We start from the raw sequence: 1153433 nt of genomic DNA, 5'->3' as shown, positions 1-1153433 counted from the left end.
AAAAGATCACATTTTACCACATCTTGATAGACTTATGTGCATGTGTTGGGATTTGCAAAGTGTTGCTTCTTTTTACCAGTCTCCAGGAGGAAGCAGAAAAGTAAGCATCTGTTATTTTGAACTACAATTTCACCATCAAAAGCTCCTGCTTTTTTTTCCTTGCTGTTAGATTTTTGTGTTCACTAGATACCACCCTTGAAATACTCGAGCAAGTTCAGAACTTTGCATCAGTTCAAGGGAATAGATACTTCAGCCCAACTGGCTGCAATTTGTCCCATCACTGCTGTGAATCTGATCTCAGCAATTTTCATATTTCCTCTACAGTGAAGTCAGTGATAGATTAATTTTTGCTGCTGCTGTTATCGTTTTCACTCTGAAGTGCCTGCAGATGTGGATTTGGTAAATATTTCTATTCCTGTAAATTAAACAGTCCTTGTAACAACTACCAACATTGAATTCCCCTGAATTACTTTGTGAGGAATTGCTCTGTCTGAAACTGTTGGTACAACTATACAAAGTAGGGTAAATATAATCAATTACTGATATTCAATTCATTAAAATACTATACCAAGAATACCATAACAAAATTAAATATTTAGTTTATTGATTTCTTTCATTCAATTCATATCCTAAAAATTAACACAATTTATTTCATCTACATTTAAAATCTACAATAACATGTAATACAAAGTGCTACTAATAACAAAATCATAGGCTGGGAAAAGCTACAGGTACTATCTAAAGCTTTAGAGTCCATCAATCAATCTTCAAGGTTCTTAATGATGTTAAGTTTTGAAGCCATTCAGGCCCAATAAAGCTCACTTAACTTGATGATGAGTCAATTAAAGTCCCAATATCTCCTTGAGTAGTAATCTGTAGGCTTGACCATGCTAGTTGTTTCCTATATTAATGATCCAATTAGAAATGCTTAATCAGTTCTGAGGTTCTCTCTTCTTAATCCTTAAAGTTTTCCAGTTTTAATGCCTTATATTGTTCAATCAACATAAGCCTCCAACTCCAGTTGAGTTTCAGTTGAGTCCATCATCAGGGAGGTTGAAGATATAAGTACTAAGATAATAAGAAGAGTTTTCTAAATAGTAAATACTACAACTAGTGCATTTACTATAGTTAAATACAATCTAATAACCATTAATCCTCAGTTCCTAGTTATGAATACCTAACTTACAACTGTTTAAACTATTTAAAATTATAACTTTTACCTGAAATTACTTCTGATACAGATCTCCGGCTGAGAGTTCCTGCTGGGAAACATCAAGTGAGGGAACAGAGCTCCTTATATAGGAGGAGACTACCCGGTCACATGACTCCCAATGACCTATCCTCTGGGAGCTTAATTGTCATCCAATTTAACATCCAAAGAATGGAATCAAATTGGAATGAAGTTAAATTAGAATCAATTGAGATAAATTGAATTAAATTAAAATGTCCCCCTATAGTAAAAGAGAGCTAGAACATTTTGGCAGGCCATTCAGTTTCATGGGTTAAGACCCCATGGCTCCACTGTGTGCCAGTCATATATTAATTTTTGTTCTTTATAAAGCAAATATTGAAATAAATCTCCTCCATGAGGTAAAGTTACTTTTATCAGAACTGTGTATCTTAATTCATTTAAAGTATGACCAGCTGTTATCCAATGTTAAGTCAAGGGAGCCTTGATTTTGCTTGTCCTAATGGTGCTCAAATGTTCCATAATTCTCAATTTAATCTGAAGTTGTGTGTGGCCTATATAGTATAGGCCACAGGGACAAACTATGGCATATACTACCCCCTGAGATTTACAGTTTGTGGAAGATCTGAATTTAAACACTTTTTGTGAATGTGGTATTGTTATTTCAGTAATGTGCATAGATACATAACAAACTGAACATTGCCCACAAGGAGCGTGTCCCAGGGAACGTTCCATACTGTAAGGTTGAGTTTTTAATATTTCAGCTAAATTTCTAGCTCGCTTGAAAGCAAATCTTGGACGTTCTTTTAAATATGGATGAAGGTCAAGTGTATGCCAATGTTGGTGTATTGCTTTTTATGTCTGACGCTTATTTGATTTACCCTATTTAGTATGAATATACTTAGTTCTTTTGAAAGCCTTTTTTTTACAATGAGTAAAGGGTATCCTCGTTGGCTAAATCGAGTGGCGAGATTTAAAGCATTATGTTTGAAAGAATCATTTGATGTGCACAATATTTTTATACACAAACATTGCCCCAATGGGATACTATATTTTAAATTCCTAGGATGAAAGCTTTTATAATGCAGAAGGGTATTACAATCAGTTGTTTTTCTAAATAAATCAGTCATAAACTTATTATTTTCTAAAGTAATGCTGTTTTGACATTTCAGATCATTGATTGAACCATGTCAATGAAAAGTGTGAAATTTTCAAATGTGGAACTCCAAGCCATCATGAAGTTCCTATTCCTGTAGAAGAAAACTCCAAAGGAAATCCATGAATATATGATGCATACATTGAGTGGCAAACACATATCATACTCTAAAGTGAAGAAGTGGTGTGCAAATTTTCAGCGTGGAGATAAGAACATAAAAATTGCCATACTGGGACAGACCAAAGGTCCATCAAGCCCAGTATCCTGTTTCCAACAGTGGCCAACCCAGGTCCCAAGTACCTAGCTAGATCCCAACTAGTAAAACAGATTTTATGTTGCTTATCCTAGGAATAAGCTGTGGATTTCCCCACACCATCTCAACAATGGCCTATGGACTTCTGTTTTAGGAAATTATCCAAGCCTTTTTTAAACCCGCTAAGCTAACATTTCACCACATTTTCCGTCAATGAATTCCAGAGTTTAATTACACATTGTGTGAAGAAATATTTTCTCCGGTTTGTTTTAAATTTACTACTTAGTAGCTTCATCGCATGCTCCCTAGTCCTAGTATTTTGGGAAAGAGTGAATAAGCAATTCACATCTACCTTTCCACTCCATTCAGTATTTTATAGCCCTCTATCATATCACCCCTGAGCAGTCTCTTCTCCAAGCTGAAGAGCCCTAGTCACTTTAGCCTCTCCTCATAGGGAAGTTATCCCAAACCTTTTTTCATTTTCGTCACGCTTGTCTGTACCTTTTCTAATCTTCTATTTGTGCCGCACAAATACTTAATTCCGCTATATCTTTTTTGAGATATGGCGACCAGAACTGCACACAGTATTCAAGTTGTGGTTGTATCATAGAGCAATACAAGGGCATTATAACATTTTCATCTTTGTTTTCCATTCCCTTGAGACCAAAGATGCAGCAAGGTCTGAGAGGCCTCATACAGTGTCAACTCCTAAATTTGTTGACCATGTTCATGACCCGATTTTGACAGATCAGTGAATATCAGCTAAAACAACTGCTGAGACACTACAGATATGTAGGGATAAGAGGTTTGCACCAAAAGACGTATGAGGAGAGACTGGAAGCCCTGAATATATATACCCTAGAGGAAAGGAGGGACAGGAGAGATATGATTCAGCCATTCAAATACTTGAAAGGTATTAACGTAGAACAAAATATTTTCCAGAGAAAGGAAAATGGTAAAACCAGAGGACATAATTTGAGGTTGAGAGGTGGTAGACTCAAGAGCAATGTAAGGAAATTCTTTTTTAAGGAGAGGGTGGAATGCCTGGAATGTGCTTCCGAGAGAGGTGGTGGAGAGGAAAACAATGACTGAGTTCGAAAAAGCGTGGGATGAACACAGAGGATCTAGAATCAGAAAATAATAGTAAATAGTGAAGAACTAAGGCCAGTACTGGGCAGATTTGCATGGTCTGTGTCTGTATATGGCCATTTGGTTGAGGACAGGCTGGGGGAGGACATCAATGGCTTGGATGGTGTAGATGGGCTGGAGTGAACTTTGACGGAGACTTCAGTAATTGGAACCTAAGCACAGTACTGGGGAGAGCTTTGGATTCTTGCCTAGAAATAACTAAGAAGGAAAAAAAAAAATTTTTTAGATTGAATCAGGTTGGACAGACTGGATGGACTATTCAGGTCTTTATCTGCCAACATCTACTGTGTTACTATGTTGGGTATATAATCCATGAGCAGATGGGTATGTAGAAGCTGTCAGCCAAGTGGGTGCCCAAATGTTTGAATGCTGACAAGAAACGATGTTGAGTGGACACTAGAGAGTTGTGCGGGGAACAGAAATCCCACCCTTCCCCGCCAAAACCCCACCCATCCCCACCCATCCCCGCAAGGAATCCCTCCATCCCCACCCGTCCCCCTGAGAATCCCCTCAGCTCCTGCCCGCACCCCATAACATTTACTTCAGAAATTTTGATTTTTTGAGTGAGCCGTGGTTAAAGTCTGTAGTTAAAGAAATTATCTTCCAAAAGAAAGTACAGTGGTGCCTCACACAACGAACTTAATTGGTTCCAGGAGCAAGTTTGTTAAGTGAAACGTTCGTTATGTGAAACGCGTTTTCCCATAGGAATACATGTAAAAAAAAATAATTCGTTCTGCAGCATAAAATATGCTAAGATGACATAAAAAAGATAAATTTTTTGTTATTATTTTTATTTAGATACATCTAAAAACATACATCTCCCTGTCCTTTTACTTCCACTATCTTCCTATCCCATCTCTATTCCCTTTTGTCCCTCTCCCCATGATCAATCATCTCACCACCTCTCTCTGCCCTCACCCTCAGGGTTCAAGATTGCTTCCACTCTTTTTCCTGTTGTTCTCTCTGCCTGTCACCCTATGATTTAGCATCCCTTCTGCCCTTGTCCAATATTTCCCCTTCTCTCCCTCCCTCTCATCCCCTGCTCCAACATGTGCTTTCAGCGGCCTTCTCCCCCCTTAAGCGTCTTTTCTTCTCCACTCCACCTTTCCTCCCTCCCTGCCTCCACCTTTGTGGCGCTTTTGCACCCGACCGACAACAGAACAGGCCCGGTCGGACAAATCTCCCTGTCCTGTAGCCGCGAATCTAAATTACCTTCTTACAGCAGCTGGATTATTGAAGCTGCTGTAAGAGGTAATTTAGATTCGCGGCTACAGGGCAGGGAGGTTTGTCGGCCGGGCCTGTTGTCGGTCGATCGGGGGACCTGACCAGCTGTGCACATTCTTCGGGGCGGACCGCCCCCTCCCCCCTCTTTCGTTCGCCATTGCCTTCTTCCTACCTGCCCTGCCGCAGCCGCACACAGCCGACCGGAAGTCTTCCTGATGTCAGCGCTGACGTCGGAGGAAGGGAGGGCTTTGCTTAAGCCCTCCCTCCGACGTCAGCGCTGACATCGGGAAGATTTCCGTTCGGCTGTGTGCTGCGACAGGGCAGGTAAGGAGAAGGAGACTACCCTCGCGGCTCAACCAACCCCGCTGCGATCCAACCCCGCAGGAACCCCGGACTTCGTTGTGTGAAACGAAGTCCGTTGTACGAATCAAGACATAAAGTTCGTTGTGCGCAGCGTTCGCTGTGCGAGGCGTTCGCTGTGCGAGGCACCACTGTATATACACAATTTTTCTCCATATAAAAAAATCATAAATATTCAAAAATGCATAAATAAAGACAAGTTGATGACACCAAATAGTCAGTACTGTCGTGATAAGTATTGTGAGAGTACTGCAACAGGTTCGGGTGCCTTTGATAAAAACTAAGTCTTAAGGAATTTTGCTTTTTTTTAAACTTACAATGTAAGTACTATCTGCACATCTTTCTCAGCCTAAATGTATAGATTCTGACTATTTGGGGTCAGGTGCCTTCGATAAAATTTAATGGAAAGCTGAGGAGTCGCCTTAATTCTAGCCTTATGTGTTCTGATGTGCCAGGACTTTTATTTCTCATACCTGATCTATCACAACGCAGTGTAACATTTATTCCAGTCTCCTCCTCCTCTCTTAGTCTGGAGACTTTGGGGGGATCAGCTCGGGTGACAGTCCTCCTCGGCTCAGGTCTCTAAAGGTTTCAGGCTTCATCTCCTCCTCGGGTCTTTCAATCGGGGCCTTTGGGGGCCGGGTCCTCCTTGGGTCCAGTCTCCTCCTCCTCTGAAGGCTTTGTCGCCTCCTCAGGTCTCTCTCTCTTGGTCGGGGCCTTTGGGAGGATCGGGTGGCTCACTCAATTAAGGCTGTCTTCCCGCCTAGCCTTGCATGTGATGCCTCCTGACCAATCAGCAGCGTTTCTTCCCAGTGTGCGATGTGTGCGTACGTGCTGAGCTCGATGCTCAGCATGGCTGTTCTCGCCATGGCGCTACATCCGGACCGGTTTCTTCATTAAATTTAAAGTGGATCGATGGAGCATTAGGTAGGCCTCAGGAACCCTGGTTCTATCCCCGTGTGAGTCCCGTAGGCCTTGGGGGGGTCCCCGTAGGAGTCCCGTGGGCCTCGGAGGGGTACCCGTGGGAGTCTCATTGAGTTTGGGGGATCCCCGTGAGACCTGCGGGATTCCCGCGATCCCCATTCCCATGCCGACCTCTAGTGGACACTTTCAAGTTGATTTTGCAGCATTTTCAGTGAGCTGGTGGCAACATTTTGGAATGACTAGTTACTGCTGATGAAATATGGTTACAGCACTATAATCCTGAGATGAAACAACAGTCCATGCAATAGCGGCACTTAGTTTCTCCAAGACCAAGGAAATTCCAGACCCATAAGTCAGCAGGCAAGGTCATGGCCACAGTGTTATAGGCACTATAACACAACATGTAATATATACCACTCAATATAGGAGGTGCATCAGCAGTGTTCTGTTCCATACAATAACTGCTATCTATTCAGGAAAAGGCCTCAGAATTGGAGCCTACGCACAGTCTTATCATAGACTTAACAATCAGCGTAGTTTTTTCTGCTCCATGCTCCAGTCATTGGCCAAAAAACCTGAAATTTATATTACTTCTTAATACTTTAATTATTCTTACTTTTTTCTTTTTAAAAATATTTTATATCTTAAACCATACTTTATAATAACCTCTATCACTTAAGGTCACCAAAGATGCATTGCTCCCTTAGTTTGAAAAATAATTGACAGTTAGTCACTTATCTCAGTCAGATTTGTTCAATATTTTTCCATTGTTTGTTCGTTATATGCTGCTGCTGTATAATACCTTTATAATGACGACGCAGCCAGTGTTTCGCGGTTTTATTCTTTATCCACTGCTTCAGGGCCAATATCAAAGCATCAAGACATTTTTCTGGCCTCTTTCTCTACACAGCTACTGCACTCTGCTTTAGTATCTGAATAAAGGCTCCATTCATGAGAACTGTGCGCATCACTTTCAGATGATCTCTGTGTTGCTCCCAATTGTCTCACTTTGCAGTCTCTCTCTCTCACTCCATTCTATCCCAAGGCTCCTTTCTGCCTTTAGCTTGGGAAAAGTTCTTTCTCTGAGCTTCCTCTACTTAGAGGAGTCTCCTTCTTCAGGAGGAAGCTCAGAGAAAGAACTTTTCCCAAATTGTATCCACTGGAATAGCCCAATCCTCCTTGCCGTATCCCATTCCCTAAACTATACTACACCATTCTTCTTGTAACTCTTCTGGAAAAGTCCAGAAGTCTCTGTAATCATCCTGGAAATGTCTAGATGTCTCTTTTGTAATCCGCCCAGAACTGCAAGGTTGAGGCGGAATAGAAATCAGTAATATAATCTAATATAATAAAATGATAGGCCGCGCATGCGCACTAAAAAAAATCGTGTTCCCTGATCTGTCGCAAACATGAGAGTGCGCATGCGCGCTTACACGCATCGGGCTTACCACCGCTGCCGCAAGCCGAGGTCTGCGCATCAGGCTTATGCTCAAGCCGCCGCCACGGCTCCTCTCTCGAATCACACCAGGCGAGGATCGAGAGAGGAGCTGCAGTTAGAAGGGGAAGCCGCAAGGCTGCGGTGGCCTTCCTCACCCGGCTTTCACGGTGCGGCTGAGCGCTGGCGGCCAGCGAAACCCTAATGCTGACACTGAATCCAAGCCGACCTTCTTCTCCTTTTCTGGCCCGGCCCGCTGAGAGGGAGAGCGACGCTGGCACGGCCGCTCTGTCTCTGCGGGGCTAACAGCCTCCGAAGCTCCTCAGAAGCCTGTTTTGCCCCCTAGAGAAGGGCTCGCCTTCCTGCTCGCGCACATCTCCATCAAGGAAAAACAGCACTACCGGCCAAAGTTTATTTTTAAAGTTTAAAGCTGCTGCGGCGGCTCCTCTCATCAGCCACACCTGCGTCGGAGAAGGCTTCCGATGCAGACAACGATAGTGCGAGGAGCCACCGCAGCGGCTTTAAACTTTAAAAATAAACTTTGGCCTGTAGTGCTGTTTTTCGTGATGGAGGTCTGCATGAGCTCTCCCAGAGCCTGGCCCGCACCAAAACGCGCTCCTACGGCAGTAGGCTAGCGTGACTGCGCCTCTGGCCGAGGGCTACGTGGAGCACCGGGTGGGCGACGGCGATACGCTTTAGGGCATGACCCCACTCCTCCCGTGAAGCGCTATAGGGGGAGAGCCAGGCCGGGAGAAGAGGGCCCAGGGATCTGGGTGATAGTAGGAGAGAAAGTGGAGGGTGGTGTGGGCACCCGGAATCAGGCGCTGCAGAAACCCAGGCAGAGAGTGCAGTTTCTGCTGCATCGCGATAGCGGGCTCGAGTGAAGCGGCAAAGATGATCGCTGGGAGCAGTACTGCTGAAGGAACTGAGAAGAGGGAAAGGGCCACTTCCAGTTGCAGCAAGTGGACTTTCTTTTTACACCTGATACTACTGCTGCTCTGTCACTGAACTTGAAATGTTGTAAAAGGATGACACTGGATATTGTTAAGGGAGCCATGTTGGATGAGGGGGAAGGGATACTAGGGATTGACAAATAAATTGGTGATGGATGAGGGAAGAAATATATAGAGAAAGATGGGGTGATTCTTGATGGAGGGCAAGACAGAGACAACGGCATGCTGGATGGAATAGCAGAGAGAGAGAGAAGATGGAATGATGCTGGATGGGGAGAAAAAGGTGGAAATAGGGAAGGTAAAAGGGGAAATGGGAGCCTGAATATGATTAAGTAAAAGGAAAGGAGAGGGGTTACTGCTGGACACGGGGAGCAGGGAAGGGGTACTACTGGAGAGGGGGGAGGTAAAAAGAAGGGAGAAGGGCTACTGCTGGACAGGGGGAGCAGGGAAGGGATAATGCTGGACATGGGACAGAAATAAATAAATGCCTCAGCGCCCCATTGTGCTAAAAGTCTACACATCTATTCTAGCACCCGTTAATGTAACGGGCTTAAAGACTAGTATAATATAATGTAATATTACTGTAACTTGCTGTGCTGATTAAAGGAGGCATTGAAAGAAAAAAGGAGTGAGAAGCTCAATTTTTTTTGCAAGACTATACACCTTCTCACAAGGCTGGAAAATGATGGATGTTATGAAGCAGTTGGAGTTTCAGTGCATAGACCATCCACCCTACTCACCAGATCTTGCTCCATCTGACTATTTTCTGTTTCCAAACTTTAAAAAGAGTTTGAAAGGGAAACAATTTTTAAAGTGATTTAGAAGTGATTGCAGCAGTGGAGCGGTATTTCAATGACCAGACATCAGAGAATTTTTGGGAAGAGTTACAGAAAATTCAGACACGATGTGCCAAGTGTGTTGAACATAGGGGTGAATATGTGGAATAACTTGTAAGTTTCATGGCTCCACACCATTCCATTCTTGCTTGGGTTGAGAACTTGTCAGCACCCTAGTCAAGCAGCAAGTAATTCCTGGAGTAGCCTAGTGGGCGGTGTAGTCAACCCTAGAGATGGGGACTCAGGCCCATATCCCACTCTAACTATTACACTTATTGTGGAATATGCGAACCTTCCAAAATCCAACCCAATCCCACTCTACCTACATATACTGTAGATGATACCTGCAAGCATAAGGACTATTGGTGTGGTGTACAGTTGGGTCCAATAGATTTTGGGTGGGTTTTGGAGGGCTCACCATACACCATAAGTGGGATATGGTGAGATGTGTACCTGGGCGTCCTATACAGAATCCGGGCCACAGAGCACAAACACAGCCATTTTTGAAAAAATCAAGATAGACAGGTTTGCAGATCCTGAACTTTGTAGCTTAGACTGAGTTTTGTGCTTGCAATCTCGGGGTCATCTTTGACTCCTCTCCCTCCTTCTCTGCCCAGATAGAGCATATCACTAAAACATTTTGCAGTTTTGGAACTGGGCATATTTGGTGCTGGATTTTTGTGCATCTTCCACAAAATGTCTAAACTCAGATTTAGACGTCCTATCGAAAATAACCCCCTCTGTCCTTGAATACATGCAGAAAGAAAAGGTACCCAGAAGTTCAATAGCTACATTATGAGATGGTTCATTTTGCTCCAGCCCTTTCCCTTTCACAATACAGGACTGAAAATGCAAATGTCCTGATGCTTCCAGCCAAAAGGAGAAACTGGGAAGGTGGTTTAATACATACAAGCCAAAGGGGTAACTAAAGTCAGCCCACACACACACTTTGCTAAGGTTTCCCATTCTAAGATACTCTTATTAGTCTGTTGGCAGGCCACTTTATCTAGGAAGTACTGTAGAGGGAAAAAGAGAAAATCCCCAGAGGTTGCTTTCATTTTGTCTTGAAGTTGCTCCTCTACACCACATGTTTAATTCTGATCTACTATGTGTTATTTTCTGCCAGACTCATGCTGAATGAATCAATAAGACAAGCTGCACCTGGGGATCCAGTCAGGTTTCTAAGAAAGCTAGGACTGTGTACACAGCTTACTTTCCTGCTCTCTTCCCCAAGAGCTTATAGACAAGCATGCTAGTTCATAGTGTAGTCTATTGTCTATTCATCAGATGGGCAACAGTAAAAGTAAGCTTGTATCTAGAGAGATGCAGAGTACAGTAACTGATATTATAGCTCAGGGTGAGTTCATTTTGTGTTATGACATTCACTTCCCCCTCCATATTTGCAGTTTCCATATCTACGGATTCGATTATTCGCGGTTTTAAAACAAAAAATGCTTTTTCATTTTTCGGGCTATTTTAAGTCCTGTAAGGCCCCCCCCCCCTTTAGCCTTACCTGGTGGTCTAGCAGGTTTTCAGGGCAGGAACGATCTTCCCACGCTCCTGCCCCGTGCAGATTGCTCGCAGGAAATGGCTCAAGAGACTACGGGAGCTCAAGGCAGCCATTTCCTGTGAGCGATCTGCACGGGGCAGGAGTGTGGGAAGATCGCTCTTGCCTGAAAATCCGCTAGACCAGTGGTCCCCAACCCTGTCTTGGAGCACCACCAGGCCAGTCGGGTTTTTGGGATAGCCCTAATGAATATGCATGAGGCAGATTTGCATGCCTGTCACCTCCATTATATGCAAATCTCTCTCATGCATATTCATTAGGGCTATCCTGAAAATCCGATTGGCCTGGTGGTCCTCCAGGACAGGGTTGGGAACCATTGCACTAGACCACCAGGTAAGGCTTAAGGGGGGGTTTTCAGGGCTTAAAATAGCTGGGGGAAGCGGTGGTTAGGGGAAGAACCGGCCCGAATATTATTTGCGTTATTTTAATATTCGGGGGCCGACTCTGCCCCTAACCACCGCGAATACGGAGGGAGAAGTGTATATGATTACAAACAAGTGGATTTTGTAAAACATACTGTATTATAGTAGAAATGAAACATGTGTTTTAATGTTCAAGCTATGTATGTGATCAAAAATTAGGGTGAATGCTGCTGCCAAGCGCCATCCACCGGAAAGGCAGGGATCTTCAGTATGGGAAGTGGTGTGTCAAACCTTAGTAACAGTGTGTAACGAATTTTAACTTGTTCAGTACAGTCGGTTGGTTGTGAGCTATGGTTGAGAGAGAAGGTGTGTTTTACAGTGTGCCATAAATCATGCATCAAAAACAACAGGAAATTTTGTTTCAAACTGCAAAAAAGTGCTAAAGAAACACACAAAATGTTAAAATTAGTTTGTGGTGATGCTGCAGTGACCATGAAGGCTGTTTACAAGTGGTTCGAGCGATTTCATGATGGTTGTGAATCAGTTGAAGACAAGCAGACATCAGGACATCCTTCAAAATCAAAAATCCAAGAGAATGTTGAAAGAGTAAGCAAAATGATTCGATGAAACAGGAGATTGACTATTAAGGAAATTTCTGAGGATCTGAACATCTCTTATGGTTCAAAACATTTTAACAACAGATCTGAATATGAGAAATGGGCTTTCATATTGTTTTTCATATATAGTGATACTTCTCCACCTTTTCGGTCATCTCTAGCCTTCCTAAAAAAAGATTACAACCTGGCATGGTTGGGTCCCATTTATGGGAGTCATTGAACTATGGGCTCCTTCTACGAAGCCGCGTTAGCGGCTTTATCGCACGCACATTTTTAGCGCGTGCTAACCCACACACTAGCCGAAAAACTACTGCCTGCTCAAGAGGAGGCGGTAGCGGCTAGCGCGGCCGGCAAATTAGCGCGCGCTATTAGGCACATTAAACCGCCAACGCAGCTTCGTAAAAGGAGCCCTATGTCTTTTTGTCACAGCAGAAATATCTAAGTTTGCTTGCAACATCAGGGTTTGCCGATCCTGAACTTTGTAGCTTAGACTGTGAGTTTTGTGCTCTTTGGCTGCTTGCAATCTCGGGGTCATCTTTAACTCCTCTCCCTCCTTCTCCGCCCAGATACAGCATATCACTAAAACTTGCCATTTCTTCTGTAACCTAAGCATTCACATGTATATACAAGAGGTGCTTGGGATTTAAAGCTGGCTTTATTTAGTTCAAATCAATAGTAAAACAGATCAACAATCTTAATTAAGGTCAGATTAAAGAAATATACAGTATATAGAAATTTACAATGTTATGTTTAATGTTTCCACAGTCAATACTAATAATTCACTCTAGCCTACTACCCCTTGTTTAGTAAATGGACTTGAATTTTGCTAGTTGCTGTCAGGCAAGTACTACTCTAAAAAGAGTCTGATTTAAACCAGATTTTCACTGTAGCAGCATTTCTGATGTTAGTTCCATTTCTCACCTCTGCCCAGGAAGAGATTATCATTCCCTCCCTTCCCGCCAAGGCATCCTTCTCCAAGGTACATCTTTCCAGTCCCTCTGCAGGGCTGGGAACCATTCTGTCATGCTCTCACTCTCTCATTCTGGTTCTCACTCATACTCAGCTGTCTCACATTCTCCTTCTCCTAGCTGAACTTAGAATTCTACATTATCAGGTGTATAGAAATAACACTAGCTCCTCAGTTTCAATCTCTAACCAAACTACAGATTTAATCAAGGAAAGAAATATAATATATTACCTAAGTGACTCTATCTGGATAGGTCCACACAGCAATGTGCCCTCAGTTGAAGGGAACCAAAAGAGTCCCCTAATCCACCTCTGAATAATCTTTTGTCCATAAAATTATACCATGTGATGACATGGAAAGTTTCATGCATTTATGTATCCTAGGACACAAATCACCATCGCATAGTCTCTGAGGAGGGAGAAAGAATACACACCAGCCACTTTTCATTGGCTGTTCTGTGCGTTACCTCTCTTCTTCAGCATCTGATTGGTTGTTGCACATACATGCCACTCCCCTTTCCCAGAATATACTTCCGTGTCTGGGTCACTGTGTGCCTCATAACTTAGACATGTCATGTCATTCAGATAACCATGTCTTCAGCCCTGGTTCTTCTTGCATGAATCAGCTGCATTGGGCCCAATTTAAACATGTGGTCATGCCAATTATCAGATAGCAGACCAAAAAGCATCTGCTAATCTGAAGAACAGTCAAATTATGCCATGCAAGCCTGTCAGCCATCTTAGAGAGAGACAACTTCCCTGCAGACTATAGGCCTAAAATCACCTCAATTAACCTTAACACTTCCTCTATAATATTACCAAAATCTGACCTTTCCTCTCTGAGCACACTACCAAAACCTTTATCCATGCTCTCATCGCCTCACACTTAGATTACTGCAACTCATTACTCTCAAGTCTTCCGCTCTGCCATCTTTCTCCCTTTCAATCCATCCAAAATTTGGTTGCATGACTCATTCTGTGAGAGCCAATATACTCACGTTACCCCTCTCCTAAAGACACTTCACTGGTTTCCCATCCATTTCCAAATACAATTCAAATTCCTCTTACTGTCCTACAAATGCATTCACTCAGCTGCCCCTCATTAACTCTCTTTACTTCTCTCCCCCTATGTTCCCTTCCCCCAGCAAACTCCTTTCAACTGGTAAGTCCTTCCTATCTGTGCCCTTCTCTTCCTCTGCCAACTCCAGACTCCCTCCTTTCTGTGTTGCTGTGCCGTATGCCTGGAACAAACTGCCTGAATCTCTACAGCGGGCTCCGTCTCTGTCAGTGTTCAAGTCCACGTTAAAAGTTTACCTCTTTGATACTGCTTTCAACTCCTAACTCTTCTCACCTTGGGTTCTGCATCCCTGACCCTCTATGTCATGTCTGTCTGTCCAAATTAGATTATAAGCTTTTTCGAGCAGAGATTGTCTATTTAATGTCAAAATATGCAGTGCTGCAAATGCCCTTTAGCATAATAGAAGTGTTAAATAATAGTAGTAACAGTCATTGCTTTATAGCATTATTTTTATTGACTTTTTGCTTAGTCTCTGTTTCTACTTTATTGCTAATAAGTGAGTTGCTAAGATGGTTTTATTATTTTCTCCTCTGCTGTCACAATTTTATTTTTGTTGTGTGAGACTTCCATTTGCCACCCCCATCTTCTACTTTAAATACCCAGAGATATATTGGCTGAATTTTTCACCAGAGATCCTCTAGTATCTATCTTACAGCTGAGTATCATTGCTTAGAGATTTTGTGGGTTTTTTTGGCAAGTCCCGGAAAGCCTCCAACCCTTCATTCTTCTAAACAGATAACTTTTGGCCATTTAGCAAGTGAAACAGCCTAAAGTTATCCATTACCCAGGTCACAGCTGTACAAAAAAGCTAATTATGCAGCCCGCAGCCATTGTCAACATGTATTTGGCTTTGAATATTGGCCATAATAATTTTTTCTCTTCCTCTTTCTCTCCCCCTTCCCTGGCCCAAGTTATTGGCATATAGCCACACTTCAATAATTGTGCATTTCCTTCCTCTAGCTCTTTTATGTAACAACCATGATTGTGTTTTAACAAAGCAGTTATTAATTATGCCCCCTTTTATGAAGCCGCATTAGGCTTTTTTTATCACCAGACGTGGCGGTATTAGCTCCAACGCTCATAGGAATTCTACGAGCATTCGAGCTTTTACCACCGCGGACGGTGATAAAAAAGTCTAACGTAGCTCTTAAAAGGGGGGAGGAGGTAAATTTTACTTCTTTTGGCAGTGCTACAAGAGACATGGGATTTGTTATACCGCCGTTCTGTGATATAACCTAAGCCAGTGTTCTTCAATGCAAGGCCTGGGGGCAGCCACCCCCCCCCCTCATGATTCAGTTTTCTTTTCTGCTACAATGTGCTTCTCTATCCAAGCTCCCCACAGAAGGGGAAATTGGATGAGAAAATGTTGAAGGACATTCTCAATAGACAGAGAAACATTTGGCAATGTCTACTCCTTAAGGAAATCTCCGATGAAATGTTTGAAAGTAGTCTGGTAAGGATGAATGTGGCTGACATACTTTGGTTAGTAGTGTCTCATCCCCATATAGGATGATATATGGTGGCTCTCCTTCAGCTTATTTGGATTATAAAGTGGCCCTGACTTAAAATTTGTGAAGACCACTGATCTAAGCAATTTACATATTATATACAGGTACTTATTTTGTGCCTTGGGCAATGAAAGGTTACGTGAATAACAAGGAGCTACAGTGGGAATTGAATCGAGTTCCCTTGGTTCTCAGGCCACTGCACTATTGCTTTCTGGTGGTGGTAACATATGAACAAGGGCTTCTTCGACAGAAAGTGTGAATCAGAGTCTTGGTACAAAAAGGCTGGAGTTAAAAAAAAAAAAGATGGTGAGCAGCAACATATAATAAATTTTATTTAAGCAAGCAAGATGCCATAAATAACTGGCATAAAAACTACTGTCAACATCATGTTATCAAAAATAAGAAGTCTCTAAGAAAACTTTATAAGAAATGTATTCATTTTGCAATGGTGTATCCCACATGCTCTGGTCCACTTTTTGTTTTGGTTTTTGGGTTTTTTTTTTTATTTCTACATTATCTATATCATTGTAAATGACAGCCCATCTATAAGAGATATGGAGCTCCTTTTACTAAGCTGCGCTAGCGGTTTTAGGACGTGCGCTAGATGCTAATGCCACCATTGAGCTGGCATTAATTCTTAGCGCGTAGCGCGGGGGGCAGCGAGCGCTAAAAACGCTACTGCAGCTTAGTAAAAGGAGCCCATAGTGGTGGCAAACATATAATATGTCCCTCTAGCACAGGGATAGGGAACTCTGGTCCTCGAAAGCCATATTCCAGTCGGGTTTTCAGGATTTCCCCAATGAATATGCATTGAAAGCAGTGCATGCAAATAGATCTCATGCATATTCATTGCGGAAATCTTGAAAACCCGACTGGAATACGGCTCTCGAAGACCGGAGTTCCCTACCCCTGCTCTAGCATAATCCAAAGTTTAAAATTGGGCACAATATATTTTACTGGGTCGAATGGCAACATAGGGGTATTTGGACTATCAATCACTTAATGGATAATGCCAAAAAATTACCTTTCCTGCCTGTCCCTCTTCACCAATCAATATTTTCAGTGACTGCAACTAACCCAATGTACTATAAAGAGTGCACTTCCTTACAAAGTTTTGAAAGAAGAAGCTGATATTGCATTATGATGTAACCTGTTCCCCTGTTTGGAAGAGACTCTCGCTCCAAATTTCTTCTTGTAGTCGTCTCACTGAGGGTTTTCCTCCAAAGCAAGAGAACAGGTGCACAAACAAAAATTTTATTTCACCCACATAAAAAAATAACAGGTGAAACAGAAATGTGAAAAAGTTTAAGTTTTAAAATTTCAACAATTTTATTTAATGTCAAATCCTCTACTTAGTGGAGAGCTAAATGAATATAACAATATTATAATTTTTTAATCTAATAACCAGGAAATTAGCATTTGTTTGACTATATACAGTGGCGTACCTAGCATATGTGACACCCGGGGCCCATCACTTTTTGACACACCCCATCTGTATCAAAAATATGATTTTTAGTAACAATCCACATATCACACAACAAGAGTGTACCTAGGAAAAGGCAGCATTTTAAACACTGCAGTGAGCACTAGAACACCAACACATACATTGTAAAACTAAACAAGCCAGATCCCGCACAATCAATTGATCCTGCAGTCAATGCCAACTGAAAACTATGTTCTTTTCATACACACAGAACAGAGATACACCCTCACCCAATATGGAATAATCACAAACTAAAAATATAAATATGTAGACAAAAGTTAAACTGAACCGGCAAGAAACCAGACTCTGCATACAATGCAACACCACAAAAATAGTAACACATGTCCTCTCATACTGTGAAAATATAAAGACAGTAGATGTAAATTTGAAAAAAAACTGATACATAACAATCACCACTTTACAAATTAACAAATAAAAATAAAACAATTAATGAGAAATAAGAAAATACCATTTTATTGGACTAATCCATTTTTCAATTAGCTTTCAGAGGCCAAGCCTTGCTTCAGAACAGTACATTATACTGCTTTTATGGTATCCTGTCCTGAGGAAAGGGGTTTAGTCAGTGGCGTACCTAGGGGGGGGCGGGGGGGGGCGGGCCGCCCCGGGTACCAGCCCTGAGGGGGTGTTCCCGGCCTTGCCGCTCAGTCCCCCCCCCACGCCCGAAGGACCGCTCGCCCCACTGACCTTCCAGCACACCTATGAAGCAGCCCGCAGCAGGATCGCGACGTCAGCAATCCCTCAGCTGCTTGGGCGCTGCTTCCTGCGCCGCGGTCCCGTCCCTCCTCTGACGTCAGAGGAGGGGGCGGGACCGCGGCGCAGGAAGCAGCTCCTAAGCAGCGCAAAGATAGCTGACGTCGCGATCCTGCTGCGGCTGCTTCATAGGTAGTGCGGGGAGGCCAGGGGGGCGAATGGTCCTTCGGGGTGGGTCGGGGCATCAGGCCTTCAGGGTGGGGCGGGCGGGCGGGTAGGCAGACTTTCAAGGGGGAGGGGGGGTGACAGGCAGGCAGGCAGGCCTTCAAGGGGGGGTGCAGGTCTTCGGGGGGGGTGCAGACCTTCAAGGGGGTGCAGGCCTTCAAGGGGGGGACAGGCAGGCAGGCCTTCAAGGGGGGGACAGGCCTACAAGGGGGGGGGACAGGCCTACAAGGGGGTGCAGGCCTACAAGGGGGGGGGACAGGCCTTCAAGGGGGGACAGGCCTTCAGGGGGGGTGCATGCCTTCAGGGGGGGTGCCGACCTTCAAGGGGGTGCAGGCCTTCAAGGGGGGGACAGGCCTTCAAGGGGGGGACAGGCAGGCAGGCCTTCAAGGGGGGGGACAGGCCTACAAGGGGGTGGGACAGGCCTTCAAGGGGGTGCAGGCCTTTGGGGGGGTGCCAACCTTCAAGGGGGGGTGCAGGCCTTCAAGGGGGGGACAGGCCTTCAAGGGGGGACAAGCAGGCAGGCCTTCAAGGGGGGGACAGGCCTACAAGGGGGTGGGACAGGCCTTCAAGGGGGTGCAGGCCTTTGGGGGGGTGCCAACCTTCAAGGGGGGGGACAGGCCTTCAAGGGGGGACAAGCAGGCAGGCCTTCAAGGGGGGGTCAGGCCTTCAAGGGGGGGACAGGCCTACAAGGGGGTGGGACAGGCAGACCTTTAAGGGGGGACAGGCCTACAAGGGGGTGGGACAGGCAGACCTTTAAGGGGGGATAGGCCTTCAAGGGAGGACAAGCAGGCAGGCCTTCAAGGGGGGGGTCAGGCCTTCAAGGGGGGGGACAGGCCTTCGGGGGTGCAGGCCTTCGGGGTGGGTGCAGGCCTTCGGGGTGGGTGCAGGCATTCGGGGTGGGTGCAGGCCTTCGGGATGGGTGCAGGCCTTCAGGGGGGACAGACCTTCGGGTGGGGGGTACAATCCTTCGGGGAGGGTGCAGGCCTTCAGGGGTGGGGTTTAGGCCTTCAGAGGGGGACAGACCTTCGGGTGGGAGGTAAAGTCCTTCGGGGGGGTGCAGGTCTTCAGGGGTGGGGTGTAGCCCTTCGGAGGGGGGACAGACCTTCGGGGGAGGGGGGTCCTGGTGTAAAAGTACACAGAGGGAGAGAGGGAAGGGGGGGTTCAAAGATACGTGCATATGCCAGACTTTGGGGGTTAGAAATAATGGGTCTAAAAACAGAGGAGTGGGAGAGAGATGGTGCATAATGGGATTTAGGGAGGGAAGGAACAGAAAGGGAGAGAACTTGGAAACAGGGGATGGTGTGGAGGGGGGATAGAGATACTGGATAGGAGGATAGTTGGGAACAGAAAGGGAGAGATGGTGGATCCTGGGGTGGTGGGGAGTTGAGAAAAGGTGAATCTGTGGATGGAGACAAAAAAAAGGAAAGATGCCAGATCTCCGGGAGAGGGAAGGGAAACGGAAGGGGAGAACAGAGATGGCAGACGGATGGTTAGCACGGAGAAAGGAGACCCTGGCAAGCAAGACAACAAGAGCCTGGGACCAACAAGATTTGAATATTGATCAGAGAACAAAAGGTAGAAAAAATAATTTTATTTTCTGTTTTGTGATTACAATATGTTAGATTTGAAAAGTGTACATGAGACAGCTTGAAATGGGAACTTTTCTATTTTTGTGAATGGCAAGGCTGAGTTCAGTTAAAATATATGCTTTATAAGAAAATATAATAATGTGTTTTATAAAGTTTATAAGCATTGCTGGCATACTCGGTGAGGTGTTCCTAGTGTTGGTGGTGGTGGTAGCATGTCAGTGTGTTGAGAGGAAGAGGTAGTCTGGGAAATTCTGCTGAGCAAACTCTGGGCCCATTTCCACCCCCAGTTAGTCCACTCCACTCAACTGGTTCACACACTGAGTGGGTCTTTGGGTGTTATTTCTGGGTAGTTGTTTTAGAATCTCTTCCAGTGGTTTGTCAGTATCTCCTTCTGGTCCAAGGAAGGAAACTTTGTCAACCTTAGCATTGACCTTCAGAATATGTTTGTAACAGCGCTGCTTGTGTGGCATTAGGCTATGTAGTGATCGAAAGAAAAAAACAGACCTTTGCACATTTTTGCACTATATGGTGGGTGTATGAGGAGATTCATTTCCTGCACAGTTAAGTCCATGTGAAGTTACCTTGTGCTGTATTTGACATCTAGCAAGGTCTCTGTTTGGAAGGAAAGATCTAAGCTTAAAAATGAAGTGGCCAGAAGTTATGTTAAAAGTAGATAGCGTAGCTGGTTTTAAGAAAGGTTTGGACAAATTCCTGGAGGAAAAGTCCATTGTCTGTTATTAAGACATGGGGGAAGCGTCTGCTTGCCCTGGATTGGTGCACTCAGCAGCAACAAATACTAGTTTTGGCTGGCTCTTTCCCCGCATTTCTCCTCTCTTCCCCACGATTTAATATCCAGTTCAGGCAGTAAGTAAATGCATCGGCAGGGGGGGTCTGGTAAGTCTTGGGGGCTGGGGATGGAAGGTGAGAATCAGTTCTGTAGGCTATCAGAAATTTGCTTAATTATCTACTCACACAGAAAAGCAGTAAAGTCAATAGGTTCTCTGAGTGGGAACAACCTGTTTGATCTTGCACTCTTGTGATTGACCAATTGTTTATCACTGTTTAATTTATCACATAGATTAATTTGAGCACACCTGAGGTGTCCTATGATGGTGTGCACTGCAGGCAGAGGAGCCTTATTGTGTAAAGCACTGGAGAATTCTCTCCTCTCGCTTACCTCTCACGCTGAGGACACCCTGCTTCAGTATAATCATTTATATGATTTATCTTATAAACATTATTACGTGGTCTTTTCCTCAAGTGCTGAGACATCAGGTTGTTCCCACTTGGAGAACCTATTGACTTTTACTGCTTTTCTGTGTGGCTTTAACATTTTTGCTATTCAGTATACCTAAACTATTATTCAGTAGAAAAAATTTGGTTTGTTCAATCAAATCCTGTGTGGACATTGGACTTCTATGAGTGAATGTTCTGCTTGATTGAACAAACTAAATTTTTTCTACTGAATAATAGTCTAGGTACAATGAAAGTAAATAGCAAAAATGTTTGAGTAGATAATTAAGGAAATCTTTTTCATATTGCTTGCTTATGGACTGGGAAAAAAGACTGTTCAAGCAAATGTCTCCAGAACTGCTTTAATGGAAAAATGTGATTTTTTTTTTTTAAGTACTTTGTGAAATTTATTGTTGTTGTGAAATTTATTGTTATACTTTGTTTAAACTTAAAAAGCGGTGTCATTAACAGTGAATCTAATCGAAAAATCGATTCAACAGGGTGAATCGAATCGAATGAAATATTTTTCTCTGAATCGGGCAGCACTATTGGCTACCATGAGAATGGGCTACTGGGCATGATGGACCATTGGTGTGACCCAGTTAGGCTATTCTTATGTTATGTTCTCATCTGTAGGGGCCTTTGTTTTCACTTCTTATTTTAATGTATTTTTTTCCTGGGAACTTATCAGTGTTTTTTTATAATGGGAACAAAAATGGAAGAGAATTAATGTGTGTGGAATGGGGGGGTAACTAATTTCTTCAGCTAAATAATTCAATCCACTTCAAACAGACATAGGAGAACTCACGCACCATTCACACACCCTCCAACCAAAAACGTCAAAAGAAAAAAACTGTTCGACAACCTCCTAGCCATTCGAGCTGCAACACTTGACCCCCAACTCTACAACCTATTGACCTCGACCACAAACTACAAAACCTTAAAAAAAGAAATAAAAACCCTTCTATTCAAAAAACACATAAAACCAAACTAACATAATCAGAACTGTCCCAAGCATCACCTGCAACTACTCCATATGTACTTCTGATGTCATGACAATTCAGACATAATTTATGTTATGTTATGTTTGGAATAATGGTTACATAAATGAGGTTCAATAAAAGAAAATTTTCACTGCCTGTTTCTATTCTGACCATTTATTCCATTTCATGGTTATTGCAAAAAAAAAAAAAAAAAAAATTTTACATGGGGGGGGGGGGTGTCAAAAAATGATGGGCCCCGGGTGCCACATACCCTAGGTACGCCACTGGGTTTAGTCCAAAAAATTGCCTTATTTCCATTTCCTATTTATAAAATTTTATCAATACAGTTACAATACTGCTTGATTCTAAGTAAAGCAACAAAAAAAATATTTCTATCTTTTGTCATTTCTGCTTTAATCATCTTCTCTTTGCTCTCTACCTTCCATGTAACATCTGCCCTCTCTTTGCCCCTTCCACCCAGATTCTGCCCTCTCTCTCTCTACCACTTCCATCTACTGCCCACACTCTCTCTGCCCCTTCCATCTACTGTCCACCCTCTCTCTCTTCCATATGGCATCTTCTCTCTTTCTATGTCCCTTCAATAAACTATATATCTGGGGTCCCTTCTCTCCTTTGCACATGATTAATTTCAGCTTCACCCCTCTCCATTTTTCTGTCTCCACCACTTCCCCTATGCTTTGGTATCTTTCTCTTTCTCTTCTCCTTTCCTTCCTTCCTTCCCACTCCACACCATGGTGTGGTATCTCTATCTCCTTCCCTTCCCTCATGCCATGGCATCTCATCCTCCCCCTCCATGGTCTGGTATCTTCTTTCCTTTTTTCCTTTACCTCCCTTCCATGGACTTGGTATCTCTGGTTCCTCTCCCTTGTCTTCCTCCTCCCTCCTTCCCTCTCTCTCCCCAGTTGGGTGAAGCAGCAGCACCATGTCTCCCCCCTTGCCTGTGCAGTATTTCTACCCTCCCCCTTCCCTGTACAGCATTTCTACCCTCCCCCCTTCCTTGCCCAGCATTTCTACCCTCCCCCCTTCCCAGCATGTCTTGCTGGCTCCCCTGCTGAAAGCCGTGGGCATCCGCTCCTCACGTGATCCGCGGCTGCATCGGAAGCCTTCTCTCTGACATCAGAGGGAACACTTCTGACGCATCCGTGGATCGCGTGAGGAGCAGACACCCACGGCTTTCAGCAAGGGAGCCGGTCAGAAGATGAGCAACGCTGGTGAGCACCCGCGGACACCCCCGTTTACTGCCGCTGCTACTGGTTAAGGAAAGCAGTAGTGGAAGAATAGAGAGGGTGGCCAGCTGTGCACTAGAAAGTTGCGCGGGGACAGAAATCCCACCCATCCCCACCAGAATCCCACCCATCCCCGTGAGGAATCCCTCCATCCCCACCCGTCCCCTTGAGGAATCCCCTTCGTCCCTGCTCATCCCTATAAACTTCAGAAATAGTTATTTCATTTAATTATGCTACTGAATTAAAGGCTCTGGTAGAGACCCATTACAAATAAGCAAAGACACTTTATTTAAATTTGGAAATATTAATTGGGAAGAAGACATACTTTGTAAACGGGTTTCTACCAGAGTCTCTAATGTAAATATAAAATATAAATACTCAGCTGATGAGAACCCCCCCAAGCTGTCAGCTGAGGACTTCCTTTGCAGTTGGCCGGGGTCCCTTTTGCCAAGCTTGGCAGGCAGCAGTAGCGTCCCTGAGTCACAGATGCTGGCACCTCAGTGGCTCATGGATGTTGCAAGCAACTGCTGTGCTTGGTGGAGGGGAGTTCTGGCCGTCTCTAGAGGAGGTCCTCTGCTGGCGGTGCTTGGGGATTCCCACCAGTCACAGCAAGGGTCAGCAAGTACTTCAACATTGTAGAAATAAAACCAGAAATGCATGTCCTTTTCTTTTGAACACAATACAAAGACATCTGCTATATACATTTCCCAAAGCTAACATATTTTAGTCAATAAATTCCGTTTTTTACCTTTGTTGTCTGGAGACTTATTTTTCCATAAAGTTGGTCCCAGTTTCTTTTTTCTGCTTTTCCATCTTCTGTAAATTCTTCTGTTGCTGTCCATTGGTTCCTCCTACCATGGTCCAGCATTTATCCCTTTCTCATCTTTCTCCCCTGCCCACCAGTATCATGCCCAACATTTCTCCTTCTATCACCCCTCTCCAGCACCATGCCACATCTGATTCGGCCGGTACAGGAGGCAGCAGGCACCGACGAAGAGGAGAGGAGGAAGCCGGGAGAGAAGGCAGTGAGGGAGAAGGCAGGCAACGCAGGGTAGCAGCGAGAGGAAGCTCCGCCCACCCCCCAGCATCACCAGCGAGCGTCACCAGCAAGCCCGGACTCCCCCTTAAAAGAGGGAGAACCGCAGCACCAGGGAAGCTGATTCGGCCGGTGCAGGAGGCAGCAGGCACCGACAAAGAGGAGAGGAGGAAGCCGGGAGAGAAGGCAGTGAGGGAGAAGGCAGGCAATGCGGGGTAGCGGCGAGAGGAAGCTCCGCCCACCCCCCAGCGTCACCAGCGAGCGTCACCAGCAAGCCCGGACTCCCCCTTAAAAGAGGGGGAGCCAACGGCGCCCAGCCATTCGGCGCGCGGCGAAGGCGCGCAGCAAAGGCGCTCTTTGCGAAGAAGCCTTGAGAAGGAGCCAGGAGTCCAGGCTGCGCAGCAGCAAATTCAATCTTCTTAAATAACCTCCTAAAAAAAAAAAAAAATTTTATATATCTACTTCCTTTTCTTTATTCTCATTCTTTTCTTCTCTCTACTTTTCCAGCTAGCCACACGCCGGGCACACCCCAGCACACCAAGAAACTTAGGCACGAAGAAAGAGAAATGGAGGCAGCAGAATCCCAGCAAAGCTTTCCAGTATACTGCATCGAGTGTCACATGTATGACTACCTCCCCTCCGGGAGGCAGGCTTACATATGCGGTCGATGTCAGGAACTGGATAGTTTCAAGTTTCAAGTTTATTGGAGTTTTAATATACCGACTATCAAGCTAATATCTAGCCTAAAGAAGGAGGTCGGGAGACTACAGATCAAAGTCCAGGAGCTGGAGGGACTCTGTGCCGTAGGGGAACCATGGGAAATCAAGGCAACTGACGATACCACCAGAGAGAGCCACATCAATGAGCAGGTCAGAGAGCTCGAGAGATTCATCGAGGAGGCCTGCAAGATGGTAGAGACATGGGATCACCAGCAGTTCGAAAGAGAACCATCAGATGGAGGACAGGACCTACCACCAGAAGCCAGGGGAGAAGGACCTTGCGGAGGAACCAATCAGGAAGAGGAAGGACTGGAGGGTCAAATCACCGATACAGACCTGAGACCCAAGGAAGCGGAGAAAAGGGAAATCTGCAATCGTGGTGGGAGACTCAATCCTGAGAGAGGTGGACAGTCACATAGCAGGAGGCAGACCAGACCGCCTAGTGACATGTCTCCCAGGGGCGAGGACAAAGGACATATCTGACAGAATCGAGAGGATCCTGGAGGGAGCTGAGACGGAGGAGACAGCAGTGATAATCCACGTCGGAACAAATGATGTCAGCAGATGGAACTTCAACAGAACTACACTGACTGAGCAGTTTAAGATCCTGGGGAGGAAACTGAAGCTGAGGACAAGGAAGATAGCCTTTTCAGAGATCCTGCCAGTACCGAGGGCAGATGCAAGGAGACAGATCGAGCTGCAAGCAATAAACGGATGGCTGAGGAGATGGTGCGATGAGGAGGGTTTCCACTTTGTACAGAACTGGACAACCTTCCTGGGGAAAAACAAGCTCTACAGGAGAGACGGACTGCACCTGAGCGCGGCTGGGACGAGGATGCTGGCACGCAACATCCAGACCAGCATAGACATGGCTTTAAACTGATAACAAGGGGAAAGCCGATAGTCGATCTGACCTCGACACATCGGACCACAGTATCAAGCAAGGATACTGAATCAGGAAATGGCAATAGAGGGCTCGAGACTGTGTGGACATTTTCTGGACTAAAACCCAAAGACGCATTGCAGGAATCCAAGGAACTTATGGAACTAAAGAGCGACAAAATGAGGAAACAGCCGGAAACAGAGGGCTATCCAAAATCGAAGAAGCGGACGGAGGACGGGATAGACACACCACAGGAGGAAGGTGAACAGAACGAGGCTCGGGGACTGGCAGACCATGAGGGGATCGACAGGAGCACCAAACCACGAGGAGAACCAAATGAGAAGGTAACCAACCGGGACTTAATTTGCCTATATACAAATGCCAGGAGCCTAAGGACAAAAATGGGAGAGCTAGAAGTTATAGCCAGTAAAGAGGACTTGGACATAATAGGAGTCACAGAGACATGGTGGTCCGAGGACAACAAATGGAATGTGGCCCTGCCAGGGTACAAACTCTATAGGAGGGACAGGACACACAAGAAGGGTGGAGGAGTAGCACTGTATATAAAGGACTCCATTCCTTCAACCAGGATGGAAACGACAGTAAGGGCGGACAGCTTGGAATCAACATGGGTTAAACTGACAGGAGGAAATGGAGCAGACATCAAATTGGGACTGTACTATCGCCCACCAGGACAGCCAGAAACAAACGACCAGGACCTGGAGGACGAATTGAGGCAGGTATGCAAAATTGGAAGTGTGGTGGTTATGGGGGATTTCAACTACCCTGGAATAGACTGGAACACTGGACACTCCAATTGCACGAGAGAAACTAAATTCCTAGAGGCAACGAGGGACTATTACATGGAACAGCTGGTCACGGAACCAACTCGAGGGGATGCCACTCTGGACCTAATCCTCAATGGGCTAGGGGGACCCACAAAGGAGGTGGTAGTACTAGCACCATTAGGAAACAGCGATCACAACATAATACAGTACAAACTAAACATAGGAACACAAAAGGTGAAAAGAACCACAACGACAGCACTCAACTACAGAAAAGGAAATTACGAGGCCATGAGGAAAATGGTGGGAAAAAAGCTCAGCAACAGCTCAATGAAGATGGAGACCGTAGAGGAAGCCTGGGCCCTACTCAAGGGCATGGTGCACGAGGCACAAGACCTGTACATCCCAAGATTTAGGAAAGGGTGCAAAAAGAATCGAGCTCGAAACCCGGCATGGATAAACAATGCAGTAAAAAAGGCGATAAGTGACAAGAAATCATCTTTCAGAAAATGGAAAAAGGACCCAACAAGGGACAACCAGAAGGAGCACAAAAGGCACCAGAAAGAATGCCACCGAGAGGTTAGGAAAGCAAAAAGAGAGTATGAGGAAAGACTGGCGGGGGAAGCAAGAAACTTCAAACCATTCTTCAGGTATGTGAAGGGGAAGCAACCAGCCAGGGAGGAAGTGGGACCATTGGACGACGGAGACAGGAAAGGAGTGGTAACAGAGGAAAAAGAGATAGCTGACAGATTAAACAAGTTCTTCTTGTCAGTCTTCACGAGAGAGGACATATCCAATATCCCAGAACCTGAGGAGATCATAAATGGAGACCACGATGAAAAGCTGGTCCAATTAGAGGCGAGCCGAGAGGATGTCCTCCGACAGATAGACAGACTGAAGAGCGACAAATCACCGGGCCCGGACGGCATCCACCCAAGGGTAATAAAGGAACTGAGAAACGAAATAGCGGAAACACTTTGCCAAATATGTAATCTATCCTTGAAAACTGGGGAGATCCCAGAGGACTGGAAAATAGCAAATGTCACGCCCATCTTTAAGAAGGGATCAAGAGGAGATCCGGGAAACTACAGGCCGGTGAGCTTGACCTCGGTCCCGGGAAAGATGATGGAAGCACTGGTCAAGGACACAATCTGCGAGCACATAGAAAAAAATGGACAACTGAAGGCGAGCCAGCACGGCTTCTGCAAGGGTAGGTCGTGCCTCATGAACTTACTGTACTTCTTTGAGGGAGTAAACAGTCAGATGGACAAGGGGGAAGCCATAGACATTATCTACCTCGACTTCCAAAAAGCATTCGACAAGGTACCTCACGAAAGGCTGCTTAAGAAGCTGTGGAATCACGGGGTGCAAGGGGATATACACCGATGGATCAGACACTGGCTGGCGGGCAGAAAACAGAGGGTTGGAGTAAAAGGGCATTACTCAGACTGGCAATGGGTCACGAGCGGAGTCCCTCAGGGATCGGTGTTGGGACCACTCCTGTTCAATATATTTATCAACGATCTGGAGACGGGGACGAAATGTGAGGTCATTAAATTTGCTGATGACACCAAACTCTGTAGCAGGGTCAAAACCAAGGAGGATTGTGAGGACCTGCAGAGGGACCTGACGAGACTAGAGGAGTGGGCAAAAAAATGGCAAATGAGTTTCAATGTGGATAAATGCAAGGTCATGCATGTAGGGAAAAAGAACCCGATGTTCAGCTATAAAATGGGGGGAATATTGCTAGGGGTGAGCGACCTTGAAAAAGATCTGGGGGTGATGGTGGATGCAACATTGAAGCCATCGGCGCAGTGTGCGACAGCCTCAAAGAAAGCAAACAGAATGCTGGGCATCATCAAAAAGGGTATCACAACCAGGATGAAAGAAGTCATCATGCCACTGTATCATGCAATGGTGCGCCCGCACCTGGAATACTGTGTCCAGTACTGGTCGCCATACCTCAAGAAAGACATGGCAGTACTCGAGGGAGTCCAGAGAAGAGCAACAAAACTGATAAGAGGTATGGAAAATTTTTCATACGCTGACAGGTTAAAAATGCTGGGGCTGTTCTCCCTGGAGAAGAGGAGACTTAGAGGGGACATGATAGAAACCTTCAAAATCCTGAAAGGCATAGAGAAAGTGGACAAGGACAGATTAATCAAACTGTGGGGAACCACAAGCACTAGGGGTCACTCGGAGAAATTGAAAGGAGACAGGTTCAGAACAAATGCTAAGAAGTTCTTTTTTACCCAGAGGGTGGTAGACGCATGGAACGCTCTTCCAGAGGTTGTGATAGGCCAGACCACAGTACAGGGGTTCAATGAAGGTTTGGATAGGTTCCTAAAGGATAAAGGGATTGAGGGGTACAGATAGAAGCGGAGGTAGGATATAAAAATGGTCAAATCACTTCACAGGTCAAAGGACCTGGTGGGCCACCGCGGGAGCGGACCATTGGGCGGGATGGACCTCTGGTCTGACCCAGTGGAGGCAACTTATTATGTTCTTATGTTCTTATCTCTCCCTCCATTCCCTTCACCACTATGTCCAACATTCCTCCCTCTTGCATCTGTCCATTCCACCACAATATTTCTCCCTCTCATCTGTTCCTCCCTCCCTCCCTATGAGCAAAAATTCTCCTTTCTTCCATTCCCTGTGTACACAACCATCTTTCCCTCCCTTCCTCTCTCCCAAGTCCATGCCTTCTGTGCCCAAAAATGTATTCCCTCCCCCACCTCTTTCCCTTCCTTCCTCCACCCTCTCTCCCGTTCATACCTTGTGTCCAAAAACGCACTCCCTCCCCCACCTCTTTCCCTCCCTTCCTCCATCCTCTCTCCCAAGTTCATGCCTTCTGTGTCCAAAAACACACTCCCTCCCCCCATTTTGTGTTCCGCGTTTGCCTCCCAAGTTCGTATCCAGCCCTCATCTGCCAACATATTACCAACTTTCTCATCCAAATGGAGCTCGAGCCGCGAGGCTCATCTTCTATTTCCTGCCTGCCTTTCCGCAGCACATATAGCCGACCGGAAGTCTTCCTCGATGTCAGTGCTGACGTCAGAGGGTGGACTTTGCGCAAGCCCTCCCTCCGACATCAGCGCTGACATTGGGGAAGACTTCCAGTCGGCTATGTGTGGTGCAGCAGGGCAGGTAGGAACAGAAGACGAGCCTCGCGGCTCGAATTGTATTGAACCCCGCGGGTCCCTCGTCGTCCCCGTTCAGCTCTCTACTGTGCACCCCCTTGGAGCGTGCACCCGGGGCGGACTTCCCCCCCTAGGTACGCCATTGACTATATAATAACATTTATTTCACAGATTTCAAGACAATTCTCACAATTTTCTTCTCATCAACATTCTAACCAAGAGTTAATCAGATAAGTAAAAATTTCAACTTAGCTATCTAAACTTTTATTGTAACCAGTTAAACTATAACCAGTTAAGAAACAGCGGTGCCAGCAGCTTCTCTCTCTTCTTCTTTATATTCATTGTTGGGATCCATTGGGTACCAGTTTTTCTTCTTGATAAATGATGCTCTTAAGCAGGGGTCCTCAAACTATGGCCCTCGGGTCAGATATGGCCCTCCAAGGTCGTTTACCTGGCCCTTGCTCATGAGTTTACTGCTCATGTTCTTAACCATTGCTGACCTGCTCCATTGTGGCTTTCTCACTATAGTGCTTTGCAGTTCTCACCACTCTTCACTGCGTGCCAAAATTAACCCCCTCACATGAGCTGGATAGCCAGACACACAGCGCTGATGTCACGCTTCCATGCCACATGACCCATCCACTGAGCACATGGGCTGGTGTGTACAGCCCAGCTGCCACTGGGAGGGTTTCTTGGAAGTTCAGTTCAGCTGGCGGGAAACTTTTGGCATTAGTGAGTTGCCGAATATTTGGGCTACTTTATTGCAGGGGCTTGGTAATACTTCACTGAATGTTCCAAACTTCAGGATATTGTTTCAGCTCTTTCTGTGAATTCCAAACTTCATTCTGGCACTCCAATAGCTTTTCTCGGTATTTTATTTATTTATTCCATTTTCTATACCATTCTCCCAGGAGAACTCAGAGCGGTTTACATGAATTTATTCAGGTATTCAAGCATTTTTCCCTGTCTGTCCCGGTGGGCTCACAATCTATCTAGTATACCTGGGGCAATGGAGGGATTAAGTGACTTGCCGAGGGTCACAAGGTACAGTATGGGTTTGAACCCACAACCCCAGGGTGCTGAGGCTGTAGCTTTAACCACTGCGCCACACTCTCCCTGTTACCATCAGGTGTTTTAAAATGCTTTGTTGTGATCCCCAATGACCATCTGTTAGCTTTTTGCTGCTCCAGCATCATTAGTGTCAGCCAGAGGGACGCAGTGATGCACTGGGGCCAAGGATGTGTTGGTTAAAATTGTTCTTCATTTTAAATATTGAATTGTTCTTTGATAGGTTTTTTTGCACTACATATAAGATATGTGCAGTGTGCATGGGAATTCATTCATGTGGTTTTTTTTCAAACTATAGCCCAGCCCCAACAGTCTGAGGGACCTTGAACTTGCCCCCTGTTTAAAAAGCTTGATGATCCCTGCTCTTAAGTTTTAAATCAAAACCTACTCCCTAGCTTTAAAAAAAAAAACCCTCAAAGGAAGCAAGACCCTGACACCCTGAAATTTGTATTTGTCTCTTTACTTTATTAGTTACCCCAGAAAAAAAATGATAATTGAATTTTTCCTAAACTTTTAGCCTCCCACAGTTCAGATGAAGATAATAAATTCAATTATCAAAGGCTAGGGGGCCCTGTTGAGCTGGAAAACAAGATGGACACGTAGTGCTCTCCCTCCGCTTCAAGATACAAGAAAATCATATTTGAGCAAGTGCTAATCCTCATTAATTTGCTTTTTACATAGCAAATTATACTGCTAAAATGTCAGTGAGTAAATGAGCAAAATCAGATAGACAAAACTCAACAGGCTCAAAAAGATCTAAGTATGAGCCTCCTTCACCAGAGAAACCTTCAACAAGCAAAACTCTGCAATCTCCTTCAGATGTTGTTTTAGATGAGCTAGGTTCATTAAAAGATTTAATATGTGAATTAAAAAATGAAATGAATTTGCTTACTCGTTTATTTGCAGCCTGCCAAACACGTATTGATACCCTTAAGTCTCGCACAGATATGGCGGCGCAAGAACAAACACAACAATGCTTTAGGAAATTGGATCAGGAGTTTGAAGATCTTTCCAGTTGAAATAGACGGAATATTAGAATCATTGGTCTTATGGAAGGGGCAGAAGGATTGGACCTGACCAAATTTCTTATGGAACGTTTGCCAGAATTGTTACATCTCACCGCATATTTCCCACTGCAATTTGAGAGGGCCCATACAGCTACGTCAATGTTTAAACCTGGATTTACAAAACCAAGGCTGATTGTGGCAAAACTTTTTCGTTATCCTCAGACTTTTCAAATTCTGAATGCTGCAAAATCTACTACCAACTTGAAATTTGCTGATAAATCCATTCTCATTGTACCTGATTTGGCGAAAACAACAGCAAGAAAAAGAAAATATTTTTGGGAAAGAGAGTGAGATTGAAGACAATGGGAGCCAGATATGGCCTGCCAGAATGAAAGTCATGCTCAACAATAATACTCGATATTTTGATTCTCCTGAACAACTGCAAACTTTTCTGGACTCTATTCAAACGCAAGGTATGTCATCTCATTGAATTTTCATGGCATGGTCAGCCTGTCTGTTTTCTACAGTATGCATAGGCATAAAACGATTGAACTGAGCTCATAATTAAAGCTCCTTTTCCCATTTCTTAGGAGAGCAAGTATGTTCTCAATTCTCCATACATTGTTAATCAATCAGCAATGATATAGAGATCTTTTCTATCTATTTTTCCTTTCAGGGCATTTTATTTTCTTTGGAAAAATTGCTTATTAGTTTTCCTTATCGGGAGTATGTTTTCTCATCTCAAATCTACTCACCCCAAAAGAAGCATTTCTCTGAATGTCACTTATTGCTGAAGATCATCTCTCACTCAATTTATGGATCTTTATTTCTCACAGTTGGTGATTGTTAATCTCAGCTTGAGAATGATTTTTCTATGATGAATGGCTCTTTGTACTGTGTGCCTCTCCTTCTCTCCCCCACCCCACCCCAGTACCTCTTTATATGTTCGCCAGCATGAACATCTTCCACATGCTGCTTTCGCTGGCCTCAGCTTCCTTCTGACATCACTTCCTGGTCACGGGACTAGGATGTGACATCAGAAGGGAGCCAAGGCCGGCATGAGCAGCGGGTGGAAGATACTGCTTGCGCCAGTGAACATTTCAAGAAGTAAATAATAATAATAATAATAATTTTATTCTTGTATACCGCCATACCCGTAAAGTTCTAGGCGGTTTACATCCATTAAATTAAGGTCCGTGATAGCACACGGATTTACAAAATTTTGATAAAGATACAGGCAATGAAAGTGGGGGGGGGGAACTTTTTTGAAGGGATTAGGTCGGGTTAAACGGTGATACAGGAGGAGGGTTGTAAGATATGATATAGCGAGAGAGAGATGAAATCGGGAGGGGGGGGGAAGGGACAGCCGAAGGGGCGGGGTAGAGAGGGAAAGGGGAGAAAAAAGGGGGCAAGGGGGATTAAAAGGTCTGTTCACGGAAAAGATGCGTTTTGAGAAGTTTTCTGAAGCTAAGGTAAGAGGGGGCCTCGAGTATCATTTGGGCAAGCCAAGGGTTCAGCTTGGCTGCCTGGTAAGCAAAGGTTTTGTCGAGAAATCTTTTGAAATGACATAATTTTAGGGATGGGAAGACAAACAGCTGTATTCTGCGGGATTTCTTGTTGGTGTGGTTCAGAGTGAAATGGTGATTGAGGTATCTAGGTAATAGGCCAAAAACAGTTTTGTAACAGAAGCAGGCGAATTTGAACAGGATTCTGGATTCGAAGGGGAGCCAATGTAGTTGGTGGTAGAAAGGTGTGATGTGATCCCATTTGTTTAGGCCGAATATGAGGCGGATGGCAGTGTTTTGGATCAGTTTTAGTCTCCTGAGGGTTTTCTTTGTGGAGCTCAGATAAATGATATTGCAATAGTCTAGTACGCTCAAGACAGAGGATTGTACCAGAAGGCGTAAAGGGGTGCTCAAGTAGTGGGGTAGAGTGGGGATGCCCCAGGAATGGAGAAGAGTTTGAAGGAGGGCAAACATTGTAGCGATGCTGGGCGCCACCACTCCAGGCGCCAACCTCCCTCAATACACCACTGGTTCTGGGTCTAGCCAATGTATATTCTATGCTTTGCCCAGGTTAAATCATGCACCGTGGATTGGGAAGGGACATTCACTAGCACAACCCCCTCGTAACACCATCACATAACTAAACTTGCAAACTGTTAACCCCAACCCCTAATCACTAACTACGAACACTCTATTCAAGTCACGGAATATTTCTACTTCTGAGCAAACAGCTTGGCACTTCAGGGCCTTGCAACACACAAACTGTTGTTAACATTATTAATATTATCAGATGTAGCCAGCTTTACTCTTTAAGTCATTGTACGAGAAGTATACTGCTATACTCTTTAATTCATTGTACGTAAAGTTTCTCTTCATTGTATTGAGATGTACACTGCTAAACTCCTTAATTCATTGTACGTAAAGCCTCTCTTTATTGTATTTACATTTTCTTTATTGTATTCACAATCTCTTTTACTGTAAACCGCCTAGAAGTCGCAAGATAGCTGGCGGTATATAAAAATAAAGTTATTATTATTATTATTATTATTAAATTTCCTCTCTAGCCACTGTTGCACTTCCATTGTGGTTCAGGGGGTGGCGTCTGGTCAGAGCTGGGCGTTATGTAAGCACTCATGGCATTCACTGTTGGTGCCTGCATAACTAACCAGGCCAATAGGATTACTTAAACAGCAGTCCTGATGCCACCTGGTTAGGTATGCAACTACAGCACTGAATACTGGTTGTGCCTGTATAACCTTTGGGTGTTGTCAAAGTCTCAGACAACCACGTGATGGTGCCCCGATATGAACTAGCATTGAATATCCGGGACTATTTTAGCTGGCAGCAGAACTGTTTAAAAAATAAAACAAAACCACAACTGCGGCTGGCTTAAAATTGATCTGCATATGCAAATGAAATTGCTTCTTGACTGCCCTGATATTATTTGCCCAATATTCAATGGCACTTATTTGAGTTGCAGCTGCTGCTGCATGATGAAGTGGCTGATCTTGGATTTTCAGAGGCACTGGATGATGCCATTGATAATACCCACAGACCATTCCAGTGCTATCCGGATGGTATCAAAGCAGGCTGGGGGGGAGTCTGGGTGGAAATGGGAGTTAATGAGCGGCTGGTGTCAAATATCTGGGTAAGACTTCAATAGTACAGCCAGGGCCGCCATCAGAAATTTCTGGGCCCCTTACTGAGCAATCCTATTGGGCCCCCCCCCCGCACCCCTTCCCCCCCCACTTTTGTCCGGGGGGGGTGCTATCAGGAAATCGGCAGGGGACAAAAAAAAGTATGACAGCAGTGTTTATTGTTTATTGTTGTGCACAGCAGAAGCATAATACAGGAATTTGTGCTATGGTGGCCTAGGACCAATGTTCCCTCTAAGGTTTGATGAGGTGTGTGCAAAAAAAAATATGCATGAGCGACAAGTTACGTACTCCACAAATTTATGAGCAGGCGCGGAGGACGCATTTTTAAACAAATGTAGTTTATCCTTGTACTCCTTATGTAATTTTAATCATCTATGGATATGTTTGTATGTTTATTGTTCAAATGGTTTTATTTATTTCCCCAAATTTATTTTTGTTATACGCATTGAAAATATTTGATATTGCGTTTAAATCAAAATCTCAATAAACTTGAAATGAGTGCCCGTGAGATTGTGGGAGGGTTAAATACTCAAAACTTAGAAGTTTTTGCTACGCCAGCTTTCTGGTATCTTTACATACAGTGGTGTACCTAGCATATGTAACCCCGGGGCCCATCATTTTTTTGGCACCCCCCCCCCCATCTGTAAGAAAAACATGATTTTTAGTAACAAACCACACGTCACACATGAGTACCTAGGAAAAGGCAGCATCTTACATATTGCAGTGAGCAGTACATCAATACACCCATTGTAAAACTAAACAAGCCAGACCAGCACAGATCAATCCTACATTTTCAATCCTAACAGAAAACCATGTCTTTTTTTTTTTTTAGTTCAATAATTTTATTGAATATTATGAGAAATATACAGAAAGCAGTTCAAACACATAGAATCAGAGTAAAAACATTTGGTGTAGAAAAAATCCATATCTAAAATCATTTGTATACAACCAAAATAGTGAAAGGATCCAGAGTATTGAAACTGCTAATGAAAACCATGTCTTTCAAACACACAGAACACAGAAAACACCTTCGCCTAGTATGGAATATGTCATCACAAACTAACCCCTCCCCCTTTTACAAAACTGTAGTGTGGATTTTAGCCACGGTGGTAACAGCCCTGACGCTCATAGAATTCTGAGCATCAGAGCTGCTACCACCACGGCTGGCGCTAAAAAACGCTCCACAGTTTTGTAAAAGGGGGGATAAAATAGAAATACACAGTTTCAACGCTCTAGCTCAGAGATGCCCAAACTTTTTGGGCTTGCGAGCTACTTTAAAATGACCAAGTCAAAATGATCTACCAAAAATAAAATTAAAAAACACAAAGCACACTATATGCTGAGAAAATGTTAATTATCATTCCTATTCTGGGGTTTTTTCAAAGAAGTCAAGGCAGATGACTCTATGCATTGTCACCTCAGTAACAACCATACAAAAATAGACAAATATACCCCCCATCCTTTTTATTAAACCACAATAGCAGTTTATAGCGCAGGGAACTGTGCTAAATGCCCAGCGCTGCTCTCGATGCTCATAGGCTCCCTGCGTTAAAAAACACTATTGCAATTTAGTAAAAGGGGGCCATAGTGCAAAATATAGACAGCATATATAAATTCAGACACATTTTGATCACTAAATTGAAAATAAAATCATTTTCCTACCTTTGTTTGGTAATTTCATCTGGTTGCACTTTATTCTTCTGACTGTGCATCCAATATTTCTTCCCTTCTTTCAGCCTCCTGTATGCTTCCTCTCCTCCAGACCTCATTCCCTCCCCCAACTTTTTCTTTCTTTCTCTGTCTGTCTTTCTCTGATTCTGTGCCCCATTTGTTTGCTTTGTTTCTGGTTCCCTGTCCCCCCCCCTTCTTTCTTTCTTCCTTCCTTCCTCCGTGCCCCATTTTTTGCTTTTTTTTCTGGCTCCCTGTCCCCCCCACCCCACCTTCTTTCTTTCTTTCTTCCTTCCTGCCTCCCCCATGCCACCACGGAATAGGCTGCTGCTGCCGCAATCGGGAACAGGCCGAAATCTCCCTGCTTCTCTTCTGCACGGGGCCTATCAACTCTCGCCGCCCAACGTCAATTCTAACGTCGGAAAGGACGTTCCGGGCAGCCAGGCAGCGATTGGCTAGCCAGAACGTCCTCTCGACGTCAGAATTGATGTCGGGCCGCCGCGAGAGTTGGTCGGCCCAGCAGGGAAGAGAAGCAGGGAGATCAAAGACACGGTGCTGGCCTGATCCCCGATGGCAGCAGTGAGAAGGGAAGGGAAGCAGGTTGGGAATCACTGCTCTAGACGAGCCGCGAGCCGCACTCTAAGGAGAACAGTTGACCGACCCCCCCCCTTGGTACGCCACTGGAGCAGCAGCGTGTTTGGCCGGCTCGTTCGGTCAAAGCCGCGGGTGGCGGCTCCTTGCGAGATCCGCGCCTGCGTCTGAAGCCTCTCTGATGTTGTGACATCAGAGAGGCTTCCGATGCAGGAGTGGATAGCGCAAGGAGCCGCCAACCCGCGGCTTTGAACGAATGAGCTGGCTGCTGCTCCAAAAGGAAGAGAATGATCGTCTCCAGACCACGGACCACAAATAAAACCTGGAGAGCGCGTGTTTGAGACCGCTGCCTTAGAGGAAACATTGCCTAGGACCCTGGGGGAGCCCGGGCCCCCTGTCACCTCCGGGCCCCTGAATGCAGGACTGGTAGTACTGCCCTGATGGCGGCCCTGAGTACAGCTAACATTTAAATGAAATGCTTATCACAGAGCCTAAATGCTGACCCATATCTTGGAGTGGAAGATTGAGGGTGGCAACTACATATTAACTGGCTGATATTCAAAGTAAGTTAAGGCCAGAAATAGCCACTGACTGGTTAACTCACTTGGTTTCAGGTTTCTGGTCATTTTCAATAGTACTTAACCAAATATCTTTGCTGAAAATAATTGGTTAGCCCTGAAAATAAAGCCGGCTGTCAGGGACATTCTGGGAGTGAAGTTTTTGCCATAGAATTTCACTGAAACCTCCTCAACTGAGCTCACTGAATTAGGCTGGCACTTCTCTGAGAATCCCCTTCAGTTAACCGTTACTTCTGTAACCTTAGTGTTATCAGCCAGACTCTTGAAAAAACTTTCTTTAATAACCTGAAATAAAGAATAAACACAATTTGAAGATTTCAGGACAATCCAACTGTTACAGAATCTTCTTACTCTACTAGCACATCCTATTCAAAGGGAAGCTTGGAGTGTGTCCACTCACCTTGTGGGAAATAACACTGTGCTCCAGACTTATATATTGAACCTATGCTGTATTAGGCTAACGGAAAGGATGAAAACTTGGTGAAGGGACAATGCTAGACCAAGTTTTCATGCAGCCATGTGGTCTTATAAAATGGATACTGATCTCTACCAGAAGCTAAAGAAGGGTGGTCTTCAGCTCTGTGGTTGAAGCCTGGCTCTCTGGGATAAGCAAAGCTTACTGGGGATTTGAGTCCACAGAGCATATTTTACTTACACATTTTAGAATAAACACTCATATACTTAGTTTATACAAGAACTGAGAAAATGCCCACAGAAAATGAGGGCAGAACACCCAATATTTAGATTTAGCCAACCAGGTTTAAAGCATAAATAGAACCGCATGACTAATTGTTCTATCTTTATGCGCTAGCCCATGGCTGGTTAAGTCTGAATATTACCTTAACTGGTCATGTGCTAACTGGCTTAAAAAAAAAAAAAATACTTGCTTAGGGTCTGGCATTACATTTCCGGTTTTAGCACAGGAGGCAGACAAAATATGCTATACAACATTGGTTGAATATTGGGGGTATCTATATAGTGGCAACAGCTATATGTATAAGTTGTATGTTTGGTTTAGGGCTGCCAAATAGCAAACCTAAACTAAGCCGATAATACCAGTAATGTTCACTGAGTTATACTTATGTTGAATCAATTTTTATTATCAAAATATACAAAAACACAAACCAACAAGCACGAATCACAATTACAAAGAATAATCAGATACAAGAGATCGGATTCAACACCCCTCCCACCCCACCCCCACCCCAAACCCCCTGATCTGACAAATAGCAGAACCCTAGTGCAGTAGGCTTGGACTCAGATAACCCACTGCCAGCGAGAAAAGTTAAACTCCAACACTGAGAAGAGAGAAAAAAAAAAATAAATAAAAAAAAAAAAAAAGGGGGTGGGGAAGGGGGGGGAAAAGAAATAGAAGGTGCCCTGGTGCCCTCACAAAAATACAACAAGCTCGGGGCCCAGAGAGAATTACAATAAATTCAGGATGTCACTTCGAGCACGTGGTGCTAATGAAAAAAGATAAGAATCCCAGATCCGCAGAAATTGGCGTTTTCTTCGCAGGCTAAAAGACGCATCTTTCCGCTCCAACAGCAGCAGAGCATGCAAACGATTCCTCCAAGCCCAAAAGGAGGGCAAGGTATCTCCAATCCAAACAGCCAGAATCACCTTCTTCCCCAGGACACCCACCCGTCTCATAAACTGCCGCTGACCCGAATCAGACAAACAAAAGGCCTCATATTTATCCAGCAGGAGACCAGCAGCAGAAAGGGGGAGTGCTTTACCAAAAATGCGCTCCACATAAGATAAAACCCGTCTCCAGAAGAGTTTAATTTTCACACAGGACCAAAAGGCATGAATAAACGAGTGGGGTTGCTGGAGACACTTGGGACACAACGGAGAATCCGTATAACCTGAATAATATAACTGACTTTTCGTAAAATAGCCGCGATGAATCACCCTAAATTGACACTCCCGGAGATCTGCATTAACAGACACTCCTGGAATTCTGGAAATTAAGGAAGGGAGATCCAAAGCGTCCTGAGCCATCCCCAAATCTTGACACCAGCGAGCTTGGAGTGCAGCACGATCAGCCGGACCTAACCAACGCTGGAGATCTTTATAAAGACCTGAAACCGTAAACCCAGTCTCCAAATAGGGATCCAGTAGTGTCGCAAATCTATCCTCAATCGAAAACGCCAAAGCGGCTCGGGGGAGAGATTGGATATAATGATGAAGTTGCCGAAACGCAAAAAAGTCACCCTCAGAAAAAATTCCAGACCGGACTAGAACATCCCAAGATTTTAAAGAGCCATCAGCCTGGAGAACATGAGCAAGCAGCGTATAATCCCGAGATGCCAGTTTACGAAAACAAGCATTCTCACTACCAGGGCTAAATTGCAGATTCCCCTGAATAGGTAAGTATCTGGTAGTCGAGGGAGTACCCTTCCAGGAATGCAATACATAAGACCAGATGATGCGTAGAGAGTGTAACAACACACTTCCCCTAAATGGCACCGGTAAGGCAGAACGAGGCGACTGCACCAAGGACAAAATATGCCAAGGGGCAAAAAAATCCTTCTCATAAGGTTTCGGAGTAAAATCCTGGCGATCCGAAAGCCACTCCCCCAGGTAACGCAACAAACAGGCCGCATTGTATAACCGGAACTGCGGTAACCCCAGTCCCCCGCTTCCCCACGAGCCAAACAGGTAACGCAACGCCACCCGTGGTCGTCGACCCCCCCCAGCAGAATCTAGAAAGCATAGAATGCAATTTAGTAATGTCCCGTTTCAGAAGCCACAAAGGAAGTAATTGCAAAGTATAAAGCCATTTTGGAAAAAGGATCATGTTAAACAAATGGATCCTGCCTAATAAAGACAGTGGAAGAGGAGACCAACGAGCAAAACACGCAGTCGAGGAACAGAACAAAGAATCAATGTTGACGCGATATAACGTCGAAGTGCAAGGCGTCAACAAGATCCCTAAGTAACGAAACGAAGAGGAAGCCCATTGAAGCGGGAAGGGCCCAGGCCAAGAGTCCCGTAACGACGAGGACGTGGCCAACGCTAAAGATTTGTCAAGATTAAGCTTAAAACCAGAATAATCGCCATATTCCTGAAAAGTGGCCATCAGATTGGAAAGAGATACAATGGGATCTGAAATATGAACCAAGAGATCATCCGCAAAAGCTGAGATCTTGAATTCGGAAGAACCAATTCGAATGCCTGAAATAGCTCTATTAAGCTGAATATCACGGATCAAGGGGTCTAACGACAGAGCAAAGAGCAATGGAGAAAGGGGACAGCCCTGACGCGTACCACGACGGATGGGGAACAGAGGAGAACTATGGTCATTGACCCAAACGAAGGCTGTAGGTGAATGATAAAGCACCCGAATCGCATCCTGAAAAAACCCTGTTATGCCATACCGAGTTAAGACCGCAAATAAAAAGTTCCAAGAAACACGGTCAAAGGCTTTTTCCGCGTCAAAGCTGACCAATAGGGAAGGAAGCCGGGTCCTCTCCACAAATTCCAAGGAAGCCAATATGGATCTAATGTTTTTCACACTAGTACGCCCCTGCACAAATCCCACTTGAGGGGAAGCAATCAAATCAGGAAGAACACAAGCCAATCGATTAGCCAAAACCTTGGCAAACATCTTGGCCTCCACATTCAACAGTGAGATAGGACGGTAAGAAGAAGAAAGGGCAGCATCCCTATTAGGCTTCAACAGCACGATTATTTGAGCAGAGGAGAGAGAATCCGGAAGGGTGCCCCGCTGGACAGCGGCCGTGAAGGTCTCAGCCAGTACTGGTGCTATGGTGGGATGGAGGAGTTTATAGAATTCCATCCGGAAACCATCCGGCCCGGGGGCCTTCAGCAACGACCCATTCTGTATTACTCCTGCTACCTCCTCAGCCGTGATAGGGGCATTAAGACGCAGCACTGCCTGAGCAGACAGGCCCGGAAGGGAAAGGCCATCTAAATAGGCCGTGCCATCCATTAAATCAGATTGTTGTGAATAAAGTTGTCTATAGTAGTCATAGAACACCGCGTTGATCTCGGCATCCGTCCGGACCATGGCCCCCCCATCTGAGCGAAGTTGGAGGACAGGAGTACGACCCGCTGACCGACGGACCACCCTTGCCAAGAGCGTCCCACGTTGGTTCCCATGGCGAAAAAGTTGATACCTATAATAAGCAAGCGACTTGACCGTTCTAGCATGCAACAATTCCTGAAGCTTGCACTGGGAGGCCAAGAGCTGAGAACGCAAAGAGGAAGTGTGAGAATGACCGTAAAGCCGACGTAGGTCACCTACCCTACGTTCCAAGTGTAAAATCTCCCTATCTCGAGCACGTCTTTGATGGCTGGAATATGACATGATCTCACCGCGCAGCACCGCTTTCGCAGCCTCCCAGAAGAGAGTAGAGTCAGCCCGATGTTCCATATTATGATGTTGATAGTCAGACCATTTCCGAAGCAGAAACTCCTGAAACTTCGGATCCTTATACAAACGGAGCGGAAATCGCCAGCGGAAGGAGCCCGGGGAAGAGACATCCAAATGCAAGGTCAACAAAATCATGGTGTGATCAGAGACATCAAAGGAACCAATCGTGGCCGACTCAATCTGAGAAAACAAAGAGCTAGAAGTCAACCAGTAATCAATCCGGGATAAAGAGGCATGAGCCCTAGAAATGTGAGTATAATCACGCTCACCTGGATGAAGCGTCCGCCAGACATCAAGAACATCCAATGATGAGCAAAGTAAAGAAATACCCCTAGTAGGATGCACCCTGTCTTGGGGAGTAGGAAGTGATTTATCCAACAAAGGGTCATGAACGCAATTGAAGTCCCCTCCCACCAATAAAGGAATATCCGAATGTTGACCAAGAAGGCGAATAAGCGAGGAGAAAAACCGAGAGTCATAGCTGTTAGGAGCGTAAACATTACAAAGAATCACAGGCTGACGATGAAGAAGCGCCTTAGCAATGATATACCGTCCCCCAGGATCCACCCACTGCTGTTGAAGGACAAAGGGCAACCCCTTCCGAATCAAAATCAGAACTCCCGCCTTACGGTTGTTCGCCGGTGCGCCCAAATGTTGACCAACCCACCAAGTCTGGAGTTTTGCATGCTCTGCCGCTGACAAATGCGTCTCCTGCAAGAAGACAAGATCAGCTCTCTGACGGTTCAAGGCTCTCAAAATTTTTTGTCGTTTAATAGGTGAAGTGACCCCATTTATATTCCAGGAAATACATCTAAGAGGCTTCATAAATGAAATTAGAAAGACAAAGGACAGGCAAAAATCCAAAAAGAGAACCGAGAGCAAGGCCGTCCCAGCCAGCGACCAGCTCCCAGGACCTCAATCCAGACCCGAGCTTCCACCACCAGACAAAAGGCCAACTGTAGGGCACCAGGAACACACAAAAATAAACAAAAGAAAAGGGAAGAAAAAAGAGAAAAAGAAAATAAAAAAAAGAAGTAGAAAGAGAAAAACAAAAAGAAAACCCCACATACCCACCCACCCACCCACCCCGTCCTCCCACCATCCCCCCCCATCCCTCTTGTGACCCACTAGTGGTCCAAGGGCCCTGTGAAGTAGCTCCCAACCCCCCCCCCTAGCAGACCATATGTTCAAGAAACAACCCTCGCCGAGTCAAAGCAACCCTAGCCATAGGCAGTCAAAAAAAAAAGTGCAATGCACCCCAGTATCCACCCCAAACAACACAGAAACAATCCCAACCACCCCTCGCCCGCCCGATGCCCCATAACAGACTAGGCATTAAATTTGGGCAACCACCAATCAGGAAACAATGCAATAGAAATCAACAAGCAAATGCTCAACGGAGCCACCATAGGTACCATCAACCCCCACTACCCAACACTCAAATATTCCCTCCCCGTCTTACCCAGCCACGCTAATCCCTCAATCATACAGTCACTCGGGAAGGGAGAAGCGCTCCCTATATACAAAACACTCCATCCAACTCAAACGAAACATGCACTCCCCTCCCAATCATCCACACAGTCCAGGAAGGATAAGAAGGAATATTGTCCGAAGGAAGTCCAGATCGGTCCATCGCGCCTGCACCACATCAAGGTCCGCCAGCCCTCAAAATAAGTACTGCCCATAGCAGACCACCACGGGAGCTGGCCATCTGGCATCAAGGCTTCCAGGACACATCAGACAGAGGAGGCATATAACGATCAGTGGAACTCCAGCTGAAAAGAACCAATGGGCTATCAAGGAGCAGGGTCTGGGGCCTGCAAGGATTGCACGAAGCGAAGCGCCTCAGCCGCCACCACAAAGAAGTGAGTCTGACCAGCATGTCGGATCCGCAGACGTGCAGGATACAGCAAGGCAAAAGATATTTTCATCTGAAACAGCTGGGAGCAGATGGTAGTAAACTCCTTCCGTTTGGCTTGTAGAGCTGGGGAATAGTCCTGGAAACATAACACCCTGGAGTTGTCATACAGCAGAGGGCCCGAGGTGCGAATGGCTCGCAGAATCTCTTGTTTATGGGCAGAGTTCAATAACTTAAGGATGACAGTTCGAGCTCGCGAGCCTGGTGCTCCCAGCGGGCCCAAACGATGAGCGCGTTCAATTCTCAGGGGACCATGTGCTTCAGATAAGGTTAAAGAGCGCTGCAGCCAAGATTCCAGAAAGGAATGGAGCTCACCATCCTTCACTGATTCAGGTAAGCCTACCAGTCGCAGATTCCCCCGACGGGACCTATTCTCAAGGTCCTCCACCTTTGCTTCCATAGCGGCCAGCTGAGCTCGAAGTTGTTGATGGTCCCCTTCACGTTGCTGAACTCTATCCTCCAACGTGGTGAGACGCTGCTGATAGGAGGAAAACTCTCCCTGCAGCGTCTCCAGCCGAGTGTCCACAGAATCTAATTTGTCTCCAATCGGTTGCAGTTTCGTGGTCAGGGATCCCTCCAGCAGCAGTTTCACTTCGGCCACTATTTCAGACACCCACGCGGTCGGCGCCGGGAGCGGCGGAGGAGACTCGCGGTCGGCCATCTTGGACTCACCCGCGCGACCGCGATCCCTCTCCCGGCGCGGCAGCTTGCTGGTCATAAAGCCCCGATGGCAGGAAAACACTGGGAGAGAGTCACACCACCTCCAGCGCCAAAATCTGCGGCGAAATCGCGGCGTTCCGGGGTCAAAAATCGCCGATGGTGGGAATGGGATCGGGAGCTAACCCCACCGACGTCTGCTCAGCAGCTCGACATCACGTGACCCCACTGAGTTATACTTATAATAATCAACACCCTGACTATGCCTGTAGTGGCACTGATCATGTGTGTTAATTTAAATGCTGTGGCCAGTGTTTAAATTAAGATGGTGTCTGTTGTAGCACTGCAAATAAGTTGGAACAGGGAAATACAAAAGAGAAACAGGAAAAACTACTCGCTCACTTCTGGAAACCATGCTCTTGCCAAAAGCCAAAGAAACTTACACAGATTTGAAATCTGTTGCCTTAATGGATCATTTAGCAACAGATCACTCAAAGGTATTGGACATTTGTATGTTAACTGCTTGTCAAATGGTACTCTGTTAGTGGAAAAATGTTACCTTATTAAGCATTCATTTTTGGTGGAACGCCATATGTTTAAATTCATCAATCTGAATCACTAGCAGCTGGGACAACTAGCTGCTTCTACCAGATGCCTTGGGTTTGGGATTGTTTTAACAAATACTGTATATTACAGTCTTGTAGGCCTGGAAATTTATGAAGAATATTGTTCAGTTCATTCTGTTTTGTAATATAGTATACACATGAGCCCAAATGTTTTTTTCCATAACTGCTAACCTTTTGTTATTTTTATATTAAATGTTAGCTAATAATAAGAAGAGAAATCATGCAGAGGATGGCTCATGAAATTATTTTCTAACCCTCTGCATGTAAATGCATGTTTTGTACATATGTTTGTGTAGTGGGGGGAGAGGGGATTGTGTCTGTGTGTAGGGGGAGAGGGGATTGTGTGTGTGTGTTTATAGGGGGGAAAGGGAATTGTGTATGTGTGTAAGGGGGAGGGGGATTTTGTGTGTGTGTGTAGGGGGAGAGGGCAGTGTGTGTGTGTGTTTGTGTGTGTGTGTGTTGCGGGAGAGGGGATTGTGTATGTGTGTGTGTGCTTCTCTTACAGAAATATATTGGAGCATTTTTGGAGGGGATTTATTTCTCTTCTGCCCCTATCACCTTTCAATTGACTAGATTCTACCTATAGTTTCTGCTACAATGGAAGCATGCATGGCAGGCTCATTCAGTGTGGGTAGTGTAGATTTTTTTAAAATGGAGTAGTTTATAGCAGTATTTCTCAACACGTGGTACTACGCGAGTCACTTGGGGGTACGCAGTGTAGGTCTCCCGCCCCCTTCCTCCAGCAGCATATCCCCCTCCACTGAAGAGCCTTCACATCCATACACTCCGGAAGGCCCTGTCAGCTCCACCCACTTTAACATGTTTGCATCAGAGGGACGGTACCAACAGGGCCTCACGAGCGGATAGACTCGAAGGCTCTGAATCAGTTAAGCTATTGTCAGTGCCAGGCCTTGTATAGACCCTGGACTCCTTAACAGAATTTTTTAATCTTCTTTCATTATTCATATTCTAATTTTTGATCTTGGAAATGTATTACCGTGTTTTTCGCTCCATAAGATGCACTTTTTCCCCCCCAAAGTGGGTGGAAATGTCGGTGCATCTTATGCAGCGAAAATACAAATTTTTACCACCCCCATACCTTTTTAATCCCCCCCAAAGAACAATAAGCAAACTACGCTGATATTAGTAATAAACCAAAAAGGACCAATACCTACTCTTCACCTACTTTCCACCTTCTGCTCGCACACTGCTTTCCCCGACTCGCTTCCTTCCTGATCTCCACGCCTCTCGCCAGGCTCCCCTCTCATCACGATTTTCCACATCAGAAGCTGGGTAAATAGAGGAGGCTTGGCCACCTCCCATCTTTGTACGCTTCGTTTCCGCTGCCAATGGGAGGCGGGTAGAGGTGAGCCGCTCCTGAGGCACTGAGTCATGGTGTCGGCATCCCGGCTGCTAGGCTTGAGCTGTGCCATGATCTGCGCGTGTCAGCCTTCTGCCGGCACAAGGAACAGTAAAGCTTTAGTCGCCGGTGCATGAGCAGCGGGGGTCTTGCTCGGCTTCGGGACCTACGCCCAAGTTATTACCCCCCCCCCCTCATTCGCTGTATCAGTCATGAGCAGGAGGAAGAGGATGAAAAAAAAAATGAGAAAGAGGTGCATACGCAAAGAGGTAGCTCCACGTGGCCAGAGTTTCCCAGTATCCCTGAGTTCTGAGTTTTGCAAAAATGAAGGATGAGAGTAGTACTGGGCTGCTGCGGTTGTGGTTTGTGCTATTTCTCCTCTTCCTCCTTCATCCCATCGGGGTGCAGGGCTTGAAGACGAAGGGACCCACCGTGACAAACAAGGTGACTTTAAAGTCAATATTAGAAAAATAATAATAGGAGGTATTAGTGAAATTCAGTGTTTGTCAACTGCCTAGAAATGTTTTAATAGGCAGCTATAAATACAAATGAAAGGTACTGGGGAATTTAAAAAGGTAGGGGGGTTGTAAAAAATTATTAGTCAGTTGGGACTAACCAGATGGACAGGGTACAGAGCCTGGCAAGGAGTGTGGGGTTGGGTGCAGAGCCTGGCAAGGAGAATTTGGTTCAGAATTTTTTTTTCTTGTTTTCCTTCTCTAAATCTAGGGTGCGTCTTATGGTCAGGTGCATCTTATGGAGCAAAAAATATGGTACATATTTTTATTTTAATCAGGTACTTTAGATTGTGAGCCTTCGGAACAGATAGGGTAGTTTTTCTCAAGTACCTAATTTTATTTTAGTTTGATATATTGTAAACCACATAAGTCAGTAAAATGCAGGAGTGGTATATTAAATATTAAATAAACATAAACATAAACTTCATCCTATGCCCTCTCATTGCAGAGTTTCCTTTCAAATGAAAGAGACTCGACTCATGCACATTTATATTACGTAGGTATTTAAACGTCTCTATCACATCTCCCCTCTCCCGCCTTTCCTCCAAAGTATACAGTTTGAGATCATTAAGGGCTCCTTTTACTAAGCAGCTTTAACAGTTTTAGCACATGCAGCATTTTAGCGAGCACTAAACCCACGCTACGCGACTATAACTAACGCCAGCACAATACTGGCGTTAAGGTCTAGCGCGGGCGGCAATTTAGCACGTGCTATTCCGTGCGTTAAAACCCTAACACGGCTTAGTAAAAGGAGGCCCTAAATCTGTCCCCATATGCCTTATCATGAAGACCACACACCATTTTAGTAGCCTTCCTCTGGACCAAATCCATCCTTTTTATATATTTTTGAAGGTGCGGCCTCCAGAATTATACACAATATTCTAAATGAGGTCTCACCAGAGTATTATACAGAGGCATCAATACCTCCTTTTTCCTACTGGCCATACCTCTCCCTATGCAACCTAGCATCCTTCTAGCTTTCGCCATCACCTTTTCAACCTGTTTGGCCACCTTAAGATCAGCACATACAATCACACCCAAGTCCCACTCTTCTGTCATGCACATAAGTTCTTCACCCCCTAAACTGTACCATTCCCTCGGGTTTTTGCAGCCCAAATGCATGACCTTGCATTTCTTAGCATTACATTTTAGCTGCCAAATTTCAGACTATTCTTCAGGCTTCGCCAGGTCTTTCTTCATGTTTTTCACACCATCCGGCGTGTTTACTCTATTGCAGATTTTGGTTTCAACCGCAAAGAAGCAATATCATTTATAAAAATGTTAAAAATAATAGGCTCATGAACAGAACCTTGAGGCACACCACTAGTAACATCCCTTTCCTCAGAGCAATCACCTAGATCACCATAAATCTGTCCTTCTGGTTTCACTTGATTTATCTGCGGCATTTGACACCATAGACCATCATTTACTCATCAAAAGACTATCTTCAGTTGGCATTTCCGACCAAGTATTAAATTGGGTTAAATCATACTTTCAAGATGGTCAGCTAAAGTTATCTTTAATAATTCATCATAGAACAGCTTCACCAATTCTTATGGGATTCCGCAAGGTTCATTTCTTTCCCCACTTTTATTTAATATCTTTTTATCACCTCTCTTAACCCTTAGTCAGTCTATTGGATTCTCTTCTTTTGCATATGCAGATGACATCCAACTCCTGTACCCTCTAAATACAGCAGACCCCAATGAGATAACAACTGTAAATACCAAGTTAAAACAGATAAGCCAATGGCTTAAGGATAATATGTTGGCCCTGAACGCAACAAAATCTTCTGTAATGTTTTTCCCATGGAAAAATGATCTTAAATTTTAAAGATACTCCTAGACAATATTCCTCTCCAAATAGTAACTACAAAGAACATATTGGGAGTAATATTAGATCAGGAACTCTCTTATCATGACCAGATTAGTTCAGTGGTTAAAAATTTACGTCTCATTAGATCCTTATCAAAGGTTTTTAAACCTGAAGCTCTTAACATTCTAATACACTCATTAATCATTTCTAGGCTTGATTATTGCAATACTATATATCATGGCATAACACAAAGAGAAATAAGAAGATTACAGATAATACAAAATACAGCAATAAAAATTATTACTAATTCAAAAAAATATGATCACGTTACACCACTTCTACAAGCAGCACATTGGTTACCAATCACACATAGAATAACTTTCAAAATTATACTGTTAACTTTTAAAATTCAACTATCACACGCTCCGATATTTTTGGATCGTCTCTTGATACCGTATTCTCCATTCAGGCCACTTAGATCAACACAACAACATTTACTGACTATCCCTTCTTTAAAAGTAATAGGGACCAGGAGATCTACTATTTTCTCGGTTATAGCACCACAGCTTTGGAACAATTTACCAATATACTTATGCAATGAACCTTCTTTAGAAAAATTCAAGCGTTCCTTAAAAAGCTTCCTGTACAAGGACGCATTTGAAACATAGATAGCTTAACTTACCAATCACTAAATATTTTAGATCTTAATTAGACCTATGAGTAGGTCGTAAATTTATCTTCTTTTTTTCTATAGTCATTTCTGCCTTTATATCCCCTTTTTTATTTTTTTTTTCTCTTTTGTGTTCCCATCATATGTGTTCTTCCTTAAATGTTTCTTCTCTTTCTTTAAAGATTGTAGTTCATCCCCTTCACCCTCTGTATCATTTATGTGTTAGAACGTATATAATTTATATTCAATTGTATAAAAATGTTTTGTTTTGTCCCCTATTTTTTTAAATGTTATACACATTGAAGTATATGATATTGCGTATACAACAAACCTTAATAAAACTTGAAACTTGATCAGTACCCTCGGTCGCCTTCCACTCAACCAGTTCCTGATCCAATCTGTCACTTTGGGACCCATCCCAAGGGCACTCAGTTTATTTATTAGACATCTGTTTGGAACACTGTCAAAGGACTTACTAAAATCCAATTCTCTGGTCACACAAGTCAAAGAAATTGATCAGATTTGTCTGACAAAACCTACCTCTAGTGAATCCATGTTGCCTCTGGTCCTGTAATTCACAGGATTCCATAAACTTGACCATTCTCTGTATTAAAAGCATTTCTATTAATTTGCTTACCACAAAAGTCAGGCTTACCGGTCTGTAATTCCCTACTTCTTCCTTACTTCCACTTTTGTGGAGAGGGACCACAATCTGGGCAGTTCCATCAGGTCCGCACGCAGAATTCATTTGTTCTCCTTTCCATCATTAAAGGATTGCCACTACAAAAGATTCCTAGACAGAACTCTTGCCTCCCAGGCAGATAAATGGAATGACTGGCTGGCTAACATCATCCTCCACTCCTCATCTTACCTCAATTTTAGAAAATCAATAAAAACAGCCGACTGTGGAGGTGTCACGTGCTCGTCCTCAAGATGGCCGCTTAGTGATTTTTCTCCGACACAGCCCCGCTCTTAGATTATCTTCTCAGCCCCGTTGCGCTCCTGTACAGGTCGGTAAATAGTGCCCCCGATCATCGGAATGTCCGCCAAAGCTAATAAGCCGGACAGTCCTTCACCCGCGGTCCCCTCTGCGTCGCATCCAGCGTCTAAGCGCTCGAAGCACGAGCCGCCGTCACCCGCTAAGGCCTCTATATCTGGCACCACTGAAACCGGCAATTCGATATCGCATGACCTCCAAATACTAAGAGAGCTCATGCAGGAAAATCTAGCTGCTACCTCAGAGATTAAAAACGAGATAAGTGGCATAATGACCCAAATGAAACAGCAGAATGCCCGTATTGAATTAGTAGAAGAAAGATTAGCGGCGCATAACTCTCAATACCTCGTGATCCAGCGTGATCTCCACAAGGTCTCTGCCTTACAGCAAGACTTGGAAGATTTATCAAACAGAATGCGCCGAAGTAATGTTAGAATCATCGGGATTCCTGAATCAAAAGAAGGAAAGGATATGCTATCTTTCTTACTCACCTTTATCCCTGCTACCTTGAAAATTCAATTCACTCCCCCGCTGGAGATAGAACGTGCGCACAGGGTCCCCTCGGGCCCTCCATCTCCTTCCAAACCACCGAGACCTATAGTCTTAAAGCTCCTGCGCTACCCACAAACAATACAGATTTTACAGGCTGCAAAATCTGCCTCAGGTATAACCGTGGATGGTAATAGAATACTATTTGTACCTGATGTATCCAAAACAACGGCACAGAGACGCAAGGCCTTCCTAGCCATGCGTCCCCAGCTTAAAAACATCAGTGCACAGTACGGGTTATATTACCCTGCTAGAATGCGAGTAACATATCACAATATTACCAAGAACTTTGACAATCCTGCGGACCTTCAGAGATTTTTAGACGAGTCAGTGGGCGCTATGACCTGAAATACACCTGGCTACTCTCTTATCGTTCTTAGGGGCTGAGTTCACCTTTACTATTATTAACAAAATGGGCTGCGGAGAGGCTCGCTGAGTCCTTCTTGACAGCATGAGATCCCATTTTTGGATCTTTGTTTGTTATGCTGCTTCAGTTCTCTATAAGCAAGAATCGTCCCTCTTTTCACTCTTACCCTCCTCTCGTCCTGTTACTTGGAAGCGAGCACTTCATCAATGCTCATACAGTGCCATGATTCAACCATTACCACCAGTGTCATCATCTGACATATTTCACTTTTTTCTCTTTTTTGATGGTTAAGATAAATATAGTCTCTCTGAATGTTAAGGGAATTAACAGCCCAATTAAAAGAAAGAAGATCTTACATTACTTCAAACATCTCAATGCAGATATATGCCTACTCCAAGAAACCCACCTTTCCTTAGAGGAAGCTCAGAAAATGTCTGGAGGGTGGGTCCAGCATTGTTTTGCTGCGCCCGCACAGGGAAAAAAAAAAACGGAGTCATCACCTTATTGAAAAAATCACTCAACTTTCAACTATCATCTCATAAATTTGATCCTAACGGTCGCTGGTCCTTCATTGAGGGTTCTATCACTGGTCAACATTTGAAACTTTTCAATATTTACGCCCCCAGTGCAGACGACCCCTCCTTCTTCCAGTCTTTTCATACTGTGTGCACTTCCTCCTTAACATCAGACACTATTTTTGCAGGAGATTTCAATTTTCCACTGGACCCATTCATCGATAGATCCTCTACCTGCCGTCCTGCCAAGCTTAGAGTTCGTACATCAGTCACTCAGCTAATGGATCATTATGGATGGTCTGACATCTGGAGGATCTTCCATCCTACGACTAAAGACTTCACCTTCTACTTTGCACCACATCATACGTACTCCAGGATAGACTATATTTTGGGCTCCAAAGACATTGTTAATAATGTGTCATCTTCACAAATCCATGACCTAACCATCTCAGATCATGCAGCTGTCTCCTGCACATTAGACTGGTCCTCAACCTCCACACCCAGACAGTGGAGAATGAATAACTTCCTCCTTCACGACGAATCCTTTCTCTCCCACATTACAAAAGAATCTCAAGCCTTCTTTGATGCCAACCTCTCATCAGTTTCGGATTTCTCCATCATTTGGGAGTCTTATAAGGCTTGGCTCCGGGGAGAGATAATAAGTTACTCGGCTTTCCAGATCAAGAAAAAGAAGAATGTTTTACACCAATTGGAATCGGACATTCCTAAATACGAGACCCAATTTTATCATCGTCAGGATCCCATTTTGTATAAAGAACTACAACGTCTAAAATTTCAATACAATGAAATATTCAGTTCACTTGCTTCAGCTTCAATATTTCGCCGTTCTGCTACATACTATGCTTCTGCTAACAAATCAGGTCACCTGCTCGCTTCTTATCTCAAAGGCAAACGATCCAAAAATCGGATTACTCACATAAAGTCGTCTGCTGGTCACCTACTCACTGCCACTAAAGACATTCTAGAGTCCTTTCGTACTTATTATGATGAGTTATATTCCTCGGAATCCACATCTTCTGACACTGCCATGCAAGACTTTTTCCAAACAATTGAACTACCTTCCCTTACCGAGTATCAACAACGGTCTCTTCAACAGCCGATATCATCAGATGAAATTCACCGAGCCATTACTTCTCTACCTCCAGCTAAAGCACCAGGACCTGATGGCCTTACATCGGAATTTTATAAATCGTTCTCATCTATATTGACACCACAACTGCTCTCCTACTACCAAGGACTGATGACAGCTCCGAACACTTTTCATCGTTTCCTTGAAGCGAACATTACTGTCCTCCCGAAACCGGGCAGAGATCATCAGCTTGTGAAAAATTATCGCCCTATCTCTCTATTAAATCTGGTCTACAAAATATTTGCTAAATTATTGGTATTCCGTTTGGAGAAAGTCATGTCTTACCTGATTCACAGAGACCAAGTGGGATTCATGAAGGGTCGCTATGGAGCAGATAATACAAGACTCTTATGCCATGTACTCCACTCCACCCTGTCGGACCCTCGTCCTGCTGCGGTTGTCTCTCTTGATGCTGAGAAGGCGTTTGACAGGGTGGAGTGGAAATACCTTTTCACGGTTCTCACCAAATTTGGCTTACCTCACTCATTCATACAGATGATCTCAGTACTTTACAATGCTCCCACTGCCAAATTAATAGTAAACGACATGGCCTCTTCCTCATTCACTTTACATAGGGGTACTCGTCAAGGATGTCCGATGTCCCCCCTACTCTTCAACTTGGCTCTCGAGCCGCTACTTGCAGCGATTAGACAATCTGTCGACATTAAGGGTATAACTGTTGCCAACATTGAATTTAAAATATCTGCTTACGCAGATGATGTGTTATTGTATCTCTCTGACCCAGAACCCTCCCTGACCTCCTTGATACAACTGATTACTACTTTTTCTTCACTATCAGGCTATAAAATCAACTGGGACAAAACTGAAATCATGCCCCTTAATGATTCTTGCATCCCCTTCACCATTTCCTCTCAACCATTCACTTGGGTTTCCTCAGGAATAAAATACTTAGGCCTGTTATTTGATAAAAACCTCCACTCTTCTATGAAAATAACCTCAGCAAAACTTCTTGACCTACTTAAATCCACGTTATCAGCATGGTCTCCCTTACACCTTTCTTGGTGGGTCCGTTTAGATACTTTAAAGATGATGGTAGTCCCTAAACTCACATACATTTTTAGTATGTTTCCTCTATTATTCCCTCCTTCCTTATATAAACACTTGGAAACTGTAATGTCACGCTTCCTTTGGAATAACAAACCACCAAGAATTTCTATTCAGAAACTAAAAGCCCATCCACAACTTGGTGGTGTAAACTTCCCTGACCTTCACTGTTATCATAAGGCCTTCATATTGAGGCAAGGAGCAGAATGGTTATCATCTCCTCCCGTTACAGATTTGCCGAACTGGCTAAGACTAGAAATTTCCTATATGCACCCTTTTCCCCTTCTTAGATTGATGGGCACCACCAACTTTCCTCGCCTATCCACAAATCCTATCATGTTGACTACCCATAGGGTCCTTTCTGACCTTGACGCTCGTTTAGATATTCCTTGGAACAACTCTGCACTCTGTCCCCTTTGGTTTAATAAACTTCTACTAATTGATAAAAAAATCCTTTTCCTGGCCCGTGTGGTATAATCACCAAGTCTGGGATATTGGATCACTACTCCATCCAAATGGGTCTTATCTTACTTTTCATGATTTAATGGACTCCTTTTCCATCCCTGACTCAAACTTTTACCGTTGGTTACAACTTAAATCCTCTATCAAAAAATCAGGCCTTTCCTCATCTGCCTCCAACCCCACCCCTACTCTTCACGCTCTTTCCCAACAACTTCTAATTACTGGGCACACCGCATCTCGCTTCTATAAACTTCTCCAATCTCTCCGCCCTCCTCCACTGACCTCCCTACAATCATCCTGGGAAACTGACTTAGAGATGACCATCTCTGATGAAGCCTGGTCTCACATTTTCAAATCTACCTTTCATACATCCCGTTCGGCCTCGATTCTCCAACAAATGTTTTTCCTATTGCACAGAGCTACATGGACTCCTGTAAAATCTCATAAAATCAATCCTTCTTACTCTGAGAACTGCTGGACATGCCAGTCTGAGGTGGGTTCCCTGAAACATCTTCTTATCTCTTGTACGGCAGTTAGTTCCTTTTGGTCCTCAGTTTGGGACACAATCTGCTCTATTTTCCATATAAACGTTCCCCTTACTTATCAGATGCTTCTACTGAAATCTTTCGCGTTATCTGATAACATTCTAGATTCTGATACTTTTCTTTTGGACATTTTACTCTCACTAGCTTTAAAAACTCTCCTTACCTCTTGGAAAGATTTGTCCAAAGTTTCCCATTCCCACTGGTGGAACCTTGTATGTCTCACCTACAGAACAGAAGCCTACTTGGCTAAATCTTCCAACAGATTTTCCCAATTCCAACTAAAATGGAACTCTTTACGATTATACATAAAAAATACTCCGTCTTAACCTGCTCACTTCCCTCTTCCCCTTTTTCCCATCTGATCTCATGTGTACTGTCCATTTCTACCCTGGACGATTCATGCTTGGTTTTCTAAGATAACTTTTCTTGTTTACTGTGATTTGCTTTGTTAATTCTACAGTACTGAGAATATTATTGCATACTGCAGTTGTATTTCATGTTAATTATTTGTCTGATACTTGTGCATGTCACGTATTATGAAGTGCATTTACATGTTATCCACCATGTTCTGTAAAACTAAAAACTTTAATAAACAAACCTTGACTAAAAAAAAAAAAACAGCCGACTGTAACCTAGGTATCTATCGCTTCACTCCTCCCATCCTGTACCTTACTTATCGTTGACTTTGCTTGTAACTTCTCCGATATTGTATTGTAACTACTTCAATGACCTTGCATTGTATTGTAACTACTTCAGTGACTTTGCACTGTAACTACTCCAGTGACTTTGCATTGTAACTACTTCACTGGTTGTTCAGCGCCTCTTGTTGTAAACTGCCTCAAACTATCATAGCTTTGGCAGTACATAAAAAATAAATTATTATTATTATCCTCGTTGAAAAGGTCAGTCAGCGGAGTTACCAGAACTTCCCTAAGTTCCTTCAGCACCCTCGGATGTACACCATCCATCTCCATTGCTTTGTCTACCTTTATTTTAGCTAGCTCCTCACGAACACAACCCTCTGAAAATTGATCAGGGGAATAATTTTAAAGGATTGGTCCAGTTTGGTGGTGGTTTGGCAGATGCAGGGGGTAGTTTTTGGGCATGGGGGAAGTTTGGACATGGGGCAGTTGTAAGAGGAGGAGAAAGACAGTTGTAGGGTTGAGAAGAGTAGGGAATTCTGATTTTTAAACTGCCTTGTCCTGTTCTCTAACTCCTTATACTTCTTTCCATACATATCTATGCTATAGAAGCTAGAACTCCTCACATAGAAATACACTGAGCCATTTTGGGAGGAGGGTCCTTATTTCTCTACAACCCCCAGACCTATTTGGCCCAATTTTGAATTCTATGAGACTCATAATCGAAACAGAAATATGTCTAAAAACTGGCCTAAATCGGCACTTGGACGATCAGTAACACAAGTCATCCGTGCCAATAATCAAACCAGGTTTTAGACGTATCTAAAAATGACTTAGGCCTTCACAGTGCTGCTGTAAGCCCATAGCTAATAGGGACATTTCATACTGCATGTATAACCGAAAGTTTTACAACACTGCCTAGACAGAACTTGGACATTGTGACATAGGCCATCTAAAACCAGGTCTAAGTCCACAGAAGGTATCCAAAGTGACCAGATAACCATTGTAGACACAAAGTACAGACCTCCACACACTGCTCCAGTGATCACTGACCCCACCCCCATAAAAATCGTAATAACAACTTAACATATCTGCCTCCAGAACATCAGCACCTGGCAGCCTGGCAAAGGAAAGCCTAGTAGAGCTGCACAGAGGTGGCTTAAGTGGTCTTGGGGGTGGGTTAGTGAACCATGGAGAGGAGGACCCAGGCCCATAAGCTACTCTAACCATTACATTCATGGTGAAACATGTGCACCCCCCAACCCTTTTGTACTGCCATATAAGTGGCACCTGCAGCCATAAGGGCTATTGAGGTGGTAGATAGGTGGGTCTAGTAGGTTCTGGGGGTGTATTGGGGGGCTCACTATGACCTATAAGGGAGTTGTGGTGAGATGTTTATGTGGCACCCTTTTTATGAAGTTCATAGTAGTTCATTACTCTGGTGCCATGTCTAGGTGTCCAGTCTATCACTTTTCTGGCCCCTCCCATGCCCAAAAGTTCTTTTTCTATGCGTTTTTGACTTGAACAAATTTTTGGTCGAAAATGGGGTATAAAGATAGATAACTTAGCGGTCTGGACAATCAAACGGCTGGACGTACAGTTAGACAATTTTCTTAAAATATATATATTTTGGATGTATTTTTTGAAAATTGACTTTTTACATGTCCGACTTTGGGTGACTAGCAACTCAGTCCTAAAATGGACTTAGGCGTTTCATTTGATTATGCCCCTCCATGTATTTTTACCATATTTTCCCACTATCAAATTTCATCCATTCTTTTCAGTTTTCTGTGCTAAAGAACTTCGAATTCCCTTCCTTTTACACATGCATTAGATATTTTTTGAGGGATTTATTTTTTACTAAAGCATAGCAGGCTAAAAGATATTAGCATTTGCTAAGTAACATAAGAATAGTCATACTGGTCAGATTAATGGTCCATTTAGGCCAGCTTCCTGTTTCCATCCAGGTCACAAGTGCCTGGCAGAAACCCAAACAGTAACAATATTCCATGCTACCGATCCCAGGACAAGCAGTGGCATTCCCCATGTCCGTCTCAACAGCAGACTATGGACTTTTTTTCCAGGAACTTGTCCAAATCTTTTTTTAAACACAGAACTCGTTTGCTGAGTGAAAATATATTTTCTTCTATTTGTTTTGAAAGTATTTCCATGTGACTTCATTGAGTGTTCCCTAGTCTTTGTACTTTTTGAAAGAGTAAAAAATTGATTCATTTTTCTCCATTCTACACCACTAAGATTTTGTAGACCTCAATCATATACCTCTTCAGCCATCTCTTTTCCAAGTTGAAGAGCCCTAACCTCTTAAGATATTCCTCATATGAGAGGCGTTACATCCCATTTACCCATTTTGGTTGCTCTTCTTTGAACCTTTTCTATAGTTCCAAAAATGTTTTATTAAAATTTTTCATACCAATAAAGATCCAGACAGGAGAACAAAGATACTTAAAATTGCTTACAACTTTGTTGACAAGAGTATGGGATATTCATGGACTACAAACATAACCCACCCCTCCCTTCCCCATATACAGAGAGTTCAGTGTCCATACATATAAATACATATACACACACCTTCAACCACAACATTCAGTCCTTATTACCGTTCACATATTCTTGGATAGACATCCATAATCTATCAAACTTTGCCTTTTTACCCCTCTTTTCCATTATGGTTGCCTCATACTTTCCAATCAAACAGACTGAGGGCCTGTTTTACAAAGCCACGCTAGCGGCTGCTGCGCTGTAACAGCCCCGAAGCCCATAGAGATTTAAAGGGCTTTGGGGCTGTTGACGTGTGGCTTTGTAAAACAGGCCCTGAGTTCCACCAAAACTGAAAAGATAGTAAAGACGCATCTTTTCATGTTTTCAAAATAGTTTTTCTAATTCCACTTTATCTTTTATGAGATACAGCAATCAGAATTGCATACACTAGTCAAGGTGAGGTCACACCATTGAGTAATACAGAGGCATTATAATATTCTTGGCCTAATTTATCATCCCTTTCCTAATAATTCCTATCATCCTGTTTGCTTTTTTGGCCACTACCGGACACTGTGCAGAAGATTTCAGGGTATTCTCTCCAATGACACCTAGATCTTTCTCACATGGGTAACTATGATTTGGATTATTTTTCCCAATGTGCATTACTTTGCATTTGTCCACATTAAGGGTTCCTTTTACGAAGATGCGCTAAGCGTTTTAGCCAAAAATCTACCGTCTGCTCAATAGGAGGCGGTAGTGGTTTGTGCTCAGGGCAATTTAGCGCACGCTATTCCGCATTAAGGCCCTAGCGTGGCTTTGTAAAAGGAGCCCTAAATTTCATCTGCCATTTGAATGCCCAGTCTTCCAATTCCCTAAGGTTTTCTTGCAATTTTTCACAGTCTGCATGTGTTGTAACAATTTGGAAAAGTTTTGTGTCATCTGCACATTTATATCAATTTCCAGATCATTTATAAATATGATAAATAGTCCTAGTATAGATCCCTGTGGCACTCCACTATTTGCATTCCTCCATTGAGAAAAATAGCCATTTAACTCTACCCTCTGTAAAGGGTAAATAGTGAGGTTCCTCAGGGTTTTATGCTGGGACTGCTTCTTTTTAATATATTTATATATGATCTAAAAACAGGAATAATGAGTGAGGTGATTAAGGGCTCCTTTTACAAAGCCGCAGTAGAGGAATTCTATGAGTGTCAGAGCATTTACCTCTACTGCGGCTTTGTAAAAGCCAGCGTAAATTTGCTGATGACACAAAGTTATTCAAAATTGTTAAATTGCAAGAGGATTGTGAAAAATTGCAATAAGACCTTGGGAGACTGGGCATCCAAATGGTATAAGACATTTAATGTAAGCATGTGCAGTGATGCATATAGGAAAGAGGAATCCAAACTACAGTTACATGATGCAAACTTTGACATTAGGAGTCACTACCCAGGAAAAGGATATAGGTGTCATCACTGATATTGTAAAATCCTCTGATCGGTGTGCAGCAGTGACTAAGAAAGCAATATTAGGAAAGGAGAACAAAACTGAGAATGTTATAATGCCTTTGAATCACTTCACGGTGCGATCTCACCTTGAATTTTATGTGCATCTCATAAAAAGATATAGGGCTTCTTTTACAAAGCTGCGTTAGGGCTTTAATGCGCAGAATAACGCACGCTACATTGTCCCGCACGCTAGACGCTAATGCCAGCATTGAGCTGGCGTTAGTTCTAGCCACGTAGCGTGCAGTATAGCACGCTGTAATATCCTGCATGCGCTAAAAACACTAGCACACCTTAGTAAAAGGAGCCCATAGTGGAATTAGAAAAGGTACATACAAGGGCAATACAAATGATTAAAAGGATGGGACAACTTCCCTATGAAGAAATGTTAAAGAGGCTAAGGCTCTTCAGCCTGAAGAAGAGATGGCTGATGGGAAGTATGATAGAGGTCTATAAAACATTGAGTAGAGTTGAATGAATAGATCTAAACACTTGTTTAGTCTTTCTAAAAAATACAGGGACTAGGGCGGGGATCGGCAACCCGCGGCTCCAGAGCCGCATGCGGCTCTTTTTCACCTTTGCCGCGGCTCCGGTAGTGTGTCACGCGGGCCGGAGTCTTTCAGTGGCTGCGGCGCGCTCCTGAAGAATGGGAGGCGCGGAGGATGACGTGTGATAGAGGTCTGCACGGCCTTCCTCTCCCCGACGTCAAAGACGCCAACGCCGGGCATTAGGCTGTTTTTGTCATTTCGGGGGGGGGGGGGCGAGACTCGTAGAGGGAAGGCCTCGATGTCGGCAGCTTGTCTTGATCACCGCTGCTGACGAGTTGCTGAAGAGAGCCGCGGAGCAGGGGGGTGTTGCCAGGTGCAGGTAGAAGGGAGAGGGCCAGATGCAGGACTCGTGGGTGAGGGAGGAGAAGAGAGAGAGAAAGAGAGAGGGGAGGGAAACAAAAGGAAATATTTCATACTGGGCTGGGCCGGAGTGGAGGGAGGGTGGAAAGATTCTAGCTACAGGGTGCAGTAACAAAGGAAAAGGGGGGGAAAGCTGAAAATGGAGATAGTGACACAAAGAAGAGAAAGGGTAAGCAGGACCTACTGAATAAGGATAGAGATACAGAGGGGACATGAAGAGGAGGTGCTTATTGGCCCAGTAATGGTGGTGATCTGTGATTTTTAGCAGTACAGTGGTATTGCGGCAGAAACGCCGAACAATTTTCACAAAGGTTGCAGGTAATGCTTGACCGCTACTCTTGAGGATGTTGCCCATCAGAAGGCCATTATGGCTCAGAATCATAAATGGACTGATATTGAAAACCTTCCCAAACTGGACAAACTTGTATTCGAAACATGGAATGCCATCCCCAACACTTATATAAACATGAAAAAGTATGCATTTGGAGTGCTGTCGATCTTCGGCTCCACATATGTATGTGAGCAGGTCTTCTCCAACATGAACTATATTAAAAACAAACATCGATCACGCCTCACAGATGACAGCTTGCAAGCCTGTGTGAAAATGAAGGTGACATCTTACAGCCCTGATGTGCAGACACTGTGCACTGAGGTTCAGGAGCAAAAATCCCATTAACCAGCTAAATTAAATATTTTAATTAGCTATTAATGTGCAAAAATATATTTTACATTGTTAAGTGAAAAAGTCCTTTTTTCTTCAGATTGACAGTAACTGCATGATCCTGTATATAGCATTAAGATAAGAAACAATATATGCAGTGTTAGATTTGTTTTATAATGGTTTTGCGGCTCCAAGTTTTTTTTTCTTTTCGAAAACGGGTCCAAGTGGCTCTTTATGTCTTAAAGGTTGCACACCCCTGGACTAGGGGGATACACAATGAAGCTACTAAGTAGTAAATTTGAAACTAATCGGAGAGAATTTTTATTCACTCAATGTGTAATTAAACTCTGGAATTCATTGCCAAAGACTGTGGTACAAGAGGTTTGCATAATAGGATTTTAAAGAGGTTTGGACAAGTTCTTAAAAGAAAAGTTTTTAAGCCATTAAGATGGACTTGGGAAAATCCTCTGCTTATTTCTAGGATCAGGTAGAAAGGATTGGTTTTAACCTTTGGGATCTTGCCAGGTATTTGTGACCCGGATTGGCCACTGTTGAGAAGAGGATACTGGGCTTGATGCATCTTCAGTGTGCTCCAGTATGGCAATGTTTATATTCCTATGAAACAGAAAACAGATGGACAGAAACATTCAATCATGTCTGGTTTGACCTCTCCAGGAACTTCTGTTCTCCTTTTGCTGCCCTCCTGGGGTTGAGTAGTTATCCCATTTCTCCTCTTAGAACCGATCAGCAAGCTTACGTGCCAGCCTTGCTTCAATTCAATTAGGAACTGATGCCAGAGAAAGACAATTGAGGATGCTCATGCAATAGTTATTTTTCCTAGTACTGCATAACAGCATTAAACAATTTGCACATTGTGGGATTAATATGCATGCTAGTAGTGTGGAAATTCAGGAAATGTTTTACTGCATAAATGACCAAATGTATTACGCACCAAATTTTACAACTTGTATTATTGCATAGCAACTAAAGTGGCTAAAAGACCAGTTGAAAATACAGACCATAATTAAACTTTGACCATTGATCCCATTGTACAAGATAAAAAACAGAGAAGATGGTGATTGTTTAGCTATCCTCATGGCCTATAAATAAGTTATATAGCGCTCTCAAATGCCAATATGTAAGAATATCCCTTATTGCTCTTGTTTAGGTCATACCAAGGTCACAGCATCTGTTGTATTTTAGCTTATGTCATCTGTATACAGAATGTAGATAATGTTCCATTCCAAGAGTGTCTCATCAACCACATAAATGTCAGATTTTCAGAGGAGATCCAAGGAAGAAATGCGCCTTTATGATATTTCTATTTAGATGATTTATATTCTTCTAGTTGGAAAAATTCATGCTTACATTCTAAATTAGACTGTTCTTCAATGAGACTCTCATCATCTATCTTTATTCATTGTGCTGAAATGCTCCTGGGGTACATTTAGATATGTTGCTTTGGAAAGCAAACTTGGGTCTTCCAATTTGCAAACCAATGCATAGGATTTCACACTTCTGACTCTACGATTTGGAAAAATGGTTAGGGGGGGGGGGAACTTGGCTGTTTCACTGCTTCAGGGCTAAGGCATAGAGAGGGAACTTTTCAAAGCCATTACTACATAGGTTTTATGCACAGGAAAGGGTTTTGAAAATTGCACACATCTACATAGTAACTATGGGGCTAAATTTCAAAAAGAAAAACAGTGACATAAATAGACAGACGGACATTTTTCTCACAAAAAGCTTTCAGATTGCTATTTTTAAAACCCATTTTGTAGATGAATAGCATAGAAATCCATCTACAAAATGGGTTTTAAAAATAGCAATCTGGAAGCTTTTTGTGAGAAAAATGTCCGTCTGTCTATTTATGTCACTGTTTTTCTTTTTGAAAAGTGCATCTAAATCTCAAGGGGGCATTTAGGGCGAGACTAGGGCAGGCTTATGATCTGGTTTTCTAAAGATTAAACCAACGTTACCAGCCAGCGGTGGGAGCTGCCCACAGAAAACAACAATTAGAGCTCCTTAAAGGTGCGCTAGCATTTTTAGCGCACGCAGGAAATTACCGTGTACTGCGCTTCTACAACTAACACCAGCTCAATGCTGGCATTAAGGTCTAGCGTGCGCGGCAATGTAGCACGCGCTATTCTACACGTTAAAGCCCTAACACGGTTTAGTAAAAAAAGCCTTTAACAAATTGGGGGAAAAGCATTAAGCACTGTAACAGAGTTGGCAATCAAACTTAGATTTTTTTAGCCGCTCATTTTTTTTATCATAGGCATCAAAAAAATCCACTTCCAAAAATACAGATTCCAACTAGGGACCAAACCCTGCCACTGTGCAAAGGGAAAACCACAAAAGATTCTACTTAGATTTAAGCACTTGACGCTTCTGGCATTACGGCATTAGCTCCTTGAAACTGTTCAACCTCATTGGCCAGTAGTTTAGACTTTAGACAGCCTCCAACACGCCATTCATTTGTTACCAACGGTATTACTACTTGGATGTTTTTCTGCAATAATCAAAACATTTTAAAAAATGTCCAGGGCACAATTTGGATGTTTGGGGATACACCTGTTTTAGCAATGAATTAAGTGGGAGTGTGTGGCGCAGTGGATAGAGCTACAGCCTCAGCACCCTGACATTGTGGGTTCAAATCCCTCGCTGCTCCTTGTGACCCTGGGCAAATCATTTAATCCCCCCCCCTCATTGCCCCAGGTACACTAGATAAAATTTGAGCCTGCTGGGACAAATAAGGAAATATGATAAAGTACCTGAATGTAAAACCACTTAAGATATAAGTGGTATATAAATAAATAAATAAAAGGATATAGGTGCCCAAACTGACCAGATTATACCTAGAGGCAGGTAAGCATGACCCACACACACACACTTTCCCAGTGATCACCGACCCCCTCCCACCCCCAACAGATATGACTTAAATAGTACATACCTGTCTGTATAACAGCTTCAGATGTTACGGACAGTCCTACTAGAGCAGCAAACAGGCTTCAGGAGTAGCTTAGTGGTCAGTGCAGTAAATCGTAGAGATGGGGGACTCGGGGCCCATACCACACTCTTAACTACTACACTTATGGTGAAATATGTAAGCCTTCCAAACCCCATCCTAATCTCACTGGACCTACATATAGGTGTCACCTGCAGGCATAAGGGTTATTATGGTGTATAGTTGGGTCCAATGGTTTTGGGTAGGTTTTGGAGGGCTCATCATATAATATAAGGGGGTGATGGTGAGATATATAACTGGGACTTTTTATGTGAAGTTTACTGCAGTGCCCCCTGCTCTTATATCCCAATGGCTTGTTTTGTGCAATTGTCTTTTAGATTTTTTTTTTTTTAATGGTTCAAAAAAGGTAGCCTCACTGAGGACAAACACATCTGTGAAATTGCCATTTTTTTTAAACTAAATATAACATAAGATAAAAACACAATAATGCAGTAAACCATAAAACCTCAAAACACCAAATCCCAAAGCCACAATCTTTCCCCCAAAACATCGCCCTCTATACTAAAAAAAAACCCATGATCTACAACAAAGGAAGAATAAACAGAAGCTAAAAGAGCCTATTCATATTTATAAGTGCGCACAAACAATCTTTAATCCTTTCTTACACTGCAGCACATTTGTAGCATGTCTCAAATCCAGCGGCAGCATATTCCAACAGGAAAACATAGGGCTCCTTTTACTAAGCCACGTTAGGGCATTAACGCACGGAATAGCGTGCGCTAAATTGCCCCGCGCGCTAGACGCTAATGCCAGCATTGAGCTGGCGTTAGTTCTAGTCACGTAGCGCAGGGTTAGTGCTAATCTGCTGCGTGCACTAATCTGCTGCTAATCTGCTGCGTGCGCTAAAAACGCTAACGCAGCTTAGTAAAAGGAGCCCATAGTTTTATGCGCCCCTTCTAACCTAACTACATTCAAAGGAGGAACATCCAGGTACAACTTAACCGTGTATCGAAGGTCCCGCTTTGGCTGATATAAATGCAAAAGTGAGCGCAGCATCTTTGGACAGCATCTTTGGACTTTGGAGAGTTTGAAAATTATGCACAGCACTTTATTTATTTGCAGTGGCGTACCTAGGGTATGTGGCACCCGGGGCCCATCATTTTTTGACACCCCCCCCACCCCATGTAAAAATTTTTTTTATTTTTTTTTGCAATAACCATGAAATGGAATAAATGGTCAGAATAGAAACAGGCAGTGAAAATTTTCTTTTATTGAACCTCATATATGTAACCATTATTCCAAACATAACAAAACATAAATTATGTCTAAATTGTCATGACATTAGAAGTACATATGGAGTAGTTGCAGGCAGTGGCGTACTTAGGGTATGTGGCACCCAGGGCCCATCATTTTTTGACACCCCCCCCCCCCCATCTATATGAAAAATATGATTTTTAGTACCAATCTACATATCGCACCACAAGAGTGTACCTAGGAAAAGGCTGCATCTTAAACACTGCAGTGAGCACTAGAACAACAACACATACATTGTAAAACTAAACAAGCCAGATCCCGCACAGTCAATTGGTCCTGTAGTCAATGCCAACTGAAAACTATGTCTTTTTCATACACACAGAACAGAGATACACCCTCGCCCAAAATGGAATAATCACAAACTAAAAATAGAAATATGTAGACAAAAGTTAAACTGATCCGCCAAGAAACCAGACCCTGGATACAATGCAACACCACAAAAAACAGTAACACATGTCCTCTAATACAGTGCAAAATATAAAGACAGTAGATGTAAATTTGAAAAAACTGATACATAACAATCACCACTTTATAAATTAACAAATAAAAATAAAACAAATAATGAGATATAAAAAAATACAATTTTATTGGACTAATCCCCGTAAGCTCGGTCCCCATCCCCGCAAACCACCTGATTCCATCCACACAAGCCTTGAATTGTTTATATTAAAGTATAAAAAGAAACAATATTCTGTACAATTGTCAATTTATAAATCAGCGTCTTCTCCCCACTCTCTTCCCCATTTCCCTTCAGCATCCTCAGCCCACTCTCTCTCCACTTTCCTTCAGCGCACGCACATAAAAACAAGCAAGTAATTTTATATCATTTTCATTCTATTCATTCATAGAAATTAAAGTCTAGATAATGCCAGTCACATAACAAAACATGATTTTACAAAAATAATTCCCTTCACAGTCAAGCCTGCAAGGATTACTAGATGTCTTTCAGCAGTTCCCCTCCCTCCCTCCCCCTTACCTTTGTGGCCAAGTCAAAATGATCTACCAACAATAAAATTTTAAAAACACAAAGCACGCTGTACGCAGAGAAAATGTTAATTATCATTTATATTCCGCGGGTTTTCAAAGAGGTCAAGGCAGATGACTTTATGCAATGTCACCTCAGTAACAACTATACAAAAATAGACAAATAGTCCCCCTCCCTTTTTACTAAACTGCGATAGCGGTTTTTAGCGTAGGGAGCTGCGCTGAATGCCCCACGCTGCTCTCGACGCTCATAGGCTCCCTGCGCTAAAAAACTCTATTGCGGTTTAGTAAAAGGGGGCCATAGTGCAAAATATAGACAGCAGATATAAATTTTCAAAACGGACACATTTTGATCACTAAGTTGAAAATAAAATCATTTTTCCTACTTTTTTGTCTGGTGATTTCATGAGTCTCTGGTCCTTCTTCTGATCCTTCTTCTTTCTCTCTCCCCCTGGCTCCCCTCTTTATTTCTGCCTTTCTTTCTCTCTCCTCCTGGCCCCCCTCTTTCTTTCTGCCTTTCTTTCTCTCCCCCTTGACCCCCCTCTTTATTTCTGCCTTTCTTTCTCTCCCCTTGGTCCTCCTCTTTCTTTCTGCCTTTCTTTCTCTCTCCCCCTGGCCCTCCTCTTTCTTTCTGCCTTTCTTTCTCTCCCCCTTGATCCCCTCTTTATTTCTGCCTTTCTTTCTCTCCCCTTGGTCCCCCTCTTTATTTCTGCCTTTCTTTCTCTCCCCTTGGTCCCCCTCTTTCTTTCTGCCTTTCTTTCTCTATCCCCCTGGCCCCCCCTCTTTATTTTTTTCCTTTCTTTCTCTCTCCCCCTAGCCTGCACAAAGCCATCGTGCCGATTTCTCCACTTCCACGATTCTTTCCCTACCCTCACCCCCAAGCCAGCAGCCGATTTCTCCCTGCTCCTTCCCCGATGTCCTGATGTCCTGAACTTCATCGGGCAGCAGCAGCATTCACAATTCACTGATGTTGCCCGCTTCAGGCCTTCCTCTCTGTCGGGTCCTGTCTTCATGAAAACTGGAAGTAGGCAGGACCCGGCAGAGAACAAGGCCTGAAGCCGGCAACAGCAGCGAATTGTAAACGCTGCTGCTGCCCGAAGAAGGTAATGGAGCACCGAGGCAGTCCGCTTCTCCCCCCTCCCAGCCGAACCCCCGCTGACCCTCCTATCTCCCCCCCCCCCCCGTGAACCTTTCCGACCTTCCCAGCGAGAGCAGCAAACCTCCTTCGCGGCTTTCTCCTCCCTCTGCCGCGTTACTGATGACGTCATCAGTGATGCGGCAGAGGGAGGATAAAGCCGACGCTACTGGAGGGGGGTTTGCTGCTTTCGCTGGGAGGGTCAGAAAGGTTCACTTGGGGGGGGGGGAGAGATAGGATGGTCAGCGGGGTTTCGGCTGGGAGGGGGGAGAAGCGGTCTGCCTTGGTGCTCCAAGGCCTGGCGCCATTACCTTTTTCGATAATGGCGCCGATGCTGCTTTCGCTGGGAGGGTAGGAGCGTGATAGGGACCGGGCCAGCTGTGCACCCCCCCTAAGGCGGCACCCGGGATGGACCTCCCCCTCGCCCCCCTTGGTACGCTACTGCCCTGGGGAAACAGCCTGCAACAAGATCGCGCGATGCCAGAGATTTTTGCCTGCTTCGGCTGTTTCCTCCGCCGCGGTCCCGCCCCTCCTCTGACATCAGAGGAGGGGCAGGACCGTGGCGGAGGAAACAGTCGAAGCAGGCAAAGATCTCTGGCATCGCGATCTTGCTGCAGGCTGTTTCCAGACGCGACACCCGGCGCAGGGGGGGGGGGTAACTGGACCGGACCGGGAGCACCCCCTCAGGGCTTGGTACCCGGGGCGGACCTCCCCCCCCCCCTTGGTACGCCACTGTTTATTTGTTCAATTTTTTTCGCCCGTCCTCCCAAAGGAGCCCAGAACAGGTTACAAAGTACATCCACAATATAGTCGAGACAGGACAGAGATGACATAATTTATAATTTACCAAATACGTGTCTTTTTCATATAAAGACAACTTCGAGTGAAGCTAGTAACTTAATACTCCAAACAAAGTGACACTCATCAAAGCTCTTATTATTCAGCACTTTCTTTCACTTGTATTCTTCTTATAAGCACATAAGCATTGCCTCTGCCGAGTCAGACCATAGGTCCATCATGCCCAGCAGTCCGCTCCCGCGGCGGCCCCCCAGGTCAATGACCTGTAGTGATCTATTACTCAAGAGCATTTTGTCTTGTATAGTAACCCTCTAATTGTACCCCTGGATTCCCTTACCCTTTAGGAACTCGTCCAATCCTTTTTTGAAACCCAAAACTGTACTCTGCTCAACTACCCCCTCTGGAAGCGCATTCCAGGTGTCCACCACCCTCTGGGTGAAGAAGAACTTCCTAGCATTTGTTCTGAACCTATCTCCCTTCAATTTTTTTGAGTGTCCTCTAGTTTTTTGCCCCCGTCCTCTAGTTTTTTGCCTTGTTGCCCACGCCAGTCTGAAGAATCTGTCTCTCTTTACCTTCACTATACCCTTCATGATCTTATAAGTTTCTATCATATCCTCTCTAAGTCTCCGCTTTTCCAGGGAAAAGAGCCCCAGCTTCTCCAGCCTCTCAGCATACGAGAGGTTTTCCATGCCCTTTATCATTTTTGTTGCTCTTCTCTGGACCCTCTCGAGTATCGCCATATCTTTCTTTAGGTACGGCGACCAGTACTTCTTCTAGCTTGCTTCAATAAATAACTTCATCATGCATTCATATATAAGAAATATTTCTCACAATCTTCCACTCTTCAATTGACCTCAGGACTACACTTGAATTATCTATTTGATGTACAATTCAAGTATTTTGTAGCAAGCCTGCTCATCGGTCAGACTTTGGCAAGCATTTTATAAGATTAATATTAAGCCGATAGCACTTATTTTAATTAGCAGCAAGGAGGGACTCCGACGTGAATTCGCCTTTCACTATTAGCTGTTTCAAGGAAGTCCCCATTTAGATCAGACCACCACACTCTCCGTGCTGTTCTAATATGGAAGATTGTGAGAAATATTTCTAATATATGAATGAATGATGAAGTTATTTATTGAAGCAAGCTAGAAGAAGAAGAATACAAGTGAAAGAAAGTGCTGAATAATAAGAGCTTTGATGAGTGTCGATGTGTTTGGAGTATAATTTATAATATAGACATGACAATAAAACATATACACTAGGCAGCATCTGGTGGGGAGTAGGTGGCGTAGGTGCATTGACTCTGAATGGTATTTCTGAGAGCATGTCCTTAAAGCCCTGGGTTTGTGAAGAGGAAGGTTTTCATGGCTTTCCTGAAGCTCCAGAGTCCATCTAGTGTTCAAACTGATGGGGGGATGGTGTGCCATAGTCTGGGTATGAAATGTGAGTAGGAGTGCAAATCTGGACTCAGAGGCCAAAGCACCTGGGGCCGACACAGAGTACAGTGGTGATTGTTCCCCTTTGAACAGTACCTGAGTGCTGAGAGGAGAGGCTCTGGAAGTAGTAGTGGCAGGGCCTGCATTGGAGCAGCCACTGGAGTTTCCCAAGTGGAGGGAAGAAAAGAGGAGTTCTGCAGTCTCAGTATGGCACTAACGGTCATGGTGTTTTGAGGGGCTGGAGCATAGTCTAAAGAAGTTCGATCACGTGACGCCATACTTCAAACAGCTACACTGGCTGCCGATGGAAGCTCGTGTAAAGTTTAAGTTCGCTTGCCTCTGTTTTAAAGTTTTTTACGGTCTAACCCCTAAATACATCACTGACCTCTTCTCCTTCTCAGCCAACAAACACAAGAGAAGCTCCCACTTGCACTTCGTTTCTCCCCCGGTTAGAGGATGCAAACTAAAAAAACACCATGAGCATCTTCTCTCACATCAAGCAGCTCTATGGGGTAAAGACCTAGAACAACTCCTATTGCCCACCACTTATGAGGTATTCAGGAAACGCCTCAAAACTCACCTATTCCTGAAATACCTAGACAGCTGACCCACTTCTCTCTTTCCCCTCTCTAACAGTGTTCATGCCCTTTCTCCCTATTGTTCCCACATCCCTTAAGTTAACTCAACTTGTACGTCAACTCAACTTGTACTTCACTAATCTCTTGTAAACCGCATAGAACTTAACGGTACTGCGGTATATAAACTGTTATTATTATTATTATTATTATTATTATAGTCAGGGCTGAGGCAAGGACAGGACAGAGCAACCTGCTAGTTCTATTAAAGTGGCCTGCTGCTGAGGAGACAGTAGACCCTGAGCAGGGCAGTGTACAAATTGTTCAACTAAAATTTAATGAAGCAGGCTCAGGTGTGGAGAGAAGCTATGCTGTGTAACTGATAAAAATGCAATAAATACAGCTTAAGTCTGTGTTCTGCACCTGAGGCAGTGAGAGAGGCCTAAGAGCAGAGGAATTAAGGAAATTTCGAGAGACTGTTGTATACTGTAATTGATCTTGAAGGGATGAGGTATCAGTGATACAAGCCCTAACAGTATTAGGAAAAGAAGAAGAGACTCTAAGGGAAATATTGGTAATGTAGGAATGGGGTGAGTATCTGCAATTCATAAATAAAGTTTTATGTTATGTTTTATGGATGCTAATTGCTGTAGAGTATATGAATAAGGTAAATTTACAGGTAAAAAATAAAGCACTTCCCCTGTTCCTTTAAGAGTGTTCAAAACTTGGTTACATTCCAATCTACATAGTTGAAAACCCAAGCTAAATGAAGTATCCTGATGAAATTACCAGAATAATTCCATGGAGACTCACTGAATGGGAGGGAGAATGATGTGAATTACGTAGCAACATACATCGGGTTTTACTAAATGCCACTAGATGATTTTAGCGCAGGCCAGCAAGGTAAATGCTCCGATGCTCATAGCAATTCTATGAGCATTGGAGCATTTACCTCACCGGCCCTTGCTAAAAGTCTCTAGTGCCATTAAATAAAAGGAGCCCATAGTTATGTACTATAGGAGATCAGCAGTGAAAGCTATGCTGAACAGATGTGTGTTATGAGAGCTCCTGAAAAAAAGTAGAAAATAGGTGGAAAAAATTTGGCAAAAAGGAAAAATTAAGTGTCAAAGGTCGTAAGAGTGAGTTAACAGTAATGTTGAACAGTCCATATCATTTTTCTGCTCTAGTGATATGAGAACTTGATTGTGCGAGGACCCTGAGGAGAGACCTTTAAGTTAAAAAACAACAACTTTAAAGTGCTTGATTCTTAAGAACAGGGAATATTATTTCTTTTGTGAGAACAGTTGATTTATTTAAAAGAAAGTATTGGCTTTATGCTCTGACATATAAGAAGCCTTTGATTAAAATATTGTTCCTTCTCAGAAGACATTTTGAATGCCAAGAGGCTACCTCACTGTGAAAAAAAAACCTTTGTAGTGAAGCAGATGTTGCTGCTTTGAAGGCAAACTGAACTTCTTTGGCAGGCATTGGAATTAGCAAGGAGCAATATTAAAAGATTGAAAGTTCTGAGTGTTATGACCGTGTTGAGTTCTGATCATGTCTAGGCAAAGTATGACAATACAGAAACAATAATTACAGTATATGTATATGTATAAAATATATGTCTACAAAAACAAAATATTTACGGTTGCTGAGATGTCTTTGTGGAATAATTTGACTGGTCAAATCAGATTATGTGTGGAACACTCCATTTTTACAAAACTGCTTAAGACCAAGGGCTCCTTTTATGAAGGCGTGTTAGCGGTTTAACACACGTAATAGTGTGCGCTAAACTGTCGCTACCGCTGCCGCCTCCTCTTGAGCAGGCGGTAGTTTCCCGGCTAGCGCGGGGGTTAGCACATGATTAAAAGTCACGTGCGATAAAGCCGCTAACGCGGCTTCATAAAAGGAGACCCAAGTTGTTCGTGGGTGCTTACTTATGATATGATAATTATTCCTCTGAAACTGTTTTGCTTTCCCATAATTACAGTTGTTGGGTATCTGTTAAAGGAATTGTTAAGGGTATTTTCTTATATTATTAACCAGACTAGTGTTTAAGCCCGTTAGATTAACGGGTGCTAGAATATATGTGAAAATTACTGAAAACTTAATGTGAGAGCTTTAATATCCATCGTATGGTTGATTTATTTAAAGTTTTTATATTTTTTCTATTTGTTGCATACTTTGTGCTTAATAAATTGTTTTTTTGTCCATTTTTTCTGCAAATCTGTATAAGTCTGAGTGTCTGTGTGTCTCTCTCTCCTTGTCTAGTGTTTCTTGTGGGTTTTTTTCAATGTCTCTTTAGATCCCTGTCCAGAAATTCTGAGTGTCTTTGTCTCTCTCTCTCCTTGTCCACTGTATTTTTTTATTTTTTTTTTCAATCTGTCTCTTTAGCCCCCTGTCCTTCTGTGAGTGTCTGAAATTTGTTTTGACAACTGTGGAAGCAAAGAAGAACGTACATACCTCTTTACTTCCATTCAGGTTAGGTTGAGCTGCCACATTTGTTCTGGGAACATCACAAAGCTGTCTGCCTGTATTTCTCCCCAGCCAATTTCCCTCCCTCTCAAATCCCTGTGCACCACTTGCCAGGGCGCATCCTCCCACGATCCCGGTCTGCATGTTTAGGTGTGGCTGTGAGTTCGGGCTCTTCAAATGAGCTGACAATTAGGTGTGTGTGTGAGTTCGGGCGAGTTCGGGAGGAGCTGGCGCTTAGTTGTGCCTGTGCATCCATGGTTTCTGCCACCGCTGCCACTCCTATTTAAAGCGGCCAGCTGAGGTTCGCGGCCGGCTGTAGCGAACCTCGCAGACCGCTGTCCACCTCAGTAGCATGTTCCCTCTGATGCGATCGCGTCAGAGGGAACGTGCTACCATGTGGAGAGCGGCCTGAGAGGTTCGCTACAGCCGGCCGCGAACCTCAGCAGGCCGCTTTGAACATGAGCGGTAGCGGCTGTTGCGGGAGGATGGGGGGGGAGTCGTTGACGTGCAGGCCGCTTTGAACAGGAGCGGCGGCAGGACCATGAGGCGGGAGTGAGCTGTTCGGCTTCCCCTATCTGGTGAAACCGCCGTGCCGAGGAGAGCCGGGAGTGAGTTTTTCGACTTCCCCTATTTGGGGAAACCGCCGTGCCGAACTCAGCTGCGCGTCGGGAGTGAGATATTCGACTTCCCCTATCTGGGAAAACCGCCGTGCCGAACTCAACTGCACGTGGGGCCGTAGTAAGCGCGGGGCATGCTGCACTCTTGGCGGCCACGGACATACGGATCATGGAAGCACACCGATAAGAATGCGCATGCGCCGCCTACGGTTTTATTATATAGATGTGTGATGATTTTGAATTGCAATGCTCTAGGGCTCCTTTTACTAAGGCTTTATTGCGCTGAATGGCGCATGCTACATTGCTGCGTGCGCTAGACCTTAACACCAGCATTGAGCTGGCATTAGTTCTAGAAGTGTAGCACACGGTAATTTCCTGTATGTGCTAAAAACGATAGCGCACCTTAGTAATAGGAACCCTTAGGCCCTGATTCTGTATAGGACGCACGGCGTCCATGTTACAGACGCCGGTTAGAGAATCGGGTTAGAGTAGACGCGGCCGCTACACTTATCGCGGCAAGGGATCTCCCTGCCACGATAAGTATAGTGGCCGCCTGTCCGATCGCCAGCAGGAGAGTGCCCAACCCCTCCTGCCAGAACGCCGCCCCCTCCCCCCCGAAACTCCCTATTGCCAGCAGGAGGGTGCCCAACCCTTCCTGCCGGAAAGCCGCACCTCCTCCGGATCACCCATGCTAACGCCCCCCCCCGATGACCCCCCTAACCTCCCCCCCAACTAACCTCTAAATTGTTGGCCGGACGAACGGATTTTGTTGCCGTCCAGCCGGCAGGCCCGCCTTGTCGAAATGAGGCTGGCCCGCCCCTTCCCAGCCCATCCCCGCTAAGTCTAAGGCCTGATTGCCTAGGCTCTAGGAGCCTGGACCAATTAGGCCTTAGGCTTATTTGGTCCGCCCATCCCCGCCCATCCCCATTAAGCCTAAGGCTTGATTGGCCCAGGCTCTAGGCGATGAGGTGGGCCTGCCAGCTGGATGGCAGAAAACCAGGTCGGCAGGCCACCAATTTAGAGGTTAGTTGGGGGGAGGTTAGGGGGTCATCGGGGGATGGCAGTGCGGGAGGGGGTGTTAATGTGGGGGGTCTGGAGGGGGTGAGGCTTTCCAGCAGGAGGGGTTGGGCACCCTCCTGTCAACGATCGGGAGTTTCAGGGGGGCAGCGTTCTGGCAGGAGGGATGGGCACTCTCCTGCCGGTGATAGGGAGTGTCGGGGGGGCGGCCTTCCGGCATGAATGGTTGGGCACACTCCTGCCAGCGATCGGACAGGCGGCCGCGGCAGCTATACTTATTGCACAGGGAGATCCCTTGCCGCGATAAGTATAGCAGCTGCGTCTACTTACAATATAGGCCAGCATTGGTCAGTCTGTCAAACAAGGGAGTTTTTCCTTTATTGGATATTTGATGGTCTGGGAGGAGACCAAGAGAATTCCCTTATTTGGGAGACTGGCTTCCTGCAGAGTGTCCTAGGACAGTGGTTCCCAACCCTGTCCTGGAGGACCACCAGGCCAATCGGGTTTTCAGGATTACCCTAATGAATATGCATGGAGCAGATTTGCATGCCTGTCACTTCCATTATATGCAAATCTCTCTCATGCATATTCATTAGGGCTAGCCTAAAAACCCGATTGGCCTGGTGGTCCTCCAGGACAGGGTTGGGAACCACTGTCCTAGGATGCACCATGAGGGGTTAGGCATTGCCATTTTTGGATAGGGTATACCAGGGGTTTGGGAGGCCTGGGGTAGGGTAACCCTTCTATGCCTCCTCAGTACTGATGATAAATTTCTCACATTGTGCCTGCCTTATTTTTTTACAAAATTTATATTCCGTACTAGCTCTGTCATTCTAGGTCAGCGGTCTCAAGCATGCGGCCCGCTGGCCGCATGTGGCTCTCCAGGTTTTATTTGCAGCCCATGGTCTGGACGCGATCAACAGCATTTCTCTTCCCCTTTCCCTTCCTTTTGGAGCAGTAGCGTGTCTGGCCGGCTCGTTCCGTTCAAAGCCGCGGGTTGGCGGCTCCTCACGCTATCCACTCCTGCATCAGAAGCCTCTCTGATGTCACAACATCAGAGAGGCTTCAGACGCAGGCGCAGATCTCGCAAGGAGCCGCCACCCGCGGCTTTGAATGGAAAGAGCCGACCAGACACGCTGCTGCTCCACAAGGAAGAGAACAGAAGGGGAGGGGAAAGAGAAATGCTTCTGCTACATAGGAAAGGGGGAACCTAGGGAAATGCTGCTGCTGCTGTACAGGGAAAGGGAGAGGGAGGGAAAGGGGAAAAGAACTGCCTCTCCTGCACAGGAAAGGGGGAAGGGAAATGCTGCTTCTGTTGCTGCTGCACCCAATTGGGGAAAGAGAGGGAAGGAAGGAGAAGGGAGAGGAGAGGAACAAGAGAAGAAGCCAAGTTCATGGGAGGGAGGGAAGGAAAGGAGATATCAGACCATGGAGGGGGAGGGAGAGATGCCAGGGCATGGGGGAAGGGAAGGAGGCAGATGCCCGGCCAGGGGAAAGGAAGGAAGGAGGGAGGGAGAGAAAGGAAAGAAAGAGATGCCAGACCATGGAAATAGGGACAGAAGAAGAGAGAGATAGAAGGGAAGGTAAGACATGGAAACGTAGATTTTGAAAAGAAAGCAGAAAAATTGAACATTAAGTTAATGCCAAAGATGGATGCAAGGCAGAAAGTGAAGACGGAGAGAAAAACATTCAAAGGACAAGAAGGCCCTGGAAACATAGTTGAAAGCACAGAAAAATAAAGTCACCAGACAACAAAGGTAGGGGAAATGATTTTATTTTCAATATAGTGATTGAAATGTGCCAGTTTTGAGAAAGAAAAGATATTAAACTTTAAATGTGAGTGCTGCAGAAAAAATAGAGTACTTGGAGGGCTGCACAAAAAATAGTTAATGTCTTATTAAAGAAATGACAGTTTTGCATGAGGTAAAACTCTTTATCTATATATATAAAATCGGAGGTATGTATGTGTGTATGTATGTGTGTATGTGCCGCGATCACGCAAAAACGGCTTGACCGATTTGAACGAAACTTGGTATGCAGATCCCTCACTGGGGTGATATGTTCTGGGGGTCTCGCGGCCCACCTGCACACGTGGGCGGAGCTACAAACAGAAAATCAGATTTCACCCATTCATGTCAATGGAAAAAATGTAAACAGCTGCCATTCTCACAGTAATTCAAAAACGGCTTGACCAATTTTACGAAGGTGCGCTAAGCGTTTTAGCGCACATACCGGATTAGCGTGCGCTATAGCGCACTAGCTGAAAATCTACCTTCTGCTCAAAAGGAGACGGTAGCGGCTAGCGCACGTGGCAATTTAGCATGCACTATTCTGCGCGTTAAGGCCTAACGCGCCTTCGTAAAAGGAGCCCCTAGTCCCAGTTCTGGACAAATATTCCCAAAAGGGGTTGCAACAATTTTGATTAAAGTGTAAGCTGCTGACAAGAGAATTTGTTTCCCAGTGTGAATGCCTGAACTGGCCTCACTTCCCTAATTTCATGCCCATGTCATCTGTCATCAACTGCTAATTAGATTTGGTTATATTTGCTGCTCACTAGATATGAAGTCACCAAATAGGAACTCAAATTCTATCCATCACTCTGTGCCAGGCCACAGAGCTAACAAGCATAATATTTTTTTCCAGGTTGTTTGAGTTGACTTATAGATTTCTGTCCCCTCTGTTATATAGTAACATAATAAATGACAGCAGATAAAGACCTGAATGATCCATCCAGTCTGCCCTATAATTAATTACACGCATTACCATTTCATGATTAAATTAAAATGTTTTTTTTCTCTGTTATTTCTGAGCCATAGACCATAGAAGTCCACTGGTACTGCTGGAGTTTCCGTCAAAGCTCACTCCAGCTTATCCAAACCATCTCGTCGTTTGCGGGATTCAGCCCATGAAAGTCTGCCCAACACCATCCTTATGTTTGAAATTGCTGGGGCTTTTTTCAAAGCCCTTCCAAGCCCATCCTAAACCAAATTGCCATATACGGGACACAGATTGTGCAAGTCTGCCCAGTACTGTCTTAGTTCTTCAGTTTATATCATTCATATTCTAATTAGAAATCCTTTGTGTTTGCCCCACACATTTTTTAATTCTATCACCATTTACCTCTCTACCACCTCCCTCAGGAGGGCATTCTAGGCATTCACCACCCTCTCCATGATAAAGAATTTCCTAACATTACTCCTAAGTCTACCATCCTGCCACCTCAACTTAGGCCCTCTAGTTTTACCAAATGCCTGTGGATATGAGATGCAGGGCTGGCTTAAGGGACTATGGCGCCCTGAGCCAATTTTTGCATCAGTGCCCTCCCTTGTGATCTGTACCCTCCCCATCACCCCTGGTCTCCTCCTCCCTCCCTCCCCAGTGTTGGTGATAAAGGAAGCCAAAATCTTGAATCTCAATTCGGCATCTCTCCCTCCCTGCCTGCAAAGAAGAGGGGAGAGATGCTGGGCTGGGGTTATGGTGCCATTTATCACCTGGTCCATAGGTTGAGCCGTCCCTGATGAGATGCTTATGGTTAAACTGCTTGCTGTGAAAGAACAGTGGATGCCTGTCAGGTTATAACCTTAGATCCATTGTTACGGGGAGAGTATGGTACAGTGGTTAGAGCTACAGCCCCAGCATGATGAGGTTGTGGGTTCAAATCCTGCGCTGCTTCTTGTGACCCTGGGCATTACTTAATTCTCCAGTACCCCAGGTACATGAGACAGAGTGTGAGCCTGTCGGAACAGATAGGGAAAAATGCTTGAGTGCTGAATAATTTGTAATCTGCATAGAATTTAGGGATATGTGGAATATAAATAATTAAAAAATACATTTGTTTTATACCAGGCTGATGGCAGCTGCCACTATGGCCATCCATCACTATACAGAATGCAGCACTGTACTGTGAATAATGAATTTTGGGGGACCTTGGCCATGTAAGTTTGGAAAGTGTCCGAGTGTGCAGCAAATACTTAGAAGGGCCGTAACTAGCTATGTGTAAGCAGTGCAGCTGAACAGGGCGCAAGGGAAACTGGGGAATGATAATTGCTCCCCTTCTGTCGGCTTCCGTTGTCAGTGATGTAATAAGAGGGCAGAGTGGGAGTGTGCCAAGAGTGCTTTTGGGGGGGGGGGGAAATCGCACAAAGTGCCTTCCAGACTTGCTACACATCTGATGCTTACAGTCCTTACAGCTCATCACTGTCATCTGGCTATGTTAACTCTAGCTATGGACAAAACAAGTGTGATGATATTACTTCTACTTTGAAATGGGAGGCAGGAGGGTTGAAGTTGGTGGGGGGAAGGTTCGGTGTTACATTTAGGAACTTGTGTGTTCCTTTAGTCACAATGGTAGAAGACCCATGAGGAAGACAAGAAAAAGGTAGGGTAGAGTTACCATATGGCTCCAGAAAAGGAAGGACGGATTAAGATGTCTCATTCCGTCCTCCTTTTTCGGGAGCCACATAGTAGCCCTAATACTACCAAGAAGGTGCTGAAATGGCAAAGGAACATATACTGTGCTGTCCCTGCAGCCCTGTGGTAATGTAGGTATGTCCACGATGTAAGGATATACAATACAAATGTAAGGTTACTATATGGCTCCAGAAAAAGGAGGCATCGAGACATCTGGGTTTTACTTCCATTGCTTTCAGTGGAAATACAACACGGATGTCTCAATCCATCCCCCTTTTTCTAGAGCCATATGGCAACCCTAGCAAAAGGATTTCTGCTAACTGGAGTTAAGATTTTTTCTCATACTGACCATCTTTTGAGCACAGTTGAGAACATACTTTTCACATTTCCTAGGCTTTGGAGGTCATTTTGCATAACATCTCCAGGTACTGCTATTAAAATATGTCCATGACCCCCAGTTTCAAAAGAGTGTGGTGGGGGAGGAAGGCAAAAAAAAAATAAAAAAAATTGCATGTGTTTTTCCCATTTTACAATGGGAATACATATTCATGTTGGTGTTTTACCTCCTTGGAAGCAAACATAAGTTTCTGCAAATTGCTAATTTCAGCCAGGGTTTGAAGCCAATGACTGAGGAGGTGGTTGTGCTTGGCGCCCTGTACTTTTCCACTTTAAAGCTTATATAAAGTTTACCTTTAAGAGTTTGGTTGCTTAATTGGCTGTAATTATACATAATTGTCTGGAATATGGCTCTTAAGTTTAATTGCCCACACTTATGTGTGGCAGATGCTGAGTGATACTGCTTTATTTTCTGCTTGTCTACATATTAGAATTGGATGTTCCTCTTCTACATATCAGCAAATACATGTGCATTTATCTGTATCTTTACATACATGATATAAAAAAACTCCGTATTCAGCAGACATTTTGAAGACAAATCTGTAATTTGGTACCTTGATATAGGCACCACAATGAGGTGCACATAGCGCTAATTCTGTAATGACATTTAGGCACCTCTAAGCCATTTTATAATACTCATAAAGCTAAAATTTAGACACATCCATTTACACCAGGTCAATGGTTGGCATATATTGGCGAGTCTAAGTGAACCTTGCCATGCGCATAATTGATAGTATTTTATTACTTACATATACTCTGGAAGAAAGGTGGGAGAGAGGGGATATGATAGAGATGTTATATCTCTGTGGCTTTAATGTACAGGAGGTAAGTCTTTTTCAAATGAAAGAAAACTCTGCAACAGTGGCGTACCTAGCATATGTTAGGATAAACACTTTAAAAAGGAGTATGGTAATTTCCACTAAAGTAAATTAAACAGAAACAACATAGACCAGATCACTCCAACATGAACGAAAAAGCCTCAGAAAGAGCCCTCCCACCTCACCAAAACGGCTTAAAGAGGCAGTCGAGCGGTCACCTCACTGGCAAAAATCCTTCATTTTATGTTCATGTCTTATGCTGTGCTGTATAATGCCAATGAACAAAAAAGATAGAGGAATAAATTCCACTTATCCTGCTGATCGGTACACCAACGATGGCCAGCGTTTCACATTTTCATGCTGCCTCAGGGTGTGTCCCGACCGATCAGACTCTGTATACTGAGACGTGGAGACGTCCGTTTTGAACAGAGTCTGATCGGTCGGGACACACCCTGAGGCAGCATGAAAATGTGAAACGCTGGCCATCGTTGGTGTACCGATCAGCAGGATAAGTGGAATTTATTCCTCTATCTTTTTTGTTCATTGGCATTATACAGCACAGCATAAGACATGAACATAAAATGAAGGTTTTTTGCCAGTGAGGTGACCGCTCGACTGCCTCTTTAAGCCGTTCTGGTGAGGTGGGAGGGCCCTTTCTGAGGCTTTTTCCTTCATGTTGGAGTGATCTGGTCTATGCTGTTTCTGTTTAATTTACTTCAGTGGACATTACCATACTCCTTTTGAAAGTGTTTATCCTATCATGAGTTTTCATAGTACCTAGCATATGTGACACCCAGGGTCCATCATTTTTTGGCACCCCCCCTATCTGTATGAAAAACATGATTTTTAGTAACAAGCCACACGTCACACATGAGTACCTAGGAAAAGGCAGCATCTTATATACAGCAGTGAGCAGTACAACATCAATACACCCATTATAAAACTAAACAAACCAGACTATTACAGATCAATCCTACACCGTCAATCCTAACAGAAAATCATGTCTTTCAAACACACAGAACACAGAAAACACCTTCGCCTAGTATGGAATATGTCATCACAAACTAACCCCTCCCCCTTTTACAAAACTGTAGTGTGGATTTTAGCCACGGTGGTAACAGCTCTGATGCTCATAGAATTTAGCCACGGCTGGCACTAAAAAACGCTCCACAGTTTTGTAAAAGGGGAGATAAAATAGAAATACATAGACAAAGATTAAATTGAATTAGCAAGAAGCTGGACTCTGCATACAATGCAACACCACAGAAACAGTGACACATGTCTCCTAAAGCAATAAATAAATAGAAAATTTTTGTTCTACCTTTGTCTTCTCTGGTTTCTGCTTTCCTCATCTTCTTGTTACTCTCTTCCTTCCATTCACTGTCTGCCATGTCTCTGCCCCTATATGGCATCTTCTCTCCTTCTATGCCCCTTCCAGAAACTGTATGCCTCCCCCTTCCATCTCTCCTTTCATCCCCATTGGTCTGGCATCTTTCTTCTCTCCTTCCCTCTCCCACACCTCTCTTCTGCAATCCCTTTCATCCCTCATTTTGCTTTTAGCATCATTCTCTCCCTCTCTCTTCCACATGTGCTTTCAGCATCCTTCTTCCCCCCTCTGTTTTACCCATTTCCCTTAAGCGTCTTGTCTTCTCCACTCCACCTTTCCTCCCTTTCTCCCTCCCTGCCCCTTACCTTCGTGGCGCTTCCCCCCCACCTCCCCCGACAACAGGCCCGGTCTGACAAACCTCCCTGCCCTGAGGCCGGCGATGTCTAAACTGCCTTCTTACAGCAGCCGGAGCGTTGTAGTTGCATATGGCTGCCGTAAAGGTCGTCTCTGATGCAACTTCCGGTTGCGTCAGAGATGACCTTTACGGCAGCCACACGCAGCTTCAACGCTCTAACTGCTGTAAGAAAGTAATTTAGACTAGCGGCCACGAAGATAAGGAGCAGGGAGGGAGAAAGGGAGCTGTTTCAAGACCATTCACCACTGAATTTTTGGGACCTGGCTGGCTGTGCACCCCCCATAAGGCTGCCCCCCCCCCCTGCACCCCGGAGAGGAGGAGATAATGGATGCTGCGGATGGGCAGACTGGATGGGCTATTTGGCCTTTATCTGCCATCATGTTTCTATGTTTCTACTATGTATGTCACTTGATGACACACCCATGGTTCGCATATGCTCTACCCACATATATGCCTCCTTAGAAGATAGGTACGATGTTACAGAATAATGTCATTTGCATGTTCAACTGCCAAAATTAGGTGCTAGCATTTATACCAGATTTTGGCAGGCATAAATGCTGGCACCTAAAGTTGAACACGAAACAGGGATCTTTCTTGCACTTAAATTTGAACACCATTTACTGAATTTGGCCCTTAACACCTTATAGATTACCACTTAGACCTGGATTCTCAAAAACTGCCAAAAACGGCCTAGATCACACCTACCAGTGACTAATTTAAGGGTTTTAATTGGTTCTACATGGTGCAATAATTGGTCACACCATTAATAACCAATTAAAACCTAATCAAAACAAAAAATTTATGTCCTTGGTGCCTAGTGATAGTTGAAGCCCAGAAATAGGTGTGTTTAGGAGCTGTGCCGAACTTTGGCGTCACTAGGCGATAGTAGCCGCATTCAGGAAGGACCCTAAGCACCAGAAATGTAGGCCTATAAAACCCTGGTCTACATTTCTGGTGCCTAAGGTCCTTGGGAACCACAATTCTGAAAGCAGCATTGTTGGAGACTGACACACGGCAGGCACCCATTTTGTAGGTGCCTGCCACAGCAGGTGCCACTTACAGAATCTGGGCCTTAGTGAACACACACATGTAACTGCAAATTACTGGTGCCTCTGATGTGCATAAGTGCTGCTAAGTCTCGGTGCCAGTTTATAGAATAGTTCTGCCTTTAAAAACTTGGGGAATTCTGAATGTCCAATTCTGACCCTCCTCATTCTTACCCCTATGAAGCGGGAATCTACAGGCTGGTAAGCCTCACTTCGGTTGTTGGAAAAATAATGGAAGTGTTGCTGAAAGAAAGGACAGTGAACTTCCTAGAATCTAATGGGTTACAGGATCCGAGGCAACATGGCTTTACTAAAGGTACATCGTGCCAAACAAGCCTGATTGAATTTTTTGATTGGGTGACCAGAGAACTAGATCGAGGACATATGCTAGATGTCGTTTACTTAGATTTCAGCAAAGCCTTTGACACGGTTCCTCATAGGAGGCTCTTGAACAAACTTGAAGGGCCGAAGTTAAGACCCAAAGTGATGAACTGGATTAGAAACTGGTTGGCGGACAAATGCCAGAGGGTGGTCACTCGGAGGAAGGAAAGGTGAGTAGTGGAGTCCCTCAGGGTTCGGTGCTGGGGCCAATCCTATTCAATATATTTGTGAGTGACATTGCTGAAGGGATAGAAGGTAAGGTTTGCCTTTTTGTGGATGATACCATGATTTGTAACAGAGTAGACACCGTGGAGCAGGGATCTCAAAGTCCCTCTTTGAGGGCCACAATCCAGTCGGGTTTTCAGGATTTCCCCATTGAATATGCATTGAAAGCAGTGCATGCACATAGATCTTATGCATATTCATTGGGGAAATCCTGAAAACCCGATTGGATTGCGGCCCTCAAGGAGAGACTTTGAGACCCCTGCCATGGAGGGAGTGGAAAACATGAAAAAGGATCTGCAAAAGTTAGAGGAATGGTCTAATATCTGGCAACTAAAATTCAATGCAAATAAATGCAGAGTAATGCATTTGGGGATTAATAATCAGAAGGAAAGGAGAGGTGAAAGGCTTATATGCACGGAGGGGGAAAGGGACCTTGGGGTGATAGTGTCTGAAGATCTAAAGGTGAAAAAACAATGCGACAAGGCAGTGGCTGCTACCAGAAGGATGCTGGGCTGTATAAAGAGAGGCGTAACCAGTAGAAGAAAAAAGGTGCTGATGCCCCTGTACAGGTCGTTGGTGAGGCCCCACTTGGAGTATTGTGTTCAGTTTTGGAAACCGTATCTGGCGAACGACATAAGAAGATTTGAAGCGGTCCAGAGGGCGACAAAAATGATAGGAGGTTGCGCCAAAAGACATATGAGGAGAGACTGGAAGCCCTGAATATGTGTACTCTAGAGGAAAGGAGGGACAGGTATTAATGTAGAACAAAATCTTTTCAAGAGAAAGGAAAATGGTAAATCCAGAGGGCATAATTTGAGGCTGAGGGGTGTAAAACTCAAGAGCAATTTAAGGAAATTCTTCTTTACGGAGAGGGTGGTGGATGCTTGGAATGCGCTCCTGAGAGAGGTGGTGGAGAGGAAAAGGGTGACGGAGTTCAAAAAAAGCATGGGATGAACACAGAGAATCTAGAATCAGAAAATAATAGTAAAAATTGAAGATCTAAGGCCAGTATAGGGCAGACTTGCACAGTCTGTGTCTGTATATGGCCGTTTGGTGGAGGATTGACTGGGGAGGGCTTCAGTGGCTGGGAGGGTGCTTTGACAGAGACTTTAGTAGTTGGAACCTAAGCACAGTACCGGGCAGAGCTTTGGATCCTTGCCCAGAAATAGCTAAGAAGAAGAAAAAAAAATTAAATTGAAACAGGTTGGGCAAACTGGATGGACCATTCGAGTCGTTATCTGCCATCATCTACTATGTTACTATGTCCTGTGCAAAATGAGGTAACAATCACAGGAGAAAATTCCTTCTCACAACGGAGAAATCAAGAAAAGACAGTAAAGGCGACCTCTGTGTTCAACTGTTTACTTACAGACTCAACACGTACATGTTTTGGCCTATCCGGCCTGCATCAGGAGTCTTACAGAAGACTGGAAGTAAATAAATGGTTGAACACAGAGGTCGCCTTTGCTATGTAAAATGAGGCCTTATATAGCTCTAGTAGCAATTGACATTTGCATTCTTAAAGGGTTAAAATTTCAAGGTCAGTTATCTTTTTACATATCTGGTGGACCTGTCCCATGGTTCACCCTAATTGGGATATGACCCTGACATCAATCTTTTGTATTTATTTTTTCTTTCCTTTTGATTAGTTACCAGATTTTCGTAAATGAAAATCTGGACCTATGGCCCCACACGGCCACGCCCCATTCCACCTAAGTCATGCCCTGTTTCCCCCCCTAGTCATGTCCCCTCAGCTTGTCTACTCGTAGGGACGGCATCTGCATATGTGCTGGTGTGGCGCGATGACATCACATGCATGCACTTGACATCACCACATTGCATCTGTGCATGCGCAGATGTCATCCCGACATCGTTTGTTACTGTAAGCTTTTCAAAACCTGGACACACACACACCAACAAACTAAAAATTAGCAAAGGGACACGCTCAGATAGACTCCACAAACAGACAAGTTACACAGAGTAGCACGGAGAGGGACTGAGAGGATGGGAGGCAGAAATGGGGCTGAAGGAGACAGGTGGTTTTGGTAGAGAAGAAGCTGTGCTTGAGAGAAAAGCAAAGAAAAACCCAGAGTAGGTAGGAATAGGACAGTGGATGATTTAGTGAGGGCAGAGGACTTGAGAGTTTGAGGTTGAAAAGCCGTCCGGAAGTCTGGTAATCTTACTTTTGATAATGAAGTTCTTTTCTTTTTTGTTTTTTAAATTTGTAAACCGCTCTGCTGTTATTGCAAAGAGCGGTCTATAAGTACAATTAAACAAACATATTTGTGGGGTGGTAGCTGTGAAGACCAGGTTTTCTGGATATCCACAATGAATATGCATGAGAGAGATTTGCCTGCACAGTCTTCTTGGTATGCAAATCTCTCTCATGCAAGTTCATTTTGGATATCGAGAAAACCTGGCCTGCCAGTAGATCTCGAGGACCGGACTTGGGCAGCCCTGGACTATAGTCTGCTAAATATGAAACCGCAAGAATCCCTGGCAAGCTTCGCAAGCTAGTGGCTATTATAGTGACAGCAGCCCAGATGGATGTAACCATAAGTGCCTACCCATCAGCAAGTAGCCAACAAAGTGCATTATATTTATTGTGTGTCTGTTTTCCTCATAGATCTCCCCTCACAGAAACCATCTGCTTTCCCAAAATACACTGCCTCTCTCAGTTTAGTTTAGTCAGTCCAGAATTCTGGGTAACAGTCCTTCGCGTCCAACTAGGAGCACAGTTCATGCAACCCTGCCTCTGAGATAGTTGTAAGATGCAGCCTTTTTTACTTATTCCTCTGCAAGCAAAAAACTTCAGTTCAGTGGGAATAAGTTGCAATTCGATCCTGTCCTCCACGTCCTTCATTCACTTTGGGACCCCTGGTTTGGCACTTTCCTCCCCTTCCCCTCTCCTGCCTTTCTTCCAGCTGGCCAGGAGGGGGAGTGCTGGAGGTTCCTCCAGGAAACCTTCTGTCTAAGTTGCTGAACTAACCCAAGGAAGGTGCAAGGTTTCATAGCCCCTGTCACAGTGTGAATAACAAGAGGGAGGACCTAGCAAAGCTTACAGAATGGTCTGAAATTTGGCAGCTAAGATTTAATGCTAAGAAATGCATGGTCATGTAGTTGGGCTGCTAAAACCCGAGGGAACAGTATGGGTTAGGGGTGAAGAACTTTTGTGCACAAAAAGGAACAGGATTTGGGTGTGATAGTATGCGATGATCTAAAGGTGGCCAAAGGTTCAAAATGTGACAGTATAAGCTAGAAGGATGCTAGGGTGTTCAGTTCTGAAGACCACACCTTCAGAAAGATATAAACAGGATGGAGATGGTCCAGCGGAAGGTTACTAAAATGGTCAGTGGTCTTTATCATAAGATGTATGGGGGACAGACTTAAAGATCTCAATATGTATACTTTGGAGAAAAGAAAAGTTGGAGAGGAGAGATATGATAAGACATTTAAATACCTACATGGCATAAATATGCATGAGGTAAATGTCTTTCATTTGAAAGGGAGTTCTGGAATATCAAAGACTATGTCTGAGTTCAAGAAAGCATGGGACAGGCACATGGGAACTCTTAGGGAGAGGAAGAGATAGTGAATGCTGTGGATGGGCAGACTGGATGGGCCATTTGACCTTTATCTGCCTTCATGTTTCTATGTTTACTCTCAAGATCATGCTTCTGTTATTTCTACACAACGTTTTTCTTTAAAAACAACAGAAGCGAAAAGTGGAATGGAAGAGATGATATTTTCAAGGTGCTTGACACTTGCTGAGAGGCCATGAGTCATGGCCATGGAATGTTTAGCCAAGTCTTAAGTATTTCCTCCAGACTCTGGTCATTGGGTCCATATGCAAAGTTCTGAATCATCATCAGCTATAAATAGAAGACCAGCACCAAAGTAGAGTTACAGGAATTATTAAATTTATTAGATCACATCCTGAACTGTGCTCCTCATAAATGCTATATTGTGTTTTTTGTCATGTTCAATGAATAAATGTGTTAGGAAGATGTTTCACCATTTTCTGTATCTTTTGCTTTAAGCAGACAAAGAAAGGTTCTTTGAAGAGGAGAGAAAGGTAGGGAAAACAGAAATGCTTAGTTCAAAGAGTCCATCAAATTGTAGAATTTCAAACACATTTGAAAAGTTTAATACTTCTACGATCCCTCTCCTCTTCTTCTTCTTCTTCCTCCTTCTGGTGGAATTCTTTATGCCATATCTATAAAATGGAAAGGTTTATTGCATTACAACGGGGATATTTTAAGAAGTTTCAGGATGTGTGGAAACCATTGACAAAGTATTGTAAAGATTAATTTGAATTTGTTTCCCTTATATTTATCAACTTAAGGTATAGGGAGGGGGGGGAGTTTATTATTATATGTTTTATATGATAATGGAATATATGGGAGGGAGGGATGGGAAAGAGGAAGGGATAAGAATTTATGAAATATATCAATGATTGTTTGTAAGTGATGTATTTATTGTTAATATGAATGAATATATTTAACACTTAATGTATTTTTGAAAATGAATAAAGAATTAATAATACTTCTATGAATTACAGAAATTTTAACAGAGAGAATTTAACTGACATTGAGATTTTTTTTTCCAACTTTTATATTGATGATTCTTTACTACATTGAACAATATCAGCCGAGTACATAATGGAAAACAATCAGATGTTACTTTACACTACAGTTTCGTATCCTCCCTCTTTAGTACAATGCAGAAATCCAAACTTTGAAACTGAGAAGGCACTCGCACATGCGCGGTGCAGCAGTTGCGAACTTTCTAAAAGTTTTACAAGCAAGTCTGCTTGCGAGGCTGTCCGCATACGGGGTCCATGGATGACATCACCCACATGTGAGAATATGCTGCCTGCTTGTCCAGGGATAATAACTTATTTGCTGATGATATTCTGCTCTATATGGCACAGGCTCACTTGCACTTAGATCCAGCCTTTGATTTAGTTCGCTCCTTTGGCAGAATATCCAGTTTGCGAGTTAACTGCGATAAATCCAAATTATTACCCTTGTGCTCACACAGTACGGGGGTTTGGCAGGCCACCTTGAGTATCCCACCGGTAAAGAAACCCATGAGATATCTGGGAGTGTATCTAAGCACCAGCCCTAAGCTCATGTATAAATATAATGTCTTGCATCACCTGGAGAGCTTACGGGCTTTGTGTATTAAGTGGAAGGATTTATCACTTGGTGTGTGGGGAAAGATAGCTCTAAGGAAATTGGTGCTCCTTCCCAAGATCTTACATCCCTTACAGACATTGCCGTTGTGGATCCACAACGGCAATGTCTGTAAGGGATGTAAGATCTTGGGAAGGAGCACCAATTTCCTTAGAGCTATCTTTCCCCACACACCAAGTGATAAATCCTTCCACTTAATACACAAAGTTGTATCCCGTTGTAAATAGGGATATTGCTGCCTTCCATTCTGTCGTGACCTCTTTTATATGGAGGAATAAGAGGGCCCATTTTGGTTATCATAAGTTTGTTCTGGATAAGCGGCAGGGGAGCCTGAACCTTCCAGATCTCTGCCTTTATAATGTGGCGTCGTTGCTTCGTTATGTTCATGAGGGGTGGATGGGACATGTTCAATACTCTCTGAAGGGATGGTTGGAGGAATGATGTTAGCCCCACTCTTATGAATTTGTTACATTTGAAATCCTCAGCGGTGCCGGGGGAGGCCTTCAAATTGCAGCTTATCTGCAATTGCAGCTTATTGCAGAATATCTGCCTGCTATCCCAGGATAACACCTGTTACGGTAAGTAACTGTGCTTTTTCCTCTGACATCTCTGCATCATCTCCAGGTCAACCCATTAGATTGACCTGGAGATGATGCAGAGATGTCAGAGGAAAAAGCACAGTTACTTACCGTAACAGGTGTTATCCAGGGATAGCAGGCAGATATTCTCTACTTGTGGGTGACGTCACCTATGGAGCCCCCTAGCAGACGTTTTCACAAGCAGGCTTGCTCAAAGACCTTCAGGCTTGTGATTGGCCCGCACAGAGTGACTCAAGCAATTAGGATCAAAAGAAAGGAACAGCTGGAGAGCAGAACGATGAGGAGCAGTGCACTTCAAGTAGAATGCCAGCGCACGCTTGCAATCAAGAGAATGTAGAGCCACTTCTCCAGGGTGAGACTGGGGCTACGGAAAAAACACAGGAAGAACAATAGATTGGTTGATGTGAAAATCAGAAACAATCTTAGGCAAGAACTTAGGATGGGTACGGAGAACCACCTTATCGTGATGGAAGACAGTGAAAGGTGAATCCGCTACCAAGGCTTGAAGCTCACTGACCCAATGGGCAGAAGTGAGAGCAATAAGGAACACAACTTTCCAAGTAAGATACTTTAAGTGAGCCCGTGCTAGCGGCTCAAATGGGGGTTTCATCAATTGAGCAGGACCACATTAAGATCCCAAACCACCGGAGGAGGTTTGAGGGGCGGATGAACTCGGAAAAGTCCTTTCATGAAGCGGGAAACCACAGGATGAACAGAGATAGGCTTCCCGTCAATCGGTTGATGAAAAGCAGCAATGGCACTAAGGTGGACTCGAACCGAAGAGGACTTGAGCCCAGCGCCAGACAAATACAACAGATAATCCAGGACAGCTGACAAGGAGGCGGACAGCAGTTCCAGTTGCTGAGTAGCACACCAGGAAGAAAAGCGGGTCCACTTCTGATGGTAACATTGGCGATTGGACTCCTTCCGAGACGCCTCCAGGACATCCAGCATAGGCTGGGAGAACTGGAACGAGGGCATTAAGTCTCGAGGAACCAAGACTGGAGGTTGGGATGAAGCAGAGAACCCTGACTCTGCGTAAGCAGAGAAGGAAAACAGGCAGAGGAAGAAGCTCCTTGGAACTGAGTTGCAACAGAAGGGAGAACCAAGGTTGACGGGGCCACCAAGGAGCTATCAAAATCATGGTGGAACGTGAAGACTTCAGCTTGACAAGAGTCTTCAGAATCAGAGGGAATGGAGGGAACGCATACAGGAACTCGTTCGTCCAATCCAGAAGGAAGGCATCCACCTCGATCCTGAGAGGGGTATAAACCCTGGAGCTGAAGTGGGACAACTTGTGATTGAGGGGGGACGCGAACAGATCGACGTCCGGGATCCCCCAACGAGCAAACACCTGATGCAGGGTCCTGGAGTGGAGCGACCACTCGAGGCTGCAGCAGACGACTCAACCTGTCCGCCAGACAGTTCCGCTGGCCCTGAATGTAGACCTCTCGAAGGAATATGTTGCAGCGGATGGCCCAATCCCAGAGCCGCACCGCCTCCAGGCACAGGGACCTGGACCCCGTGCCACCCTGTTTGTTGATATAATACATGGTGACCTGGTTGTCCGTGCGAACCAGCACCACCCGGTCACGAAGCAGGTGACAAAAGGCCCTCAGAGCGAGGAAAATCGCTCGAAGCTCTAGAAGATTGATATGACAAAGGCAGTCCGTACGGGACCAAAGACCCTGGGTGCGCAGACTGTCCAGATGAGCCCCCCAAACATAGGTCGACGAGTCCATCGTGAGGACTTTTTGCGGAGGAGGAGCCTGAAACAGAAAGCCTCTGGAAAGATTGGAAGATAGCATCCACCAACAGAGAAAACTCTTCAACAAAGGAGTCATGACAATGCGTCGAGAGAGAGGATCTCGAGCCTGGTTCCATTGGGACACCAGAGTCCATTGAGGAATACATAGGTGAAGTGTGGCAAAAGGAGTCACGTGAACCGAGGAGGCCATGTGACCTAGGAGGATTATCATGAGTCAAGCGGGCACCGTGGGCAGATGGGTCACCAGTCGACACAAATGGATAAGGGCCCCCTGACGAGGCCGAGGCATGAAGGAGCAGAGACAAACCTTGTCCAGGACCGCTCCGATAAACTCAAGAGACTGAGACGGACAGAGGTGAGACTTGGGAAAGTTTACCTCGAAGCCGAGACTCTGAAGGAGCATGATGGTCTGATTCGTCACTCGCAGTGCTTCGTCGCAAGAGGACGCTTTGATTAACCAGTCGTCGAGGTAGGGAAACACCTGCAGGCCGCGGAGACGCAGGGCCACAGCTACCACAACCAGACATTTCGTGAAAATCCTCGGAGAGGCCGCCAGGCCGAAGGGGAGAACACGATACTGAAGATGGAGATCCCCCACCTCAAATACCGGCAAGAGGCCGGGTGTATCGGAATGTGCGTGTACGCCTCTTTGAGGTCCAGTGAGCACAGCCAGTCCCCCTCGTCCAAACGGGGATACAACATGGGAAGGGTGAGCATTCTGAATCGTTCCCGGACCAGAAACTTGTTCAGAGCACGGAGGTCCAGGATCGGACGTAGATCCCCCATCTTCTTGGGTACCAGAAAGTACCGGGAATAAAATCTGGAGTTCCACTGATCCAGGGGAACCTCCTCGACCACCCGAAGGCGAAGCAGGGCTCGAGCTTCCTGCAGAAGGAGAGGGAGCTGAGAATGAGCAGAAGGAAACTCTCTTGGAAGCATGTCCGGGGGTACGACTGAAGTGGAGGGAGTACCCCTCCCTAATGATAGACAGTACCCAACTGTCAGTGGTAAGACTCTACCACTGGGCATAGAAATGGTGGAGACGACCCCCGATGGGGAAGGGGGAAGACTCCAGAAGGGGAGCCCGAAGGCTCAGACTGGAATTGTCAAAAGGATGGCCCGGTCTTTGCTGGGGGCCGGCGGCAGAGTCTTAGGTTGACGGGGCTGCTGCATGGGTTGTTTTACAGGAGGCCTCGAGACAGCAGGAGAGAATTTTTGCGGGTACCTCCGGAGAGGAATTTTATACTGGCGAGCCGGAGGAGCTTTCGGCTTAAGTTTCACCAGAGACGCGAAGGACCGCTCGTGGTCCAAGAGGTGCTAAGTAGCAGCTTCGATGGAATCATCGAAGAGTTCATGACTCACACACGGAAGATTGGCAAGGCGATCCTGCAGATTCGGATCCATGTCCACAATCCGGAGCCAAGCGAGGTGATGCATGGCGATGGCAAAGGCTGTAACTCTCGAGGACAATTCAAAGGCATCGAAAGAGGCCTGGAACATATACAGGCAGAGCTGAGACAGGGTCTCCTCGAGGAGACGAAACTCACAACGCCGAGGTTCTGGAATAACCTCCCGGAACAAGCGGAGGACAGAAACACAGAACCAGAGGTAGGAAGTGAAGAAGAAGTTATAATTAAGGACACGGTTTGCCGTTATCGAATTCTGATAAAGACGGCAACCAAATTTGTCCATCGTGCGGCCCTCCCTGCCCGGAGGGACAGCAGCTAAAACCCTCGAGGGGTCCGATTTCTTCAAGGAAGACTCAACCACCAAAGACTGGTGGGAAAGCTGAGCACCCTCAAACCCTTTTACCGGGTCAGTCCGGTAACGGGACTCCAACTTAGAGGGAATAGCCGTAACAGCATACGATGTTTCCAGGTTCCGGAGGAACGTCTGCCAGAGAACCTGATGTAACGGGAGGCGAAGCGCCTCACGAGGCGTGTTGTCAACTCCCAATTCCGTCAGGTATTCCTGAGTAAAGTGGGAGTCGGATTGAAGATCAAAGTTCAGAGCTCTGCCCATGTCAGAGATGAAATGAGATAAGGAGGAGGTCCTCCGGGGGAGACTCCGACCGAGATCAGGGAGCAGCCGAGAACGAGGGAGAAACCTCCCTGGAATAATAAGCCGGGGCCTCAGAGTCCCATGAACGGGAGACTGAAGAGGTTCGATTAAGGCGTGTAGGGGACTTCGAGGAACGGCCCCATGCCAGATGGACTGGGGAAGACCCCGGAGTTCGAAGAAACCCCTGGGGAAGCCTCAGAGAAGACGGGGTATAGATAAATTCCCCACCTGGCTTCGAAGGAGGCCCTTGAGAAGCTGGTAAACGCCTCGAAGGGGAACAGACACTAGAGTCCAATTCGAGAACAAGCGTGTGTTGAGAGGGTCTCGAGGGCGGAGACCTGCCCCGACAAGGTGGAGAAGCCCAGAGCTTTTTAGAAGAGGCGAGTCTCGCTGCAGTAGCAGGGGAAAATGTTGTCCCCGGTTTGGATCGCCGTAAAGTCACCGATGACTCAGGGGAGAACAACTCGCTCGAGGGAATCCAACGGGTCTTACGAGGAAGGCCTCGAGAGATGAGAGGATGCTCAGGCTGGTCAGACCGCGACTGGGTCGAAACCGAGGTCAAAGGCGTCGAGGTCGGGACTAGTTGGCTGACCACCGAGGAAAACTGTGTGGTAATAATAGCCTTAAGCATGTCCTCAAAATAGGCACCGAGACCAAAGACAGGTGGGTCGGAGGTGCAGCAGTGCGCTCCTTCGGGGTTGACCTCGAAGAAGAGTATTCCCTATGTGAGGAGGCACGCTTAGAGTGATGTCTCGAAGACGCTGACGAGACGGCGCTAACATGAGACTCCAAGGAAGGCTTCTTTGCCAGCACACCTGAGGAGGAAAGTGGAGACTTACCTGAGGCCGGTGTAGCAGGAGGGGCCGAGGCCGAGCTTGAGGCCTTTCCCACAGGATCCATGGGGCCAAAGAGTTGGAGAATCTTGGCCACCCTTTGATGAAGAGCCCGCAGTTGCAAGGTCGCACAACGGGGACACGACTCAGCGCGGTGCTCTGCACCCAGGCACTCCACACACCAACGATGCTGGGACATAAGAAAAATAAAGCCGCAGCCCCGTGAGGCCAGGCGGCCTGAGGAAGACCGGGAACCTGGTCAAATTTATACGAATGGAAAAAAAAGGAAAATTATGAAAATAAAAGACGCGAGCACAGCGACTCTAAGGAAACAAACCAAATAAGCCACGATGCAAGAGGGACAAAGAGAACGCGCAAAGTAAGGGAGCAGTGCTTCTGGCTCTGCGGAAAACATTGAACTGAGGACACGCATGCCCTAGGCAGGGTGGGAGGGGTATGTGCGCATGCGCGGGCCAATCGCAAGACTGAAGGTCTTTGAGGAAGCCTGCTTGCGATAATGTCCGCTAGAGGGCTCTGTCACCCACATATAGAGAATATGCTGCCTGCTTGTCCTGGGATAATGCCAGAAACCTCATTGTTTCTGCAGATGATGGGCAATGCGGATTTCAATCCAGGTCTGGGGGATCATGGTTTCATATACAGGGGCAGGAGGGCTGTCAGGCTTTGAAAGACCTTTGAGATTTGGGTAATGGGGAATTTCCCTCCTTTGCTCATGTGGGTGGTGTGAATCACCCATTTCTGGACTTACCTACAGGTTATCACAAAAACACTTTCACCAAAAGAAAAAATGAAGGTATAGTAAATAAAGACACAAGCAGAAGCCAATCTTAAACGGAGGAAAAAGCCTCAGACAGGGGCCCGCCCACCTCCACAATGGTGGAATAGCGGTATTCGGGCGATCACTTCACTGGCATAAAACCTCCTACTTTGATGGTCTTAGCAATGTGTTGAAAAATTGCTTTCAGAGTTGAGTGATATGGAAGAAGATAATAATAACTTAACTTTCTCCTTTAAAGATCGGAACACCAACGATGGCCAGCGTTTCACTGTCAAGCTGCCTCAGGGTGTATCAAGCCCAATCGCACTCTCATACGGACGCCACTCGCGTCTCAAAAGGTATTTACTATACCTTCATTTTTTCTTTTGGTGAAAGTGTTTTTGTGATTATTAGTGATATTCACCATATCCGAGTTTTTTTTTGCTTACCTACAGGTTAGGCATTACTTTCATACACTACAACAGAGGTGGAGTGATCTTTGGCTCTGTGGTCTCTTAGATGCTCAGTTTTTGCAAACTCCTCCTGCCCTAAATAAACTCTCAACGTGGTATAAGATTCTGAAATCAGCATATGGATTGCACTCTCTGGACAAAGTAGCCAGGGCGTGGCAGCACGACTTGGGAGTTGAATATGACCAACAGAGTTTCCTTGATCTTTTTGAATCTGCTCACTCCTTGGTTGGGGCGGTTGATCTTAAGGAAACACAATATAAGATCCTACATAGAGCATACCTATCACAGGTTTGGGATGCAAGATTTTGGGAGGAGGACTTGTGCCCCAAATGTAAATGGCTCCTGGGTACTCTGGTACATCTCTTTTTGGAATGTTGCGCTACCGAATTGTGGTTGCGGATCCTTCCACTTGTGGAGCAGACTTTGAAACGCAAGGTTCCATGGAATTATGGTTTGCTCCTGCTGGGGCATCAAAAAGAGCTCATAGATGTGCGCTTCTCTCTATCTCAGAGGAAGTTCATTTATCTAGCAGTTATGCTTGTTAAGAAATTAATATTGCAAAATTGGATATCGGATCGAGTGGTACCTTTTTCTTAGTGGGTGTCCAGAGCACGAGAGGTTGCTGGGTATGAAATCAAAACCTTTCAATCGTTAGTGCATATTGTGACCGGGTAAGACCTGGACTGGAGTAGCCCGAGCCCTGACCTGGGTCATCCAAGCCTCAGCCGAGCAGTGGAATGAGGCATGGAGGGGTAGAGGGGTGTCTGCATCATAATAAACAGGTCCAGGACAGGTGTTTAGTGTGAATTTTAAAACGACTTTGTTTTCTGGTCTTATATTGTAATGCAATTCCAAAACATACAAAACAAAAAAACTCTCATTGGTAGCCTACCATGTTTTATTCATTACTAAAGTTCAAGCAAACACAAAAATAACTTTTCAATTTCAAGTCCTGGAACCTGCAACCTGCTTGCACTACTTGGACAGGTTCCCCACAGTTCTTCTGTGATTAAGAAAATTCAGAAGTAGTGATTCTTAACTCTTCTGTTACCCTTAATTACTTCAGAAGCAGTAATTCCTGATCCTTCTGGTATTCTTAATTCAATCAGAGGCAGTAATTCTTAACTTCTCTGGTATTCTTAGTTTTGTGAGGCAACACCACCTTATTAGAAATAGCATTTTTACTTTCCCCAAGCTTTACTCTGTAATCATGCTCTCAGACAAGCATGACTCCTCAGGTTCCATTTCCACATCATTTGCAAACATTTCTTCTGGCATTTCTGTATCAAAATCATCATTACCTTCAGAAGAATGATTAGAAGTTTCAGTCCGGCTCATTCATTCCATGAGCGCATGGCTGCAGTGAATATGGAATTACCACCGGGGACGGTGCAGGTTTGATGTGTATTACAATGATCAAGAGATTACATAAACTCTAGGATGTACAAAACGGGACACGGGGGCCAAGATGGCGGCTAAGTAGCATCTGAGTTGACCCGGCTTCCACATTGTTAGGGTGAAATTTACTCACCCCACTTAGAGCAGACTTGGCGGCAAATGCAAGTTTCAGAGAGAAGCAGCGCCTCTGTCTCCCCTGTGAAGCTTGAACCGCGTTTGAGGAGCTGCGGAGAGGATTCCTACTCAGTGGACGGACTTCGGCGGATCTGCCAGGCCAGGAGGAAGGGCCACGAGTGAGCAGAACGGAGGAGTCGGCCCCGACATCGCTGTGGGAGGCACTCTCTTCTGGGTTAGGAGGAGCGCAGGAGCAGAAGCATAGTCGGAGCCTGGGAGCCGCAGGACAGCATACGAGCGGTTCAGACAAGGAGTTGGTGATTGTCTAGAAGTTTGGCAGACCTTCATTTTCTTTTTTTTTTCGGACGGCTCCATTCTGGAAGAGGACAATTTGGTGTGACCTCCTCTTCCCCCCTCCCCCGTGTTAGAGGCTGTGAGCTGAGAGAAGAACAAGAGAGGAGGCACTGCTTGTTCCTTGGAGAGGGAAAGATATAGAGCTGGAGCTCAGGCTCCGAAGGTAAGATTGACCCAAGGAGGCAAGCAGTGGAACTGGGTAAGGACTGTGGCTGGGTTAGGAATTTTTTTAATAGTATGATAGATAAGTTGCATTATCTTTATTAATGTATTAAGATTGTGAATCGCATTCAGTGATGATTATGAGTTGTAGTGATATAGGATTCCTTTAATAATGGGATATAAAATCTGCATTATCCATACCTTTATTAGTTTACTAAGATTGTGAATCACATTCCTTGTTGATTTGTTTTGTGATGAGATCACTGTATTAGAATAAAAATTATTAAATAAAGAATAAAAAAGAAGTTTCAGTCCTGAGGTTTACTCCTTGCTTTCTGTGAGGAATGCTGGTTTCTGTGCCCTGATTCCTGGCTGGCACAGGTCTGCTTCTCTCCAAGGATTTAGGTATCCTGTAAGCTTGTGGCTCCCTCTGCTTCCCTTGGCCTAGAGAACACACCCTTTTCCCTAGTATGGGCTGATTGCCCCTCACAACACCTGTGCTTTGCTAATGAGCCTGGATAGCTTCTCTGCTCATTAACCCTGCCCCCAGGAGAGCTAATTGCAGGAGCTAATTCCTTTGTGGGTTTTGCTATCACTGCCTGGTGCATGCTGGTCCTTGTAGTTCTTTGCTTTTAGCATTCCCTGCATTAGAAATGGGCAAGTATAATTGGGTCTTTTTAGGTAACCTTTCACTAGGGATAAATTCTGCAGGACAGTTTCCCTAACCTGCCTGCTTCTAGGGGTAGGTTTAGGGATAGTTTTAGAGCACTGCAGGGTTTCTACCAGCATGACAGGACTCTCCCTGTCACAGTATTGAAAAGCTGTGTTATGTGGCGCTGTGGAGAGACCTGCTGTCTCTTATCCAGGGACCTCTGCTCTTCTCCCGGCCAACCTCAGGAGTGATGGGGGGACCCATGGGCTTAGGCAGGGCAAGACTGGGGCTGGGGGGGGATGCTGGCTGGACAGAGACATGTGTAGGTGTATGGGTGGTTGAGTGCTTGGGGTGTGTTTGGTGTGGGTAGGCTAGTGGGCTTCTGGTAAGCATTATTTTGGTATGGATTGCTGTATAAGTCATTGTAGGTATGTTAGGGATAACAATGAAAATGATTGTTGCAGTGCTACTGAGACCCAGCTGGAGGAAGACCAGTTAAGACGTTACTGTTGTTTATCGCCTGTTGGTCATTTCTATTTGTAAATCTGTCTCCACTACCTATATATGTATTGTGTGCTAGTGGTACAGTTGTTGCTGCAACTGTCAATAAACAAATTATATTTTAAAAAAAAAGAATAGTGGTTTAAGTCCAAAGTTACAGACTTAATTTAGGTGTGAACCTTTATGCTAGCTCAAAGGCTGGTGTAAATACTCATGTCTAATTGTAAGCACGAGCATTTAATCTCTCAGAATTAAAGATCAAAAGGATGTAATGGAAGCAGTGGTGTAATGAGGGTGAGAAGTGCCCAGGGCGGTGGTGCCCCTCCCCCTCCACACTCTCCCTCCCTGCCCCCATCCTGAGCGCATGCACCACTTTCCTTCTCCCATACCTCTGTAATGTTCCTGGAATTAGCAGAAATCCCCAAGTTGCTGGCGTGCCAGTGTTGGCTCCTCCTCTGACATCACTTCCTAGGCGTGGGTCCAGGGAGGGACATCAGATAAAAAGCTGACACTGGCGCGACAGCAGGTTGTGGGTTTCTGCTCACACTGGGAATATTACAGAGGTATGGGAGAAGGGAAGAAGCACACATATGCAGCAGCGGGGGGGGGGGGGGGGGCAGAAAAGAGAACAGGTGCCCATGCCACCATGATGGTGTCCAGGGCAGACCGCTTCCCCCCCCCTTACTACACCACTGAATGGAAGCATTAAGTGAATATCAGTAGCCTGTGTTTTATAACCTGTGTGCCTACATGCTACACATGCCGTTACCTGCCCATGCCTCTCCCAGGTCCACACCCTTTTGCAAGTGTACACTATGGATTTTGGTGCACAATTTGTAGACTCCTGAACAACGGCTAATTGGTGCCAATTAACACTGACTACAGCCAATAATTGGTTGTTCATGCCAATTAGCAGCTAATAATTAAGTTATGCATGTAACTGACACTCATATATTGCTTGCTAAGTGTAAAACTGAACACGCAAGTTTACAGAATTGGACTGGTCTTCCTATTTCAGGTGTTTTAATGTGCAAGTAGGTTGGCTGGAGATTTTGAAACAGACAAGTTGCTGCTATTTAACAAGAACAAGAAACATTTTTTTTCTTAAAAGAACAAATGAATAAAAAACATATTTGAGAAGAAAGCACTTATATTTTTCTTACCCCCAGACTAATCCTCATATAAACATGTGGTTACATGTCCAATTTTGATGCATATGTTCTCTATTGTGTCATTTTTGTGCTGTTCTCATTTGGAATTAAGCTCTCAGAATTACAGATCAAAGGAGTGTAATGGAAGTATTATGTGAATATCCCTTGAAAAGCACTGCGAACACACCCCTTCTTTTGAACTCATGAAAAATTCCACCATACTCCTTGATACATGTAAGTCAGTGTTTCTGCACTGGCAATCAGAGCATGATAATGAGTCATTCGTGTTTATATTAATACCAATAACATGCAGCTTCTTATTGCTCAGGATACTTGGGATGCTGGTTTCCAGGCAGTTCTTGAGAACAATTTGTCCTAAATTACCTCTTGGCTTACTAAACATAATCTAGTCCTCAACCTTGCCAAGTCTGGGGCTCTAAGGGTGTCAAGTAGACATTCCTCTTTACCCTTTCAACCATATACTAGAGTAAATAAAAAAGTAAAGGCAAAATACGTTTAATGGCTTTAATATAAATAACCATGAGCAATTGAACATATCACTTTTCCACATAGTCCCCATGCAAGATAATGCATTTGTGGTACTATTCAACTAGCTTCTGTATTTCTGCAGAGAAGTTTTTTGGCTGCTCCCAAAACCAGGTGAGCACCCATGTCTCGTCACCAGTAACAATTCTCTCCAGAATACTCAGATCTTCTTCATACTGTCTCAGGAACTGGGTCGCAACCTCCATACGTTGTTGTTTATGCAGATCAGTAAGCTGTTTGGGAATTCATTGTGCACAGACTTTCCTGTATCCAGAGTTAGAGGGAAGCAAAGCAAGAACAGAAAAACGCACGAGGAGAAGATGAGGCAGGAGACTACAGGGGGGAATCGGTGAGTTAACTCCGCCCAGCCCCAAAGCTCCCCCTTAAAAGGGGCGGGGACAATGAGTGAAGTTAACTCAGAGCTTGGCCAGGCAAGCAAGAGAAAGGAAGCAGCAGGGTGTGAATGATGAGTATATGTGATTAAGGCCTTGCTGTGTTGCAGAGTAATGTATCGTTTTCCATATAAGGTTCTGTTTTGATTATATAAGTGAAAAAATTTATCCCCATCACCACCCCATCCCCGTGACCACCATACCTGTCACCGCCCCGTCTCCATGACCACTATCCCGTCCCCGCGACCACTGTCCCCGCAGCATCCATAAAAGCCTCAGTACTGCAATATTTAGCTTATTCCTTCCTTATAAATCAAAGTTCTGGCTGCTGAACTAGAGAAAGAGATGTTCAGCTGGCAAGGCTTTGTTTATAAATTTTTATCAACACAACTAATATACTACTTTATCCTAAAGCAAAAAAAGAAAAGAAATAGAACTTTTTTTTTTTTCTACCTTTGTTGTCTGGTTTCTGCTTTCCTCATCTTCTCCTCATTCAATTCCTTGCATCCACTGTCTGCCTTCTCTCTGCATCTTCCATTTGCTCTGTTACTGTGCCTCTCCCTTCCATCTCTCCCTCCACCCCACCCCCCAATTGGTCTGGCACCCATCTTCTTCCCTCCACTCCCCCATAGTCTGGCATCTCTGTCTTCTTCCCTTCCAGCATCTTCTCCCCACTCTCTGTTCCCCATTTCCTGTCAGCGTCTTCTCCCCATTCTCTCTTCTCCATTTCCCTTCAGCATCTTCTCCCCACTCTCTCTTCCCCATTTATTTTCAGCATTTCTTCCCCATTTCCCTTCAGCGTCTGTTCCTTACCACCACCACCCCCCTTCCCTCTCTCTCCACCCCTTTCAGAGTCTGTTCCTTTCCACTGCTCTTCAGCACCCCTCACGCTGTCCAAGCATCTCCCTCCCCCTTACCTTTGTGGCGCATTTTACTTTACAGCATAATTTGTTCAAGCCGCTGGAGCCTGCCTGAAGTCGCGTGTGTCTGCGGGCGGAAGCTTCTCCTCTGATGCCCTGGGTGCATACCCTAGGGGGGATGCACAGCTGGCTGGGTCTGGAACCTACCAAACTGCTCTACTACAGGACCTGCACCTCAGCGCAGCTGCTGTACTTATTCCAGAGCAGAGTCGGCAGCCGCGCTTAAGTGCAGGAAGGTCCCCAATGACTGTGTCTGCCGGCTCTGCTCAGGAAGATATAAGTGATGTAAAAGGGGTTAACCGGCAGCCGGGACCTTGCCACAACTCCCGTGTCTACCGATCCACCTCTCCAATGTCACCTACGTCTTCCTGAGCAGAGCCGGCAGACGCAGTCATCGCGGGACCTTGCTGGTTTGGAGGGAGAGAGAAAGGAGCATAGAAGGGTGGTGAAGGGAGACAAAAGGGGGTCAGGGTGGTATGGAAGGGTGATGGAGGGATAGAAAAGGGGCAGATGCTGGTGGAATTGGTGTGCAGGGAAAGAGGAGAGAGACATAAGAGGGAAAGAGGCTGGATGGAATTGTGTTGGAGGGAAATAAAGGGGGCAGATGCTGGTGGAATTGGTGTGCAGGGAAAGAGGGGAGAGACATAAGGGGAAAGGATACTTGATGGAATTGGGTTGGAGGGAAAGGAAGGGGGCAGATGCTGGTGGAAGGGGGGAAGGGAGAGAGTGAAATGCCAGACCATGGGGGTATGGGAGAGGGAAGGGGAGGAGAGAAATGCCAGACCTTTGGAGGAGGGAAGGGAAGAAGATGGATGCCAGATCAATAGAGGTGAAGGGAGAGATGGAAGGGGCATAGAAGGAGAGAAAATGCCATATAGAAGGGGCAGAGAGAGGGTAGACAGTGGATGAAATGAAGAGAGTGACAAGAAGATGAGGAAAGCAGAAACCAGAGAAGACAAGGTAGAAAAAAAATGTTCTATTTATTTTTTTGCTTTAGGGGAGATGCATCACTGTTTCTGTGGTGTTGCATTGTATGCAGTGTCCAGCTTCTTGGTGGTTCAATTTAACCTTTGTCTACGTATTTCTATTTTATCACAGCTTTTACAAAACCATAGAGCATTTTTTAGTGCTGGCCCTGGTGGTAGCAGCTCCAACGTTCAGAATTCTATGAGTGTCTGAGCTGTTACCACCGTGGCTAAAAACCACACTACAGTTTTGTAAAAGGGGGAGGGGTTAGTTTGTGATTACATATTCCATACTAGGCAAAGGTGTTTTCTGTGTGTTCAAAAGACATGGTTTTCTGTTAGGATTGACTGTGCAAGATTGATCTGTACTAGTCTGGCTTGTTTAGTTTTACAATGTTTATTGTTTGTTTATTGTTTATTGTTTATTTAGTTATTTGATTAAACGCTTTATCGATTCTACAAAGCGTTGTACAGAGTAAAAAAATTTTCCTTTAGACAAACAATATTACAATTAATACATACTTTCTAAAAACTACAAAGCGAACAATAATACATGCAAAGTTATTGTGGACGAACGAACAAAAGACACACAAGGTAAAGAGGGAGGAAATACAATAGCTATAGTAAATATAGTAAATGGGTGTATTGATGTTGTACTGCTCAATGCAGTATGTAAGATGCTGCCTTTTCCTAGCTACACTACTTGTGTGATGTGTGGATTGTTACTAAAAATCATGTTTTTCATACAGATTGGGGTGGTGTCACATATGTTAGGTATGCCACTGACTTGAAGCAGTGGAGAGTGAAGTGATTTGTCCAAGATCACAAAAACTTCAGCAAGAGAAGATATTTGAAAACTATTAACCTCGGTGGTTTACAATCTAGACTTGCACTTCACATTGTTCATCTCATTCACACCCACATAAGTGTCACTAAGTCTAGGATAATGTATTATAGTACTGCCTTACAATTTTCTCAGCAACTGGGAGAGTAACCTTATGTTGAGTAAAACCACAGACAAAAATCTAACATTACTATTAGGCCAATAAAAAAGGTCTTAAGTTACTCGTTTCAGTCGGTAAAAGTATTCATATCTTGTCAGCAAAGACTGCCAAAGATATCTGAAGCCGTTTATAATCTTATTGTGCTGAAAAATAGAATTACAGTGCCACTAAGTGGTGAAAAGTTATATTTAACATCCTGTACATCAACAAACAAATTTATTATTCATATTGGCCTTTATATTTATTGCCATTTTTATGAATCTGATAATACTTTGGATTTTTACAGCACCTTTCCAAATACATTTCAAGAACATTTAAGTACAATAAGTTCTTTCCTGAAAGAGCTTAGAATAATTTAGGCAGAAAGGGTACACAGGAGCATATGTTGCACTTGCTTTCAACATTGCAGAGTTGTTGAGCTGCAAAGGCTGTGGGGGAAGCATATCTCTGCATAAGGTTTTTGGAAAGAATCAGCGGACCTAGTAAGTGGTTTAGGAATTGTTGAAAAGAATTAGGACTGAAGAATGGGGGAAATGTGAAGGGTTTGCTGTCAACTAAGGAAAAGAACTTGCAGCAAATGACAGAATTCACACAATAGTGGGCAGACCTGGTGGGGGCACTGCCTGATGGAGCATATGAACAACAGGACAGCACTAGAATAGAGAGAGAGAGAGAGAGTGTGTATGCACATGTTTATGTTTCTATGTCCCTGGAGATGGCAATCATGCAAATGAAGCTTCCCTTTGAAAATATGCACTGGAATCAAGAGGTTCATTGGTACCTGTGCACATACTAAGTGGAGGAAAGTTTTCAGCCCCAGGAATTTACCATCTTAACTATTAAATTACTTGGGCAAATTCCTTGAACACTGTCCTAATATAGTACTGCTTCCTGCCTATATACTTTCAAAAGCATTAAAAAACAGCACGTGGAGGCAGGGGATAGCGACAGCGCAGAACGGGTGGCGAGAGGTAGCTCCGCCCACCCATGCCGCGTCACAGCAGCGTCGGTGCCCGGACTCCCCCCCCTTAAAAGGAGGGGCCAGCGGCGCTAAGGCTCCTCAGCGCGTGGAGGCAGCAAGGGCGGGCAGCGGCTGAGGAAGCCAAAGGGAGAGGAGAGGAGGCGTTTTTGCTTTTTTTTTCTTTCAGGTCGGAGGAGGAGGCAGGGGATAGCGACAGCGCAGAACGGGTGGCGAGAGGTAGCTCCGCCCACCCGTGCCGCGTCACAGCAGCGTCGGTGCCCGGACTCCCCTCCCTTAAAAGGAGGGGCCAGCGGCGCTAAGGCTCCTCAGCGCGTGGAGGCAGCAAGGGCGGGCAGCGGCTGAGGAAGCCAAAGGGAGAGGAGAGGAGGCGTTTTTGTTTTTTTTTTTTTCTTTCAGGTCGGAGGAGGAGGCAGGGGATAGCGACAGCGCAGAACGGGTGGCGAGAGGTAGCTCCGCCCACCCGTGCCGCGTCACAGCAGCGTCGGTGCCCGGACTCCCCCCCCTTAAAAGGAGGGGCCTGCGGCGCTAAGGCTCCTCAGCGCGTGGAGGCAGCAAGGGCGGGCAGCGGCTGAGGAAGCCAAAGGGAGAGGAGAGGAGGCGTTTTTGCTTTTTTTTTCTTTCAGGTCGGAGGAGGAGGCAGGGGATAGCGACAGCGCAGAACGGGTGGCGAGAGGTAGCTCCGCCCACCTGTGCCGCGTCACAGCAGCGTCGGTGCCCGGACTCCCCCCTCTTAAAAGGAGGGGAGCCAACGGCGCCCAGCCGTTCGGCGCGCGGCGAAGGAAGCCTGTGAAGGAGCCCAGGCAGCCCAGCAGCAAATCTAACCCAACTTCTAACTTCTAACCTCAATAACTTCTAACCTATAAAAAAAAAAAAAAAAAATTTCTATTCTCTTTCACTCTTATCACTCTTTCTCTCTCTCTACTTTTTCAGATAACTGCACGTCAGGCACCGCTCCCAAATCACCGAGGCTACAGGAATGGAGGCTACAGGAACCCAGGGGAGCAACCCAGTTTTCTGCATCGAGTGCCATATGTATGACTACCTCCCCTCCGGGAGGCAGGTATACATTTGCAATCGATGTCAGGAACTGGATAGCCTGAAGAAGGAGGTCGGGAGACTGCAGGTTCGAGTACAAGAACTGGAGGGACTGTGCACCCTGGAAGAACAGTGTTGGACAACCGTGGACACCGCCAGAGAGAGCCACATCGCAGAACAAGTTAGGGAGCTCGAGAAATTCATTGAGGAGGCCTGCAAGATGGTAGAGGCACAGGACCACCAACACACCAGGAGGGAACCGACAGTTGGACGACAGGAATCACCAGACACCATGGAACTAGGACCTTGCGGAGGACCTGGGCAGGCAGAGGAGGAGGAGATCCATCAGAGCCAGGAGAAAGGACTAGCGAACTGCGCAGATGACACAGACCTGAGACCAGGGGCGGAGACACAGCAGAGCCCAGAGGACGGACAAACGGACTACACATATGACACAGATCTGAGACCAGAGAGACAGTTGAAGAAGGGGAGATCGGCTATCGTGGTCGGGGACTCAATCCTGAGAGGAGTAGACAGTCATATAGCCGGAGGGAGAGAGGACAGACTGGTAACATGTCTCCCGGGGGCAAGAACAAAAGACATCATCAACAATATCGAGAGGATCCTGGAGGGAGCCGAGACGGAGGAGACAGCAGTAGTGATCCACATCGGAACCAACGACATCAGCAGGAGAAACTTCAACAGGACTACACTAACGGACCAGTTCAGGACCCTGGGGAGGAAACTGAGACTAAGGACAAGGAAGATAGCCTTCTCAGAGATCCTGCCAGTACCGAGAGCGGACACAAAGAGACAGAGCGAACTACAATCAATTAACTTCTGGCTGAGGAGATGGTGCGAGGAGGAGGGCTTCCACTTTGTTAGGAACTGGACTACCTTCTTGGGGAAGAACAAGCTCTACAGAAAAGATGGACTGCACCTTAGCACAGCTGGGACGAGGATGCTGGCACGCAACGTCCAGAACGTCATAGACTTGGCTTTAAACTGAGAAGAAGGGGAAAGCCGATAGTCGACCTGACCTCGACACATCTGACATCAGTACCTGACAAAGGTACTGAACTGGGACAGTGTAAAAGAGGACTCGGGACTGAGGGTGTATGGGTTGAAAAAGGACCTAAAGACGCATTGCAGGGATCGAGGGCACAAATGGACCAGGTAAGCGGCACCAACACAGAACAACAGGAAACAGAGGGGCAAAGTCATTGTGAAAAAGAGCCCAGGACTGAGTGGGAATTAGGAGAGCAGGAGGCGCAGGGGAAACAGGCAGAGGACGCCACACACACACAACAGGAGGAGGAGGAAGCTCAGGGGCTGGCAAACCATGAGGGAAACTACAGGAATACCAAAGCACAAGGGAAACAAAGAGAGAGGACAAAAAACTGGGTCTTAAACTGCCTATACACAAATGCTAGGAGCCTGAGGGCCAAAATGGGAGAACTGGAAATCACAGCCAGCAATAAGGACCTAGACATAATTGGAGTCACAGAAACGTGGTGGACTGAGGACAATCAATGGGATGTGGCCATACCAGGGTACAAGCTATACAGGAGAGACAGGACACATAAAAAGGGTGGAGGAATAGCGCTGTACATAAAAGACTCCATACCATCAGCCAGGACGGAAACAACAGTACGGGCGGATGGCCTGGAATCACTATGGGTTAAGCTACAGGGAGGAGCAGGAGCAGACATTAAACTGGGTCTGTACTACCGCCCACCTGGACAACCGGAAGAAATCGACCAGGAGATGGAGGCTGAACTGAAGCAGGTATGCAGAAGCGGAAATGTGGTGGTGATGGGGGACTTCAACCATCCTGGGATAGACTGGAGTATTGGGCACTCAAACTGTGCAAGAGAGACAAAATTCATAGAAGTCACGAGGGACTGTTTCATGGAGCAGCTGGTCACGGAACCAACAAGGGGCGATGCCACTCTTGACCTAATCTTCAACGGACTAGGGGGGACAGCAAAGGAGGTGGCGGTATTACCCCCACTAGGTAACAGCGATCACAACATGATCCAGTGCAGGCTTGAAATTGGATCATCAAAGGGGAAAAGAACCACAACGACGGCACTCAACTTCAAAAAAGGAAATTATGATGCCATGAGAAAAATGGTGGGAAAGAAGCTCAAAGGCAACATAGGGAAGACGGAATCCGTAGAAAAAGCCTGGACCTTATTCAAGGAGACTGTGCACGAAGCACAAAGCATATGCATCCCCAAGTTCAGAAAAGGGTGCAAAAAAAATAGAACAAAAAACCTAGTGTGGATAACAAGTGCAGTGAAGAAGGCGATAAGCGACAAGAAAGCATCGTTCAGAAAATGGAAAAAAGACCAAACAGAGGAGAACCAAAAAGGGCACAAAGAACACCAGAAAGAGTGTCACCGAGTGGTTAGAAAAGCAAAAAGAGAATACGAAGAGAGACTGGCAAAGGAAGCAACAAACTTCAAGTCGTTCTTCAGATACGTCAAGGGGAAACAACCGGCGAGAGAAGAAGTGGGACCATTGGACGATGGAGACAGAAAGGGAGTTGTAAAAGAAGAGAAAGAGATAGCTGACAGGTTAAATGAGTTCTTCACGTCAGTCTTCACGATGGAGAATATAACCACCATTCCAGAACCCGAGGAGATCGTAATAGGAGACCAAGACGATAAGCTGGTCGATTTAGAGGTAAGCCAAGAGGATGTACTCAAGCAGATTGACAGACTAAAGAGCGACAAATCGCCGGGTCCGGATGGCATTCACCCAAGGGTACTCAAGGAACTAAAAGACGTAATAGCGGAGCCACTTCGACAGATATGCAACCTATCCTTAAAAACCGGAGAGATCCCGTAGGATTGGAAAATAGCAAATGTCACGCCCATCTTCAAGAAGGGCGCAAGGGGGGACCCGGGAAACTACAGGCCGGTGAGCCTGACCTCAGTCCCGGGAAAGATGATGGAGGCACTGATTAAAGACAGCATCTGTGAACACATCGAAAAAAATGGGCAGCTAAAACCGAGTCAACATGGCTTCTGTAAGGGTAGGTCATGCCTCACAAACTTATTGTACTTCTTTGAGGGAGTGAACAGCCAGGTGGATAAAGGGGAATCTATAGACATCATTTACCTTGACTTCCAAAAAGCCTTCGACAAGGTGCCACACGAGAGACTGCTTAAAAAGATATGGAACCACGGGGTACAAGGGGAGGTCCACCGATGGATCAAAAACTGGCTGGCAAACAGGAAGCAGAGGGTTGGCGTAAAGGGACACTACTCAGACTGGAAAGGGGTCACGAGCGGAGTTCCGCAAGGGTCGGTGCTGGGACCTCTCTTGTTCAATATCTACATAAATGATCTAGAGGCGGGAACTAAGTGTGAAGTCATTAAATTTGCAGATGACACCAAACTATACAGCAGGGCTCAAACCAAGGAAGACTGCGAGGATCTCCAAAAGGATCTAACGCAGCTGGAAAAGTGGGCCGAAAAGTGGCAGATGAGCTTCAACGTGGGGAAATGCAAGGTCATGCACGTGGGGAAAAAGAACCCGATGTTCACGTACAGAATGGGGGGAACACCGCTAGGGGTCAGTAACCTGGAGAGAGACCTGGGAGTGATGGTAGACGCAACACTGAAGGCATCGGCGCAATGCGCCACAGCCTCTAGGAAAGCAAACAGAATGCTGGGTATCATTAAGAAGGGTATTACGACCAGGACGAAGGAAGTCATCATGCCGCTGTATCGTGCAATGGTACGGCCGCATCTGGAGTACTGTGTCCAGTACTGGTCGCCGTACCTCAAGAAAGACATGGCGGTACTTGAGGGAGTACAAAGAAGAGCAACCAAACTGATAAAGGGAATGGAAAATCTCCCATATACCGACAGATTGAAGCAGTTGGGACTTTTCTCCCTGGAAAAGCGAAGACTTAGAGGAGACATGATAGAAACCTTCAAGATCCTGAAGGGCATATAAAAAGTAGACAGGGGCAGATTTTTCAAATTAAGGGGCACCACAAGTACAAGGGGGCACTCGGAGAAATTGAAAGGGGACAGGTTTAGAACAAACGCTAGGAAGTTCTTTTTCACTCAGAGGGTGGTGGATACATGGAACGCGCTTCCAGAGGCTATTGTAGACAAGAAAACATTAAATGGTTTCAAAGAAGGTTTGGATAGATTCCTAGAAGAAAAAGGGATTGGGAGGTATAGATAGGTATAGACCATTGCTCAGGCAATGGGCCTGATGGGCCGCCGCGGGTGCGGACCGCTGAGCAGGATGGACCTATGGTCTGCCTCAGCGGAGGCAACTTCTTATGTTCTTATGTTTTTACTTTTTACTCAAAAAGTATTATTTTAGGCACTTAGGCCCGGATTCTCTAAACGTCGCCATTTTTGGTGGCCGCCGATCATGTGTCAATCACACCAACAGTGCCATTTAGAGAATCATGCCTCTGGCAAAGGTGAGCGCTGAAATGTAGGCCAGGGTTTTTAAGGTCTACGTTTCCGGCGCCTAACTTTGACATGAATTGCGCCTACTTAGGTGATTTATGGCGCCTAACACCACTTCCAGCATTAGCCACGTCTAAAGCACCATAAAGCATCTCTGGAGGCATGATTCTGGTGCCGTTTTTTTAGATGACAGTAGACCAGGGGTGTCCAATGTCGGTCCTCGAGGGCCGCAGTCCAGTCGGGTTTTCAAGATTTCCCCAATGAATATACATGAGGTCTATTTGCATGCACTGCTTTCAATGCATATTCATTGGGGAAATCTTGAAAACCCGACTGGACTGCGGCCCTCGAGGACCGACACTGGACACCCCTGCAGTAGACACTTTGAATTTTAAGTCCTCTTTTAAAAAGAGATTATGTACTTACCCTGGTAAGCTCTTTTCCAGTTGATAGATGGGTAGTGTCTCCATGGCCAGGTGCCTGCAGAAGGAATCCACTCCTGATTTTTTCTCTGTGCCTCCTGTGTAATTCACTGGGCTCCTTAGCTCCACCTAGAGTTAGTACCAAGCACCGAGAGCCACTACATAAAAGTGAAGTAGAGACATCTATGGCAATCAAGTTCATCAACAACCGTTCTGCTCAAAAAGTTACATAAGAACATCAACTGCAAATAGCCAACAAAGGCCTCAAAGGAGCTCAGAAACTACTCCTGCAGAAAAGTAACATATATACAGAATTCTTCCCAACTCCCAAGGGCTGACAGGTATCCAAGAAACAATTTGGAGAAACATAAACAGACTAAGACAGTAGGCAGGCACAGGAAAGACAAGATGGGAGTCCAGAATGTCTCACTTATCTACTGGAATAGAGCTTACCAAGCTTCTACGAAGTAAATGCAAACTGGCTGACAGGTCCCACCAGGCCTGTCAACCTCAGACCTTAGTCTGTTGATCGTAATGCAGGCAGAGCCCAGGGGCCTTAAACAACTTGGGCCAATCAGAGCCTCAGGCCCCTCCTCAGTGCAACCCAAAGGCTGGAGGGAGTAGGCATCCCTATGTCCAACCATAAGTAAGATAAAGGGGAGGGGGTGGGGGTCATCGGAGGCATGGGAGGGGTGTCGAGGAGGGAGTTTGCATGGCGGCGGGAGCGAGTGGGCATCTCTCCTGTTGCCGGGGAGGTGTCGGGATGGGGGGGATTGTTTGGCAGAAGGAAAGAGTGGGCATTTCTCCTGCTGCTAGGAGGGTGCAGGGGGAGGGGGAATCACTTGACTTCGGTGGCTCAATTTGTTGTTGGGGTTTTTTGTTGCATTAATTCTGTACATGTGCCCATCGCTATCATCAGCAATGGGCACATGCAGATTTAGTAAACCTCTGCCAACCTCATTTGCACAAGCGTTTTTTGGAGAATGACTCGCTTTTTTTTAAATCGATGCAATAACAGCTGTGACAGCGGCCTATCAGTTTTTAATGCAAATTTTTGAGAATCTAGCGTTAGGGCATTTTATTCACCCCTTCCCCAGTGTTGCCCTGTCTCATTCTCCTCAGGTATACAGAAGTGACAATCCACTAAAGCTGCATCTCTTATTTCATGGTTTTCAGGGCAAATACTGTATCCTATTCTCTAGAAGGACCCAGGTGTGCTGCTCCCATGCAGCTCCCAGTTAGATTGGGGCATAACCAGAATTGTAACCCTGAGGTCCCCAAGAGTGTTTGGTATACTGCTTGAGAAGCTAAGGCAAGGCGAGTGATTTTAGAAGAATAAGAAGTTTCTACCTCATACAACCAGCAGATGGTGCTCCAGGTCCATAGCTAGCTTTCTTGAACCTTCCTCTCTAAACATTTTAATCCACTCTCTTGTAATTTCAAAAATTGATTATTGCAATGCTCTTTACAAAGGGATACTGCAAAAAGAAATCAGACGCCTTCAAAACACGAGAAAATGGAGTAGATTCTGCGCCGTTCACGGAGGAGGGTGTTTATGAGCAACTTGAAAAACTGAAGGTGGACAAACCGATGGGACCAGACGGGATCCATCCCAGGATACTAAGGGAGCTCAGAGAGGTTCTGGCGAGTCCTATTAAAGACTTGTTCAACAAATCTCTGGAGACGGGAGTGATTCCTGGGGATTGGAAGAGAGCGGATGTGGTCCCTATTCATAAAAGTGGTCACAGGGATAAAGCAGGAAACTACAGGCCAGTGAGCCTCACTTCAGTTGTTGGAAAAATAATGGAAGTGTTGCTGAAAGAAAGGATAGTGTACTTCCTTGAATCTAATGGGTTACAGGATCCGAGGCAACATGGCTTTACAAAAGGTAAATCGTGCCAAACGAACCTGATTGAATTTTTTGATTGGGTGACCAGAGAGCTGGATCGAGGACATATGCTAGATGTAATTTACTTGGATTTCGGCAAAGCCTTTGATACAGTTCCTCATAGGAGGCTGTTGAACAAACTTGAAGGGCTGAAGTTAGGATCCAAAGTGGTGAACTGGGTCAGAAACTGGCTGTCGGACAGACGCCAGAGGGTGGTGGTTAATGGAAGTCGCTCAAAGGAAAGGTGACTAGTGGAGTCCCTCAGGGTTCGGTGCTGGTGCCAATCCTGTTCAATATGTTTGTGAGTGACATTGCTGAAGGGTTAGAAGGAAAAGTGTGCCTTTTTGCAGATGATACCAAGATTTGTAACAGAGTAGACACCGAAGAGGGAGTGGAAAATATGAAAAAGGATCTGCAAAAGTTAGAGAAATGGTCTAATGCCTGGCAACTAAAATTCAATGCAAAGAAATGCAGAGTAATGCATTTGGGGATTAATAATAGGAAGGAACCGTATATGCTGGGAGGGGAGAAGCTGATATGCACAGACGGGGAGAGGGACCTTGGGGTTATAGTGTCCGAAGATCTAAAGGCGAAAAAACAGTGTGACAAGGCAGTGGCTGCTGCCAGAAGGATGCTGGGCTGTATAAAGAGAGGCGTAGTCAGTAGAAGGAAGAAGGTGTTGATGCCCCTGTACACTTGGAGTATTGTGTTCAGTTTTGGAGACCGTATCTGGCGAAAGACGTAAGAAGACTTGAGGCGGTCCAGAGGAGGGCGACGAAAATAATAGGAGGCTTGCGCCAGAAGACGTATGAGGAGAGACTGGAAGACCTGAATATGTATATCCTAGAGGAAAGGAGAGACAGAGGAGATATGATTCAGACGTTCAAATACTTGAAGGGTATTAACGTAGAACAAAATCTTTTCCAGAGAAAGGAAAATGGTAAAACCAGAGGACATAATTTGAGGTTGAGAGGTAGTAGATTCAGGGTCAATGTTAGGAAATTCTACTTTACGGAGAGGTTAGTGGATGCTTGGAATGCGCTCCCGAGAGAGGTGGTGGAGAGTAAAACTGTGACTGAGTTCAAAGAAGTGTGGGATGAACACAGAAGATTTAGAATCAGAAAATAATATTAAATATTGAACTAGGCCAGTTACTGGGCAGACTTGCACGGTCTGTGTCTGTGTATGGCCGTTTGGTAGAGGATGGGCTGGGGAGGGCTTCAATGGCTGGGAGGGTGTAGATGGGCTGGAGTAAGTCTTAACAGAGATTTCGGCAGTCGGAACCCAAGCACAGTACCGGGTAAAGCTTTGGATTCTTGCCCAGAAATAGCTAAGAAGAAAAAAAATAATAATAAATTTAAATTGAATCAGGTTGGGCAGACTGGATAGACCATTCAGGTCTTTATCTGCTGTCATCTACTATGTTACTATGTTAAAACACTTCCATTAAAATCATCACTAACTCTAAGAAATATGATCAAGTTATTCCCCCTGCTTAAAAATGCCCATTGTTTTCCCATTGCTCACAGAATCACTTATAAAATTGCATTACTCACTTTAAAAACGCATAAAACCATAGAACCTGCTTTCATCGATAAATTACTCATCCCTCATGCTCCCTGTAGAGTTCTTAGATCTTCCTCCCTAAATTTATTTTATGTCCCCTCACCGTACAACCTCTTTTGCAGTAACTGCCCCCCTTACCTGGAATTCTTTGTCCCCCTATCTCAGGGATGAAACAAACAGATAAATTTAAAGAAGCTTTGAAATGTTTCCCATATAAAGATGCCTTTGAGCACTGACACTAGTCCACCTTACTCAAATTCGTAAAAGGCAGCTCCGAAGAAACCCCTTCCCCTCCCTCGTGTTTTTCTTGACTTTATTGTAGTACAGCCCTCTCCCTTTTGTTTCCTTGTTCATCCATCTTTGTTATTTCTTTTTGTTTAGTATTTTAAATTTGTAATGCCCCCTTTTTTTTATAATTGTATATCGCCTAGAATCTAAGATAGGTGATTAATCAAATTTTTATTAAACTTGAAACTTGAAGATTGGAGTATGGTAGTGTGAGCACCCCATCTTGGTCACAATTGGTAGCAGTGGTTGCTATTGACCAGAGGGCTTCCTCACAATGAATGCAAATTAGGTCAGCTGGTATTCTTTCTCAATGCACAGAAGGAAACAATGGCCAATAGTGCCAAAACTTTTTTGCCAAGTCAGGAGCAGTTTAGAAGGTTTTTGGATTTCTTATAAATTTTTCACATTCCACTGTATTTTTTTGTTGTCTTTTGCAAGTGGAAGGAAGCCCATGCAAGAACTGCAAATGAGAACAAAGCATGTGCACAATTCTGATCAAAATCAAAAGTACCCATCAATCAGTCTGTTTTCTGCACTTAAATATGAGCATTTAAAAAAATAGAGTGCAAACAATTTTTGAAAGGTTTATATTTAAAAGCAGAGACAAATTGCGCTGATGTGTGCTTGTACTTCTGGGTTTGTCTGGGGCCAATCAATTTGTGTCAATGGAAAGACACAAATTAGGGATTTAAGGGTGTCTTTCCATTGACTGGATGCCTGGGGTTCTTTGAGGTCTTTTTTCCTCCGTTTGGATGCCATTGTAAATCATAGCCCAATTTAGTGTTCTACACTAATTTATTGCCTTGGGATTTATATTTTGAACACTAATTCAAGTTTCTTTCTTGATATTGGTCAGTTACTACAACAAATGTAGAAATTTTCATATAAGCAAGGCAGATCATACATAAAAAGAAAGAATATTCAAAAGAGAAAAACGGAAAAATTAAGTCATTGTACAGTACAGTACAACTGTTTAAAGAGAACACATCTGTACCAGAATGAACCACAAGAAAACTAATTCTTTTTTTTTTTTTAGTTCAAAATTTTTATTGAATTTTGTAATACAAGACAAAGAAATATACTAATAAATATAAACAGAAATAAAATATAAAACAACCGTATGTTATTATACTAATTAACTAATCTCTGCAATTGAGATAACAGTAAATGTAAATCTACTGAATCAGAAGATGTAATATAGGAACAAAGAAGAAAGTGAAAGTAAAGAAAGAGAGAAGGAATAAAAGGAAACAGGAATAGATGGATTGATGCGGAGTGGTCAGGTAGGAGAATTAGATTGCATAAATCGATCAAGATATATCCATGGGAGTTTTTTGGTAGGAACTTGAGAGGAGAATCTAGAAATTCTGGAGATATGAAATTTTTCAGTAGCATACTGTTCATGTTTATGATACAGGCACAATGAGTTCCACCAGAAAGTGTAGTCCAAGAGAGATGCCGATTTCCAATTTTTTAGGATATGCATGAGGGCAGTAGCAAACATTGTGTCAATCAGCTGTGGAGGACAGTCCGAATTGGCAAAGCAGGGGTGTTGAGAGCGAAGTATGATCATGTCAAAAGTAAGATCACAGTCACACAGTGTAACCATTTTTATAGTTGTCCATATACGAGACCAGAAGGGATGAACAGCAGAGCAGTGAAACAACATATGGTCAAGGGTTCCATCTGCAGCGATACAATGCCAGCATTTAGGGTCCGTTCTCAGTTTCGCTTTCCACATACGATGCGGGGTCCACACAGCTTGTCAAGTGACGAAATATAAGGATTGTGAAACTCTGGAAGAGTGCCTTGGGCACTTTAAGCACCACCGGGGGAATGGGCTGCTGTGCTACCTGACCTGAGGAGACAGAGGAAGGCACCGCAGCCAGCGTCAAAGACGGAGCCGGTACAAATGAGGCAGATTTGATGAGGCTCGGAGCAGAAGACGTGGAAGCCTGGGGAGCCTCAGGTGAGGCAGACAGTGAAGCACCCTTCGATGACGCAAGCTCAATTGAAGACTCCACAGTGAACAACTGCTCCCACAAAAAGCAACGACGCTTGAAAGCATGGGCTGTAAGTGTTGAACAAGGCCGGCACGATTTCGGAGAGTGTTGAGGCCCGAGACACCGAAGACAGCATCGATGAGGGTCCGTCAGCAAAATCGCACGCTGGCACTTGACACACTTTTTAAAACCGGTAATAAGCTGGGACATAAGCTGGAAAAGCTCCGCCGCAAGATCGAAGCCGCGGGGCTGCGGCCATGTGGTCTGCCCGATCGAACAGATAGAAGAAATTTTTTTATTTTTATTTTTGAAAACAAAAAAGAATGAACGAAAATCAGCGATTAAGAGAAAAATAACTCAAAACCGCGGACTTCAGAGGCCACAAGTAAAAAATCTTCACGCAGAGTCAAAGATGGACTTCTCGGCTCCGCGGAAAAGTAAGAACTGAAGAGACGCGCCCTGCAATGGGCGGGAAGGCACTCGCGCATACGCGGTGCGGGCGACTCAAAACTTCGAGTTTCTTCAAGCAAGACTGCTTGTGAGCGTCCGCATCGGGGCTCTGTTGGATCATGTCACCCATTAGTGAGAATACCTGCCTGCTTGTCCTGGGATAAGGGAGTAGTTATCATATTCGCCCAATGAGTATGATCTTGGGGAGAAATTGTAAACCAGTGATCCCATAGAATTTTATAGAAAGTAGAAACAGCTCTTCCACAAGATAGTACAATGTCACTCCAGCGATAAAATGTGTTCAAGGAGGAAGAGAAATTCACTTCAGAATGGAGAGTTATAAGGATCAACAGCGGCAGACAATAACAGCCATTGGGAACAACAAAGCTTAATTTGGGGATATTGCATACTTAATACAGAGAATGGTATTATTCAGTTTTTATGTAGTAATTGTTCTACAAACCATAATCCAGCTTTTTTCCACGTCTTCCAACAGAAGGGTTTACCTTTATGTTTAAGTTTGGGATTGTTCCAAATAGACATCTTGGAGCAATTAAAAAGCGATAATTCCGCCACTGTGTCTAGAAGTCATATAGCTTGTTGTGTTGTACTCAGTAGGGTGTATCCTTTAAGTTGCTTAGGGATATTCATGGTACACAGAGCTTGTAAAGGGTAAGGAGAACAGAGATATGTTTCCTTTTCCAACCAGGGGGGTAGGTCTTGATGGAGTTGGGTGTGAGCCCAAAAGGCACCATATTTAGCGAGGGAGGTTAATGAATAGAAATAAAAATTGGGGAAATTCATACCACCATTGTCTTTTGATGCTTTAAGTTTGGTAAGAGCTATACGGTTTTTTTTATTGTTCCAAATGAATGAGGAAAGCTTTTGGTTGATCCAATGAAAAAGGGGTTTCTTGCATTGGGAGGGTAGCATGAATAGAACATATGTAAGTCTAGGTGCAAGGGTCATTTTAATTGATACTATCCTACCCCACCATGATAAGAAAAGGGGGGACCAGTTGGTTATCAACTGTGTAACCATTTGCTTAATCTTAGTTAAGTTCAGATCCATTATATATGCAGGGTCTTTATGTATCATGATACCCAAATATTTAACAACTGTATCTGTCCAGTGGAACGGAAGATTGGATACAGCAGATAACGTAATAAAATTGTTTACGGGGAACAGTTCAGATTTTTCCCAGTTGACCAAGTATCCAGAGAGTAAGGAATAATGTTCTACAATGGAGATGAGAGCTGGAAGAGAGTGGAGAGGGTTGCGAATAAAAAGGACATCATCCGCATAAGCGGTTAGTTTTATTTGTCTAGAGGTGGTAAGAATGCCTTTAATTTGAGGACATTGACGGATAGCAGAGAGAAGGGGTTCTAACGTTAAATTAAAAAAGTAAGGGTGAGAGGGGGCATCCCTGCCTAGTTCCTCTATATAGATAAAATTTCCTGTAGAGGGTATTATTTATAAGAATTCTGGAGGCGGGATGAAAATAAAGTGTTTTGATCCAGTTGATAAAATATTCGCCAAAGTTAAACCAGTGAAGCACCCATAGAAGGAAAGGCTATTCCACATGATCAAAAGCTTTTTCTATATCAATGGCCAATCTCACTACGGGTTCTGAAATCTTCTTAACATGCAAATTATCTCAGATATATTGATTTTTGATGAAACCGACTTGATCTTTGTGTATTAATGTAGAAATAATTTCATTTAGTCGAATTGAAAGTATTTTGGCCATGATCTTATAATCAAGATTCAGTAGGGAGATGGGTCTGTGGTTTTTGACAAGAGTGGGGTCCCTATCTGATTTTGGAAAAACAATAATAGTGGCTTCAGCAAAATTAAATTGTTTTTCAGGGGTGAGGTTTAATATAGTTATAATAGTTTAAGAGATGTGGAGCAAGAAGAGTATTGAATTTTTAAAAAATTCATTAGTAATGCCATCGGGTCCAGGGGCTTTGTTTTGTTCTAGAGAGGAAATCACTGATAAGATTTCTGAATCTTATCAGATAGGTGAATCCAGGTTTAGTTTGTTTGCATCATCTAATTGGGATGTGATATTAAATCCAGGAATACATTAAAATTGGGTTCTGGAGAGGGGTTTCTGACTTATAGAGATTGGAGTAGAAGGATTCAAATTGAGCAGATATAGAATCAGTAGAGGTAGTTGTCTGACCGTTTGAAGTTTGGATAAATGAAATGTTGGTTTTCCTATGCTTGGATTTAAGGTACCTAGCTAAAGGTTTGCCCATAGTATTATCCCACATCCTGAGGCGAGCATGAATAAATCTTGTCCAGCTTTGTAGGATGACAGAGAGTTATATTCGTATTTAAGTTTGAGCAGACGGTGATAGAGAGAGGGGTCGTGGGTGAGGATTGACATTTGTTGGGATTCAAGCTATTTAATAGAAGATTCTAAGGTGTTTTTCAAGCAGAGAATTTAATCAATTCTCCCCTAAGGATGGCCTTGTAAGCTTCCCAAATTATGGAGGGACAAACTTCGGGATCTTTGGAATTAAGCTCAAAGAACTCAACTGTGAATAATCTTAATTTATTTACAATATCTTCATCCATTAAAATGTGATTATTTAATCTCCAAGAAGGGGATCGAGGGACTGAGGATGATATAGTGAGATGTAATGAGATAGCCGCATAATCTGTAAGTGTGATCGGATGTATGATAGCATTGAACAAGTTATGAGCAAGCTGAGACGATACTAAAAAGTAGTCAATTCTGGTGTATATAGAATGGGGTGGAGAGAAATGAGAGCATACCTTACCCTTTGGATTCAAAAGCCTCCAGGGGTCAGTCAGGGAAAAGTTGAACTTAAGATTAAGTAGTTCTTGATGGGATTTCGATTTAGAAGGCTTACAAGAGGAGATTCTGTCTAGGCAATAGTCTTGTATTTGATTAAAAACTCCCCCAATAATAATGAGTTGCGTGTTAAATTCAAGTAAGGTGGTCTATAATTCTCTGAAAAATTCTGGGTGATCTAAAACAGGAGCATATACATTCAGAAGTACATATTCCACTGAGTGCAACACAACATGGGCCAAGCATCACCTTCCCTCCACATCTGTTCTGTAAGCTAAAATAGTAATAGGTAAGTCATTATGAAAAAGGATGGAGACACCATTTTTCTTTTTAAGCGTTGCTGGGGATGATAGATGAGAGGAGTATCCCTTGATAGATAATTGAGCGCAGTGGCGAGGTGTGTCTCCTGTAAATAAAATGATATGTTTATCCTTGATATAGTTTGCTATTTTTTTTTCTCTTAATTGGGTGATTTAGCCCATTAACATTATATGACAGTATATGTAAATCAGTCATTATCAAAGATATAAAGCAGAAAGTACATACAATTATACATATACAAATTAAGCAGAGAAAGCACAGTTACTTACCGTAACAGTTGTTATCCAGGGACAGCAGGCAGATATTCCCACACATGGGTGATGTCACAGACGGAGCCCCGCAGCGGACAGCCTCGAAAGCAAACTTGCTTGAAGATCTCGAGCTTTCGAGTGCTGCATCGCGCATGCGCGCGTGCCTTCCCGCCCGAACTAGGGGGCGCATCTCCTGTGAGGATCCTCAGTTCAGATACCAAGCCAAGAAGCCAACCAGGGGAGGTGGGAGGGTTGTGGGAATATCTGCCTGCTGTCCCTGGATAACAACTGTTACAGTAAGTAACTGTGCTTTATCCCAGGACAAGCAGGCAGCATATTCCCACACATGGGTGACCTCCAAGCTAAGTAAAAAGGGAGGAGCGAAGTTGGCAATTTACAAAAAAAGATTTTGCAAAACAGACTGGCCAAAATGGCCATCCCTCCTGGATAAAGTATCCAGACAGTAATGAGAGGTGAAAGTATGAACCGAGGACCAAGTGGCAGCCTTGCAAATTTCCTCAATAGGTGTTGATCTGAGGAAAGCGACAGATGCCGTCATAGCTCTAACTTTGTGGCCCGTCACTCGACCCTGCAGAGAAAGACCAGCCTGAGCATAGCAGAAAGAAATGCAAGCAGCCATCCAGTTGGAGATGGTACGCTTCGAGACAGGATGTCCCAACCTATTTGGATCAAAAGAGATGAAAAGTTGAGGAAATGTTCTGTGAGGTTGAGTACGTTGAAGGTAAAACGCCAAAGCACGTTTACAGTCCAAAGTATGCAGTGACGCCTCACCAGGGTGAGAATGCGGCTTAGGAAAAAATACCGGTAGAACAATAGATTGATTGATATGAAAATCTGACACTACTTTAGGTAAGAATTTTGGATGTGTACGGAGAACCACCTTGTCATGGTGAAAAACCGTGAAAGGTGGGTCCGAGACCAAAGCTTGCAACTCACTGACTCTACGAGCAGAAGTGAGGGCAATCAAGAATACAGCTTTCCAAGTAAGATATTTAAAATGAGCCAAGTCAATAGGTTCAAATGGAGGTTTCATCAGTTGAGCCAGAACAACGTTAAGATCCCATACAACAGGAGGCGGTTTGACAGGTGGATGGAGATTAAAAAGGCCCTTCACAAAGCTAGCAACCAGAGGATGTGCAGAGAGAGGTTTCCCATCCAGAGGTTGATGAAAAGCAGCAATCGCACTAAGATGAGCTCTAATAGATGTGGATTGAAGGCCTGATTGGGATAAATGAAGCAAATAGTCCAGAACTGAAGCTAAAGAGGAAGACCTCGGCTGAATACGGCGACTGGAGCACCAAGTCGAGAATCTAGTCCACTTCTGGCCATAACATTGACGAGTGGACGGCTTCCTGGAAGCCAGAAATACATCTTGAACAGACTGAGAGAATTGGGAAGGATCTGTTATGTAGAAAGGAACCAAGCCATCAAGTGAAGAGACTGCAGATTGGGATGAAGTAAAGACCCCTGACTCTGAGTGAGCAGAGAAGGAAAAACTGGCAGAAGAAGAGGTTCTCTGATGCTGAGTTGAAGAAGAAGAGAGAACCAAGGTTGTCGGGGCCACCGAGGCGCTATGAGAATCATCGTGGCATGGTCTGACTTCAGCTTGACAAGAGTTTTGAGAATAAGAGGGAATGGAGGGAAGGCATAAAGAAACTGACTCCCCCAGTCCAGAAGAAAAGCATCCGCCTCGAGGCGATGAGGCGAGAAAATGCGGGAACAAAACAGAGGTAGTTTGAAGTTGCTGGGCGACGCAAAAAGGTCTACCCGAGGAGTTCCCCACCGAGCAAATACTTGACGAAGTGTGGGGGAATTGAGCGTCCATTCGTGAGGCTGAAGCAGACGACTCAATTTGTCTGCAAGGCAGTTCTGTTGACCTTGAAAATAGACGGCTCGAAGGAAGATGTTGTGAGAAATCGCCCAGTGCCACAACCTCATCACTTCCTGACAAAGGGAGTGGGATCCCGTCCCGCCCTGTTTATTGACATAATACATCGCTACTTGATTGTCTGTCCGAACCAGAACTACTTGGTCGTGAAGGAGGTGAAGAAAAGCTTTGAGAGCAAGAAAAATCGCTCTGAGTTCCAACAGATTGATGTGACATCGACGATCTGTGGTTGTCCACAACCCTTGCGTACGGAGACCATCTACGTGGGCTCCCCATGCGTAGTTGGACGAATCTGTCGTGAGCACTTTCTGATGAGGAAGATGGTGAAACTGTAAACCTCTGGAAAGATTGGAAGAGAGCATCCACCAGCGGAGAGACTTCTTCAATAAAGGAGTCACCACTATATGTCGAGAAGGCGGGTCTAGGGCCTGTTGCCACTGAGACGCCAGGGTCCATTGAGGAATGCGAAGGTGTAGTCTTGCAAAGGGAGTTACATGAACCGTAGACGCCATATGTCCGAGTAGGACCATCATTTGACGAGCCTTGAGAGTCGAAAGGGAAGCCACTCGCCGACAAAGTTGAAATAGAGTTTCTTGATGATTGAGAGGGAGGAAAGCTCTCATTTGAACAGAATCCAACACGGCGCCAATAAATTGGATCGACTGAGTTGGAACCAACTGAGATTTTGGAAAGTTGATATGGAACCCCAGACTTTGAAGAAAAGAAATAGTCTGAAGGGTCGCTTGTGTAACCCCTGGAAGAGAAGGAGCTTTGATCAAGTTTCAAGTTTATTTATTCATTTGATGAATCGCCTATTAAAATTGCTAGGCGATGTACAAAATCCAGGTAGAGAATAATACAAAGAAACTAATATTTAACAATATAATTACATAACATACAGACATGAAGCGGGAGGGAAAAAGTTAAAAGTTACAATCTTAAATTTGATAAGCCAATCGTCGAGGTAAGGAAAAACCTGAAGACCTCGAGCACGGAGGGCTGCAGCCACCACGACCAGACACTTGGTGAAGACCCTGGGGGAGGTCGCCAAGCCGAAAGGAAGAACCCTGTATTGAAGATGAAGGTTCCCCACCTTGAACCGGAGATATTTGCGAAAATTCGGATGGACAGGAATGTGAGTATAAGCCTCTTTGAGGTCCAGTGAGCACATCCAATCTCCCTGATCAATGAGGGAGTACAAGACTGGAAGGGAGAGCATGCGAAACTTCTCTTTGACTAGAAATTTGTTGAGGGCTCGCAGATTCAGAATGGGTCGCAAATCCCCCGTCTTCTTGGGAACTAGGAAGTATCTGGAGTAAAAACCCAGGTTGTGCTCGGAAGGAGGAATCTCCTCCACTGCTCGAAGGCGAAGAAGTGCCTGAGCCTCCTGAAGAAGAAGGGGGAGTTGCGAGAAACTGGAAAGACACTCTTTTGGAGGGTGATCTGGAGGCACCTGAAGCAGGCGCAGAGAGTATCCCTCGCGGATGATGGTGAGAACCCAGAGGTCCGATGTAATGGTTTCCCAGACAGATGTAAAAAGGGAAAGACGACCTCGGATGGGCAGGGCGGAGTTTGGATGCAAGGAGGTTGGAACGCTCACCACTGGACCGTCAAAAAGACGGAGCGGGTTTGGTTGGAGCGGGCGCCTGAGACTTCTGAGGATGTTGTTGTTAAGGACGCCTAGGAGGAGGTCGAGAAAAAGCCGGAGTGGATTTCATCGGGTAGCGACGAGCAGGAGGCTTGTAAGCTCTAGTCGCAGAAGGTTTCGGCTTAGGTCGAAGAAGAGAGGCGAAGGAGCGCTCATGCTCAGAGAGTCGCTTTGTAGCTGCCTCGATAGAATCGTCAAAGAGCTCAGAACCCTGGCAAGGCAGGTTTGCTAAACGGTCCTGCAAATTGGGGTCCACATCAACGATTCTGAGCCAGGCGAGACGGCGCATGGCCACTGCAAACGCCGAGACCCTAGAAGAGAGCTCAAACGCATCATAAGATGCCTGCAACATGAAAAGGCGTAATTGAGACAGAGATTGAATAATCTGTTTAAAGTCCAAAAGACGCTCTCTGGGCAAGTCTGGGCAAAAAGATGACAACTGTTTCAAAAAGTAATTGAAATATGAAGTAAACACATAGTTGTAATTCAAAATTCTGTTAGTCATCATTGAATTTTGATACAGTCTGCGCCCAAACTTGTCCATAGGGCGACCCTCACGCCCTGGAGGAACCGTTGCAGACACCTTAGAGGGATGAGCCTTTTTAAGGGATGATTCTACCACCAAGGACTGGTGGGAAAGTTGTGATTTCTCGAAGCCCTTGCAGGGAACAGTGCGATATCGAAATTCTAGCTTCGAAGGAATAGCTGTCACAGAGTAAGGAGTTTCCATATTTCGCAGGAAAGTCTGCTTCAAAACCGGAGTCATGAGCAGTATTAAAGTTTCCTTAGGAGGATGGGAAAGCTCCATATCCGCTAAGTATTCAGGCGTATATTTAGAATCAGAGTGTAAGTCTAATTTAAGAGCCTGCCCCATGTCGAAGACAAATTTAGCAAAGGAAGAAAACTTCGAAGTCGAGGCTTCTTCAGGTGAGACAGAACGAGAACGAGGAGCCACTGAAAACGAGGGAGAAGCCTCGCGACAGTATTGAGATACTGGCTCCGATTCCAAACGCAAAGTGATGGACGATGCTCCACTCCCTGTCAGAGGCGGAGTGATCGAATGCTTCCGCTTGAGACTTCGAGACGGGGAAGTTCGCGGAGTGCGAGGCTTAGAGAGAGGGGATACATCCCGAGGCAAAGGCCTCGAGGGAGGAGTTCTCGACCTCGAATGCCTCAATGATACAGAGGAGGCAACTGTACTATGAGAGCGAGGCATATGCTTCGAAGGGAGATCCGAAGGCCTCGAGCTCTTCGAGGGAGGAATCTTCGAGGACCTGGACCGATGCTTCGATCGAGGCAAAGACAGTCTAGAAGCACGTTCAGGAGAGGAGTCCGAAGATGAGATCCTAGTGCGAGACCTGTGCCGAGGAGACGGCCGACGAGGCTCAGACTGCTGCTCAGGCTGGACTTGCGAAGACAGAGTCAAGGTCGGGACCAACTGAGCTACGATTGAGGATATTTGAGTAGTTAAGATCGACTTCAGCATATCCTCGAACATGGGGACAGAGACCAAGGGACTCGGAGTCACAGGAGGTCTCGTGCGCTCCAAGGAGGGCGACCTCGAATGTGAGTATTCCCTGGACTTGGAGGCACGCTTCGAAGATGGTCGAGAAGACGGAGTCGAACCCGGAGCCCCAGGCTGTGTGGAAAGAGACTCCGTCGGCTTCTTGGGTATGGCACCTGAAAAGGAAGCAGGAAACTTACCCCCTAGTACAGGCTTCGAGGACTCCGCCGAGGCCTTCGAGGCCGAGGACCCAGGGGTCTTCGAGGCCGAGGCCGGTAGAGGAGGCGAGGTCGAGGGTTTAGCACTTGAGGATTGTCCCGAAGTCGAGGGCTTGGAAGATGCCTCGACCGAGGTCAAAGCTTTGACAGGCTCCATTCGAGGAAAAAGCTCGAAAAACCTGTCACAGCGGCGCTTAAAAGCACGAGGTTGAAGAGTGAGGCAGCGAAGACAATCTTCCGGGCGATGAGTAGTCCCCAAACAGAGCATACACCGACTATGCGGGTCGGTGATCGAGATTGTTCTGCCACACTGGTAACACCGTTTGAACCCGGTTACAGGCCGGGACATAGAGAAGACAAAGTCCGTGTCGAGAAGAAGGGAGAGAGGCCTAAGCCTCAGATCCCCCAGAACCCGACACCACAAAATAAAAGAAAAACCAAATATATAATATTTTTTTTTTTTATAAAGAAACGAATAAAAGAATTACAAGCACAGCGACCGTGAAGAAAAACTTCTCAGCCGCGGTGATGAGAAGGCACAACGCTACGGAGACAGAGTTGACGAGTCTTCTCAGCTCTGCGGAAAACGTTGAACTGAGGATCCTCACAGGAGATGCGCCCTCTAGTTCGGGCGGGAAGGCACGCGCGCATGCGCGATGCAGCACTCGAAAGCTCGAGATCTTCAAGCAAGTTTGCTTTCGAGGCTGTCCGCTGTGGGGCTCCGTCGGTGGCGTCACCCATGTGTGGGAATATGCTGCCTGCTTGTCCTGGGATAAGAATGTGACCACTCCAAAGGCATAATGTCAAAAAGGGAGAGAAAAAAGAAGAAAAGGATCAGAAAAAGAAACACACAGCATGAGCAGAAAAGAAATGCCCATGCTGATGTGTGCACTAGCCAAAACAATCAAAGGGTGTTCCTGCAAGAAACAATGAGAAACACCTGGAGCATCAGGCAGCTCCACACCATATCTATGAAATGAACAATGCTATTCTATTGCTATGCATGCAGCCCCGTATAAGTCAGGTCATGGCATTTTTGACAGTGTCCAAGAATTCCTTGAGGTCAGCTGGGTCAACTTACGAGGTGGTACGATTATTGTAAGTGACCTTCATCCTTGCAGGATACATGAGGCCATATTTGGCTCCAATATCTTTCAATTCCTGGCGATGAGAAAGGAACGCTTTCCATTTGCTTGCAGTGGATTTTGTAAGATCTGGCACAATGAAGAATTTTTTCCCTTGATGAAGGAGTTGAGGATGTGACTTTGCTGCGGTCATGATTTGAAGAACATGAGGAAAGCGCAAAATTTTTGCAACGATAGGCTTCACGGTAGTTTACTGTACAGTAGGGTGAGAAGGAACGCGATGCGATCGCTCAATTTCGAGCGGACTCGTGAATGTAAGGCCTAAAATTTTGAGTAAGAATGTAGATAGGAAGACAATCATATCTGGGCCTTCCGATGATTCCGGCAGCCCGATGATTCTAATGTTGTTCCGCCTGCTACAGTTGGCCATATCTTCCAAATCATGTTGCAAGGTAGTAATCATTTTTTCATGCTTCTCGATGATGGCATATTTGTTTTGCAGTGCAGCAGTCTGTTCTTCCAGCGCATCAATTCGATGCCTGGCATCCACAAATTGGTCATTCAAGAATTCAATTTCCGCACGCACTAGTTTAGTCTCTTCTACCTGCTCTTGCATAATGTGCTTGAAGGATCGCATTTCTTTAATCAATATGTCAAGCTGCGATTCCTCGTGCTTTGACACCATCTTTTTTGGGGAGTCAGTCTTAGGTCGCTTACCACTCAGTAGCTGAGTCGGGGTCGAGTCACCTTTAGGATTTTTCGGTGGCGACATAAAGCATAACGAGCAAGGTAAGATATTAGGAGAAAAATGCTGTAAATGAAGCTGGAATAGCCACTTTATTCAATAAAGTTGGTGTTGGTGCGGAGGAGCTATTATTCCATGCGTCTGCTCTCTTCTCTTGTCAGGCTCCGCCCCCAAGAAAACTAATTCTTAATCCTACAGGAAACAAGAGGAACTGCAACTATTCAATAAAATATAGTATATTGGGTCTCCCTAAACCCACCTACCACTGGATCCCCCAGAACGCACATCCTGTTTCTGATGGAGGCCCGACTGGCAGAAAAAGAAGCTGCCCCAGCTCACCTGGAGACCCATGTGACAACCATCTCCATGGCTGCTCCTCCACCTGCTGATTGAAGTGGTCCTCTCCCAACAGCAGCACACAGCATCAGGGCGAATCTCGGAGCTGCCAGGGCCACCGAGGGCAGCGGTCGCCTCCCCAACAACTACTGTAGCAAAGCACTGCTCCAAAGTGCTAGGTGCCAACCTCAGAGCAGCCACAACTTCTCCAGAACTTATAGGCATCAAACACTGCTCCATCGTGCTCGGCACCGGCATTGGAGCAGCCACATGACAAGCCACACCCTCAATCGCTGACACTGGGCTGGGCGCCACTCACTTAAAGGAGTGCACCAGCATCGAAGCCTGCCCAGTCCTGCAAAGGCAGAGGGAACTCTTGAGGAGGTCACCGGCTGGCATGTTAAGCCCTCTAATGCATTCCAGAGACAAGAGGAGCCACAGATCCACCTCATTGACGTCCTCCAGCATTCGGAGCCACTCCAGACATTCCAAATACAAGAAGCACCGCAGATCCCCATCGCCTATCCGGAGGAGTAAGAAGGCGAGGAACCACCAACGTAACTTTACTCCTCCAGCCTCACAGGGTACTGCCTCAGAAACCATGTCGGGACCCCAACGACACCTTCACCTCAGCAGCAACTTTTGGAATTATTCAGCAGTCTCATCACCCAGCTCACTGCACCTGCAATGGTTCCCATGCCCCCCACAGTGACCCCAACCTCCATGGAAGGACCATCTATTTTGTCAGACCGGGCTCAAACCACATCTTCACAATCACCTATCCCACGGGACCACATCACTTACTCATCTTCGGACACAGACAACCTCAAGCCTCGCCACCACGCTTATCAGCACCCAATGAACCAGAGTCCATGGCTCTACCTCCAGTTCCCCCCCACTCCCCGAGAACCTAAAGTACCGAAGGTCCTAGAAAAGATGTCCACAGCTCTGGTGATTTCCTCCCTGGTAACCTTAGAGCCACCCAATGAAGACTGCGGCATCCTTAAATACCTAGACACGCCGAAGGCCCCAACAGTAATGCCCATCCACAAGCTGGTGTTGGACTGCCAGGATAAAGTCTGGCAGACACCAATCTCGGGGGCAGTGGTCTCAAAAAGACTAGACCTCAAGTACCAGGTGCATCACACACCGGGCTTTGATAAACCTCAGCTTTCACATCACTCTATTATTGTAGAATTGACTCTGAAGAAAGCACGAAACACCAGGTCACATGCCAATGACCTACCAGGGAAAGAACACAAGACCCTGGATACAGTGGGTAAGAAGGTGTACCATGGCGGATTGATCCAAAATGGCACCTTAGTGGAAGGACAGGCTGAACGGTTGAGCAGTAGAGACTTGGTGTTTTGAAGAGTTTGGTCTGCCATATCTTACTTCCCTGTCGTTTCTCGATGGGGAAAAGGAGAGGAAAAGTGCGAGACCCTCCCCCGGTGGCACCATCCACTCCGGGAATGAGACAGCCGACTCTCGATGTCTTCCAAGCACCAGCGGGACCAGTGACTTCTTCTCCTTCAGTTGTGCCCCGAGTATCTCTATTGGGCAGCAGTTTGGGGGCACCTTTAAGCCACTGTGCCCGGGTGAAAACTTATCAGAAGTCCAGAGTTTAGCAGGAGAACTCGAACAGGATGATATCCCCTGTGAGCAAGGGGGGGGGGCTGCCTTCTGAGGATTTGGATTCTGCTCCAAAGGAAGAACTGATGCAAGCTGCTTCCAAAACCTTGGGCCAGGAAACAGTGAGTAATCTAATGAAAGTTAAGACCCAGGTAAAATTGGTTTCAGAGGAGTGGGAAAACTCAAGACCAGCCATTGTGACACTTGAATCACTGTGAGATGCCATTAAAGGCATACAATCTTCTCTGTTAAAAGAGGTTAGGCAAAATACTGTGGCTTTGAAGAATATTTCTGAAGCAGTCTTGGTTCAAGCACAGGTTGCTAATCAAGAAATGGATTCCTTAAGGGCTAGGCTTCAGGCAGTGGAGACATGTGAGTCCTTGATAGTAAAAGATAGAAATTATATTGCAAAAAGTTTAAAGTACCTTGAGAATTAATCAAGACCATTTAACTTATGATTTTTTAATTTTCTTAAGTCTCCACTGGTGCCAGCTGTGGATATGTTTAAGAAATTTCTGATGGAAGTTTTGAAGATGCCTTTGGAGGCACTTCCTCCTAGTACACGTGCTCAATACCTACAGGGTTGGAGGAGTTCTGCTAACCCGGGGGTAACAGCTGAGAAGGAAGAAACCCTGGGACTTAATGCCTTTTTGGAATCCTCTCTGGATGTCGTTACCTTTAGGACTACATTGCTGGTTACCTTTGCTTTTGAACTTGACCATAATAATGTTTTGAAGCTTTCCTTTAGATATTTGGATTTTCAGTTTCTAGGGTCTAAGAGTATTCCCTGACTTGGCACGAAATATGCAGATAAGGTGAAAAGTCTTCTTGGCCTTCATGCTAGGGTTCAGGCTTTATCTTCTAACTTTGTGTTAAGATTTCTTTGTAATTGCTGTATTGTTCATGAATGTAAACAATTTCAATTCTCTGACCCCAAGCAGCTTGAGGATTTTTTAAGTGGTAGAGAAGAAATTGGCTTTTCAATGCATTTCAGTTCCTTTATTATTCATAGATAGTTACTTTTTCCTAATTTGGGATCACAGTATTTCTAAATGTTGTGGGTGAAAGGTGTTAATTATTTCCTATTGTATTCTTAGATTTATTTTACTTTATTTCAATCATTTCTGTTAATCTCCAAAGTATTGATGATGTAAAAGTGAAATTAATAAAGAATAAATAATTTTTTAAAAAGGTGTACCAAGGCTCCTTTCTTAATGCTAAAATAAATGCACACCTCTTCCAGCTGATGCTCTACAATGACACACTAGTGAAAAGAACTGAGAATGCCATAGCCACATTCCCATCAGATTGCAGTTCCATCTTGATACCCACTCTACATGGAGGAGTGCGGAAAAAACATGATCAGAGCCGCCTTTGAAACTTCCTCCTGCACAGCCGGGATGGCCATCTCAGCATGGCTGAAAGCATCAGGACTACGTGAAGACACCCATGAGTGCCTGGTGGACTCACCCTGTTCTGGTGAGAACTTCTTCGGAGACAAGGTCAAGAAGACAGTGGACACTCTAAGGGAACACTGCACCATATTGCAGACCCCCTCGTCTAATGGTCTAGTTTGACCTGGCTTGTCCAGAAGACAGTTTTATAAGGCAGTAAATATCTGTTATACTAAGGTTAATTACAAAAGTCAAAAATAAGAGACCTTAGATATAAATACAGTTTATCCCGTTTAGGACCTCAGCGGTGCTAACTGTGACAGAGTTTCATTCACAGATTACAAGCACAGAAGTCTTCATCGGTCATAATTTTTTATATTTTTTCATATAAGTTTCGATTATAGTACTTCATTTAATAAATAGATTTTTGAAAAAAGTACTCATCTCTTTGTTAAAGAAGCATAGCAGGGGTTCTTCACCAACATAGGCTATGTTTCGCCCAGGGGGCTTTATCAAGGTATTTCCCCTGACAAAAGAAGAGAGAGTTACCATAAATAACTTCAGCCTTTATCATTCTATATTACAGAACTAACTCATACAGGCATAACTTAGAGCCTATATCAGTAGTCTAACACAGTTTATAAAAACGCTCGAAAATATTTTAAGCACATACCTTTATTATGCCGATTCCATGAATACTGCCGGAAAAGTTTGCAGCAGAAACATGGCGGCGGCGTTCTTTTATCAAAAGTGTCAACGTAATGACCTCATACAAACGTACCCTATCAGAATCGAAAGCGAGCATGGAGACATTTAAACTAATGTCATCCATTCCACTTCAGTATTCAAACCATTCGGTTTAACTGTATTAAGTGAAAAAATCATCTTTTGTTCCATAAAATTTAAACGTTCAGCATGGTTTCCACCCTCCCACCCTATCTCAATGCAATCAATTATTCTCCATTTTAAATCACTAATTTTATGCCTCATAGCATGCCAATGCTGGACTAGCGGCGCTTCTACACTTCCGGTATTAATTTTAGACTTATGTTCTGTTAATCTAACCATGATTTTTCTACTAGTTCTCCCTATGTATACCAGATGACATGGGCATTGTATTGCATAGATAACATGCATACTATTGCATGAGGTATTCATCCTTGATTTAAAGACCCTCTTAGTGCCTGGATGGATCCATTCTGGGCCCACAATCGCTTGAGAGCACCATTGGCATTGTCCACACATTTCCTGTGTACATACTTGTTCAGTAGGAATAACTTCACATTTTTCCTCGAATTTTTGTAAAGCCAAAAATTCGCCGATAGTCCGTCCTCTCTTAAAAGAAGCTGTCGGATACTGTTGAAAACATGAATGAAGTTTCAGCACTGACCAATGAGACTTTATACTTTGAAAGAACATGTTGCTTAAATCATTAAAGGGAAGCACACAAATCAAACTTTCTTCTATTTCACTGTTTTTGCTTTCCTGGATCAGTTAAGATCTTTGCGCATATTTCGCTCGAAGGTATGCTTTCCTGATAGATGTTTTAGGATAATATCTTTCACGAAATCTCTGAGTCATAATTTTAGATTGTTTCTCAAACTCTTCTCGGTCAGAGCATACACGTCTTATTCGTAGGAACTGACTAACTGGTATATTATATTTCAAAAAGTATGGATGGTAACTCAGGAAATGCAAAAAATTATTTCGTTCAACTTCTTTCCTATAGAGAGTAGTTTTAATAACTTGATCTTTAATTATCATTAAATCCAGGTATGCAATCTTATTAGGATGAGATGTCATAGTAAAGGTGAGATGCGGATCCAAGGTGTTAATCCATGTAAGAAAGATTTCCAATTCTGCAGATGATCCCCCCCAGAAAAACAGTATATCGTCCAAATAGCGTTTCCATAACTTTACATTATGAAAAACTGGGGCTGGGTATATCAGGTCAGCTTCAAATTTAGAAACATATAAGTTAGCCACTGAGGGGGCTAAAGTCGCCCCCATCGCGACTCCTTGAGTCTGAAAATAGAAATCACCTCGATACCAAAAGTAGTTGGATTTAACCACTAAAATAGCTAGTTTCATAAGCCAGTCTTTTTTAAACCGGCCCAAGTCCATATTCATTAAAGTTTCTTCCACAATCTGCAAAGCAGCATTCTGGGGTATACTGGTATACAATGAGGTAATATCTAAAGTAACTAAATAAGTAATTTCAGAGAGATTGTTTACTGTTTCCAAACATCTTAACAAGTGAGCTGAATCTTTCAAGTAGGAAGGGGCTTTCTTAACTTCAGATTTCAAAAAATAATCGATAAATTTAGACAACGGTTCCAAAACCGAATTTCTGGTAGAAACGATAGGGCGCCCTGGAGGATTCTTGAGGTTTTTATGGATCTTTGGGAGTAGGTATATTTTAGGAGTGGACGGGAACGGCTCCATTAGGAATTGCGCTTCTTTTTTTGTAATCATTTTCCTTTTTGAACCTTCCTCCACTATCTCCTTTATCTCCGATTTCAGTTGCATAACAGGATCTTCGTCAGCTTTAGCATATGCAGCAGTATCGGCTAGTTGTCTCAAAACCTCTTTATGGTAATCAGAGCGATCCCAAATCGTAATAGCCCCACCTTTATCAGCCCGAACCACCAGTATATCAAACCTCTTTTGTAGATCTTTCAAAACCGTCATCTCATTTCTAGAGAGGTTAAACTTCCTATGCTGAGAGGCATACACCTCCTCCATAGTCTCTAGATCTTTAAGAACAAGATCCCGGTATGTACTCAAAAAAGGTTGCAAAGCCCCAGGAGGACACCATCTGGATTCATTTTTAACAATAGAAATATCCAAATTAGGAGGATTTTCATCAAAAAAGACTTTAAGTTGTAACTTGCGAAAAAATTTGAAAAAAGCAATTCGCATCCGAAATGGATCATAGGCAGTTTTGGGAACAAATCTCAAGCCATATTGTAAAACCTCGGTCTGCTGTACAGAAAGTGGAGTGGAAGATATATTAATTATTGTTGATAGCGATTCATTCGGGTTCGAACATTTGATCCCTGTGTATCTTTCGATCTTTGGACTTGTTTTCCTCTCCCTTTTGATTGATCCCCTTGTCGCACTTTTCCTTGACCTTCTATCGATCCTTGAGCTCCTAGTGAGTCACTCCCGTCATCACTACTAAGATCAGAAGTTCCTGAAGATCCCTCAAAAGCTACTTGTTTGCTTCCAGCTTGAATATTAGATTTATCTTTAGAAATAGTATTTCTATTTCCTATTTTCTTCATCCATGTATAAACCCTATCTTGTTGGTAGTCACGTTCATCACGTTTCAATTTTTTAACTTTGCCTAACTTCAGTGTTTCTTTAAATTTGGCAATAGTATCATCTGGGTTTTCCTTTTTTGCACATTTTCATCAGCTGACTGTTGTTCTTGAGAGATGACATTATCTATAGCTTTAATTTGTTCTTTAATATCATTTTCCACATTATTTGTGGTCTCCACTAAGAGGATCATCAGGTCTCGACTACACCTATTCAGGATAGCCGTCCATTTTTCCATAAAGGACTTATCCATACTAAAAGTCTTAGGTTCTTTAATAATCCTTAGACCTCTAGGGATCATCGCTCTCCGTAGATACTGAACCAATGTACTTTCGTGTAGCTCAGCTCTAATTAATCTCTTCCATGCTAACTCTAGATCTGACCATGAGTTAGAGGGTACATTTTCTCCTAAATCATCCATCAGACATGGACGTTGCAAAATCTGTTGGAAATGTTCTTCTGAGTATCCCTCAAAGGAATCTTTTTGAGCTGCCATCTTTTTGTCAAAGTACAGTTTTATAAGGCAGTAAATATCTGTTATACTAAGGTTAATTACAAAAGTCAAAAATAAGAGACCTTAGATATAAATACAGTTTATCCCGTTTAGGACCTCAGCGGTGCTAACTGTGACAGAGTTTCATTCACAGATTACAAGCACAGAAGTCTTCATCGGTCATAATTTTTTATATTTTTTCATATAAGTTTCGATTATAGTACTTCATTTAATAAATAGATTTTTGAAAAAAGTACTCATCTCTTTGTTAAAGAAGCATAGCAGGGGTTCTTCACCAACATAGGCTATGTTTCGCCCAGGGGGCTTTATCAAGGTATTTCCCCTGACAAAAGAAGAGAGAGTTATCATAAATAACTTCAGCCTTTATCATTCTATATTACAGAACTAACTCATACAGGCATAACTTAGAGCCTATATCAGTAGTCTAACACAGTTTATAAAAACGCTCGAAAATATTTTAAGCACATACCTTTATTATGCCGATTCCATGAATACTGCCGGAAAAGTTTGCAGCAGAAACATGGCGGCGGCGTTCTTTTATCAAAAGTGTCAACGTAATGACCTCATACAAACGTACCCTATCAGAATCGAAAGCGAGCATGGAGACATTTAAACTAATGTCATCCATTCCACTTCAGTATTCAAACCATTCGGTTTAACTGTATTAAGTGAAAAAATCATCTTTTGTTCCATAAAATTTAAACGTTCAGCATGGTTTCCACCCTCCCACCCTATCTCAATGCAATCAATTATTCTCCATTTTAAATCACTAATTTTATGCCTCATAGCATGCCAATGCTGGACTAGCGGCGCTTCTACACTTCCGGTATTAATTTTAGACTTATGTTCTGTTAATCTAACCATGATTTTTCTACTAGTTCTCCCTATGTATACCAGATGACATGGGCATTGTATTGCATAGATAACATGCATACTATTGCATGAGGTATTCATCCTTGATTTAAAGACCCTCTTAGTGCCTGGATGGATCCATTCTGGGCCCACAATCGCTTGAGAGCACCATTGGCATTGTCCACACATTTCCTGTGTACATACTTGTTCAGTAGGAATAACTTCACATTTTTCCTCGAATTTTTGTAAAGCCAAAAATTCGCCGATAGTCCGTCCTCTCTTAAAAGAAGCTGTCGGATACTGTTGAAAACATGAATGAAGTTTCAGCACTGACCAATGAGACTTTATACTTTGAAAGAACATGTTGCTTAAATCATTAAAGGGAAGCACACAAATCAAACTTTCTTCTATTTCACTGTTTTTGCTTTCCTGGATCAGTTAAGATCTTTGCGCATATTTCGCTCGAAGGTATGCTTTCCTGATAGATGTTTTAGGATAATATCTTTCACAAAATCTCTGAGTCATAATTTTAGATTGTTTCTCAAACTCTTCTCGGTCAGAGCATACACGTCTTATTCGTAGGAACTGACTAACTGGTATATTATATTTCAAAAAGTATGGATGGTAACTCAGGAAATGCAAAAAATTATTTCGTTCAACTTCTTTCCTATAGAGAGTAGTTTTAATAACTTGATCTTTAATTATCATTAAATCCAGGTATGCAATCTTATTAAGATGAGATGTCATAGTAAAGGTGAGATGCGGATCCAAGGTGTTAATCCATGTAAGAAAGATTTCCAATTCTGCAGATGATCCCCCCCAGAAAAACAGTATATCGTCCAAATAGCGTTTCCATAACTTTACATTATGAAAAACTGGGGCTGGGTATATCAGGTCAGCTTCAAATTTAGAAACATATAAGTTAGCCACTGAGGGGGCTAAAGTCTCCCCCATCGCATCTATCAGGAAAGCATACCTTCGAGCGAAATATGCGCAAAGATCTTTACTGATCCAGGAAAGCAAAAACAGGGAAATAGAAGAAAATTTGATTTGTGTGCTTCCCTTTAATGATTTAAGCAGCATGTTCTTTCAAAGTATAAAGTCTCATTGGTCAGTGCTGAAACTTCATTCATGTTTTCAACAGTATCCGACAGCTTCTTTTAAGAGAGGATGGACTATCGGCGAATTTTTGGCTTTACAAAAATTCGAGGAAAAATGTGAAGTTATTCCTACTGAACAAGTATGTACACAGGAAATGTGTGGACAATGCCAATGGTGCTCTCAAGCGATTGTGGGCCCAGAATGGATCCATCCAGGCACTAAGAGGGTCTTTAAATCAAGGATGAATACCTCATGCAATAGTATGCATGTTATCTATGCAATACAATGCCCATGTCATCTGGTATACATAGGGAGAACTAGTAGAAAAATCATGGTTAGATTAACAGAACATAAGTCTAAAATTAATACCGGAAGTGTAGAAGCGCCGCTAGTCCAGCATTGGCAGGCTATGAGGCATAAAATTAGTGATTTAAAATGGAGAATAATTGATTGCATTGAGATAGGGTGGAAACCATGCTGAACGTTTAAATTTTATGGAACAAAAGATGATTTTTTCACTTAATACAGTTAAACCGAATGGTTTGAATACTGAAGTGGAATGGATGACATTAGTTTAAATGTCTCCATGCTCGCTTTCGATTCTGATAGGGTACGTTTGTATGAGGTCATTACGTTGACACTTTTAATAAAAGAACGCCGCCGCCATGTTTCTGCTGCAAACTTTTCCGGCAGTATTCATGGAATCGGCATAATAAAAGTATGTGTTTAAAATATTTTCGAGCGTTTTTATAAACTGTGTTAGACTACTGATATAGGCTCTAAGTTATGCCTGTATGAGTTAGTTCTGTAATATAGAATGATAAAGGCTGAAGTTATTTATGGTAACTCTCTCTTCTTTTGTCAGGGGAAATACCTTGATAAAGCCCCCTGGGCGAAACATAGCCTATGTTGGTGAAGAACCCCTGCTATGCTTCTTTAACAAAGAGATGAGTACTTTTTTCAAAAATCTATTTATTAAATGAAGTACTATAATCGAAACTTATATGAAAAAATATAAAAAATTATGACCGATGAAGACTTCTGTGCTTGTAATCTGTGAATGAAACTCTCTCACAGTTAGCACCGCTGAGGTCCTAAACGGGATAAACTGTATTTATATCTGTATTTATATTTATATTTATTTTTGACTTTTGTCCAGAAGACAACAGTCCAGCCAATACCGCAGACACCTCGATGCCGCGAGGCATTACAAGGGTTCTACAACAAGGCAGTCACATCACCAGAAACAGCGGGCCTTATAGTGCATAGTCAGGAGCCAGCTTTTCGCGTTGCTGCCTGGGCCCACGCCGCTTCCTAAATGGATGCCATCAGTTCTCAAATGATGGCAGCCATTCAGGAAGCGGCACAGGCTCAGGCAGCAATGTGGAAAGCTGGCTCCTGCCCGTGCCAATATACGCTGGACCACCAGGCTATAAGGGTGTTTTTAAAAGGTATGATGGGGTGGGGGGTGCTTAAAAAAGGTACGGGGCAGGGGTGTTTTTAAAAGGCACGTCAGGGCAGGGCATGTTTTAAAAAGACACTTCTGCATTTCCTGGGGCACTGTGCAGCGTCCATCCATGTGGTTCCCCTGGCCAAGTTAAATATGCTGCCGATCCAGTAGCACCTCAAGAAAGGATAGAGCCAACACTCTCAACCCCTGACCCAAAAGGTTGTCATCACTCATCCGGTACACTGCGCTCTCATGGTGGAAACCATCAAAACATCTACAAAGGAAGACCCCCTCCAGCCCTCACGTCCAATGCCTCCAAGCTCAGTTGGGGGGCCCATCTCCTGCATCTGCGCATGAAGAGCAGCTGGTCCCTCTCAGAAGCAAAACACCACATAAATCTCCTGGAGTGGGAGACTACCTAATTTTGAGGTGCAGTGTTCGGGGTCTGTTACCTGTGTTCCCGATAGCAGTGCTCTGTATAACAACTAGAGCTGGTGACTTCGGGTGCCGAATCTTGGCAGGCACCCGCAGAGACAGAAGCCCTGACGTCAGCCGGGTCCTGCACTCGAGAGTGAAAAGGAGGCTGCGACTGCGGCGCGTGGTCGCAGGGCATGGCCAAAGGGGCGTGCCCTAAGGGGCATCCCAAGCCCCTTGGGAGCCCCTTGGAGCCCCTTGGAGACACTGAGACATGAGGGATTGTCAGAACTTTAAGTATGGGAATAATTATTTAAAATCTAATGGGGAAAAGGAAAGGAAAGGCAAGGCGAAAGTATCGACACCAGTACTGGCTGGCCCCATAGACAGACACCTCGTGTCTACCAATGTTATTGGAGGTAATCTGGGCGCTGACTCTCTATCGGGGGCATAGCTCAGCCCCCTAGAAAGAACTCCTCCTCCTCCACCGAATATAAATGTTGGTTTGGATCCCAAGAATGGTTCCAACTCTCATCCCGTTGTTTCGTTGGAGCAATTGGTACCTTCCTCATTAATTTATGAGGAGATACCTAAGGCCATCACCTTTCAGGAGGAGGCTTTAATTGCTTCAGGAACCCAGAATGAACCACAGGAAGTTTTTCTTAATGATTAGTGGTTAATTAATACCAGGGTAGAGGGGTTATTAATGTCAGTGGTAACACAAGATGTAAAATTTTCAAAGGAAGTAGTTAATAAGCTGGAAAATATTGATTCAAACTTGAAAATTATTGAGAAACGTACTCTGACAACAGAGTCCCAGATATCAACATTACAAGCTTTATCGTCTTCTGTCCTTAAAGATTCACATATTAATTATACTAGATTTGAGAAGATGTAAAGCACAGTTACGTTCCATAACAGGTGTTATCCAGGGACAGCAGGCAGCTATTCTCACATATGGGTGACGTCATCCAACGGAGCCCGGATGCGGATGCCTCACAAGCAGACTTGCTTGAAGAAACTCGAAGTTTCGAGTTGCCCGCACCGCGCATGTGCGAGTGCCTTCCCGCCCAGCGCAGGGCGCGTCTCCTCAGTTCAGATAGCTAGCAGAGAAGCCAACCAGGTGAGGTGGGTGGGTTGTGAGAATAGCTGCCTGCTGTCCCTGGATAACACCTGTTACGGTAAGTAACTGTGCTTTATCCCAGGACAAGCAGGCAGGTATTCTCAGATATGGGTGACCTCCAAGCTAACCAGAATGGGATGGTGAGAGTGTTGGCAATTTAGGAGAATAAATTTTGTAATACTGTTTGGCCAAACTGTCCATCCCGTCTGGAGAAAGTATCCAGACAATAGTAAGAAGTGAAGGCATGAACCGAGAACCAAGTAGCAGCTCTACAAATTTCCTCAATAGGTGTAGATCTGAGGAAAGCTACTAAAGCTGCCATTGCTCTGACCTTATGGGCTGTGACTTTATTGTGAAGGGGTAATCCAGCCTGGGCATAGCAGAAAGAGATACAAGCCGCTATCCAGTTGGAGATGGTACGCTTAAAAATAGGATGGCCCAACTTATTTGGATCGAAGGAAACAAAAAGTTGAGGAGCAGTTCTGTGTGGTTTGGTGCGTTCCAAGTAGAAGGCCAAAGCACGTTTACAGTCCAGAGTATGAAGAGCTGATTCTTCAGGATGAGAATGAGGCTTTGGTTGAGATGAAATTCAGAGACCACTTTAGGTAGGAATTTAGGATGAGTACGAAGAACCACCTTGTCATGATGGAACACAGTGAATGTTGGGTCAGTAACTAAAGCTTGCAGTTCACTGACTCTTCGAGCGGAAGTGATGGCTATGAGAAACACCACTTTCCAAGTGAGATACTTCAGATGAGCCTTATCAATTGGTTCAAATGGAGGCTTCATGAGTTGAGTAAGGATAACATTGAGGTCCCAAACCACAGGAGGCGGTTTGAGAGGAGGTTTAATATTGAAGAGTCCTTTCATGAATTTGGAAACCACTGGATGAGAGGGGTTTCCCTTCAATAGGCTGATGGAAAGCCGCAATTGCACTGAGATGGACTCGGATAGATGTAGACTTGAGGCCAGAATTGGATAAGTGCAATAGGTAGTCCAAAACAGAAGATAAGGAGAAAACCTGAGGCTCCTTATGATGAAAAAAATACCATGTAGAAAATCTAGTCTACTTTTGATGATAGGATTGTCTAGTGGTAGGCTTCCTAGAAGCTTCTAAAACATCTCTTACAGATTGAGAAAACTGAAGAGGAGTTATGTTGAAAGGTACCAAGCTGTCAGGTGTAGAGACTGTAGGTTGGGATGAAGCAGAGATCTTTGACTCTGTGTAAGCAGAGAAGGAAAAACTGGTAGAAGGTATGGCTCCCTGGTGCTGAGTTGAAGTAGAAGGGAGTACCAAGGTTGTCTTGGCCACCGAGGAGCGATTAGAATCATGGTGGCATGATCGTTCTTCAACTTGACTAGTCTTGAGAATGAGAGGGAATGGAGGGAATGCTTAGAGGAAGAGATTCGTCCATTCCAGAAGAAAAACATCTGCCTCGAGGCGGTGAGGAGAGTATATCCTGGAGCAGAACTGAGGCATTTTGAAATTGTGGGGAGCCGCAAAGAGGTCTATCTAAGGGGTTCCCCATTGAGAAAAAATGTGATGAAAAGGCGAGGAATAGAGAGTCCATTCGTGAGGTTGCAGAAGACGACTCAAGTTGTCCGCTAAGCAATTGTTCGCCCCTTGAATGTAGACAGCTTTGAGGAAGGTTTGTGGCAGATTGCCCAGTCCCAAACCTTCAGCTTCCTGACAAAGGGAGGCAGATCCCGTCCCTCCCTGTTTGTTGACATAATACATGGCGACTTGGTTGTCCGTTCGAATGAGGACTACCTGGTCATGAAGCAGATGTTGAAAAGCTTGGAGAGCTTTGAAGATCGCTCTGAGTTCCAACAGATTGATGCGACACTGACGATCCATACGAGTCCAGAGGCCTTGTGTACGGAGACCATCGAGATGGGCGCTCCAAGCGTAAGTCGAAGAGTCTGTTGTGAGGACCTTCTGATGTGGGGGCATTTGATAAAGCAAGCCTCTGGAAAGATTGGAAGAGACCATCTACCAACGGAGAGACTGTTTCAATGAAGGAGTGGCTGATATGTGTCGGGAAAGAGGGTCGAAAACCTGCGTCCATTGAGTTGCCAGGGTCCACTGAGGAATTCTGAGGTGATGTCTGGCAAAAGGAATCACGTGTACTGTGGAGGCCATGTGACCCAGAAGTACTATCATGTGCCTCGCTGAGATGGAGGAGCGGGAAGATACTGTATGACAGAGGTGACGAAGAGCTTCCAATCGTTGTTGCGGAAGAAAAGCTCTGAGCTGGATAGTGTCCAGAACAGCTCCAATGAATTTTAGAGTCTGGGAAGGCTGAAGTTGAGATTTGGGAAAGTTGATTTTGAATCCCAAACTTGGAGGAACCAGGTAGTCCGTTGGGTCACTAGAATAATCCCTTGAGATGTTGAATCTTTGATGAGCCTGTCGTCAAGGTAGGGAAATACCTGAAGACCATGGTTCCGTAGTACTGCTGCCACCACTACTAGGCACTTGGTGAACACTCTGGGAGATGAAGCTAGGCCGAAGGGCAGCACTCTGTATTGATAATGCAGATTCCCCACCCGAATCTGAGATATTGACGGGAGGCCAGATGTATGGGAGCATGAGTGTAGGCCTCCTTGAGATCCAGAGAGCATAACCAGTCGTTCTGCTCGAGAAGGTAATAAAGAGATGCCAGGGACATGCAAAACTTTTCTTTGACTAGAAAGTGGTTGAGAGCTCTGAGATCCAGAATGGGTCGCAGATCGCCCGTCTTCTTCGGAACAAGGAAGTAATGGGAGTAAAACCCCCTGTTCTGCTGTTCCAAAGGAACTGGCTTTATAGCATGGAGGCGAAGCAGAGCTTGAGCTTCCTGAAGAAGAAGGGCGGTCTGGGATGGACTGGAAGGATACTCTCTTGGAGGAAGGTCCGGAGGAACCTGATTGAAATGAAGAGAGTATCCTTCCTTGATGATGGTAAGTACCCAGAGGTCTGACGTAATTGTCGTCCATCGGTGGTAAAAAAGATGGAAACGACCTCCAATAGGGGAAAAAGAAGGCAGAGGCAGAACGATGGAGGTTATGCTCTGTTCTAAGCAGTCAAAAAGGCTGAGTAGGCTTAGGTGCAGCAGAAGGTTGAGGTTTATGCTGCTGTTTTTGAGGCTGCTGCTTCTTAAGAGGAGGACGAGAATAAGGAGCCTGCCTTGGAGCAAACCGCCGCTGATAAATAGGAGGAAGGCATGCAGGTTTAGCAGGAGTTGACTTTGGCTTAGGTCTGACAATAGAAGCAAAGGACTTTTCATGGTCAGACATTTTCTTGGTGGCTGCCTTGATAGATTCATCAAAGAGGTCATTGCCCTCAAAAGGAATATTGGCGAGGCGGTCCTGAAGGTTAGGGTCCATGTCGATGGTACGAAGCCAGGCAAGATGACGCATAGCCACTGAAAAAGCAGCTGCTCTAGCAGATAATTCGAAGGCATCATAAGATGACTAGAGAAGATATAAATGAAGTTGAGATAAAGAAGCAATAACTTCCTGAAATTCAAAGTGCTTTTGAGAATCCAAATAACTCATGAACTATGGAAGTAGAGAAATAAGGAACTCAAAATAAGTAATAAAATGAAAATTATAATTAAGGACTTTAGAAGACATCATGGCATTTTGATAGATGCAACGTCCACATTTGTCCATAGTTTTTCCTTCTCTTCCAGGGGGGTACGGTGGCATAGACCTTGGAAGGATGGGATTTCTTCAAAGAGAACTCAACAAGCAGGGATTGATGAGATAACTGAGAGTTGTCAAACCCTTTGCGGTGTACAGTTTTATAGCAAAAATCCAATTTTCCTGGAACAGTTCCTAAGGAAAAAGGAGTCTCCATGCACCAACCAAAAGTCTGATTTAAAAGCTTATGAAGAGGAAGCTTAAGTGACTCAGCTGGAGGTTGAGAAAGATGCATGACTTCGAGATACTCCTTGGAGTATTTGGAACCAGTATCCAATTTAAGATCCACAGCCATCTGAAGGAGAAAAGATGAAAAAGAGAGTTGACCCGCCAGGGCTTTGCCTCGAGAAGAACTCGAGGACGTCGAGGCAGCCTGTGTCAAAGATGAAGCTTCAGCATGTAAAAAGGCATCAGATGAATATGGTGACTTGGATGAGGCAATCGGATGTGGAATATCCTCGAGGCCCGGCATGGGAGGAGTATGTGGAGTAGAACGAGGTTTAGTGGAAGAGCCATGTCTGGAAGTATGGCTCGATGAAGGCCTCGAGTGGTGATGAGAACTGTGCCTGGAAGCAGATCTTGAAGAGCGATGAGACCTCGTCAAAGAATGGAGAGAGGTAGAGGAACCTTGATGCATTCTCAAAGACTCTACTCCTTGTATAGAGTGTGAGGAATCCTGTCGCGGCACATGCAAAGATTCTGCTCCTTGCTGAATGTGCTTATATGCCAGACCAGACACTCGCAGAAACTCTGCTCCCTGCAAAGAGTGTGGAGGATCAGACAGAGGCAAGGAAAGCGGCTCGACCTCGCAGGAGTTTGCTACATGTCCAGGCTGGATAAGAGGGAGAAGCTTCGGTCCCATGTTAGTAAGGAATTGAACGATGTGCTTCTCCAACAAGGTCTGGAAGGAAGCTGGCAAAAATGGATCCGCGTCTGAAACTGGTCCACTTGCCTTGGCTGGAGGTTCCTTTGGGGTAGTGTGATTGTGCTTCGACTTGGTAGTCTTAGGCACTTTAATCACTACCGCTGGAACAGTCTGCTGAGCTATCTGACCTGAGGAAACAGGGGAAGGTACAGCAGATGTCGATGAAGTAAGAGCCGCTGCAAAAGACGAAGGTCTGATGAGGCTCGAAGTGGAAGCAGTAGAAGCTGGAGGACCATCGGCCGAAGTCGAAGTCGTCTTCGAAGTCGAGGCTGAGGTCACCTTGGATGTCGAGGTCATCTTCGAAGTCGGGGGTTCAGAAGAATCCATTTCGAACAGCTTGTCCACCAGGATACAACGAAGCTTAAAAGCACAAGGCTGAAGCGTTTGGCAAGGCAGGCACAATCTAGGATGATACTTAGGCCCAAGGCATTTGAGGCAACGATGGTGAGGATCCGTAATAGAGATCGCGCGCTGACACTTGCTACACTTCTTAAAGCCCTTAGCAGGCCGGGACATATAAGTGAAAACAGCCGCCACAAGATCGAAGTTGTCGGGCCGCGGCTGAGCGGCTGGCTCGGAAAAACAGACGGAAAAATATTTTTTTTTTTTACCGAAAATAAAATAAAGACAAAAACAGCGATTCGTGAAGAAAACAAACACAAACCACGGTTAGAGAAGGCACAAGTAACAAAGTTAATGCAGAGAGTCGAAGACGGACTTCTCGGCTCCGCAGAAAACTAAGAACTGAGGAGACGCGCCCTGCGTTGGGCGGGAAGGCACTCGCACATGCGTGGTGCGGGCGACTCGAAACTTTGAGTTTCTTCAAGCAAGTCTGCTTGTGAGGCGTCCGCATCCGGGCTCCGTTGGTTGATGTCACCCATATGTGAGATTACCTGCCTGCTTGTCCTGCGATAAAATATTTTACGCGCAAAAAATCTATGTCTAGTCAACTTTTCTAAAACTCATTTGTTGACCCCAGAAATTTTGATTCGGAAATATTTTAAAGAAGTTTTGGGGCTGACAGAAGCAGATACTTTGCCCTTAACAAATCTGTATTATATTCCTTAGAAAAAGAAAGTTCCGGCAGAATTAGATGTAGACCAGTTGGAACAGATAGAATTTGATTTAACAGGTTTCCTGGAAGACTCACTGCAGCTGGAACAGTTTTTACAGCTTCGTGAAACTAATAATTAGTTCCCACTTGAATGAATTATAAATGGAGTTCAGTAGTGTTTTGCACCATAAAATTAGATCATGATTATATCTTATTGTATTTTTAAGTTAATTTCAGGAATTTTCTCCCATTAAGTGGACTAAAGAGATTAACGGGTAATGTTGTAAGGAATATCCTTCAATGTCTGTAAAATTTTGTTTTTTGTTTTTCTCTTTTCTTATTATTATTTGTATAAAATGATAATGTTTAAAATTGATAAATAAAATAATTAAAAAAAAAATCTCCTGGAGCTCCAGGCCATAGAAAAAGCGCTGCCTTTGCTCCTTGGATAGCAAGACACGATGAACTGGAAATCATTGGTATAACAGAAACATGGTGGAATGATGAAAACAAATGGGACACAGTACTACAGGGATATAAACTATACAGAAGAGATAGAGTAGGGCAGAAAGGTGGAGGTATTGCCCTATATATTCAGGATGGAGTAGAATCTGTTAGAGAGGCTACAACAGAAAGGACAGAGAAGCTGGAGTCCCTCTAGATCAAGATTCCTAGACACAATGGTGCAGACACAAAAATTGGCCTTTACTATCGACCCCTGGACAGACGGAGGAGACAGACTCAGAAATGATAGAGGAAATTAAATAAGAATGTAAGACGGGTAATGTAATAATCATGGGAGACTTCAATTTCCCGGAGATACACTGTAACCTGGGAACCTCGAACTGCGGCAAGGAGGCCAAGTTCCTGGAAGCGCTAGGGGACTGCTTCCTGGAAGAAATGGTGGGAGAGCCAATGAGAGGAAACGCCACCTTGGACTTGGTCCTAAATGGAATTACGGGACCGACAAAAGAAGTAGAAATCACGGTCCCGCTGGGGACAAGCGATCACAACGTGATCAACTTTAAACTTGACATCGGGAAAGGGAAACGTACCAAAACTTTAACCACAACCTTAAACTTTAAAAAGGGAAGATACGATAACATGAGAGCCATGGTGAAACAAAATCTCTACATTCCGCGGATATCCAAAGAAAGGAAAACTAAAGGCAAAGGAGAACCGGCATGGCTTACTAGAGAGGTGATGGAAGCCATAAAAGAAAAGAAGGACTCCTTTAAAAAAATGGAAACGCACGAAAATAACCGAAGCTTGGAACAAACACAAAGATGATCAAAAGAAATGTCACAAGGCGGTGAGGGATGCCAAAAAAGACTATGAGGAGAAAATAGTGCAAGAGGCCAAAAATTTCAAGCCCTTTTTTAGATATGTAAAAGGAAAAACCCCCGCAAAAGAGGTGGTGGGACCGCTGGATGACCAGGGAAGAAAAGGGTACATCAAGGAAGACAAACAAATTGCAGACAGACTAAATTCCTTCTTTGCGTCTGTCTTTACGAAGGAGGACACTGCAACAATACCAGAAGCAGTGAAAGTGTTCAAAGGAGTAATAGACAGCCTCACCACAGTAGAAAGTGGACTTGGACCAGATCGACAATCTAAAAATGATAAATCCCCTGGACCTGATGGAATTCACCCGAGAGTCTTAAAAGAACTGAAGGTTGAAATTGGAGAGCTATTGCAAAAACTTGCTAACCTATCAATTAGAACTGGACAGATACCAGACGATTGGAAGATAGCGAATGTCACGCCAATTTTCAAAAAGGATCAAGAGGAGAACTGGGCAACTACAGACCTGTGAGTCTTACGTCTGTCCCTGGAAAGATGGTTGAAGCACTGATTAAAGATAGCATATCCGGCACTTGGATACACATGACCTGATGAGAGCCAGTCAACATGGCTTCAGGAAAGGGAAATCATGTTTGACGAATTTACTTCAATTTTTTTAGACTGTGAACAAACAAATTAGAAACATAGAAAAAAGCGGCAGAAAAGGGCTATAGCCCACCAAGTCTGCCCATTCCAAGTATCCCCCCCCTGAATTTACTCCCTTAAAGATCCCACAAGAGTATCCCATTTTTTCTTAAAATCCGTCACGCTGCTGGCCTTTATCACCTGGAGTGGGAGTCTGTTCCAATGATCCACCACTCTTTCGGTGAAGAAGTACTTCCTGGAGTCGCCATGAAACTTCCCTCCCCTGATTTTCAGCGGATGCCCTCTGGAGAACCGGTGGACATAATATACTTGGACTTCCAGAAAGCATTCGACAAGGTTCCACATGAAAGACTTCTCAGGAAACTACAAAGCCATGGAATAGAGGGAGATATACTAAGATAGATAGGCAAATGGCTGGAGAATGGAAAGCAGAGAGTGGGCATAAATGGGAAGTTATCAGACTGGGAAAAAGTGACTAGCGGTGTGCCCCAGGGCTTGGTACTTGGGCTCATCTTATTTAATATTTTCATCAATGCCCTAGAAGAAGGAACATCCAGTGAGATCATCAAGTTTGCAGACGACACAAAGGCCCCCTACCTACCGGATCTCTACAACACCCTGCGGACAGCCTCCGCTGGAAAATGGACCCTCATGAATGGTCTCTCCACCCAAATGTAGTTCAAGACCTCTTCCAGCAGCGGTGAGGCATCCCGGAGCTAGACCTGTTTGCCAGCGAATACAACACAAAGTGCACACGATTCTGCTCTAAACCACCTGAACTCTGATGCTTTTGCACTCCACTGGGGCCACCAGCTACTGTAACATACCTCCCCCACAAACACTTTTCATCCATAAAACCGTATGGAAGATCATGCAGGACGGGGCCTCCATAATTCTCATCACTCTGCACTGCCCAGACAGGCATGGTTCCCCATCCTCCACCGCTTGGCAGTACAGCCACAGGTACACCTGCCAAACAGACGGACCAGACCTCATCACACAGGACCAGGGCACCACTCTACACCCCAACCTGCAGATGCTGGCCCTTTCTGTATTGATGTTGAAAGGATAACCCTGGCTCAACTTTGCCTGACACTCGAGGACACCTAGGTCCTGTTAGCAGCCAGACGGCCTGCCACCAGAAAATTGTATGCACTCAAATGGAAACATTTTCAGATATGGTGTATGGCAGCACACCTGGACCCGTTTGCATGCCCAATCTATCTTCCAGTATCTTCTCCACCTGTCATCCAGAGGCTTCAAAGCAGCTTCCATGAGGGCATCTGAGCACCATCTCCGCCTTCCACAATAGCGTTGAAGGGAGGGCCCTGACATCACACACCCTGGTGTCCAAGTTCATGAAAGGATTCAAAAACTCCATCCCCCATTGCGGCACCCAACTCCAGCCTGGGGCCTCAATGTCATCCTCCACTACCTCATGGAACACCTTTTTTAACCTATGGAGACAACAGGCACCAGTTTCATCACCTGGAAAACCATCTTCCTCATGGCCACAAATCAGTCAGTCACATCAACAAACTGCAGACTCTGGTAATTTACCCCCACCCAACACGCAGTTCCATCATGACCGCACCTCATTCAGGACTCACCCCAAGTTTCTACCCAAGGTGAACTCCACCTTCTACATCAACCAGGCCATTGTGCTTCCCTCCTTCCACCTGGAGCCTCACACCAACCCACTGGAATAGCAAATCCCTACCCTGGACTGCACCCGGGCGCTAAAACTATATCTGCTCCATACCCACCCTGGCACAGGTCCTCACAGCTGTTTGTCTCCTGGGACCCAAACAAACCTGGAACCCAGGTCACTAAACCCTCTCACTACTACCTAGACTGCCCACTACAGACTACAAATGGCTTCGGACTTGAAATCCTTCAGGTGGTAGAGATACCTCTCAACCCTGCAGATGTGATACCTGCCTCTAAGCCCAACTCAATGGAGGAGACTGAGTAGAGACTACAACTGTAGGTCAGTATTATCAGAGAATTATTGTTAACTTACCAAAAGCTTGTTAATCCATTGCTAGCACAAGCGTGTGGTGTTCCAAAAAGAACTGCATTCATGTTGTGGCACCCCATTGGCATCAGGCACTTCCAAAGTGGCAGTATGTTTGAGGTTATGTTGACTGTGTTTAAGGCTGCCTACAAATTTTTAAAGAAGTGTCCTCATCCTTTTCACCACATGAATGAGCCTCATCCTACCACAGCAGCAGGCCAGGGCGTGGAAGAGGCCCGAGAACAAACTGGGTAGGGAGCTGTTAGTCCCTTGGCTGGAGAGGCACCAATGGTGGCTGACTCTTCCTGCTTGTTCATGGAGAGTGAGGTTATTTACCTGTAACATAGGTTCTCCGGGACAGCAGGATAAGTCAGCCACACTATACCGCCCGTCTCCCCTAGAATTATGCTACTGAATGTGGTTACAAGGACTAAATAGGAAACACCTGTGGCACCAGAGGATTATCCTGGGTATATAAAGGGGGTGGGGGGGCTAGCATATGTTCAGAGGGAGGTCGCAAAGGCCTTTTTCTGAGCTCTGGGAGAGCAAATCTGCTTTCAGGACATGTCGATGACATTACCAAGGGTAGCTAACTTATTCTGCTGTCCCAGAGAACCTATGTTACAGGTAAGTAACCTCACTAAATCGAGACATCCGGGTTTTATTTCCATTGCTTTCAATGGAAATAAAATCTGGATGTCTCAATCCATCCTCCTACCCAGTCTGCCCTTAACACTGCCCCTTCATCACTGCCATAGTAAGGGGTGGACCAACTCGGGCGCCAGTGCCTCTCCTCCTTTCTGCTCCCTCCCTCTGCATACCTCTTTAAATATTCACTGACATGAGTGGCAACTTCCACCTGCTGCTTGCACTGGCCTCAGCTCTCTTCCTGGTTGTGGGATCAGGACCTCACATCAAAAGCGAGCCAAGAATAAGGTGACCATACGTCACGTTTTTGGATCCCCTGTCCCGTTGTCCCTGCACATAGCTTTGGGACACCAAAATGTACCGTTTTCAGGGACAGCGTCCCGAAGCTGTGCGCGGGGACAACGGGACAGGCGATTGCTTCCCCTCCCTCCCTGCCACGCCACAGCTAGCCTCCCTCCAGTGCCCAATTCAATCCCCCCGGTCCACCGTTGCCATGGCTTACCAGCCTCCTTCCAGCGCCGATTCAAACTACCACCCCCCGGTCCGCCGCTGCTGCTTGCCACCCAGAAGCCTTCTTCCTGACGTCAATTCTGACGTCAGAGAGGAAGTTCCGGGAAAGCCAGGCAGCGATTGGCTGGCCCAGAACTTCATCTTCAATGTCAGAATTGACGTCGGAGGGGGGGGCGGAGAGAAGACGTGTAGGCCTGGCGTTTGTGCAGTCGCTGCACGCGCCTTGATGTTGCTGGGTCAGGGAAGCAAGTGCGTGGGGGCAGGGGAAGCAGGCTGGCTTGGCTTGTCAGAGGGCAGGGAAAGCAGGGTGGCTTGGCTTGTCGGGGGGCAGGGGAAGCAGGGTGGCTTGGCTAGGATGCGTCGGGGAAGCAGGCTGGCTTGTTGGGGCCAGGGGAAGCAGGGTGGCTTGGCTTATGGGGGGTAGGGGAATCAGGGTGTGTCAGGGAAGCAGGGTGGCTTGGGTTGTGGGGGAAAGGGGAAGCAGGGTGCGTTGGGGAAGCAGGGTGGCTTTGCTCGTCGGGAGTTAGGGGAAGCAGGGAGACAGAAAGAAAGAGAAAAAAATGAAAGAGAGGATGCACAATCAGAAGGAAGTGCAACCAGAGTTATGAAATCACCAGATAAAGGTAGGAAAATGATTTTATTTTAAATTTAGTGATCAAAATGTGTCACTTTTGAGAATTTATATCTGCTGTCTACATTTTGCACTATATTTAATGGGATCCGGGGGTAATAATAATAATAATAACAGCTTATATACCGCAATACTGTGAAGTTCTATGCGGTTTACAAAGATTAAGCAAAGGTACAAATTGATTGACTTTAAGAGGGGAGGAAGAAAGAGGGTTAATAGGACAGGAAATCCATTTTTGAGGAGAGAGTGATCAATAGAACAAGTTAATCGCTATAGAGGGGAGAGAGAAGAGAGGATCAGTTGTCTAGATACTTTAGGAACAGGTGTGTTTTCAGACGTTTCCTAAATTCCTCATAAGTAGTGGGCGAAAGCAATTGTTCTAGGTCTTTACCCCATGATGCTGCTTGGTGCGAGAGAAGATGTTCATGGTGTTTTTTTCAGTTTACAACCTCTCACTGGGGGGGAAACCAAGTTGGAATGTGAGCTTCTTTTGTGTCTGTTGGCTGAGAAGACGAAAAGGTCAGTTATATATTTAGGGGCAAGTTTGTGTAGTGCTTTGAAGCAGAAGCAGGCAAATTTACACGCGCCTCCATTGGCAGCCAATGTAGTAGGGTGTCATGTGGTCAAACTTCCTCAGCCCAAAGATCAGTTTGACCGCTGCATTTTGCATCAATTGTAAACGCTGCATGTTCTTTTGGGAAATTGCTAAATAGGCGATGTTACAGTAGTCAAGTAGACTCAGTACGAGGGATTGGACTAGGGTTCTGAATGCCGCTGTATCGAAATAAGCTTTAATGGATCTGAGTTTCCAGAGAGTGAAAAATCCCTTTCTGATCAAGGAGTCCACCTGGTCTCTCATGGTTAGGCACTGATCCAAAGTTACACCTAGTATGTTTATGGTAGATTGGATAGGGTAATTAAGATTATTGATACATAGTGGTGATTTGGTGTCAAGTGGATGTGGCGAAGCAACGAAGAAAGTTGTTTTTTTCTGAATTAAGTTTGAGCCTAAAGGTTGTCATCCAGTGCTCCATCACGTTTATGGCTTCTGAAGCTTTAGGAATAGTTTCAGAGATAGAATTAACGAATGGGATGATGATCGTAAAATCATCTGCATAACTAAATAGTTTTATCCCTAACTGGGTTAGCTGCGTGCCTAGTGAGGACATGTAGACGTTGAAGAGCAATGGAGATAGCGGAGACCCTTGTGGCACACCGGATGGATTGCTCCAAGTATCTGAAAGTTCATAATTAAAACGTACTTGATAAGTGCGGGACATAAGGAAGCCACGGAACCAATTCAGCACCTCGTCTCTGATACCAATGGCATCAATGGCAGTTTCCCGTGGTCTACTAGATCAAAGGCAGAACTCATATCAAATTGCATAACCAGGGCATTAAGGCCCTTACTAAACAGTAGGCGCAGATTGTCTAAAATAGCCGCAATTACTGTCTCAGTACTGAATAATGGTCTAAAACCGGATTGAGTTTCATGTAGGAGAGAGAACTGATCCAGATAATCCATCAGTTGGGTGTGTACCAATCCCTCCATAATTTTTACAATAAACGGAATGGATGCTACTGGTCTGTAGTTGGATATTATAGCTGAAGATTCTTTTCGATTTTTTAGAATTGGGGTTATTATATCCGTACTACCCGTTTTGAGGAAAAAAATAAATAGTCACGTTAGCCAAGAACAGCACAAGCAGAAGGTATAAGATTTTGCTCGCACCAGCCAACATTTCAAGAGGTATGCGGATTCACACAGGCTGTGGGATTACAGTAGGGGGCAGTAAAGCCGGAAACCACTGCCCTGGATACCAAACTCCCTCACTATGTCACTGTTCCTCAGTGGATTTAATGAAAAAAAAAATTTTTTTATAGAACCACAGTGAATATAAAAAAGAAAGAATATGATTTATGTATCAGCATTGGTACTGTACTCAGAGCTCCCAGTGCATTATTTAACACTTACGATAAAACACGGTTAACCAACACTGTGTAGCAAGTCCTCGGAGACTTGGCTTTTAATAATCACACAGCAGAGGTTGTCCCCGATCCACTGGCACGTGAGTGTGGCGACCTCCACGTACAGCGTTCTAGCTGCATCTCAAGGTGGCCACACGCATGCGCCAACAGTGCACGTGTCAGTGCGAGTTTAGTTGCTTCTGTCCGGGTCAGATAGCAAGAGCGGCTGCGCTGAATTTCTGAAAAAAAGGAATATAAGGCTGTACTCGGACGTCTTGGAAGACCCTACGTAGGTATGTGACACTGAGAAGCTTCTACGCTGGTACATAAACGCCGCAGGAAGTACTTTCTTCCGCAGTGACTTTATTCCCCTGCAGCTTTCGTGTCTTTTTGAGATCGCTCGCCACAGGCCCTGCTACAGCTTTCCTTTTCTGGCGTCCCGCCTTCCTCTGACGCAACTTTTTTCAATTCTCCAACATTCTGCCTTCTCTGACGCAATTTCCTGTTTCCGGCGAGGTGGGACTCGTCCGTGGGAGAGAGGTTGTGTCAGAGGGGGACGGTCACTGAAGAAGGAAAGCTGCGGAGTTTGTGGTGGGCGATCTCAGGTATAAATTTGCAGAGGAGGGGGGTGTTGGATTGCCCACCGGGTGGAGAGGGGGAGACAAGTTAGCCTGGAGAGAGATGGGGAGGGGAGACTGGTTCTCCTCAAATGCGTTTGAAGTGGGGTGCTGGGCGCCTGAGAGTGTGAGGACAGCTGAATGGTGTAACTTAGTATCTCAGCGTACCTTTCCTTTGGTCTTTAACAGTTCATGGGCTTTACTCCAGGAATACGTCCAAACGCCTTTTTATAACTGTTTTTTTTTCTGCTTCCTTTAAGAAACCAGCCCCAGAGCTTACCATGCCAAACTATACAATTTCTTATATCCCGCAGTTTTCTACTTGGATTCAATGCTGCAGCCGCTTACAAATAAGACATAGCAGGGGTAGAATTTGTGGTTGCAATTGATCAAAGATCATAAGATTACAAAGAGGATTCTGTGCTGCCTACAGTAAGACTAGTACCAGTCGTGGTGGTTACAGTGGAGTGTTAGAGTACAGATGACTATTGGCACTAGAATACTAGATTGTAGAGAATGTAATGTAATGTAATGTAATTTATTTCTTATATACCGCTACATCCGTTAGGTTCTAAGCGGTTTACAGAAAATATACATTAAGATTAGAAATAAGAAAGGTACTTGAAAAATTCCCTTACTGTCCCGAAGGCTCACAATCTAACTAAAGTACCTGGAGGGTAATAGAGAAGTGAAAAGTAGAGTTAGAGGAAAAATAAAAATAAAATAAACATTTTAACAAGACAGCATTGATCTAAATACTTTGGAAGGTAGAAGAGAGGAGAGAAAAGAATAGAAGCATGATGAAGTGATGAAGTGGAGCAAGCAATTTCCTGAAGTGATAGTAGGAAGAAATTTGTTAACGTATATTACATTACATTACATTAGTGACTTCTATTCCGCCAGTACCTTGCAGTTCTAGGCAGATTACAAAAGAAGATAACTGGACATTTCCAGGAAAATTACAATTTAGGGTGCTGTTTGCATGATTGAGTCTTTGAAGGGAAAATTACAAGAGAGGGGATGGACAAGGGGATGTGTTTTGATATCTAGATAAATTTTTTGAATAGCAGGGTTTTGATTTATTTTCGAAATGATTTGAAGTCGGTTGTTGTTGTCAGCATGTTGAAGATGGGGTGGTCAAGCTGCTTGCGTCGCTAGTAGGTTGTCATACATCTTCTTGCGCTGAGTACCTTTGAATGGGGGGTAGGTAAATGGGGTCTGAGTTCTCCTTTGTCTAGTTAAAATGTTCCAATTTAGGCGATTGTTTAGATATGTGGGGGCAGTGCCATTTATTACTTTGAATAATATGCAGTATAATTTGAATTGAATTTGCGCTTGTATAGGTAGCCAGTGTGAGTCTAGATAAGCAGTGGTAATGTGGTCATATACCAGTAAGCAGTGGTGATGTGGTGTATACCTTAGTCTTTGTACTTTTTGAAAAAGTAAACAATTGATTTATGTTTACTTGTTTCACTCTACTTAGAATATCATAGACCTTTATCTTGTTCTGTCAAGTCATCTCTTCAGTAAGCTGAAAAATCTTAACCTCCTTAGCCTTTCCTCATATGAGTTTTCCATCCTTTTGACCATTGATTCTCTGTACTTATTCTAGTTCTGTATCTTTCTTTTCTTTTTTTGAGATATGGCAATCAGAATTTTATTTTTATTTAGAGAGATGGTATTTACCCAAGATGGTATGTATGTCACAGCTTGATATAAAACTTAGTTTTATTAACATAATGCAAATTACCTCATTGATTGTATTTATTCTTATATTTAGTCAACTTGGAGATGGCAAATTGAATTCTATAAGATGAACATAAATATCAAAATATAAACATTGTAAAACAGCTGCATAACATTTGTACTCCACTGATACATTGTAAAAGGAAGTATGAAAGAATATCAATGTAAAGTAGTATATTCATAACTAGTTTTTTTAGCCTGTTACATTAATGGGTGCTAGAATAGATGTGTAGACTTAGGCATTTCTTTCTGTCTTTCTCTTTCCCTGTCCCCTTTCTGTCTTTGTCTCCCTGTCCTCTTTCTTTTTTCTTTCTCTCTCCCTGCCCCCTTTCTTTCTTTCTGTCTTTCTCTCTCCCACTGTCTGTCTTTCTTTCTGTCTCTCTCCTTCTCTGGCCCCCCTGTCTCTCTGTTTCTCTCTGTCTCTTCCCCCTGTCCAGCAGTACCCCTTCTCCCTTTCTTTTACCTCTCCCTTGTTCAGCAGCACCCCTTCTCTGCTCCCCCTGTCCAGCAGTAGCCCTTCTCCTTTCCTTTTACCTCCCCCTGTCCAGCAGCACCCCATTCACTGCTCCCCCCTTTCCAGCAGTAGCCCTTCTCCCTTACTTTTACCTCCCTCCTGTCCAGCAGCACTCTTTCCCTGCTCCCCTTATCCAGCAGTAGCCCTTCTCCCTTCCTTGCTCCCTGTCCAGCATCCACGAGGTTGGGCAGCCTTGGGGCTTTTGCTAGGCCAGCTCGCCTCATCGAAGTGGGCCGGCCTAGCAAATGCCCCACGGCTGCTGCTCCGGGGGTGAGAAGAAGAGCGTCCCAGCAGCAGCAGCAGCGTAGTCAGAAGGCAGAAAGTCAGCCTGCATTGGAGATTGGGGCAGGAAATCAGCTGAGGCAGGCACTGCGCATGCGCAACACGGATCACGAAGCACAGACACACAGAGAAGGAAGTGTGCATGCGTTCTAAGAGTTTTATTATAGTGGATAACACTTTACAAATGAAATGCCTTAATAAGCACACATTGGAACATAAAGATAACAATGCTTTTAGTACAATATAATGGTGGTTGAGGGAGCAAATGCAGGTGAGATATACAGTTTATATGGGACCATTATAGTGTGTCATTGGGATAAATGGTTAAACTGAAAGCAACTTATATGTACCGTGATGTGAAAAAGCACCCCTCCTCGACTTTCCTATTATTGCATATATGTCAAATTAAATGGTGTTTGATATTTAAACAAAGCATAATAGTAAAAGAGACCCGAGTAAACATATGGCACAGCTTTTAACTTTATTCCTTAAATAAATAATTAATCTAATACCCATATCACCAGTGTGAAAAAGTAAATGCCTCCTAAAATTAGTAACTGTTTGCACTGCCTTTTGGCATTGATAATTGCAACCAAATACTTGAAGGGTATTAACGTAGAACAAAATCTTTTCCAGAGAAAGGAAAATGGTAAAACCAGAGGACATAATTTGAGATTGAGGGGTGGTAGATTCAAAGGCAATGTTAGGAAATTCTACTTTATGGAGAGGGTGATGGATGCCTGGAATGTGCTCCCGAGAGAGGTGATGGAGAGTAAAACTGTGACTGAGTTCAAAGAAACGTGGGATGAACACACAGGATCTAGAATCAGAAAATAATATTAAATATTGAACTAAGGCCAGTACTGGGCAGACTTGCACGGTCTGTGTCTGTGTATGGATGTTTGGTGGGGGATGGGTTGGGGAGGGCTTCAGTGGCAGGGAGGGTGTAGATGGGCTGGAGTAGGTTTTAACAGAGATTTCAGCAGTTGGAACCCAAGCACAGTACCGGGTAGAGCTTTGGATTCTTGCCCAGAAATAGCTAAGAAAAAAATTAAAAAATTTAAATTGAATCAGGTTGGGCAGACTGGATGGACCATTCGGGTCTTTATCTGCTGTCATCTACTATGTTACTATATTTCCTGTAGTTTGATATCCATCTTTTTCAGCGTTTTCCACAATTTTTTTAATTTAAACAGATTCATACTTTGTTGCAAAAATTGCTGTTCAGGTCCTGCCACAGCATTTCTATTGGATTCAAGTCAGGACTTGGGCTAGGCTAATTCCAGACAGGAAACTTAATTTTAACAATTTCATGTCCAAACTGAAAACCTTTCTCTTTAAAGGCGCATATGAGATTTAGACAAAGGTTTTATCCCAGTCGACCCCTTTCTCCCTAACGTTTTTTATCCCAGGACAAGCAGGCATGATATTCTCACATGTGGGTGACGTCATCCACGGAGGCCCGATGCGGACAGCTTTTAAAGCAAACTTGATTGAAGATTCAAGTATGCTCTGCTGCACCACGCATGCGTGCCTTCCTGCTCCACTAGAGGGCGCATCCCCTCCTCGTGGTCTCCAGTTCGTTTTTTCCCGCGGAGCCTAGAAGTCGTGTATTTTTAGGCTCTGCCCCAAGTGCCTTCTAGCACCGCGATTTTCTTGTTTTTATCGTTGAAAGTCGCTGTGCACGCCTTTATTTAGCTTTTTTCCTGCTCATCGCAAAGTCATCTTCGTTTTAGGCAACCCGGAGGCTTCTGGGTTGTCGCGGCCGCATGGGCCGCGGCCGGTTTCATTTTCTATGTCCCGGCCTTTGACCGGTTTCAAAAAGTGCACCCGGTGCGACCGGCTTCTCTATCCATCACAGACCCGCATCGCTGGTGCATCCTTTGCCTGTGGGGCGATCATCCAACCGACTCCTGCCCCCGATGCGCTACTTTCCAAAACCGGGCCCTCCGTCGAAGAAAAGCTCGCATGGCGGATCTTTTCACCGCCGAACAGCCCTCGACCTCGGCCCCGGGTACCTAGGCACCGCCTCGAGACTCAACCCCGAAGTCCTCGGGTTCGCAGAAGTCCTCGGCTCCGGGTAAATCCCCTCTTCCTTCCTCAGGTTCTGTGCCGGCGAAGAAGCCAGCCTCGGGGACGCCGGCGGCGCATGGTGGAAGCTCCATGCCTACGGTCACTACGAAGTCCTCTAAGTCCTCTGGATGTGCCTCCACCACACGGGAATACTCAAAATCGAGGTCGCCCTCGGTGGAGTGCACCGCGGCATCGGACATGCCCTTGATGCTGTTCGTGCCCGTTTTTCAGGATGTGCTCCGGGCGATGATCTCGTCGGAGCTGTCCGCTGTGCTGGCCCACCTGCAACCGGCCCCGACCTCGACCTCGCGTGTGCCGGACCAGCCAGAGCCTCGCGTCGAGCCCCCTCGGGGCAAGTTGCGCCAGTCTCGCTGCATCTCATCCTCCTCGGATTCCTCGTCGAGGCACTCGAGACGCTCTCCCCCCACGGACCGCCGTGGGGCGAAGCGTCTGTCTAAACAGGTCGAACCCTCGAACCGCCGCACCTCCAAGAAGGCCCAGAGTTCTCCTGCTCCCCGGGGCCGTTCCCCGACGTCTCGTGCGGGACCGCTGAGGGTAGCTGAGTTATCACTCTCCAACTCTCGGATTCTTTTGACTCCCCCTCGGTCCGGGGCTCCCGAGGCCCCAGGCTTTCGCCGAGGGAGTCTGGGTCCAGGTCTCCGACTCGACACCGGTCGGTGCCTCGTACCCCGGCGTCGTCCCCGAGGGGCTCCTCGAGTCGACGCAGGTCTTCGACCCCAGAACACTTTCACAGTGTCTCCCCGGTCTCGGAGCGCGGGTCGGAGCGTGAGCCTCGTTATTCGAGGGAGGCTTCCCCGTCCTTTTCCGCGCGGCAGAGGTCTTGTTCGCCGTCCCCTCATGGGGCTACGGGAACGTCCCGCCCTTCTTTCACTCGGTTTGTCTAGGACATGGGTCACGCTCTGGACTTAGACCTTCAGTCAGACTCGAGGTATTCTAAGGAGTATCTGGCGGAGCTGGATATGCCGTCTCCGCCTAGAGAGTCCCTTCGCCTGCCGATGAACCCTGTGCTCCGGCAGGCATTTATCAGGAACTTGGAGACTCCCTACATGGTGACGGCTGTCCCCTCCAAAATGGAGTCTAAATACCGAACATGTGCCCTGCCCAGGGTTTGAGCACCCACAGCTCTCACCAATCACTGTTGGTGGAATCTTCTTTGAAAAAGGCTCACCCCTCCCGAGTCTCCGCTGCAGTCCCCCCGGGGCGGGAGGGTCGGACCCTTGACAAGTTCGGCAGGAGGCTGTACCAGAACTCTATGATGGCCTCCAGGGTGCAACATTACACCTTCACCTTTACGTCCTACCTGAAACACCTAATTGGACTTTTAGGGGCTTTTGCGGTGGACTTGCCGGCCTCCCGCCGAGGAGCGTTTGGCCTGCTCCTAGAGGATTTCTCAAACCTACGCCTCCATTTGTTCCATGCGGCCTACGATGGCTTCGAGCTTTCCTCCAGGGTGGCGGCTTTTGCTGTGGCCATGCGTCGCCTGGCTTGGTTGCGCCTGGTCGACATGGACCCCAACTTGCAGGATCGGTTGGCTAACCTTCCCTGTGTGGGCAAGGAACTATTTGATGATACCATCGAGGAGGCTACGAAACGCCTCTCCGAGCATGAGTGCTCGTTTGTGTCTCTTGTCCGACCTAAACCGCCCGCCTCCAGGCCCTTTCGGGCCCTTCCGCGCCGCTACCCACAAAAATCTACTCCTGCTTTCTCGCAGCCTCCGCCCCAGTGCCAGCAAGCTCATCCTTGGGCTCTGCCCAAGTCCCAGCCACATGCGGCAGCCAAACCATCCCCATCCTTTTGACGGGATGTGCGGATGGGGGCTGGCCCCCTCCGCCCCAGTCCTTCTTCCCATCGGGGGTCGCCTCAGAGCCTTTTACCCTCGTTGGGAACAAATCACGTTGGACGCATGGGTCCTTGGCGTGATCTCATCCGGGTACTCTCTCAACTTTCGGGAGATCCCTCCAGACAGCCCTCCAAGTGTGTGCCCTCCGAATCGGGCTCAGTTGTCCCTCCTTCTCTCGGAAGCTCAAGACCTTCTTCGCCTGCGAGCAGTAGAGGTGGTCCCCCCCGACCAACGGGGGCAGGGGTTTTACTCCCATTACTTCTTGGTACCGAAGAAGACGGGAGACCTGCGCCCGATCCTGGACTTGAGACGCCTCAACAAGTTTCTGGTGAGGGAAAAGTTTCAGATGCTTTCCCTTCCGATTCTTTACCCTCTGCTCGACGAGGACGACTGGCTCTGCTCCCTCGATCTGAAGGAGGCCTACACACACGTCCCCATTTTCAGGTGGGAGACCTCCATCTGCAATATCGGGTCCTCCCCTTTGGCCTGGCCTCGTCACCTCGGGTCTTCACGAAGTGTCTCGTGGTGGTCGCGGCTGCCTTGCGCTCCCAGTGTCTCCAGGTATTCCCCTACCTGGACGACTGGTTGATCAAGGCTCCATCCAGGGAGGGGGTTATCTCAGCGACCCGACAGACTATTATTTACCTTCAGGGTCTGGGGTTCGAGGTAAACTTTCCAAAATCCCAGCTGTGCCCCTCTCAGTCCTTACAGTTCATCGGGGCCATGCTGGACACGGTTCGCCTCCATTCCTTCCTTCCACCCCCGCGTTTGGAGGCGTTGGTAAATTTGAGTCGAGGGATCTCACGACTGACCTCGGTCTCAGCACGGCAAATGATGGCGCTTCTGGGCCACATGGCCTCTACCATCCAAGTAACACCCTTCGCCCGTCTCCATCTGCGGATCCCGCAATGGACATTGGCTTCTCAGTGGCGTCAGGACCGGGACTCCATCAACCCACACGTGACAGTGACTCCTTCTTTGCAACGATCGCTCCGTTGGTGGGCCGACTCTTCGAATCTTTCCAAGGGTTTGCTCTTTCTCGCCCCTCCACACCACAAGGTCCTAACCACGGACTCATCGGAGTATGCTTGGGGGGCTCATCTGGATGGGCTATGCACTCAGGGGATGTGGTCAGCAGAGGATCGTCGCTGTCACATCAACGTGCTGGAACTTCGAGCCATCTATCTTGAAGCGGTGGCATTTCGACATCTGCTCCACGACCGGGTGGTTCTCGTCCGTACGGACAACCAGGTGGCAATGTATTACGTAAACAAGCAGGGAGGGACGGGGTCCTGGTCCCTCTGTCAGGAAGCACTGCGTCTCTGGGAGTGGGCGGTTTCCCACAACATCTTCCTTCGAGCGGTTTACATACAAGGGGTACAGAATTGTCTGGCGGACAGGCTCAGTCGCCTCCTCCAGCTACAAGAGTGGTCACTGCATTCCCAGGCCTTGCGACAAGTGTTCAACAAGTGGGGGACACCTCAGATAGATCTGTTCGCCTCCCCCCTCAATCACAAACTGCCTCACTTTTGCTCCCGGATGTACTCCCCGGATCGTCTCGAGGCCGACGCCTTCCTCCTAGATTGGGAGGGAATGTTCCTGTAGGCGTTTCCGCCTTTTCCTCTGATTCTGCGGACGCTGGTCCATCTCAAATCGGTACAGGCCACTCTGATCTTGATTGCTCCTCGGTGGCCTCGTCACCCTTGGTTTTCCCTGCTACTTCAACTCAGCGTCAGGGAACCTCTACTTCTACCTGTGTTTCCCTCTCTACTTTCTCAGAGTCGGGGTTCACTGTTACATCCCAATCTTCAGTCTCTTCATCTGACTGCTTGGTTTCTTTCCCCCTGACTTCTCTCCCTGTGTCTCAGTTGGTCAGGGAGGTATTGAGGCTTCTCTGAAAGTCTCGACCAGACTCTGCTATTCTCAGAAATGGACCAGATTTTCGTCCTGGTGTTCCTCCCACCGCCAGGATCCGGTGTCGGTCCCTGTGTCGTTGGTCCTGGAGTATTTGCTTCATTTATCACATTCTGGCCTGAAGACCAATTCCATTCGCGTGCATCTTAGTGCGATTGCTGCCTTTCACCAGCACCTGGATGGCAAGTCTCTTTCACTCCATCCCTTGGTTTCTCATTTTATAAAGGGTCTTTTGAATGTTCATCCTCCTCTCAAACCTCCCCCGGTGGTTTGGGATCTTAATGTGGTTCTGGCTCAACTTATGAAACCGCCGTTTGAGCCTCTGGATAAGTGTCACCTTAAGTTTCTCACTTGAAAGGTGATCTTCCTGCTTGCCCTCACATCTGCTCGGAGAGTTAGTGAGCTGCAGGCTTTGGTGTCGGACCCACCCTTCACTGTATTTCATCATGACAAGGTGGTCCTCCGTACCCACCCTAAGTTTCTACCTAAGGTGATGTCTGATTTTCATCTCAATCAGTCCATTGTTCTGCCTGTGTTCTTTCCCAAGCCTCACTCTCATCCTGGAAAGGTGGCGCTCCACACTCTCGACTGCAAGAGGGCATTGGCCTTTTATCTTCAACGCACTCAGTCTCATCGGACAGTCCCTCAATTGTTTTTGTCCTTTGACCCTAATCGGTTGGGACGCCCAGTTTCCAAGCGCACCTTGTCCAACTGGTTGGCTGCTTGTATTTCCTTTTGCTACGCTCAGGCTGGTCTTGCGCTGCATGGTCGAGTTACGGGGCATAAAGTTCGAGCGATGGCAGCTTCGGTAGCTTTCCTCAGGTCTACGCCTATTGAGGAAATCTGCAAGGCTGCCACGTGGTCTTCGGTTCATACTTTCACCTCCCACTAGTGTCTGGATACACTGTCCAGGAGCGATGGCCGTTTTGGCCAATTGGTTTTGCGTAATCTGTTTTCTTAAATTGCCAACTTCCCTCCGTCCCTTTCTTAATTGGCTTGGAGGTCACCCACATGTGAGAATATCATGCCTGCTTGTCCTGGGATAAAGCACAGTTACTTACCGTAACAGGTGTTATCCAGGGACAGCAGGCATATATTCTCACAACCCGCCCGCCTCCCCGAGGTTGGCTTCTTTGCTGGTGATGTGAACTGGAGACCACGAGGAGGGGATGCGCCCTCTAGTGGAGCAGGAAGTCCCACATGCGTGGTGCAGCAGAGCAAACTTGAATCTTCAATCAAGTTTGCTTGTAAAGCTGTCCGCATCGGGGCTCCGTAGATGATGTCACCCACATGTGAGAATATATGCCTGCTGTCCCTGGATAACACCTGTTACGGTAAGTAACTGTGCTTTCCTTTACCATCTCATTTTAAGTGCTGTAACCCTACTCTTTTTCCCTCTTATACCATGTCTAGTCAATAGAAACTTTTAGTATGTAAGTCATTACCCTTGCTTTTTAATGATGTTTTGCTTTTTTTTTCTTGTTTAAAAATTGTATGATGTAAACCGTTTTGGAAATTAAAGCGGTATATCAATCCAAAATAAACTTGAATCGTTAACTTTGTTTCTCCTTAGCCATTCAGATGTAGATTTGCTTTGGTGTTTTGGATCATTGTCTTGCTGCATAAACCCAATTGTGCACCAGCTTCAGCTTAAAAAACCCAATGATCATATATATTTCTTGAGACTGTCTGGTATAGTGTAGAATTCACGATTCCTTAAAAAATGGCACGTTTTCCAGGTCCTGAGGCAACAGACCATCCCCTTACCATCACACTACTACCAGCATCATGTTTGATTGTTGGTGTGATGTTGTTAATTGTGGAATACTGTACAGTATTTACTTTATATCATAATGGGACTTGTGGTGTTCAGTGAGTTCCACTTTTGAATTGTCTGTCTATAGAATATTATCCAAAAAGGCTTGAGCATTGTCAAAAGATGTATTTTGCAAATGGGACATGAGCAGGATGTTTTGTGTTTTCTCAGATTAGTTGCTGCTGTACTGTTGGAATAATTTTGGCAAGTTGGCCACGCCTGTGAAGATTCACAACTGTTCTAAGTCTTCTCTGTTTGGAAATAATAACTCTCACTGTGGCTCGGTGGAGTCCCCAAGCTCTAGGCTTTGTAACCCTTTCCAGACTGATATATTTCAACAAATGTTGTTTTCTCATCTCTTCTAGAATTTCCTTTGATTGTGGCAAAGCTTTCTTGTAGAAACTTTATGGTGATTAATTCACCCTTCATGGGTGAATTCAACAAAGTTGGCTACAGTTAATGTCTGGCTGTGTTCAATCAGCAGACTTTCAATTAAATTTGGCCAATTGCCCGATTAAGGGGGCAGTTACTTTTTCATATGGATAAAATGTTGGATAACCTCCTTAAATGAAGAAATAATTTAAAAACTTATTTGTTCAGGTTCCATTTGTTTAATATTTCTTTTGCTTAAAGTTCAGAAATCAGTGTGACATATTTGTAATAGGAGAAGTCAGGAAGGTAGATACTCCTTTTTTTTTTTTTTTTACATCACTCTACAGCAGGGAACTCAAAGTCCCTCCTTGAGGGCCGCAATCCAGTCGGGTTTTCAGGATTTCCCCAATGAATATGCATGAGATCTATGTGCATGCACTGCTTTCAATGCATATTCATTGGGGAAATCCTGAAAACCTGACTGGATTGTGGCCCTCAAGGAGAGACTTTGAGATCCCTGCTCTACAGTATGCTACTAGCTGAATTTGATACAACTCTGCAAAATTTGTACAGCATTTTGCACATGCTCATCATCCCCACAGGACATGCTTAATTCAGCATGGGCAGCAGCACCTGCTCTGCTTACTCTTTTCTTTTTTCCCTCCAGCGCTAAGTTCACGCAACAAGAAAAGAAAGTGAACCCACTACTCAATAGGTCCCTTCCTCCTTGCCACAGGAGCTCAGCAAGGAAGGGGAAGAGTTAGAGAGCAGAGTTACGGCTGAGGCTGAAAATGAGTGGAATGGACAGAGCAGATGTGAATCGCTTGTTTATTCTTTCCAAAAATACTAGGACCAGGGGGTCATGCGATAAAATTACTAAGTAGTAGATTTAAAACAGACCAGAGAAGATATTTTTTCTTACAACTGTATAATTAAAAATCCTGGAATTTGTTACCGGAGAATGTGATGAAATCAGTTAGCTTAGCAGGGTTTTAAAAATAAGTTTGGATGATTTCTTAAAAGAGAAGTCCATAGGTCATTATTACGATAGCAGTGGATTTCCCCAGGCTTATTCCTAGGATAAGCAGCATTAAATCTGTTTACTACTTGAGATCTAGCTAGGTACTTGGGACCTGGGTTGGACACAGTTGGAAATAGGATGCTGGGCTTGATGGACCTTCGGTCTGTCCCAGTATGACAATTGTTATGTTATTCTCCGTTGTCTCAAAGTGATGAATGAATTTCGTTTCTCAGATCATCTTTTTCTCCTCACCAATGCTGCTAGGCTAGATAAGTGAGCATCTAAGGTGACTGTTTCCAGGTGGATTCGTAAGGCGATCTCGTCGGTGTACATTGGATGTGGGAAACAGCCACCAATTTCCTTGAACACATTCCACTAGAGGTGTAGCCTCTTTGTGGGCGGAGTCTTGGGCAATTCATCCTGAGAAGATTTGTAGGGCTGCTATGTGGTCCACTTGCCATACATTTACAAAGTTTTATAGAGTAGATTTGGCAGCACAAGAGAATACAGCCTTTGGGTCCTCAGTTTTAAGGGCAGGCACATCTGTCCTGCCCCACCCTTTGGAGTCCGTTTAGGTACATCACCCTTAGTCAGGACTTCTAGACACATTGTACCAGAATGGAAGATTAGGTTCTTACCTCGATGATCTTTCTGGTAGATTGTCTAGGAGTCCTGATGCCCCACCCTTTCAGTTAGAATTTGCCTGCCTTACTGCCTCGTACAGAATGTATGTCCACTGCTGGAGATCTTCTCCTGCCAGTCTGATATGATGAATAAAATGTTAAACTATATATAAAAAAGTGAGTCTCACTACAGGTATGCTATTTTGTTTTCATGGTCATCCAATATTGCATAATTTTTGTGTTAAAATGGGTTATAATTGATAAGTGTTTGGCAGCACTACTGAATTGGTGTGTACTTCCCTCCCACCTTGACTACACTGGTGAGGCAGGTAGCAGTCTTGAAGCTTTACTTCTTGTTCAGTTGCTTTTTGGTTTACAGTTCGTTGCTAGGTTACTGTACCTGCTTAGGGAAAAGTGCCACCCTCTTGATGATATTCTTACTGTACTGTAGAAAATACATAGATCCAGAAGGGAAATAACAACAATATAGATTTTTTGAATAGGTGGTTAACTGAAAATCAAGTTGGAAAATTGTGCTGGTTCTTATTCCTGAAACTGACTGCAAGATAATTCAAAGGTATGTATGATGATTGGTTTTTCCTTTTGGAGATTTGAGAGGGTGAAGCATAGCAGTGCAGATGTTATCAGTTGTTAATTCAATTTGTGACTAGACTGTTTTGAAACTTGATGTATATGAACTTTTGTATTTTGAATGACCAATTAATCTCATTTATTGGGCAAAGAGGACAGTTTTGTTCTTTGTAAGATAAAATGGTTCTGCCGAGTAGTGTATGTGTTTATAAATTATAGGTAATACTGTTGGGAGTGTGACCAAATGCTCTAGTGCAGTATAAGGTGAGTTAATAATATGAGAAATGCTACGTTCGCTCTTGGCAGACTGTACATGAATATGTTCTGGGAGGCTTTCCAAAAGGGGAAAAAAAAAAAAAGCTAAGGATGTAGGACTTACCCCTCACTAGCACTAGAGTCAATACATAAAACCTTTGAATTTGACTCCCTTTATTTTTGGTATCTTCACTCCAACGCCTTTATTTATATATCTATAGGAGTTATACGACATACAAGGTGTGGCTTCTTGGGATTTTGGTTTAATTTATGTTTGTGTTTGATCAGCTATTATGGATTTGGCATTTGTGTTCTGTGTGTGTGGCCGAGGTGTTCTGTTAGCATTTTTCTGTGCAACATTTTGTAGTAATTTTGCTTGTTCAGTTGTCTCGATAGTAGAGGGGGTATTTGTGAGATCCTTGTTCTGTATTTGTGATTTCCAGTGCAATAGGGATAGCATGTTGAACCATACAGTTATTCATCTTTGCTTGTAAGCATATTGCAGAAGATGTCAATCAAAGCTTTTCAATTTCTCCTCCTCCATGGTCTCTGCTGCCCCCTTCAGTTCTTCCTTCTGCGCGCAAGCATGAAGGTGTCTTTCTGATCTGCTCTGTTTATTTCTTTATTGTTTTGTGTTTCAGCATATTAGCAGATTTTTTTCTTCGGTGTCTGGTGGGTGGGGACTCAATGTCTTGTTTTAAAGTCTTTCTCGTGGAGACACCCCTGTGGCTTAAAATTGAGCAACCCCTTGCCTTGCCTACTTGCACTGAACGGCTTCCCCTCCTCCACTCCATTGAATCACAGGACAAGGTGATTTTATAATCTAGAGTGATCCTTTTCAGTCAGAAAATTTTTTTATCCCTTATCTCATCTTTATGGCCATTTTACAGCACGTTACCTTATCCCAGGACAAGCAGGCAGGTATTCTCACTAGTGGGTGACGTCATCCAACGGAGCCCCGATGCGGACATCTCACAAGCATACTTGCTTGTAGAAACTTTTAGAAGTTTCGAGTTGCCCACATCGCCATGTGCGAGTGCCTTCCCGCCCGATGCACCGGGCGTGTCTCCTCAGTTCTTTCTCTTCTGCAGAGCTGAGAAGTCTGTCTTCGACTCTCTGCGTGAAGTTCCTTCACTTGTGCCTTCTGTGCCTGCAGTTTTGAGATTTTTTTGGGCTCATTATCGTTGGCTCACGTTGTGTTTTCTTGTTTAAAAAAAAAAAAAAAATTTTCGATCGTTCAACCGGGCAGGCTGCGTGGCCGCAGCTCCGCGGCTTCGATCTTGCGGCGGAGCTTTTTCGGCCTATGTCCCGGCCTGTTACTGGTTTTAAAAAGTGTGTCCAGTGCCAGCGCGCGATTTCGTTGACGGACCCTCATCGATGCTGTCTTCAGTGTCTCGGGCCTCAACATCTTCCGAAATCGTGCCGGGCTTGCTCCACACTTACAGCACGTGCTTTTAAGCGTTGCTGTGTTTTGTGGGAGTCGCTGTTTAGCATGGAGGCGTCCCCGGAGCTGTCCTCATCGCAGAGCGCCATGCCTTCGACTTCCGCTTCAACATCTTTGGCCTCGAGTCTGCTCAAGCCTGCCTCATTCGTGCCAGCTTCCACTCCGACGCCTGCTGCGGTGCCTTCCGCTGTCTCCTAAGGTCAGGTAGCGCAGCCTCCCATTCCTCCAGTGGTGCTCAAGGTGCCCAAGGCTTCTAAGCCCAAGCCCCCTGGCGGCCAAGTTAGCGATGTCCGTGCTAGAGGTCCCATTGCTGATGCGGATCCCTCTTTGCCGGCTTCGTTCCATGCCATGATGGAGAAGTGATTTGTCGAGCTCTTTACTAAGATTGGGCCGACGCTTCTCTCCCAGATCCAGCCTGCATCTTCCCCAACCTCCTGCTGAGTCTCTCCGTCTGCCTCTTCATAAGCTTCTGGACCAGACTTTCATGAGATGCTTCGAGACTCCATACTCCATTCCTGCGGTCCCAGGGAAGTTGGATGCTAGGTACCGCATGGTGCACCATAAGGGCTTCGACGGGGCACAGCTCTCTCACCAGTCCCTATTGGTTGAATCCTCCCTGAAGCGGTCTCATCCCTCCCAGGTCTATGCCTCCACTCTTCTTGGCCGGGAGGGCAAAACCATGGACAGATTTGGCAGGCGCATCTACCAGAACTCGATGATGGCTTCTCGAGTCCTGAATTACAGCTTTCATTTTGCGACCTACTTTGAGTTTTTTTCTCTCCATTCTTCAGAAGTTTTTGCCATCTCTGGACTCTCAGGCTCGCTTCGAGTACTCGGAGGTACTGGTGTCGTTGTCCCAACTCCGCCTGCAGATGATGCAATCATCTTACGACGCTTTTGAACTCTCGGCCAGAGCTGCTGCCTGTTCGGTGGCCATGAGACGTTTGGCGTGGCTTCGGACCATTGATATGGACCCGAATCTCCAGGACAGGCTAGTGAACGTTCCCTGTGCAGGAGCGGACCTTTTCGACGAGTCCGTCAAGGCGACGACGGAGAAGCTGTCCAAACATGAAAAATCTTTTCAATCTATTCTCCGCCAGAAGTCCAAGCCTGCTATCTCTCGTCCATCTCGTCCGCCTATGATTTATCAGAGGCGCTACCCGCCGGAAGAGGCCCCCACCATCCGCCCGCCTTTGAAGAGGCAGCACCAGCAGAAGCCCCAACAAAAACCTCAACCTTCTGCTGTCCCCAAGGCTCCCCAGCCTTTTTGTCTGTCTCGGAGGGAGCATAACTTCCATCGTTCTGCCCTCCCCGCTTTTTCCCGTCGGAGGTCGTCTCCATCATTTTTACCATCGATGGATGACTATTACCATCGACCTCTGGGTCCTTTCCATCGTAAGAGAGGGATATACTCTCTTCAGTTCCATCAAGTTCCTCCGGAACATCCTCCAAGAGAGTATCCTTCCAACTTAACCCGACCGTCCTTCTTCTTCAGGAAGCTCAGGCTTTGCTCCAGCTTCGTGCCGTCGAGCCGGTCCCTGTGGACCAACAGAACAAGGGTTTTTACTCCCGGTACTTTCTTGTTCCGAAGAAGACGGGTGACCTGCTATTTTGGACCTCAGGGTGCTCAACAAGTTCCTGGTCAGGGAGATGTTTCGCATGTTGACCCTGGCTTCTCTCTATCCCCTCCTCGAGCAGAACGATTGGTTATGCTCCCTGGATCCCAAGGAGGCCTACACTCATATTCCCATCCTCCGGCCTCCCGTCAATACCTCAGATTTCGGGTGGGACACCTTCATCTTCAGTACAGAGTACTTCCTTTCGGCCTAGCTTCGTCTCCCAGAATCTTCACCAAGTGCCTGGTTGTGGGGGCCGCAGCACTCAGGAACCATGGTCTGCAGGTGTTTCCCTACCTCGACGACTGGCTCATCAAGGATTCCACGTCTCAGGGGGCCGTCCGGGTCACTCAGAGGACAATCTGGTTTCTGCAGAGTCTGGGATTCGAGATCAACTTTCCCAAATCCCATCTGCAACCTTCACAGACTCTTCCCTTCATCGGAGCTGTTCTGGATACTGTCCAACTCAAAGCGTTCCTTCCTCCTCAGCGCTTGGCGGCTCTTCTTCATCTTTGTCACTCGGTTTCTTCTTGCCCATCCATCTTGGCGAGATACATGATGGTGCTCCTGGGCCACATGGCCTCTACGGTTCACGTGACTCCTTTTGCCAGACTTCACCTGCGGATTCCTCAGTGGACCCTGGCTTCTCAATGGTCGCAGATCTCCGACCCTCTGACTCGTCACATTCGGGTCATTCCTGCTCAGCTGCAGTCTGTTCGCTGGTGGATGCTCTCTTCCAATCTTTCCAGAGGTTTGCTGTTTCACATGCCTCCCCATCAGAAGGTCCTCACGACCGACTCCTCGAACTATGCTTGGGGGGCTCATCTAACATAGTAACATAGTAACATAGTAGATGACGGCAGATAAAACCCGAATGGTCCATCCAGTCTGCCCAACCTGATTCAATTTAAATTTTTTTTTTTATTTTTTTTTCTTAGTTATTTCTGGGCAAGAATCCAAAGCTTTACCCGGTACTGTGCTTAGGTTCCAACTGCCGAAATCTCTGTTAAGACTTACTCCAGCCAATCTACACCTTCCCAGCCATTGAAGCCCTCCCCTGCCCATCCTCCACCAAACGGCCATACACAGACACAGACCTGCAAGTCTGCCCAGTAACTGACGTTGTTCAATATTTAATATTATTTTCTGATTCTAAATCTTCTGTGTTCATCCCACGCTGCTTTGAACTCAGTCACAGTTTTACTCTCCACCACCTCTCTCGGGAGCGCATTCCAGGCATCCACTACCCTCTCCGTAAAGTAGAATTTCCTAACATTGCCCCTGAATCTACCACCCCTCAACCTCAAATTATGTCCTCTGGTTTTACCATTTTCCTTTCTCTGGAAAAGATTGTGTTCTATGTTAATACCCTTCAAGTATTTGAACGTCTGAATCATATCTCCCCTGTCTCTCCTTTCCTCTAGGGTATACATATTATCCCAGGACAAGCAGACAGCATATTCTCACATGTGGGTGACGTCATCCACGGAGCCCCGATGCGGACAGCTTTTCAAGCAAACTTGATTGAAGATTTCAAGTTTGCTAGTGCTGCACCAGGCATGTGTGTGCCTTCCTGATCCACTAGAGGGCGCATCCCCTCCTCGTGGTCTTCAGTTCTTAGTTTTCCGCGGAGCCAGAAAGCCCTGTCTCTCTTCTCTGCGTTCTTATAAGTGCCTTTCTAGCACTGCGGCTTCTTTATTTTGTTAGGGAGTCGCTGTGCGTTTGTTGATTGATTGTGTATTTCTTTGTTTCAAAAAAAAAAAAAAAGGACTTTTTATTGTGTTTCTGCTGGTTCCACCGGCAGGCCCTTCTTGGGCCTCAGCCATGTGGCTAGGCCTCATTTGGCTGCAGCTGTATTTTCTTCTTCCCTGGCCTCTCTCTGGGCTCACCTCGTGTGAGCAGGATGGCCAGGACCATTTTTCCTTCGTTGGAATCGGACTGAGTAGCTTCGATCCCCGGTAAGTCTCCTTTCTTTCTTTCTATTCTTCTAGCTGCGTTACCTCGGTAATGCCACTGGCTGAGTCTCAGGCATTCCAGGCATCGAGTGCAGTCGTGCCCGCCTCTACGAGACCTTCGAAGCGTGCCTCCTTTCATGGGAATACTCATCTCGAGGTTGCCCTTTATGAAGCGCACTGCTGCACCTTTATTACCAGTTTCATTGGTACGGTGCCGACTTCTGAACCTTGATGTGCCTCGACGTCGACTGAGGCTTCGTGCCTCGACGTCGACTGAGGCTTCGTGCCTCGACGTCGACTGAGGCTTCGTGCCTCGACGTCGACTGAGGCTTCGTGCCTCGACGTCGACTGAGGCTTCGTGACTCGACGTCGACTGAGGCTTCGTGACTCGACGTCGACTGGGGCTTCGTGCCTCGCCGTCGACTGGGGCTTCGTGCCTCGTCGTCGACTGGGGCTTCGTGCCTCGTCGTCGACTGGGGCTTCGTGCCTCGCCGTCGACTGGGGCTTCGTGCCTCGCCGTCGACTGGGGCTTCGTGCCTCGCCGTCGACTAGGGCTTCGTGCCTCGCCGTCGACTGGGGCTTCGTGCCTCGCCGTCGACGGGGGCTTGGTGCCTCGCCGTCGACTGGGGCTTGGTGCCTCGATGTCGACTGGGGCTTCGTACCTCGACTGAGGCTTTGTGCCTCGACCTCGACTGGGGTTTTGTGCCTCGACGTCGACTGCGGCTTGGTGCCTCGACGTCGACTGCGGCTTGGTGCCTCGACGTCGACTGCGGCTTGGTGCCTCGACGTCGACTGCGGCTTGGTGCCTCGACGTCGACTGCGGCTTGGTGCCTCGACGTCGACTGCGGCTTGGTGCCTCGACGTCGACTGCGGCTTGGTGCCTCGACGTCGACTGCGGCTTGGTGCCTCACCACCGCCTGAGGCCCTGTGCCTTGACGTAGGAGGCGGCTTGGTGCCTTGACGTCGTCTAAGGCTTTGTGCTTCGACTTTCTGCCTCGATGTCGACTGGGGCTTGGTGTCTCGATGTCGACTGAGGCTGGGTGTCTCGACGTCGACGGATGCTTTGTACCTTCGACGTCGGCTGCGGCCGTGTGCTCCGCGTCACTTGACGCTTGTGCTTCGACGGCGCCTGAGGCTTGTGCCTCGACGTCGACTGAGGGTGGGGGCCTCATTGTCGGCTGGAGATCTGTGCCTCGTCGTTGCCGAGGCTTCGTGTCTCGCCGTCGACTGGAGCTTTGTGACTTGACGTTGCTTGGGGCTTTGCCCTTTGGTTGGCGGTGGCCTTGTGTCTCGATGTCGACTGTGGCTTGGTGCCGCAACGTCGCTGGGGGCTTTATATCTCGGCAGCGGCTGAGGCTTTGGGCCTCGGCGTCGACTGCGGGTTTGCGCCCCGTTATCGACGGGGGCTTAGTGTCTCGACGTCGTCTGGGGCTCTGTGCCTCGGCGTCTCCGGCTCCTGTTCGAAAGGGTTCCCCGCTTTCTCTTCAGTTCATTCCGGGCAGCCGTGACGGAATCTTGTAGTATGGAGTTTGGTTGCCTGGAGGAGACTCTCTCCCTGCTCCGGCTCTATTGCTCCTGCCATGCGTTATCTCGCTTGGCGCAGAGTGTGGCTGAGGATCCGAACCTCCAGGATCGTCTCGCCACTTTTACTAGCGTGAGTTCTGCGCTTCTTGAGGCCCCTCTTGCGGTGGCCACTAACCGCCTCTCAGAACGCGACCGGTCCTTTGCCTATCGGGACGCCTTCAGCTGAATCTCGTCTGCCTTGGTGGTTTGGACTCCTTCTCCGGAGGGGCCCTCCAGATACCTTTCTTGTGTTCTCGGCCTCCTTCGCAGCAGCCGCAATAGCTACAGCAGCGCCGGGTTATGGTCCAGTCGCCGGCTTCGGCGACTCCTGGCCGTCTTTTTGACTATTCTCGCATAGCCTCCGGGCTGCTCTCCTTCTGGGATTCCTCCCCTCCCTTCGGGAGGGGTGTCTCCATGTCTACGCACCGGGAGTATAGCCTCGCTTCTGTCGGTTGGGCATTCCCATCCTCCCATCTGCGTCTGGTCCAGGCCCTTCGTGACCTGCACTAGTTCTAGTCCGGGAGTGGTTCAGACTCTGCCCGCCCCAGTCTCGGGAATCCGTCGGGGCGGACCTGGACCCAGTTTGTCTGCGCTCCTTCTTGTCTCGGCCTCAGGGGGTGGCCCTTGTTTGTTTATGCTGGAAGGTGGCCCCTCTGTCCTCGGTCCGCCTCCGGTCTTTTCTGCCTCGGCAGGCCGCCTGTCTGCGCTTGAGTCAGCTGGTGTCTCCGCAGTCTTCGGCCTCGGCCGAGCTGATGTTGATCCTTTTGGGATCATGGGTCTCCACGGTTCATGTCCCGATGTTCGCCTGTTTTCATCTTCGTGTTCCCCGCTGGACCCGAGCATCTCAGTGGTGGCAGGATCGGGATCCCGCTTCCAAGCACATTGTGGTGCCTCCCTCCTTGACACGCTTGTTTCGTTGGTGTGCCACCTCTTCGTATCCCCGCATCAGAAGGTTCTGCCGATGGACTCCTCGGCATAGGCTTAGGGGTGCACCTCGACGGCCTTCGGACTCAGGGTCTTTGGTCGGGTGCGGGCCGTCGCAGCCGCATCAATCTGCTGGAGCTCCGGGCCATTTATAATGCCGGGGTGGATTTTCGTTATTGGTTGCAAGATTGCGGGGTCCTGGTGCGTCCCGACATCCCGGTGGTGATGTATTCTGTGACCAAGCCAGGGTGTACAGGTTCCCTGTTACTTTGCAGGGGAGCCCTTCGTCATTGGCAGGGGGCGTTACACCACTACTTATTTCTTTGGGCGGTGTATTTCCGGGGCGAGCAGCATTGTCTGGTGGACACGTTGAGTCGCCCTTCTCGGCCGCATGAATGGTCGCTCCATTCTCAGACTCTGCGGCATGTGGTTGTTCGGTGGGGAACCCCACAGGTAGTTCTGTTCGCTTCGCCCCTCACTCACTGGTTGCCTCGATATTGCTCGAGGATGTTCTCCCGGGTTTGCATCGAGGTGGATGCTTTCCTTCTCGATTGGATGGGCAGGTTCCTCTATGCGTTCCCTCCCTTTACTCTGATTCTCAGATCTTTGATGCACCTCCTGTCGGGCTGCGCCACCATGATCTTGCTGGCTTCTCTGTGGCTCTGACAGCTGTGGTTCTCCCTGCTCCTTCAGCGTGTCAGGGAGCCTCTGCTTCTACCTATGTTCCCTTCTCTGCTGTCTCAGTGTTGAGGTTTCTGTTGCCTCCCAATCTGCAGTCTCTACACTTATCAGCTTGGTTCCTCGCAACGTGCCTCCCTCCTTCTGTTTCTCTCAGTCGGTGGGGATATTCTCGAGGCTTCTCGTATGGGCTCCACTCGGCAATGCTTTTCCCAGAAATGCTCCTGATTTGCTGCGTGGTGTGCTGAGCACTGCATGGATCCACTCTCTGCCTCCTTCCCTTCAGTGCTGGATTTTCTGTTCCACTTGTCTCGGTCTGGTCTCAAATCGACATCTATCCGAGTCCACCTCTGTGCGATTGCTGCCTTTCCTTGGCCGCTGGATGGGAAGCTGCTCTCCGTCCATCCGACGGTTTCCCGCTTTCTGAAGGGTCTCTTCAATGTTCATCCTCCGCTCAAACCCCCTCTGGTGGTTTGGGATCTTAGGGTGGCCCTGGCTCAATTGGTGAAACCTCCGTTTGAACTCATTGATAACGCTCTTTTGATCTGTTTCACCTGGCGGGTGGTATTCCTGGTTGGTCTCACGTCTTCGTAGAGTCCGTGAGCTGCAACCTCTGGTTGCGGACCCGTCTTCTGCTGTATTTTATCAGGACGCAGTGGTCCTGTGTACTCATTACAAGTTCTTGCCCAAGAAGGTTTCGGACTTTCATCTCAATCGTTCCATTGTTCTTCCGGTCTTTTTTCCGAAGCCCCACTCTCATCCTGGCGTGGTGGCGCTTCATACGATTGACTGTAAGAGGGCGTTGGCTTTTTATCTTCAACGCACTCAGTCTCATCGGACGGTTCCTCAATTGTTTTTGTCCTTCGACCCTACTTGGGTGGGACGCCCTGTTTCCCAGCGCACCTCGTCCAACTGGTTGGCTGCTGGTTTGCTACGCTCAGGCTGGTCTCGCGCTGCATGGTCGAATCCCGGGACATAGAGTCCGAGCGATGGTGGCTTCTGTAGCTTTCCTCAGGTCAACGCCTATCGAGGAGATTTGCAAGGCTGCCACTTGGTCTTCGGTTCATTCTTTCACCTCCCACTACTGTCTGGATACTCTGTCCAGGAGCGACGGCCGGTTTGGCCAGTCAGTTTTGCGTAATCTGTTTTCTTGAATTGCCAACTTCCCTCCGTCCCTTTTTGGTTAGCTTGGAGGTCACCCACATGTGAGAATATGCTGCCTGCTTGTCCTGGGATAAAGCACAGTTACTTACCGTAACAGGTGTTATCCAGGGACAGCAGGCAGATATTCTCACAACCCGCCCGCCTTCACAAGGTTGGCTTCTTTGCTAGCTATCTAAACTGAAGACCATGAGGAGGGGATGCGCCCTCTAGTGGATCAGGAAGGCACACACATGCGTGGTGCAGCACTAGCAAACTTGAAATCTTCAATCAAGTTTGCTTGAAAAGCTGTCCGCATCGGGGCTCCGTGGATGACGTCACCCACATGTGAGAATATCTGCCTGCTGTCCCTGGATAACACCTGATACGGTAAGTAACTGTGCTTTCAGGGCTTCCAGTCTCTCCTCATATGTCTTCTGGCGCAAGCCTCCTATCATTTTCGTCGCCCTCTTCTGGACCGCCTCAAGTCTTCTTACGTCTTTCGCCAGATACGGTCTCCAAAACTGAACACAATACTCCAAGTGGGGCCTCACCAATGACCTGTACAGGGGCATCAACACCTTCTTCCTTCTACTGACTACGCCTCTCTTTATACAGCCCAGCATCCTTCTGGCAGCAGCCACTGCCTTGTCACACTGTTTTTTCGCCTTTAGATCTTCTGACACTATAACCCCAAGGTCCCTCTCCCCGTCCGTGCATATCAGCTTCTCTCCTCCCAGCATATACGGTTCCTTCCTATTATTAATCCCCAAATGCATTACTCTGCATTTCTTTGCATTGAATTTTAGTTGCCAGGCATTAGACCATTCCTCTAACTTTTGCAGATCCTTTTTCATATTTTCCACTCCCTCTTCGGTGTCTACTCTGTTACAAATCTTGGTATCATCTGCAAAAAGGCACACTTTTCCTTCTAACCCTTCAGCAATGTCACTCACAAACATATTGAACAAGATTGGCCCCAGCACCGAACCCTGAGGGACTCCACTAGTTAACTTTCCTTCCTTCGAGCGACTTCCATTAACCACCACCCTCTGGCGTCTGTCCGACTGCCAGTTTCTGACCCAGTTCACCACTTTGGGTCCTAACTTCAGCCCTTCAAGTTTGTTCAACAGCCTCCTATGAGGAACTGTATCAAAGGCTTTGCTGAAATCCAAGTAAATTACATCTAGCATATGTCCTCGATCCAGCTCTCTGGTCACCCAATCAGAAAATTCAATCAGGTTCGTTTGGCACGATTTACCTTTTGTAAAGCCATGTTGCCTCGGATACTGTAACCATTAGATTCAAGGAAGTACACTATCCTTTCTTTCAGCAACACTTCCATTATTTTTCCAACAACTGAAGTGAGGCTCACCGGCCTGTAGTTTCCTGCTTCATCCCTGTGACCACTTTTATGAATAGGGACCACATCCGCTCTCCTCCAATCCCCAGGAATCACTCCCGTCTCCAGAGATTTGTTGAACAAGTCTTTAATAGGACTCGCCAGAACCTCTCTGAGCTCCCTTAGTATCCTGGGATGGATCCCGTCTGGTCCCATCGCTTTGTCCACCTTCAGTTTTTCAAGTTGCTCATAAACACCCTCCTCCGTGAACGGCGCAGAATCTACTCCATTTTCTCGTGTAACTTTGCCAGACAATCTCGGTCCTTCTCCAGGATTTTCTTCTGTGAACACAGAACAGAAGTATTTGTTTAGCACATTTGCTTTCTCCTCATCACTCTCCACATATTGGTTCCCAGCATCTTTTAGCCTAGCAATTCCATTTTTTATCCCAGGACAAGCAGGCAGCATATTCTTAACACATGGGTGACGTCACCGACGGAGCCCTCGGTACGGACCTTTTAACTAGAAGTTTCTAGTTGGCCGCACCGCGCGTGCGCGAGTGCCTTCCCGCCCGACGGAGGAGTGCGTGGTCCCCAGTTTCTTCGTTTCCGCGGAGCGAAGAAGACGCGTGTATTTTTTCAACGGCCGTTGAGATCACTTTTTGCCTTCCCGCTCGCGCTTTTGTTATATTTTTTTCTTCCTCTACCTTCGGGTTTCCTTTTTCTTTCAATTGCAAAAAAAAAAAAAAAAAAAAAAAACTTTGATTTTTATTGTTTCTTTCGTTTTTGCCCCGGCGGGGCCTGTTGCCATTATACAGGCCTCGGACTTCGATTTTGCGGAGGCTATCTTCCCCTTCATGCCCCCGCAGGTCGGTTTTAAGAAGTGCCAGCGGTGTGCACGCCCGATCTCCGTTTCTGACCCACACAATTGGTGTTTGCAGTGCCTGGGTCCGGAGCATCGGGCAGATTCCTGCACCCGCTGTGCCACTTTACAAAAACGTACTCTTAAAAACCGAAGAATCCAGCAAACCCTGCTCTTCGGCTCCGAGTCGGCGATGGATTCATCACCCTCAGCGGCGGTACCGCAGAAATCGGCACCGTCCAGCTCGACACCGACCGATCCCGCATCGGCGCCACTGGCGCCAGGTAAGCCGGCTAAGAAGCCTTCCTCTTCCCTCGAGCGCCCTCCAGCTACGGTGACGACACCGTCCATACCGGCATCGCACCGGTCCCGTAAACGCTCCGCCCCGATAACGGTGAGTGCCTCGTCATCGGCCTCCTCATCGCCGGGGCGTGGAGCGGCATCCAAGGAACCGAAGAAAAAGAAAGCGGTTCCGATGCCACCCCTGGATGACCGTATCTCGGCCATCCTACAAACTCAGCTTCAGGAGCAGTTGAAGAAACAGCTTGAACAACTGCTACCCTCTATCCTGGCACCGCTCCTTCCGGTACCAGACCGGCCCGAGCCCCGCACCGAGCCCCCGGTGTCCACTCCTTCGGTACCGGTAAACACCTCGATGCCGATCCTTTCGGCACAACAACTTCCTGATGATCCTGTGGTTCATTCTCGAACCACAGTGGATCCTGCTCGGCACCAGGCGGTACGGCACTCTTCTCGGGACCGAGAACGACGCCGATCGTCCTCCCCTGGTGCCGTTTCGGTGCGCTCTGGTAAATCTTTGTCCAAAACTCACCACACCGCACCCTCCACCCCGGTGTCCCGACACGCACCAGAGGTCAGGGATCCGGATTTATGGGAGGAGACTCCTCTCGGTACCGAGGAGGATCCCTCCTCATCTGATGAGGAACCATCGGCGCCTGATGCCTCCTCTAAACCTGAGCAGTCCTCTTTTTCTAAATTTCTGAGGGAAATGTCTGCTGCTCTGTCACTTCCCCTTGAATCTGACTCCAAAAAGTCCCAAGCCTTTTTAGAAGCCTTAGACTTTGAGCAACCTCCTAAAGAGTTCCTCAAACTTCCCGTACATGACATCTTACGGGAGACATTCTACAAAAATTTGGAAAATCCCCTCACGGTACCGGGAGCTCCCCGTAAACTGGACAACCTTTACCGTGTCATCCCTATTCCAGGATTCGACAAATCTCAATTGCCCCATGAGTCCCTTCTGGTGGAATCCACCTTAAAAAAGACTCAGGGCTCCAGTGTCTATGCCTCTACCCCTCCTGGCAGAGAAGGTAAGACCATGGACAAGTTTGGCAAGAGGCTTTACCAAAATGCCATGCTTGCCAACAGGGCAAACAACTATTCCTTCCATTTTTCCTTTTATCTCAAACACTTGGTCCAACAGCTGTCTGCCCTCCAGAAGTACCTTCCTGAGCGCAAGGTCCCGCTATTCCAGCAGCACATATCTGGCCTTCTCCAAATGCGCAAGTATATGGTCCGCTCGATCTACGACTCCTTCGAGCTCACCTCTCGGGCCTCGGCCATGGCTGTAGCCATGCGTCGCTTGGCCTGGCTCAGAGTCTCCGACCTGGACATCAACCACCAGGACCGCCTGGCCAACGCCCCCTGTCTCGGGGATGAGCTTTTTGGAGAGTCACTGGATTCCACCACCCAGAAACTCTCCGCCCATGAGACTAGGTGGGACACCCTAATCAAGCCGAAAAAGAAGGCTCCGCCTGCTCGACCCTATCGGCCTCAATCATCCTACCAGCGGAGGTTCTCAGCCAGGCCACTCAATCCGCCTCCCCAACAATCTCGGCGACCCCGTCAACAGCAGCACCATGCCCAGGCTCGGTCTCAGGCCACCCAACCCTCCAAGCCTCCTCAGCCTGCTAAACAATCTCAGCCCTTTTGACTCTTCTCTCCAGGGCATAGCCAGTCATCCACCCTCGCTGCCTCTTCCACAGCCTATCGGGGGTCGTCTCACCATTTTCTCAAGCCGTTGGGAAGTCATCACGTCGGACCAGTGGGTCCTCAACATCATCCGCCACGGCTACTCTCTCAACTTCCAGACTCTGCCTCCGGACAACCTTCCCGTAGAGTCTGCTTCAAACTCATCTCAAACCCCCCTCCTCCTGAGGGAGGTTCAATCCCTCCTCCTTCTCAATGCCATCGAAGAAGTACCTCCAGATCAAAGGGGGCAGGGATTCTACTCCCGCTACTTCCTGGTACCCAAAAAGACGGGAGACCTCCGTCCCATTCTCGATCTCAGGGACCTCAACAGGTGTCTGGTCAAGGAGAAGTTCAGAATGCTCTCCCTTGCCACGCTCTATCCTCTTCTTTCTCAACACGACTGGCTATGTTCCCTGGACCTCAAAGAGGCCTACACTCACATCTCCATCAATCAACATTCTCGCCGCTACCTGCGATTCCAGGTACTGCACCACCACTATCAGTACAAGGTGCTACCGTTCGGCCTCGCCTCCTCACCCAGGGTCTTCACCAAGTGCCTTATAGTGGTAGCGGCCTTCCTCAGGTCTCACAACCTCCAGGTGTTCCCCTATTTGGACGATTGGTTGGTGAAAGCACCTACGTCTCCACTTGTGCTACAGGCTACTCATCACACCATCTCTCTCCTCCACCTCCTGGGGTTCGAGATCAACTACCCCAAGTCGCATCTGCTTCCCACCCAGCGACTTCAATTCATTGGAGCAGTTCTGGACACCACGCTAATGAGGGCTTTTCTCCCCTCCGATCGCAAGCAGACCCTGCTCCATCTCTGCCGTCAGGTACTCATGCATCCCTCCATTCCTGCTCGACAGATGATGGTCCTCCTGGGTCACATGGCCTCGACAGTGCATGTCCTTCCTCTGGCTCGTCTCCACCTTCGTACACCTCAGTGGACGCTCGCCAACCAGTGGTCACAGACTACGGATCTTCTTTCTCATCCCATCTCTGTGACATCATCTCTTCAGCAATCTCTCCAATGGTGGTTGAACTCCTCAAATCTTTCCAGGGGTCTACTTTTCCATCTGCCCCCCCACTCTATGATCATCACCACAGATGCGTCCCCCTACGCGTGGGGAGCTCACCTGGGAGATCTACGCACCCAGGGACTTTGGACCCCACAGGAGCGTCGTCATCACATCAATTTCCTGGAACTCAGAGCCATATTCTACGCCCTCAAGGCTTTCCAGCATCTTCTCTGTCCTCAAGTCCTCCTCCTATGCACAGACAATCAAGTCGCCATGTACTACATAAACAAGCAAGGCGGCACCGGATCTCGCCCCCTTTGTCTGGAGGCTCTGCGCATCTGGACCTGGGCCACGGACCACAATCTCTTTCTCAGGGCGGTCTATATCCAGGGCGAACAGAACTCTCTGGCCGACAATCTCAGCCGCATCCTTCAACCTCACGAGTGGACGTTGGACCCTCCGACTCTACTCTCCATCTTTGCTCGATGGGGCACTCCGCAGGTGGACCTCTTTGCAGCACCTCACAACCATCAGCTGCCCCAATTCTGTTCCAGACTCTTCTCTCCTCACCGTCTGGCCCCGGATGCATTCCTGCTCGACTGGAGGGATCGGTTCCTCTATGCCTTCCCTCCACTTCCTTTGATGTTGCGGACCTTGTCCAAACTCCGCAAGGACAATGCCACCATGATCCTCATCGCCCCTCGGTGGCCTCGTCAACACTGGTTCTCCCTTCTGCTTCAACTCAGCTCCAGGGAGCCCATTCCTCTTCCTGTGTTTCCTACTCTACTTACACAGCAGAATCAGTCTCTACTACATCCCAACCTGTCTTCCCTCCACCTGACAGCTTGGTTTCTCTCGGGCTGACCTCTCCGGAGAATCTATCTCAACCGGTCCGCCTCATTTTGGACGCCTCCAGGAAACCGGCCACTCTTCAATGTTACCATCAGAAGTGGACCAGATTCTCCTCGTGGTGTCTCCGGCATCATCAAGAACCCACCTCTTTGGCGGTGGAAACTGTCTTGGACTATTTGCTCTCGCTGTCCAACGCTGGCCTCAAAACCACTTCCATCAGAGTCCACCTCAGTGCCATCACTGCGTTTCACGAACCTATTCTCGGAAAACCCCTCACGGCTCATCCTCTGATTTCAAGATTTATGAGAGGGCTCTTCAACATCAAACCGCCTCTCAAGCCTCCTCCCGTCGTCTGGGACCTGAATGTGGTTCTCTCTGCCCTTATGAAACCTCCGTTTGAGCCTCTTGCCACAACTTCATTCAGGCTTCTTACCTGGAAGGTGCTTTTCCTAATTGCCATCACCTCTGCCAGGAGGGTTAGCGAACTGCATGCACTGGTTGCCGACCCACCGTTCACTGTTTTTCACCATGACAAGGTTGTTCTGCGTACCCACCCTAAATTCCTTCCCAAGGTGGTCTCAGCTTTTCACCTCAACCAGTCCATTGTGCTTCCCGTCTTCTTCCCTAAGCCTCACTCGCATCCTGGAGAACAGGCGTTGCACACGCTGGATTGTAAGCGTGCCCTTGCTTACTACCTTGATCGTACCAGAGCTCACCGAACATCCCCTCAGCTCTTTTTGTCTTTCGATCCCAACCGTTTGGGCCGTCCTGTCTCCAAACGGACACTTTCAAATTGGCTTGCTGCCTGTATTGCCTTCTGTTATGCTCGGGCCGGTCTCTCACTGGAAGGATCTGTCACGGCCCACAGAGTCCGAGCTATGGCTGCTTCTGTGGCTTTCCTCCGTTCCACGCCCATCGAGGAAATCTGCAAGGCGGCCACTTGGTCCTCAGTTCACACGTTCACTACTCACTACTGTCTGGATGCATTCTCCAGACGGGATGGACACTTCGGCCAATCTGTGTTACAAAATTTATTTTCCTAATGGCCAACCATCCCTCCTCCCTCTTTGTTAGCTTGGAGGTCACCCATGTGTTAAGAATATGCTGCCTGCTTGTCCTGGGATAAAGCACAGTTACTTACCGTAACAGGTGTTATCCAGGGACAGCAGGCAGATATTCTTAAGTCCCACCCACCTCCCCGGGTTGGCTTCTTAGCTGGCTTATCCTAACTGGGGACCACGCACTCCTCCGTCGGGCGGGAAGGCACTCGCGCACGCGCGGTGCGGCCAACTAGAAACTTCTAGTTAAAAGGTCCGTACCGAGGGCTCCGTCGGTGACGTCACCCATGTGTTAAGAATATCTGCCTGCTGTCCCTGGATAACACCTGTTACGGTAAGTAACTGTGCTTTATCTTCCTCCTTTCACTAGTATATCTGAAAAATTTTTTTCTCTTTTTTACATTTTTAGCCATTTGTTCTTCCGCCTGTGCCTTCGCCAAACGTATCTCTCTCTTGGCTTCTTTCAGTTTCACCCTGTAGTCCTTTCTGCTCTCCTCTTCTTGGTTTTTTTTATATTTCATGAACGCCAACTCTTTCGCCTTTATTTTCTCAGCCACTAGGTTGGAGAACCATATCAGCTTCCTTTTTCTCTTGTTTTTATTGATTTTCTTCACATAAAGGTCCGTTGCCATTTTTATCGCTCCTTTCAGCTTAGACCACTGTCTTTCCACTTCTCTTATGTCCTCCCATTCTAACAGCTCTTTTTTCAGGTACTCTCCCATTGAATTAAAGTCCATACATTTGAAATCTAGGACTTTAAGTTTCGTGCGGCCGCTCTCCACTTTAGCCGTTATATCAAACCAAACCGTTTGATGATCGCTACTTCCCAGATGAGCATCCACTCGAACATTAGAGATACTCTCTCCATTTGTGAGGACCAGAACCAATATCGCTTTTTCCCTTGTGGGTTCCGTCACCATTTGTCTGAGCAGAGCCTCTTCAAAGGCATCCACAATTTCCCTACTTCTTTCCGATTCCGCAGACGGAACATTCCAGTCCGCATCCGGCAGGTTGAAATCTCCCAACAGCAGAACCTCCTCTTTCCTTCCAAACTTTTGGATATCCACAATCAGATCCTTATCAATTTGCTGCGATTGAGTCGGAGGTCTGTAGACTACACCCATGTAAATAGAAGTTCCATCTTCTCTTTTCAGAGCAATCCATATCGTTTCTTCCTCTCCCTAGGTCCCTTGCATTTCGGTCGCTTGGATATTGATCTGTACATAGAGAGCTACTCCTCCACCTTTATGACCATCTCTGTCCTTCCTAAAAAGATTATATCCCGGTATGTTTGCATCCCATCCATGTGATTCACTGAACCATGTCTCTGTGATAGCGACAATATCTAGATCTGCCTCTAACATCAGGGCTTGCAGATCATGAACTTTGTTGCTTAGACTGTGAGCATTTGTGGTCATCGCTTTCCAGCTATTTTTCAGCGATAATCTCCGCACCCAGGGCTACTGGATGAGTGCGGATCGTCTGTGCCATATCAATCTCCTGGAACTCAGGGCGATTTTCAATGCTCTCACTGCTTTTCAGCATCTGCTTCATGACATGGTGGTCCTCATTCGTATGGACAATCAGGTCGCCATGTATTATGTCAACAAGCAGGGAGGCACGGGATCGGCCTCCCTCTGTCAGGAAGCTCTGAAAGTTTGGGATTGGGCGATTCGTCACAACGCCTTCCTCAAAGCTGTCTACATTCAGGGGCAGACAATGCCTTGGCGGACAACTTGAGTCGTCTTCTCCAGCCTCACGAATGGACTCTCCATTCCACGCCCCTTCATCAAATCTTTTCCCTGTGGGGAACACCTCAGATAGACCTCTTTGCAGCTCCCCACAACTTTAAACTGTCTCAGTTCTGCTCCCGGATCTACACTCCTTATCGTCTCGAGGCTTTTCTTCTGGACTGGGGGAATCTCTTTCTGTATGCGTTTCCTCCGTTTCCTCTCATTCAAAAGACTCTGGTCAAGCTCAAGTCAAACCGGCCACCATGATTCTGATTGCTCCTCGGTGGCCCAGGCAACCTTGGTACTCCCTTCTTCTGCAACTCAGCCGCAGGGAGCCCTTCCTTCTACCAGTGTTTCCATCTCTGCTTACGCAGCATCAGGTATCTCTGCTTCATCCCAACCTGCAGTCGCTACACCTGACAGCTTGGTTCCTCTCAGCGTAACTCCCCTTCAGTTTTCACCAGCTGTGCGGGATGTTTTGGAAGCTTCAAGGAAGCCTGCTACTAGAATATGCTATTCCCAGAAATGGACTAGATTCTCTACTTGGTGTTTTTCTCATCACAAGGAGCTCAACATGCCCCCTTGTCCTCTATTTTGGACTATCTTTTGCACCTGTCTCAATCTGGCCTCAAGTCTACATCGATCAGAGTCCATCTTAGTTCAATTGCTGCTTTTCACCAGCCTCTTCAAGGGAAACCTCTTTCTGCACATCCTGTGGTTTCCAGATTCATGAAAGGACTTTTCCATGTCAATCCTCCCCTCAAACCGCCTTCGGTGGTTTGGGACCTCAATGTTGTTCTTTCTCAACTTATGAAGCCTCCATTTGAACCTCTTAACAAGGCTCCTCTGAAATTTCTCACTTGGAAAGTGGTGCTTCTCATTGGCCTCACTTCTGCCCGTCGAGTGAGTGAACTTCAAGCATTGGTTGCGGATCCGCCCTTTACAGTGTTTCATCATGACAAGGTGGTCCTTCGCACTCATCCCAAATTCCTCCCCAAGGTGGTTTCGGAATTTCATCTGAATCAATCCATTGTTCTTCCTGTGTTTTTTCCAAAGCCTCATTCTCATCCTGGAGAATCAGCTCTTCACACTCTGGACTGTAAGTGTGCTTTGACTTTCTACCTGAATCGCACCAAGCCTCACAGAACTGCTCCTCAACTTTTCATCTCCTTCGATCCGAACAAGTTGGGACGCCCTATCTCTAAGCGCACCATCTCCAACTGGATGGCGGCTTGTATCTCTTTCTGCTATGCCCAGGCTGGATTACCCCTTCACAGTAAAGTCACAGCCCATAAGGTCAGAGCAATGGCAGCCTCTGTAGCTTTCCTCAGATCGACACCGATTGAGGAGATTTGTAAAGCTGCCACTTGGTCCTCGGTTCATACCTTCACCTCACACTATTGTCTGGATACCTTCTCCAGACGGGGTGGACAGTTTGGCCAAACAGTGTTACAAAATTTATTTTCCTAAGTTGCCAACTCTCCCACCATCCCATTTGGGTTAGCTTGGAGGTCACCCACTAGTGAGAATACCTGCCTGCTTGTCCTGGGATAAAGCAATGTTACTTACCGTAACAGTTGTTATCCAGGGACAGCAGGCAGCTATTCTCATGTCCCACCCACCTCCCCTGGGTTGGCTTCTCTGCTAGCTATCTGAACTGAGGAGACACACCCGGTGCATCGGGCGGGAAGGCACTCGCTCATACGCGGTTTGGGCAACTCGAAACTTCTAAAAGTTTCTACAAGCAAGTATGCTTGTGAGATGTCCGCATCGGGACTCCGTTGGATGACGTCACCCACTAGTGAGAATAGCTGCCTGCTGTCTCTGGATAACAACTGTTACGTGGTGAGCATTCTAGGTAACGGGTAAGGAAGCTGCATCTGTTGGACCATTTTGAATATGCTTCACTGGGCCCTACTTGTTAGAATTGTTAGAACTGCTTAACTGCTCTCAAGCCAGTATGGATGTTGAGTGAGTGTTGTATTTTGGAGGCGCCTAACTAGATAAGCGCCTATCTAAATTGAATAACAAGCTCAATTAAACTTTTTAATCAGCAATGAAGCTGTTTGCGCAATGCGCTGCGGCAGCGAAAAGGACAAACAGAATGCTAGGAATGATTAAGAAGGGGATCACAAACAGATCAGAGAATGTTATCATGTCGCTGTACTGGGCCATGGTGCGCCCCCACTTGGAATACTGCGTCCAGCACTGGTAGCCGTGCATGAAAAAGGACATAGCACTACTTGAAAGGGTCCAGAGAAGAGCGACAAAAATGGTTAAGGGACTGGAGGAGTTGCTGTAGAATGAGAGGCTAGAGAAACTGGGACTCTTCTCCCTTGAAAAGAGGAGACTGAGAGGGGACATGATTGAAACGTTCAAGATAATGAAGGGAATAGACTTAGTAGATAAAGACAGATTGTTCACCCTCTCCAAGGTAGAGAGTACATTGCTTTCTTGCACATCCTTCTGCTCTCTAGACTAATACATAAGCAAGCTTCTTCCTGGTTCCCCTTCCCCTGCTATGACTTCTTGCTTCCCCTCCTGCTGATATTAACCATCCCCAATCTCGCATCTCTCCCCAAGCCACTGAACTCCTCAACACAACACAACTCACTCTTAAACCCATTGCCTCTCCCTTCCTCTTATTCTCTAACCTCTTCTCCACTCTAAATATCCAACACTTTCCCTCTTATTCAATCTTCCTCTCTCTCCCTGTGTGCACCTCACCCACATCACAGCAGCAGGTGCCCTCTCACCTGTACCTTCCTCCTCCTTCTCTTGCTCTCTACTATAGACATTAACCCCAGTCCCGGTCTACCTTATTCCTATGAGCCAATCCGCAATACCACCAACCTTATTTCTGTTCCTCTCCTTCTTGCCCTTCTCTTGTGACCTGTTCCCAACAAGCTTATCTATATCCATGACCTCTTCATCTCTCAATCTCTCCACCTGCTTGCACTAACTGAGACATGGATTGCCCTGATGTCTCTACCTCAGCTGCTGCCCTGTGTCATGGAGGCTACCTTTTCTCCCTCATGCCTTGCATGGTTGGTCAGGGAGGGCTGCTATTCTCACCCTTTTGCAGATTTCAATCCTTTCTCCAATCTTAATGCTCTCCGTCCTATGAAGTCTATTTTATCTGTCTGTTCGCTCTCCTACCTCTCCAAGTAGCAGTCCTCTACTGATCCTTTGATAATATCTCGCTCTTACTTCCTCACCGACTTTTGACTTCTGGCTCTCCTTCCTCGACCCTTCATCCCCTTCCCTCATCCTCAGTGACTTCAGCATCTATGTTGATGATCCCTCCAACTCCTTCACCTCCAGGTTCCTTGCCCCAACATCCTCATTCAATCTCCAAGCTGTGCTTCACCATCCCTACACACCAGAAAGGATGCTGCCTGGACCTAATTCTCCTTAACTGCTCGACCACCAAATTCTTCTATACCATCCTTCCCCTCTCTGACCATCACCTGTTAATGTTCACTAGTCACCCCACTCCCCAGATCCGGTCAATTGCCACTAATACATTCAAGAACTTTCAGGCTATTGACCCTGTAGCCTTCTCTTCTGCTGTCTCATCCCTTTCCTCAACTTCCATATCACATAAGACTGTCAATGAAGCCGTCATCTCCTATAATACCATTCTCTCCTCTGCTCTAAATACTCTTGCTCCTCCAATTTTACATCCTGTTAGGTGTGCCAAACCCCAACCCTGGCTAAACCTCCGCTACCTGTACTCATGTGCCCATTCCACCGAACGTCTCTGCTTAAATCCTGTGCTTAAATCCTGTGCACACTTCAACTTCATACACTTCAAATTCATGCTGACATCACTTCAGTCTGCTCTCTCGCTGGTCATTCAAGAATACCTAGTTAACCACTTCGCTAATCACTTTTAATTCCATTAATACAAAGATTAACATGACCTCAAATAGCTATAATATTCCGGTCCACTGGGGCCACCGACCTCCACCAAAAAGCTTTATCCCATCCCTATCAAAGACCATAGTAGAAATTCCTACTCTACCTAAACCCTTCAACACTTCTTCAAATAGACTTTTATCTTCAACAGTTCTTAACGATAATAGTAATACAATCTTAAAAATAGGTCTAATCAACTCCAGATCAATCAAAAATAAACATCACCTTCTAAAAGACACTATCTCAACTCAGGGATTTCACATATTTTGTATTATAGAAACTTGGCTATCAGAAGGAGAAGAAGCTTATTTATCTTATTGCTGCCCCCCAAACTATGATTTCCTTTGGAATCACCGCCATAATCGTAAGGGCGGTGGTTTAGCTATCATCTTTCAAAACGGTTTAATCGATCTTTGCGACCAATCACTAGGTAATGTTCTTATTGAATACTTACATGTAAAAACAAAATCTCATCCTAACTTTGAACTACTATTACTTTATGCCCCCCCCTCCCATTGGACAAAATAATATAACATCATTACAAAATCTAATTTTTGACCACTGCACAGCTTCTTCACATCCCCTAGTCATGGGAGATTTTAATATACATTTTGAAGATCAATCGACCTCAACTACAAAGGACATGCTTACTTTTATAAACACTGTTAACCTATCTCCAATCATTCATCAACCAACTCATATAGCTAAACATACTCTTGATATGATATTCACTCCTAAATCCCCTCCTTTCAAACATTCAGAACCTTCAGTACATTCTGTACCTTGGTCGGATCATCACCTTATATCTTGCAGTTTTACATTTCAACAAATCATACCAAATTTATTATCTGCAAACCATAAAACAATTTCTTATAGAGACTTCACCAAAATCGAACTAACAGATATAACAACCACCTTTAATTCTATTCGTACAACCTTCAACTCCTCCTCCTTTGATGAACAACTTCTAACATGGGAATCCACATTAAGGGATCTTGTAGACGCTAAAGCTCCCTTAATATTCAAAACAATTTCAAGCCGCAAATCTTTAAACCCCTGGCACACAGAAGAACTTACACTTCTAAAAAAACAGCAGAGATCACTAGAAAGAAAATGGAGAAACAATAAATCTTTCAAACATAAGAACATAAGAAGTTGCCTCCACTGGGTCAGACCAGAGGTCCATCCTGCCCAGCGGTCCGCTCCCGCGGCGGCCCATCAGGTCCGCGACCTGTGAAGTGGTTACTGATCACTTCTATAACCTACCTCAAGTTCTATCTGTACCCCTCTATCCCCTTATCCTCCAGGAACCTATCCAAACCTTCCTTGAACCCCTGTACAGAGTTCTGGCTTATCACCTCCTCCGGAAGCTTGTTCCATGTGTCCACCACCCTCTGGGTAAAAAAGAACTTCCTAGCATTTGTTCTAAACCTGTCCCCTTTCAATTTCTCCGAGTGACCCCTAGTGCTTGTGGCTCCCCACAGTTTGAAGAATCTGTTCTTATTCACTTTCTCTATGCCCTTTAGGATTTTGAAGATTTCTATCATGTCCCCTCTAAGTCTCCTCTTCTCCAGAGAGAACAGCCCCAGCGTTTCTAACCTGTCAGCGTAAGAGAAATTTTCCATACCTTTTATCAGTTTAGTCGCCCTCCTCTGCACTCCCTCGAGTACCGCCATGTCCTTTCTGAGGTACGGCGACCAGTATTGAACACAGTACTCCAGGTGCGGGCGCACCATTGCGCGATACAGCGGCATGATGACTTCCTTCGTCCTGGTTGTGATACCCTTTTTGATGATGCCCAGCATTCTGTTTGCTTTCTTTGAGGCTGTCGCACATTGCGCCGATGGTTTCAGTGATGTGTCAACCATCACCCCCAGATCCCTTTCAAGGTTACTCACCCCTAGCGGTGTTCCCCCCATTTTGTAGTTGAACATCGGGTTCTTTTTCCCTACATGCATGACTTTGCATTTCTCTACGTTAAAACTCATTTGCCACTTATTTGCCCAGTCTTCCAGTCTCGTTAGGTCCCTTTGCAGGTTTTCACAGTCTTCCGTGTTCCTAACCCTGCTGCAGAGTTTGGTGTCATCAGCAAATTTGATAACCTCACATTTTGTCTCCGTCTCCAGATCGTCAATAAATATATTGAACAATAGAGGTCCTAGCACCGACCCCTGTGGAACTCCGCTCGTGACCCATTGCCAGTCTGAGTATTGGCCCTTTACTCCAACCCTCTGTTTCCTGCCTGCCAACCAGTGTTTGATCCATCGGTAGATATACCCTTGCACCCCGTGGTTCCACAGCTTTTTTAGTAGCCGTTCGTGAGGTACCTTGTCGAAGGCTTTTTGGAAGTCAAGGTAAATGATGTCTATGGATTCCCCCTTATCCATCTGGCTGTTTATTCCCTCGAAGAAGTACAGCAAGTTTGTGAGGCACGACCTTCCCTTGCAGAAGCCATGCTGGCTCGCCTTCAGTTGTCCATTTTTTTCTATGTGTTCGCAGATTGTGTCCTTTACCATTGCTTCCATCATCTTTCCCGGAACCGAGGTCAAGCTCACAGGCCTGTAGTTTCCCGGGTCACCCCTTGATCCCTTCTTAAAGATGGGCGTGACATTTGCTATTTTCCAGTCCTCTGGGATCTCTCCAGTTTTTAGGGAGAGGTTACATATTTGGCGAAGTGTCTCTGCTATTTCGTTTCTCAGTTCTTTTAGTACCCTTGGGTGGATGCCGTCCGGGCCTGGTGATTTGTCGCTCTTCAGTCTATTTATCTGTCTGAGGACATCCTCTTTGCTTACCTCTATTTGTACCAGCTTTTCGTCGTGTTCCCCGTTTATAATCACTTCGGGTTCTGGGATATTGGATGTGTCCTCTCTGGTGAAGACTGACGAGAAGAATTTGTTTAACCTGTCAGCTATCTCTTTTTCCTCCTTTATCGCTCCTTTCCTGTCTCCGTCGTCCAGTGGTCCCACTTCCTCTCTGGCTGGTTGTTTCCCTTTCACATACCTGAAGAAGGGTTTGAAGTTTCTTGCTTCTCCTGCCAGTCTTTCCTCATATTCTCTCTTTGCTTTCCTGACCTTTTGTGCTCTTCCTGGTTCTCCCTTGTTGGTTCCTTTTTCCATTTCTTGAAGGATGATTTCTTGTCGCTTATCGCCTTATTAACTGCAGTTGTTATCCATGCTGGGTTTCTAGTTCGATTTTTTTTTTGCACCCTTTCCTGAACCTTGGGACGCACAGGTCTTGTGCCTCGAGCACTGTGCCTTTAAGCAGTGTCCAGGCTTCCTTTACGGTCTTCATCTTCCCTGAGCTGTTGCTGAGCTTTTTTCCTACCATTTTCCTCATGTCTTTGTAGTTTCCTTTTCTGAAGTTGAACTTACAACAATACAAAGAACATGCTACTTTTTACAGACTAAAAATCAATCAAGCCAAAAATAAGTATTATAACAAAAAAATTATAGAAACAAAAAATCCAGCAGCCTTATACTCATTGGTGAAATCAGTATCTCCGTTATTAAAAAAAGAATACCATCCAAAAATGCATTCTTACAGCTCAAGAAATTGCAGATTACTTTTTAACCAAACTAAATAAGGTTCGAAACACATTACAATCAGGCGTGTCCAGTCAACCTATAGACAATATTATCTCTTCTTCCATTCCAATATCCAAATGCTCTAAATTTAAAATCCCAACATTAAATGATATAGAACTCAGTTTGCATAAAATTAATCTAAAGGGAACTCAGGCTCCCTCCTGGCCCGATATTGTCGGGGAGTTGGGGAGTCGGCGGGGCAAGAGGGGAAGCAGCAGGACACCGGTAGGAGCTTCTACATGATGGGGGGGTCGGGAGGCTGTGGGGGTGCGAGCGGTCCTTCAGGGTGGGGGTGCGAGCGGTCCTGCGAGGGGGGATGAATCGGACGTGGGGGGGCATCAGGCTTTCAGGGTGGGAACAGGACTTCAAGTGGGAGAGGAGAGTCGGGGCGGGCGAAAGAAGAGTCCAAATATTGTAACTTTTTCCTCTCATATCCTCACACTTCTTGTAAGTCTTACCCACAAAAATTATTTTAAATATATGTTTGTGCTCAGTTTGTTAAGTTTGTTAAGTTTTAACTTATAACAAAAGTTATTTTATATGTTAATACTAGCATTCTATTTGTATATTTTATTAGTATATGTTTTTATTGCTGTACATCGCCTAGTAATTTGAATAGGCAATTTATCAAGAACAAATAAACTTGAAACTTGAAGCTCCAACCCCACTGTCTCTTTACCATACTTAACTTCTACTCAAAGCACCCGGATCTTCTATCCCTCTTTCAATTTCTCCCCAAACTGTGGCAGAATTCTTCTATAATATGATCCTGAAGATTTACCACAAGCTCTTAACCAGGTTGCCTCTCCAACCTTTCCCTCCACCTGTCCCTTCTGCTAACCTCCCCTCAACACCTGCCACCCTCTCCTCCTCTTTAATCATGGAGGAGGAAACTGAATATCTTCTCTCATCCTCCAAATCCACTACCTGCTCCTCTGATCCGATTCCCACTCACCTACTCAGCGATGTCTCCCTCTGTCATCCCTCCTATCTGTCACATCCTCAACCTATCGCTCTGCACTGCAACTGTCACTGATGCCTTCAAACATGACACTGTCACACCCCTCCTCAAAAAACTCTCTTCGTTTGGAAGAGTCCAAACTGTCAAGATGATGATTTTGCCTGTAGTTTGCTACCAAATGAGTATGTTGCCAGTTTATTTTCAGGGGTGCTTTTATAAGAAATTGAGTTTAATTCTCACTTAATTTAATTGGCTGGGTAAAATGGCTAGAATAGCTTTAGTATCTTTGCAAAAACCAATTGCAGCGGGTGGGGTAAATTTCCCAAATTTTTATAGATACCATCAAGCTTTCATACTGCGTCAAGAGTATGTATTGGATTCTTCCTGAAGTTTTGGAGCATCTTCCGGACTGGCTTTACTTGGAATGGCAACTTATGTCCCCATTACGGTTATGTTATATATTGAGTATCAAGTTACCCAGAATTTATAAGGACAATAGCATTCTTTTTACCACCTGGAAAACCTTAAAATTTATTGCTAATTTAACATCTATATCAGTGCAGCAATCCACATGTCAATCCTTATGGTTGAACTCCAAAATTCAAATTGGTGAGTCTAAGATCCTCTGGAAACATTGGAAGCAGGCTACATACTTTAGATGATGTGTTATCAAATGGGAAAATGCTTGATTTTCACAATTGCAACAATCATTCGGCATTGCAAAGTCTCAAACATATAAGTGGTTGCAGTTGAAGCAGGCCATTCAGAAAGGGTTCCCTGATTGGTGCAACTTAAAAAAATCAGTATAGTTTGCCGGGCTGCTTCCAGACAGATTTGCTAGGGCATCAGGCAGCCAAGTGGTATAAATTAATATCTGAATAAAAAACCTAAAACTAGTCTAAGAGACATTTGGAACATTGAGATAAAGCAACAAATTTCTGCTACTCAGTGGCCATGGATTTGGATTGAGATGTACAGCGTCAGTATCTATGAAACCAAGACCAGAGTTTCAGACTGCTTGTCCGACATTGTTGCTTGGATGTCTCACCGTCATCTTAAACTGAATATGACTAAAACCGAGCTGCTCATCTTCCAGCCTGAACCCACCTCTCCCATTCTCTGTCTCTGTGGACGACATTCTCATCTCCCCGGTTTTGTCTGCTCGCAATCTCGAGGTCATCTTTGACTCCTCTCTCTCACCACCCTGATACAATATATTGCTAAAACCTGATGCTTCTTCCATAATATTACCAAAATTAGACCCTTCCTCTCTGAGAGTACACTACAAAAACCCTTATCCATGCCCTCATCATCTTGTGTTTAGAGTACTGCAACTTGCTAATTCCGGGCCTTCCGCTTATACATCTTGCTCCCTCCCTCCTCCAATCTGTCCAGAATTCGGCTGCATGACTCATAATCTTTGAGAGCTACTATACTCGCATTACCCCTCTCTCTTAAAGTCACTTCTATTACATCCCTTCCGGATTCCACATACTAGGTGTTCAAACCCAACCCATAGTCCAGGTATTGCAGAAATCCACAACTTTTATGTGCACATGCTCCACACCCCCTTAGCCTGAGAGCTAGGCTACATATCCAGTTACAATTACTGCAACCAATCCATGCAGAAGTATTTTGTAATAGCTCTGCTTCTTGTTTTCTATCAAAGTTAATTTTCTCGTTGGCTTTAGTGCCTTGAGACCCCTCCCCGGTGGTCCCCCCTGTCAGAGAAAAGGACGCAGTCCTGCGGTGCCGGACTGCAGCTTCACAGAGAAACTGGTGGATCTGTTGAGCCAACCTGCTGTGTACCCAGGGTCGCATGTGTCCCATGGTATCTGCTAGCAGATGACCCTGTCACAGGTTTCTAGTGCAAGCTGTGTCCATCTGGATAGAAACCCACCCAGTTTCAAGGCGCATGCTGCCTTTCCCACCCCCGATCACGTGGCAGAGGATCTGTGGGGGCGGAGGTTGTAGCCGGTATCAGGCTGGCTGGCAGTCCAAAGATCTTCCATTCTATGCATTTGGTGCTGTTTCTGAGGCAGAAAAGTCCTTTTTCTACACTCAGCTGCTTGGAAAAGGCACTGCAGAACTGTGAGTACCTCCATTATTTCCTATGGAAACTTCGGGGTGGCTTGTGGAATGCTTTAAAAGTCGCTTTTCACAGTTTCTGTGGGTAGGGTTCAGGTTCCTCACCTCCCTAGACCCCCAAATCGTTATTTTTTTATTTTTGTTTTTTGTTTATTTTTGTTTATTCGTTTTTGGTGCAAATTCGTGATGACAGCTATCTTGGATTTTAAAATTGATTTTTTTTTTCTAACTTTTTTTTATTTCTGCCTCAAAAACCCCTCGATTTAACTCAAAATCATTTGGGATGGACTCTTCAGCCCCTAATCTGTTGAATATAAACATTGATTGTGCCAGATCGGTGATTGTGTACTTTGTGCCGTAGTGCACTTGGGGAGGGGGTGGGAGTTTCTGATTTCACCTCCTCTGAGTAATTTTGGGCTGGGGAGCCGGTCTGGGTCTGCGCCTTCAGAAGAATATCTCACCCAGAGGCCGTTCTGGAGTCTGGCGCAGTATGCCTACATTCCGAGTCTGGTGACTCTTTTGACTTGACATGTGTGCCTCAACAGATCCCTGCCATGGTTGCAGAATAGGCCTTTTCACCGGATTTTATTTGACTCCTCTGAACGGCATATCCTCGGACCCCGCTCATTTGGCGCAGCCAGCAGGCGCATCAGAGCTTTTTTGGTCTTTGGCGAAGCTTCCTGTTTTTTAGCTCTCATCTGGCCGGACCTCGATTGCAGTAGTTGCCATGCAGAGTTTGATTCTTCTGTGTACTGCCACTATATTTAATTTGGATCCGGCAGATGCCTTTGCTGAGACTGGTCGCATCGGCCACACTGAGCATCTGGATTTGGAGATGCTGATCCTTCATATTTTAAGTGAGCTTCTGTCTGCCTCTTTACGGATGATGTTCTGACAGAGCTCCATTTGGATTTTTCTCCCTTCCAATTCTCTGGCTTCAGTCCTGGACTGTTCTCATGTACTTTTTTTTCATTCAGTCTAAAGTTCCTTGATCCGATTTCAGAACAATGTGAGCCTCGGAAAGATCTTTCTGATCTGCTAAAGCAATGTCTATGCTTTATCATCTGGATCCTGATTTTTGGCAGGTTTGAACAGCCTGAGGTAGATTCCGCTGTGGTGCTGGTTTTGCACCGTGCAACCCTCTCTAGTGATGGGGTAATGAGGTTTCAGGACTCTCAGGATTGCAGGTTTGATGTTATGTTATAAAATATTATTGTCTAGCAGCCTCAGGGTAGTCGAGTGGCGGTGGCCACTTCCTTTATGGTGTGTGCCAGTCATTCCGGCCTGCGCAATGCGTTCTCTGTAAAGGTGCATGCCTGTCTTCCACTGGTTGGTGTGGTTCTGGTACATTCTCTGATGATACAGAGTCTGAGCACCAAAGTTTTTGGATCCATCTTTGGATGAGGATGCTGTCTCGAGGATCACCTTCAGCAACTGTCTTTTTCAAGGACCAGATTCTTGTTGGCATAGGTCTGGATGACCTCTACTCAGGTGTTGCTGAATGCCGCCCGACGTTACTCCCTGTGAACCAATTTTGCTGGACGTTGGGAGAGGATCATAGTTCTTGTTCCTCCTGCAGATGTCATCAGGGATATTCAGGTTTTTCCACCCAGAGACATTCCCAGGGCTACGCCCACATTACCATGGTTCCAATTCCAAGTGTCCTCAGGTTCTTGTGCAGTGGCTATACCTCACAAAAAAAGAAAGTGCCAATATCGCCAGTGGTCGGGCGTGGCTTCCTCATTCAAAGGCTGTTGTCTCAGTTTTGTCAGGAGTGGACTCTACGTTCATCGGACACTTGTTAGTCCTCCTTTGCCTGCCTCCAGCTTGGTTTCTGGACTCCAGCAAGTCGACTACAACAGAGTCCAGTGCCTGCAAAGTCATCAGGATGCTGGAACTTGTTCCAGACCACGAATAGGGGCTTAGGCAGATACTCCCTAAACTTCCTCATGCAAGAAAGGCTTGGAGGATTGGAGACCCATTCTGGATCTACAGTTGGTCACCCGTTATTGCGAATTCCTTTTTTCCGAATGGACAACTGAGTGCACGGTGATAACTGCTGTCTCTCCAGGGAAGTTTCTAGTGTCCTTAGATCTCACAGAGGTTTACCTCCATATTTCAATCTGCCCGGAGCATTGCAAGTTTCAGCATTTCCAGTTTGCAGCTCTGTCCCTTGGGCTTCGCAAAAACTCCCACACTTTTCTCAAAATGATGGTAGTTGAGGTGGCTTTCCGCCAGCAAGGGGTCCAAGTCCACCCTTCCTGGATCAGCGGGTAATCCGGGCTCCGTCTCATTGGGTGTACGAAGGTACAATGGGGACGGTAGTGTGTCTGCTGCAGACATTGACAAGTTCAGGAAGAGATGCTTGGCATCCTCCCAGTCCCTGGAGTTTCTGGGGCTTCTCTTCATCTCCAGACAGGGTCGTGTGTTTCTTCTCAGTGCAAGTAGACAGAACCTTCGTCAACAGATCAATATTCTCTTGGACCATCTGGTGCTGGTGTGCAGGGAAAGATGTAGAGTCTTAATGACCTTCAATTTTGGTAGTCCTGGACTTCTTGCTGGAGGGTCTTCAGAAGGGGCTGTTGGTAGGATTATTAAAAGTGCAGATAGCAGACCTTTCCTGTATCTAAGCTTGGGGGGGGGGGGGAAGATGCTCTTGGCCTCTCACCCAAATGTTGCTCGGCTCATTAAAGAGGCTCTTTGGTTGTGCCCTTTAGTGTGTTCCCCTTTCCCTTCCTGAAGCCTTAACATTGTGTTGCAAGGTCTCAGTACAGCTCTGTATGAGCCCTTACGAGAGGCTTCCCTTTTGGATGTTTCAGTCAAGAATAGTATTCCTGGTGTTCATTATGTGGTGAGATGAGTTTCCGAGTTACAAGCTCTTTCCTGCAGGGGGCTATTCCTTAGGTTCACAGAAGAAGGGCTCTCTTTATGCACGGTCCCGTCTTTCTTACCAAAGGTTGTATCGGCCTTCCATGTCAATTAGGAAGTCCGTTTGCCTGCTTTTCCACCCTATGGGGTCTAAGAAAAAGGATAAAGCGTTGCATTTGCTGATGTCGAACAAAGTGTTTCTTCGGTACTTGAAGTTACGAACGAATTTCGCCATTCAGATCACTTTTTTGTTCTCACAAGTCCTGCTAGGAAAGGGAGCCGGTGTCTAAAGCCTCAATTTCCAGATGGATTAAAATGTCCATTTCCTCCATGTATGTGGGCTGTGGTAAACAGCCGCTGATTGGATTGAGAGAACACTCAACTAGAGGTGTTGCTGCCCGAGGAGATTTGTAGAGCAACTATATGGTCTACCCTTTATACCTTCATCAGGTTCTACAGGGTGTACGTAGCAGCCGGGAAGGATGCCGCTTTCGGGGCCTCCGTCTTAAAGGCAGGCACAGCGGGTCCACCCTAGACTCTGGGGACTGCTTTGGAACTTGCATATCATTTCAAGATCACTAAACACTAGAAAGAAAGATTATTTTTTTACCTTAGTAATCTTCTTTCTTTCTTTTTTTAATCTTTATTTTCATTTTATAGTATTGACATAATATTAGTCAAAACAAGAAAATAATACAACTCAGTTCAAAGATTAAAATGAGACAATAGGTAATAATGAACATTTACAATTGAAATACAGGAATCAAAGCAAAATTTTCCCTTTCTCATATGGCATAACATTAAACCCAAAATAATTTTTACTGGTTTGTATCGTTAGACCTCAATCCATGGGGGAGAAAGCTTTAAAATTGCTGAAATCTTAATCAAATAATACAAAGAAGAATGAAGATGGTAGCGGGGGAGAACTTAACCAAAAACCTTATACTTGAGCAGGTTGAGACTGAAGTTCTCTCAAGAATTTAAAATTTGCTCTTTAGCAGAAATAAATTTTGTCAACTGCTGAGGTTCAAAGAAAATAAATCTATTCCCTTGATAGGTCATTACACATTTATAGGGGAATCTGAGTACAAATGTCGCACCTAACTGCAGAACCCTTGGTCTCAAAATAAGAAATTGTTTTCTTCTCTTTTGGGTCATTCGTGACACGTCTGGATACATTCTCACTATTTTAGTCATAAATGGAACCTCTTTAAACTTAAAAAACAATTTAAGCATCCATTCCCTGTCAGCATCTATAGCAAATTGTACAAGTAACGTAGCAGTTGCCGGTATCTCTTCACCTGACCTCTCCAGGAAATTTGTCAAATCCAAACTATCAGCAGACAAATTCTGCTGGTTTGGTTTTTGAACAGATGCTCTGGTTGGTAAATAGTATATTTTAGTGAGAGGCGGATAGGAGGTTTCAGGAACTTTCAAAACTTCTTTCAAATACTTTTTAAATGTATCCTGCGCTGAAATAAGTGGTAATTTTGGAAAATTGATAATCTGGAGATTACTTCTTCTAGTCATATTTTCCAACATTTCCACCTTAAAATTAAGGTTTCCACTGTCTTTTACCCAGACCGAAGCCTGGGACTCCACTGTTTTTATTCTAGTTTCATGTCCATCCACTTTATTTTCAACGCTGGATATCCTATTTTTCATTTCCAAATTTTCAGAGACAACAGAGGTATAACGTGTAGTAAGTTGCTGCATTTGAGTTCCCAAAGAGATTTGCAAACTAGATATTGCTTCCCAAATTGTCTCCATATTGAAAACCTTGGGCCTCTGCATTGGTATCAGTTCAGCACCCAGAACCTCTGGTGAAAAAGTACCTGGAACTTCAGCAGGCGATGAAGTCAGTGTCAGGAAATCCTGAGGCAATTTTTGTCCCAGCTCCTCCGAATGCACAGATAATAATTTTGGCTTCTCCCCTCCTCCTACTGAGCCGACTCCCGATCTCAACATGTCTGGAGAGCGAACACCCTGGGGCATTTCCTCCACCATCGACTGACCAAACGCCCCCGAACGGCTCGGAGGACTTTGCTCTTCCGTCGATCGGTCAAACGCCCCCGGGCGACTCGGAGGATTCCGCTCTTCCGGGATCAAAGATGTTGCCTCGAGGGAGAGCTGCGACGCTTCAGCCAGCGTGTCTCTCCCAGCCGAGAAAGCCTCCGGCTGTGTTGGCGTCCTTCGCTGAAGGAAGGCGTCCATCGGGCCCGTTGCTGCTGGTAAGGATTCGTCGGGGAAAATCCGAAGCTTAGATTTTCGTTTCACCATTTCACCATTCAGAAAAAACAGCAGTCAGGGAACATCCATGGCGTCTAGCTCCAGACACCCGCAGCCATCTTCCTTAGGCCACTCCCCAGTAATCTTCTTTCTTATAGATGTGTCTAGTGGTCCTGAAGCCCCACCCTGTGAATGGGATCCACCTGCCTTCTGCCTTAAGATCACTCTGGATTTGAAAAATTTTCTGTCTTTCAGAGAAACTGAGAGAATATTAAAAAAAAACCAAAAGGTTATGCATAGGAAAATCCTCAAGACCGTACAGTCTGGTTTAAGTCTCTGCCTGATAGGACATGTGAGAAGCTGCTATCAGCTCTATAGAACAGAATTGTAGTTTCTGGGATTTTCCCTGTTACCGTCCTCCAGTTATGGCTTTTATTACAGTGCTACTTGATTGCTTTTGTATGAACTGAGTGAGCAGGAGCAGCTCCCTGAGAAGGAGGCAGAGTTGAGAACACGATTGACAGTTTTCCGCAAACAACTTGCGAGTTGAAATACAGAACTATATCATTTCAGGACCACTAGACACATCTACAAGAGAGGATAACTGAGATAAGAACCTAATCTTTTGTTCACTTGGCCAACAGGAAGATGCTGCTTTTGTTGTCTAGAAGCTAAGTGTTACTGTACTTGCACATAATACTGCAAATACTATTCTGTTTAATATGATACATTCTTTGATGAATTTTGAATAACAAGCCATGTTTCCTCTGAACTGAGCACATGAACAATCACTCTTACATTCTAGGAGCATCACTTGCAAATTTTATATGGTCTCTCACAAAAATATTTGCAAAGCTGGAAAATTGTTAGTTTTTAGAACTTGTTGCTCACACAAAAATGTTTTAGAACTTATCGCTCACATGAGAAAAATTTGCAGGCACCCAGCCAATCCTTAGAGGGAGCATTGATAACAAGTACTGTAAAAGCCAAGATCTAAACAGAAAGGTGGTAGTCCTTGTATGTGGAATTGTCCATAAAGAATGCAAACTTGCTTACTTGTAATAAGGGTTTTCTTTAAATAGTAAGATAAACCAGATACATGCTAACCGCTAACTGGGGAATTGATATCTACAGTAGGTTCTGCACAGTTGCTTTGAGAACTGTGAAAGAGGTATTTGTGTCACTGGCATCAGATAGTGCTACTCACTTGTATATCTGATTTGTTTTGTTTACTGAGAATCCGTTAAAGTAAACTCCTCTGCTTGCTTTTTTAGGCTTCTATTACTTTAGTTGAAAAAAATGTGTAAAATTGATCAACAGGATAAGATTATGTTTCAGAATCATAAATCAAGATAGTATCTGTTTTAATTTTCATGTGTGTTTTTTTTTTTTTTCCTTTTTGCACTTTTCATGTATTAGGAACAATCAAGTGGAAAAATGGGTAGATCTAATACCAGATCACATTCTTCAAGATCAAAGTCCAGATCACAATCCAGTTCTAGGTCACGGTCTAGATCGCACTCAAAAAAAAAGAGATACAGGTAAGTGTATTACTGCAACAGATTAGAGAAGGTGTTTGTCATAAATAATAGAATATTATTACCGTATTTTTCGCTCCATAAGACGCACCTGACCATAAGATGCACCCTAGATTTAGAGGAGGAAAACAAGAAAAAAAACATTCTGACCCAAATTTTTCCTGCCAGGCTCTGAACCCTGTCGTCCCCCCTCTGGTGGTCTAGTGGTAGGCCTAGTGACAGACAGGCTGGCCTAGTGGCAGGCAGGCCCCATACAACTATGTGCCCCCCAGTACCTTAAATAATTCCCACCATGTACCACCCCAGTACCTTTTTTAATCATCCCTCCCCCCCCCCGGTACCTTCAATCATATCCCTTCGGTACCTTTTTAAATTCATCCCTCCTTACATGTCTGTCTTTTTTCCCAGCCAGCAGGTGCACAGGCTAGAAGTGCAGAGATAAGAACAAGGCCTCCGCGCTCGCTCCTCCCTGGTCCCTCGCTGATCTCCAAATGCCTGCAGTCAGTTCTCTCGAGTCCTGCAAAAGCTGACTGCAGCCATTTGGAGATCGGCGTGGGCCCATGCGGGAGCACAGAGGGCTTGCTCCTGGTCCCTGCGCTTCTGGCCTATGTGCTGCTGGCCGGGAAATACACTGGACCACCAAGTATGATGGCAACGAGTGGGCGGGTGGGTTTTAAAGATGCAGCAATGGTGGGGTTTAAAAAAAAAAAAAAATGCGGCAGCGAAGATGTTTGAAAGATGCTGTGGCAGGCAGGGGGGATTTAAAAATATGCAGCGCCGGCAGGGGGGGGGTTAAAAATGCAGCATTGGCAGGGGGGTTTAAAAGTTGCGGCAGCAGCAGGCTTAATTTGTATCTTCGCTTCATAAGACACACTTACATTTCCACCCCCTTTTGGGGGGTGGAAAAAGTGTGTCTTATGCAGCAAAAAATACAGTATATTTGTTAGAACAAATTGTTATTAATGGTACCAATAAGGATGATGCATCTGATATTTGAAGATTGAATATTGTTTTTGTAGTTGAAAATGGGTGACTGCACACTGGTTAAAATAAGAAAAATTTTCATATTCCATAAAACAAGCTGCTTTTTGTCAGACTTCCAGTCCTCGAAAGCCATAGGCAGGTCAGGTTTTCAGGATATCCACAATAAATAAGCATCCCAAGGTTGTAGTGCATGCAAATCCATCTCATATATATTAATTGTGGATATCCTGAAAACCCAATCTGCCTGTGGCTCTCGAGGACCGGAATTGCCTACCCTTGTTCTAGATAAGACTGTCTTTTGATAAAGAAGTTACTTACCTTATAAAGAGAGTTTTCCTATATTTACGGTGACTTAGATGGATTAGGCATTGTTTTGAATGTATCCAATGTAAATTGATTGTGCAAGTTCTGATGTTAAGCCAGTTGCATTACAGTAGTATGTCGGGTGTATGCAGGAACTTTTTAGGAAGCTCAAGTCCTTACAGAATGCAGCAGTCAGGCTGATTACTGCATTTTTCGTAATATAAGACGCACCTTGGTTTATATAGTAACATAGTAGATTACGGCAGATAAAGACCTGAATGGTCCAGCTAGTCTGCCCAACCTGATTCAATCTAAAAAATTGCTGTTTAGAGGAGGAAAACAAGAAAAAACCATTTTGAACCAAATGGTGTACATATATTTAATAAAATATACCAGGCTCTGCACCCAGCCCCCCTCACTCCCTGCCAGGCTCTGTACCCAACCCCACACTCCTTGCCAGGCTCTGCACCCAGCCCCCTTCCCTACCAGGCTATGCAGCCAGTCCCTCTCCCTGCCAGGCTCTGCACCATGTCCCCCCTCTGGTGGTCTAGTTTTAGGCCAGGACACGGTACAGGGCAGGTCTAAGTGGTAGGCAGTCCCAGCTCTCCACCTCGGTACCTTTAAATTCTGGTAGGCCGCTCCCTGAATGGCTGCCATCAGTTCTCGTGAGTCCCACCATCTCTTTCCCTTCCCCTCACCTTCGCAGGCGCTTTTCAGAATCGAGGTTTTCTCTCCAATCGGCCCAGGCACCATAGCCTTCTCACAGGTCACATATGACTACTTTGAAACTTCTCCTCTGTCGCAACTTCCTGTTTCCACCTGGGCGTCGGAGGAGAAATTTCAGAGTAATCGTGCGACACCTATGAAAAGGCTATGGCATCCGGGCCGCTCAGAGAGAGAACCTCGATTCTGAAAAGCGCTTCTGTAGGTGAGGGGTAGGGAAAGAGATGGCCCAACAAGGGGAAGATATGCCCGCACTGAAACCCCCATCCCCACTCAACATAGGAACTTCAAGGGTTATTACCTGAACGCTCATTCGGTGAGAAATAAGACACAAACCATATATGATTGGATTGAACAAAAGAACCCAGACCTCTTATTCCTAACCGAAACATGGCTGGTCTCTGACACAGATGCCATAATGAATGAAATATTACCACAGGGCTATAAAATCATTCCACTAACTAGAAGCTGGAAAAGAGAGGAGGTCTAGCAATAATCCTCAAACACTACTTCGATTTCACTAGAATTGATTTTAAAATCACAGAAGAATTGGAAACCCTTACCTGTAAGATCACCAATACTGAATTGGAAGAATCACTAATTGCGACACTATTCTACATCCCCCCAAAAAATGGACCAGTGCAAAAGAAGAATTCTTCGAATTCCTCTCGGCCAACACCATTAAAGGAGCATACAACATTCTACTGGAAGATATAAATGTCCGCCTAGAACAAGTGGAAAAACCGGAAGTGATTGAAATTGACACATTCCTAACTACCCTGGGCTACGGAATACCAAACAAATAGGTAACACACGAAAAGGGACACCAACTGGACATCGTCACCTTTTCCCACAAAGACCTCACTAATCCAAAGATTCAATACCACATAGGAAACTGGGAAAAATGCATATGGTCAGACCACTACATTCACAATTTTGAACTACGTTGGCAAAAGAAAAACTCTATTGCAAAACACACAAACAAAGCCAAACAGAACAAAATTGTCACCCGCAGAAGAATCACTAATCCAACAGAATTCTGGGCCCATTATGAATTACACCCCAAACCAGAGGAAGAACACGATTTCCCTTCCAGATGGGAAAAATTAACCAAAGATATACTAAACCAAATAGCTCCTGTCCAAACATACAAAAAGAATACAAGGGAGTCTAAAGAATGGTATGATGCCGAACTACTAGCCCTCAAAAAAAGAACTCGGACAACTCAAAAGATTATGGCTAAAAACTGCCAATGAGGACGACAAAACCAATTGGAAACATAAAATGAAAAACTACAAAAACCTGATAAAAGAAAAGTGTTCGCAATTGTTATGCACAAAAAATAGGAGCAGTCAATACCGACAGTAGAGAACTGTTCAAACTATTGAACAAACTAACAGACTCTACACAGATCCTAAAAAACCATAATGAACGGATATCAACGGTCAACACCATCGCTGACCACTTTAGCAAAAAAATCATTGATTTAAGAGCCTCAATACCTTCACCTTCACCCAACTTCGTTTTCCAGTTCACAGGAAAGAGAGTCCAATGTCGATATGTACTGGAATCAATTCGAACACCCTGTTTGGACTAACTTCCTCACATTATTCAATAATTACGCCAAATCAAACTGTCTTCTAGACCAGTGTTCTTCAACCTTTTTACACCTGTGGACCGGCAGAAATAAAAGAATTATTTTGTGGACCGGCAAACTACTAGGACTAAAATTAAAAAATCCCGTTTACGCCCCATTTCCGCGAGCTCGGTCCCCACAAACCATCTGATCCCATCTGCACAAGCCGCAATTATGATTTTATATTGAACGTATTTTATTAAAGTATAAAAAGAAACAATATTCTGAACAATTGTGATTTTATAAATACAAATATACAGAGCACGGACCAACAAAACCCCTGTCTCCCTTCCCCTTCACATATATTCCCTCTACTATCAAGAAAACTGAACAAGCCAAGTTATTATAGAATGCTACATAGAAATATCATGCTAACAGAATACTGCAGTCCCCAGTTATGTCTCTAGCAGGATATATAATTCAAATCTGATATATTCTAATGACAAAATAGAAATAAAATTATTTTTTTCTACCTTTTGTTGTCTCTGGTTTCTGCTTTCATCTTCTTTTCACTCTTTTCCTTCCAGCATCTGCCCGTTCCATCCAATGTCTGCCCTCTCCCCATTCCATATGTATCTGACTTCTTTCTATGCCCCTCTTCCTTGTCCATCCTTCTCTCTCCTTTTTACATCATTCATTCCAGCTTCACTGCCTTCTTCATTTTTATCTCTCCTACACCAGATCTAGCATCTTTATCCCTCTCTCATTTCTCTGCTGACCCCCTTTCCAGCATCAATGTCTCTCTAATTTCTCATTCCTCTCTCTCCCCTTTCTCTCATCTGATCTCTCCATTCCACCCTGACTCCCTTCCCCTCCTGTAATCTCCCTGCCAGCTGTTTCCTTCCTTTTTTCTTTCTCCCTACCCTCCTTCCTTTTTTTCCTTCTCCTTTCCCTCCTCCCTCTATCCAACATTAACTCTCTTCCCATCCCTTTCCCTCCTTCCCTCCCAGCAGCATCTCTCCTTCTTCTCCCTTCCCTCCTCCCTCTATCCAACATTAACTCTCTTCCCATCCCTTTCCCTCCTCCCCTCCCAGCAGCATCTCTCCTTCTAACTCCCTTCAAGTCCAGTAACAGCTCTCCCTTTTCCAGACCTTCCCAGCCTCCTATAATAATAATAATAATAACTTTATTCTTATATACCGCCAACAATCTTGCAACTTCTAGGCGGTTTACAATAAAAGAAACTGTAAATACAATCAAGTGAATACAATCAAGTAAATACAATCAAGTGTATATTTCGTACAACGAATTAGAGAATATAGCAGTGTACATCTGATAAAATTAATCATGTTAACGTCAATTTGTGTGTTGCAAGGCCAGGAAGTGCCAAGTTGTTTACACAGAAGTGGAAATATTCCGTAAGTTCATAGAGTGTTCATATTTAGCGAATGGGGGTTGGGATTAGCAGTTTGCACGTTCCGGTATGTGGAGATGTTACGAGGGGGGTTGATGTTCCGGTTCGTTACCTAGGTATTTCAAAAATAGGTAAGTTTTTAGGTGTTTCCTGAATTCTTCATAGTTGTTTGTGTGCATAATTAATTTTTCTAGGTCTTTACCCCATATGGCTGCTTGATATGATAGCAATTGTTGATGGTGTCTCTTATATTTGCACCCTCTAGCTGGTGGGGAGACAAATTTCATGTGTGTTTTTCTTTCATGTCTGTTGGTTGGGAATGAGAAGAGGTCTGTAATGTATTTTGGGGCTAGACCATTTAATACTTTGAAGCAGAGACATCCTAGCTTGAACTTTGTGCGCGCCTCCATCGGCAGCCAGTGTAGGAGTCGGTAAGAAGGGGTTATGTGATCGGACTTCTTCAGCCCGAAAATCATCCTGACTGCTGCATTTTGTATCAGTTGTAGTCTTTGCATTTGCTTCTGGGGGATTGTCAGATGGGTGATGTTGCAATAGTCCAGGTGGTTTAGTATTAGGGATTGTACTAGAATTCTGAAAGCTGAAGTGTGGAAGTACGCCTTAATGGACTTAAGTTTCCAGAGAGTGAAAAACCCTCTTTTGATTAAGGAGTCTATGTGGTCTTTCATGGTTAGTCCTTGGTCTAGTATTACTCCTAGAATCTTCATTGTTGGTTGAATGGGGTAGTTTAGATTGTTAATGTGAAATGGTATTGTCGTATTCTGTGCGTGTGGCGAGGCTATGAAGAATTTAGTTTTGTCTGAATTGAGCTTCAGTTTGAAATCTGTGGTCCATTGATCCATCGTGTTTAGCGCTTCAGTTGCTGTGGGAGTGATTTCAGAGGGGGATGTTGTAAACGGGATTATGATTGTGAAGTCGTCTGCATAACTGAATACTTTTATGCCTTGCTGGGTTAGCTTCGTTCCTAGTGAAGCTATATAGACGTTGAAGAGTAGTGGGGATAGTGGGGACCCCTGTGGAACGCCTGATGGGTTTCTCCATGTTTTAGAGAGGTTGTAATTGAAGCGAACTTGATAGGTGCGGGTCGTAAGGAAACCTCGGAACCAGTCCAGCACTTCGCCTCCTATGCCGATTGAATCTAGACATTGTAGTAGTTTTTTGTGATCTACCAAGTCGAAGGCTGAGCTCATGTCGAATTGCATCACTAAGGCTTTGTGGCCCTTACTAAATAAGTTACGTAGGTAATCCAAGATTGCTGCTATCACCGTCTCAGTACTGAACAGAGGTCTGAAGCCTGACTGGGTTTCATGTAGCAGTGAGAACCGATCTAGGTAGTCCATCAGTTGGGTTTGTACCAAGCCTTCCATTATTTTTACGAAAAATGGGATGGATGCTACTGGTCTATAGTTGGTTGCTGAAGTTAGGGGTAGTTTATGATTTTTTGGGATTGGGGTGATTATAATGTGACCGTTTTTTGATAGGAATTTTCCCTTTTTGAAATTGTTGGACATATGAGTCCATAGTGTTATCTTAAAGTCTAAAGGGGCTGCTTTCATTATGTTGGGTGGACAGGGATCTAGGATGCAGTTTGATGTGGTATATTTGTTGTAGAGTTTTATGAAGTTATTCCATTCTAGGTCCTGAAAGGAGTTCCAATACATGTCCACTGGTATTTCGTTTTCGTATATGTTGGCTATTTGCTGTTCATCTGTGTTATTTGTTGGGCAGTTGTTCCTTAGGTTCACAATTTTTGAGTTAAAGTGTTGTGCTAGATCGTCTGCTGATGGAAGTTTTATGTCGTGCGTTAATTGACTGTGGCGTGTGGTATCAAATAGATTTTTTACTAGATTAAACAATTCATGAGTGTTAATTCCTTTTGCACTTGTGTTGGATGTGTATATTTTGGATGAGTAGAATTTTTTCCTTTTTTCTTTTATCAGTTGTTTATATTCCTTTATGTTTGATCTCCAGTTATTCCTGTCGGATATTTCACCTGATTTGTTCCAGATCCTTTCTAATCGTCGTATTGATTGTTTCATTTTTTGTAGTTCGGAGTCGAACCAGTTGTTATATTTATTTGAGCGGTTTGTTCTGTTTTGTTTGGGAGCTATTTTGTCTAATTTGCTTGTTTTTGACCATTGTTCCCAGAATTCACCTTCTTCATTCATCTCCTCGCGCGCTTTGTAGTGGGCCCAGTATTCCTCTGGGTTAATGTGGCCCCTTGTGAGATGTTCTTTTTTTATCCTTGGGTGAGTTTTTACTTTAGTTTGGTTCCAGTTTAGATTAAAGTAATAGGTGTAGTGGTTGGACCAGATGTCGTGGTTCCAAGTGCCGTTTGATATGGAAATAGTGGGATTTAGGATTTCTTTTGTGGACATAGCTACTAGATCTAGCTGGTGGCCTTTTTCATGGGTTTGTGTGGGTGAAGGAAGATTGAAGTTGAGTGAGGATAGGAAGTTTTTAAAATCTTTTGTGTCGGGATTTTTCTTATTTTCTAAATGTAGGTTTGCGTCTCCTGCTATAATATTGTAAGACGGAGTAATTGAGTTGTGTAGGATGAATTCATAGAAGTCTTCTCTGGCCTTTGACCAGCATTTTGGCGGTATATAAAATAGAATACAGGAGAGGTACTCTTCTAGGTCCTTATTGCTAATCTTGCATGCTAGTGTTTCTAGTTGGTTGGTTGTCTTGGAGTCAACTAATTCTAGTTCGAGTTCTTCCTTGAGGATGACTGCTAGTCCTCCCCCTCTGCGGTCTTCACGGTTTAACATGTGAATTTTGTAGTTATCTGGTATTAGGTCATTTAGTATTGGGTCCTCTCCTGATAGTAACCATGTTTCCGTTAGAAAGAGGCAGGCTATCTTTTTGTGGACGATCCAGTCTTTGATTAAGAAAGCTTTGTTCCTTACTGATCTGGTGTTAAGGTAGGCGCAGGGAATGGAGGTAGTTGTGTTGAGTGTGGTGGGTGTATTGATTTTGATGAGTTTTATCTCCCTTGGTCTTTTTTTGAGGGTACGGTGAGGTCTGTTATTACTTGTGATCGTTTTAATATGATTTACTCTTTCTTCCTGGTGGTTAATTAGGAGCCTAATTGGTGTATCAGGTTCATGGGCGGATTGTAGCTTTGGATAGAGTGATATAGCTTTTTTCACATTGTTGCATAGCAAATATATCAGTAGGATTGATAAGAGCTTCATGCTTGCTGATTTGGAATCCTTCTAGTATTGACTTATGTTGGTTTTCTGTCTATGCAGGCTTTCTGTCTTTATCAGTAAATGCTCTTGTACAGGGTTGTGAATAAATTATTATAGGATTGTGGAGGATTTGAATGGGGTAATAGTCGGTGATTGGCGGGGGGAGGAGCGGGGGTTCCGCGCTCCTTACCTTGTTGGAGGTCAGCGGATGATCCGGTGGAGCGGTCTTTAGGGCGAAAGTGTTCCACTCAAGTGCTCCACGAAGGCGCTCACAAAGGCGCAGGCTTCCTCCCCTTCCAGCTGCTCTCGGTACTTGCCTGCAGGAAGTTGCCGGTAAATCACTTCCCTGGCAAATTGGAGAGCTGGTGGGAGGGGAGACAGCTCTGTGAAAGCTCCCCAGGATCTTGTTCGCACACCCTGACCATCTCCCTCCACCTGCACCTGAATCTGCAGCTCTCTCCGGTCTTCAGCAACTCGGCAGGGGTGGCGATCAAGACATGCTGCCGACGTCGGGACCTTCACTCTCTGAGTCCCGGCTATTTTGTTTCAACTTCCTGTTTCCGAACAGGCGAGACTCAGAGAGGGAAGGCCCCGATGTTGGCAGCCTGTCTTGATCGCCTGAGGCTGGGAGGAACATTAGTCGGGAGGAACCGCAGTCGGCAGGAAATTTAACTGCCGACTTGATCTCGCCGTCCCTGCGCGGACCGGCAGAAATTTTCTACGGACCGACACCGGTCCGCGGACCGGCGGTTGAAGAACTGTGTTCTAGACGAATGCCCATCTCAGATCATGCAAGTTGCAGTTCTCGAATTCAAAAGGGATCTATTTAACTGGGTAACATCCACTCTTACAACTGGAATTTACCAGGAAAATATGGGTCACATTCTAATCACACCCATCTCCAAAGACCAGAAGACCTCACTCACTTTGACATCCAACTACAGACCCATTGCGAGCACCCCCTTCTTCACCAAAATGTTGGAAGGGTTGGTCAACCTGGAACTTGTAAAATCACTTAGAAAAATTAAATCTCTTAAATGACCACCAGTCGGGTTTTAGAGAAGGATTCAGCACCAAGACAGTCCTTGGCTCTCTCCTTAATCACCTATACAATCTCTTCAATCATGGCACAGCGTCCTGATTTTACAATTAGACTTTAGTAGCGCTTTTGACCTAGTAGACCACGAAATAATGCTCACGTGCCTAGATGCAATGGGAATATCGGGAAGTGTGTGGACCTCGTTTCAAGGCTTCTGAACTAAACGATCATATCAAGTGGTCAACGATGGGAATTACTCTGAATCATGGAAAAGCCCCTCGGGAGACCCTCAAGGCTCCCCACTATCTCCCACCTTGTTCAACATATATATCTCCTCCCTAGGACACCTACTGCAAAAGTTAAACCTAATATATTACATTTACGCATCTCTATATTAATTCCAATAACAAATGTGACGAATGCCACATCCAAACACATCTCCATCATGACGGAAATTGAACAATGGACTACAAACTTTAAATTTAAATTAAACTCAGAAAAAACAAAAATTTTCCTGGCTAGCCCAAAGGAAAAAAATCACTACAACAATACAAATAAACGGCCACGACCACCCAATATTAAAAACTATTAGAATACTAGGAGTCACTCTAGATACCCAACTAACCATGACCGATCACACAAACTCTGTGACAAAAAAATGCTTCTCCACTCTTTGGAAACTGAAAACCATAAAAAAATATTTTGACTCTCTGTCTTTCAGATTATTGGTACAGTCACTGATTCTATCCACCCTGGACTATTGTAACATCATCTACTTGGAGATACCTAAAAAAAACCGTAAGAAAACTGCAAATAGTTCAAAACACGGCCGTCCGCTTAATATTCGGATTAAAGAAAAGTGATCACGTTAGTCCCTTCTACAAACGGCTGCACTGGTTACCAATCGAAGAAAGAATTCTATTCAAATTATCCTGCTTTTGCTATAAACTAATCTGGGGAATGGCCCCCAACTACCTTCTACCTCACTTCGAATTCTACTCCTCCATTAGATCTACCAGAAACCACAACCTGTTTGCATACCCGAAAATCGCTGGCTGCAGATATCGAACCTTCCTGGACAGAACTTTCAAGTTCCAAGCTGGTAGACAGCAATCATGGCTAGGCTATTTCATCGATGCTGCTAGGCTGACCTACAGCATCTTCCGGAAAGAATTAAAGACCACTTTGTTTAAGAAATTCTTGTCCTAGCCAGACACTCCCGCGAACATAACCTCCACACCTTACCCTGAATTTCTTCCTCACACTAGGTATCCATATTCCCTGTCTGCTAAAATTCCCTCTTCATAATTGTATCCAGATACTCGCTGGTGTCCGATTATTTTCAATGTAAAAAGGTAAATTAGTTAATTTCTTATAAATCAACCTATGTATTGTTTTCCTTTCAACCACCTTGTATTGTTTTCCTTTCAACCACCTTGCATTCATCTACTGTAATTCGCTGATTGTACAGCTCTTCTTCTTTGTGAAGCACCAAGAAGTCACAAGATTATGGCGGTATAGAAAAATAAAGTTATTATTATTATAATTATTATTATTATCATGAGGAAGACTGCTGACCGTGAGGGGTGAGAAGAGAGGTAACACGCAGCAGATGCTTTACTGCAGGTACTGCAGCTCCACGGGACGATGAATGGCCTTGCCCCGTACCCGCAGCTACCAATCTTTTTTTCATCCTGTTCCTGCGGGTTACCCTGTGTCATTCTCTACTCAGGGAAATAGAATATCTTTAGCGGACAAATTCAGTAGACTCCTTCAATCTCACGAGTGGTCTCAACACTTCTGTCTTAGAAACATGATGACAGATAAAAGCCAAATGACCCATTTAGTCTGCCCATCTGCAGTAACCATTATCTCTTTCTCTCTCTGAGAGATACTATCCCAGGCCCTTTTGAATTCAGACACAGTCTCTGTCTCCACCACCTCTTCTGGGAGACTGTTCCATGCATCTACCACTCTTTCTGTAAAAAAATATTTCCTTCCTTAGCAACAGCAGCAGATGAATCCAGAGACCAATGGGATAGCACACATCTACCAGCAGGCAGAGATAGAGAAACTGATTAACAGGTGGTCCTATTGGCAGGCACTCCTCCTGTATCTCCAGTATGCTTTATCTCCCAGCAGGTGATGGTCGCTATTCAACTAGCTCCTAGATTCTGGCTGTGATTGGAACTTTATTTTCTCCTGTTGAGGTTTCTCTTCAATTAGACTGCCATTCTGTTTCTCCTATTGAGGTTTCTCTTCAGTGAGCTGGCAATGCTATTTCTCCTGTTGAGATTTTCTCTTCAGTGAGACAGGGGGTGTCCGGCTGAACGGTGCCGGCTTTAGGGGTTACACCTGGGCCCCCCCAGGTCCCTGCCTCACCCTCCCTCCATTGCTAGTGGGTCTGACTGGGTCTCTATTTTTTCTTCTTTCCCTTCTCTGTTTAAAAAAAAAAAAAAAAAGAGGAGACCACAGTTGCTACATTTTGCTCTGTTAGTGCTGCACATACAGCTCTAAATGGCTTCAACCGGCCCTAACAACAAGCTTGTGAGTATGTATGTATTTTTTTTACTGTTGTTTGAACTTCAGGTTCTGTTTGGGAGTCTTAGTACTCTGGGTTCGGTCAACATACATTTAAGGAATGGATATTTTATTGAGGCTAAGTTTTATGACTAGAAATCCGTTGAGGGAGCCGGGACTTTCCCGCCCTTTGCATGCACGCGCTTGGTTTCCTTGTTTGTTACAGCGCGGCAGTAGCGGTGCAATTTTATGCTCGCACTTGTTCTCCTTGTTGGGTTTCAGTGCAGCAGTAGTAGTCCTGTTTATTCCGAGGCTCTCTTTCGTCGGTGTTTGTTGCGGCCATGTGCAGCTGATTGTGCAGGTGCCGGTTTATAGCAGCGCGCATGAGATGGGACATGTTTTTTCGGGCGCTGTGGGAAGCACCGCACCGTTCTTCTGTTTATTCAACGAGTCTGATTTTCTTTCTATACAGGCCGCAGCAGGGTAAATTTTGCGGGGCTTGAATCCGACTATGTTTCTAGGAACGTTGATGCAGCGGCCACATGTCGGTGAGAATCAGGCGTGCGCTTGGGTCTCTAGCAATGGCGTGAGTGCTGCAGTGTTCTGGTAGTTTATTTACAGCTGACTTTGGTCAGGGTATGCCGCGGATTCTCGCCTTTCCGGTTCAGACAAGTTGTACGTGTTTCACCAGCTTTGGAACAAGCTTGGGCATATTTATATGTCTATGTCTGTGTTCCTGCTGTATTCCCTTGAAAGAAGCTGCTAGTTTAATTGGACTCTGGGGTTAGCACTCAAGGGGATTACCAGAAAGACTCTGACCTGTGCTAGGTCACCCGGTCTCGGTTTGTCTCCGGACTGAGCTGACATGTGGCAACTCATGGCACAGTGAAATCAGCAGTAAGATAGTGCCCTGTATTTCACACGGGTATCTCATTGTCTCTCTTGGGGTCCCTGCAGATTGAGCCTTAGTCTGTTGGTAACTGTCCTTCTTATTTGGGCTTCTGTGCTGCGCTGCATGTGTCTAGTAGTGGCGTAGGATATATATGCCTAAAGGTAGTACAAACAGTTTCCAAGTTCGGGCTGTCTCTATGGGCATAATGACACTTTGCATCTTCCTGCGGCCAGGACTCTCTTTCTCTATTTCTGAAAGGGACTGGACTTCAGATTTCCATGCTTATCAAGCTGGTTCTCCTGTCGCCATCTTTTCATGGCACATGCTAGACGGATCCCCCGACCAGACAGGAAGGGCTGTGCAGCTCCTTCTAACCAGGAGCCAGTTACCTATTCTATGAAACCCGCAGAGGAGCGCGCGCTATGTGGCAGTTAGCCTCATCCCTGAAGCTCTCATTAGCGATGTGAGCTTTGTCTGATACCTGTTAGGATGCTGTTGTTTTCCACGGGGCGGTAGATGCAGCATCTTGATTGTATCAAGTACGTATTCACTTTAAAGGACATACGTATTTCGCTCACGTTGCATGGAGTTAGTACTTTTTTCATGGTTCCAGTATACTCCTATTTACATTACAAAACTTGATTTTCCTAGGAGAATTTCTTTCTTCTTACAGATCCTACAGTTCTCATCCTGCCGTTCCCTGACCTTCTGCACTTCATTCTGAGGGGATCTTGACTTCTTCCAATGACTCTTCAGGCTTTCTCATGAGGGAGAAGATGCTATAATGTCAGGTCAGGGGGCTGTGAACATTTTTCAGGATGCTTGCAACTTTGCATCCTCCTCAGGTTTCCGATTCTTTCTTGGAGTCTCTATGTTTTATGTTTCCCTTTTAAGCGTTACTGGTCCTCAGGGCAGTTCTTGTAGTTCTTGAGGAACTAAGGGACGTTGTTCCACTTACTGCATGGTGCCCAAGATGTGGGCATTGGGCAGGCTGGATCCCATTCTGCTGAATTAGTTTCTCAGGGTTACACATTTCTGCACAGAAACTGGGAGAATATTTACATTTTCACTATGGACTCCGAATCTGCACTAGGTTTGCTTGCCTCTCTTGGAGCAGCGCTTTCGGTTTTGGCACATTCCATTTCGCCTACCCAAGGCTTCACAAACATTTTAGAAAATGTGGGCAGTGGTTCCGTTTTGGCGCTACCAGGCGATTCAGGCGATTCACCTAATTTCTTCTTGTCTGATTGCTTGATTCGGACGTCTTCCAGTCGGGCCATTTGACTGACACGAAAATGGTGGTTCTTTTCCTCAGTTCTTTGGATGTGAATCTTCGAATTTGCAGAGCGCTCTTTTGTCCTGTACTATTTATAGGTATATCGGGGAGATGTTTTTATTCATATAGGAGAGAAATGTGTTTCTTCCCAAAGACTAGGGCGATGGGTCACAGTCTCAGGTTTGCATTCTTCTTCGGTCTCCATGACCAAGAGTATAGGTCTGTACAGGTTCTAGGATCCATGTTGCTGACTCCACTGGGAACTTCGGCTTGATTTCCCATTATAACGCTACAGCAGTCGCTTTTGTTCCGGAGGTTCCCGGTATCTCAGGGCTCCAATTATTTGGTAGGCTCCTCATGCCTCGCTCTGTATGATTTGGTGGCTCAGCGAGATTTCTCTTTTCAAAGGCATGCCTCGGTCTTTGCTGGACTAGCTCATGGCCACCAAACACCCCGTGCTGTTGGGTTGGGGGGCTCAGTGCCTTCCATCCTCGGCTCCAGGAGTCTGGTCTTAGGGGGCGACTCAATACTTGTTCATTCTTCTTCTCTTGAGCATGGTCAGGCTACCTTTCTGGAGCTTCAGACCATTCTTCCGAAATGCCGCTGAGGGTCCTTTCAGTTGGTATTGTGATGGGGGTATTTCTCTACAGCTTGGGCAGTAGGTGAATTACTCTGTTGTCAGGTACAGTTGTTGTTCTACTTCAATGGGTGGACCCTCATCTTCCTCTTCTGTTGGCAGATCATTTTATGGGTCAGGAAAAGAGTTTGGATAGACTTTCTCTCCGCGAAATCTAAGCATAGCTCATTTATTGTATGTTACAGTGTACAGTGCTGTGTACGCTCTAGAAAGTGTACACGTTAGTAATAGTGAAATCTTCTACATCCTGGATATTGGGAGTTTTGGCTCAGGCGTTCCAGCTCTTTTCATGGACGTGTGATCTCCTGGAATTAGACCTCATGGCCTCGTCTCACAATTCAATGCTTCCTAGCTTCTTCGGCGGGCACAGGGAGTGGGAGTTAGAGGGGTTAGCAGCGTGGCTTCTTTCTCGCCTCTGGTTTCTCTTTTTCAGTGTTTTCCCCTGGCTGATGATGACTTGGATTTGCAATCTCAAGCTCGCTTTCCGGGCACAGTATTTGTAAAATCTCTGGCTTGGCTGCGCCATCCTTGCTATGCGAATCTGATGAGTCTTTCGACAGCCGGACTAAGGAGTTTCCTGGTATCTCCGGATTTGCTCACCTAGGGTCCGATCAACATGGATATTCGTACTACTTTGGTATTACGACCTAACTTTTGAGAAGTCATGACTGACGTGTAAGGGTTATGCGAAGCAGGTTGTTTCTTCTCTTATCCAGGCGCTACAGACGTCTTCACCTGTGGCTTCTGCTTCCTTTTGGAGGTTTTTCTTTTCTTGGATACTTCTCAACATTTGCACCCTTCCAGAGTTCATTTTTGACACAGGTGTATTGCCGGGGGCTTAGCATTCAATTCCCTTCAGCTTCAAATGCCATTCTTAGCTTGTTACAAGGGCTAGGTATATTGCTCTTTGCTTCCTTCTCAGCTTCATGTAGTTCAGTTCCTACACGGCGTACGGTATATTCGTACACCTCTTAGAAAGCCCTGTCCGAAGTACAATCTTCAGGTACTTCTTCGCAGTTTGCCGAAGGCTTCATTTCCTCCTTGTGCCGTTGAACATGGGGTTTCTTGTGGCCATGGCTTCAGCTCTGCAGTTTTCCGAGTTGCAGGCCTTGTTCAGTGGGGATTCCTATTTCTGATTTCCAAAATCTGGAATATCAGTTCGGACAGTACCACAATTCTTTCTAATGAGGTGTCATCCTTTCTTTTATGACACGCTCACTTTTCCTTCCTTCTTCCTGGGAGGAGAAATGGGGATCCGTGCTTTTATTCACTGCATTTTTTTGAAAGTGCATAGCGTTCTCCACGAGCAAGGTTTCTATTGACTTTTAGTTGTTTAGATCACCTTTTTGTGTTCTTCAAGGGACACCTCAAACATATGGCGGCGTCCAAAGCCTCCATCGCTCGATGGGTCAAGGAGGACATTCTTTACGCTTGCTTGATGGCAGGGAAGCGGTTGGCGAAAGAACTTTATGACCATTCCACCGGAGCGCTGGCTACTTCTTGGACTTGGTCCAGAGGTTTTTTCCTTGGAGGAGTTTTGTCTCGCGGCTACTTAGTCTTCTGAGAGTGCTTTCTCTCAGCATTACTGGTTGGATGTGGGGGCGCATGCGGTAGATGCGTTTAGTGCTTCTGTTGTTGCGGAGGCGGCATTTGCTTCCCACCCAGATTGAAGATTGCTTTGCTACATCCCATTGGTCTCTGGATTCATCTGCTGCTGTTGCTAGGGAAGGAAAAATTATGTTCTTACCTGTTAATTTTCTTTCCCTTAGGCGCAGCAGATGAATCCAGAGCCCCACCCTTTCTGGATATTGTCTGTCGGTTTTTTCTTTTGCAACTTTCGAAGTTGGTTATTATTGAGGGAAAGAAGTTTTTTTTTTTACATGCTATGCCTATTGATGATTACGGATGCTTGGGCAAGGAGCTATACTGGAAATACAGGAGGAGTGCCAGCCAATAGGACCACCTGTTAATCAGTTTCTCTTATCTCCGCCTGCTGGTAAATGTGTGCTATCCCATTGGTCTCTGGTTTCATCTGCTGCATCTAAGGGAAAGAAAATTAACAGGTAAGAACATAATTTTTCATTCTTCTACTCTGTCAGGCTACCGTTTCTGGAGCTTCAGACCATTCTTCCGGAATGAGTGAGATCAGCAGTAAGATAGTGCCCTGTATTTCACACGGGTATCTCATTGTCTCTCTTGGGGTCGCTGCAGATTGAGCCTTTGTCTGTTGGTAACTGTCCTTCTTATTTGGACCTCTGTGCTGCGCTGCATGTGTCTAGTAGTGGCATAGTATATATATACCTAAAGGTAGTACAAACAGTTTCCAAGTTCAGGCTGTCTCTATGGGCATAATGACACTTCGCATCTTCCTGTGGCCTGGACTCTCTTTCTCTATTTCTGAGGGGGCCTGGACTTCAGATTTCCATGCTTATCACGCTGGTTTCTCCTGGCACCATCTTCTCATGGCACATGCTAGACAGACCCCCCGACCAGACAGGAAGGGCTGTGCAGCTCCTTTTAACCAGGAGCAAGTTACCTATTCTATCAAATCCATGGAGGACCACATCCCTGAAACTCTCATTAGCGATGTGAGTTTTGTCTGATATCTATTAGGATGCTGCTGTTTTCCACAGGGACGGTAAATGTAGCATCTTGATTGCATCTAGTACGTATTCACTTTAAAGGACATACATATTTTGCTCCCGTTGCATGGAGTTAGTACTAAGAACATAAGAAGTTGCCTCTGCTGGGTCAGACCAGAGATCCATCGCGCCCAGCAGTCCACACCCGCAGTGGCCCATCAGGTCCATGACCTGTCAGGTTTTCTTGATTTAGCCCTATAGCCCCCTTATTTTTCTATCTATACTTTTTCTATACCCTATCTACCTCTCGCTGTACCCCTCAATCCCCCTATCCTGACAATCCCCCTATTCTTCTTCGGTCACCATGACCAAGAGTATGGGATTCTGTACAGGTTCTAGGATCCATGTTGCTGACTCCTCTGGGGCTTGCTTTCCCATAATAACGCTACAGCAGTTGCTTTTGTTCCAGTGGTTCCCGGTATCTCAGGGCTCCAATTATTTGGTAGGTTCCTCAAGCATCGCTCTGTACGATTTGGTGGCTCAGCAAGATTTCTCTTTTCAAAGGCATGACTCGGTCTTTGCTGGACTAGCTCATGGTTACCAAACATCCCGGGCTGTTGAGTTGGGGGGCTTGGTGCCTTCCATCCTCAGCTCCAGGAGTCTGGTCTTAAGAGGCGACTCAGTATTTGATCATTCTTCTACTCTGGAGCATGGTCGGGCTACTATTTCTAGAGCGTCAGACCATTCTTCTGGAAAGACGCTGAAGGTCTTTTCAGTCAGTTGATGGTGGTATTTCTCTCCAGCCTGGGCAGTAGGTGATGTACTCAGTTGGCGAGTAAAGCTATGGTTCTACTTCAATGGGTGGACCCTCATCTTCCTCTTCTGTTGGCAGATCATTTTACGCGTCAGGAAAAGAGTTTGGATAGACTTTCTCTCCGCAAAATCCGAGCATAGCCCATTTATTGTATGTTACAGTGTACAGTGCTGTGTACGCTCTAGAAAGTGTGAATGTTAGTAATAGTGAAGTCTTTTACATCCTGGATATTGAGAATTTTGGCTCAAGTGTTCCTGCTCTTTGTATGGAAGTGAGATCTCCTGGAACTAGACCTCATGGCCTCGTCTTGAAATTCTAAGCTTCCTAGCTTTTTCGGCAGACACAGGGAGTGGGAGTCAGAGGGAGTAGCAGCGTGGCTTCTTTCTCGCCTCTGGTTTCTCTTTTTCAGTGTTTTCCCCTGGCTGATGATGGCTTGGATTTGCCATATCGAACTCGCTTTCATGGTAAAGTATTTGTAGAATCTCTGGATTGGCTGCACTATCCTTCTTATGCGGATCTGACAAGTCTTTCGAAAGCCTGATTGTTGAGTTTCCTGGTATCTCCGGATTTGCTCACCTGGGGTCCGATCAACATGGATATTCGTTCTACTTTGGTATTACGACCTAGCTTTTGAAAAGTCATGGTTGACGTGTAATGGTTATGCAAAGCAGGTTGTTTCTTCTCTTATCCAGGCGATACAGATGTCTTCACCTGTGGCTTCTGCTTCCTTTTGGAGGCTTTTCCTGTCTTGGGTACTTCTCAACATTTGCACCCTTCCAGAATTTTTTTTTGGCACAAGTGTATTGCCAAGGGCTTAGCGTTCAATTCCCTTCAGCTTCAAGTGCCATTCTTAGCTTGTTACAAGGGCTAGGTATTAGAGAATGACCCGGGGAAAAATTATGTCCCCGTCACTGCCCCGTCCCCGGACCACCATCCTCTGCACCGTCCCGTCCCCGCTGTCCCTTTCACCGTCCCGTCCCCGTCTCTGCCATCCCCTTCACCGCCCCGGCCCCATCCCCGTCTTCAGTGTCTTCTCCTCTCCATCCCCCCACCCCCAGCACCCTTCACGCGGTCCAGCAGCTCCCTCCCACCGGCCAGCCGTGCATCTCCCTCCCTCCCTTCTTTTCCCTTACCTTTTCTTGTTAAAACGCGCGTTTTCTATAAGGCTAGGAGCTGTATTACAGCCGGAGCCTTGAAGTCGTGTCGGGTTGCCGGCTAGAAAAGTCTTCTCCGATGCAACCGGAAACAGGAAGTTGCGTCAGAGGAGACTTTTTCCAGTGTGCAACGCGACTTGACTTCAAGGCTCCGGCTGTAATACAGCTCCTAGCCTTATTGAAAACGCGCGTTTTAACAAGAAAAGGTAAAGGAAAAGAAGGGAGGGAGATGCATGGTCGGCTGGCCGGCGGGAGAGAGTGGGTGCCGCTCGTTCACTGCGCGTTCCAGATGGTTCACCGCCCCGTGCTACCATTCACCGCCCCACGTGTCGGTGAATTGCCTTGTCCCCGAACTTGCGGTGACCATTTTTTTTGGTCACCGTTTTGGCAGGTTACCCGCGGCTAAACGTGGCTAGCCGCAGGTAACCGCCACTGTGCCATTTTCAACTAGGTATCTTGCTCTTCCCTTACTTCTCAGCTTCATGTAGTTCAGTTCCTAAACGGAGTACGGTATATTCGTACACCTCTTAGAAAGCTCTGTTCGGAGTACAGTCTTAAGGTAGTTCTTCGCAGTTTACCAAAGGCTACATTTCATCCTTGTCTTTTGAGACGCTAAAATGCTGTGCTGTTGAACACGGAGTTTCTTGTGTTTCATGGCTTCAGCTCGGCAGTTTTCTGAGTTACAGTCCTTGTTCGGCGTGGATTCCTATTTCTGATTTCCAAATTCTTCGGACAGTATCACAATTTCTTTCTAAGGAGGTGTCATCCTTTCTTTTATGCCACTCTCACTTTTCCTTCCTTCTTCTTAGGAGGAGAAATGGGAATATGTACTTTTATTCACTGCATTTTTTGAAAGTGCGTAGCGTTCTCCGCGAGCTAGGTTTCTAACGACTTTTAGTTGTTTAGATCACCTTTTTGTATTCTTCAAGGATGCCTCAAAAGTTTGGCGGCGTCCAAAGCCTCCATCGCTCTATGGGTCCAGGTGGACATTCTTTACACCTGCTTCATGGCAGGGAAGCGGTTGGCGGAAGAACTTCATGACCATTCCGCCAGAGCGATGGCTACTTCTTGGACTCGGTCCAGAGGTTTTTTCCTTGGAGGAGTTTTGTCTCGCGGCTACTTGGTCTTTCTAGAGTGCTTTATCTTGGCATTACCGGTTGGATGTGGGGGCGCATGTGGTGGATTTGTTTAGTGCTTCAGTTGTTGCGGAGGCGGCATTTGCTTCCCATTCAGATTGAGGATTGCTTTGCTACATCCCATTGATTCCTGGATTCATCTGCTGCTGTTGCTAAGGAAGGAAAAATTATGTTCTTGCCTGTTAATTTTCTTTCCTTTAAAAGCAGCAGATGAATCCAGAGCCCCACCCTTTCTGAATATTGACTGTCGGCTTTTTCTTTTGCAGCTTTTGAAGTTTGTTATTGTTGATGGTTGCGTTCTGTGTTATTGCCTTTTGAGTTTTGTTATGGGAAAGAAGTTTTTTACATGCTATGCCTATTGATGGTTACGGATGCTAGGGCAAGGAGTATACTGAAGATACAGGAGGAGTGCCAGCCAATAGGACCACCTGTTAATCAGTTTCTCTATCTCTGTTTGCTGGTAGATTTGTGCTATCCCATTGGTCTCTGGATTCATCTGCTGCATCTAAAGGAAAGAAAATTAACAGATAAAAACATAATTTTTCCTTCTGCAACAGTGTCGGCTATCATTGAAAACCACCTACACAGCATTGCTACAAATTTAAATGGACTTGGTTCTCTGTCTGGTGTAATCTCTAATCGCTAGATCTTATCACTGGTCTTCTGCCTTCAGTTCTGGATTATCCAATTTTGGGCTCCAGGCTACTTCAATACGTGTTCTTCTTATTGCTCTCGGTGCCTTTCATTCACTGGTTGACAAGAAACCATTGTTGGTACATCCCTTGGTATCCTGATTCATGAAGGGCGATTACCATATCTTTCTGTTGCCCCTCCCCTTATGTATCATTGCCAAGTTTTGGCGGACAGATTGGCAGCCCTTTTACCTCAGTTGATTTGTACTGAACAGGTTGGCTTTATGCAAGGGCATCAATCAGTGTTTAATGTGTGTCTGTTGTATTGTACCTCGCGGGATGTCCCTTTGCTGTTGGTAGGCCTTGACACAGTGAAAGCGTTTGACCAGGTTAGCTGGTCCTATCTTTTTCAAGTATTGGAATTTGTGGGCATTATGGGGTGGTACTTACAAGCTTTACATACCTTGTATTCTTTTCCTTCAGCCTCTCTTTTAGTTAACAGTACAGTCACGGCTTCCTTCCTTATTTGTTGTGGCACACGGCAGGCTGTTCCCCTTGTCCCCTTTGTTATGCTTGCTTTATCTGGAACCTTTATTGCACACTCTCCAGAAAGTTCCGGATGTAGAAGGCATCCGCTTCCCTTCCGGATTAGTGAAAACCCTGTTTTTTGCATGTGATGTCTTGCTCGTTCTTACTAATGTTCCTTCTTCTCTGTTCCATACCCGAAAGTACTAGGCGGTTCACAACAATCAAGTGGAGTACATACAATGCAAATGCATACATCAAATTGAGATCTTCTGAAGATTCAGCAAAATAAAATGCTAATTTTATAAAGAATTACAAACAATTTAAAATAGGATAAAAAGTTAGGTTAAAAAATAAACATTAAGATTCTAGCCTGTTAAATAGTTGTGTTTTTATCTGTTTTCTAAAGTCAAAGTAAGAGGAAGCTTCTAACACCATTTTGGCAAGCCATATATTCAATTTGGCCGCCTGAAAGGAAAAGGTTCTCTCGAGGAACCTTTTGTAATGACAAGAGTTTTATTGAAGGATATGCAAACAGGTATACTCTTTGGGAGCTCTTATTGGAATAACTCAAGGTAAAATGAAGGATGAGGTAACCTGGAAGCATGCCATAAACTGCTTTAAAGCAGATACATGAGAACTTGAATAATACTCTGAATTCTAATGGCAACCAAGATAGAAGGGAGTGATATGCTCCCATTTTTTTGGACCAAAAATGAGGCAAACAGCCGTATTATGAAGGACTTTCAGGTAGGGTTAGGGTTGTTAAATTTACATTTGTTGTCTATAGCGTGTCAATTGCGACATCTTAATGATTGGTTCAGGGGAATTTCCTATTTTACCTTCACAGAAGTTGAATTGGACATTCTTGCACTTTATTCTGTGGGAACTCTGCTACACGCCCCGGAGACTTTTCTTAAATCAGTACTAGCCCACTATCCAGTCTATCTTCCCACCAGAGCTGCCTGGAAGTGTACCTATTTGAACTTATTGCGTACTGCCTCCCCATTGTTAACTATTAGGGGCCTGATTTGGAGTCTTCCCAGTTTGCTTCATGGATGCCGTGTGGACTTATCAATCTTCATCAGGTCCTCACATGCACAGGCATGCTGCGTACTTATCAACAGTTGGTACAGTGCTACGGACTTATAGCCAATGATATTTTGCCATATCTTAAGGACACGGAGTGCACATTGCGCCTCAATATGCAGAAGGGGTCTCAAAGTCCCTCCTTGAGGGCCGCAATCCAGTCGGGATTTCAGAATTTCTCCAATGAATATGTATGAGATCTATGTGCATGCACTGCTTTCAATGCATATTCATTGGAGAAATCCTGAAAACCCGACTGGATTGCGACCCTGAAGGAGGGACTTTGAGATCCCCGATATACAGGGTATTTCATGCTAGTAGCGCCCTTTGTCATCAGTGCCACCTCAATCTTCAACTCAGGCACTACGTACGCTCTCTACCTGTGCCAACCTTAACTTTGATTGTATGAAATGTTCTGAAAGAAGCCCTTTGTTTGGAAGCACAGCCCCTGATCCCCATCCGTGTTCACCATAAATTTTTATTGGAGTCATCATGCAGCATTGACTTTGCTTCTTTGGGGGAGCGGTGTTTGGTGGATTTTGGCACTCCAATTTTGGATACTCTGCTACAAACTGCCCTTAAAACCCCATCACAACATTGGACCTCAGTTCCACTGTTTGAATTACAATATAAGCTGATATAGCAGTTCAAAAGGATGCTGTTTATTTTTCATGGATAGCGACATATCCTTAATTTACATTTCTCAATTTTAGTAGAAACATACAGAGCAATTCTGTACTGGGCACATGTAGTTATTCGTCTTGCATATGTAGGTGGGGCACCTTTAATTGTTACTTCTGCAAGTGCTCTATTCTATAAGGTAGGATAGAAACATAGAAATAGACAGCAGATAAGGGCCATGGCCCATCTAGTCTGCCCACCCCAATGACCCTCCCCTACCTTTCTCTGTGAATAGATCCCACGTGTCTATCCAATTTGGCCTTAAAATCAGGCACGCTGCTAGCCTCAATAACCTGAAGTGGAAGACTATTCCAGCGATCAACCACCCTTTCAGTGAAAAAGAATTTCCCGGTGTCCCCGTGCAGTTTCCCGCCCCTGATTTTCCACGGATGCCCACTTGTTGCCGCGGGACCCTTGAAAAAGAAGATATCATCTTCCACCTCGATGCGGCCCGTGAGATACTTGAATGTCTCGATCATGTCACCCCTCTCTCTGCGTTCCTCGAGTGAGTACAGCTGCAACTTATCCAGCCGTTCCTCGTACGGGAGATCCTTGAGTCCCGAGATCATCCGGGTGGCCATTCTCTGGACCGACTCCAGTCTCAGCACATCCTTACAGTAATACGGCCTCCAGAATTGCACACAGTATTCCAGGTGGGGCCTCACCATGGATCTATACAATGGCATAATGACTTCAGGCTTACGGCTGACGAAACCTGCGTATGCAACCTATGATTTGCCTTGCCTTGGATGAAGCTTGTTCCACTTGATTGGCAGTCTTCATGTTCTCACTGACGATCACCCCTAAGTCTCGTTCTGCTTCAGTTCTTGTTAGGATCTCGCCATTAAGGGTGTAAGTCTTGCATGGATTTTGGCTGCCCAAGTGCATGACTTTGCATTTTTTGGCATTGAAGCTGAGTTGCCAGGACCTAGACCAGCGCTCCAGTAGGAGTAGGTCGTGCATCATGTTGTCGGACATTGAATTTATGTCTGTTGTGCTTTTGCCCACTACATTGCTTAGTTTGGCGTCATCGGTGAATAATGTTATTTTACCTCGCAGCCCTTCTGCCAAGTCTCTTATAAAGATGTTGAATAGGATCGGGCCCAGGACCGAGCCCTGCGGCACTCCACTGATTATCTCCGTCATTTCGGAGGGTTCACCACTACCCTCTGAAGCCTACCTCCAAGCCAGTTCCCAACCCATTTCGTCAATGTGTTGCCCAATCCTATAGAACTCATCTTGCTCAGCAACCTGCGGTGTGGTACGCTATCGAATGCTTTACTGAAGTCTAGGTATACGATGTCCAGGGACTCCACAACGTCCAGCTTCCTTGTCACCCAGTCAAAGAAGCTGATCAGATTGTAAGTGCTATAGTGAAGGGTGTATGTGTGAGTGGACCATGGGTGTGTTGCCAAGTGTGCACATCTTATAGAATACTATCAGTTGCGCTTGTTGCTTGGCAAGCTGAGGTATGACAATAATTGACCTGGAATAAGTGGCTCTGATTAAAATTCAGACAAAAGCAGGCTGAAATGTGGGCAGACAGTTCCTGATTAACATTAATATTCTATAGTGGCTTAGGTGGTCTCAGATGCTATTATAGAATTGGTGATCAGCATGCACTACTGTGGCACCTAAATAGAGGCACAAAGTTGTAGACTTGCCTCCATAAGGTTTGTCTAACAGTTTGAAAAAATTTAATATAGATTTGTGTATGTTAACATTGCAATGAATACTGTGCCACCTAAAATGTTATTTCAAGTGCTCTATGCTGAATTATAGCAATGACTGATATACCGTATATACTCAAATATAAACTAAGTTAACCTTTTTCTCCCAAAAAGGAGGAAAAAACGTTGACTCTAATATAAACTGGGGTGGGGGGATGTTTATGTTCAAGTGCACTGCCCTACCAGGCTCTACACCCAGCCCCCTTCCCTCCCTGCTAGGCTCTGCACCCTGTTTGCCCTCCCTCCGTGCTCTGCCAGGCTCTGCAACCAGCTCCCTCCCTTACTCCCTCACCTACCATGCCAGTCTCTGCACCCAGTCCCCCTCTCACCCTGCCCTGCCAGGCTCTGCATCCATTTCCCTCCCCTACCAGTCTCTTTACTCAGCCCCCCTCCTTCCTGCCCTGCCAGGTTCTGTACCCTGTCCCCCCCCCTCCGTCCTGATGCCTTACAGGCTTCCACCAGGCCCTATTATAAGTCCTGGTGGTCCAGGGGTAGGCCAGGACAGGAGGTATCTCTCCCTCCTCCTGCCCCAGCCAACTTTAACAATTTTTGTCTCCCTCACGTCACCCTCTACACCCCTAACCCCTTCCACACACCTTTTAAATCCCTAATGGTCCAGCAGTGGGCTGGGACAGGAAGGATCCCTTCCATCTCCTTTCCCAGCCAACTTTAAACAACGTTTCTCACCCTCCCGCCCCCTCCGTGTACCTGTTAAGTCCCTAATGGTCCAGCGGTGAACTGTGACAGGAGTGACCTTCCTTTGCTCCTGCCTGTGCAGAGCCGCTAACTAATTGGCTCCTGGGAGTTCTTGTGGTCCCGTGAGAACTCACAGCAGCCAATTAGGTAGTGCCTCTGCACGGGTAGGAGCTAAGGAAGGTCACTTCTGCCACAGTTCAGCACTGGACCAACAGGGACTTGTTAGGTACGTGAAGGGGGCGGGAAGGAGATAAAAGTTGTTTAAAGTTGGCCAGGGCAGGAAACAGAAGGGATCCTTCCTGTTCCGGCCCACTGCTGGACCACCAGAGATTTAAAAGGATGGGTGAGGTGATGAGAGAGAGATAAAAATTGTTAAAGTTGGCTGGGGCAGGAGACAGGAGGGATTGCTCCTGTCCCGGTTCATTGCTGGACCACCAGATCTTACCACAAGACTTGCAACAGGTTCGGGAGGGGAGGGGGGGCTCGCGCTGACCCAACTATAAATCAAGACCCCCATTTTTTAGCCTCAAAATCTCAGTTTATATTTGAGTATATACGGTAAATCATATTTTTATATACAGTAAAACCTTGGATTGCAATTAACTTGGTTTGCAAGTGTTTTGCAAGACAAGTAAAACATTTTATTAAATTTTAACTTGATATACAAGCAATGTCTTGCAATACAAGTACATAAAGTATACACACATCACAACCGAGCCAATGGTTCTTCTTTCTCTGATGCTGAAGGAGTATAGTGACTGTTCTAAATGAGCGAGGTCTTGCAATACAAGTACATAAAGTAATTTGTATTAAATTTTTTGGATTGTGGAACAAATCGTCTGGGTTTCCATTATTTCTTATGGGGAAATTCGCTTTGATATACGAGTGCTTTGGATTACAAGCATGCTTCTGGAACGAATTATACTCACAAACCAAGGTTTTACTGTATTTTATAATGCCTTGCAAAAAATTCTTGCTGGATTTCCTTTTACTGGAAAATTGAATTTAATTCTTATGCATAGATATAAACTTTAAAATGTTTATTGCTGAACCTAATTTTTTTTTTTTCTATTTTAGTTCTAGGTCTCGTTCTAGGACATATTCCCGATCTCGTAGCAGAGATCGAATTTATAATCGAGACAACAGGGATTATCGCAGAGATTACAGAAATAATAGAGGAATGAGACGTCCTTTTATTTACAGAGGAAGGGGGAGAGGGTATTATCATCAAGGAGGAGGTAGATATTTCCGAGGAGGTTACAGGCCTATGTGGAATCGTAGGCACTCTCGGAGTCCTCGGCGAGGGCGTTCCCATTCCAGGAGTCCAAAGCGGAGGTCTATGTCTTCCCAAAGGTCTAGAAGCAGATCCCACCGATCATATAGATCTTCCAGGTCTCCAAGGACATCCTCATCGCGGTCTTCATCCCCATATAGCAAATCGCCTGTCCCTTCCAAAAAACGAGGATCTCTTGAAAAGCAAGGAAAAAAGACTGATGGGGGTGCCTCACACCACAGCCCTCTGAACAGTAAATCTCAAAATGAACAAAAAGATGCATTTGAACATGATGCATCGGAATCCCTTGATGAGTTGAATAAAACAGCAGTACATGGGGACAGTTGGACTGGTCTTTCTACATATGACAACAGTCCGAGATCCCCTCTTAGCCCATCTGTTGCCTCACCATCCAGTCTTTCATCTCGCTCAGATGTTCCTCTGCTTAGCACAGTTCATTCAGGAAAAAACACTTCTCCACATTCCAGGCAACGTAGCCCTGAGAGATCTGACTCTGGTTCTTTAGAAAATGGTTCGGCTCGTTATAGTCCATCGCAGAATAGCCCCTTGCACCACATCCCATCAAGAAGAAGTCCTGCAAAGACAATGCCATCTCAGAGTGCTCCACGAGAGGAAAGCCGCATACGTTCTTCATTGTACTGCAGTGCTGGTGACCAGGAAGTTACAAAGGGTGGAAAGTTTTTGAAAAGGTGAGTCAAAATTGTAACTTCAGAATTAACAGCAGTTACTTTTACTGTCTGTGGGCATCTAGGCTATAACCAAAAGCTTGCTGTAATGATTACTTTCAAAGATGTAAAGAAGTTTCGAAAAAACCTACTTGTTTGATTATTTTACCAAAAAACAGCATATTTTGCAACAGATCTGTAATTTTCAGGGTTATTTTGATCTAATGTACAGGGGGTTGAATCACAGACCGTTTTAATAGCTTTGGGAGCGCATGTGATAAGGATGCATTCATGAGGTTGTTAGGTAATCTATTCTGATAGTCATTGTTTAGCTAGTTTAACAAGCCAGGGAAAACATGGACATAAGTCACATATAATGAGTTAAGACAACTCGGCATCCTATTTCAATCAAATTTACTAGTAGTATTCAAAGATATCGGGTATAAGTAATTTCACTTTGTGGAGGGTTAAAATTATCTCTATGTCCTTTGAAAAAAATATAGCACAGTTATTACTATGTAAATCTTCTGGTGCCACATTTGTGTTCTTAAGTGAGTGAGAAGATGAGTGGTACGGTATATACTGGAATATAAACAGATCTGAATATAAACCAAGGTGACCTTTTCTCCCCCCCCCAGCAAAAAAAAAAAAAAAGGAGAAGAAAAGGTTGACTCAAATATAAAACAAGATTAGAAATTTGGGTGATCCTGGTGTGAGAGTCTACAAAGACTAGACATCATTGCCATAAGTTTTAACAAAAAAATTTAACTTTGTAAAACCACAAAACATTTAGTACAATAACAACAATTTAAACCAGGGTTGTCCAATCTGCAGCCCCGTGAAGTATTTTGTGCGGCCCCGGTCAAGGGTGATGCAGTGTTTTCCTCTACTTCCCCTGGGTGTTTACTGTCTTGCTGGCTCCCTCCTCTGTCTTGCTGCAGCGTTTGCGCGGCCCCAGAAACATTTTTTTTCAGCCAATGCGGCCCAGGGAAGCCAAAAGTTTGGACACCCCTGCTTTAAACAATATCTGTTTAGATAAATTTAGGAACAAGAGGTCATAGAATGAAGGAGAAAGGGAAAAGGCACATGAGTACAGTAATTTTCCAAAAAGGTAATAGATACATGAATACTTTAAGAAGTCAATACATAGTCAAAAGCTTAGATGGTACTTGTGTGATTTAAAAAGATGTATTGGTACCTCAATAATTTAAAGATATGCAGATAAACAGGATTTTTAGAAATTGTTAGATATGTGACATTTTAGAGATATGGTCAAAACACATCTTGTCAAGCCAAATTTTCTGAACCCACCCACTCCTGGCGGAATTTTGTATACAATATTTCAAAATTCTGCAAAGTTTATTTGTAGTGTTTTGTGTAGAATCATCCTATCCTGAGGCCTGAAATTCCTTCCCGCCTTTTCCTTTTTCTGTTTCTAGCCTCCATAGTTCCCTCTCTCACTCCAACTGCAGTTCTGTCTCCCTTAAATCCTACCCCTCTCGCTTGCACCCTGAATTCCCTCCTTGGCCCCCATAGTCTGGCATCTCTCTCCACTAGCTAAGAATTTCTTCCTCCCTTCCCATCCCCTTTCTGGTCTTGATCACTCTCTCTTCCATATCCCCTCACCCCACCCACCACCTCTCTCTCTTGTACCCTGAATTCCTTCCCTATTCCCCATGGTCTAGCATCTCTCCCTTTCTCTATGAACAAGCATCTCTTCCTTCTCACCCTCTTTCCCCTCTACTTACGGGTCCAGCATCCATGTCCTCCTCCCCCTGCAAGTCTAGCATCCATGTCCTCTCCTCTTCCCCCCCCCCCCCACACTTACAGTCTAGCATCCATGTCCTCTCATCTCCTCCTCCCCACCACCACCATGGGTCTAGCATCCATGTCCCTGTCCCTTCCTGCTCCCCAATGCAGGTCTGGCCTCTCACCAAATGGCCAACACATACCACACCCCCGGTGAGATCAGACATACCTGTAGGCCTTCCAAAGAAGAAGCAGCAGCTGGCTGGCAGAGGTAGCACTATGAATGGGCTGCTTGTGGCCAGTCCTACCAGGGCCTTCCCTATGCTGTGTCATCTGTCTACAGGAAGTGATAGAGGGAAGGATGTGATAGAGGGAAGGCCCTGGTGGGGCTGGCTGCAAGCAGCCCATTCACAACGTTGCCTCAGCCAGCTGCTGTTGCTCTGGAAAGCTCACAGGAATGTCTGATCTCATGGAAGGGGGGGGGCAAAGATAAAAGGGAGAGAGGCCAGACCCATGCAGGGGAGGAGATGGGATAGGAATAGAATCTCAGAAGGAACTGGCAGGCCTCAAGCAGGCACAGATGCTCAAGGCCCTGCACCAGATCTGCATACACAGGCAGAAACGGCTTTTTGTCAACGTGACATCAACTGTCTGAAGCACCAGTTGCCTGGTAAGGAGAATGTGGCAGTGGCAGAGTAGAGTGCAGGGTAGTGCCTGTCTTTGGGGAGAGGGGTCGTGCAGTAGAGCAACGTCAGTCATGGGGAGGGGGTGGGGCGTGTAGGAGTAGGAGAGCAGCTCCAGCCATCAGGAATGAGCCATGCAGGAGAACAGCTCCGGTCATCAGGAAGGGGCCATGCAGGAGAGCAGTTCCGGTCATCAGGAAGGGGTCCGTGCAGAAGAGCAGCTCCAGTCATTTTAAAGGGTGTACAGAAGCGCCAGCTACCAGGTTGACTCAAATATAAACCGAGACCCCCATTTTTGAGCCAGTTTTTTCAGCCCAAAAATCTTGATTTATATTTGAATATAACAACTTAATTTTTTAACAAGTTCTGAGCTGTAGTTATACTGTTTTGAAAAATAGACTTCCTTTTCAACTGGCTAGGCCTTTGTAGTCCAGACTGAAGGATTGTTTTTCTACCAGCAGATGGAGGCAGAGAAGCTGAAAACTTCCAGTGACATCACCTATGTAAAAAATGGTTCAGCCTAGAATTTGCCAGTATATCTTTGTCTCTAGAAGTTTGCAGACTGGACTGGTACAGTAAGATTTCTTCAAAGCAGGTCTGATGCGCCAGGATAGAGAATGACACGGAGACCAATTTTCCCTCGTCCCCAAGGGAACTCATTTTTCCATCCCATCGAGTTCTCTTCCTGTCACTGCTCTGAACCATTCCTGGAAGCTCTGTCCTCATATGCACAAGCCTCAAACACTTTAAAATCATAAGTGTTCGAGGCTTGTGTGGTTAAGGCAGAGCTTACAGAAATGGGGCAGGGATGGGACGGAGAAATTGAGTTCCTGCGGGGACAGGGACAGATTTGTCCCCATGTCATTCTCTACTCCAGGATTCAGTCCATGGGCTGCAGCCAGTGTTTGCTCTCAGGGAATGGGCTGCAGGCTACACTTCTCTCTCAATATTCGCGGGGGTTAGGGGCAAAGCCGTCCCGCAAATATTGAAAATTTGCAAATAATTTTTGGGCCAGCTCTGACCCACCCCCGCCTCCCTCTCACCTTCCCCCCGGCATCCCGGACCTTACCTAGTGGTCTAGCGGTCTTTCGTGGCAGGAGCAATCTTCCTACGCTCCTGCCCCGTTCAGATCACTCATACAAATGGCTGTCGTGAGTTCCCGTACTTGATGCAGATACTTTATTCATTCAAACAGTCCGTTGTTTAAAAATCATATATCCATGTTTCTCAGGGGTTCTAATTAGAAATTGAATGAATGTGGTTACATCAAGCCAGAGGTGTGCTCTGTGAATGTGTGCGACCAGTGACATGTGAGATAGAGCCTGTATTGATGTGGATGTCATACATAGTGGGTAATGGCATGCTGTGCCATCACCAGCTTATTTGGAGTACACAATCACCTCTCACATTGCATATATTGTTAATGTGCACCATCTTCTAATGCAGTTTTGCGTCACTCAGCTGTCAGTCTCAGCTGATCACATTATGTCTCTTTCTAAAGTCTCTCTTTTTAAATTCCTTAGTTGGCGCCTTTTATCACTTTTGAAACTCACCCATCACCCACTATGTACATCTACATCAATACAGGCTCTATCTCACATGTCACTGGCGGCACACAGCGCACATTCACAGACACCCCTGAGGAAGGTGTTTTAATTGAAACACAGGCCGTGTTGGGTCCCAGTCTCCTGTGAACTAAAGTGGATATATGATTTTTAAACAATGGACTGTTTGATTGAATAAAGTGTCTGCATCAGGTACATCCGTTCTGCAGTTTCCTTTATCATGCCAAGCCACCGCTGAAGCCTCTTTCAGGGGTGTGGGACCTTTAATGTAGTATTTTCCACTCTGATGAAGTCTCCCTTTGAACCAATCTCAACCTCATCTTTCAAGTATCTCACTTGGAAAGTAATGTTTCTCATAGCTCTTACAACTGCACGCCGAGTCAGTGAACTTCAAGCACTTGCGTCAGATCCACCTTATACAACATTCTACCACGATAGAGCAGTTCTTTGTACTCAACTGAAGCGCGTCCCAAAGGTTGTCTCAGAATTTCATCAAGCCAGTCTATAGTTCTTGTCTTCTTTCTAAGACCACATTCTCACCCTGCTGAAGCTGCTCTCCACACATTGGACTGTAAACATGCTCTGGCTTATTACTTCCACGGTTTTCTGTCATTCTATCCTAACAGACTAAGAAATCCTGTCACCATGAGAACCATCTTCTCATGGCTGGTGGACTGTATCTCCTTTTGCTATGTTGGGACTGGGCTGATGCTAGAAGGCCATTTCACTGCACATAAAGTTCGAGCAATGGTGACTTCAGTAGCTTATCTACGTTCCACTCCCATCGATGACATATGCAAAGCAGCCATCTGGTCCTCAGTTCACACCTTCACATTGTTTAGAGAATCATTCCAAACGGGATAGTCAGTTCGGCCAAGCAGTACTTCAAAATTTATTCTCCACTTAGATGCCAACTTCCCTCCAACCCTTTTGGTTTGGCCAGGATCATAGTAGTTGTCAATAACCCTCTTCTCAGAGGCATGATCCTGGCAGCTAGGGAGTCCCATATGTAAGAAGAATATGCTGCCTGCTTGTCCTTGAATAAAGCATAGTTACTCACTTGTAGCATGTGTTATTTGAGAATATCATGCAGATATTTTCACAACTCTCTCAATTCTCCTAGTTGACTTCTTAGCTTTCTTGTTGAACTGATGGTTCTGCGAACAAACGCAAGTTCTAGGGATTGTCTTAAAGATTTAAAGTGACAGTACACTTTTTGACTGTTCATGCAGGTTTCTGTGGATGACGACACCCATATGTGAGAATATTTGCCTTCGGAAGTACTATGCTTTATACAGCAATAACACCTGGTGGCTGGATTTAGGGCCCATTTGTTGTAGGATTCTGGATGGAGTTTTGGAGCATAACCCTCAGCTGAGTACTACCACTGCAGTGATTGTGTTCGATGAGTTGATAACAGATGTAAAACAAGTAAAAAGTTCCTAGATTGCAGCAAATGAAAACTCCATGATACAGATCTCAGCCCTAGTTATAGTTGAGCTGAAAACCCAAAGGCAAATAAATAAATAGCATCTCTGTTTTAATTTACTTGTGAGTGGTATATTTTTTTTTAAATCTGAGCAGGTCCAGAAGATAAGGTCTTTGTTTAGAGATCAGCTGACTCTGCACATTCTGTCAAATTCTCATTGGTGAAAGCTCTGTCCACTTCCTTGCACGTTGGCTTAAGTGCAGCTGCAAAGGGATAGTGCTAGAGATTGACCAGGCTTGTATGAAACTCCCTGTCTTCTAGGGCCAAACTACTGCTGTCTTCTAAATGTTTGCACAGGGAAAAAAGCATCATCTAAAGTTCCTTCCAGAGCACTGGAAAAGTGTAGAGACAGTATTTCTAATTAGAAAGTATAAATAAAACTTGACAAAACAGACATGCAGTTATTTAAGTGGTGATTAGATGGTGACTATGGCTGTGAAGAACTAAAGACAGTGCTGGGCAGACTTCTATGGTCTGTGTCCTGTATATGGCAAGACAGTTTTGAATGGGCTAGAGAGTGCTTTGATGGCAGCTCCAGCAGTTGGAACTTGAGGACATTGCTAAGTTGACTATTTTAGTCTGTATCCTAGAAATGGCAATGAAAGACAATGGTGATCAAGTATTTTATACCACTTTCATTTTTGGTTTAATCATGAATTGATAATGACTATGATTGTTGGGCAGACTAGATGGACTGTTCAGGTCTTTATCTGCTGTCATCTACTTTACTATGTTACGCTCAGTACTGATGTCTCACCAGGAATTTTTTTTTTTTTAATACTATTTATACAAGTCAATAAATATCCTACAAGTAGCAACTTGAAAGAAAATTTATGACCTCATAGAAGAAAAAGAAGAAAAATCGAATTAACAATGTAATTTTAAAAAATCATCTCAAAATAAAAATCTACAGTATGGAGAGTGAAGTATGTATAAGGGGAGAAAAAAAATCAAAGGAAATGCAAAAACAAAGTAATAAACTTTATTGAAACAGCTGCACAACTTATATGTCTGTTAATCTGGAAACTCAGAGCACTGTTTGTTACCTTATCTCTGACTCTGTCAGCTGTTCCAACTATAGAAACAGAGAAATTTGATGACAGAATGGCAGATAAAGGCCAAATGACTCATCCAGCATGCCCATCCACTATCTCCTCTTCCTCTCTAAGAGATCCCACATACCTGTCCCTCGCTTTCTTGAATTTAGATATAGTCTTTATCTCCACCACATCATCTTAAGACTCTCTACAACAGCAATATTTCACCCCTACTTCATGACACTCTACAATGCTTGCAAAAGTGGTCTACCTTCCCCCTTTCAGTGGCGGGACGGGTGGCCTTATATAATATGGTGCTTTTTCCAAAATGGTTGTATCAATTTCAGGTACTCCCTCCGTTATTATCTTATACTCACAATGCACACTAACCAAGGGCCTACAACATTTTTTATGAGGGGGTCAAACGACCTCGCATGCAATTTCTTAGGATGTGTCTGCCTAGGTACAGGGGAGGCTATAGTTTATTGAATATTCGCTGGTATGCCCTGGCCTGCCAGATGAGACATATTAATGATTGGTTTAGAGGTACTTCTTATTTTACTGCTACTCCATTAGAATTATCTTTGTTAGCTCCTTATATGAGCTATTTCTTACATGTCTCTGACCCGACGCTACGCCCAGTAGTGGCACAATACCCTATATTTGCTCCAGCTCGGCAGACATGGCAATGGGTATGTAAATCTGCTAAGTTGTCTTCTGGGGTCTCTATGTATTTGCCCATCCAGGGCAATTGTTCATTATCCCAGGACAAGCAGGCAGGTATTCTCACATATGGGTGATGTTGGAGCCAGGATGCGGACGCCTCGCAAGCAGACTTTCTTGAAGAAACTCTAAGATTCTAGTCATCCTCACCGCGCATGCGCGAGTGCCTTCCTGCCCAACGCAGGGCACGTCTCCTCATTTTTCCACGGAGCTGAGAAGTCCGTCTTTGACTCTCTGCGTTTAACTTCGTTACTTTGTGCCTTCTCTGAACCGCGGTTTGTATTTTTTCCTCACGAATCGCTGTTTTTATTTTATTTCTTTCATTTTCAGTTTAAAAAAAAAAATAATTTTTTTCCCGCTTCCGTCTGTTTCCCGGGACAGGCCGCTCAGCCTTAGCCCGAGGGCTTCGATCTTGCAGCGGCTATTTTTACTGCTATGTCCCGGCCTGTCACGGGCTTCAAGAAGTGTAGCAAGTGCCAGCGCACAATTTCTCATATGGACCCACACTGTTGCTGTCTCAAGTGCCTTGGGCCAAAACATCATCCGAGGTTGTGCCTGCGCTGTGCTACGCTTCAGCCTCGAGCCTTCAATCGTCGTTGCATTTTGGTGGATAAGCTCTTTGAGATGGAATCTTCTTCTGATCCCTCGACTTCAAAGGCGACCTCGGCCTCGACCCCTCCCGAGGTTCCTCCTGCTTCTACTGCTTCCACCACGAGCCTTATCAGACCTTCGTCGTTTGCAGCGGCTCTTTCTTCGACAACATCTGCTGTATCTTCCCCTGTTTCCTCAGGCCAGATAGCTCAGCAGTCAGTTCCAGCGGTAGTGATTAAAGTGCCTAAGACTTCCAAGTCAAAGCACACTCACACTACCTCGAAGGAACCTCCAGCCAAAGCAAGTGGTCCGGTTTCAGACACGGATCCATCCTTGCCGGCTTCTTTTCAGACCATGTTGGAGAAGAAATTCATTCAGTTCCTTACTAATATGGGACCGAAGCTTCTTTCTCTTATCCAGCCTGGGCATTCAGCAGACTCACACGAGGTCGAGCCGCTTCCCCTTCCTCAGTCTGAGCTTACACACTCTTTGCAGGGAGCAGAGTCTCTGCGAGTGTCTGGTCTGGCATCAAAGCACGTACAGCAAGGAATAGATTATTTTCCTAGCAACAGCAGCAGATGAATCCAGAGACCAATGGGATAGCACACATCTACCAGCAGGCAGAGATAGAGAAACTGATTAACAGGTGGTCCTATTGGCTGACACTCATCCTGTATCTCCAGTATTCTCTATCTCCCAGCAGGAAATGGTCACTATTCAACTAGCTCCTGAATTCTGGCTGTGACAGGAACTTTATTTTCTCCTGTTGAGGAGCAAAGTCTTTGGGAGTGCATCGAGGTTCCTCCACCAAGCCTCTGGAGCTTTGATATACAGCCTCCAGTCCTATACATTCTTTGATACTATCGGCTGCTTCCATCTCCGAGGCGAAGTCTCCTTGATCTTCTAGATCTGCTTCTAGGCACAGTTCTCATCGACGATCGAGGCCTTCTTTGAGGCATCCTTCCAGGCATAGTTCTTCTTCTAAAGAAAGACCTTCTTCCACTAAGCCTCAATCTACTCCAACTTCGAGTAGACCACCGACTACTCGTTCGAGGTCTACAATGCCGGACCTCGAGGATGTCCCGGTTTCGATTGTCTCGTCCAAGTCAACATATTCCTTTGATGCCTTTTTGCCTGCCGAAGCTTCATCTTCGGCCGAAGCTTCATCTTCGACCCAAGCTGCCTCGACATCCTCGAGTCCTTCTCGAGGCAAAGCATTGGCAGATCAGCAAAAAGAAAAGATGTGATAGTAATAAAGACTGCAACATAAGCAATATCAGCAACTCATTTCTTAGTATTGCAACAGAAAGTGAAACGAAACAAAAATCCATACGAAAAAGGAGATTATCGCTGAAAAATAGCTGGAAAGCGATGACCACAAATGCTCACAGTCTAAGCAACAAAGTTCATGATCTGCAAGCCCTGATGTTAAAAGCAGATCTAGATATTGTCGCTATCACAGAGACATGGTTCAGTGAATCACATGGATGGGATGCAAACATACCGGGATATAATCTTTTTAGGAAGGACAGAGATTGTCAAAAAAGTGGAGGAGTAGCTCTCTATGTAAAGATCAATATCCAAGCGACCGAAATGCAAGGGACCTGGGGAGAGGAAGAAGCGATATGGATTGCTCTGAAAAGAGAAGATGGAACTTCTATCTATGTGGGTGTAGTCTACAGACCTCCGACTCAATCGCAGCAAATTGATAAGGATCTGATTGTGGATATCCAAAAGTTTGGAAGGAAAGAGGAGGTTCTGTTGTTGGGAGATTTCAACCTGCCGGATGCGGACTGGAATGTTCCGTCTGCAGAATCGGAAAGAAGTAGGGAGATTGTGGATGCCTTTCAAGAGGCTCTGCTCAGACAAATGGTGACGGAACCCACAAGGGAAAAAGCGATATTGGATCTGGTCCTCACAAATGGAGAGAGTATCTCTAATGTTCGAGTGGGTGCTCACCTGGGAAGTAGCGATCATCAAACGGTTTGGTTTGATATAATGGCTAAAGTGGAGAGCGGCCGCACGATACTTAAAGTCCTAGATTTCAAATGTACAGACTTTAATTCAATGGGAGAGTACCTGAAGAAAGAGCTGTTAGAATGGGAGGACATAAGAGAAGTGGAAAGACAGTGGTCTAAGCTGAAAGGAGCGATAAAAATGGCTATGGACCTTTATGTGAAGAAAATCAATAAAAACAAGAGAAAAAGGAAGCCAATATGGTTCTCCAACCTAGTAGCTGAGAAAATAAAGGCGAAAGAGTTGGCGTTTGTGAAATATAAAAAAAACCCAAGAAGAGGAGAGCAGAAAGGACTACAGGGTGTAACTGAAAGAAGCCAAGAGAGAGATACGTCTGGCGGAAGAACAAATGGCTAAAAATGTAAAAAAGGGAGACAAAAATTTTTTCTGATATATTAGTGAAAGGAGGAAGATGAAAAATGAAATTGCTAGGCTAAAAGATGCTGGGAACCAATATGTAGAAAGTGACGAGGAGAAAGCGAATGTGCTAAACAAATACTTTTGTTCTGTGTTCACAGAAGAAAATCCTGGAGAAGGACCGAGATTGTCTAGCAAAGTTACACGAGAAAATGGAGTAGATTCTTCGCCGTTCACGGAGGAGGGTGTTTATGAGCAACTTGAAAATCTGAAGGTGGACAAAGCGATGGGACCAGATGGGATCCATCCCAGGATACTAATGGAGCTCAGAGAGGTTCTGGCGAGTCCCATTAAAGACTTGTTCAACAAATCTCTGGAGACGGGAGTGATTCCTGGGGATTGGAGGAGAGCGGATGTGGTCCCTATTCATAAAAGTGGTCACAGGGATGAAGCAGGAAACTACAGGCCGGTGAGCCTCACTTCAGTTGTTGGAAAAATAATGGAAGTTTTGCTGAAAGAAAGGATAGTGTACTTCCTTGAATCTAATGGGTTACAGGATCCGAGGCAACATGGCTTTACAAAAGGTAAATCGTGCCAAACGTACCTGATTTAATTTTTTGATTGGGTGACCAGAGAGCTGGATCGAGGACATATGTTAGATGTAATTTACTTGGATTTCAGCAAAGCCTTTGATACAGTTCCTCATAGGAGGCTGTTGAACAAACTTGAAGGGCTGAAGTTAGGACCCAAAGTGGTGAACTGGGTCAGAAACTGGCTGTCGGACAGACGCCAGAGGGTGGTGGTTAATGGAAGTCGCTCGAAGGAAGGAAAGATGAGTAGTGGAGTCCCTCAGGGATCGGTGCTGGGGCCAATCCTGTTCAATATGTTTATGAGTGACATTGCTGAAGGGTTAGAAGGAAAAGTGTGCCTTTTCGCAGATGATATCAAGATTTGTAAGGAAGCGAATGGGATAATGTTCGTGAAGTCATCTGCGTAACTAAATAATTTTATCCCCAGCTGGGTCAATTGCGCACCTAATGATGACATATAAACATTGAAAAGCAATGGGGATAATGGTGACACCTGCGGAACACCAGATGGATTACTCCAGGTATCGGAGAGATTGTAATTGAAACATACTTGATAGGTGCGGGACATAAGGAAACCTCAGAACCAGTCTAACACCTCTCTTCTGATGCCAATTGCGTCTAAGCATTGTAACAATTCCCCATGGTCCACCAAGTCAAAGGCAGAACTCATGTCTAATTGCATAATCAGGGCATTAAGGCCCCTGCTAAATAACAAGCGTAAATTATCCAAGATGGCCGCAATTACTGTCTCAGTGCTAAACAGAGACCTGATTGGGTTTCATGTAAAAGGGAGAACTGATCAAGATATTCCATCAATAGTCTAGTAGTGGTTCTTAAACCTGGCTTGAGGGACCCTTAAACCCTGTCAGTTGGGTTTTCAAGATATCCCTAATGAATATGCATGAGGCATATTTGCATGCCTATTAATAATAATAATAACTTTATTTTTATATACCGCAAAACCACAAACGGTTCAACGCGGTTTACAGAGGAAGAGACTGTATACAGACAGCAAAATTACAGAAAACTTTCAAAATTACATTAGCATGTTAAGGTTAGTCAAATTTATCTGGAGATGTTTTGGAGACACATCAAGATTGATGTGGGATCAGAGAAATTTGTCAATTACCTCTATTACTTCTATTATATGCAAATGTGTCTCAGGCATGTTCATTAGGGATATCTTGAAAACCTAACTGGCTGGGGGGTCGCCTAGGACAGGTTTAAGAAACACTGATATAGGTAATTCCCATTATCCCAGGACAAGCAGGCAGCATATTCTTGACTGATGGGTGACGGCACCGACGGAGCCCCGGTACGGACAATTTTAGAGTGATTGCACTCTAAGAACTTGGAAAGTTCTAGCCGGCCGCACCGCGCACGCGCGAGTGCCTTCCCGCCCGACGGAGGCGCGCGGTCCCCAGTTTCTTAGTTTCCGCGGAGCTAAGAAGACACGTTTCTTTCAACGGCTGTTGAAAGTTCTTTTTTCTAGTAAATATCGCCTTCCCGCTCGCGTAAACCCTTTTGGAAATTTTATTTCCGTTGTTTCTTTTCTTTTTTAAAAAAAAAAAATTAATTTTTTTCTTCAGTTTTCAGTTAGCCCCGGCGGGGCCTATTGCCATCATCGAGACCTCGGCCTTCGATTTGGCAGAAGCCGTATTCGCTTTCATGCCCCCTCAACCCGGGTTTAAAAAGTGCCAGCAGTGCGCTCGACCAATTTCACTGACAGACCCACACAACTGGTGTCTGCAGTGTCTTGGTCCTGACCATCGAGCGTCTACCTGCTCCCGCTGTGCGACTTTAAAGAAGAGAACACTTAAAAACCGCCAGATACAGCAGCAGTTATTGTTCGGCGCTGAGATGTCTGATTCCGCACCACCGGCACCGACATCGGCCCCATCTCAGTCGGCACCTACTTCGTCGACACCGTGCGATACCGCGCCGGCGTCGCACCCCGCAGGTAAGCCGGCTAAGAAGCCTTCCCCGTTGGAGCGTCCTCTGGTCTCAGTAGCAGCGAGTCCAATCCTGCCGACCACGAGGCGCCCACGGAAGCGCTCCACTCCGATTGAGGTTAGCCCCTCGACATCGGGTTCCTCTTCGGAGTGTAGAGCGGCACCCAAGGTACCGCAGAAGAAAAAAGCGGTACCGGTGCCTTCATTGGACGAGCGCATTGCTGCAGTCCTGCAGGTCCAGCTAAAGGAACAACTCCAACAGCTACTCCCTGCTCTTTTGACTCCGAGCCTTCCAGTCCCGGTCCGGTCTGAGCCGCCGGTACCGGCGGTGCAACAGCCTCCTTTATCGGCATCCACTTTGTCGGTACCTTGGCACATCACTTCTTCGGTATCAATGCCAGTCTTGGCACCGGAACCGAGACACCAGGCTGTTCAAACATCGGCACCGGCACAACCTTTAACATCTCCCGGTACCGGTTCACAGAGGTCTGGTAAGTCGACTCATAAAACTCGACACCTAGAACCCTCCACACCGGAGTCACGAGACCGCAGTTTTCAGGTGAGAGACCCTGATCTGTGGGGTGATTCAGAAGAGCCTTTCCTCTCTGAGGGAGAGTGTTCATCAGGGGACGAGGATCCTTCTGGTTTAGATCCGTCTTCCAAACCTGATGCAACTTCTTTCACCTCTTTTCTTAAAGAGATGTGTGACTCTTTATCTATTCCCTTGGAGGCTGAATCCAAAAAATCCAAGGCATTTTTAGATGCTCTTGACTTTGACCAGCCTCCAAGGGAATTTCTCAAGCTGCCTCTCCATGACATTTTAAGAGAGACATTTTACAAAAATCTAGAGACACCCTTGACCATTCCAGGAGCTCCCCGTAAACTGGACTCCTTATATAAGGTTATACCAATTCCAGGCTTTGACAAGCCTCAACTCCCCCATGAGTCCTTATTAGTAGAGTCTACTTTAAAGAAATCCACGGGGGCTAGTGTATATGCTTCTGTCCCTCCTGGCAGGGAAGGTAAGGCTATGGATAAGTTTGGCAAAAGGCTGTATCAAAATGCAATGCTAGCGAACAGGTCAGGAAACTATGCTTTCCATTTTTCCTTTTATCTTAAGCATCTTATTCAAAGTTTGTCATCTTTTGAGAAATATCTCCCTGACCGTAAAAAATCAGCCTTTCGCCAAACTTCTTCATCGCTCTTGCAACTGCGCAAGTTCATGGTCAGATCAATCTATGACACTTTTGAGCTGACCTCTAGAGCCACGGCTATGTCGGTGGCTATGCGACGTCTGGCCTGGCTCAGAGTGTCCGAACTCGATGTCAATCACCAAGATCGACTGGCCAATGCACCTTGCTTAGGGGATGAGCTGTTCGGAGAATCCATGGACTCAATTCTGGAGACCACACTACCGAAAAGATGTGTTGAGAATTGAGTCGGTTCAGCGAATGGCTACCAGGATGGTTTTGGGGCTCGGGGAACTCACGTATGAAGAAAGGTTAAAAAGACTGCGGATGTACTCACTGGAGGAGCGAAGAGAGAGAGGGGACATGATTGAGACCTTTAAGTATATTACTGGGCGTATAGAGGTGAAAGATGATATCTTCAGTCTTACAGGGCCCTCAGTAACCAGAGGACACTCGCTGAAAATCAGGGGAGGGAAATTTCAGGGTGATGCGAGGAAGTACTTCTTCACTGAAAGGGTGGTAGATCATTGGAACGAGCTGCCTCAGAGGGTGATTGAGGCCAGCAGCGTGTTAGATTTCAAGAGAAAATGGGATATTCATGTGGGATCTCTAGGAGAGTAAGAATCAGGGAGTGGGTCATTGGTATGGGCAGACTCGATGGGCTATAGCCCTTTTCTGCCGTCAATTTCTATGTTTCTATGTTTCTACTACTCAGAAACTTTCAGCTCATGAGACTCGATGGGATACTCTCCTTAAGACAAAGAAGAAGACCCCACCTTCTAGGCTTTTTCGTCAACAATCGGCCTATCAACGAAGGTTTGTGGCTCTTCCCTTACCTCAGACACAGCAACAACCCAGGCGTCAGAGGCAACAACAGAGGCAACCTGCTCGACCTGCCTAGCAGCAACAGCAAGTAAAACCTCCTCCTTCTCAAAAGTCAACTCAGCCCTTTTGACTTGGTTCTCCTGGACATAGCCAGTGTTCCTCCTTCTACTCATCTTCCACAGCCTATAGGAGGATGCCTTATACATTTCATAAGCCGTTGGGAAATCATCACCTCGGACCTGTGGGTCCTCAACATCATCCGCCACGGCTACTCTCTCAACTTTCAGACACCTCCTGCCCAAAGTCTGCCAAGAGAGTCTGCTTTCAACACTCCTCAGTCTTCCCTCCTTCTTCAAGAGGTTCAATCCCTCCTCCTTCTGAACGCTATAGAGGAGGTTCCTCTAGATCAGAGAGGGCAGGGATTCTACTCCCATTATTTTCTAGTCCCCAAAAAGACAGGAGATCTAAGACCCATCCTAGATCTTCGCAATCTAAACAAATGCTTGGTCAAGGAGAAATTCAAGATGCTTTCTCTGGCCACTCTTTACCCTCTTCTCAACCAAGGTGACTGGCTATGCTCCCTCGATCTCAAAGAAGCATACACTCACATACTGATCCTTAAGGCATCCAGACAGTACCTCCGCTTCATGATCAATCATTGTCATTACCAATACAAGGTGCTACCCTTCGGTCTGGCCTCCTCTCCAAGAGTGTTCACCAAATGTCTGATTGACGATACCAAGCTCTGCGCCAGAGTTAGGACCAGGGAGGAGTGTGAGGAACTGCAAAGGGACCTCGATAAGCTGGAGGACTGGGCAAACAAATGGCAAATGCGCTTTAACGTAGATAAATGCAAGGTCATGCACATAGGGGAAAAAAACCCGTTGTTCGAGTATAAAATGGGGGGGAGATTGCTGGAAGACACCGGACTTGAGAGAGACTTGGGTGTGCTAGTGGATCCATCCATGAAACCATCCGCACAGTGTGCAGCAGCCTCGAAGAAAGCCAACAGGATGCTGGGCATCATCAAGAGGGGCATATCAACCAGGATGCGGGAAGTCATCATGCCGCTGTATCGAGCGATGGTGCGCCCACATCTGGAATACTGCGTTCAATATTGGTCGCCGCACCTCAAGAAGGACATGGCAGTTCTTGAGAGAGTCCAAAGGAGGGCAACGAAACTGGTAAGAGGGTTGGAAAACTTCCCATATGCTGAGAGGCTGGATAAACTGGGGCTCTTCTCTCTGGAAAAGAGGAGGCTCAGGGGGGATATGATAGAGACCTTCAAAATACTTAGGGGCATAGAGAGGGTGGACAGGGATAGGTTCTTCAGACTAAAAGGGATGACAGGTACGAGGGGGCACTCAGAGAAACTGAAGGGAGATAGGTTCAAATCAAATGCAAGGAAGTTTTTCTTCACCCAAAGGGTCGTGGACAAATGGAATGCGCTCCCGGAGGAAGTGATCCGGCAGAGTACAGTACAGGGATTCAAACAGGGATTGGACAGATTCCTGAGGGAAAAGGGGATCATGGGGTACTGAGGGAGGTGCTGGGGTGTTGCATAAGTATAGACAGCTCACCAGGTCGTGCAGGTGCAAGGCCGGAGAGTTAGGACATTGATGGGAAGATAGGACTTCGATGAGAAACCTAGGGGGCAAGGGGGCCCCTTCTGGTGATTAAGGCAGGTTGGGCCGCCGCGGGGGCGGACTGCTGGGCGGGATGGACCTCTGGTCTGACCCGGCAGAGGCACTGCTTATGTTCTTATGTTGGTGGCTGCCTTTCTACGCTCTCACCACCTTCAAGTTTTTCCATATCTGGACGATTGGTTGATCAAAGCCAATTCTTCTCAGACAGTACTTCAGGCCACCAACCAGACCGTCCTATTTCTTCAACTTCTGGGGTTCGAGATCAATCTACCCAAATCTCATCTCATCCCCACTCAGAGGCTTCAATTCATCGGAGCTGTCTTGGACACAGTCCTCATGAGAGCGTTCCTGCCACTCAACCGTCTTCAAACGCTTCAATCTCTCTGTCAGCAAGTGCTTCCACAACATTCCATCTCTGCCAAGCAAATGATGATACTCTTGGGTCACATGGCCTCCACAGTTCATGTCACACCCTTCGCACGTCTTCACCTGCACACTTCTCAATGGACCCTAGCTACCCAGTGGTCCCAAGCAATGGATCCTTGCTCACGTCACATATATGTGACATCATCTCTTCGTCAGTCTCTTCAATGGTGGTTGATATCCTCAAATCTCTCCAGAGGTCTTCTGTTCCATCTACCTCCTCATCAACTTGTCATCACCACCGATGCCTCCCCTTACGCTTGGGGAGCTCATTTGAACGAGTTCCAAACTCAAGGTCTTTGGACAACACAAGAAATGAAGCATCACATCAATTTCTTGGAACTCAGAGCGATGTTTTATGCCCTCAAGGCCTTCCAACATCTTCTCTTTCCTCAAGTCCTCCTGCTGTGCACAGACAATCAAGTTGCGATGTACTACATCAACAAACAGGGTGGGACAGGCTCTCGCCTTTTGTGCCAGGAAGCCCAAAGGATCTGGACTTGGGCCGTAGATCACCATCTATTCCTGAAAGCTATCTACATTCAGGGCGAACAGAATTCCTTAGCGGACAAGCTCAGCAGAATTCTCCAGCCCCACGAATGGACACTCGATCCTCTCACTCTACAGTCCATCTTCGCTCAATGGGGCACTCCTCAGATAGACCTCTTTGCAGCTCCTCACAATCATCAGCTGCCCCACTTCTGCTCCAGACTCTACTCTCCTCACCGTCTGGCAGCAGATGCATTTCTCCTGGATTGGTCCAATCTCTTCCTGTATGCTTTCCCTCCTCTGCCTCTCATGCTCCGGACCTTGTTCAAGCTCAGGAGGGAACAAGCCACGATGATTCTGATTGCGCCTCGGTGGCCCATGCAACATTGGTTCTCCCTTCTACTTCAACTCAGTTCCAGAGATCCTGTTCTACTTCCACTATTTCCTTCTCTGCTTACGCAGCATCAGGAGACCCTTCTGCATCCCAACCTCCAGTCTCTGCACCTGACAGCCTGGTATCTCTCGGGCTGACTTCGAATGATACTCTTTTGTCTCAGTCCGTTCGTTCTATTTTGGATGCCTCCAGGAAACCTACCACTTTGCAATGTTACCATCAGAAGTGGACACGGTTTTCTTCCTGGTGTCTTCTTCATCATCATAATCCTACCTCCCTTGCTGTGGAGACCTTGTTGGATTACCTTCTTTCTTTGTCTGACTCTGGTCTCAAGTCTACTTCCATCAGAGTCCACCTCAGTGCTATTGCTGCTTTTCATGAGCCAGTCCATGGGAAACTCCTTTCAGCTCATCCCTTGGTCTCCAGATTCATGCGAGGTTTTTTCAATGTGAAACCACCTCTTAAAGCACCTCCTGTGATCTGGGATCTTAATGTGGTTCTCTCAGCCTTAATGAAGCCTCCGTTTGAACCTTTGGCCACGGCTTCTTTCAAATTTCTCACTTGGAAGGTTCTCTTCCTGATTGCTCTCACCTCTGCCAGGAGGGTCAGTGAGCTCCATGCACTAGTAGCAGACCCACCTTTTACCGTCTTTCATCATGACAAGGTGGTTCTGCTTACACATCCAAAGTTTCTCCCTAAGGTTGTCTCTGAATTCCATCTCAACCAATCCATTGTTCTGCCTGTCTTCTTTATGAAACCTCACTCTCATTCTGGAGAACAGGCTCTGCATACTTTGGACTGTAAGCGGGCTTTAGCTTACTATTTAGACCGTACTAAGCCCCACAGATCATTCCCTCAACTCTTTCTGTCCTTTGATCCGAATAAATTGGGACATTCTGTTTCTAAACGTACGCTGTCCAATTAGCTCGCAGCGTGCATTTCTTTCTGTTATGCTCAGACCGGACTGACACTGGAAGGTTCTGTCACAGCCCATAGAGTTCGAGCCATGGCAGCATCTGTGGCTTTCCTCCGTTCCACACCTATTGAGGAAATCTGCAAGGCTGCTACTTGGTCCTCAGTTCATACTTTTACATCTCACTATTGTCTGGACGCATTCTCCAGACGGGATGGTCACTTCGGCCAATCTGTTTTGCAAAATTTGTTTTCCTAATGGCCAACCTTCCCACCATCCCTCTTTTTGTTAACTTGGAGGTCACCCATCAGTCAAGAATATGCTGCCTGCTTGTCCTGGGATAAAGCACAGTTACTTACCGTAACAGGTGTTATCCAGGGACAGCAGGCAGATATTCTTGCGTCCCACCCACCTCTCCGGGTTGGCTTCTTAGCTGGCTTATCCTAACTGGGGACCGCGCACCTCCATCGGGCGAGAAGGCACTCACGCATGCGCGGTGCGGCCGGCTAGAACTTTCCAAGTTCTTAGAGTGCAATCACTCTAAAATTGTCCGTACTGGGGCTCCGTCGGTGCCGTCACCCATCAGTCAAGAATATCTGCCTGCTGTCCCTTGATAACACCTGTTACGGTAAGTAACTGTGCTTTCAGGCTTATTTTAATTACAGCAGGGGTGTCCAATGTCGGTCCTCGAGGGCCGCAGTCCAGTCGGGTTTTCAGGATTTCCCCAATGAATATGCATTGAAAGCAGTGCATGCACATAGATCTCATGCATATTCATTGGGGAAATCCTGAAAACCCGACTGGACTGAGGACCGACATTGGACACCCCTGAATTACAGGAACATGTAGCCCAGATTTTAACTCACATCACAGTTTACATATGTGTCCATTGAGGTTTTAAAAAAGCTATAAATTGTCTGAGATAACTTATGAAAGGTGGAGGTCTTACCTTGATTTATAAAGGATTTTCTCTGTTAAACTAGTAGATAGTTTAAATAATAGAAATTTAGTGTTGATTTATCAATTTTAACTAATTGTGATACTTTGGGATTGATGATTTATCTACCACCTGATACTTGGTCTTCATTTCAACAAAAGTTGTTTGAGCTTATTTTTATTATTTTATATTTTTCACTGATTTAATGATTTTGGGTAATCTTAATTTACATTTGGAAGATGCCACTGACTGACTTTTGCTGTTCGGTATATTTAGTTTTTGAATTCCTTAGACTTTACTTTAGGACCTATAACCTCTGCTCATAATAAGGTATAAAAGATATATTCTGTCAAGTCATAATCTTTGGAACCACTGATAATGATCTCATCACTTAATTTTAACATTTTATTTTAAAATTATGAAAAAAAATATTGAGAAAAATCAATTGTGAAAGATAAAATTGAGTAAAGTTTAATACAGTGTTCCCCTGCAAATTTGCGGTTCACGAATCATGGACTTGCTCATTCGCGGTCTGCTCCGACCGCCTCTTCCTGTAGTAAAGTCGGGCTACAACTTTACTACAGGAAGAGGCGGTCGGAGCAGACCGCGAATGAGCAAGTCCGTGATTCGTGAACCGCAAATTTGCAGGGGAACACTGTATTAAACTTTACTCAATTTTATCTTTCACAATTGATTTTTCTCAATATTTTACTACAGGAAGAGGCGGTCGGAGCAGACCGCGAGTGATTTTCTTCACCCGCTGGCGCTCCAGCTGCCCTCTCCTGCCTTTAAGGTTTTTTGAAATTCGCGGGGGTTCCTGGAATGGAACCCCTATGAATTTTGGGGGATTACTGTATAACATATTTGAAAAGGAAAAAAAAATTTGATGGGAACATTTTGACAATTGATGATTTCTAGGCTTAATGTCTATCATTCGACCTCTTTGTATAGTGCTGAAACTTAGGATACTACTATTAGGGGTCATTTTATTAAGATGCACTAACCGATTTAGCGTGTGCTAATTCTAAGACATCCATTATATTCCTATGGGCATCTTAGCATTTAGCATGCACTAATCCAATAAGCGTAACTTAATAAAAGGACCCCTTAATGAGGTATTAAATGAACAGGCTCCTTTAAAAGCTGAGACCAAGAAAGAGTAATTTATGGTTTATGGAGTCATCGGCACTGTTAAAGAAAAGAATTTGAAAGAAAAATAAAGATAATAAATGGTAACTGGAGGACAGAAGTCAAAAGTTATTAAAAAAACAGTTAAGCTAAGCCTAAGATTAATTTTGTTGATGAAGAAATGATATTCAGAAAATTCATTTAAAACTCTCTTTAGAATATTCGATAACTAATACAGAGAGGGTGTTAATGATACAAGAGGTTTTGCAACCTAGTGCTGAAGAACTGGCATAGTAATAAAACAATTCTTCTGTAAATCCATACTTTACGTTACAAATTCTGAATGACCAGGACACCACATCCTATCACCTGGATTATTATGTCTGATAAAAATTTCTATACAGTCAGTAAAGAAACCCCCCCCAAAAAAATCCTTTAATAAGCTAAGTCTATTAAATATATGTCCATCTTATTTACTTTGGAAGGTCTTCCTAAAAATCCTGAGTTGGCTTAATAGGTTTATAAATCTGCTTGCTAGGTTTTATAAATCTGCAATGCTGACTCCACTACCAAAATTGTTAGGAGCAGACTTAAGTTATGGAAAATTACAACTAGTTCCTAGTATCATTTGCAAGGCGAAATTGATGGAATTACTGGTGAATGGTCAACTGCAGCAACATGGTTTTAAAGGATTCAGCATTGAAACATTGTTCTGGTTCTGGTTTCTAAAATTAAGGTGGCTCTTGGTAGAAGTGAACAACTAGTTTTGCTCCAATTTGAGATCTCTGCAGCACTGGATTCAATTAATCATTCATTGGGGATATTTGCTGTGGTCTTGTTTTAGTGAACAATTCTTGTTTTTAAGAACATAGGGCTCCTTTTATGAAGGTGTGCTAGCAGTTTTAGCACATGCACCGGAATAGTGCGCACTAGCCGAAAATCTATCGCCTGCTCAAAAGGAGGCGGTAGCAGCTAGCGCGCGCTATTCCGCGTGTTAAGGACCTAGCGCAGCTTTGTAAAAGGAGCCCATATTGTATGAGATGCAGAGACTTGGGCCCTGATTCTGCAAAACACGTCTAAAGTTAGGCGCCGTTTAGGAGCCTAAGTTAATAGGCATCCTTTGTAGAATCATGCTCAGTGGAGTTCAGCACTGCTTAGGCGTCCTTTAGAGAATCAGGTTCTAGGTGAGATTTAGACAATGTCCTTAATGTTATAATATTTTTATTATTATGTTATTAGAATGGTGATTTTATGCTGTTTGTCATTATAATTGTAATATTGGGAGTTGGATCTGTTTAATGCTTTTATTTATTTCTCTTCCATCAGACAGAGTGACTGGGATTTGAACCAGCAACATTAGGGTAGAAGGCTATAGGTTTAACCAGTGTACTACAGAGTGAGCTAGCAAGCTGCATAGCAATTGTAAAACTAGGTCTTATAGGCATTGTAAGGAAGTCTACTTTTGAGCATAGTTTAGGCTTCAGATAGACCTAAGTTCTATGAACGGAACTTAGGCACAGTTTGGATGTCCTTAATGCGATCTGCTAAATAGCTCTCTGGGGTTTTATTTTTGCTTTATTATGATCAAAATACTTTTAATAAGGCACCACATAAACGAGGCACATCAAAACAGACATATTGCATGCAAAACCTTCTATTTTTGTGGACAAACAACAATGCTATTTGCTAATTAGAGGAAAAGATCCACTAACTGAAGCACAGCACATGAAAAAAGTAGCTTTAGTTTTCTTGCTAAAAAGCTACCCTTTTTTTTCTGACTAAACAGTGCTCCAAACAGCTCATTCTTGAAAGCAAAGAAAAGCACATGACAAAAATATATAGATTGCATATATAACTTCATTTGCAAAAGGAAACAAGAAAAGAACAGGTACAGACCTTAGCATGGCTTCTACTTCATTGCAAATGGAGGTTTGCAGCTGCACAATGTGAGATCATCAAGATGCACCTGCAAGGTAGAATGCCACAATTAAAATATGTGCTGGGGGAGCTGGTTGAGATTTGAACTTATGACCTCTGGAAGAGGAACACATGACTTTTACTTATTGAGCTATAGCAGCTTCCAGGCAGGTGTCTCTGACTGCCCTGTGATATGATAGCTTATATGCAGTGTATCTGTTTTGATGTTCCCCGTTTAGGTGGTGCCTTATTAATTATATTTTGAGCTTAATAAAGCAAAAATAAATCCCAGAGAGCTATTTAGTAGATCGCATTTTTTTTATTTATTTTTTTTAATGTAATGTCCTTGTTATTTTTTAAAATCTTTGTACAACGCTTAGTACCTCTAGATAAGCGTTTAATCAAAAACATGAATAAACTTGAAACATCAAAAGAGCGCCTAAGTTCCGTCCATAGAACTCAGATCTATTTGAAGCCCAAACTAAACTCAAAAGTAGACCTGGTTTTCATTTGCCTACAATATTGGCATGATATGGATGCCCTAGGTCACTCAGTGTTATGTAAATGAATCATAGGATGCCTAAATTGAGTCATTGCCCAAACCACACCCATTCCACGCCCACACCTATTGAGATAGGCGCGTTTTAAACCTGGGTGTCCATGAAATTGTGGCTGCATCTACAAAGTTGCATCTACTATACATCCTTTGGACGCCTAAGTACCAATTATTGCTTGTTAAGACCCTTAATTGGCTCATTAACTACTTAGATTGGACGCCTAAAGTACGCCTTAGGCATGACTTAGGTACCCTTTATAGAATCAGGGCCTTAGTGTCATCTCAGTGGAACCAAGGTTGTGAGGTTCCTCAAGTCTCACCGCTTTCGCCATCATTGTTTAATATCCATCTTAGATCTTTGGGTGATATATTTTCAATACTAGGTGTTACTGTTTTGCCATATGCTGATGACATCTTTTTGTTGTGTCCAGGGTTGCAAACATTCAAAGATACATTGATTTCTTTTAAAAAATCATATTTCACTTATAGAAACTTGAATGAACAAACTTTGGCGCTATTTAAAATGCTGACTGCCACAATTAATACTACACTGAATATTCAGCACCAGTATCAAGGCACTAGCTGGAGCTGTTTCAGCACTCATTAACAGTTCTACACTTTTCCCTCCGAATTCACGAGGATTAGCGGCAGAGCCGGCTCGCGAATATGGTAAATGTGCGAATAACTTTTTGGGACAACTCTGACACACCCCTGCCTCACTTCTATATCCTGGACCTTACCTGGTGGTCTAGCAGTGAAGCTGGGCAGGAACGATCTTCCTATGCTCTTGCCCTGTGCAGAGCTGTCATCAAAAATGGCTGCCATGAGTTCCTGTGGTCTCACAGCAGCCATTTTTTATGACGGCTCTAAATAGGGCAAGAGCATAGGAAGATGACTCCTGCCCCACGTCACCACTAGACCACCAGGTAAGGTCTGGGAAGGGCCGGGCAGCCTTTAAAATGTAATAATAATAAATAATAATAATAACAGTTTATATACCGCAGGACCATGAAGTTCTGTGCAGTTTATAATGATTAAAAGATGATACAGATTGAGTAGAAATTAACAAAGTTAAGAGCTAGTGATAAACAGCTCTAGAGATCAGATATTGTGGACTAAGATTGTACAGGTCAGTTACCTAAATACTTCAGGAACAGATATGTTTTTAGGTTTTTCCTAAATTCCCCATAAGTAGTAGGCATAAGCAGTTGTTCCAGGTCTTTACCCCATAATGCTGCCTGATGTGCGAGAAGATGTTGATTATGTTTTTAAATTTACATCCTCTAACCGGTGGGGAAACAAAATTCAAGTGTGAGCTTCTCTTATGTCTGTTGGTTGTGAAAGAGAAAAGGTCAGTTATACATTTAGGGGCTAATCCGAATAGTACCTTAAAGCAAAAACATCCAAACTTGAACTTCACACGTGCTTCCATCGACAGCCAATGCAGAAGTCGGTAGGAAGGCGTTGCATGATCGAACTTCTTCAATCCAAAAATTAGTCTGACCGCCGCATTTTGTAGTAGGGAAAAATTGCAAATAATCAAATTTGCAGGTATTAAACCCACAAATTCGGAGGGAGAAGTGTATTTGATAGCCAACTAGATAAACTTGGAACCGCTTTTCTGCTATCCTAACTTTATGATTATCTGGTTAGCAGTCTGGATATGGCTGCTAACCAGATAACCTCTGGCTCCACCCATAGATTTCCTTTGATAGTGCCAAGATGATAGCAGAAACACTGAGGGGTCCTTTTATCAAGGCGCAGTAGGGGGTTTAACGCGCGGAATACCGCGTGTTAAACCACCTGCCGCGCTAGTCGCTATTGCCTCCATTGATGATGCGTTAGTTTTTTGGCTTGCCGCAGGGGTTAGCATGTGATGAAATGTCCGACGCGCTAACCCCCGTAGCGCACCTTGATAAAAGGAGCTCTGAATATATCCTATGTGGTTACTGTCAATGAATATCCCTCTCAATGATATTCATAAGAACATAAGAGTTGCCATACTGGGACTGTCTGAAGGTCCAAGTCCAATTTCCTGTTTTCAATAGTGGCCAACCTAGGTCATAAGTACCTGATAAGATCCCAAAGAGTATGCTCCTTATCATAGGAATAAGCAGTGGATTTCCACAGGTCCATCTTGTCTTATGGACTTCTTTTTGAAAAATTATCTAAACCCTTTTTTAAACCTTGCTAAGCTAACTGCTTTCACCACAGTCTCTGGCAACAAAGTCCGGAGTTTAATTACACGTTGAGTGAAGAAATATTTTCTCCAGTTTGTTTTAAATCTAATATTTAGTAGCTTCATCACGTACCCCTAGTCCTAGTATATTTGGAAAGAGTAAACAAGTGATTCACATCTACCCTTTCCACTTCACTCAGTATTTTATAGACCTCTTGTCATATCTCCCCTGAGCCGTCTCTTCTCCAGGCTGAAGAGCCCTAGTCTCTTTAGCTTTCCTCATAGGGAAGTTGTCCCATCCCTTTTATCATTTTGCCACCCTTCTCTATACCTTTTCTAATTCTGCTATATCATTTTTGAGATGTAGCGACCAGAATTGTACACCAAGGACATCGATACAAGGGCATCTCATCTTTGTTTTCCATTCTTTTCCTGATAATTCCTAATTTGCTATTTCCTTAGCAACAGTAGCAGATGAATACAGAGACTAGTGGGATAGCACACATCTACCAGCAGGTGGAGATATAGAACTGATTTACAGATGTCCCTCTTGGATGTAACGACTCCTGTCCACTCAGTATTCTATATCTTCAGCAGGCAGATGGTTGCCGTTCCACTGGCTCCTGGATTGTTTGCTGGGTTTGTCCTCCGATTCTCCTGTTGGGGACTGCTCTTCAGTGAGATAGGGGTGTCTGGATGAGCGGTGCTGAATTTGGGGGTTACACCTAAGCCCTCCCCCAGGTCCCTGCCCCCTCCCCTCATTGGAAGTGAGGTGGTATAGAGTCTCTGCATTTCTTCATTCCCATTAGAAGAAAAAAAAATAATAATAATAATAATAATAATAACAGTTTATATACCGCAGTACCGTGAAGTTCTATGCGGTTTACAAAAGATTAAGCAAAGGTACAAATTGATTGACTTTAAGATGATCTCCACTGAAGTAGAGTCTAACTTTTCTGTAGCAGTGTATTACTGTTTGGCATGTATACAGGCTACAACTACCAGGCTGCTATTGATTCTGGATGCAGTCGGGTAAGCAGTTAAGCTTTTGTTCGGGGCAGTTTAAGCAAGTGTGTTGTACGATACTCGTCAACGTTGAGTTTCAGTTTCGCTGAGTTGGGTGTAATGGTGGCTGAGGCAATCAAGCGGTGTTCGTGCTGCGGGAAGCGCAGAACACCATCCGGGCTGTGTGCGGCCTGCTGCTCAGAGCTCACTAGGAAAACCAATGTTCACTTCAGCTTACAGGTCCGACTTTGTTTCCAAGCCTAAGTTTTTGCAGAGGAATTCCTTTTGTCCTACAAAATCCCTGAACTCTCAGCCAGCCCATCCTCCAGCAGCGTGTAATTCACAATGACGGGGTCTCGGTTCCCACCGTCTGGCCTATAGAGGGGCAGCTGTCTTCTTTCCTGGCGGAGTGGGCCAAGGTAACGTCAGATCAATAGGTCTTGGACATTATTCGAGAGGGTTACAAATTAGAATTCTCCTCTCCCGTCACAGATCCGTTCTTGGTTTCCCCTTGCAAGGGGGTAGTCAAGTGGGAGTTGGTGAGAAGCTCTCTGCAACTTCTGGATCTTGGGGCAGTTGTGCCAGTTCTACCAGAACAGAGGGGCCAGGGGAGGTATTCAATTTACTTTGTTGTGCCCAAGAAAGGGGGATTGGTCAGACCGATTCTGGATCTCAAAAAGTCACTCAGTTTCTCCACGTCAGGCATTTCCGTATGGAAACGGTGAGATCGGTCATTGTGGCGGTACAGCCGGGGGAGTTTCTTACGGCGCTCGATCTGAAGGAGGCCTACTTGCACATTCTCATTTTGCTGCCACATCAACGGTATCTTCGCTTTTCAGTGCTCGGGCACCATTATCAGTTTTGGATGATGCCGTTTGGTCTTGGCACAGTTCCACTGACTTTTTCAAAGGTGATGGTGGTAGTGGTGGCCTTCCTTCGCAAGGAGAGGATTTGGGTCCATCCATCCTTACTTGGACGACTGATTGATATGGGTATCGTCCAGACAAGAGAATTTGGTGGAAACACAGAAAGTGATTACCCTTCTTTAGTCGTTGGGTTGGGTCATCAACTTTACAAAGAGCTCTCTGATTCTCTCTCAATCATTGGAACATCTGGGGGTACAGTTTGACACAGCTGTGGGGAAGGTATTTATTCCCAAGGACAGGGGCGACAAGTTGCAGTCTCATGTTCGCCTTCTTTGTCAGTCCCTGAAGCCACAAGTATGGGATTATGTTCAAGGTTCTCGGCTCAATGGTGGCAGCTCTGGAGGTTGTGCCTTGGGCGCGATTTCACATGAAGCTGCTTCAGCAGTCGCTTCTCTCCTGGTGGTCCCCTGTGTCTTAGGACTACAGTCGTTACCTACAATGGATGCCTCAGGCCTCGTTCAGCATGGAGTGGTGGCTGAGCGAGGCCAATCTGTTCAAGGGTATGCCCCTGGTTTCTTCGGAATGGATCGTGGTCACCATAGACACCAGCCTGTCGGGATGGGGGGCTCGGTGCCTTCAGTCCTTAACATAGGGGGTGTGGTCTCCGGAAGAGGCTCAGTGGTCCATCAACCTTCTGGAATTGAAGGTGATCTGGCTGGTGCTCTGAGCTTTTCGGCCCTTGGTTCAGGGGCAGCCGATAAGGGTTCTTTCGGACAGTGTCACAATGGTAGCTTATATCAACCAGCTGGGAGTACCCGCAGTCCTCAGTTGGCATGTGAGGCGATGAGTCTGCTTCTTTGGGCAGAATCTCGCATTCCTCTTTTGTCAGCAGCCCACATTGAAGGAAAGGCAAACGTGCTGGCAGACTTTCTCAGCAGACACCTCTTAGATCTCGAGGAGAGGGAACTGTCCCAAGAGGCATTTGAGCTTGTTGTGCGATCTCATGACGTTGGCACGAAATGCGAAGCTACCACGGTTCTTAAGCAGGCACCAGGATCAGGGGTCAGAGGGGGAGAACGCACTGGTTCTTCCGTGTCGGGTGCTGCATCGCGTAGCTCGCTTTCAGGGCAAGGAGATCCTGATAGCTCCAGATTAGCTGTGCCGTTCATGGAATGCAGATTTGATGGGTCTTTCGACGGGCGATCAGTTGCGGTTCCCGGTAATGCTGGATTTACTCACCCAGGGTCCGATCAACATGGAAGATCTGTCCACTTTGGTCTTACGGCATGGCTCTTGAAAGGTCGCAGTTGAGGTGTAAGGGATATTTGGAGCAGGTTATTTCTTTTTTTTTTTTTTTATAATTCTTTATTCATTTTCATATTTTACATGAAGGGTACAAAATATTGAGTTACAACTAATGAATACACAATATCACTTTTATATCTATTACATAATATTCTGAACAAATTTTTTTTATCCCCTCTCCCACCCCCCACCCTTCAAGTACTTTCCAATCACCTTATACATATTGTATACCATATTATAACATGTTATGTAAAATTATTTTCACTACCCCCCCTCCATGTGTGCCATAAAGAAGACAAGAAAAAGATGAAAAGAAGAAGATAAATCCTATTATTCATTCAGTACAATACTTTGTCAATGGCCCCCATATTTTTATAAATTTAGGATATGTCCCTCTTTGTATTGCTATTACTCTTTCCATTTTGAATATATGACAAATTGTATTCCACCAAAATGTATAATTAAGGTTACTATGATTCTTCCAGTTATTGGTTATATGCTGAATGGCAACCCCTGTCATGACTAGTAAAAGCTTGTTATTTTCTGGTGAAATTTGACTTTTTTTTCTCATCATCATTCCAAATAACACTGTATCATATGATATTGCTACATGATTTTCCATCAATTTATTAATTTGTGGCCAAATTGCATTCCAAAAACTTTTAATGTAGGGATAATGATATAGTAAATGATCCAACGTCCCAGGTTCCAGATTACAGTGCCAGCATTTATTGGACTTAGAACTATCTAATTTTTGCAAACGTGTAGGGTCCAAAAAGCTCTATGTAATAAAAAGAACCAAGTTTGTCTCATAGATGCTGACACTGTACATCTCATTCTCCAAGACCAAATTAGTGGCCATTGAGATGCAGTAATTTGATGTTTAATCTCAATGCTCCAAATGTTTCTTAGACCATTTTTTGGTTTTTTATTCAAATATCCAGATATTAATTTATACCACAATGCGGCTTGATGCCCTAGGAAGTCTGCTTGGAAGAATAAGAACTCTAAACTATATTGATTATTCAATGTTTTCCATTCAGGGAACCCAACCTGAATGGCCTGCTTCAATTGCAACCATTTAAAACTTTGTTTTTTACTAAGACCAAATCTATGTTGCAATTGTGAAAATTCCAGCAGTTTACCTTCCGAAATAACATCATTCAGAGATCTAATGCCTGCAATAATCCATTCCTTCCAAAGGATTTGAGCTCCGCCAATTTTAATCTTGGAGTTTATCCATAAAGACTGATTAGTTGACTTGTTTATTGGGACAGGTGTTAATTTACTAATAAACCTCAACGTTTTCCAAGTATCCATTAATATCTTATTTTCTCTGTATCTTCTAGGCATGTTGATACTTGGAAGATGAACTAAATTTAGGGGAAACATAAGGCACCATTCCAAATATAACCAATCCGGTGCATTATATATCAGTTCTGGGAGGATCCATTACATACCCTGACGTAAAATATAGGCTTGATGGTACCTATAAAAATTTGAAAAATTTACCCCTCCCTCCTTAATTGATTTTTGCAAAGATACCAAAGCTATTCTATGCGTTTTACCAAGCCAAATAAATTTCGTTAAAATGCTATTAAGCTTTTTATAAAAGGACCCCTGAAAATAAATAGGTATCATACTCATTTGGTAGCAAACTACAGGCAAGATCATCATTTTAATAGTTTGAACTCTCCCCCACCAAGAAAGATTTTCAATACAAATTTTTCATTTTCTTTTACTGTATCTTCAATTGTATTTTTAACTTGAATGCCAAGATATTTAAATCCTTCTTTCCATATGAACGGAAAAGCGTCAAATAATCCTTTTACACAATGAACATTTAAAGGTATAAGTTCAGACTTACTCCAATTAATTTTATAACCTGAAAATTTGCCAAACATATCAATTAATTCCAATAGACAAGATAAGGTAGACTCTGGATTCCTCAAATAAAGTAAAATATCATCCGCATAAGCCGAAATTTTATATTCCATATCAGAATATGGAATACCCTGTATCCCCCTTGCTTGCTGTATTGCTAACAATAAGGGTTCTAATACAACATCAAATAACAAAGGAGATAAAGGACAACCTTGTCTAACTCCCCTCTGCAATTGAAAACCATCAGATATCATATTATTAATATTTAATCTTGCAATCGGGAAGCTATACAATGTTTTTACCATTTGTATAAATCCAGAACCTATACCAAACCATTCTAAAGCCTGATACATAAAATTCCATTCTACCCTATCAAACGCTTTTTCTGCATCCAAGGAAACTGTAAAAGCTGGTTCATCCATTTTTTTTGATAAATTTAACATATGAAACAATAATCTAGAGTTATTAGAGGAATGTCTTTTAGCAACGAAACCCGTCTGATGCGTGTCTATAATATGTGGGAGAGCTTTGGCTAATCTCAAAGCCAAAATTTTCGCCAAAAGTTTATTATCCACATTTATTAAAGATATAGGCCTGTAGTTTGAAACCAAAGTAGGATCTTTATTTGGCTTAGGCAAAACAATTACTATTGATTCAGCCATAGTACCTTTAATATCACCTTTTATAAGTTGTGTCTGATATAAATTTAGTAAATATGGGGAAAGGACATTTTGAAATGTTTTATAAAATTCTACTGTATAACCATCACCACCTGGAGCGGATCCAACTCTAAGAGATCTCAACGCTGTTTCTAATTCTTTTAATGGTATAGGTTCATCTAAACTCCGTTTTATATGATCAGGAACCTTAGGTCCAATAATTAAATCTAAAAAATTTTTACCATCTTTTTGCCTCTCCAAATAAGGCTCGGAAGAATACAGGTCCTTATAAAATTTTAGAAATTGCTTTAAAATTATATCCGTTTGATTGGTTATTATACCATTATCATCTTTTATCCCATTAATGTTAGTTCTTCTTTTTTTTTTTTTGCTTTAAGATAATTTGCCAATAATCTTCCCGCCTTATTAGAATTTTCATAATACATTGTCTGTTTGGAAAACAAGTCTCTTCTTATCATTTTTGAAGCTAATTCGTTATATTTACCTTTTGCTTTCAAAAGAGCTTGTAATACATCATGTTCCCATTTGCTTACCAATTTAGTTTCTAGTATTTTAATTTCTTTTTCTAACTCTATATACTGTTTTTTTTAATCTGTTTCCTAACAAAAGCCGAATATGATATAATATGACCTCTCATAGTCGCTTTAAAAGCGTCCCATACGAGAGTGGAGACAAGATGGCGCTGGGAGCAGGACGCTGAGAGAAGCACTTCCCTCTTCTGGGAGAAAATTTTCTTCATTTCGATTTCAACATTATATTTCAATGCCTAAAAGAAGGGGAAAAACGAGGGGTATCCCTCTACCTACCTCGGGCTTCTCGACACCGAGGCAAACTGTGATAACAGCATTCACAGTTCCTCCTTCCATGTCGGGCGCCTCCGCTGCTATGGAGAGGGAGCTCCACAGCTTGGACGGCGAGATGTCTCTCTCGCTGAGCCCACGAGGACCGCATACCCCTCCCATCCCAGGAGAATCTTCGTTGCAGAGGAATTGGCAAGAGGGCTCCCCCGGAGTGTGGGGGGAGGCTCATTCACTCTCCGAAGTGAACCCGAAAGTGAAACATACAGCAGACACGCTGACTCCGATGTCGGAGAGTCAGCGTTCTGGGGGAGAGGAGCCGTTGGTAACCAGCGTTGGGGAGGTTGTAGGAGTCCAGAATTCCATCGCAGGAGCAGGAGCCGTACTAAAGCCGGCCGGTATCCCCCTCCTCGGACCGTTGGTGAAACCACAGGCTGTTACCCTGGATTCTATCTGGACTGCGATAGAGAATTTGCACCTGGTATGTTCCAATTTTCTTACTACAACTCAGAATTCTACTTCCAGGATAAGCTCCTTAGAAACTATTACCCAGCAACACCAAGTGGACTTAAAAAAATTAGATAAAGAAACAACAGAGACATCTCTAAACAAACAACAGATAAAATGATGATTTTGAGGAAGATTGAAAACCTGGAGAACCAGCAAAAGAATTTAAATTTGAGGATTCTTAATTTTCCAGTTGCCAAGTTTATGTCTCCTCAGGAACTGTTTAAGAACTTTATGTTGAATGTTCTAAATGTGCCTGAAGTAAGTCTTCCTCCGATACAAAGAATTTATTACTTAAAACAAGTGCAGAAAGAAAAAGCTTTAGTGGATGAAAATGCTCAATTAGATGTTTCCGCTATACTGCAGTCTTCTGATATTGAAACTCAGGGAAGAGCAACTTTATTGGTCTCGTTGGTATTTCTTCAAGACAAAGAGATGTTGCTTAAATTATATTTTAATTTAAAGCAGATTACTTATTTGGGAGAAAGGGTATATATATTTCCTGATGTTTCGAGGTGGACACAATCTAGGAGGAAAGAATTTCTGCTATATAGATCAAAGGTGATTGCTTTGGGGGCAAGTTTTCAGTTGCGATTTCCTTGCAAATGTTTTGTTTCCTATCAGGGAAGTAAATATATTTTCTTAGAACCTGCCCAATTAGGTTTTTTCCTTGAAGGTAAAGGTATCTCTACACAGTCCGAATGATAAAGGTTAATAATGCGGTTGATTTGTTTTGGATAGGATAAGATCAGGCTGCTCCATTTCTTTATTTCTATTTTTCTTTTGTATATTTCCCCTTTCCCGAGGGGTTTTTACTTCATCTTGTCTTTTCTCTCCAGGTTGTGGACTGTATTATATGATTTATTTTGAATGTTTAAATTTCGATTCTTGGTTTGTATTATGACTAAGAGACTATATTTCTGTATTTCTTTAAACATCTTGTATATAGGATGTATTAAAATGATAAATAAAGTATTAAAAAAAAAAAATAAAAGCGTCCCATACATTTTCAATAGATGTATCTTCCACTAAATTAATTTGAAAGAAATCACTAATTTGTGTTTTAAAATTTTCCAAAAATTTTTCATCCACAAGCAATGCATTATCAAATCTCCAAAGAGGTCTTCTATTTTCTAATTGATCTAATTGTAAATCTATCCATACTCCCGCATGATCCGAAATGATAATGGGATCAATGGAAGCCTTAATCACTTGCTGTACCTTATGTGATGAAATAAAAATATAATCTATTCTTGAAAATGATTTATGAACCTGTGAACAAAATGAAAATTCCTGATCATTAAAATGAAGAATACGCCATATATCTTTCAAATCACATGATTGAACCAAATTATCTAAACCTAAAGATTTTATACTTTTACCTGGTTTTTTATCCATTAATGGATCCATTACAGCATTAAAATCTCCAGCCACCACTAAATTATAAGCAGCCAGTGGTAACAACATATTCTGCAATTTTTTAAAGAATTTAAAGAATCGTGCCTGTTGACCCCTTCAGCCTGAAGAATCTGTCCCTATCCACCATGAGGGGCATAGAGAGGGTGGATAGGGACAGATTCTTCAGGCTGAAGGGGTCAACAGGCACGAGGGGGCATTCGGAGAAACTGAAGGGAGATAGGTTCAGAACAAATGCAAGGAAGTTTTTCTTCACCCAAAGGGTCGTGGACACTTGGAATGCGCTACCGGAGGAAGTGATCAGGCAGAGTACGGTACAGGGATTCAAACAGGGATTGGACGGATTCCTGAGGGATAGGGGGATCGTGGGATACTGAGAGAGGTGCTGGGATGTAACACAGGTATAGAAAGCAAACCAAGTAATAAGTATAGAAATCCAACCAGGTCGTGCATGTGCAAGACCGGAGGGTTAGGACTTCGATGGGAAGATAAGACTCAATGGGAAACCAAGGTGGCAAGGGGGCCCCTTCTGGTGACTCAGACAGGCCGTGACCTGTTCGGGCCGCCGCAGGAGCGGACTGCTGGGCAAGATGGACCTGTGGTCTGACCCAGCGGAGGCACTGCTTATGTTATGTTCTTAATTCTGATTGATTCGAATTAGGGGCATATATATTGAACAACGTCAGGGCATTATTTCCCATACTTATATCAACATGTAGCCATCTTCCATGTGGGTCCGAATTTACTATCTTAAAATTGGCCATACACTTTTTATTTATAAGAACTGCTACTCCTGCTTTTTTACCCTCTGCTGGAGCAAAAAAACATTCTTTCACCCACCCACCCGTTAGTTTCTGTGATTCCTTTATATTAAGATGGGTCTCCTGCAGACAATAAACATCCGCGTTTTGCTTCTTTAAAAATGATAATACCTTTTTCCTTTTGATTACATGATTTAGGCCATTGACATTAATAGAAAATATCTTAAAAGACATAATATATTTTATACTCCTTATCATAATCTTCCTCTTCCTTTCTTCCATAACTAAGATCTAAAAAACTTCTCCCCATGGCACACATTCTTACCTCCAAATTACCCAATCCCTTATTAATCTTTTCCTTAATCATCCTAGTAATATCTTTAATACCCACCTTCTTCCCACCCCTCCCTCCCCAATATAATGACTGCTTAAGGACACACATTGGACAGTAATCCCAACTTCCCCCCTCCCCCCAGGCAACCAATATTTATTAATAACCCCTTTATCCTTTATTGAGACAAACTCACTACCTCTCCACAATATATCTAATTATATCTCTCTTCTAATCATAAAACCTTTTTTCTTTTTTTTTCCATTTTAAAGTAATTAATTTCTCTATCTATTATTTAACCTTTAGTCACATAACCATATTTATTTCCTAACATTCCATTAATGCATTTTTATCATTTCACCAATCTCTAATTCATTCCCCCAACATTTTATTTCATTCAAGAAAATTCTATCATAGTCATATATTTAATAAAAAGTATCATTTTCCTATATCTTATATTATCTAATCCATCTTCTCCTATCCTCCTTTAAATATCCAACAACAAATATCCATCTCTTCATATATTTCTGTTAAAAAAAAAACCTTCAATTTTATAAGTTTTTATCCTCTATTTGTATTTAAACATTTGTAATTTCATTTTCAAAATAATTTTTTTCCCCCCCCTTTTTATATTTCCTCTTCTCCAGATTAAATCCAATCTTTTTAAAACTATATTATCACAACATCAATCTTTACATTCCTTCAGTTACCAATAAATTCTTATGTATCTTTCTTTTATATTATTCATTTTCCTTTCCTTTACTTGCATTTAAATATCATATAACTTGTCCTTTCTATCATTAGTCCATTCTGCAATCTTTTCCTTATTGTCCTTTCATTCTTTACTTTCTCCTTTTCTGACTTATTAAATAAACTGAACTTTCATATTTATTTCTTATCTCCATCCATCCACTCTTAAAGACTTTTGACTGCCAATTGTCATTCTTTTTTTTTTTTTTTATAATATCCTTTTAGTCTATCAGTCCTGCTTTCTCCTTCTTCACATCTATTTATTTTCCTATTCAGTCTTCACTTTTCCTTTTGTGTTAATTTGTCCAGTCCTTTAATCCTTCTTGTTCATTCTTTACTACAGCCGTCCATCTTTCAGTCTCCTAAAAGTTCAGTCTAATAACTTCACTTTAATGTCTTTCCAGTCTATCCTTCTTTCTTCTTTACATTCTTTTATTTTCTTTTTCACTTGTCCATTTTTATTTCCTGTTCTTTGTTGCATATTCTTCTTTTTCCAACAAACTAAAGTCCCATAGTTCTTTATATTTAATTTTTTGTTCAATATCCACCAATCCAGTCTTAGTATTTATCCCTTCATTTCAACACCCATTGTGCTAAAATGACATAGGTTCTGATTTTGAAAGAAAGGTCTTTAGTTTTTCCGGATCAACAAAATACAAAGATTTATCCCCACAAGATACCCTCATTTTTGCTGGGTAATATAACCCATACTTATATCCTTTTTCCTTTAATTGAGATCTCAGCTCAAGGAATTTCTTCCTAATATTTGCTGTATTTTTAGCAAAGTCTGGTAAAAACCATATTTTGGATCCTTTATAGTTTAAGTTTTTATCTTTTTTGGCAGCATTTAAAATTTCTATTGCTTGCTGGTATCTTAATATCTTGAATATTAATGGTCTTGGTCTCCCTTGATTTTCCAGACTCTTTATTGGAATCCTGTGTGCCCGTTCTATTTCCAAAGGCTGTTTGAAATCCAACTGCAATAATCTAGGAATTAAATTTTCTAAAAACTGTATTGCATTTTTCCCTTCCAAATTTTCCTGTATTCCAAAAAGTTTTATATTCTTTCTTCTTCCACGGTTTTCGTAATCTTCCAGCTGACTTTTCAATTGAATTATTTCCAAACTGTCATTTTTGCATCTTTTTCCTTCACATTCTAAGCTCTCCATTTTAACTTCTAACTCTGTTGTTCTTTTATTAGCTACTTCCATTTGTCTGTGTATATTCAGGATTTCTTCCTTCAGTTCTGCCATATTACTCACAGTCTTTGTCAGCATTTGTTTGATTTGCCTCAGTTCCCCCATAACTTCAGCTTTGCTTAACTCCTCTGATACATCAGCAGGAAGCGGAACCTTATTCGGGGTAATTTGATTCTGCTTCTGCCTTTTCACAGCCCCTCCGGTTTCACTCTTACTCTGTCGGGTGCTCGCCATGCTCCCGCTGTCCTCTCCGATGTTTTCAGCCGAAAACAGTTTAAAAGGAAATCTTTATTTATTCAACGGTTGCCCAGGTAAGAGGAGCGCTGCGATCACACGACCATTTTGTGTGCACGCTAAGTCACGCCCCTTGGAGCAGGTTATTTCAACTCTTCTATAGGCCAAAAAAGAGATCTACGTCTGCATCTTATGTTAGAGTATGGGAGTATTCGATTCTTGGTGTTGTGCTCAGGGTATTTCGCTCTTCCAGGCTTCTCTGTCTCACATTCTTTCTTTTCTGCAGGATGGGGTAGCCAAAGGGTTGGCATATAATTCCCTTAAAGTGCAAGTGGCGGCCATTGCTTGTTACAGGGGCAAAGTGATGCACTCTTCTTTGGCATCTCAACCTGATGTGATTAGGTTTCTGAAAGGAGTTCAGCGCATTCGTCCACCTGTTAAACGGCTTTGTCTGGAGTGAAGTCTTAAGTTGGTGCTTAGTGGGTTGCAGAAGGCCCCGTTAAAGCCTTTGGCTAAGGTGACTCTAAAGGATGTGACGCTGAAAATGGTTTTTCTGGTGGCCATGGCTTTGGCTTGGCGAGTATCCGAATTGCAGGCTTTGTCATGCAGGGATCCTTTTTTGAGGTTTACGGATTCTGGGGTGACGGTTTGGACCATGCCGTCCTTTCTTCCTAAGGTGGTCTCGTCCTTTCATGTAAATCAATCAATGTTTCTTCCGGGCTTCTGGGAGGAGGACTATGGATCGAGGTTTCATTCCTTGCGTTTACTCGATGTCCGTAGGATTCTTTTTCACTATCTGCAGGTTACGAATAACTTTAGACGTTCGGATCATCTCTTTATGTTGTTTATGGGACACAACAAAGATTTGACAGCGTCCAGAGCTTCCATTGCTCGATGGGTCAGGGAGGCGATTTCTTCCTCTTATTTGCTGGCAGGAAAGCAGTTGCTGGAGGGTCTTCGTGCTCATTCGACCTAAGCGGTGGTGACATCGTGGGCTGAGTCTAAGAGGCTTGCCTTGGAGGAGATTTGTCAGGCAGCTACTTGGTCTTCCAAGAATACCTTTTATCGGTTGGATGTGGCAGCACAGACAGAAGCTGTTTTTGGCACTTCAGTCATTGTAGAGGAATGCTTTTCTACATCCCACTAGTCTCTGGAGTCATCTGCCGTTGTTGCGAAGGAAGGAAAAATTATGTTAGCTGTTAATTTTCTTTCCTTTAGATGCATCAGATGAATCCAGAGCCCCACCCGTTTCTGCGTATTTGTGATTGGTTTGCATTTCGGGTGTTATGGTTGGTAGTTGTATTCTGTATAGTTCAATTTTATACTTGTTATGGGAAAGAAGTTTTTGTTCATACTGGTAATATTGCCAGTTTACGATGCTTGGGCAAGGAGCGATACTGAGTGGACAGGAGCCGTTATATCCAAGGGGGACACCTGTAAATCAGTTCTATATCTCCACCTGCTAATAGATGTATGCTATCCTACTAGTCTCTGGATTCATCTGCTGCATCTAAAGGAAAGAAAATTAACAGGTAAGAACATAATTTTTTCTTGCTTTCTTAGCCACCTCTACACACTGATCTGAGGGTTTCAAAGTATCCTCAACGATGACACCTAGATCTAGTTCCTGGGCGGTGACTCCTAACATGGAACTCTGCATCATATAGCTATAGTTCAGGTTCCTCTTTACCACATGCATCACTTTACACTTGATCACATTAAATGTCATCTACCTGCTAACCATGTAAATGTTTTTGAATATCAGCCCCATGGTGAATAATGCTATTCAGAAATGCTAAATTCACATTTTGATATTTTTGAGTGTATTATACAGAGTTTGTTATTTGAATTTAGTAAATTGATCCTCATAGATGAAAGATGTAAATTGATCCTCATAGATGAAAGATGTAATTTTTAAAACAAAATTTTAAATCTATTCTGGAATAAATTGGTCTTGTTATTGATATTGGCATCTGAAATATCGGTTGCCATTTTGAGATTTCCAAATGTACCACAGGAGATGGATGATGTAGGTTAAAAATGAATCAGTTTATTTAAACAATTGCATTTGGTTTGTGTATAAATTTGCATTTATTTCATTTTTATTCTCTCACAGTGTATGATTTCATCTTAGTCATGCGAGTTCAGCATTTTTCAAGAGTATTATTCACCCTGAAGCAATCTCTATATGGCAAAACAGTGTCCATTGTTGTTGTTACTTTGGGAATATAAATTTTGTACTGGAAAAAGAATGGGTCAGAAGAAGGCTTAAGATACTGTAAGTCATTTTATTCTTTTTTTCTGTGTAAAATTGGTTAGTGAGATTTCCTTTTATTTTTTTCATCTGGAGGTTTTTAAAGAACATTTAAGTATATATATTGCACTTTATTATTTTGCTAAGTGTTAAAACTGAGGTCTCTTTCCCTACAACAATTTTTTTTATTTTTTTACATTGATATGGAAAAATATTTTTAGGTTTTAGTAGATTTTCCCCCCTCTTTTTGTGTTTGCTTGTTGTACAAGTTTTTTAAAAAGGCTTAGCGTGACTTATCCCAGGACAAGCAGGCAGCATATTCTCAACATCCACTGAGCCCCGTAGCGGACAGCCTCGCAAGCAGACTTGCTTGTAGAACTTTCAAAGAGTTCGCGAGAGCTGCACCGTGCATGCGCGAATGCCTTCCACCGAACGTAGGTCGTGCGTCTCCTATGAGGTACCTCAGTTTTCTGCGGAGCCAAGAAGCACCTGTTTCTCAGCTCTGCTGTATTCGATTTTGCCTTCTCGCACCATGGCTTTTTTTTCCCCTTTCTTTCTTTCTTTTTTTATAGTCGCTGTGCAGCGCATCTCTGTATTTAAAAAAAACAAAAAAAACCCTTAATTTTTTGTTGGTTCTGGTTTGGCGGAGCTTGGGCTCAGGCCCTGCCACCGACCCTCATTTGGCTGCGGCCTTACTTTTTTCTATGTCCCGGCCTCTTCCGGGTTTTAAATGGTGTAGCCAGTGTAACCGGGCGATTTCTCTCACCGACCTCCACCGTTGGTATATTATTAACTGCTTGGGTCCTGAACATTGTCCTGAATCCTGCCTGTGCTGTGCTGCCCTTCTAAAAAAGATCTCTCCCTAGGCATCGTGCCTAAATCCTGCAACTCTTTGGTCCCATGGAGGCATCTGCAGAAAAGGCCTCGACCTCGTCATCCAAGTCCTCAACCTCGAGCAAGTCACCCTCGTCCTCGAGGGCCTCGTGTGCTGTGCCTCTTAAGGTCTTGTCCTCAAGCAAGTCTCCTCTTCCCTCCGCAGGGACGCTACCTAAGAAGCATCCAGCTGAGTCTCAGGCAGTCCAGGCAATGAGTGCAGTCGTGCCAGCCTCTACGAGACCTCCTCCGAAGCGTGCCTCCAAACATAGGGAATAATCATCTTTGAGGTCGCCCTCTAGGGAGCGCACTGCTACACCTTCTAGACCAGAGTCATTTGGTCTCGGTGCCTGTCTTCGAGGACATGCTGCAAGCCATATTGACACAGCTTACCTCCGTTTTGGCCACGCTTGTCCCTGCCTCGACCCTGCTTTCTGCGAGTCAGTCTGAGCATACTGTCGAGGCACCACGAACAAAACCCCTTCGGTCTCGACTAGAGAATGACACGGTGGCGGTTTACCCGCGGCCACCGCATTTTAGCCGCGGGTCACCCGCCGAAAACGGGGAAGAAAACTAGCAGTCGCTGCGGCGACGGGGACAAGGCCATTCACCGCCCGCGGGGCGGTGAATGGTCTTGTCCCCGCAGTGAGGCATGAAGGATCGCGCAGTCCCCGCAGCTCACACCCGCCTGCCCAATCGATTCTAGTGTTTAGCCAGCTCTCTCCCTTCTCCTCACCTTAGTTTGTAGATTTTCTTTTTCGGCGACCCGCACGCTATCAGAGAGCCGCGCACGCGCGGCTGCTCAGTGTTCAATCTTCTGCTCTGACGCAACCGGAAACAGGAAGTTGCAGCAGAGCAGAAGATTGAACACTGAGCAGCCGCGCGTGCGCGGCTCTCTGATAGCGTGCGGGTCGCCGAAAAAGAAAATCTACAAACTAAGGTGAGGAGAAGGGAGAGAGCTGGCTAAACACTAGGATCGATTGGGCAGGCAGGTAGTGGCTGCGGGGACCGTGCGATCGCTAGTGTTCCCGGCTCAAATTGGAAGGAGGGAGTGAAAGGGAAAAGGATTCTGGGCCAAGGATTCTGGGCCAAGGGGAAAGAAAAACCCACAGCAGGAAAGAAAGGGAAGGACTGGCAGGTGAGCCAGATGCTAGAAGCAGGGGGGGGGGGGAAGAAAGAGGGAAAAAAGCTAGATGGGGTTGAAAAGAAGAGACACACTGGTATGGAAGAGGAAGATAGGGGAAATCTGGACACAGGAAGGTAACAGAAAGAGGGGAAATTATGTGCATGGGGCATAGGGACAGAGACATAAAGGGGACCTGCCATGGGGATGGTATATGGACACAGGGGGGAGGGGGCAATGACAGATACATAGGGGAGATATTAGAAATGGAGAAAATAGGAGCACAGAAGCGAGATGGTTTGTGGGGATGGGACAGGGACCGAGCTCGCAGGCTCCAGTGGCTTGCACAAATTACATTGTAACGTGCCATGAAAATAAGAGGGAGGAAGGTAGATAGATAAGCCACGTGAGAGGAGCTGAAGGGTAGTAGAAAGGAACAGATGGTAAAGGAGAGAGGGAAGGGTGGTGGTGGAAAGGAATAGGACAGACATTGAAGGAGGGTGGAGAGGAACAGACCCCGAAGGGAAATGTGGAAGACAGAGTGGGAAGAAGACAGATGCCAGACTATGCGGGAGCGGAGGGAAGAAGATGGGTGCTAGACCAATTGGGGGGGGGGGGGTTAAGGGAGAGGCACAGTAACAGCAAATGGAAGACGCAGAGAGAAGACACACAGTGGATGGAAGGAATTCAATGAGAAGATGTGGAAAGCAGAAACCAGACAACAAAGGTAGAAAAAAAAATTATATTTATTTATTTATTTTTTGCTTTAGGATAAAATAGTATATTAGTTGTGTTGATAAAAATTTATAAACAAAGCCCTGCCAGCTGAACATCTCTTTCTCTAGTTCAGCAGCAGGAACTTTGATTTATAAGAAAGGAATAAGCTAAATATTACAGTACTAAGGCTTATATGGATGCAGCGGGGACGGTGACGGGGCGGTGAATGGGATGGCAGTGGCGGTGACGGGGCGGTGAAAGGGATGACGGTGACGGGGCGGTGAAGGGAACGGCGGTGACGGGGCGGTGCAGAGGATGGTGGGCCGGTGACGGGGCGGTGACGGGGACAGATTTTTTCCCCGTGTCATTCTCTAGTCTCGACCTTTGTCCTCCAGTGACTCCTCGCCTCGTCTTTCCAGGTCCGGGTCTTCAGCTACTCAACTTGTTCGAGAGGTGGTGGAGAAGCCTCGATCGAGGCCTAAATCGAAGCATTCCTCATCCTCGAGGCACCTGACTTTGCAAAAGAGTAGAGTCTCCTATGCCTCATTCTCCGAGGCCCATCGAGACCCCTTCCAAACCCAGGCATAGGTCTCGAACTCTGAAGCTTTCATAGCCTCGTACTTCTCCGACTCGAGGCCCGTCCAGGTCCCGAACTCCTCTGTCGAGACCATCTACGAGGGATCCTCCTTCGCCTGTTTCTACAAGGCATGAGTCAAGGCTTTCAATTCCTCATACTCCTGGGACTTCTCCATCGAGGCATCTCAAACGTAAGCACTCTCTGACTCCGCCTATATCACACAGCAGAGCTTCTTCTGTGACTCTTACGTTGGATACAGACCTCCCTTCTCAATACTCCAGGGAGGCTTCTCCTTCTTATTCAGCGGTGCCTTGGTCTCGCTCCACTTCTTCTCCTGAGGACTCCTCAGCTTCTAAATCCTTTTTGGCTTCTAAATCCACATCTTTTTCAAGATTCATCTTTGACATGAGTAAGGCTCTTCAAGTTGATCTTCAATCTGAGTCTAAGTCAGGGCTCCCCAAAGTCCTTCCTTGAGGGCCGAATCCAGTCAGGTTTTCAGGATTTCTCCAATGAATATGCATGAGATCTATGTACATTCACTGCTTTCAGTGCATATTTATTGGAGAAATCCTGAAAACCCGACTGGATTCGGCCCTCAAGGAGGGACTTTGGGAACCCCTGGTCTAAGTATACTCCTGAATATTTGGCTGAGATGGAATTGCAACATCCGCCAAAGGACACCATGAGACTTCCCATGAATCCTGTTTAGAAGCTAACTTTTCTCAGGAATCTCAAGACTCCTTATTCAATACCGGCTATTCCCTCTAAAATGGAATCTTTGTTACCAAAGGGTTTGAGAAGCCACAATTGTCTCACCAATCCCACCAAGGTTTATGCTGCAGTCCCTCCAGGTAGGGAGAGATGCATGATGGATAAATTTGAACGTATCTGTATCAAAATTCCATGATGGCAAACAGGATCTTGAATTACAACTTCATGTTCACATCTTACCTGAAGTACTGCATAAAGACCATGCCCTACTTCTTCCCTGATTTGGCTGAGCACCGGTTGCCTGCATTTCAACAACTTCAACAGACTCTTTCACAAATACGTCTCTTTATGTTTCAGGCCACTTATGATGCGTTAGAGATGTTGGCTTTTCTGTGGTGATGCGACGTCTGGCTTGGCTACGCATTGTGGACATGGATCCTAATTTGCAGGATCGTCTTGCCAATATACCATGCCAAGGTAATGAGCTCTTTGACGACTCCATTGAGGCTGCCACCAAGGATCTCTCTGACCATGAACGGTCCTTTGCCTCTTTGATTTGACCAAAAGCTAAGCCTCCTGTTTCCAAGCCTTATAGGCCGCCTCCATGTCATTATCTACAGAAATCTACTCTGGCCTTCTCCAGGCCTCCGCCTAGTAAACAACCACAGCAGCAACGTCAACAATCAGTCCATTGTATTTCCAGTTTTCTTTCCGAAGCCTCATTCTCATTCTGGAGAAATGGCTCTTCACACATTGGACATATTTAGAACGAACTAAGCCACACAGCACGTCTCAACTCTTTAGCTCTTTTGATCCTAACAGATTGGAAGTTCCTGTGACCAAACAGACTATTATTCTTAGACAAGATGGCAGCATATTCTCACATGTGAGTGACGTCATCTACGGAGCCCCGGTACAGACAGTGAAAAGTGTAGTATCAGTTTAAGCTTTAGCAAGCTTTTAGACTGCCTGTACTGTGCATGCGCGAGTGCCTTCCTGCCCAACGCCACCTCACGAGGTCGTTTTCCGCAAAGTGCAGAAGACGCATCTCTTTTTTTTTTTTTATGTCGAGTTGCCTTCCCGTTTAAATTTTTTAACAAACTTTTTCAAGTATTTCGGTTTCTTCTGTTCTTTACTTTTGAAAATCAGTGAAGAAGAATAGTTGACAGAAATTTTGAACTTTATTTAAGAACAAACTTCTTTTGAAGTTCAATGACCCTCATGCAAAGTTCCATCCTTCATACTGGGATCATTGATGGATTTTCGGCCTTATTTCTACTTTATTCTAGCTTGCCGTTTTCAATTATATCTGACTCCAGGGCTATGGTTTAAGAGAAAAGATGCTATATTGTTTTAATATCAAAGTTTTTTTTTCTTCTTTTGTTTCTTATTTCAACATATAGGTCTGGAGTCAGATTTCTAGCAACTGGGACTTGCAGCTACTGGTAGACATCCATACCTTTATCAGTGGCATATTAGCATCGAGTCTATTGGATACATACTTTTTTATACTATACGATGTTTTAACCACGTCGACAAAGATGCATCACAGTGACATCAATATTTCCATCTACGTGCATGGTGACATATTAGCCTATTGGATGCATGCCTTTCGGTACCGATATTTTAACCATGTCGACACAGATGCATCACAGTGCCCTGTCAATTAAGCATCGAGTCCATTTGATATGTGGATTTCTGGATAATTCAAGTTTTCATTCTAAAGCGCATCGCCTTTGCAGGCACTTCGACTCCTGTGGCACCTTCGATACCACTTGATACTACATGGTCATGGTGCTTCCACTTCATCGATGAACATCGATTCAGATTATTGTTTTGAAGTGCAGTGCCTCCTCTTCATACATTGCTCCATCGGTACCAATCCATACTAAGTGTAGCATATTCAACAACAGTACTTTCTCCAGGTTCTTCTTACATAGTAGCATTGATGATGATCAAACATTTATACAGTATTTCCTTGCATATAGCAGTTTTTCTTCAGTACTACGGCATCTACACTACGGTATCGATGGTACCTGTCTGGAATACATCATTAAGGAATAACTCCACTTCGACACTGGTATCCTTTTTTGCAGATTGTTTCTCTTATTGGACATGCATTCTCTTTGAGGTCTTCTACCTCTCGACAACCTGCGCAGGATATTGGTTCCAGGATCAATGACTTTATGCACATTGTTCCACATCATTTTCATCAACTATGCATTGACAGAGCATTAGTTGCTGTTTTGAGGGAGTATTTCATCGGAGGGGTACCAAAGACATCTGTTCCATCTTAGCCTCTGTTCTTCAAGTTATCATCAATTATCGTCATCAAAGCATCGTTAAAACATCACCGTATGTCTGCAAAAAAAAAAAAAAAAATTGATGATGTTAGTCTAAATGTCATGAAACAGTGAATAAGAAAAGAAATTGATGATTTTGTCTCAGATGGCATAGCTTCTTATCTTGGAGCGTCAGCATCGATGATTTTCATCGGGTTACTGTGACAGAAATCCACCATGGGTGTAGAGCCTGTAAAGTGATCTTTTTCCTGTTGTTTGGACTCAATCATACACAGAGTAGTGGGGAAATCTAACATGGGGGTAGAACCTGTTAAGTTATATACCAGGATCAACCAGCATCGATCCACATTGCAACTTCCTTTCCATACTGCTTCAGGAATCCACCATGGGTGTAGAGCCTGTAAGGTGGTCTTTTTCCTCTTCTCTGGATATGAACATGTAAAGACAACTGGTAGAATCTAACATGGGTGTAGAGCCTATTAAACTAGTTTCCTTACCATATTAAAAAAGCAGTGTTTACTTTTGTGCTTATGCACTATCAATGGACATTCTCTTTCTCTATTTTATCCATTGAAGCAAAATGATTCTCTGCTTTATATTATAAGCAGGATCAACAAGGTTTTTTACTGTCACATGCCTTCAACTGTACCATCAATGTTCATACAATATTTTCCTTAAGGCTTATATAATTACTTTGAAGTATCTTTCCCTACATAGGTTTTGCCTATTGCTTAATGGACATTATCCACAACACCCTTTCCTCCATCTCTATTTTTATTCTGAAGGAACCCGGAGGTTTGGGAGCGGCTGTAGGGAGGGGGGGGGGGAGGCCACTACATCATTCTTAAGATGTTCTTTAATTCTAGCCAGAGAAACTGAATATGCTTGGGTGCAATTTCAGTTTCAATTTTAATTTCTAGCCAGAGCAAATGGATATGCTCGGTTGAAATTTAGTGTATACTAGTTTTAATAGCATATCATAGCACCATTGGGTATTGTTCTAGTACAGAAATCAAGCTGCACCTTTATCACAGGTCCTTTGGTTTTACATTGATCTTTATTCAGGGCATTACTGTTCTACTTGTTTCACTTCTCTGCAGTATGCTGGGATTTTGTCTAACATGTTGAGACCTCTAGACTATTTCTAGGTCACCCCCTTTATACCGATAATATATTTGTTCCTGTTAACATAATACAGTCATGTAAGACTCATAACTCCTCCATCATCGGAATCATTTTAAGTGATTCGGAGGTCTTTAAAAAACAAAACAACCCCCTCACACACACACACACAACTTTTCTTCATTGATGACTTTATATGATCTTCTGTTACAACAGTTTCTTTATGGTCTCGCAGAGTTATTTTACTACTTTTTTAAAAAATTCATTTATCAAAATTTACAGAAATCAGACCCATTTCAACAAAAATTAAGTGGGGGAAAAAAAAGGTTCACATATCAATATCTTTAATGGGTTCAAATTCTTTCTTAGACCTCCACAACTTCCTGGAGGGAAGACTTTAGAAATTTAAGGGAAAATTTACAGCATCAAAATTACAAAAAGAAATTGGCTTAAATGGCTATTAATTCCCACGGTTATTAATTTGAGCCTCTAGACGTACCACTGGTCAACCCCTTGACATCCAAAAAAGATCTTAAATGTTCAGGGAGAAAGAAAACATATTTTACTTCCAAACAGTTATTTTATTTCTTGTTTTTACTAAGAAAGTAGGAGTTAGGGACTCTGCGTAATTGGTCTGTTTGACTTTTTCTGCCTTTATGCTTCTATATTTCTATAGGAACATCATGGTGTGCTTTTCTATCTACACACAAGATTTTATTCTCAGTTTATCTTGGTTTTTGCTGGTCCTTTGGTATTATACTTCTGTCCAGCAATTTTATTTCTACTTACTTTGTTTTTCGTCTCACGAGATAATGTGAGATAAAATTGAGATTTTCTCCTCACAAGAAAACATTAAGGTTACCATTTCCTCATGTTTTCTGATGTTGGTGTCCATTTTTCTAGAACTTTCTCTATTGCTTCCTAAGAGGATTCTATTCAGCACCTTAACTTGGCAGACACTTTGCCTCTTTTTGTTAGTTGGGTCATACTCAGTTCTACGGTATCTCCCTATCTTCAGTTGATACCACTGGCTCATGAGTAATTTATTTGATATTTTAGGATAACGCATGACTAAATTCAGGCTACCCACGTTTCCTATTCTATATTGAAGTAAGAGTGTACAGGAGTTCAATGACACGGGTTCATTACTTTGGTTTTCCTATCACCTTCTTAAGTACTCCTGTTTCATATGGCAGTTATACTAGGAACTACATCTATCATGGCTCGTTTCTCCATTCCTTATTTTACTTCAATACAATTTTATATATTTTGATTCCCAAGTTTCTAACAAGCCATTATCAGAGGATAGTAGTTTTTAGAAGTTCAACTATTTTCCTACTAGAAATATGCTTTCGTGGGTTCAGATCCCATTTTTAGTGGTATTCTATCCTTACTGAACTCCTCTTGAGGAGACTTTAAAAAAAACCAAATAAACAACAATCAAGAACATTAAACCAACTTTTGGTTGTTACAAGAATGTTAAAGAAATCTCTTCACACTTTCCTTGTTTACTTTTTGAGGGGATTTTTTGGTTGCTGGATTATTTTGCTAATATGCATCCTCTAGCTATTTCTACTGATTTTCTCATTTTAAGGCTTATTACAGTACTTTTTCAGCCTTCTTCAGATGTAACAGATTAATAATAATAATATTACAAATACAGTGTTCTCCCTAGCACTTTTTAGCCGGGCGCTCTGCCCGGCTAATTTAGGTGAGCGCCCGGCTGTTGCGAATCCTGCTGCTGCCGACGATGCCACTCAAACATTTTTTAAAACCCCTCTCACCAGCTTGGGGATTCCCTGGCCTGACTCGGCACAGTCTGAAGTTCTGTGTTCAACTCCGGCCAAAGAAAGTAAAAAAAGGAAACCCCCCGAAAAACTAGGCGATTTTTCAAACCCTCCATGTAACACTATCCTGGACTAGCAGCAGCACCGCTCTTTCCTTATTGTAATTTGCCTGACAGCAGCCGCAGCTTTAGCGAGTCAATTCCCTTCTGCAGCCTCGGGGATTTTGCTATGCCGCCCCACATCAGATGATGCAACTTCCTTCTTCCTCAGAGGCGGGACGGCCTAGCAGAGGCCCCGAGGCTGCTGGAGCTGGAGGCTGCTAAAGCTATGGCAGCAGTCAGGAAAATTACAATAAGGAGAGAGCAGTGCTGCTGCTAGTCCAGGCTAGTGTTTCGGGGAGGGTTTGAAAAATCGCCTGTTTTTTTTTGTTGTTTTTTTTTTTGGGGGGGGGGGGTTCGTTTTTTTTACTTTCTTTGATCGGAGTCCAACACAGAACTTCAGGCTGTGCCGAGTCAGCCCAGGGAATCCCCAAGCTGGTGAGAGCCTGTTAATCGGGAGAGGGGAGTGATGCTGATGGACCTGGGAGATAAGAGGGAGGGGTGCTGATAGGAGGCGAGGAAAAAGGGATGGGGAGGGAGAGTTGGGTTCCAAGAAACCAAGAAAGATTCAAGTTGTCCTGCAAAAAACTAGACCCTATGTCTGATATGAGAATACGGAGGCAAGGGAAGGAACCTAATGTAAAAAATGAATAGAGAAACTCCATGCCCTACTAGAGATAAATGGAAGATTCAGAGAAAGCCTATATGCATGGAGGTTGGAAAATAATAAACGACCCCCTAGAGTCAGTTGAATCTAAATACAGATGACAGAGTTGCAAAAAAGATTAAAAAATCAAATAAGAGGACTACTGACTAATGCACCTTTATGGAGTAGCCGACTCAATGAACAGGCTACTTGAAACTAGTCCTATTCCTGAGTAGATACAAATGAAAAGGGAAAGGCATTTCGTAATCAAAGAAAGCATGATTTTCTTGAAAAGAATTGCTTTAGAGAATAAAAAGTAGAAAGTATTCTAGAAAAGCTGATACTATGGAGTATAAAACTAAAATGACATAGTGGCTTTCTGTGTAGAAAAACAATATAACATAACAATTATTTATATACCGCATAAGCCTTACAGTTCTTTTTTTAAAAAAAAATCTTCATTCATTTTTAAACTTATAATAAGTGTGATAACATATCCATACAAATAACCATAAATATATCACTTAATAATCAACAGTGATACATATAATATTCTTTTATCTCCCCCCTCCCCACCCTTATCTATCATATAATCAATACTTATACAACATGTAACAATAAAAATACTCTCCCTCCCACCCCATAATTGAACTTGTAAATTTAAGGGAAACAAGATTTTTCTAATCATTACAATACTTTGTTAATGGCTCCCAAATATCTTGAAATTTCGTTCTAAGCAGTTTACAAGGATATAGCAAATAAAATTAATTAACATAAGGAGTGAAAGAATGGAAGAAATTTTAGTAACAGGAAAAGTTATTTTAAATTAGGATTGTTTATTTTGAGAAAAGAGATGTTTTTAAGGATTTTCTAAAATGCATATATAAGGTTGAGGAACGAACTAAATGGCTCTAATCTGGGTCTTTTGAAGCAGCTAGCTAGGCAGTTTGGAAAACAACATCTCGATAAAAATATTTGCAGTGTTCTTCCCATAAATTTTTTCCAGCCGGGTGAAAAAGTAGCCGGGTGAGGCAGGACAGGGAAATTTGGTGGTTAGAATAGGGTCATTAAATCCAGTGGCGTACCTAGTATATTTGCAATAACACTTTAACTTTCCTAAATAAATAGCCAGAATGACCTAGTATATATGACAGCCAGTGCTGATCATTTTTTAACAACCCCCTCCTCTATATAAAAAAGTTATTTTTAGTAATAATCCACAACAAGGGTGCACCTAGGAAAAGGCAGCATCTTACACACTGCAGTGAGCACTAGAACACCAACACACGCATTGTAAAACTAAACAAGCCAGATCCTGCACAGTCAATTGATTTTGTACAGTCAATGATAACAGAAAACCATGTCCTTTTCATACACAGAGAATACAATTAAAAATAGAAATATGTAGACAAAAGTTAAACTAATGCAACACCACAGAAACAGTGACACATGTCCCCTAATACTGTGCAAAATATAAAGACAAAGAAGTAAATTTGAAAAAACTGATATATAACAATCACCACTCTAAAAATAGAAATAAAACAAATAACGAGAAATAAGAAAATACCATTTTATTGGACTAATCCATTTTTCAATTAGCCTTCAGAGGCCAAATCTTTCTTTAAGACAGTACAGTATACTGCACCATAGATATGGATCCAAACCTGCAAGATCGGCTGGCCAACATCCCATGTCAGAAGACTAAGTTGTTTGATGACTCTATTGAGGCAGCTACAGAGCGCTTGTCTGAGCATGAAAAATCATTTGCCTCTGTAGTTAAGCCGAAGCCTTCCACTGCTAAGAGTTATAGGCCTCCTCTATCTTATCAGATGCGTTATTCTCAAAAGTCAGCACCTTCTCCAAGGCTGCCTCCTAAAAAGCAACAGAAACAACAACAATGGTAGCATAAACCTCACACTCCTGCTGCATCCAAGACCATTCCGTTTTTTGACCATCTAACACAGAACATAACCTCAATCATTCTGCCTCTGTCCTCCCATCTGAGGTAATCTTCATCATTTTTATCAATGATGAAAACAATTACATCTGACCTCTGGGTACTCAGTAATCCAAGAAGGTTACTCTCTTCCCTTTCTTCAGACCACCTGCTTCTTCAGAAAGCTCAACCTCTGCTTCGTCTCCATGCCATCAAGGGAGTTCCTCTGGAACAGCAGAATGTAGGGTTTTACTCCCGTTCCTTCCTTATTCTGAAGAAGACGGGAGATCTCCGGCCTATATTGGACCTCATAGCTCTCAACAAATTTCTTGTCAAAGTAAAATTTCGGAAGCTGTCTCTAGCATCATTGTATCCCCTTCTGGATCACAATGATCAATTATGCTCTCCGGATCTCAAAGAGACTTACACTCATATTTCCGTTTATCCAGCCTCTCGCAAGTTTCTCAGATTTCGGGTGGGAAATAATCATTTTCAGTACAGCCTGGCATCATCTCCTAGAGTTTTCACCAAGTATCTAGTAGTGGTGGCAGCAGTTCTGTACAGCCATGGTCTCCAGGTTTTCCCGTACTTGGACGACTGGCTCATCAAAGATTCAACATCTCAGGGAGTTATTGTAGCAACCCAACAGACTATTTGGTTCCTCCAACATTTGGGGTTTGAAATAAACTTTCCAAAATCCCAGCTACAGCCCTCTCAAAACTTACAGTTCATTGGAGCTGTACTGGACACTGTACAATTCAGAGCATTCCTTCTGCAACAGCATCAGGATGCTCTCATTCAGCTTTGTCTCAAGGTGTCGTCCCTCACTTTACTCTCATGATGGTTTCCTAGGTCACATGGCCTCTACAGTTCACGTAGCTTCTTTTGCCAGACTTCACCTCAGAATTCCTCAGTGGAACCTGGCATCTCAGTGGGCACAAGCTTCCGATCCACTTTCTCAGCACATTGCAGTGACTCCTTTGTTGAGACAGTCTCTCCACTGCTCTCTTCCAATCTATCCAGAGGTTTACTATTTCAAATGCCCCCTCATCAGAAGGTCCTCACGACAGATTCCTCGATCTACGCTTGGGGGGCTCATCTCGATGGTCTCTGTACTCAAGGGCATTGGTCAAACACAGATCATCAGTGTCACATAAATCTGTTGGAACTCAGTGATCTTCAATGCTCTCAAAGCTTTTCAGCATCTTCTCCATGATAAAGTAGTCCTCATTCGTACAGACAATCAAGTCTCCATGTACTATGTCAACAAGCAGGGAGGAACAGGATCCCTCCCTCTTTGCAAGGAAGCTCAGAAAGTTTGGAATTGGGCAATTCTTCACAACATCTTTCTGAAAGCAGTCTGCATTCAAAGAGAGAAAAACATTCTGGCGGACAAATTGAGTCGTCTTCTACAACCTCATAAATGGACACTCAATTCATCGCCTCTACATCACATTTTTTCTCAGTGGGGAACCCCTCAGATAGATCTCTTTGCGTCTCCCCACAACAACAAGCTGCCTCATTTTTGTTCCAGGATCTGCTCTCCTCACTGTCTAGAGGCAGATGCTTTTCTCCTGGAAAATTCCTGTATGCGTTTCCTCCATTCCCTCTAATTCTCAAGACACTCGTCAAACTCAAATACGAACATGCCACCATGATTCTAGTAGCTCCTCGGTGGCCCAACAACATTGGTTCTACCTTCTACTTCAACTGAGCAGCAGGGAGCCACTACCTCTACCAGTTTTCCCGTATCTTTTTACACAAAGTCAGGGTTCTCTACTTCATCCCACCTGCAGTCTCTGCACCTAACAACTTGCTAACTTTCAATGTAACTACCAATCTACAGTTCTCTCAATCCGTTCAGGATACTTTAGAGGCTTCCAGGAAGCCTACCACTAGGCAATGTTACAACCAGAAATGGACTAGGTTTTCTGCTTGATGCGCTCTTCATCACAAGAAGCCTCAGTCTACCTCCTTATCTTCAGTTCTGGATTATCTGTTTCATTTATCTCAGTCAGGCCTCAAATCAACATCTATTCGAATCCATCTCAGTGCAATTGCTGCTTTTCATCAGCCTTTGGAGGGGAAACCTTTATCTGCTCATCCTATGGTTTCCAGATTTATGAAAGGACTTTTTAATGTCGAACCATCTCTCAAACCGCCTCCAGTGGTTTGGGATCTCAATGTGGTTCTTGCTAAGTTGATGAAGCCTCTTTTTGAACCAATGTCTTTGGCTCATCTGAAATATCTCACTTGGAAAGTGGTCTTCGTCATTGCTCTTGCGTCTGCTCGCAGAGTTAGTGAGCTACAAGCTTTAGTAGCGTATCCTACTTTCACAGTATTCCATCACAAGGTGGTTCTCCTTACTCATCCTAAATTCTTACTAAAAGTTGTTTCAGAATTTCATCTCAATCAATCCATTGTACTTCCAGTGTTTTTTCCAAAGCTTCATTCTCATCCTGGAGAAACATACTTTGGACTGCAAGCGTGCTTTAGCTTTCTACTTGCAAAGGACTAAGCCACAGAGATCTTCTTCTCAACATTTTGTCTCTTTCAATCTAAACAAGTTGGGACATCCAGCTTCCAAGAGAACCATCTCCAACTGGTTGGCTGCTAGAATCTCATTCTGTTATGCTTAGGCTGGACTGCATCTAGAGTGTTGAGTCACAGCCATAAAGTTAGAGCCATGGTGGCATCTGTAGCTTTCCTTAGATCTATTCCTATTGAGGAAATCTGCAAAGCTGCCACTGGTCCTTGGTTCATACATTCACCTCTCATTATTGTCTGGATTCTTTTTCCAGACAAGATGGCCACTTTGGCCAGGCAGTATTACAAAATTTATTCTCATGAATTGCCAACACTCCCACCATTTCATTCTGGTTAGCTTGGAGGTCACCCATATGTGAGAATATGCTGCCTGCTTGTCCTGGAATAAAGCACAGTTACTTACTGTAACAGGTGTTATCCAGGGACAGCAGGCAGTTATTCTCACAACCCACCCACCTCCCCTGGTTGGCTTCTTAGCTAGCTATCTGAACTGAGGAGACGCGAGCCCTACGGCGGGCGGGAAGGCACTTGTGCATGCGCGGTGCGGCAGTGGCATACTTTCCAAAAGTCCTTCAAGCAAGTCTGCTTATGAAGCTGTCCGCATTGGGACTCCATGGTTGATGTCACCCATATGTGAGAATATCTGCCTGTTTTCCCTGGATAACACTCATTACGGTAAGTAACTGTGCTTTACTTACCGTAGCAGTTGTTATCCGAGGACAGCAGGCATACCCTCCCACCTCTCCTGGTTGGTGTATTAGCTTGTTTATGGAACTGAGGTACTGCAAACTAGTGTTGGGCGGGAAGGCACTCGCTCGTGCACGATTCGGGCAGTCGTGAAGCTTCGTTGAAGCTTAAAGTGACAGTACACTTTTCACTGTCTGGATGGATGACGTCACCCACTGTTCGCTGTCCCCGGATACCACCTGTTGTGTTAAGTAACCTATCATCAGAGCAGGTGTAGTCACTTAACCTGTAGATTTTCCAAGGCAGAAGAATCCCAAGATGGCAGCTGAATGTGAACTGTCTGCACTCTTTGCAGCAGTGGTGTCCACTTTCCTTCTTGATAGGCATGCACAAAGCATGGAACCTGGCTTTGTTCTCTTGGTTTGGAGACTGGTGGCATCAGGCCCATAGATAATTTTGTCAGAAGAGCAGGGACATCAGGAAGTGGCTCACTTGAGAGTATTGGTGAAAAGGAAGAAGTGGAACACACTCTTGGCCTGAATGTAGCACTTGATCCCGATCTAAGAGCTCCTTCATAGCAGACTCTGGCTTAGAGCTCACCAGTCCCAGCAGCCAATGTACACGAGTGGATGGCACTGAAGTGCTGATTGTGAGAAAGGGATCAGCTACTGAGGTATTGGTGGCTAATTTTGGAAGACCCAAAGTGTTGGCAAGCAGAGAGTAGGGAATTTTATTTATTTTATTTTAATTTGATTAATTAGCTGCCTTTATGAAGAGATTCGCCCAAGATAGTGTACAACAGGTATAATTCAACAGAACTTAACAATTTTGTTAACAGCATAACAGTAGTAAAAAGACTAAATATAAGCATAAATACAATAAAGGAGATAAAGTCAAAATCAGTAAATTGAAACTTAATAATAGGACTACCATGAAACGGTATAAAAATATACTTATTAACCACACTGTCATTCTAATAAGAGAAATATGCTACATACTAAAAGTGAGACCTAATACTACTACTGAAGCATCTAATAAGCACAAATTAGAATATTAAAATAACATAGATATGACACTAATGCTTTTCTATAATACAGTTTATCCTGTTGTTGAGGGATCAAATGCAGATATTAGATGGAGACAAGATAGGTATTTCAAAGTGAGTTGGGATAAACAGATGGGAGGCTAAACTCAAGGCATATTTTTTATACAGTTAAACAAAATATAAGGAACCGATTTAGTTAGTGTGTGGCAAACTAGTCCTGGTGCAGAATGAGTGTATTAATGACTTGGATGAAGATCCAGCTTTTTATCTGCTTCCTGCAGTGGAGGTAGTCTGGAGTTAGACATAGCCCCTCTTGGAGTAAATTCCAGAGCGTGGGAGCTACTTCTGATGGGCAACAATATGGACCCCTGTGACACTTCACAGTTTATTGCAATAATGATGATGTATGTGCCTTTAGGAGGTGATGGAGTTGTCAACCATCACCTGAGTGATGTGGGCTGAGTGGGCCAGAAAAGCTTCTGTTCAGGAAGCTGAATTGATATCCTCTAAAATCACAACTGGGGGGCTTACACTATTTGATTGACAGTCTTGAATTTAACTGAGTAATGGTACTTCAAATGAATCATTTGAATCAAGGGCTTTTGTCAGTAACAGCAATTAGTGATACTTATTTTCTAAGTGAGTGGAAGATTTGGAAAATGAGCTTTAAGGTGTATAAACTGTTCAATCAAGAATATCTGATATAACAGATTTAAAGAGAAAATTAGGGAATGTGGAAGATGCATTGAATGGGAAATTGCACTCAGTAAACTTTCTCTATGTGAAGAATGTCATTGTTTGATTTTTCATCAGTATACGATGAATATTTTGGGACTCTCAAAGAAAAATCTCCATGTGTATTAAGATGTATTATTTACCAGTTAAGAAGAGACAATCTTAGACTCATTTAATTGCTTTGTAGTATACTGGTCATGGTAATATTATAAACTTAGGTGAGTGTTCCTGAAGTGGTTGTTTCTACTACTGCAACTTTATTGGCTACGTTGACATTGTTCTCTGAAAATGACCATTTATTGAGATTATATTTTTATAATTATCATTAGTTTTTCTATCATAAAAAATATGGATATAGTGGAACCTTGGTTTATGAGCATAATTCGTTCCAGAAGCATGCTCGTAAACCAAAATACTCGTATATCAAAGCGAGTTTCCCCATAGGAAATAATGGAAACTCTCTTTGATACGTTCCCCCCCCCCCCGAGGCCAGTGGTGCTGCTCCCCCCCACTCGCAAAGACCCCCCTCCCGCACGAACCGGCACCCCCCGCCCGAACAACTTAAACATCCCCCCCCCCAATCTGGCACCGGCACGCAGCCCACAGGACGTGCCGGTGCCGTTAGAACATCTTCCTGCTGTTGCCTGCCTTAAGCATGCATCTGCGCATGCTCAAGGACTTCTAATTCTCCCTCTCGCCGAGATTCTCAGAGATCCAAGAATCTCGGCGAGAGGGAGAATTAGAAGTCCTTGAGCATGCGCAGATCCATGCTCAAGGCTGGCAGAAGCAGGAAGATCTTCTAGCGGCACCGCAGGGCCGCCATCAGGGCAGTACTACCAGTCCTGCATTTAGGGCCCGGAGCTGACAGGGGGCCTGGGCTCCCCCAGGGTCCTAGGCCACAGTTCTTCAACCGCCGGTCCGCGGACCGGTGCCGGTCCCAGTGGCTGGGGGGGGAGGCGGTCCGCCCCAGGTGCACAGGAGAGAGCTGGACTGGGAACCCGCGGAGTTAAATACATCTCGAGCCGCAAGGCTCGTCTTCTGTTCCTACCTGCCCTGCCGATCGCAAGTGTTCCCCGATGTCAGCGCTGACGTCGGAAGGTGGGCTTAAGCAAAGCCTGCCCTCTGACGTCAGTGCTGACGTCTGAGAATACTTCCGGTCGGCTATTTGTGCACGGCAGGGCAGGCAGGAAACAGGAGACAAGCCTCTCGGCTCACGCTCCGTTTTGCTGAGAAAGTTTCAAAGATGGGCTGGGAGGCAAACGCGGAACACAAAAGGGAAGAGGGAGTGCGTTTTGGACACAAGGCATGAACTTTGGAGAGAGGAAGGGAGGGAAAGAGATGCTGAGGTGGGAGGAGGAATGGGTTTTTGGACACAGAAGGCATGGACTTGGGAGAGAGGAAGGGAGGGAAAGAGATGCTGAGGTGGGGGAGGGAATGGGTTTTTGGACACAGAAGGCATGGACTTGGGAGAGAGGAAGGGAGGGAAAGATGCTGAGGTGGGGGAGGAAATGGGTTTTTGGACACAGAAGGCATGGACTTGGGAGAGAGGAAGGGAGGGAAAGAGATGCTGAGGTGGGGGATGGAATGGGTTTTTGGACACAGAAGGCATGGACTTGGGAGAGAGGAAGGGAGGGAAAGAGATGCTGAGGTGGGGGATGGAATGGGTTTTTGGACACAGAAGGCATGGACTTGGGAGAGAGGAAGGGAGGGAAAGAGATGCTGAGGTGGGGGAGGGAATGGGTTTTTGGACACAGAAGGCATGGACTTGGGAGAGAGGAAGGGAGGGAAAGAGATGCTGAGGTGGGGGAGGGAATGGGTTTTTGGACACAGAAGGCATGGACTTGGGAGAGAGGAAGGGAGGGAAAGAGATGGTTGTGTACACGGGGAATAGAAGAAAGGAGAATTTTTGGTCATAGGGAGGGATTGAGGTACAGATAGTGGCATACCAAGGTGGGGGGGCGGTCCGCCCCGCCCTGGTTTACGTCCCAAGGGGGTGCACAGCTGGCCACCCTCCAGTGTTCTCCCTAGGCCGGCAAACTGCGGCTCTTTAGCCACTTGAGTGCCACCGCTGCCATCGGGAACAGGCCGGCGCAAAGTTCTCCCTGCTTTTCCCTGTGGGGCCGACCAACTCTCACCACTCGCATCAATTCTGACATCGGAGAGGACGTTCTGGGCCAGCCAATCGCTGGTGGCGAGAGTTGGTGGCCCCACGGGGAAGAGAAGCAGGGCGAACTTGGCGCCGGCCTGTTCCTGATGGCAGCAGTGGCAGCCTATTCCCCAGTGGCGGTGGCAGCATTTTCCCAATGGTGGTGGCATAGGGGAGGGCAGGGAGAAAGAAAGAAAGGAGGGGACAGGAAGCCAGAAAGAAAGAAAGGGGGCAGGGTGAAACAAAGAAAAATGGGGCACGGAGAGAGAGAGAAAGACAGACATAAAGAACGAAAGAGGGTGTGGAGAGAGAAAGAAAGAAGGGGGGCAGGGTGAGAGAGAGAGAAAAACACATATAGAAAGAAAGGGGGTATGGAGAGAGAGAAAAAGAAAGAAGGGGCAGGGTGAAACAAATAAAAAGTTTGGGGAGGGAATGAGGTCTGGAGCAGAGGAAGCATACAGGAGGCTGAAAGAAGGGTAGAAATATTGGATGCACAGTCAGAAGAATAAAGTGCAACCAGAGACTGATGAAATTACCAAAGGTAGGAAAAATGATTTTATTTTCAATTTAGTGATCAAAATGTCTGCTTTGAGAATTTATATATGCTGTCTATATTTTGCACTATGGCCCCCTTTTACTAAATCGCAATAGCGTTTTTTAGCGCAGGGAGCCTATGAGCGTTGAGAGCAGCGGTGGGCATTCAGCGCAGCTCCCTGCGCTAAAAACCGCTATCGCGTTTTAGTAAATAGGAAGGGGGAATATTTGTCTATTTTTGTATAGTTGTTATTGAGGTGACATTGCATAAAGTCATCTGCCTTGACCTTTTTGAAAACCTGCAGAATATAAATGATAATTAACAGTTTCTCTGCGTACAGCGGGCTTTGTGTTTTTAAAATTGTATTGTTGGTAGATCATTTTGACTTGGCCACAAAGGTAAGGGGGAGGGAGGGGAGCTGCTGAAAGACATCTAGTGATCCTTGCAGGCTTGACTGTGCAGGGAATTATTTTTGTAAAATCATGTTTTGTTATGTGACTGGCATTATTTAGACTTTAATTTCTATGAATGAATAGAATGAAAATGATATAAATTACTTGCTTGTTTTTATGTACGTGCGCTGAAGGAAAGTGGAGAGAGAGTGGGCTGAGGACGCTGAAGGGTAATGGGGAAGAGAGAGTGGGGAGAAGACGCTGATTTATAAATTAACAATTGTACAGAATATTGTTTCTTTTTTATATTCATCCATAGCTGCATGTTAATGATGTGCTCATAAGCACTTATTTATCATCGTAACATATACATCATCATTAACATGCAGCTGTGGATGTGTAAGGACAGGCTGAGGAGGATGGATGGGAAGGAAGGAAGGTGCACATATCAACATATTGTACATTTTTAACATGCATGATGCAGCTATAGGCAAGCTGAGGAGGATGGGATCATACAGATGTGTATGTTCAGATATGCACTCAGATGTGTAGTTTTTTCTGATATATTTATTAAGCTTACAGTATTTATAAAAACACATTTAATACTTGTTACAAAAAATATTGTGCAATTGTGATCTACCTCTGGCCTACAAAGGTCAAAAGAAATCCTTAACTGAGATTTTAAATTCAAATGTGAATTATAGCTACTAGCACTATTATTTATTAGTTATTTATTATGCAGATGTTTGTTAGTTTGTTATTAGTTCAGTATTAGACATATGTTAGTTTAGAATAGATAGGTATAGATTAGTTTAGTTTAGGTTAGGTTAGGGAACTGCTGAAAGAGTCTACCTTGACGTGGTTGCAGGCTTACAAATCTTTTGGGCAAAGAGTGCGGCGACAGAGAAAAGTATGTGTGTATTCGGCCCATGGAAGAAGGGGTGCGTGGGGGGCCCAATAGGATTGCTCAGTAAGGGGCCCAGAAATTTCTGATGGCGGCCCTGCGGCACCGACATGTCCTGTGGGCTGCGTGCCGGTGCCAGATGGGGGGGGGTAAGTTTAAGTTGTTTGGGCGGGGAGTGCCGGTTCAGCAGGGGGGAGCGATGCTGGTTATCGGGGGGGGGGGGGTGCTAGCAAATCGAGTCAACACTCAATTTGCGAGACAAGTTTTGCGAGAATGTTTTGCTCGTTTTGCAAAACACTTGCAAATCGAGGTTTGACTGTATATCTGCATGTCTCTAGAAAGACACAAGAAGCATAAGCAATTTCTTGTGCTCCAGACAGTTTTACAGCTGGTGAGAGATTTTTTTTTTAAAGTTTCAATATAACATGTAGTTAGGATTATTGCTCACAAAGTATGTTTCGGGGGGGGGGGGGGGGGTTGTTCCCACCCAATAATGGCCATTTTAACTGCCAAAAACATAACTTCTTGACTGCATGAAAGTCTCCAGTTTAATGATAGTAACTCATACAGTATTATTGAAGCCTGATGGAAGCTGTTAGGTTGCTTTCTTCTTGTTTTTCTTAGTGTTTGTTTTGTTTTCCCTTATAATCCTAGTGATTTTCCCTGTATTATGGACTTTAGATGAGTTCCCTGGTTGTTCCTTGGGGTTAACCCATGTGATATTTATTTTTCTCTTTCTTGCTTAAGCTCTCTATTTATGTACAAACTGTTTGCTTGATCTATTTAGTGAATATCGAAAACATTTAACTTTAAAAAGAAATTTTAAAAAAGCCCACACATTTTTTCCTTTGAACTGTAGAATGTACCTCTTCACAATACCTTGCAAAAAGAGGTACAGGATCCACACCAACCAAAGCACAAGACAATGGATTTAAGGTGGAGTCCATAGACAGATGGTAAGAAAGGTAGTCTTGTATTAAACCATATGATCAAACATTCTGGTATCTTCATCAGGGTTTAACTGTGAATTACTTTGCATAACTAAATTACTGTATATACCAGTACTCCAATATAAACTGAGATTTTTGGGTCAAAAAATGGGAGTCTCTGTTAATATTCAAGCCACCATCTGACCACCAACCATGGTTATCATCCTCCTCCTCCCCGATGAACCCTGGCATCACTATCCTGTCCTCCTATTGCTCCCAGCTGAACTTTGATGTCACTATCCTGCATGCAGCTGCCCTCCTTGCCCCGAGCCACATCTCTATCCTGCATGCAGTCCCTCTGAGTCGCTATCCACGATACAGAATCCCCTGGAGCCACTGACTTCCATGCAGCCCCCCCAACCACTGTCTTCCATACCCTCCCCCCCCACACACACATACACACACGGCATTGTGCTTACCTGCTGGTGCCATTTCTGCATGTTGATCCGGTGCAGGGCCTTGAGCATCTGCTCATGTTCAAAGCCTGCCAGCTCCCACTCCCTCCAAGATCCTCGGAGAAGGTGGGAAGTGTCATACCTTCAGCATGCGCAGATGCGCAAGGACCCGCACTGGATCAATATATAGTAGATTGGCAACGGCACCAATGGGTAAGACTAAAAAGAAATACCTGAGCTGGGAGGGAGAGTAGGGGCTGACGGTGACTTGGGGATGCTACCCAGGTTGTAAACATTCTAGCCTGAGAGGATGTCTTTGGCTGATGGGATTTGGAGACCCCACCAGCCACAATAAGAGAGCACCAATTAGTAATGTGAAACTTTTTCTAATGGGCTAGGAACTCCAAGAGTGCTTCTGTTCCATCTTGGGCTGCTCTTCGAGTCCCCCTTACCATCACTGCCCTCTTCCAGGTCATTATCTGTCTGAGTCCCTGAGGGAGCACCTCTTGTGGACAGCTGAGGTCAGTTGGCAAGCCACTTCTGGCCTCTCACTCATTAAACAAGTCTCTTTACTGTTGGACGGGGAGCTGATGCTGTCAATACCACTGTTTCTATTGGCAACCTTATTACATAGGGTCATGGGCTGGCAGGATTATATGCGTTTCCTGTAGCTCCTCTAGGGCATGGTCTTTCTGTTCTCCCATTCTCACAGCTCCATGATGTCCAGCAGTTTGTGGTAGAATTCTGTCATAATACACCCAGACTGGCTGCCCACCATTGCCACTGCACTGGGACAGGTCACTGCTGGACCACCCATATTGCACATGCGCCAGTGCCTTCTTGCCCAATGTCATCTCACGGGACCATCAGTTCTTCGTTTTCCATGGAGCCGTCTAGTTCGTCTTCAAAGTTAAGTCTAAATCGCGTCAAACTTTTCCTCTTTTTGTGCCTTCTCGTGTTTATTTTAGTCAATATATCATTTATTTTTCCTTTATTTCCAAGGTTACTTACCATTTTTTGATTTTTGGGCCTTTTGGCTCTGGAAAGCCTATTTATTCCCCGGACAAGCAGGCAGCATATTCTCTACATGTGGGTGATGTCATCCACGGAGCCCCGACGCGGACAGCTTTTCAAGCAAACTTGATTGAAGATTTCAAGTTTGCTGGTGCTGCACCACGCATGTGTGTGCCTTCCCGTTCCACTAGAGGGCGCATCCCCTCCTCGTGGTCTTCAGTTCAGATAGCTAGCAAAGAAGCCAACCCCGGGGAGGTGGGAGGGTTACGAGAATATCCGCCTGCTGTCCCTGGATAACACCTGTTACGGTAAGTAACTGTGCTTTATCCCAGGACAAGCAGGCAACATATTCTCTACATGTGGGTGACCTCCAAGCTAACCAAAAAAGGGACGGAGGGAAGTTGGCAATTTAGGAAAACAGATTACGCAAAACCGACTGGCCAAACCGGCCGTCGCTCCTGGACAAAGTATCCAGACAGTAGTGAGAGGTGAAGGTATGAACCGAAGACCAAGTGGCAGCTTTGCAGATCTCCTCAATGGGCGTGGACCTGAGGAAAGCGACAGAAGCCGCCATCGCTCGGACTTTATATCTCATGACCCGGCCATGCAGCGAGAGACTAGCCTGAGCGTAACAGAAGGAAATACAAGCAGCCAACCAGTTGGACAAGGTGCGCTTGGAAACAGGACGTCCCAACCGATTAGGATCAAAAGACAAAAACAACTGAGGAACCTTCCGATGAGACTGGGTGCGTTGGAGATAGAACGCCAATGCCCTCTTACAGTCAAGAGTATGAAGCGCCACCTCCCCAGGATGAGAGTGGGGCTTTGGAAAAAACACCGGAAGATCAATAGAGTGATTCAGGTGGAAATCTGACACCACCTTAGGCAAGAACTTGGTATGAGTACGCAGGTACCTTGGTTTGCAAGCATAATTCGTTCCAGAAGCATGCTCGTAATCCAAAGCTACTTTCCCCATAGGAAGTAATGGAAACTCTGATGATTCGTTCCACATCCCAAAAACAGGCCTAAATTGCACTCAACTTCAGTGACTTAATACATCTCTTCCCCCTCCCCCCCCCCCCCCCCGGTCACATCCCTTCTTCTCTCTGTCTTCTTGTGGTCCAACACTTCTCCCACTGTTTCAGCATTTCTCCCTCTTCTCTCCTCCCCTCGCCAACTAGATCCAGCATTTGTACTCACCTCTCTTTCTATCCCCATAGACCAATTTTCCCTTTTCTTATTCCCCATCCATCATCTTTCTCTTTTCGCTTGGTCAGTCAAATTGGCTCATGCCTGCATCGCAGCATTCCCTCAGTTAAGCTTCACCCCCTTTTTTGATTCCACTTCCTGTTTCTGGGGAGCTGGATGTGGCATGGCAAGGCGATGGTGCTGGCGTGGGTTGGTGCATGCTGTTTGCTGGTGTCCGCTGGAGGTAAGGGTTTGGGGGTGGGGGGAGAGAATCCGGTTCGTGGGGTGGTGTGGTGACAGCTCGGTTTGGGGAGTGACACGCTCATGTATCGAGTCCACTCGTTTTGTAAGTTAGTTTGCTTGAGTGTTTTGCTCGTCTTGCAAAACACTCGCAAACCGAGGTTTGACTATATTTAAATTTATCACACTAACACATAAGTAAGCTTTGGTATATTTTTTAATCAAATAAGTATGTGTATATGTTATGTTCAGTGCAATTTGGTTATGTTTTGTAATTCACAGTAAGATCCCTGATGAACATAATTGAAATATTGCCATGTTAGTTAGGTACTAGATCATATGATTTAATAAGATTATCTTTTTCACTATCTGTTTATGGACTTCTCCTTGGATCTGCTATCTTGAGGGGTCATCATAATACCTTTCCATCTCCCAAGGAGTTGACTGCTCCAATTTATTACATGCTTTTAAGCCTTGATATGGACCTGTGATGACCCCTTGTAGCAATGCTAGTGTGGTAAGTCCTGCATTTGCTTGGTCTTTAATGCTAAAAAGTTCTTAAGCTGCTTTAATTTCACCGCACTATATGCTCTGTTAGGTACTTGAGCATTTATTTTAGTGTCTTTGGAAAGCACTTTGAAAATTGTATATTATTTTTAGTATATGAATCTTTTCTGGATAGGCCTTAGAACGAAATATGTCAGTCAGAGGTGGAGCAGAATGTACCTTTTTTCATTTGATTGGAAATAAACATTAAGATGCTTGTATTATTGAATTGGGTAGTAGCCACTTGAGTGATGGGTGGAGGTGTTGGATTCAAGTGATGTCTTAATCATGACTTTGCAAAGAGTGTGTTGATCTTTCGCTGCTGCTTTCATGTTACATTAATTTACAAGGAATTGTAAAAATGAAGTGCATGAACATAATTGTTGTATCACCCTTTATTATTTACAGGTACACAGATGAAGAAAATAGAGTACATCTGCTTGATAGGGGTAACAGGGAGAAGGAAACCCAAAAGGAAAGGGGAGAAAAGAGCAAGAAAGAGGGGGAAAAAGAATGGGAGGCTAAGGAAGCTGCAGGTTGTTTGGGTGACAAGGATGCTAATAAGCATTCATTTCTCAGTGTATCTGAAGGGGAGGATTTAGAGGAGACCGAGGATTATAGACAGTTTAGAAAGTCAGTTCTAGCAGATCAGGGTAAAAATTTTGCTTCTGCATCTCACTGGAATACTGAGGAGGAAGGAGCAAAGTACAAATCCAAGGTTTCAAGGAAGGGTAGCAGGGAAAGTGACAAATCTAAAGAAGATAAGTCTTATAAAGCTAAGGAGCCTAGTTATGCACTGGAAAAAACCAGTACAACAAAAGATAAGTACAAGCAGGAGGACAAGATTTCTGAGAGAATAATGGTGAAGCAAGAAATTCAGTCAACTGATCAGGTAAACTCTGAAAAGCTGAAAGAACTCTTCAATTACAGTCCTCCTCTACATAAGAGCCTGGAATCGAGAGAAAAGTCAACCTTCAGAGAAGAGAGTCCACTCAGAATCAGAATGATAGCCACAGAGTCTCAGCGTCCTGAAGTCAAACTCAAAATGACAGAAGTACCTCTTGATGATACCATTGGGTATGTATGCCTAGCTTTTGTAGTACCTTGATTTTAATTTTAAAAATAAATTATTAAACTAAAGTGGCTGCTGTGTGTTTTTGTTTTGTCTCTTTGGGTATTTTTTTTTTTTTTTCGCTTAGACCAACGTTGGCTAATGACAGGCTGCTTGCCAGTACGCTTGTTCATTCAGTGAAGAAAGAACAAGAGTTCCGATCCATCTTTGACCACATTAAAGTGCCGCATGCCAGCAAAAGTTCTTCAGAGTCATTTATTCAGCACATTGTGTCTCTCGTTCATCAAGTCAAAGGTATGAAATTTTGTGTACAGCCTTTTAAGCTTTAGAAACATTGAATCCCAGTTGCTGTCATGCTTCTAGTTAGAAAAGAGAATGCTGCTGTTGGAGGTAGAAATCTGTTTCCTTGTTACATGTTCATATTTTTTCAAAATGTAATTAGAGCTTAGGTAGGAGAACATGTGCATCTTGTAATTTTCAGATTCTTGGCTGGATTTCTCTACTTATCACATGTTCTGTCCAGTATTCCAGTTTAGTTCCCCCCCGTTCGTAAATATACAGCCTACTAAACCAATTCATCTCGGTGTTTATTTTCCATCCAACATCATAAAAGTATGAGACTAGATTAAGAACAGTTTTAAGTACTTTATGTTCTTTTGCTTTCTCTTTAAGTATAGTAACAAACATATACACTTCACTAGTTTCTCCAAAGAAATTAATTTTCATTTTGTGCTCTGCATCTTTAATTTGGGGCATACTGTATGTACTCAAATATAAGATGAGATTTTTGGGCCAAATGGGGGTCTCGTCTTATATTTGGGTCAGCACCCCCCACCCCTCCTCAGACTTGTTGCAGGCCTCCGCCGGGTCTGCCGTATGACCTAGTGGACTAGGACATGAGGGAGCCCTCCTGTCCCTGCCGATTCTGACAATTTTTTTTACCTCCCTCCCGCCTCCCCCTGCATACCTTTTTGAATCCCTGGTTGTCCAGCAGTGTACCGTACAGGAGCAAGCTTTTTGCGCTCCTTCCTGGCACTGAGCTGCTCTCTGAATGGCTGCCACCAGTTCTTGCAGGACTCGTGAAAACTGGCAGCAGCCATTCAGGGAGCAGCTCAGGGCTGGACAGGAGCACAAAAAGCTCCTGTCTGGTACATCACTTGGCCACAAGAACTCGAAGCAGCCATTCAGGGAGGGGCTCAGCGCAGGGCAGGAGCGCAGAAAGCTCGCTTCTGCCCGGTAGACTGGTGGATCACCAGGGATTTAAACATGGTACGTGGGGGGAGGCAGGTAAAATAATTACAGAGTCGGCCAGGACAGGAGAGATCCCTCTTGTCCCGGCCTACCACTGGACCGCCAGGTCATACGGCAGGCTCGGTGGAAGCCTGAAGGATATCGGGGAGAGAGGGAGGACAGGGTATAGGGCAGGGAGTTTGGGACAGGGTGCAGAGCCTGGGAGGAAGGGGAGACAGGGTAGAGAGCTGGGCAGGGAGGGAGGGGTAGAGCGTGGCAGGGAGTGAGGAAGGTTGGGTGCAGATCCTGGCAGGGTAGAGCACATGAATATTAACATACCCTCTCCTCCCTGCCAGCTTATATTAGAGTCAACCTTTTTTCCTCCTTTTTATGGGGGGAAAAGGGTATATTTGGATCATCTTATATTAAAGTATATATGGTACATTTAGTAATTTAAAAGTTTCTAGTGCAATAGGTGTGTTATTCTGGACGATAGAATATTCTCCCCATGCTCACAAGCCATACAGAAGGAATCCACTCCCAAGTTTTCAATTCCTCCTCCTTCACCAAAGGGCAGTGTTGTCCCCTTCAGTTTTTCCTTCTGCACACAAGCTGGAAGGAATCTTTCTGATCTGCTCTTTATATTTTCATTATTATTTTCAGTGTGCTTCATGCTTTTTGGTGGATTTCTGTGCTCCAGAGCTGCCCAGGTCGAGGGGAAAACTGTCTTTGTGGAGAAGTAGATTTGAGATCTGTAGCTGACAGACCAATTCCTCTGTGGTACATGTTGGCCAGCCTGCAGGAATAGTTGTGGAGCTCGGGATCCAGACCCCCTAGAAGCTTTGCTCACCTACTGGGTCGCAGAGGCTTTAGCGCAGGGTATTGGGCACCAATAAGGTCTAGCTGCATTTCACCCCCCCTTTCATGTGTGGGGATTGAGGATCCGTCAGACTTTTGGTCCCATTGGCAGCCTGAAGATTTCAGCATTGGAGGACAGTTCCAGCGAGGCAGTGATTCTTCTCCAGATCCATCTACTTTTAAAGAGAGCTGAGGCAGGCTGCAGCACTGTTCACAGTGAGTAAGGCAGTTACATCCTATGGGCAAAATGGGAGTGGGAGGGGCTTCAAATCATTTCTTTGTCAACTCCTCCAGACCAGTACAGGCTTCACTGATGGGTAATAACTCATCATGACCAGCAGGTGGAGACTGGAAATTAGCTAATGTCGTTCCTCTGCATAAAAAGGGTTGCAGGGCAGAGGCTGCGAATTATAGACCGGTGAGTCTCACATCAATAGTGTGCAAACTCATGGAAACACTAATTAAAAGCAAATTGGACACGATCTTGATTGAAGGGAATCTTCGGGATCCCAGTCAGCATGGATTCACCAAGGGTAGGTTCTGCCAATCCAATCTCATCAGCTTCTTTGACTGGGTAACAAGAAAGTTGGACTTGGGAGAGTCTTTGGACGTCGTGTACCTGGACTTCAGTAAAGCTTTTGACAGTGTCCCACACCGCAAGCTGCTAAGTAAGATGGAATCGATGGGGTTAGGAGAGACACTAACTGCATGGGTCAATGATTGGCTGAGTGGCAGACTTCAGAGGGTGGTGGTTAATGGTACTCTCTCTAAAACATCGGAGGTAACCAGTGGAGTGCCGCAGGGCTCGTCCTGGGTCCACTCCTTTTCAACATATTCATAGGGGATCTGACTCAAGGGCTTCAAGGTAAAATAACACTATTCGCCGATGACGCCAAACTATGTAATATAGTAAGTGAATGCAGTTTACAGAATTATATGGCGCAGGACCTGCTTACATTGGAAAGTTGGTCCTCAACCTGGCAGCTAGGCTTCAATGCTAAGAAATGTAAGGTCATGCATCTCGGAAGCGGAAATCCATGCAGGACGTACTTTAACTAGGACTTCTGCAGAACGAGATTTAGGAGTAATCATCAGTGCAGACATGAAAACTGCCAATCAAGTGGAGAAGGCTTCATCTAAGGCAAGGCAGATATTGGGTTGTATCAATAGAAGTTTCGTCAGCCGAAAGCCTGAAGTCATAATGCCGTTGTACAGGGCCATGGTGAGACCTCATCTGGAGTACTGTGTGCAGTTCTGGAGGCCACATTACAGTAAAGATGTGCGCAGAATTGAATCGGTTCAGCGGACGGCCACCAGGATGATCTCGGGGTTCAAGGGTCTCTCGTACGAAGAGAGACTGAACAAATTGCAGCTCTACACTCTTGAGGAACGTAGGGAGAGGGGAGACATGATCGAAACATTTAAGTACCTCACGGGACGTGTCGAAGTGGAAGATGATATTTTCTTTCTCAAGGGACCCTTGGCCACAAGAGGGCACCCGCTCAAACTCGGGGGCGGAAAATTTCATGGCGACACCAGAAAGTATATCTTCACAGAGAGAGTGGTTGATCATTGGAACAAGCTTCCAGTGCAGGTGATCAAGGCAGACAGCGTGTCAGACTTTAAGAATAAATGGGATACCCATGTGGGATCCCTACGAGGGTCAAGATAAGGAAATTGGGTCATTAGGGCATAGACAGGGGGTGGGTAAGCAGAGTGGGCAGACTTGATGGGCTGTAGCCCTTTTCTGCCGTCATCTTCTATGTTTCTATGCTTGGCTATTCGGCATACTGAGAGGGAGGGACAGCTATTAAGTACTATAACCAAAAGTTTGGTCTCAGTCTCCACCTACTGGTCATGATGAGCCTGTACTGGTCTGAAGCCTGTACTGGTCTGAAGAGTCTAAAAGAAAGAAAATTAGCAGGTAAGAACTTAATTTCTCCTTTTGAAGGTTTCTGCCACTTCCTATAGGGTCCTCCACCCATAAAATCCTATTTTCTGTGTTTTTTATTTTCTGGTAATCCATTTAAAGCTTTTTTTTGGCATCAAAACGTTGCTGCCGCAGCCATCTTAAATTTCCCTATTTTTTTCTCAAAGTTTTCCAGAATCTTCATATCACCTCATTTTGCCTCAAAAATGGTAAGGAAGGAATCCTCAAGCTTTTTTACCCTTAATTTATGCCAAATTTACGCTGGATGGATGGACACCAGATTCCACATGCTGCACGACATGTGAAGCAGGGCAAGAGCTTCAGGCTTAGCCTCTCCTCAGTTTTTTATGGCTGAGGAAATATTGGAGTGCTTGTCTGCCGGTGAAATTCCCTTCCAGAGCTCTGGAGCAGTGGCTTACCTAAGCGTAGGAGTGTGGAAGCCACAGAGCCCAAGAGACACAAGATGGAGTTACCTAAAGAGGACTCAACACTGCCTAGTACAGCATTCTCTCCTGAATTTATCAATTTGAAATGGAGAGCTTATTTGAATGGCCAGGACTCCTGTGGGAGGTCTGGCACCTGGAGGCATGCAAGAGGGCTTGGGTTTCCAAGGCACGCCTGCCTCAGAATCAGAGGCTGGCCTGGATCCAGTGGACTTTTTGGACAGAGACTTGGAAGGCAAGACATCTTCCTGTATACCTTTGCTATCGCAGAGCGAGCCCTCCCTGCTGTGAGAAACTGGGTCACAAGCAGGAGTGAGAATGCAAGATACAGTGATGGCCATCGACTAGGGAATGATCCCACGGTACACCGACAGTTCAAGCCCTCAGCTCTTGTGGAGCTCATTACTGACTCTCTGTAGGAGTCACATCTGGACTATAAGTAGGCTTCGTCTGCTCAGTGCTCTATCCTCAGCAGAGGAAGAGCTCAGCCTCTTCTTTTCCCTGAAATCCTGATATGAAGTTTTAGTCCTCCAGAAGACTCATTAAAGATTACCAAGACAATGGCTAGGCTGTATCCTTTGCACAGATGTGTCAGCAGAAGTTCACTCAGCCTAAAGTAGATTCCTTAGTAGCACAGGTTACCTAAATGCACTTCACTGCCAAGTGAAGGAGGTGTGGTGTTAAAGGATATTCAGGATTACAGTGGCCTCTTTTTTTTTTTTTTTGGCATGAACTTGTCATTCCTGGTTGTGTGGACTTACACTGGAGCAGGGTGAGCCTTTGCCCCAGCTTTTAGTAACAGGTGGATTGTGTGTCCGATGCTCTCTATTCACTTCACAAGCATATACCTTAAGTATTCCTACTCATAGACCTCAGCGGTGCTGCTGTGTAGCAAAACCATGGGGTCTGAATGTTTAAGTAGAGTTGATGACGTTAATTTGAAAGTCTCTCCACGTCATGATTGTATTCTGTTCCATTGATTGGGAACACAATGATGAGCTCATAATGTTCGTTTCCTTCTTAAAAAAAAAAAAAAAAAAAAGCCACAGCCATGTTTGCCCTGTAAGCATACTCAGTGGCAATCACCGAACAGGCACAACTTAAGTAATTTTGTTAAATTTAATATTACTATAAAAGATAATGCTGGACTGGTAGAGACTAAGATTGTACTTCTCTGCTATGTAGGCTTAAAAGTTTGAGATGGGACGCTGGGATGCTTCAACCTGGAAATAGAGGCAAAACATCGGTCCAGAATGACAGCCACGGCGCTAAACTTCCGAAAAGGGAATTACATATAACATAGTAGATGACGGCAGATAAAGACCCGAATGGTCCATCCAGTCTGCCCAACCTGATTCAATTTAAATTTTTTTTATTTTTTCTTCTTAGCTATTTCTGGGCAAGAATACAAAGCTTTACCCTTTACTGTGCTTGGGTTCCAACTGCCGAAATCTCTGTTAAGACTTACTATAGCCCATCTACACCCTCCCAGCCATTGAAGCCCACCCCAGCCCATCCTCCACCAAATGGCCATATACAGACACAGACCGTGCAAGTCTGCACAGTACTGGCCTTAGTTCAATATTTAATCTTATTTTCTGATTCTAGATCCTTTGTGTTCATCCCACGCTTCTTTGAACTCAGTCACAGTTTTACTCTCCACCACCTCTCTCGGGAGTGCATTCCAGGTATCCACCACCCTCTCCGTAAAGTAGAATTTCCTAACATTACCTTTGAATCTACCACCCCTCAACCTCAAATTATGTCCTCTGGTTTTACCATTTTCCTTTCTCTGAAAAAGATTTTGTTCTACGTTAACACCCTTCAAGTATTTGAACATCTGAATCATATCTCCCCTGTCTCTCCTTTCCTCAAGGGGATACATATTCAGGGCTTCCAGTCTCTCCTCATACATCTCTTCTGGCGCAAGCCTCCTATCATTTTCGTCGCCCTCCTCTGGACCGCCTCAAGTCTTCTTACGTCCTTTGCCAGATATGGTCTCCAAAATTGAACACAATACTCCAAGTGGGGCCGTACCAATGGCCTGTACAGGGGCATCAACACCTTCTTCCTTCTACTGACTACGCCTCTCTTTATACAGCCCAGCATCCTTCTGGCAGCAGCCACTGCCTTGTCACACTGTTTTTTCACCTTTAGATCTTCGGACACTATCATCCCAAGGTCCCTCTCCCCGTCCGTGCATATCAGCTTCTCTCCTCCCAGCATATACGGTTCCTTCCTATTATTAATCCCCAAATGCATTACTCTGCATTTCTTTGCATTGAATTTTAGTTGCCAGGCATTAGACCATTCCTCTAACTTTTGCAGATCCTTTTTCATATTTTCAACTTCCTCTTCGGTGTCTACTCTGTTACAAATCTTGATATCATCTGCAAAAAGGCACACTTTTCCTTATAACCCTTCAGCAATGTCACTCACAAACATATTGAACAGGATTGGCCCCAGCACTGATCCCTGAGGGACTCCACTACTCACCTTTCCTTCCTTCGAGCGACTTCTATTAACTACCACCCTCTGGCTTTTGTCCGACAACCAGTTTCTGATCCAGTTCACCACTTTGGGACCTAACTTCAGCCCTTCAAGTTTGTTTAACAGCCTCCTATGAGGAACTGTATCAAAGGCTTTGCTGAAATCCAAGTAAATTACATCTAGCATATGTCCTCGATCCAGCTCTCTGGTCACCCAATCAAAAAATTCAATCAGGTTTGTTTGGCACGATTTACCTTTTGTAAAGCCATGTTGCCTCGGATCCTGTAACCCATTAGATTCAAGGAAGTACACTATCCTTTCTTTCAGCAAAACTTCCATTATTTTTCCAACAACTGAAGTGAGGCTCACCGGCCTATAGTTTCCTGCTTCATCCCTGTGACCACTTTTATGAATAGGGACCACATCCGCTCTCCTCCAATCCCCAGGAATCACTCCCGTCTCCAGAGATTTGTTGAACAAGTCTTTAATAGGACTCGCCAGAACCTCTCTGAGCTCCCTTAGTATCCTGGGATGGATCCCGTTTGGTCCCATCACTTTGTCCACCTTCAGTTTTTCAAGTTGCTCATAAAAACCCTCCTCCGTGAACGGCGCAGAATCTACTTCATTGTCTCGTGTAACTTTGCTAGACAATCTCGGTCCTTCTCCAGGATTTTCTTCTGTGAACACAGAACAGAAGTATTTGTTTAGCACATTCGCTTTCTCCTCATCAGTTTCCACATATTGGTTCCCAGCATCTTTTAGACTAGCAATTCCATTTTTCATCTTCCTCCTTTCACTAATATATCTGAAAAAATTTTTGTCTCCCTTTTTTACATTTTTAGCCATTTGTTCTTCCGCCTGTGCTTTCGCCAGACGTATCTCTCTCTTGGCTTCTTTCAGTTTCACCCTGTAGGCCTTTCTGCTCTCCTCTTCTTTTTGTTTTTTTATATTTCACGAACGCCAACTCTTTCGCCTTTATTTTCTCAGCCACTAGGTTGGAGAACCATATCGGCTTCCTTTTTCTCTTGTTTTTATTGATTTTCTTCACATAACGGTCCGTAGCCATTTTTATTGCTCCTTTCAGCTTAGACCATTGTGTTTCCACTTCTCTTATGTCCTCCCATCCTAACAGCTTTTTCTTCAGGTACTCTCCCATAGCATTAAAGTCCGTACGTTTGAAATCTAGGACTTTAAGTATCGTGCGGCCACTCTCCACTTTAGCCGTTATATCAAACCAAACCGTTTGATGATCGCTACTTCCCAGGTGAGCACCAACTCGAACATTAGAGATACTCTCTCCATTTGTGAGGACCAGATCCAATATCGCTTTTTCCCTTGTGGGTTCCGTCACCATTTGTCTGAGCAGAGCCTTTTGAAAGGCATCCACAATCTCCCTACTTCTTTCCGATTCTGCAGACGGAACATTCCAGTCCGCATACGGCAGGTTGAAATCTCCCAACAGCAGAACCTCCTCTTTCCTTCCAAACTTTTGGATATCCACAATCAGATCCTTATCAATTTGCTGCGATTGAGTCGGAGGTCTGTAGACTACACCCACATAGATAGAAGTGCCATCTTCTCTTTTCAGAGCAATCCATATCGCTTCTTCCTCTCCCCAGGTCCCTTGCATTTCGGTCGCTTGGATATTGATCTTTACATATAGAGCTACTCCTCCACCTTTTACGAAGAGATGAGATGCATGGGGGGGAAGAAGATTAAGAAGAGGATAAACACTTAAAGACGCTAGAGCAAGCTTGGTCTCTTTTTAAGCATACAGTCACCGAGGCGCAAAATCTATATATATACCGCGTATCAACAAGGGATCAAAGAGGAAAAAGAAAAAAGAACCGGCGTGGCTCACTGTAGAGGTAAAGGAAGTGATCAGAGACAAAAAAAACCTCGTTTAAGGAGTGGAAAAGGTCAAAAAGGACGAAAACTGAAATAAGCACAAACAACATCAACGCAGGTGCCATAAGGTGGTAAAAGGGGCAAAAAGAGGCTTCGAGGAAAAAATAGCCAAGGAGGCAAAAAACTTCAAGCCATTTTTTCGATATATTAAAGGGAAACGACCTGTGAAGGGAGCGAAGGGACCGTTGGATGACCAAGGAATAAAGGGAGCGCTAAAGGAGGACAAAGCAATCGCCAACAGACTGAACACGTTTTTTGCGTCTGTATTTACCGAAGAGGATATACACAGCATACCGGAACTCATCAGGCTATATGCTAGAAGTGAAAACAGGAAACTGACAGGGTTAACGGTCAGTCTGGAAGAGGTATGCAGGCAGATTAATAGGCTCAAGAGCGATAAATCCCCGGGACTGGATGGCATCCATCCAAGGGTCATCAAGGAACTGAAAGGGACCATATCTGAACTGCTTCAACTAATAGCCAATCTGTCGATTGAATCAGGAAAGATTCTGGAGTACTGGAAGGTGGCGAATGTTACGCTGATCTTCTAAAAAGGTTCAAGGAGAGACCCGGGAAACTACAGACCAGTGAGTCTGACCTCGGAACCGGGAAAGATGGTAGAGATGCTGATAAAGGACCGCATCATTGATCACCTTGATGGACACGGTCTGATGAGGACCAGTCAGCGTGGTTTTAGCAAAGGCAGATCATGTTTGACAAACTTGCTGCACTTCTTCGAGGGAGTAAACAGGCAGATAGACAAGGGCAACCCGGTCGACATGGTATATCTGGATTTTCAGAAGGCGCTCGACAAGGTTCCGCATGAACGACTACTTCAGAAAATTGCGAGCCATGGAATCGAGGATGAAATAGGTGGATTAAAAACTGGCTGGAACATAGGAAACAGAGAGTCGGTGTAAATGGACAATAATCAAACTGGCAGAGTGTCACCAGTGGGGTGCCGCAGGGCTTGCTGCTTGGACCCGTGCTCTTCGTACGACGAGCGAGGTGATTAAGTTTGCAGATGATGCAAAGTTATCCAGAGTAGTGAAGATGCTGGGGGATTGCGAAAATCTGCAACGTGACATAATCAGGCTCGAGGAATGGGCATCGACATGGCAGATAAGGTTCAACGTGGATAAGTGTAAAGTGATGCATGTCGGTAATAAAAAATCTCATGCACGAATACAGGATGTCCGGGGCTATACTTGGAGAAACCTCCCAGGAAAGGGATGTGGGAGTTCTGATCGACAAATCGATGAAGCCATACACGCAATGTGTGGCGGCGGCGAAAAGGGCAAACAGAATGCTAGGAATGATAAAGAAGAGGATCACGAACAGATCGGAGAAGGTTATCATGCCGCTGTACTGGGTCATGATGCTTCCTCACCTGGAGTACTACGTACAGCACTAGTCGCCGTACATGAAGAAGGACACGGTACTACTCGAAAGGGTCCAGAGAAGAGCAACTAATACGGTTAAGGGGTTGGAGGAGCTGCCGTACAACGAAAGATTAGAGAAACTGGGCCTCTTCTCTCTCGAACAGAGGAGATTGAGAGGGGACATGATCGAAACATTCAAGGTACTGAAGGGGATAGACTTAGGTTGTTCACCCTCTCCAAGGTAGGGAGAACGAGAGGGCACTCTCTAAAGTTGAAAGGGGATAGATTCTGTACAAACTTAAGGTAGTTCTTCTTCACCCAGAGAGTGGTAGAAAACTGGAACGCTCTTCTGGAGTATGTCATAGGGGAAAACACCCTCCAGAGATTCAAGACAAAGTTAGACAAGTTCTGCTGAACAAGAACGTGCGCTGGTAGGGCTAGTTTCAGGGCGCTGGTCTTTGACCACTGGTCTGACCCAGCAGCGGCAATTCTTATGTTCTTATATATTTATTATCTCTTTTTTGTTCTTAGGGGAAATACCTTGATACAGCCTCTATGGGCGAAACATAGTTCTATGTCGGACGAACATCCCTTTTGCTATGCTTCTAAGAGATGAGTATTTAAAAATACTAAAATATTAAATGCTATATTAAAGAATACTAAAAAGAAAAAATAGACTAGAATAGTTGACTGTTGACGATTCTGGTGCTATTATATCTGTGGTAAAGTTTTGCTATACACCAGCACCGCTGAGGTCTTTGAGGAGAAATACTTAAGATATATGCTTGTGAAATGAATAATTGTGGTTACCTTAAGGAAGCTATTATCAAGACTGCCTATATTATTTGTGCGATGCTCTCTATGACATTATCAGGGTCATGAGCAACATCTTGGCTTATTCTATCTTATAAGTCAAAAAGAGAAAAGGACAAGATCCACAAAAATTATATTACTATACAAAGACGAAGTGGAACTGCATTAGACTCAATGGTTTGTTATAAACATCTTCAATAACCAACATGATTTTTTTTGTTTATTTAAATGGAAGAAAAAGACCTCAGCAAAACTGGGGACCACCAAGATAAATCCTGTAGCAAACCTACCCCCAGGAAATAACCCCAGTCATCGGCCAAAAAACCTTCAAAAACTATGTGTCATCAAATAAAACAGTACAGTACTTATCTTAGCTCCCTAAAACAGTACAGCACTTTTCTTATTTTATCTTAGCCCGAACACTCTGCTGGATCTGGCATTGGGCAGGAGATTCCACCTCCAAGGCTATGCTCAGCAGATTTTTTTCAAGGGACAAATAATTGTTCGGAAAGAGGCTGGACAAACTTATGGTAAGTGTAGCAGATCGCCATTCAAAGTCTTTACCTGACATCAGACTGTGAACCTTGAGAGCCTTCGGGCGGTTTAATTTTTGTGGCTTCAGATGCTTTTCAGCAGTACAAGGAGGAAACTTCTCTCAGAAATCCTGTTAGGGATCAAGACAGAGATTTTCAGGACCTAGGCAGAGCCAAGCCTCCAATTCTCGTTCTACTTAAGCTTCCAAGAAAGCACAATGACAACAGGTCTGGAGCCGCTTCCCTGAGGATTGGGGGACTGCTCTCGGGGTATGTGAAGGCCGGGGCACAGTTCTCATCAGAATGGGTTCTGGAGCTCATTCGGAGCGGAAACAGTTGAATTACCATCTCTTAGCAATTTGGTTTGTGGACTCTCAAGCGGGATGCCCAGAGAAGGCAAGCAGGAACTCAACCACAGTTTGAAGACTGGTGGAAATTCAGGTCATAGAACCTATGCTGCCCAAGGGGTCAATATCAGGCAGATACTCTACATACTTCATAGTGCCCAAGAAAGGCTCAAAGGATTGGAGATGCATTCTGGATCTCATGCATATCAGTGCGACACTAAAAGTTCCACATTTTCATATGGAAATAGTTTGGTCAGTCATCGCAGTTGTTGCACCAGGTAATTTCTAGCTTCCCTAGATTTGACAGAAGTCTACCTTCATTTTTTCATCTTTCTGGAGTACAAGAAGTTATCCCAGGACAAGCAGGCATGATATTATCACATGTGGGTGACGTCATCTACGGAGCCCCGATGCGGAAACATTTTCAAGCAAACTTGATTGAAGATTTAAGTTTGCTCTGCTGCTCCACGCATGCGTGCCTTCCTGCTCCACTAGGGGGCGCATCCCCTCGTGGTCTCCAGTTCAAAATTTTCCGCTGAGCCTAGAAGTCGTGTTTTTTCAGGCTCTGCCCCAACTGCCTTCTAGCACCGCGATTTTTTCTTGTTTTTCTCGATTAAGTCGCTGTGCGCAAATTTTTTCTTGTTTCAACTTGTTCCTGCTTCGTTTTTGACCGACCCGGAGGCTTCCAGGTCCCCGTGGCCGCGTGGCTACTCGAGCCGCGGCCAGTTTCAATTCTATGTCCCGGCCTTTGACCGGCTTTAAAAAGTGCACCTGGTGCGAGCGGCTTCTTTCCATCACAGACCCGCATCGCCAGTGCATCCTTTGCTTGGGGGCCGCTCATCCAACCGACTCCTTCCCCCAGTGCGCTACTTTCCAGAATCGGGCCCTCCGTCGAAGAAAAGCCCGCATGGCGGATCTTTTCGCCGCCGACCAACCCTCTACCTCGGCCTCAAGGTCGGCCCCGGCCCCGAATACCTCAGCATCGCCTCGAGACTCGAATCCGAAGTCCGCGGGACAACAGAAAGCCTCGGCTCTAGGCGACTTGAGGAAAGGCAGGGAAGGGTCAGGGTAGAAGGAAGGAGAGGAGGGGCGCAGAAGGGACAGGAAACTTAAAACTTGGGCGAGTTAAATAAGGTCAGATGCTTAAGAAGATATTAGGGGGATTAATTGTCAAAGAGTGAAGTTTTCAGTTTCTTTCAGAACTGGGTATGGTTGGTTTCTGTTCTTATAGTCTCTGTGAGGTTGTTCCAGATGTCAGGCAGTCCGAATCTTCTCAGACAATGCTATAATGGTGGCATATGCCAATCACCAAGGAGGCACTAAGAGTGAGCAGCTGAGTCTCGAGGCCCACTTATTGTGCTGGTAGGCAGAGCTACACCTTCAGGCTCTTTCGGTGGCACATATAGCGGGAATGGACAATGTCCAGGCTGATTACCTCAGCAGAAAGATGCTAGATCCGGGAGAAGAGATGTTGTTTGCCACTGGGGTCGCACAACTTTCAATTTGTTGGCTACAACGAGAAACAAGACTGCTTCTTCAGTTGAAGGTCCAAGCCCAGAAGTGCAGGGATAAACAAACTTGTCCAGCCGTGGCCAAGGAACCAACTATTATACGTGTTTCCTCCATGGTCCTGATATGGCAGATATTTCATAGAATTGCAAACCATCTAGAGCAGGGGTGTCCAATGTCGGTCCTCGAGGGCCGCAGTCCAGTCGGGTTTTCAGGATTTCCCCAATGAATATACATGAGGTCTATTTGAATGCACTGCTTTCATTGTATGCTAATAGATCTCATGCATATTCACTGGGGAAATCCTGAAAACCCGACTGGACTGCGGCCCTCGAGGACCGACATTGGACACCCCTGATCTAGAGAGTCATCCTCGTAGCATCAGATTGGCCCCACAGACCATGGTGTGCGGATCTCGTGCGTCTGCAGATGGGCATAGGTTTCAGACTGCATGTACATCTGGACCTTCTGTCTCTAGGGCCAGTGGTCATAGAATATCCAGATCACTTTGCTCTTACGGCATGGCTCTTGTGCACGCGACATTAGCATGCAAAGGATACTCAGAGGTAGTTATTGCTACTTTCCTCATAGCCAACAAGCCTACGACAGTTTCTGCTTACGCTAAAGCTGGGAGACATTTCAGCAGTAGTGTCTTAAAGAAAAAGTAAAGCCTTTTTCCGCTCCAATCTTGGTGTTAGCTTTCCTGTAAGCAGGCCTTGACAAGAGTCTTGCAGTGGCATCGCTCTGAGTCCAAGTGACTGGATTTTCCGGTTTCTGGGCCCAAGAATGTAAAACTCCCTTGGTTCCATCCCAGAACTTCCTTGGTTCCATCCAGACATAGCCAGATTCCTGAAAGGGGTGCTAAGGCTCAGATCTCTGGTGAAACATTAATTTCTGTCTTGGAACTTTAACGTGGTCTTACTTAGCCTCAGTCGGGCTCCGTAGAAGCCTCTTAAGGAAGCGTCTTTAATGGATCCTACTGTAAAGACATCTTTCCTCATAGCCATTATGTCAATGAGTAGAGTCTTGCAGCTACAGGTACTTTTGTGCAGAGAGCCTTCCTCAAGATCACCGAGACGGGGATCTCATGCTCCCGATTCCATTCTTTAGCTGAAGGTTGTTTCTGCCTTACATACCAATCAAGAAGTAAGATTACCGGCATTCCCACCCATAGGGTCAAAGAAGAATGATCGGATTCTGAAAAAGTTGGATGTGAGGAGAGTTCATCTACGTTACCTAGAGGTTTTTAATGAGTTCCTTCTTTTTGGGCTCACCAGTCAGGCTTGATACGGCAGACTGACTTTGAAAATCACCATTTCCAGATGGATTCACATGGCCATTTTGTAAGCATATATTGCCTATGGCAAGCAGTTGCTGGTCTCCATGAAGGCACATTCAACTAGAAGCATGGCTTCTTTTTAAGTGGAAGCTTGGCATTTTCACCAAGGAGCTTTGCAGGGCAGCGACCTGGTCCACTATGCATACATTCTCCAAGTGGATATGACGGAAAGGGAGGACATTGCATTTGGGTCCTCAGTGTTGCAAGCAGATGCAGAGGCCCGCTCTAGATTTTGGGAACTGCTTTTGTACATCCCTAACGTCCAGAATGGCACACCTATTGCACTAGAAAAAGAGATTAGGGTCTTACCTTGCTAATATCTTTTGTAGTAGATAGGTGTGTCATTCTGGAGCCCCACCCTGTCATTTCTCCGCCCTACTCTCTCAATTACCGGTTCAAGTCAAAACTGAGATTTTGATATCAGCCCTCAAGAGTATGAAGAATGATGTATTGCCATAGCTCATTGAGGAATGTTTGAAGTCCCATAAATGTTTCTGGTCTGTATGATTATTCCATTGCAATGTTTAACATGTTTGTTATATTTTCAGAGCAGAACAACGCTGTATTTTGGGGATTCTCTCCATAAAACTCCTTATATGCTCTATATAGAGCTTTTGCCTACTTTGGTACAAACTGAAGGGGGCAGCAGAGCCCTCTGGTGAAGGAGGAGGAATCGAAAATCTAGAGTGGATTCCTTCTTCACAGCTTGTGAGCATGAGTAGAATACTCTATTGTTCAGAATGACACACTTATCTACTAGAAAAGATATTAGCAAGATAAGAACCTAATCTCTTTTTGAAACCCTGCAGGGAGATTTGGATTTATCTAACACCTTTTTAGTAGTAGCTCAAGATAAATTAAAGTAGGCATTTCCCTGTTCCTGAAGGGCTTACAGTTCTAGTATGTGCCTACAGGGAACTTGCAGGCATCAAAGTGCTTTGTGCTGGGGGTTGCAACCATATTTTCAAAGGGAAAACTCCATGCAGAAGATCATGTCCCAAATAGAGGAGTAAATCATATAATAATAACCAGAAACCGGTATATGCTGGAATCAATTGTTTCAATGAATTATGAGTATGCCTCAGCCCCACCACTCCACCGCTGCGCTATCTCTTGACTGCGGAGAGAATTATGTGGCACTTCATCATTGGCTGCTCATAACCATGTTAAATGTACTACTATTCATTTAAATCTTTATAAATATTTTTTTAAAATTTATTTGCATTTTAATATAGTGAGTGTTCTCAGCTTGAGTGCTTAACTGTTGTCAGCCAACGCCTGGGAGTTTAACCCAACATGTTTCGCACCAACAGGCGCTGTGTCAAGGGTCTCCCGAGGTCGCGCGTGTCATCCAACTCAAGTAGTATCCAGAGTAAGAGTACACTCACTATATTAAAATGCAAATAAATTTTAAAAAAATATTTAAAAAGATTTAAATGAATAGTAGTACATTTAACATGGTTATGAGCAGCCAATGATGAAGTGCCACATAATTCTCTCCGCAGTCAAGAGATAGCGCAGCGGTGGAGTGGTGGGGCTGAGGCATACTCATAATTCATTGAAACAATTGATTCCAGCATATACCGGTTTCTGGTTATTATTATATGATTTACTGATATCTGATCCCAGCAAAATAATAGTTATTAAATTAGCCATTTTCTTGGAGGCCAAATAGAGGGGTGGCAGGCATCATGGGGACATAGCACCAACTTTGTAACAGTATAGAATCTGTTAACAGCTCAGTTGGATTTCAAAATGAAATCCATTCCCTCATGCATCTGATACTGCCCTCACCAGCCCTATCCTTTGTGGTTGCAGATAAAAGCACCCACTGTGTAAAACAGTGTTGGGTACCTTTTTGCAGGGGCTGGCAATTTTCAAGCACCAATTGCTTAGTTATCTGAATAAAGTCTTTTAAACATTTATATCTTTATAATTAAACAGTTAATTGTACATTTTCACTGAGGGTCAATTTTAAGTAAGTTTGAAAGTGAAGCTAAAATAAATGGTTGCTGATCACCTTTTGTTCTAGAAACGCCTTTATTTCAATTCTACACTGTACGACAACTTGTACATTGTACGCTTTCCCCATGTATTACAGTGGAAAACCTTGAAGATAATGTCCTGTTTTATTGAAAAGGATTGGAGGTGAATTAAGACCTTAAATTTTGGCCACTGTGTGAGATGTCAGTTTGTTCTTTGGCCAAATATAACTTTTTTTTTTTACATTTACTATACACAGGATGCACATGACTGTACAATGCATCAAAAACTTTCAGCTGTTAACTTCTGCTTTTCATGCTGCAGGATATAGTGTAAGAAAAAACTGGCTAGGAACATTTGGACAGTTCTGCTTTTGGAACATGCAACCTGCATCACCAGTGGGGCTCATAGAATAATTGTTCGGGATAACAAATCTTGAATAAGATCATCTCAGGTTGTGTGTGCATCTGTCAGTCAGCACTAGAGCTGTACTTCAGCCAAAAAGGCATTTCAAAGATTAACCTTTGCAAAGGACATAATTGTTGCTGTTTTTGCAACCAGTTGCGGCCTTGAACAATTATAGCTGTAAGTTATTGGTGTGTAGAAAGCCCTATAGTTTCAAAATTAGTTATCTTTGAAAAATAGAGCATACTGGTTTGTTTTCATTTTGGATTTCGGTTAATATGGATAGGTGTTTGTTTTCATTATTGGTATCATACAACAGATCTGAACAGCTCTCAATTCTTTTAGAGCTGAAAATGCCCAGTGATCTTTTCTTTTTCATTGTGACTAGGTCCTGGAATGTGTTTTGAAATGGCAAAACCCATGTTACAAAATAAAATAACTGTTGAAAGATACAGATGCAAAAACAGGCAAAGTTGAATCTTCTGTCTTCCTGGCAAAAAGGCCTAAAAACTGAGTTGCTAGCTCCAAAATTCCTGGGGTTGATGGAATTATGATTGAGACACTACCCTAGTAGTGGCTGTTTCAAGTTTTAATGGTTGGTTATGAGACATGTGCTGGATATTGGGCGGTAAGTTAACACAGATGTATGTTGACCTGTTAAGCAGATAACTTGCTTCACATGTAACATTTCATAGTTCATGATTTTTATGTCTTTCTATTTTACATTATACTGTATTCATTAGACTGGTCTTTACAAAATGTAGTGCTTCTATTACTAATTTATTTTTAGTCTTATCAGAATACCAATTGTTTGAATATATTTGCTGTCAGTACTGCAAAATGATTTTGATGGCAGGTTTCTTAGATTCTAATTTTAAATGGCAAAACATATTTTTTCATAAGAAAACTTTTCTGCTCCATATTTACCAATTCTGTCTTAAAATTCTTGATTCAAGACTGTAGTATCAATAATTTTGTTGCTCAGTGTTTGAACTATGCTATTACCTTTTAAAAAGTGAAATAGTTATATGTATTAATGTGTACAAAACTCAGATAAAATTATAAAGTGACTTCCCCTGCCATAGATTAGAAGAAGGTAGTTCTCAGGAAGAATAGAGGCTCTACAGGCTTTCATTACTTAGTTGAGTTAATAGGGTTGGCAAAGGATACCAGTGAAGTTTGCACTGTACTGTCTGCATGTTTATCTGTTTGTTTTTCTAGCATGTTAGGTATGTTCTGGGCTCACCTTAGTGTTAGCAATTTTTTGCAATCATAATCTTAACTGTGGTAGTATAATAATATTAGAAAACAGCTGGTAGATTATATAAATACCCTCCGAAATGGAAATTCCTGTTTAAGGAATAGTATTTTTCTGCTGTAATCAACAGAGCATTACTTCAAGTCTGCTGTAGGAATGACCCTTAACCAGAGGTTTACTGATTATCAACAAGCTACCAAAGATCCTAGCACCCGACCGAAAAGCCCTGAGATTCACAGGTATGATGTTATATTGGCTGTGTTTCTGGGCACCCTTTGTAATTAGAATCGTTATTTTAACTTTCTCAATGTTCAAAATTTGCATGCTATGCTTTAAAAAAAAAAAAATTAAGTGGCTGAAAAGGCTTTGAATTGTTAATTTTGCAGTCACACATACATTTCGGTTTTTCAGAGCAGAATAAGCTAATGTTAAACACAAATACAACTATACTTTAGTGAGTAAGACCTTTTAGTTTTGTGTTGAAGCCCTATAATATGACTGCAAGTGATTCTGAACTTTTTCAGTCCTTATTAATAGATTCAGATTGATCTGAAGTGATACCTCCAATGGAGTCTGGCACAGGAAACAATATCCCATCAATGTTTCCAAAAGTATTTCGGTCACTCATTGCATATCCGCACCTATTCCTGCCTACTGCTATTGTGCATGATTTTCTCAGCTTATTTTTTTCTTTAGACCTGATCAGACTTATTTTCTTATCATTGACTTTAGTGAGGGATCATTCCATGTCAAGTGGTCCAATATTAAAAATCATCTCCAACTTGACCTCCAAATTTAATAAAAATTTTGTATGGATGTTCCCTATAGCCTCAAATGAAACCAAATGTTCCCTATAGTCTCAAATTAAATTTTTTTCAGCTGGCTCTCTATTGGTTTCAGACTTAGAGGCTGTCAAATGTAGGTCACTCTCGGAGTACTGTGCTCTGCTTAATCCAAAATAGCAAATTTGTCTAGCCACTACGGCCCAACAAAGCTTCCAAGAGAATTGAAATTTTGGGGATTAATACAACTCCTACTACTAACTGTAACATTAGCTTATCTCCCCTGTTGTGAGCCAGCAAGGTAGGCACAAAATGTTAGAAAATAAATATAATGCCTACTTTGACTCCTTATTGCTCCTGACCTGTATTTCGATTCAGGTCATAACTGTTTTAGCAGTCATAGCACATGGCTTGCACATAGGATTTGCATTATTAATCTTTGCAGCCTATTGGAAGCAAAGATATAATTACACAAGGAAATGATATTAGTGCTTTATTCAAATTTTGGCCATTTTATGGGTGTAAATATCTCAACTGTGCATCGTCCCATTTTTTTTTTTTTATTATATCACTTGAAAGAGCATCTTTTTTTTTCTATTACAAAAGCCATCCTATTTCTTATTTGACCCAGCCTTACTTTGGCCAGAAGTTAGGTCTCGAATGCATTATATTATTCACATGTGTATACATTCATTGGTAAAAAGGGGCATCTTTGGCATCCTATTGTGTAATATGCAAATGAGCTAGAGCTGTGAAATTGCATGGTGCAGCTAAGCTTGTTGAGCTTGCCATTCTAACTCGGGTTACGACATCCACTGCTTTCACATACTTTTGTAAATAGCCCAACAAAATGGACATTTAGTTGTTGGTGATTAATTTAAGTTCAATACATTCACTTGACATCTGTTCTCCCTTTCATAGTCCATGTACCCCTTTATGCCTTACTTCAATCCCGGCTCAGGACTTCAGAATTTGAGTCTCTGCATAATTAGTGACTGCTTGCAGCATGACACTGTTGCAATTCATTCCTTTTTGAAAGCTTTAGTCGCTTTTATGAACCAACTTATTCCTGGAATCAAAAATGTGCACTACTTTAGCGATGGATCTGCAACACAATACAAAAATTACAAAAAATGTGTTAATCTTTGCAACCATTACAAAGACTTTGGAATTTCTGCTGAATGGAATTTTTTTGTTATTAGCCATGGAAAATCACAATGTGATGACATTGGGGGAACTATAAAACTACATGCTACACATGCCAGCGTGCAACAACCTCTGGAAAATCAGATCTTGACTCCAAACGATTTGTTTAGCTTTTGTGAAGAAAATATTTTTGGGGTCAAATTCTTATTCATCTCAAAGGAAGACATTGAGAAATTAAGACCTATTCAGGAATCCAGATTTGAGAATGGCCATACAGTAGCTGGAACTCTGAAAAATCACCAGTTTAAGCCAATTGATGAAATCAAAATTTGTGTAAGCAGAATATCGGGAGACGAAACTTTCATTGCTGATGTCACTAAAGCTTGATAATCCTCCATTTAAATTGTCAGCCTGCAGTCTGGCCAATATGTTGCTTGCATGTATTACAATTATTGGTGAATTGGAAATATCTCTGAAATCTCCTCAGAACACAATGATATCTTAATTAATATTTTGTATCCACAAGGCCCTGCTCGATCCTTTCATTGGCTTATTAAAAAGATACTGTGTGGGTTTCAGAAGAACATACTTTTATGGCTTTTGACTCTAATGACAACTTCAACAGGAAGGTAATAAAGCTATTCACGATCTGTGTTGTCCAGTATTGACAACAAATTCAAGGCATTGTACTCAGACTAGCTGCATGATGAGCAGCATTTGAAGTGATTGTGAAGCACGATTTGTCTTTGAAATTGTTACTGCATTTCCCCATATATAGGCCGCAGGAAATGCCGATTTAGGTTTTAAAACTTTTAGATAAGCCGTCCCATGTTACTAGCCGTGGCTTATCTAAGCGTTTTAAAACCTAAAACAGCCTATACAATGGGGCGACCTATACATCCCTCCCCCCCCCAGTAAATACCTTCCCCGGCTGCTTCCTGCTTCGTCGCGGTCAGCGGTGCAGGGCAGGAGCGATCTTTTCAACATCCAGCTGTCTCCGCGTGGCTCCCTCAATGCATGTGTCAGTTCTCGCGGGATTTGCGAGAACTGGCACAGGCATTGAGGAAGCCACGCGGAGACGGCTGGATGCTGAAAAGATTGCTCCTGCCCTGCACCGCTGGCCGTGACAAGGCAGCCATCCAGGAGGAAGCTGCAGGTACGGGGGACTCCACGGCTGATCTTCCAGTGGGGCGGCTTCTCAACGATGTCTTTAGATAGACAGCCTCATATAAGGAAGCCACACCCACTGCAGGGGATTGTAAAACGGTATTTTTATCCAAACCATACTGTTTTTGATCATATTAATATTTTATCCTAATAAAAATTTACAGGTATTAGCCACAAATTTCCAACTCAGATTTCTCTCAATCCAGTGCCTGTCTACATCGCCCACATATTTTAACATTAAACGCAAATTGAACCTTGATATGATTTAAGGCCTATTTTAAGCTATTAGGAATAGTGGGTCAAAAATGTGGCTTGATGAGTTTTGTAGCCAAATAATTGCTCTTTCAGATGATGCAAGAAAGAAAGAGATTGGAGGATGTACAGTTGTAATATATGGCATTAAATATAGCTAAAAATTTGCATAACATTTTTTTTCATCAATCTTAAAAAAGATTCATCTCAGAAAAGAAAAGCGTAGTATGCCTAAAAGTTTACTGGGGCAGTATCTGGCCTTAATCTCTTCCAGTTCCTAAAATCTGAGCCCTGTTGTGCTATCTTTTCAGAGAGAGATGTTGTGTCAAATATTTGCCTGTGTGTTCCACAACAAGCTTTTTCATCAGCTTGTGGTCCTCAGTGATACACCAAAGCATGCACCAATGATCTGAGTAGTATATTTGGATTCAGCACAAACAGTTGTACTAGAAATATGACTCTTAGCTTTGTTGAGCAACTATCCTTTCCACAACTTTAACCCAAAGTTGCCATTTTGGCACTATCTTACATGGAATGAGAAAAGTGGCCTCTTAATGAGGCCCCTAACTTTGGAAGAATTTGAGATCCATCTCTAAGACTTTGCATATATTCATTGCATGTCCTATTGTACTTCCACTAAAATATTTAATCAACTTTGAGGTGATCAGGTGGGGAGGCCTAGACCACTTGACATGGAATGAACCTGATGTGACTTTTAAGATTTTTCCTCTCCTATCATATGCTTTTGGATGGTCTCCTGGTAGTCTTAGGTTTTTTGTTTGTTTGGGGTTTTTTTTTTTTTGCCAGTTTCTAAGTGTCTGTCTAACTCATTTGGCCTTCAGCACCTAGACGAGGGTTATTTTAGTCACTCAAGTGATTTGATTTTGCTGCAGCTGTTTTTCTGGACAAAAGGAGACCCCCCTGAGCTTCAAAAGATGTTCTGGTGCAAAGGACTATATTCATTGCAGAAACCCACTCATGGTGCTCGCAGTACCTGGGTCCTCACTGATCCCACTAATTGTATTCTTCTCAGATATCAAAGAGATGGATTTGTAGTTAGTGGAGGAAGAGCACAGAAAATGTTTCTAGCAATTTTAAACCAGTCCATCAGCATTAGAAGTGTCAGGCTCTATGGGTCCTAGGAATGCATTGACACCGAGTGTTTGTTACCTTGGTCATCAAACAGCCTACAAAGGACAGTCAGCCTCCTACTTCTGTTCAAAGAAGAGAGATTTAACCTTGTCTTGATTGGTTCTGAGTGAGCTTTGGGCAATATTTTCTGTTGAAGTGCGGTACTAAGATCAAGGGTATCCTCAAAGTGCCTTCTATGCAAGTACTACTCATCCTCTGCCATTGGATAGGTCTCTAGGACAAAGAGGGTTCACCAGCCTCCATAGACCAGAGAGCCCAGTTTTGAAATTCCTCAAGTGACTCGGAAGGATGTTGCCACTACTATTGTGATACCTCCCACTTTTGTAGATGGCAACCTTGGAGGAGTGGATGGAGTGCTGCTTCGCTGCAGGTTCAACATTGTCAGTGTTGAGAGCAGGGGAAGTCCAGCCAATACTTGAGACCCATACCCTGCCAGAAACGGATGTCTTAACACTGAGGCTACAATATTGTACATTTATAGTGCACCAAGGGAGGAAACTTCACCAAGTCACCAAGACTTTTTGGTGTCTTGGTGCTATAGGAGGCCTGACCATTGTGTCAGTATTGCAAAAGAAGCAGAGACTCTTGACTTCACTAGAAGAGCCAGGGAGCTTTTCAGAGGAGAATTCCACTGATCTCCCTTCAGATATCACTGTACCACATGAGAAATGCAAATCTCTGCCAGAGGAACTCTTTCACATATTTTAGGCCTTCCCATTTCAATTAAAGAAGGAAGAGAGTTCAGGTTTAGAAATATTGGATATCCTCCAGTTTGTTGATAGCCCCTCACCCCACCACAAGAAAGCTGTGATAGTGGCTGTTCTTAGAATCCTGATAGAAGTACAGATGAGAGTGTGGGAGATCCTCCTCTTGTATCTCCTATTGATGAGGTTGACTGTGTGTGCAAAAGACTCTGGGATTTGAGAAACAGCAGCTTCCTCACCATTTCATGGTGGTCAAATTCAAGCCAAGAATTCCAAGATTTGTTCTTAATTGCCCCTGTGGAGGGAAGCTTGGACATTCAGGTATAATGGGAAAAGGTTCTTTTAGAATACTGTGCTTATGTCTTACACAATATCCAGTCAGCTCTTCACAGACATGTACTTGTGAAACAGTGCCTTGTGTTGCAAAGTTTGTGGACACACTTCCTAGAGATAAGTCCAAGGAATTCTGCTCATTAATAGCCATAGTAAAGGAGTGTGGAAAATATATTCCCAAATGACTTATGAAACAGCATTGAGAGCTTCTACTATATGGTTTGGTTCTTACAGACTTGTTTGTCTGTGGACCTATGACTTTGGGCAAGTTATACAGGAAAAGTTTGCTGATGTGTTGAGCTGTGGAGATATTCTTTCTGAAGATAAGGTTCAGGAAGCTGCTTCCCTTATCGAGGAGCACAGTTAACCCTTAAGCCCCTCTTTAGGTCTGCTTGTGACCTGGCCTTTTCTTCTAGAAAGTACTTCAATTGAAAGCAATAGAAGTCCTGTTACTCCCTTAAATTAAGTATCCTCCTGCTTCTTCCAGTTTCAACAGGGTTCTCGCTCTCACTCCAGACAGCAGAGGGCCCAGAAGACCCAACCTGCATCTTAGCCAAAACAAGGAACGTGTTTGTTTGTTTTGTGGGGTTTTGTTTTTTTGTGGGGTGGGGTGGGGCTTACTGCTTCCATGGAACATATCTTCATTTCCTATATATTCCAGATGATGTAACCGTGGGAGGGAGGCAAAATCTTTTGCAAGCAGATTGTCCCTTATAACCTCAGACAGACGTATTCTTAAATTGGTCTGGAAATTACTGTCTTCAGTTGTCAGACCAAACCCCATATTGCCCACCAAGAACATCAACATTAAGCTCTCAGAATCAGGATATACTTACCTACAAGCCTGTTTTACCATAGAAAGAAGGCAGGAATTTTATTCTAATAATTTCTTCCTTGTGCAGATGAGAGGATATTGCCGATGCTAGACCTGAACAAATATCTCTTAAAGTTTGGGAAGGTTTCCTTGGGCTCCCTTATTTCCATTCTTCAAAAGGGGAATTGGAGTCCACATGTTTCCCTGTTGGACGGTTGGTTGGTCCAGCACTCAACTCAGGAAAGTGCAGAAAGATCTGTTTGCTCAACTATTCAGAAAGTAAAGAAAGTAGAGCAGTCTTAGCAAGTATCGGTCAAATGTTGAGGATGCTAAGCCATATGCATCAACAATCCCTATTACTCTCATAGTATGCCTCTTTTTGAAGCAAGCTCACTCAACCCTATCTACCCAGTGGACTCAGTACATGGAGAATCTCGGTATGTCATATCTGTCACCAATCATCTACAGACTTGGCATAAGTAATCCTCTTCTCTAAATTCCTCCAACTTAACAGATATATCTAAATCAGGCTGGGGAGCTCATATATATAGGGTTCATACCCAAGATATAAGGTCAGCTCAGGAAAGAGTTCATCAGATAATCTTCTTGGAGTGACGCGCTATTTGGTATGCTCTAAAGGCTTTCAAGGATCAGATGTCCCAACATATGGACAATCAGATGGCCATGTAAACAAGCAAGAAATAGATCAATTCTCTTAGGGATGAGCCTCAGAGCTGTGTATATGCTGAGCAAGGAAATATCCTGCTGGACAAACTGAGTCAAGTCCTATGGCTCCATAAGTGGATGATGGACAATGCAGTTTACCACACAATCTTATACTAGGGCATTTCATTAGATCTTATTGCCACCCTAATACAAGATACCTCAGTTTTGCTCCAGGATAAGATTGTATGGCAGGATAGCCTTGGATGCTTTCTACCTATGTCGGGAAGAGGGTCTTCTGTATATGTATTCTCCTCAAATACCCTTCATAATGAAGACCATTCTGAAGCTCATGCTAGATTAGGGAACTGTATCTCCTTATTGGCAGAGACAAATGTGGTTCCCATTGTTGTTGGACCTTTCATCAGAAGTCTCATGAGACTGGAGTGTCTCTCAACACTGATCACTCAAGAGCAGGGTACTCTGTTGCATCCCAATACAGAGTCTCTAGACTTCTCAGCTTTGAAGTTGAAAGGTTAATATTGTCTTCCTTGAACTTGCCCGATAGTATGGTGCAGGTCTTGCTAACTGCTAGAAAGGATTCCTGCTAGAAAGGATTCTTTAAGAGGGTATATGGTTTTTTATGGTGTGAAGGTGAAGCCATAGATACCTTTACTTGCCTTACACAGAAACTGCTTGAATACCTTCGTCATCTCTTTGATGAGTCTCAAGACCAAATTGGTAAGGATCCATCTTTGTGCAAATGGAGCATATCATCGAGTGGAGGACAAACCTATCTCTGTTTAGCTTTAATTACCCACTTTTATGTAGGGTTTGGTTGGGTTAGGTGTCATAAACTCATGTTCAAGCCCTAGCGACTTGATGAATTACAGCTCTAAAAAGAAATTGGTTTTGTGCTAGTCCAGTAACGTCCTCCAGCGTCATCCCCATGGTGGTTTTATGTAGGGCTTACTACTTATAAAACCTTTTATAAAGACCCACCATGTCATGGGACCTCAGTGTTGGTTGTACCCAGCTGATAAAAGCTCCTTTTGAGCTACTGGGTAACTGTCACTTAATTAGCTAAGCTTGAAGGTCTTATGTAGAAGTTACTGTAACATGCAGAACTTCAGGCCCTATATCTTATACTAGGCGTTCTAATAATAGTGATTTTGTGCACCTATCTCAGATTCCTTCCTAAAGTGTTGGAATTCTATCTTATGTACTCAATAGTCCTTCTAACCATTTTTTTTCCTAAACTGCATGCCCATAAAAGCAATAGTTTTGAACAAGAGAGCCTAGGCCTTTCATCTGGAGCGGACAAAGTCTACTCAGTATTTGTTTGTTTTTTTACCCAAACAGGATGGTGGCTCCCATTGGCAAATGCACACTTTCCAGTTAGCCAGCAGACTTAATTTCCTTATCGTATGCTCAGGCCAAGCTGACACCTCATAGTGACAGCTGTGGCTGCATTGATGGCACACTTGAGGTCAGCCTCCATAGAAGAGATTTGCAGAACTGTGACATGGCCTGCTGTTCTTATTTATTTGGTACTTGCTATATTGCAGTTCCTAAGGTCAAAGTGGTATACAATCTAAAATCAAACAGCCAGAAAAGAACACCATCTTTTTTATGGAAAGGATAACGCACAATCAAGAAGGGAAGGGTTTCATGCTCTCCCCACTACAGGGGCCTGACAGGTCTTTTCTAAAGGAATCCATTAAAGACTTGCTCAAAAATATGTCTTGAGGGTCTTCTTAAAAGAGTTGGGAGACATCTAGTAGATTGGGGTAGAGTATTCCATGTCTGATTGCAAGATATCTTGTTTCTATCCAACAAGGTCAAGAATAGAGGAGACCACTGCTGTTGCAAAGTGATCAAGGAGTACCATCCAGAGCTCCAGGACTGTTAGTGCAGGTTGCACTCAGATAGGTTGCTTGTTTGTTCCACCTTGTTATATGTTTTAAATGGTTCATGATAATTTTGCGTTAAATGTTTTGATATGAGCAGAACAGACTTGTTTCTCGGAGAGATTCCACGTATCCCTCCCTGTTATATTATCTAGGGCTGACCATCTACTTTGATACGAACTGAGGATTTTTGGGACAGCCCAAAATAAAGGGAGGCAGAGTAGAAAAAATGTAAATGAGGCTCCTATATAGGATCTCGCAACCAGGGATTGACAACCCAAGTGTTAAAGAATGATGTGCCTATTTACTAGAAAGAAGTTTGACAAGTTAAATCCCTAATCTTCCCTTGCCCTTTTCTGCTAGGGAGTCATACCTTTACTGTTTGCATAAGCACAGCAGTTTCCATTCAAAAGAATCCTCACTATCCACCAAAAAGGTAGAACTTTTCTGACTGCAGTAAACACAGTACTGTCAACTATACAAGAGTTAATCAAACCTCAGAACAGTGGACAGCAAAGTTAGTTACTATGTGAAGGAGAAGAATATCCTGAGTATTAGAGCAATTGGGCTCAAGGCAAAGGGAACCAGGTTTCAAACCCTGCTGATATTCCTTGAAATCTTCTGCAAATCATTTAATCCTCCATTGCTTAAAATACAATTTAGACTATATAAAAATGGGAAAATATGGTACTTGGATATAACTAGCTTTGGGCTACTACTGATGATGTGTAGTCTAGAAGCAACCTGTGTTCTGTTATCATAGGACAGTCCTACTAAGGGCTATATCGCCACCTGGTTTACAGTCTCTTATGATTAATCTTGCAACACCCATCCACAGAGAGTCATCCTAGAGACAGAAATTGTCACTCATACCAATTCAAATCATAAAGAAAAATCCACAGTGTGCCACCAAGCAAGAGTTCTTAATTTGAAAGACTGAATCCTTAAAGATAAATCAGAATGACTTTAGTGCCCTCTCTTCCTTAAGGTCAATTATAGAGAATTCACAAAAGCATGAAGCATGTATTCCTTCATCCCATTTGATGGCTAATCATGAATCATCAAGCCCAAATAAGATCAAACATAAGTGTCCTTGTTTCTGAATGCCGTATAATTCTTATATGGACTTCTTTGATCAATGTGACTATTTTTCAACCAAATGTTAGCTTGTAGGCCGTTGTGAGCTGCTGGGAGGACAAGATAGAAATTGAATTAAATAAATAAATATAGCTTGACATCACAAGATAGCAGCAAACCATGTGATCTGTTCATCAGCCAACTGCTGCAGCGACCACCAGATTTTAACCATCAACCATTCACTAGTGTTTTAGTTGGCAATATGACAGCTCAAGTAACTTTGATACATTATAGTACTGCTAATCAGTCTTCAGCTGTCTATGGTTTGAGCTTATTTTTATAGTTCCTGCACATAAAAATAAAATAAAACAATGCATTAAATAAAAAGATAAATGGCATATCTGTGAATGATTGCCACATCCAATCAAGACAACTCCTTAATCATCTGTCTGTATTTTTCCTATTGAGCTAATCACACCTTGGCCAGAACAAATTCCATGCCCTTCTTGCTCAAGCTGCTTCAACTTACCACAGTAGTATTGGGTTACCCATATACATTCAAATCATCTACAGTTGCACTCCGCTTGGGAGTCACTCGTATGTAGCTGATTTGTTGTGCTTATCCATGGAGAAAGCAAAGTTATTTAACCTGGAACAGGGGTTCTCTTTGAACACAGCAGTATAAATCTGCTGCATATTACTTACCATCTCCCTTTACCGTTGGAATCATTAAAACTATGGAATAGACTGATGGGGAGGAGAGGGTTGGTTTTTTTTCCTAGACTTTTGAACTCTGGGAGAACCCTATATAAGGTCTCTAGCCCTCACAGCCTGGATATTGACAATATAGTATTTAGTTTCCTAATTCTGCCTGATGTCTCATTTTTGGCTTCTAGGAAAACTTCCACTAGAAAATCTTATGGTTTTCAGAGCAAGAAGTTTAGTATAATGGAAAGCACTATCATTTGTTTATTTGTTTTTCAACCAAACTTCTTGAATATTTTCAAGAACTTCTTGAATATTTTCTACATCTTTAGAGTTAGGTTTATAAATTCACTCCACTAATAATATTCAGCCTTCATGCAATTGGTACTACCGAAGGTAAATTTATCTCTGTATAGTCTTTGTGTGAGGCTTGCTTTCATTGACGTCTCCCATCAAGTTATCTACTGTGTGATCTCATAGGACTTAAATATCTTTAGTTTCTAAGATTCAAAGTTTGCTGTCTCGGAATCGGTTAGCAATACTCCTACAATTCGATCTTCTGGATGCTTTTGATGTAGTTCATCATGACATTCTAATGCGATTATTATCAGAGATTGGGATAGATTAAAAAGTGCTACATTGGTTTAGAGGATTTTTAACATTACGATCTTATCAGGTACATGTTGATGGTAAATCATCTTTTGAGTGGAGATCAGTGTGTGGAGTGCTGTGGGGCTTTCCTTTTTGTCTCCTATCTTATTTAACACCTATATGACTACATTAAGAAAACTTAAGCTTACGAATTTAGAATCCATTTTTACATGTGGAGATGATATTTTTATATTATCGGAAGTGGATCCAACATTGATCGATTTGTCTGCAAATATGAAATCATGCATTTCTAGGCTTCAAAGTTGGGCTGCCACTGCTCAGATGAAGCTTAATGCAACAAAAACTAAGCTATTGTGGTTTGGCCCTAAAATAGATCTTTTGCCTTCCTCGATGACCTTATCAACTAGAAATTCTTTAAATCTTGAGTATTATTCTAAGATATTAGGTTTCTTGTTGGATTCCTCATTTTCGCTTCACTGTCAGGTTAACAATCTTTCTAAGAAATGCTTCTTTAGTCTTCGTATGTTAAGGAAAGTTCGTCATCTGTTTTATCAACAACATTCTGGTACAAGCCATTATATTAGCTCAATTAGATTATTGTAACTCTCTTTATGCTTATTTAAGTAAGAAAAATTTTAAAAAGTTAAAATTAATCCAGAACGCGGCAGCCAAATTGATTTATGGTAAGAAGAAATATGACCATGTCTCTTCTCTTAAAAGCTCTTCACTGGCTTTCAGTCCATTTCAGAATTCAATTTAAATGTGCGAGCATAACTTTTAAAATCCTACATGGAATTTTTGGAACTTTAGTCTCAATTTCTTTGAATTCATTACAATCTATAAAGTCTAGTACTTCTCAGATGTATAAATTATCTTTTCCATCTCTTAAAAGAATAAAATCCTGAGGTTATATTTCTCGATCCATTGTATATATTTTCACATCTATTTGGAATGATCTTCCTGTTGAGATTAGAATTCTTTTATCTCTTCCAACGTTCAGAAAATCTTTAAAAACACGCTTTTTCAGTTATTTTTATTGAGTTTTGGATTTTGTTATAATGTCTTTATTTTTTGTAAATTATGTCTGACTTTTCCATTTCATTAAGTATCTTATGTAAACAGAGTCGAGCTTTTATTTTTAAAAGATGACCTGGTATATAAATTTAAGGATTAGATTAGATTTAATACTAATCCAGTGGATGAAAACTCCTTTTTGAATTTTTTGATTCCAGTGAGCTGAAGTATTTGATCTAGAAAGTCCTGTTTTGATGACAATTACCGTATTTTTCGCTCCATAAGACGCACTTTTTTCCCACCCAAAAGTGGGTGGAAATCTCAGTGCGTCTGATGTACTGAAGGTACAAAATAATTTACCCCCCCCCCCCCCCGGTACTGTTTAAAAACACCCCTCCCGCCACCGCACCTTTTTAAAACACCCTGCCCGCTGCGCTGCCGCACGCCTGCCACACCTTTTTAAAAACCCAATCCCTGCCGTCCTCCATGGTACCTTGTTACAAATAACCTGGTGTTCCAGCGTGATCCCTCCATGCTAGCTGTATCCTATTTACCAGCCAGCGGCGCACAGGTCAGAAGACCGCGGAGGTCAGGAGCAAAACTTTCCGCGCTTCCGCTTGGGCCCACATTATCGCGGGACTTGCGAGAACTGACCACAGCTATTCAGAAAGCAGCACAGGCCCAGGCGGGAGCACGGAAAGCTTTGTTCCTGACCTCCATGCTGCTGGCTTAGAAATAAGAGGAGACAGTGAGAGAGGAGGGGATTTTAAAAGGTACCGGGGTGGGGGGATGTTTAAAATACCAAAACAGCCGTCTAGGGAGGGAGGGATTTTAAAAGGTAACGGGGGGGGGGGATGTTTAAAATACCAAGACAGCCATCTAGGGAGGGAGGGATTTTTGAAGGTATGGGGGGGTATGATTAAGATGGCACTGGGGGGGTATGGGGGGATGATTTAAGATATATGGGGCCTGCCTGCCAGCCAGCCACTAGGCCAGCCTGCCTTCCTGCCACTAGGCCAGCCTGTCGGCTATTAGGCCTGCCTGCCCTGTCCCAGTCTACCACTAGACCTACCCGCCCTGTCCCGGCCTACCACTAGACCACCAGAGGGGGGGGACAGGGTAAAGAGCCTGGTAGGGAGGGGGGACAGAGTGTGCAGAGCCTGAAAAGGAGTATGGGGTTGGGTACAGAGCCTGGCAGGGAGAATTTTGGTCAGAATGTTTTTTTTTTTCTTGTTTTCCTCCTCTAAATCTAGGATGCGTCTTATGGTCAGGTGCGTCTTATGGAGCGAAAAATACATTACTTTTCCATTGAGTAAATGAGTTCTAGATGTTAGTAAACCATTCTACAGTTTTTCAACAATTCTCAAAACTTTGTGGTAAAAACCGATGGGCCGCTGTCGCAGCTGTGATTGTAGCGATTTCCAAAAGGTGAGTCATTCTCCAAAAAACGCGCATTCAAATGAGGTTGGCAGAGAGTAGCAAAGGTTCTCTAAATTTGCATGTGCCCATAGCTGATGATAGTGACCAGCACAAGCGCAGAATAAATGCACAAAAAAAACCAAATCAGAGATCAACAGGAGGGATGTCCACTCCCTCCTGCTGCCAAGCAACACACTTCTACAACCCCCCCCCCCCTTGGCAGCGGGAAAGATGGCCACTCCCTCCCTCGCCGCCATCAAGCAACTTCCCCCCCCCTCCAACCCTCCAGGCATCAGGAGAGATGTCCACTCCTTCCTGCTGCTACACAATCCCTCCCCCGTGCTTCCGATGAACCCCCTCCCCTTTATCTTTTTTTATGATGGCTTGCCAGAGCGATACATACTCCTTTCGGCCAGCAGGCCCACCTCTCCAAAATGGTGAGCCTTCCTCTCCCTGGTGTATCCTTTGCTCCAAGCAGGCAAATAACCAAGCGATCTTCACGCCCACCAGCCATCTACATGCCTAATGATTGAATCTCCCACTATAACAGCTGTCCTAACCCTTCCCTCTTGGGCAGAAGAACACATACTTGGTACGAGAGGACATTGCATCCTGGTGTGCAGGTCTTGGCTACAGGATGGCTTCCTACTTCACCAGAGTGAAGATCTCCTTTAAGAAGACCTCCCTCCTCCAAGGCAGCACAGAGGCTGCCAAACTAGAGGTGGGAATTTTCTACAACATCCCTGTAGGTCATCTCTATTTACCTCTCTGTCTCCCTTAGCTCCTCTGCTACTCTAGCCTCAAGAGATCAGACCTGTTGGTGGCTGTAACAACTATGATTCTCTCTCCTACAGCTCAGTGTACAGGAACCCATCACACTTTCAATCTTTCTGAGACTGCTAACAAAGAACTAAGGCTCTCTTCTTCATCCCAGTCTGTGCTCATTAGCTCTCACAGCGCAATATCTCTCTCCCAATAAGTAGATGCTTTCACACTCTGCTGCAGTGTCAGTCATCATCAGAGCCTCTAGAAAACCTTCCACGCAACGCTGCTATCATTTCAAGTGGTCGTGCTTCACGATTTGGTGTAATTTCAACTCAGTAGATTCAATCACTTGTCCTCTTCCATCGGTTCTAGATTATCTCCTATCTAGTTCTGATCTCAAAGCTACTTCAGTTAGAGTTCATCTCAGTGCTATTAATGCTTTTCACACACCACTGGACAAAAAGTCATTGACTATACATCCTCTGGTTTACAGATTCATGAAAAGATTTTGTCATACTAAGCCACCACTCAAGCTTCCTCATGTTCCTCGTGTTATCCTTTCCAATCTCATGAAGCCTCCGTTTGAGCCATTCTCGACTTCATCTCTCAAACATCTCACTTGGAAAGTGGTGTTCCTCATATCTCTCACATCAGCATGCCGCGTCAGTGATCTTCAAGCACTTGTCTCATAAGAACATAAGCATCGCCTCTGCTGAGTCAGACCATAGGTCCATCATGCCCAGCAGTCCACTCCCGCCGCGGCCCTCCCAGGTCAATGACCTATAAGTGATCCTTTACTCAAAAAACATTTTGTTCTGTATAGTATCCCTCTAATTATACCCTTCAATCCCCTTTTCCTTTAGGAAATCGTCCAATCCCATTTTGAAACCCATAATCGTACTCTGCTCTACCACCTCCTCTGGAAGCGCATTCCAGGTGTCCACCACCATCTGAGTGAAGAAGAATTTCCTAGCATTTGTTCTGAATCTGTCTCCTTTCAATTTTTTTGAGTGTCCTCTTGTTTTAGTTGCCCCCGCCAGTCTGAAGAATCTGTCCCTCTCTACCTTCTCTATACCTTTCATGATCTTGTAAGTTTCTATCATGTCCCCTCTGAGTCTCTGCTTCTCCAGGGAAAAGAGCCCCAGCTTCTCTAGTCTTTCAGCATTTGAAAGGTTTTCCATGCCTTTTATCATTCTTGTTGCTCTTCTCTGGACCCTCTCGAGTATCGCCATATCCTTCTTAAGGTACGGCGACCAGTATTGAACGCAATACTCCAAATGCGGGTGCACCATTGCCCGATACAGTGGCAGGATAACTTCCTTCGTTTTGGTAGTGATACCTTTTTTGGTTATGCCCAACATTCTGTTCGCTTTCTTTGAGGCCGCTGCACATTGTGCCACCGGCTTCATTGTTTTATCCACCAAAACCCCTAAGTCCTTTTCTAATTTACCTTCCCCCAGTACCATCCCCCCCATCGTGTAGTTGTACATCGGGTTTCCTTTCCCTATGTGCAAGACATTACATTTCTCTACATTGAAGCTCATCTGCCATTTATTTGCCCACTCACTCAGTCTGTTCAGGTCCCTTTGCAGTTCTTTACATTTCTCAACAGTTCTAACTGCTGGAGAGTTTTGTGTTGTCCACGAATTTTATAACTTCGCACTTCATCCCTGATTCCAGGTCATTAATAAATATATTGAACAGCAGCGGTCCCAGCACTGACCCCTGCGGGACGCCACTCATGACCCCTTTCCAGTCAGAGAAGTGTCCCTTTACTCCTACCCTTTGTTTTCTGTCCGCCAGCCAATTTCTGATCCATCTGTATACGACCCCTTCCACCCCGTGGTTCCACAGTTTCCTTAGTAGGCGCTCCTGGGGTACCTTGTCGAAGGCTTTTTGGAAGTCCAGATATACAATGACTATGGGGTCACCTTTGTCCAATTGTTCGTTTATCCCCTCAAAGAAGTGCAGTAGGTTCGTTTGGCATGATCTTCCTTTACAGAAACCATGCTGGCTTGTTCTCATCAGATTATTTTTTCTATATGCTCATTGATACTGTCCTTGATTAATGATTCGGCCATCTTCCCCGGAACTGAGGTTAAGCTCACCGGTCTGTAGTTCCCCGGGTCGCCTCTCGATCCTTTTTTGAAGATAGGTGTAACATTCGCTGTCCTCCGGGATTACCCCTGTTTTCAAGGATAGGTTGCAAATCTGCTGTAGTAACTCCGCTGTTTCGTTTCTGAGCTCTTTCAGTATTCTCGGGTGGATTCCGTCTGGGCCTTGAGATTTGTCAGTTTTTCTATCTATTTGTTTGAGTACGTCTTCGAGGCTTACCTCCATGCGTGATAATTTTTCCTCTTGATCCCCCTTGAAGATTTTTTCCGGTTCTGGCACATTGGATGTGTTCTCTTTTGTGAAGACCAACAAGAAGAAAGTGTTTAATCTCTCTGCCACCTCCTTTACCACTCCCTTCCTGTGTCCCTCCTCCCTCGCCGACTGTTTTCCTTTTACATATCGAAAGAATGGTTTAAAATTCCATGCCTCCTAGATAAGTCTCTCTTCATACTCTTTTTTTGCTTTTCTGACCAAGCAGTGGCATTCTTTTTGGTGCTTCCTGTGCTCTTTCCAATTTTCCTCGGGTTTATCCTTTTTCCTATCACCTTCTTAACTTCATTGGTTATCCATGCTGGGTCTTTTGCTTGATTCTTTTTGCATCCTTTTCTAAGTCTGGGTATATACAAGTCCACCTTCTACCACGATAGTGGTTCTTTGCACTCATCCCAAGTTCCTCCTGAAGGGCATCTCAGAATTTCATTTCAACCAGTCTGTAGCACTCCCTGTCTTCTTTCCCAGACTGCATTCCCACCCTAGGGAAGTGGCATTCCACACATTGAACTGTAAATGTACTCTTTCTTATTATTTGGATCACACCAAAACTCACAGAACATCACTCTCTTTCGATCTGAAAAATTCTGGAGCTCCTGTCATCAAGAGAATCATTTCCACATGTCTGCGGATTATATCGCCTTCTGCTATGCTCGGGCAGAGCTGACATTTGTAGGCCGTGTCACTACACATAAATTTCAAGCAATGGCGTAACTCATCTACAATTTACTCCCATTGAGGACATCTGTAAAGCAACCACTGGTCCTCAATTCATCCCTTCATATCCCACTATTGTTTGGAAAATCATTCCAGGTGGGATAGTTGGTTCAATCAGGCAGTTATCTGAGGACAGCAGGTAGATATTCTCAGAACCCTCCCACCTCCCCTAATTGACTTCTTAGCTTTCTTACTAAACTGATGGTCCTACGAACTGTCATTGGGCAGGAAGACACTGGCAAGTGTGTAGTGCAGGCATTATTAAGATTTTTAAAGTGACACTTTTAGACTGTTCATGCCGGATTCCATGGATCCTAGATATAGAATTTATCCGAGTGGCTATACAAATAGCCGGACCAACTTCATCCACTCAATATAATAAACCCCGGCTATATATCACATCCCCATATTAATAACAGGATGGTTATGAAAGAATATTTTGATACTCAATCCTCAGAGGGAAATTGTACCCGTTGGCTCAAGTGTATGAATACACTGAACCCACTCTTCACGGGATCTCATGGGATCAAAATATATCATATTATGCAAAATATTTATTAAATTTTTCTATATTCAATATGAACTTGTACTTAACTTATAAAGTTCGTTCTTTCTTTTTTTGAACTTATTTAAAATAGGAGCGCCTCCACCAACATGACCATGTTTCATGTACTTTCCTCAGGGTCGAGGCTCCCTTGTTAATTATCTGCAAAACATTAAACATAGCGTGAGTATCAAAACTTTTACCCAATCCCACTATAATAAATTACTAATCCAAAAATTCATATGGCTAACCACGTTTCACCCCATGACTTAAAAGCCCACGATTCTAGCTTACTTTCTTGTGAGAATCTCACAAGAAAGTAAGCTAGAATCGTGGGCTTTTAAGTCATGGGGTGAAACGTGGTTAGCCATATGAATTTTTGGATTAGTAATTTATTATAGTGGGATTGGGTAAAAGTTTTGATACTCACGCTATGTTTAATGTTTTGCAGATAATTAACAAGGGAGCCTCGACCCTGAGGAAAGTACATGAAACATGGTCATGTTGGTGGAGGCGCTCCTATTTTAAATAAGTTCAAAAAAAGAAAGAACGAACTTTATAAGTTAAGTACAAGTTCATATTGAATATAGAAAAATTTAATAAATATTTTGCATAATATGATATATTTTGATCCCATGAGATCCCGTGAAGAGTGGGTTCAGTGTATTCATACACTTGAGCCAACGGGTACAATTTCCCTCTGAGGATTGAGTATCAAAATATTCTTTCATAACCATCCTGTTATTAATATGGGGATGTGATATATAGCCGGGATTCCATGGATCCAGCATGAACATCCATGAATATCTATCTGCTGTCCTCAGATAACACTTGCTACAGGTGAGTAATTATGCTTTTTCTGAGTGCAGCAAGATACTAAGCCTCACAAAACTCTGCTGCATCTCCCCCTTTCCCCCAAAGGAGTTGGCTTCTTGGAATAGCTTTGAAAAGTACTGAAGGGGCCCCATGTGGTAACACTGATTTCAAGTTGTCACCTATTTGAGAGGCCTGGGTATACCGCCATCCTCTTAGAACAACTGTTATAGATAAGCAACTTTAATTTTTTTCCCCATCAGGACTGATGTTAAATTTGCAGAAGCCCACCTTAGTTATGTATCCTTCAGATTGAACCAGGCTTGAGGCACCTTGCAGCTTGGGTCCCAGGGCAGTTTGCCCAGGTTGCCACCCTCTAATGCCAACCTTGCTTTTCATAGCTTAAAACAACTTACTAAATAAGAGAAAAAACTAGATAGAATGCTTTTTTTTATTTTTTTAAGGATGCTGCTATTCATTACAGGAGTACTTCAGATAAAGAAATTCAGGTTGTTTAGGTTGAAATGATTCCTTATATATATATATATATATATATATATATATATATATATATACAATGATGTAGCAGAAAAATATATTTTTCCTCTTTGTGTATTGGACAATACTGAAATAACTGGAATTAATCTTTTAACTTTCCATGTTTCCATGCTTATGTTCTTATTTCAAACTTACTTAATGTTGGTTTTTTGATTGCTTGCTTAAATCAATTGAAATTATTCTGGTTACTGCTGATGTTAGCATTATATTTCTGCTTAATAGGAGTAGTAAAACAGAAATGAAGCTGACTCAGGCCTTGTGGTGGATATGGATCCCATTTTCTGTCTGATGGGAATGATTGGGTCCAGCCCAGGGAGGGAAGGTAGCCTGTCACTTTGGTGGCAGCCTCTACTTAGTCAATCAGCAGTGCTGAGATTATAATTTTGGTGACAAGTACCCCTTTAGCCCTGGGACTGGCAAATCACCTGAGTCACTTAGGCAGGTAATCTGAGTATGGGGTGGGATATAGGAGGTGAAGAAAATCTGATAAGCTAAATAAAAATACAGTGGGTGTATTTCTTCAAATTCCAGTGAACATTGAATATGTCAAGCCTTCTCTCATGCCATAACAGAAATTTTCTTTAAAAAAATATATAAAATTAGGAGGATTGACATCTCTCCAAGTGCCCTGAGGAAGCATACCCGTGTATTGGGAGAAGAGAAATCTTTTAAAGAAGAATCTCAAAAGGTAGGTTCTAAGTTAGTATGACATGTATATTAAGATCCCATTGACAAAAATAAACTGTATTTCTTCTTATTTCTAGATGTTTTCCACAATTTGGTCCATAGTTTTTGGTGTAGATCTGCTAAAGAGGCAGATCAATTTCTTCATAACAAATGTCTATAGTTAGATGTGAGTTACTGATTATAAGTGTGTGTTATTTCAAGGTAACATGGATGATTTATCATTTTTGTGACGCTACAATTTATGAGCTTTAAGATATATATTTTTTTTCTTTTAAAGAATTAATTTGGGTTTGCTGTGATACAGGATATAAAGACTATGCAGTATTTGTGATTTATTCTTCCTAATTGCTTGTTGAGCATTACTGTAAAGACTGCTTTGTAGATCAGTTGGGGGAGGGTGAAGCCTACTTTAAAGCATGTTGAACTGTTTTACTCCAGAATGTGAAAAATATACAATGAAGCAGAGATTTCAACAAGGATCTGTAACTGTTATATGTGGGAAGGAGAGCACTCACCACCACTATTTAGAAACCTTACATGTATTAGGCATGGCAACCATCAAGGTTTAAAAGCGTGTATGCTGCCTCCTACATGTGGGAGGTTGCAAAATAGCAGCTTAGCAGCAACTTGTACACATACACAGCTGCAATTTTGCTAACTTACAAGTATTATCTCCTAGTCCCTTCCTAGAATCAGACGCTGCCTACCTTCCCCCCACTCCCTCCCCCCAAAATACCATGCCCTAAGGAGAATGGGCACCCTTAACCAGAAAACCTGGGCTGCATTCTCCCATCCCTCACCAAATAAGCATAGCTAGTCCAGAAGCAGATAGTCTGAAGTAGCATGGCTCCCTGAAGAAGAATCCCTCTCCAATTAGTATGGCCTCCTGATGCGAGTTCTCACTTGACTTAAGCTATGGTACACCAGAGCTGCTATCCATCCCCATTCACACAACTGCAACTGCATGTGCTGCCCTGGCCCCCACCCCTAAGGGTTTACCTGGTATAGTGCTGAGAAATGGGAGTGATCTAACTCCAGCATAGGAAAGGCACTCAGAAGTCCTAGTAGTAGTCCTTTCAGACTACTGCTAGAGGTAACCCATTCAGAAATACTCTTATATGGAAGCCTGATCCCTAGCAGTTGACTCACAGACCTATTGCTGGGCTCCTGGGCACCATTTCCATGGCTGGAGTCAGACAAGTCAGGAACAGAAGAGTGCCATTCCCATTTCCCAGCACTAGAACTCCAGGTAAGCCCTGGGGGAGGGGGTGCAGCTGAGGTGGGAGGTGACAGCCCTACAATCATAATGCAGGGAGGAAGTGACTGGCGGAAACCCACATCGGGGGGGACACTAATTGGTGGGGGATTCTTTTAGAGGGGCCTTCTCCTTGGTGTCTGATTTAGACATGCTGATGATGTCTGTGCAGATGCATGGGTTCTGGTTAAGAGGGGACCATTCTCATTAGGAGTGTCTAGTTTGAGAGGGCATGTCAATCGTAGGGAGGTTGGTAAAGGGGGGATGTGATGCAGATGGAGACTGGGCCCATGAACATGTGATGTTTGGGCATAAGGCATGTGCAGCCTTACATCCTGCCAACACTTACACCTTGCCATAACTTGTTTTGGGGTCAGAAAAGGTATAAGCCCCAACATCAAGGTGTTAAGAGCACACACATTTATTCTCCTTCTGAAATGGTGACTAAAATGTATCTTCTGAGCACTCGCTAGTCTTGTCCAAATCATGCCCAGACCACCATTGCACTTTTTATGCACTCAGGTTTGAGGCATGTATATCCTACCTTTGTAAGATAGAAACTTAGACATTTATACTAGATAAATGTTTAAGTACAGGTTTGCGCACTTTTCAGGTGTGAATAGCCCTTCTAAAATGACTGCCATAGGCAGCTGTGTTTCTTAAAATACCAAATATAAATAAATATGTAACTCCACTTTAATAGCTGATGGGTTTTATCCCATGGAAGAAAAAGCCTCGGGTCTATCTGGTAGAGCTAAAGCTCAAACCACCTCCGCCCACATCATTGGCTGAAAAAACTTCGGTTGGGATTCACTCTTTACCAATAAAATTCTAGAGAAGAAAACGAGATTTAAACAGCAATGCTAAATGTTGCTACAGACTTCTATGGCGTCCCTTGTATAGCCAACGTTTCACGGATCACTGCTGTTTCTTCAGGGCTTCTGGACTTTCATATATCATTCATAATTCTGCAGATATAATTATATAAAGGAAATTTCACTAGTATATTCCTTGTCTTATAAAATATACCATAATTTAGCATGCCTTCAGTGAAGAAGTTACTAAGCTGTTGCTTGGTAAATCTCACAGCTCCTGTATTGAAAGTGGCGTTTCAGACTTGTTGTTTTAAAAGGAGAGACAGCCAATCAGAACCCTATGTGTCATCTTGCAGGGAAATGTCGGCATCTCCTTATTGATTGACTAGCTCAGAGACTACAGCTCAGGGTGATCTCATCAAGGTGGCAATTGTGTACAAAAAAACTTAAAGAACAATTGACTTAATAATAGTAATACCAATCTATACAATTGTTCAAGCCAACCGGTGTTACTGAACATAATTCATAAATCCAACATTGTTCTCTGTGCTGGAGGCATAGCTGTCTGTTGCCCCCATTGATGTCTTGATTCACATGATCTAACACATTACATTTTAGCTGAAAAAAATCATGGTTACTTTCAATGCAATGTTGCACAATTGGGGCTTGTAAAATCCTTCTTCCCAATGCGCTTCTATGTTTGTTCAAACGAACCCATAATTGTCTAGATGCCTGACCAACATAGACTTTCAGGCACAGTCACACTAAACCAGTGGTCTCAAACTCAAACCCTTTGCAGGGCCACAATTTGGATTTGTAGGTACTTGGAGGGCCTCAGAAATAAATAGTTAATGTCTTATTAAAGAAATGACAATGTTGCATGAGGTAAAACTCTTTATAGTTTATAAATCTTTCCTTTTGGCTAAGTCTTAATAATAATATTGTCATTTATAGCTAAAGAGACATATGATCAAGAAACTTTTATTTTACTTTTGTGATTATGATAATCATACCGAGGGCCTCAAAATAGTACCTGGCGGGCCGCATGTGGCCCCCGGGCCGCGTGTTTGAGACCACTGCACTAAACAGTAAACTACATGATCATTTGTGCAAGAAGTTCTGATTGGCTGTCTCTCCTTTTAAAACAACGAGTCTGAAACACCACTTTCAATACAGGACACTGTGAGATTAACCAAACAACAACTTAGTAAATAAATTCTTCACTGAAGGTATGATAAATTATGGTGTATTTTATAAGACAACGAGTATACTAGTGAAACTTCCTGTATATAATTATATCTGCTGAATTGTGAATGATATATGAAAGTTCGGAAACCCTGAAGAAACTGCAGTGATCCTTGAAACATTGGCTATACAAGGGACGCCATAGAAGTCTGTAGCAACATTTAGCATTGCTGTTTAAATCTCGTTTTCCCCTCTAGAACTTTAGTGGTAAAGGGTGAATCCCAACGGAAGTTTTTTCAGCCAATGATGTGGGCGGAGGTGGTTTGAGGTTTAGCTCTACCAGATAGACCCGAGGCTTTTTCTTCCGTGGGATAAAACCCATCAGCTATTAAAATGGAGTTACATATTTATTTATATTATTTATTCCCACTTTCATGATTGGAGACTAATTAGTTATACTAATTTTCTTAAAATACCAGCACAGATCTACAGTACTTTGGTTGACTGTTGACACAGGTATAACAATTCTCAGTCTAGAAATAAGTCTGGTAAGGCCACTTCAGAACCCAGGGTACCTCAACATTGAAGCCTTTGGAACTGTGTCACTAAGAAGTGCCCAAGCCTCCATTTAACACTTTGATGTATGAATTTCTTGAGCCCTTGTAGTAACTTGAGTGAGGAAAACAAGAAATATCATGCTTCCTAGCCTTAAGGACTGGTTCATAAGAATTGCCATACTGAGTCAGACAGATAGTCCATCTAGCCCAGTATCCTTCTTCCAATAGTGGCCAATCCAGGTCACAAGTACCAGGCAGAATCTCAAATAGTAGCAAGATTCCATTCTACCGATTCCAGGGCAAGCAGTGGCTTTCCCACGTCTGTCTCAATATCAGACTATGAACTTTTCCTCCAGGAATTTCATCCAAACCTTTTTTAAACCCATATATGCTAATCGCTGTTACCACATCTCTAGCAGTGAATTCCAGAACTAAACTATTCTATGAGTGAAAAAATATTTCCTCCTATTCAGTTTAGAAGTATTATCATGTAACTTAATTGAGTGTCCTCTAGTCTTTGTGCTTTTTGAAAGAGTAAAAAATTGATTCTGTTTTTCCCATTCTATACCGTTCAGGATTTTATCTTCTTCCCCCCCCCCCCCCCCCCCAGCTATCTTTTTTCCAAGCTAAAGAACCTTTTCTCACATAAGAGGAGTTCATACCCTTTATCATTTTGGTCACCCTTCTTTCAACTTTTTCTCATTTTGTTATATCTTGATAGCAGCAACCAGAATTACACACAATTCTCAAGGTGGTTTTACACCATGGAGCGATAGAGGCATTATAATAATTTTTGTCTTATTTTCCATCCCTTTCCTAATGGTTCCTAGCTTCCTGTTTCCTTTTTTGGCTACTACCACACACACAGTACAAGATTTCAGTTTATTGCTTACAATGAAACCTAGATCTTTTTCTTGGGTGTTGATTCTTAAGGTGGACCCTAGCATCAAGTAACTATATAATTTGAATTATTCCTCCCAATATGCATCACTTTGCATTTGCCCACATTTCACTTGGATGCCCAGTCTTCATTTCATAAGGTCTTCCTGCAATTTTCACAGTTGCTTGTGTTTTAACAACTTAATAATTTGTCTCATCTGCAAATTTAACAACCTCACTTGTTCTGGTTTCCAGATCATTTATAAATGTTATATAGCACAGGTCCCAGTACAGATCCCTGCGACACTTACTATTTACCCTCTTCCATTGAGAAAAATGACCATTTACCATATATACTCGAATATCAACCTGGATTTATGGGCCAAAAATGGGGGTCCTGATTTATATTCGAGCCAATACACACCCCCTTCCAAAATTTTTGCAGGCCGCCACCACCATTCACCCTGCTGCTCTCCCTGTCCTAGACTCAGGCTCATACCTCTACTGATGATTGTCGGTGGAGGTGCAGCGGGCAGGAGCGAACTTTCCAAGTTCCTGCCCCGCTGTTAACAGGCTTCTGTGAGTGTCTTCTGCTGTGCTGAGAAGCACGAGCAGGCGTGTGATTTTGCGCTGCTGCTCAGTGCTGAGCAGGTTCCTTAATGGTTCCTGTGAATTCTCGCAGAAGCCATTAAGGAAGCCGCTCAGCATTGAGCAGCAGCGCAAAATCAAGCATCTGCTCGTGCTTCTTCTCAGTGGCCGAAGACACTGTAGCCAGTTAACAGTGGGACAGGAGCTTGAAAAGTTCTCTCCTGCCCACTGCACCTCCACCAACGATCATCAGTAGAGGTATGAGCCTGAGTCTAGGGCAGGGAGGGCAGCAGAGTGCAGAGCTTGGGAGATAGGGAGGGTGCAGAGTGACAGGGAGGAAAGGAAATGTGCTGGGTGCAGAGTCTGACAGGGAAGGGAGGGAAGGAAGTAAGGGGGCTGTGTGCAATGCCTGACAGGAAGGGAGCTGGGTGCAGTGCCTGACAGGGGAAGGAGGGAGGGAAGGAAATGTGCTGGGTGCAGAGTCTGACAGGGTGGGGAGGAAGGAAGGAAAGGGGTTGGGTGCAATGCCTGACAGGGGAGGGAGGGAAGGGGACTGGGTGCAATGCCTGGCAGAAAGGAAGCTGGGTGCAGAGCCTTGCAGGGCACTTGAATATTAAGCCGCTCGACTTATATTCGAGTCAACCATTTTTCCTCCTTCGAGTATATACGGTATCCTCCACCCTCTGTTTTCTATACACTAACTATTTCCTATTCCACAACACAACATTGCCTTCCATCACATAGCTTTTTAATTTTCTCAGAATTCTCTCTTGAGGCCTGACCATCACTTAAATCATGGTCAGCTTCTTTGTGCTTAAAAGGCATCTTTGCGATCAACTTCAGTCAGACAGATAGATGGCTGGATCTTTTCTGCATGCCCAAATTGTTCTTGGTGATGTCTTTGCAGTAGGTACACAAAGATACCATGATCACTGCCAAGTCCTTGTAGCACTCTACTTATTTAAGGAGGGACACCTGTGAGCACACTGAACTTCTCTTGAAACAGCTGACTTTGGTTTTAGCCAAAATATTGACAATGGGAAATCAAAAGCAGCAGCTACAGACAGAGATAGATTTCTTCAGACTAATGGGGACCACAAGTACAAGGGGGCACTCAGAGAAGCTGAAAGGGGACAGGTTTAGAACCAATGCTAGGAAGTTCTTTTTCACTCAGAGGGTGGTGGACACCTGGAACGCATTGCCGGAGGTTGTGATAGGACAGAGTACACTACAGGGATTTAAAGAAGGATTGGATAAATTCCTGAAAGATAGGAGGATTGAGAGATACAGATAGAGGTAGAGATGGGATATAGAGAGAGTATAGATAGAGACCAAGAGGGATTTAAGGGTTCAGACGATGATCACCGTACAGGTCATGGGCCTGATGGGCCGCCGCGGGTGCAGACTGCTGGGCGCGATGGACCTCTGGTCTGACCCAGCAGAGGCAACTTCTTATGTTCTTACAATCTTGCCAGATCTCAACACCAAGCTAGCATGAAAATAACATTTATCCCTGATCTAAAGGAGGAAGAAAAATGCAGTTTATAAAGTATGCATATAAATCATGACTCTGCACATACTCTATCCTAATTTAACCTCTGAGCATATACACACTGTGCAAATAGGCATGAGCTGTTTTATGAAGGATTAGCTGTAGCAGTGTCTGAAGGCATCCAAATTCCCAGTGCAGTATAAACCAGAATTATAAACAAAGTTAGAAATGCATTTTTTTTTAAAGAGTTGGCTGTTTGAAAGTTTTATTTAAAATGGAACTAGAAAATATTGGACTTATGACAAAGCTTGCTAAGCTGTGAGCTTGAACAATAAATGCTGTCTTGTGAAATAGTTTTGATATGTCTAAAAAAATTTTCACAGTTACAGTAGGTAAATATTAAGATAATTGCATGCACTGGGCCTGTTTGAAGGAAGGCAATTTGAATGAATATTTAGAGTATTAGAGGTTAACCTTTAACATATGCATTTGTCTCTTCATTGCCTAGGCATCCTCTTAAAATAAAGTTCTCTTTTCATGGGAAATGTACCATATATACTCAAATATAAACTGAGACTGCTTTTCCCCTCTTTTTAGGGGAAAAATGTTAATTTGAATATAAACCAACAGACCAAATTTATACAGACATCTTAAATTACAAATGAATAGTTACAACTTGGGAGCCGTAATTTAATAGATCCTCACAGTACAAATCATCCTAAAACCAGCATTAAACAACACATCTTTCATTGAAAAGCTTCTAAAAATGGAAGGGTCTTAATACTCAATATAGCTTGCAGGTTCTCTGTTTTCAGGCGGATTTTTTGGGACACCAAGCCGAAAAATGGTATAAATTGTTATATGGAATTTTAAATAAAAAAAAGAAAACTGGACTTAGGGATATTTGGAGTATGAGATTGGACAGACAATTTCTGCATCTCAGTGACCACGATTTTGATCCTGGAGATTAAGGTCTACAAAGTCAGCATCTATGAGTCAAACGTGGATGTTTTTGTTACATCGAGTTTTATGGACCCCTATGTGTTTACAAAAGATAGATAGCACTAGATCCAATAGATGCTGGCATTGTAGATTAGAAGTTGGGACGTTAGATCATTTAATTTATTTTTGTCCCTGTGTAAATGCGTTTTGGAAACTAATTTGGCCCCAAATTAATAAATGATTAGAAAACCATGTAGGACTTTCATATGACACTATATTATTTGGTACAGCAATGAGAACTCAGAGTCCGATTTCTGCAAATAATAACAAGTTATTATTAATATTGACAGGGGTCGCCATGCAACAGATTACTCAAAATTGGAAAGATTATACTAAATTAAATTATACATTTTGGTGGAATTCAGTTTGTCACATATATAAGATGGAAAAGATGTTAGCGTTACAACAAGGGAATCTTCATAATTTTAAAAAAATATGGGAACCATTGACTAATTACTCTAATGATCAGATATCTTAGCACATGAGTAGCAGATATGTGGGGGTGGGGTGGGAAATGTATATCATATGGAATTAGGAATATTGATAAAAAGGGGGGTATTTATTTTTTCTTAAAAGAATATTTGTTTGTAAATATAAGTGATATGTGAAAATTGTTTGTATTATGTTTAATTCACTTGTTGTAAGGATTCAAAATGAATAAATAAATAATAAAAAAAAAGAAAAGCTTCTAAAAATAGTGTACTTTTAAGTATTTTTTTAAACTTCTGAATATCAGATAACTCCCTTAGCTGACCAGTTAATTTGTTCCACAGCGTTACTCCCATGGTGGAAATAGCAGAAGTTCTCATGTTCTCATAGTGCATTTTTGAGAAGTCTGTCAGAGCTGCACCCTCAGATCGCAAAGTACACTCACCTGCCCCTCCTGAACCTAGCAATGGCATCTCCCCAGGTCCACCTTAAATCCTGGTGATCCAATGGTGTGGTGAGCCAAACCGGGATGGGAGTGGTCCTCCCTCTCTTCTCCCCCTCCGAGGTGAGGTGTCCGGTCCTGTCCCGGTTGTCGGCTGTAAAATCACCACACGCCCTTTCCTTCCCTCCCTCTCTGATGTAGAATTAATTTGTGCCCCCTCCCTCTCTCGAAGAAGCAGTGTAGGCTTCCCCTGGGCCTCCCTGAATCATTGGTGGTCTAGTGGGGAGAGTCGAGTTCCCATGCAATGTGCAAGACTTGAAGCAGTCTCACATATTGTCACAAGAACTCATGGCAGCCATTTTTTCAGTGAGACTGCAGGGGCAAGAGCCTAAGAGGATCACTCTTGCCCTGATTCACCCCCTGGCCCCCAATAATTAAGGTAGGTCAGGGAGGAGTCCTACGCTGCTTCTCTGAGAGAGGGAGGGGGTGCATAGTGATTCTACAACAATAAGGGAGGGTACATGCGTTGATTCTACCACAGGGAGGGAAGGATGGGACATGCAGTTATTCTACAGCCAGGACAGGACCCAACACCTTACCTTGGGAGGGGGAGGGATCACTCCTGTCCTGTCCTGGCTTACTGCACCACTGGACCCGAATATAAACCAAGACCCATATTTTAAAATCTCAGTTTATATTCGAGTATATATGATATATAAAAACATTTTTTTTTTTAATCTTAAGAGTTAGTGTTTTTTTTAATTGTTCAGTAGGCAATTCCTTTTTCAGAATCATACTGTAGATTCAGTAGAATGACATTAATGAGCAATTTGTTTTTCAGATGCTACAGCTGATGCACGGATTACTGAAAATTTAAGTTCTTTATCATTATTTAAGAGACGGAAAGCAGCTGCCACTTGGACTTTATTTTGATTCATATGTATGTGTAGTTTTGTGCTGTTTACCATTTTAAGAAAATGTGCCTTTCAATTTTAATAGCAGGCAGATAAAAAATTAAGGGTCGATTCTGCTGATCGACGTCATGACATTGATCGTCGTAGGAAGGGAAGAAGTAAGGAACGAGGAGATTCTAAAGGTTCTAGGGAATCCAGTGGATCAAGAAAACAAGAAAAACATCAAAAAGATTACAAGGAATACAAATCTTACAAAGATGAAAGGTATATGATCAAATATAGATCTAAGTACATTTTAACTGCTAATTAGTCTGTGTTTTATCAACATCAATTTTCATTTTTTGCCTTGTCATGTGGTGATTAAATTTGACCATTATTTGTTTTACAGCAAAAATATATTTGTCTTTTAGTTGACTTGTGGATGAGGACAAAGCTTTGGAATAGCAAGCTAACACTGAAAAAATATCACAGATTAGTGTGTCCTATTATCCAGACTACATCAGGATGTTGGACTTCAGTGCAGTGCATTTCTAGAAAAAGTTCGCGTAAGAGCTTTGGTTCGTTTGTTTCAACCCATAACACTGGAGTACAATGATGCTTAAGATTGTAGAGATGGGTGAATCATATCTTATAAATTGTCTGATAAAATTCTCAAAAAAAAATTGGGGGGGTCACCTTTGCAATATTTTACTTGGATACTTTCAGCAGTGGTAAGAAGTTCTTCTGTTATAATCTTACTTGGGGCCTTATGTACTAAAGTGTGAAGCGACTTTGCAAAAGTGTGCTTCTTGCAAAAAAAAAAACATAGTGCAAAACACCTGGAAATGCACAAAAATAACTTTGTTCAAATATTTTCATACTTTTTTTTTTCCCACAGATCTGTAGTTAACCTTTTTTAGAGCTTCCAGAGCAAGTCATGTAAAATAAAAAAAAATTAAAGGTCTTCCTGCTCCTTTGTGAGGGTAAAGTGGTAGAAAGTCCTGCCCCTTTCATAAATGAGTGTCAGTCTAGTGGTCTCTAACTTGTCCCAAGGAGGGGGCCTGCAGGAGCAATACCCAGTGGCTGTCTTTAGGGAAAATGGTACCAGTGGTCTCTAGGGGTCAGTGGTGCCATTTTGCCAAAGACAGACATTGAAGTTGAAGTGAATGGGGATTTCTCTTGTCACCATTGCCTCCCATACTCCTTTGAGGTGGAGGAGGGCTGTGCTGGGATCTTTCTACTACTATGTCATGGGTGGGGAAGGGCTATTTCATAGGGCCTGTTTGGTCACCTGAGAGTGAAGGGTCCTTAGGAGGGAGAGCACCTCCAAGTTGGGGCAGTGAGACCTTTAATAGTACTGCTACACAAAGGACACTTTGAGAAAGGGGATGCAAGTTCTTGGCTGTAGCAGCACATAAAAAATTCCACTTGAGTTAATTTACATGTCCTAATTAAATTTTGTGGAAACATTTACTAACCTACAAATATTTTTGCAGGTTGGTACAAAGGGTTATTAATATCTGTAAAAATAGTGAAAGTCTTAAGAATGGAGAAACATAGCATCACTGTGTAGGCAAGAGAGAGCTATTTTTTTTCTTCTCAGACATTTTGATGTTTAAGATGGTTAAAAGTATACTTAAATTACATTTTTGTTGCAATATTTTTCTTTCTGCATTTTCTTACTGTGGTGTTTACATTGTCTTCACTTAGTTATTTGATAGGAGTCCACAGCTTGTTACATGTTCTTAATAGTATGTGCAGTGTTTGCAGTTCCTCGTTGGGGGAAGAAAAGATCTCTAGAATCTCTATCTCTAATTCATCTGTGCACAGAAACTTACTGCAACTTACAGTAAGTTACAGATTGCTGATTTTTTTAACTTGGTCAGCATTTGGGAAATATAAGCAAAAGCAATGAAGAAAACTATTGGTTTGATAGCCTGTACTCCGGTATAGTGATTAGATAGCAGACAGACAGGGAAAAATGCTTGAGTACCTGGATAAATTCATGTAAACCGTTCTGAGCTCTCCTGGGAGACCGGTAGAGAAAATTAAATAAATAAATATACCTGTATTACTTAATATGCAACACATATTTGGAAAATACCTTGCCAGAATAAGATAGTATGCCCATTTGTTTTAAAAAGTGTGCTCTGTATACTTTCTGTTTTGTAGCAAACGTAAAAGAGAGCACGACCGTTCTCGATCTTCGTCATCCTCTTCCTTGTCTTCTCGAGAAGAAAAGGACAGCAAGAAAGAAAGAGATGATGATTTTAAGACCCATCATGAACAAAAAGAGTTTACAGGATTTGCAGGCATCAACAGGCCTAGAGGAGCATTTGTAAGTTAATGTTTATGGTTGTTGTGGGGTTTTTCCCCCCAAAAGTTAATGATTAGAATAACCTGCATAAAGCAATGGGGCATGTGTGTGCTGAGAGAAGCAAGGATCTGTGAAAAAATAAGGACAGCTGCACAAAACCAGGTTTACTAAAATGACATACATAGAGTTATACCTCTTATTAAATCTTTCCTTTGGAGTAATGCTGACTCCGTTAAGTCTTCTGGAGCTATACAGCAAGGAAATTATAATAGTTTCAAAAAGATTTGGGGACCATTGATTGCATATTCTAATGATTAGACACCTTGGACACCTTTTTATTACATAGGACTATATTTAATGTGGGGATGGGGAGGTATGTTATGTGATTTAATGGATTTATTCCTGATGAATGGGATGGGTGGGGGAGGGGTCTTTTTTATATGCATTTGACAATAATTGTTAAAATGTCAAGTGATTTGTACGAATTATCTGATTGAATATTGTACACTTGTTGCAAGAGTTAAAACTGAATAAAGAATTTTAAAAAAAAAGTCTTCTGGAGCTGTTGGGAATTTAAATTGCCAAAAAAAATAATCATTGTTAAGCACCAAAATGAGATGTCCTTTCCCATCCACAGTTTTATTTAGGGCCAAATTAATAAGTTAATAAGGAGTGGCATTTTGTGGGAAAGCTAACAACAGTAATCCATGATAGTATCGGCATGGGACCTGAGAGCTAATCCTTCTCATAGGCTCCATGTTAGCCTTGTCCCCTTTTCTCACATAGATTTCCTGTTTCGAAGAAAACCACAGTTTGAGAGGGAGTGGAGGTGCCTGTGATGATGCATTTGTCTTAGAGGCCCCACAATAATTCCATTACTGATTTCTGCCACTAGCAAACAAGACACTTCAATACCATCCCTCAGTTTTATACAGAGAGGCTGAAATGGGTGAAATAGAAGCTTGCGCAAGGATATGGGGTCAGAAGAAATGAGGGAGGAAGACTTCTAGATATCCCAGGATACAAAAAAAATGTTTAGTCAAGACTGGTAATGGAAAATATGGTCACTGAAGTGAAGAATTTAGGTATGAAAGTTTGCAAAATGAAAAACTAGTGTTTTTGCTTGACTTCTGGGTTAAGTTAGGGGAGAAACTTATGAAATGTGAGTGGATGTCTGGAATAAGCCAACCAGCAGAAGTGTTGATAGTGACCAAACCAGTGACAAAATTCACACGCACAGAGGACAAAGGGCAGTGGTATGGGAACGAAAAAGAGGGGAAACTGAAACCAACAGTCATTACTGTGTTGCTTTGTAGAATATATCAGTAAAACTGCATTAACCTTTAGTCCTGTTGTGGGTATTTTTCTTAGCCAGTAAAAAGGAAAATAGTTGATTAGTATGGCAGGTTTTTTACGCATGCACTGTTTTCTAACTGTACGTGTATCTAACTAAATATACTTCAATAAAAATTATTTAGCAGTTTCGAATTAGAGGCAGAGGGAGAGCCAGAGGAATTTTTGCTGGAACAAATACTGGTCCTAGTAACTCAAACACAACTTTTCAAAAGAGACCGAAGGAAGAGGAATGGGATCCTGAATATACCCCAAAGAGCAAGAAATACTTCTTGGTGGGTGTCGGAGAGCTAATTTATTTATTCTGAGTTCATTCTTTCAACGTACACATCTCAATACATAACATGTAATAAAAGGAGAAATACCGCAGTCGGTCATACTTTCTGGCTGGCAGCTGGGATGTATCCTTAATAGTTTGGACAGAATAATTGAATTGAACAGACTGGATGGGTTCGTTGGTCTCTTTCTGCCATCATCCACAATGTTACTATGCCTTATCTTATTAGATGCCAAAGAGCAATTTTAAAAGTCTGCGGTGAGCAGATGTGAATGAAAGCAAGCAGATTGTTACACTGTTATACTTGGCCCTAGACCAGTGTTGGGTAGCTGTGAAGCATCTGTAAGAAAATAACCACTCCTTCAGATTCAGATGGTAATGATGATAGAAGAGAGAGCAATGGGAAAAGTTAGGGAAGGAGTAAATGAAGTAGACTAAGGTATCTCTATTCACTCTTCATGGATGATTGCTGATGGGAAGTTTTATAAGTATGAATCCATTAGGGAAGCTTATCCATGTAAATTCTGTATTACTGGTCAGCAAAACATAGGAGTGAGAAATAATTTCAGTTAGAAATTTCAGTCAATTGAGTATTATGATATTCAATACTACTACTACTGCTTATCACTTATATAGCAAAGCTTCTACATAGATAAATAGGATGAATCAGTCCCACATGTGCAGTTACATCTTTCAGTAGCAATGAGGATGAGACTACGGTACTACTAGCAAGAGCTATAAAAGGTTAGTGAGCTTTCTTGCTCATGCCCAGCCAGCACTGTGCTTTTGCAGGGTTCAAGGCCTTCATAGTAAGTTTCTGTAAAATGAGATGGTTGCAAATCCTTTTTTATTTTTCATTTTTCTAATACTACTTTCCAGTGCAATCTAGACAATAAGGTTATTTCCCAATTCTCGCATGCTCTGCAGAAGGAATCCACTCCGGATTTTTCACTCTTCCATCAATGATCGGTTTAGCGCCCTCTATAGTCTTTTCTTTTGCACACATATCCTGCAGCTGTGTGTGTGTTCTGCTCTCTTCATTTTATTGTTTTAAATTTGATGTAGTTCATTCCCTTTGCAACTATTTTCGCATTTGAAGCAAATTTGGAGCTCTGCCTACTTGAGAATTCGCTGATTTCAGTCTGTAGCTGACAGGCCGATCCCTTTTGGGTACCTGTTAGCCAGTCTGCATAGTTTTCCTTGGAGCTCAGGGCCGTCCCTGAAGTACTCTCGCCTTCTGTTAAGCAGGGGTCGAGCGCAGACTGTTAGGCACACGTAGGGGGCAGCAGTGTTCTGCGCCTCCACCCGTCCTGGTGCGCATCCGGAGGTCCGCTGGGGTGGAGGCATAGTCAGATAGTGGAGTCTCACCGGTAGCCCGAAGATCAGCTTTGTGAGAGAATTCCCAGCATTGTGACAGTGAATTCTTATACAGCTACTGATTAAGAGCAGGTGGATTCCAGTGTACCAGATCACAGTGAGTACAGCTTGTTAGAGATGTTGGGGAAAGATTTAAAAGTGGAGTTTTCTGAGTTTCTGCATGTTCCTCTTTGTTCCCCCTCCTGAAAAATCCTAAAATCACTGTTTTTGGACTTTGGGAAATATGAGAAATATCGTATTTTTAGCGTGTATTTGGTGCTGGCAGCCATCTTGGATTTTTAGCGATCTTTTTTTCTTCTCCTGCTAATTCAAAACTGTGATTTTTGCCTGGAAAACTGCTGGGATGGAGCCCTTGGAGGTCTCCTCATGTGAATTTATGCCAGGATTGTGCAAATTTAGCACTTTTAAAGCGTCCTTGTGCCACGTGATGCAGCTGGGGAGGGGGCTGTAGCGACTGGCTTAGCTTTCCCCCTACAGAAGCAGGTGATCAAACGCTCAGCCAGGGCGGCCTCCATTACTTTTCAGGCTTGGCACAGCTGGTTCTTTAGTCAGCTTGGCTGCGGACTCTCCGCAGTCTAAAACACACGACTTTAAGTCATCTAAGGGTGACTCCATGCCCCAGGAGCCGGATACCTTCTCTAAAATCATGAGGTTTTGTACTCAGTTAAAAAAAAAAAAAAGAAGTGTGTTCTTCTCCTGAGCAGTCTCCTTTCTCTCCCAGGGCATTTATGGGTGGTGTGTTGCTCTCAGGCATGTCCTTGCCTCCGCCTGATCCGGCTGTTGATCTGCCTGCTCCTGATTTGGGGGATCTGGCTGCTGATCCTAACCTCTCTGATTTCTTGTTTAGCAGTACAGCCCTTCCCAGATCAGGGGATCTGGGCTTGTGTGCTGGATCCACGGATCCTTTGGGGGCTCCGGATCCTGGTGGTGATCCTGCTGTTCTGCGCTTAATCAAGTTTGTGGTTCTACCTGTTCTTACTACTGCATCTTTGCAGGAATTGAGCTTAGCCACTCAGCCGGCTCTGTCCAGGCTTTGTAGTTGACACTCGCATTCTGCGACCTTCCCTTGGCATCCGAATATGAATTTTATGGTCTCTGAACAGTTTGACTCTCTGGAAGGTACTTTGAAAAGTGCTCAAGCTATGTTCCACTTGTATCCCCTGTTACAGGAGTGTCAGCAGCTTTTGGGGCACAAGTGACTAAGCGCACCTCTCTTCCCAGTGCAGAAGGTGGTGTGATGAAAGCTATATAGGACCGCTGTATGACCGTAGTCCTCAGGAAACTTTTTGAGACAGCCAATTTGGGCATCAGAGCTCCTGTGGCAACCTCTTTTGTCGCACACGCCTGTCCCTCTCAGCTGCGCATGCCAGAGACTGATGGGGTGGAGCCTCCTCCTCAACTGCTGCTGGCGGGACACTTTATATAGCGGATGCCATTATTTGACCTTTTGACATTACTGGCAAAGGTGTCAGTGTTCTCCCTTTTGGCACACTGAATACTCAGGGTCAGGCAATGGGCTGGTATTTCCACTTCCACGGCGACTTTAGTGAGGCTGTCTTTTAAGGAGCAGTTATTATTTAGCACAAGCCTGGAGATCCTCATGGATTTGGTAATGGACCGTTGTCCAAAGTCCCTGCCTGATAGTAGACCCAGACCTCCAGGGGTTCTGGGTGTTCTAATTTTCGTGGCTCCAGACACTCCAAACAGTATGCACATTCATTGTTGCTGAGATTTTTCCAGAGCTCCCGAGGTTGCTATGTAAGTTACAAGCGTTCCCAACCTTCCGCCCCCCGTCCTGTACAACCTACCAGAAAGATACAATGACGCCAGGACACTGAATTACCCTCTGCGGATAAGGGGCTGGCTCTCGAAGTTTCTGCCTGCCTTGGATATGCATTACAGCAGACCAGTGGGTCTTGAACATTATTTGATCAGGATACAAACTGGAATTTTCCCAGCCTTTGTTAGATTGGTTCGTGGTTTCTCCATCCGGATGACTGGACAAGGCAGTCAGAGTCCAGGCTACTGTTCAGTGCTTGTTGGATATTCAAACTATAGAGCCGGTGTCAGGCTGCTCTAATGATTGGAGGCCTATTCTGGATCTTCAGCACGTGAATATGGCTCTCAAACCTCCCACTTCCAAATGGAGACCATGCAGTTGGTCATTGCAGCAGTGGCTCTGAGGGACTTTCTGGCCTCTCTGAAACTTATGGAGGCATGCTTACACATTCCCATATTTCCTGCCCACCACAAGTTTCTGCAGTTTCATGTTCTGGAACAGCTTTACCAGTTCTCGGCCCTGCCCTTTGGGCTGGCGCCGGCGCCTCGGACCTTCACCAAGGTGATGGTGGTGGTGGTGGGAGCTTATCTGAGGAAGATGGGTGTGCAAGTTTACTCTTATCTAGACGACTGGTGGATCAGAGCTCCCTCATTGGCCAAGGAACATTGCACAGTAGAGCAGGCTCTTCAGGTGCTGGAGGACTTGGGCTGGATTGTCATCCTCAGAATAAGTCCTCTGCAGCCCACGCAATCATTGGCATGCTTGGGAGTCTTCGTCGGTACGGCTATGGGCCCTGTCTGCCTGCCCAGGACTCACAGACAGAAGCTGTGTGTCTTATTCCTGCGCTTTTGGAGCCAGCTCCATTGGCATGGGATTATCTTCACATTCTAGGCTTCATGGTTGCCACACTGGATGTAGTTTCCTGAGCGAGGGTGCACTTGCATCTTCAGCCTGCCTTACTCTGTCACTGGGCGCGATGCCAAAATGCCTTGCAGATTTGTCTGCCGTGGTCTCTACAGACTCGAGCAAACATGGATGGAATGGTGGATTTGCCCACAATCCCTCTGCAGGGGCGTTCCACTCCTTATTGTCTTCTGGATCGTGGTGAGAACCAATGCCAGCCTTCTGGGCTGGGGAACTCATTGCAATTGTTGTCCTGTTCAGAGGTTGGACACTCACAAAGAAAGTGGTCCATCTGCCCGGTGGAGCTCAGGACCATTTGTTTGGCTCAGATAAGGTATCAGATGCAGAAAAAGTGGTCCATCAACTGACTGGAGCTCCGGGCCATTCATCTGGCTTTGATGAGATTGCTGAAGACCTTGGAGGGCCAAGTGGTCAGGGTCTTCTCTGACAAGGCGACAGCAGTAGCCTATGTCAACCACCAGGGAGGACCCACAAGCACTCCTCTGGCTCAGGAAGCCCACCTTCTTTTTCTTGGGTGGAATGTCTTCTCCTGGCACTGACAGCAGCACATGTAGTGAGAGTGGACAACGTGCAAGCAGACCTCTTCAACAGACGGTCTCTGGATCCGGGCGAGTGGATCCTGTTCCTAAAGGCATTTTAGATGATTGTGGAGTGCTGAGGGAGTCTGCTTTAATGTCATGGCCACTTCATGATTCTGGAAGGTGTTTCTCTTCTTCCACTGAAGATCCTAGCCTAGAAGTTTGATGCAGTGCTGGCAGCAGGAGCTCTCTCCTGTCTGTTTTTACTCCTGGGCCGTTGGTTGACCATGTCTTTCAGAGGATCCTGGTTCATCCTGGTTGCGTTATGCTGGTGGCTTCAGCTTGATCACGCGGGTGTGTGGGTTGCAGCCTTTGGGCTGAGCGCTTCTTCAGATCCTTTCAAGCAGGGTCCAGTTGCCGTGCCAGTTCCGAGGCCTTTGGCTCTTACGGCAAGGCTCTTTGGACTTATGAGATGTTCTGCCCTTGGTGTTGAGGCTCTTCTACAGTATAAGAAGTCATCCAGGGGGTCGGCATATGCTACAGCTTAGAAGACCTTCAAATATTGGTGCATCTGTATTCAGCTCCGATCTTGCTGATTCTTGCCTTTCTTCCCGCTGGAAAGATACTGGCCTTAAAATGGCTTCTCTGTGTGTCCCGGTAACTGGGCTCTCTTACTAGAACCCGGGACAGTTGGTCCACTGTGGTGTCTCAACCTGATGTCGCTCCATTCTTGCAGGGGGTCCATTGTATGTATCCTATCCCTGCTTCAGATCTTAGCCTAGTACTGTCTGGCTTTATCTAGACTCCTGTTGGCCTTCTTTCAGATGCTTCTCTGTTGGTTTTGACGCTCTAGGCTGCTGTTTCAGCTTTTCATGTTCATTGGGCAGTGTGTTTGCCTGCCCTTCTGCCGACAGGTTCCTCGAATTGGGACCGCCTGTTGAAGAAACTGGTCATACGCAGGGTTCTCCTGTGTTATTGGAGGTCACTAATGAGTTTCACTGCTCTGACCATCTGTTTGTGCTGACTCATTCGATTAAGTGGGGTGCTCCCACTTCTAAGGCCGTATAAATCTCTGCAATCATTGAGGTCGTCAACCTTAAATAGATTGACAGTGCTACCCATTCACTTGGTTAAACTTAAGTCAACTCAAAATTCGGCTTTTTTTTTTTTTTTTTTTTTCATCAGTACCTTTCTTGTGGAACTCGCTTCCTAATGAACTTTGTGGTGAACTTACTTATATTACATTTAGAGCCAACCTAAAAACTTACCTATTTGGATTGGCATATCCCTCTTAGTTTTCTAAGATGTTTTTAATTTCTTTTATGATTTGGTTTTAATTCTTAATTAGACATCTGTCAATACAGCAACTAAATGACTTTTTTCTTCACTCTATCCTTGTATCACGATTATTTGTCATTCTTTCCCCTTTTTAATTGATGTATACCGCACTGATGTTATAACGAAGAGAGGTATATAAAAACATTTCCAGGGCCATTTCGTCAGTCTACATGCTTTCTGGGAAACAGTCTCCTGTTTCCATCGAGTTGCTTTCTACCAGGAGTGTGGCTTCTTCGTGGTCCAAAGCTAAATCTCTCCTTCCTGAGAAGATTTGCGGGGTTGCAATGTGGTCTTCTCTTCCCATGTTGGTCACATTTTACAGAGTGGATGTTGCTGCAAGGCAGGACTCGGGCTTCGAGTCCTTGGTCTTAAGGGCCAGTGCAGCAAGACCACCCTAGGTATTTGGAGGGACTGCTTTTGTACATCCATGTTGTCTAAAATGTCTCACCTATTGCACTGGAAAAAGAGATTATGCACTTATCCTGGTAAGCTCTTTTCCAGTAGATAAGTGAGACATTTAAGACTCCCCGCTCTGTCCTTTCTGTGCTTGTTTACAGTTTGTCTGTGTATGCTTCTCCATTCTGCTTCTTGGAGGCTACTCAGACCTTGAGGGCTGGAATGAATTTGTTTATATGTTCCTTTTGTTGGGGAGTTGTGCTGCGTTCCTTTGGAGCCTGTGTTGGTGGTTCATTCTTTTCAGCAAAATACTTTGTTTAGCCTGTTTATTACAGGTGCCTCTACTTCACATATGTGGGTGCCTCTCAGTGCTTGGGTACTGACTGTAGAGGACACTAAACTCATCAGTGAAGTATTACAGAGGCAGAGTGGATTCCTTCTGCAGAGCATTCGAGTATGGGAAAATAACTCTATTGTTTAGAATGTCTCACCTATCTACTGGAAAAGAGCTTACCAAGGTAAGTACATAATCTCTTTTTCAAGTGTTTTATTTGTTACAATTTGTAATTTAGTTGACTATTTTTTTCCACAATAGTTGACAAAAAAAGCCATGATACAAATGGTGTTCTGTGTGTAACAGAAAAATGACAAACTTGAACATCATCCAAATTTGTCTGCTCCAGGCTTGTCCAATCTTTTTCTAGCTCCAGCTTCAAGATTTATTTAAAACTGTTTGTTAAATTTGATGTAAACCACTGTGTATTGAATTTAAGCAGTATAATATATATTAAATAGGAGGGAAGAAAACAGTGGCTTCAAAACAGAAGACATTATAATAAATATCAGCTAGCCACTCAAACAACAATCCTTCAGTATCAAAGATTGCTGCCTTCTCTTTGGAGTTGAGTTTGGGGCAGGATAAAATTGCTTCTTAGCAAAATCACTTCTCACCACCTTCAAAGTTCTAGGTACACATTCAAGAGAGACCTATCGAGGCCAAGCATCAAGCTCTGTTATCAGTATTGTGATAGGATCTAGTCCTTTGGCTCTTCTATAAGAGTCTTTTTCCATGATGAGTGCATTGGTATATAAGAACATAAGCGTTGCCATACTGGGACAAACCAAAGATCCATTAAGCCCAGTATCCTGTTTCCAGCGGTGACCAATCTATGTCCAAGTACCTGACACAATCCCAAGTAAAACATCTTATATGCCTAATAACTTGTTCATCCCTTTTTTTTCTGTTTCTATACCATAGTAGAATCCAGTCTCCTACAATTACCCAGGAACTTTAACTGGGAGTGAGAGATGAGAAGGATTTAGATACAAAATGGTATATCTCCACCTTACTTGACATCTAACTGTACTTCCACTGCAGTATGTCTAATGGTCCTGAACACTAGAGTCTTGTATCTGAGCCATCAAGTTGCTTGCAGAAAACTGTCAATCATGTTTTCCAATTCCACCTCCTCCCCAGGGAGCTGCTCCGGCCTCCTCAGTTATTTTCTGCAAGCACATTGCTCAGAAATGTTTTTGATCTGATCTGTCATTTTATTATTTTCGGGTGTCTTTGGAGACTCAGTGCCTGGAGGTTCCCACTTACTCACCCAGTCAGGGTCCTCATTAGCAGGTGAAATGGCCTCATGTTTGGAGATACAAGAGTCCGACCAGATATATACATTACCCTGGATGTGAGTTTTTTATGCCAATGACAAAAGAAGTGCCAGCTGTAAATCATCAATGATTGCTGCACGTTAAGAATTACCTTGAGGCTTTTTCTCCACCTTATTGAGTATTAATGTGGATCTTGGAGGTATAGTCCTACCTTGTTAATCTTCTTTCTAGAGATAGGAACAACAGTCTTGAATCAGTAGGTTTATGCACCTTCACCTGTGGGGTATTTGTAGAGGGCCTCGTTTGCATTTTTTTGCTCAGCTTCCCTTTTCCCTGGGCTGTCCTTTACTCCTCACTTCGTATCAAAGCAGATGATCAGCCCTGGAGAATAAAATAAACCAACACAGTGGAGAAGATGTTGGTGTGCAATTTTATTCAACAAATCATCAGATCTGATGATTTGTTGAATAAAATTGTACACCAAAATCTTCTCCACTGTATTGGTTTATTTGATTTGGATTGTGGGGTTTTTTCCTGGACTTTTTTTGCAGCCCTGGAAAATAAGCATAAAAGGGAGGGGTACAGGAACTCCCCCCCAGAAACAAGTCTGTTCTGTTCATAACACAACGAAGAAGAATAATATTACATTTGGCAGGGAAAGACAATTTCCTAGTGGGTAAACTGAGCAGAATTCTACAGCCACAAGAGTGGTTCCTGAAGTGAGAAATAGCAACAATGTTTCACAAGTGGGAATGCCCTCAACAGACCTGTTTGTTGCAAGTCCTTAATCTGGAACAGAACTGAGAAACCTCCTTCTGAGGAGACACAAACTAGCTTTGAATCCTGGGGAGAGCTTCTTCTGATAACACTTCAGTTGAAGACCCTTCTGAAACCCTGAAAAGATCAGGTGACTGAGTCTCTTAGGTCTTTTGGCAAAAAACTGATTTGGTTCCTCCTCTTTCAGAAAATGCTCATAAAAGCCAATGAAACCAGGGATTTTCCACTGCTGATCTTGCAAGTTTGGAGAACGCTGTTGCATCCCAGTACCAGGTTCCCTAAACCTCGGACCCTGGTAATTAAGAGGGTAATAATAGCTGCCCTGAACTTGACTGATGATGTGCCTTACATTTTTAGGTAGAGTCGTTTTGCTGTTTGATGTGGCAGTAATGTCCTAGATCCCTTTTGCTGCTCCACACACATGGTGCTTGAATACCTAGTATATCTCTTCAAGTTGGACTTTTATCACCACCCTGTAGAACGTAAAATTATCTCTGAATGGTCTTTTAATTGTTTTATGTGAGGCTTGCTTATATTGAAGCCACCCTGCTGTGTCTTAGGATCTCAGTGTTATTATTTTAACCTAGCTAGCCAAAGCTCCTTTTCAGTTGCAAAATTCCCTTGAAGTAGTTTATTTTGCTGATATTATTTTGGAAGGTTTTATTTTGCTGGTTTTCATTTTGGTATACAGGATCAATGAGTTAAGGCATTAGTGACCGAGCCACCAAATATAAAAAATTTCAACAATAGGGTGAACAGTCTAAAGTTCCTGTCCTAAGGTTGTGTCTGATTTTCCCATTAACCAGTCAATTATTTATTTATTTTTAGTTTATATATACTACTCACAGCCTAAGTGGTTTACATTCAGGTACTCAAGTATTTTTCCCTAGCTGTCCTGGTAGGCTGTCTATCAGATCATGGAATTAACTGACTAGAAAGTAACCTCCTGATATTCAGCAGTGGTCATCAATATTAAATTTAAATGCCAGCTGCCTTGTTTTGTTGTAGTCTTTTTCACTAAACCTGGATACCCAGAGCTGGTGTCAAGATATCGGTGAGCACTGAATATCTGGGTATATCCTGACTGCTGGCAGTTATCCAGGTATCCATAATACGTTCCACAGAGTGGTGATACAGAGATAGTTTTACATTCTACAGGGTGGTTCTACAGGCCCAACTTGAAGAGAGATACTAGGTATTTAAGCACCATATGTGTGGAGCAGCAAAAGGTGCCACACCAAACAGCAAAACAACTCTACATAAAGCTGTGTAATGGAGATGCTCTTAGATGCCAGAAGGCACATCATCAGTCAAGTTCAGGGCAGCTATTATTACCCTCTCAATCACCAGGGTCCGAGGGTTAGGGAACCTGGTATTGGAATGCAACGGAGTTCTCCGAACTTGCAGGATCAGCAGTGGAAAATCCATAAATTCATGTAATCTGTTCTGAGCTCCCTTGGAAGAACGGTTTAGAAAATCGAATTAATTAAGCTTGATGGAAATTCAGTCTGTCCCAGTATGGCAACTTGTATGACTTATATCCTGTTCTCTACAGAGAACTCCAACTATAGATAGGTAATTTGTGTTTCTCTTTCATTACTGCTTTGACACCCACCAGAATAGTAAATTAAGCAATGAAGAGGTCTAAAATTGTTTAAAACCTGACTCAAAATTTTTGTTCATTTCCTTCCTGCCAAATAATTTAGCTATGTAAACAGTTTTTAGATTGGGACTGATTCATCATGTTTGTCCATGGGAAAAGAGTTGTTTACCTGTAATTGATTGTATCCATGGACAATGAGATAATCTAGTCACACAAGCCTCGGTTCCCTTCCCATGGAGCACAAACAGTTTTTCATTGCAAACTCATAAATGATTTACCATAGAAGCTTCTATGTAGGTTGGCCTGAAGAATAAGTTGCATCCCTTTCACCCTTAAGTACCAAGAAAAAGTGATGACTCGCTTAAAGGTCACATTTAGGGGGCAGCGGTATATCAGGGTAACATCCCTCTCCCATTCCTTCTCCTGGTCCCATGACCTTATCTCCCCTTCCTCGCTCTCTCCTTCCTGCCAGGATCCAACATTTCTCTCATTCCTTCTTCCACTTCTATGGTTAGCATCTTCTCCATCCCCTCCCTAGTGTTGGAAGGTGCAATTGTGTGGGTGTTACAGCCACAGTGCATGTATGAGTTGCTGTGGTGCAAGTGCTAATGTTGGGATATCTATGTAGCTGCTGGTTGGAAGGGTACAGTGAGCAGCAACACAGCTATGCTCAGATCAGGCTGCCATCCTGGTTTTTGATGGTGCAGAAGAACTTCAGGAGGCAGGATAGAAGTACCAATGTGCCAAATATATGCATACCCAAAGATTTGGCTATAGCAGTGAGGAAACCATGGAGTACAAGGTAAAAGGCAGGAGTGAACACAAAGGCATACAAGCCTGGAATTTAAATCTGGACTATGCCATGACTGTCAGCAGCAGTGTGGGAGGAAATAGTTGGGGGTCAGGTGAGATCATTATCTCCTATTCCTTCTCCAAATTTCATAGCCAATATCTTCTCCACCCCTTTGGGGTCCAGTGTCTCATCTCTTGTTCTCTTTCCTGGTCACCCACATGTGAGAATATCTGCCTTCTGTCCCTGGATAACACTTGTTATGGTAAGTAACTGTGCTTTATAATATGGGCTCTCATATGGCAAATGTGGCTGTTGCTAATTCCTGACTCAGACTGTTGGGCTATCTTCATGTTATGGTTCATTTCTCCCTTGCTGTATTTCTGTGGTGAGAGTTGCTGCCTTTTTACCTCTGAGACTTCTCACTCCTATGCAGTTTGCCTGTGCTAACTCCTTGTACATGGGAACTATAGTTTTTCCTCATAAACTGCTTCTCTATCGGGTGTTTCTTTGTCCATGAGATCTATTTTATTATATCAGCTGCCTGATACCACTGGGGCTCCTGCTTTTTTCTATCGGGCCATGCACTCTTCAAATCACAGTAGTAATGGATGCTGCAACAGTGACCTTCAGTCCTTATATTCAGCACAAGCCTCAGCTACTTTAGTGGCCTTCAGGTTTCTCCTGCTATGACAATCTTCAGGTTACAGCTGCAGTGGCAGTCTGTTTATTATAGCTAGGGCAGCCTTCATTTTGTTGCCAAAATGGCAGCCTTCTGATCACTGCTGTACTGTCAACCATATCACTGCTTCAATGGCAGTCTATAGGACTCAGCTGCCCCAGCAGCCTTAACCAGCTTTTCTGGCCATATGCATCGTTTGTTATAGCAGCTGCAGTGTTACAGTGTACACAGTCTCGCAACTGTCTTCATCAAGATGGTTCCATCAGTTTTTTCTTACAGCTGCAACTTAAAGGTATTTAATGTAATTTCAGCAGTGACAGACAGTTGACGACAGGCATTGTCCTGCTAGTCATTCCATCAACAGTGAACTACATGTCATCGTGACATTGGTAGCTCACCTGGCTCAGGAAACCATGTCACAGGCTTCCATGTCACCAGTTTTCTACTTCTGTGGCTACATCAATATTTCACAAGTGGAGTCAGCCTTGTATCCCTCCTATGGCTGCGGCTGATGTCCTTAGTGGGTATCTGTTGAGAACTTCAGCAGTCACCTGTTAGATAGAGGGCCAGTACCTGATTAGGCATTTGCCCCTTTATTGCACTGACAGCAGTCCTTCTTGGTTGATATTTCTGAGATGGTTTATGTGGTTTGACTTTAGTACTTTCTTGTACTACAAGTCAGCTTTTCTAGCACCAGGGTGCTCTCCTTGCTGTGGCTGGTTTCATACCATTGCCATTTTAAGCCATCAGTATGTCATGCCTGCAATAGTGGCCTGTTGAATGCAGATTTAGGCCTCTCTTGTAGGGCGTACATTAGCCAGTCTCCCAGTGATCTGTGTATGCCACTTCTGTATTACCCTATTTAGCATGGAGATGAAGCTCAGCTCTGTAGGGCAGCTGCACCTTTCTTGAGTATGGCACCAGAATTCAATTCTGCAGTATGTCTCATGTGCATCAGTCAATGATGGTATCAGAGAATATAGTCTCCTGTTTAGTTTGCATCTGAAAGCTGCTTACTTGCAGTACATTCTCTAGTTTGCCTGGCTGATTACAGCGCCAGTGAACTTTATTTCACAGCCTCAACTCTTCTGTGGCCACTTACATTGCTGCTGAAGTGGTGACATTGAGATCCTGGTGCTCCCTTAGCCACTAGAGAGAATTAGTTCATTCTGTTCTATATCTCAGAATTTTGCTGTGGTTGGTTCTACTCAGGTTGCCACTCACTTGGTTCCTGCTATCGAATTTGATGATGAAGCATGGCTTTCTGCTTAACTATTGACTTAAGGGCATTGGTTCTCTAGTTGTCTCCCCTAAGCTGTTCATTGGGTTTTCATGACTTTCAGATGGCCTTATGCTCTCCATTCATCCTTGTGTGTGCGGTATTAGTCTCTTCGATCAGCTATCATTTTTTTCTCATTGCTGTTCACCAATGAGTCTCCACAATTCTTAGGGTTTCAGAGACTTGGTTTCCTTATAAACCTCTTAGGTCATTGGACGAACTATCCTGCCTTTAGATTATATATTTGCACAACCATAGTTTTTCTTCTTCCAGAGGCAGATAGGCTGGTTGTCTGGCTTAGTGTCTGAATGCTTTAGTTTATAAGCTAGTTCTGTACCTTTACTTTCCTGTGTGCCATTTGAGACGGAGGGAGTATATTCTTTGCTAAAAATTATTCACAGGCCTAGCCAAGCGATTGTTTGGATGTGGTATGATTTCTTATAGCTTATGCAGGGTTTCATGGGCTGATCCCTGTGCCTCTCTCAATTGTAGAGGAGGATCTCTCTCCCTATTGGAGGTGTATCACTTTTTTGATTTTATCCTTTCTTACACAGGTTTGGTTGATTACTCTGTACATTCTATTTGTCCCTCCCTTTTTTGGGGACACTGCTTTGCTACCATGTTTCCCCGAAAATAAGATAATATCTTATATTAATTTTGGGTGACGTGTCAAAAGCACAGCTGACAAAGCCACACCAACAAGCATGCACTGGACATATGCGCGTCGCTGGTTCACCCTATTTAAAGCCTTATCTTTTATGCTCTGAAGTCCTGGTGCTCCCTTTGAGATGTGGTGTGGAACCCCCCACTACACTGAGAACACCCAAACAGGGAAAAACAGGAGTTTTCAGTGTATTGTGGGTTTCCCCAACTCCCCCTTCCCAACGGGAGCTCCAGCACTTCTAACTGTAGTCAAGGGTTTCCCACCCACATCCCCCCTCAGAGCGTAAAAGATAAGGTTTTAAATAGGGTGAACCGGCGACACGCATATGTCCGGCATGTTTTTGTCAGCACAGCTTTATCTGCTGCGCTTTTAACGGTGTACCTAATTTTGGGTCCAAAAACACACTAGGGCTTATTTTCGGGGTAGGTCTTTTTTTTTTCTTGTACAGTGATCAGCTCTTCCTTCCTGTCCTTCACCCCAATTCTTCCTCTTTCCTTTCTCTCCCCACATGTGCAGCATCTTTCCTCCCCCTCTCACCCATCCCCTTGTGCCTTCCGTCTGCAGCATCTTTCCCTCCCATCCATCTGTGCAGCAGAACCCTTGCACAGCATCTTTATATCCCTCCCATCCCTCATGCAGCAGAACCCTTGCACAGCTTCTATCTCTCCCTTCCTCCCATGCAGCAGAACCCTTTAGTAAGCATCTTTCTATTCCTCCCACCCCCACCCCCCATGCAGCCGAACCCCTACTGACCCTCCCATCTTTCCATCTCTCCCATCTGAAACCCGCCGACCCTCCCACCGCAGAGATAGATATACCTCCTAACAGTAGCACTCTAAACAGGCTGCTTTGCGGCCTTCTCCCGCTGGGGCCTTCCCTGTGCCGTGTCACTGATGACATCATCAGTGATGCGGCAGAAGGTATGACCCAGAAGGAGAAGGCCATGAAGCAGCCTGTTTAAAATGCTGCCGACGTTGCTGTTAGGAGGTATGTCTGTCTCTGCGATGGGAGGGTCCGCAGGATTTGGATTGGAGGGAGAGATGGGAGAGTTGGCGGGGGCAGGGGGAAGCACTGCTACCGATGAATCCAGGGACATTCAGGTTAGGCTTCCTGGGTCAATTATAACTAGGGTTTATTTTTGGGGTAGGTCTTATTTTCGGGAAAACACGGTATTTCTAGACTGGTGTAGTAGGACTAAAGGAAAAGGCAAGAAAATTCAAATAAGACATATCTCTTTACTGGTGCACAGATCAAAGCAGTTTACAATAGCAAATTATTTTAAAAATTCAGAAAAAAACTACAAAGTGAAATAAGGCAGGAATTGCATGCACATCAGAGAACACAGAAATCAAAAAGGCATAAAGAGAAGATGCATGCAGATAAGTCAAAAAAGCCCACCTATCTGCCAGTCCCCCCAAAATTGGGTTTTGAGACATTTAAATTTTTGTAAGGGACACCTCTGTATGTAAAGCAATGGGCAAATCATTCTTAAGAGCTGGTGCCAGAAAGATAAAAGCACTATACTATACCTATTCTATTGGGCAATATATGGAATAACAAAAGGCTGTACTGTAATGATGTAGCTTGGTGGTCAAACTAGAATATGGGGGTGATGGATGGAAGTGAATGGGTTCAAGATACTTCCCCCTGGGAAAGCATAGCAATAGGTGGGGAAAAAGAATTGTCACCATAATAGTTCATTAATTAGAAACATAACACTGGTTATCAAGCATTTTGCTACTGGAGTTCTGTCACCTGTACCTTAAGGGCCACATGTTGACTCTAAATCTGAAAACAGTTTTTGTCTATCACATCCTGTTTTTAAGTTATGTGTCAGTTTGTGTTTATATCATTTTCGTCTATAACGCTACCGTGAAGCATCGGTATTTTACCGTTTCTGTAACACCATGTTGCATTTTAGGATAGCTCATCGATCACATATACCAGTAATTCAAAAGTTTATACTAAAAAGTGATTGTGCTGCTTTTTCTACTTGTGAATTTTTATATTTTGTTTTTTGTCTAAGATATTATAATTAATATGAACAGGCGAGGGTGTGTTAATCATCCTGATAACTTCTGTTATGTCTGTGGACAATTTACTGCACAAGAACAGCGAAAGAATCTGTCCAGCAGACTTCAAAGTGCATACAAACATTATTTTGGCTGTAAAGTTGGCGACCAAGATAAAGCGTGGGTACCTCATGTGTGCTGCACTGCACTGTCTGCTATTACAGATTAACATAGTGGCTGAATAGGAAACGGAAGAAGATGCTTTTCGCAGTATTCATGGTGTGGCGTGAACCAAGAAATCATCACGACTGTTAGTTTTGCATGACAAAAATTGCTGGATTCACAAAGAGGAATAAATCAAAAATTGTGTATCCTGATTGCCCGTCAGCAGTTAAACCCGTTCCTCATGACTCAGAGAATCCAGTTCCAATTCCTCCTTCCACATCTGCAGCACATACCAAAAGTTCAGATGAAGAATGTGCCACTGCTGCAGTGGAGGAGTTGTATGAACCTGAAGTGGATGAAAAACAACGTCACTTGCTAACTCTAGATGTTAATGATCTGGTTAGAGACTTGTCACTGTCAAAGGAGAAAGCAGAATTGTTGGGTTCAAGGCTGAAGCTTTTAAGGTAGAACACCAAAATATCTTTTATCTCAGGAAAAGCAGGCAGCCTATCCTCACATATGGGTGACGTCATCGACGGAACCCGGATGCGGAAGCCTCGCAAGCAGACTTGCTTGAAGAAACTAGAAGTTTTGAGTCGACCGCACCGCACATGCGCAAGTGCCTTCCCGCTCAGCGTAGGGTGCGTCTCCTCAGTTTTCCGCGGAGCCGAGAAGTCCATCTTTGACTCTCTGCGTTTAACTTTTTCACTTCTTGCTTTCTCTATACTGCGGTTTGTGTTTTTTTCTTCACGAATCTCTTATTTCTTTTTTTTTTTTAAATGTATTTCTTCCATTCGGCTGCCGGGGCAGGCCGCTCGGTCGCAGCCCAGGAGCTTCGATTTTGCAGTGGCTATTTTTCCTCCTATGTCCCGGCCAGCAACGGGCTTCAGGAAGTGTAGCCAGTGCCAGCGTGCGATTTCCCTCACGGACCCACACCGTTAGTGCCTCAAGTGCCTGACCATCAATCGAAGTTGTGCGAGCGCTGTGCTACACTTCAACCTCGAGCCCTTAAACGTCGTCAAATTTTGATCCAGAAGCTCTTCGGAATGGATTCCTCCTCCAATCCCTGAAATTCGAAGGCGGCTTCGACCTCTCCTTCAACCGAGACTCATCCTGCTTCGACCTCGAGCCTCATCAGACCTTCTTCGTTTGCAACGGCTCTCTCCTCGACGACCCCTGATATATCTTCCCCTCAGGTCAGATAGCTCAGCAGAAGGTTCCAGCGGTGGTGCTTAAGGTGCCTAAGACTTCCAAGCCGAAGCACATTTCCACTGCTTCTGTAGAACCTCCAGCCAAAGCAGATAGTCCAGTTTCAGACGCAGATCCATCCTTGCCGGCTTCTTTCCAGACCATGTTGGAGAAGCAATTCATTCAGTTCCTTACTAATATGGGACCGAAGCTTCTTCCTCTTATCCAGCCTGGGCATTCTGCAGACTCCCGCGAGGTCGAGCCTCTTCCTTTGCCACAGTCTGAGCTTGAACACTCTTTGAAGGGAGCAGAGTCTTTGAGAGTGTCTGGTCTGGCATCTAAGTACGTTAAGCAAGGAGCAGAATCTTTGCAAGTGCCTCGGCAGGAATCCTCACACTCTATCCAAGGAGCAGAGTCTTTGGGAGTGCATCGAGGTTCCTCCACTTTCAATCCAAACAAGTTGGGACATCCCATCTCTAAGCGTACCACCTCCAACTGGATGGCTGCTTGTATCTCATTCTGCTATGCCCAGGCTGGATTACCCCTACACAGTAAAGTCACAGCCCATAAGGTCAGAGCAATGGCAGCTTCAGTAGTTTTCCTCAGATCTACGCCTATTGAGGAAATTTGCAAGGCTGCTACTTGGTCCTCGGTTCATACTTTCACTTCTCACTAATGTCTGGATGTTTTCTCCAGACGGGATGGCCAGTTTGGCCAGAGAGTATTAAAAATTTATTCTCCTAAATTGCCAACACTTCCACCATCCCATTCTGATTAGCTTGGAGGTCACCCATATGTGAAAATAGGCTGCCTGCTTGTCCTGGGATAAAGCATAGTTACTTACCGTAACAGGTGTTATCCAGGGACAGCAGGCAGGTATTCTCACAACCCACCCACCTCCCCTGGTTGGCTTCTCTACTAACTATCTAAACTGAGGAGACGCGCCCTACGCTGGGCGAGAAGGCACTCACGCATGTGCGATGAGGTTGACTCGAAACTTCTAGTTTCTTCAAGCAAGTCTGCTTACGAGGCTTCCGCATCCGGGCTCCGTCAATGACATCACCCATATGTGAGAATAGCTGCCTGCTGTCCCTGGATAACACCTGTTATGGTAAGTAACTGTGCTTTTTTTCCATGATCATCACACCATCCTGACTTCCTTTTAGCAAATGGAAGGAAACATTTGTTTCTGTACTGATATTAATGATCTCATGCGTGAACTGGGATATGAACATGTTTCTGACGAATGGAGACTATTCATTGATTCAAGCAAAACAAGCCTTAAAGCGGTATTTTTACACAATGGAACCAGAAGCCATCTGTTCCTGTTGCTCATGCAATTGGGTTGAAGGAAACGTACGAGTCTATGGAGACACATTTAAAACTCACATGCTATGCTGATTACCAGTGGAACCTCTGTGGTGATCTCAAAGTTATATCACTCCTTTTGGGTCTGCAATTGTGCTTCTTGTGTCTTTGGAACAATCGTGATGATGCCAACCACTACAGGCAGAAACAATGGCCAAACCGAGATGAATCTGTACCTGGCAGATACAATGTGAAGCACCTGCTTGTAGTACATCTTGAGAAAATATATCTTCCAGCACTTCACATAAAACTGGGTCTGCTGAAAAATTTTGTCAAGGCGATGAACAGAAATGGTGATGCGTTTCAGCACCTAAGAAGTACATTTGATTATCCCAGGACAAGCAGGCATGATATTCTCACATGTGGGTGACGTCATCTACGGAGCCCCAGCGCGGACAGCTTTTCAAGCAAACTTGCTAGAAGTTTCAAGTTTGCACACTGCACCACGCATGTGCATGCCTTCTCGCCCACTAGAGGGCGCATCCCACCTCGTGGTCCTCAGTTCAATTTTTTCCGCGGAGCCAGAAAGCCCTGTGGATTTGAGCTCCAGTTTTGTATTGCCTTTCTAGCTGCCGCGTTTCGTTGTTTCTTGTATTTTGATCGATTCGCGGTGCTCCTTTCTTTTTTTTTGTCTCTTTTCTTTCGTAAAAAAAAAAAAAAAAAATATTTTACTTTTCGTTAGGCTCCGGGGGCTCCCGGCAGCCGTGGCCGCGGGACGTCGGTCGTTCCCGGCCTTCTTTTTCGTTGATGTCCCGTCCTGTTACGGGATTTAAAAAGTGCAGCCGGTGTGAGAGGTTACTTTCCATCACTGACCCTCACCGGTGGTGCATTGTTTGTCTTGGGCCGGATCATCCGACAGCTTCGTGTGATCGCTGCGCTACTTTTCAAACCAGAGCCCTCCGTCGCCGTAAGGCCAGAATGGCGGAATTGTTCGCCGTGGACGCGCCGCCTAAGGCCTCGACGTCGGCCTCGGCCCCGGCCTTGACCTCGGCCTCGGCGTCCTCGGGGGCCTCGGCTTCGCCTCGGCCCTCGGCTTCGAAGGCGTCCTCAGGAAAACCGGCTTCGGGTAAGTCCTCTGTTCCATCCCCTTCAGCAAAGAAGCCATCCTCTACTCCGGCTAAGGCGGGTGGGTCGACCCCGGCCCCGCCTCGGACCTCGACTTCGCACACCCCGAGGGAATACTCGAGACCGAGGTCGCCCTCCAGGGAGTGTGCTCCGGACCCGGAACTCCCGACCTTCGTGGGGATCCCGGCCTTTCAGGACCTCCTTCGAGCCCTTATTTCATCGGAGCTGTCGGGGGCCCTGGAAGTGTTGCAGCGAGCTGCGGTTCCGGCGACCTCGACCTCGCAGGCCTCGGCCGGGGCGCCCTCGTCCTCGGAGGCCCCGGCCTCGGCTCCCTCGACCTCGGGAGCCCCGGCCTCGGTGGCCTCGGTCTCGGGTACTGTGGCCCCCTTAACCTCGGCCCCGGCCCTGCCCTCGACCTCGACCTCGGGGGGGCCGCCTGAGCGGAGTGTGCGGCCCAAGGAAAAGTTGCGCAGAGTGCGCCGTATTTCCTCCTCTTCCTCGGGGTCTTCCCGGGACGCCTCGCCCTCGACGCGACCTCGGACGGGGCGCCGATCGAGGAAGCCGAAGCGCCCGCGGGGCTCGCCTCGGAGGCACGATCGTTCCTCGCCGCTCGGGGGCGAGGCGCTTCAGGTGTCGGAGTTGCGCCTCGACAATCCGAGGCTCCTCCGATCACCTCATGGGAAGTCTTCCCGTGCCGCCTCGCCGAGGAAGTGGGAGAGTGTCCCCCGGACCCCGGGGTCCTCACCCAAGGGTTCTGCGAGGCGGAGAACTTCTCCTTCCCCCTCGAGGGCCTTGGAGAGAGGATCCTGGGACTCGGGGTCGGTCAGGGATCCTCATTATTCCCATGAGGCCTCTCCCCTCTCCTCGGTGGGGAGGTCGAGAACCCCGTCTCCCCCGGCCAGGCCGTCCTCATTTTCAACTTTTGTTCAGGACATGGCCCGAGCCCTGGGGTTAGACCTTATGGTCGGTTCACAATATTCCAAAGAATTTTTGGAGGAGCAGGACCTTCCCACTCCTCCTAGAGAGGTGCCTAGGCTCCCCCTCAACAGAGTCCTTCTGCAGACCTGGTTGAAGAATTTGTCGAACCCTCTTACAGTCACGTCGGTGCCTTCTAAAATGGAAGCGAAGTATAGGACGGTGCCCCCTAAAGGGTTCGAAAAGGCGCAGCTCTCCCACCAGTCTCTTCTGGTGGAGTCTGCCCTGAAGAAATCACAGCCCTCACGGGTTTCTGCGGCGGTTCCGCCCGGCAGGGAGGGGCGGACCCTGGATAAGTTTGGCCGTCGCCTCTATTCAAATTCCCTGATGGCCACCAGGGTTCTAAATTATGCCTTCACCTTTTCCTCCTATTTGCGTGGCATGGTGAAGGACCTTCCTCAATATCGAGACTCCTTACCGGACTCCCAAAGAGCAGGATTTGATAAGTTTATGTCCAACCTGTCTCAATTGCGGTTGTACCTATTTCATGCGGTGTACGACGCATTTGAGCTGGTTTCGAGGGTGTCGGCCTTCGCAGTGGCCATGCGCCGCCTGGCCTGGCTTCGCACCCTCGATATGGACCCAAACCTGCAGGAACGTCTTGCAGACTTGCCTTGTGTGGGGTCCGAGTTATTTGACGAGTCCTTAGATGCGGCGACCAAGCGGTTGTCGGAGCAGGAGCGCTCGTTAGCATCCCTGGTCCGCCCCAAACCTAGACCCCCGCCGCAGAAACCTTTCCGTCCTCCGCCGCGTCGATATCCTCAGAAGTCGACTCCGGCTTTTTCAAGGCCACCTCCGAGGCGTCCGTCTCAGCGAGGCAGAGGGGGACAAACCCAAGCCCCGGCGCAGGGTCCTTCTAAACCCGCGCCTTCCTTTTGACGGGCTGAGCGGACGGGGCGGGTTCCCCTCCGCGAAATCTCAGGGACCCCTTCCGATCGGGGGGCGTCTTCGGTTCTTCCGGATGGCATGGACCGAGATAACCTCAGACGCTTGGGTGCTCCGGACCGTCTCCGAGGGCTACTCGCTCAACTTTGTGTCCTCGCCACCGGACCATCCCCCAAATCTAGCCTCTTGCAACCGATCGCAGCTGCCGACCCTTCTGGCCGAGGCCAGGGCCCTATTGGTGCTTCGGGCGGTCGAACCGGTCCCAAAGGACCAGCGGGGTACGGGGTTTTACTCCCGTTACTTTTTGGTCCCAAAAAAGACCGGGGACATGCGCCCCATACTGGATCTCAGGAAGCTCAACAAATTCCTGGTCCGGGAGAAGTTTCGAATGCTATCTCTCCCGGTTTTGTATCCTCTCTTGGAGGAAGAGGACTGGATGTGCTCCCTCGACTTGAAGGAAGCATACACCCATGTTCCGGTGCATCCCGCCTTCCGAAGATTTTTACGATTCCAGGTGGGGGACCTGCACCTCCAGTACAGGGTCCTACCCTTCGGCCTGGCCGCGTCCCCACGAGTCTTCACGAAGTGCATGGTGGTGGTTGCGGCAGCCCTGAGGTCTCGTGGGCTTCATGTGTTCCCTTACCTGGACGATTGGCTCATCAAAGCCCCGACCAGGGAGGGGGTTATCTCAGCGACCCGACAGTCTATTGCCTTCCTGCAGAGCCTCGGGTTCGAGATAAACTTTCCAAAGTCACAGTTGTACCCAGCTCAGTCTCTTCAATTTATAGGCGCGGTGCTGGACACGGTGCGCCTGCGCTCCTATCTCCCGCCCCAGCGGTTGGAAGCCTTGGTGCGGATGGGCCGTCAGGTCTCTCAACTGTCGGTGGTGTCGGCCCAGCGCATGATGATGCTACTCGGTCATATGGCATCGACGGTCCACGTCACTCCGTTTGCAAGGCTGCACTTGAGGATTCCTCAGTGGACCCTCGCTTCCCAGTGGCGTCAAGAGTACGATCCGGTGTCTCGCCTCGTTGCGGTGACTCCGCTTTTGCGGAAATCGCTGCGTTGGTGGACAGACTCTTCAAATCTGTCCAAGGGTTTACTGTTTCTCACCCCTCCTTTTTGCAAGGTTCTGACCACAGACTCCTCGGAGTACGCGTGGGGAGCCCACCTCGACAGTCTTCGCACGCAGGGCCTGTGGTCTGCCGAGGACCGTCGGTGTCACATCAACGTGCTAGAACTTCGGGCCATCTTTCTAGCACTTCGAGCATTCGTTCACATATTGCAGAATCAGGTTGTCCTCGTCCGCACGGACAATCAAGTGGCGATGTACTATGTGAACAAGCAGGGTGGCACGGGTTCTTGGCCCCTCTGCTCGGAGGCTCTTCGCCTTTGGGAGTGGGCGGTCTCCCGGAACATCTTCCTTCGGGCGGTCTACATCCAGGGAGAACTGAACTGTCTGGCGGACAAACTCAGTCGACTTCTGCAACCGCACGAGTGGACTCTACACTCCGGAGTTCTGCGCGAGGTTTTCGCTCGCTGGGGAACGCCGCAGGTGGATCTGTTTGCCTCTCCGGAGACCCGCAAACTGCCCCTGTATTGTTCTCGGATGTACTCCCGGGACCGTCTGGAGGCCGATGCCTTTCTTCTCGATTGGGAAGGGAGGTTCCTGTATGCGTTCCCTCCCTTTCCCCTGATCATGCGAACGTTAGTACATCTCAAATCGTCCGCTGCCACGATGATTCTCATTGCACCTCGGTGGCCGCGTCAGCACTGGTTCTCCCTGCTGCTTCAGCTCAGTGCCAGGGAGCCTCTTCTTCTGCCTGTGTTTCCTTCTCTGCTGTCTCAGAGTCAAGGATCCATGTTACATCCCAATCTTCAGTCATTACACCTGACAGCTTGGTTTCTTGCTCCCTAACTTCGCCTGGTCTGTCTCAATCGGTGAGGGAGGTGTTGGAAGCCTCACGCAAGATCTCGACGAGGCTTTGTTATTCGCAGAAATGGACCAGGTTTTCCACCTGGTGTTCGTCTTTTCACCTGGATCCGGTGTCGGTTCCGGTGTCCTCGGTCTTGGACTATTTATTTCATCTGTCGCACTCTGGCCTGAAAACCACTTCGGTGCGTGTTCATCTTAGTGCTATTTCTGCTTTCCATCAACATCTGGATGGGCGTCCCCTGTCGCTCCATCCTTTGGTGACACGCTTCATGAAAGGGTTACTCAGGGTTTGTCCCCCTCTTAAGCCTCCTTCAGTCGTGTGGGATTTGAATGTGGTTTTAGCTCAACTGATGAAACCCCCTTTTGAGCCACTCAACAAGTCTCCCTTGAAATTTTTGACTTGGAAGGTGATGTTTCTGATTGCCCTCACCTCCGCTAGGCGGATTGGGGAGTTGCAAGCCTTGGTTGCGGACCCTCCTTTCACTGTCTTTCATCATGACAAGGTGGTTCTCCGTACCCATCCTAAGTTTTTACCTAAAGTTGTTTCTGATTTCCACCTCAATCAGTCCATTGTCCTTCCTGTGTTCTTTCCTAAGCCCCACTCCCATCCTGGCGAGACGGGGCTTCACACGCTTGACTGTAAGAGGGCGTTGGCATATTACCTTCAACGCACCAGGTCTCATAGGAAGGTTCCTCAATTGTTTTTGTCCTTCGATCCTAATCGATTAGGGCATCCTGTTTCCAAGCGCACTCTGTCTAACTGGTTAGCTGCTTGCATTTCTTTTTGCTATGCTCAGGCCGGACTTCCGCCCCCGGGTCGAGTCACGGGGCATAAGGTCCAAGCGATGGCAGCTTCGGTGGCTTTCCTCCGATCCACTCCTTTGGAGGAAATATGTAAAGCTGCCACTTGGTCTTCGGTTCATACGTTCACCTCTCATTACTGTCTGGACACTTTATCCAGGAGTGACGGCCGGTTTGGCCAGTCGGTGTTGCGTAATCTGTTTTCCTGAATTGCCATCCTCCCACCTGCCCTTTTTTGGTTGGCTTGGAGGTCACCCACATGTGAGAATATCATGCCTGCTTGTCCTGGGATAAAGCACAGTTACTTACCTTAACAGGTGTTATCCAGGGACAGCAGGCATATATTCTCACAACCCGCCCGCCTCCCCGGGGATGGCTTCTCTGCTAGTTATGGAACTGAGGACCACGAGGTGGGATGCGCCCTCTAGTGGGCGAGAAGGCATGCACATGCGTGGTGCAGTGTGCAAACTTGAAACTTCTAGCAAGTTTGCTTGAAAAGCTGTCCGCGCTGGGGCTCCGTAGATGACGTCACCCACATGTGAGAATATATGCCTGCTGTCCCTGGATAACACCTGTTACGGTAAGTAACTGTGCTTTTTGAGACAAGGGAATCCAAAATCAAAGAAGGTGTATTTGTTGGACTCGAAATCTATGAACTGAACCTTGATGCATTCAAACAGAAGCTGAACCCAGCTGAATCAGCAGCATTGGACCATTTGTGCTGGTTCAGAATTTTCTTGGTAATCCCAGATCAGAGAACTATGCTGAGCTTGTGAAGAACATACTGACAGCATATCAGCTAATGGATGCCAGAATGTCACATAAAATGCACTTCTTATATTCTAACCTCGCGACTTCCCACCCAATCTTGGTGATAACGATGAGAATGGGGAAAGATTTCATCAAGATATCAAAGTGATGAAAAGCAGGGAAAGTTCAATACCAGTATAATGGGAGACTATTGTTGGTTCTTGCAAAGAGAGACAAATGTACAGTTGAGGGGCCTGGGGAGGCTTCTAAAGTTTGTGGTGATCCTAGGTCAGTGGTTCAGGAGGGGAAGCAGCATGACTGTGCAGATGAGGAGAAAATCTTCAACTCCTTTATTTATGGTATTTCTATTCTGATTCCTTTATTTATATATCTATATAGGTGTTGTACTATGTACAAGGTATTACTTTTTGGTATTTTGGTTTAATTTATGTTTATCATGTTTGGTATGGATTTGGCATTTGTGTTCTGTGTGTGTTAGCATGATTTTTTTATGCAGCATTTTGTAGTAATTTGGCTTGTTCAGTTTTTGATGTAGCCTTCAGTCCATAACCCTACTCCCCACTGCCCTAGCCAGTAAATTAACCATTCCCCCTAACTGTATCCATGGCATCCTGTTTGTCTGTTTTGATTATAAGCTCTTTTGAACATGGACTGTCTCCTTTGTGACTCTGTACAGCTTCATACGTCTGGAAGCGCTATAGAAATAATTAGTAGTAGAGCACGGAAAAAGAGGAAGATTTTGAGCTTGAAGGTGATAGAAGTTCTTGTACAATCCCACTCTATTCCTGGATTAGTGGGTTATTTTCTCATACTCGCAAGAGCTTGTAGGAAGCCTCATTATACAGAGTCTCAAGCCCCTCCTCTCTTATCTCAGGACTACTCCCCAGGAATCCAGTTTCATAACATAAGGATAGCCTTACTAGGTCAGACCAATGGTCTATCTAGCCCAGTAGCCCATTCTCACGACGGCCAATCCAGGTCACTGGCACTTGGCAAAAACCCAAAGAGTAGCAACATTCCATGCTACTGATCCAGGGCAAGCAGTAGCTTCCGTTTGCACCACTGCCCTTCGGGTGGGCAATTGCACCCAGGACCTTCACCAAAGTGATGGTGGTGGTGGCAGCCCATCTGCATACCCTGGGTGTTCTGGTTCACCCATATCTGGATGACTGGCTGAAGGGGCATCAGGCGGTTCATCAAGTCGTTCAGTTGCTTCAGCGCCTGGGCTGGGTGATCAACTTCAGAAAGAGTCACCTCGAGCTGATGCAGGGGGTTCATTTCCATATGCGTTAGAATAAAGGTGTTCCTGCCCGTGTTGTGTCATGCAAAGTTGCACCAGGTGAGGGATTTTCTGGCCACTCCAGTTCCGATGGTCTGACAATATCTCCAGGTTCTGGGGCCAATGGTGCCGATGATTGATATGGTTCCTTGGGCCAGGGACCATTTACACCTGTTGCAGAATGCCCTGATTTTACACTAGAGTCTGCAAGGATATGCTCTGCATGCCCCGCTACCGTGGACGACAGTGACTCAGAACTTTTTAGACTGGTGGCTATGCCCTCTTTTTCTGTTACCGACATGCATCACCTTGCACTTATCCACGTTGAACATCATTTGCCACTTCGCGGCCCATTCCTCTTGTGTGTTTATGTCTCGTTGTAGGTCTTCGCAATTCTTCTGTATCCTCACTACTCTGAATAGCTTTGTATCATCTGCAAATTTAATCACCTCGCTCGTTGTACCAATTTCTACGTCGACATGTTTGGGAAGATCAAAGGAACTAGGCGAAGAGGGCGACCTGCAATCAGGTGGCTGGACATGTTGAAAACAGCCATGGGGATAACACTGGAGGACCTTACTGGACTAGCACAAAACCAATCTCTTTTTAGATCTGTAATTCATCAAGTTGCTAGAACTTAAACACAAGTTGATTGCACCTAATTAACTAAGACCAGTTCTGGCAGACTTGCACGGTTTGTGTCCCGTAAATGGTGATCCAGTTTATGTGTAAGCTGGGGAGGGCATCTATGGGAACTCCAGTGTCTTGGAACATGATACCTCAAACAACAAGATGGTTGGATAGACTGGAGGGATCTTTGATGGCAACCCAAGAACAGTACCAGGTTGACTTTACAGTATATGGCCCAGAAATATTAAAGAAAAAAGATAATTTAATTTAATCATGAATTTATGATGCATATAACTAATGGGCAGCAAAAACTGCTTGCATGTCAGGTGGATGCCTAGCAGCTTGGATCATTTGGTGACAGCAGTGAGATTTCCCGAATACTGTCAGATGCCACAGCTGTGCATGTTAACTAGCTGCCACTGTAACATAACATAAAAATTTGCTTCTATACCGCAATACTATAAAGTTCTATGCAGTTTACAAAAGAAAGTAGTTACAATTAGATAAAATATTAGTTGCCTAAGTATCTAGTGAGTAGATAAGTTTTTAAGTGTCTCCTAAATAATTGATAGGTACTGAAAGTCGCAATCAAAAGATTTAAGTCCTTGTCCTAGGTTGCTGCTTGATAGGATAAGAGATATTGATATCTCTTAAATTTACACCCTTTGACAGATGGAAAAGAGAATAACATATGCAAACACCTAGAATATTTAATATTGTGATTAGGTATGAGGTCAGACAATACCTTGTAGCATACACAGCCGAACTTAAACTTCGCATGCGCCTCTATTGGCAGCTAGTGCAACTCATGAAAGAAAGGAGTAACATGATCGAACTTTTTAAAATTGAAAATAAGACAGACCACACTCTGTTCTGAATGATACGCAATTTATAAAAACAATTTTGGAGTACCTCCCAGATATATGATATTACAATAGTCAAGTTCACTCAAAACCAAAGATTGTACCAGCAATCTAAATAATGTATGAAAACCTTTCCGAATTAGTGCATCCACTTGATTCTTCATAGTCAAATTCTGATCCAAGATTACACCTAAAATCTTAATGATCTGTTGGATTGGATACATAATCGTATTTATGATCAATGACGTCTCAGTACAATTTTGGCATGGAGAGGCATAGAAAAATTTAGTGTTTTCTGTATTTTCAATTTAAATTTGGTCATCCATTGTTCAATTATTATCAACAACATTTTGGCAACTCTATGACTAATATCAGAAATAGAACTTAAAGTAGGGATTAGTATTGTTATGTCATCAGCGTAACTGAAGAACTTAACCCCTAGATGCGATAGTCTGTTATCCAGAGAGGCCAAATAAATATTAAAAAGTATAGGGAAAGTGGGGAACTTTCAACACCGCATGGATTACTCCAACTGTTCAAAAGAAACAGATATATTATCAAATTATATAATAAGTGCTTAGTCTTGTATATCTTACATGGAAACCAAAGCAAGTTGTTACAGGACCATCATTGTGCTTGTACATCCTTCATATAATGCATTGTTCTTATTAAAATGATTGACCCAACTAAACATATTTACTATAATCCACTACAACTAGTAATTCAAAAAATACTCAATCATCAAATGCAAACCGGAAATATAGCACTTATCTTTTCCATTGTAGAAGGTCTTTGCTTTGGTGTCATGAACTGAAAATTTTTTTAAAAAAGATTTCTTCTTAGCTAGTGAAATGCCGGTGAATATGTGCCATCCAAATTAAAGTGCAATAGTGCAATTAAAGTGCAATAGTAGACATACTGAAGTACCAACATAGTATATTCTGAACTCCTATAATAATAGGTCAAAAGAAACAGAAACATGATGGCAGATAAAGGCCAAATGGTCCATCCAGTCTGTCTATTACAGTATCTTAACAAGCAGAGCGACATTAATACGAATCTGATAAGTATGTGACATAAGAAAACCCCCAAACCAGTCAAGAACTTTGCCTCTAATGCCAATAGGCTCTCTAGTAATTTTTTGTGATCTATCAGATCAAATGCACTATTCAAATCAAACTGCATTATTAGAGCACTAATACACTAAACTAAACTAAAACTTAGTTTTATAGATCGAGTCATCAACCAAAAGGAACTCGACTCGGTTTACAATAATGTAAAACATAATACATAAATTTGACAAGAAATAGTAGAGTGAAATAGTTAATTTCCAAAATGTTTAGCAAACAAAAAGTTTTCAGAACTTTCCAGAATAAAGCAAAAGAACCTAAACTTCTTAATGTAAGCGGTAAAGCATTCCAGAATTTGGTTAATTTAAAAGCAAAAGAATAACTAAATCTCTTAAAGGTTCTGTTTTTACCACTGAGAGAGGGAAATGTAAGTTTTAATTTTTGAGAACTTCTGGCAAGATGAGATCTATGAACATTCCAGTCTAAAGGAATCAAAGTGGCAAAAATGTCAAACAGGATCTTAAATGTAATACAAATGCATTTAAATTGAATTCTGAGATATACTGTAAGCCAATGTAATTCCTTGAGCAGAGGGGTTAAGTGATCAAATTTACTCTTACTGAAAATAAGTTTAGCTGCAGTGTTCTGTATTAATTGAAGTCTCTGCAGACTGACCTTTGAAAGACCCAAATACACTGAATTGCAGTAATCCAGCCTTGACAAAATGATTGATTGAACCAATACAGAGAAGTGTTGTTGGTGAAAAAGTGCTCTCACTCTTCTCAGAGCACGGAGGCTGAAAAAGCACTTTTTAATAAGCAAGTTTAGTTGGCCCTTAAATGCAAGTGAAGAATCGATAACAATCTCGGAGAGGGTGAGAGCCAGAAGGCCTTGAGCATGTGCAGATGCTCAAGGCCTAGCAGCAGCCCAGCAGAAAACCAGTGGCAGGCACTTTCCAACACTGGTGGCGCACGGGTAAGGACAGGGCCAGTCAGTGGGGGGAGAGAAGGCGATCGCGAAGGGAGGGAGTGGCGCTGGTGGCCTCAGGGGAGCAACAAAGCCGGTTCCCTGGAGTGGGGTCAGGTGGGGCCTCGCAAAATTGATTCAGTGCTCAGTTTGTGAGTTACAGTTTGCTCGAGTGTTTTGCTCGTCTTTCAAAACACTCGCAAACTGCGTTACTCGCAAACCGAGGTTTGACTGTATTAACGAGGAAAACTCAATTTTCAAAGATTCTCCTGAGTCTAAGATCACAGCAGAAGGGATAGAATCTAACATTGGGCCAAGCCATAAAAGCTTAGTCTTTGCAGCATTTAATTTCATCTGGACCATTGTCACCCAGGACTGAAGTTTAGTAATTCAATGGTTAATACTGGCTATCAAATTATTGAGTTGTGGATCAACCTCAAGTAATATGAAGATATCATCAGCATATGTTAGTAAAGTTTCTCGGGTATTCAAATTGTAATATTTCAATGAACTCATTTAGATGTTAAATAAGATTGGAGACAATGGAGAGCCCTGGGGGACACCACAGAGGGCTCTCCATGATTTGGAATTTTTGCCTTTCGTATTGACTGAATAAGAGCGAGAAGATAGAAATTTGTCAAACCAGTCTAGAACAATTTGATCAAGGCCAGTTTCTGAAAGCAGGTAATGCAGAATATTGTGATTAACTACATCAAAAGCTGAAGAGAGATCGAACTGAAGTAAGATAATGTGCTTCTTATTATACTGTAGCTGTTGAATCTTAGAAAGAAGTGAAACCGGAAGAGTTTCTGTACTGAAATTCGGGCAGAACCCATGCTGAAAAGGCAAAAGAATAGAAATTTTCTCCAGATAACTTGAGAGTTGGGTGGCAACATTTGATTTCATAAGTTTAGTTAAGAGAGGTTTATTAGCAATCGGTCTAAAGTGGGAGATAACAGTTGAATCAAGATCTGATTTTTTTCAGAAGGGGAGTAAGACATATTATACCCATATCATGCGGGAAAAAAATCCTGTTTCCAAAGCGTAATTTAATAATATAGTCAGCCAATTGATCGCCTGAATTGGAATATTGGCAAAAAGATAAGAGGGAAAAGGATCAAGAATACATTTACATCTCATCAATTTTGCATAAAGTTTTGAGACTTGAGACTCAGATACTGAGTCAAATGAATACCGGAAGCGATCAGCTGTCATCAACATAGAATCCCTTAAAAAGAGGCCAAGGTTTACTGCAGAAAAATAATTCCTAATAGTAACGATTTTTTCTTCGAAAAAAGAAGCAAGAGAGTCTGCTGTGGGTAGTAAAGCCTGAGAAGGTGTATGATCATAATTGGTCAGTTTGCGCCAGAGTCTAAATAAGATACTATTTTGATGATTAGAATTAGCAATTTTACCTCCATAATAGTTTTGTCTTACTTTCCTCAGCTCAGAGTTATATTTTCTTACAGTAAGCCTCCAGTTAAGTTTATCTAAATCTGAAGTAGATTTCTTCCATTTTCGTTCAAGTTTCCTACATATTTGCTTAAGTTCTCCTACATATTTTCTACATATTTGCTTAAGTGAACCAAGGAGAATTCCTGGAATGAGAGATGGATTTAGTAACAAGTGGAGCAAGAGTTAAATATGTATTCTTGGAAACTGTACTCCGATTACCCCAGCTGCCATCTACAGAGCCTTCTCTAGGAGAACAAGGTAACAACTTTAAAGTTTGAGTCCAGAATAAATCTGGACTAATTTTCTTTCTAAGAGTTACAGTTCTCAACATGCGGTACGCGGCCTGGCCACCGCCAGGGATCCCTCCCTGCCCCCTGCTGAAGCCTCCTCTAGGGATATTTCCCTATCTGCCCACCCATTACATCACCCACATAGCTGACCCTGCCACCAAGCCAGAGCTGATCTGCTCCATTCCCCCCCCCCCCCAGGAGCAACTCCGCGTAGGGATGGGCCATGAGATGGAGTATGCACGTGGCCAGCACACAAGCTTCCATCCCTTGATGTCAATTCTGACGTTGAGAGAAAGTTCAGGACCAACCAGGCAGTGATTGGCTGTCCCAGAACCTTCTCTCTGATGTCAGAAATGACGTCGGGAGGAAGGCTTGTGAGCCGGCAGCATGTAAGTCGCTGCATGCCCCGTCGTGACCCATCCCTGCACAGAGTTTCTGCTGGGTGGGGGGGAATGGAGCTTGTCTGCTCCGGCTCAGTGGCAGGGTCGGTTTGGGGGTTGCAGAATGTGGTAATGTACTGGAGAGGGGTCATAGAAGGAGAAATGGGCATGGGGCTGGTGGGCAGTGATGAAAAATGCTGAACATGATCTAGGGGATGAGAGAGGGAGAAATATTGGATGTGGCAGTAGAGGGGGTGGGAGAGATGCCTGGATCTCTCAAGACAGATGGACAGTGAGAGAGAGAGAGGCAGGGCAGGATTAATTCTTTGAGGGCCCCTAGGCACACAAGTACACTGGGCCCCGCCCCATTCATTTACCTGTTTTCTTATTTACTTCTTTATTTCCACTTATTTCTTTTTTTCTTTTATTTTAAAATTGAAAACAAAACAACATACCAGTGCCAGTGTAGTTTAATCTCAAAGTCCCTCCTCGAGGGCCGCAATCCAGTCAGGTTTTCAGGATTTCCCCAATGAATATGCATGAGATCAATGTGCATGCACTGCTTTCAATGCATATTCATTGGGGAAATCCTGAAAACCCGACTGGATTGCGGCCCTCAAGGAGGGACTTTGAGATCCCTGGTTTAGGGGGTTAAGAAACAGTGGTGCATATCCCCCAATACTGAACAAAATATAAAGATAGCAGATGTAAATTTGAAAAAAGAGAAATAACACATCACTTTACAAATTAACAAATAAAAATAAAAGAAAAAAAAATGGAAAATAAGATACCATTTTATTGGATTAATACATTTCTAAATTAGCTTTCAGAGGTCAACCCTCTTTCCTTAGGTCAATAAAGTATACTGCTGTTACAGTATCCTGTCCTGACCTGAGGAAGGAGAATTTGGTCTCTGAAAGTTAGTCAAAAAATGTATTAAAATTAGTCCAATAAAATGATCACCGTATTTCCATTTTCTATTTCTAAACATTTTTCAACACAGCTACAATACTACTTTATCCTAAAGCAAAAAAATAAAATTTTTTTCTACCTTTGTCATGTGGTTTCTGCTTTCTAATCTAATCTAATGCTTGACTTTATATACCGAGTCATCATTCAAGGAAAGCTCGACTCGATTTACAATAGTTAAGTTATCAAATAAAAAAACCAGAAAAGAATAAGACTAAGTTTGATAAAGTTAATTTTCAAAGTGTTTAGCAAATAAGTAGTTTTTAAGGATTTGTGAAAAGGTTGAAGTGAGCTGGAACTCCTTAAAAGAAGTGGAAGGTCATTCCACAGCTGAGATAGCTTAAAAATCAGAGAGTGACTGAAAAACTTAACTCCCTTAATCCCTTTTTAGGAAGGAAGAGATAATTTGAATTGTTGATCACCTCTTGCAAAAGAAAACATATAAACATTCCAGGATAGAGGAAGGAGGGGAGTAAAAATACCATGTAAAATTTTAACACCAACACAGGCACACTTAAATTGAATTATAAAACAAACTTGGAGCCAATGAAGACTCTGAAGCAACGGTATCATGTGATCAAATTTATGTTTCCCAAAAATCAATTTCACAGCAGTATTTTGAATTAATTGCAATCTGTAGAGGCAAGTTTTTATGACACAAAGGTAAATAACATTGCAATAGTTGAGACGAGATAAAATAATTGACTGAACTAAGGTGGAAAAGTGACAATGATGAAAGAGATGTCTAACCTTCCTCAGCATACGTAAATTAAAAAAACATTTCTTGACCACGGAGTTAATTTGATCTTTAAAAGAGAGAGAGAAGTCAAGAAAAACTCCCAATACCTTAGCAGAGAACTCAATCTGTAGAGAGGATCCAGAAACTAAAGCTACAGAAAGAAGAAGACAATCCAATTTTGGGCCTAATCATAATAATTTGGTTTTTGTTGTATTAAGCTTCATCTGGATGAACTGAGCCCAGGCTTGAAGTTTAGAAATACAAAGATTTACTTTAGATGATAGGTCTGTAATGTCCTGATCTATCTCTATCAAAATAAAAATATCGTCCGCATAAGGGAATAGTTTCCCAAGATGACAGCTTGAAAATATTCAAGGTGGTCATATAGAGATTGAATAAAATTGGAGAAAGTGAGGAACCCCACAAGGGAGCTGACAGAAATTATAAGTATTACCGAGAAAATTCACTGAATAGGAACAATACTGAAGAAATTTAGAGAATCAGTCCAAAACTGCCTGATGAAGACCTATATCTGAAAGCAACTGAAGGAGAATGATGGACAACATCGAACGCTGCAGATAAATCAAACTGGAGTAAAATAGAATTTTTTTTTTTTGAAGACGGATTCTGCTTCTTCCAGAAACTATCTGTCTCCCCCTGCCATCTGACCCCCCCCCCCTTTGGTCTGACATACATCACCTTCCCTCTGTTCCCTCATGGTCTGGCATCTCTCTCCTTCCCTCCCCCCTGTGGTTTTTAGCATCTCTCTCTTCTCATTTCCTCCACTCAGATCTGATATCTCTGTCTCCTTCCCCGTTCTCTGGCATCTATCTATCCTCTCCCTTCCCTTTTCTTCTCTGGTCTTCTGTATTTTCTGCCTCCATCTAAATTAAATTCTTTCTTACTATTCAGACCTCAGTTTCCCTCTTTTCACTGTGTCTACCCATAGCATGCCACCTCTTTCCTTCACCCTTCCACTGTCTCACTAACTTTCTTCTTCCCCTATCCAGCATATGCCCTTTTTCTTTATCCCCTCCTTCCATCCAGTATGTGTTTTTTCTCCACTTCCATTCAGCATTTACTCTCCCCTCTCAACTGACATCCATCTGCCCTCTTCTCTCCCCTTCTCCCCACTTCCATCATCTGCCCTTTCTCTCTCTCCCCCTTCCATCATCTTCCCCTTCTTTCTTTCCCTTCGCCCCACTTCCATCATCTGCCCCTTCTCTCAATCTCTCCCTTCTCCCCACTTCCATCATCATCTGTCCCTTCTCTCAATCTCTTCTCCCTCCCTTCCCCTCACCTTTCTTTCTGATTTTGGCAACAAGTAAGATCGGTAATGGCACCCCCCCCCTCCCTAGCAATGGCACTTCAGATCGGCAACAGCACCCCCGCCTGGCGATGGCACTCAAGATCAGCAATGCCCCCCCCCCCCCCAGCATCAACGGCACTTCAGATCGGCAGCTCAATGCTCAGTCCAAAGCTTCCCTTGGACACGAACTGCCCAGGCAGAAACAGGAAGCTGCGTCAGAGATGAAGCTTTGGACTGAGCACTACATTACCGATCTGAAGTGCCGTTGATGCTGGGGGAGGGGGCCCATTGCCGATCTTGAATGCCGTTATTGGGGGGGATACTTTTTTTTGTCAATACAACCTAATTTCTGACTCTTGATTTTTTTAAATCTTCCTTCAAGTCAAACAGCATATATATCACAGAGAAGATCTTGTATAGATTTATACCAATATTCATTACACTGAAAAACTTAACTCCCTTAATCCCTTTTTAGGAAGGAAGAGATAATTTGAATTGTTGATCATCTCTTGCAAAAGAAAACCTATAAACATTCCAGGATAGAGGAAGGAGGGGAGTAAAAATACCATGTAAAATTTTAACACCAACACAGTGTACTGAATATTGGTATAAATCTATACAAGATCTTCTCTGTAATATATATGTTATTGGGGGGGGGGGGGCATTGCTGATTGATTTAAAAAAAGATTCTCTTTGCCCTCCTTCAGCGGAACCCCCTAACAATTTCGGGCCCTAGGTACATGCCTACTTTGCCTGTCCTTTAATTCAGCCCTGGAAAGAGGGAGACTTATTGCCAATGGAGGTGGAGGAGAGAGGAAGAAAAGTTGGACTCATGGAGGGACAGAGAGAGATGTTGGTTGGGGAAGGGAATGGAGTCAGAAGGAGAGGAAGCGTGCAAGAGGCAGAAATAAATAAATATTGGAAATGCAACCAGAGGCTCATGAAATCACCAGACAACAAAAGTAGGAAAAATAATTTTATTTTCAATTTAGTGATCAAAATGTGTCAGTCTATATTTTGCTTTATTTTTGTATAGTTGTTACTGATTGCATATTTTAAAGTCATCTGCCTTGACCTGTTTGAAAAAGAACCCAAATATAAATGATAATTAACATTTTCTGTGCGTACAGTGTGCTTTGTGTTTTTTTAATTTTGTGGTTACCATTATGTATTAATAAGATTTTATTGTGTGTATATGAACATAAGAAATGTCTGCACCGGATCAGACCTAGGGTCCATCTAGTCCGGTGATCCGCACATGCGGAGGCTCAGCCAGGTGTACCCTGGCGAATACCTTAGTCACTCGTATCCCTCAATGTGTCCTGCAAGAAGATGTGCGTCCAAGTTTTCCTTAAATCCTAGAATGGTGGTTTCCTCCACCACCTCTTCTGGGAGAGAGTTCCAGGCGTTCACCACTCGCTGTGCGAAGCAGAACTTTCTGACATTTGTCCTGGCCATGTCCCCTCTCAGCTTCAGTCCATGACCTCTTGTCCGAGTCACATTTGACAATGTGAATAACGTTGTTACTTGCTCACCATCCTTTCCCCCTTCTGGTGAGTGAGCTTGCTCCATTTTATTGATTCCTTTTAGTATTTTATCAGATCCCCTCTATCAGATCCCCTCTGTCTTCTCTTCTCGAGGGTGAATAATCCCAGTTTTCTGAGGCGATTATTGTAGCTCAAGTTCTCCATACCTTTTACTAGCTTCGTCGCTCGCCTCTGCACCCTCTCCAGCAGTGTTATATCCTTCTTCAGATATGGAGACCAGTGTTGGACACAGTATTCCAAGTGTGGTCTGACCATTGCTCTATAAAGCGGCATTATGATCTCCTTCGATCTATTCGTGATTCCCTTCTTTATCATGCCTAACATCCTGTTTGCTTTCTTTGCCACCGCTGCGCATTGACAGGGTCCTGTCTATCAGCACCCCCAGGTCCTTTTCTTGTTCGCTCTTCCCCAGTGTTATACCTAACAGTTTATATTCATGCTCCTTGTTTTTCCTGCCCAGGTGCATCACTATGCATTTTGCCACATTAAAACTCATCTGCCAATTCTCTGCCCATCTCTCAAGTTGGTTCAAATCTCTCTGGAGTTCCTCGCTGTCTTTATGTGACCTGATTGCCCGGCATAGCTTTGTGTCATCTGCAAACTTGATAATAAGACTGGTCATTTCTTCTTCCAGGTCATTTACGAAGATATTGGACAAGATAGGCCCAAGAACCGAACCCTGAGGCACACCGCTAGTTACTTTCTTCCAGTCCGAGTATTTCCCATTTATGCCCACTCTCTGTCTTCCAGCCACTTTCCTATCCATCTAAGTATATCCCATTCTATTCCATGACTTTGTAGTTTTCTGAGAAGTCTCTCGTATGGTACTTTGTCGAATGCTTACTGGAAGTCGAAGTATATTATGTCCACCGGTTCTCCGCTGTCGACTTGTTTGTTCACCGGCTCGAAAAACTGAAGCAAGTTCGTCAAGCACAACTTCCCTTTCCTGAATCCATGCTGACTACCTCTCAGCAGGTCATGGGTATCCAGATGCTGGACTATGCTATCTTTGATCAAAGCCTCGACCATTTTCCCAGGGACCGATGTAAGACTTGCAGGTCTATAATTTCCCAGCTCTCCTTTTGATCCTTTTTTGAAGATTGGGATGACGTTCGCTATCTTCCAGTTCTCTGGTATCTGTCCGGTTCTAATTGACATGAAAAATGGAAGAAATTGTGTTACAAATTAGTACTATTATTATGGGGGTGGGATCAGGGGCGGAGCTTGGGCGGGATACTCGATTGTTATTTGTTAGGCTTATGGGGGTACTTGGCTTGAAGAAGTTGAGAAATACTGGTATAGAGGCCTAAAGCCTCATAGAGATTTGTGCAAAAGAGTGACCATCCAGATATTTTAATTATTCCATTATCTTTGCAAAAAAGGGAATTGATGCAATCGGCCTGTAATTAAAAACTGTCACTATAGATTCCTTAGGGGTTTTAGGTATGGGAGTAATTATATGTCCTCCAGTTGAAGGAAATTTACTAGTTTCCAATGCACAAATCAGGTATTCAAATAAATCTAATTGGAAATTTGGTAGAGCTGCTTTCATAATTGCTGAAGGGCATGAATCTAAAACACAATATGACTTTGGGAAAATTTTATTAGATTGTATAAGTGTGCAATCTGGCTTATTAAATGTACTTCAAACTAGATCAGCATGAATTGTATAATTTTGAGAGTGCTGTGCATGAATGTCAAAACTTGCAGGATATTCTTAATACCTTAATTTTGGAACTAAAATAATTGACATATTTTTCGTTCTATTAGACACACCCGACCATAGGACGCACACCTTTGTAGAGGAGGAAAACCCAAAGAAAAAAATTCTGCCCACCGCCCTGCCCTGTACCCTGTCCCCCATCTGGTGGGGACAGGGTACAAGGTAAGGCAGGTCTAGTGGTAGGCAGCCCCCACCTCTGGCAGGTTTAGCGGTAGGCAGTCGTCCCCCCCGTCCCACCCCCGGTACCTTTTTTTTTTTATCCCAGCAGTCCAGCACACTTTCCGCTCTCCTGCCTCGCTGGATGGCTGCTGATCTCTTCCCCTGATCTCTTTCGGCAGCGGCAGAGCAGCACACAAGGGAGGCGTGAGCTTTTTGCGCCCCTGCTTGGTCCCGCACCACTCTTTGAATGGCTGCCGTTAGTTCTCACGGGACTCGTGAGAACTGACTGCAGCCATTTAGAGAGTAGCACGGGACCAGGCAGGCATGTGAAAAGCTCACACCTGCCTTGTGTGCCGATCTGCCGCTGCCAGAAGAGATCAGGGGGCAGCCGTCCAGCGAGGCAGGAGCGTGGAAAGTGCGCTGGGATTTTTAAAAAGGTACCAGGGGGTTGTTGTTATATACACTCCATAAGATGCACCCTTATTTCCATAACATTTTTTTTTTTGGGGGGGGGGGGAAGTACATCTTATGGAATGAAAAATACGGTAGCTAGATTATCTTCCTTTGCAGGAGTGATGTGTGATGACTGAGTATGAGTTTGATAAAAAATGTTGGAAAGTAACTTAATTCTTTGGTGTTCGTTATTGATTAACCAATCTTGTCTTCCCTGAGAGCTTTTTTTACCCCTCTATCTAGCAGTCCAATTGATTTTTTTACTGACTTCTTGCTAAAACTTTTTGCTGTGTTTTTGCTTCCAGTGCAATCTTCTTTTCAAGCTCTCTTTGCCTTCCTTATTTGCGCCTTGCATTTGACTTGACATTCCTTGTACTGTTTACAATTATTTTCACGTTAAATAATGTGGACGCAGACATTGTATATCATCAGTAATTCAAAATCTCAATACTCTGTTTGTTAAGATATTGTTGGGATTTCTCAACTCACACGGCATGAAGTCAAAATGACAACTAAATCATAAAATATCGAGGTCTGTTTTTCTGCACCTGTTGTCTTTGACTTAGTTGTCATTTTGACTGCATGCTTTGTGAGTTGAGAAATCTCAACAATATCTTAACAAATAGAGCGTTAAGATTTTGAATTACTGATAATATACAATTATTTTCAGGCAGATCCTTCTTCTACTTTCTGAAGGATGCTCTTTTAGTTTTAATAGCTTCCAGAATGGTATTTTTGAATAACAACCACACCTGCAGTAAATTTTTTACCTTTGCAGCTATTCCTCTAAGTTTCTTTTTTATCATTTTCCTTATGTTATCATAGTCTCCTTTTTTCAAGTTAAATGTACTGGATTTCCTGTATAAACTTATTTCAGGGATTATATAAAATCTAATCATGTTATCAGTTGGTCCCAGCACCCATTACTCCCACACCAATTCATGCGCTTCATTAAGAATTAGGTCTAGAATTGCTTCACCTCTTGTCAGTTCCTGAACCAGCTGCGCCATAAAGCAGTCCTTGATTTCATCAAGGAATTTTATCTCCCTAGCATGCCCTGATGTTACATTTGTCCAGTTAATATTGGGGTAGTTGAAATCACCCATTATTGTGTTACCTAGTTTCTTAGCCTCCCTAATTTCTGAAAACATTTCAGCATCTGTCCATTCATCCTGGTCAGACAGACGGTAGTACGCTTCTATCACTATCATTTTCCCTTTTACATATGGAATTTCTACCCATAGGATTCCAAGGTGTGTTTCTGCTCCTGTAGAATTTTCAGTCCATTTGATTCAAGACCCTCCTTAACATATGACGGTACACCTGTAACCAGAGGGGCACTGTATCCCGGTATGACGGTGTCCCATTGGTTATTTTCCTTCCACCAAGTCTCTGATGCCTATTATATTTATCTTTTCATTTAGTGCAGTATATTCTAACTCCCATCTTGTATCTTAGGCTTCTGGCATTTGCATACAGACATTTCAAGCAATGTTTGTCATATCTGTTTATAATTTGCTCAGCTGTTGGCATGGATAATTTGCAATCTTTAAAATCATCCTGCTCTATTTTTAATGAAACCTGTATTGCAACCACGCTATCAGATGCTCTATCTTTCCTTTTATAGTGATATCTTTTTAAACATACCTTGTTTTGAACCATGCTCTTTTAGAGACTTAGGCCTTCCTCTAGTTTCTAGTTTAAAAGCTGTTCTATCTCCTTTTTAAATGTTGATGCCAGTAGCCTGGTTCTACCCTGATTAAGTTGGAGCCCATCTTTGCGGAATAGGCTCCCCCCTCCCCAGAATGTCGCCCAATTCCTAACAAATCTAAAATCCTCTTCTCTGCACCATCACCTCATCCACACATTGAGACTCCAGAGCTCTGCCTCTCTCTTGGGTCCTGCACATGAAACAGGGAGCACTTTTAAAAATGCTACCTTGGAGTCTATAGGGAACCAACCTCTGAGTGCGGGCCAACTCAGATACAATTACAGCGCCTCACCAAACTTACCTGCTATAGGGCACTAATCTGAATGTGAGTTCACTCAAATACATCTACAATACTTCTTTTCTCAATATTTTGTACTTCGCTGATTGACCAGTTTCTCTTCTGTGTAAACCGCCTAGAAGTCATTTGATTGTTGGCGGTATAGAAGAATAAAGTTATTATTATTATCCAATCTAACTTCTATAGTGAACTACCAAAATGAGTTGGCATCTCATAACAATTCTCTGCCTACTGATGAGCACCAGATGGACTAAAGCTTACTCCACCCCTCCCAACAATAGATCAGATAACCCTCACAACATAAAAGGCACTGACCACATGCAGTGGGTAATCCCAATGCTGGTTGGACCAGCCAGACACTGAAAACCATGCCACAATCACATCACTAAACAAAACCCAGACAACCTAATAAGAATCACAACCACTTTAATACTAATGAAGTCATACTCACCTTAATCCCATGTGGATGTATTAACACGAGATCAGTGGTCAACAAGACTGAAATTGTAACAGATCTCGATGACTCACGATCCAAGATGGCCGCGAGTGACTGAACTTCGGAAGCGTCTCTTGAGCGTTCGGTAGAATTTGGATTTTACCTTGTTATATTTGCTCAGCTTTGTTTGAGAATTTCCCCATGCCTAAGAGGAGAGGGAGAAGTGCCGCCGGAGCCTCGCGGCACTCTGAAAATCCTCCTCCTCTCACTATCGAACAGCTCTTGAATCGGCTTCAGAGGGAGTCGACAACTTCGGGGAATCGCCCGCAGGACTCGGCAGTACAGAGTGACACCGCAAGGATCCCTGGGCTAGAGGTCACGCTGAGCCAGGAAGCAAGAGACACTCCCTCCCCAACCGCAGCATACTAGCTCGCCGCAGGTATCAGGCGCATCCATTGAGGCAGTGTCTGTAACCCAGGAGGCTTGTTCATCTGCAAGCTATGATATGGATCTACCAAAAGACTTTTTGAGTCTGGAGAGTGATACTGCGGCTGGAACATCAAGGAAAGGGAGGTACAACAAGACTTGAAACCAACGAATTTGGGAGGTGAGACTTCTTTTTTGGTTGAAAAACCCACTGAAATCACAATGGAGTCTCTCTGGGACCTAGTTGTTAAATTAGGAAACTCATTGAATCCACAAATTAAAGTGTTGGAAATGAAAATTGATAAGCAGGAGCAAGAACTGACTTTATTACAATCAGAAATGACCTCAGTTGGTGCCTCAGTTAACCAGCTTTTGTAACAAGACCAGTGACCAAGATGGCGGCGATGTAGAGGAGCTGCGAGAGACGCTGATAACAAGGAAATCGATGCCTTCTAAGAGGAAAGGGGTGCTTAGGGTCTCTGCCTCGTCGGCCCTGACATCCACCCCGATTCAACAGACGATGGATCGTTTCTTCGCGCCTTCTCCGGCGCCCATACAAGCTGGAGTGGAGAGCTCGGCGTTGGGCGGTGACGGGAGGGAGTCACTGGCCCTTTCGGGCACTGAAATATCGTTGTCTCCTTCGGCCCCTATGATACCTCCGTGTCCGGCAACAGCCGAAACGCTGTGGCGAGAGACACACGCTTCCGGAAGTGAAAGCGTGGGGTCTCCCGGCGAGGGCACAGCGTTGTCGGCGGAACGGCAGATGGAAACAGCAGCAGAGAAAAGGGATCTTTCTCTCTTTCAGACGGAGGTTTCCATGAATAGCATCTGGCAATTGCTGCAGAGGATGGAAGGGAAAATTGAAAAATCAACTGAAGAGGTAACAAAATTAAATGAAAAATTGGAATTATTGACTGGGTCAGTTGAATCTATGAAGTTAGAGTATACAGGCCAAGCTAAGCAAATGCAGGTGGATATACAACAATTGCAACAATTCAAATTGGCTTCAATTAAAGACAGCTCCACCATTCATAAGAAATTAGAACAATTTGAAAATTTTAATAGGCGTTTGAACCTCCGCTTTCTAAATTTTCCTCAAACTTCAGGAATGTTACCTATTGATTTGTTGAAAAGGTACTTCATTGAGAATTTGGAAATTTCTTCTAACTGTATTCCTCCAATTAACAAAATTTATTACCTACCAAATAAAAAGATGCCTGACGGAAATGGAAAGGCAAATGGAAATGAGATTGGGAAAGTAAGAGAAGGAGAGACAAATGTGATAGATTTTGCAAATGTGACGGCTTTATTGGAACAAACGATAACATCTGAAATGGACATAGCAACATTATTAGTATCATTTGTTTTTGAACAGGATGTGAATATGATTATGAAATTGTTTTTCAAAAATTCCCAAAAATTATTTGGGGGTCGGAAAATATGGATATATCCTGACGTAGCTAAGACTACACAAGAACGGAGGAAAGAGTTTCTTGCAATGCGACAACAGACTATAAATATTGGAGCAACATTTTTATTGGTGTATCCCTGCAAATGCCTGGTTAGGTACTTAGGTGTTAAATATGTTTTTTTCTCTCCTAACCATCTGAAGGAATTTCTAGATGTTAAGCAGATCATTAAGGATTAAAGATTAAGGGATAATAATAGTAATGGGCGCTAGATACATTATGCCTTTCTTCTTTGCATTATTCCTCTAATTTCTCTCTAATTTTAGTTTTGGTCACCCCCTGTTTATTGTGGTCTAAGAAGGGGTTTATCATTATGATGTTTGTTGTAAAAGTATTATTGTGTTAAAAATTTTCTTCCCTATATTCAATGTAACAAGAATTAATTCTTGTAAAATAAGATTGTATAATTATAAATAAAAAATAACAAAAAAAAAGAAATGACCTCAGTTAAAACCATTTCTCAAAAAAATGAAAGTGAAATATTAGGGGTCAAACAAGTCCAAGAAACTGTGATTAAAGATAGTACAAATATCAGGTGGAAACTGGAAATGATTGAAAATGGCCATCGTGCCAATAATTTGCGGTTCCTAAATTTCCCTAGGGTTCCTTCTATGTCCCCCAGGGAAATGTTAAAAAAATATTTTCCGGAGATTTTTTCAGTTTCAGAAGAATTAATTCCACCATTCACACAAGTATTTTACTTGCCTGATAGAAAATTGGACCAGCAATTGATTAATGAGGGACAACAGGAACCACAATTGGATATTACTACATTACTGGAAAGTTCAATGAGTGAATTAGTTAAACTGGCAACATGTTGGCAACTGTTGCATTGATGCCAGATAAGAACTGGATAATGAAGATGTTCTTTAAAAATAGAACTAAAGAGTTCCAGGGTCAGAAAGTACAGATTTTTCCGGATGTCACCAAAGAGACTCAAAAACGGAGAAGGCAGTTCCTGCTATTAAAATTTGGAGTAATTTCAGTGGGAGGAAAATTTTTCCTTAGATTTCCTTGAAATGTATTGTTCATTATGGTTCAGATAAATATGTTTTCTTTGATCCGACACACCTAACTAAATTTGTAGCATTGAAACATCTTGAGAAAGGTGAAATAATGGAAGTAACAACTGAGATTCATGTTTAATTACTCCCCGCGACTTCAGTCACTTAGATTTTCTTAAGATTAAGATTATATTGATCTTTCTAGATTGTTATTTGTCACTCTGTTGAAGTCTTGGATCATAAATTAATTGTGGACTAGAGATTGTTCTTATAAGGAGAAGATGTTAAGATGTTAATATCTTCTATATTGTATTTTTTTTTTCTTTCACCTCTTAGTTTTATTATAATCTTACTGTACAAGATGTTATGCTTGAGAATATTGTATAAAATTGATAAATAAAATTAAAAAAAAAAAATTGTAACAGATCTCGATTAATTGCAACCCTGCTTTCTATTCCTAATCGAAACATGGAAACCAATACAAAATGACCCCAGATTACAACTACTCTGCCAAATAGATTACAAACTCACCCACCTATCGAGAACTGGTCACAGGGGTGGTGGTCTGGTGATACTGCATAAATCATCTTTTCACATCAAAATCATGAAATCTATAACTCATCTCACTAGAACTACTAATGATAGAAATAAATAGTGACTCTTCCCAACACCCCATCTGCTGCATACTCTTCTACATCCCTCCTGGAAAGTGGCTAGAAGCTGAACCACAGTTCTCGGACATCATCTCAAGAACCACAGTACAATATGTCTTTACTTTCATCATAGGTGACTTCAACCTCCACCTAGACTCAACCTGAAACTCTCAAACCCTAAAATTCATTGACCTCTTAAATGAGCTACGTCTATGGAAATACCAGCAGACAGATCTTGGAATGATTTTGATGAAATTCAAAGACACAAAGGCCCAGATTCTCTAAAAGTGCGTCCCGATTTTAAGCAGCTGTAGGCGTCCTACAGCTGTCTAATCAGCAAATCGGGATGCACGTTTTTTTAAAAAAAATGCTCCCCAGGCAGGCCTGAAGGCGCCTCCGGGAGCCTAGGGAGACCCGCAAGATGCCTAAGCTCGTCTAAGGGCCTTAGGCGGGCCTTAGGCTGAACCTAGGCGGCCCTACGCGTCTCCCTAGTAGATGAGAAGCTTAAAAATGTAGGCCAGCAAAATGCTGGTCTACATTGTAAGTAAACGCGGCCGCTATACTTATCGCGGCAAGGGATCTCTCTGCCGCTATAAGTATAGCGGGCCGTGGCCCCTGACCGATCACTGGCAGGAGGGTGCCCAAACCCTCCTGCCCGAAGACGCAACCCCCCACCCCCGACACTACCGACCGCCCACCCCCGACACTACCGACCGCCCCCCCCCCCCCCAACATTACCGATCCCCCCCCCCGACAATATCGGTCGCTGGCAGGAGGGTGCCCAATCCCTCCTGCCCGAAGACGCACCCCCCCCCCCCCGGCGCTAACAACCCCCACTCCACCAAACCTGTTCTTACAGATGGGTCTTGCACGTCGAGCAAGCAGGCACGCCTCGTCGAAATGAGGCGGGCCCGCCCCTTCCCGGCCCATCCCGCCGAAGCCTAAGGTCTGATTGGCCCAGGCTCTAGAAGCCTGGACCAATCAGGCCTTAGGAATAGCGGGTCCGCCCATCCCTACTAAGTCTAATTTAGGGATGGGCGGACCCGCTATTCCTAAGGCCTGATTGGTCCAGGCTTCTAGAGCCTGGGCCAATCAGACCTTAGGCTTCGGCGGGATGGGCTGGGAAGGGGCGGGCCCGCCTCATTTCGACGAGGCGTGCCTGCTTGCTCGACGTGCAAGACCCATCTGTAAGAACAGGTTTGGTGGAGTGGGGGTTGTTAGCGCCGGGGGGGGGTGCGTCTTCGGGCAGGAGGGATTGGGCACCCTCCTGCCAGCGACCGATATTGTCGGGGGGGGGGATCGGTAATGTCGGGGGGGGCGGTCGGTAGTGTCGGGGGGGGGTGCGTCTTCGGGCAGGAGGGTTTGGGCACCCTCCTGCCAGTGATCGGTCAGGGGCCACGGCCCGCTATACTTATAGCGGCAGAGAGATCCCTTGCCGCGATAAGTGTAGCGGGCCGTGTCTAATCTAACCCGATTCTCTAACCCGCGTCTGTAACATGGACGGCGGTTACAGAATCGGGGTTTAGTTTAGGCCGATTCTGAATAGGACGCCTCTCCCGGGCGTCCTATACAGAATCAGGGCCTAGGTGTTTTGCGGGCCTCGCCTTCAATATAGGCGGCCTGCCTGGGGAGCATTTTTTTAAAAAAAACATGCATCCCGATTGGCTGATTAGACAGCTGTAGGACGCCTACAGCTGCCTAAAATCGGGACGCACTTTTAGAGAATCTGGGCCAAAATGGCTTAGTCTTAGCTGAAGAACTGAATAAGCTCCCAGCTTAGCAAAAACTTTAAAGACATCATAGAGTGCATCTGCCAAACAATTCACTCCAGAAACCAGAAAGTCGAGGTCCCAAAGGTCAACCTCCTCAGGATCCTGACTGAGTTTGGAATGACATGCTGGGGCCACAAAGGTAGTGGCCGCAGCAGCTCGACCTCCTGCTGCAGTGGAATCAAAAAGACGCTTCATGACAAAATCCACTTTTCTGTCCTGAACATCCTTCAGGACAACCCTCCATCCAAGTGACCTGAACCACCAAATCCACCTTCGGCAGGACTAAGCACTTGGAAAATTCCGATGCTATTGGATACAACTTAGCCATGGCCCTAGCGCACTTCAGGGGAACCTCTGGGGCCTTGCAAACCTCCAAGAGCATTTCCGCCAAGTCCACGTGGTCTGGAAATGCAGCGGAAAGCGGGGACTTAGAACTCATGAAGGAACACTCTGCCTGAACCGCAGAGTCTGAATCAAGATTCAATGTCCACAGGGTCTTAGAGAAAAGATAAGGGAGACGGCTGGACTTAAAGAGCCTGCACATCGCCTGATCCTCTCCCAGATCACGGAAATCGGTGTTCTGGGAATCCTCTAGATCCACTAAGTTAGCTACATCAGCTGACCCTGCCGAAAAGCCATGTGACAGCAACGGCATAGAAATGGATGCAGGTACCGAGACAATGGCGGGGAGCTGCTGCTTACTTTCAGGTGTACCAGCAAGGAAGCAAATGGACATGCTGGAATTCAAAGGCTGAACAGACTGCCGCACCGGAGTCTGAGAGGGAGGGACAGACATAGTCCTTTTTCTCATGAAAGCCGGATACATCATATCCACAAATTCCAGCGGAAAATAGTCACCACAGCAAGAGACGATCTGTGGGACTCAGATTTGGAATATTTAGAAGACATATGAGACTTTTTCCCCGGAACTGCACTTGCGTTTTGCAAAAGCGCCCTCACCCAATTTTGGCATCCCGGATGCTGTAATCACATCTCCAGCAGAATCGGAGGAAAGCAGGTCCTCTCCGGAGGATAGTGTGGAATCCACGCCACGGTGCACGTGATAAACGGCTGTGAATCTGTCAGCCATCTGCCGCATTTACGGCATGAATCCATGCCATCCTGTCCTGAGGTGGCCATCTGTGAAGTTTGGAGCAAAAACGAAGCTTCTAAGTCCAAAAAATATACTTTTGAAAACTTTAAAGAAAATCCAAGATGGCCGCCGCAGGTGCTGAGTTTGCCCTAAAACTGCCTGGTAAAAACGCAGGGAACCGCGAAAAACAGTGCACAAGGCTGCCGGCCTGGTCCCGCACCGCTTCCCGCGAGAACTCTCCTATTAAGAACTCTCACGAGAAGCAGCATGGGACCAGGCTGGCAGCCTTGTGCGCCACTCTGCCGCAAGGGAAGAAGACTCCGAGGAAGCCACGTCAGCTGTCAGTGCTCCAGGCAGCCCCATCCAGCGAGGAAGGGCCTCGGAATTTAAAAAAGGTAACTGTGAGGGGGAGGGAGGCCGGGAGCTGCCCTACCTAATTAAAAATAGGTACCGGGGGGGAGGCCTGCCTCATCAGCCACGTTAGCTGTCAGTGCTCATACAAAAAGGTTATGGGAGGGGTTTGGGTATTTGCTCCATAAGACACACACACCCTTATTTCAGGGGGTAGAAAAAGTGCCTCTTATGGAGCGAAAAATATGGTATGTGTAAAATGAGTTTGATATGCCCTTTACCCCTGAGTCCTATAAAAACTCTAAAAATTGTGTGTACAAATTTTGGGTGTGTGCCCAGTTTGAATAACAAGCCAATTAGCACCAATAATTGGGATCTTAACAAGCAATTATTAGTGCTAATTGGAAATAATTAAAATTTGAAAATAAATTTAGGCGCAGTCAGCATCTAAATTTTATGCTTCAGTCTAAAAAGAGGGTGCAGAAATGGGAGGGTTATGGGTAGATTGAATGTGTTTCTTTAATTTACATGTGCAGTTTTAGAATAAGGGGGGTGGGATACACACAGTTTAGACATGAGGATTTAAACCATGTTTCAGTTGGTATAAATGGCCGCACCTAAAGTTAGGCACGGTTCCAAGCGCTATTTTATAACTGGCTCCTAACTTTGTGCTGTTTATAGAATAGTGCTCGGTGCAATTTTTAGACACCATTTATAGATATACTTAGTGATTTTCTTTATGTCCGATTTTAGGTGGGAAGCAGTTTGTAATGGATGTTTTCTGTAGATAGTAGGATAATCAGGCACACATAACTGCCCACCTTCTCTTATGAAGCTGATTTATTTTAAGCCAGAGGTTCTCAACCCTATTCTCAGGACCAAGCCAGTGGATTTTGAGATATTCATACTTGATTATACATCAAATAAATTTGCATGCACTGCTTGCATTGTATGCAGATCTATCTCATACATATTTATTGTGGGTATCCTGAAAACCTAATTTGGCTGGGTATGTCTTAAGAATTGGGTTGAGAACTCCTGCTTTAAGCTATCATGTAGGATTAGTGGTCTCCCAGTGCAATGGCAGTTGGTTGGAAGACCAACAAATGCCAGAAAATGCCTGCCCTGATCTTTCCAGAGCTCTCCTGACCATTCTGTACACTAGCAGTGTCAGAAGAAGACACATTAACTACTTGTGTGGCTGATTATCTTCCAGTCCATGGTGAACATTTGTTACAGGTAAGCAACTTTTATTTTATTGTTGCCTTGTTTGTTTTGCAAAGCCATTATATGGCACATTTTAGTATCTGAAGACTGCTGCAGCTTGAGTTTCTCTCTTAGGGTACCTTTTACAAAGCTGCAGTGTCCCCACTGCAAATGCAGTGAAACCTGTTCAATTCTTATGGTCTTTGGTCATTTACTGCAGCACATTCCTACCGTGGCTTTGTAAAAGGGACCCTTAGAGAACAGGTTAAAGCAATTAAATGGGACAACATACCAGCTATAGCTGCAGAAAAGCAATTATGGGAAACACTGAATTTTAAGGTAATTAGTCAAGAAATCTTATGTATTGTGATATGGTCAAATAGTGCACAAATTATATTTCAATTTAACGCACTTCTCCTTCCAGAAAAAAACATTTATGAATGAGCGCATATGTATTCTTACCTATCTGTTGTGACTTCTTTCTGAATATAGTCCCACAAGCATCCATGCCACCCTGAATAAGGGTTTCTTTTCTGTAACTCACAAGACTCAAACCGCATCCAGTTCTATTTTTAGGATATCCAAAATGAATATGCATGTGATAAATTTGTATACATTGGGGACTGAGTTTATGCATTATTTCTCATGCATATTCATTCTCGATATGTTGAAAACACAAAGCTGGAATTCTCAAGACAATTCTGGAAAGTCCATCTTTAGTGTAGCTGCACACTTTATCTGTAAAATATGTATAATAGTCCTGTATAAATAGATGGAAGCACATGAGTCTGTTCTTATCTCCCTTTAAAAAAAGGGCTTAGCCTCCAAATGTCCGAGATAAGGGTTTTTAAAGTAGTTTCTTTGTGTACTTAAAATATGTAGCTTTGGAAGGAAAAGGCACTGAGATCTGGAAAACTTTTACGCTTAAAAACATGCTAAATGATTGACTTCTGTTAAGGTACTGAATTACTCAAAAACAGCTAGGCTTTTTTTTTCTTTTGTTTATTCTTTTTGTAGCATGATGACAGAGATGATGGTGTGGATTATTGGGTCAAAAGAGGAAGAGGCCGTGGTACCTTCCAGCGTGGCAGAGGGCGATTTACCTTCAAAAAATCAGGTAGCAGTCCAAAATGGACACATGACAAATACCAAGGGGATGGGCTTTTTGAAGACGAAGATGAAGCAATGGAAAATAATGAAGAAAGGAAGGACAGACGCAAAGAAGCAAAGGTAGAAAACTCTGGTTTATCAGTAAAATGAAGAATATCTACTTCAGTACAGATTGAATGGGATGGGTAGGTTCAACAGAGATAAGTATACCCTAGGAACTGAAGTTGATTACATGTGATGTTTCTGTTGGAGAATATATGATATGCTGCTGCCACTGTTTGTTACCTAGTTATGGAACTGCAAACAAACAGAGGTAAACCAGAAAATTTGATAATACTAATCAACTCTTTCTGTTTCTGTTTTGGCAGGAGTGATATCTTTGAAGTAAGAAACCAAGAGAAGATCAAAATACACACCACCAACAGCATTTTTTATATGGTTTATTTTTTCTTCAGTATGAATGTAAGCATTTTACTTAAAATTTAATGTTCATTGCTTGTAGATTGAAGGAAAGATTTGTTTCCAAGTCTTTAGACATTCATTAGACCATATGCTCGGGATCTGATGACATCAGTGTAGGAACTTGCAAAAGACTTTGGTATTTGTAACCATGAACTTTTAAAAGAATATATTTTAATGTTTGCTATATCCAGTCTAGTTTTGATGTCTAAAAGATATTGTAAAATACAGTTTTGTGAATGTTTGATTTTATTTTTTTCAGTGTTTAGTATTTTGAAGTAAACTTCAGTTTGAACCATAAGTGGTGGTATTGCAGATAAATGATCTTTATCCTAATTGTGCATGTGTTCTTGGTTTTTTTTTCTTACAACAAGAAATGTTTATAACTGTTTCTGGGTAATATGTGTAAGATATTTGCAAGTACTTTACAGAGAAATTGACCAACTCACATATCTCTAGAGCATTGGTTCTCAGCCTTTTTACCATCACGACACACTTGACAGACAATGTCCATGCACATGACAGACTGAACTGAAAAAAAGGCTTAAGTAATATTTAGGTAAGTATTTAATACCATTTTTGTGTGTAAAACACTTTTACATGCATAAAAGGGTTTTTATAAAATTACTTTGTATAAAAGTTTGCATTGCAATTAAGTGCATGCTCGTACACAACTTTACAATTGGCATGTTCATAAGAGGAATTTGGGCCTGAGATCCTGAGCTGTGTACCCCTAAGTTAACTCTGAACTGGCAGTCCTCTGTCTACTCAACTCTCCCATTTGAAGACTGCAGCCCTGCTGGAGTGTGAGGGGTACTAGTACTGTCCTATTGCCAAATTTCCTGCAGCAGCCCTGCCTGGGCTGCATTCCCCTGACCCTCTTCCTCCTTAGTTATGCCTCTGCGGGGGGTGGGAAGGGGGGGAGGAAAATCAGTGGAGATTCAGCTGGGAGATTTGAGTGCACAGAGAACTGCTGGGGGCCCAGAGTTAACATACAGGGGTGCAGCTTGGCATCTCCCTGCCCTTTTCTTCACTCACTAATACACCACAACCCGGCATCAACCCTACCCTTCTCAATCCACCCCACCCCTCTCTGAGCTGAAACTGTGCTGATTTAAATCAGTAGACATTCATGTGAGAGATTTAGTGTGCTGAGCTCTGCCAGGGGCTCAGAGTTAACAGGGGGGCCCAGCTCACATTTTCCTTACCCTTTTCTTCCCCCGCCAATTCCTGACAACCTAGCATCAACGCCTACCCTTCTCAATCCCCCACCCCTACAGACAAGTAGCATAAAATATAAGCATTTTTTTTTACCTGGGTTGTGGTAGAGAATAAAATTGAGCTGGATGCTAGCTCCTGAGTCCTTCCCTTGTGGTTGTCTCTTTATCCCAGGACAAGCAGGCAGCATATTCTCACATGTGGGTGAAAGTGTACTGTCATTTTAAACTTTAGAAGCTTTAAGACTGCCGCACTGCGCATGCTCAATTGCCTCACTGCCCAATGCTGGCTCGAGAGGTCATCAGTTTTTCACTTTCTGTGGAATGAAGAACACATATCTAAACTTTGTCTAGTCGAATTTGCTTCCCACTTGTATTTTTCCTTATTTCTTTCTTGTTAGTTGTTTTTCTTTTACATCCTTTACGATTTCAAGTAAATTTCTTTATTTTCAATTTCAGGGCCTGTAGGCATTTTTTGCAACCTTTGTCCCTGCCAACGGCGTCCACTGCTTTCGGCCTTCTTATTACTCAACCCCTGCTGTTAGTCTTCCTGCTGGATCCCTTACCGATTTTCCAGGGCTATTTAAAAAAAAAAAAACCCAAACAAGAAGAAAAATAAATGCCTTACCAAACATATGTTTCATTATTTTTGTTCCTGCATTTTATTTCTGAAGAAGATATTAGGCCTGGGCTAGGATACCTGGCAAGTCGGACTTCTCTGGTACCGTTTCCTAGTGGTACTGGTGCATCGACATTGGCATCATTGAGTGTCATGGACATACTCGCATGAGTCTCTTGATGCATGCCTCTCCTCGATGTAGGCTGTCATTCCAAAGCATGCCTCTTCTTAAGGTTACCAACGCTTCGACACCCTGCTGCACCTATAGTGCCAGCTGAGCATCATATGGTACTGGTGTCATCTTTCTATGGATTGATCATCTGAATGGTATCGATTCTTGATCTCATCACCAGCGTCACTGGCGATTTTAGCATTGACTCACTCGATGCATGCCTATCATCAACACCATCAATCATTGATGCAGATTGTCAATTCTGAAGCGCTGTGCCCATTGGGGTTTTCAATGCTTTGGCACCTACAGTACCGGCTTCATAGCCCTTAGTACCGTGCAATCTTTCACCGTATGCACAGCATCTGTAGGGTGAACGGCTGGCCATCAACTTACAATAATTTTCACCTTGATGCCCCTATTTTACTTTGGTACCAACACAACTTCAGCATCAGACTCTGCTCTTTACTGATCCATCCTCTGTGTTATTTACCTGCATCCAGACTTGGTACCAACACTGTTACCTTGGTACCATTGCTGCTTCTGTATCTTCAACGATTGGTACTGGTTACACTTGATACCGATGTTTAAATTGACTCCCTTGGTACTGGCCTAGCCAGAGCATAGCACTCCAAGGTCACATGGTACTGATCACAGGTCCACATCAAGGCACCACATGATAAGCGATCAAATAAAATTTTAATAAAACTTGAAACTTTATCTTGCATCAACTCTCTACATCATAACATGGACACTACATCGAAGCAGCGACATACATCCATATAAAGTTTCAAGTTTTATTAAAAATTTGATACAAATGCCTATAAATATTTCTAAGTGATAGACAATACTAAAATGGGTAACACAATAACATACCTGTACCAATACAGATAAACTGACAAAAATAGACGAAATCAAACATCTCGGAATTGATCAATCAAAATGGACACCACTAGGACATAACAGCCGAACTATGGATAAGTTGGTTACAGTTTTTTGCCAGACTTAATGTTGGCTACCAGAGTTCTTAATTTCACGTACTCATTCTCAGACATTTAGTTCAAGACTTGGCTGGTTTTGAGCACTATATTCCTTTTCTCTGCCTGTCAGAATTTCCAGACTTCGGTCAACTGGGAAGAATCCACTGTGGCCATAGACTTTTTCATTAATGACTAATCCTGTATGTCAGAGGTGTTCCTTCACGAAGAGGGGAGGGGCGGGGGGGTGGAACTGGGCGGGTCTGGATTTTACTGCTGTAAAATCTGGTAACCCTACCTCTTGATCATTCACTGAGTGACTTTTACCAAATCACTTAACTTCCTGGTATCCAAATGAGAGACTGAATTCTGGGTGTAGACCTTATAAAGATGGATCTCTTCTTCTACCCATCATAACTCAGTTTCTCATCATGTTATGCTTATGAACAGAGGGATCTACTCATGGCATAGAGCCTGTTAAGCTTGGATCTCCTTGTCTCTTTGGCAACAATCTCCACTGGATGTAGAGCCTATAAGTGGATTTCTTTTCGCAGTTCCACTCTGATATAATAGCTGACATGTTCCATACAAGTCTTCTGTTGCACCTACAGCACATCTCATTCTGCCATGGAATTTCAATGAACTCCTCCAGGAGATTCTTACAATGCCTCTTCCCAATCTGTCACAGATGATATGTTTTGTGGCCGGAAGATACCTCTCCTCTTCGCCATGCCTCCACTAGCGATTCCTCTCTCTTCAATATTAGACTACCACTGTACCATCAGTGTTACTGTCCTTATCAAAATAGATCAATGGGATGTTCTCCTTACATTCTTGAGGTTTCTATACTTACCTAAAAAAAAAAGTCAATAGAAGAAACCTCCAATTCCTTTGTTATTCTAATGCCCTTGGAAGTCTAGGAGTGGCTGTAGGGGAGGCAGAGGTCACTAACACATCCTATTAAGGATGATATTACACCTTTCAAACCTCACTTGTTTTATTTTGGTCTACCTGCAAAATTTCTAGACCTCGCATAATTCTTTGATTATTCCTTAGTACCTTGCTGTGGCTCCATTGTCACTGGTGCACAGGGGCACAAGTTCAAATCCTTTCAAGGGTACATCCCTATATTTCCAAACAAGGAACTTCATCTGTTTAATATAGTTACTCGGTCCTATTATGCCGCATGTCGCACTGCTGACTTCACAGTTTCTCCATTCCTCTTCTATTTTCTATAAGGAAAGGCTTTTGCATTATTTCCAGTTCAGACCTTTTTCTCTATATGTCTGTCATATATTCTTCTGCTTCATGGCTCACTAATATAAAGTATAGTCAGCACTTAAAAAATAAAAATTCACACCAGAGGGATGGTGTGCCTCACCGGTAGAGCTGCTGCCCCTATGTCTAAAGGTTGTGCAACTGGGTCCCACTACTTCTTCTTGTGACTTTACCAAGTCTCAAATACCATCTTGCCCTCAATGGCACCTTTTCTCCTTTATTCCCTTCGGTTCAGTCAAGTTTTTTTTTCTCCATCGCATTTTTCCTACTGCAATGTATTCTGTTTTTTCTTCCTTAATTTCACCTATGGCACTCCATTCTCTGGAAACTTCAGCAAACCCAATATTTGATACAGTTTCTTTGACACGCTAGGGTACTGGAGTTCGTTTTCCCTGCGTGGCTGTTTGGGCTCTTCTTTTTTTCTCTAACCTATATATGTCCTCCTTCGTGCTCACAACCTGACATGCATTCAGTGGATGAGTGGTCTGGTGCTTGGACCAGCTGCCTCACCACCCTGAGCTTCTGGATTCAACTCCCAGTGCATCTCCTTGTAATTCTGGGCAAGTCACTTAACATTTCAAAACTGCCCAAATAGTTATTCCTCTGTACTACTTTTTCCAAATTTCCAACAACTGCTGTGTTGGATTCAAATTTCTGTGGTGCTGTTTTCTATCTTTCAAACACAGCATACTTTCTGTCCACTAGGGCTCTTCATGTTCTATCACCACTGTTCTTTTCATCTTCATTTGGTTATCCCTACTTTCTCTGTTCACCACAGCCATTGGGATGGCGAAATGGTTTAGGCGCTCATCTCATAGAAATGTGCTTCCATGGATTCGAGCCCTACTCCTCGTAGCATTTAAATTTCCCTTACAACTGCCAGGTTTTTTTAAATAACTTCTCTAATTATTACATCCATCTACATTCCTGGTGTCCTTGACTTCCTCTCTCACTTTTACACAACTGTTTGAGAAGCACCTCTAATGCACAAGCACGTAACGACAGTATAGTGCAATTCTGTGGACTCCAGCCACAGCACCTTTGTTTGTGAGTTTGGTCCCTGAGCTTTCCCTGTGACCACGCTCAAGTCACGTAAGGTTTCTTGTGCCTCTTTCTGTTGAAACTTCACTCAGCTATACAATTATGGGATTACGATCAAATCTCCCAGGTTGATTCCAGGTCATTTCTGGTACATGCATAATTTTTTCCTCTCCAAAAGGCTATTCGTTCACTCCGGTCATTCTGGACTTTGCTTCCATTGGTCTATATTTCTTTCTGGCTTTACTCCACTTCTGATTGGAGCCACATTCTTGGTTACTCTTTTCATTGCATCTTTACTACCAATTTTTTGATTGAGACCATAAGAATAGCCGTACTGGAACAGACCAATGGTCCATCTAGCCCAGTATCCTGTCTTCATGGAGGCCAATCCAAGTCACAAGTACCTGGCAAAAACCCAAATAGTAGCAGCATTCCATTCTACCGATCCAGGGTAAGCAGTGGCTTCTCCCATGTCTGGCTCAACAGCAGTTCATGGAACTTGTCCAAATCCTTTTTAAAACCAGCTACATTGACCATTCTTACCACATCCTCTGGCAACGCATTCCAGAGCATTTCCTCCTATTGGTTTTAAACGTATTACTGTAACTTCGACTGTCCCCCTAGTCTTTGTAAATCTTGATGCAGTAAAAAATCAATCCACTTGTACCTGTTCTGCACCACTCAGGATTTTGTAGACTTTGATCATATCTCCCCTCAGCCATCTCTTTTCCAATCTAAAGAGCCCTAACCTCTTTAATCCTTCCTCATACAAGAGAAGTTCCACCCCCTTTATCATCTTGGTCGCTTTTCTTTGAGCTTTTTCTAGTCCGCTATATCATTTTTGAGATAAGGAGACCAGAACTAAATACAGTAATCAAGGCAAGGTTGCACCATCGAGCGATACAGAGGCATTATAACATTCTTAGTTTTGTTCACCACCCTTTTTCTAATAATTCCTAGCATCTTGTTTGCTTTCTTGGCCACCGCCACACATTGGGCGGAAGGTTTCAACTTATTGTCCACAATGACACCCAGATCTTTTTCTTGAACGCTGACCCCCAAGGTGACCCTAGCATCCGGTAACTATGATTTGGATTATTATTCCCAAAGTGCATCATGAATAGGTCCTATTTCTTATTAGCATTCCAATGTCTGAGCTCTGTACTCTTTGCGTCTCTTGGTATAATCAGTAGCCCGATGTTTCAAAGCAGAGAGGTATCCTAAGGGTTAACAGAACTGCCCGATAGTGTGAAGACCTGGATTCTAATCCAGCTTGACCTTTCACATATGTTCTCCAAATTTGCCTATTCTGCTCTCTCAAAATTTTCAAACCTTACTGTTTTTAGCAGGAGCATTTCATGCTGTCTGTTGAGTCAAGGTTTCAAGGTTTTATTAAAATTTGATTTAATCGCTTATCTAATTTCTAAGCAAGTTTATAATATACTAGTCTTTAAGCCCGTTACATTAATGGGTGCTAGAACATATGTGTGTGTGTCTGTCTTTCTTTCTTTCTCTCTCTCTCTCTCCTTAGCCGCTTTCTTTCTGCCTTTCTTTTTCCTTGGCTGTCCATCACCACCCCTTGCCTGCTCCCCCTGTCCATTTTCCCTTCCTTTTACCTCCACTGTGTCCATCACCACCCCTTCACTGCTCTCCTTATGCAGCAGCAGCCCTTCTCCCTTTGTTTTACCTCCCCCCTGTCCAGCAGCACCTGTTTCCTTCTCCCCCTGTCCAACATTAGTCCTCTGTTCCTTTTTCTTCACCTCCCCTGTCCATCAGCATCTCTTTCCTTCTCCCCCTGTCCAACAGTAGGCATCCCTTCCTTTTTTATCCTCCCTCCTCCTTCTTAGCTCTATGATACTCTTACCTTGCTCTGCCCCTGATCAGAGGTTCCCGACAGCTGCCCAGTTGCACCCATTGGAAAAGTTCCCACTGCCGCATCCCGCACCCCTCCTGACACAGCTCCCGCTGTCCTTTCTGTCTGTCTCTGTCCCTGGCCCCCTTTGCCTGTCTGTCTTTCTGTGTATCTCCCTGCCCCTGTGTCTTTCTTCTTTTCTTTCTGTCTCCCTTCCTCCCTCTGTCTGTCTGTCCAAAGCAGCATTCCATCCCCCTCCATTTCCCTCCCCCCACACCAGTTCCCTGTGCACCTGCTCCTGTGTCTGTCTTATTTTCTTTGTGTTTCCCTTCCTCTCTCTGTCTGTCTGTCCAAAGCAGCATTCCCTCCGCCTCCATTTCCCTCCCCCCCCCCCCACCAGTTCCCTGTGCAGCAGCATTAGCGTTTCCTCTACCCCCCCTTTCCCTTCCCATGGTCCGAACTACAAAGGTGGTGATTCCAGCAGCGCTTGCATCAGTCTCCACACGCTGCTTCGGGCCCTTCTACTGCCCTGATTTACTCTGGCACGTCCCTGATGACATCATCAGAGACGCGGCAGAGCAAATCAGGGCAGTAGAAGGGCCCGAAGCAGCGTGTGAAGACTGATGTACACGCTGCTGGAATCGCCATTCGGGCCCGTGGGAAGAGAAGGGGGTGGGCGGCAAAGGAGGAACGGAGATCGGCAGCGGCAGGAGGAACGGACATCGTCGTCTGGCTGCGGTCTGGCTTGTGGAGGCGATAGGCTGGTGACGTATTAGCACGCATGCGCACTCCTTCGGCCACAGACCTACAGCGCACAGAACACGCAAATAGGAGTGCGCATGCACGGCTAGCTCTTTATTATATTAGATATAAAAAAGAGCATGAACATAATAAAAATGCCATTAACAATACCATTAATACTTACAAAAAGAAAGCAATTACAAAGAAACATCAACTAATAATTGGCATATTAAAAAGGGATAAATGAGACAGACAGACGGGAGACAAAAGGAAATAGGGTTAGAAATACAATTTGGATAGGAACGAAAGACAAATAAGGAAAGGGCTCGTTGCTGCTTAATTCCTTCTCAACTAGTTATTTATTTATTTATAAAATTTCTATGCCGTTTTTTTTTCCAAAGAGGTTTACAGGGATTTACATAAAATATTAAGTCTACAGAATAAAAATAAAACCAGACAAATTCAATCTTACATAAAATCAATTGCTCAAAGAAATGCATCTACAAATAGTTGAGTCTTTAACATTTTCCTAAATGAATTCCTCTCTTCACATTTTCAAATCTGGCCAACAAGGCCATTCCATAGCTTGACTCCTGCACATGTGAAAGTCATGGCATTTGTTTCCACATATTTAGGGTTAGCCTTTGTTTTCAGCTATGCAGCACTTTCGGAACACAGGGATCTTTGTGGTTGATAATGAGACATCATATTCTTAAAAATTTCAGGCATTGTACCATATAGAAATTGATGACATAACATAATTGCTTGGTATTGAATTTGAAACACAACTGGCAACCAATGCAATTGTCGAAGATATGGAGTAATATGTTCATATCGTGATGTTCCAATTATCAATCTGGCTGCGGCATTCTGAACCACCTGTAATGCCCTGCATCTGGTCTTGGTTATTCCCAGGTACAGGACATTGCAGTAGTCCAGCTGTGACAACAGCACGAAAGTCAGATGATGATAGCATTGGTTTCACAAGGTACAATAAGTGAATCTGTTTTTACCAGATATTCTCACATCCCACCTACCTTCCCTGGTTGGCTTCTTCACGTGGACATAGAACTGACAACCTCGTGAGCCGGCATCAGGTGGGAAGGCACTATTGTATGTGCGGCGTGGGCAATTTTAAAGCTTCTAAAGCTTAGTGGCAGTTCACTTTTACATTGTCCGTACCAGACTCCACAGATGATGTCACCCACATATGAGAATATCTGCTAGCTGTCCCGGAATAATACCTGTTAAGGTAAGTCGCTATGCTTTTAGGAGTCTTGGGCTCGGGTAAAGGCACTCAGAGCTGCAGTGAACTGCAGAAGTTGAGCTGACCTGCAGGCAGGGCCGTGAGGCAGACCAGCAGAGCCCATTAATGTCCCCACAGCAGCAGCAAATAAAGGCAAGCGGATTGGCAGGAAGCTATGAGGTGGGGGGGAGGGGCTGGAGCTCAGCTAATGAGAAAGAACAATACAAAACATAACTTAAGTTTATATTTATATATTGCATAAGCCTTGCAGTTCTATGCGGTTTACAAAAAGAGGCAAAACTGATCAGTGTCAGCGAGCTACAATAAGATTTGAGAAGGAGATTAGCAGAGGAGTTACAAAGGTGCTTAACAGTATATATTTACAAAGTGGTAGAAAGATTAGTAACAAGGGGCTGCCATATAACTTGGCAACTGTGGTAAACTGTAAGTGAGCAAATAAAGAATCAGCACCTAAGAAGCAGGCACCAGATTGGACACAGGAAGTGCTTCAGAAAAAAAATGAGGGACCTGCCCCCCTCCCCCCCATATCTATACCACTGCAACTGGGGGGAGAGGAAGGAGGAAGAGAATTGGCAGCAGGAGCAAAGATTTGGTGAAATAGCTCTCCCACTGAAGCTTTTACAAGGTTACTTCTAGCATTTTTCACACTCTGGCAGGCTGCAGCCATGCCTCCAGTGATCCCAATAGCAGGAGTGCTCCTAAAGAAACAGCAGAGAGCATGGTTCAGAGTCTCACAGATATATTCAGAATCAGGTTCTCTGCTGCCTTTGCAGAACATTGTTACTTTTATTTATTTAATTTATTTTCTATCCCATTCTCCCCAACAAGCTTAGAATGGGATCACTACAGTCACAGCTGTTTACTGCTCTCCAACCCAGGTACTGGTTCTGCTGACGAGAGTTAAGTGAGAGGTATTCTTGTACAAAGGACTGGGGGGAGGGGTGTGAAATGAATAGAACAAGATTACTAGCGGTCCACTCTTCAGTCATACTTTAATCATCTATCTGCAGAGAAAATTAAAAGCTTACAGCCCATGACATATCTAGCTGTGCATCATGACACACAGGTTGAGGATCACTTTTCTAGAGAGCCAATTAGAATAAAACTGTATGTATTTAGACAATTCTGGTAAAATTTGAGTGAGCCAGGGGTTTTCCCTCTCTTTGGTGAAATAATCCAGCTAATTGTATTTCTTAGCATGAGTAAAAAGTTAAACAATGTTTTAGGAATGATTCACTTGACTATTTGGACTACATTTTATTCTTATTTGTAAGCAGCTATTGCTGCACTTTTGGAATGTGATTTCTCAATGCATAAATATGAAATGTTTTATGAATATTGTGGATGGACTGGGCCTGACCGAGGCAGAGGGCAGGGGGGGGGTGAAATAGGCATTCTGGTAGATACAGTCCAAGGAACAAGAGAAAAATCTTTGAAAGAAGGGTAAGAAATACAGAAGATTTGAACATATAGAAAGAAATACAGGTTAACAAAAAAACAAGGAATGTAAGATGGTATCTTTTAATTAGACTAATATTTTTTTATTAGTTTTCAGGAGCTAAAACTTGTTTCAGTACAATACTAGAATATATAAGATAATATCAGCAAATTATAACTACATTTCATTGATATTCTGAAAGCAAAAAAGTAGGGGTGGGATAGGGCAGTGTTTCTCAACTTGGTCCTGGAGTATCCCCTTGCCAGTCAAGTTTTCAGGATATCCACATTGAATTTGCATAAACATGATTTGCATACACTGCTTCCATTATATGCAAATATCTTTCATGCATATTCATTGTGAATATCTTGAAAACCTGATTGGCAAGGGGTACTCCAGGACCGAGTTGAGAAACACTGGGATAGGGGATCAGAAGGTACCAAGCAGTAGAATGTTACGAGTTTTTCTAACATTTTTGTTATAGTCTCAGAAGTTTTTGACTTCTGAATTGTTTTAAAGTTCTTTTTTAGTATCCAAGTCATTGATGCAGTTTTCTGATTCTGAAAAGTACTTCCCCATCAAAGTGTCATCTTGATCTGTTTTGTGGTGTCTGAATTTATATATATATGCATGAAATGAATCTTGTCTTCAGTATCTGGCCTGTCTCCCCAATATGGCACCCTTTTCACATTTTCTGCACTGAATAAGAAGTACATTAGAGGAGGAGGAGAAGAAGTACGATCTCCTTATATTGATTGTCTTTCCCCTCTTGTCACTATATATTGTGACATTGTTTGCAAAATGGATTGTAGGGATTTAACCATTCTTTTCTTTTACAGTTTCAGCTGGAAGCTCGCTTTTCACTAACTTTTTACTTCAGGTTAGGTGGTTGCCAGAATGCCAGTATTGGCAGAACAGGGAATATCAAGTAATTCATCCTCCTGCAGTAGTGGCCATAGATAGTTATAGGTTTGTTTGTTTTTCAATTCTACAAGGATTAAATGAAAAATAATGCCTCCGCATTCATAATTCATAAACAGTTGGCAGCACTGACATGCTATATGAGTTCTCTTGTTCTTTAAAATCTCTTACTTCATCTCAGCTGGCAAGAATGCTGTGTGTAACAAAGCTTTTTGCCATTACTTGTGAAATGGAAGCATGCAGTGATCACTTATCAATGCGATTTAAGAAACGTGCTGTGACAGAATTTGACTGCAGGAGTCACTCCAATTGATATTCACCACCACATGCATGTTGTTCATGGTGATGACTGTGTTGACGTGAGTACTGTGCATCGCTGGGCCAAATAATTTAAAGATTTGTGGACCAGGAAGGGCCGATTTGTGTGATCAAAAACAAAGTGGACAACCTATGATAGCAACAGACAAATCTCACACAAGAAGGGTTGACACTCATAAAGGACAATCAGATCACTCTAAGCTTTACTTTGCAGAGCTGAAAACTTTGAAAGAAGGCTTGAAGTGTTTGGAAGGCGAGAAGGAAATTTTCTATAAAAGGACAGCACAAAATGCCACAGAGGCAATTGCAAAGAAAGGTTGTATCCACCATACTGCCCAAACTTATCGCCATGCAATTTAAATCTTTTTCGTAAATTGAAGTACTGTATATATTTGAATATAAATCAAGGTAACCTTTTTCCTTCCAAAAAAAGGGGAAAAAAGGTTGACTCGAATATAAATCGAGATTAGAAATTTGGGTATGTGTGTCGTAAGTAATAAAGTTTATTAGGTTTTTATAAACAACAACAAAAAAATTCAACAGGGTCTACAGTACAGTGAGCACAAGCAAAAAACAAAAGAAAAACTGCAGACTAAAATGTACAAGATGCAGGCTATATTTATTGTACCAAATATTAATGCAGTTACTAATATCACCTTATTATAAACCAAGGGACCCAACACGGTCCGTGTTTCGGAGAACACGCCTTCTTCAGGGTTCATGATTGATAAGGTTTAGGATAAACCGTAATAAAAATGGTATAAAGCAAACGCCTGTGTAGATTAGATTGCAAGCGTGCAGTGCAACGGTAAAAATAAAGATAAAACGAACCTTTATTTTTGGCGTTGCACTGCTGGCTTGCGATCTAATCTACACAGGCGTTTGCTTTATACCATTTTTATTGCGGATTTCCTAAACCTTATCAATCATAGACCCTGAAGAAGGGTTTGAGGAATTCCAAGAAAGAGGGACAAAGGGAGGGAGGATACCGTGTAGGATTTTGAAAGCTAAACAGGAGCATTTATAGTGGACCCTGGCGATAATCGGAAGCCAGTGGAGCTTGGCCAGGAGCGGGGAGACATGGTCAAATTTACTTTTAGCGAAGATGACATTGATCTTAATAAAGGAGCCTCATCTCTAAAAGGCTTAGTAAGTTGAACTTCAGAAATATCCCAGCTCACATAAGAGGCAGGATATACGACTTTCATCTGGTAGGCTGCTTGTTCATTTCATAGCACAAATTTTGTAGATATTGAAGAAGGCATGTGCTCTTTTAAAATCATTCCATGTCTGCTATGGATAAAAACAACTTGGAAGTACAAACAGATCAATGGTTCCTCTCCTAAGCATGGCATCATTAGTTTTCCTGTTCAGTTCTTGGCACTGTGCTTCACTGGTTATTAACTAGTAAGTTTTTAATAACAACCTTGCCTCCATGTCACAGTTCTCCATGGAGGAAATGACATTGCTCTTCATCCTTGAGTCATGACTATGAAACTGAATCAGTTGTCTAAGAACAAATGCCTTTGGTGTCTAATCTGCATAAGATTAAAAAGTCATGCTACTTCAAAGGTGTCTTTGGCCTGGGACACTATGGCTTCAGCTTATCTACTGGCTATGTACTCTCTCTCTTTAGAGGTTGCCAGTGTTCAATGTACATGGGTCTTTTGCAGTTCTGAGAAGGAATATTGGAGACAAAGCACTTCAGAAAAAATATATTTAGTCATGCAGGAGCTGGGGCGTTCTACAATGGGTTCTTTTTTAGATATAAATATCCCTACCTCTCTGTGTAGACCAAACTTAAATTTCTAAATAAATTTTTGAAAAACTTTTTACCTAGCAGTTTTATCCAGAGAGAGTAAGGTAATAGCAAAAGATGGTCTGTTAAGTTTTTTCCTTAGTTTGTCATAAGATTTCTAGAGCAAGTATATGCTAATGAGGGTTCCTTGATAGAGCTGTCAGACTTTCAGATTACAAAAGAGTAAGTCTTGAATGACTGACTTCATGGATTAAATATATGAGGCTGAGAAAAGTTGTGAATCCAAAGCATAATAGAGAATTACTTTATACCTTATTTAATTAAAACTACTTTCATGCAATAAAGATTATAAATTTAATCAATTTTGTGTTTGAGACACAATTTACAAAGTAAGAGTTAAGTGAACTTAAGGCTAGAAGCACTAAAGATACCAACTAGATTGCTGTTGGCCAATTCTCTGTCCGATTCTCCAGCAGCGATCAATGCACTATCAAGTTTGCATGCAAATGATTTGTACACAAATGCGACCGTTCAATTGCTTAGTGAGTAATTGACACATGCCAGCAGAGCCCTAACAACAGTGACAGGGGAAGCAGCCTCCTGTCACTGCTCTTAGGGCTTTTTTGTAATGGCACAGATGTGTGTGTGTTACACACGCACAATCTGCCCATTTAAAAAAGAAAAAAGGCCCCCCAATCCCTCCTGTTACACAGACACCCCCCCAACATGCCTCCCCCTGTGCAGGCACCCCTGAGCCACTGCCCCCTGAATCCAATAAAAAATGGCAGGAGGGATGTCAACTGCCACTGGATGCCCCTCCCCCAAATCTCCCCATACCTTCTTAAAAAGCAGGAAGCCCGCTCTAAGGCTCCTGCTTCAGGCCACCAGTCCTAAATGACTGGGTTTCCCTGGTGCATCATGTGATGCACAGGGAGAGGCCAAAGGCCCTGATTGGTTCAGTCACCTAAGGCCTCTCCCTCTATCCAGGATACTGAGGGAGGAGCCTAAAGCCCTGATTGGTCAAGCCAAGTACATTATAAATTGACTGTTCATATTTACGGACACTTAAATGTAACTTGAACGGTAAAACAGCCATTCTTTGAATCTACAAATCTTAATTGTTTTGGGTTCCAAAAAATGTAAGAAGGTCTTGCACCAAAACTGCATTTGTTGATGATGAAATAGTCTTTATTAGACTTAGTATAGTACATAGAAAGCTTTCTGGAGTGGTGGTCCACCTCTTTTAAAATATTTCAAAAATTTCCTTCAGATGATGATGAAAAGGAATTTGGGGGAAATTCAATACTGTTAAATTCATATTCCTAATTCTATTTTCCAAAACCTTCATTTTTATTTTGCAGTGATGTAGAATCTTTATTATGATTTTAATTTCTTGCAATGATGTTATTTGGGAACTCAGGCTTCTCAATTTTTCAGCTCGGGCTGAAACATACCCCTTAAGAGCATTGTGGTGGTCTTTTCTTCCCAAAGTTTCTTCCATAACTTCTATTTTGTACTCAGCCTTTTCTAAGGTTACCAAAGCTGACCATATAGTCTCTAAAGTTGTTGTAGCAGTTCTGGGCAGATCTAATAGCTTCAGTATTCTTGAAGGCTACAATGAAAAATTCTGCCATGCTCACTACCTCCACTTGCCACAGATCTGACTCCCTCCACATGTTGCATTTTGCTGGGAACTATTAGCATTTATTTATTTCCAGTGCAATAGAGATGGTATACTGAACCAAGGGTCTTGCATCTGTTCCCATGAGTCCATCGTAGGAGATACTGAATACTGATTTCAGCACATCCTCTGCCCTACTCTCCTGCCCCTAGTCAGTTATTCTGGAAGCAAGCCTGCAGGAGCAGCTTTGATCTGCTCAGTCTTCTTTTTTGTTTTTCATGTAACTTTTGCAGTTTTTCACAAGATTTTGCATTCCTGCAGCTGACAGGTGGATCCTACAGTTTCCTGCTTAGCCTGCCTGCTGGAATTGAGCTCAGGGGTTTCTCCTGCTGTTTGCTCATTCCTTGACTTAATCAGGATTGCAGCGCAGACTGTATGGGCAGCAGTTGTGTTTCTTCGGAGTGCGCACAGTATCTGCTGTGTTCTCCTCTCCCCTCTTTACAGTGTTTGAATCCTGGTCCTGGGGGTTGAGCCTCAGTCTGGCTGTGGCCCGACTGGCAGCTGAAGAGGCGGCTTTCTTTTGTGGCAGAGACACTCTTCTTATTCCAGCTACCCTGACAGGAGCAGTAGCAGGCTGCAGCACATTTTCCCAGCTTCTGGTCTGTGAGTAGGGTTGGTCGGGAGGGGGGGTTGTCTGAAATTGCATTTTTTTTTTTTTAGGTTTTATTTGATGTAGCTTTGTTCCCCTACCCCAGAAATTCTAAAATTGCTGGGTGGGTTTTGGTTCTCCAGTGGAGTTACAGCCATTTTATCAACAGGAAAGCCTGGTAGTGGCCATCTTGGATTTTTTCCAATTTGAATTCTAAGTTCTCCAACTTCTTTAAAAAGCCTTATTTTAGATTCTGACCACTAGGGATGGAGTCCTCATGCTCCACTGATATTAATTCATGCCAAGCCTGTGCCGGATGGGCACCCGAAGAGCGTCCTTGCACTGTGTGTTCTACTGGGGAGGTGGGAACCTCAGGTTTAGCCTCGGCCATCTTATTAATGCTGCTAAACATCTGTTGGGACAAATAGGGATGATTTTACCTTCTTGGGGTCCCATGATAAGACACCAGTGCCTAATAAAGACTCTGATGGCCCCAAAGCGAAAAGAAAGCACTCTAATCCTCCTCTTGAATGGGGTTCTCGGTCCTCTATGCCCTTTACACCTGACTTTGTGAATTTACTATGTCAAGCCTATGTGGGCAGTGCTGCAGTGCCTTTTGAGTCAGCTAGAGAGCGCCCACTTGCACAGCATCCCCATATTCCAGTGTCTGTTTCTCCATGGAGGTCCATATTTCTGTGAGTCTAAAGGAGACTGTGCACTGGTTTCCCATCAGTTCCTTTCCCCACCATATGAGAAGTGTAAATCTCCCCCAGAAGAGTTTTCACTCTCTGAGTTTATTCAGGAGATGACTGAAGCCATCTCATTTCCTTTAGAGACAGAGGAGGAACCCAGGGCAAAAAAAATTTGGACAGCCATTCAGTTCTTCACAATCCTTTGTTTCCTCTCAAGAAGCTATGACAGCATGCATTCACAGAATTCTGAAGGAAGCACTTATATTTTGGAGATCCTCTCTCTCTATTTCCTGTTAATAAGATTGTGCCTCTTTGTATTAGTGCTGCCTGATTTCCAATTCAAATTGATTCACCGATTTGAATCAGTTGAATCGATTCATTTTTTTAAAAAAAATCAGCCTGGCCGATTCGGTGGGGGAGGGTCAGTGCTGCAGCGCTTACGGCCGAGGGTGCGCTTCACTGTTAATTTTCTGATACTCGCTGAGGTAAGGAACCATTCACCCCTCTTTATCACTCAACGCCACCACAGGTTACCGAACACTTAGGGTGGCCCGAAGGTCTTGGTAAGGAAAATACCCACCGTGAGAAAATGGCGGTTTGGGCTTTGTGCATGGTGTCTGTTCACAGGCATGGGGGCTGGGAGGAATGATCTCTGATACACTCCCAGCCCTTTGTGGCGCTGTCAGCTGACTGCGTGGAGCGTATGGGCAAGCACGTCTACTTCACGGTGGTGATGGCCAAGGGCCATGAGATTGACTTTCGGTGTGCGCAGAAGCGGGGCTGGAACGCCAAGATCATGCTGCAGCTGGTGAGGTACAAGAACAGCCAGGCGATCCTGGCTGTGAAGTCGACCAGCCAGAAGTAGCAGTACCTGGTGGCCGAAGTGGTTAAGTGTAAGACATGGAAATTTTCAGCATTGGCTTACTCATGGCTTTTAGTTCAGATATGAGCCCAACTTTATCCTCCAAGCCTCCTGTGTGATTTGCACTAATGTTGTTAGGTTGCTGTAGGCTCGATGGGGATTGTGCATGGCCCAGACATACTAAAGCAACTTCTAGAAAGAGATATTTAAACAAAAAAGTACTCATTTTATAATGTAACTTAAAGCTGGGTAGAATAAGTGGTGTTTGAATACTATTCTTGAAAAACTCACAAGTATATGCCAAGATTCCCCCTATCCAGAGGGAATATATTTTGATCAGTGTTAGTTTTTAAGGTATATCCCAATATGTCAGTAGATTGCAATATTTTATAATTTTTAATTCTAGCTGGATTGAGGGGGAGAGGGGAAGAAATAATGGGTCTAAAAACAGAGAAGAGGAAGAGAGATGGTGGATAATGGGATGGAGGGAGGAAGGGAACAGTGAGAGAAGTTAGACACAAGGGATGGGGAAGGGGGGATAGAGATACTGGACAAGAGGGTAGTTGGGAAGAGAAAGAGAGAGATGGTAGACCCTGGGGTGGTGGGGAAGGAGGGAGAGATTCTGGATGAAAGGGTAGTTGAGAAAAGGAGAGATGGTGCATCTGGGGATGGTGGGGTCCATCGCTGCAACTGCAGGGATGGAGACAAAAAAAGGAAAAATGCCAGACCTCTGGGGGAGGGAAGGGAAATGGAAGGGGAGGACAGAGACGGAAGATGGATGGTTAGCCCTGAGAAAGAAGAAAACGACAAATGGGCAGGAGACCCTGGCAAGCAAGTTATCGGAAAACAACCAGAGCCTGAGACCAACATGATTTGAATAATGACCAGACAACAAAAGGTAGAAAAAATAATTTTATTTTCTGTTTTGTGATTACAATATGTCAGATTTGAAATATGTATCCTGCCAGAGCTGGTGTTAGACCGGGACCATGAGCTAGGACTTAACAGAGGGAGGAAAAGTCTTTTTTGTTTCTTTATTTTGTTTACACCACAGCACCAGTGTGGGTAGGAGAGGGTAAAGGGGCTATAAAATAAACCCACCAAGATGTTTTTTAAAAAAACACCCAATTGCGCAGGAAAATCGAATTAAATTGAAAAATTAATTCAATAGGCTGAATCGAATTGAATTTTTTTTCCCTGAGGGCAGCACTACTGTGTATAGGCTCAGAAAGCTCCGGGATTCAAGAAGCTACAGTTTCTTTACTGTTCTGTGGTGGTCAGATCTGCTCTCAAAATGGCCAAGAGTATGAAAACTTGTCATTCAGTACCTCGGTGAGAAAGGCAAGGCCTTTGAAATCTTTTGGGAAGAAAATGGTTTTAGAATATTATGCTTACCTCCCGTATAACATTCTATCAGCTATTCATGAATATGAGCTTGTAGAACATAAGAATTGCCGCTGCTGGGTCAGACCAGTGGTCCATTGTGCCCAGCAGTCCGCTCATGCGGCGGCCCCTAGGTCAAAGACCAGCGTCCTGAGACTAGCCCTACTTGAGTACGTTCCGGTTCAGCAGGAACTTGTCTAACTTTGTCTTGAATTCCTGGAGGGTGTTTTCCCCTATGACAGACTCCGGAAGAGTATAACAGGATTTGCTGACATTTTCCCTCAGGAGAAAACTGATGAACTCCACAAGTTAGTAGCTAAGGGAAAGGAGTGTGGAAAATGCACGATCCAAACAATCTGTGACATATTCAATATAGCATTGAGAGCCTCCAAATTGGAAATTAGTGCAATTAGAATTGCATGGCCATATTTTGAGACGTTTCTTTAAGTATAGAAATGAGAATTATATGGGTGAAAGATATGGGTTTTTCTTGCTCTTCCAAAAGCTATTTGGGAAAGAATGAAGAAATTTCTTTCATATAAACAGCATGTTCAAGCATTGGGTGGCACTTTTCAACTCCACTATCCTTGTTAAATGTGTGGTAGTTGTTCTACTAGATGGTTGGTTTTTGTTTTTTTAATCCAGACCAACTACAGTTTTGATAGAGGCTAAACAATCTGCAGTGGTCTAAATTGGACTAGGTTTAATTAAGGGATTACCCAGGAGTGTTTAATGGTTTTGGACATGTTCTTGCCTTAATATTATTTATTTCCTTATTACTCTGTTGCTTCAAGGGTCTTTTACTTTTGGTTCCCCCCCCCCCCCCTATTTGTGGACTGTAAAGCATGACATATTTAGAGATAGTTGAACTTTGTTATCGCTTGAATATTTTTCTAAAATGTGCTTTTCTTTCAAGTATTTTACTGTTATACTTTTATTAAATACAAAAAATAATTGCATGGCTTCAGCCTCAGACCTCAGGCTGAGTGCAGGAGAAGCCTGCTGCCAAGTTATAGAGAGAATATATTCAGAGAGAGCATGCAGGAAGCTGCTATACTCATAAAGCAGCACTCAGTCATTGTTAAGACCCTCTCCAGGCTCACCTCTGACCCAGCATTCTTTTCTAGTAGGTTAACAGGTCCTACTCTCATAGGTATCCTCCTTCCATGCCCATCCTTGACCTAAGGGCCCTGAACAAGTATCTGGCCAAACAAGAGATCAGAGGTACCCTAATTCCCATTCTACAAAGAGAGAATTGATATGCTCTCTGAACTTGAAGGGTACATTCAAGCCACAGGAACTATGTGAGACTGTGGTAAGGAAACACCACGTGCCATTTTGGCCTTGCCTCAACACCAAGAATATTCACAAAATGCCTAGCAGTTTGCACCTTCTCTATGCTGCCTGAGGACACACAAGTTTTCCCTACTTGGACAATTGGCTGAGCAAGAGCACATCAGAGGAAGAAGCATAAAATTATTGCTCATGACCATTTGGGTGCTAGAGCTAATAGAGTTTGTTATAAACTACTGCAAGTTGCAGTTAAGCCCTTTACAGAAATTGGAACTCATGGGAGCCCTGCTAGGAATGACTCTAGCATCTGCACTTCTTCCACAACAGATCTTAACTCTCATTTTGGTGATAATAGAAGTACATGAGCGTTATCAGGTGTCAGTTGTTAAGGATTCATAGTTTATTTATTTATTTATTCACTTATTTAGCCTGTCCTCCCAAAAGAACCCAGAACGGGTTACGAGAGTACATACACAGAATGGTCGAGATAATACAAACAAGACGTAATAGGAAGAAGGTATAAATATCTGATACACTAATTTACAATGCCTTCTTTGGGGTGGGTCTTAGACAATGGCCTAGATCAGGGGTGCCCACACTTTTTGGGCTTGCAAGCTACTTTTAAAATGACCAAGTCAAAATGATCTACCAACAATAAAATTTTAAAAAACAAAGCACACTGTACGCAAAGAAAATGTTAATTATTTATATTCCGCGGGTTTTCAAAGAGGTCAAGACATGACTTTATGCAATGTCACCTCAGGAACAACTATACAAAAATAGACAAATATACTCCCTCCCTTTTTACTAAACTATAATAGCAGTTTTTAGCGCAGGGAGCTGTGCTGAATGCCCTGCGCTGCTCTCGATGCTCATAGGCTCCCTGCTTTAAAAACTGCTATTGCGGTTTAGTAAAAGGGGGCCATAGTGCAAAATATAGACAGCAGATATAAATTTTCAAAACGGACACATTTTGATCACTAAATTGAAAATAAAATCATTTTTCCTACCTTTGTTGTCTGGTGATTTCATGAGTCTCTGGTTGCACTTTATTCTTCTGACTGTGCATCCAATATTTCTTCCCTTCTTTCAGCCTGCTGTATGCTTCCAGACCTCATTCTCTCCGCCAACTTTTTCTTCCTCTCTCCCTGCCCCCTCCCCTTTCTTTCTGTCTGTCTTTCTGTCTATCTTTCTCCATGCCCCTTTTCTGTCTCCCTGCCTGCTCCCAAGCTACTGCCACCGCCATCGGGGAACAGGCCTCCAAACCACCGCCGCCCCAAGCTCTCCCTGCTTCCCCATACAGAAGCGTCGGGACGACCAGATTTCCTCTCCCTGATGTCATTTCTGAAGTCAAAGAGGAAGTTCTGGGCCAGCCAGGCAGCGATTGGCTGGCCTGGAACTTGCTCTCTGAGTCGGGAAGCAAGTAGAATGCGAAGGCAACGCGATCGACTTGCATTGCCTTCACGATCGACATTTTGGGCACCCCTGGCCTAGATGGTGGGACTAATGGGTTCTTTAACACTTGGTCTTTTCATGGAGCTGAGTTTGTGGTGAAACAGGAAAGAGTATTACAAGTTCGAGGTATAGTAGGTATAAACCTTAGAAATACACTGATTTATATACATCAGAGGTACATTAATTTGCATCAGAGATACAGTAAATTGCCTACATCAGAGATATACTTATTTACATATCTACTTCAGTATATTTAGACAATGGCCTAGTTGCTGAGACTATATGAGGTATTTGAGGTTTGTTCTTTCATGGAGCTGGGTTTGTGAAGAGGAAGGTGTTTGTGGCCTTCCTAAAGTTCCATAGGTTGTCTAGTTCTCTAATAGTTTGGAGGACCCAGTTCAATAGTTTGGACATGAAATGTGAGTAGGGTGTGGCTGTAGGCTGATTTCTGTTTTGAGCGCACATTGAGAGGGTAGGGATAGTGAGGGTGCAGCAACTCATCAATCTTTTTGCCAGGAAATACATAAAGAAAGTCCCTCAGTTCTGCTCCACTCTAGGATAACATGGCAGACTAGCCTTGAGTGGCTTCCTCATTCGTTGGGGGAGGGAAATGCATGTTGTTCAGTACCTTTTATAGCAAAAAGCTCTTCACAGGATTGAGACACCATGATTGTGCTTATTCAAGGCAGATATAGTTTCCTCCTCTTCTGGAATTTTCCTCCAGAGATTCCTGGAAACTGGAATATTGACCAGCACTGAAAATTCAGGATCAGGGATCCCTAATACATCCTGACCTTTAGTCCCTAGCCCTGATGGCTTGGGTGTTGAAAAGAAAATGATGGAATCATTCATCTTACCTGATAGTATGGAACTACTGCATTCAATTCTGGTTGCCATATCTCAAAAAAGATATAAAGGAACTATAAAAGGTTAAAAGAGCGACCAAAATGATAAAGGGGATGAAACCCCTCTCATATAAGGAAAGGCTAAAGTGAATAGGGCTCTGCAGCTTGGAAAAGAGATGGCTGAGGGGGGGTATGATTGATGTCTACAAAATCCTGAGTGGTGTAGAATGGGTAAAAGTTAATTTTTTACTCTCAAAAATTAAAAAGACTAGGGGATATGATGAAATTAGAAGAAATACCTTCAAAATAAATAGGAAATTTTTTTCACTCAACAAATAGTTAAGCTTTGGAACTCACTGCCAGAGAATGTAGTGTTAGCATAGCTGGGTTTAAAACAGGATGGCCGCAGAAGGGCTCAAGGCAGCGTCTGCATCCAAAGACAAGTCCAAAGAGACCGGCGCTCAGACTCTGTACCAGCAGAGCATGTACTAAGACTCGAAAGAGATAAAGGATGCCCGGCACCACAGCCACACCAACCCATATCAGCAGAGAACAGGCATTCACCACCACAGAGGATGTATTGTGCAGGCCGGAAAGACAGGCACGTGCCAAAAATGAAGTGGCCACCACCACTCAGCTACCTGAGGATGCTAGAAAAGAATATTTTGTATCATAACAGCCTCCTGCAATCCTGAGAGACCTGAAACTTCACTCCCCAGCACTAGCGAGGGCTGCATGCTGGAAACCAGCACCACAGAAGCATCTACCTCAGGCTGTTCAGACCTGCCAAAGAGCAGGATTCAGGAGAAAAAGTGGAGACATAACTGTAGCAGTTCGTAAAACGCTGTCCAGGGATCACATTGTTCTGAAACCTGTCCCAGGATCTGTGGACAGAATGGAAAAGGCACAGGAAAATATACCAGGACCAAAGCCTGGAAAGTGAAAAACCCAAATGGAGCTCTTTCAGAACATCAGCCATAAATAACATAACCATTTATTTTTTTCATCAAAAGGGGACATCTATTGTCAGTCCCGCTCCCAACCCCGCCCTAGTCCTGCCCTAGCCCCACCCCAATCCCACCCTAGCCCTGCCCCAATCCAGCTCTAGCCCCACCCCAATTTCTTCCATTCATTTTTCATGTACACATAATATCTTATTCATATTGGTAAGCATAAAATTTAAAGAAAAACTACAAAGCACACTATATGCAGAGAAAATGTTAATTATCATTTATATTGGGGGGGTTTTCAAAGATGTCAATGCAGATGACTTTAAAATATGTTCTGGGCCAGCCAGGCAGCAATTGGCTGGCCCAGAACATCCTCTCCGACGTCAGAATTGACGTCGGAAAGAAGACTTCTTGTTGGCGATTAGCAGCAGCAGGAGGGAGGTAAGACAGCAGCGGACCTGGGGAAAGGAAGGACTGGGAAGCGATCGCCTGTCCCATTGTCCCTGCGCACAACTTTGGGACGCTGTCCCTTAAAACGGAACATTTTGGCGTCCCGAAGTTGTGTATGGGGACAATGGGACAGGGGGTCTGAAAACAGGACGGTCCCGTTCAAAACGGGGCATTCAGTCACCTTAGCCATAAAGAAGTGGACAGAAGCCCACTGAAAATATGAAGGATCAGAACCTCCAGACGCTCAGGGAGGCCGAGGAGACCAGTCTCAACAAAGGCAGCAGCCAGATCCAAATTAAATACAGTGGGGGTGGAGGGGTGACCTAAGGGATCTGCTCAATCAAAATCTTAGGCCACTCCCAGTGCATCCCAGAATGCACTTAGGGGCCTAAGATTCCGGTTGGCCCAGGTGTCAAAGGCCTGTCCTATGGTAACCCTATGCAAGCGTGATGGCTATTGTAGTGGTGTACCTTTAGATACAGTAGGTTTTTATCTGTTCCTGAATCAATCAAACGTTTTTTTTTTTATTTTAGAAAAAAAAAAAAAATCCACCTTTGTTCTAGAGCAGTGTTTCTCAGCTCGGTCCTGGAGCACCCTCTTGCCAGTCAGGTTTTCAGGATAGCCACAATGAATATGCATGAAGTAAGTTTGCATATCAAGTCTATGTATATTCATTGTGGCTATCCTGAAAACCTGATTGGCAAGAGGGTGCTCCAGGACCGAGCTGAGAAACACTGCTCTAGAGCAGGGATAGGCAATTCCAGTCCTCGAGAGCCACAGGCAGGTCAGGTTTTCAGGATATTCACAATGAATATATATGAGATGGATTTGTATGTACTGCCTCCTTGAGATGCAAATCTATCTTATGCATATTCAGTGAGGATTCTCCTAATGGACCTTCATTGAACTTTTATGAGGAAGAGTTATGTGCAATCATTTAGATTTAAATTGTGATTCATTCAATTGATATTTAGGATTGTGTGTTATTTAAAGTATTGAGAATTTTGTATATAAATCTTTATTAATTTTTAAATATTAACAGTGCAATACACAGGTAAAAGAACATATAACAAGTCAAGAAAAGCACATTCAACTTACAGATATTCAAAATCAATCATTTTATCCCACCCACCCAGGTTAGTCCAAAAAAAAAAAGTATTATCTTATTTCCTTTGTTGTTGTTTTATTTCTATATATTACCTTGAAAAGTGGACTAACATGACCACCACACCATTTCACTCAATTTTTTAACCGCAAATCCCAAAATTTTTCCTGTTCCAAAATGGCTATGAGATGGACATTCTTTCAAAAATGCCTCTTTATGCATATAGACAGGAGTCTACCTATAAGCTGATATTTTCAACACTAAACCTTCATGCTTCATTGAACACCAGCTAAATTTTAAAGAACATAGTTGCCATAGTTACCAGCATCTTATTTCCAATAGTGGTAGTTCAGGGTCATGTACATGGCAGAATCCCAAAACAATGACAACATTCCATGCTACTTACCCATAGGCAAGCAACGGCTTTCCTAATGCCAGCCCTAACGGTTTATTGACTTTTCTTCCAGGACCTTGTCCAAACTTCTTTTTAAAAAAAAAATTTAGGCCTGTAGACTAATTGTGTTAACTAATATGATTTAATGCTTTTTTTTTTTTTTTCAATTAAAAATTGTAACTGTGTCTGGTACTCTCTGTTCTGCCTTGCCTTCTTTTCCCCAGCTCCTTTGGGTCCAAAATCAAGGTGCATACTGGTACCTGACTTCTGGTGGCATCCTCTGATGCAACGTCCTGTTTTTTTTGCAAAGGTTGGATCATCATAACTGTAGAAAGGCTGTTTGGGCTGGCAGACCAGGAGCAGTACTGGCAACCCTAACTCTGTCTCTGCCCCTATACGCTCTAATTGCTGATGCTGTGTTAGCATATAAGCAGCCGACTTGTGTTTCTCCTATCATTTACTGTTATATGTCCAGTAATTTTGTTTTATTTTAATAGTTTCTACTACCATGTTGCCTGTCACTGATGTCGGGATCACCAGTCTGTATTTTTCCTTTATAAAGATGGCTAATTAATCCCAAATAAATAAAACAATATTTCTTGAATCACTCCTGGAACTTTCAGGTACTGTAAACTATTTTATTGATAGATAGTGACTCAGAGGAAAAACTGTCTGTGACCAAATATGTTTTTAAAAAATATTTCAACAGTTGTTTCCTCCAAAATATAAACCAATATAGATAAAAGAAAGAAAAGTTAATTTCTTGATGCTATCTAATGTAAAATGTGCTTTAACTGTATCAAATCTACTTTTGTTAATCATGTTAACATAGCCAAGAGTTTGATATCAAATTGTTTAAATTTTCTGCTCATGAACATGCATTTAGACTGAATCCTAATTAATACTAGACTTACAGTGAAAAAGTATTTTTTCTAGCCTAAAACTTTATGGTTATTCTTATCTGACCAATATTCTAATTTGTATACCATATCTAGACATATCCAATGATGTAAAGATACATTAAGGGGCCCTTTTACTAATGCAGTACAAAACCTCTGAGGTCAATGCAGGGGACATTATTAGCATGTACCCTGCATTTACCACACAGGTCAGAACCATACTGCACAGCTCTGTGTTAAATGCAGTGGCAGATAGCATGAGGCAACACTAATTGTAATAAATAATATAGCCAAACACACATTCCTGCCCTATTCAATACCCCTCCCTACATCTATATCCTCACCTTTACACTCCCTAAGTAAAGTTCTCCATACCACCACAGAGCATAACTTAATAGGCTTTTCCCTGATCCAAAGCCCTGCCCACATATAGCCACCTGACCTTTTCCCTGGAGGTGATCTAAGGCAGTATTGTGGGCTGGGGTGGGTGTGGCCCCCTACTCCCGCCCATCCTACTGCACCACTCAAAATAGCTGCCATGACCCCATCATGCTAGTCTCATGATACTACCACTTTGGGTCAGCCTTCCATATCAGATGGCAGCAAGTGCAGCCACACTAATTGGTGGTTGTGATGGCTAGCGCATATTGCAGAGCCATATCATAGATGTCACTAATGGCCATGCCTCTTCTCCAACCACTCAGTGCATAAAGCAACTAATGCTTTTTTGCCATGCATTAGAGGTTGGCACGAGTCTGTGGTAAAGGGTAAAGCAGGGGTGTCCAACCTTTTGGCTTCCCTGACCGAAAAAAATGTTTCTGGAGGCTGCACAAATGCTGCAGCAAGACAGAGGAGGGAGCCGGCAAGACAGTAAACACCCGGGGGCAGCAGAGGAAAACACTGCATTGCCCTCGACCGAGGCCGCACAAAATACTTCACGGGGCCACAGGTTGGACACCCCTGGGGTAAAGGATCATGGATTTGATATACAATAAAACTTTGGATTGCGAGTAACTTTGTGTGTGTTTTGCAAGATGAGCAAAATGTTTTATTAAATTTTAACTTGATAAACAAGCGAGATCTTGCAATACGAGTACGTATGGTATATGTGTGTCACGTCATCACAACTGAGCTGATGGTTCTCTCTCTGACGCTGTGGGATTGTACTTAATCTGAGTGTAGTAACTTTTCTATTACTGTAACAATGGCCCCTATGAAGCACCTTCATCCTCTCCTCTCTCTCATCTCCCTCACACCAGTCATGATTCTTTTAAAAAGTAAAGTATAGGTTAATTTAGGTTCAAACAATTTTTTATTGATGCAAACAACAACAAATACAATGCCAAGGTACCTCAAAGGTGCTCAGTACAAACAAAGATGCATCATATATAATATGACAACAAGCATGGATAAAAGAAGAGTAATATCAACCAAACTCCCCCCCCCCCAGCCTACTCTACTTAGGGCGAGCGAGAATGAGGATAGCGGAAAGGCACTCCGAGGCCCTGGACACTTATGAGCCCCAAAGATGCCGCACCACCCCCTCCCCCCACCGAAACCCTCTAATCCTGTCCGTGTCTAAGTGCCAGAACCAGCCCATACCCCTCCCCAATCCCCCCTCCCCCCAATGGTACTAATTTGTTTTACTGTATATATTTTTACTTTATACAGTACAGTATTTTGTATTAAAGTTTTGGGGTTGTGGAACGAATCATCTGAGTTTCCATTATTTCTTATGGGGATTACAAACATGTTTCTGGAATGAATCATGCTCGCAAACCAAGGTTTTACTGTACTACTGTACTTTTCTGTGGTACAACCAAAATCAGTTAAATTTATTATATACAGGCGAGTCTTTAGTGGGCTCCTAATCTAATGTTTTGAACCTAGGGCAATGGATGGTTAAGTGGCATGCCCAGGCTCACAAGGCATCAGACCATATGAAAAACACAGTCTTTACTTGTCACTTTTAACTGAGCAGTCTAATTGAGGTCTTCAGACATGACCATGTTTTGCCAAATGGCTGCCTCAAGGACAGATGAATACTGTTTGTAAAAGACGTACATAAAAGTATAAAGGATAAACTATTAAAATGAACATACATATGAAAAATGAATAAATATAGTACTAAATCTCCTCAAAATGGGCTAGGCAAGAGCTAAAATTCTATATCAAACTTCACATTTTTAACAATGGTTTATAAGAACATAAGAATAACAGGTACAACACCAAAAGCAAGGTTGACGTACCCAGCTGGTGTAACATCTCAAGCCTCACCAAACTGCTAAAAACTAGTAAAAAAGAAAAGAAAAAAAAAAAAGGAAAAAGCAACATTTAATCAAAATGACATACACACCATAACTTAAAACTAGAAGATAAAAATGAAGATAAAGGTGGACCGTAATGGATTGATGAAGAATGTATTCACCAGTATCTCCAACTTGGGTAAGCTTGGGGTGAGTCAAATAACCTTAAACATAAATACGCAAACGGGTGTTCAAATATATAGTCAAAACCCAAAAAATACCCTGAAAACCTCTTTGCACAAGAAGTACTGATTTTAGCAATGGAGGTGGGCCTCAGAGACCTTGAATCAGGCAGTTGACTGCTAGCTTTTGTTGCAGGTCAGTATCTCAATCATCGGCCCAAACTCCAGTTAATTTTAGGGTTCCTTGTACTAAGCTGCGTTAGGGCCTTAATGAGCAGAATAGCGCACACTAATTTTCCGTATGCGCTAGTCGCTACTGCATCCTCTTGAGCAGGCGGTAGATTTTTGGCTAGTGCGCGCTAATCCGGTGCGTGCGTTAAAACCGCTAGCGTGGCTTAGTAAAAGGAGCCCTTAATCTTTTAAAAAAATTTTTTAAATCATTTTTATCATTTTGTTTAAACTGTTATAAAGCAAAAGATAGCGCCTATACTTTCAAAAAAGCATTTATCTTTATGAACGTCGCTGCAAGTGAACAGCACTGCTTAGTGAAACCTGATGGGACCTCTGTTTCACCCTAATAGGCTTTGTCAGGGGATAGGTGGAGGGGCATAATCGAAAGGAACGTCTAAGTCCATTTTCGTCTCGGTCGCAAGTCATCCAAAGTAAAAAACAGCTTAGGACACATTTTTGAAAAATACATCCAAATTTTTTTTTCCCTTTCAAAAATCGTCTAAGTATACGTTCTGCCGATCTGATTGTCCAAGTCGCTCAATCGTCCATCTTTATACCACATTTTTGTCCAACTTTACCTCCAAGTCATAAAGGCCTAGAACAAGCCCTGTTGGACATGGGAGGGGTCTGCAAAGTGATGGACTTTACACCCAGACATGGCACCTAAATAGTGGGGTACCTTACAGGGCACTGCTGTGAACTTAACAAAAAGGATGCCATGTCTTCTCCTCACTACAGTTCCCATATAGGTCACAGTGAGCCCCCCAAACCACCTCCAGAATCCCCTAGACCCATTTATCTACCACCCTAATAGCCCTTATGGCTGCAGGAGCCACTTATATGCCAGTACAAAAGGGTTTTCGGGGTGTATAGGGGAGTGCACATGTTTCAGTATCAATGCAGTGATTACAGGGGCTTATGGGCATGGGGCCTCCTCTCCATGGGTACCTAACTCACACCCAAGGCGGCTTAAGATGCTGGACAACTAGGCTTTCCTATGCCAGGCTGCCAGGTGATGATGGTCTGGAGCAGGGGTCTCCAAAGTCCCTCCTTGAGGGCCGAATCCAGTCGTGTTTTCAGGATTTCCTCAATGAATATGCATGAGATCTATGTGCATGCACTGCTTTCAATGCATATTCATTGGGGAAATCCTGAAAACCTGACTGGATTCGGCCCTCAAGGAGGGACTTTGGGGACCCCTGGTCTGGAGGCTGAATTTTAAAAGTGTGATTAATATTTTTATGGGGGGGGTCAGTGATCACTGGGGTAGTGTGTGTGGGTTTGTATTATGTGTTTGCAGTGCTTAGCTGGTGACTTTAGATGGGTTTTTGTGTCTTAGACCATGTTTTAAATGGTCTAAATCACAACGTCCAAGTTCCGTCGATCCTGTGCTGTATAATAGAGAATGACACGGTGACGGTTTACCCGCGGCCACCGCATTTAAGCCGCGGGTCACCGCCGAAAACGGGGAAGAAAACTAGCAGTCGCTGCGGTGACGGGGACAAGGCCATTCACCGACCGCGGAAACGGTGAACAGGTTTGTCCCCGCGGGCCAATGTACCCCCTTCTAGGAACCGCTATTTACCGTATTTTCACCATATAACGCGCTCCCACCCGCACCCGCGATCGGAGCAAGAGGGAGCCCAAGCCCTCTTGCCCGGCCGACTCCCCGACGTCCGATACATCCCCCCCCCCGGCAGGACCACTCGCACCCCCACCCCGAAGGACTGCCGACTTCCCGACAATATCGGGCCAGAAGGGAGCCCAAACCCTCCTGGCCACGGCGACCCCCTAACCCCACCCCGCACTACATTACGGGCAGGAGGGATCCCAGGCCCTCCTGCCCTCGACGCAAACCCCCCTCCCCCCCAACGACCGCCCCCCCCAAGAACCTCCGACCGCCCCCCCAGCCGACCCGCGATCCCCCTGGCGACCCCCACGACCCTCCCACCCCCCTTCCCCGTACCTTTGGTAGTTGGCCGGACAGACGGGAGCCAAACCCGCCTGTCCGGCAGGCAGCCAACGAAGGAATGAGGCCGGATTGGCCCATCCATCCTAAAGCTCCGCCTACTGGTGGGGCCTAAGGCGCGTGGGCCAATCAGAATAGGCCCTGGAGCCTTAGGTCCCACCTGGGGGCGCGGCCTGAGGCACATGGGCCCAACCCGACCATGTGCCTCAGGCCGCGCCCCCAGGTGGGACCTAAGGCTCCAGGGCCTATTCTGATTGGCCCACGCGCCTTAGGCCCCACCAGTAGGCGGAGCTTTAGGATGGATGGGCCAATCCGGCCTCATTCCTTCGTTGGCTGCCTGCCGGACAGGCGGGTTTGGCTCCCGTCTGTCCGGCCAACTACCAAAGGTACGGGGAAGGGGGGTGGGGGGGTCGTGGGGGTCGCCAGGGGGATCGCGGGTCGGCTGGGGGGGGGCGGTCGTTGGGGGGAGGGGGGTTTGCGTCGAGGGCAGGAGGGCCTGGGATCCCTCCTGCCCGTAATGTAGTGCGGGGTGGGGTTAGGGGGTCGCCGTGGCCAGGAGGATTTGGGCTCCCTCCTGGCCCGATATTGTTGGGGAGTCGGCGGTCCTTCGGGGGGAGGGATGTATCGGACGTCGGGGGGGGGGGCATCAGGCTTTCAGGATGGGGACAGACCTTCAAGGGGGGACAGTGCAGGGAAGTCAGGGAATTTATATTAATTAATTTTTTCTCTGCGTGTTTTGTTTTTGTATAGTTATTAACTAATATTTAACTAAGTTTTAAAGTTTTAAAGAATGTTTCCTTTATACGTAAATAAAGAAAAGTGAATGGGATTGCAGTGGCGGTGACGGGGCGGTGAATGGAGTGGCGGTGACGGGGCGGTGAAGAGGATGGTGAGACGGGGACGGGGCGGTGACGGGGATGGTGAGACGGGGACGGGGCGGTGACGGGGATGGTGAGACGGGGACGGGGCGGTGACAGGGACCAATTTTTTCACCGTGTCATTCTCTACTGTATAACTTTCGGTTATACATGCAGTACGACTAAGTCTAAGCCGGCCCACGTCCTGCCCAACTCCCGCCCTCAACACTCCTCCTGAAACGCCCCGTTTAGGTTTGGTCGTTCAGCGGCACTATGAAGGCCTAGGTCGTTTAGAAATACGTCCAAAACTTGTTTTTATTATCGGCACTTGGATGTATTTTGACAATGTTCGTCCAAATGCCGACTTAGGCCGGTTTTTGGACGTTTTTCTCTTTCGATTATGAGCCCCTTATTATTCTATCAAGCAGCTAAACTCAATAATGAGGGTACTGCTATAACTGAGTCTTGTCATATCAGATGTTCCATAGGAACATTAAAATATACTTATTTAAGACATTTGTTTTATTATAATAACATTGTGTAAATTTAAATTTAATAATTCCTGGATTTGTTCCAGCTCTTTAGGCATATTGTGAGTTGCTCTGAACAAGTTATATACATTGCTCCTTGTGATCCTGGGCAAGTCACTTAATCCCCCCCAAAGCACCAGGTACATTAGACAGACAAGGAAAAATGCTTGTTTACCTGAATAAATTCATGTAAACCATTCTGAGCTCCCTGGGGAGAACTGTACACAAAATTGAATAAATAAATAAAATAAGTATGAGCGGATTATAAATACTACTATTATCAGGCCCCCTTTTATCAAGCTGCGTATGTTTTTTTTTTAAATTATTGCAGTCCACAGTGGTAAATGGTCCAGCATTCAGAATTCCTGAGTGTCGGAGTTTTTACCACAGCAGTCTACGATAAAAAATCCTTAAGCAGCTTACCCTAGAACAGGGGTGTCAAAGTCCCTCCTTGAGGGCCGCAATCCAGTCAGGTTTTCAGGATTTCCCCAAATAATATGTATGAGATCTATTAGCATACAATGAAAGTATTGCATGCAAATAGATCTCATGCATATTCATTGGGGAAACCCTGACTGGATTACAGCCCTCGAGGAGGGACTTTGATACCTCTGCCCTAGAAGAAAGGAGGGACAGGGGAGATATGATTCAGATGTTCAAATACTTGAAAGGTATTAACGTAGAACAAAATCTTTTCCAGAGAAAGGAAAATGGTAAAACCAGAGGTTGAGGTTGAGGTTGAGGGGTGGTAGACTCAAGAGCAATGTAAGGAAGTTCTTTACGGAGAGGGTGGTGGATGCCTGGAATGCACTCCTGACAGAGGTGGTGGACAGGAAAACGGTGACGGAGTTCAAAAAAGCGTGGGATGAACACAGAGGATCTAGAATCAGAAAATAATAGTAAATATTGAAGAATTAAGGCCAGTACTGGGCAGATTTGCATGGTCTGTGTCTGTATAAGGCCTTTTGGTTGAGGATGGGCTGGAGATGGCTTCAATGGCTGGGAGGGTGTGGATGGGCTGGAGTGAGCTTTGACGGAGACTTCAGTAGTTGGAACCTAACCACAGTACAGGCTAGACCTTTGGATTCTTGTCCAGAAATAGATAAGAAGAAAAAATAAAATAAAATTGAATCAAGTTGGGCAGACTGGATGGACCATTTGGGTCTTTATCTGCCATCATCTACTATGTTACTCAATTACCTTATAGTAGAACACACAAAGTAGTCCTATATTAAACCCACAGCCAACTGTATCTGCAGGTTTATTTTCCTGCTGGCTGGGGTTAATGGAACCTGGAGATACTACACTACTACTGTTACTTACACCCAGCAAACAAAAACAGAGGAAAGGAGTGGTCATATAACTCATGATCTGTCTGTCCCCTGAAACAACTTGATAGGCATCTGCAGCTTTGAGTGCAGTGGCTGAAATAATAATATATGAGTTATCCAGAGTCTCATTCCATTCTACTCTGTAGTATCCCAGTTATTTTAATGGATGGAGATGCTTAAGATTATGTATATACATGCAAATGAGGGAGTAATAAAGACATTTCAGAACAAACTTGCCTTTGGCTTGTATTATGTATGTATGGCTTGTTCCCCCTCCTTTTATGAGCCCCCTAGAAAGAGAAAGGACCTGCATATGTAAGCTGTTTTGATTGTAAAGGTGGTATATCAAATCCCCATTACCCTTTCCCAAACCACAAGGACAAGCAGGAACATATGGATTTTTAAAACTAAGGGGTTACAGTATTGTAGGGTTACCATATGACTCCAGCAAAAGGAGGACGGATTGAGACATCCGGGTTTTACTTCTATTGCTTTTCAGTGGAAGTAAAACTAGGATGTTTCAATCCGTCCTCCTGAGCCATATGGTAACCCTAAGTCTTGATGTCATTAAAAAACATTTTGTCTTATTTCAGCATAGCTGGACAGCGCTGACTACATAATTTACAACAAAATTCGGCAACCTTTTTTCTGCGCTGCTACTGAAAGCCGTAGACCCCGCCCCCACGAGGCTGCTAAGGAAGAACTGAGCTCGTGCATCTGCATAACTTAACAACATGGACACAAAACATTAGTTCCCCATTAAGGAGGTGGTAGTGGGACACTTTTAAGAGAAACACCACATACAGGAAGAACTTTTTTTAAAAAAAAAAAGCCCGCGTGACTGAGAGGCAGGGACAGAAGTGAAAGAGGAGGGGAGGCGAAAACTCCGGAGAACAGAGGGATTGTAATCTCCGACTGTGGCGAGAAGCTGAGCTGAAAGAGGTATCTAGAGCGCTGCAGGAGAGCAAAAATGTGCTTTTATGTTCCTAATGAAATCAAGGGTAAGAGCGGATTGTAATCGGGTGTGCCGGGGGACAATAGTTCTTAAAATTGAGGACGGCTGGTAACCCTATTAATGACTTGGTATCTCTGCTATTTAATACCTTGCAAAAGTCTTCACTTCCTGCTGTTTACAAAGAGAATTTAAAAATGCATTAAAAACAGACGCTTGTTTCAGTGATTTACAATTTTACACAACATAATCTTATACTTCTCAATATGAAAGAGCAATTGTGGAAATGTTCAACATTTAATTTAAAAATAAACTATAAAGTATTTACTGTATAAGCCTTCACACCCCTTGGACCCAGTACTTTTTATTACTGCAAAACGAAGTTCCACCAGGAGTCATTGGGATATGCGACTGCTAACTTTGTGCAGCGGGATTGACCTTTTGCCTATTCTTGGGAGAAGAACTCAAATTCTTGTTTAGGGAATGTGTAGTATATTTTCTCTTGGATCTGGCTGGGTTTTTACTTATTCACTCAAATATTGTTGCTTTTGCTTTGTGTGTTGCTGAAAGATGACATCTCAGTCCTGGTTAGATCTTTGGCAAACTGGAACAGGTTTTTCTTTAGAATCTGCTTTGTACAATTTATGTTAGCACAATGCTTTACTGTAGAGATAGTGTTAGCAGGCTGTTCTTTTTTTTGCACTTCCCTTAGAACTGGAAGTAAAAAGTTCCACTTTGGTCTCAACTGGCTGCAAAACCACCCAGATCAGTAATGCTACACTATGTAACACGATTTTTATTCATGGGTAGTAAATGTAATTTCCTTAGCAAAGCAGCAGATGAATCCAGACAAGTGGGAATAGCTCACATCGACCAGCAGGTGGAGATAGAGAAACTGATTAACCGTTGGCCTTATAGCCCGGTATTCTCTCTGTCCATTCAGTTTGCTCTATCTCCCAGCAGGAATGTGAGCTAGTCCTCTAGCTCCTGGATTTTGGCTGTGCCGGGTGCATTTGTGAGCGACTTGAGTCTGCTGTTGAGACTAGCTCTCTTCTGCTAGACAGGGGTGACTGGCTGATCGGTGCCGGCTTTAGGGGTAACACCTGGGCCCTCCCAGGTCCCTTCTCCACCCTACCCTCCGGAGGATTGAGGGATTCATTGGGCTCTGCTGTCTTCTTTCCAGTATAAAAAAAAAAAAAAAAAGACAGAGCCTGTTAGTGCTGTGCTGTTCCTGTTTGGTCAGCTATAATTTCAAATGCCAGCCATAACTTCGCGTTTTAGAAGTCGCGTTTTGGGGGTGAGTACTTCTGCTATTTTTTGTCTCCCCGCTCCGCGTTCCGGCCATCCGACACGAGTTGCAACGTCGACCGAGGGCGGGTCGGGGTCGCGAGTTGAGGGCGGGTTTGTAAACGAGCAAAAAGAATGGCGGCAGAAGCTGCAAAGCGGTGTTCTCGCTGTGGTAAGCGAAGGACACTGCTAGGTCTGTGCTCAGCCGGGTGTTCAGATACACCGGCAGAGGCTTCTCAGGCAGCAGAAGTGGCTCATTCCCGCGTTGGGGAAGCGCAAGTGATTTCCCCTTCCCTCGCGGTTGAGTCGGCCAGACAACAAACTACTGGGACGGAGGAGGGGAAGCCAGCGGAGGTAGTGGCGTCAGGGACGCTGGGAGGAGCCGCGGGTCCGCTCCTCTGTTCAGATCAGACTGGGTTGGCTGGATTTGGGCTAACTTCATTTTCGCCAGAGTTTGTTATGTTAATGCACCGAGCTTTTATGTTACAGGGCTCTCAGCCTGCTCAGCCGGTGCCTATGAGTATGTCGGAGCGTCCGGTTCCATCTACTTCCACTTCTGGTTTTGCTAGCAAACCTTTGTGTGCGGCTGCGGTTCTTGCGGTTTCTCCCGGGAACTCACGGGTAGCAAAAAAGCGCAGACTCGCAGCCGCGGATGAGGGAGATACTATTCCAGTCTCCCCGTTATCTCTTCCGGACTCCCTTGTAGAGGGTGAGGTATTGGACTTGGAAGATCCCCCGGGTAGGGAAGTAGATGATCCGTCCGCTCTACGTCTTTTTCATAGGGAAGAACTTTCTTCATTAATTTCTAAAGCGTTGCAAGGCTTAAACATCTCGCAAGATGATGCTGCTAATTCTGGTTCCGCCAATCCCCTTATGACAGGGACGCGAAAGCCACCCAGGTCCTTCCCAGTGCATGAGGCTATGCAGGAGCTTATCACGGCGCAGTGGGACACGCCGGAGGCAAGTCTGAGGGTAGCAAAGGCCATGCGGCTTTTGTACCCGGTTGCTCAGAATGAACTTGAGAAATTTCAATTACCCAGGGTTGACGCGCTGGTGGCCGCAGTTACCAAAAAGACTACCTTACCGGTTGAAGGGGGAGTTGCTTTAAAGGATACTCAGGACAGGAAGATTGAATCTTCTCTGAAAATGTCCTTCGAGGTAGCTGCAGTCACTCTACAGGCCGCGATTTGTAGTTCATATGCGGCACGAGCGTGTCTGCAGTGGTCTCAGTTAATGACTGATAATTTAATGGAGTCTGGAGGTTCGGTTCCAGTAGAACTGGCTGATTTGGAATCAGGTCTGGCATATTTAGCAGATGCTTTATATGATATTATTCGGGGTTCCTCAAAACAAATGTCTCTTGCGGTGGTTTCTCGTAGGTCTTTATGGCTCCGTAATTGGGCGGCAGATGCAGCGTCTAAACTCCGGTTCATAAAGCTCCCTTTTAAAGGCCGTTTGCTTTTTGGGGAAGATTTAGATAAATTAGTTAAGGAATTTGGGGATACCAAAACCCAACGGTTGCCGGAAGATAGGCCTAGACCCCCGTTGAAATCCGCCACCTCGAGACAGCGTGTCCGATATCGGACAGGTAAACCGGGTTTTAGGTCCACGTATGGTTCCTTCCCTTCTTCAAGGCCTAGGTTTCCGCAGAAAAGTTCCTTTCGTGCAGCAAAACCTCCTTCAGCTCAGTCAGCCCGTGCCCCAGCAAATCGATCTTCACAATGACGGGGTCTTGGCTCCCTCCGCTATTCCCTTAGGGGGAAGACTGTCGGCTTTTGTAGCGGAGTGGGCCAATATCACGTCGGATCAGTGGGTGCTAGAAATTATTCGAGACGGTTACAAGTTAGAGTTCTCCTCTCCCGTCGCCGATTCTTTCTTGGTGTCCCCATGCAATGGGGTAACCAAAAGGGACTCGGTACGAATGACTCTTCAGGTACTTTTGGATCTGGGGGCGGTGGTGCCGGTGCCACAGGAAGAAGTGGGCCTCGGCAGATATTCCATTTACTTCATTGTGCCAAAGAAAGGGGGGTCGTTCAGACCGGTGCTGGATCTCAAACGAGTCAACGAATTTCTCAGTATCCGTCATTTTCGGATGGAGACAGTTCGGTCTGTCATTGCGGCAGTGAGGCCGGGGGAGTTCCTCACTTCCCTCGATCTCAAGGAGGCGTACCTCCACATTCCGATTTGGCCCCCGCATCAGAGGTTTCTGCGGTTTGCGATCCTAGGCCGGCATTATCAATTTCGGGCAATGCCCTTTGGTCTGGCGACAGCTCCTCGCACTTTTTCAAAGGTGATGGTGGTTGTGGCAGCATGTCTCCGCAAGGAGGGGATTCGAGTTCACCCTTACTTAGACGATTGGTTGATCCGCGCCTCTTCAAGGCAGGAAAGTTTGTCGGTGACTCAGAGAGTGATTTCTCTCCTTCAGTCTTTGGGGTGGATCATCAACTTTCCCAAGAGTTCGCTGTCCCCGTCCCAATCCTTAGTGCATTTAGGGGTGATGTTCGATACTTGTCAGGGAAAGGTGTTTCTACCCCGAGAGCGGGGAGAAAAGTTACAGTCTCAGGTTCGTCTACTTCTCGAATCCCCGAGACCTCGGGTTTGGGATTATGTACAGGTTCTAGGCTCGATGGTGGCGGCTCTAGAGGTGGTACCCTGGGCTCGGTTCCACATGAGACCGTTGCAAATGTCTCTTCTTTCACGGTGGTCCCCGGCGTCCCAGGATTACGATCAGTGTCTCCAGTGGACTCCTCGAGCGGCTTCCAGCATGCAGTGGTGGCTCAACGAGTTCAATCTTTTTCGGGGCATGCCATTAGCGACACCGGATTGGGTCGTAATCACGACAGATGCCAGTCTTCGGGGCTGGGGGGCTCAGTGCCTCCGAGCATCGATCCAAGGGGTTTGGTCCTCGGTAGAGGCCCAGTGGTCGATCAATATGCTGGAGTTGAGGGCTATCAGGCTGGCGCTTCTGGCATTTCAGTCCAGGATTCAGGACCGTCCAACCAGGATCTTTTCGGACAGCGTCACAGCGGTGGCGTATATCAATCGGCAGGGGGGTACCCGGAGTCCTCAGTTAGCCAAGGAGGCAATGATGCTGTTTCAATGGGCAGAGACGCATGTTCCTCTCCTCTCGGCGGCATACATTGCGGGTCACGAAAATATTCAGGCAGACTTCCTCAGCAGAAATCGTCTCGATCCAGGGGAGTGGGAGCTGTCCGCTCAGGCGTTCGATATGCTAGTCCTAAAGTGGGGGCTCCCGGAGATAGATCTCATGGCCTCGTCTCGCAATGCAAAGCTGCCTCGGTTCTTCAGCAGACGCAAGGAACCGAACTCGGAGGGGGTAGACGCGTTGACTCTCCCTTGGCCTCCAAATTCCCTCCTATACATATTTCCTCCTTGGCCGATGATAAGTCGAGTATTACAACGCATCGCTCTCTTTCAGGGACAGGTGATCCTGGTAGCTCCAGATTGGCCACGTCGTCCGTGGTACGCGGATCTGATGCAGCTATATGCGGGCGATCGTTTGAAATTTCAGGTGACTCGGGACTTACTAACTCAGGGTCCAATCTCCATAGAAGATCCGTCCCACTTTGGTCTTACGGCCTGGCTATTGAACGGTCGCGGCTGAGGAATAGAGGTTATTCGGAGCAGGTTATTGCCACGCTTCTTCAAGCAAAGAAGATTTCCACGTCGACCTCCTATGCTAGAGTCTGGAAAGTTTTTGACTCGTGGTGTGGGAGGCACGGGATTTCGCCCTTTCGGGCGTCTTTATCGGCTATTCTTTCCTTTCTGCAAGAGGGAGTAGCGAAAGGGTTGGCCTATAATTCTCTGAAGGTTCAGGTAGCGGCCATTGCTTGTTACAGGGGCCGGATTTCTCGTTTGGCGCTGGCATCACAGCCCGACGTAGTCCAATTTTTAAAAGGAGTTCACCATATCAGACCTCCTGTGAAGAGACCGTGTCCCTCATGGAGTCTTAAGCTGGTCCTTGGGAGGTTACGAATGGTGCCTTTTGAGCCTTTATCCATGGCTACGCTAAAAGATGTCACTTTGAAAACAGTGTTTTTGGTGGCTATGGCTTCGGCAAGACGGGTGTCTGAATTGCAGGCGCTATCTTGTAGGGATCCTTTTTTGCGGATTTCGGATGCTGGTGTATCGGTTCGAACGGTACCGTCCTTCTTGCCGAAAGTGGTGTCTTCATTTCATATGAACCAGTGTTTATTCCTCCCGGCCTTTCGGAAGGAAGATTGGGGGAAGCAGTACTCGTTGTTGCGTCTCCTGGATGTGCGTCGGATGATTCTACATTATTTGGGGGTGACTAACGACTTTCGTCGGTCGGATCACCTCTTTGTATTGTTCGCGGGGAAAAACAAAGGAATGGCCGCGTCGAAAGCTTCCATTGCGCGTTGGGTCAAGGAGACGATTGCTTCGGCTTATTTGTTGACAGGGAAGCAAGTGCCAGAGCAACTTCGTGCTCATTCAACTCGGGCTTTAGCTACGTCATGGGCGGAGTCCGGGGGTCTTTCCTTGGAGGAGATTTGCAGGGCGGCTACTTGGTCGTCGGGAAATACCTTTTCAAAGCATTACCGGTTAGATGTGGCAGCCCGTGAGGAGGTTAGTTTTGGCGCTTCAGTGATTGCGGAGGCGGCATTAGCTTCCCACCCGATTTGAGTTTTGCTTTGCTACATCCCACTTGTCTGGATTCATCTGCTGCTTTGCTAAGGAAGGTAAAATTATGTTCTCACCTGTTAATTTTCTTTCCTTTAGAAGCAGCAGATGAATCCAGAGCCCCACCCTTTAACTTCAATATCTATATAGGTGTTCGGGGGCAGTCTTTGTTTCTTTTCCAATTGGGTTATTGTTGGTAGTTGTATTCAATAATGTCTCATTGTTGCATTTGATACTGGAAAGAAGTTTTTTATGATGCTCATTCTCCTATCTCGGGATGCTTGGGCAAGGAGCATAACTGAATGGACAGAGAGAATACCGGGCTATAAGGCCAACGGTTAATCAGTTTCTCTATCTCCACCTGCTGGTCGATGTGAGCTATTCCCACTTGTCTGGATTCATCTGCTGCTTCTAAAGGAAAGAAAATTAACAGGTGAGAACATAATTTTACCTTCCTAATCATTTATTCCTAAAAAGTACAGAAAATGACTTATTTCCATAAAACTTTTTCTGACCAGGATAGTCAAATTTTGCAATTTTTAAAATGTGAAAATGTCTAATTTTCATTCTTACAAAGTTATAAAAAGAAACATATGAATCAAAATTAACATGTATTCTAGTAAGACACACTTTTCCTCACCCTGTGGATAGTCAACTTCTTCTTGTGAGAACTCTTGTAGAGAGTTTAATTTGCATTATTTTTGCTCCTCCTTCCTTACCTCTGGACTGCCCTTCAACTCCTCAGTCTTCCTACAAGTGAGACAGTAGGAGCTTGTCATTTTTTGCTCATGTTTTTAATTTAATTCTTTAATTGGCAGATGGTGAAACCACTATCTTGATGTAGAACAAGAACAACAGTGCCAAGGTAACAGGCATTTGGAGATGCAGATCTCCTATAAGAGCTATAGAAACGCATGTTGCTTCTGAGCAGCAAAGTGAAATAAAGGGTTACATTTGGGTTTTTTTCACTAAAGTTTGTGAGACTTTTGGTGCTGCAGAGGATCCGCTTCGTGTGACAGCTTTGGCTGTGTGAAAGTGCAGGCTGAAGTTGAGGGTCTTCTTCCAAGGGGCAGACTGCTTTGCAGTACATACCCACTTGGACAGCCTGCATTAGCAGTTCAGGGATTCAGGGACCATTCCCTTGGGCGCAAGGATTGCCCCAGGTTCATTCGCAGTGGGTTTGAGCACAGGCTGCGTGGCTCTGTGGCGGCTTTTTCCAGGATCAGGGCTGACTTGCATGCACTTGATTCAGTGGGGGGTTGAGGTTTCCGGACAGTGTGTTGGTCATACTTTGGTAAGGCTGTCATTCAGAGAAAAATTTGTCCCCATGTCATTCTCTACTCTGGAGTTTCCTTTCAATTGAAAGAGACTCACCTAACGTGTATTTATGTCAAATGAGTATTTAAACGTGTCTATCATATCTCCTTTCTCCCGCCTTTCCTCCAAAGTATACATATTGAGATCTTTGAGTCTGATTACGTCATAAGCTTACAGAACCCCGATGACCTCGCCAACCCATCCCCCCATCTTTCCCTCCCATCCCCCATGTGCAGCAGAACCCCGCTGACCCTGCCAACCCATCCCCCTGCGCAGCATCTTTCCATCTCTCCCTCCCATCCTGCACAGCAGAACCCCGCTGACCTTCCCACCGCAAGGCCGACATGCCTCCATTTGATACAGCAACTGAACAGGCTGCTTCGCTGCCTTCCCCGCTGGGGCCTTCCCTCTTCCACATCACTGGTCACTGAACAAGCTGCTTCATTGCCTTCCCTGCCGTGGCCTTCCCTCTACCACCACTTCACTGGTCATCAGTGACGTGGCGGCAGAGGGAAGGTCCCGGCAGGGAAGGCAGGGAAGCAGCTTGTTTAGTGCTGCTGCTGCTGCTATTTCGAATGGGAGGCATGTTGGCCTCGCGGTGGGAGGGTCAGCGGGGTTCTGATGTGCTGGATGGAAAGATGTTACGCAAGGGGATCTAGTGGGCCGCGGACCAGGAGTTGGGGACCCCTTCCCTAAACTCTACTTTCCCTCAGGTTTTTGCAGCCCAAATGAATGACCTTGCATTTCTTAGCATCATATCTTAGCTGCCAAATTTCTGTCCATTCCTCAAGCTTCACTAGATCCTTCCTCATGTTTTCCATACCATCCTGGGTGTCTACTCTATTGCAGATTTTGGTATCATTTGCAAAGAGGCAAATCTTACTAGTCAACCTTTCAACAATATTGCTTATGAAAATGTTAAAAAGATCAGTCCTAAGAACCAAACCTTGAGGCACACCACTGGTAACATCCCTTTCCTCAGAGCGATCCATTGACCACTACCATCTGTCGCTTTCCACTCAATCAGTTTCTGACCCATTCTATCACTTTTGGGGCCCATACCGAGGGCACTTAGTTGATTTATTAGACATCTGTGTGGAACATTGTAAAATCTAAATACACCACTTCTAGTGCTCTCTCTATCCAATTTTCTGATCACTCAGTCAAAGAAATTGATCAGATTTGTCTGCCTCTAGTGAATCCATGTTGCCTCAAATGGAATTATTCGCCAGAAATGGAACTATTCACTGTTTTAAAAGTGTTTCTATTAATTTACTTACCAGTTCTCTACTTCCTTACTTTCATTTTTGAGTAGAGGAACCACATCTGTCCTTCTCCAATCTTCCTTTACCACTCCCGACTCGTTTTAGAAGCATTGAAAAGGTCAGTCAGTGAAGCTGCTAGAACTTAAGTTCCCTCAGTATCCTCAGATGTACACCATCCGGCCCCTTCGCTTTATCTGCCTTTAGTTTAGTGAGCTCCTCACGAACACAATCCTCTGAAAATCGATCACACATCCAGCCCTATTTGCTTTTGTTCTGTGTGTGTGTCGCACTTGGAATTCAGTTGAATTCCTTTATATGGCCAGATAGAACACAGGGCAATTGGACATCTTGTTCTTGTTTAAGAAGGACAGAAGACATATCCTTGAAATAGACATAGGACATCTGTGTACTCTTTCTTTAATAATACTTAAAATCTCTGCTATGAACTGCTGGACTAGTTTACTTGGTCAGTTCCAGTTCTCTGCATGATCACTGGTACTGGGGAAAAACTTTAGCACTGACTATTACACAGAATGCATTTAAAATGGAGGGTCGTGCATCTCTTTCTCCACCAAAAAGGAAGATCACTGTTCTAAAGGTAGTCGGTCCCCACTGTGACAGTAAGGGAACAATCTCTGGCTGGAAGCAGCAGCAGCATCACAATAAATTATAAAGGTAAATATTCCTTACAAACCAGAATTGCAAGAGAAAAAACATCTTGTGTCTGCAATGAAAGTTCACTATAGACTAGCATTATCCCAGGACAAGCAGGCAGCATATTCCCACATATGGGTGACGTCACCGACGGAGCCCCGCAGCGGACAGCCTCGAAAGCAAACTTGCTTGAAGATCTCGAACTTTCGAGTGCTGCACCGCGCCTGCGCGCATGCCTTCCCGCCCGAACTAGGGGGCGCATCTCCTGAGAGGATCCTCAGTTCGTTTATTTCCGCGGAGACAAGAAGACACGTTTTCTTTCTCTGCAGCATTGCCTTCTCATCACCGCGGCTGTTTTCTTTTATTTTAGAGTCGGTCGCTGTGTTCATTTTATCTTTATTCTTTTCTTTTTCGTTTAAAAAAAAATAAAAAAAAAATTATATACTTTTTTCCTTTTCAGTTCGGCCGTCGAGCTTTGGGCCTAGGCCTAGGCTCCTTCGTTCGACACGGACTTTATTTTTTCCATGTCCCGGCCTCTTACCGGGTTTAAACGTTGTCGACAGTGTAATCGCGTGATTTCGGTCACCGATCCCCACTGCCGTTGTTTACAGTGCCTGGGTTCTTCTCATTCCCCAGAAGATTGTCATCGCTGCTTTACCCTCACTCCACGAGCTTTTCGGCGGCGTTGTGCTCAATTTTTTCAACTTTTCGGTATGGAGCAATCTTCGGAGCCGGCCTCGACCGTGGTGGCTGCACCGGTCTCGAAGGCCTCGACTCCGACGACCTCGACACCTGTGGTCTCGAAGGCCTCGACCCAGACTCCGGCTGGAGTTTCGGTCTCGAAGGCCTCGACCTCTTCTACTTTGGTTGCCTCGAAGACGACGTCTTCCACGAAGCCTTCTACGGGGGGTAAGTCTCCGAGTTCCCTTTCAGGTGCCGTATCCAAAAAGCCACCAGAGTCCTCGACGCGCCCACTTTCAAAGCATACCTCCAAGATAAGGGAATACTCACCTTCGAGGTCGCCCTCTTCGGAGCGTACTGCTGCACATACGAGGTCAGAACCTTCTGTCTCGGTGCCGATGCTGGAGAACATGTTAAAATCTATCCTCACCACTCAGATTACTTCTTTAGTGGCTCAACTGGTCCCGTCCTCGACCTTGCCTCGGGCTGACCAGCCTGTTACTCAACCGGAGCTTCCAGTCTCCCGAAGCCGATCCCGAACACCGAAGAACATTTCTTCATCGGAGTCGTCTACGGGCTCACCTCCTCCGAAGCATCGGTCGAAGCATGTTGCCTCCAAGCTTCGGAGGGAGTCTTCGACCTTGGATACCGAGGCTTCTTTGTCTCGTTCTTCGAAGACGAAGCAGGGATCTCGACATCGAGCCTCCACTCGAAGCCCTTCTCGATCCAGAACCTCATCGAAGCCAGTCCGTCGAGACAGTTCTCCACACACCTCGACTCATTCTGTGCCACGTACACCGGGTACTTCTCCATCCAGGAGTCTGAAGAGGAAACATTCTCTTACTCCACTTCACAGTACAGCTTCTTCTGTCACTATGCGTATGGAATCGGACCTTTCCACATACTTTAGAGAAAATTCTCCATCCTACTCAGTTCAACCTAAATCTCGCAGTGGCTCTCCTGAAGAATCATCTGACCCAAAATCAGTTTCTTTTGCCAAATTTATTTTTGATATGGGCCAAGCTCTCAAGCTAGACCTTCATTCAGACTCTAAATATACTCCTGAGTACTTGGCGGATATGGAGCTTCCCCATCCTCCTAAAGAGTCACTCAGATTGCCGATGACTCCTGTTCTCCAGCAGACCTTCACTCGCAATATGGAAACTCCTTATTCGATCACTGCTATCCCATCTAAATTGGAATCTCGTTACAGAACGGTTCCATCTAAAGGATATGAAAAGTCTCAACTTTCTCATCAATCTCTAGTGGTAGAGTCATCATTAAAGAAAGCACATCCCTCCAAAATTTACGCTTCAGTTCCCCCTGGTAGGGAAGGCCGTACCATGGATAAATTTGGTCGACGTTTATACCAGAATTCTATGATGGCAAATAGAGTTCTGAATTATAATTACATTTTTACGTCCTATTTCAATCATTTTTTAAAGATTTTGTCTTCCTTTTACCCGGACATCTCTACCAATCGTCTATCAGAATTTAAAAATATCCTTAAGACTCTTTCCAAGTTGAGACTTTTCATGCTACAAGCTTCCTATGATGCCTTTGAACTCTCTTCTAGAGTCTCGGCATTTGCAGTAGCCATGCGTAGATTAGCATGGTTACGGATAGTGGACATGGATCCTAACCTTCAGGATAGATTGGCTAATCTTCCTTGTCAAGGAAATGAATTATTCGATGACTCAATTGAGGCAGCTACAAAGCGTCTTTCAGAACATGAGCGCTCTTTTGCTTCCCTCATTCGTCCAAAACCTAAATCTGTACCAACTAGAGGTTTCAAACAAACTCCACGTCGCTATCCTCAGAAAACAACTCCTGCTTTTTCTAGACCTCCTGCTCGTCGGCCTCCTCCACAACAACGACAACAAAAGTCACAGACCCCTGCTACCACTAAGCCTGCTCAGTCTTTTTGACAATCTCGACTTGAGCATTCAAATTTCTCTGTTTCCAAATTCTCCCCTCCCCATAGGGGGTCGCCTGTCCAATTTTTATCATCAATGGCAGCTCATAACATCAGATATCTGGGTACTTACCATCATACGAGAGGGATACTCTCTTCGACTCCTTCAGGTGCCTCCAGATCGCCATCCAAGAGAGTGTCTTTCAAATCAGTCGCATCTGCCTCTTCTTCTTCAAGAAGCTCGGGCTCTTCTTCTCCTGCGAGCAGTGGAGGAAGTTCCTCTCTCCCAAAGGAACTCGGGATTTTACTCCCGTTATTTTCTAGTTCCCAAAAAGACGGGGGATTTGCGACCGATTTTGGATCTCAGAGCTCTCAACAAATATCTAGTCAAAGAGAAATTTCGAATGCTCACTCTGCCAACTCTATATTCCTTGATGGATCAAGGGGATTGGATGTGCTCCCTCGATCTCAAAGAGGCCTATACTCATATCCCCATTCATCCAGCATTTCGCAAGTACCTCAGATTCCAAGTTGGAAATCTTCATCTTCAGTACAGAGTTCTCCCCTTCGGACTGGCTTCTTCCCCCAGAGTTTTCACAAAATGCCTTGTGGTTGTGGCTGCAGCTCTTCGCAACCAGGGTCTCCAAGTATTTCCATACCTAGACGACTGGCTCATCAAGGCTCCCTCTCTTTCAAGGGTTATTGTAGCGACCCAACAGACTATTCTTTTTCTTCAAAGTCTGGGATTTCACATCAATTTTCCCAAATCTCAACTGACTCCTTCTCAGTCTCTCCAGTTCATAGGAGCAACTCTGGACACTATCAATTTGAGAGCATACCTTCCACAACCACGTCAGGATGCACTCCTTCAAATTTCTCAACAATTCTTCCAACTTTCCACTGTTCCAGCAAGGAAAATGATGGTTCTGCTCGGTCACATGGCTTCTACAGTTCATGTGGTTCCTTTTGCCAGGCTTCATCTTCGCATTCCTCAATGGACACTGGCATCTCAATGGCAACAATCAGTGGATCCACCAACTCGCCTAATTTCCATCACTCCTTCATTAAAGAAGTCTCTCCGTTGGTGGATGCTCTCTTTGAATCTTTCAAGAGGTTTAATGTTTTACCCTCTTCCTCATCAGAAGGTCCTCACAACCGACTCGTCAATGTATGCATGGGGAGCCCATGTGGACGGTCTTTGCACTCAAGGGCTCTGGACCCAAGCAGACCGGAGGTGTCCTATAAATCTGTTGGAACTCAGAGCGATATTCTATGCTCTCAAAGCTTTTCAGCATCTTCTTCACGACATGGTGATTCTAGTACGTACCGACAACCAAGTAGCCATGTATTATGTAAACAAACAGGGAGGGACGGGATCTCACTCCCTCTGTCAAGAGGCTCTGAAATTGTGGCAGTGGGCGATTCTCCACAACATCTTCCTCAGAGCAGTTTACATTCAGGGTCAACACAACTATTTGGCGGACAAATTGAGTCGTCTTCTACAACCTCACGAATGGACACTCAATTCTCCTACTCTTCGCCAAATTTTTGCTCGTTGGGGGACTCCGCAGATAGATCTGTTTGCGTCACCTCTCAACTTCAAACTGCCTCAATTTTGCTCCCGCATCTATACTCCTCAACGTCTCGAAGCGGATGCGTTTCTACTGGACTGGAGGAATCAGTTCCTTTATGCTTTTCCTCCGTTTCCTCTGATTCTCAAGACTCTGGTCAAGTTGAAATCAGACCATGCCACCATGATTCTGATAGCTCCTCGGTGGCCCAGGCAACCTTGGTTCTCCCTTCTACTTCAACTCAGCACCAGGGAGCCTCTACTTCTACCAATATTTCCTTCTCTACTCACGCAGAATCAAGGATCTTTGCTTCATCCCAATCTACAGTCTCTACATTTGACAGCTTGGTACCTTTCTCTTTAACAGACTTTTCTCAATTCTCTCCGTCTGTACAAGATATTTTACTTGCTTCCAGAAAACCATCCACTAGGCAATGTTATGGTCAAAAGAGGACAAGATTCTCTGCTTGGTGTTCTACACATAATTTACCACCCAGATCTGCTTCATTGACATCAGTTCTGGACTATTTACTTCATTTATCACAATCTGGACTTCAGACTACATCTATCCGAGTCCATCTTAGTGCTATAGCTGCTTTTCATCAGCCTTTGGATGGAAAATCCCTTTCTGCACATCCTATGATTTCTCGTTTTATGAAAGGACTTCTCAATCTTCATCCTCCTCTTAAACCACCTCCTGTGGTTTGGGATCTCAATGTTGTTTTAGCTCAACTTATGAAACCTCCTTTTGAACCACTTGACAAAGCTCATCTCAAGTATCTCACTTGGAAAGCTGTGTTCCTGATCGCCCTCACTTCTGCTCGTCGTGTCAGTGAGTTACAAGCGCTAGTGGCTGATCCACCTTTCACTGTTTTTCACCATGACAAGGTTGTTCTCCGTACTCATCCTAAATTCTTGCCTAAAGTTGTTTCAGAATTTCACATCAATCAGTCTATTGTTCTACCTGTATTTTTTCCAAAGCCTCATTCTCACCCAGGAGAGGCGGCTCTTCATACTTTGGATTGTAAACGTGCTTTGGCTTTCTACCTGCAACGCACTCAGCTTCACAGAACGTCTCCTCAACTTTTCATATCCTTTGATCCAAACAGGTTGGGTCATCCTATATCGAAGCGTACCATCTCCAACTGGATGGCTGCTTGCATTTCTTTTTGCTATGCTCAGGCTGGTCTTCCTCTACAAGGTCGAGTGACGGGCCATAAAGTTAGAGCTATGGCGGCATCTGTAGCTTTCCTCCGTTCAACTCCTATTGAGGAAATCTGCAAGGCTGCCACTTGGTCCTCGGTTCATACTTTCACCTCTCATTATTGTCTGGATACTTTATCCAGGAGGGATGGCCATTTTGGCCAATCTGTTTTGCAAAATCTTTTTTCGTAAATTGCCAACTTCCCTCCATCCCTTTTTACTTAGCTTGGAGGTCACCCATATGTGGGAATATGCTGCCTGCTTGTCCTGGGATAAAGCACAGTTACTTACCGTAACAGTTGTTATCCAGGGACAGCAGGCAGATATTCCCACAACCCTCCCACCTCCCCTGGTTGGCTTCTTGGCTAGGTATCTGAACTGAGGATCCTCTCAGGAGATGCGCCCCCTAGTTCGGGCGGGAAGGCACGCGCGCAGGCGCGGTGCAGCACTCGAAAGTTCGAGATCTTCAAGCAAGTTTGCTTTCGAGGCTGTCCGCTGCGGGGCTCCGTCGGTGACGTCACCCATATGTGGGAATATCTGCCTGCTGTCCCTGGATAACAACTGTTACGGTAAGTAACTGTGCTTTTTTGCAAGGGAGCAAGTGGCCACAGTCTCCAGGTATTTTTCTTACTTTTTATTGAGTTCTTTCTTCTGGATTGTATCTCGAGCATAAAAAAAATTCAGTTCACCTCTCACATAGGTGATTGCGCCGAAACACAGCCTGTGTTGAGTCCAATAATGAAAACGGATTGCCCCATACTTGAAGGCCCTTGGTGCTTTTTCTTGTTCTCTCTCAGACCTGTACTTCCTCTTCTCCCTGACTGGGCTCCTTTTACACCCACGTTTTTATTGATATGGATTTAGCAAGTGTTACATTACTGTTATATTACACTGAGGGAAACTGATTGTATAATTTATTTTCTTATTGCAGTTGTATATTTCCTGAACTACTCTGGAATAAATGTGGAAAGACTAATGTTCCTGGTATTTGAGCACCAGAATGGCAATACGATTATTGCTGGTGTGTGATCTTGTAAAGGAGCTGTTAGAATACTTCGGTATACCAACAGACAGGGTAAGAAATGTCGCTAGCCCATGCTCAGAAGGGACTTTTGCCTATGCTGTGTTTATGGAAACACGATTGGGAAGATGTACTCCATGCATTTCAAATTGTGTTCTTTACCTCCAAGCCCTCTCAGAATGAACCCTAGACATTAAGTATTCTTCCAACGTTTTATTTTAGGGACATCAATAGAAAGCTATGGTTTAGGGACTACCAATAGAAAGCTATGGTTAGCCAAGTAGCATATAGCCCCTTTGCCAGGAGCAACCTCACTGGAGGAGAAAAGCAATGTCCTCTCATCTAACTGGGAGGCGTTGCTGTAGTGTACTACTAAGTCTATTCCCTTCATTATCTTGAAAGTGTCGACCATGTCCCCTCTTAGTCTCCTCTTTTCAAGGGAGAATAGGCCCAGCTTCTCTAATCTCTCACTGTACGGCAACTCCTCCAATCCCTTAACCATTTTATTCACTCTTCTCTAGACCCTTTCGAAGAAGGACATGGTACTACTTGAAATGGTCCAGAGAAGAACAACTAAAATAGTTAAGGGGTTGGAGGAGTTGCCGTACAGTGAGAGATTAGAGAAGCTGGGCCTATTCTCCCTTGAAAAGAGGAGTCTGAGAGGGGACATGATCAAAACATTCAAGATAATGAAGGGAATAGACTTAGTAGATAAAGACAGGTTGTTCACCCTCTCCAAGGTAGAGAGAACGAGAGGGCACTCTCTAAAATTAAAAGAGGATAAATTCCGTACAAACTAAGGAAGTTCTTCTTCACCCAGAGAGTGGTAGAGAACTGGAATGCTCTTCCGGAATCTGTTATAGGGGAAAACACCCTCCAGGGATTCAAGACAGAGTTGGACATGTTTCTGCTGAACCAGAACGAACGCAGGTAGGGCTGGTCTCGGTTAGGACACTGGTCTTTGAACTGAGGGTTGCCGCGTGAGCGGACTGCTGGGCGTGATGGACCACTGGTCTGACCCAGCAGCGCCAAATTCTTATGTTCTAATGTTCTTATGTTCTAATTAAGTCTGGAGTGAATCTTTTACAAGGAAGAGCATCTTGTACAGTTTGTCAAAAATTGCTACCACTCCATAATCCCATCACTTGTGTATTTAGCTCCCTTTCCAGGCCCTTGCAGTCCTAACAACATAGAGAATCAGAAGAGCTAAATTTAAAGAGAGAAAAAAAGGGGGGGAAGCAGTAGGTTCATTGGAACAACGTGCACGTTGGCTCCTTACTTTTATTACATATCAATATAATAGAGAGCTCATTCTGAATTAATTGTCAGTTTATGGAATCAAATCCTGGTTCTACTTGCAAAATCAGGACTTCACTAGTCTTGGGATAACAGTTTTTTAATCCTCAGATAAGAATAAATTTTAATGACATGTGCTGTGAGAATCTCATGCGTGAGCACCTTCTGCATAATGTTCTAAGAAGTAAATTACCCAACTGACCACCATCTCCCCAAACTGCTCTTTTACCGCATATACTCGAATATAAACTGGGATTTTGTGGCCAAAAAGTTGGCCCAAAAATGGGGGGGGGTCCCGGTTTATATTCGGGTCATCCCCCAGTGACCACCCAAAACCCTCCCGGACTTCCTGCAAGCCTGCCTAGGCCGGATCAGGAGGGATCCCTCCCGTCTCCTGCCCCGGCCGACACTAATAATTACCACCCTCCCTCCTTCCCTCCCTCGCGTACCTGTTCCCTGGTGGTCCAGTGTGTATCCCACGCTGAAATCCTCCCGAAGATTGTAAATGTAGTAGCCAGCGGTGCACCCGGGACGGCACACAGGAGTGAGCTTTTCGTGCTGCCGGCCGGCCCTGCACCGCTCCTTGATAGGCTGCCACAAGTTCTCACGGGATTTGCGGTTCTCGCGGCAGCTTATCAAGGAGCGGTGCAGGGCAGGCCGGCAGCACGATAAGCTCGCTCCTGCGTGCCGGCCCGGGTGCGCTGCTGGCTACTACCTTTACAAAGGATTTCAGCGTGGGATACACGCTGGACCATCAGGGTACAGGTGCGTGAGGGAGGGAAGGAGGGAGGGTGGTAATTATTGGTGTCGGCCGGGCCAGGAAATGGGAGGGATCCCTCCTGTCCCGGCCTACCACTAGGTGGTTTAAGTTAAGGGGAAGGGTTAATCTGCTGGCTAGGGCAGAGGGGAGTACGGGACAATCAAGCCATTGTGCATCATTGATGAGGTTATCTCTTTTTAGGGGGAAGAGGGTACAATGTTCAGAGCCTGGCAGGGAGGGGGGCTTGGTTCACAGCCTGGTAGGGAATGGGACTGAGTGGAGGGAAGGGGGCTGGGTGCAGAACTTGGCAGAGCAGGACACCTGAATATTAAGCTGACATATTCGAGTCAACCATTTATTTTTTTCCTCCTTTTTGGGGGGGAAATGGGGGTCTCGACTTGTATTCAGATTGACTTATATTTGAGTATATACGATAATTCTGAAAACGGAAAACAAATGTAGGCAGGTCCTTGAAAGTGATCTGCAACTTCTCCAAAGATTTAAAGGATGACCCCATTCAGATTTGTTTGAGGCATTGCAAACTTACCTAAGCCCAGCCCTTAGCACTTGGTGAGAAAGTCACTGCCACAAGCTGTGTATTCACTGCAATAGCAATATAGGAACGTGAACTTTTTCCACAGCCCCTGAGCACCTTTGCTGCAGTTCTCCATGTCTTGACAGTATATGAGACAATGAGGTGTGAATAGCGGACTCCAGTGACTGGTTGATGTCTATAGATTTTTTTTTAAAAAAAATTACTCTCCAAAAGTCTGTATCGGCCTCCCTCTCTTATGGAGGGGCTAGGAGAGACTTTATATCCATTTTACATAGAATGTTGATCAGAATTTATACATCTCAGTCAGGAGTTGCTTAATTCTGGCAGTATTTTATAAAAGGCTTTACCAAAAGTAGATCCTTTTTGTAAAATTATAAGGAAGTGCAGAAGTACACTTGTATTTGCCTGCAACATCCATTCAACATTTTCTACATGTAAGTGCCACCAGCAATTTTTCAGCTTCCATGTTTTAACTGTTGATACTTCAAATGTAACCAGTTCCATTTTGCAAATCTATGTCTAAATGTGGTCAGTTAAGTAGTGAGGCCACTATTAATCCATTTTCTTTATTTTGAAGCAGAAATAAACAATGGGGGATTAAGGAAAACTAATTTCTTAGGGGCTCTTTTTAATAAAGCTTAGTGTTTTTTCTAATGGAATTAGTGTATGCTAAATGCTGCACATCCTATTTTATACCTATGGGCCACATAGCACTTAACATATACTAATGTCTATTAGCACATGCTTAGCTTTTGAAAAAGGGCCCCTTAATCCCCTGTGTAAAAAATGTGCACCTTAAAAAAAAAATTCAAATCTATGCGTTCATCCACGCTGGTGCAAAACCCATTGGGAAAATATTTTTAACTTAGACATATTCTCTGTGTAAGAAAGAGAGAGGCTTACTCAAGCCAATCATTTTAGAAATTTCTGCATCCCGGCTTTCTGAAATCGTCATTTAAATGTGTGTGTGAACTACATGTAAATTCTACTATTTACACATGGAGGTACTTTTACAATAGAATCCTTTGTGTTTCTACTGGAATCTTCTAGTCCTATTTTAAATAAGTGCACTGTTCTGTTGTGGATACATAGGAGTCTGTACTTGAGGTGTTGATTTCCATGTCCCACGAAACTGAAGAAGGGTATCACTTTAAGAACTTGAAACTCCTCACAGCATCCTTCTCTTTTTTTCCTTCTGCAAGTGAACTCAGAAGGTGTATTTTGCTCTGCTCTGCTTCTCTTTGTTATTTTGGGGTATTTTTCTGTTGGAATTTTTTAATTCTTCATGGCTTCAGTGTTCAGAGATCCCCTGCTCAGGCATACTCCATTGGGGAAAGGACACAGTCCCACGCTGGAGAACTGCTGCTCCTAGGCCAATCTTATAGAGTACCTGGGGAGCCAACTTGCTTTGGGTCCCATCAGGAGCTCGGGGTCAGTCCCCCAGGGAGCGACTTGCCTGCTGATTATATCAGAGGCTTGAGCACAGATTGTGTGGCCCGAGTAAGAATCCTCTGGGTATCAGGGAGCCGGTTGTGTAATTTCTCGCCCTGTCGATGTGTGAGAAATCTCGGGGATGGGAGTCAGTTGTTATCTGTCCAACCAGCAGACAGAAGAATTCCTTCAATGGTTGAGGTCTGTGCAATTTCTGAGGCAGAAATCCTTTCCCTGCAGCCAGGCTGATTCAGACAAACAGACACCTAAAGCAACAGTGAGTACTCCCATTATTCCCTATGGGGACCATGGGGGGGGGGGGGAGGGTCCTGTAATTTTCAGTTTTAGAGATTTCTGGGGTTAGAACTTGCGTTCACCTCCTCAACCCAAAACCCTAAAATCGCTATTTCTTAATTTTTGTTCTGTCTCCAATGGCCCATTTTTGGCATGATTTTTTTTATGGTGGCCATCTTGATTTTTTAGTGATCTAATTTAAAACTCATTTTTTTCTGCCTCAAAACTGCTTGTTTTTGCCAGCGATTTCCTCTTATGAATGCCCCAGGCCTTTCTACTCCTGGATCCTGCGTTGGTTGTACAGAGTTGCCAGTTGAGGAGTGACTGTCTGGTGATCCTGGTGGCTCCATACTGGCCCTAAAGGCCTTGGTAAGCAAATCAGTTGCATCTGCAGAGAGGCAGATCCCTGAAACTGCCTGTTCATCTGGGTCTCCTTGGTCATGGCCCGGTTCTGATAGTGAAGCTGGAACGCTTTCGTCTTATGGCATAGCTGTTGAGTGCACGGCCTTGATTCAGAAGGGCTATTTGGAAGTTGTGGTTACAACTGTCCTTAGGGCTAAGAAGCCTGTAATGATTGTAGCTTATGCTAGGACCTGGAAGACCTTCCAATTATGGTGTGCCAAAGAGCAGGTAGAACCAGAGAAAGCTCCTGTTCCGGTGATCTTGCTTTCCTGCAAGCCGGTCTCAAAATGGGCCATGCAGTTTCATCCCTCAAAATGCAGATTGCTGGAATCTTGTACTTTCGGTTTTGGAGCAGTCTTTGGTCTCTGGCTTCTCACCCAGACATCACTTGGTTTTTGAGGGGGAGGCTCTCAGGCTGAGACCCCCCGTTGCACAGACAGTTCCAGTCTTGGGACTTTAATGTGGTCATGAAGGGCCTGACCTGTGCTCTGTACAAACCTCTTTTGGAGACTTCCCTGCTAGACTTTATGGTCAAGACAGTGTTTTTGGATGCCATAGTCTCTGTGAGAAAGATCTCAGAATTGCAGGCCCTCTCCTGCAGGAACTTGTTTCTCCGTTTCACAGTCAGGTGTTTCCCTGCGCACAGTTCTTCTTTTCTTCCATATCAATCAGGAACTTAATTTGCCTGCTTTTCAGCCTACAGGTTATGCCAAACAGGATAAACCTTTGCTCAAGTTGGATATGCAAAGGGCCCTGCTTATCTACCTGAAGAGGACTAATGACTCCAGGCTTTCTGATCATCTGATAAAAGCTTCCATTGCCATGGCAATTTCATCTTCCTACATTTCCTGCGGGACACAGCTACCTATTAATCTGCAGCACATTCCACAAAAAGTGTGGCGACCTCCTTTGGTAGAGTCTCAGGCTGTTTGCCTGGTGAAATCTGTAGAGCACCTACTTAGGCTACTTTTCACACCTTTATAATGTTCTACAAGCAGGGGTGTCCAATCTTTTGGCTTCCCTGGGCCGCATTTGCCGAAAAAAATTTTTCTGGGGCCACGCAAATGCTGCAGCAAGACAGAGGAGGGAGCCGGCAAGATGGTAAACACCCAGGGGCAGCAGAGGTAAACACTGCATCGCTCTCGACCGGGGCCACACAAAATACTTCACAGGGCCGCATGCAGCCCTTGGACCGCAGGTTGGACACCCCTGTTCTACAGAGTGGATGTGGCGGCCTTTTGGGTCCTCGCCTCTGTGGGCAGGCTCATCTGTCTCCCCCCTCCCCCCCTAGATGTATGGTACTGCTTTGGTATGTCAGCTCAAGTACAGACTCTTGTGTATCCACAGCAGAATGCCGTCAATCCATTCACCTCCATTCTCAGGCATTCCATGGCACTACATTAGAATTATGCTACTCAAACTAATACCTATACAGGACCTCCAGGTTCCTCCTATCTGTTCTGATAATTCAAGGAGTATCAGGTTATTCCAAACAATTAATAGGCGTTTTCAGTGTGCACAGTATCCAAAGTCAAACAGGTTCAGACCAAAGGCTCCTTCGGAAGCTTGTTAAGAAAATCTCTGACAGCCTCAACAGTGTCCAGCAATTTCCATCTGCTTGCAGTAAACACTTTAAATACAGCTGGATAAAGCAGCATAAATCTTTACTTGCGTAAATATAATTCTGAGCAGATGGGAGTGAAGCGACGCCATTTCTCTAACAAGGTTGCCGAGTAATCCTGGAAAATTCTCACTACCTCACCCTCAAAGCAGAAGTCTTTTTTTTCAATTTATAAGCTTTCAGATGCTTTTTTAGGATGACGACACGTGGTCGCAGGTGATCATTGAACCATCTCCCCAAGCAATGTGTGCGTTCCAGGTCCCACACCCTCGGGAGAGGTAGTTCCGCTCACAGACAGGTCTCCAGTTTCGAAAGAAGCTCTACCTCTGTTAAATACTCTGGCAAACCGATGATACACAATTTATCCCTGCGGGAATAGTTCTCTAAGTCTTCAATTTTCTCCGCTTGCAATTTTACTTGATCCCATATGGTAATGATTTCCGATGCCTTTGCTCCTGCTAAATCATCTACTGCCGCAACTCTTGTTTCTAATTCCCCCTTCCTTAGCAACAGCAGCAGATGAATCCAGAGACCAATGGGATAGCACACATCTACCAGCAGGCGGAGATAGAGAAACTGATTAACAGGTGATCCTATTGGCTGGCACTCCTCCTGTATCTGCAGTATGCTCTATCTCCCAGCAGGTGATGGTCGCTATTCAACTAGCTCCTGAATTCTGGCTGTGACTGGAAAATTATTTTCTCCTGTTGAGGTTTCTCTTCAGTGAGACAGGGGTGTCTGGCTGAACGGTGCCGGCTTTAGGAGTTACATCTGGGCCCCCCCAGGTCCCTGCCTCACCCTCCCTCCATTGCTAGAGGGTCTGACTGAGTCTTGATTTTTTTCTTCTTTCCCTTCTCTGTTTAAAAAAAAAAGGGAGACAACAATTGCTACATTCTGCCCTGTTAGTGCTGCACAACCAGCTCTTACTGGCTTCAACTGGCCCTAATAACAAGCTTGTGAGTATGTATGTGTTTTTTTACTGTTCTTTGAACTTCAGGTTTTGTTTGGAAGTCTTAGTACTGTGGGTTCGGTCAATGTACGTTTAAGGAATGGATATTTTATTGAGACTAAGTTTTATGACTAGAAATCCATTGAGGGAGCCGGGACTTTCCCGCCCTTTGCATGCACGCGCTTGGTTTCCTTATTGGTTACAGCGCAGCAGTAGTGGGGCGATTTCATGCTCACACTTGGTCTCCTCATTGGGTTTCAGTGCAGCAGTAGTAGTCCTGTTTATTCCGAGGCTCTCTTTCGTCGGTGTTTGTCGCGGCCATGTGCAGCTGATTGTGCAGGTGCCAGTTTATAGCAGCGCATGAGATGGGACATGTTTTTTCCAGCGCTGTGAGAAGCACCACACTGTTCTTCTAGTTATTCGCCGAGTCTGATTTTCTTTCTATGCAGGCTGCGGCAGGGTAAATTTTGCGGGGCTTGAATACGACTATGTTTCTAGGAGCGTTGATGCAGCAGCCACCTGTTGGCGAGAATCAGGCACGCGCTTGGGTGTCCGGCGATGGCGGGAGAGCTACAGCATTCCAGTAGTTTATTTCCAGCTGACTTTGATCAGGGTATGCTGCGACTTCTCTCCTTTCCGGTTCAGACAAGTTGTACGTGTTTCACCAGCTTTGGGACAAGCTTGGGCAGATTTATATGTTTATGTCTGTGTTCCTGCTTTATTCACTTGAAGGAAGCTGCTAGTTTAATCGGACTCTGGGGTTAGCACTCAAGGGGATTACCAGAGAGACTCTGACCTGTGCTAGGTCACCCAATCTCGGTTTGTCTCCGGACTGGGTCAACATATGGCAAATCACGGCACAGTAAGATAATACCCTGTATTTCACATGGGTATTTCATTGTCTCTCTTGGGGGTCCCTGCAGATTGAGCCTTTGTCTGTTGGTAACTGTCCTTCTTATTTGGGCCTCTGCTGTGCTACATGTGTCTAGTAGTGGCATAGGATATATATGCCTAAAGGTAGTACAAACAGTTTCCAAGTTCGGGCTGTCTCTATGGGCATAATGACACTTTGTATCTTCCTGCGGCCAGGACTTTCTTTCTCTATTTCTGAGGGGGCCTGAACTTCAGATTTCCATGCTTATCACGCTGGTTTTTCCTGTCGCCATTTTCTCAGCACACATGCTAGACGGACCCCCCGACCAGACAGGAAGGGCTGTACAGCTGCTTCTAACCAGGAGCCAGTTACCTATTCTATCAAACCCGTGGAGGAGCACGCGCTATGTGGCTGTTAGCCTCATCCCTGAAGCTCTCATTAGCGATGTGAGCTTTGTCTGATACCTGTTAGGATGCTGTTGTTTTCCACGGGGCGGTAGATGCAGCATCTTGATTGCGTCTAGTACATATTCACTTTAAAGGACATATGTATTTTGCTCATGTTGCATGGAGTTAATACTGTTTTCATGGTTCCAGTATACTCCTCTTTACATTGCGAAACTTGATTTTCCTAGGAGAATTTCTTTCTTCTTACAGATCCTACAGTTCTCATCCTGCCGTTCCCTGACCTTTTGCACTTCATTCTGAGGGGATCTTGACTTCTTCCAATGACTCTTCAGGCTTTCTCATGAGAGGAAAGATGCTATAATGTCAGATAAGGGGGCTGTGAACATTTTTCAAGATGCTTGCAACTTTGCATCCTCCTCAGGTTTCCGGTTCGTTCTCGGAGTCTCTGTTTTGTGTTTCCCTTTTAAGTGTTACTGATCCTCAGGGCAGTTCTTGTAGTTCTTCGGGAACTAAGGGACGTTGTTCCACTTACTGCATGGTGCCCAAGACGGGGGCATTGGGCAGGCTGGATCCCATTCTTCTGAATTAGTTTCTCAGGGTTATACATTTCTGCAGAAAAACTGGGAGAATATTTACATTTTCACTATGGACTCCGAATTGGCACTAGGTTTGCTTGCCTCTCTTGGAGCAGTGCTTTCGGTTTTGGCACATGCCATTTCGCCTGCCCAAGGCTTCACGAACATTTTAGAAAATGTGGGCAGGGGTACCATTTTGGCACTACCAAGCGATTCACCTACTTTCTTCTTGACTGACTGCTTGATTCGGATATCTTCCAGTCGGGCCATTTGATTGACACGAAAAGGGTGGTTTCTTTTCCTCAGTTCTTTGGACGTGAATCTTCAAATTTGCACAGCACTCTTTTCTCCTGTACTATTTATAGGTATATCGGGGAGATGTTTTTAATCATAAAGGAGAGAAATATGTTTCTTCCCAGAGATTAGGGCGATGGGTCAGTCTCAGGTTTGTATTCTTCTTTGGTCACCATGACCAAAAGTATGGGATTCTGTACAGGTTCTAGGATCCATGTTGCTGACTCCACTGGGAACTTTGGCTTGCTTTCCCATTATAACACTACAGCAGTCGCTTTTGTTCCGGTGGTTCCCAGTATCTCAGGGCTAAAATTATTTGGTAGGCTCCTCAAGCATCGCTCTATATGATTTGGTGGCTCAGCAAGATTTCTCTTTTCAAAGGCATGCTTCGGTCTTTGCTGGACTAGCTCATTGTCACCAAACATTCCGGACTGTCGGGTTGGGGGGCTCGGTGCCTTCCATCCCCAGCTCCAGGAGCCTGGTCTTAAGAGGCGACTCAGTACTTGTTCATTCTTCTACTCTGGAGCATGGTTAGGCTACCTTTCTGGAGCTTCAGACCATTCTTCCGGAATGACGCTGAAGGTCTTTTCAGTCAGTGTTATGATGGGGGTATTTCTCTACAGCCTGGGCAGTAGGTGATGTACTCAGTTGGTGGGTAAAGTTGTGATTCTACTTCAATGGTTGGACTCTCATCTTCCTCTTCTGTTGGCAGATCATTTTATGGGTCAGGAAAAGAGTTTGGATAGACTTTCTCTCCACGAAATCTGAGCATGGCCCAATTATTGTATGTTACAGTGTACAGCGCTGTGTACGCTCTAGAAAGTGTAAATGTTGGTAATAGTGAAATCTTCTACATCCTGGATATTGAGAATTTTGGCTCAGGCGTTCCAGCTCTTTATGGAAGTGAAATCTCCTGGAACTAGACCTCATGGCCTCTTCTCGAAATTCTAAGCTTCCTAGTTTCTTCGGCGGGCACAGGGAGTGAGAGTCAGAAGGGGTAGCAGCATGGCTTCTTTCTCGCCTCTGGTTTCTCTTTTTATCCCAGGACAAGCAGGCATGATATTCTCACATTTGGGTGACGTCATCTACGGAGCCCCGATGCGGAAGCGTTTTCAAGCAAACTTGATTGAAGATTTAAGTTTGCTCTGCTGCTCCACGCATGCGTGCCTTCCTGCTCCACTAGGGGGTGCATCCCCTCGTGGTCTCCAGTTCAAAATTTTCCGCGAACCTAGAAGTCGTGTTTTTCAGGCTCTGCCCCAACTGCCTTCTAGCACCGCGATTTTTTCTTGTTTTTTCACGATTAAGTCGCTGTGCGCGAATTCTTTACCTTTTAACTTGATTCCTGCTTCGTTTTTGATGACCCGGAGGCTTCCGGGTCCCCGTGGCCGCGTGGCTAATCGAGCCGCGGCTACTTTCGATTTAATGTCCCGGCCTTTGACCGGCTTTAAAAAGTGCACCCGGTGTGAGCGGCTTCTTTCACTCACAGATCCGCATCGCCGGTGCATCCTCTGCCTGGGGGCGGCTCATCCAACCGACTCCTGCCCCCAGTGCGCTACTTTCCAGAACCGGGCCCTCCGTCGAAGAAAAGCCCGCATGGCGGACCTCTTCACCCCGGACCAACCCTCCACCTCGGCCTCGAGGTCGGCCCCGGCTTCGGCCCCGGCCTTGACCTCGGCCCTGGATACCTCGGCATCGCCTCGAGACTCAACTCCGAAGTCCTCGGGACAACAGAAAGCCTCGGCCCAGGGTAAGTCCCCTCTTCTCTCTTCAGGTTCCGTAACATCGAAGAAGCCAGCCTCGGGGACAACGTCGACGCATGGCGGAAGCCCCATGCTTACAGCCCCGGCTAAGCCCTCCAAGCCTTCGGGCCGTGCCTCCACCACACGGGAATACTCTGATACGAGGTCGCCCCCGGTGGTGTGCACCGAGGCAGTGGACATGCCTTCGATGCTGTCCGTGCCTGTCTTCCAGGACCTACTCCGAGCGATGATCACATCGGAGCTGTCCGCTGCAATGGCCCAGTTTCAATCGGCCTCGACCTCGACCCCGAATGTGCCAGACCGGCCTGAGCCTCGCATCGAACAACCTCGAGGAAAGGCGCGCAATCCTCGCCGCATCCCATCCTCCTCGGACTCCTCACCGAGTCACCCGAGACGTTCTCCCTCCGCAAACCGCCGAGGGGCAAAACATCGGGCTAAAACGATAGAAACCTCGAACCGCCGTACCTCCAAGAAGGCCCGAGGTTCACCGACTCTACGAGGCCGTTCTCCCACACCTCGTACGGGACCACTAAGGGTGGCTGAGTTATCACTCTCCAACCCGCGCATCCTCCGAACCCCCCCTCGGACCGGGACCCCCACCCGAGGTCGTAGGTATTCTTCGAGGGAGTCCGGATCAAGGTCACCGATCCGACATCGATCGGTACCCCGAACCCCGGCATCGTCTCCGAGGGGCTCCTCGAGACGCCGAAGATCGACAACCCCGGAGCACTCTCGCAGCGCTTCCCCGGCCTCGGAGCATGGATCGGAGCAGGAACCTCGATACTCGAGGGAAGCCTCCCCAACCTTCTCCACCCGACGAAGGTCTCGTTCACCGACCCCGCACGGGGCCCCGGGAACATCTCGCCCATCCTTCACTCGCTTTGTCCAGGACATGGGCCACGCCTTGGACTTAGACCTCCAGTCCGACTCCAGATACTCCAAGGAGTACCTGGCGGAGCTGGATATGCCATCACTGCCCAGAGAGTCCCTTCGCTTACCGCCTAACCCGGTACTCCAACAGGCCTTCTTCAGGAACCTGGAGACCCCCTACATGGTCACAGCCGTACCCTCCAAAATGGAGGCCAAGTACCGCACAGTACCCTACCCGGGATTCGAGCAACCACAGCTCTCCCACCAATCGTTGCTGGTAGAATCCTCCTTGAAAAAGGCCCACCCATCCCGGACCTCAGCAGCGGTCCCCCCAGGCCGAGAAGGCCGAACCCTGGACAAGTTCGGCAGGAGACTATATCAAAACGCAATGATGGCCTCTAGGGTGCAAAGTTACACTTTCACCTTCACATCCTACCTCAAACACCTCATTGGACTATTGAGAACTTTTGAGACTGACCTACCGGCCTCCCGGCAAGGAACGTTCGGCCTGCTTTTAGAGTCCCTCTCCAACCTGCGCCTTCATCTATTCCACGCGGCCTATGATGGCTTCGAACTCTCCTTCAGAGAGGCAGCCTTTGCTATCGCCATGCGCCGACTAGCTTGGCTGCGCCTGGTCGACATGGACCCTAACTTACAGGACCGGTTGGCTAATCTCCCCTGCGTGGGAAAAGAACTGTTCGATGACACTATCGAGGCGGCTACAAAACGCCTCTCCGAACACGAATGCTCGTTCGCCTCCCTGGTCCGACAAAAGCCCAAAACGCCCACATCCAGGCCGTATAGGGCCCCCCCCGCGCCGCTATCCACAAAAGTCCACCCCGGTCTTCTCGCGGCCCCCACCTAGGCGCCCGCAAGCCCACCACCGGGCCATGCCCATGTCCCAACCGCCTGCGACTACCAAACCATCCCCGTCCTTTTGACGGGACACGTGGAAGGGGGCAGGCCCCCTCCGCCATAGTCCCAGGCCTCCTCCCCATCGGGGGTCGGCTCAAAGCCTTTTACCCTCGCTGGGAACAAGTCACGTCGGACGCATGGGTCCTTGGCGTGATCTCATCAGGATACTCTCTCAACTTTCGAGCAATTCCTCCGGACAACCCCCCAAGGAATTGCCCTCCCAACCGGACTCAGCTACCCCTACTCCTCTCCGAAGCTCGAGACCTGCTTCGCCTGAGAGCAGTGGAGGAGGTTCCCCTCGACCAACGGGGGAAGGGCTTCTACTCCCGTTACTTCCTGGTACCGAAAAAAACGGGAGACCTACGCCCAATACTAGACTTGAGACGCCTCAACAAAATTTTTGGTACGGGAAAAATTCCGGATGCTCTCCCTACCGGCACTCTACCCCCTGATCGACTAGGGCGACTGGCTCTGCTCCCTCGATCTCAAGGAGGCGTACACACATGTCCCAGTGCACCCTGCCCACCGCAAGTTCTTGCGTTTTCAGGTGGGGGACTGGCACCTACAATACCGAGTCCTCCCCTTCGGCCTTGCATCATCACCTCGGGTCTTCACCAAGTGCCTCGTGGTGGTCGCAGCAACCTTACGCTCCCAACAGTTGGACTGTTGAGTTTCCTGGTATCTATGAATTTGTTCACCTAGGGTCTGATCAACATGGATATTCGTACTACTTTGGTATTACGACCTAGCTTTTGAAAAGTCATGGCTGACGTGTAAGGGTTATGTGAAGCAGGTTGTTTCTTCTCTTATCCAGGCAATACAGATGTCTTCACCTGTGGCTTTTGATTCCTTTTGGAGGTTTTTCCTTTCTTGGGTACTTCTCAACATTTGCACCCTTCCAGAGTTCTTTTTTGGCACAAGTGTATTGCCAAGGGCTTAGCGTTCAATTCCCTTCAGCTTCAAGTGCCATTCTTAGCTTGTTACAAGGGCTAGGTATATTGCTCTTCGCTTACTTCTCAGCTTCATGTAGTTTAGTTCCTAAACGGAGTATGGTATATTCGTACACCTCTTAAAAAGCCCTGTCCAGAGTACAGTCTTAAGGTACTTCTTCGCAGTTTACCGATGGCTTCATTTCATCCTTGTCTTTTGAGACTCTAAAGGACTGTGCCGTTGAACACGGGGTTTCTTGTGGTCATGGTTTCAGCTCAGCGGTTTTCTGGGTTGCAGGCCTTGTTCGGCGGGGATTCCTATTTCTGATTTACAAAATCTGGGGTGTCAGTTCGGATGGAAACATAGAAACATAGAAATAGACGGCAGATAAGGGCCACGGCCCATCAGTCTGCCCACCGCAATGACCCTTCCCCACCTAACTCAGTGAATAGATCCCACGTATCTATCCCATTTGGCCTTAAAATCAGGCACGCTGCTGGCCTCAGTGACCTGAAGTGGAAGATTATTCCAGCGGTCAACCACTCTTTCAGTGAAAAAGAATGTCCTGGTGTCACTGTGCAGTTTCCCTCCCCTGATTTTCCATGGGTGCCCCCTGGTTGCCGTGGGACCCTTGAGAAGGAAGATATCTTCTTCCACCTCGATGGTACCACAATTTCTTTCTAAGGAGGTGTCATCCTTTCTTTTATGACACTCTCACTTTTCCTTCCTTCTTCCTGGGAGGAGACATGGGGAGACGTGCTTTTATTCACTGCATTTTTTGAACGTGCGTAGCGTTCTCCGCGAGCTAGGTTTCTAACGACTTTTAGTTGTTTAGATCAGTGGTTCCCAACCCTGTCCTGGAGGAACACCAGGCCAATTGGGTTTTCAGGCTAGCCCTAATGAATATGCATGAAGCAAATTTGCATGCCTATCACTTCCATCATATGCAAATCTCTCTCATGCATATTCATTAGGGCTAGCCTGAAAACCCAATTGGCCTGGTGTTCCTCCAGGACAGGGTTGGGAATCACTGGTTTAGATCACCTTTTTGTATTCTTCAAGGGACGCTTCAAATGTATGGCGGCATCTAAAGCCTCCATCGCTATATGGATCCAGGAGGACATTATTTACGCTTGCTTGATAGCAGGGAATCGGTTGGCGAAAGAACTTCATGACCATTCCGCCAGAGCGATGGCTACTTCTTGGACTCGGTCTAGAGGTTTTTTCCTTGGAGGAGTTTTGTCTCGCGGCTACTTGGTCTTCCGAGAGTGCTTTATCTCAGCATTACCGGTTGGATGTGGGGGCGCATGCGGTGGATGCGTTTAGTGCTTCGGTTGTTGCGGAGGCGGCGTTTGCTTCCCACCCAGATTGAGGATTGTTTTGCTACATTCCATTGGTCTCTGGATTCATTTGCTGCTGTTGCTAAGGAAGGAAAAATTATGTTCTTACCTGTTAATTTTCTTTCCTTTAGACGCAGAAGATGAATCCAGAGCCCCACTCTTTCTGGATATTGTCTGTCATTTTTTTCTTTTGCAACTTTCGAAATTTGTTATTATTGATGGTTGTATTCTGTTTTATTGCTTTTTGAGATTTGTTATGGGAATAAGTTTTTTACATGCTATGCCTATTGATGGTTACGGATGCTTGGGCAAGGAGCTATACTGCAGATACAGGAGGAGTGCCAGCCAATAGTTTCCAAGTTTATTAAGTATTTGATTAATCGCTTATTCAGCATTCTAAGCGATGTACAAAATATTAAATTACAATAATCAAAGGGAAGCAGACAATGTAAATATGACAAACAAAACAAATGATACAAGAGGAAGGGAATAGGAAAAGAAATACAAGTTTAAAAATAGTAAAGAAGACATATAAGGGGAAAAAACAATAGGGAGGGGGAGAATCATAAGCAGCAGAGAATTTATAGACCAGGGCTCAATAGAGACACCTGATCTAATCCTATTTTCAGGATTACAAACCAAATCTAGTTTTATTAGCTGTCAAATGCATCTTTAAATCAGTTTCTCTATCTCCGCCTGCTGGTAGATGTGTGCTATCCCATTGGTCTCTGGATTCATCTGCTGCATCTAAAGGAAAGAAAATTAACAGGTAAGAACATAATTTTTCCGTCCTTCACGTGGTTTCCATGAGTAGAAGCTACAAATTGGATAGTTGCTTGGACAATTGTGTAAATCTAGGATCTAAAGCCTTCACCAACACTAAAGTGAGTGCAGCAATGTGTTCAGGAGCTAGAGGGAGTGCAGGGTCTTCCGAAACCGTCAACTTCTTGGAATCAGGCCGCTGTGATTTTTCTTTATCTTTCTCTTTGCGGACGGCTTTGTTGCTCATTTTCACTTCAGACCGCAATACAAATCTGTCCAAATACCAAAATAAGCGAGAGAAGTCTGAAACCTAGATATTTTGAAGACCGATGGGGACAGATGAGGTGTGGGGCCCAAGAGCTTGACATAAACGTGTCCTGCCTTGCTCAACACATCAAGTGACTCCCCTTGTTAATTGTTTATTAATCTTTGTTCTATTTCCTAAGTTGCAGAGCAGAATATTTGTTGCCGGGAAGTTTCCTGTTCTTCTCCTTTCTTATGTTTCAGTGGAGTTCGATTGCTTTGGTACCAACTGAGGAGGGTGCTGTTCTTCACTACAGAAGGGGAGGAGATCCAAGTTCTTAAAACAACCCTTCTGCAGTTTCACGGGAAGTGGGAATCAACAGCTCAATTACGGACTCCTGTGTATCCTAACGGAACCCAGATTATCAAGGTAAGAAGAGAACCTAATCTGCCGTTCTTCATTTAGTGAAGCCTGGGGAACCCTGCCATTTCCATTATTCCTGCCTCCAATTATTTCTCATATTTGGCACATAGTAGTTAAATTGTCCATATAAATTCTGCTTATGTACCAATGAAAAAAGGATTAAGATATACTGTTAAATGCAAAATGCCTTAAGATCCTTATTGAATAAGGTTCATTGAGTGAGTTCATTTCTGTGAGCACATTACATTACACTCTGTTATGGGGATCTGAGCTAACTTTAGTTTCCTTATACTCAAAATGTAGTGTGTATAGGCAATATTAATCAAGGGACCCAACACGGTCCGTGTTTCGGACAACCTTCATAAGGGGTCCATGGTAGAAAAGGGAAAGAACATATGTTACAAAAAAATGTTGAAAAATACAGTAGAAACAAACGGATGATTTGTCACGCCGAGAGTCACTAAATCTTGTAAGATCTGACTAGTTCTGCTGCTGTTGCTAATACTTTATCTCTTGGCTGACAGCGTCTTTTGGCATGTTTGAATAGGTGGCAGCAGTAGTGTCACTCTCTCCCCCTGGGCCAGATCAGGAGCATTTTCCCTAGATTGGCAGCAGTGGTGCTCTTCTTATCTCGTGTGTTATCTTAAGTTGGGTGTTGAAGTGCAGTAGTAAGGCCAGCAGTGACATCAGTCTCCAAGCCTCAAATTTTAGAATTTTTCCATTCTTTGTAACTGACTAGTTGACAGATAAGATGTCTACCTATGCAATCACATCTGGCTATTAAGATACCTAACTCTCCATTCTTACCACCCTTCTCTGCCTTGCTAGATATTTAAAACTTGTGTGTCTAAATGTTAATCATTTTATTTTTTTGTTAGCTACTGACACAATTGAGGGAAAGGTATACCAGCAGCCGCAGCATTTTCTACGCAATTAGGACCCATCTTCCTTCAATCCTATTCTCATGGACAGCCTTCCAGGTATAATTTTTTGCTTCTGTCTGATGAGAGCAATCATTGCCAAACCAAGGGAAGTGCTAAAATTGAGCAGGGGAGAAAATGCAGCATGAGGGAGAGATCTTTGAGAAGCCAGAGGAGGGATTTTGCAGCAGCAATAAAGGCAGAAACGTCTCTTCCTCCCCTCCCCTTTCCTCTTGCACTGCTGAAAAGATATAAAGATTGCATGTTAGGCTATAAATGGCTGCTTGGATTACTTTCTCTTGCTGCTTAGTGACCTGTATAATTTCTCCATATTGCAATGTTGATACCAAACCTTCCTTCTAGATAGTAAACGCCTAACTTAATTGTATCTCATAAAAAAGTGGGGAAAGTATATAGAGCGTGGCTTATTGTTCATAGCGGAGGTATCAAATCTCGGTCCTCGAGGGCTGCAATCCAGTCGGGTTTTCAGGATTTCCCTAATGAATATGCATGAGATCTATTTGCATGCACTGCTAATAGATCCCATGCATATTCATTGGGGAAATCCTGAAAACCCGACTGGATTGCGGCTTTTCTTATTTTTGCTCATACATTTATTTTAAAAATTTATGAATCGTTTTTAAATCTAAGCGATGTACAAAACATTTACATCCACAATTTCAAGCACAAACATTATAAAATGCAGTAAACAAATGTCAATCTTCCCCATAAAATTTCCTTAATACAGAATTCTTTGAATCTAAACAAATAATAACCACAGAGTTGGAGAAAGACGTCCACAAACAATTGTGTTTTTAACAATTTCTTGAAAGACACTTAAGGGTCCTTTTATCAAGCCGCGTTAGCGGGGTTAGCGCATCAGACATTTTATCACGCGCTAACCCCCGCGGCCAGCTAAAAAACTAACGCCTGCTCAATGCAGGCGTTGGCGGCTAGCGCGGCAGGCGGTTTAACGCGTTGTATTACGCGCGTTAAACTCCTACCGCAGCTTGATAAAAGGACCCCTTAGTTTTGATCTCTTTTAATATCAGTTTTTGTTTTTATAACTCACATGTTTGTGCCTTAGAAGGCTTCCATATTCATTTTTGTATTGTTACCACCAAAATCTGCTTTGAGTATTACTTCCGGGCGAGTTTGGTTTCCCCTTTTTTTCACGCATTATCTATGGTTTTTGTCTTCTGCTTTTTGGATCATCTATAGATGTTCTTATGTTCTTAAGTCTCAGTATCTTTATATTATTTTGGGCAGTCTCCTTTTATAGCCTGTTAGTTGTGCCTCCTTTGGGTGGTGTGTTGCTTCAATGTTTGAAATGAAAATCAAGCACACTCCATAAATAGTACTAGTGCATCAAAACAAAAGTTAACCAGTGAAAGAAAAAGCCTCGGAGCATTAGTTCTCCCTAATCCTGTTCAGGCTCATTTAGAATCAACTATTCTGCTTTTTACTTTCTTGCACCGCACATTTGGAATTCCCTCCTTAATTTCATTAGAATTGAACATTCATTTCCTCACTTCAAGACCCTACTTAAGACTCTTTTTTTATACTCTTCATCATCTGAACCTGGAAATTGATGTAGGCACTTGCGTCTGCTGGGACCGTTCGTTTGGATCTCAGGTTTTATCTTTTTCTTGAATGTGTATAATTGAATGTAGTTAATTTCCTATTAATAATTGGCATTCTTTTCACTCTTTTTAGTTCATTTTGTTTTTATGTACACTGCTTTGATCCTTGGTTGGTAAAAGTGGTGTAACAAATCAATAAAATAATACTTTCAGTACATCTGAAATGGAAATGTAAGGCTTTCCTGAAGTAAATATGAAAGAAAAAGAATAGGAAAACATAATCTTAGGATAATACAGAAAAATAATTTAAACAAACAAAAAAATAGCTGCCACTCTTATTTTTAAGCCTCGTACTGCTGCCACTTGCATAAGTCAGGAAATGTTCAGGTATGACTGGGAATGGTTCAGCATACCTTCTCCATGGTAAGCCCACCACCTGCCAGGCAAAGAAAGAAAATACATCAGTCTCATGCTTTGCAGTGTGGTAATGTTTCCAGACATCCATGCATATATTCTTCAAATTTACCTACAATTCTTTTATTATTCTTCCAATAAAAACAGATTCTGCCATTTTGGGATTGCAAGAAATATGGCTGTACTCGAAGCATAGTTCGTTTAATTGGGACTGTTCTTCCTTAGATCCTTCTCCACGACCCCATTTTCAGGTGAGTTGAATGCTGCTACAAGTATTCATTTCAAAAATGGAGGATGATTTTTCCATGCTGCCCACAGTACAGCAAAATCCACAGGTACCCCCTATTTTTTTTATTTGTATTATTTTTCATGGTAATTATAGTAATATGTGTACTTTCAGTTTGTAACTTGTCTTAAGAAAAAAATACCAACACAGATTAGCACCTGCTTTCCCTGTAGATATTTTTCTCAACTAAAACTGCATCTGGTGGTTTCTTCCCCAGCATAATCCTATCCTTGGAATGCTTCCATTACAATGTGAGTAAAAGTTAACACACTGTGGAATAGCACAATTTACACACAGGGAAGGCAATTTTATGGTGATGGGACTAAAGCACGCCAGACAATCGTGCGCAGACAAAAACGCTAAGACCAATGCGCGCAGGACGTCAACATGCCAGATTAAAAGGTAACTTTAAAGTGCTCCAAGGGGGGTATGGGCGGGAGCCCCCCCCACTTTACTTAGAGCATTGCCGTTGGGGGTGGAGGAGAAACCCCCTCCACTTCCAGAGGAAACTGTAATTTTTCACTAAAGCACTGGGAAAAATTACACTTTCCTCTCTAATGGGGGGGGGTTTCCTCCCCCCCCCAACGGCAGTGCCAACACTTCTAAGTAAAATCTGGGGGTTCCCCCCCATACACCCCCTTGGAGTGCTTTAAAGTTGCCTTTTAATCCGGCGTGCTGACGTCCTTCGCACATTTGTCTTAGCGTTTTTGTCCTCACATGATTGGTTCATAGACAAAAGTGTGCGGGACAATTTTATAACCATGTGTTTAGTTCAGTAGGAACATCAGTCTGAATCCAGTGGGTTTATGCATCTTCATTCTCAGGAGGGGGTGTAGAGAGCCTCATTTGCATTTTTCTGCTCAACCTCCCTTCTCCCTGGGCTGTCCTGTACTCCCCAGTTATTCTCTCTATGTGCGAGGTGGTAGGAGCCAGTCTGTTCTGCTCATGTTTATTTCCTCGTTTTTCGGGTTTATCATCTGGTCAAGAGGCTTTTTTGTCCTGCAGAGGCTCCTGGTCTAGGGATATCTCTGACTGTGGGAGAACACAGACCTTTAGGTCATATGTCTGTAGCCAAGGGGCCATCTGCACTGCAGGGCACTCACTTGGCCAGCCTGCACTGATAGTTTGGGAGCTCAGGGACTGGTCCCTTGGGAGCATGGCTTGCCCCAGGTTCTGTCCACAGTAGGCTGAACAGTTCCATGGCAGTTTTCCAGGATGGGGGTTGATTGTGTTCGCTGAGTTTGAGTCTCTGAGGGAGTCAGAAGAAGAAAGCAGTCTAGTTTTCAGGCTTGCTTGAGGTAGAGGTAGAGAATGACGCAAGGGAAAATTGTTCCCTGCCCCACTAGGTCGGTCCCTGTCCCTGCCACATCCCCGCAAACCATCTAAACAAGCCTCAAAAAGTTATGATTTTATACTGAACTTATTTTATTAAAGTTATATAAAAAGAAACAATATTCTGTACAATTGTCATTTTATAAATCACAAATAATAAAGAGCAAGGATCAACAAAACCCCTGTCTCCCCTCTTGTCCCCCTCACAAATATCCTCTCCACTATTGAGAAAACTGTAAAATCAAGAATCCTTCAGTCACATATGGCAGGAATATTGTTAGGGGAGAGCAACTAGGGCAACTACCCCCTGTTCAGAGAGAGCCCTAAGCCAGCTGGAAGTTAAAGAAGTACAGCCTGGGCTTTGCAGTCCTCAGTTATATCTAACACCAGCTCTAGTAGGATACATATTTCAAATCTGATATATTCTAATCACAAAATAGAAAATAATTTTTCTTCTACCTTTTTGTTGTCTAGTCATTTTTATTTTTCAGATCACATTAGTCTCAGGCTCTGGTTTCTGTTTTCGTCTGTCTACTCTTAACTCGCTTGCCAGGGTCTCCTGACCATTTGACATGTCTTCTTTCTCCATGCTCACCATTCACATTCCATCTTTGTATGTTTTTCCCCATGTTCAGCCAGCATCTCCCTTCTCTGTCTCCTATACTTCTTTTTCTTTTTTTTTAAATTCTTTATTCATTTTCAATAAGTGCAATACAAATTAAATACACTTTATATTTAAGACATCACTTAATACTCTTTCAAGAAACAAATCAATCTATATCCCTCCCCCATCCCAAAACTATTATAAATTTTTAATTTAATAATCAAATTTTCAAAAAGCTCATTATGATATACATTTAATATCCATAAGAGATAGTAAGCACTAATAAAGAAACCCATACATTAATTTTACAAGAATTCAGAGAATCATTTAAAAATAAATCCACCCTCCCTCCCCCTGGATGTGCACATAATATATCAATAAAAATCAAATCTACAATAAATCAACAAAAGACATCAATGTTATACTTCTTTTTCTAATATTTCCCCTGAGCCCATCTCCCTGCCTTCATCATCAACAGTATTCTTTGTCCCTATCCCCTCTGTTCCCTATAAAGCATTCCCCTCTGTGTCCCTGTTCCTGTGCTCCCATCCATGCCCATATCTCCCTATGGACAGCTTCTTCCCACTTAATCCTTTACACCAAAGTGTCTCTCACCCTCACTATCATCTCTCTCTCCACTGTGTTAAATATTTCATTCCCTTCATCCCCTTGGTTTAGCATATCTTTCCCTTCCATCTCCTCTTCTCTGCAGGTCCAGTACCTCTCTACCTTCTCTCAACACTCCCCAAGCATCCGTCACCTCTCTACCTTCCCTCTAGCCCCTCCTCCCATGGGTCCAACATTTCTCTCTCTTTTCTCTAGCTCCAGCTTTGAGTTGTGAAACCAGTACCTCTCTTTCCTCCAACTCCCAGCTTTAGGTCTAGCGCCTTTTTTCCCTTCAGCTCCATTCCCCTTGCACATCAATACCTCTCTCCCCTCCAGCCCCCCCCCCCAATTGGTCCAACACCTCACATTCCCCAGCCCAAATTAAGCAATATACTTCATCTCCAGCTCTGAAGACAGCCAGCACTCCTCCCCCATTGATAGCAGCAGACATCATTCCCCACCACGGGTAAGCATCTCCTCCCCAGCTCCCCTAGTGCCTACTACCCGAACGAGCCAGCCAAGCCACACCAAGAAGCCTGCTCGGAGGCCTTCCTTTAGCCGATAAGCCCCAACTTGATGTAACTTCGGTTTCTTGAAACCGGAAGTTACATCAAGGAGGGGCTCATCGGCTAAAGGAAGGCCTCCGAGCAGGCTTCTCGAGACTTTTCAGCGTGGTGCAGCTGACTCAATTGGGTAAGGTGGGTGCAAGGGGAACTGGGGAGTAGATACTGATCTGAGGGACCATTGCTGCGCTGACCCTGGTGCAATTTTTGCTGTGGGAACAAGGTTATCTGCTGAGGGAACAAGGTCATCTACCGCTCTAGCGGGATGGTGGAAGACCTTGTTCCTGTTTCCCATTTTTACAGGCTAACCACGGGTTGCCACGTGTCATTCTCTAGGTAGATGTTCTCCACTTTGGCTGGCTGCACTGTCAGCCTAGGTACCTCACAGCACAACACAGCATTGCACAGTGAGTACAGGGCTGACAGCCCATAAAACAAAATCAGGGTGTCTCCAGAAGGAGGGGGGTATTGGGTTCAGGGGTAAGAGCCAGGATCTCTTAACCTTAAAATTCTTTAAAAAAAAAAAATTGCTATTTTTTTTTTACCCCCAGTGTAATTCCCACGGGCCATTTTTTTGTACCAAAATCACTGCTATAGTGGCCATCTTTAATTTCTTGATTTTTGAATAAAAGTCTCTATCTGCCTCAAAACACCTCAATTTTGCTCAAAATCAGGTTAGATGGACTGCTCAGGTCAGGATACTCTGGATTCATGCCTGATTTGCAGTGGCTGGCTGGCCAAGGACTGTGTGTTCCATGTGCAGTGCAGCACATGAAAGGGGGGGGGGGGGGGGGGAGCCATGGACTTAGAATCCTAGTTCCTTTAGTGGTTTGGGATCCCAGATAGTCCAAGTCCCAGGTCAGAAATCCTGGTCAGAGCTGGGAAATGGTGATAGTCTGGATGTACGAAGCATACTTTGAATTATAACGGCTGCGATACACCTTGGGGATCTTGACAGCTGTAGTGCCAGGAATTTCTCCTGCTCTGAGCCCTGCATCAAAGGCAAGGTCGAGTAAGGGTGATCCAGTTGGATGAAGATTGGGAGGAGGAGAATTTGGTTTCTATTAGAGAATGGCACGGGGACACATTTTTTCCCGTCCCCATGAGAACTCATTTTCCAGTCCTATCCCGGGGAGTTCTTTTCCTGTCCTTGCCCCATTCCTGCAAGCTCTGCCCTCATCTTCACAAGTCTCAAACATTTTAAAATCATAAGTGTTTAAAGCTTGTGTGATTAAGGCAGAGCTTACAGGAATGGGACAGGGACAGTGACAAAACTTGCGGGGATGGGACGGGGAAAAATTTGTCCCCATGTCATTCTCTAGTTTCTATGCCATTACTCTCCCAATCGGGGTCCTCATTAGCAGGCAATACAGCCTCACGCTTGGAGATGCAGCAGGCTGACCAGGTAGCGGTCCTGGATCTGGGAAAGGAACCAACAATGTACAGGCTATTTAAGCCCTCAGTGCTCTTAGAGGTAATCGCTAAGGCTTTCTTAAAACTGAAGATGGAGCAGCCCCAGTCTTCTAAAGCTCAGTGCTTACTTATGAGTAGCACTAAAGTTCAGACTACATGCTTTCCCTCGCTCATAGACCACTAGGATGCTCCAGAGGGTCTCCTCTGGGTAGCAAAGACAATGACAAAGCTGTATCCCATGGATGCTGAATGTCACAGCTTTTTATATCGCTTTAGGTGGATTCCTTTGTGGTGCAAGTTACCAAGTATACCTTCCTCCCAGTGAAGGGGGAGTCGTATAAAAAATTACGCAGGTTTGCATTGTTGGGATTAAAGGTAGCAGCGGCATCCTACTCGGGAAGTTACAGTGAACCCCAGCAGGGGAAAATAATACAGATGCTCAATTCTTTATGGAGGGAGTGGGTTATGTGGCATATGCACTGTTCAGAGTATTCAGAAAGGTCTCTGCATATGCTATCTCCACCCATAGAAATGATATGGTGGGAGATTCTGCCTCTAAAGTAACTCCGAGCAAATTGCCTTGCAGGGTCAATTGCTCTTTGGTAAGGAGATAGACGATCTGATGGTAGAGAATGGCATGGGAACAAATTTGTCCCTATCTCCCCAGGAACTCGGTTTTCCCCATCCCGTCTCCGCAAGTTTTGTCTCTGTCCCATTCCTGTAAGCTCTACCTTAACCACACAAGCCTTGAACACTTATGATTTTTAAAATGTTTGAGGCTTATGCAGATGAGGATAGAGCTTGCAGGAATGGGGCAGGGACAGGAAAAGAACTCCTGGGATGGGATGGGAAAATGAGTTCCCACGGGGACAGGGAAAGATTTGTCCCCGTGTCATTCTCTATCTGATGGCTAGTGTACAGGATCGTAAGCCTAAATCTACCAGATAGAACAACTAATTTTATCTGCCTTTTAACTTTACATCCCTGAATGCACTTTAGTACTCTCATTAAATAGCTAGATTTTAGCTATGGCAGAAATGAGCTACCTTGAGGTGGAGTTAAGCAGAGAGAGAGAGAACACGAGTTTGTAGAACTGAATTCCAAATGTTCATCTCCTTACATGTACTGCAGGCATGCAGGTTACTCAGAGTGTTAGAGTTTACATAAGAACATCGAGAGTACTTTTGGTACCAGATCTGTATACAGTAGAGTCTCTGTTAACTGAGACTCTCACCCAACTGGTAAAAAAAATCGCTGGTGTGTGTGGGAGGGGGAAGTCCCCCGAAGTGGCAGTGGTCCTGAGCCGCAACACCCCCCTCCCTCCCTCAATCCCTGAAGCAGCTATGAACCCCCCCTCCCTCCCGCTTCGAAGCACCAGCGCAGCAGCAGTCCTGAGCCTCTGACGCGTCACTTCTGACACATCAGAGGAAAGGCCCTGCTAGGGCTGGCCACGAGCAGCCTGTTTTGAGGCTGCTTCCCACTGATCGCTGCACTTCGGGTAAGCAAGAGAGAAAGGGATGGAGTGAGGGGAGTTCTTGGCTCAGGACCGCTACCACCTTCTGCCACTTCAGGGCTTGAGGGAGGAGGGCTTTGCAATTCAGGACTGCTGCCACACTGGTGCTTTGGGGGGGGGAGAGGAATTGAGACTTGAGTTAGAAAACCAGTTATCCAGTATCTACCAATCTCAGTGAGTACCGAATAGCTGAGATTCTACTGTATTTGAAACTGAATTCTTTTCTATTGTTTCTCTTTCAGTGCACCCTGGGCCCCGATGCTGAGGGTTATGATGAACATGGAATTATTAGTAACCCTGTCATTCCTTCTCTTGCTGATATCATGTGGGTGGCAAATTCAAAAGAAGAAACTTATATTAGACTTAGGTAACTAAATACTCTTAAATGCTTTTAACACAGCTAGCATGACAAAAAGTCATTTGGCTTTTTTTTTTTTTTTTTGCTGTTTGCAGCAAGTTCTCCAAATCTGCTCAATATTGAGTGCTAAAAGAGAAAAAAAAAGTCTGAACATATTCAGCATGCTATCTGGATAAGTGGCAGTGGTGTTGAGACAGTGCTCAGTGCTTGTGACTGTACAGATAGCTTTGATATTTAGTCACTATCTATAAGTGGTTTAAGCTAGGAGAACATTTTTTCAGGCCCCTAACATAATTTGCATAGCTATTCCAAGTGGCTGAATATTGCTGCTATCCACATACCTGAGTAAAATGACATCGGTCCACCTATACATATAGGGATAATACTTTAAAGCAGGTGCTTACACCAATTATACATGTAAATGTTTAGATTATTAGCATATATGCATAAGTGCCAAAAATGTGCATGTAAATACTTGCATATCTTACAAAGTGTGCATTTTACATAGTGTATATTTGGCATAGGTGGAGTCTGAACAGGACTTGCACTTACCTGTGTCACTTATAGAATACTATAAGTTACATGCATATCTCTGGCATTTAGCATGAGCATATATTTAGCATATTTAAGCATATATGTACCCAATTACACTAGTATCCTGTAAAGTAGGGCTACTCAAATTTAAACCGAGGTCCAGAAACTTCATATGAAACACTGGGTCCACAAAGTATCGCATGCACAAGGTACCGAAGGAGGGAGGGAAGGATGCACATTTCCCAAAGTTGACATTATTAATAATAGTAAATACTTTTATCCCAGGACAAACAGGCAGCATATTCTCAACCAGGTGGGTGACGTCACCGATGGAGCCCTGCAGCGGACAGCCTTGCAAACAGACTTGCTTGAAGATCTTTGTAAGAGCTTATGAGTGCTGCACTGTGCATGCGTGAGTGCCCTCCCACCCAAGTCAGGGCACGCTTCTCCTGTGAGGTACCTCAGTTCAACGTTTTCCGCGGAGCCGAGAAGTCCTCTTCACTTCAGCTCTGCAGTCCTTCGTTGCCTTTTCAACACCGCGGCTTTGTTATTTTTTTCTAGTCGCTGTGCTTGCGTTCTCATTCTTTTTCTTAAAAAAAAAAAATCTTTTAAATTTTTTCTTTTCCAGCCGGTAGCCATTTGGCCTAGGCCTGGCCGCTGACCCTAGTTCGTTAGTCGGTTTATATTTTTCTATGTCCTGGCCTCTTACTGGGTTCAAAAAGTGTAGCCAGTGCGGCAAGGTAATTTCACTCACCGACCCTCATCGTTGGTGTATCGCTTACCTGGGTCCCGAACATTGCCCCGACTCTTGTTCGCGCTGTGCTACCCTTCAGCCTTGAGCCCTTCATAGACACCATGCTAAGATTCTTCAACTCTTTGGCATGATGGAATAGTCTACTGAACGGGTCTCGACCTCGGCTTCGGGGTCGGCCTCGACTTCCAAAGCCTCGACCCCGATGCCCATGACTGCTTCGACCAAGGCCTCGACCTCGACCCCTTTGGTCTCGAAAGCCTCGCCTACAGTTCCTACGAAGTCTTCTTCTGTGGGTAAGTCTCCTGTTTCTCCTTCAGGTACCCATCCTAAGAAGCCTCCAGAGTCTCAGATATCCCAGGCCGTGCCTACGGTCCTGCCAGCCTCTTTGAGACCTCCAGCTAAGCGTGCCTCCAAACATAGGGAATACTCATCCTCGAGGTCGCCCTCTTTGGAGCGCACTGCTGCACCTTTGAGACCTGATCCCTTCATCTCGGTGCCCATGTTCGAGGACATGTTGAAAGCCATACTGACCACTCAGATTTCTGCGGTCATGGCTCAGCTCCTCCCGGCCTCGACCCTGCTTCCTGTGAGCCAGCCTGAGCATCAGCTGGAACCTCCTCTTAAAGCATCTCGAGGCAAGTCTCGGAAGTCTCGTTGCTTATCATCCAGTGACTCTTCGCCTCCTCCTGGGACACAGTCTCCTCCACCTCGATCGAGGCATCGCTCAAGGCATTCAAAGCATCTTGCCTTCAAGCGCAGTCAGGAGTCTTTTCTTCAGCAGCAGCCCTCTCCTCCTCCGGATACTGAGTCTTCTATGCCTCATTTATCCAAGGCTGTCGAGACTTCTTCAAAATCTAAACATAAGTCTTGCAAAGCTTCTGCACCGGCTGCTTCTCCTCGAAGTCCATCGAGGTTGAAGACTCCTCCATCTAGACCGCCTCCAAGGGAGCCTTCTCCCCCTGTCTCGACCCACTCTGTGCCTCGGACCCCGGGAACTTCACCATCGAGACATCTTAAGCACAAGCACTCTCTGACTCCTCCGGTCACAGGTAGTGGAGCTTCTTCAGTCACTGTACGTCTGGATTCTGAGCCTCCTTCTCAATATTCCAGAGAGGCTTCTCCTTCCTATTCAGTGGCTTCTAAGTCTCGCACTCCTTCTCCTGAAGGTCCTTCTACCTCTTTTGTGAGGTTTATTTTTGACATGGTGAAGGCTCTTCAGCTGGATCTCCATTCTGACTCCAAATACACTCCTGAGTACTTGGCCGACATGGAGTTACCTCATCCACCCAAGGAGACCTTGAGGCTTCCTATGATCCAGTGTTAAAGCAAACTTTCTTCAGGAACATGGAAACTCCTTATTCTAATACAGCCATTCCATCCAAGCTGGAATCCAGGTATCACACAGTACCTTGCAAAGGGTTTGAGAAATCTCAATTGTCTCACCTTGGTTGTGGAATCTTCTTTAAAGAAAGCTCAACCATCTAAGCTCTACGCTGCGGTCCCTCCAGGCAGGGAGGGCCGTACCATTGACAAGTTTGGCCGTAGGCTATATCAGAATTCCATGATGGCTAACAGAATTCTCAATTACAACTACACTTTCACTGCTTATTTTAATCACTTCCTCAAAATCATGCCTAAGTTCTACCCGGCTCTTGAGGAACAGTGTCTGCCAGAATTCAAACAGATTATATGAACTCTGTTTCAACTTCAACTTTTCATGCTGCAAGCCACATACGATGCCTTCAAACTTTCTTCCAGAGTTTCTGCCTTTGCAGTAGCCATGCGTCACCTCGCCTGGCTCCGCATTGTTGATATGGATCCCAATTTGCAGGACCGTCTAGCGAACTTGCCTTGCCAGGGAAATTAACTTTTTGATGATCCCATTGAAGCTGCTACTAAGCGTCTCTCTGAACATGAGTGCTCTTTTGCTTCCTTGATTCGGCCGAAGCCTAAGACTCCTCCTGCTTGGCCATACAAGCAACCACCACGTCGTTATCCTCAAAAAAACGACGCCAGCTTTCTCCAGACCTCTGCCTAGAAGGCCACCACAGCAACAACGATAGCAGAAAGCTCAGACTCCTGCTGCGGCTAAACCAGCTCAGTCTTTTTGACATTTCCAGTCTGAGCATACTAACCTCCCTTCATCAGACTTCTCTTCTGCCCATAGGAGGTTGTCTTCACCATTTTTTTCACCAGTGGGAGATGATCACCTCAGATCTCTGGGTTCTTACCATCCTTCGGGAGGGATGCTCACTTCACTTTCTTCAGGGCCTCCAGATCACCCTCCAAGAGAGTATCCTTCAAATTCGTTGCAACTTCCCCTTCTTCTTCAGGAAGCTCAGGCTCTTCTTTGCCTTCGAGCTGTTGAAGAAGTTCCCTTGAACCAACAGGACATGGTTTTATTCCCGTTATTTTCTAGTCCCAAAGAAGACGGGGGATTTGTGACCCATTCTGGACCTCAGAGCCCTCAACAAATCTCGATTCATCCAGCCTCTTGCAAATATCTACGATTCTGGGTGGGGAATCTTCATCTACAATACAAAGTTCTTCCTTTTGGACTCGCCTTATCCCCCAGAGCCTTCACGAAGTGTCTGGTGGTGGTGGCTACAGCTCTCCGTACCCCTCTCACAAGGGGTTATTACAGCGACCCGACAGAGTATTATGTTCCTCCAATGTCTGGGGTTCAAAATCAGCTTTCCAAAATCCCAGCTGACCCCATCTCAGTCTCTTTAGTTCATCGGGGCCACTCTGGACACTGTCCAGCTCAGAGAGTTCCTGCCTCGACCACGTCAGGATGCCCTCATTCGCCTTTGTCATCAAGTGTCTCATCTCGCATCAATTTCAGCGAGACAAATGATGATTCTACTTGGTCACATGGCTTCTACAGTTCACGTGACTCCTTTTGCCAGACTTCACCTTCGCATACCTCAGTGGACCCTGGCATCTCAGTGGCAACAAGCTACCGACCCACTTTCTCAACAAATTACAGTAACTCCTTTGTTGAGGCAGTCTCTCCACTGGTGGATGCTCTCTTCCAATCTTTCCAGAGGTTTGCTGTTCCATACTCTCCCTCATCAGGTTCTCACAACAGACTCGTCAACCTACGCCTGGGGAGCCCATCTAGGCGGTCTCCGTACCCAAGGCCATTGGTCTCCCGCAGACCATCTTTGTCACATCAATCTGTTGGAACTCGGAGCGATTTTCAATGCTCTCAAAGCTTTTCAACACCTTCATGACCAGGTCATCCTGCTCCGGATGGACAACCAAGTCGCCATGTACTATGTCAACAAACAGGGATGTACGGGATCTCACTCCCTTTGTCAAGAAGCTCTGAGCCTGTGGGATTGGGCGATCCATCAAAACATCTTTTTCAGAGCTGTATACATTCAAGGTCAGCACAACTGTCTGGTGGACAAATTAAGTCGTCTTCTGCAGCCTCACGAATGGACACTCAATTCCTCGCCTCTACGTCAGGTGTTTGCTCAATGGGGGACCCCTCATATAGACTTCTTTGCCTCTCCCCTCAACAACAAGCTGCCTCAGTTCTGCTCCCAGATATATTCTCCCCAGCATCTCGAGGCAGATGCTTTCCTCCTGGACTGGAAGGGTCAGTTTCTCTATGCCTTCCCTCCATTCCCTCTAATTCTCAAGACTCTTGTCAAACTCAATACAGAACATGCCACCATGATTCTGATAGCTCCTCGGTGGCCCAGACAACCGTGGTACTCCCTTCTACTTTAACTCAGCACCAGGGAGCCTCTGCTTCTACCAGTTTTTCCCTCTCTGCTTACTCAAAGTCAAGGATCCTTACTTCATCCTAATCTGCAGTCTCTACACTTAACAGCTTGGTACCTTTCAACTTAACTGACTCTCTACAGTTTTTTCAATCTGTACAGGACATTTTAGTAGCTTCCAGGAAGCCGTCCACTAGGCAGTGTTACAGTCAAAAATGGACTAGATTTTCTGCTTGGTTCTACTCGCCAAATGGAGCCAATGTCTACCTCCTTGTCTTCTGTTTTGGATTATTTACTTCACTTATCACAATCTGGACTCCAATCTACATCTATTCGAGTCCATCTCAGTGCGATTGCTGCTTTCCATCAACCTCTTGATTGGAAACCCCTGTCTGCATATCCTGTGGTTTCCCGCTTCATGAAAGGACTTTATAATGTACATCCACTGCTTAAACCACCTCCAGTCTGGGATCTCAATGTTGTCCTGGCTCACTTGATGAAGCCTCCATTTGAACCAATCGATAAGGCTCATCTCAAGTATTTTACTTGGAATGTGGTTTTTCTGATTGCCCTCACGTCTGCTCAAAGAGTCAGTGAGTTACAAGCCTTGGTTGCGGATCCACCTTTCACAGTTTTCCACCATGACAAAATGGTCCTCCGTACTCATCCAAAATTCTTGCCTAAAGTTGTTTCTGAATTTCACATCAATCAATCTATTGTTCTTCCAGTATTTTTTCCAAAGCCTCATTCTCACCCTGGAGAAGTGACGCTCCATACTTTGGACTGTAAACGTGCCTTGGCTTTCTACTTGCAACGCACTCAACCTCACAGAACAGCCCCACAACTTTTTATCTCCTTTGATCCAAATAAGTTGGACCATCCTGTCTCGAAGCAAACCATATCCAACTGGATGGCTACTTGCATCTCTCTGCTATGCTCAGGCTGGTCTCCCTTTGCAGGGTCAAGTCACGGGCCACAGAGTTAAAGCTATGGCGCGGTGTCTGTAGCTTTTCTCAGATCAATTCCTACTGAGGAAATCTGCAAGGCTGCTACTTGGTCCTTGATTCATACATTCACTTCTCATTACTGTCTGGGTACTTTCGCCATTTTGGCCAGTCTGTTTTACAAAATCTCTTTTCTTAAATTGCCGACTCTCCCTCCATCCCATTATGCTTAGCTTGGAGGTCACCCACCTGTTGAGAATATGCTGCCTGCTTGTCCTGGGATAAAGCACAGGTGCTTACTGTAACAGTTGTTATTCAGGGACAGCAGGCAGATATTCTCACAATCCACCCTCCTCCCCTGGTTGGCTTCTTAGCTAGCTATCTGAACTGAGGTACCTCACAGGAGATGCGCGCCCTGACTCGGGCAGGAAGGCACTCGCGCATGCGCAGTGCAGCACTCAGAAGCTCTTACAAAGATCTTCAAGCAAGTCTGCTTGCGAGACTGTCCGCTGCGGGGCTCCGTCGATGACGTCACCAATCTGTTGAGAATATCTGCCTGCTATCCCTGGATAACAACTGTTACGGTAAGTAACTGTGCTTTTTCTTACCTTTGTTGTCTGATCCTGCTTTGGTCTTGTCTCTTCTGCTTTTCTCTGTCTTTTCCTCTCTTCAGGGCTTCTGCCCTTTTGACATTTCTTCTTTCTCTGTGTCCAGCATTCATCTTTTCTGCGAGTCCCTGTCCAGCATATCCCCTCTGTGGCTCTGCCCTTCCCCACATGTCTACCTTCTTTCCTCTTCCTCATGAACTTTGTTCGCAAATTCACTATTACAGCAAGAAAATAATATTTAAAAAACAGTAATTTTTTCAGTGTTTCCCAGTTAAAATAAGGATGTTCTCCTTCACATTCTCCTTAATATAGAAACATAGAAATAGACGGCAGATAAGGGCCACGGACCATCTAGTCTGCCCACCCCAATGACCCTCCCCTACCTTTCTCTGTGAATAGATCCCACGTGTCTATCCCATTTGGCCTTAAAATCAGGCATGCTGTTGGCCTCAATAACCTGAAGTGGAAGACTATTCCAGCGATCAACCACCCTTTCAGTGAAAAAGAATTTCCTGGTGTCCCCGTGCAGTTTCCCACCCCTGATTTTCCACGGATGCCATGTTGTTGCCGCGGGACCCTTGAAAAAGAAGATATCTTCATCCACCTCGATGCGGCCCGTGAGATACTTGAATGTCTCGATCATGTCACCCCTCTCTCTGCGTTCCTCGAGTGAGTACAGCTGCAACTTATCCAGCCGTTCCTCGTACGGGAGATCCTTGAGTCCCGAGACCATCCGGGTGGCCATTCTCTGGACCGACTCCAGTCTCAACACATCCTTACGGTAATGCGGCCTCCAGAATTGCACACAGTATTCCAGGTGAGGCCTCACCATGGATCTATACAATGGCATAATGACTTCAGGCTTACGGCTGACGAAACCTGCGTATGCAATCTATGATTTGCCTTGCCTTGGACGAAGCTTGCTCCACTTGATTGGCAGTCTTCATGTTCTCACTGACGATCACCCCTAAGTCTCGTTCTGCTTCAGTTCTTGTTAGGATCTCACCATTAAGGGTGTAAGTCTTGCATGGATTATGGCTGCCCAGGTGCATGACTTTGCATTTTTTGGCATTGAAGCTGAGTTGCCAGGACCTAGACCAGCACTCCAGTAGGAGTAGGTCGTGCATCATGTTGTCGGACATTGAATTTATGTCTGTTGTGCTTTTTCCCACTCCATTGCTTAGTTTGGCGTCATCGGCGAATAATGTTATTTTACCTCGCAGCCCTTCTGCCAAGTCTCTTATAAAGATGTTGAATAGGATCGGGCCCAGGACCGAGCCCTGCGGCACTCCACTGATTACCTCCATCATTTCGGAGGGGGTGCCGTTCACCACTACCCTCAAGCCTACCTCCAAGCCAATTCCCAACCCGTTTCGTCAATGTGTCGCCCAATCCTTGGACGAAGCCTGCTCCAATCAAGTGGAGCAGGCTTCGTCCAAGGCAAGACAAATCATGGGCTGCATACGAAGGGGTTTCGTCAGTCGTAAGGTGGAAGTCATTATGCCATTGTATAGATCCATGGTGAGGCCCCACCTGGAGTACTGTGTGCAATTCTGGAGGCCGCATTATCGCAAGGATGTGCTGAGACTGGAGTCGGTGCAAAGAATGGCCACCCGGATGGTCTCGGGACTCAAGGATCTACCATACGAAAAACGGCTTGACAAATTGCAGCTATACTCGCTCGAGGAGCGCAGAGAGAGGGGGGACATGATCGATACGTTCAAGTATCTTACGGGCCGCATCGAGGCGGAGGAAGATATCTTCTTTTTCAAGGGTCCCACGACAACAAGAGGGCATCCGTTGAAAATCAGGGGCGGGAAACTACGAGGTGACACCAGGAAATTCTTTTTCACTGAAAGAGTGGTTGATCGCTGGAATGGTCTTCCACTACAGGTGATTGAGGCCAGCAGCGTGCCTGATTTTAAGGCCAAATGGGATCGGCACATGGGATCTATTCACAGGGCAAAGGTAGGGGAAGGACATTAAGGTGGGCAGACTAGATGGGCCGTGGGCCCTTATCTGCCGTCTATTTCTATGTTTCTATGTAATCCTATAGAACTCATCTTGCTCAACAACCTGCGGTGTGGTACGCTATCGAATGCTTTACTGAAGTCCAGGTATACGATGTCCAGGGACTCCCCAACATCCAGCTTCCTCGTCACCCAGTCAAAGAAGCTGATCAGGTTGGATTGGCAGGATCTCCCCTTAGTAAATCCATGTTGACGGGGATCCCGTAGATTCTCCTCGTTCAGGATCATATCCAATTGGCGTTTGATTAGAGTTTCCATTAGTTTGCACACTATTGATGTGAGACTTACCGGTCTGTAGTTTGCTGTCTCCATCTTGGAGCCTTTCTTGTGGAGTGGAATGACGTTAGCCATCTTCCAGTCCAACGGGACGTTACCCGTACTAAGGGAGAGATTGAAGAGCGCGGATAGCGATTCCGCCAAGACAGGTTGTCAGGCCCCATTGCCTTGTTAACCTTAAGCTTTGACAGCTCGCAATAGACACCGCTGGGTGTAAACTCGAAATTACTAAACGGGTCATCTGCGTCAACCCTTGTCTGTAGCTGAGGGCCGAGTCCTGGTGCCTCGCGGGTGAAGACTGAGCAGAAGTATTCATTTAACTGTTGGGCTTTTTCCGAGTCCACTTCTACATAGTCTCCGTCTGGTTTCCTAAGACGTACTATCCCGCCTGAGTTCTTATTTCTGTCACTGATATACCTGAAGAAGGATTTATCTCCTTTCTGGATGTTCTTCACTAGAGACTCCTCCATGCGGAATTTGGCCTCCCTAACTGCTGTTTTGATGGCTTTTGACTTGGCCAGATAGACTTCCCTAGAGTCCTGTTTCCCTGATTGTTTGTAAGAGATGAATGCTTTTTTCTTCTCCTTGATGAGGTCCAAAATCTCCGCCGAGAACCAATGTGGCTTATTGTTCCTTCGTCGTTTACTTACTGATTTAACATAGCGGTTTGTTGCTTCTTGTATGGTGGCTTTCAAAGTCGACCACATTTCTTCCACATTATCGGTTTCTGCTTGGCTTTGTAGTGCCTGGTGAACGAAATCTCCCATTTCTTTGAAGTTTGTGTCCTTGAATTTGAGGACCTTGGTCAGTGTGGTAGATTTAGTGAAACCTTTCCTGAGATTGAACCATACCATGTTGTGGTCACTGGAGGCCAATGTGTCGCCCACCGAGACCTCTGTGACACTTTCTCCATTGGTAATATATCCAAAGAGAAGGAATTTAAGGTATCACAATGTTGTTCAGGTAGCCATCTCAGTCATAAATCACTCACATGAATAAAACTTAGAAGAAAATAATTTTCCTGAATTGTCTCAGTACTAATCTTCATTCTAGTGCAACAGGTGGGTCAATCTCGATAGTAAGGTATTTTCTCCATGCTTGCATGCTGTGTAAAAGGAATCCCACTCCAGGTTTTTGATGACGACTCGTTACCCAAAGGGCTCTGCTGCACCCTTCAGTTTTTCCTTTTGCACGCGAGCCAGAAGGAGTTTTTCTGATCTGCTCTGTATATTTCTTATCTAGTGCAATATGTCTAGTAGCCCTGAAATGATAGGGTTTTGTATTAGAGAATGACACAGGAAAAAATCTGTCCCCGTCACTACCCCATCACGGGACCACCGTATCCTTCATCGCCCCGTCCCCAAAGCCACCGTCTCCTTCACCGCCCCGCCGTCCCCTTCACTGCCCTGCTGTCCCCTTCACTGCCCCGTCCCCGAAGCATCCACCCTTCCCTCTCGCCGCCTCACCGACCTTCAGCAGCCCGAGAATCTCCCTCCCTCCCCCTTACCTTTGCAGCATAAAGAAACTTAAGGGAGGGAAGGCGCGCATCCCATCCCTCCCTCCCCCTTACCTTTGCGGCACTTTAGAAAAGAAACTAATGCCGGCGAAGCCTGTCTGTGCCGCCCTGCATGTGTGTGGGTAGAAGCTTCTCCTCTGACAATTGTCATTTTATAAACACAAATAAAACAGAGCAAGGTTCAACAAAGCCCATCTCCCCTCCCTTTCACAAATATCCCCTTCACAATTGTGAAAACTGAACAAACCAAATTACTACAGAATGCTACATAGAAAAATCAAGCTAACAGAATACTTTAGTCACACATGGCAAGAATAATGTTAGGGGAGTGCAACTAGGGCAACTGCTCCCTGGTTAGAGAGAGAGCCCTAAGCCAGCTGGAAGCTAAAGAAGCACAGCCTGGACTTTGCGGTCCCCAGTTATATCTAATACCAGCTCTAGCAGGATACATATTTCAAATCTGAAATATTCTAATTACAAAATATAAAATAAATTTTTTTATTTTTGTTGTCTGGTAATTTTATTCTTCAAATCACATTTGTCTCAGGCTTTGGTTTTAGGTTCCTTCTGTCTTCAACATGGCATGACAGGCTCCTGAAGGAGCTGGGGAGAAGATGCCGAGTCTGGCACGGGCGCAATTTTTTTTACCACAGAAATAAGACTTTTCACCGTTCCCACAGGGCAGTAAAAGGTCTTGTCCCCATTCCTGCGGTAAACCAGCAAATGTCTCCATTCCTGCGGATTTACTGCGGTGTCCCGCAGTAAACGGTCCCCGTGTCATTCTCTATTTTGTATCTCAACTTGCAAGTTGCTTGCAGAAAACTGTCAATCATGTTTTCAGCTCTGCTTCCTTCCCAGGGAGCTGCTTCTGCCCCCGCCCTCCAGTTTGGGATTTTTTTCTGCAAACAAGTTGCTCAGAAGTGTTTCTGATCTGCTCTGCGGTTTTATTATTTTCGGGTATTTTTTTCTTAGTGTTTGTTTGGAGGCTCAGACTTAGAGGCTCCCATTTGTTGGTACCTCTGCCTGGGAGAAGACACAAACTCACGTGGTGGAGGTCTGGTGCTGGCAGGATCAGCTCTTGGGGACATCTAGCTAGCCAGCCTGCTATTATATTTTTTGAGCTCAGTGCCTTTCCCTGAGTAGCTGCTCACATCCCTGATTTACTCTGAAGCTTGAGCGCTGGCTATTACTCTTGGCCGTGTCAGTAAAGAGCCAAACTAGGTCAGCTGCATGGATTCCCCCCCCCCCCTTTCACGGCGTGGTCTTTCAGGGGTTGAGGCTCAGTCCAACTTCAGACTTACTGGCAGCCAGAAGACAAAGTTCGTCCAGCAGATCTGTGAGGCAGATTTCTTCTTCATTGATTCCAGCTGAAATCCTATGCTGAAGCAGGCAGGCATGGTGATTAAGGCTATTGTAGCCTATGGGGGAAAATTGGTGGGAGGAGTGTCCTCAACAGTTGAATTTAAAGGTTTATGACATCAGAGCCTGGACCAGGAGGTTCAGTCTGTCATTGTCTGTGAGATGGAAAGTCCAATTCCATGCCACTTTTATCCCAGGATGAAGTTTCTCTGGCAGATTCTGTTTTCTTGCAGGAAGAAGGCGGTCAAGAGGTGGTGGACCCCACAGTGCACCTGCTCTTCAAGACCTCTGCTTTTCAATATTTCCACCTCACTGCAAGAGTTAAAGCTGGAACTTCCTCTTCTCAATACTCAATTATGAGCAGTTCTGTGGCTCCAATGGTGTTTTTTTTCCCCTCAGATCCGGTTGTCATAAGCTGGTCGCTGCCAATGGGAGTCACCAGAGGGATCCCTTCAAGTGGCTAAAACTATGACCAAGCTGTATCGATGGCACCAGATTTCCAGCAGCTGTTTGTTCAGCTGAAAGTGAATTCACTGGTGTCCTCCAGGTCACTAAATGAACCTTCCTGCCTAGTGACAGAGGGATGATGATAAAAGATACTCAGGACTGTAAAGTGACCTTGCTCCTCAAGTGGCAATTCAAGGCTTTGTCCCTAGGGATTAAGCTGCCTCTTCCTTTGTGACATGTGCTTGTCTCGGTCCTCGGACCCAAAGGATAAGGAACATCCCAAAATTCTCCTCTCTGGGGTGAATTATATTGTGGATGCGCAGATGGCCTAACTGGACAGCAGACTTTGAATGTCTTGGAGTTTGGGACAGGGCAATTTTCGAGGCTCCCAAAGATTCCACACATATGTAGGAGGCCAAACGTTTCAGAGACCCTTTCAGGGACCACATCAGAAATTCAGCAGGGGCAGGAGACAGCAAGCCTTGGTCTTTTGCTCCTCACCAGACACTAAGAAATGATGCCAGGACAGGGGCAAAGCTCCCCCAGATAGGGGGCAGACTGTTGGCCTTTTGGTCGGTCTGATCTCAGAATGGCGCAGACCATTGGGCTCTGGATGTTGTCCAGAAGGTATACAAAATTGAGTTCTGTGGCCCCCTACCACTTTGTAGATTCTCCAGCTGTCTGACTGGAGAGAGCCCTCAAAGTTCTGGCTATGGTACAAAGCTATTGGCTCTTCGGACTATGAAGCCAGTTTTGGATGCAGAATCATGCTTGGGCAGATACTCCATATACTTACATCATGCCAAAGAAAGGCTCAGAAGACTGGAGGCTGATTCCGGACCTCAAATCAATCAATGTGATACTGAAGGTACCACACTTCGCATTGGGAGCGTGCGGTCTGTCATAGTGGCAATGGCACCAGGGAAATTTCTCACCTTCCTTGATTTGACGGAGGCCTATCTTCATATTTCCATTTCCCTGGCCTATAGGAGGTACTTGCAATTTCATGTGCTGGAGCAGCATTTTCAGTTCTCCATGCTCCCCTTCGGCCTGACCATGGTACTGCACACCTTTTACCAAGGTGATAATAGGGGTAGCAGCGCATCTCCGCAAAGCTGGGATTCAGGTGCACCCATATTTGGATGATTGGCTTATCAGTGCGCTGTCCAAGGAGGAAGGTGAGTTGGCGGTTTCAAGAGTGTTGCAACCCCTCCAAAACTTGGGCTGGCTAGCCAACTTCAAGAAGAGTCTGCTGGATCCATCTCGGTGCTTGGAGTATCTGGGAGTCTTGTTTGACACGGCCCTGGGCCAAGTGTTTCTTCCAGAGCTGCGCAGACCGATGCTCTAGAAGCAGGTTTTGGAGCTGCTAGAGAGGCCAGCCCCCCACAGTGTGGCATTATCTGCAGTTCCTGGGATCGATGAAAGTGATCACAGAGGTGGTTCCTTAGGCCAGAGCGCACAAGAGACCCCCCCTCCAAGACTCTCTCCTCTCTTGCTGATCCCCTCAGATGGACTTGCTACAACAGATGCTCTCCTGGCTACCTAAAGCAAAGAGCAGCCTGCTCTTTGCATGCCCCTTCACATCTCCTCCAGGGTTATACTAACGACCGATGCCAGCCTTTAAGGTTTCCGGGGGGGGGGGGGAAAGTCATTGCAGCAGACTCCCAGTCCAGGGATATTGGCTCTGGCTCAACAGAAGTGGTCCATAAATCACCTGGAGCTCAGAATCATTCATCTAACGCTTCAGGCACTGGAGAGCTCTCTGGAAGGCAAGGCAGTTGTAGTCTTCTCGGACAATGCGGTAACATATGTCAATAAACAAGGAGGCACTAGAACCGCCCTGTTATGCCTAGAAGCTCAGTTCCTCTTCCGGTGTTGATTACTATACTTGTTATAGAGCAGAACAGAATTGTAGTTTGGGGAATATTTTCCCCATTTCCCTCATTCCAGTTTTGTATTTTATTATAATGCAACTTAATTGATTTTGTACGAACTGAGGGGACAGAAGCAGCTTCCTGGGAAGAAGACAGAGTTGAAAACATGATTGACAGTTTTCTGCAAGCATCTTTTGAGTTGAGATACAGAGCCCTATTGTTTCAGTACCACAAGAAAGATTACCAAGGTAAGAACCTAATCTTTCTTTAGTAAATTTGTCAGCTTCTTGCAGCTTCAGATTCAAAATATTTTCTAATCTAATTCCACGAAGAAGGGAGTACAGTGGTACCTTTGGAATTACGAGCATAATCCGTTCCAGGAGCATGCCCGTAATCCAAAATGCTCATTTATCAAAGCGAGTTTCTCCATAGGAAATAATGGAAACTCGCTTTGATGCGTTCCCACCCCCCGAGGCCAGCGGTGCTGCTCTATCCCCCCCCCACACGAAAACTGCCATTGCTCCCCCCCGAAGGCCCCTCCCCCCGCGATCTGGCACCCTCCCTCCGCCGCTTCTTACTGTCATCTGGGCCTGGGCACCGACATGTCCTGTGCGTTGGTGCCGGTGCCCAAAGATTGGCCTCCTCTTCTTTCTGGGCCTTGAGCATCTGCGCATGCTCAAGGCCTGCGAGTTCTTGTTCTCTCCGAGATCTCGCAAACTGGTGCACTCGTAAACCGAGGTACCACTGTATGTAGTATTCCTAATCTCTTATCCTTCTGTGCAGAAGAAATTCCTGTCTTATTCTCTGTTCAATTTTTTTTCTTCTTACAAATCTTGCTTACAGAAATGAGGACGTAGCAAGTGAAAGTGAGAAAAAGCTTCCAACAGTAATGCTTTCATTCCCTGGAGACAGAGGAGTAACTGGCAGTCATGTTCCCACCAATACAGAAGCACTCCAGAAAATCGCTGCCCTGGAACGTGAACTTATGCAGCTCCATGCCCAGATTGCTACAATCGTTGCCCTACAAGAAACAAAAAGCAATAATGCTTGTAAGTCTGAAATGGTTAAGACTGGAATTGATGTCATTTTGTATACTGTGCTAATCTGTCTTCCTCCTTTTGTGGCAAGAGTATGTGCTTCTTTTTCCTAACCCACATAGCGATTAATTTTTATAGACCTGTTCATGCTGGTGAACACTATAAAACCCGTTTCCTTCGATGCTTTCTTCCTACTATTGCAGTTACTTTTATCTGTGGCATAAAGAGTATGTCTTGGATTAATAGGAAGGAAAATATGTCTAGGGATTATGTTTTCAAGAGACCCATTAACTTGCCAACTTGCATTTTCCTCTTCAGTGGCAGGCCCACAGATGTGAAAAGTGCCCAACAATATGGGAATAAGGTTCTCTTTTTAAAGAAGACTGCTTATGAAACAAAACATAACATTTTATTTTTTATATAACCTGTTCATTTCTCCTTGTTTTACTTGTAAGGGAGAGTGAAGTGAAATTTTGGTTAGATAATGTGGAGGAATTTTATAAGTCTTTTGTGTAATATGCAGGAATAGTTCCTTTATAAATTTCTGAGGTATATGTGAATAATAGTGCCTGCATATATTTTTTACCTGGAGTTAGCTGGAATCATTCTGGAGGTAGAGTTAATTTGCATGCAAATTTTAAAAATAAACATGCATAGATTCTCTTATATATGACAAGGAGATGTCTGAGGTTCAGAGAATCAAGTGTGTAGAAACTTCTTGGGGGATAAAAGGTTGGCTAGGCAGCTAAGTTGCTGTTCTAAATAGGCACAAATAGTGTTTTTCTCACTCCAGGCTGGGTTGCCTTTTTATTTGTTGAGACAGTAATTGTACAACATGTCATTAGATGGAGGGGCCAATTGGACAACTATTTTGTACCTATGTTATAAAGACGTGAAGTAAGGCGATGGCTTCCGCAACCGAGGGCGTTGTTTGGATTTTATAATATAGCCTCGCCCAAACCCAGGGGAATGTCAGCATTTATCTCCAGAGCCCTTTTGATGGGAAAAAAAGCCATCCTCACCAACTGGCTCTCCCGTGATCCCCCGTGATATGCACAATGGAGATCCCTAATGATAGTGCACGCAACACTGGAGAGACGCATGGTGGGAGACTTGACTCTTGGCCCGGGTTGCAAATTTTGTCAGGTGTGGGAGCACTTCTGGCAGGACCTCACATCGCGTGCTCGCAGTAGACTTTTGAATCTTTAAGATTTTATTCCCACTCTCAGCTGTTGGACTGGCCATGGATTCTTGGGGAGGGGAGGGGAGGGGGGGATGGGAGGGGAACTGATTATATTGTTGAAAATGTTATTTCCTGAATGATACTACTGTTTGTATTTGCTTCTTACAGCTGGAATAATAAAAATCATTTAAACATAAAGACGTGAAGTGGGATTTTAGAAAGGGCAACCAATTCAAAATTTAGACATACAAATCAAGATGTCTGAAGTTCTACTAGTAATGTACCTACCAAGTCTGTTCTAAAATACATGGTGAAATTGGCATTCATGTACAGGGCCAACTCAAGGGATTGTGGTACTCTGAGTCACCTTTTGTATTGGCACCACGCCCCCCCCCCCAAAAAAAAAAAATATTGGCATATTTCATCTGCATCATCAATCAAACACCCCTTCCTCCAGGGGCTCCCTTACAGCCAGCCAGCTCACTCCCATCGGCTCCCAGCCAGCCGGTTCTCCTACCTGCCTGCCTACATTAAGTGCCTTTCAGCCACCTTCCCCGCCTCCAAAGTCAGCTGCATAACTTGACTTACCCCAGGGGCAATGAGGACCCACTTACTCCTGCCCCAGCAGCTGCATTCTTCAAGATGGTGCCGCTAACACCTAGCTGTAGTCTCACAGTACTACCGCTAAGATGGTCAAGATGCCATATAAGGCAGCTTATGGAGCAGAAGTACGTGGGGCTCACTTCTGCTCTTATTGCCCCCAGAACTCATCTCTCACCCCCCAGCTCTGCTATTTCTGGTCTTATTCCTTTCCCAGCCTCCTATTCCCTTCCATCTTTCATCTATTTCCCATTACTGCATTTCTGCCATTTACTCGCTATTCTCCTGTCACTCATCTCCTTGATAGCGCCCCCTCCCATGGTCTCTCCCACATAGTCCTACTGTTCCCAGCATTCTCCCTTCTCCCCACTCTTCACCCTTGTAGTCCATCATCTTTTCCCTCCCATCCTTGTAGTATGACATCTCCCTGCCCCCACATCCAGCATCTCTCTCCTCCCCTCTTTGTCCAGCATCTTTTCCTTCCCTCTCTCCCACCTATTGGCTTCCCAAAGTAGTGTTCCTCAAGGTTCACCCCTGTCTCCACTAACCTTTAATATCTTTGAGTGAATTTCTTTACTCATATGCAGATGATATATTCATCCTTGAGGGAGTGGATCCTTCTAAAATTAAAGCTTGTGTTTCCAAGATTCAATTATGGGTTGATAGTCTACTTTTTTTTGTTTGGCACCCAAATTCTGTCTTTTCTAGTTTCTGTGACTCATTAAAGTTGTCTCACTTTCACTTGAATGCATATCAAAACTACTGGAAGTTATTTTAGATTCATTGCTCACTTTCCAACCACAAGTGAATAGTGAAGTACAAAAATGTTTTTTAAAAATTGAAACAAAACTGTACATGCACTTTTTGAACGTCATCATTTTGCGATCTTGACTCAATACATAGTATTGTCATCTTTAGACTATTGTAATTTCACTTTACCCTGGATTTATAGTTGGTTTATTGAACTCATTACAGTTAGATCAGAACACGGCTGCCCACATGACTTTTAAGAAATCTAGATTTGATCATGCTTCACCTTTTTTGACAGAATTGCATTGGCTTCTGGTTGTAAGAGAATAGATTGTAAAAAAATTTGTTTCATTTTTAAAACTTTCTGGGAGGAAATACCGGAAGAGGTTTTGGCACTGGTATGTCCCTGTTGGAAAGTTCTCTTGTAAACAACTAGAAATTTCAAACTTCTAGAATAGTGCAATAGGCACACAACCCACAGGTTCAAGAATGATCTATCTTTGATCGCGAGATCTGGTAGAGGGAGCCTCAGTTACATTTTTTCTGCTCCGCCTCCCTTCACTCTGGGCTGTCCTGTAACTCCTCAGTTTTGCTCTCTACACTTGAGATTGTAGGAGCCTGTCTGTTCTGCTTGTGTTTATTTTTCCTTTACTTTCAGGTCTTTGTTATTTGGTCATAAGGCTTTTCAGTGCTGGCAGAGGCTCCCAGTTTTGGGACATCTCTGGTTGCTAGAGAACACAGACTCTAGCAGAGGTCTGTGGCTAAGAAGCAGCCTTCTTTGCAGGGCAACTGCTTGACTAGCCTGCATTAACAGTCCAGGAGCTCATGGACCATTCCCTTGGGAGCCAGGCTCGCTCCAGGTTTTGTCTGCAGAGAGCTTGAGTGCAGGCTGAGTGGCTCTTCAAAGATCAGGGGCTGACTGCATTTGCTCCTCTCGACATTCCTTGTGGGTTTGAGGTCTCAGTCCAGCTGGTAGGACTGAGGAGCAGACTGATGAAGCAAGCTGTCCGGGTTTCTAGGCATGTGTGCGGCAGAGGTTCTCTGGCTGCAGTTTCAGCCTAAGCAGCTCCCAGCACCTGCATTGCACAGTGAGTACTGGTTGTAATAGCCTATAAGAGAAATAGAGGCGGAGGTCTTTAAGGTAGTTTTTAAAAGCTTCTGGAGCAAGGGCCAGGGTCCTTTACCTCTAAAATCCTATTCTCCAAATTTTTTGATCCATTATATAACTCCCATGGGCTGATTCTGGCGCTAAAATCACTTGAATTTTCCGATTTTGGAATAAAAAGCCTCTGTCTGCCTGAAAACACCTCAGTTTGGCTTACCCAGATGTGTCCAGATTTTTGAAGGGAGCATTCCGTCTGCATCCTCCTATGTCAACCGTTTCCAATGTGGAGTCTTAATCTCATTTTGTGGGCTCTCACAAAAGCTCCGTATGAGCCGTTGGAGACAGCATGATTGATGGACCTGATGGTTAAAACAGCATTTTTAGTGGCGGTCACATCAGCACATTGGGTGTCTGAACTATAGACATTATCCTGCAGGGAACTGCATACAGTCCCCTCTTTCTTGCTGAAAGTAGTCTCCAGTTTTCATGTTGGATAAAGGTCAAATGGCAGCATCCACTACCTCCTCTTCTCCCTAACAGATCTCATTTGCCTTTCCCCACGCTTTCTTGAATTCAGACACAGTTTTTGTGTCTACCTCTACTGGGAGCCCATTCCACGCATCGATCACCCTTTCTGTAAAAAAGTATTTTCTTAGATTACTCCTGAGACTATCACCTTTTTATCCCAGGACAAGCAGGCAGCATATTCTTAACAGATGGGTGATGGCACCAACGGAGCCCTGGTACGGACAATTTTAGAGTGATTGCACTCTAAGAACTTAGAAAGTTCTAGCTAGGCCGCATCGCACATGCGCGAGTGCCTTCCCGCCCGACGGAGGCACATGGTCTCCAGTTTCTTAGTTTCCGCGTAGCTAAGAAGTCGTGTCTTTTTCAACGGCTGTTGAATCTTTTTCCTTACCTTCCCACTCACGTGTTTTTTTGAAGTTTTTACTTCTTTTTTTCTTCATTTATTTTCATTTAAAGTAAAAAAAAAAAACTTTCTTTTTGCTTGTTTTTTCGGCTGGCCCCCGGCGGGGCCTGTTGGCAAAATCAAAGCCTCGACTTTCGATTTTGCAGCGGCCGTCTTTCCCTTCATGTCCCCTCAATCGGGTTTTAAGAAGTGTCAGCAGTGTGCTCACCCTGTTTCTTTGACCGACCCCCACAATTGGTGTCTTCAGTGCTTGGGTCCAGATCATAGGGCATCGGCTTGCACCCGTTGTGCTTCGCTCCGAAAGCGTACTTTGAAGAATCGTCAGCTTCAACAAAAACTACTCTTCGGTGCCGGGATGGAGGGTCCCTCGACATCCACGCCGATGTCGGTGGCCTCCTCAAAATCGGTGCCTCCGGCACCGCTAGACCCTTCTTCAGTGCCACATCCTCCAGGTAAGCCGGCTAAGAAGCCTTCCCCTAACCTGGCGGGCCCTCAGGTCGATTTAGCAGTGAGCCAAATCCTGCAGACCTCGAGGCGCTCTAGGAAACGCTCCGCTCCTATCGAGGTGAGTGCCTCTTCATCGGCCTCCTCCTTGCCGGAGCGTAGAGCGGCACCTAAGTTACCGCAGAAGAAAAAAGCGGTAACGGTGCCATCCTTAGACGATCGTAATGCAGCCATATTGCAAGTCCAATTGAAGGACTAGTTATAGCAGCTTCTTCCTGCTCTCTTGACACCGAACCATCCAGTGCCTGTTCGGTCTGAGCCTTTGATACCGATTCCTATTGAACCTGTATTGTCGGCTACAGCGCTCTCGGTACTGCTTCATGCTGCTTCTTTGGTATCCATGCCAGTGTTATCGGCGGAACTGAGACCATCGCACCATTGAGTTGCTTCGGTCTCCACAGCTCCTGTACCGCTGTTGGAGTCTACTCAACATCTTCCGTCCCACACTTCCCCTGGTACCAGTTCGGTACGCTCAGGTAAGTCAGTGAGGAAGACCACCCGTGTTGACCCCTCGACACCAGACTCTGGAGGTCGCTTACCAATGGTGCGGGATCCTGACCTCTGGGATGATTCTGAGGAACCTTTGGTTTCAGGTGATGATGGTTCTTCTGATGAGGAACCTTCTTTGCAAGAGCCTCTCAGTTAACCTGAACAGACTTCCTTTTCCAAATTCCTCAGAGAAATGTCAGAGATGCTTTCTATTCCTTGGAATCTGACTCTAAAAAGTCCAAGGCGTTTCTTGAGGCCTTAGACTTCGTCCAACCTCCTAAAGAGTTTCTCAAATTACCCCTTCACGACATTCTCAGGGAAACTATTTACAAAAATCTTGAGACTCCTTTGACTATTCCTGGAGCCCCACGTAAGCTTAACACCCTTTATAAGGTTATTCCTATCCCAGGGTTTGACAAGCCTCAACTGCCTCACGAATCTCTCCTTGTCGAGTCTACACTAAAAAAGTCTGCAGGGGCTAGTGTGTATGCGTCTGTCCCTCCTGGCAGAGAGGGTAAGGCCATGGATCGCTTTGGCAAGCGTTTATACCAAAATGCTATGCTTGCCAATCAGTCTAGTAACTATGCCTTTCATTTTTCCTTCTACATGAAACATCTCATTCAGCAGGTTTCTACGTTTCAGGCTTATCTTCCTGAGCGTAAGCGCCCTCTTTTCCAGCAACACGTTTCCAGTTTATTCCAAGTTCGGAAGTTTCTGGTCCGCTTCATCTGCGAAACCTTTGAGCTGACTTCCAGGGCTACTGCTATGCCTGTTGTCATGAGGCGTTTGGCTTGGCTTCAGGTTTCTGAATTAGATGTGAATCACCAGGACCATTTAGCCAATGCCCCTTGCCTGGGTGATGAGCTGTTTGACGAATCTCTCGATTCTACTACACAGAAACTATCTGCTCATGAGACTCGGTGGGACACTTTACTTAAGAACAAGAAGAAACCCTCGCCTACCCGTCCTTTTAGACAGCAGTCTTCTTATCAACGCCGTTATACTGCTCGTCCTCTTCAGCCTTCTCGTCCCCAGCCTCGCAAGCAACGTCAACATTAGCAGCAGCCAGTTCGTCCACAGCAGCAGCAACCCATAAAGCCAGCTGTTAGCCTAAAACTGCTCAGACTTTTTGACATGCTTCTTTGGGACATAGCCAGTCTTCCCCCTTCTTCTCCTCTTCCTCAGCCCATAGGGGGATGTCTTCAATTTTTTCTCAACCGTTGGCAACTCATCACCTCAGACAATTGGGTTCTCACCATCATTCGTCACGGTTACTCTCTACATTTTCAGACTCTTCCTCCAGACAGTCCCCCAAAAGAGTCTGCTTTGCACCCTTCTCAGTCCTCCCTACTGTTACGGGAAATACAATCTCTTCTACTGAACACTATCGAGGAGGTTCCTCTAGATCAGAGAGGACAGGGATTTTACTCCCGCTATTTTCTTGTCCCCCAAAAAACCGGAGATCTCAGACCCATCTTGGATCTCAGGGATCTCAACAAATGTTTGGTCAAGCAGAAGTTCAAAATGCTTTCCCTGGCCACCCTTTATCCTCTTCTCACTCAGGGCGACTGGCTATGTTCCCTAGATCTCAAGGAGGCATACACGCATATCCCTGTTCATCTGACTTCCAGACGGTACCTCAGATTCTTGATCAACCGCCGTCATTACCAATACAAGGTACTTCCTTTGGACTAGCATCCTCACCCAGGGTATTCACCAAGTGTCTCATCGTGGTGGCCGCTTGTCTACGGTCTCCAGGTTTTTCCATATCTGGACGACTGGTTGATCACAGCTCAGTCATCTCAGCAAGTGGTACATGCAACGAACCAGACAATCTCTTTCCTTCAACTCCTGGGATTCGAGATCAATTATCCAAAGTCGCATCTCATCCCCACTCAACGACTTCAGTTCATTGGAGCCCTTCTGGACACCATTCTCATGAGAGCGTTCCTTCCATCCGATCGTCTCCAGACCCTCCGTCATCTCTGTCAACAGGTGCTCCCATTCCATACCATCTCTGCCAAACACATGATGGTTCTCTTAGGTTACATGGCTTCCACTGTTCATGTTACCCCCCTGGCACGTTTTCACCTGCATACTCCACAGTGGACCTTAGCCACTCAGTGGTCCCAGGCGACAGATCCATGTTCACAACACAAATCTGTAACATCGTCTCTTCGACAATCTCTACATTGGTGGCTCAACTCCTCCAATCTTTCCAGAGGCCTTCTATTTCACCTGCCTCCTCATCACATGGTGATTACCACAGATGCTTCCCCGTAGGCCTGGGGAGCACACATGGATCATCTCCAAACTCAGGGTCTTTGGACTGCCCACGAACAGAAACATCACATCAATTTCCTAGAACTCAAAGCGATGTTTTATGCCCTCAAAGCGTTTCAGCATCTTCTCTGCCCACAAGTACTCCTTCTTTGCACAGACAATTAAGTAGCAATGTACTACATCAACAAACAGGGAGGGACAGGCTCTCTCCTGTTGTGTCAGGAGGCCCAGAGGATTTGGCCTTGGGGCAACAGCTCGCAATTTGTTCCTGAAAGCTGTCTATATTCAGGGAGAATAGAATTCTTTAGCGGACAACCTCAGCAGAATCCTTCAACCTCACGAATGGTCGCTCGATCCTGCCACTCTCCAGTCCGTCTTTCTCAGTGGGGCACTCCTCAAGTGGACCTGTTTGCAACCCCTCACAATCATCAACTGCCCCAGTTTTGCTCCAGGCTTTACTCCCCTCACCGTCTGGCGGCAGATGCATTTTTCCTCAATTGGACAGATCGATTCCTCTATGCCAGGGGTGTCCAATGTCGGTCCTTGAGGGCCGCAATCCAGTCGGGTTTTCAGGATTTCCCCAATGAATATGCATTGAAAGCAGTGCATGCACATAGATCTCATGCATATTTATTAGGGAAATCCTGAAAACCCGACTGGATTGCAGCCCTCGAGGACCGACATTGGACACCCCTGCTCTATGCCTTTCCTCCTCTGCCTCTCCTCTTGAGAACCCTGTTCAAACTCAAGAGGGACTCAGCCACCATGATTCTCATAGCCCCACGGTAGCCCAGGCAACATTGGTTCTCCCTTCTTCTTCGACTCAGTTCCAGGGAGCCCATTCGTCTTCCAGCATTTCCTACTCTGCTTTCTCAGCATCAGTAATCCCAACCTCCAATCTCTACACCTGACAGCTTGGTTTCTCTCGGGCTGAGCTCAGCTCAAACACTTCTTTCTCAGCCTGTTCATAATATTCTTTATGCTTCCAGGAAGCCAGCCACTCTCCAGTGTTATCAACAGAAGTGGACTCGGTTTTCTTCCTGGTGCTCACTGCATCATCATTATCCATCTTCCTTAGCAGTGGAGCTGGTGTTGGATTATCTACTCTCTTTATCTGACTCTGGTCTCAAATCTACATCCATCAGGGTCCACCTTAGTGCCATTACAGCTTTTCACGAGCCAGTTCAAGGAAAAGCTCTCATGGCTCATCCTTTGGTTTCTAGGTTCATACAGTGGCTCTTTAATGTGAAACCACCTCTTAAACCTCCTCCTGTTGTTTGGGACCTCAATGTGGTCCTTTCTTCTTTGATGAAGCCTCCGTTTGAACCTATGGCTACAGCTCATCTCAAATTTCTCACTTGGAAAGTGTTCTTCCTTATTGCTCTCACCTCTGCCAGGAGGGTCAGTGAGTTGCATGCACTAGTGGCAGACCCCCCTTTCACTGTTTTTCATCATGACAAGGTAGTTCTTCGTACTCATCCAAAGTTTCTCCCTAAAGTAGTCTCTGACTTTCATCTTAATCAGTCCATTATCTTACCTGTATTTTTTCCTAAACCTCATTCTCATCACGGAGAACAGGCTCTGCATACTTTGGACTGTAAGCGTGCTTTGGCTTACTATTTAGACCGCACCAGGCCTCACCGCTCTTCCCAACTTTTTCTCTCTTTTGATCCCAATAAGTTGGGTCATCCTGTTTCTAAACGAACGATTTCCAACTGGCTTGCCGACTGCATCTCGTTTTGTTATGCTCAGACCAGACTGTCACTGGAAGGTTCGCGCTATGGCAGCCTCTGTGGCTTTCCTCAGATCTACATCTATTGAGGAAATATGCAAAGCTGCTACTTGGTCTTCAGTTCATACTTTTACTTCACATTATTGTCTGGATGCATTCTCCAGACAGGATGGACACTTCGGCCAATCTGTTTTGCAAAATTTATTTTCATAATGGCCAACCTTCCCTCCGTCCCACTTTGTTAGCTTGGAGGTCACCCATCTGTTAAGAATATGCTGCCTGCTTGTCCTGGGATAAAGCACAGTTACTTACCGTAACAGGTGTTATCCAGGGACAGTAGCAGATATTCTTACAACCCTCCCTCGTCCCTGGGTTGGCTTCTTAGCTGGCTTATCTTAACTGGGGATCGCACGCCTCCGTCAGGAGAGAATGCAATCGTGCATGCACGGTGCGGCCTAGCTAGAACTTTCTAAATTCTTAGAGTGCAATCACTCTAAAATTGTCCGTCGGTGCCGTCACCCATCTGTTAAGAATGTCTGCCTGCTGTCCCTGGATAACACCTGTTACGGTAAGTAACTGTGCTTAACTTCATCCTATGCCCTCTCATTCTGGAGCTTCCTTTCAAATCAAAGAGACTTGCCTCATGCACATTTGTCATTAAGGTATTTAAACATCTCTATCGTATCTCCCTTCTCTCGCCTTTCCTCCAAAGTATACATATTGAGATATTTAAGTCTGTCCCCATATGTCTTATGACAAAGACCACTGACCATTTTAGTAGCCTTCCTCTGAACCAACTCCATCCTGTTTATATCTTTTTTTTTTAAAGTTCAGTCTCCAGAATTTTATTTATTTATTCAGTTTTCTATACTGTTCTCCCAGGGAGCTCAAAATGGTTTACATGAATTTATTCAGGTACTTGAAGCATTTTTCCTTGTCTGTCCCAGTGGGCTCAGAATCTATCTAATGTACCTGGGGCAATGGGGGTATTGAGTGACTTGCCCAGGGTGACAAGCAGCAGCATGGATTTGAACCCTCAACCTCAAGGTGCTGGGGCTGTAGCCACACTTCAACCTCACAATATTCTAAATGAGGTCTCGCCATGTTTTATACTGGGACATCAATGCCTTTTGCCTACTGGCCATACCTCTTCCTATGCACCCTAGCATCCTTCTAGCTTTCGCCGTCACCTTTTTGACCTGTTTGGCCACCTTAAAATCATTACATACTATCACTCCCAAGTCCTGCTCCTCTTTCGTGCACAAATTATCTTTACCCCCCGCCCCCCAAACTGTACCATTCCTTCTGAAATTGCTGGATGTCCACCGAATATTGCTTCATTATCTGGATATGACAAATGAGTTTTGACTGTCTGATCATCTCTTTGTGCTGGTGGGTACTGGCCACTGGGGCCAGCCAGCTTCAGAAGACCATTTCTAAATGGATTTGTATGACCATTTCTTCAGCTCATATTGGCAGTGGAAAACCAACATCCAGTACCTTTTAAAGGTACATTCTTTAGCACTCTCCAGACCAGTAGAGGCTAATCTTTACGAATGGGTATATATCCAATCATGACCAGCAGGTGGAGACTGAAAACAAAACTGTGGGACAGTATATAATATACAGTGGTACCTTGGATTACGAGCATAATCCGTTCCAGGAGCATGCTCGTAATCCAAAATGCTCGTATATCAAAGCAAGTTTCCCCATAGGAAGTAAGGGAAACTTGCTTTGATATGTTCCCCCCCCCCCGAGGCCAGCAGCGCTGTTCCCCCCCCCCCCCACGAGAACCGGCATTGCTCCCCCCGAAGGCCCCCCCGCGATCCGGCACCCCCCCACCGCCATCGGGCACCCCCCCCAGCCGCGACCTGAGGTCCCCCCAACCCACCCGAACCCTCTTCTTACTTTTCTGTAGCCTCCGCAGCGGTACCGGCATCAGCATGTCCTGTGTATGCCGGTGCCTGAAGATCTGCTTCCTGTGCTGGGCCTGAGAGTTCACGTTCGACGTGAACTCTCAGGCCCAGCACAGGAAGTAGATCTTCAGGCACCGGCACCACGCACAGGACATGCTAGTGCTAGTGCCGCTGCGGAGGCTACAGGAAAGTAAGAAGAGGGTTCGGGTGGGTTGGGAGGACCTCAGGTCGCGGCGGGGGGATGCCCGATGGTGGCAGGGGGGGTGCCGGTTCTCAGGGGGGGCGCTCGCAAATTGAAGCGCGCTCGGTTTCTGAGGCGCCGATTTTACGAATGTTTTGCTCGTCTTGCAAAACACTCGCAAACCGGTGCACTCGTAAACCGAGGTACCACTGTACTCCCTTCTCTATTTACATCAGTCTTTTTTCAGTCTCTAGCAGGTGTTGAGTGATCTGTACCCATTTCCCTTGGTAGGGCTGTTGGAATTTGTTTAGGGGGTTTCTAGTTCCTGTTTTTGGCCGGACAGAGCTTGGGCGGGCCCTGTTTGGGGGTCTGTCCGACCTCGGGGGTGTCAAACCCGGCGGGTCTCAAGCGGAGTCCCTCCCCCCACTTCCTCCACCCCCCCACATTTTTTTAGAGAAGCCTCAGCAATAAGCCTTGCCCCCTAAATCAAGCAAGGCATATTGCTTTGAGAGCCTGTGGAGTCTGTTCTTTAAAAAAAAAAATCCTGAGGTAGTGCTGGTCTGCAGGGTTGCTTCCCTGTCAGTTTACTGTATTTTACTGTATTTTTGCACTTTTTCTCCTAGCTAGGTCGTGTATGGAGCAATTGTGCCCTTCTCCTGGGGAGTGTGACACACTGTATAGAAGCAGCATTAGGCATCCTAACTTTAGGCACCCTTTATGTTGGGGTTTTCTTTGCCTAAATACCTGTGCCTAAGTGAGGCACCTAACTCAAAAAACACCTACGATCACCTCAAACCATACCCATTTTTAGATGGGCGCTTTGGACTAGGCACCTTCTTTTTATAGAATCATGTTTTTTTCAAGTTAGGAACCTAACTTTCAATTAAGTCCAATTAATGTCATTTATGAGATGTTAAGTGCCAATTATTGGCACCAATTAAGCCTATTAACCAATTAAGTTAGGCACCTACATCAGCTTGGCACTCTGATGTTGGCGCCTAACTTTAGGCAGACTATATAGAATTTGCCAGTTACTGCCTATATTTTGAATTGTTTTATGATCGGGATATCAAAAATCAATAAACTTGAAACTTGAAACTTGAATTGTATGCTGTTTCCCTATGAAAACAGTTAAAAAAATATTAGCCAGGTAGCTTGGAGTAACCATCATATATGAGAAATTTGATCTACTTTTCTGGGCTCTACTGACTTAGACTGGCCACTCAGTGACAGGATGCTGAACTTGTTAGACCTTGGTCTGATTTTTAACCAAGTTATCTTAGGCTATTATAAAATACTAGTGTTATAGCCCGTTACATTAACGAGTGCTAGGTGCCCTTTCCTATGTCCTTAGTGCCCCCTCCTATGTCCTTAATGCCCCCAGTGCCTCCTTCCCATGTCCTTAGTACCCCTTCCTATGTCATTAGTGCCCCCAGTGTCTCTTTCGCATGTCCTTAGTGCCCCCATTGCCTCGGTCCTGTGTACTTAGTGCCCCCAGCGCCTCCTTCCCGTGTCCTTAGTGCTCTCAGTGCCTCCTATGTCCTTAGTGCCCTCAGTTCCCCTTCCTATATCCTTAGTGCCCCCAGTGCCTCCTTCCTATGTCCCCCTCACTACCTTCCAGAATATGTCCTACCCCCACCTCCCGAAGCCAGCCTTCCTGCCTCCCTCCCTCCCATCCCCCTGTTCAGAATCAGTAGAACCCTTGAGCAGCATCTTTCCATTTCTATTCCCCATCCCCCTGTACAGTAGAACCCGGCATTTTTTTTATCCCTCCCTCCCATCCCCCTGTGCAGTAGAACCATTGTTTTCCCACCCCCGCACTACCGCCTCCGTGCAGCCGACCCCACTGGCCCTCCCATCGGACCCTCCCACCGCGAGATGACATACAAACCTCCCGACTCCAGCAGCGTCCGCAGCACTGTAAACACACTGCTTCACAGCCTTCTACTACCCATGATTTCCTCTGCCGCATCTCAGGGACGCCACAGAGGAAATCACGGGCAATAGAAGGCCGCAAAGCAGCGTGTTTACAGTGCTGCGGACACTGCTGGAGTCGGGAGGTTTTTGGTCGTCTCGCGGTGGGAGGCTCGGATGGGAGGGTCAACGGGGGTTTGGGTGCGCCGAAGAGGGGGGGTACACCGATGAAGAACTTCCTTACAGTGATTGAGGGGGGAGCCATGCCAGGCATGATCTGTAAGGGAGACGGCAAGACCGCAGGGACCGTTGTATGCGTGCATGCGCACTCCTGCGGGCCACGGACCTACTGATCACGGATCAGGAATCACGCAGGTAAGAATGCACATGCACGCTTAGCGTTTTATTATAGTAGATTGAATGTAAGTTCTCTTTTCATTCCTATACCTTTTGGGTGCTGAATTCTTTTCTTATAAACATATTTCGTTTTAGGTATTGATTCTCTGAATCCTTTTGATAGCCCCAAGTGTAGTTTTCCACGTCCCTCATCAGCTTCAACACCGATTCAACACTGTGCAACCCCACCTCCTCCACCACCACCTCCACCACCTCCTCAGCTATTGACAAGTTTTGACTCCAACTCTTCTTCCATTAACCTTCTAAAACAACGCTGTGCTGCTAATAAGACTAGCCTCAAAAGTGAAGTGCCTGCTGGCAAAGAGAGAGCAGGGTGCATTCCCAATATGATGGATGTGCTGAAAGATCTAAATAAGATCCATCTGCGTGCTGTGGAAAGGTAAGCTGCTCTGGTAAATTATTTGTTACTTACAAACATAGATCTATAAAATCTACTGTATGCTGTTTTCAGAAATAAGTGAAATACTTTTCTATTACAATAAAACAAGAACCAGAACAGTAAGCAGAAACTTCAAAAGCTTCTAATTATATAGGAATAAAACTAAGTTTATATGGCTGAGATCTGAGAAATATCATGAAAGTTAATGTAGGACAGGAAATATTTGATTGTAAGTCATTAATGAAAATTTTTAGGAATCATTGATCACTCTAGACCAGGGGTGTCAAAGTCCCTCCTCAAGGGCCGCAATCCAGTCGGGGTTTCAGGATTTCCCCAATGAATATGCATGAGATCTATTTGCATGCACTGCTTTCATGGTATGCTAATAGGTCTCATGCATATTCATTGGAGAAATCCTGAAAACCCGACTGGATTGCAGCCCTCGAGGAGGGACTTTGACACCCCTGCTTTAGACCCATAATTAATAATGAATACTCAGATTAACCTTTTGAATAAGAAAGTCTTAAGGCTTCTTCTCAAGGCAAGGCAAATGTTGGGATGTATCAATAGAGGCTTCATCAGCCGCATACCTGAAGTCATAATGCTGCTTTACAGAACCATGGTGAGACCTCACCTGGAATACTGTGTGCAATTTTGGAGACCACACTACCAAAAAGATGTGCTTCGAGCTGAATCGGTCCAGCGAATGGCCACTAGAATGGTCTCCGGACTCAAGAGTCTCTCATACGAAGAAAGACTGGGCAAACTACAGCTCTACACTCTTGAGGAGCGTAGAGAAAGGGGAGACATGATTGAGACATTTAAGTACATCACAGGTCGTGTCGAGGCGGAAAGCGATATATTCTTCCCCAGGGGACCCTCGGTCACAAGGGGGCACCCGATCAAACTCAGAGGAGGGAAATTTAATGGTGACACCAGGAAGTATTTCTTCACAGAAAGGGTTGTAGATCACTGGAACAAACTTCCGGTACAGGTGGTCAAGGCCACCAGCGTGCTCGACTTTAAGAATAAATGGGACATCCACGTGGGATCCCTACGGGGGTCGAGCTAAGGATCTGGGTCATTAGCACGCAGACTTGATGGGCTGTAGCCCTTTTCTGCTATCATCTATGTTTCTATATTCATTGAGGAAATCCAACAGGGTTGCTGCACTTCAGAACTGAGGTTACCTACTCCTGATTTAGTAGAATAGACCATTAAAAAAAAGAAAACAGAATATTGTCAGTGATTGAATCCTTTTTTTTCTTTTAACTTTTATATAATTGTAGAAAATGTACTGTCGGGGACCATCTAACTCTTTTTCACTTTTGTAGGTCACCGGGAGGCACACCCGTTACTACAAAGCAGAAGCGGAATTCAATGTCTGATCCAGCAGCGTTCATTGCACATGCTCTGAAGCAAAAATTTGCACACCGAGGCAATGACGACAGCTCATTTGACAAAGAAAATAAATCCTATGAAGAATCTTCATTCTCTAGTCCAGAAACACCAAGGGTATGTCATTTATTAGTTCAATTTGTTTATTGTGTAATAAGAACAGAAATAATGAACATCATGCAACATCATGCAGTACCTGAAAGTTTGGCACTATAAGCATAATGTTAAAAGGTCACCAAAATGCAATTGGTACAAAAACAGTAGATGTCTAAATAGATTGTAGATAAATGTCAATGGGTGTCCATATATTTCGGGTTGAATTTGTCGAATGAGAATGTAATTTGTCCATAGCATGTTGTTCGTATCGTTTGTATAAGCAGATTGAGTTCCACCAGAAAGTAAAATAGGGAAGCTGATTTCCAATTTTGTAGAACTTGTCGTATACCAACTGACAACAAGATATCTATCAACTGTGGCTCACATGAGCAGTTAGTAAAGCAGGGGTGAAGAGAACGCATTACAATTATATCAAAAGATAAATCTGCATTACAATTTGAAATGGTACTTATTAGGGCCCATATCTGTGACCAAAAGGGTCGAATTTGAGGGCATTCGTAAATCATATGAGATAAAGTGCCTTGAGAATTTAAACAGTGCCAACAAAGATCATCTGTTATCAAATTTGCTTGTTTCATTCGATGTGGGGTCCACACTGCTCTCCACATAAGAAATAAGAGTGATTGTGACATGCTAGCAGAAAGTAGGGGCCTATTTACCTTTGACCATAATCTGGACCATAATCTGTGAGCTCTATGTTAAGCACTTATGGTTAATTTCTGTATTTAACGTAGATTATTTATCAATAAGTAGGTTATAGAAATAAGACATCGCTTTCCCTTTGGCTTATTTATCAGTATTAAAAATTTGATAGGCCTTGTGCTTTAGCTTGGAAACAGGCACTACAAAGCAGGAAACAGATGTCATTATAGAATTGGTACCCAGCGCTTAGCATTGCCACACTTAAATAAAGGTGCCAGTTTATAGGTCTGTTGATGCAATGGAGTGTAACAGAAATGATTTAGCCTGTCCTGATAAAGTAGACCAGCTGATAAATCTATGCTTCAGCCTTGATTTAAAAAAAAAAAAATTCAAACATAACATTGGATTTCTAGACTGCATAACCTTCAAGTTCAATGCGGTTTACAAAAGTTAAATAATAACAAAGGGAGAAAACAATGAAGATCAACCAAATATTTTGAAAAAAGGTAAGTCTTCAATTGTTTTCTAAAATGTACATAGGAGTGAGATGTGAGTGACAGCTGTCAGAAATCTTTATCATAGAAAGCTGCCTGAAATGAAAATATGATCATATTTTTTGCCTTTACAACCCTTAATGGCGGGAAATACAAAAAGGGCTTGAGATCTTCTACTGTTCCTTTGAGAAGCTACTAAAAATCTGTCAACCAAGTAAAGTGGGGCCAAGCCAAAAGCGACCTTATCCCAGGACAAACAGGCAGCATATTCTCTACATGTGGGTGACGTCATCCACGGAGCCCCGTCGTGGATAGCTTTTCAAGCAAACTTGATTGAAGATCTTAAAGTTTGCTCGTGCTGCACCGTGCATGCGCATGTGCCTTCCCACTTAGCTAAGGGGTGCGTCTCCTCAACGTGGTCCTCAGTTCTTAGTTTTCCGCAGAGCCAGAAAGCCCTGTCTCTCTTCTCTGCGACTCTAAGTGCCTTTCTTGCATCGCGGCTTCTTTTATTGTTTTTCTTCGGAAGTCGCTATGCCCTGCGTCTTTTTTATTATTTTCCTAAACGAAAAAAAAATAATAAAAATAAAACATTTGGGCTCTTCAACATATTCGGAGTTACATCCAAGGAGAAAAGCTCATTGTAGAGACTTGTCATCAACCCATTAGTTTCTTGGGTAGTGACAGGATCAAGACTGGTCGTGTCTCTAATAGCCGAATAGTCTCATGGACTTTGGCTCTCCAAGGATGGCCGTTACAGGTAAAGTATGCTCTGAAACATTGTAACACAGTAGTCCAAGGGATAACAGAATTGCATGATTGTACAGAACAAGATTCTTTTACAGGTATACCGGAACCTGATGTTCCACCAGAAGAGGAGGAACCCCATCGTCATCATCTTTATGATGAACAGCTCTGTGCCAATATAACTCAAGTTTACGTGGACGGCTGTGCCTTCCACCAGGCCTCGGACCATGATTTGGTCGCAGGAGTAGGTGTAGTATGGAATGCAGATACACCTATTGAAACCTTGAAGTATAGATTGGGTGCCAAAACCAACCAATATGCGGAGATTGTAACAGCCTTGGTCGCTGTAAAGTCTGCGGTACAGAAGGGGATCCCAAAACTGATTATCTGTACCAAAAGAATTCTTATCTTCAGTGCTGAGTAGAGGACGTCTTCCCTTTCACCTGATTTTGTGCTACAGCCTAATCGGATGGTGAGAATACAGAATTCTATTATCTTATCAGCTGGGGTTAGATAAATGAATCCTATTGTGGTTCAGGATAAGGAGAAGTGAAGCACCTGCGGTGATAAGCTATATTTTAGTTGCTGCTCCTGCTAATCAGGAATTATTATTATAAGGAATTATTTAGAGTGTAAGAATTAGTTTTACTCATTTATCTAGTAAGTGTGGTGTGATAATTATGTACTGAGTTTCATATATGTATTCAGATATTTTGTGAACAATAATTAGTTATTGCTGCTGGCTTATGAACTATATTTTTCTATTTTCATAATAAAAGTATTTCTCATTAGTCTTGGTCTCTATTCTTAGTATAAACTGGCAAAATAACAAACCTTGGGTAAGGAGATTATGGTTTTCCCTAGCATCTGACTAAAACGGGCATGTATTTGTTTATGTAACTGATTAGTCATCCATAAATCTTTCTATAGGCCTTAGTTCTTAGTTTTCCGCGGAGCCAGTAAGCCCTGTCTTTCTTCTCTGCGTTCGTTTTCTAAGTGCCTTCCTGCACCTTGGCTTCTTTTGTTGTTTTTACTTAGATCGGAGTCGCTGTGCTACGCGTCTACAGTCTTTGTTAATAATTTACTATCAGTTTCTTTTCGGCCGGGGGAACCCGGTTTTCGTCTGGCTGCCTGGTCTCGTGCGGCCACGGCCACTTTTTCTCCCTATGTCCCGGCCTGTTACCGGGTTTAAAAAGTGCACGCAGTGCGGTTGGGTGATTTCACTTACTGACCCGCACCGTTGGTGCATCCTCTGCTTGGATTTTGACCACCCTACCGACTCCTGCCCGTGGTGTGCCACTCTCCAGCCTCGGGCTCTTTGATGTCGGCAGGCCAATATTGCTGAACTTTTCGGTGCCATTGATCAGCAGGCTGCCAAGGCCTTGACCCCGGTCTTGCCCTCAGTCTCTACCTCGGTCTCGACCTCGAAGACCTCGACTCTCAGCAAGTCCCCCTCGGCCTCGAAGACCTTGGCTGCTCTGGCTGCTAAGGCTTCGGTCTCAGGTAAGTTTCCTCTTCCTCCATCAGGTTCAGCTACGCTACCTAAGAAGCCTTCCACGGATACTCTGGCATCCCAGGCAGTGAGTGCAGTTCTGCCAGCCTCTTCGAGACCTCCTCCAAAGCGTGCCTCCAAATTACGGGAATACTCTACCTCGAGGTCGCCCTCTTTGGAGTGCACTGCTGCACCAGTCATTGGTCTCAGTGCCAATGTTTGAGGATATGCTTAAGGCAATCTTGACCACGCAGCTCTCCTTAGTTCTGACCCAACTTGCTCCGGCCTCGACCCTGCTCCCTGCACACCAGCTTGAACGTCGCAGCGAGGTTCCCCGAGGCAAGCACCGACAGTCCTGCCGGTTGTCCTCGAGTGATTCTTCACCTCTCCGCTCGAGACAGGCATCCCCAGCCACCCGACCTCACTCGAGGCACCGCTGTAAGCATGCCTCGCCCTCGAGGCGCCGGTCTGCTAAACGTCCTCATGCCTCTCCTAAGCGGGTAGGTCTCCGGGCCCTCGAGGACAATCGAGGCATCAGCTCTTGCCGTGCCTGAGTCTCGGCCCAGCTGTCTTCCGTGCCTCCTCGGTCTCCGCGTCGAGGCGGATCGGGCTCGTGGACTCCCTCCTCGCAGCCGCGTCGGAAAGTATCTTCCTTCCTGGGCTCTCCAGGCCTTGTCCCCCGGTCTTCTGTCCCTCAGACCCCGGGGTCATCACACTCCGGGCGGATAGCCCGCAAGCATTCGTCGACGCCTCCCCGGTCTCTTAGCAGAGCTTCTTCGGCGTCCATGCTTATTGACACTAATGTGCCTGCGCAGTATTCGAGGGAGGCCTCTCCCTCTTTTTCAGCTGCCCCGAAGTTGAGATCCTCTTCTCCTCTGGAAGGGCACTCCTCAGCCAAGACTTCCTCCTTCATCAGGTTTGTGGTGGACATGGGAAAGGCCCTTCAGCTGGACCTCCAGTCTGAGTCCAGGTATACGCGGGAGTATTTGGAGGAGACGGAACTTCCTCATCCGCCGAGGGAGTCCCTGTGTCTCCCCTTGAATCCCGTCTTGAAGCAGACTTTCTTCCGCAATTTGGAGACACCTTACGCCATTCCAGCCATACCATCCAAGATGGAATCCCGCTATTGGATGGTCCCGTGCAAGGGATTTGAAAGGGCCCAGCTCTCCCACCAGTCCTTGGTGGTGGAGTCTTCCTTGAAGAAATCTAATCCCTCCAGGATCTATGCCGTTGTCCCGCCGGGCAGGGAGGGGCGTACTATGGATAAGTTCGGCTGGCGCCTATACCAGAATTCTATGATGGCGAAATGGGTCCTGATGGCATACCGGATCCTGCAAGGCACTCAAGCTCATTGGACGGCTCCTCAACTCTTCATATCATTTGATCCAAATCAGTTGGGGCGTCCTGTCTCCAAGCGCACCTTGTCCAACTGGTTAGCTGCTTATATTTCCTTCTGCTACGCTCAAGTGGTCTCCCGCTGCAGGGTCGGGTCACGGGGCATAAAGTCAGAGCGATGGCGGCGTCTGTCGCTTTCCTCAGGTCCACGCCTATTGAGGAGATCTTCAAGGCCGCCACTTGATCCTCGGTTCATAGCTTCACTTTGCACTACTGTCAGTTTTGCTTAATCTGTTCTCCTAAATTGCCAACTCTCCTGCTGTCCCTTTATGGTTAGCTTGGAGGTCACCTACATGTAGAGAATATGCTGCCTGCTTGTCCTGGGATAAAGCACAGTTACTTACCGTAACAGGTGTTATCCAGGGACAGCAGGCAGATAGTCTCGCAACCCACCTACCTCCCCTGGTTGGCTTCTTTGCTAGCTATCTGAACTGAGGACACGCTGAGGAGACGCGCCCCCTAGCTGAGCGGGAAGGCGCATGTGCACTGCAGCACGAGCAAACTTTAAGATCTTCAATCAAGTTTGCTTGAAAAGCTGTCCTCGACGGGGCTCCGTGGATGATGTCACCCACGTATAGAGAATATCTGCCTGCTGTCCCTGGATAACAACTGTTACGGTAAGTAACTGTGCTTTATAGCACAAAGAACCCAAAGTTAAGTTACCCAGTCCAACAAGAGATTGTTTTGGTTCTGGACTCGTATTACAGAGTAGTGGGGTGGGGTATTTGTAGACCCAGGTTCCATCCATTGACATTAGTACTGCAGGTACCGAAATGTATCAAGATGTAATTGTCACAAAACTAGGACTGCTAAAATCTCCCCCAGGACCTGGGTAACTTGACAGCTCTGTTAAGACAAACTTTTTTCCATTTTGCTTATTGCCCAGCAGATTTCTGTTACTCTTGAAGTCTCAAAACCTTCTTTTGCAGGTCTCCATTCATTTTCCCCTAATGTAATCCTATCCTCAGCATTGCACTGATGATCCTTGGCTGGGGCCTCGTGGCCTTCTGACATGGCATCGGCATTCCGTGGGCAGTGATACAAGGGGCATTCAATAATTTAGGAGGAATAGGTTGGGAATTACAGGCTGATTAGTCTGACCTCGGTAGTGAGTAAACTAATAGAAATGCTTCTTAAGTGACACGGTGCTGAATAGGCGACTGATAAATACACTGAATGTATGTGGTATGGGCCCCAAACTGGATTAAAAGCTAGTTAAGTGGATCTGAATCTCCTTTAGTGCCATTTAGATTTTTCTATATAAATGTAAATTCTATAGGAGAGGGGTTTAAACATATTCCAGAGTGACATACTTTGCTTTTTAGTGAATACCGTATTTTTCGATCCATAAGACACACTTTTTTCCCAAAAAAAGTGGGTGGAAATAAGGGTCATCTTATGTAGCAAATACCACAGCCCCCCCCCCCCTCCCCGTACCTGTTTTTAATCTCAGCGCCGTTTCTTCTTCAGCATCGGCTCAGCTAGCATTAGTGATCTTACCAGTATATATTTTTTTACGGAACACAGCGATCTTTAGGACCACGAAGAATCCTACTGTCTCAAAAGGAGACTGACAATGCTTCATGCTGGAACATGTTTGCCTGCAGCTCCCTCCCCTCAGGGTCCTGCCTCGATACTGGCAGGGGAGTGAAGCGCCAGCCGCCACAGCTGCATAATAATAATAATAATAATTTTAAAAAAAGGTCCCTGCTCCGGTGGCGGCTCAGCAACAGGAAGTTTAAAAAAAAACCCTGGCGGAACAGAGGGCTGATGCTCCCTCTCCACCGCTACCAGCTGTTGTTCTATGGTGGGGAAGCAAAGCGCCATACTACTACAACTGTTAAAAAAATATCCAAAACAACAAACTGCTAGCACCAAAAATATTGGGCCTTATCTTTGGCTCCCTCCCCTCAAGGCTCTGATTTGGTCCGGCGGGAGAGGGATGCACCTTACCGCCACAGCTGTTGAATAAAAACAGGTACGGGGGGGGGGGGGGGGGGGGAGAAGCCCTGCCTGCCTGCCAGTCACTAGGCCTGCCTGCTTTGTCCCGGCCTACCTCTAGACCACCAGAGGAGGGACAGGGTACAGAGCCTGGCAGAAAGGGGGGGGACTGGGTGCCGAGCTTGGTAAGGAGTGTGGGGTTGGGTGCAGAACCTGGCAGGGAGAATTTGGTTCAGAATGTTGTTTTTCTTGTTTTTCTCCTCTAAATCTAGGGTGTGTCTTATGGTCAGAAACGTCTTATGGAGCGAAAAATACAATATTTTTATTTTAAAAAGGCTAACTGGTGGCAATTCTGTATAAAGTGGTGCCTAAATTAAGGAGCCACAAAGGGATGCGCTTTGCAACATGTGGCTTAAACAATACTACAATACTAGCGCAAATCCAATTCGGTGCGCTGAAAGCTAGGTGTAACCACTTAATACCAGTTCAATGGCTGGCGTAAGTCAGTTGCATGCGCCTTGCAATGTGTACAGCTGATAGTATTTTCAAGTTGTACACCTTGCTAGTTGGAACACCTATGGCATGCCCATTCTCCGCCTGCAGGTTCAGCTTACTTGTGATTATCCACTAAGCAACATAGGCACCAAGTTTATAAATGGCGTCTCGCATTTGTGTGTACACATAGGTGTAGCTATTCTATAAACAGCATGCAAATTGGTACCTAATGTTAAGCCAGTGTTCTTCAAGTTTTATTAAAAATGTGATACAATCGCTTATCAGGATTTCTAAGCGAATTACAATAAAAATAATTTGGGGACTAAAATTAATATAAACTTTAAAATAAGGACAACAAAACTAAACAGAGACATTTGACTAACGGGAAACGGATGGTATGATGGAATGAAATACAATTGTAAAAGTAAAAAGAGGACATTTAGGGTGAGAACAAGAGGCTCAGGGTTAAAAAGATGCTTTCTTAAGAGATTTTGGGCAAAGTCTAGTCTTGAATGTGGTCACAATGTGAAAGCTTCTTTAAACAAAGGAGCGACAACATAGAATATGTCCTGGAGTTTGGTGTTAATTATTCTTAAAGATGGAATAATTCATAGTCCGAGATCCTTTGATTTAAGTGTATGGGAGGGCTCATCGGGAATGAGAAGTTTATCAATTCACTTTTCCATCATGGGGGTTTTCTGTTGCTATTTACCTTTCTAGCCAATCAAGGACAGAAAGGGGGAAGTGGATGGCAGAAGAGCCTTGCCTCCTTGAGAATACCCCAATGAAAAGGTGGGCTGGTGGGAATGGATATCATTCACTCATGCTAATTAGCAGTGTGTTAGATTTGCATGGAAAGATGTATGGAGACTCTCCTTCAGCTCATTTGAATCCAAAGTAGTCCCAACTTAAAAATTAATGAAGACTACTGCATTAGGTGCACCTTATAGAATTGCATTTTAAGTGCCTTACAAAAAAATAAAGTGACGGAAGATTATTTTTCCTGAACCCAGATAAGCTAGTATGTTAAGGAAGGAAGGACAAGTTTCTAATAGAAATTTATTTGTGATTTCTCTCTCTCTGCATGTATGTGTGTGTGTGCTATCTGAAATTTGAATTTTCCATCGTATAACAAGTAGCTTTAATTTAAGTAATGCTGTTTGTGAGAAGGGCAAGCTTCCAGCTAAGCTGGTTTTTTAAAAAACCTTTATATATAAAAGAGCAGGAAGAAAATTCTATATTCATTTTTGTTTGGACATGTGAACCATGATTCACATCTAGGTCTGTATAAAGATTAAACTTTTATTTAGAATAATAAACTTACAAACTTTTCTTTTTTGCTTAGTTCAAATGTCATTTGAAGCCAATTGTAAAGCACACCGGAGCCACTGGAGCTTTGAAAATAACACAGCCATCCACAGTTCCATTTGGTGCACAAGCTTGAAGAAAACCGGCAGAGATGCATTGGTGTTCAAAGCATCATAGATAAATCCTTAAGCAGCTCAAAGCATAGTTCTTCAAAACTCCTGAACGTGCTGTCTGATAAATTACCTCTTCTGGATATGAGTTTCACAGCACAGGGTGCCTTTTTTTTTTTTTTTTTTTTGTTTAACATTAACTTTCCATGAAGGCCAGTAAGCCTGCAGTCTGAATATGACCAGGTCTGGGCATTGGATTTTAATTATGTTCTTAACCTGAAGAGAGTCTAGCCGGGTGAAAGGAAAATTGTTTTATCACTGGATAAATGAGACAAAAATGATGTTGAAAGCACTGAACTATTTGTGTTTGTGTGTGTTCCACAAAGCGGATTACCTGAGCATCATTTGTAACTAAGGATGAATAATTAAATTTATCTGCCCATTTAAGAATACAAATATGTATATACACCTAACCAAAATAATAATAATAAAAAAAAAATACCATCATGGGAGATATCATAAATGGTGATCTAGTTAAATTTTACCTTGCGATAGAAGGCTTTTCAGTACACATCTCCCTCGTTATTCACGGGGGATAGGGGCAGAGCCGGACTGCGAATAGGGAAATACCGCAAATATCTGGCTCTGACCCCCCCCCCCGCCTCCCCCCCCGCCTTCCTCCAGCATCCTGGTTTTACCTGGTGGTTTCAAGACTATGGCAGGAACTCACGGCAGCCATTTCCTATTGGCGATCTACACGGGGCAGGAGCGTAGGAAGATCGTTCCTGCCCCGAAAGCCTGCTAGACCACCAGGTAAGGCCGGGATGCCGGGGGGAAGGCAAAAATATGGGGTTTTTTTTTCTCCTTCCCCACAAAAAAATCACGATTATGTGAAATCACGAGTGCGGAAACCGCAAATGGGGAGGGGGAAGTGTAGTGGACTAGTTTTAACCCAATACACATGACACTGACTGACTTCCTGCTTTTCATCTGTTAAGCTTTAGTGCCTACAGGATGTGCCTCTCAAGGTGAGAGGTACATACTGTAGATAATCAGCCATCTCCTCTCCATGCATCTTCCCTGCTGGCACCACTCACTGGTGGCTCAGAGCCTGATTGGAGGGCCTTTGTGCATGCATGACTTTGACGTGATGACGTTGCGCATGCACGTGACATCACATTGACGTTTGTGCACTTCCGGGTGCCTCGAGCAGTAGCCACTACGTTTAGTGTGCCACTGCTCGACAGTTTGCAGGACTCTGCTCTAAGGTCTTTTACAGAAATGACAGGAATTCTAAAATTCCTCCAGGACTTACTCAGCAATGACAAGGCATTTGCCATATGTTCTCCAACATGCTTAATTTGTTCCATTTAGATATTATCGAGGTCTGCTATTTTTGGTTTCATGCCAGTCTGGAGAATAGCCATTGTGAATGTTTTTAGGATTTATTAATATAGGTATTGCTGTCGACTGAGATGAGCTTTTAGTCATCTTCAAAATCAACTGGGAGGCTACTAGGGGTTTGATGTAATATAAGGGGTTTAGATTTTAGGGTTTAACTGATAAACACTGATAAAATATCTCTAATGCAAATTTTTTTAAAAATGGGTGCTACTTGGATAAGCACTAGAAAAATACCACTTCTCATAGTACTCTCTCCTTGACTCATTAGTTTCATAAATATAAGTATTTGGTTCAACCACAGTACCCAGCAATAGTATCTAATACAAGAAGAAGCTGAAACACAGATTTGTGTGTATTCACAAAGAACCCCTAATTATCTGAGAAGACAAGCGCCAAAATTCACAGTTTGGAATCATCTAAAAATAGAAAATCTGAAATGTAGTATTTTGCTTTTTATAGCTTGGTGCTTTCCAGGTTGCTTTGAGCATCATATTGGTATTTTCCAGGATTTTTTTTTTTTTAACTGACAGGAATCTAGGTTTTTTTTTTTTTTAACTGACAGGAATCTAGGTTTTTGGTTTTTATGTTTGTTTGTTTTTTTACTGACAAAGGAATGTAGTTCATACTTCTGTTTTACAACTTATACAGATGTGTAGTTTCTGATATCAGGATATACAGTATAGTTGGTTTTACAATCTCAGAGAATTCTCTCTCACAGGTATTCATGAACTGGCCATAGTCCTTAGTTAATGACTTAATCTGTTACAACTTTGCCAGACTACCTTTTTAAAATAAAATTGGCAGAAAAGTATGGTTGGGCTTATGGCTGCATTTAGCCAAATACTGATGGGTCAGTTTTGAAAGTGTAGGATCGGATCTGGGATGGTTTTGTTATGGGTACTGACCAGCTTATTGCTGGTAAGAGTTAAGGTCAAAATTTTATTCCCTCACACAGGTGGTAATTAAAAGATCTGGGTTGATTGTAGTTGTGCATTAGGCTGAGGTATACCTATCCAGGTTTCCACTAGCTCACGTTTGATGGTGATATCATCCTATATCAAAAACACACAGTGGCAGCTGAAGTTGCTGAGGATAAATCTTGATCATTGTTGGTGAGGCGATTGCTAAAAAGCAATACATTCTTTTCGTAAGTTGAAAAAAAAAAAAAAGCAAATGTAATTCTACCTAAATTGATTATATCAATGTTCTTGTTTTCAAGAGAGTGATATGTTCATCCTGGTACCAGATTTGATAAATAGGGCATATCCATATTGTTTTGAGGCCTTTCAATGACCAGTAAAAGGGGACAATTACTGTTATGTTATCTGTGTTTTCTGTAGACATAGAACTTGACAGGCTTATCAATGTGCAGAGTGGCAGTTATGTCTTGTCTTTGAAAGTCCTGTGATAATGATGAATAGAATTGTGAGTTCTAGCACGAACACTGCAAATATTAATGACATTATGACCATTTTGCTCACCAGTCATTTTTAATAGATGATGACATTTACATTTATATTCTAGTGCAATAGGGAACATCGGTCTTGACCAATGGATTTTAGCCCTCCTTGACTGTGAAGTATGTAGAGAACCTTATTTTTTATATTCTTCTGCTCCACCTCTCCTCACTCTAGGCTGTGCTGGATCTCCTCAGTCTTTCTCTCTACACACAAAGTTGTAGGAGCTTGTCTCTTCTGTTCAAGTTTAGTATCTAATTATTTGGGTTTTTAATCTAATCACAAGGCTTTTTGTGCTGCAGAGGCTCTTGGTTCCCTGAGATATATTTGGCTACGAGAAGACAGACTCAGGTTAGAGATCTATATCCCACAGACACTTGCTTTGCTGGATTTCTATGTGACCAGCCTACTTCAGCAGTTTGGAGGCTCGGGGACTGTTCCCTTGGGATCAGGCTTGCTCCACATCTTGTCCACAGTAGGTATGAGCACAGGCTGTTTCGCTCCCATGGCAGTTTTGATCCTGGATCAAGGCCAGTTGAATTCCTCCTCCCACAATGTCGTGCAGGCTTCGATGGGGGTCTGAGGGTCCCCTTTCACAAGGGGTCTAGACGGTAGTCCGAAGAAACAAGCCATTTGCATGTTTTATGAGCAGTACTAAGGTGCATGTGACATGCTTCCCTTTGCATTCAGATATTACCAAGATGCTCACAAATAATTGGGAGGTCTCTGTGTGACCCATACGGTAGCCAGAGCTATGGCAAAGCTCTATCCATAGACAACTAATTCCAGCAGCTATTTAATAGGCCGAAGGTAGATTCCTTGGTGGCGCAAGTTACAAAATGTACTTCCCTTTCTTTTGAAGGTGGAGTGATACTGAAGGATGCTCAGGACTGCAGACTGCATTTTGTCATTAAATGGCAGTTTGAGGCCATGGTGCTCAATTTGAAAACTGCAGCAGCAGCCTCATATGTCGTCCAGGTATGCCACGATAAACTTAGCTGGGTTACAGAATCGGACCTCAGTGCAAACCCCCAATTTCTACTAGCAGGGGAATATGTAGTGGATGCTCTTTATGTCCTCTTTTATGGTCTTGAGCAAGGTCTTATCTGCATATTCCCATCTTCCCGACTCACAGGAAGTTCTTGAGATTCCATATTCTGGAGCAGCATTTCCAGTTCTCTGCTCTCCCGTTTGGTCTGGCGACAGCAACACACACCTTTACCAAAGTAATGGTCATTGTGGAAGCGCACCTCAAAGCAGGGGTACAGGTGCATCCTTACTTAGATGATTGGCTGATAAAGAGCACCGTCCCTTGCCAAGGGGCTCACAGTGGTGGTCCTACAAGATCTGGGCTGGGTGATAAACTTCAGGAAGAGTCACTTGGACCCAGCACAGTCCCTGGAATACTTGGGGGTCCTGTTTGACACAGAGCAAAACCGAGTGTTCCTGCCGGAAGTGTGCAGAGTGAAACTCGTGGCAGATCATGGAGATGTGTCATGGTGTCTCTGACGGCATGGCATTATCTTCAGCAACTGGGGTCTATTGTGGTGATGATAAAGATGGTGCCCTAGGTGAAAGCATATTTGCATCCTCTCTGGGAGGCATTGCTGTCTGGGTGGTCCTCTCAGTCAGATGCTTTGGATCTCCCTCTGCCTTGGACATGTGCAGCCTTGAACAGCTTGAGCTGGTGATTGAAGCCACAGTCCCTGTCCCGAGGTGTACCTCTGCATATCCCCTCATGTGTGATCTTGACAACAGAAGCCAGCTTGGGGAGCCCACTGCAATGGGCACGCACTGTAGGGCCGATGGTTGCCTTCACAGTGGAGTTGCTCCATAAATCACTTAGAATTGAAAGCAATACGCTTAGCCCTTCGACATGGAGGCATCAGGAGCGCATCATTGAGATTGGAAGCCCTACTTATTGGCTCTCCCAGCAGCCCATGTAGCAGGTGTGGACAATTGTACAGGTAGACTTTCTAAGTCAGCAGATACTGAATCCTGGCAAGTTGTCTCTATTTCAGGAGGCCTTCGACAACATAAAGCATTGGGGGCACCCTATGTTTGATCTTAAGACATTAGCCAGCAAGGTACAAGCCCAGAAACGAAGGCCTGGATGCTCTGGGTCAGCCTTGGCCTCAGTTAGAACTCCTGTGTGTTCCCTCTTTGGCCAATGAAACCAAGAGTCCTATGAAGAATAAGTTCCCACCCGCCGTGGTCTTATGGCTTTGCTCTTGAGCACATGGAGTCAGTGTGCAAAGGCTATCCCAACATGGTCATAGCCACACTGCTGAGAGCAAAGAAGCAGTCTACAGTAGCAGCCTATGCAAAGGCCTGGGAGTGTTTCCAGATCTGGTGCAGTTGGAGGTACCAAGACTCCAATTCCATTTGTGTTAACTTCAAGATGGTCTCGAAGAAGGTCTTGAAAGGGGCTCTTTCAAAATGCAGATTGTGGGTCTCTCCTGCTTCAGGGGGCATTCAAGTAATCAAATGCTGGCTTCATATCCAGATATGGCCAGATTTTTTAAAGGAGCCTTATGCCTTCGCCCCCCCCCCCCCCCCGTTACGCCAGCCTTTTCTGATATGGAGCCTTAACTTGGTCCTACGAGTACTTGCTAGAGCTTAGTACAAACTTCTGGAAGAGGTCTCTCTGATGGGCCAGAGGTCAAAACCATGTTTTTAGTAGCAGTGGCTTCAGCCAGAAGGGTGTTGGAATTACAAGCTATGTCCTGCAGAGAGCTTTTTATCAGAATCTTGGACACTGAAGGTAGTTTTGAGTTTACACATAACCAGGAAGTGTGTCTCCCGGCCTTTTCGCCCACTGGATCAAGGAAGGAAGATAAGATTCTGAAATCCCTGGATGTTCAGAAAGTTCTCCTTCAGTACGTGGAAGTAACAAATAAGTTTTGACTTTCCAATCATCTCTTCATGCTCCTGGGGGCTGCACAAAATGGCAGGCCGGCATCTAAGGCAACCAGTTCCAGATGGATTCAGGTGGCCGATTTCTTCAACTTATATTGTGAGCGGAAAGCAGTCTCCCATGGTATTGAAAGCATACTCCACAAAGGGTGTTGTATCATCCTGGGTGGAGGTGAGATCAATCTTGCCTAAAGAAATTTGTAGGGCAGCCTTGTGGTCTACCCTTCATACTTTAACAAAATTTTATAGGGTGGGTGTCGCAGCCAGAAGAGATTCTGGGTTTGGCTCTGCTGTACTGCCAGCAGGCTTACCTGTCCTGCCTTAAGATCCAGGGACTTGTCTGGTACATTCTGTTGGTCAAGACTGATGTTCCTATTGCACTAGAAGGGAAGATTAGGTACTTACCTTGGCAAGCTTCTTTCTAGTAGATAGGAACATTAGTCTTGATGCCCACCCTGTTAGTTGGTTAGCCTTGTTTCCATCTGACATGCCTATATGGTCAGGTGTCTCGTTTACCTCCACTGTCTAGCACATTTGGGGAGGAGAAGAGATTTAATTCCTATAGAATAACAATTAGAAGTGTTAAATTGTAGAACAGTTGATATAGGTTGCACATAGGTAGGTAGCATGCTGGGATCCACCTTGTTATGCGTTACAATGAGTTACATGTGTTTATACTGTATTTCATAATATATTTTTGAGCAGAACAGACTTGTTTTGTTAGGCAGAATCCAGTAGCAATGATATAAAAAAAAAAGAAACCCAGTATGCGTGGATAACAACTCATTGCTACTGTGTTTTCTGCTGGTGATGATAATTGTATTGTTTTGTACTGTTCATAGCCGCTTTTGTTTGCCTTTGTATGCCCGGTGTTACTCTGTTTGACCTCAATAAATATGATTTTTTAAAAAGGGAGAATCCCTGTGTCCCTTTTCTCTTTTGTATACACACTAGGGCTGACTAGTGGCTTTGATACAGACTGAGGAGGTCCAGCAGCCCAGAGTGAGGGGAGGCGGAGCAAAAGAATATGTAAATGAGGCTCTCTACACATTTTGCAGTCAAGGAGGGCTAAAACCCATTGGTCAAGACTAATGTTGCTATCTACTGGAAAGAAGATTATCAAGGTACAGAAAGTACCTAGTCTTCCCTTATTCACTATGCTCAAATAATGGGAGCTTGGCAAGTAATAAAAATATTAAAAATTCAAATACAATATGTTATGTTTTAATGAGTAACCCAGCAATACCCTGAATCAGCATATTTTCTCTATGGACTTCAATTGCGGAAAGAAATAGTTTAAACATGACAGATTTTTAGTACAGGTATATAAATTTTTCATTTGAGCATTGCTGGATAACTAAAGCCATATTTTAATATTTAGGGACAGTGTAAACTTAAATACCAGGGACAATTGTGTATCTCAGGGAAAAAATGTGAAACAACAAAGGAAATATTATTTTTCCATTTATCCATAAGAACTCTTTTATTATCATGATAGTAGAGAAGAAATACATATTAATTTTGTTTTTAGTTTTGTTTGGTTTTTTTCTCAGGAACAAATTATGATAATATTTCTTTCAACTGAAGATTCTCTGCTCATGTTCTGAGATGTGGGAAAACCCTTCAGTGAAATCTACTCTTAATGGAGGACTTTGTGGACTTGGACTCATTGTCTTTTCAGGCTTCTGCAAGGGGATTTAAAAATCTGTACAGTATTCTGATTGTAAGAGAGGCCAAGTCCATGGCCTAATCTGTGGGAAAAGAATAGCTCCCCTTTGGTGCTGTAATAGATAATTAGATCTTTTTACCTGATAGCATTTGAGACCTAGTAACAAATGAGACCTTTGATGGTTATTGTATAAAAAATATAATGTATTTCTAGCTTGTGTAACTCATCATTTTTCCAATTACAGTTAAAGTTTCTGTAGTTTTGTAAATACTTTTGAAATAAAGCCATCATTTTAATTCTTTGTGGCTTCCATTTTCTAGTCTTTATTAATATCCTTAAGAGTAGATATATGTTTAGAGAAAGAATGGCTTTGAAATTCAGTATATTAAATCCAAATAACCATAAACATTCCTCACTGCAATGCAGAACCTGGTGTCCACTTATTAATGATATCTACTTCCCTTGCATTTTAACTTGGGGGACTATGATAAAATGAAGAAACTAAAAGGAGGTAACACTCCCCCCTCAATATTTGTGGGGATTAGGGGCAGATCCAGCCTGCAAATATTTAAAGCTTTTAGGGCTGACTCTGGCCCACCCCCGCCTCCCAGACTTCTATACAGCTTGCCTGGTGGTCTAGCGGTGAAGCGGAGCAGCAGCACTCTTCCTACGCTGCTGCCCTGCTTCACTGCTAGACCGCCAAGTTGTATAGAGCAGGAGGGAGGCAGGGGTGGTTCCGGGTTTAAAAAAACTCACGAATAACCAGGGAGATTTTTCTGGTTATTTACACATGTAAATAATGTGTGGTTAACCACACACAGTCTATTGCATACTTGGCGTTAGCTTTCAATAGAGCTTCAGCATGTCCCAAGCACACTCCGGGGATACTTTATCTCTATTTACAAAAGAGTGCTGCATTTAGGATAAGGAGTTTATCATTTTTATTGGCATCACCGCTCATTAAACAGAAGGGATTTTGTTATGAGTCACATGTGAAAGGTGCCGTAGAAAACATCAAAGAACAGCCATTCTAAATAAAATGAACTATTCCACAGAGCAGGCAGGGTCAGGACTGGCTGTGATTAGAAGAGCTGTTAAAAGGGAAAAAACTAAGCCTCAGGAGTTACTACAAGTTCCTCCCAAGCCTTTTAAAAGAAAGAAACTCGAAGGTGACAAATCGCAGAAGCTATCCAACAAGTCTAAAAAGAGAAGCACCCATTTTAGGAAGCATAATATGTTCTGAAAAATACCGTGGCTTTTGTACACTATGGCTCTGATGAATGATAGAGATGTTTAAATACCTGTGTGACATAAATGCAAATGAATCATTTCATTTGAAAGGAAGCTCCGAAATGAGAGAGCATAGGATGAAGTTAAAAGGTGATAGGCTTAAGAGTAAGCTAAGGAAATACTTTTTTTACAGAAAGGGTAGTAGATTTTATGGAACAGTCTCCCAGAAGAAGTGGAGACAGAAACTGTGTCTGAATTCAAGAAGGCATGGGATAGGTACATGGGATCTCTTAGAGATAAGAAGAGATGATTACCACAGATGGGCAGACGTGATAGACCATTTGGCCTTTATCTGCCCTCGTGTTTCTATGGATAAGAAGGCCCTGGAAGCAGAGTTAAGAGCACAGACAAAAGGAAGTGCAACTAGCGACTGGGAAAAGATGTTTAGAAAAGTAAAATCACCAGACAACAAAGGAAGGGAAAATTAATTTTATTTTCAATTTGATTGAAATGTGTCACTTTTGAGAATTTATATCTGCTGTGTATATTGTATGTACATGAAAAATGAATGGAAGAAATTGCATTACAATTAGTAATGGGGAAGGGTCTGGGGCGGAGCTTGGGTGGTCGGTTGTTGGGGGTACTCAGTTGATATTTGTTAGACTTAGGGGGTACTTGTCTTGAAGAAGTTGAGAAACACTGCTCTAGAGCTCATGACTGCCATTTTGAAATCCACAGCGCAACCAGGATGGGAATTGTTTCAGGCACTGCCTCAGCCCCTGTTTTGACCAGCTAAATTTATGTGTCAGCAGGTTTAAAAACAAGGATAATAAGGGTTCAAATCCTACTGCTGCTGCTCATAATGAACATAAGAGTTGCCATACTGGAAGAGACCGACGATACTGTTTCCACTGTGGCCAACCCAGGTCACAAGTACTTGGCAAGATCCCAAGGAGAAAAACGGATTTTATGCTTTTTATCCTAGAAATAAGCAGTGGATTTCTCCCCAACCATTGTAATAATGGCTTATGGATTTCTTTTAGGAAATTGGATAATCTTTTAAAAAATCCTGCTAAGCTAACTGCTTTCACTACATTCTCTGGCAATGAATTCCAGAGTTTAATTACCCATTGAATGAATAAATATTTTTTCCAATTTGTTATAGTAGTTTCATTGCATGCCCCCTGGGCCTAGTATTTTTGGAAAGAGTAAACCAGCGATTCACATTACCCTTTCCACTCCACTCGGTATTTTACAAACCTCTAGCATATCACCTCTGAGCCATCTCTTCTCCAAGCTGAAGAGCCCTAGCCGCTTTAGCCTTTTCTGTACCTTTTCCAATTCCATTATATTTTTTTTGAAATGCATATAATATTTGAGGTGCAGTCACACCATAGAGCGATACAAAGGCATGATAACATTTTCATCTTTGTTTTCCATTCTTTTCCTGAGGTAATGGCTTCAAGATACCCTCAACGCTGACACCTAGATCCTGTTCCTGGGCATTGACTCCTAACGTAGAACCTTGCATAACAATTTGTAGTTCGAATCCCTTTCTCCCTTTTATCTTGTTTGTGAAGTTTGTATATAGTCTGGTTTATTATTATGTTTATGTTAAATATTGTATAACTTTTTAATATTGTAATTTTTAATGTTTTTTATTTATGTTCATCGGTTTGAAGTATGATTAAGCGATTAATCAAAAACACTAATAAACTTGAAACTTGATAGTTCGGGTTCCTCTTTCCCACATGCATCACTTTGTACTTGTTCACATTAAATATCATCTGCCATTTTGACACCCAGTCTCACAAGGTCCTCTTGCAATTTTTCACAATACTCTTGTGATTTAACAACTTTAAGCATATTTGTGTTATGAGCAAATTTAATTCTCACTAGTTATACCCATCTATAGATCATTGATAAATATGTTAAAATAATGTTCTTCAACCACTGGTCTGCAGACTGGTGTCAGTCCATAGAAAATTCCTGCCGGTCCATGCAGGGCCGGTGAGATCAATGCGCAAAATTCCTGCTGGTCTATGCAGGGCCGGCGAGAGCCTCTGACAGTAGCTTCCTCCCCTCCCAATAGCTCTCAGTACTTGCCTGCAGCAGCCATTCACTTTGGCAGCCTTGGGGCTTTTGCTGAGTCGTGGCCCACCTCTGATTCAACGTCCTCTTTCCTCAGAGGTGGCATGACCCATCAAAGGACCCAAGGCTGCATAAGTGACTCGCTGCTGCAGGCAAGTACTGAGAGCTGTAGGGAGGGGAGCAAAGGGAGGGAATGGGAGGAAGCCACTGTTGGAGGCTGGGAAGCTGCTGGATAAAGGGCGAGATGCTACTAGACCTGGAGGGAGGTAGAAGGAGAGATGCTGCTGGGAGGGGAGGAGGGGAAGGGAAGAGAGTTACTGTTGGATAGGGGGAGGAGGGAAGGGAGAAGGAAACAGCTGGCAGGGAGATTAGAAGAGGGGAAGGAGTCAGGGTGGAATGAAGAAATCAGATGAGGGAAAGGGGAGAGACAGGAGTGAGAAAGTAGAGACATGCTGGGAAGGGGGTCAGCAGAGAAATAAGGAGAGAGGGACAAATATGCTAGATCTGGTGTAGGAAAAATAAAAATGAGAGCAGTGTAGCTGGAATGAATCAAGTAAAAAGGAGAGAGGGGCGCAGGCTGGATGGAAAGGGGAGAGGGGCATAGAAAGAAGGCCATGCGAGCGGACCTCTGGTCTGACCCAGCAGAGGCACTTCTTATGTTCTTAGTAGAGGGATATATGTGAAGGGGAAGGGAGACAGGGGTTTTGTTGATCCTTGCTCTGTATTATTTGCATTTCTAAAATGACAATTGTACAAAATATTGTTTCTTTTTATACTTTAATAAAATACATTCAATATAAAATCATAACAGGCTTGTCGGATGGGATCAGATGGTTTGCGGGGACCGAGCTCACGGGGACAGGTTTTTTTTTTATTTTAGTCTTTGTAGTTTGCTGGTCCATAAAATAATTATTTTATTTCCGCCAGTCCATAGGTGTAAAAAGGTTGAAGAACACTGTGTTAAAACACAGACCCTTGGGGAATCCTACTATTCATCCTTCTTCACTAAGAATATTGGCAATTTAACCCTACTGTCTGTTTTCTATCTTTCAACCAGTTCTTAATCCATAATAGGACATTACCTCCTATCCCATGACTCTAATTTCTTCAGAAGTTTTTCATGAGGTACTTTGTCAAATGCATGGCATCTCACCCTCTACTGCATCAGGTGCCTATTTAGGGCTACATTTGCTAACTTACATTAATTGCATTGCTGCTGCTATGTTATTAATGAATCAGTACCATCAATAATAATAATAATGCCTCCTGCATTAACTAATATGTCCTTGTGAAGGAGTCTATAGGACACTATCATCCCTTTTTCTGGATACTCCTTTTCATTGTCAGAACTACCCTAACATAGGGAGATAGAGCATACTGAAGATACAGAAGGAGTGCCAGCCAATAGGACCACCTGTTAATCAGTTTCTCTATCTCTGCCTGCTGGTAGATGTGTGCTATCCCATTGGTCTCTGGATTCATCTGCTGCTGTTGCTAAGGAAAGGTAGTTCCTCCTTAAAAGGAAATGACACGGGCAGGTGGAGTCAGGGATGCTGCTGCCAGGAAGTAATAAGGCAGGGCCAGAACTAGGTTAGGAGAGGCCAAGGGGAATAGTAGGAAGATGTGGCCCCAGTATACTACTTGATTTTAGCACCGACACCATGCTTGGCTGTGGTAAGCCAGTTCTTTAACTATATGTGAGCCTTGTTCTGAGGTCTGGCTAGGGCCAGACCTTACTAGCTACCTGTTTGGAAGAAGACCTTTTGCAATCTGTTTGGGGTGTGGCCATACCAGCTCCTGGCTCAGTTCAGAACTTTTGTTTGTCAAATCAAGAATAACCTGAATCACAGTTACCGGATGCTAGGGTCCACCTTGGGGGTTAGTGCCCAAAAAAAGGATCTGGGTGTCATCATAGACCAGACATGTCAAACTCCAGCCCGCGGGCCAAATTTGGCCCACCAAACAATTCCTGCCATCACCAAGATTTGGCCCGCCGTTCCTTCCCTCCATCAGGTGCAGCGCAGCTTTGCCAGTGTTAAAAGGAGCCGGGTCAAAATCGGACCCTGCTGCCACCGCCTCAGCATGTTCCCTCTGCTGCGGTCCCGTATGTCAGAGGAGGGGCGGGACTGCAGCAGAGGGAACGTGCTACGGCAGCGGCATGGCTCCAATTTTGACATGGCTCCTTTTAACATTGGTGTACCTGATGGCTGTGCCTGGAGATGGTTGTGTGCTGTTGGGCCCCTTTTATACCATCCCATCTAGCTTCTTTATCGCTATCTAAAGTGTTTCCAGAATCACTACTGATTCCAAAGCTGCATTCCCAGCTTCTTTAATGTTTCCAATTTGACCAGCTCCTTCAAGGGTAAGGATTCACCAATTCCTTGTCCTGGCCCAACTTCTTTGAGTTTCCCAGGGCTTGGCGCCAATCCCCTCGATTCTGCTAGACACAGTGGGATGTTAGCAATCAAGTGGGGGGAGATAAGGAGACATCATGGCCCAGGGAGTCAAAACGCTCCTCCCTTGACGGCGATGTGATCCAGCACCTGAACAATTGTAGGCTGTAATGGAGGTGACAATGCAGCCAGCTGTGGAACAGGCTTGATCATTCCCTTCCGTTTGGTATGAGGCACCAAAGAAGAAGAAAACTTATTCCAAAGACGTCCCAAACAGCAATTTCTGAGGTAAAACTCAAGCTAGAATGGTAGAACACTGTCAAGAATTAGCCACCATTTTGGCTCCTTCTCCCCCCAATGTTAGATTTTTAAATTTTACCCTGTATTCAATCAGGAACCAAAGAAGGTATTTAAGAAGAGTAGTTATATGATCATTATGTTTTACATTGCAGAGAATCCTAGCCACTGGGTTCTTTAGGGTTTACAAGCAAATTGAACTTGATGATACTTTTATATACTGTACTAAGTTACAATAGTAATACCTGGCATAGAATAATACAAAGTGAGAGGAAAAGTCTTTTTTATTTGTTTTGTTTACATCACAGAGCTGGCGTGGAGAGGTTGTAACCCTACACTTCTACTGAGATTAAGGTGTCCTTTTATTAAGGTGCAGATTTAGCGCACGCTAAATCGATTAGTGTACCTTAATAAAAGGACCCCTAAGTATCTTAATAAAAAATTCAGCCCGTGACTTAGCCTATGTTATAGATTCCGGCGCCTTATGTGATTGAGTTTGACACCCTTGTCATAGACAATACAATGAAACCCGCCCAATGTGCGGCAGCGGCCAAAAAAGCAAACAGGATGCTAGGAATTATTTTAAAAGGGTTCGGTTCTGGTCTCCTTTTCTCAAGAAGGATATAGTGGTGCTAGAAAAGGTTCAAAGAAGAGCGGCCAAGATGATACATGGGGATGAAACTCCTCTCGTATGAGGAAAGACTAAAATGGTTAGAGCTCTTCAGCTTGGAAAAGAGACAGCTGAGGGGAGATATGATTGAAGTCTATAAAATCCTGAGTGGAGTAGAATGGGTACAAGTGGATCGATTTTTCACTGTCAAAAATTACAAAGACTAGGGGACACTCGATGAAGTAACAGAGAAATACTTTTAAAAGCAATAGGAGGAAATTTTTTTTCACTCGGAATAGTTAAGCTCTGGAATGCATTGCCAGAGGTTGTGGTAAGAGCGGATAGCATAGCTGGTTTTAAGAAAGGTTTGGACAAGTTGGAGGAAAAGTCCAGAGTCTGTTATTGAGAAAGACACGGGGGAAGCCACTGCTTGCCCTGGAGCGGTAGCATGGAATATTGCTACTCCTTGGGTTTTTGGCCAGGTACTAGTGACCTGGATTGGCCACCGTGAGAACTACTGGGCTTGATAGACCATTGGTCTGACCCAGTAAGGCTATTCTTATGTTCTGTTTTCTGTGTGCTCAATCCTGTGAAGTAACAGGATTCAGGAAGTGTTTTGTTTAAAGCTAATAAAGAACTTTCTGCGCTTATTGCTGGTCATGTCTGGCAGTGTGTTTCCAGGCCCCAAAACCCAACAGTCCTAAATAACAATAACCATTTTAATGCATTAAAGACAGCTCAGTAATCTAGTCCAGACTGAAAGCCTCTAGAAACAGGGAGATGCATTCATATACAAGAGGTAATTTACGCAAAGATAAATTTAAATGAAAATCAATCATTTAGGGTGTCTATATTTAAGTGATAGGATTATTTTTTTTCTTGTTTAGATTTATACAATTCTGACATTACCTGGGCTACTCTAGAAAACTTGATCCACAATACATGATAGCAGAAGAATTCTAATTGGCCACTGACAGTCCCATCTGACACTATAATTATTTTCACTATAAAATATGGCAGGGGTAGCAACCTCGGTCCTAGAGGTCTATAACCAGTTAGGTTTTCAAGATTTCCCCAATGAATATGCACGAGAGCTATTTGTTGTTTGAGGAATTTCTATTCTACCCATACTAAAATGACAGGATTGAGCAGTATACAATTTAAATATATAAGAAAAAGAAGAAAGAACTACAATTTAAATACAATAGCATACATACATACAAAGGAGAGAGCAGTCAGGCATCAGAGTCAGGGTTTCCATATGGCTCCAGAGAAAGGAGGATGGATTGAGACATCCTGGTTTTACTTCCATTGAAAGCAATGGTAGTAAGGAGGACAGATTGAGACATCTGGGGTTTATTTCCATTGCTTTCAACCCGGATGTCTCAATTAGTCCTCTTTCTGGAGCCATATTGTCATACTAATCAGAGTAGTCAAACAACCTAATATACATCTTTCAACCAACACAATGCTGGAGAGAGATCAGTCTGTTATATATGAGAATGGGTATCAAATACTTGAAGAGCCAGGTCTTGATGGTTATCTTAAACGCCTTCAAAGAAGAAATACTATGAATGTGTAATGGTAAATTATTCCATGTAAAAGGAGCTGAAAATAAAAACCCCTGATGAAATAACTGAAATTAATCAAAAACTCAATAAAATCAGCCTCTGGCTTCAGCATAATAAACTTTCACTGAACGTTCTTAAAACTACTAGTGTCCTTTTCTCGCCCTCTCCAGATGAACATTTATGTCTACTCATCTGTATCGACTCCTCTCCAATTCAAACAGATAGTAAACTTCTCGGAGTCATTCTAGACAAGGACCTCACCTTTCATCAAGAAGTTAGTGCAGTTATGCAGAAATGTTTTCATAAGCTTAAGTTCATCCATTCTATTTCTTCTTTTCTTGATCCCTCAATTAATATCCTGATTCACTCCCTAGTAATTTCAACTATAGATTACTGTAATGCCCTTTATCAAGGTATAACCCAGAAAGAAGTCAGTCTACAACTATTGCAAAACACTGCTGTTAAATTAATCTATCATGCAAAAAATTTTGACCATATCACCCCTCTCCTCCGCAAAGCACATTGGCTACCTATTACTCATCATCTCTCCTATAAAATACTCCTCCTCACTCTTAAAACAAAAAACTCTAACCAACCGACGTTTATAGATAAACTTTTGATCCCTTATTCATCATCCAGGACCCTCCGATCAAATAATCAAAATTTACTCTCCATACCATCAATACAGAAACTATTTTATGATACTACTCGCAAATCCATCTTTTCAGTTACTGCCCCCTCTCTGTGGAATGTGCTCCCATTAGACATTCGATGAGAGAACTCGCTTGAAAAATTTAAAGCCAAACTTCCTCTTGATGCCTTTATCACCTACCTTCAGATAACCTTCCCCCAAATTACCCACCTTAACACCTTCCAATTAAACAAATACCATAAATAGATTGTAACCTACCCTCTCTAACTGCATTCCATATGTATTTTTCATACAGTTCTTCACTGTCAGTTTAATTTCCATCCTATAAATTCACATAGAATTTTTCTTTTTTCAACCATCTTTATTTTCTCTTCTTTATTAATTTCCAGGTACTTTAGTTAGATTGTGAGCCTTCGGGACAGTAAGGGAATTTTTTAAGTACCTTCTTACTTCTCATTTATAATCTTAATGTATATTTTCTTCAAACCGCTTAGAACCTAACGGATGTAGCGGTATATAAGAAATAAATTACATTACATTACATTTATTATTTAGTATTAGCTTCAGCCTCTTAATTCCTTGATTCACGTGAAGCTTTGAAACATCTAATACTTCTTTTGAAATGATTCCCCTCCTAATGTTTTTGCCACTCCCCATTTACCGTCCTTTTTTATTAATTTTACTTCGATGTATTTTAAACAACCTTTCCCTCCCCTACTTTCCTTCAGTCTCGTGTACTTTAATCCGAATTTGTCTAGTATTTTTAATATTTGATAAAATATTGCTTCTATTTACCTATTTTAATTGTCCCTTACAATCTTTTTATATTGTGCACCATTTGTTTGATACACAGTATATAAAAAATAAAGAAACTTGAAACTAGTAGACTCTAAACATGCTAGTTTGAGACTAGGCAGGGTTAACCAATGATTGTTAATGAAGTGGAGAATGTGTGCAAGAGTACGGAGGTTTGTCAAGGCAGTTAGGTAATCTGGTGACCCTATTTTATAGGCCTCAAAAGGAAATGAGCGTGATCTATTTGCATACAATATAGGCTGTGCATGCAAATAGATTGAATGCATATTAATTGGGAAAATCCTGAAAACCCGACTGGGTTGAGGCCCTCGAGGATTGACATTGTCCGTCCATGAAATAGGGTGACCTTTTGAAAGGAAATGTTGGAACACTACAGCTAAGGCCATAATACGAACAGATATAACAATATAAAATTAGAACAGGAACAAATGAAAAGAGTACTATAACCTGACCTATGAGAAAAGGGCATGTTAAATTATTTTTGGAACTCCGATACTAGCTATTTACTAGTATTTAGCTGCAATAATAAACCTAGTATTACATGTGTATATACATAGGACAACTGATTTGGTATAAACATGTGCATATAAACAGGATGATAGATTATGGCATAACCATGCCGGTATTAATAACTCTGTAACACCATCACAGAGCTCTGTATATTTCAGAATAGAGCCCATGCATTATAACACAACTCCTTATGGTAACACCTCTACAGAAGCTAATGTATCATAACACCTTTACAGAAACTCATGTAGTGTAGTGCCTTTGCAGAGGCTCATGCAGACTGCTCTGAATTGACTCCCCAGTCATTAGCGGTATAGAAGCTCTCAATAATCATAATTATTGTTCTGCATTAGTGTTGCCTGATTCACGGTTCAAATCGATTCACTTTGGGTGAATCAATTCGAATCGATTAAAAAACAAAAAATCGGCCTCCCGATTCGGTGACTGACCCTCCCCCCCCTAAAGCAGGTGCAGCAGCGCTGCCTCTTGCTGACCGTCCACTGCTGCTCCTACATTAGAGGGCAAGGGGGGGGGGCAGACGGGAAGTGCTGATGTCCGGCTTCCCCCCTGGCCTCCTGCTGGTGTCCATTTACCTAATTCTGGCAGTAGAGAAGCCTGCAGAGAGGATCGCCGGTTCTTGCAGGTTGCCATCGGCCTCCGGAGCTGTTTCCTCTGCTGCAATCCTGCCTCTGATGTCAGAGGAGGGGCGGGACCGCGGCAGAGGAAAAACAACTCCGAAGGCCTATGGCAACCTGCAAGAATCACTAAAGTACCGGCGTTCCTCTGTGCAGACTGTTCCACTGCTGGAATTAGGTTAAATGGATGGGGGGACAGTCCTTCAGGGGTGGTGGGACAGGCCTTCAGGGGGGACAGGCAGGCCTTCAGGGGTGGGGTGCAAGCCTTCAGGGGGGACAGGCCTTCAAGGGGGGGAACAGGCCTTCGGGGGGGACAGGCCTTCAGAGGAGGGGGGTCCTGGTGTAGAAGTACACAGAGGGAGGGAGGGAAGGGGAGGTTCAAAGAGACATGCATATGCCGAACTTTGGGGGAAGAAATAATGGGTCTAAAAACAGAGGAGAGGGAGAGAAATGGTAGACAATGGGATTTAGAGCGGGAAGGAACAGAAAGGGAGCGAAGTTGGACACAAGGGATGGTGTGGAGGGGGGATAGAGATACTGGATAGGAGGGGAGTTGGGAAGAGAAAGGGAGAGATAGTGGACCCTGGTGTGGTGGGGAAGGAGGGAGAGATGCTAGATGAAAGGGTAGTTAAGAAAAGGTGGATCTGGGAATGGAGACGAAAAAAAGGAAAGATGCCAGACCTCCGGGGAAGGGAAGGGAAACGAAGAAAGAAGGAGACCCTGGCAAACAAGTTATCAGAAGACAACCAGAGTCTGGGACCAACAAGATCTGAATAATGACCAGACCAACAAAAGGTAGAAAAAATAATTTTATTTTCTATTTTGTGATTACAATATGTCAGATTTGAAATGTGTATCCTGCCAGAGGTAGTGTTAGACCGCGAACATGAGCTAGGATTTAACAGAGAGAGGAAAAGTCTTTTTTGTTTATTTTGTTTACACCACAGCGCCAGTGTGGGTAGGAGAGGCCAAAGGGGGTGAAGAGGCTATAAAATAAACCCACCAGGATGTTTGAAAAAAAACCCCAATTGGGTAGGAAAATCGAATCAAAAAATCAATTCAGTAGGCTGGATCGAATCAAAATTTTTTTTCCTGAATCAGGCAGCACTATTCTGCATTAATTAATACTTTTATTTGGTAGTTTTATAGGTGTCATAAACCATGTTGACCACTAGAGAGCACTGTAATACCAGGTCAAGGAGTTCAGTATTCCCAAAATCTCTTAGAAAGCATATTTCAAGTTTATTAGGTTTTAATATACTGCCTATCAAGTTTATCGAAGCGGTTTTAAAATCAGGTACTCAAGCATTTTCTCTATTTGTCCCGGTGGTATACAGCCATCCTCTTGCAAAAGAGGAAATATATTCCTCTGTATAGTTATTTCCCAGACAGTATTCCATGTTTGAAAATTTTCTTGCAGGTTTGTTATCCTTGCCTCACATCAGTGCACAATCTTATATTGCTGCAGCATGGCAAATTCAAGAAATTCATGCTGACTATTGCCGGGCAGAATCCTGTGTTTGTATTTGCATAGGTCACACAAAGGACTTCCAAGCAGTTAATAAAGGATTCCACAGAGGAAAGTTTATTGGTAAAGTTGAACACACCCAACACAGCACCGCATTTTGGTGCTGAAAAGTGCCTGCATATAGGGTCAATACACTACAATAAATATTCATTTTAAAAAACCTGATATAAATAATCCAAGTAAAACATGAAGATAAAACACATGTATAAGAAAATGAATATTTGAAAGTAAAAGACTGTTGTGGGTGTAAAAAGGTGCTCTCCAGGTTGCAGTGAAATACTCAGATCTTCTTCATTACGTCTCAGGAACTGGGTCACAACCTCCACACTGTTGCTTGTGCAGATCAGTAAGTTGTTTGCTCTCTTATAGTTTTAAAATTTGACAATCTAATCTTCCAGCATTTCTGGATAAATTACTAATCCTACATAAGAACATAAGAGCTTAAGAATTGACACTGCTGGGTCAGACCAGTGGTCCATCGTGCCCAGCAGTCCGCTCACGCGGCGGCCCCCCGGTCAAAGACCAGTGCTCTAAAATGAGTCCAGCCTCACCTGTGTACGTCCCAGTTTAGCAGGAACTTGTCCAGCTTTTTCTTGAAACCCTGGAGGGTGTTTTCCCCTACAACAGACTCTGGAAGAGCGTTCCAGCTCTCCACCACTCTGGGTGAAAAAGAACTTCCTTACATTTGTACGGAATCTATCCCCTTTCAACTTTAGAGAGTGCCCTCTTGTTCTCCCTACCTTGGAGAGTGTGAACAGTCTGTCTCTATCTACTAAGTCTATTCCCTTCAGTATTTTGAATGTTTCGATCATGTCTCCTCTCTGACTCCTCTTTTCAAGGGAGAAAAGGCCCAGTTTCTCTAATCTCTCACTGCACGACAACTCCTCCAGACCCTTAACCATTTTAGTCACTCTTCTCTGGACCCTTTCAAGTAGTACCGTGTCTTTCTTCATGTACGGCGACCAGTGCTGGACGCAGTACTCCAGGTGAGGATGCACCATGGCCTGGTACAACGGCATGATAACCTTCTCCAATCTGTTTGTGATCCCCTTCTTTATCATTCCTAGCATTCTGTTTGCCCTTTTTGCTGCCACAGCGCATTATGCAGACGGCTTCATCGACTTGTCGATCAGAACTCCCAAGTCTCTTTCCTTGGGGGGTCTGTCCAAGTACCGCTCCGGACATCCTGTATTCGTGCATGAGATTTTTGTTACCGACATGAATCACTTTGCACTTATCCACGTTGAACCTCATTTGCCATGTCGCTGCCCATTTCTCGAGCTTGATTATGTCACTTTGTAGATCTTCAGAATCCCCCTGTGTCTTCACTACTCTGAATAACTTTGTATTGTCTGCAAACTTAATCACCTCACTCATCGTACCAATGTCCAGATCGTTTATAAAGATGTTGAAGAGCACGTGTCCAAGCATCGAGCCCTGCGGCACCCCGCTGGTGACATTCTTCAAGTCCGAGTATGGTCCATTTACCCCCCCCACTCTCTGTTTCCTATGCTCCAGCCAGTTTTTAATCCACGTGAGTATTTCACCCTTGATTCCATGGCTCGCAATTTTCTGAAGTAGTCATTCATGCGGAATCTTATCGAACGCCTTCTGAAAATCCAGATATACAATGTCAACCGGGCCGCCCTTGTCTATCAGCCTGTTTACTCCCTTGAAGAAGTGCAGCAAGTTCGTTAGGCAAGATCTGCCTTTGTTGAAACTGTGCTGGCTGGTCCTCATTAAACCATGTTTGTCAAGGTGATCAATGATGCGGTCCTTTATCAGTGCCTCTACCATCTTTCCCGGTACCGAGGTCAGACTCACCGGTCTGTAGTTTCCCGGATCTCCCCTCGAACCTTTTTTGAAGATCAGCGTAACATTCGCCACCTTCCAGTCTTCTGGAATCTTTCACGATTTGATCGACAGATTGGCTATTAGTTGAAGCAGTTTAGCTATAGTCCCTTTCAGTTCCTTGATGACCCTCGGATGGATGCCATCCAATCCCGGAGATTTATCGCTCTTAAGCCTATCAATCTGCCTGCATACCTCTTCTAGACTGACCGTCAACCCTGTCAATTTTCCGTCTTCATTTCCTCCATATAGCCTGATGGGTTTCGGTATGCTGCGTAGATCCTCTTCGGTAAATACAGATGCAAAAAATGTGTTCAGTTTGTCTGCGATTTCTTTGTCCTCCTTTAGCACTCCCTTTATGCCATTGTCATCCAACGGTCCCACCGCTTCCTTCGCAGGTTGTTTCCCCTTAATATATCGAAAGAACAGCTTGAAGTTTTTTGCCTCCTTGGCTATTTTTTCCTCATAGTCTCTTTTAGCCCCTTTTTACCACCTTATGGCACCAGCGTTGATGCTGTTTGTGCTTATTCCAGTTTTCGTCCGTTTTTTACCTTTTCCATTCCTTAAATTAAGTTTTCTTGTCTCTGATTGCTTCCTTCACCTCTACAGTGAGCCACGACGGTTCTTTGTTCTTTTTCCTCTTGGATCCTTTGTTGATATGCGGTATATAAAGATTTTGCGCCTCGGTGACTGTGTCCTTAAAAAGGGACCAAGCTTGCTCTAGCGTTTTTACAGTGCTTATCCTCTTCTCAATCTTCTTTCTTACCATGAGTCTCATCCCTTCGTAATCCCCTTTTCGGAAGTTCCCCTTAGGACCCTGCATTCGGCAGATCATAACCTATTTTCAATCCCTTCTGAGCAGCCAGGTTTGCTCATGGGTGGGTAAAATGAATATGACGAATGGTGCATGACGTAAAAGGTTCCAAAATATTATTTTTTATTAATTATTCATATTAATTCTCAAAAGGTTATTACGTCACTGGGAGATCTTTACAGATGCCAAACACTGGCTTTCTGACAAAGATCTCAACCCGATAATTCGTTGCTCCTCAATATGTACCTTTTGTCCTCACTCTGGAGTTTCCTTTCAATTGAGACTCAACTTGTGTATTTATGCCATATAGGTAAATGTCATCATATCTCCCCTCCCACCTTTCCTCCAAAGTATACATATTGAGTCTGTCCCCCATACGCCGTTTGATGTACTTTGCTTTATTTAGGGCTGCGCAGTTTAGAGTCATTGCCTTTCTGGCCAGTTTGCAGAAAGTGATTGCAATGCTTGATATTGATTTCTTGGTGTGTAAAGCCAGGCTGAGTAACTTCCATCACATATTGGGCTGAGAAACAGGTGACTGGATGCGCAAAATGTATGGCCCTGCAATCTAGAGCTTGTTTATGATTAGCAAGCAACCTTCCCAAACTGTTTTCCTTTTGAAACTAAGAATGAATGTTAATAAATTAAGTGCTGGTAAGCTTTTACATAACTTCGGGATCAATGGATTAGATTAGTGTCGTAGAGAATGCCAGGAATGAAGCGCTTTGATATTAAGCTTCTTATACAAAGTAAAGCTGATATTCGGGAAACTGTCGGGCTGGCTTTCCAACGAGGCTGGACTGCAGAAAATGTCAGATTTCTTTAGCTCTGGGAGGCAATGTTTTTTTTTGTCAAAAAGTTGGCAACCCTACTCCAAAGTGAGCAAGAGAGTGAAGAAGGGCTTTGAGAATGGAAGATGCTGAGTCCCAAACAGTTGCCGGCGAGAGGCTCTGCTATCCCCGTCAGCCACCAGCAACAGAAATGCCACCAAGAGCACCGTGCTGGGGAGCCTGATGCTCCTTCTCCTCTTAGGGTGAAACTGAAAGAAGCCAAGAGAGAGATACGTTTCGTGAAGGCACAGGCGGAAGAACAAATGGCTAAAAATGTAAAAAAGGGAGATAAAATTTTTTTCAGATATATTAGTGAAAGGAGGAAGATTAAAAAATGGAATTGCTAGGCTAAAAGATGCTGGGAACAAATATGTGGAGAGTGATGAGGAGAAAGCAAATGTGCTAAACAAATACTTCTGTTCTGTGTTCACAGAAGAAAATCCTGGAGAAGGACTGAGATTGTCTGGCAAAGTTACACGAGAAAATGGAGTAGATTCTGCGCCGTTCACAGAGGAGGGTGTTTATGAGCAACTTGAAAAACTGAAGGTGGACAAAGCGATGGGACCAGACGGGATCCATCCCAGGATACTGAGGGAGCTCAAAGAGATTCTAGTGGGTCCTATTAAAGACTTGTTCAACAAATCTCTGGAGACAGGAGTGGTTTCCGGGGATTGGAGGAGAGCGGATGTGGTTCCTATTCACAAAAGTGGTCACAGGGATGAAGCGGGAAACTACAGGCCAGTGAGCCTCACTTCAGTTGTTGGAAAAATAATGGAAGTGTTGCTGAAAGAAAGGATAGTGTACTTCCTTGAATCTAATGGGTTACAGGATCCGAGGCAACATGGCTTTACAAAAGGTAAATCGTGCCAAACGAACCTGATTGAATTTTTTGATTGGGTGACCAGAGAGCTGGATTGAGGACATATGCTAGATGTAATTTACTTGGATTTCAGCAAAGCCTTTGATACAGTTCCTCATAGGAGGCTGTTGAACAAACTTGAAGGGCTGAAGTTAGGACCCAAAGTTGTGAACTGGGTCAGAAACTGGCTGTTGGACAGACGCCAGAGGGTGGTGGTTAATGGAAGTCGCTCGAAGGAAGGAAAGGTGACTAGTGGAGTCCCTCAGGGTTCGGTGCTGGGGCCAATCCTGTTCAATATGTTTGTGAGTGACATTGCTGAAGGGTTAGAAGGAAAAGTGTGCCTTTTTGCAGATGATACCAAGATTTATAACAAAGTAGACACCGAAGAGGGAGTGGAAAATATGAAAAAGGATCTGCAAAAGTTAGAGGAATGGTCTAATGCCTGGCAACTAAAATTCAATGCAAAGAAATGAAGAGTAATGCATTTGGGGATTAATAATAGGAAGGAACCGTATATGCTGGGAGGAGAGAAGCTGATATGCACGGACGGGGAGAGGGACCTTGGGGTTATAGTGTCCGAAGATCTAAAGGCGAAAAAACAGTGTGACAAGGCAGTGGCTGCTGCCAGAAGGATGCTGGGCTGTATAAAGAGAGGCATAGTCAGTAGAAGGAAGAAGGTGTTGATGCCCCTGTACAGGTCATTGGTGAGGCCCCACTTGGAGTATTTTGTTCAGTTTTGGAGACCGTATCTGGCGAAAGACGTAAGAAGACTTGAGGCGGTCCAGAGGAGGGCGACGAAAATGATAGGAGGCTTGCGCCAGAAGACGTATGAGGAGAGACTGGAAGCCCTGAATATGTATACCCTAGAGGAAAGGAGAGACAGGGGAGATATGATTCAGACGTTCAAATACTTGAAGGGTATTAACGTAGAACAAAATCTTTTCCAGAGAAAGGAAAATGGTAAAACCAGAGGACGTAATTTGAGGTTGAGGGAGTGGTAGATTCAGGGGCAATGTTAGGAAATTCTACTTTACGGAGAGGGTAGTGGATGCGCTCCCGAGAGAGGTGGTGGAGAGTAAAACTGTGACTGAGTTCAAAGAAGCGTGGGATGAACACAGAAGATTTAGAATCAGAAAATAATATTAAATATTGAACTAGGCCAGTTACTGGGCAGACTTCCACGGTTTGTGTCTGTATATGGCCATTTGGTGGAGGATGGGCAGGGGAGGGCTTCAATGGCTGGGAGGGTGTAGATGGGCTGGAGTAAGTCTTATCAGAGATTTCGGCAGTTGGAACCCAAGCACAGTACTGGGTAAAGCTTTGGATTCTTGCCCAGAAATAGCTAAGAAGAAAAAAATTAAAAAAAAAAAAAAATTTAAATTGAATCAGGTTGGGCAGACTGGATGGACCATTCGGGTCTTTATCTGCCGTCATCTACTATGTTACTATGTTAGCCTCCTGCATGTGTATTTGTAAAGATGATAAAAGAAACTATCAGGTTTCTCCTGTATACCATCCTGGCCTGGGCCCCGCCTTCCTTCTGCTAGTTTACGATTACTTCCTTCCATTTTTAATCTGTAAGATCTGGTTCATTTATCTTGCTCTTGAATTCATAAGGGTCAGCTTCTTGTTTTGATGGAATCTGTAGTTCTACATCACATAATGTCAGTATGTATATAGCTCTGAAGGATAGATTTCAGAAAGGTGGTAGTGATACGAAAGTCAAAAGGAGACATAGCAAATGTTATAGGTGACTCTCAGAAAATAGATTAAGATGTGACATCATTCAGCACAAATAGTGAGCACATTAATCTTGGTTAAGGGTATGTATTGCAGTAATGTTTAGCACAGGAGTGTCCAACCTCATCCTCGAGGGCGTCATCTAGCGTTTTCAGAATTTCACCAATAAATATGCATGCATTGTTTCCATTGTATGCAAATAAATCTCATGCATATTCATTGTGGACATCCTGAAAACCTGACTTGGTGAGGACCAAGGTTGGTCACCTCTGGTTTAGCTCATCTACTGAATCCCCTGCTATAAATGTCACCGCACACCACTTACTGCGACTCGGTCAATTTGTTAGATGTTCATATTTGATGGGCTGTCGGCTTGTGTAGTAAATAAGCTTTAGGATTCTGAGCTGTTTTTTGTCTCTTTGTTCTGCCTCCGCTTTCATGAATGCAGATTATTTGTGTATAGATATATGTAATGGACAAATGGCAAATACTGTAAGTGCAAGTTATAAATAAATAAAGGTGGTAATATTGAAAAGCATACATGCAGTTAGCATCCAATCCTAGCCACATAAATGATTTGATTTTTATATTTAGGCCTGCCAAATGCATAACTTTTGGCTGCACATCTTGATGCTAAACAAAAATTATTCAGGAGCCAGAGGGATTCAGAGGCAGGGCCTAAACTTATGTGGATCATGCTGATATTCACCTGCTATCCAGATAAATGTACCCCTTTTGGGGGACTGCACATGGTATCTAAACAACTCCTGATATACCTAGGGTTACCAGAAGTCCAGATTTACCTGGACATGTCCGGGTGTCTGTACGGCTTTTCAAAACCCAGAACTTTGTCCGGGTTTTGGAAAAGCAGATCACGTCGGGAGGGGCGTCGGTGCATGTGCGGATACAACGCGGTGATGTCACGTGCATGCGTGAGTGACATTGCATCACATCCACGCATGCGCGGGTATCCCCCTGACTGAGATGAGCAGGCTGAGTGGGGCGGGGCTAGTGGGTGAGGCTGGGGTGTGGCGTGGGCGTAATGGGGTGGGTCTATGGGTCCAGGTTTTACATACGTAAAATGTGGTCTAAGGAAGAGCTATTTCCATAAGATTGCTATTACTTCTTAATTTGTACTTAGTTTTATTTTCATGTTGGATTATGGCTCTGTATTTTCTTAAACAAGTTGTTATACTTGTGAAAAAGTTATAATTAATAAAAAAAAAATTTTAAAAAGCATTTTAAACTACTCTTTTTCTTTTTTCAATGGCGCAGATATTTTGCATGTGTTACACACTCAAAATATCTATCCCATAAAAAAAATGAAAAAAGGTTCCCCACCGCTGAAAACGTGGCACCGGGAATCCCCCCAAGAGAGAAAATTGGCAGGAGAGTTTCACCCCTCCCTTTCTCTATTGCAATTTTACTGTAACTAATCCCCTTCCCTTTCTTTTTTTTTCCCTTTGGATTCATGTCAGTCTTGTTTGTTTGTGAACTCCCCTCAAAGTTGTTTTTTTTTTTAGAATACTTATTTTTAAAGCTTTTTACTATGTTTACTGTATTGTAAACTGTTTAGATACTTGTGATAGACGATATATCAAGAAACTGTTAAACTTGAAACTTAAACTTGTTAGTGTAGCTGCGTTTAATAATGTTTTGGCCTAGTTCATGGAGGAAAAGTCCATAGTCTGCTATTGAGACAGACAAGGAGGGAAACCCACTGCTTGTCCTGGATTGGTAGCATGGAATGTTGCTACTCTTTAGGTTTCTGTCAGGATACTGGACTGAATGGTTAATTGTTCTGACCCAGTATGATTCGTATGTTCTTATGAAATGATTTTGGATTAATCATGTTACATCATTTCTTAAGCAACTTCATTGATTGCCAATCAAGTTTCAAGTTTATTTAAAGCTTATTTACTATTTGTATGTTTTATTTCTGCCATTCTTTCTGTTCAAGATGTGTATGCTTGGAAATGTAATTGAAAATTAAATAAAGAATTAAAAAAACAAAACATTTCTTATACCGCCTAATCTGACTTCGAGGCGGTGTACAATATTAATAAAACATATATTGACTATAATACAAACTTAAAATTGGTAGACATCTTTAGGGGTAGTTAATACTTCAAGGACACTTTAACCAGGGATGAACAGGAACAAAAGGAAAAAATGTTAGAACTACAATATTATAGAGAAAGAGAGAACAATTAAGGAAACATAGAAACATAGAAACATAGAAATAGACGGCAGATAAGGGCCCACGGCCCATCTAGTCTGCCCACCTTAATGTCCCTCCCCTACCTTTGCTCTGTGAATAGATCCCATGTGCCTATCCCATTTGGCCTTAAAATCAGGCACGCTGCTGGCCTCAATCACCTGTAGTGGAAGACTATTCCAGCGATCAACCACTCTTTCAGTGAAAAAGAATTTCCTGGTGTCACCTCGTAGTTTCCCGCCCCTGATTTTCAACGGATGCCCTCTTGTTGTCGTGGGACCCTTGAAAAAGAAGATATCTTCCTCCGCCTTGATGCGGCCCGTAAGATACTTGAACGTCTCGATCATGTCCCCCCTCTCTCTGCGCTCCTCGAGCGAGTATAGCTGTAATTTGTCAAGCCGTTTTTCGTATGGTAGATCCTTGAGTCCCGAGATCATCCGGGTGGCCATTCTTTGCACCGACTCCAGTCTCAGCACATCCTTGCGATAATGCGGCCTCCAGAATTGCACACAGTATTCCAGGTGGGGCCTCACCATGGATCTATACAATGGCATAATGACTTCCGCCTTACGACTGACGAAACCCCTTCGTATGCAGCCCATGATTTGTCTTGCCTTGGACGAAGCCTGCTCCACTTGATTGGCAGACTTCATGTCCTCACTGACGATTACCCCCAAGTCTCGTTCTGCTACCGTTTTTGCTAGGATCTCGCCATTAAGGGTATAAGACTTGCATGGATTCTGGCTGCCCAGGTGCATAACTTTGCATTTTTTGGCATTGAAGTTGAGTTGCCATGTCCTAGACCATCGCTCCAGTAGGAGTAGGTCGTGCATCATGTTGTCGGGCACTGAATCTTCGTCTGTTGTGCATTTGCCCACTACATTACTCAGTTTGGCGTCATCGGCGAATAATGTTATTTTACCTCGAAGCCCTTCTGCCAAGTCTCTTATAAAGATGTTGAATAGGATTGGGCCCAAGACTGAGCCCTGTGGTACTCCACTAATCACCTCCGTCATTTCGGAGGGGGTGCCATTCACCACTGGGAAGGGTTACTGCGGTAGAAGACAGCATGTTTTCGTCCTTACAAGGACAATTAGGTTTCAAAGGCATCGACAAATAAAAATATTTGGCATATTCATTTAAAATTTCACTCTATTATGTGTTTATATTATATTTATGATATAATTTATGATAATATTTGAAAGAAGGTGGGTGGGACGGGATATAATATTTATGTTTGTAGAATTATATGAGAATTACAAGTGTTATTGTTGTTACTAATGATATATTCCTGTACGCTTGCTATAAGTTTTCAAAATGAATAAAGAATATAAAAAAATAAAATAAAAATTTTTAACCTTGATTTTTTTAAAATTCTAACTGATAAATGGCATATGCTGTAAAAGGAGCCTGCGGTGGTTTCCCCTTACTTTAGCTAGATTGTGAGCCTTCGGGACAGATAGGGTAGTTTTTCTCAAGTACAGTGCTCTCCCAGTCATTCGCAGTCGGCGGTTCGCGGTCCCAGTCATTTGCGTGTCAAAGCAGCTCCTGATTAGTGAGGCCTGACTTTAGTACAGGAAGAGGCGGTCAGAACATACAGCGAGAGATTTCCTTCACTCGCTGCTACTCTGGCTGCCCTCTCCTGTCTCCCCTGCCTAAAAACCATATTCGTTTTTCAAAATTCGCGGGGGTTCCTAGAATGTAACCCCTGTGAATTTTGGGGGGAGTACTATACCTAATTTCATTTTAGTTTGATACATTGTAAACCGCTTAGGTCAGTAAAACGCAGGAGCGGTATATCAAATCTTAAATAAACATAAACACTTATGTTTAGCTACTTCCTTAAGAGTACATGTTCCTGGGTGTTCATTATGCTCTGGTACTCAGGCTTTACTTAATGTTTCAAGCTTCAGAGAAAGCAGACTCGAGCTGTACAATAGAGAATCAATTTTTATGTTGGTTGGACCTTTGCTTTGGAATTCTTTACCCAAAGATTTGAGGGCTATTGATTTTTTTATTGCTATTCAGGAAACAACTTAAGGCACATGCTTTCACAAGCAGTTTTTTGAATATGTATTAGGATTTTTGAATTTCATGTTGTATTTTTCTTTGACTTTTTTTTCGTCATTTGCTCTATATTGTGTACCGTATGTGTTTTTGTAAACTGCACAGATTTGTAGATGTACGGTATGTAAGAAATTTTTAAAATAAAATAGATGATCTAGAACCTGATAATTTTCTTTATTATTTCCTTAATTATGTTGTCTGCTTTTTTCTGTTAAAGTGGTTTACTGTGGCCCTCTTTTACTAAGCCATTTACCACAGTGGTAATCGCAGTGAAGCTCATTGGGAATTAATGGACTTCACTGCCTTTGCTGTACTGCAGCCATTAGTTTGGCTTTGTAAAAGGTTGGGCAGGGGGGGGGGTATATTTTTGTTTCCTCTATGGAAATGTAAGTTAAAAAAAAAAGCAAAAGAGAATGAAATCATCTTGCTCATTGCTACCTTTCCCAGATCATTTATGTAAACTGCACTGATCCTTACGCACCCTACTCTTCATTACTTTCCACTGGAAACATGAATCCTACTCTTTCCTGTCTTTTAATTACCGTGTTTCCCTGAAAATAAGACAGTGTCTTATATTAATTTTGGGTCAAAAAAACGCATTAGGGCTTATTTTCAGGGGATGTCTTTTTTTTTATGTACAACAATCATCTCTCCCTTCCTCTCCTCCACCCCAATGCTTCCTCTTTCCTTTCTCCCCCCCCCCCATGTGCAGCATCTTTCCTCCCCTCTCACCCATCCCCTTGTGCATCATCTTTCTATCCCTCCCTCCCATCCCTCTGTGCAGCAGAACCCCACCGACCCTCCCACTGTGAGACTGACATACCTCCGCTCTGAGGCCTCCAAAAACAGTGGTGGTGGCAGCGCTTTGAATGAGTTGCTTTGTGATCTTCTTTGCTGGGGCCGGGCCTTCCTTCTGCAGCATCTTTCTATCCCTACCACTGTTACGTGGCAGAAGGAAAGCCCCAGTGGGGAAGACCACGAAGCAGCCCGTTCAGAACACTGTCGCTGCTGCTGCTTTAAGAGGCCTTGGAGCAAAGGTATGTAAGGTTTCACCAGGGTGGGAGGGTCATTGAATTGACGAGCAGTGTTCTCACTAGTGACTTTTAGCTGGATGCTCCCCCCGGCTAATTTAGGTGAGTGCCCGGCTGTCATCTGTAATGAATCCTGCTGCCGCCGCTGCTCAACATTTTTAAAAAACCCTCTCACCGGCTTGGGGATTCCCCAGGCTGACTCAGCACAGCCTGAAGAGTCGCCAATAGTTCAGCGTTTGACTCCCGCCTGACTTTTTTTTTTTAAACGGCAGCAAGTGACTTGAACCCGTGCTCTGGGGCTCTAACGGTACCACTACGCATGCTGGATTCCCTTCTCTTCCCTCCGAAACCGGAAGTTATGGCCCGAGGAGGGGGGTAGGGAAGAAGAGGGAAGCCGGCACAGACAGTGGTACCATTAGAGCCCTGGAGCAACGGGAGATAGGTCAGCGACAACTTGCTGCTCTTGCTTGCTTCGGGTCTTTCTCGCTGCTGGGTCCTGCCTACTTTCTGCTTTTGTGAAGGCAGGACCCGGCAATGAGGAAGGCCCAAAGCAAGCAAGAGCAGCAACCCTCCATCGCTGACCTATGGAAGATATGTCAGCGACAGAGGGAAACTTACAACTTGCCTTAGTCTGTTTGTAGTGAATCTGCCGATGGATGTGTGAGATGGGGGTGGGGTGTTGGGAAGAGAAATGCTGCTGTTGCTGCACCCAATTGGGGGAGGAGGAAGAGAAATGCTGCTGCTGTACCCAGTTGGGGGGGGATAGGGAAGGAGGGAGAAGGAAGTCCAGGGAAGGGAGGGGAGAAGAAAGAGATGCCAATATCATGGGAGGAAGTGAAAGGAAAGGAGTTACCAGACCATGGAGGGGGAAATAGAAATGTCAGGGCACATGGGGGGGAAGGAGAGATGCCAGACCAGGTGAAAGGAAGGACAGGAGAGAGAGAAAGGAAGGAGAAGAGATGCCAGATAATGGAGTGGGAGGGGGAGATGGAAGGAGAGGAGATAGATGCCAGGGCATGGGGGAGGGAAGCGAAACTAAGGAGACATAAAATGCCAGACCAGAGGGAAAGGAAGGAGAAGAGGTGCCAGAGCAAGGAGGGAGAGGGAGAGATAGGAGAGAGATGCCAGGGCATAGGGGGAGGGAAGGAAAGGAGAAGAGAGAAATGTCAGAGCATAGGGGAGGGGGTGGAGACAAGAAAATGGAGAGGGGTTGAAGCTGAAATGAATCATGTACAAAGGAGAGATTAGGCACAGGATATAAAATTTATTCAAGGGACATAGAAAGAGGGAAGATGCCATATGGATGAGAGAGAGAGGGCGAACATTGGATGGGAAGGGCAGATAGGGTGGACAGTGGATGCAAGGGGAAGAGAGAGGGTGGATAGTAGATGGAAGGGGTAGAGAGAGAAAGGGCAGAGGCTGGGTGGAAGGAGCAAAGAGAGAGGATAGATGTTGCATGGAAAGGAGAGAGGACAAACACTGACTAGAAAGAAGAGAGCGAAGAGAAGATGATTAAAGCAGAAATGACAAAAGGTAGAAAAAAATGTGTTGTTGCTTTACATAGAATCAAGTAGTATTGTAACTATTGATTAAAGTTTATCAATAGGAAATGGAAATAAGGCAATTTTGGGGGGACTAAACCCCTTTCCTCAGGTCAGGGCAGGATACCATAACAGCAGTAAAAGAAAGATTTGGCCTCTGAAAGCTAATTACTACTAATTGAAAAATGGATTAGTCCAATAAAATGGTATTTTCTTATTTCTCATTATTTATTTTATTTCTATTTGTTAATTTGTAAAGTGATTATGTAGCAATTTTTTCAAATTTACATCTACTGTTTATATTTTATGCAGTATTAGGGGACATGTGTCACTGTTTATGTGGTGTTGCATTATATACAGAGTCTGGTTTCTTGGCAGTTCAATTTAACTTTTGTCTACATATTTCTATTTTTAGTTTGTGATTATTCCATTTTTGGCGAGGGTATATCTGTGTTCTGTGTGTATAAAAAGGACATGGTTTTCTGTTAGCATCGACTGTACAGGATCAATTGACTGTGCGAGATCTGGCTTGTTTAGTTTTACAATGCGTGAGTTGGTGTTCTAATGCTCACTGCAGTGTTTAAGATGCTGCCTTTTCCTAGGTGCACCCTTGTTGTGTGACTCATGGATTATTACTAAAAATAACTTTTTTATATAGAGGAGGAGGTTGTTAAAAAATGATCAGCACTGGCTGTCATATATACTAGGTACGCCACTGGATTTAATGACCCTAGTCTAACTTTACTGTTGACGTAAGTGGTGTTGTCCCCCTCTCCCCCCGGCAGTATAAACATCAAGTAGCTTTCAAATGAAATTATAAGCAAATAAAAATAAAATATTTTAATACATTGCTAATTATTACCTGCATCTTTACCTAAACTGTTTTGCCCTAGCTTTCACTATGATCTTTATCTGCTACATTTTAATTTTGCTGTAGTGCAATCACACAGGTCTCCTTCAAGGCTCAGTGACACCTCTCCATAAATTATGTGGAAGAGGTCTGGAAGTGGGGATCGCATCTATTTCATATCCTCAGTGAGACCTCAGGAAGGAACCTAGTGATCAAAACATTATTAGAGGTGCTGTAGAGCCGTTTCTTGTATGACTGGATGAGCTATATTTATCTTTTTTTTATAGTTGTTTAAATTCATGCAGAAATAAATGGCTAGATTGAACCTAATGACTTCATTAACGCATTTCCCTTTTTTAAACCTCTGTAGCATTTTAAAGAGGGCAAATATCTAATTATTCACTTCTAGAATTGGATACTTTTTAAATTTAGTAAAAATATTCTGGCACAAGTGTCAAACCTTAAAAAGGAAGTCATATTAAGCATTGGAAAATAATTAATAATAATTAACTAATAAAAATAGTACACATTTAATTTTTCCCACCACCAAATTTCCCCATCCCGCCCCACCCCATCCAGCTACTTTTTCATGCCACCCGGCTGGAAAAAAATTATGGGGAGAACACAAACGAGTCTGAAATTTTTCAGGGATGGAGTCGTGGGGGGGGGGGGGGGTCAATCTTAACTAAAGTTTATTTTTAGGGCAGGGCTTATATTAGGAGCATCTTTAAAAATCATGCTAGGGCTTATTTTCGGGATAGGTCTTCTTCTCGGGGAAACAGGGTAGTTGCTAATGCAGAATCGAAAGAATCAAATGCATTCTGAAAATCCAGCAACGCTGAATTGAAAGGCTCAATTTCATCCACATATATTTACACTTTTAAAAAATTCAAACAGACTGGCAATCCCTCTCTGTGACTGCTCCGATATGCGTTAGTCATTCAAGACCTGAAATGGCTGCAGACAGCTCCAGCAGCTGTGATTCCAGCTGGTCTGACTTTTATTTACAAGCAAAATATTTACAAGCTGAAGCTGCTCCACAGGAAGAATCTGAGCGTACACAGTCTTTAGGGAACCAGTGGGTAGCACTTCTGTATTCCATGGCAGAGAACAGAGGTTTCAGGGAGGAGGTATTTGTTGAAATCCTTCTACTATGGGTTTAACTTGTGGCTTTGAGATCACGGATCTCAATTTAATAGCCTAATCACTGATATGTTTTAATCAAACTTCAGATATGCTCTCAAAGTGATTCTCCCCAGTGTACTCACAAAATCACTGCACTGATTCATTCTCTCTGGAATATTGTCATTTCTTAGATGGTACATGGGCTCGTTGTGCCACTGGGGCTTGCGCGCATCTGAAAAGCTGAAAGCTATGCCGTCGGTAGTTTCACTACTAGCAGGGCCTCCCAAGGTGGACAGATTTCAGCGGAGATATAAGACCAACGATGTACCACCCATCTGAGTAGCAGCAGATGGTCAATATTGGAGGTGGAGGATTGCGTTTGGTGCAACAGCAGCAACAACATCAAATTTATACTGCGCAGAAGGCCTGAAAAGCTGCTTCAGTATTCTGCCTCAAAAACTTGATGTTCATCAAGTCACTAGAATTAGGGTTACCAGACATACGGATTTCCCCGGACATGTCTGGGGATCCGGATGGCTTTTCAAAACCCGGCACTTTGTCCGCGCATGTGCAGCCGTTACGCAACATCATCACGTAGGGTCTGTGCGGACTTCCTCCCTGCCCAACAAGAGCAGACAGTAGAGGGAGGGGCTAGGGTGGGGTGGGCGGGGCTAGGGGGGGGTCCAGATTTTCCAAAAGGAAAATCTGGCAACCCTAGCTAGAATGCAAACACAAGTCAATGGCACCTGACTAGCCAGTAGTCTATCTGCTCCAGAGGTGCTAAGTAGGGGACAATTATATAAGTGAGTGCCCCCTTTTGGGCACCCCAGTGCTGCTGCATGAGAGCCTCTCCTATAACGCAGGGATCTCAAAGTCCCTCCTTGAGGGCTGCAATCCAGTCAGGTTTTCCCCAATGAATATGCATGAGATCTATGTGTATGCACTGCTTTCAGGGCATATTCATTGGGGAAATCCTGAAAACCCGACTGGATTGCAGCCCTCAAGGAGGGACTTTGAGACACCTGCTATAACAGTATCGGGTTGCACATATTCTATTATTAAATACTAGTGCAATGCAGTATTGGTGTGCCTGTTACTTGCCCATACATCTGGCATTACACTAATGGTATCTATTTAGGCATACCTTCTGTCCATATCAACGCATTACAAATGGTCCAGAACTTAGTGGCTCGGATGTTAAAGGGGGTATCTCGCTATGAACATATACAGTAAAACCTTGGATTGCAAGTAACGTAGTATGCAAGTGTTTTGCAAGACAAGCAAAACATTTTATTAAATTCTAGCTTGATATAGAAGCAAGGTCTTGTAATACAAGTATATACAATATACACACATCACATCATCACAACTGAGCTGATGGTTCTTCTCTCACGCTCTCTCTCTGATACTGCAGGAGTGTAGTGGCTGTTCTAAACAAGCAAGGTCTTGCAGTACGAGTACATACAGCATGTTGTATTAAAGTTTTTGGGTTGTGGAGTTTCCATTATTTCTTATGGGAAAATTTGCTTTGATATACGAGTGTTTTGGATTACAAGCATGTTTTTGGAACAAATTATGCTCGCAAGCCAAAGTTTTACTGTATCTCCAATCTTAAAAAAATTACATTGGTTACCGATTCACTTTGAAATTCAGTTTAAAATATTGAAAATTGACCGGCAGGGCATTTACAGTATTTTGCCTGATTATTTGACAAAGTGCTTGCCATTGTACAAACCATCTAGACTAGAGCACCAAGGTCTGGGAACCACTTGCTACTTGATATGGGCATACTAAACACAGTTCGTTATATGCAAACAAAGAAATCCTGTTTTCTCCACTGCTGGACCTGCTCTTTGGAATGCTCGAACAGGCACACTAAGAATTTAGTGGGAATCTGCTACATTTTAGAAAACTGTTGAAAACTTCTCTTTTTGCACAAGCATTTTCCTGCTAGCTGTATCTTATTTTATACTGAATATCTAATCATTTATTAGAATGAGGATGATGTAATGTTATATTTGGACCTCTGTCTCCTTTTGCTGCTGTTTGTGATGTGAATTTTAAGATTTTTTGTGCTCAAAGATAGTGCATGTTAATTGTGAGCCGCTTTGGCTAAAAGCGAAATACAAATGTTTCAAATAAATAAATAACTGGAGTTGGATGAATGCAGCAGTAATGTATATAACTACAGTATTCTGTATATTATGAGGAGAATGCTACAAATGGCGATCAGAACTGGGTAGTGGGGCTGGACAAAGGACCTCATAGGTAAACATTGATGCCTTTCTGAGTAAAACCCAAATTCAAAGAAGAAACCCCACAATAGGAAATCCAATGAAGGGAGGAGGGCTGGATAAAGGACCTCCAACTGAAGTCAGGAGAGTAGACAGGGACCAAATTGCATCAATCGTCAAGGGAGCGTATGTCCAAAAGACCTGACATGGCATCATATTTCAGTGTAGAAGATGCCTGCCTCAGGAGTAAAAACACTCTTCAAACTTGCCTTTGAAGTCGCCGAAACACAGAGCCATATCAGGTCTTTTGTACGTCTTAACCTCTAATTTCTTATTATGTCCTTCCCTCATTGAATTTACCTGTAAACCATGCCGAGCTCTATCTTTATGGAGATGATGCGGTATACAAACTTAAGGTTTAGTTTAGTTTAGTACTCTTCCTTGACGATTGATGCAATAAATTTGGTCCCTGACTACTCTCCTGGCTTCAGTTGGAGGTCCTTTGTCCAGCCCTCCTCCCTTCATTGGATTTGCTCTTCTCTTAGTCCCTTCACTAAGACACATCTATTCAAGGAGGGACACAATCTTTTCTGTCACTGCTCTTCAAATTTGGAATTCGCTTCCAATTAATATAAGGGAAGAAAAATTGCTTAGTAAGTTCAAAGGTCTCCTGAAAAGATGGCTTTTTAAGGATGCCTTTAACTGATTATTTGAACTTGATATAATCAGGATACTCTTTAGTGGACTAATAATGCTGTTAAGTGAAAATTGATTGGATAACCTTTTCCTATCCTACTGTTTCTTTACCCATGCCCTTTTTATTTTATTTTTAAATTGTATTTAATCCTCTTTTTTTCTTTTTTCCCTATTGTGTTTGGTTGGGTTGGTTAAAAATTGTATTATTGTCTGGTTCAATTAATGTGTTTTTCTTTTTACCCTGATTTTATTATTTGTAAATCACATTGGATTAAGATTTTGCGATTAAATCAAATTTTTAAATAAACTTGAAACTTCAGAAAGGGGTGCCAGAAAAGTTTGGCACTAAGCACTATTCTATAAAGAGCATGTACCCTTTATAAAATAGCACTTAAGCCCGGATTCTCTAAACCAGACATGTCAAACTCTGGCCCGCGGTGTGCTGAAATTTGGCCTGCCAATGTCAAATTTCCCCTAAAGCTGGCCTGCCAATACAAATGCCACATCATTTGTAGGTTCACGTGGCCTGCAGAGGATCACTGGTCGACTGTAGTGATCCTAGCAGGCCGCCGTAGCCTCAGCTGCACGTTCCCTCTGGCGCAGTTCCTTACATCAGTGGGACCACACCAGAGGGAACGTGCAGCTGAGGCTACGGCAGCCTGCTAGGATCACTACAGCCGACCAGCGATCCTTTGCAGACCGCGAGAACACACAGATGATGCGGTGTGAACCTACCTGTTGGATATTGTTTTTAAAGTAGGGACGCATTTTTGCAGCATACAAAGATGAGGCTATAGATATTGATGCCATTTGAGTCAAACCAGTTTTAAAGATCCATTGTTCTGCATTTTATTCCAGGAGTGCAACATGGATGTTACAAGCTGGAACGACTGACTACACTTTTATTAAATGTTTATCTTTCTACTGTGATTACTCTCCTATACTTTAAGCTGTCAGAAATCCAAAATGTAGGCATTGGTATACTAGAATTGAGCCTATTGTAGCATGTTAATTCTTTTTAAAAATACTTGTTGGACACTGTGCATTTATGTTTAGTGGAAATAAAGATTTGGGATTGCGCATTTAGCGCATGCAAAATTGGTTAGCATACCTTAATAAAAGGACCCCTAAGGCCCGTGACTTAGCGTTTTTTTTCAGATTTCGGCCCCTTATGTGATTGAGTTTGACACACCTGCTCTAAATGGTGCCAGTAGGCACCCATACTCAGTATAAAAACACAGTTAAAACATTTTTAACTGAGTTTCAACGCACCTATTGGTGCCCAAAAAATTGTCATTGGAATTGTGCCCCCTTAGACGCTTAGGTCATCTGACGGCACTGTGGGCATGGCTAATTCCAGAAGTAGCATTAGGCGGCCTAAACTGCCTACAGAGGCATGATTCACATCAGAGGTAGGCACCGGAAATGTAGGCCAGGAAAAGCCTGGCCTACATTTCTGGCACCAACCTTTGCCAGAGGCGCAATTCTGTACACAGCGCCATTGCATGATTGACACACGATCAGTGGCCTCTTTTAAGGAGACCACCAACAGCACCAGTTACATAATCCAGGCCTTTGTACCAATTCCTGCACCCAACTCTGGGTGCCAAACTTATGCCTGCTTTAATCTGGTGTAAATCCCGCAGCCCAGGTTGGAGGCAGAGACCTATCAATAATAATAAAACCCTTAGCCACGCATGCACATTGAAACTCCGCGCCTCCGCATGCGCAGTAGAAGGAGCCTGCGGTGGTTTCCCCATCGCCCTCCCTTGGTGACGCTGCGAGCCCAGAGCCAATGAGAGAGCGAGAAAGGGGGGAAACAACAGAAAAACTAGGAACTGGAACAAAAGGGAGCACCAGGAACACAAGGTTTGGGACCCTGAAGAAACCCATGGGGAGGGGTGTGACTGATTCCCCGCACAGACTGAGCTGGCGCTGAGAAGGAATGAAACACCTGAGGAAAGGAGAGGGGCGCCGGGGGAGACTCGAGCACCCTGGAGCAGGACAGGGAGAGGGTGCGAGTGTTGGTTAGAGCTGGACAGAAGGGGGCGCTGCAGGCACCCTGGCAACGGGAGGGGGAGGAGAGGACCAAGCAGAGGGTGGTGTGGGCACCTGGGTGCAGACGCTGTCGAAACCTGAGCAGAGGGTGCAGACTTTTTTTAGGAGCCTGTGGCGGTTTCCCCATTGCCCTCCCTCAGCGATGCTGTGAGGCCAAAGCCGGCGGCGACTCCCCCCGCCCCCGCCCCCGCCCTCTCTCCGTATACCGAGGAAACTTGCCAAGGGACGTGAAAAAAGGGGGCTGGTGGGGCTAAAAAGGGGTTTGGAGCCGAGGCTGAAAATAGGGGACATGTGAGGGGAGGCGGCTTTACTAGCACCTGTTAATGTAACGGGTTTAAACACTTGTTATTCCATAATACTGTGTGCAACTTTTTTGCATTGCCCTTGACCTGCCCATGCCTACTTATTACTGCTGCCCGATTCGCGATTCGAATCGGTTTGTTATTGCATAAAATCGGATTTACCGATTCATTGGCCCCTTGCTACCACCGCAGACCCGTTCGGGATTTCCTTCTGCCACCGGAGTCCTTGCTTTGATGTAACTTCCGGTTTTGCAAAAACTGGAAGATACATCGAAGCAAGGACTCAGGCAGAAGGAAATCCCGAACGGGTCTCTGCGTACAGATCGGGGCAGCAAGGCTCTCTCCTTCCTGTCAGCAAGGCTCTCTCCTCTCCTCCCTGGCCAGGCAAAAGCGGTGGTAGCAAATACGACTCACTACCCTGCCGCTACTCAGGGCGTCTTCTCTCCATTCGGCTGCCCAAGCGGAAACAGGAAGTTTTCACTGAGGGCGGGCCGCAATGGAGAGAAGACGCGAGGAGTGCTGGCAGGAGTGGATCGCTACCGCCAGGGCAGACCTCTTACAAGATCGTCTCTCCTGCTGGACTCTCTTTGGGAAAGGTGCAGGGGTGTGGTGGTGGTGGGGGCTTAGGAGTGCCATAAAAAAAAATAAAAAAGGCAGATGGAGGTAGAGGATAGATGGGGAGTTGGTGGACTGGAGGAGAGATGGGGAGAAGATAGGTGGGAGAAATGAACTTGGTGGAGGGGGAAGATGGACTTGGGGGAGATCATGGAGAGGGTAGATGAGGGGGAAGGATAGAAGAAATAAAGATCTACAAACAGGAGAGGGAGAGAGATGGTGGACAATGGGATTTAGGGAGGGAAGGAACAGAAAGGAAGAGAAGTTGGACACAAGGGATGGTGTGGAGGGGAGGGATAGATATACTGAATAAGAGGGTAGTTGGGAAGAGAAAGGGAGACATGGTGGTGGGGAAGGAGAGAGATATGATAGGGTAATTCAGAAAAGGTGGATGGAGACAAAAAAAAGGAAAGCTGCCAGATCTCCAGGGGAGGGAAGGGGAGGACAGAGACAGAAGATGAACGGTTAGCATGTAGAAAGAAGAAGACCCTGGCAAGCAAGTTATCAGAAGACAACTGGAGTCAGGGACCGATAAGATCTGAATAATGATCAGACAACAAAAGGTAGAAAAAATAATTTTATTTTCTATTTTGTGGTGTTAGACCACGAACGTGAGCTAGGATTTAAGAGAGAGAGGAAGTCTTTTTTGTTTGTTTATTTTGTTTACACCACAGCGCAAGTGTGGGTAGGAGAGGGCAAAGTGGGTGAAGAGGCTATAAAAGAGGTGAAGAGACTATAAAATAAACCCACCAGGATATTTGAAAAAAAACATCCACTTGGGCAGGAAAATCGAATCGAAAAATCGATTCAATAGGCTGAATCGAATCGAATCAAATTTTATTTCCCTGAATCAGGCAGCACTACTACTTATGGGTTGCATGCTATGGGATTTAGGTGCCCAAAGTTCTAGAATAGCACACAGCCAGATGCAGGTTACAGAAAAATGCTCTGATTTGAGCAGCTGTACATCTAGAGTTGCCCGATTTCCTCTTTAAAAAAAGGACACCTGGCCCCACCCCATTCCATCTCCAGCTCTGCCCTCAACCCCGCCCCCAGCCAAATCTCCTGTCTCCTTCGCTGAGGTATGAAGGGCCTCTGCGCATGTGTGGATGCCAACATGATGATGTTACACGCAAGCGTGCGTAACTGCTGGGTTTTGGAAATCCCTCCGGGTACTTGGACAGTTTACTAAAAAAGAGGACATGTCCGAGTTTTCCCAGATGTCTGGGATTAAAGCAAGATCCACAGTGGTTTCTGTCCTAGGGTTACCAGACGTCCAGATTTCTCTGGACATGTCCTTCTTTTGTCTGGGTTTTGAAAAGCTTTCCTTCATATAGGGCATGCGCGAAACAACACGTCATTGCATCGTCCTTCTCAACAAGAGATGCAGTGGGGGTGGGACTGGGCGGGCCTGGGGGGTGGGTCTAGGGGGGTCCGTATTTTCCAGATGGAAAATCTGGTAACCCTATTCTGTCCCCCTCATACTCCCCTGAAAATGAAACCAGAAGGGGATACCAGGCTGTAAAACAGCTTCAGATATGGGCATTCTTAAACAAAACTTCAAAAAATTGTAACTGAGAGGTATAAATGATCAATATATAACAGAAGTCAATTCTCCACTCATATGAAGAGGTCTCAGTTCAATCAATTACACCCCACTCCTGTTGAGCTAGTTATTTAATCAAATTGAAAGTATACTATTCATACAGGAAAAGGCCTCAGAAATAAGGAGTACAACGCTTTATGATCTCATCGACAATCACTGCCAGCGTAGATGTAATCCGTGTACATACTCCATACTGCAATCACTGGCCAAAAACCTGCTTCGTGTATTTTACTTTTTTCCCCTTTTAATTATATTTATATCTAGTGTCCAGTATGTTTCATAAGAAGTATTTTAATAGAGACCACTTCAGTATTTGAAAAGAACTAACAGGAATTGACTTATCTTTGATGTTTTTAGTTTTACTCATAGATTTCTTTTATTCTGTGCCATCTCAGACTGCCGGGACCAGGACCGGAGCTATTTGACACTCTTGGGGCTAGAGCCAGAGCCAACGCAGCCGGCGTTTCACGGACCGCTAGTTTGTCCGCTGCTTCAGGGCCAATTTCAGGGCACAGTAGTATCTACAGGTTAAAACCAATACAATAACTTATCAAAAAAACTATTAAAACTTCTATCAATTTTTATTCTACCAAATGTACTTACTGCTTCTTGGTATTCTGTCAGAAATTTTTGATGTTATTGTATTGGTTTTAACCTGTAGATACCATTCCTAGGCCTGTCTAACAAAACATTCTGGTAAACCCTCCCCCACATTGGGCCTCTTTTACAAAGCCATGGTAGCGAGCCCTGGTGTGGCAAATGCGACACAGCCCATAGGATTTGAATGGGTTGTGTTGCATTTGCCACATAGGAATTTCTACCACAGCTTTGTAAAAGGGGCCTCTTTTTGCTTTGTCTCAGAATAGTACATTTTACATATGTTAGGACTGGTTTCACTCTTCTTTATTTATATGCCCCCCCTTCCCCCCAAAGGGCCTTAATAGTAAAAAATAACTGCTCAGAGCTTTGCTCTAGGTTGCAAGACAGGCAGGAGAATTACTGGCTTATATTTGGCTTAGAACTACAGTATCTCCTTGGCAAATTCACTACAGCCTATAGTAAATTTGTACAATGCAACATCAACCAGAGATGCGACTTGGGTGTCAGCATTAAACTTTTATTGATTTAGCTACTTGATTCCTTTCTTGTAATCATTTTAATTTTTAACATCCATGTGTCCACATTTTGGAATTATTCAAAATTCTTAACAGTCCAAACAAGAATGGAAGTTAGCTGAAAGCATAGTAAGTTCATTCTGTTCTCTTTCTCTGGATTTTGTAGCATATAAAGTAGAAAAATACCTTGAAAAATGAGGACAACCTCAGCCTTGGCCATTTTTTGTTGAGAAAAAGAAGGCAAGACAGAAAATGTTTTCATGGGAAACAAATTCTTAACCATTCCACTATGAAACACTACCATTATCTTATGGCCATCAGCTGCGTGGGCTGCATGCATGGACTGAATGTCCTCTGGCAACATTAGAGGTATCTTCATGAGTGGAGATTTCCACCTGAATTAGAAATAGCTTACCTTTAGTCAATAGGGGGGTCTCTTTACAAAGCTGAGTTAGTTGTTTAATGTGGGAATTATCGTGTTGCCAGTGGCATATGGTCAGGGTCATAAGAACATAAGAATTGCTGCTGCTGCTTGGTCAGACCAGTGGTCTATCGTGCCCAGCAGTCCACTCCCGTGGCTGCCCCTAGGTCAAAGACCAGTGCCCTAACTGAGACTAGCCTTCCCTGCGTACGGTCTGGTTCAGCAGGAATTTGTCTAACTTTGTCTTGAATCCCTGGAGGGTGTTTTCCCCTATAACAACCTCCGGAAGAGCGTTCCAGTTTTCCACCACCCTCTGGGCGAAGAAGAACTTCCTTACGTTTGTACGGAATCTATCCCCTTTTAACTTTAGAGAGTGTCCTCGTTCTCCCTACCTTGGAGAGGGTGAACAACCTGTCTTTATCTACTAAGTCTATTCCCTTCAGTGTCTTCAGGTGATTCTCCCATCCCTAAAGGCCCTGAGGGCACTACTCTGAATTGTATTGGTTGAGCAGGCAACAGGCAGCTGCTGCTCAGCCAATCAAATTCAGATAAGTACTGTCAGGGCCTTTGGGGGAGGGTGGTGTCAGCCCAAGAGCCCTGCTTTTTTTTTTTTTTTAATTTGTTTGATGCAGTTTGACGTTGAGCAGGCTGCCTACTCAACAAATCAAAGTACAAGCAAAAAGCAAACAAAGAAATAAAAAAAGTAGTGCTGTAGAGCTGGGGATTCACTGAATCCTCTGAAAGTCTTCACCGCACGCCATTGCGTGTGGCTAACAGACTTACGTTAACACACAGTAATTCCTATATTAAACAGCTAACCCTAAAGAGGGCTTAGAAGGGGCGTGACTGCACATTATGGCCACTGAAACCTGGTGTAGATCCTGGCATGCAAGTTGACTGTATAACCCTGGTATTCTATAACACTGTGCTTAAATTTTGGGATCACCCCAGACCTGCCCATGCCCTTCCCTTTTTGAGTTATACGTGAGATAATTTAAGCAGCCAGTGTTATAGAATAGCACACAGGCAGATCTACCTGAAAACCCTAATTAGTGCCTAATAAATGCTTATAGTTGATTGATAATGGCTCATTAACTAATTAGTGTGTGGATCTGAGATTCCTGCTCAGATCTGGGCAACCTTTATAGAATCCGGGGGGTACGAGTAACAGGGAGGTAGTTACAACACACGAAGAGGGGCAATTCTACAACCCAGGCACTGTATAGCACACATGTAAAATATCAGCATTTATGTGCATATGTGCACACATACATGTAGAACTGCCAAAATTCTACTCTGTGAATACCCATTTAATTTACATAGCAAGAGGGTGTACACATGGGGAGAGCTTGGGCAGAGCTCCCATGGGTGTGTAACTGCCAGAATCCTGAATTAAGGCTATTCTATAAATGCCCTCTTAACTTACATAGGCTCTGATTCTATAAATGTCGCCAGTCTAAACACCTAACTTAATTTTAATTGGCTTAATCGGTGCCGTTAATTGAAAGGACCCTTAAAAAAAACAATAAAAAAATTAATTAGCTGCTAGGCAAGTAGGTGGGTTTAGGGACAGCTTCTGGGCATGATTTCACTTAGGTACCGGGAAATGCCTCAGGGTATCTGGGTATCCTGGGTGCCTCAGGGTACCTGGGGCAATGGGGGGATTAAGAGACTTGCCCAGGGTCACAAGGCCTAAATGGGAGTGTGCCAAAGTATCAACACCTACTTGTGCCTAAGACCGCTTAGGCTTTGCTAGGCGCTATTCCATAAATGATACCTAGCAGATCATTGACAATCACCGGGGTGTACACATGGGCCAGGCTCAAACGTAAGTGCATAACATACAGAATTCTGTAAGTTATGCAGACATGTGCAGCAGTTAGGCGCTAACCCTTAAAGTAGCTCTACAGCTGGTGTTAATTTTTGTGCCCAATTGCACACACGTGCTTACTTTCCTTATAGACTAAGCTCTGGCCACTCATCCTCAGGGCCCCTATTTTGAGGTGCAGTTACAGAACTGCCTGGTAACCAGGGCAGGATTAACCAATAGGCCAAGTAGGCACGTGCCTAGGGCCCGAAATGGTCAGGGGGGCCCAATGAAGGAGGGCATCAACATTGATTTTTCCAGCATCGATCGGCAAAGCGGCCCCCCCCCCCCCATTGACAGAAAGTAAGACAAGCAAGCAACGCGGGTAAGAAAGGCAACGGGAACTGTAATTGTGCAAGCGGTGCTGCTTGCCCAAAGCTTCCCTCTGAAGCAGCTTCCTGTTTCCGCCTGGGTGCATGGTGGGGTGGGGCGGGGCAGGGGGGCCAAGTGTGCTTGTGTACCTAGGGGCCCTCGACAAATTAATCCTGCCCTGCTGGTAACCTTTAACTTATCAGATAATAGGGAAGCAATCAATGCCACCTCAAGAGGCTTAGCTAACTACGTCATGTGATCTACAGTGCAGGTAATACATAGGTAACAATGGGGCCAATTATTCAAAGTAATTTAAAAGGCCAGAAATGGCTCCTAACCAATTAAATCACATGTCTGGACCAGCTGAGCCTATTCAGTAGCACACTAAACCAGATAGTGTCACTAAAAATGATTGGTTAGAATCTAAGCTGAAACCAGCTATTTTGTGGGCTTTCCAGAGGGAGAGTCAACATTTAGCCAGTGTGAAGGACTGAGGGCTAGATGCACTTAAAGTGTCCAATCGTCTAACGATCATTGCTAAACCAGTTTGATTGGTCTAGCAATCGAATCTGTAGACCCTGTGCTCAAAATGGCTCACTTTGTGGTTTTACATGTGGTCATATATTCTCTGATTCTGGCATACAAATAAGGTCATTAATATTAAAACCAGCCATCCGATCGATGACCTAACCTTGCATACCAGGATTGGATCAGTACTACTGTCCCAGAAAACCCAACAGGTCTGCCTGTTTTTTTCATTTTTTTCTATGGACACAGATGTGCCCAAAAATAAAAAATGCCCCCGGTATCAAAAAATCAGCAGAAAGGATGCCCGCTCCCTCCTGCCACTGTGAACCTCACCTGTACTGATCCCCCCACCTCAAACCAACCCCTTCCTCCCCTTCGCCCAAAATCTGCAGGAGGTATGCCATCTCCCTCCTGCCACTGGATGCCCCACGGCCTCCATGAATCATCCCCATACCTTAAAAATAGATAACAGCAGGCCTGCTGCTCCAAAATGGTGGGCCTTCCCCTTCCTGGTGCATCCCGGGATGCATGGGGAAGGGCCTAAGGCCCTGATTGGCTCAGATGCTTAGGGCCCCTCCCAGGGGAAAGGCCTTAGGTGTCTGAGCAAAACAGGGCCTTAGGCCCCTCCCTCTGTATCCTGGGATACTGTAGGAGGAGCCTAAAGTGTCATTTCAAGGGGGGTGGGGTTAGTTCACAGTGGCAGGAGTGGGCATCTCTCCTGCTGATTTTTTGATACCAGACTCCGGTATCCTCCAGACATGGCTCCAAGCTCGGTGAAGGAGACACGAGGTTTGTGTGGGTATGGGGCTGGGGGGTAGAACAGGTCGGAGCCAAATGTCTTCTTTTTTAAAAGAGGAAATCTGGTAACTCTACATAGTCAGCACCAGCTGAATATTAGGCCCAACATTTCCTCTGCATTAACTACACAGCAAAATGCTGGGTAACTGTGAAATCTTAGGTAGTTTAGTAAATGGGGCTCAATTTGGTTAGAAAAATTAGTATTTCAGCTAATACATCAAAAGCAAAGTTAAAGAGAGAGAAACAGAAGCCCTGACTGAAACTCTTTTTAAAACAAAAGATCAAAATCATATACTTTACTGCTGTTGGCTTGGGATATCTAATATCAAAAGCAGGTAAGACCATTACTGAAAGAAAGCAGGTTTTTGCTTCATTTTGTTTTAAAGTAAGGATTTAAAGAAAACAGTTGTTAATCTGAAAAGGAATACCAGGCTGGGAACTGCAGCCCTACATTGCTTGAGAGAACCAAATCACATTCTGAATTTTTCTTCCACGTTCTTGGAAAACAAACCGAACTGCAAGAGCAGCAAAATCATGGTAATATCAATAAAAGTGGCCTCCAAGAAACCTTTCATTTCACGACAAAAGGATGTGAGAAATAAAACACAGTCATGAGCTTAAAATGTTACACAGATTTATCACGTGGACTAGCGAGAACCGAAACAATTTCATTCCGGGTATGTGGGTTGAAAGGCCGCACATTAGCAGGGTATACATGAGAAAGTGTCCGGCTGCAATGGCCGTGAAGTGGTGATGTTTGCAAGAATGCCCTTACCACTGCTGTGGAGGACTACACGCCCACATACTGGACATGATAGGGCGGGGATCTCAAAGTCCCTCCTTGAGGGCCGCAATCCAGTCGGATTTTCAGGATTTCCCCAATGAATATGCATTGAAAGCAGTGCATGCGCTAGATCTCATGCATATTCATTGGGGAAATCCTGAAAACCCGACTGGATTGCGGCCCTCAAGGAGGGACTTTGAGACCCCTGTGATAGGGTTACCATATGGCTCCAGAAAAAAAGAGGACAGATTGAGATATCCATTGAAAGCAATGGAAGTAAGGAGGACGGAGAGAGACATCCGGGTTTTATTTCCGTTGAAAGCAACAGAAGGAAAATCTGGATGCCTCAATCTATGCTCCTTTTTCTGGAGCCATATGGTAACCCTAGGACATGGAGCGGCACAGACAGAGAAATGATGCAGCCAGCCCTTGTTCCTGTGCGCCACTCCCGTTTCATAAGACAGTGGAAAGGCTGCCACAGCGACAAATATTCTCCTGAATATTTATCAGTATCTGAAGGATGGCAAAAGTTAAGGCTTTTATCTGCAAAACAATAGTGTACTATTTGATAATAAACTAATAAACCATTTCCCATATTTACAAAGTGCTTTTTAAAACTCATGGTAATCTGTTCACAGTGCCATTGTTTGTACAAGTAGAATCCCATAATACTTCCGTATTTTGACATGGGAATCAGTGAATCAGTATTTACACAGAATGTACAAGCATAGGTACCAAACATCTCGCTTAAACCAGTCATCAAAAAGGTAAAACTGTAATGTCATAAAGGTTTGAATCGCACAGCCATCCTGCTCCTTCCTAATGTCCCGCTCTCAGACTGTTTCTTCTGAGATTATGCCAGTGTCTTATCCAAAGTGGTATAAAAATATTAATAAAATCGGTCTTATCTTTGTATTGTATACAAGGAAGTCCTTAGTCAGGGGCTCTTTAGATTCACTGGGTAGTGCAAGGGATACAAAAGTTAAAAAGCTGTTATCTGGTTATCACTACTCTTATTATCATTGATAAAGAGGAGCCTTCACTGTTGCACAGAAACTCTTTGGAGCTCAGGTCCTGCTGGTGGTCACTGTGCCGAAAGCTGTCTATAATGCCCCAGAGCCACTTCCAATGGTATAAGCTTGAACAGCAAAGCAGAACCTGGACACTCCTCCCTGTGCTTAAATAATCATTCCGGTCTGTGGTTGCAGTGGTCACAGAGGAGTGGGGGCTTCTAATTTACTTACAATGATAGGGTAATGTGCAAAACATCGAGGAGAAGAGAAATATGGTGAGAGCATTTTCATCGTGACCCCGATAACTACTGCTTCCTTCATGCTTAACTTGCCAACTTCTTTCCACTTGCCCGGACAATGGGCCAACAGTTCCAAGGAGTTTCTCAAGTCCCTCGAATGAGCTGTGGCCGGTGAAAAAGCAGAAAAGCAGTACTACAGGGGGTTGAGTTTGCACCTGGCGCTAGGGGACTTCCCCTTCCTTTGAAGTCTGACTCGGGTTCCCATCCGTGTCAGTCATTTGACCTGAGTGATCACTGCTCTTGCTGTGCTGCTTGTGAAGTAGACCCCTCCACTTGGCCTTGTTCTTCCTGAGATGGCAGAGCATATTTTCAGATAGGGGGCTGTCTCCTGTAAAGTGGGCCCATTCCTCGAAGAGGGGCTCAACAATGTAAGTCATGAAACCTGGGAGAATAAAGCAGACGAGAATGAATCATCATCGCTAATCAAAAGACATCAGTCATGGTTTGAGTCGAGTTGGATCCACTATGAACAAAGTAAAATGAAAACATTTTTATTAAAATGTGAAATATCAATTTCTAAAGCACATCCCTGTCATGCCCCAGCCCCACCCCCACTGCCTGCTCTCGTCAGGTAGGAGGACATCCGTGCATGCGCAGATGTCCTTCTGCTTGACGCAATGTGGAGAAAAGCTTTTCAAAACCCAGTGCTGGGTTTTGAAAAGCCGTCCGGGGAAATCCGGACGTCTGTTAACCCTACCAAAGGTTCCACAGTAGTAGGAGTTCCAAAAAAAAGGGCGAAGACTGTAGAATACAATGTTCTTGAAATGATCTTTATTGAAGCAATAAAAGTAAGTACATCCACTATCCACTATGAGGAGTAGCTGACCAGATTGATGGTAGCGGACCCAGATAGAAACCCCTCCATATTTGTTGATGCTGTTGTTGAAATGAGCTATGGTAGAAGACACTTGATATTCTTTACCCAATAATTGATCTCTTATTTTGTTTACTTTTATCTCTTTTTTTTTTTTTATTATACCCATGGTTTTATTTATTAGTTTCTGTTGTTTTTATTGTTTCTGACAACTTTTTAACAAGATTTTAATACATTATGTCTTTACGATAGGTATTTATTATTTGAATTCTAATCCACTTACTCACGTTCATTGAGTGCTCACTGACCCAATATGTAATCTCATCCTGAACCTGAGGTTCATTTCGATTAATGTGCCCGCCCACCTTGATAAATGCACTCTCCCATTCTGCTGGAAGGTTACTTTTCTCCTCATCACTTCTCACATCATTCCAATCACACATTCATCTTGGTAGTTTTCCTCCAGTTAGTTCTGCTTTCAGTCTTTCAAAAAGTAATACCAATCTCATTCACTTTTTAAAAAAGTAATGTAACTCACCTTTTATCTATGCACATTCATACACTTTTCCGTATCCACTGTTCATTCTAACACAGGGGTGAGCAACTCCGGTCCTCGAGGGCCAGAATCCAGTCAGGTTTTCAGGATTTCCCCAATGAATATGCATGAGATCTATTTGTGTGCACTGCTTTCAATGCATATTCATTGGGGCTATCCTGAAAACTCGATTGGATTCCGGCCCTCTAGGACCAGAGTTGCCCACCCCTGTTCTAACAGCTCAGCCAAGATCTTTCAGATGTTTCACTCTTTTTGAACCAGTATCTCACCATGGTAGCACCATGATCACACTGCACTATTAGTCCCTCTGAGGTTGTACACACATCTAAATTTTCTCACAGCCTTAGGGCCCCTGAGGAAGGCTTGTGTAAGCCGAAACATGGACCTTGTTATTAAAAAGGGTCCGCTGCCATCAAGCTGGTCAGCTAATCCTCATAGTGGATACAGTTTCAAGTTTTATTAAAATTTGATATAATTGCCTATCAGAAGATTTCTAGGTGAAATACAGAAATAAAAACTATACAATGCTAAAACTGCATAGACATAATTCCAAATTAACCAGACATACTAGAACATGAAGAGAAGACAGGGAGGAACTACATTCGCTACAGGATAGAAAAACAATCAAAGTCAGAACATCTAGGTAAGGGTAGTTAAAATAAGAGGATTTTTATTGTTGCATATGGGTGTTTAGTAAAGTTGAGGTTATAATGCGAAAGCATCATTGAACAATGTTTATTAAAATTTTCTTATACCGTTTAATCCAAAATTCAAAGTGGTGTACAATAAAATCCATTAACAGCATACAATGGCTCAAAACATATCATTACTGGGAATTGATTAGTAAAAACAAAAACAAAGACACCAGACAAACAGAAGTAAAACAAGAGGGAAAAGGGAGGAACTACAATAAGCAAAGAAAAGAACAAATAAGGAAAAAACCAATAAGGAAAGGGTTGACCTGAAGAACAACAATGAGATTATTGCCCTTACGAGGGCAGTTATATATCAAAAGCGTCTCAGAATAGGAAAGTCTTCAACTTTATCTTGAAAGGGCCTACAGAAGTTTCTTCCCTTATGTAATTAGGAATGGAATTCCATAGGGAAGAAGCTTCACTGAAAAATTATTGGATCTTAAAGTGTTAATATACTTTAAGGATGGAATGTTAAGGAGATTTTAGGCTACTGAACGGAGAGACCTGGATGGGCTATATGGAATAAGGAGTTTATTGATAAATTCTGGCTGATTATATAATCGGGTTTTGAAGGTTAAAAGGAGGATTTTGTAGCTAATTCGGTGCTCAATGGGTAGCCAATGTGCCTTATGCAGAAGGAGGGATCAGATTTCCTTACATTATAAATTATTTTTACTGCGGTATTCTGTTCAATCTGAAGTCACCTAAGTTCTTTTTTTGTTATTCCTTTAAAGAGGGCATTACAGTAATCTATACATGAAATAACAAGGGAATGGATTAGGATGTTCAAAGACACAGTATCCAAAAGTTTTAAAAAGTGATCTGATCATTCTTAGCCGGTAAAAACATCGCTGGACAACAGTACTAATATGGAGAAGATAAGAGAATTTGCTTTTCAGTTTCCCTTTGAAGCGGTCGAGCATTTTTTTTTCTTCCCTTAAGTCAGGAGGTAGAATATTCCACAGCTAAGGAGCTGTGACAGAGAAGATTTCTAAGCATCTTGTACCGATTATTTTTAAAGAAGTTACAGTGGTGCCTCGCATAAAGAACGCCTCGCACAGCGAACGCTGCACACAACGAACTTCATTTCATGATTCATACAACGAACTTCGTTTCACACAACGAAGTCGCCCGAGCTTCCACGATCGCTGCCGATGTATTGCATCCTTCCGCGCAGGCACTGCAGGCAGTCGTTAGTCACTGCGCTTAACGTGTTTCACATAACGAACTTTTCGCATAACAAACTTGCTCCTGGAACGAATTAAGTTCATTGTGTGAGGCACCACTGTACTTGCTTTTATTGCTTCAATAAAGATCAAGAACACTGTATTCCACAGACTTCACCCTTGCAACACATCAGCATATAAATACCAGGAGATAATGGGGGGGGTAGTTATTAAGATGCCTTGTAACAATAACAAATTTTATTTGGCTCTTAAATGCTTGTCAAACTGCAATAATGTGTGTTACATTACCATAATGCATGTTAGCTTAAATTACTGTGAGATACATAATAATGAGATGCAAAACATCTTGCTAAATTGAATAGTGCATCTCACAGTTAACACTGCACGATGTGTTATTCCAAGACAAATAATGTCAGCTCAATGCTAGTCATTTTTTTCTGCTGGGAGCACTTGGCATTTAATCTGAGGCCCAGTTCTCCATGAAAGCATCTTAAATAGGCCAGCCCATTAAAAAAAAAATAATAATCTGCTCCTGTTTCCACTTGAAGACACTCCCCTGAACCAAACCCTTCCTGAAGGCACCTCCCTTGAACACAACACCCTTCTCCAGGAGACACCCCCTTTCCCCACAGACCCCTTCACCCTCCTTTGGTGGGATCTCTGAGAGAGAGAAAGAGATAATTGTTACTGCGGATGGGCAGACTAGATGAGCCATTTGGCCTTTATCTGCCATCATGCTTCTAAGTTTCTATGTTAGCATCCCTTCCATCCCGAACCTACCTCTCCATATCCCTGACGTTTAGGGGCTTATGGGGCAGAAGCATTCTCCAATACCACAGATACTCCTAGATACCAGGCATTTGGAGAGGTAAGCCGGGGGTTCTCTGAGAGGATGCTTGGGAGAGAAGTGTCTTCGGGAGGAAGCAGGAGCAGATTCCATTTTTATGTGCTGTCCCCTATTAGATGCTGTTCAAAAACAAGCTGTGTTATTCATTTACAGGCAGACCCCGAGTTACAGACACCTGACTTAAATATGACTCGTACTTAAGAATGCAGTTGTGGCTTCATTTGATTTCACTGAGCAATAGTTGCAGTGGCACAGACTCCTACACATCTCCTGAAGCAGATTCAGTCATTTGACCTGTGCAGTGTGTGGTTGTGCATGCTGTACTTTAGAGGGAACAGTTGGCCCTTTTGCCAGCTGGGAACAGAAATAAGCAGCAAGAATCTTAAATCTACAAGTTATGAGTTACAGTGCTCCCCCGTGAATTCGCGGTCCCGGTCATTCACGGTATTTTCCGACCACGAATGACTGGGCAGGAGAGGGCAGCCGAAGCGCTGGGTGAGTGAAGGAAATTACTCGCGGTATTCTCCGATCGCCTCTTCCTGTACTAAAGTCGGGCCTCACCAATCAGGAGCTGCATGTCAAAGCAGCTCTTGATTGGTGAGGCCCAACTTTAGTACAGGAAGAGGTGGTCGGAGCATACCGCGAGTGATTTCCTTCACTCGCCGGCGCTCCGACTGCCCTCTCCTACCTCTCCGGCTACCCTCTCTTGTCTCCCCTGCTAAAAACCGTATTTGCAGTTTTTCAACATTCGCGAGGGTTCCATTCGCAGGGGTTCCTGGAATGGAACCCCCGCAAATATCAGGGGAGTACTGTACATACAAATCTGACTTAAGAACAGCTTTAAAAACATAACTCGTTCTCTGTTGCCAATTACAAGTACTGCAATTCTGTCGATCATTTCTTTACTTCCAGTAATGTCCAGGAGGAGTTTTCCATCCTAATGCAGAAGTAATGGAGTTTCTGTTGTTTTGTCAAGGAATTCATCCTTCAGAGTGGCTTCCTCTTCATGGTTCTTGCACCGTAAACATTGGAGTGAGCTTCTTGACAATGTCATTTCATTTACCTCATGGTCAAGTGCAACAGCACCAGTGACAAATGTGACACCCTTGTCTGGCAAATTAACACTCTTTCTATCCTCCTTCTTTGCAAGTACAGTGTCAATGTTGGCCATGCTGCATAACAAAACATCTTGCCTCTGCATGATTAGAAATTGTCTGTCTTCTTCGATTTTCATTGTGACTAATATATCACTGGCAGCAATATCAAAAAGATGGACGAGATTTTCTTTGAAGGCTTCTTGATTCACTAGATCACATTCATTGCATCTGTGCTGGTTCTTTTTTAGCTTCTCATGTTCATCATAAAGTTTCATCGATACACGAATCCCTGAGTCTATACGAATCACTGATGTAGTATTCTTGCCTGATGCCAAATTTCTAAGACCTTGAACATGGCCACATAATCTGCCTCTTTCAAAGCAGCCTTTTTGTCAGTGTGTAAGTACATCATCAATCGAAGGACATCCCCATTGGTTGGAAGATATGAACTGGAGAGTTCATCAGTGCCCTTCTCTAGCAGTCATACTTCAGCACTGCTTCTAGTCTTTGGCATTTTTTAGCTTTTATCCTAAAATATGATACCAACTCGGTTTTCAACTGCCTATTTGTCATTAGATTAACTTTCCGTTTTACAGCAGTACTAGTACTAAGTTGATATTATTCAAATAAGAATAAAGCCACTGTTGTCAATAACAGCTTGAAAGAGTAGCTGTTGAGTATCCAACCAATATTAAGTAAGTAACAGTTTCTAACCACATTACCACATTGTTATGAATAGCCAGCCGCATTATGAGGATATTGTAGGACCATGAGCAACCTCTAAATTTGTCCCAAACTACTTCAAATTTTAACCATATCTTATCTACATGAGGTAGAACATATTCAGACTTGTGGAGGCACGTCCTGGTAAGGATGAATTTTTTTTACCATAGTTCTATGGACCACCCTAATTCATAGGGGTCCTTTTACTAAGGTAGACTAAATGTCATGTGGCCCACTATATTCTTGTGGGCTACATGGCATTTAGTGTACCTTACCTTAGTAAAAGGACACCATAATGTGTAAATGCAAGGGGGGACTACACTTGGGTAGAGTATGATCAGGATTTGGGTGGGGCTCGAAGAATATTGTAAGTTATGTGTGTCACTGCCACATTAGGGCATTCACACTTATGCCAGCTCTATGGATGGTGCAAATGTGGGTGTTTAAATAGTAGGTATTCTACAACAGAATTTGGGCACAAAGACTCCTACTGTACCATTAGATCAACTGACCCATTAGACATTGTGTATTTTAGACCAATTGTCATTAGATCAATTGTCCATTAGATGAACTGTCATTAGATCAATTGTCAGGGACCTAGTCTGGAAACCCAAAAACAGAAGGAATCTGCAGGACTAAAAACTAAAAAAACCCAAAACTAAACCCCCCCCCCCCCCCCCACTTTAACTAAGCCACGGTAGAGGTTTCTACCATGGCCCAAAGTGCTAAATGCTCCAACATTATTTTGACGCTCATAGAATTCCTATCAGTCAGAGCAGCGTTGGAGCATTTAGTGCCCCGGACCGTGGTAGAAACCTCTACTGCGGTTTAGTAAAAGAGGGCCTAAAACCAATAATGCTATAGGAAAACCTTAGACAGTATTCATGTTTTAGAGATGGAACAGATTCAAATTCTTCCAAATAGTACTGAGATAGATGGAAAGGCGGCAAGATGGCGTCTGGAGCAGGACGCTGAGAGGAGCACTTCTCTCTTCTGGGGGAAAATTTCCTTTATTTCAACTTTAACGTTTATATTTCAATGCCTAAAAGAAGAGGGAAAACGAGGGGTATTCCTCTACCTACCTCGGGCTTCTCGACGCCGAGGCAAACTGTGATAACAGCTTTCACAGTTCCTCCTTCCATGTCGGGCGCCTCCGCTGCTGTGGAGAGGGAACTCCACAGCTTGGACAGCGAGATGTCTCTCTCGCTGAGCCCACGAGGACCGCATACCCCTCCCATCCCAGGAGAATCTTCGTCGCAGAGGAATTGGCAAGAGGGCTCCCCCGGAGTGTGGGGGGAGGCTCATTCACTCTCCGAAGTGAACCCGGAAGTGAAACACACAGCAGACACGCTGACTCCGATGTCGGAGAGTCAGCGTCCTGGGGGAGAGGAGCCATTGGTAACCAGCGTCGGGGAGGCTGTAGGAGTTCAGAATTCCATCGCAGGAGCAGGAGCCGTACCAAAGCCGGCCGGTATCCCCCTCCTCGGACCGTTGGTGAAACCACAGGCTGTTACCCTGGATTCTATCTGGACTGCGATAGAGAATTTGCACCTGGTATGTTCTAATTTTCTTACTACAACTCAGAATTCTACTTCCAGGATAAGTTCCCTAGAAACTATTACCCAGCAACACCAAGTGGACTTAAAAAAATTAGATAAAGAAACAACAGAGACTAAGAATTTAATTTCTAAACAAACAACAGATAAAATGATGATTTTGAGGAAGATTGAAAACCTGGAGAACCAGCAAAAGAATTTAAATTTGAGGATTCTTAATTTTCCGGTTGCCAAGTTCATGTCTCCTCAAGAACTGTTTAAGAACTTTATGTTGAATGTTTTAAATGTACCTGAAGTAAGTCTTCCTCCGATACAAAGAATTTATTACTTAAAACAAGTGCAGAAAGAAAAAGCTGTAGTGGATGAAAATGCTCAATTAGATGTTTCCGCTATTCTGCAATCTTCTGATATTGAAACTCAAGGAAGAACAACTTTATTGGTCTCGTTGGTATTTCTTCAAGACAAAGAGATGTTGCTTAGATTATATTTTAATTTAAAGCAGATTACATATTTGGGAGAAAGGGTATATATATTTCCTGATGTTTCGAGGTGGACACAATCTAGGAGGAAAGAATTTCTGCTATATAGACCAAAGGTGATTGCTTTGGGGGCAAGTTTTCAGTTGCGATTTCCTTGCAAATGTTTTATTTCCTATCAAGGAAGTAAATATATTTTCTTCGAACCTGCCCAATTAGGTTTTTTCCTTGAAGGTAAAGGTATCTCTACACAGTCCGAATGATAAAGGTTAATAATGCGGTTGATTTATTTTGGATAGGATAAGATCAGGCTGCTCTATTTCTTTATTTCTATTTTTCTTTTGTATATTTCCCCTTTCCCGAGGGGTTTTTTATTTCATCTTGTCTCTTCTCTCCAGGTTGTGGACTGTATTATATGATTTATTTTGAATGTTTAAATTTCGATCCTTGGTTTGTATTATGACTAAGAGACAATATTTCTGTATTTCTTTAAACATCTTTGTATATAGGATGTATTAAAATGATAAATAAAAAAAAAAAAAAAAAAAAAAAAATAGTACTGAGATATAGAGCTGATCACTACAACTGATACATAAACTCACAGCAGAAATGAAACCATTCTTTCATATTTGGTAGAAGTCTTGTTTGCTGATGGATTAGGCTAGTACACTAGCGATGTAATATGGCATTTGATATTTTACTAAACTGATATAATTTTACTTTGCAAACACTTATATAGCTTGAAACTGAGTGTTTTATTTTACAAAACAAATCCCAGATAAATCCTGAGATAAAAATTGCATAGCCCACCAACAAAGTGTTTAAATAAATGTGAGCAGTTTGATTATGTTTCGGCATACCTAGGCATTTGCTATATAATACAAATGTCAAAAAGAGCTTATATAATACTTGTCAACATTATAAAACATTTGAAATGCAGCTCAAGCTCAACCAAAGGTTTGCTTTTATAAGCAAAAGCATTAAAATTAATCTAGAACATCTGGAGTAGATTTTTGACTGAGAGAATTATGGGCACCAATTGATAAAATATTTTCCCAGTTATGTAGCCAACACCCCCCCTTCCCCCAAGATCCTGATTCACATATTTTGGTCTGGTGTTTTTCTCAGAGAGGATGTATATATTAAAAGAATATCTGTAAGCAAGAAATGCTGGCATGATATGCATGTCATATCTATATGTAACAGTCATTTTGTGAGTGCTGTATTTAATCACAAAGTGTGATATATCATTCAGAATGTAGGTTGACATTATATTACATTGATGTCTTCTATCCCACCAATACCTTTCAGTTCTAGGTGGTTTACAACAAGAAATTAGCCTGGGCATTCCTAGGGAGATTACAAGGTTGATAGCTATAGTATGCGTCGGGATCTGGGAAGGGTCGATACGGTTTGGTTAATCACAGGTGTCAAAGTCGGTCCTCGAGGGCCAGAATCCAGTCGGGTTTTCAGGATTTCCCCAATGAATCTGCATGAGATCTATTTGCATGCACTGCTTTCAATGCATATTCATTGGGGAAATCCAGAAAACCCGACTGGATTCCGGCCCTCGAGGAGGGACTTTGACACCCCTGGGTTAGATCATTTGACAAATTTCTTGAATAGTATGGTTTTCAGTTCTTTCCTGAATGTTTTGTAGTTGGGTGTTGTGGTCAACAGATTTGAGAGGTGGTGGTCTATTTTTGTTGCTCTGGTGGCTAGTAGACCGTCATGTATTTTATTGCTTTGCATGCCTTTGATTGGGGGGTGGGTAAAATGTGTTTGAGTTCTCCTTGGTCTGGATGTGTTTTTCCAGATTAGGTGGTTGTTCAGATAGCTTGGTCCATTTCCATTTAGGGCTTTGAATAGGGTGCAGTAGAATTTGTGTTGTATGCGTGCTTGTACTGGGAGCCAATGTGAGTCTTGGAAAGCTGACATAATGTGGTCGTATTTTTTCAGTGAGTATATTAGTCTTAGAGCTGTATGTTGGACTGTTTGTAATTGTTTTAGCATGTTATCGGAGCATGACAGGTAAAGTATATTACAGTAGTCCAGGAGTCCTAGGATTAGCGCTGGACTTGTCTTAAGCATGTGCCAAGTGGTTGCAAATGCCTTCTGAACCGTTTTGCTGATTTGAAGTTGCATGGTGCAGCCTTTGTCTATCATTATTCCCAGCAGTTTTAGGTTGGGTTGTAAGGGATATGTGATGGAGTTTATTTCTAGGTTTGTTATGGTTGGGGTTTTGTTTCTTTCTAGAAGTAAGAATTTGGTTTTGTCTTGGTTCAGTTTTAATTTGTGGTCTCTCATCCATTTTGACACTGTTTCTAGTGCAATGTGCATTTTGTTTGTTATGTTGGGGGTGGTTTGGTCGAAAGGCAGGAGGATGGTGATATCGTCTGCATAGCTGTATGACGTTATACCTTGTTTGTCTAAGCATGTGCCAAGTGTGGCTATGTAAAGGTTGATGAGTGTTGGTGATAGTGGGGAGCCTTTAGCGTTATATATTTTTTCCATGGTGTCCCCCATGGCATATTCACGAACAACAGTCATTCTAAGAGAGTTGATTATTCATGTTTTTAATATTGGTCCAGGTCTTATTTAATTTATTTATTTTATTTGATTTTTACTTTATATGCATTTTTATGTTTAAAGTTTGTGGTTCAAAATGTTATGCTTGATATTGCCAATCTGAATAGAAATTGTTTTTTGCATTGTTTTTAAATATTGTTTTTATTTATAGTGGGGTTCAGCACTATATTATGCAGATTATTTCTAGCACAGCCTGCAAGATAATCTCTGGCGGAGTGCGGAGATCTGAGGTTTTTCCCCCATATAGAGTGGTATGCTGAATTTGCTCTGTTCAAGGCATGGACAGTAGTGGAATGTAAATCAATAATTAACATCACATATCAGTGATATGTATATTTGTGAATAAACAGTGGGGTTTCGCAGGGGATCTGTGCTGGGTCCGCTGCTTTTTAACATATTTATCAATGATCTAGAGACGGGAATAACTAATGAAAAAATTAAATTTGCTGATGACACAAAGTTGTTAAATCACAAGAGGATTGTGAAAAATTGGAAGAGGACCTTGTGAGACTGGGAGTCAAAATGGCAGATGATGTTTAATGGGAGCAAGTGCAAAGTGATGCATGTGGGAAAGAAGAACCTGAACAATAGCTACGTGATGCAGAGTTTCACGTTAGGAGTCACTGCCCAGGAAAAGGATCTAGATGTCATTGTTGAGGATACATTGGAATCTTCAGCTCAATGTGCAGTGGAGGCTAAGAAAGCAAATAGAATGTTAGGAATTATCAGGAAAGAAATAGAAAATAAAGATGAAAATGTTATAATGCCCTAGTACCGCTCTATGGTACGGCTGCACCTCGAACACTGTGTGCAATTCTGGTTGCTGTTTCTCAAAAAAGATATAGCAGAATTCTCAATTCAACAGGTAATTTATTTTAAATATTGCTCCTTCTCCCTGTAACATTGCTATACCATTTATTTCCAGTCCTCCATTCTTAAAAGATAATATATCCAACAACAGTTTGTAAGCTGACAGTTGGCTCCAAATTGGTTTATAAAGCTTTAAGGAATAGGACAACAGAAGTGGAACATCATTACATAAAGCCTTAAAAATCAATACTTTCAATCAGATTCACCAAAAACCAGGCAACCAATGTATTTCTTTAAGAGCTGAGGAAACATGATCAAATTTTGATAAACCTGTCAATAGCTTTGCACCTGAATTTTTAACAGTCTGTAAAGAATATTCCCAAGTAAAGTGCCAGGCACGCCCCTAAAAACCCCTCCCCTCAAAAAGGCAGGAGGGATGCTCCCTCCCTCCTGCCATCGGAGGTCCCCCCGAAACCCTCCACCACCCGTACTTTTCAAGGAAGTTGTGAGCAGGAGGGATACTCTGTCACTCCTCCGAGGCCCGCCCTTATACTTTTACTTCATTGACTACAACAAAGTTTTCGTCTTTGTGGATCACAATACAATATGGAGAACTCTAGCACAAATGGGAATACCCAAATTGTTGATAAGTGCCAATAATTGGTGTTAACAAGCAATCATTGGCACTGATTAGCAGTTGTGCATTTAACTGACTTAGGGCTAGATTCATTAACCTGCCCGATCGTGACCGATCCGTGTCCGATCCAGAGACTGGTCCTCACCAGTCGCTTGTTCTTGATCAGCCAGCCAGTCGGTGTGTCAGGAAAAAAGGGTAGTGAATCGTGTCCTTCCTTCTTTGCAAGCCGATTCCCCTCATTTGCATGCACAGATCGGGATCGAATCACTACACAGGTTAGTGAATCGGGTCGGAGGGAAATCGGGTCGCAAAGGGCTCGCAAGCCAATCGGTTTGCTTAGTGAATCTAGCCCTTAAACCCCTAATCCTGTGAACTGAGCACCTAACCTCTCAGGTGCACCTCCAAAGGGGGTGTGGTCATGGGAAGGGCGTGGGCGGCTCAGGGGTGTTCCCAGGGTTTAGGTACGGCATTATAGAATAGTGACATTTCTGCCATTAGTCAAGTGGAGTGGGTCATCGGTTTAAGTAAAGTCTCAAGCAAAGAAGAATAAAAAAAATAGATAAGTGAATTTAAATAAATTATGCATAATAAAAAGAAGCAATAATTAATGTATACAAGTTTGACTCATGAAGAAGCTTAGCGGGGAAGCTCTAGACATAAGGTTATGGTCAAGAATACCGCTTCTGAAGCCTAAAAAGGGATATCAAGATATTTTGTGATTAATAATAGGGCTAGTCTTGATTACTGTATATTAATTAACTAGCTGAAAAACGCAGTGACCATATTGAAGGGATTAGTTAGGTGCCAGCATTTATACTTGCTTTTGGCAGGCGCAAGTCCTCACACCCTAAGCTAGGCATGAGATATGTGTGAAGCCAGTAAACTGGCTTAGCGCGATCTTCCCAGCACCTAACTCTGGGTATCATTTACTGAATGCACCCCATACGAGGGGCTGCCGAAAAGTTCTAAGCCCAACCAAGAAGAGAATGATGTGAAGCCATGAAACTTCAAGTTATTCTACACTTTTCTTGAGACATTTCATTTCAAAGAGGCAAATGCATCTAATAAATGGGCACAAGTATAGGGAAAATGACAGCGACAGCTGCTGATCATGTCACAGAAATAGACCTCGCACTCCTTGGTTATTGATATGAAATATATTTATTAGCAATAAATAAAAGTTAGCAAAAGACACTGAAATGTAGCACTCAGGGCAGATAAGGATAATATACATACAATGTAGCTGGCTTCTGCTTAGGATTCATCTCTTCTTCTCCTCCTCCTTCCTTATGCCAGCCAGTATAACATTTATACACTTTTGCTCAGTAGCATAAAGACACAGATTACATACTTACTTTTCTATTGGCTATATGGTGTAAACACTCATCATGGAGCCATACTGAAACGTGACGTCACCTGGTGCCAAAACTGACCTTTCTATATTTCCTTGGCAAATGCATTTCCAATACTAAGGCTAATAACTCCGGAGAAACCCAAAAAAACTCTGTGGAGTGACGATGTTCCTAAATGGACTTTATTTGAAAGTATCAAAGTTCCAAAGGTACACTGAAATCATCCACATAAAATAATTCCATCCACATAAAAGTACATTATCCACATAAGAGCCTTAAAGGACCTAGTCTGCTAGGAATACAGGACCCAACACGGTCCGCGTTTCGACAAAAAGTCTTCTTCAGGGGTCCCTGGGAGTCCTATAAAGGTGAGTACGTGGGAAACAATTGTGTGGTGAGCCGGAAGTGAGACACTGCTTGCATTTGCAAGCAGTGTCTCACTTCCTTTTGTTTTTTGCTAATAACTCTGGAGAACAGGCCCCCACCTTCATGAGTTACACTGTCCTTCGCTAGCACTTCTTAGGAGGACCTATCATGTACTGTACTGTTCTGAAAAGTCCCAAGACAATGATGCCACAGTCAGGAGATCTGATTCTTGAGCAAAGGTGAATCTCTCCCTTACTGGCAGAGAGGGAAATGACTGCTTATGAGTTTGAATTCATATGCACAATGTCTCTCTTGGAAATATAACTATTTGGGGTTCTCAGGGGTCTTTGCCTACAATATATGCAGGTCTTATGCTTGCGTCTTTTCTTCTACCTACATTTTCATGCAGGTCTTACTCCTGATTCTCCTCTGATTCGTCCTCATTCCCCTCTAAAATTCCCCTCTGGAAGCCTATGCGTTGGAGGCTTCCCCCCTCTAGATCAAGGTATAAGGGGTTGTAGTTGTTGTCACGACATCATCCACATCCAGGTCTGATGGAATGAAGCATTATGACATCACAATATGAGGGGCTGCTGAAAAGTTCTCAGCTCAAGCAAGAAGAGAATGACATAGAACCATGAAACTTTACAAGTTATTCTGCACTTTTCTTGACACGTTTCATTTCAATGATATGAAACAAAACTAAAAGTGTCAAAAAGTGTGGAATAAAATGCAAGTTTCATAACTCCTCATTATTATCTCCTTGGTTGGGGTGAGAACTTTTCAACGACCCCTCGTACCGTCTGTTTATGAATGAGTTTCAATATTTGAGCTTTGCAAGGATTTATTTAACAAGGTTCATGGCCAGTCATAATTTTTTTGTTAATCGATATAATGTTTTGTTTAAATCTGAATTCTAGCTGCTTCTCTGGAATATATTTATCTAGCAATGATAAAAATCTGCTCACCAATTTGTATACTAGGTATTGTATCCTTCTGTTGATTGCACAGTGGACTTATTTCCAGTTCAAATGTTCTTTCAAGGTCACCTAACCACAGAGAAGGAGAAAAGAAACCATATTTCTTCAGCAATTTTGCAAACTATCGTATACTCGTTTTCATGTAATTCATGCCAATGATACAGGCCATAATTTCTTTATAATGTCACTGGGGTACTAATAGTTAAATATTAGTGGAAGTCAGAAAAATATTAGAGTTCAAATAAAAGAACTGTCTTCTCATTCAAATTGGTAACCAAACTTCAGGATTGCAACCGTCACGTTTGAAAGTCACTCAGAGGTATAGAGTTCTTCAAGAAGAGAGTTGCGCCCTCTAGTGATGAACCAAAGTATATTTTTCAGTCGTTGCAACTTTATTAGTTCTGGCTACACTCCAAGTTTGATTACAAAAGTAAATAAATAAATGTCTTTACAGTCTTTCAAACACTTGTATGAAAATACTTTGTTTTTTCTTATCTTTACAAATCTTTTCAAATGAACATCGCTCTGTGAGAAAATTGAGAGCAGCTTGATAATTCAGTTTATAACAGGTTAACTGAATTATCAAGCTGCTCTCAATTTTCTCACAGAGCGATGTTCATTTGAAAAGATTTGTAAAGATAAGAAAAAACAAAGTATTTTCATACAAGTGTTTGAAAGACTGTAAAGACATTTATTTATTTATTTACTTTTGTAATCAAACTTGGAGCGTAACCAGAACTAATAAAGTTGCAACGACTGAAAAATATACTTTGGTTCATCACTAGAGGGCGCAACTCTCTTCTTGAAGAACTCTATACCTCTGAGTGACTTTCAAACGTGACGGTTGCAATCCTGAAGTTTGGTTACCAATTTGAAATGATACAGGCCAAGCAGTTCATATTTTTACACTTCACTCTTAAGGTATGATTTACTAATTGTGCACATTAACACCATTATCACAAATTAATGCTCCAGGACCCCCTACATAAAAATGGGCCCAGTTGCATATAATAAATGCCAATAACATTAGTATATATTAACTTTTAGTAAATGGTCTCATTATATCCTCCTGTGAATGCAAGTACTGTATTGTTTATTGAAAGCTTCTATACTGCTACTAATGACTGGGGAGTCAATTTAGAGCGGTTTAATGTATATCTGTACCTTGCATTTGAAAACTGGCTATATTTATGCTCTAAAAGAGAGGTTGAGATATCTTTTAATAGCCATAATGCCATGGGTAGACGATTCCACTCCCATGTTGCGGTGATCAAAAAGGTACTACATCTAGTTACTTCCAACAAGAAAGATTTGCAAACTGAAGTACCAAACTGGGGCCTAACATTTAGCACACTATTAAGAATTAGGGAGCTAGAGGTTTTTGTGTCAGTACGTGTCTGTAAAATGGCTCTTGTAACAGCACGAATGAATGTATTTTTACTACAAGTTTGGATGAAACCCAGTGGAAATCAGTTTGGCTTTCAGTTACGCCATCATTACATTCAGCAAGCCTAATGCAATCTTCCTTTTTTTTAATGCATAAGGCGTTATGGACTCTGGCTAAATGATCACAAATAGATATTTCCAAAGGAAACTTTTGCTGGACCTATAAAGATGCAACTGGAACTTTAGAACATATTTGAGTTTGCGTTATTATACACATGGGTTAGGCTCACTATTCTGTATTTGTACCTATTGGTGTTTGACATCCTCTACGTTATTCCATTTTTCATTATTTTATTTGAATTTATCATATACACTACATGATCAGTAGAGTGCATTATATAGCATCTAATGTTTGTATTTCTTCTTGATATATTGCTACTCAGAATATGTATTTTATGTACTGTTCATTAAAACTAATAAATAAATTGAACTTAGAACATATGATATTTAAGTGTTCATTTGCTGCTTCTTATTGGAGTAACAATGTCAAATTTACTTTCTATAACAGAACTGTTAACTTATTTGATAATTATCTTATGGGATATGGTCTTAAATCTATATTAAACACTAATAAAAAAACAATTATTGTTTAACAATTAAATAATTAAAACAATTTTAACTAATTGGAAGGATTTTTCTAAAATGGATTATAATATATGGTGTAATATGATATGTTTGTATAGTAAATATGAGAAAAGTTATTCTCTAATGCAGGGGTGTCAAAGTCCCTCCTCGAAGGCTGCAATCCAGTCGGGTTTTCAGGATTTCCCCAATGAATATGCATGAGATCTATTAGCATACAATGAAAGCAATGCATGCAAATAGATCTCATGCATATTCATAGGGGAAATCCTGAAAACCCGACTGGATTGCGGCCCTTGAGGAGGGACTTTGACACCCCTGATCTAATGGATGGAAAAGTGAAATTTGCATGTGAGCGTCTGGTATGTTTACTGTTGGCAAATGAAAACATATTCGTAAGATAATGAAGTCTAAAGTTAGGCACGATTTATAGAAATAGCATTTAGCTTGGGAGCCGTGCCTAACTTTAGGTGCAACCATTTGCACCAACCTGGTGCAAAACCTCATGCCTAAAGTTAGGTGCAGAGGCTCCTTATTCTGTAACTGTGCATGCAAATTTGAGGAATGCCCATGACCCTCCCATTTCTGCTCTCTCTTTTGGGCGTTGTAAGTAAATTTAAGTTGAAACCAATTAACACTAATAATTGCTTGTAGAGAAGCAAATTATCAGTGATAATTGACTCATTTTTTTATTAAGTTGTGCCCTCACAAATTAGGTGCACACCCAAGCATCATTTATAGAATTTGGGCATTTATGTGCAAACATTTATATCTGTACAAGTCGTTGGTGAGGCCCTACTTGGAGTACTGAGTTCAGTTTTGGAGACCATATCTGGCTAAGGATATAAGAAGACTTGAAGTGGTCCAGAGGAAGGCAATGCAAATGGTAGTGGGTTTGAGCTAAAAGACGTAAAGGAAGAGACTGGAAGACCTGAATATGTATACTCTAAAGGAGAAGAGGGATGGTGTGATATGATTCGGACTTTTAAATACTTGAAAAGTATTAATATAGAACCAAATCTTTTTCAGAGTAGGGAAAATGGTAAAACTAGAGGCCATAAATTGAGATTGCGGGGTGGTAGACTTAGGAGTAATGTTCGGAAATTCTTTTTCACGGAGAGGGCAGTTGATACCTGGAATTCCCTCCCGAGGGAGGTGGTGGAGAAGAAAATGGTGACAGAATTAAAAAAAAAGTATGGGATGATCACAGTGGATCTCTAATTAGAAAATGAATGGCATTAACTAAAGGACAAGGTCTGGTACTGTATATGGCAATTCGGTACTGTATAAGGACAGATTGTTCACCCTCTCCAAGGTAGGGAGAACGAGAGGGCATTCTTTAAAGTTGAAAGGGGATAGATTCCGTACAAACGTAAGGAAGTTCTTCTTCACCCAGAGAGTGGTGGAAAACTGGAATGCTCTCCTGGAGGCTGTCATAGGGGAAAACACCCTTCAGGGATTCAAGACTAAGTTAGACAAGTTCCTACTGAACAAGGACGTACGCTGGTAGGGCTAGTCTCAGTTAGGGCGCTGGTGTTTGACCAAAAGGGCCGCCGCGTGAGCGGACTGCTGGGCATGATGGACCACTGGTCTGACCCAGCAGCGGCAACTCTTATGTTCTTGTGTATGAACAATAAATCAGTTTTATAGCAGGATAGAGGGTAATTGTCTCCAGTACTTTGAGGAAAGAAAATAAGTCTACTTTTACAAAGGTAGATAGGTTCTATGCTGCTTATCCCTAGGGATAAGCAGAGAATTTCCCCAAGTCCACTGTAATAATGATTTCTGGACTTTTCCTCCAGGAACTTGTCCAAATTTCTTCAAATTGAGCTATGCAAACAGTGAATTCTAGTACTTAATTAAGCATTGAGTAAAAAAATATTTTCTCCAATTTGTTTTAAACTTACTGCTTAATAACTTCACTACATGTCCTTTAGTCTTTTTTCTTCTTGAAAGAGTTAGCAAGCAATTTGGTTTAACCCATTCCACTCCACTCATTTTATAGACCTCTATCATATGGATTCCAAGCTCTCTTTCATCCTCTTTAGCCTTTTGCCATCACAGAGTTGTCCCATCTCCTTTATTATTATGGTCATTCTTCTCTATATCTTTTCTAATTCCACTAGGGTTTATTTTTTTTGATGTGACAACCAGAATTGCACATGATACTCAAGGTGTGGTCACACCATGGAGCAATACTTAGGCATTATCAGTGATGTACATGACTTGTTTGCACTCCCTCATCCAGGCAGTAGGGAGCATGTGTGTGGAATGGTCGAGGAGCAGGTCTACATGTGCACAGCTGTCAACTCTACCAGTTCTCTGCCCCATTACAGGAATTGACAATGGGGGAGGGGGCGGCAGAGCTGATGGCCACGCATACGTGGACTGTAGCACTGCGGCTTCTCCATACACCTCTATACTGCCTGCACCTTGAGGGAGGAAAGAGAAGACCTGTGCAGGAAAAGCCAGGTGAAGACCCCTGAGAATTTTCCCCAATATAGCAGAAACAGGCCAATACAGCTAAGACCTAAAATGGTTGCTGAAAGAGCAAAATGGACACTCTGACTAAAAAACAGTTAGCTCTGAAAGACACTTCTGCTTTCTTGAAAGCAGAGTCAAACAGAAGGCACAGCTGGAGAGAAAAACAATTCTAGTGAAAAAGAGATCTTAGCCCTATAGTGGTATGATAAGCTTATGGAAGGTTCACAAGAAGAAGGAAGAATGCTGTGCAGGAAACAAGGGATATGAGAATGCAAGAAAGCTAACCAAAGAACTGAAAAGCCGTTAGGCCCAGGTGCTCGAGGGAGGTTCTTGATATATTAATAGGACGGGGAAGTAAGGGAGAAGAAGATGAAAAAAGGCGTGACACACAGTATCACTCAATTATGTTAACCAATCCATAGATTAATAAATGAGATAAAGAATATGATTAACCAATGAAAGTGTGAAATGTAACATGCACCAATGTGGGCCAGAGCTGTCAGAATCATATAAAAGAAAGCTCCTTGAACCTAGGATTCAGAACTCATTGGAAGTTCTCCATCAGTCTGGCCAGCCTGGTGTATGCTCTCTCACTCTGTATGCTGTGTGATTTACTCCTGTAAGCTCTTGCTATTTGATTATTAAATGTATATTATTTGAACCAGCATAAAGAGAGTCAGTGAAGGCTGTAATAGCAGGCTCTTCAATCTGGGGTGGACGTAGGGTTACCATAAAGCTCTAGAAAAAGGAGGATGGATTGAGACATCTGGGTTTTACTTCCATTGTGGAAATAGAACCCAGATGTCTCAATCTGTCTTCCTTACTTCTATTGCTTTCAATGGAAGGAAAATTGAGATGTCTCAATCTGACCTCCTTTTTCTGGAGCCATATTTTATTTTTATTTATATACCACTTATAGCCTAAGTGATTTACATTCAGGTACTCAAGCATTTTCCCCTATCTGTCCTGGTAGGTACACACTCTATCTAATGTAACCCTAGGTGTATCACACCTAGTAAGCCACAGGGCATTATGATAGCCTTGATTTGATTCTGTATTGCTTTGCTAATAATTCCTAACATGCTATTTCCTTTCTTGACTGCCACCGCACACCGAGCAGAGGATTTCAATGTATTATCTATGATGATGCCTGCCTAGATTGTTTTCCTGGCTGTGACTTCTAATACAGAACCCTGCTGATGAATTTCCAAATAAAGAATGACACAGGGACAAATTTATCCTCGTCCCTGCAGGAACTCAATTTCCTCACCCTGTCCCCATGAGTTTTGTTGCTGTCCCTGTCCCATTCCTGTAAGCTCTGCCTTTTAACCGCACAAGCCTCAATCACTTATGATTTTAAAGTGTTTGAGGCTTGTACAGATGAGACCAGAGCTTGCAGAAATGGGGTAGGGACAGGAAAATAACTCTCCGGGATGGGACGGGAAAATGAGCTCCCGCAGAGATGGGGAAAAATTTGTCCCCGTGTCATTCTCTATTTCCAAACTCCAACTAGCTAGCTAGCCATAGAATTCTTCTCCCTTATTCTCCTCTACTTAATAGCTGTTAAGGGCAGTTGCAAGTAAAGATTATAAGCCATTAATATTGCTTTCAAAATATATCTATTTAACTTTGATTCAGTGTGTATTTAATGACCTCTATCTATCTTCTTTGTGGTTGTCCTTTGTCTTTGCCACCATTTTGTTATTGCATATAAGCTTTAAAGGACAGCCAATACCAAAGTATTCTTATTGCATGAATAAAACTCAAAAGGTAAGAGGAATAGAAAATTTCTTGTAAAGCCTCCAGGTCCACCCTGCATCACACTAGCAGCTAAATTCTTTTTTTTTTTTTTAATAAAAAATAGTAAAATAAGTAAAGATAAAAGTCTAAAAGGAGGTTTTTTATGACAGTGACTGAACATTAGAAATCACTTACTAACAATGCGCACTAAAAGTAGATTCTGAGGCTTTGCTCCTCCTTTTAACTGGACATTCCTATAAGGTGCTACTAAATAATTATGGGATCCTTTCACTAAACTTCGCTAAAAAGTGTCCTCCATTATTATTATCGCATGGGTTTCCCCACATACTGAGGCCACTTTTATTGCGGATGTCATATGACTGCAATTTCTTTTTTCCTGTGAATGGCCATGTATTAATTTACCTGTTAGCCCATGGCCATTAGCAAATGAGCCCTTCTGCCACCTATTTTGTAGGCAGTAAGGACCTGATTCTATAAACGGCGCCTTACTCTTAGGCACCGTTGAGCGCAATTGCCAATCATCTGCTAGACACTGTTCATAGAATCACGTCCAGCGGCACCTAAATGGTCTTAGGCATTGGTAAACACTGAATCCTTAGATCAGGGGTGGGCAACTCAGGTCCTCGAAGGCCGGAATCCAGTCGGGTTTTCAGGATTTCCCCCAATGAATATGCATGAGATCTATTTGCATGCACTTCTTTCAATGCATATTCATTGGGGAAATCCTGAAAACCTGACTGGATTCCGGCCCTTAAGGACTGGAGTTGCTCACCCTTGCCTTAGACACACTGCCATTTAAACGAGGGTTTTCTTGGCCTAAATGAGTGCACCTACATAACATAACCAAACAATTTTTAGGCCTAAGTCAAACCACACCCTAACCACAACTACTTCCTGGTAGATGCCTCGTCATGATAGGCACCTACCAGCTAATTAACCCCTCCTTTACAAAGCCGCACTAGCATTTTTAGCACCGGCCACTGTGGTAATAGCTTGGATGCTCATAGAGTTTCGACTAGTTGTATCATGCTTAGGATTCTGTTATTTATACAGATGTTGAGGTTTTTAATATGGCTTGTCTGTAACATGTCTTGTTACCATTTCTGTATTTGGTTATGTTTGTACTTTTTTCTTTTTGACTAAAACCAATAAATTATTTGAACAGTAGAATTCCTATGAGCGTCTGAGCTGTTACCGCCGCGGCCGGTGTAAAAATGCTAGTGCGGCTTTGTAAAGGAGGGGGGTAATTTTTTTAAATGGTGCTTTCAATTGTCTACGCCGATTAAGCCAATTAAGAAAATTAAATTTGGCGCTAGATCGGTTAGGCATGCTGATCTAAGCGCCTAACTTTAAGCATCATTTACAGCAGGGGTATCCAACCTGTGGCCCAAGGGCCTGCCTGCGACCCAGTGAAGTATTTTGTGTGGCCCCAGTCAAGGGCGATTCAGTGTTTTTCTCTGCTGCCCCTGGGTGTTTTCCGTCTTGCTGGCTCCCTCCTCTGTTTTGTTGCAACGTTTGCGCATTTGTGCGGCCCCAGAAAATTTTTTTTCAGCCAATGTGGCCCAGGGAAGCCAAAAGATTCTGATTTACAGAATCTGGACCTAAAGGCTCCTGCGCTAATCAGTTAGCATGTAGCAATGCCCATATGCCCAGCGAATGCCTACTCTACTTTTTAGTATGTGGGTAGCATGAGCCGATCCTGAAACTACCACAGTAGCACCTTTTTTTACCTGTGGTACGCACACATTAGTGCTTGATGCAGTTTACTAAAAAGACCCCTATATGTCAATGGAGGTTCTATACATTAATAGATTGATTCTTATAGCATGGCCAAAAAGCATTTTTGTCTGATGTATTAGAATACAGCTGAAAACAATTGGGCCGAAGATCCAGATAATGATAACAAGCATAATGGTAAGAACATAAGATGCGCCATCTCCGGATCAGACCTTCGGTCCATCAAGTCCGGCGATCCGTACACCTGGCATAATTTGTAGTCCTTCTATGCCTCTCATAATGAGATGTGCATCTAGTTTGCTTTTAAATCCTAGGACGGTCGATTGCGCAATAACTTAACTCAGCAGCTGCCAGCTAAATATCTTTTTGTCTTGTAACTCCATGTTCTGTCAAGATTTACCACAGCACTCTCCCGTTGATGTGATCAAAAGCCTTTTTGTGATCTAGCAAAGTGCCTCTCAGCCTTTTATTATATTCAGCATGCCTTCTACTAGTTGTGCAAGTGAAAAATGTCATTGATACAATTTTCGTTTGCTCTGAAGCCCATTTGAACTTCTGACAACTGCTAAGACTTTTTAATTAGTTTAGCATGTGTGTCTTAATAAAGAAATTCCTTTATAATTGCTATTGTCACGTTGACTGCATTCAGAGTGCAACAATAACGGCAATTCACCAGTCTTTTAATGTTTTTCTGTTAGCTTCACCTTGCTAAAAACTCATTATAAAGTTATTTTATCCTTGGCACTCCTGTGGTTTTATTTCTGATGAAAAATCAACTTTAACAGGTGCTCTGTGGTTTGGTTTTGCTGCACATTTAGTAACATTTTCCACTTCTGAAAGAAGACTAACCCCCTCTTTTACTAAGGCGCGCTAGTTGATTTAACTCTATATGTTTCTTTATAGGCAACCAGTGAAGTTTTTTTTGTAGAATATAGAAACACTGTCGTATCTCTTCAGGATAGTGTTCAAGTGATTAGGTTGGAGCCATTTATTCATTTAGGGGTCCTTTTACTAAGGCGCACTAGCCGATTTAGCGCGCGCTAAACGCTAACATAAGAATTGCCGCTGCTGGGTCAGACCAGTGTCCATCATGCCCAGCAGTCCGCTCACGCGGCGGACCTTAGGTCAAAGACCAGTGCCCTGAGACTAGCCCTACCTGCGTATGTTCCGGTTCAGCAGGAACTTGTCTAACTTTGTCTTGAATCCCTGGAGGGTGTTTTCCCCTATGACAGATTCCGGAAGACTGTTCCAGTTTTTTACCACTCCCTGGGTGAAGAAGAACTTCCTTATGTTCGTACGGAATCTATCCCCTTTCAACTTTACAGAGTGCCCTTTGGTACTCTCTACCTTGGAGAGGGTGAACAACCTGCCCTTATCTATTAAATCTATATCTAACGTGTCCACTGAATGCTGAACCAGAACGTACGCAGGTAGGGCTAGTCTCAGTTAGGGCGCTGGTCTTTGACCCAAGGGCCGCCGCGTGAGCGGACTGCTGGGCACGATGGACCACTGGTCTGACCCAGCAGCGGCAATTCTTATGTTCTTAAATGCTTATGCATCCTTAGCATATAATGGACACGTTAGATAATGAAGGGAATAGATTTAATAGATAAGGGCAGGTTGTTCACCCTCTCCAAGGTAGAGAGTGCGAGAGGGCACTCTGTAAAGTTGAAAGGGGGTAGATTCCGTACGAACATAAGGAAGTTCTTCTTCACCCAGAGAGTGGTAAAAAACTGGAACAGTCTTCCGGAATCTGTCATAGGGGAAAACACCCTCCAGGGATTCAAGACAAAGTTAGACAAGTTCCTGCTGAACCGGAACATACGCAGGTAGGGCTAGTCTCAGGGCACTGGTCTTTGACCTAAGGTCCGCCGCGTGAGCGGACTGCTGGGCATGATGGACACTGGTCTGACCCAGCAGCGGCAATTCTTATGTTAGCGTTTAGCGCGCGCTAAATCGGCTAGTGCGCCTTAGTAAAAGGACCCCTAAATGAATAAATGGCTCCAACCTAATCACTTGAACACTATCCTGAAGAGATACGACAGTGTTTCTATATTCTACAAAAAAAACTTCACTGGTTGCCTATAAAGAAACATATAGAGTTTAAAACTGTTTTTCTGATTCATCATATTATACAGGCAGAAGCTTCTAATCATCTCACTTAGATTTTTTTCACGTTTGCATTATTCATCTAATAGATCGAGTAATACATTTTTATTGCCGTTTCCCTCTTTTAGAGGTATATGTTTTTAAACATCAATTTAATTCTTCTTTTACATATGCTGCTATTGTTATTTGGAATGATTTACTTATACAAATAAGAACAGAAGTTAGTTATTAGAAATTTCATAGAATGCTGAAAAACATTTACACGTGATAGATTGTAAAGTTAGTACTTTTAGTTAAAGAATTGTAAGGACACTTTTTTATCCAAGGAATTGTATTTTTCCATAGAATTATTATGGCTTCTTTTTGATGTAAATCGCCTTGTCTTCTATTAAATTAGATTAATTGGTCCCTAGTCTCTAATCATAGTTAGCTTTTTCACAAATTTGTGATATGCACCTTGTCATTTATAAACTACCTTGTATCCAAATGTGAGAAAAGGTGTATAAAAGTACAAAGATAAGATTAGGAGAGGTTGGGGACCATGAGGGGTTAAGCAGGCACTGGCCTCGATATATCCTCTACTCATATAGCTGTTGATTACTGCATTGCTCTCCCAGAGAAAGGGAGGTAAAACAATATGATGAAACCTTCTGCCCAATGTGTGGCGGTGGCCAAAAAAGATGCTTGGAATTATTAAAAAAGGGATGGTTAACAAGACTAAAGATATTCTAATGCCTCTGTATCATTCCATGGTGCGACCTCACCTGGAATATTGCGTTCAGTTCTGGTCTCCTTATCTCAAGAAAGATATAGCGGCGCTAGAAAAAGGTCAAAGAAGAGCGACCAAGATGTTAAAGGGGATGGAACTGCAGCTTGGAAAAGAGAAGGCTGAGGGGAGATACAATTTAAGTCTACCAAATCCTGAATAGAGTAGAACAGGTACAAGTGGATCAATTTTTCACTTCGTCAAAAATTACAAAGACTAGGGGACACTCGATGAAGTTACAGGGAAATACTTTTAAAACCAATAGGAAGAAATATTTTTTCAATCAGAGAATAGTTAAGCTCTGGAATGTGTTGCTAGAAGTTGTGGTAAATAGCATAGCTGGTTTTAAGAAAGGTTTGGACAAATTCCTGGAGGAAAAGTCCATAGTTGTTATTAAGACATGGGGGAAGCCACTGCTTGCCCTAGATCAGTAGCATGGAATGATGCTACTCTTTGGGTTTTGACCAGGTACTAGTGACCTGGATTGGCCACCGTGAGAACGGGCTACTGGGCTTGATGGACCATTGGTCTGACCCAGTAAGGCTATTCGCATTTTCTTATTAACACCATAGGGCAGACAAATGAGACAAATGGTAGAGCCAATGGGGTAGGAGGGGGGTGGAAGAGAGAGAGATGCTGGTCTACAAAATCCCAAGTGATGTAGAACAGGTAAAAGTAAATCGATTTTTCACTTTTTCAAAAATTACAAAGACTAGAGGACTCAATGAAGTTACATGGACATACCTTTAAAATAAATAAGGGGAAATATTTTTCCCCTGAATGGTTAAGCTCTGGAACTTGTTGCCAGAGGATGTTGTAACAGTGGTTAGCATAGCTGGGTTTAAAAAAAGGTTTGGATAGGTTCCTGGAGGAAAGCCCAGGGGAAGCCACTGCTTGTCCTGGATCGACAGGCTTTGAATATTGCTACTATCTGGGTTTCTGCCAGGTGCTTGTGACCTGGATTGGCTACTCTTGGAGACGGGAGACTGGGCTGAATGGACCATTGGTCTGGCCTAGTATGATTATTCTTATGTACCACCAAGGTGGGGGATAAGAAGATGCTAGAAACTATGGGGACAGATGGTTATGGAAGAAATAAAGGGTACAGGAAATTAGGGAAAGAGAGAGAGAAAAAGAGAGAGATGCTGGGCACTGGGGGTTGACTTATAAGCCATCCCTTGGGGAAGGGGAGGAGACAGTCACGGCTAAAGGATTACCTAGAGCATCAGATTCCCTTGGGCTAGCCCTGTCTGCATGTATTTTAAAACAGGGTCTACATCGGGCAGATACAGTTCTAAAAACTACATGCTGTTCTAGAAGTGTCAGTTCCGGTTTGCATATCCTTTCTAAAAGGGTCTTCCATTTGTTTATGACTGACAGGTGCTATAGCCTATACTGCACACTGTACCTGAAATTATTCTTTTCTGTCATTATGGCTTATCTTTATAGACTCAGTATTCTAAGCTGGAATCGTTCCCTATTCCACATGCCCCCTGCTGCCCCCACCCCAAGTACCGTACCGTGACCACTGCAGGTGAGACAATAGGTAGGGAATGATTTTTGTGCCCCCTATCTCTTTAACACCCCTTGTGGCTGCATCTCCTGCAGTTTCTGGGACCGCCTGTTATAATGTGAAGGGAGATGATATCGAGTTGGATTGCTCACCTTGTCTATAGAATTCCTCGCAGACCCTTTCACTCCACTGTTTGCTCATGTCCCAGATTCGACAAGGATTGCAAATGTCAGCACACTTCAGTGCGATCTGTCCATTCCAGACGACAGCCAGGGAAAGGGAGAGAAAAGAATCCTTCAAACAGTGATTTCTTAAAAGTACTTGAATCACAGTGCCTTGCAAATGTCATTGCACACTTTCAGTTTTTTATATTCTGCTACCTAAAAAAATACAATTCAAAATGTATGAGAGCTTGTTTGACAGATGCACACAACATATTCTATGCTCTCAACATGAAAGAGCAATTATATAAATATTCAGGAATAAGCTGCAGCAGGTTCACAAATGGGGAGTGGAATGTCTGATACTTTGATGAAGGTAGCAGCTGGAAGGTTTATTTTTCTAATTAGTGGGTCTGAGATACTCTTCCCTGTCAGATGTATGCTGTCAAGAAAATCTCTCATTTTTTAATGGGTTACTCACTGTCTGAACTGTTATATGATAGGTATCCTAAAGTACTTCTTCGAAAATATGTCCTGGGGGATCCCTAGCCAGTTAATCTTTCATAATACGTACAATATATATATGCATGGAATAGATTTTCATGCATTGTCTCTACAGAGTGCAAACATATTTATTTTTCAGATTTATATCTCACTCAATCTAAAATCCTTTGTGGGTTACAATAAAACATACAAAAAGCACAATTTACAAACAATAAAATTAAAATAAATCTATACTAAAAACACAAAAACATTAAAAATTAAACATATCTGTGAGGGAACTTTCCCGCCAAAATTCAAATTCATGACCAACGGTCCTCCCTGTTTTCAATCAGGTCAGTGGACCCACTATATATAAAGACGAACTGCCGGCCTCACAGTATACCCTGAAAAAAAGCCACAGCATGATGGCTGAAACATTGGTTCTACCCAGCCAGAGGCGGCGAGACCTGGAAAATAGCAACATGCTTAGCATGGACCTTTCCTGCTAGTGCCAGTCCTGTGGAAAAGAGGCATTGAAATGTTGGGAGTGCAGTGCAGGTTCTGTGGGGATCCCAAAGTATCAGAGTTCTCGAGATGCAGTGGCCGGGACCCCTCTTCTTGCTTCGGGCAGCATGGGAATGGGTGCAAAGGTACATTAATTTAAAGATATTTGTGATTTTTTTTAAGGCAAAGAATATAGTTTTACAGTAATGCAGAACAATATAAAACAGGAGATACTGGATTTTTTTTGGGGGGTGGAGGAGGCTGTACTGTACATTTTAGGATCATAGGGGGTCACTTTTCAGATTGTGATCTTAAAGAAAGATATTAACATTCTGTGATGTGCAAAAATGTAAAAGTCACTGAGATAAAAAAAAGATTGCTATTTCTGTATTGTACTGCCTGTTCTTGATTTATGATTTAAATGTTTATTGTTTAAATTGGATAAAAAAAAATTAAAAAATGAGACAACATTGAAAAACCGGCTAGTACTCACTCATGGAAAGTAAAGATTATTCAGACTAGCCTGTAGTGTTTTGCTGGAAGACTTTGTGTTTTGGCCTTTTTACCTTAAGAAAAGTCTTGAATAAATTGGATTTTGCGCTAAGAAAAAATATTTACAGTTTAAAAAATTTTGTTAAATCTTATAGCAAAGATGTCTAGTCTTTGTAGACTCTCACCAGGATCACCCAAATTTCTAATTTCGATTTATATTTAAGTCAACTTTTTTTCCTCCTTTTTGGGGGTAAAAGGTTTCTATATCAGTTTATATTCAAGTATATACGGTATTTATTTATTTATTTTGATTTCTATCCCATTCTCCCAGAAGCTCAGAATGGGTTACAAGTAGACATTCACAATCATTTGAAAACAGACTAGTCATGACAACAAATAGGCAACAGTAGACAATAACAGAGCTTATTATAACATAAGAAATGTCTTCACCGGATCAGACCTTAGGTCCATCTAGTCCGGCGACCCGCACACGCGGAGACCAATCCAGGTGTTCCCTGCTGAAGACCTTGTTTACCCGTATCCCTCAAAGTGATTTGCAAGAAGGTGTGCATCCAACTTGCCCTTGAATCCCGGAATGGTGGTCTCCGTCATAACATCCTCCGGGAGAGCATTCCAAGCGTCCACCACTCATTACCCAGGGCCAACTCAAGGGACTGTGGTGCCCTGAGGCACCTTCTGCATCTATTCCTTTCTCTCCTCTCTTCTACCTTCCAAAGTATTTAGATAACACTGTCTTATTAAAAATGTTTATTTTATTTTTAATTTTTCCTCTATCTCTACTTCTCACTTCTCTATTACCCTCCAGGTACTTTAGTTAGATTGTGAGCCTTCGGGACAGTAAGGGAATTTTTCAAGTACCTTTCTTATTTCTAATCTTAATGTATATTTTCTGTAAACCGCTTAGAACCTAACGGATGTAGCGGTATATAAGAAATAAATTACATTACATTACATTATGTGAAACAGAATTTCCTGATATTTGTCCTAGGCCTGTTGCCCCTCAGTTTCAGTCCATGACCTCTTGTCCCAGTCACATTTGACAGATTCAGGGCGGCATTCAGGAGAGATTTGGGGCTGAGCAGGGTGGCGATTCAAGGCAGCAGGCAGGAGAGATTCGGGGCAGAGAAGGGTGGCAATTCGGGGCGGCAAGCAGGAGAGATTCGGGGCAGAGCAGGGTGTGAATTAGAGCAGCAGGCAGGAGAGCTTCGGGGCAGAGAGATAAATATTCAGGGCAGCAGAGAGCAGGGCGGCAATGGAGCTGGAGAGTCGGAAAGGACATTTACGACTGGTCTCCAGCAGTCGCTTCCTGTGTTGATTGGCCAGCTCAGTTGGTTTGCTAGATTTCTTTAGTGAATCGGTTCCCTGCCTACTTTGCATGTTGTTCCCCTCATTTGCATGTGTGTATCAGAATCGGATTGGCAGAGAGGTAAGTGAATCAGGCAGGAGTAAAATTGGGTCACAAAGGTACACGATCAGTTTGCTTAGTGAATCTAGCCCTTGGTCCCTTTAATTGGATTATGACACATAATCCAATTACATTTACATTACTATTACATTGTAAACCGCTTAGATATTTGATTAAGCGGTCTAAAAAATCTCTTAATAAACTTGATTACGATTACAGACTAACTCGAATTCATAAAATCAGAGACCCACGATTTATACAACTGAAGATCAAAGAAAACTCATAAGATATAATCCCTTGTTATAGAGCTAACTATTTTGGGGGATCTTATCAACATGAAGGGACAGGGCAGGCTCAACCTATGGACCAGGTGAAGCCCTGGCCCAGGGCTCTGGAAAAGGGTGCCAAAATCCCAGTCTGAACTACTTTCAAACTCTAGAGCAGGGGTGTCAAATGTCAGTCCTTGAGGGCCGCAATTCAGTTGGGTTTTCATGATTTCCCCAATGAATATGATTGAGATCTATTTGCATGCATTGCTTTCATTGTATGCTATTAGATCTCATGCATATTCATTGGGGAAATCCTGAAAACCCGACTGGATTGCGGCTCTCGAGGACTGACATTTGACACCCCTACTTTAGAGGGATACTTGCCAGACTGATTTTGGTGCCCTTTATCACCATACCCTGAGTCAGTACCTCACCTGGTCCAGCAAGAGGGGGAGACTTGAGAGAGAGGGAGACATTCCAGATCACAGATAGGGGGAGGAGAAGAAAAGAAATATCACATTACAGGGCTGGGTTGGGGGAAGCACCAATGCAAAAGTTGGCTCAGGGCACCACAGTCCCTTGAGTTGGCCCTGGGTAAGGAGTTTCCCCCAGCAAGACTTAGGTAGCTAAAAAAGAGGTAAGGTGAGAAGGATTTTTTTTAAAAACCCATATTTAACAGACTGATAATCTGATGACACATTTATATGGATATTTAAGGAAAAAAAGTAGGCCCTATTTGAAGAATACCAGGTCCCATTAACAAACTTCTTCCTATGTCTCAGTGTGTCTCTACAGACATCTGCAAAGCCCCTGATCTTAAGTCCATAGAATGTTTATTCTCTAGTCCTATAAAATCAATGACAGAAGCCAATGTATCTGGAGCTAAAAATAAAACTGCAATCAAATAAACTGAGTTCCCCTCAGTGTGAGCAGAATTATAAGTTTAATGTGAATACATGATTATGTGTTGTTGGACACAGTTTGGTTATTTTCCTTTACAAAGGAGGTCCAGTTGCTAGTTGTTTCTCATTCAAGAATCAAGGGTATATTATACCTTCAATATAGACTCCTGAAGCCAGTTGCGGAAATCCTGAGAGAATATCTGAATTTGACTTATTTGCTTATTAGCCCTCAGCAGAGCTAATGATCCAAAGGAAGCAATAGGAGCCTGAAAGATGTTTGCTCTCTAGACCAGTGTTTTTCAACCTTTTTATACCTATGGACCGGCAGAAATAAAAGAATTATTCTGTGGACCGGCATCGGTCCATGGACAGGCGGTTGAAGAACACGGGGCTAAGTCGTGGGCCAGACACTGCCCATCTCTACCCAATCTCCACCCCAGACCCCGACCCCATAATAGCACTAATTGTACCTTGTACGTCCCTTGCCTCATCTGGAAGTCTTCCCTCTGACGTTGCAACGTCAGAGAGAAGGCTTCCGGTTCAGGCGCAGGATGCCCGTAGGAACCACTGCACGTGGCTTTGTGCACTGAATCAGTTAGGAAGAGGAAGCTGGCTCAAAGATAACGCCATATCAATCCCACCGTGGACCGGCGGTTGAAGAACACTGTTTTGGGCCTGATGCACGTGCTGGCACTGTGGACCGGCAGAAAATTTCTGTGGACCGGCACTGGTCCATGGACCGGTGGTTGAAGAACACTGCTCTAGACCATTAGATGTCAGATATATCATAGAAATTACAGGTGACACAGATATTTGGGGGGAAGGAATAGGAGGAGGAGAGCCATCTCCTTTTATTTTTTTTATTTTTTTTTTTAAAGTGCTGCAGCAGCAGTTAACAGACTAGAATGGAGCTTGGCTGATAGCTATATTATATTATATAGTGTATTACAAATAGCACAGAGCTATAAATAAAACAAAAAAAGGGTATGAGTCCACCTGAAGGCCCTCAAAATCTGTAATAAAAATAAATAAAAAATGCACACGCTCAGAGCTTTTCCTATTTTTCATTTTGTTATTGATTTCCTATTTTGCATTTTTGTGAACTAATTTTGCAGTTTTCTGCTATGCATTCAATCAAACAGCAGTACAAGGATACTTAAATCACTGTTCATTTGCAGGTTGTTTCTTGACAAATTTGTGATACACTAAGAACTTTTACTTGTTCTGTTACCTGAAGCATAAAGTGCTTGTGTTCCGAATCCTCCAAGCGCAAGTCGTGGTTGTGGAGGTGAGCCTTCAAGCGGCTTAGAAATTCGTTCTGTCGATTGATGTCTGTTGCCAGGATGAGGGCGCCCAGCTGTTGTTCAATATCTTGCCTGTAGTCATGAGAAAATAAAAAAGAACCTTAGCCCTAATACAAACAAGGTCTCTATAGAAGATTATGTTGAAATCAATGGCTCAATCCCTTCCTAAAACTTTACCCTCTTCTGTGTCTGCAAACATGTTCCTCAAGATTCATTCCAGGAGCTGTGCAAAGATATGATCCTGTAGGACAGTGGTCTCAAACTCAAACCCTTTGCAGGGCCACATTTTGGATTTGTAGGAACTTGGAGGGCTGCCGGAAAAATAGTTAATGTCTTATTAAAGAAATGACAATTTTGCATGAGGTAAAATTCTTTATAGTTTATAAATCTCCCCTCCCCCCGGAAAGCCTGCATGTTCCCCCCCTTCTTTGCAGCGTCTTCCTGGCCTCCTGGTCTTAGTTTCAGCTTATTACCGAAGCCTGCAGAGAGGATCACCAGTACTATAGCATTCCTTGCAGGCTGCCATCGGCCTCCGCAGCACGTTCCCTCTGCTGACATCAGGGGCAGGATCGCAGTAGAAGGAACGTGCTTCTGAGGACGACGGCAGCCTGCAAGGAACACTACAGCACCGGTGATCTTCTCAGCAGGCTGCGGTAATTATCTGAAGGTAAGAGGAGGCCGGGGGAAGTCGGAGGACGCTGCAAAGAGCGGGAAGCACTAGTACAGATCACGGGCTGCAAAATAGTACCTGGAGGGCCGCATGTGGCCCCTGGGCCATGAGTTTGAGACCACTGCTGTAGAAGGACCTGATCCATGCATGTCATTTCCAGATATGCCCAACCATGTGAATGCCGTGTCAACTGTATCTCAGGCAAGATGAAGCAGGAATTCAGCATTTGGTTTTGTAGTATGAGAAAGGACAGAAGGGTTGGTGGCATTGTAAGGGGGAAGGTCTGCTCTGGGCACGGTCTTTGTAGGGGCACAGGCACCCGGCTTCCTCTCTGCCCCACCCAACCATGCACCTCTTCCTTTCCCTCAAACCTCTTTATTTTTCCTTGCGCAAGTAGCATTACAAACGTACTGCCTGCGTCGGTGTCACCTCTCTCTGACATCACTTCCGGGCCCTGCGCCTAAGAAGTGACATCAGAGGGATAGCCAACATGAAGCAGGCAGCAAGTTTGTGCTATTGCTCGTGGCCTGGAAAATTAAAAAGGTACAGGGGAAGGGAAGGGAGGTGTGCATGTGGCCGGGGGGGGAGGGGCAGGAGGGGGAAGGAGAATGGGTGGCGGAGAAGAGGGCGGGAGAGGGGTGCCATCGCCCTGGGCACCACTCACGCTAGCTACGGCATTGAGAGGGGTTGAGATTTATTGGGAGGGTGATTTAAATACATATTTTATTGTAAGTGATGTTATTGTTTACAGTAATGCTGTGAACTGCCCTGCAAATATTAGAATAAGGTGGTATAATCCAGTGGTTCCCAACCCTGTCCTGGAGGACCACCAGGCCCATCGTGTTTTCAGGATAGCCCTAATGAATATGCATGGAGCAGCTCTGCATGCCTGTCACATCCATTATATGCAAATCTCTCTCATACATATTCATTAGGGCTAGTCTGAAAACCCGATTGGCCTGGTGGTCCTCCAGGACAGGGTTGGGAACCACTGGTATAATCAACTAAAATTTAAAAACGGAAAATAACAATATGTGGAATACAGAACACCAATGGGGTTAAATTGTGACAAAGAGAGTGGAAATTAACCTCCCCTCTAGGGTAATGGCAGTCTAGAAAAATAAATGTATTATATTAAAATACACATAGGCTGATATTTAGACTGTGGAAGGCAGTTATCTCCTGCACTTAACTTGACAGCGGATATTCACTGCTAGGCATTTCGAGCGACCGGCACTGAATATACATACGGGGAATTCAGGAAACGCCTAAAAACATACCTGTTCCAGAAATACCTAAACAATTGACCCGCTCTCCCTCTCCCTCCCCCCTCCCTATTCCACCTGAACTTACAGCACTGTTATAAATATAATCTGTTATCTTCATCTTATCGTAACTTTATGTTGCTATTTATCCCCAGCAGGTCCTGTCGGACATTACCTACTAAAATGTACATATTACATTTTCGCTCAGCAAATTGTATTTCTATACTATTGCCTCCTGAGGTCTCTGATCTCCATATTTCTTCTGAATATCTACTTATTGTATTTCGCTGAATGTCCAGCACTCTTGATTGTAAACCGCCTAGAAGTTGCAAGATTGTGGCGGTATAGAAGAATAAAGTTATTATTATTATTATTATTATAAAGAACATAAGAATAGCCTTACTGGGTCAGCCCAATGGTCCATCAAGCCCAGTAGCCCATTCTCACCGTGGCCAATCCAGGTTACTAGTGTCTGGCCAAAACCCAAGGAGCAGCAACATTCCATGCTACCAGGGGAAGCAGCGACTCTTTTTTTTTTTTTTGGACAGTGTAAACTTAACCGACTAAGTCAATATTCAGCACTGACATGTTAAGTCTATAGTGGCCAAAAGATAAGACTGCTATTTGCGCAGCCAAATCTGGCCGCTAAACTTGGCTGGTCAGCGCTGAAAATTGCCGGCTATCGTGTGATAAAGCACAGTTACTTACCGTAACAGGTGTTATCCAGGGACAGCAGGCATATATTCTCACATGTGGGTGACGTCATCTACGGAGCCCCGATGCGGAAGCATTTTCAAGCAAACTTGATTGAAGATTTAAGTTTGCTCTGCTGCTCCACGCATGCGTGCCTTCCTGCTCCACTAGGGGGTGCATCCCCTCGTGGTCTCCAGTTCACTTAACTAGCCAAGAAGCCAACCTCGGGGAGGTGGGTGGGTTGTGAGAATATATGCCTGCTGTCCCTGGATAACACCTGTTACGGTAAGTAACTGTGCTTTATCCCAGGACAAGCAGGCATGATATTCTCACATGTGGGTGACCTCCAAGCTTACTGCAGAGGGATGGAGGGAAGTTGGCAATTTAAGCAAATAGATTTCGCAACACCGATTGGCCGAATCGGCCATCGCTTCTGGACAGGGAGTCCAGACAGTAGTGGGAGGTGAAGGTATGAACCGAAGACCATGTGGCAGCCTTGCAGATTTCCTCAATAGGTGTTGACCTGAGGAAGGCTACGGAGGCTGCCATCGCTCGGACTTTGTGTCCCGTTACTCGACCATTCAGCGCGAGACCAGCCTGAGCGTAGCAAAAGGAGATGCAATCGGCCAACCAGTTGGACAAGGTGCGTTTGGAAACTGGGTGACCTAACCGGTTTGGGTCGAAGGACAAAAACAGTTGTGGGACTTTCCGGTGTGGCTGAGTGCGTTGGAGGTAAAAGGCCAACGCTCTTTTGCAGTCAAGAGTGTGGAGCGCCACTTCTCCGGGGTGAGAGTGGGGCTTGGGGAAAAACACAGGTAAGACAATGGACTGATTTAGATGGAAATCAGACACTACTTTAGGTAGGAACTTTGGATGGGTGCGGAGTACCACCTTGTCGTGATGGAATACCGTGAAGGGTGGGTCCGCTACCAGGGCTTGTAGCTCACTAACCGGCCGTGCGGACGTGAGTGCAAGTAGGAAAATTACCTTCCAAGTGAGGAATTTTGGATGGCATTTGTCTAGGGGCTCAAATGGAGGTTTCATTAGTTGAGCCAGAACCACGTTAAGGTCCCAAACCACCGGGGGAGGTTTGAGAGGGGGGTGGACGTTCAGCAGGCCCTTCATGAAGCGAGTGACTAAGGGATGGAGCGAGAGGGCTTTCCCTTCCAGGGGCTGATGAAAGGCCGCAATCGCACTGAGGTGTACTCGAATGGAGTTGGTCTTTAGGCCGGAATGAGATAGTTGAAGTAGATAGTCAAGGACCAGGGGGACGGGGACCGACGCCGGGTCCTGGCTGTGGGAGGAGCACCAGGTTGAGAATCTGGTCCACTTTTGGGAGTAGCAGGTTCTCGTCGAGGTTTTTCTAGAGGCCTCCAATATCTCCTTGACTGATTGAGACACGGGGAGAGCAGTCAGGGGGAGAGAAACCAAGCATTCAGATGAAGAGATTGAAGATTGGGATGTAACAGTGAACCCTGACCCTGTGACAGTAGAGAGGGAAACAGAGGCAGAGGCAGTGGATCTCTGACACTGAGTTGAAGTAGAAGGGAAAACCACGGCTGGCGTGGCCAGCGAGGGGCAATCAGGATCAGGGTGGCTTGTACCGTTTTCAGGTGGATAAGCGTCCGCAGTATCAGAGGGAACGGCGGGAACGCGTACAGGAACCTTCCCTCCCAATCGAGGAGGAAGGCGTCGGCCTCGAGCCGGTCCGGGGAGTATATCCGGGAGCAGAAGAGAGGCAGCTTGTGGTTGTGAGGGGACGCGAACAGGTCTATTTGAGGCGTCCCCCACCGTTCGAACACTCCTCGTAGGGCCTGAGAGTGTAGTGACCACTCGTGTGGCTGGAGGAGGCGGCTGAGTCTGTCCGCCAGGCAGTTTTGTTCTCCTTGTATGTACACCGCCCGAAGGAAGGTGTTGTTGGAGATTGCCCATTTCCAGAGGCGCAGAGCTTCCCGGCAAAGGGGCCAAGATCCTGTGCCCCCTTGTTTGTTTACGTAGTACATCGCTACTTGATTGTCGGTTCGGATGAGAACCACTCGGTCGCGGAGCAGATGTTGGAAGGCTACTGCTGCGAGGTAGATGGCCCGAAGTTCTAGCACGTTGATGTGGCAGCGGCGGTCTTGTGCTGACCACATTCCTTGGGTGCGCAGGCCGTCCAGATGGGCTCCCCAAGCGTACTCCGACGAGTCCGTGGTGAGTACCTTGCTGTGGGGTGGGGTGAGGAAGAGCAAACCTTTGGAAAGATTTGAAGAGTCGGCCCACCAGCGGAGCGATCGTTGCAATGAAGGAGTCACTGTCACTGAGTGGTCGATCGGGTCCCGGTCTTGACGCCATTGAGACGCCAGGGTCCATTGAGGGATTCTCAGATGGAGGCGGGCGAAGGGTGTGACATGGACGGTGGAGGCCATGTGGCCCAGGAGGATCATCATCTGTCGGGCTGATACTGAGGTCAGCCGAGAGATCCTTCGGCTCAGACTTACTAACGCCTCCAGGCGCGGAGGGGGGAGGAAGGAACGGAGGCGAACCGTGTCCAGCGTGGCCCCGATGAACTGTAGGGATTGTGAGGGGCGTAGTTGAGATTTTGGGAAGTTTATTTCGAACCCCAGACTTTGTAGATAGGTAATAGTCTGTTGGGTCGCTGAGATAGCCCCTTCTTTGGACGGGGCTTTGATTAGCCAGTCGTCCAGGTAGGGGAATACCTGGAGGCCCTGGGAGCGTAAGGTTGCTGCTACCACCACGAGGCACTTGGTGAAGACCCGAGGTGATGATGCTAGTCCGAAGGGGAGGACTCGGTATTGTAGGTGCCAGTCCCCTACTTGGAAACGCAAAAACTTGCGGTGAGCGGGGTGCACTGGGACATGTGTGTACGCCTCCTTGAGATCGAGGGAGCAGAGCCAGTCGCCCTCGTCGATCAGGGGGTAGAGTGTTGGTAGTGAGAGCATCCGAAACTTTTCCCGTACCAGGAATTTGTTGAGGCGTCTCAAGTCTAGTATTGGGCGTAGGTCTCCCGTTTTTTTCGGTACCAGAAAGTAACGGGAGTAGAAGCCCTTCCCCCGTTGGTCGGGGGGGACCTTCTCCACTGCTCTCAGGCGAAGCAGGTCTCGAGCTTCGGAGAGGAGTAGAGGTAGCTGAGTCCTGTTGGGAGGGCAATTCCTTGGGGGGTTGTCCGGGGGAATGGCCCGAAAGTTGAGAGAGTACCCTGATGAGATCACGCCAAGGACCCATGCGTCCGTCGTGAGTTGTTCCCAGCGAGGGTAAAAGGCTTTGAGTCGACCTCCGATGGGAAGGTGGTCTGGGACTATGGCGGAGGGGGCCCGCCCCCTTCCGCGTGTCCCGTCAAAAGGACGGGGATGGTTTGGTGGTCGCGGGCGGTTGGGACTTGGGCATGGCCCTGTGATGGGCTTGCGGACGTCTGGGTGGGGGCCGCGAGAAAGCAGGGGTGGACTTTTGTGGGTAGCGGCGCGGAGGGGCCCTGTATGGCCTGGGCGCTGGCGGTTTGGGCTTTTGCCGGACAAGGGAGGCAAATGAGCGTTCATGTTCGGAGAGGCGTTTTGTCGCCGCCTCGATAGTGTCATCGAACAATTCCTTTCCCACGCAGGGGAGGTTTGCTAACCGGTCCTGTAAGTTGGGGTCCATGTCGACCAGGCGCAGCCAAGCTAGTCGGCGCATGGCGATAGCGAAGGCAGCTTCTCTGGAGGAGAGTTCGAAGCCATCGTAGGCCGCGTGGAATAGATGAAGGCGCAGGTTGGAGAGGGACTCTAAAAGCAGGCCGAACGTTTCCTGTCGGGAGGCCGGTAGGTCAGTCTCAAAGGCTCTCAATAGTCCAATGAGGTGTTTGAGGTATGATGTGAAGGTGAAAGTGTAGCTTTGCACCCTAGAGGCCATCATTGCGTTTTGGTATAGTCTCCTGCCGAACTTGTCCAGGGTTCGGCCTTCCCGGCCTGGGGGTACCGCTGCTGAGACACGGGACGGGTGAGCCTTTTTCAAGGAGGATTCCACCAGCAGCGATTGGTGGGAGAGCTGTGGTTGCTCGAATCCCGGATAAGGTACTGTGCGGTACTTGGCCTCCATTTTGGAGGGTACGGCCGTGACCATGTAGGGGGTCTCCAGGTTCCTGAAGAAGGCCTGTTGGAGTACCGGGTTAGGTGGTAAGCGGAGGGACTCTCTGGGCAGTGATGGCATATCCAGCTCCGCCAGGTACTCCTTAGAGTATCTGGAGTCGGACTGGAGATCTAAGTCCAATGCTTGGCCCATGTCTTGGACAAAGCGAGTGAAGGATGGGCGAGATGTCCCCGGAGCCCCGTGCGGGGTCAGGGAACGAGACCTTCGCCGGGTGGAGAAGGATAAGGAGGCTTCCCTCGAGTATCGAGGTTCATGCTCTGATCCATGCTCCGAGGTTGGGGAAGCACTGTGAGAGTGTTCCGGGGTTGTCGATCTTCGGCGTCTCGAGGAGCCCCTCGGAGACGATGCCGGGGTTAGGGGTACCGATCGATGTCGGGTTGGTGACCTCGATCCGGACTCCCTCGGAGAATGCGTCCGAGGGGGAGTTCGGAGGATACGCGGGTTGGAGAGTGATAACTCAGCCACCCTTAGTGGTCCTGTACGAGGTGTGGGGGAACGGCCTCGTAGGGTTGGTGAACCTCGGGCCTTCTTGGAGGTACGGCGGTTCGAGGTTTCTGTCGTTCTAGCCCGACGTTTTGCCCCTCGGCGGTCCGCAGAGGGGGAATGTCTCGGGCGTCTCGGCGAGGAGTCCGAGGAGGATGGGATGTGGCGAGGATTGCGCACCTTTCCTCGAGGTTGTTCGGTGTGAGGCTCAGGTTGGTCTGGCGCATTCGAGGTCGAGGTCGATTGAAACTGGGCTATTGCAGCGGACAGCTCCGACGTGATCATCGCTCGGAGTAGGTCCTGGAAGACGGGCACGGACAGCATCGAAGGCATGTCCCCTGCCTCTGTGCGCTCCACCGGGGGCGACCTCGTATCAGAGTATTCCCGTGTGGTGGAGGCACGGCCCGAAGGCTTGGAGGGCTTAGACGGGGCTGTAAGCATGGGGCTTCCGCCATGCGTCGCCGTTGTCCCCGAGGCTGGCTTCTTCGCTGTTACAGAACCTGAAGAGGGAAGAGGGGACTTACCCGGAGCCGAGGCTTTCTGTTGTCCCGAGGACTTCGGGGTCGAGTCTCGAGGCGATGCCGAGGTTTCCGGGGCCGAGGTCAAGGCCGGGGCCGAGGCCAGGGCCGACCTTGAGGCCGAAGTGGGGGGTTGGTCCGGGGTGAAGAGATCCGCCATGCGGGCTTTTCTTCGGCGGAGGGCCCGGTTTTGGAAAATAGCGCACTGGGGGCAGGAGTCGGTTGGATGAGTCGCCCCCAGACAAAGGATGCACCGGCGATGCGGGTCTGTGAGAGAAAGAAGCCGCTCGCACCGGGTGCACTTTTTAAAGCCGGTCAAAGGCCGGGACATTAAATCGAAAGTAGCCGCGGCTCGATTAGCCACGCGGCCACGGGGACCCGGAAGCCTCCGGGTCGTTGAAAACGAAGCAGGAATCAAGTAAAAAGGTAAGGAATTCGCGCACAGCGACTAATCGTGAAAAAACAAGAAAAAATCGCGGTGCTAGAAGGCAGTTGGGGCAGAGCCTGAAAAACACGTCTTCTAGGCTCGCGGAAAATTTTGAACTGGAGACCACGAGGGGATGTACCCCCTAGTGGAGCAGGAAGGCACGCATGCGTGGAGCAGCAGAGCAAACTTAAATCTTCAATCAAGTTTGCTTGAAAATGCTTCCGCATCGGGGCTCCGTAGATGACGTCACCCACATGTGAGAATATCATGCCTGCTTGTCCTGGGATAAAGCCAATTAGCTTTTTTTTGTGTGTGTAAATCTTTATATTGATAAACTTAGGGCTCCTTTTACGCGCATAAAATAGCACGCGCTAATTTGCCGGCCACGCTAGCTGCTAAAGCCTCCTCTTGAGCAGGCGGTAATTTTTCGGCTAGCGCGCACTAAAGATATACGTAAGCGCTAAAGCCGCTAATGCGGCTTCGTAAAAACAGCCCTTAGTGAATTGTTGCAAAAGATATGGTATGCAGGGTGCTATTTAATAGCATTCATATCTCTGATAATAAAACGCTAAGCGCACATATGCACTCACACCGCCGTGTTGCCTGATCTGTAGTTCTGTGGCCGGCAGAGTGCGCATGCGTGCTTACCAAGCACGGCCAGACAAAGTTCGGATGCGCTCCAGGTCGGCGAGTCGATGCTGTCTAGGATCCATTCCTGGTAGCGTGGGGTCGGCGCCGGGGCCAGGGGGGGAGGTGGCGGCGGGCCCGTCATGTCGATGAGGAGGAGACACGGGGTGTGAGCGCGGCCGTTGGTGCTTGCGCGCGCCGACCTCTGAGCACGCGGGCGGGGGTTGTTGCCGCCGAGGTGAGCTTTTAAGGAGGTGGGCTTTTAAGGTGGACTGGAACAGTTGCAGCCAGGCGCCCTGGTGGGTTTCCGTCTTCATCCAATAGAGAATAGCTTACAGTCCACCGGTTCAAAACTGCTAAAATTGCCTCTTTAGAGGAAATGATTTGATCAGTAGCTCTTGCAGTTTTAGCACAAGTCCCACTTCGTTACTAACACTAAAATAACCTTTTATATATATATCTACTAGCACCTGTTAATGCAAAGGGCTAAAACACTAGTCTTTTATACAACAATAATGTGTTCCTTCTGTTTGGGTGGAGTTGTTTTCCTCCCCTTCTTTCTTTTCTTATCTTTATCTTTCATCAGTTTAAGTGATGTGTGTGGCCTTACAGTAATAGCTGAAAAGCTATACTGGACTTGTCTGTTCTATTGTACAAGGTTCTCACATTATCAATTACTTTGATATTCTCTTTTTCTCGCAATGGTTGTTCTCCATATTTAACAGCTGCATACATATCTTTTATAACAATGCCAGTTAACTTTTAATTGCTAACCTTGAAGTTATCTCATGTTGAATATTTGCATTTAGCTGGTTAAGTGTTCTTTAACTGGTCAGTGCTGTTTCTGGCCAGTTAAATAGCACTGAATATGGACTGGCTAGGAAACATTTATAGATCAGACGGGTACAAGTAAAGGTCAATAAAGTAAAATAATGTTGGAGATGGCTTCTCATTTGGGGGCTATACTTGGAAACGTGCAGAATACAAATCACTGCCAGAATGTTTAGTACATGTAACAGAGATGGCTGAGGGGAGATATGATTGAAAGCTACAAAATCCTGAGTGAAGTAGAACGGGTACAAGTGGATTGATTTTTCACTCCGTCAAAAACAATGACTAGGTAGAGGACACTTGATAAAGTTACAGGGAAATATAGTGGTACCTCAGAATCCGAACGTCCCAGGACTCGAACGACTTGAATCCAAACTTTTTTTCCTTCATTTTTGCCTCAGAATCCGAACGCTGCTTTGGAATCCGAACGTAGCTTCCTGCTCCCCTCTGCAAATTATTTCCGATCCTTAACATGTTTTTCTTCTCTCTCCCTCTTTCTCCTTCCTTCCTTCCCTGCTCTCCCCTTTTCCTCTCTGTGTTGGTGACCCGGGCAACTACAGACCGGTGAGTCTGACCTCGGTTCTGGGGAAAATGGCGGAAACGCTGATAAGACAGCATCGATGAGCATTTTGAAAGAAATAAACTTCTAATCACAAGCCAACATGGCTTCTGCAAGGGGAGATCATGCTTAACAAACTTACTGCACTTCTTCAAAGGAATTAACAAAAGGATGGACAAAGGGGACCCCATAGACATCGTATATTTAGATTTCCAAAAAGCCTTTGACAAGGTACCCCATGAACGCCTACTTCGGAAACTGAAGAACCATGGGGTGGAAGGAGACGTACACAGATGGATCAGAAATTGGTTGGCGGGTAGGAAGCAGAGGGTGGGAATGAAGGGCCACTACTCGGATTAGAGGAGAGTCAAGAGTGGTGTTCCGCAGGGGTCGGTGCTCGGACCGCTGCTATTCAATATATTTATAAATGATATAGAAACAGGGACGAAGTACGAAATAATAAAATTTGCAGACGACACCAAACTATTTAGTGGTGCTCGGACTAAAGAGGACTGCAAAGAATTACAAAGGGATCTGAACAAGCTAGGGGAGTGGGCGAAGAAATGGTAGATGAAGTTCAATGTAGAGAAATGTAAAGTTTTGCATGTACGAAGTAAAAACCCGAGGTACAGCTATACGATGGAAGGGATACTATTGAGTGACAGTACCCAAGAAAGGGACTTGGGGGTAATAGTGGACAAGACAATGAAGCCGTCGGCACAGTGCGCAGCGGCCACCAAGAGAACGAATAGAATGCTAGGTATAATCAAGAAGGGTATTATAACCAGAACGAAATAAGTTATCCTGCCATTGTATCGGGCGATGGTGCGTCCGCATCTGGAGTACTGTGTCCAATATTGGTAGCCGTACCTTAAGAAGGATATGGCGATACTCGAGAAGGTTCAGAGGAGAGCGACACGTTTGATAAAGGGTATGGAACACCTTTCATACACCGAGAGACTGGAAAAACTGGGGCTCTTTTCCCTGGAGAAGAGGGGACTTGATTGAGACCTATAAGATCATGAAGGGCATAGAGAAAGTGGAGAGGGACAGATTCTTCAAACTCTCGAAAACTACAAGAACGAGAAGGCATTCGGAAAAGTTGAAAGGGGACAGATTCAAAACCAATGCTAGGAAGTTTTTCTTCACCCAACGGGTGGTGGACACCTGGAATGTGCTTCCAGAGGGCGTGATAGGACAGAGTACGGTATTAGGGTTCAAGAAGGGATTGGACAATTTTCTGAAGGCTAAGGGGATAGAAGGGTATAGATAGAGGACTACTACACAGGTCCTGGACCTGTTGGGCCACTGCGTGAGCGGACTGCTGGGCACGATGGACCTCTGGTCTGACCCAGCAGAGGCACTTCTTATGTTCTTATTAGAGAATGACACGGTGAAAAAATTGGTCCCCGTCACCGCCCCGTCCCCGTCTCACCATCTCCGTCACCGCCCCGTCCCCGTCTCACCATCCCCGTCACCGCCCCGTCCCCGTCTCACCATCCTCTTCACCGCCCCGTCACCGCCACTGCCACCCCATTCACCGCCCCGTCACCGCCACTGCAATCCCATTCACTTTTCTTTATTTACGTATAAAGGAAACATTCTTTAAAACTTTAAAACTTAGTTAAATATTAGTTAATAACTATACAAAAACAAAACACGCAGAGAAAAAATTAATTAATATAAATTCCCTGACTTCCCTGCACTGTCCCCCCTTGAAGGTCTGTCCCCATCCTGAAAGCCTGATGCCCCCCCCCCGACGTCCGATACATCCCTCCCCCCGAAGGACCGCCGACTCCCCAACAATATCGGGCCAGGAGGGAGCCCAAATCCTCCTGGCCACGGCGACCCCCTAACCCCACCCCGCACTACATTACGGGCAGGAGGGATCCCAGGCCCTCCTGCCCTCGACGCAAACCCCCCTCCCCCCAACGATCGCCCCCCCCCCAGCTTCAAAATGATGCCTGAAGTTACCTTGGGGGTTCTGAGCACTATTAATTTTAATTTATTACAGCACTCCAGAAATATTTTTCTAATTGTTTTAACTTGGAAAAGCGAACCAGGATTGTCTTAATGAAAGGCTTATGTTCTGCACTGCAGCCCTCCTGCCCTCGACGCAAACCCCCCTCCCCCCAACGACCGCCCCCCCCAGCTTCAAAATGATGCCTGAAGTTACCTTGGGGGTTCTGAGCACTATTAATTTTAATTTATTACAGCACTCCAGAAATATTTTTCTAATTGTTTTAACTTGGAAAAGCGAACCAGGATTGTCTTAATGAAAGGCTTATGTTCTGCACTGCAGCCCTCCTGCCCTCGACGCAAACCCCCCTCCCCCCAACGACCGCCCCCCCCAGCCGACCCGCGACCCCCCTGGCGACCCCCCCACCCCCCTTCCCCGTACCTTTGGTAGTTGGCCGGACAGACGGGAGCCAAAACCGCCTGTCCGGCAGGCAGCCAACGAAGGAATGAGGCCGGATTGGCCCATCCATCCTAAAGCTCCGCCTACTGGTGGGGCCTAAGGCGCGTGGGCCAATCAGAATAGGCCCTGGAGCCTTAGGTCCCACCTGGGGGCGCGGCCTAAGGCACATGGTCGGGTTGGGCCCATGTGCCTCAGGCCGCGCCCCCAGGTGGGACCTAAGGCTCCAGGGCCTATTCTGATTGGCCCACGCGCCTTAGGCCCCACCAGTAGGCGGAGCTTTAGGATGGATGGGCCAATCCGGCCTCATTCCTTCGTTGGCTGCCTGCCGGACAGGCGGGTTTGGCTCCCGTCTGTCCGGCCAACTACCAAAGGTACGGGGAAGGGGGGTGGGGGGGTCGTGGGGGTCGCCAGGGGGGTCGCGGGTCGGCTGGGGGGGCGGTCGGAGGTTCTTGGGGGGGGCGGTCGTTGGGGGGGAGGGGGGTTTGCGTCGAGGGCAGGAGGGCCTGGGATCCCTCCTGCCCGTAATGTAGTGCGGGGTGGGGTTAGGGGGTCGCCGTGGCCAGGAGGGTTTGGGCTCCCTTCTGGCCCGATATTGTCGGGAAGTCGGCGGTCCTTCGGGGTGGGGGTGCGAATGGTCCTGCCGGGGGGGGGGGGATGTATCGGACGTCGGGGAGTCGGCCGGGCAAGAGGGCTTGGGCTCCCTCTTGCTCCGATCGCGGGTGCGGGTGGGAGCGCGTGCGAGCGGTCGTTCGGGGTGGGGGTGCGAGCGGTCCTGCTGGGGGGGTGAATCGGGCGTCGGGCGGTAAATAGCGGTTCCTAGAAGGGGGTACATTGGCCCGCGGGGACAAACCTGTTCACCGTTTCCGCGGTCGGTGAATGGCCTTGTCCCCGTCACCGCAGCGACTGCTAGTTTTCTTCCCCGTTTTCGGCGGTGACCCGCGGCTTAAATGCGGTGGCCGCGGGTAAACCGTCACCGTGTCATTCTCTAGTTCTTATGTCCTCTTTCCATCTCCTTTCTTTTCTTTTCCTTGGTTGTGCCTTCTTCCTCAGCTCGCCGGGCGACCCTCTACAGTGCTTACCCATTAATGGCGACATCTTCAGAGGAGGAGACAGACTTCTGGCCCATCAGGAGAGTCCGATCGAAAGGTGACATCCCATACCTCGCCGAGACCAGGATAGGATAGGATGACCTGGTCTTTCCCAGCCTTCTCTCGCCTTTAAGGTTTAGTTTACTTTCCCTTCTGCCCTCCCCCTCCCAGATGCAGAATGTCCTTGCTTCTTTGTGTGCCTCAGGCAGGTGAATTTTTAACACGTTCTTAATTCCTCAGGGTTTCCTACAGGACTGAGGGAAAGTGGCATTGAGCTTTGGGCATGATTTGCAAAGTGGGGAATCTGCCCAAGTGGGGAATCTGCCCAAGTGGGGAATCTGCTGCAGGGGGCATTGATTGAAAGAACTGAAAGTGAAAACAGGAAGAAGGGGAGGGACATTTGAAACGTGGAGATAGCGAGACCAGAAGGCTTTGAGCATGCGCAAATGCTCAAAGCCCAGTCCAGCCCGGCACAGGGAAGAGCGAGGATCTCCCTCGCACCGCCCAGCCCAGCCCAGCCCAACGAGGGAGGATCTTCGGGCACTGGCACTGGCACGTCCTGTGCATTGGTGCTGGTGCCGGTGCCCAATTGGGTAAGCAACCGATGTCTTTGCGGTGCTGGGGGTATGTAGGATCGCGGGGGAAGAGGGGTGACGCGAGCGGGGGGGGGGAGGATGCCGGTTCGCAGGAGGGATGCCGGATCGCACTGAAAAAAAAAATTTGTATAACGTGCTCACATATATATAACGCGCATGGTTATACTCGGTTTGTAAAATTGTGTATAACACGCGCGTTATATGCGTGAAAATACGGTAATTCAGTTTCTATTATTTTCAATGGGAAAAATTGTCTTGGAACTCTAATGTTTTGGAACTCGAACGTGGTTCTGGAACGGATTAAGTTCAGATTCCAAGGTATCACTGTACTTTTAAAACCAATAGGAGGAAATATTTTTTCACTCGGAGAATAGTTAAGCTTTGGAACGCATTGCCAGAGGTTGTGGTAAGAGCGGATAGCGTAGTTGGTTTTAAGAAAGGTGTGGACAATTTCCTGGAGGAAAAGTCCAAAGTCTGTTATTGAGAAAGTCATGGGGGAAGCCACTGCTTGCCCTGGATCGGTAGCATGGAATGTTGCTACTCCTTGGGTTTTGGCCAGGTACTAGGGACCTGGGTTGGCCACTGTGAGAATGGGCTACTGGGCTTGATGGACCATTTGTCTGATCCAGTAAGGCTGTTCTTATGTTCTTATATCAACAGTCAGGAGTAGAAAGTGCAGCAATGTAGTTTCATAAGTCCGACAAAGGAGAAAAGATAAAGCGGGGCATTGTAAATATGATGTCAAATTCAAGTTAGGATGTTTTGCGGAAGATGCACAAGAACCCAATAGCAAACATAACCATTTTCGAAACAGAAAGACATCTTATCTTTTTGTTTTGAAAATGGTCATTTTTCAGATGTGCTTGAACCATTGTCCAAAAAAATGCACAAAACAAGTCATTGGGATGTATAGTAGGAAGGGCTAGCATTTTTAGTAGACTGGTCATGCAGACATCTCAGCAGAGCAGTGGGGCACCCTAGGGGGCACGGCAGTGAACTTCACATAAAAAGACCCAGGTACATATCTCTCCATAATCTCCTTATAGTTAGGGTTACCAGACGTCCGGATTTCCCCAGACGGCTTTTCAAAACCCGGCACTTTGTCCGAGTTTTGAAAAGCTGTTGGGCAGGGAGGAATCTGCGCATGCACGGCCGTCACGTGATGATGTCATTAAGTAGCGTCCGTGCATGCACGGACTTCCCCCCTGCCCGACAAGAGCAGGCAGTGAGGGTCGGGGCTAGGGCGAGCTTGGGGGTGGGAATGGGCGGAACTAGGTGGGCCTATGGGCGGGGCTAGGGGGGTCTGGATTTTCCAAAAGGAAAATCTGGCAACCCTACTTATAGTGTATGGTGAACCCTCCAAAAACATACCCCAAACCTATTGGACCCAATTGTACACCACACCAATAGCCCTTATGGCTGCAGGTGTCACCTATATGTACTGTAGGTACAGTGAGATCTGAGTGGGTTTTGGAAGGCTCACATATTATACCTTAAGTTTGCAGTAAGAGTGGGGTATGGACCTGAGTTCCCATGGTTCACTACGTACACCGCCCACTAGGCTACTCCAGGAGCCTGCTTGCTGCTCTACTAGGACTGGCCATAATATTTGAAGCTATCATATAAGCAAGTATGTACTGTTTCATTTACATCTTTGGTGGGGGGGGGGGGGGGGGGGGAGTCAGCGACCACTGGGGGAGTGTGTGTGTGTGTGTGTGTGGGGGTCATGCTTATAAAGTTAGGCTTATCATTCATTTGCCTGGATTTATGAACCTATTTTATGAAGCTATTGCTGAAACTCACTGCTAAACGCCAAAGTTTTTCCCCCCACCCTAAATCCACCTCTGTTGCCACCCACTTTTTATGATAACCCGAAACAACAGACTTGTATGATACATTATCTTAAAAGCCAAAACTCACTTTGGCTTATTCGACTATGCTCTCCGATGCCTGCACTGTACAATCATGAATGACTTGTTTCCATTGTGGATTTATTTAGTGTACCCACTTTTTATGCTCATAAATTTAAGAGTTCAATGAAATTCTGAGTATAAATTTATGCACTCAATCCTAGTAAATTTTTGAAGAGACCAATTTAGAAGCATACCTCTCATGGTTAGGAGCATAAATCCTGTGAATGTTGGGCCCTATGAGGGAGTATATAGAATGTTACCACTCACCCTTTGGATACTCCCTCACATTGCTAAATCCACCTTAACTTACGTAGATCATCTCTAGGGAAAGTGACACAGGAGGGCTGGAGTCAGGAAGTATAAGAGGCAGGGCCAGAGCTGGGTTAAGAGTAGGATTACCAGATGTCCGGATTTCTCCAGACATGTCCTCCTTTTGAGGACACGTCCGGGGATCCGAACGGCTTTTCAAAACCTGGCACTTTGTCCAAGTTTTGAAAAGCCTCCTCAAATTGTGTCAGGCAGGGAGGAAGTCCACGCATGCCATGCCATGCCAGCTGTTCACAAACGTAAAAAAATGTAGAGACTCTGAAACCTAATTGCACAAAATACTCGGATTATTCAGACGTTGTTTGAATATGTTAGCCACTGGAATAATGAAAAACCAAACACTCTAGAAAAAGGACACACAGATGGGAAACCTCACTTGTTGAAAGGGACAGTGGAATAGTCTCCCGATGGAGGTGGTGGAGATGAAGACTGTATCTGAATTCAAGATAGCATGGAACAGGCATGTGGGATCTCTTAGGGAGAGGAGGAGATAGCAGCTGGTGTGGATGGGAAGACTGGGTGGCCTCTATCTGCCGTCAAGTTTCTATGTTTCTATCTGCTGGGGCCAGACCTGACTGACTGAGAAAGACTTTTGCAAGTCTGTGTTTGGGGTAGAGGTCTGCACGGGAACGGGGATCACAGCCTTGTTTTAATGGTGCAATTTCACGGGGTGTCTTTTTGGAAGACTTCTGAGTAATGCACATTGAGAGTTAAGGTACTATCCAAAGCTTCCACTGAATCATTTCTATTATTTAAAAATCTTTTTTAAATAAGAATTTGTTAAGTGACTAACAGCGATGTTTTACGGGCAAAACTGTGTGACATGGCACAATTTTATGGCGTTTTGATTCACACGCTTATCTCGGTTTCCTGAAGCAGCCCTGCGAAACACAGCCTGTGTCAAGGTCGGGTTTACTTTCTGTTTAAGATAAGTGAACTTTATATATTAATTTTCAGACATTTATTTTTAAACACCATTTTTGTGCTGTGATTACAAATTTTGAAGGGAGCCTTGTAACACTGATTTATGAGTACAAAAAACTTAAGTGTGAATTAGTATACCATATTTATGAATCATATTTTTTATTTGATCATTGTCTGTGGGTAATTATTATGTGACAGTTTTTACCATAAATCATATGGGGACAGTCTTAGAGACCTTAATATATAAACTCTGGAGGAAAGGCAGGAGAGAGAGGATATGATAGAGATGTTTATATCTCCATGGCATTAATGTACAGGAGGTGAGTCTCTTTCAAATGAAGGAAAGGAGAGGGCATAGGATGGAAGTTAAGACGTGAGGAGAGGGCTTAGGATGAAGTTAAGAAGTGATAGGCTCAGGAGTAATGTAAGAAAATACTTATTCAGAGAAAGGGTGGTAGAGGCGTGGAATAGTCTCCCGATGGAGATGAAGACTATATTTGAATTCAAGAGAGCATGAAACAGGCATTTGGGATCTCTTAGGGAGAAGACGAGATAGCAGATGGTGTGGATGGGCAGACTGGGCGGCCTCTATCTGCCGACATGTTTCTGTGTTGGGGCCAGACCTGGTTACCGGAGAAAGACTTTTGCAAGTCTGTGTTTGGGGCATGGCAGTCATAGGAGTATCTTAGGACTTTTGCTTATGGAATAAAGAGATTGTTTTCTTGAAGTAACAGGACCCAGAATTTTAAGGTAATAAAAAGTTTCTGTTTCACTTCCTATGAATGTGTCTGGCTGTATTTGTACCAACCCACATCCAACCCTTGCTCACACTATTACAGACCTCTTATTATTTTCGTTGTTAAGTTACCTGCCACTTATCTCCTTTAGGTAGGATTGCCAGATTTTACATTTGTAAAATCCAGGCCCCTAGACCTGTCTCCGCTGTTTGCTCTGGTCGGGCAGGAGGGCATCCGCGCTTGCGACACAATGATGTCACACACATGCAAAGTGCCGGGTTTTGGAAAAAGCCGTCCGGGGAAATCCGGATGTCTGGTAATCCTACCTTTAGGTCAGCAGGACTGCTTTTACCAATGGGCAAAGGGGGCAGCTGCCCAGGCCCATAAGTAAAATCAGCCCTGAGCAAAAAGCCCCCTTCTGTCTAGCATCTTCCTGCCCCCTTCCGCTGGTGCAGCTGTTTTCCAGAGATAAAAAGTGGCATAAAGGTGCAGAGCTGCTATCAGTGTACACTACGGATAGCTCTTCTGATATCATTTCCTATTCTGACCAAAAGAGCCAACAGCTGTATGGACCTATAGCAGCTCCACACCTCTATGCCGCTTATTATATCTGAGAAGCAATGTAAGCTGTATTTCTGGACTGGGAAGTAGATGTTGGGGGGGGGGGGGGTGAGTGGTAGCAGGGTGCTGCTAACTGGAGGTGGGGAAGTTTGCTCAGAGACCAATGGGTGGTTAATCTAGCAGATATCCTATTTATATATCATTGGCTGTTGTTGCTGTCTGAGTAGTTCTAAAAGCTTTGAGTTAGAGAATTCATCTTTCTCAGTAGTATTACTTACGTCACTTCCTTTGGCAGATGAGCTAGAAGCCTTGATTCCCGAAGCATGCCAATTGTGGACCTCCAATGATGATTTTCTAAAACTGAAACATTCTAGAAAGGGGAAAGAAAAACAGCTATACATCCATGATCTGGCTCACACAAAATTTCAAAAAAGCAATCCACAATAAAAGTTTATTCTACGAATGAGCGAACCACTTCAAACCATATGCAAACCCCCTGCAAATAAAGGGGATAGAGGGAATTTACATAAGAGTCAAACAATAAATCAAGACAGACAACAGATAAGTTTTACATATATTTAAGGAACAATTGATTCGGCTTGCATTTTCAACTTTGTTTGGAATGCTTTTGATTAATCTTCAGTGTGAAGTTCACAAAATGTATATGTATATCAGGTTTTTCAGGTTTATTTAAAATTTGATTATATCGCTTATAATACTTCTAAGCGATGTACGCTTTAAAATGGGGTACATTATTATAAAATAAGAATACGTTTCAAATCATACAAGGACCAACATGATCCAACAGGGAAAGGGTTTGAACTATAATAGTTATAGTAAAGAAAGGAGTCTAGAGAAGCACATAAAGGATTGACAGGGGGAATCTCTGATGTCTCCTGAGTTGTATACTTCTTTAAAAAGAAGTATCATACATTTGATACTTAAGTGTGAAATAAAAAAGACTTTAAGCTGCTTTTAAAGCGATCGAGCTTTTGTTCTTCTCTAAGATAAGAGGGTAAAGTATTCCATAGCTGCAGAGCATAAATTGTGAATATTTTGTTTCTTTGAGTATTAATGACTTTTAGGGAGGGAATTACAAGTAAACTGTGATCGGCAGATCGTAAAGTTCTCAATGGTGTATATGGTATTAAGAGTTTATCTAGGAATGCTGGTAAGTTTGACTGTCGTATTTTAAAACAAAGCAAGATTATTTTATAAGTAATCCGATGGGATATTGGCAACCAGTGGGCATTCTGTAGAAGGGGCATCACATGATCAATTTTTTTGGAATTAGTGATGAGTTTTATAGATGCGTTCTGGATTAACTGCAAGCGTCTTAGCTGGATCTGGGTGACGTTTTTATATAGTGAGTTATAATAGTCCAGTCTAGAGATGACCAGGGAGTGGACTAGGGTGTTTAATGCGGCTGGTTCTAGAACTTTTGTGATTGATCTTATCATTCGGAGCTTATAAAAATAGCTTCTTACCACTGAACTTATTTGATCACAGTATGATAATTTTGGATCTAGTATGATACCGAGAATTTTGATGTTATGCACCATTTCTAGGGCTATTCCTTCCTTCCAGGTAAACAACATAGTTTTGGATTTTGCAATGTTTAGTGCCAGCACATTTTCCCTCATTCATAGGTTGATTTTTTTCCATTTTCTCATTTATTTCTTGAATTTGGTTAAGATTTTCTGAATCAATTTGGTGTAAGAGTTGGATATCATCTGCATATTTTGGCATAGGGTTATGAGAGGAGCTAGAAATACATTAAAGAGTAATGGTGATAATACTGATCCTTGAGGTATAACATAATTTGTAGTAAGAGGTTTAGAAGTAGTATTGTTAAAATTTACAGTTGATGTCCTTTCTGTAAAATAGGAGTGAAATCAGTTTAGGATCCGGTCTGATATTCCTATTGATTCCAGCCTGTTTAGTAATAGTTGGTGGTCAATGGTATCAAATGCTGCTAAATTGAGCGAGATTAGGACCACAGACTTGTGATGATCAAGGTAATAGAGTATTGAAGTTGTGAGACCTAAAAGTGAGCTTTGAGTGATGAGTTCTGAAACCTGTCTGATTTGGATGAAGGGCTTGAGATTTTTCAATTAAATCTGAGATTTGATTGAATACAATTTTTTTAGTTATTTCTGCTAAGTATTTGAAGAGTTACACACTATTACTGAATATTTTAAAACTATGGATAAGCTCAAACCAGTTCGAGTAGTTGGAGTGGTTATCTGGGTCCAGATTAGAAACTTTCTCTGGAGGAGGTGTGCTAAGGAAGGCCAGACCCTCTTGTACAGCCAAAGGTGTGCCTTCCATGGGTGAAGGTGGACCCCCAACAACTTAAATAAACTTTCCACATAAGACTCACAAGATCAGGGGTAAAGCAGGGACTCACTGTCATCTCTTGGTCTCTCCAGCATCCATGCATTTCACCAAATCACTCTCCAAGGGCTCTGGGAAGGATTTCTTTCTGGACAAATGAGCCCCCTGTGATTCCCCAGCCCTAGAGGTATGAGAGGGGGTTAAGCCAAAGGTCCCCCCCCCACGCCCCGCATTAAATGGCACATGGATGCTCCTCAACCGACCAAACAGCACAAACCTGGCTTGATACAGAGGTAGAAAGGTCTGAGGAGCCCATAATAAATGATTTTAAGTAAAATCAAAGTGTTTTGAGGCAGATAGAGACTTTTTAATCAAAATTGGGAAATCCAAGATGGCCACTGTGACAGCATTTTGGCACAAAAAATGGCCCAAGAAAGCTACAGCAAGTTACAAAAAATTCAGGGAAGGTGATTTTGGAGGTGGGGGACCCTATATCTAGCCCAAGAAACCAGGAAAACTGTCATTTGGAGACCCCCTGATTTTTCCATAGGTTATAATGGCCTTATTCACTATGCTGTGCTGTACTGGTACTAAAGCCTGATTCAGCTTTCACTGCAGCTTGATAGTAGAGAAGACCGAAGCCTCAAACAAGTAAATCCTCAGTCCAGGGCTCTTCAATTTTCAGGCTGTCAGTCAGGCCAATGCAGGACTGAGACCTCAGATTCCCACCGACCCACATGCCACAGCAGGGGGAGGAAAAACAAAGCCTGCACCCATCAAAGCCCACTTGGACCACCAAGGGACCACACAGCTTGCGCTCAAGAGCCCTGCTTCCAGGAGAATGATCCTTGAGCTCCTTAACTGTTAGTGCAGGCTGGCTAGACAGCTCATCAGAGGGTCTGTGTATTCTCTCAGGCAGAGCTGCCACAGGACCACTGGGGACCTCTTGAGCATTGTAAGCCTCAAAGTCAGATAAAAAACATAAAAATAATAAACATTTCTCAGAAAAGATCGGAGAGACATCTTCCAGCTCGCTTGCAGAAGGAAAAATTGAAGAGAGGCAGTACAGCCCACTGAGAAAGGAGGCGGAACTGAAGAAAAATTGTATGATTCTTTTTGCAACAGCTCATGATTGGGGGACGTAAACCCACTTGTCATAACACGTATGTCTATTTAACAACATTATCAATGTCTTGAGCTCATCATTCAATTAAATTGCATGTGCGTTTCGGATGCAAGAACAAATCTGAGTGCTCAAATCTGGGCACCATCTATAGAATCCAGGTGTTAGTGTCTTATTGGAACTTAAGCACATAAGTGCCAGTACTCTTAAAATTACACACATACTCAGTGCGCCAACAAAGAATGAGAGTGGTTAATGTATGGTAAGTGCAAAACTTTACTGCACCTTAATAAAAAGGTCCCTTAGTTTTCTAGTTTTTATATAGCTATAGCTATCTTGCAAATGTAGATTCAATTGCCTGGCAGACAAAATTTCTACATATGCCATTTTGTTTGTGAATACCTGAAAATGTGCAAGATTATAGCCGCTATGAAATTTGCAGTTGGGCTGTGACCTAATCTCCGAGATAAAAAGCAAGGAAAATGGCATTTTTCAATGTCATTATGTTGTCCATGATGAACAAAAAAACTAGGAATGCAGACAAAATAATGTGTGCAAATAGAAGATACGGCCCCATAACATTTTCAGTCTTCTGCTTGATAAAAATTGGAATGGATTCCATGTACATCATGGAATGACACAGGTTTAATTAAATAAGTCATAAATAAACAGCTAGTGTTATTAATATATACTAACACCATGTTACTTTACTACAGGACCTAGGCCTAGATTCACTAAACCTTCCAAACCTGTAAAGACGATCGCAAACCAGTTTTGCTGGTTTTGCGATCGTTCCTGTTTCCCGACCTGATTCACTAAACGGCCCACCGCCCACTTAACGATCCAATCCGATCCACCCATGCCGACTGCTATAGACCTGTTGGTAACTGTCTTACCAACAGGTCTGCCTGGGTTTGTTTTCAATTTTTTTTAATGGGCCAGATATTTTGCGTGTATTACACATGCAAAATATCTGGCCAATTTAAAAAAAAAAAAAGGAAAAAAGTCCCCTCTCTCCCCCCACCCAGAAAAAATGCCCGCTGCCACCACAAACAAATGGCAGGAGGGATGCCGACTCCCTCCTGCTATCGGCACTCCCCTCCATGCGATCCACACTCCTGACTCCCTACCCCCCAAAAAAATGAAACAGCAGGAGGGATGCTGACTCCCTCCAGCCACTAGAAGCAGACACCCCCCTCCCTGTTCCCATCCCCCTCCCCGTAAAAAAGTTGGGAGCAGGAGGGGTTCTCAGTCCCTCCTGCTCCGGAGGCCTCAATCCCGATCTGCGGGCCTTAGGCCCCACCCCGGTGCATCATGTGATGCAAGGGAAGAGGCCTAAGGCCCTGATTGGTTCAGGTGCCTTGGGCTCCTCTCTTGGGAGGGGCCTGAGGTGCCTGAGCCAATCAGGGACTTCCTTAGGGAGTAGCTTAAGCTATAGATTTCAGACATTAGTGCTACTGAGGAAGGGATAGTGGATGGAGAGACAGACTACAGGGGAGAGTGTGGAGCAGTAGTTAAAGCTCAGCTTCAGCACCCTATGGTTGTGGGTTCAAACCCATACTGCTCCTTGTGACTTTGGGCAAGTCACTTAATCTCCCCCCATTGCCCCAGGTACATTAGATAAGATTGTGAGCCTGAAAGGACAGACTGAAAAATGCTCAAGTACCTGAATAAATTCATGTAAACCCTAGGAAAACAGTATAGAAAACTAAATAAATAAATACATGGGCTATATGGTCTTTACCTGCTTTTATTTTTCTCTGTTTCTATGGAACAGCCCATAACACTGAGCGACCGGCTAGTTCTATGCTTCTCTCACCTGATACAAGCTGGCTAGGTGGTGTTTGGTTTTGATTAGAAATGGCTGGTTGACCCCTGGATGGTCCACATCATGCGCTGCAGCAGCCAATAGTCCAAGCATGATGTCCATAGGCGTGAGGACACTGGCAAGCTATGAGAGTACCACACAAGCAAAAGAAAATGAACATTATAGACTGGCCAGCTTTACCTTGTTGGGAACATTTCAGTCTGTATACCACTACTATTATTTCTATAGCGCTAGCAGGCTTACACATCACTGTACAGAGTCACAAAGAAGACAGTTCCTGCTTGAAAGAGCTTACAATCTAAACAGACAAGGCAGACAAACAGATGCCATGGATATAGTTAAGGGGAACCGTTAATCTGTTGACTGGGTTGGTGGGCAGTGGGGAGTAAGATTATGGATTGAAGGTTATATCAAAAAGGTAGATTTTCAGTCTGCTTATTTATGCTAAACAAACAAACCAGAAAACTGCAGGCCTTGTACACGATGCAAGCAGTCTTTATTTGTAACAAGTAAAACATAAATTAAAAACCTCTTTCTAGGCAAGGGACCCAACACGGTCCGTGTTTCGTACAATCTTCATCAGGGGTCCTATTGGATAAAAAGACAAAGGTATCAAGGGGGTAACCTTGGACAAATAACAGTAAAAGTGACACGCTGTGGGAACTAAACGCTGCGTCGTTAGTGTCACGCTGAGAAGACTGCCGAGTCGGCAGTCTTCTCAGCGTGACACTAACGACGCAGCGTTTAGTTCCCACAGCGTGTCACTTTTACTGTTATTTGTCCAAGGTTACCCCCTTGATACCTTTGTCTTTTTATCCAATAGGACCCCTGATGAAGATTGTACGAAACACGGACCGTGTTGGGTCCCTTGCCTAGAAAGAGGTTTTTAATTTATGTTTTACTTGTTACAAATAAAGACTGCTTGCATCGTGTACAAGGCCTGCAGTTTTCTGGTTTGTTTATTTTGGATTATCTTTTACTGCAGACGGTTGGACCCTTTGATTTCTATTTTTGGTTGTGTTTGCTTATTTATGCTACCACATAAATTCCCTCAACAAAGCTTCCACTACTGAAATATTTAAAGGAGCTGCTCAGAAACGTATAATTTTCCCCAATACAAAAGTGATATCCTGCTTTACCAGCGTTTGGATTTCATTAATGGTTTGTGTTTACCACTTTGTTTTACCAACATTTGGATTTCATTATTCATTGTTGGTTTGTGGCTATCATTTGGGACTCCTGATGCAGGCACCTTAGCCGAAACACGGTCCGTGTCGAGTCCATGTTCTAGCTGTACAATGACTGTTTTAGACCACTTGCATATATTTTATGAGTCCATGTTTTAACCATATATTGATATGACTGTTTTGGAGCACTTGAATAATTTATTTGCTATTAACAAAGAGGGTTTTGAAGACCAGGCATGCTCTGCTCCTTCTCTTGGATTCTTTTTGTGCAGAGTTGACAGAAAATACTGTTGCATTTCTTTTGTGACTGGCTTGTGACTGCCTTGAGACAGCCTATATGAGGCGAAACATAGGTCTATGTCGGCCAAGATCCCCTAAGCTACGTGACTAAAAAAGATGAGTATTTAAATACTGAAGAAACTCTGAGTATATTCATAGAAATGGATATTTTGAAAAAAATTTTTTAAAATATATATAAAATCTTTAGACCAATGACAATTTTGGTGCTAATAATCTGTGTGTTTAAACCTCGTACACACAGTAGCCGATGTCTACTAGTGGAATGTCTTAGGATATATATATATATATATCTATGTGTCGTACCAGGCTTGTCTCTCTGGGAACTGGAGGAATGCTGTAGCCTTGATAGGGTCAAGGACATAATTGGCATCTTCTCTCAGCATTTCGTAGTAGCTGATGAAATCATAGGTAATGGTGCATGGCTGGAACAGATTATATACGTATAGGCATCCAGACATCATCTATACTGACTGCATACTACTGCTTCTAAAGTTTATATGACTGAGAGCTCCTGAACTGTACTTTAAACATACAGTAAATATAGCATGGGTTAGGAGTAGAGCTACTGTGATGATGGGTGAACAGCTTCAGATTTATAAACAGAAATCTACCCTCACTAAGAAGGGATATGCTATTTTATGCATAAGTGTTGATCTGGGAGTTAAGATACATTTGAGCTAACTGCAGTTGAATTCAGATTTCTGCCTGTCTCAGGATCTTTGGGCCGGGTTTTGGTGGAAATCTCTATGCATGTAAGTTCTAGCTACCTCCCCAACAGCAATGAGAGGTTTCCCTCTCCCATTCTGAACCCTCTTCCAGACAGTAGTCAGGCATTTTGCACTTCCACAACTCCACCTCCCCCACAGTATCATCCAGAAGCATTCCTCTCAAAATTCTCAACCTCCTCAAGGATAACCTCCACATTCAAACCCTCTTCTAGGACATATTGGAGGCCTCCCTAAAGTCTAGTAGGGGGCCAGAAGCAATCCCCAGTCACTCCCGCCTCTTCTGGCAACAGGTTCTAAATGGCACTGATTAACCCTTAATAGTAGTCTTGCGATATTACCACTAGTAGTCAAGCTGCCAAATCAGGTGAAAACCTCTTATTTGGCAGCCTGAGCTCTAATAGTAAAAATAACAGGTAAAGAATCAGGGGAGCCCGGTTCAAATTCCACTAAAGCTTCAAGTGATCTTGGGTAAGTCACTTAACCCTCTCTTGCCTTCGGTACAAATTTAGATTGTAAGTCTGGGGATACCTCTTATATTTGAATGTACAGGACCCCCTCCGTGTTATTTACAGGGGTTAGGGGCATAGTCCCCTCACAAATACCATAAATTTGCAAATAACTTTAGAGCCCCCCCCATAACTTACCTTTAAAGCCCTAGTAGTTTAGCGCTGAAGTGGGACAGGAGTAATCTTCCTACACTCCTGCTCCATGCAGAGCCATGATAAAAATTGGCTGCTGTGAATTCCCGCGGTTTCACGAGACTTCTGCGAGAACTTGTGGCAGCCATTTTTTATTGCGGCTCTGCACAGAGCAGGAATGTAGGAAGATCACTCCTGCCCTGCTTTATCAGTAGACTATCAGGGCTTTAAAAGTAAGGTGTGGAGGTATCTGGGAGGCGAGAGGAAACATTTGCGACTATCCGAACATGCAAATATGGAGGGGGTCCTGTACACTATTTCAAGAATTTTGGGGCTTGCAGGCAGAATTTAAGAAATAAACACAAATCTGTGACAGCTATTCTATCTTCATACATTGAGAAGGGAAGTCTTGCCATAGTAGTTCACACAATGATAGCATCAAGATTGGAGTACTGTGTTGCACTCTACAGTGGTCTGACTGTTTAAGGTTTGCACTGGTTCCAGTTGATTCAAAATGCTGAAACAAGACTGATATAACTCTTTGCTGCAGTGAGCATCTCCAACCTGCTGCCCACACAGACCTTGGCTCTCCCTCTGATGTCACTTTCTTGTCCCATGACCAGGAAGTGACTTCAGAGAGAGAAACGAGGCTGGTGCAAGCAGCAGGTTGGAGATGTTGCTTGCATCGGAGAAGAGCCAAAGAAGCACAAAGGGGGGTGGAGAGCTGCCAGCGCCCCAAGACGGCGCCCAGGTCGGTCTACCCCCCTTAATATATCACTGTCCCTAACCACACCCTCTCTAAAGGATATCATGTGATATGACACCTGCCAGCGAGCTTTCTTCGGAGTAGCCTCCACACTCTCAAATGTACTCCTTGAAAAGCTTTGCTCAGCGTAAGACTATTTCTACTTCAGGGAGCAAGTGAAGGCTTGGCTCTTCTCCCAAATTAACTTACTGGTCACACACACAGAAGGGCTAACACCGACTGCACTTACTGTAGCAGGACTCACTTATCCACTCTTACACTAGCTGAGAAAAGGGCGAACAGAATGCTAGGAATGATTAAGAAGGGGATCACAAACAGATCTGAGAAGGTTATCATGCTGCTGTACAGGACCATGGGGCGCCCCCACCTGGAATACTGCGCCCAACACTGGTCGTCGTATATGAAAAAGGAGATAGTACTACTCGAAAGGGTCCAGAGAAGAGCAACTAAAATGGTAAAAGGGCTGGAGGAGTTGCTGTACAATGAGAGGCTAGAGAAACTGGGCCTCTTCTCCCTTGAAAAGAGGAGACTGAGAGGGGACATGATTGAAACATTCAAGATATTGAAGTGAATTGACTTAGTAGAGAAAGAGAGATTGTTCACCTTCTCCAAGGTGAAGAGAATGAGAGGGCACTCGCTAAAGTTAAAAGGGGATAGATTCCATACAAATGTAAGGAAGTTCTTCTTCACCCAATGAGTGGTAGAAATCTTGAACACTCTTTCAGAGGTGTTATAGGGGAAAGCACCCTCCAGGGATTCAAGAAAGGGTTAGATAAGTTCCTGCTGAACCAGAACGTACGCAGTTAAGGCTATACTCAAATAGGGCACTGGTCTTTGATCTAAGGGCCACCCCGTGAGTGTACTGCTGGGCACGATGGACCACTGGTCTGACCCAGTAGCGGCAATTCTCATGTTCTTATGCTCTTATCTAACTCCTATTACTCTACCTTATCTCTCTGTATGTTCCATCTCCACTTTCACCCTATGATGTTTTATTGTGTTGACATTTTAACTAGCATCCATCCATCCATCCAAGAAAAGGAGTAGCCTAATTATTAGACCAAGAGGCTGAGAATCAGAGAAACCAACTTGAAATCTCACTGCAGCTCCTTGTAACCTTGGGCAAGTCACTTACACCCCCCCCCCCTCAACCTTTCAGTAAAGCTTAGTGTGCGCTAATGGCCATTAATATGTGCCAAATGCTGCATGTCCTATATTACACCTATGGGCCACCTAGCACACACCAAGATTTAGTAAAAGGGCTCTTTAGATTGTAAATCCTCTAGAGACAAGAAAAATATCTACTGTACCTTGTCTTTAGCTACAACCGAAAAAGGTAGACTCCATGTTCTCCTCACTGATGCTTATAATTGATCATCTCTATTAAGAAAACTAAGGGGCTCATAATAAATAAAAAAAAAAGTCTAAAAAGTGGCCTAAATGGCTACTTGGACGATCAAAAAGCCTGATCGTCCAAGTACCCATAATCGAAGCTGGTTTTAGACGTATCTAAAACCAGCTTAGACCTTTCCCCTGCCTATAAACACACAGAGAGAAAAGAGGCGTTTTTAGAGGAGGGGAAAGGGCGGGCAGTGGGCGAGAGGTGGGTCGACCTAGATCTGGGCGTGCAGCAGATATAACCAAAACTTTAGGTAGGTTGCCTAGTCGGCACTTATACTTTTTGATTTAGACCAAGTCAAAACAGATATAAGTGCCGAAAAGGGGCTGCTGAGCTGTTGGTGGCTGCTGCGATCAACTCACAATGATCACAGCAGGAGAGATGGCTCATCTCCCCTGCCGTGATCCACCCTTCCCCCCCCCCGACAACGATCAGGGCAAGAGGGAGCCCAAGCCCTCTTGCCCAATGGCACCCCCGACCTCCCCGACACTATCGGGGCATGAGGGAGCCCAAGCCCTACTGCCCAGCGGCACCCCCAAACCCCCCGATGAAGATTGGGGCAAGAGGGAGTCAAAGCCCTCTTGCCCTGCGGCACCCCCAACCTCCCCGACACTATAGGGCAGGAGGGAGCCCAAGCCCTCGACGCAAGCCCCCGCCGACCCGCGACCCTCCCTGTACCTTCAATAACGTTGGTCGGACAGACGGGTGCCAAGCCCGTCCGTCGGACAGGCCAGCCATCTGTTGAATGGCTGGCCTTAGGACCTGATTGGCCCAGGCAGCTCAAATCCCGCCCACAGGAGGGGCCTAAGCCTACTGGGCCTATTCTGGTTGGCCCAAGCGTCTTAGGCCCCACCTGTGGGCGGGATTTGAGCTACCTGGGCCAATCAGGTCTTAAGGCCAGCCATTCAACGGATGGCTGGCCTGTCCGACAGAGGGACGGGCTTGGCAAACGTCCGTCCGACCAACGTTATTGAAGGTACGGGGAGGGGGAGTGGGGGCGGGGGGGTTGGCGGGGGAGGAGGGTCACGGGTCAGTGGGGGGGTTATTGGGGGTTCGGGGGGGGGCTTTGCGTCAAGGGCAGGAGGGCTTGGGCTCCCTCCTGCCTGATGCTGTCGGTGAGTTCGGGGGTGCCGCGGGGCAGGAGGGCTTGGGCTACCTCTTGCCCCGAACGTAGTCAGGGAGTCAGGGTGCCGCCGGGCAAGAGGGCTTGGGCTCCCTTTTGCCCCGAACGTAGTCAGGGAGTCGGGGAGCCGCGGGCCATTAGGGCTTGGGCTCCCTCCTGTCTGGATCGTTGTAGGGGGGGGGGGGATTCTATAACCGGTGTTGTTTTTGACAGAATCCAGCTTTTAGGCGAAGGACTGGCTCCTCCTTCGCCTAAAAGCTCTTGTTTTGGGCGTTAGGCTTTTTTTAGGTTGATTATATGGTGTTAGTGTAGATGTAGTGGTGGTCTGGGCGTTTATACAGCTGAACGTAGAGGCAGGCCATTATAAAAAAAACTCTCCTTTTGGACTTTTTTTTGATAATGGACATTTTCCCTGCTTCTACTTTCAACGTTTAAGACCTTAGGCCAAAAGGGGACTTAGACATTTTTTTTTTTATTATGCCCCTCCACGTGTTTTGTCAAGCTCTACCTGTGATACACTGCTTTGGGTTAATCTCTTCATAAAGGTGGTTAATAAATCTCAATAAATAAATAAAACCCTTTTCTTACTTAAAGGAATAAGCTAGTTTTTTCAGAGTAAAGAGGGGTACAGCAATTCCACCTTATCCTTTGAGTTTCCAGGTCAATTAGAAACGCTCCATAAATCCTGGCCCTTTTACTCCTATTTTGTACCCCTCCCCAATCTATTCACTACAGCAAGTGTCAGCCCGGGGTCATGCACCATAGATCCTTCCAGGATTCTGCAATCAAATGCCCTAAATTCAAGCACTAGATACTACCACGGCATGACCACTATGACTCCCTCCCCTCTGCAACATCCTCCTCCTTGGCTAGCCCAGAGACAGGAAGATGTGATTAGGACTGCAGCATCAGCACTTAGTAAGGGCACTGATGACCCTAAAGATATAAGAAAGCACTCTAACCCTCCTCTTGAAGGGGGTTCTCGGTCCTCTATGCCCTTTACATCTGACTTTGTAAACTTGCTATGGCATGCCTATGTCGGCATCGCCAGTGCGCCTTCTGGGTCAGCTGAAGTACAACCAACTGCATAGCCCTCCTGTGGTCCCGCGTCTTTTCTGCTACAAAGGCCTGCGTCTCCCCCAGACTCCAACAGCTGGTCGGATGGGGTTACTGAGGACGATGATCTGGATGCTTTGCCTTTTTCCCAGTGTGAAACCTCAGTTTGGGAGGATGTGGTTCTTGGTGAAACCTAGAAACATGATGGCAGATGAACGCCAAATGGCCCATCCAGTCTGCCCATCCGAGGTAACCATTATCTCTTCCTCTCTCTAAGAGATTCCACATACCTATCCCACGCTTTTTTGAATTCAGACACAGTCTTTGTCTCCACCACCTCTTCCGGGAGACTGTTCCACGCATCTACCACCCTTTCTATAGAAACAGGGAGTAAGTGCTGCTGTGGACCTGGACGAGGACCCATCTGTTTACAGACTGTTCAAATCCTGGACCTCCTTATTGAGTTTCTGAAGGCGCCTACTACCCAATGTTCTCTGCTAAGCAGTATTTGCTCTTAGCCTATCGCCTTTCAGTGGCATCCGGATATGAACGTCCTGATTTCTGAACAATGGAAGAACCCTGAGGGCTCCCTTAATGTGACAAAAGAAATGTCCAAGTATGACAGGACACAGCACACAGCATTCCCAATGAGCTATTCATTGTCAAGCTTGTTGATTATCCCAGGACAAGCAGGCATGATATTCTCACATGTGGGTGACGTCATCTACGGAGCCCCGGCGCGGACAGCTTTTCAAGCAAACTTGATTGAAGTTTCAAGTTTGCACACTGCACCACGCATGTGCATGCCTTCTCGCCCACTAGAGGGCGCATCCCACCTCGTGGTCCTCAGTTCAATTTTTTCCGCGGAGCAAGAAAGCCCTGTGGATCTGAGCTCCAGTGTTTTTGCCTTCTAGCTGCCGCGTTTAGTTTGTTTTCTCCATCGAATTAGTTCGCGGTGCTGTTTTTCTTTTCGGTTCTTTTTCCAAAAAAAAAAAAAAAAAGTAATTTGTTTTTCGTTGGGCTCCGGGGGCTCCCGGAAGCCGTGGCCGGGGACGTCGGTACGTTCCCGGCCTTCTTCTTTTTCTTCGTGGATGTCCCGTCCTGTTACGGGATTCAAAAAGTGCAGCCGATGTGAGAGGTTGCTTTCCATCACTGACCCTCACCGGTGGTGCATTGTCTGTCTTGGGCCCGAACATCCGACAGAGTCGTGTGATCGCTGTGCTACCTTCCAAAACAGGGCCCTCCGTCGCCGTAAGGCCAGAATGGCGGAATTGTTCGCCGTCGACGCGCCGCCTAAGGCCTCGACGTCGGCCTCGGCTTCGGCCCCGGCCTTGACCTCGGCCTCGGCGTCCTCGGGGGCCTCGGCCTCGCCTCGGCCCTCCTCTTCGAAGGCGTCGTCAGTGAAGCCAGCTTCGGGTAAGTCCTCTGTTCCATCCCCTTCAGCAAAGAAGCCATCCTCGAGTCAGGCCAAGGCGGGTGGGTCGACCCCGGCCCCGCATCGGACCTCGACTCCGCACACCCCGAGGGAATACTCGAGACCGAGGTCGCCCTCCAGGGAGTGTGCCCCGGACTCGGAACTCCCCACCTTCGTGGGGATTCCGGCCTTCCAGGATCTCCTCCGAGCTCTGATCTCATCGGAGCTGTCGGGAGCCCTGGAAGTGTTGCAACGTGCTGCGGTTCCGGCGGCCTCAACCTCGGCCGGGGCGCTTTCGGTCTCGGAGGCCCCGGCCTCGGCTCCCTCGACCGCGGGAGCCCCGGCCTCGGCGACCTCGGTCTCGGGTACTGTGGCCCAGTTCACCTCGGTCTCGGCCCCGCCCCTGACCTCGACCTCGGGGGAACCCCCTGAGCGGAGTGTAAGGCCCAAAGAAAAGTTGCGCAGAGTGCGCCGTCTTTCCTCCTCTTCCTCCGGGTCTTCCCGGCACGCCTCGCCCTCGACGCGACCTCGGACGGGGCGCCGATCGAGGAAGTCTAAGCGGCCCCGAGGCTCGCCTCGACGCGACCGTTCCTCGTCGTTCGGGGGCGAGGCGCTGCAGGTGTCGGAGTTGCGCCTCGACAACCCGAGGCTCCTCCGCTCACCTCGTGGGAAGTCTTCCCGGGCCACCTCACCGAGGAAACGGGAGAGTGTTCCACGAACCCCGGGGTCCTCACCCAAGGGTTCGGCGAGGAGGATAATTTCCCCTTCCCCCTCGAGGGCCCTGGAGAGGGGGTCCTGGGATTCGGGATCGGTTAGGGATCCTCATTATTCCCATGAGGCCTCCCCCCTCTCCTCGGTGGGGCGGTCGAGAACCCCGTCTCCCCAGGCTAGGCCGTCCTCATTTTCATCCTTCGTTCAGGACATGGCCCAAGCCCTGGGGATTGACCTTATGGTAGGCTCTAAATATTCCAAAGAATTTTTAGAGGAACAGGACCTCCCCACTCCTCCTAGAGAGGTGCCTAGACTCCCTCTCAACAGTGTCCTTCTGCAGACCTGGCTGAAGAACTTGTCAAACCCTCTTACAGTCACGTCTGTCCCGTCAAAAATGGAATCGAAGTATAGGACGATTCCCCCGAAAGGGTTTGATAAGGCGCAGCTCTCCCACCAGTCTCTTCTGGTGGAGTCTGCTCTTAAAAAATCACAGCCCTCACGGGTTTCTGCGGCGGTTCCACCAGGCAGGGAGGGGCGGACCCTGGACAAGTTTGGCCGTCGCCTCTATTCAAATTCCCTGATGGCCACCAGGGTTCTAAATTACGCCTTCACCTTTTCCTCCTATTTGCGTGGTATGGTGAAGGACCTTCCTCAATATCGAAACTCGTTACCGGACTCCCAAAGAGCAGGATTCAATATGTTTATGTCCAACCTGTCTCAATTGCGGTTGTACCTATTCCATGCAGTGTACGACGCCTTTGAGCTGGTTTCGAGGGTGTCGGCCTTCGCAGTGGCCATGCGCCGATTGGCCTGGCTTCGCACCCTCGACATGGACCCAAACCTGCAGGAACGCCTTGCAGACTTGCCTTGTGTGGGGTCCGAGTTATTTGACGAGTCATTGGATGCGGCGACCAAGCGCTTGTCGGAGCAGGAGCGCTCTCTAGCATCCCTGGTCCGCCCCAAACCTAGGCCCCCGCCGCAAAAACCTTTTCGGCCTCCGCCGCGCCGATACCCTCAGAAGTCGACCCCGGCTTTCTCGAGACCGCCTCCGAGACGTCCGTCTCAGCGAGGCAGAGGGGGACAAACCCAAGCCCCGGCGCAGGGCCCTTCTAAGCCCGCGCCTTCCTTTTGACAGGCTGAGCGGACGGGGCGGGTTCCCCTCCGCACTTTCACAGGAACCCCTTCCTATCGGGGGGCGTCTTCGGTCCTTCCGGGAGGCATGGACCGGGATTACCTCAGACGCTTGGGTGCTCCGGATCGTCTCCGAGGGCTACTCGCTCAACTTTGTGTCCTCGCCACCGGACAGTCCCCCAAGTTTAGTCCCCTGCAACCGTTCGCAGCTACCGACCCTCCTAACCGAAGCCAAAGCCCTCTTGAAGCTTCGGGCGGTCGAGCCGGTCCCCAAGGACCAGTGGAGTACGGGGTTTTACTCCCGCTACTTTTTGGTCCCAAAAAAGACCGGGGACCTGCGCCCCATACTGGACCTCAGGAAGCTCAACAAATTCCTGGCCCGGGAGAAGTTTCGAATGCTATCTCTCCCGGTTTTGTATCCTCTCTTGGAGGAAGGGGACTGGATGTGCTCCCTCGACCTGAAGGAAGCATATACCCATGTTCCGGTGCACCCCGCCTGCCGAAGATTCTTACGATTCCAGGTGGGGGACCTCCACCTCCAGTACAGGGTACTGCCCTTCGGCCTAGCCGCGTCCCCACGAGTATTCACGAAGTGCATGGTGGTGGTTGCGGCAGCCCTGAGGTCGCGTGGACTCCATGTGTTCCCTTACCTGGACGACTGGCTCATCAAAGCCCCGACCAGGGAGGGGGTTATCTCAGCGACCCGACAGTCTATTGCCTTCCTACAAACTCTCGGGTTCGAGATAAACTTTCCAAAGTCTCAGTTGAGGCCGGCTCAGTCGCTTCAATTCATAGGTGCGGTGCTGGACACAGTGCGCCTGCGCTCCTACCTGCCGACCCAGCGGTTGGAAGCCCTGGTACGGATGAGCCGCCAGGTCTCTCAACTATCGAGGGTGTCGGCCAAGCACATGATGATGCTGCTAGGCCATATGGCCTCGACGGTACATGTCACGCCGTTTGCGAGGCTACACCTGAGGATCCCTCAGTGGACCCTCGCGTCCCAGTGGCGTCAGGAGTGCGACCCGGTGTCTCGCCCCATTTCGGTGACTCCGCCTTTGCGGAAATCGCTGCGTTGGTGGACAGACTCTTCAAATCTGTCCATGGGGCTACTGTTCCGCACTCCTCCTTTTCGCAAGGTCCTGACCACGGACTCCTCGGAGTACGCGTGGGGAGCCCATCTCGACGGTCTTCGCACGCAGGGCCTGTGGTCGGCAGAAGACCGTCGGTGTCATATCAACGTGCTAGAGCTGCGGGCCATCTTCCTAGCACTTCGAGCCTTCGTTCACATATTGCAGGACCAGGTAGTCCTCGTCCGCACGGACAATCAGGTGGCAATGTACTATGTGAACAAGCAGGGGGGAACGGGGTCTTGGCCCCTCTGTTCCGAGGCTCTTCGCCTTTGGGAGTGGGCGGCCTCCCGGAACATCTTCCTCCGGGCGGTCTACATCCAAGGAGAACGGAATTGCCTGGCGGACAAACTCAGTCGACTTCTGCAACCGCACGAGTGGACTCTACACTCAGCAGTTCTACGCAAGGTTTTCGCTCGCTGGGGAACGCCACAGGTGGATCTGTTTGCCTCTCCGGAGACACACAAACTACCACTATATTGTTCTCGGATGTACTCGCGGGACCGTCTGGAAGCGGATGCCTTCCTCCTCGATTGGGAAGGGAGGTTCCTGTATGCATTCCCTCCGTTCCCTCTGATCATGCGAACGTTAGTACACCTAAAATCGTCCACGGCCACGATGATTCTCATAGCACCTCGGTGGCCGCGTCAGCACTGGTTCTCCCTGCTGCTCCAGCTCAGTGCCAGGGAGCCCCTTCCCCTGCCTGTCTCTCCTTCTCTGCTGTCTCAGAGTCAAGGATCCATGTTACATCCCAATCTGCAGTCATTGCACCTGACAGCTTGGTTTCTTGTTCCCTGACTCCTCCGGACCTGTCTCAATCGGTGAGGGAGGTGTTGGAAGCCTCACGCAAGATCTCGACGAGGCTTTGCTATGCGCAGAAATGGACCAGGTTTTCCACCTGGTGTTCGTCTTTTCACCTGGATCCGGTATCAGTTCCGGTATCCTCGGTTTTGGACTATTTATTTCATTTGTCGCGCTCTGGCTTGAAAACCACTTCGGTGCGGGTTCATCTCAGTGCGATTTCTGCTTTCCACCAACCTCTGGATGGACGCCCTCTGTCACTCCATCCCTTGGTGACACGCTTCATGAAAGGGTTAATCAGGGTTTGTCCCCCTCTTAAGCCCCCGTCTGTCGTGTGGAATTTGAATGTGGTTCTGGCTCAACTGATGAAACCCCCTTTTGAGCCACTCAACAAGTCCCTCTTGAAATTTCTGACTTGGAAGGTGGTGTTTCTGATTGCCCTCACCTCCGCCAGGCGGATTGGGGAGTTGCAAGCCTTGGTTGCGGACCCTCCTTTCACCGTCTTTCATCACGACAAGGTGGTTCTCCGCACCCATCCTAAGTTTTTACCTAAAGTTGTTTCTGACTTCCACCTCAATCAGTCCATTGTCCTTCCTGTGTTCTTCCCGAAGCCCCACTCCCATCCTGGCGAGACGGCGCTTCACACGCTTGACTGTAAGAGGGCGTTGGCATATTATCTTCAACGCACCAGGTCTCATCGGAAGGTTCCTCAATTGTTTTTGTCCTTCGATCCCAATCGATTAGGGCATCCAGTTTCCAAGCGCACTCTGTCTAACTGGTTGGCCGCTTGCATTTCCTTTTGCTATGCTCAGGCGGGCCTTCCTCCCCCGGGTCGAGTCACGGGGCACAAGGTCCGAGCAATGGCAGCTTCGATAGCCTTTCTCCGATCCACTCCGATGGAGGACATATGTAAGGCTGCCACTTGGTCTTCGGTTCATACATTCACCTCGCATTACTGTCTGGACACTCTATCCAGGAGTGACGGCCGGTTTGGCCAGTCAGTTTTGCAAAATCTGTTTTCCTAATTGCCATCCTCCCACCTGCCCTGTTTTGGTTAGCTTGGAGGTCACCCACATGTGAGAATATCATGCCTGCTTGTCCTGGGCTAAAGCACAGTTACTTACCGTAACAGGTGTTATCCAGGGACAGCAGGCATATATTCTCACAACCCGCCCGCCTCCCCGGGGATGGCTTCCTTGCTAGTTATGGAACTGAGGACCACGAGGTGGGATGCGCCCTCTAGTGGGCGAGAAGGCATGCACATGCGTGGTGCAGTGTGCAAACTTGAAACTTCAATCAAGTTTGCTTGAAAAGCTGTCCGCGCCGGGGCTCCGTAGATGACGTCACCCACATGTGAGAATATATGCCTGCTGTCCCTGGATAACACCTGTTACGGTAAGTAACTGTGCTTTTTATGCACAAGGGCAAGCTTGAATGTGCAACATTGTCAACCACTGCAAACCCTTATGCAGCTCAATAGACAGAGAAATTCAATTTTTCTTCATGCACAATTTACTCTCTTCATCCCGGATTTATTCATCATTATCATTTGCTTTTTTAAACCATCTTTCCAATAAGCACACTTGAACTAGCTAGAAATAAAACGGGAATACATAAAGTACATCATAATTACAATCATATATATATATATATATATATATATATATTCTATATATAAAATCAGATGTATGTATGTATGTTCCAGCATAACTCTGAAACGCATGGGCAGATTTCAACCAAACTTTGAATATATATCAATTACTATCTGGGAAAAAATACTGTGGGGATGGGAAGGGGGTGACATGTAAAGAATCATAGAAAAAGACAGATATTGCTTTGACCAATGGTGAAGCTTGGGAAATGATGTCACACAATCAGAATGATGTCACAGTCAACAGTATACAGTATATGGAGGTGCAGCTGTGGTGTGGTGTGGTGAAGCCTAAACAGAAACTGAAAATTGAAAATTTGTGTGATGCTAATCCTCAAGTGAATGTTCCTCAAATGAATGTAAACCAAAACCCAAGGGAAGAAGGCTTCTGGGCGGCAAGAAGAAAGTGCAGCAGTGGCGGGCGGACAGGGTTTGAATCGGCGCTGGAGGGAGGGAAAGAGGGAGGCTGGCAGGCAGCGGTGGCGGACCGGGGTTGAATCGGGCGCTGAAGGGAGGCAGGCTTTGGCGTGGCAGGGAGGCTGGCAGGCAGGCTGGCTTTGGGGGAAGGGGTAGGACAAAGGCTGGAAAGCAGCGAGGGAGACATAGGAAGGAGGCACTGAGGACACTAAGGATATATGAAGGGGCACTAAGGACATAGGAAGGGGCACTAAGAACATAGGAAGGAGGCACTGGGGGCACTAAGAACACAGAAAGGAGCACTAAGGACATAGGAAGGGGCACTAAGGATATAGGAGGGGCACTAAGGACATAGGAAGGAGGCACTGGGGGGCACTAAGGACACAGGGAGGGGCACTAAGGACATAGGAAGGAGGCACTTGGGGCACTAAGGACATGGGAAGGAAGGAAGGAGGGAATAGAAAGGGACAATTATTGGGCCTGAGTGCAGAAAGAAAGAAATGAAAGAAAGGATGCACAGTCAAAAGGAAACACAACCAGAGACTCATGAAATCACCCGACAGCAAAGGTAGGAAAAAATGATTTTATTTTCAATTTAGTGATCAAAATGTGTCAGTTTTGAAAATTTATATTCGCTGTCTATATTTAACACTATATTTGTCTATTTTTCTATAGTTACTGAGGTGACATTGCATATTTAAAGTCATCTGCCTTGATATCTTTGAAAACCCCCAAATATAAATGATAATTAACATTTTCTCTGCGTATAGTGTGCTTTGTGGGTTTTTTAAATTTTATGGTTACTATTATGAATTAAAAAGATTATGTGTATATGAAAAATGAATGTAAGAAACTGGGGGTGGGATTAGGGCTGGGCTAGGGCAGGACTGACAATTAATAGATGTCCCATTTTGATTTTAAAAAAATAAATGGTCACGTTAGGTATGGGAGAAGGGAAGGGGCCGCACATGTGGAGTGGAGGAATGGGAAGAGGCCGGGGGGGGGGGGGAGGGCAGAGAGGAGGAGAGATGCCAGCTTTGGGAATGATGTCACACAGTCATTTAACCGTATATAAGGAGTGTAGCTGTGGTGTGGTGAAGCCTAAACAGAAAGTGAAAACTGAAGATTTGTTTGATGTTAATCCTCAAGCGAATGTTACTCAAGGGAATTTATAACTGGGCAACGCCGGGTGATCAGTTAGTTAAATGTAAAACTAAATGCAATTGTAAATAAATAATAAAAATTAATCAAGCTGATTGAATCTTAACACACATGAATTCCCATTTTAGATAGAAAGTAGAAACTGGGAATCAATATGTCCAGTTTGAGACATATACAGTTCTGTATAGTATTTTAGAAAAGGATCTGCTGATATAGAGGCTTTTCTAGAAAAACATAGAGAGATACACACTACTTGCATGTATGTGCAGGGGGAGCAGCCATTTCACAAAGATACACATTGAAAAACTAATTGGAGCAAACACAGCAACTCATCCTTGGGAATGCTGCCACTGACCCACATATGCCCGTCAACATCCAAATCTACACATATACATCCCACTAACTGCCAACAGCAAGGGCAAAGGTGGACCATGGGGGTGGAGAGGGAGGGCAAGGAGGAAAGAAAGAGCGGAATATGCTGGGCCACATAGGAAAGGATAGGGAGGTAGAAAGTTCTTTATCTTCATACCATGTTCTGCAGCACTGGGGTAGGGGGTATGGAGGGGGGGGTTGGGCATCGCGGTGGTGGCAGCAAGGATGTCTCTATTCAGTCTCCTCAAACTACACACTTGGTCTGATGCTCTTAAAATGGTGTGTCCTAGGCGGATGCCTAGTCTACCTAGTGCAAGGGCTGCCTTTGGCAGAGGGCAACCACAAATACAGGATCCAGAAGAAACCCCTGAGACTATGGAGAAAACAACAAACCAAGGAGGCTACAACAATGCCAAACATACTGTAAAAGAATGACAGCACCAGAAGCAGAGACTTTTTTTCATGAAATAAGCAAACTTTTAGCAAGCTGTGATCATCCAGGTTGTTGCCTACCTTTGGCTCCTTTAGATAGCAGTGCATAGCTTGGGTGACATCGGCAGCATGAACAGCATTGTGGTATGGATTTTGGCTATGGTAATCTTCTTGAACCAGAACTACAGTTGGAAACAAAGTCACTGTTACCTCTTCTGATAAGATCTAGGAGAATTTTTAGCATGTGCTTTTTAGGATATATTATGCAGATAAAATGCATCCTGTAAAAATTACATAGCGACAGTGCCTGGAATTTCTGAATCGTACAAGTAGGATTAGGAAATGTATACATCAACCAGGGGTAGGTCAAATGAGTCAATATTAATGTAACAGTCTTTATCATATATTCACGGTCTGTGTTTCAGCTTAGGAACCTGCCTCAGGGGTATAATCGACATCCAGCAGTTGGCGCTCTTGTGACATCAAAAATAACTGTGGCAGTAAGTAAATCAGGTGCAATCCAGAAGCTAAAAAGTATATCCCTCCGATTCAATAGCCAGTGGTATAAGCTCTATGAGAAAGCGTTTGAAAATATTGACTCATTTGACCTACCCCTGGTTAATGTGTACATTTCCTAACCCCACTTGTGTGATTTAGATTGTTTCCCCGTGGGGCCCATTTCCTTGTTTTTTGCATCACATTTTGTTCTGCCTGAAATTTCTGATCACTGCCTGAAGTTTAGATGGCTTGGAAGCCTTACTAAGATGGCTTTTGAAAAAATAAATGGAAGCAGAAATCATTTGAAAGGTTTGTAAAGCTGCAAGGTTTCTCAATAAAATTAATAAACTGTTTTTCATTCTTATGAAACTACCCATTCAAACTTTACTACAAAATAACTTTTAAAATCCCATACCTTTACAAATAAAAGTCCGGTTGGTGGGTTGCTCACAACCTCTAGCCAGCAGGCTCGCTACTTCAAAATGGTGGTCCTTTCCCTTCCCAGTGCATTCTGGGATGAACTGGGGATGGGAGGGGCCTTAGGCACCTGGGCCAACAAAGAGTCTCCTATGGGAGGGGCCTTAAGCATTTGAGCCAATCAGATCCTTAAGCCCCTCCCTGGTGCATCCCAGAATGAACCAGGAAGGGGAAGACTCGCCATATTGAAGTGGCAGACCTGCCACCCGGAGGGTGTGAGCATCCGTTCGGCCAAACTTTCTCTGTACAAGTACGGGGTGGGGGGGGAGGTTGTCAGGGCAGAATTAGGTGTGTCGGGAGGTCAGCTTTACGGGGTGTTGGGGTGGGGTCTGGGGAGGTGTCGGCCATTCCGGGAGGTGAGAGCATCCTTCCTGCCTGACGTACTTCAGGAGAAGTTCGAGGGCAGGAGGGAGTGGGCAGCTGATGGCAGGTGCAGAAATGTTCAAATTCTATAACATCGTGTCTAAGTTCAGGGAATACCCTGCCTTTTCCATGGCCATTCCCCTTTTGATTTGTATACTATGGAACTTAGGCACACATGTTTTGGAGTACAGCATAGGGAGAGTCATGCAACTTCTGATTATTACCAATTAAGGCCCTGATGCACATAAGGTTTCCTTGTAAGTAAGTCTGGTTTTAACTCTTCTGCCGATACTCTAAAGTGTTCTCAGTGGCTGCTACCGATTGCCATAGCAGCCACTGAGAATTCTATGCTAATGCATTACAAGGAGCAAACTTTAACAGCAGGGCCTGGGCTGTTGTAGCCTTACTTTCCTGTCAGTTCTTGAGCACTGATTGGCTCAAGCACTGACAGGAAAATAAGGCTAGAACAGACCAGACCCTAACGTTAAAATTTTGCCCTCCTGCTGAAGCCTCCAAGGAAGGCCAGACCCTCCCCTGATGCCAGGACCCCCAACCACCCCATACATCAGAGGATCGGCAGGAAAGATGCCCACTTCCTCCTGCCAGCAGGCCCGCCTCTTCAAAATGGCAGGTCTTCTCTTTCCCTGCCATGATCAGCTGAACCAGCAGGCAGGAAGAGCAAGAGCTGCTTTTTTTTTTGACAGGCAGGCAGGAGAAGGAGCTGTGCTACTGATTGCTCTGCCAGAGCACAGTTTCTCCCCCTTTACTGGCAATGCTCTACATAAATAGCAATCTACCTGAAAACGGTGGAAGTGGATAAATAAATAACAATAAATAAGACTACTCCACTTATTTAAACTATAAGCACTATCTCCACATAAATAGCATGCATATAATTTGCGTGCTATTGTGCTGAGCATCGCCAATAAAACAAAAATCATTTCCACCATGGTATTTTCTACCTTTGCGTCTGAAGCTTTGTGCATCAGAGCCTAGGGTATTTGTTAACTCCAATAATTTTTAGCACTTAATTCTAATTAGTGTACACGTAGATCTGGGATCCGCATCTAAATTTGGGTTACCTATACAGAATCTGGAGGATTATCTTTTTTATATTTGGCAAATAGAAGCCCATAAGTTGTACTTATTAGACAGAAACTGTGGTAGTCTGTTTCTGTAGTATTGTGACAAGAAACTATTAGTTTTTTCCTTTTGAAAAAAATTAAAGACACGTTTATTTATAGAAAGGTTTCCACACTGACATAACTGGAAGGCTTTGCACTAACAATATCATGTAGTTTCTCCCTGTGATTTCAGCTGCCTTTATCCAATTTTAATGGTTCATGTTTTCTGTTATCCTTTGCCTTTCTTTATGCATGTTTGATTATTATGTATGTTTTATTTTATAAGGTTTCTAACACTATTTCTAATAGGTGGGGTAAAAGGTTTTTTTAAAAAATGAAAATAAAATGAAGTTTGAATTAACCAGGGAGTATACATCCAGATGGCTCTCCTTATTTGGTTAGGAACAAAATATGACATCATGGGACATCTGAATACGTATGCTTTCACTTTCACTTATTCTCTTATTGGGGGGATTTCATTTTTGAGGTTTTATCTCAGTACATCATTTCATCTCAGGCCTGACTCGACCACCAGGCAGACTAGGCATCTGTCTAGGATGGCATAGTTGAGGGAGGTGACACTGGTGTGGTAGAAATCAGTGGTTGGGCTATGCTAAACAAGAGTCAGGGCAGCTGGCAAAGTGTTTCGAGTACATGTGTAGCTCAGGCCTGCCATGTCCTGCCTCATTCAAGTTGGGGGGGGGAGATGTGGTAGGGGGGAAGTGGAGGAGTGGCCTAGTGGTTAGAGCAGCTGCCTCAGCACCCTAAGGTTATGAGTTTGATTCCCACTGCAACCCCTTGTGACTCTAGGCAAGCTAGGTACAAAATAAGTATCTGTCTAAAAAGCACAGTTACTTACCGTAACAGGTGTTATCCAGGGACAGCAGGCATATATTCTCACATGTGGGTGACGTCATCTACGGAGCCCCGGCGCGGACAGCTTTTCAAGCAAACTTGATTGAAGTTTCAAGTTTGCACACTGCACCACGCATGTGCATGCCTTCTCGCCCACTAGAGGGCGCATCCCACCTCGTGGTCCTCAGTTCCATAACTAGCAAGGAAGCCATCCCCGGGGAGGCGGGCGGGTTGTGAGAATATATGCCTGCTGTCCCTGGATAACACCTGTTACGGTAAGTAACTGTGCTTTATCCCAGGACAAGCAGGCATGATATTCTCACATGTGGGTGACCTCCAAGCTAACCAAAAAAGGGCAGGTGGGAGGATGGCAATTTAGGAAAACAGATTTTGCAAAACTGACTGGCCAAACCGGCCGTCACTCCTGGATAAAGAGTCCAGGCAGTAATGAGAGGTGAATGTATGAACCGAAGACCAAGTGGTAGCCTTACATATGTCCTCCATCGGAGTGGATCGGAGGAAAGCTATCGAAGCTGCCATCGCTCGGACCTTGTGCCCCGTGACTCGAACCGGGGGAGGAAGGCCGGCCTGAGCGTAGCAAAAGGAAATGCAAGCGGCCAACCAGTTAGACAGAGTGCGCTTGGAAACTGGATGCCCTAACCGATTGGGATCGAAGGACAAGAACAATTGAGGAACCTTCCGATGAGGCCTGGTGCGTTGCAGATAAAATGCCAACGCCCTCTTACAGTCAAGCGTGTGAAGCGCCGTCTCGCCCGGATGGGAGTGGGGCTTCGGGAAGAACACAGGAAGGACAATGGACTGATTGAGGTGGAAGTCAGAAACAACTTTAGGTAAAAACTTAGGATGGGTGCGGAGGACCACCTTGTCGTGATGAAAGACAGTGAAAGGAGGGTCCGCAACCAAGGCTTGCAACTCCCCAATCCGCCTGGCGGAGGTGAGGGCAATTAGAAACACCGCCTTCCAAGTCAGAAATTTCAAGGGGGACTTGTTGAGTGGCTCAAACGGGGGTTTCATCAGTTGAGCCAGAACCACATTCAAATTCCACACGACGGACGGAGGCTTAAGAGGGGGACAAACCCTGAGTAACCCTTTCATGAAGCGTGTCACCAAGGGATGGAGTGACAGAGGGCGTCCCTCCAGAGGTTGGTGGAAAGCAGAAATCGCACTGAGATGAACCCGCACCGAAGTGGTTTTCAAGCCGGAGCGCGACAAATGAAACAAATATTCTAAAACCGAGGATACCGGAACTGATACCGGATCCAGGTGGAAAGACGAGCACCAGGTGGAGAACCTGGTCCATTTCTGCGCATAGCAAAGCCTCGTCGAGATCTTGCGGGAGGCTTCCAACACCTCCTTCACCGATTGAGACAGGTCCGGAGGAGTCAGGGAACAAGAAACCAGGCTGTCAGGTGCAATGACTGCAGATTGGGATGTAACATGGATCCTTGACTCTGAGACAGCAGAGAAGGAGAGACAGGCAGGGGAAGAGGCTCTCTGGCGCTGAGCTGGAGCAGCAGGGAGAACCAGTGCTGACGCGGCCATCGAGGTGCTATGAGAATCATCGTGGCCGTGGACGATTTTAGGTGTACCAACGTTCGCATGATCAGAGGGAACGGAGGGAATGCATACAGGAACCTCCCTTCCCAGTCGAGTAGGAAGGCATCCGCTTCCAGACGGTCCTGCGAGTACATCCGAGAACAATATAGTGGTAGTTTGTGTGTCTCCGGAGAGGCAAACAGATCCACCTGTGGCGTTCCCCAGCGAGCGAAAATCTCGTGTAGAACTGCTGAGTGTAGAGTCCACTCGTGCGGTTGCAGAAGTCGACTCAGTTTGTCCGCCAGGCAATTCCGTTCTCCCTGGATGTAGACCGCCCGGAGGAAGATGTTCCGGGAGGCCGCCCACTCCCAGAGGCGAAGAGCTTCGGAGCAGAGGGGCCATGACCCCGTTCCTCCCTGCTTGTTCACATAATACATTGCCACCTGATTGTCCGTGCGGACGAGGACCACCTGGTCCTGCAATATGTGAACGAAGGCTCGAAGTGCTAGGAAGATGGCTCGCAGCTCTAGCACGTTGATGTGACACTGACGGTCTTCTGTCGACCACAGGCCCTGCGTGCGAAGACCGTCGAGATGGGCTCCCCACGCGTACTCCGAGGAGTCCGTGGTCAGGACCTTGCGAAAAGGCGGAGTGAGGAACAATAGCCCCATGGACAGATTTGAAGAGTCTGTCCACCAACGCAGCGATTTCCGCAAGGGCGGAGTTACCGAAATGAGGCGAGACACCGGGTCGCACTCCTGACGCCACTGGGACGCGAGGGTCCACTGAGGGATCCTCAGATGTAGCCTCGCAAATGGCGTGACATGTACCGTCGAGGCCATATGGCCCAGCAGCATCATCATGCGCTTGGCCGATACCCTCGATAGTTGAGAGACCTGGCGGCTCATCCGTACCAAGGTTTCCAACCGCTGGGTCGGCAGGTAGGAGCGTAGGCGCACCGTGTCCAGCACCGCACCTATGAATTGAAGAGACTGAGACGGCCTCAATTGAGACTTTGGAAAGTTTATCTCGAACCCGAGAGTTTGCAGGAAGGTAATAGACTGTCGGGTCGCTGAGATAACCCCCTCCCTGGTCGGGGCTTTGATGAGCCAATCGTCCAGGTAAGGGAACACATGGAGTCCACGTGACCTCAGGGCTGCCGCAACCACCACCATGCACTTCGTGAATACTCGTGGGGACGCGGCCAGGCCGAAGGGCAGTACCCTGTACTGGAGGTGGAGGTCCCCCACCTGGAATCGTAAGAATCTTCGGCAGGCGGGGTGCACCGGAACATGGGTGTATGCTTCCTTCAGGTCGAGGGAGCACATCCAGTCCCCTTCCTCCAAGAGAGGATACAAAACCGGGAGAGATAGCATTCGAAACTTCTCCCGGGCCAGGAATTTGTTGAGCTTCCTGAGGTCCAGTATGGGGCGCAGGTCCCCGATCTTTTTTGGAACCAAAAAGTAGCGGGAGTAAAACCCCGTACCCCACTGGTCCTTGGGGACCGGCTCGACCGCCCGAAGCTTCAAGAGGGCTTTGGCTTCGGTTATAAGGGTCGGTAGCTGCGAACGGTTGCAGGGGACTAAACTTGGAGGACTGTCCGGTGGCGAGGACACAAAGTTGAGCGAGTAGCCCTCGGAGACGATCCGGAGCACCCAAGCGTCTGAGGTAATCCCGGTCCATGCCTCCCGGAAGGACCGCAGACGGCCCCCGATAGGAAGGGGTTCCTGTGAAAGTGCGGAGGGGAACCCGCCCCGTCCGCTCAGCCCGTCAAAAGGAAGGCGCGGGCTTAGAAGGGCCTTGCGCCTGTGCTTGGGTTTGTCCCCCTCTGCCTCGCTGAGACGGACGTCTCGGAGGCGGTCTCGAGAAAGCCGGGGTCGACTTCTGAGGGTATCGGCGCGGCGGAGGCCGAAAGGGTTTCTGCGGCGGGGGTCTAGGTTTGGGGCGGACCAGGGATGCTAGAGAGCGCTCCTGTTCCGACAAGCGTTTGGTCGCCGCATCCAATGACTCGTCGAATAACTCGGACCCCACACAAGGCAAGTCAGCCAGGCGTTCCTGCAGGTTTGGGTCCATGTCGAGGGTGCGAAGCCAGGCCAAGCGGCGCATGGCCACCGAGAGGGCCGACACCCTCGAAACCAGCTCAAAGGCGTCGTACACTGCGTGGAATAGGTACAACCGCAATTGAGACAGGTTGGACATAAACTTATCGAATCCTGCTCTTTGGGAGTCCGGTAACGAGTTTCGATATTGAGGAAGATCCTTCACCATACCACGCAAATAGGAGGAAAAGGTGAAGGCGTAATTTAGAACCCTGGTGGCCATCAGGGAATTTGAATAGAGGCGACGGCCAAATTTGTCCAGGGTCCGCCCCTCCCTGCCTGGTGGAACCGCCGCAGAAACCCGTGAGGGTTGTGATTTTTTAAGAGCAGACTCCACCAGAAGAGACTGGTGGGAGAGCTGCGCCTTATCGAACCCTTTAGGGGGAATCGTCCTATACTTCGATTCCATTTTCGAAGGCACAGACGTGACTGTAAGAGGGCTTGACAAGTTATTCAGCCAGGTTTGCAGAAGGACACTGTTGAGAGGGAGTCTAGGCACCTCCCTAGGAAGAGTAGGGAGGTCCTGTTCCTCCAAAAATTCTTTGGAATACCGAGAGCCTACCATGAGGTCAATCCCCAGGGCTTGGGCCATGTCCTGCACGAAAATGAGGACGGCCTAGCCTGGGGGGACGGGGTTCTCGACCGCCCCGCCGAGGAGAGGGGGGAGGCTTCATGGGAATAATGAGGATCCCTAACCGATCCCGAATCCCAGGATCCCCTCTCGAGGGCCCTCGAGGGGGAAGGGGAAGTTGTCCTCCTCGCAGAACCCTTGGGTGAGGACCCCGGGGTTCGTGGGACACTCTCCCGTTTCCTCGGCGAGGCGGCCCGGGAAGACTTCCCATGAGGTGAGCGGAGGAGCCTCGGGTTGTCGAGGCGCAACTCCGACACCTGCAGCGCCTCGCCCCCGAACGACGAGGAACGGTCGCGCCGAGGCGAGCCTCGGGGCCGCTTAGACTTCCTCGATCGACGCCCCGTCCGAGGTCGCGTCGAGGGCGAGGCGTGTCTGGAAGACCCGGAGGAAGAGGAGGAAAGACGGCGCACTCTGCGCAACTTTTCCTTGGGCCTTACACTCCGCTCAGGGGGTTCCCCCGAGGTCGAGGTCCGGGGCGGGGCCGAGACCGAGGTGAACGGGGCCACCGTACCCGAGACCGAGGTCGCCGAGGTCGGGGCTCCCGAGGGAGCCCAGGCCGGGGCCTCCGAGACCGAAGGCGTTCCGGCCGAGGTCGAGGCCGCCGGAACCGCAGCACGCTGCAACACTTCCAGGGCTCCCGACAGCTCCGATGAGATCAGAGCTCGGAGGAGATCCTGGAAGGCCGGAATCCCCACGAAGGTGGGGAGTTCCGAGTCCGGGGCACACTCCCTGGAGGGCGACCTCGGTTTCGAGTATTCCCTCGGGGTGTGCGGAGTCGAGGTCCGATGCGGGGCCGGGGTCGACCCACCCGCCTTGGCCTGACTCGAGGATGGCTTCTTTGCTGAAGGGGATGGAACAGAGGACTTACCCGAAGCTTGCTTCACTGACGACGCCTTCGAGGAAGAGGGTCGAGGCGAGGCCGAGGCCCCCGAGGGCGCCGAGGCCGAGGTCAAGGCCGGGGCCGAAGCCGAGGCCGACGTCGAGGCCTTAGGCGGTGCGTCGACGGCGAACAATTCGGCCATTCTTGCCTTACGGCGGCGGAGGGCCCTGTTTTGGAAGGTAGCACAGCGATCACACGAGTCTGTCGGATGTTCGGGCCCAAGACAGACGATGCACCACCGGTGAGGGTCAGTGATGGAAAGCAACCTCTCGCACCGGCTGCACTTTTTGAATCCCGTAACAGGACGGGACATCCACTAAGAAAAAGAAGAAGGCCGGGAACGTACCAACGTCCCGCGGCCACGGATTCCGGGAGCCCCCGGAGTCCGATGAAAAACGAAAGACTTTTTTTTTTTTTTTGAAGGGAAACGAAAAGAACAAAACAGCACCGCGAACTAATTCGAAGGAAACCAAACTAAACGCGGCAGCTAGAAGGCAAAAACACTGGAGCTCAGATCCACAGGGCTTTCTTGCTCCGCGGAAAAATTTGAACTGAGGACCACGAGGTGGGATGCGCCCTCTAGTGGGCGAGAAGGCATGCACATGCGTGGTGCAGTGTGCAAACTTGAAACTTCAATCAAGTTTGCTTGAAAAGCTGTCCGCGCCGGGGCTCCGTAGATGACGTCACCCACATGTGAGAATATCATGCCTGCTTGTCCTGGGATAATATATAAACCGCTTTGATTGTAACCACACACAGAAAAAGCAGAAAAAGAGACTCTGGATTGGCAGGAGTTCGTGTGTAGCTCAGATAAGCGTTGCAAAAAGACTTCCCTGACGCAGCGGGGATGTAATTTGATCCCGTGAAATGTAGGCCACGTTGGACTGAGAGTAGCAAGCAACGGTCCTGGTTCTTAAAGAGCATAAGAATAAAGCTAAAAACTTTAAGCTCTATGAGGTTTAAATGTTTACAGCACATATGCACTTTTTGAAATGGCGCTTTATGAAATGGCACTTTAAAGCACTAGTACACTTTGGCACTAGTGCACTTTCTGTTGGTCCAGAGTCTCTGAAATGAACTGTGAGGTCTAAATAGTCTTTAGTATGAATGAATTATGCAGTCTCTTTAGTATTAAATAACAGTTTTAATGTAAATCATTGAAGAAATAAAATTTATACTTAATGTTAGAAAGAAGGTAGGGAGGATGGGTTCAAGCCAGTGATGTGAATATGAGTAAGAGAAAAGAAATGTCTTTCTCTTTGAAAGAACCCTGAATGGGTGAAAATCTAACACTCAATATTCTGAGGCTTGTTCCTGTCTATAAATAAAGAGAAAATAAATTATCCAGTGTCATTTTGGTTTATTTTGGTGGTTCTATATATTGTATTTAAATTTTATCATGAACCACAGCCAGAAACACATAAGACACGGCTATAATACACATGCTCAAGAAGCGTGCTTTTGTTTCGCCCCCCCCCCCAAAAAAAAGACTATAATTTATATAAATCATGTAGCTTTTTTTTTTTTTTTCCCATGAGCCACAGTCAAAACACATGCCAGAAATGTGCTTTTCACAGTACCGGCACCCCGGACCAGTCGCTGATTTTTTGCCAAAAACTGACACTGCGCTTGGAGAATCACTTAGTGATGTTAAAGAATACACTGAAGTGCTCATTTAAATATTGATGAACCCATATGCATGGCAGAATCAGAGACGGCTAGGAAGTTTGGAAAAGACTGCAAGCCATTTTTATAATCCGCTGCTATAATATATGCACGCTATATCGGCTGGAACCGGTTAAAGGCAACCTTACATTTTGATAATCTGATCCTGGAGTGAGATGCTGGACATGTGGGAATCAAGAGAGAGAAAGAAGGAGATGCTGGACAATTCAGGGGAAGCGACTGAAGGCAAGATGCTGGACACCTGAAGAGGAACAGAGTAGGGGGGTACAGAAGAAGAGACACTGGGCATAAGAGGGGTAGGGAAGGGAAGGGAAAAGAATATGCTGTTTATAAGCTGGAAGGGTCATGAGCCACCCCTGAGGGGTGGGGGGTACATTGTTGAAGGTTTGTTTAGGGCATCACTCTTGGGCAGACCTTGATTCTTGTCCTTATTCAATCTGCTAGAACCTAATTCTCTTATGAACAGTTCTGATTTTAACTTCAAGCCAGAATGCATCCACCTTCCACAGAGTGAGGAACAAGGGCAGTATTCCACCCTCCTATTTTTAAGGACTTTTAAATACCAAGTCCTCCTCCCTATAGCCAGCATGTCCAAGTTACACCAAAACTTCCTTTACTTGTTCAGGGTCAGAGAAAAAGTTTCAGTTGAGGCTAGTCCTCAGCACAGCTCTTGGGTTTTCCAGGAACTGCCATAGCAACAGTAGTCAGCTTCCTTTTATCACCAAATCTCAAGTGCTCCTTGACAATTAGTTACCTAAAGCTCTCCTATCCATAGACAGGATGAGAACCCTCTGCTTCCTGTACTTCAGTGCATATATACAATTTTTGTTCCTACAATATCTTTCCTAGGGGACAGCCCTGGTCTTTCCTAGCACTGCCTAAGTTTGACAATACTACTTAGGTAAAAGTTGCTGTGTCTTTTCCATTCTACATCTTCTAATATCCAAATTACACCAGGACAAAACTCAGCTTGCTAAGAGTTTTTACCCTACCCTCAGAAGCTCAGTGGGATTCTTGCTTCCCTGCCGCAACTCAGCTGTTTGTACACTTGAATCGTTCAGTACTGGAAGTTAGGGTTGTTCTCTAAGCTCAAGCTTATAGACAGCTGAGTCACGGCAGGAGAAACAGGAATCCTGCTGAGCTTCTGCCACTAGAGTCAGACGAGGGAAAAGAAACTGAGTGAAGGTTAGTGGGGGTACATGAAAGAGAAAGACTGGGTGAAAATGTGGGGGAGGGGAGGAGGGCATGAGAAAGATATTTGGTGCGGGGGAATATGAGAGAGAGACTAGGTGAAGTGGGTGGGTGGGTGGGGGAGGGGACGGTGTATATGAAAGAGGGACAAAGGTTAGCGCAGCCTGGATGAAACACATTTCTTCAGTAAAACAGCTCCAACCTCCTATAATATCACAATTTTAGCTTCATTAACTTTTGTTTTCTATTTTTTTTTATTTTTGCCACTATCAGAGATTAAAGCAGGATATATTATATTATTATATGCAGGAAAATGAAATTATTGAATGATATTTATGTTACCTGTATAGATAATAGTGGAATATGTGGAATATATTTTGTTCTTTCATTTGTATGACACTGTTTTTGATTAAAAATCAATAAAGAATTAAAAAAAAAAAAAAGAGAGAGAGAGAGAGATTAAAGCAGTAGGAAAGAATCTGGGCAAAACTGTATGCTTGTGTGTGTGTGGAGGGAATACAAGAGAGTGAGAGACTGGGAGAATACATGAAAGAAATGAAAAGAGATATTGAATGAAGGCTGGGGAGAGAAAGAGGGTGAAGGCTGGGGGTGTACATAAATAAGTACATAAAAGAGAGAAAGCGACAGAAACTGGATTTTCTCAGAGAAGGTGTGATTCTCACAAGGGCAAATAAAAATTAATTATTTAAAAAAAGAAAGAAAATTGATTTTTAAGCCTTCTGTACACACCTGGTATCATTTTGACCCCAGCCTGACAAATTAGTTTAGTTACTTACTTATAAATTGTAATTTTGATTTCAAATTCCAGGTACCTTTTCAATAGTAACAGACAACATATTTCCTGTCGTCTGTGATAAATACAGCTTTTGAATTTTTTTTTGTTTTAACCTAGTTTAACGTGAGTATACTGATTATACACACCTGGGGTCAAATCGACCCCACAGGTTTATGAAGGCAACATTGTCAACACTGAAAACGTCGTAATATATCTCCAAATCTCCAAAGTAATGCCCAACAAATGAGATAAGAGAAGTTGAAAACACTGCTAACAACAGCCATTTTTTACAACATTTGTACAGTGATTGTGCTGAATAAGAGAAGAAACATTTTTGAAACATCACCGGTTGTGCTGTAGGCCTAAATATACATTAAAAAAAATAAATCGCCAAGACAGTGAGAATTTGCTAAATTATTAAGCTGAAGCAACTTTCAGTGCTTATAAGTGATGGGGTCAAAATGACCCCAGTGTGTAAAGTTGTTGATAATTTAACGTATGCATGGAAGGATTTTAAAACAAATGCTTTTTTGAGGAAAAATCTTTCAAAAGATAGTTTTCTATTTAAGATACATTATAGTCCAAAAATTAAGGATTAGTTTTTAATTATGTAGCATGAGGCTTTATATCATGCAATGTTTACATTTTTTGGTAGGTTTTGATGGGTGGAGTCCACAATGATACTGTTGTATGTGTTTGTATAACAACAGAAGAAGGGGACTGTCTTTCTTGCAGAAACAATTGATATCTCAGGAAATGCAAATGCAGCAGAATATTTAAGGGAAGAAGCAGCAAAAGTTATAATAAAATGTGATCAAGAATTCAAATGTCTAGTAAGCAGTTTACTCACAGACAATGCTGCAAATGTATCCAAGATGAGAAGAAATTTAGTAGAGCACAATGAAAATACCAAACTCCCCCTTTTACAAAAGCTGACAGTGCAGGCAGGTGCAGTAAATGCTCCAACACCCATAGGAACTGAATGGGCATTGGAGCATTTGCTGCTTGGCACTTGGATACACGGTTTTGTAAAAAGGGGCCTAATAACATATGGTTGCAGTGCTCATTTGCTGCACCTCCTAGCCAAACACTTTAGTGTCCCAGAAATAAAGACTAATGTCACTGAAATTGCTAAATAATTCTGTAACAATCATTTTGCAGCAGCAGCAGCTCTGAAAAAAATGGATGGAACCAAGCTAATGCTACCATAAGATGTTAGATGGAACTATGTAGAGCAGTACAGTATATCAAGAACTAGCCTATTCTGATACATCTGGTTATAAATATTAAGATTATACTAAGTCTTTCTAATTAGTGATTTAAATTTTGATTTAAATCATGCTTGCTTGTGTATTAAAGACCTTCGAATGTTACAAAATTTAAAATGTGCTTTCCAATATAAAAAACTTGGACAAGCCTTCGTTATACTACAGCCGAAGGAAACTCTTGAAACAGGTGAGCCTGCAGGTAATAGTGATGCTCAAAGGTACTTACCTAAAAACTGGTGTAATTTCACCATGTCTAAATGGAAATGGTGAATAAGCCCATGAGAATTGAAGAGGTGACACAGCAATGTTACGAGGCTGTTTCCTGAATAAAAAATGAAATATATGTTATAAAGCTCTTAAGGTTGCACTTTCAACAAGATCAACTTCCTAACTAGAAACATATGTCTATATCCAGCAGGGGTCAAGAGTGGACAGAGATTTAATAGAAAACATTCAAAATACTGCATAGCTGTAAAAGGCGAAGTACTACTAATAGGAGACTTTAATATTCCAGATGTGGATTGGGGTATCCCTATCGCGGGATCTCCTAGAAGTAGGGAGATCTTGGATTCTATGCAAGGAGAACTGTTCCAGCAGTTGGTAATGGAACATGCGCAATGGGGCTATACTGGGAAAGTGTTTCTGATGATCATTTGGCATCCAGCGATTACTGCATGGTGTGGTGTAATATTAAGACAGGTGTAGAGAGAGCTCATTCGAAAGTAAAGTAAAAAAAAACTAACTTTGATCAGATGGGGCATCATGTCAAGGAATTGTTGTCTGGATGGGAACAATGAGAAAAATTGAAAGGAGCTATTGATAGAGCAACAAACTATTTTGTAAGAAAAGTAAGAGGAAAAGAAGGCTGCTTTTTGGTTCTCAAAAGTAGTAGCTGAGAAGGTAAGGAAAAAGAGATTAGCTTTCATAAACTACAAAAGATTGTAGAAAGAAGACGACAGGCAAAAATATCTGGAAAAGTTAAGAGAGGCTGATCAAGTAGTCAGAAAAGCTAAAGTGCAAATGGAAGAAAAACTAGCAGACAGAGTAAAATGGGAGGGGGGGGGCGGTATGGGAGACAAGACATTTAAAAATATATATTAGTGATAGCAGGAAGTGCAAAAGTGGCATTGTGAGACTCAAAGATGAAGAGGAGAAATATGTAGAAGCTGATAAAGATGAGGCTGAATTGCTTAACAAATATTTATGTTCTATGTTCACAGCTAAAGTGCTGGGACCACAGAAAACAAAAGCTAAAAGGGCTGGAAGTGTGGTAGACCCTGATCAATTTTCAGAGGATTGTGCTTGTGAGGAGCTTGCTAAACTAAAGGTGGAAAAGAGGATGGGGCTGGATGGTGTACATCTGAGGGTACTCAGGGAAGTTCTGATGGCTCCATTAGTTGATCTTTTCAATGCTTCTCTAGAGTCAGGAGTGGCACTGGAGGATTGGAGACAGGGGGATACAGTCCCTCTCCACAAAAGTGGAAGTAAGGAAGTAGGAAATTACAGGTCAGGGGAGTATATAGTGCTGTGGTTAGAGCTACAGCAGGGCCGGACTAATGAATAGACCCAATAGGCAAGTGCCTAGGGCCCAAAGTTGTCAGGGGGGCCTGATGAAACAGAGAACTTAGGTGTTTTTTTTCCTTGACAACACGGGCCCCCTGGGAAAGATTGGCAGCGCTGGGCCCCCCTGGGAGATCGACAATACTGCCCTCCCCCGACATCAGCACCAATGAACCAGAATAAGTGACGTCGGAGGGGGTGGACCGGCAGACGCAAGGAGTTGTGCGTCTGCTTGTCCAACCCCTCTGACTTCACTTACTTCTTCCCTGAGTAAAACTGGCAGACGCAGTCATTGCGGGACCTTGCAACAACTCTTTGAGTCTGCCGGTCCACCCCCTCCGACGTCACTTATTCTGGTTTGTTCATGTCAATGCCGGGGGGAGGGCGGTGTTGTCGATCTCCCAGGGGGGGGGCCCAGCACTGTCGATCTTTCCTGGGTAGCACGCATTGCAAAAGGAAAAAACAAACACCTTAGTCCTCTGTTTCTTCAGCGGGCCCCCTCTGATGTAGAAGTGTGGTAGAGGGAGAGAAAGGGGGCAGGGTGATATGGAAGGGTGGTGAAAGGAGAGAAAGGGGTAGATGCTGATGGAATTGGTGTGCAGGGAAAGGGGAGAGATATAAGGGGAAGGATACTGGATGGAATTGGGTTGAAGGGGAAGAAAGGGGGCAGATGCTGCTAGAATTGGGGTGCAGGGAAAGGGGAGAGAGAGATAATGGGGAAATATACTGGATGGAATTGGGTTGAAGGGAAAGAAAGGGGACAGATGCTGATAGAAGTGGGAGGAAGGGAGAGGAGAAAGTGAAATGCCTGACCATGGGGGTGTGGGAGAGGGAAGGGAAGGAGAGGAGAGAGATGCCAGACCATTGGAGGAGGAAAGGGAAGATAATGGATGCCACACCAATGGGGGGGGGGGGAGAAGAGATGGAAGGGAGAGAGGCAGACAATTTCTGGAAGAGGCATAGAAAGAGAGCAGATGCCATATGGAAGAGGCAGAAAGATGACAGACAGTTGATGGAAGGAAGAGAATGATGAGGAAGATGAGGAAAGCAGAGACCAAACACAGGTAGAAAAATATTTCTATTTGTTTTATTTATTTCTTTTTGCTTTAGGATAAAGTATTATTGTAGCTGTTTTGATAATTGTTTATTAATAGAAAATGGAAATAAGGTGATCCTGTTTATTGGACTAATTTTAATACATTTTTTTACTAATTCAGAAACCATAACTTCTTTCGTCAGATCAGACAGGGATACTGTAACAGCAGTATACTTTACTGACCTGAAGAAAGAGGTTTTAACCTCTGAAAGCTAAGTGAGAAATGTATTAGTCCAATAAAATGACAGACATTAAAGTTTCTTCCCGCCATGCCTCCTACCCATATGCAGAATATAAATTGGTGGGCTTCCCAAAGCCCTGCCAACTGAAGATCTCTTCCTCTAGGAAGGAAGGGGAGATTTGTTCAAAGATGATTGGAGGTTGCTTAGAAGAAAAACTGTACACTGGCACTGGTATGGTAATCTTTGTTGTTTGTTTTGCTCTGGCTACAGCCTCAAAACCCACACTGCTTCTTGTGACTCTGGGCAAGTCACTTAATCACCCATTGTCTCAGGTACATTAGATAGAACATGAGTCCACTGGGACAGAGAGGGGAAAATGCTTGAGCACCTGAATTCAAAACCACTTCATGGAGCTCTACTGCGGCCCCCCCCCTCCTCATCCACTGACGATCGGGCTGACTCCTGCACAGAGCTTTGCTGCGGCCCCCTTCCCCCTTCAGGGCGTGCGAGCTTGCTGCGCCCCTCCCGTCTAGCCGGGAGCATTCAAATTCGGAGGAGGGAACGGCACTTAGCCATTCGGCGCGCCGGCTAAGGCGCACGGCAAAGGCGTGTGCCTTAGCGCACATAACTAAGCTCCCTTGCTCTACAGCTCCTCTCCTCCTGTGGCCTGGCATGTCCAAACACCAGGCGGAAGATTCTACTCTGCCGCCACCTCCTCCCCCCAGCTATTCGGGGACTGCTACGGAGAACTTCTACACACCTCCACAAGTCCTTCTCAACAACCTGTGCCTGCGTGAGAGATCTCTACTTCTGCCCTGGAAGACCCCTGCAGGCCCACAGACTGGAATAAATCTGATAAGTATTTGCATGACTACTCCAGCAAAACCATTAGCATGACTTTTCCGCATAAAGCATCTGCATGATTACTCCGGACAATTCCTAACCTATTCTCTGCATGATTTAATCTACTAGCTTTACTTCTCTCAAGTCTTTCAGTCTCTTTAACCACTCTATATAAGATGGCTCTTAACTAATTATCTGATTTGGATCCTTATGGTCTATTGGATCTGCTAAAAAAGCAGGTCAGTTGCCACATATTTTGCTATCCCTATCCCAGTATTTATAAGATCTTGCCCAACGAACTCATAACATTTTAGAGCTGGTAATCCTTCTCTATACGACTGTTCAGAATGGGGTCCCTTCCAAATCCCAGTTGTACCCCCCTCACAAAAACCTAGCAGACCCTATTGTAAAAGACAGCGGAAACTGAGAAAGATTATCTATTCTGTAACCACCGACGCTCCTTACCATCAAAACCTTCATGGTTTCTACTTAAATATACGTTCTATTAGGAACACGTCACAGCTGGTCAAAGACTGGCTGGAAGAAGCCAACCCCGATTTTGTTCTTCTAACTGAAACTTGGTTGGTCTCAGATAACGACATTATTATACGCAACTGTCTACCTCCTGGGTTCAAAATTTTATCTCTACCTAGAAGCAGAGGTAAAGGGGGAGGATTAGCTAGCATCTTAAAAGAATCATTCAAGTCTACAATCCTAGCCTCAAATTCCTCAGCGGACCTCGAAATCATTTCTTGTAAACTCTGGACAGATCATTTAGGAGATGCTCTAATAATTACTCTATTCTACATTCTTCCTAAGAAATGGCCCGTAGCCAAAGACATCTTCTACGAATTCCTCCTTACAAACTCTACACTAGGCCCACACAACCTACTGACAGGTGATCTAAACATTCACCTAGAGCAGACAGAGCAGGGTGACTCCAAAGATCTTATATCCTTCATTTCTTCACTAGATTTCTTTGTGCCCCCTCCAGAAAAGACCCATCAAAAGGCCACCAGCTAGATCTAGTCACTTTTTCCACCAAAGAATTAGCCAATCTCAAGATTTACTGGAACCAAGCCATATGGACTGATTTTCTCTGGTCAGACCACCGTTTATGCAGTTTCCAATTTGGCTGGCAAGTAAGACGCTCCCCAACCAAATCCAAGGTGGCAAAAAGACCTAAAAAAATGGTAGCTAGCAGAGGTATGATGAACCCAGTAGAATTCTGGTCACACTATGACTTAACTTCTAGCCCAGACTCGGACTCCTTTTCGGTGGACTCTTGGACCAACATGAGTACGCTGATATTAAACAAAATGACCCCCACCAAACTAAGAAAAATAAGAAACAAGAATCTGGATGGCTGGTACGATACCGAGTTAGGAAATATGAAACGGGAGCTACGGAAACTCGAAAGACAATGGTTGAAATCGAGAGACAGTGTGGGGAGGTCAAATTGGAGACTAAAATTAAACGAATACAAAAAACTAATAATAAAGAAGCGCACTAACTTTTACACCCAAAAAATCGGATCACTGAACACCAACAGTAGAAATCTCTTTGAATTAGTCAACAATCTCTATGACTTACAGGCCTTCTCATGTTCTACCCTAGATTCCCCACATCTGCAGATGATCTGGAAGAATTTTTCAACACCAAAATCATCAATTTGAGATCCAAACGAGCTGGCTCCTCAACCAACCATTTGAACTACCCAGTTGCCCAACACAAAGATGACCCTAGGGTAGATATAGCCTGGAATAATTTCACTACCCCCATCCTGGCAACAATTCTCCAAATATTACACGAAATACGTTAAGTCCTACTGCAGATTAGACTGCTGCCCCGCCAACATTATGAAAGTTGCTCCAGTCTCATTTAAAGCCAAGTTATACAACTGGCTCTCCTCTCTCTTACTAACCGGTACTTTCCCTGAGGATTTAGGCCAGATTTTGATCAATCCAATCGTAAAAAACCCTAGAGAATCTACCAAACTGATATCTAATTACACACCAATTGCGAGCACTCTCCTATTCGTTAAGCTAATGGAAGGACTGGTCAACCAGGAACTAGTAATGTATCTGGACAAATTTAGCATACTGCAAGACAATCAGTCTGGTTTTCGTTCTGGATTCAGCACTGAAACTGTCATGGCATCTCTACTGGACTTCCTCTATACCTTATTCAGTTAGGGTACCAGTGCTCTTATTCTGCAACTAGACCTAAGATCTGGTTGACCATGCTATTCTGATTGACTGTCTGGAGTCAATTGGTATTTCAGGTAGCGTGTTAAAATGGTTTCGGGCTTTTTTGAGCACATGGTCATATCAAGTCTATAGTGACAATAAAAAAATCCTTTAGTTGGGTAAACTCATGCGGAGTCCCGCAAGGCTCTCCTCTTTCCCCCACATTGTTCAACATCTACCTCACCTCATTGGGGAACTTACTACAAAGCTTAAAAGTTAAATTTTATATCTATGCTGATGATATCACCATCGTTATTCCCCTTACGACTCTAACCTCCAAGCCTAAGATTCATCTATCATCCATTCTAAAGCAAATTGAACTATGGATGACCAAATTCAAATTGAAGCTCAACATTGACAAAACTAAATTTTTCCTTGCAAGCCCTAACGACAAAATCAAAGACTCATCGATCTCCTTGAATGGTCAGGACTTCCCTATAGACCACTCCATTAAGATCCTGGGAGTCACCCTGGACCACCATCTCACCCTAAATGCTCACACAGATTTATTGGTTAAAAAATGCTTTTGGTACTATGGAAACTCAGAACCATCAGAAAATACTTTGATGCAGCATCCTTCCACTTACTGGTTCAATCTTCCATCCTAAGCTTGCTCGATTATTGCAACATAATTTACTTGGGATCCTTCAAAAAAACCATTCTAAGACTCAGAGTCATTCAAAATTTGGCAGTTCGACTGATCTTTGGACTGAAGAAATGGGAACACATAAACCCCTCCTATCAAAAACTCCATTGGCTGCCCCTAGAGGTGCAAATCCTGTTTAAGTTCTCTTGTCTGTGTTATAAATCAATATTTGGTCTGGCCCCCACTTACCTAGTTTCCCATTTTAATCTGGCAAATTCTTTTAGGCCCACACGAAGAATACATCTGTTCACCTATCCGACAATAAAAGCCTGCCACTACAAAAGATTCTTGGACAGAACTCTTGCCTTCCAGATAGGCAAATGGAACGATTGGCTTAGTAACGTTATCACACTTTCCTCATCCTACTTCAATTTTAGAAAACTGGTAAAAACGAGTTTGTTCAATCGATTTGAAAACTAAGATTCTATACTGCTCTGTTTATTCAACCCTTAGAACTATATAGTTTTCCAATTCTTTCATTATGTAAGATTGTATTGTTGACTTTGATTGTAACCTCTTCGCTGATTGTCCAGCGCTTCTTGCTGTAAACCGACTCGAACTTCCATGGCTTTGGCGGTATATAAGAATAAAATTATTATTATTATTATTATTATAAGTGGTATATAAATACTAAAAATAAATAAGTCTGACTTCTGTGCTAAGTAAATTAATGAAAACACTTTTAAAACAGAGAATAGTGCAGTTTCTGTAATCAAGTGGATTATAGAACCCAAGGCAACATGGATTCAGTAGAAGCAGGTCTTTTTAGACAAATCTGATCAATTTCTTTGACTGGGTGGCCAGAGAATTGGATAGAGGCAGAGTGCTAAATTTGGTGTATTTAGATTTTAGCAAAGCCTTTGACAGTGTTCCACATAGGCATCTTAATAAATAAACCGAGTGCCCTCAGTATGGGCCCCAAAGTGATGGATTGGGTCAGGAACTGGCTGAGTGGAAGGCGACAGAGGGTAGTAGTCAATGGAGATCGCTCTGAGGAAAGGAATGTTATAAAAGAGGAGCGGGACTTGAGTGTGATAGTATGTGATAATCTTAAGGTGGCCAAACAGGTTGAAAAGGCGATGGCGAAAGCTAGAAAGATGCTTAGGTGCATAGGGAGAGTAATAGCCAGTAGGAAAAAGGAGGTATTGATGCCCCTGTTTGACTCTGATGAGACCTCACTTAGAATATTGTGTACAATTCTGGAGACCGCACTTTCAAAAAGATATAAACAAGATGGAGTCGGTCCAGAGGAAGGCAACTAAGATGGTTGATGGTCTATGTCAGTGGTTCTTAAACCTGTCCTGGGTTTTCAAGATATCTCTAATGAATATGCATGAGTGAGATTTGTCTACAAAGTAGGTAGTAGGTATGCAGATTTCTCTCATGTATATTCATTACTTATTAATTTGTCCACTATGTCATAAATATGATCATACCAATTAAATATTTTATTTAACAATTCATATATAATTCTTACATACTTCACACAATAATTTCTCATATACATTCAGAGCCACCCCAGTTCCTATAAATGCTAAAATAGTTCATCTTAAAAATTTTCACCCACCATCCGGGTGTAGCAGCAACCAAATACTATAAATAGCAAAAGCCAGCACTAAATATGCTTGGACTTAAAGTTCTCATACAAAAAAGTTCATAAATCACTCCATTTGTATACGTGCAGTTGATCTCTCAATGGTAAATGGTGGCCACTTCACACACAAATAGCAATCTCATCCAGCTCAACATGAGTCCGTGTTTCGCCACCAGGCTCTTCAGGAGATTATACTGGTCATGGCTCCGCTCCCAATCCACATACTTGTTGTTTCATTATAGTTATTCACACCATGCAGCTCAAGCGGTTGGAAGATCCAAACCAGAATCCCTCTTCCCACTACACAATGAAAGGAAGTTACGTAACTATACTATACTGTGCAAAAGAAAGGCCCGGCAATCTACTTCTGTATTCTGCCATGAAATTTTGACAATGTTCAAGTCGCTAGGACTTGAACACGAGTAGATTGTACCTATACTATATGGTTAGAAACAAGAACCCCAGCTATACAGCTACTATAAATGATTATGCCTACATGTTGGAGATACAGTACTCCCCCAAAATTTGCGGCGGTTACGTTCTCGGAGTGACCACAAATGTTGAAAAACCACAAATATCAGATGAGTACAGTATACAGATTATCTATGTGCACATGTGCTAACTACACCCGCTCCCTTCCTGCCAGGATCTGCACCCAGTGTCCTCTCCCTCATGCCCTCCTGTCAGGTTCTGCACCCAGCCACATTCCCTCCCTGCCCTGAACCCAGCCCCCTTCCCCTGAAAAGCTCTACACCCAGCCCCCTTCCCTACCAGGCTCTGCACCCAGTCCCCTTCCTTCCCTGCCCTACCAGGCTATGCAGCCAGCCCCCCTCCCTACGAGGCTATGCAGCCAGCCACCATCCCTACTTGCCAGGCTCTGCACTGCACCCTGTCCCCCTTCCCTGCCAGGCTCTGCACTGCACCCTGTCCCACCTCCTCTTCCACCTCTGGTGGTCTAGTGGTAGGCCAAGACAGGAGAGATCCCTCTTGTCTCCCATCCTGGCCGATACAAATTAATTTTTTTAATTCCCCCCCCCCCCCCCCGTGTACCTTTTATGTTATCCCTGGTGGTCTAGCGGTGTATGGGCAGGACCGCACTCCTACCCTATGCACCTCCTTCCGGGCTCACCAATGCACAGGCACGCAGGAGCGAACTTCTCGAGCTCCCGCATGGCCCTGCACCGCTAGCTGAATGGCTGCCACCAGCTCCCACGAGTCTCGCAAGAACTGGCGGCAGCCATTCAGCTAGCAGCGTAGGGCAATGCGGGAGCTCAAAAAGCTCGCTCCTGCGTACCTGTGCGCGCCCCAAGCCCCAATTGGCGAGCCCCGAGCCCGGAAGGAGGTGCGCAGGGCAAGAGCCCATACACCACTGACCACCAGTGATAACAGAAAAGGTATGTGGGGGGAGGGTGGTAAAAAAAAGGGGGGGTATAAAAAAATTATTTGTATCGGCCGGGCCGGGAGATGGGAGGGATCTCTCCTGTCCTGGCCTATCAAAGGCCTGCATTAAGTTAGGGAGGGGGGGTCAGGTGATGTATAGGACGACCCTCATTTTTGGGCCATTTTTTGGGGCCAACAATCTCATCCTATATTTGAGTATATATGGTAATAAAAAGGAAAATATTTAAAAATAAGCATCAGCAAATACAAATGATTTAAGGTCATTTTTGAAAAGATTAAGCAAGGTCTGAAATCTCAGATGTTATGGAGGAAATTCCATAATTCGGATCCTTGTACAGAAAAAAATAGCACTATGAATTGGTATGTGGAAAAATTTCTCTGAATGTAGATATAATCAAATGTGTCTGATTATTAGATCTTAAAGCTCTTGAAGGAACATAGGGCGTTAAATGTCTGCTGAGATAAAGAGGAACATCGACAGTACGTATTTTAAAGACAAGTAAAAGTATTTTATAAGTAATGCGATATGATACGAGTGCAACGTGATCAAATTTTCTATGTCCAGTTATTAATTTAATGCCAGTGTTTTGAACAAGTTGAAATCTTTTCAGATATTTAATCCTAATACCTTTGTACAAAGAATGACAATAGTCTAAATGACTAATTACAAGAGAATGAATTAAAACATTAACGGCCTCTTTTACAAAGCCGCGCTCACAACTGCCGCGTGGCAACAGCCCTGAAGCCCTTTAAATCTTTATGGGCTTCAGGGCCGCTAGCGTAGCTTTGTAAAAGAGGCCAGATGGAACGTATAAGATGGAGTTTGAAAAAAAAAAAATTATATATTAAAGATGATATTTGAGAAGTGTATGAGAGAGCGAAATCTAAAATAACTCATTTTTTATTCATTTTCACAAATTACATTAAGTGTTAATATTTTCATTCACAGTAACAATAAATACATCACTTATAAACAATCATTTGTTTATTACATATATTCTTATCCCTATCCCTCGCCCATCCCCCCCAACCATATACGGTACTCCATTATTGTATGATATATGTAATAATAAAATACCCCCCTCCCTACCTCATAAACTAATAAACATAAGGGAAATAATTTTACTTAATCCTGACAATATTTTGTTAATGGTTTCCATAACTCCTAATATATGAGTTGTAGAAACCAAAGGTACAGGGATATAAGATACAGAAAGTCTGTGTCAAAGATGTTACAGTGATTACACCATATACATGACATTTTGTGAACAATAAACAGTTCATTAGAAGCTTCCTGCATCTCCAGACATTATTGTTCCACTTTTTGTGTTTTTGGATCCATCCATTCTAATCATTTACACATACATTTGGAATGCAGATGCTAGCACCTTATTTACAGAAATGCCTTCTAGGACCTAAGGCTAGTCATCTAATCACAGCACAGAAAAGGCAGGCAGCTTTCTGAGACTGAAAATTTATCCAGAGATCAACAGCTAAATTCAAAACTGCAACTTTAGGTGATCAGCAGCTGACAACAATTCCTCTGCATCAGAATGGATTAAAAAAAAAATAAATAAATAAAAATTGATGGAGCAGTTTCTCTTTTCATTATAAGAAACTGGATCTCTCTCCTAGCGTTTGTAAATGGGTAGCAGATGTGACAGAGCTGAATGGTGATTGTATGGCGCCTTTGTGTGGAGATTGAGAAACTCGGATGGCTCAATAAAACTTTTACTGTGCAGCACTAGAGACGCATCATGGCCGCCAGTCACTCTGATAGCATGAGTTCTTTAGGCATTTTATATACCGATGCAGGATGAGCCAACCGTAGGCGAAATGCCAAGTCACTGCTTTTTTAACAGATGGCAACATAAGGCTTTAACTGCTAAAGTCTCATTGATATATTCTGGTGAAGCAACAATGGAATTTCGCCAGTACAGTCCAAAGCCAGATGGCCCCCAACCCCTTGTGAGCTGAAGACACTGAGTGGGGCAGATTGAGCAAGAAATCCCCTCTGACGCAAGGAGACAGACAGCACTCAAGGACAGCACTTTATGGCACTTTAGCAGTGATATTACCTGGCAGTAACTCAGTGCACTCTCTTTGCTTAGCAGATTCTGAAGCTTTATGTGCTGGGATGTAACACAGGTATAGAAAGCTAACCAGGTAATAAATATAGAAACCCAACCAGGTAGTGCATGTGCAAGACCGGAGGGTTAGGACTTCGATGGGAAGATAGGACTTCAATGAGAAACCAAGGTGGCAAGGGAGCCCCTTCTGGTGATTCAGACAGGTCACGACCTGTTTGGGCCGCCGCGGGAGCGGACTGCTGGGCAGGATGGACCTATGGTCTGACCCGGCGGAGGCACTGCTTATGTTCTTATGTTCTTAAGAAGAATGTGTGTGGTTGAAGAGGAACAGGGGAAATGTTTTCCTGATTTCTGTATACTTCTCGAGTCCATTGCCTTTAACTAACACAAAGGAATCAGGCAAGTGACAGATGCACAAACATCCTTTTTGTACATGTTCAGATATGTACTTAAAAACATAGAAACATGACAGCAGATAAAGGCCGAATGGTCCATCCAGTCTGCCCTTCGCATGCCTGTCCCCAGCTATCTTGAATTCATATAGTCTTTGTTTCCACCACCTCCGTCAGGAGACTATTCCACACGTCTACCACCCTTTCTGTAAAGAAGTATTTGCTTACATCACTCCTGAGCCTATCACCTCTTAACTTCATCCTATGCCCTCTCCTTCCGGAGTTTTCCTTCATTTGAAAAAGATTCACCTCCTGTACATAAACGCAAGGGAGATATTTAAACGTCTTTATCATTTCCCCCGTCTTTTCTCCAGAGTATACATATTATCATAGGTGTCAGAACAGGAAGGGGGGGGAGGGGGTCACAGGGGTCATGGTCTCCCCAAATATTGCCGGTTGTAATAGGGCTGTCGGGAATCCTGTGGGTCCAACCGAAGCGGCGGCCCCGGCACTCTCATGGGAGCGGCATCTTGCTGCTGGACAGCATGCCTGCTGATCGGCTTTCTCTGCTGCGTCCCTTCCCCAGCTACCTCACACACACCCCCTCCCCCCACCGTGCGTGTACCTTGAATTGCTTGTAAAAGTTGCCGGGTGGTGGAACCAATTCACATCATCACTCTGCCACCGGCCCCGGCATCTTCTCTCCACTGTAGCCGCAGCAGCGGAAACAGGAAGTTATCAGAGAGGGCAGGCCACAGTGAAGAAAAGACGTTGGGGGTTGGTGGCAGAGCAACGCTGTGAATCGGTTCCGCTGCCCAGCAACTTTTACAAGCAATTCAAGGTCGATGTCCCTGGGGGTGGAGGAAAGGAGTAGATGTCAGAGAAGGGACGTGAGAGAGAGACGACCAGCAGATACGCTAGCCGGCACCAAGATGACGCTTCCGCCAGAGTGCCACATAGAAATAAGGCCCCTCCCAAGACATGTGGCAGTAAAGGGACTTGGAGATATGCACCCTGGATCCCTTCCTCCCTCGCTCTCTTTCCCTACTCCCGTTGCAGCAAGGGCGAAGCTTTTGGGCCCCCAAAACAAAAAAGCATTCCGCTGCCTATGCATATGATGGTCTAGAGCAGGGGTCTCAAAGTCCCTCCTCGAGGGCCGCAATCCAGTCGGGTTTTCAGGATTTCGCCAATGAATATGCAGGAGATCTATTTGCATGCACTGCTTTCATTGTATGCTAATAGATCTCGTGCATATTCATTGGGGAAATCCTGAAAACCAGACTGGATTGCGGCCCTCGAGGAGGGACTTTGAGACCCCTGGTCTAGAGAATGACACGGGGACAAATTTGTCCCCATCCCCACAGGAACTCAATTTCCTCATCCCGTCCCTGTGAGTTTTGCCGCTGTCCCTGTCCTTGCCCCATTCCTGAAAGCTCTGCCTTAACTGCACAAGCCTTGAATTCTTATGATTTTAAAGTGTTTGAAGCTTGTGCAGATGAGGATGGAGCTTGCAGGAACAGGAAAAGAATTTGCGGGGATGAGATGGGAAAATTAGTTCCCGTGGGGTGGGAAAAAATTTGTCCTTGTGTCATACTCTACTATGGTCTCTAAGTCTGTCCCCATAAGCTTTATGACAAAGACCACTAACCAATTTTATAGCAGCCCTCTAGACCGACTCCATCCTGTTTAAATCTTTTGGAATGTGCATTTTGCAAAATTGCACACAGTATTCCAAAAGGGGCCTCACCAGAGACTTATATAATGGCATTATCACCTCCCTTTTCCTACTGGCCATTCCTCTCCTTAATGGTATTTAATATCTACATAACTTAAAATGTGTTGCCCTATTTGATCAGTTTTATAAATTCATTAGGCAGCTAAGCTACAAAACATTTTGTTTAATACGAGAGTCATTTCATAAATAATGCACACTATTTTTAAAAAATTTCCCAAGTACTTCTTTACAATCCTTCAATATAGTCTCCTTGCTTTGCAATGACTGAGTCCTAATGTCCGGGAAGCTTCAATATTCCATCCAAGACACCGTTTTAGTTCAGTTACCGAATGGCTCGGGTACCGGCAGAAGAAAGCTCTTCCAGAGATGCAAAATGATGTCCACATATAGGTTGTTTCAACTTTGGAAAAAGGTCAAAGTCTGGTGATCTCATGTCTGGACTGTAGGGAGCATGAGGTAACACCTCCCAGCCGTATTCGTATCAACACTTAAAACTGATTATGGAACTGTCTTCTCCAAGGTGGAACAACAGGGTGTATTACTATCTAAATTAAATGAAAAGTTGGAGAAATGAGATGAAAGTTGTGGAACTGGAAATGGTTAAAGAGAGATCTTTCATAGCAAGGAAGATGGAGAGTTTTGAGAATCAAATAAGAAAAAATAACTCAAGACTTTTGAATTTTCCTAAATGTCCTATTTTAACACCAGTTGAGATGGCAAGAAAATATTTCCATGAGATATTAGCCAGTTTTTAGGCTCTAATGTTCATATTTTTCCTGATATTGCTCAGAAATCTCAGAGACGAAGGAAAGAATTTTTGGCCTTGAGACCAAGAATCCTAGCCCTGGGAGGTACACTTCTTTTGAAATTTCCTGCAAAATATCATATTAAAACAAGAATTTTCTTTTCTTTGAGCCTAAATAGTTATTAGAATTTATTGAGTCGAAAGAAGAGTTGGTAACTATGCCTAATGATGTATGACCAACCACTTGAGCATGTACCGGCTATAGGACAGTTTAACTTTTGCTGCTACTCTAATATATGTTTAATTAATAATACTGTAATTGAAAAAAATGTTCTTTTCTTGATCTCCCAATATTGTGGGCTAAATAGGAGTTATATATTTTGCTTTATGTCTTATTATTTTGACTTATTGATCTGTATCAAGTTGTAATTGATATGCTTGATTGTAAAATTGAAAATCTTATAAATAAAAAAATATAAAAAAAGAAAAGATAGGGTAGGAAGAAAGGGAGGGGTGGTGTTATATGCTAGAGATCATATTAAAGCCATACAATATCAGGATTTACTGGATAAGGAAGAGGCACAGTGGGTCAAATGGAAAATGTATTAACATTGGTGTGATATGCAGGCCTCCTTCACAGACAGAAGAAATGGTGCACAGCACCAGCCGTGAGCCCAAAGTCAGAAGAAAAGGACCAGGGTTCCACAACAAAACAGGGGTGTCCAAAGTCACACAGAGTGGAACCAAAACTTGGAGCCAGAAAGTAAAAAAGTACAACACTTTATTAAAAATGCAACAAAATACACACTGGAACCTTGACCCTACAAGGGCCTTGTTTCTCAGGGGTCTTATGTCCCCTCAGCCATCTCTTTTCCAAACTGAAGAGCCTTAACCGTTTTAGTCTTTCCTCATATGAGAGGAGATCTACCCCTTTACCATCTTGGTCGCTCTTCTTTGAACCTTTTCTAGCACCACTATATCTTCTTGAGATAAGGAGACCAGAATTGAACGCAATACTCCAGATGAGGTCGCACCATGGAGCAATATAGGGGCATTATAACATTCTTAGTCTTGATAACTATCACTTTTTTAATAATTCCTAGTATCCTATTTGCTTTTTTGGCCACTGCCGTACATTGGGCGGAAGGTTTCATCGTATTGTCTATGATGATACCTAGATCCTTTTCTTGTGTGCTAATCCTCAAGGTGGACCCTAGCATCTGGTAACTGTGATTCAGGTTATTCTTCCCAATGTGCATCACTTTGCATTTGTCCACATTAAATTTCATCTGCCATTTGGATGCCCAATCTTCCAATTTCCTAAGGTCCGCCTGCAATTTTTCACAATCCGCACTGCGTTTTAACAACTTTGAAAAGTTTAGGGTCACCTGCAAATTTAATCACCTCACTTGTCGTTCCAATTTCCAGATCATTTATAAATAAGTTAAATAGCACCGGTCCCAGTACAGACCCCTGCAGCACTCCACTGTTTACTCTCCTTCAGAGCTTGCCTGTGTGTTTAGATGTGTGCAGTTCCAGTACATGGTGGGCCTCAACTTTTGCTGGTGATGTAGGATGATTTTTTTCCCCTGACGCAGCTCAACGAAATGGAGATTTCCCCATTGGGCAAGAGTGGCTGAAGGGTCAAGCAGGCTAGCACATTTTTGGGTGCTTAGAAGACAGCTTGGATACCATCTGCAGCTAAGTTTTTCTGGCTTTTCGGCTCACTATAGACATTGTTTGAGACTGTGATATGTACTGCATGTTATGCTCACACACTTGAATTTTTGAAATTTGGCATGCTAATAATTTTGGGGGTCATTCCTCTGAGGGCTGTTACAGTGTTTTTCTCACTGCCGATTAGTTGCCACACGTGTGTTTGTGACTTTACCTACTCTGGTCTTACAAGTGGAGTTTTTTTGCCATATGAAACACAATTGGGGCTTTTTCTCCACTTTTCTTTTTCTTTGTTGGTTGACTGAGTGGGTGGGTGTGTCGCGTGTGTATTAGTGCAGTGGGCAGGGGGGGGCCTTGTGGTTGTTTGTTTTTATGTAATTTACGCTATTTTAAAATTTTGTTCATCGCTTAGTAATTCAAATAGGCGATTCATCAAATGCTAATAATAAACTTGAAACTTGAAAATTTGATTATATATGTCCTTTCCCTAGTGTTCTGAGTAATTGAAATCACCCATTATTATAGTGTTGCCCATTTCTCCAGCTTTCCCAATCTCTGAAAACATTTCTTCATCTGTCTGCTCATTTTGTGTTCTTTGTCATAAAGCACTTGGGGACAGACTTAAAGATCTCAATATGTATAGTTTGGAAGAAAGGCGGGAAAGGGGAGATAAGATATTCATTTATTGGGATTTATTAACTGCCTTTTCATGAAAAGATTCACTCAAAGTGGTTTGAATGGTAGTCAGGTATTCTTAAGCATTTTCTCTATCTGTCCTTGCAGACTCACAAACTACCTGGAGCAATGGAGGGTTAAGTGACTTGCCCAGAGTCAAAGGGAGCAGGCTGGGATTTAATTCATAACATCAGGGTGTTGAGGCACCAACTGTAACCACTAGGCCACTCCTCCCCTATATGGCATTAATGTACAAGAGGCGTGTCTCTTTCAATTGGAAGGAAGCTATAGAACGAGGAGGAATAGGATGAAGGTGAAAGAGGACAGACCTGGAAGTAACCCAGGAAACACTTCTTTCACAGAAAGGGTGATGAATTCGTGAAGCAGCCTCCTGGTGAAAATGGTGGAGACAAAGACTGTATCTGAATTCAAGCAAGCTTGGCAGCTCTGACTGAAATTAATGGGACAGCACTGGAACATCCTCCATATCTCCCGGACTTAGCGCCCTGTGATTTCTGGGCATTCCCAACCCTGAAAAAACAACTGTGCCACAGTCACAGCGCTAAAAGTGATGTCACAAAACAGTCTACTGCACAAAGGAAACACTGCAATAATGTACTGAATGTGATGGATGCTACTTTGAAAAAGAAAAATGTTTAGATCCTGTGGAAGTCATCTGATTCTGATTAAAAAAAAAAAAAAGTTTTATTGCTTTTCAATCAGCCCTCGTACTATAGCTGTCTCTAGGGCAGACGCCTATGTCCTTGCATCCGGTGTGCTCTTCCACATTAGTGCACACTTTTTTTGAATACAGCACATCTGGATTCAATTTTCTTACTTCACTGGAAAACAATTATTTTCTTTAAAGCATGTGTTAGGATTACTGTAACTCAAATTTAGTATAGGTTAATGGAAAAACAACTTAGAAGACACCAACTTCTGCAAAACACTTCAGTCAGACTTATTTTTTGACTTGGTAAATTTGAGAGGGTTTTTCTTTTGTTGCTACTGACTGCCAAGTACAAGAGTAAGATGGCTTTTATGTGTTTTAATTTTTATATGTTTTAAAGTTTTCATATGATTAAACTTCAGAAAAATTAGTTCATATTTTGAATATTCTTAAATCATTCCTTTAAAAACTTAACTTTCCATCAGTGCTAAATGTCTGCTGAAAACATTTTTATGAATTTACAGTTGTTTGCCAGGCAGCTTTGGTAAATTTTGCGAATTAGACAAATTAACTCTTACACTCAGTTCAGACAGAAATTGAAAACTTGTTCACATTGGATGATAGTTAAGATATAGCTCAGATCTAAGCCTTTCTTGTGTTATTCATTAAATTTTTTTGTAACTTCTCCTCAGAATGAAGTTCTCTTAATTTTTTAATCCATGTTGAACCATTAGAAAACTGTGGAATAGAAGTACTAATAACAGAATAGAAATATGAAAGCCTCTGTTGAATTTTAATGCAGAGCCTTAACACAGACATGGCTGGCCTTAAGTAGGGCCCCACATTCCTAGGGACTCCATCTTGGCATGTGCCTCCCCCACCCTACCCTAAAACAGCATTTCTCCACAGAGAGCTCAAGGCAGTGGCAGTGATTCGCAAAGGCTGTCTGCCACCAACTCTGGAGCCTGCTCTCTGCTGTGCCCAATTCTCTGTTCCCTTTAAGCTGAACCAGTGTGGTCCAACTGTACTGCTGCCAGTAGGGGATGCTACTTCAACACTGTGTTTTCAGTTGCTAATAAGAGGCAGGTTCCCCGGAGTCCTGCAGAGCTTGCCTGTACCTCATTATTCTTTAGCACCCTCCACTGGCATGAATGTACATGGAGGACTCCTGGTCACCTTAGAGCAGGGGTGTCCAATGTCGGTCCTCGAGGGCCTCAATCCAGTCGGGTTTTCAGGATTTCCCCAATGAATATGCATGAGATCTATGTGCATGCACTGCTTTCAATGCATATTCATTGGGGAAATCCTGAAAACCCGACTGGATTGCGGCCCTCGAGGACCGACATTGGACACCCCTGCCTTAGAGGAAACAGTTGTCCCACCCCTTTCTGATGTAACTTCCTGTTTCCTCAAGGGTAGGATGCAGCAGAGAGCAGGCTCTAGGGTTGACAACCTATGCAAATTGCTGCCATGAGCCCTCTATGGTAAAATGACCATTTAAAAGCAAACCTGCCATGAGGGAGACTCACTCTTGCGGTCATCTCCCAAACTCCCACTGAGAAGCCAGGATCTTCCACTGAGCAGCCTCCAACGGCAGCAGGAGAGGCCTTCCTAAGACATCATCTCCAGCTGCTACTAGTCTTACAGCAGCAGGAAATGATGTTTTAGGAATGCCTCTCTTGCTGCTACTGAAAGGAGAGGCTACTGCTAATGCAGCTATGAGTGGGGGCTGGGTGGAGTTACAGGCAGAGCGGGGCAAGATGGAGGCAGGCCCTAAAACTCCTGCTTAGGAGGTTGACCCCCTTGGCAGCTCTGTGTGTGTATGTGTGTGGGTGTTTAGTGATGGGGGCATATATCAGACTGCAAAAAAGGGGGGAGGGCCACCATACAGGGCTCCACAATTAGCAGGCCCTGAACACAGAACTTTATGCATTGGCCCCTCTGTATAAGACTAAGGTGACCATATGTCCTGTTTTCAACGGGACCGTCCCGTTAGTGGACTGACTGTCCCGTTGTCCTGACCCACCGCTTTGGGACGCCGAAATGTCCAGTTTTCAGGGACAGCATCCTGAAGCTGTGTGCGGGGACAACGGAATGCTTCCCCTCCTGCCACGCTAAAGCCTACCTCCCTCCAGCGTCAATTTAACTTCTTCCCTGGTCCGCCGCAGCCACTGCTTCTTGACACCCAGAAGCCTTCTTCCCAACGTCAATTCTGACATTGGAAAGGAAATTCCGGGCCATCCAGGCTGTGATTGGCTGGCCCGGAACTTCCTCTCCGATGTCAGAATTGATGTTGGGAAGAAGGCTTCTGGGCAGCAAGAAGCAGCGGCTGCGACGCACCCGGGGGGAGGGGGTTTGAATCAGCGTGGCAGGGAGGCAGGCAGGCTTTGGCACAGCAGGCAGGCAGGCAGGTAGGCTTAGGGGGAGGGGGTGGGAAAAAGGCTGGAAGGCAATGAGGGGGACATAGGAAGGAGGTACTGAGGGCACTTAGGATGTGAGAAGAAGGCACTAGGGGCACTAAGGACATAGGAAGGAGGCACTGGGGGCACTAAGGACATGGGAAGGGGCACTAAGGACATAGGAAGGAGGCACAGAGGGCACTTAGGACATGAGAAGGAGGCACTAAGGACATAGGAAGGAGGCACTTGGGGCACTAAGGACATGGGAAGGAAGGAAGGAGGGAATAGAAAGGGACAATTATTGGGCCTGAGTGCAGAAAGAAAGAAATGAAAGAAAGGATGCATAGTCAAAAGGAAACACAACCAGAGACTCATGAAATCACCAGACAGCAAAGGTAGGAAAAATGATTTTATTTTCAATTTAGTGATCAAAATGTGTCAGTTTTGAAAATTTATATTCGCTGTCTATATTTAGCACTATATTTGTCTATTTTTCTATAGTTACTGAGGTGACATTGCATATTTAAAGTCATCTGCCTTGACATCTTTGAAAACCCCCTAAATATACATGATAATTAACATTTTCTCTGCGTATAGTGTGCTTTGTGGGATTTTTTTTATTTTATGGCTACCATTATGAATTAATAAGATATTATGTGTACATGAAAAATGAATGGAAGAAATTGGTTTAGGATTGGGGGTGGGGCTAGGGCAGGATTGGGGGCGGGACTTACATTTAATAGATGTCTCATTTTGATGAAAAAAAAAATAAATGGTCACGTTATATAAGACCCATATCTGTCTCCTCCTTCTGGCTACCCTGCCATAAAATGCAGATACAAGTAATGAAATGTGAAAACAGAATTCAAATGATAGAACAATTTTTCAACAAATTAGACTAGGGAAACAGTTCCTTCTCTAGGAGAACTTACCATTTGTCAAACGATCAAACAGGAAAATGTCAAAATTCCACATTCCCACTTTGGACAGCATATGCTGTAAAGGAAAAAATACATATGAAGAACACATGAGAAGGAGAGAGAGCTTGTTAAAAGCTTTTTTTTAATTGAAATCTAGACGTTCTTTGAAAAAAAAAAAAAACAGAATATAAATGATTAAAATTTTCTCTGCATACAGTGTGCTTTGTGTAGTTTAATTTTGTGGTTACCATTATGTATTGTTAATAAGATTATTTTGTGTGCATATGATAAATAAATAGAAGAAATTGCATTACAATTATTATGGGGGCGGGGTTTGGGGCAGAGCTTGGGCGGTTGGTGGTTCTCGGTTGATATTTGTTAGACTTAGGGGGTACTTGGCTTGAAGACATTGAGAAACACTGCGATAGACCATCAACTCCTATTACTGATCCTAAAATTTCTAGAGATAAGTGGTAAAGTGCACAGTTGGCTAGAATGAATAGAGAAAAGATCAGAAGAATGGTCAGCATCAAGTGAGTATCCCAAGACTCACCACTCTCCCCCAATACTTTTCAATGTACTGATGTCAATACTCTAGGACACTAATTAGAAAAGAAAGACCTCCCTCACTTCTCTTATGCAGATTATATCACAATGTGCATTCCTTTCTACAAGAAAGAAAACATGATCAAGAAATCAGTAAAGTCTCTCATCTAGTTGCTGACTGGGCTGACAACATGAAACAAACTAAATAAAGAAGAAAAAAAAGAAATTTTTACTGATAAGACCACACAAAATCACCAATGATGATGACACTCAAATAACATTGCATAATGCCCCATTGAAACTGGAATAAGAACTGAGAATCCTAGGGATGATATTCGACAAGAACCTATCCTGTGAGGCACAAATACAAATGTTAACCAACAAAATATTCAGAAAACTGAGATGAATTCGACATTGCTTTGCCAAAGAAAACTTTTAGATTTTGGTTCATTCACTGGTACTATCCCAACTAGATTACTGCAATGTCCATTATGAAGGGTGCAAAGAAAATATATAGAAAAACCTACAAAACAAACCATTCAAAATGTAATAGCCAGACTTATTTTCTCAACCAAATATGACAAAGTGACACCCCTGTACTCTCAATTACACTGGCTTCCCTTCGAAGCAAGGTGTATTTTTAAACTATGTACTATTATCTTTTCAATCTTCCATGGTGAAACACCAGACTATATGATGAAGTTAATTGAAATACCACCCAAAGACAAATACAACCTGATCAGCAGCCATATAACATAACATAACTTTATTCTTCTATATCGCCATAACCGACTGATTTCTAGGCGGTTTACACCAAAGAAGACTGAACAATCACTAAAATACAAGATGATAGGAAGATACAAAATATTTCTTATAGGTACAAATGTTCTTTAAAAAATACTGTATAAGCTTTTAGTTAGAATAAAAGTTCTTAATAACGCAATTTCTCTAAGAAATGAATTTTTCAAACAATGTTGTCTTGATCAATTTCTGAAAAATACTGTAGGACGACATGGCTTGACAAATACACTTACCCAACCAAGACTGCTGTTTACCTGCTTGAAACACAAAGGTCCTATCCAGGAAAGTCTTGTATTTACAACCATTAATTTTTGGGTAAGCAAATAACTGTTGACTTCTAGTTTTTCTCATTGGACTATACCATATAAAATGTGATAAAAGATAAGTTGGAGACTTGAAACAAATACAAGAAAACTTAAACAAGACTCATGCTTCCACCGGCAGCCAGTGCAACAATCGGTAATAAGGACTAACATGATCCTTCTTCTTTAAACCAAAAATCAATCTGACAGCTGTATTCTGAATTATCCTCAATTTTCTTAATAGTTTCTTAGAGGCACCTAAATAAATAATATTACAGTAATCTAATATGGATAAAACTAATGCCTGCACCAATAATCTAAAAGATAATGGGTCAAAATATTTTTTTATAGTTTTTAACTTCCACAGTGCAAAAAAGCATTTTTTTATCACTAAGTCAGTATGTTCTATCATAGCTAAATGGCGATCTGGTGTGACTCCCAATATTTTAATAGTTTTTGAAATTGGGTAGTCATAACCATTTAAATGAAGGGATGATTTGGTTATTTTATCATTTGGGATGGCTAAAAAAAGTTTGGTCTTTTCTGTATTAAGTTTCAGTTTGAAACTAATTGTCCACTGCTCTAACGAAGTCATGATGGAAGATATTTGTTTTAAAATATCAGAAGTAAAATCATTTAAAGGAATTAAAATAGATATATCATCTGCATATATGTAAAAATTTAAATTCAAGCTCTGCAGTAAATGTCCGAGAGAAGAAATATAAATGTTAAACAGGGTAGGTGACAGCGGGGAGCCCTGAGGCACCCCTGATGGATTTCTCCAAGAATGAGAATAATTACCATCGCAAACCATTCGATATGATCTCTTTGTCAAAAAACCTTGGAACCAACTCCAGACTCTCCCTGAGAGCCCCATCGTAGCCAAACAATTCAACAATATCTCATGATCAGGCAAATCAAAAGCGCTGCTGAGATCCTATAGGAATCAAATACAAAGCTATTCACTCTACATCCTTTCTATACCTGGCAGCAAAATGGTGGAATCCTTTACCAGCACAATTAAGGAACACCCCCCTCCTACAAAAAACTTTCATAAAGGCCTATAAACCTATTTGGAAAATACCTTACTTCCCCCAACAAACAATAGGCTATGACTACCAGAAACCAAACAAGACATATATCGCCTCTCCGATCTCAATAGACCAGGGGTGCCCAACGCGTCGATCGCGATCGACCAGTAGCTCAGGAAGGCAACTCGAGTCGATCGCACTCGTGTTGCCGTCCTGATCTACGGGCCGATCAGCCTTCCTCTCCAGTGTTCTCCCTATGGCCTTTTAGCTGGGCGGTCCGCCCAGCTGTCATCTGCCGCTGCTGAACATTAAACCCCCCCCCCCCAAAAAAAAAAAAACCGGCTTGGAAATTTCAGCCCCTAGCGAACTTATGCTCCGGGCTCTAACGTGTGCGTGCAGGCTTCTCTTCTCTTCGAAACCGGAAGTTATGTCCGGGGAGGGGGGGGAGAAGGGAAGCCTGCACGCACATGTTGAGAGCCCTGAAGCAAGCGTTCGCTACGGGCTAATGCGGGAGACAGGTTAGTGAAGCATTTGTTCTTGTTCCTGCCGGGTTCTGCCTACTTGCTGTTTCCGCGAAGGCAGGACCCGGCAGCATTTCCCCCAATAGGTTGATCACGATCTTGGGCTGATCAGCCTTCCTCTTCCCGACGGCAGAATTGACGTCGGGGAGAGGAATGCTGGTTGGCCGAAGCAGGGAGAGCTTGGGGCCTGTTATTGGTGGTGTTTGGGTCCTGGTCCCCGATGGTAATGGCAGTGGCTTGGGGAAGGGCAGGGAGAAAGAAAGAAAAAGGGCAGGCAGGGATACAGAAGGAAAGAAGAGAAACAGAAAAAAATGAAAGGGAGGCAGAGAGAAAGAAAGGGCAGGGAAGAGGAAGGAAAAGTTGGGGGGAAGGAATGAGGTCTGGAGGAGAAGAAGCATACAGGCTAAAAGAAGGGAAGAAAGATTGTATGCACAGTCAGAAGAAGAAAGTGCAACCAGAGACTCATGAAATCTCCAGACAAGGTAGGGAAAATGATTTTATTTTAAATTTAGTGATCAAAATGTGTCTGAATTTATATCTGCTGTCTATATTTTACACTAAGGTCCCCTTTTACTAAACCGCAATAGAGGTTTTTAGCGCAGGGAGCCTATGAGTGTCGAGAGCAGCCCTGGGCATTCAGCGCAGCTCCCTGCGCTAAAAACTGCTATCATGGTTTAGTAAAAAGGGAAGGGGTATATTTGTCTATTTTTGTATGGTTGTTACTGAGGTGATAGTGCTTAGAGTCATCTGCTTTGACCTCTTTGAAAAACCCTGGAATAGGAATGATGATTAACATTTTCTATGCATACAGTGTGCTTTGTGTTTTTTTTAAAATTTTATTGTTGGTAGATCATTTTGACTTGGTCATTTAAAAAGTAGCTCGCAAGCCCAAAAAGTGTGGGCACCCCTGCAATAGACCATGCTCCCTACATGACCATGCTCCCTACAAACCAGGAAAGTGACACCCATACCAAAATTTGTAATATCAAGATGACTTCTGCTTTAGGTGTCATTAACTCATGCTCAAGTCCTAGCGACTTGATGAGTTACAGATCTAAAAAGAAATTGGTTTTGTGCTAGTCCGATAAGGTCCTCCAGCATCATCCCCATGTTTGTTTTCAATGTGTTCAGCCATCTGATTGCAGGTTGCCCTTTTCAACTTAGACTACACCAGATATAGCCAATCTTCTCTCCAAACCATATGCCATAATCATACACCTACACAAACACAAACACAAACCAAGTTCTCTGTGTCATGAACCTTAATGAAATAAAGTAATCCTTGGATATGGCCAGGCCCTTCTAAATTGTAAATTGCATTGGGTGGGAAAATTGACTGGATTAGATGGCTTTATAGCCAAATTTTATAAGACATTTCAAATAATTCTGATCCCTCCCCCTTGCTGCGCTTTTTTAACACCTTGGTAGATAGACAGGAATTGCCCTACTCTTGGCGTTTTGCTGGTATAACTTTGATACTAAAACCGGATAAAGATCCGACATCCTGTTCCTCCTATAGGCCTATCTCACTGTTAAATGTGGACTATAAATTGTTTATTAAGATTTTAGCCAAACACTTACAGACATATATGCTCCATTTAGTAGTTGATGATCACTCTGGGTTTGTACAGGGCCGCCAGATGCTTGATAATATTCATAGAGTTTACCATATATTGTGGCAAGCTTCTGGTGGACATGATTCGACTCTTATTCTGGGTATTGATGCTGAGAAGGCATTTGATAGGGTATATTGGCCCTATCTATTTCAAGTATTAGAAAAGATAATAATAATAATAATTTATTTCTTATATACCGCTATACCAGAAGTTTGAAGCGGTTTACAACAAAAGTACATACAGTCAATTTAAAATACAAACTAAAGAGAAGTTTACAATCTTAAGTGAAATAAAGTCTATAAAAATGCATCTTTTAAAATCAAGTTAAGAGAGACTTGTATATTTCCTAAAAAAAATGACCATATCACAGAGGCATACCATGACTCGCACTGGCTTCCAATAGAAGCGAGAGTACACTTCAAATTCTACTGCTTACTTTACAAGGCTCTCAATGGAAAGGGCCCAACCTACTGGAATAGCCGACTAAATCAATCCTCCTCAATCAGACACAGAAGATCCCACTCACTTTTCTCTCACCCATCATCCAAAGATGTCAAACGAAAAAAACTTTATGACAACCTAATAGCCTCCAAAGCAGCTAAACTGGACAGACAAATCACTACTCTGTTATCTTCAACTTCAGACTACAAAGCCTTCAGGAGAGATATTAAAACCATACTCTTCAAAAAACACATAAAACCTATCCAGCACAACCAATCCCAACCAAATATCTAACACTCTATTTACCCTTAGATCTCTCTAATACTCTTTTATCTATCAAACGTTATCTAAAACCCATAATTTCACCCTATTCTTATCTCCTAAAGACCTCCACTTCCCTTTGGTAACTCTTTATCCAATGTTTATTACCTTAAAAAATTCTATGTCATTGCTTATTCTATTCCTTTTAATTTGAATGTAATTCTTGTTTTTAGTTTGAATGTAATCCACCTTGAACCGCAAGGTAATGGCGGAATAGAAATCACTAATGTAATGTAATGTAATAATAACATAGTTTAAATGAAACAGTGGTAATTAAGGAAGGGCCACTGATAAAATCGTAGTAAATTAAGACCGGTAGAAATTCAAGTAAGTTATGGCCATAGACATGATTTAGGATTGAAACTTGTCAAACAGATGTGTCTTCAATTGTTTTCTGAAGTCAGCATAAGAGGCAGCTTCAACTATGAGTTTACCAAGCCATATATTCAGTTTGACTGCCTGGAATGTTACAGTTCTATCAAGAAACTTCTTATATTGGCATGATTTCAGGGAGGGATAGTTAAATAAAGTTTTTCTATGAGTGCTTGTGTTGGAACAGTTCAAGAGGAACTGGGAGGCGAGGTAGACTGGTAACATCCCGAAGACTGTTTTATAATTAATACAGGCAAATTTAAAAAGAATTCTAGATTCCACAGACAACCAGTGGAGTTTTTGGTAATATGGGGTAATATGTTCCCATTTTTTTAACCAAAGATCAAACGAACTGCGGTATTCTGGATTAGTCTTCATTTTTTAAGAATTTTTTTAAGCGCCCCCAAGTAAATGATATTACAGTAATCCAAAGTACTCAGTATAGATGTTTGCACCAGTAAATGGAAAGATAATTCATCAAAGAATTTTTTGATGGTGCGAAGCTACCATAAGATCTATATACATTTCTTAAACAGTAGGTCTGTATGTTTTTCCAAAGTGAGGTGCTTGTCAAGAGTTACACCTAATATTTTTATAGTAGGTTCAATTTTATATTCTCGTCCACACACTTGAATCGAATTTTCTTTTATCTTTTCATTGGGAACTTTTCTCCACTGGCTTCGACAGTTATACACAGCCCCTTTGACCTTGATTAGTATTAATGGAAGCTACACTGACTGTTTTACTTTGGGGAGGGGGACCCGTCAAGGTTGTGCTCTATCACCTGTATTCTTCGCATTAGCTATGGAGCCTTTCGCTCAATCGGTGCGACAAGCTTTAAACATTACAGGTATAAGCTGTGGTGGATTGGAGACAAAAATATTACTATTTGCAGATGATATTCTTTTTACAATCCGAGATCCTCCCACCTTGCTGAAAGCTGTAGTAGAAACTCTGACAGCTTATGGACAGGTTATCAGGATTTCGGATAAACATGTCTAAGTCAGAAATCTTGGATCTTACCCTGTCAGATCTAGGTCGTAGATGGATTTCCAGTAATTATTCCTTTAAATGGGCTCAACAATCACTACGATACTTGGGGATCAATTTAACTAAGCAAATTGACGTGCTGTATACTGCTAATTATCCTCCCCTTTGAAAGCAATCTGGCAGGACATGGAGAGGTGGAAACATCTTAATATCTCCTGGCTAGGCAGGGTACAAACAATTAAGATGGTGGTGCTCTCGAGCCTGTTGTATCTTTTCTCAGCCTTACTGATCCCTCTACCTAGTAAATTTTTTCTTCACTTGGAGTGAAAGATATTTGCTTATATTTGGCAATATAAGATGCCAAGGATAACTCGTGTCATGATGTATCAACCTAGGAAGTTGAGGGGAATGGCAGTTCCACATTTCCGATATTACTATCAAGCAGCCCAATTATGCTACTTAATTAATTGGAAATGGGATAAGGGAAAATCATGGGTGCGTATGGAGCAGGAGTTATTGGGCACGCCCCCACTTTGGGCAATACCCTGGCTCCAATACTCACAACTTTTTGCTATAGCTAAGAGGTCTAACCCTACAATACGACATACTCTTGATTTGTGAACCCAGCTGCTTAGGCGATGTTTTGGAGATCTATTTTATGGGGGCAGCTATTATATATATGCCTAATTTGGTCCAGGTGAGGTTGATGTGGCCTTCCACCTATGGGGTAAGAAAGGTCTTAAAACATTGGATCAATTATTGGAGGATGGGAAAATTACCCCTGTTGAAGTATTGGTGGAAGAATATGGTCTCTTACCGAGAGATCTATTTTATTATAAACAAATTGAAAGCTTTATTAGAAAAGTGGTCCTTAAAGAAGTCATCGCTGAACAGTCAAATTTAAGGAGGGCTATGGTAAAAGAAAGTGGGAGAGGTAGTATTACTAAATTATATAATGCACAATTGGAGCATCTTCACTCCCCTTTTAAGTACAGGTGTCATTGGGAAAAGATCATTGGTAAATGCTATACTGATAAAGAACGGTCTAAAATAATGCATTCCCTCCTCTATGGCACTATTGCTAGCAATATGATAGAAAATGGTCATAAGATGTTTTATTGCTGGTATTATACTCCAGTGCGACTGCAAGCTATGTATGGGAAAGGATCGCATAAATGTTGGAGAGGATGTGAGGAAGTGGGTACGTTTGAACATATATGGTGGTATTGTATAAAGGCACAAGCATATTGGGATAGAGTGATATCCTTTATTGATTCAGTGCTAGGAATTTCGATACCTAAGACTATAGAGTGCTGTCTGCTGAATGTAGGAACAGCTGCCTTGTCAATTAAACAGCAGAGGTGGATACATTTGATAATGACAGCAGGGCGACTGGTTTTGGCATCGGCTTGGAAACAACCAGATCTTCCGGTGTTTCGAGTGCTGTTGTCTAAAGTCCAATTTATACAACAAATGTCAAAATTAACTGCTCTCCGGAGAAACCAGATACATAGATATAATACCATTTAGGGTACATATGAAACTTGGATCAGTTCCCAAAGGAGTAGTACCATCTCTGAATTATGGCTTTTCACACTTTTATAGCTTATGAATCTCCTGCACACATCCTCTCACCTGGAGGGGGGGGAAAGGGAGGGGGGGTTAAAGAAGATATGTAGATAAATATTGATATTCTTAGTATGTATTAAGAAATAAGATATATAATGAGCTAATGTATTGTTAAAAGCTTGATTATACAAGATTGGTGTTTTAAAAAGTATTTAAATTATTAATAAAGTGCTTTTGAAGAAGAAAAAAAAAAGTAAATTGCATTGAACTCCTTCTGGGGCATATTAGCAGTCCATAAATACTAATGTAATGTAATATAATATGGGAATAGAGTAAACCAGTTCTTCCCATCTTTGGCCACAAACTTCTTCAGCATCTGCTTGAGAGTCTTATTAAAATGTTCTACCAGACCATCTGTCTGGGAACAATAAATGAATGTCCATAAGGTCTTCACCTTGAGCAGGAAACACACTTGTCTCATGACTCTAGACATAAAAGTGGTGCCTTGGTCAGTCAGTATTTCAGAAGGAATCCCCATCTGGGAGAAGACTTCCCACAGGGCATTGGCCATAGTGGTAATTTTTATATTCCACAGGGAAATGGCCTCTGGGTAGCGGGTGGCATAATCCAAAATAACCAAGATATACTTGTTGCTATGAGTGGTATGTTCCAGTATCCCCATAAAATCCATAGTCACTCAAATGGGTGATGGTGTTAACAATGGGCATGGGCACAAGAGAGGCAGATGGAACCCTCGCAGGACTACTCAACTAGAAGGTTGGGCAGGAGTAACAAAATAGCACTACTTGCTAGAACACACTTGTGTCTGTCACAATATCTATGCAATTATAGCACCATATAAATATTTGTAAGTCAGTTTGCAACAAGCTAGCGACTCTGCACAGGCAGGAGTGACTTTCCTTCACTCCTGCCCATGCAGAGCCGCTAGCTGATAGGCTGCTTGAAGTTCTCGGGTTCCCACGAGAACTTGCGGCAGTCAATTAGCTAGTGGTTCTGCACGGGCAGGAGTGAAGGAAGGTCTCTCCTGCAATTCACCGCTGGACCACTAGAGATATTTAATGTATGTGGAGGAGGTTGCAGGGAGATAATAATTAGAATCGGGCTGGGACAGGAGGCAGGAGGGATCCGTCCTGTCCCGGCCACTGCTGGACCATCAGGTCTCACGGCAGGAGACCTGCAAGGCATTGAGAGGGGGGAAAGGGTACAGAACCTGGTAGGGAGGAAAGGGGGGCTGCAAAGTATTAAGAGGGGGGAAAAGGGCCTAGAACCTGGTAGGGAGGAAAGGGGGCTGGGTGTAGAGACTGGCAGGGCAGGGGGTGAGTGAGTGAGGGGGATGGATACAGAGCCTGGCAGAGCAGTGAGGGAAGGGGGACAGGGTGCAGAGCTTAGAAGGACAGGGCAAGGCACTGCATTTGAATATTAATCCCCCCCCCCAGTTTATATTTGAGTCCTTTTTTTGTCCTTTTTTGGGGGAAAAAAGGTTTCCTCACGGTATTAAAATGGGGCCATAAAGGCTAAATGTTTGGGAAATAATGTAACATTTCCTTACGCAGGAAAAAAAACCTGCTTCCAAATGTTTTCTGTATTCTGCTAAAGAGAGAAGTCACCAATGTGGGCTACCATTACAACATGGTCATTTCACTGTTATTTTACGTATCAGTAACTACATCTCATTGAATTAAATGGGATCTCTGGTAAAATAACATATCTTAACCGTAGCTTAAACTGATTACTATCTTCCCCTCCCCCTTTTACAAAACCATAGTGCGGTTTTTAGCACCAGTCACGGCAGTAACAATTCCAACACACACACGAATTCTATGAGCGTCAGAGCTGTTACCACCATAGCCGGCGCTAAAACCCATGCTGCGGTTTTGTAAAAGGGGGGGGGGGGGTATATGCCTAAAAGTCTTTCTTTTCTGATTTTTTAAAACTCCTTCTTGCACAAATCTTTTAGCTCAGAAATATTCTTAGATCTCCCAACAAGGTTTCTATAATATTTAAGCGGGAAGACTGTGAAGGCCACTCCACCTTCTTTCATGATTAGTTTTGAGCTATATTTCAGGTCTTTTCCTTGCTGAAACATCTAACCTCTTTTCAACTTCAATTTCTTCACTTCACTAGAACATTAGTTTCTACTTTATGTTGATATTAAGTTGAAGAAGTTCTTCCTTTCACCCACACAAATAATCTCAAATCATCATAGATCTGTCCTTGTGCTTACTGGTTGGTAATGTAGGTTTTTTTCTTCACATACCTCACCCTTTTTTCTCCAAATATATCTTGTGTGGTTATGGCTGAACAGTTCAGATTTTGTTTCATCAGTTCAAAACACTTTGGCCCGGATGTTCATAAGTGTTTCTTCCAAGTAAGAGTGGTTAAAACCAGTCTTACTTGCAAGGAAGTTTCCACTTTCTGTGTTGAAAAGGATTCTCTGGGGTTTCTATCGATAGCAGTAGCAGCCTCTGAGAACCCTATGCAAAAACGTTACAAGGAACTCATTAGTATTTAACCCCCCCTCCCCTTTAAAAACCATAGTAACATAGTAGAACATAGTAGATGACGGCAGATAAAGACCCGAATGGTCCATCCAGTCTGCCCAACCTGATTCAATTAAAAATTATTATTTTTTTTTTCTTCTTAGCTATTTCTGGGCGAGAATCCAAAGCTTTACCCGGTACTGTGCTTGGGTTCCAACTGCCGAAATCTCTGTTAAGACTTACTCCAGCCCATCTACACCCTCCCAGCCATTGAAGCCCTCCCCTGCCCATCCTCCTCCAAACGGCCATACACAGACACAGACCGTACAAGTCTGCCCAGTAACTGGCCTAGTTCAATCTTTAATATTATTTTCTGATTCTAAATCTTCTGTGTTCATCCCACGCTTCTTTGAACTCAGTCACAGTTTTACTCTCCACCACCTCTCCCGGGAGCGCATTCCAGGCATCCACCACCCTCTCCGTAAAGTAGAATTTCCTAACATTGCCCCTGAATCTACCACCCCTCAACCTCAAATTATGTCCTCTGGTTTTACCATTTTCCTTTCTCTGGAAAAGATTTTGTTCTACGTTAATACCCTTTAAGTATTTGAACGTCTGAATCATATCTCCCCTGTCTCTCCTTTCCTCTAGGGTATACATATTCAGGGCTTCCAGTCTCTCCTCATATGTCTTCTGGTGCAAGCCTCCTATCATTTTCGTCGCCCTCCTCTGGACCGCCTCAAGTCTTCTTACGTCTTTCGCCAGATACGGTCTCCAAAACTGAACACAATACTCCAAGTGGGGCCTCACCAATGACCTGTACAGGGGCATCAACACCTTCTTTCTTCTACTGACTACGCCTCTCTTTATACAGCCCAGAATCCTTCTGGCAGCAGCCACTGCCTTGTCACACTGTTTTTTCGCCTTTAGATCTTCGGACACTATCACCCCGAGGTCCCTCTCCCCGTCCGTGCATATCAGCTTCTCTCCTCCCAGCATATACGGTTCCTTCCTATTATTAATCCCCAAATGCATTACTCTGCATTTCTTTGCATTGAATTTTAGTTGCCAGGCATTAGACCATTCCTCTAACTTTTGCAGATCCTTTTTCATATTTTCCACACCCTCTTCGGTGTCTACTCTGTTACAAATCTTGGTATCATCTGCAAAAAGGCACACTTTTCCTTCTAACCCTTCAGCAATGTCACTTACATACATATTGAACAGGATTGGCCCCAGCACCGAACCCTGAGGGACTCCACTAGTCACCTTTCCTTCCTTCGAGCGACTTCCATTAACCACCACCCTCTGGCGTCTGTCCGACAGCCAGTTTCTGACCCAGTTCACCACTTTGGGTCCTAACTTTAGCCCTTCAAGTTTGTTCAACAGCCTCCTATGAGGAACTGTATCAAAGGCCTTGCTGAAATCCAAATAAATCACATCTAGCATATGTCCTCGATCCAGCTCTCTGGTCACCCAATCAAAAAATTCAATCAGGTTCGTTTGGCACGATTTACCTTTTGTAAAGCCATGTTGCCTCGGATCCTGTAACCCATTAGATTCAAGGAAATACACTATCCTTTCTTTCAGCAACACTTCCATTATTTTTCCAACAACTGAAGTGAGGCTCACCGGCCTGTAGTTTCCTGCTTCATCCCTGTGACCACTTTTATGAATAGGGACCACATCCGCTCTCCTCCAATCCCCAGGAATCACTCCCGTCTCCAGAGATTTGTTGAACAAGTCTTTAATAGGACTCGCCAGAACCTCTCTGAGTTCCCTTAGTATCCTGGGATGGATCCCGTCTGGTCCCATCGCTTTGTCCACCTTCAGTTTTTCAAGTTGCTCATAAACACCCTCCTCCGTGAACGGCGCAGAATCTACTCCATTTTCTCGTGTAACTTTGCCGGACAATCTCGGTCCTTCTCCAGGATTTTCTTCTGTGAACACAGAACAGAAGTATTTGTTTAGCACATTTGCTTTCTCCTCATCACTCTCCACATATTTGTTCCCAGCATCTTTTAGCCTAGCAATTCCATTTTTTATCTTCCTCCTTTCACTAATATATCTGAAAAAATTTTTATCTCCCTTTTTTACATTTTTAGCCATTTGTTCTTCCGCCTGTGCCTTCGCCAAACGTATCTCTCTCTTGGCTTCTTTCAGTTTCACCCTGTAGTCCTTTCTGCTCTCCTCTTCTTGGGTTTTTTTATATTTCATGAACGCCAACTCTTTCGCCTTTATTTTCTCAGCCACTAGGTTGGAGAACCATATCGGCTTCCTTTTTCTTTTGTTTTTATTGATTTTCTTCACATAAAGGTCCGTAGCCATTTTTATCGCTCCTTTCAGCTTAGACCACTGTCTTTCCACTTCTCTTATGTCCTCCCATCCTAACAGCTCTTTCTTCAGGTACTTTCCCATTGCATTAAAGTCCGTACGTTTGAAATCTAGGACTTTAAGTATCGTGCGGCCGCTCTCCACTTTAGCCGTTATATCAAACCAAACCGTTTGATGATCGCTACTACCCAGGTGAGCACCCACTCGAACATTAGAGATACTCTCTCCATTTGTGAGGACCAGATCCAATATCGCTTTTTCCCTTGTGGGTTCCGTCACCATTTGTCTGAGCAGAGCCTCTTGAAAGGCATCCACAATCTCCCTACTTCTTTCCGATTCCGCAGACGGAACATTCCAGTCCGCATCCGGCAGGTTGAAATCTCCCAACAGCAGAACCTCCTCTTTCCTTCCAAACTTTTGGATATCCACAATCAGATCCTTATCAATTTGCTGCGATTGAGTCGGAGGTCTGTAGACTACACCCACGTAGATAGAAGTTCCATCTTCTCTTTTCAGAGCAATCCATATCGCTTCTTCCTCTCCCCAGGTCCCTTGCATTTCGGTCGCTTGGATATTGATCTTTACATAGAGAGCTACTCCTCCACCTTTATGACCATCTCTGTCCTTCCTAAAAAGATTATATCCCGGTATGTTTGCATCCCATCCATGTGATTCACTGAACCATGTCTCTGTGATAGCAACAATATCTAGATCTGCCTCTAATATCAGGGCTTGCAGATCATGAACTTTGTTGCTTAGACTGCGAGCATTTGTGGTCATCGCTTTCCAGCTATTTTTCAGCGATAATCTCCTTCTTCGTATGGATTTTTGTGTCGTTTCACTTTCCGTTGCAATACTAAGAAATGAGTTGCTGATATTGCTTATGTTGCAGCCTTTACTACTATCACATCAGCAAGAGTTTTTTTAGTGCCGGCCAGTGCGCTGAATGCTTTATGCTACTCTGACGCTCATAGGAACTCTATGAGTGTTGGGAACAGCGCAGATCATTCAATGCGCTGGCCGGCGCTAAAAACCTCTTGTGCAGTTTTGTAAAAGGGGGGTAAATGAGCACTCTTTGTCATGCTCAAAAGGGAAAAGAAGGAAACACCCACCTCCTACTGTGGAAATTTTTACAGCAGGTCTGGAGCTGCTGGTAGTTGTTGTGCATGTGTTGTATGAGTGCTTGTTCTGCACCTGACACAAGCGCAGGACACACACTCACACAACTCATGCAGCTAATCCCCTCCCCCCCCACACATACACAAACAATACAGCTGAGCCAGCAGCCCTGCTCTCACCCTGCCGGCTCATCTGATGGGGGCTCTGGAGTTGCAATCAACTAAGCTGGCAGGGGAAGCCCCAAACTGTTGAGCTGGCAACTCATTGGTGCTGCTGATAAGCTGAGTCAGCACAGAAGAGCAAAGCCACAATCAGCTGATCCAGCAGCAGCGATGACTCAGCTGATTGCAGCTCTTTTCCCTGTGCTGGCTGAACTGTTCACGGCTTCCCCTGCCAGCTCAGCTGATCGTGGCTCTGGAGCTCCAATCAGATGAGCCGGCAGAGGACAGCAGCAGTGGCAGAAGAAGGAACCAGCTCCAGAGAAAAAAAAAAAAGCTTGTGACAGGAGGGATGAGGGGAAGGAGCTGTGCCTACTGTTTTGCTCTTCTGAGCAGATGCCAAGCACAGTTCCTTCCCTTTTCTTACTGAGCTGATCTGTACAATTAGTACACGTGCGATTTGCATGCTATTGTGTTGAGCATAGCACAGCAAAAGAAAATCACTCATGACTCGGCTTTCTTTGCTGGGTTGCCCGGAGCTTTGTGCATTCAGCTCTTTGTTCCAAAAGGTTTAGGCTTAGCAAGGTTTTCTATCATATACATTGGATCAGGCTTGCTAACCATTTTTATTGGGTGCTACATTTAATATTTTATAACATTTGGAGAGCCACAACATGCACACATGTGAGCATACTCACACTCGCGCTCTTTCTCTCTTATGCCCTCCTCGCTTGTCCCGCTCTCAAGTACCCCCCAGCCTTCACTCAGACTCAAGTACTCCCCAGCCTCCCCTCAGACTCTATTTCTTTCATGTACCCCCATCAGTCTTCACCCAGTCTTTTTCTTCTGTACCCCCTCCCAGCTTTCACTCAGACTCCTTTTTTCTCCCCTCAGACTTCACCCAATCTCTTTCTCTCTCATGTACTCTTTTCCCCTGCCTTCACCCAGTCTCTTTCCTCTCACCTTCAGATTTCTACCACGGGATCCCTGCTTCCCCACTGTGATTCATCCATCCTTACATTTGAACAGCAAATGTCAGAAGTTTGGCTATTAAGGAGGGTTATCTCATATTATGGACCCTCCAACCACACTGGATGAGCTGATTTAATTGGCCATTCAGACTGATCATCAGCAGAGAGAATGGTAGGCAGAGAAAGCTAACAAGCCCACCTGGGTGTCTCCAGTACACCTTGAACCTTTTAAAATCCAACCTATGCATCTTGGTGTCACCATTTTATTTCCTGAGGACAGACTCCTTTGTCAAACCCTGAGACCTTGCTTATATTGGGAGGTGCAGGACAGACTTAGTGATTGCCCATGGAAAACAGGAGATTCCTAAGTCTAGATGGGGTAAGGGAGACCCAATTAGGTAAGAAATTCATACCCTCACTGACCCCTGCAGGATATTCTTATTTGAAACCATTTCCTGGAAGGGGCAACTAACTATAGTCTGGGCTTTTCTGGACTCTGAACCAGCTGACAACTTCTTAGATATAACTAGCTCAAAGGCTGAGGATCCCCTAGAATTCCCTGCCTACATCAGTCCAAGTAGTGGCAGTTGATGAATGGCCACTAACTGATAGGTTGGGTTTTACATCTTCAATCACCATAATGACTGGGTTGACTTTTCATTCTGGCAGAATTTGTTCATAACAGTGCCTCCCATCAAGGGCTTCCCAATTGACGAAGCATTTTACGCCAGTGCCAGTAAGCTAGGGGTTTTGCAAAAGTCCAACTTTACAAAATACATTTGCGAGCAATCAAACATATTTTACGACACAAACGAGGTCCCCTATTCATATGGCCATATGCTGTAGGGATGTCCAGTACCAACTGATGCACTGTGCCTTGAATAGACCTGCCCATGAGAGCTGACATATAATTAACCACACGTTTCCAGAACTGCTGAATTTTAGGGCAGGACCAAAAGGTATGGCCAAAGGAATGCTCCATCAATCCACATTTAAGACAAAGCGGGGATAGAGTGCCTTCACTAGAATACAATAGGCACGCATGAGAACTCTGTATTAATATTCCTGAAGCCAAGCACTCTGCGTCAGTTGGGGCAGGGTCCTAATGTTGGCCATTATATCCCAAGTGCCCAAGTCAACAGTCAAATCCCTTTCCCATGCCCTGCGACAGTTAAGGAAATCCTTACCCAGGAGCAAGATATGAATTGCCTTATATAACCCAGACACTGTTATCCTACCAGCTGAATCAGTACAAAAGAAATCTCTCAATTTAGCCCCTATATGCTCTCTGAGTTGCGCTCTGTCAAGGGATACCACATAATGGCCAATCTGGCCATATGTGAGCTCATTGCTCCAAGTGTCAGCCCCAAAGGGCTGGAGTGTCAAATGCCTGCAATGCCCCTTCCTTATCCAATAGATATTCCAAATAAACTATACTCCTTTATTCCCAGTCTCAAAAAACTTTGTTTTCTCTCCCCAGGTCAAACCACACATTTCCCCTAATAGGCAATAAATCCGTCACTCCTGGATCCCCTCTCAATAGCTTAATGAGCCATCGCCAAGTGACCTGTAATGAACAGAGGAGGAGGCTGCCTCAAAAATTCAACGGGATTTGGTTCCACGGCTTATGCAGCAATGCAATGAGATGATGTAGAGCAAAAAACAACCTTTCCATCTCTGTGGGCATATAGTGCTGTGCATGTGCAAACCAACCACCCAAATGGCACAAGAGACAAGCATAATTATAAGCCTGAATGCTAGGCAGCCCAATATCCCCCTGAGGCCATCCCCTCACCACCATCTGGAATTGTAACTTAGGCTTCTTAGAGGCCCAGCAAAACTTCATGAACAGACTATGCAGTTTACGCACATCCTTATGCAGCAAATGCAAGGGCAATGTCTGAAACAAATAAAGCTATTTCAGTAAAATAATCATTTTGATAAGACTAACACGACCCATCAACGAGATTAGAAGATCCTTCCACTCCTCCAACAATACCCGGGTCTTATCCATCAAACAAGTCACATTCAAAGAATACAAAGCAGCGGTATTCATGGCCAACAAGATACCCAAATACACAAACGAATCCTCTGCTCAGCACAATGGAAAGTGCTCCCCCCACAACCGCTTGACTTCTGGAAAGGAAGCAAGAGCCTCTCTCCCATCCCTCAGTGCAGTGGCTTTCCATTCCATCCCTGCATTCCATTCCTCCTGTGCAGCAGTTACCGATCAATTACTCGCCCCCCCCCCCCCCTCCCCACGATGAGACCTCAACTTTTGGGCTTCGTAAAGCAGCAGCAGCGGTTGTAGAGATCAGCAGTAAACAGGTTGCTAGTGCCCTGCCTGCCAGGGCTTCCCTCTGCCGCACCATCAGTGATGTCATCAGTGATGTGGCAGAGGGAAGGCCCCTGCAGGGCAGGCCAGGAGAAGCCTGTTCACCACCTGTTTCTGCCCGCTGGCCTCCACCACCACGGCTGCTGTTTTAGGAGACCTGGACGTGTCAGAAGACTGAAGGATTCACTAAACTGGTGAGTCTGATTTTTTTTATTTTTTATTTAAGTGAATCAATTTAACATAGAAACATAGAAGATGACGGTAGATAAGGGCCATTGCCCATCAGGTCTGCCCACTCTACTGACCCACCCCCAAGTCTACTATCCTAGGGATCCCACTCCTGGTGACAGGTTCCCTTGGCTTAACCCTCTAAGGCAGGGGTGCCAAAGTCGATCCTCGAGGGCCGCAATCCAGTCGGGTTTTCAAGATTTCCCCAATGAATATGCATGAGATCTATGTGCATGCACTGCTTTCAATGCATATTCATTGGGGAAATTCTGAAAACCCGACTGGATTGCGGCCCTCGAGGACCGACTTCGACACCTGTGCTCTAAGGGATCCCACATGTGCATCCCATTTGCTCTTAAATTCTTGTATGTTGTTTGCCTCGATCACCTGCACCGGGAGCTCGTTCCAAGGATCAACCACTCTCTCGGTGAAGAAATATTTCCGTGTCGCCATGAAATTTCCCGCCCCTGAGTTTGAGTGGATGCCCTCTTGTGGCTGAGGATCCTTTGAAAAAGAGAATCTCTTTTTCCATCTCGATACGGCTGGTAATATATTTAAACGTCTCGATCATGTCTCCTCTCTCCCTATGTTCCTCGAGTGAGTACAGCCGCAAATTTTTCAGCCTTTCCTCGTACGATAGATCCTTGAGCCCCGAGACCATCCTGGTGGCCATCCGTTGCACCGACTCTACTCTCAGCACATCTTTTTGGTAGTGTGGCCTCCAGAATTGCACACAGTATTCCAAATGAGGCCTCACCATGGTTCTGTATAATGGCATTATGACTTCAGGCTTCCGGCTGACGAAACTCCTGCGGATGCAACCTAACTGTCTTGCCTTAGATGAAGCCTTCTCCACATGATCAGCAGTTTTCATGTCTGCGCTGATGATCACTCCCAAGTCTCGTTCTGTTGAAGTTCTAGCTAAGGTCTCACCATTCAAGGTGTAAGTTCTGCATGGATTTCTGCTGCCGAGGTGCATGATCTTGCATTTCTTAGCGTTGAAGCCCAGCTACCAGGTCGAGGACCAAAGCTCCAACAAATGTAGGTCCTGTGTCATACTATCGGGTGAATTGCCATCTCTCACTATATTGCATAGTTTGGCGTCGTTAGCGAATAATGTTACCTTACCTTGAAGCCCCTGAGTTAGGTCACCTATGAATATGTTGAAAAGGAGCGGGCCCAAGACTGAGCCCTACGGTACTCCACTGGTCACCTCCAATGTTTTAGAGAGGGTACCGTTAACTACCATCCTCTGACATCTGCCACTCAGCCAGTCATTGACCCATGTAGTTAGTGTTTCTCCCAGCCCCATTGATTTCATCTTGCTCAACAGCCTGCGATGCGGGACACTATCGAAAGCTTTGCTGAAGTCTAGGTATATGACGTCCACATCCACCTGTTCTGCCTGCCCAAACTTCTGCCTGTTCCTGGACACTACCTATGCCTGTCATTTGGATTTCATTCCGCTCCAGTTTTTCTCCCACCTCCTATTTCAGCTGGTGTCCGGTGCCCACCTCACTCTGTTGAAATACCAGTGCTTAAGTCCTAGGAGCTTCTGAGTACCAGAAGACTCAACGCAAAGGGAAAAGAAGTTGCTATAAATGAATGTGCATCTCCTGTTCCCCTAGAATGGGCCTGGTCGTGAAAGTGAAATACTGAATGGCACCTATTTTACAAAGGCAATACATGACTCTATGTATAAAATAGGCTCCTACAATGACCCCCAGTAGTAGGGTTACCAGATTTTACCCATGGTCCTGCCCCCAGGCCCACCCAGCCATGTTCTGTTCTGCCCAAGTCGAGCCCTGTTCCGCTCCAGCCTCGCCCCCTCCCCTGCCTCGCCCCCTCAACCTGTTCTCATGCTTGGAGCTGTGTCAGGAGGGCATCTGGGCATGCACAGGTGTGACGTGATGGTGTCGCATGCATGCACATGATGTCATTGCATTGCATCTGGGCATGCGCAGATGCCCTCCCGATGCGGCCCTGAGCTGGAAGCTTTTCAAAACCCGGACAAAGTGCAGGGTTTTGAAAAGCCATCCGGATGCCTGCACATGTCCTCTAAAAAGAGGACATGTCCGGGTAAATCCAGACATCTGGTAACCCTACCCAGTAGCATACAAATTCTCTCAATAAAAATGCCTGTTTCCACAGTGGATATGTATTGCTGAAATTTAAAATAAAACTGGTCGACTGTGCAACTCTCAGCATTTTCTAAAAACTATTTTGTCCACTGAGAGTTTACAATCTTCACCTTCATTACCAGCTCCCAGCTCTGCAATACAAACATGATGGCAGATAAAGGCAAAATGAACCACTCTGCCGCACTGTATGACTGAAATGGACTCCCTGAGGCTGAGAGGAGATATGATTGAAGTCTAAAAAATTCTGAGTAGAGTAAAACGGGTACAAGTGGATCGATTTTTCACGCCTTCAAAAATTACAATGACTAGGGGTCACTTGATGAAGTTACAGGGAAATACTTTTAAAATCAATAGGAGGAAATATTTTTTCACTTAGTGAATATACCTCTCCCTCCGTATTCGCTGTGATAGGGGATTAACAGACAAGCGAATATAGAAAAACCGCAAATAACTTTTTTATATGTTATCTGCTGTTTTCTATTAAAAACCATTGTGAATAACCGCGAATAACATGGTGGGAGACCTGGCCTGTTCCTGAAGGAGAGGCAAAACACGGTGTAGAAGGTCCTTGGAATCAGTGATTTCTCTATGCAAGCTGACGTAATTTGGGGGGGGGGGGGGAGGAGCCAGCAAGCTAAAAACCACGAATAATTGAAACCACAATTGCTGAAACCGCAAATACGGAGGGAGAAGTGTAGTTAAGCTCTGGAACATGTTGCCAGAGGTTGTGGTTTTAAGAAAAGTTTGGACAATTTCCTGGAAGAAAAGTTCAGTCTGTTATTGAGAAAGACATGGGAGAAGCCACTGCTTGCACTGGATCAGTTGTATGGGATGTTGCTACTCTTTGGGTTTTGGCCAGGGTGACCTAGATTTGGCACCGGGAAGAATGGGCTACTGGGCTTGAAGGACCTTTGGTCTGACCCAGTAAGGCTATTCTTATGTTCTTATGAGGTACTGTGTCATTCTTTCCCAACTGCCAAATTCACAGTTTTGAGGCTGTTTCTAAATCTGAGACATTGGTCCTCCTTATTCTAACCTTGTTGGTTTCAGCCATTTTTCTGTAATAAATATAATTACTGAAGCCTCTAATGTCTTGACTGTAGGAACTAGGGAGTTGAGGCTGTCCCTCGTTATCTGAATTTCTACAGTTCTGCAAATATTTAGTAATGTTACAACTATCAATGACAGTTGTAGTGCTATTACAGCATCGCATCGTTCTCTCACCCGTGCTTGTCCAAGGTAGTCCTCATCCAGTAAGTGCAGAGAAGCTTGTGGTACAATTCCACGCAATAGCCTAGATGCATGGAAATATCTCTGAAAGCTTAAGAGTCTTTTCACTTTCTTCTTGGTGCCAATTTCCCCTGAGTATGTTGTATCTGTGAGAAAGAAACATTAGAAACGTATGAGATTAAAAGAATGATTCTGAAAAGCATTATCACAGGTAAAATGGTGCTTTATCTGCAGGAGTAGGCTTTTATTAAATACCAGACCCAATACATGGGTAAGCTTACATGCCTCCAGCATGAGGAGTGGCCTAGGGGTAGAACTGCTGTCTCAACACTCTGAGGTTGTGGGATCAATCCCAGCGCTGCTCCTTGTGACCTTGGGTAAGTCACTTAATCCTCCATTGCCTCAAATACAAAATAAGTACCTGTATATATGTAAATCACTTTGAATGTGTAACCACAAAAAGGAATATACAAGTCCCATCCCCTTTCCCTTAATAGAGTTGTTCCTGGGTTTAGGGCCGTGCAGAAAGTTTGCACTTAGGAATATACTTTGAATATTCAAGCAGTTACATGTAAGATAAACCTGATAATTTGTGAATGCCCAAGAACAGGTGTAAATTTGTCTTCTAGATTCATGTTATGGTTGATTTCATTGGTGTTTAGCGTGGAAAAGAATATGTAATAACTCAGTTCTGGCAGGATTTGATGGTTTGGTTATGTATTGTGATAGAGAGAGAAGGGTGCTACAGATGAAAAGGGATGCAAGCGGGAGGAATGTTTACATGGTGGTAGAGGGAATGGAAGGAGAGATGCAGTATGGTGCTGGGGAGGGGTGATAGAAGGAGAAATGTTGGGCATGGGGCTGGTGGGCAAAAAAGATGCTGCTCAGGGTCCAGGGAATGAGAGAGGGAGAAATGTTGGATATGGCAGTAGAGGGGGTAGGAGAGATACACCCTGGATCCCCTTCTCTCTTTCCTCACTCCCTTTGAAGCAAGGGAGAGAAAAAGAGAGAGAGAGAGAGAGAGAGAGAGAGAGAGAGAGAGAGAGAGGGAGACATGTTGCACATAGGGGTGGAGGAGAGAGAGGAAGAAATGTTGTGCAGGGGTAAGGAGGGGGAAAAGAGGGAGATGGATCCAGGACAGCAGAGAATGAGGATGCTGTACAATGGGAGGGAGGGAAGAGAGAAGGCGAAATGCTGACCCTTGGTAGGAGAAACCGATGGACAGCAACCACTTGAAGAAGAATTTGCTGAAGATAGGAAGGCAGAAAAAAGGAATTTATTGACTCAAATACATCAGTTTTGGTAAATGTATATAGCAGATGTCTTTGTATTGTGGTCAAAGGAAATGCATTTCTGGTTTTATTTCTCCAGTGTTGAAATATTTGCTGAGCCATGATGTAGTTGGTGGGGATCCCTAAGCAATGCCAACTGAGGTAGCCAGAACTCTCTTCTACCAAGCATAGCAGTCATTGGCAGCATCCTTGAGCCACTGAGGTGCCAGCATCTGTGGCTTAGGGATGTTGCTGCTGCCGGCCAAGCTTGGTAAAAAGGATTTTTGGCCACCTTCAGAGGAAGTCTTCAGCTGACATAGCTTGAGGGTCCTCATCAGCTGGAGTATTTATATTTTATATTTACATTAGAGTCTCTGGCAGAGACCCATTTTACAAAGTATGTATTCTTCCCAATTCATATTTCCAAATTAATAAAGTGTCTTTGCCTATTTGTAAATGGGTCTCTGCCAGAGCCTCTAATTCAGTAACATAATTAAATGGAATAACTACTTCTGAAGTTTATGGGGATAGGCAGGGATGGAAGAGGATACTTGAGGAGACGGACAGAGATGGATTTGATTCCAGCAAGGAAGGATGGAGACAGGTTTGATATCTGTCCTCACGCAACTCTCTAGTGCAGATTTTGCACCTAACTTTGAGTGCCAGCATTTACACCTGTGAAGGTCGGCACCCAGTTTACAGCAGTGAGGTGTGAAAGCTATTGTATTCTCTAACATCATGCCTAACTTCTGGGAATGTCTCCGATCTGCCCATACTCCTCCCACAGCCACACCCCTTTTGAGTAACATGCTACGAAAGTTACACATGGGTGTTAATGAATAGCACCTAGGGTAGGGTTACCAGATTTCTTCATGAAAAAAAAAAGGACACATGGCCCTTCCCTGATCCACCCTAGCCCCACCCCAAATTTCTCTTCTTCCCCAAGTCCAGGCTGCATCTGGAGGGCCTCCAAGCATGCGCAGATGTGATGCGATATCGCATGCATGCCATGTGATATCATCTGCGCATGCTCGGAAGCCCTCCAGATGAGGCCCCGAGCTCAGGGCCTTCCAAAACCCAGACAAGCTTGCCAGATTTTGAAAATCCATCCGGGCACCCTGGCAGTCCTCTAAAAAGAGGACACGTCTGGGTTTTCATGGACATCTGGTAACTCTATCCTAGGGTAGATGTGCCTGTAACTCCAAATTGATGCCAATTATTGATCAATGCCCCATTAACTAATTTGCATGCACATCTGCCCTAGGTGCCCAAATTTGTGCGCCCAACTTTGAACCACCTATATAGAATCCAGGGGTAGCTCTCATTTCATAAAACGAGACCTGAAGCAATAATCTGTGGTACTATTTTACATGTTAAACCTCCCCTTGATAAATTTAAAAACCATCTTTTCTTGATTTTAACTGGAATTGCGGTTCAAATGATCACAACAAACTGGAAAAATCATGACAGGTTAAATTATACATTTTGGTGGACAAATGTATGTAATACATATTAATATGAGAGAATGAAGGCAGAATGTTTAGGGTTTAGTGTTTTATTTAACAAAATATGGAGTCCATTGGCTTTATTTGCTGTTTCACATTAAAGCAATGTTACTTACCGTAACAGTTGTTATCCAGGGACAGCAGGCAGCTATTCTCACTAGTGGGTGATGTCATCAGACAGAGCCCCGGTACGGACGTCTCACAAGCACGTGTTGCTTGTAGAAACTTAAAGTTTCTAGATGCCCGCACCGCGCATGCGCCGGTGCCTTCCTGCCCGGAGATCCGGGCGTGTCTCATCAGTTCAGGTAGCTAGCCTGAGAAGCCAACCCAGGGGAGGTGGGTGGGACGTGAGAATAGCTGCCTGCTGTCCCTGGATAACAACTGTTACGGTAAGTAACATTGCTTTATCCCAGGACAAGCAGGCAGGTATTCTCACTAGTGGGTGACCTCCAAGCTAACCTCAGTGGGATGGAGGGGGAGTTGGCGACTTAAGAGAATAAATTTTTCAATACTGTTTGGCCAAACTGTCCATCCCGTCTGGAGAGAGTATCCAGACAATAATGTGAGGTGAATGTGTGAACCGAGGACCAGGTGGCAGCCTTACAAATTTCCTCGATTGGTGTTGATCTGAGGAATGCTACTGAGGCTGCCATTGCTCTGACCTTATGGGCTGTGACCTTACAAGGAAGTGATAATCCAGCCTGGGCATAGCAGAAAGAGATACAAGCCGCCATCCAATTAGAGATGGTGCGCTTCGATACGGGTCTTCCCAACTTGTTAGGATCGAAGGAGACAAAAAGTTGAGGAGTGGTTCTGTGTGGCTTGGTGCGATCCAGGTAGAAAGCCAAGGCACGTTTACAGTCTAGAGTGTGAAGGGCCGATTCTCCGTGGTGAGAATGGGGCTTAGGGAAGAATACTGGAAGTACAATGGATTGGTTGAGATGGAATTCGGAGACCACCTTAGGCAGGAATTTCGGGTGAGTGCGTAGGACCACCTTGTCATGATGGAATACTGTGAATGGTGGATCCGCCATCAATGCCTGGAGTTCGCTGACTCTGCGAGCGGACGTAAGGGCTACAAGAAAAAGCACTTTCCAGGTGAGGTACTTAAGAGGGGCCCTGTTGAGTGGTTCAAACGGGGGCTTCATGAGATGGGAAAGGACTACATTGAGGTCCCAAACTACTGGGGGTGGTTTGAGAGGAGGGTTAACATGGAAGAGTCCTTTCATAAATCTGGCGACCACTGGATGGGCCGAGAGGGGTTTCCCTTGTAGGGGCTGGTGGAACGCCGCAATAGCGCTCAGGTGGACTCGTATGGATGTGGACTTGAGCCCAGATTGAGATAGGTGTAGGAGATAGTCCAGCACGGAGGATAAGGAAGCTCGCTGAGGTTCCTTTGACTTAGAAACACACCATGAGGAGAATCTGGTCCATTTCTGGGAGTAGCATTGTCGAGTGGCGGGCTTCCTGGAAGCTTCCAAGACCTCCCTCACTTCTTGTGAGAATTGGTGAGGGGTTACGTTGAGAGGAACCAAGCTGTCAGGTGGAGAGACTGCAGGTTGGGATGAAGTAGTGATCCTTGATGTTGAGTAAGTAGTGAAGGAAACACTGGAAGTGGTACTGGTTCCCTGCTGCTGAGTTGGAGTAGGAGGGAGAACCAAGGTTGTCTGGGCCACCGAGGGGCTATTAGAATCATGGTGGCCCGTTCGAGTTTCAGCTTGACCAGAGTCTTCTGGATCAGCGGGAATGGTGGGAACGCATATAGAAATCGTTTCCCCCAGTTCAGTAGAAAAGCATCTGCCTCGAGGCGATGAGGAGTGTAGATCCTGGAGCAAAACTGAGGCAGTTTGGAGTTGTGGGGAGCCGCAAAGAGGTCTATCTGAGGCGTCCCCCATTGCGTGAAGATTTGGTGAAGGGGGCTGGAATGGAGAGTCCATTCGTGCGGTTGTAGCAGACGGCTTAGTTTGTCTGCTAAGACGTTGTTCTCCCCCTGGATGTATACTGCTTTGAGTAGGGCGTTGTGGCGCACCGCCCAGTCCCAGACTCGTAGAGCTTCCTGGCAAAGGAGGGCCGAGCCCGTGCCTCCTTGCTTGTTGATATAATACATGGCGGCCTGATTGTCTGTGTGAATGAGGATTACCATGTCGTGAAGTAGATGTTGGAAAGCTTGGAGCGCATTGAAGATGGCTCTGAGTTCCAGTAGATTGATTTGGTGTAGTCTTTCCGCACTGGTCCAGAATCCTTGGGTGCGGAGACCATCCAGGTGGGCCCCCCATGCATAATTCGACGAATCGGTTGTGAGAACTTTCTGATGGGGGGGAGAGTGCATCAGCAAACCTCTGGATAGATTCGAAGAGGTCATCCACCAAAGTAGAGACTGCCGAAGAGCAGGTGTGACTGAGATGTGTTTGGATAGTGGATCGGACATCTGATTCCACTGTGATGCCAGGGTCCACTGGGGGATCCTGAGGTGGAGTCTGGCAAAGGGTGTCACGTGTACTGTGGAGGCCATATGGCCCAGGAGCACCATCAGTTGTCTCGCCGGTAGAGTTTGGCGAGTAGACACCGCCTGGCAGAGATGAAGAAGGGACTCCATGCGTTGCAGGGGCAGGAATGCTCGGAGTCGGGTGGTGTCCAGGACCGCCCCGATGAAGGGGAGGGACTGGGAGGGTTGTAGATGAGACTTGGAAAAGTTGATCTCGAAGCCCAAATTTTGGAGGAAGTAGGTTGTAGCCAAGGCCGCCGAAGTGACCTCTGGGGCTGACGGGGCCTTGATGAGCCAGTCGTCGAGGTATGGGAACACCTGTAGACTCCTGTCCCGGAGTGCTGCGGCCACTACCACCAGGCACTTTGTGAAGACTCTGGGGGACGAAGATAGGCAGAATGGTAGCACTCGGTACTGTAGGTGCAGATTTCCCACCCGAAATCTGAGGAACTTTCGGGAGGCCGGGTGAATGGGGATGTGAGTGTAGGCCTCCTTGAGATCCAGGGAGCATAACCAGTCGTTCTGCTCGAGGAGGGGGTATAGAGAAGCCAAAGTCAGCATGCGAAACTTCTCTTTGACCAGAAACTTGTTGAGGGCCCGAAGGTCTAAAATGGGTCGCAGGTCGCCCGTTTTCTTCGGGACGAGGAAGTACCGGGAGTAAAACCCTCGGTTCAATTGGTCTAACGGGACCGGCTCGACAGCCCGAAGCTGAAGTAAGGTTTGGACTTCCTGAAGAAGAAGGGCGGTCTGCGTCGAGCTTGAAGGATACTCTCTTGGAGGATGGTCCGGGGGGACCCGGTGGAATTGAAGAGAGTATCCTTCTCTTATGATGGTGAGGACCCATAGGTCCGTGGTTATGGCCTCCCATCGATGGTAAAAAAGATGGAGGCGGCCCCCTATGGGAGAGGCCGAGGTTATGCTCCCGGGAGGGGCGTCAAAAGGGCTGGGGAGCCTTAGGTGCAGCCGGTGGCTGAGGTTTTTGCTGAGACTTCTGGGGAGGTTGTCTCTTCGCAGGCTGCCTCGCAGCAGGCGTTTGTCTGGGCATGTAACACCGCTGGTAAATCAGGGGTGGCCTGGAAGGTCGAGACTGTTGAGGTTTGGGTTTGGGCCGCAGGATGGATTGAAAAGATTTTTCATGATCCGACAGCTTCTTGGTAACAGTTTCGATAGACTCATCGAACAGGTCAGCTCCAGCACATGGTACGTTGGCGAGTCTGTCCTGGAGGTTGGGGTCCATATCGATTGTACGGAGCCATGCCAGGCGACGCATAGCTACCGCGCTTGCGGCGGCGCGTGCCGAGAGTTCGAATGCATCGAAGGAGGATTGCATCAGCTGGAGGCGTAATTGGGAGAGGGAGGCTACCACTTCCTCGAACTCGAATCGAGCTTGGTTGTCTATGAACGGAGTGAACTTGCGGAGCACCGGCAAGAAGAACTCCAGATAGGAAGAGAAAAAGAAATTGTAGTTTAGCACCCGTGACGCCATCATGGAGTTTTGGTAGAATTTTCTACCAAATTTGTCCATCGTTCTCCCCTCTCGGCCCGGCGGTACAGAGGCGTAGACCTGGGAGGGATGAGAGCGTTTAAGAGAGGACTCGACCAGTAGGGATTGGTGGGAGAGTTGAGGGCCCTCAAACCCTTTATGGTGCACGATGCGGTATCGAGCATCGAGTTTGCTGGGGATCGCCGGTATGGAATACGGTGTTTCGAAGCACTGCATGAAGGTCTGGTCCAGTAATTTGTGCAAGGGGAGCCGAAGCGACTCCGTTGGAGGGTTAGGCAAATGCATGGTGTCCAGATACTCTTTGGAGTATCGGGAGCCCGTGTCAAGGGTCACATCCAGATCATCCGCCATTTGTCGGAGGAATGATGAGAAGGACAATTGTTCCGCCAGCGTCGGTCTGTGGGACGGGCTGGAGGAGGAGGAGGCCTCCAGGTCCATGGACATCGGGGAGTGGCAAGGAGAATCGGGCACCGATGTCTCCTCGTACTCCGGGCCCCCCGGAGGGGACACCTCTGATGAGGAGTATCCCCTACGTTGCAGTTTTTTCTGCGGTGACACCTCCGAATGGCGTGAGGAGTGCCAGGATGAGTGTCTCGATCGGTGCCCGTCTCGGTGGCGAGACGGGGATCGGGATCGTCTGTGCATCGCATGGTCTCCCGAGGCCCCCAAGTGGATAGGGCTGGAAGCGGTGGATCGCAACTGGGTTTGCGATGCGGGTTCTTGCGATGCTACCCAAGTCTGGTAAGGAGTACGGAAGAACTCTTCCTGACTATGCCCAGGGCTTCGAGTATCGATCGGAGGTCTGGTCCCATGTTGGCGCGGAGGCGTAATGGGTTCTAATGGCGGCATATCGGTAAGCGAGGCTTGCCGCGTGGGCATCGCCGCCCTCCCCCGTTCGTCCTCGTCGGTTGTCGAGGTCGAACGGTGTGGGGGAGGGGGAGGGGGCGGACCGCCCCTTTGGACCGGTACCGGGAGGTCACCCTGTATGGCAGCGATGAGCCCGGGTCCGATGGTCTGCATGAGCTCAACGAATTGAGCTTCCAGCACGGACCGTAGCGAAGCCGATAAGGAGGGATCCGCACCGAAAGGGGGTCCTCCTGCACGGACATCGCGCTCCTTCGAGGCCGAGTGCTTCTGCTTAGTAGCTTTCGGCACTTTGATGACCACTGGTGGCACTGTGGAAGGAAGAGGTACCTGAACCGAGGAGACCGGGGCAGGCACCGACGTCGAGCTCGTGGATGGTGTCGGGTTGAGCGATGCCGGTTTCACCACACTCGATGCAGGAGGGGTCGATACCGGTTTCGCCCGAACCGGGGAGGTATCAGATGAAGTGGAGGCTGAGGGATCCTTAGCTGCGTCCATCTTGAACATCGATTCCCACAATAGGCAACGCCGCTTGAATGAGCGTGCCGTAAGGGTAGAGCAAGGCCTGCACGATTTCGGGATGTGGTTAGGGCCCAAACACTGCAAACAGCGCCAGTGAGGGTCCGTGAGTGAAATCGCGCGTTGGCACTTGCTGCACTTTTTAAACCCGGTGATTGGCCGGGACATAGGCCGGAAAATCTCCGCCGCGAGGTCGAAGCCCGTGGGCCTGAGCCACGTGGCCGGCCCGTTCGACCCGCCGGAGGAAATAATCTTTTTTTTTTTTTTTTTTTAACTGAAAAAGAAAAGTACTGTTAACTGTAATTAAAAGAAAGCGAAAACGCGGACAAGGAAGGCAAATTTAACTGAATTCAGCTAGCGCATGAAGAAGTTGAACTTCTCAGCTCCGCGGAAAAGAAAGAACTGAGGAGACACGCCCGGATCTCTGGGCAGGAAGGCACCGGCGCATGCGCGGTGCGGGCATCTAGAAACTTTAAGTTTCTACAAGCAACACGTGCTTGTGAGACGTCCGTACCGGGGCTCTGTCTGATGACATCACCCACTAGTGAGAATACCTGCCTGCTTGTCCTGGGATAAAAGATAATATGTTCCCTTCTAAGTTTTTTCATTACACATCTGGGATGGGATGGGATGTGGGGTAGGATAGGGAAAGGTAATGAAAATATAGATATTAATTCTTCATATTAAAGATGTTTAATATTGTCAATATTAATAATTGATGGAAAGGGGTTGGGTATAGCTATGATTCTATATTATTGTTTGAGATAGTGTATTCTTTGTTATATTTTGCTATTTTCAATCTAAATGTATTACAATATTGTAACTAAATAAAATAATAAAAATGTAAAAAAATAAAAAAGTGACCTGTGCAAAAATAGCTTGAGATAGTGGTAGAATGTCTTATGTGGTAGTCCATGTTCCTCTTCTTGTGTTGGCATTCTGTCCTACGATTTGAATTTTGAATTGTAACCCACTTATATGGCCTTGTGCTTTTAAGCAGGTAAGGAAATGAAATAAACCTGAACCTGCTCACTTATATTATATTTAAATAATGTTTCAAGCAGCATTTTTCTTACGAGTCTCCACATATCAGCTTTTCCATGTATCTACTACCATAGGACTTTCAGGGATCCCTGAAGAAGACTATCTTGTCGAAATGCAGACAATGTTGGGTCCTACACTTTCAGCGGACTAGGTCCTTTAGGTTTTTTTTATGTGGATTGCCTATTTGTACTTTTGGAACTTTGATATTTTTAATAATGTCCATTTCAGGAACATCATCACTCCACAGTGTTCTTTTTGTTTCTATTAGATAATCAAACACGATTCCAAACAAGTACAGCAATTTTAGAGAAGAATCACATCAATAACAAGTTAGTTCAGCCAAACATGACAATCTCTCAACAAGATTCACCTGCTCCCACCCACGAGAACCCAATAAAGAATACGAAATATATCACTGAAAATTTAAAATTCTACTGTGTGCTGCAGTGAACGTAAGCCAGAAGGGCTCCCAGATAACAGAATTGCCGTCATATCGACGAGGCAAGATCAGTATCTGCATAACGTTCCATGGTAAGATGTTGAATCATCTCTACTCTACACAGGGACATCATGGGAGCCTCCTTTGCTCATTTATATTATAAAATATACACAAATATTGCAACGGTACCACAACTCCTCCCAAACTACACTCTTAGGAACATCTACTCCCAGCTCTATCTTGTGGTGTGCGTACCTTTTGCATCTGTGTAGTTTGGAGCAGTTTTATAAGACCCTGTTTCTGCTATAAAACAAACTTTATACATAGAGAAAGCCTTACAAAATTAATCTCAAATTATATAACACGGAGTTCTAATGACTGCAAATTTTTGAATATGACAAAATATGTTTTCTTCTTTGTAGCTTTGTAATTCAAATACACAATATTCACGGAAATTCATATTTACTGTTGTATGCAAAGCTTAGGCATCTAAGCGAAGTTTCTGCAAATTTTAATGCACAATTATCATTTATTTGCTGACTTTTACAGATTAAGACACTTTACATAGAAAATTGAGATCGGAATTGAGACATCCAGGTCAGGGCCTGGCGGTATTTTACAAAACTTGTTTATAAGGGCTTGCAGGGCCAGGAGCAGCCATTTTACAAATCTACACATTGTAAAAGTGAATTGTACGAACCTGGCAGTTTCCACTTGGAAGTGGTGACACTTTCATGTGTAGCTGTCTCATTTTACAAATCTAGATGTGTAAGTGCTGCTAATTAAGTAGTGAGCCCCTCTTCATTATGGAGTCAGGAGCAAGTTAGGGATTGGGGAGAATTATTTCCTTAATCCCTTTTGTAAAGCTTTGGCCAAAACAAGCACTTCATAAAAAAATCTGGGCATGCCTTTGAAACGGTGTAAAACCCGATGGGGAGATTTTTTTTCTTATAAACATGTATTTCCTTAGCAAAATGGGCAATACCCAGGTCATGCCCCCTTGAAATCACTGCATGGTGTGGATTTCAAAGTGTAAATAACAGCTTTCTGAAATTACCATTTACATGTGTATGTGGTAAAGGCTGAACGAACTTTGGTTTCAGTTTTGGCACTGAAACCAACCTGAAATTTGGGTTTGGGTTTTGGCCAAAAATGCCTGTGTATTTTCTTTGGAAACTGAAAAAAACAGCCCTGTCCCCTCACTGCTTCAAGCCTGTTCCTTCCCCCATCCCCAAGCCAAATAGAAAACCTGAGCCTGAGTAGTCCAGTGGCCTCTTCGGGGCAAGAGCATCCTGAGCTGCTCCTGCCCCCACTGGCTACATTGTCAAAATGGAAGCCTGACTTTGGAACTGGGAAGGACATGAGCTATTTCCTCTATTGGTGTTTTAGCAGCTAAATCTGAACCAACCTACCTGAAATATCTTGATATCCATTTCTAGCAGTTCACATCAAGATTGTGATTTCTTGGCAATCACACAGAGGGCAATGCTTGAAACAATTCATCCGGGTAAAACAACCTATGCCGCTCCTGCTCACTTAAATCATTTTGAATATCAGCTGGCAGAGTCTAAGCTCCTTGTTTCCTCTCCCTGACCACCCCTAGTGTCCAGCAACTTACTTACTTAACTTATTCAGTTTTCTATACCGTTCTCCCAAGGGAGCTCAGAACAGTTTTACATGAATTTATTCAGGTACTCAAGCATTTTCCCCTGTCTGTCCCCACGGGCTCACAATCTATCTATCTAGTAGTCTGCTTACCTTGCAGGATATGACGTCTGGGTGGGAGTGTACTTAATAAACTAAACTAAACTAAACCTTAGGTTTGTATACCGCGCCATCTCCGCAGGCGCAGAGCTCGGCACGGTTTACAGAGTTAAGAGGAAAGGAACTACAATAAGGGATAAAGGAGAGGGACTATGAGGAAAGAGAGGGACAGAATACTGGAGAATGGGAGGTGATTAGATTTTTGCAAAGAGCCAAGTTTTCAAGTGTTTGCGGAAGGATTGGAAGGAGCTTGAGTTTCTGAGTGGGGATGAGAGGTTGTTCCAGAGTTCTGTGGTTCTAAAGGGGAGAGATGTTCCAAGTTTTCCTGCGCGGGATATACCTTTTATAGAGGGGAATGATAGCTTCAGTTTTTGGGAGGGTCTGGTGGAGTGTGGTTTTGAGGAATTCCAAAAGAGTGGGATGACGGGAGGAAGGACGCCATGTAGGATCTTGAAGGCTAAGCAGGCACATTTAAAGAGGACTCTGGAGTATACTGGGAGCCAGTGAAGCTTGGAGAGGAGTGGGGAGACATGATCGAACTTGCCTTTTGCGAAAATAAGCTTAGCCGCGGCGTTCTAAATTAGCTGAAGTCTATGGAGGTTTTCCTTAGTTAGGCTTATATAGATGGAATTGCAGTAATCCAGTCTAGAGAGGATAGTAGATTGAACGAGGACGGTAAAGTGAGAATGATGAAAGCAGGATCTCACCTTCCTCAACATATGAAGGCAAAAGAAGCATTTTTTTATCAAAGAGTTGAGGTGATCATTGAAGGAGAGAGAGGAGTCTATGACGATGCCTAGGACTTTGCTTGAAAACTCAAGCTGAAGAGTGGGTCCAGAAGGTAATGGGATGGAGGTGGGTAAATGATCTAATGTTGGGCCGAGCCAAAGTAGTTTTGTTTTGGACTCATTCAGTTTCATTTGTACAGATTGGGCCCAGGATTGGAGATTCGTAATACAAGTGGATATGTTCTCAGCGAGGTTAGAGAGGTTCGAGTCGGTCTCGAGGAGGATGAGGATGTCATCGGTGTAGGTGTAGAGAGTTTCTAGGGGGGATAGATGAAAGAGTTTCAGAGAGGACATGTAGATGTTGAAAAGGATAGGAGAGAGGGGGGATCCTTGCGGGACTCCACATTTCGGTTTCCATGGGGGGGATGAAGTACCGTTTAAGTTAACGGTGTAGGAGCAGAAGCGTAGGAATTTCGAGAACCAATCTAGGACTGTGGAGCTTATGCCTATTTCGGAGAGTTGGAAGATAAGGATATCGTGATGGACGACGTCAAAAGCTGCGGAGAGGTCGAATTGTAGGAGAACAGTGAATTTGTTGCGAGAATGGAGTTGTTGCACCTTAGAGATTAGTGAGGCCAGAAGGGATTCGGTGCTGAAGTTGGGTCTGAAGCCGAATTGGTGGGGTAGGAGGATAGAGAATCTTTCTAGGTAGGATGAAAGTTGAGTGGATATGATGGATTCTAATAACTTGGTTAGGAGGGGGATATTTGCTATTGGGCGGTAGTTTGATGGTATGGAGGGGTCAAGGTCGGTCTTTTTCAATAGAAGGGCCAATGAAATATGTCCCATGTCAGAGGAGAAGAGGCCCGATGTTAGAGCTGAGTTTATAAGTTCGGTGAGGGAAGCGATGGCCTGTGTAGAGGTGTTCTCGAATAGGTAGGAGGGGAAAGAGTCCAAGGTGCACTTGCAAGTTTTTAGTTTGAGGCAAGTTTGGAGACTTGTGATTCGGAAACAAGTTCGAAGACGGTCCAGGATCTGTCGGCTGGAATGGGGGTGGAGACAGGTAAGGTAGGGTTGGGGTCAGTGGAGACCAGGGAGTTGTAGGAGACTGTGGGTGGAAAGGAGCATCTTAGGGTGGTAACCTTTTCATTAAAGAAGATTGCAAGGGCATCAGCTGATATGGACGGTGGGAGCAAGGGTGGGTCTTTTTTTGTAGTTAGGGAGCGCCAGATGTTAAACAGTGCACTGATCTGGTTGTTGGATTTAGAGATCTTGTCTCCGAAGAAGTTCTTCCTGGCTTTTTTTAGTGTTGAATTGTAAAGCTTAATATTGTCCCTCCAGGTCTGTCTATCAGAGGGGGATTTAGATTTTTTCCATTTGCGCTCCAGAGCGCGACATTTCTGTTTCAAATCTCTGTGAAGAGGTAAGTACCAGGGGGCCTTTCGGGGGTAGGAGATGGTTTTAGTGGATATTGGAGCAAGGGAGTGGTAGGTGGACTCTGAGAGGGCGGTCCAGTTGCGCCAATGGGATTCGGAGTCTGTAGGTCTAGGGTTGGAGGAGAGTTGGTTGAGGAATTTGGACCAGAATAGATTGCTCGAGATTTTTTTGCGGTAGGTTATGGAATGAGAGGTGTGGGGTGGGGATTCAAGATGTGACATGAAAATGGGGAGGCAGGTAGTCCCTAGGAAGTGGTCAGACCAAGGGACTTGTTCCCAGCGAGTGTCGTCGATTGAAGTTTTGAAGGCGGTAAGATAGAGGAAAGTGGTGAAATCTAGTGTGTGCCCTTTTTCGTGGGTTGGAGATGGGGTGGGTGAGGGAAAACCTAGTGAAGTAAGGAAGTTGTTGAATTCAGTCGTGTCCTTGCTGTTGGAGTCGTCAAGGTGGAGGTTGATGTCACCAACGATCAAGAGTCGTTGAAATTTAAGGAAGGCGTTTGTTATGGCCTCAAAGACAAGGTTGGAGGAATTGGCCCAAGGGGTAGGTGGGCGGTATAGTAACAGGATGCCCAATGGGTGGGTGCGGAGTTCATCATTGACTGAGGCCAGCAGATATTCTAGAGACGCGTGAGTGCCCGTGTCGAGGAGCTGGACGTCAAAGAAAGATTTGTAGAGGAGTGCCAGACCACCTCCTTTTCGATTGGGTCTGGGGGAGAAAAGGCCTTGGTAACCGTGGGGGAGGAGTTCGTTTTGTGTGAATAGGTCGTCTTTGGCGATCCATGATTCTGTGATGCACAGGAATCCGGGGTCAAGCTTGTCTAGGAGGTCCTTCAAGATTTGGGTCTTATTGCACGCGGATCTGGCATTGCAATAAAGTGTCGGGACTGGGGTGAGAGAGTCCGAGGCAGTGTAGGGAAGATTGGCAGGGGGCAGGGGCTTCAGTGAATCTTGGTTGACTTTTCGGGGGGTTTTCTTGAGAGGTGGATTTCTGGTGCGTAGCAGTGTGGGGATTCTGAGTCCAGGGCAGATGTTATTGGTATTAGAGGGGTCGAGTAGGTTGGGAGAGGGAGGTTTCAGACAGAGGTAAGTATGGAGGGGTGAGCAGAGTAGGAGGAGAAGGAGCCAGAAGGATGGATTCATGGCGGGGTTAGGTTGGAGTGTGAGAGTCTGCAGTAGGAGGGGGGGGGGGTAGAGTTAGTTGAGGAATGGAGCAGGGGAACTTGAATTAGGCTGGCTGATTGTAGGGCTAAGAGCGGGAAAAGATATTTTTATTTTTTTAGGAGTAGGTCAAAGGGGGGGCTTTATCGGTGAAGGTAATTAGCAGCTGAGCGTTTTCCTTATGGAGCTTGAAACGGAGAGGCTAGGGGCAATAGATGGATAACAGGGTAGATGCGCAGTTAAGGTTAGTGTGTGGCCCAAGGATGTGCTGGGGGTGGGACAGGGTAACAAGGAGGTGAGAGACTGGTGAAACCTTTGGCAGAAATATAGTTTGGTGCTGAACTAAGCAGAGACAGAGTAAAATTTGGCAACTAAACAAGAGCATAGACAATAATAGAGTATAACACTGAAACAGGAATATAAACAATGGTAAACTTTGGCCGCGGGCAGGAACCAGGTTGGACAAGGGGAGCTTTGAATCTGGGGGCCCCCAGTGGACTTCGATAAGTCAAGGAGGGGAGAAGGTGGTGAGGTGAGGCAGAGAGGAGTCCGAACATGCTTGTACTGTCTTGCACGGACTTCGGCGGTTCCTGGGTGGGCTATGGACGGCGGAGTTCAGGTGAAAAGCAGGAGCAGGGCTGATCACTCCTGCTTGAGTGGCGTCGGGCGGAGGAGGGAGGGACAAGATGGAGGAAGCTTCCTCCTTCCTCTGCCTTGAAGTCGCTGAAGAGGAACAGAAAAACTTTCGGCGGCCCGCAGTGAGCTGAAGAGAAGCCGGGTCACGCTGGAAGATTGGTCTTTAGCAGCCCTCGGATGGGTTGGGGGGAGCAAGGCTCGCAAATGAGCAGTGCAGGGCAGATCTCTCCTGCTCGAGTGGCATCGGGCGGAGGAAGGAGGGACTGTAAGAGGGCTTAAGAGGGCTGTAAAGGCAGGCCAGGTGCCGAAGTGACTGCTGGGGGCGGGGCAAACCGCCGATCTCTTCGCTCCTCCGGTGCAGTGAAGGGGGACGACTCGATCTCCCTTCCCCTTCACTGTGCTGGGGCAGGAAAAGGCCCAGTCTGCAAAGCCCTTAAGAGGGCTGTAAAGGCAGGCCAGGTGCCAAAGTGGCTGCTGGGGGCAGGGCAAACCGCCGATCTCGACGCTCCTCCGGTGCAGTGAAGGGGGACGACTCGATCTCCCTTCCCCTTCACTGTGCTGGGGCAGGAAAAGGCCCGGTCTACAAAGCCCTTAAGAGGGCTGTAAAGGCAGGCCAGGTGCCGAAGTGGCTGCTGGGGGCAGGGCAAACCGCCGATCTCGACGCTCCTCCGGTGCAGTGAAGGGGGACGACTCAATCTCCCTTCCCCTTCACTGTGCTGGGGCAGGAAAAGGCCCGGTCTGCAAAGCCCTTAAGAGGGCTGTAAAGGCAGGCCAGGTGCCGAAGTGGCTGCTGGGGGCGGGGCAAACCGCCGATCTTGACGCTCCGTGGTTTGTTAGCCGCGGGTTCTCTTTTGAATGCCGTTGGTCTAACAAGTAGTGTTCATGTTACCTTGAGGTACGTTAAAGACGGTAGGTTCTGTGTATATATATAGTTTTCTATCACTCTGGGTGAAGAAGAACTTCCTTACGTTTGTACGGAATCTATCCCCTTTCAACTTTAGAGAGTGCCCTCTCGTTCTCTCTACCTTGGACAGGGTGAACAACCTCTCTTTATCTACTAAGTCTATTACCTTCATTATCTTGAATGTTTCGATCATGTCCCCTCTCAGTCTCCTCTTTTCAAGGGAGAAGAGGCCCAGTTTTTCTAATCTCTCACTGTACGGCAACTCCTCCAGCCCCTTAACCATTTTTGTAACTCTTTTCTGGACCCTCTCAAGTAGTACCGTGTCCTTCTTCTTGTACAGTGACCAGTGCTGGACGCAGTATTCCAGGTGGGGGTGTACCATGGTCCAGTACAGCGGCATGATAACCTTCTCCAATCTGTTTGTGCTCCCCTTCTTAATCATTCCTAGCATTCTGTTCGCCCTTTTCGCCGCCACCGCACAGACAGCTTCATTGACTTGTCAACCAGTACTCCAAAGTCTCTTTCCTTGGGGGTCTCTCCGAGTACTGCATCCTGTATTCGTGTATAAGATTTTTCTTACCGACATGCATCACCTTACACTTATCCACGTTATTTGCCATGTCGTGACCCATTTTTCGAGCGTGTTTATGTCACATTGCAGGTCTTCGCAATCCTTCTGCGTCCTCACTACTCTGAATAACATTGTATCGTCTGCAAATTTAATTACCTCGCTTATCGTACCAATTTCCATGTGGTTCATAAATATGTTGAAGAGCACGGGTCCAAGCACTGAACCCTGCAGCACTTCACTCGTGACGCTTTTCCAGTCCGAGAATTGTCCATTTACCCCCCCACTCTCTGTTTCCTATGTGCCAACCAGTTTTTAATCCATGTGAATATTTCACCCTCGATTCCATGGCTCATAATTTTTCGAACTAATCGTTCATGTGGGACCTTGTCGAACTCATTCTGAAAATCCAGATATACAATGTCGACCGGGTCACCCTTGTCTATCTGCCTGTTTACTGCCTCGAAGAAGTGAAGCAAGTTCGTCAAGCAAGATCTTCAGCTGAAACTGTGCTGGTTGGTCCTCATTAGATTGTGTCCGTCTAGGTGATCAATGATGCAGTCCTTTAGCTTGATAAAAGGGGCTGTTTGATTAATTCCTTTTTAAAGCTCTTGTATCCCACCAAACAGAATCAATTCAGTTTCCATATCAGCTTCTATAGGGAGGATAGGTTTTACTATAGTAAAGTCTATACACATGTTGGGAGTTACAGTGGATGAAATACAGAAATGTTTCTTTAAATTAAAAATGATGCGATCTGTAATTCCTTTTTTAAATCAGATATCATTAAATGCCAAGAAGCCCATAGGAATAAAATGGGTTTCTTGGCATCTACCCCCACATTCTGTATATGGCACCCGAGGTTGTGCGCATACACTGGTGTGCATAACTAATGCATGTGCACAATTTAATTGATTAATTGGCTAAAGGCTAGATTCACTAAGCAAACCGATCATGTACCAATTGGTTTGCGAGCCCTTTGCGACCCGATTTCCCTCCGACCTGATTCACTAACCTCTCCTCCGATCCAATCCCGATCCATGCATGCAAATGAGGGGAACTGGCATGCAAAGCAGGAAAGACGCGATTCACTAAACTTATCAACTGGCTAGCCAATCAAAAACTAACGACTGGTGCTAAAACCCCCGATTCTCCTGCTCTGGCCACCCTGCTCTCTGCCCCAATTCTCCTGCCTGCTGTTCTGCTCCTCTGCTCTCAGCCCCAATCCTCTCCTGCCCTTCCCCGCAGTGCAAGCCCGTGGTTTTAACCCGCAGGCTTAAAGTGGGTTAAAACCACGGGCTTGCAAAAAAAAAAAAAAAAGTTTCTACTGAGAGCATGCGCAGATCATCTGCAGGCAAGGAAGATGGTCTGCGCATGCTCAAGGATCGCTCTCTAGCAATCCGTGCAGTGGGTGGGGGCATGCCAATGATTGTCCCCATTTGCATGCAGGCCTTTAGTAAATTTGTTGGCCTGCATGCAATCGGGCGATCGGGCACGGAAAGGAGGTTAGTGAATCTAGCCCTTAGTGGACTCTGATAATTGGCAATTAACACCTCATAACTGATGCTGATTGGCACAAATTAAAAGTTACACGTACAACTCGGAAAACACGCGTCTATAAAAATTATGTGCGAGTTATAGTGCACGAATATGAAAGGAGGCAGGAGTGTGTGCCGTGGAGCTTGTGGCACAGTGGTTGGAGTTACAGTCTCAGCACCCTGGGGTTGTGAGTTCAAACCCCGTGCTGCTCCTTGTGACCCTGGGCAAGATACTCAGTCCTCCATAGCCTCAGGTACGTTAGATAGATTGTGAGCCCACCGGGACAGATAGGGAAAAAAATACTTGGGTATCTGATTGTAAAACCGCTTAGATAATCTTGATAGGCAGTATATAAAAACCTAATAAACTTGAAACTTAATAAACTTGACTAGGGATGGGTCATGGGCATTCCTAAAAGTTATGTGCGTTGTTATAGAATACATTCAATGTGCAGACAAACCTTGTCTAGCTGTATAAATAACCTGCCTGAGTTTAGCTTCCCATCTACTGTATTTATACCACAAATCTTATCCCCATCTAATATCTGCATTTGACCCCTTGGCTATAGGCTAGGCTGCATTATCGGCCATATATCTATGTTATCTGAATGTTCTGATTTGTGCTTATTAGATGCTTCATAAGTGTTATATCTCTCATTTGAATTTCAAGTGCTGTTTATAAGTATATTATTAAGTTTCAGTTTACTCATTGTATTTATGTTTATATCTGGTCTTATTACTACTGTTATGCTGTTAACAAAATTCGAAGTTTTATATTGAACTAGCTGGGTACCTGGCATTGCCCGGATATTTATTTATCCCAATCTTCTATTAGACAGGAAAAGGAATTGTGGACATCTTCAATTTTAGCAGCAATAATGGCCCTCTCTATGGGGCCGAACTTGGACTTAAACACCATTGAGAGTGTCAGTATTCATCTCAACGAGCCCTCTCATCCTGTAGTCATGCCTCACACTGCTGAAGCTCTAGATGCAGCAGATCTCAATTTCATATTCTTTAGTCAGGCCTTTAGCTGCTGGACTATCTCTGAAGCTCTAGATGTAGGTGGTTTCTCGTGTAGCATCGCAAGTCTTGTATTCATGTCCTCGGGAGTTTCTTGTCTACGCTGTTGTTTCATTTTTTAGCCTTTGATTGCACTTGGCCAATTTCCTTAAGTTTCCTTGGAGGCAATGTTACAGCAATATCTGTAAGGCATTGTTACAGCAATGTCACTCCCTTCCCACCCCCACAGTATTTTTTCCCAGATAGTAAGTCATATGTATAGCAAGTTTGGTTGAAATCTCTCCATGCGTTTCAGAGTTATGCTGAGTAATAATCTCAGCGAGCCCAGTAAAATCTGTTGTTTCGATAATTTTTACACCCCCACAGTATTTTTTCCCAGATAGTAAGTGATATGTATACCAAGTTATATATATCCATGTGTTTCAGAGTTATGCTGGAACATACATACACATATACATCTGATTTTATATATATATAGATTATACCTGCTGTACACTGACTTGGGTGAATTTATTCATAAAAAGTGGTTAATAAATCCCAATGAATAAATACATAACCCCCTCTTTTACAAAAGCCTGCAGTATGGGCCGACATGGTAAATGTTCCGACGCTCATATGAATTGAATGGGCACCAGGGCATTTGCCGCGCGGTACTCAGCTGCTTGACTTTGTAAAAGGTGCCCTAAATTAGGTGCAGACATCTAGGCCTGGTTTTAGCTGACCTAAACGGGTGCACTTAAAAGTTATGCAATGAACAGGCAGTAAGCACAATTCTATAAAAGGTATATACACCTCTCATAGAATCGCACTAAGCGACTTTTTTGGGGTACTATATATAGAATCAGGCCCTTAATGCACACTAAACTTTAGTAAAAGGGCCCCCTGATTGTCACTTTATTCCACATACACTCTCACAAATTCTTCAGTTGTAACAATTTTTGATAATACCCTCATTTTGTCAAATAAGATTTGAACAATTCATTCTTCCATTTTCAGTGTTACCACTCTGACCTTCAGGAATAATCTACCCTGTTTTTTTATGGTTAGATCCTTCTTTTTAAAAATTTTAATAGACTGGATTGGTCACTGTGAAGACAAAGTACTGGGCTAGATGGATCATTGGTCTGACCCAGTAAGGCTAATTTTATGAGGCATAACACTGTTTGGAGATGAAAGCAAATTTGGGTCTCTATATATAATTTGAATTTTTCTGAGTGTGTATGTGTGTGTGTGTGTGGGGGGGGGGGGGGGGGGCCTTACCAAGGCTTATTATTGGAAGTCTCCCTTGGTATTAGAAGCTATTCCCCTTTGTTTTCTATCTTTATTTGTTTTTCAAAAACAAGAAATATTGTTAAAGTATAAAGATTTTCAGTAAGGTATAGAATAATTGTGTTATCCTGAACCAGTCCAAATCTCTGGTCATAAGAATCATTGGCTGCCCATCATGTCCACCGTTAACGCCTACTCCTCAAACTACACCCATAAGAAAAGTCTGTCAAATGAAATTTCTTGGGATCTACCTTGACCACAAACTTAAGTTTTGAGACTCAGGTACCTTTAGCTTTTCTATGCTTTATAGAGAGTTTGCATGGTCTGAACCTCACTTGATGGAAACTTCTCAATTTACACTTTTGTGTTGTAATAGTGTTATGCTGGACTTAGCCAAACTCATATTTGCCGGCTCCAATCTGTGCACAACACAGCCAGTGAAGGTCCAAAATCAGGACATCCAAAAGCAATGACCAAATAGGAAGACAGGTCCAAGCCTAAAAAGAAGGACATCCTAAGTTAGGCCTGTTTCAGGGTACTGGCACGAGATCTCCTTAATCCCCCAGTGGTTGATGTCCCCCTCTGCCTCTCCTGAAAGTGAAACTGAAAGGGGATACCAGATTCTACGACAGCTTCAGGTAATATGGGCATTTTTAGCAATAGCTAGTACAGTGGTCTCAAACTCACGGCCCGCCAGGTCCTATTTTGAGGCCCTCGGTATGTTTATCATAATCACAAAAGTAAAATAAAACAGTTTCTTGATCATATGTCTCTTTAGCTATAAATTACAATATTATTATTGAGACTTAGCCAAAAGGAAAGATTTATAAACTATAAAGAGTTTTACCTCATGCAAAATTGCCATTTCTTTAATAAGACATTAACTATTTTTTCTGAGGCCCTCCAAGAACCTACAAATCCAAAATGTGGCCCTGCAAAGGGTTGGAGTTTGAGACCACTGAGCTAGTAGATCCAAGGAGTTGCCTGGTGGTCAGTGAAATGGACTTTAAATCAAGGCTCCAGGTTCAAGTTTCACTTTAACTTTGGGTTTGTTTGTGTTTTTTTGTGAGCCTTCCAGAAACAGAAAAATACACTGTACCTAAATACAGAAGCCACCTTCAAAACTGAAAGTTATTGAAGTAGTGCATATTCAGGTACAGCACTTAGGGCTCCTTTTACTAAGGTGTGCTAGCGTTTTTAGCGCACGCAGATTAGTACATGCTAATCTTGCACTACGCAGCTAGAACTAAAGCCAGCTCAATGATGGCATTAGCGTCTAGCACGCGCTATTCCGCGCATTAATGCCCTAATGGAGCTTAGTAAAAGGAGCACTTAATTTTATGTTCTTGGAAGGCTCATACAAACTAAAAAAAGGAAAAGCAGGAGCTGAACTTGAGTCTCTTGGCTTAAAATCCACCGCACTAAACACTAGGCTCCCCTCTCAGTGGCTTAGCAAGGGTAGGAGGTGCCTGGGTTGGTGGCGCCTCCCCTCATGCCCTCCTCTCCACCCCCCCTGCTCCTTTCCTGCCCCCCATGCCATACTCGTGCCCTCCCTGCTCCCCATACTTCTTTAAATCATCGCCAGAGCGAGCAGCTTCTCCAGCCTGCTGCTGACGTCGGCGTTGGCTTTCCCTCTGTCAGGCCAGCACGAGTAGCAGGTCGGAGAAGTTGCTCGCGCTGGCGAATACTTACCCTCTCTTTCACAGAACCACGCAAGAGGTTTTTAGCGCCGGCCGGCACACTGAATGCTCCGCACTGCTCTGATGGTCACAGAGCTCCTATGAGCGTCGGAGCAGAGCATTCGGTGCGCCGGAAAGCGCTAAAAACCTCTTGTGCGGTTTTTGTAAAAGGAGGAGTTAAGGAGGTACGAGGGGGGACGGGGTGTGATGGAGAGGTGCTGGCGCCCCCCACCAAGATGGCGCATGGGGCTGTCCGCCCCCTCCCCTTTACTACACCAGGGATGTCAGTGTGGCCATTCTTGTGAGAATGCTGCCAGACAGACAGACATCCTTGTCCCTGCTTGTTTTGCAGTTCTTACATTGGACGCTCCAGTTTGTAAAATGGCTGCTCGTGCTGGACATCCTCAGCACACAAGACATCTATCTCACATATTTTCGAACAGAAAATCTTGATGTATTTCCTGTTGAAAAATATATGTGAGATGGACGTCCATTTTGGACAAAGAGCTGGACATTGCCATTCTAACTTGGACGCACTTCTGAAAATGCCCCTCATATTCTCCTGAAAATAACTAACTAACTAATTTGCTTTCCATTCAAGAAAACCTACCATAAAATTAACCTCTCGGGGGGGTATTTATTAAGGTGTGGTAAAAGTCAGGCTTTTACCAAATATTAAACTAAACTAAACCTTAAGTTTATATACCGCATCATCTCCACAGAAGTAGAGCTCGGCACGGTTTACAAGAACTTAAAAATGAGAAAGGGTAGGAAAAGGTTTACATAAGTTTATAAATCGAGTGGAAAAGTAAGGGAAAAGAAATTACATGTTAGAGAAGAGCCAGGTTTTTAGTTGCTTGCGGAATAAATGGAGGGAGCTCAGGTTCCGCAGCGGGTACAGGATCAGCCTAACAGCAATATTATTCTCATTGCCCAGGAACATCATCAGGTCTCTAAGCCATAGCCCAGCACTCAAAAGTCACTTATATGTGGAATAACTTCTAAGTTGTGACGTCATTCCCTTCTTGGTTGGGCTGAGAACATTTTCAGCACCCCATCATATTTAACTTATCAATTTCTAATAGCCTGCTAATATTGATAATGTTAATGTTTATTGGCATTTGATATGCCTCTCTATCTTGGAGAAGTTCAGGGCTTTGTACAATTTTTTAAAATCAGGTACACTAAATATTTTCCTTAAGATTCCTTATTCATGATCTGATGAAATATTTGTAGTAAAATAATCAAATAATAACTGAATTGATTTAAAAGAAGCCATTAAAATAGATATCAAAACACATATAATATGTTCCTGTTCATTTTTCCGTTGTACTTGCCAAAGGTAAAGGGAATAGGAATTCCCTAACAAGACTGCTGTTTCAGAATTTCAAAATAAAACTTACAGCTTACACTATAATCTTTATAATATTAATTATATAAAGAAAGCTCGATTCATTAGAGACTACCACCAGAGGCTGTGTGCAGTTCTGTCATGTATCTAAAGCCAGCTAAATTGTGTAACAAGCACCTGGCTCAAAACCCCCTCCTCCTAAAAACATACAAAAAAAAAAGAGAGAAGCAAAAAACTAGCTAGTTACATGTGATAGGTTGAGATGGAACCAGAGCAACCAGCTGAAACAAATATGCGCACGGGGAACTGTGTTTTTCCTTTCTACTTGAGTGTTTACTAATCCTTATTTTAAAAACGACATGGAATTGCCAAAAACAAATGTCAGTACAGTACATAATGATTGCATCAGATACATTTGATTTCAGCCATGTCGTGTACCCACAGCTCCCTTCTGTGGATACCGCAACCAGTGAGAACATTGAAGCATGAGGACACTCCAGGAGCCTCTTCACCAGCACACTGAAAACCAAACTGAGAAAAGGTGTTTTTTGTTTTTTTTTTTCCTTCACATGATGTAAAATTAACCTGTAGCATCTACTGTCAGAGAGTATGGTCAAAGTGATTTAACATACTAAAGCTACTGGATGAGAAGTTAATAAAAATTATTTGCCATAGACTTGGGAAAGACAGTTCTTATCTTTGGAAATGAAGTACGAGAAATAGATCAACTTTCAATAATCTGCCAAGTACTTATGAGTAGAGAATGACACGGAGACAAAATTTTCCCTGTCCCCGCGGGAACTCATTTTCCCGTCCCATCCCCGCGAGTTCTTTTCTTGTCCCTGTCCCATCCCTGCAAGCTCTGTCCTCATCTGCACGAGTCTCAAATGCTATAAAATCATAAGTATTTGAGACTTGTATGGTTAAGGCAGAGCCTTGTGTGGTAGGGCAGGGACAAAGACAGCGACAAAACTCACGGGGACGGGATGGGGCAATTGAGTTCCTGCAGGGACGGATAAAAAATTTGTCCCCGTGTCATTCTCTACTTATGACTTGGATTGGCCACTATTGGAGGCAAAATGCCAGGTTCAATGAACCTTGGTCTGATTCAGTATGGCTTTCCTTATATCCTTAAACTTGGAGTTGATGGCAAAAATAGAGACCACCAAAATATTTAGACCATAGGAGACAGCTGGCTATCTCCTGTGGTCAACAGCGAAACCAAAAATTCAGTGTCGGTGCCGAATCTGGCGACTAGTATTGAATTTCCAGGGTTATTTTGGCTGACCAAGACATAGTAGACTAAGCCAATGCCCATTGGCTCGCTGGCTAAGTCCTAGTGGCCAAAGAGAAACCTACTACTCATCTGTAATTCCAGACATTGATCTTTTCTCCATTTTGATCTTTTGGGATGGGTGTTAGAATGATTTTTCTTAGTGTCTGGGGAATATTCCTTTTTCTAGTGAGTTGCTCAGCCAGTCTAACAGATAGTTGTGATTTATTTTTGATGGCTTTTTTTGTAGGAAAATTGGATGGACATTTAATCGGCATTGAGATTTGGTGATTGGGGAGAATTCCTCCCAATACCTAACTGCTGGGCATTTTGTTTGTGGAGGGTCTTTTCTCTCTTTTGATTTTGTGCTGTTTCCTAGTACTTCTATGCAGTTTGATGCATTTCCTTTGTTGGTGTCTGTTCTGATGTGGTCTACTTTTACTTTCAAAAAGATTGCCAGTTCAACTGTTATTGGGTTATTTGTTGATTTGGTTGTTGATTGAGTTGGGTTAGCTAGAAAGTGAGATGCCAGTAGGGGGTGCCAGGAGGAAAGAGGGCCAGAGAGAAGGAGCGGCACTGGCGATTGCCTACAGCAGTGTTTCTCAACTACTTCAAGCTAAGTACCCCCTAAGTCTAACAAATATCAAATGAGTACTCCAATCACAAACCTCCCTAGGCCCACCCAAGCTCTGCTCCAGATCTCATCTTTACTAATTGTAATGCAATTTTTTCCATTCATTTTTCATTCACACACAATATACACAGCAGATATAAATTCTCAAAATTCACATTTCAATCACTATATTGAAAATAAAATCATTTTACCTACCGGCGATCCTCTGCAGGCTGATGTAATTAGCTTTAAAGGTGAGACCAGGAGGCCAGTGGGGAAGCTGGAGGACGCTAGAGAGAAGGGGGAAGCATGCAGGCCTTCGGCGAATTGGGCAGCGCTGGCGCTGTACCACTTAGGGAAGTCAGCTGGCAGGCACCTCTCTTCCCTCCTCAGTGTGCCACGGCACACTTGGAATCTCAGGAGGCACACAGTTTGAGATACACTGCTCTAGACCTTTATTGCATTCTGTTGCCATATAGAAACTTTCTGTATTCATCCAACACTTTTGTGTAGTCTGTCACTGCTTTTGTCCCCACCACCTCCTGTGAAAAAGCATTCCAGGCATCTACCACCCTTTCCGTGAAAAACTATTTCCCGATGTTACTTTTATGTCTCCCTAATTTCTGTCAAGCACTAAAGAGAAAAAAGAAACCATAAACCATAAGCACTAATTTATTTCAAGGTATGCACTGGCAGCCTACTATACATTATATCATGAAAAATCTTAATGCTTAATAAGGATAAGCAATGGAGATCAGCAGGTATAGCAAGCATGTACAGTGGAGCTATATGTAGCATGGGTTAACTGAAATAGTTCTTCCTTCTGACAATATTGTTTTCACTTTTAAAAAATATATATATATGCATATATAAAAAATGCAGTTGAGAATTCATTGTCCCCAGTGAGAATTTCTCCCTTTGGCTTGTGCACTGCTTCAGAATCTAATTAAAAGAGATCTTGCCAGTTGTGCAGACTGGGAAAAAGATTGTTATTCATCATAACTATAAAACCCCCTCTTAGCTCCCAAGGCAGCTCTGTGATAAACAGAACATGAAAGAGGTATAGCTTAAGCAAGAACAGGCAAAACAGGGGAAGATATTGCAAATTTCAGCGTATAAGGCAGGAAAAGGGAACAAAGTCAAAAGACATCAGAGTAAGAACACACTCTGGCTGAAAGCCTTTACTTATTGAGTAATTTTAATAATACATGTGAACATGAATTTCAAGGGGAGAGAGAGAGAGAGAAACACAGAAGGGCAGGCTTAAGTGAAGCTTCTACTTTTTCATAGCAATGATAACCATACTGATGCTGATTTTCGCAAGAGTTTATACAGGTAACTAGAGAATGACACGGGGAAAAAATCTGTCCCCGTCACCGTCCCGTCCCCGGCTCACCGTCCCCTTCACTGCCCCGTCACTGCCATTCACTACACCGCCCCGTCACCGTCACCGCCATCCCCTTCACCGCCCCGTCACCGTCACTGCCATCCCATTCACTGCCCCGTCACCGTCCCCGCAGCATCCATATAAGCCTCAGTACTGCGAAACACCATGAAGACAGAAGAGAGTCCTGCCACTACTACTACTGCACTGAGAATCTGTTTCAGTGCCTCTGCCCTGTAGTAAAAACAGAACATAAAATAAATCAATTGACTTGTCCTCCCTTGCAATGACGTGTCCCCCATGTTCACCTATAGCTCGAATCAGGTCAATTGTGCACACTAAAAATGCAGGAGGATCTGGAACGTGAGCGCAGGCAGGCAGTGATACAAAAACAGCAGACACCCGACCGATTGCAGTGTTCCGCCATCTCTCTCCCTCCATTTCACCTTAGATGTAGAGTATCCCGGCTTTCTTTTTCGCCCAACCGCACGCATTCAAAAAGCCGCGCATGCGCAGCTGCTCATTTGTTCAATATTCTCCTCTGATGCAACCGGATACAGGAAGTTGCAGGAGAGAAGATTGATCAACTCGAGCTGCCGCGCATGCGTGGCTTTTTGAACGCGTGTAGCTGGGCGAAAAAGAAAGCCGGCATACTCTACATCAGTGTTTTTCAACCTTTTTACACCTGTGGACTGGCAGAAATAAAATAATTATTTTGTGGACTAGCAAAGTACTAGGACTAAAATTTAAAAACCCCATTTCCACCCTATCTCCGCGAGCTCGGTCATCTCAGTAACTATAGAAAAATAGACAAATATAGTGCAAAATATAGACAGCAGATATAAATTCTCAAAACTGACACGTTTTGATCACTAAATTGAAAATAAAATAATTTTTCCTACCTTTGCTGTCTGGTGATTGATTTCATGAGTCTCTGGTTGCGTTTCCTTCTGTCTGTGTATCCTTTCTTTCATTTCTTTCTTTCTGCACTCAGGCCCAAGAATTGTTCCTTTCTATTCTCTCCCTCTTTCCTTCCCATGTCCTTAGTGCCCCTTCCTATCTTTGGTGCCCCCAGTGCCTCCTTCCCATGTCCTTAGTGCCCCTTCCTGTCTTTAGTGCCCCCAGTGCCTCCTTCCCATATCCTTAGTGCCCCTTCCTGTCTTTAGTGCCCCCAGTGCCTCCTTCCCATATCCTTAGTGCCCCTTCCTGTCTTTAGTGCCCCTAGTGCCTCCTTCCTATGTCCCTCTCACTGCCTTCCACACTTTGTCCCACTCCCACCCCCGAAGCCTGCCTGCCTGCCTGCCTCTGTCCCTCCCTCCCTAGCCAAAGCCAGCCTGCTGCCTCTCTGCCGCTCAAAAAAAAAAAAAAAAAAAGCCTCCTTCCTTTTCCCCTGCTCTTACCGCCATGCTGCAGCTGTTAAAGCCGACAGGAAGTCTTTCCGACGTCAATTCTGAAGTCGGAGAGGACATTCTGGGCCAGCCAGGCAGCGATTGGCTGGCCCAGAACGTGTCCAGCCATCTGATTGCAAGTCGCCCTCTTCGCCTGGTTTCTTCATTCTTCCCAAACATGATGTCTTTCTCCAGTGATCTCTCTCTTCTGATGGTGTGACCAAAATAAGACAGTCATAACTTTATCATTTGGGCTTCAAATGACATAGCCGGTTTAGCAAATAAGATTCCAGTAGATCACATATGGGATCACTTTGACCTACTCAGGCAACTCAGGGAAGATGGAGACCGTAGAAAAAGCCTGGTCCCTACTCAAAGGAACGGTGCAAAAGGCACAGAACCTGTACGCCCCCAGGTTCAGGAAAGGGTGCAAAAAGAATCGAACAAAAAAACCCAGTGTGGATAACAAATGCAGTGAAAAAAGCGATGTGATAAAAAAGCATCTTTCAGGAAATGGAAAAAGGACCAAATAAAGGACAACCAAATGGAACACAAAAGACACCAAAGAGAATGTCACCGAGTGGTTAGGAAAGCAAAAAGAGAATATGAGGAGAGACTGGCGGGGGAAGCAACAAACTTCAAATCGTTCTTCAGGTACATAAAGGGGAAGCAACCGGCCAGGGAAGAAGTGGGACCATTGGATGATGGAGACAAGAAGGGAGTGGTAAAGGAGGAAAAAGAGATAGCTGACAGGTTAAATAAGTTCTTCTCGTCGGTCTTCACGAGAGAGGACACATCAAATATTCCAGAACCCGAGGAGATCATAAATGGGGATCAGGATGAAAAGCTGGTTCAACTAGAGGTAAGACAAGAGGATGTCCTCCGACAGATACACAGACTAAAGAGCGACAAATCACCGGGTCCGGACGTCATCCACCCAAGGGTACTCAAAGAGCTAAGGAACGAAATAGCGGAACCACTTCGCCAAATATGTAACCTATCCTTAAAAACTGGGGAGATACCGGAGGACTGGAAAATAGCAAATGTCACGCCCATCTTTAAAAAGGGTTCAAGGGGTGACCCAGGAAACTACAGGCCGGTGAGCTTGACCTCGGTTCCGGGAAAGATGATGGAAGCACTGATTAAGGACAGCATCTGTGAACACATAGAAAACAATGGACAACTGAAGGCGAGCCAGCAGGGCTTCTGCAAGGGAAGGTCGTGCCTCACAAACTTACTGTACTTCTTTGAGGGAATAAACAGTCAGATGGATAAAGGGGAATCCATAGACATCATTTACCTTGACTTCCAAAAAGCCTTCGACAAGGTACCCTACGAACGGCTGCTTAAGAAGCTGTGGAACCACGGGGTGCAAGGGGATGTCCACCGTTGGATCAAAAACTGGCTGGCAGGCAGGAAACAGAGGGTTGGAATAAAGGGCCACTACTCAGACTGGCTATGGGTCACGAGTGGAGTCCCGCAGGGGTCGGTGCTGGGACCGCTACTGTTCAATATATTTATTAACGACCTGGAGGCGGGAACAAAATGTGAGGTTATAAAATTTGCGGATGACACCAAACTCTGCAGCAGGGTTAGGACCGCGGAAGACTGCGAGGACCTGCAAAGGGACCTAACGATACTGGAAGAGTGGGCAGAAAGGTGGCAGATGAGCTTTAACATAGAGAAATGCAAGGTCATGCATGTAGGGAAAAAGAACCCGATGTTCAGCTACAAAATGGGGGGATCACTACTAGGGGTAAATAACCTTGAAAGAGACCTGGGGGTGATGGTAGACACAACATTGAAGGCGTCGGCACATTGCGCGACGGCATCAAGGAAAGCAAACCAAATGTTGGGTATCATTAAGAAGAGTATCACGGCCAGGATGAAGGAAGTCATCTTGCCACTGTATCGTGCAATGGTGCGCCCGCATCTGGAGTACTGTGTCCAGTATTGTTCGCCGTATCTCAAGAAGGACATGGCAATACTTGAGGGAGTCCAGAGAAGAGCGACTAAACTGATAAAGGGTATGGAAAACTTCTCATATGCTGACAGGTTGAAAAAGCTGGGGCTATTCTCCCTGGAAAAGCGGAGACTTAGAGTAGACATGATAGAAACCTTCAAAATCCTGAAGGGCATAGAAAAGATAGACAGGGACAGATTCTTCACACTGTAGGGAACCACAAGTACAAGGGGGCACTCGGAGAAATTAAAAGGGGGCAGGTTTAGAACAAACGCTAGGAAGTTCTTTTTCACCCAGAGGGTGGTGGACACATAGAACGCACTTCCGGAGGCCGTGATAGGACAGAGCACGTTACAGGGCTTCAAAGAAGGTTTGGATAGGTTCCTAGAGGATAAGGGGATTGAGGGGTACAGATAGGAGTTGAGGTAGGTTATAGGAATAGTCGGGGACCATTGCACAGGTGATGGGCCTGGAGGGCCGCCGCGGGAGCGGACTGCTGGGCGGGATGGACCTCTGGTCTGACCCAGCGGAGGCAAATTCTTATGTTCTTATGTACTCACGGTACATGAGGTTAGGTCATTCTTAACTAAATATGCCAAATCTAGCTGTAGTTTGGCATTTGCCCAGCTCATGAAATAAAATTGATGTCAGTGCTCCTTTTTTATTTGTATTGACTGAATGGTTAAATTGAGTTTGGGGTGCTTTTCTGCAGAGTGGTGTAATATTGTCCTGATGCCTATCCCCAAAAGCCTTAAAGGTAATATTCAGGAGATGAGTTTCAAGTTTTATTAAGGTTTGTTGTACACGCAATGTCAAATACTTCAATGCTTAGAACATTTTAAAAATAGGGGACAAAACAGAACAGTTTCATACAATTAAATACAAAATATATACATACTAATAAATAATTGGTACAGAAGGTGAGAGGGATGAACTACAATCTTTAAAAAAAGAGAAGAAACATTTAGGGAAAAACACATATGGTGGGTAACACAAAAGAAAAGAAATATAAGGCAGAAATAATCATAGAAAGAAAGAAGATAAATTTATGACCTGCCCGTAGGTCTAATTAGGATCTAAGAGATTTAATGATTGATAAGTTATACTATCTATATTTCAAATGCATCCTTATACAGGAAATTTTTTAAAGAATGCTTGAATTTTTCCAAAGAGGATTCATTTCGTAAATATATTGGTAAATTATTCCAGAGTTGGGGTACCATCCAGTTGCTTCCATTCATCTTTTTGTTAAAATATAAGAAGGCTATGAGACAAAATTCTTGGAAGAATATTTTAGATAGTTATAATATTTTATAACCACCACAATCTGGATCCCATAAAATCTTTAGTACTGAAACTGTGGTGAGGTCTGTTATTTTTCTAGGAAAATCTTTATTGAGTCATGGTCAGAATTCTGCAATTATCCAGTTTGATTTGTCTTGCACTTTAGATCTCGTTGATCATAATCTTATGTCATCAGTGTTTAATGAAACAGGTATTTAGGGCAGAGTGTAGAACTGGTTTTCTGGTTTCCTGTCCACTTGATATTATAGTGTTAAGAAGCCAGATGGCTTGTTTGTCAGCTCCTTGGAGAGCTAGTTGTGGAGTCCCACAGGCTTCCTCTCTATCTCCCCCCTCCCGCCCTCCCCACCTCCATGTTTAACATGTCGCTTCAATCACTGGGAACAGACTTAGACAGGCTTAATGTAAATTTTTTTAATTTATGTTGATGACATTACTGCATTGCTCCTAGTTTCTGTAGATTGGAAACCGTACAGAAAGGCATTTTTTAATGCATAGAGGCGATCGAAGATTGGATTTCATCCTGTTGGTTGAAATGGTGTAGTGGCCATGTTAGTCCATTAGCCAAGGTAATATAAAGAAATAAAATAAAGGAAATAAAGTAATACTTTTTTTTTTTGGACTAACTCAATGCATTTTATGATGAGCTTTCAAAGGTAACCTTCTTCTTTAGATCAGAAATAAACAAATGTTGACAAATACACATGAAAGTTCTGCCACCTCGCTGTCTCCTGCCCTCCCCTCCCTTTTCCTATTCCTTAAGTGCTTTCATGTTTTCCTTATATATACAGATATTTGCCAACATTTATTTATTTCTGATCTGAAGAAGAAGGTTACCTTTGAAAGCTCATCATAAAATGCACTGAGTTAGTCCAAAAAAAAAAAAGTATTACCTTATTTCCTTTATTTTTTGTTTTATCTATTTCTGTTGGCTCAAATTGAATCAAGAAAAATTGGCTAGTATTCAGCGCTATTTAACTAGCCACAAATGGTGCTGACCAGTTAAACAGCGCTTAGCCAGCAAAATCTGAATATTCAGTGTGAGATAACTAGTTCTCTCTGATGAATATCCCTGATTAGCGGCTAAAATTTAACACTAAATCACACAATATACACAGATTTTCAGTGCTGTCCGGCCAAGTTTAGCGGCCAAATTGGGCCACGCCATTAGCTGTTGGTTGCTATAACTTAACCAGCCAACACTGAAATTTGACTTAGCTGGTTAAGTTTAAGCTGGCCAAGGATCTACGACAATTGATTTGCACAGCTGCACTGCTAGCAAAGAAGAAAAGTTGACTCTACTAGCAATTGCTTTCCCTTCCCTCCTTCCCATTGGAGGCCCCATTAAAGAAGCAACACATAAGGAAGCGGTCATTCAATCTGTAACATTTCTAATCATTGTAAACCGCATAGAACTTCACAGTCCTGCGGCATATAAACTGTTATTATTATTATTATTCTGGTTCATAGACAACCCCGCGAAAGACAAAGGCGCGCGCCGACAACTGAGCGCAGGACGGAGGCGCGCGCTGAAGAAAATTACAGTTTTAAGGGGCTCCGTCGAGGGGGTTTGTTGGGGAGCCCCCCCAGTTTAGTTAATAGAGATCGCGCCGGTGTTGTGGGGGGTTTGGGGGGTTGTAACCCTCCACATTTTACTGTAAACTTAACTTTTTCCCTAAAAACAGGGAAAAAGTGAAGTTTTCAGTAAAATGTGGGGGGTTACAACCCCCCAAACCCCCCACAATGCGGCGCGATCACTATTAAGTAAACCCCAAGCCCCCCCCCCTCCGTCGGAGCCCTAAAAACAGTAATTTTCTGTGGCGTGCGCCTCCGCGCTGCGCTCAATTGTCTGCGCGCGCCTTTGTCCCGGCGCACTTTTGACCTGACACCATTATTCCAGTCTTCATTACTCATTAAAAAAAAGTCACACTTTACTGTGTACAAAAGTTACTTTTTTACATTTTCTATGTGCAAAAGAAACATTTTGTTCAAGACAAGGAAGGATCCCCCTCTGTGTATTCTTTATATATCAAAGACATTCCTGTCTAGGCTTTACAGTGATAAGTTTAATGTTAAACCTAGAAATTACTGTGACTCATAACCTTCAGCTGAGGAGTAAGTGCATCCTAGAAAGCAGAGCAGAAGCAGGGATGGAATTAGTGATGATACGTCTAGAGAAGGAAGCTTGTCGGTAGCACTGCCTGGCCTAATTTCACACTGACATGATTACCGAAGTCTCCTCAGACCTCTAATTAGCTCAAGACTTTTTTTTTTATTTCCGCTTCCTCGGAATACCCAGAAGAGAAGGATTATCAGGTCTAGATGCACTAAACAGGGTCGGTAAGACTGTGTGGGTTTACTGCGGTCCAATTTTTGGCCAATTCCAAAACAGTGGCTGATGCTCAAACAAGTTTACATGCAAATGATTTGAGCGGAGGTTCGTCGTAATCCGCATCCGATCCCGCCGATGAATCATTGAGAGAGCAACTCTCATACATGCGCAGAGCTGACAGGGGAAGCCCAAACAGCTGAGAGGCAGGGGAAGCCCTAAAGCAGCCTACTGCCACTCAGCTATTCGCGGGCAGGAAACCTTTTTTTTTTTTTTTTTTTTAATGGACACAGATATTGTTCATGTTACCCATGCACAATATCTGCCCCCTTTAAAAAAAAAAAAAAAAAAAGTAGTGCTGGTCCCCCCTCCTGACCACAACCGTTGCACCCCTCCTCCCATGACAAATTCAGGTCCCCGAACCCCCCAATGATGATGGCCACCCCTGCAACAGTGACACACCCAGAGAGATAGAAGGGATGCCCACTCCCTCCTTCCTCAGCAACCCTGTTGTGCATCTGAGCTACCTGGAACCCCCAGCACTTCCCTACACTCTCATTGATACCCCCCCACCCTGCACAAAGATCCCCCCTCCCACCACCCTACCAACAAGACCCCAAAAGACAGCCCTGGGGGGCTGGGGGGGGCTGAGCTCAGAACCCTCCAGTTCAAGCAACCCCCCAGCCCCTCCCCCATACCTCATTGTAGAAGCTGGCAAGAGGAATGCCCACTCCCTCTTGCCAGCAGGCACGCCTCTTCGAAATGTCGGGCCTTCCCCTTCCCGGTGCATCCTGGGATTTACTGGAGGGAGGCCTAAGACTCCGAATGGCCTGGGTACCTAAGGTCCCTATCAGTAGAAGATACATCAGCCCCTAAAAGCTCCTCATTTACCTGGCAGGTAAATGTAATAGTGATGAATTAGACTGTAAAACTGCCATCCAACTTTATTATAAACTCAGCTTCCACTGAATGCACCAAGGGGGGAATTCTGTAAATGGCATCTAAAAAGATACACAAACCCCCAGACAGCACCCTCCCAAACTCACACAGTCCCTACCACCTTGAGCACTACCATGTCTCGTCCCACCGAGTCCTCCATACCAGCAGGAGGAAAGGGAAGCACGCCTTTGTGTCTTATTGTAAGTGGGCACTTTCCAACCTGTCGTTTTATAGTCTGAAGCTGTGATTTCATAAGGATGACTTTATATTTTATTTTGCTGCTGATTTTATGTCATAGCTCCTGAAACTGAAATGCCATTCCCCTGGTGCTTATTATGAAGATTCACTGCCAACAGAAATAGAGTTCTGATCATCAAGACCAGGGGTCTCAAAGTCCTTCCTTGAGGGCCGCAATCCAGTTGGGTTTTCAGGATTTCTCCAATGAATATGCATGCGATCTATGTGCATGCACTGCTTTCATTGCATATTCATTGGGGAAATCCTGAAAACCCGACTGGATTGCGGCCCTCAAGGAGGGACTTTGAGATCCCTGATCAAGACTGTCCAATTAGCAAAGAGGGAAGGCATGCCATCCCACTCATCTACTAATGCATTAATGAAGCAAACTCTTGGGGATACTGGCTGCAGGAAAGATTTCCACTAGTGCAGGGGTAGGCAATTCCGGTCCTCGAGAGCCGGAGCCAGGTCAAGTTTTCAGGATATCCATAATAAATATGCATGAGATAGATTTGCATCTCAAGGAGGAAGTGCATGCAAATCCATCTCATACATATTCATTGTGGATATCCTGAAAACCTGACCTAGTTCCGGCTCTTGAGGACCGGAATTGTCTACCCCTGCACTAGTGAATCAGCTTATTGCGAAAGTCACCATGCCGCACCACACAGGAATCCCTTCGCTCAGATGGGAAATTACTTTGATGGGCTCATGGGAATAACCATGCAATGTTGTTACAGTGTCTACAACTAGTTCAAAATTCAACAGTATGACTTATCTATGGACTATGGAAATCAGAACATCTACAGCCTTACTATAAGAAACTACAGTGGCTGCCCATAACCGCAAGGATCAAGTTTAAATTAGGAATCGCTGCCTTTAAGATCCTGACAGACAATGCCCCCCAACTACCCGACAGAGTTGGCCATCCTATGCCAGGGTGCCTCCAACAGATATTCCACCGGAAATCTTTTCCACTTAAAATTTAGACTTAAAGTCTAAAATCAAAAAATAAATTGCAGATGGAAATGTACAAGGACAGGAATCTTTATTAAAAACCATATACATTCCTTTCACTTTTGGCAGCCGGACTCACTCAGTGCGTCAGCTCAGAAGGAGAGATTTTTTCACATCAGTTTTCGAAAATTTTGATAACCATTTTATCACGTTGTTTTCTGCATCACTCTCTACATGTGATAAAATTGGCCATTTCGGACCACTGAGGAAGGAGTGTTTCTCCGAAACACAGACCGTGTAGGGTCCCCGATCCATGCATATGAGAGTCATTTTCGAAGGATTACAAATTAATATGGTTTTTAATAAAAATTCCTGCCCTTGTACATTTCCATCTGCAGTTTCTTTTTTGCTTTTGGTGTTCGTTTTTCACTGCAGATTCGTTGCATTTTTCTTTGCTTTACAATATAAAGTCTACCAGGCAACTCACCTTGTCCATCCCATATCAATTAGCAAAATGCTGGAACCAACTACCACTTACACTACAATCTTGTGACCACTATGTCAGGTTCAGAAAACTTTTAAAAGCATTTCTGTACTAAGACAGGGAGCCAACCTGGAAGTAACTGACATGGTAATTGTAAAAGTCCATTTCTAAATTGTCCAGTGCAACTCCTGGGACATAATGATGAGCCAAAGATGACTTACTTAAATTTGTAACTATGACCTAACTATATTAATAACTGTGCTCATCTACCTGTACTAGCAACTCTATTGAATGCCCTTGGTCAAACCATCCAATGTAAGTAACTTCCTGGGTAACTCACCCAACCTCTTGTAATATAATCTGACCTTGAACTGAATAGGTAAAGGTGGAATAGAAAACCTGATCAACATAACATAACTTTCATAATTTTATTAATAAAAATAATAATAATAATTTATTCTTATATACCGCCAAAGCTCTAATAGGTCAAGGCGGTTTACAACAAGAAGTACTGGACAATCAGTAAAAAAAAATACAATGAATAAAAATGAAATTAAACACAAATACATTAAGAGAAAAGAATGAAGTTAAAACTGATAAAACCTTATGATATAAATCGATCAAACAGCTGCGTTTTTACCGATTTTCTAAAAGTATAAGAAGAAGAAGCAGGTTTAAAAAGTTGACCAACCAATTATTCATTGTGCCTGTTTGAGAGGCAAGAGTTCTATACAAGAATCTTTTATATCGACAGATTTTTACTGTCGGTGAAGTAAACAGATGGATTCGACGTGTAGGTCTTTTGGAGCAGTCCAGAGAAAATGCGAGACCAGGTACTCAGGTGCCATACCAAATAGTGATTTAAAACAAATACAAGCAAATTTAAAAAGAACTCTTGCCTCCATCGGCAACCAATGTAATTTTTTGAAATAGGGGCTAATATGCTCCCATTTTTTTCAAACCATAAATCAGCCGAACTGCTGAATTTTGAATGATTTGAAGTCTTTTAAAAGTTTTCTTATAAGTTCCCAAGTAGATGATATTACAATAATCAAGCATGCTCAATATGGAAGATTGAACTAGCAAACGGAATGAGAATGCATCAAAAATTTTTTTAATGGTCCAGAGTTTCCATAAAACCGAGAAACATTTTTTGACTAAATGGTCCTTGTGCTTATCTAAGGTAAGATGTCGGTCCAACGTCACACCCAAAATTTTTATAGAATCGGCTATAGGAAAATCTTGACCATTCAGAAATATCAATGCATCTTTAAATTTTGTCATTAGGGGTGGCCAAAAAAAGTATTTTTTTTCAGAATTAAGGGCTCCTTTTACTAAGCCGCGCTAGCGGTTTAACGCGCATAATAGCACGTGCTAAACTGGCTCCTCTTGAGCAGGTGGTAGTTTTTGGCCAGCGCGGGGTTAATGCGTGATGAAAAGTCACGCGCGTTAACCCTGCTAGCGTGGCTTGATAAAAGGAGCCCTAAGTTTCAATTTGAAATTGAACATCCACAGTTCAATCTGGTGCAAAATAGAAGATAGATGGTTAATAATCTCAGGAGTCAGATTGGTAAAGGGAACAACTAAGGTAATATTTTCCGCATAGATATAAAATTTCATTTTTAAACTATGCAGTAAGTTCCCCCAATGAAGCAAGATAAATATTAAACAACGTGGGAGATCTTAAACCTATTTGTTTTTGTTAATTATGTCGTGGGTAAGTTCCCTACTGGCTATTTTCTTAAAAAGTGTTAAGTACAACTCTATAAAATCAAAGCAGTCAGAGAAATTGCAATATTTATTCTTACTGTTTAGGAGTCGGAAGTCTATGAAAGGGTAGGAGCCACGGCGCTCAGAGAGAACCCCTGCTGGACTCCTCAGTCGTGCATCTCCTGAAAACACAAAACACATCAAATGCTACCACCCAAAATGGTTCACATTAAACCAGTGGTCTCAAACTCAAACCCTTTGCAAGGGCACATTTTGGATTTGTAGGTACTTGGAGGGCCGCAGAAAAAAATAGTTAATGTCTTATTAAAGAAATAACAATTTTGCATGAGGTAAACTCTTTATAGTTTATAAATATCCCCCCCCCCAAAGACCTGCATGTACCCCCCTTCTTTGTAGCATCCTCCCAGGCTTCCCAATCTTAGTTTCAGCTAATTGCTGAAGCCTGCAGAGAGAATCGCTGGTGCTGTAGCGTTCCTTGCAGGCTGCCATCGGTCTCCGCAGCATGTTCCCTCTGCCGCAGTCCTGCCTCTCTTCTGACGTCAGGGGCAGGATCGTAGCAGAGGGAACATACTACTGAGGACGACGGCAGCCTGCAAGGATCACTACAGCACCGGCAATCCTCTCTGCAGAAAGTGGTAATTATCTGAAGGTAAGAGTGGGAGGCAAAATAGGGAAGCTGGAGGACACTGCAAAGAGTGGGCAGCAAAATAGTACCTGGTGGGCCGCTTGTGGTCCCCGGGCTGCGAGTTTGAGACCACTGCATTAAACCAATCAAATAAGCAAAGTGAAAAAAGCATCCATAAGAACACCATATTTCTGGAGGTCAACTACTTAGCTTAGCCGTGAGCAAGCTTTACGCTTCTGTTATTGAATTCATATAGATGGCAGATACCATGAAAGAGGAAATGAGCATGTACCACATCCAAACACACTAAGGCAGAGCTGAGATCTTGTAGCAGTGCTTGAAATTTAGATCACATGCAACTACCAGACAACTAATGTTATTGTAACACCAGTACATGGAAGAAATAAGCTGGTATGACTGGTGTTACTGGAAGATCTGGCTGAGTCAGAGGCTTCCAAATCTTGCCCATGCCCTGGGATATTCTATTCTCCTGTCCCCCATTTTAAGTAAAAATACAACTATGATGAAAGGCTACAAGATCAACACTAGTCTTGGTTTTTGTAAAAAAAAAAAAAAAAAAACAACACAGGGCCCCGATATTCAGCCGGCACAGGGTAGCGCACTGTTTGCCCAATGCCAGCATCAGTCCAGATATTTGATGCTGGGCTGTTTCCAGCAACTGGCATTAAATATCCTTTTCTTTTTGGCTGGCTCTAACTTACCTCGCCCCCCCCCCCCCTTTTTATGAAGCCGCGTTAGGCTTTTTTAAATTGCTAGTCATGGCAGTATTAGCTCCGACGCTGCTAGGATTTCTATAAGCATCGGAGTTAATACTACCACGGCTGGAAATAAAAAAAGCCTAACATGGCTTTGTGAAAGGTGCCCTTAACCAGCTACATGAATGGTCCGCACTGGCTGGTTAAGTTAATAGAGGGCAAAGATAGGATGCCTATTTATGTGGTCCGATTTGCCTGCACTATATATTAATCGCTAGGTGCATAAAAGTCACACGACATACCTGGCTTGTGGCTAACTGCAAATATTCAGTGGAGATACCTACTGCTGAATATTAGTGGTTAGCTAGCCAAATGCTATTTAACTGGCCAGTTAAATAGTGCTGAATATCAGGGTGAGGAGACATTGTAGGAATGTGACAGATGGTAGGATGTGAGCACTTCTGCTGTGGCCCCTTGGAACTTATACTGAGGCCAGCAAGTTTTTAAATCCTTAATGAGATGAGCTGAATGTGTATTTTATTTCTTTCAGAAAGCAATGGAAGTAAAACCCGGATGTCTCAATCCATCCTCCTTTTTCTGGAGCCATATGGTAACCAAGTTATTGTAGACATGGCCGCTACACTTATCGCAGCAAGGGATCTCCCTGCCATGATAATTATAGCAGCCGTGGCTGCGGTAGCTAGTCTCCCCCCCCCCCCCCGAATGTGGCAAGGAGGGTGCCCAATCCCTCCTGCCAGCGATCTTCGGGGAGGGGTGGGGGGTGTTCCGGGCAGGAGGGATTGGTAATCCCTCCTTCCACGTTCGTTTGGGGGGGAGGGGGACTAGCGGCCGCAGCCATGGCCACTATAATTATCATGGCAGGGAGATCCCTTGCCGCGATAATTATCGTGGCAGGGAGATCTCTTACCACGATAAATGTAGTGGCCGTGTCTACAATAACCCGGTTCTGTAACATGGATGTCGGTTACACAATCGGGTTTATTTTAGGTGGCCTTAGGCCCGATTCTGTATAGGATGCCTGTCGGCTTCTGAGCCGGGCATCCTACAAAGAATCCAGGCCTCGGTATTTAAATATTACAGTAACACATACTGTACATGCAAAACAAATCGGTGGTTGGATTTTCTGCTAGAATATAAGAAGGCAAAACAACAAAGAAAAATCCAACGAAGGCTGCAGTGTAGGAGCAACAAGCAAAAGCTGCAGACAATATTTACAAGATGCAGGCTATGTTTATTATATCAAATATTATATTAAATGGTTTATTATATCAAATATTAAATGGTTTATTGAAAGGTGCTATAATTGACCGCATTTAATATTTGATATAATAAACACAGAATATAAGAAGGGTTATTTTCTACTGGTATTTAGAAGATATTTTTACCTATCACATCCAGACTCAAACAAGACTACAAGGTGAGTTATTGTTCCATTAAAAGTAAAGCAGAATGTGTATGTGTACATATAAACTCCAATTATGCGATGATTATTCCTTTCTCTGTAGTGCTACAGATATAGAACAGTAAAAATACAAAGTGAGTTTTGAAAAGTTTGTTAAAAAAAAAGCAAGTTAAACAACTTAGGGGTCCTTCTACTAAGGCACACTAGTGCGTCTTAGCACGTGCTAATTATTAGCGTGCGCTAAATGCTAACACATGCTAACGTGTCCATATCGTATACGTTAGCATGTAGCGCGTGCTAAGACACACTAGTGCACCTTAGTAAAAGGACTCCTTAGGGCTCCTTTTACCAAGGTACGTTAGCATTTTTAGCACGTGCTGCATTGCCACGCGTGCTAACCCTGTGCTAAGCGCCAAAAACTAACACCAGCTCAATGCTGGCATTAACGTCTAGCGTGTGCGACAATTTAGCAAGCTTTAAGCGTGCGCTAAAACCGCTAGCGCAGCTTAGTAAAAGGACCCCTTAGTCTCGATTGACGGCTATATACGTACTCCAGCAAGATTCCTGTTTTTTCGAATCGTAGGAAAAATAGCTTCCAAAAAAGCTGGAAACTCACTTGACTAACCCCTTCTTCTATTAAACTGCATTAGCAGTTTTTAATGCAGAGAGCCGCGTAGAATGGCCCGCGCTGCTCCCGACACTCATAGAGTTCAGTTCCTATGAGTGTCAGGAGCAGCGCAGGCCATTGAGCATGGCTCACCGCGCTAAAATCTGCTAATCGCAGTTTCGTAGAAGAGGGGGTAAGTGTGTAGCTCTCAATGGAGACTATGTTGCATAACTTACTTTTTTACCAAACTTTTCAAACTACCCTTCTACCACATTGAGCTAAACTATAATAACATTTGTAATTACCTATCTATTTACGAGAGGAAACCTCATTAAAAAGATTTAAAAATTCACTGAAGAGTTTCCTCTTCAAAGACACTTTTGGAGACTAAAAAAATTACATTGACAGCATTTGTCTCTTTCTTAATTTAACCTGCCAGATTTTTTTATGATTTTAAACACTGCTCGCATCTTTTTCCCGCTCCGATGTTCTTATCTTATATGTTCTCTGTCCTATTAAGATTTGAAGTTCCTCCCTTTATCCTTATGTTTTTGTTTAGTTAATTGTTTTGTTTTTGCATGTGTGAGACTTGAATATTTATGTTACTGTGTTCCCTTTTTATTTGTACATCGCTTAGAAATACTTGAAAACTTAAAATCCACAGAGGATTAGATCTTTGTCAGGTTAGGAACTGAAGACAGATATTGGGTCTCCTGGGAGACAAACTTCCATGAAGAATCTGTCGAGGTCAATTTCTGCAAATGATTAGTTTTGTGTTTCACACACATTAATAAAGGGAAAACAAAAATCAAACACTATAAAGAACTCAATATCTGTTTTCTTGTATGTTCACAGGAGGGTCGCTCTTTAGAGAAGGTATGCAGTCAAAAACAGATAGTGGAGAAAAAAGCCTCAAACCACCACGATAGCACCTTACTAAAAGTAGAATAAGCTGTCTTAACACAATATCATTGGCATAAAAAACACCACTAACTTGTTGCAATAGAGAGCTCAAAATGAAACAAGCCCCACCATTTGCACAAACAAACTTATCTGGTGCTGCCAGGCCCCTCCCGGCTATTTTTCATTGATAGCTCTAGTCACATCTCCCATTGAAAATCTTTAAATACAGATCCAAACATAGGCGCCAGCTCTGTGGGTGCTATGGGTGCCCGAGCACCTCCAATATTTTTGGGAGCTCACGTGACCAGTGCCAGCATGAGGTCCAGGAATCTCTTCCCCTTCTGACCCCGTGCACCTCCCTCCCTTACCCTCACATTCCCACAGCAGCTACAAAGGCGATGCTCCGTGGTCCGGCATCACAAACTTCTTCCGGCAGCAGCAGCATTCATGATTCGCTGCTCTCAGCTTCACGCCTTCCTCTCTGCTGGGTCCTACCTACTACCTGTTTCCGTGAAGGCAGGACCAGGCAGAGGGGAAGGCCCGAAGCTGACAAGAGCAGCGAACTGTGAATGCTGTGCTGCCAACTGGGGAGGGCAGCGGAAGGGGAGATAATTGTTGCACCCAACTGGGGAGAGGGATGGAGAAGGAAGACCAGGGAAGGGAGGGAGGGAAAGGAAAGGAGATACCAAACCATGGAGGGGGCTGGAGAGATGGAAGGGAAGGAAAGAAAGAAGAGAGAAATCAGTGCATTTGGAGAGGGAAGGGAAGGAGGCAGATGCCTAACCAAGGGGAAAGGAAGGAGAGGAGATGCCAGACCATGTAGGGGAAGGAGAGGATAGAGATGCCAGGGCATGAGAGGAGAGATGGGAAGGAGACAGATGCCTGACCAAGGGGAAAGGAAGCAGAGGAGTTGTCAGAGCATGGAGGGGAGGGAGGAAGAGATGGAAAGGAAGAGAGGACAGGAATGCTATTGCCAGGGCATGGAAGGAGAGAAGGGAATGAAAGAAAGGAGAAGAGAGAGATGCAAGAGCATAGGGGAGGGGGTAGAGACAGAGAGAACAAAATGGAGAGGGAGTGAAGCTGAAATGAAACATATACAAAAGAGAGAAGGGACACAGAATACAGAGTTTATGGAAGGGACATAGAAAGAGGGAAGATGCCATAGGAAAAGGGGAGAGGGTAGACAGTGGATGGAAAGGGCAGAGAGAGAGGGGGCAGACAGTGCATGGAAGGAACAGAGAAAGAGGGCTGACAGTGGATGGAAAGGACTAGATGAAAGGGGCAGATACATGGAAGGCAGAGAGAGGACAGATGTAAGATAAAAAGAAGAGAGTGAGGAAAAGATGATCAAAGCAGAAATGACAAAAGGTAGAAAAAAAGATTTTTTTTGTTGCTTTAGAATAAAATAGTATTGTAGTTGCATTGATAAATGTTTATAAACAGAAAATGGAAATAAGGTAATCTTTTGATTGGACTAATTTTAATAAATTTTTTATTAACTTTTGGAGTCCAAATCAACTTTTGTCAACATATCTCTCTTTTTAATTTGTGATTACTTATTCCATACTGGGCAAGGGTGTATCTGCGTTCTGTATGTATGAAAAGGACATTGTTTTCTGTTAACATTGACTGTGCAGGATTGATCTGTATTAATCTGGCTTGTTTAGTTTTACAGTCGTTGTACTGATGTTTTAGTGCTCACTGCAGTGTTTAAGATGCTGCCTTTTCCTAGGTGCACCCTTGTTGTATGACTCATGGATTATAACTAAAAATATATATTTGTATATTGAGGAGGGGGTGTTAATAAAATGATCTGCTCCGGGTGTCAAATATACTAGGTATACCACTTCCTTCCCGGTCTCCTTTCAAAATAAAAATCTTCTTTTCAAAAGGGGCCCTGACATGGCAGCCTTTCTCACAAGCTACTGCTGCCGCCTTGAAGCTTTCCATCTGCCGCGATCTATCTCCATTTGATGCAACTTCCTGATTCCACCTGGGTGGATCACAGCAGAAGGAAAGCTTTGGGGCAGCGCTGGCAACCTGTGAGAAAGGCTGCTGCGCTAGGGCCCCTCTGAAAAAAAAAAAAGATTTCAACTTTGAAAGGAGACTGGGAAGGGAGGGAGATAGGCAGAAGGGAAAGAGATGCCTGGACTGCAGAGCCCATGGAGCTGTTTTAAGTTAGCCCAGGGGTGGGGGTGGGGAGGGGTGAGAGCAGGGGGAAACGCAAATCAGGGGAGGGGAGATGTTGCACTGCAAGGGGCAGGAGGAAGGGAGGGAGAAATGTTACACTGGGATGGAGGAGAGATAACTCAAGGAAGGGAGATATGTCAGATTCCAGAGAAGGGTGATGGAATAAGAGAGAGAGAGATGCCAGACCATAGGAGAAGTGTTTAGTGATTAAAGTGTTTTAGTTTTGAGAATTTATATTTGCTGTCTATAGTTTGAACTGTTCAGGAAGAAACTATTTTCTTTCTATTTCTCTGGTATTGTATTGCATGTAGAGTCCGGCATCTTAGGGTTTCATTTATCTAACCTAATCTAATCTAAGATTTGAGTTTATATACCGGATCATCACCAAAAGGAGCTTGATTCAATTTTAAAAAAAGTCGAAGAGTAACAAAAAAGTCTATTAGTTACAAAAATGTGGAAAAAGATAAACATTCTTAATAATATGCAGCTAACCTAATACAAGATAAGATTCAAGTAGTTCCTAAAGATTATTGGATCATCTAGAATGATCACCTAAATATTGTGCAAATAAAGCACAGTTACTTACCGTAACAGGTGTTATCCAGGGACAGCAGGCATATATTCTCACATGTGGGTGACGTCATCTACGGAGCCCCGATGCGGACAGCTTTTTTCAAGCAAACTTGATTGAAGATTTAAGTTTGCTCTGCTGTTCCACGCATGCGTGCCTTCCTGCTCCACTAGAGGGCGCATCCCCTCCTCGTGGTCTCCAGTTCACATAGCCAGTAAAGAAGCCAACCTCGAGGAGGCGGGCGGGTTGTGAGAATATATGCCTGCTGTCCCTGGATAACACCTGTTACGGTAAGTAACTGTGCTTTATCCCAGGACAAGCAGGCATGATATTCTCACATGTGAGTGACCTCCAAGCTAACTGAAAAGGGATGGAGGGAAGTTGGCAATTTAAGAAAACAGATTACGCAATACCGATTGGCCAAACCGGCCATCGCTCCTGGACAACGTATCCAGACAGTAGTGGGAGGTGAAAGTATGAACCGAAGACCATGTGGCAGCCTTGCAGATTTCCTCAATAGGCGTGGACCGGAGGAAGGCTACGGAGGCTGCCATCGCTCGGACCTTATGTCCCGTAACTCGACCGTGCAGTGCGAGACCAGCCTGAGCGTAGCAAAAGGAAATACAAGCAGCCAACCAGTTGGACAAGGTGCGCTTGGAAACTGGGTGACCCAACCGATTAGGGTCGAAGGACAAAAACAACTGTGGGACTGATCGATGAGACTGAGTGCGTTGGAGGTAAAAGGCCAATGCTCTCTTGCAGTCAAGGGTGTGGAGCGCCACCTCTCCGGGGTGAGAGTGGGGCTTTGGAAAAAACACAGGCAAAACAATGGCCTGGTTGAGATGGAAATCAGACACCACTTTGGGCAAGAACTTAGGATGAATGCGGAGAACCTGGAATACAGTGGAATACAGTGAAAGGCGGGTCCGCCACCAGGGCCTGTAGCTCACTAACCCGCCGAGCGGAAGTGAGTGCAAGCAGGAATATCACCTTCCAAGTGAGAAATTTAAGATGGCATTTGTCTAGCAGCTCAAATGGGGGTTTCATGAGTTGAGCCAGAACCACATTAAGGTCCCAAACCACCGGGGGAGGTTAGAGAGGAGGGTGGACATTCAAAAGACCTTTCATGAAACGAGAGACTAAGGGGTGGAGTGAAAGGGCTTTCCCCTCTAGGGGCTGATGAAAGGCAGCAATCGCACTAAGGTGTACCCGAATGGAGTTGGTCTTCAGGCCGGAGTGAGATAAGTGAAGTAAATACTCCAGGACCAAGGAGACCGGGACCGACACCGGGTCCTGGCTGTGAGAGGAGCACCAGGACGAGAATCTGGTCCACTTTTGGGAATAGCAGATTCTAGTCGAAGCCTTCCTCGAGGCCTCCAATATCTCCTTGACTGATTGAGACATCGGAAGAGAAGTCAGGGGGAAAGAAACCAAGCATTCAGATGAAGAGACTGAAGATTGGGATGTAACAGTGAGCCCTGACTTTGCGATAGCAGAGAGGGAAACAGAGGCAGAGGCAGCGGATCTCTGGCACTGAGTTGCAGTAGAAGGGAAAACCAAGGCTGGCGTGGCCACCGAGGAGCGATCAAGATCAGAGTGGCTCGCACCGATTTGAGGTGGACTAGCGTCCACAGAATCTGAGGAAAGGGCGGAAACGCGTACAGAAATCTTTCCTCCCAATCCAGGAGGAAGGCATCGGCCTCGAGACGGTCCGGGGAGAATATCCGGGAGCAGAAGTGAGGCAGCTTGTGATTGAGGGGGGAGGCGAATAGATCTATCTGAGGCGTCCCCCATCTTTCGAACACCTGTCGCAAGGTCTGAGAGTGCAGTGACCACTCGTGCGGTTGGAGGAGGCGGCTGAGTCTGTCTGCCAGACAATTCTGCTCTCCTTGTATGTACACCGCTCGAAGGAAGATGTTGTTTGCGACCGCCCACTTCCAGAGACGCAGAGCTTCCTGACAGAGGGACCAAGACCCTGTCCCCCCTTGCTTGTTTACGTAGTACATTGCCACCTGGTTGTCGGTTCGGACGAGAACCACCTGGTCGTGTAGCAGATGTTGGAAGGCCACGGCAGCGAGGTAGATGGCCCGAAGTTCCAGCACGTTGATGTGACAGCGAAGATCCGCTGCTGACCACATTCCTTGAGTGCGTAGGCCGTCCAGATGAGCCCCCCAAGCGTACTCCGACGAGTCCGTGGTGAGAACCTTGCTGTGTGGAGGGGCTAGAAAGAGCAAACCTTTGGAAAGATTTGAAGAGTTGGTCCACCAGCGGAGCGATCGTTGCAAGGAAGGAGTCACTTGTACGGGGCGGTTGATCGGGTCCCGGTCCTGACGCCATTGAGAGGCCAGAGTCCATTGAGGGATCCGTAGGTGGAGACGGGCGAAGGGTATGACGTGGACGGTAGAGGCCATGTGGCCCAGAAGCGTCATCATCTGCTGCGCTGAGACCGAGGTCAGCAGCGAAATCCGTCGACTCAGACTTACTAACGCCTCCAGACGCGGAGGGGGAAGGAAGGAACGGAGGCAGGTCGTGTCCAGCACGGCTCCGATGAACTGTAAGGATTGAGAGGGGTGCAGCTGGGATTTTGGGAAGTTTACCTCGAACCCCAGACCCTGAAGGTAGATAATAGTCTGTCGAGTCGCTGAGATAACCCCCTCCCTGGACGGGGCTTTGATCAGCCAGTCGTCCAGGTAGGGGAATACCTGAAGACCCTGAGAGCGCAAGGCAGCTGCGACCACCACGAGGCACTTCGTGAAGACCCGAGGTGACGATGCTAGGCCGAAGGGGAGGACTCGGTATTGTAGATGAAGGTCTCCCACCTGAAAACGTAGAAACCTGCGTTGAGCGGGATGCACTGGAACATGTGTGTAGGCCTCCTTCAGATCGAGGGAGCAGAGCCAATCGCCCTCGTTGATCAGAGGATAGAGAATCGGTAGGGAAAGCATTCGAAACTTTTCCCACACCAGGAATTTGTTGAATCGTCTCAAGTCTAGAATTGGGCGCAGGTCTCCCGTCTTCTTCGGCACCAGGAAGTAGTGGGAGTAGAACCCTTTCGCCCGTTGGTCGGGGGAACCTCTTCCACTGCCCGCAGGCGAAGCAGGTCTTGAGCTTCTGAGAGAAGGAGGGGTAACTGAGCCCGATTGGGAGGGCACACTCTTGGAGGGCTGTCTGGAGGAATGTCCCGAAAGTTGAGAGAGTATCCTGATGAGATCACGCCAAGGACCCATGCGTCTGACGTGACTTATTCCCAGCGAGGGTAGAAGGCTCTGAGGCGACCCCCGATGGGAAGGAGGCCTGGGACTGTGGCGGAGGGGGCCAGCCCCCATCCGCGTATCCCGTCAAAAGGACGGGGATGGTTTGGCAGTTGCAGGCGGTTGGGACTTGGGTGGAGCCCGATGGTGAGCTTGCGAACGTCGAGGTGGAGGCCGCGAGAAGGCAGGGGTAGATTTTTGTGGATAGCGGCGTGGGGGAGCCCTGAACGGCCTGGATGCGGGAGGTTTAGGCTTAGGCCTGACGAGGGAGGCAAACGAGCGTTCGTGTTCCGAAAGGCGTTTTGTAGCTGCCTCGATGGTATCGTCAAAAAGTTCTTTGCCCACACAGGGGAGGTTAGCCAACCGGTCCTGTAAGTTGGGGTCCATGTCTACCAGGCGCAACCAGGCTAGATGGCGCATGGCGATAGCGAAGGCTGCCACCCTGGAGGAAAGTTCGAAGCCATCATAGGCCGCATGGAATAAATGGAGGCGTAGGTTGGAGAAAACCTCCAAAAGCAGGCCAAAGGCTCCTTGGCGGGAGGCCGGCAAATCAGTCGTAAAGGCTCCCAGTAGTCCAATGAGGTGTTTCAGGTAGGACGTGAAGGTGAAGGTATAATTTTGCACCCTGGAGGCCATCATGGAGTTCTGGTACAGTCTCCTGCCGAACTTGTCAAGGGTCCGACCCTCTCGACCTGGGGGGACCGCCGCTGAGACCAGGGAGGGGTGAGCCTTTTTTAAGGAAGATTCTACCAACAGCGATTGGTGGGAAAGCTGTGGGTGCTCGAACCCCGGGCAGGGTACTGTCCGGTATTTGGACTCCATTTTGGAGGGGACGGCTGTTACCATATAGGGGGTCTCCAGATTCCTGATGAAAGCCTGTTGGAGTACCTGGTTGAGCGGTAGGCGAAGGGACTCTCTGGGCGGTGACGGCATATCTAGCTCCGCAAGGTACTCCTTAGAGTATCTTGAGTCGGACTGGAGGTCTAAGTCCAGAGCGTGGCCCATGTCCTGAACAAAGCGAGTGAAGGAGGGGCGGGACGTTCCCGGAGCCCCGTGTGGGGACGGTGAACGAGACCTTCGTCGGGCGGAGAAGGACGGGGAGGCTTCCCTCGAGTATCGAGGTTCAAGCTCCGACCCGCGCTCCAAGACCGGGGAGACACTGCGAAAATGTTCCGGGGTCGTGGATCTGCGTTGTCTCAAGGAGCCCCTCGGAGACGATACCGGGGTGCGAGGTACCGATCGATGTCGAATCGGTGACCTAGACCCGGACTCCTTCGGCGAAAGCCTGGGACCTCGGTTTGAAGCCCCAGACCGAGGGGGAGATAAGATAATCTGAGGGTTGGAGAGTGATAACTCCGTCACCTTCAGCGGTTCCGCACGAGTCGTCGGGGAACGGCCTCATAGAGTGGGAGAACTCCGGGCCTTCTTCGAGGTATGGCGGTTTGAGATATCGATCATTTTGGAGCGACGCTTCGTCCCGCGGCAGTCCGTGGAGGGAGAGCGTCTCGAGCGCCTCGGCGAGGAATCCGAGGAGGATGGGATGCGGCGAGGCTGGCGCATCTTGCCCCGAGGGGACTCAACGCGAGGCTCAGGCTGGTCCGGCGCACACGAGGTCGAGGCTGGTTGTAGCTGGGCCAGCGCAGCGGACAGCTCCAACGAGATCATCGCCCGGAGCAAGTCCTGGAAAACGGGTACGGACAGCATCGAGGGCATGTCCAATGCCGCAATGCATTCCACCGAGGGTGACCTCGATTTTGAGTATTCCCGGGTGGTGGAGGCACGTCCCGAGGGCTTGGAGGACTCCGCCGGGGCTGAAGGTATGGAACTTCCACCCTGTGCCGCCGGTGTCCCCGAGGCTGGCTTCTTTGCCGGCGCGGATCCTGAAGAAGGAAGAGGAGACTTACCCGGAGCCGAGGCTTTCTGCGTACCCGAGGACTTCGGGGTCGAGTCTCGAGGCGGGGCCGAGGTCAAGGCCGGGGCCGAGGCCAAGGCCGACCTCGAGGCTGGGGTGGTCTGGTCGGCGGTAAAAAGATCCGCCATGCGGGCTTTTCTTCAACGGAGGGCCCGGTTCTGAAAAGTAGCGCACTGGGGGCAAGAATCGGTTGGATGGGCGGCCCCCAGGCAGAGGATGCACCGGCGATGCGGGTCTGTGATGCAAAGAAGCCACTCGCACCGGGTGCACTTTTTAAAACCGGTCAGAGGCCGGGACATAGAAAACGAAACTGGCCGCGGCCGGGGTAGGCACGTGGCCACGGCGACCCGGAAGCCTCTGGGTCGGTTCAATGAAGCAGGAACAAATAATAAAACAAGAAAAAAACGCGCACAGTGACTTAATCGATAAAAAGAAAAAACAAATCGCGGTGCTAGAAGGCAGTTGGGGCAGAGCCTAAAAATACACGACTTCTAGGCTCAGCGGAAAAAATTTGAACTGGAGACCACGAGGAGGGGATGCGCCCTCTAGTGGAGCAGGAAGGCACGCATGCGTGGAGCAGCAGAGCAAACTTAAATCTTCAATCAAGTTTGCTTGAAAAAAGCTGTCCGCATCGGGGCTCCGTAGATGACGTCACCCACATGTGAGAATATCATGCCTGCTTGTCCTGGGATAATGATGTTTTCATAGTCTTACGAAATAATTAGTACTTTTAGTTTGTGGTCCTGTATTTGCATAAGAGTGATCTGTGTTTTTCCTGTTGACCAAGGCCAGGTGTTATGGTAGAAATGAATGTTGAGAAGCATACAATGTAGTTTAATTTTGTGGTTAACCATCATATATTATTATTAATAAGATCATATTGTGTGTACATATGAAAAATGAATGGAAAAAATGGAATTATAATTAGTACTATTATGGGGTTGGGGTCCTAGGGAAGAGCTTTGACAGGGACGGGGGCAGAACTTGAGCACCCCCAATCATTTTGAAAAACTGGCTCCTACGGATCCAAATATAATCCATAATGTCCCAACTGCGGTTGCTTCAGGGGGAAAATTCATCCAAACACTTGTGCACTGACAAAATCTTAATCTCAGAACAGCCATAGTGCAGCTGTGGTGGGTTGTTGTAATTGCACATTAACCCCTCCCTTTTACTAAGCTGTGGTAGAGGTTTCTACCGTGGCCTGGAACACTAAGAGCTCCTTTTATTAAGATGCGATAGCGGTTTTAGCGCACGCTTAGCACGCGCAGAATTGCCCCGCGTGCTAGACACTAACGCCAGCATTGAGCCGGCGTTAGTTCTAGCCGTGTAGCGCGGGTTTAGCGTGCACGGCAATTCTGCGCGTGCTAAAAACGCTATCGCAGCTTAGTAAAAGGTGCCCTAAATGCTCCGATGCTGCTCCAATGCTCATAGGAATTTTATGAGCATCAGAGCATTTAGCGCTCTGGGCCATGGTAGAAACCTCCAGTGCAGTTTAGTAAAAGAAATTAAAAGGAGGGGGAGGGGTAATAAAGAGCCACGGCTGTTCTATGATAATGTTGTCTATAATTCCAATAAAAAGACTTGAACTAAAAAAAAAAAAAAAAATGGATCAGTATTTTAAAACAGTGTTCCCTAGATCTTATGCGCTTGATGATTCAGACTACACAGGAAAAGATTAAAAGTGAAACCATGCAATAGAGAATGACACGGTGACAAAATTCATCACCGTTCCCGTCCCCGCAGATAACCGCAGGAAATAATCCCATGTCATTTTCTAGTGTCTATTTCAACCTTGGTCCTTCTACACCAGCATTCTTCAAAGCAAAGCTTGCGGGTCAGTGGTTGTGGCCATTCATACTCTGATTCTTCCCTCTCTCCTTAAAGAATGACATGAAGATGATTTACCGTAGTTATCCGCGGGGACGGGAACAGTGATGAATTTTATCACCATGTCATTCTCTACCATGCAACTAGAAATTCGGCTGGAGAAATTGAAAGGAGAGAATGATTTTCAACAAACTGAAGTGGACAAACTTAAGGAAGAGCTGCGAGCACAAAAATTAAAAAAAGTTCCAAAGGGATGAAAAAGACTATAGGGAAGGATATGTATACAGATGGATGAGAGTGGATCCGGAGAAGGAAAGAAGTATTGTTATTGGCAGAGGATTTACTATTACAGAATCATCTCCTTGTGAAGATAAAGTGGGAACTAAAGAAGGACGACCTTTTCTAAGGGAAAGGCAGCAGGTTTGGCAGCGCAACAGAAGAGCTGGCAAGATGGTCCAAAGACAAGGTCACAGTGGAGGTTGGGGCAATTAATTTGCCTTTATGTTTCTTCACTGAAGCTGAACAGGCACTATTATCTAAGGGATTAACGTTTGTTCCCTTTAAACATTATAGCTCTTTCCAAATGAGAGTCGATTTGGAGAAGATTTTTTTGTACTCTCCAATTAAAATTTCATTTTGCAGCCAGTGAATCTATTCAAGATTGTTCGGCGGTGGATCCCTCGGGGTCCAGTTGATCCACTCCTTGCTGGATTTTAAATGATGGTGCTGTCTAATTTAAATAAATTGGAGAAACATAGGGCTCCTTTTACGAAGGTGCGTTAGCGGTTTAACGCACGTAATAGCATGCACTAAACCGCCGGCCGCGCTAGCCGCTACCACCTCCTTTTAAGCAGGCGGTAGTTTTTCGGCTAGCGCGGGGGTTAGTACGTGATGAAAAGTCACGCGTGTTAAACCCGCCAACGCGCCTTCATAAAAGGAGCTCATAATTTTGGGAGGAAATATAATTTAACATGAGAAGAAAACTAGAAGTTTAGGAAAACTGAAAAATTATAAATCCTTAATGATCTGAAAAGCTGATAAATGAAGGGCTATTGTTGTTTTTGATAAAGATAAATATATATTGGAAGCCTCCTCACCATTGGCAGGGCAGATCCACCTGTCTGTTACTTGATCTGGATCCTTCAGAGATGATTTTTGCAGAGATACTGAGGATCACTTTGAAAGGTAAAGAAGTTGGGTTTTGCTTTTTTTTTTTTTTTTGGGGGGGGGTTAAAAATTTAACTGAATAAAAATTTATGACTAACCAAACTTTTCAGGTCGCCATTCTGTATTTCCTACCTAAAAATTTGCTGAATTGTTTCAGCAAAAGGCTCCATGCTTGAGAGCATCTGCCAATATGCAGGGCTGTGGAGTCGGAGTCAGAGTCGAGGAGTCGGAGGAAATTTCGGGTACCTGGAGTCGGAGTCTGAAGTACAAAAAACTGAGGAGTCGGAGTCGGAACGTTTATCTACCGACTCCACAGCCCTGCCAATATGTAGACACTTTTTTTTAAGATCACTCATGGCACCAATACCTTCTTTTGTGCAAGATACCACCTATTTTCTAAACTTATTAATGACTCAGTCTCAAGGATTTATCAATGGTCTGATGGCCACTTTCAATGTGCAGTCGCTGTATACCTCAACAAGAAGCATTAGAAATGATTAAGGGCTTTTTAGCGCACGCACAAGATTAGCCCGTGCTAGCTGAAAAATTACTGCCTGCTTAAAAGGAGGCGGTAGCGGCTAGCACGCGTTAAGCACGCGCTAAAACCGCTAACGCACCTTTGTAAAAGGAGCCCCAGGTACCAGACAGCATCCATTTATAATTCGCACTGAGTTTTTGGTTGAATTAACAGTGTTAGCAATGCAGAGAAATTTTTTTGATAATAAATGTTTTCAACAAGTGTTGGGAATAGCTCTGGGTATATCATTTGCACCCTCCATTTCAAATTTGTTTGTGGCCAGTTTTGGATATGAAGAGGATATGAAAATGTAAAATTTTGGTGCACATTCATTGATATATTTTTATTGTGGTCAGGGACAGTAAAGGATTTACAGTTGTTTGTGCAGTTTCTGAATGATTGTCACTCTACAATTCATTTTGAACTGACATATGAATGTGAGATACATATTTTGGATGTCAACATTTTAAGAAGTGACCGAGGATTCAATACTGCTGTTTATCATAAGTGTACAGGTAGAAATACTTTTCTTCATTATTCAAGAAATCTTCCTGTACAATTTTTTTTTTTTTAAAGTCACCCTGTGTCTCAATTTTTGAAGTATCGCCAAATTTGTCATTCTAATGAAGAATTCATTACACAGTCTTTGGTACTGAGTTCAAGATTTTCTGAATGAGGTTATCCAAGTGGGGTTATTAATACAGCAAGGAAAAGGGCTTTATGTAACCCAAGGGAACAATTATTACAGTATAGAATGAAGCATCTGGACAGAAATATGATCCCTTGTGTATTACAATACTCTTCTGTGTCTTCAGTTAACCCTGTCCTAGGGGACCCCCCCAGCCAGTTGGGTTTTCAAGATATCCCTAATGAATAAGACATATTTGCATGCCTGTCTCCTCCATTATATTATAATTTCTCTCATGCATATTAATTAGGGATGTCTTGAAAACCCAACTGGCTGGGGGTCCCCTAGGACAGGGTTGAGAACCACTGAGTTATAGGGAAAAGTATTAAAAATATTGGACTATGCTGCAGTCACCTGACTGTTTCAAAGAGATAGAGTGCATATTAGCTTAAAGCAGAGATTGTAATTTGAGGGAATAATTAAGTAGGCCTAATGTGTTTAATTTTGAATGGGTTGAGGTTGGTCACATTAAATGTGGCTGATGTGCTGCTTGAGTACCTGATTGTAAAACCGCTTAGATAATCTTGATAGGCGGTATATAAAAACCTAATAAACTTGGAAACTCACAGGAAAACTATTACATTGAAAACTTGGACAACTTGCATCTCCACACATGTGATTTACATGTTAAGCTGTCCCTGTCAGCTTAGTTACACTGGACAAACTATACGCCCCTTCAAGACACGAATGTTTGAACATCAATACAAAATTCAACATAAGAGAGGAGTGGACCAGTTGGGGGTTACACTATATAGAGCTGGGCCACCTGGTCATTGATTTTAAATGTACAGTCATTGAATCTATCACTCCCACGCAGCGTTGGGATGATTTAAAATGCAAATTACATCAGAAGGAGCAACAGTGGATATTTCAGCTGAATATGGTTTGAACCAACGAATTGAATGGCATGCTTTTTTTTTTTGAAGTGAGGATAAGAAGTGAGTTGAATGGAGGGCCGGGGTATAAAACACCAGTGTTCTGGCGGCCCACTGTTCCAAGCTGCCATTAAGAGTTTGTCAGTGCACTAGCGTTTGGATAAATTTTCCCCTGAAGCAACCAAAGATTTTGGCAAAACAAGGCATCTTGTCAGGACATTATGGATTATATTTAGATCTGCATTTAAAGATTTTCAATGGGAGACGTGACTACAGCCAGCAATGAAAAGTAGCCATGAGGAGCCCGGCATCACCAGATAAGCTTTTGTTTGGCCTTTCGTGTGCCGCATTACTGATTACATCATCAGTGACGCAACAGAGGGAATTCCCCATTGGGAGAAGGTGCAAAGCAGCCTGTTTAGAATGTTGCCAGCTCGACGCTGTTCTGAGAGAGGTATGTAGGGCTCGCAGTCAGCGGGGTTCAGATGGGAAGGAAGGATGGTCAGCGGAGGTTCGGCTGAGCAGTGGGGGGGGTGCTCAAGGGTTCTGCTGCACAAGGGATGGGAGGGAGGGAAGGCTAGAAGCTGGGCAAGGGTTCTGCTGCACAGGAGGATGGGAGGGAGGGATAGAAAGATGCTGCAGATGGAAGGTACAAGGGGATGGGTGAGAGGAGAGGAAAGATGCACATGTGGAGAGAGAAAGGAAAGAGGAACAACTGGGGTGGAGGAGAGGAAGAGAGATGATCATTGTACATGAAAAAAATAAGCCTTACCCCGAAAATAAGACCTGGTGCGTTTTTTGGGCCCAAAATTAATATAAGACACTGTCTTATTTTCGGGGAAACACGGTACTAAAGCAATAAAAAAAAAATTTCTACCTTTTGTCATCTCTGGCTTCTGCTTTCCTCATCTATCTCTTCACTCTCCATTCCATCCAGCGTCCATCCTCTTTCTCTGTCCCTTCTATTTTTCTCTGTCTCCACTCCCTCCCCATGCTCTGGCATCTCTTTGTTCTCCTTTCCTTCCCTCCCTCCCACCCCAACTAGCAACTGCTTCCCTTCCCCCATGCCTGAGACCTCTCTCCTCTCCTCCTTCCATCTCCTTCCATGCTCTGGCATCTCCTTTCCTTCCTTTCCTTTTTTCCCTTCCTTCCTGATGGTCTGGCATCTCAGTCTCTTTCCTTTCCCTCCCCCATGCCCTGGCATCTCCTCCTCCATACTCTGGCATCTTCTCTCCTTCCTTTCCTATTGATCTGGCATCTGTTTCATTCCTTTCCCTCCCCATGTCCTGACATCTCTCTCCTCTCCTTCCATCTCTCCCTTCCCTTACATGCTCTGGCATCTCTTCTCTTTCCTTCCCCTCCCTCTTTTCTCCCCGGTCTAGCATATCCTTTCTTTCCTTCCCCATGGTCTGGCATCTCTCCTTTCCCTTCCCTGAACTTCCTTCTCCTTCTCCTTCCCTTCCTCCCTCCCTCTCCCCAATCAGGTGCAGGCCTGTCTCTCTCCCCCCCCCCCCCCGCGTCCCTCTTTCTCTCTCTCTCTCTTTGTAATCTCCCAGTTGGCAGCACAGTATTCAGAACTCGTTGCTCTTGCTGGATCGGGCCTTCCTCTCTACCAAGTCCCGACTACTTCCTGTTTCTGCAAAGGTAGGACTCAGTGGAGAGGAAGGCCCGATGCCAGTATCACAGCAAATTCTGAATGCTGCTGCTGCCAGAAGAAGTTCCCAGAGTCGGACCATGACACTAGTCCTTGCTTGGAGCACCCTCTTACGGGCTGCACCTGGGGCGGATTGCTCCCTTGGTACATCACTGCAACCATCCCTTATTTAACTGCTCCATCCTCTTCATGGAAACATCTCAAGGAGTTCTTAGTAGGGAACACAGAAAAAAATTTATTTATTTTTTAAATTTCTATACTGTTTTTTCCCAAAACAGTTTATAAAAAGTTATACATAAATTATTATAAAAAAAATCAGAACAAGATGGGAACAAAAATATACAGATTCAATCTTTACATAAGGTCAATTGCTCAAAGAAATGCATCTACAAATAGTTACAGTTTTTAACATTTTCCTAGAATTCCTGTCTCTACATTTTTGAATTTGACTAACAAGGCTATTCCACAACTTAACTCCTGCACATGTGAAAGTCATGCCATTCGTTTCCACATATTTAGGATTAGCCTTTGTTTTCAGCAATGCTGAACTTCCGGTGTGCAATGATTTTAATGGCTGATATCCAGATATCAAACTCTTAAAAAATTCAGGGATCAAACCATATAAAAATTAATGACATAACATAATTGCTTTGCATTGAATTCTAAATACAACTGGCAGCCAATGCAGTTGTCGGAGATTACATTACATTACGGATTTCTATTCCGCTTGTACCTTGCGGTTCTAAGCGGATTACATTGGAAGATAACTGGGCATTTCCAGGAAGTTACATTACATTGGAAGATTGGAGATATGCTCATATTTTGATGTTCCAGTTATCAATCTAGATTTATCCTAGTATCTGGTTCTTATTCGATTCCATTCATTAATGAAGGCATTCTGTCATGGAGTACTCCTTTCTTTCCTGTTTTTTTCATTTTTGAAACTCTGATCAACAACAAACATGTACAAAACATTTAAATGAATGAAAAATTAAAACAAATGAAGCCTAAATACAATTTTAATCAAAGGATTTACAGCATTAACAACCAACTTTCAATACCGTTTTGTTTATATAATGCTCTTGATGTTTGTAAAAAAATCTAATATAAGCACACAAGGATGGGAGCTCAACCGTGAGAAACCATGTACAGTAAACCCTCAAGGACATTACATCTTCCAAAAGCTCCAGGAACAAGGCCAACCGGCAGTGACAATCAGAAGGGAGGGAGCCTCATTTGTTGACAGAACAAGGAAGTTTACAGACACCACTGCCAGTACAATGCTCACTTAGTGGGTTAAGGGGCTTGGAAGTGGCTGGGGAGACGCCGCTAAAAAAAGAAGAAAGCAGGGAACTCGTCTTTTGGATTTTTTCATCAAGAATACCAGTCAAGCACAAGCATGTCCGTACTTAAAATGCCTCAACTTTCAAAATTATTCATCTTGTAAAACACATTTGTACATACATATGTCTCACTAGACCACCAGTTATGAGCCCTTAAGTCCAGGGGGTGGTGAAGGGTCTATGGTGGAGGCTGGGGGGGAAGGAGGTTGGAGATCCCAAGGTCCCAGCCAATATTCAGCTGAGACTGTATAAATGCTGGATGGACATCACAGGCCAGTGTCCAGACACAGCCAAATATTGGATATACACATCTAATTTTGCTGGCAGCATCAGTGCTTAAAAAACAATGCCTGCCACAAACTGAATACGGACCACTTAGGGAAAGATTTATTAAAGGGTGATAAATATGTTAGCATGTGTTAACAGTTAAAGATGCCCATAGAATAACAAAATATGCTCTGCTTAAACGGACCTCTACCCTGATGCAGGAAGAGAGGCATTGGCCGTGTCGTCAGTAGTCCGGTGAAGCGACAGTTATTTAAGCTGAGCTTTGAGGTCTTTAAAATTGAGAAAAGTATAAAATTATAAAAGTTTTTCAAAATATTTAAATAATTCGTTGAAGATGAGAGACCGATGATGAGTGGGGCATGGAGTTTTTGGTTTTTTTTACAGCTGTTACATATGACCAATGAAGAGGATCTCTAAATCACCATACCATTTATGCACTAATTAAACATTTAAAGTTAAAACATTAGCTTTGTGTCGGGGGCAGGTGTAAGTGCTATTCTGTAAACTGCCTAACTTTAAGCATGTCTTATCGAATAGCATTTTTTGGGGCGTTATATATAGAAATTCCCCCTATTATATAGGAACTTTCCATGTCCTTGCTGGCTACTTGCAACTTGGACTGGCCACTGACAGAAACAGAAGCTGGGCTTGATGGACCTTGGTCCGACTCAGCGTGACTTTTCTTATGCTTGTATAACCTAACATAAAATTTTATTTAACCCCCTCACCATAAGTATTTTGACTCAGGTAAAATTGTTTTCATAGACTATAATTGGCATCTTCAGCAGTTAGTTAGCGTGCACTAATGTGACTCCACGCGTTAACAAGTTTAGCTAATCTAATTTAATCTAGTCTTCAGTTTATATATCGGGTCATCTCCCATCGGAGCTCGACTCGGTTTACAAATGGTCAAAGACCAGAATACACAAGAAAGTAAAAAAGTAGGAGAAAAGGGATTAATTAAATCTATCATAAAAATAGATCTTGCAATGCAGTCGGTTAGTAGATTCTATGGATAAACCGTTTAGGTATTATGAAAACAAGATTTTAAGACTTTATGAAACCGTTGCAGATGACCTGTCAATCTAATAGAATCAGGAAAGGAAGTCCATTCCAAGTCTCTACCAACTTGAAAGCAAAGGACTGACTAAGCTTCCCAACAGATTTAATTCCCTTAAAAGAGGGGAACGATAATTTATATCTCTGTGTATTCCTCAAATAGAAAGATCCGATAGTATTCCAGTGTAAAGGGATCAAACTTCCATAGAGAAGTTTAAAAACACATGCGCATTTGAACTGAATCCTAAAACGGATTGTGAGCCAATGAAGCTTTCTGAACAAAGGAGAGACATGATCACACTTTCGTTTCCCGAAAATAAGTTTTGCCACCGTGTTTTGTATCAAGTGAAGGTGTTGTAAACTGGCCTGCTTGATACGCCTTTTAATGAATTTTGTTTTAAATTTTTCTCAATCTGATGATTGCTCTGTCTGTATGCTTCTCAAATGACAAAGGGGCTCTTTTAACTAAGCTATGGAAAGCACCGACGCATGCTTACCGATATCACGGGGCATGCCGAGGCATCCTATGGCAAGTTTTCACACTGAAAAATATAGGCCCAGATTCACTAAAAATAGTGGAGTAAATTGCTGTTGGCCGATTTTAAAACAGTGATTGATTCACTATCTTTTTTGTATGCAAATGATTTGCACGGAGGTTTCCTTACTATCGCTCCTGCCATCCTGCACCTGCCCACCTACTTTGGAGCAGTATCTGTCCCTCTTGTACCCTTCCCCTTATGGTCTTGCATTTCTCTTTCCCTCTCCCTCTCTCCATTAGTCCAGCACCTCTCCTCTGCTTTCCTTCCCCTCTTTTTGGTCTCTCTCTTCCCTTCACCCCAGGTCTGGCATCTCCCCTCCCCTCTCTTACTCCTTCCTCCTCCTCCCTCTGCACAGGCCTGCCTCCCTGCCCTGAAGGCCTGCTCCCCACCACGAAGACCTGTTCCTCCCACAAAGGCCTGCTCCTCCCAGGAAGGCATTTTCTCCCTTCCTCCCCGCACGAAGGCCTGCTCCCTCTATGAGGCCTACTTCCCCCCCCCTGCAAAGGCACATTTTCTCCTCCTCCCCGCTGCGAAGGCCTGCTTCCCCCTGCTGCAAACGAACGCCTGCTCCCCCTGCCACAAAGGCACATTTTCTCCTCCCCCCGCCGCGAACGAATGCCTGCTCCCTCCGCAGCTTGTACCTTCCCCGCTCTTACCTCCTTACCGCTAATAGGGCAGCTTGCAGGCTCACTGGTGTTATAGTGATCCCTGCAGCTGCCCGTGGTCCTCAGCGGCACGTTCCTCCTGCTACGTCCTGCCCCTGCTCTGATGTCAGGGGCAGGATCACTGCAGAGAGAACGTGCCGCTTAGGACCACGGGCAGCTGCAGGGATCGCTATAACACCAGCGAGCCTGCAAGCTGCCCTATTAGCGGTAAGGAGGTAAGAGCGGGGAAGCTGGGGGAGGTAAGAGCGGGGAGGCAAGAGTGGGCAAGCTGGGGGAGGCAAGAGCAGGTAAGCTGGGGGAGGCCTTTCTGACCGACCCTCCCCCCTCAAGCAGGAGCAGCAGCAGATGGCCAACAAGAGGCAGCGCTGCAGCTCCTGCTTTAGAAAGGCACGGGGAAAGGGTCGGCCATTGAATCGGGTGGCCGAATTTTAAAAAAATTGAATCGATTCAAATCGATTCGCCTGATTCGAATCGTGAATCAGGCAGCACTACTCTCTACTCTGTCACCTTTAAACAGGAGCTCCTATATTTTTTCTCTAAAACATGGTTTAGATCAGGAGTGTCCAACCTCGGTCTTCAACAGGTTGGGGTTTCAGGATTTCCACAATGAATATGCATGAGCTCTATCTGCATAAAAAGGGAGGCAGTGCAAGCAAATACTATTAGATCTCATGCATATTCATTAGGGAAATCGTGAAAACCCAACTAGATTGTGGCCCTTGAGGTCCGAAGTTGGACATCCCTGGTTAGCTGTTCACTGAGGAATCGCCTGCATTAGCAATGTGCATATCAGATGCAGCAGGCTTTGACCATGCCACACTCCTCCAGATTTGCAAATTTTTTAAAATGCAACAAAATAACTAAAATAAGATGACATCTAATTAAAATAAGTTAATTAGGCTTGTCTGGAGCCTATCGTTAACCGGGAGGGGGGTTTAAGCTGCACACCAAATGTGGCAGACTGGAATAGACCTTTTTCCTTGGGGGAGGGGGCCTTTGAGTTGGTCAGTGTTTGAGTTCTGGCAGTTTCTGGTAGAGCAGGACCAGCCTAACTCAGGATTGGGTAATAAAAATTGTTTGCATGTGGTGAAAGGGCTCCTCCAATGGAAGTCTTCATTTTGAGTGTTTGAGGTGGGGCTATAAGTTGGGTTTAACGCAGGACCCCTCTGAGGTCAGGAAATCTCTTTCCTGCTCCTCAGAGGTATCCAGATTTCCCCTCCCACCCACAGTTCTCGTGCTAAAACAATATGGTTAATTTGTTTCTGTTGTCAGACTTTGGAGGAAGGGTACCCAAGCAAGGATGCATTCAAAGAAGGTCCTTTGAATAGGCCTTAATTTTCACCCGACGGTGGAAGTTGGGGCCTTATATCACATAAATCTAGTGCTGTTAATGGCAGTGCATATTACCAGTTTGATTCGCTTTATCAGACTAATCGCTGATATAGCGGTGGTCCAGTTGGTGGTTGCTCATTTATTAAATCTTTAATTTGCTCAGTTATATTGATTTTTGTATCTCACCAATAAATGAAGCTGCGGCCCACTTTAAAACCAAATAATTATCTGTCTGTCTTATGATAAGTATAATTCTGTAATCTAATATAGGGTAAATGGCTGGAGGGGTGCTGGTCTCACATCCCCCGTTAAGAAGGCCTACATCAAACTAAGGCATCTGGTTGTCTATTTTTAGTATATCTCCCACAACGCAGTGCCTTCACTCTAGCACACGGCAGCCCTTGTCCCATCTGTTTACACTGCATGACTCCAGGTTTTTTTTTTAATACCTTCTACAAATGTGTAGGTTTTTACAGCTGAGGCATTTTGATTTAAGGGGGAAAGGGATTGGGACTTGTATACCACCTTTTTTTGTAGTTTTACAAACACACTCAAAGGCCAGGATTCACTAACCTGCCAGATCGGGCCCGATCCTGGCAGATCCGACCAATTCAGAAAACAAAAATATGCAGATGGGGGCTGTAAGGATTGCTAGTCAGGCCCCCACAATGTATGGTTGGTGGGGTTATGTTAGAGGCGCCCTTACACACGCCAGGTCCCAGGTTCAGTTCCCTCACAGAAGATTCACCAGGAGTAGAATCCAATAAGAAACACAGCCAGAGGTGATTGCATAAAGAATATATTATAGAAATAGGCTTACAGAAAAGCAATATTTATAAGCATTACAATTAAGTAGAGAGCAAAGCAGTTTCCCTGCCTGACAGAGAGTCTGAAGTTCTAAGGAAAGCCAGAGAGAGAGAGAGAAAGGGGGATGGGGTGATGGTCTAAGTTTCAGGTTCCATAGATAAAGAGAAGGATAGACAGAGAGATAGACAGAGAAAGAGATAGATGTGTGTTGCAGAAGGAGGCTTTTATAGCTTGGCATCTTATTCTGAATATAGATACTATTGAGCTTCAATAGAAGTTAAATCTCCCCCTCCTTAGTAAACTGTGCTAGACAGAAGAATAATAGGCTGAAGTCATATATGTATTTCCAGTGTGTCTCTGACAATAGTTTCTGATTAATTTTAGTTATCTGTGTACCTGGACCCATCGTCCTAAGCACTGGACCCATTGTCCTAAGCACCCTCTTAATGAGACATTAACACATTAACACCTTTTAGCTAATCATGATTTAATCAGGGCTACTTGAAACCATCTTCCTGGATGCTTTCTGTGAATAAGCATTCAGGATCTATTTGCATCTACATTCCAGAGTGAGATTGATATAATTTCCCATAGGCCTTCGCTGACATTAGTTATGCCAACTGAAAATGCTGAATGCTAGCCGATGACGCCAAACTAAGCAATGTAGTGGGCAAAAGCACAATGGATAAAAATTCAATGCCCGACAATATGATGCACAATCTACTCTTACTAGAGAACTAGTCTAAGACATGGCAGCTGAGCTTCAATGCCAAAAAATGCAAAGTTATGCATCTGGGTACCCAAAATCCATGCAGGATTTATACCCTTAATGGCGATATCCTATCAAGAACGGTAGCAGAACGAGACTTAAGGGTGATCGTCAGTGATGACATGAAGGCTGCCAATCAAGTGGAGCAAGCTTCTTCCAAGGCAGGGGTTTCGTCAGCCGTAAGCCTGAAGTCATTATGCCTTTGTATAGATCCTTGGTGAGACCCCACCTGGAATACTGTGTGCAATTCTGGAGGCCGCATTACCGTAAGGATGTGCTGAGGCTGGAATCGGTCCAGAGAATGGCCACCCGGATGGTCTCGGGACTGAAGGATCTCCCGTACGAAGAACGGTTAGATAAATTACAGCTATACTCGCTTGAGGAGCACAGAGAGAGGGGAGACATGATCGAGACGTTCAAGTATCTCACGGGCCGCATCGATGCAGAGAAGGATATCTTCTTTTTCAAGGGTCCCATGGCAACAAGAGGACATCCGTGGAAAATCAGAGGCGGGAAACTGCGTGGTGACACCAGGAAATTCTTTTTCACCGAAAGGGTGACTGATCGCTGGAATGGTCTTCCACTTCAGGTGATTGAGGCCAGCAGCGTGCCTGATTTTAAGGCCAAATGGGATCGACACGTGGGATCTATTCGCAGGGTAAAGGCAGGGGAGGGTCATTAGGGTGGGCAGACTGGATGGGCCGTGGCCCTTATCTGCCGTCAATTTCTATGTTTCTAGCTATACCGACAGGGGCGATTGGAGGAATGCCCCCATCTGCCTGCATGGATCGATCATGAGCAGACTATAGGAGCAGCGATTTTTTTTTTTTTTAGTACTTTGGGTGGCAGGACTTTGGAGAGACTGAACCAACCGCCGCCACCTACACTGACCCCCAACCCGTGAGTCTCCCAGAAAACTGGTCTCGCTCTTGCCAGCTGCCGCCTTCACTAATAATAAAAAGATAAATGGAGCCCGTGGTTTTAACCCGCTTAGAGCCCGCGGGTTAAAACCATGGGCTTGCACTGCAGGGAAGGGTGGGAGAGTCCAGGCAGGCAGGAAATCATGGCAGTTTGGGCAGGCAGGAGAAGAACATTGGAAAGATGAGCAGCAGGAGATAAGAAGCAAGGCAGCATTCAGGGCGAGCAGGCAGGAGAGATTGCAGGGCAGAGAGCAGGGCTTCCAGTTGGAAAGACGTTTTCGACTGGTCCCCAGCAGTCGCTTCTTCAGGTGATCGGCCAGCCCAGTCGGATCAGAAATTTGGTGTAGTGAATCGGGTCACTGTCCAATTTGCATGCATTTTACCTCATTTGCATGCACGGATTAGAAGCGGATCGCAGGAGAGGTAAGTGAATCAGGCCGGATGGAAATTTGATAGTAAAGGGTCGCAAACCGATCGGTACACAATCGGTTTGCTTTGTGAATCTAGCCCAAAGTAGTTTATGTGCAGGTAAGCATTTCCCCTATCTGTCCCAGTGGGCTCACAATCTATCTAATGTACCTGGGGCAGTGAATTTATCTGTGGAGGGTAGGGACCACATGGTTGTTTCCTGCCTGCTTTGATTTTATTGTTAAGCAAAAGCCCAAAAATCCCAACTCTTGATATTAATCTGTCTAGCTCTAACCTTTACTGAAACATAACTGTAAGTGAACCAAATGCACACAGCCTCATGGTTCAGGTAAGTCTGCTCTGTATTCCAAAACCTGACAAGATCCACTAGTATTTTAGAACAGTGTCTGCCAATGGTTACATGTGGTGGGAACGTTTAGGACTCCTTTTACGAAGGTGCGCTAGCGGTTTTATCTCACGCAACGGATTAGCACGCGCTGGCCGAAAATCTACCGCCTGCTCCAAAGGAGGCGGTAGCGGCTAGAGTGCGCGGCAATTTAGCGCGCGCTATTCCATGCGTTAAGGCCCTAGTGCACCTTCGTAAAAGGAGACCTTAGTTTATTAGGTTTTTATATACCGCCTATCAAAATTATCTAAGCGGTTTTACAATCAGGTATTCAAACAACAAACATCTTAAACATCAATGAACAACATAAATATGTACGTGCTGGTATTTCAGAACAAATTTTTTTAAACAGTTTAAACAGTAGATTTATAAGCCTCAGCCCTACCACTCCACCGTATCAAGTATCTTTCATAGCAGTGAGCTTTATGTGGTAATATCCTTATCGGCTCCTTTACACTGCTTAAATCGTTTCTTCTCTATTTATTATAAAGTGCACCGTGCTTCGTGCTACATTAACTCAATTTCTCTCTCAAAAAGTGTTTAGTGCTTAATCATTTTATATTTAACATATTTCATAATATTATTCTAAATAGATTTTAATAAATAAATCTTTAAAAACAGCTTTGTAGCAATTTTTAAAAAACTTATAAAAAAATTTTTTTTAAACTTAGCTTTCTAGCAATTTTTTGAGTTCAGTTCATCACTCATCACTTCATTCGTTCTGAAAATGAGAAATGCATGTTTATTTATGGACTCACCCTCATACCATCCAAACATGCCAAGACCACGTTCCCTTGCCAAATGCACATTTAAAAAATTTAAACGTGTATATCCTGGCATTGTAAAATTGGTTTTAGAGGTGTAGGTAACTTGCACAACTAAATGGCAGATTATACACATCAGGCTGCTAAAATGAGCACCTGAATAAAAGTGAACTGAATCACAGAAGAACCTCACCACCAATTCCAAAGTTCTTTAAAAACAATCAACAAAGAAGAAGTGATCAACCTTGTCCAAAACAGCATTCCTAACCCAGGAGCAACAGAATTTTTTTTTTTTTTAATTCTTTATGATGATTATTCATTACAATAATAACAAATATTCATGAATATCCACAAAAACTCTGTATATAAAATACATTAAAACATATATAACTAGTCTTATAGTCCGTTACATTAACGGGTGCTAGAATATATGTGTGTGTGTGTCTGTCTTTATTTCTTTCTCTCTCTCTCTCCTTAGCCGCTTTATGTATTTCTGTCTTTCTTTTTCCTCGGCTGTCCACCCATTCTCCCTTTTATCTTCCCTGTGTCCACCCCCACCCCTTCACTGCTCCCCTTATCCAGCAGCAGCCCTTCTCCATTTTTTTAATCTCCCTCCTGTCCAGCAGCACCTCTTTCCTGCTCCCCCGTCCAGCAGTAGGCCTCCCTTCCTTTTTCTTCCCCCCTAGCACCTCTTTCCTGCTCCCCCGACCAGCAGTAGGCCTCCCTTCTTTTTTCTCCTCCCCACCCCCAATCTCTTCACCTGTCCAGCAGCACCCCTTACCTCGCATCTGCCCTTCGCCGACAGTCGCCTCAAGCCGCCGCGGCCTGCAGCCACCGACACATTAACGGGTGCTAGAATATATGTGTGTGTCTGTCTTTATTTCTTTTTTTTTCTCTTTCTCTCTCCTTAGCCGCTTTCTGTATTTCTGTCTTTCTTTCCGTCTTTCTTTTTCCTCGGCTGTCCACCTATTCTCCCTTCCTTTTATCTTCCTGTGTCTACCACCACCCCTTCACTGCTCCCCTTATCCAGCAGCAGCCTTCTCCCTTTTTTTTTTTTCTCCCCCCTGTCCAGCAGCACCTCTTTCCTGTCCCCCTGTCCAGCAGTAGGCCTCCCTTCCTTTTTCTCACCCCGTCTCTTCCTCTGTCCATCAGCACCTCTTTCCTGCTCCCCCTGTCCAGCAGTAGGCCTCCCTTCCTTTTTCTTCCCCCCTTGTCCATCAGCACCTCTTTCCTGCTCCCCTGTCCAGCAGTAGACCTCCCTTCCTTTTTCTCCCCCCACCCACCCCCTTCTCTTCCCCTGTCCAGCAGCACCCCTTACCTGCTCCCCGGTCCAGCAGTAGGCCTTCCTTCCTTTTTCTCCCCCCGTCTCTTCCCCTGTCCAGCAGCACCCCTTACTTTGCATCTGCCCTCTGCCGACAACCGCCTCGGCCTGCAGGCGCCGACAGCCGCAACGGCCTGTATACGCCGACAGCTGCTGCTGCCTGCAGACACCGACAGCCTCTGCAGCCTGCAGACGCCAAGAGCCACCGCAGCCGACAGCCTCCGCGCCACCTGAAGCCGACATCCGCCTCGGGGGGGAGAGAGAGAGAGATGCGCGCATGCACACTCCTACCTGCGGGGACCTACAGTGCACGGAAAACAGAACACGCTGGTAAGAGTGCGCATGCGCGCTTAGGCTTTTATTATATTAGATAAATCAACTTGATCTAGCCCACATTACACTGGTCGCCAGAATTTAAACTAGGAAATCAACTATATATAATCTTCCATCATGGACAGGCTAAATTGTGGCTTATTTTATATATCATACATCATCCTCCCAAATGAAAATAGCGATAACAGAAATTAAACTTTTAACAAAGGTTTTCCTTTAATAAAATCTTCTAGCTGGGTTGGATCAAAGAACACATATTTATTATTTCCATTTGAAATAAGGCATTTGCATGGGAATTTTAAAAAGAAAGTGGCTCCCACTGCCAAAGCCTTGGGCTTTAGCTGAAGAAATTGCTTCCTTTTAAACTGAGTATGTCTCGAGACATCTGGAAAAATTGTCACTCGTTGACCACAAAACAGATCTTGTCTAATTTCAAAATAGCCTGTTTTTCAAGATCCGTCTTGAAGGCCACCAACAGAGTAGCCCGTTTACTAATTATATCTTTAGAAGATTCAAGAAACTGTGATACATTCAAACTATCAGGTGAAACTAATTGGTCCATACCACCTTCTTCTACTATTTCCTTAGATACTCTTGGAATGTAATAGAGGTTATCTACTTCAAAGGATCCACATTAGCATATTGCAATATATCCCTCAAATACATTTTCAGTTCTATTGGAGAAAGGTAATGTGTAATAGGAAAATTTAAAAGACGAAGGTTTTTAGTCCTAATAGAATTCTCCAGTTTCCCTAATTTAACATATATTATCATACCATCTTTAATGTTAGAAGCAGCATTAACTTGTAAAGTATTTACTACTTAGTCTAATTTTTCCAACTTTTTTGCTGTTTCTTCAAATTTAACTTCATACTCATGCATTTTAACAGTAATATCAGATGAAAATTGACATGAATTTAACACAGTTTTTTGTAAGGATGCTCTATTCTGTTGACAACTATCCATACATCATTTAAAGTGATCACTTTGTCTTTAGGTTGGACATCAGGGTCCATCCCCGTAAACATCTGAACGGGAATCAACCCTTTAGTTACCCCTAAAGATTGTCCTAAGACCTCCAATCCCGATATTGTAGATGATTGTAGGGGCGAGACTGCTCCCTCAGACTGAAGGGAAGGGTCTACTGTCTCAGGGGAAAGTAGTGGCTGAGGAGGTGGTGAAGGTTCCCCTGAGGATATTGAAGCACCTTGAATATCTAAAGTTACCTGCTCTTCTACTTGTGGCATAACAGGGGTCACAAGGTGACGATCCATCGGACCCGTCATCGAAGTAGATGAAATTACTTTGGCCTTCCTCTTGCCCATAGTAGAAGGATTCGATATAGCTGCTCCCTGCTCCTCTTGGGTAGAGCAGTGCTGCAAAACCCTGGCGGCCCCAGGAGCAACAGAATTATGGTAGATATTTCCTCAGCATGGTGGAAGACACTCTCTCCAAAGAATATGACCACTGTTTCTATACTGTGATTATTCTGGAAACTGGCCTATGATCGAGAACGTTAGCCTTCTCAATAAAACTTATCGCAACATAGTAATTACCTGCTTGATAATCTTACCTAACAAAGGAAGCCTGGAAAGAGAGCAGTAGTTCACAAGATCATCCTGACCTAAATTAGGCATTTTCTGAATTGAATGGTTAAGGTTTCCGTCAAAGCCATGGAAGATAGCTGGGCTGACCCCCATGGGGGTCTAGGTCGATACAGTGTGCTCATGTGCACTGCAAGTCTCTTCTGGGCCCTACTCCCTCTGATGCACATTTTCTTTGGCAAGGGGGCAGGTTCTGAAAGAGACTTTCAGTGCGCACGATAAATGGCTCCACAGAGCATCACTGTCCTTTTTCATGATAATGATATCAGAGCAAATGGGAGGAGTCACAAAGGAAGGCGGGGCAGGGGCAGTACTATGTCCATACTAAACTTCAAAAAGGCCTCTCTGTCGCCATTACTAGAATCAGAGATATGACGTTACCAAAGAGGAAGGCGTCAGGGATACATGTCTGAAACAGAGGACGACTGATACTTTTACTTTTAGCAGTTTAGTAGAAATGCAGGAAACAAATAACCCCCAAGTCCATTTACTGCACTGTCACTTTGTGCCCACTGTTCCCTCTAAGCCAGTGGTCTCAAACTTGCGGCCGGGGGGCTACATGTGGCCCGCCAGGTACTATTTTGAGGCCCTCTGTATGTTTATCATAATCACAAAAGTAAAATAAAACAGTTTCTTGATCATATGTCTCTTGAACTATAAATTACAATATTATTATTAAGACTTAGCCAAAAGGAAAGATTTATAAACTATAGAGTTTTGCCTCATACAAAATTGTCATTTCTTTAATAAGACATTGACTATTTTTTCTGAGACCCTCCAAATACCTACAAATCCAAAATGTGGCCCTGCAAAGGGTTTGAGTTTTGAGACCACTGCTCTAAGCTGAGTGGAAGTGTTAAGTTCCAGAACATGCCGTAGTGCAGCCCCGCTTTTAACCCACAGGTTAAAACCATAGTCTCCACTTTTTTTTTTTTTTAATGCGTTCAGGTCCAGACTCCACTTCCAGTTAGCTTGGTTGGATCCAAGGAACCAGAGCAGCAGGTGGTGATGCAGAAACTGAACTTGAGAGAAAGCAAAGACTTTTTTTTGGCTCAGCTCTCTCGGGGGGGGGGGGGGGGGGGGAGACTTAAGAGGTGTATAGAAGTGAGAACATAAAGCTCCCCCAAGTGTGGGAACTGGGCTCTGCCAGCCCAGATCAAAGGCGCCACTCTGTTCAGCCTGGATCTGGGTTTCAATAACGCGCACTGGCCGGGCTTTTGCATTCAGAAGAGCTGAAAGCCCTGTTGCACCTTCCTCAAAACCCAAAAGGATTTCACTTTTCTCCGCTTTCTCACGTCTATTTGGGTTTTTTTAAACCCATGTACTAACGCGTCTAGTCACTTTCAGGGAAAATTAAGCAGATCTTGCCAGCTTATTTTCGTCAGACCTTCCGTGTTTTGGATGACAAGCAGTAGTTCCAGCCAGGTGCACAGAGGGACCTAAAAAAAAAGTTTCCAGCTCTTCCTTGCGCGGAGAGCATGTGCAGACCATCTTCTTTACCTGTAGATGGTCTGCGCATGCATCAGGATTGCTCTTCTACGATCAGTGTGGTCGATTTGGGGGCGTGCCTCCGATCAACCTAATTAGCATGAGGACACGTTGTGAATTGGGTGCCCGGCCACAGATCGGACACAGACTGGAAAGTTAAAGGTGGGCTAAGTGAATCTAGCCCTTAGACACTGATGTGTAGCAGGTCAAGAGCAAATTAGAAGAGTTAGATTTCAACCTGTGTGAAAACTACTTTTAAGGGTGTGTGAATTATGCATTAGCTGCTTTGAAGGACAGTGTGCTGACATGTCACAGGTGATTTGCTCTGAACACTGGTGGTCTAAGGCTGAATTCTGGCTGGAAGGCATGCTGTTTTGTCATCTGGTCTACAAAGAAAGGGCAAAAATTGAAAGCACTTAATGTGCCGCTGATTCAAAAACCAGTTTAGTGCTGCAGTATAATGGCACAGAATTAATCAGGTCCACAAACACTGGGTCAAAATGAATGGCCTTAGTTTCAACACAGATGTAAACTCTTCTGTAGACTAAGCCAAAAGAAATAGGTTTATTCAGTGGCACAATTCCAGGAACAAACAGTAATGTGAAACAGTCATAACTCAGACTTAAACACTCATATATTGTTTAGGCTTGGATTAGAAACCTCTCTCCCCACACTACAATATGTTGATAAAAAAAAATCTATAAAGTAAATTTTCATCGGGTGATATATGCACAACTTTATATGCTTAAGAAATTCATAAAAAATTATATCTATATTCAGCAGCGATAAATGATTAAGTGTTGAAACAATAGAATACACATATACAATCTTGTATGATCATTAGGCACTGGAATGAAGCCTTAACATGATTTATAGTATCTGTAGAGGTTTATAATGCAGCCCAAAGCACTAAATGCTCCAACGCTGTCAGAGGCTCCTATAATTCCTAAGAGCACTTAGTAAAAGAGGGAGTTAGATGGAAAGACGAATTAATTTAGATGGAAAATTTTTGCTCCATCCCTAGCTCACTGCAAATCCTACCCAATTTAAATTGTGTAGCTATTGGTGGTAGAGAGGCTTATACAGCTAAGTTATGTGTTAACCAAGCCATATAACTGGAAGCAAAATAGTTATATGATAGACTGATATTCAAAACCAATTATGTAGTCAATCTATAATTCAACCCAATGGAACATTGCAATTTATTTCTATATTTAGGGGCACTGGGAGGTAATTCTGTAAAAAAAGTCACCAACATTTAGGTCCGTAAAGGACTTGAATATCGGCACATGAGTGTATAAATGCTGCTATTTTAACCAAGGGATAATCTAAATACGATGGCATGTTGTTTGAAGGTTGATGCGAAAACGGATACTCTGTGGAGATGGTGATGTTCAAGATATAGGCTTTATTAAAAATATACAATTTGATAACCCACATAAAATATATCTAGGACCCAAACCGTTGGGAACTATGGACCCAACATGGTCCGTGTTTCGACAATGCTGTCTTCCTCAGGGGTCCCTAAAAGATGAGAGCACGTGGATTAAAAAGTGAAAACAATGCCGAGTCGTAACTCTGCGCGGATGAGGATTCTGTGGGATTAAGGGTCAATTTTTTGTTTGTTTGAAGGTTGATGTGCAATGGCGTAATATGGGTGAGCAGTGCCCCTTCCCTGCCCTCTTCCCCACTCCCCCTACCTCGCGCGCACCCCCTTCCCTTTCCTCGGATTGAACATGGGTACCGATTTGAATATGGCCAGCTCAACATATCCACTCGGGAAGTCTATTCCAAGCATAAAAGGAATAGATTCTGGACAGAGGAGAAGGGTACAGATAAGCGAGATTTATCTGATAAACAGAGTTCCCGGGGATGAGTGTAGGGAAGAGATAAGAGAGGAGAGATATTGAGGAGCTGTGGAATAAGGAGTTTTAATACGATGTGGAAATGGATAGGGAGCCAATGGAGTAACTTGAGAACATGAAGGACATCCAGTTAAGATTTATTTAAGGATCTTTATCATCAAAATTTAATTTTAAAAAGCATGGGTCCAATATTCAACAGCTGTTGCTAAAAGTATGGGTCCCTTAATGATTGATTTTCAGTGGCACTGTACAGATAATGCTGCCAAACTTTCCTTCTGAACACTCCTGCACTATCGGGATAGAGATGGGGCAAATTGAGGGTATCTGCCTAGCTATATGTATCATGGCGATATTTAGACTTACCATATTTAGGGCATTATTTTCACTAGCCTAAATGAAACCACTTAACTATCTGGATAGTGGCCGAATATCACTAGGATTACCGTATGGCTCCAGAAAAAGGAGGATGGATTGAGACATCCAGGTTTTACTTCCAGTGCTTTCAATGGAAGTAAAACCCAGATATCTCAGTCTGCCCTCTTTTTTCTGGAGCCATATGGTGTGATATTCTGGAGTGATATTCAGCCACTATCCGGATAGTTAAGTGGTTTCATTTAGGCTAGCGAAATGAATGCCCTAAATTAAAGCATTCAGCTACATGTCCTTGGGCTGTAATTCAATTTAATTTAATTCAATTTAATTCTTATATACCGCTAATAACCGTGAGGTTTCTAAGCGGTTTACAAAAATGATGCATTAAAGATACAATAAATAAAAACTAAATAAATAAGATAGGTACTTGGAAATTCCCTAACTGTCCCAAAGGCTCACAATCTAACTAAAGTACCTGAAGAAACAGTATGAAAAATAAAAATAAAAAGACAGAGGTAGAGATAGAGATAGAAATGAAATATTCCAACAAGTAATGAATAAATAATTTAAAGATAGAATTAAAATAATAATTAAAGTAAACAAAATAGAGATAAAAATAAGCATAGAGAGAAACAGAAACACACTCCAAAAAAGCATCAAGATCTTTGACTTGTAATTATTATGATAATTTAACACTAGATCTTAAATGCCTTTCCGGAATACATCATATCCCTATCCCTCTCCATACCCACCTCCATCTCCACCCCAATTCACTTCAACCACCATTCCCATTCTATTCTTTAACTGCCGTCAACCCCAGTTCCGATGGCTATCATCTGGGTCCCGAGTTTCCTCCAAGAACAGGCGACATCTCTGGCAAGGTAATCTCCACCGCTGCCGCACATGATGCGAGATCCTCAGAGGTAGATCCTTCGGAATAGGGGAGGAGTGAAGATGGTGTCGGATACCCTGCTGGAACGGGCTCCCGAACCGACCGTTGGTCACAGCGTCGGACTGCAGCTCTCCTCTGTCGGCTCTCCCCTGCTGGAAAGGGGGAGGGGTTTAGATGATGCTATGTGCCCTGCTGGAAAGGACTCCCGATCTGGCCGTTGGTGCCGAGCGCCGTCAGCGCTGCTCCTCCTGTAGTTCTCTCCCCTGCTGGAACGGGGGAGGGGTGTAGATGATGCTAGGTGCCCTGCTGGAAAGGGCTCCCGATGTGGCCACTAGTGAAACTGGCAATTGGTGCTGAGCATCATCAGCGCTGCTCCTCCTGTATTTCTCTCCCCTGCTGGAACGGGGAAGGGGTGTAGATGATGCTAGGTGCCCTGCTGGAAAGGGCTCCTGATCTGGCCACTAGTGAAACTGGCAGTTGGTGCCGAGCACCGTCAGCGCTGCTCCTATTCTCCTGCCCTGGTCTTGGATTCAGTGAGAGTGCTGGGGTTCACTTCTTTCCATCCACCGCAAGAGATCTGCCACAACTATGCTCCAGAAAATACTCCCTATTTCGGTACTCTATATCCTCCCGGGTCATTTTAAAGAACCATTTCAACCCGCCTAACAGCCACCCAATCTAAATCAATAATTCTAGGGTCTTCCTAACAAACCATTTCATTCCCCTATCAACCTTACAAACCATAAAGCAAGAATTCTAGGGAAACAAATACAACCTCTGCATCAGGAAGAATCACTCTACCCTACAATCATGAATCTCCTATCGATCTTATGCGGTAGCATTAAAGACGTTAACTCTCTTTTCCCACAATTGCAATCTATCCACTACCCAGCTCTATCCATCATGCACACCACTATCCCACAGGAAGACACAATAAATCATATTAATGTTATCTCAAATAAAAAAAGACATCAGCGTACCCTTAAAAAAAGAACAAGGGAACTAAAAGCCATCAGAACCACCACCTCTACAGAAACTACCACATCCACTTCTATCCCCTTATCTTAATACCAGATATATTAGAAATAAGGCATTCCTAATTAATGACTGGATCATTAGCAAGCAAATAGCTTGCTTTTTTCTAACCGAAACTTGGTTACTGTCTGAAGATGATCCAATAATAATTGATCTTCTACCAGACAATTTCAAAATCCTTACGTTAAACCGCACAGGCAAAAAAGGAGGAGGACTAGCAATTATTCTTAAAGAAGGATTCGAGTTCGAACTTCTGGATTCCAAAATGACCGACCACCTAGAAATCCTAGCCTGCAAAATCAATAACATCCAACTAGAAGAATCCTTATCTTGTACACTATTCTATGTCCTGCCAAAAAGCTGGCCCAAAGCCAAAGAAGATTTCTGCGAATTCGTCCTACACAATTCAATTGGCCCTAACTACAACATCATCGCAGGGGACATAAACATACACCTGGACGAAGAAAACAATACAGACACAAAAGAGCTTAAAAACTTTCTATCTCTACTCAATTACAACCTCCCCATACCCACACAAACTCACGAAAAAGGCCATCATTTAGATTTGGTTGCCATGTCCACAAAGGAAATCCTTGACCCAATCATCTCTCTGCCTGAAGGCACCTGGTGTCATGACATCTGGTCTGACCACTTCACTTATTATTTTAAATTAATCTGGTCGCACCGAAAATCCAAAACACGTATGATAATGAAAAAAGAACATCACACAATAAGTTATATTAATCCAGAAGAATACTAGTCACAATACGACCTGCAGACAGAGATAAAGGAAGGAGTAGATTTCTGGGACCACTGGACAACTAGCACATCCATTTTAGATAAAATTGCCCCTATACATAAAAGCAAAAGCAATGCAAACAAATACAACAAATGGTTCGACACCGAACTACTAAAAACGAAACAACTAGCTAGGCGACTAGAAAGAATTTGGAAAAAAACGGGAGAACTGGCAGACCACAACAAATGGAGAACCAACATAAAAACCTACAAACAACTGATAAAAGACAAATGTAAAGCATTCTACTCCACTATCTTGCAATGGTTCACTATGAATCAACACAAATGAGTTGTTCAACCTAATCACAAATCTATTTGACACCACTCGTTACACCATACCTGTGCACAACATGAAGCTACCCTCTGCGAAAGACCTAGCGCTACATTTTGATTCTAAAATTAAAAACCTAAGAAATAACTGTGTAAGAAATAACTGCGTAATAAAAATCCCTAGTGATCACCTAATAGCTAACTTACAAGACAATGAAATACCAACAAACATGATCTGGAGTTCCTTTCATGATTTAGAATGGAATAACTACACCAAACTATACAACAAATACTCTAAATCTCACTGCGTCCTGGACATGTGCCCCCCGGAGATTATGAAAGCGGCGCCATTAGAATTTAAACTATCACTGCTACACTACCTAGCCCACAACCTAAAAAATGGGAATTTCCTCACTAACAACGGTCACATAATAATAACCCCAATCCCAAAAAACACTGAAAAGAATCTTCAGCGCTAATAACCAACTACAGACCTATAGCATCTATCCCATTTATTGTAAAAATCATGGAGGGATTGGTTCACACCCAATTGATGGAATATCTTAATCAATTCTCTCAATTGCATGAAACTCAATCCGGCTTTAGACCTTTATTCAGTATGGAGACGGCTATTGCTGCTATCTTAAGACTATTTGCGCCTATTATTTAGCAAGGGCCACAATGCCTTGATCATGCAATTCGATATGAGTTCTGCATTCGATCTGGTAGATCATGGGAAAATGCTACAATGCTTAGATGCCATTGGAATCAGGGATGAGGTGTTGAACTGGTTTCGTGGCTTCCTTACATCCCGTATCTACCAGGTACACTTCAACTATGATCACTCCGATACCTGGAGCAACTCATCCAGGGTGCCACAAGGGTCACCGCTTTCCCCATTGCTTTTCAATGTCTACATGTTCTCATTGGGCGTGCGACTAACCTAACTAGGGATAAACTATTCAGTTACGCAGATGATTTTACGATCATCATCCCATTCACTAACTCTATCTTGGAAACCATTCCAAGGCATCCGATGCCATAAACGAGATGGAACAATGGATGACAGATTTCAAGCTCAAACTTAATCCAGAAAAAACAAAATTCTTCATTGCCTCTCCTCACCCGCTTGACAATAAAACCCCACTATGCATCAATGAACTCAATTACCCTATTCAGCACACCATGAAGATACTAGGGGTAACCCTGGATCAATGCCTAACTATGAAAGACCAGGTGGACTCCGTAATCAAAAAGGGTTTTTTCACTCTCTGGAAACTCAGATCCATTAAATCTTATTTCGATACATCAGCATTCAGAATCCTAGTGCAATCCCTCGTACTAAGTCAACTTGACTACTGCAACATAGCCTATTTAGCAATCTCCCAAAAGAATATGTGACGTCTTCAAATAATGCAAAATGCTGCGGTCAGACTTATCTTCGGACTGAAGAAATTTGATCATGTGACACCTTACTACCGGCAGTTGCACTGGCTGCTGACGGAAGCACATGTAAAATTTAAATTCGCCTGCCTCTGCTTCAAAGTATTATATGGACTAGCCCCCAAATACATAACAGACCTTTTCTCCTTTTCCACCAACAAACGTAAGAGAAGCACACATTCAAACTTCGTCTCCCCTCCAATCAGAGGTTGCAAACTGAAAAAACACCATGATCACCTTCTCTCACACCAAGCAGCTTTATGGGGTAAAGACCTAGATCAACTGCTTTCGCCCACAACCTACGAGTAATTTAGGAAGCGCTTAAAAACACACCTATTCCTGAAATACCTAAACAACTGACCTACTCTTCTCTCTCTCCCCTCTTAAGTCCGCCTAAAACTCCATGGCTCTATGATATATATAAATTGTTACTGTTATCATATTGTAATTTTCGCTGTATTTTTTGAATTGCACAGCCTTCCCCTAACAGGTCCACTTGGACATTTCTTCCAATCTGTATACTGTATACTCTCGCTCAACAAATTTATATGTCTATAATTTTGCTTCCTTAATGTTTATGCACTCAGTATTTCCTCTGACTATCTGCACATTGTAACTCGCTGAATGTCCAGCTCTCTTGATTGTAAACCATCTAGAAGTCGCAAGATTGTGGCGGTATAGAAGAATAAAGTTATTATTATTATTACTCAGAAATACCCTCCTCATTGCTTCTCCTGTTCATTATAGTGCCAAAAGTTAATCAAAAGTTTACCGATTGTTTCAAAACACTTTCACCTCTCTTCTGAGGTACCTAAAGAGGTTTCAGGGGAGGCCCTTTCTACTCTATGGTTTCTGTTATGGAAGAAGACCACTCACTACCTCCCCATTCCTCTGGTCAAGAATGCCTTCCCTTCTTCCACATATTTTCCCCATGTCCTTTGTGTCTCCCTGCCTCATTACAGGGGTTTTATAGCAAATTAATCCAACCACCCCTCACAGCACTTGCTGAGCAACACATTTTTCCAAAAGTTTTGCTTCCTTAAAACAAACTGGTAATTATGATAAGACCCTTCAAAATAAACACAAATATAATTTCCTACTGACTGTATCACATAGGAATTTTGAGAAATACAATGGTATTTGTAATTGACTATAACATGTTTTAATGTATGTTGTGATAGTTTACCATGGTTAAAAGTGTTTTCCTGCTGATTTTCATTTGTACTCAAGTGGCCGGTGCATCTCGTTGCAGTGTCCAACAATAGTCAGCCAGCATTCTAATATCTTTTTTCCATAGTGGCAATGTCCTAATCTAATCTAATCTTTGGTTTATATACCGGGTCATCTCCCAGTGGAGCTCGACTCGGTTCACATATAATTAAGCCTAGAGTACATAGCAGAAAACATAGAAGGAAGAACTAATTAAAAACTAAAGTACATAAGAAAAGCATAAGAAAAATAACTATAATATTATCATTTCATTGAGGCTGTAGTTAAACCATAAAAATTGTGAGAACAACAAAGTTTTCAGAAATTTACAAAATATTTGCAGTTGGTGATTGTCCTGGTGAAACCTTTCGCCATGTTCGTCGCTGAATGCACCAAGATTTGTGGGGAAGAAATCAAAGTGTGAATGCAGAAAGTGCATCTTCAGTGACAAGTTGCACTTCATGGTTGTGTATGCTCTAAGAAGTTTGTCAACCAGTTGAATATAGTTGGTGCTCTTTAATTGCCAAGAAAATTCTCAGTGACATCCTTGAATGCTTTGCAGGCGATTTTCTCTGGCCCTACTTAACAGATTTTCAAATCTCTCGTCATTGATGATGTGTCCGATATGTGGACCGACAAAAATGCCTTCCAAGAGGCACCAGTTATTCTTGGAAACATCTGTCTTAGCTAAAGAAAACTTTTGCCTTCCTTGTTCAGCGTTTTTATGAAATTTTTCATCAGTCCAAGTTTTATGTTAAGAGGAGGAAAAAATATCTTTGTTGGGTCAACAAGTGGTTCATGTACCATATTCTTACAGAGTGGCCAGTTCTTTTGAATGTAACGCAACTTCTTTGCATGGCTGTCTCATTCACAAACAAAACAACAGTACTTGGTATATCCAAGCTGCCTTCTAAGTAGCAGAGCTACTACTTTAAAATCACTGCAGATGTTCCAGTTGTACTTTGTTTTACTTGATATGCTTTATTAGCAGTTTCATGTTTCATATGATTTTATATAGTCTTTTCAGGCGGCATCCATCCATGTACAAGCATGCCCAGACTGTATTATTTCCATGGACATTATTGAACCTGCCCTGAATGTACGCCTAGACATGCCCACACTATATCCAGCAAGGTATAACTTGAGCAATAGGCCTATATTAAGAATTAGGCTAAAAATTAATTGCATTAGCCTGAAAGTATAATAAGAAATTGTAAAAATATACTTTTTTTGTTAAAACAGTATGTTGATACATAATTTTACAATATAAACGACTGGGGAGATATAAGAAGGAAGTTCCTAAAGGTCAATGATATCCTGACACTGGTAAAGGAACCAATTAAGCTACTTTAAATGCTTTTAACCTAGAGTAGTGCTCAGACTCCAAAGATGGATTGTAAGAACTCAATATGGGGACAAGCCCCTGTAGAGATTCTTATGGTATCTATCATTGCACCATTTTGTGGTTAAAGGTAGTTTAAAGTATTGTTAAAGCCTTATTCATGATTGAATTAGTCCATAAAGAAGTGTAATGTCCAATAGTAAATAAACTTCAAATTGATAATCTCAAAAATAGACTTAGCTTGAAAAATATCAACAGCAAGTGTTCAGCTGGGTTCTGACGCGTTTCGCCGCTATGGCTTCCTCAGAGAACCCGCTAAATAGCTGGAAAAGTTCAATGCTGTGAATATCCTAAACATACAAAACACAGTGCATGAGGTTATAAAGCTGAAAATCCAAGTGAATAATCAATACCTATAAAACACTCACAGCACTACCGGCTGAGTACCTGATTCAAAAAGTAGTTTTTTCTGTTTCCTGTGATGTAAGTGCTCAGCTGAGCACCCCATATTTATACTGTGGAAGATGTGTCAATCACCTAGTGGAGAAACGCCCACCACTCCACTTCTTTGTTAAGGCCAGCAGGAGAAACTGTCTGCCAGTGATAAATCCACTTTTGCTCATGCTTCCACAACCAAGCTTTATCATTTCCCCCTCTGATGTTATGAGCCACTTCCAAAACAACAAATTGTAAGTCCTGTAGCTGATGTGGTGTAGCGTGCCAGTGCTGAACAAGAGGGGCATTCATATCTCCCCTTCTGATTTTGCTCAAATGTTCAATGATACGTGTCTTGATATTTCTGGTAGTGTGTCCTATGTAAAGTAATCTGCATGGGCAGAGGATCATATAGACAACCCCCTGCGTGTCACAATCTGTGTACTGACGTAAATAATGCTTCTTAGATAAACTGGGATGTTGGATGTAAGCAGTTTCCAGTGCATGATCACAGACGGTGCAATGCCCGCATTTAAAATGACCTGTAACTTGCGTCAATGTACTCTCCGATTTACTCACAAAGTGGGAGGTAGAAATACACTCACGAAGATTTCTGCCTCTGGAATAGGCAAAAAGAGGGGGTTGTAAAAGACTTTGATGTACCTGGAGAATGTGCCAATGAGTATTAATGATTTTTTTAATGGCAAACGCTTTATATGAATAAGGGAGTGTACATACCATCCGATCCTCAGGTTGATTAGGAGATTGCTGTAACAGGTAAGAACGATGGGCATACAAGGCCCTCTTGTAAGCTTTCTTGATGGTGCTGTAAGGATATCCACGATCCTTGAATCTCTGCCACATATCTCCAGACCGGATTTTATATTCTTCCTTACTACTGCACAGGCGCCTGAGTCTTAAAAACTGACCCACAGGTAAGTTATCCCTCAGGTGACGAGGATGGTAACTCTCGTAGTGAAGTAAGGTATTTCTATCAGTTTCTTTGCGGTGTATGGTGGTTTCAAACATGCCATTGTGAAAGGTGATATCAATGTCCAAAAAAGCTATGTTGGTATACGAAATACATGAAGAAAATTGCAAATGTGGGTTACAGGTATTAAGCCACTGTAAAAACTGATGAAAAACATCTAAAGTGTTTGTCCATATCAAAAAAACATCATCAATATAACGTTTCCATACATAGATGTCCGATACATAAGAGGACGTATAGACAAAGGTTTCTTCAAAATCAGATACGTATAGACATGCTAAAGACGGGGCCATGGTGGCCCCCATGGCCGTGCCCTGAATTTGCAAAAAGAAATCAGTATCAAACAAAAAATAATTCTTCTGCAGCGCTATGCTCGCAATGGCTACTAGGAAATCAACTCTGTCCGTAGACAACTGAAGAGTACTGAGATATTTCTGTATTGTTTCAATAGCACTGGATTGTGGAATGTTGGTGTATAAAGCCTGTATATCAAGTGTGACTAACAAGGCCCCCTGAGGAATGGAATGGGACTCCTGAAGCCAAGCTAGCATAGAAGTAGTATCTTTGATATATGATTTTGCACCAGAGACAAGGGGTTTAAGGTAGAAATCCACAAAGTCAGACAAGGGCTCGAGAATAGAGCCGATGCCTGAAACAATGGGACGACCTGGAGGGTTGGTTAAAGTTTTATGTATTTTGGGGACAAAGTATATTACAGGGATGACTGGATGATTTTGGTGGAGAAAGCGGTATTCTTTGTCTGAAATGATGCCTTTTTCCAACGCTTGTAAAAGAAGATGTTGAATACCATCACTAATATCTACTGTAGGATCACCAGACAAAGCCCTGTAGTAGTGGGTGTCACTTAGTTGTCTACGAGCTTCCTCTACATAAGCTACAGTGTCCTGAACTACAATCCCACCACCCTTGTCAGCGGAGCGAATAACAATATCAGAATCTTGAGCCAACGTTTGAACTGATTGAGTCATCTCACAAGACATATTACGCCTGATGTGAGTGGGTTGACTTTCAAGACTGACAATGTCTTGCTCAACCAAATTATAAAACACTTGTATGTGTGGGTCCAAATTCCCCGGGGGGTTCCAAGTTGAAGGTCTGTGTAACCCCGTAGGGCCCGAATCACTAGGTTTGTCCTGAAAGAAAATTTTTAAAGTACATTTCCTGACAAGTTTGTAAAGACTTATCCTCGTATCCAAGGGGTTGTAATTTGTAAAAGGAACAAATGACAATCCCTTGGAGTCTATTTTTGAGATTATCAATTTGAAGTTTATTTACTATTGGACATTACACTTCTTTATGGACTAATTCAATCATGAATAAGGCTTTAACAATACTTTAAACTACCTTTAACCACAAAATGGTGCAATGATAGATACCATAAGAATCTCTACAGGGGCTTGTCCCCATATTGAGTTCTTACAATCCATCTTTGGAGTCTGAGCACTACTCTAGGTTAAAAGCATTTAAAGTAGCTTAATTGGTTCCTTTACCAGTGTCAGGATACATAATTTTAAACATGATTTTTGTGATCAGTAGCCAAAAAATTTGTAAGATATACCAGAAAGTGTTGAGGAAGCAAAATCTTTCAAGGCTCTCGTTCTTGGCCAAAGAGAAGGCCATTTTGGATTGTGGCACATCACTGGTAAAGCTTTCCTATGGTTTAGTTCCTATTTGACTGTCCGGACTTATTCTGTCTCTCATTCTGGTTCTTTTTCAAGTTTTCATCAGCTTCAATCCGGTGCTCCACAGGGCTCCGTTCTTGAGCCTATACTCTTCAATATCTTTCTCACTCTTCTAACCCTACTGCTACAGGCATTTGGCTTTACCTTTTTTTTATTTACACTGATGATATACAGTTACTGTACTCTTTCAATTCCAATAATCCTAATGACTATTCTTTGATCTCCAAAAAATTAAACAAGGTTTTTGACAGGCTAACCATGAATAGACTAAAAATCAATTCACAGAAAACTTCTACTATGATCTTTTCTCCAACTAAACATGCACTGAATTTTCCACATTTTAGTCATCCATCAAAATCCTTAGTATCACCTTGGATATCACATTGTCGTTTCACTCACACATTTCCAATGTAGTTTCTTCATCTTTTCTATAGTTTCATCAGCTTTATTCAGTTAAGTCTCTATTAAGTCACAACAAACAAAAAAGAGAACTACAGAGATGATGTACAAAATACCAAGTCTTTAATCTGAATCAATAAATAGTTTGTATCCAAAAAATATATAGTCCACTTTGGGTTATAAACCGGGACCCGACATGGTCCGTGTTTCGAAAAACACTTCTTTCTCAGGGTCCTATTGTAAAAATGTAATAAAATCAACAGATGTGTATGTGATATCAAAGAAAGTGTGTTATCTGTGAATCAGTTAACCAATGGTGTGTGGTGAGAGTGAAGCTTCCTGTGAATTATGTCAAAGAATGGCCTGTGATACTGACCGACAAAGTAATGAGTGTGTGAATCTGCATAACAAGCATATTCATAGTAAAACAAAATGATACCGGTGAGAGTAGAGCAATTGTGAACATTTGAAGTGAGTGAGCCAATAACATAAGAAGTGGCGCGATGGGGGCACAAAATAAAATGAAATGTGTCTGAAGAACAGCTCATAAGTACCTAAAGGTATCAAAACCACATTCTAGGGAACCATTTGGTATACAACTGGATAAAAATGTGCTAAAAACGATGTCACTTCCTGGTCCCATGACCTGGAAGTGATTTTAGAGGGAACCAGGCCGGTGCAAACAGCAGGCTAGAGTAGTTGCTCGTGCTGGCGAAGATATTAAAGAGGTACGGGGGAGGGGGAGCGGGGAAGGACGTGCATGAGCATGGCGTGGGGGGCCAGTACCCCCCACCAAAACGGCACCTAGTGTGGTCCGCCCCCATGCCTCCCCCTTACTATGCCACTGGCCCTATAAATTATGCCCTAGATAAAGGAAAAAGAATCACAGGGGATGGGAAAGAGAGATTACATTGGAAAGGCTTGGAAATGTAAAGGGTGGGAAGGTAGGAGAGATGCACTGCAGCAATGAGAGAAGAAAGTAGACAGGGGTCAATGACATCCTCAGGACTGGTATGAAGTGGATAGGGTTGAGATGATTGTGGGGCTTTGGCAAGTGAGAGAGAGGGAATGGTGTCTATGGCACTAACAGGGGTCAGGGTGGAATGGAGAGATCAGATGAGGAAAAGGGGAGAGACAGAAAAATGAGAAAGTACAGAGAGATTGATACTGGGAAGGGGGTCAGTAGAGAAATAAGGAGAGAGGGACAAAGATGCTAGATCTGGTGTAGGAGAGATAAAAATGAAGAGAGCAGTGAAGCTGGAATGAATCATGTAAAAAGGAGAGAGGGGGCACTGGCTGGATGGAAAGAAAGAAGGAAGATGCAATATGGAAGGGGGAGAGGGCAGACAGTGGATGGAAGGGTCAGGTGCTGGATTGAAGAGAGGGAAGACGCTTGAAGGAAGAGGGTGAAAAGAAGATGAAAGCAGAAACCAGAGACAACAGTCTGCCCTTTGGGGAGGGGGTATTTTTCTTTCTTTCTTTCTTTCTGCCTTAGCCCTTTCTCATACCATCATTGTTCTGTGATGGCCATGAAATGCTGCTTTTACACAAATGCAGGGTGCATCAGACCCTCCCCCGGTCGCCAGCCCCTCTGGCAGATTTAAGAACCCATTGTGGCCCACGAGTCAAAAAGTTTGCCCACCCCTGTACTAGTGACTTGTAAAACCTTGCTTCTGCTTCTCAGTGAGATCAAGGACAAGGTTAGTTATTGAAATCACATTTTGAGATAGGATCTCAGCAACTATGAAGATTTGTCTGACTCAACCCAAACAGCATGTGCAAAGGAGGAGTAAAATCAACTCTGTTCTTTCCTAGAACCATAACATACTAAACTTCTTCATTTCTGTTATTCCAACCAGACTAAAACTTACATCAGAAATGCCACAAGGTAAATGTAACCTATGCGCCTTCCTTTGACATGGCTAGCTTTCATGATTTGCATGAAAGGACACAGCTGAAAATCTGGATTACATGCCTGATCCAGTTTCTGTTTCTCAGGGCAGCCAGGACTAGTGATGCTCTTGTCTCTGGAAGAGAGAGAATCTCAGCCACTGACACCTACTGACTGGCTCAGAGTGCAAGAGTGGCATAGTTTGGAGGGAACCATGGCCTGTGCTTCTTAGTTGAAGACGCTGGTGTGGGCTCTAGACTGGATGGCTGCTTAAAATGGGGAAACACCCCTTGTAGTAGGTATGGATTAAGACTCAAGTCAATTCCAATTATCAAGTCAAGAAACAAAAAAATAAAGAGTATGTGTGGCATGATCAATCCATATCTTTCCAGTCTCCAGAAGTCATGATTTAAGGATGCCTCAATCCAAAATGACTTTCTATTGTGTCTTTCCCTTTCCTTGAGCCATTTTTATATAAGTGCAGTGGCGTAGTAAGGGGTGGAGGGGCGGTCCACTTGGGGCACCATCTTGGTGTGGATACAGGCACCCATCCTCCTCTCCACCCCCTCACTCCTTCCATGTCCCCCATAGTCGAGCATATGCACCGCTTCCCTTACCTCTGTAACACTCCCGACACAAGCAGCAACCCCCAACCTGCTGTCACACCACCGCTGGCTCTTCCTCTGATGTCACTTCCTGGACTTGCACCTAGAAAATGACATCAGAGGAAGAACCTAAACTGGCACGACAGCAGCTTGGGAGGTACAGGGGAAGGGAAACGGCACGCATGCGCAGAGGAAGGAGTGGGGAAGAAGCGTGCGGAGGTGGGGGTGGAGAAGGTGATGGGGGAAGGAGAGCTACCACTCTGGCCACCTCTCATCCTCGCTATGCTACTGTATAAGCCATACCTGATATACTACTGTTTGCCTTTTAAATCCAATGGTAATAGAAATAATCATAATACAGGAGAGTGAAAAATAAAACAAAGCACTACAGTGTCATCTATCTCTTAGATAAACAGCTTATATATTGGAATTAAAAAAAAAAAAATGATGCTGGGCACAGAGGGGCGAGTTTGTGCAAATGAAGAACTACTGTATATACTCGAATATAAACCGAGATTTTTAGGCCAAAAAAAGGACAAAAATGGGGTTCTCAGCTTATATTTGGATCATCGCCCACCTACCCCCCACCCCCTCCCGGGCTTCTTACAGGCCTCCACTGGGCCTGCAATATGGCCTGGTGGGGTGGGTTGAGACGATTCTGCCAATTCTTTTTACCTTCCTCCCGCCTTCCTCCGCATACCTTTTTGAATCCCTGGTAGGCCAATGGTGTACCAGGCAGGAGCAAGCTTTCGGCCCTCTTGCTCCACGCTGAGCTCCTCCCAGTCAAAAGTCAGGGCAGGGAAACATCTATTTTTTAAACTACTAGATGTCCAAATTTATTTATTTTTAATAATCTATTTGAACGTCTTGGCCCTTAGAATGTCTAAGTTTTTTTGGCCATTTTTGAATACAAAAATGTCCATGTTCAAAACGTCCAAATCAAGCCCATTTGGACGTAGGAGGGACCAGCATCTTAATGGACTGGCCATGTAGACATTCCAACAGGGCAGTGAGGTACATTAGGGGGCACTGCAGTGAACTTCACATAAAAGGTGCCAGGTACATATTTCACCAGAACTTCCTTTTACAGTATAATAAGCCTTCCAAATCTCCCCCCAAATCTACTATACCCACCTATTTTCCACCTCAATAGCCCTTATGGCTGCAGGTGTCACCTATATGGCAGTATAGTCGGTTTTCCATCATAAATGTAGTGGTTAGAGTGGCTTATGGGCCTGGGTCCTCCTCTCTATGGTTCATTAGCCCACTCACCAGGCTACTTAAGACACCTGTGTGTTGTTCTACTAGGCTTTCCCAAACCAGGTGCTGCTGTTCTAGAGACCGGTATATACTGTTACATCTTTGGGGGATGGGAGGGAGTCGGTGACCACTAGTGGAGTATGGAGGGGGGAGCATACTTTCATCTCTCCAGTAATCATCTGGTCAGTTACTTTTTGGCCCTTAATTGCTTTTAAAACAGGTCTAACTCTGAACAGCTAAATGACACCCTGGACATCTTGAAAAAGGTTTGATTATGTTTCCAAGATGCCCAAATGCTAAGCCTGCCCAAATCCCCGCCCCCAAACGCACCTCTTACATGCCACCTCCTGATGGGAGAATGCCCTGCAAGATGTCCACAAACTTAGTTTCAAAAATCGATACTGGGACATTTCTGGCAATTAAAACGTCCAAGTGCCGGTTTATGCCCTTTTTTTGGACATCTGAATCTTTTGAAAATGAGCCCCATATTCAGTTATGTCTGGTGCAGAGTCTGCCTGCCAGGTTTGAAGTCCGATCTGTTTGACAGACTCCAAGTAAGGACAAAGAAACCAATAGTGTTACAATACTTAATCACAGATATGGAGAAATAAAATGAAATCGTTTTATGTCATACAGTCAGTGAGAGAGCACAATTCATACTCAACTGTCACAAGCATGACTGACTCAGTTCACAATCTCAACCACAACATCTCTCCAGGAACAAGGCAAGCACATAGAGCAAACTGGATATTGCGTAATTACATCACATGATGTTTTTAAATCAACTTTCCTAACTCATAAAAAGTGATCTAAACCTAATACTGCCCTAAAGGCATCCTGCTCGTTTAAGCATATTTCTTTCTTTTATTTATTTGGAACATTTCTTATTCACCGTGCCAGTAATCAGCCCACCCAAACACACAAACTCAGACCACCATACAAAATTACAACAAGCAACTGTAAAAAAAAAAAAAAAATGCACTCATACAACTCTCTCGTAAAAAGGAAAGCTAACTAAAATAATCAAATCAAAACTGCAATAAAAATAAAAATCCAAAAGCCTGATGAAAGATAATTGTCTTAACCACTTTGTAAAAATGTAAGAGACCATTTTCCTGATGAAGTTCCATAGCAGGAGTACACTTCTCCCTCCGTATCCATGGGGGTTAGGAGCAGAGCCGGCCCATGAATATTAAAAAACTGCAAATAATATTTGGGCCGGTTCTGCCCCTAACCCCCGCTTCCCCCCAGATATTTTAAGCCCTGTAAGCCCCCCCACTCTTAAGCCTTACCTGGTGGTCTAGCGGGTTTTCGGGGCAGGAGCGATCTTCCCATGCTCCTGCCCTGGGCAGATCGCTCACAGGAAATGGCTAGAAACCCGCTAGACCACCAGGTAAGGCTTAAGGGGGGGGGGGAGGCTTACAGGGTTTAAAAGAGCCTGAAAAATTAAAATGGGTTTTTGGGTTTAAAAATGCGAATAACTGAATCAGCGGATGCTGAAGTGTATTCATAGAAACATAGAAGATGACGGCAGAAAAGGGCTACAGCCCATCAAGTCTGCCCACTCTGCTTACCCACCCCCTGTCTATGCCCTAATGATCCAATTTCCTTATCTTGACCCTCGTAGGGATCCCACATGGGTATCCCATTTATTATTAAAGTCTGGCACGCTGTCTGCCTCGATCACCTGAACTGGAAGCTTGTTCCAATGATCAACCACTCTCTCTGTGAAGAAATACTTTCTGGTGTATTCCATCACATCCAGCTCACACAGGAGAAGCAGTACATTATGAGTTCCAGATCTGACCTCCTTCAGGATGCAGACCCAGATAATTGCAGCATTCGAATCAGAGAAATATAGAAACATGGACAAATAAAGAACACGTGGCTTATCTAGTCTGCCTAACCATGCTTGGGCAAGTCACCTAACCCACCATTGCCCTAGGTACAAAATAAACTTAGATTGTAAGCCCACTAAGGACAAAGAAAGCACCTGCATATAATGTGTACAGCACTGTGTACATCTAGCAGAACTATAGAAATGAATTGTAGTACACTTCTCCCTTGGTATTTGCAGGGGATAGGGGCAGAGCTGGACCGCGAAGTGTGAAAAACCGCAAATAACTTCTCATCCGGCTACGACGGGAGCTCACGGCAGCCATTTCCTATTGGCGATCTACAAGGGGCAGGAGCATAGGAAGATCGCTTCTGCCCCGAAAGCCCGCTAGACCACCAGGTAAGGAGTAATCTGTGAAATGCTGAATTATATCTGAATTACTTTGAGATGTCATGTTCTGAATGAGGCACTTAAATATATAAATGACATTTTGCTACTACTACTACTTACAGGTATTTCTATAGCGCTACTAGACATTTTAAGTCCTGTAGGGAAGCGGGAAGGTCCTAAACTATGCTTCCCCCCCCAAAAAAAAAAAAAAAATCACGGATTATCGAAACCGCGAACCCTGAAACCACGAAGAGGGAGGTGGAAGTGTAGTAGCTTCTTCTCAGTTGAAAGAGACTCGTCTCATGCACATTTATTCCACATAGGTAATTAAACATCTCTATCATATTTCCACTCTTCTGCCTTTCCTCCAAAGTATACATATTGAGATCTATAAGTCTATCTCAGTATGCCTTATGCTGAAGACCACTGGCCATTTTATTAACCTTCTTCTGGACCGACTCCATCCTGTTTATATCTTTTTGAAGGTATGGTCTCCAGAATTGTACACAATATTCTAAATGAGGTCTTACCAGAAGCTTATACAGAGGCATCAATACCTCTTTTCTTCCTACTGGCCTATCCTCTCCCTATGCACCCTAGCATCCTTCTAGCTTTTGCCATCGCCTTTCAACCTGTTTGGCCACCTTAAGATCATCACATACTATCATACCTAAGTCCCGCTCCTCTTTTGTGCACAAAAGTTCTTCACTCCCTAAACTGTACCGTTTCCATGGGTTTTTGCAGCCCAAATGCAAGACTTTGCATGTCTTAGCATTAAATCTTAGCTGCCAAATTTCATACCATTCTTCAAGCTTTGCTAGGTCACAGAAACATAGAAACATAAGGGCAGATAAAGGCCAAACGGCCCATCCACAAAATCCATTATCTCTTTCTCTCCATAAGAAATCCCACATGTCTATCCCATGCTTTCTTGAATTCAGACATAGTCTGTCTCCAGTACCACCTCTATTGGGAGACTATTCTATACATCTACCACCCCTTCTGTAAAAAAGTATTTCCTTAAATTACTCCTGAGCCTATAACCTCTTAACTTCATCCTATAACCCTCTCATTCTGAAGCTTCCTTTCAAATGAAAGAGACTCTCTATCATATCTCCCTTCTCCTGCCTCTTAGCTGCCAAATTTCAGACCATCTACAAAGAGACAAACCTTACCTGACAGTAGAGAATGAAACAGAGAAAAAATTTGTCCCCGTCACCACCACCCATGTCCCCACCCCACAACCACTGTCCCTGCCCCATCCCCATCCTATCCCCGTGACCACTGTCCCCGCCCCCTCCCCCTCCCCACGACCACTGTCCCCGCAGCATCCATACAAGCCTCAGTACTGCAAGATTTAGCTTATTCCTTCCTTATATATCAAAGTTCTGGCTGCTGAACTAGAGAAAGAGATGTTCAGCTGGCAGGGCTTTGTTTATAAATTTTTCTCAACACATCTAATATACTACTTTATCCTAAAGCAAAAAAATAAAATAAAATAAAATATACATTTTTTCCTATCTTTATTGTCTGGTTTCTGCTTTCCTCATTCATTTCCTTCCATCCACTGTCTGCCTTCTCTGTCTCTTCCATTTGCTCTGTTACTGTGTCTCTCCCTCCACCCCCCACCCCCAATTGGTCTGGTACCCATCTTCTTACCTCTGCTCCCCCCATAGTCTGTAATCTCTCTCTTCCCCATTTCCCTTCAGCATCTGTTCCTCCCCACCCCACCTTCCCCAGTTCCCTTCTGAAGTAGGAGAAGTAATGTTGAAGATAAGTTGGGTTCATTTAAGAGAACAAGGAAATCTGTAACTGATTGTGAACAATGTGTTAGGACACCACAGCTGGGAGGGGGTTTGATGCTCGGAATTGCTTATATGGTATAGGGAAGAGGCATTTACGGGAAAAGGTTAGATCTTACGGTAAACAGAGCGAACGTATAACATGACACAAATAAACCAGCCAATAAATGAATCTAGTTAGGTAGTGATGCATAGGAAAATAGCCAGTAAAGATGTATCATGTGATTTAGGCCAACGTGGTGTTGGCCACCAAGAAATGTATAAAATCAGGCCTTTAGGAGGAAGTAAGCAGAACAGACATCAGAGGATCCTCAGGCCTGAAGATCACCTTCTGTTACGCTATATGCTAAATGATTTATTTCTGTAAGCTGTTATTGATTGGCTAAATAAATACAAACTTAGTGAAATCAGTATATAGCGTGTGAGGTCTCCTTTGAGGTAGGCCTAAACAGCGGCCTACTTCACTTCAGCGTCTGTTCCTCTACACCACACCTTTCTTCCCTTTCTGCTCCTTACCTTCACGGCAGGCAATTTCTAAATATGCTTCCTACCAGCAGCCAGAGCGTTGAAATCACGTGTGGCTGCAGGAACCTTTACGGCAACCACACGCGATTTCAACACTCCGGCTGCTTGTAGGAAGCATATTTAGAGAAATTTCCTGCTGTGAAGGTAAGGGACAGGGAGGGAGTTGCTCAGACTGCGATCGAGCAGCAGTGATCCGAAAGGAGGGAGGGAGATGCGGCGGCTATCAGTAAGGAGGGAGGGAGCGCAATCGGTAACCGCGAGCGTTCCCTCCCTTAAGTACGGAGACAAGTCCATTCACCGCTCCATGGGGCAGTGAATGGCCTTGTCCCCGTAGCTGCGGTAAACACCGTTTCCCCACACACACACACTATTTCAGTGGGTTACCCGTGGTTTACAACGGGTAACAGCCACCGTGTCATTCTCTACCTAACAGCCCTTCAGCAATATCGCTTTAAAAAATCTTAAAAAGAACAGGTCCAAGAACTAAACCTTGAGGCACACCACTGGTAACATCCTTTTCCTCAGGGCAATCTCCACTGACCACTACCCTCTGTCGCCTTCCACTCAACCAATTCCTCACCCAGTCTGTCACTTTGAGGCCCATACCAAGGACATTCAGTGCAAAACAGACAAACTGACTTCTGTATCAATTGGTTTGCACACAGAGTAGTTTGCTTTGGTAATGTAATGTTAACACAAGTTTCCAAAACTAAAAATATTTCTCTCTCAAAAGACTAAACAGAGCTCTCTGTGTCTTAGCAGTTTACGAGCTATTGAAACAAAACATATTTCTCTCAGGGGAACTGAAATCCCAAGAACAAACTCCGGCTTCATTGTCATGGACAGAAAACAGGAAAGTTTTAGTGGGTACGATGCAAAGGCGGAGCAAGAAAAATATCTAGATAATGGAGATGATCAGTTGCTAACCAGATAAATTATACATTTAGTTTAGGTCTGATAAAATACAAGCTTATACTAAAGCTACACCCACCTCATTCTACAACTTTAGTGCTTAAAAGTAAGCGCCATTTGCACGACAAAATTATAGAATTCTAGCACTTATTGGCTTAATGTACATTGGCGCATATAAATGCTAGCTGAGGAGTCAGCGCTATTCTATAATTTAGTCTCACAATTCACTTAGCTTGTAAATGCAGGGCTCCCATTTACATATGCAATTCTGTAGGTTATGTGCTAAAATACTGTATTTAGGCACACGTATTTACACCTGCTCTTGACATGGGGTAAGTGGGGGTACCTAATTGTAGGAAGATAAATGTGATTTGCTCTAGTATTCCAGAACGGAACCTTGGTGTCCAGATGCCATTATAGAATTTGCTCTCAATGCACTGTATCTAGGCACCTAAATCAGAGTCCAGTTATAGAATTGTGCTGCTCCTTGTGACCCGGGCAAATCACTTAGGTCTAGATTCACTAAATTCACCTATCCGATCCGATGGCGATCCGTGGCCCGAGTCTTTCCGGGTGACCGAATCACTACGAGTCCTCATGCAAATTAATGTGATCAGAGGCATGCCCCACAGCGACCCCACGGATCACTGCAGAGCGATCCAGATGCATGCGCAGACTGCACAAGCGAGGTGGCGGCTGCAGTTTTGAGTGGAACACAACATGCTTTAGCCAGAAACAGAGACCGCTGCAGCCAGACGGAACAGAACACACTTTTAACCCGTGGGTTAAAACCACGGGCTTACACTGCAGGGACAGGGCGGCAGAGAGCAGGAGAGTCAGCAGTGACTAGTCCTCAGCAGTCGCTTCTTTTTGGATTGGCCAGCCCAATCAGTGTTCCTTCTTCTGTTTAGTGAATTGCTGCCTTCCTACTTTGAATGCATTTCACCTCATTTGCATGTGCGGATCAGATCGGGCAGGTTAGTGAATCGGGTTGGGGGTCGCAAACTGGTCAGGACACGATCAGTTAACTTAGTGAATCTAATAATAATAATTTTATTCTTATTCTTATAAACCGCCAGACCACGAATGGTTCTAGGCGGTTCACAGCAAATAAGGCTGAACATCCAGCAAATATACAGTTCAAAAAGATATATCAATTTCTAGAATGTACACAATACATGTTATATTTAAAAAGCAATTAGGAAGCTAGACCTTATTCTCCCATTGCCCCAGGTACATTAGAATGTGAGCCCACCGAGACAGATAGGGAAAAATGCTTGAGTACCTGAATGTAAATCAGTTAGGCTATAACTACCGTGTTTCCCCGAAAATAAGACAGTGTCTTATATTCATTTGGGGTCCAAAAAAAGCACTAGGTCTTATTTTCGGGGCATCTCTCCCTTCCTCTCCTTCACCCCAATTCTCTTTCCTTTCTCTCCCCCACATGCGTAGCATCTTTCCTCCCCTCCCTCTCTCCCATCCCCCTGTGCAACATAACTCTTGCCCAGCTTCTATCCATCCTTCCCTCTTTCCCATCCCTTGTGCAGCAGAACCCTTGAGCACCCCCAACCCCACTGCGCAGCCAAACTCCTGCTGACCCTCCATCCTTCCCTTCCTGCTGACCGCGAGCGATCCCTACCTATCAGTAACGCGGCAGAGTGAAATCCCCGACGGACAAGGCCAAAGCAGGCTGTTTAGAGTGCTGCTAGCCCAACACTGCTTCGGTTGACGGTAGGGCTCGCTCGCGGTCAGCGGGGAGGGAATGATGGAGGGTCAGCAGGGGTTTGGTTGCGCAGGGTGGGGGGGCTGGGTTGAAGAGTTGCCGGCGAATCCCGGGACTAGCGCTTATTTTTGGTGTAGGGCTTATATTAAGAACTACCCCAAAAATAATACTAGGTCTTATTTTCAGGGTAAGTCTTATTTTTGGGGAAACATGGTAGTATATAAATACTATAAATAAATAAAATAAATAGTGGTGGCTGTGGTGACTGAATTGTATGAATATTCCACACTGCTGACTCTACATAGAGCAGCACTGAATATATTTATTAATTCAAATACCTGTGCCAGCATTTAAAATAACACCGTCACCGCCACTGCTGAAATCTGAACCCAGTACTGAAAGAATGGAAGAAGAAAAGCATACAGACAATAAGAAAGCAAGGGAGGAATAAAAAACAGAGGACAGAAAAGAGAAGTGAGATAAAAATGAACATATTGTAAAAGGGAAAATGAGAGGGATGAGAGAACTAACCCCCCCCCTTTTTTTTATAAAACTGCGATAGTTGTTTTTTAGCGCAGGCTGGATCACTGAATGCTCTGTGCTGCTCCCGACGTTCATAGGAACTCTTGAGTGTCGGAAGCAGCACAGAGCATTCCGCACGCCAGCCTGCGCAAAAAACCACTATCATGGTTTTGTAAAAGGAGGTTAAATGAGAACAGGAAAAAGGAAAAGGAAATCCAAGGTGAGAAGAAGTAAAATGGGAAGTTGAAAAAGAGAGGAAAAAAAAGGAACGAGGAAGTGAAAGGTAATAGGAAAAAAGATATAATGGCAGAAGTATTAATAAATGAATAAAAGTAATATAAGGGAGACATGTAGGTAAATACACAAAACAAATACGGCGCTATAAAGAAAGGAAGAAGAATCTAGAAAAAGGAGAGATGAAGGGAAACGAGGAGAAGAGGAAACAAGCAAATGGAAGAGAAAAATGGGATAAGGAAACAAAAGACAGGAACAGATATAGAAAGAAGATATTAAGCAGGAAAAGGCAAAAACACAGAATAAACATAGAAGAATGGAGAGCATTTCCCCACTTGCACTCACTCAGCTTAATAGGGATTTATAACTGACTAAATCGGCCACAAATAAGCAGAAAACCCAATAACTAATTCATCCAGCAATCGCTATGCTAAGACTAATTTGGAAATGGATGCACTCGTTCCCCCTCTATGAAATAAACAGTAGAGAACAGTGGGCCCACCAATATGTCTGATCTAGCCAGAAACTTCTGTGTTTTGGGTTGCTTTGAGTAGTCCTGTCTTTATTAAAACAGTGAAAGGGAGTCAATTACATATTTTACAATTCTAGAAATTCAGGCCTAGTGAAAGGCTTGTCAGAGGGTGGTGGATACATGGAACGCGCTCCCAGAGGCTGTTGTAGACAAGAAAACACTAAATGGTTTCAAAGAAGGTTTGGATAGATTCCTAGAAGAAAAAGGGATTGGGGGGTATAGATAGGTATAGACCATTGCTCAGTCAATGGGCCTGATGGGCCGCCGCGGGAGCGGACCGCTGAGCAGGATGGACCTATGGTCTGCCTCAGCGGAGGCAACTTCTTATGTTCTTATGTTCTTATATCATTAACTAGGCAGATAGAGCACCTACCACATGTCATTGAAAGTTAGGCAACATTTGTAGAATCATGCCTAGTGGTACCTAAATCGAATTAAGCACCGGGGCATCTACAACTTATGCGTGGGTCTATTAAGCTTAGGTATTCTCAGTCTACAATACCCGCGCCTAAGGTAGGCACTTACCAGTACCTAACTCAATCCATGCTCAAACTCTGTCCCTAACTATGCCTACTTTTCGGGTAAGTGCTGAAGACCCTAGGCCTTCACAGACAAACCACTCAACTCTCTATATGCTGATCCAAATAATATGAATTTAATAATCAAGTAGTAACATCTTACAGGAACAAATCACACAGCATACAGAGTGATAGAGCATACACCAGGCTGGCTAGGCTGATGGAGAACCTTCGATGAGTTCTGAAACTATGGTTCGAGCTTTCTTTTATACGATTCTGGCAGCTCTGGCCCACGCTGGTGCATGTTACATTTCACACTTTCATTGGTTAATCATATTCATTATTTCATATATTAAGCTATGGATTGGTTAATTATTGAGTGATTCTGTGTCACACCTCTTTCCATCTAATTCTACCCTCCTCTCCCCATAAATGTTCTCTTAATATATCAAGAACCTCTCTCAAGCACCTGGGCCTAATGGTTTTCCAGCTCTGTGGTTAGCCTTCTTGTATACTTCTGTCCGTAGTTCGTCTTTCCTCTGGTGAAACTTTCATAAAGTTATCATGAAAATATCATGTTGCTTATATTTTTCATCAGAAATGTTTTTCTCTCTAACTACGTTCTCTGGTTGCCTTTGCTTCTAAGAAAAAGCAGAAGTGTCAGAGTTCACAGCTTCTTTCAGAGTTGACAATTTCTAGTCAGAGAGTCCATTTGCTTTATCAGCAACCATTTTAGGTCTTAGCTGTACTGGCCTTGCTTTGGCCTGCTACTGTTGTGACAGGGAAATTCTCGGGGGTCTTCACCTGAGCTTACAGGACTTTTCTTCCCCCTCCTCAGTGCTTCTAGGCGAGTGTAGATGCCTACCACGAGGTGGTAGATACCTACAAGCTAGATGTCTACCTGCTAATTAAAATATTTACATTACATTAATGATTTCTATTCCGCCAATACCTTGCGGTTCAAGGCGGATTACATAAAAGTTTTCAGGAATAGCATAAGAGATGTTGTAAGAGTTACATATGAATTACCAGAGAGTTGTTGAGATCTAAGGTGGTAAGTGTTGGGTAAATAGAGGCATTTAAATAGTTGAACTGTTTTTTAATGCCACTTTCAATTATCAGTGCCAATTAACCAATTAAAAAAAAATTAAGTAGGCACCTTGATCTAGGCACCTACCAGTAGGTGTCGTTTATAGAATTAGGGCCATACTGTATACTTATTAATACCTAATTATTACTGTACAAATTGGCATTTCACATGACAAGCATAGCATAGAAGCAAGCTTAAGCAATAAAGTAGTAAGGGGGGCGGTGGACCGTCCTGGGTGTCATCTTCAAGGGGGGGGGGAGGCGGCATCTCTCCTCCTCTCTGCTCCCCTGCGTACTTTGTGAAATGTTCGCTGGAATAGCAACATCTTCCACTTGCTGTTCACGTCGAACTTGATTCCCTTCCGACATCATTTCCTGCTCACAGGACTGGAATGTGACATTAGAGGGAACAAAGACCAGCACGAGCAGCAGGTGGAAGATGATACTCACACCAGCAAACATTTCAAAAGGTATGCACGGGTGCTCAAGCAGCAGGGATGAGTGTGTATGTGTGTGCGTGTGGGGGAGGGGAGACGCACGATGCAGTGATGCTGGGCGCCACTGCCCCAGGCGCAAACCTTCCTCACTGCACCGCTGGGTTTAAGTGATACCTTCTTAGACAATAAGCAGCAACAAGTGATCCCTGCAGTTTTAAAATGTGTGGCCCACCTGCTGGACAAAGAAGTAGGAACTAGATTCGGTAAACGGCGCCCATATTTGGGTGTTCCAAAAAAAAAAAAACAAACAAAAAAAAAAACCTGTCAAATATGCTCTTCTATAAATAGTGCTGCAAGTTGCATGCTGTTTATAAAATAGTGCTTAGAGCCAATTTTTGCACCAAACTTTGGGCACAGGGACTTGCACCAACTGAAACCTGGTGTAAAATCCTGGCACATAAGTTAGGCGCAGATCCCCAGTATTCGGTAGTATTGTGCGCATTGTTAGTGAGTGCCCATGACCTAAGCTCATGCCCCTCCCACGGTCGTGGTTGCGCACTATAAAACTTGCACACAAATATTTATCGAATAGCGCCCAGTGACATGCATGCGCAAATCCTAACTGGAGTCAATTAACTGCAATAATTGGATTTTTAGTGCTCAACTATTGCTAGCTAATGGCTCGTTACTCGATTAAAGTTGGGCAACTTGGGCGTGCAATTTTGGGCATCCTTTATATAAACTGGGGGGGTGGCGCTCACTTTCCTATGCTAATTTATCCCAGTTCATAGCAACCTGTATAAAATGGGCAGGAGGAGGGCTGTCCTTTTGTTTACACTGCCCTTGTTAAAATGAGCTGTACCTCAGAGGTTTTGGTAGCACATTTATACTATCATGCAGATTGATACTCTTGTTTAAAAAAAACCCAAAAGTATTTCATCTGGCTACTGGCCACTTCGAGAGAGGGGCAGGAACACTCAGTTGGGGTCATTTAACCTTCTATTTCCAGATATGGTTATTCTTTCCTGCAGGCAGCTGTAGAGGCAGGGTTGAGAAAGTAGCAGGCGGCAGAAGGGTCCAGTGGATAGCCACCTAGGTGGCTAGGTGTGAAGGTGTATGAAACTGCAAGGGCACAGAGGATGAGTGTTAGATGTTATGCGCATCTGTGTTCTGGGTTTTTTTTTTCCTTTTTTTAAATTCTTTATTCATTTTTGAAATCAAATGCAAAGTGCAATCACATGAACATTCAAATAACGTACCATATTCCACTCTATTCTAATAAAATATAAAACTGTTCTATCTCCCCTTCCCACCTTACCCCACCTGGATATGTATGATGTTCATTCATGAAACAAAGGGAAATAATAGTAGTAATAATAATAATAGTTCATATTCATATCTTACAATATTTTGTTAACGGGCCCCAAATTTCTTTAAAATTTACTATGATGTCCCAACTGTAAAGAATTAATATTTTTCAAACTTATAAATCTGGCATAGGGATTCCCACCAGAAAGTATAATTTAAGTTATCCCAACTTTTCCAGTTTTTCATTATCAATTGCATGGCTACTCCTGTCATGATGAGGTGCAATTTGTTTTGATTTGCATTAATTGGGTTTTTTGCTTCTTCATAAAAGGTGTCTTTACAGCATGGCATAGGCAATTTAGGAAGTCAGGACTTACTGCTTCCGCTTTTAAAAAGCTGTTTTGTTCTGGTGTAACGCTGGTCTCTGACTCCAATCAGAGTTCCTATGCTGAAGGGAGACTGTGGGCACACACTGGTTTCTTATTTGAAATTGTCTTGTTCACCAAAAGGTACTAGAAACTCAGGTATTTTCATCTTCCCTGCCCCAAGGTCCTGCCGTTACAAAACTTTTTTAGACAGGACATTAGAGTATCAGGCCAGGAAGATGAACTCCTGCTTACACCTGCTGATTGCTCAAACTTACTCTTATTTTACATTTAAGAAATTATTAAAAACATATCTATTTGAAAACCAATAAAGTTGATTTTAATAGTAATGTGGTTCCATTATTACCCTTCTTTATTCTCTAATTCTTAGTTTATCTTAAATTGCATTTTAATTAATATTATATCTGACCACTGCAGGATGTACTGTTTTATTATTCTTCTTCTCTTTTTCATTTTCTTAGTATATTTTATATTGTATTTTATTCATTGTTGTATTTGACCACTGCAGGATATATTGTTTTTACAAAATTGTATTTTTTCGCTGAATTGTTTCAGTTCTTCTTTTTTGTGAACCGCCCAGAACTGTTGGTAGGGCGTTATATAAGAAAATAAATTATTATTATTATTATTATTCAGGGGCTGCAGTTCAGTCCTCCTTCAAGCCTGCAGCTACTGTCATCAGGGTTCTCGGGACAGAGCCTCGTTTAATCCTTTGGACCAGGGATTGCTCGAGGCACAATCCAGACCAGATGTTTTGCTCTGCACCATAACCATATAACTCCAGCCCTTCGGAACTCTTTGCCAAATCTCCTTCAGCTAGAACACTCATACTGCTTTCCATGCTGCATTGAACACCTCTCTTTTTCAAACAGCCTGTACTGTTCTTTAATTTTATCAGATGACAGGAGCACAGCAGTGCTTAATGATGAGGTTACAGTCTATGCTTGTTTATGTCTCTATTTTTTTCTTTTGGATGACTAGTTCCCATTTTAATGTGGTGTTCTGCTTTTATTTCTATTGTATATTAGAGGGATTGGAACTTGAATACCACCTTTTTGTAGTTTTACAACCACATGCAACATAAGAACATAAGAATTGCCGCTGCTGGGTCAGACCAGTGGTTCATCGTGCCCAGCAGTCTGCTCCCACGGCGGCCCTTAGGTCAAAGAGCAGTGCCCTAATTGAGTCTAGCCTTACCTGCGTACATTCTGGTTCAGCAGGAACTTGTCTAACTTGGTCTTGAATCCCTGGAGGGTGTTTTTCCCCTATAACAGACTCAGGAAGAGCATTCCAGTTTTCTACCACTCTCTGGGTGAAGAAGAACTTCCTTACGTTTGTACGGAATCTATCCCCTTTCAACTTTAGAAAGTGTCCTCTCGTTCTCCCTACCTTGGAGAGGGTAAACAACCTGTCTTTATCTACTAAGTCTATTCCCTTCATTATCTTGAACGTTTCAATCATGTCCCCTCTCAGTCTCCTCTTTTCAAGGGAGAAGAGGCCAAGTTTCTCTAATCTCTTGCTGTACGCAACTCCTCCAGCCCCTTAACCATTTTAGTCACTCTTCTCTGGTTTACATACAGGTACTTCAAGCATTTTCCCTATCTGTCCCGGTGGGCTCACAATCTAACGTACCTGGTGCAGTGGGGGATTAAGTGACTTGCCAAGGGTCACAAGGAACAGCGCGGAGTAAGAACCACAATCTCAGGGTGCTGAAGCTGCTTTGATTGTTTTTCAAAAATGGCAGTACTGTATATTAAATTTAGTAAACAATTAGATTTAGCAGCACATGCAGAAAAATTGTAGAAAGCGTGCTCAGTTCAAAAACGTTTAAGGGGTAGATATTCAGTGTGGTTTAAGTGGGCTGAAAAGGCTTCAGTCCACTTAAACCATGCTATCTCTGACAATGTTCAAACCCAAGTTAAAAGCTCACTTCTTTTGAGACTGCTTTCAACTCCTAACTCTTCTCACCATTGGTTCTGCATCCCCAAACCTCTGTCATGTCTGTCTGTCAAAATTAATATTGCAAGCTCTTCTGAGCAGGGACTGTCTATTTAATGTCAAAATGTGCAACGCTGGCAGAGAGGGAGGGAGAGGGGTAGGGGGGTAGGGCACATGAATATTAAAGCCCCCTCACCCCATCTTATATTTGAGTTAACCTTTTTCTTTCTTTTTGGGGGGAAAAAGGATACCTCATCTTATACTTGGATCGACTTATATTCAAGTATATACAGTAAGTCAACAACAGTAATTTGGATGTATCTAATGCCTTTGGTAGAAACAGTAGGAATGGAGAAATGAACTAGTGGTTAGAGCTGCCAACTCAGCACCCTGAGGTTGCAGGTTCAATCCCAGTGCTGCCCCTTGTGACCCTGGGCAAGTTACTTAACCTTCAATTGCCCCAGATACAATAATTAGATTATGAGACTACCAAAACAGATAGGGAAACACTTAGAATACCTGACCATCATTCAATGTAAATTCAGATATGTAAGCAGTATGCTGTTGCTAGGGGTGACGGGACAAAAGCGCGAGAGATTTCGGCGCCCCAACATTGCAGCGCAGATAATTCATCGCAAGACCCCAGCGCGCCGCCTGAAAAGTTACTTTTAAAGAGCTCCGACGGGGGGTGTGGGGGGGAACCTCTCCACTTTACTTCATACTCTTCGCGCTGCCATTGGGGGAGGGGTTTGGGGGGTGCAACCCCCCCCATTATAGAGAAAACTTAACTTTTTCCTAAAAAAAAAAAAAATCAGGAAAAAGTTAAGTTTACTCTATAATGGAGGGTTCTAACCCTTCCAACCCTCCCCCATGGCAGCGCAAAGAGTATGAAGTAAACTGGGTGTGTGGGGGGGGTTTCCCCACTTACACCCCGCATCGGAGCTCTTTAAAAGTAACTTTTTAGGCGGCGCACTGAAGTCTTGCGCCAATTTGTCTGCGCTGCAATGTCGGCGCCCAAAGTCCCACACGCGAATGACTATGAACCGTTGCTAGGTGCTATCGACCCATGTTCGAGTCCTAGTGACTTGATGAACTGCAGATCTAAAAAGAAATCAGTTCTGTGCTAGTCCGGAAAGGCCCTCCAGCATCATTCCCATAGTTGTGTTCAACGTAGCCAGCCATCTGATTGCAGGTCGCCCTCTTTGCCTGGTTCTTTCGACCTTCCCATACATGATGTCCTTCTCCAGTGATCTCGCTCTTCTGATGGTGTGACCAAAATAAGAGACAGTCATAACGTCATCATTTGGGCTTCAAGTGACATAGCCGGTTTGACCTCTTCCAGAATAGATTTGTTAGTTTTTCTGGTGGTCCATAAATATATATAAATAAAAAATAATAACTGAGCAGCACCATTAAATATTGGCTATGGCTATGCTGGGGTGGTCCCAGAAGTTATGCAGATACTGGTAATATTCGGTTCGGGTGCCTGCATAAATAATCGTCTCAACTTTGTTCACTTAAATATTGTGGCATGTTTCTCATGTCCAAGTGCTCCACAAAAGCTCCAGGGAAAACACCAGTATAAAAGCATCTAGACCAATGGTCTTCAGTAATTTTTAAACTGGAACCATTTTGGATCCACATGAGCTGAAGGAGAGCTGCCAACTATCTTCCCATTTGAGGCTGTGACCAGTGGCAGAGCAAGGATGAGAGGCGCTTGGGGCAGTGGCGCCCCTCCCAAGCGTTCATCTCCACCCACCTGCTCCTTCCCTGAACCCACATGCCCCCCTCTCTTCCCCTGTACCTCTAGTTGAAGATGTTGCTCGCGGTGGTCAACAATGTGCTCCTTGCGACTACGTCGGCTCTCCCTCCCCGACGTCACTTCCTATGCACGACACCCAGAAGTGCCGTTAGTGGGAGAGCCAACGGGGTTGCAAAGAGCATGTTGTTTGACCGCCACAAACAACAACTTCAGCTACAGGTATGGGAGAAGGGAAGGGGGCACGCGCATGGAGGGTAGGAATGGGAAGAGGCGGCAGGGGGGGGGGCGAAAGGAGGAGGGGTGTCGGGTGTCCCCACCATGGTGTCCAGGGTAGACTGTCTCCCTTGCCCCCCCCCCCAAACACACTTTACTACGCCACCGGCTGTGACACTACTGACCAATGTATGTCAATGACATCTACCCCAACAACTTCTCTTCAAACTTTTTATTGTGTGTATCCTGAAGGAGTTAGGCATTTCCAAATGCATTCTCTTCATCTACTGAGAAATATTTTCTCCTTCCAGCATGTGGCTTTTCCTCCTTTCCCCTTTGCATCTTGAGCTTTGTTAGAGAGTCAAAGTAGCAGAAAAACAGCCAGAATAATGAGGATGGCTACCACAGAGGTCTCCAGACTCTAGGAAGCTAACTACTGATGTAGCTCCAAATCAACAGGTTTCCTTCTTGGTGCTATCTAGTGAAGGTGAACACTTCTCAATGACAGATAAATAAATCTCTTCAAAACCACTTAGCCAAGATCTCCATAGATACAAAGAGGCTCGTTTTCCAAGCTCTTAGACACACAAAGTGCCATGTAAGTGCTTTGAATATGAGCCCTGGTCTCTTTAAAGCTCTAGCTTAATTTTAATTCAAGAGGAGAAAAGTCCCAAACAAAGCAAATAGTTCTCACTCCCATATGCAAATTCCTTTATGGTTATCAGTTCCCTGTAGTCCCACCATAGTCATAGTCTCTCTTTTTTGTTTCTTGTCTCAAACAATTTAGGTCCCAGCTTAGGCCTTAAAAGTCTTTCAAATGCAGCAGTTCTTTCAGTTCAATTGTCCCAAATGAGTCCAGTAACATCCCAGTCTTGAAATATCTCTTTTCAATCCGTTTCCATTTCCAGGTTCACAGACTGACTAGCTTATAAACAACCTTTTCCGTTTTGCACCGATGGCTAGCTCAGCCTACCACAGCCCCACCCACAGGACAGCTTCTCATTCAGAGCAAATTAGTCATCTCCCATCCACTAGGTTGTGTAAAAAAGAATATGTACCTAGACTTTCTTATAATGAGTCCAGACTCATTAGGCAGCAATCTGACAGTGCTCACTCAGGATGTCATTTTCATGGCATTTCTCTGGCATATTTTATGATTTGGCATTGTAATTTTGGGCATTGGCAACTTTTATGGAACACTGACTAACTACCTGGACTCCTGATGCAGGCTCATTTGCCGAAACACGGCCTGTGTTAAGTCCAATGTATGTTTAGATGATACTTTACATATGTTTTATTGGTTGTCATTGAACTGTGGTTTGTTTGAAGTCCTGGCTTACTCTGCTCCTTTTTTGGGACTCCTTGGGGCTGTTGAGTCTCAAGTACTTCCATTTCATCCTCTCCAAAAGGCTCCTGACTTCCATAGAGTAGCTCCATGGCCTCTGGCTCAGCCTCCTCAACAGACACAAGAAACTTAGAGTTTGGTGGTGGTTCAACTTCTCCATTCCCTCTAGTGGTGGGAGGCAGATTTATATATTACTCCAAGGGAATTGACTCTCCTTCCCTCCCCTAGGCCGATTAGATTAGTACCTACTTTTAGGAGAGAACCAGACAACACAGGTGCCTGTTTCCTAGGTAGGGTTACCATATTTGTGAAGACAAAAAAAAAAAAGGACACATGATCCCACCCCATCCTGGCTACACCGACCCCCTGCCTCCACCATATTGTGTCCCTGCCTCCCACCAGTCCCAGCCCCATCCCTTGTCCAAACCCCACCTTTCATCCATTTCCTTAGTCCCCCTTCCCATCTTCTGTAACCTTTAGGCCCTCAAATATCCTCCACTGCATCTCATCACTCTTTCAGTCCCAGCTCCATCCATATCTATCCTTCCTTCCCTTGCCTCCAAGGGCATATCTGACCCCATATCCCCCCCCCCACCCAGTTCCTTCTCTATACTTACTTCTGAACCCCACCTCAGGACCTAAATCTCTCTCTCTTTCTTCCCTCCCCTACCCCTCCCCATGGTACTGCAACTCTCTACTTCCCCATTTCAGCATCTACTGCTCTTTCCATCTTCATCCAACCGCACCCCAATATCAGAGCTTGCACCAATACAAACCCCACCCCCACCGGGATCCACAGACCTCTCTCTTCAGCTCCCAACTTCCCCACCTACCTCCACCCCAGCCGCTGCATTAAATCTTCGGGAAGGCTGGCATTGGCAACGAGGGAAGTCTGCTGCCGCTGGCCTGTGGAAGCCGCCTCTCTGCAAGTTGTGACCATACAGAACAAGAAGTTGCTGCAGCGAGATGGCTTCAAGGGCAGGTCAGCAACAGCAGACTTCCCTCTTTGCCTTTGCCAGCTTGCCTGAAGATTCAATGCAGTGGCTGGGGAGGAATTAGGTGGGGGAGTCTGGAGAGCTTCTATGAACGGTGCCCCAAAATTGGCAGGAAGAAACAGAGATTAAATACGCCAGTGTTTAATCCAGATGCATAGCCAGACCTCGGATTCTATAAAATCGTGCTTAGTGGCAATTTTTTTCTAGCACTGAAATTGAGCGTCATTTATAGAATGCCCCCTCCAAATCTCTACTTAAAGGCTAATGCTTTGTTTATCAGCAGAGAGAGAAAGATATTGTGCAAGAGTGAGAGAGAAAAGTGAGTGAGTGTGTGTGTGTAGAGGGAGAGTACTGATTTATTTTAAGTGCTATGGACACTAAATAATTTTTTATTATTTATTTATAACCTTAATTCTTATTAACTAAGTTGTCAGAAATTGTATTACAAATGCGTCAAACCCCACGGTTAATCATCTGAGGTACTTGTCTGAACACAACTGCACGTAGTGGAGGGAACTGCAGGGGGCTGCTTAATAATGACTTTGCAGTATGACTTGCCGGGGACGTCACATACACTGATCAGTACACAGAGGTTACAGTTTTCTATTACGTTTATTTTTCACTTCAGATTTTTTGTATTTTATACAGACACCACTCCCTACCTAGCCAACAGCAACCACCCCCTCCCTCAGCCACATACTTCAAAAACAAGATCGCAAACATCAGAGCCACGTTCAATGGAATTCCCACACACATAGAAGAGATCTCAAATCCCCCCCTCCAGAGAAACAATCAGTTACAGCAGACAGAACCTGGTCCAAGTTCTCACCTATACAACGGTCAGACTTCAACAAACTATATAATAAATACAGCCACGCAGCCTGTGACCTTAACCATTGCCTCCCATACCTATTGAAAACCTCAAGTACACTATTCCGCTCCCTGCTCCTACAATGGATACAATCTTTACTCGCAGATGGACTTTTCCCATAAGACCTCAGCGAAATCATCATAACTCTGATACTAAAAGACCCCAAAGCAACAACGGACCAACCATCCAACTACAGACCCAGAGCCTCAATCCCACTGTACATCAAGCGGATGGAAGGCCTCGTAGCTAAAACCCTAACCTCATACCTAGAAAAACACAACTTACTCTACCCCACACAGTCTGGCTTCAGAACCAACTACATCACTGAGACCCTACTAGGAACACTCATGGACACAGCTAGACAACATCTCAGTACAGGCAAGAAAATCCTGATCATACAACTAGACCTCTCCGCAGCCTTCGACCTGGTAGACTGTGACATCCTCCTACAAACACTAGACTCCATAGGAATCTCAGGCAAGGTACTCTCATGGTTTAAAGGCTTCCTACAATCCAGAACCTACAGGGTTAAAACAAAGAAAGAAAAATCAAAAACATGGTCCAATCCCTGCGGAGTACCTCAAGGATCACCTCTGTCTCCCATACTCTTCAACCTATACGTAGCCCCCTCAGTTCCTGCCTAGACAAACACAGCATGACCTCATACAGCTATGAAGATGACATCACCATTCTCCTCCCCTTCGACCATCAAGTGCCCACTATGACAGGCACAATACACAGAACACTCGAAACAGTAGCAACATGGATGACAGAACATAAACTAAAACTTAACTCTGACAAAGCAAACTTTATCCTCCTAGAAAACAGCAAAACTCCAACCTTAACAAACCTAGTAATAAACTCGATCTCATACCCCATTCAACCCACGCTAAAACTTCTTGGAGTACTGATTGACAGAGGCTGTACCATGCAACCACAAATCAACAAAATAATAAAAGCATCATTCGCAACTATGAGAAACCTAAGACAAATCTGAAAATTCTTCGACAGGAAACAATTCCAACTTTTGGTACAATCTCTTATCCTTGGACTAATAGATTACTGCAACATATTCTACCTCCCCTGCCCAGCGGCCATGATAAAGCAATTACAAACAATACAAAATACAGCCCTGAGACTCATCTACTCATTGAAAAAATATGACATCACAGAGGCATACCACAGAAACAGAGTATGACAACAGAAAAGGGCTGTCAGCCCAACAAGTCTGCCAACTCAAAGAACCCTCCCTCAACAAGAACCCTCCTTCTAAGCATTTTCCCCAGAGCGAAATAGAAACATAGAGTATGACGGCAGAAAAGGGCTATACCACGACTCACACTGGCTCCCAATACAAGCAAGAGTACACTTCAAATTCTATTGCTTACTATTCAAAGATATTAACGGAGACAGCCCAACCTACTAGAACAACCGCCTAATTCAAGCCACCTCAACCAGACACAGAATAACCCACTCACTATTCACACACCTGTCAACCAAAAATGTCAAACGAAGAAAACTATATGACAACCTAATGGCCACCAGAGCAGCAAAACTAGACAGACAAATCACCAATCTGCTGTCTTCGAACACAGACTACAAAACCTTCAAAAAAGAAACAAAAACTCTACTCTTCAAAAAATACATAAAACCTATTTAACACGATCAGTTCCTTCCCAAGCTTCACCTTCCACACTGTCTACTCCTATTAGATCTAAAATGTTCAAATTACCCAACATGTATTACCTTAATTTCTCGACAATTCTTATGTAATCCGCCTATATATCTTGTAACTTCATGACAATTCTTTTGTAATCCGCCTTGAACCACAAGGAAATGGTGGAATAGAAATCACTAATGTAATATATATTCCTATATAATAAAGTTTTTTAAAAAAATATCTCACGTTCAAATTAATCCCACTCCCACATTATTTGCATAATCTTTGGCTATATATTGACATGTACAGCTGGGGGGAGGGGTGTGCAGTTTAAAGGGAGGAGGGCTAACTGCAGGGGAGGAGGTTAGGTTTGGGGGATGGGAAAGCCTGTGGGGTTGGGAAAGTATAGAACGGGGGGAGAGACAGTTTGAAAATAGGAATTCCCTTGCTGCTATGTTTCAATATATATAGGTTTCTATGATAAAGAAGCTGGTGCTCCTTCTTCCCGAAATACACTGTACCATTTTCTTTTGTGAGGCTTATTTCTCTGAAACTCCTGGTCCAATTTTGAACTGTCTTTCTCCCCCCCCCACCACCACCACAGTTTCTCCCCCTCCACATGCTAAGTTTCATCCTGTACTGTTAGTCATAAAGTTACACTGAATCAATGCATACGTATACTGAGCGGTTACAGCTGCTTTTCCCATAGAAATGTATATATTTTTTAAAATGTATTTTCTGCTCATTCCATTGTTCAAGATGGATTTTACAGTTAAACATACACAATTAAGAACAAGATAAAATCCCACATAAAACATGAGAGCTCTAGCCAGACTCTACAACTGGGGTCCTTCCAGGCTAAATTATATAGACATGAATATGCTTTCTGAAACAGGTAGGTCTTAAGAAGTTTCCTATATTGCAGAAGAGAGTCAATTTTGCATAAATCTAAAAGGTACCAAATTCCATAATTTTGAACCTATAATTTAGAAGGTGCATGAGCGAAGGCCCAGAAGTTGCACTATTTCAAAGCTGGGGACTTCAAGTGCAACTTCTATTTATCATTTCTATAGCATTGAAAGGCTATAGAAGAGCTTACAATCCAATTTGAAAGACAGACAGGACATAAAGGGGTTAGGGAGTTATTTGCAGAGAGAATAATAGGATGGATAAAAGGTAATTTTATGGTGAGTGGGAGTAAGGCGTTGGAAGCAGCCTCGAAAAGGTGAGCTTCTAGCTTGGATTTGAATAGTGATAGAGATGGAGCCTTTTTCATGCATACAGTGCAGCAAGATAGAAGGGAAAGAATATGGAATTGGCAGTGGAGGAGAAGGGTATGGATAGGAGCGTCTTGCCATGGGGAAAAAGCATAGAGGGAGATAAGTATAGAGAGATATTGAGAGACTGCAGATTTAGAGAGGTATGGGGGAGGGGGAGGCAGAGAGAAGGTGAAGTGCTAGGGTTAGAGCTTATTCTAAAGATGACCACCGTTGTTTCAGCAAAACAATGAATCCGGAAAGGGTTTGGAACCAGGGGTGCCAGAAAATTGGCGGTGTACCTGTAAAGTATTTTCTGTAACATTGCTGTCTGTGTACAGTCTCTTCCTCTGTAAACCGCTCTGAACTGCTTATGGTATTGCGGTATACAAAATAAAGTTATTAGTAGTAGTAGTATTATTTACCCAGGGCAAGATTCTCAGAAAACGCAGCTGCTTTGATAGCAAATTTTTAAAAGTGAGACATTCTCCAAAAATCTCACATGCAAATGATGTTGGCAGACAGTAGGGACGATTCGCTAAATTTACATGCATCGAGTCGCTGGTGCTAGTGACCGGCACATGCGTAGAAAATACAAGGAATGAAGTGTGAATGTGCGCATGTCCCTGGAAAGCAACGCAACCAACAAGTGCGTTGTTTGAGCATAGAATATGTTTACGTCATATGTGTGCGACACACATGGCTGTAGCGGTTGGTCGCAAAAGCTGTGGCGTCGCAAAACCCGAAAGAATCCTGTGTGAAATGTTGCTATTGCAAGCGCGTGGTATAGCAAGCATCAATCCTTGTTAATCCAACGTTGACTTTTAACAAGAACGCATGAGACATGCCTGTTTCTCCCAAAAACTCAAAAGAAGCATGATTTTACTACCATCCACTTAAAATATATAGATACACTTTTTTTTTTTTTTTCATTAGCCACAGTCAAAACACAAGTGCTGGCACTGTAACGCACCCTAGGACCAGTCGCTGCTTTTTGTCGCCAAAAGCCGACGCTGCTCTTCAAAAATGCCTCAGCGATTTTTAAGAATCCACCAGAGGGCTCATTTCAATGTTAAAGAGCACATTTGCATGCCCTTGTTGGAGACTGTTAGAAGCCTCGCATAAGATAGAGATAATCCGTTTTCACACTACGCCGTTAAAATGCATGCAGGCTAAACCGCCAGAAAAGAGTTTAGCAATAGCGTTAAGATTTTGAGAAACTTGCCCAGCTGACAAGAGATTTCACTTTGGCTTATACAGCCTGAGAGAAGCAGATAAAACAGCAGGGGCCTCATTCTTAATGGCTCTAAAGACAAGCGTCAACACTTTAAACGGAATCCTCATCAAAACAGTACCAACAATCCCAAAACTCTCAAGAAACGCATTGTGGCATTTTTGGGGGGAGGGAGTTCATTTTTTGCAACCTCCCTATGACATGCAGAAACTTCACTCATATTACACAGAAATGTCCTCCAAATCACCTCCCTTTCTGGGACCACAGCTGCCTTCCAGTGCGCCAACCCCATCATCTTCCCATTGGCTGCTCCTATTACAATCTCTGCTGCCAGTTACTATGGACGAGGGGGTGGGGGAGACTAGAGAATATAACATAGATGTTTTAAACTATTACTATTAATTATTTCTATAGCGCTACCAGACGTATGCAGCGCTGTACAGAGTCACAAAGAAGATGGGCCTAGATTCACAAAGCAAACCGATCGTGTACCGATCGGTTTGCGACCCCAGCCCGAATCACTTACCTGTCTTCCGATCATCCTCCTATCCGCATATGCATATGAGGGCAACAGCATGCAAAGTAGGCAGGGACGCAATTCACTAAACAAAACCGTGCAAAACCGACTGGGCTAGCCGATCAAAAAAAAGCTACTTCTGAGGACCAGTCGCTGAAGCCATTTGCGACTGCCCTGCCTTCTGCAGCTCTGCTCTCTGCTCTGTCAGCCCCGATCTCCTGCTGCACCGAATGCCTCCTGCAGCCCCGAACGTGCCTGCCTGTTTGCCCCGAACATGGCTGCGGCTGCCAGGAGCCAGCATACCCATTTGCACCCGTCTCCAGGCAATCCAGGCTACATGATCCCCTGTAACTGTAAGGGCTGGCCGGGCCCCGGGCTGCAGCCTCCGCTCGCCTATATCCTTCTGCCGGGCATGGGGAAGCCACAGCTCGATCCTTACCCCGCAGCCTATGCGGCTGCCCCATACCGAACACCCTGCATGCATGCCCCAACTCTCCCACTCTTTCCCGCACTGCAATCCTGTGGTTTTAACCCATGGGCTTAAGCAGGCTAAAACCACGGGCTCCAAAAAGTTCCTCGCTCGAGGTCCAGCACTTAAGAGGAAACCCCCCCCCCCCCAACTCTGACAGCCTGGAGGTCCCACGCATGCTCAGACCATCTATAGATGGTTGATTGCACCATGAACCAGTCCAAAGTTAACACCGGGGGCAGGCCGGAAGGCAAGGCACAGCATGGAGGGAGAGAGACAATAACGGTAGGGGGAATGCTTTTATTTTTTTAATTTAGCGATTGATTTGTCTGCTCAGGATTTTATTTAGTGATTGATTTGTCTGTTCAGGAAGAAATGCATTTGTTTCTTTTCACTTGGGGTTGTACTGCTTGCAGAGACTTGAATCTTAGGGTTTGTTTGTAAATATTAGTACTTTTAGCTTTTGATCCTGCATTTGAATGGGGTTATCTGTTTTTTGGTAGGAATGAATATTGAAAAGCATACAGTGTGCTTTGTGTATTTTAATTTTGTGGTTAACCATTATGTGTTGCTAATACGATTATATTATATGTGTGCATATATGAAAAATGAATGGAAAAAATGGTGTTACAATTAGTACTATTATGGGGGCGGGGCCTGGGGCAGAGATTAGGTAGAGATGGGCAAGACTTAGCCCAGTTTTCTTCAACTGCCAGTCTGCAGACTGGTGCTGGTCCACAAAATAATAATTTTATTTCCGCCGGTCCATAGGTGTCAAAAGGTTGAAAACACTGTTTTAGAGCATGTAGTAATTGTGGGAGACTAGTTTTGGGAGGGTGGGGCAGTTGCAGGTGGTAGTTTTGGGAGTTGGGACAGTTTGTGGGTGTTTTGTTAGTTACAAGTAAGGTAGTTTTTAGGTACAGTTTGAGGGTTGACAGAGCAGTTGTGGGGGTAGTTTTGGAGGGTGGGGCTGTTTACAGATTGGTGGTGTAGTTGCAGAGAGGTAGTTAACCTCTCTGATGGGTCTATATGCCCAAAAGGCAGTACAGTATACCCCCGCAAATTCGCGTTTCAGAGTTCGTGCCCCCAATCATTTGCGGGTTTTTTCCTCCGCAATTACAATTAGAAATATATCCTCCATCCGCCTCTTCTGCGACCCCGCCATGCGCATCCTCCGGCCTCGCGACATCACCGATCCGCTCTGCCTGACCTGCGGTCCGAGCAGCGATCCCGGCCCAGGTCAGAGCTGCAAGCGCCACTGCTCGCATCGGCATTCGCCGCAGCCACCGCCCCTGCAGCCCTCTCCCAACTCCAATCCTTGCTGCTCTTCTGCATCCAATAATCACAGTTTTTCACAACTCGTGGTCACTCCAAGAAAGTAACCCCGCGAATTTCAGGGGAGTACTAGAAATAAATGTGGGGTTTTTTTGGGGGGAATGCAGCAGTTTACAGCATGGTGGGGAATTTTGAGGGTATTTTTTTTGAGTGAGGCATTTTTAGTCAGTGGGTAGTTTCAGGGTAGTGTAGTAGTCACAGGGGTTTTGGATGTGGGGAAGTTTGTTGCAGGAAGTATTTTTTGAGATGGGGGCAGTTGCAGGGGGTGGTTCTTTGGGTAGATCAATTGCGGAATGATGTGGCAGTTGGAGGTAGTTTTGGGGCTGTGAAGGCAGTTGGGGGGGGGGTGACATTTGGGAGGGAGTAGTTTAGGGGTTTGAAAAAGTAAAGAATTCCATCTGTTAAGCTGCCTCACCCTGTTCTCTAACTGCTGCATTTTAAGTTTCTATGTTGCAGAAGCTAGATCTCTTTTTCCCACAGAAATGCAGTAGGCAAATTTTGGTAGGATTATTTCTCTGGAATTCCAGTCTAATCTCTCCCATTTTCAAACTCATTGTATCTTTTTACCGGTTATTCCCACATGCCAACTTTAATCCCATTAGATTATTTTTTAATATGTTTATTAAGTTTATTAGGATTTTTTATATACCGCCTATCAAGGTTTTCTAAGCGGTTTTACAATCAGATACTCAAGCATTTTCCCTGTCTGTCCCGGTGGGCTCACAATCTATCTAATGTACCTGGGGCTGTGGAGGATTAAGTGACTTGCCCAGGGTCACAAGGAGCAGCGCGGGGTTTGAACCCACAACCCCAGGGTGCTGAGGCTGTAGCTTCAACCACCGCGCCACACACTCCTCACATATGCTATAGGATCTGGAATTTCTTCTCTGATATAAATGCATTGAGGTATATACAGTATTTCTGTTGGGAGAAAGAGAGGAGTATATTGCCCTGGAATCTACAGTCCAATATATTCCCTTTTTGAAGTCATATCTTTTTTTAACCAGATTTCCTCTTATACCAAGTTGCATTCTATTCCATTACTTTTTCAGAGTTATTGTCCCCCATTAGTATAATTTTCCAACTTCCATTGAATTAGAAAGAATGAAAAAGAGATCTCTGACATCTCATATCTGGGTGACAGAGGCAGCACTTATACCACACAATAGAGAACATCAAGGTCCGTGTTTCTCAGCGACATGTTACTGCACAACCTAAACTGATAGCAGGGATGAGGAAGGCCACTAATGACGGACTAGGGCGTCTCATCTTCTTTCCCAGGTCAGCACACAATGCACAAGGTTAGAACAAGCTCCACTTGGGAAGAAAGTCCAAGGAAGAAACTGACTGCTAGGACACAACATTAAAATATAAAGTATTTTTTTAAGCTACCTAAGTAAATTGAACTGTGCACAACCAGTGTCTCTAAAAAACAAAGGGGGTTTAAGTGCTGATGTTTAAATTAATACATAGATAATGTTAAATAAAACAAAAAATTATTACAGTGAAAGATGCATTGCCATCAATCCCCCTCGCTTCAAACACACTTATCCCATCATTCTTGCCACTTTCTGAAGCAATTCTGGAAGTCCTCTTTTGTGTCTTTAGTTGCGCTGTTGTGGCTGCCTCGATATTCTGAAATGATTCAAAACGTTTACCTTTCATGGTCACTTTGACTTTGGGGAAGAGCCAGAAGTCGTACGGTACCAGATACAAGTGAATACGGCAGATGAGGACACACCATAATGTTTTTGTTTGACAGAAATTGCTGCACCAGAAGCAATGTGTGACACGGAGTATTGTCATGATGGAGGATGAAACCATTTGCCTATTTCTCAGGTCACACTCGCTTGCCTCATGTTCAAATTTGTTGTTAAAATGTTTTGAATGGAACCATAAGAGATCTTCAGATCTTCAGAAATTTCCCTGTTTGATCAAATTGTTTTGCTTACTCTTTCAACATTATCTTGGGTTTTTGATGTTGAAGGATATTCCAATCTCTCCTCGTCTTCAACCGATTCACAACCATCATGAAATTGCTTGAACCACTTGTAAACCATCTTCATGGTCACTGCAGCATCACCATAAACTAATTTTAACATTTTGTGCGTTTCTTTAGCACTTTTTTTTGCAGTTTGAAATAAAATTTCACGCTGTTTGTGATCCACACACCTTCTCTCAACCACAGCTCACAACAACCCAACAAGTTGAAACTTGTCACACACTGTTACTAAGGTTTGACGCACCGCTCCCCATATTGAAGATCCCTGCCTTTCCGCTGGATGGCGCTCAGCAGCAGTATTCACCATATATATTTTAATCACACCTCGTTTGTTCTGGAGGCAATTCTACATTGGGCACCTTCTTTTGGACACCCTGAGGCCGCTAAATAGGGAACCTATTCTATAATGGATCCTGGGAGCTCAGGTTCTCTTTTAGAATATACTAGTACAATCCGGTATCTGTGAGCCTAGCATTTAAGCACCAGCAGATAAAAGAGCTAATGTAAGAACAGATTCCTAAATGAGGCAGGTACATGTGTAACTTATTCTGTAAGTATCGTGTCTGAACTTCTGCACCCAACTTTATGCGCACACCTGAGATGTGTGTACAAATAAATTGACTGAGCTTAGAAACATTAATAATTGGATGCTAACAACCAATTAATGTTAATTGGCTAAATATTCATGCACGCATTTCACTGCATGCTATTCTGTAAAGCACTCAACGGGCTTCAGAATAGCTATAAACGTCTTGGTTAGGAGTTTGTTGTGCCATTATCTCTAATGATTAGCTTCAATAACACCGGCTATTCACAAACTGGTTACAAGTTGTGACACCAATATAATCAATCCAGTCTTCCTAGTTTGTCTTTTTTTTTTTTTTTTTTTTTATATGATCCTCAGAGGGCTAAAGAACCCGTTTGGTTTATGTGAAACAAATCACAATAACTCGATCGTCATAGGATTGTTATTTTATACTTTTTGTATATTTTAGATATATAATTTACCAACTTTTTTTTCATATTATGTTGAATTTTATAAATGGGCATCATAAAGAAGGGTATCACAACCAGGACGCGGGAAGTCATCATGCCACTATATCGGGCGATGGTGCGCCCGCATCTGGAATACTGCGTTCAGTACTGGTCGCCGCACCTCAAGAAGGACATGGTGGTACTTGAGAGAGTCCAAAGGAGAGCAACGAAGCTGGTAAGAGGGCTGGAAAACTGCCCATACGCCGAGAGGCTGGATAAGCTGGGTCTCTTCTCTCTGGAAAAGAGGAGGCTCAGGGGAGATATGATAGAGACCTTCAAAATCCTGAGAGGCATAGAGAGGGTGGATAGGGACAGGTTCTTTAGACTGAGAGGGACAACGGGTACGAGGGGGCACTCGGAGAAACTGAAGGGGGATAGGTTCAAGACAAATGCAAGGAAGTTTTTCTTCACCCAAAGGGTCGTGGACACATGGAATGCGCTCCCGGAGGAAGTGATCAGGCAGAATACAGTACAGGGATTCAAACAGGGATTGGACGGATTCCTGAGGGACAAAGGGATCGTAGGGTACTGAAAGGGGTGCGGGGACAAAGGGTCAGGAATTTGATGGGAAGATAGGACTTCGATGAGAAACCAAGGGGTGATTCAGACAGGTCATGACCTGTTGGGCCGCCACGGGAGCGGACTGCTGGGCGGGATGGACCTGTGGTCTGACCCAGCGGAGGCACTGCTTATGTTCTTATCATATATAGTTGAATATTGAGAACGCCTCTACCAACACGCACATGTTTCAAGAATACTTTTCATCAGGGTTGAGGCTCCCACAGATAATCTAAAGCAGTGTTCTTCAACCTTTTTACACCCGTGGACCGGCAGAAATAAAAGAATTATTTTGTGGACCGGCAAACTACTAGGACTAAAATTTAAAAACCCCGTTTATGCCCCATCTCCGCAAACTCGGTCCCCGCAAACCATCTGATCCCATCTGCACAAGCCGCAATTATGATTTTATATTGAACGTATTTTATTAAAGTATAAAAAGAAACAATATTCTGAACAATTGTGATTTTATAAATACAAATATACAGAGCACGGACCAACAAATCCCCTGTCTCCCCTCCCCTTCACATATATCCCCTCTACTATCAAGAAAACTGAACAAGCCAAGTTATTATAGAATGCTACATAGAAATATCATGCTAACAGAATACTGCAGTCCCCAGTTATGTCTCTAGCAGGATATATATTTCAAATCTGATATATTCTAATGACAAAATAGAAATAAAATTATTTTTTTCTACCTCTTGTTGTCTCTGGTTTCTGCTTTCATCTTCTTTTCACTCTTTTCCTTCCAGCATCTGCCCGTTCCATCCAATGTCTGCCCTCTCCCCCTTCCATATGTATCTGACTTCTTTCTATGCCCCTCTTCCCTGTCCATCCAGACTGTTCCTCCTCTCTCCTTTTTACATCATTCATTCCAGCTTCACTGCCTTCTTCATTTTTATCTCTCCTACACCAGATCTAGCATCTTTATCCCTCTCTCATTTCTCTGCTGACCCCCTTTCCAGCATCAATGTCTCTCTACTTTCTCATTCCTCTCTCTCCCCTTTCCCTCATCTGATCTCACCATTCCACCCTGACTTCCTTCCCCTCCTGTAATCTCCCTGCCAGCTGTTTCCTTCCTTTTTTCTTTCTCCCTTCCCTCCTTCCTTTTTTTCCCTTCTCCCTTCCCTCCTCCCTCTATCCAACATTAACTCTCTTCCCATCCCTTTCCCTCCTGCCCTCCCAGCAGCATCTCTCCTTCTTCTCCCTTCCCTCTATCCAACATTAACTCTCTTCCCATCCCTTTCCCTCCTCCCCTTCCAGCAGCATATCTCCTTCTAATTCTCTCCAAGTTCAGTAACAGCTCTCCCTTTATCCAGCAGCTTCCCAGCCTCCTACAGTGGCTTCCTCCCCTTCCAGCAGCTCTCAGTACTTGCCTGCAGGAAGTTGCCGGTAAATCAGTGCCCTGGCAAGTAGGAGAGCTGGTGGGAGGGGAGACAACCACTGTGAAGGCTCCACAGGATCTTGCTCGCACAAGCTGACCATCTCCCTCCACCTGCACCTGTATCTGCAGTTCTCTCCATTCTACTCGCGACTTCCCCGCGGCCCTCTTCAGCAACTCGGCAGGGGCGGCGATCAAGACAGGCTGCCAACATCGGGACCTTCACTCTCTGAGTCCCGCCTATTTTGTTTCAACTTCCTGTTTCCTAACAGGCGAGACTCAGAGAGGGAAAGCCCCGACGTTGGCAGCCTGTCTTGATCGCCTGAGGTTGGGAGGAACATTAGTCGGGAGGAACCGCAGTCGGAAGGAAATTTAACTGCCAACTGGATCTCGCCAGCCCTGCGCGGACCAGCAGAAATTTTCTGCGGACCGGCGGTTGAAGAACTGTGATCTAAAGAACACAAAATTAAACGGTTTTAACCACTGAGAACATCAATCCTTCATACTTAATTTATTTGAATTCTACTATACCATAGTTTCTAACCAGGACATCACTCTCATCTTAATTTTATTTAAAATGTAATAACTTATTATCGTGCTTCAAAGCTGCCGCTCCTCTCCACCTATATCAACTATATATGCTTAAGAAAAGATAAGTATTTATAACATTCAATATAATATGAAAAAAGTTGGTAAATTATATATATAAAATATACAAAAAATATAAAATAACGATCCTATGATGATCGGGTTATTGTGATTTGTTTCACATAAACCAAACGGGTACTTTAGCCCTCTGAGGATCATATCAAAATAAAATAAAAGACAAAATAGGAAGACTGGATTGATTATATTGGTGTCACATTCTGTAAAGCACAGCACCTAGCTTCAATTGCACATATCTGAGAAGGGGGCGTGGCTAGGGAGCACGTCAGGGGTGGGGAGGCATTCCAAAGAAGCTGCCCACGGATTTACAGAATTCGCCCAAAGTATACCTAAGTTGGCCGCCAATATTTACATCTGCTTTTAGCAGGCATAAAGATGGCGACCAAAAGTTAAGACACTGGATCTGCGCCAAATGCATTCTATAAAGGGTGCACTCACTTTATTGCTTAGCATTCAATTTTTTCAGTACCATCTACTGAATTCCCTCCTATGTGAGGAAACAGGAGCCCCGCCCATGCTTCATTCATATTACATCCCCCCTTGCAAATATGCAAACCTTAAGTTATATGGGTATTTGCAGAATTATGCTTAAGTACCCTTTTAGTACTTTCATGGGTGTGTGCAAGTGCTGGTATTCCAGACATTTATATTTGTATGGGATGCATTAAGACAGCCGCCTAGATGATACAATCACTTATTATATGGTCACCTTGGCAGCTCTATAATAGACTGAAAGAATATTATCTAGCAACTGAATACTGCTTTTATGGTTTATTAAACTTGATACACTGTTTATGGAACAGCTTTGCTGTTCTTAATGATAAGCGGTATATCAAGTTTAATAAACCATACAACTCTTGCTGCTCTCTAAATTCAACCCCAAATTAACATTGGTAATATTGGGCTCTTCAATCAACCCCACACACCTTTAAAAAAAAAAAAATTATTATTCATTAATGGAAAAAGTTACATGTTCACCAGCTGCCAATGAATGTATAATTTTGAATATCAGGTTAGAAATTATTTGGGAGGGGCAAACCACACATCATTTTTCTAACTCCCCAAAGTTTCATTTAAAAAACGTTCGAAAATAAGTGACCCTTGGAAAGGGCTAATAATAATAAAGGGGGCGGGGAAAAAGTGCTGGGAGATTCTCTGAAAGTTCAATAGCTAAATATTTCTTTTACTGCAGCTTAAGAATTTAGACTATGCACTTTTGACCCTTTAAATCACAGTTGCTCAAGACTTGAAATGAAAAAGAAATGTTAACATCTCTCGCCAGCTGGTGCTTAAATCTCACCCCGTTTTTCCCCCGTACTAATCACTTCTATAGCTGCCAGATGTACATCAACCATGGAAGAGACAACGAAACTTAGGGCTCTTTTTACGAAGGTGCGCTAGGGTTTTAGCGCACAGCCCAAAATTACCGTGCGCTATAGCGCGCGGTAACCGAAAATCTACCGCCTGCTGATAAGGAGGCGGTAGCGGCTAGGGCGCTTGGGTATTTAGCGCGCGCTATTGCGCGCCTTAGGCCCTTGCTCACCTTGGTAAAAGAAACCCTTATATTCGCAGGCACGTAAAAACGCCAGCGCAGGTTGCTAAAGGAAGGCTCTCCAGAACCAATTCCCCCCCCCCCTTCCTCCACTAGCTCCTCTCAAGTGACACCGGTTGGTTGCCTCGCGCCAATTTTCCTACCTGCGGCTTGCTGCATGCCCTTGAGCAAACCTCTCGCATTCCAACATCCAGGTTTCAGGGGCTTCAGGACACAGCATACGCGCTTTCTCGCGACGGGAAGGTTCGCTTTCACGGTGCTGTGTACATAAGGAGCCCGATCGTGCGCTTTCGGGCAGCGCTTCATTTTCGTTTCAGCACACTTCGGCGTTACGGAGCAGGCTCTTCCTGGTCTTTAGGAAAACCACAAACCCCCACCCGACGCACTTTTTTTGATTCATCCCCTTTGTTTTGGTTTTGCTCTTATTCCTTCCCTCCCCTTTCATCGCACAAATCAGCCTCTGTGTTTAGACTTTAATTCGCTAAGTTGTTTTCACGTGACTGGTTTCCAGTCACCCAAGGGAAGAGAGGGGGGGAAAAAAACCACCTCATGCTTCCAAGTCTGACATAATTAAATGCCAAACCAAACACAAGAGTTATACGTCGGAGCCGGTCTGTTAACTGAGGGTGTAAGGAAGGGGAGGAGGGGAAGATGAGTGCCTGCACCCTCGACGGTGAATCCTTTCCTAGGGATGGGGGGGGGGGGGGAGCGGAAGGATTTAACGCATCAAAGAAACCCACAGGCTAAGAGCGACTCTCCAAAACTCAACTACAAATACTCTTGCGTGAATAAGGACGTACAAAAGGCCAGAGCACAAGTGCTTACAGAATTTGCCCAATTTGCTTCGGAGAGTTTTTTTTTTTTTTTTTGGTGGGGGGGAGGTTTTCCCCCAGTATCTAGTACATAGAATCTCCCAGAAAGCAGCGGTGTGAAAATACAGGTCAGTACCAACACTCTCTGGCAACCCCCCGAGTAAAATACTTAATACAGTAAGCACAGGGCACAAAACCCCCCAAGTCGACCACCACCAAATACAAACTACCTCTTTAAGTAGTACAGACTGACGCGAATGATACATTTGTTCCGTTTGTTGTCACAGGGTGAGAATAATTCACTTCGGTTGACTGGAGCTGAGATGTTTGATTTGTCGTCGTCGTCCCCCCCCCCCCCCCTCCCGGTTAGCAGCAGTGATTGGCCGCTTTGGTGCAATATCTCTGACTCTGCTGATCATATTTTGGTGGTTTGCTGCAGGCAAGTAGCAAACCTGGCATTTTTCCTGCGCCGCCCGGGAACTTTTTTTACTTTACCTGCGAAGTTTTCCGAAGCGTCTTCGTTTTCCGAAATCCCCCTTTGCTTCAGCCTAGCCTGCGCTCCGTTTGAGGCCTTGCAAACACGTTTTACCATCCTTGCGACGTCAGGCAGGTCCCCGGCCGCAGCCCTCCCCGCTGTAAAGTCACCTGGCTGCCCCCCTGAAGAGAAGAGCTGATCTCCTTCCCTCGCCTTCCATCCCTTGAACGGGGCAGCCGAGTTCAAAAACGTGTCCTGCGCCGGCATCCTGCCTGCTTAGACTGCAGCCCACAACCATGTGGCGTGCTGCTGCCGCTGGAGAATACATTTTTCTTTAGGGGATGGGAAGTTAAACCACATTTAAAAAAACAAAACCCCAGTACAGCTAGAATGCAAAGCAAGCCCTCAGCCTTGGCAGTCTCACCCAGGCTGTCCGACAAGCGCTACAGAGATTCATTATCCAAGGTCCCTTGCTGGTGACTGCGCCTGGAATAGTCATGGAGCTGGTAGCTTTGGTGACTTAAAAATATATATATATATTATTATTTGCATTCAGTGCTCTCTCTGATGCTTAGTTCGCATCATTTAACTGATGGCAAGCTGAGGTGGAGCAGTCCTAACCAATCAATTATTCATTTATTTGTCTACCTCTTCTTTTTTTAATATATTTTTTTGGTGTTTCAGCATCAGTATTGGTCATTCACCTCTAAAACGTACTGTTAGCACAAAAACACACTCTTATATATATATATATATATATATATATATATATATATATAAAAGAATAATATGGAGCAGCTACTGTGTATATTCAAAAGGTAATACAGTGGTACCTTGGTTTACGAGTGCACCGGTTTGCGAGTATTTTGCAAGATGAGCAAAACATTTGCAAAATTGGTGCCTCGGAAACCTCGCATGGCTCGTTTTTACGAGCCCCCCCCCCCCCCCCCCCCGACGCGATCCGGCACCCCCACCGCCACAATCTGGCCCCCCCACAACGTGATTGGGAACATCCCCTCCCCCCCCGCCGCTTCTTACCCTCATCTGGATACCGGCATGTCCTGTGCTTGGTGCCTGAAGATCGGCCTCCTCTTCTGCTAGGCCTTGAGCATCTGAGCATGTACCTTAAAAAAATAAAACTAGCAGCACATTCTGGAGGTCATTTTAAAATTATGCCACTGACATATGTGAACAGTGAATTGGGTTTACATGTGTTAGTAGCTCTGTGTGTCTACCCGGTGCTGGAGAAAACTGTTACAAATCGCATGGACAGCTAGGATTAGGGTGACCAGACATCTGGATTTACCCGGACATGTTCTCTTTTTAGAGGATTGTCCAGTCATCTGGACAGCTTTTCAAAACCCCGGTACTTTGTCTGGGTTTGGAAAGCTTCCACCTCAGGACCACAGCGGGAGGTCCTCTGCGCATGCGTGTGACATCGTCGTGTCACGTCTGTGCATGCGCAGTTGCCCTCCCGACGTGGCTCCGAGCACGAGAAGAGGTTGGGGGGAGCAGGGCTGGGCAGAACAGGGCGGGCCTGGGAGCGGGGCCATGGGTCCAGATTTTACGATCGTAAAATCTGGTAACCCTAGCTAGAATCAACAACAAAGATGTTCTTGATCATATTAAACCCACAGTTGTCCTTGGAAGGCAAGATTACCAGACAGAAACTGACCAATTTTGGACATGTGATGAGGGCGAATTCACTAGAAAAGGAGGTGCTACTCAGAATGTTTAGTGGTAAAAGGAAGCAGGGGAGACCAAAGGCCCGTTGGCTGGATACCATCAAGAACAACACGGGAATGAACATCAAGCCATTGAAAGAAACTAAACTAAACCTTAAGTTTGTATACCGCATCATCTCCATAAAGATAGAGCTCGGCATGGTTTACAGGTAATTCAATAAATGAGGGAAGGACATAATAAGAAATTAGAGGTTATGAAGAGGATAGCTAGCTTTACCTTTTAATTAAATAGCTTTGCGTTTTGGTTTTCAGATGCTTTCGGAATAATTGGAATGAGCCTAGATTCAGCAGTGGGGCAGGGAGGTTATTCCAAAGCTCAGTGAACTTGAAGAAAAGGGATTTCCCTAATTTACCTGCATACATGACGCCTTTTAACGAGGGGAAAGATAGTTTGAGTTTGTGGGCGGATCTGGTAGTGTCAGGTCTCAAAGAATTCCAGGATGGTGGGATTAGGGGAGGAAGAATGTCATGTAGGATCTTGAAAATTAGGCAGGTACATTTAAAGTGAATCCTAGAAAACACCGGAAGTCAGTGAAGTTTTGACAGAAACGGGGAAACATGATCTAAAGAAGCCATGGAAAACAAGGAAGCATGGCGAGGACTGACCTACACAATATCCAAGGGTTGGACATGACTGAAAGGATAGTAGTAGTAGTCCATCTAGAGATTTTAGAGAAGGTACTATTGTGTTTTCCCAAAAAATAAGCCCTAATTGAAGCGCTGGATTTCCAGGCAGTAGGCCCCGCCGACCATTCCAGCTCTCCCTCCCCACGCCAACATACCATTACCTTCTTCCAAACGGTAGCGTTGCAGCAGCAGTCTAAACGGGCTGCTTTGTGCCTTTTCCCACCAGGGCATTTCTGTGCCCCATTACTGATGATATCATCAGCAATGCGGCACAGAAACACCCCGGCAGTAGAAGGCCCGAAGCAGCCCGTTTAGATTGCTACCACGATGCTGCTGTTTTGAAGAAGGTAATTGTATGTCGGTCTCGCAGTCGGCTTGGGGAGGGAGAGCTGGAAGGTCAGCGGGGGTTCGGCTGCGTGACCGGGGGGGGGGGGGGGGGAGGGGAGATTAGGCATTGTTTTCCCGAAAAAAGACCTAGTGGTTTTTTTGGGCCCAAAATTAATATAAGATACTGTTTTATTTTCGGGGAAACATGGTACTTACTGGGGTATATCCATGGTTGTACAGTTGTTGAAGATTGGCATGCCTTGGGTTCAGTGGCATAGTTCAAGTTCAGTTTTTTAATACGCAGGCAGCAGTGCTTCCCCCCGCGCCCCCTCCTCCCGCCGACCCTTCCATCTCTCCCTCCCCATGCCGACTGCGAGACCGCATACCATTACCTTCTTCCAAACGGTGGAGTCACGGCAACAATCTAAACGCACTGCTTCGTGCCATCGTATACCGCAAATATAAAACCAAAGTTAAAATCTAAGGGCTCCTTTTACTAAGGTGCGTTAGGGCATTAACGCGCTGAATTGCCCCGCGCACTAGACCTTAACGCCAGCATTAATCTGGCATTAGTTCTAGCCACGTAGCGCACGGTAATATCCTGTGTGCGTTAAAAACGCTAGCGCACCTTAGTAAAAGGAGCCCTAAGTGGTTTTACAATAACTATAAATTGGGGAGGTAAAACAATACCTCCTCCTTTCCGCTCCCCACCTCTTCTCATTCCTCCCTTCCACACGTGTTGTTTACGGCGGTCAACAACGTGCTCTTCGCGACCCCGTCGGCTCTCCCACTGATGTCACTTCCAGGTGTCATGTATAGGAAGTGACATTGGAGGGAGAGCCGAAGGAATCACAAGGAGCATTTGTTGACTGCTGCAAGCAACAACTTCAACTAGAGGTACAAGGGAAGGGGGATGTGCACGGCAGGTGGGATCGGGAAGGAGCAGGGGGCGGGGCGCTACTCACCCTTGCTACGCCACTGCTGGGGTTGGCGCAAAATTGTGCCTGGTTTTCCTATTTTACAAAGGTAATGCATGCATATTTTAGAAAACTTGCCCAAGTGATGCATAAGTGTCCACTATCTGCACCTTTGGACTTAGGCTTTGAAGAACTCATTAAGAGGGCAGAGAGAATACAAGTAAAATAAAAATTTGCCCCTTAGTGTGGTGATGGTTTTAATTAAAATCATTCTGCTAACCTAATCCAAAGTTAATAACATCTAGATGCACACATCCTTTTTCTGGGGGGGGGAGGGGAGGACAAGGGCAGGATTGGGAGGGGGTGTAGTTTTGTTACGATTTTGTTATGATTTCTATAGTATGTACCAAAGAATACAGATGCGTTAGTGTGTGTTGTGCTATGCCCCCCTGCTGTGTCAGTGGTTTTGTTGTCATGGTTTTTCTGCTTTTGTATTGCTTTTGAGTGGCTGAATAAAGGTTTAAAAAATTACCCCCCACCAAAAAAAAAACACAACTCCCAAAGTTAATAACATTTATGGCTCCTTTAACTAAGCTGCGATAGCATTTTTAGCACGCACTGAATTGCCCCGCACGCTAACCCCGCGCTATGCGGCTAGAACTAGTGTCTAGCGCACGCGGCAATTCAGCGTGCGCTAAAACTGCTATCGTGGCTTAGTAAAAGGAGCCCCTAGTCTCCCCAAACTGAGCCCCCAAAAACATGCCACTAGGGTGTCACATGATGCCATTTTTCAAGGTGAAATGAGTGACGGGGAATGTTCCTACTCCTACTGTAGTTGATTTTTATAACTTTGAGGTAAGACAAAGATTAAGAGGTAGAATGAGGGCTGAGATGCTCCTGTGAGTTGTTTTTTTAATAGTCTTGCTATAAGGGGGTGGAGCTTAGCAGGGGATCCAGAGTTTTTAAATTTTAACTTTTGACCCCTCCCTGACCTGGGCTGGAGTTTGGGGTTCGTCTGTCAGCGGGTCAACCAGTTATTAGTGCCACAGGGTCAGCTGTCTCTTTGACAAAAATTGCCCCGTGAAACTAGTTTGGACGCATGCGGCAACAATAGCTGCGCTTCTATGTTTTTTTCTTTTTGTTTTTTTGAACAAAACCAATGTCATGAAGCTTTTTTTTTTTTTTTTTCTTGTGCACCGTTTTCAACACATTCTGCTTTGTTGAACTGATTTGCATGATTTTGCATCATAGCAGCTCATTAATACAAACTACACACTACTGTGAAGCCCACTTTTGAGAAATCACTTTATAACAGTGGGCTTTGAGTAAACACAAACAAATGTTAGAGCTTGTGCCTGTGCCAGCATTTTGTGCTATTTTCCAGGCTAAGGCCTCATCCCTTCACACTTGGAGTACCAGTCTCTATGAGCCTTGTCTGGATTTACTGGCAGTAATATTGTCCAAATTAAACTCATTTCATTTTTCTCTTGTCTTTTGGTTCTCAGTAACTCCAAACTTTTGTTTAGTTGGTTTTTTTTTTTTTTTTTTTTTTTTGGGGGGGGGTACCTATTAGTCAAATTCTTGTATACCTGAGTTGCACTAGGACAATAGTACAAGTACCTACTTGTCATTCCAAGGCCTGAAGTGTAAAAGTGAATTCAAAAGAGCAGAAACACAAGTCAGATAGGATTCAGATGGATTACAGGAAGGAAATAGAGCGTTTTAGTTACCCAAGCAAAACTAAGGTGCTGAAGTCCATAGTCTGCTGTTGAGACAGACATGGGGGAAGCTTCTGGTTGCCCTGGATCGGTAGCATAGAACACTGCTACTATTTGGATTTTTGCCAGGTACTTGTGACTTGGATTGACCTCCGTGAAGACGGGATACATAGAAACATGATGGCAGATAAAGGCCAAATGGCCCATCCAGTCTGCCCATCCGCAGTGATCATTATCTCTTCCTCTCTCTAAGAGATCCCATGTGACTATCCCAGGCTTTCTTGCAATCAGACACAGTCGCTACCGAGAGACTGTTCCACGTATCTACCACCCTTTCTGTAAAAAAGTATTTCATTAATTACTCCTGAGCCTATCGCCTCTTAACTTCATCCTATGCCCTCTCATTCCAGAGCTTCCTTTCAAATAAAAGAGACTAGACTCATGCGCATTTACACCTCTTAGGTATTTAAACGTCTCTATCATATCTTCTGCTTTTCCTCCAAAGTATACAGATTGAGCTCTTTAAGTCTGTCCCCATACGCGTTATGACAAAGACCACATACCATTTTAGTAGCCTTCCTCTGGACCGATTCCATCCTTTTTATATCTTTTTGAAGTGAAAAGCAAGATTTCACCAAAACATATAAACAATGGAAGCCAGATACCAAGGAAGATGGGATGCACACATGATAGTAGAGTATTGTTGGAATTTTATGTGGGATTGTCCTGGCAGACACTTACAAAAGGAGCGTCTTATGTGTCAAATGACTGGAAAGTTTATATCATAAATTTGTGTTTTATCCCAGGACAAGCAGGCAGCATATTCTCCACATGTGGGTGACGTCATCTACGGAGCCCCGATCGGACACTCTCACAAGCAAACTTGCTTGAAGATCTTCAAGCTTGTGAGAGTACTGTGCATGCGCGAGTGCCTTCCCGCTCGAGCTAGGGGGCGCGTCTCCTCCTCGTGGCCTCAGTTCTTTGTTTTCCGCGGAGCCAGAAGCCCAGTTCCTCTGCTTTGCGAGATCGGAGTGCTTCTTGCACCGCGGCTTACTTCGGTTTTTTATTTTCGTGTGAGTCGCTGTGTGGCGCGTTTCAAAAAAAAAAAACTTATAATCATAAAACGGTTTTTCTTCCGACTTCTATCGTTGACCGGGGGCTCCGGGTCTGACTTGGCCGGTGAGCCTCGTGCGGCTGCGGCGTCGCTTGGGCCTATGTCCCAGCCGGTCTCTGGTTTCAAAAAGTGCACTCAGTGTGGTTAGTTGATCTCTATCACTGACCCCCACCATTGGTGCATTGAGTGTCTCGGGGCCGACCATCGTTTGGACTCCTGTCCGAGTTGTGCTACTCTTCAACTGCGGGCACTTCGGAGGAGAAGGGCCAGGATCCTTGAACTGTTTGGCATGAATCTGGCAGCGGGACCGACCTTGGCCTTGAAGGCCTCCACTTCGTCGAAGTCGCCCTCGTCTGTCAAGTCCTCGTCTGCCTCAACGAAACCTGTGGCTCCAGGTAAGTCTCCTCTTCCTCCCTCAGGTTCCTTGGTGAAGAAGCCTACCCCGGGGTCTCAGGGGGGTGCAACGGCCCATGCCCCGTCCAGACCTCCTCCAAAGCATGCCCCCACTCAACGGAAATACTCTTCATTGAGGTCGCCCTTGTTGGAGCGCACCGCTGCACCTCCTTGACCTGATCCGATGGTATCGGTGCCGATGTTCGAGGACATGCTGAAGCACTTCCTGCAGACACAGATCTCGGTCCTGAGCCAACTTACCCCAGCTTCGACGTTGACCCTGGCTGGCCAGCCTGAGCGCCCCCTCAACGCCCCTTGCAGACGGTTTTGACGGCTTTCCTCTAGTGGGTCGTCCCCTGCTTCTTCGAGGCCCAGGTCCCCGCCCGGTGTGCCTTGATTGATGCATATCTCGAAGTCCGCTCCTACGAGACTTCTGCCCTCGAAGAGGTTTAGGGACTCGCCTCCTCGGGGCAGGTCTCCTGCACCGTGTTCCTCAAGGTGCTTCAGGGAGCCGGTGCAGTCTCGACACACTTCTTGCTCCCGTTGGCGTTCCTCCCCGTCAGTCTCCCCAGGTCGGGGTGGTTTGGAGTTGAGGACCCCACCTTTGAGGCCCTCAGGGAAGTTTGTTTCCCCTCCGATTCCTCATACCTCTGGCTCTTCCCCCAGTGGGGGACGACGTGGGGTCTTCTCTGTCCTCTTGGGACTCGGATATGCATGCTCTTTATTCCAGGGAAGCGTCCCCGTCCTTTTTGGCGGCTCGACATTCCAGATCCTCCTCGCCTCGCGAGACCCCTTCTTTGTCTCGGACCTCTTTTGCTAAATTTGTCTAGGACATGGGTAAGGCTCTTCAGCTGGATCTCCAGTCTGAATCATGGTACACCAAGGAATACCTGGATGAGTTGGAGCTGCCTCATCCCCCTAAGGATTCCTTGTAGCTTCTTCTGAATCAGGTTCTCAAACAGACCTTCCTCCGTAATCTGGAAGCGCCTTATGCCATCCCGGACATCCCTTCCAAGATGGAGTCTCGATACCGTATGGTACCATGTAAGGGTTTTGAGAAGTTGCAGCTCTCCCACCAGTCCCTGGTGGTCGAGTCCTCGCTCAAGAAGTCCAACCCCTCCAGGGTCTATGCTGCCGTCACCCCAGGCAGAGAGGGCCGGACGATGGACAAGTTCGGTCGCCGCCTTTATCAAAACTCGATGATGGCGAACCGCGTCCTTAACTACAATTTTATGTTTACTTCTTACGTCAAGCATTGCCTGAAGGTTCTGCAGTCTTTCCTTCCTAACGTCCCCTCCTGCCATCAGCAGGCGTTCAGTCGCCTTTTGGAGACGTTGTCCAGTATCTGTCTCTACATGCTGCAGGCCGCGTACGACGCCTTCGAGCTGTCGTCCCGGGTCACGGCCTGTGCAGTGGCGATGCGTCGCTTGGCTGTGTCTGGTGGACATGGACCCCAATTTGTAGGATCGCTTGGAGAATCTCCCCTGTGTGGGTAACGAGCTCTTCGACTCGATCGAAGTGGCCACGAAACGTCTCTTGGAGCACGAGAGATCCTTCGCCTCTTTGGTGCGCCCTAAGGTGAAAGCCCCTCCTGTTTGGCAGTATAAGCTTCCTCCTCGGCACTATCTGCAGAAGTCCACTCCTCCTCTATCTTGTCTGCCGCCTCGGCACCCTCAGCAGCAGCGTCCGGCCAAGTCTCAGCCGCCTGTGGCAGCGAAGCCAACACCGTCTTTTTGACAATTACGGGCCAGACACTCTGGTGTCCTGTGCCCAGGAGCCTTCCCCCCTTCCCATCGGGGGTCAGCTTCATCTTTTTTACCATCAGTGGGAGGTGCTGACGGCTGATGCTTGGGTCCTCTCCATAATTCGAAAGGGGTACTCTCTTCGCTTTCAGCATGCGCCTCCGGCCCAGTCGTTCCGGGAGTTTCTTTTCTACGCGGCGCATCTTCCCCTCCTGCTTCAGGAGGCCCAGGCTCTTCTCCGCCTTTGGGCGGTCGAGGAGGTTCCAGAGCATCAGCGGGACTCGGGGTTTTACTCCCGGTTTTTTCTGGTCCCCAAGAAAACCGTGGACTTGCGTCCCATTCTCGACCTTCGGGCTCTCAACAAATGCCTGGTCAAGGAGAAGTTTTGCATGCTCACTCTTCCGACATTGTAGCCCCTCATGGACGAGGGGGATTGGCTTTGCTCCCTGGATCTGAAAAAGTCCTACACGCACATCCCGATTCATTCGGCCTCTCGCCAATTCTTGAGATTTCGAGTGGGGAATCTCCATCTGCAGTACCGTGCTCTCCCCTTCGGCCTTGTGTCTTCCCCGAGGGTGTTCACAAAGTGTATGGTGGTGGTTGCCGTGGCCCAGAGGACGCAGGGGCTCCAGGTTTTCCCATACCTGGACGATTGGCTGATCAAGGCGTCGTCTCGTTCGGAGGTTATCTTATCAACCCAACGGTCTATTCTATTTCTGCAAAGTCTGGGCTTCGAGATAAACTTTCCAAAGTCCCAGTTGTGTCTGTCCCAATCTCTCCAGTTCATCAGAGCGGTTTTGGATACACTGCATCTACATTCGTTCCTGCCTCATCCTCGTCAGGATTCCATCATCTGCCTTTGTCGATTGGTCTCCCTTCTTTTGACCATCTCGGCCAAGGGCATGATGATACTGCTGGGGCACTTGGCCTCCACTGTGCATGTGACGCCTTTTGCCAGACTTCACCTTCGCGTTCTGCAGTGGACCCTGGATTTGCAGTGGCATCAGGATCGCGGTGACTCCTTCCTTGAAACAATCTCTCCACTGGTGGATGCGCTGTTCCAATCTTTCCAGAGGTTTTCTGTTTCACGCTCCTCCGGTGCAGAATGTCTTGACGACCGACTCGTCCACCTACGCGTGGGGAGCTCTCCTCAATGGCTTCCGGATGCAGGGGCCTTGGTCCAGTGGGGAGCGGCGCTGTCATATCAAGCTGTTGGAGCTTTGGGCCATTTTCAGCGCTCTCAAAGCCTTTCTTCATCTGCTTCGTGGCCAAGTGGTCCTCGTCCGGACGGACAACCAGGTGGCCATGTATTATGTCAACAAACAGGGGGGTACAGGGTCCCTGTCTCTTTGCCAGGAAGCTCTCAAGATTTGGGAATCGGCGATCCGCCACATCTTTCTCAGAGCGGTATATAAGAAATAAATTACATTACATTACATTACATTCAGAGTGAGCAGAACTGCCTGGCCAACGGGCTCAGTTGCCTGCTGCAACCTCATGAATGGTCTCTCAGTTCGCGGATTCTGTGTCAGGTGTTCGATCGGTGGGGGACCCCACAGGTAGATCTGTTTCTTCCCCCCTAAACCACAAGCTGCCTCGATACTGCCCCATGATCTATTCCCCACATCGTCTCGAGGCAGATGCGTTCCTCCTGGACTGGGTGGGCCTATTTATGCATTCCCGCCCTTTCCTCTGATTCTGAAGACTCTAGTCACACTCAAGTCTATGCACGCTACCATGATTCTCATAGCCCCTCGGTGGCCCAGGCAGCCCTGGTTCTCCCTGCTTCTTCAACTCAGTGCCAGGGAGCCTCTCTTTCTTCCGTTTTTTCCATCTCTGCTTTCTCAGAGTCGGGGTTCTCTTCTGCATCCCAACCTGCAGTCCCTGCATTTGACGGCTTGGTTTCTCAGCACCTGACCGCCTCTGTCCAGTTCTCTCAATCTGTTTAGGATGTTCTCGAGGTGTCTAGTAAGCGGTCCACTCGACAGTGTTATTCTTAGAAGTGGACCAGGTTTTCCTCTTGGTGTTCGTCGCTGAGCCTGGAGCCACGGTCTACCTCCTTGCCTTCCGTGCTTGATTATCTGTTGCACTTGTCCCAGTCTGGTCTCAAATCTTCTATTCGAGTCCACCTGAGTGCCATTGGCCGCTTGAGGGGAAATCGCTTTCGGTTCATCCGGTGGTTTCCCGGTTTATGAAGGGCCTTTTCAACGTTCATCCTCCCCTCAAACCTCTTCCCGTGGTTTTGGATCTCAATGTTGTCCTTGCTCAGTTGATGAAGCCTCCTTTTGAACCTATCAATCGGGCTTATCTGAAGTATCTCACTTGGAAAGTGGTCTTTCTTATTGCGCTCACGTCTGCCCGCAGGGTCAGTGAGCTGCAGGCTTTGGTTGCGGATCCGCCTTTCACCATGATAAGATGGTTCTCCGCACCCATCCTAAGTTCTTGCCTAAGGTGGTTTCGGATTTTCATCTCAATCAATCCATTGTTCTTCCTGTGTTTTTTCCTAAGCCCCATTCTCATTCTGAAGATGAGTCTGAGTGCGTTGCAGACAGAAAGCCAATGCCCTCTTACAGTCAAGAGTGTGAAGAGCCACCTTTCCAGAATGAGAATGGGGCTCTTCACACTCTTGACTGTAAGAGGGCATTGGCTTTCTGTCTGCAACGCACTCAGACTCATCAGACTGCTCCTCAACTCTTCATATCTTTTGATCCGAATCGGTTGGGGTGTCCCGTATCCAAGCGCACCTTGTCCAACTGGTTGGCTGCTTGCATTTCTTTCTGCTATGCTCAGGCTGGTCTCCCACTGCAGGGTAGGGTCACGGGGCATAAAGTCAGAGCGATGGCGGCGTCTGTTACTTTCCTCAAGTCCATGCCTATTGAGGAGATCTGCAAGGCTGCCACATGGTCCTCGGTTCATACCTTCACCTCGCACTACTGTCTGGATACTTTCTCCAGGCGAGACAGCCAGTTTGGCCAGTCTGTGTTGTGTAATCTGTTCTCCTAACTTTCCAACTTTCCCTCCTCCCTTTTTGGTTAGCTTGGAGATCACGCACATGTGGAGAATATGCTGCCTGCTTGTCCTGGGATAAAGCACAGTTACTTACCGTAACAGGTTTTATCCAGGGACAGCAGGCAGATATTCTCACAATCCACCCGCCTCCCCGGGGTTGGCTTCTTTGCTTGCTATCTGAACTGAGGCCATGAGGAGGAGACACGCCCCCTAGTTCGAGCAGGAAGGCACCTGCGCATGCGCGGTATGCTCACAAGCTCGATCTTCAAGCAAGTTTGCTTGAGAGAGTGTCCGATCGGGGCACCGTAGATGACGTCACCTACGTGTGGAGAATATCTGCCTGCTGTCCCTGGATAACATCTGTTACGGTAAGTAACTGGGCTTTTTGGTATGAAATAAGTAGATTTTCATATTGTACACTTTTATTTTAATTTTTAATATGTTTCCTACATGCTTAAAAGATATTCATTTAAACACTACATTAATAGGCGAGCAGAAATGGCACATGTTTTGTATCTCAAAAACTAGAGCTGATAGGAGAAAACTGGAGCCATTTTTAGAATCAGCAAGTCAAATATCCCCAGAATCAGGTCTAACATTTGAGGCACCAAAATGAGGGTTGGCCATATAATTATTTCAATATCACTATTAAACATACAATACTGACACTTGTAATCTTTGGCAACTCATTCCATCCCCACTGCCTTGAGAACAATTTAGATCAGCACTTCCCGAACCAGGGGGTTGCAACTACCAGCATGGCTCATTACTGTCTATCTACAATACAGTTAATCTAAGTTAATACAAGGCAAAAAAAAGGAAACAAAAACCCTACATAAAATCAAACAGAACAAGTGTGGAGTGGGTTAGACCACATCAACCTTGGGGTAGGAAAACTTTATTTGTATAAATCAATTCACAGTAATAATACTATACATAAATATGCTTTAAAAGAAAGTCCAAATAATTGAAAGTCCTGATTTGAAATGATGTGGTCTATCCCATTCCCCACTTGTTTTTCTATTGTTAACCTAAGTTAGTCTGACTAAAGGCTTCTGGGAAGTAGTACAGTTTTGACCCCAGGTTTCACCTTCACTGAGTAGGCCAGACTTGATGTCTCCAAATTGTTGGCTTGTTATTCCATGTTATAAGATCACTGTTCCGAATAACAAAGACCATTCAGACAGGCAGACTCCTGAAGCCTGGGTCTTCAACTAGAATTAATGCCTTAGAAAAAAAAACTTCAGATCAAAAGATTCTATATAGGACAAATGCTGGAAAAGAAGAAGATGCTGAAAAAGATTTGCAATTTCTTCATATATAAAACACACACACACCAAGGCAGCTACTCATTAATAATCTGTGCCAAGTGCTGTACATTAGTAACATACTTACCTTCTAAATAAACTACCCCTTTACCACACCTCCACAACCTTTCATTTATTAACCTTTATTTCTATGCATAACGAAATAGTCGCGCTCATTTACACAGGTAAGGAAACAGAATAAGAAGGAAACAAAGGACATGTAATGCAAACATCTCTCCTCTCCCAAAACTTTGTCCAAAACCCTCTAGGGCTAATCTTGACAAATGCTTCCATTTCAAGCAGGGTGGGAACTGAAAACTGCTTCCTAATCTGCCCTGCCCTTAATAGAAGATTTATGGTCTCTGTGCCCCACATATACACTCAAACTCCTCCCAAGCCCATCAAAAGAGCCATGGGGCCTAGGTCTAAACTAAACTAAACCTTAGGTTTGTATACCGCGCAGTGGCGTACCTAGGGTATGTGGTACCCGGGGCCCATCATTTTTTGACACCCCACCCCCCCCATGTAAAAAAATTTTTTTCTTTTTTTTGCAATAACCATGAAATGGAATAAATGGTCAGAATAGAAACAGGCAGTGAAAATTTTCTTTTATTGAACCTCATATATGTAACCATTATTCCAAACATAACAAAACATAAATTATGTCTAAATTGTCATGACATTAGAAGTACATATGGAGTAGTTGCAGGCAGTGGCGTACTTAGGGTATGTGGCACCCAGGGCCCATCATTTTTTGACACCCCCCCCATCTATATGAAAAATATGATTTTTAGTACCAATCTACATATCGCACCACAAGAGTGTACCTAGGAAAAGGCTGCATCTTAAACACTGCAGTGAGCACTAGAACACCAACACATACATTGTAAAACTAAACAAGCCAGATCCCGCACAGTCAATTGGTCCTGTAGTCAATGCCAACTGAAAACTATGTCTTTTTCATACACACAGAACAGAGATACACCCTCGCCCAAAATGGAATAATCACAAACTAAAAATAGAAATATGTAGACAAAAGTTAAACTGATCCGCCAAGAAACCAGACCCTGGATACAATGCAACACCACAAAAAACAGTAACACATGTCCTCTAATACAGTGCAAAATATAAAGACAGTAGATGTAAATTTGAAAAAACTGATACATAACAATCACCACTTTATAAATTAACAAATAAAAATAAAACAAATAATGAGATATAAAAAAATACAATTTTATTGGACTAATCCCCGTAAGCTCGGTCCCCATCCCCGCAAACCACCTGATTCCATCCACACAAGCCTTGAATTGTTTATATTAAAGTATAAAAAGAAACAATATTCTGTACAATTGTCAATTTATAAATCAGCGTCTTCTCCCCACTCTCTTCCCCATTTCCCTTCAGCATCCTCAGCCCACTCTCTCTCCACTTTCCTTCAGCGCACGCACATAAAAACAAGCAAGTAATTTTATATCATTTTCATTCTATTCATTCATAGAAATTAAAGTCTAGATAATGCCAGTCACATAACAAAACATGATTTTACAAAAATAATTCCCTGCAGTCAAGCCTGCAAGGATTATTAGATGTCTTTCAGCAGTTCCCCTCCCTCCCTCCCCCTTACCTTTGTGGCCAAGTCAAAATGATCTACCAACAATAAAATTTTAAAAACACAAAGCACGCTGTACGCAGAGAAAATGTTAATTATCATTTATATTCTGCGGGTTTTCAAAGAGGTCAAGGCAGATGACTTTATGCAATGTCACCTCAGTAACAACTATACAAAAATAGACAAATATTCCCCCTCCCTTTTTACTAAACTGCGATAGCGGTTTTTAGCGTAGGGAGCTGCGCTGAATGCCCCACGCTGCTCTCGACGCTCATAGGCTCCCTGCGCTAAAAAACTCTATTGCGGTTTAGTAAAAGGGGGCCATAGTGCAAAATATAGACAGCAGATATAAATTTTCAAAACGGACACATTTTGATCACTAAGTTGAAAATAAAATCATTTTTCCTACTTTTTTGTCTGGTGATTTCATGAGTCTCTGGTCCTTCTTCTGATCCTTCTTCTTTCTCTCTCCCCCTGGCTCCCCTCTTTATTTCTGCCTTTCTTTCTCTCTCCTCCTGGCCCCCCTCTTTCTTTCTGCCTTTCTTTCTCTCCCCCTTAACCCCCCTCTTTATTTCTGCCTTTCTTTCTCTCCCCTTGGTCCCCCTCTTTCTTTCTGCCTTTCTTTCTCTCTCCCCCTGGCCCTCCTCTTTCTTTCTGCCTTTCTTTCTCTCCCCCTTGACCCCCTCTTTATTTCTGCCTTTCTTTCTCTCCCCTTGGTCCCCCTCTTTATTTCTGCCTTTCTTTCTCTCCCCTTGGTCCCCCTCTTTCTTTCTGCCTTTCTTTCTCTCTCCCCCTGGCCCCCCCTCTTTATTTTTTCCTTTCTTTCTCTCTCCCCCTAGCCTGCACAAAGCCATCGTGCCGATTTCTCCACTTCCACGATTCTTTCCCTACCCTCACCCCCAAGCCAGCAGCCGATTTCTCCCTGCTCCTTCCCCGATGTCCTGATGTCCTGAACTTCATCGGGCAGCAGCAGCATTCACAATTCACTGATGTTGCCCGCTTCAGGCCTTCCTCTCTGTCGGGTCCTGTCTTCATGAAAACTGGAAGTAGGCAGGACCCGGCAGAGAACAAGGCCTGAAGCCGGCAACAGCAGCGAATTGTAAACGCTGCTGCTGCCCGAAGAAGGTAATGGAGTACCGAGGCAGTCCGCTTCTCCCCCCTCCCAGCCGAACCCCCGCTGACCCTCCTATCTCCCCCCCCCGTGAACCTTTCCGACCTTCCCAGCGAGAGCAGCAAACCTCCTTCGCGGCTTTCTCCTCCCTCTGCCGCGTTACTGATGACGTCATCAGTGATGCGGCAGAGGGAGGATAAAGCCGACGCTACTGGAGGGAGGTTTGCTGCTTTCACTGGGAGGGTCAGAAAGGTTCACTTGGGGGGGGAGAGAGATAGGATGGTCAGCGGGGTTTCGGCTGGGAGAGGGGAGAAGCGGTCTGCCTTGGTGCTCCAAGGCCTGGCGCCATTACCTTTTTCGATAATGGCGCCGATGCTGCTTTCGCTGGGAGGGTAGGAGCGCGATAGGGACCGGGCCAGCTGTGCACCCCCCCCTAAGGCGGCACCCGGGATGGACCTCCCCCTCGCCCCCCTTGGTACGCTACTGCCCTGGGGAAACAGCCTGCAACAAGATCGCGCGATGCCAGAGATCTTTGCCTGCTTCGGCTGTTTCCTCCGCCGCGGTCCCGCCCCTCCTCTGACATCAGAGGAGGGGCAGGACCGTGGCGGAGGAAACAGTCGAAGCAGGCAAAGATCTCTGGCATCGCGATCTTGCTGCAGGCTGTTTCCAGACGCGACACCCGGCGCAGGGGGGGGTAACTGGACCGGACCGGGAGCACCCCCTCAGGGCTTGGTACCCGGGGCGGACCGCCCCCCCCCCGCCCCCCCCTTGGTACGCCACTGATACCGCGCCATCTCCGCAAGCGTAGAGCTCGGCACGGTTTACAGGGTTAGGATAAAAAGGAATTCAAGTGAAGGGTAATAGGAAAGGAACTAAGAGGATAGAGAGGGGCCAGGGTACCAGAGAGCAGGAAGTGTTAGATTTTTGAAAAGAGCCAAGTTTTCAGATGTTTGCGGAAGAATTGGAGGGAGCTTGAATTTCTGAGCGGGGATGTGAGGTTGTTCCAGAGTTCTGTGGTTCTAAAGGGGAGGGATGTTCCTAGTTTTCCTGCGTTCCTAGTTTTCCTAGGTCTACCCTGCAAAGTAGCTTCCAGTTGAGGAAGGGGGTTTACATTTATCTCTCTCCTTTTTCAATAGTATCTAAAGGCAAGTTGTATCCAGGTACACTAGGGCCAGATGCACTAAAGCCAGCGATCATTGATAAACCTGTTTTAACAGCTTTAGCGATGATCGCATTTGCTGACCCGATGCAGAAAACAGCTCACCGCCGGGTTTTCTGCACAATCTCTCATTCCCCGATCTGATCATGCAAATAAGCTCATTAATATTAAAATGACATGTAAACTAGTAGAGCAATTGATGGTCTAACATGGCTTCTCAATGCGCTAAATGAGTGATCGCTTTTAGCGATCCCAAAAAAGTGACTCGCTTACTTGTCTAACCTTTTTTTTTTTTTCATGGGCACAGATGCTGTGCTTACACATGCACAGTATCTGCCCCATTAGAAAAAAAAGAAAAGAAGCACCCTCCGATGATGACGGCCCTCCCTGATGAACCAACCGCTCCCCCCCCCCCCAATGCCAGCAAAAACAGCAGGAGAAATGCCTACTTCTTCCTGCCATGACGACCCCACCTTCTCTGCTTGAGAAACAATGGCAGAACGGATGTCCACTCCATCCTGCCATGGCGACTCCCTATTATCCCCCACACACACAGCAGCAAAATGAAAAGAGGGATGCCCACTCCCTCCTGTCACCGAAGGTGCCCCCCAGATATCCCCTATGCTCCCCCTTTCTCCCCTGAAAGGCAGGAGGGATGCCCCCTGAATTAACCCCCCCTCCCCCAGTATCTTTTTAGAGAAGTTGGAGCAGGAGGGAAGTTAAATCTGTCCTGCTCTTAGCTCGCTTGATCAAAATAGCGGGACTTTCTCTTCCCGGTGCTGCGTTCGTTGGGGGTTGATGGGGAGGGCTGTCATCAGTGGGGAGGCTTTTTTTTTTTTTTTTTAATGTGCCACATATTGTGTATATGTAACACACAGAGCATCTGTGACCATTAAAAAAAAAAAAAAAAGGTTTCCTGCCCTGAACAGCTCAGTGGCAGGAGGCTTTCCCCTGCCTCTCAGCTGTTTGGGCTTCCCCTGCCGGCTCTGTGCATGTGTGAGAGTCGCTCTCACAGCGATCCATCGGATCAGAGAATCAAAGATTATGGCGAACATCCATGTGACATTTTAGTGCCTCAATAGCTGTTTCTGAATCGGCAAAAAAAAAAAAATCGGTTTGGTGCTGACCCACATGGTCTTACCGATTCTCATAGTATTTTTCCTGCCCCCAGAGGGTTTGTAATTTGAGACAATGGAGAGTTAAGTGACTTACTTAAGATCAGATTTCAAGGAGGAGCAGTGGGAACTGAGCCCTGGTTTTCCTCAGTTCTCAGCCCTTTGCTCTAACCATTAGGCTCAGAGGTGGACTGAATTTTGGCTTTGGAACCAAAGTCAGCCCAAAGCCTGTATTTGGCCTCGTTTTGGTTTCAGCTGCTGGCACATTTTCAGTTAAATGCGTTTTGGTTTCAATATGCTGGTACATTTTCAGTTAAAACCAGAATTTAACTCTCCCTCTCCAAACAGGAGGAGGCTGGTGTATTCCTCCTCTTCTAAGATCTGGGCCATCGTCGGAGGGGTGGGAACTGTATGCTCGAAGAGACCACAGATAAGTTCTTGTGTTTACTTGAGCACTATTGTGACAGCATTTAATGAAAACATTTTTTGGTGCTTAAGTTTCAGTTGTGATAGCAATCATAAGCAGCTCACCCATTTATTAATGCCTTAACTGGGACATTTCAGTATAAGACTTAACTTTTACATATTACATTGAAAATGCTCGGACACCAGCGAGTAGCTGGGTACAATTGTGAAGAGGACATTATAGCAGATGGAGAATATAGGGTACCTATAATGAGGAAAAAAGAATTCAGGGTGAGGTGAGGTAGCTTTGGTCGTGGGGAGAGAGTCTGGCTAGGACATGAATTTCTTAAACAAAGTGGTCTTTAATTCTTTCCGGAAGACGCTGTAGGTCAAAGCAAAGTTCCCCATAGGATATAATGGAGACTCAGAGGATTCGTTCCACAACCAAAAAATTGGCTGATGTGTGGGAGAACCAGTGACAACCAGCCTCTGTTAGTATCATAAGGGAAAAGGATCTGGTTGAAGTGGTAATGCAGAAGACTCTCTCTGTCTCCGTCAAGTCTCTCTCTGCCCAACAGTTCTCCTCTTTCTTTATCTCCCCATGTGCACCATCTCTTTCCCTCTCTCAGACACCCAATTCTCCCTTTCTATTTTTATTTATTTATTTGTTTAATTAGTTTCTTGATTAAACGCTTTATCGATTCTGCAAAGCGTTGTACAAAGCACTTGATAAAATAACATTGTAACAAACTGAATTACCATTAAAACAAACTTATTTAAAAAAAACGAAAATACAAAATTATTAGACGAACTACAACACGTACTAGGTTAAATAAGGACGCACTAACAAACGATACATGAAGGAAAAAGGGAGGAAATACAATAATTATAGTAAATGAGAGAGACATTAAGGGAAAAAAACAAAAGGGCAGGACTTAATGGAGAAAAAAGAAGGAGAGAAAAGAGAAAAGAAAAGAAGAGAAAGAAAAAAAAAAAAATAATAATAAAAAAAAAAATAAATAATGAAATAATAACTTCAATTAAAAGCATCTTTAAAAAGGAAACATTTTAAGCTACTTTTAAACGTTTTTAAATTATTTTCTGTTTTTAGATAAAGCGGAAGAGCATTCCAAATAGTAGGAGCTGTTACAGAGAAAATAGAGGTTCGACGTGTACCGATTATTTTTAAGGAGGGGATATTTAAATTGGATTGGGTTATGGATCTTAAAGATCTTGGTGGATCATAGGGAATTAATATTCGATCAATAAAAGCTGGGGAATTAGTCTGCATAGTTTTAAATGTCAAAAGGGCAATTTTGTAAGTTATCCTGTGTGAGATAGGTAACCAGTGGGCATCTTTTAACAGAGGAGTAACGTGGTCATACTTTGTTGCTCTGTAGATTAACTTAATTGCCGTATTTTGAATTAGTTGCAGACGTTTCAAATCTTTGTGATATATACCTTTTAAAAGCGAATTGCAATAATCTATTTTTGAAATTATGAGTGAATGGATCAAAATGTTGAGAGAACTGGTTTCAAGAAAAGGGGTCAATGATCGAATCATTCTTAGTTTGTAAAAACAGTTTTTAACCAGAGCACTTATTTGCGGTCGGAAAGTAAGCTTGTTATCTATAAGGACCCCTAAGATTTTTATAGTTGAAGTTGTTGTGAGTGGTATGTTGTCGATGATAATTGGGGAAATTAATTTGGCTCCCTCTTTACCGGGGAACAGAAGAGTATTAGTTTTTGAGATGCTTAATGAAAGTTTATTGGAATTTAGCCAATCGTGAACTTTACTTAATTTGTTATTGATTTCCTGAATTTCTATTCTCTCCCTCACCTCAGTATCTCGCTCTCCTCCCTCTTCCCCTTCATTCTGTGTCCTAAGTTCATGCCCCTCCCTCCTTCCTTCCATCATTTTTCCTGTTTGTGCTCCCTCTCAAGTCCCAACACCCTTCTCCTCCCCTCCCTTCTATGCCGTGGATGTTTACCTTCAGGCCAGTTCCCTCCTCACTGCTACAGTCATTTGTGCTGAAAGCTGCAGTCAGCGCTCCCTCTTAAGTCCCAACATGCCCTTCTCACTCCTTTCTGTGCCACGATTGTTTACCTTCTTGCCGGCTCCCTCCTCCGTCTTGCTGCTGTGTTTGCTCAAAGCCGTGGGCAGCAGCTCCTGTGCGCCTCCTGCAGCTGATCTGGAAGCCTTCTCTCTGACGTTGTGATGTCAGAGGGAACGCTTCCGGGTCAGCCACAGGAGGCACATGGAGCCGGCAAGAAGGTAAAGACCTGGGGGCAGCAGAGGAAAACCCTGCATCACCCTTGAGTGGGCCTCACGAAAAACTCAGGAGGCTGCGGGTTGGATACCCCTGTAAAGGAAAAACTGTCTACAGTGCAGAAGAGAAGCAGAAAGAAAATCTGCAGTCGCACGCAGGGGGCAGCTCTGCCCCAGGCTGTGTGTGCATTGCAAGGTGTGGAGAGGGGGATACGGGATGTTTTACTTTGGGATGCGCTCGTATAGCAAGTCATTGCTTGTTTTGCGAGTTAACATTTGCTGGAGTGTTTTGCTCGTCTTGCAAAACACTCGCAAACCGTGTTACTTGCAAACCGAGGTTTGACTATACACAATATCAGCCGTTTCTCTTTTATCCACATGTTAATTCATCGCTTCAAAGAAATGCATTAAATTGGTGAGGCAAGATTTCCCTTGACTAAAATCATGTTGGCTTTCACTCATTAATCCATGTTTCTTAAAATATATGAATAACATATTACTGTTGTATTGTTTTATGATGTTTATTATGTGTTGTATATGTTATTTTTATTTTGTGTATGTGATTTTGTAACCCGCTTAAGATTTAAGTGGGCTAGAAGTTTGTTTTTTTTTAAATTAAATAAATAGATATTTCATATATGATATTTTCAAATAACATTGAAAATTTTGCAATTCAAATATTTTTTTTTAAAATTTAACATTCTAAGCAATTTTATAACAGAAACAAAATTGTCTTACCTTCTAGAGTTTGTTTGTCAGTGCTTACATGTGAGGTGAGGTGCCCAAGGTATGCCTTATCCCCAACAGACATGCCGAAATGGCCTTATAAGCATCGCACATCTTAGCAGATGCTTCTATTGAGTAGTTTTTCCCTCTAGTCTTGATAAATTGGCCACATGTATAGCAAAATGCATCTGCTGGATGCTTGCAGCCTCTGGATATCATCTAAAACAATGCAGATATGTTACCACTTAGGCAGCTGGAAATGAACTGAGCTGGTGGGCTTAAGACCTCTATAGTTATATTGTATTACTATTTATATTGATGGAAAGTTCTTGAAGTTACTCTAAGGGGCCCTTTTACTAAGGTCTATTGCCAAAATTAGTGCAGCAGGCACCTACTGCTGATTTTTGCCCATGGCAACTCAGAAATTACCATGGATCTAACAAGCACAGCTCGAAGGCATGTCCGCCAAGAGGCAAGTGTCAGTCCGCAAGCGCTGCTATAACAGCACGTATGAAAAGCCCTTATCGCATGCCTTTTTGCAGGTGGTAAAGGCTCCTGCACTAACCCGGTGGTAAGAAGCGCCGTGTGCCTTTACTGAAGTGCGCTAGAGTATTGTGGGTATGCATGCCCACAATACTCCCCTTCCTCTGCCCATAGTTTAATGATATGCCTTAAGGTGATGAAACTGTGAAAATAGATCATGCACTGGAAGAAAACAGTGACAACGAGGAAGATTCTTCTGAGATGAACACTGCGCACCGTAATGGACGCTTTGAAAAGTACACTTTGGGGGCAAGCTGCTTATATGGCAATACAGCAGTGAACTCCCAGTGCTAGACATTTACAATGTGGGATATGGAATACATTAAAGCAAGCTGGCCACAAACCCTGGCCTCCGTTTACATGCTGCAAACTGCTTTGTGACTATAAAGGGCTGATGTGATTTACTTTGGAGGAAGGTTCTGGGCATCTTGCATGCCATGGTCAGCTGCTGTCTGCTGGTTTTGTGAACCTCCCACAGATTGTGCAACATCCTCATGAAGGTTCAGCCTTCTGGCAACAGGGAAAGAGCTTTCTAGCTGCAGCTAAAGAGATTGACTCCTGCCTCCATGTTTTGTCTATGTGTCTTGTTTTGAACTTCTTTATCTGTCTGCTCTTTGTCAAACTACTCTTCACCAGGGCTGTGGAGTCAGTACACGAAACCTTGAACTCCAACTCTGACTCCTCGAGTTTTCTACCGTCTGAGTCCGGCTCCAGCTGTGACCCTGACTCCTAATGTTAATATTAGGCTTAAGTAAACATATCTTTAGATACAGGATAGACATGTACAGTATATGTAAGTATAAAACGATAAATTTACCACATATGATGAACAATTTTTATTTGATGCTGGGGTCGGTATATTTTTCCCAACTCTGATTCCACCCCAAACTGCTTCCAACTCTGACTCCATAGTCCTGTTCTTCACACCTCATGTCCATGAGCACCTTCATAGTGGAATTTTAAGTTCAACATTATTTCACAAAATTAAAGACTTTGAAGCCAAATTCAGTAAATCGTGCCCAAATTAGGGTACCCCCCAAAATGAGGGCTAAGTGCTATTCTTTAAACAGAGCTCCAAGTTAGGCGCCATTAATAGAATAGTACTTAGCACTGGGATCTGCGCCCAGTTTTGAACATAACATAAGAATTGTCGCTACCAGTGGTCCATCGTGCCCAGCAGTCCGCTCACGTGGCGGCCCTCAGGTCAAAGACCAGCGCCCTAACTGAGACTAGCCCTACCTGAGTACGTTCTGGTTCAGCAGGAACGTGTCTAACTTTGTCTTGAATCCCTGGAGGGTGTTTTCTCCTATAACAGCCTCCGGAAAAGCTTTTCCAGATTTCTACCACTCTCAGGGTGAAGAAGAACTTCCTTACTTTGTAAGGAATCTAACTCTTGCGCCTGGATTAGGCGCACATCTGCAATACTTTATAATGCTGCATGAAAATTCTAGGAATGCTCCTGACCCATGCCTCTCCCATGGGCCACGCCTCCTTTTTGGCTCTGCATGTACAAATTTATGCGCATGTCTTTATAGGATATCCACTGGGAAGATGTGTGCATATATGCATAGTGTTGCTGATTAGTGTCAAAATTTTGGTGCTAATTGGCTTGCTATTCAATTAAATTGCACACACATATCGGATGCACGCCTAAATTTGAGTGTGCAATTTTGAGCAACATATATAGAATTTGTTGGAGAGAAATCTGCTCACATGGCAGTGGCTAATCGTTAGTGCAGCAGATTTTGATCCTAGGGAACCAAGTTTAATTCCCACTGCAGCTCCTTGTGACCCTGGTAGAAAAAAAAACCAAATAACTGATTGTGAGCCCACTAGGGACAGAGAAAATACCTGCATTTAATAGTGTACAGCGTTGCATAAGTCTAGTAGTGTTATAGAAATGATTAATAGTAGTAGTACGGCATTGTATTTACAAGGGTGTGCTGATCTCAGCCCAACCAACAAAGTTGGGGCAGTCTCCATCGAGGACTCTATAGTTAGTCCAGCGATATTTCACTTTTTTTTTTTTTTAATTCCATATTTTTCTGACAGAACGATACTGATGGCAACCTCATATTCACCATATTGTTACACTATTCATTATTGTTTCCTAATCATTCACATTTTTACCATAGCTTTTTCAAGATGTCGCTTCATTTTGTAGCAAATTCATAGCTAAGTGATGCAAGGTTCCACATTAGGAGTCACCACCCAGGAAAACGATCTAGGTGTCATTGTTGATAATATGTTAAAACCCTCAGCTCAGTGTTCAACAGTGGCTATGAAAGAAAATAAAATGTTAGGAAAGGAATGGAGAAGAAAAATAAGAATGTTATAATGCCTTTGTATCACTCCGTGGTATGACTGCACCTTGACTATTGTGTGAGATATAGCAGAATTAGAAAAAGTACCGAAAAAGGCAACAAAAATAACAAAGGGTATGGGATGACGTCCCTATGAGGAAAGGATAAAATTGCCTTAATGCTACCTGTGCCTGGTTATCTGAGAACCGTTTGGTTCTGAATCCCGCTAGATCTCTTGCAGGCTAGATTAGGCTAGTGTCTCCTGATACTACCATTGTTGGCTTGTGTTCAAATAACCCATGTAGATTCCTTGTGCTATTTAGGGGTGCTACCGGGTAAAGCTTTGGATTCTTGCCCAGAAATAGCTAAGAAGAAAAAATTTAAATTGAATCAGGTTGGGCAGACTGGATGGACCATTCGGGTCTTTATCTGCCGTCATCTACTATGTTACTATGTTACTATGCTATGAGACAGATCACTGACTTGAATCAGGGTGACCAATATTGTCTATTGCTTTTTGGTCCTTAGGTTACAAATCAATCAAACAGTTGCGTTTTTACTGATTTTCTAAAACTAAAATAGGATGGGGCACGCTTGATAATATTACCCAACCAGTCATTCATGTTACCTGCCTGGAAAGCAAGAGTTCTGTCCAGGAATCTTTTATAACAACAAGCCTTTATTGTTGGGTAAGACCTATTAGAGCAGTCCAAAAAAAAAAGTGAGACACCAAATACACAGGGGCCAAGCCAAATATTAGTTTAAAGCAAAGAGAAGAAAATTTAAACAAAACTCTTGCTTCCATCGGCAGCCAGTGTAATTTTTGATAATAGGGGCTAATATGTTCCCATTTTTTCAAACCAAAAATCAGACGAACTGAATAACTTGGAGTCTTTTAAGAGTTTTCTTGAATGTTCCCAAATAATATTACAATAGTCAAGCATGCTTAAGATGGAAGATTGAACCAGCAAACAAAATGATGCTACATCAAAATATTTTCTAATGGTTCTGAGTTTCCATAGGACCGAGAAATATTTTCTGATTAACAAGTCCGTGTGTTCTTCTAAGGTAAGATGTCGGTCCAGTGTCACTCCCAGGATTTTTATGGAATAGACAAAGGGAAAATCCTGACTATTCAAAGATATCGATGTATCTTTAATTTTATCATTCGGGCTTGCAAGGAAAAATTTGGTTTAATCTGAATTGAATTTCAATTTAAATTCAGTCATCCACAATTCAATCTGGTTTAAAATAAAAGGCACACTGTTTTAATTTTTTGAGTTCCATACCCTGGAATTCCCTGCAGTGGCACTCGAATGTGACGTCTCCTATATGGAATTTAGAGCCACCCTTAAGACATCAATTACAAAGTGTTAATGGCAAATTATTGACACCAATTAGGCCAATTAATCAATTAAGTTGTGTGCGCACATCAGCTATGTGCACAACTATAGGCGCCATATTCAGAATTTGGGGATAATGTATATTCCCCCCCGCCACCCCTTCAGTGCAGGCCGGCACGCTGAATACTCTGCGCTGCTCCTGATGCTCATAGGAACTTTATAAGTGTCAGGAGCAGCGCAGAGCATTCAGCGCATCAGCCTGCGCTAAAAACTGCTTTCATGGTTTTTGTAAAAGGGGGGTGGGAATTATGATTTGATATATCTGAAATAGAGAATGACACGGGGACAAATTTTTCCCCCATCCCCACATAAACTAATTTTCCCTCCCCGCAAGTTCTTTTCCTGTTCCCGAACCATTCCTGCAAGCTCCGTCCTCTGCACAAGCCTCAAACACTTTAAAATTATAAGTGTTCGAGGTTTGTGCAGTTAAGGCAGAGCTTACAGTAGCGGGACAGTGACAGTGACAAAACTCATGGGGATGGGATGGGGAAATTGAGTTCCTGCGGGAACGGGGGACAAATTTGTCCCCATGTCATTCTCTAATCTGAAGCTGTTAAGTTGCTTAATTCTTTCCCACTGCATAGTCTTTGTTTGAGGTAAACCTCCACCTCCTCTGGGAAATACCAAGAAGCAACATCCACAAGAATTTCTCTGAGCGCTACGAAGATTATTAGACAGGATTCAAAAGAAAATAATAGTTATACTGACTGACCACATGCCATCAGACGGGTGATGTATTATCTCATTCAGAATCTGCAATACCTATGTTTTTCTTCCAACACTTCAAATTCACCATACACAAAACCTTGGCATCTGGGGCTGGGACCACCAATATGCGTCACTCTTACCTCAAACAGAGCATTTATCAGCCAAGTTATCAGCTGCGGCTGTTACATTTCCTTCAGAACACACTGCCTTCTAAAGCATTCCAGCCCCATTCACAGTGCTCTGTGAAAAGGGAGCTCTCCAAAGGAGAATAGACTAGTTTTCTCTCTCTCCCTTTTTTTTTTGTTCTCCAAACTTACCCTGTTTTGACAAAGCAGTGATGTGAATGCTACATTTAAAGAGGAACAGGAAATAGGCACATGATAGATGAAGTGAAGCCAATGAGTAACAAAGACTGACGGAGATGCTGGTTGGAATTGTTAACCTATTATACGCAAGTGAATTTTACTCAGATAGTGTATCTTTAAAAGCAACTATTTCTCTGCGAACACAAAAAAAGGAACAAGTTTTTAAACTATCAACTTCCTCTTTAGGGACAAGGTTACAGGGATTCAACAGAAAGGTTTACAATTTACATCAAGTTTGGTTGGTTTTTTTTAAAGATGTTATTGGGTTATGTTGGATACCTTGATAGCAAGGAGTGTGATGTAGTGGTTAGAGCTATAGCCTCAGCACCCTGAGGCTGAGGGTTCAAACCCTGCGCTGCTCCCTGTGACCCTGGGCAAGTCACTTAATCCTCTACTGCCTAGAGGTTCATTAGATAGATTGTGAGCCCACCAGGACAGATAGGGAAAATGCTTGAAGTACCTGTATGTCAACCACTTTGAGTGAATTGGATCAAGGACGTGCGCTAGATGTAAATTACTTAGATTTCAGCAAAGCCTTTGACATGATTCCCCATAGGAGGCTCATAAACAAACTCCATGGGCTGAAGTTAGGGCCCAAAGTGGTGAATTGGATTAAAATCTGGTTGATAGACAGATGCCAGAGGGTGATGAATTCGCTCAGAGGAGGGAAAGGTGAGTAGTGGAGTACCTCAGGGAACGGTGCTGGAACCGATTCTGTTTAATATGTTTGTGAGTGACATTGCTGAAGCGTTAGATGGTAAGGTTAGCCTTTTTGTGGATTATACTAATATTTGTAACAGAGAGAGTGGAAAACATGAAAAAGGATCTGAAAAAGTTAGAAGAATGGTCTAATGTCTGGTAACTAAAATTCAATGTGAAGGAATGCAGAATGATGCATTTGGGGGGTAGAAATTTGAGGGAACCTTGTGTGCCGGGAGGTGAGAGGCCGATAAACACTGATGGAGAGAGGGACCTTGGGGTGGTTATGTCTGAGGATCTAAAGGCAGCTAAACAATGTGATAAGGTGGTGGCTGTAGCCAGAAGGATGCTAGGCTGTATAGAAAGAGGAATAACTAGCAGAAGAAGGGAGGTGTTGATGTCCCTATATAGGTCATTGGTGAGGCCGCACTTGAAGTATTGTGTTCAGTTTTGGAGGCCTTATCTGGTGAAGAATATAAAAACAAACAGAAGGAGAAAGAAGAGTCTTGCCTCAAATATGTGATAAAAAACCAAAAGAAAGGCAAACGAGATGTCAGAATTCACCAAACAGTTACATTTATTGTAATAAAAAGTCACACTATCATTAAAAGTCCCAACTAGGATCCCAGTTTCGGCATCCAGAGATGCCTTCCTCCGGGGACTAGTAACACTTGTTCTGCAGCTGCTGCAAGCTTTTCCTTCATCTCGAAGTGGTCCTGAGGAAGGTGACAAAAATGATAAAGGGTTTCAACAAAAAAGTATGAGAAGAGACTGGAAGGCCTAAGTATGTATACTCTGGAGGAGAGAAGGAACAGGGGGAGATATGATACAGACGTTTAAATACTTGAAAGGTATTAATATAGAACCAAATTTTTTCCAGAGAAGAGAAAGCACTGTTACTTACAGGTGTTATCCAGGGACAGCAGGCAGATATTTTCACAATGGGTGACATCATCCATGGAGCCCCGATGAGGACAGCTGCACAAGCATTCTTGTTTGAAGAACTTTAGAAAGTTCACGACTGACTGCACCGTGCATGCACGAATGCCTTCCCGCCCAACACAGGGCGCGCGTCTCCTCAGTTTAGATAGCTAAGAAGCTAACCCGGGAAGGTGGGTGGGTTGTAAGAATATCTGCCTGCTGTCCCTGGATAACATCAGTTAGGGTAAGTAACTGTGCTTTATCCCAGGACAAGCAGGCAGCATATTATCAGGTATGGGTGACCTCCAAGCTAACCAGAATGGGATGGAGGGAGTGTTGGCTTTGTAGAAAATCAAAATTGAAAACCTGAGAGGCCAAAAGGCCCATACCGTCTGAACATAAGTTCTAGACAATAATGAAAGGTGAAAGAAATGAACCGAGGAGAAAATAAGAGCAGGTTCATCTATTCTGTGAATCGAAATAGATTGAGAAAAAAATACTGATGTTGCCAATCTGGAACTGTGGAAGAGCTGGGACTCAATTGAATAAGAATAGCCCAGCCAAAATATAACAAAACAAGATGCATGCAGCCAACTTGTTGAATATTAGTCCCCTGGAAACAAGATGCCCCAACTTATTAGTGTCGAAAGAGACAAAAAAGTTGTAGAGATGATCTGTATGATATAGTCTTCTGCAAATTAGCAGCTAATGCTCAATTGCAGGCAATAATATGAAGAGTAGATTATTCTAGATGAGAATAAGAGTTCGAAAAAAATAATAGTACAATGGACTGATTGGAATAAAAATCAGTAATAAATGAGAAGTGTGAAATCAGTGACAAGCAGTGATAAGAATTGTGAATGAGTATGAAGCACAATGTTGCCTTGTAAGAAACGCTGTAAAACGTGGATTCGTTACTCATGGCTCAAATCCAGTCACTTGTTTGAAAGGAGTGCAAGAGAAATGAGAAACAGGACTTTTTAAGGGAGAAAACAGAAGGTTGTGATTTGAATGAAACTTCCGTAAGTGGACAGGAACCACATTGAGATCCCATACCACTGAAAAGTGGTTGCAAATTGAAAAGATCTTACATAAATCTAGGAATGCAAGGATGAACAGAAATAGATGTACCATCCACTGGCCAAAGAGAGGCAGTAATAGTACTAAAACAAACTCTAATAGAAGTGAGTTTGAGACCAGAATCCGAGAAATGGAAGAGAGAAGTCAAATCAGAGAAAAAACACAGAAATGACTTCAGATCCCAATGAGGAATAAGACACCTAGCAGAAAAAAGGTGTCCATTGTTCAGATTTCTGTTTCTAAACCTGGGATTGGGGTTTGTCCCCACTCCCCAATATGATCTGTTTGATACTCAATTAGCTATTTATCGATTTTTACGAGTTCTTCAATTGAAATTATTATTCATGGATCATGACACTACTTCTGATGGCTCCATTCCTCCGGGGCCATTCCACCCTAATTTAATAACTTTTAGAGATTTGGTGTTCCACAAATTGGAATCTATAGAAGAACAATATTGGAGCAGTAATAAAAAGATTCAACACATCCTGTGAAGAAATGATGACTATTCAGTTTAAACAGGATCCTGCCATTATTGCAGACAAGGGTGGGGTGACCGTTGTTCAAGCAAGGGATCAATGAGCTTATAAACAACTAAATAACACTGCACATTATAAACGCTTACCATTGAATCCAATTGAAGATATCAAACAAGAAATTGATTGGATTTTAACTCCACTATACAAACAAAATATCATCACACGAAGAGAGTATGAATTTCTGAAAGAAAATCATCCAGTGACCCCCGAAGATATATTTTCTACCTAAAATCCATAAGGATGTAAGATCTGCTCCAGGACGCCCAATAGTCTCAATGAGATATTCCATTTTAGAACCATTATCAACATTTTTAGATATTTTAGAAGCTGTGAAAATTCGATCATACATCAAAGACACTACCCATATGTTATCTGTAGAACCATTATCAACATTTTTAGATATTTTAGAAGCTGTGAAAATTCGATCATACATCAAAGACACTACCCATATGTTATCTGTACTGTCATCTATAATGGAGGTGGGAGAGGATTGGTTGTTTGTTACTTTGGATATACTATGATTTCAGCGGAAAAAGCTTTGAAGCTATTGGAAGATATTTTTACACACAAAAGCTTACATCCAAGAATAACCCCTAATTTTCTAATGAAGTTGGCTGAATTAGTACTCATGAAAAGCTATTTTTGGTTCAACGAGGAATTTTTTCAGCAAATTCATGGGATCGCGATGAGTGCATCGGTAGCACCTTCCATCACTACCCTTTACGTGGATGATCTGGAGGAGAAATATATTTATGGTTCAGAAGGGTATAAGTCTGTGGTTTCTAGACGATATATTCTTTATATGGAAGTCTACTATGTGTGAATTGGAGAAGTTCATTGAATGGTTGAATGGATTGGACTGCAATATTAAATTTTCTGCCACCATAAACATTAGACAGATTGCCTTCTTAGATATAAGCATACAAAAGGAGGGAAATGGGCTGAAAACCACCTTATATCGGAAGGAGACTGATAGAAATAGTGTCTTGAGATTTCACAGTTTCCACCCTTATAGGTTAAGGAAAAGTCTGCCAATCAGCCAATTCCTCTGGTTAAGATGGATCTGCTCGTCCTATGAAGAGTTCAAAGATCAAGCAAAAAGAATGTAAAAGATTTTACTAGAAGAGATATCCTAAAAATGTTGTACACCAGGCATATATTTGCGCAAAATATGCTCAACGTGAACTATTGTTGAATTATCATGAGGAGAGGGCCAATCTCGATTTGATTTTTGTGCAAAAGTACACACCCCTCTCATCTAAAATTAATCAAGTCATCTTAAAACATTGGCATGTGGCAAGGATGGCTCATGAGGCATACCCTGAGAAACCAATTTTTTCATATAAATGTACTAGAAATATTGGAGAAATGGTTAAAAACAACATCCGACCATCAATAACAAGGAATAGAGGGATACATACAACTTGTGGCAGATGCCAGTGGTGTGAGTTTTCTATGACAGGGGATAGTTGGCAACATCCAGATTCAGATACTAGATATTTCACCCATGAGTATACTAACTGTGACTCGACCCATGTGATATACCTAATCCAATGCTCCTGTGACAAGATTTACATAGGATGCACTATTCGATCTATCAAAACTTGTCTCAATGAGCATAAATCGTGGGTTCGAACTGAACACGATACAGCCCCATTAGTAAAACATTGGCAACTTATGGGACACTCGGTCGGATATTAGATGGAGATTTATAGACTCAGTGACTGTTGGGTGGGAGGGTGACAATATTAAAAAAGCATTAGCTGTAAAAGAGCAGAAATTGATTTTTACATTAAAATCCTTAACACCAAAAGGTTTAAATGAAGAAATTAAGTGATTCTTGAATTTTATGAGAAGAGCTTCCGTGGTGATTTTTCTTTGTAGCACTTTGCGCATGTGTTTAGTTGGTTGCTAAGGCAACAACCCTGATTCAATCTTCTCAACGTTGGACCAGCTGAGAGATGCCTCTACGGAGGGAGGAGGATGGATTAGTATTTGTGGATAGAGCACGTGATGTAAGTATGAACCATCATGGGATCAGCTGATTTAAAAGGCAGTGAATACAAACGGCGGCCATGATTTAGAATGGATGGTAGCTCCTGCAAATAGTAAGCATTATAAGTTATTTATTGTTTGTACATGCTGTTAAGCCTTGAACTTTTAGTAAAACAGTAAGAAAGATAAACAAGCAAAAGCAAAAGAAATATTGAATATACTTGATGCTGGACTGTGGCTTGAAGATGTGGATTTTAACACTAGTTGTCTTTTGTGCAGCTTTAGTTCCCCTCGACCCTGAAGAAAGATTCTAGTGAGACATGCATGTCGGGAGAAGTGGTTTAGTGGAAGATAATTATTGCACTGAAGAACTATTTTAAAAGCTAAGTGAATTTCATTTAAAAAATTATGAAAAGAATATCCATATAAGGATTAATCAAAATTTGGACCGATGGAGATTGAAACAACCAGAAGTATGTTGTGCCTGAATGTATTCTGAAGGTCCATACAAAAAAGAAAAACCCATAAATAATTTATACTACTGGTTGACTCAATCGGTAATATATATCCCACAACTATATGAGAGTGGATCCAGTATTGGTATGATACACTAGTACTCAGTGGCGTACCTAGCATATGTGACACCCGGGGCCCATCACTTTTTGACACTCCCCCCCCCCATCTGTATCAAAAACATGATTTTTAGTAACAATCCACATATCGCACAACAAGAGTGTACCTAGGAGAAGGCAGCATCTTAAACACTGCAGTGAGCACTAGAACACCAACACATACATTGTAAAACTAAACAAGCCAGATCACACACAGTCAATTGATCCTGCAGTCAATGCCAACTGAAAACTATGTCCTTTTCATACACACAGAACAGAGATACACTCTCGCCCAATATGGAATAATCACAAACTAAAAATAGAAATATGTAGACAAAAGTTAAACTGAACCGCCAAGAAACCAGACTCTGCATACAATGTAACACCACAACACCACAAAAATAGTGCATACAATGTAACACCACAACACCACAAAAATAGTGACACATGTCCCCTAATACTGTGCAAAATATAAAGACAGTAGATGTAAATTTAAAAAACTGATACATAACAATCACCATTTTACAAATTAACAAATAAAAATAAAGCAAATAATGAGAAATAAGAAAATACCATTTTATTGGACTAATACATTTTTCAATTAGCTTTCAGAGGCCAAATCTTTCTTCAGAACAGTATAGTATACTGCTGTTATGCTATCCTGTCCTGAGAAAAGGGGTTTAGTCCAAAAAATTGCCTTATTTCCATTTCCTATTTATAAACTTTTATCAATACAGTTACAATACTACTTCATTCTAAGTAAAGCAACAAAAAAATCTTTCTACCTTTTGTCGTTTCTGCTTTAATCATCTTCTCTTTGCTCTCTTCTTTCTATACAGTGCTTGTCCTCTCTCCCTTCCATACAACATCTGCCCTCTCTATGCCCCTTCCACCAGCTTCTGCCCTCTCTCTCTACCCCTTCCATCTACTGCCCACACTCTCTCTGCCCCTTCCATCTACTGTCCACCCTCTCTCTCTTCCATATGGCATCTTCCCTCTTTCTATGTCCCTTCAATAAACTGTATATCCGGTGTCCCTTCTCTCCTTTGCACATGATTAATTTCAGCTTCACCCCCTCTCCATTTTTTCTGTCTCCACCCCCTCCCCTATGCTGTGGCATCTCTCTCTTTCTCTTCTCCTTTCCTTACTTCCTTCCAACTCCACACCATGGTGTGGTATCTTTATCTCCTTCCCTTCCCTCCCCCCCATGCCATGACATCTCTTCCTCCCCCTCCATGGTCTGGTATCTCCTTTCCTTTATCCTTTCCCTCCCTCCCATCGACTTGGTATCTCTGGTTCCTCTTCCTTGTCTTCCTTCTCCCTTCTTCCCTCTCTCTCCCCAATTGGGTGCAGCAGCAGCAGCATTTCTCTCACCCCCTTCCGTGTGCAGCAGTAGCATTTCTCCCCCCCTTCCCTGTGCAGCAGCAGCATTTCTCCCCCCTTGCCTGTGCAGCATTTCTTCACCCCCCTTCCCTGTGCAGCAGCAACATCTCTTCCCTGCCCAGCATGTCTGGCCAGTTTCCCTGCTCAAAGCAGTGGGCGTCTACATCTCACACGATCCACGGCTGCGTTAGAAGCCTTCTCTCTGACATCGTGATGTCAGAGGGAACACTTCCGACGCAGCCGCGGATTGCATGAGGAGCCGACGCCTGCGGTTTTGAGCAGGGGACCGGACAGAAGTGAAACAACCGCCGGAGGGAGCACAAGCTGGGACGGACACCACTGTTTACAGCAGGGATGCCCACACTTGGGCTTGTGAGCTACTTTTAAAATGACCAAGTCAAAATGATCTACCAACAATAAAATTTAAAAAAAAACACAAAGCACACTGTACTCAGAAAAAATGTTAATTATCATTTATATTCGGGGGGTTTTCAAAGAGGTCAAGGCAGATGACTCTATGCAATGTCATCTTAGTAACAACTATACAAAAATAGACAAATACCCCCGTCCTTTTTACTAAACCGCGATATGGTTTTTAGTGCAGGGAGCTGTGCTGAATGACCTGCACTGCTATCGATGCTCATAGGCTCCCTGCGCTAAAAACCGCTATTGCGGTTTAGTAAAAGGGGGCCATAGTGCAAAATATAGACAGCAGATATAAATTCTCAAAACGGGCACATTTTGATCAGTAAATTGAAAATAAAATCATTTTTCCCACCTTTTTGTCTAGTGATTTCATGAGTCTCTGGTCCTTCTTCTGTAAAGCCAATATTTCTTTCTTTCTGCCTTTCTTTCTCCTCCTGACCTCTCTTTATTTCTGCCTTTCTTTCTCTCTCCCCCTGGCCCCCCTCTTTCTTTCTGCCTTTCTTTATCTCTCCCCTGGTCCCCCTCTTTCTTTCTGCCTTTCTTTCTCTCTCCCTCTAGACCCCACAAAGCCATCGTGCTGATTTCTCCACTTCCCCGATTCTTTCCCTACCCCCAACCCCAAGCCAGCAGCCGATTTCTCCCTGCTCCTTCCCCGAGCCAGGCCTGGCGCTTACAAGCGCTGGGCCCACAAGACTTCACCTCCGGCATCAGTTCTAACGGGGAGGAAGTTCCAGGCCAGCCAGCCAGCGATTGTCTGGCCCAGAACTTCCTCTCCGACGTTAGAATTGACACCGGAGGTAAAGTCTTGTGGGCCCTGCACTTTTTCCATTCCCACCAGCCCGCCTCACCTTTTGCCTCCACCTACCACGCAGTTGCCGGCTGGGTTAAGGAGTGACTCTGTGCGGGAGCCGGTGCTGGGATGCAGTGATTAGACGGAGCAGCAGCAGAATAGGGAGGGTGGCCGGCTGTGCACCCCTTTGGGGCGTGCACCCAGGGCGGACCGGCCCCCCCTTGGTATGCCACTGCTAGTACTTGAACTTTGATTTTGAAAGTATTGTGCTAGATAGAGTGGCTTAAGTTTTGAGCATTGTTGCTGGGGACACTGCAAAAAGGCTGGTGTTCTGAAAGCTGTGAATAGCAATGCAATAGGCTGGGCGAAATGAGGAACAGCTGAATTCAGCTGAGAAATAGCAATCTGTCAGGAGCTAAAGCCGAAGATTGGAATGTAGATCGAACCTTGACTCTGCATAAAAAAAGATGAAAAGATTAGCAGAGGTATTGACATCAACTAAGTTGAAAAAGAAGGAAAATCAAGGTCGTCTGAGCCACAAAGGAGTTACTAGGAACATGGTGGCAATCTCCCGCTTGAATTGGACAAGTGTCTGAAAAGAAGAAGAAGGCTGGGCATATCTGGAACTTATTAGTCTAGTACAGGAGAACAACAGCCACCTCTAGGAGATAAGATACAGAATTCTGCCGTGAAAACGGAGAAGCTGATCAGTGAGATAAGACGCAAGGAAATCTACTTGCAGAGTTTCCCATATAGAGGCAAAGAAATGGAGAATCACTGAATCTAAACTCCAGTCATGAAGAAGGAAAATTACTTCTGAGCGTGTTTGCCAGAAAAAATTCACACTTCCTGAAATGGAAAAAACAGTTTTGAGAAAACCTGTGAGGAAGTTCCTAATTCTGAACAGTTCAAGGCTTTCGTTAGTTAAAAAAAAGAAAGTTTGCTCCACCAGGCTAGGGAATATAGCCTAACAGAGAATGTGAGAGAACTAGGCTGTGAAGCAAAGAGCGTGCCGATAAGCTCAGTCATAATAGAGTTAGTAATCCTTGAATAGGATTGGAAGAAGAAGAAAAACTACTCGCTGAACTGCAGGTAAAGAACCTTGCAAACGAAATCACTTGGCCTGCGAAGGTTGTGTGTTCTGCTCGGAGAGTAGAAGTATTAGGCCAGAAATGGCCAGATGTTTTGATACTACTGAGTAATGAAAAAACACCCTGAGTGAAGAGCACATCCTAAGACATAAGATCCTGATCAAGCCAGGTGATTAGGGGATAACCCCATTGATTAGAGAAAAATAAATATGTTCTAGATGTAGGGTTCCCAAAAAATAAATAAATTCCATGAGATCGAAAGAGAATAATCTGTCGACCAAATAGGGGAGTATAAGCTACACAGTCGAACAAGTGTATCAATTGTGAATAAAGAAAAGGGGAAAAATAACCCTTTGACATTCATTGAAGAATTGAGAGAAAAAAATCCTAAAAAGGATGTAGTGGCCTTCACCTCCCCAATAGCCACTCCCAAACCTCCGGGCTATGAGAAACAGGAGGAAGGATGAAGGAGAAAAAGCATTGATGTAAAGGAATGCTTGAAGGAAAAAACACAGGCTAACATTGTTGATACAGAGGAGTTCGACTAAAATGACCCAGTTGATCCTGCCTGATAGCAATATCTGTGGCAGGGTTAGAAAAAATTTGGGGGAAACAACAACTGAAAGGCTTTCCACCCTTGGTAGCTTTCACCAAATCATGTTGAAAGAGGTCCAACTGAAGAACAAACGTTAGATGGCGGTCAGGTTCTAGACACTGGAATCGTGTTGAAGGATGCCTTACATGAGCAGTTACAGTAAGTCCTTAGAAGGATAAGTTCTAAGTCCTCCAGGTATGCCTTAGTGCACTTGGAATCAGATTCTAGAGCAATGTTAATGTACTTATTTCTCTGGTGCAGAATTCAGGTGAAAGATACTGATCCAGATAAAAAAGATTGGAAGCGGTGGAATGAAGATAATCCTCCAAAGGGAAAACCTCTGCCACCGAGTTAAAAGGTGAAGCATATGGAAAATGAATATCAGAGTCCTCAAGTATGGAAGAAGAAGAATAACGCCCAGAGTGTTGTGGCGTGGAAGGAACGGGTGATGTAGACTGTTTCCGTTCAGTAGCAATGTGCAGAAGAAGATGTTTAGATCTGAACATCTGGTTCCCTGAATCGAACTATAAAAAATGCTGAGAGTTAAATCCAGAAGCTCCGTTGGTGAGCTATTTGAAGTGAAGTAGCAGAGAGTTCCTCCGACAGGTTGTATACTGATAGGAGCCTCTGCTAGATCATGCCTGAAAACATTGGTTAATGAAATAGAGTTCCTCCCACAAGTTGTAAACTGATGGGAGGCTCTGTAACATCATACCTACTATGAGAACAAAAGCAGCAGGAAGGGAAATAAAAAAGTACACTGAAACCTGCCCTGCAGCACATGTCTAAGGCGATACGACACCCAGAGAGTACGTATCCTATGAACATACAGAGGGTAACCCCTCTAGCCCATGTGAGAAGGAGCAATCCTTGCCTAAGAGCAGGGCCCCTAGGCACATAAGTACACTGGGCCCTGCCCCCGGGCCTTCCCCGACCATGCCCTGCCCACACCCCGCCCCATTTATCTGTTTTCTTATTTACTTTTTTATTTCCACTTATATTTCTTTTTTTAAAATTAAAAACAAACAAAGATTAGCATACCAGTGCACAGTTTTTCTTCTATGCAACCCCCAAACATCTCTGAACAAATCCCCCTTCTTTCCCTTCCCACCTACTTACCCAGGACATTAACTCTGAACCCTTTCAATACGTATATAAAAGCGTTCAAATATATTGTAAAGCAGTAATACTATCCAGTGTGCGACAGCCTCAAAGAAAGCGAACAGAATGTTGGGTATCATTAAAAAGGGTATCACAACCAGGACGAAGGAAGTCATCATGCCGCTGTATTGTGCAATGGTGCGCCCACATCTGGAATATTGTGTCCAGTACTGGTCGCCGTACCTCAAGAAGGACATGGCAGTACTTGAGGGGATCCAGAGAAGAGCGACTAAACTGATAAAAGGTATGGAAAACTTTTCATATGCTGACAGGTTGAAAATGCTGGGGCTGTTCTCCCTGGAAAAGCGGAGACTTAGAGGAGACATGATAGAAACCTTCAAAATCCTGAAGGGCATAGAGAAGGTAGACAGGGACAGATTCTTCAGACTGTGGGGAACCACAAGTACAAGGGGTCACTCGGAGAAGTTGAAAGGGGACAGGTTTAGAACAAATGCTAGGAAGTTCTTTTTTACCCAGAGGGTGGTGGACATATGGAACGTGCTTCCAGAGGCTGTGATAGACCAGATCACACTACAGGGGTTCAAAGAAGGTTTAGATAGGTTCCTAAAGGATAAGGGGATTGAGGGATACAGATAGAAGTAAAGGTAGGTTATAGAAATGGTCAGAAACCACTTCATAGGTCATAGACCTGATGGGCCGCCGCGGGAGCGGACCGCTGGGCGCAATGGACCTCTGGTCTGACCCAATAGAGGCAACTTCTTATGTTCTTATGTTTACATCGCCTAACTGCCTCACTCTACATCAGGGGTGTCAAACTCAATCACATAAGGGCCGAAATATGAAAAAAAGGCTAAGTTGTGGGTCAAATTTTTAATTAAGATACTTAAGGGTCCTTTTATTAAGGTACGCTAACTGATTTTGCGCATGCTAAATGTGCACCTTAATAAAAGGACCCCTAAGTGACTAAGGCTTAGTCTTAGCAGACATATAGGGTTACAACATCTCCAACCCCACAGCAGCTCTGTGGTGTAAATAAATAAATATTGTAATCACAAAACAGAAAATAAAATTATTTTTTCTACCTTTTGTTGGCCCCAGGCTCTGGTTGTCTTCTGATAACTCGCTTGCCAGGTTCTCCTGCCCATTTGTCGTTTTTTTCTTTCTCCGTGCTATCCATCCATCTTCCATTTCTTTCCTCCCCTTCCGTTTCCCTTCCCTCCCTCAGATGTCTGGCATCTTTCCTTTTTTTCATGTCCATATCTGCAGCTTCGGCAATGGACCCCACCATCCCCAGATCCACCATCTGTCCTTTTCTCAACTACCCTTTCATCCAGCATCTCTCCCTCCTTCCCCACCACCCCAGGGTCCATCATCTCTCCATTTCTCTTCCCAACTACCCTGTCCTATGCCACTTCCAGAAACTGTATGCCTCCCCCTTCCATCTTTCCCTTCACCCCCATTGGTCTAGCATCCATCTTCTTCCACTCCCTCCTCCAATGATCTGGCATCTCTCTCCTCTCCTCTTCTTCCCTTCCCTCTCCCACACCCCCATGGTATGGAATTTCACTCTCTTCTCTCTCTTCCCCCCCCCCCCACTTCCATCAGCATCTGCCCCCTTTCTTTACCTCCAGCCTAAATCCATACAGTATCCTTCCTCTTGTTTTCCCCCTTTCCCTGCACACCAATTCCATCAGCATATGCCCCCTTTCTCTCCCTCCACCACCCTTTCCACACAGCAATGGCAACGCGCCCCCCCCTTATGGCAATGGGCCCCCCCCGGCATCGACGATGACAACAACATGCCCCCCCCCCCGCATCCATGGCAACGCAACCAATGCAGCCATTTTTTTTCAGATGGCAAAGGGCCCCCCTTTTCCCTCCCTGCACGGCAACGGGCCTCCACCCGATGACGCCAACGCTGCCCCCCCATCAACGGGCCCCCACCCGACAACAACACCAACCCCCCCCGGCATCGACGGACAGCAATGTAGTCAATGAAGCTTGAAGAAGGTCCCGCGATGACTGCGTCTGCCGGAAGAAGTGACGTCGGAGGAGGATGAACCAGCAGATACAGTCATCGCGGGATCTTCTTCGAGCTTCATTGGCTGCATTGCCGTCCATCGATGCCGGGGGGGAAGCCTAGTTGGCCTATTGGGTAATCCGTCCCTGCCTAAGAGCACCATGCTATGGAAAACTCCAGCTACAGTGTCCCTCCATGAAATTGAAAGGGGATAGACTCAAAAGTAATCTAAAGAAATACTTCTTCATATAAAGGGTGGTGAATATGTGGAATGACCTCCCAGTGGAAGTGATAGGACAGGCATGTGGGATCTTAGGAATAGATAGTGAGTGATATGGATGGGCAGACTGGCATTTGGATTTTATCTGCCATCATTTTCTGTGTTTCTCTTTTGCAATATGAATGCACACACACAGTCAAACCTTGGTTTGCAAGCATAATTCGTTCCAGAAGCATGCTCGGAATCCAAAGCACTTGTATATCAAAGTGAATTTCCCCATGGGAAATAATGAAAACTCAGACAATTCGTTCCACAACCCCAAAACTTTAATACAAAATACTTTACGTACTTGTATTGCAAGACTTTGCTTATTTAGAACAGTCACTACGCTCCTGCAGCGTCAGAGAGAGAAGAACCATCAGCTCAGTTGGAATGATGTGACGCGTGTATACTGTATGTACTTGTATTGCAAGACTTTGCTTGTTTAGAACAGTCGCTACACTCCTGCCGCATCAGAGAGAGAAGAACCATCGGCTCAGTTGTGATGATGTGACGCGTGTATACTGTATGTACTCGTATTGCAAGACTTCGCTCGTTTAGAACAGTCACTACTCTTGCAGTGTCAGAGAGAGAAGAACCATCGGCTTAGTTGGGATGTGTGTCTATTGTATGTACTTGTATTGCAAGACATTGCTTGTATATCAAGTTAAAATTTCATCAAATGTTTTGCTTTTCTTGTAAAACACTTGCAAACCAAGTTACTTGCAATCCAAGGTTTTACTGTATATTCAAAAAGTTTCCCCTGCTGGTTTTTGCACCGCCTCCAAAGTGAGTGCAACTGTTATAAAAGTGCTCGTTTCAGCCAGAAGTTAGTACTAAGAATTAAGATGAAAAGGAAACTTTAGGAGCCTTGCAGCTTAACTTGCACCAATTGTATGCATTGTTTAATGAAAGGGGAGCACTATCCCCCTGGATTCCATATATAGTGCCTAGATTTTGAAGCCCAAATTTGGGCATGCTAGTAAGATGCATGCACAACTCAATTGGCCAATGAGCTTTAACCAGAAATAACTAAATGCTAACAACAAATTACTGATTTTAACAGGGAATTCAACGGGGATATCCGGAAAACCCGCAATTGCACTTATTAGCACAGGGAGCTGCGCTGAATGCGCTGCGATGCGCCTGACACTAATAGAAACTCTATGAGCGTCGGGAGTAGCGTAGAACATTCAGTGCCGCTCCCTGCGCTAATAACCACTATCGTGGAAAAGGAAAAAAAAAAAACCCTATTCCCTCTGTAAACCTCTTCCCCCGATTCCCAAACCCATCACAGATAGTTGATTCCAAAGTAAAGATAAAACATAGTTGAAATTCAGCCAGATCTCCAACTGATATAACAGTCCCAAATCTTATGAAAAACAGCAAACCAACTGTAATTATATGCAATGAGTTTAATAATAATAATAATTTTTATTTTTGTATACCGCCATACCCAGGGAGTTCTAGGCGGTTCACAACAAATAGATGAGTTACATACAGTGCAGTTGAAAAAGAAGAACATAACAAGTCAATCGAAGGGTCAAACTAGTTTACATTGACAATTTAAGTGAAGCAAGGGCTAATACAGAGCACATACGGTATGTACTGTAAGAGAGTACAATTGAATTTATGAGAGGGGGGGAACAAAGGCATCTGTTTAGGCATCAAACAAAGGCATTTGTTTAGGCATCAAACAAATATAATCCAATTTTTACCAAAACCAATTCTAAAGAGGACATCTGGGCTTGTTTCCAATGCTGTGCCAAAACTAACTTGGCAGTCACAAAAAAAAAAAAAGTTGCAAGTTTATCCCTCTCCTTTACAAAGCTGCACTAGTGTTTTTAGCACCGGCCGTGACAGTAATAGCTTGGATGCGCAGAAGAATTCTATGAGCTTTGGAGCTGTTACCGCGGTAGCCGGTGCGGCTTTGTAAAGGAGGGGGAATATGTCTGTTTTGAGATCCCTGAGGGCCTAAGGTGTAGTAAGCAACCAGACCTCTGTGTTGGGGGTAAGAAATGTCCAAAATATCTCTTAAAGTATGTAACAGCTGGGTCCAAAAGGGGATTATCACAGGGCACGTCCACCAAAGTTGTATGTATGTACCTCGAAAGCCACAGTTTCTCCAACAGGAGTCAGGGTAACCAGGAAACATATTAACTAAGCGAACTGGAGTAAGGTACCATTGGTAAAAAATTTTGTAGCCATTTTCCACCAAAGAGGCCAAAATAGTGAACTATAAATACTAACCGATTGTGAAGAAGAATATGCATGCTCTACATTCCTCTCCCAATAATGCATGGCAGGGTCTCTCTGGAGTAACTAGGGCATGATATAGCCTGCCAAGTCCGCCCTGCCCTATATCCTTGGGTAAAGCTTGTTCTAAATACAGTAAGTTTCCCTCAGTATCAGTTCTTCTCGCCCATGAGATTGCAAGAAATCACGTAATTGATGATAGTGAAAGAGATCTCTAGATGAGAGACTATATTCACTAACTAGGTCCTCAAAAGGAAGTACTCTATCTTTTACTCACAACTGATTTAGAGTCTGAAGAGATAATTTACCCCAATCCAAAAAGGTTCTATAAGTTTGATAAGGAGGAAAGTCAGGCAAAAAAAGAAATTGGAGAAAAATGAAAATATTTACTTTCTGGAAAGAAACGCTAACGTAAGATAATCCAAGTATTCACAAACATTTTCATAAGAGCTGGAAACCCCAAAAGAAGCCAATGTAATTTATCCATGGGAGGACCCACAACAGTATGGTGGAAATCTGTTGCTGCTCAAGACGGAGCCAGGGTTTAATAGGCCCCGCCATCCAGACAGCAACTATCTGTATTTGGGCCGCTTGATGATAAAGTACGAAGTGGGGAACCCCCAACCCCCCCTCTATCTCACCTGACATAACAGTGCTCAATTCACTCTAGGGCAGGGGTGTCAAAGTCCCTCTTCGAGGGCCGCAATCCAGTCAGGTTTTTAGGATTTCCCCAGTGAATATGCATGAGATCTATTTGCATGCACTGCTTTCATTGAATGCTAATAGATCTCATGCATATTCATTGGGGAAATCCTGAAAACCCGACTGGATTGGGGCCCTCGAGGAGGGACTTTGACACCCCTGCTCTAGGGGCTTTACGTTTCCAGATACTGTATAAGAAAAACCTTTCGATTTAGTAGAAAGAAAAATTGGAGGGCGATGACAATTGGCAGAATCACCATTTTAACTGTATTAATTTGGCCCAACCATGATATACCTAAACCCTCCCAGCGATCCAAATCCAACAATACTTCTCTAAATCGGTAGTTCATTTTCTGATTGTAATTAACTCCCCCCCCCCCCTTTACAAAGCCATGCTAGTGGCTGCCGCTGTGGTAACTGCCCCAAAGCCCATAGGGATTGAAAGGGGCAAGGGGAGGGGTTAATTTTATTGCCATGTAAGTGCTATGGTTTCCTCATTGATTCCTTGAAAGAAGAGATGAAATCACCAGAATGACTTTGCATGTCCAAAAAGCCATAGGCCATGGCTAAGCAGAGTGGGTCTGAAACAAAGGCTCCATAATATGCCCATTTCACCTTATTTGTCCTTTTTCGTTTGCATTTACTTTGAATAGAAGTTAATCTCCCTTAGAACTGCATAAGTTATATATTGCAGCTTCAAAATGTATTGATGGGAAGCAGTTTAATTTTCTGTTTACCATAAATGTGGGATAATGCCTAGAAAACCATTTCAGACTTGCTTTGTGACGTAAAGACAATGAAAAAGGATGACAGGCCTTGGCTGCCAAAAGAATTTTTTCTGGCTTTCATTAACAGTAAAAAAAAAAAAAAAAAAATATATATATATATGATGATCCTCTAACATAGTGTTTGTACATAAATGTATTTTAATGTATGTTCCTGACAGTAGGGGGAAAACAGATTCGGGAATGCAAACCACAGGGCATATTAATTACACCTTCTCACTATAGCTAAGCCCTATGAAATATATACTGCATATATATTTTTGTGCTTTCATTTAGGGCTCCATCTTATCCCCACACTCGCCAAGAACCTCTGCCGTGCACATCTGGTTTTAGTTTTCTCCCTGTTTCTCCCATCACAAATTTTCAGGGGGTCTCCTGTTCTCTTTTTGCTAGCTGTAGAAACTGTAGACAGAGAGCCTGCCAGAACAGATAGGGAAAATGCTTAGAGTATCTGATTACTATTCAGTGAATTGTAAACCACTTTGATATCAGTGGAGGACAATCTGATCATACTACCCCTCTATTGAGACAACTTCATTGGCTCTAAATACAAATTAGAGTTCAATATTTTCACGTTAATTCATAAAATATTATACACAGAAATTCCCACAATATTTTGCTTCATTGATTATTCCATATACTCCAAGGCATACATTGAGGCCTAACTGATAGTAGATTAGTCATTCATTCCCCATCTGTCAAAAAAAAAAATGGGAAACAACCAGAAACTCAGCATGTTTTGCCTCAGCTCCTATGCTATGGAATTTGCTCCCCCATAAAGTAAGACTAGAATAATCATTCCCCATGTTTTGTTCTCTGTTAAAAACACACCTTTGTGAAAAAAGCTTTTCAGTGTTGCTAATTCTACATGAGGATTGTACCTGAAGGAACTATTACACTTGAAAAATCAAGGTCTGACTGCTTTTAGATTAACTTTGCTATTTTAGAAATATGTACAGGCAGTCCCCAAGTTACAGACGACCAACTTAAGTACGACTCGTACTTAAGAACGCAGTTACGGCTTCATTTTATTTCACTGAGCAGTATTTCCAGTGGCATAGACTCCTACACTTCTCCTGTAGCAGATTCAGGAATGATGCAAAACAGTGTGTGGTTGTGCATGCTGTACCTTAGAGGGAACACTGGTAGGGCCAGTTGGCCCTTTTGTCAGCTGGGAGCAGAGGTGAGCAGCAAGAATCAGAAAATCTACAAGTTTTGAGTTACATAGAAATCCGACTTAAGAACAGCTTTAAAAATGTAACTCATTCTTATCTGCCTGTGCTGAAGTGTGAATGATTGTATCTTTCCTATTTATAATGGATTTCCTTTCCCTGTATGCTTTTTAAATTGTAAACTACCTTGACCTGCTCGGCAAATAAAGGGGGTATACTGTATAAATATAATAAGTGATAAAAACCAAAAATAACTGTGATAGTGTGGCACCATGTGCAGATGCCTTTATAGCCCAGGACCACCCAGAAACAAGGAACACTTAGTTCCATTCTTCCTCCAGAGCTGCTACGCTTATGTTCACAAAATGAGCCATAGCTGATTTATATGCATATCCCATGGCAAAGTAATTGAGATAATTACTGTAAAATCACATGAACTAGAATTCTGTCTCCTGAAGCAGTAAGATAGGTAATGTATTTATCTAAAACTGTTTACGGCAGGCTTGCCTAACCTAAGTCCCACGGGAAAGAACCCGGCCCACCAAGTGCTTTTTTCTGGCCCTCAGAAGTTTGGCAAGTCTTGTGGTGCTTCCAGCGGGATGATACACCATCATATTTTGTCGCTATTTGACAAAATATGCAGCAAAATACGACAGTGCATGTTTTGGCCCTCCAAATGTTACAAAATATAAAATGTGGCCCCCCCCAATACAAAAAGGTTAGACAAATCTGTTTTAGAGGAACTCTGATGCAGTACAGCATAACTCAACACTAGATGGTTTCAGGGCTGTCAAACTACATTTCTAGAGGGCCGCAAACCAGTATAGTTTTTAGGGAATTACTAATGAATATCATGAGATATATCTGCATACAATGAGGAAGCATATCCCGACCTTAGAATTACAGGGTTCTAAGTGACAATTTTCAGTATTTTTAACTCTGATGACTTCCGGGTTCTATCTGACATGTAGATATTACAACACTCACAACATGTCGATATTGTGTATTCTCACTAATTGTATTCTGTTTCCATTGACTGCTCAGTGACATCTTCCCTATTTGTATTCTGTAATTCGCTGATTGTCCAGCTCTCTTCACTGTAAACCACCTAGAAATCGCAAGATTGTGGTGGTATAGAAAAAATAAAGTTATTATTATTATTGCAACTTAACCGTCCCTTCGTTTCATAAGAAATTACATGGTTCTATGTACAGAAATTAGTCTATGCATGGGATTACAAGGTTCTAACTGCGAGCCAACAGTTAGAACCATGTAATTCTAAGGTTGCGATATGTAAATACTATCGCATACATATTCAGTACTTTGGATTCCTTCGTGAGGAGGGTAGGGTTTGTGAACATTACATTACATTACATTAGTGATTTCTATTCCGCCTGTGCCGCCTTCTAGGCGGATTACAAATTATAAGAGATCTGGACATTACCGAGAGAATTGCGTAACAAAGATTATCTAGAGAAATTACATAACAGATTATCTAGAGAAATTACATAACAGTGATTCATGTACTTTACATGGTGTGGTAGAGGATTCAATTATAAGAATTACATTTAAGAGAATCAAGTGATAACAGGATATAGTGGAGAATATCAGTATATACGGGTTACAGACAAGAAGTTACCTAACAATGACGTAAGAAGTTTGTTGGATAGTGAGGTAAATGCTTATTTAGGAGTAGCTATTCATATGATGAGTTAAAGGATTTCAGAAGTTGAAAGTATATGAAAGTATATGAAAACCTGTCTCAGCTTCAGCTCCTGATGACGTTATGACAACAAGACGTGGTGCTATGTCGGGCTGGCTGGTTACAGTCCAAAATGATAAAAGGAAGCATTGCAACATCTTTTTCTGAAAGATCAGTGAGCGCATGGAAGTGCATGAGAGAAGTATAAGAAACATCGGACTATGTGAAGCAGTAGTTTGAACTATTTCAGGAAAGGGTTTTGAACACACTTTGAATGAGAATCAGGTTTTCTACTGCCAAACCACTGTTCAGGTGGCTTGGTTAGATTTTATTATTGGTATATGTTATATGGACTCATTTTTTTCTAATTATCATGCAATTTATGTTACAATTAAAGTTATACTAAAGATAGAGCATTGTTGTAAAACTTCTGTCTCATTTTATTATATGCATACATATTCATTTGGGATATGTCAAAACTCAGACTGGTTTGTGGCCTGCAGAGATTGAAGATTGACACTCATGTAATATGGTTTATTTAAAAGCGTGGAGGGGCATAATCAAAACAAACTTCTAAGTCCGTTTTTGGCCTAGGGCACTAGTCACCCAAAGTTGGCAACGTCCAAAGTCCATTCTCGAAAAATATGTCCAAATTTTTTTTTATTTTTTGAAAATTGTCTTACTTCTACGTCCAGCTTTTTGATCGTCCAGACTGCTAGTACGTCTAACTTTATACTACATTCCAAAAAAATTGTCCAAGCCCCAAATACCTAGAACAAGACCTTTTGGATGTGGGAGCGACCAGCAAAGTGATGGACTGGCCACCCAGAAATGGCAAGAGTAGTGGGGCACCTTACTGGGCACTGTTGTGAACTTCACAAAAAGGGTGCCACATAAACATCCCACCACAACTCCCTTGCAGGTCATGGTGAGCCCCCTAATACCTACTATATTCACCTGTCTACAACCCCAATAGCCCCTATGACAATACAGTAGGATTTGGGTTTTATTTTGGACTAGAGAATGACACGGTGGCGGTTTATTCGCGGCCACCGCGTTTAGCCGTGGGTAACCCGCCAAAACGGGGAATGAAAACTAGCAGTCGCTGTGGGGACGGGGACAAGGCCATTCACCGCCCCGTGGAGCGGTGAATGGTCTTGTCCCCGCAGTGAGGCATGAAGGATCACGCGGTTCCCGCAGCCCACACCCGCCTGCCCAATCGATCCTAGTGATTAGCCAGCTCTCTCCCTTCGCCTCACCTTAGTTTGTAGGTTTTCTTTTTCGGCGACCCGCACGCTATCAAAGAGCCGCGCACCCGCTGCTGCTCAGTTTCGATCTTCTGCTCTGACGCAACCGGAAACAGGAAGTTGCAGCAGAGCAGAAGATTGAACACTGAGCAGCTGCTCTTTGGGAAAACGTGCAGGTCGCCGAAAAAGAAAGCCTGCAAACTAAGGTGAGGAGAAGGGAGAGAGCTGGCTAAACACTAGGATCGATTAGGCAGGCAGGTGGGGGCTGCGGGGACCGTACGATCGCCCGTGTTCCTGGCTCAAACTGGAAGGAGGGAGTGAAAGGGAAAAGGATTCTGGGCCAAGGGGATGAAGATGGAAAGAAAAACCCACAGCAGGAAAGAAAGGGAAGGACAGGCAGGTGAGCCAGATGCTAGAAGCAGGGGGGGGGAGGAAGAAAGAGGGAAAAAAGCTAGATGGGGTTGAAAAGAAGAGACACACTGGTATGGAAGAGGAAGATAGGGGAAATCTGGACACAGGAAGGTAACAAAAAAAGGGGAAATTATGTGCATGGGGCATAAGGACAGAGACATAAAGGGGACATGCCATGGGGATGGTATATGGACACAGGGTGGGGGGGCAATGGCAGATACATAGGGGAGATATTAGAAATGGGGAAAATAGGAGCACAAAAGCGAGATGGTTTGTGGGGATGGGACAGGGACCGAGCTCGCAGGCTCCAGTGGCTTGCACAAATTACATTGTAATGTGCCATGAAAATAAGAGGGAGGAAGGTAGATAGATAGGCCACGCGAAAGGAGCTGAAGGGTGGTAGAAAGGAACAGATGGTAAAGGAGGGAGGGAAGGGTGGTGGTGCAAAGGAATAGGACAGACATTGAAGGAGGGAGGAGAGGAACAGACCCTGAAGGGAAATGTGGAAGACAGAATGGGAAGAAGACAGATGCCAGACTATGGGGGAGCGGAGGGAAGAAGATGGGTGCTAGACCAATTGGGGGGGGGGGATGAAGGGAGAGGCACAGTAACAGCAAATGGAAGACGCAGAGAGAAGACACACAGTGGATGGAAGGAATTGAATGAGAAGATGTGGAAAGCAGAAACCAGACAACAAAGGTAGAAAAAAAATTCTATTTATTTATTTTTTGCTTTAGATAAAGTAGTATATTAGTTGTGTTGATAAAAATTTATAAACAAAGCCCTGCCAGCTGAACATCTCTTTCTCTAGTTCAGCAGCAGGAACTTTGATTTATAAGAAAGGAATAAGCTAAATATTACAGTACTAAGGCTTATATGGATGCAGCGGGGACGGTGACGGGGCGGTGAATGGGATGGCAGTGGCGGTGACGGGGCGGTGAAAGGGATGGCGGTGACGGTAATGAGGCGGTGAAGGGAACGGCGGTGACGGGGCGGTGCAGAGGATGGTGGGCTGGGGATGGGGCAGTGACGGGGACAGATTTTTTCCCCGTGTCATTCTCTATTTTGGAGGACTCACATTTTCCATCATGAATGCAGCAGTTAGAGTGGCTTATGGGCCTGAGTCCTCCTCTCTATGGTTCACTAGCCCACCACCCAGACTACTTAAGCCACCTCAGTGCAGCTCTACTAGGCTTTCCTATGCCAGGTGCTGATATTCTGGAGGCAGGTATGTACGTTTTTATTCTGATTTTTATGGCAGTGTGTGTGTGGGGGGGGGGTCAGTGATCACTGGAGGAGTATGTTTGGGTCTTTACTTTGTGTCTGCAGTGTTTATCTGATCACTTTGGATATCTTCTGGGCACTTAGACCTGTTTTTAGATCGCCTAAGTCACAACGTATAAGTTCTGTCCAGGCAGTCTCATAAAACTTTTGATTATCCCTGCAGTATGACTAAGTCTAGGTCGGCCCACATCCTGCCCCAACCACTCCTTCAATAATGCCCCTTTCAGCTCTGGGCGCACAGCGGGATTCAGAGGCCTAAAAAGTCTCTGGATACATCTACAAACCCGTTTCGATTATTGGACAACCTGTCTTTTGGGTCGTCCACGTGCCGATTTGGGCGTGTTTTTAGACATATTTCTGTTTCGATTATGAGCCCCATAAGTGTCCACCAGCATACATAGCTTTTCAAAGCAATCTGGACACTTAGCAATGGAGGGTTAAGTAACTTGCCCAGATTTTCAGAAGAGACATGGCAAAGATGTCTGAGTTTACTGTACAGTGGTCAGAGTTAATTTTACGGTGTCAGGTCAAAAGCACGCCGGGACAAAGGTGCGAGCAGACAACTGAGCGCAGCGCGGAGGCGCGCGCCAAAGAAAAAGACTGTTTTTAGAGGCCACTTTACTTTATACAGATTGCGCCGCGTTGTGGGGGCGTTGTGGGGGGCTTGGGGGGTTGTAACCCCCCACATTTTACTGAAAACTTAACTTTTTCCCTGTTTTTAGGGAAAAAGTTACGTTTTCACTAAAATGTGGGGGGTTACAACCCCCCAAACCCCCCACAACGCCGCCGCGGTCTGTATTAAGTAAAGTGGGGGGGGGCTCCCCAACAAAACCCCCCGTCGCAGCCCCTTAAAACAGTCTTTTTCTTCGGCGCGCACCTCCATCTTGTGCTCAGTTGTCGGCGCACGCCTTTGTCTTCTGCGTTACTGTCTATGAACCAATTTTACAGTCTATATTCAGTGGTCAGGCTTTAGTTATCTGGGATGCACTTATGAGCACCTCTAGGACAGCAATTTGTGTGGGTGGACTTTTCAGTTAAGTTTAATCAGACAGTGTGGTACCAGGCCATAATAGGCCCGACAAAATATAGCCCCTGACAAAAGGGCTCGCCCCCGACTGTTTAACCCTTGCTTCTGCTGCTGTGTCCCAAGTTTCAAGTTTTATTTATATTTGATTAATCGCTTAATTAAAATTGTTTCTAAGCGAATTACAATATATAAAAGTAACATATAATTAAACATAATATTAAAATAAGAAATAACATATAAGATATTATAAAACTAGCAATTTATACAATGAATACAATTTTTTAAAAAAGGAGGATTTACATAATAAGTATATATGATGGGCTAATAAATTTATACAATGATGAAAAAGATATAAACATAAAAAAGGAAGAATTAGGAAAAAAGCGTGGAAAAGAAGAAGAAAGGGAAAGAGGAAGAGCTCAAAAGTAATTTATAAGTTGAAAGCATCCTTAAATAAAAAGCATTTTAAATTCTTTTTAAACTCGCTTAAGTTATTTTCATCTCTTAACTGTAAAGGTAATGAATTCCAAAGTTGCGGCACTGATACAGAGAACATATCTTGTCGGCGGGTTCCAATAATTTTTAAGGAGGGAACCGTTATGTCCCATTGGGGCTGCTGTGTGAGCTGAGCTACTTGCTCAGGGCTAGGGTTACCAGATGCCAGGATTTCCCCGGAGATGTCTTCCTTTGTCCAGGTTTTGAAAAGCTTCTCGGCACTTGAGAGCAAAAGAAAAGGAGAAACCGGTTTCCAGTTTTAACCAGTCAGGGAACATTCCAGCATGATTCTCAAACTGGCTATCATAAAGTCTGCACATACAAAGGATAATGTGTACTTTGCATCCCTGACCTATCGCACGTAAAGGCAGCCAAGAAGAATTAATGCACATACTTGTGCAAATCTCATATACATGCGTTTTATTTAATTAATTAATTTATTTACAGCATTTATTATCCACATGATCTATGTCTCCCCACTGGAGTACAATTAAAACGCCCATAATCAATTGACAAACTTACATGTTAAACAATTTAGCATTCACTAATACACACTGGATCTCATTTTCAAAAGAGTAAAACATCTAAAAAAAAAAAAAATAGCATTAAGTGATATTTGGACATTTTGTTTGCTAAAATGTTCTAACTGCCATTTTCTAAACATATTTTGTAGACATTTAAATCTCAAGGGGGTGTTTTGGGTGGGCTTATGATATGGATGTTTTTCTGCAAGAATGGAACATTGGAGACAACGTTCTAAATCAGTTAGCGTACCTTAATAAAAGGACCCCTAAGTATCTTAATAAAAAAATTTGGTCCACGACTTAGCCTATGTTTTAGATTTCGGCCCCTTATGTGATTGAGTTTGACACCCCTGTATTAGAGCAACAAGCAGGTCTCTTGAGTAGCCTAGTGGTCAGTGCAATGGACTACAGAAATCGGGACCCAGGTCCATATCCCACTCTAACTAGTACACTCCCTATCTGTTCTGAAGGACTCACAATCTATCTAATGTACCCGGGGCAATGGAGGATTAAGTGACTTGCCCAGGGTCACAAAGAGCAGCAAGGGGTTTTAACTCACAACCTCAGTGTGCTGAGGCTGTAGCTCTTACCACTGCACTACACTCTCCTCATAATACTGCAGTAGACTGCGGAAATGTAAGAGAAAGCACTTATAGTTGTCATCTGCTAATATAGGCCTAGATTCACTAAACTACCATATTTTCACGCATATAACGCGCACGTTATACACGATTTTTACAAACCGTGCATAACCTTGCTCATTATACGCGTGAGCGCGTTGTATAAATTTTTTTTTACATAGTTCCCCCCCCCCGACGCCCGATTCATCACCCAGAAGGAGCGCTCGCACTCCCACCCCGAAGGACCGCTCGCACCCCCACCCGAAGGACCGCTCGCACCCCCACAGCCTCTCCCCCTCCCCCATGGAGAAGCTGTCTACCTTGTTTCCGGATGCCAGCGAGCACAGCTGCTTCCTCTGCCAGCGGTCCCGCACCTTCTCTGAGCCCTGCGCTGCTTCCTCTTCCGGCGGTCCCGCCCTTTCTCTGACGTCAGAGAAAAGTCCATAGTCTGTTATTAAGACATGGGGGAAGCGTCTGCTTGCCCTGGATCGGTAGCATGGAATGTTGTTATTCTTTGAGTTTTGACCAGGTATTTAGTGACCTGGATTGGCTACCATGAGAATGGGCTACTGTGCATGATGGACCATTGGACTGACCCAGTTAGGCTATTCTTATGTTCTCATCTGTAGGGGGCCTTTGTTTTCACTTCTAATTTTAATGTATCTTTTTTTGGGAACTTATCAGTGTTTTTTATAATGGGAACAAAAATGGAAGAGAATTACCGTAATGTGTGTGGAATGGGGGGGGGTTAATTACCATAATTTCTTCAGCTAAATAATTCAATCCACCTCAACCAGACATAGAACTCACGCACCATTCACACACCCTCCAACCAAAAACGTCAAAAGAAAAAAACTGTTCATTCTTATAAACAACTGTATAACTTTTAATCTAGAGTTAGTGAGTATGAATTCAGCAACAAGAACATAAATTACATGTTCATTCTTATAAACTATAACATTAACCGGTAGATCAAACGAAGTATCGAGGACAAAATAATCTAAATACAGTTACCGTAGTTACGGTAAAGTTGTAAATAAACAAAGTTTACAGGTTTATTCAGTCATCATCATCACAGTCATCTGAATCCTTGAATCCATCAAAATCTGAATTGTCATTATCGTCATTAAATAAAGTGAGCACGGCCTGCAGACGATCCTCGTTTATTTCTGAAGTGATATCGTCATCGTCATCATCGTCGTCATCATCATCGCTGATATCCGTGTTGTTGCCTCCTTCCGCTGCACTGGTAGTAGTCGTAGTGTCATTGGTTTCATAAACAATGCCCGCTTTTCTAAATCCGTTTAGAATAGTATCTGGTGTTATTTTGTCCCATGCTGAAGCCACCCACTTGCAGACTTCTGTGAAAGTTGCCCGCTTCAGCTGCCCTGCGGGTGTGTACTCGTGCGTGCCGCTCTGCATCCACTCCTCCCACTCCTTTCTAACAAAAGTCTTGAATGGATGATTCACTGCGATGTCAAGTGGCTGCAGCTTACACGTCAGGCCTCCAGGTATCACAGCGATGTGGGCACCAGTAGAATTAATGTAGGCCTGAACATTTTTTTCTTTGTGGGCAGCCATGGCATCAAAAATTAACAAGGATTTTTTTGCAAAGAATCCACCCTGTCTTGCCCTAAAGCATTTATCTACCCACAATCTCATTACGTCGCAGTCCATCCATCCCTTCTTGTTGCAGTGCACAACCACACTGGTGGGCAGCTTTTCACGGGGCATAGTGACCCTTTTGAAAATGAGCATGGGCTTTAACTTAACCCCGCTAGCTGAGCAACCAAGAACTACTGTAAAACACGTTCTTTCATGCCCAGTTGTGGTGATAGCAACAGATTTAGTACCTGTGGGGGCTACGGTTCTTGTCGCTGGAATGTCAAATGCCATTGGAATTTCATCCATGTTGATGACGTCCTTTGCAGTGATGGCAAGTTCAGATATTTCTTTGGCGACAAAGTCAAGGAAATCAATCAATTTTTGCTGCCAGTCATCCGGAAGTCGCTGGCCAACAGTTGTTCTCATTCGAACTGATAGTCCGTTCCTTTTCATAAATTTTGAGATCCATGTGAAGCCAGATTTGAAGTTGGGTATTCCTCTTCTATTGGCAAGTAGTTTTGCCTTCATCTGAATTGCAACAGTAGAGACTGATTGATTTTGCTCCCTTCTCGCCAGAATCCACTGCTTCAAGTCATCCTCCAGCTGAGGTCATTTTGGTTTGGCCCCACGACGTGCCCGTTTGCGTGGATTGCATTTCTCCAGTTCCTTCTTATCTTTTCTCCATTCACGCACCGATGTTTCTCCAACATTGAACTCTCTCGCTGCGGCCCGGTTGCCTATTTCCTCAGCTTTCACAATGACTTTAAGCTTAAAGTCCGCTGTATATGACTTTCGTCTCATTCCTGGCATTATGGCGGTAAATTTAAATTTAAACTCTACTGCCGGGTAGATAAATGCAGAATACCAATCTGAAGAGATCAAATTAAAATGTGGGCTCTACATGCACCATTAATCTTTTATAGGCTTACCCAAAGGCTGAGATGCTGTTGTAAAGGCAAAATGGTATTCACTAGGCAAATTACAAGGCCAGATAGAGGGGGGACAAAGCCACGTGGTCAAAAGCACGCCGCGATAAAGGCCCCCCTTGGTGACAGATCAAAAGCGCGCCCCGACAACCCGGCGCAGAAAACTGAGCGGCAAGCATGCTCAGACCATCTTCTTTGTCTGTAGATGGTCTGCGCATGCTTACAGACCTGGGAGCAGGACAGGGCGGCGAAAGGCGAGTCGGGACCAGAGGAGACTCGGGGCAGGGCTGGAAAGGAGAGTCAGGACGAGAGGAGACTTGGGGCAGGGCTGGAAAGGAGAGTCGGGACCAGAGGAGACTCGGGGCAGGGCTGGAAAGGAGAGTCGGGACGAGAGGAGACTCGGGGCAGGGCTGGAAAGGAGAGTCGGGACCAGAGGAGACTCGGGGCAGGGCTGGAAAGGAGAGTCGGGACCAGAGGAGACTCGGGGCAGGGCTGGAAAGGAGAGTCGGGACCAGAGGAGACTCGGGGCAGGGCTGGAAAGGAGAGTCGGGACCAGAGGAGACTCGGGGCAGGGCTGGAAAGGAGAGTCGGGACCAGAGGAGACTCGGGGCAGGGCTGGAAATGAGAGTCGGGACCAGAGGAGACTCGGGACAGGGCTGGAAACGAGAGTCAGGGCGGCAAGCAGCATGCGTGGTATACGTGTGTGCACGCTATATAAAATTTTTTTTACATATATTTCGATTTCCCACGCGCTATACCCGTGTGCGCGTTTTACACGGGTGCGCGTTATATACGTGAAAATACGGTAATCGATCGTATACCAATTGGTTTGCGACCCCTTTTTGACCCAATTTTCCTCTGACCCGATTCACTAACCTCATGGCCGATCCGATTCCGATTTGCACATGCAAGTGAGGGTATACGGCATGCAAAGTAGGTAGGACGCGATTCACTAACAAAATTCAGGCACACAACTGGGCTGGCCGATCCAAACAGAAGCGACTGCTGAGGTCCAGTCGCTGACGTCCTTGCCAACTGTCCTGCTCTCTGCTGCCCTGAAATCCCAACCCTGCCACCCTGAAATACCAGTATATATATTTTTTAAAACTATCAAAGGTGCCCTGCTCTCTGCTGCCTCTGCTCTCTGTGACTGTTCCTTCCTGAGGTACAAGCTTAAATTGCAGGTTCTCAGAGGACAAGGAAAGATCTACAAGAAGGTAACTCACGTTTGAGATAGGTGAAAGGCATGAACTAATCCAGCAACATAAATTGCTGCTCACAAGATCTTCACTACTCTGCCAGCATAAACTATTCTAGTCATTAGACTTTCTTTCCTCTAATCTGGATGGCTGGTACGATACCGAGTTAGGAAATATGAAATGGCAATTAAGAAAACTCGAAAGACAATGATTGAAATCAGGGGACAGTGTGTGGAGGTCAAATTAGAGACTAAAATTAAATGAATACAAAAAACTAATATTAAAGAAGCCCTCTAACTTTTACGCCCAAAAAATTGGATCGCTGAACACCAACAGTAGAAATCTCTTTGAACTAGTCAACAATCTCTTTGACATTCAGGCCTTATCCTGTCCTACCCTTGATTCCCCACCATCTGCAGATGATCTGGCTGAATTTTTCAACAACAAAATCATCAATTTGAGATCCAAACTAGCGGGTTCCTCAACCAACCATTTGAACTACCCGGTTGCCCAACACAAAGACTACCCTAGGGTAGATATGGCCTGGAATAACTTCACTACACCATCCTGGCAACATTATTACGCGAAATATGCCGTTTCCTACTGCCGGTTAGACTGCTGCCCCCCAAACATTATGAAAGTCCCTCCAATCTCTTTCAAAGCCAAGTTATACAATTGGCTCTCCTCTCTCTTACTAACCGGTACTTTTCCTGAGGATCTAGGCCAGATTTTGATCACCCCAATCGTAAAAAACCCTAGAGAATCTACCAAACTGACATCTAATTACAGACCAATTGCGAGCACTCCCCTATTCGTCAAGCTAATGGAAGGACTGGTCAACCAGGATCTAGTAATGTATCTGGACAAATTTAGCATATTGCAGGACAATCAGTCTGGTTTTCGTTCTGGATTGAGCACCGAAACTGTCATGGCATCACTACTAGACTTCCTCCATACCTTATTCAGTCAGGGTACAAGTGCTCTTATTCTGCAACTAGACCTAAGTAGTGCTTTTGATCTAGTTGACCATGCTATTCTAATTGCCTGTCTGGAGTCAATTGGTCTTTCAGGTAACGTATTAAAATGGTTTGGGGATTTTTTGAGCAAACAGTCATATCAAGTCTACAGTGACAATAAAAAATCCTTTAGTTGGGTTAACTCTTGCGGAGTCCTGCTGGAATCTCCTCTTTTCCCCACATTGTTCAACATTTACCTTACCTCATTGGGGAACTTACTACAAAGCTTAAAGGTTAAATTTTATATCTATGCTGATGATATCACCATTGTTATTCCCCTTACTACTCTGACCTCCGAGACAAAGATTCACCTATCATCCATTCTATAGGAAATTGAACAATGGATGAGCGATTTCAAATTGAAGCTCAACACCGACAAAACTAAATTTTTCCTGGCAAGCCCTAACGACAAAATCAAAGACTCTTCGATCTCCTTGAATGGTCAGAACTTCCCTATGACCACTCCATTAAAATCCTGGGAGTCACCCTGGATCGCCACCTCACTCTAAATGCTCACACAGACTTACTAGTTAAAAAATGCTTTTCGGTTCTATGGAAACTCAGAACCATCAGAAAATACATTGATGCTCCATCCTTCCACTTACTGGTTCAATCTTCCATCCTGAGCTTGCTCGATTATTGCAACATTATTTACTTGGGTTCCTTCAAAAAAACCATTCTATGATTAAGAGTCATTCAAAATTCGGCAGTTCGACTGATCTTTAGGCTGAAAAAATGGGAACACATAAGCCCCTACTATCAAAGACTCCATTGGCTGCCCCTAGAGGCGTGAATCCTGTTTAAGTTCGCTTGTCTATGTTATAAATCAATATTTGGTCTGGCCCCCACCTACCTGGTTTCTCACTTCAATCTGGCAAGTTATCTTAGGCCCACACGAAGAATACATCTGTTCACCTATCCGACAATAAAAGCCTGCCACTACAAAAGATTCTTGGACAGAACTCTTGCCTTCCAGGCAGGCAAATGGAACGACTGGCTTAGTAACGTTTTCGCGCTCTCTTCATCCTACTTCAATTTCAGAAAACTATTAAAAATGAGTCTGTTCAATCGATTTGTTAACTAAGAATCTACTCAGCACTGCTTATTCAATCCAGTAACCTCAAGAACTTTATAGCTTTCACATTCTTTATTAAGTAAGATTGTTTTGCTGTCTTTGATTGTAACCTCTTCGCTGATTGTCTAGCGCCTCTTGCTGTAAACCGCCTCGAACTTATATGGCTTTGGCGGTATATAAGAATAAAACTATTATTATTATTATTATTATTAAATCTTCTTAGCATTAATAATGATATACACCCCAAAAGTGGACAGGCTAAATTAGTTTTACAGTTGTTATGTTTCTAGGCTTCGCATACATTCTCCTTTAAATAATACAATGTTAAAACAGGTTTAACAAAACTAAATGCTTCAATCACCAAGCAGGAAAAAAAAAAAAAAGCAAGCCCCAGGGCTCATGGTTTTCCCCTGCAAAAAGCACAGCACAATGCAAAACTCATTCTAGGCTCATACTCTTGTAAAAAACCCAAAGCTAATTGCCAGCCAGAAGCAAAGGCATCCAGTGTTCCCAAGATGATCCGTGCACAGGATTAGAACACCAGAGGCAAGAAGGGGAAGGAAGGCAGAAAGAGACATGGAGGAGAGTTGGGGGCGAGTAAAAAAAAGGAAAACAAAAAATTAGACAGCAAACGCATGTGCAGACCATCTACAGGCAAAGTAAATGGTCTACACATACATCGGGATCACTACCCAGCGATCTGTGTCATCAGATGGGGGCGTGGCTCCGATCGCCCCCATTTGCCTGAAGATGATTGGTGAATCGGTTGGCCTGCCTCCAATCGCCCACGGATCGGAAGGTTAGTGAATCTAGCCCATAGTCTCTGTTTCTATAAATATTCTTGGAAACACAATGGAGAGAACAGCAAACATCTAACTGCTTTGAACAAATGAAACATGCCATTGTTTGAATTAACACTTCACCACCAATAGGACTATAATATTACGAGCCCTTTAGCTTAATACAAGCAATTTATTTAAGTATAAGAGCTCATATGGATCAACTTCCCAGGACCTCAGTGATGCCACTCAGGGCTCAATTACTCTCATAGCCCTAGAGCAAGGGTGTCAAAGTCCGTCCTTGAGGGCTACAATCCAGTTGGGTTTTCAGGATTTTCCCCAATGAATATGCATGAGATCTATTAGCATAGTGCATGTAAATAGATCTCAAGCATATTCATTGGGGGAATCCTGAAAACCCGACTGGATTGTGACCCTCGAGGAGGGACTTTGACACCCCTGCCCTAGAGCTTTAAGCATCCAATCATCACTGGTCCTTATATTCCTAAACTCATTGTAGATTTAATACTTGATTGGCTTTTAGGTTCCTTCTACCAACACCAGTTATATTCAAATTTTAACATTTCTAACATATCATATTTATAAGAGATAAGCACTTAGCTTTATCAACTTGAATCGCTCGGTCAGGGGTTAATTAATCTGACATGTTTCGCAGATTGCTGTTTCAAGGACACCCTAACTAACCTGAGCGCTAACACCTTTCTCACCAGCTCTTCCCTGGACCAAGGTGTTTGAATACAGCTGGTGTTGGCAGAATGAACCTGAAAGCCAAGCGAGTATTAAATCTACAATAAGTTTAGGAATATATGGACCAGTGACATTTGGATACTTAAAGCTCTTGGGCTATGAGATTAATCGGGAAGTTGATCTATATGAGCTCTTATACTTAAATAAATTGATTGTTTGAATTAATGCACAGAACATGAAGTGTCATCTGAGGGTACAGCTTTTTGTTATACTGTCCAATGACTGTAAAGTAAGGCCCCTCCAAAAAACCTACTACACAGTTGCTTCCTTATTCTACTCCTTTTTCTTAGTGTTTCAGAAGGTCGTGTACATAAAAATGTTATATTCATTTTTAATTGGTTTACATTAACATAATAGCTCAGTAGCAGTAACACAGTGGCCAAATGCTGCAACCAAAAGACAAAGAATGTTTTATTGAGCCCTGGTATCCACTAGTTTTTCTTTCCATTTTCTGTGCTTAACTTATGCTGTGGGCAGAAAAGGAATTCCAAGACTGTCCAATTACATCAGAGAAGTGGAAAAAGCCATTAGCATCTTCTGCTTTTTTTAACACGCTGTATTCATGCTGAATACAATGTGCAAAAATCAGTGATGGTATTTGGAGCCAATGGGGTCTTTGTGAGTATAGCTTTGAAATGAAACTCATAGAAGACCTTGATTGTTTTGTTCCTGAAAAACATACTTCATTTTCTCCAACCATATAGACCAATAGTGAAACATAGAAACATAGAAGATGACGGCAGAAAAGGGCTACAGCCCATCAAGTCTGCCCACTCTGCTTACCCACTCCCTGTCTATGACCTAATGACCCAATTTCCTTATCTTGACCCTCGTAGGGATCCCACATGGGTATCCCATTTATTCTTAAAGTCTGGCACGCTGTCTGCCTCGATCACCTGCACTGGAAGCTTGTTCCAATGAACAACCACTCTCTGTGAAGAAATACTTTCTGGTGTCGCCATGAAATTTTCCGCCCCTGAGTTTGAGCGGGTGCCCTCTTGTGGCCGAGGATCCCTTGAGAAAGAAAATATCATCTTCCACTTCTAATGTAGAGTAATGCAATGACAGCTTAAGACATGATCCTCATTTTTATGAATTCTCATAGTATTCAAAGCCTGAAGTGATATAAATCATGCAGTTACTTACAGTACACAACAATCGGAGGTGTTCTGGAACAAGTTAGAGAACATAAGAAGAGCCTCACTGGGTCAATTGTCCATCTAGCCTAGTATCCTATCTTCACAGTGGCCAACCCAGGTCACAAGTACCTGGAAAGAATCCCCCAAACAAACCCAAATAGTAGAAACATTCCATGCTACCAATCCAGAGCAAGTAGAAGTTTCCCCCATGTCTGTCTCAATAGCAGACTATGGACTTTTTCTCCAGGAACTTGTCCAAACCTTTTTTAAAACCTATGTTACTACATCCTCTGGCAACAAATTCCAGAACTTAACTATTCTCTGAGTGAAAAAATATTTCCTCCTATTGGTTTTAAAAGTATATCCCTGTAACTTCATCAAGTGTCCCTGTTCTACATCACTTAAGATTTTATAGACTTCAATCATATCATATGGCTAACAGTTTAAGGGATCAGTTGTTATGGGAGAGATTGAGATGGAAGAGATTGAGCAGATCCACTACTTCAAGAACAGGTATGTCTTTAGGTGTTTCCTAAATTCACCATAGTTATTTGCGTCTATAATTAGTTTTTCCAGGTCTTTGCCCCATAATGCCATCTTCTCTCCTATCAGGCAGCATTATGGGGCAAAGACCTGGAAAAAGTAATTATAAAAGCAAATAACTATGGTGATTTTAGGAAACACCTAAAAACAAACCTGTTCTTGAAGTACCTAGGTAAGCGGATCTGCTCAATCTCTCCCATCTCAATCTCTCCCATAACAACTGATCCCTTAAACTGTTAACCACTAATCTTCAACTATGTAATTGCCACTCAATTTGTAGCAGCTTTCTAATCATTGTAAACCGCATAGAACTTCACGGTCCTACGGAATATAAACTGTTATTATTATTATTATTATCTCCCCTCAGCCATCTCTTTTCCAAGCTGAAGAGTCCCTTCCTCATACAAGGTTGCTTCCGTATGCAGTGGGCCCTGATTGGTTCACACTGCCAACATCATAGTATTTGTGATTGGGGAGAGTGTGGCGCAGTGTTTAAAGCTACAGCCTCAGCACCCTGGGGTTGTGGGTTCAAACCCACACTGCTCCTTGTGACCTTGGCCAAGTCACTTAATCCCCCATTGCCCCAGGTACATTAGATAGATTGTGAGCCCACTGGGACAGACAGGGAAAAATGCTTGAGTACCTGAATAAACTCATGTAAACCTGAGTTCTCCCAGGGGAAAAGTATAGAAAACTGAATAAATAAATAAATTGTCTTGACAGTAATGTTTTCAGAGAGCTGGGACTTGCAAAGGTGAGAAAAAGATTAGGAAACCCTTATGATGATCTGTGTTCTAGCACAATTTAGAATTAAAACATGATTGTAATCTTAATCTAATCTTTTATAATCCCATTCAATAAATAGCTCAGATAAAAATGATATATGTTATTTATTCAACACAGGGATTCAACAATAAGTTTCTTTGTGTGGAAAAAGTCTGTGAATCCTTCATTCAGTATCGAATGGCACCTACTTGCATAATAACAACTTCAGCTAAAGTTTTCCTGTAACTTGATCAGTCTCTCACATCCTCCTTGAGGAATTTTGGCTCATCCTTCCATACATGCTGTTTCAACTCTGTGATATTTGAGGGCTTTCTTTTATTTTTGCATGAATAGATCACTTCATATCTTGTCGCAAAATTTTACTAGAATTTAAGTTGGAACTTTGACTTGGCTAATCAAGATCATAATATGTTTTGTTCTTCAGCTACCCTGTAATAGATTTAAGAACATAAGAATAGCCATACTGAGTCAGAACAATGATCCATCTGGCCCAGTATCCTGTTTCCACAGTGGCCAATCCAAGTCAGAAGTACCTAGCAGAAGCCCAAGTAACAGTGGCTTCTCTAATGTTCGCCTCAATGGCAGACTATGGACTTTTCCTCCAGGATCTTGCCCATACCTTTTTTTAAACCCAGCTATGTCAACTGCTGTTACCATATCCTCTGGTAACAAAGTCCAGAGCTTAACAATTCTTTGAGTGAAAAAAAAAATATTTTCTGCTATTTGTTTTAAAGGTATTTCTATGTAATTTCATTAATGAGGGGAATTCATCAATGTGTGCTACTGTTAAGAAGGGTTATTTTACCACAAGTTGTGCTTTTTTAGCACAAGGTTCCATTTTCAGCGATGACAAACTGTGTTAAAATATCACAACTTGTGGTAAAATAACCCCTCTTATCAGTAGCACACATTGATGAATCTCCCCCCCCCCCCCCCCCCCCGCCGGCTTCAAAATTTTAGAAGGAGTAAAACATCGATTCACTTTCACTCATTCTCAGCATAGGAAAAAAAATGCTTCTCATCCAACTGGACCTTACCGCAGCATTTGACTTGGTAGACCATAACATCCTACTGCAAATTTTGGATGCAATAGGCATCTCAGATAAAGTATACTCTTGGTTTGAAGGCTTCCTAAAATTCAGAACATACAGAGTAAAATCAGATAAAGAAAAATCTGAACCTTGGTCCAACCCTTGCGGTGTACCACAAGCATCCCCACTATCCCCTACTCTCTTCAACCTATACACCGCATCTCTCGGAACATACCTAGATAATCTAAGCATCACCACCTGCAGATGACATTACCATTCTCATACCTTTTGATCAACTAAAGACCGCCATGACAAACACTACACCGAATACTAGAAACAGTAGCAACCTGGATGAAAGATCACAAACTGAAACTCAACACAGACAAAACTAAATTCATCCTCCTCGAAAATGACAAAGTCCCAACCATAACCAATATAGAAATTAACACAATCAACTATCTCATTCAAACTACCATAAAACTACTAGGAATGACTATAGACCGATGCTGCACCATGCAACCGCAAATAAATAAAACAATACAGAAATCCTTCACAGTGATGAGAAATCTAAGACACGTCAGGAAATTCTTCAAAAAAACACAATTCCAGCTTATAGTACAATCCCTAATCCTAAATCTACTAGATTACTGCAACATCCTCTACCTCCCCTGCCCTGCTACAATGACTAAACAACTACAAACAATCCAAAATACAGCTCTGAGACTCATCTACTCATTGAGAAAACACGACCATATTACAGAATCATACATCAACTCACATTGGCTACCAATCCAAGAAAGAATACTATTTAAATTCTACTGTATGTTATTTAAAGCCTTAAATGGAGACAGCCCAACCTACCTGAACAACCGCCTCATCCAAACCACCTCAATCATACATAGAAAAACACACACCCCATTCACACTCCCCTCGATCAAAGAAGTAAAATGGAAAAAACTATACGATGGCCTCCTGGCCACTCAAGCTGCTAAACTAGATAACCAAATCTCCAATCTACTGATAACGACACCAGACTACAAGACGTTCAGAAAAGAAATAAAAACTATACTCTTCAAGAAATTCCTGAAACAGTCATAACTTCAGAAAATAATTCTTCAAGAAATTCCTGAAACAGCCCTAACTTCAAACTTACCGTCCTTCCCCCCTCCCTCTTCCCGCCACACAGAAACTACATAACCTACTCTTTACCTCTCTAGAAAGGACAAATGTTCTTCCATTGTAACCCTCCATTTTTTATCTCTTTTGTAATCCGCCTTGAACCGCAAGGTAATGGCGGAATAGAAATCTCTAATGTAATGTAATTTATTGGGATTCATTAACTGCCTTTATGAAGAAATTCAACCAAGGTGGTGTACAGTAGGCATAATACACAAACACAACACTTATGTTCTCCAGTTCAAACGCTGAAGCTAAAGCTCAAGGCTTAACTATTTTATACCTAAAGAATACAGTTGAAGCACATATGCAGGGGAATTTGCCTCAGAAGCTACTGGGTAGTCATTGCTCCAGAGCTAGGAAGGAGAACCCGAATTCCTCTTTGGTTAACCTTCAATATTCTATCATAGGCAACCCCACTGTGCCAACTATAATGGTAAAGTGATTACATATTAATCTAACAAAGTATAAGCCACACTTATGTGTTGCTTAATGGCAGACAGGCTTGAAAATGTGGTGTAGGCATTAGTGAAAACTTCCTCTCCAAACAGCCGACGAAGGCCTACGTTTCATGATTGCAAAATCATTTATTCAGGGCTCTGCCATTTACTAATGCTGAGAGGCATAATCCTATATAATAAAAAGCTAGCCGCACATGCGCACTCATACTGCGTGCTTCCAAGATCTCTGATCTGTGAGATGTAGTTCCGTGGCTGCAGGAGTGCGCATGCGTGGGTCCCCAGCACTTATCTAGAAAGGAATGGCTGCCAGCGTTGGACTCCCTCATGAGCCGCACCAGCGGTGTCGGCTCCTCTCATGAGCCACACCAGCGTCGGAGAAGGCTTCCGACGCTGGTGGGGATCGTGAGGAGCCGCAGCAATACTTGCACGGATTAGGCCAGACCGTAGGCCGGGCAGGGACGCGTCAAAGAGACGCGCAGGGCAGGGACGCGCCAGCCGCGAGCCATGCGAGGGAGGGAAACAGACTGAAAAAAAAAGGTAAGAAGCTTGGCTTGCCTGCGGGAAACTCCATAAGGGAAGGGGGGCCCTTTGAGCAGGCTAGACTGCGGGAGGGAAGGGGGAGGGACCAAAAGGAGCAGGCCACATCTGGTAAGAATAGGGAAGGGAGGTGGGTGAAAATGCTGCTACTGCTGCACAGGGACCTGGAGGGGAAGGGAGAGGGTCAGAAAGACAGAGAAAGGGGGCCAGGCAGAGAGAGAGAGACAGTGGGAGGGAGAGAGACACAAAGACAGACAGACATATATTCTAGCACCCGTTAATGTAACGGGCTTAATGACTATTTCAACATAAAACTTACAATTTTGTTAACAACAGTAATAAGGGAAAGGGATTGGGACTTATATACCACCTTTTTGTAGTTTTACAACCACATTCAAAGTGGTTCTACACACAAGTACTTCAAGCAATTCCTGTATCTGTCGGCTCACAATCTAATATACCTGGGACAATGGAGGATTAGGTGACTTGCCCAGGGTCACAAGGAGCAGTGTGGGGTTTGAACCCACAACCTATGCTGAGGCCATAGCTCTAACCACTACACCACACACTCGTCCAGAAGACCAAATATAAACATAAATACAATGAATGAGGTAAAGTCAAAATCGGTAAAATGAAACTTAAATAATAGGGCTACCATGAAACAGTTTCAAAAATATACTTACTAACAGCACTGAAATTCAGATGAGAGAGATATAATATATACTAAAAGGGAGACATAATACTTATGAAGCATCTAATAAGCACAAATCAAACATTCAAATAACTCTGATGCAAATGCTTTTCTGTAATACAGCTTATTCTATAGCCAAGGTGTCAAATGCAGATATTAGAGAGTGCGTTGAGACAAACAGAGGGGAGTCTTAACTCAAGGCAAGTTGTTTATACAGTCAAACAAAAAAGGCAAAGTGAGACTTTGTACGCTGCTATTCGACCGCTTCAAGTGTCCCCTGAGGAAGGCGGTTGCATATGTCGAAACAGGGATTCTTGTCGGGATTATTACTTGTTAAATAAAGACTTTACTACTGGTTGGAAAGACACCACCCTTGCCTTTTATATTTGACTGTCCTTTTTCTGTAATTCTTTATTTAGAAGAAAAAAAACCCACAACACTGTCCTTTTTCGAAGGCAAGGTGTTCTTCTGTTTTGCCAAGTTGTTTATACAGTCAGACAAGGTATAAGGAATTGGTTTAGTTAGTGTGTGTGGCAATCACCTTATGCATTAAGGGCTTGGGTGAAGAACCAGGCTTTCACCTGCTTCCTGAAGTAGAGGTAGTCTGGAGTTAGATGTAGCCTCTCTGGGAGTAAATTCCAGAGTGTCAGGGCTACTCCTCAGAATGTTCGTTGGCGGGTATCACATCATACAATTTCTTTTGGTGAGGATGATGCTCCTTGAGAGGACCTCAGAGGTCTTGATGGCAAATAAAGGGTTAGCTTGTTCTTTAAGTATTCTGGCCCATTTTGTCTGAGGACCTTTAAAATCAAACAGAGATATTTTAAATTTAGCCCTGCAAAATATTGGTAGCCAGTATAGTTTGTGCGGGAAGGGGGTAATGTGGTCATGCCTCTCACAGCCTTCTACCAATCGTGCTGTAGCATTCTGAATTAGTTGCAGGTGACGCAAACTTTTTTTGGGTTAGTCCAGTGTACAGGGCATTGTAGTAGTCTAGTCATGATGTTATCACGGCATTGACCACTGTGGTTAGACTTGTATTTTCAACATGTGGCGAGAGATTTTGTAGCTGCCAAAGATGCTAGAGACAGTTTTTAAAGGTTGTTTGAATTTGTGGGATCAGAGTGAGTGGTGAGTCTAAGCAGTATCTCGAGATTCTTAGCCTGTGATTTTAGGGGGGAGTTCATACTTCCCAAAAGATATTTTGAAACCAGGTATTTGTCCACTTGTGTTAGGAACCCCAAAATCTCTGATTTGCTTGGGTTCAGACAGAGTTTGTTTGTTGTTTGCCCATTCCTGAGTTGCAGTTAGGCAGTTTACTCAAAGCTGTGGGTAGATCTGGTTTAATCACGGCGAGCAGTTGCACATCATCAGAATAGATACAGAATTTTGTGTCCATTGACCGAAGCAGCTCAGCCAGAGGCTTAAGGTAGATATTAAATAAGATGGGAGTAAGTATAGACCCCTGTAGCACCCCACAGTTCAGGACCTAAGGCAGTGGCGTACCTAGCATATGTGATACCCCCTCCTCTATATGAAAAATGTGGTTTTTAGTAATAATCTACACATCGCACAAGGAACCGATTCTATAAATGGGCATCCCGATTGTAGACAGTGGTAAGCATCTTACTGCTGTCTAGCAGCCAATCAGGATGCACGTTTAAACCCCCACCCCCACACCATAACCAAGGCAGACCGCCTACAATGTAGGCATTTGTCACGGGCAAGGGAGAAATGTCGGGATACTTAAGCTCGCAGAAAGCTGGGCGTGGTTTCGCCTGGAAGTGGCCTTGGGTGAGCTTAAGTGGCCCCAGGTATCTCCCTGGGGCTGCAACAAATGCCTGAAATATAGATTGTCATCAATTTCTACTCCCAAGATTCGTGATTGTAGTTCTAATGGAAAGTCCGCATTGTCTCTTGTAATTCTCGGAGTGTAGAATGGGTCAGTCGAGAGTCCTATCCAAAGGAATTTGGTTTTGTTCTTATTTAGTTTGAGGCAGTGGGTTGAGGTCCAGTTTTCTATGGCGTGGACACATTTCCTGACTATGGCGATGGTATTGACTAATGCAGCTGTTACAGGTAGGATGATTTTTTCTTTTAACCTTTTCTGTCTTCCACACGTTATAAATTCTATCAACATTAACAGTCTGTCCAGAATTCAAGAAGAGTTTAGACAATGCTACAACAAATAAAGGTGAATATACTGTGAACAAAGATATATTGTATACTGTTTGAAAGAAAGATTAGGTTCTTACTTCGATAATCTTCTTTCCTATAAATGGGAGCAGAAATCCTGAACTAATGGGGTCATGTTTTTCTTCTTGAGCCATGCAGGCAGAAACTGCGGCACCAGACTACAGAAATGTTGTTGATGCAATCTCCATCGAGGGCTATACACTTAGTCCAGTGATTTTGCCACTTTTTTCGTTCTGTCAGAAAAATACAGAATGAAAAAGTGGAAAATTGTTAGACTGTGTATACTCTTGATGGAGGCTGCCCCAACTTTCTTGATTGGGCTGAGAACTTTTCAGCGGCCCTTGGACATAGGACAGGATATCCAAACTCAGTTTTGTAGATTTAGTCAGCGGAGTAGTTACCAAATTACTTAAGCACCTGCTTTTAATTAGTTAATTAATTGCGACAAGGCAACTTAAGAACATAAGAACATAAGCAGTGCCTCTGCTGGGTCAGACCAGAGGTCCATCGTACCCAGCAGTCCGCTCACGCGGCGGCCCATCAGGTTCAGGACCTGAATGTTAATCCTCTAGCTATACCCTTCTTTTCCCTTTTCCTTCAGGAAATCATCTAATCCCTTCTTGAAACCCAATAGCGTACTCTGTCCTATCACATCCTCTGGAAGCGCATTCCAGGTGTCCACCACCCTTTGGGTGAAGAAGAACTTCCTAGCATTGGTTCTGAATCTGTCCCCTGTCAATTTTTCCAAATGCCCTCTCGTTCTTGTAGTTTTCGAAAGTTTGAAGAACCTGTCCCTCTTCACCCTCTCCATGCCCCCTCATGATCTTGTAAGTCTCTATCATGTCCCCTCTAAGTCTCCGTTTTTCTAGGGAAAAGAGCCCTAGCTTCTCCAATCTTTCAGTGTATGAAAGGTTTTCCATACCTTTTATCAAGCGCATTGCTCTTTTCTGAACCCTCTCGAGCATCGCCACATCCTTCTTAAGATAGGCGACTAATATTGGACGCAGTACTCCAGAAGCGGGCGCACCATCGCCCAATACAACGGCAGGATAACGTCCTTCGTTCTGGTTATAATATCTTTCTTGATAATTCCTAGCATTTTGTTTACCTTCTTAGAGACAACTGCGCACTGTGCCGATGGCTTCATTGTTTTATCCACCAGTACCCCTAAGTCCTTCTCTTGGCTACTTTCATCCATTACCAGCCCTCCCATCATATAGCTGTACATCGGGTTTCTGTTTCCTACATGTAAGACTTTACATTTCTCTACATTAAACTTCATCTGCCATTTATTTGCCCACTCTCCCAGTTTGTTTAGGTCCCTTTGTAAATCTTCACAATCCTCCTTAGTCCTAACCCCACTAAAAAGTTTTGTGTCATCTGCAAATTTTATAACTTCACACTTCGTCCCCATGTCTAGGTCATTAATAAATATATTGAATAGCAGTGGTCTGAGTACCGACCCCTGCGGAACACCACTCGTGACCCTTCTCACTATTCTGCACACTGATTCTGAATAAGTTTTATTGTTTCTGTGATGGAGTGCATGGTATACCTTCAGGTTCCCATAAGAAACACTCCCTCATTGATGCTGTGAGCAAGCCACCTTAGGGCTCCTTTTACTAAGCTGCGATAGTGGTTTTAGCACGGGCGCACTAGACGCTAATGCCAGCATTGAGCTGGTGTTAGTTCTAGCCACATAGCGCGGGTTTAGCGCACGCTAAAAACGCTATCGCAGCTTAGTAAAAGGAGCCCTTAGTGTAGGTGGTTAGCCTGCTGAGTCAGGGAGGAGGTTAAATGCCCTGGTGCACAACAGAATAGTGAGGTCCCGAGTAAGGATGTCTTCCAGGGCAGTTGTTGAGGATAGACTAAGGGTCAGATTCTCAAAACGAACATCTGCTTTTAATGTGCTCGCTAAACTGGTTCCAGTCGATTTAGCGTGTATGTATTTTAGCAGCAGATTATCAATATGCTTAGTGAGGTCTTTTCCAAGTTTTCTAGCAGTCTCCAAAACTGCCATGCAAATGTAGTACAACGAGGTCATTAATATTAAAATAATCACTCTGAGCAATTCTCTATAATCGCCGAGTGATTCTCTAACCTTATTGTGCCACATTTGCAACCAAACTTTACTGACAGGTCTAAGCTGTTGCCTTAATTTCTGATCAGTGCATGAGCACTGATTGGCTCAGGCACTGACAGGAAAGTAAGGTTTGACAGCAAATTAAAATAATAATTAAAAAAATAACAACAAAAAAAATTGAAGTTCGACAGGAAAGATGTCCACTCTCTCCAGCCGTTTCGCCAACATTAATAACCTCCCTTCCCCCCCAATGGAAAAGATGGCCACTCTCACCATCAAGCAATAGACACACCAACAACTCCCCCCCTTCCAGCAGCAGGAAAGATACCCACTCCCTCCCACTGCCAAGAAACTGCACCCCCTGGCAGCAGGAGAAATGCCCACTCTCTCTCACTGCCACGCTACCCCCTCATGCCTCCGACAACCCCTGCCCTCTCCCCCTTACCTTACTTAGATGGTTGGCCGGAGGGATGCCTACTCCCTCTGGCCAGCAGGCCTGCCTCTTCAAAATGGCAGGCCTTCCCCTCCCCGGTGCATCTTTGGAATGCACCGGGGAGGGGTCTGAAGCTCTGATTGGCCAATGTTGTTTAACGCCCCCCCATGAGGCCTTAGACCCCTTCTCAGATGCACCAGAAGGAACCTAAAGCTCTGATTGGCCCCGCCGCCTAAGGCTCCACCCATAGGAGGAGCCTTAAACAACCTGTGCCAATCAGAGCCTCAAGCCCCTCCCCAGTGCATCCCAGGATGCACCAGGAAGGGGAAGGCCTGCCATTTTGAAGAGGAAGACCTGCTGGCAGGAGGGAGTAGGCATCCCTCCGGCCAGTCCTCTAAGTTCAAGGTTCATTAATATTTGATGTATCGCTGAATCTGTTTACAAAGCGATGTACACAGTAAAAAATAGATAAAATTATAGAGATACAAATTAAAATTCATTAACATCCAATTTAAGACAAGACAAACTTGAAATTGGGAGGGAAGAAGGGCAAAGATTACATCTGTTATATCTAGAAACACATATATGGAAAAAAACATAAGGAAACGGGGGTAGATAAAAAATTAAAAAAATAAAAAATTTTTTATATTGAATATTAACATTAACGATTTTTTAAAAGAAAGAAGATCTTTTCCATTTGTAATATGTTGTGGTAAAGAGTTCCACCATTGTGGGCCCATAACAGAAAACATGTCAACTCTTCTTGTTCCTATTGTTTTAAGGGAAGGTATAGCTAGTAAGTTTTGAGAGGATGATCTGAGTGAGTGTACGGGATTATAAGGAATTAACATTCTTGATATAAACTGAGGTTCGCTGTGGGCTAGGGTTTTAAATATAAGCAACATTACCTTAAATAAAATGCGATGGCTGATAGGAAGGAGGAGGGGCAGGGGTCGTCTGAGGCACAGGGGGGGGGGAGTACGTGGAAGCAGGATGGAGTGGACATCTCTCCTGCTGCCGGGGGGGGGGGGGGGGCGGTTGCTTGGCAGTGGGAGTGGGCATCTCTCCTACTGTCAGTGGCTCAATTTGTTGTTGGGTTTTTTTTGGGGGGTTGCACTTATTCTGCACAATGGGCACATGCAAATTTAGCAAATCTTCGCTATTCTTTGCCAACCTCATTTGCATGAGCATTTTTTGGAGAATAGCTTGCTAAGTGAGCATTAGTATCAGCATTATCCGACTAACTGCTGTGGAATATGCCACGTTAGCCCATGACAAGCAATTTAAAAGGCCAGGAGCCATTTCTGGCCATTTCAATGGCCATTTCAATCGCTTGGAATATTGACCTTCTAAGTTGTTGGTTTGTTTTTTTAATTTGATTTGCATACTTCTTCAGGTTGTACAATTATGACAAAAGCTGTGACCTAACGACTGAAATGACTGAATTGTTGTTGCAGTGCTTATGAACTAAATGCGCCCTAGTACGTATCATTTATAAATGGTAATTTTATTCAACAAAATTATGTACAATTTATATAGCACTGCTGGGTGGTAAAGCTGTAATTATGGTGACATGTTAGCAGTTAGCAGTGAGAAACAAGAAGACAGGCAAAAATATCTGGAAAACTTGAGAGGCTGGTCGAGTAGTCAGGAAAGCAAAGATGCAAATGGAAGAAAAAATAGCTGACACGGTACAATGGGGGAGGGGACAAGACTTTTTTTTTAGATATATTAGTAATTGGAAGAAGTGCAAAAGTGACATTGTGAGACTCAAAGATGAAGGGAAGAAATATGTAGAAGCTGTTGTACAATTATTGTTAAACTTTGTGTTAGAAACCTTTTTTTCCTTGGTATCATCTGATATTGTTAATTATTTAATTTATAAAAAAAAAGAAAAAAAAAATATGTAGAAGCTGATAAAGATAAGTATGAATTGCTTAACAAATATGTCTGTTCTGTGTTCACAGCTGAAGCTCCAGGAGCGGAACCGCAGAAGACAAATGCAAATAAGGATGGAGGGGGGTCATAAGCCCTGATCGATTTTCAGAGGATTATGTTCGTGAGGTGGGGCTAGATCGCATACATCTGTGGGTACTGAAGTAACTTAGCGAAGTTCTGGCGACTCTGCTGGCTGACCTTTTCAATGCTTCTCTAGAGTTGGGAGTGGTACCAGAAGACTAGAGAAGGGCAGATGTGGTCCCTCTCCATAAAAGTGGAAGTAACGAAGAAGTAGAGAACTACAGGCCAGTAAGTCTGACTTCTGTGGTAAGTAAATTAATGGAAACTTTTTAAAACAGAGAATAGTGATGTTTCTGGAATCCAGTGGATTGCAGGACCTGAGACAACATGGATTCATTAGAAGCAGGTTTTGTCAGATAAATCTGATCAATTTCTTTGACTGGGTAGCCAAAGAATTGGATAGAGGGAGTGCACTAGATGTGATGTATTTAGATTTCAACAAAGCCTTTGACAGTGTTCCACACAGACGTCTAATAAATAAACTGAGTGCTCTCAGTCTGGGTCTCAAAGTGACAGGCTGGGTCAGGAACTGGTTGAGCAAAAGGTGACAGAAGGTAGTGGTCAGTGGAGATTGCTCTGAGGAAAGATATGTTACCAATGGTGTGTCACAAGGTTTGGCTCTTGGGCCTGGTCTTTTTAACATTTTTGTAAACAAAATTGCTAAAGGGCTGCCAGGTAAGATTTGCTTCTTCGCAGATACCAAAATCTGCAATAGAGTAAACTCTCCTGATGGTGTTTATAACATGAGGAAGGACCTAGTGAAGCTTGAAGAATGGTCTGAAATTTGACTGCTAAGAAATTTAAGGTCATGCATTTGGGCTGCAAAAACCAGAAGGAACGGTACAGTTTAGTGGGTGAAGAACTTTTATGCATGAAAAAGAAACAGGACTTAGGTGTGATAGTATGTGATGATCTTAAGGTGGTAAACAGGTTGAAAAGATGATGATGAAGCTAGAATAAAATAAAATTGTGGAATACGCAGACAAACATGATTTAATGGGACAGAGACAGCAAGAGTTCAGCCAAGGGAGGTATTGCCTCCCCAATTTGCTTGACTTCTTTGAAGGTATGAATAAACATATGGATAAAGGTGAGCCAGTTGATGTAGTGTATCAAGATTTTCTGAAAGCTTCTGACAAAATTCCTCTTGAGAAGTTCCTGAGAAAATTAAAGAGTCATGGAATAGGAGACAAAGTTCAGTTGTGAATTAAGAATTGTTATCGAATATAAAACAGAGGGTAGGGTTAAGTGGCAATTTTTCTCAATGGAGGAGAGTAAATAGAGGAGTGCCACAGGGATTTGTACTGGGAGGTGCTATTTAACTTATTTATAAATGATCTTGAAATTGGAAGGATGAGTGAGGTGATTAAATTTGCAGATGAAACTAAACTACTTAAAGTTGTTAAAATGCATACAGACTGAAAAATTGCAAGCAAACCTTAGGAAATTGGAAAACTGGGCATCCAAATGGCAGATGAAAAATAATGTGGACAAATGTAAAGTGATGAATATTGGAAAGAATAACCCAAATCACAGTTACTAGATGCTAGGATGCACCTTGGAGGTCAGTACCCAAGAAAAAGATCTGGGTGTCATTGTAGACAATACACTGAAACTGTCTGCCCAATGTGTAGCAGCAACCAAAAAAGCAAACAAGATGCTAGGAATTATTAGAAAAGGGATAGTAAATAAGACTTAAGATGAGATATGATTGAAGTCAAAAAATCCTGAGTGGTGTACAGTGGGCACAAGTGAATCGATTTTCTACTCTATTACTCCATTAAAAATTACAAAGATTAGGGAACATTAGACGAAGTTATAGGGAGATACTTTTAAATCCAATAGGAGGAAATATTTTTTTTCACTCGGAGAATAATTAAGCTCTGGAATGCATTGCCAGAGGATATGGTAAGAGCAGGTAATATAGCTGTTTTTAAAAAAGGTTTGGAGAGAATGTTTTCTGATCAAAGGGGTAACAATAAATTATTTAAATTGACCCAGGGTCCATTGACTAATTTTATTAATAATTGAATGATACTTCCCTATACTTTTGTTCATTCCTTACACATCCAGGGAGGGGGTGGGTGGGGGGGGAGGTGGAAGAAAGTGTATTGGGATTGTTGTAAAAGATGGATGTAATATTGTTTGATTACTTGATTTATATTGAAATAAGGGGGGAGGGGTGAAAATAATTTTGATGGTATTTATTGAAAGTTGTAAGTGTCTTTAAGATATAAGAATTGCCGCTGCTGGGTCAGACCAGAGGTCCATCGTGCCCAGCAGTCCGCTCACATGGCGGTCCTTTGGTCAAAGACCAGCGCCCTAACTGAGGCTAGCCCTACCTGCGTACGTTCCGGTTCAGCAGGAACTTCTTGTCTAACTTTGTCTTGAATCCCTGAAGGGTGTTTTCCCCTATGACAGACTCCGGAAGAGCGTTCCATTTTTCTACCACTCTCTGGGTGAAGAAGAACTTCCTTACGTAATATACTCCTGTATAACACTGTTTAAGTTTGAAAATGAATAAAGAATTAAAAAAAAAAAAGGTTTGGATAATTTTCTGGAGGAAAAGTCCATAGTCTGTTATTGAGACAGACATGGAGGAATGTTGTTACTATATGGGTTTTTGCCAGGTACTTGAGACCTGGATTAGACACCGTGAAGATGGGATATTGGGCTAATGGACCACTTGTCTGACCCAGTAAGGCTATTTTTATGTTCTCACATTATCTTTGAAATCTGAACACATCCAATATTCTCAGAGACTCTGGATTTGAAGGGATATGTACTAGAGAATGACACGGGGAAAAAATCTGTCCCCGTCACCGCCCCGTCACCGGCCCACCATCCTCTGCACCGCCCCGTCACCGCCGTTCCCTTCACCGCCCCGTCACCGCCACTGCCATTCCATTCACCGCCCCGTCACCGTCCCCGCTGCATCCATATAAGCCTTAGTACTGTAATATTTAGCTTATTCCTTTCTTATAAATCAAAGTTCCTGCTGCTGAACTAGAGAAAGAGATGTTCAGCTGGCAGGGCTTTGTTTATAAATTTTTATCAACACAACTAATATACTATTTTATCCTAAAGCAAAAAATAAATAAATAAATATAATTTTTTTTTCTACCTTTGTTGTCTGGTTTCTGCTTTCCACATCTTCTCATTGAATTCCTTCCATCCACTGTGTGCTTCTCTCTGCGTCTTCCATTTGCTGTTACTGTGCCTCTCCCTTAACCCCCCCCCCCCCAAATTGGTCTAGCACCCATCTTCTTCCTTCCGCTCCCGCATAGTCTGGCATCTGTCTTCTTCCCACTCTGTCTTCCACATTTCCCTTGGGGGTCTGTTCCTCTCCACCCTCCTTCAATGTCTGTTCCTTTTCACCACCACCCTTCCCTCCCTCCTTTACCATCTGTTCCTTTCTACTACCCTTCAGCTCCTCTCGCGTGGCCTATCTACCTTCCTTCCTCTTATTTTCATGGCACGTTACAATGTAATTTGTGCAAGCCACTGGAGCCTGCAAGCTCGGTCCCTGTCCCATCCCCACAAACCATCTCGCTTCTGTGCTCCTATTTTCTCCATTTCTAATATCTCCCCTATGTATCTGTCATTGCCCCCCCCTGTGTCCATATACCATCCCCATGGCATGTCCCCTTTATGTCTCTGTCCCTATGCCCCATGCACATAATTTCCCCTCTTTCTGTTACCTTCCTGTGTCCAGATTTCCCCTATCTTCCTCTTCCATACCAGTGTGTCTCTTCTTTTCAACCCCATCTAGCTTTTTTCCCTCTTTCTTCCCCCCCCCCTCCTGCTTCTAGCATCTGGCTCACCTGCCAGTCCTTCCCTTTCTTTCCTGCTGTGGGTTTTTCTTTCCGACTTCATCCCCTTGGCCCAGAATCCTTTTCCCTTTCACTCCCTCCTTCCAATTTGAGCCGGGAACACTAGCGATCGCACGGTCCCCGCAGCCACTACCTGCCTGCCCAATCGATCCTATTGTTTAGCCAGCTCTCTCCCTTCTCCTCACCTTAGTTTATAGGTTTTCTTTTTCGGCGACCTGCACGCTTTCCCAAAGAGCGGCTGCTCAGTGTTCAATCTTCTGCTCTGCTGCAACTTCCTGTTTCCGGTTGCGTCAGAGCAGAAGATCGAAACTGAGCAGCAGCGAGTGTGCGGCTCTCTGATAGCGTGCGGGTCGCCGAAAAAGAAAATCTACAAACTAAGGTGAGGAGAAGGGAGAGAGCTGGCTAAACACTAGAATCGATTGGGCAGGCGGGTGTGAGCTGCGGGGACCGCGCGATCCTTCATGCCTCACTGTGGGGACAAAACCATTTACCGCCCCGCGGTCGGTGAATGGCCTTGTCCCCGTCGCCGCAGCAACTGCTAGTTTTCTTCCCCGTTTTCGGCAGGTGACCCGCGGCTAAAATGCGGTGGCCGCGGGTAAACCGCCACCGTGTCATTCTCTAATATGTACTCTTTGGTCTCTGAAAAATTTTCTTCAAGCCACCACAAGATAACTGGTTTTAAAATTCTATAGTCTTTTCCAAAGTGTATTAATATTTTTTGCCTCTATAATAAAATATACTTTTATCAAGGAATAAATACAGAAGACATGATGCTAGTTTGCCTCCAGCCACTTTGTTCTGCCCTTCGCCCCACACCAACTTCATCTCATCTTCCCTGAGTCCGGGCCATGCCTGGAGGGCCTCCGAGCATGCACGGTTGTGAAGCGATGATGTCACACACATGCGGACATGCGTATGGCATCATCGCGTCGCATTCGCACATGCTTGGTAGATTCCAGACACAGCACCGAGCTCGGAGCCTTCCAAAACCCGGACAAACTGCCGTGTCTTGGAAATCTGTCTGGGCAACCAGACAGTCCTCTAAAAAGAAGACATGGACAGGTTTTCCTGGACATCTGATAGCTCTAAACAGTTTCAGAAATGTGTACTGTAGATCTCAGAAGAAATAAAGTTGAAATGATTGCAGCCCCTTATATCTTATTATAATACTTTCCATTTACCAGCTGCCCAAAATCATTTTTCAGACATTTAGCTCTGGTGCTAACATGTACCATCTGAGAAATGCAGCATAGATCAATTTAAAATAAAATGAGGCACTTCGCTGAGATGAAAATTGTAGCAAAATTGCTCCAAGAAAAGCTTCTGAGTTCAAAGCATCTTCCAGTGTGAAAGGTGCTAGCTAGTGTACCTCATATAACAGTCACAAGAAACACATTTGCACTAATTGGATGTGATCTGGTAACAGACATGGGTTACAGGATAATAACACAATTCTGACTGCATGCATAGAAAGTATGTTTTTAAAGATCTATTGGTAAAGAGTTATTTTTACAATATGTTCTGTACTGAAGAGAGTAAATCTGTATTTTAAAAAGAAGTGAACTGAACAAAAAGATCTGGTCCGATCATTCCCTACTATTGTTTACTCTTTTCCTCCACGTGGGAAACTTTTAACCTCCACAGATGGGTCCTGCCAACCCAACAAGAGGAGAGGGAAGGAACATGAACAATCAATCTCTATATCTATAGGCATGTCTAACGGACAGGTGGCACTACACTCACTTCACTCTCCGTATTCGAGGGGGTTAGGGGCAAAGCCGGCCCGCGAATATTAAAAAACCCATGAATGATATTCAGGCCAGTTCTGCCCCTAACCCCCGCTTCCCCTGGCTATTTTAAGCCCTGAAAGCCCCCCCTTAAGCCTTACCTGGTGGTCTAGCGGGTTTTCAGACAGGAGCAATCTTCCCACGCTCCTGCCCCGTGCAGATCGCTAACAGGAAATGGCTTCCTTGAGCTCCCATAGTCTCTCGAGCGATCTGCACGGGGCAGGAGCGTGGGAAGATCGCTCCTACCCCATAAACCCGCTAGACCACCAGGTAATGCTTAAGGGGGGGTTGTCTTACAGGGCTTAAAATAGCCTGAAAAATGAAAATGCATTTTTTGGTTTAAAACCACGTAGATACGGAATTAGCAAATACAGAGGGGGACGTGTACTTTCCGAAATAGAGAGAAGCTAGAAGGATCCATCTGCCCCCTCTAGATGTGGAACCTTGCACACATCCAGGAGCAGGGGAGTTCAATATTCAAATAGGGAGACCTGCAGCCCATCAGGCCGGGCCTCCCTCCATGTCTCGAGGTAGAAATATTCTTTACAGCTAGGCTGGTTCCACTGCACCTGCCACAAAGAATCTGAGCTGTTCAGCCCAATCAAGATGTAGCCTATATCCAAGGGCAGAACCATGGTGGACAGTACTCTCGCTCCCTCTGTAGTGATGTAGCTATGCTTAAAGTCCCACCACACCAGCGAGCTCGCGCCATAGTCTGAGAATAAGCCATAATCAAAGTCCAGAGATGTCAAGCATATGCTGTAAATCCAGGGCCAGAGCCATGCTCAAGCCGGAGATGTCAATGCACCTTCTCTATGTCCTCAAATGGAGCTGTGCTCTTGCTTTAAAGTTAGAAAAGAACAGTGTGCTCTCTCCACCCCCAGAGACAGAGCTAAATCCAAGCATCTGAGATGACAGTGTGCTTGAGAGCCTGAGAGCCACCGTCAGAGAGGAAGAAACTCTCCTCTACCCAGAAACCCAAGCATATATACGTTCCGTGACGGTGAGGGGCTCAAGGGCCAAGATACATGCTTTATACCCAGAGCTTAATCTACAGCCGAGTATCAGAAATGTAGAAGAGTGATACACTCTGAAATGGGACAATGACTGCAACTGTGAGCAGAAGTACCCAGCCTCAAAAACTGTAGCCATGGGCAAGGCTAGACAAAATTCCCGCATATCCAAAAAAAATGGAGCTTCCAAGAGAACTGAAGAGAGAAAGACACTTTCCCTTGGATGAACAGCTGATTGCAATCACAGGGCCACTTCTCCACAGGCCCAAGGAAGGAAAACTGGGGCACCGGTCACCTATGCAGTGGACACAGAATAATTTCCATGTGTCCTCAAAGGAAGAAAATGACAGACTGGGCCACCATGAACTGAAAATGCAATGCCAGAAGCCAACCAACTGCAAGCCGGACCATAGCCTGAATGTATATTCCATTGTGCCTTAAAAATAATGCATTTTATCTCTGGGAGCCAAAAACCGGTAACCCAGTAAAACCCCCAAAGTTGCCTCTTCTGAGGGGTCAGCTGTGCCCTTGGGTCCAACTAGAACCTGGCTAAGAAGGTCGTAACATAAGGGCGCAGTGCAAAAAGGGAGCTTACTGCCAACTACCCTGCCGGACCTTGTCTGGTAGCAACACCACTATTAACCTGTACTAAGGAAGCCAGAGGCTGGCTCTATCCCCAGCAGTGGACCCGCAACAGGTCCCAAAAGGCTAAGCCACAGTTGCCATTCAGCCCAACCCGGTACAGCCAAAAACCCCAGAAATTATCCACAGAATGCATGTATGATACTCAACAGCGGGCATAGAATCTGACGTCCCCTCTAAACCATGTGACCAAGTACACACACGCCTAGCAACTGGCGCCAGACTAAGAAAATAGCCCATGCCTCACTGGCTGAGCCATTTGAATCCAAAAGGATCCCTCAGGCTTTGATTTGACTATAATTGTTATGAAATGCGGTACATCAAATAAAGTAACTAACTCTAAGCATGCTCAGTTCATTCGGATAGAGGCCACTGCAATCACCATAAAGATCCATGAAGGATCCAGAGGAGAGGGGCTGCGCCAACGTAGGTGTCCCCTCACCCACCAGCATCACCCTGCCGGTTCATGTGGTGAGCTCCTGCCCTGCATTCCCTGAGGAGAAGCCAAAATAGGGAGACAAATCGTCACTCCTGTATGCCACAAAGAAGTTTTTCACATAGTTACCCCAAGGAACGCCAACATTCTCCAGGCACTTGGGATGCATTAGCCTCTGTGGAAACAAAGAGCTGGTAGCTGGGGTCCCAATCGCCCCCAGAAGCACTGGGAGAGTCAATGAATCAAACTCCCCTGGATCCCAGCAGGGGACAGCCACTGCCTGACAAAGACACATGCAGCACTAGGAACGACCCATGAGAAGAGTTCCATCCCCCATACTAACCGCTGCAAGCACCACCACCAAAATTAATTTTGCATTCTAAAACTGGCCAGAAAACCAGCCCTGCAGCCAAGAAGGAGCCTGAAGACAAAGGCAGGCATGAACTGCATTGAAACCAACCATGGACGCAGACTGCAGACCTTCCAAACCCATGGGCGGCCCTATAATGAGGCCAACTGAGGCAGCAGTATGTTGCTGCTGTCCAGCGTACTTGCTGGTTGGCTCTCTCTCCCTTTCCCAACATCTAATGCTTTCGCCCTTCTACCCCCCCCCCCCATTGACATTTTTCCTATTCCACTCCCTCCTCCCCCTTCCACATCTACCTTCAATTTGTCATAAAAGTTGCTGGGCAGTGGTAGTGATTCACAGAGTGTCTTCTCTCCACTGCGGCCTGCCCTCTCTGACAACTTCCTGTTTCTGCTGGGGTGGGCCGTAGTGGACAGAAGACGCTGGGACCAGATGCAGGGTAGCTCTGTGAATCGCTACCGCTGCCCAGCAACGTTTACAATAAATTGAAGGTAGATGCGGGAGTGGGGGTGGGAGGGGGGTGGAATGGATGCACAAGGTGCACTTAACTTCAAGTACTCTGTTACAGAATTGTTTTTAAAGTTCCCCAGTATATAATCCTAGCCTAAGGAAGGAGGGTTTAGCCTCCAAACGCTAGTCAAAAAAAGAATATTAAGTTAGTCCCATAAAAAGATTACAATACATTAGTGACTTTTATTCCTAGGCTGGACATTTCCAGGAGATTTACAGAATCAGGTCCTAATTATAAGACTAAGATATCATTTCATTTTCCATCTTTTGTTTTAATTTATTAACCTTAAAAGTGAACTAACATGTTGACCAAACTACAGTAAAACCTGGGAATGCAAGTAATTTGGTATGCAAGTGTTTTGCAAGACAAGCAAAACATTTTATTAAATTTTAACTTGATATGCAAGCAAGGTCTTACAATACAAGTATATATAGTAAACACACATCATCACAAATGAGCCGATGGTTCTTTTCTCTCTCTCTGACACTGCAGGAGTGTAGCAACTGTTCTAAACAAGCAAAGTCTTGCAATACAAGTAAATACAGTATATGCGCGTCACATCATCACAACGGTTCTTCTCTCTCTGATGCTGTGGGAGTGTAATGACTGTTCTAAATGAGCAAGGTCTTTCAATGCAAGTATGTATAGTATTTTGTATTAAAGTTTTTGGGTTATGGAATGAATCATCTGAGTTTCCATTATTTCTTATGGGGAAATTCACTTTGATATACGAGTGTTTTGGATTACAAACATGTTTTTGGAACAAATTATCCTCATAAACCAAGGTTTCACTGTACTTTATTCACTTATTACACAGTACATCCTCCATGGCATTCACTTTTTTATTTTTGGGTATACAGTACTCCCCTGATATTCGCGGGGGTTCCGTTCCAGGATGTTTAAAAAAAAATGCGAATATGGTTTTTAGTAGGGGAGACAGGAGAGGGCAGTCCGGGAGGCAGGAGAAGGAAATCACTCGCGGTATGCTCCGACCGCCTCTTCCTGTACTAAAGTTGGGCCTTACCAATCAGGAGCTGCCTCTCCAGTTGCCCTCTCCTGCCCAGTCATTCACAGTCAGAAAAATCAACAGCGAATCGCGGACTGCAAATTCGCAAGGGAACACTGTATATTCATTCATTCATCCTTCTCTTGTCTTCCCATAAAGCATTCAAGGAGAATTACAATGAAAACCAGTATGCAAATCAAATGACAATAATATACACAGCTTAAGCAACCCTATAACAAATTCCAAGCCACAACTCATAAAAAAATGTTCGTTCTGCACATTAAATAAAAGCAATTACCCAAGGATAAGGGACCCATTGGTCCTAATTTATTAAATAACTCCCCCCCACCACCACCAAAAACAAACAAACAAATAAATCAAGAGCATAAGGAGCACTTTCTACCTAACCCACCTGTATTCCAAAACTGATAAACAGGCAACAAGGCCGGGAGGGCAGATCAATTTGGATTGGATTTATTACATTTGATATACTGCTTGTACGAGATGTAATAAGTTGTTTACAAAATTACTCGTAGAAACAGAATGAAGTTATAGTTACATCAAAACAGTTATAGAATGTCAATACTCATGAACAGCAAAATGCATATGGCACTGAGGTAACTGCTAGATGTAGAGTACGAAAGGAGGAATGAGAGGGATTAGGTGGGTGAATATTGTTGTTTATTGGAAGTTTCTACACTGTTACTAATGATGGGGAGTTAATTCTGAGCAGTTTGCATGAGCTTCAATAACGGTGATATAATACATGAGCTCCAGTAATAGCATTACAATACATGAGCTAAATATATGTGAAATTTACCTATTTATACCATCTACGTATATACATCATCACTAATAATAAAACCCTAAGCATGCATGCGCACTCCTACCTGCGTGATCCGTGCTCTGTAGCTCTGTGGCTTCGTATGCGCAGTAAGAGTCAGCAGTGGTTTCTTCTGTGACTCCCCCCTCCTGCCCTCACTCCGTCTAACACAGCATGGCCCCCGGTCTAGTCAGCTCCCTTACAGTCCCTTGCCAAAGTTATTTTTAAGTTCAAAGCCGCCGCCGTGGCTCCTCTCACGAGCCACACCTGCGTCGGAAGCCTCTCTGACGTCATGCCAGAGAGAAGGCTTCCGACGCAGGTGTGGATAATAAGAGGAGCCGCCACGGCAGTTTTAAACTCAAAAATAACTTCGGCAAGGGACTGTAAGGGAGCCGGCCAGAAACAAACAGAAATGCTGCTGCACAGGGAAGTGGAGGAGGAGGGAATGCTGCTGCACAGGGAAGTGGGGTGGGGGGAGGGAAATGCTGCTGCACAGTGAAGTGGGGTGGGGGAGGGAAATGCTGCTGGTGAGAAAAGGGGGCTTGGGCTGGAAGCTGAAATGGAAAAGATGGGAGAAGGGGGCTGGGAGGGGGTAAAATGGGTTTGGAGCTGGAGCTGAAAATAGGGGACATGTGAGGGAAGGAGGCTTTACTAGCACCCGTTAATGTAACGGGCTTAAACACTAGTATACTATAAGGCTCTTTTCCTAGCTGACTCTAGATTGATGTCTCTTAGACCAAGCAGCTTGAATTGCTCTAGCTATGATGACTTCAAAACCTCAAAGAAGGATTGAGTGTAAGGTAGCTTTGTTTTAGTTACTGATGCATACCTTAAATTGTAAAAAAGAAAAAATCCTCAAGATTGTATGTCTATAGATATAGATTATATACATAAATATACAAACACACACACAGTATATTTAGGAACGAGGGGCCACTGAAAAGTTCTCAGCCCAACCGAGAAGAGACTGATGCGGAGCCATGAAACTTACAAGTTATTCCACACTTTTCATGACACTTTTCTTTTCACTGATATGAAATGAAACGAAAAGTGTCAAGAAAAGTGTGGAATAACTTGCAAGTTTCATGGCTCCACTTCATTCTCTTCTTGGGCTGAGAACTTTTCAGGAGCCCATATATACACATACACACAAAATATATACTGGGATTGATATTCAATGCTATTTAGCCAGCAAAGAACGGTGCCCAACTGGCTAAATAGCACATAGCTGGTTATTTCCCACCGTTGTCTGTGTCAGCGGCTTGACTGGCTATCTCCTGCAGTCAGAATATCGAGCGGACTGTACAGTATATAGATCTATACAGAGATTTATAGATATATATACACATGCAGCACACACAGACCATTTCTGCACTCGGTTGGACCTGCATTCCAGATGCTCCATCATATCTTGTTGATAGATTTATTATTGTGACATACGAGAGTGGTAGAAAATCTCATGCCCTATTTACGTTTCCTTCAGCAAAGGGCTGTAAAAGTAAGAAACATCATGGGCATTGCCTTTCCTATCAAGCTACCTCTTATGACAAAGATTTCCGTCCATTACTGATTAGATCTATATCTTATAAACATTACAGAAAACTTTTGAAGATTTTTCTTTTCTCCAAAGTTTTGGCTAGCTAAATTTCTGTGCATCACATTATCTCTGTATTTTCCCATAGCATAATATTTTGTTAACTGCATTGAACTAAAGGTTATGTGGTCTAGAAATTTGCTCTTATGTTATGTTCTAGTCTTTCCTCCATAGGTTCTGAAAGTTGTCTCTCTTGTTCCTCTGGTTGTTTAGAGGTATGGGATGCATATTCTGGGGCTGATGCATCGGCCTCCCTCCCTTCCTAAACCAAACTTCTAATACCTAGTGCCTAGTGACATTCTCCACCCACTCTTGCAAAATGGTGGCATCCAGCCCCATGCAGTGCATCCTGTAATGGAAAATCTCCCCTTATTTGGTAGTCTCTAACCAAAATATTCCAGTGGTAACCATGCATCGAAGGGCACTGTTACCCTTTTTGCATTGTCACAGCATACATAATGGTTTCATATTTGTTTCTTTGAAGTGTGTAGCCACATGAGTTAAACCCATGCTTAACCCTGTTACTGTACTGCTCAGCCGGTAACGTGTGCGTATATCCACAGTAACCACATGGCTGAAATCATGGCAACTTTCTGCACTGGCTCCTCTTGTTTCTCTAGTAATCTCAATTGTTTCTTAGGAGGAGCATTTCCATCTTCCACCTCATTCTGAGTCATACAAATCTGGATTCCGTTTGAGCTGCTTCAGGTCAGGGTTGGCTCTGGGTCAAATTTAACTACTCGTATTTACATCAAACCCCTCCCCTCTTCTCTACAATTCAGTCTGGAAAGTATTTGAATCTAACTTGAACCAGCTCACTACTCCCTAGGTACAACCATACAGAAATTTCAGAGGAGGCTAGCTAAAATTTTAGCATTGGTACAGTGATTCATCCAGGTTTAAAGGCATGCTAGTCATTATTTTACACAGAAGGATTTTCCTATGTCTAATTGTTTCTGTGCTTTTGAGTTCTTTTCTGTTCGGTGGTTTAACATTTTGCATACATAATAACTGAGTTTCTTTATAAACTATACTCACTGCTTTCATTTTTGTGCATAGGAAACACTGTTCACATAATGCAGTGTTTTTCAACCTTTTTTGGGCAAAGGCACACTTGTTTCATGAAAAAAATCACGAGGCACACCACCATTAGAAAATGTTAAAAAATTTAACTCTGTGCCTAGATTGACTATATATAAAGTAATTCTCTTGAATAGGAATCAAATAAACACAAAGAAAGTATTTTATAATGCTGCCACCGCCAACAACACCGTTGGCGGCGGTGGCACTCAAGTGGCTAAAGTGCCGCAGTTTGCCAGCCTAGGGACAACACTGGAGGGTGGCCAGCTGTGCACCCCCTTGGGACGTAAACCCAGGGTGGGGCAGTCCGCCCCCCCCCACCCTGGTATGCCACTATCTGTACCTCACTCCCTCCCTATGACCAAAAATTCTCCTTTCTTCTATTCCCCGTGTACACAACCATCTCTTTCCCTCCCTTCCTCTCTCCAAAGTCCATGCCTTCTGTGTCCAAACACTCATTCCCTCCCCCACCTCAGCATCTCTTTCCCTCCCTTCCTCTCTCCCAAGTCCATTTCTTCTGTGTCCAAAAACGCATTCCCTCCCCCACCTCAGCATCTCTTTCCCTCCCTTCCTCTCTCCCAAGTCCATTTCTTCTGTGTCCAAAAACCCATTCCCTCCCCCACCTCAGCATCTCTTTCCCTCCCTTCCTCTCTCCCAAGTTCATGCCTTGTGTCCAAAACGCACTCCCTCCCCCCTTTTGTGTTCCGTGTTTGCCTCCCAGCCCATCTTTGCAACTTTCTCAGCAAAACGAAGCTCAAGCCGCGAGGCTTGTCTTCTGCTTCCTGCCTGCCCTGCCGCGAACAAATAGCCGAACGGAAGTATTCTCCGACGTCAGCGCTGACGTCGGAGGGCAGGCTTTGCTTAAGCCCTCTCTCCGACGTCAGCGCTGACATCGGGGAACACTTGCGATCGGCTATATGTTAGCTGCAGGGCAGGCAGGAACAGAAGACGAGCCTCGCGGCTCGAGATGTATTGAACTCCGCGGGTCCCCCGTCCAGCTCTCTCCTGTCCACGTGGGGCGGATCGCCCCTCTCCCTAGATTGGTGGTACTGCCCTGATGGCGGCCCTGACCGTACGGCACATCAGGCAACATCTCGCGGCACACTAGTGTGCCGCGGAACAGCGGTTGAAAAACACTGACATAATGTCACTTCATACAGAACTCTGGAATTAAGAAATTAAGGCTGCTTACCTAGCATACGAACACATTTGACATTCTGATCAGGGCTATCAAATGAGATTTCTCCACACCTCTGAAAGAAAAGGAATACTACAATTAATCTAAGAATCTTACTTTTTGATAAGATCTGATTTACAAATGAAATTAAATGGGAGGACTGCAGATAATTCGACCACTGTGGGGAAGATTCTCAAAACTTTAATGTGGTCACTAAACCGGTTCCAGCTAGTTTAACATTCATGCATTTTAGTGGCGGATTATCAAAACAGCTTATTGTGGTCTTTTCCAAGCTTCCCAGCAGTCTCCGACTCTGCCATGCAAATGTATTACAACAAGGTCATTAATATTTAAACGGTGATTCTCTATTATCGCCGAGTGATTTCCTAACCTCGCAGTCCTACATTTGCGAGCAAAATTTACCGGCAGGTCTAAGCTGTCCTAGCCTTACTTTTTGTTCAGTGCCTGAGTGCTGATTAGCTCAGGCACTGACAGGAAAGTAAAGTTTGACAGCTCAGACCCACCAGAAAATGTTGCTGCCGTCAAGCATCCCCCTACCCATGGCAACAGGAGGGATGCCCACTCCCTCCCAGCACTACTATTAAGCAACCCCCCAACCCCCCCAGCAGAAGGAGGGATGCCCACTCCCTCCCGCCACTACCGTTAAGCAAACCCCCACCCCTGGCAGTGGGAGGGATGCTCACTCCCTCCTCCTGCCCCATCATACCCCCAATGACCCCCCCATGCCTCCGATTACCCCCACCCCCTTACCTTGTTTACAAAGGCCGGCCAGAGGGATGCTTCCTACCTCTGACCAGGGGCCTTAAGCAACCTGGGTCAATCAGAGCCTTAGGTTCCTCCCTGGTGCATCTGAGGAGGGGCCTAAGTCTCTGATTAGCCCAGACACTTAAGGCCCCTCCTATGGGATGCACCTGGGAGGGGAAGGCCCACCATTATGAAGAGGAGGGCCTGCTGGCCAGAGGTAGTCATGCCTAGCTATCGGTGCATCAAGGCCACTTTGAGCTAGTATTTTATAAGGGTTAGCTGTGATCCTTTTCCGCTCTTAAAACAAACCTATTGTATAAAAATCAGTGAGAGATATGGTTATATATTGTAAGGGTTTCATATTTATCTCACATTCCATCTTTTTTGGATAAAGTAGTGTTCTGCAGTATCCCTGGCCAACATAGAATTTCTAAGGATTTATTAATTTTTTTTTTTAATATTACTCTAACAGTCTTTCCTTTTAATCTTTTAAGTTGGATTCTAATACCATGGGAGGCATGAACTTTCCGTAGCAACATCAAAAGCATAGTTCTAGCTTTCACTATACGAGGGGGTGAAAAGTTCTCAGCCCAACTAAGAAGAGAATGATGTGGATACGGTTCAATCAATGATCTGAAACAATGTCAAAACATACAACAAACAGATCCAGCATAGTAGGCAAGAGCAAAAAACAAGAAAAAACTGCAGATCAAAATGTACAAGATGCAGGCTATGTTTATTTATACCAAATATTAATGCAGTTACTGATGTCACCTTACTACAAACCAAGGGACCCAACATTGTCACTTAAGGCATTGCATTGTCGGCTTGCGTCTGATTCACACAGGCTTTTGTTTTATACCATTCTCATTGCGGTTTATCTCATACCTCAACAACCATGGACCCCTGAAAAAGGTGTGTTCTCCGAAGTAAGGTGACATCAGTAAGTGCATTAATATTTGGTATAAATAAACATAGCCTGCATCTTGTACATTTTGATCTACAGTTTTTTTTCTTGTTTTTTACAATGTCAAAACATAAAATTGTGTTTCTGCAGATTGGCACTTAATGAAATAAGACAACATTCTTTTCAGCTACAGTGGCAAAATAATGCTCAGAATTTAAGAAGTTGGTTGGCTGGGCTGAGAACTTTTTGGCACCCCCCTCGTATTACTAGAATCAATTACAACTGTTAAAATTTACTTTAAAACTACTGTATTTAAAGGAAGTCGTGATTCCCAAAACAGATGCTGTTTCTAAAAACCATAACCTCCCACAGTAGTCTCTTATCAAAACATTTTTAGCAAAACTAAAAAATGCACAATGGTCACCATTTAAAGCTTAAAGAATTAGAACTCTCATTTTGAAGAAACAGCAGAGTTTTAATTCGTAAAGAAATTCTGGTCATGTGAAGCTGGACCTAGGGTTGATAGCCATCAATTTCAAAAGAGGCAAAACTGAGATTTGAAAAAAAATTTCTGATTATTTGTGACTTTTCTAAAGGGACATTAATCTAGCCCTGTTTTATTTTCAGATGAAAACACCCCGCCCCTAATTTTTCTTCTTTTTTATAATGCATTTACAAAAACTGTGTTATATATATAACAAATATCTGTGTTTATTGTAATCAACTCCCATGCAGATTGGAAAGGGCAGAATATTGTCAATAAAGCAAAATAAAAGGTTATGAATAAGGGGATTAATATGTTGCTAAACCTGATCTGGTTTGCAGCAGTTATATTTTACTATAGGCTCTTAACTTGCAAAACACCTTAACGTTGAAATACTTGACTATTTTAGACCAGATGGACTGATCTTAGAATTAGGCTGTTAAGGGGGGGAAGTTATCAATATGGGCTACCATTAAGATGGGTCATTTACTACAAGTCATGCTATTTTAGTACAGTATCTCATTGTTACGTATTTAAGGCTCCTTTTTACATGGTAGCAATTCTCCTGCAGCAAATGCTCCCGGGTCCATAGGAACTGAATGGGCTTTGGTGCATTTGCTGTGAAGAAATCGCTACGGTTTTTAGCAACGACCACGGTGGTAACAGCTCTGACGCTCATAGAATTCCTATGAGCGTTGGACCTGTTACCAACTCAGCTGGTGCAAAAAAACCTCACTACAGTTTTATAAAAAAAAGGGGCGGGGGGTTAAATTTGCCATATATATATATATATATATATATATATACATATATATGACAAATTTACCCCCTATATATATATATTTATTGACTTTCATATATATATATATATATATATATGTAAATTTATAAACCGCTTAGATATAGGCATTATAAAAGTCAATAAAAAATAATCATAACTACTTATAAAAATGGGACTGCTAAAATAGCACAACTTGTGGTAAAATAACCCATCTTATTGGTAGCACACATTGATATCTTCCCCTTAAGGCCGGTGCTGGGCAGATTTGCACGGTCTATGTCCCATATATAGTGATTCAGTATAGGATGGGCTGGGGAGGGCATCAGTGGGAACTCTAGTAACTTGGAACATGAGGACATTACAGGCCAGACTTTGCGGTAGGTATCCTGCAAATAACGGGATGGTTGGATAGGCTGGAGTGAACTTGGATGGCAACTCCAGCAGTTGGAACCTAGGGCAGTACCAGGTGGACTTTATGGTCTTTAGCTCAGAAATATCAAAGAAAAAAACACGTTAATTTAATCAAGAATTTATAATGTGTACTGTATAACTAATGGGCAGACTGGATGAACTGTTCAGGTCTGCCGTCATTTACTATGTTACTATCGAATCGAATCTAAAACTTGGATTTGTATACCGTGTCATCACCTAAAAGGATCTCGACTCGGTTAACAAAAAAGCTGTAACATAAAGGAATCATGAAAAGTGAAAAGTAAAATAAGAACTCAATTAAAAAGTATACGGTAACCAATTTAAGAAAAGAATGATTAATATGTGAAGATTATTTTGACAGCCTAGCCTGGAGGTCCAAATATTGTTGGAATAATAATGTTTTCACAGATTTGCGAAATAATTGAAGAGAGTATATTGTTCTAATTGAGAAAGGAATATTATGAATGAAATGGACTGACTGCCTATGTTAATACAGTGATGCCTTGGAATCCGAACTTAATCCATTCCAGAACCCGGTTCGAGTTCCAAAACGTTCGAGTTTCAAGACAATTTTTCCCATTGAAAATAATGGAAACAGGATTAATCTGTTCCTGGATCCCACAAACTCAAATTTTAACAGTAAATACACTGGATTTTAGGGACAGAAACACACACATACAATGTGCAGGGTGTTCGGATTCCAAAGCAGAGTTTGGATTCGGGGACAAAATTTACTACAAAAAAAGTTTGGATTCCAAAACGTTTGAGTTCTGGGGCGTTCGGATTCCGAGGTACCACTGTACTGCTACCTCTCATAAAAGTCTCTAACCTGAAGCTAACATAACTGGTTTGAACCTGAGCCTGGTGCTCAGGGGTCCTTTGAAAACTGGGCAAAGTTTTATCATTGCACAAGTATCTCTTTATACAATTTATGGACCTTTCACTACCTATAAGTACTTGCCTGCTAAAATATTCTTGCCTGGATTGAAGGCTATAAAATTTTGCATTCTAAAATACAGTACTTGCCTGCTTACAATATAATAACAAGCTGCTGTGCTATTTGTCCTACAATTAATTTTATATCCTTTATAAATAGCAGGACACAGAAGCTAAACAGTACAACATCTCCAAACCTCTCATACAGACCTCATTCAGAGAAATCTTCTGGATGCCATCCAGAAAGTGATCCAATGGATAGATTTATTCAGTACAAAAAATATTTATGCAGTCCTCTTGCAACTCAACCCAGCGATGCTTCTGAACACAAAACTAACAATTAAATGCAATTTTATCCTAGTAAGATTTCAAAAAAGATTTAAACCAGACTCTGGAACTAAATAACCTCAATTGAAAAGAAAATGACTTCCAGAGCTTCAAAGAGCACAGACGTGCCTGTCCCCTGAAAGCACAACATCTGGTACCACAAAACAGCAGTCTTCAGCTTTTCCAGAAGGAAGACTGCTTGTATATTCTCCAGAACTGTGGTCTTAACAGCTAGTTGTTTTACTGAACCATCAATTAAAAAAAGAAAAAACAATGAAAGAGAACCTTTCCAACAAATGTGCAGGAGTACTGAAGGTTTGTCTTGGGATTTGCAACCTTCAAATTCTTTCATAGGTCCCTCTTTGGACTACAGTGATGATGTGTTGCCACATACCTCTCTTCTGGATTTAAATATTAGACTTCTTCCAAGCCAAAGTCAAAAGACTTTTAACATGTGTCCCGCATTTTTATTTTCAGGAAATGGGAAGCTCAGTAAAAAACTCATGCCAAGTTGTTAGCTGCCCAGAAATTTGTAAAGCTATATTTTTCTTACCAACTAACCTCCCCTAAATCAGGACACAAAGATCAGGGATTTGGACATATAATTTAGCTCATGGAAGATTAAGAAATGTAACAGCATCTCAAAGTGCAGAAACAGTCACGATAAAAGGCCTGCAAGCTGGCATCTGCAAAAGGGCACAAGCTATATATAATAAAAAAAAAAAAAACGTTGAAGGGAAGATTGGCAAAGATGGTCTTCAGCTGTATAAGACTACATTCAACCTGCTCTGTATTATGAGTCTAATGAGATACGAGTCTTAAGGGCTCCTTTTACAAAGCCGCGCTAGGGCCTTAACGCGTGGAATAGCGCATGCTAAATTGCTAAGTGCGCTAGCTGCTATTGCTTCCTTTTGAGCAGGCGGTAGATTTTCGGCTAGCGCAGCTTCGTTAAAGGAGCCCTAAATATACTACACAGGAGATAAGGGGGTGAGAAGAGCACGTGTGTGCATGCATGCACACAAAATCAAATACACTAAATATTCCTTGGAATTAATACCCTCTTTTACAAAGGAACGTTAGCTGTCTAGCGCGCACTAAACATTAATATGTCCATAGATTTATAATGGCGCGTTAGTGTTTAGCACGCGCATATATTTAGCATATGTTAAAACGCGTAGTGCAGCTTCCATCCGCGCTCACAAAGCTCATCATCTAAGAGAATAGCCCAATGCCTCCACTTGACCCCAGAAAGTTTTTGTCATAAGAACGTAGAACCTATCCCGAAGAAACTCCTACACAATATACAGCACTCACACCAACCACCACAAACCAATCACACAACCAGTCTTACACCACACATCCACCCCAAACAAACCGCCCCCCCTACCGCTCCTCCTCATGGCGAGAGACTAGAGGCAGCTGCAGGAACACCCTCCGTAAAGCCAGGTAGGCCTGGACCTCGGAGCTGGTGGATCGAGTATGATAGCATAACTCAAACCGTGCTAGTTCAAACATCTGAGTAAGCCAGCAGTGCTGATTTCTTGGCATGGGGAGTTGGTTCTGCCTTGCAGCCCCACCCGTTTCTTGATTGTTCTAGTTTTTTGATCGTGCATCATGTACCCTCTGTGCCAGTATAATGTTCTATTCTGGTGTGGCTGCTTGTTTTTAATGTTTTTTATATTATTCCTAGCTGATTGTACTTCTATGCCTGTATATTACTCGGTTGCCTTTGTATTTCTTGTATGCCCTTTGTTTCTTTGGTTGACCTCAATAAACATGATTTTCAAAAAAAAACAAACAAACCCCGCGTAGTGCACCTTAGTAAAAGGAGCCCTAAGTTGTAAAATGAGAGAATCATCATTGCTGGAAAAAACAAGAATAAAGCAATTTTTTGAAAAAGCTCTGCAGTATTGCAGTAGGCAGGAAAAAAAAAAAATGGTCCTTATGCATCACTACATTTCAGTTTTCCCCTTGAGGTGTTCAATCTATTAGCTGATCAAAGACAGGGTTTATAAGATCTGCACTTGGCCACCACAGCAAAATTAGTTTTACAGCTTGATATGAAGTGAAAAGCCAAAAGTCCAGTTTGAACCAAATCCTCACTCATTCTATTGATATGTGGTGGTAAATTGCACCTCTTGGACAGACGACAAAAGCATGAGGCACTTCACCAAGCATGTTGAATTTTTTTGACAGCACTTGGCCAACACCTCCCTTCCCCCCAACAATAGAGTAGTATTTAACCCCTTTTACAAAACCGTAGCACGGCTTTTAGCTCCAGACACAGCGGTAACAGCTCCGATGCTCATAGAATTCCTAAAACCACGCTAAGGTTTTGTAAAGGGGGGATATTTTTTTAAAATTTAACATGCAGGATTTTGTAATTTGTACAATCCAAATAATTTCAAATGTTTGCACTTATAAAAAAATCTATATATTCAAACAATATACCATTCCACTATCCTGCCAAGCTGCCACTCTTTGACGAAAGAAAAAGCCTCAGGTCATAGGTGAGCTTATGCAAGCTCTACCTGCACCTCCCACATCATCGGCATAAAAATCTTTCGTCAAGAGTGAGCATTGCCAAGTTCTAATGGAAAACATGTTTGGAACAGGATATTAAACCACCAAAACTTCAGTCCAATTTTAAACCACCGCTTAGTGCCAAACATTTCTCAGTCCATTCACAAAAACCAAAGCCAACGTTTCACGGTACACAGACCGCATCTTCAGGGCAAAACGGACTTCACCATCCCAAAAGCAGCGTGTGGCATGGTTTTCTAATCCTTCGTTAATGGCCACACACTGTTTTTGGGATGGTGAAGTCTGTTTTGCCCTGAAGATGCGATCTGTGTACCGTGAAACGTAGGGCTCCTTTTACAAAGTCACACTAGCGGTTTGACATGCATAATAGGGCATGCTAAACCGCCGGCCGTGCTAGCCGCTACCGCCTTTTGAGCAGGCGGTAGTTTTTCGGCCAGCACGGGGGGTTAGCGTGTGATGAAAAGTCACGCATGTTAAACCCAGCAAGCATGGCTTTGTAAAAGGAGCCCCTAGGCACCTGAAATGTAGGCCAGGTTTTAAAAGCCTACATTCAGGCACCTAACTTTTGGGAGAATTACACTTAGTGGCACCTAAGGGCTCCTTTTACGAAGCCGTGTTAGCGGCTTTAGCGCACATACATATTTAGCGCGCGCTAACCTCTGCGCTAGCTGAAAAACTACCACCTGCTCAAGAGGAGGCGGTAGCAGCTAGCGCGGCCGGCAAATTAGCGTGCACTATGTTATGTGTGTTAAACCGCTAACGCGGCTTCGTAAAAGGAGCCCTTAGGCGCCACTAAGAGTAATTCTCCCAAAAGTTAGGCGCCTGAATGTAGGCTTTTAAAACCTGGCCTACATTTCAGGTGCCTAGGGGCTCCTTTTACAAAGCCGTGCTTGCTGGGTTTAACATGCGTGACTTTTCATCACACGCTAACCCCCTGCGCTGGCCAAAAAACTACTGCCCTATTACGCACATTAAACCGCTAGTGCGGCTTTGTAAAAGGAGCCCTAAGTTTTTCCTTAGGTACTGCTAGCCACAATTCCGTAAACAGCACCTAAGCGTGACCGACAGGCGGCTGATGCCATTTTTCTAGGCACCATTTATAGAATCAGCCCCTTAGCGTGTGAGTGACAGATGCGACCCTGATACACGCTTGCACCTCCCATGTTAAACGCATCCTTTGCAGGTCCACACTGTAGAACTTAGGCACTAACATCCTGATTTTCAGCTGGTGGAAGGATTTAACAGCATTGCCTGCTGCCAGTGCAGAACCAGGATTTTCAGTGCTGGGCCGTTTCCAGCAGCAGGCACTGAATTTCCAATTTCATTTTTGGCAGTAGAGCCAATAACTGGTTAAAAGCCATTATTCAGTGTTAAATGGCCATTGGCTAGTGCATAAAGATATTGACCCACTCCCAGAAAACCCCCAATGACTCCCAGTTATGTGCTAACCACAAATATTCAGCGCTATCTCCTGCTATATGTGATTTAAATATTGGGCCCCTAAGTACAGTTATGGGCATAACTGCAAACTGGTGCCCATTAATGCCAGTCATTACTGGCAAATTAAGGCGTATTAGTACCCACTTTTATAGAATTAGGGTGATAATATAGATAGTGGATGCAAATTTATCTATTTTTTAAAATCTTTATTAATTTTCAAACTTACAATAAGTGTATCAATATGTTAAAACAGATTTACAATAAATATATCATTTAATAATCATCAATGGTAAAAATGATATGTTCTTATCTCCCACCCTTCCCACCCTTTCTTAATATATAATAGTCAGTTATGTACAATTAAAAACCCTTTTAAAAACTCACTTTTTCAAATTAGCTTTTGGTCCCAGTGAATAACAGGTGGGGGGAAACAGACTAGTTTATTTACGCTGAATTTTACAAAATGGCAATAGAGGTTTCTACCGCAGGCTGGCAAGGTAAATGTTCCAACGCTCACAGAATTTCTATGGGCATTGGATCATTTACCTCGTTGGCCCGCGGTAGGAACAGCCATTTAAGTAAAAGGAGCCCTTAGGATTTGCATACATGTTCTATTATTTGTTTGCAGAGTGTTACTGTTTGGTATGATTGTTTCTTTCCTTTTTAATGGCATTTTTTTCCTTTACTATTTTAGGCCCCACTCCTTCACAAAACCACGCAAGAGGTTTTTAGTGCCGGTCAGCATTCTGAATGCTCTGTGCTGCTCCAGTGCCCATATTAACTCTATGAGTGTCGGAGCAGCGCAGAGCATTCAGCACACTGTCTGGCGCTAAAAACCTCTTGCATGGTGTTGTAAAAAGGGGGTTTAACGTATTATCATAATTTTATGTGAAGCACTTTGAACTTTTTTCTTTTTAAGAAATGGCAGTACATTAAGATTTGAATAAATGTAAACATGGAAAATGGTTTTTGTAACATTACTTCACAGCATACTTGCATATAAATATAAAATAGAAGATTAAATATCCATTATTTTTAACTTTCCAAAATCTCCTGGGACTTTTCCTATAGATACTCTTAAGAAATATTTGGTTGCAGTTCATAAATTTTCCTTACAACGGGCCCCTTTGCAAAACCACAGCAGCGATGCTGCCACGATAAATGCACCAAAGCCCATTCAGTTCCTTTGGGCTTTGGTGCATCTACCACGGCAGCATCACTACCGTGGCTTTGAAAAAGGGGCCCAAAATATTCTTCCACTTAAAAAAGTTTTTACATTCCTTCCAGAAAATCAGGAGAGCCTTCAGAGGTTAGGGTCCAAAAAGCAGGGAATAATGAGCTCAATATATCTGCTATCCTCTTCTATTAAGGCCCCTTCTACAAAGCTGAGGTATCAATTCTCACAAGCCAAATGCACCAAAGCCCACAAAAATTGAATGTGGTTGCAATGGTTGGGTATGTATAAAGGGGGAGGCTGATATATGTAATTGTCATAAATATAATTTGATAGAATTTAAATGTTGTTAAAGTGTAAAATGTCTGTAAAATATGTTGCACTTATTTTTGGCTTTAAAATGAATAAAGATATATATATATATATAAAGAATTGAATGGGTTACAGTTCATTTGCCATAGGAGAATTGCTACCACGGCTTTGTAAAAGGGGCCCTTAGTTAGGACTGAGGAAGATTTGACATTGCTGGCATTGTATATCTTTGAATAAGATTTAAATTCCCCCCCCCACACACACATGAAGCTGCATTAGCATTTTTTATCGCCAGCTGTGGCAGTAAAAGTTCCAACGCTTGTAGGAATTCTATGAGCATCGGAGCTTTTACCGTTGCAGCTTCATAAAAGGGGGGGGGGGGTGTTAGTGTTGCAGTTGTATTTTTGCAATTTCTGAGTATTATTTTACGGAAAAGAAAGCGTGGATCTCTCCTGATATGACAAAACAAACACAAGAATGTAGAAAAAGCTTTTTGGCTATGAGCCAAGAAGTTCTATCTTTAGGTGCTACATTTTTGTAGGCTTACTTGTGTTCCTGTAAAGTTGTATAAAATATTTAGCTATAACTTTTTTTGCCTATGGTCTGGCTGCCTTAGGTAGGCCTACTCTTTCTATTGGAAGCTAAGCAGGGTCAGGCATGGCTAGTACCTGGATGGGAGACCACTGGGGAATATCAGGTGCTGTAGGCTATGAAAGGGCTCTCTGCTGGGCAGCAGCACCATAATGGAGCCACACACTGCATGGGAGAAGGCAATGACAAACCACTTCTGTACTCTGCCATGAAACATCTCAGACTGGATTCTTCACTGTACCCCTCCTTTACAAAGCCGTCTAGCATTTTTAGCACTAGCTGTGGTGGTAAGAGCTTGGACGCTCATAGGAATTCTATGAGCATTGGAGCTTTTACCGCGGTGACTGAAACTAAAAGCGCTAGCACAGTGTTGTAAAGGAGGGTGTATATGTGTTGCCAGGGGTCAGTGGCCAACATGGTGGCATAATCCATTCCATCATCTATGTTTATTATCAACCAGAACAATTAAGGGCTTTTCTTGATTTAAAGAAGATATCCACTTAAGTCGTTTCGCTTGTTATGGATTGCTATATTATTAAGTTTGGTGGTTATATTCACATTAAGGTCTTTTTCTTTTTGATTGATCTCCTTATCATTTGGTCTGCTCCCTCTCAATATTGGGGTCTAAGGAAGATATATATTTTGTGTCCTGTCTTTTTTTTTTTTTGCTTGAACAAGTGGATATATTTGTGAAAATATTTTTTGAAACTACAGTAATTAAAAAAAAAGTATATAAAGTGACTAGGACATGTGCATAGGAATGTTCTGTGTGAAGTTTTAGCGGGACTGTAAATTATGCACCAGCTCCTGACCTGGTGTACTGTAAGGGACTGATACTACACACGGCGTCCTGATTGTAGGCAGCGGTAGGCGTCCTACTGCCATCTCACCAGCCAATTGGGACACATGTTGGGTTTTTTTTTTAAATGGATGTGGCAAATGATGCCTATATTGTAGGTGTCTGTCATGCATCTACAGATAAACATAGGTAAGTTTATGGATGCCCAAGGCCGGCATTGGCATGGTTTCCACTGGAAGTGGCCTTGGACGTCCGTAAGTATCCCTACGCGAAGGCATGAGACAGATGCCTTAAATGCCTTTAATTCATTTAGATATCATTTACATAGATGGTGCTCCTATCTGTAAAGTTAGGAATTTCTATGAAATATTCTACATGTTTTTCTCCTCTCTACTCCTTCCTACCCTCCATAGCCTTCCCTACCCTCTTCTAACCCCTTCCTCTGTAATGTCGCCTAGAGCTTGTATAGGTATGTGCAACACACAAATGGAAGAAATAAAATAAATGAAAAAATTAATGTAGGCCTGGCATACATTTAAGGTGTCTGTTAGAAAAAAAAAGATGTGATTCTCTTAAGGACACTGATGCGTGATTGACAAGCGATCAGTGGTCGTTTCTTAGGCGGCTGCCAAGATTGGTGTCCTTTAGAGAATCAGGTCCCAAATGTCTACAATATGAATCTAGTCATGATTTTTTTGCTGCTTTACCCTGTGTATTTTATAGAGATTCAAAGGTGTCTACATGTTTTTAGGCTACAACAAAGGCACTTTCTTACCCTCTTAACCAATGTGTCCATAGAAAGGTATGGTAACCAGCCACCACCGACCAAGAGCACAAAAAGGATTTCATCATTCCTTCTGCTGTGTGCAAGTCAAAAGAGAGATTTCCCTTCTTACATTATAAAATACTCTGATCTGAATGGGATTCCTCTAAGACAGGGCTATCTAACCTTAGTCCTCAATGAATTTCCCCAATGAATTTCTTCAATGAATTTCCCCAATGAATATGCATGAGATTTATTTGCATGTACTGCTTCAATTGTATGCAAATAGATCTCATGCATATTCATTATGGAAATCCTTAAAACCTGACCTGGCGAAGGCTGAGGTTGGACACTCCTGCTCTAAGGCAAGGTGGTCATATTGAGCTCTTCTAGGTGAGAAAATATTGCCTTACATTTTGTCTAAGTATCGTACCAATCAGCATTTGATCAAAGATGAACAGTATGCCTTTTTTACCATTTTGATAGCAGTAGAGAAGTCTCAAGCCTGTTCCTTTTAGAAGGTCAAATGTAAAGGAGATCTAAATGTTATCAGTTCTCCATGTCTAAGTTTTTTACAAATGTTGCGAGAATTCATGATACCAGGATGATTCTGGTATCATGAAATAGTAAACTTCTTAAATACAGAGCAGAGAGAATTTAAAGACTGCAAATTATCCATATCAACTACTAAGCAAGTTGTAAATAGGAATTGAAACCATTGTTTGAACTGTCTGTATGCAAATGCCAGAAGCCTAAGAAACAAGATAGGAGAATTAGAATATAATGCACTTAGTGAAAGGATAGATATGATAGGCATCTCTAAGACCTGGTGGAAAGAAGATAACCAATGAGACATTTTGTTACCAGGGTATAAATTACAAGAGGTAACAGTATTGGGTCCGCTGGGAAACAGTGACCCTAACATGCTCAAATTTGAACTGATATCTGGAATGGATCCACTAAAGAAATCTACTGTAACAGCAGTATGGATTGTCCTTAAATGTGAAAAAAGTAAAAAGTAAAGTCAATGTATGGACATTTGAAGTGGCACAGCCCCAAGGAAACTGTAAAGTGAAATGATTGGGCAGTTGTCGGGCAAAAGTTAAGTGCTTTTCTTAATTACAAACTATAAACACACTATTAATTTTGAGCCTGCCATTAATAATCAATACAAATTTTTGTATACATTTAAAAAGACCAATGATGACCACATCACCCCTGTAAGGGCACGAAAAAATGTTGGAGTAGTGCCTTGGGTGTTTGAGGTCTTGTGGTGAAACCAGTTAGATTCTACACAAGTGCGTTCTCTGTGAATCTGTTATTTAAAAATGCCATTGTGGAAGCCCAGACTAGATGTATTCCATGTATTAGCAAAGGTGGAAAGAAGGGCAAATGAGAGCTTGCATGCTTAAAAGGTGAAGTGAAAGAGGCTATTAGACCCAAAAGAACATCCTTCAAAGAATGGAAAAAGGATACAAATGAAGAAAATAAGTGGAAACATAGGCACTGGCAAGTTAGATTCAAAGCATTGATAAAGAAGTCTGAAAAATAATGTAAAGAGAAACTTGCCAAAGAGGCAATAAATAACTCATAGTAACAACTTTTTCAGGTACTGTATATCAAAAGTAGAAAGTCAGTGAGGAAATCCGTGGGACCATTGAATCATCAAAGAACAAGAAGGGTACTTAGGGAGGATAAGGCCAGAGCAGAGAGACTGATTTAATTCTTTGCTTTGGTCTCTAAGGAAGAAGATGTAAGAAATCTAAGTAAACCGGAAATGGTTTTGAAGGGCGATGATGTGGAGGAACTGAAAGAAATCTCAGTGAACTTTTGGATGACGTTCCTAACCAATTGACAAGTTAGAGTGATAAAACACCTAGACTGGATGGTATACACCACAGGATACTGAAAGAACTGAAACATAAAATCGCTGATCTACTGTTAGTGATTTGTAACCTATCGCTAAAATCATCTGTATTATCTTAAGATTAGAGGGTGGCTAATGTTACATCGATTTTAAAAAAGGGTTCCAGGAGTGATCTGGGAAATTAAAGACTGGTGAACCTGACTTCAATGCCAGGAAAAATAATTGAAATCATTATAAAAAATAAAATTACAGAATAAAATTACGTAGACAAACATGGTTTAAAGGGACAGAGTCAGCATGGGTTTCACCAAGAAGGTCTTGCCTCACCAATTTGCTGCATTTCTTTGAAGGTATAAAAAAAACTTGTGGATAAAGGTGTGCCAGTTGATGTAGTATATCTAGATTTTTTGACAAAGTTCCTCAAGAGAGGCTCCTGAGAAAATTAAAGAGTCATGGGATAGAAGGCAATGTTTTGTTGTGGATTAGGAACTGGTTATTGGCCAGAAAACAAAGGGTAGGGTTAAATAGTCATTTTTCTCAATGGAGGAGGGTAAGTGGTGGAGTACTGCAGGGATTTATATTGGGACTGGTGCTATTTAACATATTTATAAATGATCTGGAAATTGGAATGACGAGTGAGGTGGTTAAATTTGCAGATGATACTAAACTGTTCAAAGTTGTTAAAACGCATGCAGACTGTGAAAAATTGCAAGCAGACCTTAGGAAATTGGGAGACTGGGCATCCAAATGTCAGATGAAATTTAATGTGGACAAATGCAAAGTGATGCACATTGGGAAGAATAACCTAAATCTTAGTTAGCAGGTGCTAGGGTCCACCTTAAAGTTTAGCACCCAAGAAAAAGATCTAGGTGTCATCATAAACACTACGCTGAGACCTTCCATACAATGTGCAGCAGCAATCAAAAAAGCAAACAAGATGCTAGGATTTATTAAAAAAGGGATGGTAAATAAGACTAAGAATGTTATAATGTCTCTGTATCACTCCATGGTGAGACCTCACCTTCAGTATTATGTTCAATTCTGGTTGCTGTATCTCAAAAAAGATGTAGTGGAATTAGAAAAGGTTCAAAGAAGAGCAACCAAGATGATAAAGGGGATGGAACTCTTCTAGTATGAAGAAAGACTAAAGAGGTTAGGGCTCTTCAGCTTGGAAAAGAGATGACTGAGGGGAGATACGATTGAAGTCTAGAATACCCTGAGTGGTGTAGAGCAGGTACAAATTACAAAGACTAAAGGACACTCGAAGTTACAGAAAAATACTTTTAAAACCAACAGGAGGAAATATTATTTCACTCATAGAATAGTTAAGCTCTGGAGCGCGTTAACAGCTATTAATGTAGCAGATTTTAAAAAAAGGTTTGGACAAGTTCCTGGAGAAAAAGTCCATAGTCTGCTATTGAGACAGACATAGGGGAGGTCGCTGTTTGCCCTGGGATTGATGGCATGGAATGTCGCTAATGTTTGGGTTTTGCCAGGTACTAGTGACCTAGATTGGCTACTGTGAAAATAGGATATTGGGCTAGATGGACCATTGGTCTGACCCTGTTTGGCTATTCTTATGTTGTCATGAGGACAGTTTATTCAATAACATTCTTAAAATGACATCTTAAGATGTGGTCAGTTTATCCAGCAGTGCAAAAAATTATCTGGGGGAACTGCTGCACATAGTTCTTACTGATTCCAGTAGTAACCTATGTAATGTATACTGTGTCTGATATTAGGTCTATAAGCTATTTGAAACGGTGTGAATGAGTAGCTGACAGAAATAAGGTATGATTTATTCAAGACAGAGGAATCAGTGAAACAGTATTAATAATAATAATAATAATAATAATAACTTTATTTTTCTATACCGCCATAGTCAGGCGACTTCTAGGCGGTTTACATTGTAAGAAGGCTGGACATTCAGCGAATAACAAGTACAGTACAATACTAATACAATACAATGAATCCACATATAATACAGTAGAGTGAGTCCAAATTCAAAACATACAATAAGTTTAAATACAGTACCGAATAAAGAGTCTAGATGCAGTACAATAGTCTAAATGGTAACTTACATATTGATTGGAGATCTAAGGGTAATGAGTGTCTGAAAGATTTAGAACATCCGTGAGAGGGGTCTTAGTGGGGAGGGGACCGTTTTAGCCAATGAATTTAGCGAATAGGGTGGTTTTGATCGATTTGCGGAAAGTATTATAAGTCATGTTTGGTTCGTTTATGTGGTTTTTCAGCCAGGTTTGCTGTCTGTTCGCTTGGAACTGGAAGGTTCTGTCCAAGAAGGATTTGTATCTGCAGCCTGTAATCTTTGGGTATGCAAAGATGTTTTTGTTTCTGGTCGTTCTTGTGGGGTTGTATAGGGTGAAGTGAGTTTGTAGGTATGAAGGTGCTAGTCCCCAGGCTTGTTTGAAACAGGTGCAAGCGAATTTGAATAGAATTCGCGCTTCTATTGGAAGCCAGTGTAGTTTTTTATAGCCTGTGTAGTGATGTGCCAGTGGGTGGGGTGGGGGCCATGGCCTCCATGTGTTAGTCTGAGGAAATGGAGGAAAATCTGTAAGGTCAAAGCTACTGTACATAAACATGAGACCTTTGGATATGTGATGTGTGTTGGGAGAAGGGTAAAAATGCCACCACATTTGACCAACAATCTTAGATATGATATAAAATTAGTGAGGCTGTACAAGCAAGATGACAGACCACCAAAACATTAGGCACATGTTGGTCTTTAAATTTGATCCCCCAAACTCCCTAATACATTTCTTTCTTTACCAGGTACATTTCTTTCTTGACCAGAAGAAGAATCAACTATATATAGCATTACATAGTGCACTGAGGAGGAATTAAGTTAACCCTGAGAAAATAGAAAATAGTATGGCCAGTCTCCCACAAGGAGCTAACAGGAGTTATGAGACATGTGGGATTTCTTAGAGAGAAAAAGAGATAATGGTTACTGCGGATGGGCAGACTGGATGGGCCATTTGGCCTTTATCTGCAACCATGTTTCTATGAGGAGAATGGGAAAAGAGATTTGGGAAGGCTTGAGTGTCACAAAGAAGAGGTGCAGGAAATTTGGGGAAGGAGAGTACGAAGATCAGCCAGAGAGGAGCACTTTGTAAGAAAAAAAAAATGGTCTATGGGGTAGAATTTTCTGCGGGACTCCCGAGACATTGCCAGCAGGTAGTATGGAGGGTCTGAATGCCAGTAATTAACTACAGCTGCAGATCAGTAGGGACAAGGCTAGCTCTAGGCATCAGCAACAAGCACACGCTTGGGGTGACATATTTCTAGTAACAAGGATGACACTTTAGTCATTTTGATAAATGAAGACTAGAAATGTGCATTAATTAGTATATCTTTTTTAATGTATGCACCTTATAAATTGTATTGTTTACCAGTTAATTGTTTACCAGGTTAATTCATAGGTTCAACATGTGTTGACCTATGAATTAATGCTAGTACAATCAATCTGAATAAGTTAAAATGTTCTAATGCACATTAAAAAAAATTGCAAAGTTCAGGCATGGGTAAAAACCAACAAAAATTGATAAACCCATCTAAGTTGAAGGTTGCACTAAACTGGGCTGCGGGTTTATTGGCTTTTCCCATATGCCAAGTTTCATCCCATTCCATTAAGTTTTCTACAGAACCTGGAACCCTTTTTCTTACAGAAATGCATCGGGGTATTTTTAGAAGGGAGATTATTTCTTTAGAATCCTCAATCCGATTTGGCCCGTTTTCAAACTTGCATCTTTAATCAGTTTCACTCTGATGCCAAGTTTCATCCCATTCCATTAAATTCTCAGAGAACTTTGCCCCCAAGACAAACAGATGGATATGCTTGATGGGCAAACTTAATGGGCCATATGACTTTTACCTGCTGTCATTTTCTCTGTTTCTGTGTTTTGTACAATTTTTTTCCAACTTCTATTGGATTGGAAAGAATAAAAATGGAGTCTATTTTTCCCAAAGCACACATACAGGCATTTAAAAAAAGATTACCTTGTAAGGGTACCCTTTCCATGTACAAAATTTTGGTGCGAATTAGACACTGAATTTAAGGAGACACACCTGGACTGCTGAGGAAGAGATTTATCTGATCTCCTGAATTACATTTTTTGTTGCCCACTGAAAGGTATCACAACCTCCAAACAGTTCTGTTTCTCCAGGCCAAGTATGACTACTGGAACTTTTATCATTCTATGTGGAAATTACCACACATTTCCTACCAGGTCCTGATGGTTCAAAATGATGGCGCTTTGTCCTCAAATGTTTTTTGCAGTTGTCATTTGTTTACTTTTATGTGTGCCTTTTGCTGGTTGACTAACTTAAAATTTCCACATCCTCTCTAATTGTCTGTGGTGATTCGATTCCCTGGGGCTCAGGCAAAGGACACACTTGATAAACCACAGGTTGACCTCAGACTCCGTCAAACGGGTCATCAAACTTCTGGCAGAAAGATTCCCCTTTTAAGGGCAACTGGAGAACTCAGATGGGTTAGTTTTGTTTTCTTGCTCTCTTTCCAAGCACAGGATGTGCCAAAGTACATGAATCCAAGTTTCTTTTCCATTTTTTTTTTTTTCTTACCACACACACAAAAAAAACTTATTCAGGAGACTACTGAATGAAGATTGACAAAAGACAATATTCTCACTCAACATGGAGTCTGAGACAAACATATACTAGGTTCATATCATATACATGTCAGGTATTTATGAGGAAAATGTCATTCACTAGAGAAGTAATGTTACAAGGCATTCTGTGTAGAACGACTTTTAACATGCAGAAGGAAGATCTTATAATCATGCACAGAGAAGACAGTACGATGATGAAGGTAGGTGCAAATTCTATAACATAAGCATTAACAATGCATGTAAAAATGTTTAGAATGCTCTGACACATGTATATACTAGCATGCTACCTAGGCGTTTTCTATAAGTGCCCACTTAACTTCCATTGTGTATATTTGCATACACAGGGGCGGAGCACAGGCAGGACATAGGCAGAGCACACACATGTATGGATAATGTACTTTATGTAGGGCCCAGCTGCACTTAGGTACCCAGCTTTATTGTTGGCTTAAGTGCAAGTGTCTGAATGTTAGGCACATAGGGGCAAATTCAAAAACTGATGCTGGAAAAGATTAACACTACAAGATATTCTATAAAGAGCATGCACTCAGTGGCGTAGCGAGGGTAGGAGGTGCCACCCCTGCACCCTCCTCTCTGCCCGCTGCTCCTTCCAAGTGTCCCCCACTCCCCACATCATACTTGTGCTCTCCCTTCCCCCATACCTCTTTAAATCTTCATCAGCACAAGCAGTTTCTCCAGCTTGCTGCTCGCATCAGCATTGTCTTTCCCTCTGATGTCACTTCCTGGCCCTGCAACCCGGAAATGATTTGAGGGGGGAGCCAGGTCGGCATGAACAGCAGGCCAGAAAATTTGCTTATGCTGGTGAAGATTTAAAAAGGTATGGGGAGGGGGGAAGGAAGGGTTTAAGCAGGGTGGGGGGTGGGGAGGTGCCGGTGCCCCCACCAAAATGTTGCCTGGGGTGATCTGTTCCCCTGTCCCCCCCCTTACTATGCCACTATATGTACTCTTTATAGAATAGCTCTCAAGCACAAATGTCAGACTTACACCTGCTGAAATCTGGTGAAAATGCTGGTGCCCAAGTTCGGTGCTCTGAGCTATTATACGGTGATGCATCAAATCCACATGGGGCATTGCCACGCTGACAATCGCGCGCAGGACTTCTGCGCACCACCTAAAAACTGTCACTGTTAGAGCTGAGAGGGGGGCAACCCCCCACTAAACTGACTACTGTTTGCGCTCACGTTGGGGGAAGTATGGGAAGGAACTCCCCCACTACATTGAAAACTGCTGATTACCCGAAAACCAAAGGAAATCAGCAATTTACAGTGTAATGGGGGGTTCCCTCCCCCACTAACAAAGTACAGAAGATGATGACGTGAGGTAAACTGGAAACATCCACAATAGCAAAACACCCCACTTCCAAGTGTCCAATATGGAGAGAGGTCCAAAGGGTTTCCAACATCCACTAAATTGCACACAAATTATATGTTTCAAATAATCCAGTGGGTAATGATACTAGTCCTTGACCCTTATTTCCACCTCCTCCTTGATGTCATTCTCAATACATACTGTTGTTTCATAATTAAAGCAATTTCAAGAAAACATCACAACAGAAGGTATTTTCACTTATCTTTTAATATGCAGAATCACTAGCCTGCCCCGACGAGACCCGTTTCACCACATAAAGGCTTTTTCAAGGGTTCTTAAGGAGCGCTGACATCAAGGAGGTGAAAATAAGGGTCAAGAACTAGTATCATTACCCACTGGATTATTTGAAACATATAATTTGTGTGGAATTTTAGTGGATGTTAGAAACCCTTTGGACCTCTCTCCATATTGGACACTTGGAAGTGAGGTATTTTGCTATTGTGGAAGGTTCCCTCCCCCACCCCATCCCACCAACGTGAGCACAAACACTTCTCAGTTTACTGGGGGGTGCCCCCCCCAGACCTCCCACTCACAGCAGTAATAGGAACAATTTTTAACCGGCAAGCAGAAGTCCTACGCGGGATTGTCAGCGAGTCAATGTCCCGCGCGGTTTCATTTCGGAACCATATAAACTCACACAATTTTTGGGAATGCCCCCGACATGCCCATTCTTCATCCATAACCATGTCTCTTTTAGGTTGCATGCTATGGCAGTTAGATGCCCTGCATTACAATATAATTCAATACAACTTCTTGTATCCCACAATTTTCTGCATGGAATCAATGCGGCTCTGAGCAAGAATATGTTACACTGATGATTCAAGATCTGGAGATAAATGAATTTAACACTGATGTCTCAGGTTGAAGGAGATGAGGTCCGTGGAACAATGCCTAGCAAGCTATAAGTGGAAAAAGTATGTCATTAGCTGTTTTCTGAAGTGATAGTATGTGGTGGGCTGCTGCAGGCATGTAGAATAGTCTGCAGCCAGATGTATTTGCAGGTTTTAATTGTAGCCAATTAACATTAATAATTGGCTATTAAGTTGAGTGCATCTCGGCAGTACACCCAAATATAGACGTCTAAGATCAGAGGCTATACAGTATATAGAATCTGTGGGATGGGTTACTAATGTAACTTGATGTTGATAACAAAACCTAAACACCTAGGTTTCTTTACAGAATATGGGGGCTGATATTCTGAATGCGAGATGCAGGCCGCCTTTCTCCAGTCAGCAGAGAGCCTATATTCAGTGCCAGGCGTTGAATATCCGGTTTCACTTTTGTCTACAACAATTTAGCCGGTTAAGCTGATATGCAGTGCTAACCAGCTAACTGCTTAGCTGTCAAAGACAGGTCTGCTATTTAGTTAGCCTATTCTAACTGCCAAACTTAGCTGGTTAGCACTGAATATTTGCACTTAAATGGCTAAGGAATCGATTAATTAACCTTACCACTCCATGGGCGATCCGTGGCCGGGCGATTGATTTACAAGGAGTCTTCATGCAAAATGACTCCATCGGAAGCACGCCCCACACCGACCACACGGATCGCTGAAGAGCGATCCCGACGCATGCGCAGACCATCTTATTTGTCTGTAGATGGTCTGCGCATGCTCTCCGCACAAGGAAGAGCTGGAAACTTTACTTTTACTTTAATCAGAGCTGGAAACTTTTTAATTTTTTTGCGAGCCCCTGGTTTTAACCCGCAGGTTTAAAGCGGGGCTGCACTGCGGCGTGTTCTGCAGGGAAGAGCGGCAGAGATCCAGAGATGGGGTGGCAGAGAGCAGGAGAGTCCTTCCCTGCAGTGCAAGCCGGGAAAGTCGGGGAGGCAGAGAGCAGGGCGGTTTTGGGGGGGAAGTATGGTTGGGATTTCAGGGCTGCAGGGCAGAGAGGCAGAGAACAGGGCGGCTTTACTTTGGGGGATGGTTTTACTGGATTTCAGGGCTGCAGGGCAGAGAGCAGAGAGCAGCTGGGATTTCAGAGTGGCAAAGAGCAGGACAGTTGGCAAGGACGTGAGTGACTGGTCCTCAGCAGTCACTTCTTTTTGAATCAGCCAACCCAGTCGGTGTTTCTGAAATTGTTTAGTGAATTGTTGCCTTCTTATATTTGCATGCCATTTCCCCTCATTTGCATGCGCAGATCAAATTGGATGTTGATTGGCCACGAGGTCAGTGAATCGGGTTGGGGGAAAATCGGGTCGGTACACGATGGCAAACACGATCGGTGGGCTTACCTGTCATGAGACATGGCTGGCTAGTGGCTGGTATTTTTGAACCTTTGGTGCATTTCCCCATTTTGTATGGATGTTTTGTATGGTTGTTTTTGTATAAAATTGAAGTGTCCTGCATGGAAATGATTATCCAAGTGAAGGGCCTCTGTTGAGCGAACTTCGACACTGTAGTTATTTTGAAACAATTGGGCTTGTGATATTGAAATAAGTATCGGTGGCTTTTCTTCGTCCAGGTTTTGGGATTTTCTGCTCTTGAGAACTTTGCCATGAGTCAAGTTTGCAACTTAATTTTGAGGAACTTTGCATAGACCTAATGAGTAAAGAGTTTTTTTTTGTTTTGTTTTTTATCAATGATTGTACCAGCTCCTGAAATGATCCTTTATTGAATTACAGAATTCAAATAGGAACATAGCCTCCAAGATCTTTTTCCTCCACTAATATTTTATTGTTGTTATTATTATTGTTTTTGAACATTTGAAGTTACTTATATTTCCAGATTATATATATATTTCTTATATTTGTTTTCTGTATATTATATACAGTATGTTTTTAATTATTTGTTACTGGTTAGTAATGTTGCCCGTTTCAGGGGAAAAAAAATTGATTCAATTCAGCCTATTGAATCAATTAGAATCAATTCTCCCTCCTGTCTACCTGTGCGGCAGCTTTCTGTCCATCCCACTCCCCTGTGCAGCACTTCCTGACCCCCCACCAGTGATTCCCCCTGGTGAGGACTGACATACCTCCAGGGCCTCCTAAAGCAGCAGCAGCAGTGGATGGGCTGGCAGATGCAGGCTCTTAACAGGTTTGTTTGCAGAATGCCCTGCCAGGGCTTCCCTCTGCCACATCACTGATGATGTCACTGATGATGCGGCAGAGGGAAGCCTCGGTGAAGCAGACCACAAAAAGCCTGTTCAGAGCCTACATCTGCTAGCCGTCCACCACCGCTGCCGCTGCTGCTTTAGGAGAGCTGGGAGGTATGTCAGACCTCAGGGGGAGGAGGAGGGGGGAAGGGGGGCAGGAAGAGCTGTTAATTGTTTTATTTCTATGTCATTTTATATATATTATCTCAAACAGTGGAACCTACCAGTGCTCCAAAGGAAAAGCATGCATACACTTTCTTTTTGAAAACTCTATGGAGGGGGAGGAAAAAAAAAAAAAAAAAAGAGTGCCTTCAAAGATTTGCACCTGCTTTACCTGCAAACACTTTCCCTCTCAAAAATGCAGTCTTGAAAATGTAAAACCATGTGCACTGCCATTTCCCTCACCTAACCCTACCTCTTGAGCTCACCTTCCTTTTTATCTGGGTAAAGAATGAGCATTTTATTCATCCTTGTCCATGGAAGTCTGCCTAGGTCAATTTTCAGACAGCCTGTTTAGCCAGGTAAATTATCCTTCCCATGTCTGTGCCCAGCAGTGACTAATAGCTGACAAGGAGAAAACAGCTTTCATTTCTTTTTATAGTCTGATTGCTTTAAAATGAGTTTAAACTGTGTCAGATAATGCACTTGCAATGGAACACTTTAGAAATAGGACAAACTTTGAACAGGGTTATAAAAAAAAAAAAAAAAAAGTACTAATTTCATAGCTACTGGCTTACAGCTAAAGTGTAACAGGAGCACAGTGGTTGGTAAGCTAATGGGGTTTCGTGGTAAGGAAGTAAAAGAAAATCTTACAGAGCTATCCATACATAGCAGCATGACAGCAGATTAATGTACTGGCACCAACTTCAGCATGCTTAAGATTCAGGGAGTCAGAATTTCATCTATACTCAAAGCCTTTCAGCTTCCATTTGCCTAAAACGAGTATTGTACATGTTCTTGTGGAATGGTCCTAAAATCTGATACTTTTTATGTGTTCATTGGTACACTGACAAGTGCACGCACGACAATGGTGCCCGGTCAAATGCACAGACCAACAAGTGTGCGCATGACAATGGCGCCCCGTCAATTGTACTAGTGTTAGGGTAAGGTTTAGATACCAAGTGAATATTTAAAGTGTAGTGGGGGGCCCCTCACCCCCCTCAAAAAATAAAGTTACTTTGTAACCCTCAGAAATACAAAATAGTATCCGCTGTATGGAGCGCATTTGTCGGGGTGCAATTGTCTTGCGCGCATTTGACTGGTCACCGTATTCATTACATTATATGGTCTGCCATGCTCTCTTTCCTCTCTCGTACTGTATTTCCCTTTGCCCTTCCTCTCCTCCCTCTCATTCAACATCTCATCTTTGCTTCATTTCCACCTCTACTGTACTAACCACGGTTCTTCTTTCTCTACTCTTCTCTTTCCTCAAGTTTCCCCATTTCCTTCTTCTCCTATATCCATGTGCATTCTTCACCCTTTAACACTCATGTTCAGGCCCTGTACTTTCTTGGTCTCCATTCCAAGCACTGTTTGCTCTCCTTGGGAAATGGGAAATGAAGCTTCTGGACTGCATCATGAGCAAATATTGTGGTTTTATCGTTCATAATATTTCAAAAATGAAAAACAGGACTCAAATTGATGTTATGCATTTTAACTTCCCGCAGGAAGCTTTTGGATAGCATGCCATGAATATTTTAGCAGAACCATAATAGTAGACAAGTCAGTGGGCAATATTGTTTTCCCATAAGACACTGCAGGAAAATCTCTCATTATCTGTTGCCTGAAAAATGACTCCAGAAAGAAAAATTGAAGCGTTAGGCTCAGATAGGTCTACATAGTTAAAATGGAACTGGTACATATCTTGAAAAATGTCCGTGGTCAAGAATGACAGATGCTGGCAGAGGGAGCCTAATGGCTAGTGCAGTGAGCTGAGCTCCTGAGAAACTGGGTTTGATTTCCATGCATCTCCTTGTGACCCTAGGCAAGTCACTTAACTCCCCATTGCCCCAGGTACAAAAACTTAAGATAGTGAGCTCATTAAGGATAAAGTACCTGCATGTAATGTGCTGCATACATTTAGTAGCGTTATAGAAATGATTAGTAACAATTTACAGTTTTAATTATTTGTATTCTGCTTCATCCTAATATAGGTTTCTCAGCGGATTATACTACTACTATTAATTGCAGTGCTGTACACAGTCACAAAGAAGACAGTTCCTGCTCAAAAGAGCTTACAATCTAGACCAGTGGTTCCCAAACCTGTCCTGGAGGACCCCCAGGCCAGTTGGGTTTTCAGGATAGCCATAATGAATATGCATGGAGCAGATTTGCATGCCTGGCACCTCCATTATATGCAGATCGCGCTCATGCATATTCATTAGGGTTATCCTGAAAACCCGACTGGCCTGGGGGTCCTCCAGGACAGGTTTGGGAACCACTGATCTAGACAAACAGGATGTCAAGGGTACAGTTAAGGAGAACAGTTAATCTGCTGGCTGGGTTAGTGGGCAGTAGGGTTATGGATTGAAAGCTATATCAAAAAGGTGGGTTTTCAGTCTGCTTAGAAACAAGGGAAGGGGCTTAGCGGACAAACTCAGGTAATTTATTCCAGGCATAGGGGGCAGCTAGATAAAAGGAACAAAGTCTGGAATTGGCAGTGGAAGAGAAGGGTAAAGCTAAGAGTGGCTTATCTGTGGAATGGAGTTCTCTGGGAGGAGTATAAGGAGAGAGAAGAGAGGAGAGGTATTGAGGGGCAGCAGAATGAGCTTGAACTGTAAGCGAAGGTGGATAGGGAGCCAGTGAAATGACTTAAGGAGAGGAGTGTCATTAGCGTAGCATGGTTGGTAGAAGATGAGTCGTGCAGTAGAGTTTTATACAGATTGCAGGAGAGAGAGGCGGCACTGCAGGAGACCAGTTAGAAGTAGATTGCAGTAATCTAAGCATAAGGTTACGAGAGTGTGGACAAGGGTTCGGGTAGTGGACCTAACGAGGCTGGAAGAGTGGGCAAAAAAGTGGCAAATGAGCTTTTACATAGAGAGATGCAAGGTCATGCACATAGGGAAAAAGAACCCGATGTTCAGCTACAAAATGGGGGGATCATTGCTAGGGGTAAGCAACTTTGAAAGAGACCTGGGGGTGATGGTGGATGCAACATTGAAAGCATCAGCACAGTGTGCAACAGCCTCAAAGAAAGCGAACAGAATGTTGGGTATCATTAAAAAGGGTATCACAACCAGGATGAAGGAAGTCATCATGCCGCTGTATCGTGCAATGGTGTGCCCACATCTGGAGTACTGTGTCCAGTACTGGTCGCCGTACCTCAAGAAGGACATGGCAGAACTTGAAGGAGTCCAGAGAAGAGCGACTAAACTGATAAAAGGTATGGATAACTTTTCATACGCTGACAGGTTGGAAATGCTGGGGCTATTCTCCCTGGAAAAGCGGAGACTTAGAGGAGACATGATAGAAACCTTCAAAATCCTGAAGGGCATAGAGAAGGTAGACAGGGACAGATTCTTCAGACTGTGGGGAACTACAAGTACAAGGGGACAGGTTTAGAACAAACGCTAGGAGGTTCTTTTTTACCCAGAGGGTGGTGGACACATGGAACGCGCTTCTGGAGGTTGTGATAAGCCAGAGCACACTACAGGGGTTCAAGGAAGGTTTAGATAGGTTCCTAAAGGATAAGGAGATTGAGGGGTACAGATAGAAGTAGAGGTAGGTTATAGGAATAGTCAGGGACCACTTCACAGGCCATAGGCCTGATGGGCCGCCGCGGGAGCAGACCGCTGGGCGCGATGGACCTCTGGTCTGACCCAGTGGAGGCAACTTTTTATGTTCTTAGTGTGCTCAGAGAGAAAGGGGTGAATTTTGGTGATGCTGTAGAGATAGAAGCGATAGGCCTTAGCAGTTTGTTGGATGTGCGTAGAAAATGAGAGGTCATAATCAAAGACGACTCCAAGGTTGCACGCAAACTGGAGACTAAAATGATGACGGTATTATTTACGGAGATGGAGAACAGAAGAGGAGGAGCAGAGGGTTTAGGAGGAAAGAGGAGCAGCTCAATCTTGGACATGTGTCGTTTCAGATGACGGCAGGACATCCAGGCAGAAATGAAAGAGAACTATATCATTTACCCCCTCCTTTACAAAGCCGCGCTAGTGTTTTTAGTGCCAGCCATGGCGGTAACAGCTCGAACACTCATAGGAATTCTATGAGTGTCGGACCTGTTACTGCGGTTGCCGGCATTAAAAACACTAGAACAGCTTTCTAAAGGAGGGAGTTGTCTAGGAATGACATAACACTTAATTCAATACAGATTCAAACATATTTATGGAAAAGAAAAGTTTTGATAATTTTCTTATAAGAATCACAATTACTCACTTTACTATCTCAAGGTGACATACTGTAGACCAAAAATTAGCTGCCTGATAGGAAAACAAAGATTGCAATGCCTTGTCTTCCCTGAGTGCCCCTTTCACCCCTCAGTCATCTAGTGGTCCAACTAATTGTTGCCTCCAACGCAATTTTCTTTTCAAGGTCTCTCTTTGCCGTCTTTATCAGCGCCTTGCATTTGAATTGCCATTCTTTATACTACTACTAATAAATTTTTATTTTTATACCGCAGTATTTTCAGTTCTATGGGGTTAACATTAATGAAAAGCTGAACAAAACAGCTTTTCGTGAACTTTTCGAACGTGAACTCTCAAGGCCCAGCACAGGAAGCAGATCTTCAGGCACCGGCACCACGCACAGGACATGCTGATGCTGGTGCCGCTGCGGAGGCTACAGAAAAGTAAGAAGAGGGTTCGGGTGGGTTGGGGGGACCTCAGGTCGTGGCGGGGGGGTGCCCGATGGCGGCAGGGGGGGTGCCGGTTCGCGGGGGGGAGGGTGCTGGTTCGCGGGGGGCCTTCGGGGGGAGCAATGCCGGTTCTTGTGGGGGGGGAGCAGCGCTGCTGGCCTCGGGGGGTGGGGGGGGAAGGTGGGGGGTGGAAACATATCAAAGCAAGTTTCCCTTACTTCCTATGGGGAAACTTGCTTTGATATACAAGCATTTTGGATTACGAGCATGCTCCTGGAACTGATTATGCTTGTAATCCAAGGTACCACTGTATTTGGATTTGTTTATTAATTACATGTATGTACTGTCGTATGATTTATTGAATACTTTGAAATTAGGGTGGGAGGGGGTGAAAATGGTTTCTCATATATTTATTGATTGATATAAGTGCTGTTTTTCAAATTCCTGGTATGTATTCCTTTATGCACTGTTTTTAGACTGAAAAATTAATAAAAAATATATATAAAAAAAAGGATAAGTTTTAACATTTTTCCTAAAAAGGAATTAGAAGCCACAATTAAACCACTTAGCGCAGGGATCTCAAAGTCCCTCCTTGAGGGCCGCAATCCAGTCGGGTTTTCAAGATTTCCTCAATGAATATGCATGAGATCTATGTGCATGCACTGCTTTAAATGCATATTCATTGGGGAAATCTTGAAAACCCGACTGGATTGCGGCCCTCAAGGAGGGACTTTGCGATCCCTGCACTCCTTTTGCCAGCTTGGAATGATAGAGTTCTTTCAAAGAATCTTTTATACATATATCCTTTTAAGGATGGAAAAGAGAAAAAAGAACAGCCACATGTACAACGTTCATTACTTGAAAGTCTGAAATGTTTCAACATGTAATATAGGGCATTTCCAAATAAAGTCTTATAACTGATACAAGCAAATTTGAAAAATATTCTCGCCTTGCTTGTATCAGTTATAAGACTCTATTTGGAAATGCCCCATATTACATGTTGAAACATTTCAGACTTTCAGGTATTGAACTGTATGCTGTTTCCCAGAAGAGGAGCTGTGTGAGAACTTCCAGAGACAGAGAGATCTTTACTGGTAAGGCTTTGCTTGGAAATTGCTTGCAAACTTGAGGAAAGGGAGATTTAAGGCCCCTTTTTACGAAGCCGCGTTTGACTTTTTTTATCGCCAGCCACGGCAGCATTAGCTCTGACACTCATAGAATTCCTATGAGCGTCAGAGCTAATACCGCTGTGGCCGGCGATAAAAAAAAAAGCTTAACGCGGCTTCGTAAAAGGGGGAGGGTTAAATAGGTAAATTCAGGGACTTTGCTCATTTAGGGGGTCTTTTATCAAGGCGTGCTAGCTGATTCAGTGCACGCCAAATGCTAAAGCGCCCATTATATTCTATGGACTCGTTAGCATTTAGCGCGCACTAATATTTAGCGTGCGCTAAATTGGCTAGTGTGCCTTAGTAAAAGACCCCATTAGCAAAGGGAGTTTAAAGGATAGTTTTTTTCATAGCATAGAAAGTCTGTTACAAGCTTTTAAACGGGCTATTTTAAAATTGCTATACTGTACTATCAATATAAAGCACAGCTAATAGGCACAGCAGATGCTCCTCCTATTTTACTAAGGTGTGCTAATCGAATTAGCACACGCTAAACACTAATGCGTCCATAGACTAACATGCACACGTTAGAATTTAGCACACGCTAATCGGTTAGCACACCTTAGTAAAAGAGGGCCTCAGTTTACACTTTAATTCCTTCCCTCCCAGCCCAACTCCCAGCCATCCCTAGCCTGATAATTGATTTAGAGGCCCTTGGACCAGTTAGAAGGTTAAAAAAGTCATCAGGGCATCTTTATTACATTTATTGACTTACAGTCCGCCAAAACTTCTCAGTTGAAGGCGGATTACAGAAAATAAAACTGGGTTTTTCCAGGAATTTATAAATGTAAAAATGCATCCCCATAGATAATTAATTTGCTAGGTACACACATATTTCTGCAATAAATATATCTTTAACTCTACCCCAAAAATCCTGGTATGTGGTTGCACAAAGCAACAACTCAGAAACATCAATGCCCAACTTGGTCACCTGATAAGCCAGCAAACCCTCCAGCAATTTCATTCTCTTTTTTTCCTCTAACAGAAGGGTGTGCAGATAAATTTCTGATCTGCAAGAATCCAAACACCCCCTCCCAAGCCAAATAGGGTGACCAAGTAGATTGGAGCCAGCCAAGAGTCTATTAGCAAGTAATTAACTCTTAGAAATACAGTCTACTAGTTCCTTGGAAGGGAACCTACCTATTAAAACATTACAAAATAATAGTAATAAAAAACTAAATATTCCTGTAGCCTAACATATAACTAGCAAACTTAGAGGACCTTAGCAAAATAAATTACCAATATTAAGATGCAGTCCAGCAACTAGATGGGGGCTATCCAGTCTTTGGCACTCAGGGTGCCTAAATTAAGTAACAAATGCCATTTACAATGGCAAAAAATGGCACTGTTAAAGTGCAACTAAATAATACGCGCTAGAATTGTGCCTACATAGGTGCCTTAGGCTGCGGAATGCCACTATGGGTGTGGCTAATGCTGGAAGTGGCGTTACACAGCCTAAAGCACCTATGTAGGCATGATTCACAGCATAGATAGGTGCCGGAAATATAGGCATAGAAAACCCTGGCTGGTCTACATTTCTGGGACCTCTCCTTCACAAAGGTGCAATTCTCTATAGGGGGCTGTCATGTGATTGACATGTGATCAGCAGTCGCTTTTTAGTGTCACATATTTGATTATCTCCCAGTTGCTGAGAGCTGGTATGTGTGTTACTAGGTACCAGTGGCGTAGTAAAGGGGGGGGGGAGAGGGGGCGATCCACCCCAGGCACCATGTTGGTGGGGGCACTGGCACCCCTCTTCACCTCTGCCTCTTTCCATTCCTCCCCTCTATACCTTTGCGGCGGTCAACAATGTGCTCTTCACGACCCTGTTGGCTCTCCTGCTGATGTCACGTCCAGATGCCATGCAAAGGACTGTTGCGAGCAACAACTTCAACCAAAGGTAGAAGGGAAGGAGGGGCATGCATGGCATGCGGGATTGGGGTAGGAGTGGAGGGGTGGAGATGAGGGCGGGAGAGGGGTGACACCGCCCCATGCGCCTCTCACCCTCGCTACGCTATTGCTTGATACAAAGAGCTTCTAGAACTCAGGGAACAAGTCTGATCTCTTGAGGCTAGAGTAGCAGACTTGGAGAAGCTGAGGGAGACAGAGAGGTACCTAGAGGAGACCCTACAGGGATGTTGTAAAAAGGTCCCTCTTCTAGTCTGGCAGACCCTGTGCTGCCTTGGAGGAGGGAGGTCTTCTTAAAGGAAAGCATCTCTCTGGTGATGTAAGAAGTAATCCTGTCCGCATGGAATGACATTGGGTTGTAACAACAGTGTTTGCTTAGGACTCCTGATGCAGGCTTCTAAGTGCCGAAACATGGCCCCATGTTTTTTAAGTTCAATCATCTTTATTGATATTTTTGAAAATAAAACAGTCATGGACCTATAACAGAGTACATCATGTAACACATTAAAGCATATAGGGTCAATGGCATAGTAGTAAGAACAAAAGCAAAAATATATACTATGAACAAACAAACAAACTTTTCAGCTGTGTGTAATAGAATAACGATATAGAAAAGGATTAATAAGTATGAAAGACAGTTTATAATTATCACTCAAGACTACAATGTCAGTAATTAGATGTACAGATAAAACAATGAGATTATTTATTTATTAGTTAAGCAGATCCACTGGAACAGGTGGTAAATAAAGTAGGCAACACATTACCTATCATTGGTGCCCACATTTTTGTAAATTTTTTAAGTGAGTTTTTGCGCTCAGCAGCGACCCTTTCATATCGAGTATATAAGCAAACTGTATTCCACCATTCATTATAGGAGACATGAACAAAATCTTTCCAATGAGCAAATATTAGACGAAGAGCTATCACAAGTAGTAATTGTACTAAATGTGACGTCTCCAACGATAGTGGTATCTGGGATATATGAGCAAATGAAATAAGGTAGGAATAAACAAAAGGAATAGAGCCACCCGTTAGTGAAAGTATATGGGTCCAAATCTGGTACCAGTATTCCTTCAGAAGAGGGCACTCAAAAATCATATGTTCAACGACCCTTTGGTTAGTTTACATGACCAGCAAAGAGCTTCTAGATTGGTATTCTGCAATTTGGATAATTTTAAGGGAGTCCAATAGGCCCTATGCATTAAAAAAATAGTAGGATTGGTACAGTACAGCAGAACTAGTGACTTTATACGGTAAGGACCAGACACTTTCCCAGGAATCAGGATCTATAATCATATTCATATCTTCATGCTATGTAGACATCACCTTAGAGGGACTCTAACTGCTGTAAAATCTTAGAGTTTTATACCAATTGGAAGCTTCTTTCTTATGGTAAGCAAATTGTTTACTAAGTGTTAAAAAGTCAGGCGTTTGCCAATTTCTATCAAGTGAGTATATAAGGTCATGTAATGCATGTTTAAGTTGTAGCCATTGAAAGTAACCTGAAGGTGGCAATGTATATAGTGAGCACAATTTGTCATAGGGTATCCAGTTATTCCCGTCATATAATTGTCCAAGAGTCCAAATATGAGAAGACTTCCATAACTTCCAATTGACAATATGATTTTGTATTTCAATATCTGGATTACACCATTTGTATTTCAATATCCGGATTACACCCTTTAGTCTTTAATTGACCATCTAGCGTTTGTGTCGCTAGTTTACAGGATTCTAGTATATGATCTTTATTTTATAGAATCCCTGAAGTTGTAACAAATGGTAAATAAGACAGTTTAATCCACCCATATGTCTCCTGATCCAAAAGCAACCATGGCGTTCTGCAAGCGGTACTCTCATCACGAACAATCCACCTAGAGAATTATCTTAGTATAAAGGCATAATGATAGTTTAGAAAATTTGGAAAATTTACACCTCTGTTCTGTCAAGATTGTTTCAGTTTTTGTAAGGCAAGTCTAGGTACTTTATTGTTTCATAGGAACTTAGTCAATAATTGATCAACCTTATGATAGAAAGTTTTCGGAAAGAGAATGGGAAGCATGCTAAGAGGGTAGAGGATTTTAGGAGCAATTACCATCTGAATAGACTCCAGTCTGCCCCACCAAGTGAGATTTAATGGTGACCATCTCTTAATCAATTGGCTAATGCTATCTAGGACAGTGGTTCCCAACCCTGTCCTAGAGGACCACCAGGCCAATCGGGTTTTCAGGCTAGCCCTAATGAATATGCATGAGAGAGATTTGCATATAATGGAAGTAACAGGCATGCAAATCTCCTCCATGCATATTCATTAGGGCTATCCTGAAAACCCGATTGGCCTGGTGGTCCTCCAGGACAGGGTTGGGAACCACTGATCTAGGATATCTGTATTGGCAAACTCTATTGTATCTTCGATTGTGATCCCAAAGTGAATTTCCAAATATTTTAATTTATTGTGAGACCAATGAAAGTTGTACTCCTTGATGGAATTCCTCTCTGTAAATTTGTTAAGCGGCATTAGTTCTGTTTTGGAATTGTTTAATTTGTATCCAGAAACTTTGGAGTATTCTGAGATAATATCCATCAGTACTGGAAGAGATTGTGGCTTAGTATAAATCAGCATGTCATCAGCATAAGCTGATATTTTTATTTCCGTTGTACCACAAGAAATGCCAGGAATTTGAGGATTATTACAGATTAAAATCAATAATGGTTCTAATGCTATGTTGAACAATAGGGGGGACAGGGGACAACCCTGTCTGATCCCTCTGGTGGGGCAAAAAGAGGTAGATGTTATACCATTAATTTTTATCGCCGTTGATGGTGATGTATATAGTACTTTAATCATTGCTATAATCTTTTCATTAAAACCAAACCACGATAATGCCTTACACAAATAGTTCCATTCAACATGATCAAATGCTTTTTCAGCATCCAGAGCTAAGGCTAGGTAAGGTTGAGGAGAGTGTTGAACATGTTGTATAAGTGAAGCAAATACTCTAGTGTTATCACTAGCCAGCCTTTCTGCCATGAATCCATTTTGTTCTGGCCCTATAATTTTTGGTAATACTTGTTATAACCTGTTGGATAAGAGTTTAGCGTAGATTTTGGCATCAACATTTATTAACAAAAGTGGCCTATAGTTTTGCACTAATAAGGGATCTTTCCCATGCTTTGGGAGAACAATAATGCTTGCTTCTGTGAAGGTCCCCGAAACATTTCCAGTGTTAAGAAAATAACTATAAAAAGTTTGGATAGCAATGGAATAAGAATCTTCTGAAAAGCACAATAAAATTCAACAGTGAAGCCATCCAGCCCTGGCGATTTCTTTTTAGCCATGGCATTTAATGCTTTAGAGCTATCATCTGTCGTAACTAAGGCGGCAAGTAATTCATTGTCATCATGAGAGATTCGAGAGCGAGGGATGGAATCTTTTAGAAATACTTCCACTTGTTGAGTTATCAACAAGTCATAGAATTTTTTAAATTCAAAAACAACATCTTTAGGTTCCATTAGAGTATTCCCTTGCTCATTTTTAATCTCATGGATGAGAGATTTTTCTTCTTTTATTTTTAAATAATTAGCAAGCAAATGATCACTTCTGTTATTATTACTGTGGTAAGTGGCTGATTGCATAAATAACGAATTACCAGCCTGTGAACTTAGTAGTACATTATACTCTAGCCTTACATCTCTGAGCTTTTGTAGTAGCAACATATCTCCCATATTTTGTTGGTGCTCCATTTCAAGATTTTTAATGTTCTTTTCATATTCTAATAGTTTATTCATGATGGTTTTCTTTTTCTTTGCTTGGTATGCAATTATGATTCCTCGAATGTAAGCCTTACAGGCATCCCAAATAGAAGTCCAACTAATTTGGTCAGATTTGTTATTAGTGATATATTCCTTTAAAGAATCATTTATGAGGGCCACAAACTGCTCATCCTCTAATAATGCATTATTGAATCTCCAAGTGGAAGGTTTAGAGTCAATTGAAATGTCATTTAGATGTAATTCAATGGCAGCATGATCAGAGACTGATATTTCATTAATTTTTGCCACATGTGGAAATATTTTTGGTCATGTTTTTACTTAACAAGAAATAATCTAATCTATAGTACAAATTATGAGGTGGTGAATAGAATGTATATTGTGATTCATTCAGATGAGTAATCCTCCAAGTATCCACCAAATTAAGTTTATCAATCTTATTATGTAAGGAATGCCAAGCTCTTGTGGTTTTATATTTGACTTTGGATTTTCTATCAATTGATGGCTCCAATACGAAATTAAAATCACCTGCAATTATATAAGATTGTGATGAATCAGACACGACTGTGGAGAGCACTACATTGTAGAATTCTGGATCATCTATATTTGGAGCATATATATTTACAAGTGACATAACATAATCATTAATTTGTAATTGCAAAGCTATCCAACGGCCCTTATCATCCGTTTTTTGGTCAATGACCTTAACATCAGGTCTATTCCTAACAAGAATAGCTGTTCCATTCTTTCCTTTTTGTGCAGCTGATGAATAAACTGGTAGAGACCATGAAGTTTTCAACTTAAGGGATTCTGACAATGATAAATGTGTTTCTTGGAATAGGACGTCAGGCGATTTGCGTGATATATATGTTAATATCTTTTTCCTTTTAATCAGATTATTAAAACCCTTGATGTTAAGGGAAATAAGTTTCTAAGACATGCAACATGAAAGGGTAGATCTTCCATTCCACCACCTGCCCAGTGAATCAAAAGAAATCGTAGTGTCTCAGTGATAAACAAGTATGATAGTAATGAAAAGCTGAATTTACACACAACTGAAGAATAATGCCTCATCCCATTCCTGAAAAAAACTGTAGAATGGGATATAAGCATACATTCTCTTTGGGATGCGAGTAGATAAGGACAGCACAGCTGCTATCCAGCAGTCAATATGAACAGTAATGTGAATACAACACATAACAACATACTGTCTACAAATATGGCTCCTCTACATGAAATTCAGTAAGAACCTCACAATAACAGTTGACTCCTTAACTTCTTTCTCTGACCAGAATATCAGGAAGAAATCAAAATGTTATTCAGAAAAAAAAAACCAAGTTATTATTAGTATCATTGTTTTGTTTTTATTTGATTAGATTCAACCAATTCATCCCAGAAGCATGACTAACATACCCCTAAAAGCGCTGTGCATCAATTGTGAGCATGACATATATTACTTAAAAATTAATTATGTTGTGACTTCATTGTTAATACATCAGACTATTAATTCAAGTAGTTACATACATAAACGTCACCAGTATTATTAACAATTCATAAAGTTACCCCAAAGAAGAATCTACTTCTGTTATACCTGCATATGTAAAAAGAGGAAGAAAGATTATACAGCCGAGTCCAGGCATTAGTCATAACATACTTATGACTTAACTGTTAGATTTTAACATATAAACCATCGTATATCCATGTAATGTTAGAATAATTAATTGGCAATACATCTAATCAGCCCATATAATTAGACATTGAAGAAGTTGGATTAAGGGGTTAGAATGAAACATCCTAACTAATTTTAATAGTATGCCTGGCTTACATATAGAATTCATTTATATTAGCATCATTAGTAAATTGATATACCAGGAATTAATTAAAAGAAAGAGGAAAGGGGATATCTCTTGAATAGTAGTCAGCTGTGTATGTATATGGGTTTGTTACATCATAATTCCTAAAAGTATTAAAATAATATAAGCTTAATTAATGAATTAGAAGACACTACAATCATGTATTGAAGGAGGACTATAAATCATAGCCATAACATTTTCCCCACCCAATATAAGGAATAGAAAATACAGTAAGTTATATTTAACACCTGAGTAGTATTGTATAGATACAATTTGTTAATTAAAAAGGCATCTAAAGTCACTTCTTGCCATGTTGGAAAATATACCGCATACTAAATTCATCCGTTATTATAAAATGTTTGGTGATAAAATAGAACAGCACAGATCAATAGGAATGAAATAAAATAATAAACTAAATATTTAATAAGCATTAGAAAGAATTATATAAACCTATATAATATTATACAAATAAAGTCATATCAACACCAGAATCACACTCTAATATATTATTACTAGTAGCAGAATCTTGTATTGTTTCACAGCAGCATTATTTCAATAAAGTTGACGTGCACAAGGTAGAGCAATATGACGGAGTTCAAGAGTACTCGATAGAAGCGTCTCGTGTTGTCTTCAAACAAAAAGGATAAATAGCAACCATACAAGAAGCAGAAATTAAAGTATAATCCTGAGTTAAATGTTTTATAGAGGAGTTCTACTGGCCACTCACCAATCCTTCACTCCGTGCCCACAGTGGCCCGTGAAGCTGTAACATTCCCACGTGGTGAGACCCAACCATAAAACCGTACAAGACATGCCTTCAAACCTTTACAGAGAGAAAAAAAGAGCGTATAACATATGCAGTCATAAAAACTGGTGTAACTTCTTCAATTACCTCAATAAAGTGGAATAAGGAAAATTAGAATGTAACTTCTCCTTAAATCGCAAATTGATACATAGCGGAACGACACATACCCAAGATAAACAAGAAGTAGATTTCTCACACTCAGGAGTTTGAAGGAAAATGAAAGTAAGCATATCAACCAGAACTCACAAAACAATACCGATTTCATATAGATATTGATCCACAGTACTCGATTAGTTAGAAAAGCCAGGGACATTGATGTGTAAAGTCCTGAAACGTGGTCAGACATCTGGAATCAATCCATTTCATTGCAAAGGTAACAGTTCAAACCTGGTCTATACTGGAGGGCTGTAATTCTTCAAGATATTCAGTCAATGTGGTCGGCTCCGTAAAATCCTTTAGTACAATTGTTGATCGTAATATGTGTTTGTGCGGGATAAAGTAGTCCATACTTCGCATTCAACGCTTTCATTTTCGGACGGTAGGCCAGAAGTTGTTTCCTTAGTTGTGCTGTGCATCTGCTCAATTCTGGAACAAACAATATGTTGAAGCCTTCATATTTCAGCGATGATTTGTTTTTTGCTCTCATGATTTCTGGCACTTGACTGTAACTCAACAGACGCAGCACATTTGGTCTTGGATAGTGCGAATTAGTGAGCGGTTGAGATGATACTCTATGTGCTCTGTCGATTTCTAGTTCTTTAGCAAACTTGATATCCAATATTTTCGGGATAAATGCTTCCATTAATTGGATCATATCAGATCCTTCCCTGCCCTCCGGGACTCCCAAAATTCGTAAATTATTTCGACGAGATCTCAGATTAGCTTCCTCGAGGTCGCATTCCAACTGGCTGATCTTTTTAATCTGTGCCTGTAATGTTTTGATGTTTTCTTGCTGTATTAGTTGTTTTGCTTCCAGAGTCTCCATTCAGGATTGAAACAGAGCCAAATCTTTCATATCAGCGACGTCAGTTTTGATTTCGGCCATGTCTTCCTTCATTTCAGTTAAAAGTAAGCGCAAGGCCTTAAATTCCGCCATGATGTTTTCCTCTTCTTTACCGTCTTCCTTCGATTTTTTAGGCGAAACTAATTCAGACTTGTGTCTTTTTCCCACTTTTGCCATTGCCATTGTTATTATCTCAGCGCAGAAGTCTTTCTGTAGCAAAGTAATTTTATTTTAATGTGTGCATTATCGATTTATGTACAGAGACCGCCGGAGCTCAGCAACTATGCTGCCATTCCCTATGCTGCTCGCTAATGCCCCCTAAATGACCCCATGTTGAGTCGTAGCTTTGTGGTGGACATCGAGAGCTCTTCTAATCTGCTATTTAATAAAATTGTTGTTTGGACCTCTTCAGGTCTCTACCGCTTTTTTTGGAAGACCATTTTTCTACTATTCTTGACCAGTATATTGTGCCTTGAAGATATATGCACATTTGCATATATTGTACATAAGAGTACATTTCCTTCAGCTTCACAGCAGCTGTAATTTTTGAAGCTTTTGGGGGATAATTTTTTCAAGACACATAGGTACCTCGTATGTTCTTTTTGAAACCTCCCAACCTAGACAACTTGTTATCTTTCTAGATAGATCACTTACAGCAACCGGGCTTATGAAAAAATAAATAAATAAAAAAACTGCTTTATCCTGGTATGTTCATACATCACAGGAAGAGGAGTTTGGTGTTGCTGCTGCTCTTTTGGCCACTCCTGCTACTGGTGTGGCTGCACTAGCAGCTGAGAAGAAAAAGGAAGAAAAGAAGGAAAAATTATAGGAGTCAGATGAAGAGATAGGATTTGGGCTCTTGACTAAATGCTTTTATTTCTGAAATAAGTGTTTATTAATAAAAGAAAGGAAAAAAAAAAGAACACTCATTTTAAGAACATCTCTCCTCAGAAATCTTATTCTCAGAGAGGTAATCCCTTATTATACATATCCCTTCCTTGCTTTTATCAATTATGAGCTGCTAGAGTGGTACACTGTTGAAAGTGCACAGGACATTGGCATATCGACAATCCCGCCCCGACATTTGCGTGCAGGACAAATGCATGCCGCTGCTTCCACAGGTTTGATGCCTTTCTGTTTGCATTCTGAGGGGGCGTGGGGGGAGGGAACCTCCCCACTACTTAAAAGTTCTTATGCTCCTGTTGGGGGGAGGTTGGAGGGAACCCCCCAGTACACTGAAAACTCAGCTGTCTGGAGTTTTCAGTGTAGAGGGTGGGGGGGGGGGAGTTCTGCCACCCCTCACATACACCCCAGCGGGAGCATGAGGAGTTGTATGTGAAATGGGGGGTTCCCTCCCTCAGAGCGCAAAGAGGAAGGCCTGAAAGCGGCGTTAGTGGTAGAGCGCATTTGTCCCTAGCGCAAATGTCGGGGTGGGATTGTCGGTGCGCCAATTTTCAGTGCGTTTTTGATAGGTCACCACTAGAGCAGTGACCATAAGCATGCATAGGCATACTATATTTGGCAGCCACTAGCAGAGGAGTGTGGCCCTGTCTGCCATAAAAAGTGAAGAGGCTAGACGTTGCGAGTGCCGCAGCAGGTTAGGAGCTTGTGGTCCCACCTACTGAAAAAGGGATGGAGCTGGAAAATATGAACAGAATGGCTGAAGAGGAGCCTGGGCCATTTGTGGAGGATGTGATGATGTTAGTTAATGGAAGCATCATGGCAGGAGTGAAGGAGAGCCAAAGTAATTGAACCTCCCTGCCCAGGACTCAAACTACCTCCATTATTCCCAAATTGCCCTCTTTCCAGACCTCCCACCTGCATTCACTCTTCACAGCAAAACTCATTCAGCATTTCCTATACTTGCTCAATCCATTGCTATTTATAAGCCCCTCTACTCATTCACTCTCACCCCTTCCTGTTACCAAATTTCACTGACTCGCTCACTTGGCATCTCAGCCCTTCTTTCACTCACTGATTCACACATTCAGCTCATGCTACCACTCACAAAAGCCTTATCACACTTGCTTCCTCCATCCACTCACAAAGGACCTGTGTTTGTGCCAGCCTGGTTCCCCTATGAATCACTTCCGGGTCATGGGTCCAGGAAATGATTTCAAAGGGAAATCTTGATTCTGACATGAGGAGCATACTGGAGAAAAACCTTCGCACTGGTGAAGATTTAGAGGTACAGGGGGAGGAAGGGAGAGCGTGAGTGTGGATTGGGGGGCAGGAAGGAGCAGGGGCACAGAGAGAAGGGTGTGTGAGGGCACCACTGCCCCAGACACCTCCTACCCTTACTATGCCACTGCTCACAGCCTTCCTACTCCCTTCAATGCTTCTATTGCACAACCACCACCCACTCACTACTGCCTTCTATTTCTTCTTTTGTGCTATGAGCTATGCTTGAGTTATAAACCATGCACCACATTTCACCAACTAGCATCACTGCTTAGATTTATATGTCAAGTTCGACTTAGCAAGACTGCTAGAAGATTTAAGAAGTTCCTTGCACTGCTCTTTTAGGATTTCTTTTGAAAAAGCGAAGGTTCCTTTGAGCAGGTTTTGAAATAGACATCAAGGTACTGTGCTTCATACCCTGCTATGAACTGGGTTCAAATACCAGTTAGACTTGTTTCCTACATACATGAACAGCTGATAGTTTCATTCTTGAAAAGCAACCTTACAGGGCATGTGCACTCCAATTTTTCGTAGGGCACTCATCTAATTGAGACACCTCTTCGATTAAAAACCCAGACCATTAATCTGCAAAAATTATCCACCTACATGTTCCCTTTTTCCAGGCTGGCAACTGTTTACTCTTAATGGAACACCTTGAATTATTTACTATCTTTAAATATGAATGGGAACACTGAACACATTGAAATCAGTTTTCTAAATAGTCCCACAGATAAAAACAGCTTGTTTATTCTCTCAATGAGTTGATTTCAGTGTGGAATTATTGGCTCTTTTCCATTAAGCAGGATTGTAGGGGGTTGTTTTCCCCTTTTCAATCTGCTGTAAACTATTTGCAAAATATAGAAAGTGATGTATGTTATTTTCATGCTCTGCATTACCATATTACCCTATAGAAAGGACAAATTATTTACTCCAACCTTTTTATGTTTACCAACATAGAGGCAGCAAACAAAAAGAGGGAAACTGCAGCAATAATGTACAAGATGCTAAGTTCTTGATTAAAAAACAAGACTTATTTGCAATCCTTTAGACATAAAACAGTTTGTATCCAAATTATGGTTCAGTTGTGTGGAGAACTGGGACCCGACACGGTCCATATTTTGAAAACGCACTCCTTCCTCAGGGGTCCTAAAAGGTATTCAAACCTTCAGTGGAACCATAAGGATTACAACTGGAAACAAAAGCGGTCTGATGAATTGGAATGCTCGGAGGGTGAACTCCTGTGCATCACAACATTGCCCAGACAGATTACTGCCTGGCAGAAACAGGAAGTTGCATCAGAGAAGAAGCTTTGGGGCAGCCGCTTGCAACTTGTGAGAATGGCTGCCAAGTCAGGGCCCCTCTGAGACAGAAAACATTTGAGTTTGAAAAGTGTCCCGAAGGTGAGGGGAAGGAAGGGATATGACCAATGAGGGAAGAGGTTGAGTGGCTCTTCAGGTTTATTGTATGGAGGAAGATGGGAACAGACACTGGATGGAAGTGGGGGTGTGGGGAGTGAGAGAGGAGAGCAGACACTGGAAGGAAGTGGGGAGGAGAGAGAGGATAACAGATGCTGTATGGAAGTGGAGAGAAGGAAGCAGATGCTGGAAGGAAGTGGGGAGGAGAGAGAGGGGGGAGCAGATGCTACATGGAAGTGAGGAGAGGGAAGCAAATGCTGGATGGCAGTGAGGGGGAAAAGAGGGGAAAAGATGCTAAATGAAAGTGGAGAAGAGTGGGGAGCAGATCCTGAATGGAAAAGGAGACAGAGGGGGAGCAGATGCTGGATGAAAGTGCAGAGGAGAGAAGGAAAAGCAGACCCTGGAAGGAAGTGGGGAGGGAAGTGGGGAGGAGAGAGGTGAGCAGGCACTGAATGGAAGTGGAGAGAGGGGGGAGCACTGAATGGAAGTGGGGAAAGGGGGGGAGCAGAATCTAGATCAGGGGTGGGCAAACTTTTTGTGTCATGGGCCACAATGGGTTCTTAAATTTGACAGAGGGGCTGGACCCATCCCATCCCTGCGAACTTTGTTCCCATCCCGTCTCCATGAGTTCGGTCCCCGTCCTATCCCCATGAGCTCGGTCCCCGTCCCATCCCCGCAAACTATCTGATCCCATCCACACAAACCTCGAATAGTTTTATACTGAACTTATTTTATTAAAGTATAAAAAGAAACAATGTTCTGTACAATTGTCATTTTATAAATCAAAGTTCTGGTTGCTGAACAAGAGAAAGAGATGTTCAGCCGGCAGGAATATAAGAACATAAGAATTGCTGCCGCTGGGTCAGATCAGTGGTCCACCGTGCCCAGCAGTCCGCTCACGCGTCGGCCCTCTGGTCAAAGACCAGCGCCCTAACTAAGGCTAGCCCTACCTGCGTACATTCTGGTTCAGCAGGAACTTGTCTAATTTTGTCTTGAATCCCTAGAGGGTGTTTTCCCCTATGACAGACTCCGGAAGAGCGTTCCAGTTTTCTACCACTCTTTGGGCGAAGAAGAACTTCCTTACGTTCATACGGAATCTATCCCCTTTCAATTTTAGAGAGTGCCCTCTCGTTCTCCCTACCTTGGAGAGGGTGAACAACCTGTCCATATCTACTAAGTCTATTCTCTTGAATGTTTTGATCATGTCCCCTCTCAATCTCCTCTGTTCAAGGGAAAAAAGGCCGAGTTATCTTTCACTGTATGGCAACTCCTCCAGCCCCTTAACCATCTTAGTCGCTCTTCTCTGGATCTTTTCGAGTAGTACTGTGTCTGTCTTCATGTACAGCGACCAGTGCTAGACGCAGTACTCCAGGTGAGGGTGCACCATGGCCCGGTACAGCAGCATGATAACCTTCTCCGATCTGTTCGTGATCCCCTTCTTTATCATTCCTAGCATTTTGTTCGCCCTTTTCTCCGCCGCCACACATTGCATGGACAGCTTCATCAACTTGTCGATCATAACTCCCAAGTCTCTTTCCTGGGAGGCCTCTCCAAGTACCGCCCCAGATATCCTGTATTCGTGCATGAGATTTTTGTTACCTACATGCATCACTTTACACTTATCCACGGTGAACCTCATCTGCCATGTTGATGCCCATTCCTCGAGCCTGATTATGTCACGATGCAGATCTTCGCAATCCCTTTGTGTCTTCACTACTCTGAATAACTTCGTATCGTCCTCAAATTTAATCACCTCACTCATCGTACCAATGTCCAGATCATTTATATAGATGTTGAAGAGCACCAAGCCCTGCGGCACCCCACTGGTGACACTCTTCCAGTCTGAGTATTGTCCATTTATCCCCACTCTCTGTTTCCTATGCTCCAGTCAGTTTTTAATCCACGTGAGTATTTCACCCTCGATTCCACGGCCTGCAATTTTCTGAAGCAGTCGTTCATGTGGAACCTTGTCAAACGCCTTCTGAAAATCCAGATATACAATGTCGACCAGGTCACCCTTGTCTATCTGTCTGTTTACTCCCTCAAAGAAGTGCAGCAAGTTCGTCAAACACGATCTGCCTTTGCTAAAACTGTGCTGACTGATCCTCATCAGCCCATGTCCATCAAGGTGATCAATGATGCGGTCCTTTATCAGCGACTCTACCCTCTTTCATGGTACCGAGGTCAGAATCACCGGTCTATAGTTTCCCGGATCTCCCCTCGAACCTTTCTTGAAGATCGGCGTAACATTCGCCACCTTCCAGTCTTCCGGAATCTTTATCGATTTGATCAACAGATTGGCTATTAGTTGATGCAGTTCAGCTATGGTCCCTTTCAATTCCTTGGGGAGAATTCAGGGGGGAGAATTCAGGGGCCTCCTCCTTAATTTCTGCCCTGGGTCCTAGCATGTCTAAAACCAGCCCTAAATGTATGGTTATTACATACTAACAGGCTACTTGTTAAAGCATTCTGTGTTATTTTGCCTTTTTGTGCATGGTAATCCATGTGTAGGAGGGGGCATATCATGTGTATAGAATGGGCATTCCCATGTTATCTAGCTAGCGCATTAGGATTAGCGCATGCTAACTGGATAATGGAGGGTTAATGTGCAAGGCTTTAGGTTTGGATTCTATAAATGGTGCCTAGTAGCGCCTACATTGTAGGCACTGTTCGGCACGGTTGTCAATCAACTGCTAGGCACCCTAAACATAAGGAACTGCTTCATTAGGGCAGCTTTTCATTCGCCTAATGTGGCGGCACCTATGTCAGACGCCTAACGACGCCCAACTGAACTACGCCTATTCTCTGTCCATAACCATGGCTGTTTGAAATAGGCGTCATTAGGCATCCTTAGACGTGGGAGGTCGCCTCCACTTAAGTGTCGATAGGCATCCTAAGAGTTTGGCACCAAACTCTTAATTGTTTAATTAACGGGGGGGTTTTTTTGTTTTTTTTTTGATTGGCTGAAAACCAGCACAGTCAATTACCATGCTGATTAAGCCAATAAAAAAAAAGTTAGGCGGATCTTCCGAACTTAGGCGTTGCTAGATGGCTGCAATTAGGATGCCTAGCGGAGCCTAATGTAAGTGCCATTTATAGAATCTGAGCCTTAGTGTCTTCTAAATAGGTGATAAGCAGTAGCATGATAAGAAAGGTGGATCATCCCTGGTGCCATTTTGGTGGGGGCATTGGCACCTCTCTGCTCTCCCACGCCACACTCTCGCCCTCCTTTCCTTGCCCCCCGTACCTCTTTAAATGTTCACCAGCACAAGCTTGCTGCTCAAGTCTGGCCTGGCTCCCCTCTACAATCATTTCCAGGTTACGGGGCCAGGAAGTGATATCGGAGAGAAAGCCAACACCGGTATGAGCAACAGACCACAGAAACTGCTCATGTTGGCGAAGATTTAGAGGTATGGGGGGAAGGGATGGCAAGAGTGTAGCTTGGGGCAGGGAAGGAGGGAGAGGGCGGAAGGAGGGGGGTGGAAGGAGGGGGAGGAGGGCGCCTTCTATCCTCACTCCGCCACTGGTGGTAAGTGCTTTTCTGTTAATTTCTTCCAGATTCCACACTATGGCAATTTAGAAAAGTGCTTAAACACACTTTCTCCAACTTATGAGTCTTAGTATGGCAGCTTATTAGTCTTATTTGTTTTTATCTTTTGCTGTTGTAAACTGCTTTGTCAATAGTTGTTTGAGTAATATCGATGTATGTTTTATTATAGGGCCTCTTTTACAAAGCCACAGTAGCACAGCTGTTGCAGTAAATGCCCCAAAGTCCATTGAATTCCTGTGGGCTTCGGTGCATTTACTGTAGAAGCATAGCTACTGTGACATTGTAAAAGACCCCCAATGTTAGCTGACTAAGTGAAAGGCAGGATATACATATCTGCTATAATAAAACCCTTAGCGAACATGCGCACTTCAAACTCGTGATCTGTGGTGTTGTGCCTGCGCATGCACAGTGCCTGCTTCAGCTGATTTCCTGCCCCAATCTCCGACGCCGATTCACTTCCTACCTTCTGACTAGCTGCCGCTGCCGAGATGCCTCTTCTTCTCACCCCTGGACCAGCAGCGGCAGCAGCCTCAGTTTCAACAAGCAGCCACAGGCCATTTGCTAGGCTGGCCTACTTCGATAATGTGATCTGAGCCGGCCTAGCAAAAGCCATGAGGCTACCCGTCTTAGAGGATGCTGGACAGGGGGAGCAGGTAAGGGAGAAGGGGTACTGCTGGACAGGGGGAGCAAGGAAGGGGTGCTGCTGGACAGGGGGGAAGTAAAAGGAAGGGAGAAGGGCTACTGCTGGACAGGAGGAGCAGGGAAGGGGAGCTGATGGACAGGGGAAACAGGGAAGGGGTACTGCTGGACACGGGGAGGTAAAAGGAAGGAAGAGAGACAAAAATCAAGACACACATAAAGAAAGAAAGGAGGCAGGGAGAGAGAAAGAAAGACAGACATACAGAAAGAAAGAAGCAAACAAACAAATGCCTAAGTCTACACATCTATTCTAACACTCGTTAATGTAATGGGCTAAAAAACTAGTTTTTAAATAAAGAAATACAATGTGCTAATGAAAACAGTAAAACAAACAGACTAACAGGACTTGCAGTAAAAAGACAGCAAAAGCAAACAAAAACAATACTGCAAGAAAATGTACACGGTACAGGAGTTTATTAGAGTCACAATAGCAAAAAATATAAAAGTAAAATGCATAGACTGCATAAAAAGTATATCTCTAAAACAACTGGTCCTAATATTCCTGTGGACTGGACCTCAGGGGTCCCTATTGGTGGTTCACAGAAAACCAAAATGGATAGGGTAAACAAAATCGATGGTGAACAGGCATGGGACGCTCCTGTACATCGCAGGTCGCAGCAGTTCGAGGGTGGGGCGATCGCGATAGGGGAGATGAGCCATCTCTCCTGCCGCAATTGTTGCGGGGGGGGGGGGGGGTTGTGTGTGTGTGAAATCTGTATCTGGTGTTGTTTTTGACGGACGCTGGTTACAGAATCCAGCTTTTAGGATTAGGACTGGCCCCTCCTTCGCCTAAAAGGTCTTGTTTTGGGCGTTTGGGACTTAGGCTATTTTTTGGTTGATAATGTGTTGTAAGTTTAGATGTAGTGATCTGGGCGTTTAAACTGCTGATTGTAGAGGTAGGCCATTCTAAAAAAAAAAAAAAAACCCACCTCATTTTGGATGTTTTTTTTGAGAATGGACATTTTCCCTGCTGCTACTTTCAGTGTTTAGGGCCTTAGGCCAAAAAGGGACTTAGACTTTTTTTTATTATTATTATGTCCCTCCATATCTGTTTCTCATTCACTCTGTAGTCCCTACCCTCTCTACCTCTTCATCCCTTCATAAGCAGCATAAATTGAACCACCCTGTGTCCTACATGTCTGTCACAATTAGATTGTAAGCTCTTTCAAGAAGGGACTGTCACATAGATGTTTAATGTACAGCATTGTGTGCATCTAGTAGCACTATCGAAATATAGAAACATAGAGTATGACGGCAGAAACGGGCTGACGGCCCATCAAGTCTGCCCACTCAAGAACCCTCCCTCCTCGAGAAACCGTTTTTTAAGCATTCCTCTGGAGCGACCCCACCTGACGGTCCCATTGTCCCTTGAAGTCGAGCATTGTACTGGCCTCAACTACATGGCGTGGAAGACCATTCCATTTATCAATTACCCTTTCGGTGAAGAAGTATTTCCTGGTGTCCCCATGACATCTTCCCCCTGAGTTTTAGCGGGTGCCCTCTTGTCGCCATGGGACCTGTAAGATAAAAGATTTCTTCTTCCACTTCAATGCAGCCCGTGATGTATTTGAATGTTTCTATCATGTCTCCCCTTTCTCTGTGCTCTTCAAGAGAATATAAGCGTAGTCTGTTCAGACGTTCTTCATATGGGAGATTTTTGAGTCCTGAGACCATCCTAGTGGCCATTCGCTGAATCTACTCCATTCTCTTCACATTCTTTTGATAATGTGGCCTCCAAAACTGAACATAGTACTCCAGGTGAGGTCTCAACATGGATCTGTATAATGGTAGTATAATTTCAGGCTTTCGGCTGATAAAGCTTCTTCTAATGCATCCCAGCATTTGTCTAGCCTTTGCTGAAGCTTTCTCTACCTGATTAGCAACTTCATATCTTCCCGGATGATTACTCCCAAGTCCCGTTCTGCTGAAGTTCTTGTTAGGTTTTCACCATTCAGGGTGTACGTTCTGCATGGGTTTCCGCTAACAAGGTGCATTACCTTACATTTCTTGGCATTAAAATTCAGCTGCCAAGTACTGGACCACTGTTCTAGTAAAAGCAGGTCCTGTTCCATCGTGTCGGGCATGGTTGCCCTAGAGGAAAGGAGGGACAGGGGAGATATGATTCAGACATTTAAATACTTGAAGGGTATTAATGTAGAACAAAATCTTTTCCAGAGAAAGGCAAATGGTAAAACCAGAGGACTTAATTTGAGGTTGAGGGGTGGTACATTCAAGAACAATGTTAGGAAATTCTACTTTACGGAGAGGGTGGTGGATGCCTGGAATGCGCTCCCGAGAGAGGTGGTGGAGAGGAAAACAGTGACTGAATTCAAAGAAACGTAGGATGAACACAGAGGATCTAGAATCAGAAAATAATATTAAATATTGAACTAAGGCCAGTACTGGGCAGACTTGAATGGTCTGTATATGGCTGTTTGGGGGAGAATGGGCTGGGGAGGGCTTCAATGGCTGGGAGGGTTTAGATGGGATGGAGTAGGTTTTAACGGAGATTTCGGCAGTTGGAACCCAAGCACGGTATTGGGTAGAGCTTTGGATTCTTGCCCAGAAATAGCTAAGAAGAAAAAATTAAAAAAATTTAAATTGAATCAGGTTGGGCAGGCTGGATGGACCATTCGGGTCTTTATCTGCCATCATCTACTATGTTACTATGTTAAAGAGTAGTAGTTAACTTTTTTTAGCAAACTTTTCAAACCACCCTCATATAGTAACCTATGGTACATTTATGCGTATAAGTGCTTTGAAAGTGAGCCTCTAAATCTCATAAAATATGTGGAGAAGTTGTAAAGGGTATGGAGAAAAGCTGAAAAATGATAAAGACGGTGGAATAGCTACTTTTTTAGGCTAATCAAGTTAAGGTTCTTCATCTTGAACAAGTGAAGACTGAGTGGGAATATGATAGAGATGATAAATTACGAGTGGGCTGAGATAGGTTAATAGAGAATATTTATTTACTGAGAACGGGCTACTGGGCTTGATGGGCCATTGGTCTGACCCAGTAAGGCTATTCTTATGTTCTTATGTTCACTTCAAATAATACTAGGAGACACTCCATGAAAATAACAGGTAGCAGATGTACAACAAACTGGAGGGCTCCTTTTATCAAACTGCAGTAGAGCTATTTTTGTTCAACGATTTTTATTGATATACTGTGGGCCGGCAAGGCAAATGCTACGACACTCATTCAATTCCCATGAGCGTTGGAGCATTTACCTTGCCAGCCCATGGTAAATAAAAGGAGCTCTTAATAACTGAGTTCTGAAATTTGTTGCTGGAGGGTGTTATCAAGGCATCTAGACCAAATAAGGGAGTGTGTGGCACAGTGGTTAGAGCTACAACCTCAGCACCCTGAGGTTGTGGGTTCAAATCCCATGCTGCTCCTTGTGACCCTGAGCAAGTCACTTAATCCACCATTGCCCCAGGTATATTAGATAGAGTGTGAGCCCACCAGGACAAATAGGGAAATATGCTTGAGTACCTGAATGTAATCCAGTTAGACTACAAGTGGTATATAAATACTAAAATAAATAAATGAATAGTTTTAAAGGTGGTTAGATAAAAAATAATTTTACTCCCCCCTCCAATAAATGCCATATTGTGTCAAACAAAAGATCTATTAAGGCCAGCATCCTGTCTCCTCCAACAGTGGCCAATCCAGGTCACAAGTACCCAGTATCATTACAGAATTCAAGATTTACACCTGTTTCCCCCACCCCTCCCCCTTTTACAAAACTGCGCAAGAGGTTTTTAGCGCCAGCCAGTGTGCTGAATGCTCTGCGTTGCTCCAACACATGAGAACTCTATGACTGTCAGAGTAGCACAGAGAATTCAGCACGCCAGCCGGCGTTAAAAACCTTTTATGCGGTTTTGTAAAAGGGGGGGTAATTTGCTTTAACTCCTCATATGCAAGCCAAGCACAGATCCTGGTGCTATGCCCATTATAGAATACTGCTCGGAACCAACTTTTTGACACAAAAATTTGAGCACCATTTATAGAACTCTTCCCCTGAGTGCGAAAAGGCTTTCTTTGATTTATTTTAAAAGCACTGCTTAATTTTTATGCAGTGTAAATTTTGAATAGGTAAATAGCTGTTTCCTATTTACACATTCCATTCCACTCATGATTTTAAAGACCTCACATCTCGTAGCCTATCTCCTTTATCACTGTAGTCACTTTTCATTTTACCTTTTCTAATTCTACTTTATATTTTTTGGAGATAAGGGGGGCAACAAAACTGCACACAATACTCAAGATGTGGTCACACCAAAGATCAATACAGAGTCATTATAAGAGCCATTGTTTTGAATTCCATTCCATTCCTAAGAATACCAACCATTCTATTTGGGTTTTCTGACCACTCCCAGGCAATGAATTGAGGATTGCAAAGTATTGTCCACCATGACACCAGGATCTTTATCTCTGTACATTCAATTAGACTAACACAGCATCCACAATATTTAATCCATAACCTCTGCCTCAGAATAAATCAAGTGAGAGAACAGCAAAAGAAAACGGGCCAGGTATAAGATAAATCAGAATACAGTTGAACAGATGGAATTTTTTTCCGTTTCCTTTGTTTGGCTCCATTTTGCCAGCATATTCCATGCCCCCATCACAGGTTTACCCTCTCTCCTTTGTGCCTCTCCATTTTATTAGCACACGCCTGCCTCTTCCACTCCTACCCCCTGATATCAGAGGTGCCACACCACTCACCCTTAAAATTCCATCAAATGAATGCTCTGCAACAGTGTGAACTTTGTAATGTTACCTTGCACTCCTTTTATTTTTGTTCTTTTTCCCTGTCTCTTTTCATGCCTCTCCATCTGCCCATATAGCTACACATCCAAATACAGTGATACCTTGGAATCAGAACTTAATCCGTTCCAGAACCCTGTTCGAGTTCCAAAACGTTCAAATTCCAAGACAATTTTTCCCATTGAAAATAATAGAAACGGGATTAATTCGTTCCTTGGTCCCACAAACTCAAATTTTCAAATAATTTTAATCCTAAATATACTGGATTTTTTTTGTAATTCAGAACACTCTCAAACACAGTACAGTAAAAGAAAGGTAAAGTGAACCTTGATAACGAATGAGTCCAAAGCTCCAGCCACCATCCAGCATCTTTCACTCATAAACTCGCCTCCTCCTGCGTATTATCGCACCTGACACAACTTCTTCCCTTTCTAGTGGCTGCCCCCGCAACTCGCCTCCTCCTGCATATGTACGCACCTGTTTCCGGCAGAAGTGAATGCGGCTCAGAAAGAAGTCGTGTCAGAGGGGGCAGGGCGCCGGTGGAGGCTGACTTCAGACAAGAGCATGAAAGTAGGATGGAAGGAGTTTGAGTGAGTGGTACCGTATCACGGAAGTGGGGGATATAACATCGGGCTGGAGAGGGTGGAAGAGATGGCAGGGATCACAGGGGAAGGAACGGGAACGGTCCCTGAATGCATGTGAAGAGGGGTGCTTGGCAAGTTAAATTTTCCAGTCTTTTTTTCCTCATTGTCCGGGGCGTACGTTTGAATTCCAAAACAGCGTTCGGATTCCGGGGCAAAATTTGCTCTAAAAATTAGTTCTGATTCCAAGTTGTTTGAGTTCTGGGGCGTTTGGATTCCAAGGTACCACTGTATTCCAGGTGAACTAAGTTCACCTATAAAGTGCTGCCCCTCCATGGAATGGTAGTAGCAACAACTGGGCCAAAGGAGCACACCAAAAGGAACTGCTCCTGCTTCTTTGGCTTGAACCTTTGGCACACAACAAAGAAATACACCAGGACCCTTTGATGTAATGTCTCTCAAATGGTGTGGATGTGCCACGAAAGATTCCAGATTTTCACTTTATTTTTTAAATTTCCCTTCATAAGTAGAATAGATGTCACGTACATCATGTTTGCAAAAGTCTGTTAATGTTATGAGCGTCAGTGGGCGTAAGGATACAACTGCCCAGACAAGCATCATTGGTCCTTGAAAAATAACAGCAATTTATACTTCTCCCTCTGTATTTGCGGTTTCCGTATCTGCGGATTCGCTTTTATTTGCGATTTTTCAGCTGCTGACTCCACCCCCCCAAATATTACATCATCACTAAAGTTCTTTTTCCTTTTACTGTACTGATAAAAGAGTTTATCACTTCCATTCACTCTGAAATCGCTGCTTCCATGCTTTCTCCCACAGTTTAGCTGCTTCCATGCTTCCCAGTGTGCACTGAGAAAAACGCTGCTTTCCAGCATCCATAGTGAAAAAGGCTTCTTCCCAGCATGCTTGCCTAATCCAAGCCCAGAAATCGCTGCTTGCCTAATCCAATAGTAGTAATAGTGGCTTATTAGGAGTTCTTTGAGAGTTTATCTGTATTTTGACACCACAGATACTATTAGTACCATTTCTGGTAGAATCGAACATGTAGGCTTGTGTCATTTAGGAGTCATTAGTGCACAAAACGGCACAAAACTTGAGTGGAGGATATGTAACAAGCCCAAGGAGAACATAAGAAGTGCCTCTGCTGGGTCAGACCAGAGGTCCATCACGCACAGCAGTCCACTCACACGGCGGCCCATCAGGTCCAGGACCTGCATAGTAATCCTCTATCTATACCCTTTAATCCCCTTTTCCTTCAGGAAATCATCCAATCCCTTCTTGAAACCCAGTAGCATACTCTGTCGTATCACACCCTCTGGAAGCGCATTCCAGGTGTCCACCACCCTTTGGGTGAAGAAGAACTTCCTAGCATTGGTTCTGAATCTATCCCCTCTCAATTTTTCCGAATGCGTTCTTCTTCTTGTAGTTTTCGAAAGTTTGCAAAAATCTGTCCCTCTCCACTTTCTCCATGCCCTTCATGATATTGTAAGTCTCTATCATGTCCCCTCTAAGCCTCCGCTTCTCCAGGAAAAAGAGGCCCAGTTTCTCTAATCTTTCAGCATATGAAAGGTTTTCCAGACCCTTTATCAGTCGCGTCGCTCTCCTCTGAGAGGAGTGGTATTTCCTAGCATTTATTCAATAAACACCTATTTTAGAGGCTCTTTTACTAAAGCTTAGTGTGCGCTAAACGGAATTAGCAAGCGCTCAATGCTAACATGCCCACAGGTATAAAATGGGCTTCTTAGCTTTTTTAGTGTTTACTACCCCAAACAAATAACCTTACCCATTTCTCACTCTTTTTGAAAATGACCAATTATTATTATTTTTTTTTTTTTGTAAGTTCTTGTTGTAATACGTCTTGGATAATTCTTTTGTAATCCGCCTTGAACTGCAAGGTAATGGAGGAATAGAAATCCCTAATGTAATGTAATGTAATGTAATGTACTAAGACTGCGATTCTATAAATGGTGCCATTGCTGGCGGCCACCATAAAAATGGCCACCGATCATATGTCAATTATGCGAAGGCACTGTATATAGAATTGCAGCTTTTGAAAAGGAAGGCACTAGAAATGTAGACCAGGGTTTCCGGCACCTACCTTTTAGGTGAATCACGCCTACGGAGGCACTAATCATCATAAAGCGCCTCTGTAGGAGCGATGCAGGCACCATTTTTAAGGCACCTACATTTTTCCTTTTAAATGGCATTTTCAACAAGTTAGGCGCCATTTATAGAATATGGACCTAATTCGGTTAACGCGCACTAAGGGGAAGATTCTCAAAACCCACTTTGGTCGCTAAACTGGTTCTAGCCAGTTTAGCGTGGAAGTATTCAACCAGCCAATTCTCAAAAGGACTTCCTGGCAGATTCTGACTCTGCCATGAAAATGTACTACAACAAGGTCATTAATATTTAAAAGAGCACTCCAGGTGATTCTTCATTATCGCTGGCTGATTCCCTAACCTCTCTGTCCTACATTTGTGAGCAACATTTTCCAGCAGATCTGGGTGCTGATTGGCTCAGGCATTGATAGGAAAATAAGGCTTGACAGCTCAGACCTGGCAGAATATTTTGCCTCCTCCCCCCAGCATCCCCAGTGGGATGGATGCCCACTCCCTCCCACTGCTTCCATCAAGCAAACCTCACCCCCAACAGTCCCCCAATAGCAAGAGATATGCCCACTCCTTTCCACCACTGTTGTCAGGCAAACCTCCCCCCCCCCCTAGTAGCAGGAGGGATGCCCACTCCTTCCCACTGCTGCTGTCGTGCCCCTGATAACCACACCATACCTCTGGCAACTCCCCATCTAACCTACCGTGTTCACAATGGTCAGCCAGAGGGATGTTTAATCCCTCAGGCCAGCAGGCCCCCCTTTTCAAAATGGCGGGTTTTCCCTTCCCTGGTGCATCTTGGGAAGCACAAGGAGGGCCTAAGGCTCTGATTGGCCCAGGTTGCTTAAGGCCTCTCCTATGGGGGCAACCTATTGGCCCAGGGGCTTAAGGCTCCTCCTATGGGGGCAACCTGGGCCAATCAGAGCCTTAGGCCCTTTCCTGATGCATCCGGTGAGGGACCTAAGACTCTGATTAACCCAGACACCTAAGACCCTTTCCATAGGAGGGACCTTAACCAACCTGGGCCAATCAGGCCCCTCTCTGGCGTATCTCAGGATCCACTGGGGAGGGGATGTCCTGCAATTTTGAGGAGGTGGGGGCTGCTGGCCAGAGGGATTAGGCATCCCTCCGGCCAGCCATCATGAATAAGGTGGAGGGGGGGGCAGGGGGTCATCGAGGGCACAGCAGCAGTGGTGGGGGGGGGTTTGGGTGGGTTGCTTTGCGGCAGCAGCAGAACGGAGATGCATCCTTGTTGCTGATCTTTGATTTGAGGTCTTGTTTTTTTATTTGGAGGTTTATTTTGCACATATGCTGATTGCTATCACCAGCGATCAGCACATGCAAATTTAGTGACACTCCCCAAACTTAATTTGCATGCGTGCTTTTTTAAGAATGTCTCACCTTTTTGAAATCATTACAATAACAGCCACAACAGCGGCTCATCAGATTTTACTGCAAACATTTGAGAATCTTCCCATAATTGTTAAGAAAAAGTCCCCTTCATATTTTGCTTTGTTTTATGCATTGGGGTATTTTATCAATTTTTATCACTTATGACCTAAAATAAGAAGACCTATTTAAAATACACACTGCTTTTCTGATTTTACTTCAACACAGTTTATAATAAAATCCCAATATGCAAAGTAGTATTAACCTATTAAAATTGTATTCTGCACATGGGTAATTGAAACAAAGAACCACTAAAATATACCAAAGCCATTATCTAACCATAGCTGCTGATACACAATGGCCTCTATTGTAAACGCATCTTCACATGTGAATCGCAATATTTACACTTGTAAATAGATTTCAGAAAGCTGCTATTAACATGTGGAGACCCTCATCATACAGAGATTTTAAGGGGGCAGAATGTGAGTTGGGGAAAAATCTACACATGCAATTCCCCATTTCACAAAGGGAATATATATATATATATGGGAAAAATATCCCTGTCAGGTCTACATCAGCTGGGAGTCATGCACAAAACAAATTGCTCAATTTTGCTACAGTTTTACATGAGGGATTAAGAGAATCATTCTCCTTAATCCTGTGGAGGGGCATAATCAAAAGAAATGTCTAAGTCCCCTTTTGGCCTAAGTCCCTAGACGCAGAAAGTAGTCAGCAGGGAAATGTCTATTCTCAAAAAAAAGTCCAAAATGAGGATGTTTTTTGAGAATGGCCTACCTCTACATTCAGCAATAAAATCGCCCAGACTGCCACTATGTCTATCCTTACCACACATTCCCAACCATAAAACAGCCCAAGTCTCAAACGCCCAAAAAAAGACCTTTTAGGCAAAGGAGGGGCCAGTCTTTCGCCTAAAAGCAGGATTCTCTAATCGGAGTCTGTCAAAAACAACACCAGTTACAGAATCCTGGAACTGTACCCATACCCCTCTCCCCCGCAACGATCACGGCAGGAGAGATGCCTAATCTCTTCTGCCGAAGAACATCTCCCCCCCAACACCCGCACAATCAATGGCATGAGGGAGCCCAAGGCCTCCTGCCGAAGAACCATCCCCCACTGCGATTACTGACAGGAGGGAGCCCAAGCCCTCCGGCCAGAAAAAACCCTCCCACTGCGATTAATGGCAGGAAGGAGCCCCAGCCCTCCTGCTAGAAAGAACCCCCGGGATCATCGACACAACCCCCCTTCCCCCTTGACTGTGCATCCAACCCCCTGGACCCTCCCACTAACCTCAATCGATGGCCAGATGGACGGGTCCTCCATCTGTCCAGCAGGCCCGCCTTCCTCCAAGCGGGCCTGCCCCTTCACGGTGCATTGTGGGATACACTGGGGAGGGGCCTAGGGTCTGATTGGATGAAGGCATCTAAAGTCCCGCCCATAGGAGGGACCTTGGGCACCTTGGCCAACTAGAATTGGGTAAGTTGCCTAATGCCCCTCCTATGGGCGTGGCCTTAGGCACATAGGCCAACCGAAACTTAGGGAGTTGTTAATGTGGTACTAACATGTGGGCTGATATAATGAAAGTATGCTTACCTTGACTGTGTGCTACATAAGTCCCTATGCTGAAAAATTTTGTGCATGAGCTAACTGTGTTCTGCATAAATACTCCAGAAGACATCAGGGCACATATCATTTAAATGCCATGCTAATGAAGATATTAACCTGTTCAAGACAGGTGCAGGCAGGTGCCCAGAAGACCCAAAGGCAACAGGGCTTTAATGCAAGGTCTAAGGAGGAGTAAACAGTTAGCTCATTATTTTATGGTCAACATTAGTAAGGATTTGGGGGGAAATTCTATAAATGGTGTCTAGGTTAGTATTAGCAATGCCTAGCAATCCGCGCAAAACTTAATTTTTCTTAATTAGTTTAGTTAGCGTGGTAATTGACAAACCACTGAAAACTAATTAAAAATTACAAAACAATCAATTAAGAATTCCCTGTGAAACTTGGAGCGGCACCTAGCAATGCTCAAGTCAAAGGACCTACCGGCATCTAATGACGCCTACCTGAAAAGTAGGTTTGGCTAGGGGCAGAGAATAGGCGTGGTATGACGTGGGCATTGTTAGGTGTCTGTGGTAGATGCCACTAAACGAGCACAGGAACACCTTGGCCTAAAGTACCTGCGCCAACCATTAGGATGCTTAGCAATGCCTAAGTCAAGTTGGGCGCTGCTAGGTGCGATTCTGTAAACAGCGCCTAGCAGTTGAATGACAACCACGCCAAGTGGGGACTAGAAGTTAGGTGCCATTTATAGAATCAGGCCCTTCGTGCCTGTTTCTTCCATTTACCACAAACAAGGACCTGTGACTTTTTTCTGGTTTCATTGAAGAGAATGAGTAAAAAATAAAACCTAGTGGAGACCCTTATGCGCAGGTGTCCAGCACAACTCTCCAGTTACTACACATTTTTGGTGCATATCTTATTTGCACCTAATTTGCTTACCTCACCGGTGCAAATATTTTCTTGCATGTGTACATTAGGAAAACCTACGCATAGCTTTTACATCAGCCACTTAGTCCTGAAGCCAAACTGTGAATGCAGTCATTTCCTGCTGGAATAATGTACCCCCCCAACCCTTTACAACTCTAACAAGGAAAAGGAGAGTGAGCTTTCACTGGCTCTAGTTGTTCTAGAAAAGGCTCCATAAGAATTCTGCTCCCTGCCTCATAAATGTGTTGCCCATAACCCACAAATTGGTCAGCCGGCTAGTAGGATGTGACACAAAGTTGCCGTACTCTTTACCTCACTTCTTCCCTTTCCCTATTTGTAAAAAAAAAAAAAAAAAAAAAAAAGAGACCTCGGAAGTTATTTTTCTGAAGGCTCATAGAGAATGACATAGTGACAGAATTTGTCACCATCCCCATCCCCGCAGTTAACCATCCCCATGACATTCTTTAAGGAGAGAAGGAAGAATCAGAGTATGAATGGGCACAACCAAGGGGCTCAGAGGAAAAATATCATTGTTCGCCAACGACGCTAAACTGTGCAACATAGTAGGTAAAAGCACTATGCCTGACAGTATGACGCAGGACCTACTACTACTGGAACAATGGTCATCGACTTGGCAGCTCAACTTCAATGCTAAAAAATGTAGTGATGCACCTGGGTAAAAGAAATCTATGCAGGACTTACACGTTAAATGGCGAGACCTTAGCTAGGACCACGGAATAATGGGATTTAGGAGTAATCATAAGTGATGACATGAAAACTGCCAATCAAGTGGAAAAGGCTTCCTCCAAGGCAAGGCAAATGATGGGTTGCATCCGTAGAGGTTTTATCAGCAGGATGCCAGAAGTCATAATGCCACTGTACAGATCCATGGTGAGACCTCATTTGGAATATTGTGTTCAATTCTGGAGACCACATTACCGGAAAGATGTGCTGAGAATTGAGTCAGTTCAGCGGATGGCCACCAGGATGGTCTCGGGGCTCAAGGATCTCCCGTATGAAGTAAGGCTGCAAAAATTGCAGCTGTACTCATTTGAGGAACGAAGAGAGAGAGGGGACATGATTGAGACATTTAAATATATCACGGGCCATATCGAGGTGGAAGAGGATATCTTCCATCTTATAGGACCTTCATCCACCAGAGGGCATCTGCTGAAAATTAGGGGAGGAAAATTTCATGGTGACTTCAGAAAGTATTTCTTCACCGAGAGGGTGGTCGATCATTGGAACGAACTCCCAATGCAGGTGATTGAGGCCAACAGCGTGGCAGATTTTTAAAAATAAATGGGATATTCAGTGGGATCTCTAATGATGTAAAGGCAGGAGGTGGTGAACAAATTCAAGGCGAAGGGTCACTAGAGTGGGCAGACTTGATGGGCTTTGGCCCTTTTCTGCCGTCATTTTCTATGTTTCTATGTTTAACCAGGCTAGTGTAGAAGGTTAAGATAGACACTAAAGATTGATAGTCTCTGGCATCCAGAACAGATATTTTGATGTCATAATGCCTCATTTTACCAATGCCTAAGAGCCAACCTCATCAGTGATGTCACAATGGCTTCATTGTCATATACTTGGCTCACATAAGAATCAGAGTATAAATGGTCACAGCCACTGACCCTCAAGCCTTGCATTGAAGAATGCTGGTGTAAAAGGACTGAGGTTGAGAAAGGCACTAAAGAATGACACAGGATGGTTTCCTGAGGTTATCCACGGGGACAAATTCTATAACCATGTCATTCTCTAGGTTCCAGCAGTCGTGAATAAATAGCCTACAAATAACCAGACGGCAGAACTTCCTAGAGTCTTTCTACAAATAAACCATTTTTCTCTCAGATGAAAAAGAATGATGTTCTACTGTATTTCACATCCAAGTTAGTAAACTTATGTGTCCCAATGAGATGACTTCTCTACAATCCTAAGAATCTAAAACAGCTCAGCTCTGAGCAAACACTCATGAGAACTGGTACAATTGTTTCTGTGTAGCAATCAAGTAAGTCTCTTATGAATTTGCATGGAGATTCTGACATTTGCCCATGAGATAGTCCTGATCTAATCTGATGTATACTATATTATTCTTCCTTTAATTCACAAGCTGGGGACAGGGGGGAGGAGTTCTAATCCACTCTTATCTTTTTATAGATCAACATATATCAGTTGATTAATTGATTAAACAGACTTGGGTTAAAAGGTTTGAGAACAGGCTGTGTTCCAGGGACAGAGATGTATGGAAAAACAAGCTCCTGAAAAGCCAATAAACACATACAATATTACCGTAATCTTTTATGAGTATAAACACACAGACATCTGGGTTACATCTAAGCAAGAATCTACTTTGTATGCACAGTGTGGATCTTTTTGAGTTTTCAGGGCTAAACAAATTAATGCAAATATTCCATAGAAGTCACAGCATAGGGGTCAATCTGGTGTACGAGACCTATATATTCATATGTATTATGAAATGATCCATTTTTGGTAAATTGTTCCTTGTACTGTATAACGTAGAAACAGAAACATGATGGCAGATAAAGGCCAAATGGCCCATCCAGTCTACTCATCTGCAGAATCTACTATCTCCTCCTCTCCCCAAGAGATCTCACATGCCTGTCCCATGCTTTCTTGGATTTGGACACAGTTTTTGTTTCCACCACCTCTACCGGGAGCCTATTCCACGCATTTGCCACCCTTTCGGTAAAAAACAGTATTTTCTTAGATTATTCCTGAGCTTATCACTTCTTAATTTCATCTTATGCCCTCTCATTTCGGAGCTTCCTTTCAAATGAAAGAGACTCACTTCAAGTGTATTTATGCCAGGCAGTTATTTAGGTATCTCTCAAGTAATAATGGTTTGGCCAACAAATTACACTTTTCAAATAATAGTAATGTTACCAGCCAGCGGTGGGTTTACCCACAAAAAAAAGCATTTTGTAACAAAGTGGAGAAAAAGCCTTGTGCGCTTTATCAGAGACGGCAATCAACATGGATTTTAAGCTGCTCGCTTCTTAAGAAATCCACTCACAAAAATGCAAGTTTCAAACAGGGACTAAGCCCACCACTGTGCACAGGGATTAAATACAGGAAAACTTTTTATTCAACTTAAAAAGTGTTAGCGACTACTTCATAATGGCAAATGTCAGACTTCAGTACATAGTTGCAACGCCCATGTCAAGTAAACACCGCACACCCAAGCCTCAAAGCCTCCGATAAGGCCCTCGTTTCAGCTACATCAGGCTGAAATCTGGCTACATCAGGAAGAATTCTCAAGATGGATACAATAACCACTTTTCCGCGCACTATTGGCTCCAAGATGCGTATATGGACATTCAATATCCGCGGCTCCCCAGTTTCCAGTGTCATCACTTCTGGTGTATAGACATAGGGCTCCTTTTACTAAGGTGCGCTAGCGTTTTGAGCGCACGCGCTAACCGTTACCGCCTCCTTTTAAGCGGGCGGTAGTTTTTCTGCTAGCGCGCACTATAGCAACACACTAATCTTGTGCGTGCGCTAAAAACGCTAGCGTACCTTCGTAAAAGGAGCCCATAATCCAGCTGCAAAGCAACCAGCTGTTTAGTAAAAGGCCATCTCTGATAAAGCAATGAAGCTCTTTGCTTTTTCCTGTGGGGTAAGCCCACTGCTGGTTGGTAGCATTAATGTTATTTGAAAAATTTAAATGTCTCTATCATATCACCCCTCTCCCCAACTTGCTTCCGAACTATACATATTGAGATCTTTAAGTCTATCTCAGATGCCTTATGATGAAGACTACTTCCTTCCTCTGGACTGACTCCATCCTGTTTGTATCTTTTTGAAGCTGTGGTCTCCAGAGTTGTACACAATATTCTAAATGAGGTCTCCCCAGAATCTTATACAGGGGCATCAATACCTCCTTTTCCCTACTAGCCATACCTCTCCCTATGCACCCTAGAATACTTCTAGCTTTTGCCATCACCTTTTTGACCTGTTTAGCCACCTTAAGATCATCACATACAATCACACCCAAGTCCCGCTCTTCCGTCGTACACATCAAGTTTCAAGTTTTATTTATTCTTGATTAAATGCTTAATTAAAGTTTTTTTTCTAAGCGAATTACAATAAATAAAATAACATGTATTAAAATATGTAACATGTATTAAAAATATGTAACATATATTAAAAATATGTAATTTAACAAAATATTAAAACATAAAACAAAACAGGCAAACAAAACAAAAAAATGAAATAAAAAAATGCATAAAAGAACAATAGATAATATCAAGGAGAAGGTTAAAGGAAAAAGGTCTAAAGAAGCAATTTACAGGTTACAAGCATCTGTGAATAAAAAGCTCTTTAAGTTCTTTTTAAAATTGTCAAAATTACTTTCATCTCTCAGTTGTAAAGGTAAGGAATTCCAAAGTTGTGGAGCTGTTACTGAAAATATATCTTGCCGACGGGTTCCAATGATTTTTAAAGATGGAGTTACTAGTAATTTTTGATTAGTTGAACGGAGGGAACGTGAAGCATTATATGGGATAAGAACTTTACTAATGAATAGAGGTTCATTGGTATTAAAAGTTTTGAATGTTAATAATAAAATTTTATAGGTAATACGATGATTAATGGGCAGCCAATGAGATTTAATCAAAAAAGGAGTAACATGCTCAAATTTCTTACCCTTATGGATGAGCTTAACTGCGGTATTTTGAATAATTTGTAAGCGTTTCTTTTCTTTTTGTGTAATATTTGAGAATAGTGAATTACAGTAGTCAAGCTTAGTAATGATTAATGAATGAAGTAGAATATTTAACGATTTAGGTTCAAGAAATTTAGAAATTGAACGAATTAAGCGAAGTTCTTCACCTCCTAAACTGTATTATTCCCTCAGGTTTTTGCAGCCCAAATGTATGACCTTACATTTCTTAGCATTAAATCTTAGCTGACAAATTTCAGACCATTCTTCAAGCTTTGCTAGGTACTTCCTCATGTTATTCACATCATCAGGGGTGCCTACCCTATTGCAGATTTTGGTATCATCCGCAAAGAGGCAAAACTTATCTGACAGCCTTTCTGCAATATCACTTACAAAAATGTTAAAAAGAACAGGGCCAAGAACCTTGAAGAACACCACTAGTATCATCCCTTTCCTCAGAGCGATCTCCATTGACCACTACACTCTGTCGCCTTCCACTCAACCACATCCTGACCCAGTCTGTCACTTTGGGCCCCATCCTGAGTACACTCAGTCTATTTATTAAATGCCTGTGTAGAACCCTGTCAAAAGCTTTGCTGAAATCTAAATACACCACATCTAGCGCAATTCACTTTTACCGCTGCTGATAAAAGAGGGCCAATGTTTGTTTTAATGCTTATTTTTGTGTGTTTTATTGGGGGGATTTGAAAATCTTAATTTTTTTTTTCTTTTATTTTTCATGAATATTTTCTTTTCCATAACAATAATAAAAAAAATTTCAGCCAACTGAAACTATATATAAATCCTGGTGCAGAAGGTGGGCATGCATCTGCGGTATTCTATAAAACTGTGTGCAATTTTTTAAAATGCCCTTGACTTGCCCATGCTCCTCCCATAACAACACCCCTTTGCAGCTGTGCGGGGATACTTTTACACCCTATCCTATAACCTGGTGAGTAAGTGTATTTCATCAGAAATCTAGGATGGGAATGTTACATCTACGCAGATGACCTTCAACTAATCATCCCAATGAAGAAACGGAACTTGAAGACTAAACAGAAAATAAAAACAGGACTAAAGAAAATCTTTGGATGGTTCCAAATGGCCTAGTAGCCAACCAGAACTACTTCTAATCAACAAATGGGGTGAAAGCAGCTCAAATCACCAACTAACTCTGAACAGCAACACCATAAAATCATCCATGGAGGGAGTGAGAAACCTAGGAGTATGGCTGAACCCAAACCTATATATTATAATGCAGTCTCATGAGACCACGGGAACTCACAGCACGGGTACACAGCATGACCCTGCACTGGGCAGGAGCGTAAGAAGATCGCTCCTGCTCTGCGTTGCCGCTAGACCACCAGTTAAGGTCGGGAATGTAGGAGGAAGGTGGGGGGGGGTGTATGAGCCGGCCCAAAAAAATGATTCGTGGGCAGGCTCTGCCCCTAACCCCGCGAATATTGAGGGTCTGCTGTACATGATCAGGCAAATCCAAATGGTACAGAACGCAGCAAGATTTCTACTGGAAAAATTGAAGCAGACGCTACTGAAAGAGTTACACTGGCTCCCGATCGAAAACAGGGTTAAATTCAAAAATCATGTTGCTGACCTACAAAATCATTCATCTTTCAGATACACACTACCTAGAAACCAGACTGCACAACCATACACCAACATGTGCCGTGCAATTGAGCCAAGAATACCCACTGGAAATACCCTCCTACAGAGACATCAAATACAAAAGCGTCAGGACAAAAATATTCTCAGTAAAGGCTCCAATGTAGTGGAACTCCCTTCCAAAGGAATTAAAACTAGAAAAGGACACCAGAAAGTTCAAGAAAGGAATAAAGACCATCCTTTTCATAGACCACTTTAACTAATAAACACTCAGAGGGGAGTAGCAACGAGGAATGAAACAATGGCCAACCCTCCCTTGGAAAACGACAGGACAAAAACAGGAAATTCACATGCAAATAAAATATATGATAAATAAAACACACACAATATATATATATATATATATATATATATATATATATATATGCAATGAATATATTATGGTATAAACATGTAGAATATGTAGATGTGGAGGGGCATAATCGAAAGGAACATCTAAGTCCATTTTCGTCCAAGTTGCAAGTCATCCAAAGTAAAAAACAGCTTAGGACATATTTTCATCCATCTTTATTCCACATTTTTGTCCAACTTTTCGTCCAAGTCAAAACGCCTAGAACAAGCCCTGTTGGACGTGGGAGGGGTCTGCAAAGTGATGGACTGAACAGCCAGACATGGCATCTAAATAGTGGGGTACCTTACAGGTTCACTGCTGTGAACTTCACAAAAAGGGTGCCATGTCATCATCTCACTACAGCTCCCTTATAAGTCACGGTGAGCCCCCCAAACCACCTCCAGAATCCCCTAGACCCACTTATCTACCATCCTAATAGCCCTTATGGCTGCAGGAGTCACTTATTTGCCAGTATAAAAGGGTTTTGGGGGTGTATAGGGGAGTGCACATGTTTCAATATCAATGCAGGGATTACAGGGGCTTATGAGCATGGGGCCTCCTCTCCATGGGTCCCTAACCCACCCCCATGACGGCTTAAGACGCCTCTGTGCAGCACGACTAGGCTTTCCTATGCCAGGCTGCCAGGTGATGATGTTCTGGAGGCACAATTTTCAAGTTCTGATTAATATTTTTATGGGGGTGGGGGGGGGGCGGTGATCACTGGGGTAGTGTATGGGGGTCTGTATTATGTGTTTGCAGTGCTTATCTAGTGACTTTAGTGGGTTTTTGTGAATTAGACCATGTTTTAAATGATCTAAGTCACAACGTCCAAGTTCCGGCAATCTTGTGCTATATAACTTTCGGTTATACTTGCTGTACGACTAAGTCTAAGCCGTCCCACGTCCCACCCCACTCTTGACACTCCTCCTGAAACGCCCCATTTAGCTATGGTAATTCAGCGGCACTATGAAGGCCTAGGTCGTTTATAAACATGTCCAAAACCCGTTTATATTATCAGCATTTGGACGTATTTTGACAATGTTCGTCCAAGTGCCGACTTGGGCCGGTTTTTGGACGTTTTTCTCTTTCGATTATGAGCCCCATAGGGTAAACATAGTAGTCTAATATACATTGTATTTGGTATAAATATGTAAGATGAACGTAGCCCTTAACTCATAGCTCATATATTGTGACATCATAGCTCATGTACAGTAGCACCATCACTGAATCTCATGCATTGTAACATCATTTACTCAGGTATTATAACACCATCACTGAAGCTCATGTATCGCAACACCACATTTGAAGCTAATGTAAACCGCTCTGAATCGCCTACACATTCATTAGTAGTGGTATAGAAGCTTTCAATAAAAAATTAACAATTTCCACGCCAATTTGCCATTTCAGACCTGTTTTGTGCCTTGTATCCATTGGACCTCAATTTCTACATTGAAATCTGGATGCAGAATTAGCACCTCACTTTAGGCACCGTTAACAGAACTTCCTCCTTTGCTTTTACCTATTAGGGGACATGGCATGGAAGGAACATAAGAATTGCCATACTGGGATAAGGTCCATCAAGCCCAATATCCTGTTTCCAATAGTGGCCAACCCAGGTCCCATGTACTGTACCTAGCTAGATCCCAAGTAATAAAACAGATTTTGTGCTGTTTTTTCTAAGAATAAGCAGTGGATTTTCTCAAGCCATCTTAATAATGGCTTATGGACTTCCCTTTTAGGAAATTATCCAAACTTTTTTTAAACCCTGCTAAGCTAACTGATTTTACCACATTCTCCGGCAACAAATTCCGCAATTTAATTACACATTGTGTGAAGAAATATTTTCTCCAATTCGTTTTACATCTACTACTTAGTAGTTTTATCGCATGCCCCCTAGTCCTAGTATTTTTGGAAAGTGTAAACAAGCGATTCATAGCTATCCTTTCCACTCCACTCAGTGTTTTATCTATCATATCACCCTGAGCCGTCTCTTCTCCAAGCTGAAGAGCCCTAGCTGCTTTAGCCTTTCCTCATAGGGAAGTCATCCCATCCCTTCTATACTTTTTATCCCTTCTATAATTTTTATTTCTATATCTTTTTTGAGATACAGCAATCGGAATTGCACACAGTATTTCATCTTTGTTTTCCATTCTTTCCTGATAATGCCTAACATTCTATCTGCTTTTGTAGCCACCGTCGCACATTAAGCTGAGGGTTTTAATGAATCCTCAACAATGACACCTAGATCTTTTTCCTGGGCAGTGACTCCTAACACAGAACCCAGCATCACGTAGTGCAGGGGTAGAGAACTCCAGTCCTCGAGAACCGTATTCCAGTCAGGTTTTCAGGATTTTCCCAATTAATATGCACTAAAAGCAGTGCATGCAAATAGATCTCATGCATATTCATTGGGGAAATCCTGAAAACCCAACTGGAATACGGCTCTCGAGGACCGGAGTTCCCTAACCCTGACGTAGTATCTTCTTTGAAATTCTTCCATTTATCTCCCTTTGAAACTCTATTTACATATGCAGATGACATCCTTGTCCTTCTCGAGATAGATTTGAACCTCACTAACCTCACCGAAAATATAACAGCTTGCATAACAGAACTCCAAAACTGGGCCCTCTCTGTACAAATGAAGCTGAATGAGTCCAAAACAAAACTACTCTGGCTTGGCCCAAAATTAGATCAGTTATCCACGCTCATTCCACTACCTTCTGCTCCCACACTGCAGATCGAATTCTCAAGCAAAGTTTTGGGCATCGTTATTGACTCTACACTTTCCTTTAACGATCATCTCAACTCTCTGATAAAAAAATGTTTATTTTAGTCTTCACATGTTGAGGAAAGTGAGATATTTCCCCGCTTCTGTCAAAACTTCACTGGTTTCCGGTGATTTCTAGGATTCACTTTAAATGTACCTGCCTAACATTCAAGATTCTACATGGCATTCTTCCTCCCCTAATTCCATTATCCTGGAATTCTTTGAGACCTGACACTACCAGATCCGCCCACAAACTTAAACTATCTTTCCCCTCGTTAAAAGGCGTCATGTATGCAGGTAAATTAGGGAAATCTCTTTTCTTCAAATTCACTGAGCTTTGGAATAACCTCCCTGCCCCGCTGCTGAATCTAGGCTCATTCCAATTATTTCATAAGCATCTTAAAACCTGGCTTTTCTCCAAAACATAAAGCTATCAATTTAAAATGTAAAGCTAGCTATCCTCTTTATAACCTCTAATTTCTTATTATGTCCTTCCCTCATTTACTGAATTTACCGGTAAACTGTGCCGAGCTCTATCTTTATGGAGATGATGCGGTATACAAACTTAAGGTTTAGTTTAGTTTAGTTTAGTAGCTATAGTTCAGGTTCCTCTTTCCCACATGCTTGGACCTGCAAGTGTTAGTGCCTAAATAGGACGTGCTAAGTGCTCCTGTGTTAACTGCAACCAGGAAGTGTATTAATTTGCACTTAAACATGAGAGCAGAATAAGAAATTGTCGGTTTCGTCTCCACTGGTTGCTGCATAAAAATTTGCAGCAACTGTGTGGTAAATTACCATGTTAAACCACAGTAACTACAAATTGTACCACAGTTTATTATTTATTTATTTTTAAAATTTATATATAATCTATATAACTAGATAATTTCCTTATAAACATACAGTACATAAAAGGGATCCTGCTGTTAAGGATTCCATGGTGTTACATTCTAAAATGGAAATGATGTAAAATATGTATAGAACGAGGAATCTCTGCTTGGTTAATTTCCCAGTAACTCATTTATTATCCTCTGAAATTTTGTTAAGGATATTTTTTTAAAGAAATACTGGGATTACCCAATGCGGAAAACTTCCCAATAAATAATTATTACTATGTTCTGCAAAGAAAAATACAATCCGCCCAGGAGGTGGACCATCTGGTTACAAACGAAATAAATGTGACAGAGTTTTTGGAAGATAGTCAGGATGTGATCCAGAGTAGGTCCACTATGGTGATAACATGCATGAGTGAGATAGATAAAATGTTAATAATGAAACTTTACTTTAAAAATAGGCTGACAAAATTTTGTGGAGATTTGGTTAGAATTTTTCCCGATGTCTCAAGAGCTACGCAATTAAGAAGGAAAGAATTTTTTAAATTAAAAACAAAAGTTTTAGCTCTTGAGGCATCATTTTATCTAAAATTTCCATGTAAATGTCTTGTTAAATCAAAGGTCGTGGTAAATGAAACACAAGTATCCTATATTGGTCAAGACTGTAAAGAAATTCCAGAATTTCTTGGAAGGAAGTTTGGACACCCTGCAAAACGGCTAGACCTTAGCTTCAACTTACTAAGATGCCTTAACGCCCTTTGGTTAGTGGCCCTGATGCAGTGGACCGTAATTGATATCCACAAAATGCTGGCCGCGTCGGCCCAGATAGGCGAAGGCTTAGACATAGCAACAACAGAAGGACACTGAAGCTACAATGAATACTGCTTGAGATAAGTGTTTTATCTGCCTGCTAAATAATTAATACGCTTTGTATTTTACTCGATAACATTGAAGTTTTAGAATGCACTTAGGAAACGCTCGGACTTTTTATCCTAATATTAGTGCTACACTTTTTTGAAAAAAAGAATAAGAAAAATAATATTGGTGCTACACTTTTGATAAATTTTCTTAAAAAATAAGTTTAGGTTGTGGGGCCTATGACTGGAGTGTGGAGCTGTGAATACGCTGATCGTTCAGTCCATGATAGGAATACGCGTAGGCTCCGAATCTGAGGCCTCGGTTTGATACAGAGTGTATTTTTTACATTAAGTGGTTATCACTAGATATATGAGTATTGTTAAATTACAAGACATTGAATATGTATTTTGGGATCCCATTCAATTGCAACAATTCTTAATAGCTCGAGAACAGAAATGAGTTTTCTTTTCTTCTTTTTTTAAATATGTTTCACTACTGAAAAATTGGAGGATGTAAGAATCCCAAATAGTAGGGACTGGTTTAAGACTCATAAGGATGAATCAAGAACCAATTCTTAGTTTTCTTCTTATTTTGGTTAGTTGAAATTGTAACGTCTTCCCATTGTTGTGGGCTTGGAAAGGAATTTTGTTTGTATGTATAAGCGTTGTAAAATTATGTGTAAGAATCCTTTTTTTCTTGGTATCATCTGATATTGTAATCATTAAATTTGTAAATAAATAAAAAAAGGGATCCTATGGTTCATTTTATTATTCCTTCCAATGTTAGGGTATCACTCCATTCAAACTACCCTCTCCCCTCTCTCAAAGACTGAGACAAACACAGAAAAATATACACACACATCTCAGAAAGCACTAAGGGCTCCTTTTACTAAGCTGCGTTAGGGCATTAACGCGCGGGATAGCACACGCTACAATGCCACGTGCGCTAGACGCTAACGCCAGCGTAGCATAGGGTTAGCGTGCACTAAAAGCGCTAGCGCACCTTAGTAAAAGGAGCCTTAATTCAGTATTGTAACACCATTTCAGAAGCTCGTGTAAACCGCTGTGAATTGACTCCCCAGTCATTAGTAGCGATATAGGCGCTTTCAAAAAACATATACAAAACACACAAACAAGCACACGAGTGTGCAGCACAGAGGATTGGGAAGAAATCCAAGAGTCATACTCCCATGCTTTCCACACAGGATATCAAAGTCATAATTTATTTCATCGGTGAAATTCTACCACAAAATATTTGGGGCTTCAGTGAGGATAAAAATATACTAAGCAAAGGCTGCAAGCAAATGCATCTTGGTAAGAAAAGAACCAAACAAGCAGTTTCACTTCAGTCTTTAAATTTTGAGATTCTTATGTATACACCCAAGCCAAGGGTTGCAGGAAGAGAAGCCTTTTCTGTACGCTTCCCAGATACACTGGTGTCATAAAATTCAGCTGACGTCTTTGCTTTATCCTTTGGATTGTTATTATGAGCAAACAGACTGAGGAGCTGAAGGTGAAGGTCTGTTTATTCTTGAGAAAATCAGCCTGCCAGCCTTCCCTCACGTCCACAAAGCTGTGTCCAGCATGAACTGTGATTAAAAAAAAAATAAAAATAAATCGTCAGCCTATGGCTATGGAATTCACAACTGGAGAATGCTGTAGAGAGGGCATATTAGAAATATAACTTACAGAAATTGTTTGGGTTTTTTTTTATTTTTTTTGAATATGTAAGTTAGGGCTCTTCAGCTTGGAAAAGAGACAGCTGAGGGGAAAATATGATCAAAGTCTACAAAATACTGAGTAATGTAGAATGGGTACAAGTGGATCAATTTTTTACTGCATCAAAATTTACAAAGACTAGGGGACATTTGATGAAGTTACAGAATAATACTTTTAAAACCAATAGGAGAAAATATTTTTTCACTCGGAGAATTGTTAAGCTCTGGAATGGATTGCCAGAGGATGTGGTAAGAGCAGTTAATGCATCTGGGTTGATTATTATTTTTTTTTTTTTTTAAAGGTTTGGACAAGTTCCTGGAGGAAAAGTTCATAATCTGCTGTTGAGACAGACATGGGAGAAGCCACTGCTTGCCCTAGATTGGTGGCATGGAATGCTGCTACTATTTGAGTTTTTGCCAGGTACTTATGACTTGGATTGGCCTCCGTGAAGACAGGATACTAGGCTAGATAGACCATTAGTCTGATCTCGTAAGGCTATTCTTATGTAGATCATAACAGCACCATTTAAACTATATCTAACGATGAGACCAAAAGTTGTTCATAAATTTATTGGTACACTTTGGGCCTCTTTTAGCAAGTGGAATAGCGTGGGCTGGTGCAGCAAATGCACCGAAGCCCATAGGGATTTAAAGAGCTTCGATGCCGCACAGCTCCATAAAAGAGGCTGTTGATTACAAGCTATCACATTTAGGGCTCCTTTTACAAAGCCAAGTTAGGCTTTTGTATCACCGACTGTGGCGGTATTAGCTCCAATGCTCATAGAACTCCTATAAGCTTTGGAGTTAATACTGTCGCAGCTGGCGATAAAAAAGCCTAATGCAGCTTTGTAAGAAGGGGATTATTTAATTTAGAAGTAAGGGTCAAGGTTAAGTCAAAAGAAAGGTAGATTTTATTAAAATCATGGCAAATAATTTTCCCCCCTTTTTTATTCAATGCACAGAAAGGAAAGTAGTAAGGTGTTTTTGGTTTTCTCTCAAACCATAAGATATTAAAATTACAGCTTACACTTTGCACATGTATTCATCTTATAACTATGACTCACTGAGGTATATATACTCTGTCAAGTTGTTTTTGCCTTGTGGCTTCAGTATTACACAATTCTTTTGACTTAACCACCATTCTTACTTGTAAATTAGATAAACAGAATACAGTGCTCCCCCATGAATTCGCAGTCAGCGGTTCACGGTCCCAGTCCTTCACAGTATTTTCTGACTGTGAACCGCTGACCAGGAGAGGGCAGCTGGAGCGCCGGTGAGTGAAGGAAATCACTCGCTGTATGCTCCGACCGCCTCTTCCTGTACTAAAGTCGGGCCTCACCAATCAGGAACTGCTTTGACACGCAGCTCCTGATTGGTAAGGCCCGACTTTAGTACAGGAAAAGGCGGTCGGAGCATACAGCGAGTGATTTCCTTCACTCGCTAGCGCTCCTGCTGCTGTCTCCTGCTTCTTCCGCTTCCCCCACGAAAAACTGTATTTGCGGTTTTTCAAGATTTGAGGGGGTTCCGTAGTGTAGTCTGTAATAATGTGTACCAATAAATTTATGAGCAACTTTTGGTCCCAAACACGGATTCATTCATATGATTAGAAATCCCTGTTATACTTAAAGGAAAAACCTTATGTTTGATGGTGCTTTATATGATGTACATTTTATTATGTAAACTGCATACAATCTTGAATTTGCTCCTTGGTTCTTTTGATGAACTCCTCCTGCAGTCCATGGCAATCCCAGATATTCAATGCCAGGGCCGTGTCCAACCACCAGCATTGAATATCCAGGTCAAGGTTTACCACTGTGAACTTAGCCAGCCAAGCTGATATTCAGTGGCTGGACAACCAAGGCCTAGCGGCCAAAAACAGACCTGCTTTTTTGGGTGGGTCTATCTAGCCACCAGCCTTAGCTGGCCAGCTGCTGAATATTGGAAGTGACTGGCAATGTTGCATGAAACCGCCAGTCACCAGCCAATTCAGGGAATGGAGTATTCAGTGGGGAAATAGCCAGCTATCTCCCGCTGAATATCTTTATTGGGAGCTTCTATACTGCTACTAATGACTGGGGAGTCAATTCAGAGTGGTTTACAAAGACATCTGTAATGGATTTTAAATACAGATTCAGATGGATTCCACTATGATTGTTGTCGGCCTCCTAGCTGCTTGGCTAGGGTACCATGATAGCATTTGCATTATTACACTATTATATATGTATGGCTATGTGCTAGCCAAATGGCGCTGAAGATCATCCGAATAATTTTCTGATGGATCTGTTGTCTGTAAGCTAACAGGATATTGTCCAGGTTTATATAAGAACTGATGAGGTTTCATGTAAAAGTTGTATTTTTAACTAGATTATTGTATGGGATAATTCTTTTTGAATTTATTTACGCATTTATTTTAAAAATTATATACCGAATACAACTATACGGTTTCCATATCACATACATAAAATCTTTCCCTTTGATTATTACATATAACATCGACATGTCTAAACAACATCATTAATCATCCCTGTTATAAACAGGGATAGAGCGCAAATTCAATGTGGCGTTTTGATATAAATTACATTAATTTCATGTTTTTCATTTGTATAACATTCAAATTTAGGGCTCCTTTAACTAAGGTGTGCTAGTGTTTAGCGCGTGCACGCTATAGTGTGTACTAGCCAAAAAATTACCGCCTGCCTAGGAGGCGGTAGTGGCTAGTGTGCGCTATTCCGCAAGTTAAGGCCCTAACGCACTTTTGTAAAAGGAGCCCTTAATGTATGGATGTTCATAACATTGAATATTAGTATTGTCATCTATTGTATCACAAATATTTATGATTTTGATACATATATGTATGCCATTTTGTTTTAATCTTTTACAGTATGCTGACATTTATTACTATATATGTGGTTGGTTGAATGAATAATAATAATAATAACTTTATTTTTATATACCGCCAGCTATCTTGCGACTTCTAGGCGGTTTACAGTAAAAGAGATTGTGAATACAATAAAAGAAAATGTAAATAGAATAAAGAGAAGCTTTACGTACAATGAATTAAGGAGTTTAGCAGTGTACATCTCAATACAATAAAGAGAAACTTTACATACAATGAATTAAAGAGTATAGCAGTCTACATCTGATAATATTAATAATGTTAACAACAGTTTGTGTGTTGCAAGGCCCGGAAGTGCCAAGCTGTTTGCTCAGAAGTAGAAATATTCCGTGACTTGAATAGAGTGTTCGTAGTTAGTGATTAGGGTTTGGGATTAACAGTTTGCAAGTTTAGTTATGTGATGATGTTACGAGGGGGGTTGATGTTCCGGTTCGTTGCCTAGGTGTTTCAAGAATAGGTAAGTTTTTAGGTGTTTCCTGAATTCTTCATAATTGTTTGTGTGTGCAATGAGTTTTTCTAGGTCTTTACCCCATATGGCTGCTTGATATGATAGCAGTTGTTGATGGTGTCTCTTATATTTGCACCCTCTAGCCGGTGGGGAGACAAATTTCATGTGTGTTTTTCTTCGTGTCTGTTGGTTGGGAATGAGAAGAGATCTGTGATGTATTTTGGGGCTAGACCATTTAATACTTTGAAGCAGAGACATCCTAGCTTGAACTTTGTGCGCGCCTCCATCGGCAGCCAGTGTAGGAGTCGGTAAGAAGGGGTTATGTGATCGGACTTCTTCAGCCCGAAAATCATCCTGACTGCTGCATTTTGTATCAGTTGTAGTCTTTGCATTTGCTTCTGGGGGATCGTCAGATGGGTGATGTTGCAATAGTCCAGGTGGTTTAGTATTAGGGATTGTACTAGCATTCTGAAAGCGGAAGTGTGGAAGTACGCCTTAATGGACTTAAGTTTCCAGAGAGTGAAGAACCCTCTTTTGATTAAGGAGTCTATGTGGTCCTTCATGGTTAGGCTTTGGTCTAGTATTACTCCTAGGATCTTCATCGTTGGTTGAATGGGGTAGTTTAGATTGTTAATGTGTAGTGATGTTGTCGTATTCTGTGCGTATGGCGAGGCTATGAAGAATTTAGTTTTTTCTGAATTGAGCTTCAGTTTGAAATCTGTGGTCCATTGTTCCATCGTGTTTAGCGCTTCAGTTGCTGGGGGGATGGTTTCAGAGGGGGATGCCGTAAATGGGATTATGATTGTGAAATCGTCTGCATAGCTGAATACTTTTATGCCTCGCTGGGTTAGCTGCGTGCTCAATGAAGCTATGTAGATGTTGAAGAGTAGTGGGGATAGTGGGGATCCTTGTGGAACGCCTGAATGAAGACCCTTTATATTGCATTTTCCATTCTGGCAATAATATAGTTTAATTTTGTTACTACTTTCAATTTTGTAATTATTGTTTTAATAATATTTTTTAATTTTATGTGTATGGAGATCACATACCCCCTCCTTTACAAAGCCACGCTAGTGTTGTTAGCGCCGGCTGCAGTGGTAACAGCTTGGACGCTCATAGGAATTCTATGAGCGTCAAGTTTCAAGTTTATTAGTGTATTTGATTAATCGCCTATTAAAATTACTAAGCGATGTACAAAATCAATAAAGAGCAATAAAAAGAAACTTAACAATATACATAGTGGATACATATTATACATACATGAGTCAGGAGGAAAAAAGGTTAAAAGTTACAATTTTTAAATTTTTAGTAGAAATAATGGAAAATACAAAAGGAGGGGTGTTTAAAACCATAGCATTATTAAAAGCATATCTAAAAAGTGTGAAAACTTTCAATTATTAAAAGCGTCATTAAATAAATAAGTCTTTAATAATTTTTTTAATGTAGAGATATCTTTTTCAATTCTAATGTAATGTGGTAGGGCGTTCCACCATTGAGGTCCCATCACAGTGAACATGTCTGATCTACGTGTTCCGATAATTTTTAAAGAGGGTACAGTAAGTAAATTTTGTCCAGATGAGTGAAGTGATCGTTGTGTATTGTGTGGAATTAAGTTTCTAGATATAAATAAAGGTTCATTTGATACTAGTGATTTAAAAATGAGTAATATAATTTTGAATGTAATCCTGTGACCTATTGGTAGCCAGTGAGCATCTATTAGCAAAGGTGTAACATGGTCATATTTTCTTGCGTTACCGCAGCGGCCGACACTAAAAATGCTAGCACGGCTTTGTAAAGGAGGGGGATAATGCAGTAAGGAGTGAAGGCTGCACTGCACCTATTTCTGTACAAGGCAGCTTTGAGCATTTTTGCTCTTTAAGATCCACTGATCAAAATCTTTTAACAGTTCCATCATTAAAAATTATTGGAACTCGTCGCACTGACATTTTTTCTGTTATAGCCCCTCAATTATGGAATAGTTTGCCCCAGTATCTCAGAGTAGAAAATGATTTGAAACAGTTTAAAAGTAGTTTAAAAAGTTTCCTTTTTAAAGACGCGTTTCATGTATGAATTTAATTTTATTGATTCTTTTTCTTTCCACTTTTTTATTTCTCTGATATTCCCCATACCTGTTGTTTTTTACCATTAATGTTCTTTTAATATATACAATTGTAGTTCTACCCATTCCTTCCTTATGTGTCTGTTAGTCTGTATGATTTTATTTATTAGTTTTTATGATAATGTATCTAATTTTAATTAATCTGTTATATATATTTTTATCTGTAAATCGCTTAGCAAATTAAATTAAGCGATCCAACAAGTCAAAAATAAACTTGAAACTTGATTATTGTGGTGCTTACCTCTTATGGACAAATATTTTTCTAAATCTGGAGCCGTGATGTCTAGCAAACAGGACAAGGAAAAGAACCGCAAAACTGAAGATAAAATAGCGGATTCCTCATTTCCCGCATCCCCTGAGCTTTCTGAGGGGGCAACTCCAGAAGTTAACTACCACGGTTAATTGGGCACTAAATCCACAGCTTGAGAAACCATCAAGGCAAACAGCTCACTTGGAAACCATGCTCACAGATAAAATCCATCAAATGGGAGAGTTGGAAAGCAGAGTATCGACAATGGAGGATGCCTCCCATGTGGTAACTGAGTCCATTACAAGACTGGAGAAGAAATTGTGGGATCATGCTGCCAAGCTGAAGACTTAGAAAACAGATTGTGGACAGGGAATCCACACTTTGTGGGTCTTCCAGAGCATTTGCCAGAGCAGAAGCTTGGGCTTCTTTTGGAACAATGGCTTGCTAAGGGGCTCCCAAAAATGGACAGTGCTTTATGTTTGGAACGTGTACACTTGGTAGGCCACTAGAATGGTGACCAGCAGAGTTGTTATTGCTAAGATTCCCAATTATCTACATAAAGTAGAGATCCTGAGAAGCTACCGTTTAAAGTGCAATGATTTGAATTATGATGGCAAGGCTATCAAAATATTCCAGGACTACTCTCCTGCACTCCAAGATCGCCAGTGGAAATTTCAGCCTATCTGCACAACCTTGTATAAGAGAAGAATTTGTTTTATGTTTCTCTATCCGGTGGTCAATAAAATATTTCTGGAGGCGAGATGGAGAGTTTTTGAATCAGGAAAAGAAGTGCATCAATGTCTCCAACAGTTAAATTTCTATACCATTCTCCCAGGGGAGCTCAGAATGGTTTACATGAATTTATTCAGGAACTCAAGCATTTTTCCCTATCTATCCCGGTGGGCTCACAATCTATCTAATGTACCTGGAGCAATGGGGGGGGGGGGGGGGGGATTAAGGCCCAAATTCTGTAACCAGCACCTAAAGTTAGGCACCTATTTCAGAAGTGCTCAGCTAGATAGGCGCCTATCTAACTTGAATAACAAGCCCAAGTAAGCTTTTTAATCAGCATTGATTGAAACATAAGCGTCTATCAAGAAAATGTGATTCTGTAACAAGGCTCCTCTAAAAATTGAGGCGGCCTTCCAAAAAAATAGGCACTGTGCATGTTAGGCATGGGCGTGGCTACGTGTTAGGCGCCTTCTTACAGAATTACTGCTCTTAAGCGTGCTTAAGCGCTCGCATGGGCGCCTAACTTTTAGTTGTGTCTAGAGCTGGCCTATTTAATGGGCGCCTCCATAATAGGTGCCACTCAGCGTGATTCACTAAAAAGCACCCAATTTTACTTGAATCGCACTGAACAGTGCCTATATCGGCGCCTAACTTTTGGGTGCTTCTTATAGACTTTGCCCTTAAGTGACTTGCCCAAGGTCACAAAGAGCAGCATGTGTCTGAACTCACAACTTCAGAGTGCTGAAGATGTAGCTTTAACCACAGCACCACACTCTCCCAGCTGATTCAGTAAAAGATTGCTCAAACTGTTGTGCGTAATTTGTTTGCGAGGAAGATCAAATCACTATTCCATCAAGAACATTTCTCAGTATTGGTAGAATCCACTGTGCTTTCTCAGCTAGATTATTGTAACTCATTTTATCAGAGCAGTCTAAAACGACTTCAGTTAATAAAGAATACTGCAGCTAAGCTCATTTTTGGGAAATGAAAGTATGATCATGTTTCCCCTTTGTTGATAAAGCTTCACTGGCTCCCAGTTCGCTTTAGGATCCAGTTTAAATGCGCATGCATAATTTTCAAGCTTCTCTATGGAATATTTGATCCTTTTGTCCCCTTATGTTGGAATACCCTTAGACTTTGCCATTTAAAAAATACAAAGATATAAGTTAGCTTTCCCTTCCTTTAAGGGAATTAAATCTACTGGGAAGCTCAGTCGATCTTTTGTTTTTGAGTTTGTAAAGATCTTGAATGAACTTCCCGACTCCATTAGACTTTTAGGCCAGCTGCAATTATTTCATAAATTCCTGAAAACTTTGTTGTTCTCGCAACGAAATGATAATATTATAGTTATTTTTCTTGTGCTTTTCCTATATACTTTAGTTTTTAATTTGTTCTTCCTTCTCCTATGTTTTCTGCTATGTACTCTAGACTTAATTATATGTGAACCGAGTCGAGCTCTACTGGGAGATGACCCGGTATATAAACCAAAGATTAGATTAGATTAGATTAGATTAGATTCACATCTGCACTGACTGCAAGAACGCACTTCACACCTGGCTAGAGGTCTGCTGTATACTCCAGCCACACTTTAGTAAGACAAAGCCATAAAAATGCAGGTAGAAAAACAACCCCAGCTGCTCATTGTTAGCAAGGCCCTTCCACTGATAAACCTTGTAGTTCCAGCAGATAACTCTGCTGACCTCATCTCAGCCTCATGACTCTGGAGGGGAAATCGGTAAGGTGCAAGGGCTGAAGATGTCATTGTCCTTGCATACAGACAGGAGCAGAAGCCCACGGTGCGCTATTAAACATGCCAGTCACACACAGACAGAGGCACGGGGGCTGCCAGCTTTGTCAATCTCTACCTTTTTTCGAAGCTGTACACATATCACCCCAAACTGTTTTATCTACAGAAGGACATGTACCGCTGCGCATGAATCATTCACACTTGCCAGGGTACAGTAAATCAATAGCAACGTGCTCAGATCTGCAGCTTTTCAAGTGTGATGGAGCTTGGGCTCTCACTGCCTGAATCCACAATGGGCACTCTTCAGAGCCTTCTTAATAAAGCCTCACCGCATTAATAAAATCAAGCAGCAAAAGGATGAAATGTTTTCCAAGAGACCCGGAGGGGAGCCGTGCGAATCTCAGCGCACTGTGGAGTTTCATTATTCTGGCAGCAATTTCAGGATATGAAATGTCTCAGTGGGAATATGCCTCTGTTTCTACAACAGATTTATATTATACGCCTAGTCTAATAATGAACCCAGCAAAGTAAGTAAAACTCTTATATATAACATTGTGGTGGTCAATATTCAGCAGTATTAGAGTAGTTGTTTTAAACACCAGCCATAGAATTACAAAAAAAAAACCAAACATATATTAAGCAGTGCATATAATCAACGGTGTTGAGTTTACTTGACACAACAGCAGAATTCAGTCACTTAGGGCCAGCCCAAGAGTATCTGACACCCTAGCCTAGTGGTCTTCAATGCGCGGCCCCTGAAGTCCTCCTTTGCAGCTTTCAAACAATTGGCTGCAACAATATTCACATTCTATAAATGCGCTAATTTCAAATCTTGTTCACTCAGTGCACTTGCCCCCAAATTCTGTATATGGCGCCCACAGCCGATTTGCAAGCACAACAAATTGTTTAATAAGCCTAATCAGTGCTAATAATTGGCAATTAACAACTTGGAAAGCACGCGTCTATAAAAAGTATGCACCAGTTCTAGTGCACGAATTTGAAAATGGAGCGTGGCCAGGGGCACGGCCTAGGCAAATCATGAGCATTCCTGAAAGTTAGGCACATTGTTATAGAATACCCAATGTGCACTCAAGTTAGGTGCAGGGATTTAGGCCTGATTTTCCCTCGCCTAAACGGGTAAGCCTTAAAGTTAGGTGACATACTGACATTTAGAGAGATTCTGTAAAAGGTACACAACCTTGCAGAATCACACTAAACACCGTTCTAGTCAGTGCCATTTTTTCTGGCACTACATATAGAACTGGGCCGTAAATATTTTTTAAAAGATTGCTGTACACTGGGCGTTTACGTAGTTCACTATAGGCCAGGTGTAATACCTACTATACTGGTAATCAATATGCTGATATAAATCAAGATGGTAGTGGAGCAAGATATTAAGAACATAAGAATTGCCATTCTGGGACAGACCGAAGGATCCATCAAATCCGATATCCTGTTTCCAACAGTGGCCAAACCAGGTCACAAGTCCCAAGCTAGACCCCAAGTAGTAAACAGATCCTATACTGCTTATCCTAGGAATAAGCAGTGGATTTTTCCAAGCCATCTCAATAATGGCCTATGGACTTCTTTTTTAGGAATTTATACAAACCTTGTTTAAACCCTGCTAAGCTAACTGATTTCACCACATTCTCCAGCAATGAATTCCAGAGTTTAATTACAGATTGTTTGAAGAAATATTTTATCTAGTTTGTTTTAAAACTACTACTCGTAGCTTCATGGCATGCCCCCTAGTTCTAGCATTTTTGGAAAGAGTGAACAAGCGATTCACACCTACCCTTTCCATTCCACTCAGTATTATATAGACCTCTATAAAATCACTCCTGAGCCTCATCTTCTCCAAGCTGAAGAGCCCTAGCTGCTTTAGCCTTTCCTCATAGGAAAGTCGTCCCATCCCTTTTATCATTTTTGTTGCCCTTCTCTGTACCTTTTCTAATTCCGCTATATCTTTTCTGAGATACAGCGACCAGAATTGTACACAGTATTCGAGGTGCGGTTGTACCATAGATTAATACAAGGGCATTATAACATTATCATCTTTGTTTTCTATTCCTTTCCTGATAATTCCTAACATTCTATTTGCTTTCTCAGCAGTCAATGCACATTGGGCTGAGGGTTTCAACATATCCTCAGCGGCCACCTAGATCCTTTTCCTGGGCAGTGACTTCTAATGTGGAGCCCTGCATCATATAGCTATAGTCCTGGTTCCTCTTTCCCATATGCATCACTTTGCACTTGCTCACATTAAATGTAATCTGCCATTTTCATGCCCAGTCTCCCAAGGTCCTCTTACAATTTTTCACAATCCTCTTGTGATTTAACATACTGCAAATTTAATTATCTCACTAGTTATTCCCATCTTTAAATCATTTATAAATATGTTAAAAAGCAATGGCCCATCACAGACCCATGGGGAACCCCACTATTTACCCTTCCCCATTCAGAATATTGACCATTTAAACCTACTCTGTTTTCTGTCTTTCAACCAGTTCTTAATCCTTAACAGGACATTACCTCCTATCCCATAACTTTTTAATTTCCTCAGAAGTCTTTCATGAGGTACTTTGTCAAATACATAATACCAACTGGCTCACCTTTATCCATGTCGAGAATGACACGGTGACAAAATTCATCACCATTCCCATCCCCGCGGATAACCGCGGGAAATAATCCCATGTCATTTTTTAGTGTCTATTTCAGCCTCAGTCCTTCTACACCAACATTCTTCAAAGCAAAGCTTGAGGGTCAGTGGTTGTGGCCATTCATACTCTGATTCTTCCCTTTCTCCTTAAAGAATGACATGAAGATTGTTTACCGCGGTTATCCGTGGGTACGGGAACGGTGATGAATTTGTCACAGTGTCATTCTCTATCCATGTGTTTATTTGCCCCTTCAAAGAAATGCAGTAGATTGGCAAGGCAAAATTTCCCTTGACTAAATACATTTTGGCTTTCTCTCATTAATCCATGTTTATATATATGTTCTATCATTTTGTTCTTTATAATAGTCTCTGCCATTTTGCCTTGCACTGAATTAGACTTGCTAATCTATAATTTCCCGGACCACCTCTGGAACCCTTTTTAAAAATTGGCGTTACATTGGCCACCTGCCAATCTTACGGTACTATGCTGGATTTTAAAGAAAAATTACTAATTACTAATAGCTCTGCAAGTTCATTTGTCAATTCTATCACCACTTTGGAATGTATACTGAACTACAGCTGACCTAAAGAAAAACTACAAGACACATGAAAAGTATCCCTTCATATACCATCTGGTCCAGGCTATTTGCTACTGTTCAGTTTGTCAGATTGACCCACTACATCTACCAGCATTATAGAGATTTGTTAGAGTTTCTCTGATTCATCAGACTTGAATACCATTTCTTGTACTAGTAACTCCCCCATATCTTCCTTGGTGAAGAACGAAGCAAATAATTAATTTAATTTCTTTGCTAAGACCTTCTTCCCCGAGAGTCCCTTTTATACCTCAGTCATCTAGCAGTCCAACTGATTCTCTTCCCAGCTTTTTGCTTTTTTTGAAAATTAAATTTAATTCATTTATTAAATCATTACAAGCTATAATACTCATTCTATAAATAAAGAGCCATTTCCAACAAAGGTAAGCAAACAAAGAAAAATTATCCAGTAAAAAGTATTTTGGAATTGGTCTCTTCCTTAGACCAGTGTTCTTCAATCTTTTTACACCTATGGACTGACAGAAATAAAATAATTATTCTGTGAACCGGCAAGCTACTAAGACTGAAATAAAAACCACTACCCTCTGCGTTCTTGTCCCTTTGTACCCCTGTGATCAGTATTGCCCTTCTGTGCCCCCATCCCTTCTTCATCCAGCATTCCCCTCTGTGTCTATCCCTATTCTCCATACACAGCATCTTTTCTCTGGGCATCATCTCTCTTTTCTTTTCTGCCCAGAGCCCAGGCCCCCCCCCTATGGCTTGTATGCCTTCCTTGCTCTCCCCCTGTTGTTAGCATCTCTCCCTCCCTGAGTCCACTGTCCCACATCCACCAATTTACTCTCTCTGTCCCCTTCTCCACTGCCCTCCCCACAGTCCAGCAGCATCTCTCCTTCTCCCTCCCTTCCTCCAGGTCCAGCAGCATCCCTCCCTTTCTTTTTCTCTGTCCAGCAGCAGCTCCTCCTTCACTATTCTCCATTTCCAGTCCAGTGTTGCAACTCCACTGACCAGCAGAAACAGTTTCCTCTTCTCCCCAACCAACTCTAGCTCCCCCTTCTCCTTTCACCCCTAACATCAGCAGCTCCCCCTTCATCATCCCCCATTTCCAGTCCAGTGTGGCACCTCTTTTTTTTTTTTTGAAACGTATCTTTATTAGTGCAACAGTATAATCACAATAAGAACCACTAAAAGGTACAGATATAGTAACAATATAGGAAAGCAGCTAACTATCCAGGCTTCCACTCAGATGCCAGACCCAATAGAAATAAAACAGGACTAGCAAATAAGCAAAAATATAATCATGAAAAACCAATGTGAAGTTGTGACATACAGGCTGCAGTTTTCCTTATTTTTATAAAAAAAACAACAAAACAAACCTTCCAATCAACCAATGTCTGATCTCCACTATCATAAGAAAAGAAAAAAAAAACCTTCCCCCCTACAGGCATCCAACAACCACTCCCCCCCCCCCCCCATTCTGTTGAGAAAAGAGAAAAGAAAAGCGGTGACACCATAAGAAACAGAAATGACTCCCAGGTGAGGCAAGGCCATCCCCAAAACGTGCCCAAGAGCATTCATACAAGTAAGCATTGCTGCCAGGCACCTCTCTATCCCACCAGCACCTTCCCCTACCTGGACTAGCAGCAGCAGCTGGCTGATCAAAGATAATCTAGGTTGCCTCTTCCTAGCCGAAACCTGGCTCACTTCTGACTCAGACCCTAGTATTACTGAATTCTGCCCAAACGGATACAAACTAAAGCTAGTATGTAGAGAAAAGAGAAGAGGAGGAGGTCTAGCAATCATTGCAAAAAACAACTTCAACATTAAAGTCCTAGCCATGCACTCCACCCCCCACCTAGACCTTCTAGCCTGCCAACTTTCTGACAACACTCTCACAGGAACTCTGAACTGCCTTCTCTGCCTGTCACACCAGGAAAATGGAACACCTCTAAACAAGAACTTGAAGAATTTATCCTCCAGCATTCCCTCTCCTCCACACATAACCTGATCCTAGGAGACATCAATCTCCACTTAGAAGACCACACCTCCAAACAAGTAGCGGACATTCTTTCATACCTCAACACCCTATCTTACCAGATACTCAATCCCGAACCCACGCATGAAAAGGGCCATCAACTTGATATAGCCGCTTACACTTCCCCCAACCTTAACACACAAAACATCCACATCACCAACGGCTCATGGCATCCCATCTTATGGTCTGACCATTACAAGTACACCTTCACAATTAACTGGGTGCAGAATAACAACAAACCCACGCCACACACAACAAGCTTCAAGTCCAGAAAGAAAATCGAACATACCACATTCTGGGACACAGTAGACCCAGAAATAGACCTAAACAATCCCAAAGGATTCATAAACACCTGGCGCTCCACAAGTGAATCCGCTTTAAACAAACTAGCATCACTAAAAACAAAAAATAAAATATGCAGACCATCAGACAAATGGTTTGACGCCGAACTTCTACACCTAAAAAGACAATGCAGACAATTAGAAAGGACATGGAAAAAACAGAAACAAGACCACACCAAAACAGAATGGAGACACCAAATCAAACAATACAAAATCAAACTGAAGGAAAAAAGAACAGACTACTACTCCAAACTCATTGGCACTGATAAACCAGACACAAAAAAACTTTTCAACCTTGTCAGAAATCTCACTGATACCAAACCCCACCTCGCCACCCTAGGAAACCAAACTCCAACAGCCTCCCAACTAGCAGACCATTTCAAACACAAAATCATCACAATCAGATCCACATTCAACAGCTCTCGAAACATCTTAGAAGAGATACTAACAAAACCCACAAAAGACGAAGCCACCTCAGCAGATAGGATCTGGACCGACTTCCCAACGACACAATGGTCAGACCTAGACCGGCTGTACAAAATATACAGCAAATCTTCATGTGATTTGAACAATTGTCCTCCTTATCTACTAGCTACAGCGTCCACTAAATTCACAGCTGGTCTCACGCTATGGCTGCAAACCACCCTAAGGGAAGGTCAGTTCCCTCCGGAACTTGGCAAAATCATAATTACTCCCATACTAAAAGACCCCAAAGGCCCAATAGACAGCCCAACAAATTATAGACCAATCGCTTCTATACCTCTATACGTCAAACTCATAGAGGGTCTAGTAGCACAATATCTCGCCAATTACCTAGAAGACCACCATATCCTACACCCTACTCAATCCGGATTCAGAACCAATTACAGTACTGAAACACTTCTGGTTTCCCTACTAGACATCGCCCGTCAGCACCTCAGCAAAGGAAATAAGTTACTAATCATCCAACTCGATCTTTCAGCAGCATTCGACTTAGTTGACCATTCCATACTACTCCAGATACTAGATGCCATAGGAATATCAGGTAATGTTCTCAACTGGTTCCAAGGATTCCTCAAAACAAGATCATACAGAGTCAAGTCAAATGACCTTCTATCCGACTCATTGTCAAACCCCTGCGGAATTCCACAAGGATCCCCTCTATCGCCCATACTTTACAACCTCTTCATAGCATCCCTAGGCAAGGCCCTAGATGCCCTAAACATTACATCCTTCAGCTACGCGGATGATATAACCATCCTCCTCCCCTTCGACATCCAAGACCCCACCTCCAACGGACGCCTGAAAACAACATTGGAAACGGTAGAAAAATGGATGACGAACCACAAGTTAAAACTGAATGCGGAGAAAACCAAATTCCTACTACTAGAGAAGGAACAAAAACCATCCCTAACAGAACTAGATGTAAACACAATCAAATATCCAATACAGAATACTCTCAAAATTCTGGGAACACACCTAGACAGAGGCTGCACAATGCAAACACAAATACACAAAACCATAAAAAAAGCATTCTGCACCATGCGAAACCTAAGAAAAATAAAAAAATTCTTTTCCAAAGAACACTTCAAGATCATTGTACAATTCCTTATACTCAGGCTCCTTAGATTACTGCAACAGCCTCTACCTACCTTGCCCAAATACTATGATAAAACAACTACAGACCGTTCAGAACACAGCTATCAGACTCATCTACTCACTCAGCAAATTCGACCACGTCACACCCGCCTATGTAGACTCTCACTGGCTTCCGATAAAAGCAAGAACTCAATTCAAACTCTACTGCTTACTTTTCAAAGTAACCCATGGTATGGCCCCCAATTACCTGAACAACCGTCTTTGCCACTACCGACTACCCAGATCAAGAAGAACTCAGAATCTTTTCACCTTCCCCCCTCATAATGGTACCCGACGTAAGAAATTTTACGACAGCCTTCTAGCAACTCAGGCAGCGAAAATTGACCCCACCATCACCAAACTGATGATCAAAACAACAGACATCAAAGTGTTTCGGAAAGAAATCAAACATTTCTTTTCAAAAAACACGTCCTTACTTAATATTCCCCTCCCCAATCGCACATGCACTCTCCCCAGCAAATAACACACTAGTCATCCCCTTGAACCTCATTTACCAAAAATATCCAAACTCCTAAATAAGCACCTCCCTTAGGTATCCATTTAACCTTCTCCTAAATAAGCATCTCCCTTAGGTATCCACTTAACTGATTCCTTCAAAGTTAGGTACCTTTCTTCAGTTGCCTATATTGTTTTCCCCACTGAACCTTGTAACTACTTGAACCCTGTCAAGTTATTCTATCGATAAATCCAGATATCTTATACTTGTATTTCTATACCACAACATGTAATTTACTTAAATCATTGTAATGTAATTCTCTCGGTAATGTCCTGATCTCTTTTAATTGTAATCCGCTTAGAACCGCAAGGCACAGGCGGAATAGAAATCACAAATGTAATGTTTTAACTTGCCTGCAGCAGTGTCAGTAGCATCAGCACAACAATTAACTTAGGCAGCCTTGGGTCCTTTGATGGGTCGCGCCCGCCTCTGAGGAAAGACATCATCAGAGGCCGGCCGCGACTCAGCAAAAGCCCCAAGGCTGCCTAATTGAATCGCTGAAGGCAAGTTAGAATACTGAAAGCTGCTGGGAGGGGAAGAAGCCACTGTCTGGAGGCTGGGAAGAGAGCCACTGCTATTCCGGGGGGAGGGGTGGGAGAGGAAAGCAAAACGTTGGCTGCTGGACAGGGAGGGAGACACGCAGGTAACCCAGCTCATCGGGCCATGGACCGGCAGGAAATTTTTGTGGACCGGCGGTTGAAGAACACTGCCTTAGCCCACTATATCTGAAGAGGAAGAGATAGAATCTAAGGGAGACATTTTACATTAAACAATTTAAAGAAAAGGTTTAGATAGACGGTTAAACCTTGGCTCTTATCTTTCGCTTCATACCAACCCACTGCTTAACTTCTTAAGGTCCAAAAAAAGATCTCAGATGCTCAGGGAGGAAAAAGACATATCTTAAACTCAAGTATTTAACTAAGCATTACAGGGATATGCTAACAAAAAGGTAGCACCCAATTTTCTTGTTTCATCTCTCATTGTAAGAAATTGTCTCCGTCTCTCTTGGGTTGATCTCGTCACATCTGGATATATCCATATTCTCTGCCCACAAAATGGAGTTATTCCTTTTTTAAAGTAAATTCTCATAATAGATTTGAGGTCTGGCTCAAAGATAAAATGTACTATCAACGTGGCTCGCTCCTTAACCTCAGAGAGGGAGTCTTCAAGGATTGCTGTTAAATCTTGCAAATTATTTTCAGAAGTCCAATTCTGATTTAAAGGTAAATCTACTGTCTCATATTTCTTATCTTTAGCAACCAGCAAATAATAAGCTTTACTTATAGGAAGAATACTTTCTTGTGGAAAACTCACATTTTCTAGAAGAAATTTTTTAAATACTTCAACTGGAGACATAGCAAAAATTTTAGGGCAGTTTAAGATTCTGAGATACAAACTCCTATTAAAATTTTCAATTTGCTCAATCTTCTTTGAAACAAAATTCCGTTCTTTAATTACTGCAGATATGGATTCTTTCAATGTGAATCTTTTCCATACAATCTTGCAGCACTTTTTCAATATTTAAGGTAAAAGCATCAACTTTAGCTACTAATATCTCCATACCCTTTGCTGTTTTCCCCACCGTCAAATCTAAGGTCTTTATGGCTGCCATAAGCTTTTCCAATGTAACTGTTGGTGTTGTTGCTGACTCTCCAACGTCCTTGACGTTCTTCTCCATAACAGTCCTTCCATGGGTGAAGCTCCACCCAAATTGGACTCTGGGGTTTCCCACTCCACTCGCCTGCTCAATTCAAAAGCTCAGTGCCTCCACTGGACAAGGAGGCATGATAATCATCAGGGGTGATAGAGATGTTTGGTTCCAGTGCGTCAAGTGCTCCCATACTCGACTCTACAGTGGATTCCAACCCTCGATTTTCCAACTGAGGCAAAGCGGCCAACTGCTGCTCCAGGACCTGAGGAAACGTTAGTTGAATTGGAGAGGAGGCATTCCAAAGCAATTTTTCAGGTAATTTCTGAGAGGAAAAACTGAAGCAGTATGCAAGTGGTCAAAACGCCATCAAGCACTGTTGGCTATCTCGACTCCTCACCCTCTCCAGCTTCTTGCTTTTAATATACCTAAACATTTTTTTACTGCGTATTTTTGCTTCCAATGCAATCTTCTTTTCAAGGTCTCTCTTTGCCTTCCTTATTAGCATCTTGCATTTGACTTGACAATTTTTGTGCCGTTTACAATTATTTTCAGTCGTATTCTTCTTTCACTTTCTGAAGTGATTCTCTTTTAGCTCTAATATGAAGCTTCCTTCACCTCACTCATTAACCAAGCTGGCTGCCATTATTTAAAATATATCACAGTGGTTTCCACAAATAATCTCAATGCCAAACCAGGGAATTAATGTATTTGTTTATTACTTATATCCGCATATCCCATAAATATACATACATAAATTAATAAGCAAACATAACAAGACATCTGACTCTAAACAAAATTAAACCATTAAAATCATATCATAAAAGAAAAGAAAATTTTAAAAACTACACAGATCACAATTTAACATTAAAAATATGGGTTTATTATTTTGGTATTTATTAGATGTTAAATGATAAGCAATTTTATTTCAAAACTAGAAAATGACAAATTAACATATGCTTTTCAATTACAGGGTAGCAAGATTAAACAGCTTTGTCATCAAGAACATCGAAAGCATTCTCAGACAAGTGCGAGCCACATAAGTAATGTACTTAGAACTATTTAGATAAATTTACTTTGTAAAATACTAGCTCCCCCTTTTACAAAACCATGATAGCGATTTTTAGCGCAGGCCAGCATACTGAATGCTCTGTGCTGCTCCCAACACTCAGAATTCCTATGAGCGTCGGAAGCAGCGCAAAGCATTCAGCGCAACGGCCTGCGCTAAAAACCGCTATCGCAGTTTTGAAAAAAAAAGGGGGAGGTTTAGATTCCTTGAAGTTTTTATTTCTCTTATCTTTCAGATTCCACACCTCATACACCTTGAGGATTCTATTATCAGGCACTCTCAAGAATCTAAGTCACTTAGCTGTTTTTCCTTTTCTGAGGGCTCTCTTGGACGTTGGGTACCTTTGCTTTTTGTGACATCTTCTAGGATCCAGGTAATATCCACATCTGACTCCCTAATGTTAAATAAATGAAAGGATGGAAAACTGTCTCCCTGATTCTATTCACCATTTCTGCTTGATATTGCTTTGATTTTATTCTGGCTAGCCCTTTTAAATAAACAGATAATTTTTATTTTCTCCCAGCTAGCCTTCCCACAAAAAAAAAAACTCAGATTGTGCTTATTCACACTCACACACACACATATTCTCACAAATCTGACACTCGCTCCATTTTACAACCAGAACATGCTTGCTTCTTCTTTGGCAGTTCCATCATTTTATTTCACACAGTCAATAAACAATCCTATAATTTTTATATATATATATTTTTTTATTTCACAATTCTCCTTTATCATCTGGTATACATAACACACACATACATTGAGCCCAGTAAACCTGTGAAGCTCAGTCTTTAATTAGACTTCCAAACTTTCAGTTTACCTCTCTTTCCCAACTAAATTTTACCTTAATTTCCTAAACTAGACAATTTCAGACATACGTACATCAAATACCTGCCTCACATCTTCAAGCCCTCCCAACTTACAATGACAAGCAACAGCAGCAACCAGAATGTTTGTTCTGGTTACCAGGGCAACCAGCAGGCAAATGTATGCCTGTGCTAATATGTCTCTCACAATTCTGTAGCCCCTGCACCATACCAGCTATAGTACTAACATGAATAAAAATACATTTCACCCCCAGTATTCATACTTTTTTTTCAGCCTTGGTTACACAGACCGAGGTATCTCATTAATGATATTGGCTACAATTGACAAGCCACAATTAGGTGAGTTTAAATAGATCCTATTTGTGTTGTAGAATCAATATTTCATGTTTAATAAATCATTTGATATAGTAACTACACACCATCTCTTAAGTGTGTTACTCAAGTGTCTCATTTATGGAATTTGCTACTGTTGACAATCTAAAATAAAGTGAGTTTTTAAAATATATCCTTGAGGAACTGTAGAATCAATATTAGTATTGATTTTTAATGTTTAATACCCAGTCTGAACATGTAGGTCAAGGTGGTTTATACATTTAGTAGTATGTGTAAACTTGAAATCTTTTGGTGGCCTTCAGGGCTTTCTTGTATTTGTACTGCAGGGAAAGGATGGCACAGATCAAGCTTCAACTACAGGGTGGCACAACTGAAGGCTCGTCTAAAGTGTCCTTGGGCTGACCCTGCCACTGTGATGGGTAGGGAAGAGAAGGGGAGATACTAGATATGGGGAGGACTCAAACTGTATCTTGGTGGGGGAAGTGGGACACATGGCTGAAGGTTTGTCTAGGGCAGCGGCCTCCAACTTTTTTCATAGTGAGAGGCCAAGGTAGCCGAGACTGGTCTCTCGAGAGATTGTGAGATGAACGGAAGGGAGGGGACTGTGAGGAGATTAAAAGATGAGCAGAGAGAATGAGCTGGGGTATAGGGGATAAGAAGAGCACTGAGGTAGGCTGGGACTGAGGGACAGAAAATTTTAAATTTAATACGTGCTGAGCAGGGCAATATTAATTCGTTGAGGCCCCTAGGCACCGCCCCACCCCACCATGTGCCCAGGTGGAAACAGGAAGCTGCGTCAGAGGGAAGCTTTGGGTAAGTAGCACCGCTTGCACAATTAAAGTTCCCGTTACCTTTCTTACCCGCGTTGCTTGCTTGTCTTACTTTCTGTTGATGGGCGAGGGGCCGTGTTGCTAATCAATGCTGGAGGGGCCCATTGCTATTTGGAAAAAACAATGCTGATGCCTTCCTTCATCGGGTCCCCCTGACCATTTCGGGCCCTAGGCACGTGCCTACTTGGCTTATTGGTTAATCCTGCCCTGGAAGCCAGTGCTTTGAACGGAGAAGAGGAGTAACATGAACAAAACTGTGAGCCAAGTGAAGAATCTTTGCAGCAGTAGACTGAATCAACTGCAATCGGTTAAGAAAGTGAAGGGGGAAACCAGCATATAGAGAATTGCAATAGTAAATGTGAAAGAAGACAATAGAGAGAAGGAGAGTACATGTATCAGAGAATGGGTCCGAGTAGATGGATGCAGTGGATGACAAAAAAAAGCAAAATAGTATATTTGTAAGTTTTGAGCTTAGGTGAAACCAGTTTCCATCCTGATTGAGTCCAAAAGCTAAGTGCAGACTCTATGCAACTTACAACAGAAACATTAACATGAGTAGACTGTCAACTGATTATTTAGTTTGCAAGCCCAATCTTTTTTCAGAGTTTTTAGGCAAAGTCAATAATGGAATTCACAGGTCCAAGTCTGGCAAAGAATCATCCAGTTCTCGTTCATTATAAGCTCTATTGGGAATGAGGTGGATGTGGTTTGGATCATTGAAGCCACCAAATACCTTGTCTATTCCTTTTTCTTTTGCTTGAAAGTTGACTTGGAGGAAACTTGAACAAGACCTAGAATGCCCTTCTGCCTAACATCCGCCTAGAACCTCCCTTTTACAAATTCAAGTCCCTACTCAAGACCTGTTTATCGAATCTTTTAGACTCTCATCTTAATTTTGTCATTACTCCCTACTTTCTCTGCCTAATTAGTTTTAATTGTATACTGTATAGTTGCCTTCATGGATCTCTTGTGTTATATCAAGTGCCTGAAATAAAATATTAGAGAATGCCCTCTCTTCTGTTATCCTGACAATATTTCTGCTGTTGACAAGCTATCAACTTGGTTTTGTTCTCCTTTTTACAAAGTGCTAGTTATCTGTTTGTCCAGGTGATTTTTAAGGTCTAAAGTTTACGGTAATAGATTTATTCAAATAGCATGTTAAGGCAGATTGCTGTAGCACCCTCCTTAAATACTGCAATTCCCTCTATAAGGGAATCGCACACAAAAAACAAGATTACAAACAATACAAAATACCGCAATAAAAATTATCACAAGAACAAGGAAATTCAACCACGTTGCACCTCTCTTAAAGAACGTCCACTGGTTACCCATAAACCATAGAATCACTTACAAAATAGCTTTAATAACATTTTAGGTACAAATGTTTAAAGCTCCATTATTTTTGGAAAGAGTTTTCATCCCTTATAACCCCTCAAGAACACTAAGATTGGAGGACAAAAATTTCCTTTTAATTCCCTCTTTAAGGTTCTTAACATAAGACGTAATACTCTTTTCTCAGTTACAGCCCCTCAAACCTGGAATTAATTACTGGCTCAGCTGATGGAGGAAAAAATTCTAGATAAATTCAAAGGGAAAGTAAAAGGTTTTCTGTTTAAAAATGCCTCCCACTTCTCTCTTGTTTTAAAAAGAGCATTCCTAGAAAAAACCAAAATGGCGACAGAGTAGTATGCTGTGAGAGGCTCCTGCAATATAGGCGTTCTTCTTTAATTAAGGCTTCACACCTACTTTCAATATTGGATTTCTGGTCGGGAAATGCCCAAACACAGGGGAAGACAGAGGAATGATCTTCCCGCCTCCTCTCCAATGACAATATGGCAGACAGCGATTACCAGCTTTGCTGTACCTTTGGGTGCGGGCGGATTTGCAGTCCGAAGGGGGCTGACCTCGGACCTGGACAGTGATGTTTCGCTCAGCCCAACTGAGCCTGCTGTTCCTCCTCGACCCGGGATGAAGATGGGGACGGTAATATAACCCAACTTTTATATTCCTTCCCTTCACACATGGAATTTCTATCCATAAGGATTCCACACTGCTATTTATGTCATGCAGAATATTTATTTTATTTGATTCAATTCCCTCTTTAACATATAGCGCAACTCCCCCTCCAATTTAATCTACTCTATCCTTGCAATATAAATTTGTACCTAGGTAACGCTGATTGTCCTCCTTCCACCAGTCTCCAAAATACCTATTATAGCTATCTTATCATTCAGTGCTATATACTCTCTCCTATTTAGCACTGAATGATGAGATAGATATAATAGGCATCTTGGAGGGGATGGGACAACTTCTCTATAAGAAAAGGTTCAAGCGGCTAGAGTTCTTCACCTTGGAGAAGAGATTTATTTATTCATTCAGTTTTCTATACCGTTCTCCCAGGGAACTCAGAATGGTTTACATGTATTTATTCAGGTACTCAAGCATTTTTCCCTTTCTGTCCCGGCATTGTGTGTTCCTGTCTCATCGCTGAGGCCAGTCTTTGGCTTCCGATTCACCTGATTCATCAATGGCATCTATCTTGTAGGCACCATTGAGTGTCAATCGTTCACTAGGCACCGTTTATATAACTATGCCTAGCACCGCCTAAATAGTCTTAGGCTCTAGTAGGCATTGAAACCTTAGGTGCACTTCCATTTATGCCAGGGTTTTCTTGGCATGAATGAGTGTGCCTAAGTCAAACCAAGTTCCAAATCTGCCCAGAATCCACCTCCTAACCATGCCTACTTTCAGGTAGGCACCCGGGGTAGTTGCCTACCTCGAAGTAATAGCAAAGTTAGGTTCCCACCAGCTAATTATTTTTACATTCTTTTAATTGCTTTTTAAAAGGCGCTTTTCAAGCATCAGCGCTGATTATGAGCCTAATTAAATAAATAATTAACTCACTCCTTTACAATGCAGCGTTTTTAGCACTGGCTGTGGCAGTAACAGCTCAGACACTCATAGGAATTTTATGAACGTTGGAGCTGTTACCATGGCAGCCGGCGCTAAAAACGCTAGCGCGGCTTTGTAAAGGAGGAGGTAAGTTAGGCGTCTAGACTAGCTAAGCATGCTGACCTAGGCCCCTAACTTTAAGCATCTTTTATAAAAAATCAGGGTCAAAGCACTCACACAGTAAATATTTTAATTGTTGCACACTAATAACATTATTGCATGGTTATTAACGCAAAAAAAAAGTACAAAAAGACCATTTTTATAGCTGCAGCAAAACAACTTTGGTGGATGGAAAATCCCCACATAAGTTCAGTTTACTACACATAGTAAAGGGCCCCTGTGTCAACACAATAAAACTTGAAAACATCCTAAGAGCAACAAGGCCAAATGGGAGTAGAATATATAAACTAGTATCTCGCAAACATTGTCAAGCCACGGCACACTACACATAGTGGATGTGGCTCGAGGCATCTGAAAGTGTGTGGACGTTGACATCACACCCATGTGTGACATCATCATGTTGACATTCGGCATATGCGAAGGCCCTCCAGATGGGGCCCTGAGCCACCGTGGGGAGGGGGGGAGAAGGAGAGGTATGGCACCGGCTGATTGCCTACAGGATGTGCGTCTCGCAACGAGAAGCACGTCCTGTAGGCAGTCAGCCTGCGCCTTTCCTCTTCCGTGGTGTCTCACAGCAATTTGCGATACCCTGGTATAAACAAAATAGATAACAGGGCCGAGACCGATGAAAAGGGTGGCTGAGGAAAAATTTCATATGCACTAAGAAAAGATACATGAACTGACGTAAGCTACAATAGGTGTGGTAAGCACGTCCTGCTGCAGTGTGTGTAGCCAATGTTTGCTCATGCATGTGTGACTGCCTAATTAAGTTGCCTCTTCCATTAAGAGTCTGGGAAAAGAGCCAGGCTTTCACCCATTTCCTGAGGTAAATATAGGTAAAAGTCGGATCCTCCAGAACCTATGCTTTCCACCTTAAAAGCTACCAGAGCTGTGCCAGATCCTCTGGGTCACAGGTCTGGCAGCTTCTAAAGTATAGGATTTAGGGGATCCAAAAAATCCAGCTTCCTTTTGTTCTCTGTGCTCAGTTCATATTTGCTAGAGCTGTATCAGATCTTCCAGGTTGGAGAAGAAAATGAAAGCCAACTCATCCAACATTAGCATATTTCACTGCCAGCTTGGAGCATTTATAAATGCCAATGTGCCATGTTGAAGCTTCAGTGCTGTTCCAATAAGATGACACTGTGGCTTTCTGGTGCGTAAGTCGGTGACATTCATCATGAGTCTCCTGCCCTTGAAAACAGTCCCACTGGTGAAACTTGGCACTGGGTCAAGCACCGAGGGACTCAGAGATTCAGCTGAAGGTAAATACTTTCATACTTGACTATATTAGCCACTTTGTGTTATTTGTTTTTAAAACTGGATTTACATTGAATTAATTTAGTGCCTTGGAAGAGTTTATACAGCATAAAACTGAATAATGAATTTGGTCACATTTCTTGTTGGAAGCTGTGCAGTGGTGCAATAATATGGTATGTTTATGGCCTGTAAACTTTCAAGACTTTTTTTTTTTTTTTTTCATTGGCACATGTGCAGTATTTTTAGGAACACTGTGGTTGTAGATTGTGAATTTTGTTCCACATGTTTTGGATTATTGTTTTGGTAAATAGACCGGAGAACAGAGAAAGCTTTATTTACCCATATGAAGAGAGGCTGCAGCAGGAAGCACAGCGAGGCATCAGGCCAGGTCCCAGAGAGGGTCCAGCAAGCAACCAAGAAGAGCCCTGCATTAAAAAACAGTGCATGGCAGGAAAGTTCACCAGCACCTTGTACAGCCCAGAGGAAACAGCATTGGTTCCCTCTCCTAAAGTTCCAGAAGGATTCACATTTTATACAAAGGAAATAACAACAATAACAAGTAAATAGAGATCCGTGCTTGGAGCAGGAAGATCAGAAAGCTAGTGAAGCCCAAAGCATAAAACCAGTGGAGAAGGGAAGATCTGAGTAGAGGTGTTAAGAAATCCATCCCCACCCCTACTTCCCAATGGAGTAGTAAGAGCCTGTGAACAGGAGTTGGAAAAGTTAAGGAAGGGGAAAGGGACTTGTATACTGTCCTTTTGTGGTTACACATTCAAAGCGGTTTACCTCTATAGGCCCTGCCCCCAGGCCCACCCAGACCTACTCTGCCTGTCACGTCCCATTTCGCCCCAGCCTTGCTCCCCCCCCAGCCCTATCCCCTCAAGCTGTTCTCGTGCTCGGAGTCGCATCAGGAGGGCATGCGCAGGTGTGACGCAATGACATGGCGCACGTGGGCATGACGCCACCGCACTGCATCTGTGCATGCGCAGATGCCCTCCCAACACAGTCCTGAGCTGGAAGCTTTTCGAAACCTGGACAAAGCGCCAGATTTTGAAAAGCCTTCCAGACGCCCGGACATGTCCTCTAAAAAGAGGCCATATCCAGGTAAATCCAGACGCCTGGTAACCCTATACCTATATATAAGTACTTATTTTGTAGCAGAGGCAAAGGAGGATTAAATGACTTGCCCAGGGTCACAAGGAGCAGGGTGTTGAGCACTGATGTGCACTTAGGACTAGATTCTACAAAATTTGGGGCTGATAGAAGTTAGCACTCAATGCTATTCTATAAAGGCATTTCGGAATGAGCACTCTTTATAGAATAGCATTCAGGAGAAACATATTCTAATAATCGCATGAAGCTGTCATTGATCAATTTAATTGACATTCCAAGTCAACCTGTACACGGTCAGAAAGCATTAGGCTGGATGAGCTTGTTTTTGAGCAAACAGAGCAAACGATTTTTGAAGCACATTATAATTGAAATTATAAAATTGCAAAACCAACAAAAAATTAAATTTGAGAGTCATTTATTTAAAGTTCTTTAAGCTATGTATAGGTAATTGTTACAATGGTGAAACAATAATAGATAGAATAGAATTGCTAATCAACGCGATGGATGAGCTTGTTTTTGAGTCGCTGTACGTACAGCAGGGCTGACAGACGTTGTCTTCTAGTTCAGGAGACGCTATCAACACCAATGCAGCACGCACTCTGTGCTTGAGGGCTCAAGTGGAACATGTCCTCTATTCACCAGTCCTGGCCTTAAAGGTCGGTTCTTTAGCCAGGGACCTGCATTAACATGTCACGTGCATACATAAATGTATAGAATCCCCCAATTCTATACTTGGCGTTCAAAACTGTGCACAAAAATTTGGGGGCATCACTAATTTGTGCATGCAATTTAATTGACAATCAATTATTGGTGCTAATTGGCAACAATTTGAATTTACGTGTGTACCTTGCTAGGCAGAGAAGTCCAGGTCTTCAAAAGCCAAAGGAACTTTAATAATAACCATATAAACCAGGCATTCACTTAACTTGACTCGACGTCCCTTGCGGCGCCAACTCTAAACTTTTTTGCCTCTTCAGGGCAGCTCCACTGCTACTGGGAGCTGCCCCAACGAAAGTCCTGCCTTCCGCCGCAAGGGAAGGAGGTCGGGTCGGTGTGGGAGAAGAGTTCTGCCTCCCGATGTTCCTTGCGGCGCCAACTTTAAACTTTTTCACTTCTTCAGCCCCCCTCCCAGACTTATCCATTCAGCTCCTTCCCCACCAATCTAGCAAACCTGCTCAAACTCCAGGCAACCCTCTTTCTTGCACCTCTCCCCCCCCCCAAAAAAAAAAAAATATATATATATATATAAGAAAAAATAATAATAAAATAAATTTTAATTTTTTTTTTTTTTAATACATCCAAGAAGGCAAGATAAATTCACTACCCTCTTCACCCTACAGACCTCAAAATGAAATCCCCACTTACTCAAATTCTCCCGATACTATGCCTTACCAGTCTCGCAGCAATACACACAGCATACCTTCCAGCAGCCCAATCCTCACCTCTCGCAACAGAAACCAGATCCACCAAATAACCCCACGAAATGCCAAGGAAATTACCAAAACACTATCCCTATACTCTGGAACAAAAACAAAAGACAGCAAAAACAGCCTGTCCTCAAACCCCACAACAATCTGCAACCGATAAAACTAACAACTGAACTGAAAAACCTTCATCCCCATCCCATGCATGTACGTCAACGCAAGATCGGTAGTGAATAAATTATTCCTCTTAAATGATCTAATCACATCCAACAATCCAGCTCTACTTTTCATCACGGAAACATGGTTAAAGGACCCAGATGGCCAAGAACTCCCACACCTCTGCCCACAAGGATATAACATACTTCAATTCCCCAGGAAACACAAGTGAGGTGGCGGCCTAACAATAATAAACAAAAGCCCATACACCATCACTGAATTAGACTCGACTACCCACCCAGATCTAGAATATATTGTCTGTAAACTGGAAGACAAGCCCAACTCCACACTCAACAACATTGGAATTCTTCTCATCTATAACTATCTGACATACAAACATATCAAACTGATTATACCCAGAGATATCAACCTCCCTCTTGAATCCATGGAGAACAAAGATGTCCATCAGCTCAAAACACTACTTGAAGACTGTGAAATCACTGTAATGCCTTCAGGACCCACACACGAAAAAGGACACACCCTAGATATACTTGCAACCACTCCCACCAATCTCACTACTGAAATCAAATGGACCCCTTTACCATGGACAGACCATTCCCTCCTAAACTTTCACCTAAACCTTTCAACAGAGAACCGGAGTGACAACCCCACCGAAGAAGAGAAATTAGTATGAAGAAGGACACAACCAAACCTCTTCTGGAACATAGTAACGAACTCCTTAACCTCCCCTTCCTACATCAATGCTAGCAAGCTAGAATCATACCAACACAATGGATACCCTCACCCCCCTCCACTCCCGAAAAACAAAGCAACATCAAACTTCCCCCTGGTTCACCGAATCATTGAGAACAGACAAACAACTATGCAGACGACTGGAAAGGAAATGGAGAAAAAGCGGAATGAAGGAACATAGAACACTTTGGCGCAAAGCAATAAAGAAATACAAACTCAACATACCGGAGGCCAAGAAAAACTATTATGCCTCCAAACTAGGCACCAAAACAGACAAAAAATTTATTCCTCCTGTTGCGACAGCTCACTACCCCACCAAATCAAGACTCCACGGGTCACCCCAACAAAATCACTGCACAAGAACTAGCAGACTTCTTTCTAAATAAAATCAAGACCGTTCAATCCAAAGTAGCCAAAGCGACCATCACGAACATCATTCTCTTGACACTCCGTGGCATTCCACAGAACCCACTAAAGCAGACCAAATCTGGACTTCATTCTCTGGCCTGTCCATCTCAGATACAACAAAATTATTATCCAAACTGTCAGCACGTTGCAGTCCCCTGGACAACTGCCCCACCTACCTCCTTGCAACCGCACCCGAGCAAATCATCATCTGAATCACCAATCTTCTCAATACCTCCCTAAACCAAGGCCAATTACCAGAAACAATGGGAAAAATAGAACTTACTTCCATACCAAAAAATCCAAAGGCAGATCTCTCCATGACCTCCAACTACAGACCCATCGCTGGCTTACCTATTAAACAACTTGCAACCTACATTGAGCAACATTCATGTCTCCACCCGACCCAATTCGGATTCTGTCAACAATACAGAACTGAACTTCTCATCCTCACTTTAATCACAAAAACCAAACAACTACTCAGTACGGGACGTCAAGCAATACTCCTGCAATTTGACATTTCAGCTGCCTTTGACTCCATGGATCATCACATAAGAACATATGAGAAGTGCCATCTCCAGAACAGACTCTAGGTCCATCAAATCTGGCGATCCGCACACGCGGAGGCCCTGCCAGGTGTACCCTGGCATAGTTTTAGTCCCCATATCACTCTAAGCTTCTCATAAAGAGAAGTGCATCTAGCTTACCCTTAACCATGTCACTTTATGCCACTCATAAGGAGATGTACATCTAACTTACTCTTAAATCCTAGAACGGTGGATTCCGCAATTACCTCTTCTGGGAGAGCATTCCAGGTGTCCACCACTCGTTGTGTGAAGCAGAACTTCCTGATATTTGTCCTGAACTTGTCCCCCCTTAGCTTCAGTCCATGTCCTCTTGTCTGTGTCACATTGGACATTGTAAATAATGTTTTTTCCTGCTCTATTTTGTCGATTCCTTCTATTAACAAAACTGTCAGAAATTGGTATAATTGGAATAGTGTTAAAATGGTTCTCTGACTTCCCACAAAACAAAAAATACATTGTCAGAAAGAATGAAGAGATCTCCAACACCTGGAAGGCCTTCTGTGGGATGCCTCAAGGCTCTCCACTTTCCCCTATACTGTTTAACCTTTTCATAAGTTCCCTTGGAAACATCAAATTTGATGATGAAAGCATAATGTCCTATGCAGATGACATTCTGCTCCTCATCCCCACAACCAACAACCAATTTTATGTCACCAACAAAGTCTCAATCAATATTGAAAGAATCCAAAATTGGGCAACAATCAACAAGCTAAAACTAAACCAAACCAAAACCAAAATCTTATACTTCCACACAGCCTAACAAGACAGCACCGACAAGCATCATTCTCCGATCAGACCACTCTATTGCTATTGATAAAACCTCCAAAATCCTAGGCTGCATTCTTGATTCCACACTAACCATGGAAGCTCAAATCTCTAATATCTGGAAAAAGTCCCTCTTCACCATGAGGCAATTAAGACTCATCAGACCATACTTTCATCAGCATCACTTTACTCTGATTGTTCAGTCGATGATCCTACCACAGCTGGACTACTGTAACTCTGCCTAAATGGAAATCAGCATCGCACTGATCCATAAAATGCAACTCATACAAAACATAGCTGTAAGACTAATTTTCAACCTGAAAAAATACGACTCGATAGTAGAGAGCTGCACGGGAACGGGGACGACGGGAATCCCGCGGGACCCGCGGGCATCCCGCGGGTTCCCCCTTTGGGTCACGGGGATCCCGTGGGGACGCCCCCTAGGGTCGCGGGGATCCCGTGGGGACGCCTCCGAGGGTCGCGGGGTTCCTGCGGGGCTGGATGTACTCAGTCACGCGGCTCTTCTCTCTACCTTCTCTGCTTGCAGCACAGAGCCGAACGGAAGTCTTCCCGACGTCAGAGCTGACGTCGGAGGGCTTAAAGCTTAAAGCCCTCCCTCCCTCCGACGTCAGCGCTGACGTCGGGAAGACTTCCGTTCGGCTCTGTGCTGCAAGCAGAGAAGGTAGAGAGAAGAGCCGCGCGACTGAGTCGGGAAGACTTCCGTTTGGCTCTGTGCTGCAGGCAGTGCAGGTAAGGAGGAGAGTATCCTCGCGGTTCGAGTGGCTACCAAGGGACGGGGCGGTCCGCCCCGCCACACCCCGCCCCGGTTGCAGCACAGCCGGCCAGGTCCCCTTACTTTTGTGGCACTTCCCCGACCGACCGACAACAGCCCCGGTCCGACAATCCTCCCTGCCCTGTAGCCGCGAATCTAAATTATCTTCTTACAGCAGCTGTATACAGCAGCTGTAATAAGGTAATTTAGATTCGCAGTTAAGGGCAGGGAGGTTTGTCGGACCGGGGCTGTTGTCAGTCGGTCGGGGAAGTGCCACAAAAGTAAGGGGACCTGGCCGGCTGTGCTGCACCCGGGGCGGTAGAGAAGGAGGGGGGGGAGAAGGACGCTGAAAGCACTTGAAGACAGAGGAGGGAGAAGGACGCTGAAAGCACATGGGGGAATACAAAGGGGTGGAGAAGGACGCTGAAAGGCCATGGGAAGGGCGGGGGGGGGAGGGAAGGATGCTGAAAGCACATGGGGAAGACAAAGGGGTGGAGAAGGACGCTGAAAGCACATGGGGAAGACAAAGGGGTGGAGAAGGACGCTGAAAGGACATGGGGAAGATAAAGGGGTGGAGAAGGACGCTGAAAGGCCATGGGAAGGGCGGGGGGGAAAGGACTCTGAAAGCACTTGTGGAAGACAGAGGGGGGAGAAGGATGCTGAAAGCACATGGGGAAGACAAAGGGGTGGAGAAGGACGCTGAAAGGACATGGGGAAGATAAAGGGGTGGAGAAGGACGCTGAAAGGCCATGGGAAGGGCGGGGGGGAAAGGACTCTGAAAGCACTTGTGGAAGACAGAGGGGGGAGAAGGATGCTGAAAGCACATGGGGAAGACAAAGGGGTGGAGAAGGACGCTGAAAGGACATGGGGAAGACGGGGGGGGGTGGAGAAGGACGCTGAAAGGCCATGGGGAAGCAGAGGGGGGAGAAGGACACTGAAAGCACATGTGGAAGACAGAGGGGGGAGAAGGACGCTGACAGGACATGGGGAAGATGGGGGGAGAAGGACACTGAAAGGAAATGGGGAAGAGAGAGTAGGGAGAAGACGCTGGCAGGGAAGAAGACAGATGCCAGACTATGGGGGGAGTGGAGAGAAGAAGATGGGTGCCAGACCAATTTGGAAGGGGGAAGAAAGGGAGAGGCACAGTAACAGAGCAAATGGAAGATGCAGAAGGAAGAGAGACAGTGGATGGAAGGAATTGAATGAGAACATGAGGAAAGCAGAAACCAGGCAACAAAGGTAGGAAAATAATTATATTTCTTTTTTTTTTATTTTGCTTCAGGATAAAGTAGTATATTAGTTGTGTTGATAAAAATTTATAAACATTAGAGGCTCTGGTAGAAACCCATTTGCAAAGTATGTATTCTTCCCAATTAATATTTTCAAATTAATAAAGTCTTTTTGCTTATTTGTAAATGGTTTCTACCAGAGCCTTTAATTCAGTAGCATAATTAAATGAAATAACTATTTCTGAAGTTTATATGGACGGGCGGGGACGGAGGCGATTCCTCGCGGGGACGGGTGGGGACGGAGGGGATTCCTCGCGGGGACGGGTGGGGACGGAGAGATTCCTCACGGGGACGGGTGGGATTCCTCACGGGGACGGGTGGGACTTTGGCGGGGACGGGTGGGGACGGGTGGGATTTCTGTCCCCGCGCAACTCTCTACTCGATAGCCTTCATCAAGCAACTACACTGGTTATCCATTCCATCACAAATAAAATGTAAAACTTCATGCATCATATACCGAATAATTTATGGAAACTCAGCAGCTCCACTCATCCAGCTCTTCTCAAAGGCATGGTCTACCTCCCACAGAATCCTTAGGATACTACTAAACCTTCCTTCAACAAAGAATCTCCAATACAAGCAAATTTTTCACTACATGCGTATCTTCCTAGGGGTGAAAACCTGGAATGACCTCACTGAAATAACCAGAACGGAACCCAACTACACCACATTCCAGAAAAAAATGAAAACCTACCTCTTTGACACTTGAACATCCAGATCTTCCCCTGCCCAAATGTTCCCCACATGTCTCCTCCCCTTCTCTTTGTAAATCGCCTTGAGCCTGCTTAGATATGTGCGATGCAGAAATAGAAGATTAGATTAGATTAGATTATGTGAATGCCTGGTTTATATGGCTCTTCTTAAAGTTCCTTTGGCTTTTGAAGACCTGAACTTCTCTGCTCTTTGTTTGGATTTCTTAGGGCTCCTTTTACTAAAGTGCGCTAGTGTTTTTAGCGCACGCACGAAATTACCGCACGGTACGCTTCTAGTATAACGCTTCTTTTTTGACCTCATCTGTATTCACTGGTCTGGTGATTTATTTTTTCACTTTTAATTTATTGCACACAAGGAGGTACCCTATGATGGTGTGGGGGCAGGGACTTGTTGGTCTCTGTCTCATGTTGTAAAGCACTGGAGAATTTCTCCCCTCGCTGCTCTGTCACACTGAGGGTACCCAACACTAAATTCTATTATATCTTAAATGATTCACGCTCTTTAGTGTGTGTGCACAGCTGGTTTGGTCATTAAGTTGCCACTCTGAACCGTGTGATCCATCTGCCTCTTGGTTGGTTTCTTTCTAAGGTTCTCGGGCAGACCTTTGGAGTATCTATATTTGGCATTAAGGTCTAGCACACGGGGCAATTTAGCGTGCACTATTCCGCGCATTAAGGCCCTGATTCTCCAAAAGTGCGTCCCGATTTTAGGCAGCTGTAGGCGTCCTACAGCTGTCTAATCAGCCAATTGGGATGCACGTTTTTTTAAAAAAATTCTCCCCAGGCAGGCCATCTATATTGAAGGCGAGGCCCGCAAGACACCGAGGCCCTGATTCTGTATAGGACGCCCGGGAGAGGCGTCCTATTCAGAATCGAACTACACTAAAACCCCGATTCTGTAACCGGCGTCCATGTTACAGACGCTGGTTAGAGAATCGGGTTAGATTAGACACGGCCCGCTACACTTATCGCGGCAAGGGATCTCTCTGCCGCTATAAGTATAGCGGGCCGCGGCCTGTCCGATCGCTGGCAGGAGGGAGCCTAAACCCTCCTGCCCGAAGACGCACCCTCCCCCCCCCCGGCGCTAACAATCCCCAAACCTCCACCCCACCAAACTAACCTGTTTTTCAGGCCAGACGGTTCTTGCCCTTCCAGCCGGTAGGCCCGCCTCGTCGAAATGAGGCGGGTCCGCCCCTTCCCGGCCCATCCCACCGAAGCCTAAGGCCTGATTGGCCCAGGCTCTAGAAGCCTGGACCAATCAGGCTTTAGGCATAGCGGGTCCGTCCATCCCCACTTAATCTAAGGCCTGATTGGCCAATCAGACCTTAGACTTAGTGGGGATGGGCAGACCCGCTATGCCTAAGGCCTGATTGGTCCAGGCTTCTAGAGCCTGGGCCAATCAGGCCTTAGGCTTCGGTGGGATGGGCCGGGAAGGGGCGGACCCGCCTCATTTCGACGAGGCGGGCCTACCGGCTGGACGGGCAAGAACCGTCTGGCCTGAAGAACAGGTTAGTTTGGTGGGGTGGAGATTTGGGGATTGTTAGCGCCGGGGGGGGAGGGTGCGTCTTCGGGCAGGAGGGATTGGGCACCCTCCTGCCAGCGATCGGACAGGCCGCGGCCCGCTATACTTATAGCGACAGAGAGATCCCTTGCCGCAATAAGTATAGCGGCTGCGTCTACTTACAATGTAGACCAGCATTTTGCTGGCCTACATTTTAAGCGTTTCTTCCTCTACTAGGGAGATGCGTAGGGCCGCCTAGGTTCGCCTAAGGCCCTTAGGCGAGCTTAGGCGTCTTGCGGGTCTCCCTAGGCTCCCGGAGGCGCCTTCAGGCCTGCCTGGGGAGCATTTTTTTTTTTAAAACGTGCATCCCGATTGGCTGATTAGACAGCTGTAGGACGCCTACAGCTGCCTAAAATCGGGACGCACTTTTGGAGAATCTGGGCCTAAGGCTCTTAACGCACCTTAGTAAAAGAAGCCGTTAGTGTCTGTGCAGAAGCTAACATTCCCTTCTTTCCAGTGTACCTCGCTAGGCGCCATTCTATAGAGATGCACGTCTAAATTTTTTAGTGCCCAACTGGAACTGGGGTGAGGGCATGGGAGGGACACGGGCGGGTCATGGGCGCCTACTGAAGATGTGCAAAGTATTACAGAAGTAGGGGGAATCCCTGTTTAAATTAGGCACAAGGATTTACACAAAGTTTCAGTGACTACGTATACAGGATCCTATTTTTTTATATTGGAATGCACTGGTTTTTATTGCTGGCAGAAGCTGTTTATGATACCAGCAAATTACTCGCCCCTAAAGCAGCCTTGTTTGGCAAAAAGCGTTGGGCATTGTTGCTGTGAGCACTGTGAATAAACATAAGCTTATCTACAGATTGATTATTATCTAGCCCATTCTGAACAAGCGGTGCCTGCAGATTTTAGAAACATAGAAAAGTGACGGCAGAAAAAGGCCAAAGCCCATCAAGTCTGCCCACTCTATTGACCCTCCCCCCTAGCTACCCTTTGAGAGATCACACTCCGATGACTCATCCCCTTAACTCTACCCTCTTAGAGATCCGACATGAGCATCCCATCTGTGCTTAAAATCTGGCACGCTGCTGGCCCGATCACCTGTACTGGAAGCTCATTCCAATTATCAACCACTCTTTTGGTGAAGAAGTACTTCCTGGTGTTGCCATGAAACTTCCCGCCCTTGATTTTCAGCGGATGCCCTCTTGTGGCTGAGGGTCCTCTAAGAAAGAAAATATCATCTTCTACCTCGATACGACCAGTGATATACTTAAACGTCTCAATCATGTCTCCCCTCTCCCTGCGTTCTTCGAGAGAGTATAGCCGCAATTTGTTCAGCCTTTCTTTTTACGGGAGATCCTTGAGCCCCGAGACCATCCTGGTGGCCATTCGCTGAACCGACTCAACTCTCAGCACATCTTTATAGCAATGTGGCCTCCAGAATTGTACACAGTACTCCAGATGAGGCCTCACCATGGTTCTGTACAATGGCATTATGATGTCAGGTTTCCGACTAACAAAGCTTCTCCGGATACAACCCAGCATTTGCCTAGCCTTGGATGAAGCCTTCTCCACTTGATTGGCAGTTTTCATGTCTTCACTAATGAATTTTTTGTAGTGATGTGAGATTTATGAATTTAACAGGACTACTTCTCCCCATGTAGACAAGCTCGCAGGGACATACCATTAGGTATATGATCCAATTATAAGATCTTGCAAGAGAATCCTCTATTGAGCCTTAAGGAAATGGTTGACACTTGTGTGAAACAAGCTTTTTACAAAGAGGGATGCTCACTGGAAAAGAAGCAAGCTTTTTTGATGAAAGAATATCCATGCACTCCATATATATATATATATACAGTGGCATAGGGAGAGGGGGGTGAGGCAGGGCGGTCTGCCCCGGGTGCCATCTTGATGGGGGCGCTGGCACCCCTCCTCCTCTCTGATCCCACGCCTTCCCACTCCTCTTCCTGCCACACACACGCCTTTAATTCCTCTCCCCCACTGTACCTCTAACTCTTCATCAGCACGAGTAGCAACTCCAACCTGCTGCTTGCGTCAGCATCAGTTCTCCCTCTGATGTCACTTCTAGGTCTCGTGTCTAGGACGCGACATCAGAGGAAGAGCCAATGCCTATGCGAGCAGCCAAGTTGATGATACTGCTCATGCTGGGGAATTTAAAGAGGTACGGGGAAAGGGAAGGGGCATGCGTGCACAGCAGCAGGGGCACCACTGCCCCAGGAGTCTCTCATCATTGCTATACCACTGTACAGACAGATAGACTTCCTAATTTTCATAAAAGTGTCCACAATCTTCCAGGATGACCAATAGTTTTGACTAAGAATTCCATTCTGGAACCACTGTCACAGTGTGTGGACTGCCTTCTGAGGAAAGCTGTGTTTCAAGTTTAATAAAAATTTGATTTGCTCGCAAAATCGTAATTCAATGCGATTTACAAATAATGATGAAATTAGGGTAAAAAAAAGAAAAACACATTAATCAAACCAGACGGTTAAAACAACTTTAGACCAACCAACCACATAAGGTAAAAAATAATAAATAAAGGGTTAAATACAATTTATAAACAAATAAAAAGGGCGAGGTGATGAAACTATAGGATGGGGAAAAGGATATTCCATTATAAATAAAAGATTCATCGCATATGCTTTGCTTACTTGAAGAGATAAGAGAAGTTCAAGCTATAACTTGGCTGTAACTATAGATGTAACCTCCCTTTACACAAATATCCCTCAGGATGGAGCTTTATAGTAATACAGTAGAACAAACATTGCAACAAAGGGCTGATGTAGCCAAGAGAACTTCGACTGAATTTTTGATGGATCTATCATAAATATTATCAACCAAAATTACTTCTGGTACAATGGTGAATATTATGAACAAGTGCACAGTGAGACAAAGGGGGGGAAATGTTTGCTCCCTCTGCGGCTTCTTTGTATATGGCGCGTTTTGAATCCACAGTGGTATATACTTCTCCTTGTTTTGCTATGGTACAAATGTGGAAACATTTTCTTGATTATTATTTTTTTTTTTTTTAACAGGACCATTGCAACAACTTTTGGATTTTAATAAATGGCTTAACTCTCAAGACCCTAATTTGAAGTTTGTTATATATCATCATCAAGAAGGTATAAAAAAAATGGATACATCATTAAATACAACTATTTATAGAAAAGCAGTTGAACAAAATAATTTGTTGAGATTTCATAGTTTCCGCCTTTACCATCTAAAGTGTAATCTCCCTTTGAACCAGTTCCTACAATTGGTGAGAATATATTCCTCATTATAGGAATTTAAATGTTAGGCAAAACAACTGAAATGTCGATTTTTAGAATGAGGTTACCCTAGTGGAGTCATAAGGAAGGCATATTTGAGGCTTCGTTTTATCCAACATAACTTGTTATTAAATTATAAGAGACAAGATTAAATTATAAATTAATTTATAGGAGACAAGACTCGCAGTCTCACGAAGGTTGGTGCAGGATCTTGCAGCAGACATTTTTTTTACTACAAAGACTGCCAGGCAGAAGCATAGAAGGATCGCTCCTGCACCGCCTCACCACTGGACAACCGGGGACCTAAGGTAGGCCTGCAGGAGGACCAGGAGGAGAGTGATGGGGTGGGCTGGTTAGCTAGTTGCACAAGCAAAATTGCCTTGAGGGAGGGATTGATGGCAGCTCTGGCTTCCCGCACCACTGGACCACCAGGGCAGTACTAGAAGCCCGCGGTAGTGCTGCCTAATTCAGGGAAAAAAATTTTCGATTCAATTCGATTTTTTCGCTTAATTGGGCTTTTTTTTTTTTTTTTTTTTTTCAAATGTCCTGGTGGGTTTATTTTGAAGTTTTCCCACCCACCCCATACTATCCCCCTTTGCCCTCTCCTACCCCATGCCGGTGCTGTGGTGTAAATAAAATAAACAAAAAATAATTTTCTTCTCTGTGTTAGTCCTAACTCACGCTCACTGTCCAACACCAGCTCTGGCCGGATACACATTTCAAATCTGGCATATTGTTATCACAAAATAGAAAATAAAATTATTTCCCCTTCTCGGTGCACCTTGGAATGTGCCGGGAAGGGACCGAAGGCTCTGATTAGCCAAGCACTTAAGGCCCCTCCTAAGAAGGGCCTTAAGGCCGAAATTCTGTAACCAGTGCCTACAGTTAGGCACCTATTTCGGAGGCACCCAACTAGATTGAAAAACAAGCTCCATTAAGCTTTTTAATCAGCACTGATTGAAACATAGACGTCTATCAAGAAAGCGTGATTCTGTAACAAGGCGCCTCTAAAAATTTAGGCGGCCTTCAATGAAATAGGTGCTATGCATGTTAGGCATGGGCGTGGCTACGTGTTAGGCACCTTCCTACAGAATCACTGCTCTTAAGCGTGCTTAAGCGCTCGCATGGGCGCCTTTTAGTTGTGCCTAAAGCTGGCCTATTTATTGGGCGCCTCCAAAATAGGTGTCCAAATAGGTGCCGCTCAGTGCGATTCACTAAACAGCGCCCAATTTTACTTGAATCGTGCTGAACAGTGCCTATATTGGCGCCTAACTTTTGAGCGCTTCTTATAGAATTTGCCCTTAAGTGCCTGGACCTATCGGAGCCATAGGCCCCTCCCCAGCATATCCCAGGATGCATTAGGAAGAGGAAGGCCTGCCATTTTGTAAGAGGCAGGGCTGTCAGCTAGAGCGGGAAGGCATCCTTCTAGCTGGACTTCGTGAATAAGGTAGGGAGGGGCAGGGGGCGTTGTCAGGGGGGTTGTACAATGGCGGGAGGGAGTGGACATCCCTCCCACTACAGGAGGTGGTGGTTGTGGGTGGGTAGTAGTGTCAGGGGATTGTGCAATGCGGTAGGAGAGAGTGGGCGTCTCTCCCGCTGCGGAATGGTGGGGTAGGTAGTAGTGCTGGGGGATTATACGACCCTGCAGAAGATATCGAGCATCCCTCCTGTTGCTAGGGATGGATGTCCGGAGGTTATGTGAGTGCAGCGGGAGAAAGTGGGCATCTCTCCTCCCGATCTTCGATTTGGTTTGGTAGTTTGTGGGTGGGTTTTTTTTTTTTTTTGGGGGGGGGGGGGGGGTGGTTAATATGAAATTTTTAAGGGAAATTTAAAGTGCTATCTTTTCCATGATGCATATAACTGTTGAAAAGACTTGAAATCAGCCAAGGTCATTTAATAATCTGCACTCCCTTGCTTCCCTATTGTGGTTTACCTTTCTTGTTCTCTTTACTTTTAATTTGTAGTTTTCCCCACTTTCCTATTGTTTCACATGTGTGATATATTGTTTAGTCAGTACTTATTTGTTCATTGTTTTCCCCTCTTTTATACAAATTGTAAAACGCTTAGAAAACTTGATTTGGGTTTTATCAAAATTTTAATAAACTTGAAACTATGCAGGTGTATTCTGCACATGCTGATCATTACCACCAGTGACTCATCTCAAGTAAATTTAGCGAGCTTATGTGAACATCTGCAAACCTCATTTGCATGCGAGGTCTTTTGAGAATGACTCGCCTTTTTGAAACCATGGCAGCAGCCCATCGGATTTTAGAGTGAAGGTTTGAGAATCTTCCTCTGAATCTTTGGACATTTCTGTATTCCCTTAATACTAACTCCTCAAAGTTTCCCATCCTGTTTCCCTGTCATGATAAGAGAGTACAAGGTATCACCTGTTGTCTTGGGGACGTATGCATAAATAGATCACTGTCATTCATCTATCACATCACTGCAATTAACAGACAATTTGAATTTTACTGTCTTGGGATTGTTGACCAGTTGGAAACAAACAAGGAGATCTAGAATGTTTATTGTTGAGACCCGACTTACAATAATAACATCTGAACTTTATGAATATGCATTAGCCCCAAAGGTGGGCATTGCAGATAAACAGATAAAAACTACAGCCTCTGTATGAAAAGAGGGGGGAGGGGGCCTTGCTCTTACTGACAGGAGACAGTCTGTGCTGGGAAAGCAACACCTCTTGTCTTGTCATTATATAGGGTTAACAGCATGCTTTGTTTTTGTAATGGCCTTGTCATTTATATATTCCCTAAGAGTCTGGTAACCGTTACCAGCATAATAGATGCGTTTGCTGTATTTTCTCTTGTTTACTTTATATAATTTTCCTTGGTATTGTATGTGAGAGCACTTAACAGAATAAAGTAAAATTACTGGCTGTGATATTCTGGTGTGGTGTGTGTGCGTAGCTTTGGTTCTGCACGTTAGGTGTGGATGTTTAGGGGAAGGCGGGCCCTTTTTCTGGGGCACACCCACACCCCTAAAAAATACATATTAACATACTGTAGTTTATAGCTGACCTGTATACGTCATTTATTTTTTAATGATTTCTTAGCTTCTCCTTAACACACTTTTCCCCAAAAGTTCTATAGTTTACTATTTTGGATTTAGGGGTTTCTTATTCTATGTGAGCTTTAAATGGGTGCCACTGGAGAGATCCTTGATCTCAACTAATAAGAATATGATCCTTCTACAGCTTTATGGGGGCACTACTACCCCCACCACCACTTGAAGGAAAATCCTACGGTTGCTGTAATAAATGTAAGCGTCTACTGCCATTCATAGCGCTCCAGAGGGATACTATGTAGAGAATTTGTCCCCGTCCCTGCAGGAACTCAATTTCCCCGTCCCGTCTCCATGAGTTTTGTCGTTGTCGCATTCCTGTATGCTTCGCCTTAACCGCACATTGTCTCGGACACTTATGATTTTAAAGTGTTTGAGGCTTGTGCAGGTGAGGACAGTGCATGCAGAGATGGGGCAGGGACAGAAAAAGAACTCGCAGGGATGGGACAGGAAAATGAATTCCCGCGGTGACGGGGAAAAATTTGTCTCCGTCTCATTCTCTAATACTATGTTTCATGTCATTGGTTACTCGTACTTTCCATTTGCACAGTGCACCTTTTACACCAATAAATTGTGAAAAGTGTGATGCACAGAGACAGACTAATTGTGATCCATCCCCTTGGAGAGCCCCACACTTCAGGACACTCACTGCCCCATGTTAGACATATATCTGTTTTGTGCCCATGCCTCTGAAAAGCCCCACTCTATTGCACTGTGAAGGCTATGCAAACTTGCTTCGAGATTTCTGCTGACTAAAGACTTCAAGGAAAAGTGCCAGTAAATAACTTGAAAACATTCACACTTCAGTGTGAAAAGCTTAAGATTTTTTTCCTTAAGAAAAAAAGGGAAAAACTTACAAATATTTCAAATTGTAGAACTGATCTATTTTAGTAGTTTCAAATAGAAGTACAGAGAAGCAACACACGCACGCACACAGACACAGATTTTATCTCTCAGCTATAAGCTGACCTTTTGTTACAGAAATATTAGCTTGAAGGTTCTTCCAGTCCTTAACTGTGCTTAGCACACACAAAGTATGCCAGCTCTTATTTTCAGAAAAAAAATGAAGAATAATGCATTTCAAAATAAATACAAGTACTTTGTTTTATACGAAGCTGTCCATTTCACATGCCACACTAAATCCTCATTTTCTTAACCTATGACATTTTAAAACCAGTGAAAACAAATTATGCATCAGACCGCTGTGTCTGGCTTCTGTAACAAAAGGAAGGTATCGGCAGTGAGACTAGCAGAGACTGAAGAAAACAAAAGTTAAAATAAATTTGTTAAAACACATAAACATTGACTGTAATGTAACCATGAAAAAAAAAACAGTGATGAAACTCATTTCAGATCGTCATTAAACTTGCTTGTGAGTTGTAATTTATTCAACATTTTCTTCTTTACATTATATCACCTCATGAATTATTAATTTGATTTTTCCCACTGATGGGAGTCTTGTAGGGGATGGGATCACTCTTTAAACAGCCCTCATAGTGCCTTTGCATTGCTCTGTAGTGTGACCGCACCTCAAATATTGTGTTCAATTCTGATCACTGCATCTCAAAAAAAAGATATAGTGGAATTAGAAAAGGTACAGAGAAGGACAATGAAAATGATAAAGGGAATGGGATGACTTTCCTATGAGGACAGGCTAGGGCTCTTCAGCTTGGAGAACAGACAGCTAAGGGTAGATGTGATACAGATCTATAAAATAGTGATTGGAGTGGAACAGGTAGATGTGACGCACTTGTTTACCCTTTCCAAAAATAGTAGGACTGGGGGACATGCAATGAAGTTACTAAGTAGTAAATTTAAAACAAACTGTAGTAATATATTTTTACTCCATCTGTGATTAATCTCTGGAACTCATTGCCAAAGAATGTGGTAAAAATAGTTAGCCTAGCAGGGTTTAAAAAAGGTTTAAGCCAGTACCTAAAAGAAAAGTCCATAAGTCATTATTAAGATGGACTTGAGAAAATGCACTGCTTATATCTGGGACAAACAGTACACAATTTATTTTGGGGATCTTGCCCAGTACTTGTGACCTGAATTGGCCACTGTTGGAAACAGGATACTGGCTTGAAGGACCACTGGTCTGTCCCAGTACAGCAATGCTTTTGTGTTCTTCTGTTCTTACTTTTTACCACATCTTCAAAGAACATCTACTTGAGTAATCTCACTTGGAGCATTAGCAAGAACAGTGTTTACCAAACTGTGTGTCATGGCACCCTGGGGTACCACAGCACATTCACAAGGGAACTGCGGGATATTTTAAGGCTTCCTCCAAGATCGGGGTCCAGGATGTCGATTTCAGCTGATTTGGGAACATTTTTGGATGGACCTTACTCCTCATGCCCCGAGTAGACTTTTGAATGTCTGACTGGGAGTAGTAATTGTTTTGCAGGCTCACATTCTTTGCTGTGTAGGGTGGTATGGGCGCGGGGGGGGGGGGGGTTATTGTGCAAATTTCAAGAAACCTGTTTTATTTTGTTATTCTTGTAAGCATGCAATTTGATATTGAATAAATATATTTCAAGGTAAGGCTTCCTCCAAAATGGCTGTGCCCCATCAGCTGAAGAGATCTGCAGCCCAAGCTCCCCCTCCATACTGCCTCAGCAGAGGAAGTCAGTGACATGCTTCACCCTCTGACCCAGTCTCTCCTGCGCACGCTCAGTTCATGAACTGAGCATGCGTGGGAGTGCCAATGTCAATGGCGGAAGAACATCACTGACTTCCTTGCTGCTCAGGTAGCAGATCTCTTCAGCTGATGGGGGTTGGGTATCCCCACCAGCAAAGGTAGGGTTCAACGCTAAAACGGCAGCTATGGACAGTGGATGAGAACTAAAAGGAAATGTGAAATGTGTGGCCTATTGAGTCGACGAGGGGACCATTTGGTGGAAGCCTAGGTCCAATAGTGAAGTGATGAAGTCTGCCAGGGATCCAGTCTCATTTGGGTAGCTTGCGAAGTTAAAGTCTCCAAGTATGATAAGCTTGTTGTATGCGATGACCAATTTGCTAAGGATGCATAGCAGGTCATCTAAGATGGCCATTGGAGAGTGTGGTGCTCTATATATCAAGGAGAAGGTTAGGTCTCTGTTGTGACCCACTGAGAAGGTGAGGCACTCTAATGTGTCTAGTGTGATGGCATCTATCATTCTTGGGTTGAGGCTGGACTTAATGAGGGTGGCAACATCTCCACCTCTAGTGTCAGTGCATGAGCAAGCTATTGCTTAGTACCCTGGTAGACAAAGCATACTCAAGGTAGCTCTGTCATTGTCTTTAAGCAGGGTTTCAGTAATTAGGAAGATATCCCAGTTATTGTCTGTGAGAAAATCATCTTGTATAATGTCTTTGTTATTTACGGACCTTAATTTGCCAGTGCAATTTTGAGGTTATTGGGTATGGGGATAGGCCTAAGGTAATAGGGTCTATGTGCTAAGGATTTGCTGCGGGGAAAGTGACTCAGGTCACCATATCTACCCTAGCCTTTGATGACTGGGATGGAGGAATACATGCTGGCAAGAAGAGTAATTGACATGAAATAGGAGAGCAGAGCTTGTGGCATTGGTATTATGAAGGCAGTGTAATTATGAGTGACTGTGGTGGCTAGGCTTGGGTTACAGATACTTGGCCTGCATTTCTGTTATAATACTCCTAAGGCTATCCAAGCTATGTGTTATGGTATAACTGGTGATAGGTGAGTACAATAGATGGTCCCCTTCCAGCCTACTTCAAAGATAATTTGTGTATTTAGGTAAGATTAAGTCTGAGTTTGTGTTATTTATTTCAGTGGAAGATGGGTGGAGAGAGTGAATAAATGGAATCACAGGGGCAGTGTTGTGGTTTGAGCTCTAAGTTTCAGGGTACTATCCAGAGTTTTTGTTGTTAAGAACATAAGATCATAAGCAATGCCTCTGCTGGGTCAGACCTGAGGTCCATCATGCCCAGCAGTCCGCTCACGCGGCGGCCCAACAGGTCCAGGACCTGTGCAGTAATCCTCTATTTATACCCCTCTATCCCCTTTTCCAGCAGGAAATTGTCCAATCCTTTCTTAAACCCCTGTACTGTACTCTGCCCTATTACGCCCTCTGGAAGCGCATTCCAGGTGTCCACCACTTGTTGGGTAAAGAAGAACTTCCTAGCATTCGTTTTAAATCTGTCCCCTTTCAACTTTTCCAAGTGTCCTCTTGTTCTTTTATTTTTCAAAAGTTTGAAGAATCTGTCCTTCTCTACTCTCTCTATGCCCTTCATGATCTTATAAGTCTCTATCATATCCCCTCTAAGTCTCCTCTTCTCCAGTGAAAAGAGACCCAGTTTCTCCAATCTCTCAGCGTATGAGAGGTTTTCCATCCCTTTTATCAAGCGTGTCGCTCTCCTCTGAACCCTCTCGAGTAACGCCATATCCTTCCTAAGGTACGGAGACCAATATTGGACGCAGTATTCCAGATGCGGGCGCACCATCGCCCGATACAATGGCAGGATAACTTCTTTTGTCCTTGTTGTAATACCCTTCTTGATTATGCCTAGCATTCTATTTGCTTTCTTAGCGGCTGTTGCGCACTGTGCCGTCGGCTTGTTGGTTTAGTTATTTTCAGGTGTGTGCACTGGTTAGAGTAGTGAGGGGGTAGTTTGGTAAGGATTGGTAGTGGAAGCCTTAATCAGTGTTAATTTGTAGTTGTGGGTGTATAAGTGTAATGTGAGTCTAGGGGTAGATGGGACGAGGGGCAGGATGGGCAGGCATAGGCCTCAGGTTTGTGAGCACGATGTAGCTGTGGAAACTATCTCCAAGGGTGTCCTAGGTAGGTAGAAAAAAACAACTTTTTTCAAAGCAGGTATTCGTGAGAGTTAGTAACTGAATGCAGGCCAATTTGGTTCTGAGAATGCCATATTGGAGTCTACTTCAAATGGGGCATAGCAACACTAAAATTGACCAATTATAAACATAAATACAATAAATTATGTAAACTTGAAAATAACAAATTGAAACCTAATAATAGGACTAGCATGAAATAGTAACCAAATACAGTGGAACCTTGGTTTATGAGCATAATTCATTCCAGAAGCATGCTCGTAAACCAAATGACTCGTATATCAAAGCGAGTTCCCCATAGGAAATAAGGAAAACTCGCTTGATTGGTTACCCCCCCTTAAGGCCACCGGTGCTGCTCCACCTCACCCCCACCACATCCCAAAAAGAACCCCCCCCCCCCCCTCCGAGGCCACTGGCATGCTTCCACACCACACCCCCCCCCCCGAGAACCAGTATTGCCCCCACTCACAAACGCCCCCCCCCCCCCCCGAGAGCCAACATCGCCCGCTCGCCCAAACACAAGCCCTTACCCCGATCTGGCACCAGCACGCAGCACCAACTCACAGGACTTGCCGGTGCCTGAAGATCCTGCTTCTTGCCTGGGCTGGGCATTGAGCATCTGCGAATGCTCAAGGCCTTCTGGCTCCCGCTCTCTCTGAGATTCGGGAACCAGAAGGCCTTGAGCATGCGCAGATGCTCAAGGCCCAGCCCAGCCAAGAGGCAGGATCTTCATTCACCAGCACGTCCTGTGAGTTGGTGCTGCATGCCGGTGCCAGATCGGGGTAAGGGCTTGTGTTTGGGCGGGCAATGCTGGTTCGCGGGGGGGGGGGGGAGCATTCGTGGGCAAGGGGGGGTGATGCCGGTTCCTGGGGGGGGGCTTGCAAATAGAGTCAACGCTCGGTTTGCGAGGCACGATTTGCTCGAGTGTTTTGCTCCTCCTGCAAAACACTCGCAAACTGCGTTACTCGCAAACCAAGGTTTTACTCTATATACATTTAACAGCACTGAAATACAAATAACAGAGATACTGTATAATACAATGTCAAAATACCAACAAAAACCTAATAATTACATATTAGAACATTTAAATAACACAGATATGATGCTAATTCTTTTTCAATATATTATGTGCCCATATGTACCTCGCTAATTAACTGCTGCGCTGATCCCCTTTGTGCATCCAGTAAGGTGTGTGTACATGCACAGTAACTGCATGCTTCTGCTTGTGGCAGCTTTGTACTTCACCCTCTCTGTTGTGGTCTTCAAAACACTTTAAGAGGTCCCTGGGGCACCCGAGTCAGTCAATTTGTTAATTAGCCACACTGCAACTCTTATTAATCAGTTGTCACCAGAATTGTTTTACAACAGCTTCTTAGGTGTTTAGGTCCTTTTCATCTGCTCATTTATGAGCTCTGTTAAGGGCTACCAGTGGATGGGAAAAGGTTTTAAGCCAAGCAGAACATGATATTTGGCGTACAGGATGGTGAATTCTGGGGCTTAAATGCCACAAATTCATCTGATTCTCAGAATTCTCACAAAAATGTTCATGATGTGTTTACATACAAGTCATTCAAGTACAGGCTTATTTACATACCCCCCCCCCCTTTTACAAAACCACAAATGCTCTGCGCTTCTCCCGATGCTCATTTAATTCTAATCATTTTAGTCACACCTTAGCAGAGGACTCAGGTCTACTATTTCAATTACAATCTAGTAAAATTTCTTTATGCGACATTGAGTGCTTTATCATTATGAGTTTTTCAATACAGTCCAGCATAACTTATGCACATTTGTGAGCCACCAGGACAGATAGGGAAAATACTTGAGTACCTGATTATAAAATTGCTTAGATAACCTTGATAAGCAGTATATAAAAACCTGAGAAACTTGAGAAATACATCAGACAGAACGTACATTAATTTCGGTTCTTGCCTGATTCTAAGCTCTCCTTATAATCATCTCCCAATTAAAATAATGCACCTCCATGTCTAGTTTCTGTTAAGGTCATCTTCAAAATATGTCTGTAAAAATCAGGAGCCACAATCTACAACGTTTTTTTTATTTGTCTAACTTTACTTTGGGTATACTCTAAATTTTCTACGCATGCAGAATCATACTGCCTCCATAACTGATAAAGGGTATGGAAAACCTCTCATTTACTGACAGACTGAAAAAGCTGGGGCTGTTCTCCCTGGAAAAGTGGAGACTTAGAGGAGACATGATAGAAACCTTCAAGATCCTGAAGGGTATAGAAAAGGTAGACAGGGACAGATTTTTCAGATTATGGGGAACCACAAGTACAAGGGGGCACTCGGAGAAATTAAAAGGGGACAGGTTTAGAACAAACGCTAGGAAGTTCTTTTTCACCCAGAGGGTGGTGGATACATGGAATGCGCTTCTGGAGGCTGTGATAGGCCGGAGCACGTTACAAGGCTTCAAAGAAGGTTTGGATAGGTTCCTAGAGGATAAAGGAATTGAGGGGTACAGATAGGAGTAGAGGTAGGTCATAGGGATAGTCAGGGACCAGTGCTCAGGAAATGGGCCTGATGGACCGCCGCGGGGGAGGACCGCTGGGCGAGATGGACCTCTGGTCTGCCTCAGCGGAGGCAACTTCTTATGTTCTTCTTCTTATAATTAGTCCAAATCACATGTGCGGCATTTTTTTTTTTTTTGAGTTTCCAAAGCTGTTAGCTTCAGCGACACCACAGAGTGGTAAGCTGTTCTTTTGCCTTCATTCACAGTTGTTAGCTGTACGTAGCAGTTTTATTATTTTTTTTACTTTAGTTTGGTTTAGCAGTTTATTTTCTATTTGGCCTTTTTCCCAGATTTTATTGTAGTGATTTATTCGCTGGTAGTTATCCTACCTCCCTGCACTTTACAGATAAGCTAATTTGTACATATTTTAATATGCGTGTGTATATGTTTAAACGAAGCCAATAGAGGGTCTAGTGGACCAGGAGGAGTCCAAGTTGATTTCTTCTTAACCACTGATCTATCATTTTGGGATTCATTACCCCCGAAAAATTTTTTTAAAGATAAAGATCTTATAAATTTTTCAATATTGACCTGAAATTGAAAATGATCATATGGAACAGTCGGTATAAATGATAAACCTCTCGACAACACCGTGTCATTCCCTACCCAACATCCCAGACCCTCTTGACCTTTGCACTTCTTGTATCCTGGGTTCTCACTTTATTTTCCTTACCCTGATGCTGAGTCTTCCCTCTTGTCTTATCCCCCCCCAATATCATGTCCTCATTCATCTCTTCCCCATTCTTCTTTGAACCAGAGTCCTTATTCCTCTTCCTCCTCCATACTAGTTCCTCGCTGTTCTATTATCACTCCTCCTTGGCCCTAACAATTATATTTATCTATGCCCTTCCTGAATCTCTCATTCATTCCCCCTTCCCTTATAGCATCCCTACTCTTTTCTGTCATAATCCTCACCAACCCTTCGCATTTGCCAGGGTTGACTCTGTTTTGCCATTCAAGTTCTTCAAAAAGTCCTCTAGTGCATTTCACCACTATCCATATTTGCCTATTTTAACCTCATACCTTAGGACCCCTGAGGAAGACAATTAAGTTGAAACACGGCCCATGTCGGGTCTGCACTTTCCAAGTCAATGTGGATTTTGGAGATTGTATATACTGTATATTTACATCTATGTATTAACTCAATAAATCCTGGCATCAAGTTTCTTTCTTTATTTTTGATATACCGTCTATCAAAACAAATGTCTAGATGATGTACAATATAAAAAGATTGTAAGAAACAGTTAAAAAATGTAAATAAAAGCAATATTTTATCAAATATTAAAAATACTGGACAAATTCAGATTAACGTACATGAAATGAAAGGAAAGTAGGGGAGGGAAAGGTTGTTTAAAATACATCGAACTAAAATTAATTAAAAAAAAAAAAGGATGGTAAATGGGGAGTGGCAAAAACATTACGAGGGGAATCATTTCAAAAAAAGTATTAGATGTTTCAAAGCTTCACATGAATCAAGAAATTAAGAGGCAGAAGCTGATACTAAAGTCCTCTAGTGCAGTGTTCTTCAACCTTTTTACACCCGTGGACCGGCAGAAATAAAAGAATTATTTTGTGGACCGGCAAACTACTAGGACTAAAATTTAAAAAACCCGTTTACGCCCCATCTCCGCGAACTCGGTCCCCGCAAACCATCTGATCCCATCTGCACAAGCCGCAATTATGATTTTATATTGAACGTATTTTATTAAAGTATAAAAAGAAACAATATTCTGAACAATTGTGATTTTATAAATACAAATATACAGAGCACAAAACCCCTGTCTCCCCTCCTCTTCACATATATCCCCTCTACTATCAAGAAAACTGAACAAGCCAAGTTATTATAGAATGCTACATAGAAATATCATGCTAACAGAATACTGCAGTCCCCAGTTATGTCTCTAGCAGGATATATATTTCAAATCTGATATATTCTAATGACAAAATAGAAATAAAATTATTTTTTTTTCTACCTTTTGTTGTCTCTGGTTTCTGCTTTCATCTTCTTTTCACTCTTTTCCTTCCAGCATCTGCCCATTCCATCCAATGTCTGCCCTCTCCCCCTTCCATATGTATCTGACTTCTTTCTATGCCCCTCTTCCCTGTACATCCAAGCCTGTTCCTCCTCTCTCCTTTTTACATCATTCATTCCAGCTTCACTGCCTTCTTCATTTTTCTCTCTCCTACACCAGATCTAGCATCTTTATCCCTCTCTCATTTCTCTGCTGACCCCCTTTCCTGCATCAATGTCTCTCTACTTTCTCATTCCTCTCTCCCCTTTCCCTCATCTGATCTCTCCATTCCACCCTGACCCCCTTCCCCTCCTGTAATCTCCCTGCCAGCTGTTTCCTTCCTTTTTTCCTTCTCCCTTCCCTCCTCCCTCTATACAACATTAACTCTCTTCCCATCCCTTTCCCTCCTCCCCTCCCAGCAGCATCTCTCCTTCTTCTCCCTTCCCTCCTCCCTCTATCCAACATTAACTCTCTTCCCATCCCTTTCCCTCCTTCCCTCCCAGCAGCATCTCTCCTTCTTCTCCCTTCCCTCCTCCCTCTATCCAACATTAACTCTCTTCCCATCCCTTTCCCTCCTCCCCTTCCAGCAGCATCTCTCCTTCTTCTCCCTTCACTCCTCCCTCTATCCAACATTAACTCTCTTCTCTTCCCATCCCTTTCCCTTTTCCCCTCCCAGAAGCATCTCTCCTTCTAACTCTCTCCAAGTCCAGTAACAGCTCTCCCTTTATCCAGCAGCTTCCCTGCCTCCTACAGTGGCTGTCTCCCCTTCCAGCAGCTCTCAGTACTTGCCTTCAGGAAGTTGCCGGTAAATCACTGCCCTGGCAAGTAGGAGAGCTGGTGGGAGGGGAGGAAGTCACTGTGAAGGCTCCCCAGGATCTTGCTCGCACACGCTGACCATCTCCCTTCACCTGCACCTGTATCTGCAGCTCTCTCCATTCTACTTGTAACTTCCCCGCGGATCTCTTCAGCAACTCGGCAGGGGCAGCGATCAAGACAGGCTGCCGACGTTGGGACCTTTACTCTCCGAGTCCCGCCTATTTTGTTTCAACTTCCTGTTTCCGAACAGGCGAGACTCAGAGAGGGAAGGCCCCGACATCGGCAGCCTGTTTTAATCGCCTGAGGCTGGGAGGAACATTAATGAGCAGGAACCACAGTCGGCAGGAAATTTAACTGCCGACTTGATCTTGCCGGCCCTGCGCGGACCGGCAGAAATTTTCTGCGGACCGACACCGGTCCGCGGACTGGCGGTTGAAGAACTGTGCTCTAGTGCATTTCACCACTATCCATATTTGCCTATTTTAACCTCATACCTTAGGACCCCTGAGGAAAACAGTTAAGTTGAAACACGGCCCATGTCGGGTCTGCACTTTCCAAGTCAATGTGGATTTCAGAGATTGTATATACTGTATATTTACATCTATATATTAACTCAATAAATCCTGGCATCAAGTTTCTTTATTTATTTTTGATATACCATCTATCAAAACAAATGTCTAGATGATGTACAATATAAAAAGATTGTAAGAAACAGTTAAAAAATGTAAATAAAAGCAATATTTTATCAAATATTAAAAATACTGGACAAATTCAGATTAACGTACATGAAACGGAAGGAAAGTAGGGGAGGGAAAGGTTGTTAAAAATACATCGAACTAAAATTAATTTAAAAAGAAAAAAAAAGGATGGTAAATGGGGAGTGGCAAAAACATTACGAGGGGAATCATTTCAAAAAAAGTATTAGATGTTTCAAAGCTTCACATGAAGCTGATACTAAAGAATAAAGGCATCTTTTAAAGAGGAAAGTTTTAAGTTTGGCTTTAAATTTTTCAAGCGAGTTCTCTAATCGAACGTCTAATGGGAGGGCATTCCACAGAGAGGGGGCGGTAACTGAAAAGATGGATTTGCGAGTAGTATCGTAAAATAGTTCCCGTATTGATGGTATAGAGAGTAAATTTTGATTATTTGATTGGAGGGTCTTTTGTTTTTGGTTGCACCATATTGCTGCGGACCATTTGTTTTCTGTTTCGTTTGTTGTCATAATCCCTCCAGGGTCTTCACTCCTCTCTTTGAAGTAGTAGACCAGTGCACATTAGACTAAATGAACACAGAGCTACAGAGAGCATCCAGGCACCTCTAGTCCAGCACTGGATGGAAAAAGCTCACACCATAGATGATTTAAGATGGAGGGTCATAGATTGTATAAAAGAAGGATGGGAGGGTGGTTACATTGAGAATAGATTAAATTTCAAAGAACAATGCTGGATATACACTCTGAATACGGTGCATCCAGGAGGATTAAATTTAGAAATAGAATGGATGACACTAGTTTAGGCTCCTCCCACTGAACTGATGTAATCAGTGAGGTAGTTAATGAGTCACCTGATTTAAACAGAACCAAAAAATGCCACGGCTATCTTTACATAGAAGAACACACGTCGGGATGCTGTGGAGCAAAACAAAAGGAATAATTTTATTTTTAAAACTAGAACTGCTAAGATATTGAGGGATTAATTTAAAGTTTTAGAACAATGAAACTGATGCATTTACCAACTCTTGCCTCTTATTTGCAGGGAACCCGTTTTTGAAAAAGCCTTTGGGTGAAACTGGTTGAACCTTAAGGTCCTTCCCGAGGTTTAAAAAAAGAATGAAGAAATAGCTAAAGCTAAGTACAAAAATTTTAAAGTTGTATAAGAAAAGTTTATCAATTTGTACAAAACATAGAATATAGAGCACAAGCACTTTAAAAAAACTAAGGTCTGATGATGAATAAAAGCCAGAAAGAGAAACAAGCCTTCAAATAATTTGGCTGGTGGTTGGCTGGAACTGAAGATCATAGTATTATCTGAAAAAAAGATCACTTAGAAATTAGGCACTTTGAAGTTTATTATATGCCGATGGTGCAAATGGTTTAAGACACACTAACAAATGCACATCTCTAATATTCAGAAACTGGTGGGGTCGATATTCAAAGCAATTTAAATGGCCACAGATGGCTCCTGTGACTGTTTAAATTGCTTGCTCGGGGCTAACTGCAGATCAGTGGCACTTAACTGGATAGTGGCACAAATATACCTGGTTTGCATCTAAGCCGTGACATAAGTATTTATTTTGTGGGTGATCTGGAAGCAGAATCAGCACTGATGCAGTTAAGCTCCAATATTCAGCACTTAACTGCATAAGGCAGTAGTGGTCTTCTTTATAAAGGTATGGCTCACTGGCAGAGCTGCTGCCTCTGCACCCAAAGGTTGTGGGATCAAAATCCAATGCTGCTCCTTGTGACCCTGTGCAAGTACCCACTGCTTTGAAATTTTAAAACCACAAAAAGGCAGAATACAAGTCCCCATTCCCTCCCCTTTTTAAGCTGGGGCCCCTCTGGATCCAAATCAGTTGAAGGAGAGCCACCAGTTATCTTTCTATAAGGGGTAAGTCAGTGACATCAATCCCTTCCAGCCCATCTACAAACTCTTCCATTGATGGAATCCTCAAGGAGGATAAATACCTTGTCCTTCAAGCATGCGTCTCTTCCTTTTTTTAAAAAAATTCTTTATTCATTTTTTAACAACTTTCAATAAGTGTAACATAAGATACAATCACTTTACCCTTTAACATCACTTAATTCGTCAAAGTCTAATTCACATCCAATATCCCTCCCCCCCCTTATACCCAACAATTGTTCTTAAGCATAAGAAAACATAAAGTATACCCCCCCCCAACCTGGACATGTATGAACAAAGGGAAAAAATAATATTCATTCCGTACAATATTTTGTTAATGGCTCCCAAACATCCCTAAATTTCTTAAAATGCCCCTGCTGAATGGCTATTACCCGCTCCATTTTAAAGATTTGGCATAACGAATTCCACCTAAATTATAATTCAGTCGATCCCAATTTTTCCAGTTTTTCATAATTTGCTGTATGGCAGCCCCTGTCATAATGAGCAAAAGTTTATTATTATTATTAGAAGATATTTGGCTCTTAGCTCTCATTGATGTACTAAATAACACAGTGGCATAAGATAATGCCACCGGATTTTCCAGTAAATTGTTCATTTGACCCCAAATAGATTTCCAAAAGCGATATATCAATGGACAATAGAATAGTAAATGATCTAATGTCCCAACTTCGAGATGACAGTGCCAGCATCTATTAGACTTAGAGCTATCTAATTTCTGTAAACGAACTGGGGTCCAAACTGCTATATGTAACAAAAAAAACAAGTTTGTCTCATAGATGCCGACGCTGTACATCTCATCCTCCAAGCCCAAATTCATGGCCATTGAGATCAGTAATTTGATGCTTTATCTCAATGCTCCAAATGTCACGCAGACCAGTATTTGGTTTCTTGTTCAAAAATCCAGATATTAATTTATACCACTGAGCGGCCTAGTATTCCCAGGAAGTCCACCTGAAAGCATAAGACTGGCAAACTATGCTGATTATTAAGATTTTTCCATTCAGGGAACCCAACCTGAATGGCCTGCTTCAACTGCAACCATCTATAATTTTGTGATTTGTTAAGACCAAATTTATGTTGCAATCATGAAAAATCAAGCAGCTTACCATCAAATATAACATCATCCAAAATACCTGCCTTCATCCTGTGTTTCCAGATGACCTTAAACTTGCCAATTTGAATTTTGGAGTTCAGTCAGAGGGACTGACACATGGACTTGAGTAGGTGGATTTGAATAGGTGTTAGATTATTGATAAATTTTAAAAGTTTGCCATGTGTCTAGTAAAATTCTATTGTCCTTATACAATCTAAGTAACTTGATACTTAGAACGTGACCTAATCGCAGTGGAGACATGAGTTGCCATTCCAACCATAACCAGTCTGAAAGATTTTCCATGAGCTCAGGGAGGCTTGATGGTACCTATAAAAATTTGGGAAATTTACCCCACCCTCCACAATTGGCTTTTGTAAAGATACTAAGGCAATTTTTGCTGCTTTCCCCAGCCAAATAAATTTTATCGGAATACTATTTCATTTTTTTTGTAAAAGGACCCCTGAAAAAACAATGGTAACATACCCATTTGGTAACAAACCACAGGCAGAATCATCATCTTAAATGTTTGGACTCTCCCACACCAAGACAGATGTAATGGGTTCCAATGCTCACACATTTCTGTGACCTTCAGCAATAAAGATTTTCATGTACTTTCATAGTTTCTTCCAGTGTACTTTTTATCCAAAATACCTAAATATTATATACCCTCTTCCTAACATCCACTCCCCCTTTTCTGTCCTGAATTTGGGTTGAGAGGCAGAGAGCAGCAGAAACAAAAAAACAGAATGAGGATGGGAACCACCCCAGAGATCTCCAGGGGCTGCCACCAGCCCCCCAGTTCTTGCATTGAAGAACACTGGCTTAAGACTACCACATAAATAGGATCACATAAAACACAGTCTTATCTTTTTGTGATTTGCCTTAACCGGTTAAGTACTGAATATCGCTCAAGTGGGTACATTTTTTTCTGGTCACATATGTTAGATATTCAACGACTGGCATTGAATATCCAGGGACAAAGCTGGCAACTGGATATCTACCCCTGCCTGCCTTGAATAAATTAAATTCAAAGTAGTTTACGACAAGACTCATTGGTATTGTTATTGTGTGACAGCTGGGATTCTCTTACCCCATGGGCTGTGACTACTGCCTCTGCCGCATTCCTGACTCCCAAACTCCCAAACCACTTGGGTCTGGGACTGCAAACTAGAGCTCATGTATGAACTTGCACATATAACGGGCACAGAGACATCAAATGGTTTACCCAAGGTTACAATATGCACTTTGGCTTCCCAATTTACGTTTCCGCACTTTTATTTATTTTTTAAACATTATTTCTTAAATATCTCAAAAGCAAATTATATCACTACCTACACTGTGAGCCAGCTTGCCCGACTAGTCACATGACATTCTTTGACATGCCCTCTTACCACTTCTCCTGCCCCATTTCCCACGAAAATATAAAAAAGTGAGGAAACCTTTTGAAGAACCCTTGTATTAGCAGCAAGCAAAAAACATTTTTTGCGTGCTGTTTTGTACCCGTGAGGGTTTTTTCGTTTGTTGGTTTCCCAATTCATTACTCATCACTAGACCACTTTCCGGTGCAAGGTAGGAAGAGCTATATTACGGTAATTCATTTTCAGCATTTCTGGGAAATCAGTGTGTGTATGGACTGGGGCAAGGAGCAAAGGAGAGGAAAAGGAATGCAAATATGATACCCCCACCCCGAAAAACTATGACACTTCAAATGGGCAGGTAACCTCATATATTTCTGATAAAACAGTTCCCAAGCTTTCAGGGCGGCACAGAAGGAAGTCTCAAGGTGTCAGGCAGAGGTCACAGGAAGGAAAGGGAGGATTCTGCTCTCCCTAAATGGAAGTATTATATTAGAGCAATTAAGAGACAAGCCGGATCTTGTTTCCTTTGAGCAGAGCAGGTACTAATCATTTGTATCTTTTCAGCACACAAGATTTATATTTATATGTTTTGGCAAGATTCATCAGCTGTGTTTGCATTGAAACTAATGAGGTGTAAAGTGATTTGGGTAATGAAGGCAGTGCTAGTTTCCCATCAGGGAAGAACTTTCTATTCTCTTTTGCAGCCTTACAGGTGTGAGGAAATTTACAAACACTAGAGAATGCATTCATTTAGGAAACTGTGCTGCTTCACTTTGCCATGTTAAAAGTAATCACGAGAAGCAGAGGATCTGGAAGGATTTTTCTTCAGATGCAAATGTTAAAAACATAAATATTAGTAAAGCCTCTGTGATTCCATTTGAACGCCTCCAGCAGATTCAATGTCAAAAAAAGTTAAATTTTGGGAGGTCAAGATGGCAGCCTGAATGGAGGCAGTGTTGCGACTTCCCTTGCAAGACTAATTCAGGAAATGGGAATTAGTACCTATATTTATGCTGACATTTTATTGGTTTATAGGTTATCTCCACAAACATTAGATTTGGATCCATTGCTGGATTGTTTAAAAAGTATAGAAGGATGGTTAGGAGGACATAAATTGGTGTTAAACATGACAAAAACAATAGCATGCTGTATTTCAGGGCATAAAGAAATGCCTAAAATGAATTTATCTTTGGACTAACACTGCATTAAAATGGTGAATAGCTTTAGATACTTGGGGATTATGATTGATTGTCATCTGAACTTTGAAGAACAGGTATCTTCTGTGGTTGCTAAAAGATTTGATGCACAGAGGCAGCTTAAAGCTATCCAAAATTTTTTAAATGAGAAATCTCTACCTACTTTAATTCATGCTTTTGTCCTAAATTGGATTATGGTAATTTAGTGTATGCAGGAATAACAGCAGGGCAACTAAAACGTTTACAAATGTTGCAAAATGCTGCGATTTGGATGTTAGGAAATGTACGTATTAGAGATCATGTGATTCCTTTGTATTTGAAATTCCACTGATTGCCGATGGAATATCGGATTAAATTTAAGATCTTGATATTAGCACTTAGAGAACTATTTGAATTACAACCTTCATATCTTTCCAACTTAGGGCTCCTTTTACTAAGGTGCGCTAAATGTTAACGCCTCCATAGAGCTTGCGTTAGTATTTTTCATTTAGCACATGGTTTGCGCGCGCTAATTTTTAGCACATGCTAAAAACACTAGTGCACCTTAGTGTTATTTTATGAGCCTAGGCAATTATTAAGATCATTGAATAATAATAGAGTAACTATACCTCATATATCGTAGGATCATCTTGCCTCGACTAGCAATTGTGCATTTTTTTAATCTGGTTCCAATTCCATGGAATAGTTTACCCGTAGAATTAAGGAAGAATTTTTCCTAAATTTTAAAAAGCATTTAAAAGCTCATTACTTTCAAATGGCCTTTTTGCATTGATAGGACTTGAATTCAGTACTTCAACCTGCATTATTTTATTTTATCTTAATTTTTTTATTGAATGTATAAAAATTTTTTTTATGATAGATGTATGATATTTAATTTAATTTTTGCTCTGCCTTTCCTAATTTTAAATGTAGTTCTTTTCATTACTTTGATTGGATTATATTGTTAACCACTTTGATCCTATTTGACAAACTGAGCCATTTAAAAAGATTTTTAATAAACAAACATTTAGTCTTAGGCCCATATTCTATAAACAGCGCCCTACCAGCACCTAACTTAAGCGGCAAAGCTAATTAAAAGCCACTTTGTAAGGCGTCTAGATCATATTTATTGGAGCGCCTACGGTTGAAATAGGCATGGCAAATGCCAGAAACAATCCTTAGGCACCGCTGTAGATAAGATTCATGTCAAACATAGGTGCCTGTGTTAAGGATAGTTTTGGACCTGTAGGATCTAGGGAAGTTAAGATAAGCTTAGGCTTTGCTACACAGCTGTCCAGACTTGGCCTGAATTGTATTTTTTTAAAAGAATTAAGCTGTCGGCATTATTGATTCAAGCTGGTACTTTGAAAAACATTGCAACTTGGAGCTAGATTGTTTATTCTAGGTGAGATCATGGGACAGAAGAACCGTGATGGAAAGCCATTTAGGTCATGATGATCTGGAACAATTATGTTCACCCATAAAAGTAGTCAGAAGGCAGGTCTGCCGAGATTCCCCTTTGATGGGCCTATCAGAGAATGGGTTATGTTTGCTTAGGCTGACAAGGCCTTCGCATCAAAGGACCAATTCTTATGACTTAATCCTCATTGAGCTGGACCAATCATGTATTGCCAAGCTCCATTACTTCCATGTTAGCCTGTCAACAGCCAATGACTGGACTCACCATTAATGGCTATGGAGAGAAATCCTATATAACAATAGATTTCCTGGATATTAGGAGAATGGGAATGAGAATGTGAGAGAGCTGAGTATGAACGAGAGCCAGACTGTGAGACAGAAGTGGTGGCTTCCAGCCTTGCAGAGGGATTGGAAAAATGTGCCATGGAGAAGAATACCTTGCCAGGAAGGGAGGAAACGATAATCTCTTCCTGGGCAGAGGTGAGAAATTTCTATTCAAATTGAGCTAACATAAGAAATGCTGCTACAGCAAAATTATGTTTTAAAAATCAGACTCTTTTTGAAGCAATACTAGCCTGACAGCAACTAGCGAAGTTCAAGTCTATTCACTAAACAAGGGGTAGGCTAGGGTTAGAGTTACCAGATATCTGGATTTCCCCAGACATGTCCTCTTTTTGAGGACTCTTATCGAGAGTCTGGGCGGCTTTAAACTTTTGTTTGGGGAAACCGTGCATCTAGTAACCCTATACTTGTGCACCTATCTGGAGTCCTCCTCCCTCTCCCCCCCCCCCCCATGCACCTATCCAGAGTCTTCCTCCCTCACAGGATCCTGTGCTTGCTCACCTGGTACTGCTGTTCTTTGTGCCCGTCAGCAGCATGAATGAACTAAACATGCTGCTTTCGGTGACTCGGAAGCTTTCTCTCTACAGGAAAAGCTTCCAGGTCACGGAAGGTAGTGTGTTTAGTTCATTCACACTGCTGATAGCAATGAGGAGTTTACAGCTTCGCTGAATAAGCAAGCACCAGATCCCAGGGATGGGGGGGGGTTAGTAAGATGCCCTAGACCTGCAGGGGAAGAAAGGGAAGGGGTAGACAGAGATACCAGACCATGGGATGAGGGGAAGAAAGAGAAGTTAGACCACTGGATGGGGAAGGGGGGAAGAGAGAGAGATGTCAGGCCAGGGAAAGGAAGGAGGAGAGAGGGATTTTTGACTAAGGAAATGGGAAGGAGAGGGAAAGACAGAGAAATACCAGACTTCAAAGGGGGGAGAAGGGAAAAGAAGGAGGGGAGAGAGATGCCAGACTGTGGGAAGAAGAGGAGAGAGATGCTAGATTGGGGTAAGGAGAGAAAGGGAAAGGGGAAAGACAGATGTTGGACCAGAGGAGAGGGAAAGAGAGAGAGGAGATGGTACACAGGGATGGAGGGAAAGGGGAGAATGAGGGAGGACATGGTGCACAGGTATGGGAGGGGGTGTGGAAGGAGAAGGGGAGAGCAAGAGAGGAGATGGTGCATAGGGATGAGAGGAGTATATTAGATAGATTGTGAGCCTGCCGGGACAGACAGGGAAAAATGCTCGAGTACCTGAATAAACCCATGTAAACCGTTCTGAGCTCTCTTGGGAGAACGGTATATAAAACTGAATAAATAAAAATAAGGAGTGGGGAAGGTAAGAACAAGGAAGAAATACTGTTTATAGAAACAGTATAATCTCGTTATAATGGACTTCAAGGGACCTGGAAAAACAGTCCGTTATATCCAGAGTAGCATTTTTTTTAGGTAAACTTGAAACAACATTCAATCAATGAATAACAGTCACTGCACAACCATATCAGCAACATCAAGAACAAAACTCAGCAAAGCATTGGTATGGCACGAAATGATTGCAAAATCAGAACACTAAAAGATGTTATTATGTCGTACTGTACTGGAAAGAAAAACACTCTGCCATTTTCTTCTGGGCTGCATTTTGATACTAGATCATCGGCATGCCACATACTTTGTAGGCGGAGCCTGCATGTCCGTTATAGCCGAAGAAAACTACAGCTAAAAGCGGCTCTGGGGACCAAATTGGTTGTTTGTCTGTTATATGCGAGTCCACTATATGCGATGATATGAATATAAGAATTGCCGCTGCTGGGTCAGACCAGTGGTCCATCGTACCCAGTAGTCCGCTCACGCGGCAGCCCTCCGGTCAAAGAGCAGTGCACTGTGACTAGCCCTACCTGCGTACGTTCCGGTTCAGCAGGAACTTGTCTAACTTTGTCTTGAATCCCTGGAGGCTGTTTTCTCCTACAACAGACTCCGGAAGAGCGTTCCAGAACTTCCTTACGTTCGTACGGAATCTATCCCCTTTCAATTTTAGATAATGCCCTCTCGTTGTCCCTACCTTGGAGAGGGTGAACAACCTGTCTTTATCTACTAAGTCTATTCCCTTCAGTACCTTGAATGTTTCGATCATGTCCCCTCTCAATCTCCTCTGTTCGAGGGAGAAAAGGCCGAGTTTCTCTGATCTTTCGTTGTACGGCAACTCCTCCAGCCCCTTAACCATCTTAGTCGCTCTTCTCTGGACTCTTTCGAATAGTACCGTGTCCTTTTTCATGTACGGTGACCAGTGCTGGACGCAGTACTCCAGGTGATGGCTCACCATGGCCCGGTACAGCGACTTGATAACCTTCTCCAATCTGTTCGTGATCCCCTTCTTTATCATTTTCTGTATGTTTATAATGGCGCACTGCCGGGACCAGCAGACCTCGTCCGCTATAGGCGAGGTTCCGTTATAAGCGAGTCTGTTATAACAAGATTATACTGTAGATGCTAATAGGGGAGAAGAAAGAGGGAGAAGATGATACACATGGATAGATGGGAAGGGAAGACACGAAAAGTAGATAGATTTGAGGAAGAAGCAGAAAAATTGAAGAAAGTTGAATGTTAAAAGCTAATGGCAAAGATGGATGTAGGACAGAAAATGAAGGAGGAGAGAAAAATAGCAAACGGATAAGAAGACCCTTGAAACACAGTTAAGAGCACAGACAGAAGGAAGTGCAACCAGAGACTGGGAAAAGATGAATGGAAAAATAAAATCACCCGACAACAAAGGTAAGAAAAGTGATTTTATTTTCAATTTAGTGATTGAAATGTGTCAGTTTTCAGAATTTACTTCTGCTGTCTATATTTTGCACTGTTAAGGAAGAAATGTATTTCTTTCTATTTCTCAGGTGTTGTACTGCACGCACAGCCTGGCATCTTAGGGGTTCGTTTATGTATATTAGGACTTTTAGTTTGTGGGCATGTATTTACATAGGGCTTATCTGTGTTCTGCACTTGTGACCAAGACCAGGTGTTCTGCTAGGAATGAATGTCGTGAAGCATTACTGGTGTCATGGCCCCAAATAGGAAGATATTTGCAGCAGTTTGCCATGTCTGGAGGGCCTTTGCGCATGTGCGGATGTCGACATGATGACATCACACACATACACGCATGAGCGTGATTTCATCACATCAACATCCATGCATACATGGAAGGCCTCCAGACACGGCCTGGAGCTTGGGGAAGGAAACATGAGGTTTGTGTGGGGGCAGGGCTGAGGGCAGGATGGGGTGGGGCCAAGTGTCCTCTTTTTTTTAAAGAGCAAATCTGGTAACCCTAGTTAGAGTACATATGTAGCATTGACTAGTGCTGCCTGATTCAGGGTTAAATCGCTTTGAATATTGACCCCCCCAATTAATAATAAATTTCAAAATACTTGTATAACATATTGGAACGAATGGATACTCATTTCTACTTAATTTATAATAGAACTGTGGGACTTGCAACTTCCAAGGTTTTTCAAAACAAAGCAGCACTATCTTTAATCTAGCACCGGACTTAGACAATGACAAGAAAACAAATTTTCCCCATCTCCACAGGCTCTGTCCCTGTCTCTGCCCCATCCCTGCAAGCTCTGTCCTCATCTGCACAAGCCTCGAACACTTTAACATTATAAGTGTTCGAAGCTTGTGCAATTAAGGCAGAGCTTGCAGGAAAGGGACAGAACTCGCAGGGACAGGATGGGGATACTGAGATTCCTCAGGGACAGAGACAAATTTGTCCCTATGTCATTCTCTATGTGTTTATACTTCAGATGTTAATGATTTGAAATTATCAGCATAAGCATAAAATAAATTATGATTTTGTACATGAATGTAACAACATTAAATAAAATTTCACTTCGAAATGAGACATGCTCAGAAAAATGGGGGGGGGGGAAACAGCTTAAATGAGTTTGGCTAAAACCACGATAGATTAGATAGAAGCCCTTTTATTACTTTTAGGTAGTTTGTGTGAGAAAGTCAGCCCTGGCAGGATGGTGAAAAGTGATAACTACATTATGGGGAGATGAAACAAGACAAATCTCAGCACTGCTGATACAATATGCATCGGAGTGCATTTGCATAGAAAACCGGCTGTCTGAAAAGACGATTGCAGAGGTAGGCATAATGTCATCTTCCTTTTTATGTTTCATAGAAAACTAGAGTCTAGTATTGAACACACACGATATAAGATACCATCTCATTCATATTTTTGAATAAATTGATCCGATTTGGCATGCATCAAATAATCTTGTTCTCATTTTTGCCTCTAAACTGTTTGGTAGACTGGACTCCTGATCTAAAGGAGGTACCTGATTATTTCAAGCACGTACTGAAAGGAATCCATCTTTGAGAAGGAGAGACATTTATGACCTATTCTATTTTGCTTTGTAAAACAAGACATCATCAGGTACCTGGTTTTTTAGGAAACTGACCTGGGTAAAGGGAGCAATTCTACACTTGGCATCGAGAACTTTCAGGATGGTGGATTGCAGATTGCCGAGGAAATGATGGGAGAGTTTTCCTCACGTGCAAAAACTGCTCCAGCTTTACTGATGCAAATGTAGAACAAAGAAACCTGCCAGGCAAACACTGGAGCTCTCTTTGTACATAAGCAAAACTTTAATACATAGATCTATGTGAGTACTGCTTTTGTTATAGACAGGGCTTTTACTGAGGAGGGTGCTCAGGGGTACTGAGTACCAGCACCTTTTCCCTTCCATTTAGATTTTGAGTCCATCTGGGACAGGGAGGGTAGTTCAATGTGCCTATTATATTATTAGCTTTGTAAACCCCTTAATACTCATGTACAAGCGGTATATCAAACTCAATAAATACAATACAAGACCCATGGCATCAAGTATTATTAAAGGAACTCAGGTTCTGCACACTGTTTCCCTTTTATGAGTTCTGGGCCTGGTTGCAGGAGGCCTGGCTACTGAGGGGAGGGTCCCTCAGTGATCACCCTATTCTTGAAGAATAGCCTGGTATTTGAGTAGTGGCACCTTTTTTGCTAGAAAAAATATATATATATATATATCCACTGGTTATATACAGCATTATTCTTGATCTTTATAGCAGCAAAGTGTACCAGGCTCCAAAAGTACTTTAGAAGAGCACTAATGTGTGTTTAGAGGATAATTATCAAGAAACATTTCTGCAGTCAGAGTTGTGCTTTATGTGCATAGACTTATATAAGCTTGCACACCTGATATGTGGGAAGCTTATACTCAAGAAGCTTTACCCAGACTCAGGGGCAGTTCCTTTTTTTTAATTTCCTATTTGAATTTAGCTCACAGTTCATGATGTTATATGCAGATATGTTAGGTATTTCTCTCACCCCACAAGAAGTACTGGCCTAGGCAATGAAGAGTGAAATGGCTTGCCGAAGGTTACAAGGCGTTCCAGTTTGAATCCTGGCTTTGCCGATTCTCAGCATCCTGCTCTACCTGTAACCTCCAGGCCAAGTCCCCATTGCAAGGTTGAGGGAGGAGTTTGCATTTAGATGTATATATTTTCCAGATTAATATGCAAGCATGCATGTCAATTAAACCAGAATATGTGTGTGATAAAACTCAAGTGTAACTGCAATAAATCCCCTGAGGTAATTTTCAAAGGGGAAATCACTTTGAAAAATTGCTAAAATTGTACACAGGGAAACATACACGTACAGTATTTTTTTAATTCATGCTTGCAGTTAGACAATTATACTCTGAATGGCATTAATAGGCACATGTAACAAGAGAACAGTCTCTTATGTATTTATGTAACACCATGTATGTTTAGTCCTGCTAAAGTAGCATTTATTTATTTACCGTATTTAGATTTAGCTGTCACCTCATATTCAGTACTAGCTGAAAGTGTTGCATTCAAAAATAAAAACCTAGAGGGCAAGATAAGCTTTCTCCCTTTACGGCTCTCCAGGCGTCCTGGTCCTTGAGTGATACTGATCATTTTGCCTACCGGCAACTCTCTCACTATATAGCCTCCTTGCCCGAGGTGTCCCTTAACATGACTTTTCTCGCTACTCTGCAGGATTTCTTAATGCTAACTGGGATTGGCTTTCCATGTCTCAGTACCATCGCCGACTAGTGGCTTTGCAACCTCGGAGAGATTATCAGCAGTTGCTGTTTTGGGGACTCGAGACCTGGGTAGGTGCTCTCATTTGGCATCTCTGTCTTCTCTGGTGCGGCTGTTTCCCCGGGTGGTGCAAAGTGCTGAGCTCCAGGAATGCCAGTTTCGAGTTCTTTCATAGGGGATAGGTTTCCCAGAAACAGGCCTTCCATTACTATGCCCAAATGCCTTAAATGTCACCGGGTTGATAACTCTTTGGCACATGGCTTGTGGTCTTGTGCAAAGATGAATGCCTTTTGGCTAGATGTCCGTATGTACCTCCAATCCCTGGTGGGCTATACCTTCCCGTGCCCAGTCGAGGGGATTAGCTTTCTGGCTAAAAGCTATTGGGGGGGATGTCAATCTGCCGGAGACACCTTGCTCCTTAGTAAAGGATATATTATGGAGAAGTGTATTCTGAATCACTGGTTGCAGGATTGCCCACCCACCATCTGGTATTGGTGTAATAAATTTCATCTTTTAATGGTCTGGGAATCTATGTCAGCCCAGTTCTCCAGACATTGGAGTAAGATCTTTCTGTCTGTGTGGTCTTCCTATTTAGATACTCTATCCCCTATCATCAAGAATCAAATTGTAAATAGAATTCTGAAGCCAGCGGTGCCCTTGCTGCTTGTTACTTGAGGCTTGATAGGGGGGACGGGGAAGGAGAGGGGGTGTTACAGTGGGATAGTTTATGTGGCCAAGTCTGGGTTATAAGAACCCAAATCTGGACTCTGTTGAACCTTTGTAGTATCTGTTAGGTTTTGTTATACTTTAATTATTTGGAAAATGTTATCTGTTTGTATTGCTCTATGCTTTATTTTCTTGAATAAAAACTTTAAAAAAAACAACAAAAAACGTAGAGGGCTGACAATCTAAAGGCCTCTCTTACTAAAGCTTAGCATGCGCTAACAGAATTAGCTACATGCTAAATGCTAAGAAGTCCATTTTAGAGATTTAGGTTTCTAAGCAGGTAGTGCTATTAATTCTATTTGTACCCGAGATAAGAGGGTTATCTCCCTAATTCTAATATAGTGTTCTCTCGCTTAATCGAATGGGCTATTAGATACAATAGGTTTTCTATAACATAGGGTGGACTACTGACAGAGGCACCATTTCTCTCCTCCACCATGCTCCCCGCAATAACCAGCATTGCTCTTCTCCTCTCCACATACACACACCTCTCCCACAATGACCAGATCTCTCTTTGTCTCTCCTGACAATTATGGCGCTTAGATAGTGTGGGGCCTTGAGCACTTGTGCATGTTCAGAGCCTTGAGTATCTGTACATGCACAAGGCTCCACACTGACCCAGTGCTGGAAGTGTGAGAAAAGGTAAGAAGAGGGATCTAATCATCATGAGGAAGGGGGATGGAAGGTGAAGGAGAGCAATGCGGGTAACTTCAAATTCTGGGGAGTGGGCTATTTTTGAAGGAATCTTTATAAGATGAAATTTACAAGGTTTTTCCATTCTGAAACAGAGGGGTGTTCCATTATTAGAGGTAAGCTATTATTAGAAAGAATATGATAAATAAAAATAAAACATAAAGGAAATAAGATGATACCTTTTTTATTGTATTAGATGCATTTTTTGATTAGCTTTCGATGGTAACCCCCTTCTTCACTTATATATTATATTTCAGTTATATATTCTGATATTTGTCAACATTTGCTTATTTCTGATCTGAGTAAAAAAGGGTTACCTTTTTAAAAGATAAGGAAGATGATGAAGAGAGATTAAATGGAATCTTCCAAGGATATAGATCATCCCACTTCAGAGTGTAATATGTAAGGCAGGAGGATATGGGGTCTCGGAAACCCCCTTGGAACACCACAAAATTGTGTGATATTCAGACAGAACAGGTTTACAGCATGAACACTGACCCTTATCACCACCTCCTCAATATATTGCCAAGGTGTTGCTATTGCCAAATCCTTTAATAGGCAAATGTTTAATAAAGCAATATCACAGTGAGTTATTAAACTTATCTTTAATATGAAGAATTACTAGCCAGCCCGACGGGAGCTGTTTTAAAGCATCCTTCCTTTAGAAACCTTGAAAAAGCCTATGTATGGCGAAATAGGTCCGATCGGGCAGGCTAGTAATTCTGCATATTAAAGATAAGTTTAATAATTCATTATGATTTGCTTTATTAAACATTTGCCTATTAAAGGATTTGGCAATAGCAACACCTTGCCAATATATTAAGGAGGAGGTGGTGATAAGGGTCAGTGTTTATGCTGTAAACCCGTTCTGTCTGAATATCACACAATTTTGTGGTGTTCAAAGAGGGTTTCCGAGACCCTATATCCTCCTGCCTTACATATTACACTCTGAAGTGGGATGATCTATATCCTTGGAAGATTCCATTTAATCTCTCTTCATCATCTTCCTTATCTTTTAAAAAGGTAACCCTTTTTTACTCAGATCAGAAATAAGCAAATGTTGACAAATATCAGAATATATAAGAGAAATATAATATATAAGTGAAGAAGGGGGTTACCATCGAAAGCTAATCAAAAAATGCATCTAGTCCAATAAAAAAGGTATCATCTTATTTCCTTTATGTTTTGTTTTATTTCTATATATTACGAGGGTGCCTCAAAAATTAAAGGCAATTGTTAAATTACACAATAACTGGAACAGAGCTAACAAAATGCAACATATGTACTTGTACATTGTCTGTTGGATAGTTCGTACACACACAGTGCAGCACTAGCCTTTAATTGTTTGGCAACCACGAGGTCAGAAACATGGACGCTCCATTGCAAGATTGAACCTTCGAAGAACAACGTGCAGTAGCACGCTTTCTTTGGGAAGAGGGAGTAAAACCTGTGGAAATTCACCATCGGGTATTGACCCAGTATGAACATAGCACTATGAATCAATGAAAGGTTTATGAGTGAGTAAAAAGGATTAAAGCGAGAAAAACAGGTGTAACCAACGAAGGTCATTCTGGTCACCCATCAACATCATGCACACAAGAGCACACTGACAGGGCAGATGCCTTGATTAGAGAAGACTGACAGATAACAGTGTCTCAACTGGCAGCAAATTTGGCTATCTGCTATGGATCTGTATTTGCCATAATGCACAATGACTTTGGATACAGGAAATTCTGCGCAAGATAGGTTCCCAAACAGCTTACTGATCTGCACAAATAACAGTGTATGGAGGTTGCAACCCAGTTCCTGAGATGGTATGAAGAAGATCCGAGTATCCTGGAGAGAATTGTCACTGGCGATGAAACGTGGGTGCATCACTGCGACCCAGAGAGCAAAAGACAAAGCATGATGGAGTAAAGGAGGTGGTGCTCACCTGGCTTTGGGAACAGCCGAAAACCGTCTTCTCTGCAGGAACGCAGAAGCTAGTTGAACGATACAACAAATGCATCAACTTGCATGGGGACTATGTGGAAAAGTGATATGTTCAATTGCTCACAGTTACTTCTATTAAAGCCATTAAATGTATTTTGCCTTTACTTTTTGATTTACCCTCATACTTTTAAAACTAGACTAACATGGCTACCACACCATTGTACCCTCAATTCTATAATCCTAACCAAATTCCGCTTTAGCCTGCAACCCGCTAAATTGAATGTATGGCTTGGAAAAATTATGTTAAGAGGTCTCTTCCTATCTTGATTTTAGAAAATTGTTAAAGACTCAACTCTTTGATAGGCTGGTATCTTAATGCATTCTGCTTCATTTTTTCAATCAAGTTCCTTATATTGAACTTGATGTATTTTATCTGTTCTATGTATTACTTCTTTCCCTGCCATGCCGGTATTTTCTGCATTAATCTTGTAAATGCTTTCTGTCTTTATCTGTTTTTAAGTCCATTATTCTAATTTGTATTTTATCTGTATCCCATGTATTAGCTCAACTTGTTGTGAACCGCCTAGAACTTTTTCGGTATGGCGGTATATAAGAATAAAATTATTATTATTATTATTATTAGGTTCTTAGCCAGGGCAAGAAGGCTGAAATCACAGGCTTGCAGTACTTGCCCGGAAACCAAGAACGGACTGTCATGTTTACCTTGCGCAATATGGCTGGAAATGGAGGACTTCAGCACTTATCCTGGGTACATAAAGGGAAATTCTGTAACCTAGGCACCAACATGTACACATGTGTCACATGTAAATATGTAAAATATTAGCACTTAATACCACATTGCCCCGGGTACCATAGTTGGATTGTGAGCCTGCAGGGACAGATAGTAACTGATTATTATTCAGTGTATTGTAAACCACTTTGCTAACCATGGAGGAAAGGCACACAACGCAAGAAAATGTTTGACAACCTTCTGGCAACACAAGCAGCAAAAATCAACCATTCCATCTCCAATCTTATGACAATATCAGACAACTTCAAAACATTCAGAAAAGAAATCAAAACCCTGCTTTTCAAAAAATTCATCCAAATATCTTAACCCCTCCTCTTTTACCTCCAGAAGATTCACCTACCTTCAGATAACCTTCCCCCAAATTACCCACCTTAACACCTTCCAATTAAACAAATACCATAAATAGATTGTAACCTACCCTCTCTAACTGCATTCCATATGTATTTTTCATACAGTTCTTCACTGTCAGTTTAATTTCCATCCTATAAGTTTACATAGAATTTTTCTTTTTTCAACCATCTTTATTTTCTCTTCTTTATTAATTTCCAGGTACTTTAGTTAGATTGTGAGCCTTCGGGACAGTAAGGGAATTTTTTTTAAGTACCTTCTTACTTCTCATTTATAATCTTAATGTATATTTTCTTCAAACCGCTTAGAACCTAACGGATGTAGCGGTATATAAGAAATAAATTACATTACATTACATATATCAAATAAAAATAACCATAACATATAATCCTGCATGCCAATTTTCACACTTACGGGCAAACCCTATATACTGCACCTAAAGTTAGGTGTTTAAATAAATAGCTGCCTAATGTTATGCACCTATCTTAGGCCCCCGTTATCAAACGTTTTAGCGTGTGCCGACGCACTAAATGCACCAATGTTCCTAGGAATTGAACGAACGTTGGAGCATTTCCTGTGGCAGCAGCACTACCACGGCTTGATAAAAGGGGGCCTTAATTAGTAACCTGGCTTTAATTATTAGCTTTAACAAGCTCATAATTGAAAAAAAAAATTAAAATGAATTGGGTGATAGGCCCCTATCTTCCGAGGCACAATTCTACGGAAAATAGGTGCCTAACAGTAAAGTAGGCATGTTTAGAGGGTGGCGAGTGACTTAGGCACCACTAGGTACGATTCTCTAAAGACTTAGGCACCTATAATGTAGGCCTTTAAAACCCTGGCCTACATTACAGGCTCCTAAGTTTTAACTTGGGCGCCGCTAAGCACAATTCTGAAATGGGCACCTAAGAGTGACTGACATATGATAGGCACATGCATTATAGGTGCCTCTCTTTTAAGACACCATTTACAGAATCCAGCCCCTAGTACATACATCTGCAAGCACAGGTTACAGAATACTGCAAGTTATGTACTTATTTTAAGTGTTAAATTAGGCATTAATTGGCATTGATAAACAATAATTGGCTGTGGCTGAAGTTAATTGGCATCGATTTTCAATTTTGCAAGTAACTGCAACTTTAGTGCATAATTTCTCTAGTTTGCAACTGCTATGGGGTGTGGCTGTAGGACAGGCAGGGCAGGTTAGCACTTTCATGCACAGGATATAGAATACTATCAGTTATGCACCTCACAGCAATTGGCACTAGCATTCAAACCAGCCACTGAGCTAGCGTAAGTGGTCGTACCTAAAGTTAAGTGTGCGACTGTGGATTTATGCTCATATTCCTGTTTAGTCAAATTTGCAAGCCCAGTGCCTACATAATTCTTGAAAAACTGCATGAATAATTGGCCTTAGCAGCAATCTTCACAAGAACTCAAAGGTCTATGGCTTGCCTGTCTCCTCATTGGCCTTTCAAAATATAATCATATGCCAAATTTTTAAAATTCAATCAATTTATCTTAATAAAGGATAGGGACCCACCGCCAACATAGGCCATTTTTCATAACGGCTGTGTCAGGGGGCGGTCCTCCAAATGTGCATACATCTGCCTTCCATACTAAACATAGAAACATGATGGCAGATAAAAGTCATGTGGCCCATCTAGTCTGCCCATCCGCAGAAACCATGATCTCTTTCTCTCTCAGAGATCTCACGTGCCTATCCCAGGCCCTTTTGAATTCAGACACAGTCTCTGTCTCCACCACCTCTTCTGGGAGACTGTTCCATGCATCTACCACCCTTTCTGTAAAAAAGTATTTCCTTAGATTACCCCGGAGCCTATCACCTCTTAACTTCATCCTATGCCCTCTCATTGCAGAGTTTCCTTTCAAATGAAAGACTCGACTCATGCGCATTTATGTAGGTATTTAAATGTCTTTATTATATCTCCCCTCTCCCGCCTTTCCTCCAAAGTATAGAGATTGAGATCTTTAAGTCTGACCTCATATGCCTTATGATGAAGGCCACATTCCATTTTAGTAGCCTTCTTCTGGACTGACTCCATACTTTTTATATCTTTTTGAGGGTGCAGCCTCCAGAATTGTACACAATATTCTAAATGAGGTCTCACCAAAGTATTATACAGGGGCATCAATACCTCCTTTTTCCTACCGGCCATACCTCTCACTATGCAACCTAGCATCCTTCAAGCTTTCGCCATCACCTTTTCGCCATCACATACAATCATATCAAAGTCCCACTCTTCTGTCGTGCACATAAGTTCTTCACCCCCTAAACTGTACTATACCCTCGTGTTTTTGTAGCCCAAAAGCCTGACCTTGCATTTCTTAGCATTAAATTTTAGCTGCCAGGTCTTTCTTCACGTTACTCTATTGCAGATTTTGGTATCATCCACAAAGAGGCAAATCTTACCTGACAACCCTTCAGCAATATCATTTATAAAAATGTTAAAAAGAACAGGCCCAAGAATGGAACCTGGAGGTACACCACTAGTAACATCCCTTTCCTCACAGCGATCTCCATTGATCACTACCTTCTGTCGCCTTACACTCAACCAGTTCTTGACCCAGCCCATCACTTTGGGACCCATCCCGAGGGCATTCAGTTTATTTATTAGACGTCTGTGTGGAACACTGTCCAATCCAATGTCTTATATACCGGATCATTCCCAAAAGGGATTCGATCTGGTTAACAAAATTAACATAAGAACATAAGCAATGCCTCTGCCGGGTCAGACCTGAGGTCCATCGTGCCCAACAGTCCGCTCACGCGGCGGCCCAACAGGTCCAGGACCTGTGCAGTAATCCTCTATCTATACCCCTCTATCCCCTTTTCCAACAGGAAACTGTCCAATCCTTTCTTAAACCCCAGTACCGTACTCTGCCCTATTACGTCCTCTGGAAGCGCATTCCTGGTGTCCACCACCCGCTGAGAAAAGAAAAACTTCCTAGCATTTGTTTTGAATCTATCCCCTTCCAATTTTTCCGAATGCCCTCTTGTTCTTTTATGTTTTGAAAATTTGAAGAATCTATCTCTCTCTACTTTCTCTATGCCCTTCATGATCTTGTAGGTTTCTATCATGTCTCCTCTGAGTCTCCGCTTTTCCAGGGAGAAGAGCTCCAGCCTCTCCAATCTTTCAGTGTATGAAAGGTTTTCCATGCCCTTAATCATTCGTGTCGCTCTCCTCTGGACCCTCTCAAGTATTAAATATATTGAAAATACGTTTTGTCAATTTCAGTTATGAGCAGGGATTCATCCAGACCAAAAGTACATAAATAAAGCTGACAAACTAAAAATCAAAAAGATGAAAAAGATGAAAAGGAGAAAAATAAACCTCAATTGAGGGTCGTTGGGACTACACAAGTACCCAACCATCCACTCATCATCACGGGTTTATAAAAAACTCCAAAACATGTATAAATAATCAATTCTCACATCTTTCATTCACACAAAATCTTCTTTTTGTTATTTTTCACAGTCTTTTTTATATATAGTTTCAGTTTAAATGTCAAGCAATAAAAATGGCCCGAATCCCAAGCTTAACCACATTAATTGGCGAGGACTACAGCTGAATGTAATCAGTATAAGCAGTAACCCTCTCAAGTATTGCCATATCCTTCTTAAGGTACGGTGACCAATACTGAACACAGTACTCCAGGTGCGGGCGCACCATTGCCCGATACAACGGCAGGATGACTTCTTTTGTTCTGGTCGTAATACCATTTTTAATAATACCCAACATTCTGTTTGCCTTCTTCGCGGCTGCTGTGCATTGCGCCGTTGACTTCATTGTTGTATCCACCAGTACACCCAAATCTCTTTCAAGGTTACTTCCCTCTAATACTAATCCCCCCATTTGGTAGCTGAACATCGGGTTCTTTCTCTCTATATGCATGACCTTGCAATTCCCTACATTGAATTTCATCTGCCATTTATTCGCCCACTCCTCCAGTTTGTTTAGGTCCCTTTGTAGGTCCTCACACTCTTCCGTAGTTCTAACCCTTCTACAGAGTTTAGTGTCGTCCGCAAATTTTATAACTTCACATTTTGTCCCCGTTTCCAGGTCATTAATAAATATATTGAACAGCAGCGGTCCAAGTACAGACCCCTGTGGAACTCTGCTCGTGACTTTCCTCCAGCCCGAGTAGTGACCCTTCACTCCAACCCTCTGTCTCCTGCTTGCCAACCAGTGTTTGATCCATCTGTGTACGTCCCCTTCCACCCCGTGGTTCCATAGCTTCCTAAGTAGCCGCTCATGGGGTACCTTGTCAAATGCCTTTTGGAAGTCAAGGTAAATGATGTCTACAGGTTCCCCTTTGTCCAACTGGCTGTTTACCCCCTCAAAGAAGTGCAGTAAGTTTGTTTGGCACGATCTTCCCTTGCAGAAGCCATGTTGGCTCGCTTTCATCAGCCCATTTTTTTCGATGTGCTCACAGATGCTGTCCTTTATCAGTGCTTCTACCATCTTGCCTGGAACCGATGTCAAACTTACCGGCCTATAGTTTCCCGGGTCTCCTCTTGACCCCTTTTTAAAGATAGGTGTAACATTTGCTATCTTCCAGTCCTCCGGAATCTCTCCAGTTTTCAAGGATAGGTTGCAAACTCGTTGGAGTATTCCCGCTATCTCATTTCTTAGTTCTTTTAGTACCCTAGGGTGGATTCCGTCCGGGCCTGGTCATTTGTCGCTTTTCAATCTATCTATCTGTTGGAGGACATCCTCATGGCTCACCTCTATTGCTGACAGTTTTTCTTCTTGGTCACCATGGAAGATCACGTCGGGTTCCGGTACACTGGATGTGTCCTCGCTTGTGAAGACTGACGAGAAGAATTTGTTTAACCTGTCGGCTACCTCTTTTTGCTCCTTTATCACTCCCTTTTTGTCTCCATCATCCAACGGTCCTACTTCCTCCCTCGCCGGTTTCTTCCCCTTAACATATCTGAAGAATGATTTGAAGTTTTTTGCCTCCCTGGCCAGTCTCTCTTCGTATTCTCTTTTCGCTCTCCTAACCCCTTGATGACATTCTCTTTGGCGTTTCCTGTGTTCATTCCAGTTTTCCCCAGTTTGGTCCTTTTTCCATTTCCGGAATGATTTTTTCTTGTCTCCTATCGCTTTCTTCACCTCATTGTTTATCCATGCGGAGTCTTTTGTTCGGTTTTTTTTTTGCACCCTTTTCTAAATCTGGGGATGTACATATGTTGTGCTTCTTGCACTGTGCCCTTGAATAGAGACCAGGCTTGCTCTACAGTTTCTGTTTTCCTTGAGCTGTTTTTAAGTTTTTTTCTTACCATTGCTCTCATAGCATCATAGTTCCCTTTCTTGAAGTTGAACGTTGTCACTGTGGTTCTCTTCCCTTTTGCTGTACTTACCGTATTTTCACACAGATAACACGCACCCGTGTAAAACGCGCACACGGGTATAGCGCGCAGAAACCACGATTTTATGTACAAAAACTTTTGTATACCGCGCTCACGGGTATACCGCGCATGCAGCCCGACTGTCCTTTCGCCCGCCCCGACTCTCCTCTGGCCACCCCAACTCTCCTTTCGCCCTCCCCGACTCTCCGTGCGCTGTCCCGACTCTCCGTTCACCCTCCCTGACTTTCCGTGCACTGCCCCGACTCTCCGTGCACTGTCCCGACTCTCCGTGCACTGTCCCGACTCTCCGTGCACTGTCCCGACTCTCCGTGCACTGTCCCGACTCTCCGTTCACCCTCCCTGACTTTCCGTGCACTGCCCCGCCTCTCCGTGCGCTGTCCTGACTCTCCGTTCACCCGCCCTGACTCTCCGTGCACTGCCCCGACTCTCCGTGCGCTGTCCCGACTCTCCGTTCACCCGCCCTGACTTTCCGTGCACTGCCCCGACTCTCCGTGCGCTGTCCCGACTCTCCGTGCACTGTCCCGACTCTCCGTGCACTGTCCCGACTCTCCGTTCACCCTCCCTGACTTTCCGTGCACTGCCCCGCCTCTCCGTGCGCTGTCCTGACTCTCCGTTCACCCGCCCTGACTTTCCGTGCACTGCCCCGACTCTCCGTGCGCTGTCCCGACTCTCCGTTCACCCGCCCTGACTTTCCGTGCACTGCCCCGACTCTCCGTGCGCTGTCCCGACTCTCCGATACATCCCCCCCCCCCGGCAGGACCACTCGCACCCCCACCCCGAAGGACCGCCGACTCCCCGACAATATCGGGCCAGAAGGGAGCCCAAACCCTCCTGGCCACGGCGACCCCCTACCCCCACCCTGCACTACATTATGGGCAGGAGGGATCCCAGGCCCTCCTGCCCTCGACGCAAACCCCCCTCCCTCCAATGACCGCCCCCCCCAAGAACCTCCGACCGCCCCCCCAGCCGACCCGCGACCCCCCTGGCCGACCCCCACCCCCTTTCCCCGTACCTTTGGTAGTTGGCCGGACAGACGGGAGCCAAACCCGCCTGTCCGGCAGGCAGCCAATGACGGAATGAGGCCGGATTGGCCCATCCGTCCCAAAGCTCCGCCTACTGGTGGGGCCTAAGGCGCGTGGGCCAATCAGAATAGGCCCTGGAGCCTTAGGTCCCACCTGGGGGCGCGGCCTGAGGCACATGGTCGGGTTGGGCCCATGTGCCTCAGGCCGCGCCCCCAGGTGGGACCTAAGGCTCCAGGGCCTTTTCTGATTGGCCCACGCGCCTTAGGCCCCACCAGTAGGCGGAGCTTTGGGACGGATGGGCCAATCCGGCCTCATTCCATCGTTGGCTGCCTGCCGGACAGGCGGGTTTGGCTCCCGTCTGTCCGGCCAACTACCAAAGGTACGGGGAATGGGGGTGGGGGTGTCGTGGGGGGTCGGCCAGGGGGGTCACGGGTCGGCTGGGGGGGCGGTTGGAGGTTCTTGGGGGGGGCGGTCGTTGGAGGGAGGGGGGTTTGCGTCGAGGGCAGGAGGGCCTGGGATCCCTCCTGCCCGTAATGTAGTGCGGGGTGGGGGTAGGGGGTCACCGTGGCCAGGAGGGTTTGGGCTCCCTCCTGGCCCGATATTGTCGGGGAGTTGGGGAGTCAGCCGGGCAAGAGGGCTTGGGCTCCCTCTTGCTCCGATCGTGGATGCGGGTGCGGGTGGGAGCGCGTGCGAGCGGTCGTTCGGGGTGGGGGTGCGAGCGGTCCTGCTGGGGGGGGTGAATCGGGCGTCGGGCGGGGTGGGAACTATGTAAAAAAAATTTTGTATACCGCGCTCACGCGTATAACGCACGAGGGGTATGCGCGGTAGGTAAAAACGCGTATAACGCACGCGTTATATGCGTGAAAATACGGTACTCCTAATTTGTACTGGATCATGTTGTGATCGCTGTTTCCTAGTGGTCCTACTACTTCCACTTCTTTTGTAGGTCCCCCTATTCCGTTGAGGATTAGGTCAAGAACATAGAAAAACAATAATTGAACATGAAGTTCATCTATTACAATCCCTTATTTGTCAGCTAAAAATTTCTTAAACAGATATGTCTTCAAAATTTTTCTAAAACATGTCAAAGCGGAGAGGAAAGGAGTCTAATTTCTGAAGGGAGGTCATTCCAGATTTTTACCAAGGCAAATGCCATAGAGTGTGAGAGCCTTCCTAAAGTATGAATACCGTTAACATAAGGAAATACTAATTTAAAATTTATGTGTTCCTCTAGTAGAAAAAGGTTGTTGAGAATTAAAAGAAAGAGTAAGTAATGGGGGAAAGATCCCATATAAATTTTTTTTTTGTTTGTTTAAATGTGTTTTATTAAAATTTCAAAAATGTGCAAGCAATGCAAACAAGAAAATACAGCAATATTCTCAAATATGTGCACAATACAGACCCTTCCCCCATCAACCCCCCCAATCCCCTTGTAGAGAAAGCATTTCAAGAGCACATAAAGCAAAAACAAAAACACAGTCACAAGTTCAATAATCTGCTTCTTGCATGAGGAGTAAGAACCATCCAAAAATGTTCCCAAATCTGACAGAAGCGACGGCCAGGTCTCGAATCAAGATCGCAAAAGTACCTGCGTTCTAGAGAGGCCTGCACAATCATCAACGATCTCCATTGGCTATAAGACGGCAGATCACTGGACAACCAGTTAGTCAAAATGGCCTTCTTGCCAAGAAGCATCACTCTAGCCACAAAAGCTGTCAGTCTTTTTGGTTTAAGTGTTGTTATGTTGAAGTATCCAAAAAAGTGCTCACAGTGCTGGAGTCCACCATCGGCCCCATAAAGAAGTACCCATTTAAACATTAGAACACTTGAACTGAAGCCTCCAGTATACCGGTAGCCAATGCAATGCCCTCAGTAATGGAGTAACATGATCATATCTACTCTTACCATGAACCTGTGAAAAGAGTTGCCGCTGAGGCCGATTATTCATGCTGTATTCATGTTTAAAGCATTTCCCTCCTCCCCTTTTTTACAAAACCGTAATGCAGTTTTTAGCGCCAGGCGCAGTGGTAAAAGCTCCGACGCTCACAGGAATTCTATGAGCATCAGAGCTGTTACCGCTGCGGCCAGCACTAAAAACTGTGATATGGTTTTGTAAAAGGGGGGGGGGGTTAATATACTTTACAAAAGTAAATACAAAACCATACCAAATAAGATAACCACAAACAATAAACCAGATATAAATTCCAAAAACTCCTCTCAAGAATCATTTAACACATGACAATCCAATAACTCTCACTTGCTTTCTCCTTCAGAAACCATCATTTATTTATTTATTCAATTTTCTATACTGTTCTCCCAGGAGAGCTCAGAACAGTTTACATGAATTTATTCAGGTACTCAAGCATTTTTCCCCATCTGTTCTGGTGGGCTCACAAGATATCTAATGTACCTGGGGCAATGGGGGGATTAGATGACTTGTACAGGTCACAAGGAGCAGTGTGCGTTTGAATACACAACCTCAGGGTGCTGAGGCTGTAGCTTTAACCACTGTGCCACACTCTTCCCCTATCTTCAAATATATTCTTATACTTCCTAAATAAGGAGGCCCAATTCCACCACAAATTGATATGTACAACACAATTGTTCTTCTAGCAATTTAACTTTTAGAGTTACTGAAACAAAATAATTTAAAAAAAAAACATTTTGTAGCTTTTGGAATAGCCTGAAGAGGCAATGGAACATCAACACAGAAGATGTCTGTGATTCTCCGCCACATATCCTTCCAGTAGTGCTGTCTGATTCACGATTCGAATCAGGTTAATCGATTCGATTCAATTTAAAAAAAAAAAAATCTGCCTACCGATTCGATGATCGACCCTTCCCCCATGCCTTCCTAAAGCAGGAGCGGCAGCGCTGCCTCTTGCTGGCCATCTGCTGCCGCTCCTGCTTGAGGGGGAGGATCAGTCAGAAAGGCCTGCATGTTCCCCCAGCTTCCCCGCTCTTACCTTAAGCTAATGTAGCAGCTTGCAGGATCGCTGGTGCTATAGCGATCTCTGCAGCTGCCCATTGTCCTCAGCAGCACGTTCTCTCTGCTACGGTGCTGCCCCTGCTCTGACGTCAGGGGCAGGATTGCACCAGAGAGAATGTGCCGCTGAGGATGATTAGCAGCTACAGGGATTTTTATAGCACCAGCGATCCTGCAGGCTGCCGTATTAGCTGCTTAAGGTAAAAGCAGGAAAGCTGGGGGAACATGCAGGCTTGTGTGGGGAGCAGGCCTTTGCGGCAGGGAGGAGGAGGAAGAGTGCCTTCGCGGCGGGTCAGGCAGGCCTTTGCGGGGGGAGCAAGCCTTCACAGTGGGGCGGCAGGCCTGTGTAGAGGGAGGAGGAGGAGGAAGAGTGCCTTTGCGGAGGGGAGGGTTGACAGGCCTTCGTGGCAGGGAGGCAAGCTTGTGCAGAGGGAGGAGGAGGAAGGAATAAGAGAGGGGATGGGAGATGCCAGACCTGGGATGAAGTGAAGGGAAGAGAGAGACCAAACCAAAAAGAGGGGGAGGAAAGCAGAGGGGAGGTGCTGGACTAATGGAGAGAGAAATGCAAGACCACAAGGAGAATAGTACAAGAGGGACAGATACTGCTCCAAAGTAGGTGGGCAGGGTGCAGGATGGCAGGAGAGATAGTAGAAGAAGGCCTGTACCTGGGGAAGGGGATACAGGAGGTAAGGAAGAGAGAAAGAAGAAGCTGGATATGGGGAGAGACATGAAACAGAGATAAGATGCTGGGCATGGAGGGAGCATAGGAACAGGGACACAAGGGGGACACTACTGGAGAGGGGAATAGGGACAGGGACACAGAAGAGAGATGCTGGATGAAAGGGTAGTTGAGAAAATGAGAGATGATGGATCTGTGGATGGTGGGGTCTATTGCTGCAGATGCGGGGGAATGGAGATGAAAAAAAAGGAAAGATGCCAGACCTCTGGGGGAGGAAAGGGAAACAGAAGGGGAGGACAGAGATGGAAGATGGATGGTTAGCAAGGAGAAATAAGAAAGAAGGAGAGCCTGATCAGAAGACAACCAGAGCCTGGGACCGACATGATTTAAAAAATGACCATACAACAAAAGGTAGGAAAAATAATTTTATTTTCTGTTTTGTGATTACAATGTCAGATTTTATATGTGTATCTTTCCAGAGCTGGTGTTAGGCCGCGAACGTGAACTAGGATTTAACAGAGAGAGGAAAAGTATTTTTTGTTTGTTTATTTTGTTTACACCACAGCGCTAGTGTGAGTAGGAGAGGGCAAAGGGGGTGAAGAAGCTATAAAATAAACCCACAAGGATGTTTGGAAAAAACCCACTCAATTAGGCAGGAAAATTGAATCAAATCATCGATTCAATAGGCTGAATCGAATCAAAATTTTTTTTCCTGAATTAGGCAGCACTACCTTCCAGTATACTTGTACATTAGGGCTTTCATACTCCATGGGGCCATTTTCCAAAAAGAGCCAACAAAGGGGCAGGTGGACGTTTGACTCACCAAACCCTTCCAATTCTCTATTTTTGAAACCTGTGCTGTCTTAGATCTTGTAGCCCAGTGGTTCCCTACCATGTCCTTGAAGGACCACCAGACCAATCGGGTTTTCAGGATAGCCCTAATGAATATGCATGGAGCAGATTTGCATGCCTCTCACTTCCATTATATGCAAATCTCTCTCATGCATATTTATTAGGGCTAGCCTGAAAACCTGATTGGCCTGGTGGTCCTCCAGGACAGGGTTGGGAACCACTGTTGTAGCCCATTCGATTCCAAGTACTTCACTATTCTTTCCTTCAACAGAGCTGCCTTTATCTTTACAACCAGCAAAATGAGGCTCACCGGCCTATAGTTTCCAACTTCTCTGTTCCCACTTTTGTGTAGAGGGACCACATTTGTTTTTCTCCAATCCCAAGGAACTTCTCCTGTCTTCAAGGATTTACTGAACAAATCCACAAGAGGTTCCGCAAGAAAGTCTCCAAGTTCCCTCAATGCCTTGGAGTGGATTTCGTCCATTCCAATGGCTCTGTTCATGTTTAGTTTTTTCAGTTGTTCATAAACACTTCCTTCTGTGAATGGTGTGTTATCTACTCCACTTCCATATATACACTTGCTAGCCAACCATGGTCCTTCTCCAGACTTTTCTTCCATGAACAAAGAACAGAATTGTTTAGAATGTCCACTTTTTCCTCATCACTAATTCTCAACATCTTTTAGTCTAACTTTCAGCCATATATCTAATATCCTGAAGTATTCCTTCTACAAACTAAGAATAATATACAGGCAGTCCCAGAGTTACAGATGCCTAATTTAAGTACAACTCGTACTTAAGAATGTAGTAGTAGCTTCATTTTATTTCAGTGAGCAGTATTTCCAGTGGCATAGACTCCTACACTTCTCCTGCAATAGATTTAGGAACGATGGATGGCCACATTAAGAACAGTGTGTAATTGTGCATGCTCTACCATAGAGGGAAAACTGGTAGAGGCAGTTGATCCTTTTGTCAGCTGGGAGCAAAGTAAGCAGCAAGAATCTTAAAATCTATATGTTCCGAGTTACATATAAATATGACTTAAGAACAGGGATATTCCAGTGATCACTTATCTACTTAATGTGTTCCTTGACTCTTAATTCACTCATTAGTAATCACAGAATTAGATTACTGCAATGCCTTCTTTAATGTTACAAACTACTAATAGCTGATGTCTTCAACTTCTTAGAAGTACAACTCATAATGGGCTCAAAAAATGTGATCCTGCATGAAGAACATTGGCTATCACATAGAATCACACAGAAAGCTTTGACTTTAGTCCATTATTCAGGGTATCCCATCTCCTAACATACCTTATATCCTTATGAGAAATCTGTCTAGAAATACTATCTTTTTGACACCTTACACTAGGTGAGATCAGAACCAAAATAGTTAGTGTGTGAGGTCCTACCTTCCGGAATGACCTTCCACACACATCCTTCGATTTGAAAGGTCCTCTCAGAAATTGAAGTCTGAGCAGAAGGACCTTTCTCTTTCAGAATGCTTTCTGCAAATAGTTTCTTCCTGTTGCCCTTAGCTCTTCGAATTGGGGCTCAGCACAACTGAGATTTGCTATCTTTTTCTCTGTTATTGTGATTATATTTCTACAATATTTTTCTATTATTTATTCTCTACCTTATGTGATAATTTAATATTAATTGTGTATTGCTCAGAAAAGTTTCAAATGGGTAGTATAACAAAAAAAAAAAAAAAAAAAAATCCCCAATAAACTCGGAAGCTAATTTGTAATTTCTGTTTATGACATTGCATTCCCATCAGTGTTGTAAGCCACTCTAGATGATGCAATGGGACCAAAAAGATGGAGTATGAGATTACATAAAGAATAAAGATATACTACTTGGGATCTGGGTTGGATTTTCCCACCAAAATTCAAATTTGTGACCAACTGACATTGCCACCAAAATTCAAATTGGTGACCAACAGGCAGCCCTGTTCCCAATCGGGTCAGTGCAACCACTATTTACAAAGGCAAACTGCAGACCTCACAGCCTACCCTGAAGAAAGCCACAGCATAGTGGCTGAAACATCAGTTTCTACCTGACAAGACACAGCGAGACCCGGAAACCTGCAACAAGCACAATGTCAGCTGCAGAAGCCCTGAGAGAACAGAGTTAAAGTGTCAAGCTATATGATTCTATAGAAATACAAATCAACTTTTCCTTCCATACAAATAATTTAGACCTACCCCTATAAATATCCTATTGAAATTTTAAAAGTCTAGTAATTAATTTGCAATGCTACAATCTTTTATGAAACATTCACAAAATACTGCATACACAGAACACAGCGTTGAAACTATTTTTGTTATCACCGGGATCTTCAGACTGCCGCTAGAGTAGCATAGCTCAAAGTGGCTGCAATCCTCATTGATCCTGTTTGCACTATCGCTACTTATTGTCAGGAACTGTATTATTGGTGATTATTCATTTTTTGTGCTTTATTATATAGAAGTAATTACACTTCTCTCTCCGTATTCGCGGTTTCAGTAATCGCGGTTTCGATTATTCATGGTTTTTAGCTTGCTGGATCCTCCCCCCAAATTACATCAGCTTGCATAGAGAAATCACTGATTCCAAGCATTTACAGATAAAATCTCCGATTCCCAGCACTTTCTTCACTGTATTTTGCCTCTCCTTCAGAACAGGCCAGGTCTCCCACCATGTTATTCGCGGTTTCACCATATTCACAATGGTTTTTAATAGAAAACAGCGAAGAACATATGAAAAAGTTATTTGCATTTTTTCTGTATTTGCGTCCCCTATCACAGCGAATACGGAGGGAAAAGTGAAAAAAAAACATAGCTTTGTTGTCAACACATCCCCCTCACCAACACGTTTCATATACGTCTTCAGAGTCGGGGAAGACACATAAAAGCTAGCACTCTTGCTCTGCCTTTCAGTCTGTCGCCATTAGACCAAAATGGCGTCAGATTGCAAAGGCAGAGCAAGAGTGGATAAAGGGGTGATAAAGGGGATGGAACTCCTCTCATATGAGGAAAGTCCAAAAAGGTTAGGGCTCTTCAGCTTGGAAAAGAGACAGCTGAGGGGAGATATTATTGAAGTCTACAAAATCCTGAGTGGAGTATAATGGTACAAGTGGATTGATTTTTCACTCTTGTCAAAAATGACAAAGACTAGGGGACACTCAATGAAATTGCAGGGAAATACTTTTAAAAACAATAGGAGGAAATACTTTTTTCAATGGGTGAATAGCAGTGGCGTACCTAGCATATGTGACACCCGGGGCCTATCATTTTTTTGGCACCCCTCCCCCCATCTGTACAAAAAACATGATTTTTAGTAACAATCCACACATCTCACATGAGTACCTAGGAAAAGGCAGCATCTTACATATTGCAGTGAGCAGTACATCAATACACCCATTGTAAAACTAAACAAGCCAGACCAGCACAGATCAATCCTACACCGTCAATCCTAACAGAAAACCATCTTTCGAACACACAGAACACAGAAAACACCTTCGCCTACTATGGAATATGTAATCACAAACTAACCCCTCCCTCTTTTACAAAACTGTAGTGTGGATTTTAGCCATAGTGGTAACAGCTCTGATGCTCATAGAATTCTGGGCATCAGAGCTGCTACCACCATGGCTGGCACTAAAAAACGCTCCACAGTTTTGTAAAATATAAATACACAAAGGTTAAATTGAACCAGCAAGAAGCTGGACTCTGCATACAATGCAACACCACAGAAACAGTGACACATTTCTCCTAAAACAATAAATAAATAGAAAATTGTTTTTCTACCTTTGTCTTCTCTGGTTTCTTCTTTCCTCATCTTCTTGTTACTGTCTTCCTTCCATCCATTGTCTGCCATCTCTCTGCCCCTATATGGCATCTTCTCTCCTTCAATGCTCCTTCCAGAAACTGTATGCCTCCCCCTTCCATCTCTCCTTTCACCCCCATTGGTCTGGCATCTCTCTCCTCTCCTTCCCACTCCCACACCTCTCTTCTGCAATCCCTTTCTTCCCTCATTTTCCTTTTCAATTTATTTTCTGCATCCATCTAGATTACGTTCTTACTACCCTCTCAATTTCCTTTTTTACTGTCTACCTACAGCTCGCCACCTCTTTCCCTCACCCCCTCCAGTATTTCCCTAACTCAATCCTTTTCCCCCATCATATGCCCTCCTTTTATTTATCCCCTCCTTCCATCATCTGCCCTCTTCTCTCTCCCCACTTCCATCATCTGCCCCTTCTCTCTCTTTCCCCCCACTTCCATCATCTGCCCTCTTCTCTCTCCTTCTCTCCACTTCCATCATCTGCCCCTTCTCTCTCTTCACCCCTCCTTCCATCATTTGCCCTCTTCTCTCTCCCCAGTTCCATCATCTGCCCCTTCTCCCCACTTCCATCATCTGCCCCTTCTCTTTCTTTCCCCCACTTCCATCAGCATCTGCCCCCTTTCGCTCCCTACAACCCAATTCTATGCAGTATCGTTCCCCCTTATGTCTCTTTCCCTGCAATTCCTTCAGCATCTGCCCCTTTCTCTCCCTCCACCACACATCCATACCACCCTGACCCCCTTTGTCACCCTTCAGCATGATTCCATATCACCCTGACCCCCCTTTGTCACCCTTCAGCGTGATTCCATAGCACCCTGACCCCCTTTTGTCACCCTTAACCATGTTTCCATAGCACCCTCACCTCCCTTTGTCACCCTTCAGCGTGATTCCATAGCACCCTGACCTACTTTGTCACCTTTACCATGTTTCCATAGCACCCTGACCAGTGTTCCCGCTAAGGTGCGTTGGCCTGCGCGCGCGCACAAAATATTACATCGCAGCGCAAAGTTTCTCTTCACAGCGCACACACGCGTCGCAAAGGTAAGGGGAGGTAAGGTAAGGGGACGCATTGGGGGGATTGCACTTCCCCACAATTGGCATGCTTCGGTTCCTCTTCTTCCTTCCTTCCTCCCCCCCCCCCCCCCCGCGGGACCCTGCGGCACCATCAACTCTTACTCCCTCTAATGTCGGCCCTGCAGCTCCAGACTTCCTCGCACCTTCTCCCCTCCCCCTTTGGATCGCTATTATTTTAAATGTTATAGCCGCGGAGCTGTATCCATCAGTGGAGATGTCTAACCTCGGCCTGCCCCGGAACTCTTACTGCAACAGTGACTTCCTGTTCCTGCCTAGACGGGCGGCTGCTGCAGTAAGAGTTCCGGGGCAGGCCGAGGTTAGACATCTCCACTGATGGATACAGCTCCGCGGCTATAACATTTAAAATAATAGCGATCCAAAGGGGGAGGGGAGAAGGTGCGAGGAAGTCTGGAGCTGCAGGGCCGACATTAGAGGGAGTAAGAGTTGATGGTGCCGCAGGGTCCCGCGGGGGGGGGGGGGGGGGGAGGAAGGAAGGAAGAAGAGGAACCGAAGCATGGCAATTGTGGGGAAGTGCAGAGCTGCAGGGAAGAGTGTTGCGGTACGCAGCTGGAGGGAGAAGGAAGATGAGGGAGGGAATTAAAGGAGATGCCAGGGCTTGGAGCATAGGAGGAAGGTATGCCAGTCTAAGGGAAAAGGAAGGGGGAGATGTGAGAGCATGGAGGGGGAACGAAAGATGGAAGAAAAGGAAAGGAGAGAGATGCCAGAGAATCAGGGAAGGGGAGATACCAGACTATGAGGAGAGGTGTGGGAGAGGGAAGGCGAGGAGAGAGATGCCAGACCAATGGGGTGAAAGGAGAGATGGAAGGGGGAGGCATACAGTTTCTGGAAGGGGCATAGAAGGAGAGAAGATGCCATATAGGGGAAGAGAGACGGCAGACAGTGAATGGAAGGAAGAGAGTTACAAGAAGATGAGGAAAGGAGAAACCACAGAAGACAAAGGTAGAAAAAAATTTCTATTTATTTATTGCTTTAGGAGACATGTGTCACTGTTTCTGTGAAGCATTGTATGCAGAGTCCAGCTTCTTGCTGGTTCAATTTAACCTTTGTCTATGTATTTTTATTTTATCCCCCCTTTTACAAAACTGTGAAGCGTTTTTAGCACCAGCCTTGGTGGTAGCAGCTCTGATGCTCAGAATTTTATGAGCATCAGAGCTGTTACCTCCGTAGCTAAAATCCACACTACAGTTTTGTAAAAGAGGGAGGGGTTAGTTTGTGATTACATATTCCTTACTAGGCGAAGGTGTTTTCTGTGTTCTGTGTGTTCGAAAGACATGGTTTTCTGTTAGGATTGACGGTGTAGGATTGATCTGTGCTGGTCTGGCTTGTTTAGTTTTACAATGGGTGTATTGATGTACTGCTCACTGCAATATGTAAGATGCTGCCTTTTCCTAGGTACTCATGTGTGACGTGTGGTTTGTTACTAAAAATCATGTTTTTCTTACAGATGGGGGGGGTGCCAAAAAATGATGGGCCCCGGATGTTACATATGCTAGGTACGCCACTGTATGTAAAGATACCAGAAAGCTGGCGTAGCAAAAACTTCTAAGTTTTGAGTATTTAACCCTCCCACAATCTCACGGGCACTCGTTTCAAGTTTATTGAGATTTTGATTTAAACGCAATATCAAATATTTTCAATGCATATAACAAAAATAAATTTGGGGAAATAAATAAAACCATTTGAACCAGTGTTCCCGCTAAGCTGCGCTGGCGTGCGCTGGCGCACAAAATATTACATCGCAGCGCACACGTTTCTCGTCACAGCGCACGATCGGAAGAGGCGTACGGCAGATGGCAGGGCGGCGAGAGGAGAATCGGGCGAGTTGGCTCATAACTTGCTGGCGCCCGATATTTTTGGCTCACGGTGAAAAAAGTTTGCTCACAACACCCGCCCGCTTAGAGGGAACACTGACCCTGACCCCCCCCTTTGTCACCCTTTACCATGTTTCCATAGCACCCTGACCCCCTTTTGTCACCCTTAACCATGTTTCCATAGCACCCTGAACCCCCTTTGTCACCCTCCACACCCCTTCATGCCACCCTGACCTCCTTTCTTTCTCCGTCCCAAAGATCCCGTGATGACTGCTTCTGCTCCGATGGAAGAGGTAAGTGACGTCGGAGGGGGCTGGGCCGGCAGACGCAGTTATTTGCGGCAAGATCCCGCGATGACTACGGCTGCCGGTCCCCCACCCCCCCCGACGTCACTTACCTCTTCCCAGTCATCGCGGGACTTTCTTCTCTTCAGCGCGGCTGCCGACTCTGCTCTAAGTAGGGCAGCCGCGCTGAAATGCGATTTGAAGCAGCGTGGGAGGTTCTGGATCCAGCCGGCTGTGCACCCCCTTGGAGTGTGCACCTGGGGCGGACCTCCCCACTCCCCCGCCCCCCCATTGGTACGCCACTGGAAAATAGTTAAGCTCTGGAACGCGTTGCCAGAGGTTGTGGTAAAAGCGGATAGCATAGCTGATTTTAAGTTCTTAAGACATGAGGGAAGCCTCTGCTTGTCCTGGATCGGTAGCATGGAAATTTGCTACTCTGGGTTTTGGACAGGTACTAGTGACTTGGATTGGCCACCATGAGAACGGGCTACTGGACTTGATGGACCATTGGTCTGACCCAGTAAGGCTATTCTTATGTTCTTACTTCTATATAATATAATAAAGCACAAAAAAATGAATATCGCCAATGATATACTTCCAGACAATAAGTAGTGATAGTGCAAACGGGATCAATGAGGATCGCAGCTACGTTGAGTTATGTTACTCTAGTGGCAGTCTGAAGATCCCAGTGATAACAAAAATAGTTTCAACGCTCTGTTGTGTGTATGCAGTATTTTGTGAATGTTTCATAAAAGGATTGTAGCACTGATTAATAACAATAATAATAGTTTATTTTTATATACCGCCATACCCGGAAGTTCTAGGCGGTTCACAGCAATCGAGCGTAATACATACAATACAAATCATCTAAGATTTGGCAAGTTGAATGCATACAATATAGGAAAAAAATACAAACAGTTTAAAATAGGATAAAAAATATTAAGTTAAACAATAATATACATTAAGAACCCAGCCTGTTAAATAGTTGAGACTTGTCGATCATCATGGTACAACCATAGGGCTCCTTTTACTAAGGTGCGCTAGCAGTTTTGGCATGCGCTACAACGCCACACGCGCTAAACGCTAACGCCTCCATAGAGCTTGCGTTAGTATTTTTCATTTAGCGCGTGGTTTGCGCACGCTCTTTTCCGCTAGCGTTAGTAAAAGGAGCCCATAGTGATTCATTTGAGCATTGAGTGCCAATCTTCCAAAATCCACTGTCCTCCATTATAAAGGGATACTTTCTGAGCTGCTGCTGCGAGTTTTACACGAATGCCATGGAAAAAGCCAGTGGAGCTGGGCCTGTGGCACAGAACCCTGAAGGTGCACAATGTATAGACAGGAGAGATGGAATTATAGTTTGCTGGGGTCAGCATATTTTGTTCCTGCTACTTATTCACAAGATACAGGAAAGGACAAGGAGAGGGGCTGTGGGTGATGCATTTGCAATACACAGCGTCCTTGTTTTCCCACTAAGGCACTGCAGAGTAGAAATTGTCCATTCACTGCACATCACACTCCTCTGCACTTCAGTGTTAATGGTATGCTGGCAGTCTTGAAGCTGGGACGCTACAAGTGCACTGCATGGCCTGCCAAAGCTGCTTCCACGCTGTGCCTTTCTAGGATGCATGACGAGGGACTTGCAACACGGGTCCACGAGAGCCACAACAACTCTGGCATTCAGAGTAGCCAAGCTCTCTGCAAATCTGCCTGGCTCCGGGACCCCCGTCTATGCAAATAACATCAGAAGGCTATTCCTTGTGGATTAAAAAAATAAAAAAAAAAACTACCCCAAAACCCAGACCTGCTGCTAGCTGCTTTTACTGAGAACAGCTTCTTAAAGATTCCCCTTTGTGAAGTTTAAAGAAAGAAAATATTACAAGTCAGTATAATTACTGTACAGAGTGGACTGCAGTCATCAAATCTTACCCAGTACCTGAAAAGGAAGGCATGTTTGTAATTGTCTTGCAAATTGCAATTCATTTGAAAATCCAGCAGATTCATTGAATTCTCTTTAAAGTGCAAGAAATTCTTTACACGTTATTCCACAGAACTGCTGAATACAGAAAAGGGGATTAGGTTAGTTTTTCCCTCTGCTTCAGAGCAGCATTCAGGAAGCCACTGCAGCCTGGCAGAACCATGGCTGAAGGTACATAAGGAGCCAAGTTTTCAACATGATTGAGGTGTTCAACCCAATGAAAATTACCCCTTCATGCACACAGGCAATACTGGGTTTGCCCAAATATTCGTAGAGCTGGCCCCTATGTGAAGATTATTTTTTTTTTTTTTTTGCTCCATTTTGCAGTACTTTCTTTAGGTGACAGCTACCCTGACATCCGCAGTCCAAATTTATTTAAAAAGAACCCCCCCCCCAAAAAAAAAAAACCAAACAGGAGGCCAGGCCGACGGACCCTTTTTCACTCCTAGGTTGAAAAAGTTGTCCTAGGTTTGTTTCCTCACCGCTTCTCGACTCTCCCAAGGAAAGCCCTGCAAAGTCTGTTCAAATGTAGCAACAGGGGAGGCAAAGAGCAGTTGACAGGCTTTTCCGCCGACTTGCTCAGCCTCCTCTCGCTCACTTTACACTGGAGCCAAAGATAAAAACCGCAAGGAGAGAGAAAGAAAAAAAAAAAAAAAAAAGAAGGAAGAGGCATATTTTTTTTTTTTTTTTTAAACAATCTGCAGTTGCTCATTTTTTGCTCCCGGCGCAACGTATGTGCAAAACTGTGGGAGAACAGTGCAGGGAAAGTCTGCATTTTAACAGCTTCAATTCCCCCCCCTCCCCCGAAATAGCATGAAAAGCACGGGATGGGCAACTCAAAAGCTGTCTGCTTTAGTGAGAGAGCCGCTTCCCAAGCGGCCAGCACAACTGAGAAACTCCAGGTCTAGAGCGCGAGCTGCCGAAACCCCACCAAACGAAACGAAAGACAGCTGCACCTACCTCGACCATTAAACAAGACATTTAACCATAGTGGCAGGTCGGTGAGCTGGGAACGCCGTGAAACCTCGGAGCCGTGCCACTGGATCATGAAGACTCGTGCTGCAGGACCCAGCGCTAGAATCAGAGGAAGTGCCACGGGGGGGAGATTGCAGCGCCCCTAAGAGGCAGAGGTGGCTGGGAGGCCGGCGCGGCCACGGCAGCTCCAGGTGGGGGGGGGGGGGGGGGGCTGCTCCACCGCTGACTGGCGGGCCCGGCTGCACTGCGCACAAACGCTCGCGCGCGCACCGACACAGCCGCTGCTGCTGCTGCAGCTTCTTCTTTTCGTATTGTTTATGTTTCCTCATTTCGATTGTGACGTCAAAGGGTCTCTCTCCCCCGCACGCATGTGCTATTCATTTTTTTAAAGGACTACCCGCGCGAGAAATGTGCCAGTGACTTTGAGGTAACAGACTAGCCTGGAAGGAAGACTCGGCGGAGCAAGCATGTGCACACCAGTGGAGTACCGTGAATGTTAACTATTGTCTCCCACCCCTCATGAGTTCGGCTTCTTCCGTGCACTGTAGGTGGTTTTAAGACAATCTTTTCCTGCTCTTCATGTTCCTTAAAAAAGTGCTATATTTTCCCTTCTTCTATAAGCACCTAGTTCTTTGTGCAGTATTTTTGGAGGAGTGTGTGGTGCAGTGGTTGGATCTACAGCCTCAGCACCCTGGGGTTGTGGGTTCAAACCCCGCGCTGTTCCTTGTGACCCTGGGCAAGTCACTCAGTCCTCCATAGCCCCTGGTACGTTAGATAGATTGTGAGCCCACCGGGACAGAGAGGGAAAATGCTTGAGTACCTGATTGTAAAACCGCTTAGATAACCTTGATAGGCGGTATATAAAATCCTAATAAACTTGAAACTTGATTCTTATCCCTTCCTGCACTCAGAACAAACCCCCTCACTGCAAATCTCTCCCCTTTGTGCATTTCTTTGGTTTTGGCAAGCATGCCCGCATACAACAATGTGCATTACAGAGTGTGTTCAGCATGGGTGGAATAAATGACGCATTAACTTAAAGAGACACTAGCTTATTAAATAAGCCTTTTTGAAAAACTCGCTATAAAGGATACATCTTATCACCTACCATCTGAATTACTTTTTAGCATTTTAAGTTTTTGAACTTATAGCATTTAAAATTGTATCGTTGCATGAGATTAGCAAATTCGAGTACCTAAAACAAACGAGACTTAAAAACCTAAAATTCATACACCAGAGGAAAAACCTGCAAAAAGTTCAAGAGGCCGAAAATAATGCAAAAGATCAAGCTTTCCTTGGAAGCTTAGCCTTCACACAATAGCATGAGTACCTACAATGTAGCATCAGTCCATCAATCTGTTCATCCATGTGCAAACAGATTTGCAGGGAGTAGAAAATTAAAAATGAGCAAGGGACTGGTAAGCTAGAGTGGCAGGGTGCCCAGGTCCCACCACAAGATGGGAAGGAGCCTATCCAAGCTGTGAAAAGAGCAGCAGGGTGGCAGAGAGGCTGGACTTTGATGCCAGAAAGGGATTTGATCTACTGAAACAATCAAAGCGGTTTATATATCTTATACACAGGGGATGCAATGTCCTCTTGCACCGAGGATGTGTCTCCAGGGGCTTCTGCCCAGGAGGGAAAAGTTAGGACAGCGGTTATAGTTGGTGATTAAATTATTAGGCATGTAGTTTCTGGGTGGCAGGTGGGCGTGAGGATCGCCTGGTCACTTGCCTGCCTGGTGCGAAGGTGGTGGACCTCACGCATCACATAGATAGGATTTTAGATGGTGCTGGGGAGGAGCCAGCTGTCCTGGTACATGTAGGTACCAATGACATAGGAAAATGTGGGAGGGAGGTTCTGGAAGCCAAATTTAGGCTCTTAGGTAGAAAGCTGAAATCCAGATCCTCCAGGGTTGCATTTTCAGAAATGCTTCCAGTTCCATGTGCAGGACCCAAGATGCAGGTAGAGCTCCAAAATGCATGGTTGAGATGATGGTGCAGGGATGAGGGATTTAGATTTGTTAGGAACTGGGCAACCTTCTGGGAAAGGGGGAGCTTGTTCTGAAACTATGGACCCCGCCTTAACTGGGATAGAACCAGGCTGCTGGCACTAACATTTACAAAGGAGATAGAACAGTTTTTAAATTGAGATGTGGGGGAAAGCCGACAGTCGCCCAGGAGCGGATGGTTCGGTGTGAGGTATCCTTGGAGGATACTATTGAAACAGGATATTTATGGAGTCCTGGTAGAGAGGTTCCAATAATGGTGAAAGAAAGCCAGGAGGGTTTAAGAGGAAGGCAGAGTGAAAGACTCAAATTTTCCATCTTCTCAGCATGCTGTAGTTGCAAGGAAAAAACACAATTTGAAGTGTCTGTATACAAATGCTAGAAGCCTAAAAAATAAAATAGGAGAGTTAGAATATATAGCACTGAATGATGAGATAGATATAATAGGCATCTAGGAGACCTGGTGAAAGGAGGACAATCAATTGGATACTTTGTTACCTGGGTATAAATTATATTGCAAGGATAGAGTAAATCAAATTGGAGGGGAGGTTGCACTATATGTTAAAGAGGGGATTGAATCAAATAAAATAAACATTCTGCATGACATAGATAGCAGTGTGGAATCCTTATGGATAGAAATTCCATGTGTGAAGGGAAGGAATATAAAGAAGGTAGGGACAAAATGAGCAGGCAGATGAAGAAATGTTTTTAGAGATTAGGAAAGCTGGAGAAATGAGCAACACTATAATAATGGGTGATTTCAATTACGCACTCACTAAAAAAGAGGACATACCATAATTTTCGCTCCATAAGATGCACTTTCTCCCCCCAAAAAAGTGGGCGGAAATAAGTGTGCATCTTATGAAGTGAATATACAAAAAAACCCTGCGATACCTTTAAATGTTGGAGGTCGGTGGACAGCTGCTTGTCGGGGCCCGCAGCTCACAAGCGTGCTAATGCCTGGGCCCAGACACTTCCCTAATTGGGCCAGTGCTTCGCAGGGCTGCTTCAGAGGTTATAGTCTTTCTGCCATCCAGACGAGGTCGGGTCTGTCTGTTCACCTGTGTTTGGTGTGTGGTCTGAATAGACGGTCCCAACTTCTCATCTGGATGGCAAAAAGACTATAACCTCTGAAGCAGCAGTGTCAAACGGAGATTTCCCTGTCGGGATCGCGCTAAGAGCAACTGATGAGCCAGCGGGAAGCGATTCACTCTGCAGTTTCCTCATCGTTAGAAGGGAGCAACCTGAGCACGGAAGGAGATGCCAGAGAGCTGGGAATCAGTATGGGAGCAGATTCTGCGCTTCCCATGGAGCTCGAAGGTGCTGTGGGGGGAGTAGAGGAGCAGCCCCGAGAAAGCTCCAGGACTGAGACTTGGGACCATCGGCAGGATACTGGTGAGCAGCTCCTTACACCTTTGACTAAATCCTCCCATGTTACATTAGACTCCATCTGGGACACTATAGCATGCTTGGAAAAGATTTTCTTGGGTATCAAGTTATTGGATAATTCCTTGCAAGACTGCAAAACACGTATTGTCATCCAGGAGGCAAATGATTTTGAGATTGAGAAAGGTCTGGATGAAGCCCAACATGATCTTAGAGAGATAAAATCTAATACCTTGATTTTTACTCAAGGGTGTGCTGGATTGAGAAGTAAAGTGGAAAAAAAAATGGAGAATTTTCCCGTAGGTTGAATCTGCGTTTTGTTAACTTTCCTCAATCCAAGAATGAACTACTTAAGAAATATCTGATGGAAGTTCTAGGGGTTCCAAAGGAAGCTGTACCCCCGTTCTCTCGAGTCTATTTTTTGCCAGGGAAAAAACGACAGGCTCATGTCTGGGAAGACCTCTCTATGGACAGTTTGAATATCACTCAAATGTTGGAAACATCGTTAGAAGAGGAGTGTGTAAGAATTACTCTCCTAGTTACATTTGTATTTGAGTCTGATAAGGACTGGGTGATGAGATTGTTTTTTCGTAACTCTGATAAATTGTTTTTGGGAGGATAAATATATTAATTCCTATTGGTAGGACAGGTAAGTGACTGACCTTGACCAGTTGCTTTTTTTGGATCTCTAAAAGTGATTGCTTTTTTTGTGCATCGTGAAGCCATGTTAGAGCATCAATCGCTTTGCTAGTGTACATGGCAATTCAATATTAATGACTTTATTTGCATGACCAGATCAGAGAATGTTGTGATACAGTTGAGAGGATGGTCATCTCTCCCACAGCAAATGAAAAATCCAACAGGAACTGCAGCAAAGCAAAAAAAACAAAAACAACTGCAGGCTATGTACAAGATGCAGGCACTGTTTATTTCAAATTTTAATGGTATATACAACCTTATTACCAAACCAAGGACCTGACACGGTCCGTGTTTCGGACAACACGCCTTCTTCAGGGGTCCGTGCTAGATAAGGTGTTATGACAAACAGCGTTAAAAGGAACAAACGAGTGCCCAAAGAAAAGTATATATAGGGGCAGCGGGAAAGTGTGTTTTTGTTTTTTAGGGGGGTTTCTGCGCATGTGCCTATCATGGGCACATGCAAATGTAGGAAACCTTCGCTGCTGTCCAGCGATCTTATTTGCATCCGCGCTTTTTTTAAGAATGTCTTATGTTTTTGGATTCGGTATCAAAATGGCTGCCTTAGCAGACCGTCGTTTTTTAACACTGGTTTTTGAAAATCCTGACCTGACTCCCTATCTTCTCTAAAGGAGAGATGGGTATCCTTCAGTGCTGATCAGCTTTAGCTTCGCTGGAACCCCACCCATCTGCACTCAAACTTCAGAGGTAAGGAAAAAACTAATTTAAAAAAAAAAAACAACCCCCCAACAGAGAAAGGAACCACTGAACTTGAGTTCCTGAAAGGACTATTTTTTTCACTTTTATCAATAGCATGGCTTTTAAATCCCTTGGTTCCTTTCAGGTAACTTTTCTCTATACAATTTTCAAAATGAACTGAGATTACACAATTACTCAGTTTCTAATTTAACTTTCCAGGTTTCTCCTGAAGTTAAAACTTCAAAGAATTTAATTTTCTGCTCTTATCCCTCAACACAGTGTTTCCCAACTTCTTCAAGCTAAGTTTCCCTTAGATAGAAACATTTTTTGATCGAGTACCCCCACGTTCCAAGCAGCAGAGATTTTGAAATGGACATTTTATTGTTAAACAGTAACTAAGCAACATACATAACAAGTACAGGTCATTGAAACTGGCATACAGACCGAGGCATACTTGGCATGATCTGTTATATTTCAGTCTCATGTACGAGGGAATGCTGAAAAGTTCTCAGCCCAACTCAAGACGGGAATGACATGGAGCCATGAAATTTGCAAGTTATTTCACATATTCACCCCTAAGTTCAACACACTTGGCACATCATGTCTGAAGTTTCTGTAACCCTTCCAAAAATGCTCAGATGTCTGGTTACTGAAATGCTGCTCTGCTGCAGCAAATACTCCCAAATCACTTGAAAATTAATTCCCTTTCAAACTCTTTTTAAGGTTTGGAAATGGAAATAAAGTCAGATGCAGCAAGATCTAGTGAGTAGGGCGGATGGACTATGCTCTGAACCCCCAACTGCGTCAAAACATCTATGGTTTTGCCAGCCTTGTGAGCAGGTGCATGGTCTTGCAAAAAGAGAACTCCTTTCTACAGTTTCCCTCTCCTTTTTTCTTCCAATGCCTCCTTTAATCGGCACAGCAAGTTACAGTAGTATTCTGCATTGGCCCCTTGGAAGATAGTCATTGCACCACCTTCCTGATCCAAAACACTGTAGCCATGACCTTTCCTGCTGACTTATGGGTCTTGAATTCCATTGACTTTGGAGAATCTGAGTGCTGCCACTGCATGGACTGTTGTTTTGTCTCAGGATCATAGTGATGTAACCATGTTTCATCAACAGCAACTAGTCATTCTAAACATTCTAGTCATCTCTGAAATGCTGCAAAATCAACTTGGAAGTGTCCACTTGATGTCATTTTCCATCAGCATTCAAACCAATGCCACCTTAAATCACATCTCCCATATCATGAGTGAAATTGAACAATGGACTATCAATTTTAAACTGAAACTGAATTCAGAAAAGACGAAAATTTTCTTGGCAAGGACAAAATCACTACAACAGCAATACATCTAAATGGTCACGACCACCCAATATCTAAAACTATAAAAATACCAGGAGTCACCTTAGATACCCACTTGACCTTGATTGAACACACAAATTCAGTGACAAAAAAGTGCTTCTCCATACTTTGGAAACTAAAAACCATTAAAAAATATTTCGACCCGCTATCTTTCAGACTACTGGTACAGTCATTGATACTATCCTCCCTGGACTACTGCAACTTCATTTATGTGGGTATACCTAAAAAAAACACGAGAAAATTAAGAATAGTTCAAAACACTGCCATCCGCCTAATATTCGGACTAAAGAAAAGTGACCACGTTAGTCCCTTCTTCAGACTGCTGCACTGATTGCCAATTGAGGCACGAATCTTATTCAAATTCTCTTGCTTCTGCTATAAACTGGTGTGGGGAATGGCCCCCAACTAGTTACTATCTCACTTTGAATTTTACTCCCCCACAAGGATAACCAGAAATCACAAACTCTTTGCCTACCCGAAAATCACAGGTTGCAGATACCGAACCTTTCTGGATAGAACATTCAAGTTTCAAGCTGGTAGGCAGCAAACTTGGCTAGGCTACTTCATTGATGGCGCCAGGTTGACATACGGCGCCTTTCGGAAAGAAATAAAGACCACTCTGTTCAATAAATTCATTTCCTAGCCAGACTTCCTCCCCCCTTTTCAAAGCTACCGCTCATCATACTGATCCACTTTTCCTCATTAACGGCATCCTGTATTCACTGATTGTTCAATGTCTTCTTCACAATTTGTATCCAGCTATTAGCTGTCTTTCCAACCATTTCAATGTAACATGTTAAAATTATATTGTAACCTATGTATATCTTTCCTCTTGCCAATGTAATCACCATGTAATCTTGCACCATGTAATCACTGACCGCCCAGTGACCTCTTCTTTATCTGTACGCTGTAATTCGCTGATTGTACAGCTATTCTTCACTGTGAACCGCCTAGAAGTCGCAAGATTATGGCGGTATAGAAAAAATAAAGTTATTATTATTATTATTTGGGCACCCACTTGACTGACATTTTCTGCATACCCAGCTGCTCGTGGATTATACACCCAACTTCTTCCCTGTATATCTGTAGTGTTTCAGCAATTGTTTTAGCCAATATTCACCGATCTGCCAAAATCAGGTAATGGACATGGTCAACAATTTCAGGACTTGACACCATTTGAAGCCTGCCAGACCTTGCTGCATTTCACCACAAAATCTGAGCAGGGACCGTCTATTGTGTGTTAAAATGTACAGCGATGTGTACGCCTTTCAGCGCTTTAGAAATAATAAATAGTAGTAGTAGTAGTAGTAGTAGTAAAATCTTCTACATCCTGGAAATTGGGAACTATTCACTCAGGCGTTTCAGCTCTTTGTATAAAGGTGAGATCTCCTAGAACTAGACCTCATGGCCTCGTCTCAAAATTCAAAGCTTCCTAGCTTCTTCAGCAGACGCAGGGAGGAGTGGCAGTCAGAGGGAGTAGCAGCATTGCTTCTTTCTCGCCTCTGGTTTCTCTTTTAAGTGTTTTCCCCTGGCTGATGATTGGATGGATTTGCCATCTCAAGCTCACTTTGAGGGCACAGTAATCGGAGAATCTCCAGATTGGCTGCGCCATCCTTGCTTTGCAGATCTAGTTCCGATCAACATGGATATTCATTTTACTTTGGTATTACGACCTAGCTTTTGAAGAGTCATGGCTGACGTGTAAGGGTTATGCAAAGCAGGTTATTTCTTCTCTTCTTCAGGCAATACAGACATCTTTACCTGTGGCTTATGCTACCGTTTGGAGGCTTTTCTTTTCTTGGGTACTTCTTAACATTGGCACTCTTCCAGGCTTCTATGCTTTATATTCTTTATTTTTTGGCACAAACATAATGCCAAGGGCTTAGTGTTCAATTCCCTTCAGCTTCAAATGACAATCTTAGCTTGTTACAAGGGCTAGGTATCTCGCTCTTCGCTTACTTCTCAGCTTCATGTAGTTCAGTTCCTAAAAGGAGTACAGTATATTCGTACACCTCTTAAGAAGCCCTGTCCGGAGTACAGTCTTAAGGTACTTCTTCATAGTTTATAGAAGGCTCTGTTTCAACCTTGTCTTGTGAGACTCTAAAAGGCTGTGACATTGAACACGGTGTTTCTTGTGGCTATGGCTTCAGCTCGGTGGTTTTCTGAGTTGCAGGCCTTGTACGGCATGGATTCTTATTTCTGATTTACAAATTCTGGGGTATCAGTTCGGACAGTACCACAATTTCTTTCTAAGGTGGTGTCATCCTTTCTTCTTCCTGGGAAGAGGAATGGGGAGGCGAGCTTTTCTTCACTGCGTTTCTTAAAAGTGCGTAGCATTCTAATGACTTATTCATTTAGATCACCTCTTTGTATTCTTCAAGGGACGCAACAAACGTATGGCAGCGTCCAAAGCCTCCATTGCTCAAAGGGTCCAGGAGGACATTCTTTATGCTTACTTAATGGCAGGGAAGCGGTTGGAGGAAGACCTTCATGCCCATTCAGCCAGAGCAATGGCAGCTACTTGGACTCAGTCCAGAGGTTTTTTCCTTCGAGGAGTTTTGTCATGCGGCTACTTGGCCTTCTAAGGATACTTTATCTCAGCATTACTGGTTGGTTGTGGGGGCGTATGCAGAGGCTGCGTTTAGTGCTTCAGTTGTTGCAGAGGCGGCGTTTGCTTCCCACCCAGATTGAGGATTGCTTTGCTACATCCCATTGGTCTCTGGATTCATCTGCTGCTGTTGTTAATTTTCTTTCCTTTAGACGCAGTAGATGAATCCAGAACCCCACCCTTTCTGGATATTGACTGTCGGTTTTTTCTTTTGCAACTTTCGAAGTCTGATAGTTGTATTCTGTATTATTATCTTTTGAAATTTGTTATGGGAAAGAAGTTTTTTACATGCTAAGCATATTAATGGTTACAGATGTTTGGGCAAGGAGCAATACTGAAGATGTAAGAGGCGTGCCAGCCAATAGGATTACCTGTTAATCAATTTCTCTATCTCCACCTGCTGGTAGATGTGTGCTATCCCATTGGTCTCTGGATTCATCTGCTACATCTAAAGGAAAGAAAATTAACAGGTAAGAACATAATTTTTCCATACAGCTAGTAAACAGATTCAGATACTTGGGGATTATAATTGATTGTCATTTAACTTTTGAGGAGCAGGTTTCATCCGTTGTTACTAAAGGATTTGGGTCATTAAGACAGCTTAGAGCTATTAGAGATTTTATAGATGAGAAATCATTGCATACTTTAATTCATGCCTTTGTATTATCAAAGTTAGACTATGGTAATTTAGTATATGCAGGTATTGGGATGGGACAGTTGAAACGTTTACAAACAGTGCAAAACACTGCAATTAGATTATTAGGCCGTGCATATATTTGTGATCATATGACACCTCTGTATTTAAAATTCCATTGGTTACCAATGGAATTTAGGATCAAATTTAAGATCTTGACGTTGGCACATAGAGCATTATTTCAGCTACAGCCTTCTTATCTTTCCAACTTGGTGATATTTTACGCCCCAAGACATCTATTATGATCTTTAGGGTAGTCGTTCCTCATATCTCGAAGGCACATCTTGCATCAACTAGAGATTGTGTGTTCTTCTATCTAATTCTGCGGTTACAGAATAATTTGCCCATAGATTTGAGAAAAGAAGAATCATACATAAACTTTAAAAGACACTTAAAAGTGCACTTTTTTCAATTGGCTTTCTCAAATTGATTAATTGAGTTTGGGACTGTAATCAGTATTTATATAATGATTTTTTGATATGGAAAATTTTTTTTTTTAACTGTATGTATTTGTTATGGTTTACTGAGATTTGATTGCTTGTTTTTATTGCTATTAGAATTTTTATTATTATGGAGATTTTGATTGTTTGTATTTTAGGGAAAAAATTTTAAACTTTTGCTTTTAATCTTTTCTATCCTAATTTTAAATGGCGTTCCTTTCCTGATAATTGTGTATTATACAGTATATTGTGCACCGCTTGGATCCTTTTTCAGGCTGTTATGTGGTATAGAAAGTTTTTAATAAACATAAACATATACAAGAAAAAAATATCTCAAATGATTTCATGTCCTGAATATCTTTTTAAAAAAACAAACAAACCATGTCATGTCTTTTTCTAAATGTGTCCGGCTAAATAAGTCTTTCCTGCCCTAACAGGACCCCGGATAAATAAGTGTTTATGAACATTCTTGATAGATTGTAAGCCCAGTGGGACAGACAGGGAAAAATGCTTGAGTATCTGAATAAATTCATGTAAACCGTTCTGAGCTCCATTGGAAGAACGGTATAATAAAATTGAATAAATAAATTAAATAAGGCAGTGATTAAAAGGATAAACTGCAACTCTTCAGTCCTTGCCATGATCTAACGTTATTCATTGAGCATAATCCATGCATTTTTTTAATCCCAATTCTAGACGCTGTAAACAACGGAACGACAAAGGACTGAAACTATAAACAAGGGTAACAAGACATCTGCCTGTTTTAATGAAGCTGATAATGGATTTCAAGCAGTTTAGAGTTTGATTGGTCCCAGATGCCCTATGATACGCTCAATAGCAGTCAGTTTTCCACTTTGCTGCCTCTTGTCCCAATTGCTCCTGCCTTTAAAATATACACCCATCCTTATTACATAGCTGCTCACCGTGGTTTCCTTTCTAATCCCAGTTTAGGTGAATCGATCCTACTGAAGTTAGTGTTCTATACGACAGCTTGTTTAATCATTCATGACCATGAGATTTGTGGCACAGATTTATTCTGTTAAAAAAAAAAAATTCAAAATGGGATGTATTAAAGAATAATAAGGGTCTGTTAGCTAACGGCTGCAATGCGGCAACAGCCCCGAAGCCCCTTTAATCTCTATGGACTTCGGGGCCGTTACCGCAGCGGCCCGCGCTAAATGGCTTCGTAAAAGAGGCCCTAAGTGCTTAGAGAAAGAAAGCAGGGTTTCTGCATAAAACAAGATTTCTACATGAATCTTTCCAGAGAGAGTGTTTTTATTCCCCTCCCCCACACATTTCTGAGGCTGCTGTGGGAATCGTCCTTCCTCCTCCACATCACGTCTTCATCGTTTGACGCAAAAGGAAATGCTGATCTTTGGATTGCAATCTGTGCTTTTTCTCTATCCAGCTGAGCAAGATTGTTTTCATGTAAAACAAGCCTAACGGTTGTGAGAATTGTGGAGAACAAACTGTAGCTCGAATATATTTTCTTTGACATTCATATATTACAATATACTGCAAATTGATACTAAACTGCCTTATAAAAAAAAGAGCAAAACATTGCAAGCTGAAAATAAATCCCCAGTGTTTCCTTTACTACTGTTTCACTCAAAAGTCTTTTGTCTTCTGAATACAACAATGTATGTATAACGCCCTCTGTGGCAGAATAATAGAAAGGTTTATTTTACAGTGCAGAACTCCTGCAAGTACTGTCAGAGGGTGCAAAGTAGAGAGTTGCACGGGGACAGAAATCCCACCCATCCCCGTCAGGATCCTCTCCGTCCCCACCCATTCCCGCAAGGAATTACCTCCATCCCCACCCGTCCCCATAACAAGCAGCAATTACTTCTGACAGGATCATCAATTCCACAGTTTCTTTTGTGTTTGCGCTGCTGTTTTCCTTGTGGAATCTCTTTGGTGGAACCCTTATTTTTGTTTTCTGTTCAGGTAATTAACTTATAAACCCCCCTCTTTTACTAAGGCTGATGTGTCCATTATATTATATGGACGAACCCTGCTTCCAAAGCCTTCCATCCCCGTGGGAGTCCGTGGGCCAGAAGGGGGTCCCCGTGGGAGTCCCGTGGGTTAGGGGGGATTCCCGCAATCCCCATTCCCCTGCAGACCTCTAGTGCAAAGCAGCATTCTGCAAGGTTTGGCGACTGTGAACTCCCATATGCTATGGTGTTAATAAAAGATGGAATGTTAATCTTGTTTCTCTGGATGGATTTCTTCACTTTCTTGGCATTTGATGAGTCTGGTTAACCCGCCCTCCTCTGTCTATTTTTTTTTTTTTTTTTACTTGACCCAGGCTTTTGTTTGCATATTGGCCGCTTCATTTTCTCACAGTAGCCTGGATGTCTCTTACAAGAAAATGATACCAGGTACAGTTGCACCCCTTTACAAAATGCAGCAGGACCCCAAAATAGTCCCTCTGTACTTGAAAAAGGAAACGAAAATTCTGAAGTTCTAATCTGTGAGTCAGAGATGCCAAGTCTCACCTATTAGAAGGGGCTGTCTCACTCTCACAGTTTTTGAGCCCCGGTGCCAGTGCATTGATCCTGGCAGGTCAGGCAAGCCTAAGAGGAAGAAAACCAAATGACTCCAGCAGTAGGAAAAAACCCGAGGTACAAAATAAAGGTGGAACTACACAGGCTATGTTTAACATAATAACCCAGTATAAGAGAACCGGGGCAGCAAAACGATACCAGAAAACTAGAGAACAATAGTATGGTGAACAAAAAGAAGTTTATTGGGCAGAGCGGATGCATCAGATATGTAATGTCCTCATTGAGTATAGGGAATGGATTCCCAAATAATAGTGATTTATCAAGGGGTAAAAGCAGCACTCAAGGAAGACAAGGCCATGGCGGAGAGACTAAGGGCTGCGCAAGCATTTGTAGCGCACGCTGAAGAGTAGCTAACCCCCATGCTACACGAAAAATATGCCAGCTCTAGTGTGAAGCGCGCGTGCTAAAACCGATAGCGCAGCTTAGTAAAAGGAGCCCTAAATCAATTCTTTGCTTCCGTCTTCACTGAGGGGAGATACCTGTAGGGTTGATACCTGTGCCAGAAATGGCTTCTAGTGCTGATGAGTCACAGAAACTGAAACCTGGAAGATGTAGTAGGGCAATTTAATAAATTAAAGAGTAGCAGATTGTCTGGGTCAGACGGTATACATCCCAGAGCAGTGGTATAGTAAGGGGGTGAAGGGGGAAGGCTCTTCACCCCCTTGGTAGGGGCTCTGCGGGATGCCAGCACCTCTCCTCTGTCCACCCATCTCTTCAAATATTCACTAGTAGTGAGCAGCATCTGCTAAGTACTAGTCAGGCTGTCCTCAGCTCTTCTTCTGATGTCACTTCCTGGTCTCATGGAGCCTGGTCTCATGGTTTCCTGTAGCCTTGACAGCTAACTAAACATGTTGGACTACGTGTTCTAATGATGCTCAGTTGGCTCACAGATGCCAGGGATTGAGATGTACCACCCCAAAGAGTAATTATAAAAACTAGAAAGTGGGGGGGGGGGGTTTCAGATGGTATTCACAGAGTATAAATCTACTGCTACTGCTTTGCAAATGAAAACAACAGCAATAAAATAATATTTGATTTCCTTTGATGCCTCTAAAGGGATATGGACAAAGTAGGGGTTCTATGAGATAATTTTTAGAGGAATTAGCCTAAGTAACTAATCTGGATAATTTCTCCAGGCTAAAAAATGCCCTCTACTCAGTGACTAAAAGTATGTGCACGGGGTTCTCTGGCTTCCTATTAAATATTGTTTATTGCATAAAGCTTTAACTTTAGCATTTAAAGTATTACACAATGGGCAACCTAGCTATCAAAATTGCTGGTTCCATATAAATCTACTTGTACTTTATGCTCATCAACCTCAAATCGGTTGGCCCTACCATCAATTCATTTGGTTACACTGTGAACTTGTAATTCTGCCCTTTTTTTTTTTTTTTGCTTCTATTCCAAATGTATGGAACTCTCTTCCAAATGAGCTACATTGTGAGCGTTCTTATTTCAAACTTAGAGCTTCATTGAAAACTTATCTTTTTTGGACTGACATTCCCTTAATTATATTAATTTTAGGTTTTATTGGATATTTTCTCTCTTTCAATTTTTGTATTCTTAATTTTTGGGTAACAGATCCTGCAGCAACTAGTAGACATTATTTTTTTAACTGTTCTTTTAATCTGGGTGTTCTCTTCCTTTTTTAATTTTTGTAAACTACACTGATGTTGTAGTGAAGAACAGTATATAGATACTAATAAACATATGCAAGGATAAGAGTCGGAGCAAGGGGAAGTAAATGCACAGGAAAGTGTGCTCCTAAGAGAAGGAAAACCAAAAGGCCATACCAGTAGGAAGAAGTCTGAGGTACAAAATAGAGGTGGAGCTCTACAGACAGTGGTCAGCAAAATAACTGGGTATAAGGCAGTGGTCTCAAACTCGTGGCCTAGGGGCCACATGCGGCCCGCCAGATACTATTGTGAGGCCTTCGATATGTTTATCATAATCACAAAAGTAAAATAAAACAGTTTCTTGATCATATGTCTCTTTTAGCTATAAATGACAATATTATTATTAAGACTTAGCAAAAAGGAAAGATTTATAAACTATAAAGAGTTTTACCTCATGCAAAATTGTCATTTCTTTAATAAGACATTAACTATTTTTTTTCTGAGGCCCTCCAAGTACCTACAAATCCAAAATGTGGCCCTGCAAAGGGTTTGAGTTTGAGACCACTGGTATAAGGGAACAAGGGTAGCAAAAGAATAGCAAGAAACCACAGAACACCAATATGGTGAACAAACAGAGATTAACAGGGCAAACTCAATGCGGCCCCATTTCAGCACATGCCTGAGTATAGGGAATAGGGGGGGAGTAGATTCCCAAACAACAAGGACTGAACATTTAACAAATCTTCGGTATAACTCAAATGGAGGTTGATCAGCAAATACATGAACAACCATCACTCTAAACTGGTTTGTCATGCATTTGTTGCTAAATCTCTATTTGAATTGCACCCGAAGATTTACATAAGAACAAAAGCTTTGCCATACGGGGATAGACCGAAGGTCAATCAAGCCCCATATCCTGTTTACAGCAGTAGCTAACCCATGTCACAAACACCTGGTAAGATCCCAAAGAGTATAAGAGATCTAAGAAATACGTAGTGAATTTTCCCAAGTCATAAGAATATAAGAATAGCCTTACTGGATCCATCTTAATTATGGCTTATAGCAGAGATGTAGCTACCATTGAGGGAGCCTAGCAAAATGTCCAAAGCCATCCAATGTTAAAGACCGCCCAAAGCTACATGCACATGATCCTTCCTCTCTGCGTCCAGGTCTGGCATGCAGGACTGTCCCAAGCTGGAAATATGCCCCATGTAACACACACCCTAGAGCTCCTATCCTGCCTACTGGATTGCAGCCAAGCAGGGAAGGAAATGGATAGGACACAGTTTTGGAACTCCACCTCCCTTACACCCTGTGCAGCCGCACTGCCTGCACATAGTCTGTTATTAAGAAAGACACAGGGGAAGCCACTGCTTGCCCTGTATCAGTAGCATGGAATATTACTACACCTTGGATTTCGGCCAGGTACTAGTGACCTGGATTGGCCACCGTGAGAACGGGCTACTGGGCTTGATGGTCTGACCCAGTAAGGCTATTCTTATGTTCTTATGACACTTCTGGTATTGCTTCTCTGCCCAAGATGCTGCTGTGGAAATTGCAGCAGAGATAGCATGAAAGCTGCCTCACTAGCTGGCCTTTCCTCTGCCACATCCTGCCCACAGGAAGTTGCATCAGAAAGGCAGGATATGGCAGAGGAAAGGCCCTGCTGGCCAGTGCAGCAGCTCTCAAGCTGTTTCTGCTGTGATTCCAGCTGCAGAGTCTGTAGGCCCAGTGGGGTGAAGCTGGAGCTGGAGCGATGCTGGACTGAGCACAGAAGAGAGGGGTTGGAGAGATGCCAAACTGGCTTGGGAGGAGAGGTGCTCAACTTGAGTAGGGGCAGAGGGAAGAGAGACAGAGGCAGAGAGAAAGCTGGAGAAAAGAGAGAGAGTAGAGAGGGGGAAGATGCTGAACTAGAGGGGGAGAAGAGAGAATAATTTGAGAGAGAATGGACTAGAGGAGGGGGGGGGGGCAGATGATGGACCAACAGAGGGAGGGAAGGATTAAGTATGGGGTGCAGGAGGAATGGAAAAAATAAGGTGGGCATAGGTTGAGACAAATCAAGGAAAAGGGACACAGGACAGGTGCTGAACATGGGGGAAGATAGAGACAGGGAAACAGATAGCAAACTCAGGACAGCACAGATAAGAACATGGAAAAGATGAGTGCTAGACACAGAATATCAAAGTATTAACATATTACTCCAGCATTGATGGCTCGTTAGTTATCAGTTGAATATTGCATTCATTATAAAATCCTGATAATGGTGTTTAAAGTACTGACTGATAGAATTTCCCTTGCTATTGCTTCTTTTTTGCATATTCATCAACTCATACGATCTCTACACTCTGCAATGACTAATGTTCTTGATGCACTCTCATTTGGTTTGATTTATCTTGAAGTATGTAGGAATTCCATCTTTTACGTTAAAGGCCCACAACTGTGGAATGCTCTTCCCCTCAAAAAAAAGGTATGAGCTGTAAAAGATTTAAAGATGTTTAAGATTACATTGAAAATGTTGCTATATCAGGAACCATTCAAACTTGATACATGATGGCATGATGGATTCTTTAGAATTCTGAGCTTTATTAAATCAAAAATTGATGAAAGATAAAGAAAAATGGGAACACAGAGCTGATTTTATGAATAGGTTTATCATAAGTAATAAAAGAGGTAGTAAACAGTGCCTGTCCATGCATATCCAAGAAGTGGGCATGGGATTGTGTCATCTGCATATAGTATTTGCTATTTTCTGCACGACCTTTGTGAGCTAAATCATAGAATATACATCAAAGGTTTCCAGCCTTGACATAGGCAATTGTGGACATTTGGATGGTGACATATTTTGTGTCACTATGTTATAGGATTGCAAAGAGTCTCTTAATAAGTTTATTTTATTCTGAAAAGTCTCCTATCTAAGAAGCTGCAGGCATCAGAGATTAAACTTGAGGATCCTTTTTAGAAGCAAGTGAGTGTACTATTCCAGATTGTTTAAGGAATGTGACAAGAAGCCAAAGCAACTTTTTTTTATTATATCACTCAAAGAAAAAAGTTGCCTTGGCTTCTTGACACATTCCTTAAACAATTTGGAATAGTATTCTTTCTTAGTGCACGTTCGCTGTTTGTTATAAAACGCTGTAACGTTTTAAATCTGCTTAAGTAACTCCTTCGAATGTTGTTTGAGCCATTGGCATTCCAAGTGGCGCATTTGCCTTTTTCATCATTTTAAGACCTGGACGATACCAACCATTATACTTTGATCTGGTTTGCTTGATTGAGGAAAGTGGGGCTATCTGGTCCATTTCTTTGTGTAATGTATCTTGCCAAATAACTGCTTGTTCTTCAACAGTTAAGGAGAAAAAATCATATTGAGTGTTGACAACCAGCAGGAAATTAATGGAGTGGATTTTTTTTGCTATATTGTGCCTATATGCGTTCCTCTATTCCTTCCATTACTGTATTTGGTTTTAAAAAAAGAAGCCGTATACATGGCTGTTCTACACAATTCATTGTATGCTAGGTTAAGCAGGCAGAAAGTCATTATTTTCTCTTTATGTGGAAATGTATTTATTGAAATCTTTTATCCTATCATCTGTATCAGCTGTGTGAAATTGATAAAGACCCTTTAGATTCCTCTGCAGAGACCATCTTGGGGGGTCACAGATGCTGGAGGTTATCATGCTGCATCTATTTAGCCTCTTCAATCAAATGCACCGAATAATATCACAGGGGAGCAGCAAAAAAAAAAAAAAAGCAAAAAATAAAATTGTAATTGATTAAACTAAAGTGGGCAGAGCAGCTAGCTATTTTGAAGATGTTGTAGATGCTGTTTTCACTATATATTAATGGAATATAGAATATATAAATCTAACTGTGCCAGCTCCACTAATTTGAAGAGTTGTAACTCTGCACACTCAAGGGCAAATTCTATAAGAAGCGCCCAAATGTTAGGCACCTATATAGGCACTGTTCAGCGCGATTCAAGTAAAATTGGGTGCTGTATAGTGAATCACGCTGAGCGGCACCTATTTGGGCACCTATTTTGGAGGCGCCTATTAAATAGGCCAGCTCTAGGCACACTTAAAAGTTAGGCGCCTAGTTGAGCGCTTAAGAGCAATGATTCTGTAAGAAGGTGCCTAACACATAGCCACGCCCACGCCTGACATGCTTAGCGCCTATTTTTTTGAAGGCCACCTAAATTTTTAGAGGCGCCTTGTTACAGAATCGCGTTTTTCTTGATAGGCGCCTATGTTTCAATCAGTGCTGATTATAAAGCTTAATTGGGCTTGTTATTCAATTTAGATAGGCGCCTGTCTAGATGGGCGCCTCCGAAATAGGTGCCTAACTTTAGGCGCTGGTTACAGAATTTGAGCCTCAGTATATACATAGAGGGCCTGATTCTAAAAACAGCGTCCCAATTGTAGGCGGCAGTAGGTGTTTTACCACCATCTAACGGACCAATCGGGATGCACATTTTTAAAAAAATTGATAGGCGAAGGACGCCTACAATGTAGGCATTGTTCGTGTGCATACAGAGACATATAGGCACACCTATAAAAGCCTAAGGCTGGTGTAAGCATGGTTTTGCCAGAAGTGGCCTTATGCATCCATATAAACTCTAAACCCGTGGTTTTAAAGTATCATATACTAAATCAAAATCAAAAAGTCCACGTGAACTCAACAAAGCAGAAATATGAGGAAAAGCTGTATTTAGTTCTTTTAAGGAATGTAGTTCTTTAAAGGAAGAAGATCCTCAAAATCTGGAGCTAATGTACCCAGTGCGGGTTCTTTTTGTGAACAGCGTTCACTGGCTCCTGTTCACGTCACTGGCTCAAATTCCACACTACTACCAAATATGTTTTTAACTAAAAGTTCATATAATTTAATTCTTTAATTCTTTTACTGATTTTTGTAAAAATTCTCCATTTATTTATTAATCTTTATTCATTTTTAAAACTCACAATAAGTGTAACAAATAACACAATCATTTTATACTTTAACATCACTTAATATATCATCAAATTCTAACTCGCATCAAATATCCCCCCTCCCTTATACCCAACAATTATTCATAAGCAAAAGAAATCATAAAATATTCCTCCCCCCCACCCCACCCCACCCTGGACGTGTATGAACAAAAGGGAAAAACTTAATATTTATTCTATGTAGTAATTTCAGTCTTTACAGTATCTTGTTAATGGCTCCCAAATAACCTGAAATTTCTTAAAATTTCCCTGCTGCCTGGCTATTATCCTTTCCATTTTAAATATGTGACACAAAGCGTTCCACCAAAAGCTATAATTTAGCCTGTCCCAATTTTTCCAATTATTCGTAATCTGTTGTATGGCAACCCATGTCATAATGAGTAGAAGCTTATTATTATTAGAGGATATTTGACTTTTAGCCCTCATTGACATGCCAAACAATATGGTGTCATAGGATAATACCACCGGATTATTTAACAAACTATTTATTTGACCCCATTAATGATTTCCAAAAAGCAAGTATTAATGGACAATAGAATAACAAATGATCTAATGTCCCAGCTTCAAGATGACAGTGCCAGCATCTATTAGATTTAGAGCTATCTAACTTCTGTAAACGAACCGGGGTCCAAAATGCTCTGTGTAACAGAAAAAAACAAGTTTGTCTCATAGTTGTAGACACTGTACATCTCAACCTCCAAGCCCAAATGTGTGGCCATTGAGATGCAGTAATTTGATGCTTGATCTCAATGCTTCAAATGTCTCGAAGACCAGTTTTTAGTTTCTTATTTAAAAATCCAGATATTAATTTATACCACTGAGTGACCTGATGTCCCAGGAAGTCTACCTGAAAGCATAAGAGCGGCAAACTATACTGATTACTGAGATTTTTCCATTCAGGGAACCCAACCTGAATGGCCTGTTTTAATTGCAACCATCTATAATTTTGTGATTTATTAAGACCAAATTTGTGTTGCAATTGTGAAAAATCAAGCAGTTTACCATCTGAAATAACATCATCCAAAGGACGTATACCCACCTTCATCCAATACTTCCAGATGACCTTAAATTCGCCAATTTGAATCTTGGAGTTCAGCCATAGGGTCTGATGAGTTGATTTATGAACTGAAATAAGTGTTAAATTATTCACATATTTTAAGGTTTTCCATGTATCTACTAGGATTTTATTATCCTTATATAATCTAGGCATCTTAATACTCAACACATGACTCAACCTCATTGGTGACATGAGTTGCCATTCCAACCATAACCAGTCTGGGAGATTTTCTATGAGCTCAGGGAGGAACCAGTACATACCCTGACGCATAACATAGGCTTGATGGTATCTATAAAAGTTGGGAAAATTTACCCCACTCTCCGCATTTGGATTTTGTAGAGATACCATGGCAATTTCCCCAACCAAATAAATTTTGTGAGAATACTATTTAATTTCTTATAAAAGGACCCCTGAAAAAACAGCTGTAACATTCCCATTTGGTAACAAACCACAGGCAAAATCATCATCTTAACTCTTTGGACTCTCCCCCATCAGGACAGATATGACTTTCAGCAATAAAGATTTTTCATTTACTTTCATAGTTTCTTCTAGGGTACTTTTTATCCAAATACCTAAATATTTTATACCCTCTTTCTTCCAAAGAAAAGGGAATGTGTCAGATAATCCTTTTGTACAATATACATTTAGTAGAAGTACCTCTGATTTGCTCCAGTTTATTTTGTAACCAGAGAATTTTCCAAATCTATCAATCAGATGCAGTAAATGCAGAATGGTAGTTTCAGGATTCCTCAAATGAAGCAATATGTCTCCTGCATAAGCAGAGACCTTGTATTCTTGACCTGTATAAGGAATTCCCTGTATCTCCTTTACCTGCTGAATAGCCAATAACAAGGGTTCCAATACAATATCAAAAAGCAAAGGAGATAACGGACACCCTTGTCTAACTCCCCTTTTAAGACAAAAACGTTCAGAAAAATTATTATTAATGTATAATCTTGCATAAGGGAAACTATGCAAGGTTCGTATCATTTGTATAAATCCCGAACCAATACCAAACCAATCCATTGCTTGATACTTGAAGGTCCATTCCACATGATCAAAGGCCTTCTTTGCATCCAAGGATACAGAGAAGGCCAGATCTTCCATATTTTTTATTAAATTTAACATATGAAAAGCCAGTCTGGTGTTATTTGAAGAATGTCTTTGAGCAACGAATCCCGTTTGGTGCATACCGATAATATAAGGGAGAGCCTTGGCTAAGCGCAAAGCCAATAACTTAGCCAAAAGTTTTCCATCTACATTAATCAAAGAAATAGGCCTGTAATTTGAAACCAACGTAGGATCTTTATTTGGCTTTGGTAAAACTATAGTTAAAAATTCTGCCATAGTACCTGTAATACAACCTTTAATCAGTTGATCCTAATATAAATTTAATAAATGAGGTAATAGGGTAAGTTGAAATGATTTATAAAACTCTACAGCAGGGGTAGGGAACTCTGGTCCTCGAGAGTTGGGTTTTCAGGATTTCCTCAATGAATATGCATGAGATCTATTTGCATGCACTGCTTTCAATGCATATTCATTGGGGAAATCCTGCAAACCCAACTGGAATGCAGCTCTCGAGGACCAGAGTTCCCTACCCCTGCTCTACAATGAACCCATCAATAATAAAAACTCCATTGCAGCTATCCAGATTATCCATTTAGTCCATTGGTGTTTCTTGTTGGGACAAAAACTCTTTTAGCTTTTCAGGGTCTTCAAATTGGGAATATATATTTTTATGAGTTACCCTCATTATAGCAGGGTAATAAAGCCCATACTGTGCCCCTATAATTTGCAGACATTTTTTCCGAAGCTGCACTGTTTCATGTGCAAAGTCTGGGATAAACAGGATGTTGGAATCCTTATAAGATAAATGTTTTTTTTTTTCCTTTGCCACCCTTAAAATTTCTAGGACATGCTGGAAACGCAAAATTACTGGTCTGGGTCTCACCTGGCCATGAGGTCTCCTCCCCGAGATCCTATGCGCCCTTTCTATTTCCAGTGGCACTTTCAGATTGAGGGGAGTATTTTTGGAATCATGTCCTCTAGAAAAGATACCATATTTTTTCCTTCTGCCCCTTCTTTTAAACCCAGGACTCTTACATTATTCCTCCTCGCCCGGTTCTCATAATCAGTCATCTGTTTTCCCATCTCTTGAATGATCTTGTGGTCCTTTTTGCAGTACTGCTGCTCCTGCTCCACTTTCTCCACCCGGGACTCCATTTGATTCATTCTGGTATTAAATACATCCAGTTTGCTTCCCAGATTTGCCACCTGTTCTGTGACCTCTTTTAAAGCCACTCTAATATTTCTTAACTCCTCTAGCAACTCAATCATGTCCAAGCATCCACAGGCAGAGGAGTCTTAACAGGGGTAGGAGGATCTTCTTTAAGCCTTTTAGTCTTCCCTCCTAATTTTGGAACCATCTCAGGCTTAGATTGTTTGTTTGAAGCTATTTGTTGTTGAAGAAATTCCTAATTTTTGTCTTTAAAGAGATAAGTTGTACAGCTGAAATCAATCAAAGGTTGCCCAGGGACAGGAGCTCAACAGCTACCCAGCCATTTTATATGCCTCCAAGTTCAGGGAAAAAAAAAATTCTCCATTAAAAAAAAAAAGAATTTCTAAATGACTCAATATTATCGCAAACTATGCAGGTAGTGTAGTAACCTCACAGACTGCTTTGAATAGCATCGGCAACACTATCTTCAGCTTGTTTAAAAGACGACTCCAATTCTATGGTGTTAGGCTTTTTTATCGCTGGCCATGGTGGTATTAGAATTCCTATGAGCATAAGAGCTAATTCTGCCACAGCCGGTAAAAAAAAAAAAAGCCTAATGCAGCTTCATAAAAAAAAGGGGGGGTGTTAATGCTGTATTTCCTCAAGGTATCCTATAAATCTAGAAACTGTTGTTTATTTTAATGATTAAGAAGGTCAGTTAGTGCATGTGCTGTCTTTATTGAGAGGAGGGGGCTCCTCATAGCATTATAGTAAGTGACTTGATGTCAGCATTGTGGGTGCTGACAAGTTTTGACCTGCATGAATTTCAATGTTTTTTTTTGGGGGGGGGAGGAGGATCAGGAACAGGGGTTGTCAAGGAACCAGGTACAAAGAATTCTTGCTTATTAGTACTCTGCTATTGCACTAAAATTTCTGCAATGTAGAGTCTTATCTTTCCTTATCTTGTATTTTCAAAGAAGGTAGAGAGGTGCAATGCTAGTACATTAAGGCAGCAGGGTGTTGTGGTTTTCCTAGAGATGTTATATGTACTAGTACGCAATCTTCTTTGGAAAAAAAAAGGTTAATCTGAATTTAAGGATAATATCATGCAATGTCTCTTGCATCACCTCTCCTATTAAATGTCATAAGATACTGCAGCAATTAAAGTTTCATCAAGGATGCCTTTAGGAAACAAGACTATCTGACCTTGAACATAGCAAATTAGCATGCACATGGATGGATGGAGTTTATTATGTATTTTCAAACCACTGATGGGGAAGAGTAGCAGTGTTAATTCATAAGCATTTTTCAAGGCAAAGTGATGGTAATAAAAACAGATCCCTCAGGAAGGTGCTTACGATCCACCCCTCTCTGCCACAACTTCCTGTTTCTGCTTGGGCGGACTGCAGCATAGGAACAGTGCAGAGGAGGCTATGGGCAGCGTTAGAGAATCACTGCCATGCTGGCAATCTCCTTGCATTTTTACAGGTGAGGGGGGATGGAACAGGGTGGGGAGAATGGAAGGGCATCCCAGCCCATGGGTGCCCCTTGGAGCTTTTGGGCCCAGGTCAGCTGCCCTGTTCGTCCCCCCTCCACACACACACACATACACATACAACCCTGGCCCTGTTCTTAGATCCCTATTATAGAGACCACAAAGCTATGTACTCTTTTAAACGGGCATATAAATGAAAAAATTGAAGTTAATAATATAATTGATTGCATAAATCTATACCCAGAGAGTAGAAGATCCAGTGATGATAGGACACGTCAATCTTATGGCAATGAGATTTTTTGAGCCAAAAGTGGTGTCGCTGAGGATCTAGATTGTATAAATTAATGAAGCGGTATATGATGGATGTGCTATAGATAGTTCATTCATATTTGTAATTTTTGACAGAGTGAAAAATTGATCCACTTGTTCCCGTTCTACTCCACTCAAGATTTTGTAGACTTCAATCATATCTCCCCTCAGCCATCTCTTTTCCAAGCTGAAGAGCCCTAACAGTTTTAGGGCTAGATTCACTAAGCAAACCGATTGTGTACCGATTGGTTTGTGAGCCCTTTGCCACCCAATTTCCCTCTGACCCGATTCACTAACCTATGTACAAATCTTTTTCTGATCCATGCATGCAAAGGAGGGAAATGGCATGCAAAGTAGGCAGGGATGTGATTCACTAAACAAAAATCTTGAACACCGACTGGGCTGGCCGATCAACAAGAATCGACTGCTGGGGAGCAGCCGCTCACATCCTTTCCAACTGTCCTGTCAGCCCTGCAGCCCTGAAATAAACCTGCTCTGCCTCCCTGACTCTCTCTCTGCCTCCCCGACTCTCTCTCTCTCTCTGCCTCCCCAACTCTCTTTCTGGCTCCCCGGCTCTGCTGCTCTCTGCTTCCCTCGACTCTCTAGCTCCCTGGCTTTCCTGCTCTCTGCCTGAACCTGTTCTCTGCCTCCTCGACTCTCTCTCTGGCTCCCCGGCTCTCCTGCTCTCTGCCTCCCCCGACTCTCTCTCTGGCTCCCCGGCTCTCTTGCTCTCTGCCTCAACCTGTTCTCTGCCTTCTTGACTCTCTTTCTGGTTCCCCGGCTCTCTTGCTCTCTGCCGTGACCTGTTCTCTGCCTTCCCGACTCTCTCTCTGGCTCCCCGGATCTCCTTCTCTCTGCCGTGACCTGTTCTCTGCCTCCATGACTCTCTGGCACCCCAGCTCTCCGCCACAACCTGCTCTCTGCCTCCCCCGACTCTCTCTCTGGCTCCCCACCGCTCCTGCTCTCTGCTGCGACCTGCTCTCTGCTTCCCCCGACTCTCTCTCTGGCTCACCGGCTCTCCTGCTCTCTGCCTCCCCCGACTCTCTCTGGCTCCCCAGATCTCCTGCTCTCTGCCTCCCTGACTCTCTCTCTCTGCCTCCCCAACTCTCTCTCTCTGGCTCCCAGGCTCTCCTGCTCTCTGCCGTGACCTGTTCTCTGTCTCCCTGACTCTCTCTCTGGCTCCCCGGCTCTCCTGCTCTCTGCCATGACCTGTTCTCTGCCTTCCCGACTCTCTCTCTGGCTCCCCGGTTCTCCTGCTCTCTGCCGTGACCTGTTCTCTGCCGCCCCGACTCTCTCTCTGGCTCCCCGACTCTCTGCCGTGACTTGTTCTCTGCCTCCCTGACTCTCTCTCTGGCTGCCCGGCTCTCTGCCGTGACCTGTTCTCTGCCTCCCCGACTCTCTCTCTGGCTCTCCTGCTCTCCGCCGCAACCTGCTCTCTGCCTCCCCTGACTCTTTCTCTGGATCCCCTCCGCTCCTGCTCTTTGCCGCCCTTTCTTGCAGTGTGAGCCCGTGGTTTTAACCCGCTTTAAACCCGCGGGTTAAAATCATGGGCTCGCAAAGCTGGGAAGGGCGGCAGAGAGCAGGGGAGTCGAGGCCAGTAAAAAAAAAAAAAAAGTTAAAAAAACAAAACACAGACAGCAAACACATGCGCAGACAATCTACAGGCAAAGTAGATGATCTGCGCATGAGTCGGGATCGCTACCTAGCAATCCGTGTTGGCAGATGGGGACATGCCTCCGATCACCCCCATTAGAATATTCTTGCTTCCTGAATCGATTGGCCCTGCCCGGATTGGACATGGATTGGTCACGATCAGGTAGGTTAGTGAATCGGGCCCTTAGTCTTTCCTCATATGAGAGGAGTGTGACTTTCTCTGCTTTAGTTTTTTTGACTTTGCATTGCTTCATCCAAGTGTCCCCTGAAGAAGGCATATACTATACGCCGAAACTTGGATCCTTGTTGAGACCTACTATTTCTAATGAAGACTTATCTTGGTTGTGAAGACATCCCCCTTGTCTTTTCCAGTAGACAGTGGGGCCATTTTACTAAGGTGCACTTAAAAGTTGCCTGCAGTATGACTAATGCATGAGTTTCCTGTGCACTGAAGTCACCATTAGAGCAGCTGGAAAATGGCTGCATTTTCAATTTCCACTATTAATGGCCACATGATAATTTCCCAATTAGTGTATAGCCATTAGCTTGGGAGTCCTAACACCTATTGCAATCCATGCATTACTTTATTAGTGCACAGCGATGTAACTATGTTAACCAATCAGTGTTGTGTACGCCTACTCTCCATAGTGTGGGAGAGTGTGGTGCAATGGCTAAATCTACAGCCTCAGCACCCTGGGGTTGTGGGATCAAACCCACACTACTCTTTGTGACCCTGGGCAAGTCACTTAATCCCCCCCACCTCAATTGCCCCAGGTACATTAGATAGATTGTGAGTCCACCAGGACAGACAGGGAAAAATACTTGAATACTTGAATAAATTCATGTAAACCATTCTGAGCTCTCCTGGGAGAACAGTATAGAAAAATGAATAAATAAACATGCTCCAGTGCTAAAAAATAAAAATTATATTTTAGCACATGACAAGTGCATGCTGATCTGAAAACTTGAGCGCACTCCACAGTAGCAGATTTTAATCTGTGGTAAGCACACATTTGTGCTTACCGCAGCTTAGTACAAAGGCCCCAGTGTTTGGAGATTGTGAATATTTTGTGGGCTCACAGTCATGCTTTGCCGTGTGATCCTATGCTGAAAGAAATGCTACAACCCTATCCATCTGTATCCCGTAAGAGAAGGGAAAAATGGAAAAGGCAGACTTGGCCAGATTCGTTAAACCACAGGATGGAAAATGTACCAGCTGGCTAAATAATAGACTGATTGGCTCTTTCAAATGTGGTTACCATTCAGTGGGTCATTATGATTTCATCTAAAGAATTTGTTGGAAGCCAAGATGAACAATTTTTGTAATGGAATCTATTAATTGCAATAATAGTTCTGTGATTTACATGATTTGCTATGATTGTAGGTTTAAATATTTTGGCAGGACTGAAAGAGAGTTAAAAGAGAGAATTCTGGATACATGATATGTTGTTGCAAGCTATTTTGTTTTAATAAAACACATTTGGGGAATATAAGTGATTTAAAATCATAGAAAAATGCATCTAAGAGAGGAGGCCATAATTTGGATAAAATTTTGTTACGGAATTCACTAGATTCATACTTTGTATGAATATAATCTCAGTCTCAAATTTACTACTAATACTTGTTGGAGTACTCACACTGCACCAAAGAGAGCTAGGAAATTATGCAAAAATACACAAATTACTGAAATATAGTTAAGTGCTCTGATAATAGTTTTTATGTGTTTGTATTGTTTTAATTGGTATTAAACGACGTGATAATTGAGTGCATTGTTTAAAAACAATTAACAGGTAATTTTAAAAAAAGCCACTGCTAAGCAGCTTTCCTGACTGGCACTTATCTCCCTGGCAACTAGCTAGCAGCGCATAGTACCACCAAAGCCTGGAAGCAGACGTGGTTAGGGGCGGTGCCGGACTTTAGCATCAATATGCACCACTGGCCACGATTCTGTCATGATCCTAGGTGCTGAAAATGTAGGCCTGTGAAACCATGGCATACATTTCCAGTGCCTAGAATCCCGTCAAGCCGCAAGCGGTGCCTGTTGGTGATTGACATGTAACAAGTGCCTGTTTTGTAAACATCTGTCACGGCAGACACCACTTCAAGAATAAACCCCTGTGTGCCTCAATTATCAATTTATTTATTTATTTACAATGTTTGATATACCACAATGTGTCTACAAAGTGGCTTCCATGCGGTTTACAACAAATAAAATCAGTAGGACCCACAGAGCAATAGAGAACACATTGGCAAAGGGGTTTTAAAAGAACAAGAAAAGGAAGGATTGAGAGAGACAACAGAAGAGAGATTATGTTAAGAAGAGAGAGAGAGGTGAGGGCATTAGTGAAAAGATATGACAAGCAAAGTTTTGAACTTCAGTAAAGACCTAATGTCAAAAGAAAGAGAGTTTCAAAAGGAAGGTCCAGTATAGTCAAAGGAAGTCTTATGGGAGATTGCGAGATGAAAGGAGGTGAGGGAGGGAACTGTCATCAAATTGTTATTTGCAGTGTGAAGAGTGGAGCTAGGGCCATAAGGGCTGGGAAGTTTGTTAATATAGAACATAGAAACATAGAAACATAGAAAGATGACGGCAGAAAAGGGCCAAGGCCCATCAAGTCTGCCCACTCTATAGACCCTCCCCTTAATATTAGCCAATGTTCTACCCTGATCCACTTAGGGATCCCACATGGGCGTCCCATTTATTCTTAAAATCTGGCACGCTGCTGGCCTCGATTACCTGTACTGGAAGCTTGTTCCATTGATCAATCACTCGCTCCGTGAAGAAATACTTCCTGGTGTCGCCGTGAAATTTTCCGCCCTTGAGTTTGAGCGGGTGCCCCCTTGTGGTTGAGGGGCCTCTGAGAAGGAAAATGTTATCTTCCACTTCTATACGTCCGGTGATGTATTTAAACGTCTCAATCATGTCTCCCCTCTCCCTGCGTTCCTCGAGAGTGTAGAGCTGCAAACTGTTTAGTCTTGCTTCGTACGAGAGACCTTTAAGCCCTGAGACCATTCTGGTGGCCATCCTTTGGACCGACTCGACCCTCTGCATGTCCTTGCGATAATGTGGATTCCAGAATTGCACGCAGTATTCCAGATGAGGTCTCACCATGGTCCTGTATAATGGCATTATGACTGCAGGCTTTCTGCTGACGAAACTTCAACGGATGCAACCCAGCATCTGTCTTGCCCTTGATGAAGCCTTCTCCACCTGATTGGCAGATTTCATGTCTGCGCTGATGATTACTCCTAAATCTCGTTCTGCTGAAGTCCTGGTCAAGGTCTCCCCGTTCAAGGTATAAGTTCTGCACGGGTTTCTGCTACCCAGGTGCATGACCTTACACTTTCCAGCATTGAAGCCCAGCTGCCAGGTTGAGGACCAGCTTTCCAATGTACGTAGGTCCTGCGCCATACTATCTTGTAGCTTGCCCTCGCTTACCATATTACATAGTTTGGCGTCGTCGGCGAATAATGTTACTTTACCATGTAGCCCTTGAGTCAGATCTCCTATGAATATGTTGAAGAGGAGCGGACCCAAGACCGAGCCCTGCGGCACCCCGCTGGTCACTTCCGATGTCTCAGAGAAAGTACCGTTAACCATCACCCTCTGAAGTCTGCCACTCAGCCAATCATTGACCCATGCCGTCAGAGTCTCTCCTAACCCCATCGATTTCATCTTGTTTAACAGTCTGCGGTGTGGGACGCTGTCAAAAGCTTTACTGAAGTCCAGGTACACTATGTCCAGTGATTCTCCTTCGTCCAGTCTTTTTGTTACCCAGTCAAAGAAGCTGATGAGGTTTGATTGGCAGGACCTACCCTTGGTGAATCCATGTTGATTGGGGTCCCGTAGATTCCCTTCGTCCAAGACCGTGTCCAATTGGCGTTTGATCAGTGTTTCCATGAGTTTGCATACTATCGATGTCAGACTCACCGGTCTGTAATTTGCAGCCTCTGTCCTGCATCCCTTTTTATGTAGAGGAACGACGTTAGCTGTTTTCCAGTCTAAGGGGACTGTCCTTGTACTCAGTGAGAGATTGAAGAGCACGGCTAACGGTTCTGCCAGGACATTACCTAACTCCCTGAGCACTCTGGGGTGCAGTTTGTCCGGTCCCATGGCTTTGTCCACCTTGAGTTTTGTTAGCTCAAAGTAAACCTCGCTGGGTGTGAATTTAAAATCCCGGAACGGGTCTTTTGTGTTTGACTGTGGCTTCAATTGAGGGCCGGACCCTGGCGCCTCGCAGGTGAAGACCGAGCAGAAGTATTCATTTAGTAGTTCGGCCTTTTCGGGATCCGATTCTGCGTAATTCCCGTCCGTTTTTTTCAGGCGTACTATCCCGTCTGTGTTTTTTTTCCTGTCACTGATATACCGGAAAAAGGATTTGTCCCCTTTCTTAATGTTGTTTGCTAGAGTTTCTTCCACTCTTCCATACGTAGGCAGGAGCAAATGGAGAGCACCCTTTAAAGACTAGAAGAAGAATTTTCAATTTAATTCTTGCTGAAAGAGGAAGCCAATGTTCCTTATGTAGAAGAGGAGTGACACAATCAAACAGACATGCCTGGTGAAGGACTTTAACCACTGTGGCCTGCACTAATTGGAGATGCTTAATGGAGTTAAGAGAGAGGCCTGCATACAAAGAATTACAATCATCAAGATGTGTGATGATGAGGGCATAAAGAAGAACCCAAATAAGATGGCGAGGGAGACGAGACTTAAGAGCCTGAATTTGATGAAAAGCAAAGTAGGAGGAGAGAACCATAGTATCAATATGCTGCTGAAAGGTAAGCTTATTATCAAAGATGACCCCTACTATTTTGACAGACTCTGAAAAAGGCAATGGTCTATCTGAGAGAGATGGACACGGTTGGGAGATCAACATGTGGACAAGAAATGGCGATAGCAGTGCACTTAAAAATATTGATGTAATTAGTTTTAAACCAGACTGGTGTGACAGGAATTAAGAGTGGCTATCGAAATAAAGGGATCAGTGATTCGGCAAAAGATTTTAATGTTATCTGTGTAGCAGTAAGTTATGCATTTTGGATAGCAATAAGCAATGGAGAAAAGAAAATGCTAAAGAGAGTCAGTGCTAGGATAGAACCCTGAGGGACACCTGACAGAACAGGGTAGGTTGCTGAGAATGTGTCAGAATGGCATAGTTGAAAAGTTTGACTCGTCAAATAACTACTAAACCATTTAAGCACTATGTCAGAAATATCAATATTGTGCAAGTGACTGAGAAGGAGAGCATGATCGACCAGGTCAAATGCTGAGGATAAATCTAAAGATACTAAAATGACAAAGTCGTGATGGTCTAACGTAGCATCATCATAGCAATATTCTAATATTGAAAATGTCCAAAAGAAAAACAAGACTGCATGTTTGGACTCATTTATATCATTTGGTGAACTGCTGTTGGGGATCTAATTAGATATGGGCTGTATTTGAGAGACATTGGTGATCAAGAAAGGCGAAAATACAGCACTGATAAACTGGCTATTGACCTAACAACTGGACTGCTTGTTCAGTGGTACAAATCAAATCCAAAATTCAGAAGTCCTGTTAGGATTAAAGCCATGTTAGGATTAAAGCAAAGTTGAAGTTCATATGGGAACAAGCCAGCAAAGTTTATATGGGCAGAGCAAAACTGGAGGCGAAAGACAGATTTATGGAGAAGCTCGACACGCTGATGGAGAAACTTACCTGCAAGTGTGAAATAAACAGTTGTACTGATGTGGAATGCAATTCTGCCTGTGTCAGTGGAATCAGTGGTGTACTAACGGGGGGGGGATCTGCCCTGGGTGCATGCCCTAGGAGGATGCACAGCCAGCCGGGTCCAGGTCCTGGACCTCCAGCTCTACTGTGCAACAGGACCTGCACCTCAGCGCGGCTGCTGGTCTGCCCCACTCCGACGTACTTGCTCTGGGCAGAGTCAGCAGCTGTGCTGAGGTGCAGGAAGGTCCCACAATGACTACATCTGCCGGCTCTGCTCTGGAAGAAGTAAGTTACATTGGAGGGGGTGGACCCGGCAGACGCAGTTATCGCGGAACCTTGCTGCAACTCCCTGTGTCTGCCGGTCAACCCCTTCCGTCGTCAGGTACTTCTTTCAGAGCAGAGCTGGTAGGCGTAGTCATCGGGGGACCTTCCTGCACCTCAGCACGGCTGCCAACTCTGCTCCAGAGCAAGTACGTCAGAGTGGGGTAGGCCGGCAGCCAGCAGGTACAGTCATCGTGGGACCTTTTTGCATGAAAGGAGCAGGACTGCTGGTATGGAAGAGTGGTGGAGGGAAAGAAAGGGGGAAGGGTGGTAAGGAAGGGTGGTGCTGATGGAATTGGTGTGCAGGGAAAAGGGAGAGAGACATAATGGATACTGGATGGAATTGGATTAAGGGAAATAAAGGGGGCAGATGCTGATGGAAGTAGGGGAAAGAGAGAGATAAGGGGTAGATGCTGATTAAAGAGGGATGGATGGAGAGAGAAAGGGCAGACATTGGATGGTAGTGGAGAGGGTAGAGGGGGAGCCTATGCTGGATGGAAGTACGGATGGGAGAGATAAGGGAGCGGATGCAGGGAAGAAAGAGAGGAGCAGACGCTGGATGGAAGTGGACAGAGAGAGGAGAAGGTACTGGATGGAAGGTAGAGAGAAAGAGGGCACATGATGGAAGGAGTGGATAAATAAAAGGAGGACACGATGGGGAAAAGGATTGAGTTAGTGAAATACTGGAGGGGGTGAGGGCAAGAGGTGGCGAGCTGTAGGTAGATAGTGAAAAAGGAAATTGATGACAGGGTAGTAAGAACGTAATCTAGACAGATGCAGAAAATAAACTGAAAAGGAAAACGAGGGAAAAAAGGGAAAAGGATTGTAGAAGAGAGGTGTGGGTGAGGGAAGGGAAGGAGAGGAGCGAGATGCCAGACCAATGGGAGTGAAGGGAGAGATGGAAAGGGGAGGCATACAGTTTCTGGAAGGGGCATAGAAAGAGAGAAGATGCCATATGGGGCAGAGAGAGGGCAGATAGTGGATGGAAGGAAGAGAGTTAACAAGAAGATGAGGAAAGTAGAAACCAGAGAAGACAAAGGTAGAAAAAAAATTATATTTATTTATTTTTTGCTTTAGGAGACATGTGTCACTGTTTCTGTGGTGTTGCATTGTATGCAGAGTCCAGATTCTTGGTGGTTCAATTTAACCTTTGTCTATGTATTTCTATTTTATCCCCCCTTTTACAAAACTGTGGAGCTTTTTTTAGCGCCAGCCGTGGTGGTAGCAGCTCTGATGCTCAGAATTCTATGAGCGTCTGAGCTGTTACCACCATGGCTAAAACCGCACTACAGTTTTGTAAAAGGGGGAAGGGTTAGTTTGTGATTACATATTCCATACTAGGCAAAGGTATTTTCTATGTTCTGTATGTTCGAAAGACATGGTTTTCTGTTAGGATTGACTGTGCAGGATTGATCTGTACTAGTCTGGCTTGTTTAGTTTTACAATGGGTGTATTGATGTTGTACTGCTCACTGTAGTATGTAAAATGCTGCCTTTTCCTAAGTACACTCGTGTGATGTTTGGATTGTTACTAAAAATCATGTTTTTCATACAGATGGGGGGTGTGTGTCAAAAAATGATGGGCCCCGGGTGTCACTTATGCTTTATAAAAGGTCAATGAGGGAAAGCTAAGAATGTTGGACCTTATCAGATTGGGCCAGTTAACCTCCCTGAGACCAGAAGACAAGAACTACAGAAGGAAAGGCAGTGAGAAAGGAAGGAGGATGAAGAACAGTAGAAAATGAAGAGTGAAAAAAGAACAGCAGAAGATCAAGTTTATCAAGTTTATCAAGTTTATTATGCAATTTGATTAATCGCCTATTCTACATTCTAGGCGATATACAATCCATAATGAATAAATAAAAACTTGGGGTAGTTATTACATTTATAAATAAAATTACATAATTACAAAAACTTACAATCATGAAACATTAGGGAAACGATATTTAAAGGGTTACATCATGTATCAAATTTTATATTTCAGGATTACAACAATAGGGAGGGAATAAAAACATGAATAAAAATGTAAAAGATAAGAAAGATTATAAAGTTGTATATCAACTAAAAACATCATTGAATATTAATTAAAAGCGTCATTGAATAAGAAACTTTTAAGCTTAGTCTTAAAATTAACTAAGTTCTTTTCTTCTCTAATATATATAGGAAGATTATTCCAGGATTGTGGTGCGGTCACTGAAAAAATAGTAAGCCGTCTAGTGTTTATAACTTTCAATGATGGAATAGCCAATAGATGTTGGTCCTGAGATCTAAGAGTTCTTGAAGTTATATAGGGAATTAGGACTCTAAAAATGAAAGCTGGGGTTTGGGACATTATTGATTTGAACGTAAGCAAACAAATTTTATATTGAATACGATGTACCACGGGAAGCCAGTGGGACTCTTTAAGTAAAGGAGTGACGTGGTCGAATTTCTTAGCTTTATAAATTATTTTTATGGAAGCGTTCTGTATGATTTGAAGGCGTCTAATTTCTTTTTGGGATATGCCCATGAACAAAGCATTGCAATAATCTAATTTGGAAATGATAAGGGAATGTATTAGGATATTTAAAGATTTTTCGCATAAGAATTTTGCAACAGATCGAATTTGGCGTAATCTAAAAAAGGTAGATTTGACCACATTGCTTATATGATCGTGGTATGATAATTTCGTGTCGAATGTTATACCTAGGATCTTAATATTTTGGTGAATCAGCAGAGGGGTATGATTAATAGAAATCGGGATAATTGGTTTACTACAGTCTTTCCAAGGAAAAAGCATAACCTTGGTTTTAAGAATATTTAAAGATAGCTTATTGACATCTAACCAATGGTGAATTTGATCCAATTTCTCATTTATTATTGTTATATCTTGTAAGCTGTCAGGGTCAATTGGGTGTAATAACTGAATATCGTCAGCGTAGGCGTAAACAGAAAATCCGATAGATTGACATAAGGTCAAAAGAGGAGCAAGAAAAATGTTAAATAATATTGGAGAGAGAATTGATCCTTGTGGTATTCCATACTGTGCTGAAAAACTATTGGAGGTGCTATTATTAAAAATGACATTTGATGAACGATTATGGAAATAAGATTTGAACCAGTTTAAAACTTGGTCAGTTATGCCAATGGACTGAAGTCTTTGAATCAAAAGAGTATGGTCGATCGTATCGAAGGCAGATGATAAGTCTAATGAGATCAAAATAACGGAAGAATGGTGATCTAAGTGGTACAAAATTGTTGAAGTCAGTCCTATCAGAGAATATTCAGTAGAGTGATTTTGTCTGAATCCTGTTTGATTTGGATGAAGTATGTTGGTTTTTTCTATGTATTCTAATATTTGATTGTATACAATTTTTTCCGTTATTTTTGCTAAATATGGAATATTGGCTATTGGTCTATAGTTAGATTTAATGTCCGGGCCAATTTTTAAATCCTTAAGGACTGGTCGTATGATCGATTTTTTCCAGACTGTAGGAACAATGCCTTGGTGTAAGCTAATATTAATTAGTGTATGTATATAAGGCCCAAAAATAGGGAAATATTTTTTAATGACAGTAGGTGGAATAGATTCCATATAAGACCCTTTGAGGTTTACTGATTTAAAAATCAGCTCTAAATCTTTAAGACTAAGTGGATTGAAATGAGAACATTTTGAGGATAATGATAGAAACATAGAAACATAGAAACATAGAAGATGACGGCAGAAAAGGGCCACAGCCCATCAAGTCTGCCCACTCCAACAACCCTACCCCCTTGAATTTACCCCCCTAGAGATCCCACATGTGTATCCCATTTCCTTTTAAAATCCTTCACGCTGCTGGCCTGAATCACCTGAGGTGGAAGTTCATTCCAACGATCGACCACCCTTTCGGTGAAGAAGAACTTCCTGGTGTCGCCATGAAATTTCCCACCCCTGATTTTCAGCGAATGGCCTCTTGTGGCAGAGGGGCCTTTAAAAAAGAAGATATCATCCTCCACCTCAATACGGCCGGTGATATATTTAAACGTCTCTATCATGTCTCCTCTCTCTCTACGTTCTTCAAGTGAATATAGCTGCAATTTATTCAGCCTTTCTTCATACGGGAGGTCCTTGAGTCCCGAGACCATTTTGGTGGCCATTCTTTGAACCGACTCAACTCTCAGCACATCCTTTTGGTAATGTGGCCTCCAGAATTGTACACAATACTCCAGATGAGGCCTCACCATGGATCTGTACAATGGCATTATAACTTCGGGCTTCCGGCTGATAAAACTTCTTCGGATGCATCCCATCATTTGTCTTGCCTTTGATGAAGCCTTCTCCACTTGATTGGCAGTCTTCATGTCTTCGCTAATGATCACCCCCAAATCACGTTCCGCCTTGGTCCTAACTAAGGTTTCACCATTTAGTGTGTAAGTTTTGCATGGATTCCTGCTGCCGAGGTGCATGACCTTACATTTTTTAGCATATCAAGTTCTAAAACAGAAGTAATGTGTTGACTAGTTTTGAAATGTTTCCGTATATTTTGAACTTTCTCAACAAAGCAATCAGCTAAATCTTGAGCTGTTGGAAGAGATTTAGATTCATGAGGTAGATTTTTGGATTGGTGATTGATGGATTTTAAAATGTTATATAGTGTAGATGTATTTTTAGATTGTATAATTTTTTTTGAGTAATAAGATGATTTTGCTTTGATTATTCTTTCTTTGTAATATGTTGCTTGTTCTTTAAATTTTTCTAAGTTGTATGTATTTTTGTTTTTCCTCCATATTCTTTCCAAAGAACGAAGTTGTTTTTTTATCATGACTAACTCTGCATTAAACCATGGATTGGTTTTTTTTCTTAATGTGATATTTTTTATTTGGGTTGGGGCTAATTTGTCCATCAATGCTTGGGTAGTATTTTGCCAATTTAATACTAGATCATCTAATAAAGGTGAACTAAGATGATGGAGAGGTCTGTGCTTGAAGTGGAACAAGGAGATTCTTCAGATGATGTGATGAAAGAACCAATGGAAGAAGCTCCTGTTGCTCTAGAGAAAGCTAAGAAGAGGCCAAAACATAGGCAGCAGAATACTGTTTTGTTTGGGGGCCCAAGATGCTCCGCTCTAGGCCCCAGCGGAGTCCTGTAGCATGATTGCTCACCAGCTCCCACCTCTCCCACCCACCTCCTCCCAGCACTGTACTTTTAAATTTTCAGGCAGCTGCCATGCAGTATCAATGAGCAGGCCTGCCCCTGAAAGTAGAATGAAGGGTTCCAGAGCAGGCCTGCTTCTTGATGCTGCACAGTGGCTGCTCGAAGATTTAAAAGTACAATGCTGGGAAGAGGTGGGTGGGGAAGTAGAGCCATAATCAACTGACGACCGCTAATTTTTGGGGCAGAAAGAGTAGGTTTTTTAAAAATGGGCACAGATGTGTGTGTGTTACATAGGAGGGGCTTTAGACACCTGGGCCAATCAGAGCCTTAGGCCCCTCCCAGTGCATCTCAGGATGCACCATAAGAGGAAGGCCCATCATTTTGAAGAGGCAGGCCTACCGGCAGGAGGGAGTGGACATTCCTCCTGCTGATCTTCTGAATAAGCTATGGGGGTGGGTTGGGGCATGAGGGTTACAGGGGCATGGGGGTATAGGAGTGGGTCAGGGGGCATGGGGGGTCTGGGTGGCTGAAGCAAGAGGGAATGGGCATCCCTCCTGCAGATCTTCAGGGGTGGGGGGTCAGGAGTGTTTGGGGGGTCTGGATGGCCACTGAGGCAGTAGGGCGCGTGCATCCCTCTTGCTGATTTTCATGGGGAGGTTGGGGTGTGGGAGGTCTGCTGATTTGTTTTTTGTTTGGGGCCATCAGCAGGAGAGGGTTGTCATTGGGAGTGTTGGCATGACTTTTTTTTAAATTGGGACAGTTATTGTGTGTATGTAAAGAACACAAAATAAAATTCAAATGCTAATTCAAAATGTGAAGAGTGAGAGAAATTATCATAAACACAATCAAGCAGAGAAAACATAGGCATTCAAAATATTACTAATAAACTCAATAATTAACCTGTCATACAGGCCTTTTTAAGTTGAAACATTTTTTTATGAAGAGATATCAAATACACAACAAAGAATATACAGCATCCACAAGAAGACAGGCCTTTTTAAAAATGTGTGCATGTGATTGGAATTTCTGGTTTTACATAGTTTCCAAGTGTCACCTTCTTCAACAGTATCCCACAAATGCTCTGAAGCTGCGACACACTAAACTCAGTGCTGCAGCTAGAGGGCATTTGGAAATGGGCGGATGTTGAGGTGATGATGTCACACACATATGTGACGTCATCACATCAACAACCATGCATGAGAAGAGCCTGCTATTACTATGCTGGGGTGGGGGAAGAAGTGCTGGGTAAGAGGTGTGGAGAGGAGAGGTACCAGCTGACTGCCTACGGGCACGTCCTGTCAGCTGGCACTGATGCCTATTTTCCTTGATGGCATCTCATGGCACACCCGGAATCTCGCTGTGGTACGGCACACAGTTTGTGATACACTGTTATACAATAATGGCTGTGAAAGTCCTCCAAAGCTCATGCTTTAATATAGTAGTAACTGTGTAAGGTAACAGAAGCCTCTGTCAATAAGGGGTATGGGTCCTCTGGTTTGTTTCTTCATCTCCCATGCTGCTAATTTAGCAGTATTTTTCTTCCTTGAAGACTGTATTTCCCCAAACCATAACTGTTTTCAGTCTGACATGCTTTAAATTATAGGCACACTCTTACAGTAGTAAGGCATTAAAGTATCTTGAAAATGACACGCGGCTTCGTGTATTCTCAAAGTTCAAAACAGATGGTGCCAGCAAAGTTTATCTAATCTCTGTTTCTTCTTCTTCTTTTCTTTAAAGATTGCTTTCAGCTGCAAAGAATCAAAAAAATCTGTCAGCTACAGGCAAGTATAAGTCAGAGTCAGATGTTGAATGGAGGAAGGAAACGACAGCACTTTACCTTCTCTTCAGTTGCTTGGAATTTGATACAAGACATAGAAACATAGACAATTCACTTAAAAAAATTATTGAAGAGATTTCTTAAATCTGAATATAACAAACTAGCACTGACCACCTTCATATAAAAAAACAGAGAACACTTCAAATTCAGCAAGTCCAACAAAGCTCAGTGAAATTCCAGCATTCAAAAGTGCTTCCCCCATTTTTAATTAAACTCTTCTTTCTCATAACCCATCCCTTCCTAACCCCTTTTTCCCTCCTTCCTTTTATATGACATATTTTACCTTTTTAAATATGTGGGATGCTTCTGAGCTTTCAAGATGATATTTTAAAATAGTGTAAACACCTGTTTTAAACTCTTACCTTTTATAGCTAATCATTTTAGGGGTTTTTCCTACACTTTTCTTCATTATATTGTAATTGCCCTTTGAAAGTTAAATGCAAACACAGTCAATTTTCTTAGTCTTCACTCTAGTTATTAACACATATGTGGTTATATCATGATCATTGCTTGTTTATTTATTAATTTAAAAAGCTCTTGTATCCCGCACTCGCGCCAAATCTAGGCTAAGGTTAAAATTCATTCATACACAATAATAAAAACATACATACAACAAATATTTACTAAACAAACACAGAAAAAGCAATTATAATTACGAAAAGCTCCACATTGGACAGAGCCTTTTGTAAAAGACAGCGGAAACTGAGCACATCTTGACCTGATCAGCTCAATTCATCTCTCCGCAGACTGTCTAAATTGGGTCTACATTGCTTTCTCTTAGTTTATTACTGGCATGAAAGTACTTTTTCCTCTTTTTCTTCTTGGTTTCCTTTGGAATGTATCTAATCATATATAAATTATCCTTACTCACTTTTAAATCGCTACTATACAAAACCCCAGCTTTTATTTACAAAGTTTTAATTCCATATACTTCTCCTAAAATTTTAAGATCCAATGAACAGCTTTTATTAGTCATTCCCACTCTTAAAACCATAAATACTCGAAGACAATACATTTTTACTGTTACGGCACCACAGATTTGGAATTCACTTCCACTTTATTTAAGAGAGGAGAAGAATCTGGATAAATTCAAGAGCCAACTTAAGAGCTTTCTTTTTAAAGATGCTTTCAATATTTAATTGAAACGCTAATTGCTCTTTCTGTCTGCTCTCTATTTTACCTTTTTAAGTATTTTATTTCCAATACTTTTATGTTTTTCCCATTCCTTTTGCATTTTACCTTAATTGTTCTCTCTTTCCTATCATAAATTGTATTTCTTTCCCTTCTACCCCATTGTCTCCTTGTAATAGTTTTAATTACCTTGTTTTAATTTGTCAGTTTTTAATGATGTTTATATGTTTATATTGTTGTTTTTGTTTACCTTATATTTTTTGTATATTTTAAAAATTTATGTTATTATTTGTACATCGCTTAGTAATTGTGATAGGCGATTAATCAAATAATTAATAAACTTGAAACTTGACACCTTTTACAAAGTCGCAGTAGTGAGTCCCAGCATGGCAAATGCGATGCAGCTCATAGGAATTACCCCCCCCCCACACACACACACACACTTTTATTAAGCCATGGTAGCGGTTTCTAAGATGGCCTGGAGCATTACATGCTCTAATGTTTGTAGAATTCCTAAGAGTTTCGGAGCAACATCAGAGCATTTAGCGCATTAGGTCATGGTAGAAATCTATACTGCGTCTTTGTGAAAGAAGGTTCATTTAGGCTGCAATCACATTTACCATGCAATAATGGCTACCACAGCTTTGTAAAAGGAACCCCAGATTTCTTTTACTGGGCATCCAAGTGGCAGATGAAATTTAATGTAAAGTGATGCTTATTGGGAAGAATAACCCAAATCATAGTTACCGGATGCTAGGGTCCACCTTGGGGGTTAGCGCCCAAGAAAAGGATCTGGGTTTTATTATAGACAATATGACGAAACCTTCTGCCCAATGTGTGGCGGTGGTCAAAAAAGCAAACAAGATGCTAGAAATTATTTTTAAAAAGGGATGGTTAACAAGACTAAGAATGTTATAATGCCTCTGTATGACTCCATGGTGCGACCTCACCTAGAGTATTGCATTCAATTCTGGTCTCCTTATCTCAAGACAGATATAATTGCAGCACTAGAAAAGGTTCAAAGAAGAGCAACCAAGATGATAAAGAGGATGAAACTCTTCTCATATGAGGTTAGGGTTCTTCAGCTTGGAAAAGAGATGGCTGAAGGGAGATAGGATTGAAGTCTACAAAATCCTGATTGGAGTAGAATGGGTACGAGTGGATCAATTTTTCATTCCGTCAAAAATTACAAAGACTAGGGGACACTCGATGAAGTTACAGGGAAATACTTTTAAAACCAATAGGAGGAAATATTTTTTCACTCAGAGAATAACTAAGCTCTGGAATGCATTGCCAGAGGTTGTAATAACAGCAGATAGCATAGCTGATTTTAAGAAAGGTTTGGACAATTTCCTGGAGGAAAAGTCCATAGTCTGTTATTGAAAAGACATGAGAGAAGCCACTGCTAGCCCTGGATCAGTAGCATGGAATATTTTTACTTCTTGGGTTTTGGCCAGGTACAAGGGACCTGGATTGACCACCGTGAGAACAGGCTACTAGGTTTGATGGACCATTGGTCTGACCCTGTAAGGCTATTCTTATGTTCTAACATTGAAATGCTGTCATTTAGGCTCTCTTTTATTAAGCCATGGTAGAGGATTCTACCACGGCCCAGGGCACTAAATAATCTGATGCTGCTCTAATGCTCATAGGAATTGTATGAGCATCAGAGTAGCATTGGAGAATTTAGTGCTTTGGGCTACAGTAGAAACCTCTACCACAGCTTAGTAAAAGGGGTGGGTGGGGGGAGGGGGTAAGTTAGTGTTTCTTAATCTAACATTCAGGGATAGGATGGCATAATTGTCTTGCTTCATGGTAGCAGCTGATCTGCAATTCATTCTCATTCTTTGGCATTGACGAATCCCTTTCAGACTTTGCTGTAAAAATATTTGTAAATCATTCAATTTGTGATTAATGGTAGAAATGATGACATAATGTCTTTAAGCAGATAAATCTTCCCTTTTACAACTGAGCACACACACGAAGTGATCCTGCTATGTGAAGCTGGTGTTTTTAAAAATTTTAAATTACATATGATTATGGCTGCATTGGAAAAACTTACAGTAGTAAGAGAGCTAAGTTTTTGAGACATACTACGGAAGCTACCCTTTCCAAAGTAGCAGAACAGGCTGCTTTATTCTTTCAGTTTTATATTTCTGAATTTTTTTCAGTTTCCATGGCCTACTAATGGAGATGGTAGTGGCCATCACTGTCACATATTTTGGACATGCTGGGTAGAACATGGAGTGATAAGAGAAGGGTTGAGAAGTCGGATAAAAGAGTGCTTCGTGATCTATGGACTTTGCAAAGTGTACAAATTTAAGTGATGCAGATTTTGCAGATGTACCTAGTGGATGCCACCTAGTGGATCAATGACATATCTTCTCATCTCACACTGTTTTCCTACTTCCTTATTATTGCCTTTAACCTTCTGCTGCTATACAGCGTGATTTGATTGGTTGGTTGGTTTTATATCCCATCCTCCCCAATTTCTGTGCACCAGCTGTGTCTAGTGCCTTTATTTGTAACTTTGAAACATGGTGCTAGAAGTTCTGAATCTGCACTGTTTAAATGCTTATGATGGGTGGTCGGTTGCTGAATTGTGAGTGCACTAAAAGATTCCTCTAATAAACATTACCAGGGGCCGCTGAAAAGTTCTCACCTAACAAAGTTGGGGCAGTCTCCATTAAGTCCAGTGATTTTCCACTTTTTTAGCTCCATATTTTTCCGCTGGACTAATCCCCCCCCCCCTTTTTCTAAACTGCAATAGCGGTTATTAGCTCAGGGAGCCACGCTGCTCCTGACGCTCATAGAGTTTCTATGAGCGTCGGGAGTGGCGTGGAGCATTCAGCGTGGCTCCCTGCGCTAATAACTGCTATCGGGGTTTAGTAAAAGGGGGGGGGAGGGTAAGTGTATAGCCCTTGATGGAGACTGCCCCAACTTTGTTGGTTGGGCTGAAAACTTCTCAGCGGCCCCTCATAACCTTCTGTTCTTTATAAAAATCCAACTTGTCATCAAAGTAACATAATTTACATAAATATGAGAATGAGACTATCATTTAAAGTACAATATTACTTTATAAATACGGCATGGCTGTAAGAGATGAAATGAGGAGCCTCGTCAGACTCAAAGCCCAGGTTCAGCAAGATATTTTCTTCACAGGGCTAAGTGTTGATTTTGAATCTGTATTGAGTTACGGTCTCAGTGATTTTTAAAATTTATGTTTGGGCTCATTCGAATCACTACTTTCATATTATTTTGAGATATCTGGGATACATGATTGTATGATTGTGAGACTGGTGACGTATTTGGAGCTGCATTATTGAGTACCGCCAATGGCAATGCTAACCATGGCATGATTCATATTTGGGCAGCCACGATATATGGATAAATGCGTACCTGTACTTTAAATTATATTCTCACTCATGTTTATTTGATGTTATTTTGATGACTATTTGGATGTTTATGGGGGTTAATATGTTTATTGTAGAGGATTTTTTATTAATGAATTTAATTACTCATAAGATTTCCTATGGGAGTTTTTGATTTCTTTTTTTAACTGTGAGTGCATAGCAAGGCTTGAAGTGATACTGATTAGCCTAAAATTGCATTGCTCTCCCTCAACACAAAAAACACGAATGCTTTACAGCAGCGGTAGAGAACTCCGGTCCTCGAGAGCCGTATTCCAGTCGGGTTTTCAGGATTTCCTCAATGAATATGCATGAGATCTATTTGCCTGCACTGCTTTCAATGCGTATTCATTGGGGAAATCCTGAAAACCTGACTGGAATACGGCTCTCGAGGACTGGAGTTCCCTACCTCTGCATTCCAGCATCATGATATCAACTAACATTCCACCTCAGTGCAGCTTGAGTTAGTGTCAGTCGGGAACATTTCAGAGCAGAATTTGAAGACTATTCTCTAGCAATAGGCTTATATGAGAAACTATCTGAAGTGCAGGCAGCTATCCTGAGAAGGTTGATCAGTGCTGAATGCTGCAGTGTTAATAAGCACAATTTGAGCCTCAGAACAAAGCAGAGGAAGAATGCCAAATTTATTTTGGATGCATTAGAAGCCTATCAGAGAGCCATCAAACATGTAATTGTAACTCTTGCTTGTGGGTTATTTTTAGTAATTTTAGAGTTTGTTTGTAGGGTCAGAGCCAGGTCCAGTAAGAATTGGGAGGCTGAAGGCACAACAAACTCACTGGCTCAGCAGTTTCTTTGCTTTCAATAAGTTTGTCCAGCCCAGAAGTTACAGTTTTGAACCAAAGGATTTAGTTAAATTTGGATGATGCATACAAAAAATGGGACAAAGCTAAGCAATAATCATGTATGAGGGGGTGTTGAAATGTTCTCAGCCCAATCAACCGATTTCCTAAATTCTGAGCATCAATTTGCCACTGAAGCTGAAAAGAATGTTATTTTATTTTGCTAAATGCCAATTTGCAGAATCAAAATGCTATGTTTTGACATTGTTTCAGATCATTGATTAAACCATATCCGTGTCATTCTCATAGTTAGGTTGAGAACTTTTCAGCACCCCCTTCTACAAACAGTAAAAGAATAAAGTATTTTAAATCACATATAACCTCTGTCTTGGTAGAAGTTCTTGCAGTAAAGGTGAAATGGCCAGGAAAACTGGAGCTAAACAAAAATCTACTCTCGCTAGGCTCAGTAATTATACCAACATAGTTTCTCTCCTGCCATTCACAAGCAGGAGAGCTAGTCTTTTGGTTAAAGAGGCTGTGAGAGAATTCTAAGTCAAAAGGTCACATACAATATTCTAGTAAAGCCACTAGAGGTCTCTGCTGTGCTGGGGATTTTTTTTCGCATACAGAACCTAAGGGGCTCATAATAAAAAAATAAAAAAAATCTAAAAAGTGGCCTAAATGGCTACTTGGACGATCAAAAAGCCTGATCGTCCAAGTACCCATAATCAAAGCTGGTTTTAGACGTATCTAAAACCAGCTTAGGCCTTTCCCCTGCCTCTAAACGCACAGAGAGAAAAGAGGCGTTTTTAGAGGAGGGGAAAGGGCAGGAGGTGGGCCGACCTAAACCTAGGCGTACAACAGGTATAACCAAAACATTTGACAGGTAACCAAAATAGGAATAAGTGCTGAAAAAGGGGACGCTGAGCTGCTGGCGGCTGGCACAATCAGTTCAGCGGCCCAGAAACCTACCCCCCCCACCCCACTGCAACCATCGCGGCAGGAGAGATCAGGAGAGATGCCTCATCTCCCCTACCGCGATGCGATCACCCTTCTACCTGAACTGCTGCGACCCGCGGCAGAAGAAATACCCAATCTCTCCTGCCGCAGGTTGTGGCAGTTCGTGTAGAGGAGTGATCGCATCGCGGCAGGGGAGATGGCCAATCTCTTCTGCTGTGATACATCACCCCAACCCTGACAACATCGGGGCAAGAGGGAGCCCAAGCCCTCTTGCCCCGCGATCCCCAAACCCCCCCATCCGACGACATCGGGACAAGAGGGAGTCCAAGCCCTCTTGCCCCACGGCACCCCTGATCTCCCCCGACTACGATTGGGGCAAGAGGGAGCCTAAGCCCTCTTGCCCCATGATCCCCAACCCCCCCCCACGCTGAGTCCGATGGGGCCAGGAGGGAGCCCAAGACCTCCTGGCCCTGCGATTTTCAACCCCCCTCCCCCCCCCACAATCCAGCCAGGAGGGAGCCCAAGCCCTCCTGGCCACACGACTCTCCACCCCCTACAAGATCAGGCAGGAGGGAGCACAACCCCTCCTGTCCAGGCGGACCCACTACCCCCCACCCCCCTAAAATACAGGCAGGAGGGATCCCAGGCCCTCCTGCCCTCGACTCAACCCCCCCGACTGCCCCCCCAAACTCTCAATCGCCCCCCCCCACCGACCCATGACCCCCACCAACCCCACGACCCCCCCACCCCCAATCCCACCCCCATACTTTGAAAGCGTTGGCCGGACGGGCGGGTGCCAAGCTCGCCTGTCCGGGAGGCCAGCCAGCTCAGGAATGGGGCCGGATTGGCCCAGGTGGCTTAAACCCCACCCACAGGTGGGGCCTGAGGTGCCTGGGCCAACCAGAATAGACCTAGGAGCCTTAGGCCCCTCCTGTGGGTAGGGCCTTAAGCACATGGGCTGTCCTTGGGGGGTTGAGTTGAGGGCAGGAGGGCCTGGGATACCTCCTGCCCATATTTTAGTGGGGGTGGGGGATAGGGGGTCCACCTGGGCAGGAGGGGTTGGACTCCATTCTGCCCGATCTTGTAGGGGGTGGGGGTCGCATGGCCAGGAGGGCTTGGGCTCCCTTCTGGCCCCATCGGACTCGACTGGGGGGTGTTGGGGATCACAGGGCAAGAGGGCTTGGGCTCCCTCTTGCCCCAATGTCATTGTGGGGGGGAAGGGGGGTGTGAATTCTGTAACCATTGTTGTTTTTGACAGACACCGGTTACAGAATCCAGCTTTTAGGTGAAGGACTGACTCCTCCTTCGCCTAAAAGCCCTTGTTTTGGACGTTTGGGGCTTAGGCTTTTTTTAGGTTGATTATATGGTATAAGTTTAGACGTAGTGGTGGTCTGGGCGTTTAAACAGCTGAACATAGAGGCAGGCCATTATCAAAAAAAACCTCCTTTTGGATGATTTTTTTGATAATGGACATTTTCCCTGCTTCTACTTTCAACATTTAATAAGGCCTTAGGCCTAAAGGGGACTTAGACTTTTATTTGATTATGCCCCTCCACTGTCTATACATGTTTGATGTTTGGCATCTGCAAACAAAAGATGAGCATGAATCCATTAATAACTATCACATGCCAGAGAGAGAAAGCAGCAATATGTGAATATATCCCACTAAAAATGAACTTATTCAGAATAAAATAGTTCTTGGCATTGCTTAAGAATTCAGTCATTGAACCATGTCATAATGCACAGAACTCATTAACTTGCAACTGAGAACTATAGAATAGAATGCATAAAATGGCAGTGTTATGCAACAGACAAGCATCAACAAGATATGGATGGTCACTGCAACAAACAACAGCAGAGTTACCCAACTACAACCAAACCTGGTGCATGAAAAATTCTGTGGCAATGCACATAAGCGAGTGAAAGAATATGGTCTTGGATGTGAAAAAAGATGTGAGCATAACACAGCAAGAAAGCTACATTAATTGGAAGGGAGGTTTATGCCATCCTTGGAATGTTTAAAAAAATGCAATGCAGCATACATGGATATACTCATAAGCTTTGAATTTGAAATAGTAAAACCAAACCAGAACCTATTGATGTCTAGCTTGACATGTGCAGGGCCAACCTTACCAATTGTGGGGCCCCATGTAGATGGGGTAAAACATTGGGAGTGTCTCTGTCTTATAAAAGGCTTGATTGGGAATCGAATGATGGACATCGCAATTTTGGCTGTTGTCAATGGTGCGAATTTAACCTCACTGGTTTGCAATGGAAAGATCCACACACAGGACGGTCTGATTTATTCTCCTCAGAATACTTCTTGTTCTTCAGCCTGTGTAGTACATATAATTGCTTGCCCTTGTAATTTGATTTATGTGGGATGCACTATGAGACCAATTAAGAGTCTTTCGAATGAACACAAGTCTAAAATTAATAATGCAAATATTCAAGCACCATTAGTCCAACATTGGTTGGGCGAACATCATTCACTTTCAGATGTACTTATGCTGGAGGATTATTCATACTGTTAAAGTCGGGTGGGAGGGTGGAAATTTAGAAAACATTTTGAATCACAAAGAACAATATTGGATTCATTCATTAGATTCAGTGACTCTGAATGGATTAAAAGGTGAGATTGAATGGATGACGTTAGTCTGAAAAATACTCTGTGATAGGTTTCCCATTTCACGTGATTACTGACTATAAATAGTTAAAAGACACATAAATAGTTAAAAGATGCCACAGCCATTTTGAAAGCGCCACAGATAGGACTTTAAAATTGAACCACAAGGTAGGAACTTCAATTTAGGAAGCCCATTGATTGAAGCAGTGGGCTGATAACATTGACTGAGCCACTGTGTGGCAACATTGTTGTTAGGGAAAGGGGGGGAGTGGGAAGGGGTTATTAACTAGTGGTGATTGGCTAAAGAAGGACAGAAGTAGGGTGATTGGGGAATGGTGTTGCAAGGTTGTGAGGATATAGCAGTCAGGGATTGGATGAAGAGGAATGGAGCTGACTGGTTGATTTAGGCGCAATTGCTGGGAAAGATTGTGTGAGAAATTTGTGGGATATCGGGAGCGTAGGAGACAGAGGGAGAATTAGGTAGCAGGGTATTTGGAGGGAATTTTGGGCTTTTCAGTGGCCCTCCCATCCCACCCGGGTTGTTGGGGTTGGTGGGGTGGGGTTTTTTGTTCTTTGGAGGGGAGGGGCAGTCGCAGCTTGGCGGTAAATGGGGTTATGCCAGGCGGCCACTAGTTGGGTGAGGGGTGTAAAAGTATCTAAGTTTATTATTCTGTGTGCGGCACCGCCACAGAGAATGGTGAGACCTGGCGACACCGCAGGTCTCGCAAATGGGATTTGTAAAGTGAATATGATGACGGGAATTGGGGGTTGAGCAGCTAGGTCGTGACCGACTAGCTGAAGGGAGGGAAAGGAAAGTTGGGGAGGGGAGTGGTCGCCTAGGAAGAAAGTGATAAGTTGTAAACATGGTTATTAAAACTTGTTGAATTTAAATAAAGCTGCGGCCAAATTATTTGCCAATAATGGAGTTGGATTATTTATTTATTATCATTATATTTGGTTGATTGTTGTAGAGTGCAGTTGTGCGAATGTCAAATGTTAAGGCAATAGCGATATAATTTTTAAATGTGAGCTAAGAAACATTACTTAGATATTCACAAATATATGTCAATAACGATCTTTTATGTTTTGTAGGAGTCTGTCATGACTCAGCTGATATGGCAAAACATGGATTCATGTCGAGACAAATGTCTCCATGATTGAATGTCCCTTAAAAGACTAAAGCTAAGTAATTTCAAAAAATTAAAAAAGTTAAAAGTTCTATTTAGTCGTTTACGACCTAATGAAGATGCCGGTGGGCTTTTTCTGATATAGCAATAAGTTATTTAATCAGTAAGACTATACCTCAGGTCATTTTTCTACAACAAATAATTTCTTAGTTGATTTTTGATAAGGTATATAAATATTGGTTTTTGTTTTTTGGTTTTTTTTAAAAATTCTTTATTTTCAAAATTACATTAAGTGTATATATATATTAAATCACATTAACAACAAATACATCACTTACAGTCTTTCATTTGCACCAAACATAAATTCAAATCTCTCCCCCCTACCCAATTGAACTGATAAATTTAAGGGAAACATTTTCAACTAATCCGTACAATATTTTGTTAATGGTTTCCACACATCCTGAAATTTCTTGAAATATCCCCTTTATAATGCAATAAACCTTTCCATTTTATAGATATGGCATAAAGAGTTCCACCAAAAGTTGTAATTTAATCTCCTCCAATCTTTCCAATTATATGTAATTTGTTGAATGGCAACACCAGTCATTATAAGTAGTAATTTATTGTTATTTGCAGAAATCTGACTCTTTGCTCTCATTTCCATACCAAATATCACAGTATCATAGGATAATGCCAGTGGATTATCTAATAAATTATTAATTTGGTCCCAAATTGATTTCCAAAAATTCATAATAAATGGGCAATGAAACAATAAATGATCTAAAGTTCCTGCTTCTAGATGGCAGTGCCAACATCTATTAGACAAAGAACTATCCAATTTTTGCAACCTAACAGGGGTCCACAATGCTCTATGCAACAGAAAAAAAAACAAGTTTGTCTCATAGATGCCGACACCGTACATTTCATCCTCCAAAACCAAATTCGTGGGCATTGAGATGCAGTAATTTCATGCTTGATCTCAATACTCCAAATATCTCTTAGACCAGTTTTTAATTTCTTTTTAGTAAATTCATTTAATATTTTATACCACTGGTAAATATTGGTTTTTGATTTTTGTTATTAAACATAGTATTACAAGTCTTCAAATGCTCCAAAATACAGCCATTAAATTGTTGGCTCACAAGGGTAAATTTGATCACGTAGCACCATTATATCTTTTTTATCATTGGTTGCCAATATCATATAGAATTCAGTTTAACATTTTGATGTTAACACATAAATCATTACATTTGCAGCAACCAGTTTATCTAAAATCACTTACTATCCCATATGCTCCACTAAGAATGTTGAGATCATTACAAGATAATAGGTTGATTATATTGTCGGTTAAAAGAACAAAGTGGGAATTTACTAGATCTAAGCTTTATTTTTTTGTTTGTTTAGTGCCAAGTTTATGGAATCAAATGCCAAGGCAGATCCATTTGGAATTAAATTTTAAATCCTTTAAAAAAAATTTAAAAAATATATTTGTTTAATTTAGCATTTGGATGTAAAGTTCCACAGAATGATCACATTTATGGGAGTACCGGGAGATGATCAAAGATTGACTTGGAGAAACAGTAATACAAAATTGTATTTTAAGATTGTTTAAATTTTAGATAGGTCTGTTTCTATATAGGTTTCATTGCATAAAATGGGACCTGCCTAAAAGAGCATGACTTGTGATAAAAACTGTAGCCCTTATTACTCACTTCTCCTGTCTCCTCCAAAGTATACGAGGGGCAGCTGAAAAGTTCTGAGCCCAACTAAGAAGAGAATGATGTGGAGCCATGAAATTTACAAGTTATTTCTCACTTTTCTTGACACTTTTCATTTCATTTGATATCCTATCATTGAAACGAAAAGTGTCAAGAAAAATGTGGAATAACTTGTGAGTTTCATGGCTCCACATCATTCTCTTCTTAGTTGGGCTCACTCTAAGTCAGGGATCTCAAAGTCCCTCCTTGAGGGCCGCAATCCAGTCGGGTTTTCAGGATTTCCCCAATGAATATGCATTGAAAGCAGTGCATGCACATAGATCTTATGCATATTCATTGGGGAAATCCTGAAAACCCGACTGGATTGCGGCCCTCAAGGAGGGACTTTGAGACCCCTGCTCTAAGTTGAGCACAGAGCCTGGATGCACATGCAAATGAATTAGTCAATTGAATGCTAATATCCAATTTGGTGCCATTGACTTGTTTTCGAGTCCTAGCAACTTGATGAAATACAGATCTAAAAAGAGATCGGTTTTATGCTAGTCTGGTAAGATCCTCTAGTGTCATCCCCATGGTTGTTTTCAACATGTCCAGCCATCTGATTGCAACCAATTATTGATGATGATTGGCACTTACGTGACACTAATTTGGATTTGCGAATGCATTGGCCTATGTGTTATTCTATAACATTGCACACCCAAAATATTATGCATAGAACCCAAAAGGGAGCATGGCCATGTAAGGGGCATAGGTGGGTCAGGGACATTCCAAATATTAGGTGGTGTTAAAGAATGCCAAGGTTATGTGCCCAACTTGCACGGCAAATTTCAGCTGACATAAACCCTTGTGTCCAAACTTAGGCGTGGGAATCTGCTCTAAGCAGTTTTATAAGAGGCGCTCAACTTGGAATGCCTTTTATAGAATAGCATTTAGCACAGATTTTCCACAGCACCTATTTGAGCACCATTAACTGAATCCGGCCCTATATGGATAGTATTGGAGATGCCAGAGGAAACAGAAAATTCAGAAACAGGGGACTTATACACGTGGAGGGGCATAGTCAAAAGAAATGTTTAAGTCCGATTTGGACATTTGGCACTAGACGCTCAAAGTCAGCAGTGGTAAAATGTCCCATTCTTTAAAAAATACATCTAGAATATATATATCTGTACATCCAGGCATTTGATTGTCCAGCCCGCCAGTACGTCTGTCTTTATACCACATTTTCGACCACAAATTTGTCTAAATCCCAAATGCTCAGAGCAAGACCATTTGGACGTGGGAGGGGGCCAGCATTGTGATGGACTGGCCACCCAGACATGGCAACAGAGTAGTGGGGCACCTTACAGAGCACTGCTGTGAACTTCACAAAAAGGGTGCCACATAAACATCTCACCACAACTCCCTTATAGGTTATGGTGAGTTCATATGTTCAACCATATATGTAGTGGTTAGTGTCTTATGGGCTTGGGTCGTCCTCTATATGGTTCACTAGCCCATCCCCCAGGCTATTTAAGAGACCTGTGTGCAGCTCAACTAGGTTTTCCTATGCTGATGTTCTGGAGATAGGTATTTGCGTTTTTATTCTGATCTTTGTGGGAATGTGAGAGGGTCACTAGGTGTGTGTGTGTAGGTCTTTACTTTGTTTCAGCAGTGGATATCTGGCCACTTTGGATACCTTTTGGGTACTTATACCTGTTTTTATATCGTCTAAGTCACAACGTATAAGTTCCATCCAGGAAATCTTGTAAAACTTTTGATTATCCCTGCAGGATGACTAAGCCTAAGTTGGCCCACATCCCACCCTGACCACTCCTCTAGATATGCCCCTTTTAGCTCTGGGAGCACAGCGGCATTCAGAGACCTAAAAAATCCTTGGATAAGTAAAAAAAAAAAAAAAGGTTTGATTATTGGCACTTGGACAACCTGTCTTTTAGGTCATCCAAGTGCCGACTTACATGTTTAAGCCCCATAGCAGCTTCTGCTAGACGTAGAAATCTTTTGATAATCTGGACCTTACTAATTAGAACATACTGTACATCAGTAAGAACATAAGAAGTTGCCTCCGCTGAGGCAGACCAGAGGTCCATCTCGCCCAGCGGTCCGCTCCCGCGGCGGCCCATCAGGCCTATTGCCTGAGCAGTGGTCCCTGACTATTTCTATAACCTACCTCTACTCCTATCTGTACCCCTCAATTCCTTTATCCTCTAGGAACCTATCCAAACCTTATTTGAAGCCCTGTAACGTGCTCCAGCCTACCACAGCCTCCGGAAGCGCGTTCCATGTATCCACCACCCTCTGGGTGAAAAAGAACTTCCTAGCGTTTGTTCTAAACCTGTCCCCTTTCAATTTCTCTGAGTGCCCCCTTGTACTTGGGGTTCCCCATAATTTGAAAAATCTGTCCCTGTCTACTTTTCTATGCTCTTCAGGATCTTGAAGACTGACAAATGAATTTGTCACAAAAAGGCTGAAAAGTTACCTTTAAAATGATGAAGAGAATCTGGGTTCAGCCTGTAGTATTCTGTGTGGTTAGGAGTATCACCAAAACGTTTACTTGTACAGCATGTGTTAGATTTGTTTGTTTGTTTTTGAAGATCTTCTTGAAGTCACAGCCTGAAGGTAACCTCAGATACTTGATTGGCCAACAGGGTGGTAAAACTAGTCATCCTAATACAGCATATTATAAATGTATAATGCATTTTCAAATGAGTGTATGATAAACTAATAAACACAATTGGAGCTTTGGTTGACAATTTGTTATATGGTCGACAGTTGCCCTGAAGTAATTATTCACAATTCAGTTCATGTTAATGCCATAAGTTTATCCCAACAGGAAATCCTCCTATTCAGTCACAGTCTCCAGAGGTGGAAGTGCTGGGTGTAGAGTAGATATGGCTCATAGATTTAAGAAGTGTCTACGAAGTGCGAATACTCGGAACTGTTAACAATTTGGTTTCTTAAAAAAAAAAAAAAAAAAAAAATCACCTTTGTTTTTTATTCTAGATCTTCCAATGATTTCCCTTCAGATTTTTTTTTACATTGACACATAATTTATTTCATGCAGGTTGTTTGTTCCCATTTTCTTTCTACCTCATAATAAATCTCACCTAACACTTTGTAAAATTTGCACAGCTGAATTACATCTTTAGGCAGTAGTACAACTGCCTTAAAATACCACAGGATGTCTCAGGTTATCCTACAAAAGGCTTCGCTAGTGCTTAGTTAATTAGACCACTGCAATAACATGCCTGTTTTCTGCATTGGGTGCAAAGTTTTGGTTTTATTCTTTCTCCTTTCTTGTCAGTAATACTGAAAGGGACTGGCTCAAGTAATGACAACAAAAGAAAAAAAAACAACAACACTTCTTCGCAAGACTATTTGGTCTATGGCATCCCTGACCACTGCACGTGACACAGAGAGGCCATTGAACAAAGATCCTATGGAGCTGCAACACCCCTCATGGATGGACAATATTACCTAGTCCTGAGGAAGAGGCTTTTCTAGACATTGGCAGAGTGCTGACTCCTAACTCAGAACCCAACATTTCGTATCTGCAGATGGATTTATTTTTCCATGTGTTCATAACTTTGCACCTTCTCATATTAAATTTCTTACAGATGCTCAGTCTCCTAGTCTCACAAGATCCCTCTGCAAATTCTTTTCTGGTTTAACAACTCTGAATAATTTTGTGTTATCCACAAATTTGATCACTCTACTCTCTACTCCTATCTCCAGATCATCTATGACTATGTTAAAAGAATATTGTCCCAGTACAGATTCTTAAAGCATTCCACTAGTGACCATTTTCCATGTGTCCTACCTTTTGCCATCATTCCCATGACTCTACTTTTCACTCATAAAGAATTTTATACTGGGACCTGGTGGCAGTAATGATTTGCTACTAGGTTGCTACGCTAGAACGTTTTTGAACTTATTTCCTTTTTCCACCACAACTAGAATGGAAGAGAGAACATTCCCTAACCTCCCACTGCCTTACTTTTGACATCCAAAAACAGTGCCCCCTCCTGATGAAGAGCCGAAACTCAAGTAAGGGGGCCAGGGATTATGACATGGCTGATTAAATGAATGTATTTGAAAGTTTCAGCACATTAGAGCACTGCACTTTAAAACAACTGTGGTTACTGAAAATTCATATTCCCAGCCACTTCAGATAAGTGATATTTGTTTATCATTTTTTAGTAGTATGAATATTTATTGGTTGGCAATGATGGTCCCTTTAGTAACCACAGTTTGGTGATAACACCGAATTATTAGTTATATGGTCTGAGCACTTCACATAATTATCCTATATAATAAAAGACTAGCCGCGCATGCGCTCTCCTATTTGCGTGCTTCCGTGATCAGTAGGTCTGTGGCCGCAGGAGTGCACATGCGCGCTTATACGTCACCAGCTACCGATCGCCTCCACAAGCCGGGACCGCAGACAGCCGCCGATCTCCGTTCCTCTGGGGGGGGGGGTGTCTTGGAGGAGAGGGATCGCGGCTGCTCAGCGCCCCCACCGAGGAGCCCAGCAACTTTCCGCCCTGGCTCTTAAACTGACCCCGCCGCTCGGGACCTGAGTCCTTTGCCGCCCCCCACCCTTCCCTTCCCGCGGGCCCGACTACAAACCTGGTGATTCAAGCAGCGTGTGCAGCAGTCTTCACACGCTGCTTCGGGCCCTTCTACTGCCCTGATTTGCTCTGCCGCGTCATCAGGGACATGCCAGAGTAAATCAGGGCAGTAGAAGGACCCGAAGCAGCGTGTGGAGACTGCTGCACACGCTGCTGGAATCACGTTTGTAGTCGGGAAGGGAAAGGGGGGTAGAGGAAACGCTAATGCTGCTGCACAGGGAACTGGTGTGGGGGGAGGGAATGCTGCTTTGGACAGACAGACAGAGGGAGGAAGGGGGACAGAAAGAAAAGACACAGGGGCAGGTGCACAGGGAACTGGTGTGGGGAGAGGGAAATGGAGGGGGAGGGAATGCTGCTTTGGACAGACAGAGGGAGGAAGGGAGACAGAAAGAAAAGATGAAAGACACAGGGGCAGGGAGATACACAGAAAGACAAAGGGGGCCAGGGAAAGAAAGACAGCGGGAGTCGCTTCAGGAGGGGTGCAGGATGCGGCAGAGGGAACTTTTCCAATGGGTGCAACTGGGCGGCTGCATTTTGTTCTAATCCGGAACACATGAGTGTTTTCAAAGGTTATAGATCACTGGAGATGGCTGCAAGATGAGCCAAGTACATACGCCAGAATCCGTCACATCCTGTCTTTCAAGCTTCAGAAACCCAAAAAAACTCTGTGGAGTGACTATGTTCCTAAATGGACTTTATTTGAAAGTATCAAAGTTCCATAGGTACACTAAAATCATCCACATAAAATAATTCCATCCACATAAAAGTAAATCATCCACATAAGAGCCTTAAAGGACCTAGTCCGCTAGGGATACAGGACCCAACATGGTCCACGTTTAGACAAAAAGTCTTCTTCAGGGGTCCTATAAAGGTGAGAACGTGGGAAACAATTGTGTGGTGAACCGGAAGTGAGACACCACACAATTGTTTCCCACGTACTCACCTTTATAGGACCCCCAGGGACCCCTGAAGAAGACTTTTTGTCTAAATGCGGACCGTGTTGGGTCCTGTATCCCTAGCGGACTAGGTCCTTTAAGGCTCTTATGTGGATGATTTACTTTTATGTGGATGGAATTATTTTATGTGGATGATTTTAGTGTACCTTTGGAACTTTGATACTTTCAAATAAAGTCCATTTGGGAACATTGTCATTCCAGAGTTTTTTTGGTTTTCTCTGGATTTTCTTCTTTGTGGATATTTTGGGGTCAATTCCTTTTGTTTTAAGCTTCAGAAACCACCAGTTCTGTGATGTACCAACCCATACAACCAAAGAAAAACTTTCACAAACACCCTCTTTGCTCTTTTCACTGCATGCAACAGAATTTATGGACCTGGTTGCTGACCTCCATTGTCAACCTCTAGGGGGCATTTGAAAAGAGATATAATGAGGCAGGAAAATCAGGGCTATGGTAAAGAAAAAGAATATTTGGAATCTTGAAGACATAATTCAGTTGCCTGGACTGGTCAGGGGAAGAGGTGGGGGGAACTGCTGTCCAACCCAGCTAAAATTTGTGATTTCACAGCCTGCTGCATACTTCACAGCCTAGTCCTCACTCACAGGATGCTAGACCCAAAAGGGACCAATGCTGCCAGACACAGAGAGCAATGAGGAAGAGAAGGCTGTGTATCAGTACTTGACGCTCTCACAGGCAAACCAGTGTGTAGTGGCTGCACAAAATGAACTCATCCAGATACATTTCTTGTCCATAAGTGAACGTTCATTAAAAGTGACCACAAAGTACAATATTTCTGCCCCGTCTCAATGCGAAAGGGTACCCAATGTGTTTGATAACAATTTTTCCCTTTACTATATGTGTGATTATACGAACAGATGTGTATATTGCAGATATAACACCCACCTTCTTTGTGCCCTGTATGAATCCATGAGAGCTCTCCCAGGTTCTTTGCCACAGCCACGTAGTGGAGAAAGCAAAGATGTGGAGAAAGTGCAGATGCTGTGGCACAGAGGTGATGAGGACTGACTTGGAGAGGCCTGTCTAGATTGCTCCACCCCAGAGTCATGCTTGGCCTCTCCATGAAAGTCAAGAAAGACCAGATATTATTGTCTCACGCTACTAGGACCAGGATCTAGGGACAGTGAAGTGGACTGAAGATGGATGGAGTGTGCTGGGGCAGAGGTGGATGATGGATGTGACACCATGATTTGTGTTGAGTCCCATGTTTATTTAAATGACTCTTTGTATGTACTATTTTGGTTGCTATTAAAGTGTGGTTCCTTTGCAGACCAGGTTCACTCGGCTCCGTCTTTGGATTCCTTGGAATTGTTGAGAAGTGGATTTTCTCTGTTGTTTGCTTCACTATAACCATATTCCCAAGAGGCTTAGCACCAGTAAATGTCACCATATATGTACATTAATGTTCCTCTGTAAAGTCTCCTGAGTGTGCCTCTCAGCTGAACCAACAGAAAGACTGTATTAATCTTGCTATGCTTGCTTCACATCCTAGTACTTTAGGAATGCTCAGGTAGAGGGAGGGGAGGATGATAGAATAGGGAACAGGGGAACCAGTGAGCAAATCATCATGGTGTTACATATAGGCCCACATTAAGGGATTAGGTTGTGGAACCTCTTGTGAGCTTGAGTAAGCAGCATTTTCTGATGGGTAGCCAGTGTTCTGGAGATGCTTAAACTTTAAGCATCTGCATTTACACCAGCCCTAGACCATCTGCTGCTGCTCAGAATCCATGCACTGTTCTGCACAGTGCAGGAGAATACTATGGGAAAGCACTGAAAAATAACTTCCAAATGTTCGTCACTAATAGCATGCAAATCAGGAACCTGCTTGGTGTGTGCACAAGTGGTAAGCAAGCCCAGTCGCATTGGGGAACTGGAGCCAGGAAGAGGGAGGGCTGTGGAGAAGGGGGAGAAATAGTAGAGTGCCAGTGAGTCTCTGCAGCCCACAAAACCCACTGCTGAAAGACAACATGGTGCTGTAGAAAGAGCAGATTCCTGCCTGCTACCTACCACCTACAGAATAGACCACTGACCCCTGGCTAACAGCCAGCCCAGAAAGTTTGGCAATCACAGGGGTGAAATGCTCTAGGACATGACCAGCAGGCGAGAAGGTCAGTGTCTGCCCATAGTCACCCTAGTTGGGAGGGAGCAAGAGCTACATCCCTCCCTCCTAGGGCAAGGGACTTGAATTTCTTACTTTCTTTTTTTGAGCGGTCAGTGGACAGGTTTGGTTTTTTTTCACATTTCCCCGTTTTCTCTCTTCACTTTAGGCAACTCTGATGTCCCCTGCTATTCTAATGTTTTGAGATGGCATTAGGGTTTCCAGCGAAAAGGGAACAGTTTGATTTGTAAGCTGTTTCTGAGCAACGGAAGGGAATACTAAGCACCTTGTTTACAACTGTTTTAACTAACATTCACATGAAATGTGTGCTGATCTTCAGTGCTCATGCTGTTCCCTACACTAGTGCTCACTGAACATGTGTGCAGCCTAACGCTGATATGGCTATCGTAAGATACTGAGATTGAGAGATGTAAAGGAAGGAAGATTTGAATTTGATATAGTAACTTTATAATATCATGTTACTGAGAGATATAAGGCAAAAACAAAAGTTGCCGAAGTCTTAAATATAAACTCAACAAAACCGGCAAAAGATATGGGGAGAGGAGGACACTTCTTCCCATATACTCAGGAAAAAGAGAATGAATGATGTGATGTATCGGGCGAACTCACTCGGGCTTAAATAGTCCTCACGAGAGTTGTCAGCCCTGGGGACACTGATTAAGAGTTTGCAAGTGCACTACAGTTCCCTGATACTGAAGTCTCTCACACTTATAGGTTTATCAAGTAGGAGGTTATTTAATAGATATTTTCATTCATTCCCTCTTTCCTGAGTATATGGGAAGAGATGTCCTCCTCTCCCCATATCTTTTGCCGATTTTGTAGAGTTTATACTGAGATGTAAACATTACTGTATTTTACCCTCCTTTACTAATGCGTAGCATGGGTTTTAGTGCCGGCAGTGGTGGTAACTGCTCCAACGCTCTTAAAAATTCTATGAGTGTCGGAGCAGTTACCACCGCTGCTAAAACCTGCGCTACGTGGTACTAGAGGAGGGGGGATTTGTTAAAATCTGAACTATATGTTGTCTGTTCGAATATTATGTATGTAAACCGCATAGCTTTAAGTCGTCTATATATTTTTTAAATAAATAACCCCCTCCTTTACAAAGCTGTGCTAGCATTTTTAGCACCGCCCATGGTGGTAACAACTCAGACGCTCAAAGGAATTCTATGAGTGTCAGAGCTGTTACAACCACAGCCAGCGCTAAAAACACTAGCACGGCTTTGTAAAGGAGGAGGGTAAGTAAATAAATAATTGCCTGTAGTGCCAGTGTTAGGTTCTGAGTAGAGAATGACACGGTGACAAAATTCTTCACCGTTCCCATCCCTGCGGATAACCGCGGGAAACCATCTACATGTCATTCTTTAAGGAGAGAGGTAAGAATCAGAGTATGAATGGCCACAACCACTGACCCGCAATCTTTGCTTTGAAGAATGCTGGAGAAGGACTGAGGTTGAAATAGACACTAGAAAATGACATGGGATTATTTCCTGCGGTTATCCGCGGGAACGGTGATGAATTTTGTCACTGTGTCATTCTCTAGTTCTTAGCATCGGCATGCAGATTAGTTAAGAAGGTATTTGAAAAATAGCACTTAGGCTTGTGTCTGCTGAAAGTGCTTAATATGTATGGTAGGTCCCTAATTCAAAAGCAAAAGAAAGTTTAAGACTTCATATTCAAACCAGAAAAGCAAGCAGCCATTTGAAAGAATGCTGCTCAAAGTAGGACTGATACACTGGTTCAGCATCTGCAAAATGAAGTGTTTTGGCTCAACAGAGCCATTCTACTGACTGCCAATTTGCCAAAGAGCAGCCCTAGCTAGTCTGGGACTTGCTATTTCATCTTTTTTTTTTCCCCCTCAGGCAACTGTGGCAGACGGTGCAACGCAAGGAGGCCTCCTGCATTCCCTTTTTGATCAGTGAAACCATTCCAAAGAGAAATTCTATTTCAAGACAATCCAGAACATTCCAGATAAAAACTGAAAGATCTGTGATGAAACAGTGGTTATTTGGTCTTGCACAGCTCATGTTTCTGCATGCATACATATGAAGGATGAAAAGGGATCAAGATCAGTCTGAGCTGTGCAGTTGTAATGATCTCTGTTCAGCTCTGAGCATTTAGAAGGCTAGCTCAGTCCCAACAATTTTATTACATTACATTACCATTTGTATCCTGCTTTAGTCCATGTGAGTTTATGGCAGCTCACAATAAACACAAATACTGGAAAAAGACCCAGTTAAACATAGTATAATTCCAAATTCCTTAAAATCATAATCAGTTTCAAGGTAGAAATTTTAAAATAAAAATGTATTTTAAAAGCTTCCTAAAAACTTTACAACAAACTTCTGATCTAATCAAAAATGATAAATCATTCCAGATTAGAGGTGTCTAATGATAAAAAGATGCATTCCATTGCGTAAATGATCTATTTTGTTGGGGGGAAGCAAACTGAAGGCATAACTGCTTTCTTAAAACATGTCCTGATCTACCTATTATTAATAAGGAGACTAATTCCAGCAGATAAGATGGTACTTGACTTAAATAAAATATTGAAGACTGTCACACAAAAATTAAAATTTATCCTTGCTTGTACTGGCAACCAATGTAATTTAATAATCTACTATAATAAAACCCTAAGCGCGAATGCGCACTCCTACTTGCGTGTTCCGTTTTCCATGATCAGTAGGTCCCCGGCAGGTAGGAGTGCGCATGTGCGCTTAGGGTTCTGTTTTCCTGTAAGCACACTCGCGGACCTCAAGGTGCTGTTGTTCGGTCTGGCCTGCTCCATGTGTGCCTTGCCATAGTGTATTTTTAAGTTCAAAGACGCAGTGGCGGCTCCTCTCACGATCCCCACCTGCGTCGGAAGTCTGACGCAGGTGGGGATCGTGAGAGGAGCCGCCGCCGCATCTTTGAACTTAAAAATACACTACGGCAAGGCACTAAGGGAGCAGGGAGCAGGCCAGACGAAAAACAGGACCAACTTACAACTAATTCTGCCAATAAATTAAGGCAGCCGGCCTGACAGCGGGAAGGAAGGGAAGGGGGGAGGATGTGTTTAAGGAAGCTGTGGCTCTCATTGAACTGCCAGTTGGCCGGCTCCCTTGCCGGATTTATTTTTCAGTTTACAGGTGCCGCCGCGGCTCCTCTCACGAGCTGCACCTGCGTCGGAGAAGACTTCCGATGCAGGCGGGGATCATTAGAGGAGCCACCGTGGCACCTTTAAACTTAAAAATAACTCCAGCAAGGGAGCTGGCCAGACCGCGGGAAGAGAAGGGGGGGATGGAGAAATGCTGCTGCTGTACAGGGAAATGGAGGGGAGGGAATGCTGCAGCTGCTGCACAGGGAAGGAGGGGGGAGGGAAAAAAATGTTGCTGCACAGGAAAATGTAGGGGGAGGGAAAAAAGTGCTGCTGCACAGGGAAATGGAGGGGGAGGAATGCTGCTTTGGCTTCTGCACAGGGAAGTGGGGGGGGAGGGGAAAATGCTGCTGCACAGGGAAATGGAGGGAGAGGGAATGCTGTGGCTGCTGCACAGGGAAGTGGGGAGGGAGACAGAAAGAAAGGAAGAAAGACACAGGGGCAGGGAAACAGACAGAAAGACAGGCAGACAAAGAGGGCTAGGGAGAGAGACAGAAAGAAAAAGACAGCGGTTAGGGAAAGAGACAGAAAGAAAAAGACAGGGTTAGGGAAAGAGACAGAAAGAAAAACAGACATATATTCTAGCACCCATTAATGTAACGGGCTTAAAGACTAGTATATGATATAATTCTATCATATTTAGAGATCAAAAAGATCACCCTAACTGCAGTATTCTGTACTGTCTGTAGTCTCTTCAACAGTCCCTTTGTATTGTATACTACATTGCAATAATCCAACCCATCAAAGAAAGTATATGATTGAACTGTAATTGCAAACACTGCTGTATCAAAATATTTATGTACTGCCCGCAATTTCCTTAAAAGGCCAAATGCTTTCCTACTAACCCTACATAACATACTGTAGTTTTAACTAATTAATTAGCACACAAGGCTGTTGGGAGCTTCCATTGCTTGATAGGTTGAAAAAGACAACTAGGCCCCAATGTCAACTGTATAGGTTGCCTAAAGAGAGGTACCTAGTGTTTGTACTATGCACAAATACTATAACAGCAATTACTGGTAAGTGCTTAATTGCTGGTATAGAATACTTGTGAATGTCCGTAGTTATGGGACAGAGAGGGGCAATGCTAGATGAGAGAGGATAGGGACACAGAGGAGTAAATGATGGAAAAGGGTAAGATAGGAACACAGAAGAACAATCCTGGAAAAGGTGGGAAATAGGGACACAGAGGGGAAATGCTGCAAAAGGGTGAGATAGTAATATATTACTGCCCAACACTGCCTAAGTAATGCATTATTGTAATACAGTGCGTCCTCGCTATTCGCTGGGATTGGGTTCCTACAAAACCCCGTGAATACCGAAAGCGCAAATATGGGATCATTGATCCTATGGGAAAAAGGGGGTTAGGTTCCTGCCTAACACCATAAAGGCATCACTTTGTGTACCCTTCTTATAAAGAACAGCTTATTTATTATAATTCTGCATTTTGTAAATGCATTTTATACACACTTAATTTTGTAAAAACAATCTTTTGGTGTAACAATACTCAAGCACAGCTCTATTAATATCTTTATCCTCAAGGGAACACACTCTGTATGACCGTGAATATGTGAAGGTCCCATGAATATTGTGCGAATAAGCAAAAATGCCCTCCAAAATTCATCATATATCTACTGTTCCCAAATGTACACCATACCAATAGCCTTTATACCTGCAGGTGGCACCTATGTGATAGTATAGAAGGTTTTAGGTGGTCTCACACCTTCTACCACAAGTGTAGTAGAGTAGGATATGGGCCTGGATTCTCTTCTCTGCAGGCCACTGCACTGACCACCAGGCTACTCCAGATACCTGCTTGCTGCTCTGCTAGGACTGGACATAACAACATCTGCAGCTGTCATACCGGCAGGTATGTTGTTTCTTTACATCTTTAGGGGTGGAGGTGGGTGGGAGAGGGTCAGTGACCAATGGGGATGCATGTGTGTCATGCCTACATCCCTCCAGTGGTCAATTGGTCAGTCTGGGCACCTTTTGTCCTTTATTCATTGTTAAAAACAGGTTTAACTCCAAACTGCACCCTGGACATATTCTTAAATGTTCGATTATGGCAGATAAATGTCCAAGTCATAAGCTTGCCCTAGTCCCGCCCATACCATGCCTCTACCAAGCCCCCTTGTGATTTAGATGAAGAGTATAGATATCCATCTCAAATATAGGTTGCAAATATAGAGCTCCTTTTACGAAGCCGCATTAGGTTTTCTTTTTATCGCTGGCTATGGCAGTATAAGTTCTGACACTCATAGGAATTCTATGAGCATAATATTGCTAATTTTACTAGATGAGTTTTGTAAGGACTTCAATGATAATGTTAATTAACCCTATTATGCTTTGAGAGTACGCAGCTTATTCTATTGTAGTAGTGTATTATTAATGTGCTTTATGTACATTTTCACTCAGCTTTTTGAGCCCATGTTCTGTACACAGCTCGAACTGGCATTTATATCCACATATCTTTACCATAGGACTTCATAGGGGCCCCTGAAGAAGACATTCTGTCGAAACACGGACCGTGTTGGGTCCAGGGTCCAAAGCTTTTCAACGGACTGCGTCCTAGAGGTTTTTATGTGGTGTGCCAAGTTTTAATATTATTTTAATATTAATAAAGCCCATCTTAGGATCATTTCTCCACATTGGGTTTTTTTTTTGTTTCTTTTATGTTTCTTTTTTTGTTTCTTTTATGTACATTTCTGCAATGTAGTACTGTATTTCTGTTATGTTTATCTATACATTTCTGTATTTTTAAAATTCTATAAAATATTATTAACTAAATAAATAAATATTGGCTCTAATTGGCCATTCCCTAACTAGCTAGTCATAACCTGGGAACAGAGCTTGGGTTAAAGCATGACTTAGCCAGTTAGGGGAGAATTCAATAAAGGATGTTAAGCTTTCAAAACTGTATTAACAGGAAAGTTTCAAAGATGGCTCACAAATGAGAGAACGTGGGCCATAACAATGACATATTTGACTAACTGTATTTCTGTGGCCTTGAATATTCTGAGACAATGACAACAGGAAATTAAATTTTAACTCTGCACTGTAAAGATATATGTACATATTTTGGAGTTGCTCCAGTATTTACTATTTTGAGAGCTTTCTCACTGTTTTTATAACAAAGTGCCTTATTCTTATATAAAATATCTACTTGTAGAAAGGAAAACAAACCTCAGTTTGCTACTATCTGTCGTAGCCAAAACCTTGCATGCGACCTCCGAGGTAACACCATGTGACACAACTGATATGATAAATCTAATGAGTAATCCTGGCAGGAAGGATGCAGTCAGATTGATTCATAGCACCAAAGCTTGGTGGCCTGGGCTAATGACTAACATAATCCCACCTAGAATCTGGAAGGGTGGGGAAGCCAAAGACAGCCACTATTTATAAACTTAAGATAAGTACATGTTCAAGGATAAGAGAAAACAAAATATGGAATTTTGTAGCAGCCTAAATTGTCACAGTTATCTGACACAGTTCCAAGCCAAGATATTTCTAATTTTTTAAAACTATTTATTTCATGTCATAGCCACTTTCCCTACCAGAATTGCAAAAAATCATTTTAAGCTGTAGAAATTTAAATCATGATAAAATATATTTTGAATAAAGAACGATAATGATAAAGGATGATATAATAGCCAATAAAGATTATTTATTACTTAGAGAAAGTATTGTGTTTGCTGTGATGGTCTACTTGAATGCACGGAAATAAAGGTTAACAACCCTAACCGAAAATGAATAAGCTGATATCTTTTTATTCGACTATCTTAACATACTTCTTGAGAGGTTTTTTGGAGAGTTAACACTCCCTTCCTCAGGTCCAAACATAACAAGCAGGTCAGGAGTAGGAGATGACATTTGTTAGAGGGCACAATTGAATCATAAAATTAATCACAATGGTAGTATGAAGGGGAAGCCTGGAGTGCGATCAGTCGATGTGTTGGGGTGATAAGGTGACAAGAGGCTTGAGAAATAAAACTACCGTACACTGAGAGAGCAGGGTCTTTGGTTACTTGGCCCCTGCCAAGACCCTATGCAGAGTGGGGTGGGGATGGAAGGGGGGGCCTGGAACACAGAAGGTGGAACTACTCCACTGTGGGGATCAGGAAAAAAAATGTCTACCCTAGAGCAGTGGAGGATGTGGTAGCTTCCTGAGTGAGGAGTGATGGTTCAGGAAGGAGGTAAAAGGCACCTTCCTGGTGGATGCGAAAGGGCCCCACTTCCCAGAGGACCACCAGTCTGGGATAGGAAGGACTTGAACAGAATAAAATATCTGGATGTGATTTGGATTTTAATTTTTTTTGTCTCTGAATATGACCTTTAAATAATAGTTCAAGTTCCTGGACTGTTTGTTAAAGCATTAGAGTTTGAAGTTCATCAGTTGTGACTGAGAAATTGTTTCTGATGGTGGATTGCTGAAACATCGTGAAGGATAACCTCTGGCCTACCAGTAAATTTGCCGGCTCTGGCCTGCATCCTGCTCAACAGATCAAATGTTTTGTGGACCTTGATGGGGGTACCTTCTCCAAGGAGCTTAGTTGTCCCTCCTACTTAGGGTTGAGTACAGCGGGGCCAAGGTTACATTTATGAGTTGTTAATTTAAGATTTTAATAAACTTGGAAACATGGAATATTTGCATTCATAAGCTTTTTTTTTAGGGGTGATGGCTCCCCTTTCTGTCACCTTACTCACATGGAATACCGCAATAAAAATCATAACAAATTCCAAGAACTATGATCATGAAACACCACTCTTAAGAAATGCTCATTGGTTGCCAATCCCCCACTGCATCTCCTATAAAATTGCCCTTCTAACATTTAAGATTCGTCAAACTCACCTTCTTATCTTTTTAGACAGATTGTTAATACCCCATTCCACCACTAGAGCCCTCCGTTCAAGTTCCCATAATCTTCTCTCAGTACCCTCACTAAAAATCATCAGCACTAGGTGTAATGAGATCTTTTCAATCTCCGCACCCCAGCTAAGGAACTCGCTCCCAACTCATCTTAGAGAGGAATCCATACTAGAAAGATTTAAGAGTTCCTTGAAAACTTTTCTCTTTAAGGACGCATTTGAAACTTAAATCTATAGCTTTGTCATATCTAAACAATTGATCATTTAATCCTACAATTTCTTCTATTTTCATAAAAAATCTTTCTAGTCATGTCCCCATCCCTTCATTTTTTCCCCTTTATTGTGAACTTTTCTTTATACCATTGTAGTTCTTCCCTTCTTTCCACTTGTTCTTATTAGTTGTTGTCCAAAGACTGTCTTATTTGTACACTTCTCCCTGCGTATCAACAGGGGTTAGGGGCATAGCCGGCCTGCGAATATTAAAAAACTGCGAATAATATTTGGGCCGGTTCTGCCCCTAACCCCCACTTTCCCCTGGCTATTTTAAGCCCTGTAAGCCCCCCCTTAAGCCTTACCTGGTGGTCTAGCGGGTTTTCGGGGCAGGAGCAATCTTCCCACGCTTCTTCCCCGTGCAGATTGCTCACAGGAAATGGCTACCTTGAACTCCCGTACTATGATGGGAGCTCAAGGCAGCCATTTCCTATGAGCAATTTGCATAGGACAGGAGCATGGGAAGATCGCTCCTGCCCTCAAAACCCGCTAGACCGCCAGGTAAGGCTTTAAGGGGGGATTTACAGGGCTTAAAATAGCCTGAAAAATTAAAATGTTTTTTTTTTTGTTTTAAAATCACGAATAACTGAATCCGCGGATGCTGAAACCGCAGATTCGAAGGGGGAAGTGTATTTTCTGTTTCGTACTCCCTATTTTTATTATTATGTACAGCGCTTAGACATTTCATAAGCGTTTTTATCAGATTTTAAGTATACTTGAAACTTAGATTTAAATAAACTTGGAAACTTAAATAGTTTGCCCACTGCTTGCCCCCTCACGCAAGACACTTAACAAGACTACTGCAGCTTTCTTCCAAGATCCACAGGAACCTGTATGTCTGTGTAGTAGGTGCTGAGCACTCCTCCTTCATTTGTACCCAGGGGAGGCGGGTCTGCAAGCAGGAGAGAGTGGACATCCCTCCTGCCTTCATTAGAAGGTAGAGGGAGGGGGTGGGGTTCCAGGCAGCAGCGGCTGAGGCAAGAGGGAGAGGGCATCCCTCCTGCCCAACTCTTCCTTTGGTGTTGGGGTGCTATAAATGGCTGGGGGGATTGGTGAGAGGGAGGCATATGGGTGTTGGGGGAGTTAGTGGTGGTGGCTAAGGTAGGAGGGAGTGGTCAGCCGCTCCAAAGAGGAGGGGAGGGGGTGTCTGGTGCAGGGGATTTGGCATGACTTTTTTTTAAATGAGCACAGATGTTGTGTAAAACATGCACATCTACGCCCATTAAAAAACAAAAATCCCTGCTCTTCCTGCCCCAAACAGGAGTCCTGTGGCTTAGTTGATTGGGGCTTAGGAGCTGTGCCTAGCGACTGCCCTTCTGAGCAAGCACCAGGCACAGTTCCTGTTAACGTGCTCTACGTGCGCGTGTCCTTCGTTTGACAAGCGGCATCTAGGGGCGCGCTAAATTGTCATTGTGCTCAGTTATCTTGCGCTAAATTGTCTCGCGCTCAGTTATCGCTGCGCTCAATTGTCTTGCGCGGAGATATAGTTGCGCGCAATTGTCTTTAGCGCAATTGTCTGTGAGCGCGATTGTCATTGCGCTGAGTTGTCTGCGCGTTTTTGTCCGCACGCGATTGTCTTGCGCGCTTTTGACCTGTCACCTAGTTCCTCCATCCTTTTACCGGCGATTCTCCGCACAAATAGCATGCATATAATTTGCATGCTATTGTGCTGAGCATCGCTTGTAAAAGAAAAATCGTTCCTTGCTCTTGCTAGTTTTACCAAACTGGAACTTTGCAAGCCTGGACCCAGAGCACTCCCCTCCCCCCATCCAGGTAGCATGCCCTACACTTCCAGAAACTTTCAAAGCAGCTGGTGCAGAGAAGTAAAGATGAGGACTTCAGTGCCTTTTCATGGGACAACCACTAGACTAGTCTAAGAAGTAAATAAAATGTAAACATCCACAACAAAAGGAATTTTTAAACCCTGGTTGTACTGCACTGGAGGAAATGACTACAGACCCCTTTAAAAAGATGCATTTGGCAATGACGCTGATCTGCTGGTGAGTGTAGCCTGCCAGTTTTTCAGTGAAGGACTGTGCTGTGTTGCTAAGGACTTGCCTGGTCTCCATGGAGATTCTGTGTCACATGCTGATGCTTTAAGTTGCAACCTGCTCCTTCCTGTGGCATGGAGAGGCTAGAAGGATTAGTAGTGGGAAATCCTTCTTTGCAGATTTGGAGCAATGAAATAAGAGGAAATGTGATATTATTTTGCAAACCTTCACTCCAGCTAATCTGTAGGGAACTTCTGACACTTTACTGGTAACCAAAGTGAACTGTTTGTTGGGAGGGGCTTTTTTCATGAGGGAAGGCTCTTGGTCCGTAAATGCAAGTTAAGAGCATGTCTGCCCAGTGTAGTTTTGATGAAGATGTAATAAATCAAGAGCAGCTGTCTTTTGTTCTGTTACCTTTTATTCACGAACATTGCTGACTTGATTTCATTTTGGTACTTAGGTCCTGATGCTCAAAAGCTTACTGTGGAAGTAAGAATGGTTGTAGCCAGTCTTACTTGGAAGTTAGCTGAGCCTCTGATGCACAAAAGGTTTCTTGGGGGCTTTTACTGATCACAGTAGGAGTCACCAAGAATCCTGTACAAATGCATTACAAGGAACTCATTAGTATTAATATAAGCATTCTGTGAAATTAACTGCAAGGAAACGTTCCTGCAGGTCTGGAGCTGTTAGTAGGCTTTGGTAGGATCATTTTGCTTCTAAATTCAGGCTGTTTGTGAATGTGTGTCCTGCGCTTAACAGCTACATCCTGGCAACAGGTGCAGAACCCACACACATAAAATATGCACAATGGCTGAGTCCAAAAATCGCACTGGAAAAAAAAAAAAAGACTTATGAACTACTGCCGTGGCAAAGAGATTTTGGCTGTAACTGAAAAGATTTTTTTCTCCCCTGGCTGATGCTTGCTTTAGCTCTACTTGGCCTGTGCACAAGAGTTGTGCCTACTGCTTGGTTCTTGGGCACAGGCACAGCTACTCCCCTATTCACTAGAGTACTCAGCACAAACAGCATGTACATACACTGTAATTTGCATGCTGTTTGTGTAGAGCATCATCTGACAAATGAAAATCGTTCCCAACCTGGTGTTTTCCACTGGTTCGATGGAATTCTGTTTATCTGGCCCTTAAAGTTTACTCAAGGAGAAACTCATGACCATTTTAATACTGTATGTTTTAATTATATGTGCAAACATTACTGTTCATAATCAAATGTGAAATCTGCTGAGCCCATGAAAACTATTCTTGCTATCTTGTATTATCTTGTGCTATCTTGTGTATGATTTAACACGGTATGGAGAATTTCTGAGATACTATGATCATGTGATCGGGCCAAGTGGTCATTACCCATTACATATCTGTCCCCAGATACTTCCTGGTCTTCCACTGGGCTCTGTTGAAACAAGAACACACTTCATTTATACATTCAGTTAAAACATTTCTAAATCTCATGACCAGGTCCCTCCAGGTCTTCTTGGTCACTAATAGGTTCCCCTGACCCTCATTGGCCTTCTGGCCGCTTCTGGTACCATTACTGGTCTCTCCACTGGTCGCCATTGGACCTGCCGGTCCCTCTGCCGGTCACCTTCAGCCACTGATCCCCAGGTCTTTCAGGCTGCTTCCTAAGGTGTCTTCAGCCAGCTCTTGGTATCATTACTAGTCTCTCCGCTGGTCCCTCACCAATCCCCATCAGCCTAGTACCTCCACTCTTCTGACTTTTCTTATGGGGCCACCGCCAGTCCCTTACTCCCCAGCCTCTTGGGTCCCCACAGGTCCTGGATACTTCACTAGTCCCACCACTGGTTGTCAAGCCTGAGTCACCTAGGACTACAGGCTCTACTAGCCCTCTGGCTACTTCTTCTCCCAGGCCCTTCCCAGCCAGTCTCTCTCTCCGAGGGCTCTTCCTACGGACTCCTTGCAGTCCCTCAACTGCTATCTGTGAGGAATCTCCCAGTCATTCACACCCCTGGACACACACAACTCCAGGCTCTCTGCTGGTCATCAAGCTTGAGCCCCTCTTGGTCTCTAAGCTCTACCAGGCAAGTCAGTCTATCATGCTTACCAAGGGTTAGGCTGAAGCTAGCATTCATCCTCTTGAGGGTTGCCTAGCTCCCAAAGGAGCTTTTGTTCTTCCTATCTCTCTGTGCTGGAGCTGTCCTTTTCAGCACTTTACTTCACTCAGGGTGAGTGAACAGCCTTCAGGTACCTTTGCAAGATCTCCATGCAAATGAGTTCAACACACAACACTGCTCAGGCTCCCTCTGCTGGCTTGTGACAAGAACTTCACCCTGGAGCAGATACTATAACATTTTCATATTTTAATAACTTATAATTGGCCCGTTTTACAAAGCTCTGCTAGTGATGCTGCCGCAGTAAATGCGCCAAAGCCCATTCAATTCCTATAGGCTTCAGTGCATTTACCACAACAGCATTGTTACTGTGACTTTGTAAAAGGAAACCAATGTGCTGTAAAGCAAAATATTGATTAGATATATTGTAGATCTGTTTCAAGCATATTCTGCTCAAGATATTAATTAATATTAATTTCACTGAATATCGATGGCTTTAAATGATATTACTAGGAAGAAAAATGTCCTTCTCTTTCTTTCTCTTCAAATTATATATATATATAACCTGTTGATGGACCACTTTCTCTGAGAAGGTTTCCAACACCCCTGAACAGGACAACAAAGGCTGGCATCCGTCACGGCCATGATCCAGGAGGCAATGTAGAGAGGTACACTCCTGCAGAGCGACTGTGAACAAAGCCACTAGCCCATGTTTTCTCAAGACTCCAGAATCCACGGCAGACAAGTCTGCAAAGCATCTTAGTGTGGCACCCATTAAGAGAGTACGGAATGCTGAAGAGGACACATGTGTGCCCTTGCACAAGGAACTACATCCAGTGTGGCAACCATGGATTCTAGAACCTGAAGATAATCCCATGCCGAAGGGTCACCAGCTCCAGAAGAGAAAAAATCTGGGCACTCAGTTTTGTCTGCGAGTTTCTGGCAAATAGACATGGCCCGCAGCTGTAACAAAGAGTACTTCCAGGTATTCCAGTGACTGTGAGGGCGTCAGATGGCTCTTCCTGAAGTTCACAATCCAGTCCACGTCTTCCAGCAGTTGGAGCACCTGCTCCAATGTGTGTCATCCCTCAGCCAACGAAGGAACTCTGATCAGCCAGATGTCTAAGTAAGGGTAAACCGCAGGCCCATCTTTTGCAGGTAAGCCACCACTACCACCATCACCTTGGTGAAGGTCCGAGACAGGGCAGGGCCAAGAATTGGTAATGATGTTATAGAACATGAAGCCGCAGAAATTTGCGATGGGCCGGAAAAATGGGAATATGCAAGTACACCTCTGTGAGATCCAACAAGGCAAGAAACTCTCCTGGAGCCACTGCTGCAATGACCGAACGCATGGTCCCCATTCAGAAGCAGGGAATCTTGAGAGCCGCATTCAAGTGCTGAAGATCCAGAATAGGCCTCCAATCATCTGAGCCTTTGTTAGGTATGCAAAAGTATACAGAGTATCTGCCTGACTCCAAAAGGTCGGGCGGCACCAGCTCTAGAGTCTGAACTAGAGAGTTGCACGGGGACAGAAATCCCACCCATCCCCGCAAGGATCCTCTCTGTTCCCACCCATCCCCGCCAGGATCTTCTCCATCCCTACCTGTCCCCCGTTAGAATCCTCTCCGTCCCCACCCATCCCCGCAAGGAATTACCTCCATCCCCGCCCATCCCCATAAAAAGCAGCAATTACTTCTGACAGGATCATCAATTCCACAGTTTCTTTTGTGTTTGCGCTGCTATTTTCCTTGTGGAATCTCTTTGGTGGAACCCTTTTTTGTTTTCTGTTCAGGTAATTAACTTATAAACCCCCTCTTTTACTAAGGCTGACATGTCCATTATATTATATGGATGAACCCTGCTTCCAAAGCCTTCCATCCCCGTGGGAGTCCCGTTGGCTAGAAGGGGGTCCCCGTGAACCAGAGGTGGGTCCCCGTGGGAGTCCCGTGAGTTAGGGGAGATTCCCGCGGGACCCGCAGGATTCCTGCGTTCCCCGTTCCCATGCAGACCTCTAGTCTGAACATATCGCAATCGCTGAACGGTTGCCTGAACTCTGAGCGTCTTATCCGGGCGCCCTGAAGGAGAATCCATTAATCAATCTGACAGGTCTGGCACATGTAGCCCAACCAGAAACTGTCCAAGACCCACTGGTCTGATGGGAGGCTCAGCCAGGCAGGAAGAAACGTTGAGCCTCCCATGGCGGCCTCTAGCCTTTCTGGCAGGGGGTGCAGAACAGGAGGAGAAAGGCTGGGAATGCCTGTAGCCCTCATACAGTTGTCGAGACTCAGTGAAAATCCCTGCGACTTGGCAGACACATACTGTCTGGAGTGCCGTGAGCCATGAAAATCAGAATGACCAGAACCCCTGGAGGGTCTGGGTCCACTAGCAGGCAGGATCTTAGGGTGACGGTCCATCACAGAATCCCTGAGATCATCCAAGCCTTTGTCAAGCAACAAGTGCCCCTTAAAAGGCAGCCTAGCTAATATCACCTGTAAAGTGGAATTACCAGTCCACTATCAGACCCAAAGCAATCAGTGGGCTGAGAGCGAGTGCGCTGACACTTTTGCCAAAGCTCTCAAGAATTCATGGAAATCATCTGCCATATAATCTGCTCCAGCCATCAGAAGTTGAGGAGGGGAATTAATTGCTTCACTCTCCAGTGTGTGCAGCCGAAAGGGACAGGCATGTAGCACAAAGACGTTGCTGAAACAGCTTTGATCTCTAAAGGAGCTGCATCAAAAGGTGTCCTGAGGACCACTGGCACACGACAGTCTTACATATCCTTCAAACAATATATACAGCCCAATGCAAATTCAGAGGAGTCAGCTACTAATACTCATTACAAAAAGACCTGCTCCCGTATCTCACAATTTTTTGCACCTAGGACCCTGGACTTACTTCTGAAAATAGTAATAATAATAATTAATGTTCTTTGTTCCCAAATGGGTGGCTAATTAGCCTGTGGGAACCTCCTTCAGTAATTAGGAGATTCACCAGGGGTTGTCCACAATACATGTGCACCCTACAGCGCACTGCTGGGTCTACCCAGAAACATCATTTAACGCCAACCCGAATATTTTTTTATATTATATATATATATATTTTAACTCCAAAGATACTGTGTGCAAATTAAAAAAAAGTGAGATATCAAAAATTACTTTCAAACATAATGATCACGACACCCATGTGTCATAGTGAAAGAAAAATTCCCCGCTGTGAGTAATTAATCATGTTAAAGAGGAACTTATCTCAAAGTATTCACAAATTGTGACGTGTACTTCAAGGGATACCTTAGCTGATTGCCCTACATATCCTACAACACCACACCACCCCCTCTGGGGAGAGAGATGTGCTTGGTCACCTGCGCCACTCAGGAAATCCATCTGGGCTGACCCAAAAGCTGCTGACACTCCTGCGCCAGAGGAAACCAGTGTGACAAAGCTCTAGAAATTTGCAGAGCATACTATGGAAAGTCAAACTGCTCCGAGACCAGAATGCCCATATCCAGAAGTCAGCACACACTACAAAGCCAGGAGTTAGAAGTGGACAGAGCCAGCTGAGGGATGAAATTTAGTTCCTGGAAAGACTCAGCAGTAAGGATCAAATTTATTTTAATGTTGTGAGTTAGTAGGTGTATTTACATGAAATCTGATGATGAATTTAGTATGAATATTTATATAATGATATATTGAGTTTGTGAAAGATAGTCATTATCTATATTATTAATATGCTCATTGTCTTTAATATGAAGTTTCTATGTATGTATTATTTTATATTTCTTGATTTTAATTTAGTTTATTTAGGCAGATGAAGTTCAATGTAGAGAAATGTAAAGTCCTACATGTAGGAAACAGAAACCCGAGGTACAGCTACACGATGGGAGGGCTGTTATTGAGTGAGATTACCCAAGAAAGGGACTTGGGGGTAATAGTTGACATGACAATGAAGCCGTTGGCACAATGCGCAGCGGCCGCTAAGAAAGCGAATAGAATGCTAGGAATAATCAAGAAGGGTATTACAAGCAGAATGAAAGAAGTTATCCTGCTGTTGTATCGGGCGATGGTGCGCCCGCATCTGGAGTACTGCGTCCAATATTGGTCCTAAAGAAGGATATGGCGATACTCGAGAGGGTTCAGAAGAGAGTAACGCGTTTGATAAAAGGTATGGAAAACCCTTCATACGCTGAAAGATTAGAGAGACTGGGGCTTTTTTCGCTGAAGAAGCGGAGACTTAGAGGGGATATGATAGAGATTTACAAGATCACAAAGGGCATAGAGAAAGTGGAGAGGGACAGAATCTTCAAACTTTTGACAACTACAAAAACGAGAGGGCATTTGGAAAAATTAAAAGGGGACAGATTCAGAACCAATGCTAGGAAGTTCTTCTTCACCCAACGGGTGGTGGACACCTGGAACGCGCTTCCAGATGGTGTGATAGGGCAGGGTACGGTATTGGAGTTCAAGAAGGGATTGGACAATTTTCTGAAGGAAAAGGGGATAGGGTATAGATAGAGGGCTACTATACAGGTCCTAGACCTGATGGGCCACTGCGTGAGCGGACTGCTGGGCATGATGGACCTCTGGTCTGACCCAGCAGAGGCACGGCTTATGTTCTTACTCATAATAGTCTAGTGTTATCTTAATTATTTTCATTTTACTGGTTTTATGACACTTCTATTGTAAGGTTTGAAGTGGCCCCCAGTTAGGTTGTAGGGGTTATGTTACAAAACGCCAGGTCCCAGGTTCAATTCCCTCACCGAAGATTCACCAGGAATAGAATCAAATGAGAAGCACAACCAGAGGTGATTGCATAAAGAATATATTATAGAAATAGGCATACAGAAAAGTAGGATTCATAAAAGTTACAATTAAGCATTAAAATTACAGAGACTGCTTCTGTGTTCTTGTGAATGAGAGAGAACACACAAAAAGAGAGAGAGAAAGGGGGGTGGGGAGGGTGATGCCCCAAGCTAGCAAGAGAGACAAGACAGACCAGAACCAAGAGAGGGGGGTGATGTTGCGAGGGGGCTTTTATAGTTTGGAAACTTATTCTAAATACAGAATCTATTGAGCTTCAATAGAACTTAAACATAGTAAACTTGTGCTAGACAGAAGAAGAATAGGCTGAAGTCAAATGTAATTTCCAGTATGCCTCTGACAATAGTTTCTGATTAATCTTAGTTATCTGTGCACCTGGACCCATTGTTTATCCTAAGCTGTCCATCCTAAGCATCAGACATTAACACATCTTCTTATCACCTCTTCGCCCCTCTTAGCTGCAAGTTGGTTTGTAATCATGATTTAATTAGGGCTATTTGAAACTGTCTTTAGGGCTGTATGAAACAGTCTGCTTGGATGCTTACTGTATGTGATCTATCTGCATCAACATCCCAGAGTCAGATTGATATAATTTCCCATAGACCTTTGCTGACATTAGTTATGCCAACTGAAAATGCTGATTGCTAGCAATAGCTATGCTGACATCTATGTTTTAAGAGGAATAGTAATAACACCCAGAGGGTGGGTAGTCTATATGCATGCTCCCAAGCAATCCTGTTGTTTAAGGGGTGGGGTGGAGGGAGGGTTATTTTTATGGGTTTGGGATGTGTAAGGTTTTAAAATCACTGATATGTAAGTATGATCTTTCAGCTTATTTTTGTTGGGTTCTTTTTACTATAATCATGGAATGGATTTAAAACTGTTTTCACTAAATGTCAACTGACTTAATCACCCAATTAAGCGGTAAAAATGCTTAATTTTTTAAAGCAGCAGGAAGTTGATGTATATTTTATACAGGAGATGCATTTATCTGCTAATGAGTCAGCCAAATTGGAGGGAGGGTGGATCAAGCATAGTTTTTTCACTTCTGCTGTGTGAAAGAAAGCTGGGGTGGCTATTCTAGTAAATAGAAAATGTTCAGCTGTATTTTAGGTAGTATCAGCAGTTCCTATGGGAAGATGGATTCAGGTGCACATGAGCTCAGGAAATGATATCCTGAAGTTTTTTTTAATATCTATGCCCCTAATTCGAATCAGGCTGAATTCTTTAAAACTCTTCAACAGATGATTCTACCACTGACTACTGCTAATTTAATTGTGGCATGGGACTTCAATGCTGTTATGGATCCATTGTTGGACAAACAACCTAGTAAGATGATAAAATCAATGGGATTAGATAATTTAGTGCAGTCCTGTGGTTTGAAGGATATTTGGCAGATCCTACATTATGATGCTCGGGAATTTTCTTTCTGTTTTCATGTACATAAATCAATTTTATGAATAGATTATATTTTGGTTTCAGATCAATTCACTCAGCATGTTACTAAAGCCAGCATAGACTCAATTGTCTTATCAGACCATGCTGGAGTTTAGATTGAATTCAAACTTGTTGAACAAGACTGTAATAGACCTGTTTGGAGATTCAATAATGCATTGCTTGCAGAGTCAAACTTTCTTGAGGAATTTCAATTAAAAATAAATGAATTTTCTCAATTTAATGCATTAGAGGAAATCTCCTTAGAAACACTCTGGGACTCTTTTAAAGCTACTACGAGAGGGCAAATTATTTCATTTTTGGCACATCTTAGGAAACCACTGAAAAAGGAATTTTCTAATTTGTAACACAATATTAAGAATTTAGAATTACAATTGGCCTCGAAATGGGAACAAACTACTCTACAGTCTTTATTGAAAACTAAATATAAATACAATGAGATTTCCTCACAAATGGCCAGGAAAGATTTGTTTCCCCAACAAGCTCTGTATTATGGGAATTCAAATAAAGCGGGAAGATTATTGGCTAATTATCTCAAAGCAAAAAAAAAAGGAAAGTAAAGATTGTGGCTAATAAGGATGATAAGGGAAATACTCAGTCTCATATTGGGCAAATTTTATCTCAATTTCTGAAATTTTACAAAGCTTTGTATTCTTCTGAGCTTTATTCAAATAAGGAAAGTGAAGGTTTAGAGTTTTTAAAATTGATCAGGGGACCAAAAATTCCCAAGCATATAAAAGAAAGTCTTGAGGCGCCTTTATCAATGAAAGAATTACAAACAGCATTGAAGTCCCTTAGAGTTGGATCCGCTCCAGGTGGTGATGGTTTCACTGTAAAATTTTACAAATCATTCCAAAATACATTATTACCTCATCTTTTAAATTTATTTCAGGCTCAACTAACTTAAGGTTGCATTACAGGTACTATGGCAGAATCTTTAACTATTGTTTTATCGAAGCCAAATAAAGATCCCATGTTGGTTTCAAATTACAGGCCTATTTTTTTGATTAATGTAGCTGGAAAACTTTTGGCTAAACTATTGGCTTTACGTTTGGCTAAGGCTCTCCCTTATATTATTGGTATGCACCAAACGGGTTTTGTTGCTCAAAGACATTCTTCAAACAACACTAGACTGGCTCTTCATATGTTAAATTTAACAAATGCCATGGAAGATCTGGCCTTCTCTGTTTCTTTGGATGCAGAGAAGGCCTTTGATCATGTGGAATAGACCTTCATGTATCAAGCAATGGATTGGTTTGGTATTGGTTCAGGATTTATACAGATGATTTAAACCTTGTATAGTTCCCCTTCTGCCAGATTGTACATTAATAATAATTTTTCAGAACATTTTTGTCTGGAGAGGGGAATTAGGCAAAGGTGTCCATTATCTCCTTTGCTGTTTGATATTGTTCTGGAACCCTTGCTATTGGCTATTCAACAGACGGAGGAGATACAGGATATTCCTTATGCAGGTCGGGAATATAAAGTCTCTGCATATACAGATGATATTTTGCTTCATTTGAAGAACCCTGAATCTATCATTCCGCATTTACTAGAGTTGATTGAAAGATTTGGGAAATTTTCTGTATATAAAATAAATTAGGGTAAATCGGAGTTTCTTCCTTTAAATGTACACTTTGATTCATTCTTGTTGTTTTGGAAAGAGGAGGGTATAAAATATTTAGGTATGTGGATTCAAAAAATGCTAGAAGATACGGTGACAGTAAATGAAAAATCTTTATTGCAAAAACAAGTTTGAGAGATATTTGGAGCATTGAGATAAAGCAGCAGATTTCTGCATCTCAATGGCCACGGATTTGGACTTGGAGGACGAAATGTACAGCATCGGCATCTGAGAGACAAACTTGGTTATTTTTATTATATAGATCTTTTTGGACCCCTGTTAGATTGTAAAAGTTAGATAGTTCAAAATCTAATAGATGCTGGCACTGTCATATTGATATAGGGACGCTGGATCATCTGTTATTCTATTGTCCCTTGATATTCAATTTTTGGAAATCAATATGGGGACATATTAATCTGGTTATGGAGACAGTGATTCCATTATCTTATGAAACAGTAATTTGTGGCACACTATTATCCCCTAAGCCACCAATAGATAGACATAAAAACAGATTGTTAGGAATCATGACTGGGATAGCCATACAAATGATCACATCAAATTGGAAGAACTTTGATCGCTTGAATTTTAATTTCTGGTGGCACTCACTATGGGGTCCTTTTATCAAGTTGCGGTAGGAGTTTAACGCGCGTAATACCGCCTGATGCGCTAGCCGCTTATGCCTGCATTGAGCCGCTAATGCCTGCATTAGATTTTTAGCCAAACGCGGGGGTTAGCGCATGATGAAATGTCCGACGCGCTAACCCTGCTAGCACGGCTTGATAAAAGGACCCCTATGTCTTTGTTATAGGATGGAAAAAATGACTGCTGATCAAAGGGGAAATTTTAAGTTATTTCAATTAATATGGAGTCCGTTGACTAACTTTATCAATAATAACTGAACGATTATAACTTACACATCCAAGGGGTGTGAAGGTGGGAGGGGGGTTTCTTTGACTTTTACAGAAGTTAACTGGGGGGGAGGTTATTTATGGAATCTATAGTTTGTTATTTGGGTGGGTGGACGGGAGGGGTAAAAATGATTGCTTATAGCAGGGGTGTCCAATGTCGGTCCTCGAGGGCCGCAATCCAGTCGGGTTTTCAGGATTTCCCCAATGAATATGCATTGAAAGCAGTGCATGCAAATAGATCTCATGCATATTCATTGGGGAAATCCTGAAAACCCGACTGGATTGCGGCCCTCGAGGACCGACATTGGACACCCCTGGCTTATAGTTTACTGAAAGTTGAAAGTGTTTTATCTGGACTTATTATATGTCCGTGTAATTGTAAATGCAATGTTGATAGTTTGGAAAAGCAATAAAGATACAGCACAGTTACTTACCGTAACAGTTGTTATCCAGGGACAGCAGGCAGCTATTCTCACAAGTGGGTGACGTGATCCAACGGAGCCCCAATGCGGACGTCTCACAAGCAGTCTTGCTTGAAGAAACTCGAAGTTTCGAGTCGCCCGCACCGCGCATGCGTGAGTGCCTTCCCGCCCAGCCGTAAGGCGCGTCTCCTCAGTTCAGATAGCTAGCAGAGAAGCCAACCCAGGGGAGGTGGGTGGGATGTGAGAATAGCTGCCTGATGTCCCTGGATAACAATTGTTACGGTAAGTAACTGTGCTTTATCCCAGGACACCTTGAGCTGTTCTAATTTATAATAAAAAGTTTTATATAAAAAAAAGATTAATAACTCTAATATAAAGATGGAATAATGAAGAGTACCACATAATACCACCAATTCTATTATGAAAAGGTGGATTCTGAATGTCCATTGATAAAGTAATAGCCCATTCAACAGTATTTGGTTGAGTGTGGAGTTTAAAGTGGGGAAAGATTTATCCCAGGACAAGCAGGCAGGTAGTCTCACAAGTGGGTGACCTCCAAGCTAACCAAAGTGGGATGGTGGGAGAGTTGGCAACTTAGGAGAATAAATTTTGCAATACTGTTTGGCCAAACTGTCCATCCCGTCTGGAGAAAGTATCCAGACAATAATGAGAAGTGAAGGTATGAACCGAGGACCAAGTGGCAGCTTTACAAATCTCCTCAATTGGTGTCGATCTGAGGAAAGCTACAGAGGCTGCCATTGCTCTGACCTTATGGGCTGTGACTTTACCGTGAAGGGGCAATCCAGCCTGGGCATAGCAGAAAGAGATGCAAGCCGCCATCCAGTTGGAGATGGTACGCTTAGAGATAGGATGTCCTAACTTGTTCGGATCAAAGGAGACAAAAAGTTGAGGAGCAGTTCTGTGCGGTTTGGTGCGTTCCAAATATAAAGCCAAAGCACGTTTACAGTCCAGAGTATGAAGAGCTGATTCTCCAGGATGAGAATGAGGCTTTGGGAAGAACACTGGAAGAACAATGGATTGGTTGAGATGAAATTCCAAGACAACTTTAGGAAGGAACTTCGGATGAGTGCGAAGAACCACCTTATCATGATGAACACTGTAAAAGGTGGATCCGCAACCAATGCCTGGAGCTCAATGACTCGAAGAGCAGAAGTGAGGCCAATGAGAAACACCACTTTCCAAGTGAGATACTTCAGATGAGCCTTGCCAATTGGTTTAAATGGAGGTTTCATAAGCTGAGAAAGAACAATATTGAGGTCCCAAACCACTGGAGGCGGTTTGAGAGGAGGATTGACGTGGAAAAGTCCTTTCACGAATCTGGAAACCACCGGATGAGCAGAGAGGGGTTTCCCTTGAAGAGGCTGATGGAAAGCAGCAATTGCACTAAGGTGGACTCGTATAGAAGTAGACTTGAGGCCAGAATGATAAAGGTGCAAAAGATAGTCCAAAACTGAAGATAAGGAGGAGTGTTGAGGCTCCTGATGATGAGAAAAACACCAAGTAGAAAATCTAGTCCATTTTTGGGTATAGCATTGTCTAGTAGCAGGCTTCCGTAAAGCTTCCAAAACATCCCTCACAGCTTGAGAAAACTGGAGAGCAGCTATGTTGAGAGGAACCAAGCTGTCAGGTGTAGAGACTGCAGGTTCGGATGAAGCAGAGATCCCTGATGCTGCGTAAGTAGTGAGGGAAAAACTGGTAGAAGATAAAGCTCCCTGCTGCTGAGTTGAAGTAGAAGGGAGTACCAAGGTTGTCTGGGCCACCGAGGAGCAATCAGAATAATGGTGGCATGGTTGGACTTCAGCTTGACTAGAGTCTTTTGAATGAGAGGAAATGGAGGAAATGCATATAGAAAGAGATTCGTCCAGTCCAGAAGAAAAGCATCTGCCTCGAGGCGAAGAGGAGTGTAGATCCTGGAGCAGAACTGAGGCAGTTTGAAGTTGTGGGGAGCTGCAAAGAAGTCTATCTGAAGCGTTCCCCACAGAGAGAAAATGTGATGAAGGGGCGTGGAATGGAGAGTCAATTCGTGAGGTTGCAGAAGATGACTCAAGATGTCCGCTCCCTGAATGTAGACAGCTTTGAGGAAGGTGTTGTGGCGAATTGCCCAATCCCAAACTTTCAGAGCTTCCTGACAGAGGGAGGCCGATCCCGTGCCTCCCTGTTTGTTGACATAATACATGGCGACTTGGTTGTCCGTGCGAATGAGGACCACATGGTCGTGAAGCAGATGTTGAAAAGCATTTAGAACATTGAAGATCGCCCTGAGTTCCAGGAGATTGATGTGGCACTGGCGGTCTGTACTGGTCCAATAGCCTTGAGTGCGGAGACCATCCAGATGAGCCCCCCAAGCGTAAGTCGAAGAATCGGTCGTGAGAACTTTCTGATGGGGGTGTGTGTGAAACAGTAAGCCTCTGGATAGATTGGAAGAGAGCATCCACCAGCGAAGAGATTGTGTCAGAGCAGGAGTGACCTGGATGTGTCGAGACAGAGGGTCGGAAACCTGCGTCCATTGAGATGCCAGGGTCCACTGAGGAATTCTGAGGTGAAGTCTGGCAAAAGAAGTCACGTGTACTGTAGAGGCCATATGGCCCAGAAGAACCATCATGTGCCTCGCCGAGATGGATGGGCGAGAGGACACTGAATGACAAAGATGGAGAAGAGCTTCCAGACATTGCGAAGGGAGGAACGCTCTGAGTTGGATAGTATCCAGAACAGCTCCGATGAAGGAGTCTGGGAAGGTTGTCGATGGGATTTTGGAAAGTTGATCTCGAACCCCAGACTCTGCAGGAACCAGATAGTGCGCTGAGTCGCCAGGACGACTCCCTGAGACGTGGAATCCTTTATGAGCCAGTCGTCCAGGTAGGGAAACATCTGAAGACCATGGTTCCTGAGCACTGCGGCCACCATAACCAGACACTTGGTGAAGACTCTGGGTGACGATGCCAGGCCAAAAGGGAGCACTCGGTATTGAAGATGAAGATGTCTCACCCGAAATCTGAGGTATTGACGGGAGGCTGGATGAATGGGAATGTGTGTGTAGGCCTCCTTGAGATCCAGAGAGCATAACCAGTCATTCAGCTTGAGGAGGGGATACAGAGATGCCAGGGTCAGCATGCAAAACTTTTCTTTGACCAGATATTTGTTGAGCACTCTGAGATCCAAAATAGGACGCAGATCGCCTGTCTTCTTCGGAACAAGGAAGTACCGGGAGTAAAAACCCTTGTTCTGTTGAGCCAAAGGAACCGGCTCGACAGCCCGGAGCTGAAGCAAAGTTTGAGCTTCCTGAAGAAGAAGGGTGGTCTGGGCAGAGGAGGAAGGATACTCTCTTGGAGGATGTTCCGGAGGAACTTGATGGAACTGAAGAGAGTATCCCTCCCTTACGATGGAAAGGACCCAGAGGTCGGAGGTAATAGTCGTCCATCGGTGGTAAAAATGATGGAGACGACCTCCGATAGGGGAAAAAACGGGGAAAGGCAGAACGACTGACGTTATGCTTTGAAGGAGACAGTCAAAAAGGCTGAGGAGCCTTGGGGACAGCAGACGGCTGAGGCTTCTGCTGCTGCTTCTGTGGATGCTGCCTCTTAACAGGCTGACAGATGGCAGGAGCCTGTTTAGATGGAAAATGCCGCTGGTAAATCAAAGGCAGATGTGAAGGACGAGGAGGAGCTGGCTTTGCCTTCGGGTGGAGAATAGATTGGAAAGACTTCTCTTGCTCTGAAAGCTTCTTGGTTGCCGCCTCAATGGACTCATCGAAGAGGTCAGTACCAGCGCACGGGACGGACATTAGCCAGCCTGTCCTGCAGATTGGGGTCCATGTCGATGGTCCGGAACCACGCAAGGCGTTGCATGGCTACTGAGCAAGCAGTAGCCCGAGCAGACAGTTCAAAGGCATTGTATGAGGACTGCATCAGTTGCTACCGGAGTTGGGACAAAGAAGCCAGGACTTCCTGGTATTCAAAATGTGCTCGAGAATCCAAGTAGGGCATGAACTTGGGAAGGACAGACAGGAAAAATTCAAAATAGGTAATAAAATGAAAATTGTAATTGAGAACTCTGGACGTCATCATAGAGTTCTGGTAAATGCGCCTGCCGAACCTGTCCATCGTCTTGCCCTCCCTGCCAGGTGGAACAGTGGCATATACCTGGGAGAGGTGAGACCGCTTCAATGAAGATTCCACCAAAAGGGATTGATGGGACAGCTGGGCACCATCACCCCTTATGATGAACCGTGCGGTATCTGGAATGCAATTTTCCCGGAACAGCGGGGATGGAATAGGGGGTCTCCAGACAGCAGACAAAGGTCTGATCCAGCAGCTTATGAAGAGGAAGCTTGAGGGATTCAGCAGGAGGTTGAGGGAGATGCATGGTCTCAAGATACTCCTTTGAAAATTTGGACCCAGTGTCCAGTTGAATGTCCAAATCAGCTGCCATCTGACGGAGAAAAGAAGAAAAAGACAGCTGGTCAGCCAAAGCAGTGCCTCGAGAGGGACTTGAGGACATCGAGGCCTCTTGATCCAATGAGGACGGGGATCTAGATGGAGAAAAAGATCCCACCGTGTCCTCGAGATCCGGTAGTGGAGTAGGAGAAGTAGCCGGTGGAGAATACTGACGAAAAGGCTGTTTCCAATGAGGTGAGGCATGTCTGGATGAGTGCTTCGAAGAGTGCCTCGATCGATGATGCGAGCTGTGTCTTGAAGCAGGCCTGGACAAACAAGACCAATGTGTCTTCGCTGAGGCCCCCAGAGAATGTATGGGGCTGGAAGTGGTGGATCGAAGCAGAGGTGGTTGACTGGAAGAACCACGAGGCACTCGCAAAGACTCAAGCCCTTGCATTGAGTGGATAGGTTCCAATGGAGGCACTCGCAAGGACTCTACTCCTTGCATCGAGTTAATCGGTTCCAATGGAGGCATGGGCAAAAACTCTGCTCCTTGCGATGCATGCATCGATGCCAGACCAGACAATCGCAGAGACTCTGCTCCCTGTAGAGAGTGTGCGTACGGTTGAGGCACCGGAGGTAGCTCGACCTCGCGGGAGACCTCCGCGTGCCCAGGCTGGATTTGAGAGAGAAGCTTCGGTCCCATTGTGGTAAAAAGCTGAATGAATTGCTTCTCAAGTAAGGTCTGGAACGAAGCGGGCAAGGATGGATCCACGTCACCAATGGGACCACCTGCATGGGCAGTGTGAGAGTGCTTGGACTTAGAAGCCTTGGGCACTTTAAGCACTACCGGGGGAATGGGCTGCTGCGCTATCTGACCTGAAGAGACAGACAAAGGCACCACAGCCTGCGTCGAAGACAGAGCCGGTACAAACGAGGCCGGTTTGATGAGGCTCAGAGCAGAAGATGTGGAAACCTGGAGAGCCTTGGGAGAGGCCGATGGTGAAGCACCCTTCGATGACGAAAGCTCCATCGAAGACTCCATGCTGTATAGCTGCTCCCACAAGATGCAATGACGCTTGAAAGCACGGGCTGTAAGTGTTGAGCAAGGCCGGCACGATTTCGGGAGGTGTTGAGGCCCGAGACACCGAAGACAGCATCGATGAGGGTCCGTCAGTGAAATCGCACGCTGGCACTTGGAACACTTTTTAAAACCAGTAGCAAGCCGGGACATAGGCCGGAAGAGCTCCGCTGTAAGATCGAAGCCGCGGGGCTGTGTCCACGTGGCCTGCCTGGTCGAACGGATGGAAGAAATTATTTTTTTGAAAAACAAGAAAAGTACGACGAAAATCAGCGATTAAGAGAAAAAGAACCCAAATCCACGGACTTAAGAAGGCACAAGTGAAAATACTTCACGCAGAGTCAAAGACAGACTTCTCGGCTCCACGGAAAAGTAAGAACTGAGGAGACGCACCCTACGCTGGGCAGGAAGGCACTCGCGCATGCGCGGTCCAAGCAACTCGAAACTTCGAGTTTCTTCAAGCAAGATTGCTTGTGAGACGTCCGCATCGGGACTCCGTTGGATCACGTCACCCACTTGTGAGAATACCTGCCTACTTGTCCTGGGATAAATATATATATATATATATATATTATATAAAGAAAGATTCAGCAGTAAGGACTGGCAGACCTGAAAACTGAAATAAGCTCAGGACCAAGGCCTCTGAAGAATCTGCTGATCCAGCTACAATCCCCGAGTTCCCGTCCTGGGAAGTGCTGTACCAGCAAACAAGGGATCAGTAAAATCCATATCATCCACAGTGTCCCTCAGATCAGGATCAGGCAGCGCAACAGCTGCAGTAGGCTGAGGCGAGAACACGCCCAAAGGCACCACGCCACTATGATATGCTGTGGAGGAGGATTGAAACTGCTCAGGGGAAGAACACTTGATCTTTGGGGGATTTTTTTTCCAATTCAGACAAGGTATCCGGCTCCTGGGATATAAAGTCACCCTTATAGATGACTTAAAGATGGTTCTTAGGCTGTGGAAGTGGGGGAGCTGGGCGGGGTCCGCAGCCAGGCTGACGGAAGAACCAGCTGTGCCAAGCCCCGAAATCAATGCCAGCCACCCCGTTGGGCTAGCTGAGTGTTTTAGTCTCCTTTTCTGCAGGGGAGGAAGCTAAGCTGGACGCTACAGCCACGTGGTGCAAAGATGCTCTAAAAGCACTAAATTTGCAGAATCCTGGCAATAATTCACATGAAGAGAGCCCAAGGACTCCATCCCAGCAGTTTTCTAGGCAAAATTCCACATTTTGAAGAAGCAGGGTGCTGAAGAAAAAAAGATTGCTAAAAATTCAAGATGGCCGCTGGCACAAAATTCACACTAAAATCATGATTGTTTATATATTTCCCAAACTTTAAAAATGGCAATTTTAGGATTTTTTTCAGTAGGGGGAACATAGGGGAACATCTAGGAACACTCAAGACCCCACTTTTCCAACCTCCTCTGAAGTCTCTCACAGACTGCATGTGCACTCACTGTGACCAGACAGGATTCATGCTGTAGACCTTCTTTCAGCTCTCTCACAGCAGTTGTATGAGAATTTCACTGCCACAATGCTGGGAAATGGTCTTCAAAGTTGATCTTCGGGCTGCCAGTCAGTCTCTTCTGTCTGACTTTACCTCTACCCCTGTAGACCAACGGTTGTGTACTGGGATGGGAGACATGAAGATTCAGCTGGCACCCTGTGAGATACCGCCAAGCCTCCTAAGGGCACCTAACACCCTGCGCTCGACCCCTACTTAACAGTAGGTGAGACACTTCAGGGACAACCCCGAGTTCCAGATAAAACTATGCAAGCTGGCCAATAGGTACCCAATAAAGGATTGGCCTGTCAGCTACAGATCAAAGTCTGTGAATTCTCAAGCAGGCAGAGCTTCAAATTCGCTTTAAGCATGAAATTATCCAGAAAGGGGATGAAATGACATTGAATTTAAAATAATAAAATGGGGAGAGTAGAACACACACAACTGCAGTCATGCGTGCTGACAGAAAAACTGTAGAGGGCGTTAAACTGCACTGTGAAGTACACTAGAGGCAGAGTGAAAAATTCAGAGTGCATTCCTTCTGCAGCATGCGGGTATGGGGAAATAACCCAGCTGTCTAGAATGTCTCACCTATTGCACTGGGGAAAAAAAATATATATACAGTATATATCTGCTATAATAAAACCCTTAGTGCAGTGATTCCCAACCCTGTCCTGGAGGAACACCAGGCCAATCGGGTTTTCAGGCTAGCCCTAATGAATATGCATGAGAGAGATTTGCATATGATGGAAGTGATAGGCATGCAAATTTGCTTCATGCATATTCATTAGGGCTAGCCTGAAAACCCAATTGGCCTGGTGTTCCTCCAGGACAGGTTTGGGAACCACTGCCTTAGTGCGCATGCGCACTTCAAACTCTGTGTGTCCGTGCTCCATGCCGCTGCATGCACAGTAGGAACATGGTTTCGTGCAGTGGTTTAAACACTGACTTCCCTCTGTGATGCTGCGAAAACCAGGAGATTTCTCCGTGTGCTACAGATTGCCTTCCCTCCGCGAAGCTGGACAGGGGGAGCAGGGAAGGGGTACTGCTGGACAGGGGGAAGGTGAAAGGAAGGGAGAAGAACTACTGCTGGACAGGGAGAGCAGGGAATGGGGTGCTGATGGACATGGGGGAGGTAAAAGGAAGGGAGAAGGGCTACTGCTGGACAGGGGGAGCAGGGAAGGGGTACTGCTGGACATGGGAGGTAAAAGGAAGGGAGAAGAGGTGCTGCTGGACATGGGGGAGCAGGGAAGGGATACTGGAAGGGAGAAGATGGGGGAGGGAAGGAGGACCAGAGGAGAAGCATGCAGGAGGCCCTGGAAACATAGTTAAAAGCATAGAAAAATGAAGTCACCAGACAACAAAGGTAGGGAAAATGATTTTATCAATAATAAGCAAGCATGCGCACTTGAAACTCCGTGCCTCCGTTTGTCCATGCCTTCGAAGAAAGACAGACAGACAGGGGGCCAGGGAGAGATACAGAAAGACAGAGGAGCAGGGAGAGAGACAGAAAGAAAGAAAGACAGACAGTGGGTCAGGGAGAGAGACAGACAGACAGACACAAAGACAGACAGACAGGGGGCCAGGGAGAGAGACAGAAAGGGAGGCAGACAGAAAGAAAGAAAGAAAGAAAGACCTCAGTGCCCTATTGTGCTAAAAGTTTACACATCTATTCTTGCACACTAGTATATATATATAAAAAGACTGAAAATACTTAATTGGTTGCCTGTAAAAACTGTCTTTAAAGTCCCTGTGTTGGTCTTTCAAATGATCCATTCTATAATTCCTTGATATTTGACACAGGTTATGATACTTTATCAGCCTCTTCGATCTTTAAGGTCTGAGGGAGCGAAGCGATTATATACAAATGAGTTCTTACATACGCATTATGAAAATACGAGAGCATTTGTAATCTCAATAGCAGGGGTATTATTATGGAATAATTTGACAGGACCATTGCAATTACTTTCGGTTATTCAAAAATTTAAGAAGATACTAAAAACAACTCTGTTCATGGAGGCTTTTAACTGAATGAGTAGTGATTTTTATGAGTACTGCATATTAGAATTGTGTTATGTTTTGTAAATATGTATCACTAAATATAGTGAAAGCAAAATGTGCTCACAAAATAAGACACAAACCAAATGATGAACACAAATATTGAAATAATGGATATTAATTATGGAGGGGAAAAGACCTCAAATGTCCCCATGCCCAAAGCTCATGGCTTGGTTCAAGGGCACCTCAGGGAGCAAGGGTATTATCACGGGTCAAAAAACCCCTCCTTACTTAATGTGTATAATAAAGTGCTCTAGTGAAAAAATCAATTCACATAATGATTATTTAAATTCACTTAGTGCACAAAGGCATTTATACCCGCAAATACAAAATTCAAAGTGCTGCATTTGAAAAGCTCCCTAAAGTAAACAGGAGAAATACAAGGAGATCAGATGGAATGCAAAAGTCAAGCCATTAAGTCCAGCAACATTCAAAATGCAAAAAACAGCAAAAAAGTGAATAAAGGAAGGCACTAATCTATGACCCCCAACGGTGGCCTGAACCGTTTCATTCATTGGCTTCTTCAGTGTTGAAAGCTCATCCACAAAACGCTGGTAAGTGAAAACCCCGCAGCTTGAAAGCAGGGAGAAACTTGTATGTAATGCTTCAATAGGAAGCATTACATACAAGGAAAAAATCATTCAAACCCATTCTAAATACAGGTAGGTAAAACTGCGGCGCAAAGACAGCAGAAAGAATATATTTACCCAAGGAATTGTTTATGTCTTGTTTCACTGGCGTGTAGAGGCAAAAAAACTCACTCCGACTTGTCTCCCAACGCATGTGCCTGTGAACACTCTATTTAGACTGCATGCTGTATGAATGCAAGGCAACCACAGGTGAGAACCAATCCGAGAGCACACACATCACATACCAGTCAATGGCTGGAAAGACCATCAGAATAACGGCGAAAAACTTCAGATTTGAAAAATGTAGATAAAATACATTAAAGGGAGCCTAATCGGAAAATCCACTGTTGTTCACGTTGCAGCGATAATTTGCCTAGATTTCTCAATCCTGTCTATCACACATTCTTTATTACTCTCCAGGTACTTTAGTTAGATTGTGAACCTTCGGGACAGTAAGGGAATTTCTAAGTACCTTTCTTACTTATAATTTTAATGTATATTTTCTGTAAACCGCTTAGAACCTAACGGATTAGCGGTATATAAGAAATAAATTACATTACATTTTAACTGATCAAAATTGTGTCCTGGTTGCAAGCAGTGAGAAACAAGAGGTGCTAATATTAGAGCGATGTTCATTGAGGCATAATTTCAAAGGTCTGATAATTTTCCCTACATAGATCATGTGACAAGGACACATGATGATGTAAATCACATGATCGCTGTTGCAATTGCTGAAAAAGTTTAAACTGTATACCTTGCTATCAACAAGGTTTTCAAAGATATGACACTCAGAACAATTTTTTCTATAGGCAAAAACCTCAAGTAGATTTTGAGCCCTTCTGATATACAACATAACAAAAACAAAAAAAACCTCTGGTTGTCAGGGCCACTTCAAGTGTGGTTCCTGCAAGAATTGTACAGCTACTTTGGAAATTAAGCAATTTGTCAATCCTGTTGATAGCAAGGCATAGTTTAAACTTTTTCAACAATTGCAACAAGGATCATGTGATTTACATCATCATGTGTCCTTGTCCCGACACGGCAGAGCAAATCAGGCCAGTAGAAGGCCGCAAAGCAGCGTGTTTAGAGTGCTGCGGCCCCTGCTGGAGTAAGGACATTTGTCAGGACCGCGGGAAGGGGGCGGCAAGGGACTAAGGGAGCAGAGGGTTGAAATATATTTCTTTCAGGTACCATTTGACGACAGGTAGTTCTGTAGAAAATGAACTGCCACTTACTGGGACAAGCCATTGATTTTCTTTAAATGGTGAGAACAGGACCCAAAATGGGGGCAGCTTTGGGGGAGGGGTGTGCTGCGAGGCA

The 1153433-nt window shown here is 43.9% G+C and overlaps 3 protein-coding genes across 20 annotated transcripts; 2 read left to right on the top strand and 1 right to left on the bottom strand.

Moving 5' to 3' along the window:
• The first annotated feature begins 152976 nt into the window (after positions 1 to 152976).
• Positions 152977 to 398329, top strand: BCLAF1 (BCL2 associated transcription factor 1). Of its 7 annotated transcripts, none has more exons than XM_033936166.1 (12): positions 152977 to 153132; positions 201775 to 201896; positions 228586 to 229491; positions 294992 to 295138; positions 295261 to 295427; positions 313692 to 313800; positions 333697 to 333781; positions 343424 to 343602; positions 345490 to 345655; positions 347113 to 347262; positions 397441 to 397718; positions 397902 to 398329. In XM_033936166.1, the coding sequence occupies exons 2-11, from the start codon at positions 201793 to 201795 to the stop codon at positions 397681 to 397683; spliced, it is 2256 nt and encodes a 751-aa protein (XP_033792057.1). In that variant the 5' UTR covers positions 152977 to 153132; positions 201775 to 201792; the 3' UTR covers positions 397684 to 397718; positions 397902 to 398329. The 7 variants fall into 7 exon arrangements, with proteins under 7 accessions (XP_033792057.1, XP_033792055.1, XP_033792051.1 ...); XM_033936160.1 differs by having other exon boundaries at positions 152979 to 153132; positions 294470 to 295138; XM_033936162.1 differs by having other exon boundaries at positions 152980 to 153132; positions 294470 to 295138; positions 397441 to 397653.
• Positions 398330 to 432269: 33940 nt separating this feature from the next.
• Positions 432270 to 521735, top strand: MTFR2 (mitochondrial fission regulator 2). 5 transcript variants are annotated; one of them, XR_004538825.1, is made up of 10 exons: positions 432275 to 432475; positions 447971 to 448114; positions 465642 to 465743; positions 467828 to 467931; positions 474240 to 474364; positions 489275 to 489480; positions 503549 to 503852; positions 505187 to 505367; positions 513916 to 520108; positions 520198 to 521735. XR_004538825.1 is itself a non-coding variant. In XM_033938309.1 (9 exons), exons 3-9 carry the CDS (start codon positions 465728 to 465730, stop codon positions 521370 to 521372), a joined length of 990 nt encoding a protein of 329 aa, XP_033794200.1. In that variant the 5' UTR covers positions 432270 to 432475; positions 447971 to 448114; positions 465642 to 465727; the 3' UTR covers positions 521373 to 521735. The 5 variants fall into 5 exon arrangements, 4 of the variants coding, with proteins under 4 accessions (XP_033794200.1, XP_033794197.1, XP_033794199.1 ...); XM_033938309.1 differs by lacking the exon at positions 513916 to 520108 and having other exon boundaries at positions 432270 to 432475; positions 521319 to 521735; XM_033938306.1 differs by having other exon boundaries at positions 513916 to 521735.
• Positions 521736 to 562217: 40482 nt separating this feature from the next.
• PDE7B (phosphodiesterase 7B) lies at positions 562218 to 1062807 on the bottom strand. 8 transcript variants are annotated; one of them, XM_033938169.1, is made up of 13 exons: positions 1062573 to 1062807; positions 901433 to 901493; positions 730613 to 730696; positions 692245 to 692396; positions 670736 to 670799; positions 650076 to 650171; positions 636506 to 636606; positions 620002 to 620133; positions 615001 to 615092; positions 595890 to 596034; positions 590574 to 590670; positions 578012 to 578092; positions 562218 to 563720 (listed from the first exon to the last, which is right to left on the bottom strand). In XM_033938169.1, the coding sequence occupies exons 1-13, from the start codon at positions 1062591 to 1062593 to the stop codon at positions 563500 to 563502; spliced, it is 1347 nt and encodes a 448-aa protein (XP_033794060.1). In that variant the 5' UTR covers positions 1062594 to 1062807; the 3' UTR covers positions 562218 to 563499. The 8 variants fall into 8 exon arrangements, with proteins under 8 accessions (XP_033794060.1, XP_033794059.1, XP_033794063.1 ...); XM_033938168.1 differs by lacking the exon at positions 1062573 to 1062807 and adding an exon at positions 938896 to 938991; XM_033938172.1 differs by lacking the exon at positions 730613 to 730696.
• Between the last annotated feature and the right edge of the window lie 90626 nt (positions 1062808 to 1153433).

The sequence above is a fragment of the Geotrypetes seraphini genome, chromosome 3 (genome assembly GCF_902459505.1).
Source record: "Geotrypetes seraphini chromosome 3, aGeoSer1.1, whole genome shotgun sequence".
Lineage (NCBI taxonomy): Eukaryota > Metazoa > Chordata > Amphibia > Gymnophiona > Dermophiidae > Geotrypetes > Geotrypetes seraphini.
The sequence above is the reverse complement of the archived record's forward strand: the minus strand, read 5'-3'. Positions and strand labels throughout refer to the sequence as shown.

What these genes read in the sequence shown, in the direction of transcription:
- BCLAF1 (XM_033936160.1), top strand. Translation starts at nt 201,793, where the DNA reads ATGGGTAGATCTAATACCAGATCACATTCTTCAAGATCAAAGTCCAGA. An exon ending in TCAAAAAAAAAGAGATACAG is followed by an intron (nt 201,897 to 228,585) that starts GTAAGTGTATTA and finishes TTTCTATTTTAG; the next exon opens with TTCTAGGTCTCGTTCTAGGA. An exon ending in ACAGGCCTAGAGGAGCATTT is followed by an intron (nt 345,656 to 347,112) that starts GTAAGTTAATGT and finishes AAAATTATTTAG; the next exon opens with CAGTTTCGAATTAGAGGCAG.
- PDE7B (XM_033938164.1), bottom strand. Translation starts at nt 814,581, where the DNA reads ATGCCGGCGCAGGACACGTTTTTGAACTCGGCTGCCCCGTTCAAGGGA. An exon ending in GTTTGATCGTTTGACAAATG is followed by an intron (nt 650,172 to 670,735) that starts GTAAGTTCTCCT and finishes TTTTTTATTCAG; the next exon opens with GAAACAGCCTCGTAACATTG. An exon ending in AATACCTAGTATACAAATTG is followed by an intron (nt 563,721 to 578,011) that starts GTGAGCAGATTT and finishes TTATTCTCCCAG; the next exon opens with GTTTCATGACTTACATTGTT.
- MTFR2 (XM_033938306.1), top strand. An exon ending in CTCCACGACCCCATTTTCAG is followed by an intron (nt 467,932 to 474,239) that starts GTGAGTTGAATG and finishes TTTCTCTTTCAG; the next exon opens with TGCACCCTGGGCCCCGATGC. An exon ending in CTAGTCCAGAAACACCAAGG is followed by an intron (nt 505,368 to 513,915) that starts GTATGTCATTTA and finishes TTTTTTGCTTAG; the next exon opens with TTCAAATGTCATTTGAAGCC.